At 45.0% G+C, this 1,153,433-nt stretch overlaps 11 protein-coding genes, 1 non-coding gene and 1 pseudogene across 27 annotated transcripts; 7 read left to right on the top strand and 6 right to left on the bottom strand.

The window, feature by feature from the left end:
• Positions 1-30,909: 30,909 nt before the first annotated feature.
• Positions 30,910-53,212, top strand: LOC148516984 (ciliary microtubule-associated protein 2-like). 4 transcript variants are annotated; one of them, XM_088479369.1, is made up of 10 exons: positions 30,910-31,046; positions 34,021-34,108; positions 34,604-34,762; positions 34,840-34,962; positions 35,532-35,667; positions 35,734-35,877; positions 48,153-48,321; positions 49,933-50,061; positions 50,321-50,442; positions 51,699-53,212. In XM_088479369.1, the coding sequence occupies exons 7-10, from the start codon at positions 48,184-48,186 to the stop codon at positions 51,787-51,789; spliced, it is 480 nt and encodes a 159-aa protein (XP_088335495.1). In that variant the 5' UTR covers positions 30,910-31,046; positions 34,021-34,108; positions 34,604-34,762; positions 34,840-34,962; positions 35,532-35,667; positions 35,734-35,877; positions 48,153-48,183; the 3' UTR covers positions 51,790-53,212. The 4 variants fall into 4 exon arrangements, with proteins under 4 accessions (XP_088335495.1, XP_088335496.1, XP_088335498.1 ...); XM_088479370.1 differs by lacking the exon at positions 34,840-34,962; XM_088479372.1 differs by having other exon boundaries at positions 34,604-34,962; positions 48,153-48,234.
• A 3,384-nt stretch (positions 53,213-56,596) lies between these two features.
• On the bottom strand, positions 56,597-83,452 carry DHCR24 (24-dehydrocholesterol reductase). 2 transcript variants are annotated; one of them, XM_088479367.1, is made up of 10 exons: positions 83,326-83,452; positions 81,483-81,734; positions 73,389-73,544; positions 73,097-73,202; positions 71,397-71,515; positions 71,016-71,291; positions 68,877-69,020; positions 68,448-68,645; positions 58,432-58,610; positions 56,597-57,204 (listed from the first exon to the last, which is right to left on the bottom strand). In XM_088479367.1, the coding sequence occupies exons 2-10, from the start codon at positions 81,711-81,713 to the stop codon at positions 57,051-57,053; spliced, it is 1,563 nt and encodes a 520-aa protein (XP_088335493.1). In that variant the 5' UTR covers positions 81,714-81,734; positions 83,326-83,452; the 3' UTR covers positions 56,597-57,050. The 2 variants fall into 2 exon arrangements, with proteins under 2 accessions (XP_088335493.1, XP_088335494.1); XM_088479368.1 differs by having other exon boundaries at positions 71,016-71,279; positions 83,326-83,451.
• Positions 83,453-128,229: 44,777 nt separating this feature from the next.
• Positions 128,230-169,292, top strand: BSND (barttin CLCNK type accessory subunit beta). Its single transcript, XM_088479366.1, has 4 exons — positions 128,230-128,406; positions 131,572-131,654; positions 163,462-163,698; positions 168,610-169,292. Exons 1-4 carry the CDS (start codon positions 128,230-128,232, stop codon positions 169,010-169,012), a joined length of 900 nt encoding a protein of 299 aa, XP_088335492.1. The 3' UTR covers positions 169,013-169,292.
• A 14,593-nt stretch (positions 169,293-183,885) lies between these two features.
• PCSK9 (proprotein convertase subtilisin/kexin type 9) lies at positions 183,886-243,218 on the top strand. Of its 2 annotated transcripts, none has more exons than XM_088479365.1 (13): positions 183,886-183,961; positions 184,066-184,254; positions 203,816-204,007; positions 209,722-209,845; positions 210,717-210,850; positions 214,163-214,304; positions 216,917-217,113; positions 229,841-230,024; positions 232,345-232,515; positions 235,521-235,669; positions 237,761-237,938; positions 238,032-238,213; positions 241,511-243,218. In XM_088479365.1, the coding sequence occupies exons 2-13, from the start codon at positions 184,075-184,077 to the stop codon at positions 241,706-241,708; spliced, it is 2,031 nt and encodes a 676-aa protein (XP_088335491.1). In that variant the 5' UTR covers positions 183,886-183,961; positions 184,066-184,074; the 3' UTR covers positions 241,709-243,218. The 2 variants fall into 2 exon arrangements, with proteins under 2 accessions (XP_088335491.1, XP_088335490.1); XM_088479364.1 differs by lacking the exon at positions 241,511-243,218 and adding an exon at positions 239,725-240,075.
• An 11,953-nt stretch (positions 243,219-255,171) lies between these two features.
• On the bottom strand, positions 255,172-278,264 carry CENPL (centromere protein L). Its single transcript, XM_088479341.1, has 5 exons — positions 278,077-278,264; positions 276,769-276,939; positions 275,214-275,465; positions 273,917-274,459; positions 255,172-255,572 (listed from the first exon to the last, which is right to left on the bottom strand). The coding sequence occupies exons 2-5, from the start codon at positions 276,934-276,936 to the stop codon at positions 255,498-255,500; spliced, it is 1,038 nt and encodes a 345-aa protein (XP_088335467.1). The 5' UTR covers positions 276,937-276,939; positions 278,077-278,264; the 3' UTR covers positions 255,172-255,497.
• On the top strand, positions 278,262-351,439 carry DARS2 (aspartyl-tRNA synthetase 2, mitochondrial). Of its 3 annotated transcripts, none has more exons than XM_088479338.1 (18): positions 278,262-278,349; positions 282,012-282,229; positions 283,145-283,244; positions 285,551-285,617; positions 291,312-291,413; positions 291,891-291,986; positions 304,881-305,004; positions 316,625-316,671; positions 319,844-319,950; positions 320,327-320,396; positions 321,476-321,655; positions 322,994-323,101; positions 328,759-328,821; positions 329,994-330,146; positions 339,233-339,451; positions 340,176-340,286; positions 349,311-349,386; positions 349,894-351,439. In XM_088479338.1, exons 2-18 carry the CDS (start codon positions 282,091-282,093, stop codon positions 350,055-350,057), a joined length of 1,926 nt encoding a protein of 641 aa, XP_088335464.1. In that variant the 5' UTR covers positions 278,262-278,349; positions 282,012-282,090; the 3' UTR covers positions 350,058-351,439. The 3 variants fall into 3 exon arrangements, with proteins under 3 accessions (XP_088335464.1, XP_088335465.1, XP_088335466.1); XM_088479339.1 differs by lacking the exon at positions 278,262-278,349 and adding an exon at positions 278,364-278,485; XM_088479340.1 differs by lacking the exon at positions 278,262-278,349 and adding an exon at positions 278,725-278,810.
• LOC148516979 (small Cajal body-specific RNA 3) lies at positions 316,848-316,986 on the top strand. Its single transcript, XR_015879351.1, has one exon.
• On the bottom strand, positions 351,350-778,359 carry RABGAP1L (RAB GTPase activating protein 1 like). 2 transcript variants are annotated; one of them, XM_088479336.1, is made up of 26 exons: positions 778,188-778,359; positions 733,724-733,877; positions 731,186-731,366; positions 730,635-730,845; positions 727,672-727,846; positions 717,761-717,918; positions 710,893-711,003; positions 682,716-682,782; positions 680,042-680,144; positions 673,518-673,684; positions 660,258-660,396; positions 644,450-644,543; positions 629,255-629,408; positions 497,334-497,447; positions 493,307-493,381; positions 486,290-486,415; positions 476,547-476,690; positions 462,958-462,999; positions 426,015-426,143; positions 376,565-376,657; positions 357,976-358,086; positions 357,214-357,318; positions 355,184-355,267; positions 354,426-354,497; positions 354,134-354,325; positions 351,350-352,103 (listed from the first exon to the last, which is right to left on the bottom strand). In XM_088479336.1, exons 2-26 carry the CDS (start codon positions 733,832-733,834, stop codon positions 351,927-351,929), a joined length of 3,135 nt encoding a protein of 1,044 aa, XP_088335462.1. In that variant the 5' UTR covers positions 733,835-733,877; positions 778,188-778,359; the 3' UTR covers positions 351,350-351,926. The 2 variants fall into 2 exon arrangements, with proteins under 2 accessions (XP_088335462.1, XP_088335463.1); XM_088479337.1 differs by lacking the exon at positions 778,188-778,359 and adding an exon at positions 762,179-762,198.
• On the bottom strand, positions 572,490-576,820 carry GPR52 (G protein-coupled receptor 52). Its single transcript, XM_088479363.1, has 2 exons — positions 576,728-576,820; positions 572,490-575,223 (listed from the first exon to the last, which is right to left on the bottom strand). Exon 2 carries the CDS (start codon positions 574,822-574,824, stop codon positions 573,736-573,738), a length of 1,089 nt encoding a protein of 362 aa, XP_088335489.1. The 5' UTR covers positions 574,825-575,223; positions 576,728-576,820; the 3' UTR covers positions 572,490-573,735.
• LOC148516976 (uncharacterized) lies at positions 614,984-622,614 on the bottom strand (annotated as a pseudogene).
• A 61,675-nt stretch (positions 778,360-840,034) lies between the features above and the next one.
• RC3H1 (ring finger and CCCH-type domains 1) lies at positions 840,035-941,500 on the top strand. 4 transcript variants are annotated; one of them, XM_088479333.1, is made up of 20 exons: positions 840,035-840,152; positions 896,222-896,606; positions 904,572-904,692; positions 908,720-908,959; positions 909,152-909,327; positions 910,127-910,327; positions 910,560-910,686; positions 912,426-912,577; positions 915,149-915,261; positions 915,542-915,820; positions 916,003-916,220; positions 921,280-921,659; positions 922,093-922,263; positions 922,399-922,551; positions 925,623-925,836; positions 926,766-926,856; positions 934,082-934,190; positions 935,164-935,337; positions 935,550-935,659; positions 935,899-941,500. In XM_088479333.1, the coding sequence occupies exons 2-20, from the start codon at positions 896,376-896,378 to the stop codon at positions 936,047-936,049; spliced, it is 3,411 nt and encodes a 1,136-aa protein (XP_088335459.1). In that variant the 5' UTR covers positions 840,035-840,152; positions 896,222-896,375; the 3' UTR covers positions 936,050-941,500. The 4 variants fall into 4 exon arrangements, with proteins under 4 accessions (XP_088335459.1, XP_088335461.1, XP_088335460.1 ...); XM_088479335.1 differs by having other exon boundaries at positions 910,554-910,686; positions 912,426-912,544; XM_088479334.1 differs by having other exon boundaries at positions 910,554-910,686; positions 925,623-925,809.
• A 59,732-nt stretch (positions 941,501-1,001,232) lies between these two features.
• Positions 1,001,233-1,051,609, top strand: FAM151A (family with sequence similarity 151 member A). Its single transcript, XM_088479361.1, has 8 exons — positions 1,001,233-1,001,569; positions 1,004,443-1,004,583; positions 1,016,756-1,016,905; positions 1,018,982-1,019,141; positions 1,019,315-1,019,542; positions 1,040,537-1,040,676; positions 1,041,600-1,041,737; positions 1,048,942-1,051,609. Exons 1-8 carry the CDS (start codon positions 1,001,455-1,001,457, stop codon positions 1,049,610-1,049,612), a joined length of 1,743 nt encoding a protein of 580 aa, XP_088335487.1. The 5' UTR covers positions 1,001,233-1,001,454; the 3' UTR covers positions 1,049,613-1,051,609.
• A 6,293-nt stretch (positions 1,051,610-1,057,902) lies between these two features.
• Positions 1,057,903-1,119,829, bottom strand: ACOT11 (acyl-CoA thioesterase 11). 5 transcript variants are annotated; one of them, XM_088479328.1, is made up of 17 exons: positions 1,119,688-1,119,828; positions 1,119,365-1,119,466; positions 1,114,519-1,114,685; positions 1,112,336-1,112,405; positions 1,109,647-1,109,707; positions 1,106,737-1,106,838; positions 1,104,975-1,105,110; positions 1,099,498-1,099,657; positions 1,091,180-1,091,299; positions 1,076,823-1,076,967; positions 1,075,338-1,075,393; positions 1,073,343-1,073,409; positions 1,071,283-1,071,366; positions 1,066,847-1,066,980; positions 1,066,638-1,066,769; positions 1,060,430-1,060,553; positions 1,057,903-1,058,483 (listed from the first exon to the last, which is right to left on the bottom strand). In XM_088479328.1, exons 3-17 carry the CDS (start codon positions 1,114,658-1,114,660, stop codon positions 1,058,322-1,058,324), a joined length of 1,695 nt encoding a protein of 564 aa, XP_088335454.1. In that variant the 5' UTR covers positions 1,114,661-1,114,685; positions 1,119,365-1,119,466; positions 1,119,688-1,119,828; the 3' UTR covers positions 1,057,903-1,058,321. The 5 variants fall into 5 exon arrangements, with proteins under 5 accessions (XP_088335454.1, XP_088335455.1, XP_088335457.1 ...); XM_088479329.1 differs by having other exon boundaries at positions 1,119,717-1,119,828; XM_088479331.1 differs by lacking the exon at positions 1,119,365-1,119,466 and having other exon boundaries at positions 1,119,717-1,119,829.
• Between the last annotated feature and the right edge of the window lie 33,604 nt (positions 1,119,830-1,153,433).

Raw genomic sequence — 1,153,433 nt, 5'->3', positions numbered from 1 at the left:
AGAATAAAACAGCAGCCGTTGGTATATCAACGTTTCAATGTTTAAACCAACATTTTCATCAGAAATAAAGAATAAGTGTGTATTCACCATTTATATGTGCTCCCCTTCACCATGCTCAGCCTCCTGCCGGGGGTCCTGTCAATAGGATAGAGCAGCCATAAAGAAAAATATAATATCAAAAAATATAGTATGTAGTATACACCATATGAGGAAAGCAACACATATTCATGTCACTATCATTGATGTCAATGAGGGAATAGTCCCAGAAGAAACATATTGGCCAGAAGTATGTATGGGGACCGAACCAGGAGACTGCATCCATAGGCACCTCTCTCTGGTCTGCAACCCAGCCGTCCAAGCCAGTCTAACTGTCACAGAAAACATGAGTACGAAATACTTACATTTAGGCCCCAAGGAGCGACAACATCGAGTTTAAAATTCACTGTGCCTCCCGTCTAAGCAGCATCTTGCCCAGATCACCCCTATGTTTAAGTGGAGGGATGTGGTCTATCATTCTGTATTTTAGCGATGTAAGGGGATGATTATATTCTAGAAAGTGGCTTGCCACCGGTTGTTCACTAACACCAGTGCTGCCCGGATGGCTGATCTGTGGACCGCCATCCTTTCCTTTAATTTTCCTGTCCGTTCATAAAATAATAATAATAATAATAATAAAATACATAAAATAGAAATAATATGAGATATGGTAAGAACTTACCCTTGTTATCTCTATTTCTACGAAGTCCATAGGGTTCCACAGGATACATTGGGTATAGGTGTGACGTCAGTCGCAGGGCACCAAAGAGTTAAGCTTTCAGCCTCCCAGGATGCACTAGGTCCCCCTCCTATACCCCGCCCCCGGGCCAAGGCACCTCAGTTAGTTACCAAGCCATAGGCCGGAGGAGGAGAAGGAAGAGAGAGAACAAAGATCTGGACACATACAAGAATCACATTCTCACCAGAGGGAGACGGAAAACCGGTGACCAGAGCAAAGCCCATCTGCAGCACAGGTGCGACAGGGCGGGAGTCCTGTGGAACCCTATGGACTTCGTAGAAATAGAGATAACAAGGGTAAGTTCTTACCATATCTCATATTTTCTACTTCAGGGTCCATAGGGTATCCACAGGATACCTTGGGGATGTCCCAAAGCAGTATCCTTTAAGGGTGGGGACGCTCCTGTGCAGAAAGGAGAATCCACCGCCCGAAGGAAGCATCCTGAGAGGCGAAGGTGTCAAACCTGTAATACCTCACGAAGGTATGGACAGAAGACCACGTAGCAGCCTTGCAGATCTGAACTGCCGAGGCACCACGTCGAGCTGCCCACGAAGGACCCACAGACCTAGTGGAATGAGCCTTCAGAGAAGGAGGGACCGGTAGGCCTTCATGAAGATAAGCTTCAGAAATAGCCATACGGATCCAGGCTGCCAAAGTTTGCTTTGAAACAGGCCAACCCTTTTTACAGAAGCCATAGAGGACAACAAAGCGTCCGACTTCCTAAACGAAGAAGTGCGGTCAACATAAGTCCTTAAGGCCCGCACAACATCCAAAGAGGCCTCACCCACGGAAAGACCCGGTGAGTTAAAGGCCGGAACAACTATTTCCTCGTTAACATGAAACTGGGAAACAACTTTGGGAAGAAACTCGGGCCGAGTGCGGAGCACTGCCCTGTTCCCATGAAAAACCAAGAAAGAGCCCCTAACTCAGAAACACGTCTGGCCGAAGCAACGGCCAGAAGGAAAACAGTCTTAGCTGTTAGCCATTTAATATCCACTGAGCCCAGTGGTTCAAACGGCGGTCCTTGGAGAGCCCTCAGGACCACAGCCAAATCCCAAGGCGCCACAGGTGGAACAAAGGGCGGCTGAATACGGAGAACACCTTGCATAAAGGTGTGCACATCCGGGATTGTAGCAATCCTACGGTGAAACCAGACAGATAGGGCCGAAACCTGTACCTTCAAAGAAGCAAGGCGAAGCCCATGATCTAGTCCCACTTGCAGGAAGGCGAGAATCCGAGACAGACGAAACTCCCGCGGTGCATAACCTCTCGGTCGACACCACTGGAAGAACGTATGCCACACGCGATGGTATATCCTCGCGGAAGACGGTTTCCGAGCTCGTAACATGGTACGCACCACAGAGCTGGAAAACCCCCGGGACCTCAGCATGGCCGTCTCAACAGCCACGCCGCCAAAGACAGCCGAGTCAGGTCCGGGTGAAGACAAGGACCCTGAGACAGAAGGTCCGGTCGTAGCGGCAACCGCAGAGGACTGTCCACGGACAGACCCTGAAGGTCTGAGAACCAGTGCCGTCTGGGCCACGCGGGAGCTATCAACAGGAGCGTCCCTCCTTCCTGTTTGAATTTCCGGATTACCCGTGGAAGAAGGGAGACCGGAGGGAACAGGTATGCGAACCTGAACGTCCACCGGACGGACAGAGCATCCACCAGAGACGCCCCTTCGTCTCTTGTGCGAGACCCGTACACCGGCAACTTGTTATTGTGCCGGGACGCCATGAGGTCGATTTCTGGAAGACCCCACCTGTCCACCAGTAGTTGAAAAACGTCCGGGTGCAGGGACCATTCCCCTGGATGAACGTCCTGGCGACTTAGAAAGTCTGCCTCCCAATTTAGCACTCCCGGGATGAAGACCGCTGATATGGCCGGAAGATTGCGCTCCGCCCAAACCAGGATCCGAGAGACCTCTACGAGAGCCGCCCGACTGCGAGTTCCTCCTTGCCTGTTTATGTAGGCCACGGTGGTAGCATTGTCCGACTGGACCTGCACCGGGTGACCCTGGAGAAACCGCTGTGCCTGCAGGAGAGCATTGAAGACCGCACGGAGTTCCAAGATATTTATTGGAAGCTCCACTTCTGTCGGCGTCCACCTGCCCTGGAACAAGTGTGGACCCGAAACTGCTCCCCAGCCCCGAAGACTGGCGTCCGTTGTCAACAGGACCCAATTTGGAACCCAGAACGGACGTCCCTTGTTGAGGTGGGTCGTCTTTAACCACCACGCAAGGGACAGGCGAACCTCCGGGGTGAGCACAATCGTCTGGAACTTCAGAGACTGAGGCAGCCCGTTCCACTTGGACAGGATCAGGTGCTGCAGAGGTCTGGAGTGAAACTGGGCGTATTCCACCATGTCGAACACCGACACCATGGAGCCCAGTAACCTCATCGCCGAGTGTAAGGACACCCGGCGGCTGTGCAGACAACTGCGCACCCTTGACTGTAAAGCAGAGATCTTGTCCTCCGTCACGAAGATCCTTTGCTGTCCCGAGTCCAATAAGGCTCCAAGATGCAGCATCCTCCGAGACGGGATTAGAGTGGACTTCTGCCAGTTGATTAGCCAGCCGTGCCATTGCAGCAGTGCAATGGTCAGGTCCAAGTGGTGTAACAGGAGCTCTGGAGATCCTGCCACCAATAATAGGTCGTCCAAGTACGGCAACATGCGGACTCCTTGCAGCCGCAGAGAAGCCGCCATGACCGCCATCACCTTGGTGAAAACACGTGGTGCTGTCGCCAAGCCAAAAGGTAACGCCCGAAACTGGAAGTGGTCGCTGCGGATTGCAAACCGAAGGAACTCTTGATGGCGCAAAAGAATAGGGACATGCAGGTAAGCGTCCTGTATGTCCAATGACACCATGTAGTCCCCAGGTTCCAGCGCCAGAATGATGGACCGTAGGGTCTCCATCCGAAACTTCGGGACCCGCAAAGACTTGTTGAGTGCTTTGAGGTTGAGAATCGGACGATATGACCCATTGGGTTTCTGTACCAAAAATAGATTGGTAGACCCGTGGTGAAGAATCGAGCCGGGGGTCTGTGCCGGAAGGAGAGGGCGTACCCGTGGGAGACCACCTCCAGAACCCAAGTGTCTGTCGTAGTGAACGACCAACACCGGGAGAACTGCAGCAGGCGGCCTCCCACCCTGGGATCCCCCAAGGGGAGACCCGGACCGTCAGGCCGCAGGCTTGTCATCTGGCTTGGGGGCCGGACGTCTGGTACTCCATGCCTGTTTCCGGGGCTTGACTGATTTCTTAGGGCCAGCCTGTCGAGGAAACGACTGTGGTTTGGGCCTGCCCTGGGCCCTAGATGACCGAAAGGACGATGGTCCAGAACCAGAAAGAGCAGCGGCAGACGGGAGACAAGCAGATTTGGCTGCCGCCAGCGTGGCCACAATCTTATCCAGATCCGGACCGAAGAGAACTTCTCCGGTAAACGGCAACACTTCCAGACCTTTCTTGGAATCTGCGTCCGCCTTCCAGGATCGCAGCCACAAGGTGCGACGAGCAGCTACCACTGCTGAAGAAATTCTAGACACCAGAGTACTAATGTCTAGAGCCGCCTCGTTGATGTAGGTGGCCGAATCACGGAGATTGCCAATCAACTCCGCCTGTTTGGCCGGACAGTCGGATTCAAAAGAAGCCTCTAATGAATCCGCCCAGCGCTCCATCGCTCTGGCAACCCAGCAAATGGCCATAGCCGGCCGTGCTGCCCCCCCTGCAAGGGAATAAGCGGACTTCAGGCAGATTTCTACCTTGCGGTCCGTAGCATCCTTAAGGGAGGACATGGATGGCATCGGCAATGTGGCACTACGGACAAGACGGGTCACGCGAGAATCCACCTGTGGAGGGGATTCCCACTTAGCAAAATAATTATCCGTGAACGGATAAGCCACCGCCAGGCGTCTCTGCAGCTGGTATCTTTTGCCAGGTTGTTTCCACGCCTCCTCTAAATGGTCCACCAACTGACCCGAAAGAGGAAAGACTGTGGCATCGCCCTTCACATCTTTGAAAAAGGCATACTTAGATTTAGCAGCTGGGGGAACTTCGTCCTCAATCACCAAGGCTGTGCGGACCGCCCGGATAAGTCCAGGAATATATACTTTGGACTTAGCATCAGCGTCCTTAGTATGGAGAGGTTCCTGATCGTAAGGATCCAGAATCTCCCCATCATCAGACGTCCCTTCGTCATCCTCATAAGGAGCGGACAGAGACGCCACCGGCCTTTTATGAGGCCGCATCACAGACTCCCCTTGCAACACATCCGACAAGTGCTGTACAGAACTCGTCAGGGAGTTAACCCACGCTGGCTCCTGAGAACCCGGGAGCGGGGAAATAGGGAGACTGTGGGGTACCACCAATTGTCATGGGAACCCCTGCATGGGTGACGACACCACAGACTGCTGGGACAAACCCATCGGAGTAAACGCGGGCTGCGGAGCTAACTGGCCCACTAAAGCTGTTAACGCCTGAGCGAAACAAGCCCAGGGCGGCTCCTGTACCGGTGCTGTAACCGTAATAGGCCGCGCCATGGACAAACACTGCCGGCAAAGGCCCTCCGCGCTACCCTCCCCCTCCGCTAACGGTACTTTACACGTGGTACACTGTAGCCGGAGGGGAAAATCACTTTCAGACATGATGGCACCACGTATGTGACCTCTCTCACCAATTAAGTATTAAATAGGCGAGAGACCACCCTGCAGCACCGCACCGCAAGGGCTTTAGCAGAAGAACAGGGACAGTAATAAAGCTGACAGTTTAGAGAAGAAAAGTTACAGGCAGCGCTAGCACAGTCACATACAATGCAGAGAAATAACAATTCCTGCACTAACAGCGCTGATCACTCAACTACACAGAAACAGGGCCTGGTAGGACACAGCGCTGCATACACAGACCTGAGCCACAGCGGAGGAGAGGTATGCGGGGGGACCCAGACCACGATGCTTCCTTCCAGACTTCCAGCAGCGTTCACCATGCGTTGCAGAGAAGATGGCCGCCGAGGAGCAGAGAGAAGCTGGCCTGGAGGAGGAGCGCTGACACAGGACCAGTCAGCACAGTGCAGAGAGGGCTGTGTGCAGCGGGGGAGGCGCCGGCTGTGAGACAGGGAAGGCACGCTCCCCTGGCATGCATTTAACCCCTGGGACGCCGCAGCGCTACCGCTCTGCTGCGGTCTGCTGTCCCAGGGGGTAGTGGAAGCGCAGGTTGGTCGCCTGGCTCCACGCTGCAGCCAGTCCCCAGGGAGCCCCCTGCCTGGGGACTTAGGACCATGTGATCAGCGGGGACCCACCGCGGGACCCCGCTGCTTACCTCTGTCCCCCTTGAATCCGGCCATGGTCCGGAGCATCTGGGGTCACCGCTAGCTGTGACCCCAGACGCCCACCAGCATCCCCGGATCAGTACCGGCGTTCTGGTACCGGCGGGGTGTAGGGAAGACAGCATGGACGTCAGGACTGACTGTCCATGCTGTTCATCCAGATGTGCAGCCACAGCTGCATGAAGAAAAAGCTTCAGGGGCTCTTCTAGACCCCACTCCAACAGGTGCACCCGACTCCGGCCGGGCACCAAACTAAACTGAGGTGCCTTGGCCCGGGGGCGGGGTATAGGAGGGGGACCTAGTGCATCCTGGGAGGCTGAAAGCTTAACTCTTTGGTGCCCTGCGACTGACGTCACACCTATACCCAAGGTATCCTGTGGATACCCTATGGACCCTGAAGTAGAAATAAAATTATTATTAACATAACATTGTGCTTAGCTGCCATCCTTTAGATGAATGAAGTGGTGCTGTACACACCTGTATTTCTATGGTCTGCACCACTTCTGATGGCAGACACCAGCCATGGGGAGGTGGAATATGCACACATGATGAGGTAGCAGAGGTACTAGATGGGGAAAGAAGCATAGGGACAAATGGAGATGGTTGCAGAGGTACAGATGACAAAGGGGGCAGAGACATAGCAGGGGGAAGTATCAGAGGCACAGATAGAGGAGGACAGAAGGAAAATGTGGCAAAGGATGGGAAACAGGAATGAGGCATACCTGTAAGGGGAGGGGCAGAGGCACAGCATATAACGGTGGCAGAGGCACACATTGGTGGCGGTATAGGGGAACACGTGGGGTGGGTAGGTGGAGGCACAGGTGAGGAACGTCTGAGTGCCTCTATTTAGCCCAGCGAGGGGAAGCAGGGGGCGGAGGAGAAAGGAGGAGCTGTGGGGGACCTTGGGGTGGGGCATCATGCAGAGTAGTCGGGAGAGGAAAGTGAAACTCAGCCGGACAGTGAGACTAAGGTCCCCTGCAAGAGTGGGAGAGGAGAGCACACACCACCAATGCCCCATCTAAAATCTGGCTGGGTCTAATGATCAAAACTGAGGGGCCACTGGTGCTAACGATCCCAGCCCAAGCGGCTTCTGACTCACAGACAGAGACATGTGGCTGTGAGCGAGAGGCAGGCTGCAGCTGCGATCATCAGCACCAGCAGCCCATCTGTCAGATCTGTGCCCTGGCGCTTCCTTTACTTTCCTTTATGGGAGTGTTTAGATCCCCTTCAATATATGTACTTGGAAGTAGCGTTCCCGCTAGGCTGTTTTAGCGGGGCGCGGCGCCCTGCCCTCCTTCTGGAAGGCAAAAAGCGCCCTGCCCTCCAGAAGGAGGGCAAAAAGCGCCCTGCCCTCCAGAAGGAGGGCAAAAAGCGCCCTGCCCTAACAGCCTGCGGGAGCCGTCTTCACCCGCGGGTCGCAGTGTCCCGCGGGTGAAGAAATTTGCGGTGACCCGGTCACCGCCGGAGAATAGACGCCGGGCGCATGCGCCCGGCATCTATTCTCCCTGTCTGCAGGGCTTGGGGGCTGCCCGGCGTGTCCGTAAGTGCCGGGCACGCCCCCAAGAGTGACGAAAAGGGGACGCGTCTTATAGACACGCCCCCTTTTTGATGACCACGCCCCCTTCTCGCTCCGGCCCTGCCTCACGCCGGAGCTAGAGTGAACACTATGGAAGTGACGTGGATTGAGGGCAGTAAGGAATGACATTGGACAGTAACTAATGTCAGGGTACAAATAATGAAAGGGATCTATCCACTACCCTTCCTTTATGCCCCTCAGCTCCATCTGCCGCCCAGCTCATCTGTCAGCGTGGCCTCCCAGCACAACCGGCTGACTGACGTATGCTGCGTATACGCGCAGCAATTTAAATGAACGATTTGAACAATGACGATATCGTTATCGATCATTTTTTGCCTACCAACGATCAGCGATGTGCGGGCACGTATGGACGATAGCGATACCGTCCATCGGCCATGCATGCTGGCCAACCTGCTCGATATCGAGCAGGTTACTATAGGGACCTCGCTATAGTCATTGGTGTGCTGGATGATCGATATCGATCATCCAGTACACCAGGACGATCAGCCAGCGATATCGTTATCGCTGGCTGATCGGTCCGTGTGTACGGAGCTTTATAGAGCACTTTCCGGCCCACTTAGCTCCGCCCACCTCATTTGTCAGCCCGCCCCTCAGGATGACTGCAGACTGTAATATATGCCTGGCCTCACACTTTAGCCTGCCGTGTGTAATTTAATGTGGTCCGGCCCCACTGCAGGCTGCCTCGGCTCACCGGGAATCTTCCTGCTGACTCCAACAGCCAATCCACCCCTGGCAGAAGACACGCAAATGCAGAAGGTCAATGCAGCGATCTTTAGCATCTGTGAGATATGGAAGCAAAAGACCCACCAGAGTGCCCATTAACACTACGACACCAGACACAGCGCCTCACCTGGGCTCTTGACGTACAGTCAGGTGCATAAATATTGGGACATTGACAGAATTTTCATATTTTGGCCTCTATTCACCAACACAATGGCTTTGAAATGAAACAAACAAGATGTGCTTTAACTGCAGACTTTCAGATTTAATTTGAGGGTAATTACATCCAAATCAGGTGAATGGTGTAGGAATTACAACGGTTCTATATGTGCCTCCCACTTTTTAAGGGGACAAAAGTAATGGGACAAACTAAACAATCCTAAATCTAATTTTCACTTTTAATACTTTGTTGCAAATCCTTTGCAGGCAATTACTGCCTGAAGTCTGGAACGCATAGACATCACCAGACGATGGGTTTCATCCCTGGTGATGGTCTGTCAGGCCTCTACTGCAAATGTCTTCAGTTCCTGCTTGTTCTTGGGGCATTTTACCTTCAGTTTTGTCTTCATCAAGTGAAATGCATGCTCAATCGGATTCAGGTCAGGGGATTGACTTGGCCATTGCATAACATTCCACTTTTTAGCCTTAAAAAACTCTTTGGTTGCTTTTGCAGTATGCTTCGGGTCATTGTCCATCTGCACTGTGAAGAGACGTCCAATGAGTTCTGAAGCATTTGACTGAATATGAGCATATAATATTGCCCGAAACACTTCAGAATTCATTCTGCTGCTTTTGGCAGCAGTCACATCATCAATAAATACAAGGGAACCAGTTCCATTGGCAGCCATACATGCCCACGCCATGACACTACCACCACCATGCTTCACTGATGAGGTGGTATGTTTTGGATCATGAGCAGTTCCTTTCCTTCTCCATACTCTTCTCTTCCCATCACTCTGGTACAAGTTGATCTTTGTCTCATCTGTCCATAGGATGTTGTTCCAGAACTGTAATGGCTTTTTTAGATGTTGTTTGGCAAACTCTAATCTGGTCTTCCTGTTTTTGTGGCTCACCAATGGTTTACATCTTGTGGTGAACCCTCTATATTCACACTTGTGAAGTCTTCTCTTGATTGTTGACTTTGACACATATACACCTACCTCCTGGAGAGTGTTCTTGATTTGGCTAACTGTTGTGAAGGGGTTTTTCTTCACCAGGGAAATAATTATTTTGTCATCCACCACAGTTGTTTTCCGTGGTCTTCCGGGTCTTTTGGTGTTGCTGAGCTCTCCGGTGCGTTCTTTCTTTTTAAGAATGTTCTAAACAGTTGATTTGGCCACACTTAATGTTTTTGCTATCTCTCTGATGGGTTTGTTTTGATTTTTCAGCCTAATGATGGCTTGCTTCACTGATAGTGACAGCTCTTTGGATCTCATATTGAGAGTCCACAGCAACTGATTCCAAATGCAAGTGTCACATCTAGAATCAACTCCAGACCTTTTACCTGCTTAATTGATAATGAAATAATGAGGGAATAGCCCACACCTGTCCATGAAATAGCTTTTGAGTTGATAGTCCCATTACTTTTGGCCCCTTAAAAAGTGGGAGGCACATATAGAAACCGTTGTAATGCCTACACCGTTCACATGATTAGGATGTAATTACCCTCAAATTAAATCTGAAAGTCTGCAGTTAAAGCACATCTTGTTTGTTTCATTTCAAAGCCATTGTGGTGGTGAATAGAGGCCAAAATATGAAAATTCTGTCAATGTCCCAATATTTATCCACCTGACTGTAGCTAATTTGACACTGGAGTACTGGCAACATGTGGCGTGGTCCGGTGAGTCACGGTTCCAGTTGTTTCAGGCTGATAGTAGGGTTCAGATATGGCGCAAACAACATGAGGCCATGGACCCCAGTTGTCAACAAGGTACCGTCTAGGTTGGTGGTGGTTTCATAATGATGTGGGGTGTGTTCATCTAGCATGGGTTGGGGCCACCTGAAAATGTCACTGACCGTTAACCTCTACGTTGCATAGCTTTATGACCATCTGCAGCCCTTCATGGATTTCATGCACCCCTAACAATGATGGAATATTCCAGCAGGATAATGCACCGTGTCATCGGTCCCAAGTCGTCTAGTATTGGTTCGAGGAGCATTCTGGAGAGATTTGACAAATGGTGTGGCCACCATGTTCTCCCAACATGAAATCAAATCTAGCATTTATGGGACGTGGTGGCGAGGTTCATTCCTGCATCTACAAATATTAGGGAGTTGTGGGAAGCTATCCAGACAGCATGGGTCACATCTCTCCAGAAGTCTTCCGTCCACTTGTGAAATCGATGTCATGTCGAGTTGCTGCACTTCACCAGTCTAGAGGGCTTTCTACACGATACTAGGCATCTATCCCATGAGTTTTAGCACCTTTTGTCAGCAGGGATTTATTACAGACATTGCTGCTGCAAGGGAGATCTGTCTCAGGAGATGTCAGATGCTGTTAGCTCTGTCACATGTAATCTAGCAATTCTAATAGTAGGAAAGACCAGACAGAGGCTCCCAGACTAAGCATATGTACATAAGGTAAACTTTCTAAGGCTGCACAATAGAGCTGGCCCTAGCCAATTTGGTGCCCTAGGCAAAATTTTGACTGGTCTCCCTATCAAATAATCCCACCACCAATCTAAGGCCCCTATTTATCAATGAAGTATAACCCCTTTAGCGCTTGCTAAAGGGGTTATGCCATCTTTTCTAGGGAAAACAGTTATAATCAAAGATTACCGCTGTTTGTCATTATAGCTCTCGCTATCTTTTATATATACACACATTTACATATATACATATACAATATACATATATATATATATATATATTAGTAACAAAAGTCAGGTGGCACTCAGAGTCTCAGTAAATCCATGGTTGCCTGGTTGTACAGTGGGGTAAGTGTATATTGTTTTATGTGTTTATATGCCTTGTTGTATGTGTTTCACTTTGTTATGTTGTCCTGAGGAAGGGGTGGATCACCTCGAAACGTCGACCATTGACCATTAAATCCCTCTGGTGAGGGTATTGGATTTACTGAGACTCTGAGTGCCGCCTGACTTTTGTTACTATTACATTTTGGGGGTGCTGTCCTCCTTGGAGGGCACCAGAGCAAGTATTGGGCTTCTTGCCCTATGACACTGACAGTGGGAGTGCCGGTGCGCAGTATTGTATGTATGTATATATATATATATATATATATATATATATATATATATATATATATATATATACTATACGGACAGAGGCCGGCGCCACAAAATATAAACGGCAAGGGTGCACATCCAGAGACCAAAGCTGACCCCAAACGCAGAGAAGCGCAGCACTCCATGAACTTCAAGGAAGTGACTACAGTACAATGCATAATTTTACGAACATTAAGCGCCGTATTCAATCAGAGGCGAAATCGGCCGTTTTCGCCTTCGTTTGCGAATCGGCCGATTTGTGAAAAACTGCGAAAAACTGACATTTTTCACCTAAAAACTGGAGAAACCTTTTCTCCAGCCTAGGGCAGGCGAAAAAATTTACAAAATCCCTATTTTTGGGTAAAAATGTGGGGATTTCTTACAGAACCCTTTGGACAGCCCCCCTAATGATAATTTAGCGAAAACATATTTCGTAAATTGCGTACTTTGTCAAAAATCAGGCGCTGAAATTTCAGTCTAAATTTTTTTTCCCCGTAAAAAATGTGTTTAACGTATCGGGTCTGGTATTTCGGAGGGCCATAAGGCTGCGCCAAGTGTTTTAAACATCGCACGTGGCTGGCGCAGGTGGTTCTTTAAAACCACTAAAAAAACACCTGTGCCGGCAATGTACGATGTTTAAAACACTTGGCGCATCTTTATGTCCCTTCAAAATACCAGTCCCAATACATTAAATGCATTTTTCACAAAAAAAAAAAAATTTCAGCTGTCATTTTTCGCCAAAGCACGCAATTTATGTAAAAATGTTTTGCCAAAGTATCATTAGGGGGGCTGTCCAAAGGGCTCTGTAAGAAATCCCCACATTTTTACACAAAAATAGGGATTTTGCCCATTTTCCACCTTTTTAAAAATGAAGGAAAGTTTTCTCCATTTTTACATGATGGCGATAATATCGCCGAAAAATCGGGTGATTGAATACGGCCCTATGCCTTGTGCCGTGGTTATTTCCTTGAAGTCCACAGAGTGCTGCAATTACTTCATTTGAGATAGATGAGAGAGATCTCTATCTATATATATATATATATATATATATATCTATTTGAGATACATTATATATATATATAGATATATATATAATATGCAAATGGCCCGGCACTCTGCAAACCCTAGTCAGGGTATATACCTTGCTCCAGGTGCCCTCAGAGGGTAGAGATCACTCCCCTCAATGAAGTCGACAATGGATCAGCGGCACTCAGGAGTCTTTAAAAGTTAGTGAAGAAAAGGTGTCTTTATTTCGACGTTTCGGGGTCAAGTGACCCCGTCTTCAGGAACACACACAGGTTCCTAAAGACGGGGTCACTTAACCCCCGAAACGTCGAAATAAAGACACCTTTTCTTCACTAACTTTTAAAGACTCCTGAGTGCCGCTGATCCATTGTCAACATATATATATATTATAAATATCTATAGATATATATCTATATATATCCCCAAAAAAACAAAGATATCATAGATATGTTTGTGTGTGTGTATGTATATCTATCTATATATAGATAGATATAAATACACACACACATATCTATGACATTGTTGTTTTTTTGGGGGGATATATATATATATATATGACAGCTCAGCCCCCCTCTCTGCCAACATTGCCTGCCTACGCAGGTTACACTTACTTTTTGATGCAGGTAATGCCGCTGGGCAAGGGCTGGGCGCTGGGCAATGCGGGTGGAGCGCCGGCGGTTAGTCTGGGAGCAGAGCCGTGAGGTCACACATGGCTCTGCTCCGCAAAGGCACATGGGAAGAGTGGCCGTGACTGGGCATGCGCAGCATACCCTCCGCGGCCATCTTCTCTCCTACTGCAGCCAATAGCCAGAATGAGCTTCTATGCAGACGCTCATTCTTCTGACCTGGCTCACAGTCAGTCACCTGACTGGCTGACTACCGTACTGTAGTGCCCGATCGGAGCTGCAACGGGAGGGGAGGGGGTGAGGCAGCGTCGCGAAGGGTGTGGGGGCAGCATCAGAGCCCTGGAATGCCTCCCCGCCCCAAGGCGTTTCAGTCGCCCTAGGCATTTGCTTAGTATGCCTAGGGCCGGCTCAGTATTTGTGGGAAGGTACATAAAGCAGTTCATATTCTCTGTAGAGCAATCACAGTAAAATGCACTGACAGGTAGCCACTAGCCAGGGCAGGAGGAGACATCATCTGCAGGTTATGAGGAGACAGGCGCTAACACACACAGGACGCTGCATGGCATCTGACGTCACACCACTGTGCCAGTGCTCTGATTGGCTAGTGAGTGTCATCACGTGATGCGGTAGTAGCAGGGAAGGAGACAGGCGTCTCCGTTGTTATGGTGACCAGGCGCAGGTATGGCGGAGAAGAAGAAGTTTAGTGGAGCTCCCTTCGGCAGCCAGGAGGCCAGGTACAAATGTCCAGCCCAGGACGCACAGGCTGCGGGAATATAATGCTTTTGGGACAGTGGGAAACTAAAGCAAACAGAGACATAACAGCACACCTTGGTGTATGAGAAGGTCTATAATGTTACAGCCTAACTTTCTTTAATGTATCGTTAAGTCAGGGGCGTATCTACATCCAGCGCTATCACACACACACAGCAGCTGGCTGGTTAGTTCTTCTATCATGTATGTGAAACAATGTAGCTGCAGCATGACAGGACACGCTGTCCTGGAGCTGAGCAGCCTAAGCCCGTCCTCCCTCCTCCCTGACTGCTCTGTGTATCGTGTGTGTACTGCTGCTGCGGGGATCACTGATTTAGAGCAGACAGGCAAGAGGCAACGTCTGCTCTTAGTCACAGGCAGCAGCTTCTATAGCACAAATCCTCCTCCCCAACGCATAAAATTGGCTGGCAGCAAAGTGTTAAACACATAAATTACATACAGTACTTGAAGTTGTCTCTGTCTCTGTCCTCTCTGTCACCCGTCCACTACACCCCACGCTGATTGGATAAGGTCCAATGGTGGGGGTGGGACAAACTTTAAATGACAGGCTACTGGACAAATGATTGCCTGTATAGTGGTGAGTGGACTTGTGCTGTGTGTACACAGGAAGGGAAGTAGAAAGGAATTATGCGTTCCACCTGCACATGGATTCTACTTCCCTATGCTGAGTCTGCATGCTGCATCTGGTTAGACAAGCAACCTGCCAGCCAGGGAGCCCAGCAGCCAGCACCAGCCAGGGAGCCCAGCAGCCCGCTTACCAGTGACAGGGCCCAGCAGTCTTCCAGCCCACCAGAGACCTGCCAGCAATCTGCAACCCAAGTAAGTGGAGTGGGTAGCCCCTGATAGCTTTGTCCTTATAGGGCGGTATTCAATTGTTACGCCCCTCGCAGCCCCAGCGGGTTGCGAGCTGAAATGTGCGAAAAGTGACCTGTTTGGGCACCCAAACATCACTTTTCACGGTCGCGCCCAGCACTTTGGTCGGGGGAAGCTGCTTTACACGGCTAAACCTGAACACTTTGGGCGCGATCAGCGCGAAAAACTGCAACAATTGAAAAGCGCCCCGCGATCTCCTGTCACTTTAGACGGGAGATTGGGAGCACTATAACAATTGAATACCACCCATAGTGTAGTAAGGGGGATGAGCAGGAGGGTAACTGGGTAAGAAGTTTGTGCAGTAGTTAATTTCCTGTGTGCCTGTTATTCATAGCAGCCCCAGATAGCTTCATAAAGAGCTTTTAGTTCTTTTAAAACTGATTAATTTTGTTTTTATTTGCAAATATTTAAGTTATAATTAGAAAGTATAATTATTCCTATAAAAAGGAGGGGAGCGGGAGGGGGGCGCAGGTCCTTTACTTTGCCAGGGGTGCTCGGACCCCTAGATACACCCCTGCGTTAAGTAGATGGCTGAAATGAGCCCAAGGTATTTTAAAGGGGAGATAGACAATCATTTATAAAGAATAATAATGCCTACAATAGATAATATGGACAAATAATGTTTAGTAATTGAGTCCAAAATGTGGCAAAATATATGCAATAATGAGAATGTGACAACAGTGGGAATCACATAGATTATAATTGAAATGGCACCAGAATAATAGCAGCATCAATTATAGTAATAGAAGTTGCTTTCAAGTAGAGAACTGTTCTATAATGCCCAGATGTCTCCTGATAAAAAAAAGGTTTACACGGTACAATATTGGTGTAAGTCATTCATGTATAAGCAGCGCAAGAAATAAAGGATAATACTCTGTATTAAGTAAACACACCCCTATTTGCACTTTGGGCCTGATTCGTTACTGATCGCAACTGTGATTATGCACGAAGACGGCCGATTGTTGCGTTTGCATCGCAGTGCGCAAATGTCACTGCGATCGCAGTGACTACACAGGCCTATAACAGAGTGAGTGTTTGGGAGTGGTGATTGGGGGGGTGGTCGGCAAAACTCAGACATGCCAGTGCATTTGAACGCCATTACAGTGGCGTGCATAAATGCCACTTCGATGGCATATGCAGCTTGGGATCTCACTGCGTGCGATGAGGTTAGCAAATTCTGACCTTGTGCAAGTGTGCGTGAGGGTCTGATGGTACTCGATGCTACCGATGATTTTGCAGATTTGCAAAGTATTATGGATGTGAGTAAGGAGAAGTGGTCATCCTTATTTTAGACTGCGATGGCACTGAGATTGCAAACAATAGCATATTTTCGCTGTGCAATCCGTAATGAATCAGGCTCTTTGACCCTCCACACTGTTCCAATAGTTTGGCATTTTGACATTACACAATGACAAAGTCCATTTATACTGCACTCTACCAATAATGATGTAAATTTGCCTTGATGACCTTGAAAAGACACTTTGAAAATTTTTAGGTGAAATGCCAGTTTCATGTTTGGTAAACAGCGAATCGAATTTTAAATTGAAATATAATTTTTTATGTTCTTGATAAATGTGCACTATTTCCCTAGAGTCTATGTTTCTAAAGCATCATATACGGTTCTTTTACAAAAATAAAATGGGCAGACTAGATGGGCCAAGTGGTTCCTATCTGCCGTCAAATCCTATAGTGTATTTTAGCTAGTGGCAGGATTAGCAGTATGAAAGCTCCCACCCATGTTAATACATTTAAACGTGCAGTTGCAGATATGTTATGCAACTTAAAATTAGAACTAAATGTTTATAGAAAAATAAAGTGAAGTTAAACCTACTTAGAAAAATATTTTTTTACCATGAAATGCTCTAGTGCTGTCCTTCTGTTGAGATCTTCCTGTCAGGTGTCATACAACAGGGCACAAAAAGCATTTTAAAAAATATATTTTTTTGGAATAACCGAAAAACTGTGAAATATGGTCTGGTAATTGATGTATATAATACTGCACCAACACTCATGAAGGGATACACCATATTCTCCAGCTGAACTCTAACTTCGCACTATAGGGGCTTTATTTACGTAGTGGCAGGTTTTATAAGCTGACACTTCCAGGGCCGGCGCTTCCATTAGGCAGCTTTAGGCAGATGCCTAAGGGCGTCGGGACCTGATGGGCGGCCCGCTGAGGCTGTCTTGGAGAGAGGGCATTGTCTTCCCTCTCTTAGAAGCCACTATTGCAGGCTGAGACCCGGTGAATCCCAGTGGCGGCGCCCATTACACCTGCTCCCTCCCACCCAACTGCGGAGAAGACAAACTAAACAGACACACATAGAGGGGAATTCAATTAGAGGCGAAAAGCCATATTCACCTGTTTTTTTGTGAAAAATTTGCCTAAAAAAAAATTCGCCAAATTCAATTCCAGGACAATTTCGCCTAAGTGGAAACAATTCTCCAAAAATGATTCTCCAATCAATAGCTGGTGAAAAGAAATGCAAAATCTTTATTTTGGGGTGCAAACGTGGTGAAAAAACTCAGACCCCTTGGGACAGCCCACCAAAGGACATATCTGCAAAAAAAACAGAAACAAAAACCTAAGAACACCCCAAAAAAGACACGTCATTTTTGGGGTGAGAATTTAAAAAGTGGGGGGATAAACATTAAAAGTATCGAAATAGACTTCTTGGGGGTCCCCAAGTATGGGTCAGGGGTTTTTGGGATTGCAGGTGCATGCAGCAGGTGGATTTTTCACGTTTTTTAAAAGTTCACTTTAGAGACATAAAAACATGCTAGCACCCTTTTCAAGCACCCCAAATTTGACTGGTTTACTTAATTTCACCAAAAAATACAGCTTTATGCCATTCTTCACCACTTTTACAAAGACGCTAATAGCAAGCAATTTACACAACTTAAGTACCCAAAATAGTCTTATTAGGGCTATTAGTACACATCTATATTGATTCCATAGGTTAATATATCTTTTTCTGGGGTACAGACTCATTTCCCCAATTCTTTCAGTATTTTTCGCCTGTTCCGCAGTCGCCTATTTCCGTTTTCGCCTGTTTTGCAATTGAATTAGGCGAAAAGCGGGGACGAGCATGGAATAAATTCGCCTCTGAAACAGGCGAATGAAGCGAACAGTCGGACAGGTGAAAACTACACCTCTACTTGAATATGGCTCACAATGCTAGAGGCTGCGGCAGCTGCCTGGGTCCTGTGCCGGCGATGTCATTGGCCGGCCCAGTCTGCTGCTCCGCCTCCAGTCTTCAATGTTCCCTGAGTCCTGGTGCTATGTATGCGCCCCTCCTGTACTGATTCCGGGGGTGGATGGGGGTGGATTGGGCTGCCGGGACGCCAGGTCAGTTCACACTCAGCCCGCCCTTCAATATCTGACCCCCCTCCATGCGATCAGGCAGCTGGATGCTTGATGGAGTTAAAAAAAAAAAATCAGCCTCAGACTTCAGACCAGGCAGCAGATGTAATGCAGCACTGAGCCAGGCTGCCAGCGCCCAGCAGCAAACTGCCCAATATTATTGTACAGTACTGCAGCACCAGGTAGGCACCAGCAGAAATATATATAATTCTATAGTGTCCTGTGTGGGTGTATATATGTATGTATGTATGTGTGTGTATATATATATATATATATATATATAATATTGCAATAGTGTCCTAGTGTTCACTCTAGCTCCGGCGGCAGGCAGGGCGCCGGAGCTAGAGAGGGCAACGTTGTGCGCGCGCCCAAAAAGGGGGTGTGTATAAGACGTGTCCCCTTTTCGTCACACTTGGGGGTGTGCCCGGCACTTACGGACACGCCGGGCAGCCCCCAAGCGCTGCAGAGAGGGAGAATAGATGCTACCCGGCGTCTATTCTCCGGCGGTGACTGGGTCACCGCACATTTCTCCCCCTGCGGGACACTGCGTCCCGCGGGTGAAGACGGCACCCGCAGGCTGTGAGGGCAGGGCGCTTTTTGCCCTCCTGGAGGGCAGGGTGCTATTTGCCCTCGTATTATACATATATATATATGTGTGTGTGTATATATAAGCAACAACTCCGGCACTCCTTCACGCAGTGTAACTTGGACAAACAGCCCACACCTTGCTCCGGTGCCTTCCTTATTAGGAGGACAGCACCCCCAATACACACTGTACAAAAAAATAGGCAGCACTCGGAGACTGGATAAGACTTGTGAAACCCTCAGCTGAGGGACTTTTAATCAATCATAGGTCGACGTTTCGGGGTCTTGCACCCCTTCCTCAGGACAGCAGAATAACACAATACAAACAAACAGACATATTTATATCATAACTACTCACCACTAAACAGGCGCCATGCACACCTGAGCTCCGTCCAGCAGCCGCACTTCCGGTCGCGGCAAGTCCGCAAAAACCGGAAGTGACGTCACCCGGGCGGGACACGGCGCCATGGCAACCTGCAATAACATACACAGTGCGATCGTGAACAAACTTAGTCATTATCATAATGCAATAGATCCATAAAGTGTATATATCTCAGCACATGTACACTGTGTAAAAAACATAAGATCTGCGTACAAATATCATGCACAGAAAGGATTATACAAACTTTGTTGTGTATAAAAAGTGATCCATACAAAAAGTGTAAAGTGAATACACATACATACTCAAATAAAATACACATATTCTAACGTGGACATATAACTAAAGATAAAAAATTTATTAGTAACACTATAAAAAACATTTTGCCACGAATGACATTGCCTCTTATTGTCATCAATATGACAAGTAAAAAATCAATACTACATAATGGAGAAATGGAGCCATCTAGTGGGCAAAAAACACCACTAATACCAAATTTAAATGCATATACTATCCTTAATGAACATATTCATGTCATAGAAGATCCACAACATTGGCATATAAAGCCATCCAAAATTACACAAATTTATAAGAAATTAATAAGACCCAAAGAGTCATTTAACCCTCGAGGAAAAAGAGTATCCAATGTACAGATCCACTGTGTCTCCAATTGCAGGAGTTTCCTTCCTCTATCACCACCCCTGAGTGACAAGGGTACATGGTCAATAATCTTATATCTGAGGGTCGCTATACTGTGTTTGTTATGCGCAAAGTGGCGTGCTACCGGTTGTTCACTACCATTAATGGAGATAGCTGTTCTAATTGCCGATCTATGTTGAGCCATTCTGATTTTAAATTGGCATTCAGTTTTGCCTATGTAATATAGGCCACATGGGCATATAATAACATAGATGACGAATCTAGAGGTACATGTCAAAGGCCACTTAATTTTATATCTTTTCCCCGAGTATGGATGGAGTATGGTATCCCCGGTCTCAAGATATGAACACGTCGTGCACCCTAGGCACTTAAAACATCCATCTTTACGTGTCAAGAAATTGGGCTTAGGCATAGGTTTTAAAAAATTTGTCACATCAGTTTTAACCACCAGATCTTTGATATTTCTCCCTCTGGTATAGCTAGGTAATAGTTTAGTACTGTGCAAACACTTTAGCTCTGGATCAGATGTAATAATGGGCCATAACATCTTAGCTCTTTTGTTGGTATATTTGCTCTTAACATCGTATTCATGGACCCATGGTAGCTGATTTAGCTTTTTGTCCTTAGGATTAATTCTCAATAACTCTTCCCTACTCACAGACAATGCTTTTTGTCTAGCCTTAATCAATTCTTCCACCGGATACCCTCTCCTCTCAAATTTTTTAGACATGATATCTAATTGTCACTTTCCGGTTTTTGCGGACTTGCCGCGACCGGAAGTGCGGCTGCTGGACGGAGCTCAGGTGTGCATGGCGCCTGTTTAGTGGTGAGTAGTTATGATATAAATATGTCTGTTTGTTTGTATTGTGTTATTCTGCTGTCCTGAGGAAGGGGTGCAAGACCCCGAAACGTCGACCTATGATTGATTAAAAGTCCCTCGGCTGAGGGTTTCACGAGTCTTATCCAGTCTCCGAGTGCTGCCTATTTTTTTTGTACAGTGTGTGTGTGTATGTGTGTATATATATATATATGTAAAAATGCGATGTCTGTCAGAAAACAGCAACAGGCGGCACTCCACGGTCTTTATAAATGAAGAAAAGTGACTTTATTCTCCAACGTTTCAAGACCTGGGCGGTCTTGTCATCAGGGTGTAAAAGTGTGACAAATAAGGAAGCTTACCTTAAATAGCTGTGTATTAACAATGGTGTCCATGAACATCCTCAATCCTGAATATTCAAAATATTCTCCAGTACAAACAGGAATTAGATAATCAACTTTTGGACACTGCAGTATATGAAAAATTAACATATGTCCCTACTTTAATATAGAAGTCGGAACTGGATTCCACTTTACACACGGCGGTACTTAATCAGCATCTAAGTTCTAATCTGCTCAAACAACTGGTGCAACCATTTCCAAGGGTCCCGTTTATACAGTCCCGAAAATCCACAAAAATTCAGAACTACCCCCTGGTAGGCCAATAATATCGGCCAATGATTCTTTATATCAACCTATTGCACAATTCCTGGATACACTTATCCAACCTTATATTGTGACGCAGCCCACATATCTGAAGGACACCACTACTTTGTTGAATCTTATCAAAGCTTTGGACAATGGCCCTCATTCAGACCCACTCGCAAGCGGGCGCACGTACGTTAGGCGTACGTACAAAAATATTTAAATTCAATGGCTCGCTCGTATTTTCGTTCGCATCTAAAATTCCTCCCTAAACTCTGACGACCCCTCCTCTAACTAACGAGCGTACGAAATAGCGAGCGTACATCCCCGAAATGGCTTGAAAGGAACGCACGCACACGTATAAACAGGAAGTGGCCTTGTCAGATGTCGATTACCTGCTCCTTTATTCTGCCTACCTCCATCAATCGTATCATGCCAATCAATGTATCAATTAGCTTAATTGTTTGTTTTTTTTCAACACAATGCAAGAAACTTTACTCTTGTCCGTGTTTGTGTTTACCCGCAGAATACGTACGGATGAAACATTCGCTTTTATTGTTCAAAAAACATGTGAACCACAATTAAACAATTGTACTATTGCTGTGGATCCCCGCATATTTCCCTGGGTTCATTTCTTTATTTAAATTTGCTTACGCATGTCACTGCATCAAGCCTATCCTAACTCTCCAGAGATTTCTGGCCCTGTCGAACACATGACTCATACACTAACCAATAAAATTGCTCATGTTAATTTCCAAAATACATTAGCCAATCAGAAAATTTTTACACACTTTATCAAAAATGATTTTTAAGAAAAACACCATTGCCATCATGAGAGCCTCCGCATTCACCAGGCGTGAGCTGCTGGTGCTTACGGAGGTCATGGATCGCCGGATCACCAGCCAGCCTCAACCCATGACCAACCGGCAGAAGCGCTCCGCGTATGCGGAGGTACGGTCCCGCCTGCGGTCCTTCGGCTCACGCCGCAACATCGGGCAGCTGGAGCGCAGGTGGTCCGACCTGCAACGGCGAACGCCCCGCTTGCTGGCATGCTTTCGCATGCAGATCCTGGCAAGTAAGTGTTATGTATTGTGGTTTTAATGTTTGTGTTTGTGGGGCAAACTGCGTGTGCATGTTTTCCTGTCTGTTCTATTTATTATTTGTACTCATATCTGCGTCTGCATGTTTTCCTGTCTGTTCTATTTATTATTTGTACTCATATCTGCGTCTGCATGTTTTCCTGTCTGTTCTATTTATTATTTGTACTCATATCTGCGTCTGCATGTTTTCCTGTCTGTTCTATTTATTATTTGTACTCATATCTGCGTCTGCATGTTTTCCTGTCTGTTCTATTTATTATTGGTACTCATATCTGCGTCTGCATGTTTCCCCTCTATTTCTGATTTTTTAATTCTACTGCTATTTTTTTTTGTTTTATTTTTTATTATTTTATTTTTTTTTGTTTGGTTGCCCGGATTTGTCCATAAACTAAACGCAATTTCTTTGACATATTTTAGGGGGACAGCCAAGACTCCGCCGTCAACGTCCGTCCAGACGGCGTTCCCGCCCACTCTCCCCAACCCCCAGCCAACACTCCACCCCAAATCTTTCCCCTATTCCCCACTCCTCCCCATCCTTCCCAGACCCTCTCCCGGAAATGTCGGGCCTCCTTCCCCTCCGTCCCACTTCCCCCTCTCCTCCACCCACCCCTCTTCCAATTACCCCCTCCCCGGAGTCCAGCATAACTCCGCCCCATTCTTTGGGGAATGACGGATCCTCCGAGGAGGATCATGGAGGTTTGGCCGGAGCTCCCGATTTGTCTCCCGGTATGTTTTTTTAATTTTTTTTTTAAAGCACAAACTGTTTGTATGTAATCATGTGTCGTGCCTTTCTTCGTGTTTTTGTGGCTTGACTTTTGTTGATTGTGAAGGTTTGCCTTTACCTCTTCCTGGTGATTTAAGCATACACATATCATACCTGTGGGAATTTGTACCTAGGCCTTGTATTTTTGCCAGCCCACCCTTTTTATTTCTGTTTTTGGGTTTAGGAGTGATTTGGTTTTTTTTTTAAGTTTTTCTGTGGATTCCCTATTGTTGTATTAACCCACACACTTTTCTCACCCACAGAGGAACAGAGGCGTCGGCAAGAGGTGGCGGATGTTGTGGGGCAGATGCGCCAACATGTAATCGGCCTTCTGGTGGCCCTCGACCGGCTGTCTGGCCTCCTTCGGCATTAGATTTTTTTTTTTGGTTCTATTTTCCAAATAAATTTATTAAGACAAATATACGTTGTGGCTCATTTTTAAAAACCAAAACCAAGATAGTTTAGCCTGACATAAGTTCCTGCAAGGATTTCCCTTTTTTAAAAGTTAGATTGTGTTTTGTCTTTGTATGTCAAACAGACACCAGAAACACATAACAGTAACAATGTCATTTCCCTTTTTGGGTGTAGTGTCAATTACAGATTTCTACATTTTCCAGGTTCCTACTTGGTGCGCAAGCTGCTTAGGCCAATCTTACAAATCCCAAGGTTGGGCCAGGCTTCCTTTTGGTGTGGATTGGGAAGCTGAAAACATATTTCAGTTTTGCTCAACTGGCGTCAGTACTGGTTTACCCCTTAGTCAAATGTAACTTGTGTTAACCTGGTTACACTTGCTGTTAACGTCCCAAAAAAGGAAGACCATTTCACTCTTCAAACATTTATTCACAACATAACAGAGAAAACAAAGTGGTCACTCCCAAAAAAAATACACAGTGATAAATTCAAATACAACACATACCAAGAAATAATTAAATAAAAACACAAAATCAAGAACTGGTTGACGAAGGACCATGCCAACATGATTCCACAAACATGGCGTTGCGATATGGGTTCCAGAATATATGCCCAAAATGACCAGATCCAGGTTTGGTAAGGGTAGCAGGAAGTAGTGAGCGTTGGAGTGCCAAAGATTATGTGAACAAACAGAAGATGGTGAGAAAAATAAAAATAAATTAGATGTTCGCCAAAAAACACAAACACATTAGGTATAAACACTGGAGTTTTGTTCAAACTTACCTAAAAAATCTGGCCACCACATCATCGCGTATGGCCCCCCCACATACTGACCTTCGACCAACCTCGGGGGGGCCATCCTCAGGTAAGGCATCCTCTGGCTGCATTGGGACACCACTCCTTATGGCAATGTTGTGAAATATCCCACACAGGACCACAATTTTCGACACCATATCCGGCACATACATGAGCTCGCCACCAGAGCGGTGGAGGCATCTGAATCGGCCTTTTAAAAGGCCGATACAGCGCTCCACCACTTGCCTGGTGGCTGTAAGTGCGGAATTATACGCACTTTGTGGCCCTGGTGTGGGAGCCAAATAAGGAGTGAGCAGCCAGGACATGCAAGGGTATCCACTGTCTCCTGTGAACAAAAATAGACCACATCAGGAACACTGTGTATCAAGCTTAACATTGTTATGTACTAAAGGTCTCCACTTACCCAGAAGCCACGCATCACCAGCTTGTAGGTTGGTTAATTTCTGCCATATCCCTGATTGCCGGATGACGAAGGAGTCATGAGCACTTCCGGGTAATTTAGCATTCAGGGACAGGATCTGGAGGGAGGCATCACATACCACCATTACATTCAGGGAGTGATAGTGTTTCCTGTTTCTAAATATTGCCTCCAGCCGTGCTGGAGGCTGAAGTGGTATGTGAGTACAATCCACAACCCCTATGATGTGTGGGAAGCCAGCTATTTGGTAAAAATTGGCCTTGGCCACACTAAGGGCACCCATATCCAAAGGCATTTTAATAAAATGATGGAGGTGCTTGAAAAGTGCCTCCATCACTGCCCTCAGGATCCTGGAAAAGGAGGATTGGGAGATGCCCGCCACTATTCCCACCGTTGTTTGAAATGATCCTGAGGCACAGAAATGTAACACCGCCATAAATTGCGTCAGTGGTGGTATTGCTGTTGGACTGTCAATTTGCCGCTCAAGATCACTTTCTATTAATGAGAGAGTGTCTATGATGATTTTGGGAGGTAGACGGTAGCGTCTTAAAACCTCATCATCGGGCATTCCAAAAAGGGTGACACGTGTTCGAAATATCTGGGGCCTTGCATGCCTACGATGCCTACGCCTGGGACGAGTTTGAGGTTGGTCGTCTTCCGGGAGCAGGGCCAGAACAATTCGCCCCAGATCTACCTGAAATTCAAAGTTTACAATGTAAGGCTTTTGACCCACCCCAAAAGTAAGAAAAAACAACTTAGCTTTCTGATACCATCCATAGCTGCTTACATGCCGGGGTATTGTCATGATACGTATAAACTGTAAAAAAGCCAACAATGAGACTTCAAAAATTTAGAGGGTGTTTTTTTTGTTTAAAAATTGTTGCAAGCCAACACAGAAAATAGCGGAAAAACACATTTGGCCATCGATGAAAACGACATTGCACACCGTACGTCAAATAGGGTTCAAATGGACCCAAAAAATGGAAAAGGGAAAAGCAAAACTGGATTATATGATGAATAAGCCGTCAAAAATGCGGTAATTAAATCGCAAATGCAAGTCGCTACACCAACAGTCAAAAATGCGGTAATTAATTCGCAAATGCAAGTCGCTACACCAACAGTCAAAAATGCGGTAATTAATTCGCAAATGCAAGTCACTACACCAACAGTCAAAAATGCGGTAATTAATTCGCAAATGCAAGTCACTACACCAACAGTCAAAAATGCGGTAATTAATTCGCAAATGCAAGACAAAAAATGGACTTACCCAACTCGAATATATAAGATTTCCACAAAAAACTTCTTTGGGTCCGAAAACCAAAAAAAACTAAAAAAGATGAAATGAGTGTTAAACAAATTAACGAACCACAAAACAGAAGAATACACCAATTGGCCACAAATTTGAATGCACAAAACTTACCAAATCAGGAAAGGATGTGGAAAAAATGAAAAAAATGCGAACGGAAAAACCAAAGAAATGTAGCAAAAACAAACAAAAAACCAACTCTGCCAAATCCTCCAAACGCAAACAACCAAATCCAAACCACTTAACCGACAACACTCCAACAACCCCACCTCGACTCCACACACACCAAGCCATAAATAGTGTTTATTTTCCCGCACAAATTAAGGATGAATCATAGGGACGCACAATCAATGATGCGGCCGCAAACTAAGGACGCATGTATAAATCACATAGAATTTCTGGATGATTTCATGCTGGAAGCAGAGACATGGCTTCAAACCAGGGAAACAATGGTCAAAATTGCGGCGGTAAGGCCTTCATGCATTTTGTGTCAATGATTCTTTTAAAACATAATATTGTGCAAGTTGTGAAGTGGCTAAATCTGCATATTTACCCAAATAGGTGAGGAGGATGACATGGAAGAGACTGCTGGCCCCAGTCAACCCGCCAAAGCTGGCAAAAAAAAAGGCAGCCACATTTCACAAGCAAGGAGATGGAGGTTTTGATCCAGAAGTGCGTTGACATCCTGCCCCAGGCAGCCAGGAATATGAGCCAAAGCCAGAAGTGGAGAATGTGGGAGGAGGTCGCCGTTGCTGTCAATAGGGTGGGTGATTATGTCCGTCTAGCCCGTGATGTCAAACGGCGGTAAGTAAACACTTTCCCATCCTATAAACAAACCCCATTGTAAAAAAAAGGATAATGGTTCCAAATTCATTCCACAGATGGGCAGACTTCAAATATCGTCTCAAACAAAAACTTGCCGACAGGGCTAGGCATGCAAGGGGGACAGGTGGGGGTCCCACCCCTGTGTCATTGGAGTTGACAGACTTAGAAGAGATGGCACAGGGGTGTGTGCAGGCTGTGGAGGTGTTTGGCGTGTCCAACATGGATACGGACATGCCAGACTTTGCGGCTCCTCATGTTGGCCAAGGTAAGTCTTGTGATGTCACCAACTCAGAAATGCTATTGTGCCAATATGTAGATTCTAATGTGAGTCTTTTCTCCAATTTCCTAACAGAGACAGAGGCGGATGAGTCTGCTCCAGAGGGGAGCCTTGGGCGCAGAATTTCTGCTGGCTCTGCAGGGGAGGAACCAGTACATCCGGCTGAGGACCCTGCAGAAGCCAGTCCAGGGCGTGCCCCCTCGCAGGCAGTGGGCCTCCTCACAGAACTCAATTTTAAATCGGATTGCCATACGGAGATTCTGCAGAGGATGGACGCCAGTCTGATACGGGTGGCTGAGGCCCTGGAGCAAAATGCTGCGGCCAACGTGACCATTGGTCAGGCCCTGGCGGAAAATACCAGGGCCAACATCCGCATCGCCGATGCCCTGGAGCAGCTCGTTCGCCAGCACATGGTGGAGCCGACCTCCCTTCCTGCCGGAACATCCGGATCCTCCACCTCTGGCACAACATCAGCCAATCCTCCAAATGTGCCTAGCCCTGTGCCTAGTCCAGAGGCCACAACATCTGCCTCTGGACAGGCCAGCCCGATGGCATCCCGGACCCGGTCTGGCGCCCACCCTCACCCAGCCAAACGGGCGAGAAAACGGTGACAGCAATGGCGACTTTTCCCACACTCCTTCTGTGCTTGGCTCATATTCCTTTCTGGTCAAAACTTCCCTCTCCTTTCTTGTGAAATGTTTTTAAATTTTGTATTTACGCTTATGTTAGTAGTTATGTTATATTTTTTTTTGGATCAAATATCTTGGCCACAAAAAAAGGCAATACAATATTAGGCCAATTTGTTTGTGTGTAAACAATAAATTAAAAACAAAACACTGACATTGTATTGTGACATTATTGTACAAATGGGTTACATTTAATCCTGGCCTTAAACGCAAAAACTGACCCTCTTTAAAAAAAAAAAAAGGCCTCTTTAAGGAACGTTTAAAAAATCACATAGCGATGCAAATTCCACAGTAAACCAAAAAAAAGGGGAGCTAATTAAAAGATGATGACATTATTGTTACAATAGGCCATAACCACCAAATTGTGGCCAAAATAAAACCCCAAAAATGTACGCTAATTGATTGTGTAATCATGACATTAGCAGCTCTGATTTCCACCTGCGTACGCTTTTGTGCTATCCCAATAAACTGCTTTCCAAACACATACCAAGCCGGATTTCAATCCAACACTAATTACTTTACTGACCAGCCGCGATTAATCGCTGCACCATCGTGGAGTCCCGGGACGGAGGAGAAGGCCATCGCCAATGTGGTCGAGTAATCCTGACCCTAAGCTGTGCGAGCATTTTGAAGGGAAAGCGGATGTTTCAGTGACGTATGAGACGGTCCGAACACATTTGACGTTCGCATCTGCTAATGTATGTACGCCCCAAAAACGCCTCGCCACGCCTGCGTTTTTTCATCTCCACCCCCGTCAACACCCAAAAACGCCCTGTTCTGTCAATCACATTTGACATGTCACTTCCTGTACGCTATTTTAGGAACGAGAGAAAAAAAGCTCGCAATCTGCCGTACGCACATGCGCAGTGTAACACCGACGCATGCGCGGTTAGTCAACATCGGAACGCAACGAGCGTACTGTTGTTAACGTGCGGCTCTGAATGAGGGCCAATATTCCGGATAACGCTATTTTGTGCACATTGGATGTACATAGCTTGTACACTGTGATACCTCACCAGGAGGGATTGAACGCTGTGGATTCTTTTCTGCATAATTGAAGGTTTGATAAATTGGATATCAACTTGTTTTTGAATTTACTGGAATTAACACTCAAGAGGAATTATTTTTTGCATAATGGAACATTTTATTTACAAATTAGTGGATGTTCTATGGGATCTAATGTATCGCCCTCATTTGCTAATATTTTTATGTTTGCGCAGGAACATATTTTTTTTCTTCACTGATCCTGATATTTTCCAACACATTTTATTTTATAAACGGTACATTGACGACCTACTATTGATCTGGACAGGCGACAGGGACAAATTGATATATACCATTGACAACATCAATGCATCATCCAACGCTATAAAATTCACTTATCAGTGCAGTGACACCAATGTTCACTTTTTGGATGTTAATCTAACTTTGAATAATAATCGCATTGAAACCTCAGTATATACCAAAGATACTGACAGAAATACTCTGTTGGTTTCTAGTAGTTTCCACCCCCCGGCCCTCAAAAGGGGCCTGGCCAAGTCTCAAATGGTGCGAGTAGCCTGCATAACAAGTGGTAGAAGCAAGGTTAATTCTGAGCTAGACAAAATCATCCATAGGTTCATACAAAGAGGCTATGAAGCGGCCTTTTTAGCACAACAAAAGGCAGAAGTATTGAATATACCTAGAGAACAGTTATTGAACTCTAACCAGAAGCGTACTTCAAAAACACATAATCCATTTGTCTCTGAATATACCTTGGCCAGTCCAGTCATTTCAAAAGCCACCAAAGCACTCTGGCCCATCATATCCACAGACCCTGAGTTGCCTAAATTAGCTAATTGTAAACCCCTTATTAGTTATAAACGAGGTCGTAATCTCAAAGATATCTTAGTAAAAACAGACATCACTCCTTTTTTCTCACAGAATAGTGAGGTGATGTATAAAAAACCCGGGTGTTATCGCTGTGCCTCGTGCGTCACCTGTGGTTATTTAGAAGTGGGGCATACATTTAACCATCCGCACACAGGAAAGAGGTATCATATGAAGCATGTACTTACATGCTCTACGCGATTTGTTATATACCTCATCACCTGCCCCTGTGGACTTTCCTATGTCGGCCAGACGACACGCATGTTTAAAGAGCGCATGGCCATGCATCGCTCCTCCATTAGAGCAGCCTTGGCAGGAAAAGACTCCGATCAATCGGTAGCCCGTCACTTTAAGGATGCTCGGCACACACTGGCATCGTTGCGTTATAAGGTCATTGACCACGTTCCAGCACAAATCAGGGGAGGTGATCGCACTAAGCGATTGTTGCAAGTAGAGGCTAAGTGGATTCATTTACTTGACACAATTTATCCACGAGGGTTAAATGATAAAATTTCCTGGAATGCATTTACATAGTACATACACCGTTATCCACTTGTTCCATGTTTTATTCCTCTTTAGCGATGCATATATTTAGCGGGTTGCCATGTATTTGCTATTATACCTTCATAGTCTCTATGGTAACCATGGGTAACATATTCAATAATATATTGTGTATCCACATGCTGCTTTTGCCAACTAGCAGCTAATTATGAGGTTAACCCATATATCTTGGTATACTTAGTGTATTTTGTATATTTAAGCTAGTATATATTGGTCCTCATATGCTTTTATATTCTCTCCCTGTATCACCCCATTAGCACTATTGTGCTTTAATGTGATTTTTCTTTGATGCATGTATCGATGTTTCATTTATGTTCTGGATTCATTTATGTTTTGGATTCTTATATTTATATTCATATTTATTGTACTGCATAATTTGTGCGCATACACCTATGCACTTTTTGTTTATGTGTCACTTTTTTGACTCCTCCCCGCTTCATGCAGACAGCCGCGCAGTGTTTCTTTATGTCTCATTTCTTTTTCCGTACCCTTCTTAGCGTCCAGCGTTACCTTGGTGTTTTACTCCTGGACTGCAATTACACGCGTCACGAGCCGTGACGTCATACACTGTGCGCCTTCCTCCCTGACGGCGCGTGAGGATGTTCATGGACACCATTGTTTGTACACAGCTATTTAAGGTAAGCTTCCTTATTTGTCACACTTTTACACCCTGATGACAAGACCGCTCAGGTCTTGAAACGTTGGCGAATAAAGTCACTTTTCTTCATTTATAAAGACCGTGGAGTGCCGCCTGTTGCTGTTTTCTGACAGACATCGCATTTTTATATCATTTTAAGGAAGGCATCCCGGCATTAGCATATTGGAATATTGAGTGCCCCTCTACATGTTCTATATATGTATGTATATATTTCTATAGTGTCCTGTAGAGTGTGTGTGTGTGTGTGTGTGTGTGTGTGTGTGTGTGTGTGTGTGTGTGTGTGTGTGTGTGTAATAAATATATATAATACACACACACCTACCTATCTGGCACTTCACCTGCCCAAAGGATGGGGAGTGGTGGTGGGCGTGGGCAAAAGTTTTGCCTGGGGTGCCTAGAAGCCTTGCACCGGCCCTGGACACTTCCCATCGGGTTGGACATGAAAAATATAAAATGCCACTCGCAGTCACTGTAAAGCACGCCAAACTTTACACTGATTGTAAGTGTCATTTTATATTTTCACTTCCAACCCACAGGCAAGTGGTAGCTTACAAAAGCCGCCACTTCGTAGGAAAAAAAAAGCCCTAAGTGAAAATTCCTGGCAAAAATCTTTAAAATCTGAATTTTGGTATAGATGCCCGGTTACCCTGTACAAGATGCATGTTGGGGCACACAATCTTCATTGGAGATGTTCTGCAGACCCTGGCTCTCCACTACACATTTGGTGGGAATGTTTTAAGCTCCATCCCTTGTGGAATGATGTAATACAAGTTTCCACTGAGATCCTTGGGGAGGCCCAACTGATTTCACTTTCCCATCATCTCCTAATACAAGAAGTATCTGTTGAAACCTTTGAACAATGCCGCAAAGGCAGTAATCCACATTCGATGAAGATCCTTCCCCCATCTGAACGGGTTCCACTGGTTTTCTGAAATTGACATCTCTGCAGGGGATAATTGTGAAGTTTTTAGAGAGATCACTTTAAGTCCTACGTTGATACACCACTATAATAGCTAATGGGCTCCCTGGTAGCCCCGACCTCCTTACCCAATCTCTTTATTCCATCTCCTTATCTGTGATGGGTTTACATTTGATTCACATGACTGACCTCAAACCCACCTTCTTTGAGGTGAATATTTCCCTGATGCCAGGGGGGTAGGGGGAATGCATCACCGGAGAGGTAGGTTTACACAGGACATCTCCGGCAAGTGCAATTTGTTAAATAACGGCGCTAACACATTCTGTATCACTGCAGTAAATGGCGATACTCAATGTGTTTCAGCGCATATAAAAAAGATGGACTGATAAATATACGCCTTAAGTTGTAGATTTCAGATGAAGGATTTAAATCTTACATATTTCTCACTAGCAAAATCATTATATGGCAGAGGTTCCCAAACGCTGCCATTACAGTCCAGGTTTTAAGGATAAATCCATGCTTGAGCCCATATAGTTAAATCAAATTGAGTGAGGTACTAATTACCGTATATACTCGAGTATAAGCCGACCCGAATATAAGCCGAGGTGCCTACTTTTACCACAAAAAACTGGGAAAACTTATTGACTCGAGTATAAGCCTAGTGTGGGAAATGGCAGCAGCTGGTAGTGCCCCCAGTAGTAATTCCCCCTGGTTGTGCCCCCAGTAGTAATCCCTCCTGGTAGTACCCCCAGTGGCAATCCCCCCTTTTAGTGCCCCCTGTAGTAATCCCCCACTGGTAGTGCCCCCTGTAGTAATCCCCCCCCCCTGGTAGTTCCCCCAATGTTAATCCCCCCCCCTGGTAGTGCCCCCAGTGGTAATCCCCCCTTTTAATGCCCCCTGTAGTCCCCCCCCGCACTAGAGAGAGACTTAACAAGAATAAAAAAAAAAAATCACTTACCTGAAACTCCCGCTCCTGGTCCAGCCGCTATCTGCTCCTCCGGCCGCTTTGCATGGGAGAGACGTCGTTATGACGACTTGTCTCCCATCACCCACTGCGGGAGCCAGAAGATGGCTCCCGCAGTGGGAGCAGCAGCAGCCGCTGAGAGTCTGACAGACTCTCAGGGGCTGCTGATTACACCAAACACGCAGCAGCCGGCTCCGGCGGCTGTGTGTTTGGCAGTGTGTAGCGCTGACCGAACTCCGTCCGGTCAGCGCTACACTTGACTCGAGTATAAGCCGAGGGGGTACTTTTTAAGCACATTTTTTGTGCTGAAAAACTCGGCTTATACTCGAGTATATACGGTAGATCACCTGTGCTCAAGCATGGATATCCTTAAAACATGGACTGTATGGCGGAGTTTGGGAACCTCTATCATATGGTCAGGAAGCAATTACTTACTTATGTAGAATCAGTCATGGTTTGCGGTCACTGGGCCTGATTCATTACGGATCGCAAATTGGCCGATGGTACGTACTTCGCATGCATTGCAGTGCGCGTACGTGAGTTAGCATTGCGATCGATACAAAGCCATCACAGACTGAAGGACAGGAGGGTGTTTGGGGGTGGTGACGGGGGAGTGGCTGGAGAAACGTTGGCGTGCCTGTCCGTTTGAACGCCGTTGCATGGACGTGCATAAATTGTCCACTGCGACGGCATACACAGCTTGAGTACTCACTGCGTGCAACGAGCAATTTCTGAGTAAGGTCATACCTGCTGTAATTGTGCGTGAGGGGCCGATGTTACTGGATGTTCCCGATGTATACACAGCACTGCAAGGTATTACGGATGTGACATAGCGGTAGTGGGCGTCTTTATGTTGGCTGTGCGACGGCATTGCGATAGCATTCATTAGCATATTGTTTCAGCACACCTGCGTGCGTAATCGCAGCCGCGATTGCAATAGTTATCCGTAGTGAATCAGGCCCCACTGTTCTTTAATGTTTACACACTTCTTAGCCACGAACCAATGAGTGAACAACAAATAAATTTTTTTACATAAATGGTTACATTTAGATTTTCTATCTTATCCCATAGATTTGATGTATCTGCGGTTTATCCTGAATTTAAGAAACCTGGTTCCTACACACAAGTACCTTACTGCAAGAGGGCAACTTCAGAGACAGTGAGTACATATATGATACACCACTGGCTAAGAAACTCTAAAGAACATATTTCATAAAATATTAGGAGGGGAACATGCAGTAGCCAATGGCAACTACATAAATTAATTTGTGTCTCTAGAGTCCTGTAAAGTGATATCTGGTTGGTTGCTGTGGATTGAAACAGTTCATGCTCATTGCACCATGTTATTAAATAAGATCTAGTTGATCCAGTTGATTTTAGATTCAAGAAAGTTTATGAAAGATGTGCAGTTCAAGACTACATCCGAATAACAATAATGTCCTTTTAGAGGTCACAGGACACCACTTACCCCCTCTGTCCCTCATCTACCTAAGCCTCTGTTGATTGCAGGGCTGTATTTTATAGGGTAAGACTGGATTTCTCTATATGTTTTTCTAGAGAAAGAAAACATTTTTCACGTTTTTTCTTATTTTTAAGTAAGAATGTGAATGTTGGACATAAATTGTATCTGTAAAAAGACTGTGATTTAATCCAGGCAAGACGTTTAGGGCCTGGAACCTATAATCCCTATAATCCTTTCGTTCTGGAGCGAGTTGCATCTACGCCTGGATGGAAAAGAGCAGAAGAAACAGAACGGCTGACTGTGATGCCACATGTCCTGTACAAGGAAACATGGGAGAGGAACCGTTTGCTGGTGAGGTGAAGCTGTAATTTACACTCTGGGAAACATGAATCAATTTTCTGAAATGTTTGTATGCTTGATTACTTTAGAAGCAAAACATGGGGCCGGGTCGATACAACATAAAGTCATTTCTGGAGCTAATGGAAAAGAAACCTGCCAGCGTGCGAGGACTGTGTAACACTAAAGATGTGCGATTCAAGGACGAATTATAGGTAGAGCATGTTAAACAGTGATAGAGGAGTTCTAGGAATATGCACAATGATCCCCTACACATTGTGGGTCAGCCAAACTGTAGGCTAGTTCTAGGTACACACTGTGCATTTATGGGACCGATTAACCAATTCCCAGCCTAGTGCTGCCGGCGAACGGTCACCGTAATATAAGCATGCCCTGGCAGCACCCCCTCTGTTTTACACGGTAGCTTGACCCGACGCTGGCGAAGCAAAATATTTCCATTTTTTTGCATGTCCCCGTTGTCGGGTACAGTGTAACGCAATCTGAATAAATTACAGTAAGCTGCCATCTCCATAGAGATTTATAGGGGTGGGGGTAAGCCTCACAAACTGATTTCACTGGTGCTAATCTGTTAATAATGTAATAAAAGCACAGAAAAGCCCTTTGGTGAAAACACCAGAGAAAGGACTTTTCTCATCTTAATAAATAGACACCTGAATCAGTTCTGTACCCCCTTCCTGGCAGTGTGTGAATGATGTCACATGCAGATGAATGTTTGCTATGTGATATATTTTGTTCATGATTCCTGTTTCTGTCCTCCACACAGAATTGTACCCCAGGACCTGGAACTTACGGCAAAGCAGGGAATCCACACACTCATAGAAGAGAGGGCTTCAGAGTCTGCCAGCTCCAAGGGTATAATGGACAGCAAAACGACTAAATGTGGCTCAGCAAGCAGCAATGTAAGTGATTATGGGATGAGAGGGGCCGTGTGTCATTGCTTTCCTAATGCACTGCTCATATTTCAGGAATGTGTGCCGGGACCAGGAACCTACAACCTAAAATGCTTCATAGATGAAACCTTGAAGCACGTTGTGGGTAAAAGAGGACCTTATGACCTATTCACCGGGCCAAGATCACAGCACATCCTGTACGGACACTTTGCTACACCTGTAAGTATGCTACAAAGTGGAACGCTTCCGTTAGAGGTCATTGAATGGAAGATGCTGACCACATATAGTATGTACATGTATAAAACTGAATATAAGAAATTAGGGAACCAGCATATGACGAACTGTACAGGAGGTATACAATAGTATATGCCTGTACTTTTTTATTTTCAATTATTATATATAATCATAAATATAAATGGTATACTTCTCTTTAAGTATTGTTTGTGATTTATGGCTACCATGTAATGATCACAATGTTCCCTTGTTTAAAAAAATAAGAAAAAGCAATCTTCTCTGTTCAGTGGCCAACTTGGAAATCCAGAAGACTCGGGGCCTGATCAGAGATGGGTGATAATGCACAGACTGCGACTCTGCATGCAGCGGCTGTGCAATAATATGCTTATGCCACAGGTGGCGTCTAGTTTAAAATGACGCCTACTGTATGCATTGCAGATCCGAGGGGTGCAGCATCGGCTCACTCTGTGGGAACATCTGCCATCTGAGTAACCCTGTGTTGGAAGACGCAGACACTGGCCACGGCGTGCCTCAAAAACGGGGCCGACACATCTGTTTTCAAGACCACCCAGTCCCCAAACTGCCGCAGCTTGTCATTCATGTTGTGGCTTAGGGGGCACTGCTAGCGATCTCTCAGAACGAGATCTGCACATGCACAGATCTCACACCATTGGGTTTGCGTACATCTCTGAATAAGGCAGATCTGACCATCAGGAGGTGAGGTTGAATAACTGCACCCTATAAAATACAATACAATACAGCCACCCACAAGATTTTATGACCTCTTGATCAAAGACACTGCAGGGGTGGTAAATGAATAAATTGGATGTGGAAATTGCCAGATTTGGCCAACTTTATCTGGAGAAACTTGTAACATTGTAGGTCAAATTGGTGTTATTATTGTCCCACTTGGTGCAGTTATGGGTGGAATGTCTATAATTGTTTACGATTAGGGAACTAATACAGAAAACATTTGAATTTGTTTATTTAAAATATATTTATGCAGCAGGCTCCATAGGGTATCCACAGGGTTACCTTGGGTTATAGTCCTGGCTTGGCCATCGGGCACCACACAGTTAACTTTGTGCTCCCAGGATGCACTGGGCCCCCTCCTATAACCCCGCCCCTAGGCCAAGGCACCTCAGTTTCAGTTGGTACCCGGCCATAGTCTGGTCACTGCATGGGGGCTGCTGGCAAAAACAGCCCCGAAGTTAAGAAGACTGCAAGTGCGGCTAGTGGGGACAGTCCAGCGGAAGCCCCCACTACCGCACCTACACCCCTGCTGGCGCTGAGCCACCGGTACTGAACCAGGGAACTCGGCGGGCTTTTCTGGGGGTCCCAGATAGCGGGGCCCAGGGAGCTCAGGACTGTGGTCAGGTGCACAGGGAGCAACAAGGTAAGCACAGGGGGCGTCTGCGGATGGAGCCCACTGTGGCACAGTCCAGTGTCCTCAGGGCTGGGGGCTACCTGAGGGGTGCAGTTAGTGGAGCCAGGTACTCATCCTGCGCTACCACTAGACCACCAGGGATATGGGGCTGGAGCATTAAGGAAGCGCTCCAGCATCCTGAGGGTTAATGGCCTGCCAGAGAGGGTGCTTTTCCGGTTTTAGACTATGGGAAAGACCCCTCTCTCACTGCACCAGCTGCCTTTCTACTGAGGCTTGGCGCGCTGGTGCTTGGGATCCTCCCCCACGGCTCCGCCTACAGAACGCTCGGTGGCCATCTTGGATGCGCAGCAACGCTGAGTAGGAATGTGGAGCCTGGGTCCCCCACCATCCTACCTCTCCTACAGCTTAATGTTTGGTCAGGTAGCGCTATTCCCACTTCAGACTTAGCATCTGAGTGGTTGATGATAGTGCTGTTAGTGCAGGCATTTATTTCTGCATAGTATGTGACTTTATGCTAGCAAAGCTGTATATTTTCTTCTGTCATCCATTTTTACTGTCCCTGTTTTCTGCTCTGTTCTACCCTAATCGGTGCACACTACTGTCAGGGTGGATATTAAACCTCACAATGGGTAGTGTTTTACTTACTGTAAGGGGTCATATACTAACATATCTGGTAGTGAGGATTCCGCACATAGTGCTACCCCCGGTTCACTGTTCCAGGTGTAACGTGTGTGGGGGAGGGAGAGTTTCCGCAGGATGGGATATGCAGCACTTGTTTGTCCCTGCCTGTCACCCCTGTATTGGCCAGCACGTCCCAGGAGCCTCCTTGGGCGGTGCTTAAACTAGCTGTTAAAGCCTTGGTAGGGCGATTGTCCGCTCCTCCTGCGTTCCATCAATTGGGGTTCACGCATCAGGTGGCAGTCCCTTCCCCTGTACTTGGGGCACCGGGGCAGTTGATGGTGGCACAGGGTCCTCCTCCTCAGAGGCTGTCCCAAGAGGAACCTGCCTGGGTGAGCACTCTGGACCTGATTCAGACCCGCTCGCAAGCGCCGGCTCTGACGTGCGCACGCGCGAGACCCGGCTAGCGACGGGTGCTCCGTTGCTCTGGGTCTTGCACCAAAACGGGGCGGCTATCAATTTTGATCGACAGCTCGCACCATTTTGGAGGCGTGGCGGGGGGGTGGCTTCACAAACTGAGGCGTTCCCAAGCGAACTCCTGCCGTTTGTGGGTGGCCCCACTGACATCACCAGTGATGTCAGTGGGAGAGCTTCCGGCTCTATTAGAGCCAGAAGCTCTCTGAGGCTTGCGTCCACAAGACCCTACCACAAGCCCCGATGGACGCGATGGCCTGGCCGGTCGCAATAGCTGTGGGTGGTCACCCACAGCTATGCGAGTGGCCTGGAGGCCGCACAAAAAAAAACAAACACCCTGAATCAGAGCGAGCGCTCTTTCAGAGCATCCGTCTCTGAATCAGGCCCTCGGTCCGCCACAGTACAGAACTTAACGGACGTTTTGCAGGTGCCCGCTCTACGGCCTGCTGAGAGACCATTAGTAGCGCCACTGTTACCACATTATGACGATGATGATGTCAGATGAAGGGGAGCTCCTGGAATCTGACTCGGAACGACCCACTTAAGAGGTTGAGTATAAGTGCAGGATTTATGTATCCGGGCTAATTAAAGCTTTCCGCAGGGTTATGGAGGATGACTGTCTCCCTGAGACTGCATCGTCTTACGCATACTTTAAAAGGTAAGGCGTCAGTTTTTCCTCTCTGGTCAGCTGGTGGACCATATGGAGGAAGCGTGGAAATTCCCAGGGAGAAGGTTTCAGCCCCAAAAGAGACTCATATTCTTATCCCTTTGCAGAGGATTACTTCACTAAGTGGGACACCCCTCCTCAGGTGGATTCCCATGTGACACGCCTGATGAAGAGTGCAATCTTACCCATGCCGTCTATGTCCTCATTTAAGGATGTTTCGGACCGCAAGGTAGAGATTTACTTAAAATCCATTTACTCTTTGGCCGGGGGATCCGCCAGACTGCTCATGGCGGTCTGTTGGGTGGCTTGGGCCATGGAAAAATGGGCTGATGCTCTTTAATCGTCATTCTCCTCTGATGCTTCTGAGGAGCAGACGGTGCTGGTAGTATCCGTGATTCTGCTACTTATATTAGCGAAGCAACGTTGGATGTTAGCCTGCTTACTTCCAGGATTTCAGCAGCAGCAGTTTCGAATGCAGACGTGGAATCTAAGAAGGGCCTGGAAGGCTTGCCGTTTAATGGTCTGGTCCTCTTCGGCCCAGACCTGGATAAAATTGTAAGTACATTGGCAGCTGCAAAGTCTGCATGTCTGCCATCGCCTCAGGCTCCGTCTAGGACTGCTACTTCGTCTTTTCAGCCTATCGTCCTCAAGGTAAGCAGAAGGTGCAATCTTTTCCCAGGCCATCAGGAGCCACCAGGAAGACACCCTAGTCCAAGAAGCGACCTTGGAGTGCTAGACGCCTTGTCACCAAGCCTGAGGACAAACTCTCAGCATGAGTCGGGCCTCCCCTTGGGGAACCCCAGGGTGGGAGGCCGGCTTCTTTGGTTTGCCCAGCACTGGTGGATGATTATCACAGACACCTGGGTCAGAGAAGTGGTTTCTCACGGGTACGCCCTCTCCTTCAGCAGAAGGCCTCCCCATCAGTTTTGTTTCCTACACTCCGGAGGTAGGCCTTCATTCCACAAAGGCTCTGGAAATCCAGAAAGTGGTAAGTTCTATGCTCCAAGACGGGGTCATAGTTCCAGTCCCCCCGTCCCTCAGGGGGACGGGTTCTTATTCCAATCTCTTTTTGGTACCAAAACCGAACGGTTCTGTCCGTCCTATTCTCAACTTCAAGGCTCTCAACAAGTTTCTGAGGGTCCCTCGGTTCAGTATGGAGACTCGACGTTCCATTATATTAGCTATGGAACCTGGGGATTTCATGGTGTCCCTGAATATTCAGGATGCCTACCTGCATATCCCCATTGCTACGGCTCCTCAGAGGTTTCTCAGATTTGCTGTATTGGATCACCATTACCAGTTTCAACCGCTGCCGTTTGTTCTTTCCGTGGCTCCGCAGGTGTTCACCAAGGTAATTGCGGTCATGGCGGCTCGCCTGCGGTTACAGGGGGTTCGCCTGTTACCTTTCATGGACAACCTGCTTTTCCTAGCAGGGTCTCCGGAGGTACTTTGCAATCATCTGCAACTGACAATATCGGTGTTGCATACTCACGGCTGATCGATTGGAAAAAGTCCTCACTGATGCCATCTCAGAGGATGATGCATCTGGGAGCACTGTTGGACTCTCAGCAGCAGAGAATCTTCTTTACAGAGGAGAAGATCTCAGCCCTACATACCAGGTTACGTTCCTGTCTCCAGGGTCGCCAGGTGTTCATTCACTTGGCATTGAGATTACTGATTTCCATGGTGTCGACATTCGACATGGTGGAATATGCCCAGTTTCGTTCAAGACCTCCACAGAGGCTGATCCTCTTCAGATGGGATGGATCACATGGTCGGATTAAGGATTCTGCCTTTGAACCTCTATACACCCCTGCCTATACCTTCTGATATCCTGCCTATAAACCTCTAAGGACGACGCTATTTTGCGTACGCAGTTATACAGCAAATAAAGACTCCAGACCTAGAACCTGTGGTTCCAAAGCACAAAATATTATTCAAGCAAAAGTACAGTCAGTTACACGCTAGTTATAAGTACAATTTAGCGCAAAGGAATTATACAGACCCAAGTACAGTTATACATACGCAGCGCTCTGGACCAGATGTAGGCATCAGCAAGAAACCCCTCGTCAATCAGCATTCAGCACGAAGACTCGAAACCCAGGGTCAGAGCACACATATTTATACCCTCCAGAAATAGACAACACAATAGAGAAGTTTGTTGCTAATACCATTGGTCCTAAAGGAGAGGGCATATGTTACAAGGCATTTAACAGGTTGGTTCAAATATACACAGTCCAGCCTCTAACAACTGGTGGTCTCTGGTTTCCCACCTCAAGCAAATCCTAATGGTTGGTCATATAATGTTCATTTTGTTGCTTGAAGTCTCTGCGGTCCATAAGTTGAGAATGCCTGTTGCGATCTCTACATCGATGTTACCGGAATACTGTTGAGAGAGTATGCATCAGTACAATACCAAACATGGCTTACTTATCACATATAAAACCTTAGGCCCTGATTCAGACCCACTCGCGAGCGGCTGTCCGCTCGCAAGTGGGTCGATGTTCTGCACTGAGCATGCGCACGACGGAGGGAGCTCCGTCGTGCGCATGCGCCAGACGTGACGAGCGAAGGAAAGTCCTTCGCTCGTTGTGTCTGATCAAAGGGGGCGTGCTGTCGATGTTGATTGACAGCACGCCCCCTTTGGTGGGCGTGCCTCCCTGACAGGGGCGTTCCCACGGGAACGCCTCCCGTCAGAAGCCGGCCCACTGACATCACTAGTGATGTCAGTGGGAGTGATTTTGGCTCTGATAGAGCCAAAATCACTTCGGGGCTTGCGGTTGAAAACCTCAACCGCAGGCTCCGGCTCGCGGTTTCGATGGTCGCGATGGTCAAGACCATCGCGGCCATCAAACTGCACGCTCGTATAGGCTGTGGGTGGTGACCCACAGCTATACGAGCGTCCAGGAGGACGCTCCATAATTATGGAGGGTGGCCCTCATTCAGAGCGTGCGCTCTGCTCAGAGCGTACGGCTCTGAATGAGGGCCTTAGTTACAAAATAATCTTTATTTCATAGCAATTATAGTAAATGTGCATACTTGAATCTTATACCTTAAAGCTTATGGAACCTTGTATGTGAATATGTAATGTGTGAGTATGTGGGGTTTGATGTAAAGACGCTAGTTAGGTTTATCTGATTTGGGGCAGATGTGCACGCATGCAGCTAATAAACAGCGTTCGCATGCAGGATATTGTGCATTCGCTACTGAGCGTCATGTTAGCAGCTTAACTGTGCTTAATGTGCGGTGTTCATGCATGAGATTCCATACACATATATATATATATATATATATATACACGTGTGTGTGTGTGTGTGTGTGTATATGTATATATATATATATATATATATTTATCCATACACACACACACACACACACACACACACACACACACACACACATCTCATTCCTTATTTACAGTTCCAAACTGTAATGCAAATGTGTTACCCCCAGCTGTGAAGGTGGGGGCTATTCTGTCTGGGTGTGGGACTAAAACCTGTTTAGGATTCAGACAAATTCAATTGTGTAGATCAATGCCTGGGTTATATTACAATTGCCACAACTATACTTGCCTACATACAGAGATTCCCAATTTGTATGTAAAACACTCACAGTATCCTGGTGCTTTGTCTATTCTGTTTACTTTTCTCAGGGGCTGCATTTCTAGTTGTTTTTGGTAGATTATCAAAAACATTGCTATCTGTACTTAGCTCGTGAGTTGTAACTTAAAATGGCGCTAGTCGCAAAATGGCGTCTTGCAGATTCTTGTTTCTAAAATGGAGTCTAGCTTCCATTCGCAAGATGGTGTCACGCACGCCAATTTCTACACTGTTCCGTCTCAGCCACTAATCCAGCTTCGACAGGATAAAGACACAGACAAGGGTGCTTTCTCCGGAGGTGTGCTTATCTCTGACTTGGCAGTGATCGCGGTGAGTGACAAAATATGTGGGTCCCAGGGACCCTCCACTTTAAAAAAATGGGGTCCTTCCTGACCGTTTCTGGGCCCCATCATAATTTATGCTTTAGAGCTCCCTATATAACTCTCAGACCTCCCCTAACCTCTTACAAATGATGCCACACAGCCATGCCCGGCCTTTACACATTATGCCGCACATTACTGCCCTTTACACATTATGCCATGCAATAATGCCCAGTCTTTACACATTTTGCCATACAGCCATGCCCAATCTTTAAACATTAGGCCGCACATTAATGCCACACAGTAATGCCCCTTACAACTGATGCCACACAGCCATCCCCAGCCTTTACACATTATGCTGCACATTAATGCCCTTTAGTCCCCCTATGCATTGCCCCCAGCAGATGACCCCCTATGCATTGCCATTAGCAGTAGTCCGCCTATGCATTTCCCCCAGTAGTAATCCCCCTATGCATTACCCCTAGTAGTCATCACCCCCTGTGAATTGTCTCCAGTAGTCATCCCCCCTCTGCAGGGCCCCCAGTAGTCATCCCCCCTCTGCAGGGCCCCCAGTAGTTGACCCCCTATGCATTGCCCCTCAGTGACCTGGGTCTAATGCCCAGGTCACTCACCTATTTGTGGGGCAAATACCTTCATTTGGGCCTAATGCCCCCTATGTAGCCTGGGCCTTGTGCCGACCTATATACCAACAGGCCTATTGCCTGAATTTATGCCACGGGCCTAGTGCCGACAACCCTGGTGGTCTAGGGAGGGGTAAATAATGGTGGCCCAAGGCCGTCTACCCGCATGGTGGAAGAGGCTGCGGGGGGGTTCTTTGATAGCTCTTTTTCTTCCCACCCCCGCAGTCCTCTTCGGTCCTCCGCTTCATACTTCTGCCACTGGCCCGTTCTGGCCAGCGGCGCCGCCTCTTCCTTTCTTCCCTCTTGATCACGCCATCTTCTGGCCTCTTGCGTTGCCGCCGGAACTGTTGCTGCGCTGCTCTTTGGGAGGTCTTCTCTCCTCCAGTCCGCCATCGGTATAGAATTTTCCCGCTCAGCCGCGTCTAAATCAAGATGCCGCGAGTGGGCGGGGCTATGACGCGGCGAGCCGCAATTGGCTCGTCGCGTCTGCCTCCTATTGGCTGCTGGACCGCGAGCTGTGTTTGGCTCGCGGCCAGTGCCAAACAACCGCCGCCGACCGCCGCTACTTGGCTTCCGGGCAGCGAGCTCCGCTTAGCTTGCGCCCGGAGCCAAGCTACTCCCGCCAAGCGGTCCCTTCACTAGGTACCCGCCGCAGTAGCTTACCCGGCGCTGGGAACAAACACTGTCCCAGCGCCGGGCACGGACGCTGTGCCGATGCTGGGATCAGACACTTGATCCCAGCACGGCTTTACACAGCAGCAGCCAATGAGAGTCTATCTGACTCTCATTGGCTGCTCTAACAGATAGCGTTGTCTGTTACTGCAGGGGGACGCGCTATGCTGTAGCCGGCTGTCAGGGATTGGCCACAGCATAGCGCGTCCCCGGGGACCCGGATACTTTAGAAAAGTGGGTCCCCGGTGCCCGATAGCTGGTAAAATACGCACTATAGCACGTATTTGCGAACACTGCTTGGTGGTTAGACATCTCACCTAAACAAGAGGCGCCCATTTTGGATCCCGGATTGGGTCCTTCTCACGACGGATGCCTGTCTCCGGGGTGGGGGCGCAGTGACAGGTCCATACGTTTTTAAGGACGGTTGACTTCAACGGAATCTGCCCTGCCGATCAATATATTGAAACTTCGGCCCGTGTTCAGAGCGCTGCTCCATGCAAGACTGGTTCTGCAAGGGAAACCCGTACAAGTTCAGTCAGACAACGCCACCATGGTGGCTTACATAAGCCGTCCGGGCGGAACTCTAAGTCAGGCAGCTCTAAAAGAGTATACCACATACTGACTTGGGCGGAAGACAATATTCCCAGCCATCTCGGCAGTGTTCATTCCAGGAGTACTCAACTGGGAAGCGGACTTCCTCAGTCGACACAATGTACATCCAGGGAAGTGGTCACTTCACCAGGAGGTCTTCCAACTCCTGGTGGACAAATGGGGTTTTCCAGAGATAGACCTCATGGCCTCCAGACACAAATGCAAGCTAAGAGTGTACGGGACCAGAACAAGAGACGCAGAGGCTCTCCTGGTAGACGCTCTGTCGGTTCGGTGGACCTTCCAGTTTGCGTACCTGTTTCCTCCTTTCTCCCTTCTTCCTTGGGTATTGAAGAAGTTCAAGCAAGAGGGAGGCATGATCCTGCTGGTGGCTCCAGCGTGGTCGGACGTCACTGGTACTCAGATCTTCAGAGTCTCGCCATAGACGCTCCGTTGCTGTTTCCTCAACGTCCGGACCTGTTGTCTCAGGGTCCTTGTGTTTACACGGATTTGAGTCGTCTGTCTTTGACGGCGTGGGTCTTGAGACATCCATGCTTCGGAAACCTCCTTCTGCCAGGATTTACCACAGGGTATGGCATACCTTCTTTGAATGGTGTCGCCCCAGGGGGTACGATTCCCAGGTATTTCGGATATCCAGGGTTCTGGCTTTTCTCCAGGCAGGATTAGATAAGGGTCTTCGTCTAGCCTCATTGAAAGTACATGTTTCCGCACTGTCTGTGTGGTTTCAGTGGAGGATTGCTCCACTCGCGGATGTTCGCACCTTTTATGCAGGGTGCTCTTCGCATACAGCCTCCCTTTGTGCCTCCTGTGGCTCCTTGGGAGTTGACCTCCATTTGAACTACTGGGCTCAGTGGATCTCAAATGGCTCACAGCTAAGACTGTGTTTCTCCTGGCTATTGCTTCCGCCAGGAGGGTGTCAGATTTGGGGGCTCTTTCTGGTTTTTCACAGCAGCAGGGCAGTGCTTCGGACTTGCCCTGGGTTCCTGCCTAAGGTGGTCTATAGTTTCCACCTTAATGGGAAAATTGTAGTGCCGGCCTTTAACTCACAAGACCTTGTGGTATGAGCTCTACGGTTTTACCGTACCAGTTCCCTTAGGAAGTCGGACACTTTGTTCGTCCTCTATGGTTTCCATAAGAAGGGTTGGCCGGCCAACAAGCAAGCGTTGGCCAGGTGGATTCGCATGGCGATTTCTGAGGCTTACAGTCATGAGGGCATTCCTGTTCCGCCCTCTGTTACTGCTCATTCTACGAGGTCTGTGGGTCCATCATGGGCAGCTCGCCGTGGCACCTCGGCTGTTGAGCTTTGTAAGGCGGCCACGTGGTCCTCTGTCCATACCTTTTGTAAGGTATTATGCATTTGATACCTTTGCCTCTCAGGATGCTTCCTTCGGGCGGCGGGTTCTCCTTTCTGCACAGGAGCGCCCCCACCGTTGAGGATACTGCTTTGGGAACTCCCAAGGTATCCCTGTGGATACCCTATGGAGCCTGCTGCAGAAAATAAGAGAGATGGTAAGAACTTACCTTTGTTATCACTATTTCTGCAAGGTCCATAGGGTTCCACAAGGAGCCCACCCTGTCGCCCTGTGCTTCATATGGGTCTGGTTCTGGTCACCGATTTTCCGTCTCCCTGTTGTGAGAATGTGATTCTTGTGTATTCCAGACTTCCTTCTCTCTTTTTCTCTCCTCCTATGGCCTTGGCTTATTACTGAATTGAGGTGCCTTGGCCTGGGGGAGGAGGACCCAGTGCATACTGGGAGCACAAAGTTAACTGTGTGGTGCCCGATGGCCAAGCCATGACTATAACCCAAGGTATCCCTGTGGAACCCTATGGACCTCGCAGAAATAGAGATCACAAAGGTAAGTTCTTACCATATCTCTTATATATATATATATATATATATATATATATATATATATATATATAAATAATATAAAATATCTCACAAGTTTCACACTATGGGGCCGATGAGGGGTTGAATGTAAGTTGGATGCAGTTATACGCTACTGTGCACACAGGAAACTAATGTGGTTGATCACCTGTTTGCAGAGCTGTACGCATTTATTTATTTACATTTAGAATATATAATGCTACGCTTTACAAAGAACAATTCAGTCCTTCACTGCCCCAATGGTTCTTACATTCTATGGTCCGTATCCCATGAACATACATGCACACTAGGGTCCTTTTTTATCAGAAGTCAGTAAATCTACGCTATGTTTTTTGGAGTCTGGGAGGAAACTGGGAGAGCCGAAGGCCTTGGTCAGGAACTGAACTCCTGATCTTGGAACTGTGAGGCTGCAATGCTAACCACTATACCAATTCTGCTGTCCCATCTGTTCAGCCCACTGTCCCTATGCATTTGCTCGCTTTCATAGACACCATTGTTATGAATGCACCAGTCTGATAACAGCCATATCGCTGTGTACACACTACTCTGCATAGCACGCAATTCTGTTGATAGGCCTGCGAAGTGGTCATGCGACTGAGTTGCATAGGACAGCTATGGAGCATACACAGCACAAAAACACTCAGAAGCCAATTGCAACACAAACTTGCGTTCAAATCTGCATTGGCCCTTACATTGGGTTTCCTGTTCTTTGGAGAACTGGACACAAACTGCCTCATCTTTTTTGCATTTACTTTATAAGCATAGATACGGTTTTACATACCATGCCTACCTATAAGATCAGTGCTTTGAGTGGACATCAGGGACATGAATATCCACAGGATTTTTTTTTAATGCAAAACTCGGCCTTTCTGCTATCAGTGCTGCTACGCCAATCATGTGCACAAAATTCTACTAGGGTCGACCAACAACGGCTCTGTTATCCATGGCTAATGGTTTCAAACCATCAGTAAGAAATAATCAATGATTGAGCCATCAATGGTTTAACTCTGCGCATGCGCAGAACACAGCTGGCATTAGCCATTTGGATTTTGCCATTGATGTTCACCATTGGTGGCCTCCGATTGACGGTAAAACTAGTTATGATCGACATCAGACCATCGATGGTTGCCAATCATCAATGGTCGATGGCCATCCCTAAATTCTGCTTCTAGTATTCCTGATTCAATACAGATGGAGGTTAAAAATATGACTGAATGTGCTAATAGAAGTGTATGAAATATATTCACAGTGCACATGATATAGCTTCAGAACGTCACGTGCTAGACTCAACCCAGCTACATTCTCCCAAAAAGGCAAAAACAAGTGGCCAGAATATGGTGGTTATTCTGTGTGTGTATTTATGTCTGTTTCATTATATCCCTAGGAATGTTATCAGACAGAGCTAGGATACTTTGATGCAAAGTCATTCATTGAAGATCTTGAAAATGATCAAAAAAAGAAACATGGCAAGTTTGGAACAATTCATCGCTTTCCAAAAACTCCCAACGGACAGGATATTCTACAGCTCGCTTGCCCACTGTCCCCGGCCACTTGTCAGTATTCAGGATTTGATTATCCAGTACAAACCATTTGCAGGATGTCGGCTTCAAAATCTAGCATGTATTACCATGGAAACTTGGATGGGTGTGAATGTGTACAAATGCACCCTTTATGCAAATGTACACAACTATGGATGGGCCATATAATATGTTTCCATTACTTATTTGCATATTAAGACTTAGCATGATAAAATAGTATTTTGACTCCTGGCTGTAACAAGTGTTTTGTGCACTAACATTCCTGTAAGCTCAGAATTTGGGTTTAGTTGGCTGCATCCCATGGATCTAAATGAATCCCAAATGTTTGAGTTGCTGTTAAGGTCCATCCAAGTCTCCAACAGAATCCTGAATTTATACATTCCTTAATACAAAATGTATGTACTGTACATATAGAACACAGCTTTCCAGAGCTGGTTATTTAAAAGGACTGCACATACAGTATGTTAGATGGAAGGAACTGGGGGGCTAAATAAGGCATTGGAACTGCTGTGCTGGTGTCTATTGGGCATCAGATGGGCAGCATGAATCATGTGCAGAAATGATATATTGGGGAAGCTTATACTTGGCCATCCCACTCTTGCGTCTCATATTTAATTATAGTAGCCCACTGATGCTGGCTGGTGATCACGTACTTCCATGCAAGTGCTACACCACATATGCTACATAAAGGTAAATGAAGACACTAGGGGGATATATTTAATAAAGTGAGAATTTTTAGAAGTGGATATGTTGCCCATAGCAACCAATCAGATTCTACTTAACATTTAACTAGAATCTAATAGAACCTTCTAGAATATAATAGCTAGAATCCGATTGGTTGCTATGGGCAACATCTCCACTTCTAAAAGCTCACTTGAGTAAATGTACCCCTATGAGCCTATTCTGAGTTAGTTCCAATGCCGATATTCTCACATTGGTCAATGTTTTTTCAACTTTGCATGCGTTTAAATTTCAGCTTGAGCGTCCCACAGTATGTGGGTACAAAGTCGCAGGACCCAATGATACCTTTGCATGGAATCAGAAATGTATTGGGCATTCCTGAACGGTAACTGGGAGGTGGCTATTCTGACACAGGAAGATGCATCTTATGGGTGTGTTATGGGAGTTTTGCGGGCGTGTCGCAGGAGGGGTTTTGGAATCAGATGCTTAATTGCGTGCATTGGAGGCCACACTCTGACGGAGAATCTGCACCTAGCAATGACGCACCAAGCAGTAATGTAGCACCTACAGATGCACAAAGTCGCTGTCTCAGTCCTTGCACATTCCTGCGCACGGCTGTACACCAAGTGCTTATTGTAGAATTAGCATAAAGTCACAGGTGAGACTGTGACAGAAGAGCGCAAACACGTACGCCACTTTGTCTGGCTCAGAATCAGTCCCTAGAGGGGGCAATAAAGTGCACATGGTTAGTGGGGGGATCTGTGACAGTCCTCCTAGTGACTAGCTTCCAGCATCAATACTAATGACACCTAGACAATAACATCTGCAATGTTTATGTACGTGCAGCAAGAGTTCTTACAGGAAGTGTCTGTGCGGCCTGTTATGCCTGTGTTATACTAATATACTGTGTGTCACTGCATCTTGATCTATTGTTTTTCATGATAGAATTCCCCAGGTCCTGGTTCCTATGATGTAAAATCAGTGTTCGCTTCTGTGAGGCAGTCCTCGGCTCCCTTCCTGACCTCTGCTAAGCGATTTGACAGAAACTCATGCAGAGTCCTCTTTGGAAGTAATGTAAGTTTATTGTGCATAGAATATAGATGTTCTTTTTATTTCTGCATTACTGGTGCTGACTCGGCCTAAGTTAGCTCTTCCTAAGATTTTGGGTTGCTCTGCACAAACTTACACAGTAACTCCCTGAGATCTATGGGTATTTCGCACTCACATTTACAGCAAGCTTATGTCTTAGACAGACAGAGGATTAGAACCTCCGGATTATTCAGTCCCCTTGTTTCTCACATTCAGTTAATCTACTGTACTTGTCTCATTGCAGAACCCAGTCAGCGTTGGTCGATACGATATCAACAAACCCACAAGTGGCAAAACTTACCGATCCACATTTCTCTCAAAAACCGCACGCTCTTTCTCTAATCGGGAAAAAGAAAAAGCTTTCAAGTGAGTTACAATTTGGTTCTTTGGTCATTTGCATTCAATGGTTAACATACCCTAGTACAGTGGTTCCCAAACTTTGTTTGGTACATGGTCCCCTTAGGTCCTCACCATTTTTTTCACAGCATCCCTAGGCCATGGGGGAGCTATTTACTAAGATAAAGTGCATTCCAATCAGCTCCTAACTGCTGTGTTTGAAAAATGACAGTTAGGAGCTGGTTGATTGGTACTTTAGCTTTGTCCACTTTATCTCCATCTAAAGCTTAGTAAATAGACCCCTCAGCTTTGAGGTTCTGTTGGAACCTTGTGCACTAATACAATGTGGGTCCTATGACGGGAATTCCTAACACGTTTTTTCTTGCACCCCATAGAGGTGCAAGCAAAAGCAAGCTAGACTTTTCATCAGTAATAACCTGCAGTGTGCGCAGTTGAACCTTCATACTTAAATTAATCTTCCCCAAAAAAACATAGGGGGAATAGCTGGGATGAGGGACAATGGGAGATATACCCACAAAGGATTGACAGAGAAGCAGGTACATATTACATTTTGGAGATAGAGAGGGACAGATAGGGACACAGAGAGGGAGCAGAGATGCACACAGAGGATGTGACAAACTTGGGTGGGTGGACCAAAGTCAGGGCTGGACTGGTGAAGAAGAGACAACAATGAATTCTCCCATCAGGACAGGAATCTGTGCAGAGCGCTCATTCACCCTTGTTGTATTGGCAGCAAATATTTGGTGCTCATTAACCTCTTCTCACTTTGCTGCACAGAGAAGGAGGGAGGAGAAATGAGAAGACAGATGGGGCTGTACAGCACAGCCACACACAAGTAGTGCAGCCTGTGTAATTGGCTGCACTCTGACGTTCTAAGGCTAACAGGTAGCACATGGCCCAGCCTACAAATATGGTGGCCCAAGTAATTTATTTGCACCCCAGGTACCACAGAACCCAGTTTGGGAACCACATCCTTAGTATAATATATACTAACATGTGATTAGCAACCAGTGGGCTCACTGAGGCTAAAGAGCTCTAGATGCTGCCTTTAATTTATTCAAACTGTACTAGAAAAACTGATTGGTTGCTGAGTTACAGCAACTTTTGTGTTCTGTTATCTGTGCATCAGTCTCAGAAATGTCCCCCTCAGTAGTGTATTGTTTATACATCCTCTTAACATGTAAGTTGTGCCCTACAAGAAGATGGACTTGAATTCTCATTCTGACGGCCATTATATTTTCTAATTCCACTGTTTGTTGTTCTAGGGAACGGATCCAGAGATCACACAGTACTTTGCCTGTTCAGCCATTAGTAGCACCGGCTAATGGTCCTCTACTACAATCTACTACTACATGAGAGAGAGGATGAGGCTTACCGGACATCATTTTGGCTGAGAACTTGAAATGATGGATAATCTAATGTTTTATGTGTTAAGAGGAACTGTGGGAATTAATCATTAACATCTTAATGCCAAAATCTGTCTATTGCTATTAATTGCACACGTTACTCATTTTCATCAGTATAATTGTTATATATAGTGGTCTGTTTCTTATTTGTTCCAGGAGATATTCAATAGTTATTACCTCTTGTTATTTTATGAAGCACTCCCAGGTTTTCCAACAGCTCAATTCATAACACTGTCCTTCAGTGTAATTGAGGGATTCAGCATGGATGGGTAAATGAATTAGAGTCCTATGAGGGAGTAGTCACTGCTGTTATCTCCCAATAATAATTGTTGGCAATGATATCCCCCTCCGATTAAATAACTGCATCATTGACACTATAACAGATTTATATTCAGCTCACAGGGTGCTACCGCTAATAACTACAACATGATCAAGTTCAATGAAATGAGAAAGGAAGTTATACTATGGTGGTGCACAAAAGTAACCCACTAATGACATACTGCAATACAATTTTTTATAATATATTATAATACAGGTTGAGTCTCCCATATCCAAAATGCTTGGGACCAGGAGTAATTTGGATATCGGAATATTCCGTATTTTGGAATAATTGCATAACCATATTGAAATGTCTTAGGCATGGGGCCCAAATCTAAACACAGAATGCATTTATGAATCATATACACCTTATACACACAGCCTGAATGTAATTTTATACATTATTTTCAATAATTTTGTGGCTCAAACAAAGTTTGTGTACATACATGAAATTAATGTGCTTTATATACACAGCCTATAGGTCATTTTATACTTTATTTTTAATAATTGTGTGGCTTAATAAAGTTTGTTTACATTGAACCATCAAAAATCAAAAAAGTTTCACTATCTCAGTCATGCTAAAAATATTCCGTATTTCGGAATATTTGGATATGGGAGACTCAACCTGTATATTAAATAATATTAATAATATAATAAATAAATATTAATAAAGCCCAACAAAAAAAGAGGTAAAGCATATAAACCAAGGAAAGCCATAATAAGTGTTTCAGCTAATAGAACTCACACTATTATGGTATTTTAACACACTAGAAGGATCCAACTTTAAAACCACACTTTATATACATGAGTGCCTCCAACTTGAAGTATAAATGAATGACAGCACAGTAGAAGCAGATCTCACTACTTGTACTTATGTGGATGACAAAGGAAACGAATCTCAGGAATTGCCTAGTGGTGCAGGACATAACCCTGCTCTCTGGTAGGAAGATGTGCACTACTATGGTTGGAGAGAACAAAGATTTTATGCAGGGCTATATTTTATTGTTGTAAATGTGAGTGTTTTTTATGTGAAAAATATATCTGTAAAAGGTAGAATACCAGATCTATTGTTTCCCTTCATTTTCCACCACAATCGCAACAAAGAACCAGAACCAAACCCACTACTTATTAAATGTACCCCATGGTCTATAGAGGAGATAGTTCTCCTACACAAACTACAGGGTCAATGCAGAGTTGAACGCAACTCTACCGCAGATGCTCCCTCTTTACGTGCATGGAAAAGGATGTGTATGTTCGCCTAGAAGCAGAGCTGTATGCATCTGTGCTCTGCCCTGCCCACTATCCATATGCGTAGCTTATTACTTATCAACATCAGCTCACACGTGCACCAGCCTATACTTGGGGTAAAAGAATTAGCTGTATTTACGCTTCCATCCAACTTTGTATAGCCTGCAATTATGCACTGTAAGGAAATGCAAATATTCATACCACATAAATTGATATACAATTAATTAAAAAGGAGGACTTATGACTGTTAGAGGGAAATGAATCAGACCCTCTAAAGTAGGGGTGGGCAATAAGCGGCCCCCCAGCTGTTGTAGAACTACAAATCCCAGCATGCCCTACTAAAACTGTTACAATGCATGCTGGGATTTGTAGTTTAACAACAGCTGGAGGGCCGCTTGTTTGCCAACCCCTGCTCTAAAAAGAGTGGACAAGTGAAGTTGCCCATAGCAACCAATCAGCTCCGAGGTAGCATTTATCTAGTATATTCTATAAAATGATAGGTAGAAGCTGAGTGGTTGCTAAGCCCAACTTATCCACTCTTTAGAATGTTTGATACATCACCCCCCCAGAGTCATCTACTATAGCATACACTACACACATCACATCTCACACACACACACAGTTAGGGCCTTGCTTAACTGGCTACAACTTACCGAGTTGTGGAGGCTTACGCTACTTCCCACAAGGTTGCCTTATAATTACATCTTTCTCACTTTCCTGTACCTCTGTTCAATTCTTTTGTATTTTTTTCCCTAGTATTTAAAGCTCTAATATAGGTGGCGTGATCCTGCAAGTCATATTGTAGGACATCAGAGCACCCATGAAAGTGTTACAGGAGCACAGAAGAGAGATATATGTGGAATCTTTAATACCTAAATGTGCGAAAGTTCTAATATTCTATTAAAAGGACTTACAGTTTGATGTGGTCTTTGATGGAACCAAGTAAACACCTGCTGTCACGGCACCAGCAATATACCCACTTTCTACTAGTAGTTTGTGCTGGCTCACATGGGGGATGGCTCTAGTGAATACCCCAGTATGGAACAGAGCCACCCCAAGGCCATAATGTGCTTTGTTGTGAGCTATGCACATTCTGTGGCCCCCTGGCTCCTCCAGGCAGCAACTGAGAAGTTCGGGCTGAGATGACAATAGAATCATGAGACATGTTGTTAGGGATAGGCCGGGGGTCAGGAGCTGGCAGCACAGCACTGGGAATCAGTACACAAACCAAAGGTCAGTCATTAGCAAGCGTAGGGTTCAAAGTTGTACGCTAATCTGATGTTCACGCAATTGAGCGATTATCGGTGGTCTGCGCATGCGTCACAGCCACAATGAGCACACGTGGCGATTGAATTGCGATTACGGTGCAGTGAGGATTCATTTGCAAGTGATGGACAGGAAGCGAACATTTTGTGGGAGGTAACTGGGAGTGTCAACTAAAATGGAGGTATGTTCCGGGCGTTTCTCCAGCTGTGTCTGTGATCCAGTACGCAGATAACACGGCTCTGGTGGACATTCTGATTGGCCAAAGACTCACTCAGGGAGTCGATGTTTGCATTATCTGTGTCCGATGCAGCAAATGTGCACACAATTGCGGCAGGTGTGATGGCTCAGGTGGGCATCTCAGTACAAGTCCCGGCCGCTGTGCCATTAGCATATTTTCGCAAATCCTCAACTGTGAAAATCTCATCTGTGGCAGCAATAGCGCACAGCTCTGAGTCAGCATTCATTCATAGATCTCCGGGGAGCCAATACATGGAGTAATGACCGGTAATCAGCAGAGACGAGATGGAATACAGCGAGACCTGCAGGAATCCCAGGCTTGGTACTGTCAGTAAGAGAGAGGTTACTTCATTTAATAAATAAAATTATCCACCATCCATGCGTTTTGTCGTCGCAAAACGGCATATAGCATCCGCCTGCATCGTAAATCTCTTCTTCCACCAGATAGAGATGAGAGGATACTTGTGATGTGGGCACTCCTGTAACTGCCTGATATCACATTGCAAAGAACTGAGGGCCTGATTCAGACCTGGTCGCAAGCGCTGAGCGCTCGCAACCGGGTCAATGGTTCTGTCGTGCGCATGCGCGAGACCCGGCTAGCGACGGGCACTCCGTCGCTCCGGGTCTCGCAACAAAGGGGGCGAGCTGTCGATGTTGAGTGACAGCTCGTCCCCTTTGGTGGGCGGGCCGGGGGGGTGGCTGCCCAAACGGAGGCGTTCCCATGAGAACGCATGTCGTTTGGGGGCAGCCCCACTGACATCACAAGTGATGTAAGTGGAGAGATTCCGTCTCTGTTAGAGCCGAAATCTCTCTGGGGCTTGCGGCCACGAGACCCTACCACAAGGGTCTTGTCGCAAGCCCGATGGTCTTGACTATCGCGACCCTCATCATGGCCGCTCGTTGTAGCTGTGGGTGGTCACCCACAGCAATGTGAGCGTCCAGGAGGCCGTTCTAAAAAAAAAAACCCGGCCCTGATTCAGAGCGAGCGCTCTGTCAGAGCGACCGGGTCTGAATCAGGCCCTGAATTCCCCCCAAATTACTTCCCAGAAGTTAAACACCACAGCTCTAGAGCAAAGCAAAGATAATTAGCAGTTTAATCTCACTTTAGGATGATGAGCAACTGCATGGAAAGTCATATGGAAAGACTGAGCTGTACGCAGATAACAGGTAGATATAGATGTAGATGCGAGAAGATCACCCAATGAAATGTTTCTCTCACTGCACAATGAGAGATTCTATAATTATGGCAGTTACTAAACATAACAAACAGAGGTACCAGGCCTTACTCCGAGGTGGAGGCAGAAAGGTAGCGGCTGTAGGGTAATGCTGCAGCGGATGCGTGTTTTATAGAGAAGCTCACCGGCTGCAACGCGAATCCATGGCCGCACCATTGGACCTGCTGATAGTCCATGGCCGCCAGTGTCACGGGCAAGACCGCTCCCGTTAGCCCCCACCCCACAGTCATCGCCCAAGAGCCCCACTGCAATTGCATGGATCTTTATGCAATATTGATCTGCGATCCCTACTGGTAACCATCAGGACACATGCGTAGTGCTTCTCGGACGCATGCGCAGTTGGGCCCAATGCTTTTCTCTGAATCGGGCCCACAGAATGATTTGTACAGGCAGATGCTGTAAGTATATTGGTGTACAAGCATTGCTCATATGCATTTCATAAATAGTCACAGGTGGCTACACACAACCCAATATTTATTATGACATAATAAAATATAGACAAACAAACAAAGCACTTGATTAAACCATTATGCTTGTTGGCACTTCCCAATACACAAACATTACCATTATTTGGTTTCACATTTCTGAAAAAAAAAAAACTCACATTCAGCCTCGGATAGAAATTCGGACTTCATTTCCCAAACTTGGGTTCCGTTTTGGACCTCTTATCACAATTATTATGTCTGAATTACATGGGACCTAAAAATCAGTGGCGTTGGACAACAATAGGTTACACTGGGACTGCCAAGGTGTAATTGCACAAGGTTGTACAAGGTGCAGCTTCTAAAGAGTCTTTGCTTCAGTGATGGCACAATATTAGGCTCAGAGCCCCTACAAGCGGCTGGGAAAAGGCTTGTAGTATGGGTTTTTGTATACAGTCCATTTCTGTAGCTTATGTCTTTTGCCATCAATGACGTGCGGCTTTACAGATTTTATTATACACCTCTGGAAAAGCGTTTTTGCAGTTCAGTTTCTCTCGCAGCTTCTGATACAAAGAAGAGTCAAACATCTCCCAGAATTCATCACGGGTCATGTAACAGTCTGCATACAGCATTTGGAAGCTGAACAGAGAAAGAAATAATTATCATTTGGAGGCAAATGAACAACTACAGGATGTAAATATGCATTTGGTCTGCTTGTATATGCGCACCAATGGCCTGTGTCAGAAACGGATGCAAATCATACAGTTGCCGCGTCTTTGTACTCAGCAGCTGTGTGATAATAGACTAATGCCACAGGAGGCGTCTTCTGTAAATAGACGCCACCTGTAGGCTTCTCTGATTCGCTGATGCATCCGAGGACGTTACCTGTTGCCACCCCCAAATGCCAGCAGCAAGTCAATCATGCTGCAGCATTTGGGGCACTGCGAGCAACATCACAGCCCCAGATCTGCGCATGCGTAGTGCGGTCTCTGCGCAGATCTAAAAACATCAGAGATGTATGTAAACGGGTTCCCAAATATCTCATGAATCAGGCCCCAAGTAAATTAATGTTACAACATCAGTTAAAGCAACAGTTAAAGCAACCACAGGAGGGGTATAATAAACAAATCACACTCTATGCTTCCGGCAGCTGTACAACAGATGCTACAGCAATTAGGGGCCTATTCATCATCGCAGGCCGCATGGCCCCCGATGATTAAGTATTGATCTCGCTGCAAGGGATACTTAAGTATCCAACTCGCAGCGGGGAACACTTAATTCATCATTTCTTCGGTGCGGGGACAACTGCTCTGAAAGGCAACTGTCCCCTCGGTTAGTATCGCAGCTACAGAAGTAGCTGCATTACTTACCTCCTCCACGTTGGCGCGGCTACGCATGCGCAAAGGTAGTGAGAAGGGGGCAGAGGGATCCGCTTGGATCCCTCTTCGCATCCCCGGAACTCCTTCCCATAGGAACCCATATGAAGGAGCGGGGGATCAGAAAACTAGCGCCATCTGAACATGGCGCTTGTTCTTGCAAGCAAGCTCCAAAAAGTTTTCGGAGTTTGCTGAATATCAGGTGGCCCATTTGGGACCCCTAATGATGAATGGCCCGGTAACTAAAATATGCGGAAACTAGCATTTCCACATGATTACCGGGCCATTTATCGATGATGAATAGGCCCCAAAATTCTATCCATTTCCTCGATAGGCAGATCAGTGATTAAGGGTAAAATAGTGTAGTATTGCACATTTGTACTGGAATAATATAGTTTTTTGTGCTACTGACCAAATAAGTCCATGCAAATAATACAGGTAAAGTAACTGCCCAATGAGGCTACAACTGGAATTTATATCGGTAACTTACCCATGAGCATCTCTGACAAACTTTTCTAACTGGCGCATTGAAGCCTTGGCATCAAAGTGTTTCATCTTGGGTTCCCCATATGCTCCAATATCTACATAGAGCTCAGCCTCATTGCCCTTGGGATGTACCATGCCTGGCTGACTTGGTAATATGAATGGACAAAGCCAAAGTGGGTAAACCTGTAATAAAGAAAAGAACATATGCCTCAAAATGTAATATACAGTTACAGAGCAGAAAGATAAATGTGCTGCAACCTGGGACTCAGGAGTCCTGACAAAAGCCCAAGAACTACGGTTTCTTACCCAAGATTTACATAATTACCCAACAAAGGGGCTGATACAGGGTTAGGAACAGGGGTGGATTGGGCCACCGGGACCCCGGGCCAGTTCCCGCTGGGCCGGCCCCGTTGTCCCCTGAGTGGCCTTCTTCTATCACTCCTCCGCCGGGCCAGCTGCCGCGATCGGAGCTGAGCTGAGCTCCGATCGAGTATTATTAGCTGACAGCACAGCGTTACCAGGAAGGCAAGACGGGGTAGCTGCAGAAGCAGCTCCTCCCATAAGCCTTTGCGGAGCTGGTCAGGCACCACTGACGGCTCCGCCTTGAGGTCCTCCTCCAGCTCCGTCAGACAAGCAGCAGCTGCTGCCAGCATCATCCCCATCCAGGAACAGGAGCTAGTGGGCGCGGCCAGACTTCTGTGACAGAGTAAGTAAAGAGCAAACCATCGTGCTGCTTCTGCCTGTATAATATATCTGCCTGCCATGCAGTGGCAAGAAAAAATTTATATATACAGTGTATATATATATATATAGCTAGCTATGTATACATAACTATAGCTATACCCATATAGATATGGCTATAGAGAGAGAGCTATATATATATATATATATATATATATATATACATATATACATACACACACACACACATTTATATATAAATATATATATATAAGTATATTTATATGGGTTAGGTACGGGATGCCGGTGCTCAGGAACCTGGCAATGAAAATGCCAACGCCGGCCTCCCGATGGGGTTAGGATACCAACACCTGTTGGTAGGTATTCTAACCCTCCTCCTACCCCTGTCCCTCCCTTCCACTGCCTAAATCTAACCCTCCTCTGTAGTGCCTAAACCTAATCCTCCCCCCCCCCCGCTCCCTAAACCTAACCTTCCCGCCTAGAATCTAACCCTCCCTCTAACCCCACTACTATCTTCGGGTTGCCAGCGCCGAGATTCTAAGGGCCAGCGTCCCACTTGCCGAGACTATGTCCGGATCATATATATATATATATATATATATATATATATATATATATGCACACACATACTGTATATATACATATTATATATGTATATTTATACAGCAGGTGGATGGGCAGCACTCAGAACTTCACAGGAGACGAACATAATGTGTCATGACAGATTAAAATTAATCCAAGACACTGGAAAAGCAGCACTGCATGTGTTCATCTTTTATGAAGCCCGATGAGTGCCTTTTCTGTAGATAACTGTTTAATAACTGATATATATGTATATATGCACATACACCATGGTCATCTGGCGGCACTCGGAGACTTGTGTATAAGTTAAGTTGCTTCTATTGATCCAACTTTTCGGGTATTATCCCGTCATCAGGGAAGCAGAGCAAGTGGTTACCTGATGTCACTTACGCTTTAGGTTCATGCCTTTAGAGGAGGTCTACTCTCGGGAGTGCGTTTCCACTCTGCTATACGCATGCCTTGGTGCGTTCAACCACCCTAGGCGTGTGTTTATCAGATCGCAACCGCACACCCAACAGTGGCATATCTATCTTATAAAATGGTCCCTGTTATGACAAAATAGGTGGCACAGTTATAAAACAAGAGAAAAAGATAGTTCAGAATAGGCTGTTTAATTTGAATTCTTTTTAACAAGCATGTAACTAGCAAACAGTGTAAGTGAATAAAATACATGAAATGTTTCTAAAATGTGTATGTCTGTCAGTGAGGTGGTGATGTGCCAACGTCAGTGAGGTGATGTGCCACCGTCAGTGAGGCGGTGATGTGCCAATTTCAGTGAGGCGGTGATGTGCTGCCGTCAGTAAGGCGGTGATGTGCTGCCGTCAGTGAGGCGGTGATGTGCTGCCGTCAGTGAGGCGGTGACGTGCCAATTTCAGTGAGGTGGTGATGTGCCAATTTCAGTGAGGCGGTGATGTGCCAATTTCAGTGAGGCGGTGATGTGCTGCCGTCAGTGAGACGGTGATGTGCTGCCGTCAGTGAGGAGGTGATGTGCTGCCGTCAGTGAGACGGTGATGTGCTGCCGTCAGTGAGACGGTGATGTGCTGCCGTCAGTGAGGAGGTGATGTGCTGCCGTCAGTGAGGCGGTGATGTGTTGCTGTCAGTGAGGCGGTGATGTGCTGCTTTTCTGTGAGGCGGCGATGTGTTGCTGTCAGTGAGGCGGTGATGTGCCAATTTCAGTGAGGTGGTGATGTGCCAATTTCAGTGAGGCGGTGATGTGCTGCCGTCAGTGAGGAGGTGATGTGCTGCCGTCAGTGAGGAGGTGATGTGCTGCCGTCAGTGAGGAGGTGATGTGCTGCCGTCAGTGAGGAGGTGATGTGCTGCCGTCAGTGAGGAGGTGATGTGCTGCCGTCAGTGAGGAGGTGATGTGCTGCCGTCAGTGAGGAGGTGATGTGCTGCCGTCAGTGAGGAGGTGATGTGCTGCCGTCAGTGAGGAGGTGATGTGCCAATTTCAGTGAGGTGGTGATGTGCTGCCGTCAGTGAGGCGGTGATGTGCTGCCGTCAGTGAGGAGGTGATGTGCTGCCGTCAGTGAGGCGGTGATGTGCTGCCGTCAGTGAGACGGTGATGTGCTGCCGTCAGTGAGGAGGTGATGTGCTGCCGTCAGTGAGGCGGTGATGTGTTGCTGTCAGTGAGGCGGTGATGTGCTGCTTTTCTGTGAGGCGGCGATGTGTTGCTGTCAGTGAGGCGGTGATGTGCCAATTTCAGTGAGGTGGTGATGTGCCAATTTCAGTGAGGCGGTGATGTGCTGCCGTCAGTGAGGAGGTGATGTGCTGCCGTCAGTGAGGAGGTGATGTGCTGCCGTCAGTGAGGAGGTGATGTGCTGCCGTCAGTGAGGAGGTGATGTGCTGCCGTCAGTGAGGAGGTGATGTGCTGCCGTCAGTGAGGAGGTGATGTGCTGCCGTCAGTGAGGCGGCGATGTGTTGCTGTCAGTGAGGCGGTGATGTGCTGCCGTCAGTGAGGAGGTGATGTGCTGCCGTCAGTGAGGCGGTGATGTGCTGCCGTCAGTGAGGCGGTGATGTGCTACCGTCAGTGAGGAGGTGATGTGCTGCCGTCAGTGAGGAGGTGATGTGCTGCCGTCAGTGAGGAGGTGATGTGCTGCCGTCAGTGAGGAGGTGATGTGCTGCCGTCAGTGAGGAGGTGATGTGCTGCCGTCAGTGAGGCGGTGATGTGCTGCTTTTCTGTGAGGCGGCGATGTGTTGCCGTCAGTGAGGCGGTGATGTGCTGCCGTCAGTGAGGCGGTGATGTGCTGCCGTCAGTGAGGAGGTGATGTGCTGCCGTCAGTGAGGCGGTGATGTGCTGCCGTCAGTGAGACGGTGATGTGCTGCCGTCAGTGAGGAGGTGATGTGCTGCCGTCAGTGAGGCGGTGATGTGTTGCTGTCAGTGAGGCGGTGATGTGCTGCTTTTCTGTGAGGCGGCGATGTGTTGCTGTCAGTGAGGCGGTGATGTGCCAATTTCAGTGAGGTGGTGATGTGCCAATTTCAGTGAGGCGGTGATGTGCTGCCGTCAGTGAGGAGGTGATGTGCTGCCGTCAGTGAGGAGGTGATGTGCTGCCGTCAGTGAGGAGGTGATGTGCTGCCGTCAGTGAGGAGGTGATGTGCTGCCGTCAGTGAGGAGGTGATGTGCTGCCGTCAGTGAGGCGGTGATGTGCTGCCGTCAGTGAGGCGGTGATGTGCTGCCGTCAGTGAGGCGGCGATGTGTTGCTGTCAGTGAGGCGGTGATGTGCTGCCGTCAGTGAGGAGGTGATGTGCTGCCGTCAGTGAGGCGGTGATGTGCTGCCGTCAGTGAGGCGGTGATGTGCTACCATCAGTGAGGAGGTGATGTGCTGCCGTCAGTGAGGAGGTGATGTGCTGCCGTCAGTGAGGAGGTGATGTGCTGCCGTCAGTGAGGAGGTGATGTGCTGCCGTCAGTGAGGAGGTGATGTGCTGCCGTCAGTGAGGCGGTGATGTGCTGCTTTTCTGTGAGGCGGCGATGTGTTGCCGTCAGTGAGGCGGCGATGTGCTGCCGTCAGTGAGGCGGCGATGTGCTGCCGTCAGTGAGGCGGTGATGTGCTGCCGTCAGTGAGGAGGTGATGTGCTGCCGTCAGTGAGGAGGTGATGTGCTGCCGTCAGTGAGGAGGTGATGTGCTGCCGTCAGTGAGGAGGTGATGTGCTGCCGTCAGTGAGGAGGTGATGTGCTGCCGTCAGTGAGGAGGTGATGTGGTGCCGTCAGTGAGGAGGTGATATGCTGCCGTCAGTGAGGAGGTGATGTGCTGCCGTCAGTGAGGAGGTGATGTGCTGCTTTTCTGTGAGGCGGCGATGTGTTGCTGTCAGTGAGGCGGTGATGTGCTGCCGTCAGTGAGGCGGTGATGTGCTGCCATCAGTGAGGCGGTGATGTGCTGCCATCAGTGAGGCGGTTGGCTAATCAAACGCAAATGTAGTGGAGTATGGGCGTGTTATTGGGGTTAACATGGGCGAGTTGCTAAAAGTGCTTTTGTCAAGAGATGCTGAATCGCTCATATTGTGATTGGTGGGACTGATGATAGCGTCTAAAGACGCACCAAGATGTATAACAGCATCTGTAGACGCTAACATTGGGTATTCTCAATCCTTGCACATTCAGACACATGGCTGTGCACCATGCAAGGAGTTTAGCGACATTAGCATAAGGTTCCAGATGCAACTGTGGCAAAGGACGCACAGACGAGTGCTGCAGCATCCCACGCAGAATCAGGCCTATGAGAAAATACTAAATAAAATGATTCCCTGAGTCTAATGTAGATCATTAAGGCGCTGTTTAATTCTTGATTTCTGCAAAGCAATATCAATATTATAAATGTGTTGGGCATTCCTGGGCGGTTACAAGTAGTTGCTCATCAGACGCAGATGTAGCATAGTATGGGCAGGTTAATAGAATGTTGGGATCGTATTGCAGAAAGTGGCTGCGTACAGTGATTCTGAATTGCTCGCATTGGAGGACATACTCAGATGGATGAAATGCAACTTGCATAGGGTTGGTGCAAATTTTAATGGTGCAACCGATGATGGCATCTAAAGGCGCACCAAGTGGTATTGCAGTGTCTGTAGATGGTAAAATTGAGCGTGTTAAGGCCCCCATACATCAGAGATTGATTGTAGCAATTGTGCAATTTGCAATCGATTGTGTATAAAAATCTTTCCCTTTTTCAATCGATTGCAGAATTGCCACAATCGATTGAAAGAGGGAAAGATTTTTATACACAATCGATTGCAAATTGCACGATTGCTGCAATCAATCTCTGATGTATGGGGGCCTTTAGTCCTTGCACATTCAGACGCACAGCTGTACACCATGCAAGGGGTTAGTATTAGCCGCAACTGCATCCAACTCAGAATCAGGCACGATAAGGAGAGATAATTCCACCCCTTCAACAGACCCCGCCCTCTCAACAAACCCCACCCCCTGGGCTGCTTCCAAAAATTTCCCGGGCTGGTTTTCCATCCCAATCCGCCCCTGGTTAGGAACAAAGCAAAAAAAGGAATTTGAGCCTTGGAAAACCACATTGCACTGCAGACAGGGCAGATTTAATCTGCAGAGAGATTTAGAGGTAAAATGTACTAAAGGTCGATTCAGGGGCTGAATCACACATCTACTAACACTGAAAAATGTATATAAAAAATTGTCTGTTAGTAAATATGTGATTTAGTCTCTGAAACACAACATCGATATTGACAGATTTTTTTAATAGATTAAAATCGACCATAAGTAACTTTGGGCCTGATTCAGAGCCGCTCGTAAGCGGACGCTCGTTCGCTCCGAGCGATGTTTGCCCAACTGCGCATGCGTACGGATCGTTATACGCATGCGCGAACCAGTCACTGCGGCCGAAATTCATGTGCTTGCAAAATAGCGAATGCCTGATAATTTGAGTGACGGAGGTCAGTGTTTGGGGGTGGTGACGGGGGAGTGGTCAGAGAAACGCAGGCGTGCTAGTCCTTTTGAACGCCGTTGCATGGACGTGCATAAATTTGACACTGTGAAAGCATACGCAACTTGAGCAATCACTGCGTGTGATGCGGATAAGAATTTCCGAGTAAGGTCAGACCTGCTGTAATTGTACGTGAGGGGCCAATATTACTCGATGTTCCCAATGTAGACACAGGACTGCAAGGTATTACAGATGTGAGATAGCGGTAGTGGGCATCTCTATGCTGGCTGTACGACGGCTTTGCGATTGCATTCATTAGCATATTTTCACAGCAGACATGCGTGTGTAATCGCAATAGCGATCCGTAGGGAATCAGGCCCTTAGTCTAGAATTCTTGACACTAAAGCCAGGTACACATTACCCGACCCGCCAATGCGACACCTGATGGTACGATTGGAACGATATACGGGCAGTTCGTACACACTGCACTATCCGGTGTCCCACCGACCGATACATCGTTCACCTCTTGGCTTCGGCAGATGGCTCGCTCCATCTGCCATACATGCACGGTCAACAGAATGACCCCCATGTCGCTGTGCAGGGGTGCGCCTAGTGCATATACACTACACGATCCAGATGATATGTCCGTCCAATTCGCCATATCCTCCGAGAAATCGTCTGGTGTGTACCCAGCATTAGGGGTATATTTGCTAAAAGTTGATTTTAATTGATTTTAAAAATCACTCAAAATAGATTACCATCGATGTTGTGTTTGTGGGGCTAAATCACACATTTACTAATACTTAAAAACACAATAAAAATGTTGATGGATTTTGAATGATTTTCAATCGATTAAATATGATCTTCAGTAAATATACCACTAACACTGACTACAACTGAAATTAAATACAAACAGGCTATACTGTATGTAGATATATTGCACCAAAGATCCATCAACATGATAAGCTCTCACTAATATCTAAGTATATCACATTTAAAAGAGTTAGGGCTCTATTTATTAACATTATTTTTACTAAAATAAAGTGAAAAAGGGTGTTTTCACACACTTTTCACATTATTTTAGTTTCACCTGTAGTTACTATAGGGCAATTGGAGTAGAATTTGTAAAATTCTACTCCAACCCCTAGTATCACTTATTTTTAGTAAAGCAGATCGCACTTCCCATAATTGTAATGGGAAATGTGATCCGACCATAGTTACTAAAAATAAATTGTAAAAAAATACCGGGGGAAGCCCTGTGATAATAACGCCACCTGGGAGGTGGCGTTATCCAGGGTCTCCCCCGGTTACCGGGCTCCCACTCTGCTCTAACGGGGAGAGCAGAGGCGGGAGCCGGTACCAGTAATCAGCTATGTGGTCTAAATAGACCGCAAGCTGATTGCTGTAAAAAAAAGAAGAAAAAAAATGAAACATTTTTTTTTTACTTACCTGAATCCAGGGACCGGTGATCGGGCCTCCGGTGATGGCTCCTCTCCGGTCAGCTGGTCTCCCACAGTGCACTGCTGCCCGGTCATCAGGTGATCGGGCCCCAGTGCAGTATGGGAGATCACCTGATCGGGAAGCCCGGGGGAGATCACCGGAGGCTAGGAGGATGCAGGTAAGTGTAATGAAGGGAGGGGGAGTCGCGGGGGGGGGGGGGGTCACGGGGGTCAGGGCTTAGCACCGGGGGGCTGGGCTTAGCGCCGGTGGGGGTGTAGCAGCGACGGTGGGTCGGCGCATGCGCGGGCTCTTAGTCGCGGTATTTTTTCCAAAAATACCGCGACTAGAGTGCGGATGGGATCCGCAGGGACAGAGCTTTATCACAAGCTCTGTCCCTGCAAGGGATTTATAGTAAATCCCTGTGATATTGCCTGAATTCGCAATGCGAATTCACTCGGTAATATCACACTACAATCCGCATTCAATATGCGGATTGTAGTAAATAGAGCCCTTAGCAACAAATCAGGCTACAAATAAACACAGCAGCATTTGAGTCTTGCACACATGACGTGTCCAATAGTAGGAGTTATAGAAGCAGTTTCGGACTGGTCGGGGACCTTGCACTTTACAGATGCATGTGCCTACTATCTATAACCTGTCTCCCAGTGCTTCTTCCTCCCAATTGTCCTGCCACATCAGCCTGCATATGGCCCGGACCAATGGTAACTACCCAATGAGGATGGTCTCCTGTTTGTTTCTTACCTACTCAGGGAAGGGTTTTGTCCTTTTACTCTGACAACTAGAAAGCCTAAATCATATTAGTGATCTACAGGATTGTCTTGAGCCTTAATCCTTGCATGATGCAGATAATGGCTGTGACAACTATCAGAGTAAACTACCTGCAGATTAATCAGGACTTTGTTCTGCCTGTATCCTCCTGCAGTCCTGGATAGCAACCCAGGGCAACCTGCCTTCCTACTATAGATAAGGGAATGATTTAGCAGAGAGTCTTCTCCAACAGCTAACAGGCTACAGAGTGTGGCTCTATTGGGGCCTAGTAGACAGGGCAAACAGAACTCCAAGGGAAAATTGGACATGTGTTTAAACGGTGGAGGTAATTCCATCTCTGGGTGGTGGGGTGCAAGTTCCACCACTGTCCACATTAGGGGTGTCACACACAATTTTTTTTTCTCTCTGGAAAGGGTTCAGACTCTGGGATCCGATATATTTCAGGTTTTCAGTGCATGAGGGTTGTCAAAACCCAGGTTTCAGCTGACCTCCAATGTCCATTCCTTACTAGCCTCACTTTCTTACAAAATATTAAGTATTCCTTCCTGTGGTAACAGGAGGCGCGCCATCTGTCTACAGGTGAGCCATTACCAACAGTGGCGTAACAAGGCCAGGGTGAGCGGGGCACGTGCCCTGGGTGCTATGACAGGCCCGGAAGAGAGGAGCGCCGTCGGCCAGGGCAATGTAGAGTGTGGAGATGTGCTATACACTGGGATCGAGTGTGTGATTCCAGCACCAGCAGTCCTGCAGTCCAGTGAGAGGTGTCCCCAGTGGGACATATCAGTGGCCGGCGCTGGGACAGTGGACCTGATTCAGCGGGCGATCACAGCTACGAATGCTAATTGGCAAGCATTTGGCTAATGCTTGCCAAAGCACCGCCGACATAAAGACTCCCACTGCTGCTATCTCACATCCGTCCACTGTCGGTCTTCTGCATAAACATCGGTACCATCGATGCACATCAACCACTCACGCAGCATTTACAGCTGGTCTGACCTGATGCAGACACTGCAAGTATCTTAGCACACAGTGGGCTATCAAGCTGCATATGCAATCGCCGTGGCTGATTTAGCAGAAGAATGCAGCAGAGGACTGGAGAGTGGGAAAGTAAAAGAGCTAACGAAGCTCTCCACTGCAGCCTCTCCCGCCAGACAGGTAAGCCTTTTATGAGGCCTTCCCGTCATTAACCCCTCCCTAGACCACCAGGTTGTCGGGCACTAGACCCGTGGTTGCAATCAGGCCTTAGGCCTGTGGCACTGATTAGTGGGCATCAGGCCCATGCTCCTGTAAGTGACCCTGGGCAATAGGACCACAAATTTATTTTGGAGGGGGCGCCATTTTTCGATTCACACTGGGCAACTAAACTCCTCGAACACCCCTGATTACCAATTCCTAACTGGTAGGGAATCATCATGGAAGACTGTTTCAAGGATTGTGGGACATAACGTTTTGGGGCAAGAAAGGCATCCAAATCAGATCCAGTAGTCTGAACATTTAAAAAAAAAATTTTTGCAAAACAATCAAAAAAAAGGACACAGAGAAAATAATTTATCAATAACAAAAATGTATTTTTTTTGAAGCTTGCCATATTCTCTGTACATTGCAGTAACAATTGTTTAGAACTCACATTAATCTCCTTGTGGAAAGCAGTGATGGATTTTTGTAGGCATTTCATGGGAACAAGCATATCCTGCACCACGTGGTGCTGCTCATACAGTCTTCGGATGGTCTCGCCCTGGGTGAGCTTTAATAAGGAGATTTTTGGAGGAACCATCCAACCAAACAGGTACCGGAACACTGGGTGGTTACCAAAAGGAATTATGTCCTAAAACAAAGGGAGAACAAAAAGAAAAAAGTTTATTACAAATTTTTTGGTTTTTTTTGACACACTGTTAATAAATCATTTATTAATAAACGATAAACTCTTAATACTTCGCTAACGTCTTGGAACAGGCGATGTTTATCGACATTATATTATGAACCTAGTCCTACTAGCAGCACTGGTACAATCCTATCTTTCTAGAGCACTTGTGCACTGGCGGAGCTGGACACCTACCTGCAACTCCCAGAAGATACTCCGTGTGTGTCTGTGATAGTAATGCCGTAGGGGGATGTACTCTGTTCCACTTCGGTTACTCTTCAAATAAGACTTAACATGTTGGAAAAACCAAGGTTTCCAATAATTTCCAATATTATTGATCTTTAAAATGAAATAAAAAAAGTTTTTAAGGATCAGGTTTGGGTCAAAAAATAAAACAATTTATAAAAGAATATTAGATATGGGAAATCCCTAAGCAAAACATTACAATATGCTGGTATTACACCTCTCCAATGTTGAAGTACATAGGACCCGATTCAGAGTTAAATGTGAGTCAGTTTCATAGACAGATCTTACAATTTTTAGCAACAGGAGCTGAAATGTATCTATAGGTGATTCTGGGCCATGCAAATCTCAGTCACGTTTTACTAGAGGTTGAATTGGTGTAACTGGGTAGCAATTGGGCATTCGCATGTAGACGAGGTTTACAGAGGGGCGTGTCGTTGGCGTATATGCAGAATTGTGATCTAAGCAGTGTTGAGCATTTGCAGAGGTCCATCTGATAGCAGACGGATCTTTTACACCATTTATAGGACTGACGCTGATAGTGATGACGGCTACGTTCACGGTAGGATGGATAGGTGCAGTCGTATAGATGCGCCCAGCTCTGAATACTGGACAAGATCCGTATTTATCTCCGGGCACACAATGCAGCTGCACTTGCAACCAACTAACGTTAACTCTAAAACAAGTCCACAGTGAATACATTTAACAAGTACATAATGGTAACCCATTCATAGTCATTGGATCTAACAAATAGTCATTGTAAAGCAATTCTATAAGCGGCTTTAAATTGTCAGAATACCCTTTAATAATTGTAATGCTCTCTCTGCATTGACATGTAGGATTTACTAAGAAAGCAGAGGTAGAAACTTGGGGGTAGATTTACTAAAACTTCTAAAAAGTGCAGGTGTTGCCTATAGCAACCAATTAAGAGTGTAGCTATCATTTAACTAGTACATTATAGAAAATTATATCTAAAATCTGATTGGTTGCCATGGGAACAACATCCCTTTTCCTTTTTAGAAATGTTATTAAATCTACTTATACTGTAGGTCTTTTCTTTAGGATAATCCGCCTAATAACAAAAGACTGATTCAATCTATGGTGCTTTCCCTAATGACTACCTTGGTATATTGGATATACCACACAGCTCTGCGCTTCATCAATGGTCTCCCCCTCTCCATCATTGATCTTTATAGGAAGCCGTAGGTTAAGACCTCCCTACACCACAGACAAAATAACAATGCAGCTCTCTGCACATACAGAACGGTCACTGGCAAACTCCCGTAGTATATTGTTGTGATCTGTCTCACAATATGCCTGGAAACTATGCCCTCACGCATTTCTTTGTAAGTACCCAAAGTTTTAACGTGTTTTGGGAAAGTTGCTATAGAATTTGTGCTACCATCACTCTAGAATGGGCTACAACAACCATTGAAACTGAGGACTCCTGGTAGTGTTCCTGTGTTTAAAAGCATATACTGTATGTAATTATGTTCCATTCTCTTCTTCAACCTCCACATTTTCCCATCCTTCTTGCATCAGAGCATAACCTGTCTCCCAGTCAGCTATTTACCAACGGCACTAAATATAATACTATTCCTTCTATACTTACAACACTTACATAATATTGATACAGTAATAAATAAAAATGCTAATTTTTTGTTTGTTCTTGTTATCTACCTGCTATGGGGTTGGGTATGGGATCCCAGCAGTCGGGATGCCGGCGGTCAGAATACTGACAGCGCTATCCCGACAGTCAGAATCCTGACATATTTAGGTAAGTGTCCTAACCCTGACCCTCCCCCTAACTCTAACCCACCTTTCCTGCAGCCTAACCCTAACTCTCCCCGCAACCTAACCCTAAGCCTCCCCTCCGCAGCCTAACCCTAAACACTCTCTGCCCCCGCAGCCTAACCCTAACCCTCCCCCTAGTGCCTAACCCTAAACCCAACCAATGGTCAGGATTCAGGCATTGGTATTCTGAGCGCCGGGATGGTAACTACATCGCCAACTATGACATACATCCTTAAATACCTTTAGTAAATAGTTACTTTCACCTCATTCACCCTCCTTGCGTATAGTGCTACTTACCTGGTCGGGCTGAGGCTCGTCAGTCAGGACCCCAGTCATTATCACTGCCTCATCAGATGAGTAAGCCAAACCTTCCACAAAATAATTATCTTTTTTTTTGGACTCCATGGCAAACTTCTCACAGATCTTCTCCAAACCCCTCACAGGAGTGTACTGTAGCTTCACATACTTCTTAGCTGGGACTATCTTTATTTCTGCAGCAACCAAGAACCCCAGAGTACCACAGGACCAGGGGACGGCATAGAAGAGGTCAGAGTTTTCCGTCTGAAAATGAGGCTTTATTACAGAATTGTTCCATTACACAGAGCATACACATTTTAAATCTGCATACAATATAGAAGTACCTTAATATATCAATAGTAAATAGGAATTGTGTCTTACTGGTGTACACCGCACAAGGCTTCCATCCGCAAGGACAAGTTCATAGGCCAAGCAGATGTGTTGGAAGAGTCCAAAATTATGGGATGAAGATTCAATTCCTGTTCCCATAATCAGACCACCTGCAGAAAAAGAAATACATCATCATTGGCCATTCCCACTGTATCCAAACGCTGAGTGCCCAAATTACTACGACAGGCGATTTTATGCAAAGTAGCTATTCCACAGATAATGCCGACGTAGGGTGCCTGAATCTGTGTAAGAGGTATCTGGATGGTAGATAGACAGTAGCAAGATAGACAGTCAATAGGTAGACAGTGAATAGGTTCACAGGGTTAAAATGTCGACAGGTAAATGGTTGACAGTGCATTAGGTCAACATTGTCAAAAGGTTGATACTTTTTTTTGTTATTTATAGGGTAGGGTTACGTTTAAGGTTATGCTGAGGGTTAGGGTTGGGTTTGGCCTAAAAAAAAAAAAACAACATGTCCACCTTTTCTGTGTTGACCTTTTGACCATGTCAACATAATACGCTGTCGACCATTTTGCCTGTCACCTATGCACTGTCTTCTTTCTGGTGTCTGTCTAACTTAGTACTGTCTAGTTATCAATGCACATCCACATGAAATGGGAAAGGCAAAGATATGCAGAGATAATGAAGCATATCACTCATGAAGCAATAGGTAACAACGTGATGTGACAGACTTTGAACGTGGAATGATTGTTGGTGCTCGCAGCAGCAGCAGTGCATGAATTAGCAAAACGGCTGCTCTGGTTCTATGTTTGAGGGTGGCAGCTTTTAAGGCTACACAGAGTGAACCAGCAGACTAAAAAAAAAACTGGGTCCGAGAGCAAGGCCTGTGGTCGTAAAGGCTACTAGATGCTCAAGAGGAACGGCGAGTGGGCAGACTGGTTCAGTCTGACCATCCACTAGCAGCCCTCAAACCGACTGCACGATTACGACATTGTAATCGTGCAGTCGTTTGTCAGTCTGTGATGAGCCTACACTGAACGAGCAGTCATTCAGAGTATGCACATCAATCATCTGCAAACATGCTGAACCTGACGTTATTGTCAGGTTGTCCAGCATGTTTTCCCGATGATAGATGTCTAAACGACCCGCTAAACGATTTGCAAACAATTAATGAACGATTTCGTTATCGTTCAATTTAATCGTCTAGTGGATGGGCATCTTAACAGATGGCAGCAGTGCATCAAATTACGGGTAACCTGAATCAGGGAACAATTCAGATGGCCTCTCAACGAATAGTACGCAGTATATTGCATCTTATGGGCTACTCAAGCAGAAGGCTTGTCCATAGGCCATTTCTATTTGCTGCAAACAGGGTGAAACACCTGTACACCATGCAGATGGTAGGGGGAATATATGGAGACAACAGTACGAAAGCATACATCCTTCTTGTATGGTCACAACTCTTCTGGCTGGCAGAGGCAACATTGTGGAGATACAGTTCATCACATTTAGGCTAATAGTCCCCACAAAACATACCGACAGTAAGTAGAATCAATATCTAGAGGAATTCAAGCCATATTAAGGGCAAAAAGCAGTCCAACAAAGTACTGATCATAATGATTTGGCCAATCGCTATATGGCCTTCCAAGAGCAACCATTATACGTCAACCTGTTTCTTATGTACAAGCTGACAGATGACAGAAACAGAAAAGTACAAACTTTCTTCTTACCTACTGTCAAATCATCAAGCTCAGGAACCACCGGCAGAGTCCAGCCAATAGAATTAAGCAGGGCAGTCACCTGACCCATATTCACCAATGGTTCCAGACGGACAACCTAAACAAAAACAATTTCAAATGAGAAAGGGAAGAGGGAAATGGAGATTCAGAGCAAAGATTGCTGTGCATTCATTTCCTGGGAAGATATTCTTATTATTTAACCCAAAAAAATATCTAAAAACATATATCTATAGCTACACAAAATCCTCAAGAAAACAGCTGCAAACTCCTGTCTGTGACCCACCTGCTTCTTGGTGTCAACCTCTAAGATGTCCATAAGATTGATCATTATGTTCTTATGCGTGTCCTTGTATTTCCCAACACGAAGTGACACTGTTAGCCAGCCTGGTCTACCGGTACACATGAAGTTTTTACTTCCATCGGTCTTCCACCGGCGCACCTGGGAAATCATGCACAGCATTCAGCAGACAATCATGTGATTGTCTGCTGAACGTCATGTGATAATCGTGTACCAACACTGTACAATGGATTAACTGTTGTAATAATAATAATATGATATATAAAACTAAACATACTAATAAGGGAATCACAAAACAAAAATATTGTTTTTCAAATAGAAAACATTGCAAAATTCATCTACACTTAAATAAAACACACTTTTTTTATACTACATCAATGAACGTTCATACATACAAGTCTCCTACCCATAGAACCCCTGCATTAAACTTATTATTTATTATTATATGTTCGTCCAATCCTAAACACAATAAGGTCGCCTATTTGACATGTGTAATCTCACGTACTACCACTGAACTGTTAAAGTAACAATATAAAAATATAAGAACCAAGTGTATTCTTAAGGTGCGTATCTACTACACGAGAGTGGAACGACTGTACGATTACAACATTGTAATCGTACAATCGTTCATCATCCTGTGCAGTGGATAATGTACCCACACTGAACAATATGTCGTTCAGTGCAGGCACCCTCCCTCATCCCCGAACATGCACAACCTGTCGATATTGGCATGTTGGCCTGCATGTTCAGGCGATGATAGATGTCGAAAATGACCAGCGGGAGCACGCATCACTGGTCGTTTTGGAAATTTTACTCCACGATTAATGATTGATTGAATGATAACGATGTCGCCTTTAGAGTGCGGTGTACCACACAGAAGGAAACATACAAGAATTCATGAGTGTAAACCGGCCAATAGGAGGAAGGAACTAGTAAAGGGATTTGGAGTTGGGAAGGGTAGACCTCTTAGCTCAGTGCTGAATTACACTGTAAATATAAAGCTGCCTAGTAGTTGTGTGCTACATGCAAAAGCAAGACAATTGCATGTGCACCATTTGCATCCCAACATGACTTGTCCGTGTACAAATCTTCACCCTTTAGTTGGATTTGCCCCAAATTCTAAATCAGGTTTTATTTGTGACCAAAGAAAAACAAGAGATATGGTAAGAACTTACCTTTGTTATCTCTGTTTCTACGAAGTCCATAGGGTCCACAGGGTTGACCTTGGGGTATAGGTTGGGAACCAAATCCGGGCACCACGCAGTTAAAGCTTTTAGCTCCCAGGATGCACTGGGTCCACTCTCCCTATAACCCCACCCCCAAGCCAGAGGCACCTCAGTTTGTAAGTAGCCAAAGGCCGGAGGAGGAGAGAAAAAGAGAGAGAAAACTGGAACACTCAATAACCATACTCACCGAAATGGGAGACGGAAAACCGGTGACCAGCCACACAGCCCATATGAAGCCAGGTGCGTCAGGGCGGGCGCCCTGTGGACCCTATGGACTTCGTAGAAACAGAGATAACAAAGGTAAGTTCTTACCATATCTCTTGTTTTCTACTTCAGGGTCCATAGGGGGTCCACAGGGTTGACCTTGGGGATGTCCCAAAGCAGTTCAACCAAGGGTGGGGACGCTCCTGTGCTGAGAGGAGAATCCGTCGCCAAAAAGGAAGCATCCTGAGAGGCAAAGGAAACCAATGCCTAGAACCTTAAAAAGGTGTGGACAGAAGACCACGTGGCCACCTAGTAAGGTAAAACAGCCGAGGCGCCACAGCGAGCCGCACACGAGGGTCACATGGCCCGAGAAAAAACAAGCATCAACAACAGGAAGGCCTACCCATGGGTAGGCCCCTGAGGAAGACCTACGAGGCCATCCAGCCAACATTTGGTTATAGGCCGGCCATCCTTTCCTGTGAAAACCAGAAATCTCAGACCACCAATAAGGAGTCCGATTTCCGTAAGGAACCTGAACGGATCACAAAAATCCAAAGAGGCCAGACCACAGTCAATGAGGCCACACCAGCCGAGAGGACTGGGGACAGAATGGCCGTACCATAAGTTCCAGAATAATATGGAACCTGAAAACCACTAAGAAGCAACACAGGGCGAGAGCAACTCCCACCCTGACATGATGCCCTCCAGAAGAGGGAGCCACATGAGAACGCTCCCAATTCAGACACTCTCCTGGTTGATATAAACACCCTGAGAGAAAGAGAGAGCCTAAGCAATAGACCATGTAATGGCTATCACAACCAGCGGTTCCATTGACTGTCCCCGGAGGTAACGAAGAACCACTACTTACTCCCCAGGAGTCCCTAGGGAGGACAAATGGAGGCATAATCAAGAAAACACTCCAAAGGATGAACTGGATACCAGAGTGGAGCAATTCCATATCTTAACCATACTGACAGTGTAGAGATCCGCACTGTCAGGAAGACCAGGCCAAGTGTGAAACCCAAGCCAGCCGGAAGGAATGCCAGAATATCTGGAAATCTTGGACACCGGAGGATTGTATCGACAGGTACAATACCATAAGATTTATGGCTGCCACAGTTTGTGGTAGGTCCCAGCAAAAGCTGATCCATGTGCTCTAATCATTCCAACGATGACAAAGCCAGGGAAGCCGTAAGACCACTGTAAGGACACAGTCAAAGACAAACGACCCAGGTCCAAGGCAAAACCAAGGACCCTGAGACAACAGGTCCGGGCAGTGAAGCATCAGGGATGGAGTATCGATGTAGAGACTCCGAAGATCCAAGTACCCCTGACATCTGGAGCAATCAGGAGCCACCAGCAGGAAAGCATCTCCGTCTCGATTGAAAACACTTCCAAAGACCTCGAGGAAGAAGGGAGACCGGAGAACACAGGTACACAAAGTGGAAGGACCACTTCACCGACAAAGAGTCGCTGAAGGTTGCTTCAGAATCCCCAGAGCTGAACTGTAACACCATAGTGTGATAAAGTCAGAAGGCCATGAGGGTCACCTCAGGGGGGCCCCCCCTGCTCACCAGGAGATGAAACCTCTCTTGGGGAAGAGACTAGTCCCCGGGATGCACGTCGTGACGGCTGAGGACTCCCGCTTCCCAATGGAGAGCTCCTGAAATGAACGCTGCCGAGATGGTCGGGAGGAGACCCTCGGACTATGTCCGAATATGTGACATACCTGTCATTGCCACCCAACGAACAGTGTTGCTAAAAAGGAAGCCACTGTCCTGACCCTGTCGGACTGAACCTTTTCAGGTTCACCGGGAAACAAGAGTTATGCCAGAGTAAGTTAATTGACAGGGTGGAATCGACAGACGTCCAACTGCACTGAAAAGGATTCGATCCAGACACTGTCCATAGCAAAGAAAACCCTGGACGAGATGGCCATAGCCACCCGGACAGGGACCGACTTGCCTCCGGAGAGAGCATCATCGTTTGAACAGTTATCCGACAGAAAAAACTCATTCCATCTGGAGATGAGCCAATTATGGAAAGGCCTGGAATGGAACTGAGCCCATTCCACCATGCATCCCAGAGTGTAAAGACATCTGTCGACTGCGCAGACAACCATGTACTCCTAATGGAAGAGAGGAGATTCCGTCTTACGCCAGAAGAATTCTCAGATTCTGAGAATCCAGCAGGGATCCTAGATGAAGAATACCCAGAGAGGGATGCAGGGAGGACTTTTTCCCCGTTGATTAAACGTCTGCACCCTGAAGAAGCCACAGTCATCCTGACCTGGCCGTAAAGTACCCCGGTGATCCCGCTAAGAGCAGGAGGCCGTCCAGGTACAGGAGCATTGGTATATACTGAACAGAAGAACTGTCAGAAAATCCAAAACGCTGGTAAACCCCTGTGGGGCTGAGGACAGTCCCAACAGGCAGAGCCCGAAAAATTGTAAGTGTTGCTGTGATACAGCAAACCTCAGCCCATGCTGAGGAAAGGTCTCTGTAAGTACCCGTAGGCACGCGTCCTGTATATCCAGTGATACCATAAAGTCCCCAGGTTCCAAACATCGTATGATGGAGCATAGGGATTTCCTCCTGAGCCCAGGTAGCTTTAGGAACTGGTTCAGGGAATTGAGACAGAGAATAGGCCAAAGAGGACCATTCAGCCACCGCACCAGAAAGAAAACAGAACAACCAGTCCCTCACTGAGATAGTGGGGATGGCCTAATTAGCTCCGCTTACCGCAACAACTGCATAGCTTTCTGGATCTGTAAGGCCCTTGTAAAGAGGGCGTACCCTCCTACCCACGTAGCCGCGGCAACTTGACACTAATACCGGGCGAACTGAGAAAATCGGTATCTCCCAGTTGTAGGCCTGTCCCGTCAGGCTGAAGAGATATCCGTAGGTTCAGAAGCAGGATCGACTGGCAGTCCAGGCCTGCTCGGTACTGGATATGTCGGCCCTTGTAGATGCCGACAGTCTACGAAGAAACAGACCTTTAGGCTGACCCAGAGGTCAAAAAAGACTTAACAGACTTAGTCTGAGGCCTTGTAGTGGGCATAGCTGAAAGCGGTAAACTTGTCGTTAGTAATACTGCCAATGTTACTACAATCTTGTCAAGGTCAGGACCAAACAATATCAACCCTAAAGATGGTATCTGCACCTCTGCATTCCCAGAGCGCAGCCATAGGGTATTACGGAGGATACAGTCGCAGCCGGAACTCTGAAAGTTAGGAGACTGGTATCCAATATAGGCATTTCCACCTATGACAACAGCATATATTACGTGAGCGACCAAATACATTTGAACCCCCGACGTGTTGGAGGGGAAAAAACGTTACAAATGCATCAACCCAATATGCAATAGTATTAACCAACCATGCTATAGCCATGGTAGGATGGGTAACAACTCCTGAAAGCAAGTATACTGATTTCAGGCGGAGTTACCACCTACGGATCCGAAGAATCCGACCACGCAGGAATGGGAGGCGTAGTAACGTCTGTAATCAGACGAGTAACACGCCCATCCCCCCCAGGAGGGGCTCGTGATGACCCTCAGGGAATTTGGGACAGGAGGCCAAACACTGTTGTAACACCTCCTATCTGGCAACAGCCAGAGTCCCGCTATGCGATCCACCCGCTAGTCAGCAACAGGGAACCCGAAGGCACGCAATACTGAGGGTGTATGATACAGGTGCAGGTCAACATTCACTCTAACCAGAATGGAACTGCTACCAGCCCTAAAGCAGGGATAATAATACCTGAAATAGGCTTCCCCCCGTGTAAGAGGGAAAGAGCCCCGAACAGTACCCAGTTCACGGCAGAGCCAACTGGGAAGTAACCACAGGGCGTCAACCACGCCAATTAGCGTTTCGTAGAAAACGACATCCACCCAGGGTGGCTGTTGTGGTAATCCCTGCAAGGGGAATGACAGACTATTGTGGCACCAGGGGGAATTCATATACTGCGAAAAACCCCTGCAGGGAGCGGTAGTCTGTGTCACAGGGGAAGAGTGCAAGAAGCTGCGAGATACCCTGAGATGAAAAGGGCAGTATGGTGAAGTAACCCCAAGTGAGGTACAACAATGGGGCCCGCCCGGCGATCCGCAATTGAGAGGATCCCGAGAAAACAAACCGCCCAAGGGGGTCGTGAAAGAGGCCAGCACCAGATGACGCCACATACAGAACCCTTTATGAGTCAAATCCTCCGCACTAACACCTGCAGCACATGACTTGCAGGATAGTAAAAATAGGTGCAGTATAACGCTCTATCTCCTGGTCAGACATATCTGACCAATCTTGGCGGAAATATTAAGCAGCGCTATACTGGTCCTGACTGATGCCAAAAATTAGCTGCAGGGACCCATTTTCAGCGTATGCAACACACAGTTCCATCTAAAATATGGCAACGTGCAGCACGCAACAGTATGTGACAAACCACACAAATATTAACAAGTATATAAATGTGAGGTCTCAGAACCACCCTTAGTACAGCTGTATTAGGGCAGATAAAGAAAAGGGATAGATATACACTGACAGGTGAGAGAATAAAGTACAGACAGTCAGCACTAGCATAAGTCACATACAATGCAGATATATACATATATACATAAACATGTCATATAATATACTGCACTATTACACTGCATTCAACTGCCCAGATTCAGTGTCTGGGAAGGCTACAGCGCTGTGTACACTGACCTGATGGTGAGGTACGCAGGGGGACTGGACTCACTGCCATCTCCGGAGATCTCTGCTGCACCACAGAGATAAAATGGCCGCTGGAGACCTCAGAAGAAGCGTGGCCCGCGGAGGAAGCAGCTCAGCGACGCCAGACTATGGATACTGAAAGGCGCGCTGAGCTGAGGGGAGGAGCCGCTGTAACAGGGAAGGCTGCCTCCCCTGGCCGGCTATTAACCCCCGGGACGCCGGCTCCCTGCACCGATCGTTAAGTCCCTGGTGGTCTAGTGGACACACGGGGTATGGGGGGCCCGCCGCCACTGCCGACGCCTCCGGTCTGTCCCCTGAGACCGGAGGCACAGGACTGCATTTGAAATGCGCGGATCACCGCAAGCGGTGATCCGCGACCTTACCTGCTCCCCGTGGATCCGGCAGCAGTCCTGGGCGCCCACAGAGTCCGGCTAGTACAGACTCTGGGGTCCCGCTGAGATCCCCAGATCTGTACTGGCGTCTCAGCGCCAGCGGGGTGACGGAGCGGCAGCTTAGACGTCCTATGGACAGTCCGACGCTGCCGCTCTGAAGAGTCCAAAGTCCATGGAAAAAACTTTGTCCCTAAAAAAATAAAATAAGCTTAGGGGCTGCTAATCAGCTCCCCCTGCGCTAACGGTGACCCGACTCCGGCCGGGCACCAACTTAAACTGAGGTGCCTCTGGCTTGGGGGTGGGGTTATAGGGAGAGTGGACCCAGTGCATCCTGGGAGCTAAAAGCTTTAACTGCGTGGTGCCCGGATTTGGTTCCCAACCTATACCCCAAGGTCAACCCTGTGGACCCCCTATGGACCCTGAAGTAGAAAGAGCTATAGAGCTCATTCAGACTCGCTCGCTAAGAGGCAAACGCTTGCTGCTACCCGATGCTATGCAGTGTGTATGCATTGTGTGCATGAATCGCAGTGCGCGTGCGTATACCTTATCGAAGTTCACAATGGGCACGATTCTATTCAGCGCGAAGTGAATAGCGCCGAGAATTAGCTCCCGGAGCTATTCAATTCATATGCGCTGCCCGACTAGGATTTCTTCTCTCATTCCTCCGGGGATGCAAGCAGAAATGCGACAGAAGTCCAAGCGAGATGCTATTTTCAGCCCATAGCGCCGGGAAAACAGCATCGCGCCAGGAAGTTTAGCCGGAGAATGCCCATTCTCGCGCCTAAACACCCTGTTTAAGGCTTGAGAACGAACCTTTCCCGACCTAACTTCTCGCAGAATAAATAGCTCCGGGAGCTAATTCCCGGCGCTATTCACTTTGCGCTGAATAGAATCGTTCCCAATGCGTTCACTTGCTGCGCATAGACAGCCCAGCAGAGTGAGTGACAGGGGAAGCCATTTGTAGGTGGTAACAGGGGCTGGCCATTAAAAACGGGGGAGTGGAGGTGTATATGCAGGCGTGCCTGAGCATCTCAACTGAGTTTTAGAGATGAGCATAATTAAAAGACAGCATCATAGTACACGTCACCTGGCTTTTTTTTACACTGAAGTGCTCGCAGTGCTTGCGGCAGGGTATGATCAAACTCAAGCGCTGCGATCGCATCCGATGTTACCTGATGTACTGATGGTTGTATACACTTCCTGGACATGCCGTGCTCAAGTGGGCATCTTAAAACAGGCTGGTGGGTGTCTGCATACACTATGTGATCGCTCTCTAAGAAATAGTGGGTGTGCTAAAGCAATGCTGTGTGGTTGCACTGCCTACGCAATTTGCATACACATCGTGCGAGCGAACACATCTAGCGAGCAGCTCTGAATCAGCTCCTATGTTCCATATTATAGCCTTTCCCCCCACTATAAACAAATGCAGAATCTCAGCTGCTGAGAGGTATGTAGGCAGCTTCCTTCTGCATCACAGATCCTCTCTAATAATTATACTCCCTCACTATGCAAAAATATTCACGAACACCATAGGGTAACCATATCTCACCTGGTCCTGAATCTCCTTTACTCGGCGGTCATGGAGTTTGGGAGCACTGCACATCTTAAACACTAGCCATGCTCTCAGGTAATAATATACATCAAAGACTACCGAGAGAGGAAGCAAAAATAAGCAAACGAAGACCCATCTATGGTGGACGATGATGTACTCAAAGCCCTTTACTCTGATCCACAACAGCAGCAGCACCAGGACACTGGCCAGGTATATTAAAACATCCATTGTTTCAGAGAGGAGGAAACCCTAGAAAGTAAAATGAACATTAATGTATGGACTTTCTTTTTTTTAACCTTTAACATTGTATCTATTTTTGTCAAAAAGTTTTTACATTTAAACAAATAGATATTTAAACAAAAAGAACACACACAGGGCCTGATTCAGTGCCGCTCGTAAGCGGCCGCTCGTTCGCTCTGAACGATGTTCGCACAACTGCGCATGCGTATGGGTCGTAATGCGCATGCGCAAACCAGTCATTGCGGTCGGAAATTGTGCGCTCGCAAAACAGCGAGGGGCTGCTAATGTGATTGACAGAATGTACCGTTTGTGGGTGGTAACAGGGGAAGGTGCTTGAAAACGGGGGGAGTGGAGATCCGAACGCAGGCATGCCAAATGGTCAAAAGGGCGTTTAATGGGAGTGCATAATTAGTAAAGGAGCGTCATCGACCACGTCACTTGGTTGTCTTTTAGCCTGAACTGCTCGCAGTGATAGCGGTAAGAAAAACCTACCACAAGCACTGCGAGCAGTTCAGATGCCTTTCGATGTACCCGATTAATCTAATAAATACCGGAGATGACGTGTGTTGCGAACAGCAAAGGGGCGTCTTTACAAAATAGCGAGCGCATTTTTAGTTCGCTCGCTCAGACATAGAGGCGTCAACAAACCGCAAAGAGCGAGTGCTCAATTTAAATTGCTGGCCCCTTTTTTGGAACGACGTCTGCAAATAGCGTCCGGCTCAGAATCAGGCCCACAGAACACATGGAAACTGGACAAAACAAAAAAATGTCAACATAAATAAAATCACAGTAAAATATGTGTGATATATGAATAAATAAAACAGCAACGCCATACAAAGAAGGTAATGATGTCAAAAACTGATAGTAAAAGCACGAAATTTACTTTTTTGTTTATATTATGGAGTAGGAGCCCAGCGACGACCCAGTATTTATAGGCCTGTATGGAGGGATTTTCTAGTGGCTCATTGATTAATAATGAGGCAACCATGTAATCTATGACAGTGGATGGCGAATGCACATTAATACCAAATAATAATAAAACTCAAAATCAGTTCACGCAAAGTCAGGTGCTAAAAAACGACAGGTGACAGACATGTAGTGCAAAGTACAAAGGTAAGTTACACGACTAGGACGGAATGTAACAACACTTATTGCACTGTGCAAATCAGGCGACACAACTACAAATCTAATCATGAATTCCCAGCTATATAAATGGCATTGGGAAAATCAGGCTTAGCCTTTGCCACTCTCCAACCGATGTAGAACTATAAGTCGCAGCAAGACCTGCCAAACATCAATGACTGCACTCTGTCACTTATACTAGGGATCTCCAGCTGTTGCAGGGTCACAGGTCTCTGCAGAGCATGCTGGGAACTGTAGTATTGCCACAGCTGGGGAGACACAGGTCTCCCTCCCACCTATATGGAGGTTACTGTGCCCACCACAATGCCTGGGCAGCATGAGGTGTATAATGCTGCATGCACTGGGGCTGTGCATTGCTGCATCAGGTAACAGATTAGCACATAATAAGTAGCACATTCTATTCCTATTACTGTCCTCCTTACACTGAGTATAGCATAATAAAGTGACAATATAATACCTGTGGCTGCACACAATAACGCCGGCTTCCCCTTCCCCGCACCTGACCTCCGCTCACTCGTGTTTTGTTACCACACACTTTGCTGTCAACCTAAGCCCCGCCCCGGTCTCATAGCTCCGCCCATCGACCGGCAGCGTTGGCTCATCCACCGAGCGATCAAACTGAGTCCAGGTGGCGTGTACTAAGCAATATCCATTCAGAGACTGAGCTCAGCATCGGAACAGAGTGGAAAGCCGTACTAGCCAATCCCGTGAGCGAGGGGCGGGACAGAGCGGTTGTCATGCTGACGGTGGGGTGTGAGACTGCTACTAGTGTTCTAGGATATGAAATGCTGCTCATTTGTTTCATTTATATAATTCTAAAACTAAAATTAGATAGTAAATGACATTTACTGTATAATTACAGTTCAGAATGATAAACCACCTTATTACACCTTACTATACACTGATGTATCTGCTGGCTGCCTTCTCAGTGTGATCATAGCAACGCGTTTCTTTCCACCCCACCTAACATTGCTGAGCTGAATGGTGGAGCCTGAGGCACATGTAAAGGTGCCTACACACTTGGCAATGTGCTCTCGATCCGACATTGTGGGGCCCATTTATCAAAGATCATTTGAGGTAAATTCCCCGAAAACACCTGTTTTCGGGGGTTTACCTCAAATACTTAGTATCCCCCGAATGTATGAAGGAGGGACGGCAGCAGGTATCTCCGATACCTGCTGTGATCCCTCCATTGCCGCCGGCAGCTGCCTCCCCCATAGGTTTCTATGGGGGATGCGATGCTGCCAAATGTATCAATATCGGGAATGCTTCGCATTCCCGATATTGACCCCAGCAGCTAACGCCATCTGCAGATAGCGTTAGCCGCTGTGTCCTATGGGCACTTACCCGCATTTCAGCCGGCGGAGGGATCTTCCAGATCCCTCCGCCGGCAATGGGCGCCGCTCATGTGCAGTCCGTGGGACTGCGCATGCGCAGCAGCCCGGAATGCGCTCCGGCCACATCGCAGGGACGGGCTCTTTTCGGAGCCCGTCTCCGTGCATGTGCCGGGTCATACATTCGGCCAGTATGATCGCATTTTGCAATGCGATCATGGGCGATACTCCATGCCCTGATCGCATTGCAAAATGCGATCCTTAATAAATGGGCCCCTGTGTCTGATTTCCCCTTGAACTCTCCCCAGCAGCTCCCCGGCAGTCGTGGGCACCATTTGGTGTTAAACGCTGTTCAATGTGACAAACAATCTATCGTGCCTCCTAACTATTCCAGTGCATCGTGACTGAGTTTGTCAGATCTGCCCTACAGCACGGCAAGATCTGAAGATGCGATGTACACTCACGATACGGGCATATTTTACACAATTTGTCGTCACGATGCTTCAGAATCGGGCAAATCGTGTAAAATATCGCTAAGTGTGTAGGCACCTTGTGCGAAAGTGTGAAAAAAAAAACAGAAACACGCTTATTACATGGGGAAAAGGAGGCATGGAGATGGAATGTTATAACACGGTGGGTGGGGGTCATTTATAAATGTGGAAAGATTGTAAGGGGCAATGGAAAAAGCTGTTCTTCCTGGTTAGCGATGTTATGTCTATATTTGCACCTCCTTTAATGTACTGGTGCAGTAATGTGTAATCGATTGCAGAAGAGCATGTTTATTATGGGCTAGGTGTTCCTAGTAGAAAGTGGGACTCTTCCTTATGCTGGCCATACAGGCTACAATTATTGGGGAGACCTGCCCGATATCCGCGGATTGCTCCGATAATTGTAGTGTGTGTGCGGGTGACCAAGGGTTAAATATCGCTTGGTCTGTCATGCCAGATTGTCCAGCATGTCCGACTGATGCTATATTTTTAAGTTAAAATGTCGGCCACATCAGTGTCGGGCAGTGTATGTCCAGCCGACAGACAGACATTTCCTGTGTTCCTTCCCATGGAAGGAACAGGGAAATGTCTCCTCCCCCGGGGGCGGAGTGCAGATGTCGTGGCGCTAATACACTGTGAGATATCTCACAGCAGGGCCGTAACTAGGGTAGGCAAGCCTGATGCATTTCTGAAAAGTATCAGTTTGATTTCATCAACAAGTAGATCTTACTAACTGCTTTGGGGCTCGTTTATATTTGGATGTAAATGAAGTTTATGACACGCCTCTCGGATGTAGCAGTACACGCCCAATTTACCACCGCGGTCATAGGTGTTGCTTTCACAATCTCCCTGAAATGCTTTTTCAAAAGTAGGCACTAATGAGCTCCATCTTCCGGCTACCGCAGTGGGCGATGGGAGTGAGGTCACGACGTCTCTCCCATAGTACATAGGGGGCAGGGCTGAGAAGGACAGAGGAGTAGACTGCGGCAGGAGCAGGGATTCAGGTAAGTGGTTTTTTTTTGTGTGTCTGGCACTGCTGGGGGGGCGCACTGCATAGGGGGGACTACTACTGGGGGCACTGCATGGGGAGACTACTACAGGAGGCACTGCATAAATGCAGGGCCGTAGCTAGGGTAGTGCGGCCGGTGCCATCGCACAGGGCACCACAGGTCAGGGGGCGCTGTTTGGGCCTGTCAAATTTCTGTTTATTATCACTCTCACTTGTAGCTCCCTCTTATTTCATCCCCAGCATCTCCTGGTCTCTCCCCTTGCCCTTCCCCATGAGGCCACTCCCCTTTTTTGGGTGTATTATGTCCCTTTGAAAAATGAGGGGGCGCCAATGCTCTTTCTGGCACAGGGCACCAAAAAGTCTAGCTACGGCTCTGCATAAAGGGGACTACTACTGGGGGCATTATTTAAGAGGCACTGCATAGGGGGCACCACTACTGGGGGTACTGCAAAGGGGTGTACTACTGGGGGCACTATATAAGGGGCACTACTGGAGAACTGAATAGGGGGGACCACTACTGGTGGCACCGCATAGAGGGAACTACTACTGGAGGCACTATATGAGTGGCACTACTGGGGGCACTGCCTAGGGGGGACCACTACTGGGGGCACTGCATAGGGAGGACTTACTGGGAGCACTATATAAGGGGCACTACTTGGGGCACTGCATAGGGGGGACTACTACTGGGGGCACAACATAAGGGGCACTGCATAGGGGGCACCGCTGCTTCGGGCACTGCATAAGGGGCACTACTACTGGGGGCAGGGCCGGCACTAGGCTGTGCTGCACCCAGCGGCGTCCTCTGTTGCCGCCCCTTCCCTCCTCCGCTCCCTCCCCCTGAGCTTACTTATTGTGCAATAGCGCGGGGAGGGAGGGTGGGTGTTTCCTGCGCCCTCCGGGCGACGGACCGGCTTGCCGTGCCTGGAGCCGCTACTGACTGGGGGCATTATATAAGGGGCTCTGCATAGGGGGGACTGAGGGCACTATATAAGTCGCACTACTGGGGGCACTGCATAGGGGGGACCAATACTGGGGCAGTGCACAGGGGGGGACTAGTACTGGGGGGCACTATATAAGAGGCACTACTGGAGGCACAATATAAGGGGCACTACTGGGGGCACTGCATAGGGAGGACCACTACTTGGGGCACTTCATAGGGAGGACTACTACTGGGGGCTCTATATAAGGGGCACTGCATAGGGGGGACTACTACTGGGGGCACTGTATAAGGGGCACTACTGGGAGTACTGCATAAGGGGGACCACTACTGGGGGCACTGCATAGGGGGGACCAATACTGGGGCAGTGCACAGGGGGGACTACTACTGGGGGCACTATATAAGAGGCACTACTGGAGGCACAATATAAGGGGCACTACTGGGGGCACTGCATAGGGAGGACCACTACTTGGGGCACTGCATAGGGAGGACTACTACTGGGGGCTCTATATAAGGGGCACTGCATAGGGGGGACTACTACTGGGGCATTGTATAAAAGGCACTGCATAGAGGGGACCATTACTGGGGGTACGGTATAAGGGGCAATATGGGGACCACTACTGGGGGCACTGACTTAGGGGCACTACTGGGAGCACTGCATAGGGGGGACCACTATTGGGGGCATTGTATAAGGGGCACTGCATAGGGGGGACCACTACTGGATGCACTGTATAAGGGACACTGCATATGAGGGACCACTACTGGGGGCACTGTATAAGGGGCACTACTGGGAGTACTGCATAAGGGGGACCACTACTGGGGGCACTGTATAAGGAGCACTACTGGGAGCACTGCATAGGGGTGACCACTACTGGGGGCACTGTATAAGGGGCACTGCATAGGGGGACACTACTAGCGACACTGTATAAAGGGCATTACTGTGGGCACTGTATAAAGGGCACTATATAAGGGTGCATTACTGGGGGCACTGTATAAGGGTGCACTACTGTGGGCACTGTATAAAGGGCACTAATAGGGGCACTGCTACAGGGTGCACTGCATAAGAGGCACTGCTACTGGGGACATCGCATAAGTCGCACTACTACAGTAGGCATTGCAAGAGGGGCACTACTACTTAGGGCATTAAAGTGCATATGGAAAGGGATGTTCCCAGAGTGTCATGTTGCCACGCCCCCATTTTCCAGCGACCACACCCCTGAACACGCCCACCTTTTGCACCTACTTGGGGTTTTTTACTTGCCCTAGGCTCCAAATACCCTAGTTACGCCACTGAAAACCAGGTACATACCTCCCCGTTTTTCTGGGACTGTCCCGCTGTCCCACCAGTGGGCCGCAGTGTCCCGCGGTGGGGGGGAAGTTGGGGGTATGCAGAGCGAGAATAGATGTTGTGCGCATGCACACATCATCTATTCACAGTACAGGGGGAAGCCCGGGGACAGCCCAGCATCTTGGAGATGCTGGACACGCCCCTTAGTAATTTAAACGGGGGGCCTACCATTAGACCATGCCCCTTTATGATCAGGTCATGCCCCCTTTTCGGAGGGTGCGCTCGAATCTTGCGGGACAATTTTTGGGAGGTATGCAGGTACATTCGTATTGCCCAATATGTTGATGATATAATTTGTGCTGGTGGTGGTTAGACCACACGTGAAATGCTTAACCATTTCTTAGATTTATTGTAATCTGGCAGAACTGAAAAAAAAACACATAAGACACAGGGATATCACAGGTGTAATGCTGGGTACACACTGGTAGATATACTGGCCAATCAATTGATAAGCCAATAAATCTTGTATGCGTCGGCCAGTGTGTACCAGCGAATATTTAGCTGGGTACACACCTAACATACATCTGCAGACATCTGCAGATTGCGTGATCTTCAGATATATTTGCAGACACACTGAACAACCATCATCTGGTCGCAGGACCCTGCATGTCGCACCCCCCTCCCTGAGCCTCTGCTGCAAGTGTATGGGCGGTCAGCTAACCACCTGTACACACAGCGCAATGCCCCAATATATCTGCAGATATATCTGCCATCGGCTGTGCAGCACAGCTAACGCGATATATCTGTGAACTACGTCACTCAGACATAAACAGTGGTAGGCGATCTCTGTGAAATATAGCAGCCTGGAGCTTAGAGTAATGCTGGGCATTGTAGTGCACCAGGCATGAGCTGGGTGAATGCACTAGTGGATGATAGCTGTATGTAAATGTGGTAGTATAGGGTACTTGGGGATATTATTAGTGGCTGTACTGGCATGTATACTGGTGGGAGCCTATGGAGTCTGTTCTGGATCCTGGAGAATAAAGACGCATGAAGACATTGCTCATGCGCAGTAGCGCATGTCATAGGTCGGACTCTTCCCGGGCTGCACTGGGTCCTAGTGACCGCCTACTCAGCTCCACCTACAGGATGCTGGAGGGATCTAGCACTGGATCGCACTCTTTCCAAAAGTTTTCAACAGCGATGGCGATTTCTTCAGTCTACCTCTGGCATTAAACAAGCAGCTATGTCACTAGGAGGTGCTTGCGGACCGCACCGGATAACACAATCCGATGGCATTTCACCAAAATGCCAGCTACTCCTCAGTTACAGGAAGTAGGGAGCTGCACACTAACATCACTACTGGGGGCACTGCATAGTAGGTACCACTACTGGGGCACTGCATAGGGGAGGACTACTACTGGGAGCACTGCATAGGGGGGACTACTATTGGGGGCACTGCATAGGGGGGGCTACTACCGGGGGCACTGCATAATGGGGACCACTACTGGGGCCACTTCAAAGAAAGGACCACTACTGGGGGCACTGTTTAAGGGGCACTACTGGGGTCACTGCAGAGGGGGGGGCAGTTATGGGACATAATTGTTTGAGAATGGGGCAATTATTTTACATAATTAATGGAGCAGGAGGGACAGGTATGGAGTATAATTATTGTATTATTGTTGGAGTAGGGGGGCCATTCTGGGACCTAATTAAAATTGTAGGAGGGGGCAGTTATGGGACATAAATGTGTGAGGAGGGGAGAGTCTAAATACCGCAGTATAGTTTAGTGTTCCTAAGGCTTCGTTTAATTTTTGAATGTAGCCCACACTGTCTTAAAGGTTGAAGACCCTTGTAATAGTCTCAAAGTTCCAACAGCATTTGTGCAATGTGACTAGGTCATTCATTTGCTGCTGTGTGCGTGCAAAAGAAAATTGAATGCCATGTTTATTTATTAATAAAATTACTGTGAAAGAATGTCCTTTAAGTAATAAATTGTTTTAGCATGCTGATACAAATTTTTAAGGAGTTGTTCCCACTTTTCAACATTACAATGCATCTTTATGTGAGGTGGTACATGTGTTTTTTGCATTGCTAATGGCAAATAATTGCATACTTATCTACTTTTGAAAATGCATTTCAGGGATATTGTGAAAGCAGCACCTATGAGAGTGGCGGTAAAGTGGGCGTGTACTGCTACATCTGAGAGGCGTGTCATATCACTGACTTACATCCAAATGTAAATGAGCCCCAAAGCTGTTAGTAAGATCTATTTGTTGATGAAAACTTTTCAGGGCTTCCTCATGCGTTGTGTTTTACAAGAGGTTCCATAAAATACCGGATTTACACCGAAATTCCGGGTCTGACCCGGAGTTGGAACAGAGTTCCAATCTGGATCAAACCCGGAATTTCTCCGGCGTTGACCCAGGATATTCCCGTGTCTGCGCCATTTACACCGGAGCCTGGTCTGCAGTGACGCGGCTTTTCCGGCGTTGAAGTGGACGCTTGGAGATGACGTCATCTCCAAGCGCCACTGAAGCCGGGCCAATCAGCCGGCATGCGGCATGCTCCAGGTCATCGTGACCCGGAGCGCGCCGGTCACACTGCAGGGTGTCACGGGTTACTCCCGTGTTAACCCCTGCAAGTTACCTGGGTTGGATTGCCAGGTCACTCGACCCGGCAATCCAACCCTCTCCCCTTTTACACCAAGGCGCTACCCGGGTTGACCCTGCAATAACCCGGGTTTTAGCTCCGGTGTAAAAGGGGTATAAGTGGCCAAGAGAAACCTTATATGAAAATGCATGTAGCCATGGGGATCATTGGGGGAGATGTACTAAGCCTTGGAGTGAAATAAAATGGAGAGAGATAAAGTACTAACCAATCAGCTCCTACCTGCCATTTTACAGGCTGTGTTTGAAAAATGACAGGATCTGGTTGGTTGGTACATTATCTATCTCCACTTTCTGCTTCATCCACTAGGGGACACTGGAGAGCATAGACCAGTGATTCCCAACCTCGTTCCTCAAGGCACACTAACAGTCCTGGTTTTAGTGATATGAATGCAGATGGTTAAATCAAAATAACTAAGGTACTAATAAAGTCACCTGTGCTCAACTATGGCTATCCTTAAAACCTGGACTGTTAGTGTGCCTTGAGGACAATGGTTGGGAACCCCTGGCATAGACAGTGGGATATAGACGGTGCTAAGTGGAGCTATGGCACTTTAAATTTTTAATAAGTGTGACTAGCACCTCCCCCTCTATACCCCCCTCCAAGCCCCAGTTTTAGCTTGTGCCCGAGTGGAGCTGGTCGTGTATACCAGATGCTCTGGGCTGTTAGGCTTTTTATCAATAGCGCTGCTGCGCTGAAGCTGGGGACAGACAGGAAGAGACTGTTCCAATCGGAGGAGGAGGATATGCAGAATATGCTTCAGATTCACCTAAAGAGCTCCAGGAGGAGTCTGAGCCGGTATCCGAGGGGATAGAGGCATTAATTTCTGCAATTTCGCCAGGTATTGCAGATTCAGGAGGCGGAATCGACTCCTGCACGGCAGTCTTTCTTTCTAAGTAAACAAAGACAGGCTGTTGCTTTTCCGGTATCGGAAGAGCTAGAAATTCAGATGTCCCGGCGGTCATTATCCTTTTCCGACAGATAGCAGGAAATCTTGTGAAACTTGCCCTAATGTAGATCTATCAGTATCGCGGCTGCCTAAGAAGACACTACCAGTTCCTGGGGCCACGTCTTTGAAAGACACATCCAACAGGATATTGGATACTCTCTTGTCCATTTACACAGCTGCAGAGGTGACAAAAAACTGCATCCCACAATTTTAAGCTGCTGGACTAACAAATCAATTGGCTGACGGAATGAGAGAAGAGCTGCCGGGGGAGGAGCTTATTCTGTTAGCAGAGCATATAAATGAAGCCGCGACTTACCTGGGTGAGAGGCGTCCAAGGATGTTGGCAATATCGCATCCAGGACTTCAGCTCTGGCGTTTGTTTTTTTTCTGGTGCTGTGACTTAGACTATGCCAGGCGGATGCTTCTAAGTAGAAGCACTTCCATTCACTGGAAGTGTATTGTTTGGAAGAATAAATGGATTTCTCAAGTTACTGGAGTTAAATAAACTTGTCTTACTTTTGCGACTCCCCCCCACCTGGAAGACCTTACTCGGGACCTTCTTTTGGTACTTTCATCCTCCGGGACGTTCACGTAGTCGCTTCAGAGGAGGACCATCAACTTTCCATTGTTCCAGAAGTTGAGGCAGAGCCGCAACTATGTTTCATCAACTAGTGCATGACTGGTCTCTCTCTCACCTGGGGGACCCCAGAGTGGGAGCACGTCTTAGGGACGAAATCTTGTACAAATGCTTGGGTACGTGATCTCACCACTCAGGGATACAAGCTCGACTTTCAGTTTCAACCTCCACCTCGTTTTTTTACCACAGGTTGCCAGATTCCAACGACAGGCGTGTCGTTTTACAGCAAGTTTTAGACAAGCTTCTAGCCGCCAGAGTGGTGGTCCACATTCCCGGACATCACCAGCCTCTTCGTGGTTCCGTAGCCAGATGGTTCGGTTAGACCTATTCTGAACTTGAAGGATCTCAATCCTTACCTTTTTCAAGTTCAAGACGGAGTCCCTTCAGTCAATGATTGTGGGCCTAGAGGAAGGCAAATTCAGGGTATCTCTTGATATCAAGGATGACTTCCTTCACTTTCCTATCTGGCCGCCTATCCAGGTGTTTGAAATTCGCTGTTCGGTACTCGCATTTCCAGTTTTAGGCCTTACCCTTCAGCTTATCAGCCCCCCAGGGAATTCACAAAGGTCAGGAGCTCCCTACGGAAACTATGATGATCTGTATCCTTCGGAAACAAGGGATCACTATTATTCCTTACCTGGACGATCTGCTGCTGAAGGCCATTTCCAGGTACCAATTACTACAGAAGATCACAGAACTTTCTCATTCGTCATGAGTGGATCCTGAATTTTCCCAAGTCTCTCCTACAACTGACGCAGAGGCTACCGTTTCTAGGAATGATCTTAGACATCTTATGTCAGTGAATGTTCCTCCCTACAGAAAACGTAAACTCCATGCAGGATAGGGTGAGGACGGTCTTTTGACATCGTCAAGTCTCGGTGCATATCTGCATTCGACTCCTGGGGAAAACTGTTGTGGCATTCGAGGCCGTTCCTTACGGATGTTTTCACTCCAGGACGTTTTCAGCAAGACCTCCTCTCTCAGTGGACAGGATCTCATCTTTTCCTTCACCAACGGGTAAGGTTAAGTCCCAGAACTTGGATTTCCCTCCTCTGGTGGTTGAACTCAGTACAGCTACTGGAGGGAAAGAGATTCGGAGTGTGGAATTGGTCTCTCACCACAGACGCGAGTTTGAGAGGATGGGGGACTGTGATTCAGGAACATCACTTCCAAGGCTGCTGGACATCACAGAATGCGACTCTGCCGAGAATCATATCGGAATTGCGGGCAGTGGGCCTGATTCAGACCCACTCGTGAGTGCTATGCGCTCGCAAGCGGGTTGTGGGTGGCCCAGTGCGCATGCGCATGACAGAGCCGGCTCCGTCGTGCGAATGCGCGAGACCCGGATAGCAACGGGCAAACCGTCGGTCCGGGTCTCGTACCAAAGGGGGCGTGCTGTCGATGTTGAGTGACAGCATGCCCCCTTTTGTGGGCGGGCCGGGGGCATGGCTGCCCAGACGGAGGCATTCCCATGGGAACGCCTATCGTCGGGGGCCGGCCCCACTGACATCACAAGTGATGTCAGTGGGAGTGCTTTCGGCTCTGTTAGAGCCGAAAGCACTCTGGGGCTTGCGGCAACGAGTCCCTACCACAAGGGTCTCATCACAAACCCAATGGTCGCGATGATCTTGGCTATCGCGACCATCTTCCTGGCCACTTGCTATAGCTGTGGGTGGTCACCCACAGCTATGTGAGCGGCCAGGAGGCCGCTCTAAAAAAACAGAAAGATGGCCCTGATTCAGAGCGAGCGCTCTGACAGAGCATCCGGCTCTGAATCAGGGCCAGTGTTCTACGCTGTTCAGAGCAGGTCACCTGTTGCGGGAGCAAGCAGTCAGGGTCCAGTCCGACAATACCACGACAGTGGCGTACATAAACAGACAAGGCGGCACCAGAAGTCGAGAGGCTATGAAAGGTAAGCCGAATTCTAATCTGGAAAACTCTCGAAGGCACTCTCAGCAATCTTTATTCCAGGTGAAGAGAAGCGGGAGGACGTGCATCCAGGGGAATGGGCACTACATCCGCAAGTTTTTGAACAGCTGGTCCAACGGTGGGGTCTTCCACAAGTCGACCGCATGGCATCCAGATAAAATCATCAACTGCCTCTCGACTGCACTCGGACGAGAGACCCAGTGGCAGTGGACGCACTGTTAACGCCGTGGCAGTTCCATTTTGTCTATCTGTTCCCTCAGTTTCATTTTCCTCCTTGGATTCTACAACGCACAAAAGGGAGAAGGCCAAGGTTCAATTGGTAGCTCTGGATTGCCCTTGCAGAGCCTGGTATTCCAACCTTCAACTTCTGCGGATCGACGATCCGTGGCCTCTGCCTCTAAGAGAAGGTCTCTTATTACAGTGTCCTTTAGTCTATCCAGACATAAAGCGGCTTCTTTTGACGACTGTAGACGTAAAGGGATCCCATCCAGGGTAATCCCTACTATGCTTAGAACTTGGAAGGAAGTTACTTCTAAACATTACTAACGGTTTTCTTCCAGAAGAAGCTGGCCTTGCTACTGGAGGTACAGTTTTTTCTACAAGGTGTTGTTCGGTTACAGCCACCTTTTGTTCCTCCTACGGATCCATGGGATTTGGATCTCATACTTTCCTACTTACAGTCTCCTCTCTTTGATCCTTTGGAGTCGGTGGAGTTAAGATACCTTACATGGAAGGTAACACTTCTCCTCGCACTGGCCTCTGCCAGGAGGGAGTCGAAATTAGAAGCTCTATCCTGTCGTCGTCCGTACTTGGTATTTCACGAGGATAGAGCGGAACTTCGGACTAGAATGGACTTTCTTCCAAAGGTGTTTTCGGCTTTCCACATCACTTGACCTTTTGTGGTACCGGCTTTTCCACAAGATTCACCTTCGTCTAAATACTTGGATGTTGTTAAGATTCTGTGTATTTATGTGGACAGGACTGCAGCCATATGTACAACGCACACTCTATTTGTTGTATGATGCTGCTCGTCCTGGTTGGCCAGCTTCCAAACCAACGCTGGCGCGCTGTATTCATCTGACAATCAGACAGGCGTATATGGCATCATCTGGGGAGCCTCCGCCTTCTATTACAGCGCATTCCACTCGCTCCATGGGTTCTTCGTGGGCGGTTGCTCGCGGGGTTTTCCATGGATTCTCTTTGCCGAGCGGCCACTTGGTCTGGCTGGCATACTTTTGTTCATTTTATAGTTTTGACATGTTTGCGGCCTCTGCAGCGCAGTATGGCCGGCCTGTTTTGCAGGGTTCTCAGTGCTCTCCCGCCCGTAATGGGAGCTCTGGGATGTCCCCACTGTCTATGCTCTCCAGTGTCCCCTAGTGGATGAAGGAGAAAACAGGATTTTGGTACTTACCGATAAATCCCTTTCTCCGATTCCATAGGGGACACTGGACGTCCACCCTGCGCTGCTCCTTCCTGCCAGGGTTGGGGTCATATTATGTTATGACTGTTAGAGAATGGTTTGATGTCTCTGGTTGTGTTACTGTTTTCAACCTTTTCATATGTTCTGTGTACTTGCTTCGCCTCCTCCTCTTCTGTTTGTTTTCTCTCAGCTCCCCTCGGGCACAGTTTGCTAAGACTGGGGCTTGGAGAGGGGTATAGAGGGGGAGGAGCTAGTCACACTTATTAAAAATGTAAAGTGCCATAGTTCCACTTAGCACCGTCTATACCCCACTGTCTATGCTCTCCAGTGGGATTTATTAAAATCCTGTTTTACCTCTTTCCAAGGCTTAGTACATCTCCCCCATTGTGCATGGTAACCAATGCAGGGAAATGGCACTGATGATCTCATTTTTTTCCCAACTATATAACAGCTCTATAAAGGGGGTAAGGTGCAATCAGGGAGATTGCTAGACTCTTAAAGGAAACAGGGAGATTGCTACTATTTCATGGAGTCTCCCTGACAATCAGGGAGGGTTGGCAAGTATAAATAATCGGCATGGGCAGAATACCAGAACCGATTTTTAGTACCAAACCAACCCTGCATGTAGGCATCAGTGTGCTGGAGAGCTGCAACCATTTTCTTGTAGCACATATCCTTCTTATTCTTCTCCCCAGTATTTTCTCCATGGTGGGTGTAGAGTGATGACATTATCACTATTTTGAGTACACCCTAGGTATGACCATCGGTATGTTAACCATTGATGTTCACCATCAATGGTGCTATCAGTGATTACCATTGATGGCGTGAAATTATCAAAATAAAGACCATTGATGGTTTGCAGCCATTTGTGTACATCCCTGCTGTGAGGAATGGCATACAGCGGGCCTATCACTGAAGGGTGATGTGGCAAAGCAGTGCGGCTGGGCAGTGGAGCTTAGCTTCGTTCCCCTGCGCTGAGGGGAAAAGAAAAACAAAACGATGCTGTCTCTCAGCCATCAATGGCGGAGACCCATTCAGATCTCTGCCATTGATGGCAATACCATTGACCATCGGTGGCAAATGATTGATGTTTGTCGATGGCAATCCCTCCTACACCCAGCCTAGCCTCATTGCTAGATTCTTCATGGAAATCATTACTTTAGAGAGTCTCACATTCAGTTACAAATGTCAAGTATGTTCTAGAGTAAGCGAGTGAATGATAGAATAACTGGGAGTTGTTAAGTACTAGAGTTACTTATTAGTCATTAAGGAAGGGATTAACATAGGAGAGGGAAGTGACTACCTGTTGGGGACACTTTCACATAGAGGGTATTTTAGAGGATAAAGACATTGGGCCTGATTCAGAGTTGGGAATAGAGTAAGATAGAGCAAGTAATTATGTACCTGGACAAACCATGTTGCATTGCAAGGGATGCAAATAAATAAACATTTTTTTACATGCAGGGTAAATACTGGCTGCTTTTGTATGTAGCCCTCAAATAGGGAGGCCAATCCCAGGACTAGGCAGGATTCTGGCCTAAAATTGGTCGGGATTGAAAGCTTCCGATCCCGGGATTGGCCATAAATGTTTACTTTTACATTACGGCAGCGCTGAGCACCTCCAGCAGAGTGCTCAGACACTGCCCTGCTCCGCCTTTCCCCGGCTGTGCGCTCTGCACAGGGCACACTGTGCACCCTGACACGGACTGAACCACCCACCCACCTCTCTACAGGACACCGACATTGCCGAAAGCCCAGCCGCCCACCGGTAAATCACTGTGGGGGCTAGGAGGGGGGGCTTTTTTTTTTTTAAACCAACCCAATCCCAGGAATTTTGGGAATTAGTTTTTTTCAATCCTGAATCCTGGGATTGAAAAAAAGCCCCGGGATTGGCCTTCCTGCCCACAAATGATGGACAGCTTTATTTTTACACTGCAATATAGATTTCAGTTTAGACACACCCCATCCAAATCTAAATCTCTCTATATATTTCACATCTACCCCACCTGCAGTGCAGCATGGTTTTACCAAGATGCACAGTTACTTGCTCTTTCTTACTCTATTCCCAAATCTGAATCCAGACCATGGTTTGTAGGTAGGGAAAAGGGGGTTTAAATACCAGGGAGCTTCAATGTGGGTTAATATAGTTATTGCCGAGATATAAAATAACAATATTGTAAAAATGTTATTCATTTTATTTTTTTAAATAGATAGCTCTGGTTAATGATGTTGCTAACCATGAACGACGCTATCTATCGAAAAGACGTAACTCTATGTCTAAATCACATAAAAAATGGGATACATGGTGCCTATCCAGATTGGGCAGAGGAACCAAGGCACTATTGGTCCCATAGGGCAGATGGCTAATATTGATTACTCTAATAATGTTAGGTAGTTTCAATATATTTCAATGTAGATGCTGTGGGCCTGATTCAGACCCGCTCACGAGCGCTAAGCGATGGTGCCCTCGCAAGCGGGTTGTGGGTGGCCCAGTGCGCATGCGCATGACAGAGCCGGCTCCGTCGTGCGAATGCGCGAGACCCGGATAGCGACGGGCAAACCGTCGGTCCGGGTCTCGCACCAAAGGGGGGCGTGCTGTCGATGGTGAGTGACAGCACGCCCCCTTTAGTGGGCATGCCGGGGGCGTGGCTGCCCAGACGGAGGCGTTCCCTACCATCTGGGGCCGGCCCCACTGACATCACTAGTGATGTCAGTGGGAGTGCTTTTGGCTGTGATAGAGCCAAAAGCACTCCTGGGCTTGCGGCAGCGAGACCCTACCGCAGGGTCTCGTCGCAAGCCTGATGGTCGCGATGGTCTTGACCATCGCGACCATCTTTTTGGCCGCTCGCATAAGCTGTGGGTGGTGACCCACAGCTATGCGAGCGGCCGGGAGGCCGCTCCAATTTTAGGTAGGAGGGCCCTGATTCAGAGCGAGCGCTCTTGTCAGAGCGTCCGGCTCTGAATCAGGCCCTGTGTTTTCGCATACAAGTCATTACCATTGTTTTTTTCAAATATTTGCTTACATATATTCAAGCGGATTACACTAATACTGTGACATTCCAATATTTATTATTAGTGTATATGTTAATAATAATAATAATAATTTTATTTATATAGTGCGTTCCTACCGTAGGACTCAAAGTCGCTTTACAGACATCAGACAACATGGTACATTGTACAAGAATTTGGTCTTGCAAAAAAATAGAAAACCACACAGATAATTAAAAACAACCGAAACCTAGAGAGCACAATAAGCATATTGCAGGATTGGTGCAGACATTTTGGGAAATAACTTCCACTGGTTATATATTCCACCCACGAAAGGTACCAGATGAGGCAGTCATCTTGGGCTCACTCTGTAGGATTACCCTGGATGGGTTACGCTTAGAATATTTGACACAAAATGGGTGGTTGCAGTGTCCTAACGCTAGGAGTAGGGTCCCACCAAAATCATCAGATCCATGTATTTTTCATCCCATCCACGAGTGTACCAGGTGAGGTAGCCATGTTGGGTGCACCATGAAGATTATACTGTGGGAGATAAGCTGTACAAGGACCCAAGGCATGTTATACTATTATTTGTCATGATTTATATGTGATTTTGCTGGGATGACTTATCTGTTTAGTTTTGTATATAAAATTTAAAATCAATAAAAATCACTTGATTTAAAAATGTTATTATTAACTTTCTTGGTTAAGTAAATTGTATTAGTTTATGTAAACAAGTCCTGATTAAGAAAAAAAAATGTTATTTAAAATTACATTTTGGTATAATTATATTATTATGACTAGTTGTTACCTGTAGCTTTGCCAATGATGAAATTGCTACTGCCAGCATGTTTTATTTTATTTGAAGTATTCTAGTTGGATTTCTTTTCATAGGGGCCCTGTCATGAGTGGCCCACGTCACCAGCTGCACTATAAAGATTGGTGACAGCAACGCCTTCGCCTACCACTCACACCAATGTCACTGTGTGCCCTGTGCACAGACTACTATGTAGCCTATCCCATTCAAGTGAATGTGGGCCCAAAGCAGCTCTCCGCCCACCCCTTACTAGTCGTGTGCATGGTACCACACCTATCTCTTGCATTGATGATGTCAATAAATTTTGTTTTTATTATTGCTCAGATATAACTTGACGTATCAAGATAAAACATAGTGTAGGTTATTTTTTAAGAGTTTCCACTACAAAATTATACAGTTTTCATGAAAAGCAGTTCAGTAGTTTTTGCACAAACTTGGAACAAATAGACAGACATAGCATTCTTATTCTATTACTATAGCTAATTATCTATCCTACCTTTTCCTATTCCTGTTAATAAACTTACCATCCACAGATTTAGGGTTATTCCTTTCTTCCTTGTGTATAGGTGTGTTAACTGTTTGGGAAAGGGAGGGAACATTGTTCATTGCACCATAGGCCTTATGGGTTACCCTGAGCTTACTACAAAAAAAAAAAATATTGGAAGAATACAAAGGGGTATATCTGATTTTTGTATAATTACGTGTGAATAAAACTAAAACAAAAGCAAGAGAAAAACCTAGAAAAAAAAGTGATTTGGGGGTAATCTTATCTAAAAAAAAAATATATATATATATATACACAAAGAAACTTTTTCATTTAGTTTAGTTTCAAATGAAGACAAAACAAACAAACTTAGAGAAAATATTGATTTTTTTAAGTAATTTTAAGCCAATTAAAGAAAACAATTTTTAAAACAAATAAAGCAATTTTTTCCCATTTAAATATTCTCTTTAAATAAATTAACAAAAACATTGATTTTATGATAATTTTAAGTCATTATTGGTTTTAACAACCATTAATGACATATAATTATTGGACTAATAAGCTAATCAGAAACTTTCAATTACTTAATTAGTCATTAGGAGGGGTGTCTTAGGGGTTCTGAATCAAGTCCCAACTTTTTCCCTAAAAAAAACAATGTTAGGAAAATTGTACTTGCTATGAAGATGTTTTAAAAAAAATTGCATGCCCAAAAAAATATATATATATTGCACCAAATTGTATACTGATAACCTTGCACCTGTGGTGCAACTTTTAACGAAATTTATTTAGAATTTTACATAAATAAGGTACAACAGTATGTGCATGGATAAGAGAAATATTTAGCATATTACAGAGACAGAAATATAGGATAATAAAGTATCCAAAATACACATATAGCAATAAACCAATCTGAAAACAGATGAAACATAGAAGATAAAAGATTGCTATATATCATAGCACATATTCAATATAGTTTGTAAATAATAGTACGAAATACACAAGAGAACAAGTAGGAAACAGAAAAACATGTGTGGTGCAACATATTTGGAAAATTTGCTCCCAATTGGATATGCCCCAAAGACTTGGGTGGAGGCACTGTTAATAAGGAAGAGCTGCTACTGAAGACTACTGTATCAGCACTTTGTGACCCTGCGGCCCAGCTCCTTATAATTATCAGATGAGCCGGTAATACTCTACAAAAAAATAAAAAAACACAATAGAATTTTTACCTATGAGCACCTGTGGCTAATGCTAGTGCCATTAATAAATAGACCCTTCATTTTTCTAATGCTATCGCTCTTTTTTTTTTTTTTTAAATAAAGCATTTTGTAATGTCTAAAAGGTTTATTTATAAAACGTATATGTATATATATATATATATTAATATTTATTTTTATTTTTTTTACAAAGCAATTTTTATACAATATTTTTCAATATAAGTTTTGCAAATTTGTCTTAAATATATCTTTATTTTATTTTTTTTCTATTAGTGACATCTGCAAAGACTGGCTCGGCAAAGTAGTTGCTGTAGTAGTAGTAGCAAACCCTTGCTGCTTCAGGCAAGTATTGCCGGGAACAACTGAGTATACATCAAAATCATTCTGTAAATAAGGTGTTATTTACATTGGACCTCTTTCATTCTCTTTAGTATTATGTTTATCAATTAGCCTTTTTTGTAAGTCTTATGCTCTGTACATCTTTCCCCATATGGGTTATGCAATAAATTGAGGTTTTAGCATAATCATGGCCAAGGTTATGGGCCTATCCATCACATCAAGGTAACCTCTTAGGGTAGGTCCCTAACATACTAGGGTTAAAGTTCAGGGGGCGGGATGCCCCCAAACCTGCCCAGCTGAGCCACCCCAGGGCATCACACTAGGGAGAAAGATGAAGGGTAAATGAGTGTTAGAGCAGCTATTGTATATGTTAGAAGTGAGGTGAAAAAAAGATATATGAAGATGTTACATATATAAGTCTAGGGCCTTTCTCCATATACTCTATTAGTGTGCTCATATGCACACCTAAAGGCATGAGACTCCTTCAACCTAAACTAGCACCCCTCCCAACCTGTCCCCCATTAGTATTAAGTACTGATCCTGGCATGTTTGACTGCACTCTCGAACATGGCACAATTTAGGTAGTCCTATAAATTTATATAGTGCAGCAATGGGGTGATTTTTGGGGCGTGGGTCCTCTGGATTGGTTTGGTTGGGCTATTTCAGGGCATCACAATATAACACATTTTTCCTTTTTTGCACTTGTAACACCTTTATTGTTTGTTTATTATATGTAACATTTTCATACTTCTATATTTCACCGCCCAGAGAGGAGATGTAGAAGGGTGGCGATAAGAGCAAGGCCAGACTATCTGCATCATTACGCCCCACCCTCTTGCAACAAAATGCTGAGAATACCAAATATTAAAATAGGGAGCATAGCAAAATGACACAATTTTTATAGAAGTGCATCATTAGGCTCCTCCCCTATTTGTGGACCGCCCATTCTGCCCACTTCACTAGGGAGAGGGCGGGATGCAGGAGAAGTTCCTACTCTTCTGGGGTTTGCGAGGGGTTACCCAAAAAATTGTGAGCCTCTAGCAGGTTTCGGGAGAGTAGGCAAGTATGGCGTATACCAGCAGTTACATGCACGCATTGCAAATCTACGGCCGACTTGCATACAACTCTGAATGGCCCCATTATCTTTGGTCACGTGATGTCAGAGGTTAACAAACATCTATAACTGGATCCACTGTGCAATCTACCGATGGTCAACTCCATGTAAATAAGCAAAACTTATGTGGAGGGCTACGTGTTTTGGTGGGTGAAATGCTATATATTTTGTCAGCAGGTGGCAGTATTGGGTAGAGCAAACTTGTTTCTAGGGGAATAACTTATCCCTAGTTCTATAGGACACCTTATAGGTATCTAAAAGTAATGTTGTAAGATACAAATACTAATATACTGTACTTAATATACTAAGATCAAATAAATGTACTACTTGATTTTTTTTTTACTAATGCATTCAGTTAACAATCATGGAAACTTCATCTAATAGAACCAAGTGCCTATCAGTCATTGGAGTCTAGTGTGCCACCGTACCTAGGCAGGAGTTCCCACAAGGGAGTTCACTACTAAGTGATATTCTGGTATGGCATATGATTTCTGCAGCCACCTCCCAGCCTGTGTTTAACTGGAAGTTCCTCATAGGGGTGGTCATCAACCATCAATGGTTAACAATAATTGATGGCTTGCCACTGATGGTCAATGGTTTTGCCATCAACGGCGTGGCAGAGAGTTGATATTTCACTGCCAGCGATGGCAGCACAGGCAGCAATGTTCAGTGATTGGCCCACCGCCTGCTAATCCCCACAGCAGGGTTGTCCATCGATGAGTGCAAACCATCGATAGTTCCCCATCAATGTTTTCATGCCATTGATCTTAATTACCGATGGCACAATCAATGGCCACCCCTAAGTCACAGGCAGCATTCAAACAGTGATAAGTAGATTCTGATATGTTTACTGGTAACCATTAGTCCAAATCTATCGGTAAAACCTGAGCGCCCTGTGCCACCAATTACAAGTATGCCCACCTATGTCTGATTAAGGGTCCTCCTCCCATCAAATATAGAGCCCGATTCAGACTCGTTCGCTAGGCTGCAATCGCTCACAGCCAAACGATTGTCGCAAACTGCGAATGCGTATAAGTTGCAGTGCAAGTGCGTGAACCAGTCAATCAGGAATCGTGCGCTCATAGGGCCTGATTCAGAGCCGCTCGTAAGCGGCCGCTCGTTCGCTCCGAGCGATGTTTGCCCAACTGCACATGCGTACGGATCATAATACGCATGTGCGAACCAGTCAGTGCGGCCGAAAATCGTGTGCTCGCAAAATAGCGAATGCCTGCTATTTTGAGTGACAGAATGAGGCGTATGTGGGTGGTAACAGGGGAAGGTGCTTGAAAACGGGGAGTGGAGATCCGAACGCAGGCGTGCTTAAAGGTCAAAACGGGCGTTTTAAGGGTGTGCATAATTAATACAGCAGCATCATTGACCACGTCACTGGGTTATTTTATAGCCAGAGTGTCTTTCACTCTGTCAACCGCTACCCCCACCAGGATGCGAGCGGCCAGGGGGTGTATTTTTCAAAAAACGACCGCAAGTTTTGTTCGCTCGTTCAGACATAGAGGCGTGAACAGACCGCAAAGAGCGAACGGTTCATTTGAATAGCCACCCCTATTTTCTGAACGAGCGAGCGCAAATAGCGTCCGGGTCTGAATCAGGCCCATAGTACACAGACTGAATGCTATTTTGAGTCACAGATAGTGCCGTTTGAGGGTGGTAACAAGGGAAGGTACTTGTGAACAGGGGAGTGGTGCTGCGAATGCAGGTGTGTCTGGGCGTCAAAACGGAATTTAATGGGCGTCCATAATTAAAGTGGAGCATCATTGTACACGTCAGCTGGTGCTTTTTTCGACTGAAGCACTCGCAGTGCTTGCGGTAGGGTAGGGTCTACCTCAAGCACTGCGAGCGCTTCCGATGGTTCTCGATGTTACCGATGTCTTACACACTTCCTGGAGATGACGTCTGCTGCGAAAGTAAAGGGGCGGCATTACACTAGCTTGCGATCACTTAGTCGCCACACGCTAAGCCATAGAGGGCGTCCTTAAGTCAGACAGTGCGATCGTGCAATATGCATACCCGGCCCCTTTTGGATGCAAGCGATCGCAGCCTACCGAACGGCTCTGAATCACCCCCATAATCTTTTAATATTTTATCAGATCTCCCCCTTGGACCTTACAACACCCCACACTCCCATTCTTATCCCTCCCCCACCAACATTCATAAACATCTATCATCAAAGGTCACCTCAGGGTGCGTTTAACTTGGACATAACGCTGTGATTGTATTACCCCTTTTCCACCTAAATTCCGGGCCTGACCTGGAGTTGGAACAAAGTTCCCATCCGGATCAGACCCGGAATTTTGCCGGCGCCGACTCGGGATATTCCCGAGTCAGCGCCGCTCACACCGCAGTCGGGTCTGCATAGACCCGGCTTTTGCGGAGTGAAACTGGTCGCTTTTAGATGACGTCATCTCCAAGCGCCACTGAAGCCGGACCAATCGGCCGGCTAGCAGCGCACTCCAGGTCATCATGACCCGGAGTGCGCTGTTCTCACAGCAGGGTTTCACGGGCTACGCCCGTGTTAAACCCTGCTAGTTACCTGGGTTGGATTGCCAGGTCACTCGACCCAGTGATCCAACTCTCTCCCCTTTTACACCAGGGAGCTGCCCGGGTTAACCCTTCAAAAACCCGGGTTTTAGCTCCGGTGTAAAAGGGGTATATGTGTCATTATGAGTCCATTGCTACACTTAATGATTTTTGTAACACATGTAACTTGCCAACCTTGAAATAAAATAAAAAAGCATTAATCCGCTTAATTTTGTTTTATCACGGCTTTTATATCATACTTACCTACTCTTCCAAAATGTCAGGGAGAATGGCTAATCTCGGGGGGCTCTCCCGAACTCCTCAGAGAGTGGGACAGAGAGCTTGATGACTCGATTTGTATCATTGTGGCTCTGTTCCCCGCTGTACAATCTGCTAATATCAACATTGTGCAGCAGGAGGGGATCCACAATGACGTGATTGTGGCTCCATGACCCCCGAAACTCCCACCTGGATACCTGCTCCCCTGCTTGTCCCTGGGTACAATGTTCCAAAGTTAGCAAGTATACTTCACATGTTGATAATGCAGTAGATGAATTATGCAAAAATTTAAATACGTGTTATATTATTCTTTAACAGATTTTAATAGCCGTTTTCTGTAGGGTAGTACTTAAATGTTAATAATTAAGTAGCAAGATCTGTATATGAGACAAGTGTGTGACAATTATAGAACACAGACACAATGCTGGCTTTGAATGGGTTATACTGGCCAACCAGCTAATCTAATTATAAAAACTCATTGCCAATGGGGTACCAACACTTACAAAATAAATAAAACAAAAATAAAAATGACTTTTAAGTGTATTGCAGTGTACTGATGGTATTGATCTATTTGCTGACACATTATTGTGCTATTTTATAATGTGTCTAGGGGCTTGATTTAAAGATGGACGCAATGGCGATTTTGATGCAGATCCAGCGCTTGTTCGCCATTGCGCATGCGATTGGTTTGCGATTACACCCACACAGAGGATCTATTCGCAAAGTGAGTGACAGGTAGTCATCGTGTGAGGGAAGTAACAGGGGGGGGGGGGAGTAGAAAAAAATGCAGGACGTGCATAAATTAGCCATTGCAATCTCCTATGCAGCATGAGAGTTCTCTGAGTGACAGGAGAGCCGCTGTATTTGAGACAGGTCTGATCTGCTGCAAGGCCTGCATTGCTGGTCGATGTGCCTCGATGTTACCGATATTTCCGCAGGTACGTGACATTGTACGCAGATGAGAAGGCAGCGGTGGGCGTCCCTATGCTCTGGTAAGCTTTGGAACTATTAGCATATTTTTTGCAGCTGCATCCCGTGCAAAATCGCAGCTGCGATCCCATTAGCGGTTATCTCTGAATCAGGCCCTAGTTTCGAAAGTAGGAGCAGCATCTACACCAGAAGGGGATCAGATATTGTAAGGAGATGTATAACCCTACACAATAGCAGCATAATTGGCAAAATACTTCTGTGCATATCACTGTAGTCTCAAGAGGGAACAACTTTTCACTAACCTCAAATTCTTATTGATTTATTGATTTATTTTTAATCCAATACATTTTTATTAAAAAAAAATTATATATACATATAGAAGAAACAACAAAAATAAAACAATACTAATAATTAAAACACTTGTACAGTATTGCATACATTGGTATATAGTAAAGAGAAATACAGGAAGAATAATACATTTGTGGTCACAATTCTTACCAATTATCAACTAGACAGCGCAGCAAAAATTAAAAAATATCTAATTGATTTATTTTTAATCACAGATTCAGTAGTATTTAGACAGTTTGTTTGCAGCCATGACTACTCGCAAAGTTTAAATATAATGCAAACCTGGAGGATTTTGTTCAAGGGGGGAATAGAAAGTCTTGTATTTTCTTCTGTCAGACATACAAGTGGTAATCACCTGGATACATGGGGCCTGATTTAGAGATGTCCGTTCATCCGATGATGAACGTACATCTCTGATGTTTCCGGGTCTGCGCCTGTGCAGGACCCATTCTTTGCATGCGCAGAACGGTCCTGCGATTTCACTTGCAGACCCCCCAAGCTGCAGCATGATTGAAGCGTGTTGCCCGTTTTCCGGAAGGGAGTGGGACGAGCCCAGGGTCTGCATCGGCAGATGCAGATTCCTGGCCTCTGAAGTGACCAGCACTCGATCAGGCTGCGGAAAGCTTTAGCTACTGCAGCCTGACCAAAGGAGCCACCATAGGTCGCCATGGTTGCTATGGTGTTCGCATATGCAGCAAGGAGGTGTCTGACACCTCCTTCTGCATTTGAATTAAGATTAACGGAATTGCAAAGCTGCAATACCGACCATCTCTCAATCAGGCCCAATGGACTGCTATAGGTTAAAAGGGGGAAGAGCCGATAAACAGCACCTGTCTTGGGCTGCCGAGAAGCACAGCAATGCGCCCATAATATGATGGCCACGCCCCCTCCAGCAGGTGGCACATTATGTAAAGAGGAACCTAGTATTCCGAATAGGTCATGTCTCCCCCCCTCCCCCCACAAGCTTGGCTTTACCTAGTACAGTGCCTGGTAGATCTCCCAGTAGCCCTGGCAATGGACAATGCCAGATTCCTTATGTTACAAAGGCAACTACACAGTTGTTCCATATTTTGAAACATTTTCAAAAAAAATAATCGTGAGTTCACAGTTATCACTGAAAATAGTATTTGTAGTGCATATTGTAAAACGATCTTCACCTAGAGGTGTGTCAGCGTTAATCATCTGTATTTATATTCAATAAATACAACAAGCTGTCTATTTAGGACAAAGGGCCATCTTGTATTTGTAGTGACAACAGTGTAGTTGTCAGGAGACACAGGAGTGCACTCATGTTAATTACACTATACACAGTGTAAATGCCATAAGATTGGTTTTAGTTGAACATGAAACACCTGTCAGACTTAATAAAATACAAAACAATTGAATAACTATTTGATAATTGAGAATTGTTTGAGTGAGTTAATCCTAGGCCGTGATGATAGCCAGGTCTGGTCTGGAGACAGAGCGAAAGAGCAAAAAAGCATGCGAATGCTAGAATAAGCATGAGAGGACATAAGCACCCTGGTTTTTATTGTGCTAATACTGGTTAAAACTGGTTTGGGGGGTTGCAGTCTCGTTATAGGTTAGGTTAGTGGATCAATCAGTAGTGACAGCCTATCAGAGACCTGTTTGGGCGGGCTCTGTTTATGAATATTAGGGCGCTGGGAGGAGTCAGCTTTCTCTTTTCCAGTTGTGATCTCCTCTGGATAAGTACCCAGTGTCATAAGGCTTGTTAATTTCTCTTGCCACTGTCTGTTATCACATTATTCTGCATCATATTTTCCTCCTAACCATACTGTCTCTCTTCTTTTGATTCCTGCCTACCTGTGTACCTTCCCTCTGTCAAGCTCCTCACTCCCTTCCGTTTGTTCCTCAGTCTGTCTGTGTAAACCTCCCCCTGCTGTGCCTCATCTGAGATGCCGCGCCCGCGCCGCAATGCCCCCCCCCAGCGGCTGGCCGATGCAGCCAGGCCGCTTGCATTAGCCGCCGCTTCCCCTTACACGAGCGGCGCGTGCACTGCGCCCGCGCGTGTGTCATCGTGGGCGCCTGCGGTGCCCGCTTCCAGCGCGGGCACCGGCGTCCTCGCGCCCTCACCGTCGGGCCTGCAAGCATGGCTGGCCCGCGGTGGGGGGCCTTCCCCGAGCCCATCCCAATCATCAGGGGTTGGCGGCGGGAGCGTTGCTGCGGCAACCGCGGCTCCCGTCGCTGGCCCCGCTGGGTTGGCGGCGGAGGCCATTTTAGGTGCGCAGGGCTTGCAGAGCCCTGCGTTAATGGCCGCCGGCCGCCAGGACCCGGCTGGCAGCGCCGGGGTAGGGGGCTTTGTGCCCTCACCGCCGGGCCCACAGGCATGGCTGGACTGCCAGGGGGGCCCTTCCCCCCATACTTTTAACGCAGCAGGGGCTGGCGGCGGGAGCGTCGTCGCGGTAGCCGCGGCTCCCGTCATTGGCCCCGCCCATATTACAGCGGTGGCATTTTAGATATGCAGGGCCTGCAGAGCCCAGAGTTAATGGCCGCCGGCTGTCGGGATTTGGGGAGGGTGGGATCGCTGACCCCAGTACCCGGCCCCGCATGCTTTGATCCACAGGCGCCTGCAGAGCCACAGTATCTGCGCAGCCCTTTTTCTGCGACCTCCACTGCTTTAGGGACAGGGAGGACAGGGCGCAACACCCCTAGCAGAGCGCAAACCCCCTCGGGTATTGTGCTTTCTCCAGCCCGGCTGGGCTGCAGGCTTTAATCAGCAGTAGGTGCTACCTCTCGCTGCGCCATTGCCGCAGGCTCCCAGCGTCGCATTTTATGGCCCTGCGCGGCATAATTTGCCTTTGCACAGCCCGGCATTGGGGGCGCAGTGGTCCCCTTATTTTGCTCAGGGCCTAGCGCAGCGGGTGCTCCCAACCGTCCCGCCAGCGTTTACGCAGCAAGGCTTCGACCCGCGACTGTCTCAGACCGCAGGTCAGTTCATGCATCAGGTGATGCCGCCCTATGCGGGACAGCAATTTTATTCTGCCCCTTCATGGTTCCGCTTGCAACATCCGGTTTCACACCAGGCGCCAGATTATTTTGTAAGGCAGGAGCCAATCCAGCAGCCCCCTCTGCCGGTGGTCCCTCCTCCGGTTAGGCCACCCACCCCCCATGCTCAAACCACGCGCAGGCGAGGGCTTCCCCGTCAGCAGTGGTCCCAACCCAAGCCCCTGCACCGACCTCTGTTGCGCACAAGATCGTGTCTAACACTGTCGTTCCAAGTCCACAGGGTTCATCTACCTTGGCCGTCATTGCTGGTGATGCTGCGTCTACAGAGGATGCCCAGCCGTCGTCAACCCCGAATGTGATGGGCGTGCCACGCGACGCAAGTCAGGAGGCGGTTTCCGCCGTGGTGTCAGCTACCCCGTCGACTTCTGGAGCAGGTGAGATACCATTGCACCACAGCCACATTGATTTGTCACACTCGGAGGATTCCTCCGACTCTTCCAGTTCAGCTGATAAACCGCATAAGCTAATGCGCTATTTCGTTCAGCAGTTGAAAGGGAAGCGTAAGAGCCCGAATAGAGAGCGTAGTTCTGCAAGCAGCTCGGTTCTGGATGCGACGGGTGATGCCGTACACTGCTCTAACACTGCCATTTTAAGAGGCGTTAGGTCGAAAGTGAGGGAGCGTATTAGAAAGGGCAAATATGTAGACATGTTTGCCATTACGCATGATGCCAAAAAAGCGTTGGATACAGCTAAATCTGGGGGGGCAGCAGCGGAGGAGGCGCGGCGCAGCTACGCCAATTGGCTTTGCGGGATGTATATTTTTGCGGCTTACTATACTGAGACTAGGCCTGCCGAGTTTCTGAACATCCTGAAGTATTTACACCTCGTGCACAGTATTCAGTTGTCCGCTAGGCACAATGTGTGGCGGCAGTATGATGAGGCTTTCCGTAAAAAGCAGGATGGCCAGAAAATTCTTAGCTTCGGCTTTAAGGACGTGGAGGTCTGGCTTGAGGTCACTCAGCAGAACAAACCCACCACGGAAGCACCAGTGGGCCGTAAGCAGCCCTTTGCTGCCCGTCCAGGTTTTAACACGGCAGGAAAAGGAAAGTGCTTTGCCTTTAATAACGGGCAATGTAACAGAGGAGCCAGCTGCCGTTTTAAGCACATCTGTCTGTCGTGTGGAAGCAATCACGCAGTTAAAGAGTGCAAGCGCACAGGCGGGCAGGCAGCGGGGCAGGGCGAGCAGCCAAATGCTAAATAGAGCCGTTTCACCAATACAGTTAGATGTGTTGGAACGGTGGTTGGGCCGCTATCCGTTTAGGGCGGAAGCAGCCTTTTTGTTGCAAGGTTTTCGGGAAGGTTTTCGTTTGCCAATAGTTAGGTCAGTTGCGGCGTTAGCAAAAAAGAACCTTAAATCGGCTAGGGATTATCCTGGTATTGTGAGGGCCAAAGTAATGGCGGAGGTGGAATTGGGCCGCATGGCTGGCCCTTTCTCATCTCCTCCTTTAGTGGATTTGTGCATTGCTCCCTTGGGAGTTGTTCCCAAGAAGGAGGTAGGTAAATTTCGGTTGATCCAGCACCTGTCCTACCCGGAGGGAGGATCAGTTAACGACGCTTTGAACCCAAAAGACTGCAGCGTCACTTACCAATCTTTTGAGGACGCCCTCCGGATAGTGCAGGGGTTTGGTAGGGGAGCGCTATTGGCAAAAATAGACATAGAGTCGGCTTTCAGGTTACTTCCATTGCACCCCGACTCTTTTAGGTTCATGGGTTTTAAGTTCGAGGGTTCATATTTCGTGGACAAATGTTTGCCGATGGGTTTTTCCATTTCTTGTGCCTTTTTCGAATGCTTTAGCTCATTCTTGCAATGGTGCATTCGAGCGGGTTCGGGAAAAACTGGGATAGCCCATTACTTAGATGATTTTTTATTAGTTGGTCCAGCTGATAGAGTTGTCTGCAGCGAGCTGCTTTTATCAGTGCAGGCTCTTTTTCGCTTTATGGGCGTGCCCATTGCGGCGAAAAAGACAGAGGGGCCTACCACAGTTTTGTCCTATTTGGGTATCGAGATTGATACCGTGATGGGTTTATGTCGGTTGCCCCAGGATAAAGTCACTAAGATGCGCGAATACTTAGGGCTCTGCCTCTCTGCAAAGAAAATTTCATTGAGGCAGTTGCAGTCGTTACTCGGCCTACTTAATTTGTCTTGCCGAGTGATCCCTATGGGTAGGATCTTCTGGCGTCGGTTGGAGAGGGCCGCGGCGGGCGTTTAAAAAGGCGCACCATTTAATTCGTTTGACTAGGGAGCTTAAGGAGGACGTACGTTTGTGGTGTGCCTTTTTACGGGATTTCAATGGTGTGAAGATTTGGCTACCCAAATTGGTGGCCAACTCTGAACTCCAGCTTTATACTGATGCGTCCGGAGCTTGCGGTTTTGGGGCCTTTTTCGAGGGGCAGTGGTGCGCGGAGCCATGGCCAAAAAGCTGGCAGGATGCCGGTTGGACATCTAATATGCTCCTTTTGGAGCTTTTCCCGATTGTGGTGGCAGTAGAGATTTGGGCTGCGCAGCTTAGCAATCGGAGCATAAGTTTCTGGTGCGATAACTTGGGGGTAGTCCAGGCCATTAACAAACAGAGGTCAGTCTGCCCTCAGGCTCTCAGTTTACTGAGGCATCTGATACTTTTGTGTCTACAGGGGAACATTGATTTCAGGGCTCGGCACGTCCCTGGCGTTGATAACGAGATAGCGGATGCTTTATTTCGCTTTCAATGGACTAGGTTTAGGTCATTGGCGCCTGCAGCCAGCGTTAATGGCTTATCTTGTCCCGCTCATGTCTGGCAGATCATCGGGCCGGCATCGACGGACTCGCATTGAGAGCTTTGGCACCGAGCACCTTAAAGTCATATACGGCAGCGTGGGATTCGTAGCTGGCTTTCTTAGCCGAAGTAGATCGGGGTAAGAATATTGAGGATAGCATGTTGCAATTTGTTTGGATGTGGCATGAGCGGGGCCGGTCTAAGGCCGCAATGTCCGGCGCCTTAGCCGGCATCTCGTTTTTTCGCGCTTGCGTGGCTTGGTAGATCCAACCAAGTCGTTCCTTCTGGCCAAGGCTTTAAAAGGATGGGCTAGAGAACAGGCAGGGCCAGGCGATTCTCGGAGGCCGGTTGACACCGGTTTGTTGAGAAATCTCCTGGTGGCAGTAGCAGGAGTTACCTTGGGGCAGTACGAGGCCTTTTTGTTTCAATTAGCTTTTGTTTTGGCTTTTTTCGGAGCACTGCGGGTAGGCGAGTCAGCGGCCGCTAGCAAGAGGGCAACAAGCTCGGGGATTCTGTTGAATAACGTGATGGTTAAGTCGGATTTGATCTTGCTCAAAATTCAAAGATCAAAGACCGACCAATTAGGTAGGGGGCACTGGCTGTCGATCCCTGCGCATCCGGACCCGAGCATATGTCCAGTAAGCATAGCTAGGCGTTACAATTTGCAGCGTCCGCAAGGCGATTTGCAATGGCTTATTCATGAGGACCTTTCGCCATGGACACGTTTTCAGTTTTCTGCAATTTTTAAGCGATGTTTGGTAGCGCTTGATTTGCCGGTTGAACTTTACGGCACACACTTGTTTAGGATTGGCGCGGCTACTTGTGCGGCAGCAGCGGGCTCTTCCAGCGACGCAATCAAACGGTTGGGTCGTTGGAGGTCTTCCGCTTATAAAGGTTATGTGAGAGGCGACATGCTGCCAAATTAGACAGCGCTTCTGGCGAGTTTGTTTTTTGGAAAACCCAGTGCCTTAAGCTACCCGCCGCTAGGGGGGGTTGGAGTTCTTTTCACCTTTTGCCCTCCATTGAAGTTTTGGTGTTGTTCACCTCCATCTGGGTCACTCAAATAACTCAGTTTCCCCGACCTGTTGTTGGTTATTTGAGATTCGACTTAAACACTAATGTTCTTTTAAATAATTTCCCCTTACAGGTGGTGGTAGGGTGTTTGATAGGGTGTGGATTGTAGGCCATTCATATGTGTTTTGGGCTTGCAGGCACCCCCTTGCTCGTGATAGCCCTGGTAATGTATGCTGGATTGGGGTGCGAGGATTTCGTTGGAGTGGTCTTTTGTCTCTTCTTTGGGACTCAGAGAAGAAATGGGGTGCCCCGGATTGCTTGATCATACATCTAGGCGGCAATGATTTGGGTACTTGTAAAGGCGTTGAGGTTATCCTGGCCATTAAAAGGGATTTCCAAGTAATAGCCGAACGTTGGCCGCAGGTGCATTTGGTGTGGTCGGAGGTTATTCCTCGTAGGTTTTGGCGAGGGGAGCAGGGTGGCGCGGCTTTGGATAGGGTGAGGAGGAAATTGAATGCCGCAGTGTCTCGTCATGTAGAGGGTTTGGGAGGGCGTGTCATTAAACACCCCCGTATACGTTTCGAGGAGATTGATTTCTACAGAGAGGATGGAGTGCATTTGGCAGGGGAAGGTTTGGCATTGTTTGTTTCGGCTCTTTTGTCGGGCATTGCTAGAAATTAGTGGTCCTGTTAGCTGGTGGCGGTTCGTTGTCTAGGGACCCCATTTGGCGGAAAGCAGTGCTCCTCGGCGGCTCAATTTAGTGCAGCTGAACTTGGCTAGCATCCCCCCTTTGAGAGAGGCGAGTCGGTTGCTGCCTTAGGAGAGGACCAGGTCTCCATCTTATGGAGGGATCAGCACTGTGCTAGATTAAGGGGGGATGGTACTACTCAAGGCAGCTCACATCGGGTGGTGGATTCTCCACATCCTTCTTAGTAATACTCTTAAATGGGCTGTAGCCGAGTTAGCACTGCTTTTTCGCCACCATGCTCGATCATTGCAATTTTTAATTCATAATCTGATTTCAATAAATTTGGCTGCGACCTCTTTTTTGCAAATCTATATCGTTGTCAGTGTCTTTATTTTAGTTGGATAAGTTTAAGTTAAGTATGGTAAAATAATAAAACTATGGGTGACTTAAAGCACGCGAATGCTAGAATAAGCATGAGAGGACATAAGCACCCTGTTTTTTATTGTGCTAATACTGGTTAAAACTGGTTTGGGGGGTTGCAGTCTCGTTATAGGTTAGGTTAGTGGATCAATCAGTAGTGACAGCCTATCAGAGACCTGTTTGGGCAGGCTCTGTTTATGAATATTAGGGCGCTGGGAGGAGTCAGCTTTCTCTTTTCCAGTTGTGATCCCACCCACCCACCCTAGGTTTATTGAATCGGCTTGGGCCGATGTGGTTCGTTGGAATGTTGTTATATATGTTTTTCTTCCAACAGGGGAGGCGCAGCTGGCGGAAAGCAGTGCTCCTCGGCGGCTCAATTTAGTGCAGCTGAACTTGGCTAGCATCCCCCCTTTGAGAGAGGCGAGTCGGTTGCTGCCTTAGGGGAGGACCAGGTCTCCATCTTATGGAGGGATCAGCACTGTGCTAGATTAAGGGGGGATGGTACTACTCAAGGCAGCTCACATCGGGTGGTGGATTCTCCACCTCCTTCTTAGTAATACTCTTAGATGGGCTGTAGCCGAGGTAGCACTGCTTTTTCGCCACCATGCTCGATCATTGCAATTTTTAATTCATAATCTGATTTCAATAAATTTGGCTGCGACCTCTTTTTTGCAAATCTATATCGTTGTCAGTGTCTTTATTTTAGTTGGATAAGTTTAAGTTAAGTATGGTAAAATAATAAAACTATGGGTGACTTATATAAGTATATTATTATTATATAATAATAAGTACAGATACAAGTTTAAGAAATCATGTTTGTTAATTGCAACATTAAATGTGGCAAACACATTGCACCTATCCATCCACTTGTGACAGTAGCCGGCATCACTAGCAGGGGTTGATTTTCAATCGCACGCTGCTGCGGCCGCTTTAGCTAATGCTAAAAAGAGCCCTCCATTTACGTACAAGCCTGCATCTGAATAAACAAGGACTGAGATGCCAACTTTGTGCGGCTTTAGACGCAGCATCAACCCCATGCTATGTGCAGGCTCTCTGTCAGAGTATGTCCTACAATTCAAGGGAAGAAACAACTAGTCATGTGACACGCAGGGACTGACAAAATAGGCATCCCCCCCACAAGTGTTTCTGCAACTCCAGCCCTGCAATGTCTTTCCAGTTCCTCCCTCTGTCTCCCCAGCTAGCCCTCCGTCTGTGTCTCCTGCCAGCCCTCCGTCTGTGTCTCCTGCCAGATCGCCTTCTGTGTGTCCAGCCAGCCCTCCTTCTGTATGTCCAGCCAGCCTTTCTTCTGTGTGTCCAGCCAGCCCTCCTTCTGTGTCTCCAACCAGCCCTCCTTCGGTGTCTCCTGCCAGCGCTCCTTCTGTGTTTCTTGCTAGCCCCCCTTCTGTATCTCCTGCCAGTGCTCCTTCTGTATCTCCTGCCAGTGCTCCTTCTGTGTCTCCTGCCAGCGCTCCTTCTGTGTCTCCTGCCAGCCCTCCTTCTGTGTCTCCTGCCAAATCGCCTTTTGTGTGTCCAGCCAGCCCTCCTTCTGTGTCTCCAGCTAGCCCTCCTTCTGTGTCTCCTGCCAGTGCTCCTTCTGTGTCTCCTGCCAGCCCTCCTTCTGTGTCTCCTGACAGACACCCTTCTATCTCCTCAGCCAGCCCCCTTTCTGTGTCCCCTGCCAGCTCCCCTTCTGTGTCCCCAGCCAGCTCCCCTTCTGTGTCCCCAGCCAGCCCCCCTTCTGTGTCTCCAGCCCCAGTCAGCCCCCACTTACCTTCTACTTGTTGCTCTGAGTCCTACTCCTCATGCAATGCAGCTCCTCTCTTTCAGCAGCGAGGTGTGACGTCATGACATCACGTACCGAATCTCAAAAAAAAATAAAAATAAATATATATATATATACACACACACACATATATATATATATATATATATATATATATATTGCAAGGAGGTGGGTGGGCAGGCCTTTCTGTCCGGGCCCGGGGCTCCAGTCTCAGCAGTCCCCCTCTGATGGTGGCCCTGGTGACATGCCCACGGCATTCCAATAACACTCCCATTCCATACTTGCCGACAATCAGCTCCCTCCTTCCGGGAGGGAGCTGATTGTCGGCTACCAGCGTGGGGCGTGTCCGGACAGCTGTAACACGTTGGGGTGGATCCGGGGGTGGGGCCGCGCGATCGCATCATCGTGGCCCCGCCCCCTCTTCACAATGCCGTTATTTTCCGCACTATGAAGCAGGGGGCAAGGCGACGATGACGCGAATCAGCGCAAATCACGTTACCGCCCCCCCCGCTGCTGGGATTTCTAGTGTATTTTGGGGGAGGTCGGGATGGTTGGGGAATATCGAGAGGCTTTCCGGGGGGCTGAGAGCGGCACCCGATATTTGGGAGGCTCCCGGCCAAATCGGGAGGGTAGGCAAGCCTGTCCCATTCACCACTCTAGAACACCCAATACATTTCTGAGATTCTGCGTCTCAATCACTACTGCTATTCTGTGTGTATACACTTTGGGATGCATGCGCTCAGCGACTTTTTAGTAATTTTGATGCATTTGCAGTTGAAAAACATCAGCCATTTGCGCAAATATTGATTTTCCGTGCGCCCCAGAATCAGCTCCACAGTGCAGTCTTCCACCAGTCATATGCTTGCTCCAAGGGATTCATCTGAATGCACAACTCTCAATAACCCGCAATTTTGTCTACACTCCCACAGCCCTTTTATCTTTAGAAATTGTTAAATTGTTTAAAATATATACACTAAACCAGGTCCGGTGCTAGACTTCCACCCCCCGTACTCATTTAGCCCCTCAGGTGAAAATGACTTGCACAGGTGAAGTACCGGATAAGTTTTGTGTTAAAAAAATATTTATATATATATATATATATATATATATATAAATAAAACACAAAACTTATCGCCACTCAACCTGTGCAAAGTCATTTTCACCTGAGGGGCTAAATGAGTAAGAAGAGTGGGGCGCAGGCAGAAGTATTTATATATACGCAGTATATATATATATATATATCAAAAGGTAGGGAAAAAAAGTGAAGCGCCGTATGGAATTCAATAGAAATAATTTATTATACACTTAGGACCTGATTCAGAGCCGGACGCTATTTGCGGACGCTCGTTCAGGAAAAGGGGCTGGCTATTTAAATGAAGCGCTCGCTCTTTGTGGTCTGTTGACGCCTCTATGTCTGAACGAGCGAACGAAACATGCACTCACTATTTTGGAAAAAACGCCCCCTGGCCGCTCGCATCATACGTCATCTCCGCTATTTATTTGATTAATCGAGTACATCGAAAGGCGTCTGAATTGCTCGCAGTACTTGTGGTTGCATTTTCCTACCGCAATCATGCGAGCAGTTCAGGCTAAAAGACAACCAAGTGACGTGGTCGATGACGCTGCTTTGTTAATTATGCACACACTTAAAACGCCCGTTTTGACTGTTTGGCACACCTGCGTTCGGATCTCCACTCCCCGTTTTCAAGCACCTTCCCCTGTTACCACCCACAAACGCCTCATCCTGTCACTCAAATTAGCAGGCATTCACTATTTTGCGAGCACATGATTTCCGACCGCACTGACTGGTTCGCGCATGCGTACTACAACCCATACGCATGCACAGATTTGCGAACATCGCTCGGAGCGAACTAGCGGCCACTTACGAGCGGCTCTGAATCAGGCCCTTAATGCATGGTATTCCTAAAATAACATAATAATATTGATAGCTGAAGACTGTAAAGGAACAGTTAAACAGCCTAAAAAATCCTAACAAGACGTAGCAATATATTATATTCCAGTCTCTAAAAGTCTACATGGACATGTAAAATACATTAAGAGTATTATATATCAAAACAGTTAAATCCTTTGAGGATATGTAGAATAAGAGTCGGTGATTAGCCACACTATTAAATATGTAACAGTCCGCAGTTTCACTGTGGCAATGTTACTAAGTGTGTTATCCTAAAACATTTTTCCAATTCAGTGTTCCCAAAGTGATACTGTCTGATTAGTCAGAGGTAAGTCTGTATCAAAAGGTATTTATACGTTGCAAATTTTAATTGTTGGTTGATAATACTTGCGGGGATAGTATGTAGATGGAGGAATTAGTTCACCTGGTGGGAGGTCCGATATATACCTTTCCAGAGGTTGTTGGATTTACTCACCAGTAAATGTCAGCCAGCGCTTTGTCGGTGAGCTGTCTCTCCGCTGTTTGGAGAGAATCCGTCTGATGGCTTGGACACCTCCACTCCGGTGTGTGCTCCACTGTATTCGAGCACTCGCTATCCCGTAGTATTTCAATACTAAGCTGTATGCCGTTTCAGTGACAGAGAGCGTCTCACAGGTGCCTTGAAGATTGGCTGTCTGTGGCCGGTGTATGCTCCGTAATAGGCAGTCTCAGTGCAGCATAAGGGTAGATCCTTGACACGTTTCTCCGGGTACAAACACACTCCCAGTTTCCTTCTGACTCCCACAGTACACTGTGGGACCCGGAAGACGGAGCTGAAGAGTGGCGCCTTTAGTAAGGAGCCGGGCGCGGCCTGGGGGGGTGGGGTAGAGACCGTGGTCGTGTACAGAAAGGGCACAACCTCATGGAGGGGGTCAGAGATAGGTGTGCTCTGATCCTCATGTTAGTGAAAAGTTCAAAGTGATGTCTGTGTGTGTTCGCATATGCTAAAAACACCGCCATTTATGCAATTAGACTTAAGACTCAATAGCGAATGGGTAAGCCTGCACCAGTGGCGTAACTACAGCCCCCGCAGACCCCGCAGTGGCTTGGGGGCGCGGAGGTTTGTGGGGCGAGGTGGCTGCAGATTCCATGCGGACTAGCCATCCGCATGGAATCTGCAGAAAACGGCCCTCCAAAAATGGCCGCCGCCTAGGAGGAGACAGATGCTAGAGGTCCTACTGCTGGGGGGGTTGTTTACTACTACTACTGGGGGTGTTGCTGGAAGAGGGGACTACTACTGGGGGCATTGCTGGGAGGGGGGACTACTACTGGGGGCATTGCTGGGAGGGGTTGTTTACTACTACTGGGGGCATTGCTGGGAGGGAGGACTACTACTGGGGGCATTGCTGGGGGGACTACTACTGGGGGCATTGCTGGGGGGGATTACTACTGGGGGCATTGCTGGGGGGGACTACTACTGGGGGCATTGCTGGGGTGGAACTACTACTGGGGACATTGCTGGTGGGGGGCTACTACTGGGGGCATTGTTGGGGGGACTACTACTAGAGGCACTGGTGGGACCACTACTGGGGGCACTGCACTGGTGGGACCATTACTGGGTGGGACCACTACTACTGGGGGCATTGCTGGGGGAGGACTACTACTACTGGGGGCACTGCTGGGGGGTTAGTACTGGGGTCACTAAGGGGGTCTACTACTGAGCGCATTATATAAGGGGCACTGCATAGGGGGATGACTACCTGGAGCACTGCATAGGGGGACCACTTCTGGGGGCACTGTATAAGGGGCACTACTGTATACTGTAAACTGTCTAGGGGGGGTGGGAGCACATTTTTTACTTTTGAACTGGGGGCCAAATTGTGTATAAATGGCCCTGTAATTATTTTACCAAAATGCCGAGGGGAGGGGGGGGGGACAGAAACATTTTTGGCAGGGAGGATCAAAATTTATAGTTACGCCACTGGCCTGCACATATATTCTAAAGCAGTGTTTCCCAACTTCAGTCCTCAAGACACAGTAAGGAGTAAATTTACTAAAGTGAAAGTTTTTAGGAGTGGGTTTTAGAAGAGGTGTTGCCCATAGCAACCAATCAGATTCTACTTAACATCTAACTAGTACCTTCTAGAAGATAATAGCTAAAATCTGATTGGTTGCTATGGGCAACATCACTTCTACAACTCACTTCTAAAAACTCTCAATTTACCCCTAACAGTCCAGGTTTTAAGGATAGCCATACTTGAACACAAGTGACTTAATTAGTACCTGAGTTACTTTCCTTTAGCCATCTGTGGTCAAGCATGGATATCCTTAAACCCTGGGCCGATAGTGAACCTTGAGGACTGAGGTTGGGAAACACTGTTCTAAAGTGTTATCATTTAAAAAATAATAAAAAATAAATAAATTATATCTGCGTCTGTTTAGCTAAGCATTGCAGATGCATTGATCCACTTGGATACTTAGAGGTATACATACCTCTCAACATTTGACTTTGACAGCCCGGGACCCCGGCGTGTGCTTCCGAAAAGGGGGAGTGACCTGTCCACAAAGGGAGCTTGGCCTAGCGGCACCCCACCGTTTACATCACTAATGGGCGCATCCAGCATCCCTAAGATGATGGGCTGCCCTACGGGCTTTCTCCCTGCACTGGGAATAGATGCCGTTGGCATGCGCACAGCATTTATTTCTCTCTGATTACCCGCTACTCTGCTATGCATGCGTGCTCCCCCCAACTTTCCTCCCACCGTGGGACACTGCAGCCTGCAGGTGGGATAGTCCCAAGAAAAAGGGACTCTCCTGCATGTTGGGAGGTATGGGTATATTTACTAATGTGCGGGTTTTTAAAAGTGGAAATGTTGCCTATAGCAACCAATCAGATTCTACTTAAAATTTATCTAGCACCATCTAGCAGATAATAGTTAGAATCTGATTGGTTGCCATAGGCAACATTTCCACTTTTAAAAACCCGCACTTTAGTAAATATACCCCTTATTATCTGCTCTTTGCAGCCACTAACTAATGTGATTCCTTTGTGTCATACCTGACTACCCTCCTGGAATGGCAGGAGGCTCCCGAAAATCGGGTGGCACTCCCGACCACCTGGAAAGGTGGACAAGTCTCCCGTAGCTTGGGCCACCCACTTCCCCAGTGAAGTGGACGGCACAGGCGTCCGATGAGGCGATTCGCGTTCATTGTGGCACTGCCCCCTGCTCAACAATGCAGGTAATCTTGCCATTGCTTAGCGGGGGGCGTGGTTACAATGACGCAATTGCATAATCACACCCGCCCACCTCCAACAAGTCCTGCCTATTGCCACCACCCCCAGACACACCCACACCAGCCGAGCCCCACCTCCTGCAGTACTGATCAAGACTTGCATATGCAACTCATTCTAAATAGGTCCCAAGGATGCGAATGAATCTGCAATTGCATTTTGCCATTGCTGATACGTCTTACGCTGAATAAGATCCTATATGAGGGTTTTTGTAGTGGTAGTTGGATGCTAAAGCCAAGGTGACTGTGAGGCCAATCCTCTAATTTATGGGTAGAGAGATCAATTGAATAGTTTTAGGCATATTTGACAACTGTTCTTATTCATTTTCATTGACAGCCCTGTGGAATTGTTGACTATCTGCAGAGCACAACTTTCTTCTTCTATATTTTCCGGGTGCAATTCTCAGTATCTGTTATTGTTTTGCATCATTAAGCAGGCCCGTATTTATCTCATGTTGCCCCCATCGTATCCCACCATCATTATAGGGTTCCAACTTCCAAAGCATACGTCTGTACAAATAAATGATTGAACAACAATCCATGTATTATTCATCCTGTCATTAAAGATAATTGATTGCTTATGCTGCCAGCTATGTCACATGAAATGGTTAATGCCCCACACCTTTCCATGTAACACATGTCCCTGGAGATTGTTCTCAAATCTTGGCAGCTTTGCCCATATATGCTGTTTAATTTATGTTGCTTAAATACAATAAATGCTGTATTACATTCTATGAAATCCTCTTTTGAATATAATCTTTGCAGGCAGTGCCGCGCCTTTGTTCTGTTTTACTGAATGATATAGATGTGGATCTCTGGATATTTCCACTAACACGACAAGGGTCATATTTGAGTTCAGCCAGCCTGATCTAATTGCCAGCATATTGACAAGGGGAGTTGAAGGTCAGTAGAAGGAAATTCATAAAGTGCTTAGAAATTCTATGGGTCTATTTACTAAGCAGTGTTAGGAGACAGAGTGATAAGAAAGTGATAAGGTGCCAGCCAATCAGCTCCCAACTGTCATTTTGCAAACACAGCCTGTGAGATGACAGTTGGGAGCTGATTGGCTGGCACCTTATCACTTTCTTATCACTTTTCACTCTGTCTCCTAACACTGCTTTGTAAATAGACCCCTCAGTTTGCTACTCTCCTGGGCACATTAGGCTTGATGCTATGCTGATAATTTTTGCAGATAAGTGATTATCAGTAAACTGCGCTTGTGTCTAATTCACATTGCGCATGCGCAGGGCCGTTGAGAGCGCTGCCGGGCCCCGGTAAAGAGGGGGAGGCGATAGGCGGGAGGCGTGGCCACGCCCCCTTGAATAAAAAAGTACAAAAAAGTATACATTTGCACCGCCGCGCACGCCCGGGGAGGGGGGGCGCTGCGAGCCCCTCAGCCCGTCGCAAAGCCAGGGGGGGCGCGATCAGTGTGATCGCTCCCCCCCTCAGGCATAGGAGATTGCTGTGGCTGCTAAGCAGCAGCCACAGCAATCTCCCACTGCATCTCACACGCTGTGTGCTGGTAGAGAGTGAGGAGGGAGGGGGGGCGGCGCCGGACCCGGGCCCCCGCGGGCCCCTCTGGAAGCCCGGGCCCGGGTAAATTGTACCCGCCTCCCCCCCCTCTCGGCGCCCCTGCGCCATGCATCGAGGTACATTACCATAGTCGCTCGCGTCTATTTACTCACAGTGTGATGGACAGTCAGGGAGCGTTTGGGGGAAGTAATGGGGAGAGTCGGAAAGAACGCAGGCATGTCATAACCGTTAAGATTTAATAAGGCATGTCACATCCTGCGTCTGCGATTCCATGTGCAAGAAAAATGGCTTCGGCGTCTCAGTTAACACAACCATCGGGTTACTGAGAAGACCGATAATTGGAGTATCTGCGGCTGATGCTGCGTCTTTGTACACAGGTGGATTGGATTTGCAAAGTCAGTCTCAATACTGACTGCAATATTAGCATATATTTGCACAGCAGATGCGTACGGGATCGCAGTTGCGGTGGCATTAGCGTACATCCCTCAATCAGGCCCTATGCTCCCACTTTATGGAAAAATTGGAAATCTAACACAGGCCTGTGGTTTAGGTTGATACCTGTATGGGTATGGATTGCCGAATCCCGACACCCATAAGAAAATAAGGTAAGTCTAACACTAACCCCTACCCTAACCCTCCCTCTCCGGTGCCTAAATCTAATCTACCCCCCCTAGTGCCTAAACATAACCTCCCCCTCCCTGCACCCTAATCCTAACCCTCCCTCCCCGGTGCCTAACTCTAACCCTCCCCCTAGTGCTTAACCCTAACCCCTACCCTAACCCTCCCTCCCCGGTGCCTAAATCTAATCTACCCTCCCTAGTGCCTAAACCTAACCTCCCCCTCCCCGCACCCTAATCCAACCCTCCCTCCCTGGTACCTAACTCTAACCCTCCCCCTAGTGCTTAACCCTGCACCCTAAACCTCCCCTAACCCCCAATACTTACCTTCGGGATGCCGGCGGTCGGGATACTGGTGCCGGGATCCTGACCTGCCAGGATTTTGGCGCCGGTATTTTGTCCGTCTGCATCCCGCATGCCGGGATGCCGACTACATCCCGTATAAATGGGCTCGTCCAATAATTTACTGGTGGTAAAAAATAATAATAATGCTAATAGGGTACTAGGCAAAACTAATGTATAATATTTCTTTCTCATACTCCATACCACTAATGCTGTGCTGCGATACCATATATATGTTGTTCTGTGTATTTATTGATTGAGTATTCAAATAAAGTACTCCCCCCTGTTTGTTTGTTTTTACATCATGAAATCCAAATGGATTCATTTGGGAATTACTACTAATTATCACAAAATACCTTGTAATATAAAAGAAAAAAAACCCAAAACATTTACTCCTCCTCGAGTTATTAGAAACTAGCTGGGAATCCAGGCGTTGCCCGGGTTGAAGAAAAGAAAGGTTGAAGGAAAGAAAATATGCAAATGATGCGATCGCACGCTAAGGCATGAGGACACCTCCTATGTCTTAACGTGCGATCGCCGGGTGAAGTCAGATGCCCACCAGCCTAGAGTAAAGTCGCCCATTTACAGACGTAATTTCCAGGAAATGTATGAAAACATTGGTACCATCAGGCAATGTCGAACCAGCAACAGTGCTTGAGGTAGACCCTAGGCTATCGCAAACATGGTGAACACCACTGTGTGTGAAACAGCACAGTGACGTGATGTGTATGCTGACGCTGTGAGGTAATTATGGACGCCTTTACATTGGTGTAAAACTGCCCAGCCACGCCTGCGCTAGTGCAAGCACACCCCGTTTACACAGACCAGCCCCAGCCTCCACCCACAGACGCCCCGTTCTGTCACTCAAACTAGCGCTCTGGAAGTATGCAGAGAGCAATCGTCTCCCAAACGCAGTGAGTGGTTCGCGCATGCGCACTGCGGCTTATCCAAATGCACAGTTTGCGACAATCGGACGGTTGCGAGCGAAAGCAGCTTAGCGAGCGGGTCTGAATCGGGCACAGAGTTCAAACCTAGGCAAAACCTAATCCTGATCAAATTACACCACCTTGCCAAATTTGGTGGAGCTAGGTACAATACTCTGCCCATACATAAAGAACAGACAGACAGACAGACACACTTTCTCACTTATTATATAGATAAAAACGGACAATTAACTGATTGACGGTAAATAACTGAAAACTATTCACCATTTTGTACCTAGATAAACCCTGTTTTAAGCAGTTGTCTTCAGAGGTCACATAATTAAATCACTGAATCCCCCAAAATAAATAAATACACCCATCAGATAGCTGAATTAACTGTATAAGGTTTCTGCGTGACACGCCCGATATTAGCGCCCATGATCACATTGCAGGATGCGATTACACTTCCCAGATTTATTAAATAGCACACACATGCCTCAGCACTCCTGCACATGTGTGGTATACTGACCGTGCATACGTGGCGGCTATTGCTGGTGGAGGGTTTCGGCCCCAGTAAATTTTACAAAGTGTATATAGGCTACAGCATCACAACACCATCTGCAGATATTTGCTGCGCTACCTCCTTCATAAATTGGGGTTATACTAAATATTTATGGGTATCCCCCGAAAATAGGTGGTTTCAGGCAATATGGAGCAAATATTTAATGATAACTAGGCCCTGTAGAGTGATAACCCCCAGGAGAAAACAGCGATTATCGCCTTCTCAGTCCAGTGGGGGTGTCCTGTCTCTTGCCATGTGTTCTCACGTGTTTGTTCCCCTTCTACTGTTCGCCATACGAATCCATCTCCAGCATCCTTCTCTTTGTCCTGCCACCATTCCCTGTCCAGGGCGCCCTCTAGGTACTGGCAAGTGGTATTGGCCGTAGCCGCTATAACTTAAAGGATCGATTAGCTGACATCATGCGTGTGCGAAGCTTGAATGAGAGCTGCCTATTTAAGTGTCACTCTGGCTGCAAAAGGCCATCAGAGTATTAAGTCCTTTTGCCTTGCTTCAGCGTCTATTGTGTGGAATTACTGTGCACTAGATCCTGCTCTTCCTTGACCATTAATACCTTGAGATTCATCTTGCCTGAGCATCCTTTAGGATCCTCATTCTGTACTGTGTCTCTCAGTCTCTTCAATTAATCCCAGCTAGATACGTTAGAGGGCCTGGCCTGTGGGCTCCCAGTAGCGATGTTCATACTGCCTTTCGGCAGTCCTGGGAGAAAAACTGGACAAGCTCCATTAGAGTAGACTAAGCTTCTCAACATTGACAGTACAAATCCCTCACTAGCTAAAATGAATCCTTCTGAGTGAACAAATGTGACAACCCTGGATAAGAAAGTGCTAACTCAGGCGTCTCCCTGTTAGCAGAGGCAATTGAGGGCTGTGCAACTTAAGTGCTGTTCAGGAGGTAAATATATAATTAAAGTAATGCTTATTTTAATCAGATGGTGACCATTCCTTTCTGCCAACTGTATTGTACCGTGCTAACTAATCAGTACAATATCTATTGCTTATCCATGTAGCGTGCACCTAGATATAACCAATACTGACTCCAGCGCCAAATCAGCACCACCAAGCTTATATGGCAACTAGTACCTGGTAAAGTAGCTACAATTGGATTATTCAAGGCATTGATCTAGCCCACATTTCACCCTGCTTTTTGGCCATGCACACAGGAGCAAAAATAAGCGGAGACTGTAATCCTCAGGTTGTTCTGCCAATCCAAAACTGTTGATAGCTCCAGGGCACTGACTTTGTATGCTTCTTCTGGTTCCTAAATATTGGGTGTTGGGTATAGTTGGGGAGCCTCCCTGGCTGCCACTATTGGTGTCACTTAACTTCTGGGGGTGGTTTAGAGTCAGGACTCTGTCTCTCTTCCACCAAGCCTCTGCTGTAGATGGCTCCCTGAAGTCTGGAAATAAGAAACACACACAACTGGCACCAAGCATGTAGAACAAAGAGGCATAACCATGGCAGATTGTCATGAGTGGTGGCAACCTGCTAGAGAGTATTTGGAGGTCTCCATGCCAACTGATACTTCCGGTTTGTAGTAATCAGCTGCTAAAGCCTAAAATCTTGGTATCTATAGTAGATGCAGTCAGACTCTGACCTAGTTAGGGCAAAGGGAGCTCTGTGAAAGTTATTGGACATATTCATGAGAATCAACCTATAAATTCTCTATGGACGAGTGCCATTCCTGAGACGTCTGTCACATTGTGACATTTATCATTGATAGTCTGGATTCTTATTCGTATTGGCTATGCCTACAATAATGGTTACCTACAGTGGGGCTAATGCAGATTGGAACGTAAGTTCGGTATAATTGCTGCCGAATTGCGACCATGGAGAAAAATGCAGATATAGAGTTAGACGTATCTATATGACCGCACAACCCCTTCCTTATTCTTTCTTAGCCATCATCATTATCAGTGCACCCACCATATCCCTGGTGCAAGAGATCCATCAATATTTACATGTATGCAAAACTCTGTATTGACCGTAATTCCGTCAACACTTCCTCAATGTGCCGCAGCATGTGTAGTGCGAAAACAATTAAGATCCCCCCCCCAAAAAAAAACCCACTTGCCTGCAAATCTGCATCAGCCCCAATAAGTAGACTTTAATCAGCGTGTTAGATGTGCATTTTATTATTACATTTTATTTATAGGGCACCTACAGGCCAGTACAGGGTGCACAGAACATTAGATTACAATACAGTAAATACAGTAACCAGAACATAAACTGAGCACAAGTAACAACTATACACAAACACTTATAAAAGCTATAATGATGTATACATGTATACACTTCCAAACTACTCATAAAAACTGTACTTAGAAATTAAATTGGGGGCAAAAACTAGAACGTATGAGCTCCAGGAGTAATGTGTAGAGTGTGACGGCAATAAACATATATGGTGCGTGGAATATGTTATGTGACAATACCACCCTCACCAGAGCCATACACAGTGATTCATTTATAAGCACAACAGGTACAGGTGTAGACGTTTCCCAAGTATTTATACCTCCAGGGAAGGTGACCACAGAGGTGTGCAGTCCAGCATCACTGGAGTGGAAATCTAGGGAATCTATTTGCATTCATTGCATAGCCTTTAGAACTGGCTTGATCAACTCTGGGCAGGAATGGGCTACGTGTGAATGGAGAAAACTACTAGTCATATGCTGGAGATCAGTGTCTGACAAGTACAGGAGGAAAGTGCTGCCTACATTCCTCCTTGCCACTTGGACGCCTTCACTTTTACTACTAATCCCAAAATAATCTTCTTTTTTATTGGAAGGACATGGCAGAGGATAAAACCTTTCGCTACGGACTCATTGTTCTGGGCTTTTTCTTGATTATGATTGGCATGTTCATTATGAGTGTGGATAAGCCCCAAGTATACATTACGTTTTGTTCTATGGGTGTGTTCATGGTGTGTGTCGGCATCACCTGGAGCATCTGCCAATGTTACCCCAAGGTAGGAGAATGCTCACTGATTTTACTATCTTTTCGGGGGAACAAGCAGGCACAGCGTAGAGGCAAAAATTATTTGCAGGAACAGCGTTCTTTTGAATCTGCAGATGTTCAGGAAGAAAGGGTAACATTCAAAATCACTAACTGTAAATACAAGATATCATATATATTGTTAATAATAATAATAATAATAATAATAATAATAATAATAATATTCTCATGTTTAAGTTAGAAGTTCACAAAAGAAATAGAGAAGTTTAACATTCTATTTACATTTCTTGTGTTGATGGGTGCAAGCTATTATTCCGTTATCCAAAGTTTGCTTTCACTAAGGCAATCTGACTTTGTATTCACAGGTTTATCTCAAACATCTCCAGTTCTGACAAGCTCTTGAAATGCTTATATATATATATATATATATATATATATCCATATATATATCTATATATATATATATATTTGTGAATGTTGTTTCTAGTGCTTTTATGTAAGCTAGCTTGTTATTTGGATCCAGTGGTCCTTTAAATACAGTTATGAGACTCTTCATAAGATATTTAGCAAAATATACTATATATGAAATTCATATTATGAATCTGTGAAAGAAGGGAAATTGCTGTGCTTGTGCTAGTTATGAATGATAAAGTCGCAGTACCCTACTTGCACACAATATAATAATGTAACACGAGAGAGAAAAAAATGCCTTGATGGTTATAAATAAATGCAAAGTCACATGTGCACTATAAAATATACTGCAAAACAAATACGTCCACATCCGTTGTTTTCCCTTTAAAAATCAAAGGGGAATCTTTCCTGCAGTAGTCCGAATGGAAATGCCAATATAGTAATATGGAATGATGGGCACTACTTTATATAGTATAGTATAGCTGTATTGTGAATTATTTAATTTCTATCAGCTGGGAGTGGTCAACATGCAAGCAGCCAATCAGAAGTGGTCAGGTAGCGCACCTACCCTCAACTCTCTGCTAGAGACGTGCCTCCTCCTAAAAGGCATTCCTGGAAATGCTTCTCTGACCAGTTATGTGACATTACATAAACATACTCTTACTGTACACTCAGCCTACAGTATGCATGTCCGCTCTTGCCTGCGCTCATTGCGCTGGTCCTGGTATAAGGGGACACGATAGAAAACAATATGGATACGCACATACATACCGAATATATATTTTGTATGCATGTAGTATGGAAATTTGTATCTTACACAAAAAAAATATTGATGGTCGTCCAACTCTAGAAGCCCCTAAAAAGGTGCAAGTTTTTACTATAAAATAAATGGTCCATTGTCTGCCTGTGAGGTACAATTACATATGTTCATAATTACTAGTCTGTATATCAGCTGCAGCATCTGGTTTCTGCACAGTACTGTACTTTTACATATCCCGTTATATATAACTGAAATTGTTGTTGTTAAAAAGTGTTTGTTTTGCATTTCTGGCATCATGATGTCACTGTACCACTTGGACCTCCCCTGCTGTGGGAGGGTGGTGTTAAAGTCAGGGTTATCGAGAGCTGCGACGTGCCCGAGTACTGGGAGCAGGGACGGATTAAGGGGGGGCGACAGGGGAGGCATGTTCAAATATGGGAGGAGTGACCAATGACCATGCCCCATCCCCACAAAAGTTTAGAAACTAGTATGCGCCACCGCGTGCTCTCTCAGCACAGGGGGCGGCTCCATGGAAGATGGGGCGATCAGTGCGATCACTCCCACAACTTCTATCTGCTGACTGCCGCTGGCCAAGCCTGTATAGCCGAGAGGCACATCTAGGGGCGCCAAGAAGCCCAGGCCAGATGGCAGGGCCCGGGTCAGCCACCGGCCTCACTTGACAACTTGTCTTCTGCCCACTACTGCTGTGGCCACGTCTGTGTAGCAGTGCAGCAGCACATTCAGCAGTGAGAGAGAGGAGACTGCTGCCACTGAGCAGAAGCAGTCTCCTCTCTTTCACTGCCCGATGAGCAGCTGCAACTGCGGTGCTATAGACATACTTTGAACCACCTCTCCCTCCCTGGAGCTGCCCCTGATGCCACCGCGCATAATATTTGGTTACAGGTCTCCTGGGAAGGGGGGTGGGGGAGCATGACCACACCTCCCGGATTTGCCGTGGCTACCATATTTACGACTGATGTGCGTACTGAATCGCTGACATCGCACTTAATTGAATCAACCCTCTAGAATCGCTGTCTCACACTTAAAGACAGTGGCGTATTTATAATAGGTGCAGAGTCTACACAGTGCACACGGGCCCATGGGTCCACCAGGGCTTCGCACCACACATCTTGCCCCCATGAGAGATCTGCCTGTGTCCGTGTGCTCCCGCACCATTTCTGCAGCACCGATGCTGTGATGTATTCAGAATGATGGCGCCAGCACAGCACATAGCAAAGATTCTGGCACTGTCCCGGACTCCTTAGTCTCTTCTGCACATGCATCATCTTTACCAATACATAGCTGGAAAGATGGCCAGACTGCCTGGAGCAAGAATAGGGGTGGGCAGCCACACAGACACAGACCCAACTGGTCCCCGCCAGCACAGGTATGGTGGGGCCCTGCTGCACATGACTGACTGCACAGTACCATATATGCTGGATGTTTCTCTCTCTATTCTAGGGATGGCCATCGGTATGGTATCCATCGATGGTTAACATTGATGGTGACACAAACCATCAATGGCTGGTAACTATACAGTCTGGTGCCATCAATAGTTTTACCTTTGTTGTTTTTTTGCGGCTGTCTCTGCTTCTTACTGGGAGCCATGGCGGGGCTGAGCTGTGAATGACAGCTCAGCCTGTAAAAGAGGCTGGACATCCAACAACCATCGGGCATACAGCTACCATCGATGGCGGGAAATCATCTGGTTCTCCGCCATCGGTGGTAAAAGCATTCAACATTGGCCATAAATCATCGATGATTTTGAAACATCAATGGACGATGGCCATCCCTACTCTGTTATTATTCTGTATATATTAGTGTTCTGTCTTTTGATATTTGCATTCAGTGCAATTCTCCTGCAAATCATTTGTCTGTATGTATAACAAATGCACAGCAGCACTTGTCTTAGTGGGTGGAATTCTCAGCACCTGTTGTTCTTATACTATTACTATGTGCTTTATAGGATAAGAGACTTATTGTAGATGACTTATATTATTTTAACAGATCACATTTACTCCTGTGCATATGGAAGCTGTTCCCTTATCAGAGAAGTCCCATATGTTTACTACAAGCCCAGAGAAGTCTTGGTAAGTCTGTTATAAAATAACTCATCTGCTATAATTGTATACTGTATGTCCTTAAACATTGTATTTGTACATATCATCACTCATCTCGTTGTAATCCAAGGTCAAACATTATTAATATGTGTAAAATGGAAAATATGCAGAGTCTATCTACTAGGTACATCATATTAAACCTGAGCACAAATAATGACGTTTATGATCAGGGGATAAGGAAGGTGAAAGGTCTTGTGTATAGAAATATAAATGTTGGCAATCGGCCCCCTAGTCTGCCCTTTAGTAATGAATGGTGTATTAGGGAGGAGCAGAATTACTGTATAATTTTATGCAAATTGAGTTTTACACTGGGATTTTCTGAAGCAGCAGGCAATAGCTAATATAATATATTAAACCATCCAATATATTCAACTCACAGAATTTCCATCATAATAGTCAGTCGTCGTTTCAAACCTCACAGGATCTTGGTGTGTTGTGATCCTGGTGTCTAGTTTAATGATATTTTAACAAAGATCCCAAGAGGATTAAGACGATGACTGACTATTATGATGGAAATTCTGTGAGTTGATATATCGGACCACCAATTAGGTGGACCTCTGCTAGTAGAGAACCTGTAAATAGAAATGGAAAAAATGGGTACCTTTGGTGCACAACAACTTTTAATATTAATTGAATTGGAAAAATTTCCACCTCTTAAGGCGCGTATCCACTTAGCGATTAAACAATTAAACAGGCCGATTGAATGATAACGACATCGTTATTGTTCAATCGCTTGTTAATCGTTTGCAAATCAGCCAAATCAGTGTAGGCACATCACAGACTGTGAAACGACTGCATGTTTACAATGTCGTAATCGTGCAGCCGTTTCTATGTTTGCTAGTGGATGTGCACCCTTAGGGGGATTTATTGCAAAAAGTTGTGGAAATTTCTCCAATTCAATCAATATTAAAAGCTGTAGCGCACGCATATATATATATATATATATATATATATAATCTTGTAGTTGTTGGCACTCTGGATAAATAAATTCACTATTAAGGGTGCCTTCCCAGGTTAGGTTAAAACAGTGTTGATCCCCTTGTGAGACCAACGATACCCCACTGCGAGGAAAAAGAGGCGGGACTCCACCTGTGTCAAAAGTTTGTATTAAGAAGATGACATATCACACTTAGAGGTCAACATTTCAAGGCCACACAGGACCTTTTCATCAGGACAAATTAGCACACATCCTGATGCAGTGGGGTATCGCAGGCCTCATGAGGGAATCAGCAGTTTTATATATACTGTATATATATATATATATATATATATAAATATTATCGATACCCTTTAATCTATACACCCTAAATGTCGCTGTTTAGCGCTACAAGTCGCATAAGAAATAATTGCTTTCCAATCCATTTGTGGTTCCAATGCACAAAAAGTTATATTGCAATAAAAAGAAAGTTACACGCTTAAGGCCTGATTCAGACCCACTCGCTAGCCCCGTTTTGTAGGCGTGGCCGGGGGGTGGCTTAACAAACGGAGGCGTTTGCCATTTGTGGGCGGCCCCACTGACATCACCAGTGATGTCAGTGAGAGAGCTTCCGGCTCTATTAGAGCCAGAAGCTCTCTGGGGCTTGCGGCCACGAGACCCTACCACAAGGGTCTCGTCGCAAGCCCGATGGCCGTGATGGTCTTGACCATCACGACCATCTTCCTGGCCGCTCGCAATAGCTGTGGGTGGCCGCAACTAAAAAAAACAGCGCCCGTCCTGATTCAGAGCGAGCGCTCACTTTTTGTGAGCGTCCTCTGAATCAGGCCCTTAGATCTAACACAATTAGCGCAAAAAGCAAGTAAATACAAAGGTACAAACTGATACATACGCGAGCGCACTGGCCCAGTATGCAGTATTTCAATCCTAAATTTGCGGTCACCTTCACCTAAAGATATATAGAGAAATGACTGACTACTGCCCCAGCTCACAAGCATATATTCGGTAAAGGTTTCAGAGACAACATAGGCACGGAATAACAGATGCTCATTGGTTCTTGCTTCAGGTCACTCTGTTCATTGGTTAGTTCATATGGTGTCATCAGAACTATGGATCAGCTTTCCAACTGCTTCTTTGTGTAGGTTTCCCTCCGAAGAACTAATAAAAAATACTACATGCAGAGATACATTCTAACCTATAATTCATATCTTGCGAACGCATGCTGCGATCTCCTTACCGATAGAACCAATGATCTACAAATAAACAGGGATTTAGAATGGTACCAAACATGACATGTCTACTAGCTTCTATACCTTAAATATCATATACATACATTTCACAACATAATTATTCGCTAATAAAACCTCTAATATCACGTTTAATGTGAAGAAACCTTTTATGAGTGCGTGTATATTTATGATTATATGTAAGTATGTGTTGTGCTTCTACACGTAGTGTAAAAGGTGCGCTGTGTGCAGGGGTTGTGTACAGCGCAAACATGCGCTGTGTGTTTATATTTACAATAGCAACTGTGTATATGTGTGCACGCATTGTGGATACACGTGAGATCGTTTAAGTGTATGTGTATATATATATATATTTATATTTGTGCAAATGTGCATAAGTGTCATGGATTTATATATATATATATATATATATATATACACATATATTAATATATATATATAGCTATATCCAGTAACTGGTATTATTGATATTACTTCTGTCTGAACTAAGTTCAAAAATGACAGACAATGGAGTTGTTCTGATCAGAGACGGCCAGCAGATACTTGATGGAATCACAATGTAATCAAAGGCCTTTCTAGTTATTTGGAATGTAAATGCTAGTTCCTTTAGGCATACAATGATGGTCAGACTTAATAACAATGGTTAATTCAAAACACTCGTCTGCACCTCACAGTACGTGTGTGTTTTTCAATTACTAGTCACAGACATGTCCATAGGACTTGTCTCCCAGCACTGACCAAACCTTGCATTTAGACTGTGTTACATTTTTAATTATTTGTTACAGGCATATTGTATCAGTATGTGGAGTCTCTCAAAACATATGCAAACACCCACAGACATACAAATTAAACCTGTTTTCCACACTAAACCTTGTAGTAATATAAATATATATTTTTGCGTATCGGAATTACGCTGACGCAGAGTAGCGTCCAAGCAATTTTTCATCAGACCATAAACGACTAAATCGTCAGATAATAATTGAAAGCGATCATATCCAATTATCTGACTTCGACAGCCCACCCTTTGATAGTAAACATAAAACTATCATATTCTGATCTTAACCTTTCCAGTCATGCATAATAATTTCTTATTCAATGTTCTAAATGGTATGACACGAGTCAGTCATTGAACCGTTAATAATGCGTTTCAAGAGGGTAGAGCAGCCCTTATACGCACTCAGCGGATCTATACGGGACCATGGGTAGGATGTGGGATCTCATCGAACCTATAAAGGAAGTCTGGGGAAATGAGACTACATTATCTAGGATGTTTAAAGGAACATTTACAATAATTATTATTATACATGACTTTGCCTGTTCACATATTATTATCTATAGGCACATTCAATGTCGGGGTTGTAATGCAATCCTTCACTATATTAGCGTATGTGTTAATGTGGGTTGATCATACAGATGGTAAAAGAGAGAGAATTAAATTTGGAAAGAATCATAACAATATAATTTTCATAGTTCTAAAAAATAAAATAAAAACTTATGATTGTTCTTATTATGTTGTCTTCGCCCAATGGGGTGAGGGCACGCTTCTGGATGATCTGGATCCTGATTATTTCAATCTGTGTCTCGTCCGGTTATCTTCATCATCTACCAGGAATATCATCTGTCCGCAGGTGGGCCTTGTCAGCATCTAGAATAGGAAATTTGAGATATCAGTCCTCTAGAATGTATCCATCTTCCCTACCCAATCTGACGTCTTCCACCCGATCCGTCTGCAGTCTTCAGATATCCTGCTGTTGACTTGATTTGCCTACATGGATGAAAAACAGATTTTTCGAGTGGAAGTAGTTCCCCCCCCCCTACTGTGACAATTTAGAATTTTGTCGGATCCATATTGGAGTTTCAAAAAAACACAACTTATTGAAATTACGAGTGTTTACAGACTCAACTTTACCTCGTTTTCTCCACTAGGTGGCAGTCAAAATCCTACAATGCCTTTTCCTTTCTCACTTTTAATGAAAATCTCCAAACAATTATCCCTAATCTAGGAAATTCTAAATACACTTTGACCTGTATTCCGATGTTCCAGGGAACTAGAAAGAAATGTTAGTATACATCATACATGTATGTCAATATGTAACTAATTCTTATCCATTCTAGACATACAAACTGTTAATAGATATACCCAGTTCATTTAGCAATAACAGAAAATTATCCTGTGAAACCTGTTTAAATATAAGACCAATTTTGGAACAATCTTAAATGTATTTTTCTCATTGAAAACCCCTAGTAATTGCAGGCCTTACCACCTCTGCTGGGAAGTGGATGTATATTTTCCCTTCCACTACTACTCCTCCTAGGACATGTGAGTGTCACTACTGGTCAAAAGAGGTAAAACATCACAATTACAACAGGTGTTTTTGAGAAAAACTTACATTCCGGTGAGTTATTGTCACTACAACACTTTCAAAACAGTACGATCATATGCATATTTTTATGATCTATGACAATCCTCCTGTTCTGGTGGATGAAACCTCCACCATTGGGTTATCCATAATACTTACATCACAATTTAACTAGGTTTTACAGGGATATACATACACAAATATATCACGTTTGTATCTGCTACCAACAATCACTGGAGATCTTTAAAACCGTTCCATATGAACTGTTACCACTTATAACAGCTTCGGTGTCATTTAACACATACATTACTTCATGAGATATACACCTTATGTTTAGTTATTAATCTTTCCAATATCCTACAAACCAAACCTTGTACATCCATCTTCCAATTCCTATGAATTTGGTCAGGGGTTGCAATACTTACTTATCACCACTATGCAATTTTAGAATCCCCTTCTCTCCGATATACATTATTATACTTTTACCTGTACACAGTCTTGAGAACAATGGCATATACCGTAAACATTGTTATAAGCATAAAAGTTAAATCCATTATCACCTGTAATCAGATAACATAAAGACGTCTCCTTATGTACTGGAGAAATGAAAAACCTAGATTTCCTTATCTCTGCTTTTCATATGATATCTCTACTTCTAAGGAATATCTCATGTCCAACATTATGCACAACACATTGTTTCCCACTATCTTATAATATTATGTATATTGCTATTTCCAAATCATATTTCCTGCAGTCATATACAGTATGTATACTTACCACGTGACCTGTTTACCTATAGAAAAACAATTATTCGGTGGTATCTTAAATTAAATTATCCATTTTTACCTTGTTTCCAGACTTTGCTGACCTGCGGTTCAGTCTTTTTCAACCATACTGCTTATCAGTATATATAGAACGATTAATACAGGGCTCATTGCAAACCTGCCATATGATCCAATTAATCACACCCTGCTTAGCAATACATCACCTGATTCCAAGCTTCACGTCGGTGTTACCTATATAACTGTTACAGGAATGAATACATGGGTTACCTACAAGGATATTTTCAGAAGTACATATAAACTGCAGACAGATGAGCAAATATAAACTTATACACAGAAAAAAACTTTCATATGCTGCATGTACAAACCCCCTCACGGAAAACCAAGATCCTGTGAGCACAAATAAACCTCAATACTTCTGTGTTGCATGTGTGTTTTCAGTAAATAATCCTTCAATATATTGCATTCTAGTATGTAAAATAATTTTATCATCACTAAAAATATGAATTTCCAGCTACATTCATTTGCTTCAAATATATAAAAATGAGTCATATCTGCATTGGCTGCCATTACTTATGAATTCCCCTAGTACTTTAAAACAAACATTGTACATGTGTGACTTTAATGCCCAATTTTTACTGCAGATATGCTGCCGAGTGGGCTATATGATATAGGCAGCATAGACAGGGTTAATACAAGATACCTTTGATTACTATTTCTTCAAAAATAGAGAAAAATGGACATAAGTAAGTTTATAATTATTGAGACGGCCACCTTATACCTTAGGTTAACATTCTATCTATTGTAATTTAGAATCCCAATTTTTTGTTAATACTAGATCAAAGTAAATCTCTTATAAACACAATAAAAGAATCTACTGTCTAGACTTCTAAGAAGTTTCAAGGGAAAAAAACCTGTTCTTATTAGCATATAGTAACTGTCTGAATTGAATTCCCAATCCCAATATTTACTGTAAACAAAGACATCTTACTTTCCTGAAATGCACACTGATTAATACAGTACATTACAAAATCATGAAACCACCTACGTATCTAATATGATAATAATTGCTCTTTTATAGCAACGATAAATTATTTTGCTTAAACCATTACTGTTTTTTACATTAATCTCACCAATTTCAGTCATGGCTGATTTTACAGTGGGTTAATTTTTCTTCTTCAATAACCTTACCTTAAAGTGCCTTAACACAGGGGAAAAAAAAATATTACTTGTAACATTTTTATTATTATTTTAATTATCGGCTTGTACCATCAACTTCCATCGCAAAGGGCGATAGAAGTACGCCTGCGCTATCTTGCGTCACACGCTACCTTAAACACATGTTCCCCTAGTGCTGCCACAACTTTAAACAATTGTTATTATTTACTCTTTTCTTCAGAGATTTCACCACACAGATGCTATCTCTAACATTGTTCAATATTTCCACATCAAAACTGCTAATCTTCGGAAAAGGTTTCACACACTTCCTTGTCATCTTAACCCATACATTACAGTGCGTAGTTGCATACGCTCCGTACTTTGTATGCATTATATGCTGTGCCAAACCTGTCGGCCCTTCCAAAAGCAGCGCATCATCTAACATTTCCACTGTTTGTTTAGCACCCATCTGGGCCAAAAATTCGGAACTTTTCAATAGAGATATAGACCGGTGGATGAATTCACAGGCTGCGTCCACTCACCTTCACCTGCTGTGTACAACCAACTCGCTAATCGTTCCAGTCAACCTACACAACAAGCAGCAGAATGCCACCTATACAATATCCTGCCTTCTGGATAGGGAACACACAGTACCCCTAACCAATGGGAACACACAGTACCCCTAACCAAATCCCTTTTTGAGTACTTTCCACTGCTAGAGTTTAAGAGTTCCAACAACCCTTACCCTTTTCAGTGATTTCCTCCACCACAACTCAATTCACAATCACGGTCTGCCCCAACCGTGCTGTTCATTCGCAATGCCCAAAGAACCTAACTGATCAATGGATTTTACGATCACACTGAGAGCCGATTTTAACTCTAGGGAACACACAGTACCCCTAGTAATAGAGAACACACAGTACCCCTATTCTGCAATATACCTGCTATGTGTACCCTAGGAAACGCAGAGTACTCCTAGCTCTAGGGAACACACAGTACCCTTAGTAATAGGGAACACACAGTACCCCTATTCTCATCACAAATATACATCTATCATGCACCTTTTCTGCGCAGAAAAGAAAAATAAACTTTTTCTCAGATATGGCAGTATGATTAAGAGACTCAAAACAATGTGATCGCTATCAATATGACAATGCAATCTTAAACAATTTGTTTGAACACGCGGCAGCAATACTGGAAACACGTATACGCTATTGTGCGCCTAGTCGCATACACAATAATGCGACTAATACACAAAAGCGCGGAAATAAAAAATTACGCTATCGTGCGACTAGTCGCATACACAATAATGCGACTAACACACAAAGCACGGACAGACAATAAAAGAAACAAACCTTTCTCTCTTGTCCCCAGGTTCCTTATCTGCGCCCCTTAAGATCACACAATAAAGGACATCGATTCCACAACACTGAATGGTAGTAGGGTTTCGAACACAGGGCCTGATTCAGACCCGCTCGTGAGTGCTATGCACTCGCAAGCGGGTCGATGGTGGCCCAGTGCGCATGCGCACGATGGAGCCGGCTCCGTCGTGCGCATGCGCGAGACACGGATCGCGACGGGCAAGCCGTCGCTCCGGGTCTCGTACCAAAGGGGGCGTGCTGTTGATGTTGAGTGACAGCACGCCCCCTTTGGTGGGCAGGCCGGGGGAGTGGCTGCCCAAACGGAGGGCCTACTGTCTGGGGCCGGCCCCACTGACATTACAAGTAATGTCAGTGGGAGTGCTTTCGGCTGTGTTTGAGCCAAAAGCACTCTGGGGCTTGCGGCAATGAGATCCTACCACAAGGGTCTCGTCGCAAGCCCGATGGTCACGATGGTCTTGACCATCGCGACCATCATCATGGCTGCTCGCTATAGCTGTGGGTGGTCACCCACAGCTATGCGAGTGGCCAGGAGGCCGCTCTAAAAAACAAGGACAGCCCTGATTCAGAGCAAGCGCTCTGTCAGAGGGTCCAGCTCTGAATCAGACCCACAGTGCGTTCTTGCCTGCTTATGGCGCCTTCCACCCTTTGGTGCGGAATCGAGGTCCGTTCGCTATCGTGCAAATCACTGTGGCGTGATATCAACTGCGAGCCCCCATCTATCGATACCCCTTAATCTATACAACCTAAATGTTGCTGTTTAGCGCTACAAGTCGCTTAAGAAATAATTGCTTTCCAATCCAATGGTGGTTCCAACGCACAAAAAGTTATATTGCAATAAAAAGAAAGTTACATGCTTAGATCTAACACAATTAGTGCAAAAAAAAAGTAAATACAAAGGTACAAACTGATACATATGCGTGCGCACTGGCCCAGTATGCAGTATTTCAGTTCTGAATCTGCGGTCACCTTCACCCAAGGATATAGAGAAATGACTGACTACTGCCCCAGCTCACAAGCATATATTCGGTACAGGTTTCAGAGACAACAAAGGCATGGAATAACAGATGCTCATTGGTTCTTGCATCAGGTCACTCCGCTCATTGGTTAGTTCATATGGTGTCATCAGAGCTATGGATCAGCTTTCCAACTGCTTCTTTGTGTAGGTTTCCCTCCGAAGAACTAATAAAAAATGCTACATACAGATACCTTCTAACCTATAATTCATATCCTACGATCTCCTTGCAGATAGAACCAATGATCTACAAATAAACAGGGATTTAGAATGCTAAAAAAACCTCTAATATCACATTTAATGTGAAGGAACCATTTATGAGTGTGTGTATATTTATGATTATATGTAAGTATGCGTCTACACGTAGCGTAAAAGGTGCGCTTAAAAATAAAAAAAATATATTCTTCTCCTCTTCAGCGGGAGGACGGGGTCTGTGGCACACAGCACTGTGTGCACGGGTTGTGTAATGCGCAACATGCGCTGTGTGTGTTTATATTTACAATAGCAACTGTGTATATGTGTGCACGCATTGTGGATACACATGCGATTGTTTAAGTGTATGTATATATATATATATATATATATATATATGTGTGTGCAAATGTGCATCAGTGTCATGGATTTATATATATACATATATTAATATATATATATATCTAGCTTTATCCAGTAACTGGTATTATTGACATTACTTCTGTCTGAACTAAATTCAAAAATGACAGACAATGGAGTTGTTCTGATCAGAGACGGCCAGCAGATACTTGATGGAATCACAATGTAATCAAAGGTCTTTCTAGCCTATTTGGAATGTAAATGCTAGTTCCTTTAGGCATACAATGATGGTCAGACTTAATAACAATGATTAATTCAAAACTATCGTCTGCACCTCACAGTACGTGTGTGTTTTTCAATTACTAGTCACAGACATGTCCACAGGACTTGTCTCCCAGCACTGACCAAACCTTGCATTTAGACTGTGTTACATTTTTAATTATTTGTTACAGGCATATTGTATCAGTATGCGGAGTCTCTCAAAACATATGCAAACACCCACAGACATACAAATTAAACCTGTTTTCCACACTAAACCTTGTAGTAATATAAATATATATTTGTGCATATCAGAATTACGCTGATGCAGAGTAGCATCCAAGCAATTCGTCATCAGACCATAGACGACTAAATCGTCAGATAATAATTGCAAGCGATCATATCCAATTATCTGACTTCGACAATATATATATATATATATATATATATATAAATATATATAATGCCCTTTAAATTTGCTGGCTCAGTTGTGATGTCAGTGTCGGCGGTCCCTGCAGCCAGTGTACAGGCGGTCAACCTGTATGGTATAACGCCATTGGATGTGCTGCAGGGCCGTTCAGAGATGTCTGAGTCATTTCTCTGTTTTCGCAATCCTTTTGGTCGTTCTGAATCGGTTCAGTCGTTAGCGTCATTGGGCAAAATCGTATAGTGTGTATCCAGCTTTAAAAGCTGATTGGTTGCTATGGACAACTTTGCCACTTTATCTCTCTCTAAGGTTTGATACATCTCCCCCTCAGTTTTCTTTTTTTACCCACTAGTTATATCCTGGACCTGAACTACCATTAGGTGCACCTAGGTGATCACTTAGTGTGCCAAGGTTTAAGAGGCTCCTAAAACACTATGGGGGAAATGTATCAAACCACGGCGAGAGATACACTGGAGAAGTTGCGCAAAGCAACAATTAGTTTCTAACCATCATTTATCTAGTACAGGGGCCTAGTCATCATAACTAAAAAATCGATGGAGGTAATTAGGTTTAGAACTTGCACTGAGTTCTACCTAATTACCGGAGGAATTCATCATTCCTCCTCTCCATAGGTATCTATTCCTAAAAGCTGTCATTTTTGCGATGACAGCTTTTCTGGAAATAGATACTTTTCCCTGTCTAGTCCTACCTTACCGCAGCTGTAATCAGAGCTGCGCATGTGCCGTTACATTTACAAAAGCGGCGCATGCGCATCACTACCTACGGCTGCTGTAATTCTGTGTCCCCCCCTAAACCCACCCCCTCCGCTCCCCTCCGCTCCCCTCCCCCACCTACCTGGCCACCTGTTACAGGCTGCAGCCACAGACCCCGTCTTCCCGCTGAAGAGGAGAATAATAATTTTTTTTTTTTTTAAACTTTACTGTGTTCTGCCGGGAAAACACAGTCTTGTCAGAGCAGCAGCCGGAACAGGAGGAGGGACCAGGGAGCAACAGAGCGAGCCAAGGAGGACCTGCTCACGCTGAAAGTAGGTAAGTGTAACCCGCTATACGCCACCTGAGAATGGCGGATAGTAACACCATCAAATTCCGAAATTACATAGTTTTCGGAATTTGATGAATAGCATAATTTCCATATCCCCATACTAATGTACTAATGTATGGGAGTGTGGAAATTAACGCAGACGGACTTAACCAGGAGATATCAGTGATAAGTGTGTTAATGAATACTAAAAAAAGGTAATTAAGGAAAATGTCTTTGAATTGATAGTTAGACACTGATTGAATGCTATGGACAACTTTTCCACTGTATCTCTCTCCCTCTCCAAGGCTTGATATACATCTCCCATCTCCCCCTATATGAATGACATTAGGGGGCCCATTCCCCATCACTAAGTGTAAGTGAAAAATGTTATTCTCACTTACATTTGTAAAAGGTATCTGAGCTATTAAAGCGGTAATACAGGACATATCACTGATATCTTCTGCTTACCTTTCAGCTCTGATCATGGCCGCCATCCCCATACTTCTGTAGTATGGAGACCTTCATTTATCAAACTTGGAAAACCAAAATTTTTCATAATTTGACAGTGGGAACCTATCTGGACCCCTACTTCTTCTGATGGGAAGGAGTCCCACCACTGTTTGGATCCTTCCTCAGCCCATAGGGTATCTCCATACACACTGGGCAGATCCACCAGTAAGTTTCACTGCTACCAAAGTTGCAATGTTAGGGATGGAGGGAACAGCTGATTTTTGGATCAGCTGTCCCCATATTGAAGCACTGCTGAATACTGGAGCAATGCTGAATACTGGAGCAATGCTGAATTGGTCCAGTAGTTAAGTTTCCACCACCACGGCTCACAGAGCCGGATTTAGACCTCATATGGCACTAGGCAAGATACTGGTTCCTGTGCATATACTACAGTAGGTGTTGCTGAAGCACGATACACACATCATATTATATACCAGCGGGTGCCTAGGTTGCCTTATGGTAAATCCAACTCATGTTAATGAATAGGCCCCAATATTTTGTTCCCCCATAGAGAACCCACACTGAGTGTTGGCCACTGGCATAAAGGAGAAGTGATAGACTAATCATTTTACTCTCACTGCTACTTGTCAGAGTTCAGCCGGGGATCAGCCGTCCCTTACCGTCCCGCCGGCTTCCTCTGACTTCCCAGGCAGTCGGGCGGCTGGTGCGGCGAGGTGGGAGGAGCTGAGCATTCACCCTGTTGCTGCTGTGTCGGGCGGTCCGGTGAGCGGGGATCGCAGTTTCCGTAATGGGCGCCGCCATGACACTTTCCCTATGACAGTACTTCCACTCCTGTGTGGTCTGGCTGGTCAGCTGACGCTGTGGACCTATTAGCAGGCTTCCAGGGGTATATATCCGGCTCCTGTGCTCCAGGTAGTTGCCTGAACAACCATTGTCGCTGCTAGTGTAACTAGAGGAGTCTCGTTCCAGGTTCCCGTGCTTCCAGTGTGTTATTTCCAGAGTATTCTTCTGAGCAACAGAGCATCCTCTCCGCAGTGCTTTACCATCACAGCCTGTGTGCAGTTATGTCATCCATCTCACCGCAGTGCTTTACCATCCCAGCCTGTGTGCAGTTATATCATCCACCTCACCACAGTGCTTTACCATCACAGCCTGTGTGCAGTTATATCATCCGTCTCACTGCAGTGCTTTACCATCCCAGCCTGTGTGCAGTTATATCATCTGTCTCACTGCAGTACTTTACCAATCCAGCCTGTGTGCAGTTATACCATCCATCTCACTGCAGTGCTTCATCATCCTAGCCTGTGTGCAGTCTCACTGCAGTGCTTTACCATCCCAGCCTGTGTGCAGTTATACCATCCATCTCACCGCAGTGCTTTACCATCCCAGCCTGTGTGCAGTTATATTATCCGTCTCACTGCAGTGCTTTACCATCACAGCCTGCGTGCAGTTATACCATCCACCTCACCGCAGTGCTTTACCATCCCAGCCTGTGTGCAGTTATACCATCCACCTCACCACAGTGCTTTACCATCCCAGCCTGTGTGCAGTTATACCATCCATCTCACCGCAGTGCTTTACCATCACAGCCTGTGTGCAGTTATACCATCTGCCTCACCACAGTGCTTTACCATCCCAGCCTGTGTGCAGTTATACCATCTGCCTCACCGCAGTGCTTTACCATCCCAGCCTGTGTGCAGTTATACCATCCAACTCACCGCAGTGCTTTACCATCCCAGCCTGTGTGCAGTTATACCATCCATCTCACCGCAGTGCTTTACCATCACAGCCTGTGTGCAGTTATATCATCCATCTCACCGCAGTGCTTTACCATCGCAGCCTGTGTGCAGTTATACCATCTGCCTCACCGCAGTGCTTCATCATCCCAGCTTGAATGCAGTTGTGCCCTCTACTTCACCGCAGTGCTTGGCCGTCACAACCGGTGCGCAGTACCACTACCCACCTCGTGACAGGATCTCTGTCATTTTCCTGTTTCACCTCACAGTGCACCGTAGTGCATCCTCTCCTACCGGCAACCCGGTAAGGTGTACGTGCAGTCATATTCCGCGGTGTGTCCTGCTACAACTGCCAGTCTTCCAGTGTATCCAAGTGCTCTCTCTCCTAGCACCTCAAGTGCTGAATCCCAAACATGGGGTTCTACCCAGTTCTACACGTACCTCCCTCAGGCATTTCTCCCTCGGGCCCAAGTGTTTGATTCTCTTTTTCCCTGCGGGGTTTGGTCACCTAGTCAAAGGACCGCAACCTGCTTACAGGGTGCAGCTCAAGCCCATATCCCGCTTGGAGGGGTCACTGGCGAATACCTCCTTGTGAGTTAGACTCCGCACCATTGACTAGGTCTAGCCAACGACGAAGACCCGTGGATGCGGAGATCATACATCCAGGCCCCTCGCCTTTGTTTCTTCCCGCAGCCTCAGGCCTCGGCTTCCAAAAACCCGCCTCCCAGCGTGACACTACTTCATCCTGTAAAAAGGTATATGGACTTGGTAAAGATGTTTTATTGTGTTCTGCATTGGCTACCAGCATGGCTGATCATTACCACTTGTACAGGTGACAAAAGGAATCAGCAGCCCTCAATAGTGGTGTAGTCGGGTCTTTTGAGTCTTGTGCCTTCCTGAGAATGAGGTTGCCATCAGTTAAATCTGCTGCACCCATAGTGGCCCCAGTGCAGGAGCAATGCTTCCACTGTGGTTAGCTCCACCCCTGATAAGTCACTAGTCTGACCTTACCCCAACCCTAAAAAATATATGGAATAAATTCATCGAAACGTTGGTACTTTACCTGCCAGTGTGCTGAGTTTATTTTTCCGAGTGCCGTCGTTCTGCTGTTGTTTATGTTGGGGCTCCGTGCTGGGGCTACCTACGGAGGGCACCGGTAATTGTGTTTCCATTACAATGAGTGTGCCGCCCATGAGGAGAAATTATATATATATATATATATATATATATAGTCAAGGGCTGGTTTGAACATCTGGTCCGGACTGAAGGACGTGCCAACAATTTCTGACAAGTCTACTGTCACTGCATATGATACTGTCCTCAAAGCAGCAGCGACAAGCGTGCGTCTGTCTGTTAAAGGGTGGTGACACCCTCAAAGTGTGCTACACAAACAATAAAAATATTCTTCTTCTTTTTTCTGTCTTTGTGAAATGTGTGGGCTGTAGCCGCACCTGCATCCTTAAAGCAGCAGCGACAAGCGTGCGTCTGTCCGTTAAAGGGTGGTGACACCCTCAAAGTGTGCTACACAAACAATAAAAATATTCTTCTTTTTTCTGTCTTTGTGAATTGTGTGGGCTGTAGCCGCACTTGCATCCTCAAAGCAGCAGCGACAAGCGTGCGTCTGTCTGTTAAAGGGTGGTGTAACTCTCAAAGTGCTCCAAAAAATAAAAAACTATTTTTTTAATGTGTTTGTGACTTGTGTGCGATGTAGCCGCACTTGCATCCTCAAAGCAGCAGCGACAAGCGTGCGTCTGTCTGTTAAAGGGTGGTGACACCCTCAAAGTGTGCTACACAAACAATAAAAATATTCTTCTTTTTTCTGTCTTTGTGAATTGTGTGGGCTGTAGCCGCACTTGCATCCTCAAAGCAGCAGCGACAAGCGTGCGTCTGTCTGTTAAAGGGTGGTGACACCCTCAAAGTGTGCTACACAAACAATAAAAATATTCTTCTTTTTTTTTCTGTCTTTGTGAATTGTGTGGGCTGTAGCTGCACTTGCATCCTCAAAGCAGAAGCGACAAGCGTGCGTCTGTCTGTTAAAGGGTGGTGACACCCTCAAAGTGTGCTACACAAACAATAAAAATATTCTTCTTCTTTTTTCTGTCTTTGTGAATTGTGTGGGCTGTAGCTGCACTTGCATCCTCAAAGCAGCAGCGACAAGCGTGCGTCTGTCTGTTAAAGGGTGGTGACACCCTCAAAGTGTGCTACACAAACAATAAAAATATTCTTCTTTTTTCTGTCTTTGTGAATTGTGTGGGCTGTAGCCGCACTTGCATCCTCAAAGCAGCAGCGACAAGCGTGCGTCTGTCTGTTAAAGGGTGGTGACACCCTCAAAGTGTGCTACACAAACAATAAAAATATTCTTCTTTTTTTTTCTGTCTTTGTGAATTGTGTGGGCTGTAGCTGCACTTGCATCCTCAAAGCAGAAGCGACAAGCGTGCGTCTGTCTGTTAAAGGGTGGTGACACCCTCAAAGTGTGCTACACAAACAATAAAAATATTCTTCTTCTTTTTTCTGTCTTTGTGAATTGTGTGGGCTGTAGCTGCACTTGCATCCTCAAAGCAGCAGCGACAAGCGTGCGTCTGTCTGTTAAAGGGTGGTGTAACCCTCAAAGTGCGCTCCACAAACAATAAAAATATTCTTCTTTTTTTTTCTGTCTTTGTGAATTGTGTGGGCTGCAGCCGCACTTGCATCCTCAAAGCAGCAGCGACAAGCGTGCATCTGTCTGTTAAAGGATTACATCGGTGACAGCATCCAAGTAGGCATGTCAGACAGTCCGTACCTGTACTGGCAGGAAAAAGAAGCAATTTGGAGGTCCCTGTACAAACTGGCTCTATTTTACCTGAGTTGCCCCCCCTCCAGTGTGTACTCCGAAAGAGTGTTTAGTGCAGCCGGGAACCTTGTCAGCGAAAGGCGTAGGAGTTTGCTTCCACAAAATGTGGAGAAGATGATGTTCATAAAATGAATTATCAACTCTTCCAGGGAGACCAGCCTCCAGAACATACAGAGGGACCTGTGGTTGTGGATTCCAGCGGGGACGAATTAATACTCTGTGAGGATGAGGATGTACACAACACTGAAGAGGGTGAGGAATCGGTGGATGAGGAGGATGAGGACGACATCTTGCCTCCGTAGAGCCAGTTTGTGCAGGGACAGATTAATTGCCAGCTTCTTTTGTGGGGGCCCAAACGAACCAATCATTTCAGCCACAGTCGTGTGGCAGACCCTGGCGTTGAAATGTTTGGTTTGTTAAAGTGTGCATGTCCTGTTTATACAACATAAGGGTGGGTGGGAGGGCCCAAGGACAATTCCATCTTGCACCTCTTTTTTTCTTTGCATTATGTATAGTTTGGGGCCTAGTTTTTCAAACTGCCATCCTGTCTGCCACTGCAGTGCCACTCCTAGATGGACCACGTGTTTGTGCCGCCCACTCGTATCTCTTAGCATAGTCATCCAGCTACCTCGGTGCAACCTTTTGGACATAAAAACACTATTGTGAGGTGTGAGGTGTTCAGAATAGACTGCAAATGAGTGGAAATTAAGGTTATTGAGGTTAATAATAGCATAGGAGCAGAAAAACCCACAAATTCTGTGATTTTAGCTGTTTTTATGCTTTTTTTCAAAAAAATACAGATCCAAAACACAAAACCCAGAACCCAAAACACGGAAGGGTGGTTTTGGCAAAACCAATCCAGATCCAAAACACGAAGAAAGATCCAGATCCAAAACCAAAACACAAAACACGAAAAGTGACCGGTGCACACCCCTAATATATATACATACTAGTGGTTGCCCTCAACTTTCCCCACTATGAAATGGCTTCTGACAACTTTTTTGGGGATAGTTGAAGATACGCCGGCGTGCCAGTGCGTTCGCACGCCGTTGCAGGGGGGTGCATAAATTATCCACTGCAATGCCAAGGTCTCATAGCGTTCATAGAAGTTAGCAATTTCTGAGTAAGGTCAGAGCTTGTGCAAGTGTGTGTGAGGCTACGATGGTACTCGATTGTACTGATGGTTTTGCTATTCTGCTAAACATTACGGATGTGTGTAAGGTAAAGTGGGCGTCCTTATGTTGTGCTGAGTTTGCATTGCAGTCACAATGGATTAGCTTGCTATCGCAATTGAACTGCGTGCATACGCAATATTGCGATCCGTAGTGGATCAGGCCCCTAGTTTTTAACTTTCTGAGGCTGATATAAATTTGAACTACTGAAAAGAATCTAACTACTGAGTATTAATCTAGTTTTGAATACAAAAGATTATTATTATTTTTAGTTTAAAAGTGCTTACCCATGAAGTTGTTGAGGGCTATATTAATTAAAAAAACTTTTTTCAAGTAATTACATTATTAAAGTATAAGAGAAATGTAATATAATGATGGAGCTTAATATATTCACACACAACAATACAGGAATGAACAAAAATATAAGTCAACAAAGTGCAAATACACAGAGCAAAAATAAATGGCACAATAAAATCAGTACACTAAACTTGTGCAAGGACAGTACGTAGACTCCTCCACATGTCACAATTATGCCACCAGACTCCTCTGCATGCCACTATTATGCCATCAAAATTCTCTGCCTGCCACTATTATGCCACCAGACTTATCCGCCTGCCACTATTATGCCATCAGACTCCTCTGCCTGCCACTATTATGCCATCAAACTTCTCCGCCTGCCACTATTATGCCATCAGACTCCTCTGCCTGTTACTATTATGCCATCAGACTCCTCTGCCTGCTGCTATTATGCCATCAGAATTCTCCGCCTGCCACTATTATGCCATCAGACTCCTCTGCATGCCATTATTATGCTATCAGACTTCTCAGACTGCCACTATTTTGCCATCAGACTCCACCACATGAAACTATTATGCCATAAGACACCTCCTCATTCAGTTACACAGATTAGAATAAACATGATTATTAATTTCACACAATCCTCAACTGTTACAGTATGCCCTAGTAGGGAAACATCTATTCTGTCCAGCCTGCCCAAGACGGGGGCAGCCGTGTTTATGTCTGTGTCGTATGCCACAGTTGTGTCTGGTACTCTATGCAAATGGCACTATAAAGACCCTCCCTGGTGTACATCCATGTGAATGTGCAAGGACTGAGAATTCCACTTTAGCGTCCATAAACGCTGAAATACCACTTGTAGTGTCTAAAGATGCACCATCATTGCGCCATTGAAACTTGCACCAGAACTATAGCACATGCTGATTAGCCTTCTGAATGTAGCCTACTATGAGAATGGTTCTGTGATTATGAATACAACCACTATCAGTGACCCGCCTTCGACACTCCCATACAACACAAACTCTACATGCTTCTATTTAGCCACCCCCCTGCTCTTTACTTTGCAACCACCTGGCCCAGACCTCATCACCCAGCTGCCCATGCAACCGACCCCCATCCAAAAAAGATATTTAAGAAAATGCACTCACATATGTAGATAAATAGATGATAGATAGATAGATAGATAGATAGATAGATAGATAGATAGATAGATAGATAGATAGATAGGTAGATTTATGTGGATAGCAGCATTGAGGTACAGCAGCATGCATTCTTAATTGAAATCTCACCTCCTTCCAGGGCAGTATTTCTAGCCTCCATTAAGCTCAGCAGCTCCTTGTTGCCTGGCAGGGGCAGAGCTTGGTCTCTGCATGAGGAAGTGGACTGTTGGAGGGAAGGGGAAAGTGCCGCCTGCACCCACCACCATTTACAACCCAGCCAGACTGCATACCTCCCAACTGTCCCACATTCAGCGGGACAGTCCCGTTTTTCTGGGACCGTCCCACCCGTGGGCCGTAGTGTCCCGCGGTGGGGGGGAAATTGGGGGAAGCATGCACCGCTGCTCTTCATAGCAGAGCAGCGGGTAAGCAGAGCGAGAATTCACAGTCTATTCATAGTACGGGTGGAAGCCTGGGGGCAGCCCAGCATCTCGAGGATGCCAGGCACGCCCCATTAGTTATGTAAATGGGGGGGGTCATCAGACCAAGCCCCATTTACGATCATGTCACGCCCCCTTTTTCGGTCACGCTCGCATTCGGCGTGCGGAGGTCCCGACTCTGGGACTCCGAATGTTGGGAGGTATGTGACTGGGCGGACTGTCATGTTGTGACAGTGACTCAGAACATGAATGGCAGCACACCCCCATCCATTCGCTGCCCGCTAAGCCCCGCCCCCATGGTGTGTCACACTAAGCCCAACCCCCTCACATAAAGGGGCGTGGTCCCCATACAGCGGGGCCCACCGGGGAATTATACGATTCCTTGGCAACCCAGTCCAAGATTGAGCAGGGCCATTTTGATATATATAACATTATTTGCGGGCCTACTGCAGGCCACACTCCCTCCATGTGATATCACACGGGGCGGGGCCACAATTGCCAGTGAATACAGCAATGCCCGAAGCATCCGGAGGATGCTCTGGGGAGCTGTAAGGGCAGCGGTGTGACCGTCTGAAGCGTCCTAAAGATGCTCCAGATGGCACTGCTGCATAGATTCTGGCTGCAGGGTGCCATTCTAGGTACCCTGCTAGCCAGATGAGGCTAACCGAAAAAGTTCAGAGGGCCACACCAAATGATTCCGGGGGCCTTATACAGCCGGGGGCCAGAGGTTCCCCAACCCTGCTATAAAGACTGGAGACAGTAATGCCTTCACCCACCAGTCACACCAATGTCACTGTGTGCCCTGTGCACAGACTACCATGTAGCCTATCCTATTCACCCACCACTCACACCAATGTCACTGTGTGCCCTGTGCACAGACTGTTATGTAACCTATCCTATTCACCCACCTCTCACACCAATGTCACTGTGTATCCTGTGCACAGACTGCTATGTAGCCTATCCTATTCAGCCACCACTCACACCAATGTCACTGTGTGCCCTGTGCACAGACTGCTATGTAGCCTATCCTATTCAGCCACCACTCACACCAATGTCACTGTGTGCCCTGTGCACAGACTGCTATGTAGCCTATCCTATTCAGCCACCACTCACACCAATGTCACTGTGTACCCTGTGCACAGACTGCTATGTAGCCTATCCTATTCACCCACCACTCATACCAATGTCACTGTGTGCCCTGTGCACAGACTGCCATGTAGCCTATCCTATCCACCCACCACTCACACCCATGTCACTGTGTGCCCTGTGCACAGACTGCCATGTAGCCTATCCTATTCAAGTGAACGCGAGCCCAAAGCACCTCTCCCCCCACCCCTTATCGGCCACGCGCATAGTACCACAGCTATCTCTTGGATTTATTATAACAATACATTTTGTTCTTGTTATTGCTCAGTTTTAACTTGACGGATGGAGATGAAACAAAGTGCAGGTTATTTCTAGGAGTCTCCACTACAAAATGAAGCAGTTTTCATGAAAATTGGTTCAGTAGTTTTTCTGCCAACTTAGAACAAACAGACAGCACAATGTTCTTATATTAGTGTATATATATATATATATATATATATATATATATATATAAAATATACACACATATATTTATTTATATATATACATTTACACACACACACATATACACATATATATTTATATTTATATATACCCCTCAGACATCTCTATGTCCCCCGGATCTCTCAGCATTCCTACAGACCCCAACTTGCCCTCTGGCCCCCTGCAGGACATATCTGTGTTTGTTTTGCGTATCTATATATCTGTAGATATAGAAATCCAAGTTGACGGGCACTAAACAAACCAAAATACTTTATCTCATTGTGGTCCTGAGGAAGGGCCGTGTAGACTTCCTGAAACGGTAATGTACCCAGTGAATATAATGTACTCCATTTTTTACCTCTGAATACAAGCACATTGTTTAAAATTCCAGCCAGTTCCCCATTTATGTTTCTTGCTTGAAATTTGGACTATCCATCCATCCATCCATTTAAATTGGTGAAGGTAACACAGTGACATTACCCAATTTATCAAGCGTCACTTATACAGCCTGCCTGAAGTTGGCCTTTACTCTGACTGCCCGAAGAAGCGGACCGGTGCCATGAAACACGTAGCAAATTTTAGTGAGACTTTTTGCTGTGATTAGGGGCCTGATTCACTACGGATCGCTATTGCAGTTACGCACACAGGCGGTCGATCATTGCACACTGCGTGTGCATCGCAGCGCGCGTGCGTTAAGGCATCACTGTGGTCGCAGAGACCACGCAGACACTTTGCAGAGTAATTGACAGGAAGTGAGGGTTTGGGGGTGGTGAGGAGGGTGGTGGTCGGCAAAACGCAGACGTACCTGTCTGTTTGAACAGGGGCGTGCACAAATTAGCCCATGCGATATCATACACAGCTTGAGTACTCACTGCGTGCAACGAGCTTAGCAATTTCTGAGTAAAGTCAGACCTGTTGTAATTGTGCGTGCGGGGCCGATGTTACTCGATGGTACCGATGTATATGCAGGATTGCAAGGTATTACAGATGTGTGAGTGGTAGTGGGCGTCTCTATGCTGACTTTGGTAGTCTCTGTACTAGCTTTGCGATTGCAGTCATTAGCATACTTTCACAGCAGGTCTGCGTGCGGAAACGATGATAAATAGTCCTCTATATGTGAGTAAGGTATTTGTCCTTTTGAATATCATAGGGGGCAATTAAATTCAGCGTGATGCTGAATAGCCCCGGGAAGGAGCTCCCAGAGTTATTTAATTCAGTGCACTGCAACTACAGGATTTCTGCTCACACCCTCCTGAAGTGTAATGATACTGTCTTTGAACCTCTATATACCCCTGCCTATGACTTCTAATATCCTGCCTAGAAACCTCTAAGGATGACGCTAATTTGCGTACGCAGTCATACAGTAAATAAAGACTCCAGACCTAGAACCTGTGGTTCCAAAGCACAAAGTATTATTCAAGTAAAAAGTACAGCAGTTACACGCTATAATCCTCATATAATCTTAGCGCAAAGAGATTATACAGATTCAAGTACAATTATACATACGCAGCGCTCTCTGGTCCAGTTGTAGGCATCAGCAAGAAACCCCTCGTCAATCAGCATTCAGCACGAAGACTAGGAACCCAGGGTCAGAGCACACATATTTATAACCCCCACAAATAAACAACATAATAGAGAAGTTTATTGCTAATACCATTGGTCCTAAAGGAGAGGGCATATGTTACAAGGCATTTAACAGGTTGGTTCAAATAGACACAGCCCAGCCTCTAACAACTGGTGGTCTCTGGTTTCCCGCCTCATGCAACATCCTAACAGTTGTTCATATAATGTACATTTTGTTGCTTGAAGTCTCTGCGGTCCATAAGTTGAGAATGCATGTTGCGATCTCTCCATCGTTATTACCGGAATACTGTTGAGAGAGTACGTATCTGTACAATACCAAACATGGCTTACTTATCACGTATAAAACTTTAGTTACGAAATAACCTTTATTTCCTAGCAATGATAATAAATGTGCATACTCGAATCTTATACCTTATAGCTTATGGAACCTTGTATGTGGATATGTAATGTGTGAGTATGTGGGGTTTTATGTAAAGATGCTAGATAACTTGGGGCAGATGCATGTGCATGGAGCTAATATTCAGCGTTTTCATACAGGGTCTTATGCATTCGCTAATATGCGACTAGTTAACAGCGCAATTGTGCGTATTAATGTGTGTATGAGAAATGGTGAAAGATGCAATCGCATGATGCTAATAGTAATATCGCCACATGTACTAAAGTGTGAGTTTATCTAAAATGGCGCTTAGGCGGCCATTCGCAAAATGGCGTCTTGCGATCTCAATTCCAAGATGGCGTCTTGCGGCCAGTCACAAGATGGCGTCGCTGCGATCCAATTTTAAACTGATCTTGTCTCAGCCAATTATCCAGCTTCGAAGTTCACCCTTTGATAGCGAACAACATGCTATCACAATCTGATTTTAACATATAAATTAGGCTTACATTTATATACTATTTAGTGTTATTATGGGATGGCACAAGGTGGTTCTTAATCCATCAATAATGTGTCTCTGAGTGGGGACATAAAACTACTATTATACGCACACCGCGGATCTTGGAAGATCATGTGAAAGGTGTGGGGATACACCAGTCCTATAAAGGCAGTCTTGAAGGGGAAATTTGAGACTGAGGTATTTTAAAATAACATTTCAATAATACATTCTATGCATGTCTAAATATAATACATTAAATGATGGTATTTCCTAGTTCAGGGTTGTAATGCAGTTCTGTATTTACCTCGGTATTCATACTGACCACCATCATAATTTCGTTCTTTCGTTTTACTCTATTTTTACATTTTCCACACTTCAACACAATAGGAACACACCGGACACATATGCCAATTATTAAGATGACAATCAGTATAAGGATTAAGAATTTGCCGATGCTGGCGATCACTTCCTGGACCCATTCCCCTAGACCTGAGAACCATTTCACTGGGTTCAGCCATGAAACCCATCCTTCTATCTTCTCCCCTACTTCAGCCACTGAAGCATTATGGTTCTTACGAAATTCCCATTTTAGCTGCAGAATTTCATCCATCTTCCGGTCTATCACTTCCTTAGGGTCACTGGTATCATTGGTGATGTAGGTGCAACATTTTACTCCAAATTGGGTGGCCAATGTTACGCAATACCCTCCAGTAACAGCAGTTAAATAATTTAACACTAGCCTGTGTTGCACCAGTTCTTTCTTGTACGCTTGCAATTCTCTTCCTGTATACCTGAATGTGTCATCATACATCTCGGTGATATTATCTATCAATTTAGCAAGTTCCTGAATATATCTAAAGTTTAATGTACCTCGAGCGATCCTGGTGGGATCCAATGCGACTAGAACTTGAAAGCCAGTTGTCTCACTAATTAACTGAGTGGCTTTGTGCACGTCACCAGGTATCATATTTCGTTTGCCTCTGTGTTCATATTGTGTGTGAAGATATGGTGACGGTGTGTTTTTATGTATACCAAGCATTTCAACATGTGTGAGGGTCATAACTTCTGGGACTACTCTTCCCAGGTAACACAAACCTTCAGAACTCGGGGAGAGCCACTTATACGCTTTTCTTCCACATATAAAATATACATTACCAGGGAGAACATAAGGAATGGTATGCATCATTATCATTAAGCACATTTCCCTTGCAAACAATCCTATTTCTGGGTCTTCCATCTGGTACATGCAAGTTTCTGGCTGTATTATTTTAGCACAATAACCATCTGGCACCTTACCAATAATTTCTCTGGTGGAACTCAATGCATACCGGTACCTAAAATGTCTCCCACTAGATTTAATTGAGCATAACAGATCATGGTTTATGGACTCATTATCAGCTCTTTGTGAGAAGATCATCGTCTGATTATTCCCTGTCACTTCCCAACTCCCGGGTTTATTGGAGTTGGTTATGTTTAAACACAAAAGTGATCTATCTACTTGGAATTGATAGAGTTTGAAATGAGGTGGTTTGGATGAGAGGAATTTTCCATCCAAGGTTTTCCCTTTCTGTAATTCTAAAATTTCCATGATATTCAGCGGAAATGGCACCAACCCTACATTATGCTGTCCTTGTGGCACATGTGAACACACCCAGCAATCAGTTTGATTTAACAGTTTGCCTACCATGCTATGATAATCCTCTAAAGGATACCCACCCCAGTACGGGTTATATTTAGGCTGGCATCGCTGGATACAATTCTCATCATCTAAGGACCCACAAAGCTCACAAATACAGGAATCTTCAGATGATAAACCTCCACACCGTCCCCGAGTATCCGGAATAACAGCTCTCTTAACAATAACAGTACTAAGATTGGTCAAACACTCCCCTGATTGGCATTGCACTCCTTCTGACTCCACTCCATCAGCACTGCCATCAACTCCCCTCTCCACAATTGGTCCCCCTTCACAGAAACCGGACATTCCCGAACCGACCAGGATGATGAACACTCTAAAAGAGAACATGAAAATTAACACAGCAGGCCCGTCCATTGCCACAACAAGACCTGCAGATTTCTTTTAGTTCAGGTATCTTACTACAACCTTTTCAATCCTCCCGGAATAAGTTCACGAGCGACAGGTCCATGCTATCAGCCTTGTCTCCGACTTGTTTCTCCACCGGTTGATTGACCTTTTTGCAGTGAGTGGAATGGACCCAGGTATCTCTCTCAGCCACCTTCAATGATGTAGTACTTGTCAGCAGCACCTGGTACGGACCTTCCCACCGATCAGTCAAACAACCTGAACGCAAGAAATTTCTGATCATAACATATTCTCCTGGTTCAACATCATGACAGTTAGTTTCAGGCATATCATTGGACAACAATTTCAGTTTCTGCTGCTGTTGTTTTAACTGCTTACTCATTGATATAAGATACTTTACAGTTACCTCGTTGTTACCTTTCAAGTCTTCCTGTGGACTTATAATCAAATGAGGTTGTCTACTGAACAGTATTTCAAAGGGAGACAGATTTAGAGGGGGTCTGGGAGTGGTCCTTATACTATGCAGGACCAACGGTAATGCTTCTGGCCAACATAGTCCAGTCTCTGCCATGATTTTACTTAACTTATTTTTAATAGTCCCGTTCATCCTCTCTACCTTGGCACTGGCTTGCGGTCGGTAGGGGGTGTGAAGTCAGCTATTAATACCCATCAGCTTACACATATTTTGAAAAACATCACCTGTGAAATTAGTACCCCTGTCACTCTCGATGATTTTAGGGATACTGTATCTGCATACAAATTTCTGAACTATTTTCTTGGCAGCAAACGCAGCAGTATTAGTGGCCGCTGGGTAGGCCTCAACCCAATTAGAAAATACATCAGTGTTGCTTAAGAGAGGGTACAAATTGCTTGTTACATTTTTATGGGTATTTTTGATAACTGTACTTGCACCTCGATCCACATAAGGTGGGGGTGGTGCGCGTGAACTGCTGGTAATTACCTTCCACAACGTTACCTTGCTGCACGTGCGCGCCATTTTGCGGCTCGCCCGCATTGCAAATCAGCGTCGCGGATGTATTCTCTGGCAATGCGCTCGCAACGCTAGTTTGCATCCCTTGCGCATTTTTAAGCCACGCATCCTCTTCATGCTGCCACAACTTTAAACATTCATAATATTTGACCTTTTTCTCTCGGGAGCGCATCAGACTGATGTGATCCCGGACATTATCTAATACATCTTTATCAAAACTACCAATTCTGGGAAACGGTCTAACACTCTTCATCGTCATTTTAAACCATACATCACAATACCTTATTGCATAAGTACCGTACTTAGTATGCATAATACAACGGGCCGATCCAAACGGCACTTCCATTAGCAGCACATCATTGTCTAACATCTCTATTGTTTGCATGGCTCCCATTCTGAGACAACTCCTATGTTTTTCAATAAAGATTTAAACTGGTGAAAGACAATCAAGATACTTTCACTTACCTGTGGACGATTTAAACGGCAGCGCCCACACACCTGTGAAGATTTGAAGAAGGCTACTCCACACACCCGGATAAGATTTAAGAAGGCAACTTCCACACCTATGGAAGTTTAAGTCGGCTACTTCCATGCACCACTCTACAACAAAGACAACATGTACACCTGCTACTGTGTATAGAACGGTAAGCTGCTTACCGAGCGACTAGTACTTAGCCCTTAAAGGTCATACGGTACCTCTAACTTTAGGGCACAACTTACCCCTACCAACAAATACTCACTGTTAAACACTTTTTTCCTGCCCAGAAAAATACACGTTAACCCAGATATTGACAACAATTGAAAAGAATGTAAACCTCAACGGCTTTGTTTAAACACGTGGCAGCACGACCGGAAGTACGTATACGCTACTGTGCGACCAGTCGGATGCACAATAATGCGACTACCACACAACCGTATGACTACCTTTAGCTGCGTACACAAAAGTGCATCTGTACTGTGCGCAAAACTGCGACTCAGCTGCGTGTTCAATACTGCGGCACCCCTTTAAATGTTAGGTTCTATCAACAAAGGAAAACAAACTTTTTCCTCTCTTGTCCCTGGATTCTAGTTAGCGTCACTGGCTCACACGAAAACGGGTAGCGATCTCTCAGCACCAAGCGGTTGCAGGTAAACCCTGCATGTGGCTACTCCACCCTTTGGTGAGAAATCGATAACCGTAAGTGCCGTGTGAGCGAGTAAGTGACTTCACTACGAGCCCCCAACTAACGATACTGTCTTTGAACCTCTATATACCCCTGCCTATACCTTCTAATATCCTGCCTATAAACCTCTAAGGATGATGCTAAGTTGCGTATGCAGTCATTCAGTAAATAAAGACTCCAGATCTAGAACCTGTGGTTCCAAAGCACAAAGTATTATTCAAGTAAAAAGTACAGCAGTTACATGCTATGATCCTCATATAATCTTAGCGCAAAGAGATTATACAGACCCAAGTACAATTATACATACGCAGCGCTCTCTGGTCCAGTTGTAGGCATCAGCAAGAAACCCCTCGTCAATCAGCATTCAGCACGAAGACTAGGAACCCAGGGTCAGAGCACACATATTTATACCCCCCAGAAATAAACAACACAATAGAGAAGTTTGTTGCTAATACCATTGGTCCTAAAGGAGAGGGCATATGTTACAAGGCATTTAACAGGTTGGTTCAAATAGACACAGCCCAGCCTCTAACAACTGGTGGTCTCTGGTTTCCCACCTCATGCAAATCCTAACAGTTGTTCATATAATGTACATTTTGTTGCTTGAAGTCTCTGCGGTCCATAAGTTGAGAATGCATGTTGCGATCTCTCCATCGATATTACCGGAATACTGTGAGAGAGTACGCATCAGTACAATACCAAACATATCTTACTTATCACATATAAAACCTTAGTTACGAAATAACCTTTATTTCCTAGCAATGATAATAAATGTGCATACTCGAATCTTATACCTTATGGAACCTTGTATGTGGATATGTAAAGTGTGAAAATGTGGGGTTTGATGTAAAGACGCTAGATAACTTGGGGCAGATGCGTGTGCATGGAGGTAATATTCAGCGTTTTCATACAGGGTCTTATGCATTCGCTAATATGCGACTAGTTAACAGCGCAATTGTGCGTATTAATGTGTGTATGAGAAATGGTGAAAGATGCAATCGCATGATGCTAATAGTAATATCACCACATGTACTAAAGTGTGAGTTTATCTAAAAACTGATGCTTAGGCGGCCATTCGCAAAATGGCGTCTTGCAATCTCATTTCCAAGATGACGTCTTGCGGCCAGTCGCAAGATGGCGTCGCTGTGATCCAATTTTAAACTGATCTTGCCTCAGCCAATTATCCAGCTTCGACAGGTGTGAGCAGAAATACAACTTAAGTGCTGGCTGCGATGCTCTTTTCTGGCTTAGCAGGGCGTTAATATCCTCACGGCCGAAACTTTAGTTGTAGAAAGCTGACTAAACACAGCTTAAGGCGCAGTTACTGGCATTCTCCGACTTAAGTGGTTGTAGTCGGATGTAACAGCGCGGTGAATAATTAGTTCCAGGAACTCCTTCCCGGGGCTATTTAGCATTGCGCTGAATTGAATCGCCATCATAATGTCACAGACACAATTCTTATTGATGACTCACATTCATGGGAACCAGGTGTATTATCCCAAATAGAATTACAGTGTCATATACATTTTTTAAGTGTTGCTATCAGCACTGGAGAGTACTTTTCCTATTAAGTAAAGCTCTGCAAGGCTATGGAAAAAGCTCTCTGGGCCTGATTCACTACTGATCGCAGCTGCGATTGCAATAGCGATTACGCACGCAGTCTCACTGCGTTAGTATGCTAATCCATTGCGATCAATATGCCGTCAACATAAGGACGCCCACCTTACCTTACACACACACATAATCTTTAGCAAGACTGCGAAACCATCGGTAACATCGAGTACCATCGCAGCCTCACACACACTTGCACAAGCCCTCATTCTGCGACATTGCAGGGGATAATCTATGCACATAGGATAAAAAAAATAAAAAATTCTGTCGCCTGTATCTGTATATGTAGCCTTTGAAAAAGTAACATGATACATGACGAAACGCGTTTGGCAGGACGCTTTTTCAAACTTACCTTGCTGCACTGTTGCCTTGCTGCACTGGATTGATGTTCCACTGACGTCCATGCTCCGGATCCCGTCGAACGGCTAATATACCAGCAGCACCCGGCCTGGCCTTATAAATATCCCCGCTGAATACACGTGTGATGTTCTGGGTTGTTTGTGGACCCGGGGTGGTAGCAGGAGCGAACACAGAAGCAGATTTGAAAATAAAACTAGGATTTTTAATAAGTGCTTGAGTAGACATATAATGGCAGTAAATAAAAGTCCAGGAATATATAAATGTGCACAAGAGTTCTGTGGTGGGAGTAGAAGGGTTAATGTCCAAGTAGAAATAATTAGAGCTGTCCAGGTGTGTAGGTAGGGAAACTGAAAATAATCAAGCCAGGTTTGCAGGTAGTGAACTGAAAATAATCAAGCCAGGTTTGCAGGTAGTGAACTGAAAATAATCAAGCCAGGTTTGCAGGTAGTGAACAGAAGCGCAGGATGTCAGCAGGCTCAGGCACTCAGGTATGGGCAAGGGTGATGGAGGAAGCGGGGTAGTCCAGTGGGAGCTAGGAGCTGACAGGCAGACTGGCAGACAGCGAATTCACAGGAACAGGTAAGCACAGAGAACTCCCTCTCAGCTAGGCTGAGATACACGTTGCACTGGCAAAGAAGGAAGGCACTGACCCTTCCTAAATACCCCATGCCGTGCTGTTACTGGCCGGAGGGAACATGTGACTCACCAGGATTGGCCAGCCGCATCACATGGCCAGAAGGCAAGATGGCGGCGCCCATGCCAAACGGAATGGAGACGCCGCCAGGCCTTACCAGCGCAGAGTGACAACAGGCCCGCAGCCTAAGCCCCCCGCCAGACACCAGCTCCGCCACCAGACAGCCCGCGCCACAATGACCTCACAGGTAACACTCGCCTAGCGCCATGCTGAAATACCCTGGCCGTGACAACACGGGACTCCGGACCACAGAGAGGGGGCCCCCACATTGTTTTATCAACAGTCCATGAGTACATGCAGTTCACATTGTGAGAACACGGTCTGGCTATTAGGTGATAAGATCTGCTTGTGGCTGTGATAGTTATTTGCCTGGCCGAGTGGTCGCTGTCTAGATATTTCTGCCCAGAGACTGTGCTCAATCTCTCACAGCGGTTTGAGCTAAAACATGGAAGAAACACTCTGATGGACCAATATGTGTGTATATACCATATATTACAGCGCAAGGCTAATTAAAACATCTTTGGGAACAAACAAACAAGTGCTTGTGATCACAAATACGGATACTGCTATCAATGCTTGTCAAAAGGCTGAAGTTAATGATTTAACATTTAATTGAATATATGACTTTTCCATTATTCTATAGATGATCAGTATCATCCTATTTTTCACCTGCTAATAAATTAGCTTCAATATTCTGTATAAATGCGGAAGTGTGAACAGCTCCGCTTACAAGAAAGCCTTTCAGTTCTGGACTGCACTATTTACCTATCATCATATGTATCCATCTGTGACAGATCACAGTGATTAGCATCATCAATATATTCATATATAACAGTGTAACAGTGTGATTTAATATTCTATTCTATTGTCAGAGTTTTTTATTGTTATTTCAACTCATGTCATAGTATTTACAATTACATGGGTTATTTATAGTGGTTAATAAACTGTTTTATTGTGAATATATATACATTCCATCCGTTCTTATATTTATATAGATTGTTTTTTTTTATTCAATTGAGATTAATATAGAGAGAGTGCGGATTTACGTTTTAACCTTGATAATTTATGCACGCCCTGCAACGAGGTTCAAACACCCTGGTGCGCCTGCCTTTCGCCGACCACCCCCCTCGTCACCTCCCACAAACGGTACTTCCTGTCAATCACTCTACGATGGGTCTACGTAGTCACTGCAATCACAATCCTGATCAAAGTGGCCAGATCCGGCTCCGTCATACGCATGCGCAAGACCCGGATAGCGACGGGCAATCCGTCGCTCCGGGTCTCGCACCAAAGGGGGCGTGCTGTCGATGTTGAGTGACAGCACGCCCCCTTTAGTGGGCGGGCCGGGGGTTTGCTGCCCAGACGGAGGCGTTCCCATGAGAACGCCTACCGTCTGAGGGCGGCCCCACTGACATCCCAAGTGATGTCAGTGGGAGAGCTTTCCGCTCTGTTTGAGACGAAAGATCTCTGGGCAACCCACAGCAATGCGAACAGCCAGGAGGCCGCTCCATATAAAAAAAAAAAGACGCCCTGATTCAGAGCGAGCGCTCTGTCAGAGCGTCCGGCTCTGAATCAGGGCCTAAGTCCATTAATAGACTATCCAACTAATGTTGCAGCATTTTTTCCTTACCAGGTCTACCACACCTTATACAAGCAGCAAGGAAGCCGAGCGTTATGAAGCTACTCCACCATCTTATGAACAGATTCACATCAAGGTGGAGGAACTCGGAGACCCCATATTAGACCAGTCACTACCTCCGTTCCCACGAGCCATGCTGGCAGGGCATTCACAGCCCAAGGTGCAAGCCAAGGTAGAAATACACAGGAATTCTGTGGGCAAGGAGGAGAATGGAATAGCAGACGCTATCTGGTAAGTAACAAGAGCTTGTATAGGATGTAGTATGAATAATGAGAACACAGATTTCCAGAAGGAAAGGAGAACCAGATAGCGGGCAGTGAGCCATACTGTCCATGGGTGCCTCTGCCGATGTTTATAACCTATTCTGCTCCCCTCCTCTTGTTTTTCTTTTAACTGGTTGGCCAAGTGGTTTTCTCCTACATTGCATTAAAAGTGAAATTACATTGTTTTATTTATATTACTTCTCTTCTGGACCCAATGGGTATAAAGATGATGTGCGCAGTCAAGAACTGATGACAGTGTTTGGGATTTGGTGACAACCCTTAAATACTTTACATATAAGATATTATTTAACTTAAAATTATCTCTCTCACAAGTGATAATTATGTTTTAAACTTGCTGCAAGTTAAAAAAAATATTTGGTAGGCACTCATCATGCCTCACTAACAAAGGAATTACTTCTAAAAGCTGTTCTGTTTGCGGAGTCAGCTTTTTGGAAAAGTAGTACTTTTCCCCCTACAGGTGAGGTATCCATAAGGATCAGGGCCGGATTAAGGTCTGTGGGGGCCCCTGGGCAACAAACAACAAACTTATATACCACCGTTTCTTGTCACCCTAGGAACATTTTTTTTCCTTTTTATTCACCTTAATGTCCCCAGTAGTAAGGCCCCTCTTGCAATGCCCACTGTAGTAGTGCCCCTTATGCAATGTCCCCAGTAGCAGTGCCCCTTATGCAGTGCCCCCAGTAATGGTCCCCTCTTTGCAGTGCCCTCTGTAGCAATGCCCCGTATGCAGTGCCCCCAGTAGTATTCCCCCTATGCAGTGCCCCTTATATAGTGCCCCCAGTAGTACCCCCCTATGCATTGCCCCCCCCCGGCGGCGGCTGTGTATTTGTAACTGTGTAGTGTGGCTGCGCTCACTGCGGTCTACACTACACTAGCGGCGAGTGCAGACAGCGGACCCCAGTGCAAGCCACCGGCTGCACCACTGCTAGTGGGGGTCCTCCATGTGTGGGGGCCCAGGGACGACCGCCCCAGTCACCACCCCCCCCCCTTAATCCGGCCCTGATAAGGATTTCCTACCGCCCGGGGCCTCCGGTGTCCAATATAGCCCCCCCTGCCCCTTCGAGGCCACCGGGGGTGTCCATTCCATCCCCCCCTCCCCGCAGCATCGCGCATGATATCTCCTATGTTACAAGAATGATGAAAGGGGCTGACTCTTAGGGCGGGATGTACTAAAGGAAAAATGCGGTAAAAACCCAGTTTTTTGGGGGGTTTACCCAGTGTCATAACTAGGGTATTCGGAGCCCAGGGCAAATTGAAAAATGGATCCCACCCCTATGTGTGTGCAACGAAAAATGGGCGTGGTCACAAGGGCATGTCAACATGACACACTCCCCTTTCTCGTCACTCTGAGAACATTCCTTTCCATTCAGTGACCCTTATACAGTCCCACGTAAGCAGTACCCCCAGTAGTGGTCCCCCTTATGGAGACCCACAGCATTGCCTCTTATACAGTACTCACAGTTGTGTTCTCCCTTATGCAGCCCCTCATTAGTTCTCCTTATTCAGTGCCCCCAGTAATGGTCCCCCTTATGCAGGCCCCCAGTAGTGCCCCTTATACAGTGCCCCCAGTAGTGGTCCCCCTTATGCAGGCCCCCAGTAGTGATCCCCCCTATGCAGTGCTCCTTATACAGTGCCCCCAGGAGTGGTCACCTTATGCAGGCCCCGAGTAGTGCCCCTTATACAGTGCCCCCAATAGTGGTCCCCCTTATGCAGGCCCCCAATAGTGATCCCCGCTATGCAGTGCCCTTTATACAGTGCCCCCAGGAGTGGTCCCCCTTATGCAGGCCCCCGTAGTGATCCCCCCTATACAATGCCCCCTGTAGTGGTCCTCCCTATTCAGTGCCCCCAATAGTGGTCCTCCCTATTCAGTGCCCCCAGTAGTGGTCCCCCTTATGCAGTGCCCATTATTTAGTGCCCTCAGTAGTAGCCCCCCTTATGCAGTGCTCCCAGAAGTGTCCTTTATATAGTCCTCCCAGTAGTAGTCCCCCCTATGTAGTGCCCCCAGTAGTAGTCCCCCCCAGTAGTGCCCCCAGTAGTTGTCCCCCCCTCCAGTAGTGGTCTGCCCCGATACAGGGCTCACAGTAGTAGTTCACCCCATAGGCAAACGCAGGGGGGGTTTCCATCTGCCTGGAAACCCCCCTCCCCAGCACATACCATGACCACAGTTGAAATAGTAATATAATAGAATTTTACTAGTGCTACATGTTCATCTCAGTATCACAAATGAAATAATTTGTACCACCTGTGGATCTTTTAACATGTATCAGCCACTAATAAATAACCTGTGCACCAACTAGGAGATCTGGAAAACATGCACCGCTAGGGATGCACTGCTATAGAGCCCAATATGTACATATATGTCCAGGGAAGTGCTAGGTTCTTCTGCTGCTCCTCCAGGCTCCCGGGCTTACTCCCATTCTCTGGAATGGTGCTCACATCTAACATAAAAACATTCAGCTCAGGCAGGATGGCTTACTGCCGCATCAACTGACTTACTGTGATCCTGTATATGCTGGATTTATGACACACAATACACTTTGTATGATGCATATTAAAGCTGGATAAGTACTAATTCTGCCCTCTTCATGGACTGGCCACACTCGCTCTAAAATCAAGCATTTGGAAACCCCCCTCTAGAAATCCTGCGTTTGTCACTGGTCCCCCCAGCCCGGAATCAGTGCACCCAGCAGTGGTCCCCCCCGATACAGTGCACCCAATAGCGGTCTACACCCCAGCAGTGCAGACAAAGACACACACATAAAAAAAAGAGAAAAGAAAAAAACTTACCTGAATTCCCGCACCGGCTCCTGCTCCCGCCGCCATCTGCTCCTCCGTCCTCCTGGGCCGGCCCGGTCTGCATTAAGGGAGAGACGTCATGACGTCTTTCTGATCACCCACTGCGGGACCCGGAAGATGGAGCTCATGAGAGACTCTCATTGGCTGCTAATTAAAACAAACACACAGCTGCCGGCACCGGCAGCTGTGTGTTTGTTACTGTGTAGTACTGATCGAACTCTGTCCGGTCAGCACTACACTGACCACGGTGTCCTGGACTGCAGCCGGCGGCGCCCCCCTGCTCAACCACCCCCCTAGATAAGCCACTGCTTTTACCACATTTTCATATGTACTAAGCCCCGGCCACCCTATTTCCGGTGCGGAGGGTAACGCCAGAAAATCCTGGCGTTACCCTATAGAAGCCTATAGGCTTCTTACCGCATCATGCTCCCGACGCTTCGCCGCCTCCCTGCAGTCGTTCAGCATTGGCCCTCACTCACCTCAGTCTCCTGGTTGCTGCCCTTGCTCCTCCTGGGTCCTCCGCCTCCTTCTCCTCTTAATCTTCTTCCGGGTGCAGGGAGGAGGAGGAGGAGCCCGAGATTTCCTGCACAGGTCACCAGCAGGAAGTTCCCGTGTCTTGGAGGGGACGGAGACCCCTTCACCCAGCGTCGGCTGCTTCGCAAAGGGCAGCTCTTATCGCAAGAGCTGTCTTTTGCGATACTAATCGTATATGTTAGTACTTATGCGATTAGTCATTTTGTGGTGACTGGCGGGATGTACACAGCAAGGTTAGCACATCCCACCCTTAATATTCCTGCTTTTGTATAATTAACCACTTGCCTGGCATGGTCGTATCAGATACGACCATACCAGACTGGGCTTTCCCTGACATGGTCGTATCTGATACGACCAGTCAGAAAAGCACTGTGGGCGGCTGCTGGAAAATCATTTTCTAGCAGTCGCCAATCACAGAGGGACCTCCTGGTCTCTCTGCGCACTTTGTCCCTCCCCGTGGGTCTATCACTGCAGTGATCGGCCAGCCCAGCGCCGGCGCACCCACCCCCTCTCCCGGCAGCTGCTGAGAGGACAGGGCAGAGAAGGCAGCACTGACAGCGCTGTCCTTCTCTCCCTATTCTGCCTAGCAGCAGCGGCTGCTGACAGGGCAGAGAAGGCTGCGCTAACAGCGCTGTCCTTCTCTCCCTCCAACTCCGGCTAGCAGCAGATGCCGGGCAGGGAAGATAGCGCTATCAGCGCTGTCCTTCCCTCACTCCACCCCCGCTATCAGCAGCCTCTCCCCCATTGTGGAAAGCCCCACCCCCATGAGTAAATCAGAGCCCTGGCCATAATATATATATATATATATATATATACACACATATATATATATATATATATACATACACGTATATAGATGGCAGCCCCCAACCGATGTTAATGAAACATCGGCAGCTGTGGTCACAATCGATTTTTCTATCGATGGCCATCAGTACTAGTATATACCATAAAAATTGCCATTTTTATGGTATACAGCATTTTTATTTTTACAAAATTGTGTTGGATAAGTTTTAATAAGCTGTTCCTGACCTAACTCAATCATAAAATAAACCGACAATTTCGGAGCGGTTTTTGGAGAAAGAATTAGTCAGTTAAGTGGTTAAGAGAGGATGAATAGACCCCTTTATCTGATAGTTTGATAAATCTGACAGATTAGTGAATCTGGAGCTTGGTAAATCTGTCAGTTTAGCAGCCCCCTCTGAAAGCTATGGGGGCTGCTTTTGTGGGCGTAAATGGAGAGACTGCAGCAGATATTGGAGATACCACTACGGTCCTTGCTTATTACTTCTTGGGGATTTTTACCTTCCACAAAGGATCCCCTGAAAATGTCTGTTTTTTGGGGGGAGTTTTCCGGCAAAATAAATATACCTGTAAGGCTGCGGAAACACAGTAGCTGATGCCAGACACTGACTGTACCCGTGATTATTTCCATACTGTGATTCATTAACCTATTCTGTACAAATGTGATCACTTTGTGTTAAGATTTTTTTTCTCCAGCTGACTAGATGGTTGTTTTATTTTCATGTAGTCAGTCTGCACCTCTGGCCTCTCTGAAAGAAGACACCAATGTGACAACATCCGACGATGGAGGAAGCAGTAATTCATCTCTGACCAGTTCTGAGGAGTGGCAACACAAACATGGCGCCGCCGTGCTATTAGGACGTCTTTCCGGAGATGTCATAGAACCCCTTCAGGGTGATGGAATTGAAATGGTAGATGCACAGTCGTGCGAAGCCATCTATCCAGGTGTGCAACAAGTAAGCTGCAAGCCTCCCCATCATGGACACCATTACAGCAGTAGAGAACAGCCAGGGAATGCATCATTCATCCTGGGTACCACTCCGAACTCTGAAGAAGATGATCTGTATTATGGAATGAAGGACGAAACAGATAATTTAATGCCGGATGGTGAATCAGACTGTGAACAATAATCAGCCAGCAGACAAAGTAGATAATCTCATAGATAGTTTTATTATCTGAAGCTGAGGACAGAACTCCATCACAGTATAGGCAAGGATTTATGAAGGTTTTGAGTAATTATTGTATTCATTATAGGGCCCTGAGTACACATGGGCTTTGAAAGCACCTGTCAAAGTAAAGATATAACCTTGCACTTTTTTATTGCTTTAAACCAAAGGTTCACAAACTCCACAATTACAGTACAGGTTTTCAGGATATCCATGCTTGAGTCCAGATGGTTAAATCATATTGACTGAGATACTAATTAAGGGCCTGATTCAGACCCACTCGCGAGTGGCTGTCCGCTCGCAAGTGGGTCGATGGTGTGCACTGAGCATGCGCACGACGGAGGGAGCTCCGTCGTGCGCATGCGCGAGACTCGACGAGTGAAGGACTTTCCTTCGCTCATTGTGTCTGATCAAAGGGGGCGTGCTGTCGATGTTGATTGACAGCACGCCCCCTTTTGTGGGCATGCCGGGGGCGTGCCTTCTAGACGGGGGCGTTCCCAAGGGAACGCCTACCATCAGAAGCCGGCCCACTGACATCACTAGTGATGTCAGTGGGAGTGATTTTGGCTCTGATAGAGCCAAAATCACTCCGGGCCTTGCGGTTGAGAAACTCAACCGCAGGCTCCGGCTCGCAGTGGCGATGGTCGCGATGGTCAAGACCATCGCGACCATCAACCTGCACGCTCGTATAGGCTGTGGGTGGTGACCCACAGCTATACGAGCGTCCAGGAGGACGCTCCATAATTCTGGAGGTGGGCCCTGATTCAGAGCGAGCGCTCTGGTCAGAGCGTCCGGCTCTGAATCAGGGCCTAAGTCACCTGTGCTCAAACATGGATATACTTAAGATGTGGACGGCAATGGCGGAGTTTGGGAACCTCTGCTTTAAACAGAAAGGCCCAGTCAGATGCATCTCTTTGCAAGGATGCAAAAATAGCCAGTTTTAGCATACAACGCATGCTCAGAAGATAATTTATACTGATTCTGTATCGGATGGAAATGTGGGTTTTGGAGCGGTAACTGAGCGGTAATCATGCGATCTTATATAATTGTTCAGTATTGAGCGAGTGTCATGGGCATGTAGCTAGAGATCCGTGCTAGATGAGTAACATGCACAGGGAAGGGAAGTTTGTCTCTTGCAAATCGCATGGGGCTGGTGCACGTGCCGCTGCTAATGATGATGATTGCTGCTGCAGATGGAAATACAGCTGGCAGTGCAGCTTCCCGCTAGTAGCCACACGGATGCCCGCATTAGCCCTACGGAAACTGGCATTAGCATAAGGTAGTAAATATGGCTTCCTCTGCATCACACAAACACAGCCACATTGCATCTGACCTGGAATCAGCCCCAAGCTGTCTAAAGTCTGTTCTCTTCTTCTTTGTCTAATGGTGCGTACAAACGTAATGATTTAAAAAGACGATTTGAACGACAACGATAACGTTATCGCTATCGCTACCGTTATCTTTCAAATCGTTCTTTTAAATGGTCCCTACCAACTTACCTTCGACCAGCGGTGCGCGGCCACGTATGGATGATAGCGATATCGTCCATCGGCTGTGCATGCCGGTCAACTTGCTCGATTTTGTATGGTTTACTTTAAAGTAGGGGTGAGCGGGTTCGGTTTTACTCGGATCTTTTTATTGGCTATCGCCGAACACGTGTTTTGGATAGCGAATAAAATCGAGCCGAATTTGCGGTAAAGTGGCGATAAGAACCGAGTAAAACCGAACCCGCTCACCCCTACTTTAAAGTAATGGAGATGTTGCCCATAGCATCAGATTCTAGCAAATATCTTCTAAAAGGTGCTAGATAAATGATAAGTAGAACCTGATTGGTTGCTATGGGCAACATCTCCACTTCTATAAATCCACACTATAGTAAATATACCCCTTACAGTCTACAAAGCAACAACAATTGCTGGAGTCATGATGAATAGAAAATGCACAATTTCAGGCCGAGGGAACTAATTATGTTTTGTTGTTTTTTTTTTATTGTAAATATTGTGTAAAATATGATTATGGGTTTCCTTATTTTAGTGTCTTATAATAGTTCTTTATTTTCCCAGTCCGGCCTAACAATGTTAATGCATGATGACATGTAATTTTCCTTTGTAGCCACAAATTCTGTTAAGTAGAATAGCTCAGTTTAAAATGGCAATTATAGCCTATGTATAAGTGTTTGTATAAGAACATTAGTGGGGACATGTAACAAACTTTTTTTAAAGAGTGGAGAAATGGTCAATTGGAGAAGTTACCCATAGCAACCAATTTTTTATTCAAAAATAAAATCTCTTGGAGCAATCACTGTATTTTTGCAAGCCCTAAAAAATAAAAAAATACATAAATAAATATTAATAAAATAAATAAAATACATAAGTGAGGTTTTAGGCTTCTCTTTCTTTGCTATAGATTTCACTACTGTTCCCCACTGTATGGGAACATTTCCATATTTTTGTTGTCATAATTTTTGTATATTTTTTTTTTTGTTGCTAAAAGTTCATTTCTGATACCTCTCAGGCTGGCAAATGAGGGGTTAAAATTATAAAGGGTAAGTAATCCAGACTGACTATAACGATAGTTTATGTGTGCCATTGTGATAGAACTATATATAAAAAGAAAATGCAGTTTTGAAAGTAGGTCATGTGAATGCTGCTAATGAAACAAGAACCGTGATGTGATGTGTGATAAATCCGAGTCACTAATTGGTGCTGACATGCTCTCATGGACTGGGATTTATCTGATAATATTATGGATAAAGTTAACCCAATTGAAACTGCCTTGTGGGGGCCTCTATGCTTGAATGAACTCCTTTGTCCGGCAAACAGGCAGAGGTGCCCTCATGGGGAGTGTTTTGATTTGAGATAACCTATAAACAGTACTTCATTAAACATGTGTTCACAATAAACACTGTCCTGACGGAGACTTGCCCTTCATGCTAGGCTGATTGTGACATTGAAGGTGGAATGACTGGGGTAGGGTTGAGAATATAAAAGAAATGGCACATCATAAGCAGGGGTGTATTTATAACGGGTGCAAGGTGTGCAGTGCACACAAGCCCCTGGGTACAGGAGGGCCCACACCATACTTGCCGACTATCTGACTGCTCCTTCCGGGAGGGAGCAGCCAGATCGTCAGAACAGGGGGCGTGGCCGGGCGGGCTGAAGGTAGTTTCCGGGTGTGACAGGGGGCGGGGCCACGCGATCGCGTCATTTTGGCCCCGCCCCCGCTACACAATGCCGAAATACAGGCATTGTGAAGCAGGGGACGGGGCCAAAATGACGCGTTGAAGGGGGTTTATCAGGTACTGACGGGGGGGAGACAGGGGATCGGCGGCATGCGGGAGGCTTGCCTGCCTTTCCGGGAGGGCGGGAGCTGCACCCGTCTATCGGGAGACTCCCGCCCGAATCGGGAGGGTAGGCAACCCTGGCCCACACACCGCACACCTTGCACCCAATTACATATACCAACCTCTCCATCGGCCCGCTGACAGCGCTGCAGAAATCACGGGAAAAATGGCCACCTCGGGACATTTCCCCGATGACTCATGCATGCGCAGTAGAGATGTCCCGGTAACGCGGCACGGGCGGCATGTTCCCGGAGACCTGCGCATGCGCAGTAGACTCTGGCACAATGCCAGGGTCTACTGCGCCCCCGAGGAGGAGGGGCCAGATCGGAGCCTGCACACGGGCCCCCTTTTCTCTTAAAGCGCCTCCGATCATAAGGTAATCTATAATACATTGCGATTGTATTATCAGTGGATATTTATAATCAGTCCAGGATGTACTAATAGGCAGGATAGCCCCCAAAGTAAATAGTGCCTGACAAGAAACTAGGGGTGCGCGAGCAGGGCTCTGTGGGTGGCACCGTCACTGCCCTACGGCACCTATTACTACTTTTAATAACCATCATGGACAAGTAGAAGATATTATAAGAAAACATTGGTATGTACTGAAACAGGAGCCAATTGTGAAGACGATTGTACTGTACCTGAACATCTGAAATTAATTTATAAGTAGGCCACCAACATAAAGACGACGTTGGCTAAAAGCGCTATTCCCACCAAAAGAACGGCTAGAATAAAAACCAAAGGGTTCTGTAGATGTGGATTGTGTTTAATGTGCAAAAAACCCCACTTAAACAGGAAGGTAAAATAGAAGCTTAAAAAAAGGTTTTGAAAAACACTCAGGCTCTAATCATTATAAAGAATGCCATCAGAGCTCTGTGTCAGGATAAGAAGAGTGTTAGGTATAAAGCAAAAAAAGAGCCACTGGAGACAAAGAGGCGTTGATCATATTTTAGCTAAAAATAAATTAAATCCATTTATGAATTAAAAACCCTGATGCCGACCGGTCTTAACAGTGATTTTTAAATGAAATGGTTTATATGATGGGGTAGTTTTTATGAGGGATTCTTTTTTTTTATTATCATTGCCTATTCCTTTTTATTGTTTTATTGTTATTTATCGTTTTTAGATAATGAAAAATATAGTTTTATGTAAATGATGGGCATAAGATAGGAGGAGCCCGGAGAAGTCTGGTCCGACACGCGTCACTATGCAGAAAGGCGTTACGATGCTCAAGGGCTGCCCGCCCAGCCCATAACTCAGGTGACCGGGTAAGGAGGAATGGTATGGAGTATGAAGAATACCCATAATCCTTAGCGTGCGATCCACATTGGACACTGTAACCAAAAGTGGAGAAAACGTTTTGGATTCCCCGGCCACGCAGACCTACCTTGGAATATCTTGTTTGGAGAGACTACTATACCAGTGGATGTGACTTTAGGTGCTATACACGGGATAATTACTTGTCGTCATTTATGTTTGCTGGTGTACGTATATACACCTCCATATTTGCTACGCTGCTTGTATCCCTGGATTGGTGGATATATTTTTTAATGAATTTAAATAAAAAGCTGAACTTCACTATATTTGATCTTTCTCTCCCTATGTGCCTTTGGTCCATATTTATTGGATGTCTTTGTTGGGAATAAGAGAAGATGTACACAGCTTTCTTAACATATGAGATTATCAAATAACAAGAAGATGGAAGTGATCAAGAAGGAAGCGCTGGAATTTTGTTTGTGTGATTTACAGTATACCGACTTCTGGGCTAGCAGGGTGCCGCAGCCAGTATTGCAGCTGCAATGCCACATGGAGCTTCCTTAGGACTCTACAGGCATGCACCCTGCAGTGCTGTACTTCCCGGCGCTAGTGACTCGCGCCATCGGCATGACGTAATGACATTATGCGATCAGGGGGCGGCACCGGGTGTATTGCCATCATAGGCAAACGCATGGGGGGTTTCCGTCTGCCTAGAAACCCCCCTCCCCAGCACACACCTTGACCACAATAGAAATAGTAAAATAATAGAAGGTTTCTAGTGCTGCATGTTCTTCTCAGTATCACAAATGAAATGATTAGCACCACCTGTGGATCTTTTAAAATGTGTCAGCCAGTAATAAATACACCTCTGCACCAACTAGGAGATGTGGAAAACATGCACTGTTCGGGGTGCACTGCTATAGACCATCAATAGGGTTAATTATAAAATACTGTATAATAATACACTATCCAGTACATAAGGAGACCAATATGTACATATATGTCCAGGGCAGTGCTAGGTTCTTCTGCTGCTCCCCCAGACTCCCGGACTTGTTCCAATGCTCTGGAATGATGCCCACATCTGACATAAAAACATTTATCTCAGACAGGATGGCCCTACTGCTGCATCTAATGGCTTATTGTGATCACTGGTCCTGTATATGCTGGAATTATGCAACACAATATGTTAAAGCTGGATAAGTGCTAATTAGGCCCTCTTCATTTACTGGCCACACTCGCTCTAAAATCAAGCATTTGGAAACCCCCCTCTAGAAATCCTGCGTTTGCCACTGGCCATACTGTTACGGCATTGGTGCCTGAGGCTTAATTTGTAATTCTGCACCTTCAACCCCACTGGTGGGATGTATATGAATCTTGCAAGACAGATAAAGTGGAGTAGTGGCCCCTAGCAACCAATCAGCTCCGAGCTATCATTTATCTAGCACAGTCTGTGACAGCTCCGGAAAATGAATATGAATGCTCCGAAAGAGCAGGTAAGTATGGCTTGAACAGTGAAGCTCCCTGAGGACCAGATGTGAGATATATTGCCACAGAGAATTGTATACAGCACCCAGGCCAGGAGGAAAAAAGAAAAAAAAAAAACCTGTAAAAGATTGTCCACAAGTGTGCTGTAACCCATAGCAACTAATTAGTTAATAATTTTCCTACCAGCTATCAAAATGAGGGTGAAATCGACCATGGGTTACAGCAGATTTATTCACATTTGCCCACGGGGTTTGTGTAATAGGTTGCGAGATGCAGACTCTGTTGAGATTTTACGGTGAGCCTTCCCGCATGTGTAAAGCAAAATTTGTTTAAACAGCAAAACCAACCTGGATTTATTAGCTACAGTATATAAGATTTAAGGTGTTTGTTTTTTTCCTGTCTCTTTTTAACGTTAATGTAATCACAGCACTAATTACTCGCTTAATCATTTTACGTAACTGATGTTTCTATTTACACCAGAAATAAAAACATAATGCAGATCGCCCTCTTAAGGCCCAAACTGGTGTTACAATGATGGTGTTGTTATAAAAGAGGATGACTTATAATGAAACTAATATACTAATATACAGTAGTTTAATCTTATGAGGGCTGCATACAGTAGGCGTGCACAGAGGGATTTCTGGGTGTGTCTAGGCCCATCCAAATGCACCCTTCTCCTTTTTTTTTTAACTGCAGAGCATAGAGCTCTGTAATTATTTTTTATTGTTATTATTATTATTATTATTATTATTATTATTATTATCATCATCATCATTATTATGTCCCGTATATAGCTATAGAACATACAGAATTACATAGGTACAAGGGCCCTCATTCAGAGCCGTACGCTCTGAGCAGAGCGCACGCTCTGCATGAGGGCCGGGCTCCTTTTTCATGGAGCGTCCTCCTGGACGCTCGTATAGCTGTGGGTCACCACCCACAGGCTATACGAGCGTGCATTTTGATGGCCGCGATGGTCGTGACCATCGCGACCATCGAAATTGCGAGCCGGAGCCTGCGGTTGAGGTTTTCAACCGCAAGCTCCGGAGTGATTTTGGCTCTATCAGAGCCAAAATCACTCCCACTGACATCACTAGTGATGTCAGTGGGCCGGCTTCTGACGGGAGGCGTTCCCGTGGGAACGCCCCCGTCAGGGAGGCACGCCCCCGGCACGCCCACCAAAGGGGGCGTGCTGTCAATCAACATTGACAGCACGCCCCCTTTGATCGGACACAACGAGCGAAGGAAAGTCCTTCGCTCGTCGTGTCTGGCGCATGCGCACGACGGAGCTCCCTCCGTCGTGCGCATGCTCAGTGCAGACCATCGACCCACTTGCGAGCGTACAGCCGCTCGCGAGTGGGTCTGAATCAGGCCCAAGGTCACTCCTGCTCTGCTCTAAAAGGCAGAGCAGAGCCAGGCCCCTGTGATCAGTTGTGTGGTCTAAACACCTTACCTGCATCCAGGGTGATCGGTGCTCCGGGCATATCCTCTGGGGCTCCAGTCAGCTTGTCTTCCAGCTCCTGCACTGTGACTCTGATCTGCTGCTACATAGAACAGCTGACCGTGGTCACAGTGCAGTATGGGAGACCAGCTGACCGGAGCCCCAGAAGACATCACCGGAGCACCGATCACTAGAGATAAGTGTAATTTGAGCAGGGGGGGGGGTCACGGGGGGGTGGTTGTGGTTAAGGGAGGTTGCGGTATCCGATGGAGGACCGAAAAATACAGGGAGAAGTTTGCGGACGGGTTTCGCAGGGACAGAGCTTTATCACATGTGCTCCAGCATGTTGTTCCCAACGTAATTCTGGAGCACAAATTTACAGTGATGTCAGCAGTCACAGACCTCTAATCACAGCCAGAGGACTGGAGGAGATCACATGTGCAGAACGGATTTCCTTTGAACCCAGCAGGGGATGGAGGAGTGGCACAGGATATGACAGTGTCAGGGAAAACCCATCTGAGTGAGGTCGCATCCCATGCCACTGTGCCAGCTAGACATTTAAAGAAAGGGGTGTTCTAAAATATTAGAAGGTTGAACTTCAGATTTTCTGTCCCTCCACACGGGATACAGTCAATATCCCGGGACACAATGGATGCCGGTGCTTAGAATACCGGCACCGGTAACTCAACACCTGTCAGGATCCCGGCGCCGGCATCCTGAAGGTGAGTAGTGGGCTTAAGGGGAGGGTTAGGCACTAGGAGGGAAGGGTTAGGGTTAGGCACTAGGCAGGGAGGGTTAGAGTTAGGCACTAGGAGGGAAGGTTAGGTTCAGGGTGGGAGGAAGGAGGGGTAGGGGTAGGAGAAGGGTTAGGATACCTACCGACAGGTGTTGGTATCCTAACCCTTTTGGGATGCCAGTGTCGGGATTTTGACCTCCGGGATCCTGGGCGCCAGCCCCAACCCCTCCACAACCTAGGGGAGCTTCAGGTTTGCTGAAGCGCTAGGTTCTCCCTCAAGAAAGATGATGTACACTTTCCTGTGTGCTGGGCCGTCCAGACGCACCGGTGTAAAACAAGGTGTTCTGCAGTGTGTATTGAATGTGCTTTGTAAATGAGATACACTAAAAGCTTAGAACACTGTGACAACATTAAAATATGGCAACAAGAGGTCCACAGTTAGGTACACAAACACCTACTCACAGGGCTGGAATGTTAAGAGGTAGTCTGCATTCCCAAAATTCTAATGCCTAGGCCAGTGTTGGCTAACCTTGACACTCCAGCTGTTATGGAACTACATAACCCAGCATGCACTGCTACAGTTTTGCTATTAGGGCATGCTAAAACTGTGGCAGGGCATGCTGGGATATATAGTTCCACAACAGCTGGAGTGTCAAGGTTAGCCAACACTGGCCTAGGCAGATTTGTTGACCTTGAAAACTAAAGCTGGGTACACACTACACAATGCGTGACCCAGCCGTGTCATGTGATGTAATGATACATTGTGTATGCCGTACACACTGCACGATCCGGTGTACGATGCATGTAACAGCACCTGGTCGTTCACTACATCATCCCATCTGCTGAGCGTGTGTTTGCGCTAGCTATGGTATAGTATAGCGCTTAGTATGGAAGATGTGGATGTAACTCCAACGCGTTTCTGCCCAGCGCGGTCCTTCCTCAGGGAGTATGAGACCACATATATATACCACAGCTAGTGCAAACACCCATACCCACAGCGGGCCGTGCTACCCACCGGTCTGAGCCGATATCAACACAGAGCACCACCTATACCAACATCCAGCAGGAATCCACCCGCAAAACCCTAGGATTGGGTAATCGTGCCTCATCACACCGTGCCAGCAACGTACCTGGATGTAACAGACAAGAAGGATCGATACACCACTGTCAGGCTACATTTGAACTGCCGGAAGAAGCATATCCTGAAGGTCCCCATTGTGCGAGATCGACGTCACCTGGTTAACCACACCAGGCTGCCCGTGCCCACGTCTCTCTGCTACACATCCACAAGTATCCAGGCACCAACCACGCATAAACAGGATGACCAGACAGGTAAGCGGGACGCCGCCCCTAACTCTGAAAGGTCCACAAAAGTAGGTGGAAATTAGACTCTGCTTAACCATGTATTATACTCTCTGAATACCAGAATAGACTATCTCAGGTACTGATAATACCCACTACCACCTTTGACTTTACGGCAAACACTTGCTGCACTAATATTGTTACTGGACATTGCCATGTTGACTTATTTTGTTTTGATTTATTTTGCTGCATGTTAAAGATTGCCCCACTTGTGTCATTTTGCACATTACAATATTTGTTCGTAATAAATGATTGCTACATTTCTCTGTAAAAGCACCAATATATTTGTCACTGAATTGATGCTGGTGAACTACAGGCCCCAGCATCTCACTTTGCCACTCTGCCATCAGCATCTCTCTCAGTGGCAGTAAGCTCCAGATTAAACACTAGGAACTCTGGACTGGACCGCTGTGGCGTCTCTCTCAAACTCATAGCTCTCTCATGAACACACTGCTGTGGGGTGTCTCTGTCGTACAAGGTCACTGACTCTCTCAGCATCTGACAAACATTCACGTGCACACTCTGATCTGTGTCACTTCTAAAATAGCATCCCCACGTCCAATGAAGTATCATGAACCCACACTTGTGGCTTCTCTCAGCAGTCTCACACACGACTGCACATGCGTTTTCCGTGCTTTAACTGCCCTCAGCCACTGCCTGAGGCTGGTTAGTCACTCCGCTGTTGGTTGTGGTAGATGTATCTCAGCGGCCACACTTAGGGGTCTATTTACTAACAGGAGTTAGGGGGGAAAAGAGCTCAGAGGCATTGAAAATCCAAGTACATAACACTTCTCGATATGTACTAATGGATTTTCTGTTCTGCTCTGCTGTTAGCGCTATTTCTGAGAGTTCTTATCGCGCTGCCATAAGCTCCTATGGCAGCGATAAGTGCCTCAGATGTTATCAATATATAATGTCTGTTATTGCAATAAAGTTGGGTTTGATTAAAAAAAAAAAATTAGTGCTGCTTTTTTTTTTGCTTACCTCTCAGACGCCAGAGATCATGCATGCAAATAACTATGCAGCTGATGATAAGGAGGGGGGCAGAAACCGCTGAAGGGTTCACCCTTACTGCAAGCAGGTTTTTTAGTACATACTGCGAAGCAGGAGCGGCAATAACTCCACGTTAAGTGGATTGTTAGTAAATAGACCCCTTGGTCTCTACACTGGTGTTCACCCAATTGCCTTTACGCGTTTATCTTTCAGGGAAAGTTTCTTCAGAAGGATGAAGAAACTTTCCCTGAAAGAGAAGCGCGTTAAGGCAATTGGGTGAACACCAGTGTAGAGACTCAGGGGCTTATTCATCACCGAAGGCCGTATGGCCTCCGATGATGAAGTTTTAAACTCGTTACGAGGGATAGTTAAATATCCAACTCGCAGTGGGGTAAGAGTGACACCGGAGTCATTCATCATTGCTCTGGTGAGGGGACAACAGCTCCGAAAAGCAGTTGTCCCTGTGGAAAGTATCGCAGCTACTTCTGTAGCTGCGTTACTTACCTGCTCCCCGTCGTCCCGGCAACGCATGTGCAAAGCCGCCGGGGAAGGAGTGAGGAGGCAGCAGAGGGATCCGCTCAGATCCCTCTTTGCATCCCTGGAACTCCTTCCCATAGGAAGGAGCGGGAATTCGAGAAGAAGCGCCGTCTGAAGTTTCTCGGAAGCAAACTCCAAAAACTTTCAGTTTTAGGAGTTTGCTGTGATTTATTGAACAAGCATTAAATATTACTATTAGAAACCGTGAGTTGCATTATTTTTATTGAATTCTGGCAATACAGGCGTCCCATACTATATTCAATGGGCTTTGCATGTAGTGTTTTGACAGTGAAATGACTATAGTGGGACAGAAGAACCATGCTCCTTATTGCTCTAATGCTATGGCTCTAGCTCATACTCATGTAAGAAAGCTGCAGTTTGCTGGTCAGAGCGTTGTATTGATGTTTGACACTCCCCATAAAGGCATTTCTAGCATCACTAACTTAGTTCAAGTCAGGATTTTGCAATACATAATAAGTGAAGACAGGAGCGTATTAGCACAGTGGCAAAGGGAGTCAGGCAGGCATGATCTTGCCTTGATCCAACATACAAGTACGGTTGTAAGAACCCTAACCAAGAGCTAAATCTGGGCCTGATTCAGAAACAGACAGTATTGAAATCGCAACTGAACTCGCTCACGGATCGCAGTTGCTAAATATGCTAATGCCTTCCAAAGCACAGCCCAGCATAAGGACGCCCACTGCTGCCTTCTCATATCTGTCCGACGACGCTCAGCAGCGTAAACATCGGTACCATCAACGCACATCGGGCAGGCATGCGGCATGTAAGTCAAATCTGACCAGCCGCAAACACTGCAGCTCTCCTGACATGCTGTGTGCTCTCATGCTGCAAAGGAGATCACAATGGCTAATTTATGCACCCCCATGAAACAGCGTTCAGACGGTCTCAACACGTCTGCGTTTTTCTAACCACCCCCCCCGTTATCTCCGACCAAACACTTTGCAAGTGGTTCATCTGTATGAATAAATCGCATTGCAATCATTGCACGTGCGCAGTGCTATGTCCGCACATGCACAATAGCAAACAATCGCTTGTTCTGTGAAAATATCGGCATTGCGTCCATCTCTGCTACAGGCCCTCTGGGTCCGTCGTGCGCATGCACAAGACCCGAATAACGACGGCCAAGCTGTCGTTATGTGTCTTGCACCAAAGGGGGCGTGCTGTCGATGGTGTCGTGCTGTCGATGGTGCCCTTTGGTGGGCGTGCCGGGGGCGTGGCTGCCCAGACGGAGGCGTTCCCATGGGAACGCCTACCGTCTGGGGCCGGCCCCACTGATAGAGCCAAAAGCAATCCAGGGCTTGCGGCAGCGAGACCCTACCGCAAGGGTCTCGTCGCAAGCCCGATGGTCGCGATGGTCTTAACCATCACAACCATAATTTTGACCGCTCGCTATAGCTGTGGGTGGTCACCCACAGCTATGCGAGCGGCCAGGAGGATGCTCCAAAAAGGAGCAGGGACGGCCCTGATTCAGAGCGAGCGCTCTGTCAGAGCGTCCGGCTCTGAATCAGGGCCTCTGTTCCTACATTTGGGAGCCTGCAGCTCTCTCCTCACACAGGGCCTCATTCCGAGGTGCATGCTACTGCATCTGCGACTGTGTCAGTGCGAATGCATCTTTATTCTAATGCCACAGAGGACGGTATTCGTATAGAGACACCCACCAGCTGTGGTGCTAATCTGCTGCTGTACGTATTAAGACGTACCATCGGACACATCGGTCGCACCATCGAAGATTGCACCAGCTCCATGGAGGGGCAGATTGTCCGTCAGAACATGGCCGCCTGTGTCAGTGCAATTGTGTCTCATAAGTAGAAGCAGTCGCTGACCGCAATACGCCAGCGACATGTCCGCATCTGACTAGGCGTTTTGTTGCATAGAAAACTGGAATTGATGCTGAGTTAGACGCAATGTGGACATGCGGATGGATGTTGCAGATATCTCCATACTGCCCTTGCTCTATAGTAAGAACTCACCGACTGCTCATGCACCAGACCAGGCATGCTCACACGGATGAAGACAGCATTGACACGGGCACTTATCGGAAGTAGCTAGGCTGCGACCATGTGGACGCACGGATGTGATCCATCTTGTTGGAGTGTCGTGGGAGTGTTGTGAGTGTGTAGGCCGACTTCCTTGCTCAATCATGGCGTGCGGATGGAGATGCAACGCTTGTTTCAGACTGATAGTTTGCAGACAGCATAAGGTAGGTGCATGTCCAGATCCTAATGATGACGGTTGCAAACATAAAAATAGTAGGCGTGATGGCTTTCCACATGCAGTCACACGGATCTTTGGCATACATGTGTGGAGTCTTGTATTAGCATAAGGAAGGAAGCAGACTAACATGACCATACGATAAAGCAGCAATGCAGCACGGCTCCCCAGTGACATCACACGAGGGGGAGAGGCCACCGGCAAGAGAAAGTGTAGAGCTGGCCAGCGACTCTACACACTGCAGGGTGTACTCCTGGAATAATGCTACTGGCCGCAGGGCGGGGTCGCCAAGAGGGGAGGGGGGGGGGCAGAGGTGGGTACACACTACCCAGGCATCAGTTTTTTGGAGGAGCCTGGTGAGGGCCGGGGTCAGCCGCTGAGCGTAATATTGCCCCCCTGTGCTTTTATTGCTATGCATTTTGCTTTATTTGATGTAATATAAAGCCTTTGTTTTCTGTGTTATCATTAGAATGGTGGCACATTGTGGCAAAACATATGAGAAAAAAAAAATATTATGCTTGTTTGGAATTCTCCAGCAATTTTCTTTTTAGAAAGTGCCAATATGTTTTATGTAGGAATCATGACTATTATTATTATTATTATTATTATTATTATTATTATTATTATTATTACGGGTTGAGTCTCCCATATCCAAATATTCCGAAATACAGAATTTTTTTTAGCATGACTGTGATAGTGAAACTTTTGCTTTTTGATGGTTCAATGAACACAAACTTTGTTTAAGGCACAAAATGATTAAAAATATTGTAAAGAATTACCTGCAGGCTATGTGTATAAGGTGTATATAAAACATAAATCCTTTCGGTGTTTAGATTTGGGTCCCATTCCCAGAATATGTCATTATGGTATGTAAATATTTTTAAATATGTACTTTTTCGATGCAGTGACACTTTACGGTGTAAACATCAAATAAAGATAAACATCAGGACAGAAAAAGGCAGAGGTAGAACTCAGAAACGCCAAAACATGGTTAATAAATAAATCATCTCGCGCTGAACACTGAACATTAATAGAGAGTTGGAGATCAAACACGAACATTTAAAAATTAGCTTCGGAGGATATGTAAAATGATTCCTAAAATAGCACAAATGAAGAGCAATGGGCAAAGCAGATAATTAGAAATTGAATTAAAAAAGGGGGCAGGGATGAGAGACGGGGATGAGAGACGTGTTGCTTGCAGTGCCCAGTACTGGGGAGAGAAGCAGATTGGTATGAGAGGGTGGAGGTCCTATGGGTGTGAGAGGCAGCTGTTACATGCATCTGGGCTGTGTTTGTACATGATTTAGGTGGGAGTGGAGGGGCACTACATGCAAAGTCCTGTGTCTGTTTGTCTGAGGGGGTGGCATTACATCCTACACATAAATGCTTTCTCTTTGTAATTTGACTCTAGGAATGAGTTTCAGCAAACCCAGGTAATCAGTAACCAGACTGGATCATCCGATGAGACAAGAAGTGGTGTGATTCTGCTCCTCCCCATCCAAATCTGGGCTGCGGACTGAAAACTTTGTAAGTTCTGCTGCCTTTTTGTAAATTTTCAGGGCTGTCTGTGCACTGGTGTAATGCTCGGTGGCTTGTATTAATATCCTGTGCTCATCTCCAAATTTGTCCAGGGTAACACAATGATCCTAGCTGCTCCCTTATTCATTTGGACTTGTTGCCTGTTGCTTGGACCGCTCCAGGTTGTGGCAGAAGAGGGTGACTATGGGGAAGAAATAGTCCTCACTTTTGCAAAAGAAGAAGATGCCCAAACTGAGACTGAGAAGCAAATATCGCCAGGTGTTTTCCACTGGAGCAATAAGGTAAGGTATAGTATACATTTAATAATCACATCAGCAGAAGTACCCTGTTTAAGCGACATTATAGACAGATATAAGGATACTTTTAAATTATTGAACAGTAATGGGAAGACTTTCCATCTTTATCTATTGCATGTTTACATTTTATATTATACTGGAAGCAGTGACACAAGCGAACGGGAAACAGCAGGAAGAGAGTTCCTTTGAGGCCTGCAGATAAAATCTGTCAAAGGTTGTGTTTAAGTAAAGGATGATCTATTAAACGTCAATTATGTATCTGTCAATTGATAATTTAAAAAAAGGCATGTTCTGTGGATCCTTAAACAGTCTACATGCAACAAGTGAGATTGTGGCTGATCTATTTTTATTTCAACTTTCCAAACTGAGCGATAACTGCGCAGTGTGTGGTTCTGTCCCGGACTACCAAAATACAATGAGAATCTTGAAGGATGGAAAACCAGATTGCCCTATACCATCATCAAGGTCATTGACAGACCTGAAAGAAGGCTACATGAAAGTTGTTTCTGGTCCCTTGAGCTGAGTGAACAGCCACAGACGGTCCAACTGGGTCACAATGTCCACTTTGATAAAGCTGGAAGAGATAGAGGTGAAGATGTATCAAGCCCTTGAAAATATTGAAGTGGAGAATTTAAAAATTGCAACCAATCAGCTTCTAACTTTCATTTTATAGACTGTGTCAGATAAATGATAGCTGGAAGCTAATTGATTGCTATCGAAAACTTCTACACTTTGGGTTCTTTGTACTAAGCCTTGGAGAGAGATAAAGTGGATGGAGATAAAGTACTAACCAATCAGCTCCTAATTGTCACTTTACTGACTGTTTAAAAAATGACAGTTAAGAGCTGATTGGTTGGTACTTTATCTCCATCCACTTTATCTCCATCCAAGGTTCAGTAAATAGAAAAGGCATGGGCATCCAAAACAATTAAATACTGTCCCCCAATCTCCCCGATCATTCCAGACAGGATATTGGGCACGAAAAAACAACAACTATTGAATCCCCTCCCCCCCTACCTTAAGAAAGATTCTCTATCACTGCAATAAAATCTTTTATCAATAACATATTGCTGGACAAGTGAATGTAGCTAGCTGCCCAACGATACTGGTTGTCAGTGGTAAGATAACTGTTATCACTTTACCAGCCAGTACTGCTCCACCCAGTACATGTGTTACTTAATTTTGCCGTAGCACACAGATGTAGTATCCGTAATTGAGCTTTCCGTTGCACTTTCATAGAAAAAAAATTAAAAAAATAATAATAATAAATATATATATATATTTATACTGATTTAATAGGTAATCTATTGGGACCAGTCATCTGACATAGAAATAGCAGTGCTGTGTGATTATACTGATTTCATAGGTAATCTATTGGGACCAGTCATCTGACATAGAAATAGCAGTGCTGTGTGATTATACTGATTTCATAGGTAATCTATTGGGACCAGTCATCTGACATAGAAATAGCAGTTCTGTATGATTATTCTGATTTCATAGGTAATCTATTGGGACCAGTCATCTGACATAGAAATAGCAGTGCTGTATGATTATACTGATTTCATAGGTAATCTATTGGGACCAGTCATCTGACATAGAAATAGCAGTGCTGTGTGATTATACTGATTTCATAGGTAATCTATTGGGACCAGTCATCTGACATAGAAATAGCAGTGCTGTATGATTATACTGATTTCATAGGTAATCTATTGGGACCAGTCATCTGATATAGAAATAGCAGTGCTGTGTAATTATACTGATTTCATAGGTAATCTATTGGGACCAGTCATCTGACATAGAAATAGCAGTGCTGTGTAATTATACTGATTTCATAGGTAATCTATTGGGACCAGTCATCTGACATAGAAATAGCAGTGCTGTGTGATTATACTGATTTCATAGGTAATCTATTGGGACCAGTCATCTGACATAGAAATAGCAGTGCTGTATGATTATACTGATTTCATAGGTAATCTATTGGGACCAGTCATCTGACATAGAGATAGCAGTGCTGTATGATTATACTGATTTCATAGGTAATCTATTGGGACCAGTCATCTGACATAGAAATAGCAGTGCTGTATGATTATACTGATTTCATAGGTAATCTATTGGGACCAGTCATCTGACATAGAAATAGCAGTGCTGTGTAATTATACTGATTTCATAGGTAATCTATTGGGACCAGTCATCTGACATAGAAATAGCAGTGCTGTATGATTATACTGATTTCATAGGTAATCTAGGACCAGTCATCTGACATAGAAATAGCAGTGCTGTATGATTATACTGATTTCATAGGTAATCTATTGGGACCAGTCATCTGACATAGAAATAGCAGCGCTGTGTGATTATACTGATTTCATAGGTATTCTATTGGGACCAGTCATCTGACATAGAAATAGCAGTGCTGTATGATTATACTGATTTCATAGGTAATCTATTGGGACCTGTCATCTGACATAGAAATAGCAGTGCTGTATGATTATACTGATTTCATAGGTAATCTATTGGGACCTGTCATCTGACATAGAAATAGCAGTGCTGTATGATTATATTGATTTCATAGGTAATCTATTGGGACCAGTCATCTGACATAGAAATAGCAGTGCTGTATGATTATTCTGATTTCATAGGTAATCTATTGGGACCAGTCATCTGACATAGAAATAGCAGTGCTGTGTGATTATACTGATTTCATAGGTAATCTATTGGGACCTATCATCTGACATAGAAATAGCAGTGCTGTGTGATTATACTGATTTCATAGGTAATCTATTGGGACCAGTCATCTGACATAGAAATAGCAGTGCTGTGTGATTATACTGATTTCATAGGTAATCTATTGGGACCAGTCATCTGACATAGAAATAGCAGTGCTGTATGATTATACTGATTTCATAGGTAATCTATTGGGACCAATCATCTGACATAGAAATAGCAGTGCTGTATGATTATACTGATTTCATAGGTAATCTATTGGGACCAGTCATCTGACATAGAAATAGCAGTGCTGTGTGATTATACTGATTTCATAGGTATTCTATTGGGACCAGTCATCTGACATAGAAATAGCAGTGCTGTATGATTATACTGATTTCATAGGTAATCTATTGGGACCTGTCATCTGACATAGAAATAGCAGTGCTGTATGATTATACTGATTTCATAGGTAATCTATTGGGACCTGTCATCTGACATAGAAATAGCAGTGCTGTATGATTATACTGATTTCATAGGTAATCTATTGGGACCTGTCATCTGACATAGAAATAGCAGTGCTGTATGATTATATTTATTTCATAGGTAATCTATTGGGACCAGTCATCTGACATAGAAATAGCAGTGCTGTATGATTATACTGATTTCATAGGTAATCTATTGGGACCTGTCATCTGACATAGAAATAGCAGTGCTGTATGATTATACTGATTTCATAGGTAATCTATTGGGACCTGTCATCTGACATAGAAATAGCAGTGCTGTATGATTATACTGATTTCATAGGTAATCTATTGGGACCAGTCATCTGACATAGAAATAGCAGTGCTGTGTGATTATACTGATTTCATAGGTAATCTATTGGGACCAGTCATCTGACATAGAAATAGCAGTGCTGTATGATTATACTGATTTCATAGGTAATCTATTGGGACCAGTCATCTGACATAGAGATAGCAGTGCTGTATGATTATACTGATTTCATAGGTAATCTATTGGGACCAGTCATCTGACATAGAAATAGCAGTGCTGTATGATTATACTGATTTCATAGGTAATCTATTGGGACCAGTCATCTGACATAGAAATAGCAGTGCTGTGTAATTATACTGATTTCATAGGTAATCTATTGGGACCAGTCATCTGACATAGAAATAGCAGTGCTGTATGATTATACTGATTTCATAGGTAATCTAGGACCAGTCATCTGACATAGAAATAGCAGTGCTGTATGATTATACTGATTTCATAGGTAATCTATTGGGACCAGTCATCTGACATAGAAATAGCAGCGCTGTGTGATTATACTGATTTCATAGGTATTCTATTGGGACCAGTCATCTGACATAGAAATAGCAGTGCTGTATGATTATACTGATTTCATAGGTAATCTATTGGGACCTGTCATCTGACATAGAAATAGCAGTGCTGTATGATTATACTGATTTCATAGGTAATCTATTGGGACCTGTCATCTGACATAGAAATAGCAGTGCTGTATGATTATATTGATTTCATAGGTAATCTATTGGGACCAGTCATCTGACATAGAAATAGCAGTGCTGTATGATTATTCTGATTTCATAGGTAATCTATTGGGACCAGTCATCTGACATAGAAATAGCAGTGCTGTGTGATTATACTGATTTCATAGGTAATCTATTGGGACCTATCATCTGACATAGAAATAGCAGTGCTGTGTGATTATACTGATTTCATAGGTAATCTATTGGGACCAGTCATCTGACATAGAAATAGCAGTGCTGTGTGATTATACTGATTTCATAGGTAATCTATTGGGACCAGTCATCTGACATAGAAATAGCAGTGCTGTATGATTATACTGATTTCATAGGTAATCTATTGGGACCAATCATCTGACATAGAAATAGCAGTGCTGTATGATTATACTGATTTCATAGGTAATCTATTGGGACCAGTCATCTGACATAGAAATAGCAGTGCTGTGTGATTATACTGATTTCATAGGTATTCTATTGGGACCAGTCATCTGACATAGAAATAGCAGTGCTGTATGATTATACTGATTTCATAGGTAATCTATTGGGACCTGTCATCTGACATAGAAATAGCAGTGCTGTATGATTATACTGATTTCATAGGTAATCTATTGGGACCTGTCATCTGACATAGAAATAGCAGTGCTGTATGATTATACTGATTTCATAGGTAATCTATTGGGACCTGTCATCTGACATAGAAATAGCAGTGCTGTATGATTATATTTATTTCATAGGTAATCTATTGGGACCAGTCATCTGACATAGAAATAGCAGTGCTGTATGATTATACTGATTTCATAGGTAATCTATTGGGACCTGTCATCTGACATAGAAATAGCAGTGCTGTATGATTATACTGATTTCATAGGTAATCTATTGGGACCTGTCATCTGACATAGAAATAGCAGTGCTGTATGATTATACTGATTTCATAGGTAATCTATTGGGACCTGTCATCTGACATAGAAATAGCAGTGCTGTATGATTATACTGATTTCATAGGTAATCTATTGGGACCTGTCATCTGACATAGAAATAGCAGTGCTGTATGATTATTCTGATTTCATAGGTAATCTATTGGGACCAGTCATCTGACATAGAAATAGCAGTGGTGTATGATTATACTGATTTCATAGGTAATCTATTGGGACCTGTCATCTGACATAGAAATAGCAGTGCTGTATGATTATACTGATTTCATAGGTAATCTATTGGGACCTGTCATCTGACATAGAAATAGCAGTGCTGTATGATTATTCTGATTTCATAGGTAATCTATTGGGACCAGTCATCTGACATAGAAATAGCAGTGGTGTATGATTATACTGATTTCATAGGTAATCTATTGGGACCTGTCATCTGACATAGAAATAGCAGTGCTGTGTGATTATACTGATTTCATAGGTAATCTATTGGGACCAGTCATCTGACATAGAAATCGCAGTGCTGTGTGATTATACTGATTTCATAGGTAATCTATTGGGACCAGTCATCTGACATAGAAATAGCAGTGCTGTGTGATTATACTGATTTCATAGGTAATCTATTGGGACCAATCATCTGACATAGAAATAGCAGTGCTGTGTGATTATACTGATTTCATAGGTAATCTATTGGGACCAGTCATCTGACATAGAAATAGCAGTGCTGTGTGATTATACTGATTTCATAGGTATTCTATTGGGACCAGTCATCTGACATAGAAATAGCAGTGCTGTATGATTATACTGATTTCATAGGTAATCTATTGGGACCAGTCATCTGACATAGAAATAGCAGTGCTGTATGATTATACTGATTTCATAGGTAATCTATTGGGACCTGTCATCTGACATAGAAATAGCAGTGCTGTATGATTATATTGATTTCATAGGTAATCTATTGGGACCAGTCATCTGACATAGAAATAGCAGTGCTGTATGATTATACTGATTTCATAGGTAATCTATTGGGACCTGTCATCTGACATAGAAATAGCAGTGCTGTATGATTATACTGATTTCATAGGTAATCTATTGGGACCTGTCATCTGACATAGAAATAGCAGTGCTGTATGATTATACTAATTTCATAGGTATTTTGTTATTAATTATTATCTGCGAAAACCAGAGTGACTTAAGGTCTTGCAATTTAACTATTTTTTAACTCCTAGATACATGGGATGCTATTTAGTGTCTGTCTGTTTGTATTACAATTTTATGACTTGTATCTGGTGTGGGTGAGGTTATTGGAGGTTGAGGTGTAATCAGTGACTACACATATATGCTTCACTATATACTCAGTAGGTTTCAGGCTGTAGGCCTGTTATTAGGCTGCACAGGTTTTTATTTCAAAGTGGTATTATATGCACAGCATAATTTAAAGAGTTAGACAAAAGTTAAGCAGGAGGAAGACAGAAGGACAACATTTAAGAAATAACTCTTTACAACATGAAGAGGATCTTCTAAGCTTCTGGATACCCTGCAACACAGCCACCAGCTCTCATTATAACCTGAACACACCTTTTGCCAACAGCCTGCTTCAGCATTGCAAGCAACTACCAGGTGGATTGCTGCATTTTAATTTTTGAATGTATGTTTTTTGACCCTACACTGTTTATTATTCCTATACCACTGTCAATTTATCTCTACACCATTGTAGTATCTACAATTTTTAAACACCTTCTCATCTATAAGAATGCTTTATCCTTAATTTAAAGTCCTGCAACTTTAACAGCTTTAAACTCATTTTGTTTATTATATACTCTTGTAGTTGTGCCCTTACATCTACTAACACTGTTCTTCCTATTATCTGATTTTTAGACATTTTAACTGTACTATTCCTGTATCTCACTCTCATCACTACTACTGCTGTTTTCTCCCCCACCCCAATCCCTCATCTACGCAATGTCTCTCTTTTCTTCTGCTCCCCCCATCACTCAGAAGCTACATAATACTTTCCTCTACCACCAGTTCCCATTTCTTTTCTCCCTCCATAGTCTCCTCCACCTTCTCTCCTTCCCTCCTCTCCTCTATCTCCCTTCATCCCATCTAGTACTCTCCACCGCATCTCCCATGACTCATAAGCCCTGCACCCTCCCTTTTCTTCTCAACCCACACTAAACCTCCACCTTGCCCACCACCTGCTGTCACCCTTCCTCACTCAGAAGCCCACCACATACCCACACTCTCCTTATGCCCCTGCTCTAAATCAATCTCAACCCCACACTACAGCAACCCTAACAATCTCCTTCTCTCTCCTCCCAACTCTGTCCCTCTCTCCTGTCTCCTCTGGAATGCCAGTCATGTCTATAATCTACTGGTGCCTGTCCATTACGGCTTCATAATCAACTCTTTCAATCTCCTAGCCATCACCAAATCCTGGACTTACCCATCTGACACCATTTCTCCTGCAGCTATCTCCTTTGGGAGCCTCACATTCTTTCACACTCCCTGGCCTGGAGGTTGCCACAGAGTTGGTGTTGGGGTACTTCTATCATCTGGTCACTCCCACCAACTCTTACCTTCTAAACTCTCCACTTCATTATTTGCATTCAATGCTCATATCAGTTCCCTTTTCCAACTTCCTCGAGTAGCTGACTTTCCTCGTCCCCCTGGCCTTAACTCAAAATTCCATGTTAACGTTGCTTCTTGAAATGGGCTCTCAAGACCCCTTTCTTCCTCAAAGCTTCCCAGCTCTCATCCTAACCCACTACGCCATGCTCCTTCCTCACAATTCAGCCCATCTGTGTCACCCCTGTTTGTCTGCCCCCTCCCCTTTAGAATGTAAGCTCTCATGAGCAGGGCCCTCTTCCCTCATGTGCTTCTCCCTCACTTACTGCTACTTTAATTTACAACAGTACCTAACCCTAGGTTGATGATGCCATGCTGCTTATTTAAGTGATATGCAGCAAAGTATAAATCGTGTATTTGTCCTGCATTGTTTGTACTGTTAATAACTGTTTTCTTGTGTGCTCATTTGTATATGTACTTGTCTTTTGTGTGCTCATTTGTTTATGTACTTTGTAAGGCGCTGCGGTACCCTTGTGGCACAATATAAATAAAGGATAATAATATATATATATATATATATATATATATATATATATATACTGTATATATATATATATATATATATATATATATATATATATATTGTGGCAGTATCACCAGAGGTGGCACTGGTGAGCAGCAGATTCTGTGTGAGGCAGAGGAGATCTGTCCACACAGACTAGAAAGGCATTGTGGGAAGATGCCTAATTGCTGCCGAGGGAACTCAGTCCAGTCAGACAGAACTCACTGTGCTAGCAAGCCAGTGAGGGCCAGGAGGCCTGAGCCTAGACCTGTGAGACACAGGGAAGGCTATCCAACTCTGGGACTGAGCTATGGTACCTGCAAGGAAGCAGGCCAGACTGTGAGAGGCGGCAGCCAACAAGCTCAGGAAGCTATACCAGGCCAGGAGGCCAGTGTCCAGTCCTGCATGTGGCAGGAAGGACCACCAATCTCAGAGACTGTGAGAGACTTTCATGCAGAGTAGCTGCTTCTGTAGAGAGGGTTCAAGAAGTGAGCTAGTGCCCTAAGAAAGGGCTAGGCATTTATTATTTTCTGTTTGTTCCTGATTATGCTGGAAGTAAAGCATCACGTTCATTTGCATTACTGGAATGCCATGTGTGGAGTCTGATTCTGCATCACTGAGTGTCAGTCTACCAAGCTAATTACCATAAGTATCACAATATATATATATATATATATATATATATATATATATATATATAATTATATATATATATATATATATATATATATATATATATATATTGCATAGATCTTACTTCACTCCGAAGTTGATATGTTTGATAGGGGCCTCATCAGACTCCAACTGCTTTAAATGCTCACAGCCTGATGTGCATTTACTGCATAGCATGTGGTCATGCTCAAGGTGCAGGAGTTTTGGACAGCTGTACAGTTACATTGCTAGAGAGTTGGGCATTCCTTTTACGGTTACTATGGCCTGAGAACTGTGAGACCTCTGTTCATCAGCTTCAGTCGCTCAGTAGGTAACACCTCTCTATTATCACGCATTGCTGCAGCTTCTAAAAAGACAATCTCAATGGATCACTAAGGAACCTGTTCCCATTTCCTTATTGTTCCTGGGACTAGCGCATTTATATAAATGTATAAACTAGGGGTGTGCACCGGCCACTTTTCGTGTTTTGTGTTTTGGTTTTGGATCTGGATCTTTCTTCGTGTTTTGGATCTGGATTGGTTTTGCCAAAACCACCCTTCCGTGTTTTGGGTTCTGGGTTTTGTGTTTTGGATCTGTATTTTTTTTTTAAAAAGCATAAAAACAGCTAAAATCACAGAATTTGTTGGTTTCTCTGCTCCTATGCTATTATTAACCTCAATAACCTTAATTTCCACTCATTTCCAGTCTATTCTGAACACCTCACACCTCACAATAGTGTTTTCATGTCCAAAAGGTTGCACCGAGGTAGCTGGATGACTATGCTAAGCGACACGAGTGGGCGGCACAAACACGTGACCCATCTAGGAGTGACACTGCAGTGGCAGACAGGATGGCAGTTAGAAAAACTAGGCCCCAAACTGTACATAATGCAAAGAAAAAAAAGAAGTGCAAGATGGAATTGTCCTTGGGCCCTCCCACCCACCCTTATGTTGTATAAACAGGACATGCACACTTTAACAAATCAATCATTTCAGCGCCAGGGTCTGCCACACAACTGTGGCTGAAATGATTGGTTCGTTTGGGCCCCCACAAAACAAGCTGGCAATTAATGTGTCCCTGCACAAACTGGCTCTACGGAGGCAAGATGTCATCCTCATCCTCCTCATCCACCGATTCCTCACCCTCTTCAGTGTGTACATCCTCATCCTCACAAAGTATTAACTCGTCCCCACTTGAATCCACCACCACAGGTCCCTCTGTACCTTCTGGAGGCTGGTCTCCCTGGAAGAGCTGATAATTCATTTTGATGAACATCATCTTCTCCACATTCTGTGGAAGCAACCTCCTACGCCTTTCGCTGACAAGGTTCCCGGCTGCACTAAACACTCTTTCGGAGTACACACTGGAGGGGGGGCAACTCAGGTAAAATAGAGCCAGCTTGTACAGGGGCCTCCAAATTGCCTCTTTTTCCTGCCAGTACAGGTATGGACTGTCTGACATGCCTACTTGGATGCTGTCACCGATGTAATCCTCCACCATTCTGTCAATGGTGACAGTATCATATGCAGTGACAGTAGACATGTCAGAAATTGTTGCCAGGTCCTTCAGTCCGGACCAGATGTCCAAACTTGGTCCTGCCTGCCCTGCATCACCGCCAGCGGGTTGCTTAGGATACCTAAGTTTTTTCCTGGCAGCCCCAGTTGCGGGAGAAAATGAAGAAGGAGCCGTTGACGTGTCACGTTCCGCTTCAGCTGACAGTGTGTTCACCAGCAGGTCTTTGCACCTCTGCAGGCTTGTGTCGGCCGGAAAGAGAGACACCACATAGGCTTTAAACCTAGGATCAAGCACGGTGGCCAAAATGTAGTGGTCTGATTTCAACAGATTGACCACCCTGGAATCCTGGCAAAGCGAATGAAGGGCTTCATCCACAAGTCCCACATGCCGAGCGGAATCGCTCCGTCTTAGCTCCTCCTTCACTTTCTCCAGCTGCTTCTGCAAAAGCCTGATGAGGGGAATGACCTGACTCAAGCTGGCTGTGTCTGAACTGACTTCACGTGTGGCAAGTTCGAAGGGCTGGAGAACCTTGCACAACACGGAAATCATTCTCCACTGCGCTTGAGTCAGGTGCATACCCCCTCCTTTGCCTATGTCATAGGTGGATGTATAGGCTTGTATGGCCTTTTGCTGCTCCTCCATCCTCTGAAGCATATAGAGGGTTGAGTTCCACCGCGTCACAACCTCTTGCTTCAGGTGATGGCGGGGCAGGTTCAAGAGTGTTTGCTGGCGCTCCAGTCTTCGGCACGCAGTCGCTGAATGGCGAAAGTGGCCAGAAATTTTTCGGGCCACCCAAAGCGTCTCCTGCACGCCCCTGTCGCTTTTCAGAAAATTCTGCACCACCAAGTTTATTGTGTGAGCAAAACATGGGACGTGCTGGAATTTGCCCAGATGTAATGCCCGCACAATATTGGTGGCGTTGTCAGATATCACAAATCCCCAGGAGAGTCTAAGTGGGGTAAGCCACTGGGTGATGATTTCCCTCAGTTTCTCTAAGAGGTTGTCGGCGGTGTGCCTCTTACTGAAACCGGTGATACACAGCGTAGCCTGCCTTGTAACGAGCTGGCGTTTCTGAGATGCTGCTACTGGTGACGCTGCTGCTGTTGCTGCGTAAGGTGATACATCTACCCAGTGGGCTGTCACAGTCATATAGTCCTTAGTCTGCCCTGTTCCACTTGTCCACATGTCCGTGGTTAAGTGGACATTGTGTACAACGGCATTTTTCAGGACACTGAGGACACTTTTTCTGACGTTTCTGTACAGTCTCGGTATCGCCTGCCTAGTGAAGTGGAATCTAGACGGGATTTGGAACCGGGGACACACTACCTCCATCAATTGTCTAAATCCCACTGCACTAATGGCGGATACCGGACGCACGTCTAACACCAACATAGCAGTCAAGGCCTCAGTTATACGTTTTGCTTCAGGATGACTGCTGTCGTACTTCATCCTCCTCGCTAAGGACTGTTGGAGGGTCAATTGTTTAGTAAAAGTAGTGGTGTTCCTACTTCCTCTCTGGGATGATGAACGACTCCCAGCAGCAGCAACAGCAGCAGCGGCAGCAGTAGGCGTAGCAATGCAGGATCCTCCAGAGGAATCCCGGATAGGAGAGTCAGTCATGCCAGTGACATGGCCTGCAGGACTACTTCCGATCCTGACTAAGGAGGAAATTGACGAGGAGGGAGTTGACGGTGTGGTTTGCAGGCGCTTGGATACAACAGGACAACGGGATTTAGGTGTCCCTGGACTGCTTACGGTCTTAGCCAAAGTTTCTGAACTTGACAGTAACTTTTTATGAACGCGCTGCAGGTGCCGTATAAGGGAGGATGTTCCTAGGTGGTTGACGTCCCTACCCCTACTTATTTCACCTTTACATATGGTACATATGGCAAGACAGTTGTTGTCCGGATTTGGATAGAAATATTGCCAGACCAAAGAGGTGGAATGTTTGGTCTTCTGCCCAGGCATGACCGTGATGGGCTTTTTCATCCCACGGACAACAACTGTCTCCCCCGGAGCCTGATTTAAACAAACCACATCACCATCAGAATCCTCCTCGCCAACTTCCTCCTCAGCGCCAGCTACACCAGTATCCTCATCCTGTTGTACTTCAACAGTGACATCTTCAATTTGCATATCAGCAAGTGGACTGTGGGTGCTCCTTTCAGCACTTGCAGGGGGCGTGCAAATGGTGGAAAGAGCCACCTCTTCCCGTCCAGTGCTGGGAAGGTCAGGCATCGCAACCACCACCACACTTGGACTCTCCTTGGGGATTTGTGATATCTTCTTAGAAAGCACAGTTCTTCGCTGTGCTTTTGCCAGCTTAACTCTTTTGATTTTTTTAGTGGGAGGAGGGCTTCCATCGTCATGTGAAGCTGAACCACTAGTCATGAACATACTAGGGATCGACCTTAGCCGTTCCTTGCCACTCCGTGTCGTAAATGGCATATTGGCAAGTTTACGTTTCTCTTCAGCTGATTTAAATGTCTTTTTCAAGGTCATTTTCCTGAACTTTGCCATTTGGGATTGTATGTGCCCTCTACTATGACATTGGGCATCGGCCTTGGCAGACGACGTTGATGGCATGTTATCGTCTATGTCATGACTAGTGGCAGCAGCTTCAGCACTAGGAGGAAGTGGTTCTTGATCTTTCTCTATTTTATTTTTATCGGAGAAAGTTTGGTCCTCCATTTATGTTATATCGATTTGATATATACGTGCGGCTAAACACAGAAAATAATTTTTTTTTTGGTTTGGACTGGAGTGTACTTTCGGGGGTTACAGCACCCTTAATGGTCAAGCCAGCCGGCCCTTTACTTATGACACAGGCGCACGCTTGGCACTACTTTGTTGATGCACGTGCGGCTACTGCGCACACAATTCACAAACACAGAAAATAATTTTTTTTTTGGTTTGGACTGGAGTGTACTTTCGGGGGTTACAGCACCCTTAACGGTCAAGCCAGCCAGCCCTTTACTTATGACACAGGCGCACGCTTGGCACTACTTTGTTGATGCACGTGCGGCTACTGCGCACACAATTCACAAACACAGAAAATAATTTTTTTTTGGTTTGGACTGGAGTGTACTTTCGGGGGTTACAGCACCCTTTAACGGTCAAGCCAGCCGGCCCTTTACTTATGACACAGGCGCACGCTTGGCACTACTTTGTTGATGCACGTGCGGCTACTGTGCACACAATTCACAAACACAGAAAATAATTTTTTTTTTGGTTTGGACTGGAGTGTACTTTCGGGGGTTACAGCACCCTTTAACGGTCAAGCCAGCCGGCCCTTTACTTATGACACAGGCGCACGCTTGGCACTACTTTGTTGATACACGTGCGGCTACTGCGCACACAATTCACAAACACAGAAAATAATTTTTTTTTTGGTTTGGACTGGAGTGTACTCTCGGGGGTTACAGCACCCTTAACGGTCAAGCCAGCCGGCCCTTTACTTATGACACAGGCGCACGCTTGGCACTACTTTGTTGATGCACGTGCGGCTACTGCGCACACAATTCACAAACACAGAAAATAATTTTTTTTTGGTTTGGACTGGAGTGTACTTTCGGGGGTTACAGCACCCTTTAACGGTCAAGCCAGCCGGCCCTTTACTTATGACACAGGCGCACGCTTGGCACTACTTTGTTGATGCACGTGCGGCTACTGCGCACACAATTCACAAACACAGAAAATAATTTTTTTTTTGGTTTGGACTGGAGTGTACTCTCGGGGGTTACAGCACCCTTAACGGTCAAGCCAGCCGGCCCTTTACTTATGACACAGGCGCACGCTTGGCACTACTTTGTTGATGCACGTGCGGCTACTGCGCACACAATTCACAAACACAGAAAATAATTTTTTTTTGGTTTGGACTGGAGTGTACTTTCGGGGGTTACAGCACCCTTTAACGGTCAAGCCAGCCGGCCCTTTACTTATGACACAGGCGCACGCTTGGCACTACTTTGTTGATGCACGTGCGGCTACTGCGCACACAATTCACAAACACAGAAAATAATTTTTTTTTTGGTTTGGACTGGAGTGTACTCTCGGGGGTTACAGCACCCTTAACGGTCAAGCCAGCCGGCCCTTTACTTATGACACAGGCGCACGCTTGGCACTACTTTGTTGATGCACGTGCGGCTACTGCGCACACAATTCACAAACACAGAAAATAATTTTTTTTTGGTTTGGACTGGAGTGTACTTTCGGGGGTTACAGCACCCTTTAACGGTCAAGCCAGCCGGCCCTTTACTTATGACACAGGCGCACGCTTGGCACTACTTTGTTGAAGCACGTGCGGCTACTGCGCACACAATTCACAAACACAGAAAATAATTTTTTTTTTGGTTTGGACTGGAGTGTACTTTCGGGGGTTACAGCACCCTTTAACGGTCAAGCCAGCCGGCCCTTTACTTATGACACAGGCGCACGCTTGGCACTACTTTGTTGATGCACGTGCGGCTACTGCGCACACAATTCACAAACACAGAAAATATTTTTTTTTTTGGTTTGGACTGGAGTGTACTCTCGGGGGTTACAGCACCCTTAACGGTCAAGCCAGCCGGCCCTTTACTTATGACACAGGCGCACGCTTGGCACTACTTTGTTGATGCACGTGCGGCTACTGCGCACACAATTCACAAACACAGAAAATAATTTTTTTTTGGTTTGGACTGGAGTGTACTTTCGGGGGTTACAGCACCCTTTAACGGTCAAGCCAGCCGGCCCTTTACTTATGACACAGGCGCACACTTGGCACTACTTTGTTGATGCACGTGCGGCTACTGCGCACACAATTCACAAACACAGAAAATAATTTTTTTTTTGGTTTGGACTGGAGTGTACTCTCGGGGGTTACAGCACCCTTAACGGTCAAGCCAGCCGGCCCTTTACTTATGACACAGGCGCACGCTTGGCACTACTTTGTTGATGCACGTGCGGCTACTGCGCACACAATTCACAAACACAGAAAATAATTTTTTTTTGGTTTGGACTGGAGTGTACTTTCGGGGGTTACAGCACCCTTTAACGGTCAAGCCAGCCGGCCCTTTACTTATGACACAGGCGCACGCTTGGCACTACTTTGTTGATGCACGTGCGGCTACTGCGCACACAATTCACAAACACAGAAAATAATTTTTTTCTTGGTTTGGACTGGAGTGTACTTTCGGGGGTTACAGCACCCTTAATGGTCAAGCCAGCCGGCCCTTTACTTATGACACAGGCGCACGCTTGGCACTACTTTGTTGATGCACGTGCGGCTACTGCGCACACAATTCACAAACACAGAAAATAAATTTTTTTGGGTTTGGACTGGAGTGTACTTTCGGGGGTTACAGCACCCTTTAACGGTCAAGCCAGCCGGCCCTTTACTTATGACACAGGCGCACGCTTGGCACTACTTTGTTGATGCACGTGCGGCTACTGCGCACACAATTCACAAACACAGAAAATAATTTTTTTTTTGGTTTGGACTGGAGTGTACTCTCGGGGGTTACAGCACCCTTAACGGTCAAGCCAGCCGGCCCTTTACTTATGACACAGGCGCACGCTTGGCACTACTTTGTTGATGCACGTGCGGCTACTGCGCACACAATTCACAAACACAGAAAATAATTTTTTTTTGGTTTGGACTGGAGTGTACTTTCGGGGGTTACAGCACCCTTTAACGGTCAAGCCAGCCGGCCCTTTACTTATGACACAGGCGCACGCTTGGCACTACTTTGTTGATGCACGTGCGGCTACTGCGCACACAATTCACAAACACAGAAAATAATTTTTTTTTTGGTTTGGACTGGAGTGTACTTTCGGGGGTTACAGTACCCTTAACAGTCAAGCCAGCCGGCCCTTTACTTATGACACAGGCGCACGCTTGGCACTACTTTGTTGATGCACGTGCGGCTACTGCGCACACAATTCACAAACACAGAAAATATTTTTTTTTTTGGTTTGGACTGGAGTGTACTTTCGGGGGTTACAGCACCCTTTAACGGACAAGCCAGCCGGCCTTTTACTTATGGGACACAGGCGCACGCTTGGCACTACTTTGTTGATGCACGTGCGGCTACTGCGCACACAATTCACAAACACAGAAAATTATTTTTTTTTTGGTTTGGACTGGAGTGTACTTTCGGGGGTTACAGCACCCTTAACGGTCAAGCCAGCCGGCCCTTTACTTATGACACAGGCGCACGCTTGGCACTACTTTGTTGATGCACGTGCGGCTACTGCGCACACAATTCACAAACACAGAAAATATATTATTTTTTTAGCACTTGGGGGGAGCACCCCTGATGGACAGAGCACCCCCTGGACAACACTACAGCACTCCTTTAGGACTGGGACACTGCACAGGACTTTGGAGTGGACACAGCCCCTATGGAGAACTGACTGCACAACACAGTCCAGCCAGCCCCTATGGACTTTGAAGTAGTGGACACAGCCCCTATTAACAACAGCAGCACAGCACAACACAGCCAGCCCCTATGGACTTTGAAGTAGTGGACAACAGCAGCACTACACTACACTACACTACACAGCACTAACTCCCACCCTCCCTCTTCACTGTCCACAGCCGAGTGAGAAAATGGCGCCGACGCGGGTACCTTATATAGGATCCAAAACCCACGAGACTCGGAAGGCGGGATGATGACGTTTTGCCTCGATGTCAGATCCGAGTCAGGCGGGAAAAGTCGAGCCTGACTCGGATCGGACTCGGATCGGGGGGGCTCGGGGGGGTTCGGATTTCAGAAATCCGAACCCGCTCACCCCTAGTATAAACCAGGGTTGAAAAGTTCTTCAGTATCTGGCAACCGTATTTTGTCACTTTACTACCCCATATTAAAGAGTTTACCAAGCAAGCGGTTAAACTAACATCTTGATATAATCTAGAAACTTTAGTTAAAGGGTCCCCTCCTTGTTAGTATTATTTTATCAGTCGTAGAGATGGAACCACTTTCCCTCTCGTTTTGCACTTACGCTATTGTGAGGAGGATATTATTTGTATTTACCTATTTGGTTTCTCTGTTGCTTCAAGCTTAGGGGTATATTTACTAAAGTCACTGGCATCACTAGGGGGGTGCGGGCAACACCGGGTGACACCATCCGAGAGGATGACACCATTATTACAGAGCTGCTCTGCTATTTTGGTGTCACCCCATCGAATGGTGTCACCGAGCAGCCACACTACAGAGAGAGGCAGGGGAGAAGCTCCCCAAGATCGGCACAAATAAGGGGGTGTGGCTTTATAGAGCGAGACTGCGCCCCCTTGTGCGCGTGAGGATTCTTGCCACAGCCACACCGGGTATCACCAAGGCAAGTGATGCTGCTGACTAAAGTGCGGGTATTTATCTAGCACCTTCTAGAACAGCGGTTTTCTACCACTGTGCCGCGGCACACTACTGGTTGTGAAGTGTGCCGCGGCACACTACTGGTTGTGAAGTGTGCCACGGCGGTCAGAGCCGCCAGGTACATTTTACAGTTCAGCAGCCCGGGCTTCCACTGAGCTCCTCTGGGAGACTCATGCACACCTGGGCCGTGACAATACAGATACGGCGGCATGACATCACAGGTCGCGCACGCTGTGTTGGCCACCGTCCTCCCACCAGCCATCCAGCCCGCTCTCTCGCTCTATTGGCCACCTGCCTTTTTGCCCACTGCTGACAGCTCTGCAGTATGTGAGTTTTAGATTGACCAATGGGGAGCTATGTGTTTTCTGTGGGGAGCAATGTGGCATAGGTGTTTTCTGTGGGGAGCAATGTGGCATAGGTGTTTTCTGTGGGGAGCAATGTGGCATAGGGGTTTTCTGTTGGGGACAATATGGCATAGGTGTTTTCTGTGGGGAGCAATGTAGCATAGCGGTTTTCTGTGGGGAGCAATGTGGCATAGCGGTTTTCTGTGGGGAACAATGTGGCATAGTAAATATAGGTTGATATTTGTTATTAAATATTATATTTGGTAAAAACAAAACCTTAGGGTCTGGTCGTAAGCCCCGATGGTCGCGATGGTGATCACAATCGCGACCATCAACCTGGTCGGTCGTTAAGCTGTGGGTGGTAACCAACAGCTTAACGATCGACAAGGAGGCGGCCGTTCAGGATGCAAGCGGCCGCCCTGATTCAGGGCGACCACTTGCAACTAGCGACCGTCTCTGAATGAGGTCCACTGTCTCCGCTTCTAAAAACCCATACTTTAGTAAATATACCACTTAGAGTTATATGTGACCATGTTTTTACTGTGTGTCTCCCTTACTACCCAATATTTTACAAAAACAAGGGTTGGAATTTTCTTGCAACCTATGATTGTTAAGCATTTAGAACTTATTGTAATATTATTTTGTATTAAGCTTTCATTAAACTCCTTTACAAAAAAAATGTAAAAATAAAATAAAAACCAGAATAAAAATATAAAAATGACTAAAGAAGAAGAAAAAAGATTCAAATGCTTTATTTTTTTATAAAAAAAAAAATTCTGACAGTGCTCGTTAGATATCGGCATAATGAGATCGCGATAGTGATAAGAGGATTGCGGCATGTGCCACCATGTTTCTTCGTAGTCTTCCCCAATTTTCTATCTTTGACTAGCAAGTTAAGTACTGTATAAGCATGCATCTGATTACTTTTATTAACTGTCCAATTACAAATCATTTTCTGCTTTACAAAAGCCCTTCAGGGGGTAGACAGGTATGGCTACCAGCCACACACACAGACTCTCAGCATGACATATGAAGGCAGAAGGAAGGGGGGAGAAGGAGGGGTAGACTATCACAATGCACAGAGCAGACAGAGCTCAAAGGGGCATTCCAAAGTTTCTCTGCTCATTGCATAATGTACCGTGTTTCTGCGATTGCCATGGTAGGACAAGACAGTGGCTAATTTTAAATCATTTACAGCAGCCTCAAGAAACAAACCAAGGAAAAATGGTAATTACTAATCTTCTTTTTGTAGCTTTTGTTTTATGTTGAAAAACACGTTTTCATGGGAGTGCTGCTTTAAATAATAAATATAAATTTTCTTGTCTTGCCTCTGAGTTTGTATTCATGTGTTCCATGAATTTTAAATATAGATTATATATTCTAGGATGCCTGGAGAATGTCCGGCCAGTATGTGGTAGTGCTAAAAGAAGATGTTCACAAGTCCCAGACAGAAAGAGTGATGCGTCGTCTGCAGACCAGGGCAGCAAAGCACGGCTACCTTGTCAAGACTGGCCATGTTTTCCATGAGCTATTTCAAGGGTTTCTGGTCAAGATGAGCAGTGATCTGCTAGAAATGGTAAGTGGTACATGCTGTGGTTAGGAATCCTGTCTGCTGTGCAGATTCAGCACACAGATCTCAGACTAGGATGTACAATGAATGATAAACCCATGGAGCCAGAATACTAAACTAAAGCTGCATACACACGGTACGATCTGCACAACCAACGATATCGCTGAACGATTTCCCTTGAACTTTTCTGTAGTGCAGGACAAACGATATTGGGTGTACACATTGATAGATATCTATGATAGATCTCTTTCAGTGAAGTCATCCTGACACATCTCTGAACATACAAATCGTGACGAAATCGTCCAAGTTGGCCTGCATGTATGGACGACCATAGATATCATTATCGTCCATGCGGGAGCGCTCATCGTTGGTCGTTCACTGCATAAAAATTAACGATTTATCATTGGTCAATATCGTTTTATCATTCATATCGCTCATAGATATCGTACTATGTGTACGCATCTTTACAGAGATTTGAACTGGTATTTGAATTGCAGGCAGCACTCTACAGAAAAAAAAAATATTTGTTTATTTGTTTATTTTCGTGTGATGCTCAATGAACCCCCAGAGTTAATGTAGAAGAAAAAAGAAAATTTAAATATATCTACATTAAAAATATAATACATGCACCCCTCAGTTGTCAGAAAGTGATGTGCAAGGTGCTTTGACCTACATACTGTAATGTTTAATATGAATCTGATGTTAGACACTCTTCTTCCTGGTGAGCCTGGCCCCACCCACAAGAGTGATGCCATGACGTCAAATGTTCGCAGGGACGGTACAGAGCAGAAAATCACCCTGTTCTGGCTCTGATTAGATATCATCACTAGAATATTCTTTGTATTGTATATTATTAAGATACTGGTGCCTTTTCATCATCGGGGGCTGTATACTTAAGTATCCAACTCGCAGCAGAGGATACTTTACACCGGAGCAAATCATCATTACCCCGGTGAGGGACAGCTGCTCTGAAAAGCAGCTGTCCCCACGATTAGTAGTGAAGCTACAGAAGAAGCTGCGTTACTTACCTCTCCCCCGTCAGCACGTATACGCATGCTTGCCCGAGGTCACGCATGCGCAAAGCCGCATGTGAGGTAGTGAGGAGGCGGTAGAGGGATCCACACAGGGTCCCTCCTCGCATCCCCGAAACTCCATAGGAAAATGCCGCTTGTTCTCGCAAGCAAACTCTGAAAACATTCATTTTTTGGAGTTTGCTGAAAATCAGGTGGTCCTATTCAGACCCCTGATGATGAATGGCAAGGTAACCTAAATATGCGGAAACTGACATTTCTGCACGGTTACCGGACATTTATCATTTGATGAATAGGCCCCAATGGCTGTACTGATTATAATGATAATTATATTATAATTAAGAGGCTCTCTGTATTGAATATAATACAGAGAGGTAACTAGAATGCTATCTGTATTCTATAGAGGTCACTAGAATGTTCAATATATTGTATTTAGATCACTAGAATAGTGTCTGCATTGAAAAGTAGTCAGGTAACACTGGTAGTATTGAGTACAGCTCTTTGACATAACAAATTTTCATAAATTGAATTGGTTACGTAAAACCACAATATTGGTCACTAGAATTGTATATTAGATCACTATAATGTTCTCTGAATTGTATCACTGTCACTATAATGCTCAGTTTTGAATAGGTTACTAGATAGCTCTTAGCATTGTATTTCAGTCATTAGAATGCTATGTGCATTGTTTTAAAATCATTAGAATGATTTCTTTATTATATAGAAACTAACGGAATGCACTCTGTATTGACTAGATTGTTCTGTGTATTGTATAGCATTTACTAGAATGCTTTGTGTACTGTATCCATGGGAGAGGTTTATCAAATCTTGAAGAGAGATAATGTGGAGAGAGATACAGGGTCTCATTCAGACCCGCTCGCGAGCGCTGTACGCTCGCAAGCGGGTCGATGTTACCCAAATGCGCATGCACACGACGGAGGCTGCTCCGTCGTGCGCATGTGCGAGACCCGGCGAGCGACGGGGAAGCCGTCGCTCGGGGTCTCGCTCCAAAGGGGGCATGCTGTCGATGGTGATTGACAGCACGCCCCCTTTGGTGGGCGTGCCGGGGGCGTGGCTGCCCAGACGGAGGCGTTCCCATGGGTCAGAGCGTCCGGTCAGAGCGTCCGGCTCTGAATCAGGCCCACAGTACCAACTAATCAGCTCTTAACTCAGTGGTTTCCAAACTTTTTTGAATCACGGCGCCCTAGAGTATAAGCATTGTTTTCTCGGCACCCCTAAGCAAAACGTTTAAGAAATTCAGAAAAAATTTAGTAAAGTGAAGTCAATTGTGCTTACCAGTCATTCTTAGGTTCAGTTATGTGGTGGTGGACAGGTTTGCGGTTCTGTTTGTCCACATATTGACCATAAATAATTTGATTTAGTGCTGGACCACCAACCTGAGGCACCCCTGCAAGTGTCCAGAGGCACCCCAGGGTGCCACAGCGCACACTTTGGGAACCACTGTCTTAAATTTCAGTTTTTCAAACACAGCCTGTCAAATAAGTTAGAACCTGATTAGTTGGTACTTTATCTCTTATCACTTTATCTCTCGCCAAGCTTTGATGAATCTCCCCCTATGTCATTAGACATGCTCTCTATATTTCTGTTTTGTACAGAGGTATTTAGAATGATCGCTGTATTGCATAGAAGTTAATATAATGATCTCTGTATTATATACATGTTATCAGCATGCTCACTAAATTGTATGAAGGTCACTCGAATGCTCGCAGTATTGTATCACGGCTAGTAGAACAATAACTGTATTGTATAGAGGTCACTAAAATACTCTCTGGGCCTGATTCAGAGTTATACACTAAGTAGAACTCTGAATCAGGCCAGAGGTCATTATATTAACTTCTATACAATACAGAGATCATTCTGGAGGGATGGGTATGGGATGCTGGCACTCTGGATCCAGCGGTCAAAATCCCGACACCGGCATCCCTACCAGGTTACAATCCTGGCGGCTCTAGGTAAGTAACTCTAACCTAAACCTACCTCCCGGTGCCTAAACCTAACCTCCCCCAGCTAGTGCCTAAACCTAACCTCCTCGCCCCTAAAGTGCCTAATGCTAACTCTCCCCTTAGTGCCTAACCCTAACCCTCCAACTAACCCCGCTGCTTACCTTCAATATCCCGGCGGCCGGGATGCCGGCAGCGGTATTCTGATAAGTGTCGGGTTTCCGGCGTCGGCATTCTGAATGCCGGAATCCCCGCTGTCGGATTCTGAACATATCCCATTCTAGATACCTCTATACATACAAGACAGAGGGCTTTCTATTCTATTTCTCTAGAGAGCTGCTACATGGGCATAGTGTACAACTCATGAATCAGTTCCTATGTACTATAGCAAGGTCACTATAAAGCACTCTATTGCAGAGAGGTCACTAGAATGCTTAATATATTGTATAGAGGGCTCGATTCAGACCCGCTCACTAGATGTGTACGCTCGCTCGATGCGTATGCAAATTCGGCTAAGTGACGGCACGGCATGCATTAGCACGCCCACTACGTCTTGGCATGTGATTGTTTTGGGTATGCAGACGCCCACCAGCTTTTCTTAAGATGCCCACTTGCGCACGTCATCTCCAGGAAGTGTATGCAACCATCGGATGCATTCGCAGCACTGGAGGTTGACTATACACTATCCAAGCACTGCGAGCCCTTCAGTGTAAAATTCAACTAGGTGACGTGTACTATGATGCTGCCTGTTCATTATGCACGTCTCTGAAACGGTGTTAAGATGCTCAGGCACGCCTGCGTTCGCACCTCCACTCCCCCGTTTCTAGTGGCCTGCCCCTGTCACCACCCACAAACGGGGGGGGTGACGTCGGATCCGGACCCTGCCGGGCCCCTCTAGCAAACCTGGGCCTGGGTAAACTGTACCCGCTCCCCCCCCACTTGGAGCATGCCTGGAGGAATGTCTGTGCAATACTCATCACACACTCTAAGGTGGCGCAATGGCACGGGGCTGCGCATGCACAGTAACATGTCCCAGCGGCCACCTTGGTAAAGGTGCTGGCTGACTTCAATGCGTCATTGTACACGTCACTTGGTTGAATTTTACACTGAAGTGCTCGCAGTGCTTGCGGCAGGGTATAGTCAACCTCAAGCACTGCGTTCGCTTCCAATGGTACCCAATGTACCGATGGTTGCATACACTTCCTGGGATAACGTGCGCAAGTGGGCATCTTAAGACAGGCTGGTGGGCGTCTACATACACAAAGCGATCGCAAGCCAAGACATAGTGGGCGTGCTTATACCTTGCGATCGCCTGCCTTGCTGGGTGTGTGCTGAATTTGCATATGCTGGGAACGAGCATATACATCTAGCAAGCGGGTCTGAATTGAACCCTGTGTCCACCTCTGAGTCAGGCCCAAGGTCACATTTGAAGTAAGGTCCAAACCCTTACTTGAATCCCTCTCATGCATTCTTCCAAGACCCTATTATCATCATTGCCACCCAGGTACCCATTGCTTGATGACACTGATTGCAACACTATGCAGCTGGGGGCGGGACATTGATGTCACAAATCGCACCTCTGCATTTTGCACTTTGCCCCCTTGACCTCCCTTCCATCATCTCCCGGGTAGAAGATGAAACATGTCCGCAAATCATTTCAAAGAAAAGAATCAGCCAATAATCCTTGCAGGAGAATTGCTTGTTCTCTCTGGATTTCTAGAGATTTACAGCTAGGGATGGCCATCGACCTTCGATGATTACCAACCATTGATGGTTAACTTACCGATGGCCATCCCTATTTTTCTTAATTTTAGAGCGTACCAGACATTTTAGGGGTAGTAGGTGACTATGGAAGGCTATATACAGTACATTCCTCTATGCAAGACACAAGTAAGCACAAAAGATTTGTGTTGATTAATTTCCTTTAAAGTTTATCTGAAACGGAACTGAATTATTTCCATTTATTTAATTTGCACAGGTGGGATGTTTTGGAAATCCTAGAACAAGCAATGGTGGACGGAGGGTATACGTTCAAGAAGCCGGCGGACGGAATGCCGATCGCCGGCTTCCAGACATTGTTATCCCGACTAGGGACGAATGACAGGCGTCTAAATCTAGACGCCTGTGATTTGACTGACATCGGGAGACCGGCGCCTGGCATCCCGATCGAGCGGATGCCGGGCACTGCAGCGGACAGCCATGCGGGGGGGGGGGGGGTTAGGTTTAGGTCTCCCAGGGGGGACTTAGGGTTAGGCACCATCCCGGGAGGTTAGGGTTAGGCTATGGGGAGGGAGGGTTAGGGTTAGGTGCAGCCGGGGGGAGGTTAGGGTTAGGCACTCCCCGGGGGACTTAGGTTTAGGTGGCGGGGAAGGGGGGGTTAGGTTTAGGCACTTAGAGGGGGGATTAGGGTAAGGCACAGGGGGGGAAGGTTAGGGTTAGGCATCCTAAAGGAGGGTTAGGGGGTAGATTAGGTTAGTGAATACCTACCTAGGGACGATCGGGATTTCCTCCTCTGTCGGGCAGGCGCTGTCGGGATTTTAAGTAATTCATACCGATTCCGGATGGAGAGGTGCAGGGAGAGGTGCAGGGGCTGGGGTGTTACAGACAGATTGGCCTAAGGGACAGAAAATGTAAATCTGGGTCTGGTCTTATGTCAGCGATTTTGGTGATAAATAAATGTTAGATTATTTCCAGCGGTATCTGTTAACCTGTTCCTTTCCATTATCAGGCCCTGAAGTTGCCACATGTAGACTTCATTGAGGAGGATTCTTATGTATTTGCGCAGAGTGTCCCGTGGAATCTGAACAGGATTGTTCCCGCTCCGCATGTTGCCAATAACTTTAACCCCCCAAGTAGGAATCTTATTATTCTTTTTTTTCCCATTGATTGCATATTTCAGAGGTTCACAAATGCAGTCCTCAAGGCTCCTCAAATGTTCAGGTTTTAGAGATATCCATGGTTGAGCACAGGTGACTTAACAAGTACCTCAGTCAATTTGATTTAACCACCTGTGCTCAGCCATGGATATCTCTAAAACCTGAACTGTTAGGGAGCCTTAAGGACCATAGGCAGAGGAGAGGAGACTTCTGCTGTCAGTCAGCAGCAGCAGTCTCCCTGGTCTCCCACTGCAGCCTAGCACAAAGCAGTGTGTGCTGGGCTACTGACAGGGAAGAGGAGGGGCGTCGTCAGGCCCCTCCAACAAGCAGGGCCTGGGTAATTAGTACCCACCCCCACCCCCTCTCTCCACCCCTACACACAATCAAAACTTGCAACAGTCCTATGGCAGGTGGTGTTTCTCTATCAGAGTATGGCCTCCTACGTATGTGAGCGGTTCTGCGTCTTTGTACACACCTGTATACAGTGACACGACTGCAACATTCTCATAACATCTCCGTGCCTCTTTTTATCCACCCTCCTGCTAACTCCTAGTCACCGTCCGGGAACGCCCCTTACATTTCTGATACAAGGTGTCTAAATTTGTTCTTCAACTCTCTACGAAGAAATTGTGACGCATGGACAGACGGAAAACATCGCTCCACAACGTCCCAACATCGCAGCTGCCTCTGACTTAGAATTAGGCCCTAATTTTAATCTTTGAAAAAATATATTAATAAGACCAATGTTGATCATGTCCGTGTACATTTATGCACTTTACTCTAGTGACAGTCACTAACTACTCAGCCATGTTGCGCCAGCCTTTAATAGCAATCATTTTCTGTTCAGACACAGGGGATTCCGTAGAGGTGTATCTCTTAGACACCAGCATACAAAGCAACCACCGAGAAATTGAAGGGAAAGTTCTTGTGACAGAGTTTGAGAATGTCCCAGAAGAAGATGGGACCAGATTCTACCGACAGGTGAGTTATTCCCTTACCTTGCAGCAGGCTGATGGGGGCTGGACCAATCCCAGAGCTCGGGTAGATGCTAAATATTATTGCTGGGTTATTGGCTATAGATTCTATGAATGTTTCTTAGAATCCTCCTTGTTTTTCCGTCCACAGTCTGTGGGCCCTATGGAACTAGGGCCCACTGTTCTCTAGGACCTGTCATTGTATCGATGTCAGTATAAATGTTTGCATGGCACCACTGGGTATACATCACTTTATACTATGCAATACTGGGAGACTCATAGAAGTTCACTGACAGGCATGGGAGATGCATAAGGAATAGGTATCTGACCTGAGGAGCTTACAGTCTAATTACGGTTATGAGAAATCAGGCAAACCGTAGATGACAGTTTAGTGCATTTGCCAACCCGGAACACACAGGTCAAAGTGCAGTACAGGTGACACGGTCAGTGCTCAAAAAAATTAAAACAGTTATAGAACAGTATTTGCCCTTATCCTTTAAAATTTGGAATACAAAAGTTGTAAATGTTGGTTGGAGGCAATGATACTGTTATGGGAGCCCTATTTCCTGGGCTATACAGGTACAGCACACTTGTTTCATGCCACAAAATTGTAAGTCACTTTGGTTTCTCTAAAAGGCTAAAACAGGGGTCAAAATTGTACATGGTGTAGTCGACACACCCCAGACTGGCACCACCTCTTTGGAGGTGGAATACCCATAGGTCTAAGGGCCTGATTCAGACCCGCTCGCAAGCGGGTCGATGGTGCCCTAGTGCGCATGACGGAGGTAGCTCCATCGTGCGCATGCGCGAGACCCACATAGCGACAGCCAAGCTGTCGCTATGGGTCTCGCACCAAAGGGGGCGTGCTGTCGATGGTGAGTGACAGCACGCCCCCTTTGGTGGGCGTGCCGGGGGCATTGCTGCCCAGACGGAGGCGTTCCCATGGGAACGCCTAACGTCTGGGGCCGGCCCCACTGACACTAGTGATGTCAGTGGGAGTGCTTTTGGCTCTGATAGAGCCAAAAGCACTCCAGGGCTTGCGGCAGCGAGACCCTACCGCAGGGTCTCCGTCGCAAGCCCGATGGTCGCGATGGTCTTGACCATAGCGACCATCATTTTGGCCGCTCGCATAAGCTGTGGGTGGTCACCCACAGCTATACGAGCTGCCAGGAGGCCGCTCCATTTTTAGGTAGGAGGGCCCTGATTCAGAGCGAGCGCTCTGGTCAGAGCGTCCGGCTCTGAATCAGGCCCTAAGTTCAGTTAGCTTTTCCTCCGAGCTCTGTTCAGCGCACCCTCCCCCTCCCCCTCTGTCTAGCCAGGCCTTTCTCTCTGATTGCCAACTCTCAGACCATAAGCTACATATAGGGTTCAGTTTACTTTCCAAACAAGTTTAAGTCCATCCACGTTAACTTGTTTTTCACCTATTGTTTCACCTTGGACTTTCGCTTGGTGCTTCCTGCCACGTACAGTTGTGGCTTTTCATTTGTCTTTGTAAATAACAGTTCTGAAAAGCAAACAACTAAGTTTAAGCTGTGTATTATCTCTTTATCATGCTTCAAAGGGAACTCTACAAAAACACGTTTACATTCCCACATTGATAATAAGACAAAATGCTAATTATTGCTATTAAATTACTGATTTAATGAGGGGGGGGCACATGAATTTGAATTTAAGTTGTTCCTAACCTAGGTACTTGTGAATAGGAGGTTTCAGTGCTATGTTAGGTTGAATAGATAGTGTGAGCTCTCACATTACCTCTGCTGTCACCATTACTGTTTTTTTTAACAATATTGCAGCTCCCTGTAAAATATTTAACAAGTAGGGCGACATCTCGCCCCTTATTGCATGCATAGCGGCGTTTATTGATGCCATACTATGCATGAATAATTACGCTTGGTGCAGCTCTTCAGATAAGGGGCGGGATGCATGAAAGTGAGAAATCCCAAAAATGCGAGTTTGACCACATTCCTCATATGCAAAAGCCCTGGAATGCGATGCTCTCTGGACCTTGGTTGCGGTGGGTAACGCCATCTTCCTGATGGCGTTACTCTATAGAAGCCTATGGGCTTCTGTCGGGAGAGTGCTGTGAGAAGGATCCAATCGGAACCCTTCCAGCACCCCCTGCGGCTCATGCACAGAAGGACGCCAGAGGGGCTTCTGGGTCATAGACCTGGAATTCCCTCCATCACAAGGGGCCTTACCGAGTGGACCTGTGGTGTTCGTCATGCATACCGGTGTTGCTAACGCCGGCATGCATGTGAAGAATGGTGGCATGCATCACATCCCGAATGCTATGCGGCATGCATCCCACTCAAGAGCTGTCCCTCACGATGTGAAGACTTCCTGGTTTATTATTATTATTATCCTTTATTTATATGGCGCCACAAAGGTTCCGCAGCGCCGGTTTATGACCCAGGGGTCCTATTGTGCATGCGTGGCCATCAAGGAGAACAGAGAGAGATCTTTCGGACCCCTCTCCGGTTTATTGGCGAAAATAAACCCATATGCTTCTGGCGTTGCTTGTCAGGCACAAGCTCTGGAAAATTTTGCTTATGGGGATTGTGACAAACCAAAGAAAACTGTAGTTTTCAGAGGTTTGGCCACATTTTAATGCTGTAGAGATAGAGAAAGTGTTAAGTAGGTTCAACTAAACGAGCGGTCTCATAGGTGCCTCGGCCGATGTGCTGCAGCGCTCTATTCCGCCTACTACCATACAGAAAACTTTGCTTATTTTTGCGGTGCAATCAAAATTGAGCAATGCTTTGTATCTGTAATAACCTTACAGAGACGCATAGCACAAAGCTGCTACAGGGCTATGTGCTTAATAGAATCTTCCTCCAAGGAGTAAATCCAACTAGGTACGAGATCCTTGAGTAAGTGCGCACTTACGGTGCCACCAGACTCGCACATTTCTGTTTGCATACTGTTCCGACAGCAATCCGCCCCCTTCGCACCTAATTGTATTGACCAGTAATTTTTTTATTTTTTTACATAAGGTAACAAAAATGTATTAAAATGTTTGAAGAACATTATATTTTTAACTTATGAACTTTAATTTATTAGTAAAAATGAGTTGACCTTTCTATTTATCACCATGTCTTAGCCCCAGAACATTTACAGTATATATGTCTTTAAACGTTAAATCATTTGTTATTTAGATTCTGCTTTGGTAACTGTCTCCGAGCACAATACTGAGAGCTACCCAAAGCTTTGAATATTGTATGAAGATCATTAATGAAAAGTTTTGAGAGCAGATTTTCCACTTCATACTATAAACATTTGCGTCTTTGCTAATCCTATAAATTAATCTTTCCTATAGGCTAGTAAGTGTGAGAGCCATGGGACTCACACGGCCGGTGTGCTGAATGGGAGGGACGCTGGTGTTGCCAAAGGTGTTAATCTCCGCAGCCTGCGGGTACTGAATTGTCAGGGTAAAGGGACTGTGAGTGGAAGTCTAATGGGTAAGTACTTCTTAAGATAATGTCCAATAATGTAAACATGGAATACCGTTTACTTATCCTGTGCCGCGCACAGGTCAAGGATTATTATTATTATTATTATTATCATCATGTTTGATGAAGATGGCACCACAAGCTGCTCATAACACCGTACATGGATTAACAACACAGTTGTACATGAATGCAGGGACGTTACTAGGGAAGGGGGGGGGCTAAGGGGGCACGTGACCCAGGTGCCGGACTTGAGGGGGTACCGGGAAGAAGCTGCCGGGAGGCTAGGTTGCTGCTCTTGTGGGTTTGGAGCCGCATCCCGGCCTTGAGAACCACAGAGACACAGTCAGTCTAATGTGGTGCCGGGCGCAAGCCAATCAGTGCTCAGGCACCCTCAGCCAATCAGCAGAGGCTGACGGTCCGTGAGCTCTAATTGGTTCACGAGCGGCGCCACATTACAATGATGGCAGTACTGACAGTTCCCCAGCGTGTGGCAGCCCCTTCCAGCGCCACCCCGAGCTCACCCACCGCACGGCCCTGGCAGGTAAGAGAAGGGAGATGGGGCCTTACTGTGGCTTAATGTAAAAATGGCCTTACTGTGGCATAATGTGTAAAGAGCCTTACTGTGGCCTAATGTGTAAGGGGCCTTACTGTGGCATAATGTAAAAGGGGCATTACTGTGGCATAATGTAAAAGGGGCATTACTGTGGCATAATGTAAAAGGGGCATTACTGTGGCATAATGTGTAAGGATCCTTACTGTGGCATAATGTGTAAGGGGCCTTACTGTGGCATAATGTAAAAGGGCCATTACTGTGGTATAATGTATATGGGGCATTACTGTGGCATAAATGTATAAGTGGCATTACTGTGGCTTAATGAATAAGGGGCATTACTGTGGCATAATGTGTTGTAAGGTACATTACTGTGGCATAATGTGTTATAAGGGACATAACTGGGTGGCATAATGTGTTATAAGGGTCATTAATGTGTGGCATAATGTGTTATAAGGGGCATTACTGTGTCACAAAACCACATGCCCTTTTCGTCATCTATGTTGAATTTTTTTGGGGGGGCGCCAAATTATGGCCTTGCTCCGGGTGACAAAAATCCTAGTTTTGGCCCTGATGAATGCAATATACAAAGGGAATCCGGTCACATGGTCAACAGTTACCGTGTTGTCCCTACAATGTCAACATTAGAATGTCAACGTGGTTCAACATGTTGACAGGCACCATGTCGAGTGACATCCTCACATCAGAAATGTCACCATATGAAAAGTTGTCATTTTTCATAATGCTGACAATTAGGGTTAGGCGCAGCCGGGATGGTAAGGGTGAGGGGAGAGGTTAGGGTTAGGCACTACGGGGAGGATTAGGGATTAGTGGAACAACAGTCACTGCAACGCTGCTCCCCAGATATGAATGCGGTAGTGAGAGGAGGTTATCAGAGTAGAGGTGAGACTGTGGTCAGAAGGATAAGCAGAGAGGGCACAAAATTAAGGTACTAGATGCATTGCCATCGCAAGCTCTGATGGGCCTGGCCAAATCTAGAAGGTGTGTCAACATCCCCTCTCCCCAAAAAATGAAGAAACTACTATGCACAGGGGTACAGCTCCAGGGGGGGGGGGGAGATCAGTGCAATCGCCCCCACCTGTAACACTCCTCTCTGCCCACTACTGCTGGCAGCGCCTGTATAGCAGTGCAACGGCACATCGGGCAGTAAGAGATTGATGCAACAATAGTCTCTGCTCTCTCACTGCCCGCTGTGCCTGTGCTAGGCCTGGCCAGCTGTAGTAGGCAAAGCAGTGGGGGCGGTCTCTGACCTGGGCCCTCTAACCGGCCCGTGTCTGGGTAAGTACTACTCGTTTCCCCCTCCAACGAGATGTAGGGGGGAGTGTCATATTAAGAACATTATATATGAGGGTGAGAAGTTTGTGATGTGGTCGGCAAAGGGGTGAGGCCATCACAGAGCAGCGGGAGAGGGGTCAATAGCTGTTACATTCTACCTGGAGTTATTCCCTTAGGCCCTGATTCAGAGCCGGACGCTCTGAAAAAGCGCTCGCTCTGAATCAGGGTGTTTTTTTTTTTTGTGCGGCCTCCTGGCCGCTCGCATAGCTGTGGGTGACCACCCACAGCTATAGCAAGCGGCCACGTTGATGGTCGCGATGGTCAAGACCATCGCGACCAACGGGCTTGCGACGAGACCCATCACAGAGAGATTTCAGCTCTAACAGAGACGGAATCTCTCCACTGACATAACTAGTGATGTCAGTGGGGCCGCCCCCAAACGGCAGGCGTTCACATGTGAACGCCTCTGATTGGGCAGCCACCCCCCCGGCCCGCCCACCAAAGGGGGCAAGCTGTCACTCAACATCAACAGCTCGCCCCCTTTGGTGCAAGACCCGGAGCGACGGATTGCCCATCGCTAGCCGGGTCTCGCGCATGCGCACGATGGAGCCGGCTCCGTCGTGCGCATGCGCTGTGGGCCACCATCGACCCGGTTGCGAGCGCTCAGCGCTTGCGACCCGGTCTGAATCAGGCCCTCAGTTACATGTTCTGAAATTCCAATAAACATATTTTAGAAAAACAATAATCTCACTTACTGTATCCAACTTTATTTCAGGTCTGGAGTATATCAGGAAAACGCTGATCGAGCAGCCATACAGCCCCCTGATTATCCTCATCCCCTTTGTCGGAGGATATAGCCGGGCACTCAATATGGCCAGTCGTGCCCTCATTAAATCTGGGGTTGTGATCATTGCAGCTGCTGGGAATTACAAGGATGATGCCTGTTTATATTCCCCAGCTTCTGAACCAGAGGTACATGTCATTCTGAGACAGATTAAGGGACAGATGTATTAAACCTCCCAAATAGGACAAATTGAGAAGTTTCCAATAGTAACCAACCAACTTCTAGCTATCAATTTATAGCATGTACTTATCCCCTGTCATTTGTCTCCTCCTAATACTGTAATTCACTATTAGTGATGACCATCATTAGCTCTGCCATTGATGGTTTACCACCATCGGTAATTATCCATTGATGGCCAGCCATCGCTGATTAAGCTATGCACATGCGCATAGCGGAGCCCGCAGTCACCATAGGGGGACAGCCACCGATTTTTTACCATTGGTGGCTCCCTATCAATGGTGAAACCACTCAGCATCACCAACAGACCATCAATGGTTGCTAACCATCGATTGTTGGTGACCACCCCTACTCACTATGGGGTCTATTAATTATAACTTCATTTCTAGAAAAGCAGGTAAATGTTAAATTTTCACATGCTTTTATAGAAATTAAGTTTTGGGGCCATTCATCCAAAAGGTAAAGCAGGGGATATCACAGATACAGTATCTTCTGCTTACCTTTCTCTCCCGAAGTGGCCCGTTGTTCCCATACACTAGGATGGGGACAGAATTCATCAAGCTCCGAAAATACAATATTTTCGAAGCTTGACTGTGGTAAAATTCGCCATCTTCAGATGGCATTTCCTCCTGCACACGGCACACACTCCGCTCCTTCCTTATAGAAAAGAGTCCCGGCTGTGAAGAGGTAGCATTTTGGGATTCCTCCACCCCTGTCCGGCTCCTTCTGCTAGACACGGGGGCTTTGTGTGCCTGCGTGAACTCTAGAGTCAGACTCGGCAATGTTGAGTTTCACTGCTCCGAACCCGATAATGAACATAATGAATAGACCCCTATAGGAGCACTAGCTGCTGACTTTCACTTTTTCTTCTATTTTTACCATAAAACACATTTGTCCAACTATGTGATAACAGTGTGTCTATCAGCTACATAGTACATCTAGGCTGGGTGGAAGCCCCTGTACATTCCACCATCGGAAGCCCCTCAAACATTGCTTCCCTATTCCCCCTCTGCCCTCTTATGTTCTGATGTTACCTTTTCTTATAGCAATGATACATCAAGTATGTTAGTATGTGCATTTTATTTCTTGTTGGTAATACTTGCATTATTACAGGTTAGACACAGACATCATCATCTCCTCACTGGTGTTTCCCTTCTCTCCCTGCTTTAGGGATGGCCATCGACTATCAATGTTTATAAAACATTATGTCGAAGCTGGATAATTGGCTGAGACAGAATCAGTTTAAAATTAGATTGGAACGACGCCATCTTGTGAATGGCCACAAGACACCATCTTAAAAATGAGATCTGCACAACGCCATTTTGCGAATGGCCGCCCAGCGCCATTTTAGAGAAACTCACACTTAAGTACATACGGCGATGCTATTATTAGCATCATGCGATCGCATATTTCACCATACCCCATACACACATTAAATACACAACGTTGCGCTGTTAACACGACGCACATTAGTGAATGCATAAAATCTTGCATGCGAACGCTGTTTAATAGCTTCATGCGTACGCATCTTCCCTAAGTTAAAAGTCCTCACTATATAAATCTTACTAGCGTCTTTTCCCAAACCCCTCATACTTACACACTGCACACTCACATAAAAGGTTCCGTAGCTTCAAAGTGTAATATCCAAGGGTTATTCATTTATTACTAATAAAGATTATTTGATATCTAAGGTTTGGTACATGATAAGCAAACCGTGTTTAGTGTTGTACTGATCTACTCTGTCTCAACAGCTTTCCGGTATCATCGGTGAGAATATCGCAACATGCATTCTCAACTTATGGACTGTAGCGAGTTAAAACACTAAAATGTACTTTGTAATGTTAGCAGCTTAGATTTGCATGTGGCGGGAAAAAGGAGACAAAAGGCTGTCGGAGGCTGAACTGTGTCCATTTGAATCAACCTGTTAAATGTCCTGTAACAGATGCACGCGCACTGGGAACCAATGGAACCATGCCAAACTTTTCTACTGTGTTGCTTATCCCTGTAAGGGTATAAATGTGCGTACCGACTCCAATCTGGAATCTTCTTGCTGATGCTGTTGACGGAGGTCTCTTGTTGATGCCGGTAAATGGTTCCAGTGCGCGTGCGTATGTATAACTATACCTTGGGTCTGTATGATTTCTTTGCGCTAAATTGTCTTTAGATCACAGCGTGTAACTATCTGTACTTTTCTTGAATAATAACCTTTGTGCGTTGGAAACACATTTCAAAGTCTGAATTAATTTATTTAATGTATGACTGCTTACGAAATCAACTGGAAAACAAAGGGTATTTATTGCCCCCTAGCAGTTGAAACGTAGTCAAAAAGGGATTTCTACGTGGGAGCAGCTTTTCTTCCATAGGTGAGTGGAGGCGTCTAGAGGTCTTCCATAGGGTTCGTGGATACACCCTTTTTCCAAGGCGTCCGCAGGTAAGTGAAAGTATCTTGACTATCTTTCGCCAGTTTAAATCTTTATTGAAAAACCTAGGATTTGTCCCAGGTTGGGAGCCACGCAAACAGTAGAGATGTTAGACAATGATGTGCTGCTAATGGAAGCACCGCAATGCGTGCGAGCCGCGAAATAGCGTGCACGTGCAGCAAGGTAGCATTGTGTAAGGTATTGCCAGTGGTTCACGCGCACCACCGCCGCCCTGTGTGGACGTACAGTTGTTGAAAAAACCCATAAAAATGTAACAAGTAATTTGTACCCTCTCTTAAGTAACCATAAGTAAAATGTTTATGATGTGGATGATGAGCCTATTGTTATGTCTGCCATTTCCCATGCTGTACACATGTTAGATGCTCCACCACGACAATCACAAGTGGTGCAGCCATCTCCATCAGTGATAGTACAGGAAGTGTTAACATCCACTGTAGAGGAAGTTGTTAACCCTATACGTTGCAGTAACAGACTAAACCCCCAGCCAGGTAATAAGGTGAAAAGTAGCAGTGCAGACGGTCTGCATCCCATCCGGACAATAACTGTTCCAAATGGGAATGCGGATGCGAACGGAGTAGTGCCCACAAGGGAAGTAGTAATGCATTGTCCTTGGACAAGAGCGGAGCTAAATTCCATAATGAATGATTTCCCCGATCCCAAAAAGGAATTGGCTAAATGTCAAAGATTTTTGAGAAATTTGGGTAGTTCTCATAAGCCAACCAACAAAGATTGGCGAGTGGTGTTAAGGGCCTGTCTACCACGCAATATCGACGTGACAAAATTTATCACGGATTGTGTATTGGATGGATTCACTCTCCCTTAAGTGACTGTTCCCTGTTCCCTTAACAGACAAAATTAATCAAGGTAACATTTCCCGCATTGTAACTCAATTGGGTGTATATTTTCCAGTAGTAGTTAACTGGAACAAAATCTTCACCATAAAACAAAAAGAGAGTGAATCTGCAGAAGATTATTGCGACCGGGCTCTGCAGGCTATCACCCAGTACACTGGGTTAGAAGATATTAAAGATAGCACTCACCACAGGGGAATGATTGTCACTGTACTCATGGATGGTCTTAAAGAGAACCTAAAGACCCGGGTTCAGACCTCACAACCTGGCTGGAGGGGAGTCACTGTAGATACCCTCATAGAATCCGCAATTGAACATGACAAGAACATCTCTAAAAAGAGAGACCCAGAGCGAGAAACTAATGGCTGTCAGTATTCAAGCTCTGGAAGGAATGACGGTAACATCACAGCCAGCAGACACACCTGCACCCACACCTGCACCTGCACAGTTACACGTCCTCATTAATCCTACACCACAGCAAACGCAACCTTACCCCACTTATCACACACAGCTACAAGTCCCATACTATCCGCAAACCCCATATCTCCCACAATATCCTTTCCCTCAATATCCTTACCCATACCCACCACCTTTCCCTCCTGCTCAACCCACACAACAATCCTTTCATCCACCTCACCCACGAAAGTGTTTTAATTGCGACCAGCTAGGACATCTAAGTAAGAACTGTACGGTAAAAAGGGTAGGACCCCCTAACCAGGGAGTACCTAGATATCCCCATAAGGGATATGCACAGAGACCAGAAAATGTCCAACAGACACCAGCTCCAATTGTGGCCGTTAATGCTCTATTGGAGAGTGGGAGCCAACGCTAGGGGTCAGGTCATACCTGTAGTCTACAGATAGTCAGGTTAATGGGAGGTACTAGGGAAGAGCCAGTCATGATGGTTGATGTAGCTGGTACTAAATATCCTTTTCTTGTAGACACAGAGGCGACCAGGTCAGTGATAAAATCTCCGGTTAATTTACAGGTAACCAACGAGACAGTACCAGCAATGGGCATAACGGGTAAAGTGCAACATTATCCTTTAACAAAATCCACAGAGGCTACTCTCGGGCCATTGCATACCAGGCATTCTTTCCTTCTGGCAGCAGCAGACCCTACTAACCTACTGGGAAGGGATTTGTTATGTAAAATGGGATGTGTCATATATTGTACCCCTGATGGTGTATTTTTAGATATCCCAGAGAGAGTTGCGCACGCGGTGAGAGATATGTTGGACACTCCCCCAAGGATAATGTATCACTCTACCAGTTTAAGGGAAAATCCATCTCAGGTAGATCAAATGTTATATCAAATTCCAGATTCACTTTGGACCAAGGATGGACTGGACACTGGATTAATGGCAAACGTAAGCCCCGTAATGGTAAATTTAAAAGGCGGTAGGCAAGCTCCAAAAATTCCCCAGTACCCACTAAAATAGGAGGTAGAATTAGGGGTAAATCCCATAATTGCGTGATTGTTACAACAGGGAATTTTAGTCCGTACAGCTAGTGTAGCCAACAGTCCCATCTTTCCGGTAAAGAAGAGTGGTGGGAGGGGTTATAGGCTGGTACAAGACCTTAGAGGCGTTAATAAGGTGGTAGAGAGCCAATTTCCCGTAGTGCCAAATCCAGCTGTCATTCTCATGCAGATCCCACCAAATGTATTTCACTGTCATTGACCTCTGTTCTGCTTTCTTCTCTGTGCCTCTCCATCCTGACTGTCATTACCTATTCGCTTTCACATACAGGGGTGTACAATACACATGGACACGATTGCCCCAAGGTTTCATAGACAGCCCCAGTATCTTTTCCCAGGCCTTGCACGACTGTTTACAATCTTTTCAACCTGCCAATGGGTCTGTTCTAATACAATATGTAGACAATTTATTGCTATGTTCTGATTCGTTTAAGTCATGTTTAAATGATACTAAACTTTTGTTGCTTCATCTCTCGCAAACAGGACACAAGGGGCCTGATTCAGACCCACTCGCGAGCGGCTGTCCGCTCGCAAGTGGGTCGATGTTATGCACTGAGCATGCGCACGACGGAGGGAGCTCCGTCGTGCGCATGCGCCAGACGCGACGAGCGAAGGAAAGTCCTTCGCTCGTTGTGTCCGATCAAAGGGGGCCTGCTGTCAATGTTGATTGACAGCACGCCCCCTTTGGTGGGCGTGCCGGGGGCGTGCCTCCCTGACGGGGGCGTTCCCACGGGAACGCCTCCCGTCAGAAGCCGGCCCACTGACATCACTAGTGATGTCAGTGGGAGTGATTTTGGCTCTGATAGAGCCAAAATCACTCCGGAGCTTGCGGTTGAAAACCTCAACCGCAGGCTCCGGCTCGCAATTTCGATGGTCGCGATGGTCTCGACCATCGCGGCCTTCAAAAAGCACGCTCGTATAGCCTGTGGGTGGTGACCCATAGCTATACGAGCGTCCAGGAGGACGCTCCATGAAAATGGAGCCCGGCCCTCATTCAGAGCGTGCGCTCTGCTCAGAGCGTACGGCTCTGAATGAGGGCCTTAGTCTCTTCCTCAAAGCCCGACCGTGTCATACACACAGAGGAATCAGAGCAGGCTTTCCTTAATCTTAAGGATAGTCTGACAAAAGCACCTGCTTTGGGAACACCTGATTATGAAAAATTATTTGTATTGTATGGAAGCTGATGGTTGCGCTGCAAGTGTCCTCACACAAAAACATGGTGATGCCAGTAGGCCCATAGCATACTACAGTGCCCAATTGGACACTGTGGCAAGATCACTCCCAACGTGTTTAAGAAGTGTAGCAGAAAGGGCTCTATTGGTGAGTAAAAGTGAGGACGTAGTATTGGGCCATGATATGATTGTCTATACTCCCCACGCTGTATCTGCTCTGCTGAACTCTGCCCAAACCAGACACGTCTCTTTGGCTAGGTTTACCAAATGGGAACTAGCTCTAATAGCACCTGCAAACATCATTGTTAAACAATGCAATACGCTGAACCTTGCAACGTATTTACCATATGTACAACATGATGTACAAAGGGTGGAAGGAGACGAGTTGCTGGTGGGAAGTGAGTTCAACGGACATAGTGATGCACATGATTGTATGGAATATCTGAACCAGACCTTTACTGCACGACCTGACATACGTGACACACCTTTAGAGAATGTGGATGTGACATTTTACATGGATGGGAGTTGTCCTAGACAAACAGACACAGGTGAATTATGTACAGGTTATGCTGTTGTAAATGACACAGACATCATAGAAGCTGAACCCCTTGGTCCTCCTCACTCAGCCCAGGTGGCGGAGTTAGTAGCACTAAAAAGAGCAGGTGAATTGGCAGCAGGCAAATCTGCTAACATTTACACTGACTCTAGGTATGCGTTCGGAGTGATACACGATTTTGGAGCTCTATGGCGTCGGAGAAATTTTATGACAGCAGCAGGCACACCAGTTGCACATTCCAGACATATTAAACAATTACTGAAAGCAATTCAACTGCCCAAAACGGTGGCAGTAATTAAGTGTAAAGCCCATACATGTGAGGATGATCCGGTGTCACTGGGCAACAACAGAGCAGATGAAAGCTGAAAAATGGGCAGCAGGGTTAAAAATGTTTTTACCAACGGAACAAATTATGTCTTTTCAAACAAATGATATGCTGAAATTAATTGAGATGCAAAATTTGTGTTCTGTCCAGGAAAAATCAGTCTGGAAGTCCAAGGGATGTGGGCAAGAGGCCTCTGGACTCTGGAGGGATGGACAACGTAAGCCAGTAGCTCCCAAGGCATATTACCCCAGCCTGGCTGAGTCAGCGCATGGTCTGACTCATTTGGGAAAGCAAGGTATGTGCAAATTGGTGAGAGCATACTGGTGCGCACCGGGATTTTCTTCTCAAGCGGAAAAGAGAGCAATGTCCTGTCTGATCTGCTTGAGGAAAAACATTGGGAAAACTATCCCTACCGAACCATCCCACATTCCACCGACTGACGGACCTTTCCAGGTAATACAAATTGATTTAATCCAATTACCAACCTGCCGAAATCTTAAGTATGTATTAGTGTGCAATGACGTGTTTTCCAACTGGGTTGAGGCATACCCAGCTGCCACTAATACTGCTGTGTTTACTGCCAAGAAAATTGTACAGAAGTTTGTATGCAGATACGGTATCCCTAAAATTATCGAGAGTGACAGGGGTACTCATTTCACAGGTGATGTTTTTCAAAATAAGTGTAAACTGATGGGTATTAATAGTCGACTTCACACCCCCTACCGACCGCAAGCCAGTGCCAAAGTAGAGAGGATGAACGGGACTATTAAAAATAAACTAAGTAAAATCATGGTAGAGACTGGACTAGGATGGCCAGAAGCATTACCGTTGGTCCTACATAGCATAAGGACCACTCCTAGACCCCCTCTAAATCTGTCCCACTTTGAAATACTGTTTGGTAGACAACCTAATTTGATTATAAGTCCACAGGAAGACTTGAAGGGTAACAACGAGGTAACTGTAAGGTATCTTATATCAATGAGTAAGCAGTTAAAACAGCAACAGCAGAAATTTAAATTGTTGTCCCATGATATGCCTGAAACTAACTGTCATGATGTTGAACCTGGAGCATATGTTATGATCAGAAATTTCTTACGTTCAGGTTGTTTGACTGATCATTGGGAGGGTCCATATCAGGTGTTGCTGACGAGTACCACATCTTTGAAGGTGGCCGAGAGAGATACCTGGGTCCATTCCACTCACTGCAAAAAGTTCAACCAACAAGTGAAGAAACAAGGCGGGGACAAGGCTGATAACGTGGACCTGTCGATCACGAGCTTGTTTCAGGAGGATTAAAAGGTTGTAGTGAGATACCTGAGCTAAAGAAATTTGCAGGTCCTTGCTGCTGTGAATGACTGGTCTGCTGTGTTCATTTTCATATTCTCTTCCAGAGTTTCCATCATCCTGGTTTGTTCGGGGATATCTGGTTTCTGTGATGGGAGACCGATAGAGGAGATGGGAGCTGATGGCAGTGCTGATGGAGTGGAGTCAAGAGGAGGAGTGCTATGCCCATTAGGGGAGTGTCTGACCAATCTTAGTACTGTAATTGTTAAGAGATCTGCTATTCCGGATACTCGGGGATGGTGTGGAGGTTTATCGTCTGAAGATTCCTGTACTTGTGAACTTTGTGGGTCCCTAGTTGATGAGAAGTGTATCCAACGGTGCCAGCCTAAATATAACCCGTACTGGGCTGGGTATCCTTTAGAGGATTATCATAGCTTGGTAGACAAAGTTTTAAATCAGATTGATTGTTGGGTGTGCTCACACGTGCCACAGGGACAGCATAATGTAGGGTTGGTACCATTTCCGCTGAATATTATGGAAATTTTAGAATTGCAAAAAGGGAAAACGTTGGATGGAAAATTCCTCTCATCCAAACCGCCTCATTTCAAACCATCAATTCCAAGTAGATAGATCACTATTGTGTTTAAACATAACCAACCCCGATAAACCAGGGAGTTGGGAAGTGACGGGGAATAATCAGACGATGACCTTCTCACAGAGAGCTGATAATGAGCCTATGAATTATGACCTGTTATGCTCAATTAGATCTAATGGGAGATACTTTAGGTATCGGTATACACTAAGGGCCTGATTCAGAGCCAGACGCAATTAGCGCTCGCTCGTCCAGAAAATAGGGGTGGCTATTCAAATGAACCGTTCGCTCTTTGCGGTCTGTTCACGCCTCTAGGTCTGAACGAGCGAACAAAACTTGCAGTCGTTTTTTGGATAAATACGCCCCCTGGCCGCTCGCATCCTACGTCATGTCCGCTATTTATTAGATTAATCGAGTACATCGAAAGGCGTCTGAACTGCTCGCTATTCTTGTGGTTGGTTTTTCCTACCTCAATCTTGCGAGCAGTTCTGACTATAAAATAACCCAGTGACATGGTCAATGATGCTGCTGTATTAATTATGCACACCCATAAAACACCCGTTTTGACCTTTAAGCACGCCTACGTTCGGATCTCCACTCCCCGTTTTCAAGCACCTTCCCCTGTTACCACCCACATACGCCGCATTCTGTCACTCAAAATAGCAGGCATTCGCTATTTAGCGAACAAACGATTTTCGGCCGCACTGACTGGTTCGCGTATGCGTATTACTATCCGTATGCATGCGCAGTTGGGCAAACATCACTCGGAGCGAACGAGCGTCCGCTTACGAGCGGCTCTGAATCAGGCCCTAAGTTCCACCAAAGAAATGATTGGTAAGGTACCAGACGGATATTGTGCTAAGATAATACAACCAGAAACTTGCATGTACCAGATGGAAGAACCTGAGATAGGATTATTTGCTAGGGAAATGTGTTTAATGATAATGATACATACTATTCCTTATGTTCTCCCCGATGATGTATATTTCATATCTGGAAGGAAAGCGTATAAGTGGCTCTCCCTGAGTTCCAAAGGTTTGTGTTACCTGGGAAGAGTAGTCCCAGAAGTTATGACCCTCACACTTGTTGAAATGCTTAGTATTCATAAAAACACACAATCACCATATCTTCACACGCAGTGTGAACACAGAGGCAAAAGAAATATGATACCTGGTGATGTGCATAAAGCCACTCAGTTAATTAGTGAGACAACTGACTTTCAAGTTTTAGTAGCATTGGATCCCACCAGGATCGCTCGGAGTACACTAAATTTTAGCTATATCCCAGATCTTGCTAAATTAATAGATAATATCACCGAGATGTATGATGACACATTCAGGTATACAGGTAGGGAATTGCAAGCGTACAAGAAAGAGCTGGTGCAACACAGACTAGTGTTAAATTATTTAACAGCTATCACTGGAGGGTACTGCGTAACTTTGGCCACCTAATTTGGAGTGAAGTGTTGCACTTATGTCACGAATGATACCAGCGACCCCAAGGAGGTGATAGACCGAAAGATGGATGAAATTCTGCAGCTAAAATGGGAATTTCGAAAAAAACATAATGCTTCAGTGGCTGAAGTAGAGGAGAAGGTAGAGGAATGGGTTTCATGGTTGAACCCAGCAAAATGGTTCTCAGGTCTAGGAGAGTGGGTCCAGGAAATGATCGCAAGCATAGGTAAACTCCTGATCCTCATACTGGTTGTCATCATAGTAATTGGCATATGTGTCAGGTGTGTTCCTACTGTGTTGAAGTGTGGAAAATGTAAAGATAAGGTAAACCTGAAGAACAAAATTATGATGGTGGTTAGCAATGACAATATGAATACTGAGGTAAATGTAGAACCGCATTACAACCCTGAACTAGGAAATACCATCATATAATGTATTATGTTTAGACATGCATAAAATGTATTATTAAAATGTTATTCTAAAACACCTCAAATAATGTAAGTCCCTATCTCCCCCACAAGACTTCCTTTATAGGATAGGTGCATCCCCAAAGCTTTCCCATGATCCTCCAGGATCCGTGGTGTGCGTATAAATAAAGGTATTTTATGTCCCCTCTTAGAGACCCATTATTGATGGCTTAAGAGCCACCTTGAGCCATCCCATAAAATAACATTAAAATGATATGTCCTAATGTAAGCCTAAAATTAAATGTAAGATCAGTGTATGATAGTATGTTGATTGCTATCAAAGGGTGGACTGTCGAAGCTGGATAATTGGCTGAGACAGAATCAGTTTAAAATTAGATTGGAACGACGCCATCTTGCGAATGGCCACAAGACACCATCTTAAAAATGAGATCTGCACAACGCCATTTTGCGAATGGCCACCCAGCGCCATTTTAGAGAAACTCACACTTAAGTACATACGGTGATGCTATTATTAGCATCATGCGATCACATATTTCACCATACCCCATACATACATTAAATACACAACGTTGTGCTGTTAACACGACGCACATTAGCGAATGCATAAAATCTTGCATGTGAACGTTGTTTAATAGCTTCATGTGTACGCATCTTCCCTAAGTTAAAAGTCCTCACTATATAAATCTTACTAGCGTCTTTTCCCAAACCCCTCATACTTACACACTGCACACTCACATAAAAGGTTCCATAGCTTCAAAGTGTAATATCCAAGGGTTATTCATTTATTACTAATGCTGTGAAATAAAGATTATTTGATATCTAAGGTTTGGTACATGATAAGCAAACCGTGTTTAGTGTTATACTGATCTACTCTGTCTCAACAGCTTTCCGGTATCATCGGTGAGAGGATCGCAACATGCATTCTCAACTTATGGACTGTAGAGAGTTAAAACACTAAAATGTACTTTGTAATGTTAGCAGCTTAGATTTGCTTAGATTTGCATGTGGCAGGAAAAAGGAGACAAAAGGCTGTTGGAGGCTGACCTGTATCCATTTGAATCAACCTGTTAAATGTCCTGTAACAGATGAACGCGCACTGGGAACCAATGGAACCTTGCCAAACTTTTCTATTGTGTTGCTCATCCCTGTAAGGGTATAAATGTGCGTACCGACTCCAATCTGGAGTCTTCTTGCTGATGCTGTTGACGGAGGTCTCTTGTTGATGCCGGTAAATGGTTCCAGTGCGCGTACGTATGTATAACTGTACCTTGGGTCTGTATAATTTCTTTACGCTTAATTGTCTTTAGATCACAGCGTGTAACTATCTGTACTTTTCTTGAATAATAACCTTTGTGCGTTGGAAACACATTTCAAAGTCTGAAGGCATTTATTTAATGTATGACTGCTTACGCAAATATCGACAATTCTAGAAGGTATAGGCAGGAGCCAGATGTATTCCCCCCCCCCCTTTTACACAGTGCTGCACTGTGTGTAAGAGGCGGTGGTGGGGTCAGTGCAAGGCCGCTGACTGACAGCAGAGCCTGTCAAGTCAGTGAGTAGCCTTGCACCTCCTCCAGCTCTGCCTCTTTACACACAGTGCACTCAGGATGCAGATTGAGACTCCTCCCCTGGCCCCGCCCCCATGTAGTTAAACAAAGATGCCCGGCCACCTTACCGCTGGCCATCGCTACTCTGCTTCCTAGTTTCTCATACAGTGTTTTAGGTGCAGGAATAGTAGTGAGACAGAGAACCTGATTCTGAGTGGTATTTTCTGCTGCTTCCAGCAATCGGAAGTCCTATGCAAATGTTTGCCTGAGTTAGTCGTACCTTTGCCACTGCACCATCCCACAAGAGCCACAAGAGCAGCTGTGATTGCTAGTAACAGCACATGCACCTATCCCATGCTAGATGCAGAAGATGTCACTGAGAATGGCGTGCCCTCTGCATACGCTCAACTCAGAATAGGTCACGACTGCCAACACGCCCACACAGGTTGCTTCTCCTGTGTTAGAATGCCCCATTGCCTCCCAGTAATGCCTATACATCTTTTTGCAGACAGAACATAATGTGGCTTGTTGGATTCTTGTCATGTGCAGGTTATTACGGTTGGAGCCACCAACTATGAGGACCAGCCAGTTACAATGGGAGCACTTGGCACTAATTTTGGCAATTGTGTTGATATGTTTGCACCGGGAGATGATATCATTGGGGCATCCAGTGATTGCAGTACGTGTTTCACATCTAAGAGTGGAACATCTCAAGCAGCAGCGCACGTGGCAGGTATGGACGAGCACTCCGTCATTTTATCATATGACAGATAGGTGGAGAGTTATAGAGTGATCATTTACATGTTCCTTCTCAAAGTGCATCATACATACATCTGATGGAGCTCTTATTGTCATAATCCATATTTTAAACTGATTAGTGGGTTGGTCCACACTGGTATTTCCAGATATATATTCATGAGGAGCGGTCCTACACTGCCTCCACCCATAGTGCCTAACGGAATGAGATTGTAATGCCGGTTGAAATCCCGACAGCGGCTCCCGACAGGATGAAAATCCCGACAGAGGCAGGTAAGTAGGCTAACCTCCCCTGTCCCCCCCCCAACCCTCCCTTAGTGGTGTCTAACCCTAACCCCCCTTACTGCTCCCTAAACCTAACCCTCCCAGGGGGGTGCCTAATCTTAACCCTCCCACCTAGGGGTGACTAACCCTAGCCAACCCCCAAAACATAACGCTAACCCCGCTGACTGTCCTAAACCTGCCCCCCCCCCCGCGGCTAACAGAACAGGTGCCCCGGATTGACCTCATTCGGGCACGCATCGTCCTGGATTCCGGCATCGGGATTTTGATAGGCGTCGGTATTTCGATGCTTATCATGAATCCCTAGCCGGCATTCTGCTGTCGGGATTGCAGCCGCCAGTTACATAACTATATCCCGTGCCTAACTGAGCCGGGTGGTCTCTTGGACCTTCCAGAGCTCAGCAGGAGGTCTCACCCTCTGACATGCGATACTGTGCATGCACGCCTAGTTTTTGCATCTTTACTCCCTGGCATTCTCTGTTAACGTACACACTTCTAAAGCTGCGTACACACCTGAAAGATCAGTAGATCTGCAGTTATATCTGCAGATGATGGTTGTTCATACACACTGAACAACCATCACCTGTCATTTAAAGATGGCGAGATGCAGTCCCCATTGCCAGCAATGGAGACCCGGCGGTGCCTTTCCGGCTTTGGGTCCCTGTGACAAACACATGTGCAGACGGACCGGCGCGCATGCACATAACACTGGAGCACTGTTGCTGGCAGAGTTAGGCTGCCAGCAGCCCAACGGAGGACCTTCCCGAGGACGAGGACTTGGCTGGACTCCGCGGACCTCGCTGGAGGGGGTAAGTATTAATAAATACTAGTGGCATTTTCGTTCGTATCACAGTGATACTGAACGAAAATTGCCGTTTTTTTTCATTCATTTATAAATGGGGCCCAATGTTTTATTCATTTTTTTTTTAAGTGTGATTTAGCCCCAGAAACATAACATCGTGGTTGATACATTTAGGTCAATTTGAAATTGGTTAAAATTAAATTTTAGTAAGTATACCCCTTTGCCATACTTACCTCTCTCCCAAAAGTTGCCCGGTAGAGTGTCCGGATCTCCCGCATCCTGCCCACTCCCTAGTGAAGTGGGCAGGATGGGTAGATAATTGTCGGGAATCGCGGCTCAGTATGGACTAGAGGGGGTGGGGTAACATTTGTGAAAACTCCTAAAGCAGAGGTTCCCAAACTGTGCGCCGTGGCACCCTGGAGTGCCTTGGGACCAGGGGCGCTTTAAGAGAGAAGGGGGCCCGTGTGCAGCCTCCGTGGGCCCCCTCCTCTCTGACAGTGGCACAACAGCACAGGGCGCTGTAGATTCTAGCTTCATAATGGCGCCCACGCCTACTTTCCCATTGACATCTTTTCTGCGCATGCGCAGATCACTGGGAAAATGGCTGCTGCCAGTGAGTGTTTGCTGCTCTACAGCGCCAGTCCGGCGCTGCGGAGCAGCACTTCGGGAATCGTCGGAGAGGTAAGTATAATTACCTATGGGTGCAGGGTGTGTGGTGTGGGCTCCCCTGGACCCGGGGGCCCGTATGCCCGCACACCCTGCACCCATTATAGATATGCCCCTGCTAGGGACACTTGCAGGGGTGCCTGGTAGTCCAACACCAAATCAAATTATTTGTGGTCAATGTAATGTAAATATGTGGACAAACAGAAGCGCAAAGCTGTCCACCACCACATAACTGGACCTAAGGATGACAGGTCAGCACATTTTACTTCACTTTACTACATTTGTTTTTGAATTTCTCAATATCAAACTTTTGGCTTAGAGATGCCGTGAAAGCAATGTTGATACACTAGGGCGCTGTGATTCCAAAAAGTTTGGGAACCACTATACTAAAGACTTAGGAACCAAGCTCCACCTACGTCTCCTGTCCGGGCTTCTCCCAGAGAGGAGATTTAAAAAGTCGGCAAATATGCCCTTTGTGTGTGACTGGCTGCCAGGCTTGTCTGTCCTCCAGAGAAAGTTTAAAAAGGAGATAATTTATCTGTTCTAGGTATTGCAGCAATGATACTGAACGGAAGGCCGGACCTGACTGTGACTGAATTAAGACAGAGACTTATCCATTTCTCCACCAAGAATGTCATCAATGAAGCCTGGTTCCCTGATAACCAGAGACTCATCACTCCTAACAGGGTCGCCGGATTACCTGTGAAATTAGTTAATGGCAAGTTACTAAATGTAAAAATACATCACAAAACACATTCTCTATTATCTTATTACACTTATTATAGTGTTCCTATTGCTATAACATGTATAGAGGTGCATCTAATGGCAGATATATAACCAGGAACACAGCCTTGTAATTATGACCCACCTTTTTTTTTTAATATGTTGTGCCTCAAAAAAAGGTCTGACAACTAGAACATAAAAAATAAATGAAGGCACTATGCCAGCTGCCCTATATACATTTTTTATTTTGCACCCATCACCACCTGACCTTTACCCAATGTGAATGATACTCCGCCCACTCTCCAACTTGTCTTATTTCCCCCATATGTTTCCGTTCATTCCTAGTTCCATCTGACTACTGGGCACCATCCAAACTTCACTGCTACATTCATGCTTTCCCGAAGCTGTTACCAAACGCTGCACAGCATTAATTATTGTATGTTCACTTATCTTATCTTCAGTAGCTTCCATAATGGACAATTATCTGATTGTATCAATATTCAGAATGAGTGCACGTGATGGGCAAGTGCCCAAGAGGAATCACCTATATTTACATAACCTTGCCTACCAGGGCTAATGCCAGAGATTGGCGCTATCTCTTTACATAGCTCTGATTGTGCTATCTGTTATTACCTCCAGTAACAGAAGAAAAAACTACACTATGCCACAGTGCGCTCTTCAACACAACAGACTCTGATCCACCTGCGTATACATAGATATGTACACACATCATCACACTGATGGGCCATACGTATTATACAGCACAGCACACTCTGCTCCACCTGCATATACATAGATATGTACACACATCATCACACTGCTGGGCCATACGTATTATATAGCACAACAGACTCTGCTCCATCTGCACTAACGATACTGGATCAGAACCTCTATACACACCTTCCTATACCTTCTAATGTCCTGCCTATACCTTCTAATATCCTGCCTATACCTTCCAAGGATGACGCTAATTTGCGTACGCAGTCATACCGTAAATAAAGACTTAGACGTGGATTCTGTGGTTCCAAAGCACAAGTGTTATTCAGGTAAGTTACACGCAATTGATCCATACACAATTTAAGCCAAAAGGAAATTATACAGACCCAAGTACAGGACACATACGCAGCGCTTCCGGACCCGGAGATAGGCATCAGCAAGAGACCCCTAGTCATACAGCATTCAGCACGAAGACTGAGAACCAGCGTTTGAGCACACATATTTATACCCCCCCAGAATAAACAGGACAATAGGGAAGTTTGTTGCTGATGTCATTGGTTCCCAGGTGAGAAGCATCTGTTACAGCACATTTAACAGGCTGGTTCAAATAGACTCTCCCTGCCTCTAACAGCTGGGGATCTTTCTCTTCACTCCCCCTGCAACATCCTAACAGTTGTTCCTGAAATATACATTTTGTTGCTTGTAGGCTCTGCGATCCATAACTTGAGTTTGCATGATGCGACCTTCCCACCGATAACACCGGAATACTGTAAAAAGAATACGCATCAGTACAAAACCAAACACGACTTGTTTAGCATGTATAATACCTCAGTTATCAAATATCTTTATTTCTCAGCATTTAAACTAACTGAACCAACTTAAATCAAACACTTTAAAGCTTATTGAACCTTATGTGTGAATATGTAATGTGTGGGTATTCAGGGTTTGATATAAGGACGCTAGTTAACTTGGGGCAGATGCGTGCGCATAAAGCTAATAAAACAGCGGTTTCCTACAAAGTCCTATGCATTCGCTAATATGCGACTAGTTAACAGCGCAATTGTGCGTATTAATGTGTGTATGAGAAATGGTGAAAAATGCAATCGCATGGTGCTAATAGTATCATCGCCACATGTACTAAAATGTGAGTTTATCTAAAATGGCACTTAGGTGGCCATTCGCAAAATGACGTCTTGCGATCTCATTTTCAAGATGGCGTCTTGCGGCCAGTCGCAAGATGGCATCGCCGCGATTAAATTCTAAACTGAACTTGTCTCAGCCAATTATTCAGCTTCGACAGCATATACATAGATATGTACACACATCACACTGATGGGCCATACGTATTATATAGCACAGTACACTCTGCTCCACCTGCATATACATAGATATGTACACACATCATCACACTGATGGGCCATAAGTGTTATATAGCACAATGCACTCTGCTCCACCTGCATATACAGATATGTACACACATCATCACACTGATGGGCCATAAGTATTATATAGCACAACACACTCTGCTCCACCTGCATATACATAGATATGTACACACATCACACTGATGGGCCATAAGTATTATATAGCACAACACACTCTGCTCCACCTGCATATACATAGATATGTACACACTTCATCACGCTGCTGGGCCATACGTATTATATAGAACAACACACTCTGCTCCACCTGCATATACATAGATATGTACACACATCATCACACTGATGGGCCATAAGTATTATATAGCACAACACACTCTGCTCCAACTGCATATACATAGATATGTACACACATCACACTGATGGGGCATAAGTATTATATAGCACAACGCACTCTGCTCCACCTGCATATACAGATATGTACACACATCATCACACTGATGGGCCATAAGTATTATATAGCACAACACACTCTGCTCCATCTGCATATACTTAGATATGTACACACATCATCACACAGATGGGCCATAAGTATTATATAGCACAACACACTCTGCTCCACCTGCATATACATAGATATGTACACACATAATCACCCTGATGGGCCATAAGTATTATATAGCACAACACAATTCTCAGTGCTAATCTGTATCAGTATGATTACGTTACATATGGAAGCTATTACAGGAGTACAATAATGATGGGAAACAATATTGGGAGAACAGAATGTGATGGGATTTGGGCTCAAATGACATGTACATGATGTATTATTCCCATTATCACCTATTGATGCATACTCTCCTCACATTTGCAGATTCTAACATGTAATTGTGTATTTTAGATGAGCAGCTTTTATGTCGCACAGTTTGGTCACAACGATCAGGATTTGCCCGTACAGCAACCACCTCAGTCCAGTGCACCGGGAAGGAGGAAATGTTCAGCTGCTCCAGTTTTTCTAGGAATGGCAAAAGGAACGGGGAACAGATAGAGGTAAGTATGTACATTGTACATACAAATCAGACTGCAGAGGGGAATATCCAGAAGGACTGGGGTGATTTACAACGGGTTGGGATGCTGCTAGTCAGACTCCCGACCTCCAGAATCCCGACACCTATAGGATCGCACGGCGAGTGATTTCCTAACACCTACTCTAACCCTCCCTGCTTGGTCCCTAACCCCCCCCACCCCTAGTGCCTAAGCCTAACCTCCCCCTCCCCTAAACCTAACACCCGCTCCCCGATTGCCTAAACCTAACCTCCCCCTAGTGCCTAGACCTAACTTCCCCCTCCCCGCACCCTAAACCGAACACTCCCTACCCGGTGCCTAACCCTAAACCTTCCCCTAATGCCTAACCTTAACCTCCCCCTAACAACCCGATACTTACCTTCGGGATACTAGTGCCGGGATCCCGACCTGTCTTCAGCCCGTCGGCATCCCGCGCGCTGGGATGCTGATTACATCCCTTACAACATAGTTTCTCAACTCCTGTAAAAAAATACTCTCATCAGCTTATGCTTAATTTATCTGTAGATGACTAAAGTACTGTATGGTTTAACCCCAAAATCACAATGTGTAATATTAAGTCATTTCTGCAATCACTTACCTTTTGCCATATCAATATTGGTCTATTGTTGAGAATTTTCTATGCCCACAATTTGCCCAGTGGCGTAACTATAAATTTTGCTCCCCCTGCCAAAAAAGTTTCTGGTGACCCCCCACCCCTTCTCTGTTAGAAGTCTACTGCGATTGGTGGAGAGGAGTGTGAGAAGTCATGCCATTATATATTTCCTCATAGTACTGCCCACCAACTAGGGATGGGCAGAGGGATTCATATTACTGAGTTGAGCCACATGGCTCACTCAGTGGAGTGTCATGAGACAGTGTCTTGGGAGTGAGTCACTGACAACTCCGCTCCTCGCAGCCCAGCACTGCAGATCATACTTCTGCACTGACTCGCACACACTCCAAGCCAGGGGTGTTTCTAGAGAGAAGGGGGCCCGTGTGCAGTCTCAGACACAGGCCCCCTCCTCTCCGCCCGGCAGCGCACTGAACTGTGCACGCCCAGCGCCAGAGTTATAGACTCTGGGCACTAGACTGTGCCCAGAGTCTATAGTGTATGCACAGGTAACCGGGAAAATGGCCACGACGGCCATTTTCCCTGCACTGCGCATGCGCAAACGACGGGAAAATGGCCGCCACGGCCATTTCCCAGTTGTTTTACAGCGCCGGACGCCAGCTCCGATGTGGGACTTCGGAGAGGTAAGTATTATTATGGGTGCAGGGTGTGCGGTGCGGGCCCCCCCTGGACCCAGGTGCCCATGTTCCCCGCACACTCTGCACCCATTATAGATATGCCCCTGCTCCGAGCCCCGACAGGCGCAGTGCAACTCCAAGTGAGTCACTGATAGCTCCGCCCCCTGCACTGACGGCTCCCACTGACAGAGAGGCTAGAGAGGTGAGTGTATCGACACACCAAACGTTGAGTGACTCGAATCATTCGAACATCTGAATGATTCGAGTCATAGTGTTGAGACACTCACTCAGTAGCCATCTCTACCACCAACCTGTCTCCACTGTCCTAAAAGACCCCTGAATCGCGCACCAGTATCGGCTCATGAACGACACCTCCTCACTTCTATGAGCGGGGCAGGAGTAGGCACTTGGAGTCGGTTATATCTGCTCCCTGTACTGCTGAGCCGAGACCAATCACAGCCGGGGAGGGACGGGGCTGGTGAGATAGCGCTGAGGTTTACAGTTTACCCAGTCTCCCTGGCAACCATGAGGATTAAAACGCAGAGGAGGGGATCTTCCTCCCTCAGAATTCCAATCCTTATGGTTACCCCCGCGCACCCCCCCTTCCCCTTGTACAGTAAGGTGGAACCAGTCAGCTGCTTGCTGTGCACAGTGTAAGCACCACATGACTTAGGGCCAAGTGATTGCTTTGGGAAATAACAGCAGTAAAATTCTACATTTTATTTATGGTCAATTCAATATAAAATTTGTGCCTCCTCGTAAAGAACAGTTAATTCAGTATGATGTGAGATGTAAACAATCGTTATATTGTCTTTCTGTAATGTACAGGATAAGGAGGGTAAGAAAACCTGCACCGCACACAACGCATTTGGAGGTGACGGAGTCTATGCAATCTCTAGATGCTGCGTTTGGCCAAAAGCAAACTGCCAGGTTAACGCGAGTACATCGGACGATGAAAACCCAGTGTCCACTGCCAGCTGCTCAGAGGAGGACCACGTTCTAACTGGTACTGACCTTTCTCATTGTTCTGCAAGTTCCTACAAATAACTGACTGGTATTACATATACTAATAGTACTTATCACGCTCTTATCTTCCCAGGCTGCAGCTCTCACTCTCTGACCGGCCATTTCAGTGACCATGTGAAGCCAGTACACAGCATGGGGAACAGAGACCCTGTGTGCATTGGGAAAAGTGTGATCACCTCTCATGCTTTTTGCTGTCACGCTCCAAGTATCTCCTGCAAAGTGAAAGAGCATTCACCCGTGGGCTTTACAGACAAGGTAGCAGTACTGCCAAACAATCTCTCATCTCCGCTCAGGATCCGTTTACAAATGTCTCTTATCACACTCCCACAAAGCCCCTTCCACTACCAGCACTCCCCAATATCTCACTTCCTACTTCTAACAAGCTTGGGGGTATTTATCAAAGCTGGGAGAGAGATAAAGTACTAACCAATCAGCTTCCAATTTACATTTTGCAGGCTGTTTAAAAAATTATAGTTAAAAGCTGAGACCCCATTGGCTGCTGTGCTAATTCGCTGCTGTGCGTAGTAAGACACCATCAATCGCACCATCAGACATTGCACCGGTCCTATGGAAGCGCAGATTATCCGTCTGAACACGGCCGTCACTGATCGCGAAATGCCCGTGACACATCTGGCTGGCCACCCCCTATTTTACCACCAAGGAACACCCAGAGAAATCCCCAGCTCTTGCGTCTAAATTCATTCTGTGGCTTAGAGCTGTAACCCCCTGGACATGTGCATAGTGTGACTCGGACGCATGCGCAGACTGTACAGAGTTGCAGACCAAATTGTTAGTAGTTCCTGCAACATGACTGAGAGGTAACGGAAGTGGCTAAAAATATGCACAGAGATGTTGTGTCTTACGGGCTGGGGGGTGGTATGGTGGCTTATTGCTGAAAACAGTTGTGTACAAAGACGCTGAAATATAGGCCAAACTCAGATGGAGACACTGCACATGCCGTAGGTGCAAGTGTCGATAGCGCGGCCAGTTGTGTGTCTAAAGACACAGCAGGTAATGCAGCAACTATAGATAGTGCGAGTGGGCGTCTCATCCCTTGCACATTGGGAGGCACCGGATGTACACCAGGGAAGGGCCTTGTAGCAGCATTAACATAAGGTGCAGAGGCCACTGCATCCGATGCCGAAGCAGGCGCACTATGTTAGGATCATAAAACTCACTCAGCAGGAGGCTCATTTCAAACTGGCTTGACCAATAACACCTGTGCTACTTAGCCTCATGCATCGAACCCTTATTTTTTTTATGCATTACTGTGTATGAGGAGCGTCCTCTTTGTCTGTTGTTAATATGGTGTTAAATACCACTTGCATGGTATGATGGAGCTATATAAATGTTAAAACTCATTTGAAAAAATTCCCCAATAGATGCTTTTGTGGCTTCTATTCACATGGCCTACACATTGCAAGTAGACATTTCTGTGGCCTTAGTGACCCTCAGTGATGCCACTAATTTCTTGAGGCATTGAAGGCCAATGAAGCAATTTGGATTAAATCACATAATGGTGGCTCCGCCACTCTTGGCATTACATAGCAGGAAGAGAGGGGGCTACAATAATGCAATCTTGTCGCCAAGCCCCCAGTCCCGCCCACCTCTGCCAAGCCCTGCCCCCCACAGAGACGAACTCTCCTGGAGGAGGCAGCCAAAAGGTCAGCAGGGATGATACTAGCCCAGTGGTTCCCAAACTCAGTCTTCAGGACCCCACACAGATCACGTTTCCAGGTCACCCAGCAGGTGCATTAATGTTGCAGGTGACCGTGTCATGTGACGATGGTTGGACCCTGACTGGTTGCAACGCCTATTCCCGTAATTCTAACATGCTGGGGGCTTATCCCATTGATAACACTTGTGTGGTCTTAAATCCAAAAGGTGGTAAAGGAGCAGCAGCAATTGCCATTTGCTGCCAGAACAAAAACACAGAGAACCATCAAAATTCTAATTATAGGTGAAACTTTGATCTGTAAATGCACCTGCAGTGTCTGGGAGCCATGTTGTGGCCTGAACCAATATTCATGCAAGAGTTCATTACTCGTTGACACATTTTAATAGCTCTACAGGAAGAGCTAATTATTTCACTTGTGTTTCTGTGAGGAGACCTGGAAAACATGCGCTGTTTGGGATCCTGAGGACAGAGGACCTCATTCAGAGTCGGTCGCAAGTGCTGAGCGCTCGCAACCAACTCAATGTTTTGGTCCTACGGAGCTCACTACAAAAGGGGCGGCTGTCGATGTTGATCAACTGCTCGCCCCGTTTTGTAGGGGGGGCATGGGGGTGGTTACACAAACAGAGGTGGAACGCCTGCCGTTTTGTGGCGGCCACACTGACATCAGCAGTGATGTCAGTGGGGAGCTTCCTGCTCGATCAGATCAGGAAGTTCCCTGGGGTTTGCGGTTGCCGAGACCCAACCTTAGGGTCTCGTCGCAAGCCCCGATGGTCGCAATGGTCTTGACCATCGTGACCATCACCCTGGTCGGTCGCTAAGCTGTGGGTGGTAACCCACAGCTTAGCTAGCGAGCAGGAGGCCGCACAAAAGAGTTGAGCAATCGCTTCTTGCGACCACCTCTGAATGAGGGCCAGAATTTGAGAACCTGTGTACTAGCCTATAAGAATGGCTGTATCTAAGTGACCAGGGTTCTTCTACTCAAGTGAATCAGACTCTTTGGGGTTGTCCCCGCGACTAATTACCGTCCCAGATCCCCGCTGCACGGGGAAAAGCTATTCTACTTAAATAGCCTTTTCCCCGCACTGTAAAATCAGGACTCGCGCGCATAAACACATTGATTCTGCGTAAACTGCAGAATCAATGTGTTTTTTCCCCGCACGCAAGGCTGATTTGGTTGTTTAAACGTGGATTTTACCTCGCAGCTCCTGGTAAAGTCCGACTGCGGGGACTCGCGTGAGAGGAATCCCCGGCAATTGAAATTGAATTGGTCCGGCCTGGCAATTTAGCCCCTTTGAATGCTATTTGTGGTTTTCTGCACATAATAAAGATATGATTTGCAGTAGCTGGAACCTTTTACAGTGGCTGGTCAGAGTCTGCAATGTAAAGAGTGGACCAGTGGAGATGTTGCCCATATGCAACCAATCAGCTTTGAGAAAGAATTTATCAAGTGCATTCCATAAAATGATAGGTAGCTGTTTGATCGCTATAGGCCAGAGGTTACCAAACTCCTCCATTACAGTACAGGTTTTAAGGATATCCATGCTTAAGCACAGGTGACTTAATGAGTACCTCAGTCAATGTGATTTAACCATCTGGACTCAAGAATGGATATCCTTAAAACATGGACTGTAATGGCAGAGTTTGTGAAACTGTAATAGGCATCTTCACCACTCTTTAAACTGCCTGATGCATCTCCACCAAAGATTATTACCATAACCCAGTAAACAAATTTGTGTGGCATATATTGAATTACTGAATACAAATCACAATAAGCCCACCTCAATTTATTTGAAAGCCTAATTTATTTTGTCACAAACAACCCTATACTTTTGTTTATGCTGTGTCAATAAAGTTTTCAATTCTTAATGTTGCAGGTGACCGTGTCATGTGACGATGGTTGGACCCTGACTGGTTGCAACGCCTATTCCCGTAATTCTAACACGCTGGGGGCTTATCCCATTGATAACACTTGTGTGGTCTTAAATCCAAAAGGTGGTAAAGGAGCAGCAGCAATTGCCATTTGCTGCCAGAACAAAAACACAGAGAACCATCAAAATTCTAATTATAGGTGAAACTTTGATCTGTAAATGCACCTGCAGTGTCTGGGAGCCATGTTGTGGCCTGAACCAATATTCATGCAAGAGTTCCTTAAGTGATGTCACTAATTACTATTGAATTTATAAGGTTGTATTTGAATGTTAGCTCAGTAAACACCTGACACCCATCACTCATGAAGGTGATGAGTTTACTTTAAATACAGATATATGGTCAGTAACTACAGATGGTTGGTCCTTTTTTTTTTTTATTTGGTTAAGCTGAACCACTGTTTGTATTGTTTCATCATTAAGGCATTAGTGATTTTTGTTATTTTTTGAATTTTTGTTATTGTGCTATGAAGACTAAATATGGATTGTTATGCTGTACAGTTTACGTTACATAACCATTTAATAAAAAAATAAGTAGAAAGAGTTTATCTTATATTTTAAACACTTTCATTTTGCAAACATACCAAGTGAAAGGGCAATCTGTGGTACCCAGCCCTAAACGTAACACGATAAACCTTTGCTAATTAATGAATGCTTTGTTAACCAAGTTTAATGTAGTCTGTGCACTACTCTCTATATTCTAAAAAAATCGGGTATGTGAAGATCAGGGGCTGGATCATCTAAATGGCAACTTCTGCATGCCACAGATTGACAAAAGTCTGACCCCAAAATTTAATGTGACAATAATATTAAACGCACAATACACATGGCTTTGCCTTTAATAGTATTGCCATTTTAAATGTCAGGGGTAAATCTGCCAAGAAGCTGCCAATTAGTAATCTAGCCCCTAGTGGCTCTCCAGCTATTGTGAAACTGTAAAGCTGGGTACACAATAAATGTGTGTAACCAGCGATATCAGGAGCGGCGGGGGTGCCGGCATCGGTAAGTGCATACACACTTGCTAATGCCGGCAATGAGGAACGACGGCGGGGGGGCATGCTGCATTCGGAAACAAAATGGCCGTAACGATGTGTCGTTATCGGCAACATAGTTTAAAAAATAGTATAGTGTGCATGCACCTTAAGTCTCAGCATGCCTTACCAGCTGATCGGTGAGAGAATATGCTGGGACTTGTAGTTTCACAAGATTTGGAGAGACAGGGTGTGGCATAAAAGATCAACAGTATCTAGATAAACACTCAGTAGATCGACAACAGATGATAGACAGACAAGAAGTTGACAGGGACAAAAGGTTGACAGGTACAAATGGCCGACACACATATGGTCAACACAAAACGTCAATACGTTTTTATTTTTAATCCTAATCTTCACCCTAGCCCTCCCACTAGTGTCTAACCCTAACTGTCCCCTTCCACAGCCTAAGCCCAACCCTCCCGCTAGTGTCTAACCCTGACTATCCCCTTCCACAGCCTAATCCTAACCCTCCCACTAGTGTTTAACCCTAACTGTTCCCTTCCACAGACTACCCCTCCCTAGTGTCTAACCCTAACTGTCCCCTTCCACAGCCTAAGCCTAACCCTCCCGCTAGTGCCTAAACCTAACCCTCCTTAAGGGGGGCATCCACTACACGATTTTAGCAGGCGATTGAACGATAACGACGTCGTTATCGTTCAATCGTTTAAAAATAGTTTATAAATCATGCAGTGTTTGGTCATTAACGATCAACGATGCGCGCTCTCGCTGGTCATTTGATAGTCTCGTCAGTCGACTGAACATGCAGGTCAATTTCACTTGATCTATTAAAGATCGTTTGCAAATCGTTCAGACTGAAAGATAAAATTTCAAGGGAAAATCGTTTAGAGATTGGACAGGGAGTAGATCGTCTAATGGATGTGCCCCATTAGTGTCTAACCCTAACTGTCCCCTTCCACAGCCTAACCCTCCCTAGTGTCTAACCCTAACTGTCCCCTTCTACAGCCTAAACCTAACCATCCCTGGTGTCTAACCCTAACTGTCCCCTCCCACTAGTGTCTAACCCTGTCTCCTTCTACAGCCTACCCATCCCTCGTGTCTAACCCTAACTGTCCCCTTCCACAGCCTAACCTTAACCCTCCCGCTAGTGTCTAAACCTAACCCTCCCTAGTGTCTATGTCTAACCCTAACTGTCCCCTTCCACAGCCTAACCCTAACCCTCCTGCTAGTGCCTAAACCTAACCTCACCTTAACTTTTTCAGAACGGTTTTGTACAGACGGAAAAAAAGCGTATTTTTTTTATTCCGTAGTGTTTGTAGTCAAACTAAGAAATACATGCATGCTTTCAGATGACACTAATATGGCACGGTCGCTGTGTTACAGCTGTGAATAACCACTGACAAGGATGGCTGCCGTCCACAATCTTCAGTTCAAAGATTGAAAAAAAACAATATTAACATTACACACGGCACAAAACCGTTTTCATTCGGACAAAACCGCTGTGTCTGAAATAGCCCTCAAAGTGCGTACACATGGTACAATATATCTATGAACGTTAATGACAGATCGTTCATTTTTATGCAGTGAACGACCAATGATGCGTGTTCCCGCACAAACGATTACGATATCTATGATCGTCCATACATACAGGCCAACTTGCACGATATTGTCAACTTTGCCTGTTCAGAGATGTGGCAGGATGACTTCCCTGAAAGATATCTTTCAAGTCGTTGGTGGTACAGATCGTGCCGTGGGTGTACAGCTTAACACTTAAAATGTAGGGAAAAAAAAAAGTCAACCATTTTTTTATTTTACCATTTGTCCCTGTCAAACTATTGAGTGTCTATCTAGACACTGTTGATCTTTACTCCGGATATCGGAGTGCCAGTTTGGCCAGCCCTGTTCTAGTTCTACAAATTAATAGGGAAACACTATCCTCTGACATCCCCTCCTCCTCGCCAAAATAAGTGTCCCTTTCCTAGCTCCCTCCATCTGGTATACTACATTTACTTTCGATGAATGAAATATACCTATTAAACTAGGTATGCATTGCATTGCAGTAGCCCAGTGATACGTTTTAAACATACATTTTACACATTGCCGTTGTACAGCGAGGTAAGGCTTATCACAGCATAGTACACTCAAAGGCCAGTAGATAAAGCATGTGCTTGTGGCTATATGCAGAATATTTCTCTGGAAGAAATGATTTTAAGCAGTATTTTAAAGCACTAAACACAGTGCAAATTTGTAACCCAGCTAAATAAGTGAGTGGAGTCACAATTACCTGCTGGATGTAGATGTCCTGTATAACAAAGCTCCATCAGATCCGTCACAGAGTGCATTTATCTCAGCAATTAGGTTTTGTACTAATATATATATATATATATATATATATATATATATATATATATATGTCTGTATATTTGTACATTTTCAATAAATAAAAAACAACTAACCTTAAGCGTGGATGCAGTGCTCTTTATGTTCAGGCACGTACTATATAAATATAGACAGCAGCGTATAGGGGCTCAGCCTATTACCAGCGAGGTCTCCCATACAGTTTCTGTGTGTATGTATTATGGGTATACAATCGGGAAGCCGGCTGCCCGACTGTCATATCCCGGCGAGGGATGAAATGCCGGGCGCCTAGATGTAGACGCCTGACATTTTCCCGACGCCGGAAGACTGGCGCCCGATCAAAGGGATGCCGGGCGCCGCGAGCTTTCAGCCGCGGGGGGAGGGGAGGGTTAGGCACCCCCGGGGGGGACTTAGGGTTAGGCACCACCCCGGGGGACTTATGTTTAGGCAGCGGAGAAGGGGGGGTTAGGCACTTAGAGGGGGGATTAGGGTTAGGCACTTGGGGGGGGAGGTTAGGGTTAGGCACCCATAAGGAGGGTTAGGTTAGTTAGTACTTACCTATCCACGATCGGGATTTCCAGCGCTGTCGGGCTTCCGCTGCCGGGAACTGTGCTGTTGTCGGCCAAGCACTGCCGGGAATCGGTATTTCATACCGATTCCATATTATGTACACAGAGAAGCTGGATACGTCTTACAATAACTTTATTCAGAAGAAATGTTAGACAATAAGAGGTATACAGTAATCTTGCAGAATATAATGCAAGTTTCACTTACGCGCATGCTGGCATGTCCAACTGTAATAGGAATCCTCTTCATCATCGGACAACAGCACGTATTAGTCACAGCTACTTGATTTTAGTTCCTCTGTGTATGTAAATAGTTGGTGATAAAAACAAGAGATATGGTAAGAACTTACCTTTGTTATCTCTGTTTCTACGAAGTCCATAGGGTCCACAGGGTTGACCTTGGGGTTATAGCTGGAACAGGATCCATGGGCACCACACAGTTAAGCTTTTAGCTCCCAGGATGCACTTGGGTCCTCCTCTATACCCCGCCCCCGAGCCACAGGCACCCCAGTTGGTAAGCAGCCTAGGCCGGAGGAGAATATGGAACAGAGAGAAGGAAGACTGGAACACACAAGAAACCATACTCACAGCAATAGGAGACGGAAAACCGGTGACCAGCCACACAGCCCATTTGAAGCCAGGTGCGTCAGGGCGGGCGCCCTGTGGACCCTATGGACTTCGTAGAAACAGAGATAACAAAGGTAAGTTCTTACCATATCTCTTGTTTTCTACTTCAGGGTCCATAGGGGGTCCACAGGGTTGACCTTGGGGATGTCCCAAAGCAGTACAACTAAGGGCGGGGACGCTCCTGTGCTGAAAGGAGTACCCGGCGCCCAAAGGATGCATCCTGAGAGGCAAAGGTGTCAAACGCATAGAACCTCAAAAACGTTTGAATTGAAGACCAAGTGGCCGCCCTACACAGCTGAACAGCAGAAGCGCCACGTCTAGCAGCCCAAGAGGGACCCACAGAACGAGTGGAATGAGCCTTAACAGAGGCTGGCACAGGTAAGCCCTCCTGTGCATAAGCCTCACAAATAACGGAACGAAGCCAACGGGCTAACGTTTGTTTGTTGGCAGGCCAACCCCTCTTGTGAAAACCAAAGAGGATAAACAAGGAATCAGACTTCCTAACCGAAGCCGTCCGGTCTACATAAATTCTAAGCGCCCGGACCACATCTAAGGAAGTCTCACCAGCTGAAAGATCAGGGGACTGAAAAGCTGGCACAACAAGTTCCTGATTAATATGGAACTTCGAGACCACTTTGGGCAAAAACTCAGGACGAGTGCGGAGCACCGCTCTGTCCTGGTGAAAAATCAGGAAAGGAGGGCGACAGGAAAGTGCCCCCAATTCTGACACCCTCCTGGCAGAAGCAATTGCCAGGAGAAAAACCGTCTTAAATGTCAGCCACTTGAGCTCCACCGCCTCAAGAGGCTCAAACGGAGGACCCTGCAGGACCCGTAGCACCACCGCCAAGTCCCAAGGAGCCACCGGAGGCACAAAGGGAGGCTGGATCCTGATAACACCTTGGAAAAAGGTGTGAACGTCTGGTAGTATTGCAATCCGCCGTTGAAACCACACGGACAAGGCGGACACATGAACCTTCAGAGATGCAAGGCGTAAGCCGAGATCCAATCCTGACTGAAGAAATTCCAAGATCCTAGAAACTCGGAACACCTGAGGATCATAAAGTCTGGACTCACACCACTGAAAGTAAGTGTGCCACACTCTGTGATAAATCCGTGCTGAAGCAGGCTTGCGTGCCCTGAGCATCGTACCAATAACCGAACTGGAGAAGCCCCGAGACCTCAAGACGGCTGTCTCAAGAGCCACGCCGTCAAAGACAGCCGACCCAGATCCGGGTAAAGGCAGGGCCCCTGAGACAACAGGTCCCGACGTTGAGGAAGAAGGTACGGAACGTCGATGGAGAGGCTCCTCAGATCGGAGTACCAAGGACGTCTGGGCCAGGCCGGAGCTACCAGCACGAGCATGCCGCCGTCCTGCTTGAATTTCCGCAGAACCCGAGGAAGCAGGGATATCGGAGGAAACAGATACGCCAGGTGAAACGTCCATGTCAGCGACAGCGCGTCCACCAGACTTGCACCTGCGTCTCTTGTCCTTGACCCGTAAACGGGCAACTTGTGATTGTGACGGGAGGCCATCAAGTCCAGCTCCGGCAGTCCCCACCTGTCCACGAGTAGCTGAAACACCTCTGGGTGAAGCGACCATTCCCCGGGATGCACGTCGTGACGGCTGAGGAAGTCCGCCTCCCAATTGAGGACTCCGGGGATGAAGACCGCCGAGATCACTGGAATGTGACCCTCCGCCCAAGACAGGATACGAGACACCTCCGACATCGCTGCCTGACTGCGAGTTCCGCCTTGGTGATTGATATACGCCACCGTGGTGGCGTTGTCGGACTGCACCTGTACCGCCCTTCCGTGAAGAGCGGGGCCGGACGACTGCAGGGCCTTGTATACTGCCCGCAGTTCCAGGATGTTGATGGGGAGAAGTGCTTCTTCCGCTGACCAACGACCCTGAAGCGACAAAGAGCCGGTCACTGCCCCCCAACCCCGGAGACTGGCATCCGTCGTGAGCAGGACCCAGTCCGGGACCCAAAATGGGCGCCCCTCGACCAGATGAGCTGTCTGAAGCCACCAAGCCAAAGATAGCCGAACGTCCGGAGACAACACCAGCACCTGAGAGCGGATCCGGTGAGGTAACCTGTTCCATTCTGATAGAATCAGCCCCTGCAGGGGCCGGGAATGGAACTGGGCAAATTCCACCATGTCGAATGTCGACACCATGGACCCCAGAACTCTCATAGCCGAATGGACCGACAGGCGGCAACGGCTCAGGCAACTGCGTATCCGCAGCTGTAGTGAGGCGACCTTCTCCGGAGTCAGGAAGATCCTTTGCTGACGCGAATCCAGCAGGGCTCCCAAATGAACCATCCGCTGTGATGGAATCAGGGAGGACTTTTTCCAATTTATCAACCACCCGTGTGCTTGCAGGCAAGCGATCGTCAGGTGGAGATGTTGAAGCAGTACCTCCGGGGAGCTCGCCAGCAACAGGAGGTCGTCCAGGTACGGCAGCAGCCGTACATTCTGGTTCCGAAGATGTGCGGCCATGACCGCCATAATCTTCGTGAACACCCTCGGTGCCGTGGAGAGACCAAAGGGTAGCGCCCGGAACTGATAGTGGTGTTGAAGGATAGCGAACCTCAGATACCGCTGGTGTGAAGATGCTATCGGAACATGGAGGTAGGCGTCCTGGATGTCCAGGGACACCATGTAATCCCCCGGTTCCATCGCCAGAATGATGGAACGTAACGTTTCCATCCTGAACTTGGGAACTCTGAGGAATTTGTTCAGAGACTTCAAGTTGAGGATAGGGCGATGAGAACCATTGGGTTTCTGCACCAGAAACAGAGACGAATAATACCCCGTCCCTCGTTGTGATAGAGGAACGGGAACAATGACCCCTGCTTTCAGCAAGGACTCTATAGCCTCCTGAACCTGTAACGCCTTGGTCTTGTCCTGAGAAGGACTTGTGCAGAAAAACTGGTGGGGTGGTCTGTGCCGAAAAGACAGGGCGTACCCCTGGGAGACCACTTCTCGAACCCAGGCATCCGTGGTGGTATTGTGCCAGCACTGGGCAAATAGAAGAAGTCGGCCTCCCACTCTGAGGTCCCCCAGAGGGAGGCCCGTCCCATCAGGCCGCAGGTTTATCTTCCTGCTTGGAAGAAGGGCGCCGAGCACTCCAGGCTTGCTTCTTGGGTTTAGAGGCCGTCTTACTCGCAGACTGTCTCGGGAAGGACTGACCTTTCGCCTTACCCTGAACCCGAAAGGAACGAAAAGCCGAACTCCGAACCTTAGCAGGCAGTGCCGCCGAAGGGAGGAAGGCCGACTTGGATTTAGCCAGGGTGTCCACTATTTTGTCCAAGTCCGGACCAAATAGTAATTCCCCATTGAAAGGTAAGGCCTCCAGACCTTTCTTTGAATCAGAGTCCGCTCTCCAGGACCGCAACCATAAGGATCGGCGGGCAGACACCGCTGCAGCCGATACCCGCGAGGTCAGCAGACTAGCATCTAAAGAAGCTTCTCCAATGTAAGAAGCGGCGTCCCTCATTTGTCCCAACAACGCCCGCTGGACATCCGGAGCGTCGTCCGGGAAGGTATCTTCCAATGCATTGGCCCACCCCTCAATGGCCTTGGCCACCCAGGAAATGGCCATGGACGGTCGGGCCACCGCCCCGGAGAGGGAGTAAATAGACTTTAAGCAAGTCTCAACTTTCCTGTCCGTGGGATCCTTCAGCGAGGATATCGACGGTAATGGTAAGGTGGCGCCCCGAGTTAAACGGGTGACATGGGAATCCACCGCCGGTGGAGTTTCCCATTTTTTACAATGTGCCTCAGGGAAGGGGTAATTAGAAGCCAACCGCTTCTGAGGAAGGAATCTCTTACTGGGCGCCTGCCAAGCTACCGCCATATGATCCGTCAACTGATCAGACAGGGGAAACACCGCAGAAGCCACCTTAGTTTTTTTGAAACTAGGAAACTTCGACCTAGGAACCGGTGCCTCATCCTCTATAAGAAGAATAGCTCGCACCGCCCTAACTAGTGCTCGCACATTAATGGACGACTTGGTATCCATTTCCTGGACCGAGGCGTCCGAGTCAGTGTCATCAGGGACCTCCCCATCATCTGAGGAACCCTCTGAGTCCGATACCTGAGCAGCCCGTGCCATGAGTGGGCGTTTAGAAATCCTAGAAGGCATGTCAGTCTGCAACATTGACTGAAAAGCCGAGGAAGCGGCCGCCAAATTTTGCACGGAGTTGGAGAGCACATCCACCCATGGTGGAGGCGTCGCCATAGGGGCCTGAAAAGGTACCACAGGCTGCTGCGGCACAGGGGAAGCCTGTATATACATAGGCAACCCCCCAAAGGGACCAACTGATTGAGACCCAGGAGGACTCCGCAATAACTGCGGGACACCCGGGGAATGGGGGATGGTCGGCTGGGGCACCGCCCTAGTAGGGAGAGCAGTCGGGACCGACAGACGGTCCGCAATAGACACCAGCACTTGAGAAAACATCGCCCACGGTGGTTCCTGCGCCAGAGAAGGTCTGGATGGGCCAGGAGCCACCTGGCATCGACTACACAGGCCATCCTGTGACAAATCCTCCCTATCTACTCCTGCAGAACAGCGTCCGCAGGAGGCCAACACCGGAGCCACTGAGCGCTCAACCTCCTCGTCTGACATGACAGAATATATTATATATCTGGCACCAGGGTAGAAGTAAAACGCACTCACCGGTGTGCTGAACAACAGCCCACAATATGGCACTGAGTAGCACACAACTGTATGTGACGGACCTCACAAATACGTGATCTATATAAGTGAGGTCAGTAGAAACGCCCCTCCCCCACACACCTGCAGGGCTTGTAGGAGAAGTAAAGGGATAGGTATAAGCTGACAGTAAGCGGAAAATAAGCACAGACAGGCAGCACTAGCAAAAAGTCACATACCATGCAGGAAGATATACTCACTGCACCTTTACACTACAATCAACCTGCCCAGATTCAGTGTCTGGGAGGGCTATAGTGCTGTGTACGCTGTCCTTAATCAGGGGAGAGGTACACAGGGGGACCGGTCCGCGTGCTCCCTGAGATCTGCGCTGCCACTGGGAAAATGGCCGCTGGAGACCTCAGAGGAGGAGTGGCCGAGGAATCTGCAGCTCAGCGACGCCAGACTGCGTGCTGAAAGGCGCGCTGAGCTGAGGGGAGGAGCCGCTGACAGGGAAGGCTTCCTCCCCTGGCTGGCCATTAACCCCAGGGATGCTGGCTTCCCGCTTGCCGGTTATCCCTGGTGGTCTAGTGGTCCCACGGGTTATGGGGGGGGCCCGCCGCCACTGCCAGCAGCCTCCGGTCTGTCCCCAGGACCGGAGGCTAAAGGACTGCATTTAAGGCATTCCGCGCGCCGCCGCTAGCCAGCGACGCGCGGCTTACCTGAATCCCCGGCGACTCCGGCAGCAGTCCTGGGAGGTAGACAGAGTCCGGCTAGTACGGACTCTGCCCTCCCGCCGCGATCCCCAGATCAGTACTGGCGTCGCGGCGCCAGTCGGGGATCAGAGCGGCAGCGTGGGCGTCTGTACAGACAGCCCTTCGCTGCCGTCTGTAGTAAAAATAGATTAAAAATAAATAAAATTTAACTTAAAATAAAAGCTTTTGGGGGCTGCTCCTGCAGCCCCCCTGCGCGGTGACCGACTCCGGCCGGGCACCAGCTTACACTGGGGTGCCTGTGGCTCGGGGGCGGGGTATAGAGGAGGACCCAAGTGCATCCTGGGAGCTAAAAGCTTAACTGTGTGGTGCCCATGGATCCTGTTCCAGCTATAACCCCAAGGTCAACCCTGTGGACCCCCTATGGACCCTGAAGTAGAAAGTATAAAATATTCAGGCTATTAGACTTTGCTTAGTTCCCTTTAATGGAGTTAGTAAATCTACTTTCACACCAACCTATGTAGTACAGTTCCATTACCCTTCTTTTCCTCAAGATCAATTTATCTCCTCCCAGAACACTGCTGTCAATTTTATTGTGGCGCAATAGTCCTCTGAACACAATAGCTTGGGGTCCAGGCCTAGTGGTATGGGATATACAGTCAGGTGCATAAATATTGGGACATTGACATAATTTTCAGATTTTGGCCTCTATTCACCACCACAATGGTTTTGAATGAAACAAACAAGATGTGCTTTAACTGCAGACTTTCAGATTTAATTTGAGGGTAATTACATCCAAATCGGGTGAACGGTGCAGCTTCTTGAACATGAAGAACATGTTATGATAGACTTACCTAGATAACTCCTTTTCTTCGAGGTCCATAGGGTTCACGGGGAATATTATGGTTGGGGACCAGGCACCAAACAGTTAAAGCTTAAGCCCCTAGCCTTAGGACTTCAGTTTAGTTAACAATCCTCAAAGCAGAAGGATAGAGTAGAAGGAAGAGCAATCGTACACCAGAAACACTCTTACACAAAATGAGGGAATCTGTGCCCGAAAGAAAAAAAATTACCCATGCAGCCAGGTGCGTCAGGGTGAGTGCCCTGACCTCGAAGAAAAGCAGTTATCTAGGCAAGTCTACCATAACTCTAATTTTCTTCTTCAGGGTCCCTAGGGATCCACAGGGATACCATTGGGATGTCCTAAAGCAGTTCCCCTAGGGTGGGGGAAGCTACTGTGCAGAAAGGAGAACTCGTCGCCCAAAGGAAGCACCCTGAGAGGCAAAAGTATGAAAGGCACAGAAAGTGTGAACAGAAGACTACGTGGCTGCCTTGCACAAGTTTTCAGCAGAGGCACCACAACTAAATGCCCACTATGGCCCTACAGACCGAGTAGAATGTGCTGTCACCGTGCTTGGGACAGGGAGATCAGCCTGTGTGTACACCTGAGAGAGAGTCATCCGTAGCCATCTCGCCAAAGTCTGCTTATTAGCTGGCCATCCTCGTTTGTGAAAAGCATATAATACAAAAAGAGCATCTGATTCCCTAAGAGTTTGTGCGCTCCACATAGATACGGAGAGCACAAACTACATCTAGGGAGGCTTCAAAGTGTAAACATTGTCATTAAGAGTAGAACTGCAGGTCCCAGCAAGCCTCCCCCACATGTTGGTACTTGGAGAACCACAAGTATCAGCATGCAGGGCATTAAGTGCCCACTGGTACCTGTAGTTCACCTGAAAATAAATGTTTAAATAAACAATACACGCACACCGTGACAGTATCGTTTTAATACATACACACACACACACACACATTACCTGGACTGGTCTACTTCTCCCTGTAGGCATCCTAGGTCTTCGTAAAATAAAATAAAAAAGTAAACCCGAGCCACACAACAGGTAACAACCACGATGGTTGTTACCTCCCGAATGAAGAGCTCAGACATGGTTCTTCCCTTTGTAGGGCCGTGTTTGAGCGTTCATTGGCTAAGAGAGGTCAGCCCCCGCCTCTCTCAGCTAATGAACGGCTCCCACCATTGACCTGTCACCGCTCCGCATCCTCGCAGACTTGCATCCGTGGTGAGGAGTACCCATTCTGGGACCCATAATGGACGCCCCTTGTCTAAATGAGTAGTCTCCAGCCACCGAGGGAGAGCCGAACGTCTGGCGAGATGCAGATCAGACTATCTGATGATACTGACCATCCCAATGAGACAGAATCCATTGCTGCAGGGACCTGGAGTGGAACTGGGCATACTCCACCATGCTGCCGACCCCTGGTGCCAGACAATAAGGCCCCAATGGTATAGTGAGGATACGGACAATCCCGGGCCCTGACTGCAGCCGCATCTGGTGCATCTCTGAAACTAGCAGCAAGGATTGCCACGCATGATTCCAGGAAGCAAGGAGCCGCCTTACCAAACATCTCCGTGCGGTTGCAGTCCGGGTCGTAGCATTGCTGCTAGCAAGCTCAGCAGCGACCCGCCGAAATCACCAGCCCAGTTGCTGGTGTTGCGTCCCGGCGGAGGTAGATGCAGTCGCATTATCTGCGTCTCAGTACTGCTGACTCAAACTTAAGAAATAAGATAAAAGCTTAGGACTGCTAGAGCAGTCCCATTACAAAAGGTGTGTCTTTATCCTACTACACCAAACGAACAACTGAAGTCCTATGGCTAGGGGCGGGGTATATATGGAGGACCCGAGGCATCCTGGGAGCTGAAGCTTTAATTGTTTGGTGCCTGGTCTCCAACCATAATATTCCACATGGTATCAATGTGGATCCCTATGGACCCTGAACAAGAAAATTAGTGTAGACAAAGGGTGTGATCTCGCAGCAAAAAATATCTGTGTGTCTCACTACTACAGAGAATTTAAATTTTTATATTCTAGCACCCTGAAACTTCATAAATGTTATTGAGAATATAATATAATTTACATGAAGGTGCCACTTGACGATCTTAGATGGAAATTGAGAAAAACAAGAGAAAAGAAAAGATTTTATGTCTGGTGCACATATAGGGTTGCAGCAAATTCAAAATATAATTAACTTCTCTGTTTTCATAATAAAATATAACTTTTATTAATTAAAAGGTAGGTCTAGGTCCAAAGGAAATGAAAAGGCGAAATATGTTAAAATAATAGGGGACAGTATGTGTAAATTTACAAAAAAAAAATAATAAAAAAAAAATATATATATATTTATTAGAAAGTGATTTGCAACAAAGTATTAAAAAATGAAAGTTAGATTTAGGATTGTTTAGTTTGTCCCATTACTTTTGGCCCCTTAAAAAGTGGGAGGCACATATAGAACCGTTGTAATTCCTACACCATTCACCTGATTTGGATGTAATTACCCTCAAATTAAATCTGAAAGTCTGCAGTTAAAGCACATCTTGTTTGTTTCATTTCAAAGCCATTGTGGTGGTGAATAGAGGCCAAAATATGAAAATTCTGTCAATGTCCCAATATTTATGCACCTGACTGAGATATATAGACACACACATTTTTTAAATTGAAAGGATTTTAAATGGACCCCTAAAATCCCAAAATATAGACTCATAAGGGTCGATTCAATAAGATGCGAGCCCCACATGGGGACACGGGGGAAAAAAAAAAAAAAAAAGTCCAGCAATACTGCAAGTGCTGCATATAACCACACTTACGGCTGCGAGTAAGTTGCTTCTAATTAAATCTGCGCAGGTGTGCTAGTTGCATTGGGAAAAAGCTTTATTTCACAAATAGGACATTTTAGTAAACACTGTACTATAAAAACACACAACGAAAGTGCTAATTCAGCCTGTTGACAAAACAATGGAACATGAGGAAACAACTTGACAGCACTTCGATGCTGTGGAGCAGAAGACTGGTATCACAGGTGATTGTAAATAACACAGGACAAGCGACGTATAAATGGCGCCTTTACAAGTGTAACATCTGTATATTTCAAGTTAGATGAGGTTTCTGAATATGCAGAAAGACAGACGATCCCACAAAGTCTCTAATGGCAGGATATGTGCGGTGTTTAATACTGGATACTGTTTATTGCCAGTTCTGTGAGAAATCCAAGGACCCGTACAAGAAAGTCTTTACTGAAGAACTAAGAGAGAAGAAAAAAATAAAAGTTTAAAAACCAGAGTGTTAAATATTATGATTGAGAGAGCACATTATTTTTTTTTGGTACTTGTGTACTTTACGGACTCATTGCAGAGAGAACCCAAGTGTCCTACATTCATTATTATCCTCAATCATGGTAATGTCTAAATCCCCTTCACGGAGAGGACTCTGATGCATCAGCCAGTGTCTAGCGTCATTCCCAGTATCCAGCGTCATTCCCGCCCTTCCACGTGGGCATAGAGGGGGAATATAATCTTGTGGCCAGCCCGCGAGGGGACAACTTTCTTCTTTAGGTGGGGACAACTTTTGGTACTTGTGTACGTAAAGTACACAAGTACCATTTAATACAGTCATTGGGTTCCCTCTGCAATAGTCCATAAAGTACACAAGTACCTTTTTTTTAAAATGTTAATCATACAGGTATTTAAATCTCCACATGGGTGTACATATTCCCAGGCCATCTATCATGTAAAACTGACCTGTTTTGTGCTACAAACCTAATGAAGCCAGAATGTATCAGTAGTAATCAATTGTTAACTAGAACAACAATTACAATATTCTGTTAAAAAAACACAAAAACCCCCCCCCATAAATGCGGCCGCTTGTTTGCTCCATGCAGCATTTCTTACAAACTCCTTGGAGGATTGTAAGAGCGCTCGTCATAATGGAATAACCACAAGAGTGCTGGTTATTACCAATAAATCCGTTTTGATAGAACCAGCGAATGAAGGATCAAGGTAGATTCCATGGGCAGATGTTACACTACCTGTAAGTACATACCCCCAAAAGCAGAAAATGTTGGTAGGGAGCAGTATATACCCAGTCCACAACCTGTGAGCACAAATGTGTAATGATGGACAGGACACCATTCTAGCACAGACTGCTTAAATGCCTACATACACAAGCTGGATAGCAGAGCTAAACTGTCATTTAAACATCTAAAGATAACACAATGGAGCAATGTCTGGCTGATTTGCCGTTACGCAAAGACAAGTCGCCTACATCGCTCAGTGTGTACACTCAATATGTGGGTGCCCGGGGACCCTAGCAACGTTGCCAGGTTTGACGTGCTGCACACCAAACCTGACGATATCGCATGCAACCTAATGTATGTTAACGAAGGACAGAACGAGTGATCGTTCAGTAATCGCTGTAGTGTGTACCGGCAATCATGCGATGTCCAGTGCGTCCCTGGACATTGGCACGATTGCACAGCGTCTCAGTGTGTATGCAAGGTAGCCACAAAAGTGTTTAAAAAAAAAAAAAAAAAAACTCCTCCTTTTTGGGGCATAATCCACCAAACAAAAATAGTTACATTTAAAAACACAACTTACTATGCAGATAAAATATATATTATGACATGTAAGACAAAAGACAATATCCAGTCAGTGTGGCATCTAAATGTTAGGATTAAAAATTGATCCTGTGGATACCCTAAGGACCCTGAAGTAGAAAATATGAGATATGGTAAGAACTTACCCTTGTTATCTCTATTTCTACGAAGTCCATAGGGTTCCACAGGATACCTTGGGGTATAGGTGTGACGTCAGTCATCGGGCACCATAGAGTTAAGCTTTCAGCCTCCCAGGATGCACTAGGGTCCCCCTCCTATACCCCGCCCCCGAGCCAAGGCACCTCAGTTAGTTACCAAGCCATAGGCCGGAGGAGGAGAAGGAAGAGAGAGAAAAAAAGATCTGGACACACACAAGAATCACATTCTCACCAGAGGGAGACGTAAAAACCGCTGACCAGAGCAAAGCCCATCTGCAGCACAGGTGCGACAGGGCGGGAGTCCTGTGGAACCCTATGGACTTCGTAGAAATAGAGATAACAAGGGTAAGTTCTTACCATATCTCATATTTTCTACTTCAGGGTCCATAGGGTATCCACAGGATACCTTGGGGACGCCCCCAAAGCAGTGTCCTTTAAGGGTGGGGATGCTCCTGTGCAGAAAGGAGAATCCGCCGCCCGAAGGAAGCATCCTGAGAGGCGAAGGTGTCAAACCTGTAATACCTCACGAAGGTATGGACAGAGGACCACGTAGCAGCCTTGCAGATCTGGACTGCAGAGGCACCACGTCGAGCTGCCCACGAAGGACCCACAGACCTAGTGGAATGAGCCTTCACAGAAGAAGGAACCGGCAGGCCTTCATGAAGATAAGCTTCAGAAATAGCCATACGGATCCAGGCCGCCAAAGTTTGCTTTGAAGCAGGCCAACCCTTTTTACGGAAGCCATAGAGGACAAACAAGGCGTCCGACTTCCGAAACGAAGAAGTGCGGTCAACATAAGTCCTTAAGGCCCGCACGACATCCAAAGAGGCCTCACCCACTGAAAGACCAGGTGAGTTAAAGGCCGGAACAACGATTTCCTCGTTAACATGAAACTGGGAAACAACTTTGGGAAGAAACTCGGGCCGAGTGCGGAGCACTGCCCTGTTCCCATGAAAAACCAAGAAAGGGGGTTTGCAAGAAAGAGCCCCTAAATCAGAAACACGTCTGGCCGAAGCAATGGCCAGAAGGAAAACAGTCTTAGCTGTTAGACATTTAAGATCCACTGAGCCCAGTGGTTCAAACAGCGGTCCCTGGAGAGCCCTCAGGACCACAGCCAAATCCCAAGGCGCCACAGGTGGAACAAAGGGCGGCTGAATGCGGACAACACCTTGCATAAAGGTGCGCACATCTGGGATTGTAGCAATCCTACGGTGAAACCAGACAGACAGGGCCGAAACCTGTACCTTCAAAGAAGCAAGGCGAAGCCCATGATCTAGTCCCGCTTGTAGGAAGGCGAGTATCTGAGACAGACGAAATTCCCGCCGCGCAGAACCTCTCGGTCGACACCACTGGAAGAACGTATGCCACACGCGATGGTATATCCTCGCGGAAGACGGCTTCCGAGCTCGTAACATGGTACGCACCACAGAGCTGGAAAACCCCCTGGACCTCAGCATGGCTGTCTCAACAGCCACGCCGTCAAAGACAGCCGAGTCAGGTCCGGGTGAAGACAAGGACCCTGTGACAGATGGTCCGGTCGTAGCGGCAACCGCAGAGGACTGTCCACGGACAGACCCTGAAGGTCTGAGAACCAGTGCCGTCTGGGCCACGCAGGAGCTATCAACAGGAGCGTCCCTCCTTCCTGTTTGAATTTCCGGATTACCCGTGGAAGAAGGGAGACCGGAGGGAACAGGTATGCGAACCGGAACGTCCACAGCATCCACCAGAGACGCCCCTTCGTCTCTTGTGCGAGACCCGTACACCGGCAACTTGTTGTTGTGCCGGGACGCCATGAGGTCGATCTCCGGAAGACCCCATTTGTCCACCAGCAGTTGAAAAACGTCCGGGTGCAGGGACCATTCCCCCGGATGAACGTCCTGGCGACTGAGAAAGTCCGCCTCCCAATTTAGCACTCCTGGGATGAAGACCGCTGATATGGCCGGAATATTGCGCTCCGCCCATACCAGGATCCGAGACACCTCCACGAGAGCCGCCCGACTTCGGGTTCCTCCTTGCCTGTTTATGTAGGCCACGGTGGTAGCGTTGTCCGACTGGACCTGTACCGGACGATCCTGGAGAACCCGATGTGCCTGCTGGAGAGCACTGAAGACCGCACGGGAATCCAAGATATGATTGGAAGCTCCGCTTCTGTCGGCGTCCACCTGCCCTGGAACAAGTATGGACCCGAAACTGCTCCCCAGCCCCGAAGACTGGCGTCCGTTGTCAACAGGACCCAATTTAGAACCCAGAACGGACGTCCCTTGCTGAGATGGGTCGTCTGTAACCACCAGGCAAGGGACAGGCGAACCTCCGGGGTGAGCACAATCGTCTGGGACTTCAGAGACTGAGGCAGCCCGTTCCACTTGGACAGGATCAGGTGCTGCAGAGGTCTGGAGTGAAACTGGGCATATTCCACCATGTTGAACACCGACACCATGGAGCCCAGTAACCTCATCGCCGAGTGTAGAGACACCCGGCGGCTGTGCAGACAACTGCGCACCCTCGACTGTAAAGCAGAGATCTTTTCCCCCGTCACGAAGATCCTTTGCTGTTCCGAGTCCAATAAGGCTCCGAGGTGCAGAATCCACCGAGACGGGATTAGAGTGGACTTCTGCCAGTTGATTAGCCAGCCGTGCCGTTGCAGTAGCGCAATGGTCAGGTCCAAGTGGCGTAGAAGGAGCTCTGGAGATCCTGCCACCAATAAAAGGTCGTCCAAGTACGGCAACATGCGGACTCCCTGCAGCCGCAGAGAAGCCGCCATGACCGCCATCACCTTGGTGAACACACGTGGTGCTGTCGCCAGGCCAAAAGGTAACGCCCGAAACTGGAAGTGGTCGCTGCGGATTGCAAACCTGAGGAACTGTTGATGGCGCAAAACAATAGGGACATGCAGGTAAGCGTCCTGTATGTCCAATGACACCATGTAGTCCCCAGGTTCCAGCGCCAGAATGATGGACCGTAGGGTCTCCAACCGAAACTTCGGTACCCGCAAAGACTTGTTGAGAGCCTTGAGGTTGAGAATCGGACGTTACGACCCATTGGGTTTCTGTACCAAAAAAAGATTTGAATAGAAACCCTGGCCCCTCTGGGAGAATGGAACAGGCACTATAACTCCAGCCTGGAGCATAGTGTGCAATACCTTCCGCAGCTCTGTAGCCTTGTTCCGGTCTGATGGTAGACCCGTGGTGAAGAATCGAGCCGGGGGTCTGTGCCGGAAAGACAGGGCGTACCCGTGGGAGACCACCTCAAGAACCCTGTCGTAGTGACCGACCAACACTAGGCGAACTGCAGCAGACGGCTTCCCACTTTGGGATCCCCCAAATGGAGGCCCGGACCGTCAGGCCGCAGGCTTGTCATCTGGCTTAGGGGCCGGACGTCTGGTACTCCATGCCTGCTTCCGGGGCTTGGCCGATTTCTTAGGACCAGCCTGTCGAGGAAAAGACTGGTTTGGGCCTGCCCTGGGCCCTATAAGGCCGATGGTCCAGAACCAGAAGGAGCAGCGGCCGACGGGAGACAAGCCGATTTGGCTGCCGCCAGCGTGGCCACAATCTTGTCCAGATCCGGACCGAAGAGAACTTCTCCGGTAAATGGCAACGCCTCCAAACCCTTTTTGGAATCTGCGTCCGCCTTCCAGGATCGCAGCCACAAGGTGCGACGAGCAGCCACCGTTGCTGAAGAAATTCTAGACACCAGAGTACTAATGTCTAAGACCGCCTCGTTGATTTAAGTGGCCGAATCACGGAGATTACCGATCAACTCCTCCTGTTCGGCCGGACAGTCGGAATCAAAAGACACCTCTAATGAATCCGCCCAGCGCTCCATCGCTCTGGCAACCCAGCAAATGGCCATAGCCGGCCGTGCTGCCCCCCCGCAAGGGAATAAGCGGACTTCAGGCAGATCTCCACCTTGCGGTCCGTAGCATCCTTAAGGGAGGACATGGATGGCATCGGCAATGTGGCACTACGGACAAGACGGGTCACATGAGAATCCACCTGTGGAGGGGATTCCCACTTTGCAAAATAATTATCCGCGAACGGATAAGCCACTGCCAGGCGCCTCTACGGCTGATATCTTTTGCCAGGCTGTTTCCACGCCTTCTCTAAATGGTCCACTAACTGACCCGAAAGAGGGAAGACTGTGGCATCGCCCTTCACATCTTTAAAAAAGGCATACTTGGATTTAGCCGCTGGGGGAACTTCGTCCTCAATCACCAAGGCTGTGCGGACTGCCCGAATAAGTCCAGGAATATATACCTTGGACTTAGCGTCAGCGTCCTTAGTATGGAGAGGTTCCTGATCTTAAGGATCCAGAATCTCCCCATCATCAGACGTCCCCTCGTCATCCTCATAAGGAGCCGACAGAGACGCCACTGGCCGTTTATGTGGCCGCATCACAGACTCCCCCCCTTGCAACACATCCGACATGTGCTGTACAGAACTCGTCAGGGAGTTAACCCACGCCGGCTCCTGAGAAACCGGGAGCGGGGAAATAGGGAGACTGTGGGGTACCACCAATTGTCGTGGGAAACCCTGCATGGGTGACGACACCACTGACCGCTGGGACAAACCCATCGGCGGAAACCTGGGCTGCGGAGCTAACTGGCCCACTAAGGTTGTAAGCGCCTGAGTGAAACAAGCCCTGGGCGGCTCCTGTACCGGTGCTGTAACTGTAATAGGCCGCGCCATAGACAAACACTGCCGGCAGAGGCCCTCCGCGCTACCCTCCCCCTCCGCTAACGGTACTTTACACGTAGCACACTGTAGTCGGAGAGGAAAATCACTTTCAGACATGATGGCACCAAGTATGTGACCCCTCTCACCAATTATATATTAAATAGGCGAGAGACCACACTGCAGCACTGCACCGCAAGGGCTTAGCAGAAAGGACAAGGACAGTAATAAAGCTGACAGTTAGAAGAAAAGTTACAGGCAGCAGCGCTAGCACAGTCACATACAATGCAAAGAAAAATCAATTCCTGCTCTAACAGCGCTGATCACTCAACTACGCAGACACAGGGCCTGGTAGGACACAGCGCAGCATACAGAGACCTGACCCAAATCGGAGGAGAGGTATGCGGGGGGACCCAGACCACGATGCTTCCGTCCAGCGCTTCCAGCAGCGTTCACCATGCGTTGGAAAGATGGCCGCCGAGGAGCAGAGAGGAGGCTTGCCTGGGGGAGGAGCGCTGCTACAGGACCAGTCGGCAAGTGTGCAGAGAGGGCTGTGTGCAGCGGGGGAGGCACCGGCTGTGAGACAGGGAAGGCGCGCTCCCCTGGCATGCATTTAACCCCCGGGCCGCCGCAGCGCTACCGCTCTGCTGCGGTCCGCTGTCCCAGGGGGTAGTGGAAGCGCAGGTTCAATACCTGGCTCCATGCTGCAGCCAGTCCCCAGGGAGCCCCCTGCCTGGGGACTCTGGACCATGTGACAGCGGGGACCCACCGCGGGACCCCGCTGCTTACCTGCTGTCCCCCTTGAATCCGGCCATGGTCCGGAACATCTGGGGTCACCGCTAGCTGTAACCCCAGATGCTCACCAGCATCCCTGGATCGGTACCGGCGTTCTGGTACCGGCGGGGGTGTAGGGAAGACAGCATGGACGTCAGGACTGACTGTCCATGCCGTTCATCCAGATGTGCAGCCACAGCTGCATGAAGAAAAAGCTTCAGGGGCTCTTCTAGCCCCCACTCCAACAGGTGCACCCGACTCCGGCCGGGCACCAAACTAAACTGAGGTGCCTTGGCTCGGGGGCGGGGTATAGGAGGGGGACCCTAGTGCATCCTGGAAGGCTGAAAGCTTAACTCTATGGTGCCCGATGACTGACGTCACACCTATACCCCAAGGTATCCTGTGGATACCCTATGGACCCTGAAGTAGAAATAACACTTTACAATCAAACCCTGGGCGTATCTACCACAATATGGGATTAAGGAATTTAGGAGACATTGGTAAGAATTCCTATGTCCCACATTGCTATCACACCCATTTTCACAATGTTACGAAACACCAGGCAAACATACAAAACATATGCAATGTAGGGAATACAATTATTATAACTATCCCCTGGCGAAAATTAACTATCTGTGGCAACCACTGTCTTAGTACTAATGGTGCAGAGATAGTAAATCCAACATATGCACTTGGACAATGTGGAGTAAAAGATAATACATCCAACAATATACTAGTCAATCTTAAATAGATGTGTTGCTCATGAAAATGTGCATATTAGAATAGAAACCAGTATGACCAGAATAAGAATGCAGAGATACACTTAGTGGTCTAAGACCACATGTGGCTGCTGCATGGCATTCGCAAATGCAGAGAATGATACGTGAGCGGAGCAGCTATACTTGTGTCCGGGTTTTGAAGACAGTAAATGACATCCGTTTTTGGTCTGACACCTCCGCAGCATGTCTGGTACAAAGTATCACAGAGAAGGCTGTGTGGTGGTGTAAATGTCCAATGAATACAAGGGTATATCGATTGAGGTGCTGCTGCCCGATATTTAAAGGGTAAAATGCGTCATGCCCCTTTTAGCAGTGCCCGGCTGTCGGGCCGCTGCCGTTCTTCCGCCGCGTAAATAGATGCCATGCGCATGGCATCTATTCACATTAAGGAAGAGCTTTGGGGAAGTCCAGCACCTCCAAAAGTGCCTCCAAGTGTGACGTCGACGGGGCCGCACCCCTTTTCGGCACCGCATACTAGTGCCCACTTACCAGTGCACCCTGCATGCCCCTAATCCTATCGGGAACACATACAAAAAAAATTAAAAAAAATCAGACAAAACAATAGCAAAAAATTCTTGAAGCATTGAGCGCCTGGTCCGTCTCCCCCTGACCTCACGTTATTACCCACATCTAGCAGACCCACCTGTTTCACTGCCTCTTGGTAACTGCTCTGTATTTTAAATTTAGCTTAAAGGGATCCTGCAATACTATGGTGGGAGACAATTTTCTTCCCATCACTACAGAGTGTATGTATCCTATATAGGGACAGTGCTTGCTCCTTCCTCTCCATTGACCCTGTACTGGTCTTATATCATGTATACATGCTTTTTATATTTTTCCAATAATCTTATAAGCCCTTGATTAACAATTTGGGTTTCAATATTTGCACCACAACCACCAGCTATTTTGAGTCTTTGTACCTATTGTTCTCCATTGCCTTTAGCACAGCGATACCCCTTTTCCACTAGCCAAATAACCCATGTTATTGCCGTGCTTACCTGGGTTGAAGCTCAGTGTAAACGGGTTTCCTGGAGAATAACCTTGGTCTAGTGACCCGGCAATCCAAGCCTGGTAGTGAGCAGGGTTGGACCTAGGTCACAGTGCAGTGTAAACAGATGACCCGAGTCCCGTTTACAGCATAGGAACAGCCGGTTCACAGGCAATGGGAGAGATCATTTCCAAGTGGCAGCAGAAAACACACTGCACCGGGGGTCAGACCTGGGATTTTAGTGTAAAAGGTGACTATATATTATATTATAGTTACTTATGAGACGTTAAATCAACAGGGAGGAGGGAGGCGGAGTATGGAAGATGGGGGAGACAGGGCAAGTCGTAAAGATACAGAGGGGTCAGGTCTGTTTTATCTCCTGATGAACTCCAGGGAAAAAAAATAAAATCACTGACTCTCCCTATTTAACAAGAAAATTGAAGAGAAAACATGTCTTCTGTCCCTCTTTTTGTTTTGTAGTGCTGTACTCAAGATTGCTATAGGGACTGTGAAGAGGGACAATCTTAGAAAAAGTCATGACTCATTCATTCAGGATAGCGTTATGCATACTTATCATTCCCGCTCGATGTGCGGAGTCCCCTTAGGATATACTGTGAATGTGCAAATTTTATTTATCGCACATTTGCAGTTGTTAATGGGCATGCTGAGCCTCACTGTGGTAAGCAGCAATACTAAAGCTGGGTATACACTGAAGACTATGTCGGCACGATGTGTAGTTTCAGGCCGGATCGGAGCGACATATCGGCCGCATTGTGTGTAGGGCCATTATGTGCGCTCCCGCTTGTGACGTCGTCTGGTCGGCCGTGCTGCATGTTGACAGGATTCAAAATGGTCAGCAGGTTTTTTTTTTTTTTTTTAAACATTTTTAGGGTTCCGATTAGTTACTTGGGGGGAGGGTTAGGATTAAATAAAAAAAAAAAAAAAAGTGTGTCGACTATGTGAAAAAGTCAAACTTTTATCTCTGTCGACCTTTACATCACACCCAGCTGCTTATGCCACAGGCTGAATTTGCAGTCGCCTCCAAATTAATGAATGGATCTCACAAACCAGGAGAATGCGCCACCATTGCCCCTTACCGATGAGGTTGTTAAATGCCGACACCACATTTAATCATTGTTTGTAAAGATTAGGCGTCTTGCGGTAGCCATAATTATGGGCAACAGGACAGTCCATCATTATTACACATGCCCATGATGAGCCACACAGAACCCCATGCTTTCAACAGTCTTCCTCTTTACATTTAAGTTTACTGCCTGCACCTTGTAGAGTAAAGCTGCATACAGACAACGATTTTGTTACCAACGATTTTCTGTCAGAATTTTTAAAGTGTAATGAATAATTTTTATGAACTACAAATGATTTTTCATATTCTCTTAATGAAAATCGTTGAGTTGACAAGTCTGACTGAACTACAAACGTGAACGCGCATGAACGATAATCGTACATCATTTGACTCAGAAAGTGAACGATTTTTTCCAAACGATTATCGTTAAATGATATAGTTTAACGATAATTGTTCAAAAAAATCGTGTGTGTACGCAGCTTTACTGATAGGTGTCGAATTTTACAAAAGTTTGTTAAGAACTTTATTTAGTAGGGCCCATCTAGCCAGCGCCCTCGTCCGATTCAATGGGTTGGAGGGGTATACTGCAACATGGGAGAGAGACTAGAGCACTGTGCAATGCCACATAACAAGGGCATTAGTGACCAATCAGAACACTCCCATTTATTCCTATGGCAGTCGGCTAAAGACTAATTGTGATGGGTTTTCATAGAAGAAAAAAAAAAAAAAGTTATGCAACTATGAGGATTTTAATTGTTTTTTGCCAGGTACTAGGATGCCTACACGGAATGGAGAGGACCTTTCCCAAGGAATCAGAAGGTAATAAAGTGGTGAACGAGTAGGGGGTTGATGTGTTTTTTTTTTAATAATACATGAACTTCCATATTCTGTGTGTGCACTGTATTTTGGGGTCAGCATGCCCTGGCAGTCCTTACAGTTATGCATGACTGGAATAGCTGGTACCTCTAGTGCACAGGTTCTCAAACTCGGTCCTCAGGACCCCAGACAATATATGTTTTCCAGGTTTCCTCACAGAATCACAAGTGAAGTAATTAGCTCCACATGTGGATCTTTTGAAAGGTGTCAGTGAGTAAGGAATACACCTGTGCACCTACCAGGAGACCTAGAAAACGAGTTTGAGAACCACTGCTCTAATGCATCAAAGGACAAAAGTAAACTTATTAAATTATTATTCGTAGTTCTATTGGCACAAGGTCTGGGTTTACTTAAGGGGGGAGGGCACATGATTTCTTTGAGGGCCCGACACCCTTAGCCCTGTTGCCTACTGGGCTAGGGCTTGTGTAATGATGATGGTGGGACTCCTATGCTGCAGGTTTTCCCTCAATTGTTCCACCAGCCAGTCTAGTGTTTTTCCACTGCCAGCCAAGGGCTTGTAATCAATTTGTGGGGGGACCGGTTTTTTTTTTTTTTAAATTTGTGAATTTAGCTTTTTTTAAAAAAAATATAGAAGCATGCACAGATCCCAGAGATTTACAGGGGATAAGGGCTTAGAAACTGATGAGCGTCGACAGCGGCTTTAAAAACACGATGGAAACAGACACTTTTTTTCCTGTGCAGCTGAGGCTGTTATGGAGTATCCAATGCAATTTTCTTTACATTTTGCATCTTATACAGATTGCAGTCGCAGTGAAAATCCACTCATAGTATACTAGAGACACTAAGCCAGGGATTCTCCAACCATGGTCCTCAAAGCACACTAACAGTCCAGGTATTAAGGATAACCATACTTGAGCACAGGTGACCTAATTAGTACCTCACTTATTCTGATATAACCATCTGTGCTTAAGCATGGATATCACCAAAACCAGGACTGTTAGTGTGCCTCGAGGACAGAGGTTGGAAATCATTGCACTAGGCTGAGATAATAATCACATAATATGAGATATGGTAAGAACTTACCCTTGTTATCTCTATTTCTACGAAGTCCATAGGGTTCCACAGGATACCTTGGGGTATAGGTGTGACGTCAGTCGCAGGGCACCAAAGAGTTAAGCTTTCAGCCTCCCAGGATGCACTAGGTCCCCCTCCTATACCCCGCCCCCGGGCCAAGGCACCTCAGTTAGTTACCAAGCCATAGGCCGGAGGAGGAGAAGGAAGAGAGAGAACAAAGATCTGGACACATACAAGAATCACATTCTCACCAGAGGGAGACGGAAAACCGGTGACCAGAGCAAAGCCCATCTGCAGCACAGGTGCGACAGGGCGGGAGTCCTGTGGAACCCTATGGACTTCGTAGAAATAGAGATAACAAGGGTAAGTTCTTACCATATCTCATATTTTCTACTTCAGGGTCCATAGGGTATCCACAGGATACCTTGGGGATGTCCCAAAGCAGTATCCTTTAAGGGTGGGGCCGCTCCTGTGCAGAAAGGAGAATCCGCCGCCCGAAGGAAGCATCCTGAGAGGCGAAGGTGTCAAACCTGTAATACCTCACGAAGGTATGGACAGAAGACCACGTAGCAGCCTTGCAGATCTGAACTGCCGAGGCACCACGTCGAGCTGCCCACGAAGGACCCACAGACCTAGTGGAATGAGCCTTCAGAGAAGGAGGGACCGGTAGGCCTTAATGAAGATAAGCTTCAGAAATAGCCATACGGATCCAGGCTGCCAAAGTTTGCTTTGAAGCAGGCCAACCCTTTTTACAGAAGCCATAGAGGACAACAAAGCGTCCGACTTCCTAAACAAAGAAGTGCGGTCAACATAAGTCCTTAAGGCCCGTACAACATCCAAAGAGGCCTCACCCACGGAAAGACCCGGTGAGTTAAAGGCCGGAACAACTATTTCCTCGTTAACATGAAACTGGGAAACAACTTTGGGAAGAAACTCGGGCCGAGTGCGGAGCACTGCCCTGTTCCCATAAAAAACCAAGAAAGGGGGTCTACAAGAAAGAGCCCCTAACTCAGAAACACGTCTGGCCGAAGCAATGGCCAGAAGGAAAACAGTCTTAGCTGTTAGCCATTTAAGAGCCACTGAGCCCAGTGGTTCAAACGACGGTCCTTGGAGAGCCCTCAGGACCACAGCCAAATCCCAAGGCGCCACAGGTGGAACAAAGGGCGGCTGAATGCGGAGAACACCCTGCATAAAGGTGCGCACATCCGGGATTGTAGCAATCCTACGGTGAAACCAGACAGACAGGGCCGAAACCTGTACCTTCAAAGAAGCAAGGCGAAGCCCATGATCTAGTCCCGCTTGCAGGAAGGCGAGAATCCGAGACAGACGAAACTCCCGCGGTGCATAACCTCTCGGTCGACACCACTGGAAGAACGTATGCCACACGCGATGGTATATCCTCGCGGAAGACGGTTTCCGAGCTCGTAACATGGTACGCACCACAGAGCTGGAAAACCCCCGGGACCTCAGCATGGCCGTCTCAACAGCCACGCCGTCAAAGACAGCCGAGTCAGGTCCGGGTGAAGGCAAGGACCCTGAGACAGAAGGTCCGGTCGTAGCGGCAACCGCAGAGGACTGTCCACGGACAGACCCTGAAGGTCTGAGAACCAGTGCCGTCTGGGCCACGCGGGAGCTATCAACAGGAGCGTCCCTCCTTCCTGTTTGAATTTCCGGATTACCCGTGGAAGAAGGGAGACCGGAGGGAACAAGTATGCGAACCGGAACGTCCACCGGACGGACAGAGCATCCACCAGAGACGCCCCTTCGTCTCTTGTGCGAGACCCGTACACCGGCAACTTGTTGTTGTGCCGGGACGCCATGAGGTCGATTTCTGGAAGACCCCACCTGTCCACCAGTAGTTGAAAAACGTCCGGGTGCAGGGACCATTCCCCCGGATGAACGTCCTGGCGACTTAGAAAGTCCGCCTCCCAATTTAGCACTCCCGGGATGAAGACCGCTGATATGGCCGGAAGATTGCGCTCCGCCCAAACCAGGATCCGAGAGACCTCTACGAGAGCCGCCCGACTGAGAGTTCCTCCTTGCCTGTTTATGTAGGCCACGGTGGTAGCGTTGTCCGACTGGACCTGCACCAGGCGACCCTGGAGAAACCGCTGTGCCTGCTGGAGAGCATTGAAGACCGCACGGAGTTCCAAGATATTTATTGGAAGCTCCGCTTCTGTCGGCGTCCACCTGCCCTGGAACAAGTGTGGACCCGAAACTGCTCCCCAGCCCCGAAGACTGGCGTCCGTTGTCAACAGGACCCAATTTGGAACCCAGAACGGACGTCCCTTGTTGAGGTGGGTCGTCTGTAACCACCACGCAAGGGACAGGCGAACCTCCGGGGTGAGCACAATCGTCTGGGACTTCAAAGACTGAGTCAGCCCGTTCCACTTGGACAGGATCAGGTGCTGCAGAGGTCTGGAGTGAAACTGGGCGTATTCCACCATGTCGAACACCGACACCATGGAGCCCAGTAACCTCATCGCCGAGTGTAAGGACACCCGGCGGCTGTGCAGGCAACTGCGCACCCTTGACTGTAAAGCAGAGATCTTGTCCTCCGTCACGAAGATCCTTTGCTGTCCCGAGTCCAATAAGGCTCCAAGATGCAGAATCCTCCGAGACGGGATTAGAGTGGACTTCTGCCAGTTGATTAGCCAGCCGTGCCGTTGCAGCAGTGCAATGGTCAGGTCCAAGTGGCGTAACAGGAGCTCTGGAGATCCTGCCACCAATAACAGGTCGTCCAAATACGGCAACATGCGGACTCCCTGCAGCCGCAGAGAAGCCGCCATGACCGCCATCACCTTGGTGAAAACACGTGGTGCTGTTGCCAGGCCAAAAGGCAATGCCCGAAACTGGAAGTGGTCGCTGCGGATTGCAAACCTGAGGAACTGTTGATGGCGCCAAAGAATAGGGACATGCAGGTAAGCGTCCTGTATGTCCAATGACACCAAGTAGTCCCCAGGTTCCAGCGCCAGAATGATGGACCATAGGGTCTCCATCCGAAACTTCGGGACCCGCAAAGACTTGTTGAGTGCTTTGAGGTTGAGAATCGGACGATATGACCCATTGGGTTTCTGTACCAAAAATAGATTTGAATAGAAACCCTGGCCCCTCTGGGAGAATGGAACAGCCACTATAACTCCAGCCTGGAGCATAGTGTGCAATACCTTCCGCAGCTCCGTAGCCTTGTTCTGGTCTGATGGGAGACCCGTGGTGAAGAAGCGAGCCGGGGGTCTGTGCCGGAAGGAGAGGGCGTATCCGTGGGAAACCACCTCCAGAACCCAAGTGTCTGTCGTAGTGGTCGACCAACACTGGGCGAACTGTAGCAGGCGGCCTCCCACCCTGGGATCCCCCAAAGGGAGGCCCGGACCGTCAGGCCGCAGGCTTGTCATCTGGCTTGGGGGCCGGACGTCTGGTACTCCATGCCTGCTTCCGGGGCTTGACCGATTTCTTAGGGCCAGCCTGTCGAGGAAACGACTGTGGTTTGGGCCTGCCCTGGGCCCTAGATGACCGAAAGGACGATGGTCCCGAACCAGAAGGAGCAGCGGCCGACGGGAGACAAGCAGATTTGGCTGCCGCCAGCGTGGCCACAATCTTATCCAGATCCGGACCGAAGAGAACTTCTCCGGTAAACGGCAACGCTTCCAGACCTTTCTTGGAATCTGCGTCCGCCTTCCAGGATCGCAGCCACAAGGTGCGACGAGCAGCTACCGCTGCTGAAGAAATTCTAGACACCAGAGTACTAATGTCTAGAGCCGCCTCGTTGATGTAGGTGGCCGAATCACGGAGATTGCCAATCAACTCCGCCTGTTCAGCCGGACAGTCGGATTCAAAAGAAGCCTCTAATGAATCCGCCCAGCGCTCCATCGCTCTGGCAACCCAGCAAATGGCCATAGCCGGCCGTGCTGCCCCCCCTGCAAGGGAATAAGCGGACTTCAGGCAGATTTCTACCTTGCGGTCCGTAGCATCCTTAAGGGAGGACATGGATGGCATCGGCAATGTGGCACTACGGACAAGACGGGTCACGTGAGAATCCACCTGTGGAGGGGATTCCCACTTAGCAAAATAATTATCCGCGAACGGATAAGCCACCGCCAGGCGTCTCTGCGGCTGGTATCTTTTGCCAGGTTGTTTCCACGCCTCCTCTAAATGGTCCACCAACTGACCCGAAAGAGGAAAGACTGTGCATCGCCCTTCACATCTTTGAAAAAGGCATACTTAGATTTAGCCGCTGGGGGAACTTCGTCCTCAATCACCAAGGCTGTGCGGACCGCCCGAATAAGTCCAGGAATATATACTTTGGACTTAGCATCAGCGTCCTTAGTATGGAGAGGTTCCTGATCGTAAGGATCCAGAATCTCCCCATCATCAGACGTCCCTTCGTCATCCTCATAAGGAGCGGACAGAGACGCCACCGGCCTTTTATGAGGCCGCATCACAGACTCCCCTTGCAACACATCCAACAAGTGCTGTACAGAACTCGTCAGGGAGTTAACCCACGCTGGCTCCTGAGAACCCGGGAGCGGGGAAATAGGGAGACTGTGGGGTACCACCAATTGTCGTGGGAACCCCTGCATGGGTGACGACACCACAGACTGCTGGGACAAACCCCTCGGAGTAAACGCGGGCTGCGGAGCTAACTGGCCCACTAAAGCTGTTAACGCCTGAGCGAAACAAGCCCAGGGCGGCTCCTGTACCGGTGCTGTAACCGCAAAAGGCCGCGCCATGGACAAACACTGCCGGCAAAGGCCCTCCGCGCTACCCTCCCCCTCCACTAACGGTACTTTGCACGTGGTACACTGTAGCCGGAGGGGAAAATCACTTTCAGACATGATGGCACCACGTATGTGACCTCTCTCACCAATTAAGTATTAAATAGGCGAGAGACCACCCTGCAGCACCGCACCGCAAGGGCTTTAGCAGAAGAACAGGGACAGTAATAAAGCTGACAGTTTAGAGAAGAAAAGTTACAGGCAGCAGCGCTAGCACAGTCACATACAATGCAGAGAAATAACAATTCCTGCACTAACAGCGCTGATTACTCAACTACACAGACACAGGGCCTGGTAGGACACAGCGCTGCATACACAGACCTGAGCCACAGCGGAGGAGAGGTATGCGGGGGGACCCAGACCACGATGCTTCCGTCCAGCGCTTCCAGCAGCGTTCACCATGCGTTCTGGAGAAGATGGCCGCCGAGGAGCAGAGAGGAGGCTGGCCTGGGGGAGGAGCGCTGCCACAGGACCAGTCGGCAGCATGCAGAGAGGGCTGTGTGCAGCGGGGGAGGCGCCGGCTGTGAGACAGGGAAGGCGCGCTCCCCTGGCATGCATTTAACCCCTGGGACGCCGCAGCGCTACCGCTCTGCTGCGGTCCGCTGTCCCAGGGGGTAGTGGAAGCGCAGGTTGGTCGCCTGGCTCCACGCTGCAGCCAGTCCCCAGGGAGCCCCCTGCCTGGGGACTTAGGACCATGTGATCAGCGGGGACCCACCGCGGGACCCCGCTGCTTACCTCTGTCCCCCTTGAATCCGGCCATGGTCCCACCAGCATCCCCGGATCAGTACCGGCGTTCTGGTACCGGCGGGGTGTAGGGAAGACAGCATGGACGTCAGGACTGACTGTCCATGCTGTTCATCCAGATGTGCAGCCACAGCTGCATGAAGAAAAAGCTTCAGGGGCTCTTCTAGACCCCACTCCAACAGGTGCACCCGACTCCGGCCGGGCACCAAACTAAACTGAGGTGCCTTGGCCCGGGGGCGGGGTATAGGAGGGGGACCTAGTGCATCCTGGGAGGCTGAAAGCTTAACTCTTTGGTGCCCTGCGACTGACGTCACACCTATACCCCAAGGTATCCTGTGGATACCCTATGGACCCTGAAGTAGAAAGGGATTGTTTTACACACGTACAAAGACTGCAAATTTAACGGATCCTGGCGTCAAGAAAAAAATTTAAAATAAACTACTACATTTGGTGCCCATCAGAATCAAAATGAAACCTGCTGCTATAACCCAGGTTGTTAAATGGGAGATACAGCAGGATTAATATAGATTTAAAATGTTCTGTCTTTTGCAATCAGAAGATCATTAATCACATCAGGGCTGTTATAGTACTATGTTGTCGTCTGAGTTATGACTGGAATGGATCACAAATATTGGGGGTTGAAAGACTGGTTTTCCAGTTGGGTTGAAAACATTTCCTCAATAAGCATTCCTGGAAATGAAAATTAATTGATAGAGGTTGATAGGTAATCGCACAGTCTGGGTCTAGACAAGAATATATAATTTAAAATAATTAAAAAAATAGGAGGGCTTCCTTTAGCTGTTCAGTATTTGCCCGCGGACAAGCACTTTCCTGGACTACTTACATAAATACACGATGTAAGAAAGTCACACCATACAAAACTTCACACAAAAGTGCCCTGGCAGGAATCAAATCCATTCTGTAGCACTGCGAGGCAGAAAAATGCATTTCATATCATAAATCCAAAAAGTAAGGGTCTGTTGTGATTTTCGTTGGTCTAGCACCCTAACGTACACAGTATGAGTGTGCGGGCTGCTGCATTGGGAGGATAGGTGGGTAAATAACCAGGCTTAATGACTACACAGGGATGTAGAACACTAGTAGCATTGCTCACCTTTACTTTGCCATCACAGTGTGCTGCAGCCACAGATGCCGTCACCTTTACAAGCTGCGCTGCCGATAAATAGATTTTAAAGTGTCTGAAGAAATGTGAATATAGACATTGGAATAAATCGTCTATTTCCTCCACTGTCACCTCATCCACAGATTTATGAATATTGTTCCACAAAGTCTTTAGATCCTCTGGGTGGATGGTGTAAGAAATGTCCATGTGTGGCTCAACTGGCACCGAAAAAACTAGCTCTGTAGAGGGCACATGCCCATGTACTTCATAACCAGTCCATATGGCCGTCAGCCACATGAGGTCCCGAGAACTTATAGTCAGTTTACCGAAACAACAGTCAAAGCTCCTTTGGAACCAGGTGCCTACTATAGCGGTCAGCGACTCTGCCCCGTTAATAAGAAAGAGTGGTAGACAAGTGAAAGTCTCTGGCAACACCTCCAATATATCGTCATCTGTGTACGTGCCGCAGAACCACCCTGACCACACAATCCGGTCTTCTGCGCCTGCCTTGGCGAATTGCGGTTTGGATGAAATCTGAGTGGTGGGAAGAAAAAAATTAAAATAAAAAATTGCCTATTATAATCCTGTTTGTAAGTGAATCACATTTGAACCATAAGACAGGCGTGACTATGTATGTACAGCCACTGGCATTTATCAGACTTCCACAACTGTTTACAAGATTGACTAGTGCAGTGTTTCTTAAACTCCGTCCTCAGGACCCAACACAGGTCATGTTTTCCAGGTCACCCAGCAGGTGCACAGGTGTATTCATTACTCACTGACACATTTTAAAAGATCCACAGGTGAGCTCTTTATCTCACATGCACTGTGGTGTCTTGCGGACAGAGTTTGAGAACCTGTGGACTAGTGAATTAAAAGCAGCTGTGTTATAAAACTTCTAATCGACAAATGAATGGACATGAATTTAACAGAATGTGTAAAAAACAAACAAAACTAATATTTCTTTAAATCCACAAGAGATCCAACTCATTTGTGGGACTAGTTAGGTGATAAAAATTGCCAAGTCTTAAAGTTATGCTGCTGGCTACTCCTACAATTATAATTATTATACATAAAGCCACTATTGTGCACTAACAAGTTGGACAGGTTATGTCCGAGTGCCCAGCTAGAGCGATCATTGACCAGTTAGATCTCCAGGCAATCCTAATGCAGATCGGGTTTGCTGGTCATTTCAGACACAAATGCCCAAACTGGGGACATTATGATCTACAACTAGCACATAAGCCAACCAAGTGCTGCATAATTGGACCTCTGCCGATTTGCTCACCTGAACAAGTATTGCTAGAGGATCGCTGTCCTTCCCCTTGAGTCCAGGTAAAGAAGAAAACATGGCTTTTAGGTTCATCTCTGAGCCCACCTCAACGGCGAAACCCTTCTGCTTCTCAGCGACTATGTGGGCAGAGAGATGTCTGGAATAGTCTCTCAGTTTGGTGTAGGAGAATTGATTCATCGGTGTCACGCTGTACAGGTTCCACTGTTTGTGGAGCAGTAAAGAGGCTTTTGATGGGTCAAGCGTCTCCTGGAATTACAATAAATGTACAGATCACATTGCGTCAGGTGCCAACGTCCTGCGAGATTTGAAGTGTGTTCAGCCATTTACCACGGGACAAGAGAGCATTTTCAAGTTGCAGGAGACAGGACAATAATATGTGAATATTTTATCCATCATGTAGACAACAGGTTATGTGATGCATTACATTCAGATACAGCGGTTACGGTTTTTAAACAGGACTGTAAATACATTGAGTTAAGATAATATCTAGCTACCAAAACAGCTAATGTAAGATACTTTTTCATATTGTGGCTTTATCATGTAATAGAACATTTATGATTTTGCCTTGGAAAAAAAAAAATATATATGCCGATGGCAACAGCTTAGGGTGGGTACACATTAGAACAGACGGAAAAACATTGCGCGATACATCATTCAACGGCCGCGTCCAGGAGCATGGAGTCGTGCACAATATCCTGTGATCTGCCGTGCAGATCGGAGGATCAGAAGAGGTCATTTACGACCCACGGTAGCGGGCAATCGGGCGTACACCCTCTGTGACTCGCATGATGGGTCAATCCAATTTGCCTGGAAATTACATATTGTGCCTATATCGCTCTAGTGCACAGGTTCTCAAACTCGGTCCTCAGGACCCCAAACAGTGCATGTTTTCCAGGTCTCCTCACAGAATCACAAAATAAATAATTAGCACCACTGGGGGATCTTTTAAAATGTGTCAGTGAGTAATGACTACACCTGTGCACCTTCTGGGTGACCTGTGTGGGATCCTGAGGACAGAGTTTGAGGACCACTGCTCTAGTGTGTACCCAGACAAACTGAAATGTAATATCCAGGTAAAAAAGTAAAGCCGTACCCATGTGATAAATTTACCTTCCTTTGCATTTTCTCCAATTAGCAGTATTTAGGCACATTTCACATGTACCAAACCATGCATCTGGTACTATGGTAGTTTAAAAAAATAAAATAAAATATAATATATATATATATATATATATATATATAACAAACATGTACACACAGTAATTGAATTTTGTATTCCTGCTGTATTTATAGCTCAATTGTCCACGCCAAAGTCATTTCTGACAAAAGGACCATCTCTAGACTCATTTTGAAAGGTTACATCCAGCTTATAGATCAGCTTCAAACTTTGGCAAACTGCTCAGTGTCAGCAAGATGAACAAAACCATATGAAACATAAGAAGATACCAAAACCATTGTTTACAGGTTCGGGCAGAGACACAAACATCTATAGCATCAGCTGGCTGTCTAGTAGATTTGCAAAGTATAATGCAAACTGTGAAGGACCTACCACCAAAGGAGTGCTCTGTGGGATCTTCCGCGTGGACGGGAGACGGAATGAAGAACGTCTACGAGCAGACGTTAAGCTTCCATGAGGATATCTAGAGCTCTGATGTTGAGTGCTGCCTCTTGATGACCTACGGATGGGGGTTGAGCCCCCATCACTAGGTGTTTGCATAGCCTGCGTAAAAAGAGAAAAGGCAAAAGATAAGACTTCCTTGCATTTATTTATAAACAGTTATTTATATAGTGTACACATTACGCAGCGCTTTACAGGAAGTATTTCAGTCATTCATATCAATCTCTGCCGAGGTGGAATTTACAATCAATATTCCCTATCACATGGACACAATCATTCTGGTTTATTTAAGCTGGGTACACACTGACAGATACATTGGCCGGTCATTTGATCGGCCAATGTATCTGCTGCCCATCGGGCAATGTGTACCCGCAATATGTCAGCGTTCATCGACATATCGCATTGGCTGTGCTGCACAACCGATGGACAGATATGCCCGCTGTACGGGTACACACAGCGGCAGCCGCGAGAAGGGGGCCGGGACCCGTGGCAAGACACAGATGATGGCCATTCAATGTGTATGAACACCTTTACTTGTGAGGTGCTTTGCCTAATTGGGGGGTAAAGGCATGCTGTGGAATAAAATAAAATAAATTTTTCAAAAGTTTATTTTTTGTACACATTTAAACAAAAAAAACAAAACAAAAACACAACACTTATTTCCATACATGATCAGTAAGGACATAGATCAGGTAATGCGAACCACAAGCAGCCCCAAACCAAAACACAAAATAAACATTTGGTCCAGATGATGAAAATTTGGAAATGAAGCCACAATGCACAAATACACGATAGAAGCACCAAGCCATTTGAAATACAAACATATATATATATATATATATATATATATATATGACAGCCAGAGCCGTAACTAGACTTTTTGGTGCCCTGTGCCAGAAAGAGCATTGGTGCCCCCCCCCCCCCCCCCATTTTTCAAATATGGACATATCGCACCCAAAAAGGGGAATGGCCTCATGGGGAAGGGCCAGGGAAGAGATGGGGCAAGCCAGGAGATGCTGGGAATGAAATAAGAGGAAGCTACAGGTGAGAATGATGATAAAAAGAAAATTGAGAGGCCTGAATAGCGCCACTTGCCCTGTGGTGCCCTGTACCATGGCACCGGCCACACTACCCTAGTTACGGCCCTGTAGACAGCCCCCCTCCCCAGTGAAAACTACATGAACCCAGTGAATACTACTGTGTATTATTATAGGGTTAATATCTGGGGAGTGCACTCACAGCAGAGAAGCCGAGCGCGGCCCGGCACCGGATGCCCCAAGCACGACTGAGGCATCGATGCCCGGACAGGTCCCCTCCGCTCCCTACTCCTCAGCCGCCACCGCTGTAGCCTCCTCCATTTTGGCGGTTATCCTTTTCAAATTCCATCCAACTTCCCGGAAGTGAACACATCCCAGACTGAATCGAGGTGTGCAGCGCAAGGGACACGCCCATTTTACGTCAAGGGAATGCGCCGCCCTTTGCCCTTAGCAGAGATGGCCGCCGCGTAGAGTGGTAAGCCGGGTGACAGCGGTATCGGAATTGCAAGTGGTGTTATTATTTGGGGATGTGATGGGTGACGGTAGCGTGAAACTGTGTAATAATACTGGTACTGATAGGCGGCAATGTGAGGATGCCGGCGGTGTCAGTGGTGGGTTCCCTCGCTATTGGTGATGGTGACTATATTATTCTGTATTACAAGGGCGCCCTCTGGTGATAGGTGTAAGTGACAACACGCTGTTACTGCACACACATTACACTGCTTCCCCTTTATGCATTGCTACTTTATGTAGATTATTTCTGCTAGTGTCACAGCTGTTATTGGGGAAGTTCCTGGGCATTTCTGTATGGTTGCTGCTATTTCCAAGTTGGAGAGATGCCCTGTGTGACGTCACAACCACGTGACCGCTGCGGAAGGGCCGGACTGCTCCAGTGCTCCCATCCACGTGGGCATAGAGGGGGAATATATTTTTGTGGTGAGCAAAGCCTTTTCTGAGCCTTGCCCCTACCCCTTTGGTCGCAGGTCATGTTGGCGTGACGTCAGAGGTCCTTTATAGCACCCACTTCTAGACTTCTTGGTAGTGTCTAGATTCCCTTCGCGGACAGGACCCTGACGTCATTCCCTACCCTCCATGTGGGCATAGAGGGGGAATATAATCTTGTGGAGAGCGTAGCGAGCCCCCAAACCGTTGGCGAGCGGACAAGTTTCTCCTTTAGGTGGCCTTATGGGCATAGAACCGCCCTCACTCGCGTCACTTCCAGGTTCCTAGCGTGAAGGGGAAATAAGCTCTGCCGCTTCTTTTTTAGGTGGCCTTTATGGGCATGGAACTGCACTTCTGAATTTCAGGGAGCTCTTCTGGTCTCCCGAGGGTGTAGGCCAATCTCCCGCATCTCTGGGGAAATGGGTGTTCTGGGGGCTTAATGACATGATTCATAGAATACTGCATTATTGCAGCTACTCCTTCTGCACCTCTGCTTCTGTCATTTCCCGGGGGGCTTGGTAATTTTCTTTTTATATGATCATATATTTTAATTACACTTCCAAGCTGATTTCATGATACACAAATATGCTTTGGCGCTGGTTGGCATTCACTGTCTTGGAACTGCAACTGCATGCTATTATATTTATTAACCTTTATTGATATAGTGCCAGTAGACTGTGTAGTGCTTTACCTAAATGTCACCCCTTAAAGTTGCTATCGCTTGGTTCTAGAAGGGAGCATTGCTTGGTGACATAATTGTGCAGGGAATGTGGTGATGTCATTAGGCCATACCCCTTATACAAAATTCATGCATTTTTACAATCCAGGAAATATGTAATGTTAGAGCTTTGTGCTCTATCTTCCCCATCCTGTCTGCCACAGACCTTCGTTTTAAAGAAGGGAGTCCCCTCTTTCAAATGATTTGAGAAGATAGGGCCTGATTCAGAGCCGGATGCTCTGACCAGAGCGCTTGCTCTGAATCAGGGCCCTCCTCCATGAAAATGGGGCGTCCTCCTGGACGCTCGTATAGCTGTGGGTGACCACCCACAGCTATAGCGAGCGTCCATGATGATGGTCGCGATGGTCAAGACCATCGCGACCATCGGGCTTGCGATGGAGACCCTGCGGTAGGGTCTCGCTGCCGCAAGCCCTGGAGTGATTTTGGCTCTATCAGAGCCAAAATCACTCCCACTGACAGCACGCCCCCTTTGGTGCGAGACCCGGAGCGACAGCTTGGCTGTCGCAGTCCGCATCTCGCGTATGCGCACGACGGAGCTCCCGCCGTCGTGCGCATGCGCAGTGGGGCAAGATCGACCCGTTTGCGAGCGTCCTTTGCTCGCGAACGGGTCTGAATGACCCCCATAGTCTTTGGTGGTCATGGTTTGGAGGTATGGACGTCAGAAGTCCGGCATCGAATGATTATACTGTGCGCAGAAGCAGTTGGAGCCTTGCACATATAAGCTGAGCATCAAACACCACTTCCGGGTGTCCGCAGCTAAATTCAAACAGTGAGCCATCGGCTGGGCATCGGAAAGCAGCATCCGTTGGCTGGCAACCATTTCAAACCTGGTATTCGATGGAGACATTGATGGTTGCTAACTATCAGTTTTCGATGTCCATCCCTAGTCGTGTGTAATTATTGGAAAACACACCCGCACTGTTGAAATTATTATGAAGTCCAAGGATGGTAAATGCGCTGTTGCGTACGGCATTGCTGGTATCAGAAATAGAGAGGGAAAACTGTGGGCATTCCTGGGTGGTGACTGGGAGGTGGCTTGAAGTGAGTGCAAAATAATACGTCTCATGGGCGTGTTATGGGAGTGTCAGTGACAGCGGCTGCGTTCTCAGACGCAGAGCTGCAGCCACAGAGGCCATGGTCACACGGAGAGTGTTGAGTGACAGCTCGTCCTCTTTGGTGGGCGGGCCAGGGGGGGGGCTGCCCAAACGGAGGCGTTCCATGTGAACGCTTCCGTTTGGGGGCGGCCCCACTGACATCACGAGTGATGTCAGTGGAGAGATTCCGGCTCTGTTAGAGCCGAAATCTCTCTGGGGCTTGCGGGCACGAGACCCTACCCCAAGGGTCTCGTCGCAAGCCCGATGGTCGCGATGGTCTTGACCATCGCGACCATCAACCTGGCCGCTCGCTATAGCTGTGGGTGGTCACCCACAGCTATGCGAGTGGCCAGAAGGCCGCACAAAAAAAAAACAAAACGCCCTGATTCAGAGCGAGCGCTCTTTCAGAGCGTCCGGCTCTGAATCAGGGCCTCTGTACTCAGGACCCCAAACAGTGAGTGTTTTCCAGGTCTCCTCACAAAATTACAAGTGAAATAATTAGTTTCACCTGTGGATCTTTCAAAATGTATCAGTGAGTAATGAATACACCTGTGCACCTGCTTGGGGGACCTGGAAAATGTGACCTGTGTGGGGTCCAGAGGACCGAGTTTGAGAACCCCTGGTCTAGTGTGTACGCACCTTAAGATTCTGTCCAATCTGGTCATATAAGGGGGAGCAAAAGACTATAGACTTTTGTTCCCAAATGCTGGAAAACAGACAAAAATGGTTAAGACAAATTGTTTAAATCTGTTTTTGTTTTAAACAATTTGACCAACGACCATTTATTTCCTATATGACAGGCGCATGACATTTTTAAACAGCAAATATTAGAACTTGTTTGGTGGGACAAGATATGACCATGGTGTGTTAGAGGTGAAGTGTGTAATCAGGTAGCTCTACAAATGGGACTGAAAGTTAGTCCGATTCTGAGGTGCTTGTTAAGATTAGTCTCCACCTAGATGCCTACTATAACTGCATCTGGAAAAAAAATCACGCACAGTAGTCAGTATTGTTCATTAAAGCAAGGGCTAGCCAATGCACTGAAACAAAAAATGATTATCGGCAGTGCAGATCATTCTTATTGATGCCAATAGATATACATCTTCCCTGACGTAGATTTGATGGCTTGGCTACTGAAGACTTAGGGGGAAATGTATACACCTTAGAGAGCAACCAATCGTCTCCTTACTATTATTTTATAGCCTGTGCTAGAGGAATGATAGCTAGAAGTGGATTGGTTGCCATGGGCAATTTCTCCACTTTTTCTTTCTCTCAAAGGTTTGATACATCTCCCATTTCTTAAACTGCTCATTGTGGTGTTTGGCTAGTAAGAGCCGTATCAGACCATTCTCCTCACTGCAGGACATGCTGTAAGATCTGGAAGGGCAGAAGACAGCACTACATACGTCTCATAGACCGACAAAGCCATTTGGATTAGAGTATGGCTCTTCGTGCTGCTCTGAGATGTTTTATGGGCTCTGGGCTCACACGCAGACGTCCAGGATTCAGAACATTGTGTGTGACGCACAGGAGAGACGCTACAAGTGCCCCCACAAGTCACCAGGAGCACAAGACCCAAGGTAACTCATTTGTTTCTGTTCCTGCCCAAACCTTAATACTGGATCATTTATCATTTGTGTAAAAGGGAGTTTCCCATTGTTGCAAATATTTAAATGGCAGAATTTGTTATAACTGAAGAGGGAACTTCCACGCATATTAAAATCTTGCACTGCCTATTGGGCCTGATAGAGAGATTTACGCTAATGCCGGCGCAGCTGCCAATTTGTGCGGAGCGGGCCTGTGAAAATATGCAAATGTCGCCGGGATTTGTATTGAGACGCTCACCGGCGGCTTCACAAATCCAAGCGACTGCGTACAAACACAGTATCGGTAGCTGATCAGTCGCTAATCGGTCTCCTGACCAACCCTATGGTCTTGCATAATGGCTGCTGGAACTGAGACGCTGGAACCATGTTCACTGCGTACTGGATCAGAGTCGCAGGGAGAGGCATGCTCTGAAAACAGTTGCGACGTCTGCATTTGACTCGCCATCTCCCCGCTGCCTCCCACAATTGGTCCCTGCCTGTCAATCACTTTGTGAATAGATCCTCTCTGCAAGCAAAATTGGTATTGGAACTTGACGCATGTGCGGATTACCGATAATCGCTCAAATGCGTACACATAGTCATTGCTTCCATTTCTGAATCTGGCACATTATACTAATTTTTTATTTAAATAAATGTGTTTATCAGCCTTAAATAACATCTGTAACACTATTACCCTGGTCCTGGAGTAATTGTAGACTGTGCTTCCTTTAGCTAGCCCATGTTTACTAAATCTATTGTTCACAAAAGGACCCTCTGCGTCTTCTCACTGTGCTGATGTGTCAGGAAGAACCCTGCACAGCTGTCTGTCATTTCATCTATCATACTGGCATTGACTGGCAATGACTGGCAATGTACTAATGTTACAGAAATGTTTCTGTTCTCTTGTAGATTTGAGTAGCTTTGCTTTGCGGTCACACACATGTGGGGAATTGTGTTTAGCTCACGTGGGGCAGGAGGTGACGTTGTGCGGTTGGCTCCAGTATCGGAGGTGAGTGCTGAACCTTTCATTGTATGCAGATTATATGACATGGGGTGTTTTGGTTTGTTTAGAAACTCAGCTAGCATTAGACCGACCAACCTACAATGCCGCGGTGCAGATCAGTACGTCTGCATAATACAAGCCGTGCTTATAAGACATTGACAAATTGCACAGGGCTACACATAGGTAAAACTTACATGACTTCACCTCTGTAGACAGATCTTGTTTGTTCTATAAATAAAACGTCCAGGTTTAGTCTTTCCCATTTTTTATAAAGACTTTCTGGTGCTTGTAGTGATCTATTTCTGGTTAAATCTACATTGAAACGTTGCCACAGTATCTTGGGTAAATCATTTGTAACTAAGGCCCGTATTCAATTAGACGCAAAAAATACTTTCCGCCGCATTCGCCTGTTTAAGATGCGAACTCGCGGCACGCGCGTCCCCGCGATTCGCCCTATTCAATTGCAGAACAGGTGAAAACGCAAATAGGCGAATGCAGAACAGGCGGAAAGTACTGAATAGATTGGGGGAATCAGTCTGTACCCCAAAATAAGACGCTCTGACACTGGAGATCATTACAGATGTGTACTATTAGCCTTAATAAACGTACTTTGTGTCCTTAATTAGTGTTAAAAGCTTTCTAGAAGCATATTTGTAAAAGTGGTGAAGAATGATAGAAAACAGTATTTTTTGGTGACAATAAATAGTCCTGTCAAATTTGGGGTACTTGAAAATGGGGCATATTTTTGTGTCGCTAAAGCGCACGTTAAAAAAAAAATTTGAAAAATCCATCTGCTGTATGCCCCTGCAATCCTAAATACACCAGCCCCACAAGAAACCTATTCCGCTACTTTTTATCCTTGTCCCCCAACTTTTGTCATTTTTGCTTCAAAAATTACGTCTTTTTTGGGGTGTTCTGAAGTAATTTTTTTATTTTTTGGGGCTGATTTGTCCTTTTGGGGGGGAAGGGGTGGTATCCAAAGGGCTCTGAATCAATTCCCCACATTTGCACCCCATAATAGAGATTTTGCACTTTTTCCGCCTGCCATTCATTGGAGAAACTTTTCCGCCTGTTTTCAGTGCATTGAGCTCCGCTTGGCGAAAACGTCCTGGAATTGAATTTGGAGATAAGACGCAAAGAGCGGCAATGGGCAAAACTTTTTCGTCTTTTCGCGTCTAATTGAATCCGGCCCTAATATGGCAAAGGATTCATTCTGATCGCTGACCATCAGCTGATATGTTGGCTGCCTTGATGAGACACGTTATTGAAGGTGACTCGTCTTGCAGATGATGCTTGCTGTTTGTCATCCGTGTTTTGAATTTTCTTCCCTTCAAAACAGCTGAATCCCCAGTTTTGCATTACATTTCCCATTCTTTGCCTATATCTGGCCACACGCACAGGGTTGCTGGGCAGTTGGCCCAGCATTGTGTCCACAAAGTGTTCAATTGGGTTATAATTTGGCATCTTAGTAAGTATGACGTTAGTGAGTGCTTCTGACTGATTTAGCCCCTATGTGACCATCATGACTTTGCCTTTGGTTAGGAGACTTTTGCACCTCTGAAATGGTAACTGATTGTAATAAGTACACTTACTATAGAATTCCAGTATGCAGCAATTTGGCCATTTTGAGTGAGTTAATCAGGACATGGGGTCATTCCATGTCAAGTGGACCAATTGTGAATATCGTCCCCACCTGCTGATTGTACACTGAGGAATTGGTGACTGGTGCACACACCCTCACTTAGAGGGCCATAGTTTTGCTAATATTGCATATTTTGAATTAAAATGTTTCCAAAGTCAGTCTGACATGTATGCATACTTACCGACATTTGAAATGTGCTCTTTGGGAGAAGCCGGGAGAGTAGATGCAGGTGGGCATTGATGGGGGCTGGGCCTGACTATCGCATCATTATCCCCCTCGAGACAAAATGCAGCAAATCGCTCACATTTGAATAGGGGGCGGTGCCAAATGACGCAATTATCATAGAATTGCGCCATTAAGCCCCGCCTCTCCCAACAGACTGCGGATTCCCGGTAAGATTTTCCCCGCTCTGCCCACTTCCTGGGGGCTACCCAAAAATTTGTGAGCTTACCACAGGTTCCAGGAGAGTAGGCATGTGTACATATATGCCAACCTACATGAAAAATGTGATCAAAATTGGAAATAGTCAGATGAGGACTCCTGGTCCACTTGGCATGAAATGACCCCACGTCTATCTGTGTGCCTCAGCTTGAATATATTGTTATACTGTTTTGTTTTTTTAGGGGAAAATTGTGTCCTACTTAATTAGAGTTTCCAATCTTTTATACAGACATGATAAGTTTCTAGTACTGCGAGATTTTGATGGGCTTACCCAGATTATTCTTCCTCCAGATGAGGTATGTTGTGACTTTATCTTCTGTTAGACAGGTCTGGGGGAATTTATCCATAGATTAAATAGCCTAAGATGAAACATTTGTGTCCTTATTAGACTGTATGTATGAATTTTTAATTCATTTAGCGATTAGTTTGACTAGGTGCATTAGTTTGGTTATATACTTTCTGAGATGTGGGCACACAGGAAAAGTCTGAGCTAAACACTCATTGCTGTAAACAGTCTGATGCTCTGGATACAGGCTATAGTCCTGACCACTTAATATTTATTACCAGTTATTTATATTGCGCACACATATTCCGCAGCGCTTTACAGAGCATATCTTACCATTCACATCTGTCCCTGCCCCAGTGGAGCTTATAATCTATGGGCCTGATTCAGACCCACTCGCGAGCGGCTGTCCGCTCGCAAGTGGGTCGATGGTCTGCACTGCGCATGCGCACGACGGAGGGAGCTCCGTCGTGCGCATGCGCGAGACGCGTCGAGCGAAGGACTTTCCTTCGCTCGTTGTGTCTGATCAAAGGGGGCGTGCTGTCGATGTTGATTGACAGCACTCCCCCTTTGGTGGGCGTGCCGGGGGCGTGCCTCCCAGACGGGGGCGTTCCCAAGGGAACGCCTACCGTCAGAAGCCGGCCCCACTGACATCACTAGTGATGTCAGTGGGAGTGATTTTGGCTCTGATAGAGACAAAATCACTCTGGGCCTTGCGGTTGAGAAACTCAACCGCAGGCTTCGGCTCGCAGTTGCGATGGTCGCGATGGTCAAGACCATCGCGACCATCATCCTGCACGCTCTTATATGCTGTGGGTGGTGACCCACAGCTATACGATCGTCCAGGAGGACGCTCCATAATTATGGAGGTGGGCCCTGATTCAGAGCGAGCGCTCTGAATCAGGGCCTATATTCCCTACCACATGCTCACAAACATACACACTATGGTCAGTTTTGAGGGAAGCCAATTAACCTACCAGTATATTTTTGGAGTGTGGGAGGAAACCGGAGTACCCGGAGGAAACCCACGCAAGCACAGGGAGAATATACAAACTCCACACAGTTAGGTCTGTAGTGGGAATATGCACATGTCTGTGTTTCCAGTGTAGATTAATGTATATAAAATTTGCACAGGATGACTATTTGTATATTGTATATGACTGTCCTCTGTTATGTGCATTATGGAGGTATATATGAATGGCTATCCTCTGTTATGTGCACTATGGAGGTATATATGAATGGCTGCCCTCTGTTATGTGCACTATGGAGTTATATATGAATGGCTATCCTCTGTTATGTGCATTATGGAGGTATATATGAATGGCTGTCCTCTGTTATGTGCATTATGGAGGTATACATGAGGTATATATGAATGGCTATCCTCTGTTATGTGCACTATGGATGTATATATGAATGGCTATCCTCTGTTATGTGCACTATGGAGGTATATATGAATTTCTGTCCTCTGTTATGTGCATTATGGAGGTATACATGAGGTATATATGAATGGCTATCCTCTGTTATGTGCACTATGGAGGTATATATGAATGGCTATCCTCTGTTATGTGCATTATGGAGGTATACATGAGGTATATATGAATGGCTATCCTCTGTTATGTGCACTATGTATGTATATATGAATTTCTGTCCTCTGTTATGTGCATTATGGAGGTATACAGGAGGTATATATGAATGGCTATCCTCTGTTATGTACACTATGGAGGTATATATGAATGGCTGTCCTCTGTTATGTGCACTATGGAGTTATATATGAATGGCTGTCCTCTGTTATGTGCACTATGGAGGTATATATGAATGGCTATCCTCTGTTATGTGCACTATGGAGGTATATATGAATGGCTATCCTCTGTTACGTCCATTATGGAGGTATACATGAGGTATATATGAATGGCTATCCTCTGTTATGTGCACTATGTATGTATATATGAATTTCTGTCCTCTGTTATGTGCATTATGGAGGTATACAGGAGGTATATATGAATGGCTATCCTCTGTTATGTGCACTATGGAGGTATATATGAATGGCTATCCTCTGTTATGTGCACTATGAATGTATATATGAATGGCTATCCTCTGTTATGTACACTATGGAGGTATATATGAATGGCTATCCTCTGTTATGTGCGTTATGGAGGTATATATGAATGGCTATCCTCTGTTATGTGCATAATGGAGGTATATATGAATGGCTATCCTCTGTTATGTGCATAATGGAGGTATATATGAATGGCTATCCTCTGTTATGTGCATTATGGAGGTATATATGAATGGCTATCCTCTGTTATGTGCGCTATGGATGTATATATGAATGGCTATCCTCTGTAATGTGCACTATGGAGGTATATATGAATGGCTATCCTCTGTTATGTGCACTATGAATGTATATATGAATGGCTATCCTCTGTTATGTACACTATGGAGGTATATATGAATGGCTATCCTCTGTTATGTGCGTTATGGAGGTATATATGAATGGCTATCCTCTTATGTGCATAATGGAGGTATATATGAATGGCTATCCTCTGTTATGTGCATAATGGAGGTATATATGAATGGCTATCCTCTGTTATGTGCATTATGGAGGTATATATGAATGGCTATCCTCTGTTATGTGCGCTATGGATGTATATATGAATGGCTATCCTCTGTAATGTGCACTATGGAGGTATATATGAATGGCTATCCTCTGTTATGTGCACTATGGAGGTATATATGAATGGCTATCCTCTGTTATGTGCATTATGGAGGTATACATGAGGTATATATGAATGGCTATCCTCTGTTATGTGCACTATGTATGTATATATGAATTTCTGTCCTCTGTTATGTGCATTATGGAGGTATACAGGAGGTATATATGAATGGCTATCCTCTGTTATGTGCACTATGGAGGTATATATGAATGGCTATCCTCTGTTATGTGCACTATGAATGTATATATGAATGGCTATCCTCTGTTATGTACACTATGGAGGTATATATGAATGGCTATCCTCTGTTATGTGCGTTATGGAGGTATATATGAATGGCTATCCTCTTATGTGCATAATGGAGGTATATATGAATGGCTATCCTCTTATGTGCATAATGGAGGTATATATGAATGGCTATCCTCTGTTATGTGCATTATGGAGGTATATATGAATGGCTATCCTCTGTTATGTGCGCTATGGATGTATATATGAATGGCTATCCTCTGTTATGTGCGCTATGGATGTATATATGAATGACTATCCTCTGTTATGTGCGCTATGGATGTATATATGAATGACTATCCTCTGTTATGTGCGCTATGGATGTATATATGAATGGCTATCCTCTGTAATGTGCGCTATGGAGGTATATATGAATGGCTATCCTCTGTTATGTGCACTATGGAGGTATATATGAATGGCTATCCTCTGTTATGTGCATTATGGAGGTATACATGAGGTATATATGAATGGCTATCCTCTGTAATGTGCGCTATGGAGGTATATATGAATGGCTATCCTCTGTTATGTGCATTATGGAGGTATACATGAGGTATATATGAATGGCTATCCTCTGTAATGTGCGCTATGGAGGTATATATGAATGGCTATCCTCTGTTATGTGCACTATGGAGGTATATATGAATGGCTATCCTCTGTTATGTGCATTATGGAGGTATACATGAGGTATATATGAATGGCTATCCTCTGTTATGTGCACTATGGAGGTATATATGAATGGCTATCCTCTGTTATATGCACTATGGATGTATATATGAATGGCTATCCACTGTTATGTGCGCTATGGAGGTATATATGAATGGCTATCCTCTGTTATGTGCACTATGGAGGTATATATGAATGGCTATCCTCTGTTATGTGCATTATGGAGGTATATATGAGGTATATATGAATGGCTATCCTCTGTTATGTGCACTATGGAGGTATATATGAATGGCTAGCCTCTGTTATGTGCACTATGGAGGTATATATGAATGGCTAGCCTCTGTTATGTGCACTATGGAGGTATATATGAATGGCTAGCCTCTGTTATGTGCACTATGAATGTATATATGAATGGCTATCCTCCTGTTATGTGCATTATGGAGGTATACATGAGGTATATATGAATGGCTATCCTCTGTTATGTGCATTATGGAGGTATACATGAGGTATATATGAATGGCTGTCCTCTGTTACGTCCATTATGGAGGTATACATGAGGTATATATGAATGGCTATCCTCTGTTATGTGCACTATGTATGTATATATGAATTTCTGTCCTCTGTTATGTGCATTATGGAGGTATACAGGAGGTATATATGAATGGCTATCCTCTGTTATGTGCACTATGGAGGTATATATGAATGGCTATCCTCTGTTATGTGCACTATGAATGTATATATGAATGGCTATCCTCTGTTATGTACACTATGGAGGTATATATGAATGGCTATCCTCTGTTATGTGCGTTATGGAGGTATATATGAATGGCTATCCTCTTATGTGCATAATGGAGGTATATATGAATGGCTATCCTCTTATGTGCATAATGGAGGTATATATGAATGGCTATCCTCTGTTATGTGCATTATGGAGGTATATATGAATGGCTATCCTCTGTTATGTGCGCTATGGATGTATATATGAATGGCTATCCTCTGTTATGTGCGCTATGGATGTATATATGAATGACTATCCTCTGTTATGTGCGCTATGGATGTATATATGAATGGCTATCCTCTGTAATGTGCGCTATGGAGGTATATATGAATGGCTATCCTCTGTTATGTGCACTATGGAGGTATATATGAATGGCTATCCTCTGTTATGTGCATTATGGAGGTATACATGAGGTATATATGAATGGCTATCCTCTGTAATGTGCGCTATGGAGGTATATATGAATGGCTATCCTCTGTTATGTGCATTATGGAGGTATACATGAGGTATATATGAATGGCTATCCTCTGTAATGTGCGCTATGGAGGTATATATGAATGGCTATCCTCTGTTATGTGCACTATGGAGGTATATATGAATGGCTATCCTCTGTTATGTGCATTATGGAGGTATACATGAGGTATATATGAATGGCTATCCTCTGTTATGTGCACTATGGAGGTATATATGAATGGCTATCCTCTGTTATATGCACTATGGAGGTATATATGAATGGCTATCCTCTGTTATGTGCGCTATGGATGTATATATGAATGGCTATCCTCTGTTATGTGCACTATGGATGTATATATGAATGGCTATCCACTGTTATGTGCGCTATGGAGGTATATATGAATGGCTATCCTCTGTTATGTGCACTATGGAGGTATATATGAATGGCTATCCTCTGTTATGTGCATTATGGAGGTATACATGAGGTATATATGAATGGCTATCCTCTGTTATGTGCACTATGGAGGTATATATGAATGGCTAGCCTCTGTTATGTGCACTATGGAGGTATATATGAATGGCTAGCCTCTGTTATGTGCACTATGGAGGTATATATGAATGGCTAGCCTCTGTTATGTGCACTATGAATGTATATATGAATGGCTATCCTCCTGTTATGTGCATTATGGAGGTATACATGAATGGCTATCCTCTGTTATGTGCATTATGGAGGTATACATGAGGTATATATGAATGGCTGTCCTCTGTTACGTCCATTATGGAGGTATTTGAGTGCTTCTTGACTTTGTTTTGGCAGTATGTATCGCAGCTGCAGGACCTGGTGAGTGAGGTCCCGTTAGAGTCAGTACTGTTGGTGAAGGGGGCTGTCATTCCTCGGCCATCCGGTCAAGAGAACCCTGTGAGTGTCTCCACTTCTCATTATTCGCTCAACTGTATAACAATCAGTGCTACTGTTCACTCTTATCTCCTATATTCTCTTAAGCTGCATACACACGGTACGATCTGTACCAACAACGACTTGAAAGATATCGTTCAGTGAAGTCATCCGGCCACATCTCTAATAGGCAAAGTTGACGATATCGTGTATGTATGGACGATCATAGATATTGTTATCATTCACGCGGGAACGCGCATCGTTGGTCGTTCACTACATAAAAATAAACAGTATATCGTTATCGTTTATAGATAACGTACCGTGTGTACGCACCGTTACAGACATAGGAAGGCATTGCCAACGGGTTACACAGTCACATCACATAAATATAGCATTAATAATATTGCATTGGAAGTCACACTTTGCCGTATCTTACATTAGTTTGTTTGGGTATATTATATCCTGCTTTTATCAACATTATTTTTTTACTATTTGTTTTAGAATATGCCTACAGGAGGAATTGAAGTTCAGGCAAAGCAAATTCAGATACTTAATCCCTGCAAGAAGCTGCCATTTGAGATTAAAGACTCTGTAAAGGTAACTTTTTTTAAAAACTTTTATCTAAAGTTGTCGGTTTCTCTTGGTCTCCTTCTCCTACACTGTGCCACAGATTGGGTTAAGGTGCCTAAACACTAGGCGATATTTTACACGATCCCCCCGATTCCGACGCATCGGAACGAGAGATCGTGTAAAATATGTCCTAATCGTGAGTGTCCACTCACGATCACTCTATCGATGCGCGTACCCGCTGGTCGAACATCGCATCTTCAGATCTTGCCTGCTACAGGCAAGATCCGACAATCTCAGACACGATGCACTGGAAATAGTTAGGATTTAGCATTTTTATTACACCCTTCACCTGTGTATCACCCCCTAGCTATTGATTTATTAAAAATATTATTAACACTTACTAACACCTTTTTAGTTTACCGTAAATATACTCGAGTATAAGCCGAGTTTTTCAGCACAAAAAATGTGCTGAAAAAGTACCCCCTCGGCTTATACTCGAGTGAAGTGTAGCGCTGACCGGAAGGAGTTCGGTCAGCGCTACACACTGCCAAACACACAGCCACCGGGGCCGGCAGCTGTGTGTTTGGTGTAATCAGCAGCCGCTGAGAGTCTGTCAGACTCTCAGCGGCTGCTGCTGCTCCCACTGCGGGAGCCATCTCCCGGCTCCCGCAGTGGGTGATGGGAGACACGTCGTCATGACGACGTCTCTCTCTGCAAAGCGGCCGGAGGAGCGGACAGCGGCGGGACCAGGAGCGGGAGTTTCAGGTAAGTGTTTATTTTTTTTTAATTCTTATCACGTCTCTCTCTACTAGGGGGGGGGGGGGGGACTACAGGGGGCGATTACTACAGGGGGCACTACCTGGGGGCGATTACTACAGGGGGCATTATCAGGGGGCGATTACTACAGGGGGCACTAAAAGGGGGGATTACCACTGGGGGAACTACCAGGGGGGGATTACTACAGGGGGCACTACCAGGGGGGGATTACTACAGGGGGGGATTACTACAGGGGGCACTAAAAGGGGGGATTACCACTGGGGGAACTACCAGGGGGGGATTACTACAGGGGGCACTACCAGGGGGGGATTACTACAGGGGGGGATTACTACAGGGGGCACTAAAAGGGGGTATTACCACTGGGGGTACTACCAGGGGGGGATTACTACTGGAGGCACTGAAAGGGGGGATTACCACTGGGGGCACTACCAGGAGGGATTACTACTGGGGGCACAACCAGGAGGAATTACTACTGGGGGCACTACCAGCTGCTGCCATTTCCCACACTAGGCTTATACTCGAGTCAATAAGTTTTCCCAGTTTTTTGGGGTAAAAGTAGGTACCTCGGCTTATATTCGGGTCGGCTTATACTCGAGTATATACGCTAGTTTTTCTCTGGTGTGCTGCTCTGGGGTGGCTGGCCTTTACTGGCTTTTTGGGGTTCCGTGCCCCAGGCTTTCACCTAGAAGTAGAAACCTCCAGTATCAGAGACGCCGTGACGCGGCCTGGAGGCTTACACATATCTTTGCAAATATATGCAACTAAGCTCTCTGATTTATCTACCATCATGTAGTTTTTCGAGTCTTATTGCTGATATTGTTCTGATTGCTGGGGGATACCTTTTTTGTTTCTTGTATAGACTAATCCCTCCCTTTCATGCACCTAAGGTGATTTGGCAGCTACCAATATGCATTGCTAGATCTTAAGGTGTTCAGGATTTCCAGGGTACTGGCTTTTCTTTAGGCGGGTTTAGACAGTGGTCTCCGCCTGGCCCCTTAGAGTGTAGGTTTCTGCACTGTCAGTCTGGTTCCAGAGGAAGATTGCTTCATTACCAGATGTTACAATTTTTCCAAGGAGTTCTGCGAGTTCAGCCTCCTTTTGCTCCACCGGTAGCACCGTGGGATTTGTCTTTGGTTCTTAAAGGGCTACAAGCTCCCCCATTTGAACCTCTGGACTCCGTAGATTTGTAATAATTGACAGCGAAGACGCTTTTTCTCCTCGCTATCTCTTCTGCTCGCAGAGTCTCTGATTTGGCAGCACTTTCTTGTCGCTCCCCATTTTTGATTTTTCACCAGGATAAAGCTGTTCTTCGTACAAGGGGAGCGTTACCTTCCTAAGGTAGTGTCCAGTTTTCATGTGAATGAAGAAATTGTAGTTCCAGCTTTTCAGGCTCCAGATCTGTAGGTGAAGCCTCCCTTGTTGTAGATCGTGCTCTCCATATTTATGTGGAGCGTACAAACTCTGTTAGAAAATCAGATGCTCTTTTTGTATTATATGTTTTTCACAAACGAGGATGACCAGCTAATAAGCAGACTCTATTGAGATGGCTACGGTTGACTGATCTCCCTGTCCCAAGCACGGTGACAGCACATTCTACTCTGTCTGTAGGGCCATTGTGGGCATGTAGTCGTGGTGCCTCCGCTGAACAGTTGTGTAAGGCAGTCACGTGGTCTTCTGTCCACACTTTTCTTATTTTCTATGCCTTTTGCCTCTCAGGATGCGTCCTTTGGGCGATGAGTTCTCCTTTCTGATCAGGAGGGTCCCCCACCCTAGGGGAACTGCCTTAGGACATCCCCATGATATCCCTATGGACCCTGAAGAAGAAAATTAGAGTTATGGTAGACATACCTAGATAACTTTTTCTTCAAGGTCCACAGGTCACCCACCCTGACGCACCTGGTTACATGGGTAAATTTTTTCTTTCGGTCACAGATTCCCTCATCTTGTGTAAAGGCGCACATACACGGTGCGATTTCGCTGCTATATCGTACCTTGTGTGGGCATGTTATCGGCCAGTGTGCGCACCCGTGGGGTTGCACATCGCACCTCCAGATCTTACTGCAGGTTCAGTTGATCTGGGGATGCGATGTGCGATCCCATGCAGCGCTATTCTTTGGGGGGGAGAAGGTTGACGGCATATCGGGGCGGTCAGCCACCTGATCACACCGCGTGTGGGGACCGCCCGATATGTCGGCCGTTGGAACCCCCGTTGCGTCGTAAAGTGCATATCGCACAGTGTATGGACAGCTTAAGTGAGTTTCTGGTGTACGATTGCTCTTCCTTCTCCTCTTTCCTTCTCCTGCCTTGAGGCTTGTTAACTAAACTGAAGGCCTGTGGCTAGGGGCGGGGTATATATGGATGAGGACTCGAGGCATCCTGGGAGCTGAAGTTTTAACTGGTGCCTGGATCTCTCTAACCATAATAACCCCATGGTATCCCTATGGACCTCGAAGAAAAGGAGTTTTCTACTTCAGGGTCCATAGGGTGTCCACAGGATACCTTGGGGTATAGGTGATGACGTCAGGCATCGGGCACCATAGAGTTAAGTTTTCAGTCCTCCCAGGATGCACTAGGGTCCCCCTCCTATACCCCGCCCCCGAGCCAAGACATCTCAGTTTAGTTTGGTGCCCGGCCGGAGTCGGGTGCACCTGTTGGAGTGGGGGCTAAGAAGAGCCCCTGAAGTTTTCTTCAAGCAGCTGTGGCTTCACATCTGGAAGTACAGCATGGACAGTCAGTCCTGACGTCCATGCTGTCTTCCCTACACCCCCGTCGGTACCAGAACGCCGGTACTGATCCGGTGATGCTGGTAGACATCTGGGGTCACAGCTAGCGGTGACCCCAGATGTTCAGGACCATGGCCGGAATCAAGGGGGACAGCAAGGTAAGCAGCGGGGTCCCGCGGTGGGTCCCCGCTGTTACATGGTCCAGAGTCCCCAGGCAGGGGGCTCCCTGGGGACTGGCTGCAGCGTGGAGCCAGGTATATAACCTGCGCTTCCACTACCCCCCTGGGACAGCGGACCGCAGCAGAGCGGTAGCGCTGCGGCGTCCCGGGGGTTAAATGCATGTCAGGGGAGCGCGCCTTCCCTGTCTCACAGCCGGCGGCTCCCCCGCTGCACACAGCCCTCTCTGCACACTGCCGACTGGCCCTGTGGCAGCGCTCCTCCCCCAGGCCAGCCTCCTCTAAGCTCCTCGGCGGCCATCTTCACAACCGCATGGTGAACGCTGCTGGAAGCCTGGAATCAGAGGCATCGTGGTCTGGGTCCCCCCGCATACCTCTCCTCTGATTTGGGTCAGGTCTGTGTATGCAGTGCTGTGTCTGGGTAGTTGAGAATCAGCGCTGATAGTGCAGGAATTGATTTTTCTTTGCATTGCTGCCTGTACTTTACTTCTATTACTGTCAGCCTTATTACTGTCCCTGCCTTTCTACTAAAGCCCTTGTGGTGCGGTGCTGCAGGGTGGTCTCTCACTATACGAACAAGTATTGTTGAGAGGGGTCACATATTTACCATTCCGTCTGAGAGTGATTTCCCTGTACAGCTTCGGTGTGCTACGTGCAAGGCACCTATAGCGGAGGGGGAGGGTAGCGCGGAAGGGCTATGCCGTCCGTGTTATTTATTGGCGTGACCTATTACGGTCACAGCACCAGTACAGGAGCCGCCCTGGGCTTGTTTCGCCAAGGCGCTTACAACCCTCGTGGGCCAGTTCGCTCCGCAGCCTCCATTCACTCAGATGGGATTGTCCCAGCAGTCAGTGGTGTCGTCACCCATGCAGGGTTCCCCGAGACAATTAATTGTACCCCACGGTCTCCCTATTTCCCCTCCTCAGGTCTCTCATGAGCCTGTGTGGATTAATTCGTTAACAAGCTCTGTACAGCAGTTGTCAGACGTGTTGCAGGGGGAGTCTGTGATGCGGCCCCACAAGCGGCCGGTGGCGTCTCAGTCCGCTCCTTATGAGGATGACGACGGGACGTCCGATGATGGGGAGATTCTGGATCTTTCTGACCAGGAACCTCCCCGTCCTAAAGAGTCGGACGCTAAGTCTAAGGTGTATATACCTGGCCTTATTCGTGCAGTCCAGACTGCTTTAGTTATTGAGGATGAGGAACCTCCGGTATCTAAGTCCAAATACGCCTTTTTCAAAGAGGTTAAAGGAGATGCCACAGTGTTTCCTCTTTCGGGAAAATTAGTTGACCACCTAGAGGAAGCGTGGAAACAGCCAGGCAAACGATATCAGCCTCAAAGGCGTTTAGCAGTGGCGTATCCGTTTGCGGACAATTATTTTGCTAAGTGGGAATTACCTCCACAGGTGGATTCTCATGTGACACGCCTTGTCCGTAGTGCCACGTTACCCATGCCATCCATGTCCTCCCTTAAGGATGCTACGGACCGCAAGGTAGAGATCTGCCTGAAGTCCGTCTATTCCCTTGCAGGGGGGGCAGCACGGCCAGCTATGGCCATTTGCTGGGTCGCCAGAGCTATGGAGCGCTGGGCTGATACGTTGGAGGCGTCCCGACTGTTCATCTGAGCAGGCGGAGTTGATAGGCAATCTCCGGGATTCGGCCACTTATATCAACGAAGCGGCCTTAGATATTAGTACCCTGGCGTCTCTAATTTCTTCGGCAGCGGTGGCTGCTCGTCGCACTTTGTGGTTGTGATCCTGGAAGGCGGATGCTGATTCCAAAAAGGGTTTGGAGGCATTGCCTTTTAACGGAGAGGTTCTCTTCGGTCCGGACCTGGACAAGATTATAGCCACGCTGGTGGCAGCTAAATCAGCATGTCTCCCGTCGGCTGCTGTTCCTTCTGGTTCAGGTACATCGTCCTTTTGGGCTTACAGGGCCCAGGGTAGGCCTAAAGCACAGTCTTTTCCCCGTCAGGCTGGCCCCAAAAAATCGGCCAAGCCCCGGAAGCAGGCCTGGAGTACCAGACGTCCGGTCCCTAAGCCAGATGACAAGCCTGTGGCCTGACGGTCCGGGCCTCCCTTTGGGGGATCCCAAAGTGGGAGGCCGCCTGCTGCAGTTCGCCCGGTGTTGGTCGGTCACCACGACAGACACTTGGGTTCTCGAGATGGTCTCACACGGGTATGCCCTCTCCTTCCGGCACAGACCCCCAGCTCGATTCTTCACCACGGGTCTACCATCAGACCGGCACAAAGCCACGGAGCTGCGGAAGGTTTTGCACACTATGCTCCAGGCTGGAGTTATAGTGCCTGTTCCATTCTCCCAGAGGGGCCAGGGTTTCTATTCCAATCTCTTTTTGGTGCAGAAACCCAATGGGTCCTTTCGTCCGATTCTCAACCTCAAAGCTCTCAACAAATCTTTGTGGGTACCAAAGTTTCGGATGGAGACCCTACGTTCCATCATTCTGGCGCTGGAACCTGGGGACTACATGGTGTCATTGGACATACAGGACGCTTACCTGCATGTCCCTATTCTTTCGCGCCATCAGCAGTTCCTCAGGTTTGCAATCCGCAGCGACCACTTTCAGTTCCGGGCGTTACCTTTTGGCCTGGCGACAGCACCACGTGTTTTCACCAAAGTGATGGCGGTCATGGCGGCTTCCCTGCGGCTGCAGGGGGTCCGCATATTGCTGTACTTGGACGACCTTCTCTTAGTGGCAGGATCTCCGGAGCTCCTTCTCCGACCCTTGGACCTGACCATTGCGCTACTGCAACGGCACGGCTGGTTGATAAACTGGCAGAAGTCCAACCTGATCCCATCTCAGCGGATTTTGCACCTCAGACCCTTATTGGACTCGGGACAGCAAAGGATCTTTGTGACGGGGGAAAAGATCGCTGCCTTACAGTCGAGGGTACGCAGTTGTCTGCAGAGCCGCCGGGTGTCTCTGCACTCGGTGATGAGGTTACTGGGCTCCATGGTGTCGGTATTCGACATGGTGGAATATGCCCAGTTTCACTCAAGACCTCTGCAGCACCTGATCCTGTCCAAATGGAATGGTCTGCCTCAGTCTCTGAAATCCCAGTCAATAGTGCTCACTTCGGAGGTTCGCCTGTCCCTTGCCTGGTGGTTGCAGACGACCCATCTCAACAGGGGTCATCCGTTCTGGGTGGTGAATTGGGTCCTGTTGACAACGGACGCCAGTCTTCGGGGCTGGGGAGCAGTTTCGGGTCCACACTTGTTCCAGGGCAGGTGGACTCCGGCGGAAGCGGAACTTCCAATAAACATCTTGGAACTCTGAGCGGTTTTCAATGCTCTCCAGCAGGCACATCCGGTTCTCCAGGGTCGCCCAGTGCAGGTCCAGTCGGACAACGCTACCACCGTGGCCTACATAAACTGGCAAGGAGGAACCCGAAGTCGGGCGGCTCTCGTAGAGGTGTCTCGGATCCTGGTATGGGCGGAGCGCAATCTTCCGGCCATATCAGCGGTCTTCATCCCGGGAGTGCTAAACTGGGAGGCCGACTTTCTCAGTCGCCAGGACGTTCATCCGGGGGAGTGGTCCCTGCACCAGGAGCTGCTGGTGGACAGGTGGGGTCTTCCAGAGATCGACCTCATGGCGTCCCGGCACAACAACAAGTTGCCGGTGTACGGGTCTCGCACAAGAGACGAAGAGGCGTCTGGTGGATGCTCTGTCCGTCCGGTGGACGGTCCGGTTTGCCTATCTCTTTCCTCCGGTTTCCCTTCTTCCATGGGTAATCCGGAAATACAAACAGGAAGGAGGGACGCTTCTGTTGATAGCTCCCGCATGGCCCAGACGGCACTGGTTCTCAGATCTTCAGGGTCTGTCCGTGGACAGTCCTCTGCGGTTGCTGCTACGTCCGGACCTTCTGTCACAGGGTCCTTGTCTTCACCCGGACCTGACTCGGCTGTCTTTGACGGCGTGGCTGTTGAGACGGCCATGTTAAGGTCCAGGGGGTTTTCCAGCTCTGTAGTGCAGACCATGCTAAGAGCTCGGAAACCGTCTTCCGCGAGAATATACCATCGCGTGTGGCATACGTTCTTCCAGTGGTGTCGACCGAGAGGTTATGTACCGCGGGAGTTTCGTCTGTCTCGGGTACTCGCCTTCCTACAAGCGGGACTAGACCATGGGCTTCGCCTTGCTTCTTTGAAGGTACAGGTTTCGGCCCTGTCTGTCTGGTTTCACCGTAGGATTGCTACAATCCCAGATGTACGCACCTTTATGCAGGGCGTTCTGCGTATTCAGCCGCCTTTTGTTCCACCTGTGGCGCCTTGGGACTTGACTGTGGTTCTGAGGGCTCTCCAAGGACCGCCGTTTGAACCACTGGGCTCAGTGGCTCTTAAATGGCTAACAGCTGAGACTGTTTTCCTTCTGGCCATAGCTTCGGCCAGACGTGTTTCTGATTTAGGGGCTCTCTCTTGTAGACCCCCTTTCTTGATTTTTCATGGGAACAGGGCAGTGCTGCGCACTCGTTCTGAATTTCTTCCCAAAGTTGTTTCCCAGTTTCATGTTAACGAGGAAATAGTTGTTCCGGCCTTTAACTCACCTGGCCTTTCAGTGGGTGAGGCCACTTTGGATGTTGTGCGGGCCTTAAGGACTTATGTTGACCGCACTTCTTCGTTTAGGAAGTTTGACGCCTTGTTTGTCCTCTATGGCTTCCGTAAAAAGGGTTGGCCTGCTTCAAAGCAAACTTTGGCTGCCTGGATCCGTATGGCTATTTCTGAAGCTTATCTTCATGAAGGTCTGCCGGTTCCTCCTTCTGTGAAGGCTCATTCCACTAGGTCTGTGGGTCCTTCGTGGGCAGCTCGACGTGGTGCCTCTGCAGTCCAGATCTGCAAGGCTGCTACGTGGTCCTCTGTCCATACCTTTGTGAGGTATTACAGGTTTGACACCTTCGCCTCTCAGGATGCTTCCTTCGGGCAGCGGATTCTCCTTTCAGCACAGGAGCGTCCCCACCCTTAAAGGATACTTATCTGGGACATCCCCAAGGTATCCTATGGATACCCTATGGACCCTGAAGTAGAAAATATGAGATATGGTAAGAACTTACCTTTGTTATCTCTATTTCTACGAAGTCCATAGGTTTCCACAGGACTCCCGCCCTGTCGCACCTGTGCTGCAGATGGGCTTTACTCTGGTCACCGGTTTTTCTGTCTCCCTCTGGTGAGAATGTGATTCTTGTGTGTGTCCAGATCTTTTTTCTCTCTCTTCCTTCTCCTCCTCCGGCCTATGGCTTGGTAACTAACTGAGATGCCTTGGCTCGGGGGCGGGGTATAGGAGGGGGACCCTAGTGCATCCTGGGAGGACTGAAAACTTAACTCTATGGTGCCCGATGCCTGACGTCATCACCTATACCCCAAGGTATCCTGTGGAACCCTATGGACTTCGTAGAAATAGAGATAACAAAGGTAAGTTCTTACCGTATCTCATATTTTTTAGGTAAGTCTACCATAACTATAATTTTTTTTAGCTATTCAATTAGCTGCGCAAGTTAACCCGTGTTCATTCTCCATAGAATTTAACACTGCTTTTTTTTCATGGCTCCTGAGCAGGTGAAGAGTTTGGGAAAATCCCTATTTTAAGGTAAAAATGTTGACCATTTTTGGGATGAAAATTCTGCAAAATGCTGAATAATTGATTAAAAGATGTGGGACAGGTATATGGTGGTGCTTCATGGATGGGAAAGGTGTGTTTAAACTTGCAGATGGGACTTATACCACTTTCAGACATACGACCCAGGAATTTCCCTGCTCAGACCCAGGTTTTTCACCTTAGCAAAAGCCCGGGTTTTTGCTTGAGACCCCCTTTCACGTAGTACCTGAGACCCGGAAAATTCCAGGGTCAGATACGTTCACACTAAACCTGGGTCTGCCCTGGAAGGTGTGGTTTTAAAATGGATACATATTTTTTTTTTTGTTTCACAGTAATGACATAATATAAAAATTTGCATTTAGTGTAAATACCACAAAGTTTGTTTATTTCCAATGTTTTTTTTTTTTTTTAATTGAAAACAAATAAATGTTTACATTACAATATAAGAAAATTATGAATATAGCCTCTATAAAGTTGCGGTCTATACAAAGACAAAATTTTCACATAAAAAAGTTAAACAAAAAATAATACACACTTAAATTCGTTTGCTCCCCAGTCATGTGGTCTGGGTGACTGCAGTTGATGTCAGCAGGTGCATGGAACAGCCAATGAGAAGGTTTTCTAAAAACCTGGGTTGGATGCATTCACACTAGAGGCTACCCGGGTTGCATCTGGGGAAAACCCTGTATAAAGCAGGGTCATGGACCCGGGACTTCGACCCGGGTCGTTTCAGTTCACACATAGCAAAAACCCCGGTTGATGCACGTTCACGACTAAAAACCCAGGTTTTTGCTGAATGTCTGAAAGGGGTTTTACAGGTGTTTTTTAACAAATTTTTATTAATGTCTTAAAATGACACAAAAATCTACTGACAGACATTTTTATGCACCACAAACTAATCTAGAGCATTTAATTTGCAGAAAGACACCTGCTCTCTATTGTTTTTTCACTGTTATTGTAAGATACAAAAAACAGCCATTTGATACATTTTAAGAGCCCCAAATACTTTGCTTTTGGCTTCTAACAGACATCTATACAGTACTGTTATCCAATATTAGTTTGCACTTTTTTGGGGTACAGGCTTTATTTCCATTTTTCTCCAGTCTTTATGTGGGTATTGCCACCAGAATAAGCCCTTTCCAATTGAATTGTGCGTTAAGCAGTAGCGCGCATACAGCCATGGCCAAAAGTTTGGAGAGTGACACAAGTATTGGTTTTCACAAAGTTTGCTGCTTCAGTGTTTTTAGACCATTTTGTCAGATGTTACTATGGTATACTGATGTAACATTACAAGCATTTCATAAGTGTCAAAGGCTTTTATTGACAATTACATTAAGTTTATGCAGAGAGTCAATATATGCAGTGTTCAAGATCTCTGCAATTCGCCCTGGCATGCAGTCAATCAACTTCTAGGCCACATACTGACTGATGGCCGCCCATTCTTGCCTAATCAATGCTTGGAGTTCGTCAGAATTTGTGGGTTTTGTTTGTCCACCCGCCTCTTGAGGATTGACCACAAGTTCTCAATGGGATTAAGGTCTGGGGAATTTCCTGGCCATGGACCCAAAATTTTGATGTTTTGTTCCCCGAATCACTTAATTATCACTTTTGCCTTATAACAAGGTGCGCCATCATGCTGGAAAATGCATTGTTCATCACCAAACTGTTCTTAGATGGTTGGGAGAAGTTGCTCTTGGAGGATGTTTTGGTACCAATCTTTATTCATGGCTGTGTTCTCAAAATTGTGAGTGAGCCCACTCCCTTGGCTGAGAAGCAACCCCACACATGAATGGTCTCAGGATGCTTTACTGTTGACATGACACAGGACTGATGGTAGCACTCACCTTTCCTTCTCCAGACAAGCGTTTTTCCAGATGCCCCAAACAATCTGAAAGGGAAAAGAACTTTACCCCAGTTCTAAGCAGTCCAATTCCTGTACCTTTTGCAGAATATCAGTCTGTCCCTGATGTTTTTCCTGGAGAGAAGTGGCTTCTTTGCTGCCTTCCTTGACACCAGGCCATCCTCCAAAAGTCTTCGCCTCAGTGTGCGAGAAGATGGACTCACACCTGCCTGCTGCCATTCCTGAGCAAGCTCTGCACTGGTGGTGCCCAGATCCTGCAGCTGAATCAACTTTAGGAGACAGACCTGGTGCTTGCTGGACGTTCTTGGGCATCCTGAAGCCTTCTTCACAACTATTGAACCTCTCTCCTTGAAGTTCTTGATAATCCGATAAATGGTTGATTTAGGTGCGATATTACTAGCAGCAATATCCTTGCCTGTGAAGCCCTTTTTGTGCAAAGCAATGATGACTGCACATGTTTCCTTGCAGGCAACCATGGTTAACAGAGGAAGAACAATGATTTCAAGCTTCACACTCCTTTTAAAGCTTCCAGTCTGTTATTCTAACTCACTCTGCATGACAGAGTGATCTCCAGCCTCGTCCTTGTCAACACTGTCACCTGTGTTAACGAGAGAATCATTGACATGATCTCAGCTGGTCCTTTTGTAGCAGAGCTGAAATGCAGTGGAAATATTGTTTTTGCGATAAAGGGGGTCATTCAGACCCACTCGTGAGCTGCAGTCCGCTCGCAAGTGGGTCGATGTTCCCCACTGTGCATGCGCACGACGGAGGGAGCTCCGTCGTGCGCATGCGCGAGACCCGGCGTGCGAAGGACTTTCCATCGCTCCGGGTCTCGCACCAAATGGGGCGTGCTGTCGATGTTGATTGACAGCACGCCCCCTTTGGTGGGCGTTGCGGGGGCGTGCCTGCCAGACGGAGGCGTTCTTCCTATGGGAACGCCTACCGTCTGAAGCCGGGCCCACTGACATCACTTGTGACACTAGTGATGTCAGTGGGAGTGATTTTGGCTCTGATAGAGCCAAAATCACTCCTGGCCTTGCGGTTGAGAAACCCGACCACAGGGTTTCTCTCGCAAGTCCGATGGTCAAGACCATCGCGACCATCTTGTTGGACGCTCGTATATGCTGTGGGTGGTGACCCACAGCTATACGAGCGTCCAGGAGGACGCTCCATTTTAATGGAGGTGGGCCCTGATTCAGAGCGAGCGCTCTGGTCAGAGCGTCCGGCTCTGAATCAGGGCCAAAGTTCATTGTCATGGCAAAGAGGGACTTTGCAGTTAATTGCAATTCATCTGATCACCCTTCATGACATTCTGGAGTATATACAAATTGCCATCATAAAAACTGAAGCAGCAGACTATGTGAAAACCAATACTTGTGTCATTTTCAAAACTTTTGGCCATGGCTGTACAGTGGTAAGCGAAATTACTGCGAGATATGCGTGTTTAGTTATGCCATGGCAAACTGATTTTACCCCGGCTAATAGTTTGGCCCTATAACATGTATTCGAATTAGGTAGTGCTCTTTAATTGGTTTTTAAATTGGTCCGCGTTGTAGGGAAATCAGATGGTGAGATACTTTAGGATGGCGACTATGGGAGAGCAAACGCTCTCCATATGCTGCATTATTTGTTGATTATGTATAAATATGGAACATTTTGCAATGGCTCCCACCTCTGGCACTGAAATATATTGTGTTTTTCTTTCTCCACCATCCACATTACATTTGAAACTCCAGCTCATACTTAGTAAATGTTTAATCCGTTGTTCGCTCCTTTCAGAAAACGGAATCCCTGAGAATGCAGTATCGCTACCTAGATATGCGCAGTGCCCAGCTCCAGTACAACCTCAGGCTGAGGTCCAAAATGGTAATGAAGATGAGGGAATATCTGTGTAACCAGCATGGTAAGGAGGCATTTTATTAGGTTCAGTAATTTCTTTTTGGGTTTAGTTCCCCATTTCAGTATCCAGTAAGGAATGAGGCTAATTCACTGCATGAATCTGACGCATCGAATGAAGTGAAAGGATTGTAGGATTATGCTTTGAATTATTGGGCACAAGTCTTCACTGTAGGAAGGTTACACAGCATCATTCTCAAAGCCTATGATAATGACAGGTTCTTTTTACAGATGTGATATGAAGTGACTTGTTTAGTAAGTGTCTGTATAGTGCCCGTTGTCTTTCCTAGTAGTAATAAGTAGCTTTTGGAAGTTGTGCTAAAAATGAATGAAAATCCAATGAGGCTGCTGGCTTTTATTCTGCTGGTCCCAAAAACTGCCATGATAGAATGTACAATGTAGAGCTTGTCTGCAGCTTAGTGATGGACAATATAATGGTCTTATAGTAATACACAGTGATAGAAAGTGATGGTAAGACGGGATATCTAACTTTTCATCAATGCTTATTACCATGTATCACACACCCTTCCTGCCATCAAAAGTAAATGATAAAACTCACCGTGTGTCTACCCTGTGATTATTTTGGAAGCTCTCCGCTAGTGGATCACAGAAAATCTCCCTCTGCTGCATTACATCTCAGTGGGGAATAGATTAAAGTTGAGGTTTGTCTTCTTTGTTGGTGCCATTTTACGTTGTCTTTCCCAGCAAAATTGGTTTATGGCAGAGGTTCCCAAACACGGCCCTCTAGGCTCCCCAACAGTTCAGGTTTTACAGATATCCATGGTTGATATCCACAGGTGGTTAAATCAAATTGACTGAGGTACTAATTAAGTCACCTGTGGTCAAGCATGGATATCCTTAAAACCTGGACTGCTAGGGCGATACACAGAAGCAAGTTTGTGCATGTAAGAACATTAACTCTAGTGCACAGGTTCTCAAACTCGGTCCTCAGGACCCCAAACAGTGCATGTTTTCCAGGTCTCCTCAAAGAATAACAAGTGAAATAACTAGCTCCACCTATGGATCTTTTATGTGTCAGTGAGTAATGAATGCACCTGTGCTCCTGCTAGATGACCTGGAAAACGTGACCCGTGTGCGGTCCTGAGTACAGAGTTTGAGAATCACTGCGTCTAGTGTAAAGGTGGGTACACACTATAGCGATATATCTGCAGATGATGGTCGTTCATACACACTGAATGACCATCATCTGCATGCAGCAGCGGGTAGGGGCGTGGCCTAATCGCGGAAGGTGTGGCCACGCCCCCTTCAAAGAAAAAACCCATTTGAGGCGCTGTGTGCCCCTCAGTCCGGCGCACTGCCAATGGGGGCGCGATTAGCGTGATTGCTCTCCCCCCTTTGGCATAGGAGACTGCTCCGGCTGCTGCTTTAGCAGCCTCGGACAGTCTCCCAGTGCAGCCCAGCAGACAGCAGCGTGTGCTGGGCTACTGTGACCTAAGCAGGAGGGGGAGCGGTGCCAGACCCGGGTAATTAGTACCCGCTCCCCCCCCCTCTCGGTGCCCCTGTGTACGGGCTGTTCATTGGCTGTGCAGCACAGCCAAAGCGATATGTCTGTGAACTACGTCTTTCACAGGCATATCGTATGTACACATTGGCCAACGGGGGCATGATATATTGGCCGATCAATATATCGGCCAATATATCGGCCAGCGTGTACCCAGCATTACAGTGAGAGGTCAGATCAAAGAAGACAACTTTGTTTACTATCCTATATCCTATAGCAACCAACCAGATATTTTCTTTTCATTTACTATATGAGCTACATGACAGCTAAAATCTAATAAGTTGCTTGGTTTAATACCTCCACGTTTCCAAATCATTGAATAGTCAGTGTGTGCAAGGCCTAGTCCCTATCCACTCCAGAGCCCTGGAACTTCCTGCTTCCAAATTTATCATAAAATTCTATCTGATTATTTATAATCTTACCTTAATAATTTATCAGGTTCTTATTTTTTTAAATTTCACTTAAAGTATAATCTTAGCCCAAAATGGATCTGGTTGTTGCTATTTTCAATTTCACTTATAGTATAATGCAGCCTTAAATATTTCTCTCTCCACAGTATAAAACAGGTAATAAAACCAGTTTTCAAAAAATAAAAATGCCAAAATAGAGTGTAACAAGCTCCCCCCAACCATATTTGACTGCAATATAGTGCCAAATCATAAGTGGCTAACTTAAAACCATACACAAAAAATACTAAAAATTAAGATGCCGTAGAGATTTCAACTTTTTGTATGGACGGACTCAAAACATCAAGGATTAAGTAAAGAATTTTAGAAAAGAGTCTGTGACCTTGAAATAAAAACATTTTGTGGAGAACATAAACTTTAAATTTGTATACATGACTCGTTTTAGTATACATGACTAGTTTTAAAGAAAGTACATTTTTTTTAAATATCTTTAAAATTGGGTTTCAGGAACCCTTAAAGCACAAAAAGTACAAAAGATGAAAACGTACAATTCAAGATTTGTAGTCAGACTTGATGTCCCATTTTAATGTGCAGATTGCAATAAAATAGGGAAACCTCAGATAATGTGGAATGACCCGCATATGATACTGTGCGATCAGTGTGGATCAGGTGTGCTATATTGGCGTAATTTACTGGCCGCCAGAATCCCGATGCTTAAAGTCCGACTTGAGATTAAAGATAGGCGTCTAAATCCCGACGCATGTTTTTAGCCCAGTGCCGAGAACCCGACAAGCGCCATGCCAAACGAAGGTAAGCTAGGTATGTTAGGTGTTAGTCGCGGGTGGGGGTGGGGGGTCTAGGTGTAGGGACCCCCAGGGGAGATTAGGGTTGGGCACCTCCTGGGAGGGTTAAGTTTAGGGGGTTAGGGACCACCGGGGGAAGGTTAGGGTTAGGCACAACTGGGGGGGGAGGTTAAAGTTAGGTACCACTAAGGGAGGGTTGGGGGGGGGACAAGGGAGGGTTAGGGTACTTACTAGACCTAGTCGGGTTGTAGAGTGTTCGGGCTTCCAGCGTCTGTATTTCATTTGGCAGCTAATAAGCCTGCCAGCATTACATACCGATTCCGGAGCAACATGTCTGTTGTGATCAAGTATGTAATATCAGTGTGACCTGTTAGTGATTAGATATGATATTGATGTGACCTATGTATAGTAATTGGGTGTATTAGAACAGTGGGACCTGTGTATAATGTTCAGGGGTGTGATAGCAGTGTATAGTGACCAGTGTGGATCAAGTATGTAATATCAGAATGACCTGTATAGTGATTAAATATGTGATATTGACCCCAGAGGTGAGGGACTTTCTAGACTCTCCCTTGACGCTAGAGGAAATTGAGGTGGCTTTAAACTCGTTTCCCAATGGTAAAGCCCCAGGATTAGATGGGATCCCCCTCGAGCTATACAAAAAACATAATAAAATACTTGTACCCCAATTATTTCAGCTCTTTAATCAACTGTATATAAATAATACATTACCTAAATCAATGTCCGAGGCATTAATAATTGTCTTGCCTAAACCAGACAAAGACACTACCCAACACGATTCATATAGACCTATATCACTCCTCCCAACAGATGTAAAAATCCTAGCAAAAGTATTGGCCTCCAGGATTAATCAAGTCATAACTCAGTTTGACTCATCCTGATCAGACAGGCTTTATGCCTGGTAAGTCCACGGCAGTCAATCTACGCCGATTATTCACACACTTACAGATAAAACGGGCGGATGCACAAACCACTGTTATTGTCTCATTGGATGCCGCTAAGGCGTTCGATTCGGTCGAGTGGTTGTTTCTTTGGGAAACTATGGAACGCTTTGGTATTGGCCCGGGTTATATTAAGTGGGTAAAACTTTTATATATGAATGCTGTAGCGAGAGTGTCGATAAACTGTTTCGTTTCTACGGCATTTTCACTTTTTAGGAGAACAAGGCAGGGATGCCACCTGTCACCCATTTTATTTGCTATGGCTATTGAGCCTTTGGCTTGTATGATTAGAGGTCAATCAAACATTTATGGGTTTCAGCTAGGTCCAAGGGTAGATAAAATTGCACTTTACACGGACGACATACTACTATTTATCGTTATGAGATCTCTATGCCTAAGGTCCTTGAAATTATTGATTTATTTGGGAAATACTCAGGATTATTAATTAACTGGGACAAATCCTGTATCCTTCCTTTCAGGGGAACTTGCCCCAATGACCCTATCATAAATCTCCCCCTGAAATGGGTGGACTCATTTAAATACTTGGGAATCTGGATCTCTAATACACCGCAAAAGTATTTATCTTTAAACGTACAACCACAGATTGAATACCTCAAGTCCCATGTCCCGATATGGGGTAAATTGCCATTAACTTTAACGGGCAGAGTAAATTTTGTCAAAATGGTCCTCCAACCTAAAATCCTATACATTTTGAATAACTCTCCAGTATATATTCCTCAGAAATTTTTCAAACAGATTGATGGTCTATTGTCCTCACTACACTGGGTCAATAAAAGAGTTAGGATAAAATTAGACACTCTGACCAGACCTCGTGATTGTGGTGGTCTGGCGTTACCCCTTTTTAAATTATATTATTATGCTGCACAATTAACACCTATATGGGAATGGATAAATGATAAAACTACTGAATCCCTACCTGCCCTTATACTGGCTCAGTCCAAGACTAAGATTTAACGCCATTACGTCTACTCTTGAGTGATAATATACACATAGTTAATATTCCCTTAATTAAGCAGGCCAACACTATTTGGAGACTTGTTTTGCGTATAATGCAGGCAGAAGGCATAGATCCAGATACTTCGCTAGCTCATGCCAAGTGCCTTGAGGAACTCTCTGCCCTCCAGGTTGGAGAGGTTTGGGGTCAATGGGAAGTAGTGTCTCTGGGACAGATATTTCAGGCGGGTGTCTTAAAGTCCTTTCATCAATTGCAGGTAGAGTTTGATGTTCCCAATAATTTTTTATCTCGTTATCTACCGGTCAGACATGCTATTATTGCCCAATTCTCTGAGGTTAATCTGTCTATACAGGAATCTCCTATTAAAACTCTATCACAATCTGCCAGTTCTAGTTGCTTGATATCTGTGATTTATTACTAACTTACTGAACAAGCATCACAAGTCTGATTTGGTATCCATAAAACAACAATGGGAAAACGACATTGGGGTACTGTCGGGAGGATGATTGGAGTGTAGCCCTTGCCAGTCCTCGCCTTGCCACTATGTCTGTAAGGTATCAGCAAATACAATCTTTTATATTACACAGAGTATATATGACACCCGTCTGGTTATTGAGAATAGGGGGTAGGGCGGACTCAAAATGTCCCAAATGCAATTCCTCAGATGGTAATTTCTGGCATTTTTTATGGTTATGTCCTATAGTGAATTCATTTTGGCAGAGCGTGATCAGGATTATTGTCTCTACAGGTGTGTCTCAGGATATTCTTACCCCTGCGGCATGTGTTCTGGCTGTAATAGATGCAGACATAATAGACAAGCCTGTTGTGTGCTATACTAATAACCTTTGCACGCTTGCTAAAGTATGCATAGCAAGAGATTGGATAGCATCTTCTGGGCCAAACCTGGATACCTGGATATCTCTGTTTGGAGCTGTTGCCGCACATGAAAAATATGTTTATACCACTAGGGATATAATACAGAAATACTATAGAGTATGGGATAGATGGTTGGATTCTCCATATAATCGGTCGGGGGTGGTAACTCCTTGCCCATATATTGGATAGTTCCAAAGTATAAGAATAGGTGTACAGTAATATATATGTAGTGCTGTATTTGTTGTCATTACTATGAGTATTTGTGACCGTATAATTTATTTACTAAAAGATCCATATGCGGTGGAGATGAGATGCACAGTGATATTTGAACAGAAAGAAGAGAAACCACACATGTATCTAATTGTAATTATTTTTTTTGTATTGATGATTTATTGTTTAAAAAGCAGTAATGTAGTGTTTACAATTGTTTTATTTTTGTAAATTTATCTGTGTACCAAAAACTAAAATACAATAAAAAATATTGGTGACCACCCACAGCTTTTGCGAGCAGCCAGGTGATGGTCACGACCATCGGGCTTGCAACGAGATGCTTGTGGTAGGATCTCGTCCATCGCAAGCCCCAGTGAGCTTCCGGCTCTAATAGAGCCGGAAGCTCACTACTGAGGCCGCCCCCAAACGGCAGGCGTTCATTCGGGAACGCCTCCGTTTCGCCAGCCACCCCCCCCTGCCCGCCTCCAAAACGGGGTGAGCTGTCAATCACAATCGACAGCCGCCCCGTTTTGGTGCGAGACCCGTAGCAACGGAGTGCCCGTCGCTGGCCGGGTCTCGCGCACGTGCAGTGGGGGACCATCGACCCGCTTGCGAGTGGTGTGCGCTCGCGAGCGGGTCTGAATCAGGCCCCAAGTGTGCAATATTGGTGTGACCTGTGTATTTTCATTAGGAGTGTGGTAATGTGCTGTATATAGTGATCAGGTATATAATATTATATTACAGATGGGCCCAGGTAGTTTGTTGCTCATAGTGTGCCATTCAGGCCTCTGTGTCATGCCATGGAACGCTACGTGATGGCTGTACTGTGGCGTACCGTGGTATTCTACAACGAAAGATAAGCCATGACATGTAATACACCGCTTAACCTCTGGGTGGCGAGTGCTCCACTGATAACATTTGTGCTGCTGAATACCATACTGTTAAAGTGGATGAATATCACTGACAAGCGGGCCAATCACATTCACGCAGTGTAGTTGCATATTGCATGTTCGCACAACCAATCTTTTTAATAATATTACATAAGCTCTTAGAACGCGATGCAAATCTGTACACATACATAACTGTACAGTAGTGTAATTGCTGTGTTCTTATGATGGTATAACCGATAGTGAGACGCACGCACAGCTCTCAATGAGACGGGATGAATTCTCTAATGGTAGGGTACTGTGTTTACATGTACTAGTATCATATTTTGAAAGGAAGACACATTTTTTTATTATTAAAAACAGCTGCGGGTGGGTGGAGTGCACACACGGATGAGCCTGCTATTGACATGGTACAAATACATGTACAGATGGCTCCTCATACATCTAGCCTGCTTGCACGTTAAACAGGCCTTCTAGTCGCACCATGACGTTACTCGGTAGTGCGAGCGTCTTTTATGTGACTTTTTACCTTCAAATGTGTCTGAATCTCACAGCAATGCGAATTGATAGCACAAGCAGCTTCTGATTAAAATGATATGCAGCATGCCTATGTTCTGTGAGCGAGTGCGGGGGTGTATCTGCACGCGAAACGCTACATTACAGTATCAGCGACTGTAACACTGTAACGTAGTGATTTGCATGCAGATAACACCCGCACTCGCTCACAGAACATAGGCATGCTGCATAACATTTAAATCAGCAGAAGCTGCTTGTGCTATCAATTCGCATTGATGTGTGATTCAGACACATTTGAAAGTAAAAAGTCACATAAAAGACGCTCGCACTACCGAGTCACGCCATGGTATGGCGCAACTAGAACTCCTGTTTATTATGACTTTTTTCCAGTGCTACGCTACGTTCCGTTACGAAACATTGAGTGGCGCGACTCAAGGCGTACTGTGTGGCGTGAGATGCATGACGCGCTACATGGTGTATGGAGCAACAAACTAGCTGGGCCCATCTGTATATCACACCTGATTACTATACAGAGGTTACATTGATATTTTTGTGACTTGTGTATAGTGATCAGGTATATTTCTATGTGACCTGTGTATAGTGATCAGTTATGATGTAGTGTGGCCTGTCTATGGTGTTCAAGTATGTGATATCTCTGTGACCTGTGTATAGTGATATTGGTGTGACCTGTATATTTTCAATAGGAGTGTGCTAATGTGCTGTATACAGTGATCAGGTATATAATATTATATTACAGATCTTATCAACACTGATCACTATACACAGGTCACACTGATATTTTACCTAATCACTATACGCAGATCATGCATATACTACACTCCCTATCACTATACGCTGGTCACAACGATATTACACACCTGATTCACAATGACCTTTGTATAGTGATCAGTCATGATGTAGTGTGATCACTGCATCATAAAGACAGAGGGCCTGATTCAGAACCGGTCGCTATCTGCGTGCACTCGCTGGATGCGTATGCAAATTTGTCAATGTGACGCCACGGGAAGCGATCGCTCGCCAAGGCATAAGCACGCCCACCATGTCTTATCAAGTGCCCACTTTGTGTATGCGTACGCCCAATCGCACAGGCAGAGCCGCCCACCAGCAACACGTCATCTCCAGGAAGTGTATTAAAACATTGGTACATCGAGCACCATCGGATGCGAACGCAGTGCTTGCGGTAGCTTTACCCTACCGCAAGCATTGCGAGGAAATCAGTGTAAAAAAATGGCAAGTGACGTGTACGATGACACTGCCTGTGAATTATGCACGCCTCTAAAACGGCGTTGAAACACCCAGGCACGCCTGCGTTCGCATCTCCAACACCCCGTTATTAGTGTCCTGCCCCTGTTACCACCCACAATCGGCCTCTCCTGTCACTCATTACCCTGGGCTGCCTTTGCTGGGCGAGCGAGAGGGTTGCGATCGCAGTGTGTAGTTCACGCACGCGCAGAACTAAGCGTGCGCATGCCGAACATTGGGCCGCTTACGAACGCACAGCGTGAGCGAGCGGCTCTGAATCAGGCCCAGTGACCACTATACACAGGTAACGCCAATATCACACACCTCATAATTATAAACAGTGCACAACTGACCATAATACAGGTCACATCAATAGGGGGAGATGTACTAAGCTCTGGAAAGGGATAAACTGCCAACCAATGAGCTCCTAACTGTCATTTTTCCAACACAGCCTGTAACATGACAGTTAGGAGCTGAGTGGCTGGCAAATTATCACTTGCCAATTTATCACTTTCCAGAGATTAGTACATCTCCCCCCTGATCACTATAGACAGGTCACACCAATGTCACACACCTGATCTACACTGAGCACTATACACAGGTCACACTATTACTTGATCACTATGCACAAGTCACACAGATCTGTGTATAGCGATCAGATAAGATATAGTGTGACCTGTTTATAGTTACCAGTGTAGATTAGGTGTGTAATATAATCGGTGTGACCTCTGTTTAATGATAAAGTGTGTGATAACTGTGTCACACCAATATAATATACCCGATTACTATACACAGAACACATCATTTGCATACAGATGTCACACTGATATTACACACCTGAACCATACTGATCACTATACACAGGCCACACAATATCCCATACCTGATCATTATAAACCGTGCACACCTGACCATAATACAGGTCACATCAATATTTCACACCTGATCTACACTGAGCACTATACACAGGTCACACTGATATCATATACAGTACCTGATCATTACACACAGGACACACCGTTGGCGCACACCTGATAACTATATAGAGGTCACACTGCTATTACACACCTGATAACCGCGAAGGACAATCCATTAGCACCCAACTGATAACTATACACAGGTCACACCGATATTACACACTTGATCACTATACACAGGTCGCACTGTAGCTGCGTGACCTGTCTATAGTGATCAGGTATACGATACCAGTGTGACTTGTGTATAGTGATCAAATATGATATGGAGTGGCCTATGTATAGCGATCAGTATGGTTCAGGTGTGTAATATCAGTGTGACGTGTATGCAAATGATGTGTTCTACAGTATGTGTGACACACATATATCACACACCTTATCTTTAAACACAGGTTGCACCAATATTACACACCTAATCCACACTGATAACTATAAACAGGTCACACTATATCATATTTCATCACACAGATATCGGTGTGACTTGTGCATAGTGATCAAGTAATAACAGTGTGACCTGTGTATAGTGATCAGAAATATCATATTTGTATGACCTGTGTATAGTGATCTGAGGGCCTGATTCACTACGGAACGCTATTGCGGCTGCGATTACACACGCAGACCCGCTGAGAAAATATGCTAATGAGTGCAATCACAAAGCCGTCGCACAGCCAGCATAGAGATGCCCATTACCACTATCTCGCATCCATAATATCTGGCAGTCCTGTGTACACATCGGGAACATGGAGTAACATCGGCCCCCCACGCACATTTACATCAGCCCTGACCTTACTCAGAAATTGCTAACCTCGTCGCACGCAGTGACTACACAAGTTGTGTATGCGTCACAGTGACTAATTTATGCACGCCCATGCAATGGCGTTCACACGGACAGACACGCCTGCGCTTCTCCAACCACTCCTCTGTCACCACCCCCAAACGCTGAGGTCCCGTCCCTCGGTCTGTGATGGCTTGTATCTGCCTAGGTGATTGCAGTGCGATCGCAATGGTAACTCATGCACGTGCGCAGTATGCACCATCGGCCGATCTGTGTACAGTGTTACATTATGGATCGCAACTGCATCAGGCCCTTATAGTGTAGATCAGGTGTGTAATATTGATGTGACCTGTACGTTAGTCAGGTGTGTGATAGAGGTATGTGCTGTGTTTATAGTAATCAGGTGTGTGATATTGTATCACCTTTGTATAGTGTAAATAGGATATATGATAAAATACCTTTATAGCTGTATACAGGTCACATCGATATTCCTCCCATATATCTGATATCAGCATGACCTGTGAATGATAATCAGGTTTGTGATATGAGTGTGATCTGTGTGTAGTGATCATTGTGCGTCAGGTGTGTAATATCGATGTGACTGGTGTATTGTATTCAGGTATATGCTATTGGTGTGTCCTGTGTATAGTGATCAGATGTGTAATATCAGTGTGACCTGTGTATAGTGATCAGGTGTATAATTGCTGCGTGTCCTGTGTATAGTGATCAGGTGTATAATTGCTGCGTGTCCTGTGTATAGTGAACAGGTGTGTGTGATATCAGTGTTACCTGTGTATAGTGATCAGATGTGTAATATCAGTGTGACCTGTGTATAGTGATCAGGTGTATAATTGCTGCGTGTCCTGTGTATAGTGAACAGGTGTGTGTGATATCAGTGTTACCTGTGTATAGGAATCGGTGTGCATCTGTGTGACCTGTCTATAGTTTTCAGGTGTAGGCCAGTAGTGTGACTCTTGTGTAATCTGTATATAGTGATGTAGTGCGTTATAGCGGTGTGACTTGTGTTTAATGACAAGTGTGGGTCAGGCATGTGATATCAGCATAGTGTTGAGAAATATGTTTTATATAGTTGTGTATTTTGTGTGTGTCATGGTATGTATGGTAGTTATCACCATATATTTCTTAGGATCGTTCTCGGGGGGGGGGGGGGGTGTAATTTTTGTTGTGTCTCAGCCCTATCTGGATGTAACACTGCCCAGTCTGTAGGAGAGCGCTGTGCAGGTTGGGGTGCGCTGAGCAGACACCTCATTCCCTGCTTACACCCGGATCTCTTACTGTAATTGCCCTAGGTCACCGGTGATCAGTCCCATCTCTGCATGTCTCCAGTCTCCACTGTGTGAATTGTGTGTAAATGGAATGTGCAGATTTATTATGTAAAGACCTGATAATGAGGTTATGTGAGGGCAGTCACCCAGCATATTCTTCTTTGTTTCAGGCTTTGTGGATGTAGAAACTCCTACTCTATTCAAAAGAACCCCAGGGGTATGTATACGTATGTAATCTCTGTGCATTCTGCCTGTGAATGTGGTGGCGCAGGGGTTAAGAGCTCTGTGTCTGTAATAAATAGAGGTTTGCTGGAGTCCTAGGTTCGAATCCCATCTGCTTCTTGTGTTACTGATTTCACACAGTGGGATGTAATAATGAGCAATATCTGAGTTTGTGGAAGCTGAATTACTATACGCGTGCAGTTGTTGTTGTGTCTGCTCGCAGTGTCAGTCTTCCTATAGTAATGTACTGGAGATCTCTGTCCGGCTCTGTACAGTGTAAACTGAGCCTGATCGTTCCTCTCCACACATTAACAGAGAACTTGTTCACATTGAGGTTTTTCTTTGTCTTTTTCTATGTAATGTATGTCATTTATATTGCTATAGAGGGTATCGGGATAGAAGATCGACAATAAAAAGGTCGACAGGGACAAGAGGTTAGGGTTAAAAGGTTAATTTTTTTTTTTATTTTGATTTTTTTTTTCTAAATTTTTAAGGTTAGTGGCTAGGCAATTGGGGAAGGGTTAGGCTGCTGAAGGTGACGGTTAGGATTAGGCACTAGGGGGAGGGTTAGGGTTCGGCCAGGGTTAGGTTTAGGCACTAGGGTTAGGATTAGAAACCATGGGAAGGATTAGGCACTAGGGGGAAGGTTAGGAACCAGGGGTACGATTAGGCACTAGGGGGAGGGTTAGGGTTAGGAATCAGGGGGAGGATTAGGCACCAGGGGGGGGGTTAGGAACCAGGGGGAGGATTAGGCACTAGGGGAAAGGTTAGGGTTCGGAGCCAGGGGGAGGGTTAGGACAGGGTTAGGTTTAGGCACTAGGGTTAGGATTAGAAACCATGGGAAGGATTAGGCACTAGGGGGAAGGTTAGGAACCAGGGGTACGATTAGGCACTAGGGGGAGGGTTAGGGTTAGGAACCAGGGGGAGGATTAGGCACCAGGGGGAGGATTAGGCACTAGGGGAAAGGTTAGGGTTCGGAGCCAGGGGGAGGGTTAGGACAGGGTTAGGTTTAGGCACTAGGTGGAGGGTTAGCTATAGGAACCAGGGGGAGTGTTAGAGTTAGGACAGGGTTAGGTTTAGGCACTAGAGGGAGGGTTAGGGTTAGGAACCAGGGGGAGGATTAGGCACTAGGGGGAGGGTTAGGGTTAGGAACCAGGGGGAGGATTAGGAACCAGGGGGAAGGTTAGGGTTAGGTACCAGGCTGGAGATTTGGCATTAGGGGGGAGGGTTAGGATTAGTGTTAAATAAAATAAAAAAATGCGTTGACCATTTGAACCTGTTGACCTTTTAATCGTGTCTCCCCTTTGCACTGTTGACTTGTCAGTCGACCTTATGTTCCTGTTCACCTATTGCATGTTGATCATTTGGTGTCGACCTTTTTAATGTCGATCTTTTATACCACACCCGCTATAGAGCGTTAAAGCAGCTAAAGAAGGGGTATTCAACATGCGGCCTCCCTGCCACAGTTTTTCTATTAGGGCATGGTAAAACTGTGGCAGGGAATGCTGGGGTGTATATTTCCACAGCAGCTACATATAAAGAACATCAATATGAACATTGGTATTATGCTTATAATGCATTAAGCCATGAAAAAGAGTACATATATATACAAACAACATCAAACTGTAAGAGAGTCATTTTTTTTTTTATCATTCTTTGTAAATTTTGCTGACCTATCGTGTGTGTATGTTATGTGAGTATATGTATATTTATGTTTACAATTATTTTTTACATATTTGCATAGTCTATTTGGCAGATTTTGTTCTCTACTCATGCCTGTTAGTTCTTTATTTTGTAGGCCCAAGTAACACGTTCTGCGGGTTGGACAGCCAGTTAGACAGCCTTAGGCTAGGTACACACTGTGCAATAATCCAATCGGCACCCAGGGCTGCCTGTCATTCACAAACCCGTCAGATCGGCTCCTGACATCAGGAGTGCTGCTGGACATTACGCAGTCCTGACGAGCCGAAATTGTGCAACGAACGCACTGTGTATGTGATCGGGCCCACAAAGTGCGTATGAAAACATCACATCAATGACCGTTATTGTTCAGATAGGAACGATAATAGTGTAATGTGTATACAGGAAATCTGAAGTCCACAGGATTATTTCATCTGCCAGAAGAAAAAGATGAAATGTGTATCTTATTTGTCTGGCGTGTTTCGTAGCTTAAGACGTAATTGTACACAAAATGTAAAAAACAGCAGGGTCCTGAGCTACATGTGATCAGGCACTATCAGATGTGGTACATTCAGCCAGTCATGCATGTGATTACTGTCCAGTTGCCTGACTTGACTGATCCATCTGTTCTGCTTGAGTGCTCAACAACCACTTTGCATGTCTATGGTTACGTATGAACAAATATGGCAGGTTGGTTGGGCCGGATGGAAGCATTGGGCAGCTTTAGAGAAGCACTAATCATGAAAAGGAAATAATACACACTACACTATAGTGCAATTTTTGAGCAATTTCACAATTTTTCCTCAACTGTGAATGATAGATTGCCATAGACTCCTAACAGTTTCCCCCAAAACTACACATATGCAGTTACCTACAAGCATTCTCATCAGCATGACAATCACTTCCCTATGTCAGTGCAATACTTTCTGTATTCTCAGAACAATATTTTCTTACTAAATATGGAATTTCCTCCATTTATTTGCATCTCTTGTACTTATTTCTTCTTCCTCACAGTCTTGGTGCTCTCCTATATTGGCATGCTTGGCAGTGCTACCCTTGCCATTAACATTCAGGGGGTCTCTTTTCTGTGTGATGTGCTGCCGAATAATACCAGCTGAACACATTACTGTCTATTACGGTAGCCAAATGGTCCTCATAGCTAAAAGAGGGGATGTAACATGCTCCCTGTGTATCCTATGTCACATAATCTTTCCAAATCAGGAATGGATAGATGGCAAAAGACAATTGCTTATTAAGGTGCTCAGGTTAGTATTGATGACTGGCTCGGTATCTTAGGTACTTATTGTACTAAATGTCATGGCAGAATTGTTTAGCAATGTTTTAACTAGAAGGTCACGATCAGAATACAGTATATGTCTGTTAGAAATTCCTATATATGATTTCTCTTGCTACCTATAGCTGTATCTATATCATTTACAGATATTTTCTAAAAACATTAAAAACTCCTCCATTTTTTCTGTCGTTAGGGTGCCAAGGAGTTTGTGGTGCCAACCCAGGAACATGGCAAGTTTTACTCTTTACCTCAAAGCCCACAGCAATTTAAACAGCTGCTTATGGTTGGTGGTTTGGACAGGTGAGATCAGGCGCCATGGAAACAAATGCCACATTCTGCTGTATTTAAGCTCCTTAGGGCAAGGTGTTCGTATGAAAAAATAAATAAATAAAAAATATTTGATTTTTGTAGAGGAAGGGGAACTGTATTATTCTATATGCAGAGAAAGTTACTAAATAAGTTTATAAGAAGACATCCCTTGGTAGAGATGGTAGGCTAATGTTATGGATGCCAAATGCCTTATAAATCCATTCATTGAGGGTATAATAGCTGGCTATTCCCAAACATATTGTAGTAAGGTAAGTTTAAATGATAGAACCGCTTGACCCAACTGAGCTACAGTCGCAAACCTCAAGTACCTAAAGAAATGATTATTGCAGTGTTTGCTTATTTACAGATACTTCCAGGTAGCCCGTTGCTATCGGGATGAAGGATCTAGACCAGACCGGCAGCCTGAATTTACACAGGTAAAATTGTACTAGACTTCACCTAGGTAACCGCACTCAGGTGCGTGCTGGATAGCAAAGATGGTGCTGTGCACATGACATAAATGGGAGGGTGGTGTATGTGTCCCATACTGATCTGAAATAATCTCCAGCAGGACTGGAAAGAAGAACATAATCCTGTTTACAACACATTTCGCTGTTTGTGGCAAATAGGTTATAGTTTTATCAATAATCTGGTGCTTGTGACAGAAATTAGAATGTAAGCTCCGGTGGGGCATGGATTGATTAGTCGTTCTCTGTAACGTTCCGCTTATTGCGTGGGCACTTTATAAATAAACAACGATGATCCGACTACTCTGTAGAAATTCACTACAAATCGGATATTTCATTCCCGTGATCTATTGGACCATGTTCTTCAATAATACTCTATTTAAAAGAAAATTCCATAAAACTTGTCCCTCAACTATGGGATCATCCTCAGGACCTCTGTGTCTCAGGACCATCACTCCTCTGCTGTCTCTTGCAGCTGTTGATTCTCCTAAAGTTTGAACACAAATGGCGGTATGAATTGTTATAGCGCGCACGATCTCCCATCTAATGTGTTTCTGTTTTTCTTGCTAATCGCACCCAAAGTGGTCGGGTCTAGCCGCGTAAAATGGCTACCCCTGATCAAAGTGTTGGGCGCGATCGCGAAAAGTGCTGTTTGGGTGCCCAAAAAGGTCACTTTTCGCCCATTTCAGTTGCACCCCCCTGGGGCTGCAAGCTGAAATGGTGCGCTGGCAGCTGATCGCGCCCGACAGGAGCAACAATTGAATGTCTCCTGTCGGGCGCGTAAAGGGGCAAAACAAATGAATACCGCCCAAAATGCTGCACGTTGAAGCTGATGACACGGCTGATAGGACAAATTCTATATGCAGCTGTTTACCTCCAAACACCAGGCTGTGAGTTGGACTCCAGAAGCTGGACACGGTTACCTTTTTATGGAGTTCTCCTTTTTTTATTTTTCATCCATTGATGATATAACTGTTCTCTCATTGTTCTATATAACAAGTCTCCCTTTATAGTGCTCATGTAACAATGAAAACGTGTTTTGTCTTTAGGTTGATATTGAAATGTCCTTTGTAGACCAGCCAGGGATCCAGCGGCTGGTGGAGGGTTTGCTGCGTTACTCCTGGCCTGAAGAGAAAGGATGTCTGCCTGATCCATTCCCGGTTATGACCTACGCGGAGGCCATGAACAGTTATGGCGTTGACAAACCTGACACTCGCTTCGAGATGAAGGTGCGACGCTTGTCCTACTGGTTCCTAGTTACCTAACTGCATGAGTGCCCTCTGGTGCATTGTTTTCATTATCACTGGGAGCAGAATGGACTGTCCCATAACACTGTTTGTTGTGAATGGACCATATAGATACTATAGGGCTTGGGGTAAGCAGAGGAATTGAAATTAACTTGTTCACAATTCAACTTTATTTCTTCTGGTTTAAAAATTTCCTGGCATGAGTGAGCCGCCAAGTCCTGTGCTACTTTGCTAGCGATGCGGCTAGGACGCTCCAGCAGACTGTGCTGAGTAATGTGATATGCGACACTTGTATATCTGTGTGCACCTGAGTCTGTATATGAAGCACCACGGAACATGGAATGACAAAAGCTGTGGCCGCTACATTGTAGCACTTTGTATACAGATTCAGAGACTTAACGCAGATTTCTAAATGAATAGCAAAAAGTTGTGGCCGTGGGTCTCTAACCTACATTAGGCAATTTTCGGCCAACTCGTGGCTAATTGAATCAGCCCCATAATATTATCTTGAGCCAGACACATGGGTCATCCAGTCACTTGTCCTAAGCAGCAGGATCACTTTCCACATTAGACTGCTCGGCTCTCTGAGGATGCTCACAGGGGTCTGTTCATGCTACTCTCATAGATCAACGACCTCTAGTAATATCTAGGGGTTGGACATAGGACCTTAATGGTCTATTGATCTCCTCACCCTGCATTTTATTTGTTGTTAAATCTTCTGCTGCCTGCCTGCCTGTCAGATGTGGATGACTTGTCTATTCTCCCCCTCACCCACTATAAAATGATTCTAGGTTCTTCCCTGATTGTGTTTCGGGACATTCAATGCTGCAGAGAGCTCAGGTTCTGATACTCTGGGCAGGAGCATGGCAGTGTCCCATCAGGTGCCCATTGAAAAAGCCATGTGCTGTCAGGTAGCAGAGATACAAGCTAATGGCATGGCTACAGCTCCCCGGTAAACCCATGCTTGGGAAAGGCCCAGATACTTTGCACCCCCCTCTCGGTGCTTCTGAGGACCGTCAGGGGAAACATACCCTGGAGCTGGGTCAGTACTTTTCCCTGAATGCAGGATTGCAGCAGCCGGGATTCCTGCCAGTGTATATCAGAGAGAGCAGCGCGATACATTGTAGCTCCTATCATCCCTAAACAGCTGGGCTCTCCTACTAGGAGCTGATCAGAGGCAGTAATGCTGCTCTAACAGATTCAGTGATGCATTACAGAGTAACTGTGTAGGTCCCGTGTGACTACATACATACAGGCTCGGTAGTATCGATGAGCAGCTCTAATGTTCAGTCCATTCACACTTTTTTTGTTATTCTTCAGATCACTGACATGACGTCACAAATGAGGACGGTCCAGCTGCAGTTTGTTCAGGATGCCCTCGGTAAAGCCCAGGGGTGTGTGAAAGCTATCAGAGTGCCAGAAGGAGCGGTGAGTGTGACCTAGAACCCTGCACTTGTAGTATTGGATACACTTTTAGTATATTATACATAATACTAATACTTTGTACCAGTCAGTCACTACCTGTCTCTGTCGCTCTCTTTCTCCACTGTTTCCTCATCTCTATCTTCTCTTCCCCCCTCCCCATCTCTCTTCCACCCATCCCCCCCCTCACGCACTCCCTTTCTCTCTGGTCCCCATATTTCTCCTTCATCCACTAGGGGACACTGGAGGCTTCAAGACAGTGGGGGGTATAGACTGTGCTAACTGGAGCTGGCAATCTTTTGAAGTGTGACTAGCTCCTCCCCCTCTATACCCCCCCAATCTAATGGAGCATACACACGGTCAGATTTGTCAGATCTGTCAGATGAACTATTTTACCAAAGATTTGAACAATTGAACGATTTTTGACTGCATTAAAATGAATGGAATCGTCCAAGTCTGACTGCAAACACATCAGATGTCAGATATCGTTATCTGACCATCGGGAACGCGGATCGTTCAAATCGTTCATCTGACAGATATGTCAGATTTTCCTTCAGATATGAATGATTGAACGATTTTTTAAAACGTTATCTTTCAGATCTGAAGAAAAATCTGACCGTGTGTATGCACCTTAAGTTTGTACCAGAGGGGAGCTAGACGTGTTTTACACTCCTCTTTAAGGGTTTAGGAACGTCAAAGAGAATACTGATCTCAGAAGCATTGAGGACAGACAGGCAGTAGCTGCACTGCCTGTCTGCACCGCGGGAGCTGCCGGGGGGACCCGCTCGCAAATGTACGCACTTCGGCTGGGGTCCCCGACTTCAGAGACCACAGTCTCCATAAAGGGGCTGCCGCATGCCGCTGCTTGCAGCGCACATAGCGGACCCCCAACAGTCACTACCGCCGTCGGCAGCGGGCAACTCTGTAAGTACTACCTGGCTCCCCGACTAGCGGGGTAGCCAGGTTAACCCTAGAAAAGGCGGTATTTAAGGCAGCAGGCTGCCCTCGTTTAGCAGGGTAGCCAGGAGAAACAGTTCATATATTTAAAATAGGCGCCATAGTGGGGGGCGGAGCTTAGCTCCGAAGCCCTGCTTTTTCCTCCCAGCGGCCCCAGCGCTTCTCTGGAAGCGTGCTGGCAGCCATTACAGGGAGAATCAGCGTCTGCTGTGCATTCAGAAGCTACTGCACGAAACTGGCAGCCTAATACTGGTCTGTAAGTAAACAGTGGGGTTTAGGCTGGTCAGGAGAGCATTTGAGGCAGGTTAGTAACTACTTATTTACAGTGGTTATTCCTTCTATGCCTAGCATTTTTTACCACTGCTAGGAGCGCTATTAGGGCAGGTGTTGCTCTCTCCTGACTCTATCTCAGTTGTTTCTTCTTCTGACCTATTTCACTACACTTATTTTGTTTGTGTGGGGTCTGTATGTAGCATGACCGATCAAAAGCATCTCAAAAGTTATTTACCTGCAAAAAGTCTGCAGTTAAGTTTTCACAGGTGCAGTCATCTAATTCCCGATTGTGTGACAATTGTAATCCTGAACAACAATCTGCAGGGATGTCAGAACCAACGTCTTGGATGCAGATAACATCCGTTATGTCCTCTCTCTCTGCTGAGCTGGAAGCTTCTCGCAAAGAAAGAGAGGCTTACAGGTCAGCGGCTCTAGAGGAATCGGCATGGGTGAGGTCCTTAGCTGTATCCATGGAGGGGATTTCAAAAGCCATGACTCTTTCCTGTGCCACAACTGGATCCTCTCCTCAGGTCTCAAAAAAGAGACTGTTACCCACAGTCCTCCAATCAGACGTTTCGGAGGAAGAGGATATGCCAAATTTAGAAGAAGATGAGTATTCGCCAATTTCGCCTAAAGTACTCCAAGAGGAGTCTGAGCTGGTATTTAAGCGAATAGAGGCTTTAATTTCTGCAATCCGACAAGTATTGCAGATACAAGAGGAGGACATAGTTCCTGCTCAACAGTCTGTCTTTCTAAAGAAACAAAGACAGGCTATTGCTTTTCCGGTCTCGGAAGAGCTAGATTCTCTTCTAACGTCAGCTTGGGAACATCCAGATAAAAACTTTCAGATGTCCTGGTGGTTGCTTTTATCCTTTTCCTGCAGATAACAGAAAATCTTCTGAGACTACCCCTACAGTAGATCCATCAGTATCACGGCTGTCTAAGAAGACTACGCTACCAGTTCCATGGGCCACGTCTTTAAAAGACACATCTGAGAGGAGATTGGAAAACACTCTCAAGTCCATTTACACAGCTGCAGGGGTGACTCTACATCCTGCGATTGTAAGCTGCTGGACAATCAAAGCTATTGAGCTTTGGGAAAAACAATTGGCTGACAGAATGAGAGACCAGCTACCGGTGAAATACCTTATTCCGTTGGCAGAACATATATGTGAAGCTGCGGCTTACCTTGGAGAAGCGTCCAAAGACGTTTGCAATATCGCCTCCAGAACTTCAGCTCTGGCGATTTCAGCACGTAGGGCGCTGTGGTTTAAACATTGGCAAGCGGACGCAGAATCAAAGAGAGCTGCGGAAGCACTTCCATTCACGGGAAGTATATTATTCCCGTGGTGGTTGAACTCAGTTCACCTAATAGTGGGAAAGAGATTTGGAGTGTGGGATTGGACTCGTCTCACCACAGACGCGAGTCTGAGAGGCTGGGGGGCTGTGATTCAAGAACATCACTTCCAGGGCCGATGGACATCACAGGAAGCAAGTCTGCCGATAAACATATTGGAGCTAAGGACAGTCTTCTACGCTATCCAGACAGCAGATCACCTGTTGCGGGGCCGAGCAGTCAGGGTCCAGTCGGACAACGCCATGACAGTGGCATACATAAACTGACAAGGTGGCACCAGTAGTCGAGAGGCTATGAAGGAAGTAAGCCGGATTCTAATCTGGGTGGAAAAGTTTGCAAGGGTATTTTCAGCAATCTTCATTCCGGGCGTCGAAAATTGGGAGGCAAACTACCTCAGCCAGCAGGACATGCATCCAGGGGAATGGACACTACATCCTCAAGTTTTTCACCAGCTGGTCCAACGGTGCGATCTTCGCAGGTCGACCTCATGGCATCCAGACAAAATCCTCAACTGCCTCTCTACTGCTCTCGGACGAGAGACCCGCAGGCGGTGGCAGTGGACGCACTGTCACCACCGTGGCAGTTCCAATTTGTCTATCTGTTCCCTCTTATCCCTCGAATCCTACAACGCATCAAAAGGGAGAAGGCCAAGGTTCTATTGGTAGCTCCGGATTGACCTCGCAGAGCTTGGTATTCTAGCATTCAACTTCTGCTGATCGACGATCCATGGCCCCTACCACTGAGAGAAGATCTATTACTTCAGGGTCCTCTAGTCTATCCAGACTTAAAGCGGCTATGTTTGACGGCGTGGCTGTTGAAAGGACCATCTTAAGATGTAAAGGGATCCCATCCAGGGTAATCCCTACTAAGCTCAGAGCCCGAAAAGAAGTTACTTCAAAGCATTACCACCGTATTTGGAAGGCTTATGTTTTATGGTGTGAATGTTGACGTCTACAAAATTCAACCTAGCCAGATTTCTGCTTTTTCTGCAAGCAGGTCTCTCAACAGGTCTGCGTTTGGGTTCTATGAAAGTCCAAATTTCATCTCTCACGGTTTTCTTCCAAAAGTAATAGGCCTTTATACCGAATGTGCAGACTTTTCTGCAAGGTGTGATTAGATTGCAGCCTGCTTTGTTCCTCCTACAGCTCCATGGGACTTGGATCTAGTCCTTTCTTTCTTACAGTCGTCCCTGTTCGAACCTTTGGAGTCTGTGGAGTTAGTAACACTTCTTCTCGTACTGGCATCAGCCAGGAGGGTGTCTGAACTGGGAACTCTATCCTGTCGTCCTCCAAACTTGGTATTTCATGAGGATAGAGCGGAACTCTGTACTAGAATGGATTTTCTTCCTAAGGTGGTTTTCTGCTTTCCCCATAACCCAACCTATTGTGGTACCGATTCTTCCACAGGATTCATCTTAGTCAAAATCCTTAGATGTTGTTAGGGCTCTTCGGATATATGTGGATAGGATTACAGCCATACGTTAAACAGACACTCCTATTTATTTTGTATGATGCTGTTCGTCCTGGTTGGCCAGCTTCAAAACAGTCGCTGGCTCGCTGGATTCGTCTGATCATCAGACAGGCATATGTGGACTCATCTAGGGAGCCTCCACCTTCTATTACAGCGCATTCCACTTGCTCAGTGGGTGCCTCGTGGGCGACTGCTCGCGGGGTTTCCATGGAATCTTTGCTGGGCGGCAACTTGGTCTAGCCGGCATACTATTTTTAGTTTCTACAGATTTGACACGTTTCGACCACTGCACCGCAGTATGGGCGGTCTGTTTTACAGGGTTCTCAACGCTCTCCCACCCGTGATGGAAGCTCTGGGACATCCCCACTGTCTTGAAGCCTCTAGTGTCCCCTAGTGGATGAAGGAGAAAACAGGATTTTGGTACTTACGGATAAATCCCTTTCTCCGATTCCACAGGGGACACTGGACACCTACCCTGCGCTGTTCCTTGCTGCCACACTTATGGTAATTTTATGTTATGACTGTTAGAGACCTGTTTGTCGTATTTCTGTTTTTTCAACCTTTCCAAATGTTTTGTGTACTTTCGTCTCCTCCTCCTTCTGTTTGTCTTTTTCTCAGCTTCCCTCGGGCACAATTTCCTTATACTGGGCTTGTTGGGGGGTGTAGAGGAGGAGTAGCTAGTCACACTTCAAAAGATTTAAAGTGCCAGCTCCCCTTAGCACCGTCTATACCCCACTGTCTTGAAGCCTCCAGTGTCCCCTGTGGATTCGGAGAAAGGGATTTATTGATAAGTACCAAAATCCTGTTTTTTCCCCTTTCCTTCCTCTCACCCATTTTCTCTGTGTCGCCCCTTCTTGGTGGTTTCTGTAGAAGTATTTAGGTAATTAGTGACTGCATTAGTATTTCACATAAGGGGATGGGCTACGTGTTACACGTAATGTAATTTATATGGGGATTATGAATGGAAAATAAAGATCCTAAATATTTGCCACAAATCCACTTTATGTGCTGTGTATAAGGCATTTAACATAATGTGAGAGGATAATATCCAGCTGTATAATGGAAACTACACTGCCCTCGCTATATGTGAGATGCATGACACATCGCAATTTCCATGTGATGTGTCCCTCGACTCATCACATGCCGGTGTTTATTACGCTGGTATGCGTGAACAAAAACGCAAAGGACAACTCTCTCGGTAAAAACTGTCCTTTGCGAGTGAGGGACTTCCGGGTTTATGACCCAAATGGATGGCGCGCACAGCAGGTGGTGTTGGGAGAGATGCGATTTGTTTCCTCTCTCATCACTTTGTGAATAGAAGACCATAGGCGTTGACTACCGCATCCATACATTCCGGGCTTGGTGCGGTCAAACCCCCGAAAACAGCAGTTTGACTGCATTTCTGGCTTTGGTGCATCCCGTCCTATATGTGCTGTGTGTGAGGGATGGGAAGTAATATGAGAGGATAATACACGTCAGGATGTACAGGAACCAGTGACATCAGAGATATGGACAAGGAGCCAGTGACATCAGAGATATGGACATGTCAGGATGTACAGGAGCCAGTGACCTAAATTATTCTTCTCTTCCAATCTTTCTCCTATAGAAATATCTTACTGGTAAATCACTGGATGTAATGCTGGATATGATCCGGGACCAGTATAAGCAGGTACAGTAAGCAGTCTGGTATAGACACAGGAGGGAAGGGGTTTCTGTTATGAAAAATTGTAACAGTGGAGCTTCCAGTAAAACCATTTTGCAGATAATGTCATGGTGCAATTAACTTACCATTGTTATGGGCAAATAGAAGTAGTTTCTCTGAACAGACGCAGAGAGAAAAAGAAGTAAAAACTCTTTTTGGGGGCACAAGAGTATTACAGGGTGTCGCCTAGGAGAGGTATTACAGCGTATCGCCTAGGAGAGGTATCACAGCGTATCGCCTAGGAGAGCTATTACAGTGTGATGTTTGTAGGAGAGGTATTACAGTGTGTCGCCTAAAAGAGGTATTACAATGTGATGATTCTAGGAGAGGTATTACAATGTGTCACGTAGGAGAGGTATCGCAGCGCATCGCCTGGGAGAGGTATCGCAGCGTGTCGCTTAGGAGAGGTATTACAGTGTGATGATTGTAGGAGAGGTATTACAATGTGATGATTGTAGGAGAGGTATTACAGTGTGTCGCCTAAAAGAGGTATTACAATGTGATGATTGTAGGAGAGGTATTACAGTGTGTCGCCTAAGAGAGGTATTACAGCGAGTTACCTAGGAGAGGTATTACAGTGTGACGTGTGTCGCCTAGGAGAGGTATTACGGTGTAATGATTGTGGGAGAGGTATTAGTGTGTCATCTAGGAGAGGTATTACAGTGTGTCACATAGGAGAGGTATTACAGTGTGATGATTTGATTATAGAAGGTAGGAATACCGTTCATATAAATTTTAAGCTTCTAAAATATTTTGTTTGTTGTTATTATTACTGAATGTCCGCTTTCAGTGCATGATATTTGAAGGGAATCTGACTGAAAGTATGTACAGTAATATGGACATGAAGGTGTTGCCATGACCACTGGAAACCTATATGATTCATGGGATAATATACTGTAAATTATATATTTTTATTTTTTTTACTTTTTAGAGCTCCCCAGACTGTTGCTATAGGTTGAGCGCATTTTATACATGTCACTAATATCACTGGTGACAAGATATTGGTAATCATTCAGGGAGTGTATAATTATTTATAATACACATTTTCCTAATGTACACCAAAGGGGTGACATCATACCATTATTATACACAACTGATGATAGTAGATGAACAATGTCATTTTATTCTTTTTTACACAGGATGTAATTGTGGTTTATGTGAGACCAGACGGATCCTGGAATTCTCTTCTCAGGAAATATCTTAGTGAGGACCAGCACAAGGACCTTACAGGAGCTACTGGGGCAGAGGCTGAAGATCTCCTCCTAGTGGCAGTGGGACAACATGACACCGCTGTGAGTACACTCTCCAGTCATACAGTACAGTGGGATGAATTTGCATGTCCTGTGTTCTGCAGCCTTGGGCCATGTACACTGATGGTGGTAATTGGAATATGAGGTGTGGCTGTTAAACAACAAGACTGTGCTTGTAAAAAAAAATAAAAAAAAACATACAGCATCAGTTAAAAGGGAGTGGGGGAAAATTGACCTTGGACTATCCTAAATCGGTTTTGCAAGTGTCAACCCTGTCGCACAGATAGTTTGCTGTCACACAGTGTTCGAAGAAGTTGTGTGTTTCCCGTGCGTCGTAAAAACGCTTTGTTTTATAAGTAGAGCAACATGTTCAGTTAAACCTTTTAGGTAAATTGTACTAAACGCCCACCGAATCTATCCGTGTACTAACCGAAGCTTACGGGGCAGATTGTATGTCACGTACACGTGTGTTTAAGTGGCACCAAAGATTTAGGACTGTTGTAAGGATGTCAAAGATGATGTATGTTCCCGGAAGGATTTGCACATCGAAAACAAATGAAAATGTGGAAACACTGAGAAAATAGTTTGAAGTGACCGTCGCCTCAGCATCCGAATGACAGCAGAAATGGTCAGCATCAACATAGAAACTATTAGGCAAGTTTTGCATCAAGATATTATCATGACAAATGTTTGTGCTCAGATGGTCCCAAGGCTTCTCGCTGCCGAACAGAAAGAAAAGCGAAAGCAAATTTGTACAGACATTTTGAGACATATTCAAGTGAATTCGCATTTATAGATCATAACATAATCTGTGATGAAACATGGATCTAAATACAGGTCTACAGAATGATGGTTGACCTACTGACCATGTAAACCTTTTTTACTGTCGACATTCAGAACAAGTCGACCTGAATGTCAAACTTACTTACCACACCCACTTTACAGTGTCTTCATTTATATGGTAACGGGGATAAAACAAGCCTCTAGAATGGGAATGTCCTAAACTTGAAAGTGAATGTCATTTTGTACAGACCTATATTCTCCGTAGATATAGATTTAGCCATTACCCCCTCTCCGAATAAAAAACCTCAGGCCTAGATGGAATCCAATTGCATTACACTAAAATCGAAAATCTAACTTTGTACCCATATTGTGGGGAACCATGGAGCCAGCGTGGGAAAATGTTTCTTTGGCACTAATTATTGTAATACCAAACCAGGGAAGGATCCACTACTTCTATAATGCTACCTGTGCTGTCGCCGCTAACAACTGATATTTAGGGGTCTATTTACTAAGCATTGTTAGGAGACAGAGTGAAAAGTGATAAGGTGCCAGCCAATCAGCTCCCAACTGTCATTTTTCAAACACAGCCTGTGAGATGGCAGTTAGGAGCTGATTGGCTGGTACCTTATCACTTTTCACTCTGTCTCCTAACACTGCTTAGTAAATAGACCCCTCAGGCACAGGCTTACACCTTGGCTACGCACCTCTAAAACGTAATTGCTAAAATCACCACCAGATAAGACAGGAGGAAGCCTATAGGCTATATCTGCTAGTAGTAACTGGAGTAAGTTACTCACCACTTTCCAGGTACAACATAAGGATGAGCAGGGAACCAGAGCCGTCTCACTAGCTGCTGCTGCTAATGCATTTGGCTCCAATGAATGGAAGCTTCTATGGGAAATGATGTGCACATTCAACTTTGGGGAAGACTTCTTTTATGTATGCTGTCCATATGATGAGCATGGGGGTCCATAGGAGGGCATAGGACCAATGCACAGTACAGCGGCACGCATCAAGGGTTTCCACTCTCCCCAGCAGTATACGTGCTAGTTACTAAGCTGCTGCCCTGTAGTGACTAGAGATGATGTGTGTATTAGAGGTATTAGATTATATGTATGTAGGCAACTTTCTCTTATTGTTTGAACCTTACAGCAATGGTTCCCAAACTTTTTCGAATCACGGCACCCTTAAGTATCAGCATTTTTCCAGGGCACCCCTGGGCCAAAAGTTTCCTATTGAGAAATTCAGCAAAAATTAAATAAAGTAAATTGTGCTTATGTCACCCTTAGGCTCAGTTATGTGGTGGTGACAGGGCTGCGCTTCTTGTAGTCCACATATTTTTTGATAGGCAAAACCAGAGCTAATGGCTGCCAATCACAATGATTACAATTTTTTTTATTTGGTACTAGACCACCAACCTGAGGCACCCCTGCAAGTGCCCTGAGGAGAATTTAGCAAATACTCAGGGGTTATAATGAACAGGTGTATATACAATGTTACTCTATGTCCCACAAACTCCCTGCAGCAATAGGTTAATTTTACATGTATTTCCCATGCTGGAAGCACTAAAGTGCATACATGGAAACACTTACCTCTCTGTAGCTGGCACAGTCAGTGGAAAATGATTGTCCTAACTGAACTGCTTTAGGTGTTCCAACCCCCTCCCCCTGTGGAACAATTTCAGTAAGATAGACTAATACTTCTCCACGGTCTAGGGCCAAAATTGGATTTTGTCATCTGCTGTGCACCTACAACTATAGCCATAAATTCAGATGGCACTACCACTCGGCACAGCTATAATATATATGTAATAACCATCCACGCCCACTCCAGTCCATCCTACCTGGTGTCAGCCCCAGAGGCACAGCTATAATATATATGTAATAACCATCCACGCTCACTCCAGTCCATCCTACCTGGTGTCAGCCCCAGAGGCACAGCTCCACTTCTTATATCCAATAAACCGCACAGAAAGGAAAGGATGGGTCCGAAAACCACCTTATGGATAATACTATACTCCCCAATTTACCTAAATTACAGGTGGTTTTCAGTATAGGGATTGTTGTAGTTAGCAGCTATAAAGTAAGATCTAGTGTACATTTTTACGGGGACTTATAATGTGTACGGTGCCTCAAATTCCCATGTTTTTTCCACACCTATAACTCGGACATAGCTAGAACCTTTAGCCCCAGTATTCAGGGACTTTATTACAAAACGTTTCCTCCAAAGATCTGGGTGCCACAAACTAACATCCCCCACATGCCCCTCTCTGGGAGTGATGTTAGAGCAGAGCAGGCTATACATACTGTGGAAGTGGGTACTCTGAGCCATAAGGAGTAGTGAGGAGCTCTTGCTCCACCTTGTGATGCTACAACCTCTGTTAGATATCAACAGATCTAGTTATACAGGTCCTGTCCAGCCCCTGCCTGAGTGGTGACGTTCCCCGGGGCAGCAGGTATTACTTGTCGTACACGTGAGGTGGGTGGGGGGTAGTGAGATCTTTCTGGCATCTGTTGTGGAAATATCCATAAATCCAGAATTTCGGGGTGTCTGTAACAGACTGTATTGGAGATACTGGGGCTGGTGTATGACTTCTACCTCCTAAGATATATTTGTATGGTCTGTGGCTAAATTAAGTGCTAAAATAAGTGGTACTTGCTGGGTCCTGGGGTCCCTCACAACTGTGCAGAAATGGGTTTGAAATTGTGGAGCATGAATGTTTCTTGTACAGTACTAATATAGTGGTGCTGTGTATTACTGCTGCTACTATCTCATGCTCACGGTGTACAGTACTAATATAGTGGTGCTGTGTATTACCGCTGCTACTATCTCATGCTCACGGTGTACAGTACTAATATAGTGGTGCTGTGTATTACCGCTGCTACTATCTCATGCTCACGGTGTACAGTACTAATATAGTGGTGCTGTGTATTACTGCTGCTACGATCTGATGCTCAGGGTGTACAGTACTAATATAGTGGTGCTGTGTATTACCGCTGCTACTATCTCATGCTCACGGTGTCTGCTGCTACGATCTGATGCTCAGGGTGTACAGTACTAATATAGTGGTGCTGTGTATTACCGCTGCTACTATCTCATGCTCACGGTGTACAGTACTAATATAGTGGTGCTGCGTATTACCGCTGCCCCTATCTCATGCTCACGGTGTACAGTACTAATATAGTGGTGCTGTGTATTACTGCTGCTACTATCTCATGCTCACGGTGTACAGTACTAATATAGTGGTGCTGTGTATTACCGCTGCTACTATCTCATGCTCACGGTGTACAGTACTAATATAGTGGTGCTGCGTATTACCGCTGCTACTATCTCATGCTCACTGTGTACAGTACTAATATAGTGGTGCTGCGTATTACCGCTGCTACGATCTGATGCTCAGGGTGTACAGTACTAATATAGAGGTGCTGTGTATTACCGCTGCTACGATCTGATGCTCAGGGTGTACAGTACTAATATAGTGGTGCTGTGTATTACCGCTGCTACTATCTCATGCTCACTGTGTACAGTACTAATATAGAGGTGCTGTGTATTACCGCTGCTACTATCTCATGCTCACGGTGTACAGTACTAATATAGTGGTGCTGTGTATTACCGCTGCTACGATCTCATGCTCACGGTGTACAGTACTAATATAGTGGTGCTGTGTATTACCGCTGCTACTATCTCATGCTCGGGGTGTACAGTACTAATATAGTGGTGCTGTGTATTACCGCTGCTACGATCTCATGCTCACGGTGTACAGTACTAATATAGTGGTGCTGTGTATTACCGCTGCTACTATCTCATGCTCGGGGTGTACAGTACTAATATAGTGGTGCTGTGTATTACCGCTGCTACTATCTCATGCTCGGGGTGTACAGTACTAATATAGTGGTGCTGTGTATTACCGCTGCTACTATCTCATGCTCGGGGTGTACAGTACTAATATAGTGGTGCTGTGTATTACCGCTGCTACTATCTCATGCTCACTGTGTACAGTACTAATATAGTGGTGCTGCGTATTACCGCTGCTACTATCTCATGCTCGGGGTGTACAGTACTAATATAGTGGTGCTGTGTATTACCGCTGCTACTATCTCATGCTCACTGTGTACAGTACTAATATAGTGGTGCTGCGTATTACCGCTGCTACTATCTCATGCTCAGGGTGTACAGTACTAATATAGTGGTGCTGTGTATTACCGCTGCTATTATCTCATGCTCAGGGTGTACAGTACTAATATAGTGGTGCTGTGTATTACCGCTGCTACGATCTGATGCTCAGGGTGTACAGTACTAATATAGTGGTGCTGTGTATTACTGCTGCTATTATCTCATGCTCAGGGTGTACAGTACTAATATAGTGGTGCTGTGTATTACCGCTGCTACTATCTCATGCTCACGGTGTACAGTACTAATATAGTGGTGCTGTGTATTACCGCTGCTACTATCTCATGCTCACGGTGTACAGTACTAATATAGTGGTGCTGTGTATTACCGCTGCTACGATCTGATGCTCACGGTGTACAGTACTAATATAGTGGTGCTGTGTATTACCGCTGCTATTATCTCATGCTCAGGGTGTACAGTACTAATATAGTGGTGCTGTGTATTACCGCTGCTACGATCTGATGCTCAGGGTGTACAGTACTAATATAGTGGTGCTGTGTATTACTGCTGCTATTATCTCATGCTCAGGGTGTACAGTACTAATATAGTGGTGCTGTGTATTACCGCTGCTACTATCTCATGCTCACGGTGTACAGTACTAATATAGTGGTGCTGTGTATTACCGCTGCTACTATCTCATGCTCGGGGTGTACAGTACTAATATAGTGGTGCTGCGTATTACCGCTGCTACTATCTCATGCTCAGGGTGTACAGTACTAATATAGTGGTGCTGTGTATTACCGCTGCTATTATCTCATGCTCAGGATGTACAGTACTAATATAGTGGTGCTGTGTATTACCGCTGCTACGATCTGATGCTCAGGGTGTACAGTACTAATATAGTGGTGCTGTGTATTACTGCTGCTATTATCTCATGCTCAGGGTGTACAGTACTAATATAGTGGTGCTGTGTATTACCGCTGCTACTATCTCATGCTCACGGTGTACAGTACTAATATAGTGGTGCTGTGTATTACCGCTGCTACTATCTCATGCTCACGGTGTACAGTACTAATATAGTGGTGCTGTGTATTACCGCTGCTACGATCTGATGCTCACGGTGTACAGTACTAATATAGTGGTGCTGTGTATTACCGCTGCTATTATCTCATGCTCAGGGTGTACAGTACTAATATAGTGGTGCTGTGTATTACCGCTGCTACGATCTGATGCTCAGGGTGTACAGTACTAATATAGTGGTGCTGTGTATTACTGCTGCTACTATCTCATGCTCACTGTGTACAGTACTAATATAGAGGTGCTGTGTATTACCGCTGCTACTATCTCATGCTCACGGTGTACAGTACTAATATAGTGGTGCTGTGTATTACCGCTGCTACGATCTCATGCTCACGGTGTACAGTACTAATATAGTGGTGCTGTGTATTACCGCTGCTACTATCTCATGCTCGGGGTGTACAGTACTAATATAGTGGTGCTGTGTATTACCGCTGCTACGATCTCATGCTCGGGGTGTACAGTACTAATATAGTGGTGCTGTGTATTACCGCTGCTACGATCTCATGCTCACGGTGTACAGTACTAATATAGTGGTGCTGTGTATTACCGCTGCTACTATCTCATGCTCGGGGTGTACAGTACTAATATAGTGGTGCTGTGTATTACCGCTGCTACTATCTCATGCTCGGGGTGTACAGTACTAATATAGTGGTGCTGCGTATTACCGCTGCTACTATCTCATGCTCGGGGTGTACAGTACTAATATAGTGGTGCTGTGTATTACCGCTGCTACTATCTCATGCTCACTGTGTACAGTACTAATATAGTGGTGCTGCGTATTACCGCTGCTACTATCTCATGCTCAGGGTGTACAGTACTAATATAGTGGTGCTGTGTATTACCGCTGCTACGATCTGATGCTCACGGTGTACAGTACTAATATAGTGGTGCTGTGTATTACCGCTGCTACGATCTGATGCTCAGGGTGTACAGTACTAATATAGTGGTGCTGTGTATTACCGCTGCTACTATCTCATGCTCAGGGTGTACAGTACTAATATAGTGGTGCTGTGTATTACCGCTGCTACGATCTGATGCTCAGGGTGTACAGTACTAATATAGTGGTGCTGTGTATTACTGCTGCTATTATCTCATGCTCACGGTGTACAGTACTAATATAGTGGTGCTGTGTATTACCGCTGCTACTGTCTCATGCTCTGGGTGTACAGTACTAATATAGTGGTGCTGTGTATTACCGCTGCTACGATCTGATGCTCAGGGTGTACAGTACTAATATAGAGGTGCTGTGTATTACTGCTGCTACGATCTGATGCTCGGGGTGTACAGTACTAATATAGTGGTGCTGTGTATTACCGCTGCTACTATCTCATGCTCGGGGTGTACAGTACTAATATAGTGATGCTGTGTATTACCGCTGCTACTATCTCATGCTCACGGTGTACAGTTCTAATATAGTGGTGCTGTGTATTACCGCTGCTACTATCTCATGCTCACGGTGTACAGTACTAATATAGTGGTGCTGTGTATTACCGCTGCTATTATCTCATGCTCAGGGTGTACAGTACTAATATAGTGGTGCTGTGTATTACCGCTGCTACGATCTGATGCTCAGGGTGTACAGTACTAATATAGTGGTGCTGTGTATTACTGCTGCTATTATCTCATGCTCAGGGTGTACAGTACTAATATAGTGGTGCTGTGTATTACCGCTGCTACGATCTCATGCTCACGGTGTACAGTACTAATATAGTGGTGCTGTGTATTACCGCTGCTACTATCTCATGCTCACGGTGTACAGTACTAATATAGTGGTGCTGTGTATTACCGCTGCTACGATCTGATGCTCACGGTGTACAGTACTAATATAGTGGTGCTGTGTATTACCGCTGCTATTATCTCATGCTCAGGGTGTACAGTACTAATATAGTGGTGCTGTGTTTTACCGCTGCTACTATCTGATGCTCAGGGTGTACAGTACTAATATAGTGGTGCTGTGTATTACTGCTGCTATTATCTCATGCTCAGGGTGTACAGTACTAATATAGTGGTGCTGTGTATTACCGCTGCTACTATCTCATGCTCACGGTGTACAGTACTAATATAGTGGTGCTGTGTATTACCGCTGCTACGATCTGATGCTCACGGTGTACAGTACTAATATAGTGGTGCTGTGTATTACCGCTGCTACGATCTGATGCTCAGGGTGTACAGTACTAATATAGTGGTGCTGTGTATTACCGCTGCTACTATCTCATGCTCAGGGTGTACAGTACTAATATAGTGGTGCTGTGTATTACCGCTGCTACGATCTGATGCTCAGGGTGTACAGTACTAATATAGTGGTGCTGTGTATTACTGCTGCTATTATCTCATGCTCACGGTGTACAGTACTAATATAGTGGTGCTGTGTATTACCGCTGCTACTGTCTCATGCTCTGGGTGTACAGTACTAATATAGTGGTGCTGTGTATTACCGCTGCTACGATCTGATGCTCAGGGTGTACAGTACTAATATAGTGGTGCTGCGTATTACCGCTGCTACTATCTCATGCTCGGGGTGTACAGTACTAATATAGTGGTGCTGCGTATTACCGCTGCTACTATCTCATGCTCGGGGTGTACAGTACTAATATAGTGGTGCTGTGTATTACCGCTGCTACGATCTCATGCTCAGGGTGTACAGTCTGATGTTCTGCTGCAGCTTGCTACTATATACTTTGCATCAGTCATGTCCTCACTCCGTTCTGTGTGGGCAGCACAATAAGAAGAGCAGGATTGGGGAAGGGAAGTTTTTTCTTTTTCTATCAACAATCGCTGGTTACAGATATTAGCATTTGTTCCGTAGTGAGAATCTGCCGCCGGCCTCAGAGATCACTGCGCCATGCTGGAGCATAGCACAATCGCCTGTTCATGTATAAGATCATGGGGAACATAGGGATACTCTCGTGGTCTGTGTGGAGTGGGGGGAATGATGTAACCAGCAGATTGTTATTTTCCCACCACAGTTTGCAAACTAACGTAATCGCCCAGTTGGTTGCTGTGACATCCGTTATCATTCACCTGTACGTCAGGCTTTACAAACAACCCCCCCCCCCCCCCCCCCCCCCCTGTGCTGGCAGTAACTGATATATCCTAAACCATCCAATAAAATAAACAATGATCTTTCCATCTGCTCTGTTTCCTTTCTCCCATAGTGCACTGCTCTAGGGAAGCTGCGGCTGGAAGTTGCCTCTCACCTGGAAGATTGTGGGGTGTCTCTGCGTGACCCCAATACTTTCCATTTCTTGTGGGTAGTTGACTTTCCGCTCTTTCTGCCTAAGGAGGACCAAGCAGAGGAGCTGGAGTCTGCGCATCACCCATTCACCGCTCCTCACCCGGCAGACATGGAGCTTCTGCTCACAGACCCAGCTAAGGTATGCCCACCTGTACCAGCCTGCCTACCTGCTCTAGCACAGCCATGTGTCGCCATCCAAGTACCATACAGTTACATATAGGAAATGTATTTTGAGGTAATGAATATTTTATGTAGTATATCCATATAATGTTTCCTCATACATGATCAGCATAATAAACACGCTCCTCACATGCAGCACACGGATTATAGATTTGCCTGTATTTGCCTCATGTTCCCGCTGTAGGATTTTGCCCAGTTTGAATAACGGTACTAGTTATCCATCTTGCTGAGCTGGCCGTTCAGGAGAGGTGCCATTGTTTGTCTTCTCTTTCGAAGAATCCATTGATCGTCTCTTATTGACGTGTGATTATCCTCTCTATACAGTACTTCTGGGGTGTGACCTAGTAGTAAATGATGTGCGTGTGACCCGCTCTGGCATACAGGCTGCACAAAAGGATAGCATATAAAGACGTGTAATATAGTCATTCTACAATGCTCCTAACTATTTAGCAAATATATATTTTGAACCTTATTAAGGTTCCCTTATAGAGAGCCCCGTTCATCTACAAACAGAAGAAGCAGCCTTTCCATGGCCATTTTGCACCCCCTTCATAAACAGCACCCAGGAGGCACTGGCTCCTACAGAATGGATAGGTGTCACTCCCCCAACCCAAAGAGGCTGCATTTGCGGTGTGTAGGTGACCCATGCTGTCTATGAGTGACCCTAAACTTGTCTCCTTCAGGTCCGTAGCCAGCACTATGACTTGGTATTAAATGGCAGTGAAGTAGGAGGTGGCTCAATTCGTATCCACAATTCACAGCTTCAGCGCTGGATACTGGGAGACATCCTAAAGGTGAGAGATCATTGTATCCACTATGGATGCGACTGCAGGGAGGGCAGAATGTTATGTATACATGATAGTGCCACACTCTGCCACAATGGGCTAGAGAGCCTTTGTGCATGTTATGTCGCTGAAGCTGGGCGCATACCTATACACTATCCGATACCAGGTGATGGGGCTGATGAATGTATAGGTGTGTATGCAGGAGCGTTAGCTGATAATACCAGGTGATGGGGCTGATGAATGTATAGGTGTGTATGCAGGAGCGTTAGCCGATAATATCAGGTGATGGGGCTGATGAATGTATAGGTGTGTATGCAGGAGCGTTAGCTGATAATATCAGGTGATGGGGCTGATGAATGTATAGGTGTGTATGCAGGAGCGTTAGCCGATAATACCAGGTGATGGGGCTGATGAATGTATAGGTGTGTATGCAGGAGCGTTAGCTGATAATATCAGGTGATGGGGCTGATGAATGTATAGGTGTGTATGCAGGAGCGTTAGCTGATAATACCAGGTGATGGGGCTGATGAATGTATAGGTGTGTATGCAGGAGCGTTAGCCGATAATACCAGGTGATGGGGCTGATGAATGTATAGGTGTGTATGCAGGAGCGTTAGCTGATAATATCAGGTGATGGGGCTGATGAATGTATAGGTGTGTATGCAGGAGCGTTAGCCGATAATACCAGGTGATGGGGCTGATGAATGTATAGGTGTGTATGCAGGAGCGTTAGCTGATAATATCAGGTGATGGGGCTGATGAATGTATAGGTGTGTATGCAGGAGCGTTAGCTGATAATACCAGGTGATGGGGCTGATGAATGTATAGGTGTGTATGCAGGAGCGTTAGCCGATAATATCAGGTGATGGGGCTGATGAATGTATAGGTGTGTATGCAGGAGCGTTAGCCGATAATACCAGGTGATGGGGCTGATGAATGTATAGGTGTGTATGCAGGAGCGTTAGCTGATAATACCAGGTGATGGGGCTGATGAATGTATAGGTGTGTATGCAGGAGCGTTAGCCGATAATATCAGGTGATGGGGCTGATGAATGTATAGGTGTGTATGCAGGAGCGTTAGCCGATAATACCAGGTGATGGGGCTGATGAATGTATAGGTGTGTATGCAGGAGCGTTAGCTGATAATACCAGGTGATGGGGCTGATGAATGTATAGGTGTGTATGCAGGAGCGTTAGCCGATAATACCAGGTGATGGGGCTGATGAATGTATAGGTGTGTATGCAGGAGCGTTAGCCGATAATATCAGGTGATGGGGCTGATGAATGTATAGGTGTGTATGCAGGAGCGTTAGCCGATAAAAGTCTGATAAGGTTCTGTGTTTTATTGTGTCTCTTAATGCAGTTCTGTTCAGGTAACAAGGAATGCTCCATTATAAATGCATTGTTAATAGGAAGAGAAGTAAATGCGCCATTCTTTACATGGGACCTTAGTTATTGTGTAGTTGTGAATAGTCCTTATTACCTCAGGAAAATTATGTGATTATAGGAAAGTCATTTCCCTGTGTCAGCTGCTATTACCCAACTAGTGTTTGTCATAGTTATTTGTATGTAACAAAAAGTTTAATACGTGATCTAGTTTCTTGGGGTTTTGCTTCTATTATGGAAAACAAAAATAAAATGACTTTAGAGGAGATTGATATTTACTTCCAGCTACAATATAACGTTTTCTCTACAGCCTATACTATGGGCCGTATTCAATTAGCGGCGATATTATCACGTAAAAATGGAGAGAACTTTTCTCCATTTAAAAAAAAAGGGTGAAAATGTGCAAAATCCCTATTTTTGTGTAAAAATTTGGGGATATCTTACAAAACCCTATGGATAGCCCCCCTAATGCTCTTAGGGTTAGGGTCAGGATAGGGGAAGGGGGTAGGTTAGGCACCCATAAGGGACGGTTAGGGGGGGAGGGCAGAGGGGAGGGTTAGGGGGTCTTACTTACCTCTGTCAGGATCTTCATGTACCGACCTTCCAGCATCTGTATTTCATCCGCTGGGCTTAGGTCCACCGGTAATTCATACCGATTCAATCTGTGTGCTGTGTGCATGGCAGCGTGCTCTGTGTGATGTGTGCATGGCAGCGTGCTCTGTGTGCATGGCAGCGCGCGCGTATGTGTGTGATGTGTGCATGGCAGCGTGCTCTGTGTGATGTGTGCATGGCAGCGCGCTCTGTGTGATGTGTGCATGGCAGCGCGCTCTGTGTGATGTGTGCATGGCAGCGTGCTCTGTGTGCTGTGTGCATGGCAGCGTGCTCTGTGTGCATGGCAGCGCGCGCGTATGTGTGTGATGTGTGCATGGCAGCGTGCTCTGTGTGATGTGTGCATGGCAGCGCGCTCTGTGTGATGTGTGCATGGCAGCGCGCTCTGTGTGATGTGTGCATGGCAGCGTGTCTGTGTGATGTGTGCATGGCAGCGCGCGCGTGTGTGTGAGAGATGTGCATGGCAGCGCGCTCTGTGTGATGTGTGCATGGCAGCGTGTCTGTGTGATGTGTGCCTGGCAGCGTGCTCTGTGTGTGTGTGTGTGAGATGTGCATGGCAGCGCGCTCTGTGTGATGTGTGCATGGCAGCACGCTCTGTGTGATGTGTGCATGGCAGCGCGCTCTGTGATGTGTGCATGGCAGTGCGCTCTGTGTGATGTGTGCATGGCAGCGCGCGTGTGTGTGTGTGTGTGAGATGTGCATGGCAGCGCGCGCGTATGTGTGTGTGATGTGTGCATGGCAGCGCGCTCTGTGTGATGTGTGCATGGCAGCGCGCTCTGTGTGATGTGTGCATGGCAGCGCGGTGTGTGTGAGATGTGCATGGCAGCGCGCTCTGTGTGATGTGTGCATGGCAGCGTGCTCTGTGTGTGATGTGTGCATGGCAGCGTGCTCTGTGTGATGTGTGCATGGCAGCGCGCGTGCTCTGTGTGATGTGTGCCTGGCAGCGTGCTCTGTGTGTGTGTGTGTGCATGGCAGCGTGCTCTGTGTGATGTGTGCATGGCAGCGTGCTCTGTGTGTGTGTGTGTGAGATGTGCATGGCAGCGCGCTCTGTGTGATGTGTGCATGGCAGCGCGCTCTGTGTGATGTGTGCATGGCAGCACGCTCTGTGTGATGTGTGCATGGCAGCGCGCTCTGTGATGTGTGCATGGCAGTGCGCTCTGTGTGATGTGTGCATGGCAGCGCGCGTGCTCTGTGTGATGTGTGCATGGCAGCACGCTCTGTGTGATGTGTGCATGGCAGCGCGCTCTGTGATGTGTGCATGGCAGTGCGCTCTGTGTGATGTGTGCATGGCAGCGCGCGTGTGTGTGTGTGTGTGTGAGATGTGCATGGCAGCGTGCTCTGTGTGATGTGTGCATGGCAGCGTGCTCTGTGTGTGATGTGTGCATGGCAGCGTGCTCTGTGTGATGTGTGCATGGCAGCGCGCGTGCTCTGTGTGATGTGTGCCTGGCAGCGTGCTCTGTGTGTGTGTGTGTGTGTGTGTGCATGGCAGCGTGCTCTGTGTGATGTGTGCATGGCAGCGTGCTCTGTGTGTGTGTGTGTGAGATGTGCATGGCAGCGCGCTCTGTGTGATGTGTGCATGGCAGCGCGCTCTGTGTGATGTGTGCATGGCAGCACGCTCTGTGTGATGTGTGCATGGCAGCGCGCTCTGTGATGTGTGCATGGCAGTGCGCTCTGTGTGATGTGTGCATGGCAGCGCGCGTGTGTGTGTGTGTGTGTGAGATGTGCATGGCAGCGTGCTCTGTGTGTGATGTGTGCATGGCAGCGTGCTCTGTGTGATGTGTGCATGGCAGCGCGCGTGCTCTGTGTGATGTGTGCCTGGCAGCGTGCTCTGTGTGTGTGTGTGTGTATGGCAGCGTGCTCTGTGTGAGATGTGTGCATGGCAGCGTGCTCTGTGTGATGTGTGCATGGCAGCGTGCTCTGTGTGATGTGTGCATGGCAGCGTGCTCTGTGTGATGTGTGCATGGCAGCGTGCTCTGTGTGATGTGTGCATGGCAGCGTGCTCTGTGTGATGTGTGCATGGCAGCGTGCTCTGTGTGATGTGTGCATGGCAGCGTGTCTGTGATGTGTGCATGGCAGCGCGCGCGTATGTGTGTGTGATGTGTGCATGGCAGCGCGCTCTGTGTGATGTGTGCATGGCAGCGCGCTCTGTGTGATGTGTGCATGGCAGCGTGCTCTGTGTGTGTGTGATGTGTGCATGGCAGCGTGTCTGTGTGCTGTGTGCATGGCAGCGTGCTCTGTGTGATGTGTGCATGGCAGCGCGCGCGTATGTGTGTGTGATGTGTGCATGGCAGCGCGCTCTGTGTGATGTGTGCATGGCAGCGCGCTCTGTGTGATGTGTGCATGGCAGCGCGTGTGTGTGTGTGAGTGAGTGTGATGTGTGCATGGCAGCGTGTCTGTGATGTGTGCATGGCAGCGTGTCTGATGTGTGCATGGCAGCGTGCTCTGTGTGATGTGTGCATGGCAGCGTGCTCTGTGTGATGTGTGCATGGCAGCGTGCTCTGTGTGATGTGTGCATGGCAGCGTGCTCTGTGTGATGTGTGCATGGCAGCGTGCTCTGTGTGCATGGCAGCGCGCGCGTATGTGTGTGTGAGATGTGCATGGCAGCGCGCGCGTATGTGTGTGTGAGATGTGCATGGCAGCGCGCTCTGTGTGATGTGTGCATGGCAGCGCGCTCTGTGTGATGTGTGCATGGCAGCGCGCTCTGTGATGTGTGCATGGCAGCGCGCTCTGTGATGTGTGCATGGCAGCGCGCTCTGTGTGATGTGTGCATGGCAGCGCGCTCTGTGTGATGTGTGCATGGCAGCGCGCGTGTGTGTGTGTGAGTGCATGGCAGCGTGCTCTGTGTGTGATGTGTGCATGGCAGCGTGCTCTGTGTGTGATGTGTGCATGGCAGCGTGCTCTGTGTGTGATGTGTGCATGGCAGCGTGTCTGTGTGATGTGTGCATGGCAGTGTGCTCTGTGTGTGTGTGATGTGTGCATGGCAGCGTGTCTGTGATGTGTGCATGGCAGCGTGCTCTGTGTGATGTGTGCATGGCAGCGTGCTCTGTGTGATGTGTGCATGGCAGCGCGCGCGTATGTGTGTGTGAGATGTGCATGGCAGCGCGCGCGTATGTGTGTGTGATGTGTGCATGGCAGCGCGCTCTGTGTGATGTGTGCATGGCAGCGCGCTCTGTGTGATGTGTGCATGGCAGCGCGGTGTGTGTGAGATGTGCATGGCAGCGCGCTCTGTGTGATGTGTGCATGGCAGCGTGCTCTGTGTGATGTGTGCATGGCAGCGCGCGTGCTCTGTGTGATGTGTGCATGGCAGCGTGCTCTGTGTGTGTGTGATGTGTGCATGGCAGCGTGCTCTGTGTGATGTGTGCATGGCAGCGTGCTCTGTGTGATGTGTGCATGGCAGCGTGCTCTGTGTGTGTGTGATGTGTGCATGGCAGCGTGTCTGTGATGTGTGCATGGCAGCGTGTCTGATGTGTGCATGGCAGCGTGCTCTGTGTGATGTGTGCATGGCAGCGCGCGTGCTCTGTGTGATGTGTGCATGGCAGCGCGCGTGCTCTGTGTGATGTGTGCATGGCAGCGCGCTCTGTGTGATGTGTGCATGGCAGCGTGCTCTGTGTGTGTGTGATGTGTGCATGGCAGCGTGTCTGTGATGTGTGCATGGCAGCGTGCTCTGTGTGATGTGTGCATGGCAGCGTGCTCTGTGTGATGTGTGCATGGCAGCGTGCTCTGTGTGTGTGTGATGTGTGCATGGCAGCGTGTCTGTGATGTGTGCATGGCAGCGTGTCTGATGTGTGCATGGCAGCGTGCTCTGTGTGATGTGTGCATGGCAGCGCGCGTGCTCTGTGTGATGTGTGCATGGCAGCGCGCGTGCTCTGTGTGTGATGTGTGCATGGCAGCGTGTCTGTGTGATGTGTGCATGGCAGCGTGCTCTGTGTGTGTGTGATGTGTGCATGGCAGCGTGTCTGTGATGTGTGCATGGCAGCGTGCTCTGTGTGATGTGTGCATGGCAGCGTGCTCTGTGTGATGTGTGCATGGCAGCGCGCGCGTATGTGTGTGTGAGATGTGCATGGCAGCGCGCGCGTATGTGTGTGTGATGTGTGCATGGCAGCGCGCTCTGTGTGATGTGTGCATGGCAGCGCGCTCTGTGTGATGTGTGCATGGCAGCGCGGTGTGTGTGAGATGTGCATGGCAGCGCGCTCTGTGTGATGTGTGCATGGCAGCGTGCTCTGTGTGATGTGTGCATGGCAGCGCGCGTGCTCTGTGTGATGTGTGCATGGCAGCGTGCTCTGTGTGTGTGTGATGTGTGCATGGCAGCGTGCTCTGTGTGATGTGTGCATGGCAGCGTGCTCTGTGTGATGTGTGCATGGCAGCGTGCTCTGTGTGTGTGTGATGTGTGCATGGCAGCGTGTCTGATGTGTGCATGGCAGCGTGTCTGATGTGTGCATGGCAGCGTGCTCTGTGTGATGTGTGCATGGCAGCGCGCGTGCTCTGTGTGATGTGTGCATGGCAGCGTGCTCTGTGTGTGTGTGATGTGTGCATGGCAGCGTGCTCTGTGTGTGTGTGATGTGTGCATGGCAGCGTGCTCTGTGTGATGTGTGCATGGCAGCGTGCTCTGTGTGATGTGTGCATGGCAGCGTGCTCTGTGTGTGTGTGATGTGTGCATGGCAGCGTGTCTGTGATGTGTGCATGGCAGCGTGTCTGATGTGTGCATGGCAGCGTGCTCTGTGTGATGTGTGCATGGCAGCGCGCGTGCTCTGTGTGATGTGTGCATGGCAGCGTGCTCTGTGTGATGTGTGCATGGCAGCGTGCTCTGTGTGATGTGTGCATGGCAGCGTGCTCTGTGTGTGTGTGATGTGTGCATGGCAGCGTGTCTGTGATGTGTGCATGGCAGCGTGTCTGATGTGTGCATGGCAGCGTGCTCTGTGTGATGTGTGCATGGCAGCGCGCGTGCTCTGTGTGATGTGTGCATGGCAGCGCGCGTGCTCTGTGTGATGTGTGCATGGCAGCGCGCTCTGTGTGATGTGTGCATGGCAGCGTGCTCTGTGTGTGTGTGATGTGTGCATGGCAGCGTGTCTGTGATGTGTGCATGGCAGCGTGTCTGATGTGTGCATGGCAGCGTGCTCTGTGTGATGTGTGCATGGCAGCGCGCGTGCTCTGTGTGATGTGTGCATGGCAGCGCGCGTGCTCTGTGTGATGTGTGCATGGCAGCGCGCGTGCTCTGTGTGATGTGTGCATGGCAGCGCGCGTGCTCTGTGTGATGTGTGCATGGCAGCGCGCGTGCTCTGTGTGATGTGTGCATGGCAGCGCGCGTGCTCTGTGTGATGTGTGCATGGCAGCGCGCGTGCTCTGTGTGATGTGTGCATGGCAGCGCGCGTGCTCTGTGTGATGTGTGCATGGCAGCGCGCGTGCTCTGTGTGATGTGTGCATGGCAGCGTGCTCTGTGTGATGTGTGCATGGCAGCGCGCTCTGTGTGATGTGTGCATGGCAGCGCGCTCTGTGTGATGTGTGCATGGCAGCGCGCTCTGTGTGATGTGTGCATGGCAGCGCGCTCTGTGTGATGTGTGCATGGCAGCGTGCTCTGTGTGATGTGTGCATGGCAGCGTGCTCTGTGTGATGTGTGCATGGCAGCGCGCGTGCTCTGTGTGATGTGTGCATGGCAGCGTGCTCTGTGTGATGTGTGCATGGCAGCGTGCTCTGTGTGTGTGTGATGTGTGCATGGCAGCGTGTGTGTGTGATGTGTGCATGGCAGCGTGCTCTGTGTGATGTGTGCATGGCAGCGTGCTCTGTGTGATGTGTGCATGGCAGCGTGTCTGTGATGTGTGCATGGCAGCGCGCGTGTGTGTGATGTGTGCATGGCAGCGTGCTTTGTGTGATGTGTGCATGGCAGCGCGTGTGCTCTGTGTGATGTGTGCATGGCAGCGTGCTCTGTGTGTGTGTGATGTGTGCATGGCAGCGTGTCTGATGTGTGCATGGCAGCGTGCTCTGTGTGATGTGTGCATGGCAGCGTGCTCTGTGTGATGTGTGCATGGCAGCGCGCGCGTATGTGTGTGTGAGATGTGCATGGCAGCGCGCGCGTATGTGTGTGTGATGTGTGCATGGCAGCGCGCTCTGTGTGATGTGTGCATGGCAGCGCGCTCTGTGTGATGTGTGCATGGCAGCGCGGTGTGTGTGATGTGTGCATGGCAGCGCGGTGTGTGTGAGATGTGCATGGCAGCGCGCTCTGTGTGATGTGTGCATGGCAGCGTGCTCTGTGTGATGTGTGCATGGCAGCGCGCGTGCTCTGTGTGATGTGTGCATGGCAGCGTGTGTGTGATGTGTGCATGGCAGCGTGCTTTGTGTGATGTGTGCATGGCAGCGCGTGTGCTCTGTGTGATGTGTGCATGGCAGCGTGCTCTGTGTGTGTGTGATGTGTGCATGGCAGCGTGTCTGATGTGTGCATGGCAGCGTGCTCTGTGTGATGTGTGCATGGCAGCGTGCTCTGTGTGATGTGTGCATGGCAGCGCGCGCGTATGTGTGTGTGAGATGTGCATGGCAGCGCGCGCGTATGTGTGTGTGATGTGTGCATGGCAGCGCGCTCTGTGTGATGTGTGCATGGCAGCGCGCTCTGTGTGATGTGTGCATGGCAGCGCGGTGTGTGTGAGATGTGCATGGCAGCGCGCTCTGTGTGATGTGTGCATGGCAGCGTGCTCTGTGTGATGTGTGCATGGCAGCGCGCGTGCTCTGTGTGATGTGTGCATGGCAGCGTGCTCTGTGTGTGTGTGATGTGTGCATGGCAGCGTGCTCTGTGTGATGTGTGCATGGCAGCGTGCTCTGTGTGATGTGTGCATGGCAGCGTGCTCTGTGTGTGTGTGTGATGTGTGCATGGCAGCTTTACCTTGACAAAAAACATGGTTGCCCTCTGAAACTTTGGTGTATTAAGTGACATGGGGATAAATACTCATAACAGGAAAACTATTGGTTACCTATTTTCACAATTTACTTTTTAAAAAGGATCTGATCTGTGATATTTACTAATGCCATAATACTCTGTGTGTTGGTCTGCAGGAAGATGTGGGTCTGCTGTCACACCTGCTGGAGGCTCTGGATTCTGGAGCGCCCCCACATGGTGGAATTGCTTTAGGTAGGTGCTTGTATCTCACTCTACTCCTTGTATTTGGATGGTGGATTTATGTTAGGGCAAAAATGTGAAAATTGGATAATTCCACAAAATGATGTTGTGCTCACAATCTGCTTCTTCACGTAGCCCCAATCTTTATTTTGTGAGGACAGATTCTGCGTGTAAAGGTGCACAGTAACACATGCAGATTGTGTGCACGTTTTCTGTATACGCAGCACATAGTACATGTACAGTACACAAAGTTACATAAATGCACGTTTTTATTCCATTAAATATTCCCTCTGACGCTTGGTTGTGAATGGAGCCCAATCTAAATATCTATATGTAGGTCAGTATACATTGGTCAGATTAAAAAAAATAAAAATAAAGAGTCATCTTTTGAGCCAGTAAAACAGGTTTATACAATTTATATTTGACAGATTCTCCCAGACTGGTCACTTTGTCCCTCTTACACACATTGATTTGTACATATCACATTCCGTACTAAGGACCTTTTATATTGTATTTTAGGATTGGATCGCCTCATTGCCATTATAGTTGGAGCCTCAAGTATACGTGATGTCATTGCTTTCCCTAAATCATTCCGGGGTCATGACCTTATGAGTAACGCGCCTGACTTTGTGACAGCGGCGGAGCTGCAGCCATATCACATACAGGTCACACCTAACACATGAGACTGCTTCTAGCCGTGTTATAGGACATCGCTGATGGGCGGGTGATTCACTCCCTGTTACACCCATGACTTGGCTGGTTTACAAAGGTGATCAGATTTATCTCTGTATTGCTGACAATGATATCCACATAATAGGGGGAAAGTGAAGCCCATTCTCTGTGTTCTTTAATAGGGTTTAGCTATGTATCACCCTGAACCCTTGTTGTTAAAGCAGCCTTATAGGAGGAGTATCACTTCCTGCCAGGAAAACCCTATTGGTAAAACTCCAAAGCAGTGGACTCTTCATGGTCCTCATTGGGTGTGAGCCTTTTCTCACTGCTTCAGAGTCCATGTATTTAACTCGGTTAGCCAGGAGATGATACAATCTGTTTTGTTGGTCAGTGGCTGGTCCCCACCATTTACCCCACTGTCACATGGATCAGAAATCTGCTAATTTTATTCAGCCACATCATGAGAGTAATGGAGCATACACACGGTCAGATTTGTCATATGAACGATTTTACCAAAGATTTGAACGATTTTTGACTGCATTAAAATGAATGGAATCGTCCAAGTCTAACTGCAAACACATCAGATATCGTTATCTGACCATCGGGGACGCGCATCGTTCAAATCGGTCATCTGACAGATGTCAGATTTTCCTTCAGATATGAACGATTTTTTAAATCGTTATCATTCACATCTGAAGAAAAATCTGACCGTGTGTATGCACCATAACCTGACAGTCATGCATTTCACCTGTTAGATACACAGCTATGAGAAGCTATGCACTTATCTGTTGATCCTAGATTACCATAAATAATTTGTGCTCCTTGTTGCTGATTCATTAATTTAAATTCTTTTCTTATAGGATAACTAAATCAATTTGTACTTGTTTTGTATTTATATTTTTTATATAAATAAATGTTTTTAGAAGAAATATGTTGTAAAATATCATTGGTAGCAGCAACCCGCTGGTTTGGAATCTATGAATTACTACGCTAACCACTAATAGGCAGATCTGGGTTTGAACTGGTCACTTAGAAACAGATGTGGCCACTGTGTGGGCTGATTGAACATTTCACCATATAGAAGAGTAATTCACTAGGAACCAGTATGTCTATTGGGCATAAGTATCTCAGTGATGTTACTAATTATCACAGTACTGACCATTGCTACATTCTTACAGATAGTGGTTTAATGCCCACAATGCCTCACACAGTTGTGTGTATATAACAAATAGATGTATATGGTTTTGGCCCCATAGCGGAACAATATCCAGCCCTTGTATTGTAAGTAAAGTCCAATGCTGGCTTTAGCAATGATTTTTTTTTTATTATTACTGATAGTATTGTGATGGATTAATAAAATGTCAGGTTGCATACAATACAACACTGATGGTCCATGGGCGAGGACATCCCATAGACCAAATTATGAATAAAAAAAAATATTTAGCACTTTTTCGGCAGCAATATGTCAACTTTTTGATCAGATATGTAAATATGCATTTTTATAAACATTTTGTATTTTCACACCAACATATTTTATACATACAAAACACGTACATGAATCAGGCAGCCGAGGCTTAAGCCTTTTAACGTTTCCAAGAGTGGGTCATCCCCTGGCTGGCACCCCAGGGCCCTCGTTATACTAAAATAATACAAGTTCTTTAAAAGAAATAAAGTGTAAAAGTGGCAGCAGCCTAAAGTAAAGTTCTGTCACAGGACGCAGAATGAAACCGTGGCAAGGAGAGTAAAAAGCTGGCCGGGCACATCGGTGATGGAAGATAATCGTGAGCTCCATCCCCAGGAGGTGTGGGAAGTCCTCTTCTTGCGGTTGTCTGCTTCCTGTTTGATCGTCTTGTGCTCTTGTTGTGTTCTCTTTCCTGCCGTTATGTGCTCTCCTTGGGTGCCGGTAGGACTGGGCTGGAAGCCTGTGCCCCTTGTGGGGACTGGGCAGAGGGCTGGGTCCCTGTGGCAGTTTTAATAGAGTTCAGGGTTTTGCTAAACCAGGAGTTTTTGGCAGCTTGGATTTCGTTGAGCAGTGCCCCTCGCTGGTGCTCCAGCTCCTACAAATAGAGGAAAAAGGTCAGATACATGTAACCTTGCCAGCAATACATAGTCCTCTTCCAGCCCACAAAAGAGGATTTGCCTACCTTGGTGTAGTTGTATCTTACAAACTCTTACTTTTATAGGCCTCTTTATCTAGCAGGTGGTGACTTTCCTTCTATACTTTCTGCATCATTCAGATTGTATGACATTACGGCTGTGGTATATAAGTTCCACATTCATACTGTCCACCTGAGTATGCCAACGTGGGCTGAATGTCGAAATACACATGGTCGACGCTGTCTCCATGTTGACATTAAGTATGTCGACAGTACTACCACCATTCAACTTTCTCTTACATTTTTGCGTATACTTAGTACATTAGGACACCAAATTCAGGAAAAAGGACTTGTGTATAAATCCCCAATGTTCATACTGTAGACCTTCACAACGATTAGACATTATGCATGCGGACAATGTGACTGTATACCAACAGCAGAATTAGCAGAGACGAATAAGTACATCCCTTTTTCTATAAATATTCGGGCAACATTCCAGTGTACCAAATATTGTCTGCTACCTAGTTAGAGGAAGAAACTCTGTTGTCCCTAAGCTGCACATTAATGTGATATCTATGTACTTTAGTTGCCCAGGCAAATGCTTCTCTTCACCTCAGATGTACTGATCAAACAAACGTACTCATTGTAGAAAGAAAGTGGAATATCAACGTTCTATTTTGATCTAGACGCTGATGAGCACATGAAATAAAACGGGGAATACAGCTGCCGATCACAATCTCTTGTCCACATTGTAAACAAGCTCAACGTCGCCATGCAAATAATTTCTATTCAGCCTGCATTAGAACGGGAGCCAGCAGGAGACATTGCCATAGAGAACAATCCTGGCTGTTTTATTTTTCTGCTGGTTGAAAATAGATCTGAATGTGAACACTTCATTCATTTTAATCTTGATAAATATATAGAACTGATGAATAGTTACTTTATGTAACACTGTTCGCCCAGGAGACCCCTTTCAATGCAGCAAGCTCTTGACCTGCCGTGCGGTCTCCTAGGCTAGTGCACAAAGGAAGTGAGGGATAAATGAAGCTAGCTTGGGAGCGAGCACTGACCCTGAAGGAAGCTGGTTCTGCAGAGTGCAAAGCATGTACACAGAGGGGCTAATGTAATTCTCTCATGAGTGAACAGTGTCAAATGGGAGCCTTCCTGCCCCAACATAAGTGCACTGGGGCACACAGCACTATTTAGGAAAGGCACAGAATGACAACACAGAATGGTGTAACGGTGGCAGGTGCAAGGTCTCAATTATAAAGCGAATGATCTACATACAGTATTAACAGGGCTATTAACTCTCAAAATAAGCAACTAATGACTTTTTTGTTTTGTGAACCTAAACTGTTCTGACACTGAAGGAACATTAAGATAATAGAGCTGTAAATATGTTGTACAGGAAGGTAATGATTCTTCCTTTCATCCAAGGGGAATGCTGTGTATAGAGAGCGATGACGGGAGCTTTAATGGTAGCTACCTCTTTTCCTCCTATGCCCCACTGTCTGTCTGGGACTTCAGTATTTATTTATTTTATAACAAGTGCCCAACAGAGCCATTGGAAACCACTACTGGTCTTATATGAGACAACCCATTTCAAGATCCTGATGGTCTTATCATTCCAAGGTAGGATCCTGGGAAGTCCTTCAATCCGGGGAATCTGATCTACCTGTTGCCCTTGGCAGCTATGCTTCCACAGCTGTTAGCTGTTCCAGTGTTACCAGAATTATCTAAGCAGGGCATGGAGCACAGATGTGTAAAGCCAGGACACTATCTTCAGCAGAGTTTTCCTTGGCTGGCTTTCATTGCCCGAGTGCTGTATCCTTTACAGAAGGGGACTTATTAGCTGGTCCTTTAATGGCTCAGGTCTCAGTCCTCTGTGAGAACTGACTTGTCAGTAAATAAAATGTCTATATATTGCTGCACTACCAATACAAGAAGACCACGGCCTAAAAATTCCTCCTTCATTAAGTAAATGTACTAACCTGTATTTTGCACTTAGCCTCTACCAGCTGCAGTTTTGTCTGTGCCAGCTCCAGCTCCATCTCCCGCAGGTGTTTCATGAGAGAGTCCTTCTCATCGTCCTCTCCCCTGTCGCCCGCCTTGCTGCTAGAGCTCTGTGCTGACCCTTCTTTGCTGAAGATCTCGCTGCAGTGACTGCAGGACATCACTTTGGCCTGGAACAACAGGCAGAGTAAATCAGTATAACCGGGTTATTATAATACAGCTTTATTAGAGGACAGACAGATGCTCTGAAATATAATAATCCTTTCTTACCTTGACAATCTCCAATTCCTCACGACTTGCCGTCTGTTGTTTCTCCAGCCGTGTGCTCAGCTGGGAACATATCTGTCAGACATAGGATGAGAGGGAAGGTAGAGGGACCCCTGAGAAATGTTCTGTACAAGGTGCGTTCAAACACAACAGTCATAACCAAAGAGTTTGCAGCCATTTTCTGTTGCTATAAATGTGCCCGAACAGTTCACATATTTCATAGTTGCTTCTCTTCATCTTACTTTTTGCTATGTAATAAATAGGTATTTACAGGGGGTCTACATGCTGTATGAAGGAAAAAGTGGAGTAATTATTGCCATTTACCACACCCATCTCCATATTTGCCTCATCTTGGGTGGGCACAACCAGAGGAGGTGCGGCAAAGCGAGGGTGCTTGCTTAGCAATGGATGAATTATTAACATGCGGCCTATTCCACTACTCGCTCCAATCCTCTGTTTGGCAATATCCCCCATCACCTCTGAGGTGGCAGAGAGCTCACAGCCCTATGTAATATAGACATGTAAAGCTGGTGAGCACTATATGTATGCTGGCACACAGAGTCCTCATCACTCTGACTAGTAATCTCTGAGTGCTGGCCAGAGCCTGGATACACAGCAGTTAGGTGACACTTTCCTGCACATAGGAGACCTGTACATATACCACTCTCCAAATCCTAGACCCAGAGAGAAACATATAACGTATTATATTTGGCACGCACGTCCCTTATATAACTGTTTGGGACACAGAGTAGCTGGCATACCTGTTTGTACTCCGCTATAATAGCCGTTGTCTTCTTAATTTCTTGTTCTGCCTTTTCTAATTGTTTCCGGAAAACCTCCTTTAGCTGTGGTGGAACAGAGTCATTTAATCAGACAATGCGTTTACAAGTTTCCTATGCAGACGTGAACATTACTAGACAATAAACTATAGTATTTCTAGTTGAGTTAGGGCATAAGATTAATACGGTCACAACATTTGAGTTATAATGAATAAGAGAACCTACACAGTAGGCAGTAATTACATCACCTCCCAATTCTGTGCTCTGTATAAAACACTTAGCCCTCGGCCTTCCTCCATTACATCACCCTGCTTCCCGTGAGCGACTTTATTAGCTTCATAATTCATAGGGCTTTATTACAGCATTCATGTTACTGGTGTGTTATAGATATATAGTCTGCTAGAAATACATAGGTAATAATGTTATGTACAGACGTGTCTTTGTTGCTGCAGTCATTGTTAAACAGCCCCTCTATTCGCGCCTAGTCCCGTGTCAGTTTTCAGGCCGAGCATCTGTTTCGTTGCAATGCGTTTTATGGCAGATTTACAGTGAATAAGCGGCACAAGCAGACTTTGCTGATTAATAGGACATGCGGCATGTGTGACTGCAGCTGTATCTGTATAGGAAATGCTACGTTACAGTGTCAGCAGCTGGTACCCTCACCACGCTCTGTAGTGATGACGTTACAGACTCGGTCACACGCAGAACATACATATTCCTCATATCATGTTACTCAGCGTAGTATGCTTGTGTGTCTTGTTTGCCTTGCATTGCGCTGATAAAGAGGCACGGTGCAGCAGAGTCACACAGGATCCAGTGGCTCCCATGCGCCCAGTGTAATGCGACTCTCAATGCAGGGAGGATGGACAAGAAAGGACGTATCTGTATTTCATCATTCCTGCCTGCTACAGTAATTCATCCTATGTCTAGTGGTTTGTGAAACACTATTGCCCAACTGCTTGTAGTTATGGAACATGGCAGTCTGACCGTTGTGTTATGTAACCAGTGCTACAGGATGGAGGCTTCTCTAGACCTGAGGTGAGCAAACTCTGAGCTACTACTAATCACACAACAGCTACAGTTATTCTAAACTTGATTTAGACAGCAGCTTAAATTATATATATATTTATTAGGGATGTGCAGGCTCGGATAGGTTCGAATTTGCATGCTGAGTTCGGATTTTTCCCTCCAAATATCGGGTCCCAGAAAGAGGCAAAACGTCATCTTTCACGGACAAACATAATCATTCCTTGACAAAAGTCCATGGACGATGATGTTTGTCCATGAAAGATGACGTTTTGCCTCTTTCTGAGACACGATTTTTGGAGGGAAAAATCCGAACTCAGCGTGCAAAAACGAACCTATCCCTAATAAAGAAATTCATAGTTGTATATATTTATTTTCAAAGCTGCTTTGTGTCTCTTGCTGGTGAGTATATTGTGCTTAGTAATACATTGCAGGTGCTAGTACCCTGATGTGTATAGAGGCTATAAACATTTCACACTGAAACAGCCAATAATAATTATTCTTGTACACCAAACTTGTAGAATGAAAATGAGAAGATCAGCACGTTATTATTGTGACACTGAAAAGCAGCTTACTGTGCTTTCTCCTGTGTGTGAGACTGTCTTGTACAAAATGGCAATTTTATACACGACAATTACTGAGCAATGTGCTTTGGCCATGTTGCGGTCTGTGTACACGGGGCGTTGGCGTGCTTGCATTTTGTTGCCTCTACACTTGAGGCAGCAACTTTACGGACTGAACGATACTATTCATGAGACTGTAGCCCAGGCCTGGCCAACCTGTGGCTCTCCAGCTGATCGGCGAGAAGATATGCTGGGACTTGTAGTTAAACAACAGCTGGTAAGCCACAGGTTGGCCGGGCCTGATCTAGCCCATCCATACACTAGGAAACCGGTACTCATGAATCAGTGATCTATGTGGATCCTATGTACTGTTAGTACGTGTAACCTACCTGCAGTACCTTCCCTCACACATCAGCCCCTCACCTGTGCAGTCTCCTCTTCCTGTTTGCGCTTTTCCTCCTCGGCCTCAATCAGTCTTTGCTTGGTGAGCAGAAGCTCCTTGTTTAACACCTCGGCCTTGTCTTCTGCCTGTGGATGAAAAACATGGAGATCGTTAGCAGATGTTCGTTGTCTCAGAAAACTGATTGTTCTCTGACTAATGCTGTGTTTCCGAGTCAGCCATTTTGTGGGCTCATCCAATGCTTCAAAGAATGTGGTGACATCACTCAGACACGAGGCCAATTATTGTGTGTGTGGATTAACAGATAGACAGTAAAAAGGTCGCCAGTAGATAGACACCAGATGTTAGACAGTCAATAGGGCGACATTTTTTTTTTTTCCAGTCCTAATATTCACTCTAACCCTCCCCTTGGTGCTTTACCCTAACCGTCCCTTCTAGTGCCTAACCCTCCGGTAAGTGCTTAACAATAACCCTCCCCCTTCCTGGTGCCTAACCCTAAACATTTTTTAAAAATAAAATGATGTGTCGACATTTTGACCATTTGCATCTGTCGGCCTATTGACTGTCTAACATCTGGTGTCTATCTAGACATTGTCATTTACTGTCTATCTATAGTCCGGAACCCGATTAGTGTAGCCTCCTGTATTGTGTAAGCGAGTTTTACAGTCATAAACACCAGAAATATGATCCACGAGAGGTCACCCTATGGAGGATGTGTCTGATAGAGTGTGAGCTCTGTGTGCTCCTACGTGGGGTTATTATTCACACAGCACACAGTGTCTTACCTGGTCCAAATCATTGCGGAGAGCAATCTTACTGGTGACCAGTTCATGGGCCAGGTCATCGTTTTCCTGCTCCAGTCTCATGCTGGTCTCCTGCAGCCTCCGGTTCTCTCTCTGTGGGAGAACAATAATACATACTTATTACTTACAACGAAACATAAGCATAGAAATAAATGCATCTGTCAAAAGAATTACACAACAAAGCAGAATTCTAAAAGCCACTCAGCCAGTACTTTTTAGACCAGTCCTGTCAGGTTCATGTCTATCTAGTAATGTAATCTGAAATACAGTACATGCTACTCCATAGCTGTGTGGTTACATCTCCCATATCCTCCTTATCAGACCACATACTGAGGACAATGAGAGCTGGGATGTAATAGGAGCTGATCTGTGTAGTGTGGAGACTGGACAGTCAGTGGTCCTGGAGAACTGGGCACGGAGTGAACATTATGTGGGAATGAAAGCTGGCAAAGCTGCATACATACACACGGCTGGAGCTGGTCCTGCGCCATCGTGTTTAATACACTGCAAGACCGGACAGGAGGAAGCACCAATGAGTCGGGGAGGATTTCACAAGCAGCAACCTGTCTGGGGTACTTTGTGTTGAGAGCAGACACAGACATGAAATCACAGGACCCAGCACAGCAGCTTTTCCAAACTCACATATATCCTTGTTACAGCCAATAAGACTCCTCTCCCTACTTATTTCCTGCACTCAGCTTGTAGATTCTGCCCTAGATCAAGGCAATGAGCTACAAATCAGACTTTGTGATTTCCCTGCCATCTTTACATCTGATAGGGACATACTCACACAGTCTTTATGTGACCAGGGCAGGATCCTACACGTCACTTCTGCTACCTGGATATTTGTGGCTGATGTGCTTCCTTGTACTGGAGATGCTGGCACTGACTGACTGACTGTGTGATACCAGGGCTGAGCTACTTCCTCACTTGTTACTGTGCAGGAAACAGTTGTTGCAGCATTTGCAATACACAGTAATGCTCAGGATTTACAAGAAGTAAACACAACAGTAACTTCCTGGTGAAACCTCTGCTGCTGCTGCTGCAAATGATCATAACTCAGTAGGGCCAGTAATAGGAATTGGTGCTGCCAAATAGAGATCTTATGGAGACTGTTTCCCTATTTTGTACTGTTCGCTTACAATCTACATTTTGTTATCTACTTTTTCCAGACATTGCTCCATGGTCCACTGACATTAAATAATTATGACAAGTTGGGGCTGCGGAATTAATGTCAAAGTTGGTGACACCCGTAGGCCAGGATCCCGATGTCTGGACCTTCAGACTGTACCAACTCTGGCATAATGGGGGCTCCTTAGGGCAGTCAGAAGATGGTCTCATACGTGGGCTGAGAAAGGCCCCTATGCTCATCATCTGGGTCATGTTCTTGTCACAGACACTGAGCTATCTGCCATTGTCAGTAATACTGTACATAATACAACTATTTTGGATTAAATGAGCAAACTGAAGTACCAGTAACTGTACCAATGTACCAGATGGGCTGTGGCTACTGGACATGATATATACATAACTGGCACTGCAGCTCACTAACCTGCACTGGTCTAATCTTAGCTTTGTTATGGTCCCACAAGTCAGAAGTAACTACAGCAGCGTCCGGGTAGACCCGTATAAGTGTGTGATAAGTGATATTATTGATATATTATAGCAATATTGCTACCTGTGAATGGCTGCATGTCACACACCAGCTATAATGGAGAGGTGCCCTGCAGGCAGCAGGTTGTGTATTTGTACAATTCATTATGAAAAGAAATAGATTACAACGTTACACAGCCTCACCTTACACCACTCCTATGTGTGGCTGCGTCTCTCATATACTGGTCTGACTGGTAGATGCTTCCTGAATCTTACATTATTCTTTTTTTTTTTTTTTTATACCTTAATGATAAATTGACCCCAATAATCTCACCCTAATATGAGGATATAATGTACAGCCTGATGCCTTTATTATCTAATACAATGTGAAATGTAAGTATCGCTGCTAGTGATTAATGAACACATTCAGTACAGAGGAAGTAGAGCGAGGCTTTAAAAGTACTGACGTTACTTGTAGCATATATAGAGCAACACAAAGCACAAACACATTCCATACTTCTCCCAGCAGTCACAGTCTGCTCTCACAGCTACACATACAGCATACCATCGGCTCTCAGTGCATCTATGGACATACACATACAGCATACCATCAGCTCTCAGTGCATCTATCTACATACACATACAGCATACCATCAGCTCTCAGTGCATCTATCTACATACACATACAGCATACCATCAGCTCTCAGTGCATCTATCTACATACACATACAGCATACCATCAGCTCTCAGTGCATCTATCTACATACACATACAGCATACCATCAGCTCTCAGTGCATCTATCTACATACACATACAGCATACCATCAGCTCTCAGTGCATCTATCTACATACACATACAGCATACCATCAGCTCTCAGTGCATCTATCTACATACACATACAGCATACCATCAGCTCTCAGTGCATCTATGGACGTACACATACAGCATACCATCAGCTCTCAGTGCATCTATCTACATACACATACAGCATACCATCAGCTCTCAGTGCATCTATCTACATACACACACATTTACACATACAGCATACCATCAGCTCTCAGTGCATCTATCTACATACACATACAGCATACCATCAGCTCTAGTGCATCTATGTACATACACATACAGCATACCTTGATGACTGAGTTTATGTACCACTGGCCTATGCCACTGTCCGGCATATGTATCGTCTTGGTGTGGATACTTGAAAACACACCTTTATTAATCTGTACTACTGACAATTTGTGACCTGGAGTAAAGCATTTGCGGCATTTCCATAAGCGGCTGACATATGTCTGTATACTGCACCAACAGTAATCTCTCCTCCTTACCTTGCAAAAAAATAGTTATTTATATATAGACATAGTAAGGCGTAAAAAGTTACACTCAAAGCCTAAAGCAACAAATTGTATCCCCCCAAATCTCCATATGCCAATTGCTGGTTGTGCCCCGAAGCGTATTGCATAATTAGCCAACAGTGACGTGCGCACACACACAAGCCTGGCTCACATTACTATCACATTACACTTCTCCAGGATTGTAAGCTGCTGATTGCTACAGATAATCCACACAAGCAGTGGTGGGGACTTACCTTCTGGGCTGATTCACAAGACATGCGCTGCCTAATGAGACACCAAAACCAGAATGAAGAGAGACATGTGTGGAGAAGTGACAGAGGGAGATGTCTCTGGGGCTGGACACAGGGAGGTGGCTGCCTCTGTGACTTCCTCCTGGAGCTACTGATACAGTAACTCAGAGCAGGCACAACTGTCCCAGGAGATAACACAGGGGGTGCGAGGCTACACTACTCAAAACACCGCAACTCTCCAGCTGCAGTGGAACTGTGAGCTATATGCTGGGACTTGCAGTTCCACAACCGCAAGAAAGCCTCATGTTTCTGCTTGAAATTGTAGCCAGGGAGGCTAAGGAAAATGGCATCTTATTAGTGAATACATTGCCAGGTCACAGGAATAAATCATTCACCTATTAAAATATGATATATATAAATAAAAAGCAATACAGCAAGGCATTACCGTTACCAAAGGATTTTGTTTGGTCTCCATGTGTATAGCATAGTACCTATTACACTGAGACACAATAAGGCAGCCCCAAGTCAGGAACATATAGAATACCCACTTGTCACTTTTAAGGTGCCCACACACATAGCGATATTTTACACGATCTGGCCGATTCCGACACATTGGAACGACAGATCGTGTAAAATATGGCCAAATCGTGAGGAAATCATGAGTCCCCACTCACGATGCGCGTCCCCGCTGGTCGCACATCGCATCTTCAGATCTGCCGTGCAGTAGGGCAGATCTGACAATCTAGGACCCGATGCACTGTAAAAAGTCTGACTGCAGGAGAGATCGTTTGAAGATTGGACACCAAATCGTGTGCAGAGCTGCCAGGGAGAGTTTCAAGGGAAATCGTACACAAATCGTACACATCGGCTGATCGTGGGCAGATCGGTATGTGTGTGGGCACCTTTACAGGTGTCGAAGGCCGATATATGGAGCTATAAAATATGTGCTTTCATTTTGTGTGTTTAGTTCTACGATTCATTCTCTTGGCCCCAGTATCAATGACTGCACACACGCTTAGGTGCCATCAACTTGTGATGATCTATGGGTAAGAACATGGATGTACAGGCCACGATGGTGGAATGTTCTGGGTTGCACAACTTCGTGTGTACTTAAAGGAGAAACTGGGTAGATCCGGGACGTTCTTTGCCAAGGGCAAAATACATATCATTTTGCAGGACGGAATTATTTAAGTGAGCTGTCTGGGGCGTAGATGGCAAAATTACATTTACATTTCTGTGCTACCAACGTGGGCATTTTCCTGAATAACCACAAAAAACACAGGTGTAGGCATAGATGGTTTTCACTGGGGTGTTATCAAATACAGAGTAGTAGGTACAGTACGCATCAATGCGCTCCCGGATAAAACATGGCAGATGCTCTGCTGACCCCAAATGACATTTGTGCCCACGGCCTGTGGGTTGCTGCGTGCATGTGCAGCTTCACTTACTGTATACATGTTCCATCTTTTCTAGAAGATCACAACGTATAATCCTGTCTTTGTTGGTTCTGAGTAAACCTTAAAATAATTGACCCTGTGACAATCTCTGTTTGGCCACAATAAGTAAAACACCTGCAATTCTATTTACTTTTAAACAAAGACTTAAAAGCACAATAAACCTTTTTACACTGTGCTGTGGTAAATTTATGTGAGGCGTCGTGCTAAACCATCTAATCTCCTTCTGCCAGCAGCCATTGTGCAATACTCTGCGGTAAATCTGGACACCGGCTGCCAACCACTTCTGGCTCCATGACAGATGCTGTGTGCGCTCACAATTATAGGGCATATCACTATGTTAGTCAGAAAGAGTCAGATTTTGGCAGAAAGTATATATTTTGTTAACATTTACATTACAAATTAAGGTATAGTACTTATACGGCCTAGCGCCAAAAAACACATGCCATCATTGTGTCGGAGAGAGGAAACCATTTCACCCTATTGTGCTAGTGGCTGACCCATCTTTACTGATACACAACTTTAATGGTTTTTGTGCCGTTACTGACCAGAAAAACATTCTCTCATATTGATGCCATAAATGCCCGTATATGCTATTCTTTCACCATCCTTTAGTACAGGGGTTCCCAACCACGGTCCTCAAGGCACACTAACAGTCCAGGTTTTAGGGATAGCCAACTTGAGCACAAATGACTTAATTAGTACCTCAGTTATATTGATTTAACCATCTGTGCACAATCATGGATATCACTAAAACCAGGACTGTTAGTGTGCCTTGAGGACCGAGGTTGGGAATCACTGCTGTAGTAGGAATCTATATTAAGCGTTAGTACTGATTGGACAATAAGACAAAGCACATTACTGCCCAGTTTTGTATGGGTCCCAAGAATGTGCGGCTTTGTTTGCGGGTGGAGGGGACAGAAATAGGTGGTCTGCATCTGCCTTAGGGTAAGTATTGATATGATAATGCTATTCACATAGTCGTGACCAGACCACTGCAGGACAATATGACCACGTTCTCATGCAGTGGATGCTGGGCCTAATAATAGAAATTGCGCTATTGAGCCTCTCCGTGTTCACTTCACAAACAAAGAGAAGCAGGATCCAGGAGTGTGGCCTACTCCCTTCCTATGAGTCCAGGAGGACCTCACACAATTTGTGAGCCTCCTGGACATTATGGGAGGGTAGACAAGCATGAACCCGAGACTGGTGCAAATTCCCAACTCGGTCGCCCATTGGAGTGGGTTTGTGTGAACAGATAATGATGGGCGGACTCGTGTCATTCACCTGGGATGTGTTTAGGAAAAACCTGGACTTCTCTGTAAGTGAAATCTGCACTCAAGGGTCAGTTACAAGTCCCAAGAACAATACAATGTTACTTTACTGAGATAAATACTTCTCAAGCAAAGGAATCCCCCATCACCTGTAGCTACAACTATGCACGTCATCCTCCAACCAAACTGGTCTTCCCAACCTGGCGAGGTGGAGGCTGCAGACTGAACACATGCTCTGAGCTCATAGACCTCTCCTACCTGTCCTCTGTCCGGCTCCTAGAATGTGTATCTCAGGAGAGATGATTATTATTATGATGATGATGGTTTTTTTTTTCTTTAACATAACATGATGCTCTATTTCTATAAATGATATATAAGACAGGAAAGGTGTATATGGTCATTTTCCTTTTACTGTAAATTATAAGGCTATTACAAGTCACATAGGAGCTCCATTCCTATAAAAAGGAACAAGGCCATAGCTTAATACACAGGTCTGAGGAAATTATGCACGAGACTGTATACAGAGTATATAGGCCTATACTGGTAATATAATCTACGCTTATGTTCAGTAGAAAGTGTTCGAGGATATGCTGGTACTATGTACATAAATCCTATGCACAGCAACATTGATAAAATAAAAAAAAAGGAAAATGCCTCCATCTCAAAAACAAACTTTATTTATATGTACATAAGTATAATATGACTAGAACCCTTGGAGGCATCAGTGTAGGATGGTTCTGCCAGGGCCTGCTGTGTTTTCCTTATAACCACCATGATCATTCAGGTGCCCAGTCACACAGCGAAGAGAGAGAAGGTCTGGTTTACAAGAACAAACTGAAAAAAAAGGGATAGTAGCTTTTTTAAGTCCACTTGCCACCCTCATACAGTGGGAGCAGCCATTTTCTGTGCTAGATCAATATTCTGACAATGTGCCTTAGTGATGTCACTACTTTATAACTAACTGTGGCTATTGCTATGACGCACAAAATGGCTGCTGCTGTGTGTCACTGCTATATCTTAACCCTCTATATCTGGCACATACACAGGTAGAGATCTGTTCTTAGAGAGAGTCTGTTAAAACAAAAAGACTTTATACTCATGGGCTGTATATTTAATCTTCATCATTATTCTTAATTACGCTCAAACCATGTTAATTAAAGGCCTGAGCACAACATCCATTTAATTTATCTGAGCAAATGAAATAAAATAATCAGACTTGTGTTAGACATGGACGGTTGGACAGCTAATGGCCGTCATGCTGGATTCCATAAACAGCCGGCCTCGGAGAAAGACCACATTGTCTCCTACTGAGTAAATGAAGCCATGGCACAGTGCTAGGAGGTTTAATACAGTGGCTGCCTAAGTGTACAGTACCACCCCCTTGTGGGCGCAAATGGAATCATGTTAGATGAATCGTTCTTGGTTTGTGTTATTATCTTCCTCAAAGGATCAGGGACACTGGGGACGAGTTTATGGAATCAAGGAGGCAGTAGCCAAAAAACAAGACTAAACACAGAATTCCCCCAGCATACTGCAATGGGCCAGCTAAAGAGACATACATGCTACATGATCACAACATGCAGAGGACTTGGTCATACACATTGGCTTGCGGTGCATCCAGGTGAGTTGGCTCTCTGAGTTTGTGACCCAAAGTGTAGTGTAGGACCACCTGAGCAGAGGTGCCATGGCACGAAGGGTGGCTTATTACATAATTGCAAATGTGTGTGACTGAATCCCCTGCATTGTATTATGATGAAGGATGCATGTCTCTTTTGCTGGCCCATTGCTGGGATAATTCTGTGTTTGTTTTTTTCTGGTCGAGATTAACCCCTTGCTTACACGCACATGTGATGGCCCAATAAATAGATAAAGAGCAAATACATTTTGTGAACCACTGATTTAATAGAACATTTCCTGAGTAGGTGAGGTTACTGCTATATTATGAGGAATTACAATGTTCTAGATAATTATTTAAATAACTTTGTACTAATGCAAATGTCACTAAGGGGCCTATGCAGAGCTCAGCCTGTATGCGCACAGCATCTCGCGTGTCTCTGCAGGCGCCACAAGTACAGGTGATGCAGAGCCATGCTTTTCTGTTGCGTCATCACTTGCCACTGAAGTGGCCGGAACTGGGCTACGATGGGACATTCTCACGTAGGTGATGGTCAGTGAGGGTGTGTCGGTGGAAGCACGGGCTACGCAGAGGCACCCAGAAGTATATGTACACGTTTGCACCTAGAATAGTGCTGATGCAGGTGTACTAGATGAGGATGATGGGTATGACACCAAGCGTATGGATAGGAGCGGCCTGCTCACAAACATCCATGTACAGCTCTGCAGGTCACTAGTCCTTCTTGAAGATGGCGATACATGCTGGAACATATATTTCTACTTCAGGGTCCATAGGGTATCCACAGGATACCTTGGGGGTATAGGTGTGACGTCAGTCGCAGGGCACCAAAGAGTTAAGCTTTCAGCCTCCCAGGATGCACCAGGTCCCCCTCCTATACCCCGCCCCCGGGCCAAGGCACCTCAGTTTAGTTTGGTGCCCAGCCGGAGTCGGGTGCACCTGTTGGAGTGGGGGCTAGAAGAGCCCCTGAAGCTTTTTCTTCATGCAGCTGTGGCTGCACATCTGGATGAACAGCATGGACAGTCAGTCCTGACGTCCATGCTGTCTTCCCTACACCCCGCCGGTACCAGAACGCCGGTACTGATCCGGGGATGCTGGTGGGCGTCTGGGGTCACAGCTAGCGGTGACCCCAGATGCTCCGGACCATGGCCGGATTCAAGGGGGACAGAGGTAAGCAGCGGGGTCCCGCGGTGGGTCCCCGCTGATCACATGGTCCTAAGTCCCCAGGCAGGGGGCTCCCTGGGGACTGGCTGCAGCGTGGAGCCAGGCGACCAACCTGCGCTTCCACTACCCCCTGGGACAGCGGACCGCAGCAGAGCGGTAGCGCTGCGGCGTCCCAGGGGTTAAATGCATGCCAGGGGAGCGCGCCTTCCCTGTCTCACAGCCGGCGCCTCCCCCGCTGCACACAGCCCTCTCTGCATGCTGCCGACTGGTCCTGTGGCAGCGCTCCTCCCCCAGGCCAGCCTCCTCTCTGCTCCTCGGCGGCCATCTTCTCCAGAACGCATGGTGAACGCTGCTGGAAGCGCTGGACGGAAGCATCGTGGTCTGGGTCCCCCCGCATACCTCTCCTCCGCTGTGGCTCAGGTCTGTGTATGCAGCGCTGTGTCCTACCAGGCCCTGTGTCTGTGTAGTTGAGTGATCAGCGCTGTTAGTGCAGGAATTGTTATTTCTCTGCATTGTATGTGACTGTGCTAGCGCTGCCTGTAACTTTTCTTCTCTAAACTGTCAGCTTTATTACTGTCCCTGTTCTTCTGCTAAAGCCCTTGCGGTGCGGTGCTGCAGGGTGGTCTCTCGCCTATTTAATACTTAATTGGTGAGAGAGGTCACATACGTGGTGCCATCATGTCTGAAAGTGATTTTCCCCTCTGGCTACAGTGTACCACGTGCAAAGTACCGTTAGCGGAGGGGGAGGGTAGCGCGGAGGGTAGCGCGGAGGGCCTTTGCCGGCAGTGTTTGTCCATGGCGCGGCCTATTACGGTTACAGCACCGGTACAGGAGCCGCCCTGGGCTTGTTTCGCTCAGGCGTTAACAGCTTTAGTGGGCCAGTTAGCTCCGCAGCCCGCGTTTACTCCGATGGGTTTGTCCCAGCAGTCTGTGGTGTCGTCACCCATGCAGGGGTTCCCACGACAATTGGTGGTACCCCACAGTCTCCCTATTTCCCCGCTCCCGGGTTCTCAGGAGCCAGCGTGGGTTAACTCCCTGACGAGTTCTGTACAGCACTTGTCGGATGTGTTGCAAGGGGAGTCTGTGATGCGGCCTCATAAAAGGCCGGTGGCGTCTCTGTCCGCTCCTTATGAGGATGACGAAGGGACGTCTGATGATGGGGAGATTCTGGATCCTTACGATCAGGAACCTCTCCATACTAAGGACGCTGATGCTAAGTCCAAAGTATATATTCCTGGACTTATTCGGGCGGTCCGCACAGCCTTGGTGATTGAGGACGAAGTTCCCCCAGCGGCTAAATCTAAGTATGCCTTTTTCAAAGATGTGAAGGGCGATGCACAGTCTTTCCTCTTTCGGGTCAGTTGGTGGACCATTTAGAGGAGGCGTGGAAACAACCTGGCAAAAGATACCAGCCGCAGAGACGCCTGGCGGTGGCTTATCCGTTCGCGGATAATTATTTTGCTAAGTGGGAATCCCCTCCACAGGTGGATTCTCACGTGACCCGTCTTGTTCGTAGTGCCACATTGCCGATGCCATCCATGTTCTCCCTTAAGGATGCTACGGACCGCAAGGTAGAAATCTGCCTGAAGTCCGCTTATTCCCTTGCAGGGGGGGCAGCACGGCCGGCTATGGCCATTTGCTGGGTTGCCAGAGCGATGGAGCGCTGGGCGGATTCATTAGAGGCTTCTTTTGAATCTGACTGTCCGGCCGAACAGGCGGAGTTGATTGGCAATCTCCGTGATTCGGCCACCTACATCAACGAGGCGGCTCTAGACATTAGTACTCTAGTGTCTAGAATTTCTTCAGCAGCGGTAGCTGCTCGTCGCACCTTGTGGCTGCGATCCTGGAAGGCGGACGCAGATTCCAAGAAAGGTCTGGAAGCGTTGCCGTTTACCGGAGAAGTTCTCTTCGGTCCGGATCTGGATAAGATTGTGGCCACGCTGGCGGCAGCCAAATCTGCTTGTCTCCCGTCGGCCGCTGCTCCTTCTGGTTCGGGACCATAGTCCTTTCGGTCATCTAGGGCCCAGGGCAGGCCCAAACCACAGTCGTTTCCTCGACAGGCTGGCCCTAAGAAATCGGTCAAGCCCCGGAAGCAGGCATGGAGTACCAGACGTCCGGCCCCCAAGCCAGATGACAAGCCTGCGGCCTGACGGCCCGGGCCTCCCTTTGGGGGATCCCAGGGTGGGAGGCCGCCTGCTACAGTTCGCCCAGTGTTGGTCGACCACTACGACAGACACTTGGGTTCTGGAGGTGGTTTCCCACGGATACGCCCTCTCCTTCCGGCACAGACCCCCGGCTCGCTTCTTCACCACGGGTCTTTCATCAGACCGGAACAAGGCTACGGAGCTGCGGAAGGTATTGCACACTATGCTCCAGGCTGGAGTTATAGTGGCTGTTCCATTCTCCCAGAGGGGCCAGGGTTTCTATTCAAATCTATTTTTGGTACAGAAACCCAATGGGTCATATCGTCCGATTCTCAACCTCAAAGCACTCAACAAGTCTTTGCGGGTCCCGAAGTTTTGGATGGAGACCCTACGGTCCATCATTCTGGCGCTGGAACCTGGGGACTACTTGGTGTCATTGGACATACAGGACGCTTACCTGCATGTCCCTATTCTTTTGCGCCATCAACAGTTCCTCATGTTTGCAATCCGCAGCGACCACTTCCAGTTTCGGGCGTTACCTTTTGGCCTGGCAACAGCACCACGTGTTTTCACCAAGGTGATGGCGGTCATGGCGGCTTCTCTGCGGCTGCAGGGAGTCCGCATGTTGCCGTATTTGGACGACCTGTTATTGGTGGCAGGATCTCCAGAGCTCCTGTTACGCCACTTGGACCTGACCATTGCACTGCTGCAACGGCACGGCTGGCTAATCAACTGGCAGAAGTCCACTCTAATCCCGTCTCGGAGGATTCTGCATCTTGGAGCCTTATTGGACTCGGGACAGCAAAGGATCTTCGTGACGGAGGACAAGATCTCTGCTTTACAGTCAAGGGTGCGCAGTTGCCTGCACAGCCGCCGGGTGTCCTTACACTCGGCGATGAGGTTACTGGGCTCCATGGTGTCGGTGTTCGACATGGTGGAATATGCCCAGTTTCACTCCAGACCTCTGCAGCACCTGATCCTGTCCAAGTGGAACGGGCTGCCTCAGTCTCTGAAGTCCCAGACGATTGTGCTCACCCAGGAGGTTCGCCTGTCCCTTGCGTGGTGGTTACAGACGACCCACCTCAACAAGGGACGTCCGTTCTGGGTTCCAAATTGGGTCCTGTTGACAACGGACGCCAGTCTTCGGGGCTGGGGAGCAGTTTCGGGTCCACACTTGTTCCAGGGCAGGTGGACGCCGACAGAAGCGGAGCTTCCAATAAATATCTTGGAACTCCGTGCGGTCTTCAATGCTCTCCAGCAGGCACAGCGGTTTCTCCAGGGTCGCCCGGTGCAGGTCCAGTCGGACAACGCTACCACCGTGGCCTACATAAACAGGCAAGGAGGAACTCGCAGTCGGGCGGCTCTCGTAGAGGTCTCTCGGATCCTGGTTTGGGCGGAGCGCAATCTTCCGGCCATATCAGCGGTCTTCATCCCGGGAGTGCTAAATTGGGAGGCGGACTTTCTCAGTCGCCAGGACGTTCATCCGGGGGAATGGTCCCTGCACCCGGACGTTTTTCGACTACTGGTGGACAGGTGGGGTCTTCCAGAAATCGACCTCATGGCGTCCCGGCACAACAACAAGTTGCCGGTGTACGGGTCTCGCACAAGAGACGAAGGGGCGTCTCTGGTGGATGCTCTGTCCGTCCGGTGGACGTTCCGGTTCGCATACCTGTTCCCTCCGGTCTCCCTTCTTCCACGGGTAATCCGGAAATTCAAACAGGAAGGAGGGACGCTCCTGTTGATAGCTCCCGCGTGGCCCAGACGGCACTGGTTCTCAGACCTTCAGGGTCTGTCCGTGGACAGTCCTCTGCGGTTGCCGCTACGACCGGACCTTCTGTCTCAGGGTCCTTGCCTTCACCCGGACCTGACTCGGCTGTCTTTGACGGCGTGGCTGTTGAGACGGCCATGCTGAGGTCCCGGGGGTTTTCCAGCTCTGTGGTGCGTACCATGTTACGAGCTCGGAAACCGTCTTCCGCGAGGATATACCATCGCGTGTGGCATACGTTCTTCCAGTGGTGTCGACCGAGAGGTTATGCACCGCGGGAGTTTCGTCTGTCTCGGATTCTCGCCTTCCTGCAAGCGGGACTAGATCATGGGCTTCGCCTTGCTTCTTTGAAGGTACAGGTTTCGGCCCTATCTGTCTGGTTTCACCGTAGGATTGCTACAATCCCGGATGTGCGCACCTTTATGCAGGGTGTTCTCCGCATTCAGCCGCTCTTTGTTCCACCTGTGGCGCCTTGGGATTTGGCTGTGGTCCTGAGGGCTCTCCAAGGACCGCCGTTTGAACCACTGGGCTCAGTGGATCTTAAATGGCTAACAGCTAAGACTGTTTTCCTTCTGGCCATTGCTTCGGCCAGACGTGTTTCTGAGTTAGGGGCTCTTTCTTGTAGACCCCCTTTCTTGGTTTTTTATGGGAACAGGGCAGTGCTCCGCACTCGGCCCGAGTTTCTTCCCAAAGTTGTTTCCCAGTTTCATGTTAACGAGGAAATAGTTGTTCCGGCCTTTAACTCACCGGGTCTTTCCGTGGGTGAGGCCTCTTTGGATGTTGTGCGGGCCTTAAGGACTTATGTTGACAACACTTCTTCGTTTAGGAAGTCGGACGCTTTGTTTGTCCTCTATGGCTTCCGTAAAAAGGGTTGGCCTGCTTCAAAGCAAACTTTGGCAGCCTGGATCCGTATGGCTATTTCTGAAGCTTATCTTCATGAAGGCCTACCGGTCCCTCCTTCTCTGAAGGCTCATTCCACTAGGTCTGTGGGTCCTTCGTGGGCAGCTCGACGTGGTGCCTCGGCAGTTCAGATCTGCAAGGCTGCTACGTGGTCTTCTGTCCATACCTTCGTGAGGTATTACAGGTTTGACACCTTCGCCTCTCAGGATGCTTCCTTCGGGCGGCGGATTCTCCTTTCAGCACAGGAGCGTCCCCACCCTTAAAGGATACTGCTTTGGGACATCCCCAAGGTATCCTGTGGATACCCTATGGACCCTGAAGTAGAAAATATGAGATATGGTAAGAACTTACCCTTGTTATCTCTATTTCTACGAAGTCCATAGGGTTCCACAGGACTCCCGCCCTGTCGCACCTGTGCTGCAGATGGGCTTTGCTCTGGTCACCGGTTTTCCGTCTTCCTCTGGTGAGAATGTGATTCTTGTATGTGTCCAGATCTTTGTTCTCTCTCTTCCTTCTCCTCCTCCGGCCTATGGCTTGGTAACTAACTGAGGTGCCTTGGCCCGGGGGCGGGGTATAGGAGGGGGACCTAGTGCATCCTGGGAGGCTGAAAGCTTAACTCTTTGGTGCCCTGCGACTGACGTCACACCTATACCCCCAAGGTATCCTGTGGAACCCTATGGACTTCGTAGAAATAGAGATAACAAGGGTAAGTTCTTACCATATCTCATATTATTGACAGGCGAGTTATAGGTTGTTGTATCATTTCGGAAAACTTGCTAAAGCTGAGACCTCCATTATCATTGTATTCCGTTTAGCTGGAGCGGCATACTCTGGAAAATAGCCGGGTACACACTGAGCGACGTGTGTCGACACGATATATCAGGCCGACATATCGTACCTCGGGCACACAGAACGAGGTAATGAACGACAGAACCATCTCTTGCTCCGTCCTTAATTACCTGCAACGGGGCCGCATTCGATATCGTCGGGTTGGACATGCAGCACGGCCAACCGGACGATACCGCGGGAGCGCGCATATTGGCTGTACACACTGAGCGATGCGGCCGATATGTCGTTCCGATTCGGCCGGAAACTAGATATCGTGCCGACGCCATCTCAGTGTGTACCCAGCTTTACTGTTGATGACTTGCTAGACAAGTTCAGTTTTTGTGATCTCTCCAGTCTGTTACACGGAGATAGATGCCTTAGATCAGTGATTTTCAACTTGAGGCACACTACACAAGATTTTAAAATTGCCAAGGTGCACTATCCGGCTATGTGGTGTGCATGACCAATAGAAAAAACATAAACATTGGCTCCCACTTAAAAATATACACATATATTGGCCTCCACAGAAATTTAACACACTACATTGACCTCCACAGGAATAAAACACACTACATTGACCTCCACAGGAAAAAAACACACTACATTGACCTCCACAGGAATAAAACACACTACATTGACCTCCACAGGAATAAAACACACTACATTGACCTCCACAGGAATAAAACACACTACATTGACCTCCACAGGAATAAAACACACTACATTGACCTCCACAGGAATAAAACACACTACATTGGCCTCCACAGGAATAAAACACACTACATTGGCCTCCTCAGGAATAAAACACACTACATTGACCTCCACAGGAATAAAACACACTACATTGGCCTCCTCAGGAATAAAACACACTACATTGACCTCCACAGGAATAAAACACACTACATTGGCCTCCTCAGGAATAAAACACACTACATTGACCTCCACAGGAATAAAACACACTACATTGACCTCCACAGGAATAAAACACACTACATTGACCTCCACAGGAATAAAATACACTACATTGGCCTCCTCAGGAATAAAACACACTACATTGGCCTCCTCAGGAATAAAACATACTACATTGGCCTCCTCAGGAATAAAATACACTACAGTACTAGTGCACTGAGCTGACCGCCGCGGCACACTTGACAACTGCTCGCGGCACACTAGTGTGCCACGGCACAGTGGTTGAAAAACACTGCCTTAGATGTACATTGCCTTCCATATTTTTTCCTACATTTAAATACAGAATCTAAGTATGTAAACTGGGTTTATATCAATAAAATACAAAACCTGGACATAACTTCATCCATATACTGATCTTCACATATAGCTGTGTGCAGGAATTAGGACACCTGTTCACTTGATTAATTAGCAAAACAAAACAAAAAAAACCCTCAAACATTAATTGACACATTAAGCGTTAAACTAGGGCAGATATAATTCCAACCACCACAAGTTCCTCTAACCTGCTGACCAAGGACTTCAAAATAAAGACAGCGGAGTGTGACATAGCAGGGTAGGGCTGTAATGAGATGCCGCCAGCTTCCTCTGAAGAATTGGCAGAAGGAAACCTCTCCTCACCAAAGACAACATCTGACATAGCTGGAACAAGAGTGCTACAGTACCTACCGATGAAACATCAAACAGAACTTTGGCCATGACCAGAAAAGGGACAAAAGGTAAAGATCTGACAGGGCACCAAGCGATAATTAGGAGGTGGATCTATTATGCCTTACGGTTGTGTGGGCTAGCAGCACAGGAGATGCAACTAAATGCCAAGATGCAGGGAAACGTGTTATGATAAGGGGTGCCTAGTAGTGGCGACTCCAGAGGTGGTGGTGCTGCAGCGCAATCCAAAATTAGAATAGTCACACCAACTGTCACCACAAATGCTGCCAAACATCGCTGGCAGTTGGTGTGGCTCCCCTATTTGAATTTTGGACCATGCTGCAGCCCCACCTCTGGAGCGGTCACTGGTGCCTACACTTCTGCATACAATGATGTGACTGCATTAATACCTATCTAAACCTAAGATACACACACACACAGAGCTGTCTGACATCCCCTGACAAATGTGCTCTATAGCACTGAAACAGCTGGCGGGCTCGCCATCTAATACATAGGGGTCTATTTACTAAGCAGTGTTAGGAGACAGAGTGAAAAGTGATAAGAAAGTGATAAGGTGCCAGCCAATCAGCTCCCAACTGTCATCTCACAGGCTGTGCTTGAAAAATGACAGTCGAGAGCTGATTGGCTGGCAACTTATCACTTTCTTACCACTTTTCACTCTGTCTCCTAACACTGCTTAGTAACTAGACCTGATAGTGTTGAGATGAGTATTATGTTGCTTTGACATTCATCATAAATGTTGGAATAAACTTTTTCTACTCTATTTTTCAATATACTTTTGGTGTACTGGCCACTGAAAGTTTTACTCATACTGATATTAGACATTTTCTCTTGAGGCTACGAGTTATACACAGCAGACACAAAGGTCCTTAAGGTGGGTACACACTTATCCAATCCTCAGGCGATCAGACTGTTTATCCAATCCTGCTGCAGAACTGCTCACACATTCTACATCCACACACTTGTCCAATCCTCAGGCGATCAAACGGTTTATACAATCCTGCTGCAGACCTTCTCGCACATTCTACATCCAGTCTATACATACACACTTGTCCAATCCTCAGGAGATCAGACGGTTTATACAATCCTGCTGCAGACCTGCTCGCACATTCTACATCCAGTCTATGCATACACACTTGTCCAATCCTCAGGAGATCAGACGGTTTATACAATCCTGCTGCAGACCTGCTCGCACATTCTACATCCAGTCTATGCACACACACTTGTCCAATTATTCAGCAGACCTCCAATCTGCATCTGCTGAAAAGATTGTATCACCATCCACACTCTTCCAATCTTTCACAGGCCGGCTGCTACTCACTGGGATGAATTTGGAGAATAATTGGACAAACCAATCTCAGGAGCATACACACTTCTAAATTGGTCTGGTGATTGGCGATCTGGTCTCCTGAATTTTCAGCAGGTTTAAAAATCTCTTCACAAGACCAAGATTGTATGAAACCAGAGCGTACACACTCTACCACTGTCTGACAAACCAGTTGGTCTGAAGCTGGATTGGATAAGTATTGGACAAGTGTGTCCCCCAGCTTTAGAGATGACATAATCCATACTACCCTCCAATATCATTCACATTAAATAAACATGGTTACCAAGACAATACACAATTACTATGTTAGTTTCTGCCATGTGTTCCACATCAGCAACCTATAGCCTTCCAACCAGCATTCTCTCCTCAATATGTGCAGTCTGATAACTCTAACATCGTCACAAGGCATGGCAAGCAACGGGTCTAACCCCTGGCTTTGTGTCTTACCCCAGTGACTTTATAGGCTGCATTCTCATGAATGCTGGTTCAACTCACATTATCTGACTGCTACCAGTGCAAAGTTTGTCTAGGATTGCAAAAGGATCCAGCATGTGATGGACATTCACATCATTCCCCCCCAAATCACCAAAAGCCAGTGGTGGATCCAGGGGTGAACAATGGCCTCCACCCAGCCAGCCTGTGACTGCACAACACATAATCGTGTATGGTGGGCAAGAGTCAGACACAGAATCTGCCCAGCAGTATCTTCTGCCTGCTCTCCAGGCACTGACAAGCAGAGTGTGGCAGCAGCAGCACACAGATTGGTGGATAGCAGTGGTCATCCTCCAATATGAGTACAGTAGGGGGCAAAGTTGTCTAAAACATACACAACAGGTATTTGGCACTGCAGATCTGTACAGTATATATACTATCGTGTCATATATAAACACAGGTTAAAATAACCGACCACCCTCAAAATCTCTGGACACAACTCACTTCCAAAGAAAAGGTATGCTGTCCCTCTCTATGAAGTATGACATTGCTTACTATAAATGATCTCTGTGTTACAATGACTTCATAGCAAATTAAATATATGAAATCTGCAAAATAGGTAATGTAACCAATCAAACATTTGCTTTTGTTTTATAAACTGTACTAGAAAACAGTCAGTAGGAATCTGATTGGATAACAAAACCTCTTTGCATAGCTACTGAACTAGGTTTTGTAGCAGCCTCAGTGAGGCCTGATAGTGATGTACATAGAAATATCCATGACCAAAATACACATTGACAAAGCAGAACCCATATAACGATTTTTCATTTACCTTGTATCGCTCTATCGGGTCTTCCTTCTGCAATTGACTCTCTTTCATTGCCAGATATTCTCTCTCATATTTCTTCAGCTTCTTTGTAGGCACCTGAAGAGTACAGGAAACACTAGTAAACATGCTTGGATATGCGCAATGTTACAAATTGGCCACTAGATGGACTATACATGCTCAACACTTGATTCAAGCAAAAAAAAAAAAAACAGCACAAGCCAAACACATATTCATAGGTGAAGTTTATCATTTCACCACCAGATGGCACAAAATACCACCTGTTCATACAGTACAGTACACCTGCTCTGTAAGCCATAGCAACTGCACAAACCAGCAAATGCTGCAGGCATGTTGCAGTCATAGCTCTTTTCCCACTGTTGTCATTGCAAAAAGCATGTGCCTCCTATAAGGAAATACATTCTATATATGTCATCTGAGGAATACCAAGTGTACAGTAGTCACCAGCCTATAAGTCACTGCATTAAATACACCAGAGGATAAGATGATGATACCAGTATAAAGCAGTCTGCACCCCGGTGACCTCTCCCATCAATCACAACATGGCAGAGACATTGTAGTACTGGTTTCCTTTGACTCACACCTTCTACACGACCCTCCAGGTTCCCACCACAAGTCACGTCATTTCCTCCACCTATAGTCCCCACGTGTTAAACTGATGAGGAACTGTGGTGAGAAGGGAGCGAGTGTTGTTCCTATCACAGTTTCCACTAATTGCAGAAATGCTCATTGTAAAAGTATGTGTGTATCTGTTGTAAGGTCATGGCCCCCACATTTACACCTCTTATACCATACATAGCACCCCAGCCCCTGTACATGACTCATATATATATATATATATATGTATACATACACACAGCCCAGTGTACTTATTATTTCCCTGTTAGCCTTTCTGTCCATTTATAGAGCTCTTGTAAAGTACATAGATGTAATGTGATTATTTATACTTCTTGAAAAGTAATCCAATGGGTAATGTCAGAACAGTGTAGTTGCTGTAAATACACAGAGCTGTGTAATCACCAATCCTATGCCAAACTGTAACGTACATAGTGCATAGACCCTGTGTGCACCTCCTGTAATGTGCCGGCTCTACATTGTGTAAAGTATACTGTAGGCAGATATGGTTTAACAGAGAAGGGGGCCTACGGGATCCTATATATCTTTATTTATCATCCCTATGTCACTATGCATACCTCCTGCTAACACACAGATCCTAGGTCCCCAGGCTACATTGGTGGTAAAACACAGAGACCCCATGTACTGCTCACCTAGGGTCTGATTCAGAGTTAGGAGCTATTTGCTTCTGGAACAAACATCTTGCACTGCAAAGGGAGCAAATACATTTATATATTTGCATGTAGGAAAAACTGGCTGCTTTTGCATATAGCAAACAAATACTGGGCAGCTTTGTTTTTACACTGAAATGCATAATTATGCTATGACAAGCCCCTCCAAACTGTATATACCTCTCTGTGCATTGTAATTCTGCCCCATCTGCATTGCAGCATGGTTTTGCCAAGGTGCACATTGCTCCTATGCAGTAGCTATGTACAGGTGTAAACTTTGTGTCTGCGTATTCTCGGATGCGGTTAAATTGCTGCCGCCAGAATCCTGATGGCGGAAGGCCAACCTGGTACTGAAATGCCGACGCCTACCTTTAGCCCCATGACGGCATCCTGAAAAAAGTAAGCCGGGGATAGCTAGGTTGGAGCCGCGGAGGGGGGAGAGTTAGGTTTAGACACCCCTGGGTGGGGGACTTAGGGTTAGGCATCCCCCCGGGGTGGGTTAGGCTAGGGGAAGGGGGGGATAGGGACAGGCACACCCCGGGAGGGTTAGGTTTAGGATGCTGGAAGGGGGGGGGTCTTAGGTTTAGGCACCACTGGGGGGGAGGCTAGGGTTAGGCACCCCTAAGGGAGGGTTAGCGTACTTACCAGCAGCTGTCGGGATGTCATCCCTTCAGCCTTCCGGCGTCGGTATGAGAACCAGCGCCTATTCAGCCGCCGGTGTTTCATAACGATTCCGGATTCTCCCATTGACAGAAATACACAATGGTAGATCTTGTTCTTACCCAGAAATAAGCAGCTTGTAGGACATGGACTGACCACTTAACAGACCAGACCTTATTGTCAGCATTGTAACTCTGCCACTATTAAAAGGGCTTTGTTCTTTCCCTACCAATCCTGAAATCTTGTCACACACTGGCACATTATAGACATCTGAAGCAGAGTTTTATTTAGGCAAACTCAAGCTGGGTCCTCTATCTAACAGGCAGAGTCAGTCTTGTGACAGCCTGCAAATTCCTCCCTAATGAAAGGATAAAATATACTGACAGAAAAGCTTCGCTGAGCCTACAATATCCGAGAGGTCAGGGAGTCAGATTAATAACCTGCCCTCACATTACATAAATAAATGTGTCAGCAGAAAAAGTCAATAAATGCTATATCCATGGCAATCTGTTGCTTCTGTTTTCATGTGACCCATGGACAGTAATTTATGCCAGATAAAAGCTCAGCCGTGTTTTGACCCTTCATCTACTACTGCTGTCCTTCCATGATGATAAATGAGTCTGGAGCAGAAAATATGAGCACTTAATGCCCCGACACCCCTGCACAGGAGCATGGCATAGCACCCAGCAGCTGGTACTAAAGTAGTCACTATTAGGATGGCGGGACAGTCCCATAACAGCTGCATGTTTAGCTGGATGTATTTAGATGCTATAATGTAACAGACAAAAATGAAAGTGCAAAACGTTATATAGTACATTTCTCATGTAAATAACACACAAACAATCTATTTTTTGTCATAGAGACAGATGAACGAATAACTTAATTCTTATAACACACACATTCCGCAGTACATATCCTAACCCACTGCTCCATGCTCCTCCCTCACTATCTACCCCATCTGTGTCGTCCCTGTCTGTCTGCCCCTCCCCTTTAGAATGTAAGCTCTCATGAGCAGGGCCCTCTTCCCTCACATACAATCAGCAGGTACCCAGGTACCGCATGCAGCTGCTGTACATGACATGGATGCTAATTTGGGTAAAAAGACTGAAGACCTGTAGGAGTAAGCCGTGCCAGCACTGCAGCATGCATCACGCCACGCAGCCTTGTGCTTAATCTACAACTATATACCAACTCCATTGTGACAGATATACTAATCCTAAGTGTCTAGGACACTATAAGCAACGTTGGATGTAGCCTTGATGAAAGTCCGGCAATGGCTACTTGTGGAGAAGCACATCTGTAACAATTACATTTCCAGCTGCAGCTTCCACAAGCATAGATTAAGGGGCTGAGGCTGAGATGAAAGCAAGTGGAGCATAATTGCTCCTGCAGTGTGTGCGCAGAACTAGATGCATATTTTCGCCCTTATAAAGGAGTTGTACATCACCCCTATCCGTATGCTCTATCACTACCATCAGTGTACACTGGCTCCAGCCCTATGCCTGCTGCAGAAGATACATCTGAAAAGAGGCGTGTTTATGTTTCTGGCCTAATCTGCATAACCCTCAATACGCGCACTCATTGGTCAATCACATTCTTATGGATAAGCCCAATCAGACACATCATAGTCAAAGCAATAATGCTAGAACAAAGTTTTGCATCTTATTTATACAATATAACTAATAGTATGTTGGGGAACCAGGTTATCCCGGTAGCTACCCAGTATCTCACGTCTGCAATGGATGCCCTACATATTTCCTCCCATCTCCACCACAAATAGCAAAAGTACATTACACAGTCAGTGGCCAAAGAATAAAAGTTTGTGTGAAAAAAAGGTAATGTGTAATTTCCTATTATCCCAGTTATAGATGTGCCGACATCATTGGACGCGTTCTGTAATCATTCTGTATATGTATAGTGCTTCTGTTACCTAGATGGTGAGTGAGACCACAGAGAGCTACTTCCTCCACTACACTACCAGATGCTACAAGCTAGGGAAGCTCCACTACAAAGATTTCATGTCAATAAATAGCTATATATAAAGTAAGGATATTTGCTGTTTAAGAATATAATGAATTACTATAAACACGATCGCAACAGGAAATAGAAAGCCACTGCCAGAAAAGGATGATATTGGGCAAACACTCCAAGTAGCTTACATCTAACAGGATAATTAATGACCAAATAACCTTATTCTTTTGCTTACTACATAACTAAGTCTTCCTATTATGAAGTCCATTAGGTATGTGTGTAATAAAGAAATCACTAAGTCACTGTTCTTAATGCAGCCACTGGGGTATATTTTCTAAAGTGCGGGTTTAAGAGGAGGAGTTTTTGCCCATAGCCAGGAGCGCAGTAGGGAGTCGGAACTAAATACCGAGGCCTGGGCTGCTGGAGGGGCCCGGAGCCGCCACCCCCTCCCTCTTAAATCACAGCAGCCCAGCACACGACGCTGTGTGCTGGACTGTAGTGGGAGACTGCTCTCAGCTGGATCAGGGCCCCCCCCCCCCCCCCTGCAGCTTTGTGCCGGGCAGAGGGGCTCACAGTGTCCCTGCAAAAATCTTTTTTTTTTAAAACTTGAGGGGACGTAGTCGCGCCACCCGCAATTAGGCCATGTCCCCTTCACCTGGGCCCGGCCAGCCTCTACGCCCCAGCCCATACCAGATTCTAACCGTTATCTTCTAGAAGGTGGTAGATGAATGATAAGTAGAATCTGATTGGTTGCTATGGGAAACATCTCCACTTCTGAAAACCCGCACTTTATTAAATTTACCCCACAAGGTCTAAGAGGACATGTTCCAAGCTTTGCACTGTTGGCAAGATTCTCTAAGTAGCTTTAGACCTAGATGGAGCTTTTTACGGTTAGATGATGCTGCAGTGACCTAAATTCCAGTGAAGTACAAAGGGATCCTTGTTCAGATGACTGCCACCTCTGATGGGGGCTGGTACAGCTCACTCAGCCTGCTAACAGACAAGTGCTCTACCAGATCAGGGTGGGTATTACAACAGCATGGTCTGTGCTTAACCCGCCTATTATTAACAGTCTACATTGTTGGAGAAAACTCATTATCCAGACTCACAATAACGCAGAATGTTTCACAACACAAGGAGAATAAACTGCGCTCAGTGTTCTCCTTGATCACAGGCTGCCAGAGACCCCATCACACACATATTATGGGGCTCATTCAGTTTCCTGGCATTGCAGCCCGAAATCGCAGGTGCCTTAAAAATGACACAGTTGCGACCATATGTAAAGCAGCAACTATCTGAAGAGGCGCGCCGATAGCAACAGTATGTGTGACTGGCATACAAGTAGGACGTTAACTGTATTTTAAATATTTTATGTGTAACAAATGAGTTCATCATTACCCATCAATAAAATTGTTAAAACCTCATCAGAAACAAAGTCTTGGGCACAAATAAGAAAATCTTAACTTAAAAATGCACACAAAGGGCCTGATTTAGAGGTGGACACTAAGCAATCGCAGCATCGATCCCGTACGTACCTGCTATGCGACTAACGCATACAGCCGCCTGGAAAGTTAATCGAGACGCTCACCGGTGGCTACAGAGATCCAAGTAACAGCGCACAAGTACGCAGCGCCAGTCACAGATCCAAGTAACAGCGTACAAGTACGCAGCGCCAGTCACGGATCCAAGTAACAGCGTACAAGTACGCAGCGCCAGTCACGGATCCAAGTAACAGCGTACAAGTACGCAGCGCCAGTCATGGATCCAAATAACAGCGTACAAGTACGCAGCGCCAGTCACGGATCCAAGTAACAGCGTACAAGTACGCAGTGCCAGTCACGGATCCAAGTAACAGCGTACAAGTACGCAGCGCCAGTCACGGATCCAAGTAACAGATCCAAGTAACAGCGTACAAGTACGCAGCGCCAGTCACGGATCCAAGTAACAGCGTACAAGTACACAGCGCCAGTCACGGACCCAAGTAACAGCGTACAAGTACGCAGCGCCAGTCACGAATCCAAGTAACAGCGTACAAGTACGCAGTGCCAGTCACGGATCCAAGTAACAGATCCAAGTAACAGTACGCAGCACCAGTCACGGATCCAAGTAACAGCGTACAAGTACGCAGCGCCAGTCACAGATCCAAGTAACAGCGTACAAGTACACAGTGCCAGTCACAGATCCAAGTAACAGCGTACAAGTACACAGTGCCAGTCACAGATCCAAGTAACAGAGTACAAGTACGCCAAATGCAGAGTGAATGATTACATGTAAGATACAAGAAGCCAAGTGGCGTAGTGCTCACTGACCATCAGCTTCGGATTATGAGGCTGACTGTGCTGGATGCAATACGCAACTATGTGAGAGCATTGAACCAGATAATTGGCTTACAATACCTTATATATTTAGCATATGGAACGGTAACACCTGCAAGTAACAAGGGACTGTCAAATATATGCAGGCCTAACTGAGAGAACCAGGACACCACACCACTGTGACCAGTTTTCATTATTTAGGTTTCAAATATACTGAAGCCTTTATAACCATTAGTGTCACTGTCTAGTAAGTTAAACAATAAAACAAGCTCCGGAGTAGCATCATGTAGAATGATGTAGAGGGGGGTCCTGTGTCTGGGGACCCCCAGGTCCTGTTGCAGTTGATATAATCGCTAACACAGAGTCATCCGCTCGTCGGATCACCATTCTGAGGGCTCTTTTTGCGCTTCGCCTAAAATAAAATTTCAGTGTTTCTAATAATACTGTACTTCCCTTTACCTAAGAATTACAGCTCCATTTCAGCACTGTCATTCTAGAAAGGGCTTTAGGGAGGATTTGTGTTTCTGCAGCTCCCTAGCAACAGAACCGCGCAGATCTCTGCTAAACCGCCTGCTTGCTGGATGAAATCAAAGGTATGAGAGAGAATTATGTGAAAATAGAAGTCAACTTCTCATTTAATCACCAAGAAAATCTCGGCTGAACATAATCTCTAGGAAAACCCTGATCCAAATCTGTGGGCTGATCTTTCTTTGTGCCTGTAAAACCCTGTAACATGGGCTTGATCGTCAACAGAGGGATTTCTGCAAATGTCCTCTTAGGAAGGTCACACATAGCATTTAGTAATATTAAAATTACAGGGACACAGATGTTGTCTCTTTAGTGTCTGACGTATAGATCACTCAGGCAAACTGGCTATGAACTACAACTGGCAGCATGCCCCATGTCTGGGGATTGTAGTTGCTCAGCACCTGGAGTGAGACAAGTCGCCTGCCTCTGAGATACAGTATATTTTGGCAGATTATCCCTCAGGTGATAACATTGGAAGCACAAATGATCTCTGCTTCACCTCTATGAGCCGACCAGATCGCATTGCAAATATCCTTATACTGACCCATCTACATATACTGAGACTGCGTGTAATAGGAGAAAATGATAAATCTGGTACAGGAACACTTAATTCTGGGATCATCATAATGTAAGGCAGAGGTTCCCAAACTCCGCCATTACAATCCATGTTTTAAGGATATCCATTCTTGAGCACAGGTAACTTAATTAGTACCTTGGTCCATTTGATTAAACCATCTGGACTCACGCTTGGATATCCTTAAAATCTGGACTTTAACGGCGATGCTTTAGGAAGCTCTGATGTAAGCGTGTGAGCAGGTTATTTTGCCAGACACAGCATTAAGCGAGATCTGTGCACAGATACAATCCTCCTCATTGCACAGACTGCTACATACATATAAAGAGGCGGGCACTGCGGTGCTCCAGAACATGCACATTCCATGGTGGCAGATGTGGCCCAAATGACTGAAGTTGGAGGTGGTGGTGTTACAGTGTCGCTTATAGCCATTTTGTGTCCATAAATGTCCATAACAAAGTCTTTTGTAGCTCACAATCTAGTTTTGTGACATTCCTTATCTCTCACTGTTTGGATAACAGCACCAGCAGCCTAATTATTACGTATCAGTAACTGGGACCCTCCTATACCAAACATACCACTGGCAGCGGCCATGCAGAGGTGTTTCCCGGTATCCTGTAGCCCAACACAATATAATGCACACAGATACCATGCACAGGCTCATACAAAGTACAGATATTTCATGGGCACTGAGATGTTATAACGAGATTTTAACTGAGAGCTGGCATTCTGCAGCATAAACAGCTAAAACTCAACTATTTCCCTCATCATTGTGGGGTTTATTTAATGCGGTGCGTGACTGTAACCCCTGGTAAGCTATAGTGGTCATTTTTTTACCGCCGTTTAGGAAATAAGCAAATGTCTGATTGGTTGCTGGGAGTTACAGCACAATTACGCCCAGAACACCAACCACCATGAACATAAAGTACCCTATTAGTGTGTTTATGTCACCAAACACATTCTACAGTAAGACGGACTACATTAGTCCAGCCAGATATTAATACACAGCATAAGGCAGACTGCTCTCTCATTTATTCTGATTAATGATGCAAGTTATTATCAACTATGTTATCAAAATTTTATACTTTCACAATACTCCGCAGGGCCTGACAGTGGGGAAAACAAAGTATATATAAAGTACAGAACAGGGACATACAAAGTTAACAGAGAGATGAGGACATCTGAACGAAGGAGGAACCAATATTTATGAGAATGCAGACTACCCAATTACTAGGTATATGTCAGTGCCTCACGCCTCAGTAATGTCACTAGTGCACTGGGTACTCATGAAGCTGCATACACACACAACGATTTTGTTACCAACGATTTTATGAACGATTATCTTTCAGATTTTTAAAAGTGTAATGAACGATTTTTTTGAACTACAAACGATTTTTGCATATTCCCTTAATGAAAATCGTTGAGTTGACAAGTCTGACTGAACTACAAACGTGAACGCGCATGAACGATAATCGTTCGACTCAGAAAGTGAACGATTTTGTTAAACGATATCGTTTAACAATAATCGTTCAAAAAATCGTTGTGTGTGTATGCAGCTTAACTAATTACCTACAATACTATTGCCTGCACTGTGTGTAGTTTACAGCATTGGTTTTCCACTCCATTCCTCTAGTACTCCCATCAGATCAATTATAAACAGGTGAGCTATTATCATCCCACAGACTGAAATACTGAGAACATGGCATGTTAGGGGTACTTGAGGATTGAGAACCACAGAAAATAAATAAGTTATGACTTTCAAGCAAGGGTGTGCGGGCAGAGGCCATACAAAGGTTACATGAATACCCATGTAGTAAACAATGATGCTTTTGACGCAATAGCTACAATATAACTTGAAATCTCCTTTCAGCAGAAGAGAAGAAGGGAGAGAGAGAGAGAGAGAGAGAGAGAGAGAGAGAGTGTGTGTTGTGTTCTCCCCTGTACTCTCACTATATTAGTTTTCGGCAGCATTCACTAATTAGTTTATAAGCAAAAAAGATAATTATACCAGCAAGTTTAAAAGTGAATTCACTGATTGTTCTTGTGTTATAGGAAGTCCCTGCACACATGTAATTACAGAGTAACCAATACTTCTTATTAGGCTGCATTCTGGAGTCAGGCATTACATATATATAGAATTTCTTGAACAATGTTGCAGAGGACGTATATGAAATGTAATGCTTATACACAGTGTGTCTGCAGCTAAGGGATATCAGCAGGATTGCTGCAGAGTGGAGCAAAGCCATATGTGTGCAAGTCACATGCTAGAACTTGTAGTTCCATAGTGTTATGTACCATATGTTTTGTGTCGTTTACAGATTAATATGTAATGGGTTTTATAAATAAAGATTATTGGGAGTCCTGTATTATTCAATGGTCTCCATCTAATGAGAACAAGATATGCTGACAGGTATAACCAGAGCTCCCAGTTCCCACCACCCAAATATTTAATAACCAGCTTTGTTTGACAACTGGGTAATTACACCACAACAGGTTCTCCCAGTAATTACACAACTGCTTCTACCAGTTTCACGATCTCTACACTAACTCTGGTGTCTGCATGAAGAAACCCAGCTTATGTGAATTGGCTAACAGGAGCCTCTACCCACACAACCTGTCCGGTGAAGATGGTGCAGATAATACGCGCTTTACAGGCTGCTTTCACCCTTGTGCTACACTCAGAATACATGCGCTGTTTTTTCTCTCATATAGGAAAGACCGGTTAATCCTTCCTGGCTCAACAATTCACAGACTATTACACCAGTATTTTGCGCCAGGGGCTAAAGAGAGAAAACACACATCACATTTTTAGACCAGCGTGAGCATCCAGTCACGTGTAGGAGAGTCAGATGCTACACATTTAGTTGTCATAGCTTTTTTCATAATGGGTTATATGTCTGACATAATGTAGATTTCCTGCTATTACTGAGACAACACAATGTACGAAGAGGTTCCAAATCACAGTATTCACTTATCTCTTAACATAGGTTTGGCAATAAGAATAAAATATATTATAAAATAGAACCTGTGTAAATGTGGCTGGGAAGGTAACGTAGATCAGTATGTGTACAGAAGGGAGGGGATGTAGTTATGAGACCGGCAGCCGCGATGCCGCTGGTCTAAATCCCAACGGGGAAAGCCCGACAAGGGGCTTAAGATAGGCGTTGAAATACCGAACGTTTTCAGGAGGTGCAGACAATATAATAAGAATGGGAACTGCCATGTTGTTATGCTGCATACACACGTAAAGATTTTCTGTCCAACCATCCAACTAGGTGATTGGTTGCAATGAAAATCTGGTAAGGGATGAAAGCAAATGACAATCAGCAATTTGCTCCCAAACGCCGGAAAATGGACAAAAACTGTTGTTTGAACAAATTGTTTAGATCAAACATTTAACAATCTTGTCTGACGACCATTTTCATCTGTTTTCTGGCATTAAGGAGCAAATTGCTGATCATCAGTTACTCCCATACGTTACCAGATTTTCATGCTCGGGATTGAGCTTCTTGACAAAATGATGACATTTCTGCAGGTAAGGGGAAGAGTTGGCCTTGCTACATAAAGCTTTGGGCGTACTACTGTCAAACATGCCAAATCATTTTTTTGAGATAAGGGGTTCTTCTGTGATTCGGAGCACCATGCTTAAAGTCTACTAATACATTTAAAAATGACCCCAGTCTTTCTCCAGCCTGCACCTGGTACACCCCTCCTCACTCACAGTGACTGTAGAACGAGACGCTTGGTGATCATGTGTGTGACACTATTACAGGTAGCAGCAATATTTTACATGTTATCCAATTCTAGTTTTCAGAGTGTTCTGCATAGAAGAATTTCCAGATAACATAGACACTTAAAGGACGATTCAAATAGCACCGCGGGGGTGTAGCTAGCAGGTTAAGTGCCGGAGCTATTCAGTTTACTGCATCGCGCCCAGGACTTAACCCGGGAAGTGAACCATACCACGACTAATGCCCGGGGCTTAGTCGTGGTAAGCTGCATCTCCCGGGTAAAGTGCCGGACACGATGCGGTTAAGACCAGAATGTCTAGTGTCTATCAACCTCGTAAACGACGGGACCTGGTGGGGTGCCGGCTTTGGTAAGTGTGTACACACTTGCAGATACCGGCAGCAACGGTGGGGGACATGCTGCATTCAAAGCGCGCATCGTCAGCGACATTGAGGATACACACTAGACGATGTGCCCGACATATCGTCTAGTGTGTACCCGGTATTAACCTGTGACTCGCCCCGAGGCACTAGTTAACCCAGATTTCTGCTGGCATCCTCAGGAGTAACCGAATAGCTCCGGACACTTAACCCAAGAGCTACATCCCTGCGGTGCTAATTGAAGCGGTGTGGGCAGTGTGCTGCTGAACCTCGCTACAATGTTCGACTGCGCATATATTTCCACATTACGGTGCCTACAACATCACTGCTTGTCCTGCCAGCCTCTGTGGGGTGTGAGGATAAAGCAGCGATGTTGCTGGCCGTGAAGGGCTGTTCTAGAGCGTCACATCACATCCATCGCAGTTAATTGAACCACAGTCACTTTAGTCTGGTATCTAGCATAAGCTGGCATTTTCCTTATTGCAGGATGGCCCATTTACCGTCATATAACAGAAAAAAAAAAAAAGTGGTAAAATGTATTAATATTAATAGGTATGTTTTGCAACGGATCAAATACCGACAGCGGCAGCCCGACTGGTTGGAATCCCGACTGCATAAGGTAAGTAGTCTAACCCACTCCTCTCCCCCCCACCTAACCCTTCCTTAGGAGTGCCTCTCCCCATTAGTGCCTAAACCTATCCCCCCTCCCCGCACCCTAAACCTAACCCCCCACGGGGGGTGCCTAACACTAACCCCCCCTTTCCCTACCCTAACCCTCCCGGGGGGTGCCTAACCCTAAGTCCCTCCGGGGGTCCTTAACGCAAACCCCCCGCAGCTACACTCTAAGACAACCGGCTTACCTCCGTTCGGTAAGCCTGGTGAAGGGATTTAGTAGTGGGGATAATGATAGGCGTCAGGATTTCGACACCTATATTTAGTCCCACACCGGGATGTGGCTGTCGGGATATCGGCAGGCTGGATAGCGCCTGCCGGTATCCTGACTACATCACTTTTGCAACACGCCACCTTAAATATGAGAATTTGTACTTTTACTGTTTATGCTCTTGCATGTGCTGTTATACTCTCTGCACTCAGGGTCTGATTCAGCAAGGATCGCAACAGCTAAGACGCACGTAATCAGCCGATTGTTGGTTCTGCGCATGCCAGCCACTGCAATCGGTACTGCGATTGCAGAGGCTATGCAGACCCATCGCAGAGTGATTGACAGGAAGTGCCGTTTGTTGGAGGTGATGGGGGGGGGGGGGGAGTGGGGTTTGGGGGGGTATGGGTGGTCGGGCGAACGCAGGCGTGCATAAATTATCCACTGCGTAGCCATACGAAGTCTGAGGTCTCATAGCGTGCGTGGCTGCAAGCAATTTCTGAGTAAGATCAGGACTTGTGCAAGTGTGCGTATGGGTCCGATGGTACTCCATTGTGCGTATGGTAAAAGTGGGCATCCTTATGTAGTGCTGAGTTTGCATTGCGACCGCAGCATTGCGTTCCGTAGTGGATCAGGCCCTCAGTCATTTGACGTGATATATATGATATGTCATTACGAACATCGTTAATTATGACACCTTTGATGTGGTTTTATATCAGGAAACCCTTGGGGGTTGGGGGCCAGATCAGGTACGCAATATCCCCGACGGACCAATTTCCTGTGATTCCTAGTAACATAGCAAGTCACAGTAGGTGTTGATTTATTTGCACCTAATTGCAGACTACCCAGTAATTATAATAGTTTGCTTCCTGAACAAAGATATTAATGTACATATGCTTTGTTACAAGTACCATTTTTGTTCTATATTACTTTCACAAAGACACTAGATGAATAGAAGCAGACATTCCCTTACATAATGCTTAGTGATGTGATATTAATTTGAAGGTTATGTCCTTATAATCCAAACACGAGTAGCATCCGTATAGTTATTATCTCTTGTAGTTTATATTGTTATAAGCAGAGAGCAATGATCTCCTGACCTGAGTATTGGTTAGTGGAAATACCTTGCTGTTGGGAGCTAGATGAGCAGTATTGGTGGGGATGAGTCTTAGGGCCTGACACAGAGATGTATATAATGCCGTTATTTACGCAGATTCAGCGACTGTTACCCATTTTGCATGCATGTAATCTGTACTGCGTACGCGCAGCAATTAATTTGCGGTTACACTCACACAGAGGAATCACTCGCAAAGTGAGTGACTGGTAGTCAGCGTTTGGGGGAGGTAATGGGCGGTGGATACATAAACGCAGGCGTTCTTGCTCACAGCAGGAGAGCCCTCTGTGTATCTGAGACCCGCTATGGCTGTGACAGCTTAGAGCTTAGGCTAGAACTCAGAGGGCTGATGGGCGCCTGATCCGTGTTCAATGTTTCCAGCTTTGCGCCTGAGTGACAGATGTGAGATGCGTTCAGTGGGCGTCGAGTAAGTCATTAGCATATTTTTGCAGCTGCGTTCCGTGCAAGGCCGCAGTTGCGATTGCATTTGTGTATGAATCAGGCCCTTAGAACGGTAAACTGAAGTTCCACTGCTTTTACTCTTACCTCCGGCTATTTTAGCCCTGGGACCCCTGTTGCTTACACACTTTTGCTGCCTCTACCCAGGCATTGCAAGCAATGAGTTACTGCAATGAGCGGGCCAATAGTACATGTACACCCAAGATGGTATTTTAAATTGGACTTCTTGCATCAGTGGAAATTCTACCAGAGTTTTTCAGGGTATTGTTAAGTTATCCAAGAGCTACTGCTATCGTAAAAGCCAGTTATAGATGTTCACTGCCCTGTGACGTGTTAAATTAGTGTGGTCATACCACATTTTCCAGCCAATAAGGTCTAAAACTTACCAAATTAGCCATCCAAATCAGACTTGTGTACAGGCAAAGCATCTTGTGACATTCACTAATACATAGGGGGCTATTTACTAAGCAGTGTTAGGAGACAGAGTGAAAAGTGATAAGAAAGTGATAAGGTGCCAGCCAATCAGCTCCCAACTGTCATCTCACAGGCTGTGTTTGAAAAATGACAGTTGGGAGCTGATTGTCTGGCACCTTATCACTTTCTTATCACTTTTCACTCTGTCTCCTAACACTGCTTAGTAAATAGCCCCCATAATGGTATAATGTTATATGTAACCTCTGTATCCACTTCCCTGCAAGACAATGATCTTTACAGTCATCCATTTTAGACTTGGCCAACTGCTGCTGATTCTATCAATACTGATTATGGACAGGAAATCTAGAGTGATATGGAGACTGTGCTTTCCCACAGTCTAATCTAAAAAATATAAATACTCAGCAATATATATAGCTAGTATAACACTTACACTGTGTGTAAATAGTTGTGTGTGTGTGTGTGTGTATATATATATATATATATATATATATATATATACACACACACAAATATTTACACACAGTATAAGTGTTAGCCTATTAACAAAGCCACACCTATTTTACATTTAGTGGTCATTTCAGCTCACCAGCGTACCCATGTTCAGTTAGACCTGTCTGCTATGTGACACTGCATTAGGAATACCTGTACATCCTGCTTTTAACACCGGCTGAGCGACTTTCCTCATCACTACAGGCTATAGAACATCAGCTAAGAAATGAAGACAATTTGCTGAACTCATTGTATAATAAAGGAAAATAAGAACACACCTAACATACTCCTGTCACATTCCCTTAGTCTGCCCCACTAGGGGCTTATTTACATACAGTTTCAGAGGCAACAAAAGTGAGTTTCAGGTCCAGCAGAGAGAGGTTTATCTGTAGTAAACAATAATAACTGAATGTAAGAGGTGGTCATACTGGTAGGACTGGAAGCAATAAAGACCACTCTGAGTCTTTATTGCTTCCAAGGATCTTGCTCGGGAAACTTTCCAGGCTACATGGATGCAGTGAGCACATCATTGTGGCAGCATTACAGCACAGATAGTCAGCTGTGGCTTCCCTGATGCCATCCAAAGAGCAAGCTGTGTGACACTTATTGCTTAAACTGGCTTAAGCTGGATACACACCTAACAAATCGAGTGATCTGCAGATGTTGGTTGTTCATACACACTGACCAACCATTATCTATCATCTGGCCACGGGTCCCGTCCCCCTCCCACGCGGCCTCTGTTGCTAGTGTACGGCCGGTTGGCTGTCCACCCGTACACACAGCACGATGGACAATATAGCTGCAGATATATCTGCCGTCAACTGTGCGATATGTTGGTACACACTGGCCGACGGGCACATGATATACAGTATTGGCAAATATACCTCCCAGTGTGTACCCAGCTTTACAGATTTTCTTTAAGCAAGTGTCAGATCTTTTTACTATTAACCATTTAATGCTGAAAAAGTACTTATAGAAAATGTTGGAGAACATTAGGACTGGATATGAAGCCAAGCATCGGATTGGTTGCTCTGGATTACAGAGCCTGTTTTAAACTGTGTGTGACTTGCTTTGCTGAGTACCAGAAGAACAGTGTAATAGATAAAGTTATTACATGTCAAATCAACTGAGCATACTAACATATTCCCCATTATACTGTCAACTGAGAGCACCCGTCCCTCTCCATGGTGGATACACAAAAGGAACAGAAATCCTCATTATCAGTGATTTGAAGTTACACACTAAGGATGTGTTAGCAGTCAATCATTATTTATTTATTAACAGTTATTTATTTAGCGCGCACATATTCTGCATTGCTTTACATTAAATATATGGTCATTAACATCAGTCCCTGTCTTACTATCTATAGTCCCTAGCACATGTAAACATGCATATAAACCAGGATTAATGCTGTCAGGAGCCAATTAACCTACCAGTATGTTTTTGGATTGTGGGAGGGGAAACCGGAGTACCCCGAGGAACCAATACGAGCACGGGGGGGGGACATGCCATTGGTACCCTCACCCCTTGGTGCCCCTGCACACAGTTAAGGACCCTACACACTACACGATATCTTCAACGATTTGGTCGATTCCGACACATCGGAACGACAAATCATTAAAAATGTGCAGTGTGTATGCACTACATCGTGTAGTACGCTCATCAGCTGCAGCGCCTGATCTGATGTGCAGCATGTAAGATCAGGCGGTGCAGCTGACGATCCCATGCAGTGCTATGTGGTCGGGCATATCGGGTGGTCGGGCACCAGATCTCCCAGTGTGTACGGACTGCCCGATATGTTGGCCCTGGGACCGGCGGCGGCATCGCTGGGTACACACCTCGTTTATTGTGTACCCAGCTTTAGGGCCTTGGTGGGAGTGGAACCCAAGGCCTCAGTAAAGCTAACCATTACACCATCCATGCTGCCCAATCATCTGACTTGTAGTCCTGTCACACAACAGCTGGAAGTTGTCTAGAGAGATAAACCTCTTATTGCATAAATATAGGTTTTGCTGCGCAATTGTAAAATTAATCTCAACTCTACACAGTAAATTTACTAAAGTGAGAGTTTTTAGAAGTGGAGATGTTGGCCATAGCAACCAATCAGGTTCTAGCGATTATCTTCTAGAAGGTGCTAGTTAAATGTTAAGTAGAATCTGATTGGTTGCAACGGGCAACATCTCCACTTCTAAAAACTCTCACTTTAGCAAATATACCCCTAAAAGTTAACTATATTTCCCCGCTGATAAGTGCAATGAGATCAATCAAACTGAATTACAGGACATATTGATGAAACCATGCGGGTAACATAAGCAATAAAACGTAAAATTACAGGAGTCTATTTACTTATCAACATTGTGCAAAGTATGTGGTGTTCTAGGTAGGTAGATGAAATCCAACTGTTTCTTTTTCCAAATACATCACATTATATACAATAACATGGAAAGAAACTTTGAGGAAAAAAAAAAATAACACAATTATTTGTGTAGAAAGCAGCCCCACTTGCTGAGTAATCTGATAAGCAACACTTGTATATCTGTGTGTGACTGATAGGCCCTACACATTACACAATACACATTACACAATACACATTACACATTACACAATACACATTACACATTACCTTTAACGATTTGGCCGATTACGACACATCTGAACAACAAATCTTCAAAAAGATGTATTGTGTATGCAGTGCATCGTATAGTGCGCGCTCCCATGGCGTCATCGGCCTCATCGCGTGATTTTATGTGCAGCTTGGAAAATCAGATGATGTGGCTGACTATCCCATTCAGCGCTATGTGGGGGGGCGGCATATCAGGGAATCGGCCACTAGATCCCCCAGTGTGTACAGACCGCCTGATATGTCGGCGCTGGGATCGGCGGCGACATCGTTGGGTACACACATTGTTTAGTGTGTACCCAGCTTGAGTCTCTGAATCTGTATACGAAAGGCTACAATGTAGCGGCAGCAGCTTTTTTTCATTTCAAGTTCCGTTGTGGTTCATATACAGACTCAGTCGCACACAGATATAGAAGTGTCGCAGATCACATTAATCAGCAGTCAGCTGGTGCGTCCTAGTCACATCGCGACGTAGACGCATTATCGATGCTAGCAGAGTAACACGGGATCTGGCAGCTCACTCACGCCAGGCAAGTCGCGCTGCGTGGTGTACTGAGGCTAGATGTATGAGGAGACATCTGTAGGTGCCTTTCCAGTCTATGGTACAGATGCAGAAGGAAAACACCTAAACGAGTCTATACAATGAACACCAAATATGCAAAGTTAGGTTATTGTCATAACTGGAATGTGAAGCGGGTTTCAAAAAATAAAAAAATACCTAACTTTTCAATGTTAAAGGAAAAATAGAAGTTTACATAAAAAAATCTTTGTACTGAAACTTTGACAAAGTACAGTAGGTTTTTTTGGACATTAAACTCAATATGTCAGTGTATCCATATTGTAATACATACAGTATAATCGTTTCTGGTAAGATAATATATTATTGTATAGATTAGTGTGTTTATGCTTCCCTGAGTAGAATAGTCCTCCATATGCCATCCAGCTGTAACATGAACGATCCCAAATAAAACATATAGAACAAGTCACTTATCTTATCTCCTATGAATTACCAGGCCTAATAAGCCATTGGATACAAGTCTGTTCTGACCCTTTGCCTAAAGCAGTGAAACTGTATGGTAGAATGTGTTACTATGGTAACTTTAGTTAATTATGTCCCCGATTTTATGCAGTTACTAAGGATATGTATAGACAAGATAACTGGCATGGTTCAAACACATAGCACCCAATACACACACACTGCACTTCATACACATTGCACTTCACACAATATATGTCCGGCACTCTGCATAGCGAATTCATATTTTAAACTGTGTTACTGTATCCCCAATCTCCCATATACTGTATCCAGTTAAAGTCACAGAACTCTGCACTTTGGTAATGGAATATAAAACGTGCCTGTGAGATTGAAATCCTGTGGAACATACATCTGTCATTAACAGTCGTTTCTCAAAAGATATTTATAACAAATACAATAAAAGTACTACACTATTAACACAGCGTAAGCCTGTACCGTGTAATTATGCTGTAGCCCAAATACATTTCATTTACATAGAAAACAGAGCATGCATTCATGCAATATCTATACTCAGTATCTACTCTGTCTCCATAAACACTATACTTCTGCTAGTGCTGTGCAGGTACAGTACAGTCCTTAGACTGCCATGGAATGGGACAGTCCCACTTACCACAGGTTTAGGCTTGCTGATCTCTACTAGTTTGGCCACAATGTCCTCATCGGTGAGCTGGCTGAAGATGTGGGCATCATAGGCCATGGAGATTGAGATTTCTTCCATCATCTTGGCAGGTGCAGCTGGTGGTGGGTCGTATGTCACTTGTGAGTAGATCCAACTTATTCCAACCTGAGGGTCACATGTGAACACCCCTGACTTTATAGGTCCTGAATGTAGGGGGAGGAGCCCACCAAGATACAACTTTTAGCAAGTTTGGTGTCACTGTTGTAGGATATTCAGATGAGTTCCTGGGAGGAACTTATGGTTACCTGGATCCTATTCACTGAATAGGTATTACCCTCAGATCACCGAATTCTCTGACTGTTTTAATGTCAGAAACATGTCAGAAGTCTACAAGTCTCAGGATCAGACACAGTGTATGTAAAAGGTCAGAGTTCGGTCTCTAGATGGAAGTCTGTCCACAGCGGGTTTCTGCTGAAAGTGTCTGACAGTTCACAGGTTGACTTAGCAGGATTGTTACTGTTCGCAAACACACATCAATAAGAAAGCATGAGTACCCGGCAGTATATCTGAAGGAGGGAGCTTCGAGCTGCGAAAATATTCTAAATATGCCTGGACAGCCTAGGTCTGTAACATCAGCTTGTTCCTTGTACAGTATGAAAACATTGTAAGGAAGAAACAAAAACCACAGACTGGATCACCTCTGTAAAACTTGATCAAGTTACTAAAAATATCTCAATAAATATAAATAAAATAGCAGAAACTCAGTGTGTCATTGTCATATGACATCTGAGATGATCATAGTCTGCAGGACGCTTTCCGGGGACTTTTCAGCTAGTGCACCAGGGGGTGTGCACATTATAGAGATAAAATGTGCCAAAAATGCAATTATATATATATATATATATATATATAAAAAAGAAGAACTATCGCAGCAGGTGTAGAAGAAAAGTAATTGCTTAGCGCCGGAGAAGTTCAGTTATCTAGATCTTGACATTTTTTCTCAAACCAGAAGCAGAGGTGGATTTCAGAAATATTTAAGAGGCGGTTTCCATTGGCCGTGAAGCTTGTGATCCGAAAAAACTCTTTGCTCGTTAGTTTGCAGCACAAACAGGATGACGCTTTCACTCCTCCCCCCCACGTTCACCTTCCCCTGTTTCCTCACAGTCTCCTTCCTGAAGCCCAGGTCCAATATTGGCTGTTTCATGGTGGTGACCGTTTACATTTCAACAGGCTGCTAAACTAGCAGCTAGGGCTAATGTACACAGCAACAGCATCAGAGGCAATCTGCATACTCTGTGCAGGCGGAGGACAAGGAGATATGCTGCTGCCATCCTGATAACACAGAGGCATTTAATAGGCTGAAAATTAAATATCTGATGCCATCCTTGAGATTAGAACCATTAACTCATTGTGCACTGGGGTCTTCAGCCAGAACTGCCGTCTCGCCCTGCAGGATGTAACGCGAATGCCCCTTCAGATTATTGATTTATATACATGCAGAGAGAAAGAGGCTGAGGTCTGGTGGTATAACCAGGATATAACGAAAGCTGTAAGCACCTGTCTGCTGTCCTTATCTCATTGGGAGAGGCTGCTCCCTCCCACAAGACGTTTGGTGCTGTCACTTTGCCAGCAGAGCCTGTTAAATATCCCTTTTTCCACTGCGCTCTCACAAAGATCTTCCCAGCACAAGCCTCTCGCAGCGCCTGGGTATGCAGATGGGAAGGGGACACCTGTTGCAGGGGATGATGCCTCCCCACAATTCCCCCCGGCCTCTCAGTCCAACGGCCAGCAACAATAGGCTGGGGACAGGGTCTTCGCACACAAGCAGGACACGCCGCATATTATAAGCATTCTGCTGGGTTAATGATAGAAATATGGCATTCTGTGACCAGGGCTGGGGGAGGGTGCAGGCACAGCAGCACGTACAGATACTGATCACCATTTCCTTAAAGCCACAGCTCACAGAAGACAATATTGTGGCTTTGTAAGCAACTACAGGGACACGTCTGAAATGAATAACGCTTCTGTGGTTAATTCTAACCTTGAAACTCCAGGAAAGTATTAAATATTAACAAAGATAAGGAGATGACTTCCATATTATTTGGTGAATTGTGCCAGTTAATAGCAACATGTTGCATTTTTTTTGTTATTGCTGTATATTTCTATTGGCATGGGACATAATTTGCAAATCTGCAACACAAAATGTGAGAACATTTCTTTGGCCATTTGTACATAAAAGTGTGTAGATTAGCTCTTGAAGATGGTGCTAGCTGCTGGGGTGCGAAATTTCCCCCCCTTGTGAAAGGAGTAGCTAAGGAAATTGGGATTTAATCAATGAAAATTAACTATACGCTGCAATCCGCCTTGTAGAGTGTGCTCGAATGCATACAGTAGACTAGATTTTGTGATGCAAAAAGATCTTCTACGCACAGATGTGTCCTCATACACCTGGCCTCAAAACGTCACAAGGCGCAAGACACCCGTCGTGAGTGAGCCACCAGGTCTCGCGCTACTTCGCTTGCGCTGAGCGTCATTATTGCCCGACAATGTCTTAGTCACAAACAGATGCATCAAACCACTTCACAAGACTGCACTGATTCATTTGATATGTGACACTTGTATATCTGCACGTGACTGGGTCTGTATGTGAGACACAACAGAGCTTGGCGTATAGAAAAACCGGATATGCTGCATTGTATACAGTTTCAGACTAAGGACCGTATTCAATTAGAAGCGAAAAGCCGTTTTCCGCGAAAACGTATCGCCGATTGCGGCTTTTTGCCTGGTTGGAACATATCTCCGTATTCAATTCCAGACGGTTTTCGCCTAGGCGGAAAGTCAATACAATGTAATAAGCGAAATAGATTCGCCTCTGAATAGTTCGAGAAAAGAAGTACAACATTTTTATTTTGGGGTGCAAAGGTGGGGAACCACTCAGAACCCTTGGAACAGCCCCCAAAGGACAACTGCGTCAAAAAATCCCAGGGAAAAACTTAACACCCAAAAAAAAGTACTTTTATTGGGGGGACAAGCATAGAAACTAGTGAAATAGACTTCTTGGGGGCCTACAAGGATGGGGCAGGTGTTTTTATGATTACAACAGGTGCATTTTTCATATTTTTTTAAAACGTCACTTTAGAGACATAAAATAAGCTAGGACCTATATTCAAGTACCCCAAATTTGACAGGACTACTTATTTTCCTCCCAAAATACTGCTTAATGCCATTCTTCACCACTTGTGCAAAGACTCTAATAAGAAGCTATTGACACAACTTAAGTGCCCCAAAATGTTTTATTAGGGCTATTCGGACACATCTACATTGACCCCCAATGTTACTGCATCTTTCTTTGGGGGTTCAGGCTCATTTTCCCAATTCTGAAAGCACTTTTCGCCTGTTCTGAATTTGCCGCTTGCCATTTTCGCGTGGTTTGGAATTGAATACGGCGAATAGCGGGGACGCACACGATAAGTTTCCGCGTCCAAAACATGCGATGTCGGCGAAAAGTCAGCGGGCTATTCTTTTCAGCGGGTGCAAAACTAATTGAATACGTCCCTGTGTCGCACACAGATATACAAGTGTCACACATCAAACTAATCTATGCAGTCTTGTGAAGCAGTTTGTGTCATCCGTTTGCGACTAAAAGACGCATTTTCGGCCAAAAAGGACGGCGAAAGTAGAGTCAACGTGACCTGGTGCGCTGAGTAGGGCTGTTTGGCGCAACTGCAGCATTAGAGTAAGAGGACAACTCTGTATTTCAGCTTCAGCTAAAAGAGATTCCATAGTTAGGATGAATTTCAGAAAAGCTAGAGGACGCAGAGGCTTTTTCACTTGATTTGGAGAGAGAGCAAAGAAAAGGCATCAAGCCAGTATTTTCAGACAAGACTTTTACTCCACCCAGTCACAGTCTACAAAGGAAAGTAAATAACAATGCAAAATGAACAAATGCGACAATGTACCGACTTATTACATTCATCGAATCTGTGATGAGCGTTAAGTTACAACAAACATAAAAAGTTGAAATTAAGGAGAGGTCACAGTAATGCTGCCCATCCACTTAACGATGCAGGGGACGACGGCACGATTACGATGCCGTCGTCTCCTGCGGGGTGAACTGCACACACTGAACGGTTAGACGTTCAGTGTATGCAGATCAATCATCCCCGAACATGGCAACCTGACGGCGGTCGTCAGGTTAACCGTCATGTTCGGGCGATGATTGATGTTAAAAGCGACCAGTGGGTGCGCGCATCGCTGGTCGTTTTTAACCTTTTACTGCCCGATTTGCGGGCAATTACCAAGCGATGGAGCGATAACGACCGTTGTTATCGTTCCATCGCTAGTTTAATCGCCTAGTGGATGGGCACCTGTAGAAAGATCTTTTCAGTTTTCACCAGCAACACACATCCCTAAACCCTACAAATGGACAAAGTGTCTATACAAATTGTGCACTTTGTGTCTCTACACTATTTACAGATTATAAATGACTGTTCTTGCCATCGCTCCCTATTTTCTATTACCAACCACGATATGAACAGTTCCAGTGCAGCCAGCTGCAAATCATTCTACTGGAAAGCCTGTTCAAGAGTAAAAAGGATGCGTATAAAATAAAATCTATATTCACAGCCGATACTGAGCAATTGGCCAATTACTGCAACATGTGTGGCCTGAAAACAACCCGGATGCCCAACAGTGATTCCACCAAAAAATTGTCAAGATTATAATTGGGCACATTTGTAAATGTGGATGGATGATAAATGCAGACAGTCCCCATCAGCCAGCTGCGGTGCCACCTCCGGACCCCATGTACAGGCTACTTGGACACCTGAACTAATCCAACTGCTAAACCCGAGCAATCAAAATTTAGCCACCTATGTGGTGACCAAATTGGACTACAATTCTGTTGCCCAATGCCCATGCCGAGCACGAGAATCCACCATGAAGGCTGCGTCTTAAAAGACGTCTCTTGCATATAGTAGAACTCACTTAAAAAGGATACGTAACATATCTACTTTTCTGTCCACAATGGTGAGATTGTGGTGGATCTACATGCTGTAAAACAGTGTTTCCCATCACCCGTCCCTGGGTACATCTGGCAGTGCACGTTCCTCAGTATCCCAATTGAAATAAATTTGCATCCCCAGTGTTTTATTTTTTTTATGGTGTCAGCCAGATAATGAACACACCTCTGTGAGCCAACTAGGACATCTGGAAAACATGCACTGTTAGAGGTTCCTAGATGTCTAAACTGGAGTTGGGAAACACTACTGTTAAAGATATGATCCTACAGGATTGGAACCGATTTAGTATGGCTGCAATAAGGGACAATGATTACCATTATTACATACATTTTGTCAGGCCTGGAAACTGAACAACCAGACGTACTAAGGGCCTGATTCAGAGCCGGACGCAATTAGCGCTCGCTCGTCCAGAAAATAGGAGTGGCTATTCAAATGAACCGTTCGCTCTTTGCGGTCCGTTCACGCCTCTAGGTCTGAACGAGCGAACAAAACTTGCGGTCGTTATTTGGAAACTACGCCCCCTGGCCGCTCGCATCCTACGTCATGTCCGCTATTTATTAGATTAATCGAGTACATCGACCAGCGTATGAACTGCTCGCTATTCTTGTGGTTGGTTTTTGCTACCACAATCTTGCGAGCAGTTCTGGCTATAAAACAACCCAGTGACGTGGTCAATGACGCTGCTGTTTTAATTATGCACACCCATAAAACGCCCGTTTTGACCTTTAAGCACGCCTGCGTTCTGATCTCCATTCCCCGTTTTCAAGCACCTTCCCCTGTTACCACCCACATACGCTTCTTTCTGTCACTCAAATTATCAGACATTCGCTCTTTTGCGAGCACATGAATTTCGACCGCACTGACTGGTTCGCACATGCGTATAATGATCCGTACGCATGCGCAGTTGGGCAAACATCGCTCAGAGCGAACGAGCGGCCGCTTACGAGCGGCTCTGAATCAGGCCCTAAGTCCTCTCTCCCATTATACTGTTACATTATACTAGTGTCTCAGGACATAACAGGCCTCACAATCACTGATAGTAATAACAGAGTATATACAGGATGTTAATGATAAGTGTGTGGTGGTCTATAAAAGACTGTGCACCCAGCGCTTGCATTATCAACTTGGAGCTGGCCAAGTCTACTGTTGGGGGATTGGAGAATTCATTACCCAGGTAAATAGGAAATACAGAATAGCAGATATAAGGGTATGCAGTCATTACGTTAACATTCAGAATGTTGACATGGTCTAAATGGTGTCATTCAGAGTGTTGACCTGGTTGTTATGTGAATAGTGAACATGTCAACATTACAGATTTAGGGTTAGGCTTCAGTTAGGATTAAAGTGAGGCTGCAGTTAGGGCTAATGTTAGGGTGAGTCTGCAGTTAGTACTAATGTTAGGGTGAGGCTGCAGTTAGGGCTAATGTTAGGGTTAGGCTGCAGTTAGGATTAAAGTGAGGCTGCAGTTAGGGCTAATGTTAGGGTGAGGCTGCAGTTAGGGCTAATGTTAGGGTTAGGCTGCAGTTAGGATTAAAGTGAGGCTGCAGTTAGGGCTAATGTTAGGGTGAGTCTGCAGTTAGTACTAATGTTAGGGTGAGGCTGCAGTTAGGGCTAATGTTAGGGTGAGGCTGCAGTTAGTGCTAATGTTAGGGTGAGGCTGCAGTTAGTGCTAATGTTAGGGTGAGGCTGCAGTGAGGGCTAATGTTAGGGTGATGCTGCAGTGAGGGCTAATGTTAGGGTGAGGCTGCAGTTAGTGCTAATGTTAGGGTGAGGCTGCAGTTAGTGCTAATGTTAGGGTGAGGCTGCAGTGAGGGCTAATGTTAGGGTGAGGCTGCAGTGAGGGCTAATGTTAGGGTGATGCTGCAGTGAGGGCTAATGTTAGGGTGAGGCTGCAGTTAGGCTTAATGTTAGGGTTAGGCTGCAGTTAGGCTTAGGTTGCAGTTAGGCTTAATGTTAGGGTTAGGCTGCAGTTAGGCTTAATGTTAGGGTTAGGCTGCAGTTAGTGCTAATATTAGGGTTAGGCTGCAGTTAGGCTTAATGTTAGGGTGAGGCTGCAGTTAGGCTTAATGTTAGGGTGAGTCTGCAGTTAGTGCTAATGTTAGGGTTAGGCTGCAGTTAGTGCTAATGTTAGGGTTAGGCTTAATGTTAGGGTGAGGCTGCAGTTAGGCTTAATGTTAGGGTTAGGCTGCAGTTAGGCTTAATGTTAGGGTGAGGCTGCAGTTAGTGCTAATGTTAGGGTGAGTCTGCAGTTAGTGCTAATGTTAGGGTTAGGCTGCAGTTAGTTCTAATGTTAGGGTTAGGCTTAATGTTAGGGTTAGGCTGCAGTTAGGCTTAATGTTAGGGTTAGGCTGCAGTTAGGGCTAATGTTAGGGTGAGGCTGCAGTTAGTGCTAATGTTAGGGTGAGGCTGCAGTTAGTGCTAATGTTAGGGTGAGGCTGCAGTTAGTGCTAATGTTAGGCTGCAGTTAGTGCTAATGTTAGGGTGAGTCTGCAGTTAGTGCTAATGTTAGGCTGCAGTTAGTGATAATGTTAGGGTAAGTCTGCAGTTAGGGCTAATGTTAGGGTGAGGCTGCAGTTAGTGCTAATGTTAGGGTGAGTCTGCAGTTAGTGCTAATGTTAGGGTTAGGCTGCAGTTAGTGCTAATGTTAGGGTTAGGCTGCAGTTAGTGCTAATGTTAGGGTTAGGCTGCAATTTAGGTTAGGAATAAAGGTAGAAAAATATGTCGACATACTGTCAACACACACAACGGCATGTCGGTATAACGTCTAAGTCAACATTTTATACTGCACCTGATGTAAAAACTTTACAAATGTGGAGGGATTTCTGCTTGTGCAGCCGCAATATATAGAAATAAATAACAATATAACTGTAGACACCACAGTAGGTTTAAGACACCCATACCTCTGCAGAATTTACTGAACTACAACTCCCAGCATGTTCTATTCCAACAGTATTCTGGCAAAGCACAATTCATGATCTAATGCAGAAACAATTGCCGGATAACTGGTTTCCAATCCTTCAACTACAATCGGGAAAAAATAAAAGCCTGAAAACACCTTTTTTATGCACAATTTACCTTTTTTAAAAACTTCCTTGAAATCTTAAAAATGAGCTTCTCCCTAGCAACACACAAATTAGCTGCTGGCAGGAATAATGATCCTAAAAATGGAGTGTTTCAGGTGTGCCTGCCGTTCTCACTAACACACAAAGGAGAGCACAGCAGTATGAAACCAGCACACAGTACAGAGGAGCACTATGTATGTCATACACAAGCATACAATACTCATTGACTGATAATAGATCAGAAACCAGCTTTCAGTAAGTACAACAAAACACTACAAAGGAAATACTGCACAAATGTTAATAAGAGGAGCAGAAACAGCACTGATCTGCATATATGGCAACATGAAAGGATTTTTTTGTAACTTAATATTTCTTTATGGAAATCTGTTTGATATCTTATGCAATAGTCAGAGATATGACGACAATCAATATAATGCATGTAGCATACCAAATTAAAATATCTGCCCAACAATAATAATAATAATTTTATTTATATAGCGCTTTTCTCCTAAAGGCCTCAAAGTGCTTTACATTTACAGTACAAAATAAGCTTCAACAAGGGACATTAGTGAAATGCCTTGGGTGAATAGGTGCTCCTGAACATCTCCATAAAACAGCTTAAAACAATGCTATGTACCACCTTTTTCAGTAACCTCAGCCTCATTGTGTCTAGTTTTAAAATAAATGAGCTAGTCTGCGCAAGGCTGCCCTCTAGGGGCTGTCTAGTAAATGGCTTCTGTCTGCTGGGCATACCTTGGTCTCGCAGGTCATTTATATTGCAGAGCCTGTTAAATGGACCCTGTTTATCCTGCTCACTTACATCTTGAACATGCGTGGACTCTGACAATCTGCTGGTAACAATGCTTCTTTGTGAACAGGAGATTTCAGGGTGCGGTATGTGAAACTGGTAAGTATTAAGTTGGGAGGTTTTGTAATGCTGACCCACACAATACGGGATCTCCAGATGTCATTTACATCACTATGGACACCCGCCAATTAAACCCACTCACACATGATAGACTAAACTGTAATTTTCAGGGACAACCCCGGAAGATTGTTAGTCCCTGGAAAGGTTATGTCTTTGTAAATGTTCCTATTCCCCAGCCTTGTGAATTTGCCAATCTAATTTCTTTTTTGCACCTATTATTGACGGGTACTGTATTTAAAATGCAAAAAGCTGTACTATAATTAAATTAATTCAATTCAGAATAGACTACATGAATGTGATTATAGAGTTCCAAGCTCTGCGAGGCATCAGATGCCCTAAGCTCAGCAGCAATGGGTCCCTGGACATTACATGCAGTTGGTGTATAAATATTTTATTATTAAATGGCTATTGTGCTTGTGAAAGAAGCATAAACTTGCATTAGATAATTAGGGCCACATGCAGAATGCCTCCTCCTAACCAGATTTCTCCCACTGCAGACGCACGCCATGCCAATGTTCACGTAGTTGAGCGATTTTCTCGCTACTGCACGTGCGCAAAATTCCCTAAAAACGGGATGAGAAATGTCTTGGTAAAGTGCTGGGCGTTCCTGGGCGGTGACTAATCAGATGCACGGAGATGGACCGTCTTATGGGCGAGTTGCTGAAGTGTTTACTTATACAGACGCTCAAGTCATTCACAATAATCAGACTGAAATTCTAAACCTGCCCCAGGGCTGGTGCAAGTTTCAATTGTGTGAGCGATAAATGTGTCTAAAGACGCACCGAGTGGTGTTACAGCATCTGCAGATGATGAGAGTGGGCGTCTCAGTCCTTGCATATTTATACGCACGGATCTACACTCCATGTCATCAGTGCTCTGCTCTCTGGTCTCCTTTTCCCCTTCAGTGTCCATGATTCTGTCTGCTGGCCCTGACATTAGGAACAGGATTCACTGACTACTGAATTGATTACCACCTACGACTCCTGCTAGCTTCAGTGAGTTGCCCAACTCGCTCCCCAGTGACACTATTTGGTAGTTATGCTATGTCATGCTGTTTAGTACTTAAGCTTTAATACCGTGTTACTCTGAAATGGTTTAATGATGAATTAGAACATTTCTTAGTTCAATTTTTTTTTAACTGGATTTGGTATTCAGAAAAATCCTAAAATATGGATATAGAATCCAATCAAGAGTCCAGTGTATGGAAACACGCAAATTCGCCTCCGCCAAAAAATTCAGTGCGATTCCTTCGATGTGTAAAGTCATGCTTCTTCTGTTCTTTTATTCGCACGGTATGATCCTACAGGAATGGGTTCCCCGTGGACAGACAATTAATGGTGACTACTATGCAAACATCCTGAAAACCCATTTGCATGGAGCCATGAGGAAGAAAAGATCACATTTGCTGAAGAAACAGTGGTTTTTGCTCCAAGACAATGCCCGACCACTAGTTGCTGCTGTTGCAATGGCAGGACTGACTGAAATTAATGGGACAGCAATGGAACACCCTCCATATAGCCCGGACTTAGCGCCCTGTGATTTCTGGGCATTCAAAACCCTGAAAAAACGATTGCGCAGTAAGAAGTAATCAACAGACAATGAAGTAAAAAATGCCACAGCTGCAACACTAAAGTGATGTCACAAAACAATCTACTGCACGGCTTTGAATCATTGCTGAAACGCTGCAAAAAATTTATTGAATGTGAAGGACACTACTTTGAAAAGTAATGAGACTGATTTTTTTTTTATTCAGAATCAGATGACTCCACAGGATCTGAACATTTTTATTTTTCAATCAGCCCTCGTGTGTGTGTATGTGTATATATATATATATATATATATATATACATACATATACACACACATAAACACACACACTCCCCAAAAAGAATGCCCTAATACTGCGCTAATCTCAACATCATTGAGTTTGTCTGGACAGACAGAAGGATTTGAGCAAGCCTGCATCCACAGAAAATCTGTGGTTAGTTCTCCAAGATGTTTGGAACGGGTTGGGTATTATATGCCGGCGGCTGTAAAGCCGCTGGTTAGAATCCCGACGGTGGAAGCCAGCAGTTCAGAATCCCGACTATGGCTGGTAAGTACCCCAATGCTCCCTTGGGGTGCCTAACTCTAACCTACCCGGGGGGGGGCCTAACCCTCCCCTTCCTGCACCCTAACCTCCCCCGGATGGTGCCTAACCCTAATCCCCCTGTCTGTACCCTAATCTACCCCCTCCTGCAGTCTGAGTCCTCCAAGGGCACATAAACCTAACCCCCCCCCCCCCCCGCGGCTAATAGCTACCCGTCCCGCCGTACTTACTTTTGGGATGCTGGCTGTCGGTATTCCGACATTGGTATCTCCAGCTAATCGGGATTCCGGGCGTCAGCATCTCCAGCTGATCAGGATCCCGGCCATTGGTTAATTAACTGCATCACGTTTGGAACATCCTTCCTGCTGAGTTCCTTCAAAAACTGTGTGCAAGTGTACCTAGAAGAATTGATGCTGTTTTGAAGGCAAAGACTGGTCACACCAAATATTGAGTTGATTTAGATTTCTCTTCCGTTCATTCACTTTGCATTTTGTTAATTGATAAAAATAAACTATTAACACTTCTATTTTTGAAAGCATTCTTACTTTGCAGCATTTTTTCCACACCTGCCTAAAACATTTGCACAGTACTGTATATATACCCTATAATGGGTAATGCCATATACACCAAAAAAACAACTTAAAATGACTGTGCTACCCTTAAAAGACAAATATAAAACAAGTAGAGTATAAATGGGGATTTTCATTTATGTTTGACAGCAAGAATACACTACACCACTAGCTGGGAAGATCCACAAGGAGAAACCAAATAAATTCACCGGCACAGGTGTAACCACTGTAGAGACACAAGCTGGGAGCACTGGATGAAAGAAGGAAACAGCAATAGTCTTCTAAGGGCTTGCTGCTGCCACATTGTAGCGATGTAGTAGTTGTCTTCCTGATCAATTGCATCTGGTGTCTGCTGTGAGGGAGAGCAGCTTCAAGCACTGTATTGTATATGTTGTAATTACTTCATGCAATATGTGAGCGTGATTTTAACTGTTAAATACAAAGAATTTGCTTTAACAACACTTACAGGGGTATTCAATATGGGAGCGAAAACATCGTTTTTGCGTTAATATTGGAGGTATGACGTCATTATCGCAGGTTTTACTTGTACAACATATTCAATTTCAAAGACTTATCACAGTTTTGAAAAGTCTTTGATAAAAAACGGGGATAACTTTTCATCATTGAATAGGTGTCGAAAAAAAGTGCAGAATTGGGGTTTTGGGGTGCAGGCTTAAAAAAAATAGCCTGCACCCCTGGGAATGACATTTAAAAAAGAACTGTGTCAAAAAAAGCTTACAAAAAATAGGGACACTCCAAAAAATGTGTTTAAAAATTGGGGTGAAAACAAAAAAAAATGGGAAAAAATGATTAACAATAGGGAAATAGGTTCAGGGCTATTCTGCAAGTATGCAGCAGATGTTTTCTAGAATAGAATTATAGCGGCAGGTATACAAATGCAGAATTTTTAAAAACTTACTTTAGGGACTTAAAAATATGTTAGTACCCATTTTCATGTACACCAAATTTGATGGCACCACTTAAAAAAATGAAAAAAATAACCTAAGTGCTCTTCTGCAACACTTCTTCAATGTCGGGAAAAAACACCTGCTGCAGCTATTTAAATCCCTGACTTAACTTTAACGCAGGTAAAAACTCCGATATGAAAGGTTAACTTCGACAGTGAAGTTAACGTTTCATATTGAATACCCCTCATAGTCTTCTGTCATACTTCATCTTAATATTCTATGAAATGCAATCAAAAGACTTAGTGAACCCTCACTTCCCAAATTTTGTAGACATGTCCTGAGGACTAGTCTTCTTGCACGAAAAAATTAAGATGATAAATTGTTCCACTACAAAGTATGTACAAGACCATTCCATACAACTGGGCTACCTAAAGGCCCCCATACACGGTGCAATTCAAAGTTGGTAAGATGTGTTATACGATTGCCCTTGAAATTCTTCCCTTGAAATTTTTCATAAGATGTGGTCACATGGTGTACGATTGAGCATTCCGATCATAGGATAAGATGCATAGAAGTGTATCGCATTGTACTCAAAAGATCGTAGATCTCTCTGCAAAACCATCTGATCTGCGATCCAACTAGAAAACGGCGGGGACGCGCATCGGGGTTGCAGAACGCACACGAAACACCTATTTTCATAAGATTGGTCTCTAAAACCTGTTGAAACTGTCCATATCGGGTAAAAAAAATCTTACCGTGTATGGGCACCTTAATAGTTATTCTCTATGTTGCTTATTGATTACAGTGTACAGTCCTAAAATACTGTCTGCTAATGCCACAGGTTCCTAGTGATTCGAAATCTGCTGTCCCCACAAAATGACTGTCTGTAGTCATGAATAGTAAAACATTATTAACAGTAGTAAATTAGAAGAAAATGTGAGGTGAAGACTGTTCCAGTCATGGTGAGAGGGCTGTTAGGAAACCCCTTCATGTTATATTCCATTAGCTTCATGTATATGATTACCTAAGTAACATTCTGTACTAAGGGTATGATACACTACCGATCGCAACGGCGATTGCAATAGCGATTACGCACGCAGTCTCACTGCGATAGTATGCTAATCCACTGTGATCGCTATGCCGTCACAGCACAACATAAGGACGCCCACTTTACCTTACACACATTCGTAATGTTTAGCAAGACTACAAAACCATCGGTACAATCGAGTATCATCGTAGCCTCCCGCACACTAGCACAAGCTCTGACCTTACTCAGAAATTGCTAACTGTATCGCACGCTATGAGTCCTCAGGCTGCGTAGGGCATCACAGTGGATAATTTATGCACGCCCCTGCAACGCCCTGGCACGCCTGCATTTTGCCGACCACCCCCCCATCACCTCCCAAAAAAGGGTACTTCCTGTCAATCACTCTGCAATGGGTCTGCGCAGTCACTGCGATTGCAGTCCCGATCGCAGTGGCAGGTTCTGATGCATATGCATGCGCAGAAAGCAACAATAGGTCGATTGTGTGCGTAATCGCAGTTGCGATCGGTAGTGAATCAGGCCCTATATTATATAACATTTTAAACTTTTTAAGGTAAATCACATATTTCATGTGAATGCCATATAACTACCGTAGCGCATATATATATATATATATATATATATATATATACACAGAGCTTGAAAAACTCTATAGTATTGGACAAAACTAGTTTCTGCCTTGCTTACCTTCACTTTGTCCAGACTGAGCTCAAGAGCCTTTCCTTTCCATCAAGCACCCTGATTTGAGGTTTACAATTCACTAAGACGTGGCGTATCTGCTGATCCTGGCACACTGCATGCCCTAGTGCTGACCACTACAGCACATGGTCCCAATACTATAGCCAGCGGGACCCAGCAGTGATAGTGAGCCGCAGGACATTTGAGGTCCGGGACAGATCCTTACCATTAGCCGTGGGGGAGGGTTAGGTTTAGGGAGCATAGTGGGGTTAGGGTTAGGTTTTTTGACGGGCAGTTAGGGCTAGGCACTGGGGGGGGAGGTTAGGGTTAGGCACCACTAAGGGAGGGTTAGGGTAAGGGGGTGAGAGGAGTAGGGATAGGGTTACTTACCTGCCCTGTCGGGATGTTCTCCCTTCGGGCTTCCAGCATCGGGATATTCCGCAGGGACTTCATACCCATTCCGTATGATTTGTGTGTCATTATTTTTATATGCTAGTTCATTGTATGATCAGCAGCGCTGATCTATGTATATTCTAGACTGAACACAGATACATTTTTGCAGTGACTAGTCAGTTATTTTTACTGTGTAGCAAAATATCTTTATTGTCACAATAAATTATTATACTGGTTCAATTGGTGGCTGTTTCTATCCAGGCAGTTTTTTTTTTTTTTTTATGTATAAATATACAGATATTCTGACATCACAAATAGTTTATTCTATATTTGCAAAGAATTAAATGATTTCATATAATACAAACATTTGAAAGAACCTAAAAATATGTTCTTGCTCCGACAACATTACAACTATATACACAATTTTAGGCATTCAATAGGGTGTGGCATGTTGCAATACAGGTGGATGTGGTTTGTAAGACAGGGTGTGGCCTGTGATGGTTTAGGTGGCTATGATGCATGATTTGGAGGGCAGTGTGTGTCCTGCTATGATTTAGGGTGATATGAGGTGTAGTTTGGGTATCTAGGGTGTGGTATGTTGTGGCTAAGGTGGTCATGAGTATGGAAGCCAATTACGGGTCGGGATTTTCGGGATACCTAGGATTGAGTTGGTCAATGAGGCGGGCGCGGCTGAAGGGGCAAGCTGACGCTCTGATGTCACGTTACGCTGCACACAGCCAGGGGCAGCGTCTGAGCGAATGCTGCATGTTCTTAGCACTGCCTGGCATTAAAGAAAACTAAACAGCGCATGCGATCACTAGTCCCGAAATCACGGGATTGGAAGCTCCAATCCTGGGATTCAAATTCCACCAATTTTAGTCCAAAATCCCAGGATTGTTCTCCCTAGTCATGAGACGTGGTTTGGGATGATATATTGTGGCCTGTTGTGATTTAGGTAAATATGAGACGTGGTTTGAGTGGTTAGGATGAAGCCTGTTGTGGTTTAGGTGGTCATGAGGCATGGCTTGGACACATAGTTTAGGTGATCATGAGGTGTGGTTTGAGCAGATACAGTGTGACCTGTTGTGGTTAAGTAAATAAGAGGCGTGGTTTGGATAGATGTTGTGTGGGCATTCAACATTCTTCGATCTACGGTGTCACGAGTGTACCGGGACAGCGCAGTGGACAACAACAAGTGCTTAATGATCATGACCAGCGACATCTGGCTAGAATTGTCAGTGGTAGCAACACATCCACATACAACGCAGGAGGTACTTTTGGCACTTGTGTGTGTGTACTGTATATATATATATATATATATATAAAACGATGAATAAGGGGAGCTCTCAACAGTCTTAATTCAGGTAATATTTGTTCCAGCATCTTAATGTGCAGAGTTACAGCCGTACGGCAACAGCATGGATGTTTCGGTCCCACATATGGACCTTTGTCAAGATATCTGCACAAGTGATCATATCCCACATATATGCCATAGCATAAGTAAAGACACACCCCAAACAAATTAAACAATCACTGAACAATTAAAACACAGTGGAGCAATGGTTGTGCTTGATACTACTCACTATGACAGAGGCCAAACGACAATTAGCCGACAGTGCCACTAATTGTTCACTGAATGGTGACCCTATGGTGAGTTTTAAGAACAACATTGATTTGATTCTTGATTTGGTATTTTCGAATGGTTGGATTGACTCAGATACCTTTGGATTTCTGAAAACAGATTTTCCAATCTGTTCAATTTTATACTTATTGCCCAATATACATAAGATCCTTGAGAGACCACCTGGGGGGCCCATAATTACGGGTCGTAACTCACTTTTTTCCCCAGTGGCTCAATATGTGGATAGTTTCCTCCAAGTTTGTGTTACAAATATAGGGAGTTACCTTAAAGATATGAATGACTCCTTAAGAAGTATCAGTACTTTACCTGTAACAGAAAATGGTAAGTATGGAAATATCGACCGTGTATTCAGTTATTCCACACGAGAGGGCATTGCTGTTGTCAGACGGGCTTTGTCACTCTGTCACCGTGGGTCTCCACTATCAGAGTTTTTGGTTAATTTGCTGGTGTTGATCCTCACTTGCAACTATTTCCGTTATGGGGGACAGTACTATTTTGAGACAGCGGGTACTGCGATGGGAAGAAATATAGCCCGTCAGGATTCAGCCTGGGATGGGCCGTTACTCAAGGCGGCGCCGGCTTCCCTTGACTAGCCGCACAGTCAGACTCTAGGTGTGGTGGCGGATGACATGCTGAATATTGTCCCCGTGGCCCTGCTGACTTCCACGCAATCCTCCATATTGGAATTCCTGTGGTTGCTGTCATGGGCGCAATCATATTGTCTCTCTCCACTGACCGGACCCTCCACCAATAGCAGCCTGGTCACCTCTCAGCTGACTCTCTCCTCCAATCGACGGCTACCTAAGGGTATAAAGCAGGACTCCTGGAAACAGGAAGTCGTCTGAACAACATTTCTTCTCCCGTAGCTTCTTGCTTCGGATCGCTGTTCCTGGCTCCATGCTGTTGTATCCTCAGTACCCTTCATCAGTCTCTGTAATATTTAACTTCAGTCACTACTGTTATTCTTCAGTGATATTCAGCACCGGTCACTACCAATATTCTTCACTGATATTCAACATCAGTCACTTCAGTTATATCAAACATAAGTCCAGTGTTCTCCTCAGAATTTTTTTCCAGCCGGGTGGCATCCAAAAGTAGCCAGGTGGGGGACTTCGCAATTATGTGCACGCCGGGAAAAGGGGCATCTCCCTTACCAATCCAGCCCAACAAGTCTCAGGCTGCTCCCCCACTGGCTCTCAGTCAAAAGTGCCCATTATACAGTGCCCCCTGTAGTTTTCCCCTTTATGCATTGCCCCCTGTAGTTTAACTTTGCCCTTATGCATTGCCCCTGGCTGAAGTAGTGCCCCCAGACTGGTCCCTTATGTAGTGCCCCCTGGCTTAAATAGTGTCCCTTATGCAGTGCCCCCAGGCTGGCCCCTTATGCAGTGCCCCCAGGTTTAATAGTGTCCCTTATGCAGTGCCCCCAGGTTTAATAGTGTCCCTTATGCAGTGCCCCAAGGCTGGCCCCTTATGCAATGCCCCCAGGTTTAATAGTGTCCCTTATGCAGTGCCCCCAGATTTACTAGTGTCCCTTATACAGTGCCCCCAGGCTGGCCCCTTATGCAGTGCCCCCAGGTTTAATAGTGTCCCTTATGCAGTCCTGGCCCCAGCCCAGAACTTACCTTTACATGCTGGCTGCTCCCGCTACCTCGCGCTGACTGGATCAGCAGGCGCGCGTGTCAGGCTCCTCACGTCGAGGGTGACGTCATGACGTCACCCGCGCAGTGCATCCCTGGGAACGCTTGCCTCTGAAGCAATCAGAGGCTTCTTTAGCCTTCGGTCACTTCAGAGGCCAGCGTTTCACAGCAGGGATCAGCGGGGAAAAGTGCCGGGCGGCAAGCTGTTTCTGCTGGGCTATGCGCCTGCAGAAAGCAGCCTGGGGAGAACACTGAAGTCACTACCAGTGATATTCCGCATCGGTCACTACTGATATTTCTCCAGTGATATTCTACATGGTCTCTACCAATATACTTCAGTATTACTAACATCAGTGATCATCGATATTCACCACTGATAATCTTCAGCCACTCAGTTGTCTACTTATCTCCCTGTCGGTTGCTAATTTCTGGGTCTCTGACCAGGGGGCCAAGACCTGCTCATTGCGCGCAGCTAAAACCCATATACCAATTGGAGTGGTCACTCCAATGAGTTAGACTCTGTGCCTCTGGTCAGGTCTTGTCAACACCCGGAATTGAAGTCATATGTATTTTCCTCTTTGGGTGACTACGTGGGGATGCAGCAGTAAACAGACACTCAGTCCTCTGACTGGAAACCTCAAGGGCCAGGTCGTGACAGCCCCATCGTATGCAAGTCTATACATTGATGCATACGAGACCATCCACATCCGCCCGCTGCTTGGAGATAGTATAGTCTTTTATCGTCGTTACATTCGACGACATATTCCTCATCTGGAGGGGTACTGAGGAGGCTCTACTGGAAATGCTTGCATACCTAAATCAGATGGATTCAACTATTAAGTTCACTTCATTATTTGATTATGAACAAGTTAATTTTCTTGATGTCACTGTCTATACCACTGGTAACACCTATGGTCACAGACTGTAAAGGAACCCTACAGACCGTAACACCCATTTTTCATATGATCGTCATCATCCAGACTCTTTGAAATGTAATTTTCCGATCTCTCAATTTTTAAGAGTGCCTCAAAATAATTCGGACCTAGATATGACAGAGATTCAACTAAAGGAGATGGGTTCTAGGTTTATCCACAGAGGATACAGTGTTGGGGTTGTCAACAAATGCCTGGAGAGGCCAAAATATATCTTTGCCAATGGTAGTATGAGGAAATAGAATGGGGACCTAGAGAATCCTCATCACTAGTACGACATTTGATACAGCTGGTTCTATTATTAGCAGTGCGGTGAAGGTGCACTGGCATGTAGTGGTTACAGACCCTAATCTAAAACAGCATCTACCAAGAAGACCCTTGATCAGCTTAAGAAGTGGTCGTAATTTAAGGGTTGGTAATAGAGCGAACATGCTGTGGCGTAGAGAAGCGATGTGGATACACAAACGTGATATCATCAGGCCTCGTGGACTAAACAAATTGATCCAATTTGAAATATTTCTGGATTAATGACCTTACATAAGGGGTGCATCACCTAGAATAATTTTTTTGAGTTTTCATATATATATTTTTCCACTTTTCTCATTCTTTTGCTGGTCTAGTGCGATATAGTCTGTGACCAATTTATATTATATTACTTATTATTAATGTGACCTCATGATAATTTTTCTATAATATTGGCTTCACATCTGAGATGCTCTATATACCTGAATGTATTTATATAGAGTTGTTTTGTTTTGCTTATAGTTGCCATCATGGCTGTGGGTTGGAATGAATGAAGCAGCTGATAGGCTGAGCGGGCCATTGCATTCCAACTGCAGGAAGTTATAGGAGCTCTTGGTCCCATGAATCGCAGTGATACTTTCCCTGTGGAGTGCACTATACCGCTGCTGGGATGGGCGGACTTATGAGTTCCAGATGGAGGAAGTGGTAATACATTGGGGCTTTGAATGGGGACACGTCAGCTCTCCACGGTTGGGAGGGGGGGGGGGGACGGTTTCATAACCCATGATGGAGCGCTCGCCGGTGATCGGGGGATGTAAGTACTAGATGTGACCTACAAATCATCATATGTACTGTTTATGACATAAAGGTGGATATTGCTTATCATCATATGAACAGTGTGTTATGTCAGCACTTGATGGATCTAGATCAGTGGTTCTCAAACTCTGTCCTCAGGGCCCCAAACAGTTTCCAGGTCACCTAGCATGTGCACAGGTATATTCACTACTCACTGACATATTTTAAAAGATCCACAGGTGGGGATTATTTGACTTGTGATTCAGTGAGGAGACCTGGAAAACATGCACTGTTTTGGGTCCTGAGGACCGAGTTTGAGAACCTGTGATCTAGATGAATTGTTTAATAGTGGGACATTTAGAGCCTTCATGTGTTTTTAATTTTTCAGTGATTGTTTAATTTGTTTGGGGTGTGTCTTTACCTATGCTTGGGTATATACTGTATGTGGAATATGATCACTTGTGCAGATATCTTGACAAAAGGTCCATGTTGTGTGGGACCGAAACGTCGATGCTATTGCAACAACATGCACTACATCAATGAACACAGCGCCATACACAGGGCCATATTCAGACCCGCTCGCGTCGATGGTCCCTCACTGCACATGCGCAAGCCGGAGCTGGTTCCGGCGTGCGCATGTGCGATATCCAGCCAGCGGCGGGCGCTCCATCGCTACGGGTCTCGCACCAAAACGGGGCGGCTGTTGATTTTGATTGACAGCTCGCCCCGTTTTGGAGGCGGGCAGGGGGTGTGTGGCCAAACGGAGGTGTTCCCAAAGGAACGCCTGCAGTTTGGGGGCGGCCTCAGTAGTGAGCTTCCGGCTCTATTAGATTAGACGGCCCTATTAGATGGATGAGACCCTACCACAAGGGTCTCATCGCGACCATCACCTGGCCGCTCACAAAAGCTGTGGGTGGTCACCCACAGCTTAGCGAGCGGCCAGCTCACAAAAAAAAAGCCACCCTGATTCAGAGTGAGCGCTCTGAAAGAGCGTCCGGCTCTGAATCGGCCCACAGTGCGTAATATGATGCAGGTGCCTTACCTGCACCTGTCCGGACAGAGGAGGAGTGCAGCAACTGAGTCACTGAGAACTCAAAGCCCCATGGGAACTGTCTGGGAGGAGCTGCGTGTTGCCGCAGCATCTCCTCTAGATTCAGCCATCTCTGTGGCTAAGACTCAGAAACTTCCATCACTGGCACAACCAGTTCGGAGCTCCGATGACAGAGACAAAGCTCTAAGTCTCACAATAAAAAAAATGGTCAACTGTGGCAATGGCTTGGAGGGTTTCTAGGTACTCAGAATCCCCCCTGCATACTCCATTGTGTTTTGGGGTTTTGATACGGATGGACAGTGACGGAAAGTTGAGTTAATAAGGTCAAAATTAACTTTAGTAAGTTCAGTATTTTTTACCATTAACCCGCCCATCGTCAATCCACGGCGATAACCATTGGTTTTAAAACATGGCGCAACCCGTCACTTAGTAAATTTTGCCCCTAGAATCTGATAGGTTGATAAGGGCAATGGCTCTTTTCTTGATCAGTTACGTATCTTTACTCTCCTGGTATCTCTCTGAGATTTTACAAGGTAAAGCCAGGCAGGCACAGTAACTAAATGGTGGCCACTGAGGGTTCATCAGTGTAGAGAAATTTCACTTTCTCTCACTCGTGGCATCTCGCAGCCACATAACAACAGTAAATACAAATTTCCTTGTATGTGAAACTGAAAACCAGTTTCGCTAAGCACAACTCCCTGTGGTTTGCCAGTTCCCAAGTAAAACTTCCTTTTTAGTTATTTATTTTTTCTATCTGGCAACCCAACGCACAATTGTGATATAAAGCTTGTTCAAAATAAAATCCTCCAGGATTTCCTGAAGAAGACTCGTGCAGTAAATGGGTATAGGAACATATTCATCCTAGGACATTAAGAAACATGAAAACTGATTAAAAATAAGGTTAAGTAAATGGTGCCTTCTAAAATGTTAACGCCACATTTAAAATGTTAGAACGTAGCATGAGCAATTTCCCATGCGTAATCGGTAAACGTGTACTGCCAATAGAAAATACTGGTGAAAATGCAACAAATGAAAATGCATCACTACAAAGGGTCTACAGCTTAGGTCAAATTCCCTGGGTCTCCACTCACCTCCACACTGCGACTGCGTGAACAAACCCACTAATACCAGGGGCCACCATCAGGCGCACACACGCGCCCACACACAGAGGCATCGTGAAGCCGAAATTTTGCTTCTATTTGGGCTACAATGCTATAAGCCTTAATAACACACTTCGGTGTTTCTCTTTACAATTCGATGCAGATGCTGCTACAAAGTCCTTCCCTAGTGTACAGTCGTGCGTCCAAGTGTGCAAGGACTGGGAAGCCCACTTCCAGCGTCCGTATACCACTTGGAGTTGATCGCACCAAGGAAACTTTACCCTGCAGTATGACAGGTGCAGATTATCCGTCTGAATATGGCCTCCTATGTGACCGATTCTGTGTCTCTTTACCCATCCACTATCTGTGACATTCCCATAACATGCCAATAAGGACCATACCAGTGTGTCCACTAAGCCACCGCCCAGGAACGTCCGTTAAAATTTCAAAACATTTCTGAGAACGCCCATCTCCTGTGTGCCTCAATCGCATCTCAGACTTTGTGTACACAGAATCTGGGCACATGCGCAGTGAAACATAAATGCAAACGCAGAAGCAAAAATAAAATCACTACTGCGTCCGACATAACCGCTGTGTGCGACTGCCCATTGTGCAGTAGATTATTATTATTATTATTATTATTATTATTATTAATAATCAGAGAGTTATGGTATAACTTACCTTCGTTAACTCTCTTTCTTCGAAGTCCATAGGGCCCACAGGGAGACCTTGAGGTGTAGGTGGTGGTTGAGGACCAGGCACCAAACAGTTAAAGCTTTGCTCCGAGGATGCAACAGTCCTTCCCCCTATACCCTGCCCCCGAGGCACTTCAGCTCATTACAAGCCTAAGGGCGGAGGAGGAGAGGAGAAGAGGAAGACTGGTACACATAAGAATCACACTCTCGCACAGAAGGAGACAGGAAACTGGTGACCAGGAAACATAGCCCCAAATGCGTCAGAGGGGGCGCTGTGGATACTATGGACTTCGAAGAAAGAGTTTTACCATAACTCTAATTTTCTTCTTCAGGGTCCATATGGCTCCACAGGGATACCTTGGGGATGTCCCAAAACAGTTATTCAAGGGTGGGGACGCTCCTGAGCTGAGAGGAGAATCCAGCATGCCTGAGAGGCAAATGTATCGGAGGCATAGAACCTAAAAAAGGTGGGAACAGAAGACCACGTGGCCACCTTAAAAGCTGTTCATCTGAGGCGCCATGACGTGCTGCCCACGAGAGACCCACAGAGCGAGTGAAATGAGCAGTGACAGTAGCCGGTACAGGAGCCAACTAGCCAATGTCTGTTTATTGGTTGGCCAACCCTTCTTGTGAAATCCATAGAGCACAAAGAGAAAGTCTGTTTTCCTCAGTAAACTGGTACGGTCCACATAAATCCTGAGAGCACGGACCACATCCAAGGAGGCCTCACCTACCGAGAGGTCTGGAAGGAAGGCTGGGACTACAATTTGGAAACGACTATGATTACTCGTTTACAAAGTGGAAACGAGTAACCACTTTGGGAAAGAAACCAGGGCGATTCGGAAGAACAGCCCTGTCCTGATGGAAGATTATAAAATAGGGAGCGACATGAGAGATCCCCTAAATCCGATACCCTTCGGGCAGATGCCAAAGCGAGAAGAAAAAGAGTCTTTGCTGTGAGCCACTTGAGAGCCACAGATTCCAAAAGTTCAAGTTGAGTTCCCTGTAAGACCTGAAGAGCCACTGACAAATCCCACGGAGCCACAGGAGGGACAAAAGGAGGTTGTATGCGGAGTACACCTTGCAGGAAGGTGTGGACATCCGGCAGTGAAGCAATTCTACGCTGGAACCAAATAGACAGAGGAGAGACGTGTACCTTCAGCGAAGTAAAGCAGAGTCCAAGTTCCAATCCAGCTTAGAGAAAGGCCAGGACCCTAGAGACCCAAAACATATGAGGGTCATAGCTTCTGGCATCACACCAGTGGAAATAGGTATGCCACACTCTATGGTAAATCCTGGCAGAGGCTGGCTTACGCGCTCTGAGCATAGTCTGAACCACAGAGCGAGAAAACCCTTTAGACCTCAGGAGAGATGTCTCATGAGCCACGCTGTCAAAGACAGACGACCCGGGTCTGGGTGAAGACAGGGACCCTGAGACAACAGGTCCGGCCGCTGAGGTAGCAGGGACGGTGCATCTATGGAGAGGCTCCGTAGATCTGAGTACTAATGCCGTCTGGGCCATACTGGGGCCACCAACAGGGCAGTGCCTCTGTCTTGTTTAAACTTTCGAAGATATCGAGGAAGAAGGGAGACTGGAGGGAATAGGTACGCCAGATGGAAGGTCCACTTCACTGATAAGGCATCTACGAAGACTACCACGGTGTACATTGCTCTAGACCCATACACTGGCAGTTTGTGATTGTGCCGGGAAGCCATGAGGTCCACCTCTGGTAGGCCCTATTTGTCCACTAGGAGTTGAAACCTATTACTAAGCATCTGCCAAGACTCTGCCATGTGCTCAACTAGTTGATCCGAGAGGGGAAACTCTGCTGAAGCCACTTTTTGTCGTTTAAATAGTGGGTGCTTTAATTTGGGGGAAGGCTCATCATCTTCTATTTGTAAGATAGATCTAACCGCTCACACCAAAGCAGGTATATTAATTTTAGACTGAATCTCTGCTTCTTCCCCCCGAAGGGGACTCAGTATTAGAGAAATCAGCATCTTCTGCCTCCTCAGATGACACCTGAGAATCTGAGAGCTGCGTAGACTGCGAAGATAACACAGGACGCTTAGTAGTCTTACTGGGTAGGGGCTTCTCACCTTGCAACATATTTTGAAAGGCTGTAGAGGTAACTGCTAGACTATGTACTGATTTAGAGAGTAAGTCTACCCATGGAGGGGGCATAGGAGGTACCTGTATTACTTGTACCTGTTGTGGCAACCCCACAGGGGGAATTACAGCCAGGACTGCTAGGCGGTCCACAATAGTGGTCAGCACGTGAGAAAAGGAAGCAGGGCCGGATTAAGGTCTGCGGGGGCCCCAGGGCAACAAACATGTGGGGGCACCTATTATATGTGACAAACTGGGGGTATGCGCAATGTGGACCTTATGCAGAGCCCCCAGTAGTGTCAGTGCCCACAGTGGTAGTGCTCCGTATGCAGTGCACCCAGTAGTAGTGCCCCTTATGCAGTGCTCCATTAGTAGTGCCCCCTGTAGTAAAGCCCTCTGTATAAATGCCCTCAGTAGTAATATCCTTGTAGTTGTGCCCCAAATAGTAATGCCCCCTGCATGTGCCTAATAGTAATGCCTCCTTTATAAATCCCCCAGTAGTAATACCCCTGTAGTTGTGCCCCCAGTAGTAATGCCCCAATACTAATGCTCCCTCTGTAGTAGAGCCCCCAATAGTAATGCCCCCTGATTAATGCCCCCCAGTAGTAATGCCTACCCCTCCGAGTAATGCCCCTCCCCAGCAATAATGCACCTAGTAATGCCTCCCCCCTCAAAGAGTAATGCCCCCCCTCCGAGTAGTGCCCCCTGTAGTAATGCCTCCCCCCCCACGAATAATACCCCAGTAGTAATGTGCCCCCCCGAGTGGTGCCCCCAGTAAGCCGCTTGCACTAAAAAAAAAAAATATATAAAGCTCCTACTTACCTTAAGCTAAGCCCCGCGTCCGCTGCTATCCGCTCGGCTCCTCCTCTGCACTATGGGAGAGACATCATGACGTCTCTCCCATAGTGCACTGCGTGAGCCGGAAGTTGGAGCTCAGGAGTGAGCTCCGTCCTCCGGCTGCCGCTGCGGGGAGGGAGCCGGGCATCCGCTGGTTACAAGTAACCAGCGGGTGTCTGGTAAAAGAAGCCTCCCTGCGGCCCTGGGGTTAGGTTGGCCGTAGGAGGCGGAACTGGTTCAGTCTCCTCCGGTCCACTTTAACCCCAATAGGTGTGGGGGCCCAGGGTCGATCGCCCATCGCCCCCGTTACTCCGGCCCTGAAAGGAAGCCATGAGGGGCTCATCAGCCGGGGCTGGGGGGGCCTGATGGGCCTGGTGGGGTAAAACACTTAGCACATAGCCCATCATGTATTAAATCCTCTTCATTTAAGCCTGCATCACATAATTTGCATGAGAGCAGTATGGGTGCAGCTGCTTGCTACACTTGCTTTTGCTAGACATAGCTGCAGAGTAGTATAGCCCACAATATGGTACTGAGTAATATGCAACCACTAGGTATGTGATATACAAGTGGGAATGCAGTATACTGATCCTGTCTTATGCTTGGGCAAGCTGCAGGAGCGCACAGCACAAATATAGCACAGTGCTGTAACTAACTGTATGTGAAAACCTTCACAAATACAAGAAATATGAGGTACAGAAAACCCTGAATACACCTGTATGTTAGGGCAAAGATGAGAAAAAAGGGAAAGATATATGCTGACAGTATAGAGAGAATATACAGACTTGGCAATGCTAGCATAAGTCACATACAATGCAGATATACATATACCTGCAAAATGGCACTACAATCAACTACTCCTTAAAGGCTGGTAGGCTATAGTACTACATAACCTGTCTCCAGAGAGAGGTATGTAGGGGGACCGGACCCTGCATTTCCCTGAGAGAGCTGTGGCTGAGCCTGTAGAAGATGGCCACCAGAGAACTCTGAGGGGGCGTGGTAGGAGGAGAGCAGCTCAGAGAAGCTAGACCTCAGAGGAATGGCACCCTGAGCTGAGGGGCCGCTATAATAGGGAAAGCTGACCTCCCCATGCTGATTGTTAACCACCGGGACGCTGGATTCCCGGTCCATATGTAACCTGGTGGTCTAGTGGACCATGTGGTCAGAGCCAGTGTTCAACCTCAGCACCTCCGGTCTGTCCCCTGAAACCGGAGATAAGACTGCCCCCATCTGCGTGCCACCGCAAAAGGTGACCCGCCTTACCTGTCCCCATAGAAAACGGGCTGCAGTCTGGGTCGGTCCATGGGGCCGGCTAGCAAGGTCCCCGGGATGCTTGCCGAGAGCACCAGGCGGAGCTGGCTTGCAGGGCCCGTAGGGGTGATGGAGCGGCAGCGCAGACGTCCTTTGGAAAGTCTGTTGCTGTACGCCCAGAAGATTAAATGTAAAATAAAGAAAATCATGAAAATAAAAGCTTTTGGGCTGCTGAAGCCCACTGTTAGAATGATGACCCGACTCCGGCCGGGCACTGACGAAACTGAAGTGCCTCTGGCTAGGGGGAAGGACAGCTGCATTCTGGGAGCAAAACTTTAACTGTTCGGTGCCCGGTCCTCAACCACCACCTACACCCCAAGGTCTCCCTGTGGAACCCTATGGACCCTGAATAAGAAAATAATAACAACAACAATAGATAAAAAATCCTGACAATAAAAAAAACTGTCAATTAACATATCACTGAACCTTTATCCTCAGAGACCACAGTCTTCCAACCTCACCCAAATTTGAGTGTGATCTCCTCATAGGTGCTTGAAAATCTCAACAAAATGTCCCTTGAATCAGCCCCCACACCAGGGACATCATGTTGGGTGGGGAGCTCTCTCTTTCTGTGGAGATTTCCTATTACCTATAGGCAACATTTTTAACAATGTATTTCTTTCGGGGATGTTTCTGAAATTTTGTAAATAAAGCTTAGTAAATGGCAGGTTGCCCACTATACTTAACTATACTTTATACTCTAAACCTGAGTGTGGGGATGAGAGATGACAGGGAGTGTGCTATGTCCTCTATGCAGAGATACTGTCCTGCTATCTGATGGACATAATAAAACACTGAGAACAGAACATAGCAGGAACACATGGCTTCAAGGCAGCATGAGAATCGGTACACAGTGCGTCCTTGTACTCTGTCAAGGAAACCCTACCCAGCGTGCTGTGTGTGTACTAAAAGGACATTGTGTGCATTATCATCAGTGCTTGGAGAGTATCTTTATATCGCATCCTGCATTAGTACATTCAGGGCTTGCTCACACCTATATAAACACTTGGAAAGCACATTAAGTAAAGAAAATATATGATGTACAAAAACAAAGTACTAAAAGAAAAATATTTGTAAAGCTCCCAAATCACTGCATTACACAAAGGATTTATTATTAAGAATAATCCGTATCTAAAAACTGGTACAACACTGTTTCTAGAAGTGAAACACTGGCACAGAAAACCCTATTGGAACAAGTGCAATAAAATGCAAATAAACTCATTTTCCCAGCACATAAGTTTAAACGAGCCCCTAACAATGAATATTGTGTTTCCCATAAGTATATATACTGTACATTTTAATAAATGCACATCACTGACTGTAATGCAAACTAATGTGTCTCCAGGGGAGCTGGCATTTCGGTCTAAATGCTGAACGGTTGGATCTGACTACACATGTATCCAGATTGGACATGGAACCTAACAATCAGGACAAATGTTCAGTATTAGCAGCTCTAGGTTAGCAATGCTGCAGTAGTGTCCTGCGCTTTGTTCAAGGAGCAGTATATGGCAGCTGCACGTTTCAGCCTGGACCTATAGTATGGTAGATGTGGGAAAAGGGCTTTTCAGCATGGCCCTGCACAACTGTAGGTTGGCAAGTTATGTCTAAGAGGAGGTTAAAGGTGCACTATAATTTATTTATTGTACTTTAGTTATATTACATTTTGTAGCTATTATAAATTCCCAATGTGTTTTTGTTCCTGGGTACAAGTCTATACTGGCTGCCCACTCCTTACACTCCAGGACCGATACAGCTTCACATCCAGGGATCATTCTGCAAACTGTAATCACACTATTAGCAGATTGTGTTGTTTAATGTGCAGGCGTCAGTTATCATGGAGGAGGATGCGATAACCACTTCTGTGCCTGACCAGTGGGAGCAGAGGGGAAGGAGGCATGAAAGTAGATAAGTGTAGCCACAGGCTGCCTAACAATGACACACGTACATAGAAATACAAAGTGACTGGCCAAAAATACTTGTGCAAAACGCACATTTCAGTTTTTATTCCCTTAAGACTTTATATAATAGAATTATATTGTTAATAAAAGAGAGATGGTCAAATTGTAGCTCCACTGCAGCGAATCCATCTAAAGTGACATGTTGTCCATTTAGTCTATATGATGCTGCCTATTCTACAGGTGTGGTGGTACTGCAAGTCCAAGCATGCTGATTCCCTTCCTAGCATGTCCACAATAGCAAGAGGTTCCCAAAATGTCCCAATGTACGCCAGCTGGCCTCCCTCCCCCCATTTTCAGTGAAGAAGTCAATGCTAGATTAAGTCTGGTCAAGAGCAGATTTTATATAATTTTATTTCTACAATAAAGGGGCTAATTACCTACACCGTGCAGGGAAATACTATTCAATTAAATAGAATGTTTCCTGCATGGTAAAACAGGGTTTAAGGTGCGCAAACCCATTGGTTCTGCATAAATCGCAGAATGAATGAGCTTTTCCTGCACCTTCTCCCCCTGCAGGTACCTTTTCTAATGGACTTTTCCCCGCAGCGCCTGAAGCTGCGCGGAAAAGTCCATCTCTGGCAAATGACGCACGGGGTTAACCCCGCTAATTGAATGGCTGTCAGCGGGTAATCTTTGGATTCCTTCCAAAGATTATTTTGAACAAGGGGGTGAGGAGTGTGTACTTTGTTACATTTCTGTAAGAGATATTACAGGGATTATTCCTAAATTACTTTGGGGGATATCCAATTAGCCCCGATATAATTTCAGGGCGAAAAACTTGGATTTTTCGCCGATAATCCCAGTTTTTCTCTTGTTTTTTCTCTCCCGGTATCCTATTTGTGGGTGAGCGAATAGAATAATTTGCCCGAAAACATATAGGATCTGTGATAGGTTCGTGAAAAAACAGTTTTCAGAGATAAAAAAAAAAGCCCCGTTAAGTGCTGGCGTTGGGCGGACATCAGGGCTAATTGGATAGCCCCGGGGGATCCATTAGCGCCTGAACAATGTTCGGGGCTAATTGGATACCGTCCTTTTTCAGCTATAATAGATAGGGGTCTTGCAGACGTGTGGTTCATTACGCAGGGACCAAATGCGTGGCAAAGTTGCTGCTTCGTGGGGTCTTATTACCCAGAATGCCAAACCCCAGAGTTGTCTTAAAGAGCTCCAGCAATTTATTTTTTTTAGCTGAGTGTAACTCCTTTCCTTCTAGCACACACACAGATCTGAAGGACTAAAGCTGTTTATATTCCACTATTTCAATCACTTTCAGACCATATATCAATGGGGAAACCATGGCTGCTGGATACAAAATAAGAGGTAGATCTAAGTGTTTTACCTTGATATTGCAGGCCTGTTCCATCAGCCTCCGAGCATTCTCCTCGGCCCGGTAACGTTTTGGCAGCTGGACCCGGAAAAACTTTAACGCTCCTTCAAAGTCGGCTTGCAGGAGGTCTTCCTTGGAAGTCTTTTAGAGAAAACAAAGATACAAAAGTTAAAAGCGTCTCTTAACTAGCATGTACCAGCACAAACAGTCCAGGAAATAAGAACTAATTGTGTATCAATGGTGGACGACAATGTACTATCACAGTGGTTCCCAACCTTTCTAACGTTGTGCTGATATGCCTCAGTCTAACAGTTTCCTGACACGCCAAAGTTACAATATTGTGTTTGTAATAGACAAAACTATAATCATTATATGTGAGCATGTTTAGAAAACTACCTCTTAGGAGTTTTATTTTTCATTGTCACAATATGAGAAATGAGATGGTTAGATTGTGGTCACACTCATGGACACAGCAAAAACAATTAGAGGGAAAAAAAGTATTAGTAAAGGGCCTGCCCACTTTTGGTCAACTGGATGTAGGACTTCCGGCCTCTCCTACACAGCTACATAAAGCTCTACTGAGGAGAGCTGGACGGACTGTAACATACAGGTGCAGTAAACACATACCAGCTGTGGCGTCAGGTAAGGTGGGGATGGGGGGGGAATACACAGTATACGGAGAAGAGGGTAAGTTAGGCAGGCTGCTTTCCAAATAAGGGCAACGCCTTGAATTGCCATGGGAAATGAATGGGTTGCGTATATGCAGACAGTGTTACAGCACACGGAGCTTGGTAATTTTCACACGATCAAGCTCTAACACATTCTATATTTAGTATTTACATTACATAACTGTTAACAAGTACACAGTGCACTGAGGGAGGCATGTATCAACCCTTCTGAAGAGTGGAGAAGTGGAGGTTACCCATAGCAACCAATCAGGTTCCACCTATCATTTTATAGAATGTACTTGATAAATGCTAGCTATAAGGGGATTGGATGTTATGGGCAACTCCTTCACTTGTCCCCTCTTTAGGAGGCTTGACATTTACCTGGAATATGTCTTTAATATACACCTATGTAAATGTCTTATAGTTGGAGGTAGCAGGTGTTTTACATGTATTTGCCTGAAGCACCACTACTGCCTTCATTAGTTAGTTGACCTGAATTTGCAGGATTATATTACTTTATAGGCAGGATAATAAGACTTGGGCAGTAGGTCACTGACAGAAATCACTTCGGCCTCATTGCAACGGGTTTCACTCCCAATGATCGAGGCCAGACCCACAACACAGAGCTTTGCGAGTTTGGACAGCTGAAGTGGGCTAAGTATAAAGCTGGGCACACACTTATTTTGAATTATTTGCCTGATCCTGACGGATCGAAAAAACAAATCATTCAATTTGTGCAGTGCCGGGGCGGTGCACGCTCCCGTCGTCAGCCACATTGTTATGTCGGCCCTACATGCAGCTCAACCTGACGATGTGGCTGACGACCCCATGCATCAGGATGCGCCAGGGGCTGACATATCGGTCGGTCGGTCACCGGATTGTCTAATGTTTACCGGCCGCCCAATATGTCGAGCCGTCGGGGGAGGGGTGATTTGCCCGTCGGATCGCTGGGTACACACATCATTTAGTGTGTACCCAGCTTTAGATTCAAAGCAAAAGGGTTTTTTTTCTGTATTTTTTCTTTCTCTGAAGGATATATGACAACTTAATGTAACTTTATTTTTTCTAAATAACGAATGGATAGGCGGTTGGTTTAGACTACAAAATGGCTGCCACCATGGTCTTAGAAGACCAACTTAAAGTGCTCTGTTGGGATGAGGTAACGGGGGCGATTCCCTTAGTTGGGAGAGTCTGTAGTAGGCTCGTGCATTGTGTTTATGTGTACAAAGCGGCAGTTATTGTGGGAAGCCGTACTGGGATCAAGTGTCTGATCCCAGCAATGGCACAGCGGCAAGGGCAAACAGAGATGTGTTCCCTGCGGGACACATCGGTGGCTGGCGCTGGGATGCTGTCTCTGCTCCCAGCGCCAGGTAAGCAGAGGTGGCAGAAAGCCGGCACTGGGATGGAGTATCTGTTCCCATCGCCGGTCAAAGCGTCGGGCGTGGCAGGTGTTTGGCTCTGGCCGCGAGCCAATCACGGTTCGCGGACCAGCAGCCAAAAGCACCGCCCACTCGCTGCATCTTATATTAGATGCCGCAGAGCGGGAAGAGTCAGTCTGGCGGCGGAGAGGGAGGAGAGAAGACCTCCCGAAGACTAGAAGAAGAGAGGAGCCACAACAAAAGTTCCAGCAGTAGCGGAAGAGGCTAGAAGGAGCACTGTAAAGAGAGAAGATGAACAGCAGCCGCTGAACGCAGAGAAGAGGAGGCGGCGTTGCTGGCCAGGACGGGGGAGTGGCAGAAGAAATAAGTTGAGGACCGGAGAAGTGCTGCAGTGGTGGAATGCAAAAGACCTAACGAAGATCCCCACTGCAGCCTCTCCCAAACTACCGGTAGACGGCCTTGGGCCACCGGTATTAACCCCTCCCTAGACCACCAGGTGTCGGGCACTAGGCCTGTGGGTATAAGTTCTGCGGCACTCACCCTCTGGTTGTGTATCTTGTGTGTAGGCGTGGCCCAGCTCACTGATACCCCGTGGAGAGCTGTCAGGCTCCCAGTAAATTAACGAGTGTTTCCCAGTCACCTAGAAGAGGAGCAGGCCAGCTCTAGCTAGGCAGGATTAAAAGGGCAGCACTGAGGTTATTGGTCTGTGGTCATCTTGGAATTGTATAAATCAGTCCTTACTATGTATATGGATTGTTGTGTCGTGCAGAGTAGACTGACGTAGCCCTGTTACCATTTGTTGCATTTGCAGATTGTGCTACACCACACACATAGTTTGGTAGGCCGCTGAGTTCGGGTCATTATTAATGTAGATATGAGTATTAGTATAGGATAGGGCCCTGCATGGCGTTATTGTTGTCTCCCTACAGGGACTTGTGAGGGATCGAGCGGGACTAAGTTACAAGAGTGCCACTGGTGAGAACGTCTGTTAGTCTGTTTTCCTTTCTGTATTTCCTTATGGGCGGACAGTGGGCCTTGCAAGGTCGAGTCTTCACCTGGCGCGTGAGTACCTATATGTATAGGAGGGTGCGATGCAAGGTAAGATACGGAAGTACACCTGCACGGCAGCAGGCACCGCACCCCTCTTACATTATGAGAATGAGAACATTGCTCATGCAGATCATTAACAATATCACCTGCCACAGGGAAGAGACACTTATTGCAGTGCTCCTGTAATAAACAATACGTAGGATGAACATTCCAGGAATGTAAGGAAAGGATGTCATAACACATGCGTAACATTAAAAAAGGTTTTTCGCCACATAGTGTAGAGAAACCCATAATTGCAATCCTTCTCATGTTACCACATTTTGCGGGACTCAGATGGTGCAAGATAATTGAAGGAAAAATAAAATGCGGAAGAAAGATTAGCAGAAATGGAAATGTGCACTTTTTAAATTTAGGAAACCTTAATTCTGTAAAGTTTTAAATACATGTTTTCTTTTTAAATAAATGTAGTTGATTTCTTTTTAATCTTTTTCATTGGCATATACAATACTATGGGAATCGGTATGTAATGCCGCAACGTTCTAAATCCCGACGGGGGGTGGTAAGTACCCTGACCCTCCCCTCTCCCTACCCTAACCCTCCCTTATTAGTGCCTAACCCTAACCTCCCCCCTTAGTGCCTAACCCTAATATCGCCCCGTTGGTGCCTAAACCTAATCACCCCTTCCCGCACCCTAAACCTAACCCTCTCGGGGGAGGGGGGGTGCCTAACCCTAATCTCCCCCTGGGGGTGCCTAACGCTAACCCCCCTTTCTCTAGCCTAAACCTAAGTCCCCCCGGGGGTTCCTGAAGCTAACCCTCCCTCTTCCTGCGGCTAAAAACCTAAGACACCCGGGCTTACCTTCATTCGGTATGCCGGGTGTAGGGATTTAGTCGTGGGGCTAATGATGAGTGTCGAAATCCTGACGCCTATCTTTAATCCCATGTTGTGCTATTAGTGTCGGGATTTTGGCGGCCAGGAAAGAGGCAGCCAGCATCCTGACTACATCCCGTACTATGTGTTTGTAGTAGATTTGCATTATGGAAGCCAAAGCCGGGTAGTTTTTTCAATCCCGGGATTGAAAAACGCTCAACCCCAGGATTCCCAGGGTATTGGTCAATGGGGCAGGCACGGTTGAAGAGGTGGGTCGGCACAGCATAACCTCTGATGTCACGTTGCGTACAGCCAGGCAGCATGTCTGAGTGCTGAAGGTGCTCAGCATTAAAAAAATAAAAAATAGCGCATGCGATCACTAGTCCCGAAATCGCCAATCCCGGGATTCAAATCCTACCAATTTTAGACAAAAATCCCGGGATCCCGCCCTATTTAAACCAGGAATTGCTAACTGCTTATTACCAGGACAACTTCTATCCCGGGAAATCAGTACCCTGGTTCCATTTGCATCCTGCATCTGTTGCAGATATTCTCCCTGAAATTTGGGAGTCTCCTGGACATTCCTGGGGAGTAGGTAAATGAGCTCTAGGTTCTAGTATGAGTGGAAGTACCATCATATTTCCTTAAGATAGTTTTTATGCAAATATATTATAACCATTATTCTGAAGTAGGATATTCACCCTTATCAACCCAAATACAAAGTGGCCTTTCTACTTTCATCACTTTTTCAGACTTTGACACAGGTCTTCATTAGCCACCTCAAATATCTGTGTTTTAAATCAATAAAGATGGACTGTGCATGACTTCGTACCAGGGACTACAGCACATGAGCAGGTCTCTGGTAACATAACACCCACGCTTTGTCATTGGAAACACCTCTACAGTGTATTTGCAAATCACCGGGAAAATGTCCGCCACACCATTTTCCCGGTGAGCTCAGTCTGCAGCACCGGCCGACGCAGGACTCCAGAGAGGCAAGTATAATAATTATATGGGTGCAGGGTGTGGGCCCCACTGGACCCAGGAACCCGTGTGCACCCACACCCTGCACTTATTATAGATATGCCAATGTTTATTGGTAACTATTTAGGAAGTACCCAATTCCATGTCATATCTGATTTTTACCTCTGGTACATTTGATGTTATACCAACAGTAGTTGTACATTGAGAGGATACAATACATTATTGCAGTTATCATGGAGCATATCTACTAGCGGATAAACAGACTCAATTTTCTGAATCAATTGTGTAGTCTTCATTATTTTCTTGTGGACCGGATACTGTTTTCTGAGCATGTTTTCTTTTTATGATTTGTACTATATTTTATTATAGCATTTACAAAAGAAGTACACAATCTGTATGTAAGCTGGTGACTTCGTCTAACTTGTGGGGCCACACTTTATAGTTGTTTCTTACTGAAATAAATAGCATCTTTCAAATGTAAACAATATCTTAATGCTCTTCTTCCAAATCTTTAGACTATAAGCTGTCACGAGCAGGGCCTTTATCCCTCATGTGCTTTTCTTTCCCTCATTTATACCACAATCTCCTTTCCACTGCCAACAACAGGACCAAACCTTTGGGTTTGGCCACCGCTGCTCATTCGGTTAGGAATCGGTATGAAATACCGATGGCTGAATAGCCGGCGGTTCTCATACCGACGCCGTAAGCCTGACGGTTTAAAATCTCGGCTGGGGCTGGTAAGCAGGCGGGCTAACCCTCCCCTACCCTCCCTTGGTGGTGCCTAACCTTAAAACTCCCGGGGTGCTGCCTAACTAAGTCCACCCAGGGATACCTAAACCTAACCTCACCTCCCCACACCCTAAATCTAACCCCCCCTCCCCGTAGCCTAACCCCAACACTCCCGGGGGGGGGGGGCCTATCCCTAAGACCCACCGGGGGTGCCTAACACTTAACACCCCGGCGGCTAACCCCTAGAAAGCCCCTTCTTACCTTCGTTCGGGATGCCGTCCCATCGAGATTTCGGCGTGGGGCTAAGAATAGGCGTCAGGATTTCAACGCCTATCTTTAGTCTCGGGTCAGGATTCCACTGTCGGGATTCCGACGGCCGGCATTCCGGCTGTCGGTAATCTCTCCGCAGCCCTTTGGTTATTATGACAGCTGCAAAGTTTATAAACCTTGTCCATGTTCTGCCCTGTTTTCTTCATATGGTTTCTGTACTCTGTAATGCGCTGCGGAACCCTTGTAAATAAAGGATAATAATAGACAAAAAATATATTTTCAATTGAAATGTTCTATCTTCCATCCTTTAGGCAATGTGAATAACATACTGTATGCAGCTATCACAATGTACCAACACACAGAAGATACTGTACCGTCACATATAGGCCGTTGCAAGACTATATGAAGTTAAGTAATGTTGGAGTTGCAGTAGCTTAATTTATACAATGTGTACTGTGCATAAATGGCTGCTACAAACACCACTAAATGAGAGGCTCCTCTGAACCAGCTGCACCTAAAATGAGTATCATCCAGGACAACTCATGTCCTCAAAAGCCCATAACAGACTGAAAATACAGGGATCTCTGTATTAGCAAGTTACGTCAGTCAACATCAAAGCCACTGAGCATCCGCTCTTCATAAAAAGAACTGGGTTTGTATTCGTTTTGGAAACTGGGACTATGTTTAAAGGGAAGGACAGATTTTCAGGGCAGAAGATAAAGACTTCTTGCATGTAGATACACATGCAATTCATTGAATACCAATTAGCCAGAGACATCTTTAACCTGAGATTAGTAACCCCTAGGCATCATTTGTCCCAGTAACTGTCTGATCACAGCCTCATGAGTAAATTCATTATTTATGAGTCAATGACCACATGACCCTGGAGTGCAACAGGTGGGATAGGACACACAGGTGACACGGCTTGGCCCCAGGCCTCTGCACGCACAAAAGTGTACAGATGACATTAGTTACAAATGACGAAGTCATGCAGGATGAAAACATACAGCCACTGCATCCCCCCTGGGCAAGAATGACGATGCAACAAGTCTCTCACCGCCAGAAGTCGGGGCACAAACAAACGATGCCCCATGCCCAGGAGCTCCAGGACGCGACAGGCGTACTCGTTGACAAAGTTGCTCTTCTCATCCTGAATGTCCTGTGACTTTTTCACAGGAGGTGAAAGCTTGGGGGTTGGTGAAGCAAATGGAATTCTCTCCTCCATGGGGGTCTTAAGGAAAACAATCCCAGTTTGCCAAGGCGAGGAAGCAAAGGTAACAAATGGAAACGGTCTGGTGGTACATGGAGTGTCAGTGATTGGCATCTAGTGCATGGTAATGCCAGTCTGCCTTGCTGCACATGGAAGTCATCCTTAGGAGGAATGCAGGTAGACATCCATTACGAATATGAATTATAATGAGTATATATATTATATTATATACATGCACACAACAAAGGCACAACTAATCAAACTAATCTATAAATAAAAGAGCCCAGCAGCATGTGCGAGAGGGGAGACTGATGGGAAGGAGCAGCAGAGAATGCAGGGGAAACAGCCGGCCCAGCTGCTGTATGTGTGTGCCTGGCTGGGGCTGCAGGAACCAGCGATGAGATCACTGCATCCACAGAAGCTGCTGCTACAGCCTCTCATCATGAATCAGTAATGAAGGAGGGAGGGGAAGGGAGGTGAATGAGCAAGAAAGGAAGGAGGATGCTTCTAAAGGATGCTGTAATCATAAACCAATAGCAATGGGCCAAATCCTTATTCCCCAACACCCTGTTCCTTTTATATTTATACGTATATATATATATATATATATATATATATATATATTGTATATATTAATGTATACTATATACATGTTTTTTTAAACATGTTTTATTCAACAGATAGCTAATTAATTGAACTATATCAGTGAGCACAAACCATCTCATACTGCACTCCACCCTCATTGCAGTCTTGCTTTGTGGTTTAAGGTCACCGTTATTCATGGTTTTGTGGCCATGAGCAATAAAGAGTAACTGCAGACACATGTTGATATTTATATCTACAGTGCTGGGATTGCCGTTTCTTCAGATGATTTCAGGTTGGAGTGGAAAGTACCAGGTATATCCCTGCCACACAGATAGCATAATGGATATGTTAAACAATAGCAGCCTCTAGTGGCAGACACTGGACTTGCAATCTTGCAAAACAATTACTTTCCGGTCTTGTGACCATGGGGCCTTTTGATGATCAAGGGTTGGTAATTCCCGAATAATTAAGTATCCAACCCGCTGCGAGTTGCGGCAGTGGATACTAAAATATCGAAGTAATTCAATGTGCTCGATGTGTGGACGGCTGCTCCGAAAAGCAGCTGCCTCTGTGAAACCTACCCTTGCTGATTCCGATGCTAATTAGTGCAGCCGGATTGTTACACTGCCGGGTCTGATATAGTAGCGTTAGTGCGCAAGTCTGAACTAAGCTAGTGTGCCATTTGCTCTGCCAAACGGGACGCTGGGCCGGAGAAATCTATTTGGATCGCTCTTTGCTATCGGGACCTCCTTCCCACAGGAAGGAGCAGGGGTTCTAGGAACCAGCGCCACATCAGGTCCCTGATAATGACACTAGCATTTCCGCATGTGTAATGGGCCCTAAGTGATCATGAATAGGCCCCATAACTCATTCCTTATAGTAGAGATGAGAACATTTTTTTCAAACCGGTTAAGATTTATATCTACCTCGTTGTGTATCTAGCTGCAAAATGTACTACACTTCATAGAAGGAATTTGTCATTCGGTGTTTACAGACTTAGCCAAACTCACCAAAAAGCAGAATGAATTGTAATTGTAGTGTCCTCATCTTAACTCTGCGGAATGACTTGTTCCACCACAAAACTCAATTCACCCAAAATGCCACAGCCACGTCACTCAACTCTACCACCCTGCACCCTATTGTCAGTCACTCTACACCTGTGCTGCACTTTACTATAAAACCTTAGCATTCCTGTTTTAACTATGTATTTGTGTGCTGAACAGGAACAGGAAGTTAAAATAGGGGGGACAGATGGACACAACATACAGTTGGTAAAGCCAGTGCTCGAGGGCTATAAAGTGAATTAAGACAGTGTTTCCCAAATTCATTCCTCAGGGAGGACTAACAGTGCATGATTTCCAGGGTTCCAGTCAATAGATTTACATTAAAAAGGTTGACAATGTTTAAATTGACACCACATGGGTTCTATCTAGACCAGGGGTCTTCAAACTTGGCCCTCCAGCTGCTGTGGAACTACACATCCCAGCATGCACTGCCACCTTTTTGATATAACAGCATGCTAAAACTATGTGCAGTGTATGCTGGGATGTCTAGTTCCACAGCATCTGGAGGGCCAAGTTTGAAGACCCCTGATCTAGACACTGGTATAAAAGAGCTACATGAAAAAGATAGCCTGCGACTAATTGCCAGCCAAAATCCCTGTGACGCGGGGAAAAGCTATTCAATAAAATAGGCTTTTTCCAGCGCCGAAAAATCATGAGCCCGATTTGGTGGTTTTTACGTGGATTTTACCACGCACCTCCATGAGCTGCAAGGCAAAGTCCGACTGCGGGGGCTCGCAAGCGAGGAATCCCGCTAATTGAATAGGACCAGCGCGGCAATTAGCCGCGGGGTACACTCCGCGGCTAATTGAATATGCCCCAATGTCTGGGTAGACCCCCACATGGTAGACAGTTAATAGGTTGACAGGGACAAAGGATGACACACAAAAGGTCGACATGGGCGAAGATAGACGAGTACAAAAGGTCGGCACGTGTGATTTTTCCAAACCCTAACCCTCCCCTAGGTGCTTAATTCTCCCTCCTGGTGCCAAACTCAGCAGTGCCTAACTCTAACCGTCCCTCCTAGTGTCTGACACTAACCATTGGGGTAAGTGCCTAACACTAACCGTCCCTCCTAGTGTCTGACCCTAACCGTCCCTCCTAGTGTCTGACCCTAACCGTCCCTTCTAGTGTCTGACCCTAACCGTCCCTCCTAGTGTCTGACCCTAACCATTGGGGTAAGTGCCTAACACTAACCGTCCCTCCTAGTGTCTGACCCTAACCGTCCCTCGTAGTGTCTGACCCTAACCGTCCCTCCTAGTGTCTGACCCTAACCGTCCCTCCTAGTGTCTGACCCTAACCGTCCCTCCTAGTGTCTGACCCTAACCGTCCCTCCTAGTGTCTGACCCTAAATATTGGGGTAAGTGCCTAACCCTAACCGTTCCTCCTAGAGCCCCTCTGGTAAGCCCCTCTGGTAAGTGTCAATGTCGACCTTTTGTACCTGTGTATCTTTATCAATGTCAACCTTTTGTCCATGTCGACCTATTAACTATCTACCATGTGGGGTTTATCTAGACATTGTCTATGTTTTTCATGTAGATCTTTTTTACCAAACACATTTTCCAGATCTCCTCACAGAATCACAAGTGAAATAATTATCTCCACCTATCGATCTTTTAAAAAGTGTCAGCTAGTAATGAATACACCTGTGCACCAATTAGGAAAAACAACAACTATGCACTGTTAGTGCTTCCTGAGGAAGGAGTTTGGGAAACACAGAATTAAGAGATGAATTCAGAAACCGTTTTGACGTGATGTAAAAAAAAACCCAGAAATAAAAGCAGATAGCTTCTTGGCCTTGCTTTGGGAAACACACAATAAAAGTAGATCCTGGCAGTACTAATACACGAGGAAAGACGGATGTCCCTAGAAACAGCTGTTCCTTATAGCCTAGCGGTGATTAAAGGAAACATTCTCCTTAGCAATAAGCTGGTTAATGGACTGTACAAGTTCCTGCGTTTGACAAATGAATGAATGTATCAGGCAATGTTGATTTTCATTGAATGGAATCCACTGTAACACTTCATATACCTATAACAAAAATAGTTACCCAGCGCCTCTTCAACTACATGTCCCAGCATGTCCTGACAGCTTACCCGCCACAGACTGTATTGTACATCTAGTAAATATAACACATACAGCCTGTGTCCAACAATGAGCTCTGCACACTGCTCTGGATGGGGGGGGGGGGGATTATAGTATATGGTATTAACCTGAACTAACTAATGGGCCCCATACATCAGCGATGGATTGCCACGATTCCGCGATGCTGCAACCCAGCATCGCGGGATCAGAGGAATCCAACATGTTGGATTTTCCCGATTTGACGATCACGATCAAAACATGATCACGATCGTCAAGTCGGGGACATTTAACATGTAATATTTCCGCGATCCTGCGACAGATCGCTGAACATCGATGTTGCCCGGCGTTTCCGCCCAGCAGATCGGCATTTTCGATTGCGTCGCAGGATCGCGGAAAAACCTGTCAGATGTATGGGCACCTTAATACCGCTTTTGCACCAGAGCTAAAACCTAGGTTATTGCAGGGTTAACCCGGGTAGCTCCTTGGTGTAAAAGGAGACAGGGTTGGATTCCCGGTTCCAGTGACCCGGCAATCCAACCCAGGTAACTTTCAGGGTTTAACGCGGGAATGACCCGTGAAACCCTGCAGTGTAAACGGCGTGAATCCGGGTCATGATGACCTGGAGCACGCCGCATGCCAGCCGATTGGCCGGCTAGGGTGGCGCTTGTAGATGACGTCATCTCCCAGCGTCCACTTCCACGCCAGAAAAGCCGGGTCACTGCAGACCCGGCTCCAGTGTGAACGGCACCGACTCTGGAATATCCTGGGTCAGCGACGGCTAAATTCCGGGTCTGATCCGGTTTGGAACCCTGTTCCAACCTCCAAGTCAGACCTGGAATTTAGGTATAAAAGCGGTATAACTCAGACAAACCTGTTACAGAGATAGAAAGAGCAGAACAAGACTATAATCACTCTGAGAGTCATGTTTGCAGGTATGTTCTGAAAATGGAGCCAATTTACATGTAACACACTTACCTCCATCATTCCAAATCCCCCAGGCAAATGTAACCACTAGGTACACACACTACTGTATCTGCTTTGCAAATTAATATAATAGCATCTATGTTGTGGTTATGTGTTTGGAAACAGAGCATTAGAATATGCTGGAGATCTATAGATAAATAATAATCAGGATAAATCTGACACATTATACCAACATATAACAGTCACCATGTCTGAGCTCTGTATTTCTCACCCTGTATAATCAGAGATAGAAACGCCATGGGTCATATTCAATTAGGTGCGAGAACAGCAAAAATCCAGCACCTACTGGGTTTTTCCTGCAGATGCGGGATTTTTGCTATTCAATGAGCTGCAGGGTTTCTGCTATTTTGAGCGCTGGGAGTTTTTATTTGAGCACCTCCAGAGCAAGTCTGATTTTTCCTAAAATCGTACAATTTAGGAAAAATCAGCGGGACTGGCTCTGGGATTCCTGTGGCACCTCACCGAGGACTAATGAAGCATTTGGAAGTTTCCAGTTAGCTTAATTAGTCTTTAATTACTCAAACTTTCCAAAGTGGTGTCTTCTTCCTCCAGCATCAGGTCCCGGTTTCCTGCAACAAAGATGAGTATGTCAAGTGTGTGTGTGAGACCCCCCCATGTGTCCCCCCCTCCCTGTAATGTAGGTCTCCCAGCACACATCTCCTAGCAACCCTTGCTCCTCCCACCAGCACCCGCAGCCACCCACCAGCCCCCTCCCCAGTGACAAGATCGAAAGGAGGACACCTGGAGCTGCGGAGACCCCCGGACACATACGTTGGTTTCTTTCACGCGACGCTGGGTTTTCAGCTCTGAAAACCCTGCAACCATTTTTTTTATAGGATACTGCAGGTATCTGGAGCGCACCTACCCGCGGTGATCCAAACTTGGGTGCAAGGTTTTTTACCTCGTGCCCAATTGAATATACCCTTATGTATTCACTACATGCCCCCTTGCTGATGATTTCTGTGTTCTGCATAAGAGAACACCAAACTCTAGTTTAAGGTGTTTTGTGCACTATATGTTTGCTGTAAATGTGTTCTGCCCCAATACATATGCAGTGCACGCCATAGGAGGAAGTAAAACCTCTTGTCCACTCTGTCTATTTGAACTTCTGCCTCTCAGTTGATAAGATGGTGGTTATTATTTTCTCCTGCTTCTATTTGAAAACTAACATGTCGGGCATATATTATGCAATTATTAGCTCAATCGCAGATTATGAGTGGATTGGGCCAGTAATCTCATAGTGTATGACTGTGACCGATCGATGATTGGACAGTTAAGCATGAGAAATCTACCAACATGACTGACTGATCTATCATTGGTCAGCCGCATCTGACAGTGTATATGTACTGCCGCGGCCGACCGCCTAAGAATTCCCCTGTTCCTTCACAGAACCCAGATATCATGTGGCCATACACTAGGACATATCTCACAGTGTATGGCAACGATGGGATGTAGTCACTATCACGTCTGTCAGGATGCTGGTCGCTCAGAATGCCGGAATTCCGACACCAGTCAGAATACCAGTGCCGGTAAGTCGGGTTAGAGGGAGAATTAGGCACTAGGAGGTGAGGGTTAGGTTTAGGCTGTGGGAGGGGGTAGGTTAGGTTTAGGCACTATTGGGGAAATTTAGGATAGTCAACAGGGAGGTAGGGTTAAGGTTAGGTAAGGTAGATTGTCGGTATCCTACTCCTGTCGGGATGCTGGCATCGGGATTCTGACAGCTGAGATTCAGATCACCGCATTAGGGGCGGTGCTGGGGAGGAGCGTCTATAATGCAGGCATGTCGCCGGCGTTTTAGGGGCGTGCGGAAGCCAGAGACTGTATAGATAGACACCGCTTTACTGGCCTCGGCAGCTGGATATTCTGAGCAACCTTGGGGCTGCGCAGTTGTCCGATGGTCATAATGGTGATCCAATACTGCCTCTTCAGATGCAGGCAGCGGAGCTGAGAAGCTGACAGTGGGCGTCTTAACAAGATACATCCTGCTGCATTAACATAATTTCCCAGAAGCGCTGCGGCCAAAGACGCAGCACAGATCACTCCTGCATCCAGCTCTGATTCAGGCCTAATGTACTGATTTTCCGAAAGCCCTCAACAGTGTTTCAATAATATAAAAACTCAGCCACCCGTTACGTTCTACTGTAGCAAATAACGAAGATCAAATGAGGGAGTCCTGAGTACTTTGTTTCACACATTTTATACAGGCTGAAATGTTCACCACCCAAGTACCGTAGATAGGTTAGAAAAAAAATTATAAAAATGTGGGGAGTTTCCCTTTACGGAGAGAAGCACAATGGAATGAGGTACTGAAGAAATAATCCTATCTGTATCAGTGCTGAGTGGGAGGTTTATCGAACCTTCTATAGAGTACAAGTGGAGGTGTTGCCCAGAGTAACCAATCAAATACTAGCTATCATTTTAAAGAATGTACTAGGTAAATGCTAGCTAGAATAGGATTGGTTGATGGGCAACACCTCCACTCCACACCTCCAAGGTTTGGTAAATCTCTCCCCAGGAGAGTACATAGTGATCATATGAACATCACAAGTAATCAGCAAAGACTGTACTAAACAAAACAAACTTAAATGTAAATAATTATATGAAAATGTAGTGGTCTGAGGACTGAACAAAGCCAACGGGTCTGCTATTAAAGTGTTGACTCTGCACCTATATTTCATAAACCCGTCTTCATCTATCGCCTTTATCCTAGAGCCATTATTAGACAGTCAGAGATGGTGATTTGTCAGACCAGTTCAGCTTAGTCCTCTGAGACGACCTAGTTTTGAGCCATAGTAAGAGACTACTGTTCCGGTTCATTGTCCTATCTGTGCCCTGGAGCTTCTCTAATCAAATCATGAGGCTGGGAGTACTCAGAGACAAAAGTGCATGTAATCCAAAATTGCAGGAATCACTCTTAATAGCAGGAAAATTGGCTTAGTCTTATACGGCAGCAGGAAATGAAAAGATAATACTGTAAGTCTTTGAATGGACTTGGTCCTGTACTCATTTTATTTGCTCCACTGAGAGTTAAATGTGAATCTGCTCCTTTAGCGTCGAAATGTATTAATGCAAGAGGAAGCAGGAAATTCTGTATACTACACACCAGCGCTGCAGTTTTTCATCAGAGATAATCAGAGGTCGGGTTGCCAGGAGACTGGATCAGAGCCAAAATGGCTGCCCAGAGCTATGCTATTAATATGGAAAGCTAATATATTCACTTCTAGAACTAAACTTACCCACATAATATGTGGATACAGTCCTTCGCATATCACAAAAGTAAACCGTATGATTGTGTGTAGAGTCAGTCAATTTGACATATTATTATATACATGGAGATCACCTGATTAGTGGAACTCATACACCTTTGCTATAGGCACGCCAAATGGCCCCGCTTGGCGCTCCACGATCCTTACGATTTCGCAGCGCAAAATGTTTTTTTCTTTTCTTTTTAAACTTGCATTATTCGCACTGCTCAAAAGACAAAAAGTTACAAAACTACATTGCTAACGTGATCACTGGGGCTTGTGGTATTTGCACATCTGTGTGCGACTGTCACAAATCTGTATTAAAAAGGTTCCGATATAAGCGCCCGCGACAATTCCTCCCACTACGTCCTGTTACACTTTGTCTACGACTTTGTACATAGGTTAAACCATACCTCCCAACATTTGTTGGGAGGGAGTCGGGACCTGCGCACGCCGAAGACGTGAGCTTCCGAAAAGGGGGTGTGGTCTAATCGTAAAGGGGGCATGGTCTGACGACACGCCACCCCCGTTTACATCACTAATGGGGCGTGCCATGGATCTCCAAGATGCTGGGCAGCCCCCAGGCTCCCCCCCCGTACTCTGAATAGATGCTGTGCGCATGTGCACAGCGTCTATTCTAGCTCTGCATGCACGCTGCTCTGCACAGCAAAGCAGCGTGTATGCTTCCCCCAACTTCCCCACCGCGGGACAATGCGGCCCGCGGGTTGGACAGCCCCAGAAAAACGTGACAGTTGGGAGGTATGGTGAAACCAATTCCTTTGGAACAAAAGTCGCAGCCTATTGTCCCTTCTACATTGTGAGCGGCTTTGTGTGTGGCTACGATCCTACTAGCTGGCAATATTTAGGAAAAGTACTCTGAGCTACCAGTGGGGAAAAGACACTCTGTGAATGAGGACACATCGGTATGTCGCAGTAACATTTCATAAAAGTGTAGCTAAGGGGGTGATTCAGCCTCAGACGGTTTTGCGATTGCAGTTTCTAACATGGTAGCAGCTGCGATAGCACTATTATGGTAATGCAGCAGGAGGCGTCACATCTCCTGCATGCATTACTGATCATGGACGCAGCATCGGATCATCTGAGGCCAGGAAATCTCAGTCAGCCAACGGAGATCCTGGCCACTCCCCCCCCCCCCCCCCAACGGCGAGGATACCCTCCCCGCCCAGAAATGGCAGCAGACTGTCAATCACCAATCACTGACAGTCTGCTCCCAGACTGCATGTGGGATCACAGACCCATAGTGCACATGCACAGTATGGGTCATGCATCTGCGAACAGCTCTGGCCATCAGAGATATGCGCTAACCATCGGGTTAGCGTGCGTCCCTGATTAAACCCTAAGAATTATATCTTAAATGTAATCAGCAGTTGCCTATGTCATGATTATAGATTTTACCCTGGCAAATGAACAGGAATACATAACAATAGAATACACAGTGCATATGAGGTCATGCAAATTAATGAAAAGTGTGGGTGTGAGATCAAAAGGGTGGTTCCCAGATAGAGGGTGTAATAATGAACTGTGCTTAACTGCCCTGCCCTGCTGTGCTCCCTATGACACGTAATATGTTCCATAAACACTGTGCTCTGTCCTCTCTATTGTCTTATATCAGCTCAACCCTTTTTGGACTTTATCATCTGTCACTGATGTTTTTGCCATCTGAGATTCCTACTTACAACTACCTGTTAGTCTGGGACCCCAAATCCCCTATGGCAACCTGTTAACTTAAAAAGATTTGATAAAACCATGCAAGGGCCTCCATCATAGCCCACTCCCATTGGATATCACCTGAAAAGCCTACCAGTAACCGGGGTACTCTCTGCACACCAGATTTACAGCTTCAAGATGGACTCATGGTGAGCAAGTTCTATACAGGGGAAGGGGTAAAAGTCATCTATTTAACTCTAGCCCCAATTCCTACATCATAATATGATATCTTCAGAATTTGTGGTCTTCAATCACTCTTGTGCGCTATCCTCAGCAAATGCAGGCATACCCCGCAATATTAGGGGGTTGCAGAAGTTACAGCAGAATTTCATCTTCCACAGCAATCCCAGTGAGGCTGCATTACCATAAGTGAACCCGCGATGTGACCCTTATGGAGGTGGCTAGTGTAATCTCCAGATGTTGGTCTGAGGTGCTAACTGCTATACTCAATGCTATGTAATCCTACTGCTGATAACGCAAGAGCTTCCTGCAATACAAATGATAAAGTAGAGTTGGGTAAAAACCTTTATCATCTCAAATCACTTCCTACTAGACAAGACATCCAGGCTCAGAGCACAGACGGTAGGAACCAGTGAAAACAGAAGTCTCTAAACTTCCGGTTTAGATGTATTATTTAACAGCCAGACTCATTAGAGGAGGCGATTCTCTTTGACAAAGAAGTATCTAGAGCTCAACGTGAGCCAGCATGATATGGAGTTGAAAGCAACATAAATAGGAGGATTTAGATTTTGCTGCAATAACAAATTAGAGCGATTCCAAAGGCTAACACCCCCCCCCCGCTTTGCAAGTGTTAATGATGTATTAAAAAATATATTCAACAAAGTTCTAAAACAGGATCCCAACTGTGAAATGATATTCAATAGGATAATCCACCCAAAGGGATCTCTAGCTGGTAGACTTCAAGACACCACCGTTTCCAGATTACATTATCACACTTGGGGCAGTATCCAATTAGCAGCGCTAAAGTAGCGCTGCTAATTGATTGTGGTGGGGCTATCCTATTAGCCCCGAAATGCCGCCCGACGTCGGCACTTATCGTGGATATTTTTCGGGACTTGATGTGTCCCGAAAAAGAATCCATATGTGCGTTTTTTTCACCCCAAAAAAGGCTTTTCACGGACCCTATGTGTTTTCGTGAGATATATCCTATGATTTTGTTTGAAATAATAGGATATGGTGAAAAAAAACATTGTCGAAAGACAGGGATAAGTGGCAAGAAAATCCTTGATTTTCGCCGATCGTGAGAATTAAGTAGCGCCTGAACAATGTTCGGGGCTAATTGGATACCGCCCTTGGGGTTAATGTATCAAGCAGTGAGAAGTGTGGGGAAGCATGCAAGAGCAGAAGTTGTCCATATCAACCAATTAGATTTCAGGTAGCATTGATCAAGCACACAGCTTCTCAAACTCGGTCCTCAGGACCCCAAACAGTGCATGTTTTCCAGGTCTCCTCACAGAATCACAGATTAAATAATTAGCTTCATCTGTGGATATTATAAAATGTGTCAGTAAGTAATGAATACACCTGTGCACCTGGAAAACGAGAGCTGTGTGGGGTCCCGAGGACAGAGTTTCAGAAGCACTGATCAAGCACATTGTATAAAATGATAGGTAAAAGCTGATTGGTTGCTATGGGCAACTTCTCCACTGTTTTCACTGCTTGATATATCAACCCCTTAGAAGGAACATATTTTTAGAAAAAGCAGTCAGCCTGTTGTAACAGGACGTCAGGATAAGCAGGAACGTTTCTAGGGGCGGGAGACCCGTGCAATCGCACAGGGCGCTCCGCCTCCGACCCTCTGCTACCTGTCAATAACTCCCCGATCCCTTTCTGTCCCGGCCCACCACCGCCCGTCGCTGCTACATCGTGATGTCACAACGTCACGTTGAGCAGCCGCACAGAGGATCCCGGGTGTCATTCCTCAGCTGAGAGTGGGACTCGAAGTGACGCCACCGCAGGCCCGGAATGTTGCTCACCTGACTTCTCTCCCCGGCGGAGATCCTCCTCAGCGGCGTCTTCTCTCCTATTCTGGGGCTGCCCCATCTGTTGCCTGCGGCTGACCGGCGATTCCCTCCGGGCCCTCACGGGGTCTTCCTCCAACAGGGGTCCCTCTAAGCAGCAGTGGCCCCCTGACTCTGGTCCCAGTGGTGAGTTCCTCGGCAGGGGTCCTCCGGCTTGCGGGCACTCCTCCAGGCAGCTTGTGGCTGAAGGGGTCTTCTTCTCGGGTCTTTCAGGTCTCCCAGGAGTCCTCGGCGGCAGTGAGGACTACAGCCAGCTTCAGAGTCTTCTCACCTCCACAGGGCAGTTGCTAACAGCAGCTTCCTCAGGGGTCTTGCAGCGCAGCAGCCACTTCTTCACCTCCGCAGCGGTCTCCTCTAAAGCGGGCAGTATCTGTGGGGTCCGTAGTGCCTCGGTCTCCGGCTCCACGTAACAGGTCCTCACAGCAGCCTCTCCCTGAGTGCTCCAGGGAGCAGTTATTCAAAACCAGCGTGGCCACTTAAGCCCACCTCCCCAATGTGTTATATTCTGTGAGGGAGCAATGTGGTATATTCTGAGAGAGAGCAATGTGGTATATTCGGTGGTGGAGCAATGTGGTATATTCTGAGAGAAAGCAATGTGGTATATTCTGTGGGGGAGCAATGTGGTATATTCTGTGGGAGAGCAATATGGTATATTCTGTGGGAGAGCAATATGGTATATTCTGTGGGAGAGCAATATGGTATATTCTATGTGGGAGAGCAATGTGTTTTTTCTCCTGTGGGGGTACACGGGATTGATGGTGTGCCTTAGAACAGGAATCGGGAAAACCGCAGTTGGTTTTGCTGTCCCTATTCCTATGGGTATGGTAATGTCATAAGGTAGTCTTTTCATTTGAGGCCACACCCCTTAATACAAGACAATGGGCCTGATTCAGACCTGCTCGCGATCGGGTCGATGTTAGGCCACTGCGCATGCCGTAGCCAGCTCCGACGTGCGTATGCGCGAGACCCGGCTAGCGACGGGCGCTCCGTCGCTCCGGGTCTCGCACCAAAAGGTTTGGAGGCATGGCGTGGAGGTGGCTTCACAAACGGAGGCGTTCCCATGCGAACGCCTGCCGTTTGCGGGCGGCCCCACTGACATCACCAGTGATGTCAGTGGGAGAGCTTCTGGCTCTATTAGAGCCAGAAGCTCTCTGGGACTTGCGGCCATGGGACTCTGCCACAAGGGTCAAGTCGCAAGCCCGATGGTCACGATGGTCTTGACCATCGCGACCATCATCCTGGCCGCTCGCAATAGCTGTGGGTGGTCACCCACAGCTTTGCGGCGGCCAGGAGGCTGCTCCAAAAAAAAAACATAAAAAGAAAAAACGCCCTGATTCAGAGCGAGCACTCTTTCAGAGCGTCCGGCTCTGAATCAGGGCCAATGCCCCTTAGTGGTGCCACGCCCCCTTTCCTCTATATACTTGTGGTTGGTGAGTACTGCATGTGCGCTAGGGGACAGGGTGTCCTTGGGGTATAGGTGATGCAGAGTCATCCAGTAAATTCTTCTCCCAGGATGCAACGGGTCTCCCTCTATACCCCGCCCCCGAGCCGGAGGCTCCTCAGTTACATAGCAAGCCAAAGGCCGGAGGACAAAAGAGAGAGTAAGAAGTCTGGAATACACTAGAATCACATTCTCACACAGAAGGAGACGGAAAACCGGTGACCAGAGCGAAACCCAACTGAAGCACAGATGCGTCTGGGCGGGTGCCCTGTGGACCCTATGGACCTCGTAGAAAAAAAGATAACAAGGGTAAGTTCTTATCATATCTCTACTTTTCTACTTCAGGATCCATAGACCAGGGTGACCTTGGGGATACCCAAAGCAGTATCCTCAGGGGCGGGGACGCTCCTGTGTAGAAAGGAGAATCCGCCGCCCGAAGGAAGCATCCCGAGTGGCAAAGGTATCGAAAGAATAATACCTCATCAAAGTCTGAATAGAAGGCCACATGGCTATCTTACAAAGCTCTACAGCTGAGGCACCACGATGAGCTGCCCACGAAGGGCCCACAGACCGAGTAGAATGAGCAGTAACAGAGGACGGGACTGGAAGGCCCTCATGAATGTAAGCCTCAGAGATAGTCATTCGAAGCTATCAAGCAAAAGTTTGTTTATTGGCTGGCCGTCCTCTCTTGTGGAAACCATAAAGAACAAACAAGGAGTCCGATTTCCCGAGAGAACTGGTACGATCCACATAAATCCTGAGGGCACGTACCACATCCAATGAGGCCTCCCCTGCAGAGAGGTCTGGGGAATTAAAGGCCGGCACAATCATTTCTTCATTAATGTGGAAACTAGAGACCACCTTAGAAAGGAACCCTTGGCGAGTTTGAAGCATTGGCCTGTCCCTGTGAAAAACTAGAAATGGGGAACGACAAGAGAGAGCCCCTAAATCGGAAACTCTTCTGGCGGAAGCAATGGCCAGAAGAAAAACAGTCTTGGCAGTAAGCCATTTGAGATCCACTGAGCTCAGTAATTCAAAGGGAGGGCTCTGGAGAGCCTTAAGGACAACAGCCAAATCCCAAGGCGCTACAGGAGGGACAAAGGGAGGCTACGAAGGACCCCCCTGCAGATAAGTGTGGATGTCAGGAAGAGGAGCAATTCTTCGCTAGAACCACACTGAAAGGGCTGAAGTATGGACCTTCAGTGTAGCAAGGCGGAGACCAAGGTCCAAACCCACTTGCAGGAAAGCCAACACTCTGGCTATCCTAAACACCTGGGGGTCAAAACTTCTAGGATTACATCATTCAAAGTAGGTATGCCACACCCTGTGGTAAATTCTGGCAGAGGCAGGTTTTCTTGCTCTGAGCATGGTATTAACCACAGAGCTGGAAAACCCCTTGGACCTTAGGAGGGATGTCTCAAGATCCATGCTATCAAAGACAGATGACCTAGATCCGGGTGGAGGCAAGGACCTTGCGACAACAGGTCCAGACGTTGAGGCAACAGCAACGGAGTGTCGATGGAGTGACTCCAAAAATAGTACCAGGGGCGCCGGGGGCCATGCTGGAGCCACCAACAGGAGCATGCCTCCCTCTTGTTTGACCGTTCGAAGAACGCGAGAAAACAGGTACACAAACTGGAAGGACCACTTGACTGACAGAGCATCCACCAGGAAAGCCTTGGCGTCCCTTGTTTGGGACTTATACAGTGGCAGTTTGTGATTTTGACGAGAGGCCATGAGGTCCACGTCTAGAAGGCCCCACTTGTCAACTAGGAGCTGAAACACTTCTTGGTTAAGAGACCATTCCCCGGGATGCACGTTGTGATGGTGAGGAAGTCTGCTTCCCAATTTAGCACTCCTGGAATGAATACCGCCGATAAGTCTGCTTCCCAATTTAGCACTCCTGGAATGAATACCGGCAATATGGCTGGTAGATGGCCTTCCGCCCATGTCAAGATGCGTGCCACCTCTGTCATAGCCGCCTGACTTCGAGTTCCCCCTTGATGGTTTAGGTAACCCACCGTCGTGGCATTGTCTGACTGCACCTGCACGGGTTTTCCGTGAAGCAGCAGCCTGGCTTGCTGCAGGGCCCTGAAAACTGTCCGCAGTTTGAATATATTGATTGGTAGCGCAGATTCATTGCAGGCCACTTTCCATGAAAGGAGTGTGGACCTATCACTGCCCCCAACCCAGAAGACTAGCACCAGTCGTCAGAAGTACCCAGTCCGAGATCCAAAAGGCACGCCCCTGTTGAGGTGGATCCTCTGTAGCCACCAGGTTAGAGACAGGCGCACCTCAAGAGAGAGAGCACCATCATTTGAGTCCATATATGATGGTGAAATCATTCCCACTTGGAGAGGATCGATTTCTGCAGAGGCCGGGAATGAAACTGGGCATACTCCACCATGTCGAACACCGACATCATAGATCTCAGTAACTGCATCGCTGAGTGGACTGATACTCGGCGCTGTGAAGGCATCTGCGTAGCCACGTTTGCAAAGTGGAGATCTTTTCTGCTGTCAGAAAAATCCTTTGCTGTTGAGAATCCGAAAGAGCTCCTAGATGAAGCATCCTTTGAGACGGAATCAGTGAGGATTTCTTCCAATTGACCAACCACCCGTGTACCTGGAGCACAAATATCGTTAGCTGCAGCCGCAGAAGGGTTGCCATTACCGCCTGACCTTTGTAAACACCAGAGGTGCAGTTGCAAGGCCAAACGGTACAGCCTGGAACTTGAAATGTTGTTGTGACACAGCAAATCTGTGAAAACGTTGGTGAGTTAAAGTAATCGGAATATGCAGGTACACATCCTGGATATCCAGAGATACCATAAAATCCCCAGGTTCCATAGCTAGTATAACTGAGCATAGGGTTTCCATCCTGAACTTGGGTACCCTGAGAACTTTGTTCAGGGACCTGAGATTGAGAATAATATGGTAAGAACCTGTTTGGTTTCTGGACTAGAAAAAGGCTGGAATAATACCCCGTTCCCCTTTGGGACATCGGGACCGGTACAATGATTTCTGCCTGAAGCATGGATTGTACCACCTGTTGAATAGCTAAAGCCTTGTCCGCATTTTTCGGAAGTCCTGTGCAAAAGAATTGATAGGGAGGCCTTCTGCCGAAGGAGAGGGCATACCCCAGAGAGACCACTTCCCTCACCCAGAAATCCATGGTAGTCTGACACCAGCACTGAGTGAACTGAAGAAGTCGGCCTCCCACCCTGGGGTACCCCAGGAGGAGGCCCGTCCCGTCAAACGGAGGGCTTGTCATCAGGATTGGCAGCAGGACGTCTGGTACTCCAGGGCTGCTTCTTAGGCCTGGCAGATTTTTTGGTGGTGGATGGGCTGGGAAAGGACTGAGTTCTAGCCTTACCTGGGGTCCGATAGGTCCGAAAGGACGGAGTCTGAGCCCCCAAAGAGGCTGGAGCAGAAGGCAGACAAGCCAACTTAGCTGCTGCTAAGGTAGTCACAATCTTGTCCAAATCAGGGCCAAACAAGACTTTACCGTAATAAGGCAAACACTCCAACCCCTTCTTGGATCCCGCATCATAGAGCGGGGAGCCACAATGGCTGCCGAAGAAATCCTGGCATTTAATAAGCCCATATCCAATGCTGCCTCATTTATACTGTATAGGTAGCAGAATCTCAGAGGTTCACCACAAGATTCAGCTGCTCTCTGGTAGCATTCGGGGCTAAAGACGTTTCCAGGCTATTAGCCCAGCATTCCATGGCCCGGGCCACCCAACAAATGGCCATAGCAGGTCTGCATGCAGTCCCTGAAAGGGAATCAACAGATTTAAGGCAAACCTCTACCATCCTATCTGTAGAATCCTTCAGGGATGACATTGAAGGCATAGGAAGCGTTGCGCTTCTTACCAAGCACGTGACATGGGAATCCACCGCTTGTGGGGTCTCCCACTTGGAAAAAGAATTCTCAGCAAAAGGATAAACAGAGACTAGACTCTTCTGCGGTCGATCACGCTTTCCAGGCGTTTTCCAAGCTTCCTCCAAGTGATTCACCAGTTGGTCAGACAATGGGTATGTGGCCTCAGTCACCTTTTCTTCCATTAAATATGCATGCCTAGACTTAGGCGCAGGAGGCTCATCCTCCTCAATGATCAGGGCTGCCTTTACAGCCTGTTTCAGATCTGGAATATATATTTTTTGACTTGACCCCTGTCTATTGAAGAGGGGGCTCAGAGTCAGACTCATCCAGAAGCAATCCATCATCAGATGACACATCATCTTCATCCCATACAGTAGATTGTGATGACAGCAAGACCCTTTTAGCTGGTCTGCTGATGGGTGCGTCAATCTGCCGTACCTCAGTCGCACCCTGCAAGGGATGCAGTCAGGAAGCTGACGGTCAAAATGCCGACCACCGGCTTCCCAACTGTCTAATCCCGGCAGGGGTCTAATGACAGGCGTTGAGATTTCAACGCCTGTAATTTTACCCAAGCCGGGAGCCTGATGCCCGGCATACCGATCAAAGGGAGGCTGTGGGGGGGGGGGGGGGGAAGGTTTTAGGGGCTCCGGGGGGACTTAGGGTTAGACACCCCTCTGGGAGCGTTAGGTTTAGGCAGCGGGGAAGGGGGGGTTAGGTTTAGGCACCAGGGAGGGTGGTTAGGCACCCCTAAGGGAGGGTTAGGGTTTAGGGGGGTCGGTTAGATGGTACTTACTTTTAGAGCAATCGGGATCTTCACTGGTGCCGGGCTTGTGGCTTCGGGAGGGTTAGGTTACGGGCTCCCGGGGTGGACTTAGGGCTAAGCACCCCCCGGGAGGGTTAGGCACCTCTGGGGAGGAGGTTAGGGCTAGGGCTGGCGGTATTTCATACCGATTCCCCCTGCAATATAGCAGGAACTGTATTAACCCACTGGGGGGGCAACAGGTGCTGTTGTTGAAAACCGAACTATGGCAACACAGGAGGGCCTGCTAAACACCCCGCAATGGTTGTCAGTTCTTTTGCAAAGCACTCCCATGGACGGCTACTGTTGAGCGGTAGAAGCCGCAGTGGGACCCGGGGGAGTGTAACACCACAAACATAACTCATCGGAGGCTATGTCCCCTGCCCCTAACACTGCTGTACATTTTTTACAGAGCAGCTTAGTAGGGGCTAAATTAGGCATATCCCTCTCACTGCCAGACATAGTAAGGAGTATACTTTATATATGTGATTACGTCACAGACTGCGACTTTAGATGCACCCGCACAACACCAGTGCTATGGCTCAGAATAGCAGACTAGAAACAGGGATAGCAAAAAAATTAATGAGAGTTTTACAAAAGAAACCAGACAGACAGCGCTAGCATACAGTCGTAGACAAATGCAGAAACATTTCAATACCTGCACTTAATGGCACTTTCTTAGGTCAACTACAGAGACTTGACTTGGCGTCTAGTAGGACAAAAGTGCTACATACACTGACCACCATCCAGAGGAAAGGTATGTAGGGGGACCCGTACTCGACGCCCCGCCAGACGAGATCTGCGACACACAGACAGGAGAATGACCGTCGAAGAACTCATGGGGGGTGGAGCCGGAAGAAGGAAGTGGAAAGGCGCGCTGAGCAGTGGGGAGGAAGCGGCTGTTAGACAGGGAAGGCTGCCTCCCCTGGCCAGCGTTTAATCCCTGGGACGCTGGAGTGTTCCAGAAGTCCAGTCCCAAGTCCCAGGCGGCTTAGTGTGGACGCTGGACTCAGTGCCTGGCCATACTTGCTGTCATCCCCAGGGTGTCCCCCAGCCCTGGAGGAAAAAGACTGCGACTCGGGACGCACCACTGCGTCGCTTACCTGCATCACCGTAGCGTACGGCTGCAGTCTAGGGATCTTCCAGGGTCTCTGCTAGCCAAGATCCCAGAACCCGCTGAGATCCCCGGATCAGCACCGGCGTCTCAGCACCAGCGGGGTGATGAAGCAGCAGTGCGAACTTCCACTGGATTGTTCGAGCTGACCGCACTTAGAAGAATCAAATTTTCAGGGGCTGTTAGCAACAGCCCCACTGCATGTTCAGTGACCCGACTCCGGCCGGGCACCCAACGAAACTGAGGAGGTATAGAGGGAGACCCGTTGCATCCTGGGAGTAGAATTTACTGTGTAAGGTGCCCAGATAACTCTGCATCACATATACCCCAAGGTCACCCTGTGGACCTTCTATGGATCCTGAAGTAGAAAGTGCTATATGTACGTATGATATAGAGGTGTATTACAGATGTGTGAGGGTTGGGCAGGACTAAAAGCATTACAGCTGTGTGAGGTTTGGGGTGGGGGTAAGTGCATTACAGCTGTGTGAGGCTTGGGGTGGGGGCTAAGGGCCTGATTCAGGTGTGGGAGAAATGCAGGGCTGCCTGTTCATTTGAACGCCGTTGCATGGGCGTACGTAAATTAGCCTCTGCGACTGCATACACAGCTTAGCAATATATAGGTAAGGTTAGGGCTGCTGTAATTCTGCTTGAGGGGGTCGATGGTACTCAATGTTTCCAATGTTTGAGGAGGTTTGCAAGGTATTACAGAGATGCGAGAGGGACAATGGGCGTCTGCAAGTTGTCCTGTTGTCCGTGCGAGTACAAGCATTAGCATACTTTTACTGCAGATCTGCGTGCGCTATTGCAGCCGCGATCGCATCAGCAATCCATGCTGAATCAGGTCCTAAGTGCATTACAGCTGTGTGAGACTTGGGATGGGGGCTAAGTGCATTACAGATGTATGAGGTGTGAGGTGGGGGCTAAGTGCATTACAGCTGTGTGAGCCTTGGGATGAGGGCTAAGTGCATTACAGCTGTGTGATGTTTGAGGTAGGGGCTAAGTCAATTACAGTTGTGTGAGGTTTGTGGTGGGGGCTAAGTGCATTACAGCTGTAGGAGGCTTGTGATGGGGGCAAAGTGCATTACAGCTGTGTGAGGTTTTGGGTGGGGGCTAAGCACATTACAACTGTGTGAGGGTTGGGGTGGAGTCTAACTGAATGACAGCTTTGTGAGGCTTGGAGTGGGGGCTAATTGCATTACAGCTGTGTGAGGCCTAAGTGTATTACAGCTGTGTGAGGCTTGGGGTGGGGGCTAAGTGCATTACAGCTGTGCGAGGTTTTGGCTCTGGGCTAAGTACATTACAGCTATGTAAAGCTTGGGATTGAGGCTAATTGCATTACAGCTGTGTGAGGCTTGGGGTGGGGCTAAGTGCATTACAGCTGTGTGAGACTTGGGGTGGGGCTAAGTGCTTTACAGCTGTGTGAGGCCTACGTGTATTACAGCTGTGTGAGGCTTGGGGTGGGGGCTAAGTGCATTACAGCTGTGCGAGGTTTTGGCTCTGGGCTAAGTACATTACAGCTATGTAAAGCTTGGGATTGAGGCTAATTGCATTACAGCTGTGTGAGGCTTGGGGTGGGGCTAAGTGCATTACAGCTGTGTGAGACTTGGGGTGGGGCTAAGTGCTTTACAGCTGTGTGAGGCCTACGTGTATTACAGCTGTGTGAGGCTTGGGGTGGGGGCTAAGTGCATTACAGCTGTGCGAGGTTTTGGCTCCGGGCTAAGTACATTACAGCTGTGCAAAGCTTGGGATTGAGGCTAATTGCATTACAGCTGTGTGAGGCTTGGGGTGGGGCTAAGTGCATTACAGCTGTGTGAGACTTGAAGGTACAATTAGCATTTATAAAATGTATAGATGTGATGCTTGCATAAGTAAATGTTAAGACTGGGTGGTGAGGGAGCCTAGCTCAAATTTTTTAATAACTGGCAATGGGCCTCTTTAATGACACACTATTATTGTTCCTATTTCGTTTGCAAAACATGTATATTCTACCTGACCGGCCCTGAAAAAAATACAAACAACACATGAAGAAAAAAAAAATTCATATTAAATGAATCTAGTCTTTCAGTGTACCAAATGACACTACTCATCAGTCACATTTTCAAATAAAACAAGAAAAGGTATAAGCAGCAAAACAGAAAGCAATTACTTTCGACTTTCTGATTTTAAAATATAGACAACTTTAACCCACAGCACAAAATAGGTTTATGTCACCCACTCTGCACTGCTAATATGATGGCAGAATAGGACGTGCAAGAAACTGCTTGGTCGATATCTTTTTAATAATCAATTACTGCAGAGTGCAGGAAGCGGAGGTAATGTTGGGAGAGAAAGCAGATATTGAACAAGAGGCCAGAGGAGAACCTGGTCACTGTCATTCCGAGGATTGGGTCACCTGCTAATAAGCGCTAACCCCTCCTAGTGTGAGAAGCTGCTATGGTGGGCACTCTTCTACAGATACCCACTTACTTAAAAAAGAAAAATACTTTCAATTACAGTAAAACAAAATATTAGAATTAATTTTTAGTCAGCCTTCGGCTGGACACACAATAGATGATAAATTGGACGATTTGTCGTTATGAGACCCGAATAGTAACGACAAATCATCCACGTCGTCTAATGTGTACGTGCTTCGTTCCTTGCATCTACTGATCTGCTGTACATGCACGGCAGATGAGAAGACATATGTAGCGATTTTGTCCAAATCGAGTAGTGTGTACGCCCAACCCCACGACCAGGCGATATGTTAACGTTATATCTTAACGATCTAACGACCAAACCGATGCAAGATATTTTGTTCAGTTGTCTAAAGGATTGCAGTGTATACGCACTAAGGGCCTGATTCAGCAAGGATCGCAGATGCGATTGCGTATGCAGTCGGACGATTGTTACGCACTGCGCATGCGTTAGAGCCGCAGTGGCTACGCAGATCCATCGCAGAGTGATTGACAGGAAGTACAGTTTGTGGGTGGTGACGGGGGGGTGGTCGGAGAAAAGCGGGCATGCCAGTGCGTTTGAATGCCGCTACAGGGGTGTGCATAATTAAGCCCCTGTGACGGCATACGCAGCCTGAGCTCTAGATACCGACAGGAAGTTTTGTAGTTTGTGAGTCAGGGTCAGCTCAACCACAACTGTGCGTAAGGGTCCGATGTTACCACAGATTTGCAAAGGTATTGTGCATGTAAGTAATGGGAAGTGGGCGGTTTTATACAGTGGTGGGCATCTTGGTATAGTGCTGCGATTGCAATCATTTGCATAATTTCGCAGCGGCCGGGTGCGTGCATGTGCTATATTGAGATCCGTGCTGAATCAGGCCCAATATTGTTTGTTCTGGGGATAAGAGGGAAATTGGGACGATCATTACTTCGTTTGCACATCGTCTAATGTGCGCCCAGCCTAATAGTTGATAACCTGGGCAATGAATTAGTACAGTAATTGTTATCACTAACATTCCATAGCCGGGAGTAAGCCAGGAATTAGCCCTGTACCGGTCATCATTTTGCCTAGGACCCTAATCTGCCTCTGGCACTAGCACTCAAAGTTTACAGATCACAGATTCTAATCCATTTTGCTTGTCCACACCTGCATTTCAATGCACTGCGCACCAAACAAAAACAACAATTAACCCGCCTCTGTCATGGCGCAGACTGGCGATCATCTGATTATTTCATCGCTGTTTGTCTGAAAAATACATATGATGCCAAATGGAGTGTGAGAACATGATCCCTGTATACTGATTCTGAGGTGACAATCGTACTGCCTGTTCTATGACAGAACATTCTCCTGTTTGGCTGCACATTTCACCAGCACATGGAGCACGACAAGCAGGCATGCCCTATTTCCCCACATGCTTACAGATGTGTCCACATACATCTTACCTCTGTACGCTATAAGTCACGTTAAACTTAACGTGTGAGCGTCGTGCAACTCGGTAGCGCCAAGCGTCTGTTTGTGTTACTTTTTACTGTCAAAACGCATCTTAATTGCAAAGGGACGCGAACAGGACGCACAAGCAGCTTCTGCTGAGTAAAATGATGTGCAGCATGCCTATATACTGTGTGTGACTGCGGGTGTATCTGCATGCAAAATGCTACATTACAGGGTCAGCGGCTGTAACACAGTAATGTAGCACTTCACATGCAGATACACCCGCAGTCACACACAGATTACAAGCATGCTGCATATCATTTCAATCAGCAGAAGCTTTGCGAATAATACGCATTTGACGGTAAAAAGTCATATGAAAAGACATTCGGCGCTACAGAGTCACGCCACAGCATGACGCGACTAGAAGGGCTGTTTAACGCGCAAGAAAGTAAGATTTATGTGGACACATCTGTACATACGTGATGTACTTTTTGTTTTGAACTTGCTGTGATTAATGTCTTGTCTGAGCAAACCCTAAATCATACCAATAGATCATACGAATATTCCAGGCACAGCAACATTTGGGTGATGTGACCCTAGAAATTGTAGCCTTAAGGTGCTGGGGCTAAACTTCTGCCACTGAGTGTAGTAACCTACAGTATGTCTGGATATAATGTAGTACAATTACAGTGGTCACCATGTTGGGTAGCTGTTGTGTCAGATCTTTAAAGGCCGTATTATGGTCCTACTGTATTATCATCCAGTGACAAGGTCATGGTGAGTAGGTAATTACCCTATGTATGTAACATGTACAAGCTGCATATTGTACAGCAGCATTGGGACAGCAATAAACTGGCCCTCCTATTCTTAAATATGGCTGCACATTACCACAACTCTGACAATAAAGCAGGACGGATCTGAAGGCTCGGAAGGCTGCACGTGGCCCTAGGGACGCCTGTTGCCCAACACTAATGTACAGGTTGCAGTTCGCTTTTTCATTACCAATGCAACCCTGGCCGGTGTTTTCACGTTAGCAGAATAAAAGGCGAAAGAGTTAAAATTCAATAAAGAATATTGTTCACACAAGAAAAGACCTGGGTATTATTTATTATTATTGTATTATTTATATAGAGCCACCATATTGCTTACTGCTGTACAGAAAAACTTAACTGTCCCTGACCCACTGTAGCTAACAGTCTCAATGAACTGTCCCTGACTCACTGTAGCTAACAGTCTCAATGAACTGTCCCTGACTCACTGTAGCTAACAGTCTCAATGAACTGTCCCTGACTCACTGTAGCTAACAGTCTCAATGAACTGTCCCTGACTCACTGTAGCTAACAGTCTCAATGAACTGTCCCTGACTCACTGTAGCTAACAGTCTCAATGAACTGTCCCTGACCCACTGTAGCTTACAGTCTAAATGAACTGTCCCTGACTCACTGTATCTTAGTCTAAATGAACTGTCCCTGACTCACTGTAGCTTACAGTCTCAATGAACTGTCCCTGACTCACTGTATCTTAGTCTAAATGAACTGTCCCTGACTCATTGTAGCTAACAGTCTCAATGAACTGTCCCTGACTCACTGTAGCTAACAGTCTCAATGAACTGTCCCTGACTCACTGTATCTTACAGTCTCAATGAACTGTCCCTGACTCACTGTAGCTAACAGTCTCAATGAACTGTCCCTGACTCACTGTAGCTAACAGTCTCAATGAACTGTCCCTGACTCACTGTAGCTAACAGTCTCAATGAACTGTCCCTGACCCACTGTAGCTAACAGTCTCAATGAACTGTCCCTGACTCACTGTAGCTAACAGTCTCAATGAACTGTCCCTGACTCACTGTAGCTAACAGTCTCAATGAACTGTCCCTGACTCACTGTATCTTACAGTCTAAATGAACTGTCCCTGACTCACTGTAGCTAACAGTCTCAATGAACTGTCCCTGACTCACTGTAGCTAACAGTCTCAATGAACTGTCCCTGACTCACTGTATCTTACAGTCTCAATGAACTGTCCCTGACTCACTGTAGCTAACAGTCTCAATGAACTGTCCCTGACTCACTGTAGCTAACAGTCTCAATGAACTGTCCCTGACTCACTGTAGCTAACAGTCTCAATGAACTGTCCCTGACTCACTGTAGCTAACAGTCTCAATGAACTGTCCCTGACTCACTGTAGCTAACAGTCTCAATGAACTGTCCCTGACTCACTGTAGCTAACAGTCTCAATGAACTGTCCCTGACTCACTGTAGCTAACAGTCTCAATGAACTGTCCCTGACTCACTGTAGCTAACAGTCTCAATGAACTGTCCCTGACCCACTGTAGCTTACAGTCTAAATGAACTGTCCCTGACTCACTGTATCTTAGTCTAAATGAACTGTCCCTGACTCACTGTAGCTTACAGTCTCAATGAACTGTCCCTGACTCACTGTATCTTAGTCTAAATGAACTGTCCCTGACTCATTGTAGCTAACAGTCTCAATGAACTGTCCCTGACTCACTGTAGCTAACAGTCTCAATGAACTGTCCCTGACTCACTGTATCTTACAGTCTCAATGAACTGTCCCTGACTCACTGTAGCTAACAGTCTCAATGAACTGTCCCTGACTCACTGTAGCTAACAGTCTCAATGAACTGTCCCTGACTCACTGTAGCTAACAGTCTCAATGAACTGTCCCTGACCCACTGTAGCTAACAGTCTCAATGAACTGTCCCTGACTCACTGTAGCTAACAGTCTCAATGAACTGTCCCTGACTCACTGTAGCTAACAGTCTCAATGAACTGTCCCTGACTCACTGTATCTTACAGTCTAAATGAACTGTCCCTGACTCACTGTAGCTAACAGTCTCAATGAACTGTCCCTGACTCACTGTAGCTAACAGTCTCAATGAACTGTCCCTGACTCACTGTATCTTACAGTCTCAATGAACTGTCCCTGACTCACTGTAGCTAACAGTCTCAATGAACTGTCCCTGACTCACTGTAGCTAACAGTCTCAATGAACTGTCCCTGACTCACTGTAGCTAACAGTCTCAATGAACTGTCCCTGACTCACTGTAGCTTACAGTCTAAATGAACTGTCCCTGACTCACTGTATCTTACAGTCTCAATGAACTGTCCCTGACTCACTGTAGCTTACAGTCTAAATCAGTGAGTCCTTGAGTTTTTTCAGCCATCACCATCCCTTCTCTCCCCTTTGGTCCCATACATTTTTTCAGCACTCCACACACCCAAAGTTTTCAAAATTGCAATAGAGGGGCCACTTCACAATTTTTATTTAAACAATCGAGGGGCGTACAATTTCTGCCTCTAAGTTTTGGTAGGGAGCTGGTCCCAATTGCCAGGCAGGAGGATTGTTTTATATCAGTACGCTTATAAGTACAGCACCCTCTTGCAACGTAGCACCCATCTAGGGCAATCCAGTGCACCCAACAAAAGGGTCCATATATCTCTCAGCAGCCAATTAAACGTTTGGACTGTGAGAAAAAAACAAGACTACCCGAAGTAAGCCCTAGTACACACGGGGAGAACGTACAAACACCACACACACAAAGGGCCTGATTCAGACCCACTCGCGAGCGGCTGTCCGCTCGCAAGTGGGTCGATGGTCTGCACTGAGCATGCGCACGACGGAGGGAGCTCCTTCGTGCGCATGCGCCAGACGCGACGAGCGAAGGACTTTCCTTCGCTCGTTGTGTCTGATCAAAGGGGGCGTGCTGTCGATGTTGATTGACAGCACGCCCCCTTTGGTGGGCGTGCCGGGGGCGTGCCTCCCTGACGGGGGCGTTCCCAAGGGAACGCCTACCGTCAGAAGCCGGCCCACTGACATCACTAGCCAAAATCACTCCGGGCCTTGCGGTTGAAAACCTCAACCGCAGGCTCCGGCTCGCAGTGGCGATGGTCACGACCATTGCGGCCATCAAACTGCACGCTCGTATAGGCTGTGGGTGGTGACCCACAGCTATACGAGCGTCCAGGAGGACGCTCCATAATTATGGAGGGCGGCCCTCATTCAGAGCGTGCGCTCTGCTCAGAGCGTACGGCTCTGAATGAGGGCCAAAGTTCCCTGGTCAGAAACAAACACTACAGCCTGAATATAGGTGATAAGCACAAAGTAAGCACCCATAGCTAAAAACTAGGGATGTGCAGGCTCGGATAGGTTCGAGTTTGCACGTGGAGTTCGGATTTTTCCCTCCAAAAAAACGGAACTCACAACGAGGCAAAACGTCATCTTACATGGACGAACATCATCATTCCTGGTCTTTTGTCCAGGAATGATGATGTTCGTCCATGTAAGATGACGTTTTGCCTCGTTGTGAGTTCCGTTTTTTTGGAGGGAAAAATCCGAACTCCACGTGCAAACTCGAACCTATCCGAGCCTGCACATCCCTACTAAAAACAGCTGTTACAGCCCATTATATACCTCCACTTCTCCTACTAGTAATGTTATGTAGGTTACACTAATGACACATAACAGAACACAGCCAATGAGAAGCATCTATGAATTAGCAGAACACAGAATATGAATTACACAGAACAAGGTGATCTCAGGTGCAGGAGTGCTGTCACTGTGATCAGAGAGAGAATAAGTCATCCTGAGATAGTGCCTCTACAACACAGCTTAGGGGATATTTTGAATGCCAGACTATGTTGCATGCCGCACTGTTAAGACAACCAGAGCATGCTGGGAGTTGTAGTACTCATAACTGAGAGCAAACCTCTCTCTTGCCTTCTATTGTTTTATTTAATTGTATGTTTAAATGTGTTTCTTATTGAATAACCCTGTAAATTTTAAGTTATTAGATTTACTCCTGTAACCATGTTCTGGGCATTAAAATGAGAGGTCTATCCAAATTAAATATTTAATACTGAACAGGTAGACTCCCAAATCCAGAACTCCATAGGGACCTATGAAAAGGATAATTCTCCTTCTATCAATGCAGGATCTAGTATCAAGCCAGTTTCTTGAGCCACGGTGCCCTAGAGCAGGGCTGGACAAATTTTTGTATAATCTAGGAGCCATCTTAAAAGTTTAGGAGCCAGACTATCGTTTGCGTCCAAAATATATGAAAACTTGTATAGTCCACCACACATGCCCCTTCAATGCCCCTCAACCTCCCCACATGCCATCAGACCACCACACATGCCCCCTCAATGATCATCAGATTCTGCTACATGTCCATTTCTGCCCCCATATCAAAATATGACACATAAGTAGGGCTATGGCAACAGGCACGAGGCAGAAGTGACAGAAACTCTGCAACAAACTTTCCCAGGGAAATGCAACATGCTAGCTCTTATTACTTAGTGGGAGCTGCTGCAAATGGGAGGCTAGCACACGCTGTACAACGCTTTGTGCGTCTAACACACACTGTACAACGCTTTGTGCGCCTAACACACACACACACACACACACACACACACACACACATTACTTCCATCTATTCAGCACTTTTGTGTATGGACTTTGGAGCATTAGCAGCGCACCATACGCCCCATGTATAACAGTTAGTAGCAGTTACTGCTCCCATATCCCCACATAGAATGAGTGATCACTAATACAAGTAAGAAGATCCTCACAGCGTTACCCATACCAGGGGGGGCAGATTCCCGGGCATTGCATGCATAACGGGATCTTACTGACGGCCCCTTTTCCCTTAGCCCAGTCATATACCTGCAGTTTATTCCTGACTTCTGACTGTTTATACTCCCCCATAATTTCAGCAGCTCCAGCCCTCCCTTCTGGTGAGATAGAATTAAACGATTGGAGTTGGAGAAAGGCGGGATCTCGGTTACAGCGCTTCCTTGTGGTCCGCCGGAGCTATCGCAGCTACAGCAAAATATATCCCCAAACGGTACACTGATGATGAATGTGCTTCTGTGCTTTGTGGTTTTATTAATCGAAAATTAGTCGCCAGGACTAAAATCTTGGTCGCCATGGCGACCTGGCCCCCGGGATTTGTCGAGCCCTGCCCTAGAGTATCCACAATTTATTTCACTGCACCCCTAGGCCAAACGTTTATTATGGAGAAATTCATCCTAAATTATGACATGAAGTAAATGGTGCTCAACTGCCATCCATGGGTTCAGTTATGTGCGTTTGTCCACATATTTTATGATTGGCAGCCACTAGTACTGGTTTTCTTATCACATTAACCATAAATAATTTGATTTGGTCCTGGACCACCAATCCGTGGCACCAGGGACGTAACTTGGTATTTGAAGGCCCCATATCAAGACTTTGTAAGGGCTCCTATGTACCACCCAATGGCAAAAAATGTATAGAACACATGTAACTTTGACAAGAAAGATGGGCCCCCTTAAGCTCTGGGCCCCATAGCAGCTGCACCTTTTGCACCTATGGTAGTTATGCCCATGCATGGCACCGCTGCAAATTCCCTGTGGCACCCAGTTTAGGAACCACTGATCGAGTGCATTTTATAGACACACGAAAAAAAATCACTCCTTTTCCAAAGTGCTCAAGTTCAATATATTCCAGTCAGCCACAACACGTAAGATATAGCAAGTACCTGTGCTTGGTAAGACTGTGTTGCACTGCAGGTGGAGTAGATGTAAAATGTGCAGAGAGATTTAGATCTGGGAGGGGCGAGTTCAAACTTAAATCTATATTGCAGTGTAAAAATAAAGCTGTCCAGCATTTGTGGGCTACATGCAAAAGCAGCCAGTATTTACCCTGCATGCAAAAAAAACCAATGTATTTACAACCCCTTGCATTGCAACATGGTTTGTTCAGGTACACAGTTTCTTGCTCTATCTTACTCTATTCACAAATCTGAATCAGGCCCATAGACATAAATCTCAGGCCTGTCCACTGGGGACTTCAACAGTAGCCATTTCATTTAGGTAGTCAATGACTAAGTTATGAACACCAAAGTGACAATCAACCCAAGAAAATCATAACAAATAACTATAATACAAAAAAAAAAATACCTTTAAAAGAGCCAGTGCCATCTGGAAGATGATAGTCAGACCCTAAGGGGAGCGAGAGAGAGAGAGAATTTATTAGCAGAGTAATATCTTGCTTTTACATCTCTTGTTATTGTTACATTGTAAATAAAAAGCTTTGACAGTAGATATAACGCTCACTGTAAAAGAAGTCTTATCTGTCTACTGAAAATACAGTTTTGGCATTTTCTACCAATTTTTAATTTCCCACTTTCAATTCAATTAATCTCATGTATGATTAGAGCAGAGAGTGCCCAGCACACAAGTCAATGCCATCTCAGGTAATGTGGGCAAGCACTTGTGATCGGCTGAGTAGCAAAACGGTTTCCCAATCAATTCAGTTTACAGTCATTCTGTGGCAGATATCGGTTTTTACTTAGTTTTTGTCTTTTTACGCAGACTTCAATACTACAAGAAGAACACTTCCAGCGGATTACTAGGAGATTTCTAGTGAATTACAAAAGCAACAGCAGAAGACTGCCAGTGGATTACAAGGGGAAGACTGCCAGTGGATTACAAGGGGAGGACTGCCAGTGGATTACAAGGGGAGAACTGCCAGTGGATTACAAGGGGAAGACTGCCAGTGGATTACAAGGGGAGGACTGCCAGTGGATTACAAGGGGAAGACTGCCAGTGGATTACAAGGGGAAGACTGCCAGTGGATTACAAGTGGAAGACTGCCAGTGGATTACAAGTGGAAGACTGCCAGTGGATTACAAGTGGAAGACTGCCAGTGGATTACAAGGGGAGGACTGCCAGTGGATTACAAGGGGAGAACTGCCAGTGGATTACAAGGGGAGGACTGCCAGTGGATTACAAGGGGAGGACTGCCAGTGGATTACAAGGGGAAGACTGCCAGTGGATTACAAGGGGAAGACTGCCAGTGGACTACAAGAAGACTTCCATGGATTACAAAGCAAGAATTTATATGCATTATACTGGGAATAGTGAGGGGAAAACCTGCCAATCCCGGACCCAAGTATTCCATGGGAATGATTCTGTAGTTTGAGTCTGGTATTTTCAACAATGGGATTTCTACATACAGTGCACCTGCTGAAAACTCCATTCAAATGAATAGGCTATTGCAATAAATGGGGAAAAGCTCTATGCCACTTGCGGTCTGGACACACTTGCAAATGCTTGAGAATTGGTCCAGTGAAAAACAACCACCAAATATCAAATGTGTGTGTAAAAACAAACCAGTTACATGAGCTCCCATGTGTTTTGCCGCTGTGTTTTTAAATGCAACACACAAAACCAGTGGGTAAGGGCCATTAAAGTGTCTATCAGCTGATAAACTTAATCTCAAATGATGTATAACTTTGTCCCTATACTAACATTTTATGATATCACCACAAGGTGGCAGCAATGCAACACATTTAGCATTAAGCTCCCTCTGGATGCTGGACAAGGTGTGAGTGTCACACATTGACAGTTTGGTCTGCTGAGAAATTCCTCTACACAGCTGAGAAAATTTTGCCATTTCAGTAAATTGAGGTCAACAAGGGGAACTATCCCATAATGGTGACTCTTACCAAATTAACCTATCATTCTAAGTATGGCAAGGATCCAATTACTGTAAAGGTGCAAACAGGAATAGGTAAACTGGGTGTGCCAGAACAAGCCATTCCAATCACTGAGGAGTCCTAGGGATGGCCATCGGAAGATTAATCGATGGTACCACTGGTGGTTGACCTCGATGGTATGAAAACATCGGCTGGGAGCCATCGATGGTTTGATCCATCGATTGACATTCCTGCATTAGTACTTGCCGAGCAGAGAGCCAATCAGGGAGTGGGGGCGTGGCTTGGTGAGTTGGGGCGGAACTAGGCTTCATGTCCCAACACATGGAGAAAAAAAAATCAAACATAGCTTGGTTACGTGCCATCAATGGTGGAGAATCATTGGATCTCTGCCATCGATGGCAAAACCATCAGCCATTAGTGGTTAACCATAAATGGTAGATGGCCATCCCTACTAAGGGCTGTCAGTGTACTAGGGATGGACATCGGAAGTACATCAAAGAATGATGATTACGGCATGCGCAAAAAACCCCTGTTTGTGCATGCGCACACTCATATCTTATAAATCGCATAAATCGCAGTATGTATGGTACCATAAAATGCCTGCCAAAAACTATTTCATAATCGATCAGGTAACTATTGGTCATGTTGGTAAATGACGTCAAGCCAGTCGCTATTAGCATTTCAGTGTGATGAGAAAGAGAAGAAACATGGGCTGTACCCCAAAACTCTTGGATCTTACACAATTCATGGTGCTCGTTTTGTTTTGTGTATGACACAGGTAATTAATAAGAAGAACAGGGGAAACAAATAGACTTTTGATTCTTCCCATAGTTACTTTGACCAAATTAGTTAAACATCAAACATTACCAAGATGTAATTGTCTTCTCCCCCAGTTTAGTAATACCAATACTTCTGTACAAGGTCTTCTCTACAGGGATCAGCAACAAAGGGTGGATAGGTTCATTTTAAATGTATTCCTGCTAGAACTCATGTTCCCAGTTTGCAAAAAGGAGTGTGTGTGTGTGTGTGTGTGTGTGTGTGTGGTGTGTGTGTGTGTGTGTGTGTGTGTGTGTGTGTGTGTGTGTGTGTGTGTGTGTGTGTGTGTGTGTGTGTGTGTGTGTGTTGCTTTATGTATGTATGTATGTGTGTGTAATATGTGTGTGTATATGTATTATACACATGTACAGATGTGTCTACATACTTCTTACTTCCTTGCGCGTTAAACAGCTCTTCCAGTCGCGCCATGCCGTGGCATAACTTAGTAGCGTCTTTTCGTGCAACCTTTTACCTACAAATTTATCTTATTTGCAAAGCGATACGAATAGGACGCACATGCATATGATATGCAGCATGCCTGTATTCTGTATGCATCTGCGGGTGTATCTGTATGTGACATGCTATGTAACCGTGTCAGCGGCTGTAACACTGTAACGTAGCGTTTCGCATGCTGATACACCTGCAGCTGCACACAGAATGTAGTCATGCTGCAGATCATTTTACTGTGCATCCTATTCGCAAAGCAATGTGAATAAGATGCATTTGGAGATAAAACATAGCACAGAAAGACACTCGGTGCTACCGAGTCATATGGCGCTCACACGTTATGTGTAACTCAACTTTTAGCACACGAAGGTACATGCAGGGGTTAAAGTTGGCCAGAACGGGGCGAAACTGCGTTCCATCAGTTCTATTTGGAGACTGAACAGGTTCCGCCTCCTCCAACCCACCTTACCTGGCTAGTTAGCCCGGCGCCGCAGGGAGCTGCCGGGTGCCCGCTGAGATTTTATCATCAGCGGGCGCCCAGCTCCTTCCCTACAGCGGCAGCCGGAGGCTGGAGTTCACTCCTGAGCTCCATCTTCCGGCTCCCGCAGTGGGCACTATGGGAGAGATGTCATGACGCGTCCCCCATAGATCCAGGGAGCAGCCAGTCGGACAGCAGCGGACACAGGAGCGAAGCTTAGGGTAAGCGATACTGGGTTTTTTTGTGTGTAAGGGGCACTACTACAGCAGGCATTACTACTGGGGGAGCTACCACTGGGGGCATTATTAATGGGTGCACTACCACTGGGGGCACTACTCATGGGGGCATTGCATAAGGCACCACTACTGGGGACACTGCATAATGAATTCCACAACGTATCTAGTACCACTTTAAGCACTGGGTAGATGTATATGAACACATATGTATTTAACTTATATTTATAGAGCATTAGTCACAAAAAAAAACACGTCATACAATGGTACCAAGTGTGGTAATGCAGAGTTGTAAATAAGTCAGTTTGTGCACAATAGCACCTACAAAATTGGTTCCCGCATGCAGAGAAGAGAGGATGCATGTATATGGTGGTATGCAATCGGGAAGTCGACTGCCTAAATACCGGCAGCCGGCTTCCCGACCGTCATATCCCGGCAAGGGTGAAATGCTGGGCGTCTAGATGTAGACGCCCGGCATTTCCCCGACGCCGGGAGACCGGCGCCCGGCATCCCGATCGTAGTGATGCTGGGCGCCGCGAGCGGACAGCCGCGGGGGGGAGGGTTAGGTTTAGGGCTCCCGGGGGGACTTAGGGTTAGGCACCCCCCCGGGAGGGTTAGGCACCCCGGGGGGGACATAGGGTTAGGCACCCCCCCCGGGGGACTTATGTTTAGGCAGCGGGGAAGGGGGTGGTTAGGGTTAGGCACCCCTAAGGAGGGTTTAGGGTTAGGGGGGTTAGGTTAGTAGATACTCACCTATCCACGATCGGGATTTCCAGCGCTGTCGGGCTTCCGCTGCTCGGAACTCTGCTGATGTCGGGCTGCCGCTGCCGGGAATCGAACCGCCGGCGGTATTTCATACCGATTCCGTATATGGTATATGACGGGAGACTAAAAGGATGGACTAGCGAAGACCGAACACAGTCATTATGATTATCCTTTATTTAAATATTTATATGGAGCCACAAAGGGTCCGTAGCACCTTACAAAGTACATAAACAAAAGCAGTATGAATAAATGAAGAAAAAAAAAAAGTTATGCTGGGGACACACTGGACGGTCTGTCGCTCGTACAGCAGATGAACGATATATATCGTTTTGATCGTCGGCCGGTGTGTACACATGATATGTCCGTGAACCACATTGTTCACAGATATATATTGTATTGGCCGTGCAGCAAGGCAGATGTGATATATCCGAAAGATATACTGTACACATCTGCCTGTGTGTATGGGCGACCGACTGACCCATATGCTGGCCGCAGGAACCAGAAACAATGATTTCATGCCGTGACATATCGGTCATCTGATTGGTTAGTGTGTATGCTCAGCCGCATACTTATCAAATCGGATGATCAGCTGATCCGTCGGCCAAGTGTGTAACCCACATTACAGTACAGAACATTGCAGGACATGGGAGGTTTAGAAACATTGTTGCAGCAGCAATTATAATACTCAAATAAGCAGCAGGGCGGCAGAACCTAAGAGTTTGGTGCTGCTGTGGGCAGTAGATGATGGATGATGGTATAATTGAGGGAAAGAAAAACATAAGAGGAAAGAGGGCCCTGCTCATAAGAGCATACATTATAAAGAGTAGACAGACAGGTGACAGAAAGGGAAGAGACAGAGAGCAAGGAGCATGGGGCTGTGGGTTAGGATAAGAGCTGGAAGGCTTTGATAAAGAAGTGAGTCTTGACAGCCCTTTTGAAGTTTTGTAGAGAGCTTGATAGGGAGCGGAAGAAAATTCCAGTGGTAGGGAGCAGCACGGGCAAAATCTGGTGGGATTGGAAGGAAGTAAGCGGGCGGAAGTGTGAAGGGAGAGAAGGTCAGAGATGTAAATAGGAGAGGATTGTAAGTGAGTGTGAGAAGTTTGAATTGGGTTCTACAGGGAAGGGGAGCCAGCGCAGGGTTTGTAGAAGAGGGGGGGGGGGGCAGAGTTAGTGTGTTTGGAGAGGAAGCATTGAGGACAGATTGAAGTGGAAAGTGGTGGGAGACCAGATAATGACGTGATTGTGTAACTGCAACCAGATGCTAACCGACACAGACACACATATGCCTGTCCAACTCTAGCACTTGCGGGTGGCTGGTGGCAGGTAAAAATAAACATTGAGAATCGCCACAAACACTTCCAGTTGGCTAATCATAATTTATTCTCTGAAGTGGATAGGTGTTTTCTAAAGCAGATAGGCGATAAGATTTGTAGATTTCAGACTTTTCTTTTGTTTTAACCTACACCAGTGGGAGAGTTGTACCTTCTGTATATTAGAGAATCTTTATTGAAATCTAGTAACCAGTGCTCATATCGGGATCGGTAAGAATGACCACCGGACCTGTGGCTGGCGGTTCAAATCCCGACGCCGGAAGACCGACACTAGAAGTGTCACGACTCTAGGAAAGTTGGATTCCTGTGATGAATCAGACTCTGCGGGCTGAGACTGTGGTAGCAAGAACTGAGGAAGTTTCAGATAGCTTTTCCTCATAGGACAAACAAGATTAGAATCCAAGCAGATTTTGAGAATACGAGGTTACTGAACAAACAGAGGACTGTTGGGAATGATGGGTAGAATCAGAACTAAAAGTCCAGAATGAAAGGAAATGATAAGAACGTGAGTCTTGAGAATCTGTGACAAGAAGGTAGCAGCGTAGTAGTAGGATGACTGGTATTAGTGTATGAACTCCACGACAAGCAGGGCACTAGTCAGATGACGCTGAATTATCCTCAATAGACAGATGCAGGAATCCTGAGTCCGAGTCACTGGGGTTCGCCTGGTAAGACGAGATGGGGGTCCTAGGTCAATGGTATAGAGGTATGTCCAGCTACACTGTGATGACTTAGGCTTGCGATGAGTGTGGGTCTTGACAAAGGCGCATCGAACTCCAAGAGTAGTACACTGGGATGCGTCACAGAGATGTGGACGGCATGCCCAGGTGTGCGTCTATAGGTGCTTCGGGTTTGTACCCAAAGTAGCGTTTTTGACAATAGAGCAGGACACGGAGGTACAGTATGCAGGAAGACAAAGACTTGATGATATCAGGAGCCAAATACTAGGACTTTAGAAGACGTTGTGCAGGCACTGAATGAACGTCCAAGAAGGGTTTATATATGCAGTGCCTGTTGCTGATTGGTGACTGACTCCCAGCTGACCAGAGAACCCGGAATGACTGGTGGACCCTGGCTACAGCAAGACGGCCATGCCCATGAACTGAAGACACTGGCGGCAACCCTGGAGTATGACGTCACACTGCACGAGGGACTCCAGTCAGCGTGGATTGGAAGACACGTGCCCTGTGGCAGGACCGTTGCCACGAAGATGACAGGCAGCTGCCTAGGCCCACGAACCAGAGGCCAGAGGCAAGTAGCGCAGCTGACTGGTCTCTGCGTCGGGACCCAGTAACGCCTTTCCTGACAGTACCCTTCCTTTTAAGGGTGGCCTCCGGACGCCCCTTAGACTTCAGTGGAAATCTCAAATGGAAGTTGTGCACCAGTCTAGAGGCATGTACATCTGCCGCTTTGATCCAGGACCTCTCTTCAGGATCATACCCCTTCCAATCCACTAGATATTGTAATGGACCTTGGTACCAACAGGAATCTAAAATCTTCACAATCTCAAACTCCACTCCTCGGAAAGTTTGCACAGGTGGAGTCGTGAGAATTGTGGCATGAAAATGATTAAGTATTAATGGCTTGAGCAGAGAGACATGGAAAGCGTTTGGAATTCGGAGATTAGGAGGAAGATGTAATTTACATGCCACAGGGTTAATGACCCGTTTGATCCGGAATGGCCCAATGAACCGTGGAGTGAATTTCATGGTAGGCACCCTGAGTCTCAAATTCTTTGTAGAGAGCCACACATGGTCACCAGGGGAGAACTTGGGCACAGCAGAGTGCTCTCTGTCTGCAAAGACTTTGTAGTTATGTGATGCCTTCTTAAGGGACAGCTGAACTTCTCTCCAAATCTGGCAAAATGTTGTGAAGCAGAACTGGCAGTGGGAACTTCCATGGTAGGAGAAGAGTGGAACTCAGGGATGTGTGGATGTAACCCATAGTTAGCGAAGAAAGGACTCAAAGACTTGACAATATCAGGAGCCAAATACTAGGACTTGAGAAGACGTTGGACAGGCACTGAATGAACATACAAAAAGGGTTTATATATATATATATGCAGTGCCTGTTGCTGATTGGTGACTGACTCCCAGCTGACCAGAGAACCTGGAATGACTGGTGGACCTTGGCTACAGCAAGATGAGCGCGCCCATGAACTGAAGACTCCACTGGCAACTCTGGAGGATGACGTCACACTGCACGAGGGACGCCAGTCAGCGTGGAAGGGAAGACCCGCGCCCTGCGGCTGGAGCGCTGCCGGGAAGATGACCGGCGGCTGCCCAGACCCACGAACCAGAGGCCGGAAGTAAGTAGTGCAGCTGACTGGACTCTGCGTCAGGACCCGGTAACAGCGTTCCTGACAAGGACATCCTGACAGGGTAAGTATTTGTACAATACCTAACCCTCTACCCCCCCCTACCCTCACTTAGGGGTACATAACCCTAATCTCCCCCCCGGTGCCTAACCATAACCCCACACAGTAAGTGCCTAAACCTAACCCCCCTGTCCCCGCAGCCTAAACCTAACCCTCCCGGGGGGGGGTGCCTAACCCTAACCTCACCCCAGGGGGTGCCTAACCCAAACCCCCCCTTCCCGTAGCCTAACCCTAACCCTCCCGGGTGGTGCCTAACCCTAAGCCCTCCGGGAGCCTCTAACCTAACCCTCCTCACCGCGGCTGTCCGCGCCCGCCACCCGGCTTACCTTCGGTCGGTAAGCCGGGCGTCGGGCTCCCGGCGAAAGGATAATGATAGGAGTCGGGATTTTCGACGCCTATCATTAGTCCCCTGTCGGTATTGCACAGTCGGGAAGCCGGCAGTCGGCATTTCAACCATCGGCTTCCTGCCTGCATACCCTCATATCATAAGCAAAACAAATGCTTACAAACATGGGTGTACGTGTATGCCACAGTATACCTGATGAGAGCCAGACACGTGTCACTGGCGCTGACATTCGCACCACTGCATGTACATCAGCTATTGTTATGTGCAGCTTTTCTGAGTGTGAATTAAATTCATTGTGCATCCAGCTGAACATCAGCATCAGAATATTGTATTAAAACTGTAATAAATAAAAGTGCAGGAAGTGTAGCCAGCTGCTCATATAAATAGCAATCTCTCAGTAGAACTTAAATAGTCCCATCCACATGAAGCAGCTTCCACTACATGAAATGGGTGTACCATAGACCGACTTACATGGGTTATGTAATTACAGCTGACAGTTCCCATAATAATCCGCGTGAAAGTGGATGATACTGTAATGTGTGTACTGAGAGAGGGAATCATAATGGATATTGCTCTGCTGTTTAAAGAATTAATTTATATCCATATTTGAGTGTGCTTGTGTGGCTATGCCAGTTATGTAGCTTACATATATAACTGCAGATAAAGTGTATGTGAAGTGTAAATAAAATATGCCGTACACCCCTTTACCTGGCTATTATTTTTTTTCAAAAATAATCTGCTTCGGTAAAATGCTATTACATATGCATGCATTTGTGTAAATAAAATTATACTGAACCAGGTGTAAATAGCGATCGGTTACATAATTTAATAAAAGAAAAAATGTGTACAATCTTCAAAAAAATATTAGCTTAGATTTACAGACAGTAAAAAAAAACAAAAAAAAAAACGTTACTATATTAAATATATGTATACTAGCAGTGCCTGCCCGTTGTTGCCAAGTGATTATTAATTTTATTCAATGACAAGGAGACAGTAGCCCGGGCGCACACGATTGCTCCCAAGGTGTCCGCTACTCTGTGCACCGTCTGATGTTCCCGGCAAAGATTCCTGGGTAAGTTTTGGATACAGAAGTCGCCCTGGAAATGCTGGGCAGGTAGAACCCAGAGGTGGCTGTGTACCCGGTGCTCAGAGGGGCTCACCAGCCAGCACATGGGGAATCCGCACCAGCGGTGGCGGCCCCAGGGACTTATGCTCGGATATTGACAGTGTATAGGTAGACACCAACTGGTAGACAGGCAATAGGTTGACATGGTCAAAATGTTGACGCATTTAAAAAAAAAAAAAAAATGTTACACACTGTTTCACACTCTTCCAGCTAACCAGTGCCCGGCCCCGCCAGGCCATGCAAGGCACGTTACAGCCAAAAACCACTGTCCCAGTGTGTGTGTGTATAGCCTGTGTTACTCTGAGGATCTCTAGGGATATTTCAGTGAAAACCCGATCAAAATCGGATCGGTAGTTTGAGTTTATCAGGAACATACGTATAAACTAACGATTTTAAATATATATGTATAGATATATATATACAACCATAAAATAAAAGCTCTGCACTCGGCTCCGCTTGGGTGGAAGTCGGTGATCACGTAAGTCGGGAGAGCTTTTTCCCAGCAGCACTATCACGGCCAAGTGAAGATTTCCTCCTAGGCTTTGTGAAATCTCCACTAAAACTTATGTATATGTGTGTGGTGTGTGTGTTTGGTGTGCGTCTGTGTGTGCAGCCAATTAACATGATAGAGAGACTATTCATAGCCTATGTTACTCGGAGGAACTCAAGGAACATTTCAGTGAAAACCCCAAATCGGTTCAGTAGTTCTCGAGTTTATCTGGAACATACATAGTCTGTGCCGTAGTGATAGATCCCCGGCCCAACTAACAATCGTCACCTATGCCGGAAAACGACAGGGACATAGGGAGGACGGCAAGGCTGCAGTCCCTGCGCACCCTGTTCAGCCGGGTATCTGCTATCCCCATCTCCCATTATCCTGTCCCTGGCTCCACATCCTACACACTCATCTGCCAAAGAGAGAGGAGCCATCTAAAGGAAATGAGCAGAGTTACACAGTGGAGGAGGGAGGATACCAGTGCTCCCCCCTCCATGCCACGCGGGGTCCTGACAGGCCCGGGGTATAATTATATCCAGATGCACATCTCTCTCTTCCGCAGTCCACCAGGCATGTGAAGAAAGATTATAGCCCACTGAACCTAGAGAGAGGCTGCAACCAAGACAAGAAAGCTAGGAAGCACCCTCAGAGGAGAGTCCTGTGAACCAAGGACCATCGGCAACATTGCAGACCAGGTCTCGCTGACATTTACGAAGCCACAACATTAAAGTAAGAAGGGTGATGGAGGAGCAGGAGTGTGAGGGAAGGAGCAGGGTGATGGAGAATATAAGGCTGGGGAGTGAGGAAAGGAACAGGGTGATGGAGGAGAGTATGAGACTGGGGTGTGAGAAAAGGAGCAGGGTGATGGAGAAGAGAATGGAGCCCTGTGTGTGGGAAGGATTATTATGGCATATGGCAGCGTTTCCCAAACTCATTCCTCAGGAAGCACTAACAGTGCATGTTTTTCAGATCTCCTCACAGGTTTACAAGTTAAATAATTAGCTCCATCCGTAGAGCATTAAAAATGTGTCAGCCAGTAATAAATACACCTGTGCACCAGCTATGACAAATAGAAACTGTGACCTGTTAGTGCTCCCTAAGGAATGAATTAGGAAAACACTGGCGTAGAGGCTATGGCAGGAGTGTGAGGGAAGGAGGAGGGTGATGGAGGAGAGAATGGAGCCGGGTGCGAGGGAAGGAGGATGATGGAGGAGAGGGTGTAGCCAGGGTGTGAGGGAAGAGAGTTCAGACTGCAGCCCAGGGTGCCAGGGCTTGGGTGGGCGACAACCCTCCCTATTGAGGCATAGTTTGAGCAGTCATGGACAACTTTGAGATGCACCCAGCTCCTCCCAGTACTTTCAGTGTCGTGACGCTGCATAACATTGGAGTAGGCATAGGCCTTACGCCATCTCTGCCACTATTCGTGATGAATAGTAATTTAGTATGCTCCTAACACACCATTTTTGCTCCAGCAATTTCGGCGCACCATTCCGTGTCACCTCTACTTGACAACCCTATAGATTGTACGCTCTCACAAGCTGGGTATTCTTCCCTTATGTAGTCTTTCTTTGCTTACCTGCACCATCATCTTCTCATCCTTAGTATTCTTTTGCAATCAGTGGCTCCTCTTCTGTCACCCAGCGGAAAAGCTTCCAGCCTGGCGGCCCCTCCCTTGTCTCCTTTTATGACACATTCGTATATGCCATCAGACCATCTAGAAGACCCTTATATTCCTTCAGACTCCTTAATATGCTATCACACTCTTTCACATGCCCCTTATATACCATCAGACCCACCTAGATATGCCATGAGAACCTGCCCCCTCCACAGACTCTCCTCCCCCCCCCCCCCTTCCCCAACCCCAACCATCTAGGGTTGCTTCAGAAATTTCCCAGGCTGGTTTTTCATCCCAATCTGCCCCTGCTTCCCGTAGTAGTGGGAGAGCCTTAGGATTGTCCTTCACTGTGGCCAAGTGAGAATAGGTTTCTGGGGTTGATATAATACAGTAATATCTATAATATCTGGATCAGTAATTTGTTATAAAATATTGTTAATAATGTCACACTTTCTCTGCGTGTAAAGGACACCACCATATTTTGCAGTGGGGATATGTAGTTATAGCCTGACCCATCTGAACTTACAGTGTAAATATTCTACCACAGCAGCCAGTTAATCTACCAGTATGTTTTTTATATTTACATATATAAATACACAGTGTACACACATAAATATATACATACGCACATATATACAAATACACCGATCAGCTAGAACATTAAAACCACTGATCGGTGAAGTGAACAACATTGATTATCTTGTTACAATGGCACCTGTAATGGGGTGTGATATATTAGGCAGCCGGTCAGTTCTTGAAGTTGATGTGCTAGAAGCAGGAAAAATGGGCAGGTGTAAGGATCTGAGCTACTTTGACAAGGGCAAATTGTGATGACTAGACGACTGGGTCAGAGCCTCTCCAAAATGGCAAGATTTCTGGTGTGTTCCCGGTGTGCAGTGGTTAGTACCTACCAAAAGTGGTCTAAGGAAGGACAAACCAGGTGAACCGGCAACAGGATTATGGGCACCCAAGGGTCACTGATGTGCATGGGGCGTGAAGGCTAGCCAGTCTGGTCTGCTCCCACAGAAGGGCTACTGTAGCAAAAATTGCTGAGAAAAAAGTGAATGCTGGCTATGATAGAAAGAACACACAGCTTTTTGAGTATGGGGCTACGTAGCCAGAGACAAGTCAGAGTGCCCATGCTGACCCCTATGCACCACCGAAAACTACTACAATAGGCACGTGAGCGTTAGAACTGGACCATGAAGAAAAGGAAGGCGGTGGCCTGGTCTGATGAATTACGTTTTCGTTGACATCATGTAGACGGCCGGACACGTGTGCGTTGTTTACCTGAGAAAGTGATGGCACCAGAATGCACTATGGGAAGAAGACAAGCTGATGGAAGTAGTGTGATGCTCTGGGCAATGTTCTGCTGGGAAACCTTGGGTCCTGGCATTCATGTGGATGTTACATTGACACGTACAACCTACCTAAACATTGTTGCAGATCAAGTACACACAGGAAAGACAACAGTATACCCTGATGGCAGAGGCCTATTTCAGCACGATGATGAGCCCTGCCACACTGCAACATTTGAGGAACACGACAGAGAGATAAAGGGGTTAGGTCATTTTATAAGCAACTGTTTGCTCCCTCTAAAGGCACACATCCACTTAGCGATAATACTCAGCGATTGCACGATTACGACATAGTAATCGTGCAATCGCTCAGTAATCATGCACAAATCGTGCACTTTTATGTCGGAAACGACCAGCGATGCGCACATACGCTGATAGTTTCCGACATCAATCATTGCACGAAAATGCTGTACAATCTGACGATAACGTCAGGTTCAGCATGGTAGTGGATGATTGACGTGCCTACACTGAGCGACTGATCGTTCCGTGTAGGCACAGCACAGACTGACAATGTCGTAACTGTGCAGTCGTTTTGATGTCTGCAAGTGGATGTGTGCCTTAAGTCCACAAGTGAAGAATAGAGGCAAGAACGATGACTATGAGTAAGTCATTCATGCCATACCCATACAGTAAAGCTGCCATGAATGTTACAAGGTTTACCTCACAGAGCAGAAGGTCCATGATGTGGAAGACCATGCAGAGTGGGAATTTAGCTGTAAACAGACTCAGGAACCACTGAGAGGCGTACATGTGGGCTTCCAGGTTTAGTGTCATGAAATGGGAGTAAAGAGTCGGCAGCTGATCCTGGCAAATGGAAAAAACAAGACATTATTGCACAGAAACAGCACAGCTTATTCAGGTATCACAGACGATGTATACGGTCATTGATAAAGGAAACAAAATCATGCCATCAAAATCACATAAACCAAAGCAACATTATCATTGCATTATTATGTAAATAGCAGCGAGCTACAGAAAATAGCAATCCATTGCATTGATCGTGGACTTGTCACCAGGGATCACAGAGTTTATATTTATTGTAAAGTATAGGCTCCCACTGCCGGCCATACAGGAGGGGTTCTGCACTATAGAGCAATACTGCTAATCCTAGGAAACTCCCCCCCACCACCAATCTCTTTACTAGGACAAATGATCTGGGAGGTCTCGTACCCAGCGGCGTTTCATCTACATTAAAACCACACAAATATTTGGGTGAAAATTCTGTATTACCAATGTTTTTACATCTTTTTGAGGGTGTGGTAATCTTCCCTAATACGGTAAACATGAGTAAATGGAACAAGATGTGTTCAGAAAAACTCAATGCATATGAACACTAGTAAAAATGGAAGTGGGTATGATGTCATAAAAAGCCACTTATTCGATTTTTTAGACCCGCTTACATGCATCTTGCTGGGAGTAAAAACGGATGTAATTGAAACCAGTAGGTATGAGGCCCAAATACTGCTAAGACTGCTAACATAGAAGTGGGAGTCTGGTGCTGGAGACGCAGCTCCTCCCCCTCATTTCAATATTCTAATAATCTGAGCAGGGTATGACTTTCCAGGAGGAGCTGCTCTACTCTGTAACATGTCAGGTCCCCAGACCTTGTTATTGGTAAAGAATGCTTATAGCAAAGGAAAGGGGTGGTAATGATAAGACGGGCACTGGCCTGTGCTGTGAATGTGTGATGTGTGTGTGTGTGTGTGTGTGTGTGTGGGGGGGGGGGATTTGGACAATCCTTAATATATCTGTACAATGGAAACATTGTATCTGGTGGCAAGTTCACTTTAAACCAGGAGCTCTGCATTCTAGGATAGGCTGCCTATTCCCATCTATTTACTCTAGTAATAAAACCATGCAATCTTGTAACATAATTGCCCGGAACCCTATTAAATATTTCATGCTTAAATTATCCTAATACAATAGATCGTTTCCAAATGTCAAGCTGCGAAATAATTGATAAAACTCAGTTTATGTTATGTTATAGCACTGAAATTTGTTTTCTAGACAAGCAGCATATGCAGTGTAGGCAAGCCTCATTTACAGCCCTTATGTGCGGCCTCAGGCTCACCAGAAAACACACAGCGGACATGTACTCCTGCCTGCACAATGCCATACACCAGACAAAGGGGTAACGTAGAGGTGCACCAAGCATTCTCTGCACTAACGCTTTTGAATGTGTCCAAGGATGCTAAGGACACCGAGTAATAATATCCCCTAGCTGTAAATACATTGTACAAACAAAAAAAGAAGAGACATAATACAAATTACATGCTATATACCAGAGTTTCCCAAACTGTGCCATCACAATCCAGGTTTTAAGGATATCCATGCTTGAGTCCAGACGCCCTCCCTCTGCATCCATTTATCCACGTCACTGACTTGTTCAGGACCATTCCCCCAGCTACACACCCCATTACTCCTCCCCCCCCCCTTCTGTTACCTGCTCTTACACCCATCTAGTTTATATTGCACATGCAATATTTGTACCCTCTAGGTCCACCCATTTAGTAATCATTAACAGTACATTTTCCAATTAAATTAGAGTTTATTTTACTTACACCGGTCTTTGGAGTCATTAATTGTTCATATTTCAAGGGAGTGTCTTGAACATCACATGGTACTTGCCCTATTCTTTGCAGTTAGCACGGTTTCAAACATAATTTGGGTCCTTTATACATTACTGGGGTTCTCTCACATATAGTCCTCAGCAGAGCGTGATCCCCACTTACATAAAGGTGGCTCACTTTTATGTACCCTTGTTCTGATTGAGGTACTAATTTAGTCACCTGTGCTCAAGCATGGATATCCTTAAAACATGGACCTTAAAGGTGGAGTTTGGAAACCTCTGTTATATGCCATAAGTACAATTAATGGACAGATAGAATTGCTGACTGCAAAGAAAAAAAGAAAGCAAAACAGACAGGAGGGGGGGGGGGGTCTGGTTACGCTGGTCTGATCCTGGTGACGTTAGGTAACTTAAGATGTGTACACACTGAGACGATGTCGGCACGATATGTCATTTCCGGCCAAATCGGAACGACCTACTGGCCGCAGCACTCAGTGTGTATAGCCAATATGTGCACTCCCGCGGTCGCATTCGGTATCGTCCGGCCGATATCACATGCGGCCTCTTTGCAAATAATGAAGGACGGAGGGATCGCTCCGTGGTTCATTACCTCATTCTGCTGTGTATCCAGGATCCGATATGTCGGCCTGGTGGGGTACACATCGCTCAGTATGTACCCAGCTTAAGAGGGAAACATATCAAACCTTTTAAACCAGACAATTAGAGAAGTTGCCGATAGCAACCAATTGGCATCTCGCTATCATTTACCAAGAACATTCTATGAAATGATAGCGAGAAGCTGATTGCTTGCTATGGGCACCTATCCTTTTTAAAAGGATTGGTATATCTCCCCCTGTATCTGGCACCATTCTAGTGTTTATTATCAAACAAGTTGATGTGGCTCATTCATAACAGAGAACATACACAGTGTCACGCACACACTCTCAGCTCACACATTGTGTGTGTGACCATAAACCAGGTTAATCACTCTCACCACGGAATAAGATAATCCCCTTTCAGGCTACAAAAAGGGGTGTATTAAGAGCGAAGGAAAAAGCAACGCTGTGTAAGGAAAGTGGGCTAAATTAATTTAGTAAATTAAGCCTAATGGCACATAAGCATGAAAATACACATACTGGATTAGCTACAAGTATAAGCAGAGTGAAATCACACTGTAAATTGGCCACACATTGTACTCTTCTTTAGGCACCGCTTTGGGTTGTTTTAAAATGCCCTCATTTATCGCACAAAAACACTTAGCCCACATGTACTCTGGCACATTGCGATTCACCAGACAAAAGGTCACAGGTAACGTAGAGGTGCACCAAGCATTCTCACCACTAAGCCTTGTGAATCTCTCCCTAAGCCCACAGAGTAATAATGTTCCTAGCTATAATTGTACATTGTTTCTACATAAACATTAAAAACCAGAAACTCTATATATAAATGACATGCTATACCATAAGTACAATAATGGACAGGCAGAATCGCTGACAGCTAAGCAAAAAAATAAAAATAAAAAGCAGACAGGGGGGTGGAGTGGCTGATTACGCCTGACTGATCCTGATGATGTTAGCTAGCCGAGAGGGAAAGGTATCAAACCTTTAAGAGAGGACAAGTAGTGTTTATCTGCTCTAACACACTGTGATTCACGATACTTTTCATACATTGCTTCCTGGAGAAGGTATGACAGTGGCTGTGGGTGGGGCTTGATGATGTCATTTGCATGGAGTGTGTGGGATAAAGTGCATGATTCCTCAACTTGCGTCACCACACTCCTGGCAGCTGCTCTTGATAACGGGATTTGCCCAATTTGCAGCCATTATAAAGCCTTCAGGGAGTCTGGGAATGCTGTGAATAATCCAGGAGTCTCCCGGGGTGCGATATATAAGGTCGACATTAATCATATCCCTCATTCATAATGTTGAAATGAGAATGTGGACATGGTTGAAATGTCAACACTCATCATGTGGACACTGGTGAAATGTCGACAAACTATCCCTAGTGGTATAGAGGTGACTTAGCTGCTCCTGACGGCAGCGCCGACTTCCGTGTCCCGGCGGTCACATAAGGAGCAGTTCCGAAGCAGACCTCTGATGGAGCGGCGGGTCCTGTAAGTGTTCTTCCAATAAACCCAATCCAAATCCCTAAATTTGCCTCTAGTGAAAACCCCTCCCCCTCCCCCCACAGACTAACATTAACCTCCCCTTAATGCGTAACCATAAACTACCCCAGGTGCCTGAGCCTAACCTCACCCTCCAAGTGCCTAAGCTCAACCTCGACTCAGTGCCTTACCATAATGCTCCCATCCCACCTCCTAACCCTAACCCCCTCAGTACCTAACCCCCTCAGTACCTAACCCCCTCCAATGCCTAACCCTGACCTCCCCCCAGTGCCTAACCTAACCTACCCTTCCAGTGCCTAAGCCTAACCTCCCCTCAGTGCCTAACCATAATGTTCCCATCCCACCTCTTAACCCTAACTTCCCCCCCAGTATCTAACCCCCTCCAATGCCTAACCCTGACCTCCCCCCAGTGCCTAACCTAACCCTCACATCCTGAAGCCTAACCTCCCCCCAGTGCCTAACCCTAAATATCTCATCCCGCAGCCTAAGCCTAACTCTCCCCCAGTGCCTAACCCTAACTCTTCCTTCTCACAGCCTAACTACCCCCAGTGCCTAACCCTAGCCCTGCCATCCTGCAGCCTAACCCTAACCTCCCCCAGTGCCTAATCCTAACCTCCCTATCCTGCAGCCTAACCTCCCCCCAGGACCTAAACCTAACCTTCACCCAGGGCCTAATCCTAACCCTCCTTTCCTGTAGCCTAATGGTGCATACACACGGTCAGATCAGACAACGATAAAGATATCATTGTCTGATCGTCCTCCATGTGCTGGATGATCGTTATCAAACATCCAGCACAGCACCAACCCCCAAACGACGAAATGATCGCGGGTCCCTATAGTAACCTGGTCGATATCGACCATGTTGGACTGCATTCACGGGTGATGTTCCTTATCGTTATCGACCATCCGTGCCCGCGCATTGTCCGTCGTTTGGGGGTTGGAAGGGGCTAAAAAATGGACGATATAAACGATCTAACTATATCGTTAATATTGTCCTGCTAAATCTGACCATGTGAATGCACCACAACTCTAATGTTTACATTCTAAGAATGTCAGGATTTCACATTGTGGTGTCAACATGGTTGTCTATGATGGGAGTGTCAACCTTAGGTCTCCAAGACATTTAGGGAGTGTAAAATGTTTATATCTAGTTACCCTGCAGTTGTAAGGTCCACAAAGCTGTACGCCAACTATTCTCTAAATGTAAGCTTACAGTATAGATCTGTTTTGGTGCATCAAGTATGCAAATAAGTCACATTGCTTACACCAAAAAGATTCTACAAATTCAATCCAAAGCACATGTACTGCAAGTGTAAAATAACAGAAGGAATCAATGTCCACAAAGCAAATTAGAAACGAGAAAGATTAATAGATAAATATAAATGGCTGCCCTTGAATCTTTCCTGTCACTGGTAATGATAGCCAATATCTTAAGATTGCATAAAATGCACAGTAATGAGAAATATTCAAACAACAGAGATAACAATTTACTGCTATGGAGGTCTACAGTCTAACAAACGGCTGCTTTTACCCTCTGATACAAACAGCTATTACCAAGGTTTCAAACCATCAATGGTACCATTGATGATTAACTTTCCAATGCAACATCCAACCCTAAGTCAGAGACACTGAAATGGGTCATTTAGTGCTAAAAAAAGAAAATAAAAAACATACTTAGGTTGCAACAATAAAATATACACATCTTATTTTATTATTGCAAGTTAATTGCAGATTTTTAACACAAGAGTATATGCAGCTTTATGGTGCATACACACGGTCAGATTTTTCCTTCAGATCTGAACGATAACGATTTAAAAATCGTTCAGTCGTTCATATCTGAAGGAAAATCTGACATATCTGACATGCCTGAACGATGGACGATGAACGATGCGCGTTCCCGTTTGTCAGATAACGATATCTGACATCTGATGTGTTTGCAGTCAGACTTGGACGATTCCATTCATTTTAATGCAGTCAAAAATCGTTCAATTGTTCAAAACTTTGGTAAAATCGTTCAAATCGTTCATCTGACAAATCTAAAAAATCTGATCGTGTGTATGCTCCATAAGAGTGAATTGGAGTGCTAGAGATTTTCATTTGGCTCCTGCATTACCAAGAAATCCGGTAGTAAACACTGTCACATTTAAAACAATTCATGTTGGAAAATATCAACAGTGACATACAGGCTGTTTGTTATGCAGAGAGAGGGAATGCAGAAACAGATGGCCATTATTTTAAGGAAAGGTTTGGAGTAATATTGACAGTAGCATTACTGGGAATGTGTGCCTGCATATGTATACACAAATATTTAGTATACAAACTGAGAAGAAAAAGCAAACAGTTGCAGCCGGGGTAATAATATCTCCTGTATATAAGGACAGTACAGTGTGTCTCCAGGAGAATGTCACCTTCAGCAAGTCATACTGTAATGCAATGGGCACTTGGCAAAAACCATATCAAAATGATGAACCTGAATGGAAAATTTAGCACGCAAAAAAAAACAGTTCTAATTTACATGTAAAAATGCATGCAGAAAAATCTCAGCGAGGATATAAGATGCATGCATAAACATATCAGCGAGGATATGAGATGCATGCAGAAAAATATCAGCGAGGATATAAGATGCATGCATAAATATAGCGAGGATATAAGATGCATGCAGAAACATATCAGCGAGGATATAAGATGCATGCATAAAAATATCAGCAAGGATATACGATGCATGCAGAAAAATATCAGCGAGGATATACGATGCATGCAGAAAAATATCAGCGAGGATATAAGATGCATGCATAAAATTTTCAGCGAGGATATAAGATCCATGCAGAAAAATATCAGCAAGGATATAAGATGCATGCAGAAAAATATCAGCGAGGATATAAGATGCATGCAGAAAATATCAGCGAGGATATAAGATGCATGCAGAAAAATATCAGCGAGGATGAGATGCATGCATAAATATAGCGAGGATATAAGATGCATGCAGAAAAATATCAGCGAGGATATAAGATGCATGCAGAAAATATCAGCGAGGATGAGATGCATGCAGAAAAATATCAGCGAGGATATAAGATGCATGCATAAATATAGCGAGGATATAAGATGCATGCAGAAAAATATCAGCGAGGATATAAGATGCATGCATAAATATAGCGAGGATATAAGAAGCATGCAGAAAAATATCAGCGAGGATATAAGATGCATGCATAAATATAGCGAGGATATAAGATGCATGCAGAAAAATATCAGCGAGGATATAAGATGCATGCAGAAAAATATCAGCGAGGATATAAGATGCATGCAGAAAATTATCAGCGAGGATATAACATGCATGCATAAAATTATCAGCAAGGATATAAGATGCATGCAGAAACATATCAGCGAGGATATAAGATGCATGCAGAAACATATCAGCAAGGATATAAGATGCATGCATAAAATTATCAGCAAGGATATAAGATGCATGCAGAAACATATCAGCAAGGATATAAGATGCATGCATAAAATTATCAGCAAGGATATAAGATGCATGCATAAAATTATCAGCGAGGATATAAGATGCATGCAGAAACATATGTTTGTTCTTTCAAAAGTCATTTTGTGAAGTGTCCACAAAGGGACAGACAGGACTCAAACAGCTAGACTGGTACATTTGTGGGACAATTCTGTTGTTTCCTATGAATATACCCCATAAGTTCTGACATTAGTTGGGACTGAAATAAAACTGGGAGCAAACATGTTAGTTCTCTGTAGTATTGTTTTAGATATTTAGAAATTCTGCATACATTGTACAATAATTGCAATCACAAATCCAAATTATATTTTTGTTTTTATATCATTTATTGCAAATATATTGTGATCATCTCCCTCTGTATTCAGCTGCATACCGGCATTTTAGATTACCGGTTACGCAGAAACATCATCTTCTCTTCCGGTATAGAGCTGTCCTGGCGATGCATAGTCTTCCAGGTTTATAGCCCAGGGGTTAAAACACACCTGCGCAAGCTGCAAGTGGACTTTTTTTTTTTTTTTAAAAGAAGCCAATAAGCTAAAGGGGCCTATCCACTAGCAGACATGAAAACTACTGTACGATTACGACATTGTAATCGTGCAGTCGTTTGTCAGTCTGTGATGTGCCTACACTGAACGAGCAGTCGTTCAGTACAGGCTCATCCATCATCTGAAAACATGCTCAGCCTGATGTTATCGTCAGGTTGACCAGTATGTTTGCACGATGATAGATGTCTAAACGACCAGCGGAAGCGCGCATTGCTGGTCATTTTAGACATTTTTGCAAATGATTTGCAAACGATTTATGAACGATTTCGTTATCATTCAATCACTCATTTAAATCGTCTAGTGGATAGGACCCTTAAGACTTATCTAGCCAATGCCCTCTAATGATGGCACAACAGATATCTGCTGCGGGCCCTTTTCATACATATGGGATCCATATATGTTATGCAATGGATTTACTCTTTAATGCATCCTGCCCTCTATAAGATAACTACACACAAAGCAGAAAATGCTGCTGTCTGTGGGAGCGCTGCAGGAGCCATGACATGTCATGGTACTTACTGAACAACCTCAAATCCCAGGTATAGTAAGTAAGCCTATAGTGTGTGATCAATCATAAAAAGTAATCACATTACACAAATATTTCTAATTTATTCTTAACTAATGTTACCTAGTTACCTCCCTATTACACAGTTCACACAAAACTTACTGTACTTATGTTGTCTTTCTACACTCACAAAACCCACTGATATCATGCCAACATTGCGGGGTGACTAGATCGCAGAGACGGACTGGAGCTGTATATCAGCCCTGGCAGTCCGCCCTGCACTTCCGTGTAGAGGGGGGCATGCCGCGAGTCACGGGGGCTGCCCTCGCGGCACGCCCCTGTCCCTTTTCGGCCCAGCACAGCCGCCACCGGCCCATACATGCCGCCACACATTCTGGCTCCGTAAAATCTTAATGATCTCGGAGCCGTTGGGTGGAAGGCGGGGGTCTTTTGCTTTATCCCTCCCCGAGCCAGTCCTTATGCCAGAAGTGCCCGATGGCAAGTCCGGCCCTGCTGGATTGTACTACCCACCAAGAACCTCTGTAATCTGGCTGGACCACTTGGCAATATGCAGCAGTTATCCCCCATGTATCAAATCTCTATTTTCCTATTGATTGTAAGCTCGTCAGCAGGGCCCTCTTACCTCTTTGTTATTACTTAGTCTTATTTTATTAGGCTGCTCCCAATCGTAAAATGTAATAAAAATATTCTGGAACTACATAAATGTCAAGAAAAAAAAAAATCTTGCCCACACCTTGCATTATAAAGTTGAATCAGATTTTATTTCAACATTTAACTCAATTGGCTCACTGCTTTTTTACTTAATTCAATTCCAGTTGTAAATAGAGTCAGTACGGACAGTTAGGTCGCTGGAACCCTAACAGATCTTGTGGAAACCAACTGTGATTTACACCTGTAATGTACCTGCCTACAGATTAGATGGAAGCCTTAATATATTTTATCTTTTACATTGATGCTTTTAATCATAAAACATGAACAGAACAGCCCTGCGGGATTTTGAGTCATATTAAATAGCCTGCATTTACTTATCACAGTAGTTGTCATAAGCATACAACAGTCAGCAGGCTCTTGCTCATCCCACGTAGTCCTGTGTCCCCGCAGCAATATGCAGATGTGCAACTCACCTGCAATAGGCGTTCCAGCTGGTAAAACTTGCAATGCAGATCCTCAAAGTTATTCTTGTAGAGATTTCTAAATTGGTAGTCGTACATGATCCTGACCAGTACACAGAACGCCTGCTCCTCTGGCATCTGCAAAAAGAAAAAAAAAAGTGTCATCATTCCTGGCAAGAAACCTTTCCTGTCTATAGAACTATGAGTGACCATGCGTTTCATCTACCTCTACTATATTGGGAACTTAAACATTATCATACAATTGTAAGCTGCACTCAACACTGACACAACAACTAGCTGATCCTGTTCTTGGAACATGCTTTCTATGTTGTGACTTGTACCCTGACAGTCATTTTATTTATACAGAGATAATCGTTTATTTAACAGTGAAGAAATTCTTCAGAATAATAGAACAATAATAGGAAAGGCCTCCTCTGACCCTGTCTGTGTATTCACTGTTGGCTCAGTGGATAATGCTGTACACACTAGCTGCATCGATAAAGAACCTTAATAAAGATATAGAATCATTTAAAATGTGCTAATCACAAGGCCAGACAGATAGCTTTCTCAGTCTGTCACCAGTCCTGACACAAAGCGTTACTCTACTGTAATGCTGTAGAATTAAATAATAATATAGAAAAGAAAAATAGACGCTCTCAATCTCAATGTGGGCGGGAAACCTCTCAGCATTGCCATACACGGTAAAGGACATCTGCACTTACATTGTGTACCGAAGCTGTGCTTATTTGTGATAAACTCTCTATGGATTCTATAATTCTGTATGTACCCTAATAGTGAAAGTTTCACTTCATGCAAAATACTGCACAGATTATGGCACATTTATAGAAAAACAGAGGCAGATCTAGAGTGACCAGATGTCCTCAGAAAACATGGCTTGTCTTCCTACGCAAGATGCTGCAATGCTTCTAGAAACTTGCTTCTCTCCCATCTTTGCCTCTGTTCTGCGCCTAATTCTGGCTCTGCCACTGTCCAGAGCCTAAAGCATCTTCTTCCACTGTCCTGCGACTACACCATTCTCTGCCACTGTCCTGCGCCTAAACCATTCTCTGCCACTGTCCTGCGGTGCAGCATTCTCTACCACTGTCCAGTGCCTAAAGCATCCTCTGCTCCAGTCCTGTGCCTAAACCATTCTCTGCCACTGTCCTGCGCCTAAACCATTTCCTACCACTGTCCGGAGCATAAACCATTCTCTGCCACTGTCCTGCGCCTAATCCCATCTCTGCCACTGTCCGGAGCTGCAGCATTCTCTACCACTGTCCTGTGCCTAAAGCATCCTCTGCCCCAGTCCTGCGCCTACACCATTCTCTGCCACTGTCCTGCGCCTAAACCATTCTCTGCCACTGTCCTGCGCCTACACCATTCTCTGCCACTGTCCTGCGCCTAAACCATTCTCTGCCACTGTCCTCCGCCTAAACCATTCTCTGCCACTGTCCTGCGCCTACACCATTCTCTACCACTGTCCTGCGCCTACACCATTCTCTGCCACTGTCCTGCGCCTACACCATTCTCTGCCACTGTCCTGTGCCTAAAGCATCCTCTGCCCCAGTCCTGCGCCTACACCATTCTCTGCCACTGTCCTGCGCCTAAACCATGCTCTGCCACTGTCCTGCGCCTAAACCATTCTCTGCCACTGTCCTGCGCCTAAACCATTCTCTGCCACTGTCCTGCGACTAAACCATTCCCTGCCACTGTCCTGCGCCTAAACCATTCTCTGCCACTGTCCTGCTCCTAATTCCATCTCTGCCGCTGTCCGGAGCTGCAGCATCCTCTACCACTGTCCAGAGCCTAAAGCATCCTCTGCCACAGTCCTGTGACTACACCATTCTCTGCCACTGTCCTGCGCCTAACCTCGTCTCTGCCACTGTCCTGCGCCTAATCCAGTCTCTGCCACTGTCCTGCGCCTAATCCCGTCTCTGCCACTGTCCTGCGCCTAATCCCGTCTCTGCCACTGTCCGGAGCTGCAGCATTCTCTACCACTGTCCTGTGCTTAAAGCATCCTCTGCCCCAGTCCTGCGCCTAAACCATTCTTTGCCACTGTCATGCGCCTAAACCATTCTCTGCCACTGTCCTGTGCCTAAACCATTCTCTGCCACTGTCCTGCGCCTAAACCATTCTCTGCCATTGTCCTGCGCCTAAACCATTCTCTGCCACTGTCCTGCGCCTAAACCATTCTCTGCCACTGTCCTGCGCCTAAACCATTCTCTGCCACTGTCCTGCGCCTAAACCATTCTCTGCCACTGTCCTGCGCATAAACCATTCTCTGCCACTGTCCTGCGCCTAAACCATTCCCTGCCATTGCCCTGCGCCTAAACCATTCTCTGCCTCTGTCTCACAACTAAACAAGTCTCTATCTCTGTCCTGCATCCAAACAATTCTCTGCCACTGTCCTGCGCCTAAACCATTCTCTACCACTGTCCTGTGTCTAAACCATTCCCTGCCATTGTCCTGCGCCTAAACCATTCTCTGCCTGTCTCACAACTAAACAAGTCTCTATCTCTGTCCTGCATCCAAACAATTCTCTGCCACTGTCCTGCGCCTAAACCGTTCTTTGCCACTGTCCTGCAACTAAACCATTCTCTGCCAATGTCCTCCGCCTAAACCATTCTCTGCCACTGTCCTGCACCATATCCGGTCTCTGCAACTGTCTGGGGCCTAAAGCATTCTCTACCACTGTCCAGAGCCTAAAGCATCCTCTGCCACAGTCCTGCGACTACACCATTCTCTGCCACTGTCCTGCGCCTAAACCATTCTCTGCGCCTAATCCCATCTCTGCAACTGTCCGGAGCTGCAGCATTCTTTTCCACTGTCCTGTGCCTAAAGCATCATCTGCCCCAGTCCTGCGCCTACATCATTCTCTGCCACTGTCCATCGCCTAAAGCATCCTCTGCCACAGTCCTGCGCCCACACCATTCTCTGCCACCGTCCGTCCCCTAAATCATTCTCTCCCTTTGTCCTGTGTCTAAACCATTCTCTGCCTCTGTCCTCCTAAACCGTTCTCTGCCACTGTCCTGCAACTAAACCATTCTCTGCCACTGTCCTGCACCATATCCCGTCTCTGCCACTGTCCAGAGCCTAAAGCATCCTCTACCACTGACCTGCGCCTACACCATTCTCTGCCACTGTCCTGCGCCTAAACCATTCTCTGCCACTGTCCTGCGCCATATCCCGTCTCAGCCACTGTCCCGAGCCTAAAGCATTATCTACCACTGTCCTGCGCCTACACCATTCTCTGCCACTGTCCATCGACTTAAGCATCCTCTGCCACTGTCCATTGCCTAAAGTATCCTCTGCCACAGTCCTGTGCCTACACCATTCTCTGCCACTGTCCTGCGCCTAAACTATTCTCTTTCATTATCCTGCGCCTAAACCATCACCTGCCCCTGTCCTGCGACTAAACCAGTCTCTGCCTCTGTCCTGCAACTAAACTATTCTCTACCACTGTCCTGTGTCTAAACCATTCTCTACCTCTGTCCTGCATCCACACAATTCTCTGCCACTGTCCTGCGCCTAAACAATTCTCTGCCACTGTCCTGCGCCTAAACCGTTCTTTGCCACTGTCCTGCGCCAAAACCATTCTCTGCCACTGTCCTGCGACTAAACCAGTCTCTGCCACTGTCCTGCGAATAAACCAGTCTCTGCCACTGTCCTGCGAATAAACCAGTCTCTGCCGCTGTCCTACGACAAAACCATTCTCTGCCACTGTCATGCAACAAAACCAGTCTCTGCCACTGTCCTGCATCTAAAACATTCGCTTAGGCACTGTCCTGCGACTAAACCATTCACTGCCTCTGTCCTGCGACTAAACCATTCTCTGCCACTGTCCTGTGACTAAACCATTCTCTGCCTCTGTCTGAGACTAAACCATTCTCTGCCTCTGTCTGAGACTAAACCATTCTCTGCCTCTGTCCTGCGACTAAACCATTCTCTGCCTCTGTCTGAGACTAAACCATTCTCTGCCACTGTCCTGCATCTAAACCATTCTCTTAGGCACTGTCCTGTGCCTAAATTCGTCCCTGCCACCACTTTTTTTTCTATGTTGCTTTGTTGTTGTTTTTTTCTCCCAATAAATGTGATGCACATTGCTCTATTCTACAAAATATGTTTTTGTTTACGAGTATTTAAAATTTGCTTTATGACCTATCTGGGATTCACTGTGTTTAACTACTAATAATAAGAACACACTGTAAATATATTTTCCAAAAATGAAGTAATATTTCTTAATTTAGTTTAATCAAATTCGGTTACTGCTAATGAAGCATCACCGCCCACAGAGGGTAGGAGTCGATTTGGCTGAACCAACTATCATGAGAAGACTAACCACTCACTACTGACACTTCTTAAGCCACAGTGATGTCACAAGAAGACTACCCATTTACTACCGACACCTCTTAGACCTCAGTGATGTCACGAGAAGCTACCCATTTACTACTGACAACTCTTAGACCTCAGTGATGTCAAGAGAAGCTACCCATTTACTACCGACACCTCTTAGACCTCAGTGATGTCACGAGAAGCTACCCATTTACTACTAACACCACTTAGACTTCAATATGGTCATGAGAAGGATACCCATTCACTAGTAGCGTCATTTAGGCCTCAGCGATGTAACGAGAAGAATACCCATTCACTAGTAGCGCCACTTAGGCCTCAGCGATGTAACGAGAATAACCATTCACTAGTACCACCATTTAGGCCTCAGCGATGTAACGAGAAGACTACCCATTCACTAGTAGTGCCATTTAGGCCTCAGTGATGCAACAAGAAGAATACCCATTCACTAGTAGCGCCATTTAGGCCTCCGCGATGTAACGAGAATACTCATTCACTAGTTGTGCCAGTTAGGCCTCAGCGATGTAACGAGAAGACTACCCATTCACTAATAGCACCATTTAGGCCTCAGCGATGTAACAAGAATACCCATTCACTAGTAGCACCATTTAGGCCTCCGCGATGTAACGAGAAGAACACCCATTCACTAGTAGCGCCATTTAGCGATGTAATGAGAAGAATACCCATTCATTAGTAGCGACATTTAGGTCTCCGCGATGTAACGAGAAGAATACTCATTCACTAGCAGCGCCATTTAGCGATGTAATGAGAAGAATACCCATTCATTAGTAGCGACATTTAGGTCTCCGCGATGTAACGAGAAGAATACTCATTCACTAGCAGCGCCATTTAGCGATGTAACGAGAAGAATACCCATCACTAGTAGAGCCATTTAGGCCTCCGCGATGTAACGAGAAGACTACCCATTCACTAGTAGCGCCATTTAGCGATGTAATGAGTAGACTACCCATTCACTATTAACACAACTTAGGCATCAATGAGGTCTCTAGTACCTGATGCATTGTCAGGCTGCATTCTTAAGAACATTGTTAGGCTCATAAATTGGCTGCTTACTCTGTAGTATAGTAGAGAAGAGGTGCATTTGATCATACTTTGCAACATTATTATTTGTCACATATTACCCTAATGTAACCTGCAAGTGTCATCAATTTGTATTAGACAGTACAACCTACAGCAATAACAGAGCACTGCAGTGGGAAAACACATATTTAAAAGCATTTATGCTGGACTTTAAACAAAGATTAAGAGTGGGAGCACAGGGTGGACTTTTGCAGCAACTATAAATTGAACAGTACATGGCTCATGCAGAGTTGAACGTTCGCCCATTTGTGGAGCATATCTTGCGTGAAATTGCACTATGCAGACTCAGAAGGTGCACGCCAGTACAAGCAATGCACAGTAGTACGTATATGGATTACATCAGGGCTGTGAGAAGGCATTCTTACACAGGCAAGGCTCAGTGAGGGCGTGCTTATGCAAAGGTCGGCTATGCGTTTCTGCACCAAAGCATAAAATTGAAGCCAGGAGCATATGCTACAGATGAGGCACCACCTCAATATGTGTACAACTCTGCATGTGGTCGCACATTCACATTTCCTTTGCACACGCTTCATTTGAGCAGTGAATGCCTGATTCACTTCTAGCTCTGCATCAGGCTCTACGTGTGTTACAGGACTGCAGCACATGGTCCTGTTTAGTACAACCTTTCCTATTAAGTGGTCTTGCTTTTGAGGCTTTAAAAGATTCTTTAAGCTTACCTGTATATTTAATGCTTTAACAGGTCGATGGATTTTTTTTACATGGTTTGATGTCCAGGAGGGAACGTTAAGTTAATTGGTTGCTTTTCCAGCCATAACAACTAGCAGAAGTTTGGATCACAGAGGGCACAACTGGATAGCGGACTTGCCAAATCAACAACTGTTCAAGCCAGCATGTGGACATTCACATATGTGTCAGTGTTGGGGCGATTGCAGCTACTGGGCTGCATGAGTCCTGTGTGTTGTATCACTATATCCAATATCACTAGTAGGGCAGAGAGGGGCTTACTCTTGACTCAAGCTTTTATTTTTCTGGAGCTCTCCATTGGCACTAGAGGGTGGCATATTAAACTCATTTCGAATGAGTTAAACATGGTTAACAGATCATCTTTGGGAAACTGACATTTATCTAAGCGGTTTCCTATTTATTGTTAAAAAAAAAAAAAAGTTCAACCGTTAAAGAACTTGAAAACAAGTTTTTGTAATACTAAAAGGTAAGATAAGGCTTTCCAATGGATATGATATAATAAACTACAAAGTGTCAATGAACAGGCCGTAAGGTTAATAGTTTGCTACTGTGCACAGTCTGTTATTCTAACCTACTGTAGAATGAATAGATTAGAATAGATAGGTATTAATAAATAGTTACCACATCAGTACTAACCATTTATAGACACAACAGTTATAGACGTTTCTAAATATATTCTGGTTTCTTGTATTTTATAACAACCTTGATGCTGAAAACTATAAAGGAAGACATGAAGACATCTTCATTGATTAAAAGGTAAAGAGCAAGGAAATGGTTAAAGATCCAGCAATGTCTCAGTGTTTCCAGCCTTCCATCACTTGTAGCTGCTGGAAAGCCTCCCCCGCTGGATGAATCACATTGCCTGTTACTCACATGTAGCAGCAGAACTGCAGCTAGGAAGCTCTGGCCCTGACAATAGCCGATGTCCTCATCATATAAAGAATATGCCTGCAAAATAAACAGAAGTCAAGTAGCACACACATGGTTAAAGCTCATATACACGGCTGACAAATCATATCTAACAGACAAGCAGGAATCTATCCTAGGGGTAAATTTACTAAGATGGGAGTTCTAATTAAGAAGTGATGTTGCCCATAGCAACCAATCAGATTCTACTTCTCATTTATCTAGCACCTTCTAGAAGATCATACCTGGAATCTGATTGGTTGCTATGGGCAACATCACTTCTTAATAGAACTCCCATCTTAGTAAATTTACCCCCTAGTGTTCAAATGAAAAAATTCCCATGTCTTGAGAATTTCTACTTTCATTGTTACTTTTAAGTGCCCCATCGCCTACAAACAGCACAGACAGGCACTTTGTGTGCTGAACCAATCCACAGGAGAATGTGGATTATCAATTCACAAAGTACCAGTGATACTGAGGAGAGAGGAGGCATTTCACTAGGTCCTGACAGCTGAATAACATACCATAGTGCTATGTTATTCAGTGCTATGTTCTCAAACTCAGTCCTCAGGACCCCAAAAAGCGCATGTTTTCCTGGTCTCCTCACAGAATCACAAGTTAAATAATTAGTTCCACCTGTGGATCTTTTAGAAAATATCAGTGAGTATTTGTAGTTTTATACGCTCACTTAGTAAACCCCACAACTGCGACAACCTACTGCATTGGAGCGTAGATGTATTAACAACCCTAGCAGTAAGGGATCCATATCAATCTTATACTCATTGTTATCCCCCTCATCCCCTGAATTCAGGGAACCTTTCGAGCAGACTTGGGAACAAGACCTGGGGATTAGTTTGGAGGACGATGATTGGGCAGATATAAGGCAATGGGTCGCTAAGTCCTCCATTAATACCAACATAAAAGAAAATTCCTTCAAAGTGTATTGTCGATGGTACATGGTTCCTGAAAAACTGCTTCAGATTTTTCCGGGGTCTTCGGACCTTTGTTGGAGGCAGTGCAGCCAAATTGGTTCCTATTTGCATGTGTGGTGGGGCCAGGGCCGGTTCTATGTTTACGCATGGTACGTGGCCGCATAAGGCGCCACATAGTGAAGGGAGCCGTGACCATGCAGTTTTATTAATTTACTGAGCCAGCAGTGGAGTGGCTTACCGCGGTGCAGACTGTGTCTCTGTGACACAGGCTGCACCGCGTGTGTAGCGCTGACCGGACGGAATTCGGTCAGCGCTACACAGTACCAAGCACACAGCCGCCGGTGCCGGCAGCTGTGTGTTTGTTTCAGCAGCTGATGAGAGTCTGCCAGACTCTCATCGGCTGCTGCGCCCACTGCAGCAGCAATCTTCCGGCTCCCGCAGTGAGTAATGGGAGAGACATCATGACGTCTCTCCCATGATGCAAAGCGGCCCGGGAGGACGGACAGAGGAGCTGATAGCGGCGGCGGGAGCAGGAGCGGGGATTCAGGTAAGTGTTTTTTTATTTTTTTATTGTGTGTGTCTCCACTGGGGGGGTGGGACTACAAGGGGGGGCTACTACTGGGGACACTAGAAGGGGGGGATTACTACTGGGGGCACTACAAGGGGGGGCTTACTACTGGGGGCACTACAAGAGGGGGCTACTACTGGGGACACTAGAAGGGGGGATTACTACTGGGGACACTAGAAGGGGGAATTACTACTGGGGGCACTACAAGGGGGGGCTTACTACTGGGGGCACTACAAGAGGGGGCTACTACTGGGGGCACTACAAGGGGCACTACAAGGGGAGACTACTACTGGGGGCACTTCAAGGGGAGACTACTACTGGGGGCACTACAAGAGGGGATTACTACTGGGGGCATTACAAGGGGGGATTACTACTGGGGCCACTACAAGGGGGATTACTACTGGGGCCACTACAAGGGGGGACTACTACTGGTGGAACTACAAGGGGGGACTACTACTGGTGGAACTACAAGGGGGGGAATACTATTGGGGGCACTACATGGGGGGGAACAACAATGGGAGGACTACTACAAGGGGGGACTACAAGAGGGGGTACTACAAGGGGGGGACCATTACTGGGGGCACTATATAAAGGGCAATACTGGGAGTACTGCATAGGGGGGGGGGAACTACAACTGGGGCCACTGTTTAAAGGGTACTGCATAAGGGGTACCACTATTGGGGGTACTGCATAGGGGGACTACTACTGGGGGCACTATATAAGGGGCTTACTACTGGGGGCACAAGGGGCACTGCACAGGGGGGAACACTACCGGGGGCACTGCATAGGGGGGCACCAAAAAATATACTCGCTTACAAAAAAATTTGGGCTAGGGCCGGCCCTGGGTGGGGCTGCCCCGGATGTCAAAATATTGGGATGAAATCACATCTTTGGTGTCTAGGGTGCTCGGGGTCTCCCCCCCCACCCCCTTTCTTAAAGACCCTCTACATATGTTTCTATGTAAACCCACTAGATTCCTCTGTAAACCTCAAAACAAACTATATGGCCACATTTATAATGCGGCCAAACTGTTGATTGCTACAACCTGTAAGCAAATCGAGGCTCCGGAAATGACAGTGCTATTGAACAAAATATGGTGTTTAGCCTCTATGGAATATATCACTGCGCTCCTCCATGATACTGTGATAAAGTTCCATACTACCTGGGACCCTAGGTATTCTGCATTCCATAGACAACTTCCCGGAATGGAATGAAGCTGGTCTTCTCTGGGTGGAGTAGCGTACCGCAGGTTGCCTCCCCTACCCCCTTTTTTCTTTCCTCTCCGTACCAATTTTTCTTGTTAATTAAAAAATTAATAAATGTATATTAACAATGATGTACACACTATATTTATGATAATATTTCGTTTGTAATTATTTGTACACAATATGTGTTAGATAATTATTATGTCCTATCTTGTACCAACTATTATTAGAAATAAAGAGAAAAAGAAAACATGTATCCAGGAGTAATGAATACACCTGTGCACCTACTAGGTGACCTGGAAAACGTGACCTGTTTGGGGTCCTGAGGACCGAGTTTGAGAACAACTGGCATAGAGTATATTTGGCGAGTACACTTTAAGAGACCCATACCAATTATCTAAGTCTCATTACAGATTTATAAAAACCAAAGTCTCCCGCAGTGATATACAGAGCTGTATACACCGGACACTAATGACTACACTACACAAGTCACAATGAGAACCCTGCTCACAGGCATTTACAATACAACTACAAAGTATCTGATCATGAAATACTCCATATTTTTTAAATAATAATCGCCTGGTATGCAGATAAAGCACAATCCATGAACTATAGTGGGTGTGTTTGAATGTGGAGCGAGTGTGCCATACAAGCTTCAAAAATATAAATCCATGGAAGCTACAGCAATGGGCTTTCCCATTTTAGTATTGCAGGCAATTTTAAAGTTGACGCAGTGTCCTAGAAAATGTATGACATCCTCCTCTATGTAATATGCTCCTTATCGCCGATGTCCTTTTTTCTAGGTTCCCTTGCCCTCAGTCTCTTGCTCATTATGCAGACATGTGCACATCACTTATCTCGATGAGAGCTCAGAGCTGCTGATCAGAGTGTCTCACAGGAGACATTCCCATGAGCATTGTATGAGAAAACTGGTGTATGACAAGGTCAATGAAGACTTAATGCAGACAGATCGTAACGGAAGTGTCGGCCAAACCAAAGTGTTGTTGACTTTTCCAAGTACTCTCATCCATAAGCTAGTGAAGCAAGACCAGAGAGAGCATCACTTAGGATAGGACAGGGGTCTTCAACCTTGGCCCTCCAGCTGCTGTGGAACTACACATCCCAGCATGCACTGCCATAGTTTTAGCATGCTGTTATATCAAAAAGGTGGCAGTGCATGCTGATATGTGTAGTTCCACAACAGCTGGAGGGCCAAGGTTGAAGACCCCTGACCTAGAACCTTTGACACTTAAGTCACTAGACACAAGTTTCACATTACAATATCTCACCTTACAGATCTTATATAGAGAATCTTGTCCGTCGCCCTCCGTGTCCTTAAAGTAATCGTGTGCAGGAAATGTGCGGTGGACATCTCTTTTGATTACACTCTCTTGGGCAGAATCCTAGTAACAGAATATAAGGCACAGCTGTTATAGCCTTTTATTAGTAAAAGCCAAAAAGACTGTTTGCATGGTAAGCCCTGCAATACCCAGTGGCACTGGATGAATTAACTCACATTCAAAGCAGCAAGAGAAACAAAAAAAGGACTGACAGGCCTGATTCATGGAGGTACACGAACACGATGGTTTACGTACATCTCTGGAGCTGCGAGATCAGCAATATCGCACATAGTGCCCCCAAGCTGCAGCAGGAACTCGGAAGCCATTATAGGACTGAAACAATGCAATCATTTAAATGCACCAATTGATGTTGTTTTTAGGTTTTATTTTATCATGTAAAAATGTAAGAAAAATATCACAGAACGACTGAAAGCCAAACAGGGAGCCGCCATTTTGTTTCACATTTCTATTCAGGGTGTTTGATTATGAACAAATAATTGAGATATCGCTGAGTACTGTTAATGAAACAACACTATTCATTAAGCTACTTCATCACTTTAAACACTATCAATATTACACAGCTATTTGTTTAATTAGTTCAAATAAAATCTGCATTTAAAAAAAAAATTGGTGCTCACTGCAAATTGGTTTGGCGGCTTTGCTGACAGATAAAAAAAAAAAGGATTATTAGAAGAACCGTTTAAACCTCAGGTGCCCAACATGAGAACCCAAGCAAGATGTCCAAGTCTTCCCTGATTGCCTGGTGGGCATTTGGTGTTTCCAACAACAATGTTATACAGACACTTAGGGACCCAGCTGAAACATGGCTGAGTGCCTCTGGTTTAAAGGACAACTACACACTAACAACTGACTTTTCATATAAGAAGGCAAAATTGCACGGTTGCCTTGCAGCTTTTTTATGTATATATAAAATGTTAAATAGAGAATGTCATCAGAAACTACACAAGACGCATCCCAAATCTTATAGAAAATGACTAAAAGGTTACTAATATGGTTCAAAAAGCTCAAGCAGCAAAACACGGTTTTTAACCTTCAAACTTAGCAATGTCACTGGTAATGATGCCATGGTTAAATCAAATATTTATACCACCAATTAAACCACATGTCAATCAGTCAGACCCGTAAAAGGTCAGGCTTCCATGCACTATCCCCCTGCCTTTCCCTATTCTCTTAGACTTCTTACTACACATATAAAGAATATAGTACACTAAACAGACACATTTTATTTAAAGTGCTGACAGTGGGAGCATTAAAACATGCCTTAAAATAGTTTACAAGATGCATGTATCTAAGGGATAATTGATCCACATTGCCACTGCTCTTAATATATATATATTGGACATTAACTTAAGGTAAATGGTATATGTGCAAAGATTGGAAATTATTGGAATCAATTAACCCAAGACAACTGCAGTTTCCAAGTGACACTGCAATGAAAGCTAAATTTGAACAGTATAAGTTTTTCCATTTTTTAATTCGTTACGGGATACACATAACTTGCTACACATGAATTTGGAACATTGAGTTACTCTTATTTCATTTAAATTAATTCAACCTTTACTATGACTTAGTAGAGATCCTACTAGCGCGGTTTCAAAACCTCAAGAATCAAATAAAACTAACATTGCCACGTCAGCATTAAAGGGTTAAGGCAGGGGTGGCCAACCCGCGGCTGTCGAGCCACACAAGGTTCTTTTGAGCTTCTAATGCGGCTCTCAGGCTCACGGCTTGGCAGACCCCCATTATTACTGGTTTCTGAAGCCATCAGAGACTAAAGAAGCCTCTGATCGCTTCAGAGGCCAACGTTCCCAGTAATGCAGTGCGCGGGTGACGTCATGACGTCACCTGCGATGTGAGGAGCCCGCGTGTCTGCTGGATCCAGTTAGATCCAGCAGGCCGTGGAAGCAGAAGCAGCAGCAACGGCGGTACTCCGGAGCCCTGACAGCATGGAGTGGTGCCAGCATGAAGGTAAGTTTCTTCATAGGGGTGTGGGCAGGGGGAGCTCGTGCTGGGGGCACTTACTTAAGGGGCACAGTTACAAGGGACAATGCAGAAGGGGCAGGACTGCTGGAGGCATTGCTTAATGGGCACAGCTACAGGGGGCATTGCAGAAGGAGCACAACTACTGGGGGGCATTACATAATGGGCACAGCTTCAAGGGGGCATTGCATAAGGGCCACAACTAATGGGGGCATTGCTTAATGGGCACAGCTACAGGGGCATTAAAGGGGCACAACTACAGAGGTATTGCTTAAGGGCCACAACTACTGGGGAAATTGCTTATTTGGCACAGCTACAGGGGGCATTGCATAAGGGCCACAAGTAATGGGGGCACTGCTTAATGGTCACAGTTACAGGGGCATTGGATAATGGCCACAACTACTGGGGGCATTGCTTAATGGGCACAACTACAGGAGGGCACTGCATATGGAGCACAACATAATGGGCACTGGCATTCTCAATGTATTTTATGTGGTTCTGGATTACAATAAGTATTTATGTGGATCTGGCTTGTTTCTGTGTATTTTATGTGAACATGGCTATTTCAATGTTTTTCTTTCACTTCAACAGTGAAAAATGTATATTGGGAAGATTACGTAAAATGTGTATGTTCAATGTCCTGGGCTCTCCCCCCAGCGTGACTAAAAACGGGGGTGTGACACAAGATGATGCTCCTGCAGATGTCATACCAAAGGCGTGCACAAAACAAATGGGGCGTGGCCTTGTGACAGCTAGGCCATGTCCCATGTTTTGCCCGCTCGCCCACGGCGCGTGCATGCTATCAGCTCTTTGGCTTGACTACATATATTTTTTGGCTCTTTGCCTCTGATTGGTTGGCCACCCCTGGGTTAAGGACTCTAGCAGTACTCCAGTTAGCATGCAAAAATGGACATGTTGGTAATGAGAACTGCTTTACAAACACATTTTAAAAATGGAATAAACACATTTACATTCACCAAAAACCACAAATCCAGAAAATTGTTGATGGTTTCTGGGAAGACCATTTTGTTCTTTTAAGTATGAATACAGCATTTTCTATGTCCCTAAAACTATACGGGGACTATACACAAAATATAAACGAGTTCTAGATAATTTAAGCTATTTCTGATTTATTTATTTTTTTGCAGAGTGAAATAAAAAATGTTAAATACTGACGTGAATGTATAAATAAAAAAGCAATTTGGAAATATTGTTTGTATGGCGTTGGATGCACAGACCTGAATTACAGTCATTTTCAGGCTGGGTTTCACGTTGATCCACTGAGATATTGTTTCCTCTTAGAAGTTTCAACTGCTGGCTTTAAGCATAGTTCCCTGTGCAAAGTGTCAATTACTTGTTCTCAGAGCATGTTGTTCCAGCACAGCTTTCTGCTTTAGTACTTGTTACACCAAACATGCAAACGGGAAAATATAATAACCCATCTAAGTTATCCACATCAGTGACACCACATGTCAGATATGAGTGCAAATGACAACCAGTGTGTATCCAACATTTACACCTGTGGTTGTGGGAAGAGTGGGTAACCCCAGTGCCCCCTCGCGTTCATTTCAGTGTTAACAGAGAAAATGAAACATGCAGTAGCTAAAAATCCCTGCATCCCGACGTGGTTCCTGACTGCAAAAGGAAGTGGAAATGGGGTTATCTAAACTAATAAGTCTAAATTCCAGACCTGATTGCATGCTTTTACTGGCATTTAAAAATGTTAGACAGCCTTCATATGGAAGGGCACTAAAATGCAGAGAACTTCCATACGAAGCCTGCAAAACTTCCTATAATGCCGATAGACTGACAAATAGGGTTGGGTACTTACCGACAGATGTCAGTATCCTAACCCTGTGGGGGTGCCGGCACACAGATTCTGACTGCCGGGATACAGAGTGCTGGCAACCCGGCAGCAGGGCCAACCCGTCCATTAGCTATAGTATGTAGGTGAGTAGGGCGCCAGACAGAAGAAGGTGCCAGGTTCCCTGCAATGAGCCAATTGGCCAGCAACAACCGCTGTGCTCCCTGCACGGAGCAGCAGAGAGATCACCACCCACCCTCCCACCTTGCTTTCGTGACACTTTTTAGTGAGTTGGGAGGGAGGGGAGGGGAAGGGGCGCTTGATGTCACCTTTCGGAAAGTATCCTACCCCTAACCTCACTACTTACCGTCGGCATGCCTGCACCGGGATTCTGACTGGTGTCGGGATTCTGGCTCTGGCATCCCAACAGCCGAGATTTAAACTACATCCTGACAAATAATGTAAAAAAAATTACCCTGTACACACACACACACACGCACTTTCTAGCCAGTGCTGCTTTACTTTTAGCACCTCACACTATGTTTAAAATGTGTGCAATCCAAGCACCACTCCTTTCCTCTGTATTTAAAGTAGGGATGTGCAGGCTCGGATAGGTTCGAGTTTGCACGTGGAGTTCGGATTTTTCCCTCCAAAAAAACGGAACTCAGAACGAGGCAAAACGTCATCTTACATGGACGAACATCATCATTCCTGGACAAAAGACCAGGAATGATGATGTTCGTCCATGTAAGATGACGTTTTGCCTCGTTCTGAGTTCCGTTTTTTTGGAGGGAAAAATCCGAACTCCACGTGCAAACTCGAACCTATCCGAGCCTGCACATCCCTAATTTAAAGTACACCTAAAGGTACAGACTTCCTTCTGCCTGGTACTAGCACTCCTCCCATTATTTGATTTTAATTAGCACAGGTCCTGCATTGCAATCTAAAGACTAGGGGTCACGATTATATTAAGTGATTGATAAACTGATACAATGTTAGTGACCTATCTCATGGGGTTCACATTGACGTGGTGAATGGGCTATCATACCTGGCCAAATATGCGCTAAGAATCTCATTTCTACTCCATGTTATTTGTAGAATGTATCATAATTGTTTATGCCATCAATGTTCTTCGTGCTTAGAGTGTGCACCTGTATTTTCTTTATTCTTCATTGTAACATAGCCTGCAATGCTAATGGGAAATAATGGAAATTCCATAGAAGTACTCATTAGATATACAGTGCATTATATGCTACAGGGAGGCTTTGAGAACATGCTTTGAACACTTAATAGTTATAAAAAAAAAAGTACAGTTTTTCTTTGCGTTTCCCCTCAATGGTCAAGTGTAAAAGCCCCTACAGTGCCCGACATGTCCCTCATGTATCTTTCTGTTGCTTGTTTAACTTTAAAGCACAGTGGCCTATAATTTTCATCTACCCCCTGGGAGATCCTATAAGAGTGACCCACATAGCAAGTGCGTGGGGGAGAAGTGACACATTTCACATCATCACTGAATCGTACTATTGCACAGAGGGGATATAACAATTCAATTTACCGTAAATCATGTCAATGCTAAAATGTGAGACAGCCATTGTCAGTATATACTTAAAAAGAAAATGATTATGGATTTGTCGTTTACTGTTCTTTACAGATATTATCACATTGGAGTACTATGTCATTTTAAAAACACATTTATAAGGGAATGTAGTTATTAGGTCGACATGGGGGGTTAGGGTTAGACACTAGGGATAGGGGAACTATACTTTTCAGAATGCTGGTGCATTAGATTATTCCATTGGAACTGATGGTCACATGACCACAAGGACCCAGAAGTCACCTCTGCCTATGGAAGCAGATAAGTGACCGATGGGTTACCAGGGACGATATGTCCACATTCTATCCTACTTCTCTACTCTCCCAGAAAAAGCGGCAAGCTCCAGAATTTTTGGGTAGCCCCCTGCACCTCCTGGAAGTGTGTCCAAATCTCCCTCATCCCATCCATTTCCTAGTGAAGTGGGCTGGATGGGGAGATGCTTGCTGGGAATCGCAGCACTGCATGATGGGGGAGTGGCTAAATAACTAAATTATCACAGCCCCGTCCTCGCGGTCCTGCAATTTGCCGTGACAGGGGCGGGGCATAATGGCATATGAGACCCGCCTCCCAAAGTGGCCAGCTGCATCTCCTTTCCGGGCTTCTCCCGGAGAGGAGGTTTAATAAGTCGACACGTATGATTCTATTTATTACGACATTTAATTTGGTCTACATGATTAATGTATACATTATGACGATGTTGACATTCTAGTGTAATCATTATGAATGTCGACACATCATGCCTAACCCTTTATAAGAACTGTTCATTCATATTACACCTTCAATGTGGGACTAGGAATTAGGAAGTAGTACTGATTAAAGTGATGCTTGCTGGTTCCCCTTTGCATACAAAGCCACCAAGTGCCAGAAGCCATATGATTATTCACATTGTAAATTTAATTTTGTTCTGCATCAAAAGATAAATATACCCAAGATGGGAAATGTAATTTATGAGGCATAAAGTTAAAATTCAACGTTTAACTGTATCCTAACTTGTGTGCTACTGCTCTGTTTCGTTATTTCCTTCACCCCTTAAGACAGAACAAAATGGGGAACAATTAGGAATCTGTGCAAAGAAAAAGGGGGCTGTTGCCCAAAGGTCACCAAATCCTAACATTTTTCTAGAGCAAATTAGAAAATTAAAGCAAAGATATATTTAATTGCTATGGGAAACCTAACCTTGGTTCACAAATGTGCCCAACTGTATCTGGCAGCTCAAAATCAATGACTAAAAGGACAGCGAGATCAATTAAAATGCTCAGACAAAATCTAAAACATACTGGTTAGTTGCTTGGAGATTCGTGGTCAGATCTGGTCTGAAACAAGAAATCTGTACAGAAGAGTCACAGTACCTCAGAGACTAGAAACCGAACACTGACAATTCAATTCTATATTATAATATATATATATATATATATATATATATATATATATATGTTACTCTTGACAATACTCTAGGCCTGATTCTGATGGGGACGGTATTGCACAACCACAGGGAAGCCGCTGTGCAATACCATCCAACTAAAATGCAAATGCAGCAGGATTCGTCTGTAGGAAATAGACACCTCCCACTGGCCTCTGCGATCCCAATGCAGCGTCTGAAGACACTGTTTTGTATCGCCTTCACTGTCCTTGGCCAGTCTGTGTAAGCTGAAGCTTAGTCAACCTGGCTGTGAGAATCCCTCTCACAGGTCCAGGAAGCCTGCGTCCACCGACACAGACACTGGGCTTGGCACAACCCCCGTTTTGTAGAATGGTTCTGGATGCCGCCCCTGCTCCCCCCCCCCCTCCAAATGCCGCAGCTTGTCAATTATGCTGCAGCTAAGGGGGGTCCGTGAGCAATCACGCAGGACCCATTTTGCATGTGTACAAATACGAATCAGGCCCAATATTTGTATTGTGAAGCCAGACTGATGTCAACATTGGTCGTTTGCTCTCCACGGGCAAAGCTGGTGCACACGGCTTCTGCGGATGAGTTTATGCTGCAACTGGAGTTACGCAGAGACCGGGCATCTGAGAGCAGATGTGCTGAGTCTTCCAGCAGGAGGAAGGCAATAGTCTTACATTCCGATGCTCAGACCAGGTGAAAAGTTCTCCCTATTCAAACCATTTAAGGAGGCTTCAGCTAAAAACATATGTTAGGTCAGTGGTTCACAAACTTTTTTGATTGGCGGCACCCTAGTGCATCAGAACTGCTTTCACGGCACCCCTAAGCCAAAAGTTTGTTATTGAGAAATTCTGATAAAAATGTAGTGAAGTAGTAAAGTGAAGTAAATTGTTCTTATCTGTCATCCTTAGGTTCATTTATGTAGTGGGTGACAGGTTTGTGCTTCTATTTGTCCACATATTTACATTACATTGACCATAAATAATTTGATTTGGTGCTGGTCCACCAACTTGAGGCACTCATGCAAGTGTCCCAAGGCACCCCAGAGTGCCGCGGAACACAGTTTGGGATCACTGTGTTAGGTAATTGGTCTCCTGGCAGATGCCTTGGTCCTTAGCTCTTGCACCTTGCCCATAGCCACTATTTATTTTGAATACCTGTTGTCAGACCCAGATTGTTACAAGAGCTGTGATATGTGTTGACACTGTTTGCTGGACACTTCATGAGCTCTTTGACTGTATCTAACCTTGTGAGCTCTCTGGATTATATCTACCCTTCTGCTATTGTGGAGTTACTAAAGTATGTCTGCATGTCCACTGTCTGCTATACAAATCCAGGGGTGGTAACCCTGAAACCATCTAAACAAGTGAGAAGTTTACTTGTAATTGGTTGCTGTCTACTTTTTCCCATATCTCTGTGGCTATTAGAATTCAATTAGTTAAATATGGAGGAAAACTCTAGTATTCACGTGACAGTGAGTACTTCAATTTCGCTGTCCCTCCACAGCTGCATATAAAACCATACGGTAATCAGCACATGTGAGGGGCATGAGAATAGTGGACATGAAGCTTCAGGGTACCATAACTGTAATGAAGGGCATGGAACAATAGTGGGCATAGGAGTGTATGTACAGTAGTGGGCATTGTATCCTGTGTGCATAGGGATGTGGTAACCATTGAAGTTGTTTCCCTGGTCACGGCAATGTCAGGCTGTTAATATGGGCACTTGCAGGCAGGTGTGGTATAAGAGATAGACAGTAATTAGTTAGACTATGCCTAGATGGACACCAGATGTTAGACAGTGAATAATTCGATAGAGAAAAGTTCAACAGGGACATCAGACACGCTAAAGTTAGACATGTAAAAAGGTCAACAGGTAAAAAAGGTCAACAATTTTTTTTTTTTCAGCCCTAATCTTCACCCTAACCCTCCCCTTGCTGCCTAACTCTAATTTTAAAAAATAAAATAAATGTGTCGACCATTTTTGTGATGACCATTTTCATGTCAAACTTTTCTCCCCGACGACCTTTTGTACCTGTCTATCTATTCACTGTCTAACATCTGGTGTCTATCTAGACATTGTCTAACTAATTACTGTTTATCTATAGTCGGGAACCCCTTGCAGGCATATTTATCAAAATCTGCATTTTTAATGAGGATGAGATCAGTATATTTTTGTGTAAATTCACAACATGAAAATAATATTATTTTCACACAAATTTACTATGTTTCTTGGCAGGAGATGTGCCCCGATAAGAGCCCATTCCTGGCGAAGAGCTGGATGCAGTGTGACAGTGTAATGCTATGTGCCCCGATAAGAGCCCAATCCATGGCGAAGAGCTGGATGCATTGTGACAGTGTAATGCTATGTGCCCCGATAAGAGCCCGTTCCTGGCGAAGAGCTGGATGCATTGTGACAGTGTAATGCTATGTGCCCCGATAAGAGCCCGTTCCTGGCGAAGAGCTGGATGCAGTGTGATAGTGTAATGCTATCACACTGCTTCCAGGTGCCCTGTAGTTATTACAGATGTGCAGACATCGGACGGCGCATGCGTTACTGGGAGCTGATGGAGACTTTTCTGGAGGATCCCTCTCTGGAAGAATTTGCAAAGCAGTAGCCTGTGGGCTACTATAGACTAAAGAGCTTGGTAAATCAGATGGCATAGAAACCTATGGGTGCTGCATTTGCGGTCAGAAACGGAGGGACCGTGGCAGATATCGGAGAAATCTGCTGCCATCCCTCCATAGCACATCTGGAGGATCCCTAATAGTTCTGTTTTCGGGGAATATCCAGCAAATATTGAATAATAGGCCCCTTGACATTAAGTGATGGCATTGGAATGTACGTGGTGGCAACTATGTATTGCCATGGTTGGGGCCTCTCCTGACAACAGTTCATTGAACTTGTGTGGCCCCCACGCAAGCTAGAAGAAAGCAAGAGCCTGGGGCGGCAGTGTTCCAGCTCTGGTAGTGCAATTTAGAACACATTAGGCCTGCTATACGGAGCATTGAGCTGTACAGTACAATAAGCTATTCTACTGAGCACAGTGTATACGGTGGGCATGGTCTGTTATGCTATTCCGTTACTTATCTATGTACCACACTCTATTTACTCTTTACGTAGTTCTATGCAAGGCACCACAAGCGTATTCTCTCTCACCATACATGGCATGCCATTTATATTATCACAATCCTACCCGACTCTTCCTACATTAACCATTTCTTCACCACATAGATCCCAGAATTGTGACCCTTTGCACTATAGATATTGGACATCACTGACACAGAAAATTACTTACATGTCATTTGTGCTTTAAAACTTTCATAAGAGGCTTAAAAACCATGAGCACTGCAAATATCATCAATATGCAAAGGGCTTCATTGCGAGACAGTGATCAATATTTCAGATACCCTAAATCCCTACACTGCTCCCATTCCATTATGCATTTCCTTTTTACAAACAACTATGTTCAAACATGCAAAGCAGCTTCAAGAGCTGCTACCCTGGGGGTGGCCCAGCTTGTCTTTCACCAACTAATTTGCCAACGTTCAGAGGACAAAGCAGCCTCGTAATTAGAAGGCCGGAGGGACAGTTCTCCTGGGGGGGCAACCTGCTGACTTCTCATTTACACGTTAAGCACCACACTGAGGCTCAAAAGTCTAATCCTTCCATCATAGAACATTCATATTTCATGAGCAAAGCCTTCCGGTGGCTACGCTCTCACCATCATCTTCTTCACTAATAGAGGTAATGTTTTCTTTTACAAAAATGGTCTCTAAATACATACACATAAATATGCAATTTGTTGTCATTTTAACCATGTCGACATTCTGGTGTCAACACTTGACTTAGATTGTCAGCATATTGACTGCATACCTCATTGATGTATGATGAACACAGATTAAACTACCGTGGTAACAGGTAGATAGATAGCTCTCACTGCTAGAGCAACGGGACAGACTGTAACCAGAGAGGACCCGCAGGCAACAGGTAAGTAACTGCAGAAGAGGGAACAGCTAGGGAGTGGTTTGGCAGAGAGGGACACAGTGGGAAGGGGGGGGTTCACGCTGAGGTGTTCCCTTCATTAGTGTGTGTGTATAAATTAGATATATCCCTATTTTTGCAGTAAGCAGCATTAATATGTTGTGGCAAGTTGGGTACAGGATGCCAGTGCTCGGGATTCCAGCAGTCACAATACCGACGCTGTCATCCAACAGCGTTAGGATACAGACACCTGTTAGCAAGTATCCTAACCTTACCCCTACTCCAAACACGCTCTCTCTATACCCTAAACCTAACCTCCTCCCCTAGTGCCTAACCCCAACTCTCCCCCTAACCTCACTACTTACAGTCAGGATGCCGGCGACAGGATTCTGACTAGGGATGGCCATCGACCACTGATATTTAGCAAACATTGATGATTAAATGTTTTGACATCGATGGTGGAGATCCAGTGTATATCCGCCATCCATGGTACAGAGCAACGCAATGTTTTTTGTTTTTTTTACTCTCGAGTCGGGCGACATGGAGCACAGCTCCGCCCCTGACAAGACCCACAAAGCCCTGCCCCCACTCCGATTCGCCCAATGTACGGCAATTATGAAAGCAGGGACTACCATCGGTGGATGAAACCATAGAGATGGTTGCCAGCCGATGCTGTCATAGCACCGATGTCAACCACTGATGGTACCATCGATGGTTAACCCTCCGATGCCCATTTGTAATTCTGACTGGTTTCGGGATTCTGGCGCCGGCATCCCGACAGCTGGGATTTCATCATCTACTTCCCGTTGTTGCAGCTTAGAACCTACTTCCCTCACCCAAACAACAGCAAAAAAAAATCCCATTATTTAACCACTTGCCAACTTTTTATGATTAGCCTATGTGCGTACGTGGTGCTAATACAACGTAGATGAGTAGCAAGCGGTGATGGCAGTATCACGCGCCTCCTTAGCTGGATATAGACTGACAATAAGTGATTTGGTTCTTGGCTCCCAAAAACCTGGAACACAGTAATGGAATTTACACATCACATGATTCAGCTGAGGGTGACTTCATTGAGCTCTTTTAACCTTATAGGGAGACAGAGTTGATAATCAAATTGTATATACAGCAATATATTTTCACTAGAAAGTGGAGAGAAAAAAAAGCTTTATAAACTTAAACATTAATCAGAGATGAAAGGGTTCCAATCTGGAGCTGTCCAGAGACTATAAATAAAGAAGTTGTCAAAACTATAAAAAGAGACTATAAATAAAGAAATTATCAAAACTATAAAGAGACTATAAATATAGAAGTTATCACATATATTAATCGCGTTGAAATGTTCTGAGATGGAGAACACTACATTATTCCCCATAACAATCTGAAGGTAAGAATATGACAAGCAGATGAAGTACGCAGAAAGCCACAACTAAAATATAAGTAGAATATAAAAAAAGAGCTACTGATAACATTCACACACACAAACAAAAACACACATATAGTAGGTCTTTTAGGGCTTGTTTCACAAGACTAGGTGTTCACTTTGTGAGAAGTAGTCGCATAGAATACTATGTTTGGGCGCGACAGTACGGACTATTGGTTCTATGAGGAACGTTTGCAAAGTGAACATGAATATTTGAAGTGAACATTGAACAAACCATGAACGCAGCATAACCTATTATGTAATCCATTGTTTACTTAACGTTCAATCATTTATCCTGAGGAAAAGATCCTCAGGAAAAGAACCAATAAACATGGTTACCAATGTAGTTTAATACCTGTGTTAATCATACGTCAATAAGGTATACAATACAGTCGTTGACAATCATTATGTGGGGCGATTCAAATGTTTGCACCTGTAACTGTCAGTGCTGGGCGCCCGATGGAGCAATTTAATTCAGGCGCAATAGCTGCCAATGCCGACATTTCTGCTCACACCCTCCCAAGGAAGTGAGCAGAAATGTGTGCTAAATCCTGGTTTTGGGCACCCAAACTTCTGTTTGGGGCGCCCTAACCAGGACTTTAGACAGGTTTAGACATTAAGAATTGCAACATTGGGTGCCCATTAATTACAGCGACTTAAAAAAAAAAACAATTGACTCGCCCCCTAAATGTCGACAACTGAATGTCGACATATTTAAAATGACGACATGAACAAAATGCAAACATGTGACACGTCAACATAGTAAAAATGTCAGCATTAGCGATAACTTGGAAATAGATTGTCGACATTTCATCAGTATCGACATGCAGAATGTCTACAAGATGAACATGTCAACATGTTGTAGTCGACATCATCACCATGTCCACATGGCCTCTGTCGACATAATATGCTGAAACTGTCAATGAGACCAGTCAGTGCTTGTAAGAAGGTGACTGCCAACAATGACCAAAAGTGGTCACCTTCTGGAAGAATTAACCAATACAAATGCCCATGATCAGTTTTCCCCAGACTAGTCCCGGATTCGTTTTTCCCCAGGGCTCGTTTTGTGAACACATGCTGCAATAATGGGACAATTGGCTGGTATTATAATCAGGATTGTTATTACTGTCCCTTATACATAATCCAACATGTATTCAAAGTTTGGTGGTCTTTAATGGTACCAGTTGAATTAAAAACATGCAACTTGCATCCCTGTGTTTGATACAGCAAATGTGCCTGTCTAATTTAACTGGGTATTTAAAATCATACACTGGCCATAATAACTGTATAAGTGGATGTTTAAAATAAAGCTCATGGCTCCCCAGTTTAAATTTAAAAGAGTAACCTTTTCCCATACATCTCACGTGCATCACTTCATTTTGTTAATGAGGTTTAATTCATCACCGTGGTTTATTATAAAGAAATGAGTGAGTCGATGCAAGATGATAACAGGGTAAATTAAAAGCAAATATTATATGTCAATTTCTACAGAGACCTGCATGAGGGTTTCAATAATATCATTGATCCAACAGAAAATAGAGAATCAATATTAAGAGTGTAAATGCAATGTACATGATGCGGTATATCCATTGCTATTTGGAGGGGGGGTGATTAAAGTTCCACAGCTCCTCAGCCGACGAAATGCTCAGTTTGATGCAATGTGTTGGAGCGTTACAATACGATCGGAAATAATGGGGATTTCAACATACGCTTTAGAAGTAGCTTGTGCACAGCGTATTGCCTGGAAGCCCTTTTACACCCAATGAAAAGGTGAAAGACGTGCAGACAGCTAAGAGATAACATTCACTTCTGGTGGCAGACCTCAGTGGGCCGCGCTAATTAAAATTCAGTGTGCCCAAGTTGCCATGGTAGCGAGGCGTCTCTGAACAATACCTCGGTATCAGCAGAGGGAATGCACCCAGCTGATGTGTGTATTTCCACTAAAATAAAATGGGATTTAACCCTTTAGTCAATTTTGTTCAAACACAGAAACAATGGCGGGTTAAGGTCTTTATTCTCAGATTCACAAGAGCACGCATTAGTAAAAGTACAGCATTAAGATCCTGTAGGCATCCATAACCGATAAGGCGCTTCATGTCAGGGCAGGGATGGGTTAACCTTAGCTGTGTGGGCATCATGGGGCTTGTAGTGCAGCAGCAGATGGAGTGACAAAGGCTTCATTTTACGGTGATGTCTGTTCTCCAATCTGAAGCACTTTTAATACATACAAAAATCTGCTGAGTAATCAGTCTGCAGTCTCCTGGCTTCTAGCTGGGGCAGGGCGGGCAGTGAGATAGTTAATGGCAGCAGTCTCTTGATAAAGGAGCTGCCAAGCTTGGCGGCAGCTAAAAATAGGCGCGAGTTTGCCATCTGCTTTTCTATTCCTGAGCTGGCAGCAGCTTCACGCTCCGCCGGTGCCAGCCCCCCTGTTGCTAGCTATCCGTCAGCAACAGCAAATAATAGAGTGAGCCGGGGATAATCAGGTGTTTGTCCAAAGTGCTGCAGATCCGATTAATCGACCTTTTAACGCTTGAGTTGCCAAAGGATAGGCATATAAAAAACAAATTAATAAGCCCAGGAAGAGAAAAATAAATAAAAACAGCACCGAACAGCTGCCACAACATGACAATAAAAAAAAAAGGTGTAACACTAAAATTAAGAACATATTTCATCTGTGATAATGTATGTAAATCCTTTAAGTTTTTGATGTACATTGCAGGTTTATAGAAAACATTTTATCTAAATGATCAGGTATTAAATATTTAAGAGTGTGTACATTTAAAAATAAGGTGTTATCGAATTAAATATTTTTAATACACAGAGGTAAAAGGCTTTATAAAAAGAGCACTGAATATATAGAATATTTTACTTACTACTTTTAATCTAATTTGTTTACCAGGAACTGGATTGTGATTTCTGAATCCTAAAACGCTTTAATAGCTATGTACAGAACTGGAAAAGGTTGCATAGGGCACTCTCTATAGATAACAGAAGGTTAATTCTATAATTAAATCTGACAGTAGTAGTGAAACTATAGCTACACTGCCGGTAAATATTAGAAACACGTAATCCCTAATAGTTTAAACGTCACTAATTTACAAAGTTTTTCCCTCCCACTGTTATATTAAGAAGTTTTTATACGGGACTGCCACTCGGTAACTCAGATAAGAGAACAATTACTTAACTCACATTAGAAGAGAACTATGAGTAATCATCACCTGCACAAAATGGACACTGAACTGCTATTTATGAAATGTAGCCTCATTGAAATTATTAGTTCTTAGTGAATGGATTCGGCCTATATAATGACTGCTTCCACTGTAAAAAAAAAACAAACAAAAAAAACTTGCAAGAATAATTTTAAAATTGTGGTAATTGTCGGATTAAATACATGGATGAGCTTATCTCTGCCTGGAAGGGTCTTTTACCACGGTTATCTCTGCAATTTGTACCTGCTGAGCTGTGGGCATACCCAATTGTCCTGTCGGGCTCAGGTTACTAAAAGTGATTTCTAGCAGGAGAGAAATATCATAGCTCTGCCTAGTATATTCTTGTTTCTCCCTAGTATCCAGGGAGGGATGTAGTCGGCATCCTGCCAGTCAGGATGCCGACGGTCCCAACACAGACAGCGGCATCCCGACTGTCAGAATACCGACATATTGCGGAGGTAAGTATTAGAGTTAGGCTGTGGGAGGGTTAGGCTGCGGGACAGGAGGGTTAGGCTGCGGGACAGGAGGGTTAGGGTTAGGCTGCGGGACAGGAGGGTTAGGGTTAGGCTGCGGGACAGGAGGGTTAGGGTTAGGCTGCGGGACAGGAGGGTTAGGGTTAGGCTGCGGGACAGGAGGGTAAAAGCTGCGGGACTGGAGGGTTAGGCTACGGGATTGAAGGATTAGGCTGCGGGACAGGACGGTTAGGCTGCGGGACAGGAGGGTTAGGGTTAGGCTGCGGGACATGAGGGTAAAAGCTGCGGGACTGGAGGGTTAGGCTACGGGATTGAAGGATTAGGCTGCGGGACAGGACGGTTAGGCTGCGGGACAGGAGGGTTAGGGTTAGGCTACGGGACAGGAGGGTTAGGCTGCGGGACAGGAGGGTAAGGCTGTGGGACTGGAGGGTAAGGGTTAGGCTATGGGATGGAAGGATTAGGCTGCGGGACAGGAGGGTAAAGTTGCGGGACTGGAGGGTTAGGCTACGGGATGGAAGGATTAGGCTACGGGATGGAAGGATTAGGCTGCGGGACAGGAGGGTAAGGCTGCGGGACTGGAGGGTTAGGCTACGGGATGGAAGGATTAGGCTGCGGGACAGGAGGGTAAGGCTGCGGGACTGGAGGGTTAGGCTATGGGATGGAAGGATTAGGCTGCGCGACAGGAGGGTTAGGGTTAGGCTGCGGGACAGGAGGGTAAAGTTGTGGGACTGGAGGGTTAGGGTTAGGCTACGGGATGGAAGGATTAGGCTGCACGACAGGAGGGTAAGGCTGCGGGGCTGGAGGGTTAGGCTATGGGATGGAAGGATTAGGCTGTGGGACAGGAGGGTTAGGGTTAGGCTGCGGGACAGGAGGGTTAGGCTGCGGGACAAGAGGGTTCGGGTTAGGCTGCAGGAGGGGAGGGTTACAGGGAGAAGGTTAGAGTTATAATACTTACAGAAATGTACTGGGATTCTGAATGTTGGGATGCCATGGTCAGTATTCTGACATCCTGCATCCTGGCCGCCGGGACCCTGTACCCAACCCTCCAGGGACAGTGCCAGGTTTTGGGATGTTGTCCAACAACTCCATATTATTTTCAGCAACTCTTATCTGATGGGCAGTGCATCCGAGTACTTAACACGCATGAGGTGAAGTTTAGGTACTCCTATCAGTAATACAACCTTCACACAAAGTTACAATTTACATTTTTTATGCTTCTACTGATTAAATATTATTCTATACAGCAAAGAACGGCTATTTCCAATCAGTGTGACAGGATACACGTTTGATAGCTCAATACCAGGTAGGATGTGCTACAAGAATTTATGATTAAGCAGGAGAAAAAAACAAAAACATATACAAAGGACACATGTATTTTGTATTTTAATTGTCAAAATAAATAGTCAATTTGCTTTAATATATGTTGTGTTTTTGAATGTAATTTTATTTAATAAAAAGATCTGGTTTAATTTTTGTTAATATTTTAACATTGGTGTGTCACAATCAAATGACTTGTGTTTTACCTGTTGGTTAATGTGTCAGCACCCAAAAGTCTAGGTACCGCTGCCATAGAATATCAGTCTGCATCCCACACCTCCGGCAGACTCGATCTCTAATACATCCCGCCCCACGGGTCAAATGTAATAGGGTGAGAGTTTAGAAAATGTGAGAGAAAACTGTCACATTTTTTAACTCAACCAATGTAATAAAGTCACAGAACAGGCAAACTCGCATGTTTTTCAGACTCAAAAAACTCTCAAGATTTAGGGGCCTATGTATCAAAGCTTGATGAGAGATAAATTGTGAGAGAAAAAGTATTAACCAATCAGCTCCAGTCATTTTTCAAACACAGCCTATAAAATGTAAGTTAGAAGCTGATTGGTTGGTGATTCATCTCTCATCAAGCTTTGATACATAGGCCCATTTAAATCTCATCCAGGTGTTTCCTGTATTGAAAATACAACTCGATCAATGTATTAGTGTGAGGGTTTTACTGCTAAACTCTCACCCTATTACATTTGGCCCTAAGATTAGCTTTCAGCATATAGCTCTAACAAAGCTGCACTGTGCAATCCCTCAGTTTTGAAAAAAAAAAAATAAATGGGAAAGTCAGGAACAAAAACTAAAAACCTGGATATGTTCCTGTTAGAGAGAGTTGGTTGCTACACAACAGACCAAATGCACTTTCCCTTACATTCCCTTTCCTGTAATATTGTTAGTAGTCCATATTCCCTTTACAATGTCAGTAAGAGAGATGTGTAAGTGATAATTCATTAGGTAGTACTTATGTGTGTTTTACACAGTATGTATTAGGGATAATATTACTTGTATTAGGGATAGTATTACTTGGGGAGTGTTTATATCTGTTAATAGTCTAATTGAAATACTTTTTCAGTTTTATAACAGTGCTTGTATAAGTTATAGGAACAGTGCTAAAATGGTCCCTTAATTCGCGGTGTAGTCCGCATCCTGGTGGTTGTGATGCCAGCGGTCAGAATCCCGGAGCCGGAATCCCGACAGCAGTTGGGATCCTGGCTCCAAAATCGGACCACTGACATCCTGACGGAAAGTATTACATTTAGGGGTTAGTGTTAGGCACTAGCGGAAGGGTTAGGCTGCGTAGGGGGTGCGGGGGGGTGTTAGACTGCAGGAGAGGAGGGCTAGGGTTAGACTGTGGGAAAGGTGAGTTAGGGGTTAAGATACTAACGAAACTCTGTTGGGAAGCCTGTGTCTGTATTCTGACTGCCGGCATCCTGTACCCAACCCCTTAATTCCATATTAGTAGTTCTAAATGTAAAACAAAAATTCAAGCCCCACATACTATTTTATTTCTAAGTTTCTGTTTTTCTTAAATGTTGTGTACAAAGTAAGATCAATGTATTAAGTATCAACAAAGTCTTAATGCTACATAGTGCATATTTTATTCCCATACTTTACATGCAGCATGTTAAAGCAACAATTACAAGGGGAAAAAAATGATATCACAGTGGTAGGCTATGAAGAATCTCGTTAAACATTTTTACTTAGTTTCTTTCAGGCTGCTATTAATGATTTATAGAACAGTTTCCACAGTGTTATGTTAATTTCATTTTCTCATACATTACCGTGACTACATGGGATGCTTCTGTTATTTGAGATTTAAAAGTGGCCTTATTTGTAGTGTAGTGCAATGAAGATGGTTAATTTAAAGAGATATACTTACTGATCAGACAGCTGTCTAAAACACTTTTTCATCTCTGGATTGCAACAAGATACAAACAGGAAAAGATGACTAACAACGTGCCATGTGTACTAAAACTTTAAAAGATTTCAATACTATTTGACTGTAGTTGCGTGTTGCTTTAAATACACGATAAGAACATTATAATAAACACTGCTATGAACCCTCACACTGTAACATAACAGCAGGATCTGATGCAGTTGCTTGGCAGCTGTAAAGCATTGCAGAACCATTTTATGACTGTCTGTGGTATCCACATTGGCACGCTTGGTTCATGATGTTATGTGGTCATACTATTCAAAATCCTATAGTGCCTGAGCAAATCCACATTCCGTGTAAAGTGGTTAGTAAGAAGCCTGGTGACATCACTATGACATCACTAGGATTCTCTCACATGTGTATAAATGGAGAGATGGAAGTGCAGCTTCCATGTAGGGGCAGTCCTAAAGTGGGCAAAAAGTGCCCAAACAGCACAAATGTGCTATAATACGCAAACATTTAGCTTATAGTGATCAAAATTTATATCAGACCAGCTGCTTTGGTTACAGGATATTTGTGTTATTTCTAACATGTTATTAATACAACCATAGTTGCAGACATTGTACAAATGGCCTCGCGGTCACCAGCGGCTTGGGGGGGGGGGGGGGGAACTATGATCCGATTCACTATGAGCTAGGTTATCATGTCCCGGGATAGCCATCCTACTATGGGGATAAGATTCGGGAAGCTAGCCTATTCTCGGGAGCTTGGAAGAGTTCCCCAAAACACAGGTAGCTGCCTGGCTTAATTTAAGGACAGGAAATAAAATCTTATCAACACACAACCATGTTACACATATTCAGCCTTCAATGCACCATGATGTAATTGCTAACTGGCCATCTCTGAAAAAATAACATTACTCTCACATCAAGCATTTAGCACATTTTGGGCAAGATACTAGACAAATTATTCAGGATGTTCACAATAACACAAAAAGAAGGTCGCACCAAAGAGAAAATATCATTTTTTTCATCTAAATGATTGAGGATACTAACATGCCTGTATATCAGCAATCTGGCAGAGTATGCCTGTAGTCACAACATAACAGTTGGTGAATCACAGATTTCTTCAACCTACTATTAAGTGTATCAGGTCCTATTCACACGTTTGACTAATGATGGTTTCTAGCAATCCTATAAAGTTTAATTTTATTCCTTTAAATAGCCAAGTTCTGTACCTTTTAAAAATACATCTGGTAGTTATTTAACTTGCCAATCCTAAAGATCATAAGGGGGGGGCTAGAGTTAGGCACCCCGGGGGGGAGGTTAGGGATAGGCACCCCCCCGGGAGGGATAGGTTTAGGCTGCAGGGGGGGGGTTAGGTTTAGGCACTTACGGGGGGGGGGAGGTTAGGGTTAGGTACCCCTAAGGGAGGGTTAGGGGGGGGAAAGGGTTAGCGATAGTGTATTTACTTACCTGTCTGGATTTTCACCGCTGACGGTCTTCCGGCGTCGTGATATGAACCTCCGGCAGTCATTCATACCGATCTCGGGAAATACATTGGGGGATATTAACCACAATAAAGCAATAACTTGTCGTGCGTCAAGTTATCACACGATAATTTCATATACGCGATAATTCTTGCTGGTTTTACCCTCGATAAGTATAGGTGAAAATAGGGAAATCTGCCTGTAACCCAAAAAAGGCAAACTGATAAAGGATAACAGTATAAAAGAGTATTAGTGGCCATAATAAAGTATTTGGGGTTCTTAAATTGTCTCAAATGGCTGTTATATTCAGTTTTCTAAAAGTCAAATAATGGTAGAAAGAAAGTGTTTTTACAAAATATGTTCTTTTTAAACTAGGGGTAAATAAAAATGGCAATAAATATATATTTGTGCCATTTAAAGCCTCTTTAAAAAACCGTCAACATATGCCTCTAACACCTGCAATCTTAAAAACACCTGTTCCATTCATACAGCACTGCCCTCTCCCGCAGCAGGGTTAGGCTGCGGGAAGGGGTAGGTTAGGGTTAGGCTCCAGAAGGGGGGCGGGGGAGGTTAGAGATAGGCACTAAGGGGGGAGGGTTAGGGTTAGACACTTACCGGGAGGGTAGGGTGCAGGGTAGGGAGGGTAAGTAGAGGGTACATAAAAAGGAGGATGAGGGGGTAAATAGGACAGGGGAACAGTACTCACTGTTACCCTGTCGGGATTACAACCATCGGGATGCCGCTGTCAGTGTACTGACAGCTGGCATTTCATACCGATTCCAGTCACATAACTATATGTAAAAGCTGTAATCAAATTTATCACTATTATGTATATGTATGTATATATATATAGATATCTGTTATTGCTCAGTGGAACTAATATTACTAAGACAGTAGTGCCATCTAATATTGAGATGTATATTTGATATTGTAGACATTGATCCCACAATGTCTTTGTAAACAATGGGGCAGATGTATGAAGCTCTGGAAAGTGATAAAGTGGATAGTGATAAACGACCAGCCAATGAGCTCCTGACTGTCATGTTACAGGCTGTGTTTCAAAAATGACAGTTGGGAGCTGATTGGCTGGTCGTTTATCACTCTGCACTTTATCACTTTCCAGAGCTTCATACATCTGCCCCATTATTTGCAGTTTGTCCTTCAGGGATGAACACAAACCACATAAAGCTGCCCATTGGTGCGCCATCTACTGGTTTGACATAAATGTTGCAACTTCATGAATCAAGATAAGCTTAATATATAGTTGTTTTTTTCTGGTAAATAGATCTTGAGCTATATATATGTATTTCTATATGCATACATATATAACTGTTTGCGTTCAAGGTGTGCAATATATGTATATATTATATATATATTTATATACATATAGTCATTTTGGTCTTGAAGAGCCTGGGCAAATTCAGAATGTTTTTTTTTTTGTCTCCATAGTCCATAAACAGTCCCTAAAATTATATTTTTCCCTAAAAAAAATATATTTATATACATCTAGTCAGTTTTGGCTTAAGAAGTGTCAAGCGTCTGGTTTTTCCTTTATTGCTCCTCTCCCTGATGTCACATTGAGATAATACATACCTCAGTTTCTATTTAGGTGACTAAACAATATATTATTAAAAACGCAATCCAAATTCATCCTGTAGTGTTTGCGTGAAGCCAGAACGGACAAATAAAAATTCAGAATTATTTATTTTCGTCACCATAATTCATACAGTCCCAAGGAGTACATTTCTCAAAACATTTCTATGCACAGACACAACCATTACAACTTTATTATAATATATATATATATATATATATACACACACACACACACACACATATATATACATATACATACACACTATATAGACAAAAGTAATTGGACACTGACAGCAAACAGATCAACACGATTTTATTGACGTCAGTACTTTGTAGGTCCACCATGTGCAGTGATTACTGCAGACGCCCTTCTTGGCAAACTGTCCACTAGTTCCTGGACAACAGCAGGCGGTATGTTTCGCCATTCCGCCTTAAGTACAGTGACTAACTGTGACACTGAAGAAGGTCGAGTTGGCCTAGAACGCACCCGTCACTCCAATTCGTCCCAGAGGTTCTCAATGGGGTAAAGATCTGGACTCTGAGCTGGCCAGTCCCTTCGGGTTACCGAATTTTCTGTATACCAGGCCAGTGTCTCCCTGGAAATATGACAGGTGGCTTTGTCATCCTGATAAAAACATTTGTGGTTTCCATAGAACTGCAAGTGCATGGGCCTCCCTACCAAGTGTTCTGGTCAAAACCAGCACAGTAGTGGCCATTAGGAACCTGTGTGAAATGGTATGCATGGGACCATTTCACTTGAGCAGGGGAGTCCAATCACTTTTATCTACATTGTGTATACACACACACACACACACACTGTATATACACACACATATACACAGAACTATATATACCTCAAATTTTGTAATGGGGTGTTTGATTTAGCTTATTATGTAGTATTTTATGTTTAGACAAAGAGTCAAATATACAGATCAAAAAATACATTTGGTAGCCTATTCATTCTTTTTGTATGTGATCTTTAGTCATGTTCTAAAGACAGTTATTCAGCAATAACCAGTGACATGTAGCAGGCGATACATTAAAGTGTAGAAAAAGCACATGGGAAATAATAACAGTGCGTGTAGGATGCAATGGGAGGAGATTATACTCCAGCAATCTACAGTATCATGGGACTGAGCAAGGCATGTAATCCTGCGCCTGCTTTACTCTATATATTCAGTAACACGCTCACACTTGTTTTTTCTTTCGGTTGTTAATTGAATTAACTCCTTCACCAGGGACATCCTTTCAGCAGAAGCGACATGACAAACTGCCTTGTATCCAGCTTTGTTAAGAGAGAAAGACAAAATCTGCAAGAGTTCCACTTAAACATCCTCAAAACAACATCAACGGAATGAACACAATAGCGAAAAAGGTAATCGTACAAAACATCACTAGTTCCCATACCTGTCTCTGCTAGGGAAGTAACAGGTCTCAGTTATGCACTAGCTAATATCCCACTGCAAAGTACAGAGGTGGCAATTGCTGCAGGTACAATATTCATGGGACATGCCAATGATCAATACAAAAATGAGTGACACCTCTGAGGCATGAGGCACGTTGGGGGATAATCCACTGTGCCTCATTGCCTTAGTGACGTCACTCATTTTTCATCTACCATGTTTTCTGATGAATATTTATTTTCCCACAAATGGCTGCCTTCACAATGTGCGAGTTACTAATGGGTGTCACCAGGGGTGGATCATCTATCAGGCAACTTAAACTGCACCATTGTTTTTATGTACAAACAGGCAAGTGGGCCACAATCCCGGAAGATATTTAGGGGGCCCCTGGGGTCTAAAACATGCTCTGGATGTCACTAGTCCCTGTGGTAATTAGTGGCTCAGCTCACATAATAGCTGCATCCACTGTGTTTAGCTGGCTGTACACTGGAGGTGACCCTTCACCAGCATAGATATTCATATTAAAATAAATCAATCTCTGGCATCTGGAAATATAAGGCACAACTTTGCTGTGTCCCAGTCAGTGAAATAAATGTGCACACAGCCTCGTTATTTCTCTCTCACTGATTCAATTACCTGATTCCAATTCCAGTCCTCTGGGCGATTTCTCTCCCACAGGCTCTCCTGCCAAGCCTTCCCACTCTCACTATATCTGGCTCTTGTCCTTATCTCATAGTATCAGCACATTAACTGTTGCTAACCTGAGCCTGTGACATGGGACATTGACCCAGTGTTTGTGCTTTGCCATCTGTCTGTTTGCCCATATATTTAGCACACTGGATGGTCTGCACCACAGACATGATACAAGCCCTTTTCGCTTTGCCATGCTAGTGGTGAATGCCTTCAAGCATCTGCAGCGACAGAAGATAAACATTAACCTGTGAGCTTTCAACTGCACTGAGAAAGGCAAACCTCACCTTTTCTCCCAGTATCTGCACAATAATAAGACACAGCTCACAATGCATAGCTAAAGGGCAGCTGCACAACCACGACTATGATTTAATAACACTGTTATTTGCAGAAACATAGTGTGGGTTAAATGAAATGACAGACCCTGATTTGGGACAATATGAAGGATGTATGAAAGGATTTGTGTTTAAAGACTTACAAAAGAGCAATGAAAAGATAGTACCAGCTCTTATATGGAGCCAAATGCAAAAACTGTTTGTCAATGTTTAATAACGAGCCATAATACCTTATTAATCGTTTTTGATGCTAAAAGGGGTTATACAGTTTCCCACATTCCGCTATTACAGTCCGGGTTTTCAGGGTATCCATGTTTGAGTCCAGATGGTTACATCAGATTGAGGGCCCCATTTAATAACAAAGCATTAACCCCTTCAACGCTCGCTAAAGGGGTTATGTCATCCTTTCCTTATTCAAGAAATAGCGGTAATCTAAGATTACCACTGTTTGCCACGGCATCGTTCTCGATATCTTTAGATGGCGAGAGTGATGCGGTCCCCATGGATGGCAATCTGGACTCGGCACTGCCCTTCCAGCTTCAGCAACGCTTTCCAGGCACTGCCGGGTCCCAGTGTCATGCACACGCGCAGACGGACCTTCGCGCATGCGCATTACGCAGGAGCCAGTCATTGGCAGTGTTAGGATGCCAGCAGCTGAGCGGAGGACCTCGCCGGAGGACTAAGTATTGATAAATACCAGCATTTTCATTTATTACAGTGATATGCCGCTGGTATTTATGTTAGTTTTTAAATGGGGTCTGACTGAGGTACTAATTAAGTCACCTGTGCTCCAACATGTATATCCTTAAAACCTGGATTGTAATGGCGGAGTTTGGGAAACTCCGGATTATGAGATCAATTCACTAATTAACAATCAGCGGTAAGCTTAACGGTCTGCTGTTTATGAAGCTATCACAATGCCATCTATAGAAGACATTGGCGGTACAGTATCCATTGTCGGCCATGGAGATCCAGCAAAACCAATCCTCCACCAGGCTGAAGCACTATGCACAGATGGCTGTCACTCATGCATGTTTGTCAGTAACCAATCGCTGGACGCCGTGGGGGAGGGTGTCAGCGGTGGATCTTGCCGGACAGGTAAATGATGGTCAATACCAGTAGTATAAAAGTAAGTAACACAGCAAAATGCAGCGATATTAGATAATTAAACCGCTAGCAGCTAGTTCTGTTCTTAAATGGAGCCATTTATCCCTGCTTTAACAGTGTTCAATAGGGTTTTATTATTATGTCTCAAAGCTTCCTTGTAGTATACTGTACTGTACTAATGCTTCTAATTTGACGTAAATTGCTTACATTATTTTTGGACTATAAGCATCAAAGCATGTTATGTAGGCTTTAAGAAAAAAACTAAAATTAATTGCCATATGCATGAGATCCAAAAGATAAAATGTTCTTCTTTGAAGGTATATGTAGGAGGTGTGCCGATATGAAATGCAAACTAAATGAATAAGAATCTCAAGTGTGATAAAACCACGTGTCTCCATCTATATTATCTAGTTGCACATATTTATTAATAACTAGAAAAAGCTTTAACGGGGAATTGAATTGCTTTTGGGAGCCCTTAAGTAACTGGCAACTGACAGGCGCCCATTACTTATCAGCCAACGCGTAAAGCAGCTTAACCCGTGCAAACTACTGGGTGCACTGAGTTTGGGCACCTAAAAGGCCAACTTTAGGTGGATTTCTGTCTGGCACCTCAAGAGGGTCCAAGCAGTAATTGGCACAAATAATTGATTTGCTCCCGATAACTTCAGATGGTACCTGCAGATGCACTAAACAAATGAATTATCTCCTAAGGGTATAAAAACATATGATTTAATGTAAGCAAGAATTAAGAAGGCCTTGGGAGATCACCCTAACTTTCAACTCTACAAACTTATCTCGGGAGCTTGCAATTTATTTTGTGTCATTAACTGGATCATTGCATTTCATAAACATAAACCCTCTAAATACAGCCTACATGAAATTGCCAGCAGAGCTTCATATTGTAGCGCACATGCTGATCACTGAATCTTGGGTGGTGTGCTAGCAGGCTATATGTGATATGCATTGTGCAGTGGCTTTAAAAAGGTAGCACAGTGCTCAACATTAACGCCAAATAAAAAAACGGTGTCAAAAGTTGGTTAAATCTGGAAACCTTTTCCAGGCCATAAGCAGTGTTAGGCCACAAGAAGGCTAATTAAAAAGGTTTCAAAACCCATGATTATGGAAAGTCAGTGATAAGCCATCGTAAGTTTTTCAAGCAGGTCCTCATAGGAAGAAGTACGTTCGATCCTCCTATGTTCTTTTCCTAATGAACTATGTATAGTATCACATATGCCCAACACCCAAATAATGGACACTCGCCCTGACACCTCCCTTCCCCGTGGCTAAGTTTGGAGACACACATAATGAGAGTTTTTATTTTCTCGGTGCACCAGCGTAACATAGATGCTCCTTGTTTTTTATCTCTTAATTACCTTTCTCCTGCACCATCTGAAGCAGCCTATTTTTACCCAGAGCAGCTCTCAGCAGCAAGACATCAATTACCTCAACCTGAAATAGATTTTGCACGCGCCTATATATACTGCTCTCTGCGAGCTGCACATTACAACTTTACCAGTAGACACCGACAGACCCAGAAACAAACATAGTGCTAGCTCTCCAATATTTATCTACTAGTTTGCTATCGAAGGTGATTCCACGTGTCTGTGCAAACACTAAATTTAATTCAAACTTCGTTAGCCACTTTATAGGTTTTTAATAAGTAGGTATTAACTATAGGTATAAGATAAAGTTTGCATAGGGTATATGTGCCCAGATTCTTCTGTTTTTATATATATTATGGCAGAGGTATGTTAGTACATACCTATATTATAATAAATTATAATGACCAGTACATATTTATAAACATTGATATACTAGCATTCTAGGGCATCCCATATAAAAGAGGATCACAGGCTTTTATAGGGATTATTGGATTTCTGTAAATCAGGTTACCTGTAATGCTGGCCATACACCTGCACGTTTTCCGGCCGATTGGTCGATATTCGATGTGTCGTACGATGGATCGTGTGGAAATTGTGTAGTTTTTGAGTAGGATACGATCCGATGAGTGCTCCCGCAGCTCCTAAAACGGATCGTATGATCAGATGTGCAGCCCATATGATCCATTGTATCGTGTGCAGATCGTACCGTGTATTGTGTGCATGTGATGCATCGTGCGTCCATTCATGTAATTTCAATTGCTTTTTCCTGATGAGCACGTGATGCACACGATCGTAAGTACGACAGATCGTTTGCAAAATAAAACAACAAATATGCCGCCGGGACTGCCAGGGAGCTCCGGGGAGTCGTAAGCTAGATCTTATCTGATGCTGGTCGCGCTGGTGTATGGCCAGCATAAGTGGAGTTTGCCAACATAAGTAATCTGTATCAGCTGGACAAGAGTTCTAAGACCTATATAACATGCATTCAATTTGCAGCCTTCTGTTTCTATACTGTGAAATAACTAGTCAGTGGCTACTTATATGTTGATTTTTCACAATATAGGTTACATTTTCTTAATAATAAATCCTTTGTGAGGTTTGCCAAACCAGAAAGTTGTCTGCCATTTAACCACTTAGCTAGCTAATATTTTTTTCAAAACATGTCCACAAAATTGTCCTTTTTTTTTTTTTTTTTTTAATTATCAAATTATGTAAATAAGAGCTATTTTAAACCTGATTCATTAAGATTTTTGTTAACAAAAATGTAAAAAAGTTTAAAAAGCTACAATTTTATTTTTTTTTTAAATTAAATTTTGGGGACAATTTTGAAACAAAAAAATAAATTTGGTAGTGATCGGGACAGAGCAATTGAGAAGTGGTGGCTGCACTTCTCTGCTGCCACCGGGACTAGGGGAAGCTGGATTGACCGGGGGTTGCTGCTTTTCTCTGCAGCCACCATGTCTGTATTATGGGGGCAGGCTTTAGTGACCGGCGGCTGCTCCTCTCTGCAGCCACCGGGACTAGGGGCAGCTGGATTGTACGATGGCTGCTTTTCGCTGCAGCTGCCGGATCTGTACACACTGGAACAGGCTAGGCAGGGGGTGCCGAAGGGCTGCACACACTAGGGGAAGGATCTGTAGATGCAGATGGGCCTGCAGGTCCCTCTGAGACTGGTGCCTGCGAGAATATTATCTTCCAGCAGCCGCCCAGTGGGCACTCCTGACTGGTCACATCACACGCGACCATGTCAGGGAAAGTCCAGCCTGGTGTGGTCGCATCAAATGGTTCAAAGCTAACAGTTATCCATAGACAGAAAATGATATTAGGTGTAAACAACATGAATCCATTTATCCATTTTGTGTCACTGCTCAGGCTGGTGGTGGTAGCGTAATGGTGGACAGTCTTTTCTTGGCACACATTAAGCCCCTTAATACTAATTTATATGTCACAGATGACCCATGTGCATCCCTTGTGGCCACATTCTACCCATCCTGCAACGGCTACTTCCTGTAAAGTATTGCGCCCTGTCACAGAGCAGATATCATCTAAAGCTTATATCACAAGCATGATACTAAAACGGCCTCCACAGTCACCAGATCTGAGTCCAATAGAGCACCTTCGGCATACCTCCCAACATGACCCATTCCAGGAGGGACAAAATGCTCTGTGTTACTGGACTCCGAGGGCAAAATTCAATTCAGCGCAATGCTGAATAGCCCTGGGAGGGAGCTCCCAAAGCTATTTATAATCGCTTTGAATTGAATTCCCCCCAATATTTATGTTTGCAGTCACCTGTGTTGAGACACCTTTCTGATCAATTAATTAGTTCAACATAGGTGACGGCAATCATAAATTAAGAAGGAAATCCAGGAAGAGAGCACTTTGTCCCTCCTGGAATGCGTCATGTTGATTGGGAGGTGTGCATTTGGGCAGACTTTCCTACTGTCCCGGAACGGCAATGAGGCTCACGAATCTCATGTGGTGGTATTGCAACCTGCCAACTGTCTGTATGTACACTTGATGTAGGAATCGCCAACACTGACATTTTAACTGGGTGGGCAAATTTAAATGCCTGCCCAGACACATGTCGAGCAGCTGATTGTTAAGTGTGTATAGCTTACAAATCGGCCGCCCTGATAACGGATCGGACTGTTGACCGATCCATCCCCAAAGTGTGTACTCAGCTTAGATCTCTCTTCACATTTAACATCTGCCCCACCTACACTGCAACATTTGTTTGCCAAGGAGTAAAGTTATTTGATTTGATCCCAACTCAGAATCAACCCTAGTGTGAGCATGTATTGACAACTTTTTAAACACGCATGTTGAAGAACCCCAGCTGAAGTAATGTTATTGTTAGCTTGTCTGAACTGATTTTTTTTCTTCTGAATGAGGATTTGCCATTTGTACGGATTGGGTATGGGGTTCCGACGGTCAGAATACACAGTGGCATCCCGACAGATTACTGAATTATAACCCTTACCTTGCAGCCTAACCCTAACCAAACCGTCCCGCAGCCTAACTCTCGCAATGCCACTGTCAGTATTGTGACATCGGCATCCTGACTGTCGGGATGCTGACTACATCCCATTTGTAAATAGAGGAGGCAGCCACTATATGGGTAGAATGGACAATAATATTCAAACAAATAAATTCCCTAATATTGTTATCAGTGAGGCTTTAAGCCCTTCGATGCACTTACTAAATGAATGTCCTGAATATTGGTCCGGCCCAAAGACTGTCTTTCTCCACTGTGCATCCCTCTAACTGTCCAGATTGAGGTAACATAGCACAGATTAGGGGATACCGTCATGTACAACCGCTACTGATGAGCGGGCAATCCAAGGTGTTTTTAGGTGCATGGGTTTAGTGAAAGCTCCATAGGGACGTTTTGGCTAAGTACACTATTGGGAGATGTGACTGTGCAAATGTGACAGTCCCACTTAAAATTAAGATGTTTCTGCAGCTGTATCCATCTTGTAGTTTCATATTTAGGGCACTTGACAGCTCAGCGAGTCTTTTACAGGCACTGGTCTTGCAATAAATACGGCATTATCATGCAGATGTATAGCGGTGATTGCTGCACTCAGAGGAGTCCTGCAGAGGCTCACATCGGATCTGTGCTATTTTAAGACATCTCTTTAGTGCCTTGAGGCGCCAAGCAATTCTGAAATTCAAGTAACGTGGTTTACAAGTGTTTAGAGGCAAATGATAAGAATATTCTGCTCTATCTTCCATACCTAGGTCTTAAAAAATTCAATGATATATTTAGTAATTCATTGACTTGATAAAATAAGAGAGAAAATGAGACAGATTAGCAACAAGGCACCTGTGCCTGAGAGCACTGCTCACTGCATCAATGTGATGCTATGACTCAGGGAAATGTGCCGAATAACATTTTGTAGAATTTCAATAGTGGCATAAAATAGAATTCATTCTCAGTGGAGCAGAAAAAAAAATAAATTGCTATATATTTTCATATAAAACAAATGAAAATGCACTTTACAGTAAATTTGTGCATTTTTTTTTTTTGCTGCATTTGGAGACGTTGAGACTGTTCAGGTATAAATTACAACAACACAGTATAATATGCACTTATACAAATAGGACACAAGACTAATAATCACATATTAATAGTGTGGGAGCTACAATAATAAATTAAGGAAATAAGGCATTTTCAAGATGCATGATTTTATATTTAATTAATATAAATATAGACTTGCGATACAGTGATATAAGACAAATCTGGAGCACAGAAAGAATATACAAGTACACAACACGCACTAGTGAGATGTATGCAGCATTCTTTCCGGTGGGCGTGGCCTTGTCTAATAATGCCATCAATCAACAGAGCGCTATAGGATGCAGAGCTGCTCGGCCAGGCCTTCAGCTGACTAGACTGACCATTATGGCTTTTGCTGGTGGGGGTGGGGTAGTTGTCTGATTTCTAACAAGGGCCTATTTGTGTGGAGTTTGCATGTTCTCCAAGTGTTTACGTGGGTTCCCCCCACCTACAATCCAAAAACATACAGGAAGAATAATCTGATTGTGAGAAAAATTAACCCTAGTGGTTGTGTGTGCGCACATGGTAGGGAATATAGATCGTAAGCTCCACTGGGGCAAGGATTGATGTAAATGGCAAGTATTATCTGTAAAATGCCTCAGAAAATGTGTGGGCCATATAATTAAAATTATATATATATTAGGGGTGAGCGGGTTCGGATTTCTGAAATCCGAACCCCCCCGAACCCCCCCGATCCGAGTCTGATCCGAGTCAGGCTCGACTTTTCCCGCCTGACTCGGTTCTGAAATCGAGGCAAAACGTCATCATCCCGCCTTCCGAGTCTCGCGGGTTTTGGATCCTATATAAGGTACCCGCGTCGGCGCCATTTTCTCACTCGGCTGTGGACAGTGAAGAGGGAGGGTGGGAGTTAGGGCTGTGTAGTGTAGTGTAGTGTAGTGCTGCTGTTGTCCACTACTTCAAAGTCCATAGGGGCTGGCTGTGTTGTGCTGTGCTGCTGTTGTTAATAGGGGCTGTGTCCACTACTTCAAAGTCCATAGGGGCTGGCTGGACTGTGTTGTGCAGTCAGTTCTCCATAGGGGCTGTGTCCACTCCAAAGTCCTGTGCAGTGTCCCAGTCCTAAAGGAGTGCTGTAGTGTTGTCCAGGGGGTGCTCTGTCCATCAGGGGTGCTCCCCCCAAGTGCTAAAAAAATAATATATTTTCTGTGTTTGTGAATTGTGTGCGCAGTAGCCGCACGTGCATCAACAAAGTAGTGCCAAGCGTGCGCCTGTGTCATAAGTAAAGGGCCGGCTGGCTTGACCGTTAAAGGGTGCTGTAACCCCCGAAAGTACACTCCAGTCCAAACCCCAAAAAAAATTATTTTCTGTGTTTGTGAATTGTGTGCGCAGTAGCCGCACGTGCATCAACAAAGTAGTGCCAAGCGTGCGCCTGTGTCATAAGTAAAGGGCCGGCTGGCTTGACCGTTAAAGGGTGCTGTAACCCCCAAAGTACACTCCAGTCCAAACCAAAAAAAAAATTATTTTCTGTGTTTGTGAATTGTGTGCGCAGTAGCCGCACGTGCATCAACAAAGTAGTGCCAAGCGTGCGCCTGTGTCATAAGTAAAGGGCCGGCTGGCTTGACCGTTAAGGGTGCTGTAACCCCCGAAAGTACACTCCAGTCCAAACCAAAAAAAAAATTATTTTCTGTGTTTGTGAATTGTGTGCGCAGTAGCCGCACGTGCATCAACAAAGTAGTGCCAAGCGTGCGCCTGTGTCATAAGTAAAGGGCCGGCTGGCTTGACCATTAAAGGGTGCTGTAACCCCCGAAAGTACACTCCAGTCCAAACCAAAAAAAAAATTATTTTCTGTGTTTGTGAATTGTGTGCGCAGTAGCCGCACGTGCATCAACAAAGTAGTGCCAAGCGTGCGCCTGTGTCATAAGTAAAGGGCCGGCTGGCTTGACCGTTAAGGGTGCTGTAACCCCCGAAAGTACACTCCAGTCCAAACCAAAAAAAAAATTATTTTCTGTGTTTGTGAATTGTGTGCGCAGTAGCCGCACGTGCATCAACAAAGTAGTGCCAAGCGTGCGCCTGTGTCATAAGTAAAGGGCCGGCTGGCTTGACCGTTAAAGGGTGCTGTAACCCCCAAAGTACACTCCAGTCCAAACCAAAAAAAAAATTATTTTCTGTGTTTGTGAATTGTGTGCGCAGTAGCCGCACGTGCATCAACAAAGTAGTGCCAAGCGTGCGCCTGTGTCATAAGTAAAGGGCCGGCTGGCTTGACCGTTAAAGGGTGCTGTAACCCCCGAAAGTACACTCCAGTCCAAACCAAAAAAAAAATTATTTTCTGTGTTTGTGAATTGTGTGCGCAGTAGCCGCAAGTGCATCAACAAAGTAGTGCCAAGAGTGCGCCTGTGTCATAAGTAAAGGGCCGGCTGGCTTGACCGTTAAAGGGTGCTGTAACCCCCAAAGTACACTCCAGTCCAAACCAAAAAAAAAATTATTTTCTGTGTTTGTGAATTGTGTGCGCAGTAGCCGCACGTGCATCAACAAAGTAGTGCCAAGCGTGCGCCTGTGTCATAAGTAAAGGGCCGGCTGGCTTGACCGTTAAAGGGTGCTGTAACCCCCGAAAGTACACTCCAGTCCAAACCAAAAAAAAAATTATTTTCTGTGTTTGTGAATTGTGTGCGCAGTAGCCGCACGTGCATCAACAAAGTAGTGCCAAGAGTGCGCCTGTGTCATAAGTAAAGGGCCGGCTGGCTTGACCGTTAAAGGGTGCTGTAACCCCCAAAGTACACTCCAGTCCAAACCAAAAAAAAAATTATTTTCTGTGTTTGTGAATTGTGTGCGCAGTAGCCGCACGTGCATCAACAAAGTAGTGCCAAGCGTGCGCCTGTGTCATAAGTAAAGGGCCGGCTGGCTTGACCGTTAAAGGGTGCTGTAACCCCCAAAGTACACTCCAGTCCAAACCAAAAAAAAAATTATTTTCTGTGTTTGTGAATTGTGTGCGCAGTAGCCGCACGTGCATCAACAAAGTAGTGCCAAGCGTGCGCCTGTGTCATAAGTAAAGGGCCGGCTGGCTTGACCGTTAAAGGGTGCTGTAACCCCCGAAAGTACACTCCAGTCCAAATCAAAAAAAAAAATATTTTCTGTGTTTGTGAATTGTGTGCGCAGTAGCCGCACGTGCATCAACAAAGTAGTGCCAAGCGTGCGCCTGTGTCATAAGTAAAGGGCCGGCTGGCTTGACCGTTAAAGGGTGCTGTAACCCCTGAAAGTACACTCCAGTCCAAACCAAAAAAAAAATTATTTTCTGTGTTTAGCCGCACGTATATATCAAATCGATATAACATAAATGGAGGACCAAACTTTCTCCGATAAAAATAAAATAGAGAAAGATCAAGAACCACTTCCTCCTAGTGCTGAAGCTGCTGCCACTAGTCATGACATAGACGATAACATGCCATCAACGTCGTCTGCCAAGGCCGATGCCCAATGTCATAGTAGAGGGCACATACAATCCCAAATGGCAAAGTTCAGGAAAATGACCTTGAAAAAGACATTTAAATCAGCTGAAGAGAATCGTAAACTTGCCAATATGCCATTTACGACACGGAGTGGCAAGGAACGGTTAAGGTCGATCCCTAGTATGTTCATGACTAGTGGTTCAGCTTCACATGACGATGGAAGCCCTCCTCCCACTAAAAAAATCAAAAGAGTTAAGCTGGCAAAAGCACAGCGAAGAACTGTGCTTTCTAAGAAGATATCACAAATCCCCAAGGAGAGTCCAAGTGTGGTGGTGGTTGCGATGCCTGACCTTCCCAGCACTGGACGGGAAGAGGTGGCTCTTTCCACCATTTGCACGCCCCCTGCAAGTGCTGAAAGGAGCACCCACAGTCCACTTGCTGATATGCAAATTGAAGATGTCACTGTTGAAGTACAACAGGATGAGGATACTGGTGTAGCTGGCGCTGAGGAGGAAGTTGGCGAGGAGGATTCTGATGGTGATGTGGTTTGTTTAAATCAGGCTCCGGGGGAGACAGTAGTTGTTGTCCGTGGGATGAAAAAGCCCATCACGGTCATGCCTGGGCAGAAGACCAAACATTCCACCTCTTTGGTCTGGCAATATTTCTATCCAAATCCGGACAACAACTGTCTTGCCATATGTACCATATGTAAAGGTGAAATAAGTAGGGGTAGGGACGTCAACCACCTAGGAACATCCTCCCTTATACGGCACCTGCAGCGCGTTCATAAAAAGTTACTGTCAAGTTCAGAAACTTTGGCTAAGACCGTAAGCAGTCCAGGGACACCTAAATCCCGTTGTCCTGTTGTATCCAAGCGCCTGCAAACCACACCGTCAACTCCCTCCTCGTCAATTTCCTCCTTAGTCAGGATCGGAAGTAGTCCTGCAGGCCATGTCACTGGCATGACTGACTCTCCTATCCGGGATTCCTCTGGAGGATCCTGCATTGCTACGCCTACTGCTGCCGCTGCTGCTGTTGCTGCTGCTGGGAGTCGTTCATCATCCCAGAGAGGAAGTAGGAACACCACTACTTTTACTAAACAATTGACCCTCCAACAGTCCTTAGCGAGGAGGATGAAGTACGACAGCAGTCATCCTGAAGCAAAACGTATAACTGAGGCCTTGACTGCTATGTTGGTGTTAGACGTGCGTCCGGTATCCGCCATTAGTGCAGTGGGATTTAGACAATTGATGGAGGTAGTGTGTCCCCGGTTCCAAATCCCGTCTAGATTCCACTTCACTAGGCAGGCGATACCGAGACTGTACAGAAACGTCAGAAAAAGTGTCCTCAGTGTCCTGAAAAATGCCGTTGTACACAATGTCCACTTAACCACGGACATGTGGACAAGTGGAACAGGGCAGACTAAGGACTATATGACTGTGACAGCCCACTGGGTAGATGTATCACCTTACGCAGCAACAGCAGCAGCGTCACCAGTAGCAGCATCTCAGAAACGCCAGCTCGTTACAAGGCAGGCTACGCTGTGTATCACCGGTTTCAGTAAGAGGCACACCGCCGACAACCTCTTAGAGAAACTGAGGGAAATCATCGCCCAGTGGCTTACCCCACTTAGACTCTCCTGGGGATTTGTGATATCTGACAACGCCACCAATATTGTGCGGGCATTACATCTGGGCAAATTTCAGCACGTCCCATGTTTTGCTCACACAATAAACTTGGTGGTGCAGAATTTTCTGAAAAGCGACAGGGGCGTGCAGGAGACGCTTTGGGTGGCCCGAAAAATTTCTGGCCACTTTCGCCATTCAGCGACTGCGTGCCGAAGACTGGAGCGCCAGCAAACACTCTTGAACCTACCCCGCCATCACCTGAAGCAAGAGGTTGTGACGCGGTGGAACTCAACCCTCTATATGCTTCAGAGGATGGAGGAGCAGCAAAAGGCCATACAAGCCTATACATCCACCTATGACATAGGCAAAGGAGGGGGTATGCACCTGACTCAAGCACAGTGGAGAATGATTTCCGTGTTGTGCAAGGTTCTCCAGCCCTTCGAACTTGCCACACGTGAAGTCAGTTCAGACACAGCCAGCTTGAGTCAGGTCATTCCCCTCATCAGGCTTTTGCAGAAGCAGCTGGAGAAAGTGAAGGAGGAGCTAAGACGGAGCGATTCCGCTCGGCATGTGGGACTTGTGGATGAAGCCCTTCATTCGCTTTGCCAGGATTCCAGGGTGGTCAATCTGTTGAAATCAGACCACTACATTTTGGCCACCGTGCTTGATCCTAGGTTTAAAGCCTATGTGGTGTCTCTCTTTCTGGCCGACACAAGCCTGCAGAGGTGCAAAGACCTGCTGGTGAACACACTGTCAGCTGAAGCGGAACGTGACACGTCAACGGCTCCTTCTTCATTTTCTCCCGCAACTGGGGCTGCCAGGAAAAAACTTAGGTATCCTAAGCAACCCGCTGGCGGTGATGCAGGGCAGGCAGGACCAAGTTTGGACATCTGGTCCGGACTGAAGGACCTGGCAACAATTTCTGACATGTCTACTGTCACTGCATATGATACTGTCACCATTGACAGAATGGTGGAGGATTACATCGGTGACAGCATCCAAGTAGGCATGTCAGACAGTCCATACCTGTACTGGCAGGAAAAAGAGGCAATTTGGAGGCCCCTGTACAAGCTGGCTCTATTTTACCTGAGTTGCCCCCCCTCCAGCGTGTATTCCGAAAGAGTGTTTAGTGCAGCCGGGAACCTTGTCAGCGAAAGGCGTAGGAGGTTGCTTCCACAGAATGTGGAGAAGATGATGTTCATCAAAATGAATTATCAGCTCTTCCAGGGAGACCAGCCTCCAGAAGGTACAGAGGGACCTGTGGTGGTGGATTCAAGTGGGGACGAGTTAATACTTTGTGAGGATGAGGATGTACACACTGAAGAGGGTGAGGAATCGGTGGATGAGGAGGATGAGGATGACATCTTGCCTCCGTAGAGCCAGTTTGTGCAGGGACACATTAATTGCCAGCTTGTTTTGTGGGGGCCCAAACGAACCAATCATTTCAGCCACAGTTGTGTGGCAGACCCTGGCGCTGAAATGATTGATTTGTTAAAGTGTGCATGTCCTGTTTATACAACATAAGGGTGGGTGGGAGGGCCCAAGGACAATTCCATCTTGCACTTCTTTTTTTTCTTTGCATTATGTACAGTTTGGGGCCTAGTTTTTCTAACTGCCATCCTGTCTGCCACTGCAGTGTCACTCCTAGATGGGTCACGTGTTTGTGCCGCCCACTCGTGTCGCTTAGCATAGTCATCCAGCTACCTCGGTGCAACCTTTTGGACATGAAAACACTATTGTGAGGTGTGAGGTGTTCAGAATAGACTGGAAATGAGTGGAAATTAAGGTTATTGAGGTTAATAATAGCATAGGAGCAGAGAAACCAACAAATTCTGTGATTTTAGCTGTTTTTATGCTTTTTTTAAAAAAAATACAGATCCAAAACACAAAACCCAGAACCCAAAACACGGAAGGGTGGTTTTGGCAAAACCAATCCAGATCCAAAACACGAAGAAAGATCCAGATCCAAAACCAAAACACGAAAAGTGGCCGGTGCACACCCCTAATATATATATATATATATATATACACACACACACACAGTCAGGTCCATAAATATTAGGACTGACAGAATTTTCAGATTTTGGCCTCTATTCACCACCACAATGGCTTTGAAATGAAACAAACAAGATGTGCTTTAGCTGCAGACTTTCAGATTTAATTTGAGGGTAATTACATCCAAATCGGGTGAACGGTGTAGGAATTACAACAGTTTCAATATGTGCCTCCCACTTTTTAAGGGGTGAAAAGTAATAGGACTATCAACTCAAAAGCTATTTCATGGACCGGTGTGGGCTATTCCCTCGTTATTTCATTATCAATTAAGCAGGTAAAAGGTCTGGAGTTGATTCTAGGTGTGACATTTGCATTTGGAATCAGTTGCTATCAATTCTCAATATGAGATCCAAAGAGCTGTCACTATCAGTGAAGAAAGCCATCATTAGGCTGAAAAATCAAGACAAACCCATCAGAGAGATAGCAAAAACATTAGGTGTGGCCAAATCAACTGTTTGGAACATTCTTAAAAAGAAAGAACGCACTGGAGAGCTCAGCAACACCAAAAAGACCTGGAAGACCACGGAAAACAACTATGGTGGATGACAAAAGAATTATTTCCCTGGTGAAGAAAAACCCCTTCACAACAGTTGGCCAAATCAAGAACACTCTCCAGGAGGTAGATGTATATGTGTCAAAGTCAACAATCAAGAGAAGACTTCACAAGAGTGAATATAGAGGGTTCACCACAAGATGCAAACCATTGGTGAGCCACAAAAACAGGAAGACCAGATTAGAGTTTGCCAAACAACATCTAAAACAGCCATTACAGTTCTGGAACAACATCCTATTGACAGATGAGACAAAGATCAACTTGTACCAGAGTGATGGGAAGAGAAGAGAAGGAAAGAAACTGCTTATGATCCAAAACATACCACCTCATCAGTGAAGCATGGTGGTGGTAGTGTCATGGCGTGGGCATGTACGGCTGCCAATGGAACTGGTTCCCTTGTATTTATTGATGATGTGACTGCTGACAAAAGCAGCAGAATGAATTCTGAAGTGTTTCGGGCAATGTTATATGCTCATATTCAGTCAAATGCTTCAGAACTCATTGGACGGCGCTTCACAGTGCAGATGGACAATGACCCGAAGCATACTGCAAAAGCAACCAAAGAGTTTTTTAAGGCTAAAAAGTGGAATGTTATGCAATGGCCAAGTCAATCCCCTGACCTGAATCCGAATGAGCATGCATTTCACTTGATGAAGACAAAACTGAAGGGAAAAAGCCCCAAGAACAAGCAGGAACTGAAGACATTTGCAGTAGAGGCCTGGCAGAGCATCACCAGGGATGAAACCCAGCGTCTGGTGATGTTTATTCGTTCCAGACTTCAGGCTGTAATTGCCTGCAAAGGATTTGCAACAAAGTATTAAAAAGTGAAAGTTAGATTTAGGATTGTTTAGTTTGTCCCATTACTTTTGGCCCCTTAAAAAGTGGGAGGCACATATAGAAACCGTTGTAATTCCTACACCGTTCACCTGATTTGGATGTAATTACCCTCAAATTAAATCTGAAAGCCTGCAGTTAAATCACATCTTGTTTGTTTCATTTCAAAGCCATTGTGGTGGTGAATAGAGGCCAAAATATGAAAATTCTGTCAATGTCCCAATATTTATGGACCTGACTGTATATACACATTTATATACATTTCATACAATCATATATTCTGATGTAAATTTGTCAGTGTTCATTAGGAAAACATGTATTAAAATGAATAACCTTCCCCCTATAGTGAAAGTAATAGCCCTCCCCCTATAGTGAAAGTGTGTGTTAAGATGCAAAGGTGGATTTCTGCAATCTATCTAAAAAGAACTCGATCTTGGGGTACATTATGCGGACATGCAATGGGTACATTAACCTGGGTACATGCAATGGGTACATGTATAGATGTGACATGTTCTCACCTGAACATTAAGCCTAACATCACTTTAATCTCTCCATTTAGGGATGTCACAATCCAATAGTGAATTGATAGGCTGCATACAGAATGGCTGCAAATAAAGTCTGAAGGTAATAGGTTTACTTTAACTGGACTCCACCCTATCAAAGCAGTTCTCCACTTTTATAGCCTCCTATAATGTGCCGCTCTCCCGACACAACCCACTGTTTCCTGAGCTAAGGACCCAGCAGCTCACATACACAGTGTTCTATTGTGCAATATCACATTGGACAGGACACCCCCATACTATTCACTACATGGGAAAGGAAGCAATAGTGTTGCATTTTTATTTTTAACCTACCTTTTGCTGCATTAGAGTCATAATGGGAATTAGAATATTAAGAACAATTATACTGTAATAGATTGACTATTACAAAACTGTGAAATTATAATTACTGCATTATGAATATTGTCTATAATCCAGGCAACATAAGGAGCAGTGAATACAGGACAAGGGAAATGGAATTTGCAAGCAATCAGCGTCAGCTATGATAATGATGTAACATAGATCTTTTCGACATTAATAGAGGAGATCATGCTGCAAATTAAGTGTCTGTCGGTCCCCCAGGCTATTTGTAATTTGCACATGGTGCGAGATCAAAGCTACTGGGAAGCCAACACGGGCTGCTTCAGTAAACTGGTGGGACGAAGAGGTTGGGCAAGCAGTACAGTGGATATGGGAAAAGTAATGCGCACCAAAATAAAACACAAAAAATATTTAGAATTGCGGCAACTATAGTCAATATGCATGTCTGTATATAAAATTAATGCAAATGGTATTTTCCATTTGTGGACAAATTTACATTTATGGCTTTACATATCTGACTCAATTCTGTGCTTTTTAAATCATGTATTTAAGTAATCTCTTTCGCTTTAGGGAGCATACACACCAGGACGATATCGGCCCGATTTAGCCAATTGGAATGACAAATTGGGCATATCGTGCAGTGTGTATGCTCAATTTGCGCGCTCCCGCGGTCGCATGCGATATCGTGTGATTGGCCGTGCTGCACAGTCAATCACACGATATCGCATGTGAGACTGTACATATTAATGAAGGACGGAACAGTGATTGTTCCGTCGTTCATTAAATCTTTTAAGTGTGTACCGGCAATCATGTGATGTCCAGAGTGAAGGCAAATCACCCTGAACATCGGCACGATTGCTGGTCGTTTAGGTGTATACTCAGCCTTAATCTCTGACTGACCTGCCAATTAAGATCGGAAGTCAATTAGGTGCAAGTTTGGTCCCGCAAGGCGAATTCACTGCAAATTTGCTTTGTGAATTACATTTGCAATTCAATTCCCAACTCGCATTTGTTTTTTAAAGTGAAATCCCCCATTTTTTTTCGCACCCCCCCTTGAACAGGTGATACAGATGGGAAAATCTTTATTTTAAAGGTAAAAATGTTGGGACTTGCTTCAGAACCCCTCGGTAACCCCCCCCCTAACTCCCCCCAATGACAGGCATTTGGAATTTTCAATTAACTTAATTGGACCAATAATTGTCATTTTTGGGGTGAAAAAAAAATGGACTCAAATTACACTAAAATAAGCTGTAGAGCTAAATAATGCACACCAAATTTAATTATTTACTCAATGAAAAATTGCTTTTTTTTAAAAAAAAATTTAAAATTCGCCTCAAATTACCCCAACAGTCTATTTTTTAAAAAATTTTCCATGTAATTGCTTTGTAAGTAAATTCTACAGCTCTTTACATCTTTACATTGTTTTACTTTTTTGTTTTAGAAAACGCACAAATCAGCCTTTTGACCCCTTTTAAAAAGCATAAATTCCCCCCAATATTTATGACCACTGACAGTCTTCTATATGATTCTGCTAACAAAGTTTTAAGGTGTTTGGGGTCCAGGAAGGTCTCCCCACTTTTTCATGCTATTTTCGCTGTTTACTTTTTGGACAAAATCCGCACTCTCTCACTGCGAGTAGCGCAAAATGGCATTTCTAATTGAGTATGGTGTATCTCTGGTGCAACGCATGAAGACGAACTGTGCGGGTTTATTGCCTTTTACAAGCTTGCACCTAATTAAATTGCCCCCTAAGTGATATGATGCATGGTCTTTCAAGCACATAATCACAAGGAAATCAATATGATGTACAGCACTATGCAGGAGGAAATGGGCAGTTGCATATTTGATACAGGTATCTGTTTAGCATTTTAACATTAATTGGTCAACCCCCACAATCTTAATAACTCAGCCCAAGTCAGACTTTGCTGCAGCCTAGGGCTTTATAAACTAATTTCTAAAGCTGGGAGCTTTATTTTTTGTACACAGCTCATCTGCGCTTGTATGGAACTAAACGCATAGCTCTTTTTTTTGCTTTTAAAAACATTTAAGTAGTATTTAATGTAATGCAATGCTTCTGAGCTTGACAAAAGCTTCTAAATTGCTCATGATCACCTGGCACTAGTGATTTGCTGCATCTGAAATTCCCTGGTCTTATGGCACATAAATTAACATGTTATGTTCAAAGAAAAGAAAGTCTCCCCAGGTGCTAAGGAACATGCTGTACTGCATAATGATAGCATAGATGATGATAATCACCATATGCAGGTTCTTCCATTCTACAAACGAGATAAAACTTCCCATGCCCATACTGTGGAATTCATTATCACCTCAGTGTAAGAGTATATACTGAAGCTAAACTACAGCTCCCAAGGTGTTCAGCAGCATATCACCTGTCCTATTGGTGGAAAGACTACAACCATACAACTAGGGAGGCCAGTCATGGGATCGGGATCCGAGGGATCCCAGGTTCTGGCCTATAGATGCCGGGATTTAGCTATAAACAAGCAATGTCAAAATTGTGACCCGTGCTGTGCATACGGTTCTAGACACAATTTTTGTAGCCAAAGTGGGGTGGTCCAGATACGGTTGCAACTCATTCGGGCTTCCTCTGGACAGTCCTTAAAATCACAAGATTTGTTCAGAAGCCTGGTGATCCTGGATGGATGACATAACCTACCCTCCCTCAATCCACCAGACCCCCCCAGAGCACCCCCACGGGTAGCGTGTCAGAGCAAGGAGACGAGAGCAGAGGAAAACCTGGCCAAGTGGCTCTGTGAACCCCCTGTGCTCTCAGAGACCCCCATTTTTGCAAGCTGCATTGGATTTCAAGTAAATTTCAATGGCTGCAGGCCACCAAGTATTTAGGAAGGGTTCTCCAGCGACAACTGCACCCTGCATGATGCCACCGTCCCACTTTCAAAACACATGGGCAACTCACCCTTTGTAAATATGCTAAGGGGCAGCTGCTTATTTTTTAACCCCCCCCCTACCACTTAATAGATGATAGCAGCTGTTAAGGTACTACAAGTTCCAGCATGCTAATTTCCTGACCCTACAATTTATATCAAATTGCAACTGTGTCTGAGTGTCGGCACCTAGATTTTCTTACAAAAAAAAAGAAAGAAAAGCACTTCCTGTTAGGCCCATCGTGGAAGCAGCAACTATGCAAACATTATACTGATTAAAATCTCCAAATAATTACTGGCCAAGTGTGTTGATGGTAACAGTTCTGACCAGTTTTAATGTATTAGAATTGCATTTAAACATTTATGGAATGGACCCTAAAGTTTTCATGGCCCCAGGATTAGACATGACTGCTATAAACGAAACAGGATTTAAAAAAATAAATAAATAAATAAACCACACTCGTTTAGTAGATTCCTATGTTAAATAAATGTCTATTCAAAACATGTTCCTTTATAAACTACTGTGATGCTAATATCAAACACTAAGGAGTTTTACATAACATTTGAAGGTGGATTAACAAAGAAAAAGGAGAGTACATCTGGCACAAAGAAAAAGGAGAGTACATCTGGCACAAAGAAAAAGGAAAGTACATCTGACAGGATCTGCTAGAGCAGCCTTGACAACATTTAGATTATAAGCCCTCACATATACCATCATCTCCTCCCCATTGCCAATAGTGTTACCGAAGCTTTGGGTTAAGCTGCCACTGCATTTGTGGGTATTATGAATGCATGTGCAGCAGTGGTTATATCGCATGTATCCCATGTTCTGCAATGTTTCATACTGTAAATCGTTTGCATTTTTTTTCCTGTTCTGTTTGCATTGCTTCTGTTTATGTACAGCGCTGCAGACCTTTGTGGTGCCATATGAATAAAGGAAAATAACCTAACAGATGTACAGGTACAGGGCTTGTGCAGGAGAGCTCTATCAGTTATATAGGCATAGTGCTGGTAGAGGACAGCTCTGTCCATGGTGCTGAAGGATTTAGCTGCAGCCTAGTGCAAAGGAAAATAAGCAGGCTATTTTATTTGACAGCTCACTGAGGAATAATAGAATTGACTGCCTGCCAAAGGTTGCACTCTATGAGGATAACCATTACATCCTCTGTAAAGAAAGATCTCCAGTACGGTCAACAGGTCAAACAGCCCCATCTGTAACAATACCTAACTAGCATCATTAAACCATTCTCCAGGCAGATGGTTTGCTTTGCCCATGAGTCCAGCAGCAATGATGTTAAACATTGTTTCTTTTTTTTTTTCTTTTTTATACTGAATGTGGTTATTTGCAAACTAACCATAAGGCTGTAAAAACCTATTTGAAAGCCACAAATCTAAATAAAGCCAGCGTGATATTTACTTATGCACGCATCGCTAGACACAGACTGATTGGGTTTCTAGTTACAGCTACAAACACAATTTGCAATGTCAGCAAGGAGAATACAGGAAGGGGGGACGCTGAAAAGCCCCCACACTGAGAAAACATGTTTTCTTTCTCAATCCACAGACTAAAGATAGGCCGGGTGCCTTTGTTTTCTATTATGCGAGCCATTTCTCTGGCAAATTACTGCACAGCACACACTGGAATTATCCTATAAAAAAGGAGAAACGTGGAGAAATTATATCATTCTGTATAAAGCGCCAACAACATCCACCACACCGTGTGTGTATTTGTAACGTTTCGCTATTGTTGAACTTCAAGTGTTGAAATCTCTGCCAGCTACTGACAAAAACAATGCTTTTCTCTGCGCAGGTTCTACCCATATAAAACACGTCTGAGTAACCTTTGGTTCCCCGGCAGTTGTAGAACAAATGAAGTTTATCCATCAGTAGTCCTGAGGCCTGATGGTACAGATCAGCACATGGATCACAAAGTTCTTCATTTGTTAACCCCTTCAACACTGCAATTGATTCAGGCATCTATTGGATTACTCCCCTATGACCAGACCGATTTTCAGGTTTTGTCCCTTTGTGCTAATTTGGTCTCACTGGGTATTACCCAGTAATAGCCACTTCTACCCAAATAAAATTAGAATTTCACATTTTTCCAGAAAATGCATCCAATAGATAAAGGAAAATTAATCCATCTGCTGACCTGAAGGACTGTGTACATCGCATAATAGTGGTGATAACAGTTTGTACAGATCATGGGGCCAAAAACCCTCATCTCTATTATGGAGGCAAAGCTGCATTGTGGGAAGCATTGCTGACTAACAGCTCTAGGGCTATGGGTTCCACTCTCACCTGGGCTCTATCTGTGTGGAATTTTCTAAGTGGGTTTCCTCAGGTTTCTAATGTTTCCGCCCACAGTACAAAACCATACAGGTTAAGTTACTGGCTGCTAACCCAGTGTGTACTCCTTTTATTGGGGTTGTAGATGGCATAATCCAATGGGCCAGGGATGATGTTAATGATTCAATATTCACTTTACAGCACTTGCGTATCTTAATGGCACTAAAATATACAAGTAATAAATAATATGACACTTAAGTGACAATTCAATTCTGAACTATATGCTGCTGTAATGTTCAGTTGTGAACATTACCACTTAATAAGCTTTCCCCTGACCGTCCTGGAGGCATTACACGGTCATCATGCGGAACTGAATTTCCCGCTTAAATCTGCTGTAAGGCACTGATAGATGTGACACCTATTTCCATTCATTTTGAGTTAACAAGTTAGGGGGAGATTTATCGAAATTTGGTGAGCGATAAAGTGGAGAGAGATAAAATACCCACCAATCAGCTTCTAAAGGTAATTTTACAGGCTGTGCTTGAAAAATGTCAATTATGAGCTAATTGGTTGGTACTTTACCTCTCTCCAAGCTTTGCTAAATCTCTCCCATAGTCTTTAGCAGAGGATATGGGGCTATCTAATGGAGTCACATTTATACTCAGTGCTTCATTACAACATTAATGCAGCGATGTTTAAGAACACCTGAAGGCTTACCAAATACTCCCTTTCAATATACTACATCAGTCTGCTAACAGCTAATCGTATGTCTTGCTGTGGGATACAACACATCTTTGCACCAATGAAACCCTATAAGTGTCAAATGTAATAAGCTATCATATTTTAATCCCCAAAATACCATAATCTCAGCTGCACTACAATGCTTCTATAGTAGTAAAATGTATATTCAAAGTACATCAATTTGTAAACCTATGTAACGTGGCAATGCTTTTGCCATCAACAGGCAGGCTTTGTTGAATCACCAACAACTAGAGTGACAAATTGGTTGATGAGCTAGAGCAGTGGTTCTCAAACTCGGTCCTTGGGACCCCACACAGGTCACCCAGCAGGAGCACAGGTGTATTCATTACTCACTGACACATTTTAAAAGAACAACAGGTTCTTTTAAACAGGTGTTTCTGTAAGGAGACCTGGAAAACATGCACTGTTTGGGGTCCTGAGAACAGAGTATGAGAATCTGTGAGCTAGAGAAAGGTCTTAATTTACTAACGTATAATCAGTTTAAACTACAATAAAAAATGTTTATGTACAAAATTTGTAAAATATGTAAATTAATATAAAAAAAAATGTTTATGTAGAAAATTTGCTGCATTGATCCATAATTGAAACCGTCCATGGCTTGTTGCACTCTACTAAAATAAAAGTACTGTGCAATGTAAAAATTAGCCACTAAAAGTACCCATACATGGTGCGATTTGTATACGATCTGATCTCGTATACGATTTCCCTTGAAACTCTTTACGATTTGCTCCAACAAATGGAACGATTGTACAAACGAGCATACGATTAGATGCTCGAACTACATGATCGGTCGAAATCTTACTGCAGGTTCAGTTGATCTACGATGCTGATACACAACGCCTGGGACGCGCATCAGCATCGTCCTGGAAATCGCCACTTTTTACACGATTGGTCATTACGATCGATTAAAAATGGCAAAATCCTGTAAAAAATAGCACCATGTATGGGCACCTTAAGTTGTTCTTTAGTTCTTGGAAAGAAAGATTTGACATGAGGACACAAAATGCATGCACCACTCACTACTATTCATTGGGAGTTATTCAGTTCTGAATGATGGCTGCAAATGCACTTTTTCCTCGCATCCCATAGAGGTGTGGGAGAAAATTAGGGAAGGCTGATGATTTATAAGAGATTATGGGTGCAGCCGTACATCATGGAGGCAGATCTCACAGAATTGAACTCTCCTTATTATGTCAAGTCACCTGTCACACAACACCTGCCTTTAGGAAAAGACTGCACACAACAGGAAATTTTATAGCCTGTAAAGACCTAAAAAGGTGTAGACAGCATATCATATGACAGCTGCAATGCAAACACTACAATTTCCATAGCAGAATAATGTCCTTGGTAATTATACCTATCAAGTCTCCAGAAAGAAAAAGTGATGCTGGAATATTCTTGCCGGCATTTTCACCCTCTCTGCAATGTACTGTCGTCTTCTAACAAGAGCTCAATGTCACTTTAGAACAAGTGTAATTCATTTCTTCCAGTAACCAAGCCTTGCGCTTTAATGAAAAGTGACAGGTTTCTCATATGAACATGCAAGCACCAAAAAACATGTACACACAAGCTGCAAGTGGGTGAAAGTCTGCAATCTATTAGCTGGTTGTGGCATAGCCAAGTTCCTTTTAGCATTATGTATAATGCAAAAACCTCAGGATTTGTAATATAAAGCATTATATTTCTAGGATGACATATCAAATTCAGATGTCTTCCGGCTGACTGGGACACATCTGAATTTCTCTTGGAAGTCTGACTGTTCCTCAATCCCAGGAGCCTAAAATACTGAGTAGAGGACAATACTGCTGTGTCATAAGACATATGTGTAACCAGCCATCAGTACCTTCACTTTGCAATTGTACTGACAGATCACTTCCAGTAGTGGTTTATAAAGCCGTTTCCATTAGGCTTCCCCAGCTCTAACTTACCAAATATTTTGATCTAATTTTCTACAGTGCATTGCAACGCAAGAAACCCCATTACGTCCTTCCATAATTAACCATTTACACTCACCGTTTCCATGAGGTTATTCATTACTACCTATTCTGGCCCCCCAACTAATCTATATAAAGCCTTCATCAAAATAGCAGCTCCAGGATCTGCAACCTGCTAAAAGAAATAACAAACCAAACAAGGGGAGCACTTATTTGGAAAGTACAATAAATAATTATTATAAAATATATATTTAATATCATCAAATTAAAACATGAATAAATTTCGGTGCAATAATCCGCTCAGAATTAGTAAACAAAATATATATATAAAAAAAAGGTTCACAATCATCATTAGAAACACAGGCCCTATTCAAGGCGTTTTTGTTTTTTTTTGTACGGCCTCCTGGCCGCTCGCATAGCTGTGGGTGACCACCCACAGCTATAGCGAGCGGCCAGGTTGATGGTCGCGATGGTCAAGACCATCGCGACCATCGGGCTTGCGACGAGACCCTTGTGGTAGGGTCTCGTGGCCGCAAGCCCCAGAGAGATTTCGGCTATAACAGAGCCGGAATCTCTCCACTGACATCACTCGTGATGTCAGTGGGGCCGTCCCCAAACGGCAGGTGTTCACATGGGTACGCCTCCGTTTGGGCAGCCACCCCCCTGGCCCGCCCGCCAAAGGGGACGAGCTGTCACTCAACATCGACAGCTCACCCCCTTTGGTGCGAGACCCGGAGCGACGGATTGCCCGTCGCTAGCCGGGTCTCGCACATGCGCACGATGGAGCCGGCTCCGTCGTGCGCATACGCTGTGGGCCACCATCAACCCGGTTGCGAGCGCTCAGCGCTCGCGACCGGGTCTGAATCAGGCTTACAGTGCCATACAAGTTATAGCAGAACACACTAAAGTACAGTCAAATGCATAAATATTGGGACATTGACTTTGAAATGAAACAAACAAGATGTGCTTTAACTGCAGACTTTCAGATTTAATTTGAGGGTAATTACATCCAAATCAGGTGAACGGTGTAGGAATTACAACGGTTTCTATATGTGCCTCCCACTTTTTAAGGGGCCAAAAGTAATGGGACTAACTGAACAATCCTAAATCTAACTTTCACTTTTTAATACTTTGTTGTAAATCCTTTGCAGACAATTACAGCCTGAAGTCTGGAACGCATAGACATCACCAGACGCTGGGTTTCATCCCTGGTGATGCTCTGCCATGCCTCTACTGCAAATGTCTTCAGTTCCTACTTGTTCTTGGGGCATTTGCCCTTCAGTTTTGTCTTCATCAAGTGAAATGCATGCTCAATCAGATTCAGGTCAGGGGATTGACTTGGCCATTGCATAACATTCCACTTTTTAGCCTTAAAAAACTCTTTGGTTGCTTTTGCAGTATGCCTCGGGTCATTGTCCATCTGCACTGTGAAGCGCCGTCCAATGAGTTCTGAAGCATTTGTGCATTTGACTGAATATGAGCATATAATATAGCCTGAAACACTTCAGAATTCATTCTGCTGCTTTTGTCAGCAGTCACATCATCAATAAATACAAGGGAACCAGTTCCATTGGCAGCCCATACATGCCCACGCCATGACACTACTACCACCATGCTTCACTGATGAGGTGGTATGTTTTGGATCATGAGCAGTTCCTTTCCTTCTCCATACTCTTCTCTTCCCATCACTCTGGTACAAGTTGATCTTTGTCTCATCTGTCCATAGGATGTTGTTCCAGAACTGTAATGGCTTTTTTAGATGTTGTTTGGCAAACTCTAATCTGGTCTTCCCGTTTTTGTGGCTCACCAATGGTTTACATCTTGTGGTGAACCCTCTATATTCACTCTTGTGAAGTCTTCTCTTGATTGTTGACTTTGACACATATACTGGAGAGTGTTCTTGATTTGGCCAACTGTTATGAAGGGGTTTTTCTTCACCAGGGAAATAATTGTTCTGTCATCCACCACAGTTGTTTTCCGTGGTCTTCCGGGTCTTTTGGTGTTGCTGAGCTCTCCGATGCGTTCTTTCTTTTTAAGAATGTTCCAAACAGTTGATTTGGCCACACCTAATGTTTTTGCAATCTCTCTGATGGGTTTGTTTTGATTTTTCAGCCTAATGATGGCTTGCTTCACTGATAGTGACAGCTCTTTGGATCTCATATTGAGAGTTGACAGCAACTGATTCCAAATGCAAATGTCACACCTAGAATCAACTCCAGACCTTTTACCTGCTTAATTGATAATGAAATAACGAGGGAATAGCCCACACCTGTCCATGAAATAGCTTTTGAGTTGATAGTCCCATTACTTTTGGCCCCTTAAAAAGTGGGAGGCACATATAGAAACTGTTGTAATTCCTAAACCGTTCACCTGATTTGGATGCAATTACCCTCAAATTAAATCTGAAAGTCTGCAGTTAAAGCACATCTTGTTTGTTTCATTTCAAAGCCATTGTGGTGGTGAATAGAGGCCAAAATATGAAAATTCTGTCAATGTCCCAATATTTATGCACCTGACTGTATAATGCAGGACTGCTAATAATCCATTGGTCCATTTGATATGCGGAGGATGCCCTTAACACACTGATAACATTCGCTTATACAGAGACCAAGGGGTAAATTTACTAAAGTGAGTTTTTAGTAGTGAGTTTTAAAAGTGATGTTTCCCATAGCAACCAACCAGATTCTAGCTATTATCTAATCTAGAAGGTGCTAGTTAAATGTTAAGTAGAATCTGATTGGTTGCTATGGGCAACATCACTTTTAAAACTCACTACTAAAAACTCTCACTTTAGTAAATTTACCCCCAACAGTGGGACAGTGAGTAACCTACTTTACACAGTGTTTATCCATAATTGTCAAGGAGCCTCCCTGAAATAGTAGCAATCTCCCTGACTCCCCGAATGTTGCACCAATATTTATTCAGGTTTTAATTTAATGATATTAAATATATATTTTATACTAATTATTTGGTATACTTTTTCAAATAGGCACTTCACTTGTTTGGTTCTTCTCCTTTTCCTTCCCTCCTTAATGCCACGCGGTCTGTCACTCTTCTCCAATATAACAAAATCCGGTCATGGGAAGGAATTATCTACATGTATTATATTTACCCTTTAGTGTAAGTCTTTTCACTGCACAGATGGATCCTTGTACAATGTGGCTTCAGTGTCGCCAAACATCCCCTCGCAGCGCACCAAGTCCCGGGAGACTCAGCCGGCCGAGTGCCTTTTTTGCTCAAAATGTGCATCTTATTGGCATAAATAAAACAACGGGAAGCGACAAAACTACTTTGCTAGATTACACTGATAACTTTGATGTGCGACATTTGTACATCTGTGTGCGAATGAGTCTGACTCTGTGTAAGAAGAGCTACGATACAGCGGCCGCAGCTTTTTCTCATGCCAAGTTCTGATGCGCTTCATCTGCAACTTTGTACGTGTTCAAAACTAATTTCTGTGTGGTTAAAGTTGAAGCCCAGTGTCTCTAATACACTCTGAACAGTGTTTTGCTGCACCTGCAATGTGAATAAGATGCAAAATGTAAAGGAAAAGACTATGCTACACATCTCAGAGTGGCTCAGTTGCTCCAGCTGTCTCGCGGCGTACAGACGCTAGGTGTATTAATAACCTAACTCGATACCTCGAAAAATATGTTCAGTGCAGGAATCACAATTTATGTTCGCAAAACAGAGTTGAGTTCAACTTTGCATGGGCCCCTAAATGTGTAAATAATACACTACAAAACGGTGGTGGTAAGATGTTGTGGTAACTTAAGTGTGGTAGTCAATAATCAAACATCTAACGCTCTATAAAGTGGGTGTGTGCTTCTTGCTTAATTATAGTCTAGGACACAACGTGGTCTTCAATTGTCGCTAGTGTTACAGGAATTAGCAAAATTTTAATTTTGCTGCAGTTAATAAATCAATAATGAAACATCAGCCTTTGTGTCATCATTATACCTAGAGGGCACATTTACCTGCAACGTGCTTACATATCACACAATTGACTTGTTGCTTTCTGCTGCACTTCAAAAATTATTATTTCCATGGAAAAGTGTATACACCACAATCCATCCCAGCTGCCTATCACACACACGAGACTCCAAACATTTCTAGTACAGTATATGGAAGGAAGTGGTTACATAAAGGATTCAATTAAGCTCTGCATACAGTATTGGTGCCTGAATTAAATATACATAATGCCGGTTAATGATGCAGTGTCTTACTGGCATATTGTGCAGTAAATAGGTCAATGGAGCAGTATTATCAGCTGTAGTTTTAAGTGGGTTAATGTAGCAATATCTTGCAGGTCGGCAAATACAAGATTAATAGGACAATCTTTTTTTTCCCCAGCTGACGGTTTAACAGCTGATCTCTTTAGTGCGCTTATCTAAGATCTTCTGGATATTATCTGGCTAATTGTTGGTATTTTAATTTGTCACTGCTTCATAAACACGCCTGTACTATTTTCCTTTGCACTTGCTTACAGGTCAAAATCATGCACAGTATCATATATTAATCAATACAAGAGCAAACCCTTTGGGCTAGATCAGCTAGATATGCAACATTCATCCGTAGTAGAACAAGTCTTTAGAGAGGAGTAATAAGAATATGTCAGCGGCATGTTACCCAAAGAGCAGAAGCTTTAAAAGATGGTTTGAAAAAGGCTCTTTGGCTTGAAGCTGAATACATCTATCTTACTGTGGTCGGCTCTCTCCTGCTTCACATATCCAATAGACCAAAGCCCATCACAATGGGGAGACCACAGATACACAACTGACAAAGAAACTCTTCATCTTGCGGCATGTGAAAGTATTTGACACTGGAAAATGTGATATGTTCTGCTATCTAACTGGAACTTTAGGGACTGTAGAAATATGTGCCAAACAGAGGTGAAACACTCCCAATGGAGGACAGGTTTGCTGTTCTGTAATAGCTGAAGCAAGGTAACGCATCCACTATAGTGAGATACTTAATCATAGACATTAAAGGCAGGGCGAGAGATTTTTTTTGTTTTTTTATCATTCATAACGGAGAGCTGTGAACGTAATAGGAAATCTGGAAAAACCTGTACTGCTTAGAACCATTGCCACAAGGTGCACTAATAATATTATAATATTCTGCTATGTACTGTGTATACTTTGCCTAACCCTAGATGCTTGGCAGGAAATTAACCAAGGACGGTAAAAGAATGGACTAATATTTTTCATTCTTAAGCTTTGCCGCAAACATGGATGGTCTAATTATATAGATGCGGCAATCTGCACCACGTATACTCTCTATACCGTTTCCAAGTATATATTGGTATACCAAGGTTACTCTAAGTATATGAGTTCATCGCTTACATTATTCATCACCATTAGGGAAGTCAATCCTGGATGTTTTTGAGTCCATAAATACCTGGGATTATAATACTTAAATCACTAATATTACATGATTTAAAACACACTGTAGATTGGGCTGGAGCAGTGGGATAAATACTTACCTTCTCAATTCCGGAAGCATTATCCAGTCCTCTCCGGCTCTTCCAGCTGTCTGTAGAATAGATGGAGTTCCATGACGCAGTTGCTCTCAGTCACTGATAGGCTGGGAGTGCACTGCGCAATGACATCATTACGGTGCAGGTGCACTCCCAGCCAGTGACTGAGAGCTATATCATAGGACTCTAACAAGGGAATTCAATTTGGAGCGAAAAGTCCGTTTTTGCGATAATTTCGCACCGATGACGTCATTTTCGCTGGTTTTGGTTTTACACCGTATTCAATTTCAAAGACTTTTCGCAGGTTCGAAAAGTCTTTGAAAAAAAACGGGGATAACTTTTCACCACTGAATAGGTGGCGAAAAAAAGTGCAGAATTGGGGTTTAGGGGTGCAGGCTTAAAAAAAAATAGCCTGCATCCCTGGGAATGTCATTTTAAAATAAACTGTGTCAAAAAAAAGTTTTAAAAAAATAGGGACACTCCAAAAAAATTATTTTAAATTTGGGGTGAAAAAAAAAAAAAAGGGAAAAAAAGAGTTTAAAAATAGGGAAATAGGTTCAAGGCTATTCTGCAAATATGCGGCAGGTGTATTCTAGAATAGGCTATTAGCAGCAGGTGCATAAATGCAGAATTTTAACAACTGACTTTAGGGACTTAAAAATCTGCTAGTACCCATTTTCATGTACCTCAAATTTGATGGGAACACTTAAAAAAACAAAAAAAATAACCTAAGTGCTCTTCTGCAACACTTCAATGTGGGGAAAAAACACCTGCTGTGGCTATTTAAATCCCCGACTTTCATTTGCAGGCTAAAACGGGGGTACCCATAGTGATCCCCCATGTTTTTACAGTTTTAGGGGGGTCCTACAATTTATTCCAGATAAATTTTGTTTTTTTCGCAGATCCCAGTTCGCAGGTTTTATATTGAATACGGGGATAAAGCGGGCGCGCGCAAGATACTTTATCCCAGGAAAATCTCCGATGTGGAGCGAAAAGTCCAGCACGGACTTTTCGCTCCCATATTGAATACCCCTGTAACTCTTCTATTGCAGCTGAGCCTGGGAGAGGAGCAGATGAGGACAAGGGTGGGATGTGCCAAAAGGAAGAGGAGGAAGAATATCTTTGTACAATTCAATCCTGGGATTATTTTCAATTTCAAATCCTGGGAATTACAAAACGGAGCGGGATTGGCTTCACTGATCACCATCTCTCTCAGGGCCTGATTCAGAGCCGCTCATAAGCGGCCGTTCGTTCGCTCCGAGCGATATTCGCACATCTGCGCATTGCGTATGGGTCGTAATGCGCATGCGCCAACCAGTCAGTGCGGTCAGATATCGAGCGCTCGCAAAATAGCGACTGCCTGCTAATTTGAGTGACAGAATGAGGAATGTGTGGGTGGTAACAGGGGAAGGTGCTTGAAAACGGGGAGTGGAGATCCGAACGCAGGCGTGCCAAACGGTCAAAACGGGAGTTTTAAGGGTGTGCATAATTAACAAAGCAGCGTCATCGACCACGTCACTTGGTTGTCTCTTAGCCTGAACTGTTCGCATGATTGCGGTAGGAAAATCCAACCACAAGCACTGTGAGCAGTTCAGACGCCTTTCGATGTACCCGATTAATCTAATAAATACCGGAGATGACGTAGGATGCGAGCGGCGTCTTTACAAAATAGCGAACGCATATTTCGTTCGCTCGCTCAGACAGAGGCGTCAACAGACCGCAAAGAGCGAGCGCTCAATTTAAATAGTCGGCCCCTTTTTCTGAACGCGCGAGCGCAAATAGCGTCCGGCTCTGAATCAGGCCCTCAGTTCCTTCTTACCAATATTGTTCTGAAGTCATGACAATGCTATTTTGCTGTTATTTCATGAAGTATGATAGCTGCCTAGGAAGATGTTGGGAGATTCCGCAGCCTGACAAATTATTATTTACTTCTACTTCCTCAATACAGAGCATCTATCAGCACTAGGAGCCCTTGTTTAATACATGAGAGAATTCTGCTCTTATTAGTTACACCATAGCAGTACCGATCATTTATTTGTCACTGTTCTTACATCATATTTTCGAGGAAGACAAATGTTTTAATACTATCTCTAACTCCGCACTGCTAGTGAACTGCCTACTAAATGATGATTAATATACATTATATACAAATTAGAATTCATGATAAAAAAGTAGGATTTTAGAGGATTTTAATTAGGGACCGCATTACATCTAGTAATCGTTACTGCCGAAGGTTCTAAGAATGAGATGCCAATTTTTATCCATTTCCTAGAAGGGACGTTCATTGAAAGCTGAAGAGGAAGATTAAACCGACAGAGCAAAAGTGATTTCTGCATAGACAAATCCATCCTCATTTACTCTAAAGGAAAAAAACAAAGTTAAAAAGAAAAAACACGTCAACCCCCATCCAGGCAATCACTGCATCTATGGTAAACAGCTATAGCGCTTATTCTGTGGGGCACACCAATGTGCCGGGCGAGCAGATTGGCCCTTTCCTCAATTGAACTTCAGCAACTAAGACATGGGGTGAAGAAAGATAAATATGGGGTAAAGCAGGAGATAAACTAACTTGTTTGTGGTTAGGCAAAGTGATCCTGAAAAAGTGTGTGCTAATGATAATTAGGAATAATTTAGGAGGTGATTCAGCAGAGGTAGAAAGCGCTATTGCAGCTGCTAACATAGCAGTAGCTGTGATTGCACTATTATGGTAATGCAGCAGGAGACGTCATGCCTCCTGCATGCGTCACTGATCCGAGCTGCGTCCAAGGACGCAGCAGTTAACCATTTGCCTTTCCTTCGGCCGGCTGAGTGACAACGGGGTCATGCAAGCTGGCCCGCCGCAGGTAAGTGAAAGAAGTCGGGAAACCTCCATCTGCCAACGGAGAACCTGGCCTCTTCCTAAGCTCCAGACCCCCCACCAACTGCAAAGCGCTTCAGTTTGGGGATAAAGGCAGCGGAATGTCAATCACTGACAGTCTGCTGCCGCTCTCCATGCGCTCTCACAGAACCTATTCTGTACAGAACGGATCCTGTGTATGCGCAGATTCCTGACTATCGGGAATGTGCGTGCAGGCACACATCTGTGTCCTCTGCTGAATCACCCCCTTAGTTTAAAAAGAGTGAAGATGGAAACAGAAGTGTTGGATAAGTGAGAACACTGAAAGGCAACAAAATGGGAGAATTCTACAAAAAGTTAAATGTACCCATCAACTACACACAATGAAGAAATCCACTGTGGGCAAAAAGTATATTCAAAAGCATGCAGGCTATCTAAGAACCAAAGCGATGGCCTCTGTGATGTAACGAAGATCTATGCTCAGTCCATAAAACGTCTCGCTCCTCTTTAAGGGGGAAGTGCAGTGAACTCCATGCTGGGCAAAGCTCAGTTTGGAAATTCTGTCACCTTATATATTGATTTAACAAGACCTACATCACATTTACTAAAGGTCGGTATTGTGTTTTTGGGCAATTTTCCGTGGGTTTTGTAAACCGATCCATTCACTAAAGGCAAAACCGTCGGAAAAAGACCAAAAACCCACTTTAGAATATTGGCCCAACAATACATAGACGGCTATAAAAACCGGAGATTTACTATGGTCGGTATTAAAACCAACCCGCCCAAACAATAGACCTGCCTGCGGCAGGTCTTCGTTAGGGCAAAAAGTAAATAAAGGGTTAAAAAAAAAAAAAAAGTAAAAAATATTGAGGGGTCTCTCAGTCTGGACTGGTGCTGGAAAATAGGGGCAAGGATGGTTTGGGGTTCCCCCCATTTTCCAAATCCTAGCACTTGATTAGCAGGGGGATAATGCTATAGCAAGGAGACACACTGCGTGGTGTCCCTTATGCCATAACATTAATCAGCCCCAAACTTGCCAGGCAAACCTTATGAAGTCAGGACCTTAAGAAAATAAAATAAAAAAACCCTTCCCGAGGATCAACGAGCGCTGGGCTGAAAGCTCAAGGCTATTCCCCACACCTCTGGTGGCAGTGGGTGTGGGGTTATTATGTACAAGAAAATATAGATTGATTGAATTGGGGGGGGGATGCATGTAATTTTTCTCTTTTACTTTTATCTGTAAATAAGATTTTTAACCTTAATAAGCCTGCACAGATCATACTGATCTGAATTTATTAAATGTAACTTTGCTCTATACAAAAGTTGTAAAGCTTCAGAATCCCACCCACCACATTTCCTTACTGTACTAATGTTCATCGGCAACTATCTTTGGAATCTACTGTGAGAAGAGACTGTGCGCCTCATTCACAGCCGCACGTGATGCCAATGTTCATGTAATTGAGATTCCTTGCTACAGTATGTGCGCAAAAATCCCTAAGAACTCGCACAGCACGTGCGTTACAGTGTGTACGCACAAAGGCGCTGTTGCGATCAAGATGCACGGTATCAAGAACGTCTTGGTAAAGTGATGGGCGTTTCTGGGCGGTGACAGGGAGGTGGCTTAGCGCATGCACGGAGAAGGCCATAGGGCCGAAGCGAGTTTTGATGGTGCGACCGATGTTGGTGTCTAAAGAGGCACCAAGTGGTATTTCAGAGTCTACGGATGCTGACAGTGGGTGTCTCAGTCCTTGCAGAGTCAGAGGGGCGGACACCAGGTGAGGACTTTGTACCGGCATCTGCATAAAGTCACAGACGGCCAATCGCCAATAGACGCAGCTGCGTCTCCGTACACCTCCGAGTCAGGCCCTGTGAGTGCAGCTGAATTCATCAAGTCAGCAAAAACCTTAATTAACACAGATTTGCATATATATTCCACAATATTCACCAACTGTGTGTCCTGACAAGCAGTATCTTACAGCCCCAAGTGGTGTCCATTCCAGATGATAAGCACATGATACTACAAGATATTGGGCCTTATTCAGTGGGCTTAATGAAATCATATAATGCTTTTATCTTTACATACCCGTGTAGAGTACACGGGAGCTTTTTATTTGGTTTCCAAAAATGTTTTGGTTTTCCTACAGAGTTCCTAAAGGGCATTAAAGTTTCATATTGCCAGCTAGAATGAATTTGATTAGTTGTTTGCCCATTACTTATATTTATGTTGCACCCACTGCAGTTTGCCATTTGCCCTCTCCTTCATGTATTAACTCACACCAATTCTTCCCGACAATGTACGGATTCTAGTGAGACAAACTTATTACTTGCAGGCTCTATTTGCAGATGACATTCTACTGATCCTGACAGACCCGCTAATCATAATCCCCTTTCTATTTGAACACACAGATGGGATATATTTGGTCCTTATCATAGTCTGAAATTAATACACATTGATCAGAGGCTTTAACTTTTAACCTGCTCCCGAGTGTTCATTATCTTTGAAACATAATTTTCTTTCAAATGGCAGAAAAACACCACTTAAACAGTTTATTTTCCTTAAATGTGTGTGTGTTCCTCCTGGTGCTCTAGTTTACTCCCACAGTCCAAAGCTTGCCTCTGTCTATAGTGTAGGTTATCCAATCACCTTCACAACTCTGTCAAACCCTGGCATGTAGCCATGGAAAAAAAGAAAATCAACAGATAAGCAAACAGAATGATGGTATCACTTCTATTGTATAGATTGCTTGTCTCGCTTATTTTACTCGCTGAAGGGTAAGGGTTACGGCAGTGGTGCATTATATATCTACAGATTAGCTTCCACGAAGATGCTACACACAGTAGCTAGTCCATTCACATATAACAAAGCAGATAGAAGTGACCAATCCAAAAGGCTGGTGTAATCAGTTTCACTTTTTCATTTATCTTTAAATTAGAGGATGTTTCCTTGGCAACCAAGTATTTTAAAGACATTTTAAACCTTCTTCATATTATCAGATGTTGTGTGATCCTCAGGGGTGACTTGCTGGGTAGACTAGGTGGGCAAATAGGGCATGAAGATTATACTACCAATTGTATGCTTGACTCAGTATTAATTACGCACATTTATTATTATTTTAGCAGAGTAAGGATTGATTAAAGTAATCAATTTACAAGCCATGGTAATGGACAAGCTGTGGGGTTTAGGAATATTGGCAGTTGTCTAAAACGTATGCCTCATAGTTCTGCATCTATTTTGTTTCTGAGAGTTTTGCAGTTTTTACACATTATACTTTTTTTAATAAGGTTAGTTAAAAATAGGACAATTAACTGTCAGGACTATGGAGTTTGAATTAAAAGAAATTGACCACTACGTAGAGTTTCCCAACTTTAGAGGCTCCTGATTGGCTACCTGTCTAGAATGTAGGTGAGCTTGCCAAATCTAGAATCATTTGCATAGGGAAACTCTATATAGTGTTTTTTTTTTATTTTTAACACATTGGACTACACTTGATCAAGAATGCAAATAGTTCCACTACAATATGGAAAATCGGGGAGAGGGGTATTAAATAATAATGTAAAAATGCCAAAAATAGTTGTTAAACATTGAGAGGTCACATATAAAAATTATAAATAACAATGTGACTATACAAGAGCTTCCCCAACTCTGTCCTCAAGGCACCCTAACAGTCCAGGTTTTAATTATATCCATGCTTGACCACAGGTGACTTAATTAGTACCTCAGTCAATATAATTTAAGCATCTGTGCTAAATCATGGATATTTCTAAAACCTGAACTGTTGGGGTGATTTGAGTACAGTGTTTGGGAACCTCTGGAGTATACTATTTTTTTGTTTATAAAGGGGGCAAAAATATAATTATAAAGAATTATGGGAGATTAGATATTATTGCAAGGGAATGGGCATGAAGTCCCGACGCCGGCAGCCCAAAGGGAGAAGATCCCGTCAGGGCAGGTAAGTCCCCTAACCCTCCCTTAGTGGTGCCTAACCCTAGCCTCCCCCCCAGTGCCTAACCCGAACCCCCCCTTTCCGCACCCTAAACCTAACCCTCCCACCTAGGGGTGCCTAACCCTCCCACCTAGGGGTGCCTAACCCTTAACCCCCCCCCCCCGCAAAAAAAAAACCTTACCCCACTATGCTCCCTAAACCTAACCCTCCCCCCGTGGTTAACGATAAGGGCGCCCAGACTTACCTAATTGGGGCTGGCGTCCTTCGGCGTTCTGGGTGGAGACTAAGATAGGCATTGGTATTTTGACGCCTATCTTAAGTCCCTTGTCGGGATTCGGATGTCGGTATTGAGATCGGTGGCTGCAATATAACTACATCCCATTGCAAGGCGTTAAGGTGGCACAGATTTTTGGGGGGCACAAATTAGCATGGGCATCCCTAAATGCAGGTGCCCAAATTTTGGGTTGCCCCCTAGTTTCTGAAACAAATGCTAAATAGCACTGGTCATTCAGGAAGGGAGGTACTATGTGTTCTCTTTAAAGAATGCAGAGAGACAAGGTAACGCTCATCTAAGCTATCTCACCAGGCAAAACCACCTCTTTCTCAGAGCCTTTTTTTCCCCCGATGGGTTAAACTACGATTTGTGTAACCTCAGGTTACTGTATCTGGAGCTTTGTATTATTGTTGATGGAAATTTACAGCATTTGCAAATGGCAGTTATGCGACAGTTTCGTGTTCAGAAATGTAGTGCCTGTAAAATCATCCAAAATCATTCCCAAAAATTTTGATTTGTACAAATCCAATCTTGATGAATCTCCCCCGCCCACACACATACAGACCTCTTCAGCATTGGAACATCACAGGACTCCAGCCACCAGCAGGGATGAGTTTCTAAGTTTCTACCAAACTGCAGGGGTCTCAGGATCTGTTGCAGCCTAAGGGTTGGCATCCGTTACAATAGAAAAAAATGCAACAAGTTCAAACTCACTGCTCATCCATGTCCTGCAAATCGATACTTGTGAGGAAGGGGGGGTGTCATTCATTTTGCCCCAACACTTCTGAACTTCATAATGAAAGCTTAAAGCACTTTGTGATTACTGTCTTTTTTGCTTACAGAAGTTAAATTATAATACAACTTCTTATGCTAATTTCTCCAACCAACCAAGTGCTGGTGACTCATTTGATATATGTCTCTGACCCTTGAAGCAAGCCTTCAGTACACATTCTCTAAACACTGATTGCCAAGGATAATGAGGCATGGCAACAAGGCCACAGAGAAGTAGCAAATCAAAGTACATTCCAATGCAATTCTAAAATAGATGTATAAAACACAAAGTTCGGAAATAGCAATATTCTTAGGGCTTGGAACAGTTGCTACCTCAATCAGTGCTCATCTACACATGAGCTAGGAAAATGGTTAAAAGTAGATGAAAACATGTACAGAACTCTAGATGTGCTATAGTCAGGAGTTCTAAACGGATTTTTTTTGTTTGCTTGTAATAAGTTGCTTTTAGCAATACAATATAAAATACTGTGAGAGTGTGTATTAACATAGTAGAAAAAAAACAGTGTTCTGCTTTGGTATATACATTTTTTTGAAGCTGAACTACCATATACACAATCTATCTTACAATAGCTGGAATCAGAGGTCGCTTATGTAGAACTCAAATGGACAATTAATTCTGCTTCTAATTCATAAATGGGGCACTGGGCTGTGAGTGTCAATCGCACCAGACAATATTACACCGATCTTTCTCAATCAGAGTGACAGAACATCTGCCCAGTCAGAGCTTTAACACAAAAGGTTTCAGAATGTTCAAATTCAAAATGTTCTTACTCATGTATCAACACAACTGACTGTTTGGTGGGAAAGGTATATGATAATTTTCATAGCAAAAAAAATAATATTTCGGTACAATAAAAAAAAAAAAACCTATTGCAGGACAGCTCTGATAGGGTCCTGTCCAGGTGAAGACACTGGCAGTACAGTGACAGCCATCATTATCATTTTGCAACCACCAGGAGGGTAAGAGGCACAGAGGCTAAAACACTGCAGTCTCCACTGAGACTAATGGGACTGCATGCTGCAAAGTTAGTTGGCTGAATGAAGGAGATCTCTCAGATACAGATGTGTCCACGTACATCTAGCCTCCTTGCGCGTTAAACAGCCCTTCTAGTAGCGCCATTGTAGCTACTCTGTAGCACAGAGAGTCTTTTTGTGATACTTTTTTGTGCAATAGGACGCACAAGCAGCTTCTGCTGATTAAAATTATATGCGGCATGCCTATATTGTGTGCAACTGAGGCTATATCTGCATGTGAAATGCTACATTACAGTGTCACAGCCGCCGATACTGTAAAATAGCATTTTGCATGCGGATACACCCGCTGACGCACACAGAACATAGGCATGCTGCATATCATTTTAATCAGCAGAAGCTGCTTGTGCGTCCTGGTCGCATTGATTTGCTAATATTTGATTTGCAAATAAGACCCGTTAAGGGAAAAAGTTATTTAAAAAAATGTCGCACAGCGCTCACGCATTATATGTAACGCACCGTGTGGAGCACAAAGGATAGATGTATGTGAACACATCTGTATATCCTATGGTAGGCATTTGTTAAAATTGCAGAGATACTCAATGCAAACTACCATTTCTACATGATTTTCAGGGAGAAAAGATGATTAGACCCCTTTATAATGGACCAAACAGAAAAATTGGGTAGAGGGCCTGGCAATGGTTGTCCACTCCTACAGAGGCTGCTAGATTGTCCTCAGCATGAGCTGTCTGCATTTACCTGTCCTGCCCACACTCAGAAGAAGTGAGCCGTACTTGCCATACCCCCCTTCAGAAGTTCCACCACTACTACATGCCTACTTTTGTAAAAAATTACCTCTTTATGGAGGAGTGAATGCATTTGGCAGTCACTGTGTGGTTGTAAAAGTTTCTACCATTTGACTGGAGGATCTGAGTGGATCAGGGGTGTGCTCTGCATTCCTAGTCGATGGTGGATTAGGCACAAATTAATTTACAGGGGTTGGATTATGGAGATCAAGCCTTGTACTATATTTTCTATGGTAAACATTTTACACCTTCCATTAGAACTTATGCAGGAGAGCACCTATATTAAAGTTGCACATCGAACAGTGCAAGAAACATTTCAAATACGCAAAAGTGACACTTAATAAAACCATGTCCCATTTCTCTTGTGATCTTTTAAAGTCATAGCAGAGAATCCTGTGTGTGAAGTTTGTGACATTACTGTAGCTTGTAGTTTTCAGTGACCCTTTCTTATTCTCTCTCTACTACGCACATTTCCAGGCTGATTCCGTACCCCCGCAAAACGACCGTCAGATTGCATATCCCGTAGCAGTTCTAAGGACCAGGGTTCCACCTTGAAATGTAGACAAGTAGTCAAAAACATGTGCATACCTATAACCCAGTGAGGGTCCAGTTTGTGACAACATGCTGAATTAGCCACGTAAATGCAATATATAATCAATGCAACACCATATATACCCAAGATAGAAGATAAACTGCAAGCAATATAACGTGAATGCACTTTTTTTTAAGTCAATGTAACAAGATAGAGTTGTATTGCCTTTCAACATTAAATATTTTCCCATGGGATTTTAACTTAAAATCACACAATTATTTGCAGCTATTAAACTAATAACCTGTTACTAAGCCACAGCTATGTAATATAACACTACAGGTTTGGGTTATCGCCACCTATTATTAAGCGACCGTCAATCAGCAAGAACAACAGCTTTTGTTGAAAGATTGCACAGCAATGTCCATTACAAAATAAAATGTCTGTAAGCTTGTTTTGTAGCCCATAGCAATTAAATTGCAGCTATAATTTTCTAGTTCAGATTGAAAAAAAAATATGAAAGATAACTCTCCCCGTTGCTATTGGTTACAACATATTTGTAGCACCATAATATTAACAGAGTTCATCTGTTTGTTTTAAGGACTAAATATTTAATTCCCAAGATTTTATGGTGATTGGCAATAGCACAATTTTAGGTTGTTTAAACAAAAAAGTAGAGTCAAAACATAGAAAGTGTTTGCATATATGCTGGCAATGTAAAATTAGTGAAGTTAAACAGGACCACTTACTCACACAAAATGGGAGGTATCCATTTTATTGGCAGGCCTAAAATCCAGAATATCTATTACCTAGGCACTAGTGACATCACTGAGGTGGTCTAATACCCCTTTTTTTTTGGTACCCGATTTCTCCTGTGCAAATTCCCGGGTATTTGGTCGAGACCCCCCTTTCACACTACAGCGTCTACCCGGAAAATTCCCAGGTAGACCCCTTTCAGACAAGAGCAGGGTTTTTCTACTTACCTGCCGTCTGCTCCTCCTAGCCTATCCCCTCTCTGGCTGATGATGATGTCATTATTCAGCTGCCCGAAAGCTGGTCAATCATAAAGCAGATTGTTTTTTTTGTTTTTTTAAATTTTAAAATTTCTTTTAATTCTCTGGTGGTCCAGCGGTAGTGCGGGCGGCCCGCTGTGGCACAGCAGGCCAGCGCTGGGGGTGGTAAGCAGCAGCGCTGATTGTCCTATAGGACGCTCTGCGCTGTCAACTACATGTAAAAGCTGCTTGGTGCTGCCCGGGAGTAGTAAATTCCCGGGTAGCACCATTCAGACAGAAGCAGGGTAATTTCCCGGGACTTAAGTCCTGGGAAAAACCCTGGTCAATTGCAGGCCGGCTACCCTGCTTCTGTCTGAATGGTGCTACCCGGGAATTTACTACTCCCGGGCAGCACCAAGCAGCTTTTGCATGTAGCTGACAGCGCAGACGCTCTGCGCTAGTGCTTTGAGCTGACAGCGCAGAGCGTCCTATAGGACGCTTAGCGCTGCTGCCTTGAGCTGACAGCGCAGAGCGTCCCATAGGACGCTCAGCGCTGCTGCTCACCACCCCCAGCACCGGCCGGCTGTGCCACAACGGGCCGCCCACACTCCCGCTGGTCCACCAGGGAATTAAAATATATGTTTAAAAAAATGATATTAAAAAAAAAAAAAAACTTTATTATGATTGGCCGGCTTTTGGCTGCTGAATGATGACATCATCATCATCAGCCAGAGAGGGGATAGGCTAGGAGGAGCAGACGGCAGAGAAGAGGCAGGTAAGCAGAAAAACCCTGCTCTTGTCTGAAAGGGGTCCACCTGGGAATTTCCCGGGTAGACACTGTAGTGTGAAAGGGGGGTCTCGACCAAATACCCGGGAATTTGCACAGGAGAAATTCCCAGGTTGTATGTCTGAAAGGGGTATGAAAGGGGTATGAAAGGGGTATTAGTGACTTTTGCAATTACTTAGGTCAAAAAACCCAGGTAAGAGTTGTTTCCACTGCAGTGTTACCGGGTTTTGCCCGCTAAAAACCTGCTCGATACTCGGGAAGAAATCCTGGATCAGTAGACCCGGTATTTTTTCCTTGGAGCCATTTCCACTGAGCAGAGTTCTGGGTAGACACGCCAAAGACCCGGGTTGTTTAGGCAGTGGAAAATGGGTATAAGTGTGTCTTGAAATGTTATTATTAAAATGCTGCACGCCTCAGTGATGTCCGAAAAAGAGTGCAACTCTGAAATTATGACAAAAAAAACTTGCTGGTGAATGTGCGTATTGCAATGCTACTGGAGGCACACTGTTAAGCTGTTCACACATGCAGATGTGATAAACCACATTTTAAAATGTGTGGTTCCCAAAACAATTGCTCTGTGTGACCAAAAACCAAAGGCCAGAATACACTGGCTGCAAAACTGTTGATTGGCAAGTTATGGCAGTAATACTGGCACACTGTTAAAGGAACACAAACAGGAGGGAGATGTGCTACACTGGAGTTACTATGCTGGAAGCTACCAGTGTAATATCCGTCGCTGGAGTCCCTGTAAAGCTGGCCATACACTGTGCGATATGAACCGTACGACGCGATGGGGGATCAGACGTCTGACATATTGGGCGGTCCCCACACATGGTGCGATCAGGTGGCCAATCACCCGATATGCCGGCTCCCCCATCCGCATAGCGCTGCATGGGATCGCACATCGCATCCCCAAATCGACTCAACCTGCAGTAAGATCTGGGCGGTGCGATGTACGACCCCACAGGTGCGCGCACTGGCCGACAGGGGTGCAGAGAGGGGGGGGAGCGGGCACTATTTACCCGGGGCCGGGCTTCCTGAGGTGCCCAGGTCCGGGCCGCCCCCTCCTCCCTTTTTCCCTCCCTCACAGCAGCCACAGCAATCTCCTATGCCTGTAGGGGGGAGCAATCACACTGATCGTGCCCCACCCTGGCATTGCGCCGGGCTGAGGGGCTCACAGCGCCCCCTCCCCAGCCCCCCCTTCGTGGCGCTGCAGAAGTGTTTATTTTTGCTCAAGGGGGCATGGCCATGCCCCCTCTTCACTCGGGCCCGGCAGGGCTCTCTACGCCCCTGCTGGCCGATATCATGCCCATACATGGTACGATATAGCAGCCAAATCGCACCAATCCGTCAGATCGGCTGATTTATTGCACCGTGTATGGGCACCTTAACTTCTAATAAAAGTAGCACAGAGAAGCCAAAATGGGTACAGGACCAGTGGGTTCTCAACTCCAGTCCTCAAGTAACACAAGCAGGTCATGTTTTGTGGATATCTTTAATTATGCACCGGTGAGTTAAAATATATATATATATATATATATATATATATATATATATATATATATATTTCCACATAAAGAAATCCTCAAAACATGAACTGTTGGGAATCACTGCTGTAAGGCATAATATGTAGGAAAGTATTATAAAGTAACACAAAAATATAAAGTATGATCGTAGCTGCACATTTTAACCCTTTGTTGTGTTTGGCTTAGAAGTGGCTCCCATTCATCCATCGATGGCGGAGAGCCTTTGGTTCTCTGTCATGGATGAACACTATAAGGATGTTGATTTAATAGGTCATATACTGATAGCAAGAAGCTTAGAAATTATTCACCAGTTTCATTTATTTCCAAAAAACTATAAAGCAGGTGGGCCCTATCCAAAGAAAGACACTAATATTTTGATATTAATTACAAATATGAAAATTGTTTCCAGATTCTAGTACATTTAGAAAAGGCATAAAATAAAAATGTAAGAAATAATAATGGTATCATATGCTCTTTCCCACTTTGTGAAAGTCAGGATAAACTACTGATTATGTTGTGAAATGAGTCTAACCTTTCTCTAATACAGAGGTTCCCAAACACGGTCCTTAAGGCTCCCAAACAGTTCAGGTTTTTAGAGATATCCATGCTTGACCACAAGGGACTTAGGGCCTGATTCAGACCCACTCGCAAGCGGCTGTCCGCTCGCAAGTGGGTCGATGTTGTGCACTGCGCATGCGCACGACGGCGGGAGCTCCGTCGTGCGCATGCGCCAGACGCGACGAGCGAAGGACTTTCCTTCGCTCGTTGTGTCTGATCAAAGGGGGCGTGCTGTCGATGTTGATTGACAGCACGCCCCCTTTGGTGGGCGTGCCGGGGGCGTGCTTCCCTGACGGGGGCGTTCCCAAGGGAACGCCTACCGTCAGAAGCCGGCCCACTGACATCACTAGTGATGTCAGTGGGAGTGATTTTGGCTCTGATAGAGCCAAAATCACTCCGGTCCTTGCGGTTGAAAACCTCAACCGCAGGCTCTGGCTCGCAGTGGCGATGGTCAAGACCATCGCGGCCATCAAACTGCACGCTCGTATAGGCTGTGGGTGGTGACCCACAGGTATACGAGTGTCCAGGAGGACGCTCCATAGTTATGGAGGGCGGCCCTCATTCAGAGCATGCGCTCTGCTCAGAGCGTACGGCTCTGAATGAGGGCCTTAATTAGTACCTCAGGCAATTTGATTTAACCACCTTTGCTCAACCATGAATATCTCTAAAGGCTCATACACACTGGATGATATCCATAAACGATATGAATAATAACAATATCGTTGAACGATTTATTTTATTCATATTGTCCAGTGTGTGTGCACTCACCGACGAGTGATGTGCGCTCCCGCGAGTCATTAACAATTTCCCCAGTCTGCTGTACATGCAGCTCAATCTAGGGATATCGTTAACGACGCCATGTTGCCGAATGCTGCATGGACTCGCGCCGCTGTGGCCGGCATCGGCAAGTGTGGATGCACTTACCGATGCCAGCACCACCGCTGGCCCGCCACTGACAACATCGCCCCTTATACACATCGTCCAGTGTGTATGGGGCTTAAAACCTGAACTGTTGGGGAGCCTTTAGGACCGTGTTTGGGAACCTCTCCACTATGGTATAATGTCACTAGTTTCCAGTGAACCAGATTGTTACATTTGCATAAATGTAGGTTCTACTCACAAAATGGCTGCCACCACGGTAAACAGGTGGTGTCTCTATTAAACCTAAATACGATTTATATGCCTTAAGGCTGCATTGCAGTAAGTTCAGATATATGCCTCCAACAATCAGATGGCCCAACACCAATGCAGCCATGCTTGTTACATACATGTAATGTTTTAAGCAGCCAAGATGCAAAACCTCTAATGGACATGTATGTCAGAACGCAGTCATTAAATCACTAGGAGTTTGTGACAATGAACTTCATGCATCAGATATGTCACATAATTCCCAGTGGATCTTTAGGCTGTGTATCGGATCTCACTGAATCTTGCATACATAAATAACTTCCTATAAAAAGTTTATTTTCCTTGATATAACAAGTTAGGAATAATCTAGGTATGCTTTGGTTCATCATTTTCCTTAGCTATCCACCCACAAATCCTTATCTCCTTTTAAAATCTCCCTGGATGGAAAACAAATATGACTGCCAAAAACAGACATAGCACTCAGCATGTAATGTGATGGCGGGATGGCCAATCAAAAATGGGGTGTGGGGCTTAGTGATCGCCAGGGCAGAGCTAAGCTCCGTCCAGTTAAGGGGAAAAAAAACATAGGCTCCCATTCAACCATTGATGGTGGAGAACCAATGGTTATTGGTCATCGATAGCAAAACTAGTTAACATCAGCCGACCACCATTGATGTTTTGAAAACACTGAGGTCAATGGCCATCCCTAAGAGGGGGCTTTCAAAATCCTCCATGTGCCTATGGTTACCACAGTAGTTTATGGCACTGTGTGTCATCAATAACAACTAAATAATGTCAGAAAAATAATAATTGAGAAACTGTAAACTTCATGTTTACAACCTGAAAATCACTTAATATATTTATACACACACAATATATATATATATATATATATATATATATATATATATTATATATATATATTGGGATTGCTGCTTTAAAGGACCACTTAGTCTCAAAAATGATATCACTGGCCCTCTCCCTGTGAACCCACCAATCCACACCCAGTGTACTTCTGCACACCAAGTGACTGATTACACATTAGGCACAAATTTGGTCTGGGTAATGACAGTTTGCAGCTGAGCAAATAATCTTACGTTGCAAAAGGTGCAAATGCAAAACTTATTTATTTTCAGTTTGTATGCAAGGAAAACACTGCATTAGCCACACACATTAGCTAGCTCTATTTTTGCACAGCATGTTAAAATTGTTCTAGGTCATCTCACCGCCACCAACCAAATGAATCTAAATGAGGTTGTGCATTTTACTTTCCACCCGCAGCCAAAAAATATATATACAGTATAATAATTCTTTTTTCCAGGAGCAATTTACCAACTCTAAACATCCCAGTTTGCAAAGCTGTCACACAAGCCTGCTATCTGAATGGAGTACTTCCCTGACATATGGCACTAAGGCAGAGGGGTGAAGCAGAGTATGGCAGACTTACAGAAGTATAAACACTCCGGTAAAGTCATGCATATTGTTCAGGTCTGTAATACGCGTCCTTAGATAACATGTTCATTAAAACCGGGTCTCTCCTTGCTTTTTATTAAAACAGAGTAAGTGATTATGGTGAAGGAAAAGATTTTAAGGGAAGATAAAGAAATGAATTTAGAGAGGAAAAAAGTATTTAGATCCCAAGTGAGAAAAGCAGCAATGCCAATAATAGAGAACTGTAGACAATTCTAAGCTTTCACGGCGGCACTGTCTGGAACCTACAGTAGGTTAGTATAGTAAGAAATTATTGTTACCCTTAGTGTTTCTCTGTCATCTCGCTTATAAGATAATAGTGCAACACATGTATCCAAATGTATATCTAATTTACATCCCTTCAACCCTACTTCTGTGATGGCAGGTTATACATGTGTGCAACTACCAAGATGGATTATTGAGTGCTGCCATTATGGTTATACACTGCACAGACAGTCACCATTTACTCGGGTGAGCAAGAACAAAGTAGCTTAGTAAAAACTTTTCTCAAGTCAGTGACAAATTGTGCTAAACATTATAGATTTTATTCATTAGAACACGCGTTTCACCACAGGTGAAGCTGTAGTCTTTTTCATTACATAATCTGCTTCTTAAGCTTAAGTGGCATTTCTATTTCTGCTATCAAGCAGAAAACAGTAATATCTCACAGGGAGTTTCACATTTAAACAAATCACCAAACTAAATGTGCCCATCATTCTGGTAACACTACACAGGAGGACACTTTCTTCTGGTCACCTGGCTACACATATGCTTAATTTAAGTACACACCAGACATATAAGACAGATGTCCAGGTTTTTTTTTTCTAACAGATGAAACGATACTATGGACATCGATTTCCTGTATACACACTACTAAATGATGAAATCCTAGCCGAGCGATAACGGTCATTGAGGTGATGTTTTTCAATGCACTTTATCAGTTTATCAGGGCAGACAAATGTCTTGCAGCACTCCTGATGTCAGAAGCAAATCGGATGGGTTTGTGAATGGAAGTCGGAACTGGGTGCTGTGTACACACTGTGTAATGATTGGTCCAAACAGCCGAAAACTGGCAGATTGGCCAGATTAATGCACAGTGTGTACCTAGCTTTAGTCTCTTTATCAGTATTAATGAAAATGTGTATTATGTGGGGTACACACACCTGACCGAACCAGCGGCCGGCTGACCGTCCAGTCGACTGACCGATTTGGTAGTACTTACCAATTGGCTGCTCGTTATGTCTGGCCGGACATCACAACTGGACGGCCATTTAAATTAAACACTTCCAGTTGTGATGTCATTGTTGGCAGTCCCTGCGGCCAGCATAACGGGGCGGTTGGTCATCCAGACACACCAGCAGATTAAGTGCATCTGCCTTGCTGCCCGGCTGACGCGATATATCTGTGAATTATTTAATTTACAGATTTATTGTGTGCACACACCTGCAGAATTCAATGTAGGATATATAAATCTTTGGCTGTACGAACGATATATTGTACAGTGTGTTTCAGCATTAGTACCACCTGGCAATTCATATAGGGTGATGTTTAGTTACATAATAGTAGTAGTGATATTTACCTTATAATTAGCTTGTGTTTAATAATGCTGCATTTCCTGGGAGTTACCACTAATGCAGCACTTCCTGAGAGCCACCACTAATGCAGCACTTCCTGGGAGCCACCACTAATGCAGCACTTCCTGAGGGCAACCACTAATGCAGCATTTCCTGAGGGCCACCACTAATGCAGCACTTCCTGGGAGCCCCCACTAAAGCAGCACTTCCTGAGGGCAACCACTAATGCAGCACTTCCTGGGAGCCCCCACTAATGCAGCACTTCCTGAGGGCAACCACTAATGCAGCATTTCCTGAGCATTACCACTAAATGCAGCAATTTGCGGGAGTCACCACTAATGCAGCATTTCCTGGGAGTCACCAGTAATGAAGCACTTCCTGGGAGCCACCAGCAGGTGTGCATAGATGGAAACTTGCACACATTAACAGTACACATGCGGAACCAATGGTTAATTAACTACAAATTTAATGGCACATGGTGTGGTGCCGAGAGTATTGTGACAGGCATTAAATTATTCATTGCTTGCCAAAAAACAAACAAAAGGCCAGCCACCACACACACAAAAAAAGAAAAAAAATAATAAAAAAAAATAATAAAATATAAAAATATATATATACACACACTATATATATATATATATATATATATATATATATATGTATATATTACATTTACTACTGTTCAGCAAGTGTAGTAGGAATGTAAACTAGCTTGAGAGGGGACTATCACCTCTAGTTTCTCTACGGAATTCTGAAAGCATGTAAATTCGTCTGTAACAGTTATTTGATCACTTTTCTATTGTATAACTTGTTGTATGTTTTTTCCACTACATATGGCACAATTGAAGTGTGCAAGCGCGGTGCCTACTACTGAAGAGTGCAAGCGCGGTACCTGCTACTGAAGTGTGCAAGCGCGGTACCTGCTACTGAAGTGTGCAAGAGCGGTACCTACTACTGAAGAGTGCAAGCGCGGTGCCTACTACTGAAGTGTGCAAGCGCGGTGCCTACTACTGAAGTGTGCAAGCGCGGTGCCTACTACTGAAGAGTGCAAGCGCAGTACCTGCTACTGAAGTGTGCAAGCGCGGTACCTGCTACTGAAGTGTGCAAGAGCGGTACCTACTACTGAAGAGTGCAAGCGCGGTGCCTACTACTGAAGTGTGCAAGCGCTGTACCTGCTACTGAAGTGTGCAAGCGCGGTGCCTACTACTGAAGAGTGCAAGCGCGGTGCCTACTACTGAAGTGTGCAAGCGCTGTGCCTACTACTGAAGTGTGCAAGAGCGGTACCTGCTACTGAAGTGTGCAAGCGTGGTGCCTACTACTGAAGTGTGCAAGCGCTGTACCTGCTACTGAAGTGTGCAAGCGCGGTACCTGCTACTGAAGTGTGCAAGAGCGGTACCTGCTACTGAAGTGTGCAAGCGCGGTACCTGCTACTGAAGTGTGCAAGCACTCTAGCTACTACTGAAGTGTGCAAGCGCGGTACCTGCTACTGAAGTGTGCAAGAGCGGTACCTGCTACTGAAGTGTGCAAGCGCGGTACCTGCTACTGAAGTGTGCAAGCGCGGTACCTGCTACTGAAGTGTGCAAGAGCGGTACCTGCTACTGAAGTGTGCAAGAGCGGTACCTGCTACTGAAGTGTGCAAGCGCGGTACCTGCTACTGAAGTGTGCAAGCGCGGTACCTGCTACTGAAGTGTGCAAGCGCGGTACCTGCTACTGAAGTGTGCAAGCGCGGTACCTGATACTGAAGTGTGCAAGAGTGGTACCTGCTACTGAAGTGTGCAAGCGCGGTACCTGCTACTGAAGTGTGCAAGCGCGGTACCTGCTACTGAAGTGTGCAAGCGCGGAACCTACTACTGAAGTGTGCAAGCACGGTACCTGCTACTGAAGTGTGCAAGCGCGGTACCTGCTACTGAAGTGTGCAAGCGCGGTACCTGCTACTGAAGTGTGCAAGCGCGGTACCTGCTACTGAAGTGTGCAAGCGCGGAACCTACTACTGAAGTGTGCAAGCGCGGTACCTGCTACTGAAGTGTGCAAGCGCGGTACCTGCTACTGAAGTGTGCAAGCACTCTAGCTACTACTGAAGTGTGCAAGCGCAGTACCTGATACTGAAGTGTGCAAGAGTGGTACCTGCTACTGAAGTGTGCAAGAGCGGTACCTGCTACTGAAGTGTGCAAGTGCGGTACCTGCTACTGAAGTGTGCAAGCGCGGTACCTGCTACTGAAGTGTGCAAGCGCGGTACCTGCTACTGAAGTGTGCAAGCGCGGTACCTGCTACTGAAGTGTGCAAGCGCGGAACCTACTACTGAAGTGTGCAAGCGCGGAACCTACTACTGAAGTGTGCAAGCACTCTACCTACTACTGAAGTGTGCAAGCACTCTACCTACTACTGAAGTGTGCAAGCACTCTAGCTACTACTGAAGTGTGCGATCGCTGTAAAGTGGGAGCACTGAACCTACTGATGGAGTGTGCGAGCACTAACTACTACTAAAGTGTGCAAGCACAGTAAAGTGGAAGCACTGAATTTACTACTGTAGTGTGAGTACTGTACTTACTACTGGAGTGAGTGAGCACTGAACTTAGTATTAAAGTGGTAAAGCACTGGAACTACTACTGGAGAGTGGGCGCACTAAACGTTGGAAGCACAGCAATCAACTTTCACTGTTGTTCATGATCTGCATTATTCTAATGATCAACTTGTGTAAATGTAAAAAAAACAAATGATACATGTTGAACTCACTATATTAGCATTGGTTTTTTGAAAGGCACAAAATACACACGCATTTTGCTATCATCTAACTAAACAAGCAGACTCCACACAATAACCCTATAGCATAACTGACAGGAGTCATTGTTACCTGTTTGTACTCACATTTTTGCTGCATAAAGCATAGGTCTAACATCCTACAATGATTGCATAGATTAATTTGAGCATCTTCAATGTGTAATATTTAGTTCAATGGACACATCCACAAATGCCGGCATATATTCATGTATATATTGGTAATTATGGAAAAAACACAAGATTCTTATATTACTTTTTAATTTTTATTATTAAATATATAATGTGCACAGTGAAACTGCACATGGAACGGTCAAAAACAGCAGCAAACTATATGTACTATAGAATGATTAAGGAGCGAATGTAGAGCAGGAATAAAGTCGATTTTGCAGATTATATTTTTTGCATGGGTGGTGCAAACACCAATTGTTCTGGGAAAGAAAGAAAAAAAGAAGGGGAAAAAAAAAAAAAGGTCACTGTTTCTAATTCTGGAAGGAGCCATTGCCTGCTGCCTCGTCTGACAAAAGGCTCAATAACATCTGTGTGGCTGGGACTGAAAAGCCTCTATCTGGAAACCAGAGCAGCGTCTCTTATAGGACTGATCAATAAACACACAAAAGCATATATGGTTACTTACATATATGACATGGATTAAAACGTCTGGTTGTCGCAATTGTTTTTAGGCATGTATCGGGAGACATTGTTGGTTCACACACAAAGGCTATGAAATCTAATTATAGTGAGATTACCAATGTTAAATTAAAAAAAACCCCATCTATAGCAGCACTACAGCAGCACTTTCCTTATGAGTGGATAAGTTATGTCAAACAAAGCATAATAATGGAGAAGAGGGGCTGGTAGATTGGGAGATCTGGGCACACGCATACCATCACAGAACACTGTCACCTGTAAATTGCACAGGCTTTTGTAAACTCTGTACATAGCAATCAGACGGGGACGGTGGCAGCGTGTCCATTTGTCTTCTCACTCTGAACTGGCATCTAATAACACACATTGATAAAATGAGACCTTTAAAAAAAACAAAAAGGACTAATACGGCATTTTATAAAACAGCAATTTGGTCACCTTCAGGTTATGCAATAGATTGTTATGACTGTGATTACATAGCAGTACAGCAACGAGAGCCTTGAAACGCACAGTTATCTGTTTATTCCCCCGGAATAGCAATGAAGACATATTTTGCAAGGGAAAAAGAGGAAGTGACCTTTTGTGCGATATCTGATATTTCTGCAGAATATTCGCATTAATTAGCTAATATAAACCTAACTGACACCTTTTCTTTGATATTTTGCTAACACACCCCTCCCCCTTTTACACAGCGTCAGCATGACTTATTTTCGACATACAGTGCTCTTTGTATGTCTATGTGGATCAGAGTTTACTGGATTACATCTCGTTGCAAATGAAAATCTCAAACAAGGTAGCTAAAATGAGGTTCTAACAGAATTTTTTGTTTTGTAGAAGTTGGAAAAGCAGCATCCTGGGGCCTGGGTCGGTGTGCTCTTAGCTCACGATTGTCACTATAATGAGCTAAATAGAACATGAGTTAGCTCGCTTTCGGGGTTTAGGGTCCCGTTCGTTCTTGTCTTTCGAACACATACATGGCGAACATATTGTTTCTGACAGCCTCCGGAGACCGAGGCGGAAAACACTGTTGGATAAGCTGTAGATGACACAGTTACAGAAACTATTGCTTATGGCCAACCAGGTGGTAATAAAAGAAAGGGCAGGATTCTCCAATGCCCGCCAACTTTCCAACAAAAAGTATATGATGTATGGGAGCCATAGCATGTAGAAAACGCTGGTTATGCGGAACAGGACCATGGCGTAACGTCGATCGGGGCTGTGACCAGGCCCGGCTTCTCCAGCTGACTCAGCTTCGTGGCTGGGAAAGCGAGCGCGGCGGTCGCTGATTTCTTTGGTGTGCTGACGACAGATGCGGAATATGTGAAAGTATGTAAAACAAATGACCAGCGCTGCCGGAGCATAGAGCAGGCACACAATAAATGCAGTGAAGTAGGCACTGGTATGCCAAGCAACGGCACACCACTCAAATATGTCCCCATGGTAGCCAGGTTTACCCCAGCCAAAAAAGGATGGCAGGAAAATCAAACATGAGTAAATCCAAATGAGGATGATGCAGAGACGTAGTCTGCATGGCGTTACCAACTGGTTGTAGGAAAGAGGTTTAGTGATGGCCAGGTATCGATCCACACTGATAAAAGCTAAACAAGCCATAGAGACACTTTTTAGCACAGAAATGATGTAACCAAACACTTGACATGTCAGAGACTCATGGACCCCTGTAGAGTAGTGGAGTAGGGATAAAGTGGGAACCAAGCAACTGACTCCCACCAGCAAGTCTGCATACGCCATAGTCTGGATGAAATAACTGGTTGTATAGTGGTGTAATAATGGAGCACAATGAAACACAAAGATGACAGTCAGGTTACCAGTAATTATCAAGAAGGTTAGCAGCACAATAATAGTGGTTTCCAGTATGCATATGTCCACTGAATTGTAGTGTCCAAAACCCAATGGGCATGGGTGATGTTCGGAGGTGTTTAAGTATTCACTTGTATTCAATGTCCTCCAATCAAGCAATTGTGACTGGTTCATGGTTTGGAATGTTGTCCAACAGGAATGGAATTCTGAAGCAAAGCGGCAAAGAAAAGACAGGAGAAGCCAGGCTTAAAACTGGGTAAGAGACCCTCCACTTTTGAGCCACAGGACTTCTTTTGGCAATCTCTTCCATCAGTAAGACTTGTTTCCACAGTCACTCATGCTCGATCCATAGAACTAGTGGCTGCTCCCAGTGCTCGCTCACCTTTGCTTCTCCAGGGAAGGAGGCAGGGTAGAGGAAATGAACACGGCACCCAGGAGAGAGAGTGTAAAACTTAGTAAGTGAAAGGTTGCTGCCGGTGTCTCACTCAGGTTCCTGGAATCCATTCTTAGCAAGCACAAAGAACGGCTGCTAAAGTGGACAGAGTCTGTATCTTGTATCATTGGTGAAGGAAACTAAAAATAACAACAAAATAAAAAATAGAGAAAGGAAGAAACAGAGAGAAATCCTAATGAAAAGCATTTCTGTGAATCATGTTCCTTTTTAAAGAGGGGGATGGGACATTGTGAGGTGGGGTAAAGGGCTGCCAGTTTATTCTCCTGAGATAGTTTATCTTTAGACTTAAACGTTTGAATAAGAGGGAGGGGAAGTCAAGGGGCATCTTAAAATATCTCAGCATCTCAAGCCAGAGTATCTAATTTAACTATTTAACATATAGTTCTAAACCGATGCAATATAATATCCACAGACCAAACATGACATTAGGTCTATTCTTACTCTATATCAACTGCTTCATTTTCTCCATTAATTAGCAATGTATTACATGCTGCATTCACCTTATGTTACGTGTCCTTTCACCTATTAATGATAAAAAAAACAACTTATAGCTACAGGCGGGGAGAAATATGTACTATGCATATACAGTACAACCTAATTTGCATCACACAGGGAACAATACCACTGTAATAATGTTTAAATAAACCCTCTTTCAATCCAGCTCACCTTTTGAAGGTCCCTAGCTCAATGTGTGTGCTGTGTAACAGCTGAGGAGCACACCCTTTTCTGTACATTGCATCTTAGCAGATATCTGTGCTAACAAGGAGGATTGAGGACCTTTCCATATAATAATGCGCACAAATTAAATAATAATAAACTTTTACTATTTGCTTGAAAACATAGTATAATAGTTCTCACATTGACATGTACGGTGATTTGTTTTTTTCCCATGTTTGGTTTCAAACACAAATGTGAGCGTGTGTTATATATATATATATATACACACACACACACACATTAATTTGCCACTTTATAGAGAAGACCACCCATCCATTTCACATGTATGTTTCAACAGGAGAATAGGATAACCTGGCATTTAAATAGTTAAAATGGGCAGCTACAACATTGCCTTGTAAAAAATATATGTGTGTGTGTGTGTGTGTGTGTGTGTGTGTGTGTGTGTGTGTGTGTGCGCGCACGTTTGTGTAAAAAAAATTAAGAGGATAGCATTGACAATCAAGCAGCCATACCAAATAAGAGGGTAACCAAGGTCATTTAGTCGTCCTCAGTTTTGGAGTTGAAGTTAATCTGATAATGGATAAACCCACCTCTAGTGTCCATGCTTTTCTAAATTAATGCACACCGTCAGTGCCTGAGATGTGCCAGGGAGGTGGGTGGCAGCAGCAGCAGTAGCTGAGATACCATCTAAAGGAATGCTTGCTACAGCTACACGGCATAAGCAGTTTCCAAAAAGCTTTTCCCTCATCATTTTTCAAGTTGAGCTATCATAGAGGAGTTCTCTCCATCCCTTCTGCTGGGAACAAATGAGAGAAAAAAAAAAGACCTGCTTGTATCATCTCCCACCCTACTGCCCTCCTCACTACGAACTAAAAACAGTTCTCCCTACCACAATCTCCACCACTCCCAACCTGTATTATAGTTAGTAAAGAGCATGCTTCTCACCTAGGCTCAATGCTAGCAGCTGAGCAGTCAGAGGGGTACTGGAGTCCTGTGGTTTGCGCGGAGGCTGTCGCTATTTCTCACATTCTCGCTCTCTCTTTTCGGTCTCACTCTTGGTGTTATGACTGCTTGCACCTGAGCCCTCTGCTCCTCCCCCTCCTTCCCATTCCTCCTCCCCCTCCTTTCCCTCCCATCCTCCCTGCATACCCCTCCTAGCAAAGGCTGATGCAGGAGAGCAGTACATAGGAAAGGTGACTAGCTTTCTGCCAATGGCTAGTGCCGGATAGACTTGTCACTAGGTAACAGTTGCCAGGACACAAACACACAGTCTCTCTGTCATCAAATATTACAAACTGATCAAAATCGTGACTTTTTTTCCCCAAATTCTCTAAAAGCTGTACCCAAACATAATTTTTGTTTTTAACAACAATCCAGGTACTCCAGGAGATAGGTTCTCATGGAAAAAAGCCGTGATCCCTTCTTGCTCCAGCTTCCCAAAAATAAAACAAAAATGCACCCTTAATGTCTCAATAAAAACAACCACCACTTAGCTTCCAGCCTCTGGGTACCGTGCACGTCGCTCAAAACACAGAATACAACTATACTACAAACACTAGCTGGAGCCTGTTAGCAGTAATGTGAACCCTGCTGCCATGGAAGGATGTATTAATTATTAATTAAAATAAAATAGCTGTGCTATAAATGTGGCATAAAAAAAACAGAAAAAAAAACAATCAAAATGATGTGTCTAAAAAGAATGGATGAATCAATGAGGGCAGGGAATCGGGAAAAAAAACAATGAAACAGTAGGAGGCAAATTCCTCCAAGCATGCTAATAACTCTACTTTTAAATAAATATCTAAATTTTAATCAAAGAGATTAATTGCCCTAACATTAGGAGTTAAATTCTCTTATTTTTCGTTGTGTTCAATGAACTCCCCCCCCCCCCCGCCCCACCACACCCTGCAAAAATGAAAAGCACAAATAGAGAAGAAAAAAAAAATACAAGTTGGTTTTAGCTGTACTAAGATAATCCCACAGGGCAGCTGAGGCGTCAGGGGGGTGATTTCTATCCGTCTGAATTGGTGCACGTCTTGCTTTGCACCACATTACAATCAGGAGCCTACATTATACATCTGTCCGCCTTACAATGATTCCGCCTAAAAACACACACTTCTCTCCCCATTCAAGCACCTTTGTTACAAATGAAATAATTAACTAAAGTATACACGGATCCTTTGATCACATGAAATGAACTCTTATGATGATGTTCTGAGGTTTCGGTCACTACTCCTTATTTGATTGATACATTATTTTATTTTTTTTGTTGGCTCAATCTTATTTTTATTGAGTCCAAAGCATATGTTAACCCTACAAAAAAGGAATACATGGTACAACATTCACAAAAGCAAACACTGCGTCATAACGTAAAAACAAATGTAGGCTGTATAGTAGAATAAGTTCTAGGCATGGCAGATCTGAACTTGATTGATAGATTTAAACAAAACGGTGGTGGTGGAGGGGTTAAAATATAATCGTATAGCAGGCTGGTTCCCCATTACAAATACAAACTCAGATTTTACAAATAACAACAAAAATAAACTCTTTTCTTTGTGTGCAGATAGTAAGATGAAGCAGACAAAAAGGGGAAATATTTACACTTAGAAAAGATTCCAACAAAATAATTTTAAGAGCTCCACTACTCCTTTCAGTTTGTAGAATTTTGCTTGGGGCTAAAATTTATGGATATGCATTTATTCATGATATTCGCTCAGTGCAAGAAGATGAAAAGGAAGGGGTAGGTGGGGGTGGGGGGGATAAGTGGCAATATCTGTTGTGCTGAGCACAACAAAGAGCACACACAGGTGGGGATGCAGAATGCCATTCATCAACATAAAAGACACAGAATTAACAAGTGCGACACCCACAGCTGACTACCACTGCCTGGATACAAATGCATCAAACTAAGTCTGGATACACTGACAACCAGCCCTGGAAACGTAACCGTGTTACCTATTACTGCAATCTGAGAACATTTTTTTTTTTTTACCAGTACCCAGCTTATGTCTCTGAATCAGCTTCATGTCCTCGTTCGATCAGTTATTTTAACAGAAACACTCAAGCTAGTTTTATTTATTTAACATTCAAATCGACAGAACCATAAAGTTCCCATGTCCGGGTCACAGCAGGTCCTGCTTCCCTGAGGGCCAGTCCCTTCTTTGAATGAGCAGACTGCTCGGTGCTGATTGGGCAGTATGGCAGCTGTTATATAAGTGTTATTGATGCATGTGCTCTGAGCAGTAGATTTATACTACATTCTCTGGGGTGTTGATCCCTGTAAAAGTCACCAGGCAAGTTCTTTGGAAATGGCATGGGTCCTGAACGTGGGAACCACATGGTTCTGACAGCTAGACAATGATTGATCGTGAGAATTTGGCAGGGAATTCCTCTTCAGTTTAATTACTTTACTCTTGTCCATTTAAGCTTGTTATTATTTTATAAAAAAAACAAGTAGTGTAAATATTATACAAATATTAATTCTAGGTAGTGCACAATTGGTTTGGAAAAAGAAAAAGAAATGGGTCTCAACATGGTCAACAACCCCTGCAATCAGGGCCGATGTAAGCCTTACGGGCACCCTAGGCAAATCTACCACTATCTACCGCTGCCCCCTAATACCCAACTTCCGGCATCTGATACACTTTAAGCTTGGTACACATTAAACGATGTGTACCCAGCGCGGTCTCATTCATTCACTGCTTCACACTATGGGGTAAAACATTAGACAGGTGTAGTATGTAAGAGAATAAAATATAGGGGTAAATATAATAGTCTGCACGATGCAGGTAATTAGAGTTCCCATCGAGTCTGCCTGATGGTTTAAAGAGGATGTAGTTACCACACCGGCTGACGGAATGCCGCTGGTCTGAATCCCGATGGTAGAAGCCCGACAAAGGATTTAACATAGGCGTTGAAATACCAACGCCTATCTTAATCCCGACGCCGGAACACAGTCAAGACATCAGCCAGAACAAGGTAAACCGGGGGCATGTTAGCGGTGGAGTTTTAGGTTTAGGTAGCATAGTGGGGTTAGCATTAGGTTTTGGGGGAGAAGGTTAAGGCTAGGCACCACTGGGGGGAGGTTAGGGTTAGGCACTAAGGGGGGAGGCTTAGGTTTAGCACGAAGGGGGGAGGGTTAGGTTTAGGGTTATGGTGTGGGGTGGGGAGGGTTAGGCTACAAGAAGGGAGTGTTAGAGGGAGGGCAAGTATACTTACCCTGTCGGGATACCAACCATCGGAATGGCACTGTCTGTATTTTGACAGGAGGCATCCCGAGTGCCTGCATTACATACCGATTCCCAATCATTTCAAAGGCAAAAGCAACTCATTTTGCATGTTAAATGATTGCCCCTTGAAAACATTGGGCAGACTGGATGGGAAGTCCACTATGACTGCATTGCACAGGCTATTACATTTATCCCTATGTCTCATTCTCTTACATCTACACCTGTCTCACACTTTCTTCAATCTGTCTCCCCAGTTCACTTCATGTAATGGAAGCACCAGCCATGTCTGCAATAGAATACTTCTATAGACTTGCGTAACACACCACCCAACAGCAGCCAAAGCAGCACAAGTGCATGCTGCTACATGACGGGTAGGCGTGGTTGCACAACAAAGGGGCGGAGTCAGTGCTTCTAGCGCACAAGTTGGCCACGTTTCTTTCCACTTCAATGCTGCACACACCATGGTAGCTGAAGCGACTTGGGGCCTGATTCAGAGCCGGACGCTATTTGCGCTCGCTCGGTCAGAAAAAGGGGCCAGCTATTTAAATTGAGCGCTCGCTCTTTGCGGTCTGTTGACGCCTCTATGTCTGAGCGAACGAAACATGCGCTCGCTATTTTGTAAAGACGCCCCCTGGCCGCTCGCATCATACGTCATCTCCGCTATTTATTTGATTAATCGAGTACATCGTAAGGCATCTGAACTGCTCACAGTGCTTGTGGTAGGTTTATCCTACCGCAATCATGCGAATAGTTCAGGCTAAGAGACAACCAAGTGACGTGGTCGATGACGCTGCTTTGTTAATTATGCACACCCTTAAAACGCCCGTTTTGACCGTTAGGCACGCCTGCGTTCGGATCTCCACTCCCCGTTTTCAAGCACCTTCCCCTGTTACCACCCACAAACGGCTCATCCTGTCACTCAAATTAGCAGGCACTCGCTATTTGGCGAGCGATCGATTTCCGATCGCACTGACTGGTTGGAACATGCGCATTACGACCCATACGCAGTTGTGCGAAAATTGGTCGGCGCGAACGAGCGGCTCTGAATCAGGCCCTTAATTACCCACTGAAATGGGACGATACAGTCCCGATGGAGAAGGGACTGCCCTGCTGAAATAGGGACAGTTGATAGGTATGTCACAGTTTTTTCTATTTTTTCACATTATAACAAGAAATAATTTGGAGATGTTTAGAACCTGTAGAACATTTAATTAAGCAAGCATAGATCAGATTGGTCAGATCTAGTTGGCAATGCACTGTTTAGTGTGTGTTCCACAAACATCAACCTAAAGGTGCGTACACATAGTACGATACCCATGAATGATAACGTTCAACGATAAATCGGCTATTTTTACGAAGCGAACGACCAATGATGCACGCTCCTGCATAGACGATAACGATATCTATGGTTGTCCATACATGCAGGCCAACTTGTACGATTTCATCAAGATTTGCCTGTTCAGAGATGTGGCAGGATGACTTCACTGAAAGATCTCTATCAGTGTGTACAACCAATATCGTGTGTCCTGCACTACAGAAAGTTCAAGGGAAATCGTTCAGTGATATATCATTCACAGAATAGACTGTACCGTGTGTACTCAGCTTAACACATTATAGGTAGTGACTCATACAAAACCCCTCTAAACGTATGTTGGTCAGTCTCAACAAATACATTGCTCCCTACATCTCCAACCTCATCTCCCTCCTGACCTACTCCCTCTCCCCCACTCCGATTGGCCAAAGACCACTGCATTTCCTCCCCTTTGGTTACCACAGCTCACTCTAGGATCCAAGATTTTTCCCATGCTGCCCCCCACCATTGGAACGATCTCCCTCATTCCATCAGACAATCCTGCAGCCTGCACTGCTTTAAGCTGGGGCTGAAAACCCACCTGTTCATAAAAGCATATTCGTCCACCACTTAACCATGTCACCTACCTCATCCTCTTGCACCCTCCAATTCTCTCACACATGCTCCCCTCCCTTAGCTCTCTTTAAACTGGCTCGCTCCTTATGTCTTCCATTTGTTTCCCCCCTCCCTTTAGACTGTAAGCTCCATGAGCAGGGCCCTCCTTCTCCCTGTTCTCATTACCTACTTCTCTTGCACACCAGCTATACTGCACCTCCTCCTTGGACTCTATGACCCCAGATTCCACTACTTTGTTATGTTTGTTTCATCAGACGACCTAGTCCCCTTATATGTACCCACGTTAATAGGTACAGGTTTCCATTTACGCTATTTCCATCGCACCCCTTGCATCAGTGGCGGTGTTGACATTTTTTGTTACTTGTCCACTGTACTGTTTTTACCCTTTACTGTCTTATTGCTTTGCCCTCTGTATGACGCTGTGGACCACTTGTGGCGCCCTATAAATAAAGTTTAGTAATAATAATAATTATATGCATTAAAATAACATTAAGCTGTGCATTATAACATGCAAGTTTTCTTAAAGAATACTTGAGTGATGACATTGAAACTTACTGTTTACAATGATATTACTTACAAGGGTTTACCCATATATCATCACTTGTACATTGCATTTCATCTTCAAATTTCCTTCATTATATTTTTATTAAAGGAAAATATATGTGGCATTAATAAAAAAAAAAAAATGCGAACCTTTCCTGATAAAATGCTTACTGTATAATGGCAGGCACTTGACACAAGTGCATATTGGTTCAGCAAGGTCTATAAAACTCACTAGCAAACAGTCACAGTGACCTGGTTAGAAATAATGCAGTAAAAGTATGGCAAAGAAAGTATGAAAGAAGGGAGAGAAGTCTTATACTGAGATTAGCTCCTTATTAACTATGGCTTATGGGAAAAGATTACAGTACTTTCTCTCTCTATATTATATCTTAAGGGATTTTCATATACCATCAAAAAAGACAAATACTATGAACTAGAAACATATAATTTAATTTTGAAGGAAATACCCATATCTAAGGTGTGAAATAAGATAGATCAAAGTTAATTATCTACTGAATGGTCCAAGTTTAATGGAAAAACCACTGTAGTTGGATCATACAACAATAATAGTCCATATACGCTTATCAAACATATATTTTAAAAAATATATCAAAAAACAAGAAGAGCATGGCTTCTCTTTAAAAAAAAGGGATACCACCATTTGAAATAAACCATAAAATTAAGTTTACCAGACTCCTATATAAAAAAAAAAAAAAAAGAAAAGAAAAGGTGCTATGTTTGTGTCATACTTGCCTACCCTCCTGATTCGGCCGGTCGCCTCCCGAGAATCGGGTGCAGCTCCAGCCCCCACCCGGAAAAACAGGCAAGCCTCCTGACCCCCGGTGACCCGTCCTGCAACCCCCGCGGTTACACTATAAACCCCGGCATCGGGAGGCCGGTGGAGCGATTCACGTTGAATCGAGTCATCGCGACCCCGCTTTATTTTGCTGTTATTATTGGCATTTATTGGTAGAGGGGATGGGGCCACAATGACGCGATCGCCCCACCTCCACATGCCGCGACACATCCCCCGCAATGTAAGCCCGGCAGCTCCCTCCCGGAAGGAGCGACCTAAAAGTCGGTAAGTATGGTTTGTGTGCATTATAGATAGGTAGCCAACACCAGAGATCAATGACTGCCAGTCGCACAGATATACAGACAGCTCCACCTTAGTAATATGCAAATGGTAATTTTATGCTACACTCCAGAACTTGCAATGAAATGATGTTGACACACTGCAGTATTATTTTCTTGAAAAGACAAGCTAGCACAGCCAGTAGCGACAAAGGTAGCAGGAGAGCAAAATGCTGCCCCCAAGAGAAATCATTGTTACAGAGGGAATTCATTGTTCAGAATTAATTAATTAGTGTATGTAGAAAAAAAAAAGAAAAAAAAAAAAAAGAATAATAATTATCAATTGTTGGGAGAGACGTTAAAGCGCCGGTTGATGGGGAATATATTTCATACATTGTGTGAAAATATCGGAAAAAAACAGTGAGACAGAATCGTGCACTATACTGGCCAATTGCTTATCACAAAACGTCAACTGTGGACCAGACAACACAGGATTTCTATTCTGAAGAGTATAAATGGAAACCGCAGAAACTTGCTACATAGATGTGTCCTGCATTACCTCTCCAGTCACCCTAAAGTTGCTTCCTTAAGAGTGCAAAGGTCTATGTTTGGGTCGCAGTTAGGCATTTAAACATAACACATTAAAGGTCAAGGTTACGACCGACAAGAGCCAGGGAAAAGTTTTAACTTTTCTGCCAAGTTGAAAATTGCCATTTGTATAAAGTCAGCATTCATAGGAAATGCTTCTAATTGCCTGGCCATTTGGCTGTTAATGGAATGTGTTTAGCAGCTCCAGCATTTATTTGGCAGCTTGAAAAAACGAATTAGTGTGTTGCACAGATAAATCAGCTAAACGCTATATATTCTATGTATTTCCATTGGCTTTGATTAACCCTTTCTTAACATAATAAATATATGAAAAACACAATGAGATTATGCAATCAAAGTAGGAACAAAAAAAGTCCCCAGGATGCCAGCTCTGTGATAGGTTTCCAACAGGTTAATGGCGTTACAAGTCCCAGAACCACAGAACTAGATTATACCCTGCAGTGAGTAAATGTATGAGAAAATTATGCAATCTGATTACGGTGCCAGTGAATAAGATTTTAAAAATGCATCAACACTTCAAGTTTGGCAGGCAGCTATCTGCTAACTGGAGAACACATGTAGACACGTAAATATAAATATATATATATATATATATATATATACATATATACACACACACACACATATATATATATATATATATATATATATATATATAACCACTGGAAAAAAACGCACTCCAAGCCTCAAACTTCAGCAACTGCTGGGGTGCCAAATCTCAGGAAGTCCAATTCATTTGGGCTCCCAAATATATTGTAGATAAGTGGGAGAGCGCACTCACCAGACTTCACATCCAAAAAAATTCCAATTTTCATCCATAGACATAGTCCCGTCGACGTTTCGGCTCCCACAGAGCCTTTGTCAAGACTGACCAGACAAAAAATCCCCCATCACACAATCAGTATAGTGATTGTGTGATGGGGGATTTTTTATTTTTTTTTGGAATTTTTTTGGATATGCTTCTGGTGGAAATTTGTGAAGTTTGATGAGCGCTCTCCCATATATCTACTATATATATATATATATATATATATATATATATATACACATACACACATATACACATATACAAACACACACTCCAGGCACTCAACAACTGAAAAGCATGCTTGAGTGTTGTAATATAATGTCTTGAAGTCTCCTCCAATTGAGCAGGGTACCCTTGTTTGATGATCTTGTACCATCCCCACCTTTGATGCTACTGTACGGTCTCATTTGGTACAATATTTTGTTTTTCACATCCGTACACATGGAATTAACTTGAGTACAAATGAAAGTTGAACTCATAGGGCTGTATTCAATTAGCAGCGAAAACAGACGTTATAATTCGCCATTGGTGAAAATGGCCGTTTTCGACAAAAACAGGAGAAATTTTCACCAAAAAACAGGTGAAAACAGCAACAGGCGAAAAAAAACTTGAGAAAAGTTCTCTCCATCCCAGACAAGGGGGGAAAAAAAATGCAAAATCCCTATTTTAGCTAAAAATGAGGGGATTTCTTTCAGAACCCTTTAGACACCCCCTCCTAATGATAAAATACCGGGGAAAAAAATCGTAAGTTGCGTACTTTGGCAAAAAAACTACCTCACAAATTTTGGGCGGGAAAAAAAAAAATTGTTGAAAAAAAAAAGATAGAAAGCTATTTACTTTCCAGGAAATTACTGTTCCACATAATTGGGGGTACATTAAAATGGGTGCAAGTGTATTTTCGGCTCGTAAAAATTTAATTTTAAAAATAGTTAAAAAACCTCCTGCTGCGACCACGTGCGATGTTTTAAACACTTGACGCATCCATACCTTCCCTGAAAAATCGTTTTCTTTTTCCCCTTTAGATTTGAACTAGTAGGAACCACCTAACAAAATAATTACTAAGAAAAAAAGTGACGCCCCACAGACTAGCTGCTGGGATGTTACGGCGTTTGAAGAACATGACAAAGTCAGTACTTACAGGAGCAGGAATTTAAAGTGCCAAGTTATATCTAATAAATAAAAAAAAAAATAACTAAGTCATGTAAAAAAAATAGGCTAACTCACTACAGGTTTTACTATAATCTGCTAAAAAGAATACTGTTATTTTGAATATACAAAAAGTATTATGCTTTTACAAAATAATAAAACGCTCTGGAAAAGACATGATTTACCAGTGTGTGCTGTATATAACAGCTGCCAAATAATATTTTATCATGAAAGGCAATAATTGACTGATACTTTCCATACACAGGCTCCCAGTAGCATAGCTGTAATAGGTATATCAGTGCACACTGCCATTAAACACAATAGGGATTGCTCAATAGAGATGTCCTTCGCCACATAAACAACAACTTTTAAGGATACCGTAGCATTCCAGTTGTTATACTTATCAAGTGACTGCTATGAGAGGTGTAAATATTTATTTAATATATCATCCCTGTTGTGTCAGTGTCATAAGACAATCTGTTCCATTGTCCAAGGCGATATGACATTATACAACAGTTGGTGAACTTAACTGCCATAGGCTGAAACATGGTATAATTGTGATCTACTGAAATCTTGATAAAAACGGCTTTCATATAAAGATTACAGGTGTGTGGATTGATAGGTCTAAATGAAGAAGATAGATAGTCAATAGGTCGACACCAGAAGGTTCACAGTCAAGAGGTCGACAGGGTTAAAAGGTTGACAGGTGTAAACTAAAAATCATGAAAAACCACGTGTTGACCATTTGAATGTCGAATTTTTGTCATTGTTGACAAACGACCTGTCAACCTTTTAACCCTATTGACCTTCTGGTGTCGACCTATTGACTGTCTACCTTTAGTGTAGACCTACCCTCCGGATACCACATAAAAATAACTTTACTAAATGTATATTAAGTTCTGCTATACAGCGCTCACTCATGTCAAAGTAATATAGATTTACGGTATAATTTAGCATTATTTGTTCAATATTACCTGTATGTTGACATTATGTCGATATGAGAATGTTACATGTTGACCATGTCAACATGAGAATGCCGACATGTTCGGCATGACGACACTGATGAAATGTTAACATGGCCAGAATGCTGACAATGGTTTTAAGTCCATCCCTAACCCAAATGTTGACATTTCACATATCAACATTCTGTCCATGTCGACAATTTCCAGGTGTCGAAATTTATGTTCACACTTGAACCACGTTGACATCATACATGTCGACTGATTGTCACCGTTGACAATCTGACTGCATGTCTCTTTCATGTTACCAGATCAAAGTGAATTGGTAGCATGAATTCTAGGTCAGACAACAAAATGGGCAAAATTTAGCTCCAATGGGCATAGGCACACAGGCTTAGAGAACATTTATAGTTATTGCTAATATTTACTTATAAAGTGACAGCACTTTACACAACAATGTACATATTACATGCAATTACATATTGGAAAGAAAAGTATTAAGGGACCTGTTCAACTCCAATGAGATTAGTCTAGAAAGCAATCGTCAGTGACAGTTTTTGGCTATTTCTGTCCGACATATACAGCAGCTCTGGTGGAAAGCAGATATGGAAGTGATAGTACTATTCTATTTTGGGTACACATATAGTTAAGAGTAAATAGACAGCTCACTGCATTCTCCAGCATAAGTATAAATATCCCAAAGCTTCCCATTAGTCTTTGACTGCAGACATTTACATTCCATATGAAAATTTAAAGTAAAGACCCCAAAGGTGTCCGGCAAAGGCGGCTCGTTACCGCCTCATCCTGTGCAAATCAATAAGGTGCAGCCGTTTTGGCTGAACTCATGGATCTGTGTAATTTTGTCCAAACAGAACAGTAAGAATGACCTGTCTGGTGGCTCACTGTAAAGGGGAGAACAAAAGGGAAAGTAAATGGCCAATGTTTTCGTCCCGATAAACTGGTATGGATTTCGATTGTTCAAAATTGACCAATAAAATCAAGTGTGCAGTTATTCTAAGGGGCAAATTTACTAAAAGTCAATATTGTATTTCAAGGGCTAAACCACACATTTACTAACAGATGATATATATATATATATATATATCTATATATAGAGAGAGAGAGAGAGATTTTTAAGTGTAAGTAAATGTATGATTTAGCCCTCAGAAACACAACATCAACGTTCATCGATTTTTGTTATCAAATAGAATCTATTAAAATCAACCTTTAGTAAATGTACCCATAAAACTAGATACTATACTAAAACAATATTTAAAAATACTTTGAGTATACCTTAAACTAGCGTGGCTAATCGTAATCCCATAAATGACAATGCAATTAAAAATATATAAACCTGTTATCAGCAGGCATATTATACTGCATTTTAAATGGTAAATTGACCCAGAGTTCCCTTTCTGACCCCTCTCTGTTCTGCATCCTCTCTCACATGCAAAAATATTAAAACAAAAGATTCATCCGCTAAACTGCAATCATCTGGCAAAAAGAAAACAAAATGAATGCATAAATAAAAAAAAGAAACAAAAAAACATACAATAATCACATTATTCACCTCTTAACAATTCTTGTTAGTCAGTGACTGAGGAATAAATCTATGCTGTCATTTCTCCTAAGAACACTGTGATGTATTATATCGTTTAGAATATAGCGAATTAAATTACTATGGAAAAAAAAGGAAACGATTATATTACAGCTAAATTATTTGGGTGTGTGCAAGTCATAGATCAAGTGAAAAGTCTAAAGAAAATATTTTAAATTAAATGGCCCATTATCTTAAACGGCAAGCCTGTTTACAGACATACGTTTCAGGAATTGGGTAGGCAGCACTCTTCACTACTATGTGCAGTGATAGAGATATTACCTTGACATTTTAATCAGAATAATAGATGTACAGAAAAATGTGCCGCTCCTGCATTTCAGGATAATATGATAATATGTGTGTGTATATATATATATATATATATATATATATACACACACACACACACACACACACACACACACACACACACATGTATATATACGTATGTGAAAGCATAGTAGATCATAATAGAATACACTTAAACTTTGTCATCTATTTACATGCAATGAATGCTGTGCGTGGTGGAATTTTGACTCACTGCACACTGGCACACAGAGGGTTACTTTCCTGCACAAACGCTGCACCACCCACCATCCCCAGTTGCCAAGCAACTCTATGTCTCATTCGATTAATCTATAGTATCAAAGACTGGCAACCAACTCTCTTTAGGTCCTGTTCACTTCTGTTTCATTATTTAATTAGAGAGGTGGGATAGTTAATAGTGTTTTTAGTGAACAGGCGTTCATCCATGGGCCCCACTGTTTGACTACAACTCACATTATCCATGCCAAGCTTTGCAGGCAAATGATGAACACAGGCGCTAACCACTGTGCTGTGGTCAGGGCCGGCGCTAGGCTGTGCTGTATGCAGTTGCCACCACCTCAGCTTAAATATTTCCTCTACCTCCGGGAGGGTGGTGGGCGTTTCCTGCGCCCTCTGGATGCAGTAGCGCTCTGGGCGACGGACCGGCTTGCCCGTGCCTGGAGCCGCTACTGGCTGTGGTGTTGCACCTTATTCAGCCTCCCTATAATACACCGAGTTAGTGCCTAATACAAATGGGAAGGAATTAGGAAAAAGTGCTAAAACCTGACCAGAATTATTTGATATATATATAATACATATTCAAATACCATTCACACCTACCCAGTAGAGCCAGCAATGCTTTAAAGGGTGCCTATCGCCTACACACAGCCGGCTAAATCATATCCACTCACTTGAAGTAATGGCAGCACTAGTTACCAGTGTAGTAGAAAGGCTGAAAATTGGTTCAGAGCCATAGACCACAAAATAGCGGTATCCACAGGGTGTAAATGACCTGCACACTTTATTTCTCTAAAATACCACTCTCATAAGCAATATTTTTATTTATTGTTACCAGATTTATATAGGGAAACTAGATCATTGGAGCAGGGCTGTGAAATAAAAATGGAAGACCTTTAGCGATAGCGCATGGATGAAGGGCATGTAGTGCTGGTGTACACAAACTAGTGCCATTCATGTGTGTGCAAACACAGGAACAGTTAAACAATTACAATAAACACCTTAAAAATGTTAGGTCTCACTGATTGGCTGGTGAAGCATGTGCATGATTAGTAAGGTCTGAAACCAGGAACTTTCAGAACGCAGACTGATAATTACGTAGATGACAGAACATAAAGCAGTGTGTCTAAATAGCACTATAAGAAATATTCTGGTCAGATAGGCACATTGTTGCTTAATAGTGTTGCTGTCTGTGTGGGTCCCCTCTGGGTGTTCTCTGTTTCATACTAATAATTTAATAGGCTTATTCATAAATGAACCATTGGTGTGTGTGTGCTTTCGGGTCTGTGATCAAATGTGGTTGAGTCATTTTCTAATTGTACAGCACTGTATAATATGTTGTCACTATATAAAAGATGATACACAATAAAACATCAAATGTTACTTTCTTCTCGCTGGTCTATTCCATTTGCATCTGCAGTTGGCTTTGTACAAATGGTGCTCTCTGGTTTTCACTAAAACCCTCCACAGACATCTACATTTTCCTAGTTGAATTCACTAATTCATGACATGACTTGCTGGCATGGTGCTGCTAGTCACTCGGGCAATTCATTATTTTAACCTCTGTTCTTGTAAACTGGCTCAGTCAGTCTGTGTTACAGTAATTGACTGAGGCATAGAGGTGCCAGCAACTTCAGTGGTTAGCAACCACTAGTGAATAAAATATGATAGCTGTTCTCCAAACTTCCACCTGTCCTTAAATCTGGCTGTGCTGAGGAGATTTCATGGAAATTATTTTTTAGTCCGAGTGCTGCTCAATTTAACCCTTTGTCTACAGTCTTTGGGATATGTATATTACATCTTTGTGGCCCTGACTGTATCTAAAATAAAATAATTTAGTCACCAGACTGCTGCTCATACCAGCAGAACGAGAAAATTAGCTCTTTCTAACCAAATCTAACCATAAATATATAATACATGTAGACAAAGAGAAGAAAGGCACATGACATGAGGAAACCCGTGGCTTGGTGGGAGCATGTTGGCTGAAACATGTCTTTTGTGAAGTTAACTCTGAGCAAAGGAGGAGTATAACAATTAAAGGGTAAAACAAAAATAACCATTTTATATATATATATATATATATATATATACATATATATATTGGTAAAAGATCTGTTATAGGGTGCCATCTCCCGGGGTAAATGGTAGCACGTCTGATGCAATATAAGCGGTATATAATCGGGAAACCGGCTGCCTTAATACCGACAGCCGGCTTCCCGACTGTCATATCCCGGCAATGGAGAAATGCCGGGCGTCTATATCTAGACGCCTGTCATTACCCCTACGCCGGGAGACAGGCGCCCGGCATCCCGATCAAAGGGATGACGGGCGCCGCGAGCAGACAGCCGCGGGGGGGGGGAGGGTTAGGTTTAGGGCACCCGGGGGGGACTCAGAGTTAGGCACCCCCCCGGGAGGGTTAGGCTAGGGGGAGGGAGGGTTAGGCACCCCCCCGGGAGGGTTAGGCTAGGGGGAGGGAGGGTTAGGGTTAGGCACCCCCCCGGGAGGGTTAGGCTAGGGGGAGGGAGGGTTAGGGTTAGGCACCCCCCCGGGGGACTTAGGGATAGGCAGCGGGAAGGGGGGGGGGGTTAGGGTTAGGCACCTAGAGGGGGGAGGTTAGGGTTAGGCACCCCTAAGGAGGGTTATGGGGGTTAGGTTAGTTTATACTTACCTTAGCAACGATCGGGATTTCCAGCACTGTCAGGCTTCTGCTGTCGGGAACTCTGCTTTTGTCGGCCAGGCGCATACCAATTCCATATAAGCGGCTAGTTTATTAGCAGCATAAAAAAATAAAACACAAAAATAAATAAAAAGTAAATTGACCTAGGGTAAATTTACTAAAGTGAGAGTTTTTAGAAGTGGAGTTGTTGCCCATAGCAACCAGATTCTAGCTACTATCTTCTTGAAGGTGCTAGTTAAATGTTAAGCAGAATAACTCACTTCTAAAAACTCTCACTTTAGTAAATTTACCTCCTAGTGTCCAACTCACCAAAACAGCAATTTTTAGCACAACACTTACAATCACAAGCAATGGACTCTCACGCTGCAGGCCGCAACCTGCTCCCCAGACAGTGAGAGTCAGACTAGAGAAACTGACCCACTTTTTATCAGCCTCTAAAAGGTGGTCTGGCAATCAAGGTTGCTAATAGAAACTAGGACACTGGGGCATATAAATCTCCCCATGACTACTTCCCCAGTGATAGATTTTTTTTTTATAAATATATATATATATATATATATATATATATATATATATACACACACACACACACACACACACACACACACACACATATACATACACTACCGATGAAAAGTTTGGGGTCACCCAGACAACTTTGTGTTTTACATGAAAACTGACTTTATTTATCAAATGAGTTGCAAAATGAATAGAACATATAGTCAAGACATTAGCAAGGTTAGAAATGATGATTTTTATTTGAAATAACAATTATGTCCTTCAATCTTTGCTTTCGACAAAGAATGCTCCTTTTGCAGCAATTACAGCATTGCAGACCTTCGGCATTGTAGCTGTTTATTTGTTGAGGTAATCTGATGAAATTTCACCCCACGCTTCCTGAAGCACCTCCCACAAGTTGGATGGCTTGGTGGGTACTTCTTGCGTACCATACAGTCAAGCTGCTCCCACAACAGCTCAATGGGGTTGATATCTGGTGACTGCGCTGGCCACTCAATTAGAGACAGGATACCAGCTGCCTGCTTCTTCCCTAAATAGTAATTTGGAGGTGTGCTTTGGGTCATTGTCCTGTTGGTATGGCATGGCATTGCAAAATCCCTTTTACCTTGTACAAATCTCCCACTTTACCAGCACCAAAGCAGCCCCAGACCATGACATTACCTCCACCATGCTTGATAGATGGTCGTCAGACACTCTTCCAGCATCTTTTCACTTGTTCTGCATCTCGCAAATGTACTTCTGTGTGATCCAAACACCTCAAACTGCGATTTGTCTGTCCAGAACACTTTTACCAATCTTCCTCTGTCCAATGTCTGTGTTCTTTTGCCCATATTAATCTTTTCCTTTTATTGGCCAGTCTCAGATATGGCTATTTCTTTGCCACTCTGCCTAGAAGGCAAGCATCCCAGAGTCGCCTCTTCACTGTAGACGTTGACACTGGCGTTTTGCGGGTACCATTTAATTGAGCTGCCAGTTGAGGACTTGTGAGGCATCTATTTCTCAAACTAGAGACTCTAATATACTTGTCTTCTTGCACAGTTGTGCACCGGGGCCTCCCACTTCTCTTCCTACTCCAGTTAGAGCCTGTTTGTGCTGTTCTCTGAAGGGAGTAGTACACACCGTCGTAGGAAATTTTCAGTTTCTTGGCAATTTCTCGCATGGAACAGCCTTCATTTCTAAGAACAAGAATAGACTGTCGAGTTTCCCATGAAAGTTCTCTTTTTCTGGCCATTTGGAGAGAATAATCGAACCCACAAATGTGATGCTCCAGATACTCAACTAGATCAAAGGAAGGCCAGTTTTATAGCTTCTCTAACGAGCAAACCCGTTTTCAGCTGTGCTAACATAATTGCACAAGGGTTTTCAAGGGTTTTCTAATCATCCATGAGTCTTCTAATGCGCTTAGCAAACACAATGTACCATTAGAACACTGGAGTGATGGTTGCTGGAAATGGGCCTCTATACACCTATGTAGATATTCCTTTAAAAACCAGACGTTTGCAGCTAGTATAGTCATTTACCACATTAACAATGTACAGAGTGTATTCCTGATGAATTTAATGCTATCTTCATTGAAAAAAAACAGTATATATACATATACACATACATACATACACACACTACAGCTCATTATTTCAATACATCCCCAAATTTGTCGATTTCTCGGTAAACGATGAACTTGATAAGTGTGTAATGCACAGAAATTAGGTCACCTGCTGCTACTCGCAGGTGCGCATTCCCTGCAAAGCCATGTCCCCTAACCGCGATGCCACAACCCCCAGTTTCATGGTCGCAGCTGCGACGTGCGCCAAGGTCCCTCTTCCTGAGGTAAAGAAGATGGGAGGCATGTTAACAGCACAATAATGTCTCACCCCTTAATATAAACAAATTATGCCGAAAAGGTCATGAGGTGCTCGTAGTGATGTCAGATACATGCCCAAAGCGGTTTTGAAAATGATTCATCTACACAGTGGAAAAATTCTGGTGTTCACCTTGTGATACTGTGATCACTTGTGAAATCGTGCAAAGTGGTCTCAAAAATGATTCCCAGGAAGAAGTTATCAATCGAAAAGCGATCTGCTATTGTCGCTTTGAGAAATGCAGAGCATAGTTTTCGTAAAATTGCTCGCCCGAAGAAGGTTTCTCTTGGTGGCCAACAGGACAATGACACAAAGCACACCTCCAAATTATGCAAGAACTATTTAGGGAAGAAGCAGGCAGCTGGTATTCTGTCTGTAATGGAGTGGCCAGCGCAGTCACCAGATCTCAACCCTATTGAGCAGTTGTGGGAGCAACTTGACCGTATGGTAAGCAAGAAGTGCCCATCAAGCCAATCCAACTTGTGGGAGGTGCTTCAGGAAGCGTGGGGTGAAATTTGTTGAGGTAATCTGAAGAAATTAACAGCTAGAATGCCAAAGGTCTGCAATGCTGTAATTGCTGCAAAAGGAGCATTCTTTGACGAAAGCAAAGTTTGGACAAAATTATTATTTCAAATAAAAATAATCATTTCTAACCTTGTCAATGTCTTAACAGTCTGAAATGGACGATGAACGATAACTACAAACGGGAGCATGCTTGAACGATTATCGTTCATCGTTATAACTCAGAAAGTGAACGATTTTTTGAACGATTACGACAAATCGTTAAAAAAATCGTTACGTGTGTATACACCTTAACTCCTAGATACATGGGATGCTAAGTAGGGTCTGTTTGTATTCAATTTTATGACTTGTATCTGGTGTGGGTGAGGTTATTGGGGGGTGGGGTGCAACCAGTGACTACACATGTATGCTACACTATATACTCAGTAGGTTACAGGCTGCAGGCCTGTTACAAGGCAGCTTAGTTTTTTTATTTCAAAGTGGGTTTTTTCTAAGTGGTATTAGATATATAGCAGAATTTAAAGAGTTAGACATGAGTTAAATAGAAGGAACACAGGATAACATTTAAAAATTATTCTTTACAACTTGGAAACAATTGAAAGGGATCTTCTGAGCTTCTGGATACCCTGCAACTCAGCCACCAGATTTCATTCTAGCCTAGACACACCTTTTGCCAACACCCTGCTTCAGCATTGCAACTACTACCAGTTAGTTTGCTCCATTTTAATTTTTGTATGTATTTTTTTTAACTGTACACTGTTATATTATTCCTGTACCACTGTCAATTTATGTCAACACCACTGTAGTATCTACCGTTGTTTAACACCTGTATATCTTGAAGAAAACTTTATCCTTAATTTAAAGTCCTTCAACTTTAATAGCTTCAAACTCATTTTGTTTAATATATACTATTGTAGTTGTGCCTTTACATCTACCAGCACTGTTCTTCCTTTTATCTGATTTTTTAAAATCTTAACTGTACTCTGAATGAGGGACTATGTCTTTTTCTTCTGCTCCCCCCATCACTCAGAAGCTACATAATACTTTCCTCTACCACCATTTCCCATCTCTTTCCTCCCTCCATAGTCTCCTTCACCTTCTCCTCTTCTCTGTCTCCCTTCATCCCATCTAGTACTCTCCACCTCATCTCCCATAACTCCTAAGCACTGCACCCTCCCTTTTCTTCAAGTTACACCTCTTCTTAACCCACGCCACACTTGACCTCCATCTTGCCCACCACCTGCTGTCACCCTTCCTCATTCAGAAGCCCACCACATACCCACACTCTCCTTATGCCCCTTGCACTAAATCAGTCTCAACACCACACTACAGCAAGCCTTAGAGTTCATACACACCTAAAGAATTTCTGTCCAACTAGTTGATTGGTTGGAACGAAAATCTGGTAACGTATGGGAGTAAATGATGATCAGCAATTTGCTCCAAAATGGCAGAAAACAGATGAAAATGGTCGTCAGATAAGTTTGTTAAATGTTTGATCTAAATAATTTGTTCAAACAACAGTTTTTTTGGTCCATTTTCTGACGTTTGGGAGCAAATTGCTGATTTTCATTTGCTTTCATACCTTACCAGACTTTCATTCCAACCAATCAACTAGTTGGATGGTTGGACAGGGACATCATTAGGTGTGTACCCAGCCTAACAGTCTCCTTATCTCTCCTCCCAACCCTGTCCCTCTCTCCCGTCTCCTCTGGAAAGTCAGTTCTGTCTATAATCAACTGGTCCCCATCCATGACTGTCTCATCTCAACTCCTTGAATCTCCAAATCCTGGATTTACCCATCTGACACCACCTCTCCTGCAGCTATCTCCTTTGGGGGCCTCACATTTTTTCACGCTCCCGGGACTGGAGATTGCCACAGTGTTTGGGTACTTCTATCGTCTGGTCACTCCCACCAACTCTTACCTTCTAAACTCTCCATTTCATTATTTCCATTCAATGCTCATATCAGTCGCCTCTTCCAACTTCCTCGAGTAGCTGCCTTTATTCGTCAACCCCTGGACTTGGCTCAAAATTCTCTGATAACTTTGCTTCTTGGCTCCTAACCTTCAAATGGAGTCTCAAGGCCCCTTTCTTCATCAAAGCTTTCTAGCGCTCATCCTAACCCACTACTCCATGTTCCTTCCTTACAATCCAGCCCATCTGTGTCACCCTGTTTGTCTGCCCCCTCCCTTTTAGACTGTAAGCTCTAACGAGCAAGGCCCTCTACCCTCTTGTGCTTCTCCCTACTTTAGTTTCATCTACTTCTTACTCACCACTAGGGCACTTAACACTTGGTTGCTTATGCTCTGTGCACTCGTTGAACGAAGAGAGCAGAGAGGAGAGTGAAGGGAGATGAGATCAGAGATGTATATGGGAGAAGATTGGGTGAGGGCTTTGTAAGCGAGCGTGAGAACCTTAAATTGAGTTCTAAAAGGGAAGGTGAGCCAGTGGAGGGCTTGTAGGAGAGGGGAGGCAGATGTAGAGCCTATGGAGAGGAAGATTAGCTGTGCAGCAGCATTAAGGATAGACTGGAGAGGAGAGAGATGGGATTGGGGAGGCCAGATAGGAGGAGGTTACAGTAGTCCAATCTGAAGATGACCAGTGAGTGTATGAGGGTTTTAGTAGCATCCTGGGTGAGATAGGGTCTGATCTTAGAAATATTTTTGAGATGGAAACGACAGGACTGTTTGGATATGGTGTCCTGACGTATGGAATCAATTTTAGATGTAAAGTAGGTAGCAAAGTCAAGGACAGAGAGCAAGGAGAGGAGGGGAGGGGAGGAGGGGTGGGCAAAGGAGGGAGTTGAAAGTGGTGAAGAGATGCTGGGGATTAGAGGACTGAGAGGAGATGAGGATCTTGAAATATGACTGTTTAAAGAGGGAGAGAGCAGCACTATAGGATGAGAGTATAAATTTGAAATGGAGAAAATCTGCCTCAGAGCGTGATCTACTCCACTGTCACTCAGTGGTTCGAGAACACTTTGGCAGGTATCTGGTGCATTTGGAATGCCAAGATTGAGGAGTAGATCTGCTAGTGTGAGTAGTGATCGCCGGAGCAACAGAGTGCAGAGCAGAAGTAAGGGAGGCGTTGTATAGGGAAGTGGCTTGTTCAGGGCAGGAGAGAGAGAGGATAGGGGAGAGAAGTGAGTCAAGCAGGGAAGAAAAGGAAACTGTGTTGATAGCGTTAATGTTATGCTTAGTAATGGTGGCTTTTGGAGGTAGAGGAGGGGAAGGAGAGAGGGACAGGTTAAAAGAGAGAAGGTGATGGTCAGAAAGTGGTAATGGGGAATTGGAGTGATCAGAAATATCACATCGGTGAGTGAAGACCAGATCAAGCAAATGGCCGCTCACATGGGAAGGTGAGGAGGTCCATTGGGAGAGACCAAGTGAAGATGTGAGGGTGAGGAGTTTGGAGGCAAAGGATTCTTCTGTGGGGATATCAATTGGAATATTGAAGTCACCAAGAATAATGGAGGGAAGGTCAGAGGAGAGAAAGTGAGGGAGCCAGGAAGCAAACTTGTCAAGGAACTTGGAGGAGGGCCAGGGGGACCGTAAATGACAGCTACTCGGAGGTATACTGGGTGGAAGGGGCGTATAGTATGGACTTCAAATGTAGAGAATGTAAGGGATGGTTCAGAGGGAATGGGTTGGCATGAGTAACTAGGGGATAGAAGGACCCAAACACCACCACCATGGCGACCTCCAGGTCCTGGGGTGTGGGAAAAGGTGAGGCCCCCAGAGGAGAGAGCTGCAGGAGAACTGGTGTCAGAGGGTAAAATCCAGGTTTCGGTAATGGCTAGGAGATTCAGGGAGTTGGAGATGAATAGGTCATGGGTTGGGACCAGTTTATTACAGACTGACCTGGCATTCCAGAGGGCACAGGATATAGTGTTCCCTCTAGCTCCGGCGGGAGGCAGGGCGCCGGAGCTAGAGAGGGCATGCATGTGCGCGCGCCAAAGGAAGGGGGCGTGGCCATCAGAAAAGGCGTGTCTATAAGACGCGTCCCCTTTTCGTCACTCTTGGGGGCGTGCCCGGCACTTACGGACACGCCGGGCAGCCCCCAAGCCCTGCAGACAGGGAGAATAGATGCCGGGCGCATGCGCCCGGCGTCTATTCTCCGGCGGTGACAGGGTCACCGCATGTTTCTCCACCCGCGGGGCACTGCGTCCCGCGGGTGAGAACGGCTCCCGCAGGCTGTGGGGGCAGGGCGCTTTTTGCCCTCCTCCTGGAGGGCAGGGTGCTTTTTGCCCTCCAGAAGAAGGGCAGGGCGCCGCGCCCTGCTAAAACAGCCTAGCGGGAACGCTAGGATAGAAAGACAAAGTTTGTTGGAGAGATTTGAATGAGATGATCAGGGTTCCTGTAGCGTGGAGGCATTACCTTAGCCAAGGCACTGATCCACAAAACCTAAAGGGACCTGTGCATAGGAGCATAATTAGAATAAGTATTCCTTCCATTCCATAGGTGACAGGTGAACGGCAAGACGTAAGTTAACAGTGACAATGGACCTCTATACAAATACCCAATGTAGTATACAAGGCCATCAGAAAAGACTGACAATAGGACAGAGAGAAAGTTTAACAGATTCTCCTGTCCAAAAATCCTTGATCATCACTCATTGTGGTAATATCAGTGTGTGCACTGCAGCACCATCTCTCCACAGAGATGAATGATCTGTGTCCCCCGGGCCCCACAGTATCTAAGTGTAGTGCGGACCGCAGGGAGAGCAGTCCGCACTAGACAGTAACAAACACTGCCACCAGCGGCGGCGGCGGTGTTTGTTATAGCAGTCAATGAGAGTCAGACAGACTCTCATTGGCTGGTGCGTCCATGGAGGGAGACGGGCTGGAGCTTCCTCGTCTTCCAGCTCCTGCAGTGGGTGATGGGAGAGACATCATGACGTCTCTCCCATAGTGCAGAGTGGGAGGACAGAGGAGCTGACGGCGGCGGGAGCAGGAACTGGAATTCAGGTAAGTGTGGGGTTTTTTTGTGTGTGTCTTTGTCTTATATATGTAGGGGGGGCAGTACTGGGGGCACTGTATGAAGGGCACTACTTGGAGCACTGCATAGGGTGGACCACTAATGGGGGCACTACATAGTGGGGACCAGTTCTGGGGGCACTACATAGTGGGGACCAGTTCTGGGGGCACTACAAAGTGGGGACCACTTCTGGAGTCACTGTATAATAGGCACTACTGGGAGCACTACATAGGGGGAACCACTACTGGGGGCCAGCATAGGGGGGACTAATACTGGGGGCACTGTATAAGGGGCGCTGCATAGGGGGGACCACTACAGGGGGCACTGCATAGGGGGGGGACCACTACAGGGAGCACTGCATAGGGGGGGACCACTACTGGGAGCCAGCATAGGGGGGACCACTACTGGGAGCACTGCATAGGGGGGACCACTACTGGGAGCACTGCATAGGGGGGGACCACTACTGGGGGCACTGCATAGGGGGGGACCACTACTGGGAGCACTGCATAGGGGGGGGACCACTACTGGGAGCACTGCATAGGGGGGGGACCACTACTGGGAGCACTGCATAGGGGGGGGACCACTACTGGGAGCACTGCATAGGGGGGGACCACTACTGGGAGCACTGCATAGGGGGGGACCACTACTCGGAGCACTGCATAGGGGGGGGGACTACTACTGGGGGCACTGTATAAGAGGCACTACTGGGAGCACTACATAGAGGGGACCACTACTGGGGGCATTGCATAAGGGGGACCACTACTGGGGGCACTGCACAGGGGGGACCACTACTGGGGGCACTGCACAGGGGGGACCACTACTGGGGGCACTGCACAGGGGGGACCACTACTGGGGGCACTGCACAGGGGGGACCACTACTGGGGGCACTGCACAGGGGGGACCACTACTGGGGGCACTGCACAGGGGGGACCACTACTGGGGGCACTGCACAGGGGGGACCACTACTGGGGGCACTGCACAGGAGGGACCACTACTGGGGGCACTGCACAGGAGGGACCACTACTGGGGGCACTGCAAAGGGGGGGGACCACTATTGGGGGCACTGCAAAGGGGGGGGACCACTATTGGGGGCACTGCATAGGGGGACTACTACTGGGGGCATGGTATATGGGGCACTACTGAGGGCACTGTATAAGGGGTACTGCATAGGGGGACCACATTACTGGGGGCACTGCATAGGGGGGACCACTACTGGGAGCACTGCATAGGGGGGGACCACTACTGGGGGCACTGCATAGGGGGGGACCACTACTGGGGGCACTGCATAGGGGGGGACCACTACTGGGGGCACTGCATAGGGGGGGACCACTACTGGGGGCACTGCATAGGGGGGGGGGACTACTACTGGGGGCACTGTATAAGAGGTACTACTGGGAGCACTACATAGAGGGGACCACTACTGGGGGCACTGCATAGGGGGGACTATTACTGGAGGCACTGCATAAGGGGGACCACTACTGGGGGCACTGCATAAGGGGGACCACTACTGGGGGCACTGCATAAGGGGGACCACTACTGGGGGCACTGCACAGGGGGGACCACTACTGGGGGCACTGCACAGGGGGGACCACTACTGGGGGCACTGCACAGGGGGGACCACTACTGGGGGCACTGCACAGGGGGGACCACTACTGGGGGCACTGCACAGGGGGGACCACTACTGGGGGCACTGCACAGGGGGGACCACTACTGGGGGCACTGCACAGGGGGGACCACTACTGGGGGCACTGCACAGGGGGGACCACTACTGGGGGCACTGCACAGGGGGGACCGCTACTGGGGGCACTGCACAGGGGGGACCGCTACTGGGGGCACTGCACAGGGGGGACCGCTACTGGGAGCACTGCACAGGGGGGACCGCTACTGGGAGCTCTGCACAGGGGGGACCACTACTGGGGGCACTGCACAGGAGGGACAACTACTGGGGGCACTGCACAGGAGGGACAACTACTGGGGGCACTGCACAGGAGGGACAACTACTGGGGGCACTGCATAGGGGGGGACCACTATTGAGGGCACTGCATAGGGGGACTACTACTGGGGGCATGGTATATGGAGCACTACTGAGGGCAATGTATAAGGGGCACTGCATAGGGGGACCACATTACTGGGGGCACTGCATAGGGGGGCCCAAAGCATATTCTTGCACCTGGGCCCACCACTCTCTAGTTCCGCCACTGGTGTGAGCTTATGTCTTACTCCTGTTCATCTCTCAAAAATTGAACAGAAGGAGAAAGACTTAAACACTTGTGTGCGCATAATATATTTTATATATATATATATATATATATATATAAAATATATTATATATAATATATATATTATATTATAAATATATTATAATATATTATATATTTATATTAGGGATGTGCAGGCTCGGATAGGTTCGAGTTTGCACGCCGAGTTCGGATTTTTCCCTCCAAAAATATGGAACTCAGAAAGAGGCAAAACGTCATCTTGCATGGACAAACATCATCATTCTTGGACTTTGTCCAGGAATGATGACGTTTTGCCTCTGAGTTCCGATGGGGTCTCCATTGTATTTTGACTAGTGTTTGATGTAAGCTCATCAGATTCACTGATTTTATTGAATAAATATTGTTCTTTTTTATTGAGATTGAAGTGTTTTATTCAAATAATAATAGTGGCCTTTTGGCCTGTTTGGGTGTATTTTTGGTGGAAGGGTATTTTTCAGCAACATTACAAGAAATCATTGCTAAACCCTGAAAACAGGATTTATGACTTCTACAAAATCATTTAAAGACCAACAAAGGACTCAATAAATTTCATCAGGACTGATGAAATTTTTGATTAAATGAAACGTTGACCGCGCGGAGGTATTTACTGTGAGCTAGGTGTTTTTACACCACAACTTTATTTGCTGTATCAAGTCCTGTGAGTGCCACTATTTTAGATTATATATATATATATATATATATATATATATATACATACACACACACACACACACACACACATATATATATATATATATATACATATATATATATATATATATATATATATATATATATACACATATATATATACACACACACACATATATATATATATACATACACACACACACACACACACACACACACACACATATATATATATAACAAGTATAGCGGCCGGCACTCACTGAATGTTGAGAAGTAATGCACCGGTGCCTTCCTCAATCAATTCACATCAAAGTGGAGAGACATCATATATGCGTATGAAGGTGGCACTCACGGTGACTGGCATGAAAGCAGACAAAGGTCCCCAATGGCTGTAATCAACGTATCAGAACTTTAATAGCGTTCTTTCGTCAGGATATAAATGACACAATGGACAAACATACCTTTATAGCTACACCACGTGAAGACGCCGGCTCACCGCCCGGAAGCGGAAGATGACGTCACTGTATCTTAGTGAAACAACCATCACCATAGTGATAAATCAACATAAACAATGAACATCCAGCAATAGCCATTAGTAATAATACAATAAAAGATGAATAGGCACTACACGCAGGTAGCATTTAAATGGAAACATTTAAGTAGACCAGCCATTGATAATGACAAAAAAAGAGGCATTAACACAGCACTGCAAGTTTGATCATCGCCGTGTATCAATAAACGGAACTTAATAACTAGGTAATAGTGTGAATTTAAGTCAAAAGTACCGTAAGTAGCACAATAAGATAAACCTAATAACAACAATAAGCATTGAAAGAGTCATGATAAGATCATGGTAAGTCCGCAAAGATCATGATAAGATCTATAGTCATCAATAGTCCTGAATCATAAACAAAATAAAATGAAATAAAAAATATAAACATAATTTATAAAAAATGTGAAAAAAAATATAAATAAATAGAAAGAAGGACTATAAAAAACACTGAAGTCCCAAATTTTCATTCAGTCCCAACGGGGATAAGGTATTCAGTTTAAAGATCCATTGCGACTCTAATTGAAGGAGCCGTTTGGATCTATCTCCTCCCCTCCATAATGGAGGGACATGGTCAATAATTTTATAGTGGAGGGTCGCTAAACTATGTTTTGCCTGAGCAAAGTGCCGAGCTACCGGCTGTTCGCTCGTACCTTTGATCAAGGCTGCCCGAATGGCACTCCTGTGTAGTGCCATTCTTTCCTTAAACATGCGTTCAGTTTTGCCCACGTAATTCTTGCTGCAAGGGCAACTAATTACGTAGACAACGAACTTGGTAGTACAAGTCAAATAATGTTTTATATCGAACCGTTTACCTGTAGAAGGGTGTCTGAATGTGTCGCCTGTAGATAAATATCTACACGTAAGACAATCCAAACATCTGAAACAACCAGTCTTCACAATCTTATTGGTGGCACTATAAGAACTGCTTACTGATGAGGTGACATCTGTCTTGACAAGTAAGTCCCGCAAATTTCTACCTCTCTTAAAACTCTGCATGATAGAGGTTTTAGAGAATGCTTTAAGTTCTGGATCCGAAGTAACAATGGGCCAGTACCTTTTGATTTCACGATTAACAGTGGAACTAGAGGGATTATATCGATTAACCCATGGAATTCTCTGTAATTTAGGGGTAGTTTGAGATTTTGGCATTAATAAAGTCTCACCGGTGCCTTCCTCAATCAATTCACATCAAAGTGGAGAGACATCATATATGCGTATGAAGGTGGCACTCACGGTGACTGGCATGAAAGCAGACAAAGGTCCCCAATGGCTGTAATCAACGTTTCAGAACTTTAATAGCGTTCTTTCGTCACGATGTAAATGACACAATGGACAAACATACCTTTATAGCTACACCACGTGAAGACGCCGGCTCACCGCCCGTATTTTGTTTATGATTCAGAACTATTGATGACTATAGATCTTATCATGATCTTTGCGGACTTACCATGATCTTATCATGACTCTTTCAATGCTTATTGTTGTTATTAGGTTTATCTTATTGTGCTACTTACGGTACTTTTGACTTAAATTCACACTATTACCTAGTTATTAAGTTCCGTTTATTGATACACGGCGATGATCAAACTTGCAGTGCTGTGTTAATGCCTCTTTTTTTGTCATTATCAATGGCTGGTCTACTTAAATGTTTCCATTTAAATGCTACCTGCGTGTAGTGCCTATTCATCTTTTATTGTATTATTACTAATGGCTATTGCTGGATGTTCATTGTTTATGTTGATTTATCACTATGGTGATGGTTGTTTCACTAAGATACAGTGACGTCATCTTCCGCTTCCGGGCGGTGAGCCGGCGTCTTCACGTGGTGTAGCTATAAAGGTATGTTTGTCCATTGTGTCATTTATATCCTGATGAAAGAACGCTATTAAAGTTCTGATACGTTGATTACAGCCATTGGGGACCTTTGTCTGCTTTCATGCCAGTCACCGTGAATGCCACCTTCATACGCATATATATATATATATATATATATATATATAATATATATACATACATATATTTGTTTTTATTATTATTTATTTCCAAGCATAACCACGGATAATTGTGCTATGTTATACAGCTTACTACCCCATTTCAGCAGGTAGCTAATTGAAAAAATACAAATAAAAAAATCCGGCAATGACGAATCAGTTAGGAGCTTCTGATGCAAACGTTGATACAGAAACTGACGATCCGATGTGTTAAACATGAAACCAAATTCTTCATGGAAGAGTCAGATGGAAAAACATATTAGGGAATGTGCAAGACAAAGAAAAAAAAACAAAAAACAAACCCAAGAACCTATTTGAAAAGCAAGGCAGGGGGAGCACTGGTGGTTTTAGATAAAGTCTCTTTTTATATTATTTTTAGCTCATCAGTTGCTATAACAATAATGAAATATCAAAGTTGTTATGGCAACTGCAGTTTTGAAAGCAGTCAAATAAGTAGTGAAGGAGCCTTCTGATGGTTTGAAATGTAACATCTGTGAAACACGAAAGCTAAATGCACCGTTTATAAGCAGCTGACGGGGAGATGAGTGTGAGCTAGTGATATATGGGGGACACCAGGAGACGGAGACAGTTACACCAACCAACACACTAAGGGGGGTGGATGGAGATTTCAGGACTATGCATGATGCCCCTAAGTCTTTAAATTATAAACATGCATTATTCTTAGTCTCTGCAAATCAGATCATATGTCCTGACAAGCTGTAACATCATTCTTCCTCTTAAATTCATTTATATTTCATTTTATACAACATCATATCATAATGCAAGTTTTTAACATAATTATGCATCAGGAAATAAGTGGGCATAATAATGCCCGTACACGTAGGTGAGCCTGTACTGGATAAAGGTTACCATTCAAAGTGATAACCCCTTGTTGTACATGCACTAAAAGCCTACTTCTGTTTGTATTGTTTAATTCGTAAGCTAAAATAAAGTTAACCAAAAAAAAAAGAATCACACTGATAGCAGGTCGTTCTGTAGCTACAAGATTATTATACCAAATAAATTACTACGGTACAATGCAGTATTCATAGATAATAATGTGCTAATGTGCAAAATAGTTTTGCTTCAGGTATACAAACTAGATCAACATCCTGTCCCTGACATCTTAGAGGAAATTAAAATGCCACTTTGTTACATTATCCGTAAAAAGAGCAGGAGGGAACTGCCAGATCACTCCTAACATTAAATTATTAAATGTACAAAGTAAATGTTCTAGAAAACAGATCACAGAACATCAGATAGTTGACATTGCATTTACATTTGCCATGAAATTGAGCGCAAGCAATTGTATTATTATTAAAATGAGTCTTCAGGGCCCATTTATAGATTTAAAGGTTGAGCAGAGTCTGTTTTGGGAGGGGTAGAGAGTTCAACGAAAGGGGAACCGCACAGCAGAAATCTTGCAGTGTATATAGGATATTGTTATCATAGGAACACATTAAAATAGTGAAGAAGGTCGACTGGGACTGAACCGTTGTCAGGGCTGAGTTATAGGTGGGACAGGAGTTCTGGAGTGATTGTAGACAAAACTCAACACTTTGAATTTTATTGTAACATTAATGGGAAGCTAATGAAGGGATTGACAGAATGGGCAGCAGATGGGGAATTATAGACGAGTCTTGCAGCAGCAATCATGATTAATGACAGCCTTGTCACTGGCAGGCCACACAGAAAGAGCCTGCGAAAGTCACAGCAGAAAATGATTAGGGCATGGCGCAGGAACTTGGCAGGTTCCTGTATGATGGAAGGACGTGGCTTGGAGATGTTGTGATGACTTGGAGAACATCGGAAAATGAGGAATAAGGTAGAGTGCAGAGTATAGGATGACACCAAGACAGCGAATAGGAGAAGTATATGGCAAAGCTGTTGCATAGAAATTAAGCAGAGGTTTGGAAGATGCTGGAGATAATATAGTCCATAGGGTGATCCAAAAAATAAAACATTCACATTTTCTCTTTCTCCACAAGGTTATTTTTATTCCTTAGTACAACAATATTTAGGAGTCGCCCTATATTGAACTTTTCTAGACTTAGATCTGCGTTCTCAGATAGTTGAATACGTCGTGGAAAATTCGGGTAGCCGTGGACGTTTCAGATTTTTTTTACCATTTTTTTCTTTGGTTTTCGTTCACTTGATTTTCAAAAAATGCTAAAGCTACCAAGGGTTCCTGAAAGAAACCCGAGGTGTCTGGTAAAAGCAAAGGAAGCTTTCTTACCAATTGTTACATCAGGGTACATTTTTAGGAGACAAGAGCTCAATGTCATTATATGGTGCTCTAATTCCCAAAGGAGCTTCATTCCAATACATAACCAGACTTACAAACAAAGCCAAAATCACTATGTTGTTTGCCTCTCTAGGTGTTAACTGGAACTGATTTCAAAAGAGACATACTGTACTTTCAGCGCATAAATACCTTTATCCATCCATCGAGCCTGGTGAGTAGGACCAGGAGCACGAAATGCTTCCCTGCTATTTCCACCATAAAGAAACAAGAGAGAGAAATGCTAAAGTTCTCGGTAATCGTCTCTTGGCTGCTGTTTTTCCAGTGCATTTGGTAAATATTCTAACATTTCCTGTCGTAATCTGTTTAATACAGGATCTTGGAATAGGGCAATATCCGCTGCACTAAAAAGCTTTTTTATCAATACTTCTCCATTCTTTCTGAAAGCGGTTGAAAATTCCAATTACTGGGCCCACCAGTAGAGCTGAATATACATGAGAAGACATTTGAAAGCATAGTCTCCATTTGTGTCAGCTTCCAGAAAGTAAACCACTAAACTACAACATACATAGCTAAAATTAAGTACACAAGTTACTACATTATAATGGGCATGATTCAAGCATCGTTGTTTTTGACAATGTTAAAGTGGACCACCCTAATAGTCAACTTAGCATTTTTCTACGTTTATGCTTAAAACAGTATGCCCAATTAATCAACAGATTTTCAATGATCTGCTTATTTCCCTTAATGGAGTCCTGGTAATGACAATTACATTGTTTCTCCCAGTGCTCTTGCAGTACAGCACCCGCAAATATTTACAGTGACACATTTTCCTGAAGCAGTAGCAGTACCAGGAATAAACTTTAAGTGCCTTTTTGTGATATCCTTGGTAAAATGGCTAAAAGACAGACATTGTAGAGAAGTAAAGCCAAGTGTCATCTGCATACAAGTAATACTGGATCCTAAATTGCTGAAATAAAGAACAGTGGACCAATCCTTCAATCCTTAGAGAGTGGAGATGTATGAATGAAGGAAACTGATTCATCAGTTGGTCAAGTTTGATGAAAACCAGGAGAGGGCGGTATCACGTATACAAAGGGAAAGGGACATTTTCTGGAGTAAAGACTCCTACACACGGAATGATATTGCGCACACGATATCGTTCTGATATTGTGCATTGCATGCTCCCGTGGGGGTCGCCCGCCGCTTCACCTGATCTGACTGCATGTAGAACAGATCAGGTGAAGCGACTGAGTATTCCATGCAGTGCAAGGCGAGGGGGGGGCGGGATATCGGCTGGTTGGATACCGGATCGCCCCATCTGTAGGGAACAATCAAGATTTAGCTGTGAGGAGGTTAGTGGCAAAATTTGCGAGCAAGTATTCTGTGGCATGTATTGGGCAAAAGTCAGACTGAAGAGATCAGAGGTGAAAGAAATTATCAATCTGTCTATTACACCAAATATGGAAAACCTACTTACATGGCTGGTCAGCAGTCTGAACTTGCTCATTTATAGACCAACCATGAGTCAGTGCGGTTGCAGTGCCATTTCCTGACTTCCCCAGCATACGTGACATCATGACATCACAGGATCGGAACCAGGAGCAGGAAAATAGGCTCCAGAAGAACAGAAATGGGAGCTAGGAGCGTCCTAAGGAAGTGCTTTTCTGTATAATATGGTGCCTCTCCAGCAACCCTGTAAGCTAGATAGTACGCCATTGGGATAAAAACCATGCCGCCCCCTTGGACTCGTACCCTGGGCACCGGTACCGATCGCACACCCCTAGATACAGCCCTGCAACATGTGGACAAGGACTAGGTATGGATACTGTCGTTTTGCGCCCAGAGTAAGCAGCAGAACTTGCTAGAGTGTGGTTGGCATAGCAGTCTGGCTGCAGTATAAGTGCATAGGAAACTATATCCCCCACAAACACAAATGTATTTCCAATACCTTCAGTTCCGATAATCTCATTTTTAAATGCGTATTTGTGAATGTTGTAGAGAACTCTTGTCCATAAACTAAGCTATATTTTAGGCTTAGCAATCCGTTAAGCATTAAGAAGCACGAGAATGAAAAAATCAAGATGCTAATCCATTTCATGCAGCTCTGGACCAAAATATATCCGAACCACACAACGGCCTTGCAACATAGCGAGGATGCCAGAATTCTATAAGAGTAGATAAAAATACAACAAACAATAAAATGAGATGCTGCTGACTGTGCAAGTTAAAGCCTACAACTCAGATCAGCATCTGAGATCAACAACAATGCCATATGCATTTGTTCCAAATAGCTGATACGCTGCATATTCAGATACATTTCCCAGAGAGACTGCGCCAGCGATCTACCTACAAGACCATGTTATCTGTCTGTTCAGGCGCTTTAAACATGAGGCAGTGCGTGCATAAAAGTGCCTAATAACTTTATCTTTCCATTCCACATCTCCCTCTCCACATAGAAGGCGCAGCTATCAGGCAATACTTAGTAAGATCATCTGCTTATTACTGATGCACCAGTCTTAACATTATTACCCAACTAATGGTAACACAGCTACCTATAAATGCCGTTTTGCAAGTGAATGCCATACAGACACATACGGTTAAGGTAATAATGGGATGGGTATGGGATGCCGGCGCTCGGGACCCCGGCGGTGAGAATTACAATGCCGGCATCCAGACAAGGTTAGAATACAGACAGTTGTTGATCAGTATTCTAAGGCTAGTTTCACACTTATCTGTTTTTCACACCTGGCAAAAAAAACGGCAACAGGGAAGAGGTGGGATCCTTTCAGAAGGGGCCGGGCACGGCACGGTTGCCGTGTAACAGCCGGCAGTATCCACTGTGCAGGACGGCTGCCGTGCCCGTGCCGTCCCTCCATGCCAGTGGTGTAAAACAAACAAATGTTTCCTTTCACACACGGGCTTGTGCCGGCCGGGCTTGTGCAGCAGTAGCTGCTGCGTATGCCCAATAAAAAAAATAAAAAAATATTAAAAGTGGCTCAAAGCTGCTGCTTGTGAAAGGCACTGAGTGTCTGAAAAAATCCGTCCAGCTACCGCCAGGTTCTTGCCCGGCAAGCCAAAACCGGCAGGTGTGTAACTGGTCGAAGCATCCCCCTCTTTGGTGCCTGAACCTAACCTCCCCCTCCCCCCTAGTGCCTAACCCTAACCCTCCACCCAACCGCGCTACTTACCTTTGGGATTCCAGGGGTCGGGATGCCGGGAATCTGACAAGTATCGATATTCCGGCGCAGGCATTCTGAGTGCCGGAATCCCCACAGTCCGGATATTAACCGCATCCCAATAATAATAGCTAAAAAAAATCTAAGGTAACACCAGGTTGAAATAAGCATTAAATAAGTTATATCATTCCTTGAAAAAAAAATATGTAATAAATATTTTATTTTAAAATTGGTATATGCCCAATGGGTCACACTGTGTCTACCTACAGTGAGATGTTTGCACTTGCCCTGCAGCCATTGTCCTTAATATTATATACAATGCTATAGAAGCTATGTAATTATCTGCACTTTGTCAATATAAAACTTCAAAATAAAACCTGTCATCTAAACACTTTTGGTGCAATAAAGGATATTTTAACAATGTTACCCCACGTGGATCTCTTATTTCTAGGAAAGTGCCTAGTAACAAGGGGAGAGGGATGTACTAAGCCTTGGAGATAAAGTGGAGAGCGATAAAGTGCCAACCAATCAGCATCTGTCATGTTAAAGACTGTTTGACAAATGAGTTAGGTGCTGATTGGATGGTACTTCATCTCTCTCCAAAGCTTAGCACATCTACGCCCAAGTGTCCTGCAGTGTTGCCTCAGAAGCAGGCTCGAATATTAATTTTAATTAATCCATGTAGCATGGTACTTTATGTGTGTCCGCAAGTATTGCTAGCCTCTAGCTCAGTACATACAGTATGTGCTACCCCCTTCTCTAATGTCCATAGCACAGCAAGTCTCACACAGTTAAGGCGCACATCCACATGCCGACATTGTAATCGTACCGTCGTTCCCCATCCCCTTCAGTGCCTACACTGAACGATCAGTGGTTCAGTGTAGGCATCCTCCATCATCCCCGAAGATGGCCAATCTGTCGTTATCGGCATGTTTGGACGATGACTGATGTTGGAAATGACTAGCGGGAGCGCGCATCGCTTGTCGTTTCCGACATTGCATGCCTGATTGACGAACGATTGAACGATAACGATGTCGTTATCGTTCAATCGCTCTGTTTCATCAGGTAGTGGATACCCGCCTTTACTAATCATGCCTCTTTTGGACACCATTTCCCTTTCCCCTCTACTGGATCTAACAGTACTGGCACTCTCCTCCACTGGCTCCAAGAATCATGGCTGTCCCGCTAATTAAGAAGTTACCTCCGTAGTTGTTGAATGCAGAAGAACTGTACTAATGGATTTGATGAAGGCCCAGGTTTCAATCCCATTGTTAGGCCCACCCCCTTGTGACACTGGCCACTCAGTGTCACAAGTAAGCAGCAGAACAAATGTATGAGCTATGAAAATAAAATGCCTAGTAGAAATAATTGCAAACCCCTCTCTGTAAGTGCATGTGCAGCTTACTACACTGTATAATGCTATAACCCAAAACTTCCCATGCTGGATATATATCAACACAAGAAAAGCAGCGGACAGAGGGCATGGGGTGAAAGTGAGAGAGTAAGGTCACAACGAATTGCTCTTGGACTAAACCGTATTGCAATGTAAAATGTGCGAATGCATGTATTTTATATTTTTGCGCATGAAGAACAATACTGAGATGACTGCTTTTGCATGTGGTGAACAAAATATTGGGCGGCTTTGTTTTTATACTGAAAATTAGAACTAAGCTACGAAACATACCCCTTACCGATTAGAAAGCACTTGGCACACTTTAAATCTACTCCCCTGTAGTGCAACATTTATTTTCCAAGGTGCAAATTAGTTTTTTTGTTTTTGCTCTCACTGATCATTCCCAATAAGGTCCACAATGAATGAAAGTTACACTCCAGGTGTGGTATTGCAATATAAGGCTGGCATGCACTTCTGGCTAGAGAATTTAAGGACAGCAGCTAAAGGATAATTTACTTAATTCCTATCTGTAATTAACATTCTAATTGCCTGCATCAGTTATAATGTACCTACACACACACACGGAGCTTATAAAACAGCTCAGCTGACTTCTTTGACTTAAGTAAAAGGTGAAAATGTAGTGTTTCGTTTAGAATGGAAAAATACCAGAACTTACAGTAACTAGACGTCTTTTTCTGCCTCCAGGACATTAATTTGGCTTTAATTGCTTTGCAAACAGCCAGTATATACATTCCTTACTGACACATATTTACCTCCCTACACAGCAAGTGATCTAAATGCGTGCACGTCTATTAAACCATTGTGAAAATTCTTTACACAGGCATGTAAAGAAATAAACTGAAAAATCAACATAAATGTTTAATTCACTAGGATTAGGGCTATTATGAGCTAACAAATGTTTCCATACATTTAATAAACGTCTACAATCAAGCAGACATATAACATTCTAATGATGTATCGTGTTCATTCTAGCACTCTGTACCTGTCACAATCCATGCAGTTCCTCTTTCCTGCCTGGGGTGTCGCTCTCTGCTCTGGTGCTTCTAGCACACTCAGCTGATGCTACAAACTGCTGAGATACAGACCAAAGAGTGCAAGAAGCACCAGAGCAGAGAGCGACACCCCAGGCAGGAAAGAGATACTGCACGGGTTGTGACAGGTACAGAGTGCTAGAATGAACACGATACATCAGGGTGCTAAAATGAACACTATGGGGCCTATGTATCAAACTGATTTTTACAGAAACTGCAGTTTCTGCATAATTTTATGTATTGTTCGTATGTTCTAATAGCACAATGCAGGAGTTTCACAGAAATCTCCGGCAAAATGCTAATTAGCACTTCAGTTTGCAGTCCCCATTATTGTCAATGGGAACTATGATCTGTCTCCTATGTACTAAATGCCAAAAAGCAAAGCTTTTCAGAGTTTAGCCACGGTAGTTTACACACTCTTCATCTCTCTCTTGCAGTCACCAGCCAGTCCCGGAAGCTGACACTATGCGCAGTGTCAGCTTCCTCCGGGGAAGTTTTTCACTTCTCCTAAATGGCGGGCATATAACTTGCAGGGACAACGGTCCCTGCAAGTTCCCCTTGATTCATAGCCGGGATGTTTTGGTCATGGTCATGTTTTCTGGATTTTATTTAATCATGCACAAGTGAGTTGGTTTATTTTGCTTGGTCAGTAATTATCCCACCTGTTCCCACAGACAGATATCTTGAAAACATGACCTGTTGGGGGTACTTGAGGACAGGAGTTGAGAACCACTTCTGTTGATGTATATATTTCTAGAATATTGCAAAAGCAAGTAAATGTAAAATACTGCTAGTTATTATCATTATCATTGATTCATAAGGCCCCAAAGATCCGGACAATGAGGAAAACAGGACATACAGAGACCATTAATAGGTATTCACCCCCCATGGAGTTTTCACATTTTGCTGTGGTACAAAACGGAATCTTCATGTATTTAATTTAAATTTATTCCCACTAATCAATACAGAATACTCGAAAAATGTGCCAAGAAAATGAATGCAACCAATTGTTAAAATGAGTTAGGAACAATAAACTGACACTTGCATTAGTATTCAATCCCTTCCTATAGCCATACTAGATTTCCTCTAAAGTAACCAACTTTATTCATATGTAACATAGTTTAATGGAAGCCACCTGTGTGTAGGTAAGGTGTGTCACATGATTGCAGCATAAATATGTGAGCTCCCCCAGGTAGTGCATTTCAAAGCATAGACCAGAAGTTGCCAAATGCAGTCCCTCAAGGTACCCCCAACAGTTCAGGTTTAAAGGTTCCCCATACATCAGCAAATGTTAGTCGCGATCCAATGGATAATGCCCGCGTCTTCCGGGTGGAAACATCAACATCCCAACATCGATGTTCTGCGATCCGTATATGGATCGCAGACATTTGCTATGTTAAATGTCGGCGATGTGACGATTGCAATAATTTTTTGATCACGATCGTCAAATCAGCAAACTCCAACATGTTGGATTTCTGCGAAGACGGGTTGCGGGATCGCGGCAATCCATTGCAGAAGGATGGGGTCCATTAGAGATATACATGCTTGACCACAGGTGACTTAATTAGTACCTGCGTTTAATTTAATCACCTGTGTTCAACCATGGATATCTCTAAAACCTGAACTGTTGTGGTGCCTTGAGGACCGCATTTGGGAACCTCTGGCAGTCATTACATATCAATGCATACATTACAATAACTTAAAACAGTTTTTTTAAAATTGAAGCAATAAAGTCTGCTTTTATTGGTTGTCATGGAAACAGCTGACTAGCAACAGCAATCTGGAAATGTTCTTCTGATGAAATCACCAGTGTCTGAAGCCATTTGTGTGTCCAAGGTTCTGGCTTTTTTTTCTTCAGAATCTTCCTTTTTGCAGAGGACGCCACTCGCCTCACTCATGTGAGTGCAGTTGTCAGCACAGATTTATTATTTTGCCGCTTTACTGGCCTAATGCCCACATTACACAGGTCTTGTAGCACCTGTATTAAGTAATTGGGGTCAGTGTTTATCTGCATAATTTTGGCACTGGTGCAGTCTACGATGGTCAGGCAGCGCTTCCAGAAGCCCCCTCTGACGGTCTCTACGAGGAAGGGCCTCAGTGGGTAGGATGTCTCAGTGCCCATGTATGAGTAGGCCAAGTAGAGGCAGGTGAGGAAGGTGGCTTGTAGCTAATCCTCACTCTCCTGGTGGTCACCAATGGCCTCTCTGCAAACCATAAACACCACATTGGCTGGGCTGATAAAGCTGTGGTCTTGGAAGTGTGGCAGAAGCCAGGAGTCAACAATATGGAACCACTGAGTGACTTTCTCTGGGTTCAGGGAGCCCAGGCTGGGACACCACCTGCAGACATACTCTCCCAGGAACTACAGGAGCTCTCTGGTGGATACTTGCACTATAATCGGTCTTGATGTGATATGCAAAGGGAACGGATGCTGGACTGTCTCTGTACTGCCCCCTGCTGGTGCTCGTCTGGTCCACTGCTGGCTCCAGGGTTTGGGGAAACTTCCTTGGCATTCTTCTTCTCATCCAAGGTACCAGAAGCTGGGGACACAGAAAGCATATGTTGGTACTTTCCTGGCCAAATGCCATCATTACACAGTTCTTGTAGCACCTGTGCAAAGTAATGGCTGTTGATCCATCATTTTGGCACTGGTGCAGTCTACGATGGTCAGGCAGCGCTGCCAGAAGGCCCCTCTGTCAGGCTATGAGGAAGGGTCTCAGTGGGCAGGATGTCTCACTGCCAATGTATGAATATGCCAAGTAGAGGCAGATGAGAAAGGTGGCTTGTAGTTGATCTTCACTGTCCAGGTGGTCACTAATGGCCTCTCTGCAGATCATATACACAAACACCACATTGGATGGAGTAATAAAGCAGTGTTCTTGGGCGTGTTGCAGAAGCCAGAAGTCAGCATCACGGAACCACTGAGTCACTTTCCCTTGGTTCAGATCTCTCAGGTTGGGGCACCGTCTGCAGACATACTCTCCCTGGAACTGCAGGAGCTCACCGGTGGATGCCTGCACTATAATCAGGTCTGGATGTGGTGCGCAGACTGAGCGGATGCTGTACTGTCTCTGTACTGCCCCCTGCTGGTGTTGCTCTGCTCCATTACTGGCTCCAGGGTTTGGGGAAACTTTCTTGGCATTTTTCTCAACCAAGGTTCCAGAATCTGGGCACACAGATAGCACCTTCCCAGCCTGTGATGTGTGGGCAGAGGTCAGTGCAGGGCCCAGTTGCTGCCAGCCGTGTACATGGGCTCGGACGAGCACTTCTCCATACTCAGGGTGAGATCAGGAGCAGACTCCTACCAATCAGAAGCGAGCATCAGATAAAGTAACTGGCAGCTCGGCCATAAATGTACCATTCCAGTACAGTGGTCGCTGGCGCGCTTACTATTATGCAGGGCCGGATTAATAATGGGGCTGAAGGAGCTGCAGCTCCAGGCCCACAGACAGAAGCCTTTACTGTGTGCTGCATTAGACAGGCTACGACAGCCTGCCAGGGGCCGTCCGAGGCCCAGCCTTGCCCCCCATCCTGATCAAAAGCCGAATGCATAAACACTAAAGCAGCACACGGAGGGCTTCACTAGCCCTCTCAGCGACGCTTACGCCCAGCAAGTGACTTTGCAGCAGCGCTGTGTACGAGCCATGTCACACGGGTGCTGCCCGCCACCACCGTGCCCTGAAGCAGCACGGCCCCGGCTATGTCCAGTCCACCAGCAAAGGCAGGCCCTCCAGCACAGCAGCTCCGTGAAGGCGGCCCGGTAGCAGCAGTCCATATTATATATACACACACACATATATAGATATAGTGTGTGTGTGTGTGTGTGTGTGTGTGTGCGTGCGTGTGCGTGCGTGTGTGTGCGTGTGTGTGCGTGTGTGTGCGTGCGTGCAGCCATGGCCAAAAGTTTTGAGAATGACACAAGTATTGGTTATCACAAAGTTTGTTGCTTCAGTGTTTTTAGACCTTTTTGTCAGATGTTACTATGGTATACTGAAGTAATATTACAAACATTTCATAAGTGTCAAAGGCTTTGATTGACAATTTATGCAGAGTCAATATTTGCAGTGTTGACCCTTCTTTTTCAAGACCTCTGCAATTCGCACTGGCATGCTGTCAATCAACTTCTGGGCCACATACTGACTGATGGCCGCCCATTCTTGCCTAATCAATGCTTGGAGTTTGTCAGAATTTGTGGGTTTTTGTTTGTCCACCCACCTCTTGAGGATTGACCACAAGTTCAAAATGGGATTAAGGTCTGGGGAGTTTCCTGGCCATGGACCCAAAATTTCGATGTTTTGTTCCCCGAGCCACTTGGAGCACCTTGCCATAAGGTTAAAGTGATAACTATCATGCTGGAAAAGGCATTGTTCGTCACCAAACTGTTCTTGGATGGTTGGGAGAAGTTGCTCTTGGAGGATGTTTTGGTACCATTCTTTATTCATGGCTGAGTTCTTAGGCAAAATTGTGAGTGAGCCCACTCTTTTGGCTGAGAAGCAACCCCACACATTAATGGTCTCAAGATGCTTTACTGAGCACGTTTGATTGCAATGGCATGTCTGAAACAATGACAAGTAAAAGTGTAATATTTGAATGAGATGAGAATGGGCAGGGGTAAGATTTACATTTTTGTCAGGGTACTTACAAACATAATTACCAAGCTAACCCACACTAGATCCAGATCACATTCTTTGTTTACACCCCCCACATCACTGGTCAAACCCCCATATAAGTAGTCACACACCCCTGTAACAGCACACAATAGGCCCTTTATAAATTTCAGCTCAAGGCCCATGAGGACCTTAATCTGGTATGGCTATTATGTAGTAATATGACCTAGGTCACTTGCTTATAACAAAGGTGACATTCACAGCATCTATCCCTAGATGTTACGTTCCACCTCACAGTCTGTATAATAGGAGGAAGAGGTCACAAGGCACTCCATCCCGTGTATTTACTAAAGTGTGGCTTTTTAGAAGTGGAGTTGCCCATAGCAACCAATCAGATTCTACTTATCATTTATCTAGCACCTTCTAGAAGATAATAGCTACAGATGTGCCCACATACATTTACGCTCCGTGCGCTACAAGACGCGCCACACAACGCGGGAGCTCAGTGTGACTCTGCAGCGCTGAGCGTATTTTCGTGAATCTTTTTACCTTCAAATGCATCTTATTCACACAACAATGCAATTAAAACGATATGCAGCATGCCTGTGTTCTGAGCGAGTGTGGGTGCATCTGCATGCGAAATGCTACGTTACAGTGTCAGCGGCTATAAGGCTGCAATGTAGTGTTTAGCATGTAGATACACCTGCAGACACACAGAGAACATAGGCATGCTGCATATAATTTTAATCATCGGAAACTGCTTGTGCTATCTGTTTGCATCATTGTGCAAATAAAACACATTTGAAGGTAAAATGACGTACGGAAAGATGCTCGGCGCTACAGAGTCACGTCACGGTGTGGCGCGACTAGAAGGGCTGTTTAACGTGCCAGGAGGCTAGATGTATGTGGACCCATCTGTCGAATCTGATTGGATGCGATGGGCAACAACTCCACTTTTAAAAACCCGCACTTTAGTAAATATACCCCTAGGTGTGGCATGTCATATCAGGTCACTAAAGATTTCGGAAAGTCACTATTTAGTTAGTATTATTTCAGATTTGTTATGGCCTCAATAAACCATCTGTTCATCTGCTGATCACTAGTGGGGTTTGTTATTCTGTGCGGGATCCCAGCCTCAGGTGTCTCTGATATGCTCTAGCTTTTCTCTTCTGTACAGTTCTGTACCCTAAACCTTTGTATACAGCCAAAATGTCTTCTCCACCCTCTCTGAGTCCTCCTTAGGAATCCTCTCTCCCTCTTACAACAACTTTCAGGCTGTTGCTATTGTCATCCTCTCGCTCCTCCTTTTCTCATAGCTACATGGGGCTCGTGGTAGTTTCCTGTCACCACTTGGTGATTATTGGTGTTTTTCTTCAGCCCTCTGATTAATGTATACAGTCTAAACAGCGAGAAAGCCTGTCTGTCCGCCTGTTTGTCCATTATGCACAGTCAGAGTTTTGGTCCTAGCTCCACCAAACTTGGCAGGGTGGTGTAGTTTGACCAGGATTAGGTTTTTGCCTAGGTTTATATGACCATATATATTAGTCTGCCCTCTGTGTTTGCATGCAAGGGCGTAACTAGAACTTTGGGGGCCACAGCAAGTTTTAAAAGAGTCCCCCCAGAGGTAAAAAAAAAAACACATACATTTGACCCCACACAGAGCCCATTCATGTTATGCCATACAATATTACCCCCTTGTACACAATATGCCACGCAGCAGTAGTGCTCCTTATACATTATGCCACACAGTAAGGCCCCTAACACATTACACTACACAGTAATGTCCTTCACAGATTATGTCACATAGTAATAATGCCTCATATAACAGATTATGTCACATAGTAATAATGCCTCATATAACAGATTATGTCACATAGTAATAATGCCTCATATAACAGATTATGTCACATAGTAATAATGCCTCATATAACAGATTATGTCACATAGTAATAATGCCTCATATAACAGATTATGTCACATAGTAATAATGCCTCATATAACAGATTATGTCACATAGTAATAATGCCTCATATAACAGATTATGTCACATAGTAATAATGCCTCATATAACAGATTATGCCCCTTAAACATTATGCTCCCCAGCAATTCACCTCCCCGCTTCTCTCCAGCAGCCTCTCACCTCCCCCTGTGTGTCATCAGCAGCCAGCAGGTGTGGATTTGGGGCCGGGCCACCATCTAATTACAGCTGGCGCACCGGCAGACATTGACAGAGAGTGCCGGCGCAGTTTTAATCTTGCACCGGTAAAAAGCCAATCTGCAGATTAGCTGCTGATCCGCGAGCTCTGCCTCGCGACCGCTGGCGCTGTCTCTCCATGTCTGTCTGCCGATGCGCCAGCTGGAATCAGCTGGTGGGCCGGCATCAAATAAACACTGCTACCACCCGGGCCCCCTCGGCGTCCCTGACTAGACCCGCCCACCTTGTGTGCGTGACTGGGTGCAGGGGGAGCAGCGGGCCACAGAGGCAACTCGGGCACCATAGTAGCCGAAACCCTTGCACCCACACAGTAGTTACGCCACTGTTTGCATGGGTGTTAGGTGAGGACAATGTAAATAAAATAAAGGCTGCAGGTGTACTTCAGGGTCTTCAAAGGGCTACGTTAAAAGGAAGAAATGGGATCCAAATGAGAGACAGTGGGACATGGATTGGTAGGCTGCTTCATAATGTTACTATACTAGAGCTGAGTCACATGTCCTGGTAGCCCCAGCAATAAATGTTAAAACATTTCAGGTTAACAACCACCCTCTTTCTTGTTAGCACAAAAAAAGCCAAAGTTTATGTATTCAAAAATGACAGTAGGCTAGATGTAATTCTTCTCTTTGATTTCAATTATGTTATATTATAAAAGCAATTATAATTTTTCATTTTGCATGGAAAATAATACAACTAGATTATGCTAAAGGAGACTGGAAATTTCCTCTTAATACAGTAAAATGCTAAAGGGAGTGAAGAGAGATTCCCCAAAATGTGAAAGACTTACATCATTACTTGGGGCAGACTTTGATAGATTTGTTTCTATAGAATTCGTCAGAGGTTCCCAAACTCCGCCATTACAGTCCAGGTTTTAAGGATATCCATGCTCGAGTCCAGATGGTTAAATCAAATTGACTGAGGTACTAATTAAGTAATCTGTGCTCAAGCATGGATATCCTTAAAATGTGGACTGTATGGCAGTTTGGGAACCTTTGGTATACATTATAGGCAATTCAATTAGCAGCTTTGCCATGTTGTGTTGTTGTGGAACGGCACATAGCGGCCAGCAACTTTACTAGCTTTTTTCCATGCACTTCATAGAGGTGCCCAGGAAAACGTGCTATGTTCAGTCTTCTGTAAGGGCAAATACGTACGCAGTCAAAGATAGCGGAATGTTAGTCTCCCAGCCCCTAATGAGTGTGAGTAATGCGGGCCCATATACAGCATATGCACTATGATTCACCTATGCCGATCCACCAATAAAAATGCCGATTCACAGACATTGATAATAATCCCTGATATGCTGATTCCAACCATTTTCGGGTCGAAATTGAGATTGTCAAACATGTTAAATTACACCGATTTCCCGACCCAGGCAGAATGGGGAAGCTGGGGCAATCCATCGCTGAAACAGGGAGTGGCAGCGTTAATAAAAGCGTGAGGGGGGGGGGGAATTTATAAATTAGCGCACACTTATTATTTATTAACAGTTATTTATGCAGTGCACGCATTCCACAACATTTTACACCATTCCCTGCCCCAGTGGAGAATTTAGTTAACCTATCAGTATGTTTTTGGATGGTGAGGAAAAGCACACAGAGAACACTCACTGAAACACGGGGAGCACAAACAAACTTCACATAGTTGCAGCCTTGGTAGAAATCGAACCCAAGCCCTCAGTGCTGTGAGGCAGCAATGCTTACCACTGCACCAACTGTGCAATAATGACCACAATATGACTCTGTTAAAGTTAAAAATCAGGTTGATCTAATTTACAAATACAATCCAGCTATAAAGTGTATCTGTTGATTGCACACAATACAGACAACCATTTTGAGGGATGAGCCAATTTAAAGCCTTACCTTGTCTGGAACTAGTGAAGTCACTATGGCATAGGTTCCCAAATGGGGTCCTCAAGGCTCCCAACAGTTCAGGTTTTAGAGATATCCATGGTTAAGCACACGTGCTAAATCAAATTGACTGAAGTACTAATTAACTTACCTATGCTCAACCATGGATATCTTTAAAACCTGAACTGTTGGTGAGCCTCGAGGAACCTCTGCACTATGGTATATAACATCACTAGTTTACAGTAAACCAGATTGCGACATTTGCATAAATGTAGAATCTACTCACAAAATGGCTGCCACCATGGTATACAGGTGGTGTCTCTATTAAATCCAAATACGATTCATATGCATTAAGGCTGCATTGCAGTAAGTTCACATATATATGCCTCCAACAATCAGATGGCCAACACCAATGCAGCCATGCTTGTTACATACATGTAATGTTTTAAACAGCCGAGATGCCAAACCTATGATGGACATGTATGTCAGGACGCAGTCCATTAAATCACTAGGAGATTGTGACAATGAGCTTCATGCATCAAATAGGTCACAATTTCCAGTGGATATTTAGGCTGTGTATCGGATCTCACTGAATCTCGCATACAGCTGAGGCTGTTCGGAAACTCTGGTAGCCAAAGAAATAGCTTCTTAGGGCGAAACAGACCAAGGGAAGCATATGAAAGGAAGTACATTTGACTGCAATCTTTGCTAGTAGGAAATATTTTAATTGACTTCAAGTCCATCAGCCTTGCAATGACATGATGCACAGTGGACAGTCTGTGCGTACTTTGCCAGGTTACATACCTAGAGGTAAACCTGTGACTTCGGCAGCTAGTCCCATCTGGAATAACCCCATTCTATCAAAGAGCTCATTTCTATCAGAAAGACAAGGTGCTGCTGCACATGGAGGAATGCAGTAATTAATCAGGGTCTGGCTTCTCAGGAAACCCAACGACCTTCCCTGTCAATCTCTTACATGTGTCTTCATGGACAGATTCAATTATTAGAAAATAACACCAGCAAAGGAAGGGGGGAGGGCTGAATGGGAGACTGGAAATGATTCCTTGTATATGCATTACTGGCATTTTACCCCAGACTACCAATATCACTAAATTCCAATTTAAAGGCCCCCATAAATCAGAGATTGATTGCAGCAATCGTGCAATTTGCAATCGATAGTGTGTAAAAATCTTTCCCTTTTTCAATCGAATGTGGCAATTCTGCAATCGATTGAAAAGGGAAAGATTTTTATACACAATCGATTGCAAATTGCACGATTGCTGCAATCAATCTCTGATGTATGGGGGCCTTAAGTTACAGGTCAAAGGCTGTCATGAAACAATACTGCTTAGGCCAAAACTAATGATAAAGTAGAGATGATTCTAATAAAGTTATGGGATGATTCAATTGTGGGCTATGCTGGCGATACCCGCAAGTAGGTGTGCCTTTCACCTCTAACTATGTATTTAGTGATATTGCCACACATAAGGTAGCACCGACATATCGGATTTTGAATGCAGCTCACAACAAAAAATCTGGGATTTTGTGGTGATATCGGGGCAATGACGTATGCTTTTACTAACGTTTCCACGCCGTTACAACGGAATTTTGCAGGGAATGCTTTCAAGTGAATCAATCTCTTAGATTGTTATATTAAGATGGAATATAGTCCTATCTTACAGCATTGGGCTCCCAAAAGCAAATACTGCAGGTTAGTAATGACTTAAACATGTTTCAGATGGGAATAGAGATCCCTGTTTTCAGTCTCAAATTATGGGAGCCATAAACAAGCGTAAAATGTACACACGTGTTACTGCCACGTAGACTGACAGGCTGTCTTTCATCTGAGCTCGGTGATACTGCTCTGTATGTCTGGAAACACCAGTCCTACTCCCAAGTCACATAATCCTGTTCTATTCTGGGCTACGTTATTCAGCACCACAGTCAGCTCCCATTAGTTTTGTTAGGTGCTGCTGAGAATGCAGCTATCAAGTGTGGCCCTGAACCAGCACTACATGAGAGAGATATAATAAGATGGTCATATCGGATTGCCATGTACTAACCCTAAGGTCTTTACATTACAACAACAACAACAAATACTGCTTTATTATTATTTTTTTTATGACATTTGTAGGCGTTTGAAAATGTATCTTCCGGCTTCTTAGAATCGGAAATATTGCCGCACACCTTTAGGGGGACAGTCACAAAGTTTTGATGGAACCTCTCACACTAATAAAATGCTTGCACACTTTTGCTAGCACACTGTGGGTCTGATTCAGCAGCGTACGCTATTGTAATTACTTACGCACATTAGTTGATTGTTCACTACTGAGCATGCGTTTAAGCAGTACTGCGCGTGCGCGGTGATCGCACTGCGATTTTGCAAGCACAGGAGGAATCCACTGTAGAGTGAGTGACAGGCTGTGAGCATTTGGGGGGGGGTGACTGTGGAGTGGTCGGAACAATGCAGGAGTGTGTCTGTCGGTTAGAACGGCGTTGTATGGGCGCGCGTAAATTAGCCACTGCGATTGCATACACAGCTTGAGTACTCACTGCGAGCCACGAGACTTGCAGTTTCTGAGGCTGGTCAGACCTGGTGTAAATTGTGCGTGATGGGCTGATGTCTGCCGATGGTACCGATGTGTATGCAGGAGTGCGATATAGTACGGATGTGAGAAAGCAGCAGTGGGTGTCTCTATACCGGCTTGGATGTGGCAGGCATTAGCGTATATTCGCAGCTGCGTTGTGAACATTAGCAGCTGTGAACGCAATAGCGATTCTTACCGAATCAGGCCCTGTATACGAGCAAAACTGAGCAAAGTTCTCCTACAGTAACAGCCTGCTACGTGCACAGCTACACAGCATATGACGCTCCTTCAGAACCTCATGCTTATGGCGCTTATAGGCACTCTGTGGCAATGTATCTTCACTCATTTGTCCTTTTAGATAAATGGGTGAGGACCCCTTACCATAATAAGAGGTAACATCACAGAGAATTTATCTTCCACCTGAGTTTCTAATACAAATCTCCTAAGTCCTCAATACATTGGGAATGCCAATAATTACATATTAGAACACTGTGCCCAATACTTTTATGTTGCCTATAAAATAATGTTCATAATTCGACAATGTAATCAACTTGGCAGAAAATGTTTAAACACATTAATCGATGAGAAAAGGACACACTTTGGGACCACATTTTCAAGCAAGCATGCTTTTGTGCAAGTATTGATCCCTTTCAACATCAAAATTAAGAACCCAATCTAGAGAGAAAAGATTTACCGCTGACAATTGGAGAAGTGGTTCTACTTTTGACAAGATAACTGAAGAGGTGAAAGCCATTGTAATTGTAAGTATTTCATAACATTCAGAAGGTTGCCAAAATAGAGGTGAAGATTCTGACAAGTGTGGATGTTTCATGCTTGGAGGCTTGGGAGCCAAAACTGCACATGGAATCTTAAAGTTTTACTTGTATGATCATATGGCAGCATGCAGAGGCCAACTAGAGAGTTGCACATTAAATTAGCTCTGTGCCCTATCTACGACAGTCATCTACTCTCAAATATAAAACCAATAAACATTTATGAAATTACATGTTGGTACCTAATTATACCATCAAGGACAGGGTTACTTTCAAGATCTCCCTGTACTACCATCTAATTTCAGCTGCTGGACCCAAAGAGTTCAACTCTTATTGCTGTTCTCATCTCTGTTCCTGCGGCCTCCAGTGTGACAGCAGCTGTAAGCACTACCGCTACAACCATGGTGAACCAGTGTGTTACGGCTCGGTGTCCAGCAGTAGCCAATATCAAGAACACATCTACTACAAGTTGGCTGATGGCTGCGGGACTGTCTAGGCAGCACAAGAGCAAGTGACTTTTTCATATCCAGAAGACAAACTAGGTCCAGCTGAGATAAATGGTAAAGGACAGTCATGGCTGGCAGCCTGTGTGTGTTACAGTGCTCGAGAAATATTTTAGGATTTGCTAAACAGAAAATGGAGATGCATGCAGGGAGATTAATGTCTATGGCAGATCTAGGTTACTCTTAAAAAGGAACCAAGTATAAAGCAAAACAGAGGAAATCATTGATAGTTTATTAGAATAGGAGGGAGCTGTAGAATTCAATAATCTCTGATTTGATTTAATGATCTAGATTTCGAAATACAAGATGAATCGAAATAAACAAGATAGATGACAGTCACAGGTTTTATATTTTTAAATAATGAATTTCACGGAGATATACAAGGCATGGCTAATAAGTAATAAGTAATGAGACTGATGCTATAAATTATGTTTCATTATAATAAACACATTGTAACTCGGCTCCCCTTCTATGTACTCCCCTTCTGCAGCCACACACCGCTGCATTCTTATTTACCATTGGGCAGGCCGTGCTGTAGCGCATTGTCTGTCAGCTGTCTCAGCAGCGCACTCTATGAAATATTCTCTGTAAAGCGCTGTGGAATATGTGTACGCTATATAAATAACTGGTAATAGATAAATACATAAATAAATAGCTACATATGTATAGGACACACATTTGCAGGAAACAAAAAATCAGGTTAAACACAGAAGTCCAAAAACAGAACTCAAAGAGCATTATATAAAACTATTTGAATTTATTGGTCAACATTTAATTTTGTGCAAAACATACAGAACATAAGATTAAACTCCATACACTGGAGGAATAGGTGCTACCTTAGTGCAGTTTATAAAAAAAAAAATTATTATCAGCAAATTTGCACTACGCATGCCCACATGGAGAACACACGCATATGTGTGAATGCAGATTTGCTCACATATGACACTAGAACATAATTACGACTGGAAAGGTAGGCTGAGGGATCAAAGGGGCGTGCAGAAGCAGAACAAAGGGTGAAAGGGGCGTGCAGAAGCAGAACAAAGGGTGAAAGGGGCGTGCAGAAGCAGAACAAAGGGTGAAAGGGGCGTGCAGAAGCAGAACAAAGGGTGAAAGGGGCGTGCAGAAGCAGAACAAAGGGTGAAAGGGGCGTGCAGAAGCAGAACAAAGGGTGAAAGGGGCGTGCAGAAGCAGAACAAAGGGTGAAAGGGGCGTGCAGAAGCAGAACAAAGGGTGAAAGGGGCGTGCAGAAGCAGAACAAAGGGTGAAAGGGGCGTGCAGAAGCAGAACAAAGGGTGAAAGGGGCGTGCAGAAGCAGAACAAAGGGTGAAAGGGGCGTGCAGAAGCAGAACAAAGGGTGAAAGGGGCGTGCAGAAGCAGAACAAAGGGTGAAAGGGGCGTGCAGAAGCAGAACAAAGGGTGAAAGGGGCGTGCAGAAGCAGAACAAAGGGTGAAAGGGGCGTGCAGAAGCAGAACAAAGGGTGAAAGGGGCGTGCAGAAGCAGAACAAAGGGTGAAAGGGGCGTGCAGAAGCAGCACAAAGGGTGAAAGGGGCATGCAGAAGCAGAAAAAAGCAAAGAAGGAGTGTGCCTGAGGCAGAATTAGCGAGGGAAGGAGGCTGCAGAGGCAGACGGAGTGGGTGAAGGAGCCTGCAGAGGCAGACGGAGTGGGTGAAGGAGCCTGCAGAGGCAGACGTGGGGTAGGAGCATCCACAGGCAGAACAATGGAGGAAAGGAGCGCGCAGAGGCAGAACGAGTAAGGGAAGGAGCGTGCAGCGGCAGAACGAGTAGAGGAAGTACCGAGAAGAGGCAGAACGAGTCAGGGAAGGGGCATTGAGAAGCAGTATTTATACACAAAAGCATGTTTGCATTATAGCAAACAGATGAAAAAAATTAAAATAAATAAATTAGAAAATAGCATACTGGAAAACAGACAAAAATGGTTGTTCAGAAATATTGGTTAAATCCGTTTGATTTAGCCAATTTGTCTGAATAAATGGTTTTGTCAGTTTTACGGCATTTGAGAGCAAACGGTCGACTGTCATTTGCTCCCATACACTATCATATTGTCATTCCAGCCAGCCAGATTGGACAGAATCTTTAGGGTTCCATGAGAAAACACTATCCTAGAAGAATGTGGTGCGCAAAAAAAAGGCTCCATCTAACCTCACTAGAAATCAGTCCTGTGTTAAAAGAACTAAGACTTTTTCCAAACACCTCTGGGCGGTGGTTGTGGGGTAATAAAGCTTAAATTTATAAATAAATATTCTTACTTATTTTTATTTTAAATTTTTTTGTGATGAACGACAGTTCCCAGCAAGTCATGGCAATTCCTACAATGCTCGATAACAATTCTCGATTAATTATGAACTCAGTTGTTTGCATAAAATTCATTGTGGTTACTGGAGAGTCCGCTCACCACTAATGACCAATACACAGTGGCTTTCCCACACTGTGACCAATCAGAACGAAGCCTGTCAGTTGTGCTGCGGCTCCTCTCAGCATATACAAGAAAATACACTATTTTTATGTGTGCCTTTTTTTTTTTAATAAACAATTTGTGACCAGACTTAAATCCTATGTTCAGTTAGAGATAGTGTCACAGAATACTGAATAAAAACCATTTCTTTCCTGCTAATAAGGGGAAACAAAACAAAAGCAAAATGTATTCTATTGTGAACATCCAACATTGTGCTAGTATGCTACGGTCAGAAAAACAGGGATCACAGAGTGCGTGAATCACTCCCAGTTAGATCATCTTCATTAACCACTAGGTCTGACTTAAACTAATGAAATGACAGGACCACCAAAACATAACAACGTCCAATCATTTCCTCCACTTACATTTTGCCGATGTATGGTACAGACAACTACAGTGTGATTAGATGTACAGATAACAGTGGTGCAGACAACCTGCATAGGTCTGACTGTTCAACAAATGCAAATGGTACTGTCTATACTACACTGTAACATAAACAGTATTGTCCTTTTACTATACATGCAAATCATGGTCTGACGGTCTAAAATCAGCGGATTCTACAAAACTGTTATAACACACACAGCTTGCTATAGTCCCTTTAGAGCGCCATCAAGGCTGCGCTACGTTTCCATACATTAGAATGGTTGATTGCTCCCTATTTATACCACCTGCTGGAAACGCAAGTCAAAAGCGGAGTTATACAGAATATTGTAATACTATAGCAGCAATAAGAAGGGTGGTGAAAAAAGACTGTAGTAACACTGAAGTTTGCTTTCTTTACGCATTACAGTATGATAAACTACACATCATTTCTTTGCGATATATAATGGAATATACAGAAACTGAAATAACGGTGTTTTAAACCATGGTTATACAAATAGTGTGACATAAGGAGACAGAAATTGATATAAATAAGCAGACACGTTGTGTCATAAATTATTCATTTTTTAATTTGCAGCAAGCGAGATCAGGCACAAAGAAGTTGCAGGAGACAAAGCGCGTTACATAACGCAACATTATTTATTTTATTTTTTGCAACAAGAAGTGTTCGCAAAACAGTTTTAAATGGAGAGAATTATGTGCGAAGATTCTTGTAAGAAAGAAAAACACCCAGCAATGAAATCACCGCAATAAGCACAAATAAAGATGTACTCTTACTTTAATGATGAGGTTCTTGTACTTGTCCATCATTTCATGGTCCTCGTGACAACCAGCGAGAAGTTGCCAAACCTCAGCTCTCAGTGCCTCAGGCACCCCTGCTCTCTTCACCAGAGAGGACAGTCCTTTTGGCCTCACACTCAGATTGCTGTGCCTGGATGACAGGAAAGTGCAATAGCTGGAATCAGACTTCTAGCAAACAGGCAGAACAAAAACAGGACTCGAGGTTTTTTATACTAAAACAAAATTTACTACAAATAAACCAAATGCACATAATTGTTTGGAGTGCAATAATAATGTTTGCTTCCATATTACATCTTGGCAAATTTTAAATGGTAAACACAATAGTATGTAACATTTCTTATGACTAATGGTGCATACACACGGTCAGATTTTTCTTCAGATTTGAACGATAATGATTAAAAAAATCGTTCAATCGTTCAGATCTGAAGGAAAATCTGACATGTCTGAACGATGAACGATGCGCGTTCCTGATGGTCAGATAACGATATCTGACATCTGATGTGTTTGCCGTCAGATTTGGACGATTCCATTCATTTTAATGCAGTCAAAAATCGTTCATAGCTCAAATCGTTCAAATCCAGTGGCAAACGCAGGATTTCTAGAGGGGGGTTTCCAAATGCTAGATTTTAGAGTAAGTGTGGCCAGTCCATGAAGAGGGCATAATTACCACTTATCCAGCTTTAATATGCGTCATACATAGTGTATTGTGTGTCATTATTCCAGCATATACAGGACCACAGATCACAGTAAGCCATTAGATGCGGCAGTAGGGCCATCCTGCCTGAGCTGAATGTTTTTTTTTAGATGTGAGCACAATTCAGGGCATGGGAGAAAGTCTGGGGAAGCAGCAGAATAACCTAGCACTGCCCTGGACATATATGTAAATATTGGTCTCTAAAGCAGTGCATCCCTAACAGTGCATGTTTACCAAATACCTTAGTTGGTGCACAGGTGTATTTATTACTGGCTGATACATGTTAAAAGATCCACAGGTGGTGCTAATTATTTCATTTCTGATACTGAGAAGAACATGCAGGGCTAGTAAAATTCAATTATATTACTATTTCTATTGTGGTCATGGTGTGGGCTGGGGAGGGGGGTTTCCAGGCAGACGGAAACCCCCCCTGCGTTTGCCCATGAAATAGTTGGTCAAATCGTTCATCTGACAAATCTGACCGTGTGTATTGGAGCATACACGGTCAGATTTGTCAGATGAACGATTGAACGATTTGACCAACGATTTGAACAATATGAACTATGAACGATTTCTGACTGCATTAAAATGAATGGAATCATCCAAATCTGACTGCAAACACATCAGATGTCAGATATCGTTATCTGGCCAACAGGAAAGCGCATCGTTCAGACATGTCAGATATTGCTTCAGATATGAACGATTTTTTAAATAGTTATCGTTCAGATCTGAAGAAAAATCTGACCGTGTGTATGTACCATATGCTCCATAACACTGCACAACAATGTAACACAGAACGCTGTTACAAACCCGGATACTTCTTAGGTGGACACCACTGTTGTTACTCCCAGCCATGGATGTATCCTAACTATGCCCTGAGCACCATGTAGATGAACAGATTCGATGGGCCTGGTAAGGTAACAGCCCCTGCGCACGCATGTCTAGTATCCTGATTACATGCGGACCTATAAAAGGGGGTTAACCAATGATTGCACAAATACTGGCAGATAGCGGTTTTCAGTCAAACAGTTTTCCAGCGGTCCTTACTGATGTATCAAAAGAATTTATGAGACATTAACTGGAACAGATGTGTCCACATACATCTATTCTCCGTGCGCTACAAGTCGCATTACACAATGCGTGAGCGCCATGTGAGTCTGTTGCGCCGAGCAACTTTTCGTGCAACTTTTTCCCTTCAAATGTGTCTTATTAGCACAGCGATGTGAATAGGACGCACAAGCAGCTTCTGCTACTTCCAAAGATATGCGGCATGCCTAGATTCTGTGTGCGACTGCGGATGTATCTGCATGCGAAATGTTACGTTACAGTGCAGAATATAGGCTGTACATAATTTTTATCAGCAGTAGCTGCCTGTGCATCCTATATGCAACGCTGTGCGAATAACAAGTATTTGAAGAGAATAAGTTGCACAAAAAGACGCCTGGCGCTACTGAGTCACGGCACGGCATGGCACGGCTAGAAGGGCTGTTTAACACACAAGGAGGCTAGATGTATGAGGACACATCTGTAATACCAAATTCATTTAGATTCACATTATTTTTTGGCACATATTCACCTGCAGCTTTTCATAAATACATTGCTTTAACTTTCATGCGCCCTTCTGTGCTCATCATCAGGCTTAGCTGTTTATCTGGGACAGAGTGACTGAGCCGTACACTGAGGCATCAAACACAAACAGCCGCCTGATTACATTACTACATGACTGAAAAGCATAGAAGACACTAGAAAGAAAAAGTTAATAAAAATGATGTACAAAAGAATATTTTTATCATGTGAAAGTGGTATTGTAAAGGGAATGGGTATGATATCCCGACAGTTGGGATGCCGGCTGTCAATAGACTGACAGCGGCATCCCGATGTTACATTATGGGCTAGGCATAAATATTACAACAACAAAAAAAATGTTATGTCAACATTCTGACTGTCAACATATAAAATGTTGACATAATGAAATGTTGACACTGACCATGTCAACATGATAATGTTGACATTCAAAACACATTTTGACAATTTGGTGTCAGCATGGAGAATGCTGACATATCATACCACACCCATCTTCACAAATGGGCGATATGTAATGAATAATAGAAACATGATAAGATTTATGGTTCTGCTGTGTATATATTGGGGCTGGGTGTGACACTACGCAGAGAAATGCTGAGCAGCAAGCCATGAAGTTGTAACGGACATTTTTAAAATAACTTTTTTAGAAAATGACAGAATGCGTGCCGATGGGTGACAGTGACTTTTTGCAGTTGCCTGTGCACCATTTTTTTTTAAAACATCTCTCATTTATTTGTCTTTTAAGAGTATCCAGCTGTTATTTATAGATCAATAAGGTGACAGTTATAGTTTTCTCAGGCCATGTGCTGAGGACGCAGCATCGGATCACTCTGTGACCATCGGTCATCTGAGTAACTCTCAAGTCACTCAGGATGGCCAGGGATTTCACATTACAGAGGCCAGGAATTCTGCGTCGAAAGACTAAAGGGGCATACACACCAGACGATATCTTTGAACGTTAACGATACTGTTCAACGATATATCGTTCATATAGTTCAGTGTCTATGCAGTGAATGACCAACGATGTGCTCTCCCGCTGGACGATAACGATATCTTTGGTTGTCCGTACATGCAGGCCAACTTGGACGATTTCAGCAAGATTTTCCTGTTCAGAGATGTGGCAGGATGACTTTACTGAAAGAGATCTATCATAGAGATCTTTCATTGTGTACAGCCAATATCGTTTGCCATGCACTACAGAAAGTTCAAGGGAATTCTTTCACCAACATCGTTCATACAGCTCATCGTCCCGTGTGTATGCATCTTTAGACACCGGCCTCCCACAAAAAGGAGAGAACACGTCTCCGTTTGCGGAAAGCCTTCCCGTTACCACCCCTTCCCCCCAAAAGGCTGCAGCCGTCAATCAAGCTGCGGCATAGGGGGCACTGTGCCCGACGACGTAGGACATGTTCTGCACATACGCAAAACAGAAAACATTGGAGATGTACCTATACCATCAGTTTGCGGACATCACTGAATCAGGCCGTTCATCAAACATGGCCTCCAACTGTATTCCATCAATACACTCAGGACCTCATTCAGAGTCGGTCGTTGCAGCAGCACGGTCGTACCCCACCGATGTTCGCTAAACTGCGCATGCGTAAAGTTCGCAATGCGCGTGCGCAAACTAGCTCTTATGATCAGAAATTTCTCTCTCCTTGAACACAGCCAGGTCATTAGTTTGAGTGACAGAATGAGGCGTTTGTGGGTGGTAACAGGGGAAGGTGCTTGAAAACGGGGGAGTGGAGATCCGAACGCAGGCGTACGGTTTATGGGAGTGCATAATTAACAAAGTAGCGTCATAGCACACGTGACATGGGAGGTTTTTACACTGACATGATCGTAGTGCTTAAGAGAGGGTATGGTCAACTTTAAGCTCTACGACCAGTTTCGATGGTTCCCGATGGTCTCGATTAATCCTTATATGCCTGGAGATGACGTGTAATGCGTACGAGAAGGGGGCGTGTTTTTTTTTCTTCCGGCCGCATCCTCCCCTTGGTCGTCCAGCTACCGATCCGATCTTAAGGACGCAATTTGCGAGTGCATCATTTGCATATCCGGCCCCTTTTCCCTTACGACCAGGCGGCCGCAACGACCGACTCTGAATGAGGTCCTCAATGTCATAATTTTAAGTTTCTATTAAATGTGAAAAATGTCCAAAAGGATTACATATGATTTGTAGCCACTGTATCCTAGGCATAGTAATCTCAGTGCTAGCTCTGAAAACGAAGGGCTGGCATGTTAGGTACAGAAAGTGTAAAAAGGGGGCTGGGAGTAGCAAGCACGTCGGGGATAGACAAGAAATAGATCCCAGAGAGCTACTAAAACAACAGAGTAGGAGTAAAGTTCATGGGTGCAATAAGCGTGATGTGTGCGGCGTTTGTGTGCGTTATTAGTGGCGTGGGAATGTTTTATCTGCGCCACTTTTTACTTTCAGCTCAGCATGTAGAAAATTACAATAATCCATAACTAGAACACATTGTCTCATTAAATCTAGCTCTGGCTATTACGATGGTTTAGAAAATATTAGCCCATCTACTTGCAAATATGTATTTATCAATTTTTAATACTTACTTTGCAAATACAGTCCACTATCCCAGCAACAGGAGAAACCGAGAGAAATATACCCTCACATTATACCCGAGCAGAGATCTTTAAATAAAGCCCGCAGCTATTGCAGCATTTACACACCTGGGCAACACCGGAGTGTCTTCTAATAGTTTTATAAATCATATTGACATTTCATTTTCTAGCAGGCAGAATAGACTGCAAGCTGCTTCTGAAAAGGAGAATTTGAAAAGGTCTCCACCTTACACCAAAGGAAGACGCTTCCTGTACAGGAATTAAGGATTCAGGCTGCCATTTGGGGGATTCAGGCATGATGGAAAAAGAAAACTCTTATTAATTATATTACAGAAATCCAATGTGAACTGTAACATAATAAAATACAGATTTATCAGCCTTTGTTATAGACTTTAACTCTCCATTCTCAGTATTACTCCATAGATGGCACCTACTGAAGAGACTTACCACACGTTTAAAGTACCTTTATCATGGCGCCAGCAGAACCTGAACTAAGGGCTACACAACTGAAACAACCGATTAATCTACATTTTAACCCTTACAAAAGGAAAAAGCATCATGGAGAAAAAAAAATTGGTTCATAAACTACAATAGAGGCTGAAAACATCCAATGAATATAGACAGTGCAGTGACACTGGAGAACAAAGGTCATCCAAGACAGAGATCAGTCCCAATCTGAGCACCAAGGCATTGACCCTATAAGTAAGAACATTTCCACTGTGTATTAAAATCCTGTGCTGCTCTGCTGTATTTTACAAATAAAGGTATAAATAGAATCATCAAGAGCAAGAGTTAAGACACAATATTATATACCAATAAGTCACAGCTGAATCAGGATGGGCATGCAGAATATCTACAGTATACAGTAGCCTGTAAGTGTACAGGCCTTCCTAAGGATGCGGAACTTAGAGTAGACCTCATTTCAAAATAATTTCTATTAGGATGACCATATCACATGTATATATAATGTATTATAAAGTAAATATATATAAAAATAAAAAAATTATTCTCACCGATTCAAAGATATTAAGGGCCGTATTCAATAAGAAGCGAAAAGCCGATATCTGCGAAAAAGTATCGCCGATTGCGACTTTTCGCCAGGCGGAAACTTATTTCCGTATTCAATTCCATCCCCTTTTCGCGAACGCAGAAAGTCAATGCAATGTAATAGGCGAAAAATATTTGCCTCTGAATAGCAGGAGAAAAGAAGTGCAACATTTATACTTTGGGGTGCTAAGGTGGGGAAACCTCTCAGCACCCTTGGGACAGCCCCCAAAGGACAATTTCGTAAAAAAAAAAAAAAAAGTGAGGAAAGTCCCCAAAAAGTACTTTGAATTTGGGGGTAAAAAAGCACAAAGTGGGGGGACAAGTTCACAAACTAGCGAAGGTTCTGGGGGTGCTCTAAGAAGGGGTCAAGAGTTTTTGGGATTGCAGGTGCTTTTATGATGGTGGAAATACGCAAATATTAAAACTGCACTTAAGAGACATTAAAATATGCTAGCCCCCATTTTCATGTACCTCAAATTTGACAGGACTACTTATTTTCTCCAAAAAATACTGCTTAATGCCATTCTTCACCACTTATGCAAAGACGCTAATTAGTCGCAATTGTGCGAACTTAAGTACCCCAAACAGTTGTATTACGGCTAATGGGGCACTACTACATTGATCCCCAATGTTTCTGCATCTTTTTGGGGGGTTCAGGCTGATTTCCCAGATTCTGACACCACTTTTCGCCTGTTCTGACTTTGCGCGTCTTTTGGAACTGAATAGGGCGAGTCGCGGGTACGCACACAATAAATTTCCGCGGCTAAAATACGCAATGTAAGCAAAAGTTCGGCATGCGTAACTTTATCGTGTATCCGAAACTAACTGAATACGGGCCTAAGTGAGATATTTTAAAATAATCTACAAAATAGGATGCTGGAGACAATGATGTATGATGAGGACAATGGCTGGGGAGGCACACATGGAGATGGGTCTGAGTGCTGGGAGCCTGCCTCGCCCCCTACTCACTGTAACTGCCCTCACTACACTAAGCTTCAGTGTCCATTGATTTTCCTACATGCATCACTGTGTCTTCTCTTGCTTCTGCTGACTGAGCTCCGATCACTAAACACTGCTGTGCACTTCATGGTCACAACACATCCAAGGTGTCCATCAGTGCTCAAGGCACGCCCCCCATACTCAAAGGAATGCCTCCATTAGCTATTTCTGTGCCACTTATTGCCCATGTTGTAGCCTCGAACCCAGCTCTGCAAGCAGTGTCTGACTATACAGAAGCGAGGCTGAGCTGTTGCTGCCTCATCTCTCCTCTCCCTGCAGTCCCAGGGAGTTCCACAAAGATGGTGAGTGCTAACTATAAAAATTATTACAATAAACAAAGCAGATGTTTACTTCTTTGGGTACTTGTGTACTTTACGGACTCATTGCAGAGAGAACCCAATGAATGTTTTAAATGGTGCTTGTGTATTTTACGTTGTCCCCAATAAAGGAGAAAGCTATCCCCTTGCAGGTTGTCCCCACCTAAAGAAGAAAGTTGTCCGCTCGCCACGCTTCGGACTCAGTGGCTCGCCACAAGGTTGTATTCCCGCTCTATACCCACTTGGATGGAAAGGAATGACGCTGGACACTGGGAATGACGCTGGACACTGGCTGCTGACGTCAGGGGGATTTAGACATTACCATAATTGATGAGTGTAGGACACTTGGGTTCTCTCTGCAATGAGTCCGTAAAGTATCAAATTTCAGAAGTATGACAGGGGAGCCTCTGCCTCCCCTGACTGCACGTCCCTGGCTGGAGACAATTATAATGACAGGCAATCCTTCTTGATTAAGTCCCTTGTAAAGAACAAGACTTTGGTATAAAGACCCTTATTACAAATGACAAACTGAGAATGCCTGTCACTGTGATTTTGTGTGTGCAAATAAGTGGCCATAATTAAAGTATCTTTATTCAGAGCTCTCTGCAGCTCTAACTAATAGGTGAAATGCCTCCAAATTTAGCAAGTATACTATTCAAGGTATGGGGAAAAGGATTCCGCATAAATTAATAAGGACACATCTGTAGTTTGGGACTTTAAACATGAATTTGGAAGAGGAGTTTCACCTTTTCTCTTGACGTCCTATGACCACAAGGGTCTGAAAATGTACATGTGATTCTATCCAAGCTCCACTACTAAGCACTAGTAATGCCCCTTGTATAGAGGGTTTGTCCAGTGAATCCTGTATTTGTCCTCTTTTGGAATGATAAAATTCTAGGTCCAGGTGAATTCTGCAATATGTTCAGAATCAGCTGTCACTCACCGACAATCTCCGAGCGATCATCACTCAGCTGTAAGATACGTCCTCCTGCAGCCAACATTTACTAAGGTTCTTACAGTACATTGTCACTGTTACTTTCCACTGGCCCAGAGCTGTCTGCACTCACCAAGTCCCCCATGCCCTACCAGCTGCCTGTCATTATTCATATGTGGAGTGAGGTGTATATAAATCAGAGGAAATAGATGACATTAACAAGTGCATCTTATTTGCAGACAGTCTAGATACAGAAGAGCGTGGGGGTCACTCAGTGGTTTAAGTATAGCAGCTGATGGTGGCATATAGTATACTCAGTGGTCGAAGCGGAGGTATGGAGACACAGAGTGCACGCGCCGAAGGCATGCAAAAAAATGGGTGTGGCTATGCATCCATTTCTAAACCTGGTGCTTCAAAAGTAATGGGAGCCCGAATAAATAGAATTGACTTTAACCACCACTCAGAGGAATTCCCCCAAAAGGTTTTGCAAGAAAAAAATGCACATATTTGAGACAATTGAATTAAATGAGATGTGAATAGCGCCAGTCAATTCAATTGTTTTCCCCATGTCTGGCACTTAGTCGGGAGATGCGCGTTAGCAAGCTTTATGCGAGGTGTTCAGGCGTCCTAACCGGCATTTTCCAAATAAAGTGCTGGCTGCAATGCTGTCAGCGCCATGCTAAACTTAAGAGCATTGCGGCCGGGACTTTAGTCAGATTTCTGCTTGCACTCTCAGGAGGGTGTGAGCATAAATCCTTTAGTTGGACTAAAGGTGCGTACACAGTAGACTTTTTTTAAACCGCTATTGCCGATAACGACGCATAGTTACGAAAATTTTGTTTAATTGTCCAGTGTGTATGCACTAGATCGTTAACAATGTGTGCTCCCACGGGTTGTTAACGATATGCCCAGTCGTTTGTACTTGCAGTACAATCTGGGGATAACGTTTGCGATGCCATGCCAAAAGCAGCATGGCTGCCCCCCCTCCCCTGTCGTTCCAGGTATCGGCTAGTGTGTACGCACTTAACGATGCCGCCACCCCTGCCGGGTCCCGTCGCTGCCGATACCTACACACATCGTCTATTGTGTACACACCTTAACTGTGTGGCCAATTGAATAACTCCAGGAACCTGTTCCCAGCGCTATTCAACATTGCCCTAAATTGAATTGACCCCATTGACACCGATGGGAAAATAAAAAATACATAGGTCACAGGAAAAAACAAAAAAACTTAGGGCAGTATCCAAGTAGCCTGGATATATTTTCAGTGGCGAAAAACGGGGATTTTTCGACAATAATACCTGTTTTTCGCTGACGTTTGATGTTTTCACCCTATGCCAGTGGTTCTCAAACTTGGTCCTCAGGACCCAACACAGGTCATGTTTTCCAAGTCACCCATCAGGTGCACAGGTGTAGTCATTACTCACTGATACATTTTAAAAGATCGACAGATGGAGCTAATTAATTCACTTGTGATTCTGTAAGGAGACCTAGAAAACATGCACTGTTTGGGGTCCTGAGGACATGAGTTTGAGAACCTGTGCCATATCCCATTTGTTTCGGGTGAACAAATAGGATAATTTGCCCGAAAAAAACACATACGATCTGTGATAAGTTTACGGACCTATGTGTTTTCACCAAAAAGTGTCTGCATCGAGCAGGACTACAGTACTACGTGGATAGCTCCGGGGGATCCATTAGCGCCCAAATCACGTTCGGTGGTAAATGGATACCCGCCCATAGGCGTTGCATGAAAAATAAACATATTGGCACAGATAGGGAAATGTAGTGGGGTACAAAGGGGTGGTAAGGAACACACAGGTAATGAGGGACATATAGAAGGTGGGGTAGACAGAGAAGGTGGGGTACACAAAGAAAGTGAGGTACACAGAGGAGGTGGGGTACACAGAGGGTGGAGTGGAGGGGTACACAGAGGGTGGAGTGGAGGGGTACACATAGAAAAATATTAAATTAAATCTGGTATTACGTACCAGTTTCTTGCTGTCTCCAACTGAGAATTGAAAAGGTGGAGCAAATGCTTTACTAGGGAGGGTGGAAGCAACAGCAGTAAAAATAAGCTCCAGGGCTCAAGCGGACACACAGACTCAGTCACCCGAGCAGTATGAGGAACTGCCCTGTTACTCCCGTCACTGAATCCGGCAGGGGCCAGCCGAACACACACTGGCTGGCGGGCAGAAGGACAGGAGGAAGGGGATGAGGTAGAATGCCGGACTCTGTGCGGGGATGTGGCAGAGACCTTCCGGCAGTGGGTAAGGGGCGGGCACTGGCGGAGCAAATAGGCACCGGAGCCAGCTGCGCAATCTTATCACACACTGAGGCTGGCTATGGCTTTAGGGGGACGGAGCTGTCCTCCTGTGACTGACAGACTGAAAGCAGCGTCAGTCACTGACAGCCCTACGTCCTTGCAAATTATATTAAAAAAATGTTTAATGCTTGAAGTGCCGGTATGCCATATTGTTGCATACCGGAACACTTCGAGCACGGAGTATACTTGCAATAAGGGTATGTTAGCACTGGAGATAAACTATTGGGTTGTTCAATTACCCGTGAAGTCCACAAATATTCAGTGCAACAACGTTTACACTCGCCCTCTCGCAGCCTTAATTCGCAAATTTTTGCAAGTCTGAAAGCAAAAACTGCATATAGAACTTGCTCATGGCCCAGGTAATTGAATTGACCCCTAGATACAGGTACGATGGAATACTATATTAATAGGAATAAGAGGAATAATACAACTAGAAGGGGGTGGTATAGTAAAAGGGGAGCTTCAGTAAGGCACAACTAAACACCACCATTGCATATCCTATTTATTTTGACAAATTATGATAACCCTATTGTCACTTAATAAGAACAGACAAGTGAAAACCTTAAGGCATAAAGTAGTTTGGGTGTACACAACCGATACACTTTCAGTCAGCACAAAGAAAAGTACTAAATTTAGAAGTTTTTAACGGATGTATCCCAATTTAAATGTCTGCTTTCAAGCTTAATTGAAACAGCCACCTTAGTTCTAAAAAGGTAATAAAAGTGAAATGTGCAGAACATTTTAATTGGCGTTCATCAGTCTGCACTTTCCTTTGTCCTGACTATAAGATCAGACACAGTTATTTCCCTGTTCCAGAAAAAAAAAATCCCAAAACACAGCTGTAACACGCTCATTAATTTTAATAAATAACATCTGAAACTCAGGGTAGTCTGTACTAATTGCTTTCAGCACATTTTTAATGCACTGAACAAAGCGGAATGATCGTCAAAGGGAGAATTACTTTTATACACCGAAAAGATACTTTGGTCCATAGGAAAAAAAAAAAAAGAACCTTAAACTTCTGTAACTATTAAAATGGGGGCTTACTTTGAAATGGACGGTGTGTAATGGGGACATTTTGCCCACTGTTATTGTAGTATATAAAGGGACAAAAGTATCTCTTGGGCCAAAAAAAGTTGTCTGAGCGATTTGTATGAACAACCTGTAACTACTATAGTAGAAAAGTAGACATAGTCCAAAGTACAATAATTCTAGAATCAACAGTGAAATGACACTGACCAAGAAATCCTGAGCCCTTTGAATATTGTCCTTATGTCACATGGTTTGGCCTAAAGCCACGTCATTTACAGCAAAGTCTAATGGTCTATACTCCATACCCTTCCACCTGGACTACGCAGCTGCTTCAGTACTACAGACTGTCCTACTCTACAGATCAGGGGCATAGCTAGACCAATGGGAGTTTTCAGAATGATTTGCGCATGTGCAGTAGTAAATAATCGCTCAACTCTGCTAATATCATTGCAGTCAGTTTGTGCTCGCCTCTGAATCAGGATGATATCAGTGGCAAATGCAGGATTCGTAGAGGGGGTGTTTCCAAATGCTTGATTTTAGAGTGAGTGTGGCCAGCCCATGAAGAGGGCAGAATTAGCACTTAACCAGCTTTAATATGCTTCACACAAAGGGTATTGTGTATCATAATTCCAGCATATAGAGGACCAGCAATCACAGTAAGCCATTAGATGTGGCAGTAGAGCCATCCTGCATGAGCTGTATGTATTTATTTTAGATGTGGGCACCATTCCAGAGTATTAGAGCAAGTTCGGGAGTCTGGGGAAGCAGCAGAAGAACCTAACACTGCCCTGGACATACTGTATATGTACATATTGTGCTCTATAGCAGCACATCCCTAACAGTGCATGTTTTCCAGATCTCCTAGTTGGTGCGCAGGTTATTTATTACTGACTAATACATGTTAATAGATCCACATGTGGTACTAATTATTTAATTTGTGATACTGTGAAGAAAATGCAGTACTAGTAAACTTCTATTACATTACTATTTCTATTATGGTCATGGTGTGGGCTGGGGAGGGGGGTTTCCAGGCAGACAGAAACCCCCTTTGCGTTTGCCTATGGATATGCGCAAATGTGTGTGACTGAGTTGTGCATTGTATTATCATGTAGTATGTGTAGCTCTTTTGCTGACAAATTGCAGTGTGCAGGGGGAATTCCGTGTTTTATTTTGTCAAAGATTATTATTGGCCATCAGGATATACTTGCGTATTAGGCAGATCGCCAGTGGGAAAAATGATAAGACACGGTTTCTTCTTTTTTCATTTAGTTATATCAGGAGTTCTTTTCACAGACCATACATGATATTAATAAATGTTTACTGCTCAACCAATGACAATCCCAGCTGAACGGCGGTAAATAAAAGGAAAATCTAACTGCGCATGTATGATCAGTGTATTAATCAGAGTATGCTGCAGAGGTGATGAGGACTCAGTTGACACCTAATCAAAAGACAAAGAGAACCAAAGCCAATGAAGGCTGATATATTATTTAAATTTCACACCCCGCCAGCACGGTCTCTCAGCGATTAACAAGAGAGATTTCTAGTCACAGTGTTAATTCGCTTTCCAAAATCAAAAGCCTATTTTGAATGTAAACAGAATAAGGGCTAACCCTTAGGAATACAAGTTTTTTTTTTTTCTTTTTAAAAAAAAAAAGAAAAAAAAGATTTTTGTGGTAAAATCAAACAGATTTTAATTCTAATTTCATACATAAGGAAAATATATTTTACCAATATGGCAAGTAATTGTTGGCAATCTAGGCTGAAAATATTTTATTCTTTTGCCAAATTAGGATGAAAAAATTGAACACAGGAATAAAAAAAAAAAATCTTTTTTTTTGCAAAGAATGATGGTAAATCTGGCAAGCAATTTAGTGAATGATCTAAAAAACAAAAACAAAAAAAAAAACTTAATTTACTAAGTTATGGTATCAACATGGAGAATGACTCCCTATAGAGCAGTTACAATTTATAGGTTATTTATAATAATGTGTAGGAGCACTGATTTAACACTTGTATATTATGTTGTTCCATAGACATCATTTCTTAACAATGTCATCTTGAACTAAAAAAATTTTTTATTCCTTTGTTAGTAACAGGAACACTAAAGATGCCCATCACTTACGCGACCAGAGGCTTTCCTGGTTCTAAGGGTTTGAGAAGTTGCGTTATTTTTTCAGCATACGAGATGTCTATTATGTGCCAATGACACGTACAATTGAGATTAGCAGCATCGGACATTTCCATTTCGCAGCTATGCAAATAGATTATCAATAATGATGCAGAACAACAAAGCCAGAGTTAAAAATACAGCGGAGCCCTCATACACCTAGCCTCAATACGCCATGCAGAGCGAGACGTCTGGTGTGACTCTGCTCGCGACGAGCGTCTTTTTCGGTCAGTACATGCACCTAAGTCACAATGCGATATGACCAAGATGCACCAGGATACTGCACGGATTAATTTGATATGCGACACTGTAAATGATGATTGGAACTTGTCATTGAAAAGAGCATCGGCCGCTGCATCCTGGCGCTTCGTATATAGATCAGTCTTAGTCGCACAGATATGCAAATGTTACATATCAAATTAATCAGTGCAGTCTCCTGGAGTGTCTTAGTCGCATTGCATTACGACTGAGACATATTTTCGAGAAAGAAAGGCGCGCGGCGCAAGCAGAGTCACGTGGGACCTGGTGCGAGAGGGCTGTTTGGCGTGGCTGCAGCAATAAAGTATGGGACACATCTGGAGGCGTGAACAACCTGAGGTTATTTGAGTAGGGCAGACGAGAAACAGCTCTGGAAAGAATAAAACATGGCTGTTCTAATTTCAAGAGGAAACTTGAAAAAGCAACACATCCCTGCAATTGGAAAGTGTGGCCCCATTTGAAGACTAAGGACCACAGGTTAGCTCCTTGAAAAATATTACGATGCCCCGCCACAGGCTTATTATTTGATAAATATGTAGACCAACAAATGAAATATATAAAATATAAATGGATGTTGAAATACATTTAACTGGCAGAAACCTACCTGGTGATTATACGCAGCGGCATTAAAAAGTTACCAAAGTGGCAGACTTTCACATGAGACAGTACATTCCTAAAGCTAAAGGCAGACCATTGTAGCCAAATGGGCCACCTTAAGACTATAACAACTTACCGAGACAGGACCCGTGTTTCAATTAGCAGAACAGAGCTTTAAATACATTTAAAACAACACTTCTGTATTAGTTAATATTCATTCTAGCATCCTGCACCTGTGACAAGCCGTGCAGTTCCTTTTTCCTGCCTGGGGTGTTGCTCTCTACTCTGGTGCTTCTAGAATCTAGCACTCTGGTCTTTATCTCAAAAGTTTGTTGCATCAGATGAGTGTGCTAGAAGCACCAGAGCAAAGAGCGACACCCCAGACAGGAAAGAAGAAATGGTGCAGGGTGCTAGAATACTACTCAGTATATTTACTAAAGTGAGAGTTTTTAGAAGTGGAGATGTTGCCCATAGCAACCAATCAGATTCTAGCCGTTACCTTCTAGAAGGTGCTAGTTAAATGATAAGGACAATCTGATTGGTTGCTATGGGCAACATCTCTACTTCTTAAAACTCTCATTTTAGTAAATATACCCCTATGTATCATCTGAGAGAAGTATGGTATCTTACCATTTCTGAAGAAGTTGACCCCAGCTTTCCAAAATGTTCTCTGGGCATTCTTTGGAAACATCCCCGGTGCCACTCCAGAGTTCACTGTCACTTTCTGCATAAAGATTGGATTATTACATGGTGAGAGTGTTATTTCAAACACAAAGTTTGTACTTTAGCATTATTTAGTATTAATCATATGAATGCTGGAATTTTATAATCAAAAGGCAAATTCAAACATCACACTTTCCACAACAGTCAAAATGAACTGAAACCTTTACTTACTAATATTGCAAAAAATATTGTGTAGATCAGTGCCATGCAACCTAACACACTACAGAGGCAACACTGTGCGGCCTTCTAATCTTTAAAAAGGGACGCACATTACTCAATCTCAATAATAATTTGAAATCATACTTTTTATCAGTGAAAGAGACACCTATCTGTAATAATATATCAGCAGATATTTTAAACAAGCATAAGCAAACATGACCAAAAAGGAAGGCAGGAGCTGGGGGCTGCACGCTATGGTTCGTGGGCCTTATGCAGTCCTAGGGCATCCTGGTGCTCATCACTGGTGTAGATATATTTTGGACCAAGCCATTATTAGGGGATATTCGATTCAAAGCAATTTTTGCCCAACACTATAAATTTTCCTGAGCACCTCCATGGAGTGCGATGGCTGTAGTCGCTAGTTGCCGGTAAAATTATTGGATCAACAGTAAATAGCAGCCATCGTTATGTTCTGAACTGTCCCCTTAATGTTATGTTCCTAGAGTTCAAAGACTGCAATCTCATCAACACTGGTTCTGTCCAAATAACAGAGAGTTCCACTGTGTGCAAGATACAGATAAATGCTACAAAATAATAAACTCATTATAACCAATTATGTACAATTCTTAATCTGTAGAGAAAATAAATTAGCAAACAATTAAATGGGAATTTGAGACTATATAATGAACAGGTGTTTAGTTTACTCTAACTAACGTTTAATCAACATAATTAAATATAAACATAGTTTGAGCCATGAGACAAAATTTTACAACACTGAACATAGGGCCGTAAATATCTGTTAGGTCAAAACTGCCAGCCTACAGCAAAACTGTGATGTAAAATTATTGTGCTGGGCTGTGCCTGCTACGCGATGTAGTTAAGTTGCCGACGGACGGGATGCCGGCTGTTGAAATCCCATTGCCGGAAATTCCAACCAGGGACTAATCATAGGCGTCTAAATCCCGACGCCAGTTTAGATACTGAGGCTAAAATCCCAACAACCGGCATCCCAAACATAGGTATAGCGGGGCTGGGGTAGGTGTTGGCCGTTTTAGGCACCACAAGAGGGGGTTAGAGTTGGGCACCAGGGGGATGGGAGGAGGTTAGGTTTAAACACCAGTGTGTTTGGGGGGGAGGATTAGGCACTAAGGGGGTAGGTTTAGGTTTAGGCACTAACGGAGAGGGTTACAGTGCGGAGTGGGGAGGGTTAGGGTGCAAGAAAGAAAGGTTGGGGTTAGAGGCAGAAGGGGGAGGGTTGGCATAGTTACGTACCCCTGTTGCGATACTGAGCATCGGGATGCCACTGTCAGTATTTTGACTGCTGGCATCTCGACTGCCGGTATTTCATACCCAACCCGTCTGCTACATAACAATATCATTCTAAAAGTACGATAATAATATTTAATCCATTAAATGTACACTGTAGTCCTACAGAGAACGTAAGCTTTTTCCCTTGTAGAAGCTGCTTGCTGCAACTATGGGAGAGCTGTAGATATATTCAACACAGAACACTCAAACCCACATCAAACCTGCATTCAATATTTGGCCCCTTACACATCCAGCGTTGGCAGCACAGGAACATATAACCATCAGCCATAACATTAAAATCAACTGTCTAATAACGTGTAGGTCCTTGTGCCGCCAAAACAGCTCTGACTGGTCGAGGCATGGACTCCACAAGACCTCTGAAGGTGTCCTGTGTATCTGGCACCAGGACGTTAGTAGTACATCCTTTAAGTTGCCAGGTGAGGCTCCATCCCACAGAAGAAGTTCGATCGGATTGAGATCTGGGGAATTTGGAGGCCAAGCAAAACCTTTGAACTCTTTGCCATGTTCTCCAAACCATTCCTGAACAATTTTTGCAGTGTGGAAGGACACAATATCCTGCTGAAAGGGGCTACTGCCATCAGGGATTACAGTTGCCATGAAGGGGTATTCCTGGTCTGTGATGCAATGTGTGTTCTGACACCTATCATAGCCAGAATTAACTGTATCAGCAATTTGTGCTACAGCAGCTCTTCTGTGGGATCGGACCAGATGGGCTAGTCTTCGCTCCAAACACACATCAATGAGCCTTGGATGGCCATGTTCCTGTCGCCGATTGTCCTTCTTTGAACCGCTATTGGTACGTACTAATAACTGCATAGCAGGAACACCCCACAGGATCAGCCATTTTGGAGATGCTCTGACCCAGTGGTCTAGTCATTACAAATGCCCTATACAATTCACTGCATCGACTGCTGCCTACCACATGGCCCACTTTCTTCTTGCAGATGTGCGTTGGGACCGGCGACCAAATAACTCCTCAAAGTTAGACAACAATGAGTTTACCAAGGCACAATTCTCTTCAAAGTTAAACCTGACATCGCAGCCAGATTACTCAAGCTCCTCCCTTGAATCAGAGTCCTGGCCCTCTGCCTCCTCCATCACACAATCCTCACCAACTGGATCCCTCTCTTCTACTCCCTATCCTCTCTTACCTTACTCCTGACAACCTCCATAACAAATAAATACACAAAGTACACTTGAAAGCTAACTCAAAACATAAATACACACACTCCCCAGAGACACACACAAACACTGACATAGGGCTCAATTCAATGCAACGCGAATTGATTAGTGCCTGGAAGGAGCTCCCGGAGCTGTTCAATTCTGCGCGCTGTTAGGTCGGGGAATGACCATTCTCGCGCCTTAAACAGGGTGTTCAGGCGCAAGAACGGGCATTCTAAAACTTAACTTCCCTGCGCAATGCTATTGCCGCAGCGCTAAGGGCAGAAAACAACTCCCCTGTACTTTTGCTGGATTTCTGCTCACATCCCAGGAGAGATTAAAATTAACTTATACTTTAGACAAACACTAAACAATTATTACTATTATATCTAAATGTAAAAAGCCCCCAAAAACTAGATTTTCTAATTCAAATGCAAAAGATTACACAACGTAGTACGAAGGCAAATTAGGTAATTTCAGAGAGTTTTCAATTCAGAAATGTCGATTTCATTTTAACCCAAAGTATTCCCTGGGCACATGCATCGCTCTTAGATCTGGCTCAGACAGACAAGTCCCAACCAGCCCAGGTTGCTGCAGAAAAATAACTGTAGGTCCTATGGGAAGCTTATATGAATTATCATTATGTATTGTTGTGTGGCTAATTTTAGACATGAAGTGCAATATATCACTATGTATTTTATTTCTGTATGGTTACTTGTGTAACCCATAGCTCCCCTGAAAGGGGAGGTCAATGATAAGACAGGAGGAGATACCAGCAGCAGGGGGCTGTCCAGTGCAGCATCAGGTAACGAAAACATGTCTGAGATGCCGCTACACAGGTTGTGATGTTGTAGAATAGTGGCTTTTCATACACTGGGCCTGATTCCTGCCGGATCGCAGCTGCGATTACGCATGCAGTTCTGCTGCGGAAATATGCTAATGTTTGCAACTGCTCAGCCAACATAGAGATGCCCACTATCGCTTTCTGTGACAGAAATTGCAACTTTTGTCGCACGCAGTAAGAACGCCGTCGCTGTGGCTAATTTATGCGCGCCCGTTCAAATGGACAGGCACGCCTGCATTTCTGCAAGCACTCCCCCGTCACCCCCAAACGCTGACGTCCCATCACTCACTCTGCAATGGCTTTGTATCTGCGTACGTGATCGCAGTGCAACCGCGTTACTGACCTGTGCAAGGCGGTGCATACGTATGCACCGTACACACCATCGGCCGATCTGCATACGCTGTTGCAATTGCGATCAGAGATGAATCAGACCCACAGTGAGGAGCAGGAGAAATGCAGGGGAAAGGCAAAGGAGGAGGTACTGTAAAGCTGGGTATACATTAGACAATATGTTGGATGATTTGGCAATTTCCAACTGATTGGAACAACAAATGGTCCACATTGTCCAGTGTGTACACACTATTGCGCGCTCCTGTGAGTCGTTCGTCACATCTGCAGATCTGTCAATATGAAGATATCGTTAACTATCTTGAGCAAATCGTGCAGCGCGTACGCACTACTGGACGACCAGGCAATATGTTAACGTTATATAGTTAACGATCTAACAACCAAACGATGCAAGATATATTGTTTGGTCGTTTGATGGACTGCACAGTGTGTACGCACTATATATTGTTTGCTCAAGAGTTAAAGGGAAATTGGGAAGGCCATCGCATCGTTTGCACATCGTCTGATGTGTACCTGGTTTAAGAGTTGCTATTGTCTGGTCGGCAATCGCCCTCAGTAGCCAGAGATACGGAAACAATTTGTACTTACTGCTGCTCAGTCTTGGGGAGAAGAACATACACACAGCAAGTGCGAGTACTGTGTGCATCAGAGCCCTTACAACAGACAGCAGGACCAAGAGATTAAGAGACGATGAAACAGAGGTACATCCCCGACGAACAATGAGGGCCTGGCTCCGGCCCTGATGGACAGAGGTCATTAAAAGGTACACTTGCCATATATGTTAGCTTCTCCATCCTCATCCATGCCTCCCGTATGCATTTTCTTGATTATGTGATTGTGCCCGTAAGAATGTCACCCATCTTTACTAACACACTAGCCCCTGATCCAAGCAAAAATCAATTGATATTGATTTTGATATGATAATATTGATATACAGGTTGAGTCTCCCATATCCAAAATGCTTGGTACCAGAGGTATTTTGGAAAAAGGAACATTCCGTATTTTGAAATATTTGCATATCATAATGAAATATCTTGGGAATGAGCCCCCATTATACACACAAAATGCATTTATGTGTTATATACACCTTATACACACAGCCTGCGGGTAATTTTATACAATATATTCGATAATTTTGTGGCTCAAGCAAAGTTTGTGTATAGAAAATAAATTAATTTATGTTTCATATACACCTTATACTCACAGCCTGAAGGTAATTTTACACAATTTTTTTAATAATTTGTGCCTTAGACAAAGTTAGTGTACATGAAAAATCAAAGGTTTCACCATCTCAGTCATGACAAAATTATTCCGTGGTTCAGAATATTACATATTTCGGAATATTTGGATATGGGAGACTCAACCTGTACCGCTTTATTCTTCTTCCACTGAGCAAAGTCTATTACCCTGCTTAATAGTCATATAAGGGGTCTTAATGACACTGCATTTGAAGTGTCATTATAACATTGTGTTATTCATCTTCTACAGCACTGAAATTGCTTTGGTCATCTATTTATTATATTGAAGTTACATTACTCTGCACCTTTTATAACATGACAGAAATTAAACTACTTGCTGTACACCACTCACTAATGTATTAGGTATCAGACCATTAGGTTACAAGGACTTCAAATAAATATGCCATGTGACCTACTGCCCTTGCCTGTGAGTGTGCACCGGAGTTTCCACATGTTTCTTTAGGCAGTCAGGAGTGAGTTTCCTCAGTTGACTCCTGGTGAACTTGTTAGGATCTACAGAAGGGGTAGTCAACTTGTGGCCCTCCAACTGTTGTGTAACTACACATCCCAGCATGCCCTGCCACAGTTTTTATATGCCTTAATAGCAAAACTGTGGCAGGGCATGCCGGGATGTTGAATACTCCTCATCTACAGTGTTTGGATGACTCAGGTGAAGGCAATGTACTGAGATATCAGGAAAATATAAGGGAACCTAACTTTGACGTTTAGCACTCACTCTCTTTCAGGTGCATTGAGACACCCCACAAGGAAGGGTTACAAATGTATTTGAAGCTACACAAATAGATGGTCCAATTTAAATCAGGGAAGACAGGCTAGTAAAGTTTTCCTATAATTGTAGGGATCTATTATTCAGATCTTCCTTAAGCGGAGCATTTGGACTTTCCCCTATTCCTTAGATATTACAACGCCACACACATTAGAAAATTGATGGCATGGCACTCTAAACCATTTACTAAATGATAGTCTGACCTCGAGACTGACTTAGTTGCTGTGGGTCCGTTCTTACATATTTCCAGACTTATAGCTAAATACACAACAGCCCACACTCAAAAGTTTTCCCAGCTTTGACAACCCATAAATGACCCACCTCCATGGAAGGCTTTTGCATGCATCACCCCAATGACAGAGGCTCTATAGGTCATCTATACCACACTATCTTGACTCCTGAATCACCCCCCTTATTTGCACAAGATAGCTTGGGAAACTGACCTTGGGCCCACATATAAATTGCTATTCTACCATTAAATCTTCCGTAAGTGTGTTAATTGCAGAAAATTATATTGAGGTTGTCACTCAATGGTACTTCGTGCCTCATCGGAAATAAGATCCCCCACAGAAAGCTTTATTGGCAATAACACTGCCCTAACTCCAGCTTAGCTACGCGCCCCATCACAGCAACTCTCCAAACAGGCTAGTTTTCCATACTGCCTGTGCAGCAAGATATTAACTCAACTGTAATTGGCTCATCTCTCGCATGGAATACATCACTGCCCTCCACAACTACTTGATTAACAAAGTTTGGGAACCTTGGTAACCCCCCCCCCCCCCCCTCTATGTCCTCTCCAAAATTTGCTCGACCCGTTCTCCCCCCCTCCCCCCCATTCTTTTTCTACTCCTCTGGCCATAAAACCTCCCTCTCCTCCTCATACTAACATAAGGTACTAGAACTAGGATTACTTACACTCACTCATATAGCTCTTTAATATCTCCATACAATACTCATTCCTCATCCCCATATACCATTCTATTACTCCTGAACCATTACCTATATTGTTTCTTCTTTTTATATTCATTTGTTTATTCATGCAAGCCATAGGTTTTGATCTGTGATATTCTGATGTCTGTGGTATCACTAAAAAGTCTACACAGGGCATCTAATAAATATATTCTTGCCCCTTAACTTCCTAATTACATTACCTCTTATAAGCCAATTGTGTACCAGAATTTTTTATAGCATGAAATTAATATTTTATGTTGTGTTGTCTGTTGACATTGTTACCTTTGTTTAATGAATGTTTCCTAGAACTGTTATATGCTCCTCCCCCTACTTTCTCTCTTTCCTACTTCCTATAACATACGAACAAGAAATTCCTATCACCAACTTCAAATCTGTCAAAACCGGATAATTGGCGAAGACAGAATCTGTTTGCAATTGGAATCTGCGCAATGCTATCTTGTAAAGGGCGTCAAGACTCCATCTTAGAAATAAAATCTCACAGCACTATTTTGTAAAAAAAAGGTACATAGTCAGCCTTCCTCGAACACAGGCAGACAGTGTTTAACACAAACACTAACTTATTAGCATTTGGAACCCTATACAAAGCCCATCTTCAACCCAAAACAGGCAGAATAAACAGGGAGGCTCCGACAGCACAGCTGGAAGCCTCCTTCCTGTATGAGGATTAAATTCACTGTATAAACACATTTTGCAATTGCAGTTTAAAAACATCAGAAAAATACATGTGTGCTTGTGTGTGTGTATATGTGTGTATATATATATATATATATATATATATATATATATATGTGTGTGTGTACATGTGGCCCATCATGCATGGACTTATGTGTATAATATCACACACAGACTTATATTTGAAAAGTAGCAAAATTCCCTGCAACTCATACACACAATGTTAAACAGAACACAGTCAGTTTTTTAGTGATCCTTCCCAAAATCATACTGGCATGGCCACACACACACATAGATGCCCTTCCAGCTTAGTGCTGCTCGCTGAGTGCCCCACCGACCCTCAGACGCACAACGCAATTCAGTGCTGTTTTCCCCGCATACATACATTTAAAAGCAATGGTCCCGTAACGCAAAAAGGATAATTATTACTTGGTTTAAACGCAATGTCAGTATATAAAGAAATGAATGTTTTCTGTAACTATGGCATAGTAAATGACAATTGGACTGTGTTTGGAAAAGTACTGATCTACTCTGTTTCCACAGCGTTCCGGTGACATCAATATGAAGATCAGAACATGCGGCTATGAAATATGAATGTTAGAGAGAATAACTATTTGAAATGTTGTTTGCCATAGCAGCTTAAGTTTTGCATGTGGGGGATGCAAAGGGAGGTTGGAGACCTTTTGTATCCATTTGGAATTGTCCAATAAATGCCCTGTAACAGATTTATAACTGGGACTAGGATTTAATTAGCAGTAGTTCAGGTAACCAAAAGGATACTCCCTTTCTGATGACCTCACAGGTAAAAGGGGGCGGGAACATAGCATGCACATCCTGAGAATACACAGCCAGCAGACACACTTGCAGATTCTGGGAAGAGAGAGGTTCACTCTCTCACAAGACAACGGAAAAATGGGTCTCAGGTCCTCTGGGTTATAGCTAAGTATAAATTGTGCAATATTTAGCCTATTTGGGTGTCTGTAGCTATGTTTGGTGTTAATCTGTTATTAGCTTAGCATGGTGTGTGGTTTGTAGTTTTCTAAGGATATTCATTAGTCTGTGTTAGCATACAGTGGATGATATGTTATCTAATCTGTACTCTTCATCTACACTGTAGGGTACAATAGTCTGTTATCAGCATGCAGGAAAGGGATTGATTATGGAGTTTTTGTAATATTTGTAAATGATTGATGCTGGTTGATTGAGATCCCATGTGTTCTGTGTTAGGGCCTTCCCATGTGTTCTGTGTTAGGGCCTTCCCATGTGTTCTGTGTTAGGGCCTTCCCATGTGCTTGAACAAGATCTCTGCTTGGGAGAGATAGGCTTGGTATGTGTTGTGTACTCATGAATGTAATCATAGGGTGGTATCAGTTATATATTATGGAAGTTGAATTAATAACAGCTTTGAATGGTCATAAGTAATTGCCGTGTGGGTCAGATAGGTATATTGTCTGCAGTTTATTAGAGATGGCTACTTCCATGTGGGGTGAACAAAGGGAATTATAATTCTACCCAGTTATGGTGTTGTATGGGTCAGATAGGTATATTGTCTTTATTATAACTGTGATCATTTATGGATGTATGATTTACAGAGTTACAACTTAATGTGAGTTTTCAAATTGGAGTTTGCCTAGGGATCATGAGGCTTGCAAACAAAGGAAGAGCATGTGCTTCAGCCCTTCCCCCTCCCCACGGTCTAGTGGGTACTGGATGAGGTCTGTTGTAGGATGGTATTGTTGTATATTGGAATCAGCTTGTGTTGTACATGTTGGAATATTAAATGGTGCAGTGTTTGCCTGATGTGTTGGCATATGATACCCAGCTTGCATATTTAATTAACTATGGCATTATGGGAGATTTCAATGAGGTAGCTTCATAATGGAGTTTGTTTGTAGACCATGCGGTTTGGACAATAGGGCAGGAAGCATTCCTAAACCCCCCCCCCTCACACACAAACACACACACACACCATCACCAGCCATCTTGAACATGTGCTCCCAGCAGACATTGATATCGCTCTCATTGTATTTTAATGTGTCTCTTTTTCTCTCTCTCTGTCTCATATTGCTCATTGTATTTTGATCTTTAATAACCGTTTCATGTATTTTAACTGTACCTTATGACCTAATGCTTGTACAATTTATTTGCGCTCATTATTAGATCATAGCGTTGTAACATCTGTACTTTTACCTGAATAATAATCTTTAGCGCTTTGGACCGCTATTCAACTGTCTCAGTATTCCATTAATGGTATAATCAAACACAGCGCTAATTAGCGACATCTTGTGGTTTCAGAAGGTATAGGCAGGTTTTGTCTTAGAGGTTCTAGGCAGGTGAATCTTAGAGGTTTATAGGCAGGAATGTATTAAAAGGTTTATTGACAAATTCAACAAATCGCTACCATTCTCAGAGAACAGCACTATCTACAAAGTACAAGGTTTTACATTTATTATGCCCACCTTACATTTCACACTTCAATAAACAAATTCCAGAAAGATGACTCAAACTAATGTATGGTTCATGAACCTGCAGCAATAAATTGAAGAACGAAGCCATGCAATGTTGTTTCGTCAAACATAATTTCCATGGAATAAATAATGAGAGTTACGGTAAAGTTTACCTTTGTTAAATCTCTTTCTTCGAAGTCCATAGGGTCCACAGGGATACCTTGGGAGTGTAGGTGGTAGTTAGGACCGGACACCATACAGTTAAAGCTTACAGCTCCCAGGATGCTCGGGTCCTCTCCCCTAGACCCTGCCCCCGAGCCTGAGGCAAATCAGTTTGTTAACAAGCCCAAGGCTGGAGGAGGATAGGAGAGAAGGAAGACTGGCACACAGAAGAATCACACTCTCACAGATAGGAGACGGGAAACCGGTGACCAGAAGCACAACCCATAGCAGCCAGGTGCATCAGGGTGGATGCCCTGTGGACCCTATGGACTTCGAAGAAAGAGTTAACAAAGGTAAGTTAATTACAATGCTCATTTTCTTCTTCAGGGTTTATAGGGATCCACAGGGATACCTTGATGGTGTCCTAAAGCAGTATTCAAGGGCAGGGACGCTTCTGAGCTGAGAGGAGAATCCTGCTCCCAAAGGAAGCATCCTGAGAGGCAAAGGATTCAAAGGCATAGAACCTGGGAAAGGTGTGGACAGAAGACCACATGGCCGCCTTAAAAGCTGTTCAGCCGAGACGCCACGATGTGCTGCCCACGAGGCACCCACAGAGCGAGAGTTATGAGCAGTGACAGAGGCCGGCTCAAGATGGTCTGTCTGGGTATAGGTCTGTGAGATAGTCATGCAAATCCACCTGGCCAGAGTGTTTGTTGGCAGGCCAGCCCTTCTTGTGAAAACCATAAAGGACGAAGAGAGAGTCCGATTTCCTGACAGAAGCAGTACGGGCTATGTAGATCTTCAGAGCACGAACCGCATCCAAGGAGGCCTCACCTGCTGAAAGGTAAGGAAACTAGAAGGCCGGAACCACAATTTCCTCAGTAAGATGGATACTGGATACCACCTTGGGAAGAAATCCAGGGCGAGTCCGAAGAACAGCCCTGTCCTGATGTAAAATCAGAAATGGGGAGCGACAGGAAAATGCCCCTAAATCTGACACCCTTCTGGCCAATGCTATATCCAGAAGAAACAGTCTTAGCCGTGAGCCACATGAAGTCCGCAGAATCTAAAGGCTCAAACGGAGAACCCTGAAGGGCCTGGAGAACCACTGACAAATCCCATGGAGCCACTGAAGGAACAAGGGTGGTTGTATGCGGAGGACACCCTGAGGTGTAAATATCCATCATGGCAGAAATTTTATGCTGAAACCATATGGACAAGGCAGAGACTTGCACTTTAAATGAACTAATACAGAGTCCTTGGTCCAATCTGGCTTGAAGGAAGCCCAGGACTCTAGAGACCCTAAACGCCTGAGGGTCATAACTCTTAGTGGCGCACCACTGAAAATAGGTATGACACACTCTGTGATAAGTACGCGCAGAGGCCGGCTTACAGGCCCTGAGCATAGTCTGAACCACAGAGCGAGAGAAATCCGTGGACCTTATAAGGGATGTCTCAAGAGCCACGCCGTCAAAGACAGCCGATCCAGGTCTGGGTGGAGGCAGGGACCCTGAGATAAAAGGTACGGCCGTTGAGGAAGCAAATACGGCATGTCTATGGAGAGGCTCAGAAGATCTGGGTACCAATGCAGTCTGGGCCAAGCTGGTGCCACCAGTAGGAGCATGCCTCAGTCTTGTTTGACCTTCCCAAGAACTCGAGGAAGCAGGGAGACCAGAGGAAAGAGATAAGCCAGATGGAAGGTCCACTGTACTGACAATGCGTCAACGAAGGTTGCTTCGGCATCCCTTGTTCTGGACCCGTACACCAGTAGCTTGCGATTGTGTTGGGAGGCCATGAGGTCCACCTCTGGTAGGCCCCATTTGTCCACGAGTTGAAAGATTTCTGGGTGGAGAGACCATTCCCCTGTATGCAAGTCAGGATGGCTGAGCAGGTCCGCTTCCCAAGTAAGTACTCCCAAAATGAACATAGCGGAGATGGCCGGGATGTGTCGCTCGGCCCATGCGAGAATGCGTGCCACTTCTGCCATAGCCGCCCGACTGCGAGTGCTTCCCTGGTGAATTATGTAAGCCACCGCCGTGGCATTGTCGGACTGTACCTGTACAGGTTCGCCCTGTAGAATTATCCTGAGCCTGAATGAGGGCTCTGTAGATGGCTCAAATACATTGACTGGCAGAGATGACTCCACTCACGTCCAGCAACCCTGAAAGGAGCGTTGACCGGTCAACTGCACCCCATCCTTGGAGACTGGCGTCTGTTGTGAGGAGAATCCAATCCAGAATCCAAAAGGGTCGCCCTTCGGTCAGGTGGGACGTCTGTAACCACCAAGAAAGTGACAGCCGAATCTCTGGAGAGAAAATCATTGTCTGGAATCTGATCCTTTGAGGCAATCCGTTCCATCTGGAAAGAATCAGGCGTTGTAGTGGCCTGGAGTGGAACTGGGCTTATTCCACCATGTCAAAGGTGGATACCATGGATCCCAGAATCTGCATAGCCGCATGAATAGACACTCGGCGGTTGCATAGGAACCTGCCAAGGCATGTTTGAAGTGTAGCAGTCTTGTCCTCCGTCAGGAATATTGCGTAGACTGTGAGGATAACACAGGACGCTTGGCAGATCTACAAGGTATGGGGATATCCCCTTGTAGCATAGTCTGAAAGGCCGTAGCAATAGCTGCCAGACTCCGCACAGAGAAGGATAGGGTATCAACCCACGGAGGTGGAATAGGAGGTACCTGAAATGTCTGTACCTGCTGTGGCAATCCCATAGGAGGAATTACAGCAGGGAAAGCCAGGTGGTCTGCAAGGGATGCCAGCGCCTGTGAAAAGGAAGCCCAGGGAGGCTCCTGGGCAGGGGTTAATGGAGCTGATTGACCTGGTGCCGAATAACAGTTAGCACAAAGGCCATCCTGAGTTAAGCCAGCAGCATAAGATTTGCATATGAGCGCAACAGGTGCAGCTGATTGTTTTGTACTCTTGCCCTTGTTAGACATAACTGTAGAGCACAGAAACATACAATATGGTACTGAGCAAATTACTGTTCATGTATGCAACAGTATACACCAATTATATGTAACACACACTATGGCACTGGGCAATAGGCAACTGAATGTATGCACAGTGAACCAAATATATGAGTGTGTGAGCAGTATAGAGATCCTGCCAGCGTTTATAGAAAAACTGCAGGATATGACAGCCCAGGTTAATGGCACAGCTAAGTGCACCTAAGCAGTATGTGACTGTCTTCACCGCTGATTACCTCAGAGTGAAGTACATAAACCCCCAATACATTGATATGCCAGGGTTTCAGAAAGAGAAAATGAATGGGACAAACATAAGCTGACAGATTGAGTATAAGTACATACAACAGCGCTAGCAGTAAGTCACATACAATGCATAAACCTCTATACTGTAATGTGTGCACGACTTTCAACTACACAAAATCTATGGGCAGGGACCCGACTTCTGGTAGGCTGTAGAGCTACTTAACCTGACTCCAGGGAAAGGTATGTAGAGGGACCGGACCCAGCATTTCCCCAAGAACAGCTGTGGCTTTCACTATACAGAAAATGGCCATCGGAGCTCTCAGAGGGGGCGTAGCCCGCTGACAAATGCAATTCAGGATGACCAGACCTTGTAGGAATGTCGCCCTGAGCTAAGGGGAGGGGCCACTTTAAAGGGGAAAGCAGACCTCTCCATGTTGATTTTTGACCACCGGGACCCGGTCTTCCCACACCTCTGTACCCTGGTGGTCTAGTGGATCACGCGGACGGGGCCGGTGTGCACACTCAGCGCCTCTGGTCTGTGACCGGAGGCAAGAATGCCACTCCACGGGTCACCGTGAGCGATGACCCGCCTTACCTGTCCCCTGACGTCCGGGCTGCAGCTAGCCAGGTCCCCACAAAATCACCATGACTTGCACGCAGGTGGCAATGGTGTCGAGGTATCCGGAGGGGTGATGGAGCAGCAGCACAGACGTCCAAAGGACAGTCTGATGCTGCATGCTCAGTTGTAAAAAAGAAATAAAGAATAAATCATATATCATGTATAAAAAGGTGAACCGACTCCAGTCGGACACCACAAAAAACTGATTTGCCTCAGGCTCGGGGGAGGGGTATAGGGGAGAGGACCAGAGCATCCTGGGAGCTGAAAGCTTTAACTGTATGGTGTCCGGTCCTAACTACACCCCAAGGTATTACTGTAGATTCCTATGGACCCTGAAGAAGAAAATAGCATGTACATATAATGAATGCAACACTATTCTCTTTAGCTACACTGAGACCTCCTTCAATGCTTAGTGTGGAAGCTGTCTTTAAAGCACTTTATCACGAGTATGCCCATATGGCATTCTTACTACCATCTACATCTTCCTGATCAGTAACGTCTCATCTTTATCACATGGAATAACAGCGAAAGGTGGCAACCATTTTCTCACAGCTCATATACAGCAACCGCACGTAATGATTTCACTCTGCATAGACCACAGTCTGCATGCCAAGTTCTCATAACCATGACCGCACTACACTCACCATGTTCCAGAACAGCCCATGCACTGTACCTTGGGAGACATGTTCTCATACCCCTTCATACCATGTTCTCACAGCTCACGCACTGCTATACCCTGGCACACCATGTTCTCACACCCCATGCACTGTACCCTGGCACACCATGTTCTCACAGCTCATACACTGTACCTTGGCATACCATGTTCTCACAGCCCATGCACTGTACCTTGGCACACCATGTTCTCACAGCCGATACACTGTACCCTGGCACACCATGTTCTCATAGCTCATGCACTGTACCCTGGCAAACCATGTTCTCACAGCTCATGCACTGTACCTTGGCATACCAAGTTATCATAGCCCATGCACTGTACCTTGGCACACCATGTTCTCACAGCCGATACACTGTACCCTGGCACACCATGTTCTCATAGCTCATGCACTGTACCCTGGCAAACCATGTTCTCACAGCTCATGCACTGTATCTTGGCATACCATGTTCTCACAGCCGATACACTGTACCCTGGCAAACCATGTTCTCACAGCCGATGCACTGTACCTTGGAACACCATGTCCTCACAGCTCACGCACTATACTCTAGCATACCATGTTCACACCCCTTGCACTGTACCCTGGCAAACTATGTTCTCACAGCCAACGCACTGTACCTTGGCACACCATGTTCTCACAGCCGATACACTGTACCCTGGCACACCATGTTCTCATAGCTCATGCACTGTACCCTGGCAAACCATGTTCTCACAGCTCAGGCACTGTACCTTGGCATACCATGTTCTCACAGCCCATGCACTGTACCTTGGCACACCATGTTCTCACACCCAATGCACTGTAACCTGCACTCCATGTCGTGTACACTGGCAAACCAGGTCTCTCACACTATGCACTGTACCCTGTCATACCATGTTTTTACACCCCTTGCAGTATACTCTGGCAAACCATGTTCTCACAGCCCATGCACTATACCCTGACACACCATGTTCTCACAGCCCATGCACTATACCCTGGCACATCATGTTCTCATGGTCCATGCACTTTTTTTGTAGTTTAAATTATGCAGAGCTTTTGAATTGAACAAATATTATGCAAGAAAAATAAGTCAGTTGCAACACTCACCTTCCTCTGGCTCATCTTCCTCCTGTGGGGACATTAGTCCACTTGTACTTGTTGGGCTTGTAGGCACCTCCACCATTTCAGACTGCCGCTGCAAGCTCAGAACTTCATAGATTGAATCTCCTGAACCTTTACCTCCAGACTAAAATGTGAAAGTATGGATAAGTGAATGGCTGCAACAGTATTAAAATCAAAAGGTACATTTTAGCTGAGAGGGGTATCAAATATCCTAATTTACCACCAATAGTGTCCGGAAACAAATATAAATATATATAGACCTCCTGAATCTATCAGTGTTTGTTACAACTCTAAGGTATGGAAACATGTCTGCCCTTAATTACACTGACTCTATAGTGAACAATTAATCCAATGGGCGTTTCATTTTTCATTCTCAAAGTTTTTGCGTAACAGAGAAGAAAAAATACAATGAGTAATCATCAGAAGATCCAACTTTATGATCCAAATGCAGCTTCAGGAGTGACTTCTCATCCATAACAAGACAGCATGGTGGCAGAGTGGTTTGTATTGCTGCATAACACTGGAGTAATGAATTTTAATTCTATCGAACCCCCCCCCAAAAAAAAAAAAAATAAAGTGATTGAAATCTGCACCCATAGAGGGATGTTGCATGTGGTATGTAATACAGTGTAAGCTGCATGGGGACTTCTCTGGATGATTATAAATTCCATGTAAGCGCTGACTAATAGGGTTGGCATGATATGAATGAATGATAATATGAATGATCTGTCAGTGGAAAAAGCAAACTGCAGTAAAGAAAAATAAAAAAGGAAGGTGGGGGTATAACAACTGCACAATGCTGTAAAGACATAAAGGTACTGGCTGGCGTGATAAGTGTTCAACAGTGTTCTGCACCTTCAGATGACCTGCTAATTTATTTACATGCACATCTACAACCTTTGCTAACTAGATTGCATCTTCTAGCTAGCAACCAGGTACGTGTCTACTTCCATTACCATGGACGACGACAACGACTTTGGCCTTCTGTTCAGATTGAATACAACTGCACCCACAGAGCAAGTTTGTGTTGCATATTATACAAATGGACTAAAAGGACTCCGTATAAGAAAAAATATAAGATAGTACAAGACACAACGTCTCATACAAGCCACTAAATACAAGTAACTAATGATGTACAAAGTACAATGATACAAAAAAGGAGTGAGTGACAACCGGATTGTTTTAATTCTAATTATATTGCTCTTTACACGTTCATCACATGACGAGAGAGCCTGGTTGCTGCAGAGTACTTATTACTCTTCAATTACTGACCACAGCAGCTGCAAGCCTTATATACCACATAACGCTATGTCTACAAATTAAATGAATGCAGGAAAAATACAATCAAAAGGTTATATGGGCCCCTATGAGAATCTTTTTATTTTTTATGCTGGATATTAGTAAAATGTACAGTTCTAAAAGAAATACGAGGGTACTGTAACTAAACCGTATTATTTGTACAGAACATTCTTTCCAGCATCTTGTCCACAGAATCACCACTTAACATTGCTGACATTCTGACACCTCATTATTGATAGGAAAGATAAGGGGGAATATGTAAAATTCCAGAGTAAGTGTGGGAAAATAGAATTTTTATGTAAGTTTTCCTATAATTCACTGTAAAAATTAGCCCAAAGTTCCAAACGATATATTGCACATACACAAACAAATCCCATATAGGCTGCGAGGCCTCTATTGTTTAAATAAATAACAAATCATGGATTTTACTTTGATTAAAAGAGTTTTAACCTTTTAGAACTGAAAAAGTGATATAGCATCACTAAGTGTGGCCTTTACGCTGGAAGATATATCCATTCAGTCTGAACAGAATAAATGGTTTACCGAGAGTATACCAAGGTTTACAATATAAACACGCATCACAAAAATGATATGCAGAGACAGTTAGCTGTATTGATCTTTCTGACAGACCGACAGATAGATTTACTAAATAAATTTTTTCAAAGTGGACGATGATCGGTAACTTTGATCGATGGTTTTAAAAGAGTAATAGTCATATGTACTAAACCAGCCTGGTTTATTATTTATTACAGATGCCACTTTAAATCCATCTGTCAAAGTTGAGCATTATCAGCGTCTTTGACAAACCAAAGTTTAGAGGGGAGAGGGAGAGAAGGAATTGTCAGGTCTGCACATAAGAGATGCTTGGTTTCTTTTACAAATGTGATTGCTCTGCATATGGAGAAATCAGTGACAGAACCATTCGTTAGATCATCAGATTATTTGGTCACAATAGACAAACGTGACCAACTTCTGCAAAGCTCTATAACTCTGAGGAGGGATTTTACTTCATAGTAATGTGCAGCTGAACATCACAGCAATATCCAGTTGCATATATTACAGTCTACTGCAATAGAAGATTTTCGATAATTTTCTCTCAAAATTAGCAAAAATACTGGTCAAAAATTAGAGTAATGGCAGACCTACCTTTGTTAACTCTATTTCTACGGTCCATAGGATCCACAGGGATACCATGGGGTGTGTGGTTGGAGAGATCCGGGCACCAAACAGTCAAAGCTTTAGCTCCCAGGACGCAACGGTCCTCCACCACATTTACCCCACCCCCAGCCACAGGCAGACAGTTTTGTAAACAAGCCCAAGGCAGGAGCAGGAAAGAGGAGAAGGAAGAACAGTACACTCAAGAAACTCTCCAAAAAGATAAAGAAATCAGTGATAAAGAGAAAAAATACCCAATGAGGCCAGGTGCTCCAGGGTGGGTGCCCTGTGGATCCTATGGACCGTCCCTGAAAAGTATGATGACCGGTTACCACGCCCCCTCCGCAAAGGCTGGCATCTGTAATGAGAAGTTCCCATTTTGGAATGCAGATGGGACGACTGTAGCCACCATGAAAGGGAAAGCCGAACCTCCGGAGAGAGGAGGATCGTCTGGGACCAGATCAGAAGATACTGCCCGTTCTAGCGGGAGAGAATCAGTTGTTGAAGGGGCCTGGATTAGAACAGGGCATATTCCACCATATCGAAAGTGGATACCATGGACACCAGGACCTGCATTGCTGAGTGAATGGATAACCTCCGATTGTGGAGCTAGTTGCGAACACGCAAGTACAGTGCCAAAATTTTGTCCGCTGGCAGAAAGATCTTTTGTATTCGAGAATCCAGGAGTGCCCCAGATGTACCATCCGCTGTGTTGGAGAGAGGGAGGACTTTTTCCAATTGATGAGCCAGCCGTGTGTCTGCAGGCAGTCCACGGTCACCTGGAAACAGCGTTGTAACACAACCGGTGAATGTGGCAAGTTTAAGAGGTCGTCTAGATATAGCAGGTATCTGACTCCCTGGCGCCTGAAGTGGGCCGCCATAACTGCCATTATTTTGGTAAAGACCCGAGGGGCTGTTTACAGACCAAAAGGCAGCACCCGAAACTGGTAATGTTGCTGCAAGACAGCAAACCGTAGACACTGTTGTTGGGTTGGAGTAATAGGCACATGCAGGTATGCAACCCGAATGTTCAGAGAAACCATGAAATCCTCAGGCTCCAATGATAAGACAATTGACCGCAAAGTTGCCAATGCGGAACATCGGCACTCTTATAAATTTGTTGAGGGATTTGAGATTCAGAATAGGCCGATAAGGACCCAATCGGCTTCTGAATCAAAAAGAGTAGAATAAAAACCAGTTCCTAAGGAACCGGTATTATCACTCCTGAACGCAGCAGGCAGTGAATGGCCTCCTGGAGGGCCAGGGCCTTGACATGGTCTGATGGGGGACCTGTACAAAAAAATTGCTGGGGAGGACGCCTCAGGAAGGTGAGGGCATACCCCTGAGAGACCACTTCTTCAATTTTCGGAGAAGTCGGCCTCCCACCCTGGGATCCCCCCAGGAGGAGGCTCACCTCATCAGGCGGAGGGTTTGTCGTTAGATTTGGAAGATGGACGTCTGGCCGCCCAAGACTGCTGGCAGGCTCTCTTCCAGTGCCTCTGCCCATCCTCCGATAGCCTTAGTCACCCAGGCCGTGGCCATAGCTGGCCTAGTGATAGTGACAGAAAGTAAGTAGAGTAAGTTAAGTTTCCTATCCATGGCATCCTTAAGGGAGGATGTAGATGGTAATGTAGAGCTTCTGACTAAGCCTGCCACATGCGAAAAAATAGTAGGAAGTACACTCACTAGTAGGGAGAGGGGAATAAAAAACTAGTCTTTTTAGGACCTGGAACCATCTGTCAGGAGTACCCTAAGCTTCCCCCATGAGCTCAGTGAGTTGGTCTGATTGAGGGAATTCAGCCTTATCCACCTTTTGACATTTAAACATTGGGGTTTTAGGCTTAGAGGCCAGCTCATCATCCTCTCTATTCAGGATCGATTTAACCGCCCTCACTAAAGGAGGGACATCCACTGCTGAATGACGGTTCTCCTCGCCCGAGTGCGACCCGGAGAGAGAACCTTGTGCATCATCTGCCTCCTCAGATGATGCGTCAGAATCTGAAAGCTGGGTGAACTGGGAAGATGATACAATCCGCCTTTGTGCTTTGGTGGCTAACGGTTTGTCCGCCTCTAACATTTGCTGATAGACGGTAGGCGATTGAGCCATACTCTGAAATAAGTGGGCATAAACGTCCCCCCAAGGAGGATGCATAGGGGGCCGATATAGTAGGCTGTAATAGCTGTGAGGCAGTGTGGGGGCTGATAAGCAGGCCACTAGCTGTGTCATAACCTGGGATAAGGAGGACAACCAAGGTGGATCCTGGACAGTAGCTGGTAATATGGACTGGACAGGTGGTACATAAATAGCGCACAGGCCGTCCTGCACGGAATCCTGAGGGGACGAGCACGCTGCAAGTAACCAGCACAGGGGCCGCAGACTCCTGTTTACCCTTAGAAGACATAGCAATAACCAGCCAGCAGTATACAATCAGAGTATGGCTAGTAATGCAGTGTGACACCATTCACAAATACAGGTAAATGTGAAGTAATAATGAACACCTACACACATGGTAGTTGAGGGTTAAACAAGAGCAGCAGGTGTAGATATAACTGACAGCCAGAAAGTTTTAAGACAGTATATCACAAGAGTGGAGATAGCACAAGTCACATACAATGCATATAAATAACAAGAGATATGGTAAGAACTTACCTTTGTTAAATCCATAGGGTCCACAGGGTTGACCTTGGGGCATAGCTGGATTGGATCCACGGGCATCACACAGTTAAAGCTTTAGCTCCCAGGATGCACTGGGTCCAGCCTCCTATATACCCCGCCCCCGAGCCACAGGCACCTCAGTTGGTAAGTAGCCAAGGCCGGAGGAGGAAAAACAGAGAAAAGGAAGACTGGAACACACAAGAACCTTACTCGCAGAAAGGGAGACGGAAAACCGGTGACCAGCCACATAGTCCATATGAAGCCAGGTGTGTCAGGGCGGGCGTCCTGTGGACGCTATGGACTTCGTAGAAACAGAGATAACAAAGGTAAGTTCTTACCATATCTCTTGTTTTCTACTTCAGGATCCATAGGGGGTCCACAAGGTTGACCTTGGGGATGTCCCAAAGCAGTAAAATTAAGGGCGGGGACGCTCCTGCGCTGAAAGGAGAATCCGGCACCCGAAGGATGCATCCTGAGTGGCGAAGGTGTCAAACGCATAGAACCTTAGAAAAGTCTGTATGGAAGACCAGTAGGCCGCCTTATACAGCTGAACAGCCGAGGCGCCACGGCCAGCAGCCCACGAGGAACCCACAGACCAAGTGGAAAGAGGCTTAACAGAGTAAACCCTCCTGTGAATAAGCCTCATAAATAACCAAACAAAGCCAACGGGCCAAAGTTTGTTTATTGGCAGGCCAACCCCTCTTGTGAAAACAAAAGAGGACGAACAAAGAATCAGACTTCCGAATGGAACTAGTCCGGTCCACATAAACTTTGAGAGCACGGACAACATCTAAGGAAGCAAAAGATAGATGAATACAGCGCTAAGAGGACTAATAGTTAATTATAACCAGATGAAGTGCAATATATATAGTAAAAATTAGATTATTTATTGCTAATTAAATAAAAATATAAAACAGTATCAAACTTGAATATGAATCAATTGTAGATGCTACCCCTGTTGAAATGAGGTATACAAATGGAAAAATGTCAAAGATGTACTTTCTAAGACTCCTTAGGGTAACAGTGGTCAAATATTAAATGTTCCAATTGGATAAGTCTCTAACCAACTCACGATAGTAGGGATCCGGAATGTTCTAGAGCAGCATGTTGCTCTGATAGTGTCCCTTGGAGTTGTGAAACATTACAGTCAAAATGGTGACTTGAAAATTGATGTATCAATCCATCTGTCCCTTGGTGATTGCCCAAATAAAGTTGTATGGTCCGCGGAGTCTATTCCAAGTAAGAGTGACAACAGTACAAGAAGTCTGATCCAGATGTATCCTTCCAATGTAGAAGGGTGCTGTAAACACCTGACGCGTTTCGCTGGGTAACCCCCAGCTTTATCAAAGGTGGATGTCTGTTTGGTTATTGGGGATATTTATACAGAGTCAAAATGGCCCCTAATAGCCCACATAAGGAAATAATTGCACCATCGTTATAAATTTATTAGAAAACAGGAAAAATCCTAATAACATTGTTGAAACCTACTAATGAGGCAAACCTTCCATTATGAAAAAGTATAAAATAAAGTAAATAATCTAAGAGATACAGTTGTTCAACTTCAGGCTTACCCATCCTTGTGTATTACCACGCCGATCACGTGGCGTCAACAGGGGACCATGTGATACTGGCAGATCACATGACCTCCTGTCCACACGGTTATGGATAGTGCAAAGAACCGGATGTCATTGTATGCTGTGAGAGACGGAGGCAGGAGACCCAGTTTCTAGTTTCCCGCTCACACATACTTATTAGACATCGTTATTAATCAACAGGCAGACTGCAGTTAATGACATCATATTTCGATGTCCTCAGCCCAAAAATCAAATATCACGATCTACGAGGACAACTCTAAGGAAGCCTCACCAGCCGAGAGATCAGGTGACTGAAATGCCGGCACAACTATTTCCTGATTAATGTGGAACTTAGAGATCACCTTAGGAAGAAAACCCGGACGGGTGCGAAGCACTGCCCTGGGGAAAAATCAGAAAAGGAGAACGGCAAGAAAGCGCGCCTAATTCTGACACTCTTCTGGCCGAAGCAATCGCCAGGAGAAAAGGTCTTAACTGTCAACCACTTGAGTTCCACTGACTCAAGAGCTTCAAATGGAGGACCCTGTAGGGCCCGAAGCACCACTGCCAAATCCCAAGGAGCCACTGGGGGAACAAAGGGAGGCTGAATCCTGAGAACACCCTGGAAAAAGGTGTGGACATCAGGCAGAGTAGCGATCCTACACTGGAATCACACAGATAGTGCAGACACATGAAGTTTCAAAGAAGCTAAGCGAAAGCCTAGGTCCAACCCAGACTGAAGGAATGCCAAAATCCTAGAAACACGAAACACTTGAGGATCGTAGTTTCTGGACTCACACCTTTGATAATAAGAATGCCACACTCTGTGGTAAATCCTGGCGGAAGCAGGCCTGTGCGCTTGTAGCATCGTGCTTATGACTGAGCTGGAAAAACCCCGGGACATTAGGACGGATGTCTCAAGAGCCAAGCCGTCAAAGACAGACGACCCAGATCTGGATAAAGGCAGGGCCCCTGAGACAACAGGTCCCGATGTTGAGGCAGAAGGAAAGGAGCGTCGATGGAGAGGCTCTGAAGATCGGAGTACCAAGGACGTCTGGGCCAAGCCAGAGCCACCAGCAGAAGTGTGCCGCCATCCTGTTTGAATTTCCGAAGGACCCGAGGCAGCAGGGATATAGGAGGAAATAGATACGCCAGTTAAAATGTCCATTTCACTGACACTGCATCCACCAGGCTTGCGCCGGCGTCTCTTGTCCTGGACCCGTATAGAGGTAGGTTGTGATACGGGAGGCCATAAGGTCCACCTCCGGCAGTCCCCACTTGTCCACGAGTAGTTGAAACACCTCTGGGTGAAGCGACCATTCCCCAGGATGCACGTCATGACGGCTGAGGAAGTCCACCTCCCAATCGAAGACTCTGGGAATGAAGACTGCCGAGATGGCCGGAAGATGGCACTCCGCCCAAGCCAGGATGCGTGACACCTCCGACATCGCTGCTCGACTGCGAGTTTCCCCCTGATGGTTGATGTACGCCACCGTGGTGGCATTGTCGGACTGAATCTGTGCGGCTTTTCCTAGAAGAGCGTGACAGGACAACTGGAAGGCCCTGTACACAGTCCGAAGTTCCAGAATGTTGATGGGAAGAACCGCTTCCTCCGCCATCCAACGGCCCTGCAGTGAGAGTGGACCAATCACTGCACCCCAACCCCGGAGACTGGCATTTGTCGTGAGAAGAACCCAGTGCGGGATCCAAAAGGGGCGACCCTTGTTGAGATGTGACTTCGGAAGCCACCAAGCAAGCAACAGGCGCACCTCCGGAGACAACACCAGCATCTGAGTCCTGATTCGGTGTGGCAACCCGTTCCATTTGGATAGAATCAGCCCCTGCAGGGGCCTGGAATGAAACTGGGCATACTCCACCATGTCGAAGGCCGACACCATGGACACCAGAACCCTCATTGCCGAGTGAACTGACATCTGAGAACTGTTCAGACAATTGCTGACTCGTAGTTGTAGGTTAGAAATCTTTTCTGGAGTCAGAAAGATCCGTTGCTGAACCATCCTTTGTGACGGAATCAGGGAGGACTTTTTGTAGTTTATCAACCACCTGTGTGCTTCCAGACAAGTGATTGTCTGCAGATGTTGTAGAAGTACCTCCTGAGAGCCTGAAAGCAATAGGAGGTCGTCCAGATACGGCAGAAGCAGTATACCCTGGCTGTGCAGATGGGCAGCCATGACAGCCATAACTTTGGTGAACACCCTTGGAGCCATGGAAAGACCAAAGGGCAGAGCCTGAAACTGGAAGTGAAGCTGGCGTATAGTAAACCTCAGATACCGCTGGTGTGAAGGGGCTATAGGAACATGGAGGTAGGCGTCCTGGATGTCCAGGGAGACCACATAATCCCCCGGTTCCATAGCCAGAATGATGGAACGCAGAGTTTCCATCCTGAATTTGGGCAATCTGAAGAACTTTTTCAGCGACTTCAGGTTGAGGACAGGCCGATGAGATCCATTGGGTTTCGGAACCAGAAACAGAGAAGAGTAGTAACCCGTCCCGTGTTGAGAAAGCGGAACGGGAACAGTGACCCCTGCATTCAGCAAGGACTGTACGGCTTCCTGAACCTGCAACGCCTTGGTCTTGTCCTGAGACTCATGCAGAAGAACTGTTGGGGGGGTCTGCGACGAAAAGAAAGGGCGTACCCCTGAGAGACCACTTCTCGTACCCAAGCATCCGTGGTGGTATTGCACCAGCACTGGGCGAATTGAAGAAGTCGGCCTCCCACTCTGGGATCCGTCAGAGAGGCCAGTCCCATCAGGCTGAAGGCTTATCTTCTGGCTAGGAAGCAGGGCGTCTAGCGCTCCAGGCCTGCTTCTTTCGTTTAGGGGCAGTCTTGGTTGACGACTGCCATGGGAAAGGCTGACCCTTGGACTTACCCTGAGTACGAATGGACCGAAAGGCCAAGGTCCTAGCTTTAGAAGGCGCAGCTGCTGATGGCAGAAATGCAGACTTAGACTTCGCTAGGGTATCAACAATTTTGTCCAGGTCAGGGCCGAACAAAATCTCCCCATTAAAGGGTAAGGCCTCCAGGCCCTTCTTGGAATCTGCATCCGCTCTCCAAGAACGGAGCCAAAAAGATTGGCGAACAGAGACCGCTGCCGCCGAAACTCTGGAAGTCAGAAGACTGGGATCCAAAGACGCTTCTCCAATATAGGAAGCGGCATCCCTCATCTGTCCCACTAAAGCTCTCCTAACCTCCGGAACTTCCTCAGGAAAAGTATCTTCCAGGACTCAATAGCTTTATCCACCCAAGAGATGGCCATGGACGGACGTGCCACTGCCCCTGAGAGCGAATAAATTGACTTTAAACAAGTCTCCACCTTCCGGTCTGTGGGATCTTTCAGGGATGAAATGGAAGGCATAGGCAAGGTAGCACTCTTGATTAAGCGAGTAACATGAGAATCCACCGCAGGCTGAGTTTCCCACTTTTTACAATGACCTGCAGAAAACGGATAACTAGATGCTAAACGTTTCTGCGGCTACCATATGATCAGTCAGCTTTTCAGAAAGAGGAAAAACAGCCGAAGTCACTTTTGCCTGCTTAAAATTCGGATACTTGGACTAAGGGCCGGTGAGTCATCCTCTATATCAAGAATGGACTGCACCGCCCTTACCAAAGCCGGCACATTAAAGGAAGATTTAGTTACCACTTCCCGTATATGAGAATCTGAGTCAAAATCCTCAGGCAATTCCCACTCATCCGAGGACACATCTGAGTCTGATAGTTGCGCAGACTGGGATGACATAACAGGGCGTTTAGACGCCTTTTGAGGCTTGTCATTCCCTAACAGAGTTTGAAAGCAGAAGATGTGGTCGCCAAACTCTGGACTGAACTAGACAATTCATCCACCCATGGTGGTTGACCTGCCTGCGGGAGTCCCTGGAAGGGAATGACGGACTGCTGCGTCAACGGAGAAGACTGAAAATACAAAGGTAACCCCGTATATGGATTAACAGTCTGAGGCCCAGGGGGGGACTGCAATAATTGCGGTATACCCGGAGAAGGGGGGATGGACGACTTGGGTAACCCCCTATGGGTGAGAGCAGTCGGGACCGCTAGACGGTCCGCGATGGAAGCCAGCACCTGAGAAAACACCGCCCAAGGAGGATCCTGTCCCGAATTTGGGGGGTTAGAGGGACCAGGTAACAGACAGCACCTCCCACACAGCCCATCCTGTGACAAATCCTCCATACTTACCCCTGCAGCGCAGCGACTGCAGGAGAGCAGAGTGGGAGCAGTAGAGCGCTCAACTTCCTCATCCGACATGATAAAACATATATACAGATATATACCAACACGACAGGAAAGCTAAGTGTTACTCTTGGCGTACCCACAAGCATGCAGCACACAAGCCCACAGATATGGCACCGTGTAGCACACAACTATATGTGACAGACCTCACAAATACATGAATTTATATAAGTGAGATCTTCCCACACACCTGTAAGGGCTGTAGGAGAAGAAAAGGGATAGGTATAGAGTGACAGTCAGTAGAAATAAAGCACAGACAGTCAGCACTAGCAAAAGTCACATATAATGCAAAAAGTTAATACTAACTGCACCTTTACCACTATATTCAACCTGCCCAGATTCAGTGTCTGGGAGGGCTATAGTGCTGTGTACGCTGTCCTAGCAGGGGATAAGTACACAGGCGGACCAGTCCATGCGCTATCCGAGTGATGTGCCTTAGGAAAGATGGCCACCGGAGAACTCACTGGAGGTGTGGCCGTAGGAGGAATGCAGCTCAGCGTCGCCAGACCCAAGCGGAAAGGCGCGCTGAGCTGAGGAGCCGCTAAACAGGGAAGGCTGCCTCCGCTGGCTGGTCATTAACCCCTGGGATGCCGGCTTCCGCTTACCGCCATAGTTCCCTGGTGATCTAGTGGATGTGCGGGCCATGTCTCAGAAGAGGGAGAGCCCGCCGCCAGCGCCTCCGGTCTGTCCCCAGAGACTGGAGGTTAAGGACTGCAGAATACACACGCAGGTCACCGGCAGCAGCGACCCGCGCGGCTTACCTGATCTCCGTCGATCCGTCCAGGTATCCCCCAGAGCCCGGCTAGTACAGACTCTGGTGTCCCGCCATGATCCCCAGATCTGTACTGACGTCACGGCGCCAGCTGGGTGTAGGATCGGCAGCGTGGACGTCCGCTGGACAGTCTGACGCTGCCGCTCTGATGATTTGAAAGTAAAAAACAAACTATTAACTCAAAAAATAAATATAAGCTTAGGGGCTTCTAAGCAGCCCCCCTGTGCAAGCGGTGACCAGACGCCGGCAGGGCACCAACTCAAACTGAGGTGCCTGTGGCTCGGGGGCAGGGTATTTAGGAGGATGGACCCAGTGCACCCTGGGAGCTAAAGCTTTAACTGTGTGGTGCTCGTGGATCCAATCCAGCTATACCCCAAGGTCGACCCTGTGGACCCCCTATGGACCCTGAAGTAGAAATACTTGTAATGGGCACTGAATCAACAACTCAAGCCTCAAGGGGTTGGTAGGATTTGTGCGCTGTATAACCTGGCTCCAGGGAGACGTATACAAGGAGACTGGCAGACTCAAGTGACTGGCCTGCACTTGCCAGGGACCCGAGGATGGGTGTACCAGGCCCCATGATTAGTGTTGCTAACCGTGTGTGTACTGTATATGTGTGCATGTATAAATATGTCATGAGCGTGTGCATGAGGGATCGGTATGATTTACCGCCGGCCATGAAATACCGTCAGCAGAAGCCTAGCAGAGGTAAAGATCCCGACAGCAGCTAAGGTGAGTACAAACTAACCTAACCCCCCCTAACCCTAACCTCCCCCCCAAGTGCCTAAACCTAACCTCTCTTCCCCGCTGCCTAAACCTAAGTCTCTCGAGGGGGTGCCTAACCCTAACCTCCCCTCTGCCTGGGGTGCCTAACCCTAACCCTCCCGGGGGACTGCCTAACCCCAAATGCATCCCCTGGAGCCCCTAACCTAACCTAATCCCAGGTTATCGGGATTTCGACGCCTTTCATTAGACCCTCACCGGAATTAGACAGTCGGGATGCCGACGGTCAGGATTTAGACCGTCTGCATCCCGACTGCATACCGTCCATGATTATATATCTCACTATATGCGTGTGTTTTGTCTTACCTAAAAGGATTCCAAGACCACACAGCTATTGTACAGTGTTGGATAGATTTTATACAAACATACAGCTGACATTAATACTACAAACAGCGTATTTGAAAGATTCTGTTTTCTATTCATCTCAGAAAGTATAGAATTATGGAGGTAAAATAGGACACTGGTTATTCTAAAAACTTTTGTACAACAACATATAATAAATAATGCATCCCCATTCTATGTGTAATGAGATATACCCCTACAGAAGATTTCATTAGGTAACACAAATTCCTTTCAGATTAGGACCCATAAGGGGCTGCAAACTGTGTCTATTTGAGAGTGTTTTATAAAAGGAAGAAAATGACATCAAGCCATGCGGAGAATAAAAGACAATATCTCACGCAGTGCGTTCCCGTACAGTGAGGTGAACAAGGCGCTTCCAGCCCTTTCATAATGCACATACCTGTTTTAGCTTCAAGTAGAAAGTCTCTGTGAAGGTTTTCCTGCTGAAATACCAGAAACGTTCATTTGCGGGATACACGCGGACTACAGTCTCCAGTAGGAAGCGCACCGGCTCTACCACCTCTGTGACCACCATGTCTACAGCTATTGTCACGTGTACTCGTTTATCTGGGTGAAAGGGACACATTGGTAAGATCAAATGTTATAGTTAACGTTCGGCAGGGAAGGGGAGATAATGTATGAACACGAATAAACAGAAAATGATTGTGAGCGCTAGTCCTCACCTCCGCAAACATGTACACACACCGTACCATCAGAATCTTAGACAGTAATAGCCTACCAGTATATGCCGGGTTAGCTTTTTCTTATCTTTTGTTTTTACTAATACATACCGTGTTTCCCCGATAATAAGACCTACCCCAAAAATAAGCCCTACCCTTACTTATGAAACCCGGTCCAAAATAAGCCCTACCCCGAAAATAGGACCTAACAAAATCCCCATTTTGAGCTGGGAACGCTTCAGAGGCCAGCGTTCCCAGCCAGGCAGTGCGCGGGTGATGTCACGATGTCACCCACGCGCTGAGGATCCTGCGCGGCCACGCATGCTGGATCATGTTAGAACCAGTCAGCGCGCAAGTGAGAGGGACATCCCGGACGGCGGCGAGTCAGGTAAGTACCGTACTGTACGGGTGGGTGGGGGATCAATTACAGGGGGGCTTGCACTGCAATAAGCCTGCATAAGGGACACTGCTACAGGGGGGCTACATACGGGGCACTTCTACAAGGGGGCCTGCAAAAAAAGACCTACCCCGAAAATAAGTCCTATGGTGTTTTTTTGCCCCCAAAAAAATATAAGACAGTGTCTTATTATCGGGGAAACACGGTACTACCTAAATAACTGGCAACATTAAGCTTCATTCTCATACGCGCACTGGGAAAATGGCTATAAAGACATGAATAAGCAGGCTTCATAAATATATTAATGTATTTTCCATGTGTTCAGCTTGACAATACTCTATCTATATTATACTTGTAGTGCAGGTTATTGCATGAAAACTACAGTATCTTGTGTGTTGGGAACAAGCACATAAGAAACCAATAAACCTGTTTTGAATACATTTTGTTTAGGTGGTAGTGAGCAGCTGAATAGCAAATAAACAGGACACAGGGGTGAACGAACACTAATATGGCACATGAGGCTTGGCACAGGTGTAACATGGTACCACAACATCCCCCATTAGCCCAAAAACAATTAGCTACCCCGAAAACAGGCAGCCCCTGTGTCAGCGCTCCACTTATATAGGTCAGTGACACAGATACACGACTACATATCCACCATTCTGACCCATACAGAGACTCTGCAAAGTGCAGCTGAAAAAAAGAGATGTGCAGTCCTAACTATAAATGTGGGTACACAGACGATATTTCACCCTTAATCAGCGGATCGGGCTAACATATTGTCAAAATTGGCTAATGTGTACCCACTATGTCGGGCCATGCGCACTCCCATTTGGTTGTCAGTTGCATCGTCGGGTCAGCCCTACATGCAGCTCAATATGACAATGCAAAGGACGACCCCATTCAGCGGAATGCAGCTGGTTCTGACAGATCGGGCACCGGAAAGTCTAATGTGTACTGGCCGCCCAATATATCGGCCCGTCACCCATGTGGTCGTCCATCGCATTGCTGGGTACACACATCGTTTAGTGTGCACCGAGCTTTAGGTCACCAAACTTATACAAATAAACAATATGTACAAAAAAAATGAGGAAGTCCAAATAGCACTGTACTTAGCTTAAAACGTAGAGACAATAAAATCGTGGAGAGGGGACATTGTTACTCCATAACATGCAGTAAAAAACAATATTTATCTGACTTCTGACAAAGAGGCCCAATTCTTTCAGAAAGTTCTCAGGAATCCTCCTCTGATAGATTAAAACACTTGCTCACTCATTCCAATATCAGGTGTATCAGAAAAGGCTATTGAGGACAAAAAGACCATACCCTTTTCTCATGCCCGGGAAGATGAGGAAGGCCAGGAAAACACCCCAGATGGAAGCCTGATCCAGGTAGGCAGAGGAGGTCACCGCACACCATGCCAACGCGTTTCAGATACAATCCTTTGTCTAGGTGTCGTGGTCCACAACTCGACAAAGGATCGTATCCAAAAACACATTGGTGCATTTGATCAGTGTGGTTATTATCTGTATAATTACTTTCATTTTACATTATTACACTCGTTTATTTTTATACTGTATATATTTTTATATAGCATTTCCTGATATCATTATTGTATCTATCGTATCAGAGACGCTGTTTTGATTTTATAAGCGCAGTTCCTCATCAGATGGTAGTTAATTATATAGTACACACATATTCTGCAGCACTTTGCAGAGAAAATTTTGATTATTCACATCAATCCCTGCTCCAGTGGAGCTTACAATTTATATTCCCTACAACATGGTTATACACCGGGGTTATTTCTTGGTCAGAAGCAAATTGGCCTACCAGCATGTTTTTGGAGTGTGGGAGAAATGTTGGAGGATACCAAAACAAACAAGGAGAGAACATACAATCTGCACACAGATAGAGCTTTGTTTAGGATTTTTACACAGTGAAGAAGTATTTTATTATTACTAGTATGCAGGTAAATAAAGAGTTCTCGGCACAGTAGAGATTTCTTCACTGAAAACGCAGAGGAGCAGTACAAGTTTTATTACGCTGTGCAATTTTTGTTAGCCTGAGCCTTCTATATGAATGTGCAGCCGGGTAAGTACTGCAAAATTGAGTAGGTGGGCGTGTAAGCACGCTTTGCTCTTTATGATGTGATTAGTCATCATCGGATGGGGGAGTTAATTGGCGAATAAGGGCAGGCAGCAACCATGTCTGCAGAGCCTTTCAGCTGTGTCCAGATTGCAGCAAGCGGACCTCAGCCACTACCTCCATAGGGATGCCTATTGTGATGTATAATTACGCTTCATACCAGAGGCTAAGTAAAAAAAAAAAAAAAAAATACATGACGTGTAATGGTAAAACATTAAATTAAAAAAAAGCCATAATGTCCCCTTACTTAAATCCATTAACGAAGCTCCAATGATCAGTATTTTTGGTGTAAATAATGAAATTGTAGTTGAAAAGGAGGTGACAGACATGTGCCACATTTCCATCAAGAGCAACACAGCAGAAAATGACACACAAAGAAGCTGTAACGTACACAACTGGCAGTCAAGCAAATACAGTCAGGTGCATAAATATTGGGACATTGACAGAATTTCATATTTTGTCCTCTATTCACCACCACAATGGCTTCGAAATGAAACAAACAAGATGTGCTTTAACTGCAGACTTTCAGATTTAATTTGAGGGTAATTACATCCAAATCAGGTGAACGGTGTAGGAATTACAACGGTTTCTATATGTGCCTCCCACTTTTTAAGGGGCCAAAAGTAATGGGACTATCAACTCAAAAGCTATTTCATGGACAGGTGTGGGCTATTCCCTCGTTATTTCATTATCAATTAAGCAGGTAAAAGGTCTGGAGTTGATTCTAGGTGTGACATTTGCATTTGGAATCAGTTGCTGTCGACTCTCAATATGAGATCCAAAGAGCTGTCACTATCAGTGAAGCAAGCCATCATTAGGCTGAAAAATCAAAACAAACCCATCAGAGAGATTGCAAAAACATTAGGTGTGGCCAAATCAACTGTTTGGAACATTCTTAAAAAGAAAGAATGCACCGGAGAGCTCAGCAACACCAAAAGACCCAGAAGACCACGGAAAACAACTGTGGTGGATGACAGAAGAATTATTTCCCTGGTGAAGAAAAACCCCTTCACAACAGTTGGCCAAATCAAGAACACTCTCCAGGAGGTAAGTGTATATGTGTCAAAGTCAACAATCAAGAGAAGACTTCACAAGAGTGAATATAGAGGGTTCACCACAAGATGTAAACCATTGGTGAGCCACAAAAACAGGAAGACCAGATTAGTGTTTGCCAAACAACATCTAAAACAGCCATTACAGTTCTGGAACAACATCCTATGGACAGATGAGACAAAGATCAACTTGTACCAGAGTGATGGGAAGAGAAGAGAAGGAAAGGAACTGCTCATGATCCAAAACATACCACCTCATCAGTGAAGCATGGTGGTGGTAGTGTCATGGCGTGGGCATGTATGGCTGCCAATGGAACTGGTTCCCTTGTATTTATTGATGATGTGACTGCTGACAAAAGCAGCAGAATGAATTCTGAAGTGTTTCGGGCAATATTATATGCTCATATTCAGTCAAATGTTTCAGAACCCATTGGACGGCGCTTCACAGTGCAGATGGACAATGACCCGAAGCATACTGCAAAAGCAACCAAAGAGTTTTTTAAGGCTAAAAAGTGGAATGTTATGCAATGGCCAAGTCAATCCCCTGACCTGAATCCGATTGAGCATGCATTTCACTTGATGAAGACAAAACTGAAGGGAAAATGCCCCAAGAACAAGCAGGAACTGAAGACATTTGCAGTAGAGGCCTGACAGACCATCACCAGGGATGAAACCCATCGTCTGGTGATGTCTATGCGTTCCAGACTTCAGGCTGTAGTTGCCTGCAAAGGATTTGCAACAAAGTATTAAAAGTGAAAGTTAGATTTAGGATTGTTCAGTTTGTCCCATTACTTTTGGCCCCTTAAAAAGTGGGAGGCACATATAGAAACCGTTGTAATTCCTACACCGTTCACCTGATTTGGATGTAATTACCCTCAAATTAAATCTGAAAGTCTGCAGTTAAAGCACATCTTGTTTGTTTAATTTCAAAGCTATTGTGGTGGTGAATAGAGGACAAAATATGAAAATTCTGTCAATGTCCCAATATTTATGGACCTGACTGTATAGTTGGCCATAACAATGTACCTGCCATACTTGCCTACACACCCGGAACGCTCACTAATCTCAGGTGCTGTTCCTGGCTGCAGAGAAATGCATTCAAATATCACAGAGGCTGATCCGCGTCCGCCCTAAGTCGCCAGCTTCCCAAGTAAAGTGGGCTGTCCAGGCGGCTGTTGGTGCGATTGTGCTGAATCACGTCATTGTAGCCATGCCCCGCTTTACAATGTGGGTAATCTCGTAATTGTACAGTGGGGGGCAGAGCCATGATAAAGTACTCATGAAGCAGCACCCCCCCTGCCCCTACTCACTGCCCCCTATGCTATGCCACGCCTCCCGCTGTGCTGACCTGGCTTCCCCTTTTTTGGAGGGGGCAGCCAGAATGTCAGCAAGAATGGTTTCCAATGACTATGGATGAATCGGTCAAAACAATAAGTTTAGTGGTAAAATTAAAGAAACAATGGATCAACCTGTTGATGTTCACGCATCAAACACACATGGATGATTGGCAGATAGTGTGACCAGTACAGCGAAAATTGGTAACATGGAGGACTACCAACAATATTCTGGAAGATAGTATAAAAAAAAAGAAACTACAAACAGTGATAACTTAAGTCACAGCACCACCTGCTGTCCCTCCGCTATAGCTTCTTTAGTATACTTAGCTTATAGCTTTTGCTATACTCCCAACACAACCATGTTCTATGAGTTATTGCACTAAGGGCCTGATTCAGAGAGATTTCCGCTAACCCAATGGTTAGCGCACATCTCAGATGGTGGGAGGGATGCGCATGGGCACCCCTTCGACTGCAAGTTTGCTCGCAGAGCCTCACAGCTGCAGCCTGATTGACCAGCTGCAGCCTTTAGGAGGCGGAGCGGGCATTTGCTGCAGAGACCATAGGTGGGGGGCGCAATGAGACCCCCGGCCAGCGGGACCTGTGGCCAGATGATGGTTGTTCAGTGTGTATGAACAACCATCATCTAGATATATCTGCAGATCAGTCGATCTGCAGATATATCTGTTAGGTGTGTACCCAGCTTAAATCCCGCTTATCAGTTGTCTCATTGGTCAAAATAACATAGTGAGCACTGTTGCACCTACTATAGCCGTGTCTCCATATTTGACTGGCCAGCGCATTTATTCTTGTCCAATAACTCTTGCCTTAAAAGGAGGTATTCTTGGACCGCATGCTGATTCCCTATTGCAAAACATTATCCTCAGTCACATAAGCTTTTACTGCTGGTTTTGTCACAACTATAAACTTAAATCTATGGTATTACAGATCTAGCAGGGCTGCTCATAGCAAATGACATAGGTCAGTGCCTCTGGCATAAACCATAGAGATCACTCAGTCTTCTGATGCCCCTTTCTGACAATATAATAAGTAAGAGCAATGCAACAAATGTGTGTTCTACAGTAAATAGAACACGACCAACAATATATTTGCTCATCTGCCAAACATGGAACTTTGCAGTTATCAGTTGTGGAGCACTGTACAAAACTATACCAGTAGCAGAAGTGTAAGCATAAACAATGACAAGCCTGAAGAAAACCTCAGCAAACATGAAATACTTACCAGTAGTTTAATCCTGCAGAACACTGCACACAAGCTTCAGTTAGGCTTATCTTTAATGTCACATGAAGTCGTACCTTTAGGAGTTTCCTCGTTGAGTGCCTGAAATGCTGGTATATTTGGATTCCACGTTCCTGTGATCACATAAGCTTTCTCATCACTGCTTTTCCCCATGGATTCCTAGGAAGATACAGAGCAGGAACATGGCACATTTAATGAGTCCCACTAAAAAAAAATAAAAACACATTTTGTTATCCTAACACAACATGCTGAAAGCCAGCAAATATGCAGATTGCTCTCGCTGCATTCAACCAATCGGGGGGAAAAAAAACAATATACAGATGCATCTTAATTTCTGTGCCATATGCCTGGTGTTTATTAGATGCTCCGCCACTGGCAGCGATCCCCATACTTTTGTACTTTTTCATGAATTTTGCTTATTATGCGCATTGTAGCCGCTTATGGTGTCCTAGGTACTTCGTGGTTTAAAATCAGCTGTCTCTGTGAGCGGCTTCACTGCTCCTTTCAGAGCAGTGAGATAAGTGCACATGAGTGACCTACAGATCACACATGCGCACAAGAGCCCCGGACAACCGACGGAAGGAGAGGACAGGGGCGGAGGGATCTGGGAGGATCCCTTTTTGCGCCCCGGGACTCCTACCCATAGGAAAGGAGCGGGTTGCAGGAGCACGCCATCTGAAGATGGCGAATGCTCCCGCCAATAAGGCTCCAAAAATATTGTATTTTCGGAGCTTGATGAATTCTGTCCCCATACTAGTGTTGGGGGACAGCGGACCATTCCGCCAGAGAAATGTAAGCAGGAGATATCTGTGATTCTTGATGAATGGCCCTATAACTTTAATTTCTACAATTGCAGATGAAAATGATGATGAATAGACCCCTTAGGGTTAGTATGTTCTGTCGCAAAGGCAGGGCCGAAACTAGGATATCTGTCACCCGGGTGCAAGGCAGCTATTTCGCGCCCCTCCCTTCCTGTACCTGAAGTTTGTCCTTGCTCCTCCATAAGGCAGTGCACTACTCAGACGTCCCTGGTATAGTGACTTACATTATTCCACACACACCATAATGCCAATTACACATTATGCCACACACTGTAATGCCTATTACCAAAGTGCCACTTACATATTTGCCTGACACCATTTTATACCCCACAGTAAGGCTTCTAATTACTTTAAAATTACCTGCTCATTGTCAGGGGTTTCATGCTTGTTGCCATGGGGTTTATGCCCGTAGCCAGGGCTTACATGCTCGTTGCCAGGAGTTACAAGCTCATTGCCATGGGGTTACATGCTCGTTGCCATGAGGTTTATGCTTCTTGCCATGGGGTTTCATGCTCGTTGCCAGGGGATTTCACGAGAGAAGATGCAGCTTTCAGCATCTTCTCCTGGCAGCGCCAGCATTCCCAGTGCCGGGAACGCTGTGTGCATTGCGCTGGCCTAACAGACACTAGAGGTCCAGTAGGAGCCTCTGTCTCCTCCTAGGCGGCGGCCATTTTTGGATGGCCATTTTCAGTGGAATTTGCTGAAAACGGCCATCCAAAAATGGCCGCTGCCAAGGAGACAGACAGACACTAGAGGGCCAGTAAGGACCTCTAGCATTTGTCTCCTCTTTGGCGGCGGCCATTTTTGGATGGCCGTTTTCTGAGTCTGCAGCCCCAAGCCACCTCGAGTCAGCTTCTTTTCACTCCCTGCAATCCGGCACCCGGTGCACGTGCACCCCCAGCCCCCCCCCCAGTTGCGGCCCTGGCAAAGGAACTGTTATAAAGTCACAGATTAAGCATGGCGCAGATCACTTGTATCAGACCTCTACCTTTTGCTTTTTTTTTACCCAGATTATCGACTGAGTCGAACACAGAAGCTACATGAAATGCCAGCGGCAGTATTCAGGGTACCAGTGCACTGAACTTTTGTTGCATAAGTGATACAAATAAGACACATTTTGCGAAAAATTATCTGGTGCGCCAAATAGCATTGGCAAAATTATTTGCATCACATATGTAACAAAAGTACAATGCACTGGTAACCCTGAATTTAATTTGACAAAAGGTGTACGTGGGCACATCTGTATTCAATGAAACCGCGAATGATCATCATGTACCGTGATACTATGCCAGGTTCCAGTTACCAACGTTGGATTAAGCATCATGGAAGTAGTTGAACAGCAGTGGGAGTGGCAAAAATTGACCTCTTATGATGCTTTCTGCTGCCATTTACACTTTGCAGATTTAATATAAATCATTGTTGAAACTATTTAACAATCCTGTTTAAAAAGAAACTAAAACAAGTGATTAAAATATTTTTGCCAATCCATACAACACTAGGGAGGCAAGGGTATTGTTTCCACAATTCCTTACAGATGCTGCTGCTCTTAAAGGGCCCTCTACATTTGCCCACCGATTCGTCGATTCTACAAGATCGGCATCCATCGCCAATCGCCAATCCGTGGGGGAATCATTGAAATTCTTCATGTTAATAATCTCAGATTTGCTGATCATGATCACATTTTGATCATGATCGGCAAAAGCAGTGAAATCCAGCATGTTGGGGGTTCAACATGTTGGATTTTACTGGTGCCCTGACCTCGACATCTGGGGATCAGTTCCAGACAGTAACAGGAAGTTATTTAATAACTGCACAGGTGGAACATTTCCAATGTAAGGAGTTTGCAAACCAGAACATTAATGGAACTTTAAGCAACCCTACTGTAAATGTGGTGCAATGTAATAATTACCATATCCAGAAGATGCATGTCACTATTTTTGACATTTTTGCCAGGACTGAGCAGCATCCCAAAACATCTGAGAAAAAAAAATAGACTGCATTTTATTTCTATTTATTTCATGCATTTAAACATTCGGCATCAAGCAAATTACATAGAAATGAGAGTTATCAATACCAAGGAGAGCTTATTGCAAAGGAAAAAAGTGTGAGACCAGCAAATACATATCACTCCAGGAAAAGAAAATGAAAGGGGTAATCTGCAATTAATGTGCACTGCTACAATGTACACAGTCTGAAAAAGGAAATAAATAAACGACAACATTCCTTTGCAAAGACTAGACCCGCGCCCAGTTATGGCCTAGACTTCACAAGTACATTTAGGCAAGTGCAGTATAGAACACAGAAAACTGCTCTTTTATGTACACATTACCCAAATCAGGATACGTAAGGTGCTCTATTTAACATGATCATAATAGAGCACATGGAACAACATATGAAACTCAGACAGAGCAAAGAGGGTGTGATACAAAAGGTTGATAAAAAGGTCGACACTAATTTGGTCGACATGGGAAAAAATCGGAATGAAAAACTTTTTCATGCCGATCTTCTTGTACTTGTTGACCTGCACTGTCAACAAGTACAAAAGGTTGACAAAACAAAAGGTCGACTGGTTCGAAAGGTCGACATAGAAATGGTCGACTCAAAAGCCAGTAGTGTACTGTACAAGATAACAACAACAAAACCTGTTTGTCTGAGCTTCTTTGTAAGGCCTAGACAAAGCCCAGGAAATATTTTATATAAATCTCATCTAATGGTGCCTACACACTGGGCAATTAAAGTGGACTACTGAAAATAAACGATATCGATATAGTTCAGTCATCCACTTTATCGTCCATTTTTATCACAAAAACGTTGAACGATAACGACGACGCGCGTTCCCGCGGGTCGTTCGTCATCATCGTTCATCGGGTTAACATGCAGGCCAACCTGACGATGTCGTCAGGTTGCTGCATGTTGGGGAATGGGGGAAGAGAGCCCGGCGCTGAATGATATCGTTAATGATACTGTTCAGCGGGTGTGCTCAATGTCATGAACGACATTGAGCACACCCTGCCGGGGACACACTAGACGATATCGCTCAGGGAGCATATCATGTAGTGTGTACGCACCATTAGTAGTTTGTGAGGGAAAGTGATAAGTTTGGGGGAAAAATAGAACAGATGAGGTCAGCCGGCTGTTCGTCACAGTGCAACAACAGCCTTGTCTCTTGGAGATGTAATGACACCTTTAATACCGTCTTAAAAATACTGTACCATAAGATCATCTGTCGGAGATCTTCGTCTGCTAGAACACATGCATTACATGAAGAAGAAAAAAAGACTATGCCGCTATCTGAGCTTCTGTGAGGCATTAATATTAATATGGTAAAAACCAGGGTTAAAAGGTAGATGGATAAAGTAAGAACTAAGCTAGCACAACTGAAAACGCTGCCACTTTCAAGTGAGCACTTAGAGAATCGCCAAAATAATGAGAAAATTTACAGATTCGCAGCAACACAGGCACATATTAAACGGAAAGACGATAACAAGTGTTTTAAAGCATTTTATACTTTTTTTTTTCTCTCTCTCATTTGCACAATGTGGAACAGGAAATGCACATAATATAATTGGGGTGAGGAGGAGATCAAGGACAAGCGAGCTGACAAGATGATTGCTCTAGCTCCCCTGGTTGAAACTTTAACCAGATGAGATAGTTGGGAACAGAGGCCTCATTAGAAAGGAGCAAAGAAAAGTGTCACAGGCCTGGAGCTGTTGTGTGTTTGAGGGATGAGCACATGAACTACATTCACAGGCCAAGGATCAGACATCAGGAGAAGAGACATTCTAAAAACTGAACAGGTCCAACAGCATTAGGAACGACAGGTTACATTGCATACATATATTAATTCACATTATTTAACCATGTTTCCTTGACTGGAATGAAATCTATTACCTTACAACTGCTTTCAACCTTCTCTTACCAAGTACCAGTTTATATCAGGCTTAAGCAACCTGCGTCTCTCTAACCAAAGTGGAACTTCATGTCCTACTATGTACGTTCAGCCTAGCATGATGGGATTTGTAGTTCTGCAACAGTTGGGAAGACAAAAGATGGTCTCTCTCGGCTTTCTGTACATAAATGTCTACCAACTAATAGTTTAGGTCTGTTCATTTATAAATGAAACACTTTAAAATGTCTCTGTATTACTCTCTCAGAGACCTGTACCTTTATGCATTAACTACTCCTGTAAGCACACCTCCCAACATTTAAAAATCAATTATTGGGGCACCTTTGCCTTGGATTCGTGCGCACAAAGCCACGCCCACCGATGTATGACTTTTTGGGGTGTGAATGCGTGCCTCCAGCCTATCACAGCACAGTGCGTACGACATACGTATGAGCGCTGCTACACTAGGCAGTGCAGTGGTGTCAGTGTCCCCCCCTCCCCCAACCTCCTACCTGCGGGACACTGCAACCTGCAGGTGGGACAGCGGGCCACTGCCCGAAAACCGGGACAGTTGGGAGGTATTCTGTATGTTTTATGTGCTCCTGGTGGAACATGTGTCGCAATCTATGATTTACCAATAGTGAGAGAAGCTATCATTTTCTAGGATGCAACATAGAAATGATAGCTAGGATCTGATTGGGTACTATGTGCCATTTTTGATTTTAAAAGCTTTAGTAAATATATTCCTAAGTTCTTTTTAATATGCCTCCACAAGTCCACATAGGGGAGTCTGGCAGACTCTGCCAAGGTTTACTTCCACAACTATTGCTAGCTACTCACTATGCGATGTGTATACCCAGCGATGGAACAAAGCGATTTAATACATTGCACGTGCCATACACACTACATGATCCTGTGTACAATACAGGTTGAGTCTCCCATATCCAAAATGCTTGGGACCGGGGGTATTTTGGATATCGGAATATTCCGTATTTTGGAATATTTGTATACCATAATGAAAAATCTAGCGAATGGGACCCAAATCTAAACACAGAATGTATTTATGTGTTATATACACCATATACACACAGCCTGCAGGTCATTTTATACTATATTTTCAATAATTTTGTGGCTCAAAGAAAGTTTGTGTACATACATGAAATTAATTTATGTTTCATATACACCTCATACAGAAAGCCTTAAGGCAATTTTATACTTTATTTTTAACATTTTGTGCCTTAAACAAAGTTTTTATTATCTCAGTCATGCTAAAAATATTCCGTATTTTGGATATTTGGTTATGGGAGACTCAGCCTGTATATATTGTTACATGCTGCATGTAGCAGCACTGCGTCGTTCATTGCATCGTCCAATCTGCTGTGCAGAACCGCATACGATAAACCATACGTTATATCATTCTGATCCGCGACGGAACGTTATATCGTGCAACGAATCGTATAGTGTATATACCCAGCCTAACTCTGCAACTCTGGCAGTTAAAGTCTCCTCAAGATCAACTAATACATTAACTTGATGGACTTGTGTGTTTAAAAACCGTCAATTTTAGCATCAATTAAAAAAAAAGAAAAAAAAATAGAAAATAAGTGGCTAAGTTTGACATAAACCATCGTGGGCGAAGGGAATTCTGCATACTCTAAGAGCTGGGTTTCTCCCCTACATTTGCACGTAGTCAACAGGTTGACAACCAACATGTCGACACACATATAAGTCAACAGCATTAAAATGTCAGCATGTTCACAATGACTGGGGCAAAAATACAAAACTGGCCATATCCAGGATGAAGCAGGCAGCCGGCTCCTCCCATAAACTACTTTCCCGCATTTCCGTAAAATTACTAGAAATATATACAGAAATGCTGAAATTGAATAGGCTAAAAAACAAACAGATTACGTATATCTAAGGTGCTTTAACAGAGAAACTACCTTTACCAGGAAAGCAGGGTGATCCCATAATATAGACAGAAGCTTAAAAATAGCCACAGCAAAATATATATAAAACCGTATCTAGATAAAGCAGGAGTCTCATATAACAAACATATAACCAAATAAAATATAATAATCACAAATTAAATTACATACAAATATGTCATAAAAAGGATATACATAAGAATACTATAAAGTACTAGGCAATTACAGAAGAATCTTCAAATATATTATGGCAGGTCATATCTTACTAACAACTTGCATATAACAACTGGTAAGGCAAAATAATAGATTCATGCAGATCAGTGCGGCCAAGCTTCGGCCCCCCGTGAAAATGTAACATAATGAGCAGTCAGTCCCGTTCCAGCATGCCCGAAAACCGACAGGAAACTACAAAATTTAACAGCAGGAAGTCCTGGAACCATGACAGACCCCACAGAGCTAAAGAGCTAAACATCTGAACTTGGCCAATGCAGAGAGAACAATAGTCATATGGAACAGATTTTCCTCAAATGGAGTGTGAACTGCAGGATCAAAAAATGGAGATTCAGACATCTCAGTCTCCTCCCGAAGAGTTGCCAAGGGATACAGCAGGAAGCAAGAATATTCATTTGTAAATTCCCAACTTTGCTGATAAGTCTCTGAGCAGAGATCTGTTGTATAGCTTGCAGGATATGTTGTAGAGAAGCCTCCATGTTTGTTTTGTACAGGTGTGATGATAGCAAAAATCAGCAAGGACTGGGTATAGGAGCTGTGTAATGGAGGCTGGGGTGGGGCCCAAACAAGAATTATACGACCAAGGATTACAGTGTGGGCAATATTGCAGAGAAACTGCCCCTCCACATGTAACCAGGATCCAGCAACCTTAGTGAAGCAGGTCAGGGACTGTAAACAGCCTCCTCACCAAAAATGGGCGCAGGACAGACTGACAGCTTGGTATGTCAGTAAGGAGCCAGAGCATCCACCCGCAGCCACGACCTTCGGACCATACACAAACACCAGACAGTGAGGACCGCCACGGACCAGACAGCACAGGAGTGCCAGGCAGAGCCGTAACTAGACTTTTTGGTGCTCTGTGCCAGAAAGAGCATTGGCGCCCCCCTCATTTTTCGAAGGGACATAATGCACCCAAAAAAGGGGAATGGTCTCATGGGGAAGGGCCAGGGAAGAGATAGGGGAAGCCAGGAGATGCTGGGGATGAAATAAGAGGAAGCTACAAGTGAGAATGATAATAAACAGAAATTTGACAGGCCCAAACAGCGCCCCCTGACCTGTGGTGCCCTGCGCGATGGCACCGGCCGTACTACCCTAGCTGCGGCCCTGGTGCCAGGAACAGCGCAAAGAGAGACACTGCCAGGACCTCAGCTAGGCCAGGATATTGTCTTCAGCGTCGGAGCCGGTAGGTATAATTAGCAGGCACGCAGGGGGGGCAAAACTACCACCGAATGTGCAGTGATATGTAATGCACCATGGTTCAAGTTTCATCCCAATACCACCAGGGGAACAGGATAAAACACGGATATTTAGCAGGAGCTCATGCAACCAGCTGCCTGCTCCAACCAGAGCCAAGCCACGCCCCCGGCACTCCATCCTCTTGGTCCTCATCTCCAGTGCCATCCCCATTGACAATTAGCGATCCTTTCTGTCCGCCTCCTTCCCAGGCCACTGGGTCATTGAGTACCATAGTTAATAGATGTCACTCTCTACATTATCTTTATAGCTCACCATTTCATATTTTCCCCTTATCTGGTTTGTTTTAACCTTGTAAAATTGCAAGGACTGTGTATATTTTTTTTGACATTTTCCCTGTACAGCGTTACACTTGCTGACACCGTATAAAACATAATAAAATATGGATTAGGAAACTCATAGCACGGTTTCCTTAGTTATAACATAATACCCCCCATAAGCAGAATTAACTACAATTGTTAAACAGTTATAATGCATCTACCTGAACGTTCACAGGCAACCTTACGTCAACAAAGCCTCGATTACGGTGTACAAAGAAAACCCACTGAATACAGTGTTCTGTGTTCTGCTAGACAACACTAACAAAAGCTGCAGTGAAGCAAAACTTCAATAGTTAACATTTAATTAGCAATATTAAAATAATAACAGGGTTATCACATGAAAGGATTAGAAGCAGTGAGCGCAGGTTGTCGTGAATGGTGACATAGGCTGTGTGAGACTGGTGCCAAGTACACACATAGGACCATTATAATAAGTATTATTATATAGATAGGACATAAGGAACCGCCTAGAAATGTAGTCAAGCAAATATAACAAAATAATGTACAGTACAATACCAACACTGTGGGCCACCTTTCCTCACACTGACACAAGCGTTATGTAGTCGGCACCCTGGCGCACAGGATGTCAGAGCTGGAATACAGACAGCAGTCAGAATCCCGGCTGCAAAATCCCGATGGCTGGGATCCAGACTGTATTAGGTTTAGGGTTAGGTACTAGGGGGAGGGTTAGTGCAAGGCTGCGGAAAGGGCGGGTTAGGGTTATTCTGCATATACACGGGACGATTTTCCTGAACGATATGAATGATAACGATATCGTCCAACGATAAATCGTTCATTTTTATGCAGTGAACGATCGACCAACGATGTGCGTTCCCACATGAACGATAACGATATCTATGGTGGACCGTACATGCAGGCCAACTTGGACGATTTTGTCACTGACATATCAGACATTTATCAGTGTGAAAACCCAAAATCGTTTGCCCTGCACTACAGAAAGTTGGAGGGAAATCCATCAGTGATATCTTTGGTTGTGCAGGTTGTACCGTGTGTATGTAGCATAAGACTACAGCAAAGGTGGGTAAGGGTTACAATACTTACCTCTTATGCGTCGAGATTTCCAACCTTCCGAATTATGCTGCCGGGATTCTGACCGCCGGCATTATCAGTGCCCAACCTGACATCAGCATAATGGCTGACAATCCAGTGGGCAGGAGGGTGAGGTGACTTTTATTGATGACATTCTCATAAGAGTTACATTGACATAAGTAATGCTTTATTCCAATTCATGTTAATTTACAGTACCTTGACATCTGTATGCATAAACTCATGTTGAACTGTACATCGCAGCTGCAGTTTCCATGACAAAGATGAAGAAATAATTGCAGATAAAACAGCTATTTAAGCCTTCTTAAATACACCTAATGCAGATACACAATGGAAGCAGCTATTTTGTGAGCAAAATTAACAACTATGAGAATGCAGTTCTTTAATTCACTAGGAACCCGTGCCACTACTGAAGCATCATAGTGAATTGAGAGGCTCCGTTCTCACGAATATGGTTCAACCTATAAAATGGCTGCCACCGCTGTGTAGATGACGAGCACAGCCTAATTCAGCATGTACAACCAAAGGGTTAAATAACAAAACAAATATTTTTTCTAATTTACGGTCTGTTAAATCTAAGAGGATCTTCTTCATTGTTTTTTCATTCAGAGGTCTTTATTCCTAAAATACTTGGCTGCCTTGGAACACCAAGCCTGATCCAGAGCAAATTTATCACAATTTAAATACATTAGAATTTACAAAATAGGGTCCACTTCAAGGCATTACAGAAATGCTCATTACAGACTGAAGGAAAATGCAGGAAATGCTAAGGTTAATTGTGAAGTTTAATCTAGTATATGCTATTCCCATGCAATTGTGCTTGCATTTCGAGCAATTGGGTGAGGGTTTAAGGGGGGCTTTTAAATTAACACAGTTGAAATCTAAATGGCAATTGGATGTCTTCTGTGGCTGGAGTTAGCAGAAGGAGAATGAAAACACCTGTCGATTTACAATGCATTTTATACGGATTATATGGATCTCTTTAATGCTAATTCTTCTTTCCAACAATGAAGAAAAGACGAGAACCTTCAGTTTATGATGAGAAAGGGAACATAAAAAAAAAAAAAATTAACAGTCTTGTTGTTCATCAGTTAAAACAGAAGCATCATCTACACACAGTGGTGGCAGCCATTTTGCAGACTGAAACATCGTTCATCAGAGGGGTTGGATATGGGATCCAGACGGTCAGGACTCTGACAGTCAGAATTTCAACAGCTTTCTGTAAATATTATAACCCTTACCCTAACCCTCCCCCTATGACAGCCTACCCGCAGTGTAACCCTAACCCTCCCCGTCCACCGCCTAACACTAACCATCCTGTCACACAGCCTAACCCTAACCCCTCTGTCACGCAGCCCAATTCTAACCCTTGCCTCCCGCAGCCAAACCCTAACACTCCCTTCCCGGAGCCTAAACCTCCCACAGCCTAACCCTAAGTCTCCCCCTGACCCTAATACTTACCTCCATAATCTGCCGCTACTGTGACAGTCGGCATCCTGACTGTCAGGACGCTGACATCATCCCCATGAGGGTGTAGCCTCTCCATAGACCAGGAGCGGAGATTAGCCAGGTTCTTGGTAGCCCAAAATCACTATTCTGTGCTAGGGGTGGAACTTGCTCCTTCCTCTATCTAGCACGCAGTCTAGGCCTCTATCACTCTGCTCACATTACAATCACTGCCCCATTAATATGCACCCGATCTCACACACTTACATTAGTACAGAGGTCACCGCATCCCACAAGCGAACTCAACATTCCCAATCTGATTGGCTACTAGATGTTCTATTCTTGCCCACTTCAAATGGACAACACCCCATGAATAGTAATTGACCACTGAATGTCCTAAAAAATCCCCTTAATAAATACTACAGTATATGAAATAGCAGTTAGATTATTAGACTTTCTGTTTTGCAAATCTAAAATTAATGGACCACTAAATGACAGCCCTGGAGCATTATAACAACATCCTGATTCCCGAGAGCATGAAGCTTTAAATTAGAGATGAGCGGGTTCGGATTTACTCGGTTCTCAAAACGGCATTTTATTGGCTATTAGCTATCACGTGTTTTGGATAGCCAATGAAATAAATCCGAACTATTCCGAACTCGTGGTAATGTGGCTTTAAGAACAGAGTAAATCCAAACCCGCTTATCCCTACTTTAAATAGACATGCAGCATCAACCTCTCAGTACAGGAACTAGAAAATGGGTGGCCATGCCAAGCTTACTCATGAAGCTGAAGATGCCCCTGTGCTTGAAGGGACGTAAATCCAGCAGGGCTTCATGTCAAAGCCCTGCACAGGCTTTAGTGCTCTATCATAATACATTCTCTTTTCATCAATAGACAACAATAAAACTAGCAGACAAACGATTATTGAAAATGTTAGAATATATCAGAATAAATTAAATAAAGATAACTTTTGAAACAAAAGATTCAAAAACATGGGGGTTTTGTGCAAAAATAACTTGGCTAATTTAGGGTTCCTATCTCTATCCAGAAATGGGTCAGGTCAGAGTGTCATTTAGAGTGAGTCTCTAATACCACCGCTGTGTATCAACTGATATTTAAGTAAATAGGTTACCCTGTTCGCAACTGTTCTGAAATGGAATCAATATTAATCTGGGCTCCTGACCAAAAATGCTTTGTAAAACCTTGATTCAATTAGTCAAGATGCTGTATAAATACTGTGTCACATTGGAGATCATTTACATAAATGCAAACACTGCATTTGACAGTGACAATTAAGACCTCAGCTTACCCTACCCTTACATCTCCCACAAAATACAAACTCAAACTGAATAAAGCAAATATTGTTCTTGTAGTTTATAGTAGTATTTTTATTATCATAATTCAGTGTTTAAAACTTGTTGTAGATGTACTGAGTGAAATAGAGAAGGGGAGTTCAACGGTTGCAGCGAATACAGTTAAGCTAGAATAGCATGGAAAAAGCAGAATGTTATATATATATATATTTTTTTTATATTTATATATATTTAGGGTGTGCACCGGCCACTTTTCGTGTTTTGGTTTTGGTTCTGGATCTTTCTTCGTGTTTTGGATCTGGATTGGTTTTGGGCTCTGGGTTTTGTGTTTTGGATCTGTAGTTTTTTTTAAAAAGCATAAAAACAGCTAAAATCACATAATTTGTGGGTTTTTCTGCTCCTATGCTATTATTAACCTCAATAACCTTAATTTCCACTAATTTCCAGTCTATTCTGAACACCTCACAATAGTGTTTTTATGTCCAAAAGGTTGCACCGAGGTAGCTGGATGACTATGCTAAGCGACACGAGTGGGCGGCACAAACACGTGGCCCATCTAGGAGTGGCACTGCAGTGGCAGACAGGATGGCAGTTTGAAAAACTAGGCCCCAAACAGTAGATAATGCAAAGAAAAAAAAGAGGTGCAAGATGGAATTGTCCTTGGGCCCTCCCACCCTCCCTTATGTTGTATAAACAGGACATTCACACTTTAACAAACCAATCATTTCAGCGCCAGGGTCTGCCACACGACTGTGGCTGAAATGATTGGTTCGTTTGGGCCCCCACAAAACAAGCTGGCAATTAATCTGTCCCTGCACAAACTGGCTCTATGGAGGCAAGATGTCGTCCTCATCCACCGATTCCTCACCCTCTTCAGTGTTGTGTACATCCTCATCCTCACAGAGTATTAACTCGTCCCCTCTGGAATCCACCACCACAGGTCCCTCTGTACATTCTGGAGGCACGTCTCCCTGGAAGAGTTGATAATTCATTTTTATGAACATCATCTTCTCCACATTTTGTGGAAGCAACCTCCTACGCCTTTCGCTGACAAGGTTCCTGGCTACACTAAACACTCTTTCGCAGTACACACTGGAGGGGGACAACTCAGGTAAAATAGAGCCACTTTGTACAGGGGCCTCCAAATTGCCTCTTTTTCCTGCCAGTACATGTACGGACTGTCTGACATGCCTACTTGGATGCTGTCACCGATGTAATCCTTTAACAGACAGACGCACGCTTGTCGCTGCTGCTTTGAGGATGCAGGTGCGGCTACAGCCCACACATTTCACAAAGACAGCAAAAAAAGGAAGAATTTCTTTATTGTTTGTGGAGCGCACTTTGAGGGTTACACCACCCTTTAACAGATAGACGCACACTTGTCGCTGCTGCTTTGAGGATGCAGGTGCGGCTACAGCCCACACATTTCACAAAGACAGCAAAAAAAGGAAGAATTTCTTTATTGTTTGTGGAGCGCACTTTGAGGGTTACACCACCCTTTAACAGATAGACGCACACTTGTCGCTGCTGCTTTGAGGATGCAGGTGGAATCTAGACGGGATTTGGAACCGGGGTCACACTACCTCCATCAATTGTCTAAATTCCACTGCACTAATGGCGGATACCGGACGCACGTCTAACACCAACATAGCAGTCAAGGCCTCAGTTATACGTTTTGCTTCAGGATGACTGCTGTCGTACTTCATCCTCCTCGCTAGGGACTGTTGGAGGGTCAATTGTTTAGTAAAAGTAGTGGTGTTCCTACTTCCTCTCTGGGATGATGAACAACTCCCAGCAGCAGCAACAGCACTAGGAGGAAGTGGTTCTTGATCTTTCCCTATTTTATTTTTATCGGAGAAAGTTTGGTCCTCCATTTATGTTATATTGATATATACGTGCGGCTAAGGTGCACACAAGCACAGAAAATAATTTTTTTATTTTTGCTGGAGAGTAGTGCACTTTGTGGGTTACACCACCCTTTAAGAAATGAGCCAGCTGGCCCTTTACTTAAGGGACACAGGCGCACGCTTGGCGCTGCTCCTTTGTTGATGCACGTGCAGCTACAGCCCACACAATTCACAAACACAGAAAATATTTTTTTATTTTGTTTGGAGTGCCCTTTGGGGGTTACAGCACCCTTTAGCGGTCAATCCAGCCGGCCCTTTATTTATGGGACACAGGCGCACGCTTGGCACTACTTTGTTGATGCATGTGCGGCTACTGCGCACACAATTCACAAACACAAAAAAATATATATTTTTATTTTGTTTAGAGTGCCCTTTGGGGGTTACAGCACCCTTTAATGGACAAGCTAGCCGGCCTTTTACTTATGGGACACACAGGCGCACGCTTGGCTCCTTTGTTGATGCACGTGCAGCCACAGTGCACACAATTCACAAACACAGAAAAAATATATATTTTTTTTGCACTTGAGGGGAGCACCCCTGATGGACAGAGCACCCCCTGGACAACACTACAGCACCCCTTTAGGACTGGGACACTGCACAGGACTTTGGAGTGGACACAGCCCCTATGGACAACTGACTGCACAACACAGTCCAGCCAGCCCCTATGGACTTTGAAGTAGTGGACACAGCCCCTATGGACAACAGCAGCACAGCGCAGCACAGCACAGCACAACACTACACTGCACTGCACTACACTACACAGCCCAGAAAGCCCTAACTCCCACCCTCCCTCTTCACTGTCCACAACAGAGTGAGAAAATGGCGCCGACGCGGGTACCTTATATAGGATCCAAAACCCGCGAGACCCGGAAAGCGGGAAGATGACGTTTTGCCTCGATTTCAGATCCGAGTCAGGCGGGAAAAGTCGAGCCTGAGTCAGGCGGGAAAAGTCGAGCCTGACTCGGATCGGCGTCGGATCGGGGGGGTTCGGATTTCAGAAATCCGAACCATACACACACACACACACTCCCAATGATCAGCGTTATAAGGCAGGTGCCCTCCAGAAGAGACAATGACAATTGCCTCCAAATATAAATCCAATTTGGTGGCTAACCAGAATATAAAACACTACACAGGTCTGAGAATAAATTTCCGACATTTCGGAGCCATTTAATGCCCCATCATCAAGGTCCATAATAAATAAATATATATATATATATATATATATATATACACACACATACACTATATATTAGAGATATATATATTTATACACACATATAAATATATATATTATACATACACACACATATATATATTGTACGTATATATATATATTTTGTAAACTGGCTTTTGCAATAAACATGAGGTCCGTAGTGCATATTACGGCAAGAAAACCTTTTCAGATAGTAACCTACACTAATATTTTCTCATTTTAACATTGGACTCTTGATCTATGTGGTTCTCAAATGCAAGTTATATTGGTAGGAACCATGTTGGTCTGATCAAAAACACCTACTGATAGATGGTGCTAGTTCATAAAGACAACTTAAAAAAAGAAAAAAATGACAAGAGTGGCTGGTACACACTCCTTAATTGCCAAATATATTTATATAAAACATGTGGTGCTCCCATTACTAGATGCTGATTACCACATTTGTATGATTTACTAGACAAGACCACCACCTGCTGGAATGCCAACAAATATGCCTGTGCCTTGCAGCAGTAACTAAACAGTAACGTAATCTATGACAATACCTAGAACATATGAGCAAATTGTGACACTGATATGGTCCAAAGCTAAAATAGAAACAGTCTGTTTACAATTTTAGATGTAAAACATACATTTACACATGCACACAGTACTTGAGATAACGAGTGCAAACTATAATTCTCCTATCAGTCATATAGGGGTATTCAATATGGGTGCGATAACATCTTTTTTGCGTTAATATCACACTTTTTAGCGTTTTTGCATTAATATCACTTGTTTTAGTTTTACACCGTATTCAATTTCAAAGACTTATCGCAGTTTTGAAAAGTCTTTGATAAAAAACGGTGATAACTTTTCACCATTGAATAGGTGTTGAAAAAAAGTGCAGAATTGGGGTTTAGGGGTGCAGGCTTAAAAAAAATAGCCTGCACCCCTGAGATTGACATTTAAAAAAGAACTGTGTCAAAAAAAGTTTAAAAAAAAAATAGTGACACCCCAAAAAATTAATTTAAAAATTGGGATGCAGAAAAAAATAATGGGAAAAAATTGTTAAACAATAGGGAAATAGGTTCAGGGCTATTTTGCAAGTATGCGGAAGATGTTTTCTAGAATAGAATTATAGCGGCAGGTGCACAAATGCAGAATTTTTAAAGAATTACTTTAGGGACTTAAAAATATGCTAGTACCCATTTTCATGTACCCCAAATTTGATGGGATCACTTAAAAAAACGAAAAAAATAACCTAAGTGCTCTTCTGCATCACTTCTTCAATGTCGGAAAAAAAAACACCTGCTGCGGCTATTTAAATCCCCGACTTTCAATTTCAATTAAAGGCTCAAACGGGGGTACCCATGTTTTTACAACTTTAGGGGGGTCTTACAATTATTTTAAGGAAAAATTCGTAACTTTACGCAAATCCAACTTCGGAGTTTCCCGTTTTCGTTAATTTTATTTTGAATACGGGGATAAGCGGGAGCGCGCACCATACCTTTACGCAGAAAAAAACTCAGATATGAAACGTTAACTTTGCCAGGGAAGTTAACCTTTCATATTGAATACCCCTCTAAATAGACAAAACTTTGATTTTTAATCACCGTAAAATCTCTTCTTTGGAGTCCATCTGGGGGATGCCATTACTTCTGGGTTATGCATAGTGAGGTGTGGAGTCGGGCACCAGAACCTCAGTCTATGTTTAACAAAGCCAGAGAAAGACCCACGGAAGAACTGAGAAACCAACAGGTAACTAGTATGCCACCAAACAAGGGAGGGGTGGTGGTATCCCCCAGACAGACACCAAGGTAGAGAGTTTACCATGAGTGAAAATCGAATTTACTTTTTCATCAATCTGGGGATGCCACTACTTCTGGGATATACCAAAGCAAGCCAATAAGGGGGGGGGGGGTCACAACCGCCTGCTCAAAGAAGTAACCGCCCAACACTGGTGTAAAAATGTGTACAGATGACCATGTAACTGCTTTGCACAACTGCTCAACCGAGGCACAATGCCGCACAGCCCAAGAGGCTCCGACAGCATGAGTCGCGTGGGCCCAAGCTGAGGCCAGAACAGTCACATTTGAGGACAAATATGCCTGCCGAATGGCAGAAGTGACCCATCTAGCGATGGTGCATCAGTCAACACCAACAGAGAATCCGAACGCCTTAAAGACGCAGTACGCTCCAAGTAAATGCGTAACGCAAGTACCACATCCAACAGTGCTCAAGAAGAAGCTTCACTAGTCACGGAATCCTGGCAAAAAGCTGGAAGGACAATATGGTGGTTAATGTGGAAAACCGATAACACTTTTGGAAGAAAGGAAGGTTTAGTGATACCACTTTTGGAAGAAAGGAAGGTTTAGTGCATAATACTACCCTATCCCCATGAAAAATGAGAAGCGGAGATTTAATAGAAAGAGCCGGTAACTCAGATACCCTTCTGGCTGAGGCAATGGCCAAAAGGAAAACAACCTTCAAAATGAGATATTGCAATTCTACAGATTTTAAAGGTTCAAACGGTGCCTTTTGATGTACCTCCAAAACTAAATTCAAGTCCCAAGGAGGAACCAGCAGGACATAAGGAGGCAGTATGCGAAGAACCCCCTGCAAGAAAGTCTGAACTTAAGGAATGGAGGCCAATTCCCCCTGAAACAGGATCGATAGGGCCGAAATTTGTCCCTTAAGAGAGGACAATCTAAGACCCATAACTAAAACCTATTGCAGAAAACACGAGACGAGATACTCTGAACCTTTCAAGTTTGAACTTGTTACATTCACATCAAAAAATACATATCTTCCATATCTGATGATAAATCTGGGAAGTGACTGGTTTGCGAGCCTGTATCATGGTTTTCACAACAGAATCTAAAAACCCTCTGGCCCTCAAGATACTGAATTAAAGAACCATGTCGACAAAGCCAAGCGAGGAAAATCGGGGTGGCGACATGGTGGTGGTGTAATTCCTATTGCCCTGGATGCACACTGTGGCGACTTAAAAAGTCTGCCTCCCTGTTGTCCACCCCTGAAATGTAAATTGCAGAAAGAGCTGGAACCCAATTTTCTGCCCAATGAAGGATGTGAAAAACCTCCCTCATTGCTTGCCAGCTGTGTGTTTGCCACCCTGCTTGTTTATATAAGCAACTGCCGTGGCATTGTCTGATTGGATTTGCACTGGTAGGCTCCTTAGATGGAACTGAGCCTGAACCAATGCATACCGAAACGCCCTTAACTCCAGTATATTTATGGAAAGAAAAGCATCCTGTATGGATTAAAGACCCTGTAGGTACCTGTCTCGAACCACCGCCCTGCAGCCTGTTAGGCTGGCATCTGTGGTGACATTGATCCAATTTATTACAGACAATTGGCAACCCCTGTTCAGATTTGCATCCTGTAGCCACCATAGAAGTGACTGTCAGGTCTAAAGAGATAATCTGAACATCTGCCTGTTTAATCGAGGGTCTGGCTTCACCCATTGATGAAGCACCCTGTTTTGCAGTGGACGGGCATGAAATCTGGCGAGAGTAACGGCTTTGAATGAAGCCACCATTCTTCCCAGTAGCTGCATAGCCCTGAGGATTGAGATAGGAGACGTCTGTAAAATGGTCTTTATCTTGGATTGAAGATCATGAATCTTTGCCTGTGGAAGAAACATTGTGACACTGGGTATCGAAGAGAAGACCCAAAAATACCATCCTCTTAAATGGAATTAATTTTGACTTGGGAAAATTGATGATCCATCCGAATCTCTGGAGCATACCTAAGGTATTTGAAAAGGTTGTTGCAATAGGGCTATTGAGGGTGCTTCTAGCAACAAATCGTACAGATAAGCGAACACATTTATCCCCCCACTCCTGAGTAGAGAGATCATGTGCCATAGCCTTTGTAAAGATTCTGGGAGTGGTGCCCAATCCGAATGACAGAGCCTGGAACTGAAAATGCAGATACCCTACTGCAAACCGCAGAAGATGTTGATGACCCCTCCATATAGGAATATGGAGGTAGGCATCCTTGATATCTATGGAGGCCAGAAATTCCTCTTCCCCCATGGAACAATTGACTGACTGACTGACTCCATCTTGAATTTTTCCAATAGGAGGTAAGCATTTAACCCCCTGAGGTTGAGAATGGGACGAAACGACCGGTCTGGTTTGTCTATCAAGAAAAGACTGGAGTAGAATCCCTGGCCTTGCTGTAGTACCGGAACCAGAAAAATTACTCCGGAATCGGAAAGCTCAGAATTCTCCTTTATGAGAGTCGTCTTTCTGCAACCATCCACAGGGAGAGGAGTGGAAAGAAACTTTCTGAAACAGGACCCTCCAAATCTAAAATGTAACCCCTGGTTACTAGTTGACTTACTCAAAAATTCAGATTGGATTGAATCCAAGTTTTCCCACAATTTGAGAAAGTGGCCTCCAGCCAGAGAACGGGTCCCAGTCCTGTGACAGTCATGTGGATTGACCTGCTGGCTTAGCAGCAGGGCGACTGGTGCCAGGGACAGCACGTTCTCTGAAGGTTCTTTTCAGGGGACCCCTAGGTACACTCCTTAAGGTCTGAATGCTTCCCCTGCCTTGATTCTGAGAGGAATGAAACCTAGGGTATTTTTGGTTTTAAGGTTATAACAGGAAGGTAAGAGCTTATTTCACCTGAGAAACATTTTTTGTTAATTCTGAACCAAACAAATACCCTCCTTCAAAAGGCAATGCTTGGACTCTATGTCTGCCTTCCATGTTTTAAGCCATAATGAACGCCTGGCTGAAATGGCCATGGCTGAAATATGAGACTGTACCTGAATAGAATCTATTAAAGCATCACCTATATAGGTTAAAGCTATCAAAACCTGATCAGTTAAAGAACTAGCTTCAGACAAATACCGTGATTGAAATCCAGTAATCATCTGGTTCATCCAGGGATTGATAGCCTTCAGGCTCTGGCCAGAATTGGGCGCAGCGAACGTCCTGACAAAGTGAATATAGATTTAAGTACAGCCTATCCATAGGATCTTTAGGAGTTACAGACTGTTGTGGGAATAACAGTATTCCTGACCAACCTAGCAATTGGAGCATCCACCAAGGGTGGAATTTTCCAAAGCTTGGTATCCTCTCCCGAAAAGGGTAAAGATACTTAACTATTTTCGGAATATAAATTTGGAATCAGGTTTTAATGAGGCTTCTTTTAATATTTCCTCAAAATGTGAAAACATATACATGTTTCTTCTTACGTTTAAAAAAAAGAAACTAGTTACTGGAATGGCTGTTTCCTGTAGATGCAAGGTCTCCCTGACCGGATCTATCAACATAGAAACTCCTGAATAAGAATGGGAGTCACTTTCCCAGTTTGAGGTGTCTTCCCAGTCATAATCCAAACTCCCTTCTTCCTGGGAAGAGGTAGCTGAAGCCTCTTCTCCAGGAAAATCCATTGAGGACTGGCCTGAACGTCTCTTTGCGGCTGTGGCCCTTGCTGATGTTACCATTTTATTTAGGAACATTGCCATATGAGCGAGACATCGTCCCATATCCTGGGCCCATCTGGGCTCTACAGAGAGCAGACAAAGTAGAAGCTTGAGCACAGGGAAACACATCAGTGATCGCGGTGAGTGACAAAATATGTGGGTTCCAGAAAGCCTCCACGTTAAAAAATGGGGTACTTTCTGACCATTTCTGGGTCCCATCATTATTTATGCTTTAGAGCTCCCCATATAACTCTCAGACTTCCCCTAACCCCTTACAAATGATGCCACACAGCCATGCCCGGTCTTTACACATTATGCCACACATTAATGCCCTTTAGTCTCCCTATGCATTGCCCCCAGTAGTAGTCCCCCTATACATTGCCCCCAGTAGTTGACCCCCTATGCATTGCCACTAGTAGTAATCCCCCTATGCATTACCTTTAGTAGTAATCCCCCTATACATTGCCCCCAGTAGTAATCCCCTCTATGCAGTGCCCCCAGTATTGGCCCAGCTGTTTGCCTTTTAGTGACCTGGGCCTAATGCCCAGGTCACTCACACCTATTTGTGGGGCAGATACCTTCAATTGGGCCTAATGCCCCCTATGTAGCCCGGGCCTTGTGCCCACCTATATACCCACAGGCCTATTGCCTGAATTTATCAGGTGGTCTAGGGAGGGGTTAAATAACGGTGGCCCGAAGCTGCCTACCAATACGGTGGAAGAGGCTGTGGGGGGGGGGCTTCGTTTGCTCTTTTTCTTTCCAGCCCCGCAGTCAACTCCGGTCCTCAACTTCATTCTTCTGCCGCTGGCCCATCTTGGGTAGCAGCGCCGCCTCTTCCTGTCTTCCTCCTTGATCACGCCGTCTTCTGGCCTCTTGCGCGGCCGCCGAAACTGTTGCCATGATGCTCTACTCTTTGGGAGGTCTTCACTCCTCTCCTCCGCCGCCGGTACTGAAGTTTTCCACTCAGTGACGTCTAATTCAAGATGCTATGAGTGGGCGGAGCTATGACGCAGCGAGCTGCGATTGGTTCATCGGATCTGCCTCCTATTGGCTGCTGGACGGCGAGCCGTGTTTGGCTCGTGGCCAGTGCCAAACAACCGCTGCTACTTGGCTTCCAGGCAGCGAGCTCCGCTCAGCTTGCGCCCGAAGCCAAGCTTCTCCCGCCCCCACTTTACCTTCACCAGGTACCCACCGCAGTGGCTTACCCGGAACTGGGAACAAACACACTGTCCCAGCGCCGGCCACGGATGCTGTGCCGATGCTGGGATCAGACACTTAAACCCAGCACGGCTTTCCACAGCAGCAGCCAATGAGTGTCTATCTGACTCTCATTGGCTGCTATAACAGACAGCATTGTGTCTTTCTCAGGGGGACGCGCTGTGCTGCAGCCAGCTGTCAAGGATTGGCCACAGCACAGTGCGTCCCCGGGGACCCGGCTACTTTATAAAAGTGAGTCCCCAGTGCCCAATATCTGGTAAAATACACGCTATAGCGCGTATTTGCAAACATTACACATAATTTGCCTTAGAGTTACTAATTCAACTATGGCCTCATAAACCTGGCCCAATCAGGCATCACCGATTGTTCAGCCAAACCTACCGGTAATGAATCCCCCTGCAAAACAACCAGCACAGGGCAACCCTGGGTCCGTACCTTTTGGCAATTTTTTCTCACATTTTGTACAAATATAAAAAGTGACTCATCCCTGTTTTCTGGAACCCTTGTCTGGCTTATCCATACTGAGAGAGAAAGACAAGTCTAGGTAATAGAGATAGCTACCTAAATTCCACTGGAAAAAGTGTTGCTCTATTGGAATATGAAAAAAAACAAAAGGCTAAATAAGACAAAATACCTTTCTGTTGAATGCAAAAAATCCCGGACTCCTTGAAGTCCATATTCACTTGCAAAAAACCAAAGACAAACAATGATCTTTAGTATACCCCTGTATGTTACTGCCTAGATTCCTGAGAAACAGTGCAGTAAAAAGTGCTTCTATATATACATCACAATAGTATAAGCCCTACATAGATCTCCAAGTTAATACCCAAAAGTAATAATCCCAGTTAAACTGCTTATCTGTTAATATACAGCCATCCCCCTGTAATCTGCAGTGAGTCTCCTCCAAGCAGAACTCCAGCAGCTCACAACCTCTGTTTGAGCGTGGCTCTGAAGCCGCGTAAGCTGCTGATATTCAAATACCTAGGGCAGGTGTGGCCAAGCCTACAGTCAGCATCCTGCTTTTATTCAGGACGCCTGACATCAGCCTAGCCTCCGGTGTTTCCATCCCGAGATCTCCAATGATGCCACAGCACATACTGATGACATCACAGATGGCACACCTGCATGTGCAGCTTTGCTGCGTCCTGGGGGCGTTCAACAAGTCTCTCCCCCCCATAAAACAGGCAGCATGTTGCTGCTCTGTAATCCCAGCCGGCAGTACTCCAGGAGGAGCCATCGGAGTTTGAAAGCTACGGGTGGTGTGGAAGCCCGGGGAGGTGCGAGACACGCCGTCCCTACTGCTGCAGCCACGTGAGTAACAACATTTCCGCCAGCTCTGCTTAAAAGCGGCGTGCCGGGAGGCAGTAAACAAGACAACAAGGTATTTTACATACAATGTATAAAGTTTACCTTTTCTTTAGCCAGCGGCCCCCTCAGATGTGTGTCTGGTATGGAGAGAGACCCAGGGACTATATAGTTTGGTGGCTCTCCCAGGGGCCGTCTTTAGAGTGAGATACAGGGTTCACACAAACCTTTATTCTATCTAACTTTCACTCTGCTAGTGCTTGTCGCCTGTAGCCAAGAACTAAGCAGAACCCAAACCAAACATCAAAATAAAAAATTAAACCCAACTAAAAGCTAGGACCTAGCTAGTGCCTTACTCCAAGGCACTAAAAACAAGACTTAGGTTCTGGTGGAAGGGGAGGGGTTATATAGGGGGTGGGAGACCATTTTAATTAGTTAGTGCCCGACTCCACACCTCAGATGGATGAAAAAGGAATACAGCTTTCTGCAGTATCTCCAACAGGATTGCTAAGAGGATTTCTGCTGTGCTTAAATCAACTAAAATTGCAAAAATATTTGTTATAGCCTGTTTTCTGATTCTTTTGGATGTCAAATTTGTAAAATTAACTTTTAATAGAGTCACACTTATCCATACAATTCACATATTTAGGAACTTATTGAACTATCTTAAAGGGCCACTGGAATTAATCTCAAATTGATTCTACATAGGAAGTTATCTTAAAATATTCATAAATTGACCTGAGGAATTTCCTTTACCATGACCGTAAAATTTATGTTTCACTGCTATAAGCGGTGTGTTTGCTCTAGTTTAGCGACTGCCTAATTAGAGATTAATTGGCAGTGGTCGATGGCTCCTTCTGTACGTTGCAGATGAAGATCTGCTGTGGGTGTTTTTTATATATTTTTTTGCTATAGCAACTTTGCTGCAAACCACTGACCTGTCTTAGCGCCCATCTAAGGCTCTGAAAGTCGGCTGTGCACTGGGAGAATGACTTTGATCATTGGAGAAGGCTTTTTCCTACATACCCACTGATCTATTTGTATATAACCTTGGTAGTTCGTTTACATAGAGCAACCTGTTGTTTTTTTATAACCCACTTGCTGCCAGGAATCTGGGCTGTAATTGTTCCTCAGGTGGGCTACACGATTGCTTAAACATTTTTGTGCTTCATCTTATGCTGGCCATACACGCTACAATAATCGGGACGATCCGCCCGATATCGGCGGATCGCCGTGATAATTGTAGCGTGGGGGGGGGGGCGACCGAGGGTTAAATATTGCTCGGTCGGGCATGCTGGATTGTCCAGCATGCCCGTCCGATGCGATATTACCCGTTAAACTGTCGGCCGCATCGGGCAGTGTATGCCCAGCGCAGCCGACAGACAGACATTTCCTGTGTTCCTTCCTACGGAAGGAACAGGGAAATGTCTCCTCCCCCGGGGGCGGAGCGCAGATGTCGGACTATACACTGAGATTTCTCTCACAGTGTATGCAACGGACATCTGCGGCTGGCAGCCGGCCAGATAAAATGTCTGTCGGTCTGACAGACATTTTATAGTCATCAGGAGTTTGTTTCTTGTGTTTTGATCTTCCCAAGCAAATTTTATTTTTAGGTATTTTTCTTTCTTTTTTTATTCTTTCCAAGGACGAGTCTTTATTTTGAGATCATGTTCAATTAAATATATTTTAATTTAAAGGCATTACAAAAGGGAAAATGAACATGATTTATGTATTTTTAAATAAAATATACTTTCACATTGTTTTCCTTCTGACTACTTAAATCCAATTACTGAAGTCCTTGAAATGTATCCCAAATTTTTTATACCGCACCTTCTCACGTTATTACTAGTACTATATATATGTGTTACTTTTTTGGTCTACTCATGTGGCTCAAAGCAATGTTTCTAACAAGACCCGGAGTCTCTTCAGGGGCATAGCATGTATATACAGTACATTTTGCTGCACCAGAGTGGGTACTAGAGCAGTTGGAGTAGCGTATTTTGCGCGATTTCTCTCTGTACACAGAGTAAGAACAGTAGGTGCGCACACAATTGCACCCATGTAGATTTGTCATGCTGCCAGTTATGTCTGCTTGCGTTTGGATGGGCAGAACAGGGCTAGACATGGACACTTTGATGTAGGCCAAGTACAGGAAGTGCATGATTGTGCAATTGCAAACATATGCAGAAAGGAAAAAAACATCTTTTATTCCAGAAAAAGTCGTAGATGGTCAAGGGCATGCGCAAATAGCTGATAATAATGGTGACCGTCGTCATTAGCGAACTGAATGGCGCTTTCTTTATCTCTCGGGCATATATTATGTTTTTTGTGTGTGTATGTGAGACGGGAGTAGTTTTTACTGAATTAGGAAAGTTGATGCTTAAATAGCAAATGTATTTGTCCATAAAATAAACAATTTAAAACACGAGCACAAGTGGGACGTAAGTGTCTGAGGCATGTGCGTAATGTAAGCCAGACACATATGCTGCCGTTGCCATCTGGAACGCATCTTCTGCTCTGCAGATATGCAGAAATATGCCGTTTCAGTTGTAAGCTACATCCATTTTGCAGGCTACTCTGCAATACCTCATTATGGTCAAGAAAGGATTGGTTGTCGGTCATACAGAGGGAAGGTTATAAAAGATGTTAAAAAAAAATCAGTATTATCCTAGCAACACAACACCCACAGCTGTCAATAACTGGCTTTGATTATATATATATATAAAAAAAAGGGAAAATAATCAGGTCACATCTAGGGAAGCCTGATCCATGGATTTAGGGCCAAAAAACTGTGGGATTTTCAGAATTAAAATGCGTGGCTTGTCTTCTGCCCGGGGTCAGCGCTGAGCACTAGTTCCGTCGGCTCAGATGCTACAACTAGGCCTCCTACGGCTGTGCGGCTAAGTGGGACATCATAAAAATCACGCTGCACACAAACCCGCCCCCTTGTACGACGATGCCCGCCTGCACTGGAGTCTGTGGGGGCGAATCAATTGTTGCATGGGTGGTGATAATTATGGAGCTCCCAGTTTTGCAATTTGCTCTGGGCGCTGATTAATTAACGCCCTCTTCACGCCCTATTAGACTGGGTTTAGCAGCGTAAAACGGCTAAACTCATCTAATGTCCTGGTTAGGGCGCCCTAACAATGGGGTTCTCGCACATTTTTGCTTGCACCCTCCTGAGCGCTCAGACAGAGCAACAATTGAATTGCTCTATCGGGCAACTTAAAAAAATAGCCGCCTGCTTAACAACTGAATCGCCCCCTTAGCGCTGTGGGCGGCCGGCATTGATTAACTCAATCTCAGATATCCCAGGATTGAGATTTTATCAATCCCGAAATCCAGGACTGAAAAATGAGCTGGGATTGGCCCCCCTAGTCACATGTTTATTGTGTTTCTACCCTAATTAAATGAACATGAAAAAAAATTCCAGTCTGTTGGAGTGATCAGGCAAATATCACATGATCCTGCAATATGTTGCTTGTTTCCAGCAGCATTCATTGTATTTAGGTAACTGCCACTTGATTGCCTAAATTCACAGAAGAAAAAGCAACCAATGATAGAACAGGTTCCATGTAATTAGTTGCTGTGAAAGGTTAACCAATATATTGTTACAGTTTAAGAGATTCAGTTGTGTGGGGTTAATACGGAGAGCAGAAAGATAATAACCGTGTGTGTGATTTGGAAGCTAATACCATTTTTAGACCAAATTTTTATCAGGTTCTTGAACACAGGTTGGACCCGAGTTACAGCTCCTATACCTCTTTCACACTGTACTTTGGTCCGGATTTGACCCTTTCACAAAGAAACCTGTGTCAGCCCTGCCAATCAGTGTATGTCATAAGAAATTGACTTTTCTTGGGCACACAAAGTTGAGGTAATGAAAAGTGGGAAGCGACTGCTCCACAGCCACGATCCGGGTCAAATGACCAGGGTCGCACCTTTCACATCGCAGGCTACCCGGGTCGGTCCTGGGAATAACCCTGGCAGCGACAAGGGTCAAGGCCCCGTAAAATTGAAAATCTGTGTGTGAAGGGGGTATAATAAACCTGTCTAAATAGCAGGATATTAACAAACTTCCACATGCAGTTGTATTAACCATGTACAGGTTGAGTCTCCCATATCCAAATATTCCGAAATACGGAATATTCCAAAATACGGAATAATTTTTGCATGACTGAGATAATAAAACCTTTGATTTTTGATGGTTCAATGTACACAAACTTTGTCTAAGGCACAAATTATTAAAAATATGGTATAAAATTACCTTCAGGCTGTGTGTATAGGGTGTAAATGAAACATAAATTTATTTCATGTATGTACACAAACTTTGCTTGAGCCACAAAATTGTTGAAAATTTTGTATAAAATGAGCTGCAGGCTATGTGTATAAGGTGTATATAACACATAAATGCATTCTATGTGTATATTGGGGTCCCATTCCTAAGATATTTCATTATGATATGCAATTATTCCAAAATACGGAATATTCCGTTATCCAAAATACCCCTAGTCCCAAGCATTTTGGATATGGGAGACTCAACCTGTATTTACTGGCTCTCATGGCACTGTTAATACTGTTTACATAGGCTTTACTAATACACCAGCCATGACATATCCTTATCATTGTACTGTACCGATACACTGGTCATGCTATATACATAGTACTGGGAATCATTTCTGAAATAATTCCCTGTATTGTTCCACATTTGAGAAGATGGTTCAGATATCACCTCATAAGAGACAATGTAGAGGGTTGATATTACAATAAAAAAAAATAACAATGTAGAAAAAAAGAGGAAAGGGGAACCGCACTGAAATAACTCACTGCTGATTATATGTGATTCTGTTTATATGTGTATTTCTCAGAAAAACCTACTCACAGACAGCATAATGAATACACACGTCATTAATGTCCCAAAGAATTTTTATAATACGTTAGTCTGGAAAAATTATTATCTTTGGTGAGTCCGCGGTGCTCCCCAGAGTCAATATGTAGTTAATAAGCCAACAAAGAAAGAAAAAGAACTCAGGGTGGGGGCACACGGTAGGTGTAGAGATAATTAAGTCAATAATTGCTAAATAAAATTTAACTTTTATTATTAGTCTAAAAAAGAGGTGCCAGCAATAGTATCAACATACAGATGAACAAACAATTAAACACAAATATAAAATTAAATCAGTAGGGAGATACTCTCCAGAAAGAGATGTATCCTCTACTGACATGAAAGTAAAAGCTAGGCGAATTAATGAAAGTATTATTAGTATAATATTAGAGCCATAAATGTATCATATCACCAAAAGCATCACAAATGGGCATGTTAATAAAGCAAATTGTCTATTTGATATAATGGTGTTTGTTCATGTAACTCCCCTCAGGGATATGTGTCACCAATTAACAAATGAAGCTATACCAATAATGGAAATAGTGTGCTGTTATATCTACATGTATCAAGGAATACACCCTAATCATAAGTGTTATATAGGGCTGCATGTGACCATCAGTATTCTATAGGTAATATGTCTGCAACAATAAATAATCACAAAGCACAAGGGTATAGATATCACTGAAATGACAATACCATACTGAGACTGAAAAATAGAAAGGACCAATAACCAGAGATTATTATTGAAACAATTAGAATAGATAACACAGGGCTTGTGCTGCCAAAGCAGAGGAAATCTGGTGTAATAATTCCTCACAGTAAATAACAATCGTCAATGCAATGTAATGAGGCAGACGTTCAGTAGTATGTAAAAAAATGTACAAAAAACAAACTGACAGGATCAGTGGCCGTCTGCCCTGATGCACAGGGCAGTGCAGGGGTTATACGCCACTTACCTGATCAGCGTGAGGTCCAAAGAGTCAGTCTGCAGTGGTGTCTATCAAGCTGGTACATGCCGCTTGTGTGTGGTCAGAAAGCCGGTGTCACGTGTGCGCACCAAGTGACCCGGAAATGTCTGACGCGCGTTTCGCCTTAAAGGAGCTTGTTCACAGTCCCAACCCTGGTTATTGGTCCTTTCTATTTTTCAGTCTCAGTATGGTATTGTCATTTCAGTGATATCTATACCCTTGTGCTTTGGACTCTGTGATTATTTATTGTTGCAGACATATTACCTATAGAATACTGATGGTCACATGCAGCCCTATATAACACTTATGATTAGGGTGTATTCCTTGATACATGTAGATATAACAGCACACTATTTCTATTATTGGTATAGCTTCATTTGTTAATTGGTGACACATATCCCTGAGGGGAGTTACATGAACAAACACCATTATATCAAATAGATAATTTGCTTTATTAACATGCCCATTTGTGATGCTTTTGGTGATATGATACATTTATGGCTCTAATATTATACTAATAATACTTTCATTAATTCGCCTAGCTTTTACTTTCATGTCAGTAGAGGATACATCTCTTTCTGGAGAGTATCTCCCTACTGATTTAATTTTATATTTGTGTTTAATTGTTTGTTCATCTGTATGTTGATACTATTGCTGGCACCTCTTTTTTAGACTAATAATAAAAGTTAAATTTTATTTAGCAATTATTGACTTAATTATCTCTACACCTACCGTGTGCCCCCACCCGGAGTTCTTTTTCTTTCTTTGTTGGCTTATTAATTAAAAAAAATAACAAAGAGGAGATTTTATAGTAGATTAAATAAGTTTTCCGTGCATAAGGTCAGCATGCTCCAAAGTGGAACTCCTCTAAGTTCAAGTGACTAAAATACATAATGAATCATTTCTAAACTTTCTGTTTTGGAAGCTACTTGCAGCTTAAAAGACAGTAAATAAATAAATAACCCTATTATCTTTTCCCACGGTGGGGGGGGTGTTTACGTAATAGGTGCCCAATTCATAGCGGTCCTTTTTTCTGCTGATTATGGCTAAATTTAAAGTAGTAATCATTTAGAAGTCTGGTTCAGCTTTACAACCTATTGTTTCTTTAAATTTAGCCGCAATCTCGCAGACGTCTCAGTGAAATTGGCACCTATTATAGAATGCCCCCAGGAACATGAAATCTGCCAGCGTTGGAGATGTAACATTGAGAAGTAAGCTGAGCTGTACCAAACAAATAGACAATTATTTAGGACTGCCTAACACATAGCCAGGAGCTTTGCCGTGAGCAAAAATGACCCTTGGAGTCTCCTTAAGTTAAATACAAAACTTCACCAATTGTGTCGTATTAGAAGACGCAGCATATCAGTGAAAAATATGAAAATAAATAAAATTACGGAAAGAAACACAAGGCTTGAGTTGGGAGCAAAACGAATAAGAGAAAGTAACCACGTTGCACAGCAGGTGGTGCACATTTATAATGTGCAAAGAGATTTGGGAGGGGAGTGTCCAAACTCAAATCTAAATTGCAGTGTAAAAATAAAGTTGTCCAGGATTTATGGGCTAAATGCAAAAGCAGACAGTATTTGCCCTGCATGCAACATAAATAAATGTATTTGCACCTCTTGCATTGCAACATGGTTTGTTCCAGATCCAAAGTTACTCAGAATCAGGACCATAATGTGTACTTTATGTACTCACCTTTCCACCACTAGCTCCTTGTTTGACACCTGCTGGATAGTGATCACTACTTTCTTCTCCAGTCCCTGCTTCAGCTTGAAGAACAGTTTATCGCGATCCTTGGGTACTGGGCTGTTTAAAAGAAAAAAATATATATTCAAATTGAAGTTTCATGGTAAAATAAATACAACTATTTGGATTTATGTCCCTTTGTATTTGCTTAATTTACAAATAATAATTTGTAAAATATTCATGTCCTAGGATTTTGTCTAGTCCTTTGGGTTAGAGAGCTTTTGTTTTTGTCTATATTTCATAATCCCTTTAGACCTACTGCGAACTGATTGTCATTTATATGGGAGGAATGTGTCATAGTACAATAATTTGGGACATGGCCGAATGACAGGTCTATCATCCTTGTTGCTGTTCCCTGGTGGCAAAAGGTATTTACAGTACATGTCAGAGAGCAGTTAAAAGGTGATATATACAACAATTCCCTGCTTAGCACTGTTAATTCATTCTTGAAAACAGAAGTACTAACCAAAATAGCACTAAACGAAAAGGGATTCCCAATTATAATAAACTGAACTTAACTTAATTTGCTCCCAAAGTCCCAGAAACGGCATCAAGTGCACTAAAAAGTGTAGTCTTTACATGCTCTCTCTCTCTACTTCTCCATAATAACAGCATTCACTGCCACTGATCTCATGCCACAAGCGGTCTCTCTGGCAGCTTCATATAAGATCCATCACGTCTCCAACCATGCTTCCAGCTGTCATCGCAACTGCAATCCTGCTCCACTAATGCCATAGTATGGATGTCCAGCTCAAACTTAATATTGTATATTTTAAGTGCAAAACAGATATCATAAAACAAAAATATCAATAAATAATGAGCATACCTTGACAAAAGGGCGTTATGGCCCCGAAACGTTGGATTTACTGGAATACATTTTACTAATTACTATAAACACCGAAGTGCCACTGTTTTCTTTACTCTCTATATATATATAAATAAATAAATAAAAGAGTGGTCACCGAACATCTTTACTGATGGCAAAAATATGCACTGTAGCGTGTATTTACGTTGGAGGGCTGCATGTTTGATACCCTGTTCTATTATATTAATGTATTGCAATAGCTAATACGTATGAGCATATTATAGCGGTGGCCACACTTCTTATTACAATTCTATGTATCATATTAATGCATTATAACAGAGTATTTCATACAATATATATATATATATATATATATATACATACACATAGACACACACACACTATATATATATATATATATATATATATATATATATATATATATATATATATATATATACACACACACATACACACACACACACACACACACACACAAATAAAGGAATACGCTCAGAAATGTTATAAAAACATGAAACTAATTAGATAATCACCCACATAATAAATAAAGTCAAAATCATAAGAATGGTACTATATCACATATTTTATTTAATCCATTAGAAACTATTTATCCCGGTAATCCTACTAAGGTATACTACAACCTCTCTGCAGCTGAATATGGGTGATGAAAGAGAGCAATAGCTCGTACTCAGCCACATGGCAAAGGTATATACCACTAGAAATATTTGAAACTTTGTCTAGGTATTGGGAATTCATGCCTATTTATCTGAATGCCATTAGTAGGCTCCGTATTTTAAATGCAACATGTTTTAGATTTTGACGTCCTCCAAAAGACAGCGCATGTGTTTGCAATGAGGACAAAAGGCCAGAGGTGCGAGCTGGTACGCTGGTGTCTATTAATTTCTAATTATAGCAACAGTACACTGCTCCTCTAAAGCTCTTTGTTTAGATCCCAGTCTGCGATTCCTTTAGTGAAAAGCAATTTGACAGCAAATTACGGAAAGAAGAAAACATGTTGCAGCGAGACCGCAGCAGCTTATTCCTCAAAATGACAAGGAAATAAAATCCATTTTCTAAATAATCTGTTTTTTAAAGCTAATCAAGACATTTTTGTTATTTTAATGCAGAATGGCCAATTTTCCTCCCTGGCTTGTGAACATGAAGATGACAGCCATTGTAATCTGTTATTCCGACATTAGCTTGTCAGGCAAGGCTCTTGGAAGCAATAGATATAAAAAGATCATTTATTTTCTTTCAGGACAGTGTTTCAAACTCAGTTATAAAAAAAAAAAAATAGATTATTAACTAGCAATGACATATGTGTGGCAGTAGATAAAAATCCACTGAAATACATACATCATACACAGAAATGAAATGAATTCTTAAAAGCGACTATATGCACCGTCAAATATCATATAACGACTAGAGATGAGCGGGTTCGGTTCTCAGAGAACCGAGCCCACCCAAATTTTGCAGATCCGAGTCGGATCCAAGCAGGCTCGGAGTTTCCCGCCTGACTCGGATCTCAAAACCGAGGCAAAACCATAGAGTCGGAAATCTCGCGGGTCGTGAGCTTAAGTCTCTATGATCAATGTAGTATATAGGGACCACACGGTGGACGCCACTTCACTCCAGCTGTGGAGACTGAACAGGGAGGGTGGGTAGTGTAGGGCTGGGAGAGTGGTGCTGTGCTGTCTGCTGTGTCCTGGGCTGGTGCACTGCTGATGCATTCCGGACTGGTGCTGCTGAGTGCTGATCCATTCTGGGCTGGTGCTCTGCTGTCTGCTGTGTCCTGGGGTGCTGCAGTGCTGATCCATTCCGGGCTGGTGCTCTGCTGTCTGATGCGTCCATCTGGGCCCAAGTTCTGGACTCCCCCCTAAAAAAAAGTGTCTTATATAGTGTGTGTGTGTGTGTGTTGGCCTTAACCGCACAAGATCCAGCCAGCAACGCAAGTCTGTGCCCTGGGCCCAAGTTCTGGAGCTGAATAAAATAGAAATCAATTATCTTTTTTTCTAATAATTGTCTGAGTCTGTGCGTGTCAGGCTTAGCCGCACAAGATCTAGCAAGTCGGAAACACAACCTAGTGCTGCCCGACTCCAGTCGTGATCAATCTGTGTTCTGGGCCCAAGTTCTGGAGCTGAAAAAAAAAATCAATTATCTTTTTTTTTGTCTAATATTTTTGTGTGTGTGCACGACTGTACGTGTGTGAATTTTGTGACCGCACCTTGGCTACACTATTGGTGCTTGTGAAACTGCTTCAAGACCACAGAAAATATGGAGGGCTGTCACATGATAGGAGAGCAAGGCCAAGAACAACATGTTGTAGCTGCCGCCAGCAGTGCAAGGCCGTCAATTTCCTCGTCCTCTATGAAGGCCCATGCCCCAGGGCTTAAGTCACGCCATCAATATGGTAAAGCTACTTGTACTGAAGTTAAGAAAAAAAATTCAAAGGAAATTTGCCTTTAGATAAACAAAAAATTGGCAATATGCCTTTCACTACACAAAGTGGCAAGGAAAGGATAAGACCTTGGCCTTTCTTTAGGAAGACTGCTGGTTCTGATAGCCCTTCGGAAAAAACAACTGTGTGCCATGAAAAATTGAAATAACAAAACCCAGAGAGAGTGCAAGTGTGTCCGCGGTTGCCATGTGTGAGCCAGACCTAAATACTAGTGTACTGGAGGATCCTCCAAGTTCCAACATTTGTGTGCCCTCTGTAAATGTGGGGAAGGGCAGTCAACATCTTGCAGACGTAGTCATTGATGATGCTTCTGTGGAATTGCACATGGAGGAGGAGGATATTTTGGTGGATGAAGGTGCTAAGGATGATGAGGATGTTGATGATGAAGATGTTGGTGATGAGGATGTTGATGCCGAGGATGTCCTTTGTGTAAGTAAGGCAATAGCTGTTGCCCATGGATTGAACAAGCCAAAGCCCATTGTTGTCATGCCAGGGCAAAAGACAAAAAAATCTACTTCTCACGTGTGGAATTATTTCCACCCCAATCTGGGCAACAGTTGTCAAGCCATATGTGACCGTTGCCATGCAAGAGTGAGTAGAGGGAGGGACCTAAACCACCTAGGAACCTCCTCCTTGTTACGTCACTTGGAGCGCATTCAAATATCAAAGTGTATGTCGCCAAGTTTCAAAACTCAAAACGTAACAAGTCCAGTGTCACCTACCTGCTCCCTTCTCTGTGGGATCGAAGCGCCTTCTATCTCCAACACCAACATCAACATCCTCATTCGTGATCGGAAGTAATTTAAAAAAAAACAATTGACTATTAAACAGTCCTTTGATAGAGGAAGTAAGTATTACAGCTGTCACCCAGTTTCACAGCGGATCACTGACGCCATGACGGCTGTGCTAGTATTAGATGGTGAAATAATAAAAAATGGGGATGATAGTGTGGAGGAAGTGCAAAAGGAGGATGAGGGGGAAATTTGTGTCCTATCTGACGCTCATGTGGATGTTGATAAGGATGTGGTTTGCGTAAATCAGCCATCAGTGGCAGCAGTTCTTGCTAATGATAATAAGAAAGCCAGAAAAGCAACGTCTTGGGTGTGGAATTATTTTAATCTAAATTCTGACAACAGTTGTGAAGGCATCTGTTCCATTTGTAAAGCCAAAGTTAGCAGAGGAAGGGACGTTAACCATCAAGGCACCTCCTCCCTGTTACGTCATTTGCAGCGAGTTCATGCAATTTGTTTAACAAAATTATAATTTGTAAATTAATAACAAGCAGTCCAGTATCAGCTACCAGCAGTTTGGACCAGCACATGCAATCTCCACCACCAACACCCTCATCATCAACCTCCTCCTTAATAATTGAAGGTAGTCCTTCCAAAAAATGTTTTGTGGGGGCCCAAATAAACCAAGGATTTCAGCCACAAAAGTGTCAGTCCTAGTGGCTAAAGTGCTTGGTTTGTTAAACTGTGCATGTCCTTTTTAATATCCCACATAAGAGTGGGTGGGAGGGACAATTCCATCTTGATCTTGCACCTCTTTCCTTTACATTTGGCACAATTTGGGGCATTGCCGACTGACATTATTATAGTTTATTAAACTGCCATCCTGTCTGCCACTGCTGTGTGGCAATGGTCCATAGATGTCCTATATTTTTTTAAACTGCCGTGCGTTTGTGCCGCTGCTCTGTTGCTTACTTTAGCCAGCCAGTTCGCTGCAGCCTTTGGCCTGTATTGGTGAAAAATAGTGAAATCAATATTGTGAGCTGTGAGGTGGTTAAAAATGCCTAGAAATGCCTGAAAATGATTGTTATTAAGGTTAATAATACTGTAGGAACAAAACCAGGCCCAAATTATGTGGTTTTAGCTGTTTATATCATTTTTTGGAAAAAACACAGATCTCTAACCAAAACCTAAAAATAAAACACCAAGGAAAGAAATCAAAAATCCAGATTCAGATCCAAAACCAGGGGAGATCCAGATCCAAAACCAAAACACGGGGGTCGGCGCACATGTCTAATAACGACTGGATAGGAACAAATGTTCTGTCATAAACCTTAACCAGGAGCAGATCTGTAAACAGTTTGTACAGTGTTCTGTGACCATACTGGAAGATCTCCAGCACATTGGATCGATAGGCCGTACCTATCAATATCTGATCAATACAATACCAATCAGATATTATTTAGCATTCCTGGTCATTGTGACCACTAAATTGGCAACCATATAGCTGCAGATTTACTCTCCTCAGAATAACAACTTGTATTTGTTCCTAATGTTATCTTTAAATGAAATAAAAGGTTTTTGTCGTTTGTGTTTTTTATTATATATTTTATTTCTCAGATAATTTATGCACAGAGTACATCTGGCTCTCTTCACTCGGCCAGAGCAATGATTTTCACCTAACGCAAATGATTTCTTATAGCATGCACTACTTCACACTCACAAAGGGCAAGCACACACTACAAAAAAAAAAAAAAAAGGTAAATAAATTACTCAGGAGATATTTAAAAAAAAAAAAAAAAAAAGTATATACAGTACTGTGCACAAGTTTTAGTCGGGTGTGGAAAAAATGCTGCAAAGTAGCAATGCTTTCAAAAATCGAAGTGTTAATAGTTTATTTTTATCAAATTAACAGTACAGTATTAGTATTTTCCTGAATATTTGTAAAATTATCATGCAGAATCGATATGTTCAATTCAAGGGTGTCGGCACCAGTTATGCATTTAACTGCATGAACTCCTGGGGCAACTCACTGGCACTCCTGGACAGACGATATCTTGCCAAATGTGACCAACGACCTATCGTGCGTCCTTAATGATTTACAGTGCATCGTCAAGGAGATTGCCAGATCTTACCTGCAGTAGGTAAAATCTGGAGTTATGACAAACAATCCGCGAGACCGGGCATCGGATAGTTATCCTTCCTGGAAGCTGCACATTTGTAAAGCATCCTGAGACCATTCATGTGTGGGGTTGCTTCTCAGCCAAGCCATGAATAAAGAATGGTACCAAAACATCCTCCAAGAACAACTTCTCCCAACCATCCAAGAACAGTTTGGTGACGAACAATGCCTTAGTGATAACTAAGTGGCTCAGGGGGAACAAAACATGAAATTTTGGGTCCATTGCCAGGAAACTCCCCAGATCTTAATCCCATTGAGAACTTGTGGACAAACAAAAACCCACAAATTCTGACAAACCCCAAGCATTGATTAGACAAGAATGGGCGGCCATTAGTCAGTATGTGGCCCAGAATGTGATTGACAGCATGCCAGGGTGAATTGCAGAGGTCTTGAAAAAGAGGAATCAACACTGCAAATATTAACCTGTTTGCATAAACTTTTAATGTAATTGTCAATAAAACCTTTTGACACTTATGAAATGCTTGTAATTTTACATCAGTATACCATAGTAACATCTGACAAAAAGGTCTAAAAACACTGAAGCAGCCAACTTTGTGAAAACCAATACATATATTAGTTGTCATGACATCCTGTTTACTTAACGTGACTGGAGAGAGAAGTACCTGAAATTCCCTTTGCCATCATCTTCTTTCACTTCTAGGGACACTATGAACGTGAACACATCACTATCTGGTGTGGGCAGGCTAGAGTCCTTTACATCTGTAGGTTGCTTAGATGAGCGTTTGAACGCAGTGAAGAAGCTGTAAAGTATCCTACTTACCTAAGAAACCAGAATTAAAATGTACATGTTAATATAAATGATGAATCAAACAACATAATTTTTGCTGTATACAGGTAATAAATGATCAACACTACAATAGTACAGACACATATGAGATACCATTGCCTGTACTTGGTTCACCTGACATGCACACTCGTGCTCCCACACTCCACTGATTTTCTGTGTGTGTGAATTACATCGACATCATACAGTATAACCACCACCCCTACAGTCCAAACTGAGAATTTTTGAAGTGGTTTACGCACCAATTGATGTCCCACCACCAATGTAGCTCTATCCGCATCCACAGCCGCGCCCACCTCTGCCCCATCCCCCTGCCTATTTTGTCAGTATCGGACCCCACAAATTGTGATGGCAGCCCTGGCTATACGGCACGAGGTGCCTAGCACAACTGAGCTGGTCCGAGAGGTGTAGTGTAGTCTTTTCTTTAAATTTTGTGTCTTTTTTGCGTCGTGCAAGATGCATCAAAACACCACTCTAAGGCCCGTATTCAATTTGAGCCAAGCCGCGATTATTTAATGCGGCCCAGACTTAACGCTGCCTTCACCTATTTTGTAGACGCTAAAGTATCGCGCGCGTGCCCGCGTATCCCCGTATTCAATTTGAAAATATGCAAAAACGGGACCCGGCGATACTTGGATCGGCGTTAAAAAAACGGGAATTTTCGGGAAATAATCCTAGGACACCCCTAAAGATGTCCAGACATGGGTGATCACTATGGCTACCACCATTTTTGACTGCAAAAGAAAGTCTGGTTTTGAAATAGCCGCGACAGGTGTTTTTTTTTTCCGACTTTGAAGAAGTGATTCAGAAGAGCACTTAGCTTATTGTTTTTTGTTTTCAAAAAAGGTCCCATCAAATTTGGGGAACATGAAAATGGGTACTAGCATATTTTTAAGTACCAAAACGCATTTTTTAAAAATTCTGCAAAAAATCACCTGCCACTATTTGAAACCCCGACTTCATTCAGGAGTTAAAAATGGGGGTACCCATAGTGATCCCCCATGTCTACACATGTTTAGGGGGTTCCCTGGAATATTTGCCGAAAATTCCCATTGTGTTGTACCTGTAAAAAAAAGAAGTAAAAAATAAAATAAAAAATGACATAGGGCCCACCCCCCAAAAGCCAAACAAGTCCCAGGCTTGCCAGCCAGTGGTGGTTTCTAAAAATATGGGGAACAAAATGTGTAGGGTTCCACCGTATTACAGAAACCAACCCAAGGCTGCAGGGACCAGTTCTGGTTTCAAATATAGGGGTTCCACAAGTGCAAAATGGCAGGCACGCTGGCACTTGTAGTTCCACTGTAAAACACAATAGTTTTACATTATTTGGCCCTCCCATTACCTCCATACCCACCAAACCAGGGGTATGGGGAAGAGCCCTGGGCTTCAGCGTAAGCCTGTGGTGCTCGGGAGGGGGGAGGGCCTTCTTTGGGGGGTCCCCAATTCCCCCGAGATCACCGGCTTGCGCTGACCGATTTGGGGTGCTAATGCTTTGGACCTGGAGCCCCGGTGATTGGGTCCCCGGGCTATGGCATTACACCCCAGTCGGTTGGGTCTGGTCTTAAATATAGGGAGATCCCCATGGTTTTTTTTCCACCTATATTTAAAACCAGAACTGGTCCCTGCAGCCTTGGGTTGGTTTCTAAAATACAGTGGAACCCTACACATTTTTTTCCCCATACTTTTAGAAACCACCACTGGCTGGCAAGCTTGGGGCTGGTTTGGCTTTTGGGGGGGGGGACCTTATGTAATTTTTTTTGTAAATTTTTACCCCCTTTTTTTTTTTTACAGGTTAAACGAAACGGGAATTTTTGGGAAATATTCTAGGGAGCCCCCTAAAGATGTATAGACATAGGGGATGACAAAGGGTACCCCCATTTTTAACTCCTGAAGGAAGTCGGGGTTTCTAAAAGCCGCGGCAGGTACATAAATGCGGCTTTGAATAAGGTGATGCAGAAGAGCATTTAGAAGTTATTTTAGGGCAAAACAACTATGCCCATCAAATTTGGGGTACTTAGAAATGGGGTTCACTATATTTTAAACGTGCTAAAGTGACTTTAAAAAATTGTGAAAAATCCACCTGCCGCAAGCACCTGCAATCAAAAAAACACTTGGGGCATACTTGGGGACCCCCCCAGAGACAAGTTCGCTAGTTTCTAAGTTTGTACCCCAGCTTTTTTTTTTCGCCCCCTTTTTCAAAGTCAATTTTTGGGGTGTCCTTAAGTTTTGTTTTTTTTTACACAGTTTACCTTTGGGGGACTGTCTGAAGGCTGCACGGGGGTTCCCGAAATGTTGCACCCCAAAACCCCAATTCTGCACTTTGAAATTGAATACGGGGTAAAACCAAAACAGGTTATGACGTCATCGGCGGTAAATTACCGCGGATCCGGACTTAACGCCTCAAATTGAATACGGCCCTATGTGTACTAGAGACACTGGGCTGCAAGTTTAACAGCATAGGAATTTGTTTTAAACATGTACAAAGTCACAGGTGTAACAACAGAACTTGATGAGAGAAAAAGCTATGGCCACTGCGTCATAGCACTTCCTATACAGATTCAGAATCATTCGCACACAGATTTACAAATCTCACACATCATACTGATCAGTTTTTTTTTTTATGCGAATAAGGCAAATTTTTAGAGAAAAAAAAAGTGTTCGGGACCTGGCGCACCTGAAGCCACAAGAGGACACGTCTGTCTGTTGTAACTTGTAGGTGAATGATATGCACTTGTAGTTTTTAGTGTCATGATTAAAGTTCAGTTTGTATTATGTGATTTGTACAGTTACTGCCTGGCGCAGCAGAAATAGTTCTATTATCATGTCTGAGGTTGCAATTAAAATGGCGCGCTTATTTGTAAAACAATCTAGCAAGTATTTATGCTGGTGTCGCAGGCACAAATAGCATCACTTTAATTCAAGCTTGGATATCTCAGAATCATTTGGACAGTTATACTAAGAAAGAAAAAAAAAGAAAAAACACAGGTGGTAACTAATATTTTGATTGTCATTTACATTTTTCAGCATCAGGAGCAGCACCCTAAAAAATCCTGCTGGCTCCTAGAGTTCTACATATATTTTATCCATACCTGTTTTAATCTGTCTTGTCTACTAACAGGTTATACTGTAGTTTCGAACAAGGACGATCACTTGGGTATAATTTATTAGTTTGGAGTACTGGCAGATACAAGGTGCTAAACAGGCCACTTGAGTAAAGTATAATTACATTGAAAAAATGTCAAGTCTAAAACCCCTTCCACACTGCCGAAATAATCTGGGTTATTGCTGGGTCAATGTGAAAGAGTCCCTGAAAAATAACCTGGGTTGAGTGACCTGGGAATCCAACCCGGGTAGCGAGCAGGGTTGGGCATGGTAACGACCTGGGTCACGGTGCAGTGTGAACAGTCTGACATGGATTATCCAGCCCGGGTTATGCCTGTTATGAGCTGTTTGGCGGCTGTGGAGCAGTCTCCACCCACTTTTTATGACCTCACAAGTTTAGCAGGGCAGAGCCAGGTTCAGTGTGAATGGGGCCTACCCACGAATGACCTGGGTCGAAGGTGCAGTGTAAACAGGGTCTTATCCGGGACTGACCAAGGATTTTGGTGTGAAAGGGGTATAATGCTCTTCATCGTCTTCCACACTGAAAGCTAACTGATCGAAAGCTAGATCGTTACTCCATGTTATTGATGGTTTCCCCGAATACATAAAACTCCCCTATATATTAAGAACACACTGCAACTCATCTTTAAATACTTTAGAATCTTTCAATCCTTATTTTAAATATGCCCACTGTGTTTTATACCCTACCTAGATCCCTCCCCAACATGGATCCTTTATTTGGTCTTAAAGTGTCCGCAGCAATTGCAATACTGCTTTCTGTATCGGGCTATAGGCTATAAATTGCAGCATGCTTAGCCCCAAGGATAGTCCTAATAATCAGATCGAAATCGAAACACACAATCATTGGGCAAATTAAAAATGCCCTGGAATGAAGACTACTACTGGCCTATTGGTATAGGAAGCATCAATGTAGCTGGGCACTAGAATTACCCAGATACCACCCAGAACTTAAATCAAGTATTTATTTGCTTTTTTCATTGTTATACTAGTAATTTCACTTTGTACATTCCGTATTCTCATATAAAAACCATCATATAAAACACCATTAAAAATGAATAAAACAGAAAAGTACTAACAAAGAGTTGATGTGATTTAAAATGCCAGCAAAGTAAAGAGTAAAGCATGCAATTACTATACAGTATAAGATATATTTAGCGCTTTAAAAAAAAAAAAGAAGTTATTTATGCTTTAAAGAGAAGTAATTGTTCGGAGCTGGATACTTTTCGGTGTGAGAAACAGAACGGCTCTGTCATAGATTTAGAAAAGAGGATTTGAAGCACAATAATCCATTCTTGCCTGTAACAAGAACTGGACATACACTAAGTGGAGTTATTGTGCTGCTGGAGAAATGATATATCAGCAGACACTAGTTCTAAAGTGTGATGCAAGCAGCTGCAAAGCAATGACTATTTTACATATATAGCCGTTATACATCTGAGTGAATGGGTCTTAGCTCATTTTCAGGTTTACTGAAGGGTTATATTATTACACACATTTTACAAAGTATTATTGTGCCTGGATGCTACCAATAGTATGCTACCAGACACTACCAAACCCCTCTTCATCACTGTTTAGCTTTTTGAATCATGCCTCAGCTATTTACTAAACACTGTCCCTACCGGCTTCCTTTCTGTATCCTCTACCTAAAATAGCAAAAAAAAGAAAAAAGGTGACTGGGTAGAAGACATACACATCCCCCAAACTACAGCTCTTTTCCCAGCATAACAGATGAGCCTGACATAGTAACTTATGCCCATTATATAACGCCTTGTGTTCCAACATAGTGCCCACAATATACCGCTCAGCAGCCGGCCTATAAGTCCACTTCATACAGCCATGTCCGGCTCTAGTCTTCATTGCTTAAACCCCCACCCCATGTATTTCTCCCAGTTACCATGCTCACACTTCTTTCTGTGACTGTGAAATGCTCTCCACATTAGTAAGGCAAAGAGCTCCACATTAGCGTGCAGGGCCTATTTAGAGAAAGCCTTGAGGATTCCTCTAGGTAAAACGCTGAACTTCCACTCAATGAAATCACAGGTGGTATTAGCCAATAAAACCCCTTCTGATATTAAGTAGGGAGTCAGTAAATATTAAGTCAGTAACCACAGTAACCACAAGAGCTCCCCAGAGCCATACATAGAAAAGTGCTGAAATAAAAAGGATGTAAAGACTTGTGGCAGGAGATATTGGAGCTTTATCTTTTACTACAAGTTATTATTACATGCAGAACCCCAAAGTAAAATAGGGAAAAAATATTGCAGCCTGTCTACTAGATATAAGAAAGCTTGGGTTAAATTCACTGGGATGTAGCTATCAGACCAGCGGCATCCCTGAATCCCGACGCTGGAAGTCTGACACAGGACTTAAGGTAGGCGTCAAATTACTGATTCCTATCTTAATCTCGATGCCGGAACACAGACAGACGCCAGCTCGAACCAGGTAAGTCTGGGGTGTTTTATCCGTTAGCCATGGGGTGGGGAGGGATAGGTAGCATAGCTGGGTTAGTGTTGGGTTTTGGGGAGGGGGGGGGGAGAGTTAGGGACCACTGGGGGGGGGGGGGATTAGGCACGAAGGTGGGAGACTTAGGTTTAGGCACCAGGGTGCGGGGTGGGGAGGGTTAGGGTTAGGCTTCAAGATGGGAGGGTTAGGGTTAGAGGGAGGGTAAGTATACTAACCGACCCCTGTCAGGATACCAACCATCAGGTTGCCGCTGTCGGTATTTTGACAGGAGGCATCCCGACAGCCGGCATTACATAAAGATTCCATATTCACTATATAGTCAGGAAACAAACAAGGAATTACAATGCTTTAGTTCCACCCTAATACACAGTCAATGGTAATGTCCACTGACAAAATAAAGTTTGTAGATGTACTATGAACTCCTGGGCGGTTTATGACAATACATTAGTGGTGTGTAGCTTTCGTTTCACATCACATATTTATGTGTGTACAAGAACAATAAGGAAGTCACAGTTATATTACTCAAATCTCCTGAAAGTAGCAGGTGACAGGTCTGTATTAGAGAAGGAATTACTGGGAGTGTCACATGTGTAACAGGGAAATTAACCTTTTGTCAGGTGAGTGGACACAATAAATGTCAACCACAGAAACCAAACATGTTAACTTATCAGCTGCCAGGTAGGTGTACAGCCATGGCCAAAAGTTTTAAGAATGACACAAGTATAAGTTTTCACAAAGTTTGCTGCTTCAGTGTTTTTAGACCTTTTTGTCAGATGTTACTGTGGTATACTTAAGTAACATTACAAACATTTCAAAGTGTCAAAGGCTTTTTATTGACAATTACATTAAGTTTATGCAAGCAGGTCAATATTTGCAGTGTTGACCCTCTTTTTCAAGACCTCTGCAATTAGCCCTGTCATGCTGTCAATCAACTTCTGGGCCACATACTGACTGATGGCCGCCCATTCTTGCCTAATCAATGCTTGGAATTTGTCAGAATTTGTGGGTTTTTGTTTGTCCACCCGCCTCTTGAGGAATGACCACAATTTCTCAATGGGATTAAGATCTGGGGAGTTTCCTGGCCATGGACCCAAAATTTCGATGTGTTGTTCCCCGAGCCACTTCATTATCGCTTTTGCTTTATGGCAAGGTGCTCCAACATGTTGGAAAAGGCATTGCTCATCACCAAACTGTTCTTGGATGGTTGGGAGAAGTTGCTCTTGGAGGATGTTGTGGTACCATTCTTTATTCATGGCTGAGTTCTTAGGCAAAATTGGGAGTGAGCCCACTCCCTTGGCTGAGAAGCAACCCCAAACATGAATGGTCTCAGGATTTTTACTGTTGGAGCACCTTGCCATAAGGCAAAAGTGATAACAAAGTGGCTCTGGGAACAAAACATCAAAATTTTGAGTCCATGGCCAGGAAACTCCCCAGACCTTAATCCCATTGAGAACTTGTGGTCAATCCTCAAGAGACAAGTGGACAAACAAAACCCACAAATTCTGACAAACCCCAAGCATTGATTAGGCAAGAATGGGCAGTCGTCAGTCAGTATGTGGCCCAGAAGTTGATTGACAGCATGACAGGGCGAATTGCAGATAGGGATGTGGAAAGTCCAGGAATGATGATGTTTGTCCATGAAAGATGACGTTTTGCCTCTTTCTGAGTCCTGTTTTTTTGGAAGGAAAATTCGAACCTGGTGTGCAAAACCGAACTAATCCAAGCCTGCACATCCCTAATTTCAGAGGTGTTGAAAAAGAAGGGTCATCACTGCAAATATTGACCTGTTTGCTTAAACTTAATCTAATTGTCAATAAAAGCCTTTGACACGTATGAAATCACTGTAATGTTACTTCAGTATACCATAGTAACATCTGACAAAAAGGTCTAAAAATACTGAAGCAGCAAACTTTGTGAAAACTTATACTTGTGTCATTCTCAAAACTTTTGGCCACGGCTGTAGTCATTTCATTTTCAAGAATGTTAAAAGATATGCAGCAATATTTTTCTCTGCTAAGTAAGAACAGCGGATTAGAATATAACAAATTATTCTTATTACTGCCTATTGGTATATCACCAGCATATACTGTGCCACGCTTTCTGGAGAATACGTAATCATTCACATCTATCCCTGCCCCAATGATGATTACAGTCTAAAATACCTAACACACACACCCACAAATATTAGGGTCCATTTTTGTGTCCAGCCAATTAACCTACCAGTATGTTTCTGTTTTTTGGAAACCCACATAAAAACGAGGAGATCATACAAACTCCACATACATAGGGACTTGGCAGCAATTGATCCCAAGACCTCAGCACTGTCAGGCAGCAATGCTAACTCCATATCTGTGTTTATTAACATGAATCAAGAATTGGACCCCAATAGCAAAACGATCATGAGAATAGTGGAATGCAGACACTGGAGTATAAAGCGATACTCCAACAGTTTTATGCAGCTAAGAGACACATTGGTTAGGTCATTTCCCAGTAGAATGTCCCCTTATTTAAATAGCAATGTGTAACAAAAGTAATATGACTTATTTAATACAGAAGCATATCATATACATGTTGCAGCTGTATCTAATGTTGCTGAAATAATTTTCATACTCTTATGCAGGGCTGTCCAGGAGGCAAATTAACCTCCACTGTAGGGTATGCAGTCGGGATGCCGACGGTTTAAGTGCCGACCGTCGGCATCCTGACTGTGTCATCCCAGCAAGGGTCTAATGACAGGCTTCGAAATCCCAACGCCTGTCATTTTACGCCGGGAGCCCGATCGAAGGTAAGCCATGCGCAGACAGCCGCGAGAGGGGGGGTTAGGTTAGGGGAAGGGGGGGTTATGGTTAGGCACCCCCCGGAAGACTTAGGTTTAGGCTGCGGGTAAGGGAGGTGTTAGGTTTTAGGCACTTACAGGGGGGTTAGGGTTAGGCACTTGGGTGGGAGGTTAAGGTTAGGCACCCTAAGGTAGAGTTAGGTTAGCGAATAGGAAAATACTTACCTGTCGGCATTAGAACCGCCGGGCATGCCTCCGGCGGTAAATCATACCGATCCCCTCTGTAGCACCCCTCAAAAATCTGTAGACTCTGTTGGATGTCATATTATTTTCCCGGGAAACATGGTAAAAGAAGAAACGCACAGGAATTACAAGGACAAACACTCCTGTAATGCAATACAAGTCAGGGGTGGGCAATAAGCGGCCCACCAGATGCTGTTGAACTAGACATCCCAGCATGCCCAGCCACAGTTTTGGCATATCCTGAAAGCAAAAGTGTGGCATGGTGGGATTTGTAGCCCCAAAGCAGTTAGAATGCTGCTTATTTCCCATCCCTGCACTAATTACTGTTCTCATGCGCCCACAAGTAGGTCTAGATATGTGGACAGTCTAAAGATCGGACTGCATACAACTTTATCTTGCTCTAGAGACATTGTGTAATGCAAGCTTTGGAGAGAGATTTTCTCCAAAAGTAACTTATATGAAGAACTGATGAAAAAGAATAAATAGGCAATCCAATCCCACCCTAATGCAATACAATGTATAATATGACTAATGTGCTGGGTTCTGCAGAGGAAAAAAACAGACTTCAAAATCTGTGCATACATCAACTTGTTATTTATGTTATTTTACTGGCAGGCAATAAACAAAAGTTGTGGGAACATGGAATAAGTTCCAAATTAAAGAGACAGAGGTAATTTCTCGGCTGTTCGATCTAAACATTGCACAGTGTGTACACAGTACCCGGAACTAATGGTCCTTGACAAAACCACCATCTCCCACCAGGCCCTCAACAACAGAAGTGCTGCGCGACTTTCATCAGCCCTGATGAGCAGATATAACAAATGCATTGTGTATGTGACTGGCCAACAAAGTGCATTTAAAAATGGCACCTCAATGACATTTATCATTCACATGGGAACGATAATTGTATAGTGTGTATACAGGAAATCGGTTGTTCATAAGATTGCTTCATCTGTGAGAAAAAAAATATAGATTGTGTATTGTTTCTTGTATCTGTCTGGTGTGTACCTAGCTCAACACAGATAAAAATCAATTTGGGCTAAGAAGGAAGTTTGTCAGGAGGATCCAATCTGCAGGCAATGGTAAGGTTTTCTGTAGCCCTGCATGAATATCAGAACACTTACCGCCTCTTTGATCTCACAACTGAACACGTGGATCTGAAACTCATCAGTATCAAGATCCCTGGAGGTGAAGGCAAAGCAGTCACAATCGGGCGTCCCGTCTCGCCCTCTCACGCAGAACAACACTTTATAGATTGGGAAAGAGGCTATTTCTGCATTGGTAGATTGATCCATTATTCTAAAAGAAGAAGCATATAGAAGAGTACATAAACAATTAATCCACACTGAATGGCATAATATAAGCTAAAATCAGAGCCATGACGGGTATATTAGTGAAGCAGCTATTAGAATCACTACTACACCAATTTAGGTCAACGATCCATGAGCAGCTCAATTACAAGGCCTGGGAATCGTGCCTTTTTGACTTTTCCATATTCTCCCCAATGAAGCAAAGGAGAAGGGATAAAAATCAACAGCAGTTAAGAGGGAAAAACCATACTTCTATTAATAGCTTAAAAGCAATCCCTATGCTCTCACAAGGTGATGGCTATGTTAGTATTATGTGCACAAGTGTTTTAATGTGCCTGTGGTCTAGAGCAGTCTGATGCGGTCTACTTGGGGTTGGAAACACCTCCATATAAGAATCCCCAGTGTCTATTAGGCACAGAAATAGTACACAACACAGCATGCTGGTCACCTTGCCACACAGTATACAGTGCCTTGCAAAAGTATTCACCCACTTGGCTTTTTACCTTTTTTGTTACATTACAACCTGTAATTTATTTATTTTATTCATCTGAATTTTATGTGATGGATCTGCACAAAATAGTCTAATTTGGTGAAGTGAAATGAGAAAAATATACATAAAAAAGAATCTTTATAAATAAAATTCTGAAAATTGGCATGTGCATATGTAATCACCCCCTTTGCTATGAAGCCCCTCAAAAGTTCTGCTGCAACCAATTACCTTCAGAAGTCACATAATTAGTGAAATGAAGTCCACCTGTGTGAAATCTAAGTGTCACATGATCTGTCAGTATAAACACACCTTTTCTGAAAGGCCCCAGAGGCTGCAACACCACTAAGCAAGAGGCATCACACCATGAAGACCAAGGAGCTCTCCAAACAAGTCAGGGACAAAGTTGTTGAGAAGTACAATTCTGGGATGGGTTATAAAAAAAAAAAATATCCAAATCTTTGATGATCCCCCTGGGCACCATCAAATCCGTCATCATCAAATGGAAAGAACATGGTACCACAACAAGAGATGGCCGTCCACCAAAACTCACAGACCGGGCAAGGAGGGCATTAATCAGAGGTAGCACAGAGCCCAAAGGTAACCCTGAAGGAGCTGCAGAGTTCCACAGCAGAGACTGGTGTATCTGTGCATGTGACCACAATAAGCCGTACACTCCATAGAGCTGGGCTTTATGGAAGAGTGGCCAGAAAAAAGCCATTACTTAGTGATAAAAATAAGAAGACACGATTTGAGTTTGCCAAAAGGCATGTGGGCAACTCCACAAATGTAAGGAGGAAGGTGCTCTGGTCAGATGAGACTAAAATTTTACTTTTCGGCCACCAAGGAAAACGCTATGTCTGGTGCATACCCAACAAATCCCATCACCCCAAGAACACCATCCCCTCAGGGAAACATGCTGGTGGCAGCATCATGCTGTGGGGATGTTTTTCAGCAGCAGGGACTGGGAAACTGTTTTGAGTTGAGGGAAAGATGGATGGTGCGAAATACAGCGATATTCTTGAGCAAAACCTGTTTCAGTATGCCTGTGATTTGAGACTGGGACAGAGGTTCACCTTCCAGCAGGACAATGACCCGAAGCATACTGCTAAAGCAACACTCGAGTGGTTTAAGGGGAAACATTTAAATGTGTTGGAATGGCCTAATCAAAGCCCAGATCTCAATCCAATTGAGAATCTGTGGTCAGACTTGAAGATTGCTGTTCTCAAGCAGAAACTATCCAACAAGCAGGCGCTGGAGCAGTTTAGCCTTGAGGAATGGGCAAAAATCCCAGGGGCAAGATGTGGCAAGCTCATAGAGACTTATCCAAAGCGACTTGCAGCTGTAATTGCCGCAAAAGGTGGCTCAACAAAGTACTGACTTTAGGGGGGTGAATAATTATGCACGTTGAAGTTTTCTGTTATGTTGTCCTAAATGTTATTTGAATCCCAATATAAAAGAAAAAACACAACTTCACAGTTGTAGGCATGTTCTGTGAATGAAATAAAGCACACCTTCACACAATCCATTTTAATTACAGGTTGTGAGGCAACAAAACATGAAAAATGCAAAGGGGGGTGAATACTTTAGCAAGGCACTGTATATCAATGCGCCACACCCATCCACAGGCTTATGAAAAACAATCATGTATGGGAGCAGTCCTTCCAATTTACCCTACTGACTAGTTAAATAGTGCAAGTACATTAAAGTAAATAAAATAAATGTAAAAAAAAAAAGTCAATTAAAATACAGAGACTGTAAATACCTTAATGTATAAAAAGGAAACATTTAGTGTAATATATTAAAATGATTAAATACATAAAACAAATACACAAACATATCTAGATATTAAGGAGTACCTCTACTTTTTTCCAAATTTAAAACAAGCAAAGTCCGCGGTATACCACCCCTTTGTAATCAATCCTGGTTCCCCGTTATAGCAATGTAAACCATAAAAGGGGAGAGCATCTATACTGCAAATGTGGACATCCCCTTAAAGCTGGAATTTTGACACAATAAAAAGTTTCAAGTTAAAATAAAGATTCAGAGAAGATGGAAATATAACCTCCAGTTTGTTTTTTTTGTTTTTTTAAAGGGCAGTGGGTGGTAAAGACTGAGCAATGTTCTGCAACAGCTCATAAGATTTACTGTAACCAGTCACACGACAGATTACGTTATAAGTCACAGAGAAGCTAAAGGGGAAAAAAGATGATATGAAACTCAAAAGACAAAAATTCGATTTCCCCTTATCAAAGTAAATAACTCATTAAAGTTGATAGACTGAGCTCACCTGACAGAGCCCTCAGGAACATTGGGTACGTAGAGTGTGACAGTGATTGGAGCTGAACAATGTGCTCTCATCGAGGACATAGCCCGCAGTGCTTCTGTCTCACTTCGTGGAGCCGAAACCTTCATGCAGCCTAAATATGATAGTTTGTGAAATGAAACACTTTCCTCCTCTGGTGGATTGGTAGGAAGGCTGGTGTTCTGCGCCAAGACCTCTGAAATAACACAATAAAGAGAAGAAGAAGAGGAAAGTGATCTTATTACACAATGTGTACTGTATATTCACATCTGATGAAACGGGTGATGGAACTATACCGGCATAAGCCATCAGGATCTTTTAAATGCTTTTTAAACATGTTTTTAAGGAAGCACCGACAGGAGAAAAAAAAACATATAAAAATAATGTTGGGACAAGTCATCCCTATGCGGAATCACATTTGATCCCATGGGTAGCAATGTCAAACGTAGCATCATCAAACAAAAGATTATGAATGCACTATTTTTTATACATTAGAATACATATATACTTCCTACGAAATATCCATGCTGACTAACCTGTACTGTCAGGGTCCAGAATTAATGTCAGTGGAGGGTTTCTGGCACTGAACTGTGATTTAGAAGAGCACAATTCCGCACCACTATCACATCCCGATGGATTGCTGTTCTGTTTCTTCTCAGAATCCCCAAGTATCTCTTCCATCGCCTTTTCCAGTTGTTCATCTCCATTTGACATTATCTGTAAAGGTACGTTGTCACATTTAATTGATATCCATAGCTTGCTTGCATGAACGAGCTTCCTGGTAGTGGCTAGAACTTGTACAGCTGCAGCCCCCCTGTTTGCGGTATTTGGGGATGTATTTGCATCAGAGGGGCTGAGCATTGGTCTTTACACCGGAGACAAATTGAGTTCTGAATTCAATTGCCTCTTAGCGTATAATATAAACTCATTAGAGCAGGACCATTTTTTCCTTCCGTTTCATGTCTTTATATGTCACACTGACTGATTTTATTTCAGATTTGCTATTTTTGTTTCTTTCTGATTTGTTTCTATACTTAGCCCCCAGGTACAATAATGTAATACAGTGCAATTTGGTCATTTGTCTTCCTGCCTGAACAACTGAATCTGTGCAATTTGGAAACACTGATCATACGTACAGCCGTTTGGCATTCAGGATGAACCAGCAGACTGCATATGGCGAGCTGCTATACCACTCAAACACAAATTCAGCCCTACACAGGAACCAATCCTCAAAAAACTAAATTTACTACATTGTGAGGGGAACTTTTCTTCCTTAAAATACCAGGACAGCCATTTACTCAGAAAACCACAATTTAGTTTCTCACTGTACACGGCTATATTTCTTTCTGTTACAGTCCACTCCACAATCATTATCGGACTGGCACTAAAATTAATCTCACAAAATCCCAGTTTGGGACACTCTCCTTTTACTAAATGCCCCCAACTTCTGGATAGCAATTTAGTTGGCCTATACCCCCTGGAAACCTGGCTAATTATCACCGTTGGTCTCCTAGGTTTGACAGAAGGCTGGCTGGAGAGATTTGTACGTTGAAGCATTGGAGGTGGAGAGAATTGAAATGTCCCTCGTCGGGTAGTGGTTACTACACGCTACCATTCAGTTTGTACAAGCCTCATGTCAATAGAGTGAATCCAGCAATTGAACAAGGGACACAAGTGTTCCAAGAGATAGAGACACATACAGAGCTGCTACATGGGAAAAAAGTGTGTGTGAAGGTGGGGTAGGGGCTTGTATAGTAGGATATAGTATTCAGCTACATTGCTTTGTATTCCAATCACTACATTCAATGTGGCCAAATACAGATGTGCCATCAGACCTAGCCTCAATATGCCATGCAGTGGCAAACGTAGAGAGGGGTTTCCAAATGCATTATTTTAATGGTAGTATGGCCAGTCCATAAAGAGGGCATAAATAGCACTTAACCATCTATAATATACGTCATACGAAGTATAGTGTATGTAATAATTCCTACATATACAGGACCAGCGATCACAATAAGCCATTATATCCGGAAGTAGGGCCATCCTGTCTGAGCTGAAAGATTTTATTTCAGATGTGGGCTCCATTCCAGATCATTTGAGCAAGTTCGGGAATCTGGGCGGGTAGAAATAAAACCTTGCACTGCCTTGGACACAGACGTACGATAGGTCTCCTTATGTACTAGATAGTGTATTAATATACCGTATTAATAATTGACCCTATAGATGGTCTATATCAGTGCACCCCTAACAGTGCATGTTTTCCAGATCTCCTAGTTAGTGCATAAGTATATTCATCACTGGCTGACACATTTTAAAAGACCAACAGGTGGTGCTAATTAATTCATTTGTGACACTCAGGGAATCTTAAAAACATGCAACATTAGTATTAAATGCTATTACTATTATGGTCATCATGGTGTGGGCTAGGGGTTTCCAGGCAACTGGAAACCCATCCCCCCCCTCCCTCCCGCATTTGCCTATGCCATGCAGTGGAAGTGAGCCGTGCAAAGCGGTGCATCTTCTTTTTTGCATATTTTCACCTAAAAATGCACCTTAGTCGCAATTGAATGCTACAAACCGCTTCACGTAACTGCAACGTATCTTGGTGTGACAAAAAGCTGCGGCCGCTGCATCGTAGCACTTGGTATACAGATCAGACTCCGTAGCACACAGATATACAATTGTTGCATTAAATTAATGAGTGCAGTCTTGTGAAGCGGTTTTGTCGCATTGTTGGGCAAAAAGACGCCAAGAAGACGCTCTGCGCAAGCAGAGTTGCACAAGACTCCAAGACACCGAGAAAGGCTGTTTGTCGCGATTACAGCAATAGTGTATGAGGACAATCTGTACTTCACTAATCAGATATCAGTGATCCAGTGCCATCAGATTGTAAAATGTATGGTCGGCGTTGTGCTAGGGCTACTTTAGCAATATTTAATGTAACAGCATTTGAGGGGACAATAATCAAACCAAGTTAAACAGATTGAATCAGTGACTTCAGAGTCTCTCAATGAGAATAAGCAATTTAAAAACAAATTTAAAATAAAGCTCAAACCCCCTTCCCCCACACAAACCTTCAGCTGAGGGTCATCATCCAGGTTTGAAGAACCATCGGCTTTCAAAGGCACCAATACAAAGTCTTCACTGTTTGTGCCGCAATGTTGGTGTGAAGACTTGTCATCCATTGTTGCTGCACTTCTCGAGAATGATGGACCAATACGTGATCATCTGAGAAGGTAAAAACGAAAAAAAAATTAAAAATGCTCTTTTTGCTCAGTTTTTAAATAATTTGTTAAAAAAAAAATATTTGCGAGTCATTATGCATGCACATTCCCGTTCAATGACGAAAAATAATTTTTAAGTCCAATTTACAAGTTGAATTTTCCCAACCATATTGTGGCTACGTGCAGAAGTGCCACAGTAATCCTGACACAGCAGAGAGATGTCAGATGTCACAAAGCATCTCAGCAAGATATTGCAGCAAAGACTCGTTCCTGTGCATGGAAACCGACAGGAGACCAAACACAGAAAGCAGCATGTGTTAAAGCACCTTTGGGTTATGAAATATAAATTACGACATCATTGAGATCTACACACTTTGGGGCTTTGCACTTAGACAAACCATGTTGCAATTCTAGAGGTGCAAATACGCTTTTAAAAAAAAATTATGTATAGACTACAATTTCTACATAATTAGATGAAATGTTGCTATGTACTAATGGCGCAATGCAGGAGATTTCACAGAAATCTCCTGCAGACGGAAAATTAGAGCTGCAGACCACAGTCCTCATTACTATCTATGAGGACTACGGTCTGACCCAGGGCCGAATTATAGGCAGGGCAGCCAGGGACCCCACACAGCAGCAAACATTGCCCCGAACTGGGCCACTCTGGACCCTCCCTGGCCGGTTCCCGGCAGCATCACAGTAACTACACTGATGGACCTGTTTTGACTTGAGTCGGAGAAAGCTTCGTCTCCGCCTCTACATTGGGTGGCCCAGCCATGACTAATTACCGAAGCGCCGCCCCCTCACTGATGATGCTGCCATTTGCGGGTGTATTGTAGGGGTTGGGGTCTAATGCTGTGACATGCCCACCCCAGTCAGAAACCTCTCTTTCCCTCCATCTCTCTGTCTCTCTTTTTGTCCCACCCCCTCTCCCTACCTCTCACTTGCCCTCCCTCTCTCTCGCGCCTCCACCTCCCTCTCTCTCGCACCCTCCACCTCCCTCTCTCTCGCGCCAACCCACCCTCTCTCCCTTTCACGCGCATCCAGACCCAAGGTTAGGGGCTTAGTAGTGGCAGCAGGGGCTGTGGCAATTTTATTAAAGGGGTCCCCACAAGCTTTAGGCCAGCCCTGGTCTGACCCCTATGTACTAAAACTCTGAAAAGCCAAGTTTTTTTTAGGTTTACGCTATCCTTAGATGGCGTAGAGCGGTTTAAGCTTATAGTGGCATATTTGCAGGAGGCTGAGGGATCTTAGGATGCTTCTCCCACAGCCTCCGGCCAGCTCCCGAATCTGACACCGTGTGCACATGCGCAGTGTCCGATTCCCCCAGAAGAGTCTTTCACAAATAGGAAAGACTCCTCCAATATGCTGGAAATGTAACTCGCAGAGACAGCGCTTAGTGCTAACGCTATTGCTGCAGGTTACAGTTAGTACAGAGAAGGGATTTTTTTCAATCAAAACTTAAGTATTTCTTGCAATACAATAATAATAATGTATGTTATGTAATAATTGTTAATAATTGCTGCAGTGCCACGATTATTAATACATAGGCCCCATAGTCCCTTGATATTGAGACGCTCTACCACTAATACAGACAGTTGCTCCATTTCCAGACACAGGAACTGCACTCTGTCATACATACTGCAACTGTCATTTACTCAACTTGTTCCTGCCTACATGACTGAGCACCAAATCACACAGTCTCAGTCATCTCTGGATTCAGGTTTCCCCTTTTAGCATCCGAGTGCAGGCAGCGCACGGCTCACCATCTGGTCACATTTCATCACATTACCTGACTCTGAAAGCAATGACAGATTGCACACTCATAAGTCAGCGCATTTTGTATTTTCACAAGTCCATGGGCACGATTCTATTCTACGCGATGTGAGTAGCGCCAGGAATCAGCTCCCGGAGCTATTCAATACACCGCGCAGCTAACCCCGACTAAGGATTTCTTCTCGCATCCCTCCGGGGATGCGAGCAGAAATCCAACAAAAGTCCCGGCCGAGGCTGTTTTCTGCCCTTCGCGCATGGAAAACAGCATCGCGCCGGGAAGTTAGGTCAGGGAATGCCCGTTCTCGCGCCTAAAAACCCTGTTTAAGGCGCGAGAACGAGCCTTCCCCGACCTAACATCGCGATGGATTGAATAGCTGCGGGAGCTATCGCCCGGCGCTATTTACATCACGCTCAATTGTATCAAGCCCCATGAATAGGATTTCACTATACATTTCCGTGAATATGGTCCCAAATAGGAATTAACATGCCAAGCATAGTAGAAGCACTTCTTGAACATTGTTCCCACTGTCACGATAGGACCACCCTCCTAACTAATTACAATCTCTACATTAGTTTGTAATAAAATGCTGCCAGCTGGATTTGTGACCTGCAACTCACCAATGCAGTTACTGATTTTGGCCAAGTAAGACTCCAAAAAGTTTATGACCCTCCTCTGATTTGAAGCAATGAATTACAGTGGCACTAGTAAAGATAATGGGGTTGATTCTGAGATGTGAGCAAAGAAAAAACAAAACAATTTTTCACCTTTTCTGTTGCAATTCAAGGGCTGCAAGTACATCTCGTTTTTTTTGCAGCCACTTTTGTATGTAGCCCACAAATACAGGACAGCTTTATTTTTACACTGCAATTGAGATTTGAGTTCGGACACGTCCCTCTTAAATCTCTCTACGTAGTTTAGATCTGCCCCACCTGCAGTGCAGCATGGTTGCTCTCAACTCATCAGTAACACTCTGCTGCTGCCCTGATAATTTAGTCACTGTCTTGAGCTAGGCAGCTGGATTTTATTGATGACTAGCGTTTGCCACCAGCTTCAGTTGTGTGGATGTCTGTTATTGCTCAGCAGTACTAATTTTACAAAGACAGTAGCATCTAATATAGTGATTGTATATTTTATATTGTAGACATTGATCACAAAAGTTCTTTGTAAACAATAAGAATCCAGTTTTCTATTTTTTTATGTAAACAAAATCCAATTCAAGGGGCAATCAATCTCACAGTCCAATATCACGACTTTAGTCAAATAAATCTCATCTTCTAGATCCCAAATCCATTGCTATTTAACCTACATTAATACTGAAAGTTTGCAAGTAACATGAGCAGCTACGTAGTATTTGTCTTAGCGCACCATCTACTGGATTGACAAGTATACTGCAACTTCATGAGTCAAGATAAGCTGCCTGATTAGTGCCTAATATTCAATGACTTGCAAAAGTATTCACCCCCCTTTGCATTTTTCATTTTTTGTTGCCTCACAACCTGGAATTAAAATGGATTGTTTGAAGGTGTGCATCATTTCATTCACAGAACATGCCTACAACTGTGAAGTTGTGTTTTTTTTATTTTGGGAATCAAACAACATTTAGGATAACATAACAGAAAACTATAGCGTACAGAACTATTCACCCCCCTAAAGTCAGTACTTTATCGAGCCACCTTTTGCGGCAATTACAGCTGCAAGTCGCTTTGGATAAGTCTCTATGAGCTTGCCACATCTTTCCCCTGGGATTTTTGCCCATTCCTCAAGGCAAAACTGCTCCAGCTCCTTCATGTTGGATGGTTTCCACTTGTGAACAGCAATCTTCAAGTCTGACCACAGATTCTCAATTAGATTGAGATCTGGGCTTTGACTAGGCCATTCCAACACATTTAAATGTTTCCCCTTAAACCACTCGAGTGTTGCATTAGCAGGATGCTTCGGGTCATTGTCCTGCTGGAAAGTGAACCTCTGTCCCAGTCTCAAATCACAGGCATACTGAAACAGGTTTTGCTCAAGAATATCCCTGTATTTAACACCATCCATGTTTCCCTTGACTCGAAACAGTTTCCCAGTCCCTGCTGCTGAAAAACATCACCACAGCATGATGCTGCCACCAGCATGTTTCCCTGTGGGGATGGTGTTCTTGGGGTGATGGGATGTGTTGGGTTTGCGCCAGACATAGTGTTTTCCTTGGTGGCCAAAATGTAAAATTTTAGTCTCATCTGACCAGAGCACCTTCCTCCATACATTTGGGGAGTCGCCCATATGCCTTTTGGCAAACTCAAATCGTGTCTTCTTATTTTTATCACTAAGTAATGGCTTTTATCTGGCCACTCTTCCATAAAGCCCAGCTCTATGGAGTGTACGGCTTATTGTGGTCACATGCACAGATACACCAGTCTCTGCTGTGGAACTCTGCAGCTCCTTCAGGGTTACCTTTGGTCTCTGTGCTGCCTCTCTGATTAATGCCCTCCCTGCCCGATCTGTGAGTTTTGGTGGGCAGCCCTCTTGGCAGGTTTGTTGTGGTACCATGTTCTTTCCATTTGATGATGGATTTGATGGTGCTCTGGGGGATCATCAAAGATTTGGATATTTTTTTATAACCCAACCCAGAATTGTACTTCTAAAAAACTTTGTCCCTGACTTGTTTGGAGAGCTCCTTGGTCTTCATGGTGTGATGCCTCTTGCTTAGTGGTGTTGCAGCCTCTGGGGCCTTTCAGTAAACGTGTGTTTATGCTGACAGATCATGTGACACTTAGATTTCACACAGGTGGACTTCATTTCACTAATTATGTGACTTCTGAAGGTAATTGGTTGCACCAGAACTTTTGAGGGGCTTCATAGCAAAGGGGGTGATTACATATGCACATGCCAATTTTCAGAATTTTATTTATAAAGATTTTTTTACACAGATTTTTCTCATTTCACTTCACCAAATTAGACTATTTTGTGCAGATCCATCACATAAAATTCAGATTGAAAAAAAAAAAACATAAACAAATTACAGGTTGTAACGTAACAAAAAAGATAAAAAGCCAAGGGGGTTCAATACTATTGCAAGGCACTGTATAGTAGGATTTTCCTGCAAAATAGATCTTGAGATATACATATCTATGCATTTCTATATGCATACATGTATAACTGTTTGCGTTCTGTGTGTGCAACATATGTACATATTGTACATAAATATGTATAGTAATTTTGCATAGCAACCAATCAGATTCTACTTAACACTTAACTAGCGCCTTCTAGAAGATAATAGCTAGAATCTGATTGGTTGCTATGCTAGAATCTGATTGGTTGCTATGGGCAACAGCTCTTCTAAAATCACTTCTAAAAACTTTCACTTTAGTAAACTGACCCCTAAGTTTAGATGTTCCAAGTACAAAAAGTGGCTCTGGTCATGATTTACAGTAGTATCTGTATAAATTCACAAGTCCCCTATTTTTCATCTCTTTATTACACTGGTAGATGTCTCTACTTTGTCTGGATGATAATAATAAAAAAAAAAGAACGTATTGAAAGTGTGGACAAAGGTCCACGCTGTAAAATGAGAAAGGATGTGTACCAGTCATTTCCCTTTGTGGGAGAAAGTGGCAATGGGGTCAACAGCGAAACAAGCAATACCTCCTAAACTTAAAATCTTCATAATTTAAGGCTCAATTAAATATCTTGTCCTGCAACACAAAACTGCATTTCTACATAGGAGCATAAAAGAAAGTGTATTTCTGATACTAGTGCTCTTCATAAAACCTCTCCAGACCCTTAGAACCAGACCTTTCTTCATCAGGAATAAATGTTGCTGGGCAGGAAACAGGATGTTAACAAATGTTTTTAAATGCCCACTAGAGGAAGTACAGAAATAGCATAGAATGGATATGCCTCCACTTACTAATAGAAGCAATAACCTGAATACACTAAAGCAAACTCTATTATTGTAATTTATGAAATAGACTGGACAGTCTGAATTATGATTTTCTAGTAGTACTTTAAAACCAATTTGTATATCTCTGTATTGTGTTATTTACTCCTCCACTCCATTACTGCCAGCCTACACTAATACCAGAGTAACCAGTACCTCTCCCCACAATGCACCTCTAAGCTTTATACACACACATCAGAATTCATTGCACAGTAATAGCCTGGCTTACAGAATATAAACAATCTACTTTTACCAGCAAGTTCTTTATTAGCCACAACATACTATCCCTTTAACACGCTTAGCTTTCTTAAATTGGCCCAATCATTTTTTATTTATTTTTTTAAGTTTTCCTATATATTTTGTTTAATATAAATATTAAGAAATTAATGACATAAGACTTACCTAGTTTCCTGATTATTTGCCTTCTCTTCCCTAGAATACCTAGATCTTGTATGTCTCTCTGAAATGTAATCAGAAATTCCCTTGATGCATGTATAGGTATCTCTAATGCCTTCAATTACCTAGCACTCTCCCAAGTCAGTCTCATGCATCTCTGTATTTGTGATACTGATCACATGGCGGGGAAAAAAAAAATAAAAATAAGGAAGTACTGTACTATAGAGCCTGTTGCTTTAAAACAGTTGGGCAACATGAGGGCCCCATGCATTTACCAAGAGACCCAAAACTATGCCCCCATAATGGCTTATTCTCTGCTTCATATCATATCAGCACCCCACCCCCTCCTTTTCCCAGACCTCTCCTCACCATCCATCTTACTGACATTTTCTGCCCTGTATTTGGAGATTAAGTCATGGCCCTCATCTGGTCCTATCCCCTCCCACCTCCTCCGCTACCTCTCTCCTGTTGCCTGTTCCCATCTTGCCCACCTCCTCAATCTTTCACTCACATCAGGCACGGTCTCCTCTGCATTCAAGCATGCCCTTGACTTCCCCATTCTTAAGAAACCAACCCCTGATCCTAACATTCCCTCCAACTACTGTCCCATCTCTCTCATCCCTTTTGCCACTAAACTCCTTGAGCGTATTAACAAATAATTTGGATATCAATTAGAAAAAATATAAATCACCACAGTGAATATTTACACATGCAAGTCTCCTCAGATGAGACAAAGATTACAGTAGTAGGATACAATTCTGGATTCATCAAGTAGTGGAAGTATACATATTGATACAATTTATCAAAGAAAAAAATGGGATTTTAGTACCTACCGGTAAATCCTTTTCTCTGATTGCACAGGGGACACTGGAGGTTGCTTACGCTAGGCTATAGAGGCGTGGATAACTGGAGCTGGCACTTTAAATAATTTAGAATTGTGAAGCTCCTCCCCCTCTATGCCCCATCAGCCCTCCAGTTTAGAAAATGAAGACCGAGAGGAGATGGAGAACAAGCGGTGTAAAAAGGAGAGAAGAACACACAATAACCAAATCATATGGAACAATCTGAACAGGCAGGCCAAGAGCGCAGAGGTGAGCGTCCAGTGTCCCCTGTGGAACCAGAGAAAAGGATTTACCGGTAGGTACCAAAATCCCATTTTCTCTTTCATCCACTAGGGAACACTGGAGGTTGCTTACGCTGGGGACGTCCCAAAGTTTTCCTCCACAAACGTGTTAACCGAAGACCGAGAGGCCGCACGGCAAAAATATGACGTAGAGGCGCCCTTACCGGCCGCCCATGACGCACCCACAGAACATGTGGAATGAGCCGAAAAGGACGAAAGAGGCCTACGGTCAGCACTTACATAAGTTTGATGAATAGGCAACCTAAATCAAACGTGCCAGAGTCTGCTTAGACACTGGCCAACCCCTCCGGCCAACATCATAGAGGACAAAAAACGACACCGACTTCCAGAGGGACTCTGTCCTGGCAACATAGATGTGGAGAGCCATAACCACTGCCAAGGTGGAAGAATCACCAGAGTCCGCCACCAATGACGGTACCGCAATAGGCTGATTGATATGGAAAACAGACACGACCTTGGGAAGGAAGACTGCTACCGCCCTGAGTTCCGCTCAAACAGCATGAAAACCCAAAGCAAGATGGCTTCTAGGACAAAGCACCTAGTACAGAAACTCTACGAGCCGAGGCTAGAGCCAGGAGGATGACCGTCTTCCAAGACAAGCACTTAATATCAAGCTCTTCCAAAGGTTCAAACATGGGCGACTGAAAAAACAGAAGCACTAAGTTTTTAAGTCCCAGGGAGCGATCGGAGGTACAAAAAAAGAAGGCTGTACATTGAAGACAGAAACCTGCCCCCTTATGTTCTAAGGCGAAGGCCAGAATCCAGTCCCGTCTGAAGAAAAAACAAAAACCGGGACAACATAAAAGTCCTAGACGGAAGACCCAGACTGGAACACCTAGCGATATAAGAAAACCATATGCTATGATAATGCGCAGCCGAAACAGGCTTCCTGGCGCGCTGCATGGTGGGAATAACCAAGTCTGGGATGCCCCTGCGTCTTAACATATCTATTTCAAGAACCACCTTGTTAACGTTAACGCAGTTGCACTAAGATGGGGTGGACGAAAGGACCCTGCTGAAGATCCAGGTGCAGAGGAAGGGGTCACGGGTCATCTACCAATAGGGACCAAAGGTCCTAGAACCAACTTCTCTAAGGCCAGTTAGGAGCCACGAGAATGACAGAGGCAGACTTGTGTTTTATCCTTTTTAGAAGACGAGGAAGAAGTGGAATCGGAGGAAAAAGGTAAACGAAGTCCTAGATCCACGGAAATGTCAGTGTGTCTACTGCCTTTGTCTGCAGATTCCGAGTGCTTGACACGTGTACTGGGAACTGATGATTCAATCGTGACGCCATACAGTCCACCTGAGGACACCCCCATCGACGTATCAGTGCGTTTAACACTTCTGGATGAAGCTGCTATTCCCCAGGATGGATATCCTGGCGATTTAGGTAATCTGCTACCGAGTTGTCCACACCCGGGATGAATACTGCCGACAGGATTACCGACTGGTTCTCGGCCCACCAGAGAATGGGAGTTACTTCTCGCACGGCCATGCAACTTCGAGTCCCGCCTTGGCGGTTGACTTAAGTGACGGGCCGTCGCGTTGTCGGACTGAACTCTTACCGGACAAGACTTTAGAAACTCTGTTGCTTCTATCAGAGCATTGTAAATCGCTCTGAGTTCCAACACATTTATGGGCCACTTCTGTTCTAGAGGGGACCATCGACTCTGAAAGTCATAATCGAGGACTACTGCTCCCCATCCTCGAAGGCTGGCATGGGTTGTTACAATGATCCAGTCCCACACTCCGAATCTTCGGTCCGCTAACCGACTGTTGGATTGTGTCCACCAGAGGAGGGCCACTTTGGAAACTGGGTTCAGACAGATCTGACAATGTAGAAACAGATTAGACCCTGACCCCTGCGATTGCAGGTTGCTGATCCGAACTGTAGTGCCTTGCAAGCAGCTACCATCTTCCCCAAGAGACGCAGACAAAGAAGTAGGAAAACCTCCTTTGATCTGAGGACCAGCTGAACTAACAACCAGATAACCCGGACTTTTTCCATCAAAAGAAAAAAAAAAAAAACCTTCTGTGATGCAGTGTCAAGGAGCACGCTCCGAAACAGGATGTTTCTTGAGGTTAATTCTCCAACCGTGTTGGATTAGAGTTTGATATGACAGTAAGGCATGACTTGAGAGAAGGGATACCGATGGAGCCTTGAGTAACAGGTCGTCTAAATAAGGGATTATGTTCACTTCCAGATGACCGAAGGCGAGCAATCATGACTAACACGAGTTTGGTGAAAAAACGGGGAGTCGCCCGAACGGCAGTGCCCGAAACTGATAGTGGTCTTGCAATATGGCAACACACAGGAAGGCTAGATGCGGTTTCCAAATGGGAACATGGAGATAGTCATCTTTGATATCCAGGGATAAGAACTCCCCTGGTTCCAAGCTCGTATTGACAGACTGCAGAGGTTCCATTTTGAAACGATACATCTTCAAGTACAGGTTTAAGGACTTGAGGCTTAAGATGGGCTTGACCAAACTATCTGGTTTGGGTACTACAAACAGGTTTGAGTAAAATCCCATACCTTGTTGATGTTCTGGAACCAGAACTATCACAAATGATACTATTATAGACTGGATAGCCTCTTGTAGAACCCCGGCCTTGTCTGCAGGTATTGGCAGACTTGTAGTGAAGAACCGAACTGGAGGGGGGACTTCGAAGATTATTCGGTACCCCAGGGAAATGAGACTGCGAAACCACGGTTCTGAAGAGGTCTGGTTCCAAACCTTTTTTTTTGCAATTGGGCTCCCACCGCAGGAGACCCGGGGGTGGGACGGAAGACCGTCATGCCACCTGTTTCTCAGCTGGCTTAGGCTCCTGTCGACGTGCTACAGTGAGATGTGTTCTGCTAGAAGATGTAATGCTGCTCTGGAAATACCAGAGTCCAGCTGTAATCAACTAGTCAGCCCAGCAAAGCACAGCCTTGTTAACCCAGGCAGTAACAAGGGTAGGTTTAGTACAGTAGTTCCCGGTACTGGAAGTGCCTTTTTCTTAAGAGAAACGGGAGACAGGCGCATCTCCAAACCACAGAGCTGCTGCTGATTTGGAGAATGGAGAAACAGCCGAGCTCTTTGAATGTTCACGAAATATTTCACACTCCTGGGATGCAGGAATAATATCCGCAGGTAATTAGGGATATTTCTGACCGCCAAAATTAGAGACTCCACCCAGGGAGAGGCAGACTCTAACTCTTGAGGGGTACAGTTCAACTCTACGGTATCCTCCGTTTTGAGAAATACTTAGTCTGACTGTTCCGATGGAGAACAGTTGTTAGAGTACGCTTTAGTAAGAAGTGGAGGGTGCAGATACCGCTGCACCCATAACATGTACCAGGGTGTCTAGAGACTTTGTTAACCCAGCCATGGAGGTTGGCTAACTCTGACGTCAAGTCTGTCAAAATTCCTATCATGTCAGCGGCCCATGGGGGGTGCAGGTGAGTCAGTAATAGCCATAGATGGAATCATTGCTATACCAGCATTACATAGCGTGGAGCCAGTGTCATGCGGCTTGGTTTGTTTGGTATTACACTTCAAATAGACAAACATCTTTAAAGACTTTGTTCTGTTTGACATTGATATACATAGTCACTCGAAAGGGACACAGTATACTGTAAATATATAAGAATCAGAACTGAGACAGAACTGAAACCAGAAGGCTGGTTTGGGACACAGAGGAGGAGGTACACCCCACTCCCTTCCCACAGATTTGATTCCCTGCACTTACACCCCAGTGATTTCTGTACCAGGGATGTAGTCAGGAGAATCGTTATAAGATATTTCACTGGGATCTGAACCCAGGACATCTACACTGTGTTATGGAGCATTAGCCCATTGAGCTATTGGGCTATGCTTCTTGTATGTGCTGCACACTACGGCACTTTGCAAAGGTTTTGTAGCCTAGCAGCTGCACTCTGCCTCAGGAGAGAATAGCGGCAGTTAGCACAACAAATGGCAGTCTCTCTCCATTAGCCGCGAGCAGGGACTGAGGAACAGATGAAACAGCGCAGCAGCAGCGCTATGTACACGCCAGGAAGCCGGGCGTCGCGGGGGGGGGTGGAGCGGGGAATGGCTGCCCCCATCTAATGGAGGAGCCTACTGACAGCCCGCTATGCCTCTGTCCCACTCCATTAGCCGCGAGCAGGGACTGAGGAACAGATGAAGCAGCGCAGCAGCAGCGCAGCAGCAGCGCTATGTACACGCCAGGAGGCCGGGCGTCGCGGGGGGGTGGAGCGGGGAATGGCTGCCCCCATCTAACGGAGGAGCCTACTGACAGCCCGCTATGCCTCTGTCCCACTCCATTAGCCGCGAGCAGGGACTGAGGAACAGAATGAAGAAGCACTATGTACACGCTGGGTGTCGCGGGGAGGAGCGGGGAATGCGCAGCATACTCACTGCGCTCCCCGGAGGCTCTCACAGCTGCAGCACATTCTTCTTCTTGTTGGAGTTGTGCTGTGGTGATAAGGAGCTGTCAGTGCTTTTAGCATAAGCGCTGTGCACTCCTTCCTGTTTTTCTAATAAACAGGGCGCCAGGTACCCGGACCCCACCTTTAGAGAGGTGGCGAAGGGTACCTAATATAGTGTAAAAGATGTAGAAAAAAATAAACCTAAATAAAAATAAAATTCAATGTATTGCTGGAGCACAGCAAACTGTAACCAGCTCCATGAGGCACATTTTCTAAACTGGAGGGCTGATGGGGCATAGAGGGAGGGGAGCTTCACAATTCTAAATTATTTAAAGTGCCAGCTCCAGGTATCCATGCCTCTATACCCCAGCGTAAGCAACCTCCAGTGTCCCCTAGTGGATGAAAGAGAAAAATATTTTACAATATGGTTGAGCGTCTACAGCCGCCTTACCGACTGTCTTTCCTCTCACTCCCTGCTTTACCCATTTCAGTCTGGCTTCCATCCTCTCCACTCCACTGAAACTTCCCTCACGAAAGTCTGCAATTACCCCCTTGCTGCCGAATCCAAAGGCCAACACTCTGTTCATTCTTCTTGACCTCTCTGCTACTTTTAGCACTGTGGACCACCCTTTCCTCCTGCAAATCCTTCACTCCCACGGTCTGCATCATACTGCCCCTTTACTTCCTTAACTGCTCTTTCTCCGTCTCCTCTCATGACTCCACACCCCCACCCCCAATAACAGTAGGTGTCCCCCAAGGTTCTGTTCTGGGACCACTCCTTTTAGCGCTCTCCTAAGTGAGGTCTTCAGCTCCTTTGGCCTCCTATATCATCTCAATGCTGATGAGACTCAGATCTACCTCTGCTCCCCTGACCTTACCCCCTCTCTCCTTACTCATATTTCCAAATTCTTCTCTTCTATTTCTTCCTCAATGTCCCAGAGCTGATCATTTTACCACCCTCCCACATAACCTCTCTTCCCACAATTGAATTATCTATTGGCATCACAACCATCTCCTCTAGCCCCCAAGTGTGCTATCTTGGAGTAATCCTTCAAACCACACATTCAGTACCTTTCGCAGTCCTGCTATTTCCATCATTTAGAAATATTTCTAGAATAAGACCTCTTCTCATCCTGGAGGCAACTAAGACCCTCATCCATTCACAGGTCATCACAAGATTGGACTACTGCAACCGCCTCCTGTCTGGCCTCCCTGACTCCCACCTTTCTCTACTCCAATCAGTACTTAATGCTGCTGCCTGGCTCATCTTCCTCTACAAATGTACTAGATCTGCCTCCCCTCTCATGCAAGCCCTAGACTGGATTACCTTCCCCTTCAGAAGTAAATTCAAGATGATCACACTCACTTACAAAGCATTCACACAATCCTCTAAGATTACTTTCTCTCCCATCACACTCCCGCCCACCCACTATGCTCCACAAATGCATGCCGCCTTTCCTGACAACTTATTACTTCCTCCCACTTCCAAGATTCTGCCCGTGCTGCTTTCTACTACTGGAATTCTTTCCTTCTCAGATTCTCCACCTCAGTATGCAAGGGCGTAGCTATAGTGGGTGCTATTGCTATAGGCCCAGAAGCTTAGGGGGGGCCAGACCCAGGTTATATATAACTGCATACCACTTTCACTATTTGCCTGCTAAGCAACTGGGTCCCACACCCTGGCCAGTCTGAATGGGGTGACATTCTATTTTCAGTTAGAGGTGTTTGTAGTGGATGTTATAATGGTAATGGGGCACTGTAATGTGGCATAATCTGAACTGAAGTGCATTGTAATTTGGCATAATCTGACCTGCTCATTGTAGTGTGTTATAATATGAACTGGAGGGCACTATAATGTTACATAATATGAAGTGGGACACTGTAATGCGACACAATATGACGTGAAGGTACATAATATGTGACATAATATGAACAGGGCACACTGGAATGAGGCATAATATGAACTGAGGGCACTATGTCAATGTGAATTGGGAGTACTGTGTGGCATAATATGTACTGCCAGCCACACAAAATGAATTCATGTGAACTACAGCACTACTAGGGTTCATAAAATAAACTAGGGCACTACTTTAGTTCAGAAAATAAACTACAGCACTATCATGGGGCATAAATGTAAGAATTGCTGCAGAGAGGTGTCTCTCTACAAGCATTGGGACAGAACAGCCTCCAAAATGTTGCTATTGGGCCCACAAAGTTCCGGCTACACCCCTGGAAGTATGCCATAACGCCACTTTGCCCCCTGCTTTAATTGTAATACTGATAGGAAAAGAAAGTAATGTAGACCGCGCTTCTGAAACGTATAGCTGCTCAGTACAAAGTGAACAGTAGGTCTAATTTAAAACGAGCACTCAATGTTTTTGTAGGAAAAAGACAGGCATAAAAACACACTTAAGAATATGTATGAGATGTAGCATAGTAAAAACTATGCAAAAATAGCATAAACAGTTTTTATATATGTGATTTATGCATTGTTTTTACTATATAAACTATCACATACATATTCTTTTTAAGTATGTTTTTATGCCTAGCTCAATTGTAATACGTACTTTCAAACTTCATTCACTAGCATTTACCATGCTGCCACTTCCATCAGTTGCATTATGGATGTGAAATCAGTAAAAACAGTTGTTGAGTATCAGTCCAAGCCATGAAGACAACTTTATCTACAATCACTAAAACCAATGATAACTGGATTTAAAAAGTAATTATTATTAGGAATGAGGTCTGTGCGGCAGTGTCCTGCTTATAGTGATCACCGTGTACCATATGTGTCATATCAATGTGACCTGAATATAGTGATCAGTATGTGACACCAGTTAGACCTGCTTATAGTGATCACCGTGTACCAGATGTGTCATATCAATGTGACCTGAATATAGTGATCAGTATGTGACACCAGTTAGACCTGCTTATAGTGATCACTGTGTACCAGATGTGTCATATCAATGTGACCTGAATATAGTGATCAGTATGTGACACCAGTTAGACCTGCTTATAGTGATCACTGTGTACCAGTTGTATATCAATGTGACCTGAATATAGTGATCAGTATGTGACACCAGTTAGACCTGCTTATAGTGATCACTGTGTACCAGATGTATATCAATGTGACCTGAATATAATGATCAGTATGTGACACCAGTTAGACCTGCTTATAGTGATCACTGTGTACCAGATGTGTCATATCAATGTGACCTGAATATAGTGATCAGTATGTGACACCAGTAAGACCTGCTTATAGTGATCACTGTGTACCAGTTGTATATCAATGTGACCTGAATATAGTGATCAGTATGTGTGACACCAGTTAGACCTGCTTATAGTGATCACCGTGTACCAGATGTGTCATATCAATGTGCCCTGAATATAGTGATCAGTATGTGACACCAGTTAGACCTGCTTATAGTGATCACTGTGTACCAGATGTGTCATATCAATGTGCCCTGAATATAGTGATCAGTATGTGACACCAGTTAGACCTGCTTATAGTGATCACCGTGTACCAGATGTGTCATATCAATGTGACCTGAATATAGTGATCAGTATGTGACACCAGTAAGACCTGCTTATAGTGATCACCGTGTACCAGATGTGTCATATCAATGTGACCTGAATATAGTGATCAGTATGTGACACCAGTAAGACCTGCTTATAGTGATCACTGTGTACCAGATGTGTCATATCAATGTGACCTGAATATAGTGATCAGTATGTGACACCAGTAAGACCTGCTTATAGTGATCACTGTGTACCAGTTGTATATCAATGTGACCTGAATATAGTGATCAGTATGTGACACCAGTTAGACCTGCTTATAGTGATCACTGTGTACCAGATGTATATCAATGTGACCTGAATATAGTGATCAGTATGTGACACCAGTAAGACCTGCTTATAGTGATCACTGTGTACCAGTTGTATATCAATGTGACCTGAATATAGTGATCAGTATGTGACACCAGTTAGACCTGCTTATAGTGATCACTGTGTACCAGTTGTATATCAATGTGACCTGAATATAGTGATCAGTATGTGTGACACCAGTTAGACCTGCTTATAGTGATCACCGTGTACCAGATGTGTCATATCAATGGGACCTGAATATAGTGATCAGTACGTGACACCAGTTAGACCTGCTTATAGTGATCACTGTGTACCAGATGTGTCATATCAATGTGCCCTGAATATAGTGATCAGTATGTGACACCAGTTAGACCTGCTTATAGTGATCACCGTGTACCAGATGTGTCATATCAATGGGACCTGAATATAGTGATCAGTACGTGACACCAGTTAGACCTGCTTATAGTGATCACTGTGTACCAGATGTGTCATATCAATGTGCCCTGAATATAGTGATCAGTATGTGACACCAGTTAGACCTGCTTATAGTGATCACCGTGTACCAGATGTGTCATATCAATGTGACCTGAATATAGTGATCAGTATGTGACACCAGTAAGACCTGCTTATAGTGATCACCGTGTACCAGATGTGTCATATCAATGTGACCTGAATATAGTGATCAGTATGTGACACCAGTAAGACCTGCTTATAGTGATCACCGTGTACCAGATGTGTCACATCAATGTGACCTGAATATAGTGATCAGTATGTGACACCAGTTAGACCTGCTTATAGTGATCGCTGTGTACCAGATTAGTGATCATACCTGTTTGTAATGATCACATTGTCATCACACCGGAAATAAATGGATCTATGAACAGTGATCAGTGTCTGTCAGGTGTGTGTCTGAGGCGCACGCAACCGCATCCGATACCTACGAGGAACGCCCACTGACATCCTTAGCTCTTGTGTCCAAAACCGCACTTCGCCTCCCGATGCAGAATGAAAAACATCGCCACTGTGCCCACCGCTGAATCAAGTCCTGTGCGTTTTCTACCAATCCGATTTAATTTTGGTAGAATTTTTAGTTATTGCCCAGCCACAAGTGGGTATCTAAGGTGCATGTGGAGGCATTTTATGGCAAGTGGGGGTTTGAGTGGGGTCATTTTGGGTCTGCCTTGTAAAACTGTTGCATACCTCCAGACTAGCGCTTCAAGTTATCATCGCTGACAGCGTCGTATGCATGAAACTGATAAACACTACGGGGGTGATTCAATTACTATAGACGCCCCCTGCTGGACGTCTATACAAATAGGCATCAGACGGAGCAATTCAATTGTTGCTCCATTCGGACGCCTGAAGCTGCGGGTGGACACATTCCTTCTCGCAGCCTCCTGAGGTACGAGAAGAAATGTGTCCAAAGACCGTTTTTTGGGGGGACGCCCTGATAGTGGTTTGGGCGCCCAAACAGCTGTTTCGCACCGTAGCCACTTCTTTAGATGGGTTAAGCCACTGTGCTCGGCTAAACCCATTGCTTGTGGCCACGACAACAACTAATGAGTGCCCGTACAGAGAAACAATTGAATTGCTCTGTCGGGCACCTATTAGTATAGACGCCCAGCAGGGGACGTCTTAACATTTGAATCGCAGCATATAGATGATAAAATTAGTAAGTAGCTTCAGTTATAGGAGGAAGTATTAAGCTGACTGCTATGGGCAGGAAGCGATACTATGTATACAAGCGGCCGTCCTGAGCCATAAAAAAAAAGAGAGCCTTATAGTAGCATTACGGAATCATCCTTCATGACAAGTAAATAGTACAGGACTCCTTAGATCATCTGTGCAGACTTCACCTGCCTAAAGTTTAAATATGCAAGTTTCCTGCTCCGTCAGCTGAGTCTGCCCAGGAGAGCAAGTCACCTGCAGATACAGTGATAGCACAGAAAAGCCAGGTAAGTAATGGATTTCTCCGTGTGTAGCTGAAATCTGAATTTAGAGTTAGGAGCATAACCATCTAAAAAGGAGAACATTTGGATATTGCAATACAAGGCTAAAATGAGATCACAATACTATGGACCTGCATTAATGTATCTTTTTTTGCTGCCTGGTGCTACATATTTTCCGATGCAAACCTTTAAAGTCTTGGTTAATTAACACAAATGTTTTATGGTGTTGCAAAGCAAGATTACCGCTCAGGGCCTAACACTTCTGTACGTTTATGTAGGTCCCTTTATATGCATAAAATATGTATCTGTTATGATAAATGTTGCCTTGCTTGTATATGGAGTTCTGAACATAATAAGCCAATTTTGCCATTATTTTATATGATACATTTAATGCATCACTCCTCTTTGGATAGATATATCCCTCAAAATAAGTTAATAGGAGTAGAAGAATATTGACCACTGTGTGATAATCCTCTCGCAATACAATACCTGGAGGCTCATAGCCTAGTGGCAAAAGATATAGGTGTCATTATCATTATAGGTGTGGTTAGGTACAGAAAGCAGATAAACAGGCAGCAGGCAAGACCGACTCAAAGTTTGTATCAAGAGAGAATACAGAAACTTGTGCACAACTAAAACTAAAAAAATGTACATGGAACGCATGGCAAATTTATCAGATAATGTGGCCAAATTGACCTTTTTCAGCTTCCATGAGAGATGAGAACGAAAGAAATCTCAAGCGAGACAGGCGCACTCTAGATAAATTGTGTAAACACATTACTGCATTTTCTTATAGGAAAGTCACTGTGCTTTATTTTTCAGGAACACAATTACAGCCTGTGAAGAAATAATATGGCTCATTTAAAAGCAGGGCTTAAGTAGCTGAGAACCAATACAGACGTTACAGTTCACCCCGCAATTGTGGCATATTTGCAAGCAGAGATGAACCCACGGATAAACAGTACAAGGCTCTGAAAGACCACAATTACGTCCTTATTTTCAGAACTACATCACAATGCCCGTGTAACCTCTCCCTGGAGGAAAGCTGATCAGTTTGAGATTCCTCTTTCAAGCCTCGCACGATCATCACTTCTAGGGGAGAGATTCAGATTTTACAACACTACAAATTTTTATGTTTAAAAGGCGATAAAGCAAAACAATGTGATGAGAAAATGAGGGGGGGGGGGTGGGGGGGAAGATCTATCTTCCTAGACACAAGTCGCAGCAGGATGTCAGAAAATTAATGTTCAGGAAAGAGCTGTGCACTCCTTCTCTGGCAAACCCTGCAGATATTCATAGGCTGACCTCACCAACAACAACATAATCACCTTCTACCCATGTCTCCGTGGCGCAGGGCACATCAGAATAGTCTGTGTAGCACCCAAATAATCACAGTAATAACCAGTGTAGCTGGTCTCATTAGAAGTCAGCTGTTACAGATATGAAAAGGAGAAAGGACAAGTGTGGCCCTGTAATCACATCCTGGACCCTGAAGTAGACATGCAGCCCTTATTTGTTTACCAAATCCTCGCCTATAACACCATTCCATTGATCCCGAAAAGGACCTCACTGTTTGATAACATGCTTGCAAACAGTGTCGTAACTACCGTGGGTGCAAGGGGTGCGGCTTCAATGGTGCCCGAGCTGCCTATGTGGCCAGTTGCTCCCCCTACACCCAGGTACGCACACAAGGTGGGCCGGTCCAGTCCAGAGGGGAACCCGGGTGTGAGCAATGTTGATTTGGTGCCGGCCCGCCATCGGATTACAGCTGGCGCACTGGCAAGCAGTCATGGAAAGAGAGCGCATCCGGTCGCGAGGCAATCAGAGCTCGCGTACTGGCAGCCAATCAGAAGTGGCGGCTCCTGATTGGCTGCCGGACCACAAGCTCGGATTACTCATGCCCGGCGCCAGATTCAGATTCAAATCCAGGGAGCAGGAGATCTCCAAACCAGCTCAGCTGAGCCACCCAAGGGCATCGCTCTAATGAGAAAGGTGAAGTGAAAAGATAAGAGCAGCTACAGCTGCATGTATAGAGTAGAAAAGTGTCGCTCGAACATGACTGTCAACCTGACGACCGCAGTCAGGTTGCCATGTTCGGGGATGATTGATCTGCATACACTGAACGTTCAGTGTATGCACTTCACCCCGCCGGAGACGATGGCATCGTAATTGTGCCGTCTTCCCCGCATCATGTAATGGATGGGCAGCATAAGGGATGATGTGCAGCTCAGAGGCAGGAGCAGACATCGTGGGGGAGAGACCTGACTCAGGAGGATCAATAGCTGTGATCCTACAGAGGACGTTAGTAAGTTTTGGTTTTGCATTTGGTCCATCTACAGTCTCTCTCTACATCTATCTTCAGCCTCCCACTCTCTGGGGGTTTTCTACATCTATCTACAGTGTGTCACACTCTGGTGGGTTTCTATATCTATCTCATATCTATAGTCTCTCTCTCTCTCTCTATGGGGTTTCTACATCTATATATCTACAGTGTCTCACTATCTGGGGGGTTTCTATATCTAACTTTATTTTTCATATCTACAGTGTCTCACTCTCTGGTGGGTTTCCAATTATACAAGGGCAGCGCAGACGGCGTAATGGTTAGCATTACTGCCTTACAGCACTGGGGTCGTGGGTTTGATTCTCACTACCTAACTGAGTGGAGTTTGTATATTCTCCCTGTGCTTGCTTGAGTTTCCTCCGGGTGCTCCGGTTTCCTCCCACACACCAAAAATATACTGATAGGTTAATTTTGTTGGGACCCAATTAACCTTAGTGTGTATGTGTGAGCATGTGGTAGTGAATTTAGATTGTAAGCTCCACTGGGACAGGGACTGATGTGAATGGACAAATATTCTCTGTAAAGCGCTACGGAATGTGTGCGCTATATAAATAACTGGTAATAAATAATAATAATATATCTATTTCCAGTCTCTCTTTATTTCTACATCTATCTATCTACAGTGTCTTACGCACTGGGGTTTCTATATCTCCGCCAATTTAAGCTTCAGGGGCCCAAAAATGTAGATCCGCCACTGAATTGGGCACGTCAAGCAGGATAATTAAAGGGCGCCCAAAACAATTGAATTACTAAACTGGGCACCCATTAATTAATCGCCCCCAAAGTGCACCATGTTGCTGCAAAATGGATTCCATCAAAGGAATTGCACGAGACCTGACCTCCACCAGCTCTGTGATGGAACAACATATAAGTCCGTATGGCAGGACACACTCCTGAAATGTGCACTACTGTAAAACTCAGTTTAGTAATCTGACTTCATAAAATTATATAGAACTTCTGCACTGGTCTGCAAACAGAGGGAAACTGGTGGGCTTACACAATTTCTCTTGGGCAACGCCTACAGTTAGATCAACTCTTCCCGTCTGTCTGTGCAAACTGATGGTTTTACACAAATGTGCAGTTTATTCCTCACAAACGCATACACACCCTGGCCGAAAACTAAGTATACTTGCAAAGCAGCCATTTTGAGCTTAGTAAATAACCCAACACTGTATATAATTCATATGCACCATTGTATACAAACTATCTGCATGCACATTACTGCGTCCTAACTAAACTCGCACACTAAAACTCTGCCCATATTAACCATTCTAAACATTGCATCTCTAAAATATCCTCATATGCACAATGATTGCAAGAATCCGTAAAAGAATGGTACTGTGCTAGACACTAAATGCCAGACCATTTCCATGCTGTTGTTTTGCTCAGACAAAGCATTGTAATACACATTTATTTGAGAGTGAGTGAGCAGAATCGTCTGTATTGTTTAGACTTTGCAGCAAAGAAAAGAACAAGTAGTTTTCTTCTAAACATATCAACTGAGCATACATTTTAAAACAGTTTGTATAATAAGGAAGGCAGCCATTTTGTGAATGTAGCCTATTAAAGCAGACTTTACTATTTATCAGTTCTCCTCAACTCCAGCCCTCAAGTACTCCCAAAAGATCAAATTTTCTGGATTTTTTCATGATGCACAGATGAGTTAATCTATTTTTTTTGGCCAGTAATCATCCAACCTGTTTCCACAGAAAGAAATCCTGCAAAATATAAGCTGTAGGGGGTACTTAAGGACTGGAGATGAAAACTACTGACATACAGTGTCTTGTTCCTGCAGAAGAGTGCATTTTACCCAGCATGCTTTGCTCTCTCCCATGTAAACTTCCCCCAGCCCTCACTATACTAGAGCTGTGAAAAGTAGATTAAGCCAGTCTGGGACTGGACAGTGAAGCCCAATCTGTACGTATCCCATACAGGTATGTCCACAGCGATCCTCAATTGCGTCAAATAGCCCCATTTGGTGTGCCACGTACTTAGCAACTTTTACTTAAAATATGTTTTAAATATGCTACTTTATACCAATTCTTTACAAAACAAAAATACTAACCCTAAGTACTTAGGCGCTCGCTCTAAATCAGGGTGGCCGCTTTTTTTTTTTTTTTTTTTTTTTTTTTTAGTAAACTGGCCTCCTGGCCGTTCTCTAAGATGTGGGTGACCACCCACAGCTTTTGAGATCGGCCAGGTGATGGTCGCGACCATCGGGCTTGCGACGAGTCCCTTGTGGTAGGGTCTCGTCTGCCGCAAGCCCCAGTGAGCCTCCTGCTCAAATAGAGCAAGAAGCTCACTACTGACATCACGAGTGATGTCAGTAGGGCTGCCCACAAACAGCAGGTGTTCCTTCAGGAACGCCTCCGTTTGACCAGCCACCCCCCCTCCACGCCTACAAAATGGGGCGAGCTGTCGACAGCCGCCCCGCTTGTAGCGAGCCCCGGAGCGAGTAAATTTTTCACTCGCTCCGGGGCTCGCGCTAGCGCAGTGCCCCACCATCGACCTGCTTGCGAGCGGGTCTGAATGAGGGCCTTAGTACACAATTAGCGAATTAAGACACAAAATTCAGGAAGTAGTACGTAAATCTTGGTAAAAAGGCAAGAAGCAGAGAACCTATATGAGTGACTTGCACCACGCATCATTAAGTAAAGTAGTTAGTACACTATTAGCAAACTAAGACACAAAACTCTGGAAATTGTACTCAGGCATGGGAATCGCTGCCCATGGCGGAGGGTCTAATTGTGCCAGACGTCTCATACAAAAAGATTAGGACACATCTAGAGGTAGCACTTTAAATACACCTAAAGTAACTTGTGGATAAAATTAAACCAGCACAAGCAGTGAAGAGAGTGAACAAGTGGACCAGTGGAGAAGATGCCCATAGCAACCAATTATCAAGTACATTCTACAAAAATGATAGGTAAATGCTGATTGGTTGCTATATGCAACTTCTCCATCTTTTCACTGCTTGATACATTAACTCCAAAGATTCTAAGGGGACAATTCAAATAGATGTGAGGGGCGTGAGTTGCTGTAGTAATGGTGTGGAAACACTGTCAACAGCCTCACAGCTCACCCCCCCAATCTCATGGAGTTTTGTACATAGCCCTATGCCGTAAACAAGGCATATAGCTGCATTTACTCTTGGAGGTGACTATGTAACGTGCCATTGAATCGACCCCCATGAGGGAGAATTCAATTCAGTGGAAAACTCGCAAAGTTCCTTCAGAGCATTAAGGAAAGGCACTTTGCGGCCAGTAACAGCTAGTTTTCCCTCGCACCGCCATGGAGGTGTGCAGGTAAATTATGTTTGGCTATTGTATCTGGTCACATGGTCCATAGCTACCATGTCGACATTCATAGAATGTTGACAAGGTTCATCACGTTGACAGGCACCCTGTTGACATCCTCAGAATGTCCTCAGGTTAGGGAGAAAATACCCACCGAAGAGCCGCTCAGTCACACGTCTGCGCCAAGTCACATAACCGCCGGGACCAGGCAGACTAAGCTGGGGACAACGCTGCCACCAGGACCAGGTAAGTGACTGCTGGGTCACCAGGTCGACATTCTATCATGTTGGCATCCGTGTAGACAAGATTAATGTCGACATGGTTGGTGTCAATATGTTAAGCATATCAACATGACGCATGTCGATATGAGAACTGAGCACCTAACATACCATGCTCTTTGGCTACAGAATAAAGCTGTGATGTGCAGTTCCAACACTGCTCTGAATGATATCCCCCCTAAGTATTTCAATGCAAAAAAAACACACATCAAATAATGAATTTCAACTAACACTCAGGGCCTGATTCAGAGCCGCTCGTAAGCGTCTGCTCGTTCGCTCCGAGCGATGTTCGCACATCTGCGCATGCGTATGGGTTGTAATACGCATGCGCGAAAGAGTCAGAGCGGTCGGAAATCGTGTGCTCGCAAAATAGCGAATGCCTGCTAATTTGAGTGACAGGATGAGGTGTTTGTGGGTGGTAACAGGGGAAGGTGCTTGAAAACGGGTAGTGGAGATCCGAACGCAGGCGTGCCAAACGGTCAAAACGGGCGTTTTAAGGGTGTGCATAATTAACAAAGCAGCGTCATTGACCACGTCACTTGGCTGTCTTTTAGCCTGAACTGCTCGCATGATTGCGGTAAGAAAATGCTACCACAAGAATAGCGAGCAGTTCATACGCTGTTCGATGTACTCGATTAATCTAATAAATAGCGGAGATGACGTATGATGCGAGCGGCCAGGGGGCGTTTTTTTCAAAATAGTGAGCGCATGTTTCGTTGGCTCGCTTAGACATAGAGGCGTCAACAGACCGCAAAGAGCGAGGGCTTAATTTAAATATCCGGCCCCTTTTTCAGAACGACCGTCCGCAAATAGCGTCCGGCTCTGAATCAGGCCCTAAGTCTCTATACTACAAAATTTAAGTTTTATACTTAAGCAAAAATTCACCACGATGACACAGCCAGTATTTTTTTTGTTAAGTAGACAAACAATATTAAAAATACATAGGCCCCCATTTAACAACGAAGGCAAATACTGGCGGAATTTATTGTTTATTATCAGAGATGCAAACAAAAAATTCACTGGTATTTACCAATACTTACCCTTCCGGCGAAGTCCCGCAAAGTCTTTGTCCTCGGCGAGGTACTCCGCTGGGCTGCTGGCAGCTTAAAGCTGCCAGCGACAGGGCTCTGTGTAATGCGCATGCACAACGATCCGTCTGCTCATGTGCATGACATGGGGACCCGGCAGTGATTGGAAGGCTTCACCTAAGCCGGAAAGGCACCACCGGGTCTCCATTGCCGGCAATGGGGAGCGCATTGCTCTCGCCATCTAAAAGATGGGAAGAGCGATGCTTGACAAGCAGCGGTAATCTTAGATTCCCACAGTTTATTAAATCCAGAAAGGGTGGCATAACCCCTTTAGCGAGCGCTAAAAGGGTTCTCCTTCGTTGTTAAATAGGGGCCATAGTTGGTTAAAGTAGTAAGATTAAGGTTTTTTACGTAAGAGGGTAAATGTCAGTAGCAAAATGGGTGTACTGAGAACAAAATGAGGGTTTCATAACGGTAGATCACTAGACTATATAATTTACGGGAATTCCCCACAAATTATAATTAGAAACGAAAACCACAGTATCAATCTAAAACAAAAAAAATGCACACATTTCCTGCAAGTCCAAGGCTGCAAATCATGAGAGAGAATACGCTCATACAATGACTAAACATATCCAATTGTCTCAACTTTTTCCTCCAAATAGAAGCCTGGAACAAAATGCTACAAGTGACTTAACTTGCCGCCCTTCACTTTTTCCAACCAAACAAATGAACAGTAAAACCTGCAGCTGTTATCTTTGGCTTAGTGGATAACCACATTTTACGGACATCTTGACCCAGCAAATTCAGCAATAAATGAAGCTGGTTAGGTGGGGGCAAGGCTAATACTAAACACTGCACCATAAACAATGCACAATGTATTAAGCCCATCAACGTACCATTATTTCATGGAATTGGTATGAAATACCGCCGGCCGGTTCGATTCCCGGCAGCGGCAGCCCGACATCAGCAGAGATCCCGGCAGCGGAAGCCGGACAGCGCTGGAAATCCCGATCGTGGATAGGTAAGTATTGTCTAACCTAACCTAACCCCCCTAACCCTAACCCTCCTTAGGGGTGCATAACCCTAACCACCCCCCCAAGTGCCTAACCCTAATCCCCCCTCTAAGTGCCTAACCCTAACCACCCCCTTCCCCGCTGCCTAAACCCAAGTCCCCCGGGGGGGTGCCTAACCCTAAGTCCCCCCCGGGGTGTCTAACCCTAACCCCCCCTCCCCCTAGCCTAACCCTAACCCTCCCGGGGGAAGTGCCTAACCCTGTCCCCCCCGGGAGCCCTAAACCTAACCCTCCCCCCACCGCGGCTGTCCGCTTGCGGTGCCCGGCATCACTACGATCTGGATGCCGGGCGTCGGGGAAATGCCGGGCGTCTACGGCATTTCACCCTTGCCGGGATATGACAGTCGGGAAGCCGGCTGCCGGTATTTAGGCAGTCGGCTTCCCGATTGCATACCTTATTTTCATGCCGACATTTTACTCTTGGAGTTCAATCAATTCGAAAATCAAAGACTAGCTGACAAAATAATGTGTAATAAGACAGGGTGTAGACCCGCTGGTGGCTGCAGAAAGCTAGTTGAGGTTTAGGTGCTGTGGATTTCTCACTCAGGATATCAGTCTATTCCTGGCCATAGAGACAAGAAACATGAACCGTGTTGTTCTAATCAACACCTGTGAAATGCTACATTAACAATCACAGTTTAATAGTATACAAGATACAATATGGACAGCACAGACGGTGTAATGGTTACTGCCTCACAACACTAAGGTTGTGGGTTTGATTCCCACTATGGCCCTAACTGTGTGGAGTTTGTATATTCTCCCTGTGCTTGCGTAAGTTTCCTCCGACATCCCAAAAATATACTGCTAGGTTAATTGGCTCCCAACAAAAATCAACCCTAGTGCAGTGGTTCCCAAACTTTTTTGAAAAGAGTATCAGCATTGTTTTCACAGCACCCCTAAGTTTGTTTGTTATTGAAAAAATCTTTAAAAAATGTAGTAAAGTCAAGTAAATTGTGCCACCCTTAGGTCCAGTTATGTGGTGGTGGACAGGTTTGTGCTTCTGTTTGTCCACATATTTACATTACATTGACCATAAATAATTTGATTTGGTGCTGGACCACCAACCTGAGGCACCCCTGCAAGTGTCCCGAGGCACCCCAGGGTGCCACGGCGCACAGTTTGGGAACCACTGCCCAGTGTGTATGTGTGTGAGCATTCGATAGGGAATATGGATTGTAAGCTTCCCTGGGACAAGGACTGATGTTAATGTCCAAATGATATGCGCAAAGCACTGTGCGCGCTATATAAATTACTAATAATAATATAGGTGTTGGACAAAGCAGTAAGAAGTGTCATGATTCCATGTCCCAGTCGAAAACAGAAGCAGAAAAACTGTTAATCTAAAGCAGCGGTGCCCAAATGGTCTACCACTCCTATAAACACAACCACAAAGTCAGGTGATGCTGTACAATTGCAGCATCATGTTGGGCACACTACAATAGAGCAGCCATAGAAGACCTCACATTGCGACTTATAGGAGAAGGCAAAAGAGTTGTTTCCTGAACTAAATATACACTATATGCTATATACTGAAAATAATGGTAGGCACAATATATCGGCCGATCTTGCGATACACAATGGATTGCAACATCCATAATAATCCATTGCAACCACGATGGATCTTGCGATCCACGGTGTAGTTACATTAGGCATTTAACAATATATCGCGTTGGCAGATCATGCAGTGTGTAAGCGATGTGATATTATTATTATCATTATCCTTTATTTATATGGCGCCACAAGTGTTCAGCAGCGCCTTACATAGTACATAGAACTAAAAAGTGAACAAGAAACAAGTAACTTACAGTACATTACAGTGCAAGACAAGGACAGGATTTATATACATTGCTGCAATAGCGATTAAAGCACACACAATAAGCATCCGGGAGTTGGCAGTCATGTGTTAGGTGCCCTTATGGGGAGTAAGGAGTAGAAGAAAATGTAAAGAGAAGCACATGGGGGCAGAGGTCCCTGCTCGTGAGAGCTTACATTCTAAAGATATCCTTTAGGTGTGTGCCCAGTTTTAGACTGACAAGCCAAGCAGCAAAGCAATGGGTGCAAATACATTTATTTTTTTGCATGCAGGGTAAATACTGGCAGCTTTTACGTGTAGCCTACAAATGCTGGGCAGCTTTAGGTTTACACAGCAATTTAGATTGAGTTTGGACACCACCCTCTTCAATCTAAATATCTCTGCACATTTTATATCTGCCCAACCTGCAGTGCAACATAGTCTTGCCCAGGTGCGAAGTTGCTTGCACTTTAAAATAAAAAAAAAAAGAATCAAAATTTTATAATATATATATATATATATATATATATATATATATATATACACACACACACACATATACACACAGGTGTGAATATATATATTTTTTTCTCTTTTTTTTATTGCTTTGCTCCCAGCTCTAAATCATCTCCAATACCTTTAGTCAGCATAAAATACTAATCTTTTATTTAGACATGTATCTATGGAATTTTAAGATATGTGTTTACATTTTTGGGTAATCATTTTGCTTGAAAAGAAAGGAATGCCGGTTTGTAAGAGTAAAGCTCTGTCTGGTTATACAAAATGCCCAAACACACACATTTTTGCAGAGATAATAGCAGGAATTTCAGAGCATTGATAAGGATTTAACTTATTTAACTACTTTCAGAAAATTAAATGATAATTATCAGACAAATAGTATGGAATTGACTTAAACCCTTGCTTCATTGTTACACTACACTCACCTAATAATCCCTCTTTCTTTATGTTTGCTTCCTTCTAGCTTTAATACATTTCAAAGCAAGCTGTAATCTAACTAATCAGGTTTACCGCCGATTGAATGTCTTAGATCTCCGTCATGCCAGCTCTGTGTCTGCTCGTCCGTGACTCACCATGCTACACGTACAGTTTGTCATTAGATCATATAACCTAGACTAGGCGGACTCTCTTCTACGATCACGAGCGACGGCTTCTGTCATCTCTGGTTATAATCCACTGGGTTTTATGTAACACAATTCTCTGTAGTAGTTATTAACAACAATGAGGCAAGTTATCTTATTAGCTTTAAATAGCAGCCTTATAAAATAAAGCACCTATTAAAGAGAGCAGATCTCTCAGATCTTATGGTACAGATTTTATGGTAGTATACTTAAGATAGCAACCTAGATAGACGTTGCACACTACACAATGAAAAATAAATCACTTATTTGGAACACATTACACAACCAAGTTCTCAGCAATATAACGCAAATTAAGTGTAAAACAGTCTTTAGTCTTGATAATGATCAGCAACAATTAAACCAGTTTCTCTATTACTCAGATGGTGCTGTTCCGGGCCTACCAGAGTTAAACCAGTCTGGCATGCCCTTGCGCCCAGTGCTGCATATAACGTTGAGATAATTAACATTAACTGCACTGGCTCTGCTGAATTTAAATTGTGGTCTTTATGCTGCTAGCTGTATTCTGTAGGTACCGTACATTGTCAATCACATTCTCTAAAAGACCTATGGTCACCTGGGCTCATGAAGGCACCCAAAGAAGTTGCACTGGCTCCTAGTCAAAGACGGTCTGCCATTGTGGAACAGAAGTACTGGTCAGCTAAAGAGACACTTTTGGCCTAAAAGACAGTCATGGGTTGAATATGGGATGGAAAATTAAATGGATTATACTTTATGTCTGTGAATAGTACTATCTGCGCTTGTTATCAATTCTGAGGGAGGTAAGTAGGTATAATAATACAAGTTGCAGCCTGTAAAAAACTAACCAGCTTCCTCTACTGGTGATGATTAAGCAAAAATGGAATGTATTACTGGTACAATCATTATAGAAAAATAAGCAAGTTAGAGGGAAATAACAATGGGGAAAAAATGTAATAAGGAAAAGTAATAAGGAGAAATAGAAAGAAAGTAATCCACTTGGTGTAGTACAATATATTTAATATGTGTATAGATAATAAAAAAAAGGCGAGATATGCCTTTACATAAGATCTGGTATTAAAATATACACTTAATAAATCACATCTAATAGTCTGGATATGGAGGACTATATCCAACAATTTAAAACATACAACAAAGGTATAGCCTGCAGAGAGGCAACATATAATTGAGAAAACCATAAATAACATTAGAAGATATGGGGCTCATTCAATTCAATGCGAATTGAATAGCACTGGGAAAGAGCTCCTGAAGCTATTCAATTCAGCGCACTGTTAAGCCCGACTGAAGGATCTCTTCTCGCACACCTCCTGGGATGCGAGCAGAAATCCAATAAAACTCCAGGCGCAATGCTGTCTTCTGCCCTTAGCGCGGAGGAAACAGCATCGCGGCAGGCACTTAAGTCGGAGAATGCCAGATCTCTCAACTAAACACCATGTTTAAGGCGCGAGAAAATGGGCATTCTCCGACATAACAGCACGCTGAATTTAATAGCTCAAAGAGCTCCTTCCCGGCGCTATTCAATTCACATTGAATTGTATTGAGTCCTCAGGATCCAATTCATTATGGATCGCTATTGCGATCGCAGCTGCGATTACGCACACATACGCTAATGTTTGCAACTGCTCAAAGACGCCCACTACTGCTTTCTCACATCCGTAAGTCCTTGCAGTCCTGCGTATATATCGGTAACATTGAGTGTAAAATCGGCCCCTCACGCAGAATTAAAGCAGGTCTGACCTGTCTCAGAAATTGGAAGTCTACTCGCACGCAGAGAGTACTCAAGCTGCATATGCCGTCGCAGTGGCTAATTTATGCACGCCAATCTAACGGCATTCAATCTGTCAAGCACGCCAGCGTTTCTCCGATCACTCCCCCATCACCACTCCCAAACACTGACGTCCCGTTACTCACTCTGCATGCGTGATCGCTGTGCAATTGCAAAGCTACCTAGGTACGTCGAACTTACCCTGCAAGGAACATAGAGAGGTGTATCTACCCGAATCAAGGAGATCAGATACCACCCTAACACCTCCCTCTATCCATGGAGAAAAGCGAGAAAAGCTGGATTGTACAAGATTTGCAGACATCCCAAACAGAGCACATAAAGGCAATAACTGGGTGTGATCGTGGAGATACAGGTCTATACGGGGCAGACGTTCCTACAATGGAAGACACAAAGGGGATACCACACAAGTTAGCTTCCACTGCAACCCATCTAGGTAACTTGGAAGAACGGAACTAGCTAATGTCAGACTTAAATGGGTAGCACAGTAATAGAGATTACTACCAATGGTTGCCACCATTGGTAGTAATTCAGCCAGACTTTCTTGAGCCTTCCTCCGCAGGGTGCCTCCTGATATTTGGAAACTTGGACAAACTTTAGTAGCTGCCCTCCAGAGGGTGTCATCTAGGTACAGCTCTACGGATGTCATGGTGGGAACTAGACAAGGACTTAAAAGAGGAAGCTCAACCACCAGATCCCTGTTCTATCTTGTAAATTTAGAAAGACTTACTAGGAGTCTCTACTCTGGCTTGAATGGTCCAGGAAAGATAATGCCTTTGCTTAACATTAAACATTTCCTGTGTGTGCTGTAACTAAGAAAATATCTATTAATGAAATAAAAGAAAAGTACACTTGTACCTTCCCAGTTGTTTGCCTATGTGATCTTTAACTCATAGGCGGTGCCGGACACCCTCAGACAGCCCATAAGGCATCTTCAGGCAGCTGACAAGCACTGAGTGGCCGAAAGAAGCTAAACATTACAGTGTCTTCAAGAAATGAACAGAACTGCTTTGTAACCACCTCCTGGGACTTTTCTTTCAAAACTACTAGAATATGAGGTAAATCAATCTGCTCCTTCACGTAGAACGCCACTAGCGTTAAGGAGGGATGGTCAGCAAAGGAAATGAAAGAAACAAAAAAAAAAAAAGTGGAAAGGATAAAACATTTCTGCAGTTAAAGCCTAAGCAAACACAAAATGGTGCAAAGGCTACTTGTATGCAACTCTTCAGTAAAAATAACCACGAGCAGGCTTTCACCTAGTTTATAAGAGAAGATGTGGACACAGATTTCTGTGCCGTTTCTCATTAATCTTAAAACAAACTGTAGCTAAAGAGCAGACAGTTCTGTAGGCAGGTCCGATTATAAACTAAGAATAATTACATGATTCTGTCATTAAAAGATTATGGGCGTTCTTAAGAGGGCATCAATTATTTAAGAAGAAAATGTGTCAAACACAGAGGGCATTGACAATACGTAGGGCCAAATGTAATAGCCTGCGATTTGCGTGAGCCGGCCCAATTCCAGTGAAATAGTCACCAGATTTAAAGCACCAATTAGTTTAAAGGCAAAACCAGTTAGGTTTTGCCATTAAACTAATTGGCGCTTTAAATCAAGTGGTTATAGAAAATAAACCTAGTTTTCAGCAGGCAGGGCGCCGGACCTAGAGATAGGGCACTTCTGCGCGTGGCCGAAAAGGGGGCGTGGCCAAAGAAAAGGGGGCATCTTTATGACGCGTCCTCTTTTCATTACTCCTGGGGGCGTGCCCGGCACTTACGGACATGCCGGGCAGCCTCCAAGCGCTGCGGTCACTGTGAATGGATGCCGGGTGCATGCGCCTGGCATCCATTCACCGGCGGTCACCGCTGCACCACGTTTTGACCACCCGCGGGACACTGCGACCCGCCGATGCAGTCCCTACAGGTTTAAAATGAGCAGGACCAGTCAACACAGGAGTAAACGATTGCACAGTCAATACAAGCAGTGAACAACAGATGTATCCAAATACATCTTACCTCCGTGCACTACAAGTTAAACATAACGCGAGAACACCTTGTGACTCAGTAGCGCTGAGCCTCTCTTCGTGCGACTTTTCACCATCAAATGTGTTGTATTCGCCAAACGGTGTGAACAGGGCGTACAAGCAGCTTCTGCCATATAAAAAATGCTATGTGGGCATGCCTATATTCTGTGTGCGACTGCGGGCATGCCTATATTCTGTGAGCGACTGCGGGCATGCCTATATTCTGTGTGGGACTGCAGGTGTATCTACATGTGAAATGCTACTTTACAGTGAAGAGTTGGATTTATCTCTCTGTGTGAGACAACATACTAGAGATTGTAAATAAATAACAAAATCTGCCTCAAAAGTATGTTCGTAGCCATATTTTAAATTGTATTTGCAATAGAAAACAAGTAAAAAATAGCTCCTTTAAATTTGCACCCACAGAAGGGGGTTGAAGGAGGTCAGGGCAATTTAGGGCTGCAGGTAGACCAAACAGCCTGTTTATAAGGGACGTGATAATGTTCATTGTTGCTGTTTAGCACTGGGTAGAGAAAGAGGAGGGGGGATACCGATAGGGAAGTAATGGGAGGGGTTAGGAATGGCCAAAGAGCGGGAGAAAAGACGTTGTACTGGGTTGGTTAAAAGGTATTTCATAAAGTTCAAAGAAGGTTGGAGACAGCATGAAGCAGGGCCTGCAAACGTCCCACCCATTCAAACTCAAGTATCATTTATTATTTATTTATTAACAGTTTCTTATATAGCGCAGCATATTCCGTTGCGCTTTACAATTGTAAACATTAATAGAACAAAACTGGGTAATAACAGACAGATATATAGGTAGCCATTATGCGGAAGTATTCCAATTCCAGATGGAACACTGCCATAGAATGTTTAGGGGTTTACGCGGCTATGCTGAAATCTAAAAGGAATCAGGAGGGACAATCATTGAAAATGAGGAGTGAGTTTTTCCATAGGGCAGAGGTTCCCAAACGCGGTCCTCATGGCTCCCCAACAGTTCAGGTTTTAGAGATATACATGGTTGTACGGTAATTTTCTATGATGTTAGCAGCATTAATTGTGGGGAACAATGGGAAAAATCAGTCTGTACACCTAAAAAGTGAAAACTAACCGTATAGAAGTATATGAGTGGCCAAAAACAAAGTTTTCAATTGAATTGGTCAGTAAGCGGAAGTGCACATAGCCGCGCTAAGTGAAGTTACTGCATGACAGGTGCGTTAACTCAAGCCGATATAAACTATTTTAATGCAGACAACTAAATATACCCCTTGTTGCTTTGCTATTTATAGTGCTCATTTTAGCACCGTGCACCTGTCACACACAACCTGTGCAGTTCCTCTTTCCTGCCTGGTGTCATACAGGTCCTCATCAGCTCCAGAGGTTTGCTTGTTATAGCTAGTCACGTCACATGAAGATAGAAAACAATATTATACGCCAACAATGGTCCACAAATAACTACTGATGAGTATGTATATCTGCTGCTTCCTCATAGGGCACCTGAGCCCTACTCCATAGCAAGGTGGGAAATTACTGCAATCAGGCGCAAGGTATCCCCTTTAAAGTTACAGCAGCACTCAACACTACATGGTGCGAAGTGAGGGACATGGCTGGGATCCCTAGGGCATGGGATGTTGGGGGCATCCCATGCCCTAGGTCAGAGGTTGCCAAACATTTTTGAATCACGGTGCCCTAGAGTATCAGCATTGTTTTCACGGTACCCCTAAGCCAATAGTTTGTTATTGAGAAGTTCAGAAAAAAAATGTAGTAAAGTGAAGTAAATTGCTTACCTGTCGTCCTTAGGTTCAGTTATGTGGTAGTGACAGGTCTGCGCTTCTTTATGTCAACATATTTACATTACATTGGCCATAAATATATTGCTTTGGTGCTGGCCAACCAAACTGAGGCATCCCTGCAAGTGTCCCGAGGCACCCTAGGGTGCCACGGCGCACAGTTTGGGAACCACTGCCCTAGGGTTATGATGCAGAATAGTAATAAATAAAGCGGCAACTTTTTTTTTGAGACACATATGGGGTCATGGGTTGGTGTAACTTCTGGATGCAATAAGAGGGGAGGACATTAGACATTAGTCAACAGGATGCAGTCAATATCCCGACCGCTGGGATTCCGGCGAACAGAATCCCGCCACTGGCATCCCGACCGCCGGAATCCCAAAAGGTAAGTAGCAGGATTAGGGGGAGGGTTAGCGACACTAAGGGGGAGGGTTAGGGTAGGGAGAGGGGAAGAGTTAGAATACTGACCGACAAGTGTTGGTATTATAACCATGTCGAAAATGCCGGCGTCAGGATTCTGTCAAACAGGAGAATTACCCAGTGCTCGTTCGAGAAATCCTTAAATCTGCATTAAGCCAAGGAAATTATATTTGATAATGTAGAGGAATGGGCTAACATTCCTTTCTAGAACAGCTGAGAAAATACTTAAATCAGCTGGATTTCGCTTGTCTTTCCTTCCTAATGGACAATAGATAAAAACAAGATATATATTTAAGTATGCCACCAAAAGAAATGGTGCATACACACAGTCAGTTAGCAGGACGATATAAACAATATAATTTATTGTTAGATCGATTATATCGTCCAATTTTTAGCCCCTTCCAACCCCCAAACGACGGACGATGCGCAGGCATGGATGGTCGATAACGATAACTACCATCGTCCGTGCATGCAGTCCAACCTGGTCGATATCGAACAGGTTACTATAGAGACCCGCGATCAACGTTTAGTCGTTTAGGGGTTGGTGCTGTGCTGGATGTTCGCTAACGATCATCCAGCAGATGCAGGACAATCAGACAACGATATCTTTATCGTTGTCTGATCTCACAGTGTGTATCCACCATAAGTCCTATGTTCTAAATAAGATTCATAATAATAGTAAGTCATATTATATAACAGGTTACTGTTTCTGCAGGCTGCATAAGTCGAAACTGATATGAAGTGAATGCATGTCACAAAGTGTGTACAGGTACAATGTATAGGCCCAGCCTCCTACATTCTTTTGGGGACGGTCAGTATCAAAGCGCTTTTAAAAAGATGTAAGAGTGTGCACAAAAGGCTACAAATGTATTGTGTACAAGGCTTAAGAATTGTCTCTGAAGCTTCAGCTGAATGACACAATCCTTGCCAATACTGAGCCAGCCTGGAAACTTCTGCACAGTCTCGGCTGCTTGCCAATATTCAGGGTGCATCATCAGGAAACGGACAAAACATATGACGCTATTGGTATTAAATTACAGCAAGACCCAGGAAAGCTGTGCCAATTACATGATCACCACTTCCACTTAAAATATTCCTTGATATTCTATATAAAGAAAAGAGGACCACACCTACTACTGCTGCAAAAATGGACCAAACAATGCAACGGTTTCACTTAACAGAGCGGACCTGACACATTATCCCTTCTTATCCCTTACCAACAACAGAAGGCCTTGTAGGCGCCCTTACATTTGCTCTGCCATTATGGGGTATATTTACTGAAGTGAGGGTTTTTAGAAGTAGAGTTATTGCCCATAGCAACCAATTTGATCCGACTTATTTATCTAGCACCTTCTAGGAGAGAATAGCTAGAATCTGATTGGTTGCTATGGGCAATAACTCCACTTCTAAAAACCCGCACCACTTTAGTAAATATACACCTAATGGTGCATACACATGGTCAGATTTTTCTTCAGATCTGAACGATAACGATTTAAAAAATCGTTCAATCAAAATATACGTAAAGTGGTAATTTTGACCACATGGTATAATACAGAGATACTGGAAAATGGCCATCCACCATTCTGAAGGTAAACTATAGTGTTTCTAGCTTGTTATGAGATGCGGGAGTGTTTTTTGCATAACACAATCAATATATGGTTCATGCTTTGTTATATATACTATTATTCTAAGATGCTGACTATTAGGTGGAAATTCTGTTTATATTGTATGACATTTAAATTCTTTCTATATTATTATGTCATAGAAATGTTATAATTACAAGTTATATTGAGAAATGTAATCTCTGTCTAAACTGTATAATAACAATAAAAATATTATTAAAAAAAAAAAAAAATCTGAAATATCTGACATGCCTGAACGATGGACGATGAATGATGCGCGTTCCCGATGGTCAGATAGCGATATCTGACATCTGATGTTTGCGCAGTCAGACTTGGACGATTCCATTCATTTTAATGCAGTCAAAAATCGTTCAAATCTTTGGTAAAATCGTTCAAATCGTTCATCTGACAAATCTGACCGTGTGTATGCACCATAAGGGTTTAATGCAGTTAGTTGCGAGCCGCACAATTTTCTATTGTATCGGCATGGAAACACCAGTAACGTCCCCATCAACTCTCTTAACTTACGGACTTTTGTACGCAGCCCTATAGGACAACAAACAAAGAGCTAAACGTTTGGGGCTACCGTAAGTGTAGCATATGCACGTACTTACTGGCGAGGCTATACAACTCACGACTAAATCGACTTCTATGAAGCAGATTCGGCTAGACGTGAGATTCATTCTGATGCTTGCCTGACGTGTGGCTGCATTTACAGTTGTTACAAGTGTTGCTTTCTCATTTATGGTGCATGAGCAAGGTTGTCATGCCCTAATATCACATACATTGGGGGCAATTCAATTCAGCATGATTTCTGAATAGCCCGGGAAGGAGTTCCTGCAGCTATTCAATTAACCGCACTGTTAAGTCTGACTACAGGATTTCTTCTCACCCTCTTCTGAGGTGCGGGCAGAATTCCGACTTAAGTGCTGGCCGTGATGCTGTTTTCCAGCTTAGCGCGGCGCTAACAGCCTCACTGCCGGCACTAGTAGGAGAATGTCCGTTAGCGCGAATAAACACCCAGCTTTAGGCGCAGTAATTAAATCACCCCCATAGTGTCATCATGTGAGGTTTCAACAGAGGCTGGCAGCTAAATGAATCTGCACTGAAAAGTAAAAAAAATGTATATAAACAAATAGACCTGTACACATCCTTCCTGCGTTTGTTTTGTATCAATTCCAATAGTGTCTGCTGCTTTCAGAAGCATTAAAGCTACATAAAATGACAGCAACACTCATTAAGCACATAGTACAATATACTGCAGGGAAGCTGTGGACACATTAATGAAGGTGCTTCAAACGCTCAATTAAAATGAGGAAACAGTACAAGGTTTATCTATGCTTTCAACCACTTTCACTGTCCCAGTCTATGAGCCATTGTAAACTCCAATCAGAACTAATAGAAATATTTGCAGAAAGAGTGAAATGCCATATGATATGAAAAGAATATTAAAATATATTTATATCAACTTATAGTTAAAGAGAACATTCCAAAAATCCTGATTGCTCCATTTTATTTCTGTTATTGTTTTAGCAATATCTAGGCAAAAAGACTTGTAGTTGGTTCAGGGCAGGATTCAATTAAATGCGTTAATTAACCGCGGGCTAATTGGACTGCCGGGCTATTCAATTATAGCCCACTGCAGCCTGCACTTAAAGCGGATTTCTGTTAGTGTCTGATTTCTGTTAGAGTCTGAGGGAGGCACGGACAGAAATCCACTGTACGTGCCCTTATCGTCGGGTACTTATCCCAAAGCCTATGGGTTAACACACGTTAGCCGCAATTTTACCACACAAGGAAAAGAGGTTGTAATTGAATAGTGGCTACCATCCTAATCCTCATGGCTAACTGAATCCACCCCCGAGTACTACATTATGGTGAAAGCTGTATTCAACTTTATTTTTCCATGTTCTGCACGGTTTCTTTTGGAAGCTAAATAATGCAGCTGCGATACTGAAAGTTAACATTATTTTTAAACAGAGGTCTTATAAGGTAGGATATAAAAAATGTTTAGATACAAAAGTAGCGTACTATTTACAGAAGAGTCTAAAAAAAGCACTCTAACTTCTGTGTAGCTGCCCACTGTAATAGGCGCTTATAGGAGGCATGAGAAAGCCATGCAATACAAGCTTTATGACTAATACACACACGCATACATAATATGTAAATGATGAAAGTACAGTAAAGATGTACTGAATCGTGGACCCAAACTCTGCTGTGTGTCCATCTACATTTTTTTGCCACCATCTCATGACGAAGATGGTCTCCCATATTTCTGCTCGCATTCTCCTGTGGTGCGAGCAGAAATCCAACTAAACTAGTGCCACAAGGCTAGTTTAGCGCGTGGGTTAATAGCATTGCGGCTGGCACTTTAGATGGAGAACGCTATTTACATCCACTAAATACCGGCATTAAGCGCTGCAACCTGCAGCTCCCAACTTATGGTGCATACACGGTCAGATCTTTCAGGTGAACAATTTTACCAACGATTTGAACGATTGAACGATTTCAGACAGTATTAAAATGAATGAAATCATCAAAATCTGACTGCAAACACAGACGGTGTCAGCTATCCTTATCCGACATGCAGGAACGCGCATGGTTCATCATTGCAGGCCCACATGTCAGATTTCCTTTCAGATATGAATGAGTTTTAAAATCGTTATCCTTCATATCTGACAACAAATCTGACCGTGTGTATGCATAGCGCAATGGGGACAATAGAATAGCTCCAATACCTTATTCCGTGCGCTATTAAATGTTGCAATTTATTGAATTGCCCCCTATCACTCTTTGGGGGCAATTCAATTGAACGTGATGTGAATAGCGCCGGGAAGGAGTTCCTGGAACTATTAAATTGTCCTCCTTGCGCCCTAAGCTGAGTGTTTAGGCACGCTGACCGGCATTTTCCAACTTACATGCCGAGCGTGATGCTGAAAAACAGCCTTGTGGCCGGCACTTTAGTCAGATTTTTAAGCAGAGATCCTTTAGTCGGACTTAACAGTGCGGTTAACTGAATAGCTTCGGGTACCCTTTCCCGGCGCTATTCACACCGCGCTCAATTGAGTTGCCCCATATAAGATATATTAATGTCGGTTCTGTGATTCTGTTGGGCTGTGTCACAAATATTTAATAGAAAAGACCTCGCATTTTATCATTATAAACAAAAAATCAGTGACTTAAATGAGGTATTGTCATTACAACATATTACGACAAGTAATTTAAACTTAATATGAGAGCAGACATATGAACACTTCTCGGATGTCAGTACACCACGCCAGCAGGAGAATAATGACAGACCCCTCAAGGGGTCACTACAAGCTAACACAGCTATCTTAATGGTTCATTTTCGTCTATTACACATGCATTACAGCATCAAACACACGTCTGCAATACAAACAAACTAGACTAATAGTGTAATTAAAATACAACTTGTAAAAAGGAACACAGAAAAACAATTACCTCTAGGCAAAAGAATTTATATAGCACACATTTATTCCTTAATGCAAAAGGGAAGATAACAACTATAGGGTTAGATTCCTTTTGTGGAACTCCACTTTTGGACAATGCAATTTAGACCAACCCACCCCAGAAAGCTATGTAAGTAGGCCTTGAGTAGAAATCCCTAAACTATCACCTATACAGCTCCTAGACAAGCATATTTTACTACATGTAGTATAGAGAACAGCCAGGTATATGTAAGGCCGTAAATTTTACAGGTGTTAGCGCAAATTAAATTAATTGCATAACAAAAGTTAAATGCAGGTAATGGTAATCCAGGGGATGTAGTCATGATGTCGACAGTGAAAGTGAAGTTATTCAATTGTTTTTGCACGCCCGATCGCACCTTATCCCCATCTAAATTGACTGGGGTGATATTCAATTTGGGGTTGGGGGGTTGTGCATGTCACCGCCAAAATAGATCAGGTTTTAGCCACTTAAAGTGGTTCAATCCATCTAAAGTCCTAGTTAATGTGCCCAAACAGCAGTTTGGGTAGCCAAAACCAAGACTTTTTGCCGATTTCTGACGGCCATCTCAGGAGGATGCGAGCACAAATTGAGCTATTGTACACGTCAACAGGAACAATTGAATAGCTGCCATCTGGCGCGCAATACTACTGCGGGCAGTGACAGGAACTTTATTCCCCCCGTGATGTCTATATTTATAATATCGACACCAGAAGGTCGACATCATAAATTTTGACACAGTATATGGTCCACAACATTTGTTTTCTTCCCCTGGGGAGGAAACATTACCCCATCTCTCCCCTGTGAAGGAGCTGGGGAAATGTCGGACAGTCGACCATGGAACTGCATACACTGTCATATGCGGCTGACCAATGATCGGACCAGTCGGGGATATTTTGTAAAATTTCTCATGCCCAACTGTCCAATGATCGCCAGTCATGGTCTCGGCCATACACCATGCACTTATTGGCCCCATCTGCCGATAATTGCATCATGTATGCACGGCTTAAGAGTGGGAGGTCGATTACATATCAGGGATTGCTTTTCATTACCATAATTTATTTTTAAATCAACTGAAGGGCTCAAACAATTTCTGATGTGGCCACATCATCTTTTACATAGCAGAACTTTCCTGTCCGCTATCTCATAATAGACCCCAAAAAAGTTCCAGTTGTACTTCGTGCCAGCACCACAAGCCTTGGTTGACGTAAACAGCTATGTAAGTGACCATTCATGGGTTGCAAAATAACATTCTCATCAGTGGGGTCTTTTTTTATATAGACTTTGGGGGCTGTTCCACTTAAAAACATTAGCATCTGAGACATGTCTATGCGTTCTTATTGCCAGCCAACATCTTAATCATGGTAATAAAATATCTGCAAAGCATTACTTTTAGAATAGAAACCAACTTCATGTGACAATTTTATAAGGGGGGGGGGGAAGTTCACTCTGTATTGACACTGAAGGCTGGTGTGCTCAGAGGGACTTGTATCCCCATATTAATGTACGTTCTAGCTGCACAGTGATGCCAACGAAAACACCTCAGATCACAGATCAAAGCACGTTTATAAAGGTGTTCTCCATCCAAAACAATGTTGTTTTTTATACAGTGTGCAGCATTTAAAAACCGACATCAACAAACATACACTTAGCCAAAGGGCATTCAAAATTACTAAAGTGTCTTTCTTTCCACCATGTAAATAGCTGGAAAGCTACTGAATACACATAGATATACAGCTATATAACCTTATTTCTTATTATAAGAAAAGAAAATACAGGTCACTTAAAGGGGGATATTTTTATGGTATGAAGAACAAAGATGTGCTTTAACTAAATGGCCACTAACCAGGTAGCAGTCTAATGTAGTCAGACTAATGAAAGCTGACATCTGATCGACGTAATGTAGTTTTGAGACCGGCAGCTGTAATGCCGCCGGTCTAAATCCCGACAAGGGACTTAACATAGGCGACGAAATACCGACGCCTATCTTAATCCCGCCGCTGGAATCCAGAAGGACGCCAGCCCGAATGAGGTAAATCTGGGGCGCCCTTAACTGTTAGCCGTGGTAAGGGGGCTTAGGTTTAGGTAGCATAGCAGGGTTAGCGTTAGGAGTGCCTAACCATAACCTAGGGAAGTGGGATAGGCACCACTGGGGGGGGGGGGGGTATGGACTAAGGGGGAAGGTTAGGTTTAGGCACGAAGGGGCGAGGGTTAGGGTGCAGGGTGGGTTAGGGTTATGGGGAGAAGGGGGAGGGTAAGTACACTTACCCGACCCCTGTCAGGATACCAACCATTTCTGCATTTTGACAGGAGGCATCCCGACAGTCGGTATTACATACCGATTCCAGATAGACTGCCATAGATCACAGCACACATGATGATGCCAGCTGTTGTGGAACTACACATCCCAGAATGCACTCCCACAGAAATGTGCATGCCACAGCTGCTGGAGTGCAATACATCGTCTGCTGGATAGAACTTATTTCCCCTTCATCCTAAGGACCTGGAAGTGACATGGAGTGATGGCGAACTGCGCTTTCATGCCCATAAAGGCCACCAAAAGAAGAAATGTCTTCGCTCACCACGCTTCGAGCACGGTGGCTCGCTTTGCTCACTACAGGTTTATATTCCCCCCTCTATGTCCACTTGGATAGTAAGGAATGATGTTGGCAGTAACCGATGACGTCAGGGTCTGCTCGGTGAAGGAAATCTAGACACTGCCTTGTCTGCTGTTGACTTATCACTCCTACATTTTGTTGGACACACCAGTTCAGAATTATTGATTATCTGAAACTCATGAAATATGCTAAATGCACACAGCATTAAACTTTGTAAACACAACATAAACCCATCCTCTTACAGTTGAAGATTTCTATTGAAAATAGACAATGAAAACAGCAGGCCATACATGTATGATCTATTAACCAATACACAAAGGTTTTCATCCGATAGCACTATTAACAGTAACATTTGATCCAAATCCTATTAGTGACAGGAAGCGCAGTACTGCACCATTACTCATCATGGATGGTGACCACAGACCAGCGACTTAGATTTGCCCTACTTTAAACTTTTTGCAATAACTGGTAAAGCCACAACGGAGAAGACAAATGAGAGTATTGCTGCACAGTTTTAGCTTGCCAATACTGAAATTGGTTGGTAAACATTTTCCAACATAGATACAGTTTACAGACAGGGTTTCATTTTAACACTGGACATCCAGAAGTATACATACTAAAGTTTGAGTTTTTAGTGGAGATGTTGCCCAAAACAACCAATCAGATTCTAGCTATTATGTTCTAGAAGGGGTATACAATCGGGTAGCCGGCTGCCTTAATACCGGCAGCCGGCTTTCCGGCTGTCATATCCCGGCGAGGGTGAAATGCCGGGCGTCTAGACATTTCCCCGACGCCGGGCGCCGTGAGCGGACAGCCTCGGGGGGGGGGGGGGGTTAGGTTTAGGGCACCCGGGGGGACTTAGGGTTAGGCATCCCGGGGGGGACTTAGGTTTAGGCAGCAGGGAAGGGGGGGTTAGGCACTTAGAGGGGGGATTAGTGTTAGGCACCCCTAAGGAGGGTTAGTCAATACTTACCTATCGACAACATCTCCATCTATAAAAGTCCGCACTTTAGTAAATATACCCCCCCCAGTATTTTAAAAGGAAAAGTCCAATGCAGTGCCGACAGATCAGCTTGTCAACAGGCTCTGCAAAGTCATTTGCATCCCACTCAAGGCTGAGGCCTGGTAGTATTTTCAACCATTACCATATCTGCAATAATTTTACCATACCTTTGAGAGTTTTAAATTGTATTGAATTTTGAGTATGACAGTTCACTAGTACAGTACCTACAGAAATTACTGAGGCACTTCATACTTACTGAACCAAAAGAGCATCCAGCTTTGAGAAGGCAACTTGTTATGTAATTAAAGAAACACTCACAGTTGCCACTGTCTAATCCACATAAGTAAATATACTGTTTTCTGCATTACAAATATAATTTAAATACCAGTGTCCACAACAAATGAGGCAAAAGGTTGCTATGTGCATTAGGTGACTGAGCACGTTGATAAGTTATGATGAAGCTGGGCAAAAGTCAAGCAAGTTTTTGGCAGATCATATTGGAGCTACTGTACAAACAAAATGACCTTTCAAAAATGTCAAAATGGGTAAACAAATCATATATGGGTAAAAAAAAAAGTATTTAATTTGTTAGGGTACAAATGAATCACAACCACAGGTGATGCGCAATACATATTTGAAAGTGCACTATAACCCTTGTAAATTAGGTGGTATATGCCATAATAATATAATAATCAAGCTCAATTGGAAAACGAGCAAAGAATGAAAATTTAATAAAAAGACACCCCTCTGAACAAACCGGGGGGGGGGGGGGGGGGGGGAGTTGGCTTCTACAAGGGAGATGCATTGCTACACTTATGGTATCTGTAATATGTCCAACCCAGAACACTGCACATGTGTAACAATGTTACTGCCAGGGGGAAATGTGGCATACTTAAAGAAAAAAAACCTTTGTTATGAGAGCATAAGTAATATGTGCAGAGTGTCCCTCAGTACCAGCTCCCAATACCAGCCCAGCTCTCGCTGCCAGGCTGGCACTGATGAACTCACCAGACTGGCACATATGGGACAATGACAGGAGAAATGTGGAGGGGGAGGGGGGACGCACTCACCACAGGTCACCTGGTGCCACCAGCGGACCAGAGAGTGAACGGGGCACACATGTAACACAAACACCCCAGGGTGATGGGATTGGACCTGCACCCCTGCCATTTCCTTACCGAGCACAGCAGAGGGCTTCCCTTTCACGTCCGCTGCCGTCCTCCTCTACAGAGGCTCATGGGCCCACCTCTCCGTCCCGCTTCCTCTCTCTCGGTACCGTCCCGGTGCACGTTACCAGTTACTATGTCTGTGCAGCCCCCCCCTCCTCTCTGTATGTACTCCTTCTCTCCTCTTCCCGTTTGCGCGGGCACGACGCGCGCCCCCGACACAGAGACGTCAGCGAAGGCAGCAGCAGCGCGCGCGGCGGGGTGGTGGCGTCGGGGGCGCGCATGGCCGGCCCAAGTCCCATGACTGTGCCACTGCCATGTCGTCCACAGTCCAGGGTGACTGACCAGTCCTCTCTCTCTCTGACTGACCGACCGCAGACCTGTGCCCATTTCCCAACCACTGAGACACTGCTCATGCTGCTAGCATAGGAGTTGTCATAATTTTTTTACTTAATAAAAGCAGACATCCCTGATACATGAAGTTTGAGTTCTAAAATGTGCACCATACTATGTGGGGCATACACACGGTCAGATTTTTCTTTTCAACGATATCGTTTGAACGATTTTGCTAACGATTTAAGGTGCATACACACTAGACGATATGCTCCCTGAGCGATATCGTCTAGTGTGTCCCCGGCAGGCTGTGCTCAATGTCGTTCATGACATTGAGCACAGCCGCTGAACGATATCATTAGCGATATCGTTCAGCGCCGGGCTCTCTCACCCATTCCCTGACATGCAGCAACCTGACGAGGTCGTCAGGTTGGCCTGCATGTCAGCCCGATGAACGAGGATGACGAACGACCCGCGGGAACGCGCGTCGTCGTCATCGTTCATCTTTTTTGTGTTAAACATGGACGATAAAGTGGACGACTGAACGATATCGTTATCGTTCAGTCGTCCACTTTAATCGCCCAGTGTGTACGCACCATTATGGAGCATACACATGGTCAGATTTGTCAGATGAACGATTTGAACGATTTTACCAAAGTTTTGAACGATTGAACGATTTTTGACTGCATTAAAATGAATGGAATTGTCCAAGTCTGACTGCAAACACATCAGATGTCAGATATCGTTATCTGACCATCGGGAACGCGCATCGTTCTTCGTCCAGATATGTCAGATTTTCCTTCAGATATGAACGACTGAACGATTTTTAAATCGTTATCGTTCATATCTGAAGGAAAAATCTGACCGTGTGTATGCACCATAACTCAATGATTTAAACAATATCTGAAGAAAAAGAACGACATCTGACAAATCTGACTGCAAACATGTCAGATATCATTCTCTAACAAACGTGAACGCGCATCGTTCATCGTCCATGCTTGTACACAAACAATTTTTTCATCAGATTTGAACAATTTTTAAAATCGTTATCGTTCAAATCTGATGAAAAATCTGACCATGTGTATGCACCATAATGGAGTATACACACGGTCAGACGAACGATTGAACGTTTTGACCAACGATTTGAACTACGAACGATTTTTGACTGCATTACGCTGCCCATCCAGTAGGCGATTATACCTAGCGATGGAGTGATAACGACAGTCGTTATCGCTCCATCGCTTGGTAATAGCCCGCAAATCGGGCAGTATAAGGTTAAAAACGATCAGCGATGCGCGCGCCCGCTTGTCGTTTTTAACATCAATCATCGGCCGAACATGACGGTCAATCTGACGACCGCCGTCAGGTTGCCCTTTTCGGGGATGATTGATCTGCATACACTGAACGTTCAGTGCATGCAGTTCACCCCGCGGGAGACGACGGCTTCGTAATTGTGCCATCATCCCCCGCATCGCCTAGTGGATGGGCAGCTTTAAAATGACTGAAACTGTCCAAAACTGAATGCAAACACATCAGATGTCAGATATTGTTATCTGACCATCGGAAACGCGCATCATTCATCTTTCAGATATGTCAGATTTTCCTTCAGATTTGAACAATTTTTTAAATCGTTATCGTTCAGATCTGAAGAAAAATCTGACTGTGTATGCACCATATCTAAAGGTGCATACACACACAACGATTTTTTGAACGATTATCGATGATATCCTTTATCATTCAATCTTTGAAAAAATCGTTCACTTTCTGAGTTAACATGATTAACGATTATCATTCATGCATGTTCACGTTTGTAGTCCAGTCAGACTGACCAACTGAATGATTTTCATTAAGGGAATATGCAAAAATCGTTTGTAGTTCAAAAAAATTGTTCATTACACTTTAAAAAATCTGACAGAAAATCGTTCATAAAATCGTTGGTAACAAAATTGTTGTGTGTGTATACAGCTTTTTATAGGCCACAAATAAACGTACAGTACATCCCAACTCTCTCAACTTATTTAGGACGTTGTGCGCCTTTGTCCTGGGATGAGCGGGTTCCGACTGCACCTGACACTGATGTGTGCATCCAAACAAAATCTCTGCATTTGGGGCAGCCCACGCTTTCTCATGTGACTTTCGGCTCTTTATTAATCTTTTTTTACTAAAATAATGTAAAAAAGGGTGTTTTCACACCCTTTTCACATTATTTTAGTTTCACTGAAATGAATTAAAGGGCAATTGTAGTTTTTATGAAAAACAACTCCAAGACCTTTAATTCTCATTTCTTTAGCAAGCAGATTGCATTCCCATACTTATAGGCCCGTATTCAATTTGGGAGCGAAATGCCAGTGCTGGACTATTTCGCTCTACATCGCAGCTTTTCCGGGGATAAAGTATCGAGCGCGTGCCCGCTTTATCCCCGTATTCAATTAGGAAGCAGCGAAAACGGGAGAAGGTGGAAAGGTAAGTGTCGCAAAAAATTCAGGAATATTCAGGAAATGTCCCTGGGTCCCCCCTAAAGTTGTCCAGACATGGGGGTTCACTATGGGTACCTCCATTTCAGCCTGCTGAAGGAAGTCGGGGATTGTAATAGCCGCAGCAGGTGCATAAATGCGGCTATTGAAGAAGTGGTGAAGAATAGCACTTAGGTGTTTGTTTGTTTTTTAAATAACCTGTTCCATCAAATTTGGGGTACATGAAAATGGGTGCAAGCATATTTTATAGTCCCTAAAATTAGTTTTAAAAAAATCTTCAAAAATGTACCTGCCGCTACGCCGGCAATGAAGAAAACACCTGCCGCATATAAGGGAACCCCTCTGGATTTAATTTGGCTTTTTTATAAGTGTGTTCTGTATTTTATTTTATTTTTTCACTCCAAATTTAAAGGTAATTTTTTTGGGGTGTCCTGATTTTTTTTTTTTTCTTGACATATCTTTTTTAGGGGACATTCCCAGGGGTGCAGGCTATTTTTTTTAAGCCTGCCCCCCTAAACCCCAATTCTGCACTTTTTATCGCCAGCAAAAGGCTGGTGAAAACTTATCCCAATTTTTTTACATTGACTTTTTGCATCGGCGAAAAGTCAAAGTGATTGAATACGGAGATAATTGAAATAGGCGAAAATGACGTCATCGGCGATAAATTATCGCCGAGTCCGACATTTCGCTTCAAATTGAATATGGCCCATAATGGGAAACGCGATCTGCCTGAAATTTACTGAGGGGGAATTGTGAAAAAATACCGGGTGGGAGCCCTGCTGTAACCTCCCCATCTGGAGATGGCGTTAAGCAGGGTTCCGTCCGGCTGCTGCTCCGCTCTGATAGGCCCTCTGTGATCAGCTTTGTGGTTTAAAAAGACCACAAGTTGAGTGCTGCAAAAAGAAAAAATATAATCTAACACCTGCAGCTGGGGATCGGTGACAGGTGAGCTCTCTTCTCTGGTCAGCTGGTCGCCGGGGCTCCTGCACTGTGACCCCAGTCAGCTGTGCTGTATACCGCATACTTGCCTACTTCTGAAAAAGCATTTCAGAGAGATTGTGAAAGTAACACCTATGAGCGCTTCGGTAAAGTGGGCGTGTACTGCTACATCTGAGAGGTGTACCATAAAACTGACTTACAGCCAAATTCAAGCGAGCCCAAAAGCAGTTAATAAGATCTATTTGTTGATGGCAACACATTAATACTCTTCTGAAAATGCATGTAGCAATAGGGATCATTGTGCCTTATAACCAATGCAGGGAAATGATACTAATGATCCCATTTGAATGTGTATATATATATATATATATATATATATATATATATCTTTTTTTTTATATAACAGCTTCATAATGGAAGTAAGGTGCAATCAGGGAGATTACTACACTCTTCAGGGAGTCAGGGAGATTGCTACTATTTCAATGGGGTCTCCCTGACAATGAGGGAGAGTTGGCAAGTATGGTATACCGGCATCTCAGTTTACAGCACAACTGACCGGGGTCACAGACCAGGAGCCACGGTGACCAGCTGACCCAAGGAGAAAACTCACCAATCACCATGTAAGTGTCAGCTGGGGAAAGGGGGGTTGATTCTGGTGGTAGAAAAAAAAAATACAGTGAACAGTGGGCCTGATTCAGCAATAATCACAACTGCTAAAGTGCACGCAGACGGGTAACTGTGTTCGCAGTGAGTAAGGAGACCCATCGCAGGGTGATTGATAGGAAGTACCGTTTGGGGGTGGTGACATGGAGAGGGTGGTTGCGAAATGCAGGCATGCCAGTGCGTTTGAACGCCGTTGCAGAGGCATGCATAAATTAGCCACTGCGATGGCTGACGCTGGAGTGCGGCCTGTGCCGCCAAGTTGACACAAGCAGCGTACACAGGACTGCGCACTCTTGGACACAGAGTTCTGACCACACCGCCTAGATGACACAGACGACAGGTAGATGGAATGCGAACTGTGCTGCCTGGATGACACAGACGGCAGTATAATAATCTTAGATAGGAGAACTGAAGCTCGACTAGATAACAGGAGACAATGCCAGAAACAGGAAAACTCACCGGCATCAGAGCAACATTTGCACCAGGAGGAAATAGATGCTGGAGCCAATCCTAGAAGGATCCCGAAATGACAGACAGGTGGCAGGAGGAGCTTCAGCAAATGCTTGCCCGGCATTCGCCTCACCCTGCATTCGCAGTGCGGCTCCTTGTGACAGTATTACCCCCTTGGCAAGGGGTTAAAGAACCCCTAGACTCTGGTTTGTCAGGAAAGTCCTCAAAAGACCTTCCAGGAATCCAAGAGCGCTCCTCTGGTCCATACCCTTTCCAGTGCACAAGAAACTGAAGACATCTTTGAGAAATTCTGGAGACCAGGATCTTCTCCACGACAAACTCCTGGTGCCCCTGGACAAGCACTGGTGGAGGCCTGACTGAACGCCTAAACTGGAGGAGAAGAAAACCGGCTTCAGGAGAGAACAATGGAAGATGTTATTGATCCTGAGAGACTATGGTAACTTCAGTCGGAAAACCACAGGATTCACTTGAGAAATAATCCTAAAACAGCCAATGAGCCAATGAACTTGGGACCCAATTTTTGTGATCTCTGACATAGATTAATGTTTCTGGAGAAAAGCCAAACCAAGTCCCCCACCTTGAGACTACAGGGCCTACGACGTCTGTCAGCCCAAACCTTGGAACGACCTGACGCTTGACGAAGAGACTGGTGTACCTTCTTCCAGAATGACCGTAACCTGGAAACAGATGAAGGAGACAAAGTAGTGGTAGAGGAAGTATCAAAGGAATTACTCCTAGGGTCAATCCCGAAATTGCAGAAGAAAGGAGACACTGATGAAGTAGAGTGGCAGGAGTTGTATGCAAACTCAGCGAAAGGCAAAAGTGGAGCCCATTTATCTTTGACATTTGGAAATGAAGCAACTGAGGTACTGCTCCAGAGACTGATTGGCCCGCTCTGACTGCCCATTGGACTGTGGGTGATACCCTGATGACAGGCTGACATTGATGCCAAGATTAGCACAAAAGCACCTCCAAAACCGAGCAACAAATTGTGTACCACGTCTGAGAAAATGTCTGAGGGAAGTCCATGAATTCTAAAAATATGCTGAACAAAGAGTACTACAAAATCTTTAGCTGATGGTAATTTACTGAGGGGAACAAAATGTACCATCTTGGAGAACCGGTCTACAATAGTCCAGATGTTACAAGTCGCGGTCACGACTTGTCTCCTTCAAGCAGATTACCCAGTCAGGACAGGGTTACTCCAGTTTTTTCTGTTGCTAGGTGATCGGCACGCCTCAGGAAGTGATGTATCATCCTCAGTGCAGCATGATTGGTCCGTCCTCCTATTTGTACACACTGGACTTTTGCCACCTCGCCGACTATAGCATTCCTGTGGGTTCACTTGGCTCAGCAGCGCGAGCAGTATCCTGTCAACTTTGCTGGAAGGATCTCCATCTCCTCGGTGTTGTCTCCCAGCTGCCTCCGACTCTTGTGGCCTCTCCGACGGCTCCCTAGCTGCACCATCAACTCCCGCACTGTGCTCCGGCTTCCTTATTCCACCTGCGGCTTCCTAGCTGCATCGGCAGTGATGGCCCTCCAAGCCTAATCAGCATTCTCGGCAGGTCAGTGGATGCTAATTTGTACACAAATTTGTACTCAAACTTGTCCATCAGGACTTTGGATGCTAGTTTGTACCAACCTCTACGCAAACTAGAACTCAAACCTATGTATTTTCTGTCAGGACTGTGGATGCTAATTTGTACACAAACTTGTACACTAACTTGTACTCAAACTTATGTACTGCCCGTCAGGAATATGGACGCTAATTTGTACACAAACCAGTACACCAATTTGTACTCAAGCTTACGTACTGTCTGTCAGGACTTTGGACGCTAATTTGTACACTAACTCGTACTCTAATCTATGTACTGTTTATCAGGATATTGTATCTAGTTCAGTGCTCAAGCCACTATATCAGCTCTCCAAGCCAAATCAATTGTCAAACTCTTTAGCATCGGCTTCAAGCCGCACCATCGGCTCTCAAAGCCAAATCAATTGTCAAACTCTTCAGCATCGGCTCCAAGCCGCACCACCGGCGCTCAAAGCCAACTCAAATATCTTCCCCATCAGTACGGGCCTCAGGCTGCCTTTTCTACTTTTACAACCATACCACATTTACTACCAACAGCATCTTGAACCAACTTCTTGCCGCATCGATAGTGTACCACCTCCTGTTCTGAATCTATAATCATATCTACTATCCACGATTTAGTCACCATTCCTACTGTTGCTCTCACCATTGAATAATTTTGCTCCTCCATGTGAATTACTACTACCTCGAGCTATAAGTCCAGGCGGCCGCCTAAGTAATGGTGAACGTATCCCAGTTCTAAAGGAACAACGGGCAGTTGTTATTGTCAGAAGATCTCACTAGCCTGGTTCTAGACTTTTCACATGGAGTAGGCATTGGATATCATAACACCAGATGACCGAGCAGCGAGAAGATGATGGAAGATCCACCTCAAAGTTCATCGCGATATGAGTCCATGGTTTAAGAGGAGTTGGTAATGGACACAACAGGCCAGAAGGAGTAGTTCGGAGAGTCTTGTTTCTGGATCAGACATCACAAGCTGCCACAAATTCATGAACTTCACGAGACATGGACTGCCACCAGACAGAGTGGGAAAGAAGTTCAAGAGTCTTAGTAATGCCTGGATGACCAACAGCCTTAGACGATTGGAAATCATTCAGAACTGCCTTACAAGATCTCTCCGGGACAAATACCAATCCTGGGGGTATTTCAGGAGGAGCTTCAGATTGGCACTACTTAAGAGAGTCCGCCAAGGTTCTTGTCAAGGCCAAATGAATCCGAGAAGCCGGAATGATGGTTTCTTCCTTAATAGTAGGACAATGATCACTAGGAAAGCTACGAGAAAGGGCATCCGCCTTCACATTCTTGGAGCCAGGTCGAAAGGAGATGATGAAGTTAAAGCAGGTGAAGAACAGGGCCCATTGTGCTTGCCTAGCATTCTGGACCTCATTCATAGTTGATCGCTTGCTGCAAGCGATCGCTCTGAATGAGGGCGGCCACTTACTTTTTTAAGTGCCGCCTTCTGGTCGATCGCTAGGCTGTGGGTTACCACCCACAGCTCTAGTGACCGACCAGGGTGATGGTCGCGATGGTCATCACCATCGTGATCATCGGGGCTTACGACCAGACCCAAAGTTGGGTCTGGGCTCTCGTAAGCCCCAGGGAACTTCCTGCTCTGTTTGAGCAGGAAGTTCCCCACTGACATCATCAATGATGTCAGTGGGGTGGCCCCCAAATGGCAAGCTTTCCGATTGGAACGCCTCCGTTTGGCCGGGCATGCCCCCGGCCCGTCCAGCAAACGGAGCGAGCTGTCACTCAACATCGACAGCTCGCCCCATCTGCTACGAGACCCCTAGCGACGGAGCGCCTGTCGCTAGCCGGGTCTCACGCATGTGCATGATGGAGCCGGCTCCGTTGTGCGCATGCTCTGTGGGGACCATCGACCTGGTTGCGAGCGCATCGGTGCTTGCGACCAGGTCTGAATGAGACCTTCAGTCTCTTGGCAGTCTCAATATAGGCCAGATTTTTATGATCCATCAAAACTGAGACAACATGGTTAGCCCCTTCTAACCAGTGTCACCAATCCTTAAACGCCCACTTTATGGCCAGAAGCTCACGGTTGCCTACATCATAGTTTCTCTCCGCTGGATGAAATTTTCGAGAGTAGAAGGCACATGGATGTAACGTGTCATCCTCCAAATCCCTCTGAGACAAGATGGCCCCAACACCGATTTCCGAAGCATCCACTTCAACCACAAAAGGAAGGTCTAGATTGGGATGTTAGAGGACAGGAGCAGACACAAAAGCCATCTTGAGAGAGTTGAAAGCATGAACGGCTCCTGAGGACCAATTTCCAACATCAGTCCCTTTCTTAGTCCACGTAGGGGAAACAATTGAGGAGAAGGACTTGATAAACTTGAGATAGTAATTCATAAAACCTAAGAATCGCTGAATTTCCTTTAATGATATGGGTTGTTCCCAATCCAAGACAGCCTTCACCTTATTGGGATCCATGAAGAATCCACAAGAGGAGATATTGTAGCCCAAGAAGGAGACCTTTTCCACCTCTAACTCACAATTCTCCAACTTGGCATGCAAACTATTATCCAGTAGTCTCTGCAGTACCAGCCTCACGTGTTGTCGATGTTGTTTCACGGATTTGGAGTAGATGAGAATGTCATCTAAATAGACAACCGCAAAATCCCCCAGGAAATTTCTTAAAACCTCATGAATAAAGTGCTGGAAGACGCCTGGGGCGTTGGAGAGACCGAATGGCATAACAAGATCCTCTAAATGGCCAGAGTGGGTGCTAAACGCCATCTTCCATTCGTCTCCTTTCCGGATGTGGATGAGGTTGTATGCTCCTTGCAAGTCAATTTTAGAAAAAATAGAAGCCTCCCATGATAAAATAGTACTGAGATGAGCGGCAAGGGATACGTGTTTTTGACTGTGATTTTATTCAGTCCTCTAAAATCTATGCAGGGTCGTGAGTGCTCCATATTTTTTCTGAACAAAAAAGAAACCGGCTCCTACCGGAGACTTGGATGGCCGAATAAACCCTTTTTCTAATGCTTCCTGGATATACTCCTGCATCGCCTTACTCTCGGGAACACACAAGGCATATAGCCTGCCCTTGGGAAGTCTCACATTAGGCAGCAGATCGATGGCACAATCGAAGGACCTATGAGGTGGTAGAACGTCGCCTTCTTCTTAGAGAATACTTCCGCCAGGCCATGATAGGGAGCGGGGATAAGCTGAGTCTCTGATGGAATGACCGCTGCCAGACAAACAGGACGAGACAGACAAGACAAGAGGACCCCCATTGCAGTAATTCCCCAGTTTGACACTGGATAACTGGGTTATGCTTCTTCAGCCATGGCAATTCTAGTACAATGGGAGCCAGTGGACACTGAAGCAGGAGAAACGAAAGTTCTTCCAAATGCAGAGCTCCGACGGTCAACTGTATCAGTGGACACAGAAACAGACAAATCACAGGTGCACAACTCCAAATTACTGATTATATATAAATACATTATGCAATAACATTTTGGAATCAGTAGAGGTTTTTAGCATAATCATGGCCAAGGTTATAGGCCTACCCACCATATCCAGGTAACCTCTGTAGGGTAGGTCCCTACATACCAGGGTTCAAATCCAGAGCGCAGGACACCCTTAAATCGACGCAGCCGAGCCACCCCAGGGCATCGCTATAATGAGAAAAGTGAAATGTGAAGAAAGATAAGAGCTGCTATGGCTGCATAGAAAGGTGAAAATACAAATATAATAAAAACAAACAGTAAAGTGTTAAAATTGGGCAAAAAAGAAAGAATGTGTTATAATGCGATGCCCTAAAGCAGACCAACCAAAGCAATCCAGGGGACCCACGTCCCAAAAATCAACCCAAAGTTGCACTACAGTATATAACTTGTAGGACTTATCTAAAATTGTGCCTATTACTAGTGTGCATATACAATACCATACTCCATACTTTTAAATCAATAAGGGAGGGGTGCTAGTCCAGGCTGAAGGCGACTCCTTTCCCTCAGATGTGCAATAAGGCACATTAAATGGTGTGTATAGGAAAGATTCCTGGGCTGCACACCTTGAATATATATAATGGGAGGTGCTACCTGTTGAGACTTATTGCAGGCACAGAAACAGAGAAATCACAGGTGCACAACTCCAAATTACGGATTATATATAAATACATTATGAAATAAAATTTTGCAATCAATAGAGGTTTTTAGCATAATCATGGCCAAGGATATGGGCCTACCCACCATATCCAGGTAACCTCTGTAGGGTATGTCCCTAACATACCAGGGTTCAAATCCAGAGTGCAGGACACCCCTAAATCGGCGCAGCTGAGCCACCCCAGGGCATAGCTACAATGAGAAAAGTGAAATGTGAAGTAAGAAAGATAAGCAGCTATAGAGTCTGGAAGGAAATTGGAACTGAGGAGAGATTCCTACCATCCAGACTGATGACTAACCAGACTATATAAAGGTTTAGGAATAAGTCCCAATGTCTCAAAAAATGCCAGGTCCATGAAGTTATCCGTGGCTCCATTGTCAACAAAGGCAGAAAAACATACTTGACCGTATGGTGACTTGAGTATTATGGGAATAAGGACTGAATTTTTCGGAGAGATGGATGCAACTCTCCACTACCATCTAGACCTTGCCTTTTCCCGATTTGACGGGACACAGTTGGGTCATATGTCCTTTCACTCCTCAATACATACAAAGACCCAGTGTGTGTCTCCTCCATTTCTCTTCTGCAGAGAGACGAAAAGCCCCCAATTGCATAGGCTCTTCCTGTTCAGCCGAAGGCATCCAAAGAGGTGATCGGGGAGCCTGTGATGGCAGATTCCTTTCCAATCTACGTTCCTGGAGACGTTGGTCAATGCGGATGGTCAGACTCATCAGGTCATCCAGGGTTTCTGCAGAGGGATGTTGGACCAAGATGTCCTTTATCTGGTCTGAAAATCCCTATCGGAACTGACTCCGAAGAGCTGAATCATTCCACCCAGGGTCTACGGACCACTTACGGAATTCCGTACAATAATCCTTTGCTGCCCTGTTCTCCTGTTTTAAAGACCGGAGGTTAGCTCAGCCATGGCTGCCTTGTCCGGGTCATCGTAAAGCAATCCTAGGGCAGTGAAAAAGCAATCCACAGTCTGAAGTGCATTGAGGTGGAGGGAAGACCAATGGCTCAAGTCTGAGGGTCTCCCTGTAGGAAAGAAATCACGATCCCGACTCCCTGGATCTCGGAACCCAAAGACAAAGGTCTGAGTTTGAAGTAAAGTTTACAACTTTTTCTAAAATTCACAAGGTCTTTGCGATTCCCCATACACCAGTCTGGCATGTTTAATTTGGGTTCAAAGACCGTAGGACGGGCAGATGCTGCCCGAGACTCCTCCAGTTGGGAAAGTTCCTGCACTTTCTGGGTCAGAACTTGAATCTGGCCTACCAGAATTTGTGCAGGATTCTGACCAGGGTCCAAGACTAGAGAGGAAGACAGATGAATACCTCAAAGAAACAAAAAAGTTCTCAGAACAACTCTCTTTTTTTTTTGCGCCGGTGATGTTAGGATCTGAGGTATTGTTAAAGGCGGTTTTCACCAACAGAGTCCCGCACAGCCTTGAGGGCTGGAATCCTCAACAAGTTGTGCCCTTTGGGCCAAAGATCAAGATGCAGCTTTTGAGCTGTGAAGCAGCCTTTGGGCTGTGTAGCAGCCTTGAGGGCTGGTAAGCTTGGCTGGATGCCGTCTTTGGGCCGTGTTGCAGCCTTTGGGCTAAGTAGCAGCCTCTGGGCAGTGTAGCAGCCTTGAGGACTGGTAAACTTGGCTGGATGCGGCCTTTGGGCCATGTAGCAGCCTTTGGGCTGAGTAGCAGTCTCTGGCCAGTGTAGCAGCCTTGAGGGATGGTAAGCTTGGCTGGATGCGGCCTTTGGTACGTGTTGCAGCCTTTGGGCTAAGTAGCAGCCTCTGGGCAGTGTAGCAGCCTTGAGGGCTGGTTAATTTGGCTGGATGAGGCCTTTGGGCCATGTAGCAGCCTTTGGGCTGAGTAACAGTCTCTGGGCTGAGTAGCAGCCTTGAGGGCTGGTAAACTTGGCTTGAGGTGGCAGATGAAGGACTAGTGCCACTTGGAGAAAACAGGCATAGGTACTTGGAGAAAACAGGCATAGGTACACAGGATGCGTACACAGGAGGCAGTAGTGTGACCAGTGCCACCAAATTTACAAGCAGCATACGCATGACTGCGCACTCATGAACACTGTAGTGCGGCCTGTGCCGCCAGGTTGACACAAGCAGCTGACGCTGGAGTGCGGCCTGTGTTGCCGGGTTGACACAAGCAGCGTACGCAGGACTCTTGGACACAGAGTGCTGACCGCACTGCCTAGATTACACAGACGGCAGGTAGATGGAAAGCGAACTGTGCCGCCTGGATGACACAAACGACATTATAATAATCTTAGACAGGAGAACTGGAGCTCGACTTGATAACAGGAGACAATGCCAGAACCGGAAACAGGAAAACTCTATCACCGGCATCAGAGCAGCGTTCGCACCAGGAGGAAATAGATGCCTGAGCCAATCCTAGAAGGATCCCGAAATGATGGACAGGTGGCAGGAGGAGCTTCAGCGAACGCTTGCCCGGCGTTCGCCTTGCCCTGCATTCGCAGTGCGGCGGCTTGTGACAGTATTAGTGTGAGAGTTTTACTGCCAAACTCTCACATTTTCTAAACTCTCACCCTATTAAATTTGGCCCCCAATGTTTGTTCACAGACAAGTTGCAGTGATATTGATAGTATCTTCTCTCCCTTACTCACTGCGGGGGGGGGGGTCAGTTTCTCCTTCAGGGATAAGTCTCCGTATAATTTGTGTTCTTGACAACTATCATACGTTCTCCTGGGAAACTGCTGTGCAGCCGTCAATGAGAAAAAGATATACTGCGCTCAGCTAGCATATATTAATATCGTACGGTGTCTGTGAACCAAGTATGAAGTTAATCTATGTTTAACATAGATGATATGATAAATCAATAGGTAACAATTTCTTAATAGACACTGCAAATAGTATGTAATAAAAATTGATTTATTCTCAAAGTGGCTAAACCATATAGAGCAGAAAACCTGCACATGCACACGTACAATATCCTACCAGATTAGTTAGGAATGAAATCAAAATTAACTGTTAAAGAGACATAGGATATATGCATGTCAGGATTGAGTGAATCGGTAGTGAATATCAGGCCAAGGGGTGATATTCAAGGATATTGTATGTGTGCATGTGCAGGTTTTCTGCTCTATATGGTTTAGCCACTTTGAGAATAAATCAATTTTTATTACATACTATTTGCAGTGTCTATTAAGAAATTGTTACCTATTGATTTATCATATCATCTGTGTTAAACATAGATTAACTTCATACTTGGTTCACAGACACCGTACGATATTAATATATGCTAGCTGAGCGCAGTATATCTTTTTCTCTGTTAATACTTAAGGACTCAGTCAGATATCCTATATAGCAGCTAGCTTGCATTCCATGCCCTCTAAAAGTCTTGGTGCGCTAGTATCCATTTGTTTTCTTCATAAGCCGTCAATGAGGGTCACATTATGCTGCACAGTGCCCCCAGTTCACATTATGCCACAATACCCCCTTGTCACATTATGCCACACTGTAGTGCATCCAGATCACATTATGCTGCACAGTGCCTCCAGTTCAATTTATGTCACAGTGCACCCAGCTCACATTATTCCCCAAGTTCAAATTATGCCACACTGTAGTGCTCCCAATTCACATATTGATGCACAGTGCCCCCAGTTCATATTATGCCTCACCATTGCTATTCATGTTCCTGTATGTGATGGCTCCATCTGACTTGGCTGCTTAGCATTCCTCAGTCTCAAATCTTGTAAAGCAGGATCTTTGAAGAATCGTCTGCTACACCACATCACTTAATTGTGCCAACCTGGAACTTCTTTTGTTCCTCCTCCTTGCTCCTCCCTCTTGGCTACGACGCCCATGGGTCAGTTAGGCACTCCACAATTTACTTGGTGGGCACCATGTGGACCTCCATGGCTCTGACAAACTTCAAACAGCTGAAAACCTAATCCTGTTCAACACACCACCATGCCAAACTCAATGGAGCTAGGTACAAAACTCTGGCCATGCATAAAGGGCTAAAAGACACACACACATACACACACACACACACACACTCACACACTTTCTCGCTTATTATATAGATTTAGCGCCTATTTATTTCTTGCTATTGCATATAAATTATACAATTGGAATGGTATGTGTGTGTTTGGTTACAAACAGGAACTCTTATGGGCATGGAAGAAAGTTATCCTATACTCACAGCCTTATTTCCAATATTAGTGTCAGACGCCACCATGCCTGGCATTTGGGATAACTTAGTGGGTTTGCCATGGCTGGTGTTTCCCTCCTTTTATGCTTTGATGCTGATAATCTTCCTCCTGGTCATGGCCGACTCCAGGGTCGGAGCACCCTGTGCCGCCACTTCTGACTGCACACACACCGGAAGCGTGGCCTAATTACCATAGGCCATGCCCCCTATGTGACGTTGTTTGGAGGCGAGCCCGCCTGGCACGCCTCCATATAACCTCAGGCTGGGGGGAGCCTCACTAGCTGGGCTTCCCACAGCCCTCTCCTGACACTGAATGGATGCCACGCGCATGTGCGCAGCATCCATCCAGACTCCGGGGTCCAGCACCGCTGCACAGCTGCGGCAGTGGGGGTCCCCAACCTCCCGATTTGACCACCCGCGGGGCACTTCGCTGAAATCAGGATGTTGGGGTGGCGCCTCTGTTCGACCGCACTGGTCGAACACCTCTAGAGCCGGCCCTGCTCCTGGTGCTGGCCGCATGCCATAGAGGTGCAGAGCCGGCCCTAGGCATAGGCATTCCAGGCAAACGCCTAGGGCATCTGGAATGTCTAAGGGGCATCCAGCGGCTCAGAACTGTTAGCGGTGCGGCAGGTGCAATGCACTGGGTCCCGCGTCAGTGAAGGGGCCTGCAGCCGGCAGTACTGATAATGAGTCACACTCACTGACTCATTATTACAGTACTCTGCACTGCGGCTGGACTTGGGCAGACTGACTGTGGCTGTAGGAGGAGGAGGGGGCTCTGACCAGGCTTTCACTATGCCTGAGACCATCCCCACCCCCCGAGTCCCCATCCCCTCCTGTCTATACTACATGCCCACTTGTTTCCCTGCCTGAGACCATGCCCTCTAACCTTGGATCTCCGCCCCCTGTCTATTCTACATGCACACTGCTTTCCCTGCCCGAGACCCTAACCCCGGGTCCCCGCCCCTTCCTCTCCAGTCTCTTCTCTATCATCATCTCACAGGCTCTTCCTCTCCTATTCTGTGCCATGGAGCCCAGCCTCAGCAGGGACCACACATCTTCCAGGACAGGTAAGTGCCAGTGTCATCTAGGGGGGTGGTATCAGGTATGCAATGGGGATGGGTGTATTTGGGTTTTTTTTCTGGGAAGGGGGGGTTGGAGTGTGTTTTACTCTCTGTGGTGGGGTGGTCGTGGTGTATTAATGTAGTGTGTGTGGGGGGGGAGTGTATTCATTTTATGTGTATGTGTGTAAAGGGTGTGTTTATATTATCTGTGTTATAAGTTATATGTGGGTCACTGATCACTGTTCTCTGGTGTTTTATGGCCCTCACTGCTGCACTCTCTGCACTATATGGCCCTCACTGCTGCACTCTCTGCACTATATGGCCCTCACTGCTGCACTCTCTGCACTATGTCTCTCACTGCAACACATTCTGCATGATATGGCCCTCACTGTGACGCACACTGCATTATATGGCTCTCACTGCTGCGCTCTCTGCATTACATGGCCTTCACTGCGACGCTCTCTGCATTATATGGCTCTCACTGCTGCGCTTTCTGCATTATATGGCCTTCACTGTGACGCTCTCTGCATTACATGGCTCTCACTGCTGCGCTCTCTGCATTATATGGCTCTCACTGCTGCGCTCTCTGCATTATATGTCCTTCATTGTGATGCTCACTGCATTATATTACCCTCACTGTGACGCTGTCTCCATTATATGGCTCTCACTGCTGCGCTCTCTGCATTATATGTCCTTCACTGTGATGCTCTCTGCATTATATGACCCTCACTGTGACGCTGTCTGCATTATATGGCTCTCACTGCTGCGCTCTCTGCATTATATGGCCTTCACTGTGATGCTCTCTGCATTATATGGCCCTCACTGTGACGCACTCTGCATTATATGGCTCTCACTGCTGCGCTCTCTGCATTATATTGCTCTCACTGCTGCGCTCTCTGCATTATATGGCCTTCACTGTGACGTTCTCTGCATTATATGGCTCTCACTGCTGCGCTCTCTGCATTATATGTCCCTCACTGCTGCGCTCTCTGCATTATATGTCCTTCATTGTGATGCTCACTGCATTATATTACCCTCACTGTGATGCTGTCTGCATTATATGGCTCTCACTGCTGCGCTCTCTGCATTATATGTCCTTCACTGTGACGCTTTCTGCATTATATGGCCCTCACTGTGACGCTGCCTGCATTATATGGCTCTCACTGCTGCGCTCTCTGCATTATATGTCCTTCACTGTGATGCTCTCTGCATTATATGACCCTCACTGTGACGCTGTCTGCATTATATGGCTCTCACTGCTGCGCTCTCTGCATTATATGGCCTTCACTGTGACGCACTCTGCATTATATGGCCCTCACTGTGACGCACTCTGCATTATATGGCGCTCACTGCTGCGCTCTCTGCATTATATGGCCCTCACTGTGATGCACTCTGCTTTATATTGTCCTCACTGCTGCGCTCTCTGCATTATATGGCTCTCACTGCTGCGCTCTCTGCATTACATGGCCTTCACTGTGACGCTCTCTGCATTATATGGCTCTCACTGCTGTGCTCTCTGCATTATATGTCCCTCACTGTGATGCTCTCTGGATTATATGGCTCTCACTGCTGCGCTCTCTGCATTACATGGCCTTCACTGTGACGCTCTCTGCATGATATTGCCCTCACTGTGATGCACTCTGCATTATATGGCGCTCACTGCTGCGCTCTCTGCATTACATGGCCTTCACTGTGATACTCTCTGCATTACATGGCTCTCACTGCTGCGCTCTCTGCATTATATGGCCTTCACTGTGACGCTCTCTGCATTATATGGCCTTCACTGTGACGCTCTCTGCATTATATGGCTCTCACTGCTGCACTCTCTGCAATATATGTCCCTCACTGCTGCGCTCTCTGCATTATATGTCCTTCATTGTGATGCTCTCTGCATTATATTACCCTCACTGTGACGCTGTCTGCATTATATGGCTCTCACTGCTGCACTCTCCGCATTATATGTCCTTCACTGTGATGCTCTCTGCATTATATGGCTCTCACTGCTGCGCTCTCTGCATTATATGGCTCTCACTGCTGCACTCTCTGCATTATATGGCCTTCACTGTGACGCTCTCTGCATTATATGGCCCTCACTGTGACGCTGTCTGCATTATATGGCTCTCACTGCTGCACTCTCTGCATTATATGTCCTTCACTGTGATGCTCTCTGCATTATATGACCCTCACTGCGACGCTGTCTGCATTATATGGCTCTCACTGCTGCGCTCTCTGCATTATATGGCCTTCACTGTGATGCTCTCTGCATTATATGACCCTCACTGCGACGCTGTCTGCATGATATGGCTCTCACTGCTGCGCTCTCTGCATTATATGGCCTTCACTGTGACGCTCTCTGCATTATATGGCCCTCACTGTGACGCACTCTGCATTATATGGCTCTCACTGCTGCGCTCTGTGCATTATATGGACCTCACTGTGACGCACTCTGCTTTATATTGCCCTCACTGCTGTGCTCTCTGCATTATATGGATCTCACTGCTGCGCTCTCTGCATTACATGGCCTTCACTGTGACACTCTCTGCATTATATGGCTCTCACTGCTGTGCTCTCTGCATTATATGTCCCTCACTGTGATGCTCTCTGCACTATATGGCCCTCACTGCTGCGCTCTCTGCATGATATTGCCCTCACTGTGATGCACTCTGCATTATATGGCGCTCACTGCTGCGCTCTCTGCATTACATGGCCTTCACTGTGACACTCTCTGCATTATATGGCTCTCACTGCTGCGCTCTCTGCATTATATGGCCTTCACTGTGACGCTCTCTGCATTATATGGCTCTCACTGCTGCGCTCTCTGCATTATATGGCCTTCACTGTGACGCTGTCTGCATTATATGGCTCTCACTGCTGTGCTCTCTGCATTATATGTCCCTCACTGTGATGCACTCTGCATTATATGACCCTCACTGTGACGCTGTCTGCATTATATGGTTCTCACTGCTGCTCTCTCTGCATTATATGTCCTTCACTGTGATGCTCTCTGCATTATATGGCCCTCACTGTGATGCTGTCTGCATTATATGGCTCTCACTGCTGTGCTCTCTGCATTATATGTCCTTCACTGTGGTGCTATCTGCATTATATGACCCTCACTGTGACGCTGTCTGCATTATCTGGCTCTCACTGCTGCACTCTCTGCATTATATGGCCTTCACTGTGATGCTCTCTGCATTATATGGCCCTCACTGTGACGCACTCTGCATTATATGGCTCTCACTGCTGCGCTCTCTGCATTATATGGCCCTCACTGTGACGCACTCTGCATTATATTGCCCACACTGCTGCGCTCTCTGCATTATATGGCTCTCACTGCTGCGCTCTCTGCATTACATGGCCTTCACTGTGACGATCTCTCTGCATTATATGGCGCTCACTGTTGCACTCTCTGCATTATATGGCCTTCACTGTGACACACTGCATTATATGGCCCTCACTGTGAAGCTCTCTGCATTATATGTCCCTCACTGTGACACACTCTGCATTATATGGCTCTCACTGTGACACACTCTGCATTATATGTCCCTCACTGTGACGCACTCTGCATTATATGTCCCTTATATGGCTCTCACTGCTGCGCTCTCTGCATTATATGGCTCTCACTGCTGCGCTCTCTGCATTATATGGCCTTCACTGTGACACACTGCATTACATGGCCCTCACTGTGAAGCTCTCTGCATTATATGTTCCTCACTGTGACGCACTCTGCATGATATGTCCTCAGTGTGACGCACTCTGCATTATATGTCCCTCACTGTGACGCACTCTGCATTATATGGCCCTCACTGTGACGCACTCTGCATTATATGGCCCTCACTGTGACGCACTCTGCATTATATGGCCCTCACTGTGATGCACTCTGCATTATAGGGCCCTCACTGTGACGCTCTCTGCATTATAGGGCTCTCACTGTGACGCACTCTGCATTATATGTTTCTCACTGTGACGCACTCTGCATTATATGTCCCTCACTGTGACGCACTCTGCATTATATGTCCCTCACTGTGACGCACTCTGCATTATATGTCAGTCACTGTGACACACTCTGCATTATATGGCTCTCACTATGACACACTCTGCATTATATGTCAGTCAATGTGACACACTCTGCATTATATGTCAGTCACTGTGACGCACTCTGCATTATATGACTCTCACTGTGACGCACTCTGCATTTTATGGCTCTCACTGCTGCGCTCTCTGCATTATATGGTTCTCACTGCTGCGCTCTCTGCATTATATTGCCTTCACTGTGACATACTGCATTACATGGCCCTCACTGTGAAGCTCTCTGCATTATATGTTCCTCACTGTGACGCACTCTGCATGATATGTCCTGTGACGCACTCTGCATGATATGTCCCTCACTGTGACGCACTCTGCATGATATGTCCCTCACTGTGATGCACTCTGCATTATATGGCCCTCACTGTGACGCACTCTGCATTATATGGCCCTCACTGTGACGCACTCTGCATTATATGGCCCTCACTGTGATGCACTCTGCATTATAGGGCCCTCACTGTAATGCTCTCTGCATTATATGGCTCTCACTGTGACGCACTCTGCATTATATGTCCCTCACTGTGACGCACTCTGCATTATATGTCCCTCACTGTGACGCACTCTGCATTATATGTCAGTCACTGTTACACACTCTGCATTATATGTCCCTCACTGTGACACACTCTGCATTATATGTCTGTCACTGTGACACACTCTGCATTATATGGCTCTCACTGTGACGCACTCTGCTTTATATGTCAGTCACTGTGACGCACTCTGCATTATATGTCAGTCACGGTGACGCAGTCTGCATTATATGTCAGTCACTGTGACGCACTCTGCATTATATGTCAGTCACTGTGACGCACTCTGCATTATATGGCCCTCACTGTGACACACTCTGCATTATATGTCAGTCACTGTGACACACTCTGCATTATATGGCTCTCACTGTGATGCACTCTGCATTATATGTCAGTCACTGTGACACACTGTGCATTATATGGCTCTCACTGTGACGCACTCTGCATTATATGGCTCTCACTGTGACACACTCTGCATTATATGGCCCTCACTGTGACGCACTCTGCATTATATGTCCCTCACTGTGATGCACTCTGCATTATATATCAGTCACTGTGACACACTCTGCATTTTATGGCCCTCACTGTGACGCACTATGCATTATATAGATGAGGGGTGTTGTGCTGGGAAAGGGGTGCATAATGAAAGAGGGGTGCCAACAGCTGGATAAGGGGTGCATAATGAGGCCAGGGGAGCTATTCTGGGAAAGTGGTACTAGATGAGGCCAGGGGTGCTGTGAGATGGGCAGCAACTGGATCAGTGTGTGTGCTGTGTGTGTGTACATGTAGCTATATATGTATCTATAGAGAGAGAGAGATATAATAGATACATAAAATGGGGGCAAATTAATCACAATTTTATGTCCTCCGCCAGACTCCTATAGGAAGGAAGAGTATGCATGAAGAGGTGGGGGAGAGTGTCTGCAGAGTGTAGTGTGGTGGGATTATCTTCTAGGGGGCACCATCCAAAATCTTGCCTAGGGCATCAAATTGGTTAGGGCCGGCTCTGTAGAGGTGGATATGCGGCCCTTTTGAAGGGGAGGTCACATAACCACCGACATCATCAAGCATGCCTACTTTGAATCTAGATAGGGTATGTAAAGCTACTCTGTGCACAGAACTGTGCTATAGTATTAGGCTCAGTACCTGTGCTCCAGAATCCCTGCAGTATCCAGTCTGCCTGTATCCTATATTTTCCATCCATATTGTCTCCAGTGTATTGAATCTGTTCCTCGTGTCTGTAGATTTGTTTCTATTCCTGCTCTGTTTGGTTGTTTCCCTGCTTGTCTTACTGTTCCTTTTGGAGATCCACTTGGCTTATCTGCAGACCATTTTTGTATCAGTCTTGAGTTGTCGACCATCCTTCTGTTTTACTGCACTGTCACAGAGGGCCACGATCTGCAGGGGTTCCATGTGACATGTCCTAAGGGCTCATTTAAAAAACAAAACAAAAACTTTTTATTTGAGAAATCGCAATTGATAACAGAGACCATAGCAAATCACAATCGTCCTAAGAGCTCATTATACTCTGCGCTTGAGCTACTGCCTGTTCAAAACCAGATTTGTGTAATTGAATCCACAAAAAAATCAGTCCAAATCAGTGAAGTGCAGTGAGATCAATAGCTGGGGAGGCACTCATGGAGATGGTCTGAGAGCTGGGAGCCTGTCTCACCCCCTACTCACTGTTATGGTGAATACACACAGTCAGATTTTTCTTCAGATCTGAACGATAACGATTTTTAAAATCGTTCAATCTGACATATCTGTCAGATCTGTCAGATGAACGATGCGCGTTACCGATGGTCAGATAACGATATCCGACATCTGATGTGTTTGCAGTCAGACTTGGATGATTCCATTCATTTTAATGCAGTCAAAAATCGTTCAATCTTTCAAATCTTTGGTAAAATCGTTCAATCGTTCGTCTGACAGATCTAACAGATCTGACAAATCTGACCATGTGTATGCTCCATAACTCTCCCCTCACTAAACTAAGCTTCAGTGTCCATTGATTTTCCTACCTGCATCACTGTGTCTTCTCTTGCTGCTGAGTGAGCTCCGTGAGCTCCTATCTCTAAACACTGAAGTGCACTTCATGGTCATAAGACACATCCAAGGTGTCCATCAGTGCTCAAAGCATGCCACACATACTCAGAGGCATGCCTCTATTGGCTCTATTTTTGTGCAGCTTACTGCCCGTGGTGTGGCCCCACCCCCAGCTCTGCAAGCAGTGTCTGACTATACAGAAGCGAGGCTGAGCTGTTGCTGCCTCATCTATCGTCTCCCTGCAGTCCCAGGGAGCTCCACAAAGCTGGTGAGTGTTAACTATAAAAATTATTACAATAAACACAGAATATGTTTATAAGTTATAAATATCTTCTTTGTATTATTCTCATCATTTTTATATCCCCAACCCTATTCTTGGTTAGAGGCTGTGATGGAGTGATGTCACTACATTGTGTGAATTGTATAAACACTTACAGCACTTTACAACAGACTGTCAGTGTTTCTCAATCAAGGCTGTACCATGAAGTCTTGCACAGTGGGAAATAGAAGCTGATATAAATTATTTAGCACATTTAAATTAAAACATTAAGGCCTGATTTAGAGTTGGCATATATTGAAAGTCTGCACATGCGTATGAGTGGCACTGCGCATGCATCCCAATGGTTACTGTAGGGAGGTGCAGAACGATATTGGAAGCAAGAGCTGGGCATTTCAGTGGGCATTCCTGAGAGATAATAGACTCGGGCGTGTTGTGGGCGTGTCACCGACAGATGCTGTAGCGCTGACAGGACATCATGTTGAGACTGAGAAATTGCACCTGTCATAAGGCTGGTAGAAGATTCGATGACGCACTGAGACGCATTAGAGCCGCTGCAAGTGGGCGTCTCAGTATGTTCAGAATTGGCTGCGGCTTTAGCATAAAGATGCAGGCGCAGCTGCAGCACAAGATGCAGCCGTGGCCACTCTGCGTCCACCGTAGAATCAGACCCTAAGGGGTATATTTACTAAAGGTTGAAGTCAAATCGATCAACATCGATGTTGTGTTTCTGGGGCTAAATCGCACATTTACTAACAGATAACCTTTGCTTGGTTATTGAGTGTTACAAAATGTGTGATTAAGCCCCAGAAACACAACGTCGATGTTGCTCGAGTTACATTTATTTTAAATCGATTAAAATCGACCCTTAGTAAATATACCCCTTAGAATGGTACTTTTTTACATTTTTTTAACCTTATGCAGTGTTGGACAGAAAGTTTTAAAACAAAATGTGCATATTCAGCCGTATGCACTAGATGAGTCTGAAAAGAGGCATAGAGATGTGTCCTCCTGTATCTTCACACCCGCGACCTGGTACACGCGCTGCGTTCGTACCCGTGATCCATAGGATTGCATGGTGTGAATGCAGCCACGGCATGGCATACCGTGGTGTGATACATGCGCACGTTTTCTGCATAAACAGCAACGATACAAGTACACACATCTGTAGTTATGTTTTTGTCCAGCATAACTCTAAAGGGGCACATCCACTAGAAAATCTACTCCCTGTCCAATCTCTAAATGATTATCCCTTGATTTTTTCCCTTGAAATTTTATCTTTCAGTCTGAACGATTTGCAAACTATCTTTAATAGATCAAGTGAAATTGACCTGCATGTTCAGATGATCAAACGACCAGCGGGAGCGCGCATCGTTGATCGTTAACGACCAAACACTGCACGATTTATAAATGATTTTTAAACGATTGAATGATAACGACATCGTTATTGTTCAATCGCCTGCTAAAATCGTGTAGTGGATGCCCCCCTTAAGTTCCATTGAGACACCCTCACTGAATTTTGCTTAGGTGAGAACACCCAGTTATGCCCCTTCAATTATAAAGCTGCGTACACACACAACGATGTTAGTAAAAAAAACGATTTTAGCAAACGATTTTCATTTATTTTCTCCCTTGAAAAAGTGAACGAAGATCGTTCACTAAAATTCATTGGTTACTAAAATAATGAACAATTTTCACTAACGATGGATTTTTTTTTAATCATGCATACAGTGAATGGAAATCGTTCATCGTTTATCGTTCATTCTGCACAACATGAACGATTTTCTCAACGAAAATCATTTGTTGGACAGTCAGAATGGACGATGAACTACAAACTACAAACGTGAACACGCATGAACGATTATCGTTCATCGTTCACCTTAAAAAGATGAATGATTTTATAAAGATTTAACGATAACGATGTTGTTATATTTAAATCGTTCAGAAAATCGTTATGTGTGTACGCACCTTAAGCGTAGATGCGATTAAAATGCATAGGACTTGGCAAGTCCAGAGCAAAAACAGGCTGTGACAACAGGTGTACAGTCATCTCTGCACCAGCCCCTTCATCTTTAAACAAAGACTTTGGGCAAAATTAACTAAGCGGCAAATTCTAAACCCCGGCGGTTTGATGACAAGTCCTAAACCCTGGTGGTTTGATGGCAGTTTCTAAATGACACCAAAACCGCTGACTAGTTATTTTAACCCTAGCCCTGTTCTATTCTATTCTAAAATGTGTGTTGATGGCGGTATTCAAGCGGTTTTGGCCTTAGCAGAGGCGGATTAAGGCCTCATGGGGCCCTAGGCAAGATAGTCGTTTGGGCCCTCCCTCTATCTCTCTCCCTCTCTATATATAATGTATATATCTATATATATCTAATCGTATATTGTGTTTATATATCTGGTCGAATGTTCTAGTAATGCAGTCAGTTCAGTCTGCACTGTCTCGCCCTGTCTGACTGTCCTGTCTCAGGGCCTAATTCAGACCCGATCGCGAGTGCGTCCTGCTCGCAAGCGGGTCGATGGTGCCCTAATGCGCATGCGCACGACGGAGGGAGCTCCGTCATGCGCATGCGCGAGACCCGGCGAGCGACGGGTTAGCCGTCGTTCGGGGTCTCGCACCAAAGGGGGCGTGCTGTCGATGGTGACTGACAGCACGCCCCCTTTGGTGGGCGTGCCGGGGGCGTGGCTTCCAGACGGAGGCGTTCCCATGGGAACGCCTACCGTCTGGGTCCGGCCCCACTGACATCAGTAGTGATGTCAGTGGGAGTGATTTTGGCTCTGATAGAGCTAAAATCACTCCAGGGCTTGCGGCAGCGAGACCCTACTGCAGGGTCTCGTCGCAAGCCCGATGGTCGCGATGGTCTTGACCATCGCGACCATCATCATGGACGCTCGCATAAGCTGTGGGTGGTAACCCACAGCTATGCGAGCGTCCAAGAGGCCGCTCCAAGTTGAGGTAGGAGGGCCCTGATTAGGAGCGAGTGCTCTGGTCAGAGCGTCCGGCTCTGAATCAGGCCCTCAGTCGCAGGTAGTGGAAGCCATTGTGGGGGGTCTTTGTTTTATGTTCTTTACCTGCCTGATTTCCTATATACGCCTCCTTCACTTACCTCAATATGTTTAACTCCCTAAACCCACACCTCATAGTTGTTACCGTCTGTCTCTATAACTGTCTCATTTCTTTCACCACTCCTTTTCTGCCTATAGTGCTTTCTCCTCCCTTTACACCAGCCTCTATAAATTACCTCCTCCCTCATTACCTATAATCCCTATCCATCCCCTCTTTACCTGGCAACTTCCCCACTCATTACCTTCACCTGCCTAATTCTTTTCTCACCCTTTTTACCAGGATCAGTCGTTTTAGCTTCCCCCATGTACTTGGCTTATTCCCTTCAATCCTCCCACATTCATATCACCTCCATCATTCATTTACCCCGGTGGCATAACTATAAATTTTGCACCACCCTGCCAACAAAAGTTTCTGCGCCCCCCCTCCCCCCCATGGCATTTTAATAAAACAAAGAAGTAACTATTTAATACGGTCTGCAAAATAAAAATTTTGTGTATATTTTAGATGGCGTTGGTCTATATATCTACTGTGTGTGGGACTATTATGGAATAAGGAAAAGTAAAATGAGACTCACATTACTTCCTCACACAGTGCCAGTCCCATTACTGCACCACACAGTACCAGGTCCATTATTGCACCACACAGTGCCAGTCCCATTACTGCACCACACAGTGCCAGTGCCATCATTGCACCACACAGTGCCAGTCTCATTACTGCACCACACAGTGCCAGTCCCATTACTGCACCACACAGTGCCAGTGCCATCATTGCACCACACAGTGCCAGTGCCATTACTGCACCACACAGTGCCAGTCCCATTACTGCACCACACAGTGCCAGTGCCATTATTGCAACAAACAGTGCCAGTCCCATTACTGCACCACACAGTGCCAGTGCCATCATTGCACCACACAGTGCAAGTCCCATTACTGCACGACACAGTGCCAGTCCCATTACTGCACCACACAGTGCCAGTATTGCACCACACAGTGCCAGTCCCATTACTGCACCACACAGTGCCAGTGCCATCATTGCACCACACAGTGCCAGTCCCATTACTGCACCACACAGTGCCAGTCCCATTACTGCACCACACAGTCCCAGTCCCATTACTGTACCACACAGTGCCAGTCCCATTACTGCACCACAGTGCCAGTCCCATTACTGCACCACACAGTGCCAGTCCCATTACTGCACCACACAGTACCAGTCCCATTACTGCACCACACAGTGCCAGTGCCATTACTGCACCATAGTACCAGTCCCATTACTGCACCACACAGTGCCAGTCCCATTACTGCACCACAATGCAAGTCCCATTACTGCACCACACAGTGCCAGTGCCATTACTGCACCACACAGTGCCAGTCCCATTAACGTACCACAGTGCCAGTCCCATCACAGCACTACACAGTGCCAGTCCCATTACTGCACCACAGTGCCAGTCCCAACACAGCACCACACAGAGCCAGTCCCATCACAGCACCAGTCCCATCACAGCACCACACAGTGCCAGTCCCATTACTGCACCACAGTGCCAGTCCCAACACAGCACCACACAGAGCCAGTCCCAGTCCCATCACAGCACCACACAGTGCCAGTCCCATCACAGCACCACACAATGCAGGTCCCTCATTACAGCACCACACAGTGCCAGTCCCATCACAGCACCACACAATGCAGGTCCCCCATTACAGCACCACACAGTGCCAGTCCCATCACAGCACCAGTCCCTGCACTGTGTGGTGTTGTAATGGGGGACCTGCTCTGTGTGGTGCTGTGATGGGACTTACTGTGTGGTGCAATGTGTGGTGCTGTGATGGGACTGGCACAATGCAGGTCCCCCATTACAGCACCACACAATGCAGGTCCCCCATTACAGCACCACACAATGCAGGTCCACCATTATCGCACCACACAATGCAGGTCCCCCATTACAGCACCACACAATGCAGGTCCCCCATTACAGCACCACACAATGCAGGTCCCCATGACAGCACCACACAGTGCCAGTCCCATCACAGCACCACACAGTGCCAGTCTTCTCCAGATGAGAAAATTGCTTGGGACAGGTGCACACCCTGTGGCCACAGCTAAGGATTTAGAATTTAGGAGCTGTGAGTCAGCTAGTTCACATGGAAGTAATTGTGTGATTGCACCAATTGGACTGAAAGGCCACTGATCCCCATGTGTTACAAAAGGCCTCCAGTCACTCTGGGGAAAACTGAAGGGGACAAAACTTCTGGTTCTATCAAGATAATCTCTCATGCCACTGACATTGATGCTTCAAATTCATCCTGTAGCATCAATGTCAGTAGTATTCACGTTAAGACTTGCCTATACGTAACGTGAGTTACTTACTGTAATAGTTGCAGAGGTGACACTGATGAGGCCACGCCCCCAACAGCCCAGCACCCACCCACCTGTCCCCGCAGCGTCTGACTGCAGCCCTCACCTCTCCCTGATTCGGTGCACTGGTGAGGTGACGGATCCAGGCTTTGCAGCTCAGCTCCCGCACCGCCTGCATCTCCCCGCAGCAGTTTGCCCTCGACCCTCTTCTCTCGCTGATTCAGCGCCGCCCCAAGCCACAGCGGGGTCAGCACTGAGCGGGGACTAATGTTAAGCCCCTGAGAGTTGAGACTCAGCAATGGACTTGTACGGGCAGCAGCAGGTTGGGTGGGAGAAGTGACTGGCTTGTCCGGGCAGCTAGTGTGTGAGAGAAGCGAGGGGGCGGGGCTTCCAACCAGCTTGGATCGGGGAAAGTCCTCTTAAGGTGCCCACACACATACCGACTTGCTCCCAATCAGCCAATGTACACGATTTCCCCTGAACTCTCCCTGAACTCTCTCCAGGCAGTCGTGGTCATGATTTGGAGTTAAAAATGTCCAATCTGACTTAAGATCTATTGTGCAGCCAGTGCATTGTATCCCAGATTGGCTAATCTGCCCTACAGCACGGCAGATCTGAAGATGCGATGTACGACGAGCGGGGACGCGCATCCGCATCGTGATCAAGTGTAGAAACTCACGATTTGGCCATTTTTTACATGATCTGTCGTCACGATTCGTCGAAATCGTCCAAATTGGATGAAAAGTCGGTATGTGTGTGGGCACCTATATTCCTGCATTCGGCTTGTCACTCACACGCTGGGTGCTGGCAGATACCACATATGACATGACTCCCTGGCTCAGCTCACCACTGTTCATTTGCGCCGCTGCCGCCGATCATGCTCTCCTTCCTCCCGCGGGACCTTTAATGTAAAAAAAACTATTTTACTGTAATGGTGGTGGCAGTTTCATACGGGCCTCCTGAGACCTCCCGAGCTCTAGGCGGCCGCTTGTACTGCTTTGTGGATAATCCGCCACTGGGCCTTAGTAAATCTGCAGATAGCAAAACTGCCGCCAAACCGCTGGGGTTTAGAACCCGCCACTTAGTAAATTATGCCCCTTACCTTTTCAGAATTCACGCTCTTAAAAAGGCTGACACAAAATACTTATTAATGATTAAAAACAAAAGTGCAGAGGCATATGTGAAAATAGTTTGTGGTCTCTTTGAGATGCATTTACATTAACACGACATTCCCTGAACTATGCCAACACGAGAACGCCCCTTCCCACCAGGTTCCATTCGCAGGGCGAAATCACAGAAAACGAGCTGCGAAAACCGCTGTAATACTAATTCTGCATCAGCTCCTATGACATACTTGCCAACTCTCCCTGAAATAGCAGCAATCTCCCTGACTCCCTGAAGAGTCTAGCACATACATGCCTACCCTCCCGGATTTCACGGGAGGCTCACGATTTTTCGGGTAACCCCCCGCACCCCCGGAAGGGTAGGCATTTCTCCCGCATTCTGCCCACTTCCTAGTGAAGTGGGTAGAATGAGGAGAATACCCGCGGCGGTCGCGGGTCTCCGTGAAGGGGGCGGGGCTTAAGAGGTGATTCTGCATGAATCAGCACTTGGCCCCGCCCCCTATGTAAATTTTACCCAATCGCTGCAGTTTTGCCATGAGGGGGCGGTGCTTAATGACTTAACTCGTTAGGCCCCGCCCCCATCGGCCCCCTGCTGCTTCTCTTACCCAGGCTTCTCCCGGGAAGAGATTATAAAAGGTATGTAAGTATGGTCTAGCAATCTCCCTGATTGCACCTTACCCTCACTATGAAGGTGTTATATATATAAAAAAAGCAGAGATATATACATTAAAATGGAATAATTAGTATAATTTCCCTGCATTGGTATAAGGCACAAGGGGCCTGATTCAGAGCCGGACGCAATTAGCGCTCGCTCGTCCTGAAAATAGGGGTGGCTATTCAAATGAACCGTTCGCTGTTTGCGGTCTGTTCACGCCTCTAGGTCTGAACGAGCGAACAAAACTTGCGGTCGTTTTTTGGGAAACTACGCCCCCTGGCCACTCGTATCCTACATCATGTCCGCTATTTATTAGATTAATCGAGTACATCGAACAGGGTATGAGCTGCTCGCTATTCTTGTGGTTGGTTTTTGCTACCACAATTTTGCGAGCAGTTCTGGCTAAAAAAACCCCCAGTGACGTGGTCAATGCCGCTGCTGTTTTAAATATGCACACCCATAAAACGCCCGTTTTGACCTTTAAGCACGCCTGCGATCGGATCTCCACTCCCCGTTTTCAAGCACCTTCCCCTGTTACCACCCACATACGCCTCATCCTGTCACTCAAATTAGCAGGCATTCGCTATTTTGCGAGCACATGAATTTCGGCCGCACTGACTGGTTCGCGCATGCGTATAACGATCCGTATGCATACGCAGTTGGGCAAACATCGCTCAGAGCGAACGAGCTGCTGCTTACGAGTGGCTCTGAATCAGGCCCAATGATCCCTATGGCTACATCCATTTTCTGATAAGTATGTTATCATAAACAAGTAGGTCTCACTAACTGCTTTGGGGCTCATTTACATGTGTATGTAAGGCAATTTATGACACGCCTCTCAGATGTAGCAGTACATGCCCACTGTAAGGCGCGCTCATAGGTGTTGCTTTCACAATCTCCCTGAATACATTTTCAAAAGTAGGTAAGAATGTCCTATGAATGTATTTACAGACTGATTAAGAATATATTTATAAAAATACTGAAGTTGTCACCAAAATAAAAGAATGTAGTGGGTATTATAGACAGCAAAGACCTCTTGTCGCATGGGTGGCAGGCCTATTCAGTCCGCTCTTCTGACTAATGAATGGAAAAGAATAAAAATAGTTGACTGTTTATTGTGATGTAACTTTCCAAGTCTCCAGCATTTCTTGGCAGGCGACATACCTTGGCTGATTCTGGCAGCAACTCCCTTATATCTCATCCACTTGCAGGATCAGAATGGCAATTGACTACCAATTTCTTTCTGCCAAGTGTAGGACAACAAAGCTATTCCAAGATAGCAAAACTAATCCATTCTTTAGAAATTTAGGGGCTGGTACTCAATGAGCAGTACGCTTGTTTATGTTGTGTATCTTGCAGGGGCGTTTCTAGAGAGGAGAGGGCCCATATGCAGTCTCCGACACGGGCCCCCTACTCTCTGTCCGACGGCCGGCAGCGCACTGAGCTGTGCGCGTCCAGTGCTGGAGTTATAGACTCTGGGCACTAGAGTGCATCCAGAGTCTATAGATTATGCGCAGGTCACCGGGAAAATGGCCATGGTGCCCATTTTCCCTGTGCTGCGCATTCGTAAATGATGGGAAAATGGCGGCTGCGGCCATTTTCCAGTTTTTACAGCGCCAGACCCCCGCACCGATGTGGGACTCTGGAGAGGTAAGAAATACTATGGGTGCAGGGTGTGCAGTACGGGGCCTCTGTGCCCCGCTCACCCTGCACCCATTATAGATACGCCCCTGGTATCTTGCATGAGTATACCCTGTGGGGGAGATGTATCAAACGTTCTAAAGAGGGCAGGTGGAGAAGTTTCCCTCTGCAGCCAATCAGATTCTGGTTATTTTATAGAATGCACTAGTTAAATGATAGCTAGTAGCTGATTGGTTGCTACGGGCAACTTCTCTACTTCCTCTTTAGAAGGTTTGATTCTGTGCATGTTCAAAGAGTGAATGCATGCTGCAGATTTGCACTCAATTGTAGCAAACCTTATGATCAGACTGTTAGAATGGGGTTGGGATCTCACATGGGTACAGTTCAGTAAGGATGTGAGCATACAAATGCAGTTCATGCAGACTGCAATTATGCAGATTCATGGGATGTAGTCGGCATCCTGGCGTGCGGGATGCTGGCGGTCTTAATACCAGCGCCGAAATCCCGACAGGTCGGGATCCCGGCACCAGTATCCCGACCGTCGGCATCCCGAAGGTAAGTATCGGGTTGCAGGGGGAGGGTAGCGTTAGCTAGCGTAGTTAGGTTTAGGCACTAGGGGGTGGGTTAGGGTTAGGCACTGGGGAGGGACGGTTAGGATTAGGGTGCGGTTAGGTTTAGGCACTATGGGAAGGTTAGGTTTAGGCACTGGGGAGGGGTGTTAGGTTCAGGGGGAGGGGAGGTTAGGTCTAGGCACTAGGAAGGGGGGATTAGGTTTAGGCACAGAGGAGGGTGGGTTAGGGTAGAGGATAGAAAAGTATTCACCATTAGGTTCTATGGGTGTCGGAATCTTGGCTGTCAGGATGCTGCTGTCATACCCAACCCAGATATATGCCTTCTAGAAGGATTATCTGTTATACCTGTTACAGAGCAGTTGCAAGTGCACACTGATGATTACTTGTTGTAAACTAGGCACATATGCCGATGCGGGGGAAAATGCATCTCGACATTTGCACGGGTGTGGTACAAAATGATGACATTCATTGACATAATGTCAACAGTCGCCGTGTCGACATATAACTTTTAGGTGGTTTTAGTCCTAACCCTAACCACAGTCTAAATAACATTAACTGCCGCCTAACCCTGATTTTAACCTTAACTGCAGTCTAACCCTAACTGCAGCTTTATCCTAATCCTAACCGCAGCCTAACCTTAACTCTAACCGCAGCTTAACCCGAATCATAATAACATTAACTGCAGACTAACCCTAATCCTAACCTTAACTGCAGCCTTATCCTAACCCTAACTGCAGCCTAATCCAAACCTTAACTGCAGCCTAACCCTAACCGTACCCAATACCTAATCCTAACCCTAACCACAGCCTAACCCTAGTCCTAATTTTAACTGCATCTTAACCTGGCTGCGGTATGCTGGTGCATGACCCTCCCCCCTGACTTCCGGGATGTTACTGCTGATTGCCAGCTGGAGAAAGTGCCTGGACCATGGCTGTTATGGGCTGCTACTGTATGAGTGGAGAGGTGCCTGCCCCTGCCAGTTACCGGTCAGAAGATCTGACCGCATTGATCACTTCACTGCCGGAGGACAGAAGTTGAGAGGACCCCAGGGATTATCTATTTATGCTGCCAGAAAGACACCACTGTATACCTGCAGGGCCGGCCGGCCCATTACGCCGACTACGCATGTGCGTAGGGCGCCAGCCAGCAGAGGGCGCACCATCCCACCGCAACCCCCGACGCCACACTCTTTTCTCCCCCTACTCCTGAGCTCCACCTTCCGGCTCCCCCCACGGGCACTATGGGAGAGATGTCATGATGTCTCTCCCATAGTTCTGAGGTGCGGCGGATGGCAGCGGACGCAGGATCGGGGCTTAAGGTAAGTATTCTGTTTTTTGGTTTTTTTATGTGGCACTCTTACAGGGGGCTTAGTACTGGGGGCACTATTACAGGAGGCTTAGTACTGGGAGCACTTTTACAGGGGGCTTAGCACTGGGGGCACTCTTACAGGGGGCTTAGCACTGGGGGCACTCTTACAGGGGGCTTAGTACTGTGGGGACTCTTACAGGGGGGCTAACTAATGGGGGGAATTTTACAAGGGCACTACTGCTGGGGGCTAACTACTTGGGGCATTTTTACAGGGGCATTACTGTTAGGGGAACTCTTACAGGGGGCTTAGTACTGGGGGCACTCTTACAGGGGGCTTAGTACTGGGGGCATTACTACTGGGGGCAATTTTACAGGGGCACTACTACTGGGGGCTAACTACTTGGGGCATTACTACAGGGACCACTCTTACAAGGGGCACTATTACAGGGGGCATTACTACAGGGGGCACAAATTCCGACAATGGGCGCCAAAATGTATCTTTGCTTACCAAAATATTAGGCTTGGGCCGGCCCTGCATACCTGTCCCAGGGAAAGCTGCTGTGCTGCCTGGCTGTAGAAAGAGACAGCCACAGGAATCCTTGGGAGTGTTGAAGGACCCGGAGGAAGACCCCATCAACAGCCGGCTGCCTGTGGAAGGGCCTGTGCACCAGCAGACCTGCATCGAGGCGCCTGCTGCAGGACCGGGGGAGGAGGCCCGTACTTGTGAGTCCCTGTACACAGCCAGTGAGTATCACTATCAGCAGAGCAGTGCGCAGCCTGCTGAGCGTGGCAGTGAAATGGCGCAGAGTCCCAGTCTCTGCACCTTATGTAGAGGCAAACTCTCTCGAGTATCCGATGTCAGGAGGATGACGTTCAGCCTTGCAGTGGGATCCGAGTCAGGCGGGAACACCCAAGCCGCGGCTCGGGTGGACTCGGATCCCCGCTGTTCGGAGAAGTTCGGATTCCACAGAATCCAAACCGCTCATCCCTAATATCAAGTGTATGATATTCTTCTAGAGTGGCTAAAGTGTGGAACTGCTCTACCAGGTATAGAGCAAAGACCCTATTTCACACACAGTTCCTGCCCAGGTGTGATGTCAGGCCAGACACATTGAGCGGCTGATTGGTAAGTGTCTATATCGTACCAATCAGCCGCTCTGATGGCATATCAGTCTACTGACCGATCCGTCGTCCTAGTGTGTGTGTACCCAGCCTAAGCATGTGCAACTGATACAATTATTTCATTATTCAGCTGGACACAAACTGGGATATCGCTTGCAAGTGGCCAAAGGGAGATGTATTAAACCTTTGAGAGAGATAAATTTAAGTCCAAGGTAGGTCCGCACTCACAACTAATTTAAAACATCTTGCTGGGGTGACCAACCCATATAGGACACAGTCCCATTAATCCAGATATATGAGAGAAAAAACTCTGGGGTGCACTTACCAGACTTCATAAAAGTATTCTTTAATGAATCCATAGAAAAGTTTTATAGGAACAGCTTAGTATCCGACGTTTCGGTCCTATAGCGTGGACCTTTGTCAAGAATCAAATACAAGTGATACATGGAACATACATATTAAATGCATCATATTGCGTTCCATAGCAAAGTAAGTAGATGCTGGTGGAACACACGCCAGCGCTGATTAGCCAGCATCGAGATTTTTGGTCTAACAGGAAATGCTAGTTGGTCACTATGGCAACGCGTCCAACTGCGCTCCAGGGCAAACATATATATATATATATATATATATATATATATTTATATATATATTTATTAAAAGTAAAACAGACAGGGGGCGCCACATAGTGTTTTAAAAGTATAACAGTTTGCAATCTTCCCAATAACCAATTAAGCATACCAGAAAGGGCGGTCTTAAGCCACCGCAAGTGTGTACAGCATATAACGAAGGAACAAGGCAATCACCGGCCGTTGACCTGGACGTCTCCAAGCGGCTCTCCGGGAGCTTGCTTCCGACCACAATCTCAAATGCCAAACCATGCCCCTACCGGTTTTGTCACTCGGACTTCGTCAGGCCTCCGGTAGGGGCATGGTTTGGCATTTGAGATTGTGTTCAGCTGCAGGTGATTGCCTTGTTCCTTCGTTATATGCTGTACACACTTGCGGTGGTGTAAGACCACCCTTTCTGGTACGCTTAATTGGTTATTGGGAAGATTGCAAACTGTTATACTTTTAAAGCACTATGTGACACCCCCTGTCTCTGTTTTACTTTTAGTGTTTACTCCAGGCTGGATTTGGGTTTTTTGAGGAATATGCCGATCCATATCATCTTTGGGATCTTTGCTTTATTCCACTATATAGGAGGAATTCTAAGTGACTATTACGTAATAATTTGTTTGAAACAGAACCTTTCTCTTGCCTCAAGGACATTTGGTATTCATTTTTTCATTTTATTGAAGCACACTGATTGTCTTGTTTATATATATATATATATATATATATATATATATATAGAGAGAGAGAGAGAGAGAGAGAGAGAGAGAGTAGGATGTAGCCAACGGCACTCAGTGAGACTTCACAGCTCAAAGAACGGTCAACGTTTCAGTGTGGATACACTTTTATCAAGACATACAGACAAAGACATAATACATACCTTAAATACAGCTCACCCTGTGCACCTCCACCTGCTGGTCCGTCCCGACTGGGATGATGACGTCACGGGTCGCGCAATAGCGCCGGCGTCACCGTCATCCCAAGGGGGCGTGTCCACCAACGTGTCATACCATCACCATAGTAACAACTAAAACAAATGCAGGTCTGTGCCACTAGCAGTAGAACAGCGTAATAATAGTAACCAATAACCAACAGCCACAATATAGCACAATACAGCGGGAGTCTCAAAAACTCAAGATGTACACACAAAAATACGAAAAATAAGGTCTGAAAAAAATGATAATGCAGCTACGAATACAAGCACCTAAAGGAAACAGGAAAAATAATTAATTTCATTAAGGCCAAATGGTTTGAGCGTCTGGAGATTGTGTATCCATCTGGATTCATGCTGCAATAAAATCCGACCCCGATCACCCCTCAAATTCGGTGGAATCCAGTCAATGATTTTACAGCGAAGGGTAGCAAGTCCATGTTTTAAATCCCGAAAGTGTTTGGCAACGGGTTGATCAGAGTTTTTGCCTTCAATGGCTGCTCGAATACTAGAGCGATGGAGAGCCATACGCTCTTTAAGCTGTCGTGTAGTCTTACCTACATATAGGAGCCCACAGGGGCACCTAATGTAGTATACAACAAACCTGGTAGTACAGGTCACAGGATGTTTAATCAGGAATTTCTTTCCCGAACGAGGGTGTACAAAAACATTGCCCGTTTCCAGATGGCTACATGTGATGTACCCCATACACTTGTAATTTCCAGGCTTTCTGGTAAGAAAATGTGTGGACGGTTGTTCAACATGATGTGAGACGTCATTGTGTATAACAAGATCCTTGATGCTACGGCCCCTCCTATAAACTGGCATAATCCTTGTGTCTTTCAACATCTGGAGCGAGGGATCATTTGAGACAATAGGCCACATCTTTTTGGCTTTGTGCATAATATCACCAGAAGCATGTGAAAATTCTTGTATCCACAGCATTTTGTGCATATCTGTAACTTTGCTGGGTTTACTTTGGAGAGCCGCCTGTCTTGAAACCGACAAGGCTTTCACTTTGGCATTATTCAGGACTTTCGGATTGTAACCTCTAGCTAGAAATTTTAAAGACATTCTCTATCTGTTGTTTAGCATCCTCTGGATTGCTGCATATACGAATAATTCTTAAAAACTGAGAATAAGGCAAGCCTTTCTTCAATTTCTTCAACAGCTTTCGGCCCGCAGAAAAGTATTTCTATCTGTCGCTTTAAAAAATATTGACGTGCTGATTTGCAACTCCTCGCTGATATTAATCGCTACATCCAGAAAGTGCAGGGATACAAAACTGCTCTCAAGGGTAAATTTCACTGCCGTATCTGCAGCATTGATTTTCATCATAGTAGCATTAAAAGATTCCTGAGAGTCCGACCACAGTATGAATATATCGTCAATGTAGCGATAATATGCCAAGATGGAACCCTGTGTGGCCCAGTCGGTGAAGAACGAATCCTTCTCCACCTCGCACATAAATAAATTGGCGAAGCTCGGAGCCACACAGGATCCCATCGCGCATCCTGTTTTTTGTATAAAAAATTTACTGTCAAACAAAAAATAATTCCGTGATAAAGGGCTCTATTTACTACAATCCGCATATTGAATGCGGATTGTAGTGTGATATTACCGAGTGAATTCGCATTGCGAATTCAGGCAATATCACAGGGATTTACTATAAAATAAATTCCTTGCAGGGACAGAGCTTGCGATAAAGCTCTGTCCCTGCGGATCCCATCCGCACTCTAGTCTTTTCGGAAAAATACCGCGACTAAGAGCCCGCGCATGCGCCGACCGACCACCGCTACTACCCCCCCACCGACGCTAAGCCCCGCACCCCCGCACCCCCGAGACCCCCCCCCCCGCGAACCCCCCCTCCCTTCATTACACTTACCTGCATCCTCCTGGCCTCCGGTGATCTTCTCCGGGCTTCCCGATCAGGTGATCTCCCATACTGCACTGGGGCCCGATCACCTGATGACCGGGTCCCAGTTTACTATGGGAGACCACCTGACTGGAGAGGAGCCATCACCGGAGGCCCGATCACCGGTCCCTGGATTCAGGTAAGTAAAAATAAAATGTTTAATTTTTTTTACAGTAATCAGCTTGCGGTCTGCTTAGACCACACAGCTGATTACTGGTACCGGCTCCCGCCTCTGCTCTCCCCGTTAGAGCAGAGTGGGAGCCCGGTAACCGGGGGAGACCCTGGATAACGCCACCTCCAGGTGGCGTTATTATCACAGGGCTTCCCCTGGTATTTTTTTACAATTTATTTTTAGTAACTATGGGCCTGATTCAGAGCCGTTCGCTATTTGCGGTCGTTCGTTCAAAAACAAGGGGTGGCTATTCAAATGATCAGTTCGCAAATTGCAGTCTGTTCACACCTCTAAGTCTGAATGAGCGAGCAAAACATACGCTCGTTTATTTGTTAAAAACGCCCCCTGGCCGCACGCACCATACGTCATGTCCGCTATTTATTAGATTAATCGAGTACATCGACCAGCGTATGAACTGCTCGCTATTCTTGTGGTTGGTTTTTGCTACCACAATCTTGCGAGCAGTTCTGGCTATAAAATAACCCAGTGACGTGGTCAATGACGCTGCTGTATTAATTATGCACACCCATAAAACGCCCGTTTTGACCTTTAAGCACGCCTGCGTTCGGATCTCCACTCCCCATTTTCAAGCACCTTCCCGTTACCACCCACATACGCCTCATTCTGTCACTCAAAATAGCAGGCATTCGCTATATTGCGAGCACATGAATTTCGGCCGCACTGACTGGTTCGCGCATGCGTATAACGATCCATACGCATGCGCAGATGTGCGAACATCGCTCGGAACGAGCGTACTGCCTCTAGCGAGTGGCTCTGAATGAGGGCCTATGGTCGGATCACATTTCCCATTACAATTATGGGAAATGCGATCTGCTTTACTAAAAATAAGTGATACTTAGGGGTTGGAGTAGAATTTTACTAATTCTACTCCAATTGCCCTGTAATAACTACAGGTGAAACTAAAATAATGTGAAAAGGGTGTGAAAACACCCTTTTTCACTTTATTTTAGTAAAAATAATGTTAATAAATAGAGCCCAAAGTGAGTTCAAGCAATGTCAAGAAGAAAGAAATATCTGGGCCTGTATAGGCTGAATTGTTAGTGAGTATGCGCTTGATAGCCTGTAGACCTCTCTGGTGGGGTATACATGTGTACAGGCTAACGACATCGACAGCACACATCAGATGTTTACTAGGCAAGGGAGAAAACCGTTGTAGTTGAAGAATAAATGAGATTGTATCTCGTAGAATAGTTGATTGTGCCTGTACCACCGGTTGTAATATATAGTCCAAGTATTGGGACACAATGTAGTAGATGGAATCCCTAGCGGCTATAATGGGCCTGCCAGGCGAGTTAACAATGTCCTTATGCAATTTGGGGATGGTATACAGGAGTGGTACTTTCGGACAGTCGTGTACAAGACAGTCATGTATTTTTTTAGAGATCACGCCGTTATTCACAGCTTCCAATAATATGTTGTCTAATTCTTTTTTAAAGGTCTGGGTGGGATCACCACTGAGTTGTTCATAAACCAGTGTATCAGAAAGCTGGTGGTAAATTTCTCTTTTATAATACTGGGTGTTAAGGACGACAACTGCACCACCCTTGTCCGCTGGGCGGATTACAATATCCTTGTAATTACTGAAGTTCAGTAATTACAGGTTTGCCAGAAAGATTAGATGTACCGGACCCGTAGGTGTTGTAGTTGTTTAAGCCTTGTTGCTGTTCAATATGTATTTGTATGCCAGCAGAAAAATGCTTGATAGCTGCATTATTGGATTGAGGCTCAAACTTGGATTTTTTAGCAAAAGGCAGGGCAGCTGTCTCAGGGCAATTAATGTCACCAAAATGTTCTCTCAATTGTACCTTACGGTTATATCAATGCTTTTTTTCAACAGCGATTGCTGTTTACACATGTTGCTATGGTGATGGGAGTGATGGAAGCACGTAAACAGTGTGATGACGGAGGCACGCAAATAGCGTGATAACGTCATCAACACTGGCCGGCTGCCGGGAGGGCAGTCCTGAGCTCCAGGGGATGGGTCACTCGTGGTGAGATGTATATAAGGTATGTTATATTTGTATTATCTGTATCCTGATGACAGACTAACGGAGCCTGTACTTGGAGTTTTTATCTACAAATGCCTTGAGTGCCGCACCTTCTCCTGCATTCTGCCCACTTCCGGTCCCTGTGTAGGGGGCAGGGCGTAATGACGCAATTCTTCACTCATCGCATCATTTCGCCCTGCCCCTACTTAAACTTGCAGCAATAGTGATAATTTACCATGAAGGGGGCGGGGCTTAATGACGCGATCCGTCAGGCCCCGCGCCCATTGCAACCCACCTGTTTCTCCGCCCCAGGCTTCTCCCGAGGAGGAGAAATAAAAAGTAGGCAAGTATGGTACACGCCCACTTTAACGTGCGCTTATAGGTGTTGCTTTCACAATCTCCCTGAAAGGCTTTTTAAAAGTAGGCGAGTATGATTAAAGTACAGCCCTAAAGGGGATATGTCCTCCATTCTGTATTTTGCGAACAGCTGTAAACTGAGCTTACTGCTGTTTGGTACTGTACCTCTTACGCCATATATAGATGGCGTTAGCAGTATGGTTGCCTTTGCCGGCAATGGGGACCTAGCATAAACCAGTCCGGGTCCAGCGAACTCGTCAGGTCCCTGCCAGGTGGAAGCTCAATGGGCTTTGCACATGCACACTCCATTGATAGGTTGCCAGTAACACAGCGGTGGACTCGATGACGATGTGGATCCAGCGGGAACTCGCAGGAGGGGTAAGTGATGTTAAAGACCGGCTGCATATTCGTTAATATCACTAGCAAAGTATGCCACTAGCAAAAAGTATTTGTAATACAGCGTACAGGGCCGTAACTAGGGTAGTGACCTGTGCCAGAGCACAGGGCACCGCAGGGCAGGAGGTGCTGTTTGGGACTGTCAATTTTCCTGTTTATTATCATTCTCACTTGTAGCTTCCTCTTCTTTTATCCCCAACATCTCCTGGCCTCTGAATCTCTTAGGAGCCACTAGCATCTACATACCTACTGTTATTTATATGAAGATATAGGGCCTGATTCAGAGTCGGTCGCTATTAGCGCTCGCTCGTTCAGAAAAAGGGGTGGCTATTCAAATGAGCCGTTCGCTCTTTGCGGTCTGTTGCCGCCTCTATGTCTGAACGAGCGAACAAAACATGCGGTTGTTTTTTTGATAAAAACGCCCCCTGGCCGCTCGCATCATACGTCATGTCCGCTATTTATTATATTGATCGAGTACATCGACCAGCGTATGAACTGCTCGCTATTCTTGTGGTTGGTTTTTCCTACCAAAAATTTGCGAGCAGTTCTGACTATAAAATAACCCAGTGACGTGGTCAGTGACGCTGCTGTATTAATTATGCACACCCATAAAACGCCCGTTTTGACCTTTAAGCATGCCTGCGTTCTGATCTCCACTCCCCGTTTTCAAGCACCTTCCCCTGTTACCACCCACATACGCCTCCTCCTGTCACTCATATTAGCAGGCATTCGCTATTTAGCGAACAAACGATTTTCGCCCGCACTGACTGGTTCGCGCATGCGTATTACGATCCGTACGCATGCACAGTTGGGCAAACATCGCTCGGAGGGAACGAGCGGCCGCTTAGGAGCGGCACTGAATCAGGCCCATAGATTGTAATACGACTATAATTACTCCTCAATATATTAGAATATACTATTTAAAAAAAACTATTTATATAAGGAATATTCATTGCTTACAAGCATTTTAACACATTATTGCACGCACAGTTCCTTATATTATTTAAAATTTTGAGTTACTGTACACCTGGTGTTCCTAAATAAATTGTATTTTAAATATACTTTGGAATCGTTGAATTTATTCACTATACAATATAAGGTATCCATTTGTTTGGTATTATCTTGTATATTTAATAAGGCTGATGTGCAAGCAGGTGTGCAAATTGTTTACATCAAACATTTAACAAACTTGTCTGACGACCATTTTCATCTGTTTTCTGGCATTTAGGAGCAAATTGCTGATCATCAGTTACTCCCATACGTTACCAGATTTTCATTCCAACCAATCAACTAGTTGGTTAGTTTGATAGATAATCTTTACGTGTGTATAAAGCAGCTTAAGCTGTTTTCAGTAATAGGAACAAGTGACAGATTGCAATATTGCTGTTGCTCACTAGAGGGCAACATCAACCTTGAGAAACGACTATGGCTTCTATTTAGTAACATTATTTTTATGAAAATAAAGTGAAAAAGGGTGTGTTTTCACATTATTTTAGTTTAACATAAATTTACTAAAGGGCAATTAGAGTCAAATTCATAAAATTCTACTCCAAACCCTAATTATCACATATTTTTAGTAAACAGATCGCATTTCCCATTATTGTAATGGGAAATACACCATACTTGCCGACATTCAGATCCCTCCTTCCGGGAGGGAGCTGGATGTCTGCGCAAAGCGGGGGGCATTGTGAAGCAGGGGGCATGTCCACGATGACGCAATTCAGCGTGAATCTCGTCACTGCCACCCTTCCCTGCTATGGGGGTTTCTATTAGTAGTCAGGGGGTAAGCGGCATCCGGGAGGCTTGCCTGCCTTCCCGGGAGGTCGGGAGCGGCACCCGATATTCGGGAGGCTCCCGACCAAATCGGGAGGGAAGGCAAGCCTGTGTGATCTGGCCAAAGTAATTAAATTATAAAATGTGAAAATACCCTGGGGGAAGCCGAGTGATAATAACCTGGATATGGCATTATCCAGGGTTTCCCCCGGTTCCCCGACTCCTGCTTTGCTCTAACAGGCAGAGCAGAGCCAGGAGCCGGTCCCAGTGATCAGCTGTGAAGGCCCCAAGCAGATCACTGCAAAAAAAAAAAAAAAATCACTTACCTGATGCAGGGACCAGTGCTCCGGGTAATGTCCACTGGGGCTCAGGTCTGCTGGTCTCCCTGGTCCTAGACTATGACCCTGGTGAGCTGCTGCATATAACAGCTGACTGCGGTCACAGTGCAGGAGAAGATAGGAGACCAGAGCCCAGAGCACATCACTGGAGCACCAGAGGTAGGTTAAAGTAAGGGATGGGGGTTGTCGCGGTCGGGAGGGGTTGTCGCGGTCAAGAGGGGAGGGGGTTAGGCAAGCCAGTCGGCGCATGCGCGGGCACCCTCTCACTGTGTTTTTAAAAAAAAATACAGTGAAAAGATTGCTCTGTCCCTGTAAGGATCGTTAATAAATCCCTGTGATATTTCCTGAATTCTCAATTTAGGCGAAAATATTACACTACAATCTGCATTTTAAATGCGGACTGTAGTAAATTACGCCCTATGATACAAGACACATGACAAAGGCCACTAAACTCTCATGTGCAGCTATTTACATAAATGTCAAAGCAATTATCTCTTTCAACCCCTTACACAACATTTTAGGGTTGTTTCAATGGAATCCCATCATTCTGAAATGTAAAACTGGGATACTCTGAGTACTCATATATCCTGAGGTCTTTCAGACCATAAAACCCAGCCATACTACCCAGAGCCGTAACTAGAATTTTTTCTGCCAGAAAGAGCTTTGGCGCTCCCCCCCATATTTTTAAATAGGGAGATAACACACCTGAAAAAGGGCCATGGCCTCATGGGGAAGGGCCAGAGAAGAGACCGGGGAGGCCAGGAGATGCTGGGGATAAAAGAAGAGGAAGCTACAAGTGAGAATGATAATAAACAGGAAAATTGACAGGCCCAAACAGCGCCCCCTACCCTGCGGTGCCCTGTGCCATGGCACAGGTCGCACTACCCTAGTTAGGGTCCTTATACTACCTTTTAAATCCCAAATAAGGTAAATCAGTTATAGGAATTTATTCTTCTTGCACTGTTAATCTAGGTTAATCTGGAATATATATATTTTGGCAAATAAATAGTTATAGATTTTGGAAGGAAAACACGAGAACACAGGGACTCTACTAATTACTTGCTTATGATGAAAAAGCATGGCATCCGCAATGGGGTAGATACCGCTGTTGATTACAGTGGTATGTACCTAGAAATGCAATGAAAATCACAAAGGACAGCTCTCCCTATAAGAGCTGTCCTTTGCGATGCCCTAGCATAGAGGGAATTCCGGGTTTAACACCCAGAAGTTTCCCTGGCGTCCTTCCGTGCATGCACAGAAAGGCCGCCGGCCGCGGGGGGAGATGGGAAGGATGCGATTGGATCCCTCTCAGGGGAGGCATCCTGAAAAGAAGCCTCCATGAAGATGGCATTATCCACCGGGACAATGCATTCCGGTGCTTTGTACATATGGAAAATGCGGTAAAACCCACAATACCGGGTTTACCGCACTGTTCCCTTTAGTACATCCCACTCATGGAAAGTCTCCAGAACAAAACAGGTATACATATTCAAAAACGCTAATTACGTAAAGGCTACATACAATAGCCATCTATATTTGTTAATAATCTGAGTGCATGATTTGGAAATCATTTTGTAGTACTCATTTTCAGCTATTTTTCTATAAGCTTTGCGTACATTTTAATGCATAGTGGGCCTAATTCAGAGTCATACACATATCACACAGCCGATGTTTCTTTGTATGCAGCGACTGTGCGATAATACAAGTGCTAATGCCACAGGGGATGCAAGCTGAAACGTGCGAAAAGTGACCCGTTTGAGCGCCCAAACTGCTCTTTTCACGATCGCGCTCAGCACTTTGGTTGGGTGTAGCCGTTTTACGCAGCTCAACCCGGCCTCATTGGCCGCAATCGGCACGATATTATAATGAATTGAATCTTGCCCCGCGATCTCCGTGTCAATTTAGACAGGAGATCGGGCGCGACACAACAATTGAATTCCGCCCATAGGGGCTGATGTAAAGTTTGATACATTTTATGCCAAAAAAGCAGGCATAAAATGAACCTGAAAAAAACAAAAACAGTAATATATGTAGTGCCCCTTATACAGGTTTACGCCATGAGATGTCATGGCTTGTCAGTGGTAGTACAGTAGTAAAGTCTAACGCTTAATGGCCTGATTCAGAGGAAGACGCTATTTGCATTGCTGCTGCGTTTTTGGAAATATGCTAATGCTGCAGGAGGCGTCTAGCATCGCAGATTAGAGTGCCCCCAGTGTGACGAGAACATCACACATCAGGGGATGTGGCCTCATGGATACAAGCAGTGGTGTAACTAGGGTATTTGGAGCCCAAGGCTAGATGAAAAAATGGAGCCCCCCCCATGTGCATGCGCCGAAAAAAAGTGGCTGTGGCCACATGCCAGAAGGGCCATGGCCACTGAAAAATGGGGGCGTCAACAAGACACACCACTGCTTCTCATCACTCTGGGAGCATTCCTTTCCATTTCATATGCACCTAAATACCCCCTGTTGTAGTGCCCATTATGCAATGCCCCTAATAGTAGCACCCCTCATGCAATGCCCACTGTAGTAGTGCACCTTATTCAATGTCCCCAGTAGTTGTGCCCCTTATGCAATGCCCTCTGTTGTAGTGCCCATTATGCAATGCCCCCAGTAGTGCCCAATATATAATGCCCCTAGTAGTGCCCCCCAGTAGTGCCCTTTATATAGTGTCCCCCAATAGTGCACCTTATATAGTGCCCCAGTAGTGCTCCTTATGCAGTGCCCAATATACAGTGCCCCCACAGTAGTGCCCATTATACAGTGCCCCCAGTAGTGCCCCTTATGCAGTGCCCCTGTAGTGCCCAATATATAGTGCCCCCAGTAGTGCTCCTTATATAGTGCCCCCTATGCAGTGCCCAATATACAATGCCCCAGTAGTGCCCCTTATATAGTGCCCAATATACAGTGTAGTAGTGCCTTTTACACATAAAACACGCAGACGCACACACACAGACAGACAAAGTTTTACTTACCGGAATCCCCGCTCCTGCGCCCGCCGCTATCCCTCCTCCGTCCTCCCGCTCGACCATCGCGACCATCACCTGGCCGCTCGCAAAAGCTGTGGGTGGTCACCCACAGCTTAGCGAGCGGCCAGGAGGCCGCAACAAAAAACCCCCAAAAACGCCCTGATTCAGAGCGAGTGCTCTTCAAGAGCATCCGGCTCTGAATCAGGCCCTCAGTGCGGTCCGCACTACACACTAATCACTGACCTGGACGTCGGCCGACGGCGCCCAGGGCACGTACCCCGCCACACACCCCTTAGTTACACCACTGGATACAAGATCACGCCCCCTTTCACGTGCGCACAAGGAAACCTTAGGAGCCACTCTTGATGTCACCACCCATATGCACTGTCTGTGTCTGGACAGTTATAGAAAAATACTAAGCTACATTTACCATGTAAAATACAGTAAAATACAAATGCAATGAAATATAAACAACTGATTGCTTGCCGTGGACAGATGGCAAATATCACATAAATAATGTCAATAGATTGCAGTAGCCACGGTAATAATGGTAATAGGACCTGGTTCAGAGATGTACGCTATTACGCTGTTTATAGTTTAGTGACTATTGGCAATCTGCACATACGTCAAGGTACATTATCATAGTTGCTCTCGGTGACTATTTACTCGCAGTGTGATTGACAGTCAGTGAGCGTTTGGAGGAGGTAACAGCGTGACTGTGCAGTGCCGCTAGGACTTGGGGGAACAGTATCAGGCAGGGTCACTCGAATGCTACCTACACTGCGCCCAGGGCTGCCATCAGAAATTGTGGGGCCCGGGACTGTCAAAATACGCAAGGCTCCTAGGTCCCCCCTCCCCCCACTACCACTCATGAGTTATGACTTACCTAATTGCCTTGAAGAATGCTCCTTCCTTCTGGCTACTTCTCCTCCAGGTCTGGCTGGCGCCGCTTCTCACACATCGCGGCTACTCTGACCTCTTCCTTCCAGCGGTGCGGATTGACGTCATGAAGTAACCTGCGCCGACTCCAAAGGGCAGGGGCAATCACAGGATTTTAAAAATTTTTTTGGAGGGTCTAATCCGTCCAGTCAAGCAGTTGAACAGTAACAGGGACACGCCAGGCCACGCCCCAACATGTTTCGTCATTAGACTTCGTCGACTTTCGGGTGAAACACCGGCCTCATTGTTATTTACATAATTATTTATGCTTGCGGTGGTTCTAGACCGCCTACTTTGGTACACACGTTCACCTGGAGCTTCTGTCTTTTATGTAATAAAATCTTTGTTTATATTTCATGTACGATGGCGCCCCCTTTTTGTGCTCTTATATTTCAGATTTTCTACCCATTTGGATCTGGGTTTGTGTGAGGGGAAGACGCCGGCTGATTTGCTGTGGCTGCTGGCCTGTGCACTGTTAAAGCTTCAATTGAGACCAAAAAGACACAGTTGAATATGCCTTTGTGAAATCATTTCAGGACTGTGGTATCCTGTTTTATTTAATTAACTATTTGGTACTAGCGCACTGACTTTATTTGTTTTGTTTATATATTGTGATATATTTGGGGTAGGGGGTCCCTCTCCTGGGGTAGATGGACACCTCCTTACACAAAGCAGCTAGGAAACAGCACACCAGTACAGGGTTTTCGTGCAAGCTGGTCAGAACCAGTTTTATTGTGAATCAACAAAATAAACAAAACATAAAAATAAATCCTAGCCCGTCTGGGCACTAACTATACAGGTTATTCCCTCTCTACAAGAGGCAGGGCCTATTGCCTTACCACAAACACAGCACTTTCAAATATCACAGTGTCTCTGAACAAACCTCAGTGTCTGTTCTCCCCAGGGTATGTGAGACACTGAACCAAAACCTTAACACAGCTATATGAACCAATTGCAGGTGAAACTACTAATCAGCCTGCTCTCAGACTGAAAGGCCCAACACCTGAAATGGCCTGTGGATGGAGCACTCCCTTCTCTTCTAACATCCACACCCCTAGGACCCATTATCCGGCTTTTACCAAAAGCCGACATTTCTGATCTGTTTGACATAACAGACTTTTCCTGAGGTTTTTAAAACACATATGATAGGAATCTGGGACACACATATATGCCATCCCAGACTTCTCCAGTGCTTCTATCACATATCCCCCCTTTATTTCGACCTGTGGGGCGGAACAACTGCAACCCCCAAACAATAAACACATGACAAAGCATCTGCATTGGCCAGCTGGCTTCCTGGCCTATGTTCGACTGAAAACTTAAAGTTTTGCAATGCCAAGAACCACTTTGTTATTCTCCCATTTCTCTCTTTGTTCTCTGACATCCATTTCAAAGGGGCATGGTCAGTGATCAGCCTGAACTTCCTTCCCATCAAGTAGTACCTGAGAGTTTCTAATGCCCACTTTATGGCCAATGCTTCTTTCTCGACAGCAGCATAGTTTCTCTCATGTACATTCAATTTCCTGCTTAAGTAACAAATAGGGTGTTCTTCACCTTCTTTGCTCTGGGACAGGATCACTCCTATGCCTACATCTGATGCATCAGTTTGCACAACAAACTCCCTGTCAAAATCAGGGGTCAGCAGAACTGGTTGGGTACACAGTGCAATTTTTAACTCCTGAAAAGCCTTCTCTGCTTCAGGACTCCATTTAACCATGACATTCTATTTGCCTTTGGTAAGGTCAGTCAGTGGGACTGCAATGGTGGCAAAATTGGGTATAAATCTCGTATAATACCCAGTAATCCCTAAGAAGGCTCTCACCTGCTTCTTATTCAGGGGTTGTGGACAGTTTTGTATTGCCTCAATTTTATTAAGCTGTGGCTTTATCAAACCTCTGCCAATGGTGTATCCAAGATACTTGACTTCTTCCCTCCCTAGGCCACATTTTTTGGGGTTGGCTGTCAATCCTGCCTTATAGATGGAGTCCAACACTGCTTGTACTCTGGGCAAGTGAGACTGCCAATAAGGACTATGAATGACCACATCATCTAGATAACCAGCAGCATACTATCTATGGGGCCTTAGAATTCTGTCCATCATCCTTTGAAAGGTAGCCGGTGCCCCATGTAACCCAAAGGGCAACATCTTGTATTGGAACAATCCTTCTGGTGAAGAAAAAGCTGTCTTTTCTTTGGCATTCTCAGTTAATGGCACTTGCCAATACCCTTTGGTTAAGTCTAGAGTGGTTAAATACCTGGCTGTTCCTAGTCTTTCAATTAGTTCATCCACCCTAGGCATTGTGTAGGCATCGAATTTTGACACACTGTTCAATTTTCAGAAATCGTTGCAGAAATGGAGACTCCCGTCAGGCTTTGGAATAAGCACAATGGGACTTGACCACTCGCTATGCGATTCTTCAATTACACCCAATTCCAACATTTTTTAAATTTCTTTAGATACTGATTCTCTTTGGGCTTCTGGTACCCTATAGGGCTTTAGGTTAATCTTAGCCCCTGGGTCAGTGATTATGTCATGTTTAATGACTGTGGTTTTCCCCGGTATAGCTGAAAACAAAACACTATTTCTGATAAGAAATTCCTTAACTTTCTGCTGTTGAACTGCCAACAGGGTTTTAGCTGTCACTGTGGGAACCAAGGGCCCTGGGTTTACTGGAGGGGCTGGGACGGCTGACTGAGCTGCTCTATTCTTCCAAGATTTTATAAGATTTACATGGTATATCTGTTCTGGCTTTCTTTTCCCAGGCTGGTAAACTTTATAATTAACCTCCACCACTTTTTCTAGAATTTCAAAGGGTCCTTGCCACTTAGCCAGAAGTTTATTTTCTACTGTGGGAACCAACACCAACACTCTGTCCCCAGGAGCAAATACGCGCAACTGAGCATTGCGGTTGTACACCCTCTGCTGTGCATGTTGGGCCTGTTCCAAGTGCTCTCTCACTATCGGCACAACAGCAGCAATTCTTTCCTGCATTTGGGGAACCTCTCTTATGGCCAACAACAAATAAGGCAATAAGTAATCCCAATCTCTACCATCTTTGTCCACTACTTTTCTAAGCGTGTGTTTTAAAGTTTTTTTAAACCTCTCCACTAACCCATCAGTTTGGGGGTGATACAGAGAAGTTCTTAATTGATCAGTTTTAAACAGGTGGCATAACTCTTTCATGATTTTTTACATAAATGGGGTACCTTGGTCAGTCAGGATTTCCTTAGGTATTCCCAACCTGCTAAAGACATGGACTAATTCTCTAGCAATAGTCTTTGTTGACATATTGCGCAATGGTATCGCTTCCGGGTACCTGGTAGCGTAATCCATTATCACCAGAATATATTGATGGCCGTAGTCAGACATTAACAGTCTGTTATGTTCTGGGTTGTTTGTGGACCCGGGATGGTAGCAGGAGCGATCACAGAAGCAGATTTGAAAATAAAACTAGGATTTTTAATAAGTGCTTGAGTAGACATATAATGTGGCAGTAAATAAAAGTCCAGGAATATATAAATGTGCACAAGAGTTCTGTGGTGGGAGCAAAAGGGTTAATGTCCAAGTAGAAACGATTAGAGCTGTCCAGGTGTGCAGGTAGTGAAACTGAAAATAATCAAGCCAGGTTTGCAGGTAGTGAAACTGAAAATAATCAAGCCAGGTTTGCAGGTAGTGAACTGAAGCGCAGGATGTCAGCAAGCTCAGGCACTCAGGTATGGGCAAGGGTGATGGAGGAAGCGGGGTAGTCCAGTGGGAGCTAGGAGCTGACAGGCAGACTGGCAGACAGCGAATTCACAGGAACAGGAAAGCACAGAGAACTCCCTCTCAGCTAGGCTGAGATACACGTTGCACTGGCAAAGAAGGAAGGCACTGACCCTTCCTAAATACCCCATGCCGTGCTGTTACTGGCCGGAGGGAACATGTGACTCACTAGGATTGGCCAGCCGCATCACATGGCCAGAAGGCAAGATGGCGGCGCCCATGCCAAATGGAACGGAGACGCCGCCAGGCCTCACCAGCGCAGAGTGACAACAGGGCCGCACAACAACGTGCGCAGCCAAAGCCCCCCGCCAGACACCAGCTCCGCCACCAGACAGCCCACGCCACAACGACCTCACAGGTAACACCCGCCTAGCGCCATGCTGAAATACCCTGGCCGTGACAGTACCCCCCCTTTTGGGGTGGCCTCAGGACACTCACCAGGCTTCTCCGGATGGGCAGAATGGAATCTCCTGATGAGCGTGGGAGCGTGGACATCACGAGCATCGGTCCAGCAACGTTCCTCTGGACCGTAGCCTTTCCAGTCCAACAAATACTGAAGATGACCTCTGTGCAGACGAGAGTCCAAGATCTGGGTGACTTCAAACTCAACTCCTCTCTCCGTCTGGACTCAAGGAGAAGCAGGTAGAGCATTATGGAACTTATTCAGGACTAGGGGCTTTAATAAGGAAACATGGAAGGAATTGGGAATTTTTAGGTATGGGGGTAACTGTAAACGGTAGGCCACTGGATTAATGACTTCTGTTATGGTGAAGGGACAGATGAAGCGGGGTGCGAATTTCATAGACGGAACTCGTAGCCGAAGGTTCCGAGTAGACAACCAGACCTGGTTTCCTACTTGCATGCGTGGAACTATTCTACACTTTCTATCGGCCTGGGTCTTATGGCGAGAGGATGCCTTCAACAAATCAGACCGTACTTGAGTCCAGATGGCAGCAAAATTCCGCACCATGTCCTCCACGGCCGGAACATCGAAAACAGGCAGGCTTCGAAATTCGGGAACACGAGGATGAAGGCCATATACAACCTGAAATGGCGTTTGGTTAGTTGACGAGTGGTAGGAAGCATTATGTGCAAACTCAGCCCACGGCAGCAAGGCAGCCCAATTGTCCTGGGAAGATAACATAAAAATTCTTAAGAAAGTTTCTAGATCTTGATTAACTCTCTCGGTGGAGCCGTTGCTTTGCGGATGGTAGGCCGTGGAAAAGTTTAACTTCACTTGAAGAACAGAACACAAAGCCCTCCAGAATTTAGCAGTAAATTGCACACCACGGTCAGAGACAATTTCAGCAGGAAGGCCATGTAGACGAAATATGTGTTGGACAAACAACTGTGCCAGGTCAGGGGCAGAAGGTAACTTCTTCAACGGTATATAGTGGACCATCTTAGAAAATCGGTCTATTACAACCCAGATAGTGTTGAAACCTTGAGAGACTGGCAGGTCTGTGACGAAATCCATGGAGAGATGCGTCCATGGACGTGAAGGAGTAGGTAATGGAAGCAATTCCCCAGCTGGAGCTTGTCGTGATGATTTATGCTGGGCACAGGAGGAGCAGGAAGAGATGAACTCCATTATATCTGCCTTCATAGAAGGCCACCAGTAGTGTCTTTTCAGGAACTCCAAGGTCTTCCGAGTGCCTGAGTGCCCTGCGAAGCGAGAGGAATGTGCCCAAGTGAGAAGCTGCTTCCTTAATTCCGGGGCCACAAATTATTTTCCCGTAGGAGGCTGAACTTGTAATGCGGCGAAAACTCTTGATTCCAAGACAGGGGTATTGCTTTGATTTTCAGATTGATCATCACAGAGGAGAGATCTCGATAGGGCATCAGCCTTCTGATTAAGTGCTCCAGACCGGAAGGTCAGGGTGAACTGAAATCTGGCAAAGAATATTGCCCAGCGGGCCAAACGAGGACTCACACATTGGAGGTTTTTGAGAAATAGGAGATTTCTATGGTCCGTAAATACAGTAAATGGAAACTTGGCGCCTTCTAGCAAATATCTCCATTCCTTCAACGCCAACTTTACAGCTAGTAGTTCTTGCTCACCTATGGCGTAGTTCCTTTCGGCAGGTGAGAATTTTTTAGAAAAGAACCAACACGGATGGACTCGGTTGTCCTCATAACGTTGAGACAAGACTGCTCCCACAGCTTCAGATGATGCGTCCACTTCCAACAAAAAAGGCCTGTCCAGATCTGGTTGTCTGGTTGCTGAGATAAAGGCCTGTTTTAGAAGATGAAAGGCAGACTCTGCCTCAGGTGACCATTGGGCAGGATTAGCACCTTTGCGGGTCAAGGCTGTAATGGGAGCCAGCAGTGTAGAAAATCCCTTAATGAAGCGTCTATAATAATTGGCGAAGCCCAACAATCTCTGGATGTCCTTCAGTGTCTGAGGTCGGGTCCAATCCAGAATTGCTTGTACCTTCTTGGGGTCCATTTCTAAACTGGAGCCAGATATTACATAGCCGAGAAAAGGTACACTGGGCACTCCAAAGACGCACTTCTCCACTTTGCAGTAAAGGTGGTTTTCTCTCAAACGGGTCAGAACTTCTTTAACATGTTCTTGATGTTTAGCCACAGAGGGTGAAAAAATCAGTATGTCATCCAGATAGACAACAACCGAAACATATAACAGATCCCGGAAAATCTCATTAACGAAACTTTGAAAGACAGCAGGGGCGTTACACAATCCAAAAGGCATTACTAAATACTCGAAATGTCCATCTCTGGTATTAAAAGCGGTCTTCCATTCATCGCCAGCTCGGATACGAATGAGGTTGTAAGCCCCTCTCAGATCTAATTTAGAAAAAATGACAGAGCCCTTGACCCTATCAAACAACTCAGTAATCAGGGGAAGAGGGTATCGATTCTTTACAGTAATGTCATTAAGGCCTCGATAATCGATACATGGTCTTAGACCACCGTCCTTCTTGCCAACGAAGAAAAAACCCAGCTCCGGCAGGTGAAGTAGAGGGGCGAATGAACCCCTTTGCCAGGTTGTCCCGGATGTACTCGGTCATGGCTTGAGTCTCAGGCAAGGACAGCGGATAGGTACGACCACGAGGTGGTATCTTATCAGGTATCAATTCAAGTGGACCGCCCCATTCCCTATGAGGGGGTAAGATATTTGCTTGTTGCTCAGAGAACACGTCGGCGAACATCTGATATTCCTTGGGAATGGCAGAAGAAACTAATGGAACTGTCTTTCTCACAGGTCGAATTTTTGGAAGACAGGATTTCTGACAGTCCATACCCCATGACAGAATCTGCATAGAACTCCAATCAATCCTGGGATTATGTTGACGTAACCAGGGTAGACCAAGAACCACTTCTTGAGAGGCCTCTGATATCACCAGGAATTTTAAGGACTCAGAATGAAGTGCTCCAATTCGGACCAATACTGGTTGAGTCTCTTTGGTGACTATCCCGTTAGTTAGAGGGCGTCCATCTATAGAGGTCAGAGAGATGGCATGGTTGAGAGACAAACAAGGAATCTGAAATTTATCTATGAAACTAGACGTTATGAAATTTCCGGCTGCTCCCGAGTCAAGTAGAGCAGTAGCAAAGACAGGTTCGGGTTTAAGATCAAAGGCTAGGGTAATCGTGAAATCTTTAATTTTTGGAGACGGGTTCATAACTCCTAACTTGATGTCTCCAGGGTCAGTTAGGATTTGGCATTTCCCGGTTTATGGGGGCAGGAGATCAGCAGGTGACCGGACTCTCCGCAGTACAGACAGAGGTTCTTTTGCATTCTTCTCTGACGTTCTTCTTTGGAGAGGTGTGTATGATTCACCTGCATAGGCTCCTCTTCAGTAGGAGAAGGAATGGGTCGGGTATAAATGGAGGTGGTAAATGACCTTTGCCGGTCAGTTCTGTTTTTTTCAGCCTGACGTTCCCTGAAGCGTAGGTCAACTTTGATACACAACGAAATCATTTCGCTCAGATTAGCAGGAAGCTCTCGAGTGACTAGATCATCCTTTAGTCGGTCTGACAACCCATGCCAGAAGGCCGAGGTGAGGGCTTCCTCATTCCATTTGAGCTCTGATGCTAAAATTTTAAATTGCACGGCATATTGACTGACAGGACGGACCCCTTGCCTCAGTGTCATGATGTTTGATGATGCTGATACAGTATGCCCAGGTTCATCGAAAATCCTCCTGAAGGATGACACAAAGCCTGTGTAATTATCCAGCAGCAGATCTGAGCGCTCCCAGAGTGGGGAAGCCCATTCCAAGGCCTGGCCGGATAACAGAGAGACTATATAAGCCACTTTAGTTCTTGCAGTTAGAAAGTTGTCAGGCTGCAGGGTAAAATGTATGTCACACTGATTTAGGAATCCTCGGCAGAGTTTAGGATTGCCATCACATTTACTTGGTAAAGGAAGATGTAAGCGGGGAGATGATCTGCCTCCTGTATTTCCGGACGCTGATGCGGATGTAGATGCTGGTACTTCAGGGGTAGAAAAGGAAGTTTGCAAACTATCCTGTCGCTTGGACATCTCTTGCAGAAATTGAGCCATCTGATGCTGCATGTTTTCCAGATTTTCTAAACGACCAGAAATGCACCGGAACAAATCCACTCCTGACTCCTGATCTGTGGCCGGCTCCATGGGGCCAGTCCAAACTGTTATGTTCTGGGTTGTTTGTGGACCCGGGGTGGTAGCAGGAGCGATCACAGAAGCAGATTTGAAAATAAAACTAGGATTTTTAATAAGTGCTTGAGTAGACATATAATGTGGCAGTAAATAAAAGTCCAGGAATATATAAATGTGCACAAGAGTTCTGTGGTGGGAGCAAAAGGGTTAATGTCCAAGTAGAAACGATTAGAGCTGTCCAGGTGTGCAGGTAGTGAAACTGAAAATAATCAAGCCAGGTTTGCAGGTAGTGAAACTGAAAATAATCAAGCCAGGTTTGCAGGTAGTGAAACTGAAAATAATCAAGCCAGGTTTGCAGGTAGTGAACTGAAGCGCAGGATGTCAGCAGGCTCAGGCACTCAGGTATGGGCAAGGGTGATGGAGGAAGCGGGGTAGTCCAGTGGGAGCTAGGAGCTCCCTCTTAGCTAGGCTGAGATACACGTTGCACTGGCAAAGAAGGAAGGCACTGACCCTTCCTAAATACCCCATGCCGTGCTGTTACTGGCCGGAGGGAACATGTGACTCACCAGGATTGGCCAGCCGCATCACATGGCCAGAAGGCAAGATGGCAGTGCCCATGCCAAATGGAACGGAGACGCCGCCAGGCCTCACCAGCGCAGAGTGACAACAGGGCCGCACAACAACGCGCACAGCCAAAGCCCCCCACCAGACACCAGCTCCGCCACCAGACAGCCCGCGCCACAACGACCTCACAGGTAACACCCGCCTAGCGCCATGCTGAAATACCCTGGCCGTGACACAGTCCAACCAAATCCATAGCTATTCTTTCAAATGGAACCTCAATAATGGGTAATGGGACAAGTGGACTTTTAAAATGTGGCCTTGGAGCATGATATTGACACTCAGGGCAGGATGCACAATAGTCAGAAATCTCTTTATGGACCCCAGGCCAGAAAAACCTCTGTAAAATTTGCTCAGTGTTTTTTTTCTACCCCTAGGTGACCTGCAGTTATGTTAGTTTCCTGCTAAACTCTGGTAGCTTCTTGCTGAGCTCTGTTAGTTTCCTGCTGAGCTCTGGTAGCTTCTTGCAGAGCTTTGTTAGTTTGGAGCAAGGCCTTAACAATGTCCTCCATGTTGTCTTTAGGTTTAAGCTGGAAGCGGAATCTGGCTTCTCTAAGCATCTACCGACGCCACTTTCACGGATTTCATAAAACACAGGTTGACATCCAAACAACAAAGTGGTGTCTGTCTCTTTAAATTTTCAATGCAAAACTTTTCCACTTGCTGCAGTTTTCCGTGTGTCTGCCCGCATTTTCCACCACTTGTGATATAGTCGGGGTAGTGGGTCCCTCTCCTGGGGTAGACGGAAACCTCCTTACACACAACAGCCAGGAAACAGCACACCAGTCCAGGGTTTTCGTGCAAGCTGGTCGGAACCAGTTTTATTGTGCAACAACAAAATAAACAAAACATTAAAATAAATCCTAGCCCCTCTGGACACTAACTAGACAGGTTATTCCCTCTCTACAAATGGCAGGGCCTACTGCCTTACCACAAACACGAACACATCACTTTCAAATATCACAGTGTCTCTGAACAAACCTCAGTGTCTGTTCTCCCCAGGGTATGTGAGACACCGAACCAAAACCTTAACACAGCTATATGAACCACTTGCAGGTGCAACTACTTATCAGCCTGCTCGCAGACTGAAAGGCCCAACACCTGGAATGGCCTGTGGATGGAGCCCTCCCTTCTCTTCTCACATCTACATCCCTAGGACCCATTATCTGGTTTTTACCAAATGCCGACACTTCTGATCTATTTGGCATAACAGACTTTTCCTGAGGTTTTTAAAACACATAGGACAGGAATCTGGGACACACATATATGCCATCCCAGACTTCTCCAGTGCTTCTATTACAATATATATATATATATATATATATATATATATATATTTTTTTTTTATACACACATATACTCACATATATGTGTTTGTGTTTATTAAACACACACACACATATACACATAATATAAACAGTATATAGCAAACATGTATATATTATGTATAACACACATATACAGTATACACACACTAACACATTTACAGTATACATACACTAACACATATATACACACTAATATACATACACATATATCCACACCATTGGCGGATCTTACCTAGGGGTTGCAAGGCAGCAGCCCCCCCCAGTAAAATCCACCACTTCAGTGAGCCAGTGCAGTCTGCTGCTGATCCACACTAACACATACATACACATGACATATATACACTCTAATATACATACACATATATACACTAACACATACATACACACTAACACATACATACACACTAACACATACATACACACTAACACATACATACACATGACATATATACACTCTAATATACATACACATATATACACTAACACATACATACACACTAACACATACAGATACATACACATGATAAAACACATACATACTTACACTTCTGATGCAACAGCAGGTTGCTAATGGGGACGGGCACCTCGTGTCATTAGGTCCCGCCCCCTCTGTAATGACGTGGTTCACGGGTGTATGGGAGTGGGGCTTGCCACATTGGCTCCACCCCCATTGTGATCAAGAAGGGGAATCGGTCCATCAGCGGGGTTCCCAGGTTGGAGCAGGCTTTCCTCCTATAACTCAATCAAGTAGCGCGGGCCCCCTCCCATTCTGCCAGTGTCTGGGCCCGGGACTCCAGGCCCGGAAGTCCCCCCCTGATTGCGGCCCTGACTGTGCCACAAAAAACCCTGTACACAGTGAAATTGTGCAGCGAGGCTCAAAGAATAATTTTTGTGTCATCATTTCAATTTCGACCTTTTGACCATGTTGACCTTTTGTACCGGTTTATCTTCATCCATTTCGACATATTGTGTTTTGACCTTTTGCACCTGTCGACCTTTTGTCCCTGTCTACCATTTTGTGTCTATCTAGACATTGTCGACCTTATTACTGTATATCTATTGAGTGGAACCCCTGCATGAGACACATTTGCATGAACATGTATATATTCAGACAATGCTCTCTCTAAACGTAAGTAGCCTTTAAAGCCATATTTGCCAACTTTATTTAACTTCTGTTCGGGAGAAGCCCAGAGCATACTTGCCGACTTTTTAAATCTCCTCCCTGGGCAAAGCCCAGAGAGCAGACGCATTTCGTCACTTTCGGGGGCGGGGCTGGGCTCCTATGTCATTAGGCCCCACCCCTGTTATGTAAAACAAGCAGCGAATCGTGGGTCCACGAGGAGGAGGAGGTGGAAATGATGTGCTTTTGGATAATTTAGCCCCTTCCCCTCCATAAGGAACCACAATTTCTGGAAATGATCTCCCCATCCTGCCCTTTTCACTAGTGAGTGTGATGCGTGAGATCTGGACACTTTTCCAGGGGTGCGGGATGTTAAGTGTGATGCGTGAGATCTGGACACTTTTCCAGGGGTGCGGGATGTTAACCAAAAATTCAGAAGCCTTACGCAACTTCCAGTTGGGAAGGTAAGTATGGCACAGAGAGGAAATCCAGTTGGTAGCTGATTGGGGTGGGGCCAGACTATTATTGTCATTAGGCCCTGCCGCCTCAAAGCAAAGTGGGCAAGATGTGGGAGGGCAATCCACTCTATCGGGACACAGGGGAACTTCCCGAAAATTTGCGAGTCTCCTGGAGAGTCCGGGAGACTAGGTAAGTGTGGGCAAAATCAAATTTAAAATTTCAAGGCTACATCACATTTGAAGTGAGGTTTAGATTTATTTTTTTATTGTGTATTTTGATTTTTTTTCTAACATGTTTATATCTGCCACAGTTATTCTACTGATACTGTGAAATTAGATATGTTTTGTTTGGAAGGGTGCAGTCTACTCTGCCCGATTCTTCCCATCTATAACAGAATTTAGTAGGGTATGCTTCTCCCTATAATATCCCATGCATCAATTATCTGGGAGTTGAATTACTGGCATATCTATCTATACTAATATAATAAGAACGTAATGTCTGCATGTCTGTCTGTTTGCTCCAAGTTGGCACAAATACTACTGGACCAATTTTAATGAAATTATTTGGTAGTGGAAACTCCTAGAAATAACCTGCACTTTGTTCAATCTCGATCCGTCAAGTTAAAGCTGAGCAATAACAAAAACAAAATGTATTGACATCATCAATGAAAGAGATAGGTGTGGCATCATGCACATGGCTGGTAAGGGGTGGGGGGGTGAGGTGCTTTGGACCCGCGTTCATTTGAATAGGATAGGCTACATAGCAGTCTGTGCATAGGGCACACAGGGGGAGATGTATGATGGGACGGCTAACGGGCGGTAAATGCTTGGACCTGCTTTGATAATTTATCGCGGTAAAGCAGGTCCAGACAACGCCCGCATGTATTATTAACCAGTTTGCAGAAGAGGGAGAGTGCTAATTTACCTGCCGGGCGCATCACGCTCTACCGCTATCGGTGTCTGACCAGTGAATCTGCGCATGCGTCGGTCAGAAATTCCCAGCGGCACGAGTCGTTATTGAAAAAAAATAATTTATATATTTTTTTCTTGTATGCACAGTCCCTGGCAGGGAATCGGTATGAAATACCGATGGATTGGGTGCCGACTGTCAGTACACTGACCGCAGCATCCCGATAGTTCAAATCCTGAAAGGGGGTCGGTAAGTAATGTTCCCTTGTGTTAATTACCCCCTAACCCTCCTTTCCTGTACCCTAATACTAATCCTCCCGGTAAGTTCCTAACCCTCCCCCCTTAGTGCCTAACCCTAAAACCCCCTAGTGGTGCCTGAACCTAATACCCCCTGCCCGAAGCCTAACCCTAACCTCCCCCCTGCCCGGAGCCTAACGCTAACTCTAAGCCCCCCCTCCCTCGGCTGATAGTCACCTTTCTGCGGTGTCCTTACGATCGGGATGCCGTCTGTCGGGATCCCGACGTCGACATCCTGAGTCATGTCGGGATTTCGGTGCTGGTGTTGTCTCACCGTTTAGGATTCCGATGCCGGGGTTCCGTCAAACGGCATCCTGCTTCTCGGGATCCTCACCGCATCCCGCTGGCTGCATATTCTGGCAGCCAGGGACAGCGTTGTGCTGAGATAAAAACAGCTGCGGCTGTTGAAATCAATAGCTGCAGTTGTCAGAACGGTAAGTGCCACTAACCGTTCATACATTGCCTCACCACTTCGATACCCTATCTAGGGATAGCGGCACCGATAATGACAGGGTTGCATAGGGCCCATCATTCTGATCACTTCTCTGCAAGCGGTAACTGCAGCACACAGTGACATAGGTGTGAATGCTGGGTGAAGGCGCTGCTGGTCACGTGGACCACTCCTGTGACAGGGTCCCTATGTAAAGCAATACCACTAGAACACCTCAAATAAATAAAAATGTTGGCAGAAGTTATTTCATTGGGGGCGATTTTATTCAGCGGGAGTTGAATAGTGCTGGGAAGTTGGTCCCGGAGCTATTCAATTCAGCGCACTGTTAGGGCAACTAAATTATTTTGCCTCGCACCCTCAGGTGCCGGCCGTGACGCTGTTTTCCAGCTTAGCGCGGCGCTTTAGTTGGAGGATGCTGGTTCTCGCAAATAAACACCCAGGTTAAGTCACGAGAACTGGCATTCTCCAACTTAACTTGTAACAGTCGGAGTAAACAGCGTGCTGAATTGCGTAGCTTCGGGACTAACTTCCCAGCGCTATTTACCTCCCACTCAATTGAATCACCCCCATTGTGGGCGAAGCCGCGGGCAACAGCTAGTCTAACATACAATTATAGTATCAGTTGGTGCAAAAGGACCTATAAGATGTCCTCAGCCTTCCTAGAAGTGCAGCTTGCCAGTTTCCATGGGGTATACAGTCCCATAGTCGATAATCACCATTTCGACAGTTATGATTTTTACCTGATTAAAAAGGTCTACATCATAAATGTTCACATCTGGAAAATGTCAACATGACAACGTGGCGACATAGGACATGTCAAAATAGTGAAAATGTTGACGTTAAAGTTAACATTTGCGTTTTGGGATATATGACAAATGAATTGTTAACATTGCGACCATGTCGACGTTTAATCAGTGTCGACATGCTAAAAGTTATATTGATAAATGTCTATCTATATATCTATCTGTCATATCTATCTATGTCATATCTACTCTATCTCATATCTATCTATGCCATCTATCTATCTATCTATCTATCTATCTATCTATCTATCTATCTATCTATCTATCATATCTATCTATCTTCAGACAGACAGATAGATAGATAGATAGATCGATCATCCATTTGTAGAAGAAAACAAGATGAAGGGATGGTACAGGGCAGCCTGGGGGTGTTAGCCGTTTGGGAGGGAGGAGGTGTGTAATTGGGGGAAGGGGATGAGGTCTGCTTGGGGGGGGAGGGGACAGCGGAGGATTCTGGGAGCAGGAAGAAGAGCTGAGCAGCCGGAAGGACACGATGCTCCCCGCTCTCCGCCAGGCGAGCCCCCCGCCGGCAGCTCGAAATGCCCGGGACACGGACAGCTGAGACCTATCGCCGGTGAGTTACAATTCCTCCGTGGCTCCCTCCAGGGCCTGTGCAGTGTGTCACTGGGCGCCGCGGCTTGGCGGCCTGCTCTCCAAGGCAGCTGTGTGTGCTATTCTGGGTCCGGCGAGGGATGGGGGCTGCAGGGGATAGCCGCTTATGGCTGATAGGCCGCAGCCCTCCTCCGTGTTCCGAGGCTGCCCAAAAGCCGCTGCTGGCAGGTAGGGGAGGCCCGGAGCTGTGACTCGGCACCTGCCCCGCCCAACCAGAGCTGCCTTATTCATGCCAAGCCGGGCTTTTCTTTTCCATGTACTTGTTATGTAACGTGTAAATAGACTAAATGGGTGTCAGCAGCTGGGGTCACCCTACCTCTAAGGTGTCAGCAGCTGGGGTCACCCTACCTCTAAGGTGTCAGCAGCTGGGGCCACCCTACCTCTAAGGTGTCAGCATCTTTGTGTGTACATGCAGGGTCACCCTACCTCTGAGGTGTCAGCATCTTTGTGTGTACATATGCAGGGTCATTGTACCTCTGGGTTGTAAGGATCTCTGTGTCTGCATCTGGCGATCACCCTATCTTAGAAGTGTCAGATGATAGGAATCTGCATCTTGGGAAAAGTGACCTCTTTGGGCACCCAAACTGCACTTTTTTCATTCGCGCCTCAACATTTTGGTCGGGTGTAGTCGTTTTATCCTGCTAAACCTGACCTCATTGGGCGTGATATTACTAATAAATTGAATCTTGCCCAGCAATCTCCTGTCACTTTAGACGGGAGATCGGACGCAAGGAAACAATTGAATTCCACCCTAGGTGTTTGCATCTGGGGGTTCTGCTGAATTGTCTAAATAAGGTGTCATCCTGCCACTGTAGTGTGCATATAAACAGATTGTCCAGCTGTATGTACAGATGTGTCCACATACATTTTACTCCCTTGCGCGTTAAACACCCTTCTAGTCGCACCATTCTGTGGCATGACTCTGTAGCTCCAAGTGTCTTTTCATGCAACTTTACTTTCATATGCTTTTTATTTGATATGCCTTTATTATGTTTGCAACTGCGGGTATATCTGCATGTGAAATGCTACATAAAGGTGGGTACACACTGTACAGATATATCTGCAGATCTAGTGATCTGAAGATATATCTGCAGATGATGGTTGTTCGTACACACTGAACCACCATCATCTGTGCCTACCCGCAGGTCCAGGGAGTGTCCCGCCCCCTCCTCGCGGCTGCCGCTGTGTGTGTACGGGCGGTTTGCTCGTACACACCTGCCGATGGACAGGTATGTCTGCAGACATATCTGTCCATCGGCTGTGCAGCACAGCCAATGCGATATGTCGGTGAATGCCGACGTTCACCTACATATCGCGGGTACACACTGCCCGACGGGCAGCAGATACAGCTTTGTGCTTTAGTGTCACAGCAGCTTTGCGAATAAGACGCATTTGAAGGTAAAAAGTCGCACAAAAAGATACTCGTGCTACCAAGTTGCACGGTGCTATGTTTAACGCAACTTGTATCGCACAGAAGTAAGATGTGTGTGGACACATCTTTAACATCCAATTCTTTCTATCAGGCAGGGTATATATCTGTTATTTTTTGTTTATCAAGTCGATATATTTATTTTATTATTACTATAAACGTAGGCTGATCCTTCTAAAGGTGCGTACACACTGGGCGATCAGGAAAGATAGTACGATTACGACATCGTAATCGTACCGTCATTCCAGATCACCTGTAGTGTCTGCACTGAACGATCAGTCATTAAGTGCAGGCACAGTCCATCATGTCGTTCTCGACAGATTAGGCTGCATGTTCAGGCGATGGACAATGTCGGAAATGACCAGCGGGAGCGCGCATCGCCGGTCGTTTCTGACATAAAAGTGCACGATTACAATGTCGTGATTGTGTAATCGCTCAGTAATATCGCCCAGTGTGTACGCACCTTAACTTTTAATTATCTTTGATTTGTTTTGAAATAAATGTGAGCATAGCATGTTATTTATATTTACTCACTTGCCAACAATTCAACGCTCGTGGGTCCCTATAGTAACCTGGTCGATATCGACCACGTTGGCCTGCATGCACGGGCAAAGGACGATAATGTTATCGTCCATACGTGCCCGCGCATTGCAGGTCGTTGGCCAACGAAAAATGCACAATATGAACGATAATGTTTAGATCGATATCGTTATCGTTCATATCGTCCATTTTAATCATACCTTGTGTAAGACTTCTGTGAGTCATTTGTAGGTGCAGATGTTACTTGTGTTTGTTACTATCATTTCTTGAATTTAAATTTTACCATCATGAGAATTGGCAGCAATGACCTAGAGATTGATCACCATGTACTGTATGGAATGTTTTTAAAAAGCTAGAGTGCCAGTCTGCTCGCTGCATGTGCTTTCAAGTGAGGGTCCAACTCGCAGACTGCACAAGAGCCTCTTCCTCTCTTAAACCAGCACGCTACTTCAAAGCTGGGAAATGGTAATAACAGCAGTAGTCAATATGTTAAATTCAGTTGTGCCAACGAACATCACCGAAATGTTAAGATGCGCACATATCTGCCATATACAGTACCCTTAGCTTCACTACTACTTAAGCGCACCTGTATGGGGTGCAAAGAAAAAGCTATGTTGCTTATCTCAATGGGGCTAATTCAATGTTTTAACGTGTCCGCAGCTCCCATCTAAAGAGACTGGAGCTATTCAATTGTTTGTGCTGCTGTTTGTGCAATTGTTTGAGTGTCCAAAAGCCAAAGTTTGGCTTTTGGACACTCAAACTAATCGCACCCAATAGTTTGCATGGGTTTACCTGCTTTACGCGGCTTATCCCGTTGCATTTTTGCTTGACATGCACGATAAATAATGGGTGCCTGCAGCACTTGCACCCATCGACAAAACAATTGAATATCGCCCACCAGGTGCTCATAATTTGTGGTCGCCTGAGTGGGCGATTCATTTGTTTTGGGCGCCTGTAGTTTCCGTCTAAAGTGACAGGACTTACTCAGTTGTTTGCGCCACCAGCCCTGTGCTGTTGTGGCGGCCACATTCTTGCTCCCAAATGCACAGGAATAGCCACGTAAATTGGCTTCTCCCATGCTAAGTGCTGGGCACTCGCTCCCAGACCCAAAGCCCTACTTTAGGCAGATTTCTGCTCGCACCTCAGGATGATGCGAGCAGAATTCCGCGATAAGTGCAGCCTCTCGGCGTCCAAAACAATTTCCGTCAGTTTAGACGGGGGCTACTGGTAACCAGAACAATTGAATCGTCTCCTATATGCTTTTTTGATACTCCTGTTTGGTTCAATTAATTTGGGTACAGGAAACACAGAATTTTGCATGGATTGTTTAAACGCATTCACACAAGAGTCTTAATGTGGATCATGATCTTGAACTGGAGAATGCCAAGTTATATGTTTTTTTTTGTATATGTTCAAGGTCCATTTCCTAAAAATGTGCATGTATATTAGTTTCTTTGTCCAAAGACAGAACAAGAACAAGCGATGCCAACTACCAGATAGTGTACTGTATGTAGCAATCCTCCTCTGAATACAATACCTTGAGGACATGGTCTAGTAGCAATGGATATGTGACATTCTGTGGAATGGGCCAAAAATATAACAGTGCTGTCAAAACATAAATCACCATGGATTTGCATGACGTCTATACTAGACTTGTTCCTCCCTCTCTGTGCAGAAGGAAATAAATTTAAAATATTGGAGGTTAGCCCCTTTAGGGTGACTGAATGTTACATCACACAATTAGTGCTGCTTATTTGAAAATATTTATTTTATATATTTAGACAATGGATACGTTATCCATGTCTGTATCAATTACTGAAAGTATAGGGTACTTCCAAGAGATTGACCATTGAGTTATAAAGATTTCATCCCAGCGTACAGTTCTCATTAACAGTCACTGTCTCCTTGCAACCAGTGCTTCATTTGTTTACCACTAGCAATCGGATTGGTTGTCAGGGAAGTGTCTTTGCTATGTAAATAACGCATGAAGACCTTATTGTTCTCCCACCATTTTCCTTTAAACAAATGGTTCATTACCGAAGAGCTTTTTATCTCACAATTAGTTATAATTTATTTGTATTGTCCTGAAATTAACCGTTCATGTACAGTATGTATTGGATGCACGAAATTCAATTGTTTTTCCGTTTGAGTGCGAATGTGTGAGTGCGGGTGGACATATTTCTGCTCACATCTTCCTGAGGTGGCAACCAGAAATGTGCAGAAATTCCTTGTTTTGAGTTCCCCCAAACAACTTTTTGGACGTGCTAGCCAGGACTTTTAGATGGGTTTAGATTAGGGGTGTGCACCGGCCACTTTTCGTGTTTTGGTTTTGAATCTGGATCTTTCTTCGTGTTTTGGATCTGGATTGGTTTTGCCAAAACCACCCTTCCGTGTTTTGGGTTCTGGGTTTTGTGTTTTGGATCTGTATTTTTTTGAAAAAAAGCATAAAAACAGCTAAAATCACAGAATTTGTAGGTTTTTCTGCTCCTATGCTATTATTAACCTCAATAACCTTAATTTCCACTCATTTCCAGTCTATTCTGAATACCTCACACCTCACAATAGTGTTTTTATGTCCAAAAGGTTGCACCGAGGTAGCTGGATGACTATGCTAAGCGACACGAGTGGGCGGCACAAACACGTGACCCATCTAGGCGTGAAACTGCAGTGGCAGACAGGATGGCATTGAAAAACTAGGCCCCAAACTGTACATAATGCAAAGAAAAAAAAGAGGTGCAAGATGGAATTGTCCTTGGGCCCTCCCACCCACCCTTATGTTGTATAAACAGGACATGCACACTTTAACAAAGCAATCATTTCAGCGCCAGGGTCTGCCACACAACTGTGGCTGAAATGATTGGTTCGTTTGGGCCCCCACAAAACAAGCTGGCAATTAATCTGTCCCTGCACAAACTGGCTCTACGGAGGCAAGAAGTCGTCCTCATCCTCCTCATCCACAGATTCCTCACCCTCTTCAGTGTTATGTACATCCTCATCCTCACAGAGTATTAATTCGTCCCTGCTGGAACCACAGGTCCCTCTGTACGTTCTGGAGGCTGGTCTCCCTGGAAGAGTTGATCATTCATTTTATGAACATCATCTTCTCCACATTTTGTGGAAGCAACCTCCTACGCCTTTCGCTAACAAGGTTCCCGGCTGCACTAAACACTCTTTCGGAGTACACACTGGAGGGGGGGCAACTCAGGTAAAATAGAGCCAGTTTGTACAGGGACCTCCAAATTGCTTCTTTTTCCTGCCAGTACAGGTACGGACTGTCTGACATGCCTACTTGGATGCTGTCACCGATGTAATCCTTTAACAGACAGACGCACGCTTGTCGCTGCTGCTTTAAGGATGTAGGTGCGGCTACAGCCCACACAATTCACAAAGACAGAAAAAAGAAGAAGAATATTTTAATTGTTTGTGTAGCACACTTTGAGGGTGTCACCACCCTTTAACAGACAGACGCACGCTTGTCGCTGCTGCTTTGAGGATGCAAGTGTGGCTACATCGCACACAAGTCACAAACACATTAAAAAAATAGTTTTTTATTTTTTGGAGCACTTCGTGAGTTACACCACCCTTTAACAGACAGATGCACGCTTGTCGCTGCTGCTTTAAGGATGCAGGTGCGGCTACAGCCCACACAATTCACAAAGACAGAAAAAAGAAGAAGAATATTTTTATTGTTTGTGTAGCACACTTTGAGGGTGTCACCACCCTTTAACAGACAGACGCACGCTTGTCGCTGCTGCTTTGAGGATGCAAGTGTGGCTACATCGCACACAAGTCACAAACACATAAAAAATTTTTTTTTGATTTTTTGGAGCACTTTGAGAGTTACAACACCCTTTAACAGACAGACGCACGCTTGTCGCTGCTGCTTTGAGGATGCAAGTGCGGCTACAGCCCACACAATTCACAAAGACAGAAAAAAAAGAACAATATTTTAATTGTTTGTATAGCACACTTTGAGGGTGTCACCACCCTTTAACAGACAGACGCACGCTTGTCGCTGCTGCTTTAAGGATGCAGGTGCGGCTACAGCCCACACATTTCACAAAGACAGAAAAAAAAAGAACAATATTTTAATTGTTTGTGTAGCACACTTTGAGGGTGTCACCACCCTTAGACAGACGCACGCTTGTCGCTGCTGCTTTGAGGATGCAGGTGGAATCTAGACGGGATTTGGAACCGAGGACACACTACCTCCATCAATTGTCTAAATCCCACTGCACTAATGTCGGATACCGGACGCACGTCTAACACCAACATAGCAGTCAAGGCCTCAGTTATACGTTTTGCTTCAGGATGACTGCTGTCGTACTTCATCCTCATCGCTAGGGACTGTTGGAGGGTCAATTGTTTAGTAAAAGTAGTGATGTTCCTACTTCCTCTCTGGGATGATGAACAACTCCCAGCAGCAGCAACAGCACTAGTAGGAAGTGGTTCTTGATCTTTCCCTATTTTATTTTTATCAGAGAAAGTTTGGTCCTCCATTTATGTTATATTGATATATATACGTGCGGCTAAAGCGCACACAAACACAGAAAATATTTTTTTATTTTTGCTGGAGAGTAGTGCACTTTGTGGGTTACACCACCCTTTAAGAAATGAGCCAGCCGGCTCTTTACTTATGGGACACAGGCGCACGCTTGGCGCTGCTCCTTTGTTGATGCACGTGCAGCCACAGTGCACACAAGTCACAAACACAGAAAATATATATTTTTTTGGTTTGGAGTGTACTTTGGGGGTTACAGAACCCTTTAACGGTCAAGCCAGCCGGCCCTTTACTTATGACACAGGCGCACGCTTGGCACTACTTTGTTGATGCACGTGCGGCTACTGCGCACACAATTCACAAACACAGAAAATAATTTTTTTTCGGTTTGGACTGGAGTGTACTTTGGGGGTTACAGCACCCTTTAACGGTCAAGCCAGCCGGCCCTTTACTTATGACACAGGCGCACGCTTGGCACTACTTTGTTGATGCACGTGCGGCTACTGCGCACACAATTCACAAACACAGAAAATAATTTTTTTTTTTTGTTTGGACTGGAGTGTACTTTCGGGGGTTACAGCACCCTTTAACGGTCAAGCCAGCCGGCCCTTTACTTATGACACAGGCGCACGCTTGGCACTACTTTGTTGATGCACGTGCGGCTACTGCGCACACAATTCACAAACACAGAAAATATATTATATTTTTAGCACTTGGGGGGAGCACCCCTGATGGACAGAGCACCCCCTGGACAACACTACAGCACCTCTTTAGGACTGGGACACTGCACAGGACTTTGGAGTGGACACAGCCCCTATGGAGAACTGACTGCACAACACAGTCCAGCCAGCCCCTATGGACTTTGAAGTAGTGGACACAGCCCCTATTAACAACAGCAGCACAGCACAACACAGCCAGCCCCTATGGACTTTGAAGTAGTGGACAACAGCAGCACTACACTACACTACACTACACTACACTACACAGCCCTAACTCCCACCCTCCCTCTTCACTGTCCACAGCCGAGTGAGAAAATGGCGCCGACGCGGGTACCTTATATAGGATCCAAAACCCGCGAGACTCGGAAGGCGGGATGATGACGTTTTGCCTCGATTTCAGATCCGAGTCAGGCGGGAAAAGTCGAGCCTGACTCGGATCGGACTCGGATCGGGGGGGCTCGGATTTCAGAAATCCGAACCCGCTCACCCTTAGTTTAGATGTTTTACGTTTGGGCACAACATGCGTGAAAACCATGAGCGTCCAAAAACAATTGAATATCGCCCCCGATCTACCATCACTTTAGATGGGAGATCGGGAACAATAAAACAATTGAATTGCCACCTACAGATATGTCCTGCTACACCTTTGCCGATTGCGCTACAAACGTGAGCACGCATTGCACCATGCGATTAGCCGCAGCAGCGTACGCTTTGGCATGCACTGCAATCGCACCATTCATTCCTATGGCAGTGCAGGTGCGAACGCATTGTGCCGATCCGCTCGCGGGCACAGGCCTTGCGTGGTGCGATTTGCTGCATACGCAGCAAAAGATGTAGCAGGACACATCTGTATGTTTCCTGGGTATTTTGAAGTTAAGGATCCCGGTATGTAGTCAGTGTCCAGATTCAAAATGTAGACATCTTAATGTCAACATGGTCAGAATGTGGTGTTCCTGCAAGGCTTTATTTGCAGGGTGCTGCACCCTACCCTGTTTAATACTGTTAAAATGCACTCTGCCCTTAGTGGAAGCGCCCCAATGACCTCCCGCTGAACTTCTCCTGCTCCATTTCAGCTACAAAGGCCAATCCCGGCTCATTTTTCTCAATCCCGGGGTTTGGCATTGAAATAAATCTCAAACCCGGGATACGCGGGATCGAGTTATTCACACAGACACAGACTCCAGTGCGGGTGGGCACAGCCATTCAAGGGGGCGGGCTAGTGTTCGGCTGCGCAGCGTGACCTTTATGCGGTCACACGCAGCTGCACAGCCATAGGAGGCCTGGGGGCAGTGCTTGAGCCGACAACTAGTGCTCAGCGCTGCCCCCGAGGTAAAGACAAGCCGCTTTGAGCCATGCAATTTAATCCCGAAAATTTAATTCCTAACGTTTTTTTTTTTTTCCCTGAATCCCGGGATTGGCTTCTCTACTCTCGGCTCTGCTCATTTCAGGTTGCTGCTTTACACCCTCCACGTTGAACTCCAGCTGAACTCTGCACAAGAAGGAGGTGACCTTTGGAATTTGGAGATAGCTGCTATTGGATGCTGCAGATCTGGTGCCACCTCTGGTGAAAGACTGGGTTTGCCTTTTCCTGCTGAGGCAAATCCAGCCGGTTACAACACCAGAGTGGTACCTGGGGCAATGCTGATTAAGTACATGAAACTGTCCTCACTGTGGCAGCAGCTGCTTGTTCCCAGGACAGCGCGAGTGGGAGTGCTGTAGTCTGTGGCAAGTGAAGTGCTGAATGGGGTCCTGCTCTTCATTGTCGGGGCAGGGTGATAGCTGCTGCCCGGGACAAGGACACGCTAGGTGGGCATGTGGTAGTGGGTAAGGCTTAATAACTTGTTTGCTGGCAGGTTTAGAATTGTTGGAGCGTTCTTTAGGGGCGATTCAATTCAGTTTGCTATTAATAGCGCCGGGAAAAAGTTCCCGGAACTATTCAATCATCGTGCTGTTAACTCAGACTAAAGCCACTAAAGTCTAAATGTTTAGTTGCACTAACCGGCTATTGGGTACTCCTGTGGTGCCATGTAAATAACAGAGAATAATAATAATAATCTTGGTGTGATTCTTGAATTAAGTTTACGTTTGTTCTCCCTGAATGTTTATGGCAGACCGCAATGTTTGATAAGTTTGCACATAGTATTTGTTAAAATAATCCAAAAGCATCATGACTAGGGTTTTTCCAGGATGGAGCTCTATTTGAGTGTAAATAGCTTTCTGTATTTTGAATTGTTGAACTAATTGAATATAGTATTTTAATTAGCTATTGAAGTGCGATCAGAGGTTTTTGTAATCCAGCTCTGTAAATGTTTTACATTGGGCTCGATTTCAATTGAACCCAAATTAAATAGCACCAGGAGGGAGCGCCCGGAGCTATTCAATTCAGTGCGCTGTTAATTCTGACACAAGTACTGACGCTGTTTTCTGCCCTTAGCGTGTCGGAAACAGCATCGCACCAGGCAGTTTAGTCGGAGAATTCCCGTTCTCGCGACTAAACACCCTGTTTAAGGCGCGAGGGGAGGGAGAATGGGCATTCTCCAACCTACAGCGCGCTGAATTGAATAGCTCCGGGAGCTCCCTCCTGGGACTATTTAATTTGCGTTCAGTTGAATCGAGCCCATTGAGTCATGCGTGTTTACCATTTTGCCTCAAAAGTCTTGTAACCAGATTATATAGAGGTACTTGGCTGCGGAGCATGACATTAGAGCAGTGGTCGCCAACATGTAGCTGGCGGTCTTAATTTTGGTAGCTCACCTAGCTGCAGTACTGCCGAGTAAACTAGGAGGAAGTGACCTCTGATTTGTGCTCCCCCGTGGTGTCGATGCCATGGGTGGAGCCACAGGGAAGCACGTCGGGGGATTTCCGCAGCCTCTACAGCAATCATCTGACGTACTTCCCTGTGGTTCCAACCACGGCTTCTACGGCGGAGCGAGTGTCTCCCGCCCAGCCCTGACGGAAAATGACACAGCAGCTTCCTATACAATATCTTGTGCTCCTCTCCTGCATATCTTTTGCTCCTCTACTTGGAGTCAGTAATTAACAGTGAAATGTGCCTGTGCTTAAATTTTATTTATGAACTACATCAATATCTCTATAATAATTAAATGCATTTTTATTTTCTAGGAAACATTTTTTTTTTCATTAAATAACCAATTTTTCTGTTAGCCAGATTTTTCTACAATTTTAGTAGCTCTTCAGGAGGTTTCATTTTACTAAAGTAGCTCACACCTCAATTAAGGTTGGCGACCACTGCATTAGAGTGACCATGATGAGATACTCCTGAATTGTGTTGAATTGCACCCAGACTGATGCAATTGACATTGGTGCATTCCCAATCCCCCGACACATTAGAATCACTTTGGACCTGATGCATTGTTGCGCAGAAGACAATGTTTGCTGACAGTTCTGCACTTCTGTACCAAGAGCATGCTTTTTGCACTAGCTGAGAGATAGTACAACTTCTGTATCAGTGGCGGTTTTGTGATATAAATTGGTTTTCTTTTATACAGGAATTGGAGGAACACATTTCCATGTTGATAAATAGAAATTGCATTCTCATCTGGATAATATGCTGTACCGTCTTGTGAGAAGGTGCAATAATTTCTTGCATATGTTACATATACTTGTGTTCTGCAATATATTATTCATATATGTAATAGTGTTTTTTATAAATTGTTACGGTTTTTACACTCTCAGATGTAACTTTGATTTTTTTATCAGACCTTAGTAGTGTTCACTCTAGCTCCGGCGGCAGGCAGGGCGCCTGAGCTAGAGAGTTCACCTTTGTGCGCGCGCTCGAAAAGGGATGTGGCCATTGAAAAGGGGGCGTGTCTATAAGACGTGTCCCCTTTTCGTCACTCTTGGAGGCGTGCCCGGCATTTACGGATACGCCGGGCAGCCCCCAAGCGCTGCAGACAGGGAGAATAGATGCAGGGCGCATGTGCCCGGCGTCTATTCTCCGGCAATGACCAGGTCACCGCACATTTCTCCACACGCGGGACACTGCGACCCGCGGGTGAAGACTGCACCCGTGGACTGTGAGGGCATGGCGCTTTTTTCCCTCCTTCTGGAGGGCAGGGTGCTTTTTGCCCTTTAGAAGGAGGGCAGGGCGCCGCGCCCCGCTAAAACAGCCTAGCGGGAACGCTACCTTAGCATGATGTAATATATTTGGTTGGTTGGCTACCTTGAATGCTCTCCGCTCCAGCGCTTGAGTAGTATACGCAGAGATCTGATTTTTTTTTATGGACCTGGAATAGGGCTGGTGCCAGTGTGCACGGATAATGTTGGGTTTTTTGATCAAGTGAATGGGAAGGAGCAGCGCGGTGACGTAAATAACTAGACTGATGCTATAATTTGTTTGATTATATTAACTTCTATTTTAACTCTGTTCCCCTATTATGTACTCTACTTCTGCATCCACACACGGCTGCATTCTTATTTACCATTGGTCAAAGCCGCGCTGTATGTCATTATCTGTTAGCTGTTTCAACAGCTCCAACGTTTTCTTTACCACAGTAACTGATACAATATGGGTTCCCTTGTGTACAGACTTGACTTTAAGGGAAAGAAAGAAGTCACATGGTGCTAGGCCTGGCGAGTATGGAGTGTGTTCTAGCACTGCAATCTGTTTCTCGACCAAAAAAGTGCATCACAGAGAGGGCTGTGTGGGCTGGTGCGTTGTCCTTATGGAGGATGAAACCATTTTTCAAATCTCTGGCCTCTTTCTTCTGATTCTTTCCCACAAAGTTTCTAGAACATGTTTGTAGTAATGTTGATCACTGTTGCTGCTTCTGGTACCCTGTCTTCCAAAAATACACCCTTGATATCAAAGTTAACAATTAACATGGCTTTGGATTTGCTTTGACATGCAAAATCCGTCATTTTATCTTTTGTGCCACTCAAGCGCACGTGACCTACAATCTGCCCCGTAAGTCTCGGTTCATATACGGAAAGATTTGGTGGGCGTTTCGTTCAATGTAACTAAAAATTTTAGGGTAACACACTGCTCTACTTTTGAAATACGCATTTTTACGACGCACAGGAAAAAAACAACTTCTTGAGTAACTGCAAACTATCTGTGCGAGAGGGGTGGAACTTGCAAAAGTGTTTTGGGTTAGTCTAAGGTCAATGTTCCCCCACTCCCTTTTAATGCACGACTCATGGTTTATTTTTTTACAAGTATAGTCCCTTGTTATTTAGCAGCCACACTTCGAATAGGTGCATATCAGCATTTAATACCATGCAGGTAATGCAAGTGTGATTACGTCTGACTCTGGGCCTTTTTACATCAATGTTGCATGAAGCCTTAACCAGCATGTTTGGTACAATGTAATAGCATTCTATGGGGACCATGCTGCACTGAAGCTTTGGGAACGTGTTTTGGACACTTAAAAGTGAGGGCAATAGTTTGCTTTTATGTCTGTGCGTACTAAACTTAAGAAGGTTTGGTTTTATGTTTTTCTTTATCTTTCACAGAGCAACATGAATGTAAAGTACCTTTTTTTTTCCTCTCGTATGCTTTCTTTTGCTTAACAGGACTTGGCAGACGGCCACAGCTACTGTTACATGTTTATATGGTTGCAACAAAACATATGTCCTCATACACATTTGCTTTAGGCATGGTAGGGGTACTTAAAACTAATGATGAGTACACACTAGACGATATGTCGTATGATCCCTCTGATCAGGTGGCATATTGGGCACAACATCTAGTGTGTATGCACTATGTGTGCCACCGCTGGCCAACTTCGAAGTCGTTCCATCGACTCAGCTGCCTGCGCCAGAAACGTCGATGATGCCGGTGAACCTGGATCGTGCCATGTGTACCAACCGCCAGATATATCGTTCATTGGCACCATATTGCGGTTGGCAAGTGTGTACCAACCTTTAGCGCAACAAACGTCCTTTTTTGACAAGTAGCAGCTTACTCGCAACACTAAGGTACTAGCAGAAATCTAAGCTAACTAGTGCCTTGGGGCTAGTTGCGGTGTTACCGCATGTAGTAACAGCATTGTGCCTGACACTTAAGCCTAAGCGCTGGGCATGAGTTGCGGTGAGTTGCAACTCCCAGCTTCAGTGCTAGGTGCGATGCAGTCAATTGAATAACTCCGAGACTTGACCTGGGAGCTACATCCTCGCAACGATAATTGAATATCCTCCCACTGAGGCTTGTGCTACTTGAAAATCTGTGTGCAACTAAATCTGTCTTAGCGGTCGCTGCTTTTCCGTTATGCTGCATCTGTGTCTCTGTACATAAGGTTGTACTAGTTCCTTTGTGACAAAAGTCTAGCGTGTCTGATACATTGTATGCAGCCACATTTTGACTAAGATGCTCTGTTCAGTGAAAAAGTACATTACTCTGGTCTGAGCGTCTGTTATGCCAAGTGCCGAGCACTGTATAGCATGAAAACTCTAAGGGGGGGGGGTGTTATATTAAAAAAATTGGGGGGGCTTGGGGGTGTGGTTAGCTAATGGGCGCCGGATGGAACAATTCAATTGTTTTGGACGCAAATTAATTAATGCGCTTGTCGTGACCAAAAGTGCTGGGTTTAGCCACGTAAAGACCTGGTTAGGGCACCCAAACCAGACTTTTCGCACATTTCTACTCGCCAACTCAAAAGGCGGCGATCAGAAATGTCAACACCGTCGGCTCGCACCAAAATGGTAGTAGAATTGCTCCTTCGGGTGCCCATTAGCTTAATAAGGTGCCTGAAAAAACACAATTGAATACCTCTCTTGGTATATAAGGACACATCTGTATCTAGCTGGTGTAACACATTTGAAAAGGCATAGCAATGGAACACCTTGTTTCCAAAGGCTTCATCCCTGCTCGCATATTTACTTGCATTCAGGTGTGCTGTTACCCGAATGCTTTTGATCCCATTCATGGTGCTTGACGCAAGATAAGTGCATTGAGGGTCAGTGGAGTGACCTGAAAAGCCTCCTATATGCAAGTAACTTTGCTAATTAGCAGCATGTCTTACCCATTTTACATTCAATTTCCATTATGTTTGAGCTTTTAACAACAGGATACAGTTGGATTATTGGCCGTCGGAAGCCGACAATGGAAGCCCGACCCGGGACTAAAGATAGGCATCCAAATCCCGACGCCTATCATTAGTCCCACGCCGAAATCCCGATGACTGGCATCCCGAGCAAAGGTGAGCAGGGCTATGTAGCTGTTAGCTGCAGGGGAATGGGAGGGGGGGGGGTTATGGTTAAGGCAGCCATGGGAGGACATAGGGTTAGGCACCACCCGGGGAGGGTTAGGCTAGGGAAAGGGGGGGGGGGGGTGTTAGGCACCCCCCCCCCCTGGAGAATTGGGTTTAGGGTACGGGGAAGTTAGGGTTAGGCATCTCTGTGGTGAGGTTCCGGTTAGGCACCCCTAAGGGAGGGTTAGGGGAGAGGGACATGGGAGGTTTAGGGTACCAGCAGCTGCCGGAATGTAGACCATTCGGGCTTCCAGCATCTGTATTTCATCCGGCGGCTAATGTGCCATCGGCATTATATACCGATTTCTTTAACATCAATGGTTGTTGCCTGAAGGAGCAAAAAAACGCATGAAATATTTGATAAAAAGAATGTTAAGGAAATATAGGGTAACCTTGTTTTTAGACTTGATATAAAATGTGAGGGAGTAATGTCAATTACAGATTATATATGTATTCATGGTCTAATAATTACATGCGATAGGCTGTGTATAATACAAATTACAGCACTGCACCCACAAATGTAGGTTGGAAACAATCTACTGTACATGTATTGTGACTTAAGAAATCAAAGAGTAGAAAATTAGGAAAATACCAAGTTGCATTTTTTTATTTTACAGTAATTACATTGTGGTTGCTTGTGGAAAAAACTGGTTCATGCATAGGTTTTACATGATCATGTATGTCAGTTCGTACCTGTAAGTGGGGAATTTATATTTTTTTGTAAATGTCTGAGTGTTAACGGATAGCCTTCTAGTAAGCTGAATGATGTAAAGATGGTGATTAGGGGCACGTGCTTAGGATGCCATCAGGGGCTTGTTAATTACCACCAAAAAGTGGTGGAAGGAGAATAAAGTGTTGGTCTTGTGGGTTCAACAGTACTGTGGAGGTTTTCTAGTACCTGAAAGGATGCATGTAAGATTATGGACAATGGGGGGAATTCAAATGTTTATGCAGACTGCTCTGCCTAATGGGCGCCCTGCGGAGCAATTTAATTGTTGCTCCATTCAGGCGCAAGAGACGCCGGCGTTTCTGCTCACTCCCTCTTGAGATGAGCAGAAATATGCGTAAAGTACGTGGTTTGGGCGTCTAGGACTTTAGACGGGTTTAGCCTCTTTACAAGGCTAAACCCTGTTTATTTGGGCGCGATAAAGCATGGGCGCCCAAATTCAATTGAATATCTCCCCCCGGCCTCACATCACTTTAGATGGGAGATAGGAAATGATAAAACAATTGAATCGACCCCTATATAGTTTTTATGTATAATGTATACTTAATTTTTTGCAGCAGAACATACACATAATAATGATTCAAAGGTGCAGGGCTGCGTGCTGCAAATAGCTGGATTTACGCTGTCTATGGATATGGAATCTGCAGCATCGTTTACTAAAAATGGGCACAGTTATAAATGTCTTGAATTTATAACTGATCCACAAATATACCTGCTTAACTGCACCGTTATCTAACCATTTCATGGCTTCTTAACATTAACACAGACACACACACTGCTTAATAAATAATTTGCCCCATGTAGAAGTTTTGCAGTCTTGTTAGAAATAATTTCTAGCAAGAGCCCAAGGCACTGCAACTAACCTCCTGGGCATCTGTGCAAGAGAAAACTTAATTGACGATGAAAATGGTGGATAAAGCACCTTGATCAACTCCCAAACGAATGCATGCTGGTATTCAGACACGAGGTGTGACCATTTCAATTTGCACCATCCATTGCCAGCTCAATGCAAGGGGGTTATATGGTAGGAGGCCCAGGTATGCCCTACTGTTGTGTGAGAAACAAGAAAACTCAACTGGAGTTTGCCAAAGCACACCTGAAGAAGCCAAAATCCTTCTGGGAAAATGTCCTGTGGATGGCTGAGACCACATTGTAGCTTTTTAGTACATGATCTCTATGGTTACAGAAAATTAAGCTTTCAAAGAAAGGCTCATCTTCCCTACAGGCATACATGAAGGAGGTTCAGTGACCGGTGCCTTGAACATGTGCATGAAATCTGTAAATTACTAGTCTATAATGGAGCACAATGTTGAACGCCATGGGGTCTTCGAGCAGGACATTGACCTCTAACACCTTTTTAAAAAAGCACCCAGCAATGGTTCAAAACAAGACGCTGGAACGTTCAGAAGGGGCCAGCTCAGATGTAAATGCCATACTAAACCTGTGGAGAGTCCTGAAAGCAGCAGTTGGGAGTAGTTGTCCTTTATTTCTGGCAGAATTGAAGTGGTTTGCCTAAGCAGAATTGGCAATGCCGCCAGTAGGGAGGAGGAGGAAGCTCATTTGTGGCTATAGTATGGCAGATGTATGATCAAAGGCTGTGATACCAAATGTCAAGCCTAGATCATTGGGCTCGATTCTATTCTGCGCGATGTGAATAGCGCCGGCAGTGAGCTCCCGGAGCTAATCAATACACTGCGCTGCTAAGCTCGACTAAGGATTTCTTCTCGTACCCCTTCGGGGATGCGAGCAGAAATCCGACAAAAGTCCAGGCGCAATGCTGTATTCTGCCCTTAGCGCCGGGAAAACAGTATCGCGCCGGGAAGTTTAGTTGGAGAATGCCCGTTCTCGTGCCTAAATACCCTGTTTTAAGCGCGAGTACGAGCCTTCCCCGACCTAACTTTGCGCAGATTTGAATAGCTCCTGGAGCTGATTCCCGGTGCTATTCACATCGTATAGAATAGAGCCCAATGTGTCAATGGCATTTCTTTTCTTTTTTTTTTTTTATTTAAAAGGATATACCGTGATCAATTCTGTAATAGTAACAATAGAAATTTTGAGGACAAATATTATTGTTAAATTTAATTTGTTTAGAGGAAATTTTAATTATTGGAAGAAAGTACTGTTGTGCCATTGCTTGTGACCATTATCCATGACTTTGTACCCTTTAAAAACAGTAACAAGACAGCAAACCTAATCATGCATCCAAGTATGTTACAGGCAAAGTGGGAAATCCAGGCGTTGGGCACAAGACCTGAAGCTATTAGACAAAGAGGAAAATGAAATAACTGTTACCCACTTTGCCTTGCATTGTGCAATGTTCCCAAACAATGCAGAGGTTCCCAAACTCTGCCGTTACAGTCCACATTTTAATGATATCCATGCTTGAGCCCAGATAATTTTATTTAACACTCTGGACTCAAACATGGATATCCTTAAAACCAGGACTGTAATAGTGGAGTTTGGGAACCTTTGCCTTAATGCTTTTAGGCAAAGTGATAAATACTATTTGCAAACTCTCTTCCATTCTTTGACTGGAGGATGAATGGAGCTCTGACAAGAGCAAGAATGTCAATCAGATTATCAGCTCTCTTGGAGGGGAATTCATGTGAATGCGATTTTGAATAGTGGCAGCAATGAGTGCCTGGAGCTATTCACTTGGCTACGATGTAAATACGCGACTATAGGATTTCTGCTGGCACCCTCCTGAGGGTCATGCGCTAACTCCCCTTAGCCGGCACTCAAGTCGAAAAATGCCGTTTACGCGACTAAAACCCTGGCATTAGGCACAGTAAACTGCATCTTCTGACCAAAATAGCTGGCATGATGCTGATGATTGAATTGCTCCAGGCACTTATTCCCAGTGCTATTTAAGATTGCATTCAATTGAATTCCCCCTTGGCTGTAAGTGGTTTCAGCATAACTAACTTTGTAAGGGGGTTGCCAGATAATGTAGGGGTGTAATTTTCCACAGCAGCTGGAGTGCCACATGTTGCCTACCCCTGCATTTGGGATTAACAATTCCAAGGCAAATTAAGTAGTACAAATTATTTCCTACTTCACTTAACGTATTCCGGGCATTCTCGACAATGCCAGATTTCTCGCTTTGCTTGTAAAGGCCCCTACACACTAGACAATATCTTGAGCGATTTGGCCAATTACATCTCATTGGAACGTCAAATCGTGTATGTACTTGCCTATGCTGCGTCCCGTCGTGCACGAGATCGTGCTGGGTACACATAGTCTAATGTGTACCCATCTTAACCAACACACTGATTTACATGAGTTCCTAATCAAATTACTTTAAAAAGCACTCTAAGGGCGATTTAATATTTTTTGAAAGCCCGATCTCTCCTTATTCCCCCGACTAAACAGCTGTGGGGTTTTCTGCACGTCGTGACCAAATAGACTGGGTTTAGCCATGTAAAAACCCCTCAAGTCCTCGTTGGCATGCCCAACACCAGGACTTTTTGCACATTTCTGCTTGTCACCTCAGGAGGGTACAAGCAGAAATTTGTCCACCTGCGGTATTTGCATCTGAACAGAGCAACAATTAAATTACTGCGTGGGGCGCCCATTACCCACAGCCGTGGGTGATAACAATTGAATCGTTCTCTATATTCCGTATTTAATCCTATTGGATCTAATATAGCCAGTGTTTGTACCTAGAATGCTTCCTTTCTTAAAAAAACTCCCAAAACCTCAAAATTCACCTTTATTTTGTTAGTATATAGGAGGTTATATCTGTATCGAATATATTCATATTTATTTTGTCACTAATAACCTTGTGAATTCTTCAGATGTTTCAATAAAATGTTTAAAAAAAAAATAAAATGCGTCCCTTCTAGGTACGTTTCTGAAAGTTGTCACCAAGAGGCGGTACCCATATCTTTTCTAATAATTGCCACCGTTGCTGCCCCTCTCTTCCCCCCCCCCCCCTCCCCCATTGCCCCTTTCACTGTAGAACTGCTGGACATTGTAATAGTATTATAAAAGGCACACTGATGTTACATACATCACAGTGCACATCAGTTCTTTAGAAAAATGACCTTTGTTGGCCTAAAACGCCCTTATGGACTTGGATATGCTGGCCAGACCTCGGAGACAATTAAGATGAGATTAAATTAACATGAATCTTGTATAAAAACATTCTGGCCAAAGGAGAGTAACAAATCGAGCCAGCAGAGGGTTTTTTTTTTTTATTATTAATAGTTACATGCATGATGTATCACAGTTGCACTGACCATTTATTCATTTATTAAACTGTAACATTTTAAGGAATTAAAAATGTATATTTATTTTTTGTTAATTTTTGCTATATATAATGTTACTATAATCAAATATGGTGTTTGATTTTTTTTTTTCTTATCTGTTGATAGTGGGTTTTTTTTTTTGGTGTGTTTCTGTAACACTTCTTTAAGTAAGAACTGACCTAGTGAGAGCAAGGGGTCTATTCATTAAGTTAATTATCAGGGTCCGAACAATCCCGATAATATACTAACTCTCCACGAGTGCCAGAGCTTTTCATAATGTCTCCGGCTCAGAGACAGCTGATCCGAAAATCGTCTGCCCGTGCGAGTGCCAAGTGATTCTTTTCTCTGCTCCAGTGCTACTGCTACAGATCACGCAAGTGCACAAGATCCCTGACATGCGGCGGAAGGAGCCGGACAGGGGTGGAAGGCTCTGAAAGCATTCCTCTCCTTTCCTATGGGTTGCGGTCAGGAGCAAACGCTGTGTGAAGATGGCGAATTCTCCCGCAGTCGAGCTCCGAAAATATTGTATTTTGGGAGCTTGATGAATTCTGTTCCCATACTAGTGTATGGGGACCGGGGGGCCATTCCGCGAAAGGAAGGTAAGTAAGGAGAGTTCTGTGATCTCTCCTGCTTTATCTTCTTGATGAATGACGATAACTTAATGTCTACAATTGCAGGTGAAAATGTTCATTTTTACCTGCTTTTGTAGTTTTTATGTGATAATGAATAGACCCCCAAGTATCTTAGCAACTGGAGTGTCTGATCCTTACTACTGTATGTCCTGTGTCATGTCTGGCTGCTATATCCAGACAAGAGGTATTGTAGAGAGTACCCATTTTCTGTCCTGAAAATGACTAATGTGGTCAGTGATAAAAAAAATAATTTGTATACAATGTCATCATGAATACATTTTGGCTGAAATTGTCTTTGCTACCAGAATCTTTGATGGTATTACAACATGAATATGTCCTGTGTTCTTATGAATGGAATTGATTGAAGAAAATAAATAAATAGTAAAATACTGCATGCGGATGTAAACAATTTATTAATTCACATAAAATATGAATCTCAACTAAAATCTCTAAAGAGAAATACTAGGACTGAAAAAACTGTGGGGATACTACGGTGAAACATCAAGCATCTTCTACATCTATTGGAACTTTGACCAGAACATCCTTTTATCCACTAAAAGACCAGCGTTTTTCTTTATGCCAGCATTTGGACCCTCTGGATTACACCTTCTCTGCAAAGTACGTTGCTAAAGATCTAACGGAGGACTCTACTTACCTGGTAATTTTTAATACATTTTGCTGTGCATTATTCCGGATGACGTTATTGCTGACCCTCACATTGTGCTCCATTTCAATTCAACGCAAATTTAATAGCGCTGGGAAGGTGTTCCTGGAACTATTCAATTCAGCGCGCTGTTAAGCCCGACTAAGGATTTAGTCTCGCACCCCTCCTGGGGTGTGAGCAGAAATCAGACAAAACTCCTGGCGCAATGCTGTTTTCTGCTCTTAGCGCCGTAGAAACAGCCTTGCGCCAGGCAGTTTAGACGAAGAATGTCGGTTCTCGAGACTAAACACCATGTTTATGGTGCGAGAACGGCCCTTCTCCGACATAACAGCTTGCTGAATTGAATAGCTCCGAGAGCTCCTTTCACAACGCTATTCCATTCCCATTAACCAATATTATAAGTATTGGTCAATACCTCAGCTGCATGTCTGCTTTGACTTATTCCTAGGGGAGAATTCAGTTCTACAGGATGTGCATAGCAGCAATTCCTGGTTGGGCACATATTAGCCAGTTAAGGTAGTGTCGACTTAACAAGTTTTCCCTCACACCATTCTGGGGTGCGAGGGAAAACTTGTGATACCGGTGGGCAAGAAGTATTGTTCCGGAATGGCACATTGATTCTATTGCATGCGATTGTATTCCTCCCTCTGTATATTCAGTAGAGGGAATATTTTTCTTTTTTGAGATATTATTTGGTATTCGTATTTTATGTATATTAATAAATTGTTCACATCGGCATGCTGTATTTTACTAACTTTTCACTAATTTATTAGCACTGTTCTATTTATATTTTTGTTTTTATGGGGGGCGATTCAGTTGTTTTCTTTAGCGGCTGTTACTTCAATTGTTGATCCGTTTGAGCGCGAATGCTGTGGGCGCACAAATTTCTACTCGTAGCCTTCTGAGTTGATGAGAAGAAATGTGCATTTTACTGTGGTTAGTGTACCCTAACCAGGTTTTCTATGGGTTTAGCCACTTTACGCGGCTAAACCCGGACTATTTGTTTTGCAACATTCGTGACAATTTGACATCCAAAAGCAATTGATTTTCTCTGTCGGGTGCCCATTAATTAGTGCAGTGAACAAAACAATGAAATTCCCCAAGTGATCATGCTGAGTGAAAAAATGTCTCAGGGACCCTTCACTTTAAAGAAGTCCTATCCACTGTTTCTGGACCCCATAACATATTATGGGGGATGAGAGTAGGCAGCAGTTGGTACAGTGCTGGTGGCAGCTGGGGCAGTGCTGAACAGCAGTGGGGGTAGAGGGGAGTAAGGTCAGGCAATGCTAGGGGTAGATAGGGGGTAGTGCAGACAGTTGCGACACAGCAAGTGGTGTAACGAGGGGGTTAGGAGCAGGCATTACTGGGGGTAGGGAGGTGGCAAGGGTAGACGGCAGCTGGGACAGTACTAGGGGCAAGAAGGGTTATAGGTGCAGGCAGTACATGGGAGTAGGGAAGTGGAATGGGTAGATAGCAGCTGGGCAACGGGGTTAAGGACAGGCAGTGCCACTGGTGGTGGCTAAGGGTACATAGCAGGGTGCCTGGCGGTCTGTGGGTGCAGACACGCCAGAGTTGGGCTGCTACATTCCCACTTTTAAACCTCTGGTCCCAGTGGTATCCACTGCTGCCTGCAGCTTCCCTGGGTCCCCTAATCTCCCGACTACACCTGGCACTTCCCTGATTGCCTAAGATCCCCGATGGTGGTATTTGGGCATTCAGGGACTGCAACGCAGCTGGAAGCCAGGGACTTGCCTAGACCTGCAGCAGCTGGCTCTGCGCCATGGGATCCTCTGCTCTTGGGAAGAAGGGGGAGCAGGGGGCTGCTGTCTCCTACCTCTACTGATATTGGGCAGCAAGGACATTTTTCTAGTGGCTCCATACACTGCTGCAGTGGGATCAAGGCTCTCTGTTGAGCAGTCTCACGGGACGTAGGCCATCTTGGGCAATCCACTGAACAAATAAGAGCACAGTGGTGCTCTGGCGGGCAGGGAGGGAGGGAGATGCTGTAGGCTACGACTGGCTGGAGAGACTACAGGCAGTGATTGGCTAGGCCGGATCATAGCGTGTCCTATGGGACCCGCTCATCTTCTAAATGTGGGTCTAATGCAGCCGTTTGGGGCAAAAGACGCGCTATAGCGTGTATTTGCGAACACTTTTCCCCCCTATGAGACAGGAGGCTGCCCCCTTAATTGAATAAGCAGCTTTTTAACACTCCCAAGTGGCAGCGCCTAAAGAAGTGTTTTTGTTGTTTTTATCTACACGTGGGTGAACATCCTGCAGTGCTAGTCTGACTGAGCTTCATTTCTTCAACGTGCATTGAATAGAACATAATTCTGGCTTTAAACATTTCCCAGGGGTGTCATCCAGAGAGCAACTGCATCATTAGCGCTATTTACCAGTAACGCCACTTATATAGAAATACACCATGACTCTAGCGAGTAATAATCTTACTGGTAGCTGCTCTCGCCACCTGCTTACAATTCATGATGTCAAATCGATAGGAATAGCATAATGATACAGCGTGTCCTGTAGGATCAAATGTTTTCCCTCGGACCCCCAGTACCATAACCGGAAGATATGTACGCAGCCGGGCGCATATCGTGCCAAATCAAATTCCCCTTTTCTCCATAGTCTAGTTGGTGGCAAATAAACACTTCTAAACAGCCACCCCATGCTCATGCTGGCAGAGGTTCTAACTAAAAGGATGCCCAATGAATACTTTAAAACAAACTTGCGTAATAAAGTATTGCTCATTTTTTTATTTTGTCTGTTTTCATACAAGGATAACCTGTCTGTTAGCTGTGAATTTTACCTTGCATTTTGGTGAATGTATGAATGATACATGGGTCATCTCTAGTTACAAGGGGTGTCAAAAATCTGGATTGTTATTAGGAAGCACATTTATAGGAAATAGTGCACATAAAATGCATTAATGGTTAATTTGGCAGGCGTAATTCTCCTTTTAAAATGGGTGAATATACACTAATCTTCATAGACTGATGTAGACAAGTGTGCGTCATGCAAGCTTGTGATTTTCTTATACCGACAGGTAGTTAGCGATGGGCTGTGTCACAGGAATTATCACGTCTCCTGACTACTCTACTTTATTTTTTTTTGTTGCTCTTTTTAGTTTGCTATCAGGAATTGACCACTGTGCTGCAGGTTAATTGCGCCAATAAGAGCATGGCGGTTTTCTCAATCTGCTTTGAACTAGGATTTGCTATGTTAAGTATATTTCTCCTTCATCTACTAGGGGACACTTGAAGCTTCAAGACAGTGCGGTATAGACGGTGCTAAGTGGAGCTGGCACTTTAAATCTTTTGATGTGACTAGCTCCTCCCCTCTATACAAGCTCAGTCTAAGTTTGTGCCCGAGGGGAGCTGGACATGTTTCACACTCCTCCTCAGGGTTTAGGAATATTAAAGAAAAAAGCATTGAGGACAGACAGGCAGTAGCTGCACTGCCTGTCTGCACTGCGGGAGCTGCCGGGGGGACCCGCTCACAAGTGCATGAACTTTGCCTGGGGTCCCCAACTCAGAGGGCTCTATTCTATTAAACACGAATTGAATAGCGCCGGGAATCTGCTCCCGGAGCTATTCAATTAATCGCACTGCTAAGCCCGACTAAGGATTTCTTTTCTCATCCCTCCTGGGATGCAAGCAGAAATCCGACATAAGTCCAGGCGCGATGCTGTGTTCTGCCCTTAGCGGTGGGAGAATAGCATCGCGCCAGGCAGTTTAATCGGAGAATGCCCGTTCTCGCGACTTAACACCCGGTTTAAGGCGCTTGAATGGGCATTTCCCCGACCTATCAGCGCACTGAATTGAATAGCGCTGGGAGCTCATTCCCGGCGATATTCACTTCGTGTTTAATTGAATCAAGTCCCATGACCTCAGTCTCCATATATGGGATGCCGCATGCTGCTGCTTGCAGCGTGCATAGTGGACCCCAAACAGTCATCGCCGCCAGCAGCATAGCGGCTCCGTAAGTATACCTTGCTCCCTGACTAGCTGGGTAGCCTGGGTATCCAACAGATGGTACTTGGCAGCTGCAGGCTGCCCCGATTAGCAGGGCAGCCAGGCAGAAAAGGCTGACATGTCAGCCATACTGCAGACGCTAGTCCAGTACAAGTAAGGCTGAGGCTGTGCCTAATAACACCGGCTTTTCTGCAGAACAGAGCATATATATTAAAATAAGGTGCCTAGCAGGGGGTGGAGCTTAGCTCCGGAGCCCTGCTCCTTCCTCCCAGCGGCCCCAGCGCTTCTCTGTAAGCGTGCTGGCGGCCATTAAAGAAGAATCAGCGTCTGCTGTACATTCATAAGTCTGCTGTATGAAACTGGTAGCCTAATCCTGGTCTGTAAGTAACAGTGGGGTTTAGGCTGGTCAGGAGAGCATCTAAGGCAGGTTACTAACTAATTTATCAGTGGTTATTCCTTCTATGCCTAGCATTTTCTGGTACTGCTAGGAGCGCTGTTAGGACTGGTGTGGCTCTCTCCTGCCTTTCTGTATCCCAGTTTATTCTAACCTATTTCACTACACTTTGTTTGTGTGGGGTCTGTCTGTAGCATGACTGGCCGATCAAAAGCATCTCAAAAGTTATTTACCTGCAAAAAGTGTACAGTTAAGTTTACACATGGGCAGTCATCTACCTCCTGATTGTATGACAAAATACAATACTGAACAACAATCTGCAGGGATGTCAGAACCAAAGTCTTAGACGCAGGTTACATCGGTCATGTCCTCTATCTCTGCTGAGCTGAAGGCTTACAGGTCAGCGGCTCTAGAGGAACCAGCATGTGCGAGGTCCTTAGCTGTATCCATGGAGGGGATGTCAAAAGCCATGACTTTCCCGTACCACTACGGGATCCTCTCAAGTCTCAAAATAGACTGTTACCCTCAGTCCTCCAATCGGACGAAGAGGATATGCCAGATTTAGAAGACTGTGAAAATGCTCTAAATTCGCCTAAAGACCTCCAAGAGGTTTCTGAGCCGGTATCTGAGGGGATAGAGGCTTTAATTTCTACAATCCGACAGGTTGCAGATACAAGAGGAGGACGCAGGTCCTGCTCAACAGTCTGTCTTTCTAAAGAAACAAAGACAGTCTGTTGCTTTTCTGGTCTCGCTAGATTCTCTTCTAACGTCAGCTTGTGAACATCTGGATAAAAAAATTTCAGATGTCCCGGCGGATATTCTCTTTTTATCCCCCTAGAAGATCTTACTCGGGATCCTCATTTTGGTCCTTTCGTGCCCCAGATTGTTCACGTGGTCGCTTCAGAGGAGGACCATCAACTTCCCGTGATTCCAGAGGTCATGGCAGAGCCGCAGCAACACAAACAACCTGCTCAACAGGAGGTTAAGTCCACTACCAAGCCCAGTGCATGACGGGCTTCCCTCTCACCTGGGGACCCCAGAGTTGGGAGCGCCTCTTCGGGACTTCAGAGAAGTATGGACAGAAACTTGTACGGATGCTTGGGTCCGGGATCTCATCACTCTGGTATACAAGCTTGACTTTCAGTTTCAACCTCCACCTTTTTTTTTTTTTTTTAACCACAGGTTTACCTGTTTCCAACGACAGGAGTGTCATTCTATAAGAAGCAATAGACAAGCTTCTATCCACAAGAGTGGTGGTCCAAGCTCCCAGACATCAGACCGGCAAGGGTTTTTACTCCAGTCTCTTCGTGGTTCCGAAACCGGACAGCTTGGTCAGACCTATTCTGAACTTGAAAAATCTCAATCCATACCTATGGATTTTCAAGTTCAAGATGGAGTCCCTTCAGTCGGTGATTGCGGGATTGGAGGAAGGTGAATTCATGGTATCTCTAGATATCAAGGACGCCTACCTTCATATCCATATCTGGCCTACTCACAGGTCATGGCTGTGATGATGAGTCTCCTTCGGAAACAAGGGATCACTATTATCCCTTACCTGGATGATCTTCTGTTGAAAGCACATTCCAGGGGCCAATTATTGCAGAACATCAGTGACACACAAACTTCTCATTCGTCATGGATGGATCCTGAATTCCCTAAAGTCTCATCTGCAACCGACAGAGAGGTAACAATTTCTGGGAATGATCATGGACACATTGGCTCAGCGTGTGTTCCTCCCTCAGGAAAAGTTAATTTCCATTCAAGAGATGGTGAGGACGTCCCTTTGACGTAGTCAGGTTTCGGCTTCGGAAAGGGATTCGGAGTGTGAGATTGGGCTCTTCTCACCACCTCTGAGTGGCTGGGGGGGCTGTGATTCAAGAACATCACTTCCAGGGCCGCTGTACATCACAGGAAGCAAGTCTGCCAATAAACATATTGGAACTAAGGGCAATCTTTTACGCTATCCAGACAGCAGATCACCTGCTGCGGGGCAGAGCAGTCAGGGTCCAGTCTGACAACGCCACGACAGTGGCATACATAAACAGACAAGGCGGCACTAGAAGTCGAGCGGCTATGAAGGAAGTAAGCCGGATTCTAATCTGGGCATAAAAGTTTGCAAGGGCTGTCTCAACAATCATCATTTCAGGCGTCGAAAATTGGGAGGCAGACTACCTTAGCCGGCAGGACTTGCTTTCAGGGGAATGGGCACTACATCCTCAAGTTTTTCACCAGCTGGTCCAACAGTGGGGTCTTCTGCAGGTCGACCTCATGGCATCAAGACAAAATAATCAACTGCCTCTCTACTGCTCTCGGACGAGAGACCCGCAGGCGGTGGCAGTGGACGCACTGTCAGCATCGTGGCAGTTCCAATTTGTCTATCTGTTCCCTCTTCTCCCTCGAATCCTACAACGCATCAAAAGGGAGAAGGCCAAGGTTCTATTGGTAGCTCCAGACGGGCCTCGCAGAGCTTGGTATTACACCATTCTACTTCTGCTGATCGACTATCCGTGGCCCCTACCACTGAGAGAATATCTATTACTTCAGGGTCCTTTTAGGCTAACCAGACCCAAGTTTGTACGTTTGACGGTGTGGCTGTTGAAAGGGCCATCTTAAGACGTAAAGGGATCCAATCCTGGTTAATCCCTACTATGCTCAGAGCACGAAAAGAAGTTACTTCAAAGCATTTCCACCGTATGTGGAAGGCTTATGTTTCATGGTGTGAACGTAGAGGATCTCCGCCTACAGAATTAAACCAAGCCAGATTTCTGCTTTTTCTGCAAGCAGGTCTGTATTTGGGTTCTCTGAAAGTCCAAATTTCAGCGCTCAGGGCTTTCTTTCAAAATAAATTGGCCTTGATACCGGATGTGCAGACTTTTCTGCAAGGTGTGATTACATTACAGCCACCCTTTGTTCCTCCTACAGCTCCATGGGACTTGGATCTAGTCCTTTCCTTCTTACAGTCTTCCCTGTTCGAACCTTTGGAGTCTGTGGAGTTAAAATACCTTTCGTGGAAGGTTACACTTCTTGCACTGGCATTAGCCAGGAGGGTGTCGGAACTGGGAGCTCTATCCTGTCGTCCTCCATACTTTATATTTCATCAGGATAGAGCGGAACTCCGTACTAGAATGGATTTTCTTCCTAAGGTGGGTTCGGCTTTCTACATCAAGCAATCTATTGTGGTACCGGTTCTTCCACAGGATTCACCTTCATCAAAATCCTTAGATGTTGTTAGGGCTCTTCGGATATATGTGGAGAGGACTGCAGCCATACGTTAGACAGACACTCCTATTTATTTTGTATGATGCTATTCGTCCTGGTTGGCCAGGTTCCAAACAGTCGCTGGATTCGTCTGACCATCAGACAGGCGTATGTGGCCTCATCTAGGGAGCCTCCACCTTCTATCACAGCGCATTCCACTCGCTCAGTGGGTGCCTCGTGGGTGGCTGCTCGCAGGGTTTCCATGGAATCTCTTTGACGGGGCGGCTACTTGGTCGGGCCGGCATACCTTTGTTCGTTTCTACAGATTCGTCGCGTTTGCGGCCGCTGCAGCGCAGTATGGCTGGTCTGTTTTGCAGGGTTCTCAGCGCTTTCCCGTCCGTGATGGGAGCCACTGGACATCCCCACTGTCTTGAAGCCTCCAGTGTCCCCTGTGGAATCGGAAAGGGATTTATAAGGGGGAACTGCGCTCACTGGTGAAATTGTGGGGCCAGCTGCGGTTACCACAGGAGATGATCCTTTCTAAATACATAGATTGTAACACAAAGGTACTGCGCTCTGCTTGGTGAATCATGCAGAATAAAGACAATTTGACATGTAGTACTTGTTAAACTACTTTACTTATCTAATTGGCACTACAAATAACAGCATAACATGAGTGTTAAGAGACTAATGCACTTGCCCGGTGTATAAATAAAATCTTAGATCCAGTCCGCAGAAAGGCAGGTTAAATGTGTAAATGAATATTGTTCACAGTATGGTAAATGATTTAGGCTGTGTGAATGCAGAGATCAAAAGTCAGATGTGTAGTAGTCCCACCAGGCTGGGGGCAGGGCATGCTGAGATGCGTGCAGGGCTTCTCTGTGTGCGCCGAAGGCACGCGCGCTCCCAAAGAGGGGGCGTGGCTGACCAGACAGGGATGTGACCTTGAGACACTTCCCTAATTCGTCACTCTTGGGGGTGTGCCCAGCACTTACGAGAGTGCTGGTCTTCCCACCAAGCTGTCTTCCCTCACAGTGAATAGATGCCACATGGCACCTATTCACCCGGCAGCGATCAGAAATGCAACTTTTCCCACCCGCGGGACACTGCGGCCCACAGGTGGGGATGGCACAGGGTGTGGTGCCGCTATAAGGGCAGGGCACATTTTGCCACTTTGACGTTGGGCAGCCCACTAGAACATCCTAGCTGGAAAACTAGATGTATGTGCTCTGCAATTATTGGTAAGCTCACTGGTTGCTGCAGTTAATGAGTCTTCTCCCCCGCTCTCCACCTTTTGTTGGGAGTGCTGGTGGGTGATGTCTTGTTTCTGCACCCCCGTTCATGACTAATTCCCCGTCAAAATAGACAGGTCGGTATTTTAATTGTGGTTTTTATATCATGCTTATTACGCACAATTAGACAGGTTTTTAGCTGTTTTACACAGCTAAACCCCATCTAAAAGCCTTGTTAGCCTGATCAAACAATTGATTCACCCCTAGTGTCACCATGCTAGACTGGCACCAGTGTCCAGCACATCATAAAATCTATTGGGCCACACATTGCCCCAGGAAACGAGCAACAGAATTGTTTACATTGGCGCAATTTGAATGTCATTCGTGTGTTGGCCATCTCTGGCGTATCTTCTAGTCCACACCTGTCTCTGTTGTACCCTGTGTGCAGGCCATACACAAGTCTGCAGTGGTCATAGTCCAATCATGTTCTACAATATCCATGGTAATGGTTCTCTTCATTCTGAGAATGTCATTATTTGTAATCGTGGAGGTCTTAAGCCACCACTCGCTGTGTCACTGGATTATCTGATGATTACTGCTGTAGTTATGTAGTATATGGACGCCGACTTACACCAAACTGCGCATGTTGTGTGCCCGCAAGCAGGAAATGTGGTGACTGAGCTCTCCTACAGTGGACACCCAGTGTTCTGAACTCCAATCCACCGACATGGATGTCTTTAATCATGCGCAGGCGAGCTTATCTATTTTGCTGGGTCAGTAATTGTCCCACCTGCTTCCACAGACAGAAATCCTCAAAACATGACCTGTTGGGGGGGGGGAGGTACTTGAGGGTTGAGAACCACTATTGTACAGTCTTTGGTTAACGGAATTAACAGGGTCTGGTGTTTCAAATGATTTTTTTTTTTTTTTTTCCAATGGCCAGGTCTGATCTGCTCGTGTATGGAGTGAAAAGTCTGATGTGATTGGAAAACAATTCACATTGCTGATGGCCTTTATTACTTTTGCACTAATATGTGTGAAACATTCTAGTCTTTTCATATAGCACAATCTTCTTGTCACATTTCTTGTCTTGTAATCGATCATTTCACTGTACATTAGGGAAAAACATGCCTGTCCAAATTCCAAAGTTAAACCAGTTATAAAGGCACTTCTAAAGGTGAAGAAGTTATAATAATTTGATATTGGCAGGTAGCTGAATGTCTGTGTGTGTGCGTTCAGTGTTGTGGATCAGGCTTGGCTGAAACCCCCGCCTCTGAGGTGTTAGTCAGGTGCTAGGTTTCCTGTTTGTGGTAACCTAGGAGTTTTTCTGTCTTACAGGCAGCTATAATTATACTTCACTGGGAAATCACATCAAGCTCAAACTGAGTGAAGTAATAGTTACGAAGTTAACCAAAAAATAATGCTTTTTCCTCTCCATGTTTCCTTATTAGGTTTAGCTTGTTTATTTGCCAGTTTCTCTGCATCTAATGGTGCGTACACACGTAGCGATTTGCCAGCGATCCGATATCGCTGGTAGATCGCTATATATACCCTCCCTGGTGTGCTGGGTGATTGATATCGATCACCCAGCACACCACATACCGTCAACTATAGTTGATCGCGGGTCCCTATAGTAGCTTGCTCGATATCGAGCAAGTTGACCGGCATGCGCATCGCTGGTCAAAGGTAAGTTGGTAGGGTCATTTTTAAAGCGCGATTTGAACGATAACGATATCTATATCTTTCTAATCGCTCTTTAAAATCGGTATGTGTGTACGCACCATTAAGCTGCTCACAGATCGGTTGTAACTAGCGATAGGAACATTGTTGCTGTTTTTCTGATGGGATATTCCTATGTTGCTGTTACTCTCTGTGTGATGCTGTATTGAGCGTCCATAATTAAGGGCTATCATAGCTTTACTGCATCTCTAAAGGAGCACATTTATAACGTGCATAAGAAGTTTTTAAAGCGCAAGTATTGATTGACCTAAAACATGCACTGTTTTTGCACTTTACCTACTATAGTTAAAACCAGAGAGAGAATTCAACTGAATGTGAGTTTAAGCTCCTGGGATGAGTGACCAGAGCTGTTCAATCACCTTCGCTGTGTAAACCCAATTAAGTTGGGGGATGCAGTTTAGTTGCTGTAAACTGTATTGTCCGATTTAAGTGCCGGGCACGATGCGGTTACCACACAACTTAAGTGTGTTTTACACAGTGCAGCTAGCCCTGAGGCACTAGTTAGCGCAGATTTATGCTCTCACCTCGGGAGGGCGCAAACTGAAATCCTCTAATCAAGAGTGTTACAGCGCGGGCAATTGAATAGCTCTTGGAGTTTAACAAACTCTCATCCAATTGAATTGCCTCCAAAGACCAAGTGCAGGGTACAATGCCAAGGGAGCAATTCAGTTAGCGAGTTTGTATCAGGAAAATCTCGTGTATTCTCACCCGAGCAATGCTAGGTCGCAGGACTTGCAGCCAGGTTGCGTAAATTTTCTGCAAAAAGCATCTTGGAAGAAACGCATGAAAAAGTAGAGAATCCATACTGCAGCCCAAAATAGTGGCAACTGAGACAGCAGGACCATCATAGAGGGCTGTTAGTAGCCATACGGAAAGTACTAAAGGTCCTTTAAAAAGTGTCAAATGGCTGATATTTTTTCACCATTAATAAAAAGTGCAAAAATCAAGCCTCTTTAATCAAATTAAAGAATTTCCAGAGTGTGTTCTACACCATTTTGTCAAAAGTTGGAATAAATATACCTCTCATCTCCAAGTTCTGAATACCCCTCTCGCATCATTTACACCTCTACATCATTTACATCTGAATGCACCTGTCCCATGTCATTTGCATGTCCACACACCTGTCCCACATCATTTGCACCTCCACGCACCTGTCCCACAAAATTTCACCCATTATTGAGCTTTTTAGCGAAATTGACCTAAAAAAGTGACGTCTTTATTCCCCAAATTAAGCCAATTTCTGTGCCCTGTCCCAACATTTTTACCTTATTGAAATTCCAAACCTCGCGGTCACACACACGCTCATACACACACACGCTCATACACACACACACGCTCATACACACACACACGCTCATACACACACACACGCTCATACACACACACACGCTCATACACACACACACGCTCATACACACACACTCGCTCATACACACACACTCGCTCATACACACACACTCGCTCATACACACACACTCGCTCATACACACACACTCGCTCATACACACACACTCGCTCATACACACACGCTCATACACACACACACGCGCTCATACACACACACACGCGCTCATACACACACACACGCGCTCATACACACACACGCTCATACACACTTAAATATTCGCCCTGCTGCAGAAGAGACAGCCCCCAACGCTGGAGGAAGAAGACACTGCTTCGGAAGGTGAATAAGGACTAATTAAGTCTAACTGGAAACATCCAATTGCTTGATTAACCCTCAGGAGGACGCCGCCGGGGTCCCAGAGTAAACATGCTGAGTTTTCCTACAAATAACGATTTAGGAAAAATCAGTCTTGCTTTGGAGGTGCGAAAAAAAAAACGACGCAGTGATTTCTATAGAAGCCCCATTTTTAGTCATGTCATTGAATAGCAAAACCCTGAGGATGCAGGAAAAGACCTGCACCATAGGGTTTTTTAAATTTCACATCTGCAGTTGGATTCCTCCTAAATGTTTTTACAGTGAATTGTGTAAGGATTTTATAATTGTAATTTTTTTTTTTTTTTATGTTGCTTTGTTTTCACCTGTCTTCCAAGAGATAAAACAAGACTGTCTAGGTGTGGCTGGAAATGCTGCCTGCTTAGACTACTGTGTCCGTATTTCAGCCCAATCTATATTTTGGACAAAGTTGCATAAAAATCTGATTTAAAAAAAAAAAATCTGATTTTTTTATTTAAATAGGATTTTTTTATTAACTTTTTTAGTAAACTGTTTAATTTTAGATGTTTGTACCTAGTTTTAGTAATACATGAACAATTTTTGAAGTGAGAAGAGTAACAAAATGAACTCAGTAATAGAATAAATACACACTTAACAGTTGCATCAAGAAGTACAATTAGGCTCAGAATTTCACTCAAATCAGTTGTTTGAGTCTGAGTGAAACATGTACATGTCTTTGTCCACGTCCTCACGTTTGTCCTCAAAGGGCTCTGTAGCATGCAAACAGCTTAGTTGCTTTTTCATTTCCTAATCTGTTGCGTGTTTTGGATTGTACAAAACCGTAGGTTGAAAAAGTTCTTTCAATACCTGCACTTGATGAAACTGTGGTGAACATCTACTTTAGAAGATTTACTACAGAAGTGTCTAACTGAAGATGAGCTGCGTAGGACATCCACCAGGCTAGAGGAGATACTTGGCGTAGTGTGTCCACTTCAAACATGTATGATGCAAATGGTTTCATGGATGCACAAAAGTTGATGATGACCAGCATAATTTGACTATTATTGGCATGAGCAAACTCTATAGTAGTCTCAATTTCAGCAGGATTAAGCTTTTTTTCCTCTGTACCTAGGATCAAGTAGATTAGCCAGCAAGTGGGCATCTGTGGTGCAATTTTAGCTCTTGCCTTTGCTTTACTACATTCCTGTGGTGTCCAATCTCTTCATGATCATCTAACAGTTTCTTCCACACTTGTACGACATCACTGATTGTGCAGTTGCATCTTTGTACACCATCCAGGGCTACAATTACATCATTTGGTTTAAATTGTGCAACCCATATTATTTAAACCATGATTTAATCATTTGATTTAAATCGTGCAACCTGATTTTGGAGGCTTTGATGCTGTAACTATTCACTTAAAAACAAGAGAAATGTATATAAAGAGTTGAACAGATTATTATTATTTCTGAGATGGGCGAATGTAAAATTGCCGATTAGATGAGGAAGATGTGCCTAGGTGCTGAGGCTGATTCTTGCTGACTTCTTGAGGATGTGACTTCACACATGGTGCCACACCGCTGTAAAGAGGGTCTAGTTCAGCCTTGTTTATAAATTGAAATTGGACAAGATCCATTATTTTGTCACTTGGGGGCAAAATGATGGATCTTGTCCTCCAGAGGGTACGAGCAGAATTCCTACTAAAGTGGTGGTTGCAATGCTGTTTTTCAGCTGAGTGAACAACATCGCGGCTGGCACTTTAGTTGGAAAAATGCGGGTAGCATGTCTAAACACCCAGTATAGGGCTGTATTCAATTAGTGGCGATAATACCGGTGATGAAATCAGTCGTTTTCGCCCACAATAAATTGGGTAATTATGGCATGCGTGCTCCCGTTTTTGCCCCCCGAAAAACAGGGGAGAACAAGAATGTGCGATAAGAAAATAGGCGAAAAAGTCAGGACATGCAGGACATTGCGTCTGTACTCCAAAAAAATGGCTGCCATACATCGAAAATTAATTTAGAAGTGTATTATTGGCCGTAATAAAAGTTTTTAGGGTACTTATATTGCGTTGGTTGGCAGTAATTTGAGTATTTGAAAAAATATTAAATGAGAGCTATTTTTTTCAAAGAAATTATTGTACCACATAAGTACGTTAAAATGGGTGCAAGTATATTTTCATGTTGTAAAAATGCACTTTTAAAAACCGTTAAACGCCTGCTGCGACCACATGCAATGTTTAAAACACTTGACGCATCCATATAGCCCCCAGAAATACCAGACCCAATACTTTAAACCCATGTTCATGAATAATTTGATGTTTTTTTCACCCAAAATTTAACCGGTCGTTTTTCGACAAATTACGCAACTTATGAAAAGCTTTTGCGGTAATTTAACGTCAGGGGGGTTGGGTCCAAAGGGTTCTGAAAGAGATCCCCACATTTTTAGGCAAAAATAGTGATTTTGCTGTTTTTTTTTCCTCTCGTCTGAGATTGTGAAAACTTTTTTGCCTGTTTCTCACTATTCTATTATCGCAGGTGCGATAATTTACCGCTAAATCGCGGGTACCAAAATGTTATTGTGGGTGCAATAATCTACTGCGAAAACGGCACATATCATGCCTAATTGAATCCTGCCCTTAAGGCGCACTAACCGGCATCTCCCGACTAAGTGACTGGCATGGGGGAAACAATTGCATAGCTCCGGGAACTCCTTCCCAGGACTATTCACATTGCGTTCAATTGAATTGCCCCCAATGTATGTGCCCAGCACTACGCTGGCAAGGCATGCTTGCATTAATTGTGCCACATAAGTTATCAAGCCATAGGTTAGTTTGATTTTAAAAGTTGTGAAATAATTACTTACGCACATACTTGATACAGAGACCTCTTACTGAAACATCACTGACATTAATAAAGGATGTTTTGTAGATCTCTGCAAATGAAACAAGTCTGCCCAAATGTCTGTTCTGTAGTAATTGCTTCCTGCAGCAAAGCGAGTATTCCTCAATGTTCCATATTGATATGGCCATTATAGTCAATAGCAGATACTGTGCATGTTCTGAGAGTAGCTGTATTGCCAGTGCACAGGATTAAATATGTAAAGAAAACGTATCCCCTGATTGTAGTTCTCATGTCTGCACTTTGTACAACACTTCTTAGCAAGTTGGTTCTAGCTACTTTTACCCTTTTTTTCCCCAACGGTTTTAATGTAATTTGTCAAATAGTTCTGTGTAGCTGACTAGGGCACAATGCTTAAAATACTCATGTACAGAACTATAATGTGCTTGAGAGAGTCCCATGTACCAGGGGTAGACAACGTGTGGCACTCCAGCTGCTGTGGAACAAGTCATCCCAGCATGCCCTGACAGTTTTGCAGTTACAACATGCTAAACCTGTTGTGCATTTGCCTTTAAGTCCATAGATGATACATGAAATTAAACCAGCCCATGTGTCCTAATAGGAGTGAGGCTTCTTCCAGATTTGTCACCATATACTATGCATCCGGAAAGTATTCACAGCACTTCACTTTTTCCACATTTTATGTTATGTTACAACCTTATTCCAAAATGGAATAAATTCATTTTTATCCTCAAAATTCTACACACAATACCCCATAATGACACCGTGTAAAGTTTTTTTTTTTTTTTTTTTTTAGATTTTTGCAAATTTAATTAAAAAAATTACAACGTAAAATCACATGTACATAAGTATTCACAGCCTTTGCTCAATACTTTGTTGATGCACCTTTGGCAGCAATTACAGCCTCAACTCTTTTTGAATATGGCGCCACAAGCTTGGCACACCTATCTTTGAGCAGTTTCGCCCATTCCTCTTTGCAACATCCCTCATGCTCCATCAGGTTGGATGGGAAGTGTCAGTACACAGCCCTTTTCAGATCTCTCCAGAGATGTTCAATCGGATCCAAGTCTGGGCTCTGGATGGGGCACTCCAGGACATTCACAGAGTTGTCCTGAAGCCACTTCTTTGATATCTTGGCTGTGTGCTTAGGGTCGTTGTTCTCCTGAAAGATGAACCGTCGCCCCAGTCTGTGGTCAAGAGCACTCTGTATCAGGTTTTCATCTTGGATGTCTCTGTACATTGATGCATTCATCTTTCCCTCAGCATGATGCTGCCACCACCATGCTTCACTGTAGGGATGGTATTGGCCTGGTGATGAACAGTGCCTGGTTTCCTCCAAACATAACACCTGGCATCGTAGCCAAAGAGTTCAATCTTTGTCTCATCAGACCAGATAAGTTTGTTTCTCATGGTCTGAGAGTCCTTCAGGTGCATTTCGGCAATCTCCAGGCAGGCTGCCATGTGTTTGGCTTCCGTCTGGCCACTCTACCATCCTGTCTCTGATGTCTACAGACAATTCCTTGGACTTCATGCTTGGTTTGTGCTCTGACATGCACTGTCAAGTGTGGGACCTTTATATAGACAGGTGTATGCCTTTCAAAATCCTTTCCAATCAACTTAATTTACCACAGATGGACTCCAATTAAGCTGTATGAACATCTCAAGGATTATCAGTGGAAACGGGATGCACCTAAGCTCAATTTTGAGCTTAATGGAAAAGGCTGTAAATACTTATGTACATGTGATTTCTATTTTTTTACATTTTTTTTTTTTATTTTTTTTATATTAAATTTGCAAAAATCTCAAAAAACCTTATTACACATTGTCATTATGGGGTATTGTGAGTAGAATTTTGAGGGCAACAATGAATTTATTCCATTCTGGAATAAGGCTGTAACATAACAAAATGTGGAAAAAGTGAAGCGCAGTGAATACTTTCCGGATGCACTGTATGATCGCAGCTTGGTACCTTGGAGAAAAAAATTCCCCTCCCCTTGTAAACAATTGTTTGTCATTCTTCTGGCTTTGAATGTGATTTTTGCTGCTGACTTCCTCCTTTCTTGTGAGCTGTCCCTTTAAAGAGGGCGTTGTGAGTATTTTGCCAGAGAGGTAAGCAACAAGAATGAGGAAGCTAGGCTGAGAAAGGCATAAGTTCATCACACACAAGGCTGCCTTCTGGCCAGGCAAGGGAAACTCTTTCCCCCCTTCAGCTTGATGGAGGGTCACAAGATCGGTAAGTGGCTTCTGCTTCCTTACTTGACCTATATTTCAGGAGTTCTTGTGCACAATAATATGGGCTGCTGGTTGCCAATTTTGCATTGCTAAGTGTGGAATATTGTGTAACCTCTGATAGGAAGTGCTCGGGTTTGTCCATGCTTGTCTGTCGGTGATGCAGTTTTCATTGCATTTCCCAAGGGGCCCTTCATGCCACTGTAATCAGTTGAACTTGTGTTTTCCTTGGAGCATGGTGTCATTGCAAATATCACTATTGTACATCTGTATGTCTGCTTGGGCTGCCTAGAGGATCCTTGCAGTAGATAGTCCTGTGTATCTGTAATGCTTAGCAGCCACCCACGTTTACAGCCTCTGATTTGTATAGATGCCAGATATCTATGTGATCCTAAAGATTTTAATGGGACATTGCAATTCATGTATTGTGTGCTTGTGTAAGTACTTAGTCACAGAGCTGTTTCTGAACTGTAAATACTGCTTATCCATGCAGTGCTATTGTCTTTGATTGGTACTTGTCGCTTGTTGAAAATGAGAGAATTGGGCTATTGTGATTGAGATGTGTACCACAGACACATCTTGTAATGTCCTCCACTTGGCAGTGTTAGAAGATCAGTATATAAGGTGGTGGCACACTGGCGCTTCTTCAGAAGGGATTGTGCTACAATCGCAGCTTGTAGTGAGCATCTAAAGCTCTGTGTGACTACTGAAACAGAATGAAGTTCCGTCGTTGTGCACTTGACCTAGCACCTTGGCAGCTTGTGCAATTAAAAAAAAGTGTTGTGAGATTACTGCAGTCTGCATGATTGTAGTAATATCACAACACTTTTTTTAATTCTGCATAGTAAAATCAACTGGGGGGTGTTTCTATTCAAAGAGGCCTTTGCCATAAAATTTTCAATGCAACGTAACAGTATATTTACCTATATCCAAAATATGCAAGCAGGACCCTACAGACGAATCTTCAAACACCCACGTTGGAGATATCCCATAGGGATCATACTGTTCATTTTTTGATGCATTCCTCTTCTGCCTAGAACATGTGTAGAACACGTTTCTTTCTTTTTTTTTTTTTTTTTCCTTTAATACTCCCATATGTTCATAAGAAGACATTAGACATTGCTTACATGTGTATGCGTGGGCTCACATGGGGAGTTAATAGTAGTTGGGTTTTCTTTTAATTAGATTTTTTTTTTTTTTTTTTTTTACTGGTTCATTCATTAATTATATATTAGTGTAATTGGATCCTATAAAATGAAGCACACTTGCACCTACAAATTGAGCAATGCCAGTATACCTTTCTTGTAGGAATATTTATTCTCTTTCCCCAATTTATAAAGCACCAATCTACTTTATAATCTTCTGTGCAGTGCAGCTCATATTAATACTGTGAGTATCGTCAGACTTCAGCCTCACAGCAGCTCACCTCTCTGGCATCAGTTTATAGGTAATGCCGGTGGCTCTGCACAGGATAGCTGCAGACCCCATAGGAAAAGCCTATATTTTGCCATAGCCGTCTGAACATTATTCACTGTTCGCATAACAGATTTTCATTTTAAGGGGCATCATCGCCACCCTTTAAAACACAGCTGCTCCTAACATAGATATTTTTGGTGGGTGAACAGTGCCTTGTGTACAGTATTGCATGAGATTGAACTGGAGGAGTCCTGGAGTTTTGTAAGGCGTTGGGGACCCCTGTACACGTTGGTGCAATCATTAACTGTGATCGTCATTTCAAGAACAGCCCATCTGGAAACAGCCCGTGTGTCGTCCTGTATATTCTAAGGCAGTGATTTTCAACCTTTTCAACTGGAGGCACACCACACAAGATTTTAAAATTTGCCAAGGCACACTATCCAGCTATGCGGTGTGCGTGACCAATGAAAAAACATGAACATTGGCTCCCACATAAAAATATACACACATATTGGCCTCCACAGGAATAAAACACACTACATTGGCCTCCACAGGAATAAAACACACTACATTGGCCTCCACAGGAATAAAACACACTACATTGGCCTCCTCAGGAATAAAACACACTACATTGGCCTCCTCAGGAATAAAACACACTACATTGGCCTCCTCAGGAATAAAACACACTACAGTACAAATGAGCTGAGCTGACCACCGCGGCACACTTGACAACCGCTCACGGCACACTGGTGTGCCACGGCACAGTGGTTGAAAAACACTGTTCTAAGGGTTATCTTATGTTTTAAGGGGGGTATTGAATTGTTTTTGCTCACCAGGTTGCCAGTCTAAACTGATGAGGCAATAATCATTTGTTTTGTTTTTCATGCATGACGCACCTAAATAGGCCTGGTTCATATATGGAAGCGGCTAATCCCATCCAATGTCCTGCTTACCGTGCCCAAACAAGGGACTTTTTGCCGATTTTCTGCTCGCCACCTGAGGAGGGTGCGACTAGAAATAATGTTTGTGCCCGTCAGCAGAAACAATTGAGTAACTCCGGGCGTGCAAAAATCCTGGTGCGTGGAAAAACTATTTAATTCCATCCTAAATTCAACTTCCTTCAATGTTTCCACAGCTACAAACTTACTAGGGTTTAATAATTTTGCTATTTTCAGATTTCTTCTGTGTGATTATATTTTTATTTATTTTTTCTTCCCTGTTTGTCTGCAACCAGAGTACATATGAATACATATAGGCCCCTATTTAATTCCCGGGCATTAGGGTTTATGATATTCAGTTACACTCATCCCTGAGAACTATGGTAGTGCGGCATTGTAGATTTTGAGGCGGATGTTTGTGTGGTATGTGGGAAAATCTGTGGTGATCGTGTCGCAGAGAAACTTAGTGCCACTACCTCCCAGCCATCACCACTAAGTGAATTTCCCCCTTATAATATACTTAAGAAAGGTTGAAAAAAATGTTTACGTTAAATTTAAGGAGATAGAAAAAAAAAAGTTATTAGTACCTAAATGTGTAAGAAAGGGACGCAGGGGATTCTGCGAGATACGTCTTTAAAGAGCATATGCATTATATTTAACTCCTCAGAACGGCTTCCCGATGATGATGCTATTTGGTTCCTGATTTTTAGGTGCATATTTACTAAAGTGCATGTTTTCAGAAGTGGAGATGTCCATAGTAACCAATCAGATTTTACTTAACATTTATCTAGCACCCTCTAGAAGATGATAGCTACAATCTGATTGGTTGATTGATTTCCACTTCTAATAACCCACACCTTGGTGGTGCTGCCAGCAGACAAAAGGTAATAATTACCTATGTTTACAAATATACAAAGAATATTTTGTCTTCGATGCGGCGCACAATATTCGATTGTTGTTGATATAAAATTGAAATTCTTTGGGCGGAATTCAATTGATTCCTGCCCCCATCGCGCCCGACGGAGCTAATCAATTCTTGCTCCTGTCGGGCACGGTCAGCTGCCAGCGCTACATTTCCGCTCGCAGCCCCAGGGGGGTGAGAGCTGAAATTTGTGAAAAGTAACATGTTTGGGCACCCAAACATCACTTTTTGCGATCGCGCCCTGGACTTTGGTCGGGTTTAGCTGCTTTACGCGGCTAAACCCGACCACTTTGGGCGCGATCAGCACGAAAATCTGGAACAATTGCATAGCGGCCCGCGATCTCCTGTCACTTTAGACGGGAGATGCGGGCTGCGAAAACAATTGAATTCCGCTCTTTTTTGGGTACGCATTAAAAATGTCCCGTAAGGGAGCAGTGTTCAGCGAAATAAGGTTTAAAAATTACAGAAAAGTAATGCGTATAAAGTCAGAAATGTGTAATGAACTTAAAAGTAGTCTTCGCTGTGTGTCCTTTCTTAATATCTAATATTAGTGTTTTGAACTCAAGGGGTTATATACTACATAAGTAAAAATAATGAGACAATTCAACTGGATCCTCAGTTGTGTGTGGCATATACTTGCCTAGCCAATTGGTATGGTGTTAGTAGATATCAATTATTCCTGGTTAATTAATATTCTGGAGATTAGAATAGATATATGTTGTATTTTGAGATTAATGTTACACTTTTTGGATCACTATCAGACTATACATAATAGGTATGCCATATTCCATTTGGCAATCCCCTTATGTATAATAAACCTTTGATTATTCACTTTGGACATCTCATCTACCTTTGCATGTTCGCTGTGTGCTCCTCCTAAAACTATGATGTTGTAAATTGTACTTAATATGTATTGTATACTGCAATAGCTGGGTGGAAAAGTGTGAGCCACCACCGCACAATAGGTGTAATTAAACCATAGTCTTATAGCTACATAAGTTACCACTCAATTGTAAATAGCAACATTGTTGCTCACATATCCCTGCTGTAGAGACTACTACTGAATGTATTAGGGCTATATGATATGAAAAGTCCCTAATAGCAGCATAGGTAGATGAGATGTCCAAAGTGAATAATCAAAATGAGAGAGACAAATTAAATACAAATAGAGGATGATTATTGGATACAATGTGTATTAATGTTTAGTAAAAATCAAGCCAGTTTCCCTCAAGGCACTGATTTTGGTCTGAATGTGCATTAAATTACAAGTGATCCGATAAGGATAATTACACCATACTTCTTGTGAGATTTGGAACTGAGGTGTAACGTGATAACATGATATCAGAACGATTCCCGCTTACAATATAGATATGATGTATGCACATTTACTAATATAAGAGGTTATTATACATAAGGGGATTGCCAAATGGAATATGGCATACCTATTATGTATAGTGTGATAGTGATCCAAAAAGTGTAACAATCTCAAAATACAACATATATCTATTCTAATCTCCAGAATATTAATTAACCAGGTATAATTGATATCTACTGACACCATACCAATTGGTTAGGCAACACACAACTGAGAGGATCCAGTTGAATTGTCTCATTATTTTTACTTATGTAGTATATAACCCTGTGAGTTTAAAACACTAATATTATATATTAATAAAGAATGAGGACACACAGCGAAGACCACTTTTGATTTTATTACACATTTCTGACTTTATACGCCTTACTTTTCTGTCATTTTAAAACCTTATTTCGCTGAACAATGCTCCCTTTTGGGACATTTTTAATGCATACCCAATAAATAACTTCATTTTATTTAAATAACAATCTGATATTGTGTGACGCATCTAAGACAAAATCTTCTTTTCTTCTTCGTATATTTGTCTCCTGTTTCTCACAAGCTTTTGATGCACCCTCCCCATCCCATCCATTGTTAGATGTGTCGTCAGTACATTAGGAAGTATTACTTCATTGATGTCAATGTTAATTGGTGAAAATGAAACTCGTATAATGTCTGTGCTCAGTTCTCCAAAATTGTTAACTGTGACATCACCTTCCAGAGTTGGAAGATGTTGCTAGGGCCAGATCCAGGTAACTGGCAGTTTTTAACTTATTTCATTGTGTTATTTTACTACAGCAAAAAAATAATTTGTGTGCATTACCAGTATCAATCAATTCTATTTTGTCTTATTCAGCAGATTCGTACTCAAATTTTTTTACATTAAATTAGGCACAGCTTTGACCTCAGGGGGATGTGGTGTTTACACATTATATATTCCATAGGATATTCCTACACATTATGTTTTGTAGAGTATTCCCATTCTCCCACCCAAATGCACGGGATTAGCCACCTGAAGTAGCTTCTCCCTTGAGAAGTGCTGTGTGCGTAGCAATTAAGGTGCACCTAGCACTCGCGATCAGCCCCGAAGCCTTACTTCAGGGGAATGTCTGCTCATACCTCCAGTAGGTGCGAGCAGAAATCCGTGATAAATGCAGCCTTTGGACTGGGCGAACAAAACAATTGAATTGTTCCCGGTCACTTTAGATGGAAGCTAAAGGAACCCGAAACAATTGGAATCGTCCCCTATTGTATTCCTACACATTATGGGGCAATTGAATTGTTTCACTCCCGTCTAAAGTGAATGGAAGCTATGAAATTGTTTGCACAACCAGATCCACTAGCAATTTTGTGTCATAATGCACTGAATTGGCCGCATTAAGCAGCTTCTCCCGTGCTAAGTGAGCTTCAGTTAAGATGCGCCCGGCACTTGAGACCAGCTCCGTAGCCCTACTTCAGGCGCATTTTCTGCTCACACCTTTATGAGGGTGCAAGCTATATTCTGCAAAAGGTGCAGGCTCGCAGCTGGTCGCCCAAAACAACTCAATAGCTCCCAGTAACTTTAGACGGAATCTGTGGGATCGATAAACAATTGAATCGCCCCCTATGACCCCATAGGGTATTCCTACATACTCTCTCGTAGGTTATGCCTACAAATTATATGTCCCTTAGGGTATTCCTACGTATTATATGTCCGGTAGGGCAGAGATTCCCAAACGCCGCTATTGCAGTCCAGGTTTTAAGGATACCCATGCATAAGCACAGTTGACTCAATTAGTACATCAGTTAATTGAAGTCAACCATCTGGACTCAAGCATGGATATCCTTAAAACCGGGACTGTAATGGTGGAGTTTGGGAAACTCTATCAGATAATCCTATGCACTATATATTCTGATGGGTATACTTAAGCATTATTATACCATAGGGCAGAGGTTCCCAAACTCTGTCTTCAAAGCACCCTAAAGCTAGGTATATACTGGATGACATATCGTACCGTGGGTACACATTAGAGCGATGTTATGAACGACGGAACGACCACTCGTCCCGTCCTTCATTAACATGAATGGGGCCGCTTGCGACTGCGGGAGCGCGCATATTGTGCATACACAGTGAATCATCATCGCTCCAGTCTGTTCCTAGGTTAACGATCCAGGTTTCAAGGATAACCCTGTTTGGGCAGAGATGACTTTAATTAGTGCCTCAGTCTTTTGATTTAACTACCTGTGCTCAACCATGGATTTCCTTAAAACCTGGACCGTTAAGAGTGCCTTGAGGCTCTGCCATAGGGTAGTCCTATACATTATAGGTTCTGTGGGGTATTGCTAAGATTGCAGTGTTTTAAAATGGGAGCAGTTCACGGGCACGCGCTGAAAATCCCACACTGATAACTATATTGTGTCATGCCAGGTGCATGTGACTTCCAACCTCTTGCCCACCTCAGGCAAATTTTCACTTGGCATGATCTTAAGTGGTCATCCTCACTCACTAACATCAGCCAGTGCAAGCTGCCTATATTTCACGTTGTATAATTTATGTACAGGTTGGGACGTAAGTCAGGATCATTTGAGTGAGATGTCTGTACCCTTTGGGGTTTATAGTGACTACCATTTCAGTTTAAGCAACACCTTTAAATAAAGCACTGTGGCGTCATCCCTCCTTGGGGCTCAATATCTTCAAACGTAAAAGGCTTGCCATTACATATTTTTAAATACATACAGGGCTGATGCAAGGTTCCTAGGCTTCCTAGGCAAACATTTTTGCCTATCGCCCCACCTCCCCTAAATACCCATTTCCTAGCTCCTCAGGTGTGATTTTTGCAATCTGAAAATAACCTGCTGCTGGTTGGCATAGTTGAAGTCCAGATACTCTGATGTCTGATGCAAAATGCTGTCCAGACTCAACTTCTGCTGCAGGTTTTCTTGATGGGGGTGGGGGCACTAAGGGGGTGATAGAATTGTTAGTGCAGGAGGCTGTCTGTGCTGGGCACCCGATGGAGCAATTCAGTTGTTGCTTTGTTCAGATGTGAAAAGCCCCCAGCACAGACTTATCTGCTCCTCCCCTACTGAGGAGGCAAGCAGAGATGTGCTATGGTTTGGGTGCCCTAACCAGAAATTTAGGCGGGTTTAGCCATTTAATTAGGCGCCTCTACGCAATAATGGCCGCCCAATAACAATTGAATTGCAATACTGGCGCCAATGATTTAAAGTGCCTTAACAAATAATTCAATTACCCCCTAAATGTTTGGACACAATGGCAGGCAGCAGTAAGAAGAGACATCCCGCATGACTGGACAGTTGTAGCCATTCTGCACATTACTGCACTGGAAACCATGGTTTGGGTCTTCCAGATGCAGTTTCATTGAAAGTGAGATGTCCCAAGTGCATCTCCTTATTGAGATCCCACAAAACACTACTACAGCTGTCCTTACACCACACACAGATAACTTCAATATACAACATTAATACACAACCCCGTAATGGTACTACACCCCCACCCCACATATTACTACAATACCCACATCCCCAGATTTTAATACTTCCCCAAATAATATTAATACGCACCACAACTCCCTGATAACACTAAAAAACACCCACAGGTACCTACCTCTGCTTGAAGGAGATCTTGTTGTTTCGCCAGGTTAGGCACAGTCTGGACCGGAGTCCAGAAAAGTATGAATATGGGGGTGGGACCTCCAGGAGGGGTGTGAGAAGTGACAAAAAGACATGATTACATTGGTGGCTGGTCCTGCTTAACAGAGCACCCACCTTGGGGAGAGAAGGGGACTGGGTGCTCGGCACTGATGTTGGCTGCACTGCACCAGCCAGACAGCTTCTGATAAGTGTGTGTCTGGGGGGAGGAGGGCTGCGGCTTATGCAAACCATGGCCACCACCAGTATTAAGTAGAATAACTATGGGCTCTATTCACTTCAACGCCAATTGAATAGCGCCGGGAAGGAGCTCCCAGAGCTATTCTATTCTGCGCGCCGTTAGGTCGGGGAATGCCTGTTCTCCCGCCCCTTGCACTGTTTATCTCTGAAACCTGAACTATTGGGGAACCTTGAGGACCACGTTTAGGAACCTCTGCACTAGCCTACTCGCAAAAGATGCAATGTTGTCAACTATTTCCTTTGAACTCCCTCGGCAACTCCCCTGCACTCCCAGACAAACGATATGTTGCATAAACTGTCCAATCTGACCAACAAACTGAATCTTGTTAACGACCTTGGCAGATCTTGCCTGCTGTAGGCAAGATCTGAAAATATGATGTACGATTTGTGGGGACGCACATAGTCAACTTGAGTGGGCGTTAACGATTCGGATATATTTTACGCGATTTGTCGTTCTGATGCATCAAAATCGTGCTAATATTGTCTTGTGTGTACACACCTTAACTCTTCCTTGCTGAGATGGCGTGCATCATGGCCTTGCCAGCAATAATGGGTTCCGCGTACCCCAGAGTTATTACGGACAGCTCTGGGGTGCATGACATTCTCATACTAGGAGGCCGGTGAATAGAGCACCGAACTTACAAGCTCCCAGTGCTGCTGTCTCATGATTTGCAGACTATGGACTGCTGGAGTATGCAGGATGATGCACAACTAGATGTGTGGTCACTTAAAAGTAATTGTGACCACTACTAGAGCTCAGTGAATTGCTTGCAAGTTTTTTAACTATGTTGCTCTCTCTCAAATGGCAGTAGCACACACTTATGTAAGTTCCTGATTCAGAGTATAAACAGTTATATAGTTCATCAACTTCTGTCAGGCACAAGTGGCCATCACATGGTGATGTAATAGACTTTATACTGAAATGTGGACATTGTGCCTCTTGTGATCCAGTAACCACACACGTGTTCCATTGCAGTTGTTAGTAGCTGTATTTTGTACCAGGCCTGAACCTGCTGGCCCCTGAATATTCTATTGCAATCCTTCCCTTGATCTGTTTTCTAAATGACTGGCTGACATTCATGTATGTTGCAAGTGTGTGTGTGGGTTATTTTTCTCTCCCCTCCTAAAGTTATGCTGATGCTCTTATACAGATGTGTCCTCATATCCCTATTTTTGTGATCCATATAGCGCAATGCCTGGTGTAACTTTGACGCTTTGCCATAGGTTGGGATTCTTGTGCTTGCATACTTTTTCCTGAATTTTGTGTCTTAGGGGGAATTCAGTTTTTGCACCCAAACTCCGGTCTAAAGTGACAGGTCAATATTCAATTGAAAGTGAGACCACTTATTCTAAAACTAAGGAATGCTGCATTAATGAATGTTAGCGTTTACGGCCATGCCGGCTGGTGCCTCCAGCGTTGTGGATGACTCTGTAAAGACGCATTTGTCCTCCCTGTACAGACATCTGTGCAAAGTGTTATTTGGGAAAACGACTGGTTTATGTTTTCCTGCTTTTGGCCTATGCAAATTTAGTTCAGAAAATTGCTTTGTCAGAATGCTGCTTTGTAACACCTGTGCTGCTTGTTTGCACATTGAATTGTTAAGCAAATATCTGCAATTTGACAGCATGAATCTTTCTCCTATGGGCAGAGTAGAAGTCCTGTTCCAAACGTAAGACATGTTGCTCGGCCCATGTGCTGCTTGGCTGGTGCTTTCTATATTTGGAGCCCCCACGTGTTACCCAGTGTCACCAGCCACGCTATTCTTAACACTTCGTAAGGAGACCTTTACCGCCCACGGGGTCACAAGATAGTTGGGTAGGAGTAAGTGTGATTTTGTCTGCAAATATGTTTACTATTGCCACTTCCTTGTATGTGTCAGAGAAAACGTGATGTTTTATTTTCTTTCTTCTCCCTGGTGTGCTTATCTTCCTACATTGCTGACTCACTGTGAATTAAATGTTCTGAAAGAAGAGGTTAATGAGGTAGGGAGAAGGGGTGTCTCCTCACTAAGTAGCATAGAAACCAGTGCAATCAGACTTGTACACTATTTATATAGCAATGAATCAGGACTTGACTCACTAGGCTGTTCATTATCTAAATAGTAGTTAGACTATGTAGAGTTGATGTGAATTGACATACACTCATAGTTGGCAAATAACCTCAGAATCTCATTTTATTTAGATCATTTGTGTACAGATGTGTCATCATACATCTAGTCTCCTTGCGAGCTAAACTGCTTTTCTAGATGCGCCATGTCGTGGTGTGACTCTGTAGCGCCGATCTTCTCTTCGTGCATATTTTTACCTTCAAATGCGTCTTATTCTCACAGTGATGCATGTATCTGCATGCGAAACACTACGTTACAGTGCCACCGGCTGTAACACTGTAACGTAGTGTTTCATATGCGGATACACCCGCAGTCGCACATAGAACATAGGTATGCTGCATATCATTTAAATTAGCAGAAGCCGCTTGTGCTAAGTATTCACATCGCTGTGCGAATAATACACATTTGAAGGTAAAAATTTGCACGAAAAGACTATCGGCGCTACCGAGTCACACGGAGCACCCACATTATGTGTAGCGCAACTTGTAGCCAATGGAAAATGGATGTATGTGGACACATCTGTATGTTGATTATGCTGTACTACGTCAGCCTCTCAATGTATCCTACTTAAGTCAATGTGCTCGATTCAATTGATAAAAGGGATTGTGGACTGAAACACCGAAAAAACAGACAAAGGTGTCGTATTGGTTCTTTTCTTAAAAGATCATAGAGTGCCGCCTTTCTAACTTACTGTATTGCATGTATGGTTGTTCTAAGGAACACCTAGGAGGGCATCGGGGCAGGCATTTGATGCACATTTGTGGAATGCCGGACGATTTTCTAATAAAATATATATAATGTATATAATTTATGGCTTGAGCACATCGAAAAAGTGGTCAAATCATAATGATTTTTGGTACACATTTTCCAATGAAAAGGATCTACATGAGTGGGTGAGAGACTTATAATCCGAAAGTCTTACAATAAGTAGCGTTCCCGCTAGGCTGTTTTAGCGGAGCGGCGCGCCCTGCTGTATTTCTGAAGCACCCTGCCCTCCAGCGCGGCGCCCCTCCGCGACAACCTGCGGGTTCTGTCTCCACCCACGGGTCACAGTGTCCCACAGGTGGTGAGAACGGCGATGCAGCAGTCGCCGCTGGTGAATGGATGCCAGGCGCAAATCGGCATCCATTCACTGTGATCGCAGCACTTGGGGGCTGTCCGGCATGTCTAAGTGTCGGGCACGCCCCCAGGAGTGACGAAAAGCGGACGTGTCGTAAAGACACATTCCCCTTTTCTTTGGCCACGCCCCCTATTCGGACACGCGCAGAACTTCCCTAACTCTAGGTCCGACACAGTACCAGTCAAAAGTCTGGACACACCTTCTCATTCAATGGTTTTTGTTTTATTTTCAACATAGATTAATAATGAAGACATCAAAACTATGAAAGAACACACATGGAATTATGTTGTAAACAATGAAGTGTTAAACAAATCAAAATATATTTTGTATTTTAGATTATTCAAAGTAGCCCCCATTTGCTTTGACAGCTTTGCACACTCTTGGCATTCTCTCAATGAGCTTCATGAGGTAGTCTCCTGGAATGGTTTTCCAACAGTCTTGAAGGAGTTCCCAGAGCTGCTAAGCACTTGTTGGCTGCTTTTCCTTCACTCGCGGTCCAACTCATCCCATACCAGCTCAATTGGGTTTAGGTCGGGTGATTGTGGAGGCCAGGTCATCTGACACAGCACTCCATCAATTTCCTTCTTGGTCAAGTAACCCTTTCATAGCCTGGAGGTGTGTTTGGGGTCATTGTCTTGTAAAAACAAATGATGGTCCCAGTAAGAGCAAACCAGATGGGATGGCATGGCGCTGCAGAATGCTGTGGTAGCCATGCTGGTTAAGTGTGCCTTGAATTTTGAATAAATCACCAACAGTGTCACCAGCAAAGCACCATCACACCACCTCCTCCATGCTTCACAGTGGGAACCACACATGCAGAAACTATCTGCTCACCTTCTCTGCGTGTTACAAAGACACGGCGGTTGGAACCAAAAATCTAAAATTTGGACTCATCAGACCAAAGTACAGATTTCTACTGGTCTAATGTCCATTCCTTGTGTTTCTTGGCCCAAACAATTCTCCTCTTGTTCATCCTCAGTAGTGGCTTCTCTCGCAGCAATATCACCATGAAGGCCTGATTCACACAGTCTCCTCTGAACAGTTGATGTTGAGATTTGTCTGCTACTTGAACTCTGTGAAGACTTTATGTGGTCTCTAATCTGAGGTGCTGTTAAGTAGCAGTTTCTGAGGCTGGTAACTCTAATGAGCTTATCCTCTGCAGCAGAGGTAACTCTTGGGCTTCCTTTCCTGGGGCAGTCCTCATGAGAGCCAGTTTCATCGTAGCGCTTCATGGTTTTTGCTACTGCACTTGAGGATACATGCTAAGTTCTTGACATTTTCCATATCGACTGACCTTCATGTCTTAAAATAATGATGGACTGTCGTTTCTCTTTACTGAGTTGAGTGGTTGGTGCCATAATATGGATTACAACAGTAGTCAAATAGTGGTGTCCACTGTGTACTAACCCTACGTCTGCACAACACAACTGATGGTCTCAAACACATTGAGAAGGCAAGTAATTCCACAGATTGACTCTTGACAAGGCACACCTGTTAATTCAAAACTATTCCAGGAGACTAGCTCATGAATCTGATTGAGAGAATGCCAAGAGTGTGCAAAGCTGTCATCCAAGCATAAGGGGGCTACTTTGAGGAATCTACAATATAAAACATATTTTGATTTGTTTAACACTTTTTTGTTAACAACATTATTCCATATGTGTTCTTTCATAGTTTTGATGTCTTCAGTATTAATCTACTATGTTGAAAATAATTGAAATAAACAAAAACCATTGAATGAGAAGGTGTGTCCAAACTTTTGACTGGTACTGTGTGTGTGTATGTGTATATATCTATATAGATATATATATATCTCTTGCGCATGTTTTTAACCTTGATGTAAGTAACTGCCATTTTGAATGAAAAATTAGTTATTCTGTAGTCTGGCTCTGACGGCTGTTACAGGGTACAAAGTGAGTTAAAATAAAGGTAAAGTCTTTAATAAACATTTAATAGAATGTGAAAGCTAAAGTACAGAACATATTTCACAAAGTAACATTGTTAATAATTGTTGCCCCTTTCTCCAATGGGTGAATGTGGTTCAGCAGAGCTAGTGGTGCACAATTCCAGCATGACATCTTTTTCATATAGGCTCTTCTCAGTTTTTGATTTTTCTATCTGTGCATTTGTTGCTTTTCTCTTTCTTTCTGTAGCCTCTTCTTTTTTGGCAAGTACTTTATCTACTCCTATCATTGCACCTTGTCTTCCTTTGGCCCATCAAAAACTCCTTGTCCTCTGTAATCGTCATCACCTCGCATTTGCTTCTTCGTTGAAGGTGATGCACTAGTTGCCATTATGACAGGTAGACTTCTACTAATAATGATAACATGCTGTAGTAATCTTAGACTGTCGTACTTCAAACCTGTGAAAAGAGAGAAACAAGAAGCACGTGAGCATACCTTAAACATAAAGCAATCAAAGAAAAATGTTACACAAATAGCTTTCTAACTAAATACCCCTTTCACACTGAAAATGAAAAATCTCGGGTAATTCACGGTAATTTGATAAATAACCCAGGATTTTTCCCTGTGTAAAAGGGTTATCCCGGGACTAAATACCCAGGTCTCCGACCCTGGGTTTTTGCACAATGCAGTCAATTGAATAACTCCAGGCACTTAACCCGAGAGCTACATCCCCGCAAAGAGTATGGAATTCCCCCAGTGTCTCAAATGTTGTAAACTTCTAATATGTGTACTTTAATCAAGAAGAAATTAGATTATCTAAATTAATATCTATCTAATATTACAAACTTTATAGTGGTCATCCTCCAAACTGCCACCGGCGGCGATGCAATTGTTAGCGCCGGCGGCTGTCAGTGATGGGCTTCTGACTGAGCAATTAAATTGTTGCTCAGTTCGGGCGCAATAGCTGCCGGCATGTTTGCTCGCGCTCTCCTGAGGAGGCGAGCAGAAATGTGCGTAAATCTAGGTTGTGGACGCCCAAACTACTGCTGTTGGGCTCCCTAACCAGTACTTTTAGATGGGTTTAGCCGTTTTACAAAGCTAAATCCTATCTAGTTAGGCGTGACAAGAGGGATAATTAATGGGAGGCCAAAAACAATTGTATTACTACTTTGGTCACCCATTAATTAGAGCACCGTTAAAAAAAAAAAAAAAAAAAAAAAAAAAAAAACAGTTGAATTGCCCTCTTTGACTTGAAGGGGATTTCTATTACCCTCCATTGATGACTTTACTGAAGTTATACTCTGCATCAAAAAAATAAAAATGTGTAGGGCCTATTGTGTATTAAATTACAAGTATATTGATTAAAATATAGAGATTACATCTCAGTAAAAACAGTGTTAAATGCTTATGTTGTGGACACTGTAGTCAGAGCATGTTTCGTTGTCCAGCAACTTCATCAGGGAGCTGTTTTGTTTGTAGCAAAGTATTACTGGTCCTGGTTTATTTTTAAGTTCCAACATAAGTAGCTAAGTATCTCTATTATATATAGACATCTGTCCTTCATCATTGTGTAATCGTTTGAGCACCAAACTGGTAGTGTAGCTGTAGAAAGCTTAATTTCTCATGTTGTTTAGACAACCTATACTGTATGATTTGGCTTGTTTAATAACTTAGGCTGTATAGTTATGTAAGATCAATTGCTGGGCATTTCATAAATGAGCTCGTCATAAAAGTACAGCTCAGTGATTAAGAATCATAGTAAACTATAAAGGACAATTTTACACCATCTATTTGACATGTCCATCTTCTTTATAGCGTAATGTCAATACTTCAGTTACTAACTACTCTATCATGAATAACGTCACCTCTTATTGTGTACATTTAGGTATGTTTTATGTTGTAGTGATGTTATTGCTTAATATATGTAGGGTTGAATGTAATGTTTTGTCCTAGGTAACAGAATTTTTTTTTGGGGGGGGGGTGTTTCATCAAGTTTGCAGAGCAGTGTAACAAATAGAACTCTCGCATAATTCTGTACTTTATCCAACTGTACTCGAATGGGTTTGTGTACGGGATCCAGGCGGTCAGAATACAGACAGCGGTATTATACTATCTCTTACCCTGTCTCACCTTTCTTACAGCCTTACCCTCCCCTAGTGCCTAACCCTATTACTTACCGCCAGGATGTCAGCGGTCGTGATTCTGGAGCCAGAATTCAGACTGCTGACTAAATTCTGGCACCGGGATCTGACTGCTGGGGATGCCAGCTACTTCCCATTGTAATAATCATGTTGTCTTTTTGTTTTCTTAAACAATTTTCCTTAACATTTATTGCTATGTGTAAGGGATGATGGCACAATTTCTATACTTTCCCCCGTCAGAAGCATGACTGTGCATAATGCGTAGTATTAAACTCTTGCTGATTTTTATGGGTTAATGGCAGATGCACCACTGAGGCCGTCCTTTATGTTTACAGAGATGTTTGTGGTACAGTGTGTTGTAAATAGGCCAGATTTGTCGTTGGAATGTAGAATAGTGGCTGTTGGAAAAAGGTCACTGCTAATATAAAATGGCTCAAAGGTTCATATAAACATAATATCATTGCATAACATGGAGAAAATGTGGAGACTTTAGGATGATGTATATAGTCAGCTGCTAAATCATCCACCATGGAAGTCTGGAGCTATGAAAAAGAATCCTAAGCTCCGTACACACGCAGCGATCAGACAACAATCGGATATCGTTGTCTGATCGTCCTGCAGGTGCTGGATGTTCGATATGGAACAATTCAGCACATGCACCATCCCCCAAACAACTAACGAAACCGGGTCCCTATAGTAACCAGGCTAACCTGGTCGATATTGACCAGGTTGGCCTGCATGCACGGGCGATGGTCGATATCGACCATCCGTGCCCGCGCATCGACTATCGTTTGGTGGTTGGAAGGGCCCAAAAACAAAACGATGCGAACGATAACGATATGATCGTTATCGTTCTTATCGTCCTGTAATGTAATGTCTGACCGTGTGTACGCACCTTAAGAGCCGCTATATCAGTTCAGTGGGAGAGGTGGCAACTGTCACATTGTTCTGACTAGAAATTAAGTAACTGGTATTTACTTACTGCAGTCTGATTTCTTTGCTAAATTCAGGAGCCATATAAATACTAATATATACAATTAAAATAAGTAATTAAACATAATTTTATACAAATTTAATGTACTTTCAGGCTAGGGAGGAAATTTTAATAAAGCTTGTAGAGAGATGAGATTGTGAGAGAGAGTACCAACCAATCAGCTCCTGACACTTTACAGGCTGTTAGTGTTCCCTCTAGCTCCGGCGGCAGGCAGGGCGCCGGAGCTAGAGAGGGCAATCTTGTGCGCGCCGAAGGCGAAAAGGGGGCATGTCTATAAGACGCGTCCCCTTTTCGTCATACTTGGGGGCGTGCCCGGTGCTTACGGACATGCCGGGCAGCCCCCAAGCGCTGCAGAAAGGGAGAATAGATGCCGGGGGCATGCGCCCGGCGTCTATTCTCCGGCGGTGACCGGATCACCGCATGTTTGTCCACCTGCGGGACACTGCGTCCCGCGGGTGAGAACGGCTCCCGCAGGCTGTTAGGGCAGGGCGCTTTTTGCCCTCCTCCTGGAGGGCAGGGTGCTTTTTGCCCTCCAGAAGGAGGGCAGGGCGCCGCGCCCCGCTAAAACAGCCTAGCGGGAACGCTAGGCTGTGTTTGGATAATGACCGTTAGGAGCTGGTTGGTTGGTGCTTATCTCACAATTTTAGCTCTCTCCAAGCTTTATTAAATCTCCCCTTAGATCTTTATATATGCCACACACATGCGGAGAAATGATGATAATGAATTGCCTGTAATTAACTCTCCCCCAATGTGCCAGTAATGTGTCTGGCTGTGCAAATATCAGCCAGTACCCGAAATTGGAAGTCTTCCTCCTTTCCATCTGCTGCAAGGCAAAACTAGTGATGTGGGGTGACTTAGTCCTTTTTCATAACGTATTGTTGCGGCCATTGTGTTGGATTAAATCTAATCTAATCCAACACAACACAATAATCCCTGTTGAATTACACGCTTAATTAAAAACCTTTTTAAGTGTGGACACCTTTTAAAGTGATGGCTGTCTTATTGCACGGTGGATGCTTTGCAAGCTGGATTCCTCATATTTGTTAGTGAATTTAGGGATATGTTTATAATACAAATAAAATATATGGCTTGTCTCTTTAAAACTAGCTAGCTGGGGAAAAAAGTAGACAAAACTGAAGTTTATTATTATATATTATTTTGTTTAACAATTTCCTTGCATAACTGATGATGAGCCCATAATATATATGTAACGTTACTGTTGGTTGACTCTTATTTTCATCTTGTATCTCCCCTTCTACTTTAGGTCGCATTTTCCACTATGTGCTGACTGTCTGTATTTACAGAAGATACATAAGAAAGACAAACTTTATTTTGGAAAGGTTTTTTGATTCCAGTGGAATCTGTGCTTAAGCGCCCTACCCTTTGCTTTGCAAGCTCCTATTTTCAAGCCGGACAACATGCCTGTACAAGCTCCACAATGGACCGACTTCTTGTCCTGCCCTATTTGCACACAGACCTTCGACGAAACCATCCGGAAGCCCATCAGCCTGGGCTGTGGGCACACTGTTTGCAAGATGTGCCTGAACAAGCTTCACCGCAAGGCTTGCCCGTTCGACCAGACCACCATAAACACCGACATTGAGTTGCTGCCTGTCAACTCTGCCTTGTTACAGCTGGTGGGAGCTCAGGTGAGTGAGTGTCTGCCTTGTTCACTGTCATATTTTCTGTTCCTTGTGTTGATCTGCTCTCACAAATCGTATTTGCTGCCCCTGTAATCCTTTTATTGCCTGCTTGGGTTTCAGGCTTACTACTAGCCATGGATGAAAGCTTCTGATGGAGAATATTGTGTGTATTAATTGGGACTTCTAATGCCTTTTAGCAGTCGCTTAAGCTGGGTACACACTGACCGATAACTTGGCCAATGTATCTGCTGCCCGTCGGGCAGTGTGTACCCGCGATATGTCAGTGAACGTCAGCGTTCACCTACTTATCGCATTGGCTGTGCTACACAGCCGATGGACAGATATGTCTGCAGATATATCTGTCCATCGGCAGGTGTGTACGGGCAGTCTGCAGACCGCCCGTACACACACAGCCGCGAGGAGGGGGGAGGGATACGCCCCCGACCCGCCCACTGGACGCCGGGTCCCGCCCACCGGCCGCCGGGACTAGAAGGTACAAGCAGATGATGGCCGTTCAGTGTGTATGAACGCCCATCATCTGCAGATAGATATATCTGCAGATCGAGTGATCTGCAGATATAGCTGTCAGGTGTGTACCCACCTTTAGGCTGTTTTAATCTTTTGGGTAATGGCTATAGTCCTTATTCCAGGGTTCAACACTGAAGCATTGCAAAGATGCAGACACAACAGAAGTGGGGTTGTACGAAGTGTGACAACTCTATTAATGGCTGACAGAAGGTATACTACAGTGAACAGGCATTTGTTCTTTTTATTATAAAAACAGGAATTTTGTTCTCTCTCTTACATAAAAAAATACAAAAAGCAATACCTCTTAAGGTGCCCATACATGGTACAATAAAGCAGCCAATACGACGGATTGGCTGCTCTATCGTACCGTGTATGGGCATGATATCGAACAGAGCGCGCACCCGTGGGGTCATACATCGCATTCCCAGATCTTACTGCAGGTTCAGTTGACCTGGGGATGAGATTTGCGATCCCATGCATCACTGTGCGGGTGGGGGAGGGGTAGCCGACATATAGGGCGGTCAGCCACCCGATCGCACCGTGTTGGGACTGCCCGATATGTCGGATCCCCCGCCACGGTGCATATCGCACCGCATATGGCCAGCTTAAGGCTTTTATGACTTACCTTTCCTCTGCCATCAAATGTTGCATATACAAGGGGCAAGTACATTTTTTTTTTTTTGGACTCTTCATTAAAGGCCATTGCTAGACTTTTTTCTACCTTTTTATAAAGCGGCTCCCTTGAAGGAGCTTGCACAGTTTGGCAGCACAGTGATGTGAATTAGAGCGGACACTTTTTAAAGTTGTTTCTTGCTTAACCATCCTTGAAACTGCCTGATGAAAGTGAAATTTGTCCTCTGTGTCCGTACCTTGGCACACTGCATCATTTCACTGGAGGGCAGACCTGGTTAGTAGGCAGCAGTTTATCCCGACTTGTGACAGTGCAGGATGAAGATTAACATGGATTTCCTTTTTTATTGCTTCCACCCTGAATATCATCACTAACTGGTCACTTGTTTCATTCATGACTTTCTAATGACTATATTCCGCCAGCTCACATATGCACTAGCACTGCAGTTATATAAAATTATGCAAAGACTACAATTTCACCAAACTAGTTAATAGCATATCAATAAACCAAAGCCTTTTGTAATCTGGTTACACAGAAGCTTATTCTGCTACTTGGGAAAAGCATAGAGCATCAGGTTCACTCTCCAGTTTGGCTACATATTAGTGGGTGGATTGGGTGTCACCGGACTCCACAAGTCAAGTAACTATGTAATTTCTGAAATCTTTAGGGCCTCTTAAGGAGGTCATGAGACATGCTGAAAGAAGTAATGATTGATCAAATTGAGATCTGGGGAATTTGGAGGCCAAGTCAACACCTTGAACCTCAAGCAGGTTTTGCACTGTGGCATGGCACAGTATCCTGCTGCCATTAGGGAATACTGTTCTGTGAATGGGTGTTCTTGGTCTGCAGCAATGTTTAGGTAGATGGTACGTGTCAAAGTAACATGCACATGAATGCCAGGACCCAAGGTTTCCCAGCAGAACAGTGCCCAGAGCATCACACTGCCTTCGCCGGCTTGCATGATGCAAAAGAAAACTTGATTCACCAGACTACCTTCCTCCATTGTCAAGTTCTGACGCTTATGTGCCCATTGTAGGTGCTATGGCTATGCAGCTCCATACACCGCAAGCTGTGATGCACTTTGTCTTCTGATACCTTTCTATTGGGATGTAGTGAGTTTACCGAAAGCCAGACTCTGGTTAAAGATAGGCATTGAAATACTGACGCCTATCTTTAACCCGACGCCAAAATCCCGACAGCCGGCATCCCAAACGAAGGTAAGTGTGGACAGGTTAGCGTTAGCCCATTCTTGTGGGATCACCAATCACAGCCAACATGGCAGTACCTGTATCCTGGAAAGAGAAGAACACCCAGATTCCCTGAGCCCAGGCTACAGGAGGACTGGTTTCCTGCGGCCTCGGGTAGGCAATACTTTTGGGATCGACCCCCTTCTTTGCAGCCTGGCGGGCAGGAGGAGGTTTGAGGGGTTAGGTAGCTGAGGCAATCGATGGGCTTTCTGGGTGGTCTCAGCCCAGTTAGCTTTCAGAAGCTGCTGGTAGGCTCCTCTGACAACAGTTGCATCGGGTACGACTGTGTCGTGGAAAACCCGGTTGAAGTGGTCGCATCTCAGATTCTTTCTTCCGCATGGAAACACCCAGACAAATCTCTAAGAAATATCTGTCTTATTACCCCTTTCCTCCTGACAGTAGGAGATTATGTGAAACTCCTCCAGCAGTGGACCGATCAGTAGCCCATCTTTCCAAGGGAACGGTGCTTTCGGTGCCTGGCGCGGTTTCCCTAAAGGAAACCTCGGATAGGAAGATAGAACACACATTAAAATCCTTGTATACAGTTGCAGGGGTTTTGATGCGTCCAGCACTAGTTAGTTGTTGGGTAAATAAAGCCATTTAAGCCTGGGCGCTGCAGCTGGCAGAGGGGATTAAGACAGGTACGCAACCCGACAACTTAATTCAGTTAGCCGAACAGATTGCAGAGTCGGCTGCTTTCCTCGGAGAAGCGTCTAAGGACATTTGTAATCTATCCGCCAGATTTTCAGCATTAGCTATATCTGCTAGAAGGGCTCTGTGGCTGCGTCAATGACAGGCAGATGCGGAGTCCAAGAGAGCGGTAGAGGCCCTTCCTTTTACTTGGGAGGTACTTTTCGCATCGTAGTTAGACAAGTGGATCTCACAAGCTACAGGTGGGAAATCCACTTACCTACCATCTGCAGCTCCTCCTCCTACTAGAAGACCTTCAGCAGGTCCCTCCTTTCGATCGTTTCGTGCCTCTGGAAGATTTAGAGGACGTTCCAGAGGAGGCCCGGCCTTCTCCAGAGGTTCCAGAGGCCGAGGTAGAGCTTCAGCATCAGCCGCCTCCAACTCTCAGCAGGACAAGGCAGCTGCCAAGCCTGCCGCATGACGTCCTTCCTTCTCATTTGGGGGATCCCAGGGTTGGGGCGCGCCTTTTGCGTTTCAAGGAGATTTGGATCCAGTCTTGCCAGGAAGCCTGGGTCAGGGACATCATTATTCACGGCCTGAAATTGGACTTTCAGGGTCCAACCTCCTTCTCGCTTTTTCAAAACCGGTTTACCTCTGGTTGCAGAAAAATGAGGAGAAATTCAGGAGGCAATACAAAAGCTGTTACTGTCTCAGGTAATAGTGAATGTTCCGACCCACCAGAGAGGTCAAGGGTTTTATTCCAGCCTGTTTGTAGTGCCCAAACCGGACGGCTCCATGAGACCCATACTCAATCTCAAGGATCTAAACCCTCATCTTTGAGTTTTCAAATTCAAGATGGAATCTCTCCAATCCGTTATAGCGGGTCTCGACAGGAACGAGTTTCTGGTGTCCTTAGACATAAAGGACGCTTATCTCCACATCATCATCTGGCCCCCCCATCAGGCCTTCCTTCGTTTTGCGGTCCTAGACTCGCATTTTCAATTCCAGGCCCTACCTTTCGGACTTTCGTCAGCTCCAAAAGTATTCACAGAAGTTATGGCGGCAATGATGGCCCTACTGCATGGTCAGGGGGTCGTCATTGTTCCATACTTAGACGATCTATTGATAAAAGCCTCTTCGGAAGCTCTGCTGTTAAAGGACATTCGCTTAACTCAGAGCATCCTCCTCCAACACGGATAATAAATTTCAAAAAGTCTTCCCTGATCCCTACACAGAGCTTACTATTCCTGGGAATGATACTGGACACAGTGCAGCAAAGAGTTTTCGTGCCTCAAGACAAGGCTGCCTCCATTCAGCATATGGTGCGCCTGGTCTTACAACATCGCCGAGTGTCTGTACATCTCTGTATCCGCCTTCTTGGGAAGATGGTAGCGGCCTTCGAGGCGATTCAGTATGCAAGATTTCACGCCCGTCCTTTTCAACTGGATCTCCTCTCCCAGTGGTTGTGATCCCACCTCTTTCTCCATCAGAGAGTTCTCCTGGCGCCTCAGACTCGAACATCTCTCATTTGGTGGCTGAACCCTTCCCACCTTCTTGCGGGGTAAAGGTTTTCGGTGTGGGATTGGACCCTCCTCACCACGGACGCAAGTCTGAGGGGCTGGGGAGCAGTGACTCTGGGAAAGCATTTTCAGGGGCACTGGACGCAGCAGGAAGCCAGATTGCCCATAAATATCCTAGAGTTGAGAGCGGTATTTTATGCTCTCCAGCTGGTGCATCCGCTGCTGGAGGGTCAGGCAATCAGAGTCCAGTCGGACAACGCCACTGCAGTGGCGTATATAAACAGGCAGGGCGGCACAAAAAGCAGAGCCGCCATGTGGGAGGTATCCAGGATTCTGCTTTGGGCAGAGGAATTCGCAGTAGCGATTTCTGCGATCTTCATCCCAGGAGTAGAAAACTGGGAGGCCGACTACCTCAGTCGGCAGGACGTTCATACAGGAGAATGGTCACTCAATCCTCAGGTGTTCCAGCAACTAACTCTGAGGTGGGGCTGTCCTCAAGCCGACCTTATGGCGTCAAGGTTAAACCATCAACTACCAGTTTACTACTCCAGAATGAGGGACCCACGGGCAACTGCAGTGGACGCACTGACGGCTCCGTGGAAGTTTCATTACATCTACCTATTCCCTCCGTTTCCGCTCATTCCGCGCCTGCGTCAAAGAATAAAGCGAGAAGGGATCAAGGTGCTCTTGATAGCACCAAATTGGCCCAGACGAGCGTGGTACTCCCAGATACAGAATCTGTTAATAGATGAGCCGTGGCCACTGCCTCTTCAGAACGACCTCCTTTTTCAGGGCCCGTTTGTTTATCGCGACTTAAGGCGGCTTCGTTTGACGGCCTGGCTACTGAAAGGGCCGTCCTCAGGAAAAAGGGTATTCCGTCTAGTGTAATTCCCACAATGATTCGGGCTAGGAAAGATGTCACTTCTCAACATTACTACCACATATGGAAGACATATGTTGCTTGGTGTGAGAGACGTAATTCTCCTCCGTCAGTCTTTAAGGTATCACGTCTCCTTTTTCTTCAGGCTGGTCTCACTGCAGGTCTTCGTCTTGGTTCATTAAAGGTACAGGTATCCGCGTTGTCCATTTTCTTTCAGGGAAAATTGGCTTTGCTTCCGGATATACAGACTTTTTTCTCCAAGGAGTTGTGAGGATTCAACCCCCTTTTGTGCCTCCCACGGCACCATGGGATTTAGATTTGGTGTTGGCCTTCCTCCAGTCTGATACTTTTGAACCTTTACAGAGAGTGGAGATAAAGTACTTAACCTGGAAGGTGGTTCTGCTGTTGGCACTCGCTTCGGCAAGGCGTGTGTCAGAACTTAGTGCTTTATCCTGTCGCCCTCCTTACCTTATTTTCCATGAAGATAGGGCGGAGCTGCATACTCAAAGGGCTTTTCTCCCCAAAGTGGTGACAGCTTTTCAGCCTATAGTGGTTCCGGTGTTTAAGGATGACTCTTCCAATTCAAAATCCTTGGATGTAGTCAGAGCACTCCGGATTTACGTTGACAGGACTGCCTCCCTCCGTAAATCCGATGCCTTGTTTATTCGGTTTGATGTGACCCGTCCAGGTTGGCCGGCCTCCAAACAGACCATTTCTAGATGGATTTGCTTCACTATCAGGCAAGCATATGTGGCGGCTTCCAAACAACCACCGGGTCCTATTACGGCGCATTCTATGCGCTCGGTAGGTCCTTCATGGGCGGCTGCTCGCGGGATTTCCTTAAACCAGCTTTGTAGAGCAGCCACTTGGTCAGGCACGCATACCTTCCTGCGATTCTATAGTTTTGATACTTTTGCAGCCTCCGCTTCAGAGTTTGGCCGTGCGGTGTTGCAGGGCTCTCAGCGCTCTCCCACCCGGGATGTAAGCTCTGGGACATCCCCATTGTACTGAGGCTCCAGTGTCCCCTGGTGGATGAAGGAGAAAATAGGATTTTGGTACTTACCGATAAATCCCTTTCTCCGATTTCACAGGGGACACTGGACACCCACCCTACACTGTTCTACCTGCATTGTTACTGTTTTACAGGTTCAGACGCTGGTTTGCGTTTAATATTGTCTGACTGAACTGTTCTTGTTTTCATGTATATGTTGTTTTCTTATGTATATGTGATTAATGTAGCTTTTCTGTCTCCTTCTCCTTACTTTCCAGCTCCCCTCCGGCACAGTTGTTTTTAGACTGACCTGGGGGGAGGGGGAGGAGCTAGCAACAAGTAGTTTTTTTATTTAAAGGTGCCAGCTCCCGGTTAACACACTCCTATACCCCATTGTACTGAGGCTCCTGTGTCCCCTGGAGGATGAAGTACCAAAATCCTATTTTTGGGTTTTTTCTTGTATTTGCGGCTTTAGTTACGTTTTGGTAAATTGTTCATTGAGGTTGGGATGGATGTTTTTCTTAAATTGGATTTTAGGATGGTACGTGTAACCTTCCACAAGGCTTATATCGTAAGGACCCATTTACTACATTTTCTGCCATAAAATTATCCCACATATAGACAGAGGGTGCGAGAGAGAAATTATGATAACTGAAGGGGTGCTAGCAGTCAAAAAGGTTGAGAACCACTGGTATACACCAATCACCCTCTGCTTTCCTGTCTGCTATGTACAATTACTCGAAGGTGTTTACATTGTGTCCCTCATTTTCACTTTAGTGCTGTAGAGATGCGTGATTACTTATGTTCTGATAGAGATTAAATATATGCTCTTCGTATCCGCTGTCCCTTTGTTTTTTAACATTGTATAAATTCTTTATTTATTTTTATTTTTTAAAGGGGTCTAGGATTTGCAACCTGCCACCCTTAAAAGTACATCACCCCTAAATATCCTCCCCACCCTGTCCTTGGTTGAGCATCCTAGCCTTTGAGTAGCAATAGGTTTTTTGGCTTATATGATACTGATTGGCTTCCTAATAATAATTGTTTGGGGGCAAGAGTGGCGAATCACAGGAAAATATCAGCAGCAATGTAAGGATGAACGTGGGTGTAACGGAGCATTCTTACATCAGGGAAAATAATTTGGGGTCGGAGAATAGTCTTTTAAGAGTGTTGTTGTATGGGCTCCTTAACACTTGGAAATCTGACTCTCACCATTTGCATAAGTAAAAATACACTGTATACAAATGACAATGTTTGTGTAATGTGGGGTAAACTTGGGCGACAGGCCGAACGATTTTGGCCGCATGATATGTCTGGCCAAAAGAACCAGTTGTAATGTAATTTTCACTCATTTCTTTGGCCAGCATACAGGTCTTTCGTTTGGTCGTGTGCACAGACAAGCAGATGCACTAGATTATATATTGTTTGTCGGCTGTACGCACAATATATATCGGTTAGTGTGTGCCCGGCATAAGAGTGATCTACAAGCTTTAGTAGTTCAATATGGACTTTGTCTTCCCATAATTGTGTGTGTGTCCCGACAGGTACCTGAACAGCAGCCGATTACTCTGTGCAGTGGAGTGGAGGATACCAAGCACTATGAGGAGGCCAGAAAATGTGTGGAAGAGTTGGCATTATACCTAAAGCCTCTCAGTACAGCCAGAGGTAAGACAAGTCCCTGTATTAGACACCTGATCTGTTCACTCATTGTACTTCACCTCTACTATCACAGATAGGCTATTACTGCATGGAAACCTCGTCTCAGCTTTTTGAATCGTGGTGGGTTAATGAGACAAAATGTTGTCTTCTCTCCTTCATATTTTGAGTACATTTATCCTGCATTTATCTAAGCAAAATGCCACTCATTTACCCTTTTACTGCTGTATTCCAGGAATAAATAAATATTGGCCGTTTATTGCTATCAGAGTATAGGAGGGTTCTCAGCCTCCTGCTCCAGTGTTGCCATCTGGCCATGTTTTCAGGATGGGAAATTACCTCAGTAAATAGTTTAGTTTGAGAAGGATAAAGGTTTCCCCGATACTTTCCTTGATCATACCATTGTGATCTCAACATCTGTAAAGGTCAAATAAGTATGAAGTGTAGTTTCCATTTAAAGAATATATAAGACTCTTGAAAGAATAAAACAGTTACACTAGTCATCTTAACTTCAAGAGCCCTTCCTGCAGTGCACAGTAAGGTACATTTATAATGGTGTCAGATCAGCTCTTACAGTGTAGGTGTCCCCTTTCACCGCATTTTTCACGATTGTTAAACATTTACTTTACCGTGATCTGCTATTAGTTCTGTTGATGATTGTATGTAGGAACAAAAATATTACACAGCGATGTCCAGAGAATAGAGGTTTTATTCCTCACTGTTGAAAAATCTTTATTTTCTCCTTCAGCCACAAGGGGACACTGGAGCCTATAGACGGGTGTGCGAATCAAGCCTGGCACCTTACATTTTCAAGAAGTGTAGCTGGCTCCTCCCCCTCTATACCCATCTCAAGCCCAGTTTAGAATCGTGCCTCGAGTGAGCCAGAGGCACTTGGGCTGTCTCCAAACCATTTTTTTTTTTTAAATTTGCCCTGAGCTGTTAACTTACTCCGGTGGTTGTTACCATAACGACTGGTGTTTTTGTTCTCTCCATTGGGAATTGGTGCTTTTCCTTTTGTTTCCCCAATTTCCTTATGGGTGGTTAGAACGCCATTACATCCCTGAAGCTGGTTTTATTTTCCGTTTTAGACTTCAGCTTACATGTTGGGTGGCGACTGTGCACACTTGTGCCTTACCACTACTTTATTCGCTTGGGTGAGTACCTTCATTTTGTCATCTTCATCTTCCGGATATTCTTTTCACCGTTTGCCCTTGGGAAATTTTGTTGCTCTTGCCTGGGTTTGCTCAGGCTTAAGGTAGCTTCTCTATCCAATTTCTTAGATTGATTCTATCACCGGTTCTCCCATCTCCATTATCCTGATTCTGTGAAGGACAGAGTTGTTCTTTTAGAGTAGAGATTGGTCCCCGACCTGGACCCTCTTCTTTTCTCTTAGGTTCTCGTAGGTGGTTGACTTCCAGGTCAATGCCCTGGATGCTTACGTTGCCAGCCGGGTAGGCCTCGACCCGTTCGGGTCGTTTCTTTCCCTACAGCATCTTTTTACGGTACTACTACTGTTTGCATATGTCTTTTTGTCTGTATTCGGCCGCATCTCCAGTTAAAGCTGCACTGGTGCTCCTTCTTTTTTTTTTTTTTTTTTTTTTTTTTAAATTTGATTATTTTATATTTTTTGGCTACAGGGTCACCAGATCCTGGGGACCCGCGACAGCTGCCTGCGGCTAGTGTCCACGGCCCTACCGCACACCGGCCGCCACATGCAGCGATGAATATTACCCATCTTTCTCTACTAGCAAGGTAGTGGGTATACTGAAGTCGCAGTGACCCACAGCTTATAGTAACAGCTGCGGTGTTAGTAGCGCGGCACTTCGGCGCACAAATCTAGGGACCTCACCACCACCATGGGGGACGAGCAGGTCAGTTAATACAGCGCCTCTCAGACTATTGCGCTGTAGCCATGTAATTAGACTGCACAGCGCTAAACAGTGGCCGCCATTAGTGTCCACATTGAAGCAGACATAGAGCTGGGGGTGGAGCTAACGGCAGCTTGGTAATCTTCGCTCTCCATCTTAGACGGTTATGCCCGAGGGTTTACACTGCTGTGGGGCCCTCTTCATGGCTGGCGAGGCTAAATCTGCTCCACGCGGGGACCAATTCCCCCCCCCCCGCTCCACAAGGCCGCCATTTTACTCTATCATGAGGGGGTGCTTCTGCTAGTATAGCGCATATATGCGTCTACAAGTGCCAGTGAGGCTAGTGTAATGGTTATAAAATACTGCCCCACAGCATTAGACCATTAATCAGTGTGGAGTTTGTATGTTGTCACCTTCATAGTGATGAGATTAACTCTGCTTATGCTGGCTTAATTGACTAATTGGGCTAGATGTACTGCCATCACTTAGCGTGCCAAGGTACCCAGGCATGAAGGTAATTGTTTTTAAAGCAATATTAATGTAACTGCACCTGTGGTAAGAGGTGGTGTCCGCAAGTACTTGATATCAGAAACCAAACAGAATGATGCTGGGTTAGTTCTCGAGTAGACTCCTCCTGGGAATACCAGGGAGATGAGCTTACACGTTGTGCTGTGATACACGCTGATACTACCACTGCTTCCTTTTTAAGTCTATTCTCTCTGTACAAAGATTTAACAGTTAGAACATTTCGGTGTAGAAGATTCTCCATTTCCATAGTAGGTGTCTGACGACAATGTCCGTTGATGTTGAAAGGGGCGTAACTAGGTATTCGAAGGCCCATAGCAGACTTTATAAGGGCTCCTATGTACCCATCCAGAGGTGAGAAATGTATATAACACAGGTACATTGGACAAGGATGATGGGGCTCTGGGCCCCATAGCAGCTGCACCCCTTGCATTTATGGTAGTTACGCCCATGCCTACAGGCAATTTTTATCTTGAGTCCTTGCATGGGATTATAACTCACGACTATGCTCTGCATTCGGTGGTTCTTGTTCTTCCTTGAGTTCCACCTCCTTGTTGTTGTTTGTGTTCTCGTGTCATTACCACTATCGCAACTTCTGGTGGTTGACTTCTGCAGGTCCACAGCACCTTCCCACCCGAGAGGGCTCCGCTTTGGGACGTCCCCTGTGTATAAGCTCCAGTGTCCCCTGGTAGATCAAGGAGAAAACAGGATTTTGGTACTTACCGATAAATCAGTTTCTCAGATTCCACAGGGGACACTGGACGCCCATCCAGCGCTGCTCTACCTGCTTTGGGCTTTTGGTTCCTGGCTGCAGGTTCGTCTCTGCAGTGTGTCGGTATACTTTTTCCTGTTCCTTTTTTCTGGCCCTCTGATTGTCTTTTCAGTTGGTTCCTCCTTCTCTGGGGTTCATCTATATCTCTGTATCCTCTCGGCTCTGTTATCTAAACTGTGCTTGGGAGGGGTATAGAGGGGGAGGTGCCAGCTTGAAAATGTAAAGTGCTAGGCTCGACTCGCACACCCGTCTATACCCCAGTGTATAAGCTCCAGGATCCCCTTGTGGATGAAGGAGAAATGGACTTATGGGTAAGTACCAAAATCCGTTTTTTAAATATTTTACTTTTTATTTATTTAATGCCTTTCATGTGCATAGAAAGCTGATTTAGGAGAATATCTGAAGAATCAAAGCACTCTGTTTTACACAAAAAAAAGCCTTACCCAAACACATTGCATCATGTCCCTATTATACTTATAGGGACATGACATCCAGTTTAAACATTGTGGGCCTTTCCCTTATTAACTTCTCCTTCTATGTTTTCTTTTAAGACCATTTAAAACGTGTGCATGTGTTTTGTTTTTTTTTTGTTTGTTTGTTGTTTTTTTACTCCTATGTGCTGTAGTTGAATCTTCTAGATATAACCCACCTAGGTGCACTATCATTTAAATGGTACACAGTAGCAAATGTTGCCCATTGTTGCTGCTCTTTTTCTTTTAGTATTTGATTATATATTTTTTTTATTTATATACTTGAGCTTTGGTTTTTTTGTTTATAGGATGATGCATTCTACTACTTTTGTACCAATAAATGATAGGAGGCCATGTAACTGCAAATGTTTTTAATTTCTTATTCCATTATGTTCTGCCAGGTGTTGGTCTCAACAGCACCACACAGAGTGTGCTGAGCCGCCCCATGCAGAGGAAACTGGTGACGCTTGTTCATTGCCAACTGGTGGAAGAAGAGGGACGTATTCGAGCAATGAGAGCGGCCCGTTCCCTGGGAGAGAGAACAGTCACTGAGCTTATACTACAACACCAGAACCCCCAACAACTCTCCTCTAACTTGTGGGCGGCTGTTCGTGCCCGTGGTTGCCAGTTCCTGGGACCAGGTACCCCAACATAAATCTTTAGTATATGTTCACTTGAAATTATGTACATTCATTTCTAGACATAAAGCTAGATCTCTGCATTGTGTGAGTGGAAATTGCTTATGAAGTACGTGATCTAAAAGAACAAATGCCCCCTTCAAGCTGGCCTAACAAGCGGACACTTTTATATAACTGAAACAATCTGCATTTTAGCCATGCAGGAAGAAGCCTTAAAACTTGTCCTCCTGGCACTGGAAGACGGATCTGCACTCTCGCGGAAAGTCCTCGTTTTGTTTGTGGTGCAAAGACTGGAACCGCGTTTTCCACAAGCCTCGAAAACTAGCATTGGGCATGTTGTCCAACTGTTGTACAGAGCCTCTTGCTTTAAGGTGAGGAGTATGTTCAGTTTGCTTACAACATTATTCTGTTTGTGGTCCTCCCATAATGTATATGGGACATAAGGGTGCTGCCGATCCAGTGTGGCACCAGGTGAGGACACATGACTGGGAAAGTCATGATGCAGGAAACGACAGACTGTAAAGCTGGTTACACATGCGTCAGCGAGTGTGTACACCCGATATGTCTGTGAACAACGTCGTTCACAGGCATGTCAGGTCCGCCCTGCAGCACAACCGATCCCAATATATCTGCAAGATATTTCTGTACGTCTGTGTGTACAGGCGACTTGCCGATCGCCTGTACTTTGGCTGCAGGGGCCGATGTCACTGACATCCCGATTGGGCAGGCATTTAAATTGTGATGTCAGGCCAGACCTATTGAGCCACCGATTACTAAGTGTGTTTAGCTCACAATGGGTTGGTCTGCTGATCGATCCGTCATTTAAGTGTGTACCCAGCATTTGATTGTAGACGCATTGTTCTTCTGTTGTACTGAATATTGATGTGAGGCCTGTAAATCTGATGTAGGAGGAATTAGGGGTAATTTGCCACTCTGTATAAAACTATTACATACATGGGGTGGGCGTGGCGATTGGGAGTTTTAAGCCAGTAAAAAAATGGGATGTTGGGTCCTCAAATAATGATAAACTCCATTCTAAATGACACATGATTGCCTATTGTAATACATTTTGGGGGTTAAACCTAAATGCCTACAGTTTTGCCAAGGAACGTGTGTGTCTTAAGTATGTACATAATATATTCCCCTTGTAACAATTTTTAACAATTCCAGGTGACAAAGCGTGATGAGGACTCCTCTCTGATGCAGTTAAAGGAGGAGTTTCGCACTTATGAAGCTTTGCGCAGAGAGCATGATTCTCAGATTGTGCAGATCGCCATGGAGGCCGGGCTGCGCATCGCCCCAGATCAGTGGTCCTCGCTCCTGTATGGGGATCAGTCTCACAAGTCTCACATGCAGTCCATAATTGACAAGGTAACCGCCTCATTCCTGCTCTAGCTTTTTTTTAAATTTAACTTTTTTTTTTTTGTAATTTTATTTTTAAACAGCCATAATCTGCTTTCTCCATTTTAGTTAATAAACCTCATTTTTGGCTCTGAATATTTGGGTTCAGTGACACAACCTATGATTTCTATTATCTTGTAATTAGATAGACAAAGCTATTTAGTAGTTAATTTATTACAAGGAAGGTTTTGTTAAGTTGCAGACCCCAGCCTCGTTTGCTCAGAGTGTCCAGGAACTGACCATTGCTCTGCAAAGGACTGGAGACCCTGCCAATCTCAACAGATTACGACCTCACTTGGAGCTGCTGGCAAATATAGATCCAAGCCCTGGTAAGTCCAGTAAAGCAGGACAAATTCTGGTTGCTGTGGTACTAGGCAATATACCCACCTGTACTGTAGTTTTCATAGCTATTTGCTTATAATGTTTTTCAAAAAGAAAAACTCTTTCCAATATGATGCCGGTTTAAAATCATTATTGGGTGATTCAACTTTTGGTTATCTATTTTTATTTTATTGCTCCTGTAGTTGAAGTAAGACTTCTGCCAAAAATTGCCTTCTGAAAACTCTGAAACATGTAGTTCCTGCCATTTAACAGCCAGCCTAAGGACTGACTGGTATGCAGTCGGGAAGCCGACTGCCTAAATACCGGCAGCTGGCTTCCCGACTGTCATATCCCGGCAAGGGTGAAATGCCGGTTGTCTAGATGTAGACGCCCGGCATTTCCCCGACGCCGGGAGACCGTCGCCCGGCATCCCGATCGTAGTGATGCCGGGCGCCGCAAGTGGACAGCCGCGGGGGGGGAGGGTTAGGTTTAGGGCTCCCGGGGAGGACTTAGGGTTATACACCCCCCGGGAGGGTTAGGGTAAGGCTAGTGGGAGGGAGGGTTAGGGTTAGGCACCCCCCGGGGGACTTAGGTTTAGGCAGCGGGGAAGGGGGTGGTTAGGGTTAGGCACTTAGAGGGGGGATTAGGGTTAGGCACTTGGGGGGGAGGTTAGGGTTAGGCACCCCTAAGGAAGGTTAGGGGGGTTAGGTTAGACAATACTTACCTATCCACGATCAGGATTTCCAGCGCTGTCGGGCTTCCGCTGCCGGGATCTCTGCTGATGTCGGGCTGCCGCTGCCGGGATCTCTGCTGATGTCGGGCTGCCGCTGCCGGGATCTCTGCTGATGTCGGGCTGCCGCTGCCGGGATCTCTGCTGATGTCGGGCTGCCGCTGCCGGGATCTCTGCTGATGTCGGGCTGCCGCTGCCGGGATCTCTGCTGATGTCGGGCTGCCGCTGCCGGGATCTCTGCTGATGTCGGGCTGCCGCTGCCGGGATCTCTGCTGATGTCGGGCTGCCGCTGCCGGGAATGCGGCCAGCGGTATTTCATACCAATTCCGACTGACCGCCATAGCAACTTTTGCAACCATGGGAACAGATTGTGTCCCATCGTTTTTTAATAACCTTTTTTGTAAAATAAAAGTAATGGTGGGTTTCTGAGATTTCAACAGGATATTTTGGTCAGTTTTATTACAAACCCTTCATATTATTCCATTGTGTGATCGTAACTAGCATAATTGTAATATAGCGCAATCATTTTGTTACTCTTTTTGTGGTTCACCTTTCCCCATCCTCTTATTTCCAGTCCATACTTAGGAGCAAATTAAATTACCCGTGGGTAAAGCTCTGGTTTAACCCCCGGAGCTATTCAATTATTCTGTGTTAAGAGTGAATTTGTGGGTTTCCCCGTGCATTCAGTCCTAGAGGGCGCATTTAACACTGCTTTATTTTTTCCTCACAGCTCCTGAGGCTGCAAAGGAAAATCTGCATTAAGTGCACACTCTGGGGCTCAAAACGCAGGGATGCGGCAGGGGTGTAACATGCTGGGATGCAGCTTGTAGTTTACTAGGTACAGGCTCACAATTAGCTGAAGGTTAAACCCCACGTGTAATTGAATCTGCACCTCAGTGTTGCCTGTTATGTGTTCCTCATTGCTTCATTAGATCACTAACATTAAGAAGGCCGCTTTAATTTTCCATCAGGGAAGTCATTATTCTTCCACCTCTAAAGCACTTTTTTACTTTGCAGATGCTCCACCTCCAACATGGGAGCAGCTAGAGAACGGTCTAGTGGCCGTTAAGACTGTTGTGCATGGGCTGGTTGACTACATCCAGAACCACAGCAAGAAGGGGACTGATCAGCAGCAGGTGAGCGAGGCACGGAGCTACCACATAATTCAGGTACCACAGCAAGAGCTACAAAATTTCTCTCAGAAGTTGATTACATGGAAAGGCTACTAGTGAACATGTCCCCTACTGCTGCAGGATCAAACTTGCAGCCTGTTTACCTTTTCTCTCAGGAAACTACAGGTCATCAGTGCAGTGTTGTGAAGTGGCAATGAATAGATTTGACAGCACCTAATAATGCCTACAGCATGGATTAGGGGACTGTTCATTGGTATTAAATGGACACCAGGAGTAGGGAGGACAATCCCGGGTTGTCTTTTCAATCCAGGCATTCGGGATTGAAAAACTCTCAAAGCCAGGATTGAGTTGGTGGTGGCACTGGCAGGCAGCAGCAGGATTCAGTGGCTGCACTCAGTCCTCCTCCTGTCCCTCAGTCCTGATCTCTCAGCCCCCTTCAGTCCTTGTCTCTCAGCCCCCTCCCGTCCCTCAGTCCTTATATCTCTCGCCTCCCGTGTACCGGCCTCCGCTTGTGTGTTCCTGTCTGCACGGCTGCCTGGGCTGGCTACCGCTATGATGATGCCCTGCCAAGCAGCAGACAGTCCTCTGCTTAGGCTGCTTAAGTGTGGTGCGGGCGGGTGCGGCTGGCGTTCGGCTTGCGCACCATGACCTCTGCATCACGTCACGCTGCGCACAGCCGAGGGCAGCTAATGAGCTGTCTGCTGCAGGTGCTCGGCGCTGCTCGGCATAAAAAAAAAATAAAGGAGCGCATGTGATGACTAATCTCGACATCCTACCAGAAGTGTAAGTGATATTTTGGGGGGTATGCATAGACAATATAGAAGTGATTGCAGGTAATTAAATGATAAAATTATATTTAGCAAATACTCTTAACCTTAATGCTATTTGATAAGGCCATTAAGACAGTCTACAGAGTGAAGTTACTAAATGGATCTAATGCTATTCCCAGTCGCGATGACCCCACCCCCCTCCTTCACAGTTCTTGCGTTCTGACCATGTGTATATAAACTAGTTGAATATTGAGAACAGTGTTATAAAAAGGCTCCGAGATCCCAAAAAGAGGCAAAGAAAATTTGAGGTATTAGTACTGCATCTGGGTAACTCCTACCTCACTATCTGTGTTTCCTAAGGAGGGTGGTAGAAATAAGTTTATATAATTGTGCTATGTTGACATACATGACTTGTGTGCTTTTGTTTACTATTGTTATGTCATGTGTTGTTAATGTGAAAGATTTTTCATAGACCTTTAAAGACTCCTTTTAATCTGGTTTTGATGCCTGCAGCATATGCAATAGTTGGCTAATATAGTTTATGTGTGTCTGTATATTTGTCTGTATATGCATGTATATGGGGGACTGCTATCCTAAAACGATTTGTCTTCTATAATTTTAATATGAAATCTAAGAAGAGAAACATCACTACTCCCCAAAGATCAGGGTGCAGAAATGTAGGTGCCCCTGGTATAGAATTGCACGTTTCACTGAATATTTTAGTGAAAAATAATAAATGCAAGTGCTGCAGAGTACATACATAATACATCATAAACATGTTGTTGGGCACATTGTCAGTAAGTACCTAGTAACCCCTCCTTTTGGTGGAAGGTAATGGCTTCCAAGTGTTTTGTGTCGCCATTTAAGGGTCTTTGTGATAATGCTTTAAAGGAGAAATTGCATTTTGGTTGTTTGAGAGAGAAATTTTATGTGAAATTTGTGATGGCTATGCCAGAACTTTACCTATCGTGACATGTTTACCAGCAGTTCTATTGCCCTTACCTTCCATTACTAAACGTTCGGGTTAACTTTTTGCAGCCTTCCCTTTCTAGGTTAGTCAGCTGTTTTGAGGCGTCCATGGTTGTAGCACTTTCTGAGGAGTTAGTGTTGGTGCTTATTCAGTTACCTGGTGTGTTCTTGCACATTTTACATGTTAAAACACATGGAAGAACCTTAAAAATGGGTCCAATACGAGTCATTTGTGCCATTCCCACCACTGCATTTTAACATTTTAATACAGCATTTAAAAACGAATGTGTCACTACTTTATCTTTAATACACACATTATATGTTATTTGTGAAAGTGCATTGAATATTGCATTAGAACTGCATGGCTACAGTGCACTTGCATATGTGAACATTTTTCAATTGCTTATTTGCGAATGAACCTTTATGAAGCAGTGCAATTGTCTTAACCCAGATTCATTTGAGGTCTGACGAGTCGATGATGAATCCACTGGAATGGTGCCCAGATCTTTACATAAGCCAAATTTCCATGTCTTTGTTACATTTTTACTATATATTTGTTAAAATTATATGTACAGAAATGCCATGTGTACCATGCAGATGCTCTTAATTGGTTTCTATATTTAGTGGAACATGCAATTTAACAGTGGGATGGAAAGTATGTGTGTGCACTTTATTATATGCTTCTACGTGTGCAAAAGGTGCTCATGGCTCTGAGAACTTGCTCTGTGTAGTCATTTTTGTGAATTATTTAAGGACATTGATTTGATTCTAATCCCATGGATTCCAGTGCTTATTCTGTTTGCTGGAAAATTGCAAGGCACCTGTTTGTGGCATGCTCTAATAATGTTCTCCATATCTCTCGCTACAGCCACCGCAGCACAGCAAATACAAGACCTACATGTGCAGGGATATGAAACAGAGGGGAGGCTGCCCCCGTGGGGCCAGCTGTACCTTTGCCCACTCTCAGGAGGAGCTGGAGAAGTAAGTGGCTGCTATTTACTTGCAGTATCCAAAAGCTTGAAGCCTTTTTATTGCATTTTGACCGCATCGATGTATCAATGTATCGCTCAGATATAAGGGCTGTAGATAGTAGCTTGGTTTTTACAGTTAAAGCACTGGACCCCCGTTACTGGCTGTTTAGTTCTGCGCAGCTCTTCTGTATAGAACAACTTGTTTAGTTTTGCACCAGATACTACAGAGACCTTTTGCAACCAACGATTGTCAAGGTCGTATGAAAGCAAATGGGCTTTTTGTTTATCAGGTTTAGAAAAATGAACAAGCGTTTGGTTCCTCGGCGGCCACTGAGCGCTTCACTTGGACAGTTGAACGAAGTTGGATTGCCCACCGGGGCAATACATTCAGATGATGGACCTATGGATTTACCTAGCCGGAAGCAAGGTGGCCTTCCCAATGGCATCGTGTCAGGGAGTTCCGTGACACAGCTACTCTCCCGGGGTACAGATTCTGGTTACGATTCTGGTCTGAAGCCTCTTAAACTGGATCATTTAAGCAACAGCAGCCCAGGCTCCCCCCCAGAATTGTACGTATACCCTTTATTTCCCTTGCAGAAGCTGATTTTTATTTGGTAGCTAATAATAATATGCAAGTCGTAGCATGCACCCATGTTTCTGCAAACTCACTTGCTCTATACTTCGGTAGGAAGTTCAGGGTTTTCAACATTTTTATGCTTTAAATAATGTTTCGTTTATTTTGTCATCTTAGGCTTGACTCCGTCTCCAAGACGTCCATGCCTGCCTTACCAGTCGGCTCGCACCAATCTTCTCAACGCATTTCTGGTGATCTTCCCCCGTTGCCTGTGTCTAAGCAGATCCATATGGTAGCACGGGGTTCCCAAATTTATGCTCCTCCCCAGACTGATATGTTTTACGCAGACCCTAGGGGAGGAGGTCCACCGTTTGAACCTGTAACCTACCCACCAAGTAAGTCACTTTAATTTAATTTTATAATTTATTTTGTCCCTCTTTTTTTGGTACTGCTAGTTATCTGTCCTGTACAAACAGGTTGTGTAAGCAGATGTCATTCGTGACACTTGGGAAGTGATGCCATGACTGCTTCTCTTAGCTCTGAAATGTGAATGATAGGTGTTTTATCGTGGGCATGTTTCTATATAAATGACTCACATTGTACTTGTGCACTCATAGATTTGTTTCTTCTTAAGGGTCCATAGGGCTCCACAGGGAAACCTTGGGACAATAAACAGTTAAAGTTTTTGCCATCCCAAGATGCAACGGTCCTTCCTCTGTACCCTGAGGCAAATCAGTTTTGTTGGTGTCCGGCAGGAGTCTGTTAATTTTTATAACAGTGGGCTGCCTTAGGCAGCCCAAAGCTTTGTATTAAGTTATTTTATTTTTTACTTAGTGAGCGCGCAACATCAGACTGTCCGCAGGACGCCTGTGCTGCCGCTCCATCACCCCTCCGGGGCGCCGCAACTCTAGCTCCGACTGGTACTTTTGGCGGGCACCATGGGGACCTTGCTAGCCAGCCCCGCGGGAGGACCCCAGACTGCAGCCTGGACTCTAGGGGAAGGTAAGATGGATTACTGCTCGCGGTAGCCCACGGCTGGGCAGTCTTACCTCCGGTCTCAGGGGACAGACGGGAGTTGCTGAGTGTGAACACCAGCTCCGTCTGCGTGATCCACCAGGGTACATATGGAGCTGGAAATCAGCAGCTAAAAATCAGTCTGGGGTGGTCTGCTTTCCCTGTAACAGCGGCCCCTCTCCCAGCTCAGGGCGCCATTCCTCTGAGGTCTAGCCGCTCTGAGCCGCCCCCTCAGAGGTCTCCGGCGGCCATCTGCTACAGGCTCAGCCACAGCTCTCTGGGAACCGATGGGTTCGGTCCCCCTACATACTGCTCCTTGGGGCCAGGTTATGTAGCGCTATAGCCTACCAGACTTGAGGGTCTATTTACTAAGCAGTGTTAGGAGACAGAGTGAAAAGTGATAAGAAAGTGATAAGGTGCCAGCCAATCAGCTCCCAATTGTCATTTTTCAAACACAGCCTGTGAGATGACAGTTGGGAGCTGATTGGCTGGTACCTTATCACTTTCTTATCACTTTTCACTCTGTCTCCTAACACTGCTTAGTAAATAGACCCCTTGAGGTCTGAGTAGTTGATTGTAGTGACCTTTTGCAGTTACACTATTTTCTGCATTGTATGTGACTTATGCTAGCACTGTCTGTCTGTATATTTTCTCTATACTGTCAGCTTATGCCTTTCCCTTTTCTCTCACTAGTAACCTAACATACAGGTGTATTCAGAGTTCTCTGTACCTCACATTTCTTGTATTTGTGAATGCTGTTGCATACAGTTGGTCACTGCACTGTCCCATACTCTGTGCTTTCATGCAGCTTATCCAAGCATAGGCAGGATCACTATGCTGCATACCCACTTGTATTTGGAGAATACTGTCACATACCTAGTGGTTGCATATTACTCAATGCCATATTGTGTTCTATACTACTCTGCAGCTATGTTTAGCAAGGCGAGCAGCTAGCAGGCAGCTGCACCCATACTGCTCTCATGTAAAGTATGTGCTGCAGGCTTAAATGAGGAGGATTTAATACAGGATGGTCTGTGTTTGGCCTGGTGGGGTATAACACCTATCAGACCCCCCAACCACTGCCCAGGAGCAACCTGGGCTTCTTTTTCTCAGGTGCTGGATACTATTGTGGACCGCCTAGCAGTCCCGGCAGTAATTCCCCCTAGGGGGTTGCCTCAACACGTACAAGCAATACAGGTACCTCCTATGCCCCCTCCATGGGTAGACTTACTCTCTAACTCAGTACGGAGTCTGGCGTCTACCCCTCTACAGCCTTTCAAAATATGTTGCAAGGTGAGAAGCCCCTACTCAGTAAGACTACTAAGCGTTCTGTGTCCCCTTCGGGCGGGGAAGATGCAGAGATTCAGTCTAAAATTAATATACCTGCTTTGGTGTGTGCTGTCAGATCTATCCTACAAATAGAAGATGATGAGCCCGTCCCCAAATCAAAGCACCCACTATTTAAACGACAAAAAGTGGCTTCAGCAGAATTCCCTCTCTGATCAACTAGCTGAGCACATGGCAGCGGCTTGGCAGATGCCCGGTAAGAGGATTAAGCGCCAAAAGAGCCTAACCTCTTGTTATCCTTTTCCTACAGCTCATTGCGCAAGATTGGAAAGTCCCCCCAGCAGTGGATTCCCATGTTACGTGATTGATTAAAAGCGCTACATTACCTTTCCCTACAGCCTCCTCACTGAAGGACCCTATGGATAGATAGATTGTCTGGCCTTAAATCAGGTGTACTCTGTCAGGAGCTATTGCTCGCACGACCATGGCTGTTGCCTGGGTGGCTAAAGCAATTAAGAGCTGGGCAGATGCCCTAGAAGAGTCTCTCCCCTCAGTGGCCTTCTCGGGATCAAGTGGCCTATATAACTCAGATAAGAGATGCAGCTTCATATATTTGAGAAGCGACTTTGGATGCTAGTCTCCTGGCCTCTAGAGCATCAGCCACGTCAGTGTCCTCCCGCTGCGGTCATGGAAGGCGGATGCAGACTCTAAGAAGGCCTTAGAGCAGGGGTCTTCAATCTTTGGCCCTCCAACTACTGTGGACCTACACATCCCAGAATGCCCATCCACTATTTTGATATAACAGCATGCTAAATCTGGCAGGGCATCCTGGGATCTGTAGTTTCACAGCAGCTGGAGGGCCAAAGGTTGAAGACTCATGCCTTTAGAGACATTACCTTACAATGGAGGAATCCTGAATCCTGTTTGGCCCAGACTTAGACCAGATTGTAGCCACATTGGCGGCATCTAAAACAGCTTTTCTGCCATCAGCAACTACTGCAAAACCTCGGACAACGTCCTTCAGGTCCTTTCGTTCGCAGGGAAAGCCTATGGGTCAGTCATTTCCTAGGTAATCGGCTTCCACTAGGGCCGCAAAGCCCAGGACCAAGCAGACCTGGGCCACCAGAAGTCCTGCTTCAAAATCTGAGGACAAGCCTTCAGCCTGACTGGGTGGGTCTCCCCCTGGGTGACCCCAGAGTAGGATGCCGGCTTCTTCATTTTGCCCAGTGTTGGTGTCTAACCACCACAGACGCTTGGGTAAGAGAAGTGCTCTCTCACAGGTACGCCCTCTCATTTCTAAGACAGCAACCCCACCAATTTTTCTACACGGGCCCTTCATCAGACCCGAACAAGGCCCTGCTTATCCAGAAAGCCATTTAGTCCTTGCTGCAAGCAGGGGTAATAGTTCCAGTCCCGCTATCACATTATTCATCCCTGTGTCTGGTTCAGAAGCCTAATGGGTCTCATCGGCCTGTATTCAACCTCAAATCCCTGAACAAGTTCATTAGGGTGCCCAGGTTCCAAATGGAAACACTACGATCTATTGTCCTAGCTAGGAAGCACTCTAAGTCAGTCAGCAATGGCAGAAGTGTCACGCATTCTCACATGGGCCGAAGGTCACCTCCCGGCCATCTCCGCAGTGTTCATTCCGGGAGTTTTCAATTGGGAAGCGGACTTCCTCAGTCGTCATGACGTGCATGCCGGGGAATGGTGTCTACACCCAGAAGTCTTTTCAACTCCTAGTGAGCAGATGGGGCCTACCAGAGGTGGACCTCAGTGCCTCCTGACACAATCACAAACTGCCGATGTACGGGTCCAGAACAAGGTATGTCAAAACAACCTTCGTGGACTTTTCATCTGGTTTACATATTTCCTCCAGTCTCCCTTCTTCCTTTGAGTCAAGTTCAAGCAAGACAGAGGCACTGTCCTGCTGGAGGACCCAGCCTGGCCAAAACGACATTGGTACTCAGATTTTCAGAGCATCTCCATAGAGAGCCACTTTGTTCTCAAGTGGCTCACAGCCAAGACTTTGAAGGGTGTCAGATTTATGGGCGCTCTCCTGTCATTCTCCATTTTTAATCTTCCATCAGGACAGGACTGTTCTTCAGACTCACCCTGGTTTCCTTCCCAAAGTGGTGACTCATTTCCATATTAAAGAGAAAATTATAGTCCCGGTTTTCCAATCACCAGACCTTGGCAAGTGAGGCCTCCTTGGATGTGGTCCGTGCTCTTAGGATCTACATGGATCGTACCAGTTCTCTTCTGAAAACAGACTCCCTATTTGTGCTCTATAGATTTCATAAGAAGGGATAGCTAGCCAATAAACAAACATTGGCCAGTTGGCTTCGCATTACTATCTCACAGGCCTACACACAGGCAAGCCTTCTTGTACCGGCTACTATCACTGCTCATTCCACTCGCTTTGTGGGTCCCTCGTGGGCAGCTTGCCGTGGTGCCTCAGCTGGACAGCTTTGTAAGGCGGCCACGTGGTCTTCTGTCCACACCTTTCTATGCCTTCAGTACATTTGCTTCTCAGGTTGCTTAATTTGGACGCCGGATTCTCCTCTCAGCTTAGGAGTGTCCCTACCCTTGAATAACTGCTTTGGGACATCCCCAAGGTCTCCCTGTGGAGCCCTATGGGCCCTAAAGTTATGGTAAATCTTACCTTTGTTAACTTTTTTCGAAGTCCATAGGGTCCACAGGGCACCTGCCCTGACGCATCTGGTTTCCTGGTCACCGGTTTCTCATCTCCTTATATGTGAGTGTGATTCTTGAGTGTACCAGTCTTCCTTCTCTCCTTTCCTCTTCCTGCCTTGGGCTTGTTAACTGATTTGCATCAGGGGCGGGGTATAGGGGGGAGGGGCCGGTGCATTCTGGGATGGCAATAGCTTTTAACTGTGTGGTGTCAGGTCCTCCAAATCCCACCTACACCTCAAGGTCTCCCTTTGGACCCTATGGACTTCGAAGAAAGAGCGTTAACAAAGGTAAGTTTTACAATAACTTTTTTTTTTTTTTCTTGTTGTATGACACTTAGTGGAAAGATTCTCAATCCTGCACTAAAATCTAATTTTAGAATTATTTATCCTTGTGCTATTTTTAGCAATGTATATGTACCGCTCTTTCTGATTTTTATTTATTTTTCTCCTTTCACAGATGTTTATTACCCACCTCAGACCGTGTCACGCTTTGTTAGACCTCAGCCATCTGCTCCCGAATCCACCCCTCCCTACCTCGACCACTATGCACCCTACTTACAAGACAGGGTTGTTAGCACACAGTATGGGACGCCCGCTCAACAGTACTCTCCCATGAGCCAGCCTATGTACACACACTACGATGGCCGCCGTGTATACCCCTCTGCTCAGCAATCCTACCCAAGAGAAGAAATGGTCCGTGCCAGTCCTGTACCACTGGACATGCCACCCAATAGTGGTTCTCCTTATGTACCCGAAGCCAGAGAGCGTTACCAGCAAGTAGAAGGCTATTATCCAGTGTCTCCACACCCGGGACACATAAGACCACCCTATAATAGGGTATGCCGACCTTATTTTATATTTTGTATCAGCATTACATGAATGTTAAAATAAAACTCAAGCAATTTATGCTTTGATATTGGCTAAGTGAATAACCATTTACTAAGTCTGGTTACAAATATTCTCAGGACCAGAGACTTGTGAAAGAGTCCATTTAAGAGGGTATTCAATTGCAAGTTATGTGGGAGAAGTGGCACTTGGCGACCACCAATATTTTTGTTTGTGTTGTTTGGGGGTTCAGCGGTCTATACATTTGCAAGTATAAATGTCTGTCATATTCTATGCACAGTTACTAAAGCACCACAACACTAGTTTCCTCTGTATTCCAGTATAGGATAATTGTCCTTGATGTGTTTGTTTTGTGTTACCCCAGGGTTTGATATGTAAAACTTTTTACATATAACCATTTCTTTGTTCACAATCTCTGTTCCAGGAGACCTACGGCCGTTTGCCTCCTCAACATCAGTCACAGCCCCACCCCAGCCTGGATGACCTTCACCGACGTCGCAAGGAGATCATGGCTCAACTAGAGGAGAGGAAAGTCATCTCTCCACCACCGTTTGCCCCTTCACCCACACTGACTCACCCTTTCCATACGGATGAGGTGAGAATCATTAATACTTGGCAACTGGAGTGCAACCGTTTACTTCAGGTTTGGTATACTTTGAAAAGACTTAATTGTTGTAGGTTTCTTTAGAAGCAATATAGTAACATTTATTTTCTTATTTCCTGTTCTTAGTATCTTGATGAGGAGCTGAAGATTTCTGGGAAGTACAAAGGCAATGACTACAGCCAGTACTCTCCCTGGTCCTGTGACACAATCGGTTCCTATATCGGAACCAAAGACGCCAAGCCCAAAGACGTTTCTGGTGGAGGCAGTGGTGAAGTACCTGTAAGTAGGATCTTCTTACTTTAGCCCACCCTTGTCAAGTTGTCTGTTTCTTAATTTTAATGGTTGTCATTTTGTTTCAAATGGTCATGAGTTACTAGCCCGAATTATCCTATGCCATTCTCACCCAGACTCTCGTCAAGTTTGGGCATTGTGTCACTTGTGATGGCTGCTCCGTAATCTTACCAACATTCAAGAGCTCAGCCACCTTAATAAGTACATACATTGCTGGTGGTTTTCTTGACCCTCTTCCTTGTTTTTGGAGATCAGTATTGCACCACTTCTCTGGTATTAACTACATTACTGGCTACTATTTTTTCCAACACGATTTTACATATAAAAAAAAAAGATATTTGAAACATATCCATATTGATTTTTATATTTAATTTTTGTAATATCGATGTGCGATATAGTGAAATATCGATCATCCCGAGTTTGCATAGAGGAGCAGTCATTGGGTATACACTGGGGGGCTGAGGACTGGTTCATTTCCCCGGTGGCTGCTTCCCACTACAGCCAACTGGTAGGTGTTGCTGCCCGATGAACAGTGATCGGGTGCAGGGATGCAAAGGGGCTGGGGAGTTCCCTCTGCCACTGGTAGCTGCTGGAAGATTATCTCTGTCAGCCCCCCCAGTGTGCATTTTGGACTGGTCAAATTGTTTGCGACTATGTCAAGTGTAACGCACAGCCTGTCGTGGTCGCAAACGATGGCACCACACCATCCAAGTGGTTATGGGGGTTTCATTTTTTTTGAGCAGCATAGTTGGGGGTTACGAACGGTATCGTGGGCCGTACATATCATGTTGAAAGCTGCCAGACCTCCTAATAATACAAATGAAAACCCATTTTGGTAGCAAATCTTATGATACACTACTTAAATATTCACAACCATTTTATCCTGGGCCGTCGCGTACAGTTGTCTTGTATTTTAAATTCTCAAGTCTTAATGGTCATGAATACAGATATTGTGACATTGGTCTTTCGATCTGGCTTATAAAGCAATACAACGGGACATCATAACAGAACCTGATTAAAAGATAGTTGTGTTGTGCGTGTTTTTTTTTTTTTTCTTTCAACCCCTGAATCAAATCATTAACTCCCTGTTTATGTTCCTTTTATTGGTGTTCTGTAGATATTTACCTCCTAAAATATATATATATTCTCTCTCTCTCTCTCTCTGTCTCTGTCTGTCAAATGAAGAGTTGCAGTATAAAAAAAATAAAATAAAAAAATGTTGCCTTCACTATACAAGTATAAACAGTGAATTAATTAATCAAGCATTAGTCTCAATCTGCAGAAAAGTGTTGTTACAGTGTATAGGCCATAGTTACACAATTCTTAAAATTTGCCTCAGCTGGGAAATTGCTGGGGTATAATCTCCAGGCCTAAACTAAACCCCAGTACTGAGGGCGGAAACAAACACACACAAATAAAAGGGGGGAAAGGTTCATCCATATGACCGTCTCGCTGGATGCTCATGCCTCCACACTCATACAGCAATGGCAAACCCCCAAACCATAAAGTGACATATTCCAAGGCTTCCCAGACTGTCGTATTTCAGTAAGTATTCACGTTTAGCAAATAGAAGCCTCTCCTGGCCAGTCACCTCATGTATCAACCCATGCCACGTTATGAAAAGTAGAGGCTCTCAGAGCCATCCAGGTACGAGCTATGTAGACCCTAGCCAGAACAATGAGGAAATACTGAGCTGTAACTTTGACACTATTCCAAGACCCAATAGACAAGTCAAGGGAAAATAATGGGATTTTACCGCCAGTTCAGGCTATGCATCTTGTAATTTCAGCCCAAACAGAACCAAGCTTTGGGCAGAGCCTATGAAGGTGCCAAGGGGTCAGAACATTTGGGGCACACACTTGAGGCACCCATCCCAAATCTGTTCAGTAATTAAGGGGAGAACTAAATCCTATGGAGGATAAAAAAAAACTGCATTTGCTGGTATTGGGCTGAAGTGGCCGCTACAGGACTTCTGAGCATTAGATCCCAGTTCTCATCTGTAAGCGGACCCAGGTCTGCTTAACATTTTGTTCGAAGTACAGCCAAAGGGGCGTCAGAATGAGTTAGGAATAGAACATTGAGATCAAACTTTTCTCCCCAGAGGCCCTCATTACAGATTTAATAAGATCACCAAAAATGACATGTATCCGAGAGGCAAAGTGGTCTGGCAAAGCATGGTGTAAGTGGAGGTATCAGAAGAACATGCAACGCAGGATGTCCGATTCATCCCTTGTATGCTGAAAATACTAACACGCCCTCACGGTAAATAGGCCTAGGGAGCATGTACCATATCCAATCTGGAGGGGTCACCCTCAGATTGGACCTCTGTTAGGCGACCTCTGAGTGGAAGAGCACCAAAGGGGCCACCAACTAGACAGATGCCTGCCTCCAAATAGAGGGAGATCCTGTAGGGCTGGGATGGTGAACCTTTTTTCTGCCGAGGGCCATTTTGATATATATAACATTATTCGCGGGCCCGGTGCAGGTCACGCTCCCTCTCTGTGACATCACATGGGGCTGGGCAAAAATCGCCAGTGGTTACAGCAATGCCTGGAGCATCCTGAGGATGCTCCGGGGAGCTGTAAGGGCAGCGGTGTAACTGTCTGAAGCGTCCTAAGGGGGGGGTTGGTATGGACCGCAGAGCGAAGCTGCCTTGGTTTCTTAACTAAATTGTGTAGTTAAAAGTTTGTAATACTGTAGCAGCCCGCACATTTGGTTACCATTGCCAATCCATTTCATAAATAGTCAGTGGGACATGGTTGGTTTAACTGATTACATCAGCTACACATTTTTGGGGGGTTAAAAGCAGATTGTCCAGATTTAGCTAGTGCATGTCCAATATTTTTAATCAGCTGGAAGTTTTGTTTAGTTAATAGCTTAAATGCAATTTATTGATATAATCTGCATGGCTTTTATGGTTTAATATAGAATTTACGCCAGATTAAATGCCTGTATTTTGTATAACTGTGTTGAAATCCAGCGCTTCGTTTCCAGTCTTGAATGAGAAGTCTGTTGTATCTACCTTCATACGTCATCCATTTTTGTCTTTTGTCTCTCAGAATGTTGACAGCAAATCCCTAAGAGATCAGCGCCTTGAGATCCAGCGGAGAGCTACTGATGCAGGGGAGGATGATCTCATTCCGTTTGGCGACCGACCCACAGTATCCCGTTTTGGTGCCATCTCCCGCACCTCCAAGGCGTTGTACCAGCAACCAGGCCCTATGTTGCAGGCTCTGGCTGCCCAAGGTGCGGCTACCAAATCCAGCATTACTGGTGCGTTTTTTGGGGGGATTTTTACTTACGGAACGAGACAACGCCCACAGAGCCAAAAAAAAGTATTTACCACCTATGTGATTTTCTGCAGTATTATATTTATGAAGCTTTGGTTAGATCTTTTACTATTCAGTATAGGAGAATATGACACTGAAATTTGGTGTGTTGGTGTGGTTTTTATTTAATTTTTTTTATTATTATTGATTCAAAAACACAGGTGACTAATTAGCAAGACATATGCGTATAGGTCAAACATAACAACCATTGGGAAATGTTATACAATAAACTATTATTTAACTGTTTAAGGTCGGATAAATAAAAATGGCGGCTGGTCCGAGATTATTAGTTCTTAGACCCCTTAGGCCAATCTTTCCCAATATATAACTTTTGGACCTTTACCATAAACGAGGTTGCCACATGTTACAATTGAAGACCAGGTATGATTTACTTAATCATCTTGAGTTCCTGTTAAGGTTTTCACTTTTTAAAAGCTTTTATCCATGGTGATTATATATTCAAAAAAGTGCCCCTTTAAAGTAATTTCGTGCACAAACACCAAATGAGACCTAGATTTTATGACCATATATTCTTATTGGAAACCTGATTACTGCTCTCAAACGAGAAAGTTGCTCAAAGGAAAAAAATTGGCAATCGTACTGTAGTAATATAGGCAAGAACATTTTATCACAAATGATAGGTATCACACGTACAATATATTGGTTTAGAAACCACTTACCTGCATCCCAGCAGCAATGGAAACATACATCCTAGTACACTTTACACATAAAACATGAGGTCTTTTGGTACCCAGTTCCAACACTTGATTTCAGGAATTAAAATGACCACAATACCCAAATGCGTTTCGTCTTCAGTTAAGTCACTTAACTTCCTCAGGGGTATACAATTTATTTTTTATTTTTTTTCTTCAGATTACAGCCTATACAGTAGTCACAGCAGCCTTGGAGGTCCTCCATACTCTCCCCATCAAAACCTTCCTTCTCAGGGACCTATGAGTGAGAGGTATATGCCGCTGTCTAATCTTATATTCTTCTCTTCTCCACTTTGTATCATGTTTTGTGCTAAAATGTAACTCTTATTTTGTTAATATAGAAGGGACAGTCGAGTGCGATTATGTAGCCATCTTTGCTTTGAAGTACTTTTATAGAAGTTGGGTGCTAGGAATCGGCCGACAATATGTAAAGTGTTTATGGGTGACACCAGTCACTGTACTGGAGACACTTCTTGGTATTCTGCAGTGGCATTGTCAACACGAAGGCACCATGACTATTGGAATATATTATCCCTCGGTAACTATGGGCTAGCCAGGCCTGGCCAACCTGTGGCTCTCCAGCTTGTGTGAAACTAAACATCCCAGCATGCCCTACCACAGTTTTAGCATTCCCTAAGAGCAAAACTGTAGCAGGGCATGAAGGGACTTGTAGTTTGACAACAGCTGGAGAGCCACAAGTTGGCCAGGCCTGGACTAGGTGAATAATAGTCTTGCTGTCAATGTGTACTGCGTGCACCGATCCAAAATCCACAATATGACTAATCCAGGAGTCAGGGAACTTTTTTTTACCTTTTACCCCAAAATATATTTAGATACACCGACGTTACCCCCTTGATTTGAAAGGAAGGAAATCATTTAGTAGTGCCCCCATATAATGCCCGTGTAGTAGTGCCCCAATATAATGCCCCTGTAGTAGCGCCCCCATATAATGCCCCTGTAGTAGTGTCCCCATAGTTATGCCCCTGTAGTAGTGCCCCCATAGAGTGCCCCTGTAGTGCCGCTTGTACAAAAAAAAAAAAAAAATCAATCGCCTTAATCCCCGCTCCTGCATCCGCCGACGTCCTGTTCGCCCGGCTGCTCCTCGGAACTATGGGAGAGACGTCAAGACGTCTCTCTCATAGTGCGCATGGAGAGAGCCGGAAGATGGAGTTCAGAAGAGAACCCCAGCCTCCGGCTAACGCGGCGCTGCAGGAAAGGAGCCAAGTGCCCGCTGGTAATAACATCTCACTGGGCGTCCGGCTTGGAGCCTCCCTGCGGCACAGCCGGGCATGCATATGAGTCATTCTATATTATAGTCCGTCCATTACCACCAGGCATTTCATTTTTAATCCATGTGGGGTAATTTACCCCTGTTCCCTGACCACTGCCTTAGTGAAACTTTTTCATTTAATAAAGCCCAATCTCTCTTGTGCTAGCAGATTGTAATATTTCAACACTGATTCTTATTTTTCTCCTTCATCCACTAGGGGACACTGGAGTTCAAGACAGTGGGGTATAGACGGTGGTAGAGTAGAGCCTGGCACTTTAAAAAAAAAAAATCTAGAAGTGTGACTGGCTCCTCCCCCTCTATGCCCCATCAGCCCCAGTTTTTAGAATGTGCCCGAGAGAGCCGGAAGCACATCAGGCTGTCTCCAGCCTTTTTTAAGTATAATTTATTTTATTTTATTTTTTTAGAGCTTTTTATTTAAAGCATTGAGGACAGGCAGACTGTTTACTGTGGCAGTCTGCCTGCTACGTGGGAGCCGCCGGGAGGGCACCACACGGCTACTGCAGCCTGTGTCCGGTGACCCTGAGGGGGGACTTTAAACAGAGTCATCAGACTCCATGAGGACCCGACACAACTGAAACCGGTTCGTGTCCGGGTTTCCTCATTTGCCCCCCAGCCCAGCAACCCGGCCGCAGCAGTTTGTAAGTATATCCCACCACTCCTGACTAGCTGGAGCGGTGGGCCAAAACGCTGGGTTTAGGGACAGCGCGTGCTGCGCGCTTGTCATACACAGCTCCTTCCAACCTGCCACGTGGTGGTGTCGGAGCTGCTGACGAGACCCGCCGCTGCACTCAACAGTCAGCGTCAGGGTCTCTGGCTTATTCCTAGCCATCACCCTCTTAATTGAAGGAGGGGATGGAGCGCGGCCCCTGCAACATCAAAAGCGCGGTGATGCCGCGGCGGTCACTGAGGACACCTGCTCCTCCCTCCTCTATATAGGAGTTGTAATGCTGGGTGAGTAGATCACACAGTAATGATAGACGCCGCACTGCTGCTCATTAAACAGTACAGCGCTGACAGGCGAGGTCCCGCCATCTGCACAAGCAGTGTAAGGTGCCGGCTTCGGAAGCCAGACGAGTCCCTCTACAGGAGGCAGTGCAGCGCTGACAAGCAGCGCGGTCCTTGGCGCGCATATATATAAAAGCCGGTATTATGGAAAGGGCGCGTCATGCATGTTAGCGGCGCCATCTATAGTCTGGCCCGTGCTCTCCCTCATCTGAGAGCAGCGCGGTTCTACCAGTGCTCGCTTCAGCAGATAGATTAGCTCTATAGCAAAAGGGCTTTAATGTTATAACTAACCAGCAGCTCTCCTCTAATATACAAAGGAGGAGACGCCGCGACCCTATGCTTTTTAGTGGCTGGGCTGACAGACGGAGCGGTGTCATCCCACAGCCCCCGGACGGGCACTTAGTACTTCAGCGGCGGCATGGCTTCCTCCACTAACGTGTAGCAGCCTGCTTTTGGGGGTGTTTTCCTGTTAGCGCAGCAGCGCAGACATTCTCTGCATTAGTTCCCCCGCGAAGAGGCACCCAGACGGAGTGCTGTGCAGACAGCCGCCTGCATGAGGGAAAGCACATTAAGTGTAATGGTTAGCGACTGAGGTTATGGGTTCAGTTCCCGCTACGGCCCTAACTGTGTGGAGTTTGTATATTCTCCCTGTACTTGCGTGGGTTTCCTACGGGTACTCCGGTTTCCTCCCACACTCCAGCAGCCGCCTCCCGTTTTCCCTCTTTCGGGCTGCCCTAACAGCAGGGATTATTAGCGTGGGTCTCCTACGCGCCACCCTCCCCCTCCTACGCTGGGAATGCTGAAGCGCAAAAGGTAGGGGATGCCTGTCACTGTTTGACAGGAGTAGTGCTAGCTATAGTAGATAGCTGGTTGCTAGCAGTATGGGAACTAGCCCAATACCCTTTTTGCTTAACACCGCATTATGCGGTTATGAAAGTTAATGACTGGTATTACCCCCTGTCAGGCTTCCCCTTGGTTCTATACAAAGGTTGCATAGCTTAATCTAATTGCTTGTGAAGGCTACCTCAGGGTGCACTAGCTACCCTGCCTAAATGAACATTGTTTTACATTGGCTCACCTTAGTCACTGTTCTGGTGCTGCTGCCAGAATTTATGGTTATAGCATACCCTTAACCCAGGGTTAGCAGATTATTGCGTCCCATACCCAGGTTATGGCTCACCTTATAGAGGGGCAGTACTCTTCCCATACATATATGTGGCAGCACATATACTAACTTATAGGCTGGTTTTTAAAAACTTCTAGTTCTCACCAGCCTTCTGTGTTTACCTTAGAAGGTATGCATATGTGTATCTATATAGATTATATTTTAGGTGCTCCATTCAGCAGCACATACAAGAGGAAGTTAGTTACTGCCGGTGTGGGGGTTGGCATTGCTGCCTCACAGCATGGAGGTTGTCTTTTTGATTCCCGCTTTTAAAGTAAGTAACCAGTAACAGAAGGGTCCCAGGATAGTCTGGGATAGCACGCTGCTAAAATATCCTGCTTCCTATGCCGTAGCAGAATGACGACCACAGGCGGCACATGAGCAGTTCCCCTGCGTGGAGGTAAGCCACATGTATGTATTTGTATTTTATCCTAAGCCCTGCTTTAAAATATATACATGTCTGGAGTGAATTTTGTCTTGTGGCTCAATTCCTTCCATAGCTCTACTATTGCTCATGTTCTATTTTCAAATTATTATCGTCACCTACTAATCTTGTATGTAGGTATGCATGTTTGGAGATAAATATCTATCGCTTCTTATCCTTACCATAAAGGTAGAGGTAGGATCTGTTATCAGTTTTATGTCTGGTACATAGCATATTTTATAAGAGAGGTTTGCGATTGGAGGCTGGTCTCTCCTGATGCGGTAGTTAATACAATAACTCCGCTTTACACCATCTGTCCCTAGGGTTTTGTATGTGGGTATATACCTATATTCCACGGATGGGAAGCCGCCTGGGATTACCAATAGCTGTCAGCTTTATCCATATATATATATTAATGGTGGCTCTATAGACTAGAGTCAAGTTCTGCAGCTTACATAATGATAGTCGCAATTCCCTAAGGCATTGCTTCTGTTATGAACCCTATACATAACTGGGGCCTTCTTGTATGTACATGTGTATATATATATATATATATATATATATATATATATAGTAGCTCAGATGGGGTGGTGGTTGGCGTTCCCGCCTCCCAGCGCGGAGCTTGTGGGTTCGGTTCCCACCTTTCCCACATCAGTGCGGAGTTTGTATACTCTCCCTGTGGCACTCTGGTTTACTCCAAATGTGAGTGGCCAACTTGTCACCATATAAATAACTGGTGATTATTTAATCATATGTACTTTAATCCTCCTGGGGTTATAGTTCTGTTCTTGTCAGTCCCTATCTATGACGCCCCCCTTTAGGGTGATCTATGATTATTTTCAACTTTGCACTTGGTAGCAAACTTATAAGACACTAAGAAGGCGGGATATTTGTGTTATGTATGTATATGTGTGTATAATATATGTATGTGTGTGCGTATATATGTATATATATGTATATATATATATGTGTGTATATATATATATATATGTAGCATGCTGATCTCCTGAGGCAGGACATGTATAGATATGGCATGCTGATCTCCCCGTGCAGGAGTCTGACAAGTAAACTTGCTGTGTAGGCACTACTCTTCCTTTCAAAGAGATTGCCTTCTCATGCAACTATGTTGTCTGTGTGTATGTATGAATATTTTCTAATAATTGGAAAAACCTGGTTTTTAACCCTATGGGGGTTATCACTACAGATATATCCCTTCTTTTCTGGGGATAACGAACGCACTCTGTCTATGTACAGGTACCCTTCTCCGTATAGATTCCGGTACTCCATATTATTGTCTTGTCACATATTTTAATACATGAGTGTCTAAAGGGCCCCTAGGTACACTCTATCTGTACATAGAGCATCCAGGTTCTATTCCATCCTCAGGGCTTCATTTGTTAAATTAAATGAAGGCCTAGGGCCACCCGCTGATATAGGCAGGGTCAGGCCTGGATTGTATTAGATTTGTGGGCGTAATACACACTTCACCTTTATAAGTGTTAATGTACTGATACTTACACGAGCAGACCGTTTTCTGTTTTATGAAAAGTTTCTATATGGATACACATCCCTAATATAACCAGCTCAGGTGCAGAGTACTGTTGTACAACCTCCTTGTCTCCACTAACATTTTGCTAGTTTATACAGTGTTTTCTACCTCAACATCTCCAGGCTGAAGTCCGTGCTGTAGAGCATAGGGTCTTAGCCCACTGAAGCTACTCCCTATACCTGATGGGGCAGGTTGCTGTGAGATGGAAAAGGTCAGTGACATTCTACATAGCGTCCAGAGGGCTTTTGGACGCTCATAGGTAAGCGGGCTTACCCCACTAATGCCCAACCTGACATGGCATAGCCGTTATTCTCCCTTATGCACCCTAGTGGTGGTCCTAGCAGCCATCCGCTCTGTTAATCAGTTGGCTCAACATTTTAGAGCTTCCCTGGTGCATAGTTTTAACATTGAGATTAGTGACACTATTCTACTAGAATCTGTTGACTGGTACCTGACTGGTACTTTAAGGGTTGTCCTAGTGCTCTAGCCTTGATGTATGGAATGCTTCCCTATATTGGTAGCTCTCCCTGGGTGGCTGTTGCATACGTGCTCTTTAACTGCTAGGGTATCCTGTGTGTTTCAGAATATGTTCAGGCCAGCAGTTGGTACTGTCTACGCACTTCTATCATGTTGGGAATTGTCTGTTGTTTTGGAGTTTATGGCTGTGATTTTCTTTTCAGCTGCAGGTGTTCAGTCGCTGTTTTCTACTCTGTTTTCGGAGTGGGGTTCTGCTGTCTGACCCTCTGAAGGTATTGTAATCTCAATCCTCTAGATGCTGCCTCTGCTTCGTCCCCAGTGTGATCTCCACTCATGGTCTTTTCCTTCTACTGGTTTACAACTTTGTAGTAGTTGGACCTCCAGAATGGTTGATGGTGACTGTTCGGCCTTGACTTTTACCTCCCTGCAAATCTCTTTGTTAGGAGTCTGTGGACAGGATCAGCACTGTTTCTGTAGATTGGTATCGTTATACTTGTATCTATATGATTATGTCCAACAGTGCTTGTATTCTGCTATCTGCGACAGCTGCAGTTTCCTGTTTCCGAATCTGGTACGGTTTTCTCGAATTTTGTTCTCGGGTTACTGCCCTTCTCATATGGATTCTGGTTGGAGCTCTCTGCTCCCAATAGTCTGGTTTGGTCTGTTTTCAGCTGAGTTTACAGGGTTCTGATGCTTCTCACCTGAGGGTGTTTTCTCGCTAGCCACTTATTCCATTCTATTTACGCTGTAAGTTGTGGAAGTTCTGTGTCTGTTCCGCTTGGAGTTCTGATTGTCTCCTGGCTCACTACACTTGATCCTCCGCTCTTGCCTTCCATTGAACCTCTGGTTCTTGGCGGTCCCTGTTTCTGTTGGCCAAAGGGTCGACATGTTCTCCGCGCTTCCCACCCAGGAGGTTGGCTTTGGGACATCCCCACTGTCTTGAACTCCAGTGTCCCCTAGTGGATGAAGGAGAAAACAGGATTTTGGTACTTACCGATAAATCCCTTTCTCCGATTCCACAGGGGACACTGGACGCCCGCCCAGCGCTGCGTACCTGCCAGTTGTTTGGTTCCTTCTATGGTTGTGTGACTGCATAATTCCCTGCAGTGGTTTCCTCTGTTCTCCTTCAGTCGGTCTTGTTTCGTTCTGTGGGCTTCTCTTTCTCCTTGTTTTCCTGTTGTCCTCCGTCTCCTCTCGGGCTCAGTTCTTAAACTGGGGCTGATGGGGCATAGAGGGGGAGGAGCCAGTCACACTTCTAGATTTTTTTTTTTTAAAGTGCCAGGCTCTACTCTACCACCGTCTATACCCCACTGTCTTGAACTCCAGTGTCCCCTGTGGAATCGGAGAAAGGGATTTATCGGTAAGTACCAAAATCCTGTTTTTCTAATAAGATATTTAGCATTGCACACCTATGATTATATGCCAAATATTATGTGAGAAATCTATTCCTAGTGGCTTGTGGTCATGAACATACTAAGTCACATTGGAGAATTGTGCTTCGGTAGGAGAGAGGCATTCTATATTTCTTTTCATCACTTCTTACCAATACCTTTTATCTCCTGCAGAGATCGTATATCCAAACCTTTACCTACATCTGAGAGAGAACAGCTCAGGATGGAATTGCAACAGCTGAACCAACAAATCAGTCAGCAGACTCAGATGCGAGGCATAGAGGTAAGTAGTAGTCTGAGATTAAACTAAAGTCGTTATTGCAGTGAATAGTGAACATTTTCTGACTTGTGCGTATGCACTTGGTATTTAAATTGTTAGCTGTTTGGTTAAATGGTTTCTACACTCTAGACCAGGGGTAGACTACGTTTGCCAATTCAGCTGCTACACATCTCCCAGCCCTGCCAGTTATACTGCTAGGGCATGCTAAAATTGAGGCCGCGCATTTTGGGCGGGGGGTGTAGTTCCACAGCAGCTGGGGTGCTTTACGTTGCCTACCCCTGCTCTAGACCTTAATTTCCAATATAGGTTTCTCACCGAACCGAAGTGTCTGACTTGCTACACTGGTCATATAAACTTTGTGTGCCGGAATTCCTTTTCTTTACACCACAAGTGTTCCTGTTTTGTCTATTTTACTGGGAACATTTTACCTTAAACGTTGTTTTCCACTGGGAGTGTGTTAACCTGGCAACGTGCTTATGTAAAACGCAGCCTCTGGACATTTTCTAGCATCTACAGAATGTTTCATAAATGTTCGTTACACAGTGAATTAATAATTTATACAATATCTGACTTTACTTGAGTTAGGTGAGTGCAGTTATTACAAAATGCAAATGCCCTTTAATTGCACCATTTTTATACATGTTCAGAAAGAGAACAATGAGTGTCTTAGGAGTATATGTTTAATGACCTACAACTAGCACAAATGTAAGGTTGGTTGGACTGATGAAAATGTTGAAATGTTGGATTGGAGTATGGAGTACTGTTTTAGTTGGACAGACCATACAGTCATTTGGATGGTTGGATTAAAGTTGGTCTAGTGCATGGCCAGCTTAATTTAAAGCAAACAGGACCGAAGCCTAGATATTATCTTCCCACTGACTGACCAGTGCCAAATTGCTATGGATTTCAACACAATGATGCTATTTGTCCAATATTATAGTTTCATATAATCACACACAATGTAATATTTTTGTAGGTTGCAAGTAACCGCCTGTTGGTGCAGAGAGAGTCGTCCTCTCTAGGGAGTCAGCAGCAGCCACCTCCACCGCCACCAGCCAAGTGGTCCAGCATGTTGTCCAATGAACAACTGAGCCTTGAGCTGCATCAAGTGGAGCGTGAGATCGGGAAGAGAACACGAGAACTTAGTATGGTGAGTACCAAGGCCCTGGAGCAAGTATTTAAAAAATAAATAAAAAAAAGCTAAACTCTAAATTTGATATGCAATGTGTAGTTCTCCCTACTTCTAGATGCAAAGGTCAAGATGTGCTAGGTCAGACATCTGTTGCTCTAGAAGCCATACCTAATTTATTATCCTAACACAACAGTGTATGTTCTGCTCAAATCACAATTGCCTCCCTTTAGGAGGGTCATTCCATGGCCGTGAAGAGCAAACCAGATGTTATCAAAGTGGAGAATGGGCAATTGGAGCCACAGTCCAAGGTTCTAACACACGACCTCCCACTGACATTCAGGTATAGTAATGTTCATGTCACCTATACAATGGTGTTTGTGACTGGTACTCAATTGGGAAAAATAGCCAAATGCTTGCTCCTCATACATTGTGCTACTGCACATTGTAACATATATAGTTATAGTGTATGTGTGTGTGATCACACGCTATGTCCCATCTTTTCAGGAGGAGTCTGCAATAAACAGTTTCATTTTTATTTTATTTATTTTTCATATTTATTTATTTTTTTGTTCCCTACAGCAATGAGGTGCCAAATGGATCTAGCTTGGCCCAGGACATCACCATGCTATCTGGCAAGGCTGCTTCTTTAACCCTTTCAGAGGATCCCCAGGCCGGTGGGGATAAAAATGAGCCCATGAGAGCAGGGGTCAACTCCACTACTGCTCCGTAACAAACGAGGGCGGTCTTACCCCACCCACAGGCTAAATCCTTTCAATTTTATCTGAAGGCATTTTGGTTTTGTGGGCAGTGTGGGGGGGGGAGAGAGAAAAAAAAAAAGAAACCGCATATTTTCAAGGGTTATTTGTTTGTTGCTTTTTTGTTTTTTTGTTTGTTTGTTCTTTTTTTATTTAGAGGGAGAGTTCAGAGCATTTGGGTGTTGGTTATCAGAAAAAAAAGTTAATATTAAAAAGTTGCTTACATAGCCCCGTTTTTGGGGGTCAGAGATGGGAAAGACCTGTTACCCTGCTCTCCCAAAGCATGAGACTACATGTAAAATGTGCATTGAAAACACCACTAGTAAGAACGACCACTGCACATATTTTCACATTAACACATTTTTTAATAAAAAAAAAAATATACAGAATACAAAATATATATTAAAAAAAAAAAGACACAGATGAAAATTAGCAGTATCTGCAAGCAATTCAAGATTAGTTGTTTTTGTTCTGTGAATGAACTTAATTTTAATACCTTTGGATGCCTTGGATGCAAGGCTTTAAAGACAAAAAAAGGAAAATATTATATATATATATACTCTGTTTGATTAATTGTACGATCTTATTGCTGTAGATTTACATTTATTTTTTCTTGTTTTATTTGGATGGTATTACATAGCCAGGACATCTGTGAGTCCTCTTAGCCCAGGGTTTATCATGCCTCCATGACGGGAGATTATTTCTTTCTATGGCTGCTTTTCCACTTTTTTTTTATTTTATTATTTAGTTTTTTTTTCGTGTGACCTGCCCATGGATATGAGTTTTCCAGAACCTTTTCTTTAAGATCATGGCTCTAAGCAACTGGGGAAAGAATCTATGTTGTAAATGATTTAAATACATTTTGCTACATTTTCTTTCATCCTGAAGTATTCACATAAGGGTGGTGTCACACAGGCACTTAAAACGCCACAGTTAGCGCGCAGCATGTAATTGTCCCAAGTACTTACTGCTATGTATGAGTAATATGGAAAAGATGTCGCATGATGGCTTTAATCATTGGAGCAGTTTTTAAAATGCAGGCCGCAATATTTTGGACTAGTGTGCAAAGTAAACGCTTTACGATTGGAGTCCACTGTATTTCAGCAGACCCTGTGGTCACAGTGTTGTTTAAGCTGTGAAATGTAAGCTCGCTACTTTTTTCCAACTATAATTAAGCTGAACAAGTGTCTGTATGGCGATACCCTTGTTAAACATTACCAATTATTACTGTTGCATTTGCAGCCAACTTTTCAGGAAACCACTCTTCCTAAAGCAGGTCTACACTGCCATCTAGTTATGCTTTCTTCTGTGTTTTACACCAAAGCTTTTTTTTTTTCCTATTTATATATATTCCAGGCAGAGGCTTTGTGAATCGTATTTCCCGCACAGCTATAACACGTCTCTGCTCCCTGTTAGTACCATTGTACCTACAGTAGAGCAGTACTGTGTTGTGTAGAGTGGTAACCTATTCCTGTCTGCTTTGGTGAAAAGCACCGAATGCCACCAAAAGTATAAGGCAGTGTATTTTGTGAGCTTTCAAGAAGAAATTTGTGAAACGTTTCAAGCCAATAAATGATTGAAACTGCAGGTAGAAGTCACCTGTAGAAGTGGTTTAATTTTAAGGATCCATATAGCTCCTTCATGCAATTAGTACCCTTAAGTAGGCAGCAAGTAGCCAGGATAAATATTTTCTCTTGTGGTGGGCAAGGGAGAGATGGGAGAACATGTTATTCCTTCTTCTGAACACTGAAGTGGGTTTCTTCCATTCTCTTCCCAATGGGCAGACGTCTGGCTATGTAATAACTTCCCGCATCGTTCTGGTGGGGTAAAAGCGAGAATTAATTACTTTATGTTCTTTGTATTTTCTTAGTGTTTTTCCTCTCCCCCTTTCCTTCTCCCTTCTCCAGTTTCTCCTAAATCTTTAACTCCTGCTGGGTCAATGTCCGGCTCAGCGTTACGTTCCGTGAATCCTATTTAGAAAGAAGCGTAAAAGGAATTTGTACAATATATGTACTTTTATGATCCAAATAACGGATGGGTTACAGGTTCCTCTCTTGCCTACCAGTTGAGGTTTCCATACTGAAGGTGCTTGGAATAGAGCGCCTGTTTGATTTTTCCTTATTGCCAGGAGGAGGCACCGCGTTTAATATACTGTTTCACATTGAATTAAATTTAACATTTGGGACCTGCTGGTCACACATTTGATATTTACATATATTGGCTTGGAGTTCAAGCTAACTTTTTTTTTTTTTATTATTATTATTATTCTTAATTTAAAATAAAATACCATAGCATTATGTGTGTTTGTGTATGTCCGCAATTATATGCGAACACATATAATATGTTTTAAGGATTTCTTTTTCTTTTTGGATGAGTGCAACTTTTAGGCGCTTGGAGATCTGCGCACTTTACAATTAAGAACATGTCACTGCGCGGTTGTAGAAGATATTGGAAATTCAGATCCATTGATTTCAAGCAAAACGAACCTAGGTTAAGTTTAAAACGATTGACTTTGTGGTATGTCCTATTTCTCTTTAAGGTAGCTGGGATCATCTCTTTGCTTTTGCAGGTATTGCCGTTAAATGTTCTTACAACAGGTTTTAAGGTATTAATTTACAAACGAATATATAGAGCAGCTCCTCCTGTATCCTAAAAGATAATAAGCTGGGTACATTTTTCCTACCATTCTTGGAGAATCCCTCCCAATGGCTGGTACAAACAGCCCTTTATGGACATGTAATTGACTTCAATGATTGAGCAAGAAAATGTAATTGCCATCTTTCAAATGTTGAAACTATGCTGCATTTCCTATTAATTGTACGCCTTTTACTGCTAGTTTTACACACCGATTGGTCATAGAGCAATTACAGTTCTGTCTTGACTTGGCATCATTTAAAATCCTTTTAATGTTCTATGTCACTCGTTTATTTAAAATTCACTTTGCTATCTTTGATTAGGTTCTCCTTGAACCTCATCCACAAATTGCGACTCTCCCTCGGGCAGTTTCTGTTGCTGTCGGAGGCTGCACTGCTGCAGTTTTCTCCGCAGAATAATAAGCTAGCTGGTTCCTGGAGTCTTACACTCCTTACCAATATGCACCCCCAGCATTTAAGTTCATATTTCCTTAACCTGCAAAATCAGACTCTTACTCCTACAAGCTGCCTCATCAAAACTACTAAGAGAAAAAACAAAAAGATAATGAAAAAAGCATTCAGACGAATTTGTTTAGCACATAACTTCTGTGAAGTTGCTGTTTTCTAATGGTGTTATAACTCAATAATGTAGAAACGTGGGGAAGCTTTCAACTGGTAGGCATCGTGCACAGTAGCTGGGATCTCTGTGTAATAAAGACTAGCACATTGCTGTATTAAGACCTGAAGAAGTCTTGAGTCTTGTGATCAGCCATTACTCTCTCTCACTGCTGGAGAGATCTGTAGAGCAATGCGATGGTCCCTCAAAGGCAAATCTTCTGCTCGGAAGGGGTTAATGAGGCAGTGTTTTAAAGCTCTCTCTTCTAGACATGCTTCAGCTGTCACTTTAGCAATTATTCCAGTGTCTAATAGATAAGACGCTGATATAGTGAAAGTGTCTGGTTTCCTGGCTTACTGTATCCTGACAATTTTATGCTACAGAAAATTCATCCCCATATTATCGGTGCTGATGATTGTGTGGTGCCATTTGGAAATTGGTTGTGCATGCCATTTGTTTAAAAGGGAGCTCCACCTTCTCATAAGGATCTATTTGTCTCCACATATCACATGCTCTTTTCCTGTGGACTCTCCTGTACTAATGTACTGTATAAAAAATGACCACGTTCTTGCTGCCTTCTCGGTGTAAAGCATTACCTCCGAGGTTGATCGGTGCAGCTTAAAAAAAAAAAAAAGTGACGTACAGACAATGGATCTTCGTATCCGTTTAGTTACTTGACATAATAAAATTTAAAAACAATTTCACTTGATTGAGATTTACAAACCAATAAAGTCGCAGCACTGTAGTGTTAAAGACAATAAATACCCCTCTACTCCTTTTTGTTATACGTTGAACGTACTGTAAGCTGTTGCTAACAGCAGATATGCAGCCATCTTGTTTAAAGGTTTTTAAATGAATGTCTTCTGCTATACACTCAAAGCAGGGTTTATTTCAGAGAAGGTACATCACGATGATTATTATGTTTCACTACAGTGAGAGAACGTTGCTACGGTGCGTTTCAACATCAAGCATGTTCTTAGCAGAAAATGATTGGACTGTACACATATTTTCCCAAGGCTTATTTTAAATTGGAGCTGTCACCTACACACAGCGAAGGCATCCGTTTTGTGGAGCCAATAGTGACATCACTGAGGCGGTGTGTGACTGCTGTCCATGAGGCATTACTGCGTTGGTAGTTAATATTTAAAGTCCACAGATCACCTGCCTTACACTGCAATTGAATAGAATTTAAGCCTTTAAAGTGTGTTCAATAGCCTAGCTATCGTTTTTTTTTCCTGCTTACAGTTACACGCGACTCTCATTGTACTAAATTGTCAACTGTTAAGTCTATGCGGAAACCAGTATGATACTTTGTAACAAAGTTTATTTAACCCTCACAAGACTGACCTCTGTCTTCGGTCTAACCAGCAAGTGTATAAAACCCATCATGTGCCTGTGTAATGTAGAGTGCTTGGAGCTGTCGGAAGAAGGAAATATTTTGTCTATAGATACAAATGCAGAGAACTTTTAATTCCCTTTGGCACAGAATTAAAATTTAAGTAAAGTGAAATTCTTAACGGGCGTTCTAAAATAAAATGGCCAGACAGTCGTCTTTATGATGCAATTGTTTTACAACTTTTGCGTTTCCAGTCCTCATATTCATTCCTTGAAATTATATGACAGGTTGCCAATATGAATTATTCAAAATCTAGAAAGCAAAAGCTCCATTCCTGTGAATAGAAGCACAACTACAGGGTATTGTAAGGGAGTTTTCATGTCCTCTGCCCAAAATCTTTAAATTTGACCTAGTCATTCTGTGCCAATAGGACTTCTTACAGTGAATTAATTGACTGGGTTTGTCTGCTTTCTAATAGTTATCCGTTTGATGTTATATATCCTTGGAAGCCGGAAGCACCCCACATTTCACAGATTGCACTACGTACCTTTTAATTAACCTGCATTCTATTCTTTCAGGCTGGATTCAGTTTATGATTATTATTATTAATAATTTCTTTGTTCTTTTGGCTCATACCAGTCTCTCAGAGACATTCTGCAGCTATTAATCACCTTTTTGGGTGGAGTTAAAATTTGTTTTTGTTTTGTTTTTTGTTTTGATTTTTTTTTTTAACTTTTTAACTTTTTGATGCATTTTTGCTTGAAAAAGAGCTTGTGATATTCACCAATCTTATTGATTGTTCTGTGACTGTGCCCTGCAGAGGTTTAATAAAACATATAAAAATAAAGTTTGTATTGTTTAATTCGGGGAGGGCCAGCGGTTGGTGTCTTACAAAGATTCAAAAAGTATTTATAAAATTGTGCCAAAGTGTTTGCAGCTTGTGTGTTAAAAATGTCAATCATGATGTGATCACAACACAAGGACTTTGTTATATAGTCAATAGCATTATTGCTACATATATTTCCATATATGTAGCAAGATTTATCGCAGATTTATCTTGCAGGCAAGCATCGATATCGGTAAGTTACCATCTTAAAGAAATACTCAGAAAATCAAAAGGCATTCTTTCACACAGTTCATTAAAAGAAAATAAATAATTTCTACTTAAGTATGAAATTATCTTAACTTGATGAGCCACACAGAAAGCTCCAGAGAACAACCCTTGTATGGTGGACCTTGTTTAAATGCAGTATTTATGTACGTCTCATTTGATTGAACACCATATTTAAAAAAAAAAAAAATTAAAAAAATTTATGTTGGAGAGCAGAGCACAGCACTGTTAGGGGTATATTTTACTAAAGTGAGTGTTTTTTTTAGAAGTGGAGTTGTTGCCCATAGCAACCAGTCAGATTCTACTTACCATTTTGCTTGCACCTTCTAGAAGATAATAGCTACAATCTGGTTGCTATGGGCAACATCTCCACTTCTAAAAACTCCTCACTTTAGCCACTACTTCATCTCGGTGATATATACCCCTTTTACACCTAAATCCCGGGTCCAGCCGGGACACTGAACCCGGGTTTCAAGCAGTGTCACAGTGGCTTGAACCCTAATAACACCGCAGCCTGTACCCAGGATTTTGCCGGAGCTTCCCTCTGCCGGCGCTTGGAGATGACAATCTCCGAGCAGCGGGAATGTGGCTCTCCCTATGCAGTTTACGGAATTTAAGTTGGTTGACTCGGGTTACCTGTTCACACTGCCCTGTAACATGGGTCCTTCTCGCACCAACCCGGGTAGCTAGCCGGGTTGCATTCCGTGGTCACTGGACCTTGGTTAACCCGGCAATAAGCATCGTTTTTGCCATGGTGTAAAAAGGCTATTATTGATGGTCTGCTGATCAACATGGTCAACCTGCAATAAACAGACCGCCATCCTTGTTGGGATTTACCCTGAGATTTCATGAGCCACAAGTTTTTTTGTTTTTTTCTCTTTCTATAGTTCTCATTGCCTATTATGTGACTTTTTGCCCTTTCTCATAGCAGCCAAAGTGCTGGAGAAAACTATGCTTTAACTCTATCCTTAAATAATTTGGTTACCCTTTCTCCCATGGCTCACACCTGTTACCTATCTGTTATCTAAACGATGACATGGTATTTCGCCTAAAACTAATCGGCAATAAAAATGAGAGGGGGGCTCATCGAAGTACAGACCTTTGCTCCACTGGTAGTTTCTCTTTCCTCTGAATGCTTTTTATTTAAGATGTCACAAGGCAGTACTTTATCTACTTATCCACATTTGAGTCCAATTCCAAGCATTCTACTTTATCAGTCTTTGCTGTGAGCCAGTGTCAAATAATTCTAGATTTTAGTATGTTTTTTAACATTTACATATTCAACACCTAAAATTATATTGGTCCTGGGAAGGGTACCTTTTATCTCTCCATTGTATAGATGTACATGCATCAAGACCTTATTGGAGCTTTCTTTGTAGTTCTGCCTGCTCCCTTATATCGGGCCTTTTTAAATTATTCCACATCTCATTGTCCACCAACATATTACTTTGTTTCAAAGCTGGTGAGACTTGGTGCTGAAATGTTTTAAAAGGGCAAATCGTTACACAACAAACTTCTATCACAATAGCCAGAATCAATTCTATTGATAGTTGGTCGAGTTCTAATACGTCATTTCAACCATTGGCACATGGTACAACAGATACATGTTACAAAATGTTTCCTTCAGTCTGTTATCTATTGCACAATGTGGTTTTATCTTTTGTAGTTTTGCTGTCAATTGGTTCAGGACCAGGGGCGTATGCTTGTAGAGACTCATTTTTCATCTCGTGTGAAGAAATCGGATTGGTTGTGGTAGTGTGACCTCCATTGTAGCATTCCAAGTTATTGGTTATGCCATGTATAGCTGCATGCACACGTAAAGATTTTCTGTCCAACCATCCAACTAGTTGATTGGTTGGAATGAAAATCTGGTAAGGTATGGGAATAACTGAGGATCAGCAATTTGCTCCTAAATGCCAGAAAACAGATGAAAATGGGCGTCAGACAAGTTTGTTAAATGTTTGATCTAAACAATTTGTTCAAACAGCTTTTGTTAATTTTCTGGCATTTGGGAGCAAATTGCTGATCCTCAGTTATTCCCATACCTTACCAGATTTTCATTCCAACCAATCAACTAGTTGGATGGTTGGACAGAAAATCTTTACGTGTGCATGCAGTTTTAGGTCAATATTCAATTTGAGGCGAAAAGCCATTTTCGCGTGTTTTTGGCTGTAAAGTTTCGCTGATTACGTCATTTTCGCCTGTTTTGATTGTACTCCGCATTCAATTTGGAAGACTTTTCGCCTAGGCGGAAAGTCAATGCAATGTAATAGGCAGAAAAGTTTCGCCTATGAATAGCGGGCGTAAAAAAGTGCAGAATTGGGGTTTTGGGGTGTTGCGGGAACCCCCGTGCAGCTTTCAGACAGACCTCCAAAGGTAAACTGTCAACATTTAAAAAAAAAAAAAGAAAAAACTTAACACCCCAAAAAATCACTTTGAATTTGGGGGCGAAAAAAATAATGTTGGGGGGTTAAAACCTAGCAAACGTGACTCTGGGGGGGTCCCCATGTATGCCCCAGGTGTTTTCTTTTCATTGCAGATGCTTGCGGCAGGTGGATTTTTCACAATTTTTTCAACTTAACTTTAGCAACTTGAAAATATGCTGATCCCCATTTTCAAGTGCCCCACATTTGCTGGGATAAGTAATTTTCAGCAAAAAAAAACCTCACCTGAATACTATTCTGCACCATTTATACAAAAACCCTATTTAGTAGCTATTGAGCCAGTTTAAAAACACCAAATACCTTCAGCAAGCCAAATCGGGGGATGATATAGGGAACCCCATGTCAGCATCTTTTGGGGGGTGTCAGGCTGATTTCCCCAAATCTGACAGTACTTTCCGCTTTAAGTTTTGCCGGGTCCCGTTTTCGCCTACTTTCAAATTGAATACTGCGATACGTGGGCACGCGCGCGATACTTTAACGCCTGCAAAACACGCGCGATGTAGGCGAAAAGTCTGGGAGGCAAAAAAGTTTCTCGGCTCAAATTGAATACGGGCCACAGTCTCTTCAGTTATTAGCCAGGATCGTTACTTCTGATAGCTTTTTCTCCTAAAAAAAAAACTGAGTTTGAGATTTTCTCAATAGGTATGTACCACTCCATCAAGATTTTGTCACTGTCAAATTGCTGTTGAGTTGGGGAACCCCATCCAAGAGGAAGCATTGCGATACTTGAAAGATTGCCTCTGTCTATTTCTCATGATTCCATGTTTCCACTATAGCTAGCACAGTCTTACAACAAAGCATCCTGCTCACAGTGCCAAAATACCCTATAAATGGTATATGCTGTGAATGGCCTCCCTGGTTACCTGAATACACATTATTAAACACATACTTTGTTACTAATAGTGGTAACTAGAGCTGATTTGTAATGTTTGTGTATGTTACTTGCAAAACAAAAAACGAACAACCACCAAATATAGCAACTGTCATGTACTTAAAATTTTACAACACAGTGACTAGCATTCTCTTTAGTTGGTTTTACTTAAAAGTTTTACCTAAAGTAACACTTATGGACTGACATTTACTTGAAATTTGCAATATGTGACTAGTGTTTATGGGTAAACTATCACTGACTTAAGGTGCGTACACACTGGGCGAGAAAGTGGACGACTGAACGATAACGATATCGTACAGTCGTCCACTTTATCGTCCATTTTTAACCCCAAAAAGATTAACGATAATGACGACGCGCGTTCCCTCGGGTCGTTCGTCATTATCGTTCATCGGGCTGACATGCAGGCCAACCTGATGATCTCGTCAGGTTGCTGCATGTCAGGGAATGGGGGAGAGAGCCTTGCGCTGAACGATATCGTTAATGATATCGTTCAGTGGCTGTGCTCAATGTCATGAACGACATTGAGCACAGCCTGCCGGGGACAACACTACACGATATTGCTCAGGGAGCATATCGTGTAGTGTGTACCCACCATTAACAGGTGGGGGAGGATCTGGCTACTCAAAGGATCTGCTAAAATGTACACAGTCTGAAAATGGAAATAAATAAACTGCAACATTCCTTTGCAAGACTAGAACCGCTCCCAGTTATGGCCTGGACTTCAAAAGTACACTTTCTAAGGCAAGTGCAGTATAGAAGATAGAAAACTGCTCTTTTATGTATGTATTATCCTAAGCAGAATGCGTAAGGTGCTCTATTTAACAAGATCATATAGAGTACATAGAACAACATATGAAACTCAGACAGCAGAAGGTGGGGAGTTTGACTAGGGCGGTACACCTGTCAAACCGTAACGCAGGTGTCCTAAGGCGAGCTCAGGGAGGACAGAAACCTCCCGTGGAGCAGAAGGGCAAAAAAGGTTGACACTAATTTGGTCGACATAGAGCAAAGTTTGACAATACAGGTCAACAGGTACAAAGCTCCATGCTACAGGAGACTGCCTGCTGTGTGGGTGCCTTCGGAAAGCCTCGGTGGCTGCCGGTAGCTGTGAATAGGATCAGTCTTCCAGCGTAGGAGGATGGATTGACATAGTGAGCTACTTTACCCCAACCCCGTAATAAATGGCTGCCGAATCAGGTTGACAGCCATGGATCTGGTCAGAGTGGGGGCAAAGCCTACCAATGGCTGCTCTGGAGCACCCCTTGCTAATGGATGCCTTTGGAAGTCCCATTGGGTTGGCAGTTCTCAGACCAGCCCAGGGGCTGTAGTGGCCCTGGACCTCTTCACAGTACACATGTCTCCGGGCAAACCCCTGAAAGCATCCTGACAGCAGTTTTCTCTTATGAGAGTACAGCAGCCATGCCTGGGATGTTGCACGGCCTTGAACCAGGCTCGTGTTATCACCTATATTTGCAGTAGGGGCTGTAGGATCATTGTATGTGGTCTCTGTGTGTGCTGGCATTTTAACCTACATGAGTTTATTGCTGTGTAGTGTACTTCCTACTCCTGTGTCTGGGAAGGGCAATTCTGTTGGGTTTCCCCAAATAATAGTGGAGCAGTACAGTAACTGCTTATGCAAAATGTAAAGCAAAATTTTCCCAAGCACGATCTGACTTGGGGTCCATTTGCGCCATGTGTGATGCAGATGCCCAGGGCAGCGTGAGTCTGAGAGCGCTTCTCCACTGGTGAACATGCTGACCTGTGTAATGATTCTTGTTGGTCAATGTATGAAATGTTGCAGCAGCTTTCTACTAGTAAACAGCCTTTTTCTCTCTCATCCTCAGGGGCTCATTCTCATGACAGCCCCTGTATTGTGATACTCCTGCTTCCAGTCCATGCAACCTCCTTGGAGCCAGAGGTTAGCCCACTTTGTTCCAGACTTGGGTCAATTTTCGGCATCCTTAGAAAACCTTCTGGACCCTGCTTCCAGGGGACCAAGTGTTGTGCCTCAGTTGCAAAAGTGTAGCCATCTGGGCATCCCCTAGTCCTGGAAAGGTTCTGACTCTGAGGCTTCCTCTCTGTAGGGGGATGAACTTCTGGTGTGAATTCAAAGGACATCAGGGATTCATACCTCCACATCCCGATCTCAATGATCACAGTCCGTTCAGGGCCCACAGCCCTGCGGATCTACACGAAGATGATGGTGGTCATGGCGGCTCACCTTCACTTGTTAGGTGTGGTGATTGTCCCATATCTCAACAACCTTCTGATCAAGGCCCCATCTCCGAAGGTCCTTCAATCCCATGTTTGACTCGATGTAATCAGCTATCACAATGTTGGATTATGAACTTCAACACTCCAACTTTATATTGTCAAATAGGATGCTATTCCTGTGCATGTTTTTCAATAACTCCCTAAAGAAGGTTTTCTACTTCAGGGTCAATAGAAGGTCCACAGGAAACCTTGGGGTATAGGTGATGACGAAGATATCTGGATACCATGCAGTTAAATTTTTTCTCCCAGGATGCAACGGGGCCTCCCTCTACACCCATCGCTCGGGCCGGAGGCTCCTCTTTTTTGTTTGGTGCCCGGCTGGAGTCGGGTCACTGTATTGCAGTGGGGCTGTTACTAACAGCCCTGAAAATTGCAAGTTTTTTTCTAAGTACGGTCAGCGTGAACAGTCCAGTAGAAGTTCGCACGGCCGCATTATCACCCCGCTGGTGCTGAGACGCCGGTACTTATCTGTCCCTCTCGGCAGGCGTCAGGGGTCTTGGCTAGCAGGGATCCCGGAGGATTCCTAGACACTGGCTGGATGCTACAGGGTGCAGGTAAGTGACACGCACCGTGGTGGTGCGTGCTGAGACGCAGTCTTTTGCCTCCAGTGTTGGGGACAGCCTGGGGATGACAGCAAGTGTTACCAGGCACTGAGTCCTGCGTCCACACTAAGCCACTTGGGACTGGAGTTCTGCGGAACACACCAACTTCCCAGGGTTTAAACGCTGGCCAGGGGAGGCAGCTTTCCCTATCTAACAGCCGGCTCCTCCCCGCTGCTGAACACGCCTTTCCACTGTGGTGTGGCTTGATCTGAGACAGCTTCCTGTTTCCGCCTCCCCATGAGTTCTTCGGTCATTCTCCTGGCTGTGTCTCGCTGATCTCCACAGGCAGTGCGGAGTACGGGTCCCCTTACATACCTCTTGTCTGGTTGGTGGTCAGTGTATGCAGCACTTTTGTCCTACTAGACGCTAAGTCTCTGTAGTTGACTTAAGGAAGTGTGAATTAGTGCTGGTATTATTATTTTATTTGTTTGCGTCTGTACGCTAGCACGGTCTGTTTTCTTTGCTAAAACCTATCGTTCTTTTGTTGCTATCCCTGTACCTATTCTGCAATTCTGGGCCATAAGCGTGGGTGTGGCACAAGTTGCAGCTGAGACTCAGTCTATGATTAAGTGATCCTCTTTACTATGTCTGGCAGTGAGAGTAATATGACTAAGTTAACCCCTATTAAACTGCTCTGTACAGCAGTGTTCGGGGCAGGGGACATAGCCTCTGAGGAGTTATGTTTCCGGTGTTGTACTGCCCTGGGTCCTTCTGAGGCTTCTGCCTTTCAGCAGGGGCCGCCATGGCAGTGCTTTGCAAAAGCACTAACAACCATTGCAGGGTGGTTAGCAGGCCCACCTATGTGTCCACAGTTCAGTTTTCAACAACAGCACCTTTTGGCGATGCAAAACCTGCCCCCTCAGTGGGTTAATAGTTACTGCTATATTGCAAGGTGCAACTGAGATACGTCAGCAGGACGCACCTATCAGCAGACCAGCTAAAAGGGTCATGCTATTGTTGCAATCTACTGTATGGGATGATGTGTCATCTGATGATGGACTGCTTCTGGATGAGTCTGACTCTGAGCTACCTACTCTGGAGGCGGGGGTCAAGTCTAAAATATATATATATATTCCAGGGCTAATATACGCTGTAAAAGCAGCCCTGATCATTGAGGATGAGCCTACTGCGCCTAAATCTAGGCATGCCTATTGCATGGAAGAAAAGGTGACTGAGGCTACATTTCCATTGTCTGACCAATTGGTGAATCACTTGGAGGTAGCTTGGAAAACGCCTGGAAAGCGGTATCATCCGCAGAAGCGTCTAGTCTATGCTTACCCTTTTGCTGAGAATTATTTTCACAAATGGGAGACTCCACCGGTGGTGGATTCCCATGTCACACGCTTGGTAAGAAGCGCAACGCTTCCTATGCCTTCCATGTCCCTGAAGGAAGGTAGAGATATGCCTTAAATCTGTTTATTCCCTTTCGTGGGCTGCGTGCAGACCAGCTATAACCATTTGCTGGGTGGCATGGGCCATGGAATGTTGGAGTAATAGCCTTGAAACATTTTTGACCTCTAATGCTACCAGGGAACAGCTGAATCTGGTGGGACATCTCCGAGATTCGGCTACCTATATAAATGAGGCAGCTTTGGATATTGGCCTACTAAATGCCAGGGTTTCTTTGGCGGCCATTGCGGCTCGCCGTTCTCTGTGGTTCCGGAGAGCTGATGCGGAATCCAAGAAGGGGTTGGAATGTTTGCCTTATGACGGTAAAGTCTTTTGTCCCTGATTTGGACAAAATTCTGAATACCTTAGCAGCAGCTAATTTGGCTTGTCTGCCTTCTGCTCCGGCCTCTTTGGGGGGGTTCGGACTCCGTCCTTTCGGGCCCCAGTTAAGGCTAGAACTCAGTCCTTTCCCAGGCCATCCACCACCAATAAATCTGCCAGGCATAAGAAGCAGCCATGGAGTACCAGACACCTGGCTGCCAAGCCTGAAGACAAGCCCTCCACTTGACGGGATGGGCCTCCTCCTGGGGGACCCCAGGGTGGGAGGCCGATTTCTTCAGTTCGCCCAGTACTGGGGTCAAACTACCACGGATTCCTGGGTGAAGAAAGTGGTCTCTGGGGTACACCCTCCTTTTCCACAGAAGTCCTCCCCATCAATTCTTTTGCACAGGGCTTCCGAAAAACTTGGACAAGGCTGTGGCTATTCAACAAATGGTACAATCCATGCTGCAGGCAGGGGTCATTGTCCCAAAGGGAAACGGGTTATTATTCCAGCCTGTTTCTAGTCCAGAAACCATACAGTTCTTACCGTCCTATTCTCAGTCTCAAGTCCCTGAACAAATTCCTCAGGGTACCCAGGTTCAGCCGTTATACTGGCTATGGAACCTCAGGATTTTATGGTATCCTGGATTTTCAGGATGCATACCTGCATATTTCGATTGTTTCAGCTCACCGATGTCGTCTTCACTGTGTCACAACATCATTTCCAGTTTCAGGCTCTGCCGTTTGGCCTTGCAACTGCACCTAGGCTGTTTACAAAGGTCATGGCAGTAATGGCAGCCCATCTGCGGTTGCATGGGATCCGCCTTTTACCATACCTGGATGACCTCTTGCTACGAGCACTGTCCTCAGAGGTACTTTATTTTGGGATTTTCTGTGGTTAACACCATGCTCAGAGCACGTAAACCTGCTTCTGCTAGAATTTACTACAGGGTATGGCATACCTATTTTGGATGGTGTTGTCCAAAAAGTTATGACCCCCAGGTGTTTAGAATACCCAGAGTGTTGGCTTTCAAGCGGGTTTAGACCTTGGTCTCTGCCTTGCTACACTGAAGGTCCATATCTCTGCCCTTTCAGTGTGGTTCCAGCGAAGGATTGCTTCTCTTCCTGACATCTGCACTTTTCTGCAGGGGGTACTTCGTATCCAGCCTCCCTTTGTCCCTATTGTAGCATCTTTGGATATTTGGCTGTTGTCTTTAAGGCTCTCCAGAGCCCTCCATTTGAACCACTGTGCTCAGTGGATCTCAAATAGCTTACTGCCAAGACTGTTTGTTTGTTTTTCTTCTCTTTTGGCCATTGCTTCCGCCAGAAGTTTCTGATTTAGGGTCTCTCTAGTCGTTCCACATTTCTAGTTTTTCATAGGGACAGCTCAGTGCTTCAAAATCACCCTGGGTTCCTTCCTAAGGTGGTCTCTAGTTTCCACATTAATGAAGAAATTATTGTGCTGGCCTTTAATTCCTCAGACCTCTCTGCAGGGGAGGCCTCATTGGATGTGGTACATGTCCTCAGGATTTATGTGGATCGTACCAGTTCTCTTCGTACATCAGATTCATTGTTTGTTCTTTATGGTTTCCACAAGAGAGGATGGCCAGCCAATAAACAAACTTTGGCTAGATGGCTTCGCATGACTATCTCTTAGGCTTACATTCATGAAGGCCTTCCAGTCCCACCCTCTGTTACTGCTCATTCTACTCTGTAGGCCCTTCGTGGGCAGCTATTCATGGTGCCTCGGCTGTACAACTTTGTAAGGTGGCCACATGGTCTTTTATCCATACCTTTTTGAGGTATTATGCCTTTGATACCTTTGCCACTCAGGATGCTTCCTTCGGGCAGCGGATTCTCCTTTCTGCACAGGAACGTCCCTTCCCTTGAGGGTACTGCTTTGGGAATCCCCAAGGTTTTCTGTGGACCTTCTATGGACCCTGAAGTAGAAAAGTAGAGAGATGGTAAGAACTTACCTTTTATCTCTTTTTCTACGAGGTCCATAGGGTCCACAGGTCGCCCACCCTGACACACCTGTGCTTCAGATGGGCTTCGCTCTGGTCACCAGTTTTCCGTCTCCTGTGTGACAATGGGATTCTAGTGTGTTCCAGACTTCTCTCTCCTTTATACTCCGGTCTGTTTGGTGGGGTATAGAGGGAGGCCCTGTTGCATTCTGGGAGAAAAAAATTAACTGTATGGTGCCCGGATGTCTTCGTCATCACCTATACCCCAAGGTTTCCTGTGAACCCTATGGACCTCGTAGAAAAAGATAACAAAGGTAAGTTCTTATTATATCTCTACTTTTCTGCCTAAAGACAAGATTCTTGCCATCCATTCTTTAATTTGCTTGGCTCTATGAAATATGGTGATTTTGGTCACCTTGTGCAAGTCTGTTGGGACAGGGCCCATTCCAGGGATCTTCAGTAGGATTTGCACCTGTCTCAGGTAATTCATTTCTCCCCGCAGACTTGACTGGCTCTCCTTTTGGCAGGATTCCAAGCAATGGTCGTCCCTTCAGAATATAGTGACCACGGATACCAGTATCGTTCTTGGGAGCTGTGGTTCTCCAGTTCCAGAGTTTGTGATCTACTCAGACGAGGTCTCTTCCCATCAGTGTCCTGGAACTCTGGGCAATCTGCAGGGCCTGGACTGCGGCTCAGCTCCATCTGCAAATGTCTCCAGTGAGGTCGAATCGGACAGTGCCATGGTCTCGATGTATCTGAATCACCAGAAGAGCACCAAGAGCCTTCTGGCAATGATGGAGATGGCCAACATGATGCGTTGAGCGGAGTTTCACATGCCCGCAATTTTAGTTCCCTGGGTCGAGAATTGGAAGGCCACTTACTTCAGTTGGCAGGATCTTCACCCCCAGTGAGTTGTCCCTTCACCTACACTTATACCAGGACACGGTGAAAAGGTTAGTGTAGCCGGACGTTTATTTGATGGTATCTGCTAAGTTGCCAACTTATTGCTCTAGGTCAAGAGATCCAGCGGCACTCTCCATTCATGCCGTGGCAGTCCAGTGTGATTTTTAACCTGATCTACATCTTTCCACCACTCGCACTGCTGCCACATTTTCTCAAATGCGTCAAGCATGAACAGACTAACATCATTTTGATGGCTTCGGACTGGCCTCTGAGGTCATGATGCTCGAACCTCTGAGGTCTTCCTGGTCATCCAGACCTCCTTCAAGACTTTTTCATCCACCCTGCCTTACATCAGCTGCATTTAACTGTGGCTGAGATTGCCATCTTGAGGTCTAAGCTGATCCCAGAGGTGGTTATCATGATGGCTAAGAAAGAATGGGATGGGATAAGGGTAATTTTGGATGTGAAGTCCTGATGTAAGGATTACATTTATTTGTGAAATGGGTGGGGAAGTTAAGGGCAGAGAGCAAGGAGGGAAGATGGAGAACTGGAATATATTGGAGGATCGGGAGGAGTTGGGGATCTTTAAAATAAAACTATTTAGACAGGGAAAGGGCAGCACTGTGGTGGGGCAGGCATCTGGTGCATTTGAAATGCCAAGGTTGAGGTGTGGATCTGTGAAGGTGAGTAGTGACCACTGGGGCAACAGTCTACAGCAGAAATAAGGGAGGCCTTTTATAGGAAAACAGCTTGGTCAGGGCAGAAGAGCGAGGCGACAAGAGAGAGAATTGAATCGAGCAGGGAGGATAAGGTGTCAATAGCCTTAAGGTTATGTTTAGTGATGGTAGGCTTGGGAAGCAGGTAGAGAAGGAGTGAAGGACCATTTGGAAAGATCTCCAGAAAGAGAGAGAAGGAATTGGTGAAATCAGAAATAAAATAAAAAATGGGTGAGTGAAGACCGCGTTAAGTGAGTCTCCACACAGGAGGGTGAAGAGGTCTATCGAATGAGACCAAATTATGTGAGGATAAAGAGTTGAGGCAGAGAGGGGTCAGTGAGGACAATGATAGGGATATTGAAGTCAACTAAGTTGAGGGCGATCTGAAGAGAGGAAATGGGGAAGCCAGGAAGCAAAGTTGTCAACAAATTTTGAGATATTGGGCCAGGGTGGGTGATAGATGACGGCTACACGAAGGTGAACAAGTTGTAAGAGGCAAATGGCATGAACCTCAAATGTAGAGAATGAAACTGATGTTTCTAAGGGTATGCGCTGGCAGCAGCAACCAGAGGATAGATGGACCCCTACACCAACACCATGGTGACCCCCAGGATGTTTTGGGGAGGGGTTGAGAGAACACAAGGCCCCCAGAGCAGAGTACAGTGGGAGAAGCATCTGATGGGGAAATCCAGTGTTCATGGAGTTGGAGATCATGGGCCATATTCAATTACAGGCGAAAACTTGTTATTGGCGATAATTTATCGCCGATGATGTCATTTTCGCCTATTTTAGTTATCCCCCGTAGTCAATTACAAAGACTTTTTGCCGGTGCGAAAAATCTTTTAAAAAAAAAAAAACGGAGATAACTTTTCATGACAGATTAGGTGGCGAAAAAAAGCACAGAATTGGGGTTTAGGGGTGCAGGCTTAACAAAGAAAAATAGCTTGCACCCCTGAAATTAATGTGTTAAAAAAAAGGTTTTAAAAAAAATCAGGACACCCCAAAAAAAATTATATTTTGGGGTTTAAAAAAAAATAAAATGGGGGACACACTTCTAAAATAGCTAAATTTAATCCAGAGGGGTTCCAAAGTATGCGGCAGGTATTTTCTTCAATGCGGGTGATAGCGGAAGGTGCATTTTTGCAGAATTTAAAAAAAATAATTTTAGGGACTGTTAAATATGCTTGCACCCATTTTCAAGTACCCCAAATTTGATGGGCATAGTTATTTTTCCCCAAAATAAATTGCTAAATGCTCTTCTGCATCCCCTTCTTCAAAGCCACATTTATGCACCTGCGGCGGCTATTTAAAAACCCAACTTCCCTTCAGCATTCATAAACTGGGTTACCCATAGTGATCCCCCATGTCTGGACATCTTTAGGGGGGTCCAAGGATGATTTCACGAAAATTGGCACTTTTTCGCCGATTCCAGTTTCGCCAACCTTGGCTTTTCGTGGCTAATTAAATTCTGCTCCATGGAAATTGAATACGGGGATAAGCGGGCATGCGTGCAATACTTTTCCGCCTGGAAAAAGCGCAAGGAGACAAAGTCCAGCAAGCGAAAAGTCTGGACTCTAAGCCTCAAATTGAATATGGGGGTAAATGGTAAACCAAATCTATACATTAGGTTGTTCTTATGCAAGTCATTTGTCAAGTACCGTATCTACAGTAGCACCTTCTAGAAGATAATACCTGGAATCTGATTGGTTGCTATGGGCAACATCACTTCTTCATAGAACTCCCATCTTAGTAAATTTACCCCCTAATATATAAAATGTACTGAGTTTAGTAAGGGTTGGATAACAATACTGAACAAAAGTAGCGAAAAAAATTAAAATTTTTTATTAAGGTCTAGAACAGGCAGGTAGAGAGATGGAACATGTAACCGCTCGTCCACAAGCCTGTTATAGCAAGACATCCCACTTTACCGTAGCTGCATTTGACTCGCGACCCACTGGGCATGCGCAGTTCTGTGATCTTCCACACGCCATGGCATAGTGCTACATGGGTATGGATCTGGGCATGCGCCTAAGATACCGTACGATGACGTACAGTATTGTAGGACACACAAGCGAGGTGGAACCGTGATATTGCAGGCGACTGTAGTGTAATGGTAAATAATCAAGCCAATACATTACCGTCGCTTGCACAACCCTTTTGCGGGTTCGAAACTTGGAAGGTTACACTTTAAATTTTTTATTATTATTATTACACAGTCAAGGTTACACTTTTTTGTCATGAAGTACTGTGGCATAGAAATTTCTGGATAATGTATTAGTGAAGATTTAAAACAAAATAAAATTGCAGTATATATTTTAAAGGTCTCGAACCAGCGGGACAAGAAAATGGTAGATGCAGTAGGGCTAGGCATTAACCTCCTAGACTACTGCATCTACTGTACTAGAGTCATGGAATCACTACAATGTCTACAGTAAGTCCGGGACAGTGCTGACAGTATTGTACTTACAATATTAGACAACTGGGCATGCGCAGTGCTATGAGACGCAATACGCCACAGTGTAGCGCGCGACTAGCAATGCACTACTGTATATGGCGTATGGAGCAACAAACTACAGTACTGTAGCTGGGCACATCTACGGTACATGTATGGTACAGTACGGTATAATGTATTGAGTTTTGTAAGGGTTGGATAACAATACTGAACTACAGTACTATAGTGAACATTTAAAAATCAATAAATAAATGATCCAGGTCTCGAACAGAAGGAGAGAAGTGTAAGCAAGGCGGATCACATAACCCCTTGCCCACAAGTCTCTCCTAGTAAGAATTGCATCTGTCCTCTACAGTACTTTGTGACATCTACAGTACCGTACGATGAAGTAAGTACTTAGGCGGCTGTAGTGTAGAGGTAAGAAATCGAACTTCTACATTGCAGACGTCTGTACAACCCGGTTCCGGGTTCGAAACCTGGAAGGTTAAACTTTTTTTTTATTATTATTATTAGACAGTCAAGGTTACACTATTTATTTTTTAATATTATTACACAGTCAGTGTGTAATACGGAGATCCCCTCTTTCACTGTGTGTGAATCATGACCCGCTACTGTATGATCTTCTATACTGTACGCCATGGCATAGCGCTACAAGGGTATGGCTATGGCGCAGCGCCACTGGCAATGCATTGCAACCCCTCCACTGGGCACGCGCCAGAGATCCCATTTATACCGTAACCCCTCGGAGCTGGCTTATAGTCACCACAGCGCCAACTGTGCAGACATTGACGCAATTTTGCGGTTTAAATGCATAGTCAGTTTGTAATGCAGAGACCTCTCTGAGTCAACTATCAGTTACTGAACTCATAAAATCACTAAAGTTTCCAAGTCTGGGACAGCATTGACATTGACGCAAGTTTCCGCTGTAATGCACAGTCAGTTTGTAATACAGAGACTTCCCTCCCAAACAAAGACCACTACTGTAGCACTTTCTGAAGTCATGAAATGACTATTGTGTATACTGTAAGTACTGTAAGTCTGGGACAGTGCAGAGTGGCACAAGTGTGAAAATTCAACAGTATTGTACTATAGGAATGCAGACAACTGGGCATGTGCCATGGCATAGCGCTACTTGGTTTATGGCTTGGCTCCACTGGGCATGCGGCGCACATTCCATTGTCATTGTAACCCCTCCACTGGGTATGCGCCAACAGCGCTAGCATTGACGCAATTTTGCGGTTTAAACGCACAGACAGTTTGTAATGCAGAGCCCTCTCTCTTAAACAGAGCCCACTACCAGTTGCTGGTCATAAAAAATCACTATAGTGTCCAAGTCTGGGACAGCGCTGGCATTGACGCAAGTTTGCGTTCTAAGGTACAGTACAGTAATAAAAAAAATCCAACTTCGCTGTTTGACTCCCGAAGCACTGGGCATGCGCTCCACATGTACTGTATTGAATGCTGAATATTTAAAGTGAAGATTTTAAAAATAATAATAATAAAAAAAATATATACGGTATTTTCAAGGTCTCGAACCCACGGAACAAGAAGAAGGGAGCAGTGGTGAGACTAGGCATTAGACCGCTAGGCTACACGCTTCACCCATTACTAGAGTTCTGTAGTTTGTAAAGTAATGAAACCACTACAATGTCTAAGTCTGGGACAGTGCTGACAGTATTTCCATTTGCGCAAGAGTGATTTCAACCGCACAGTCAGTGTGTAATACAGAGCTTAATGATTTCAAACTTTATTCTACCGCTTTATTATACATTCCTGATTCCATGTGGAAAACGCTGTAATACTGTAAAGTGTACTGAATCACCGCTTCTGTCAACCAATCATCGGGCGGTGATACAGAACATACGGTACATTGGAAATCAGACGCATGCGCTATGTAGTTTAGGAAAAGTGACACCTGGTGAGCAAAGAGTTGTATTACACGTAATGGCTTTTTTCCAGCGTTGCGCTACGCCACATTACTAAACTTTCTTTGTGGTGCGACTCATGGCGTGGTGTGTGGCGCGCCATGCGTGGTGTTCGAGATAACGCAGTGATGCACCATAATACCTGGTCACATCGGTACTTCAAAATTTTACGCAAGTGTAGTGTATGGCAAGATAAAGCATCATTTTTGGAAGTTGTTCCCATCAAATTTGATGGCATCTAGATGTGATTCTTTAGGGTATTTTCTCTTTCAGGGTGTGTAATGTGAACTGCAGCTCACACCTCTTGGTCTTTGTCTGCGATCCTCTTGGGCAGACTTTGTTGATTGACAACTCATCAAAGCCTGTCGGGGGTGTTCATCCAAATAATCCTTACTTTCTTCCAAGTGTGTACCACTTCCTGAGCTTTACTTACAATAATTCAAAGTCTTGCTTAGGGATGTAGTCAATTAGAGGCGAAAAGTTTTCTGCTTTTCGCCCTATTCAATTCCAAGAGATTTTAAACTCCTTAGACAAAAAAACAGGCGAATAGGTTTCTCCACCCAAAGGCAAGCGAAATGAGGTGCAAAATCTCTATTTTGGGGTACAAATGTGGGGATTTGATTCAGAACCCTTTGAACACACCTCCCAATGACTAATAAAGCTATAAAAAAAAAAAACTACTTTTGGGGTGAAAATTTAAAAAGTGTTGGAAAATGGGTAAAAAGTAGTGGCCCTGGTATTTTGGGGGACTGTAAGGTTGAGCCAGGTGTTTTTAGGATTGCAGGACGCTGCAGCAGGTGCATTTTTTTTTTTTTAAATCTTGGCTTTAGAGACACTAAAATATACTAGTACCCATTTACATGTACCCCAAATTTAACTGTGGTTCTTTATTTTTTTCAAAAACATTGCATTATATAATTTTTCCACACTTATGCAAATATGCTTAAAACAGCCCTTTCACTCAATGTAAGATCACTAAACACTCTCATTAGTCCTATTAATACTCTTCTATGATGATTCCCAGGGTAGTTGGGCTTTTTATGGGATATAGACTGATTGCCCCAAAATATGCTGTCCTTTTTGCTAGTTTCGTTATTCACTACATGCACCTATCTGCGTTTTCGCCTGTTTTGGAATTGAATTGGGTGAATAGCGGGGACGCGAATGGCAAAAATATTGCGTCCAAACAGGTGATTGAGGCAAAAACATCACGCTTTTCGCCAACCTCAGCCTTTAGCGGCTAATTAAATTCTGCTCTTAGTTGGTTAAGTTTCGAGGAGTTATAGTATTTCACTGATGTTGTGGTTTGCCAGTATGATGCTGTGATAGGCCTTGTCTTCCGCTTGATGAGTGAGTTGGGAAAGAACAGGGATTTTTTAACATCTTAATGTTCTGGATAACTTTTAAGTACTGTTATTGTAGGTCTGGGTTCTGAGGATTATCTGCTGTCTTCCTCAAGTCCTTTCTATAGACGCCATTCTTATCCTTTCCCATCTAACTATTGGACTTTTAGACGCTCTGAAGATCTTACTTTAACTATGTATACTATACGCAAATAGTTATTTCATTTCCAAGCACATGTGGTTTAACCAGACATTTTATATGTGGGGCATATCTCTACATTATTGCATCAGAGGCCGTTATCACCGTCCTTCCAGTGTAGTATGGTATTTGCAATGTTGGAGAGTGAGTGTGTGTTAGGAGCATTAAGATATGTTCTCAGGATATCTTGCTGTAGTTCTAAGTAAGGAGACTATGGGCCAACTTTTAATTGCATGCTTTTGTTTTGATAGTTTATAAAGGACAGCAGGTAAGCTTCTGGAAAACTTCGGATGGGCTATATGTGGTTTCTCTGTCAGCCACAGGAGGGCAGCAGTTCTATGTTAATGAATGAACTGTACAGCCATGGCCAATAGTTTTGAGAATTACGCAAGTATGGTTTTCACAAAGTTTGCTGCTTGTGTTTTAGAACTTTTTGTCAGATGTTACTATGGTATACCGAAGTAAAATTACAAGCATTTCATAAGTGTCAAAGGCTATTTATTGACAATTACATTAAGTTATGCAAAGAGTCAATATTTGCAGTGTTGACCCTTCTTTTTCAAGACCTTTGCAATTCGCCCTGGCATGCTGTCAATCAACTTCTGGGCCACATACTGGCTGATGGCCGCCCATTCTTGCCTAATCAATGCTTGGAGGTTGTCAGAATTTGTGGGTTTTTGTTCACCCGCCTTTTGAGGATTGACCACAACTCCTCAGTGGGTTAATACAGTTCCTGCTATATTGCTGGCTGTGACTGAGATACGTCAGCAGGACGCACCTATCAGCAGACCATCTAAAAGGGTCTTGCTATCATCGCAATCTACTGTATGGGATGATGATGTGTTATCTGATGATGGACTGCTTCTGGATGAGTCTGACTCTGAGCTACCTCCTCTGGAGGCGGTGGTTATGTCTAATATATATACTGTATATTCCTGGGCTAATACAAGCTGTAAAAGCAGCCCTGATCATTGAGGAGGATGAGCCTCCTGCGCCTAAATCTAGGCATGCATATTTTCATGGAAGAAAAGGTGACTGAGGCTACATTCCCATTGTCTGACCAATTAGTGAATCACTTGGAGGTAGCTTGGAAAACGTCTGGAAAGCTGTATCAACCACAGAAGCAGCGTCTAGTCTCTGCTTTCCCTTTTGCTGAGAATTATTTTTACAAATGGGAGACTCCACCGGTGGTGGATTCCCATGTCATGCGCTTGGTAAGAAGCGCAACGCTTCCTATGCCTTCCATGTCATCCCTGAAGGATGTTACAGGTAGGAAGGTAGAGGTATGCCTTAAATCTGTTTACTCCCTTTTGGGGGCTGAGTGCAGACTACCTATTGCCGTTAGATGGGTGGGTCGGGCCATGGAATGTTGGACTGTTAGCCTTGAAACATCCTTAGCCTCTAATGCTACCAGGAACCGTTGAATCTGGTGGGAAATACCCGAGATTCGGCTACCTATATAAATGAGGCAGCTTTGGATATTGGCCTACTAAATGCCAGGGTTTCTTAGGCGGCCATTGTGGCTCGCTGCTCTCTGTGGCTCCGTTCTTGGAGAGCTGATGTGGAATCCAAGAAGGGGTTGGAATGTTTGCCTTATGACGGTAAAGTCTAGTTTGGCCCTGATTTGGACAAGATTGTGAATACCTTAGCAGCAGCTAAGTCAACTTGTCTGTCTTCTGCTCCAGCTTCTTTGGGGGCTCGGACTCCGTCCTCTCGGACCTATCAGGCCCCAGGTAAGGCTAGAACTCAGTCCTTTCCCAGGCCATCCACCACCAACAAACCTGCCCTGAAGTACCAGACATCTGGCTGCCAAGCCTGATGACTAGCCCTCCACTTGACAGGACTAATCCTGGGGGACCCCAGGGTGGGAGGCCAACTTCTTCAGTTTGCCCAGTACTGGTGTCAAACTACCACGGATTCCTGGGTGAAGGAAGTGGTTTCTCTGGGGTACGCCCTCTCCATCCTCAGAAGGCCTCCCCATCAATTCTTTTGCACAGAGCTTCCGAAAAACACAGACAAGGCTTTAGCTATTCAACAGGTGCTACAGGCAGGAGTGATTGTACCGCTCCCAATGCCCAAAGAGGAACAGGGTAGTATTCTAGCATTTTTCTAGTCCAGAAGCCAAACGGTTCTTACCGTCCTATTCTCAGTCTTAGGTCCCTGAACAAATTCCTCAGGGTACCCAAGTTCAGAATGCTCAGTTATACTGGCTATGGAACCTGGGGATTTTATGGGTATCCCTAGATATTCAGGATACATGCCTGCATACTCCGATTGTTTCAGCTCACCAATGTTTTCTCAGGTTCGCTGTGTCACAACATTTTCCAGTTTCAGGCTCTGCCATTTGGTCTTGCAACTGCACCTCGGGTGTTTACAAAGGTCATGTGTAGGGATATTTTTTCTATTCATGAAGGCCTTCCAGTCCCACCCTCTGTTACTGCTTATTCTACTCTGTAGGCCCTTCGTGGGCAGCTAGTCATGGTGCCTCGGCTGTACAACTTTGTAAGCCTTTGGCTTGCTACATAACTGAGGAGCCTCCAGCCCAGGGGCTGGGTATAGAGGGAGGCCCCGTTGCATCCTGGCAGAAAAAGTTTAACTGCATGGTGCCTGGATGTCTGTCATCACCTATACCCCAAGGCTTCCTGTGGACTCTATGGACCTCTTAGAAAAAGAGATATGGTAAGAACTCACCCTTGTTATCTCTACTTTTTTAGCCACCATTGCCAATACCACAAGACAGGGATGCAAATGTTTAACATCTCATTTCCAGTGTACAAAATTTACACACAGAAATTCTAATGGGAAAACCTCACACAAAATGTCACATTTATAATGTAAGTAATTTGTACTAAAAACATTTGATATGTCCGCACTCCCAGAAGTTATGAATAAGTGTGGTGGACTATCATTAGGGGTCTCTGACCAGGTAAGAAATTGGTAAGTAATTTTCCCGATTTATTGCCAAAACTGTAATCTTTACGAAATGAGTAATTGGCTTATGTATTAAAATGGAATCTATCAAAATGAGATTTGGCGTCAGGATATTTTGCCTTAGCTACAGCAGGTTGGGATGCAACTGATATGCTTGAAAAGTGTCAGTTAGCAATTGTTGAGCGTTAAGATAGTCTGCAGTTACACCTTTCTTTAAGGAAGATGTGTAGAAGATTATAGTGCACTACAGCTTTTGAGGCCTGCCAAAATAGTATTGGTTCATCTGTAGCAGTGGTGGACAGATTATTAACCCTTTACTCTCCCCAAGCCACTTCCACTTTATAGCGGAATTTGAGGGATTGTGTTAAGGTAGAAGGGAAACGCCAGGATCTGTAGGGGCCTTTCTCTATATTAGTACCCAAATCTCGGACATGCAAATCGGTTACTTTTTGACACGAGATATTTTAGAAAGTAGTGTGGTAGATAAAAGCATATAATCTATTCTGGACATGGTCCTATGAGCAGCTGACAGGAATGAAAAATCTCGTTCAATGGGGTGAAATACTTGCCACATATCTAACAGCTGCAATCTTTTCCCTAACATAGGCACACTTAATTTAGGAGGTTTACCTCCCCCTGCTGACGGAAAATGTTTATCAAGTTGAGATGAAGAAATTAAATAAAAATCTCTGCACACAATCATGAATTACAATGCCTCTCACTTTAGAGGAGAAGGGGAGCTGAGGGAAGCACCTTCCATTTTAACATGTTTAACTTAATCATCTCTGCGGGTACCAAATGTATCTCTTGTAGAATGCTGTATCCAGATGTAATTTGTTACGGTACAATAAACTTTTTTTTACTTTATTGTGGGGAGTTAATACCCTCTACATTCCAAGAACCAATCTTTAAGCTAGACATGGGATGTCTACATGTAATGCTAATATCTATGCAAATATTTCAAACCTTACAAACTGAAATGATGTCTGTGAATTAGATCGGTGTATGATTCCAAAAGGAAAATAAAAAACTGACCAGGGAAAGGGATATCATCCCTGGGAAATCAAAAGTAGAAAATAAAACATACAGAAATAAAAATGTTGTTTGCCTTTTTTTTTTTTTTTTTTTTATCAGATAATAACAGAATCTTGCAATACTTGTACTTTATCATTACGGACTTTGAGATGAAAAATTGTAAAAGAACAGTCACCTATGTGAGAGTAAGTGATTCCTAACCATCATCACTCACTAAATGCAAGAAGAAACTTTAGATAACAAGAGCCAAAAAGAATAACAGCCCTGCCTAAATGTTACAAGGACAACACTTGTATAAAGTATCAAACCCAGCCTTATTTAATGGGAATTAGTGAGAAAACGAATGTGGTCTCCAAGAAGAATATTAAAGTCCCAGTTGAATTATCGGATCATCACAGCTTTATTCCACCTCCTTCAGGTAGGCCTCTGCTACTGTGAGGAAATCCATGAAGTTGAAGCCGCCATAAATCCTAAGGCGTGATCTAGAAGTGCAAGTTTTTTGCAGTTGTGAATCAAGTGAGCACATAGAGGAGAAAACTCCTTCCGAGCTTTAGTAAATTTGCCTGAATAGTCTTGGAAGATGAAAAGTTTATTTCCTTCCCAGACCAGATTGTGGTGTTTAGGAGAAGCTACCCATATAGCTTTGTTGTGTAAGTAATTTAGGCATTTAAATATAACTCTAGGTCAGGCACCATCAGGAGTATGCTGTGGTCCTATACCGTGTGCACGTTCAATTACCAAGTCCACACAGACCTCTTCATAGTCATGAGCGTGTTATGAATAAAATCAGACAGACTTGCACCATTTAGGGATTCAGGCAGACGTATAATCATAAGATTATTTCGGTGTGACCTGTTCTCAAGGTCATCTAGCTTGTTCCAAAGCTCGTTGTGGGATTTTGAGGTATTAGTTACAACTTTTTTCATGTCAGCTACATCTTGGAATAATTCCCTCACATTGTGTTCTGTCTCTAAAACTCTCTGGAAGAGTTGGGAGAGCCGGATTTTAATATCGGCAGTCTGAGCTTGAAGCTTCTCTGATTGCTTGTATCATAGCCCCATATGTCACTGGGGTGTCTGATGGAGGGAGTACGTCGTCACCGGAGCCTATGGAAGTCTCAGTGCAGACATCACCCGCTTCCCCCTGCTGCAGATGTCAGCGGCATCCGTCGCCATCTTGGATTCATTGTGTTGTCTCTCCCAGTCTTGCCACTGGCAATTATGTTTGCCCAACATAAGAGGTGTAAAATTCCTCTCCTTGTAGTGTCAAGCAGACCTGGTGTAATGGGGGTAGTGTATGACCCTTGATTGAGGCTACGAGAAGCCTTGTAAAGGTTCATTTGGGCGAGTGGGAGCAAAGATGCTCTAACAAGCTGCAGCCAGAGCCTTAAGTGGATAATTCTTTTAAGCCTGACCAGATGTCATAATGGTGTTTCACTCTGGTGCACTGAGTTGACTCCTCCCCCTCACTAGTGGGTCTCTTGGGAAAGGTCAGTTTTTCCCCGACACCTGCATTTGCATGAGAAACTGAAGCAGGAGACGTTTTTTTGTGTCATGTGACACTTAAGTTTACAACTTGCTCATAAGGAGCTTTGCATCTCTTAAGATTTGTGTCAGTTGGAAAGAAAGACATTTCATAGGATTTAAACCTTGGCTTAAGTAAGGTTGCCAAAATGTAGTGATCCAATTACAACATGTTGCAAACCCTTTGGTCCAGGTGAAGGGAATAAAGGCCCTCATTCAGAGCCGTACGCTCTGAGCAGAGCGCACGCTCTGCATGAGGGCCGGGCTCCATTTTCATGGAGCGTCCTCCTGGACGCTCGTATAGCTGTGGGTCACCACCCACAGGCTATACGAGCGTGCATTTTGATGGCCGGAGCCTGCGGTTGAGGTTTTCAACCGCAAGCTCCGGAGTGATTTTGGCTCTATCAGAGCCAAAATCACTCCCACTGACATCACTAGTGATGTCAGTGGGCCGGCTTCTGACGGGAGGCGTTCCCGTGGGAACGCCCCCATCAGGGAGGCACGCCCACCAAAGGGGGCGTGCTGTCAATCAACATTGACAGCACGCCCCCTTTGATCGGACACAACGAGCGAAGGAAAGTCCTTCGCTCGTCGTGTCTGGCGCATGCGCACGACGGAGCTCCCTCCGTCGTGCGCATGCTCAGTGCAGACCATCGACCCACTTGCGAGCGTACAGCCGCTCGCGAGTGGGTCTGAATCAGGCCCAAAGAACTTGGGGCCTGACTCAGAGATGGATGGAATTGCAGAGCTGCACACAAGTGGCTGTGCAATTCAATCCATCTAGAATGCTAATGCAGCAGGTGGAAACAGACACCACCTTGCTGCATCTCCAATCTCAGCGCTGTGACCAAGGTTGCAGACTGGGATAACCATCTGAATATGGTGAACCGTAATGCAGCCAGACCAGGTCCTGGCCACTTGCGAGGCCATTTAATCTGCATCCACCAATGCAGACCCTGGCCTCGCCCCTCCTGGAAAACTGGTGTGACGCCCCTGTTTCCGGGAGCATGAGCCAGCCACAACCCCCCCCCACCCCCAAACAAAGCAGCATGTCATTCATGCCCTTGTCTCCTCCATTCTTAAAAAAAAAACCTACCCTTGATCCTAACACTCTCTCCAATTACTGACCCATCTCTCTCCTCCCTATTGTCTCCTAACTCTGGCATCTGTTCTCTCCACTCCACTGAAGCTGCCCTCACGAAAGTCATCAATGACCACCTTGCTGCCAAATCCAAGGGCCACTTCTCTCTGCTCATTCGCCTTGACCTCTCTGCTGCTTTCAGTATTGTTGACCACTGTCTCCTGCTGCAAATCTTTCACTCCCTTGGTCTACGTGACACTGCCCTCTTTTGGCTGTTTTATCTCTCCTTCTCTGTCTCCTCTCCCCCCCCCCCCCCCCTCCTCCCCCAGCCTCTTCCAGTAGGATTCCCCAAAGTTCTCTTCTTGGACCTCTCCTATTCTCCCTCTATACGTCCTGTCTAGGTAAACTCATCTGCTCTTTTTACCTCCATTATCATATCTCTACTGATGGTACTCAGATCTACCTTTCCTCCCCTGACCTCTCCCCCTCTCTCCTCACTTGTATCTCCAACTATCTCTCTGCTATCTCTTCCTGGATATCCCAGCATTTTCTTAAACTTAATATGTCTAAGACTGAGCTGATCATCTTCCCACCCTCCAACATAACCTCACTTCCCACTATTTCTTTATCAATTGATGGCACAACTATCTCCTCTAGCCCCAAATTGCGCCGTCTTGGAGTTATCCTTGACTCCTCCCTTTCCTTCAAACCACATATCCTGAACCTCTCCCAGTACTGTTGCTTCCATCTCAAAAATATTTCCAAGATCGGACCTTTCTCACCCAGGAAGCTATTAAAACCCTCACTCACTGGTCATCTCCAGATTGGACTACTGTAACCGCCTCCTATCTGACCTTTCCAACTCCCATCTCTCTCCTCTCCAGCTTGTCCTGCTGCTCAGCTCATCTTCCTCTCCAAACACTCTTCATCTAACTCCCCTCTCCTACAAGCCCTCCACTGGCTTCTCTTCCATTTCAGAACCCAATTCAAGGTTCTCACAATCGCTTACAATGCCCTCACCCATTCCTCTTCCATTTACATCTCTGACCTAATCTCCCTTCACTCTCCTGTCCGCCGCCTCTCATGCCAACTGATTACTTCCACCCACTCTCGGAACCAAGGTTTTTCCCGTGCTTCTCCCCATCAGACTCTCCACCTCTCTACAATCCTTCAAATGGGCTCTCAAGACCCGCTACTTCATCAAAGCCTTCCAGCTCTCATCCTAACTTGCTGCTACATGCTCCTTCCTCCCTGTCTACCTTATCTGTGTTATACCAGTTTGTCTGCTCCTCCCCTTTAGAATGTAAGCTCTTATGAGTAGGGCCCTCTATCCTCCTGTGCTTCTCCTTACTTTACTTTCATCTACTTCTTACTCCCAACTAGGGAAACTAACACTTGGTTGCTTATTTGGGTGTTATGGTCGCTAATGTAGCAATGTATATTATCCATGTCCTTGTCCTGCATTGTATTGTATTGTTAGTAGCTGGTCCCCTATTTGTTTATGAACTTCGTAAGGCACTGCAAAACACTAGTAGCACACTATAAATAAATTATAATAATTGTTCATGCTGCGACTTGGGGGAGTCTGCGAGCAAGATCCCAGGATCCATTCTGCACATGTGCAGAATGGGTCCTGCGCTTGCGCAGACCCCAAAACATTTTAGATGTGTGCTAACCATAGGGTCAGTGAACATCTCTGAATCAGACCCCTGATCTACAAGTCCAACACACTTAGTGGAATCGCTTTTTAATTTCTTACTTCAGTTTCTCTAGCTGCTTTTCCGGTACAATCAAAGCCGTAGGAAAGTAATCAATCATCATCATTGCTGATTTCTACCAGGTTGTTCAGATAACGCTTGTGGCCTGCAATTTTCAAATACTGCCACAGGTCCTCAAATGCATTGAGATCTAGACTTTGACTTTGACCATCATAGAACAGTCACTTTTTTTTGGGTCAACCGTGCCAGTGTTGCTTTGGTTTTGTGCTTGAGATCATTGTCTTGCTGAAATATGACCTTTCTCACAAGCTTTAGTTTTCTAAGAAGACTGAGGCAGGTTGCTTTGTAGTATCTCCCTGTATTTTTGCACCATCCATCGGCCTATCTGTTTTAACAAGATGCTGAGGAAAAGCATTCTCACAATATGATGCTGCCACCCTATACTTCACTAATGGGATGGTATTTGCTGAGGAATGGGCACTGTTATTTTTGCAATACATATAATGCATAATTTGTCTCACCTGACCATAAAACCCTATCCCACATTTTAGCTGGGTCACTGCTGTTTTCTAGCAAAGCTTTGATGTGGTTTTTAATCAGCAATGGCTTCTTACTAGCCACCTTTTCATACAGGTCAGCTTTATGCAGAGGGGTCTTCATATGGTTAACTGGTGCGCCTGCACTTCAGTCTCTCTGAACTCTGCAACTTCTTCAAAGTGATAGTTGGCCCCTCACATGTCTCCTCTTTGCTCTGATGCTGAGTATTGAGGGATGTCCTTGTTTAGCAGTGCCTGGGTCATAGTATAGATTTGGCCATAACCCTTCCTGTGGTGTAAATGATCACTAATTGTACAATATTAGAAGGGTTGAGATTCGGGTTAGGATCCATTTGGCTAGCCGGGCGTACTTGGAAAAAAAGCTTGATGACCGATAATGCTGTTCCTCATGCGAATCAGCAGAGGATGAGGAGACAGACTACTGCTGTACATAGAACACCATGGCTGGATTGTAGATAGGATGAACAGTATTAGTGGCTCAGAGGGAATTAGCCAAGCTGTAGGCACTGGAGCAGAATGCAGGTTTATGATATTACACATCTGCAGGCACTCAAAGACAGGTGTTGGTTTTCAGGATGTGAAGTGTAGGAACACTGGTGTAGGGTTTGAGGATATTCAGTGTTAGGTACACTGGTGCAGGTTTTCAGAATATTCAGTGTAGGAACACTGTCAGTCTACTGCGTATATGAAGAGCTTCGGAAACATGGTGCTGGTGCCATGGTCCCGGTAATGTCCCTACTGCCTATGTGCAAATATTTGGGGAAATGGTGGCCACTTCATTTTCTCAGTGATTTCTGCAGAACAAGCGCCAGACTCTGGAGCGGTAACAAGTATAGGTGCATGGGTGCAAAGTGTGTGGCATGTGCCGCCATGGACACCGATGCACATCCTGCACCCATTATAGAGGGTTGGGTTCGGGATGCTGGCGCTTGGGATCCGGTGGTCAGAATCCTGATGTCTGCATCCCAACAGGGTTAGAATACTGTCACCTGTTGATCGGTATCCAAACCATCCCACTCTCCCCTACCCTAACCCCTCCCAATGCCTAAACCTATAGATATGCCCATGCACCACCATACATAGATAACAAGTGTGGCACCAGCAGCACAAATATTGAACACTCAAGCACCCAGAGCACCAATCTAAACTACTTTTTTTTGTAACATTAATTTATTGTTTTCAGCTAAAGTACAGAACAAAAATAATCAAGTTACTGTTTACAACACTTTTTGCGTCAGCTCTTGGAACAATAAATCTCAGGTAAAGGAGAAACAAAGTTCAGGAAGAGAAGACAATATGATGAGAAGTGTCCCATGAAGCATGTCTTTGGAAAATGTCCATCACAATCCACGAGATACTAAAGCCTGACTGTATTGGAAATCACGTTATACATACAATAAAATAAATTCACAGAAAAAAAAGTGTTGCAATCTTCATTTAAACTAAACCTGAAAAGGGGGAGGGGAATTAGGTAATTGAGGAAGAGTGACCTAAATCTTGTCATGAGATTGAATCAGCAGTATCAATATTTGACGAACACCACTATATATTAAGTACAATAAAATGCTGGAGATTTTTGAGATTCAAGATTTCCCATTTCAACAGGGAGAGGCGTGTGTTGTATGTTACATAATTATCAAACTATTTGCAAAGGAGGGAGTTTTGAAAAAGTAAATATTATGGTGAGTCCATCAATTTTCGGTGTATGAACCAATCTTTAGATTTAAACATTTTAAATATTCAGGACTGCAGATTTTCATCTAGAGTGTCTATATAGTGACCACACTTTCAAGAACTACTTCTTTTTCCATATCAGGTAAAGTAGACTGCCTATCATAATATAACACACTTGCCGATATCCTGGCTGCCCCTTCGGGGAGGGAGCAGCCAGGTTGGCTTAGCAAGGGGTGGGGCAGTAAAAAAGGGGCGTGGTTGGGACAATACACCCCGTTTAGGGGTGGGGGTAGGGGCAGAGCCACGTACTCATGTCCTTTTGGCCCCGCTACACAATGCCGATATTTCCGGAATTGTGGAGCAGGAGGCGGGGTCATGATGACACGATTCAGCGTTAATCGCGCCATCAGCCCCACCGCTGCCGGTGTTTGGGGATGCATTGTGGGGAGAGGGGTCAGGAGGTTTGCCTACTTTTCTGGGGGGCCGGGAGCAGCACCCAATTTTCAGGAGGCTCCCAGCCAAATCGGGAGATTAGGCATGTATGTAATATAATAGTTGAGGAAGCATGCCAGTAACTTCTGTTAACATTGGAGTAGAACGGGAAGACCAATGCTCCTCCCATAAACCTTTGCGGAGCCCATCAGTCACCACTGAGGGCTCCGCCTACATGCCGTCTGCGTCCCGCCCCCTCTTCGGAGTCTGTCATCTCCGCAGCAATCTGCCTTACGTTGCGCACATACAGCAGACAGCACAGGAGCCCACACTGACCTGCTGCCAAGCATTCTTGTACCGGAGCTGCGGCTAAGCCCCGCCCCTCCCAACATTTGGCATGCCCCTTTTTTTAAAAAAATACTCAAATCAGGCCAGTGGCCCGGAACTCCCCCTGAGTCCCCTCCTTTCTCGTCTCCTCCCCACCTGACCTGGCTCTCTTCCCCTCCCCACCTGACCTGGCTGTCTCTCCTCCCCATCTGACCTGGCTCCCCTCCCTACCTGACCTGGCTCTCCTCCCCTCCCTACCTATCCTTGCTCTCCTCCCCTCCCCACTTGACCTGGCTTCCCCCCCGACCTGACCTGGCTCTCCTCCCCACCTGACCTGGCTCTCCTCTCCCACCTGACCTGGCTCTCTTCCCCACCTGACCTGGCTTTCCTCACCTGACCTGGCTCTCCCCTCCACCTGACCTGGCTTCCCCCCCCCACCTGACGTGGCTCTACTACCCACCTGAACTGGCTTCTCTCCACCCCCCCTCCCGGACACCTGACCTGGCTTCTCTCCCCCCCCTCCCCCGACACCTGACCTGGCTTCTCCCCCCCACCTGACCTGGCTCTCTTCCCCTCCCCACCTGACCTGGCTCTCCTCTCTTCCCCACCTTTATTATAGAAAAGGGAAAATGGGGTAAATGGGAAAGAGACAATTGCACAGGAGAATCCACTAGATTAACGTGGTGTTATAGTTTCTTGTAAAGAGGTGCACCCTCAGAGTATCGGTAACATGGAAAAGGGACACCTATAGCGGGGCACACTCAAGTTCTATTATTGGGATCACATAAATAAAATATACCTTTTATTACTTAATTTTTAAAAGTGATACTGCCAGGCAAGAAAAACACATACATAGTTAAAAAAAAAGTGCAGAACAGTAGAAATATATAAAAAAATGAAATATGTTATTCCAAGTGGATGTCACCTGTATTTAAACCCACAATGATATCAATAATCTCTGAGAATGATCAGTATACAATATATATTGGTAATATTGGTCAAAACAACAATAACCTGAAAAAAGAAAAGTACTTAGTATCGGTAGATAGTATATTCCTTTCAGGTGGAATACATCCCTCCTAATGATATGGGGTTTACCAATTTAAATCATGGTAATTACCTACCTACTATGCAAATGTAACATATCAAGAGATACAAAAGTCTCCACGTGTTTAAGTGAGGCGAAATATGAGAAACATTAAAATAAACAGTGAACATGTAAAAAAGCTGATCACCACGTTTATTGTATATAATATAAAGCACAATTGGTCAATAATTGGAGGTGTCCCTCCCTTCTGCCTGGGAGAAAAATATAGAAAAATCCTGACCTAAATAGTCATGAACAATAAGAGATAGGTGCACTTATAAGTCAGATGCTGCTTTTCCACGTCATACAAGTAACAGACGAGGAATGAGTGTCACTGACATATGGCATCTAAGAAACAGTGCAGATTGCCTCTGCTATTAGTGTCCTCATAACCCAGAGTCCCTGTTGCCTGTGGTAGCGCAAGGAGTCTGGTTAGTGACAGCTAATGAGAGAGCAATGAAGGTAGATAAAGGCAAGATACCTGTCTCTTTAACTCCCAAGGCAGGAACGTGGTGTGGGGATCCTACAGTGCGCACTGGGTCCCCTCCAGCTGTGTGGCCGACGCGCGTTTCGCCGGAGGCTTTGTCAAGGAAGCTGTCGGCACAGTATTTGTGAGCCCGTGTTTAAATAACACCGGCTAGTCAATGTTTGGTTATAATCATCAGAATTGGCTTCAGGCTTCAAGGATGATGTCATGTATATAGGCGGAGTTCCATGAGTCAATAGCCAGATGATCGGGAACTACCCGATCAGACTAGTGGGTGGAGTTATACGAGTCTGTAGTCACGTGATCGGAAAATACCCGATTAGACTGTAGTATCCTTGCCGCATAGCAAAGACTATGATAGATACTGACATAAGGTTAGTATCTAAGCCTACTTTCCATATTAAGATCATGTGAGGATCTGCATCTCTTCACAATAATGTCGTTCTGATGCACAAAACTAAATTCCCTAAATCAACTGGTCAGGAGAATCCATTATAACAGGTGGAATTATGTTACCAATGTCAGCTGATTGGGAAAATTCCGGTCTTAGTATTGAAAAAAAATATATGAGGAATTTATAAATTCAAAAGGAATATTTAATAAGATTACAGTTATCCTCTATCAGAATCAAAAAGGAGGAAAACAGGGTAAGTAGAGGAGAGAGAACAAAAACACAATAACAAATTAAATTAAATGACATCCATATGAAGTGGATTAGTCTAAAGTAATGGTGGGGGGATATGGTAAAAATAAAGATTAATATATTGAATAGGTCAAAACCAGTAGTAAAATATCTGACTAATAATTCCATAAGTACTATTATTATAGTAGTATATTTATTAGAAGTATACAAATCGCATATAATAATATCAAAATATGTATAAAAAAAAGTATCAAAAATAATAGAATGGAGATAGATTAGAATATTAAATAAATTATAGGGTAGCTAGTTTATATACCCCGCAGGGTATATTGATATTCAAAGTTAATAGAAGCAGAATATAGTTAGAAAATAGAGGAATGTGGTGTGAGAAAAAATAATGTGCATCTAAAAACCAAATACAAAAAGGTGCACATTTGAATTAATGTCCATGGTGTATGTGCATATGTACACATACAAATGCTAATAAATCTGCACATATACATACATGCACACATCCATTATAGTGGAAATGAGAACTCAAAAATGGGTGTAAATCACCATAAGCCTAAAAAAAGTGCACATAAATGCATTAAAGTGCATATCTATACACCATAAATGTGAAGGAAGTGTCATCAAACTAGAGGTAAATATATATAAAAATGTCTCTAAGTAGTGTATAAACGTGTATACGTACATATATATGTATACATGTAGAAAATCAATAAATGGAATTAACAGAAAAAAAGGGGGGAGGGCGGGAGAAGAGAAAATATTTCAGTACATAGATAGGTTAATGTGTTAAGAATGATGTGAAATTAAAACTATATAATGTCAGTCCCTCAGTAAGAAAGTGAAATATACATACATAAATAAAGAGATGATAACTAAAAAGTCATTGATATTATGTATTAAATCAGGTATCAAGGAAAGGACTATAATTAATCATTTCATTCATACCATGTGGATTCACTGTACCCATTTTAAAGATCCATTCACATTCCTTCTTAAGGAGTTCTTTAGTCAAGTCTCCTTTTCTCAAACCCATGGATATCTTGTCGAGACCAAAGGCTCTAAGGTCTTTCCAAGATCCTTGGTGATGTGTGTGGAAGTGTCTCGCTACTGTCGTGATCTTCATCCGTTGGATATCCATAGCTGAATTCCTGATGTTTCCAATATGTTCCAGTAACCGTTGTTTCAAGGGTCTAGTTGTCATTCCAATATATCTCTGTATACAAGTACATTCAAGGCAGTAAATTACTGCCGAGGTGTTGCAGTTAATAAAGTGTTGGAGGATCAATTTTTTACCAAAATGGTCTGTGATTTCCTTCCTCTTGATCATATTGGGACACGCTTTGCACTGTCCACATGGCAAGGAACCCTTCACATCCGGATTTTTCTTGATTTCACTTACAAAATGGCTACGATTACACATATCTCTTAAGTTCTGTGCCCTTCGCCAACTTATCTGGACTTTAGGATCCAAATGTTGCTTAAGATCGGGATCCAGCATCAGGATTTCCCAATGTTTCTGTATAATCTCTCATATGAGTTGCCATTCATGGCAAAAATTCCCAATGAATCTAATTGTATTTTATTTTTCTCTTTCTGTTTATTATTAGAAAAGATAAGTGTTTCCCTATTGATTTTGGATACCATGTGGTATGCTCTTTTTATATATTTATTACTGTAACCTCTTCTCTTGAGTCTGTTGGACAAATCTCTGCTTTGTATTTGGAATGTGATGTTGTCTGAGCAGTTCCTTCTCAGCCTGAGATATTCCCCCTTGGAAATATTTAGAATTGTAGATGGAAAATGGCAACTATCATGATGCAGTAAACTGTTTGTTGCAGTAGGTTTCCTGTACAGATCTGTTTTCAAGTTCCCTTTTTCATTGACCAATATCCTTAGGTCCAGAAAAGCAATTGACCTATTACTGGTCTCATAGGTTAACTTCAGGTTAAGATTATTGTTGTTAAGCTTCATCATGAATTCATGGAATCTCTCAATTGTTCCATTCCAAATTACCAGGATGTCATCTATATATCGAATCCATAAGGAATCAGTGTGTTGAATGCCTCATTCTCATAATTAAAGACGTGTGCGCTCCCACCACCCCAAAAAGAGGTTAGCATAGGTGGGAGTGCACGCTGATCCCATGGCTGTCCCTCTTGTTTGAAGATAGAATTTATTATTAAACACAAAATAATTTTTATGCAATATCAATAAATCATGGAATTCAGATGTTTCATCCATGTTAAGAAATGTTTTAACTGCCTCCATGCCTTGATGGTGATGAATGCTGGTATATAGGGATTCGACATCAATACTTGCCAGTATCTGTCCTTCATCAAGTTTAATGTCATTAATCTTCCTCAATACGTCCCAAGTATCCTGTGCATAGGAGGGTAAAGAAGTTACATATTGTCTGAGATGTATATCTACAAACGTACTGGCTTGTTCAGACAAACCTCCTATGCCAGAGACAATAGGTCTACTTGGTGGTTCCTTCTGACACTTATGAACCTTTGGAAGAAAGTAGGAGTTTTTGGATGTAATACTTTCAAGAAATCATATTCCAACTTAGTGATAATACCATTTGTCTTCGCCTTGTCAATTATCCTGTTGTATAAGATATTGAAATTTTCAGTAGGATTAAACAACAATTTTTGGTAGCACCCCTTATCCTCTAAATGTCGATATGCCTCCTTTAGGTACATTTCAGTTGGCCAAATTACAACATTGCCTCCCCTTATCGGAGGGTTTAATGACAACATTGGGCCATTTCTTGATTTCTTTGAGTGCTTGTATCTCTTTTTTATGTAGATTGTGGGTCTTAAGTAATGGTCTCTCCAAATTCTTCTGAACTAGATCATTGAAATCTTTTAATACCATATCCTGAAAGATTTTAATTTCAGGACAGTTATTGTTAATTGGGTAAAAGGAAGACTTTTTCTTACATATAGGTCTACTTCCGCCCGTGGATATCGACAACTCTTAAGGAGTTTGAATATAAAACATCCTCTAGATTTTCAAGGGCTTCTAACTCTTCTGAAGTGTCAAAAGAGGAAATGGTATCATCCATCATAGGTAGTCATACCCGTGGGATAATCCAATGATCTAAATTGGATCCTGTTGTAGATGGAGTTAAGCTAGTAAGTGTCTCTTGGTCACTCTCCTTGGGCTTAATAGATTTCTCATCCATTTTATGGGCAAAAAATGTGGTCAGTAAGAGTTTCCTACAGAACAAATTCAAATCTCTTTCCCATTTGAAGTGATCGAAATTATCAGTGGGTGAGAATGAGAGGCCCTTTTGAAGGACAGATGCATGCTCCTCTTTCAAAATTATATCAGATAAATTGATAACTTCCAATTTATCCATATCCTTCAGCATCTTTTGTTGATCCATTGGGATTGACGTTGGGGTAATGGGGTATCCCATGTTCTGTCCTCTTTCTCTTCTTGCCCCTCCTTGTCTGTTTCCTCTTATTGTTCGGAACCTTGGTCTGGATCCAAGGGTATTCTCTAAAAAATTAGATGAAGTGGAGGAGGACCTTGGTGTATTGGGAGCAGACCCAAGATTATCTTCAGTGCCCGATGACTCTGCTTCCGAGGAAGTATATTGTGAATTATATGGTTTAATAAGATCCTTTCTGGTTTTATGGTTCCATTTAAATATAGCGCCACTTTGGGAATCATGTTTATCCCTTGCAAATGTAAGTTTCTTCCTTTCAATGATTTCTTGTTCATATTTATCAAGGTCTTGCTTTGCTTTTTCAAAGCATTTTTGAAAGTGGTTATCTTTCTCCCATATTTCAAGTTGGGTCTAAGGCCCCTTGGGGAAATTTTATGCTTTATATAGCTCTCAATTGTAGTTGCACCCCAATGCGTCCTTGCCCTTTTTTGTAGTAGTTATTTTAGTTTGAGAAAATCTTGTTCCCAATTAACATTAGGTGTAACCTCCTGTACTTTATCAGGGAATATGTTTTCTAACTCCTCTAATGAAAGACGTTTACTGACTAAGGTTGAAGCTAGCCATTGACAGTAATGTGGATCCCAAAAAATCAAGTTATAGGTCCAAATAAATGGACAATGACTATAAATAGTATGTATCCCCACCTTACCTGGCTATTTGAATAAAGGCTGTCTCCAGTGCTGATGGCGTCCAGCTGAAGAGGAGAAATTGATAAGGAATGGAGAAAACAGAAAAAGCAAACAGTTGAAGAAAAAAAAGTAAGTGTTTTATTGTTTAGAATATATTTTAAATGTTTATAATATATCTCTTTAATAAGGTAATATGTATATGTGTATTCATTTAATAAATAATATATTTAATATTTTAAATGAAATATATACAGTGTATATTTAATTAAAAATATTAAATATATTATTTAATATTATTTATTATTGATGTGGTCATATTCCCAACTGTGGGGATTCCGGCAGTCAGAATGCCGTCACTGGAATCACGACACTTATCAGGATACTGGAGGTAATTACTGGGGTTAGTGGGAAAGTTATGAGTATACACTAAGGGGAGGGTTAAATTTAGGCTTTGAGGGGGGGTGATAGTTTAGGTTTAGGCACTAAGGGGGTTAGGTGTAGGCTGCGGGTTGGGAAGGTTAGGGCCATGGCCGGCGCAACATAACCATCCGGCCCTGCACTGCAGGGAAGTGGCAGCCTGGAGAGGTGCCGTCGCTGCCTACTCCATTTTCCTGGATTTTGTTACCAGCGGGCGCCCAGCAGCTCCTTCCCTGAAGCTGCAGCCGGAAGCTGGAGCTCACTCCTGATCTCCGCCTTCCGCAGTGGGTGAAGGGAGAGATGTCATGACATCTCTCCCATATTGCCCAGCCCGAGGACGCAGTAGTTAGACAGTGGCGGACGTAGGAGCGGGGCTTCAGGTAAGTATAGTATTGTGTTGTGTTTGTTTGTGTGTTTCTGTGACTTTGTGTAAGGGGCACTACTGCTGGGGGTACTGCGTAAAGGGCACTACTACTGTGGGTACTATGTAAGGGGCACTAATACCGGGGGCACTGAGTAAGATGCACATATACTGGGGGTACTACGTAAGGGGCAGTGAGTAAGGGGCACTACTACTGGGGACACTGCATAAGGGGTACTACTACAGTGGGCATTGCATAGGGGGCACTATTACTATAGGGAGCATAGCAAAAGGGGCACCACTACTACTGTGGGCACTGCAAAAGGGGCACTAATAATGTGGACATTGCATAAGGGGCACTACTGTCATAACGGGAATAGGGGACACTAGTACGTGGTGTAATGTGAATCATGGGCACTATGGGCCTCATTCAGAGCCGCTCGCAAGCGGGTCGCGAGTGAGAACTTCACTCTCTCCGAGGCTCGCTACAAAACGGGGCAACTTTCAATGTTGATCGACAGCTGACCCCGTTTTGTAGGGGGGCGGGGTGGCTGGACAAATGGAGGCATTCCCGAAGGAACGCCTGCTGTTTGTGGGCAGCCCTACTGACATCATTTGTGATGTCAGTAGTGAACTTCCTGCTCTATTAGAGCAGGAAGTTCACTCAGGCTTGCGGGAACCGAGACCCTACCACAAGGGACTCGTCGCAAGCCCAATGGTCGCGATAATCGCGACCATCCCCAGACCGCTCGCAAAAGCTGTGGGTGGTCACCCACAGCTATGTGAGTGGCCTGGAGGCGGACTTTTAAAAAAAAAAATCTGCCCTGATTCAGAGCGAGTGCTCGCAAATAGCGAGCGCCTCTGAATCAGGCCCTATGTGCGGTGTATAGTGAATAAGGTTGTGCTACTGTGTGGTTTCATTTGAATTGGGGATACTATTGTGTGACCATGCCCCCTTTTGTGAGACCACTCCCCTTTGTGTACCGTGCGCCTACGGCACGCACTGTCCCTTTGTAGAAAACTGGAAGGAAGGGTGCAAATGTAATAGTTTGCACGAGGGCGCCAAACACCCAAGCACTGCCCCTGTATGGAATTATTCTTCTCCCTTCACAGACCCCACCCCCTCAACAGACCCGCCCCCATTAGGGCTGCTACCGCAGACTTCCCGGGCTGGTTTTCCATCCCAATCCGCCCCTGGTACTATTGCATGCAGCAGCATAGACTCAGAGCGGCTCCCGAGTCCCCTCATCATCGTCATGTGACACATGTCCGTGACGTTGAGGAGGGAACCCAGGAGCAGCTTTGCCGGCCGGGACACAAGGTAAAAGAGACTCCCTTGGGGCTGGAGGAGGGTGCGGGACCGGACGTAGGCACAGGTGGTGATGGTGGTGGGGAGGATTAGTAGGCACAGGCGCCATGTGGCTTGCGGTGGGGGGGCTTAGGCACAGGTGCTGTGTGGCTTGGAGGGGGCCACCACAAGCCTTAATCTGGCCCTGCTCATCAGGCAAGAAGTGTTTTCTCTGAGATAGCAATATGTAGGCTCTATGAACCACCTTTGCATATACTACTTGTAAGATTGTTGAGCGAAGTAGACCGAATGTTTTATCCTAAAATTGGAAAACTTTTTCGCCTTGAACTAAGGATGGTATATCCTGCTCCCAAGCTGAGGTGGTGTGTGTCCAAATTTTCTCTGTAGATAAATTTAACAGATCTAAATATTAGTAGAGAGTTCTGTAAGTAATAGGGCTCTATTTACAACAATCTGCATTTGTAATGCAGTTTGTAGTGTGATATTACCGACTGAATTCGCATTGCGAATTCAGGCAATATCACAGGGATTTACTACAAATCCCTTGCAGGGACAGAGCTTGTGATAAAGCTCTGTCCCTACGAATCCCCTCCGGAGCCTTATCACAGTATTTTCGCAAAAAATACCGTGATTAAGTGCCCGTGCAGGCGTCGACTGACCGCCGCTGCTACCCCCCACCGGCGCTAAGCCCCGCCCGCTACGATCGCGGACCCCCCCGCCCTTACTTACACTTACCTGCATGCTCCAGGCCTCCGGTGATGGTCTCCATTCCTTCGGTCAGGTGATCTCCCATACTGCACTGGGACCCGATCACCTGATGACCGGGCAGCAGGGCACTATGGGAGACCAGCTGACCGGAGGCCCGATCACCGGTCCCTGGAGTCGGGTAAGTAATTTTTTATTTTTTTTACAGTAATCAGCTTGCGTTCTGTTTAGACCACACAGCTGATTACTGGGACCGACTCCCGGCTCTGCTCTCCCCGTTAGAGGCCGGTAACCGGTGGAGACCCTGGATAACACCACCTCCAGGTGGCGTTATTATCACAGGGCTTTCCCCGATATATTTTTCACATTTATTTTTAGTAACTATGGTCGGATCACATTTCCCATTACAGTTATGGGAAATGCAATCTGCTTACTAAAAATAAGTGATACTTAGGGGTTGGAGTAGAATTTTACAAATTCTACTCCAATTGCCCTGTAATAGCTATAGGTGATATTAAAATAATGTGAAAAGGGTGTGAAAACACACTTTTTCACATTATTTTAGTAAAAATAATGTTGATAAATAGAGCCCTTAGTCTTAAAAAAAAAAATGCAGTAGTCTCGATTTTAAATCGGGTCCTTGTGACGTAGGCATAGCTAATGGGAGAAAGTTAATCAAGTGCCTAATCCGAAGATGAGCATAAAAGTGCTGGCGTGTTAAGCCTTAACGCTTCTGTATTGTCTGGAAAGAGCATAATGTACTCCCTGGGTCAAAAACATCTGCTGTAGCTCTGATACCTTTGGATTGTAATCTAGCAAATATCTAGTCTTCTAACCCTAGGGTGAAGAGCGGGTTGCCCCAAGGGGAAATGTTGTTAGAATAACTAGGATTTTTCTTAAATCTCTTGTTGATAGTGTGCCAAGTAAGGTAAGTATCCCGGAATAGGGGATTATTAAATATTGTTGAGAGGTATTTTTTTATCTCGGGGAGAGCAGCAATGCATTAGGAGAGCGCTGTCCAGGTAATTAATTGTAAATGTATCTCTGTCAAGCAACCAATTTGGAAAAATAGTGCATGAGAGAAATGTTAAATATCTGGTAAACCAAAACCACAGTTAGCTCGGGTAGCTTGAAGTTTTGAATTAGCAATTCTAGGTTTTCCTGCTTTGCAACTGAATTCTGACACAGAAGGGATAAGAGTTTAAGATCTGAATTTGTCAGGTACAGTGGGAGCATCTGTATTGTATAAGAGATTTGGGGGAAAATAATAAATTTTATCACTGCAATTTTCCTATCAATGATAGAGGTAGTAGCATGATCCAGCTATCAAGTAGTTTAGAAAGAGCAGCTAGCAATGGGGTAAAATTAACAGAGTAAAGTTTGGACAATTGAGAAGGTATATGTATGCCTAAATATTTAACCTGGGACTTAATCTTGATAGTGTTCAAAAGGATTTGAGGAAAGAAAAGTCAGATCTCCAGACAATAACATAATCTCGAATTCAGCAATATTGATTTTATATGCTGAAAACCGTCCAAAAGTAGAGATATCTAGGATAATGGGCAACGAGTGGGAGGGATTAGACAAAAATGACAGCATGTCATCCGCAATTAAAGCTATATGTACATCCATGTGTCCTATCATTATCCCATGATATAGTGGAGACTGTTGTAATGCAATTGCCAGGGCCTCTAGTCCTATTGCAAATAGCAATGGTGATAATGGGCACCCTTGCCTGCTGCCACGTATGAGAAAGGGGGTCAATAAATATCTATTACAGGAGACCTGTGTAGTGGGATTAGTGTATAATGTTTTTATAAAAGAAATGAACTGTAGTGGGAAATTAACCCTTGACATTGTATCATATAAATGATTCCAGAGGACCATGTCCAATGCTTTTTCAGCATCTAAAGACAAGATCGCTTGTCTAGGGTGAGAACTGGAATCTGGTAATTGATGGGTAGCATAGATCGCAGATAATACTCTACGACTATTCACTACAGAGTTTCTGCCATATATAAATCCTGTTTGATCAGGATGTATTATTGTTGACAGAACCTGTTTTAATCGCTCAACCAGGACTTTGGTGAGCAGTTTATGGTACATGTTGAGGAGTGATATGGGTCTGTAAGACCCCGGATTGCTCAGATTTCTCCCTAGTTTTGGGATAAGTTTTAGAATTGCAGAATTAAAGTATAATGGCATGAGGTTGTTATCTAGAATGTGATTAAAAATAATGATTAAGGTTGGGACAATTCTTGAAGAGGAGCTTGTAGAAATCATCGGTTAGGCCGTCAGGGCCAGGGGCTTTGCCAGACTGTAAAGTGGAAATTTCCTTTTTAACTTCTGAGTCAGTGATGGGGTTAATTAATAAATCTCTCAGTTAGGGCGTGACTCTTGGTATAGACAACCCTTCCCAAAAAGAAATACTACTAGGTGTATCTCCAGCAGGAGAAGAATAGAGAGTCGCATAGTAGTTTTTCATAACATCAGCTATTTGTGCACTAGAAGTGATTAGAAGTGCCATCTGGCAAGTTTAAAGGATGGACGACCATAGGGGGAGACTGTCCCTTAAGTAAATTAGTAAGGTCTACTTGTTTTGCTCCCAAACCTAAAAGCAATCTATGATCTTTCCTGGATGAGTATAACTTGACTATTTTAGAAAATAGTGAGTCATAATGTGTTTTAGCAGTGGTATAAGCCATTTTGTTAACCGGTGGGAAGTGACTGGTATTTTTTGTATGCGTCTGTCAGGAGTCGTTGGGCAACTAGATAATCAGCAGAAGGGATTTTTCTCCGGGCAGTAACATAAGAAATAATAGTACCTCTGATAACTATCTTAGATGCCTGCCAGAATATCAGTGGGTCATCTGTAGCAGAAGAGATATTGTTCAATCTATATTCCTACCATGCACACTCTCCCTTGTTTTGGAACTTAAGAGAATTCGAAAAATCAGAGGGGTAAAGCCAAATTTTATAAGGCCCTGTATGTACATGAGTACGGATATCCACCCAAACGAGGGCATGATCAGACATACATATAGGTTCAGGTTCAACTTTTGATAATCTGGGGAACAATACTGTCGATAAAAACATGTAATCTATTCTAGGCATCGATCCATGTACAGCAGACAAGCAGGTAAACTCTTTATCAACTGGATGATGTGTTCTCCAAATATCAAACATAGTTAATCTCTTCAAAAATATAGGGATACCAAATTTTGGCGCCTTTCCACCCCCTGTGTGTGGAAATTGTTTATCAAGGGTCTGATTCAGCAAGGATCGCAACAGCGATTACGCACGCAATCGGGTGATTGTTGTGTTCTGTGCATGCGTATATGCAGTGCGCATGTGCGAACACTCCAATGTGATCGGGATAGCGATCGCAGTGTCTACGCCGACCCATTGCAGAGAGCCAGTGTGTTTGAACGCTGTTGCAGGGGCGTGCATAAATTAGCCACAGCGATCACATATGTGCATCCGTGTATTAAAGTGGGAAATATGTGTCGGTATGTATGTGACTATATACAGATGAGCGTCCATGTGTAAGTATGTGCATACACATATGAGCATCCGTATATATATATACACTTGTATGTGTGTGCGTTATGTGCATCAGTATATGTGTGTTGTGAATACGCAGTTTAGCGCATCAGATTGCGCGACGCAAAATAGCGTCCTTATAGCAAGTCATCCGACCATAGACGACTATATCGTCAGATGATAATTGTACAACGATCATAACCAATTATTTGACTTTGACATAACCAATATCACTACATGTCTCTTTTTGGAGGTAAAAGGGGCAGAAACAGTTACTTGCCAATGTAATAAATTAAGTTTGAAAATCTCTTGCGCAACTAGATGCGTCTCTTGCAGGAAAGCCTTATCTAAATTTAATTTATTAAGATATAATAAGACCATTTTACGTTTCTGTAGGAAACTTATGGCCCCCACACTCCAGGAACCTAGTCTTATATTAGCCATAGTACAACATGAATAATATATTGGGGGAGATGTATTTAGCTCGAGAAAGTGATAAACGTTCAACCAATCGGCTCTTGACTGTTATTTTTCAAACACAGCCTGTAAGATGAGAAATTGTCACAAATATTAATAGAAACCAAAGGAAATGTAATCCAACCATTGCTTGAAGAACAGAACTTCTGAATGAATGCAAGAATGAAATCATCCTAAACAGTATAGAGCAAAGATGCACTCCGAATCCTTAGTTAACCATCCCAGTGATTGTGGGGCATAGATAGAGACCGGTCAAAATATAAACCACAGCGTCAAGGTCCAAAAGGACAAGAAGGGCCTATTCATCATTACTAAAAATTCTCTGGGGGTAATTAGGTTTAGAACTTGCATGGCGTTCTACCTAATTACTGGAGGAATTCATCATCCCTTCTCTCCATAACTATTCAGAAAAGCTGTCATTTTTGCCATGACAGCTTTTTGGGAAATAGGGAAAAGTATCTACTAACTTACCGCAGCTGTAATCAGTGCTGCGCATGCGCCGTTACATCGGTAAAAGCAGCACATACGCAGCACTGCTTACAGCTGCGGTAATTCTGTGCCGCCCCGTCCCCCACATACCTGGCCGCTGCCGCCGCCTCCGGCTCTGTCTGCTGCTCTGACACTGTGTTCTCCCGGCAGAACATAGTAAAGTTTAGAACAAAAAAATATATATTTTTTTTCTAAACTTTACTGCATTCTGCTGGGAGAACACAGTGACAGAACAGCAGACGGAGCCTGAGTAGCGACCAGAGTGACGGAGGGAGCCGGCGGAGGACCTGCCCAGCTGACAGCAGGTAAATGAAACCCGCTGTACACCACCTGAGAGTGGCGTAGAGCAAACACCATCAATAATTTTCAGAATTTGATGAATAACCTAAATTCCATATCCCCATACCTCAATGTATGGGGAGTGTGGAAATTAATACAGGCGGACTTAACACAGAAGATATCACTGATATCTCCTGGTTAAGTGTGTTCATGAATACTAAAAAAATCGGTAATTAAGGAAAATGTCCTTTAAAACCATTATTTCAGTGTTGATGAATAGGCCCCTATATGTGGTATAACATGGGGCTATCATTAATCAGAAATCTTGACATATAAATTTTACTCCACAATTATATAGTCACCTTTAGGCTAGTTTCACACCTGCCGGTTTTGACCAGGCGGCAAAAAAAGATAAACAGGGAAGCAGTTAGATCCTTTCACATGACCCGGGCATGGAACGGTTGCCGTGTAACAGCCGGGAGTATCCACTGAGCAGGACGGCTGCCGTGCCGTCCCTGCACGCCAATGGCGTATAGGAAACAATGTTTCCTTTCTGCATAAAGGTGGGTTTCGTTCTGATCTAAATGAATAGTTACACATGTGAATATTTGAGTGAGTACAAATGAATACACTTTATTTACAAGTAACAAACAATTAACATACAAAGTATACAGTATACTCAACTTTTGTCTATGTATTCAGATGACACCAGTAGTTCATCATCTTCAACATAAGATGTAGTTCATCTTCATCTGGGGAGCCCTCGTTTCAATAATGCCCAGGTAGTTCAATATACATTGCAGGCACCCTACTGCAGTCTCACATCCATGCACGAGCCAAAAAGCCATTTGTCTAGGTTCTTGACTTATATACCATAGTATGGGTGTTGGCTTTCCGGATATTAAGCCCATATTAGTTACATACTGGGTACCAAGCACTGATTGGTACAACATAGCATGGACCATTCGTTCCTCTTGCACATGCTCTGTAAGCATTAACATATACTATCAGACAAATAAATACATTAATGACGTGTCCTAATGTCTGGAGATAAACTCTTTCAAGGCCCCTTTGTGTAGAATCTCAGTAACCCATAATGCTTAGCGTCTCTACACACCTTACAATGGTCGCCCCACTGGAATGTGGCTCACTGTCTACTGATAACACCATATAAGCTATGAATGGCTCATTATACATCTCTAATAATGACAGGTACAAGTTAGGGCCCCTCAATTTATGTCTTGTTTGACACTAAAAGGTGAATCTGACCAGTCTATGCACAGACTACAACTGCATGAATACAATGTCCTCCTCAATGGGACCTAGCACAGGCTGTGTGTGTGTTACAACTTATATGCCTGTGTAGAAATTAATTAGTTAACCCACTGGTTAAATTTTCACACACACTGGCTTGTGCCAACCCGGCTTGTGCAGCAGCTGCATATGCCCAATAGTTAAAAAACAAAAACACACACATTAAAAGCGGCTCAAAGCCGCTGCTTGTGAAAGGCGCTGAGTGCCTGAAAAAACCCGTCCGGCTACCGCCTGTTTTTTGCCCGGCCGCCCAAAACCGGCAGGTGTGTAACTGGCCTCAGTGTAAAAAGACAGGTTGCAAAATTATAAACATCTGCTAAAGGACATACATTAAATTGAATGGAGCATGTATGCAATGAAACAAAAACCTAGATATCCGTGAACATTAGAAAAATAATTGTTTCTCGCTTGCAGCAACTTCTGCCAGGTATGCCTTGGCATCATCTACCGTAGTAAAGTCCACATGAGAGGACCCATTATACTAGTGTAAATGTGCTGGGTATAGTAAAGCAAATGTGTCCCCTTGCTGGATCAGGCGGGGGAGAATTCCTTCCTAGCCTTTGTTAGCTCAGCTGAGTAATCTTGTAAAATTGGATTTGCAGAAGGGAGGGGAATGTAGCTTGAATAAAATTTGAATAATGCAATTCCTTTAACAGATTCTGGAAGACCTACTATCCTAAGGTTTTCTTCTTGATCAATTCTCCAGATCATCAAGTTTATTCCAGAGAGATTTATCCTGTTTAGTCTGTGACTTTTTCATTTTAGCAACATCAGTAAACAATTCCCCCACTCTATGTTCTGTATCCTGTAGCTGTTTAGTGAGATATGTAATCTGCCCTGTATTGCTAGCAGTTTGTGCAGCCAGAAGAGGACCTATAGCCTATCTAATAGCAGAGATCATGTCCCCTTAGGTAACACAGGGGTGTCTGGTGCTGGTAATACCTGGTTTGTAGTGTAAAGAACGGTGCTGTGTTCGCCCAGCTCCTCCTCAACTTGCCTCTGATCTTCAGAATCCCTTTCTGGGGAAGAGGAGGCAGTGTCACCCAGATCCCTGGCATTCGGCGCCATCTTGGAATCTCTCTTGCTACTCTGTTGATTCTTCCTGCACAGCAAAGAAGCTAACAAGTACTTCTCCATACAGCGGGGAGGTGTCCCGGAGGTATACGGTGGGTTCCGGTAGTGGATGGAGGCCGGTGGGGCGGCCGTGTGATAAAGTATTGGGGGCTGGTGACAGCGGAGCTGCTCCTGTTCGCGGTTCACATGCAGTGGTCGAAATGGGAAGTCATATAAACAATTTTTAGAAATGAAGATTTGTAATATCCATTAATATAATTTATATCAATTCTATTCTATATTATCATGTGTTTTATAGGGGTGGGTTACGGCATTGCTGGGTCCTCTAGCAAACATGAGAGAAAGCCAAGCAATGCTGTTCCACCCTACCAGTCCTGATGCCGTGCTGAGGTTACGCTGCATATGTGCCAGGCACGAGCATGCTCAGAAGATGCCCCCAATCTGCTCATTTTGAGAGCAGAACAAGGGCTTTAGAAGGGAGATCTGGCATTGCTGAGCCCCCCACTTCCGGGCCCCATAATTCCTGCAACCCCCTGCAGTGGTGGGAGAAATGTGACATAGGATTCATGCTGACAGTCAGGGGCACCAATGTAACCCATACTCTCTGCAAATGTCTATGTGCAGGCAGAGCCATAACTAGACTTTTTGGTGCCCTGTGCCAGAAAGAGAATTGGCGCCCCCCACCCCACCCCCATTTTTCAAATAGGGACATAAGATAGTGCACCTGAAAAAGGGCCATGGCCTCATGGGGAAGGGCCAGGGAAGAGATAGGGGAGGCCAGGAGATGCTGGGGATAAAAGCAGAGGAAGCTACAAGTGAGAATGATAATAAACAGGAAAATTTACAGACCCAAACAGCGCCCCCTGCCCTGCGGTGCCCTGTGCCATGGCTGTGGTCGCACCACCCTAGTTATGGCCCTGTGTGCAGGTTCCCCAACATAGGTGAGTGGGATTATTTCTATGTTACTGAGTTATGGCCTGGGACAAGTGATACAAAACCCACAAATCCCATAAATAATAATTAAGGACTGTCAACAAACATTTTTCATTGTAATATAGTTTAGTAAATCAGTGCTATATAATACCCTCAGATGTTATATTTATATTCATACATCGTATGATGGATTTCTGCTTCTGTAGGAGCTGTCAGATGGAATAGCTGCTCTCCGGCTTATGGCTGTATACAGAGCCTGTAGTTGTTCAAGAGGAATTGTATCTCCATATTTATCATATAACCACTGCATAAACCTCAGACACAGACTTATACACCCCAGCAGGACAGCTGCACTGATCACCAGCACTGGATACAGCCTCCTTCATAGCCCTTTCCTTATGTTCATGAGAACCAGAGTGTTCCGCAGCTGCATTCTGCACGGTGCTGATGCAACATTCCTCCATACTCCAGGTATAGGTGCAGCATACAGGTCACATGCAGCGGTATGTACAGGAACACACAAGGAGGCCAGAAGACATTTTTGTTTGGGTGTTACCTGGAACAGAGGGCACTAATTTAATTCAATACGTTTTCAACCAATCTACATAAATGAAACATAATGTAAACAATTAGTGCATACGATGGGAGACGTTATCCTGATTGATCTAATTTTTAAATCACAGCTACAGGTTTTATTTGTCGGCCCCATATATATGTATTGTGTAGCTTTATCATATTACTGTAAAATAATTTTTTATTTTGCAAGTATACTATCACTATTTTTTATAAACTAATATTATTTGTAATGCTTATTGATGTAGCTAATATTGTATACTTCAACATTTATACAGTATATGTATTTACATTGTTAAATATTATATCTTGTCAATATTTGGGAGAAGGGGTGATGTCTCCTGGCGACAATTTTTAGATCAAACAATAGCTTTAATATTCCTTCATATTTATTCAGCCCTATATAACTACTAATGGTTTAGAGCAGGGGTGGGCAATAAGTTGCCCTCAACTGTTGTAGAACTACACATCCCAGAATGCTCTCCCACAGTTTTGCTATTTGGCCATACTAAAACTGTTTCAGGGCATGCTGGGATATATAGTTCATCAGCAACTGGAGGGCTATTACTCACCCCTAGTTTAGAGGGTACAACAAACACAGCATTGCTGACCCTGTAGGAAAATTCAAGCTGTTACAAACGATAATTTGGCAAATTATGTTCAAACTTTAATATTTTTTTAAATGAGGAAATATATTTACAGGCCATCCAAAGCTCTTTATTATAACTGTATAATTTCAGTCAATAGGGTAAGTTCATCCATCTTTAGTCTTGGCAAGGGCACTAGAAAAGACTTTCCTTTGTCCTTCTAATCCAGTGGTTCTCAAACTCGGTCCTCAGGACCCCAAACAGGTCACGTTTTCCAGGTCACCCAGCAGGTGCACAGGTGTAGTCATTACTCACTGGCACATTTTAAAAGATCCACAGGTGGAGCTAATTATTTCACTTGAGATTCTGTGAGGAGACCTGGAAAACATGCACTGTTTTGGGTCCTAAGGACCGAGTTTGAGAACCTGTGTTGTGTTCTAATCAGTGCCCGCTGTATAGAACTACTTGTTTGTCCCCAGGATTTAATCTCAAAGTAGTAATAGCTTTTCGAGTGCATTTTCACTAAGGTGTTAGACTAGACAGGGCCGTAACTAGGGTGGTGCAACTGGTGCCTTTGCACAGAGCACAATGCTCTGGGGGTGGCACGGCCGCTGCCCCCTCGGTCCCTGCATCTGGCAAGAAGGGAGCTTGGAATGCATAGTGGCCGACATACCTGCATGCAGCAAGGGGGGGGGGGGGGGGATGAGCTCGTAATGGGGGCTGGACCAGGGGCGTAACCGCACGATCGCATCATCGTGGCCCCGCTCCCTCTTCACAATGCCGGAAGTAAAGTCGCCGCCTTCTCATGGACTCCCCGGCGGCTGTGTGCATGCGTGACCTTAGGGCCTGATTCAGACCCACTCGCAAGCGCTATGCGCTCGCAAGCGGGTCGACAGTTAGGCAGTGCGCACGCGAGCCCCGGAGTGAGCGAGAAATTACTCGCTCCGGCGCTCGTGTCCAAAAGGGGCGGCTGTCGTTGATTAACAGCTCGCCCCGTTTGGTAGGCGGGTCGGGGGGGTGGCTTGCCAAACGGAGGCGTTCCCGAAGGAACGCCTGCCGTTTAGGGGAGGCCCCACTGACATCACGAGTGATGTCAGTGGTGAGCTTCCGGCTCTGTTAGAGCCAGAAGCTCACTGGGGCTTGCGGCAGACGAGACCCTACCACAAGGGTCTCGTCGCAAGCCTGATGGTCGCGATGGTCTTGACCATTGTGACCATCACCTGGCCGCTCGCATAAGCTGTGGGTGGTCACCCACAGCTATGCGAACGGCCAGGAGGCAGTCTTTCACAAAAAAAAAAAGGGACGCCCTGATTCAGAGCGAGCACTCTCAAAGAGCGTCCAGCTCTGAATCAGGCCCTTAGGACCTCATTCAGAGTCGGTCGAAGCGGCCGCACGGTCGTACGCCACCGATGTTCGCTATACTGCGCATGCGTAAAGTTCGCAATGCGCGTGCGCAAACTAGCCGCTACGATCAGAAATTTCTCTCTCCTTGAACACAGCCAGGTCGGTAGTTTGAGTGACAGATTGAGGCATTTGTGGGTGGTAACAGGGGAAGGTGCTTGAAAAAGGGGGAGTGGAGATACGGACGCAGGCGTGCCTAATTATGCGAACGGCGTTTTATGGGAGTGCATACGGTTTATGGGAGTGCATAATGAACAAAGTAGCGTCATGGCACATGTGACATGGGAGATTTTTACACTGACATGATCGTAGAGCTTAAGAGAGGGTATGGTCAACCTTAAGCTCTACGACCAGTTCCGATGGTTCTCGATGGTCTTGATTAATCCTTATATCCCGGAGATGACGTGTAATGCATACGAGAAGGGGGCGTATTTTTTGGTATTCCGTCCGCTTCCTCCCCTTGGTCGGCCAGCAGCCGATCCGAACTTAGGGACGCAACTTGCGAGGGAATCATTTACATATCCGGCCCCTTTTCCCGTGCGGCCGCTTCGACCGACTCTGAATAAGGTCCTTAGTGTGCATGTGATAGGGAATATAGATTGTAAGCTCCACTGGGGCAGGGACTGATGTGAATGGCCAAATATTCTATGTAAAAGCTTTGCAAAATATATGTTTGCTCTATTTAAATAACTGGTAATAAATAATAAGTAAATATATACCGTATATACAGTGCTCGAAGTGAGGGTATGGAAATTTTAATTGAACCCCCCTCCTCATGCTTTAGAGATTTTGATATTAAGATTCAGCCTCTGCTTCTATCTCAACCCCTATACCTCTTACTGCGTACTACCCTCTTGCACCCCCTGCACCTCACCAGGGCTGCCAAGAGCGTGGTCTAATAGTGGGAGGCATGGCCATGCCCCCTTAAGAAAAAAACATTGTTGCAGCGGCGCTGTGCACTGCAGAAGGCAGCAAGCAGTTTCCCTTTGCAGCCCAGCACACAGCAGCGTGTGACGGGGCTGCTCAGGTGACAGGGAGGAGGAGGGCGGCGTCGAACCACACACTACCTGCTTCCCTCTCCCACATCCTGCACCCCACACTACTCCCCATTCCCACATCCTGCACCCCACACTACTCCCCACTCCCACATCCTGTACCCCACACTACTGCCCACTCCCACATCCTGTACCCCACAATACCTACTCCCCACTCCCACATCCTGTACCCCACAATACCTAATCCCCACTCCCACATCCTGTACCCCACACTACCTACTCCCCTCTCCCACATCCTGCACCCCACACTACTCCCCACTCCCACATCCTGTAACCCACAATACCTACTCCCCACTCCCACATCCTGCACCCCACACTACCTACTCCCCACTCCCACATCCTGCACCCCACACTACTCCCCACTCCCACATCCTGCACCCCACACTACCTACTCCCCACTCACACATCCTGCACCCCACACTACCTGCTTCCCTCTCTCACATCCTGAACCCCACACTACCTACTCCCCACTCCCACATCCTGCACCTCACACTACCTACTCCCCACTCCCAAATCCTGCACCCCACACTACCTACTCCCCACTCCCACATCCTGCACCCCACACTATCTACTCCCCACTCCCACATCCTGCACCCCACACTACCTACTCCCCACATCCTGCACCCCACACTACCTACTCCCCACTCCCACATCCTGCACCCCACACTACCTACTCCCCACTCCCACATCCTGTACCCCACACTACCTACTCCCCACTCCCACATCCTGTACCCCACACTACCTACTCCCCACTCCCACATCCTGCACCCCACACTACCTACTCCCCACTCCCACATCCTGCACCCCACACTACTCCCCACTCCCACATCCTGCACCCCACACTACCTACTCCCCACTCCCACATCCTGCACCCCACACTACCTGCTTCCCTCTCTCACATCCTGCACCCCACACTACCTACTCCCCACTCCCACATCCTGCACCCCACACTACCTGCTTCCCTCTCTCACATCCTGCACCCCACACTACCTACTCCCCAGTCCCAAATCCTGCACCCCACACTACCTACTCCCCACTCCCACATCCTGTACCCCACAATACCTACTCCCCACTCCCACATCCTGCACCCCACACTACTCCCCACTCCCACATCCTGCACCCCACACTACCTACTCCTCACTCACACATCCTGCACCCCACACTACCTACTCCCCACATCCTGCACCCCACACTACCTACTCCCCACTCTCACATCCTGTACCCCACACTACCTACTCTCCACTCCCACATCCTGCACCCACACTATCTACTCCCCACTCCCACATCCTGTACCCCACACTATCTACTCCCCACTCCCACATCCTGTACCCCACACTACCTACTCCCCACTCCCACATCCTGTACCCCACACTACCTACTCCCCACTCCCACATCCTGTACCCCACACTATCTTCTCCCCACTCCCACATCCTGTACCCCACACTATCTTCTCCCCACTCCCACATCCTGTACCCCACACTACCTACTCCCCACTCCCACATCCTGCACCCCACACTACTCCCCACTCCCACATCCTGCACCCCACACTACCTACTCCCCACTCACACATCCTGCACCCCACACTACCTGCTTCCCTCTCTCACATCCTGCACCCCACACTACCTACTCCCCACTCCCACATCCTGCACCCCACACTACCTACTCCTCACTCACACATCCTGCACCCCACACTACCTGATTCCCTCTCTCACATCGTGCACCCCACACTACCTACTCCCCACTCCCAAATCCTGCACCCCACACTACCTACTCCCCACTCCCACATCCTGTACCCCACAATACCTACTCCCCACTCCCACATCCTGCACCCCACACTATCTACTCCCCACTACCACATCCTGCACCCCACACTACCTACTCCCCACATCCTGCACCCCACACTACCTACTCCCCACTCCCACATCCTGTACCCCACACTATCTACTCCCCACTCCCACATCCTGTACCCCACACTACCTACTCCCCACTCCCACATCCTGTACCCCACACTACCTACTCCCCACTCCCACATCCTGTACCCCACACTACCTACTCCCCACACTATCTACTCCCCACTCCCACATCCTGTACCCCACAATACCTACTCCCCACTCCCACATCCTGTACCCCACAATACCTAATCCCCACTCCCACATCCTGTACCCCACACTACCTACTCCCCTCTCCCACATCCTGCACCCCACACTACTCCCCACTCCCACATCCTGTAACCCACAATACCTACTCCCCACTCCCACATCCTGCACCCCACACTACCTACTCCCCACTCCCACATCCTGCACCCCACACTACTCCCCACTCCCACATCCTGCACCCCACACTACCTACTCCCCACTCACACATCCTGCACCCCACACTACCTGCTTCCCTCTCTCACATCCTGAACCCCACACTACCTACTCCCCACTCCCACATCCTGCACCTCACACTACCTACTCCCCACTCCCAAATCCTGCACCCCACACTACCTACTCCCCACTCCCACATCCTGCACCCCACACTATCTACTCCCCACTCCCACATCCTGCACCCCACACTACCTACTCCCCACATCCTGCACCCCACACTACCTACTCCCCACTCCCACATCCTGCACCCCACACTACCTACTCCCCACTCCCACATCCTGTACCCCACACTACCTACTCCCCACTCCCACATCCTGTACCCCACACTACCTACTCCCCACTCCCACATCCTGCACCCCACACTACCTACTCCCCACTCCCACATCCTGCACCCCACACTACTCCCCACTCCCACATCCTGCACCCCACACTACCTACTCCCCACTCCCACATCCTGCACCCCACACTACCTGCTTCCCTCTCTCACATCCTGCACCCCACACTACCTACTCCCCACTCCCACATCCTGCACCCCACACTACCTGCTTCCCTCTCTCACATCCTGCACCCCACACTACCTACTCCCCAGTCCCAAATCCTGCACCCCACACTACCTACTCCCCACTCCCACATCCTGCACCCCACACTACTCCCCACTCCCACATCCTGCACCCCACACTACCTACTCCCCACTCACACATCCTGCACCCCACACTACCTACTCCCCACATCCTGCACCCCACACTACCTACTCCCCACTCTCACATCCTGTACCCCACACTACCTACTCTCCACTCCCACATCCTGCACCCACACTATCTACTCCCCACTCCCACATCCTGTACCCCACACTATCTACTCCCCACTCCCACATCCTGTACCCCACACTACCTACTCCCCACTCCCACATCCTGTACCCCACACTACCTACTCCCCACTCCCACATCCTGTACCCCACACTATCTTCTCCCCACTCCCACATCCTGTACCCCACACTATCTACTCCCCACTCCCACATCCTGTACCCCACACTACCTACTCCCCACTCCCACATCCTGCACCCCACACTACTCCCCACTCCCACATCCTGCACCCCACACTACCTACTCCCCACTCCCACATCCTGTACCCCACAATACCTACTCCCCACTCCCACATCCTGCACCCCACACTACTCCCCACTCCCACATCCTGCACCCCACACTACCTACTCCCCACTCACACATCCTGCACCCCACACTACCTGCTTCCCTCTCTCACATCCTGCACCCCACACTACCTACTCCCCACTCCCACATCCTGTACCCCACACTATCTACTCCCCACTCCCACATCCTGTACCCCACACTACCTACTCCCCACTCCCACATCCTGTACCCCACACTACCTACTCCCCACTCCCACATCCTGTACCCCACACTACCTACTCCCCACTCCCACATCCTGTACCCCACACTATCTACTCCCCACTCCCACATCCTGTACCCCACACTATCTACTCCCCACTCCCACATCCTGTACGCCACAATACCTACTCCCCACTCCCACATCCTGTACCCCACAATCCCTAATCCCCACTCCCACATCCTGTACCCCACACTACTCCACACTCCCACATCCTGCACCCCACACTACTCCACACTCCCACATCCTGCACCCCACACTACCTACTCCCCACTCCCACATCCTGCACCCCACACTACCTACTCCCCACTCCCACATCCTGCACCCCACACTACTCCCCACTCCCACATCCTGCACCCCACACCTACTCCCCACTCACACATCCTGCACCCCACACTACCTACTCCCCACTCCCACATCCTGCACCCCACACTACCTACTCCCCACATCCTGCACCCCACACTACCTACTCCCCACTCCCACATCCTGTACCCCACACTACCTACTCCCCACTCCTACATCCTGCACCCCACACTACTCCCCACTCCCACATCCTGCACCCCACACTACCTACTCCCCACTCCCACATCCTGCACCCCACACTATCTACTCCCCACTCCCACATCCTGCACCCCACACTACCTACTCCCCACATCCTGCACCCCACACTACCTACTCCCCACTCCCACATCCTGTACCCCACACTATCTACTCCCCACTCCCACATCCTGTACCCCACACTATCTACTCCCCACTCCCACATCCTGCACCCCACACTACCTACTCCCCACATCCTGTACCCCACACTACCTACTCCCCACTCCCACATCCTGCACCCCACACTATCTACTCCCCACTCCCACATCCTGTACCCCACACTACCTACTCCCCACTTCCACATCCTGCACCCACACTTTCTACTCCCCACTCCCACATCCTGCACCCCACACTATCTACTCCCCACTCCCACATCCTGTACCCCACACTACCTACTCCCCACTTCCACATCCTGCACCCACACTTTCTACTCCCCACTCCCACATCCTGCACCCCACACTATCTACTCCCCACTCCCACATCCTGTACCCCACACTAGCTACTCCCCACTCCCACATCCTGCACACTACCTACTCCCCACATCCTGCACCTAGCATTGCCTACTCCCCACTCCCACATCCTGCACCCCACACAATCTACTCCTCACTCCCACATCTTGAACCCCTCTTTCACATCCTACACCTAACGTTGCCTATTTCCCTCTGCCACCCCCTGCACCTCAAACTGCTATATTTCTGCTCTCTATTTCCTTGTCCGGAGTCGGCACTGGCAAAGTCTGGCTTCTCCCTGTCCCGTGGCTGGCAGTGTGCTCTCGCGGGCGGCATCATCAGGCAGGGACACTGACTGCTTTGATTAGTGCTGGGATGGAGTGCCGGGGAAGTTGCGGTGGTGATTTGGACTTGGTGCCGACTGTGAACCAATCACGGCATGTACCGGCAGCAATCAGAAACAGCCACGTGGCTTATTCTAATTGCTACCGGTCTGCAAGCCGTGATTGGCTAGCAGTCGGCACAAAATTTAAAAGGCCACCGTAATGATTCTTTTTATTTGTTTGCCGGTCTGTGATTGGTTCATGACCGGGGTTGTGTACTGCCGCAGGGACACACTTCAAGACCTATATATATATATATATATATTATTACATACACACGTGTATATATATATATATATATATATATGTATGTTCATGCATTCGTTGCATATATTTACACACATATATATATATAAAATATACAGTATATACACTGTCGTAGTTGAATAATTGCATGCAACCACAATTCAACTGTTATCGGACAATTTTGTCGTCCGCTGTCCGATTTATGTTGGTTCAATCCATGACGCAACATAGCGTGCGCACGCACCCAGTGTGCGCACGTAGCCACACATTCGCACAACACTAAATAGCGAATAATATACAACACTCTCACACTGACTAACGCAATATTCATGCAGGGTTTAGTTAGTAATGAGAAACAGCTTCTGTATACATGTCTGGGAAATGTAGTTGAAAGATATATACACCAGGATACTGTGAGTGTTTTACATGTGGATTAGTAGTGGCCACTACTGGGGGCACCATTACAGGGGGGGAGCACTACTGGAGGCACCATTACAGGGGGGCACCATTACAGGGGGGAGCACTACTGGGGGCACCATTACAGGGGGGGAGGCACTACTGGGGGCACCATTACAGAGGGGAGGCACTACTGGGGGCACCATTACAGGGGGGGAGCACTACTGGGGGCACCATTACAGGGGGGGGCACTACTGGGGGCACCATTACAGAGGGGAGGCACTACTGGGGGCACCATTACAGGGGGGGAGGCACTACTGGGGGGGAACCATTACAGGGGGGGAGCACTACTGGGGGGGCACCATTATAGGGGGGAGCACTACTGGGTGGGGCACCATTACAGGGGGGGGAGCACTACTGGGTGGGGCACCATTACAGGGGGGTGAGCACTACTGGGGGCACCATTACAGGGAGGGGGAGCACTACTGAGGGCACCATTACAGGGAGGGGGAGCACTACTGGGGGCACCATTACAGGGGGGGGGAGGCACTACTGGGGGCACCATTACAGGGGGGGGGCACTACTGGGGGGGAACCATTACAGGGGGGGAGCACTACTGGGGGGGGCACCATTATAGGGGGGAGCACTACTGGGGGGGCACCATTACAGGGGGGGAGCACTACTGGGTGGGGCACCATTACAGGGGGGGGAGCACTACTGGGTGGGGCACCATTACAGGGGGGTGAGCACTACTGGGGGGGCACCATTACAGGGGGGTGAGCACTACTGGGGGGGCACCATTACAGGGGGGGAGCACTACTGGGGGCACCATTACATGGGGGGGAGCACTACTGGGGGCACCATTACATGGGGGGGAGCACTACTGGGGGCACCATTACAGCGGGGGAGCACTACTGGGGGCACCATTACTGGGGGTGGGGCACTACTGGGGACTAAAACTGGGGGGACTACTATTGGGGGCACTGCATCAGGAGGGGGGGACTACTACTGGGGGCACTATATAAGGGGCTTACTACTAGGGGACTACTTCTGGGGGCACTGTATAAGGGGCACTGCATAAGGGGGACCACTACTGGGGGCACTGCATAAGGGGGGGGGGACTACTGCTGGGGAAACTATATAACGGGCTTACTACTAGGGGCACTGCATTGGGGGACCACTAGGGGCACTAAATAGGAAGGAAAACTACAGGGGGCACTGGATAGGGGGGGCCACTACTGGGGACACTGCCTAAGGGGGGGGACTACTGCTGTTATATAAAGGAGTACTGCATAAGGGGGACCACTACTGGGGGCACTTCATAGGGGGGGGTGCATTGCATAAGTGAGACCACTACTGGAGTACTGAATAAGGGGAACTAATGAGGGGCTGCATAAGGGGGACCACTACTGGGGGCACTGCATAAGGGGGGGGACTACTGCTGTTATATAAAGGAGTACTGCATAAGGGGGACCACTACTGGGGGCACTTCATAGGGGGGGTGCACTGCATAAGTGAGACCACTACTGGAGTACTGTATAAGGGGAACTAATTGGGGGCTACATAAGGGGGACCACTACTGTATAAAAGGGGGTATCCACTTAGCGATTTAGCGACATCGTTATCGTGCAGTCGCTTGCAAATCGCGCATGTTTTGGTCGGAAGCGACCAGCGATGCGCGTGCCCGCTGGTCGCTTCTGACATCCGACATCGCCCGTACATGCTGGTCAACCTGACTATCTTGTCAGGTTCTGCATGTGCGGGGAAGAGGGATGTGCCGGGACTGAACGAGTGAACGTTCAGTCTAGGCACATCACTAGCTATACAAACGAGAACATGATTGCAATGTCGTAATTGTCCTCTCGTTTGTATATCAACAAGTGGATACCCGCCTTTCGGGGCACTACTATGGGCCTGCATAAGAGGGACCACAACTGGGGACATTGCATACCAGGGGTACTGTATAAGGGACACTACTGGGGTTAAGGTGCATATGGAAAGGAATGTTCAGAGTGACGATAAAGGAGTGTGTCATGTTGGCTGGCTCTGGGCTTAAGCTCCGCCTTTTGACTTAAGCCCCACCTCCCATTGATGCCGTACTTAAGCCCCACCTCCCGACAATGTCAATCTTTGGGAAGACAGGGAGAGGGCTCGATAGGTGAAGAGGCAGTGACGCGAGCTAGCCGCATCACTGCAAGGGGGCGTGGCTTTGTGGTGGACGTGATCGCATTCTGCAAGGGGGCGTGGCTTTGTGGTAGACGTGATCGCATTCTGATTGCATCTGTTGGAATCAGGCTTAAGTAAAGCCAGCACCCTCTCTTCTTTTCAGCGACCTGGAGTAAGCGCCCCATCAGAACTGCCCTCCCTATGCCCCTAATTGTGGGTATATCAGACCACTACACATGTACTTACATTATGCCACAATGTAGTGCATCTATATTATATCACACTATAGTGCTCCCCACATTATAACACACTGTAGTGCCCGACACAGTAAACCACAATATACAACCTGCCACAATATACAGTACTGTAGTGCCCCCCACATTATGCCACACTGTAGTGCTCCCACATTATACCACACTGTAGTGCACACACATTATATAACATTATATTGCTTCCACATTATGCCACCTGTAATGCCCACACATTATGCCACACTGTAGTACCCACACATTATACAACATTATAGTGCCCCCACATTATGCCAAATGTAATGCCCAAACATAATGCCACTTGTAGTGCCCACACTTTTTGCCACACTGTAGTGCCCACACATTATGCTACACTGTAGTACCCACACATTATACCACTATAGTGCCCCGCGTTTATGCTACACTGTAGTTCCCACACATTATACCACTGTAGTGCCAATACATTATGCAACACTGTAGTGCCCACACAATGTACTCACCAGCAGCATCCTCAGGCAGCCGGCAGAGCAGCAGTCACAGCCTCACAATGAGTCACACCCATGAGGCTGTCCTGCTGCTGATTTCTGAGTCAGAGGAGCATGTCATCAGCTTCTCCAATCAGAGCTCAGCCCATGCTCCTCTGACCCCACTGCAGAGACTATTGGAATTTACTACCCAGTAGTGCACTGCTGAATATGACTGCAGTGTACCCTGGTCCTCTCTGCATGTAGCTGCTGGCCGGGTCAGTCGTAGCTTTAATGACCGCCCGACAAGCAGCTGCATTGCAGCCTGCCACACGAACTGCACCGTAGGCCATGCGCTCCCTCAATAGAGGGCGTGGCTACAAATCAGTAGGGCCCACCGGGGATTTCAGTCTGAGCCTAGTGCTCAGAGTCTACTGCACTGCCGACTAGAGTGGAGGGGGCCCGGACAGATACTGCACACGGGCCTCCTTCTCCATCAATATGCCCCTGGAGATTACCACCTCTGGTCATAATTGTAGTCATTCTGTAGATTTTCTTAATCCAGGTTTTCAGTTTCTGAAGCCCATTTGTCCTATGTGTGTACAATTATTTTAATAGTGTTGTAGTGATTTCATTAGTAGTATAAAATATAGTACTGAGGGGCTTGGTATGTTTTGTTGACATGAGAACGTCGACATGATCCCATATTAACTGTTGGCAGTCTGCAGAATGTCAGCATTTTACATTTCTATGTACATCCAGGTGCAGACAACAAGGCTACCAGGGCGCTGGTCACTAATATTTGACTTGTATCCACAACTTTTTAAAATCTGCAAACCCAAATATTTTCCCCACATGTTTTACGTTAGCGAGATGTGTTATGCAATGTGCTGCAATGACCCATAGGCTTACTATTAATATAAACACCAGATTATATTCACCTATGATTTCCCATAAACAATGCTTTATCAGAGAGTTGTGTAAAACCTGTGTAACTGGAGATGGAGTAAAAAAACAACAATCCAGAAAGGACAGTCCTGAATGCTGGGTGTTCTAAAGTTCTCGGTGATAATACATACACATTATCTATTGTAACGTATAAGGACTGAATTTCTCCCCTGTCGTGTGAAAGAATGAATGTAGTGGCACAAGGTCCAAGTGCAGCGTTCTGCATGTGCTTTCTGTAATTTCAGCTGTGAGGCAGAGCCGCAGCTGAGATCGTCGCTGTAATGTGAGAAGACGTCTTTTTTCCTGAAAAATAATAAGGCAGGGCGTCTATTGTGGGGCTCAGTTATAGGATGTGGAGCTGACTAGGGTCCTTACACCCGAAGACAATTGGAAGTCTAATAATCGACAGAAGCACTCATAAGCCCTCTATCACATCCCAGTGGACAGAGGGGCTGTCTGTTCCCATAGAGTTTCGGGATGAAGTGCTGCACATTATCTAACCTAAGGACGGTAGCAGGGGCCTGCGTATTTCTGGCAGTATGTGTTACAATTGCTGCACTTTGTCTGACGTTGGGAATGCCACCGGTAAAAGGTAGGATTTGTGTGTGTGGTTACAACTTTGCTCATAAAGGCTTGAAAGGCATTGGGACATTAGTTTGTGCTTGGTGTAATTTAGCAGTGAACAGGTTCTCTTAGCTACTTCAGTTTCTCTAGAGTAATAAAGGCAGATAGTACAAGGTACAGCAGGGATTAGAAAGGATGCAGAAGAATGACAATGGCAAATGAACATTACTGTTAAGTAGTTTAGGTGAGAAGTAAGAGTAGGCGATGGCAGGAGAGGGGCGATGGCAGGAAAGGGGCGATGGCAGGAGAGGGATAAAATGTCAACAGAGTTTTTTTTAATGATTGGTTTGGTAATGGCATGGTTACCCAGAGATGGAAGGGGAGTCTAAGTAAAAACGGGTAGAGATAGATCCCCTTCCGTAGATGTACGATGACGTCATCTGCCAGTGTCCAATGTCATTCCCTACCATCCAAGTGGGCATAGAGGGGGAATATATTCTTGTGATGAGCGAAGTGAGCCACCGTGCTCGCAGCGTGGCGAGCGAAGCGACAGTACACGCAGATAAATTAAAGAGCTGTTATGGCTGAGATACATATTAAGGAGAGAAGAGATGTGAAGGAATGGGATAGAGAGAATATATGGCAAGGTTGATTTGATTTGGGGGGCTATTTATTATTTACTGGGCTTTTCCCCAATAAATAACAATTCATTTTGCTTTGTTTAGATTCTAGTTATGAGAGCTCTATAACAATGTTTGCACGGACAGCGGGAAAGAGCTTGTCCCGGAAAAGCACTTTTCCCTTGAAAAATCTCACACTATTCACTTAGCGCAGTTGCAAAAAACCGTACTGATTGCACATTTGCAAATGGTAATGCTCACTATCTTCAGAGCTTTGGCAATGGGAAATTGTACTAATGCCATCTGAAGATGGTGTCGGGAGCAAGCCCCCAAATGCCAAAGCTCCCAAATGCCAAGCTTTTCAGGGCTCGATAGATATGAGGACGGCAGTTTCCTGCAGTTAACTTTGTAAATGTTGGAGATATCAATACTCTTTCGGGCAGTAGAGGTTTAATAAATAGTGTGATCTTAAAATGACCCCTTCTCCTGTGAAAACTGCTCTTTTTTTTTTTTCTCCAGAGTAAATGGACACATCCTCTAGCAGACTGTGTAACGACTGCACGACACTGTAATCCAGCAGTCATTTCACAGTCTGTGCTGTGCCTACACTGAACGATCAGTCGTTCAATGTAGATACCCACCGTCGTCCGCGAACATGGCCAATCTGTTGTTATCGGCAGATTGACCAGCATGTTTGGGCGATGATAGATGTAAATAACGACCAGCGGTCCTTTTTGACATTAAGCTGCCCGATTAACAAGCGATTGAACGATAACGATGTCGTTATCGTTCAATCGCACTGTTTAATCGGATAGTGGATGTGCGCCTTTAGGGTTTGATAAATAGCCCCCTTGGGGAGAGAGATATTGGTTTGTTTTGTTTGAAATAAGTAATGAGGAAAGTGATGGCAGACAGTGTGAGCTGTACGTCAAAGCCATGTTTACTTTCCTTCATATAGATGTGGCACGAGGAGGAGAGAGACCATTCTCAGATTTGTTCGCCATTTGGTGTAATGTACATGAACTATAGGTAAATAGGGGTTTTGGTATCTAGAACAGAGGTGTCTAAGGAGAATGTAACAGCAAGATCAGTGTAAGAGAGATTGCGTCCCACTTATCAATAATAAATTGAGTGCGACATTCGCTCCCGTGATTGCATTGCTGTATGCGATAACACAGCACAAATGTACTAAATAGCACACGCAGGGACAGGGGCTCGGAAAGGGGACAGTCCCAGCGATGTGCTCAGTTTAGTGACCGCAAAGTGGTCTTTTCACTCCTCCATCGGGACTACGGTGCATGCATGGTCTACTGACCACGCACGTTAGTCGCTTGTGACCTCCGGAACCCTCTCCTGGTATATTTTGTGAGGTGTTTTCTAAATGCTACAGCAGGAGTGGGGAACCTTTTTTCTGCCGAGTGTGATTTTGTTATAACATTATTCGCGGGCCCGATGCAGGCCATGCCCCCTCCGTGTGATGTCACATGTGGATGGGGCCACAATCGCCAGTGCTTACAGCAATGCCTGGAGCATCCTGAGGATGCTCCAGGGAGCTGTAAGGACAGCTGTGTGATCGTTCCAAGCGGCACTGCTGCATATATTCTGGCTGCAGGATGCCATTATAGGCACCCTGCTATCCAGATGAGGCGAGCAGAAAAAAGCGGGCCAGACCAAATGATTCCTAGGGGCCTTATACGGCACCCGGGACTGAGGTTCCTCATCCCTGTGCTACAGTGGCACATCGCTATCTTCAGATGGGGTAAGCTGTGGGGTCCAAACTCTGCTTGATATGTCACCACAGAGGCTTGGCCAGCCATTATAGAGGACATAGCCTGCAGACAACATGGAAAAGACAAAGAACTTTGCACTGTTCTGGACATACAGTAGATGTACAGTTTGGTCTCCTTATGTATTGGATAGTGTATTTTTATACAGTATTAATAATTGACCCTATAGATGGTCTAAAGTATATCAGTGTACCCCTAAGAGTGCATGTTTTCCAGATCTCTTAGTTGGTGCACAAATATATTCATTTTAGGCTGACACAATTTAAAAGATCAACAGATAGTGCTGATTATTTCATTTGTGACATTGAGGGGATCTTCGCATATAATACTAAATTTATATATTTTTTATTTCTATTGTGGTCATCATGGTATTGGCTAGGGAGGGGGGTTTTCAGACAATTGTTCCCCCCCTCCCCTGCGTTTGCCTGTTTATAACAGATTGAACACCGCAGATTACTTGTCTCACAGCAATAATTGGTTGCATTTCTCTCCAGATTCAAAGACTACATTCAGCACCGGAGGAGACATGTTGGACTATCTGCAGTCACATGGGGACATTACAGCTAAGGACGGGCTGCTAGTCACCTGGTATCATGCAGCCAATAGCAAGGAGCAGATGCAAGAAGCGCTAAACAGTAAATATGCCTTCCATTACTGGTGTGTTTGTTGTGCAACCTGGTATTACAAGTAATGAAGGACATACAGAAATGGGTTCCTGTAAGAAATTATGTGCAAGAACACCGTTCCTTTGAAAACTGCAGATGCTCAGCAATGTCTAATAGCAATGTTTGGATTTTGTACTATTTAGCTAAGTGTGTGGTTTAATGAATAATTACTTTGTGTAATACTGGTGACTGGTGACCAGCTCAATCCTGCTGCTCGGCCTCATAGCTGAGGTACAGGATCAGGAACAAAAGTCATTGAGGCGTTTAGCCTAGGCCTGTGTTGTAAGATGAACTCTCCCACAAGCCTTACGTGATCATCACCATGTCTGATAATGATACGTCCAAATTTGTTTGGGACTGTTATGGGGCTTGGCTGTACTGAGGTCACACACCGCTGTATTACTGGTGCTTAACAGGTAAGAAATGAATGACTCCACTTCAGTTTTGTTCAGGCAGAAGTGTGGCTGAGTGTACTGCTGCTTGTTTTTATTTGCTGGATGGGTAAGTATATTGAAAAAGTGGTTCCTGTTATCAGCATGACCCACATTAAATTACATATATACAATACAAAAAATACATATAAAACTATAGGTGACACTAAAGCATCACACAAAACGATTACAATTACACTGAGATTGAAAAAAAAAAAACATCTGTAGTTCATCTGAAAACATTTTAGCAAAACATAATTGTCTAACAACATGGAATTTTTATTCAATATAACTGGAGAAATATAAGGGGGCGGCACCATTGCTACCCCCCGTGGCGCCCTTCACAGACCTCTGGGGTGCCGGGAACAGCAGCCTGAAGCCTTAAGATGCACCTGGCTGCTCCCAAACCGGCCGCCCACTTTCTTATGTCATAATGTCACACGTTCTTGGGGCAGTAGGCCGTGACTAACTTTATAACAAAGTATTTAAATTTTACTTCGATACTGTACCATTGTACCTTTATTCAAGATATTTTTTATTCCTTTATTCAAGGAATAGATGTTATAGACTTCTTCATAATGAGGTATATTGTGTTTTTCATAGATTGTGACATTGTGGAATCCTTGTCTTAGTCTGTGTTGCAAAATATGCTTTTCTGTTCAAGCATCAACACAGAAAACAGTCAGGGGCGTTTTAAGAGAGGAGGGGGCCCGTGTTCAGGCTCATGTGGGCCCCCTCCTCTCTCCAGCGGTGCAGCAGCTACTGCGCAGGTCTCCGGGTAAATGGTGCCCAGGGGCCCATAAGTACCCATTATAGATGGAAAGTATACTGTGGGGTAACCTTTACTGTGGGCCTGATTCAGAGATGTACGCTAATGCCGCCCCTGCTGCCTATTTGTACAAAGCAGATATGCGAAAATATGCAAATGTTGCAACCACCGGGATTTGTATTTAGCTGCCCACCGGCGGCTTCGCAAATCCAAGCCCTTGCATTCAAAGACGCAGCATCGGTCACAGATGAGGTGATTATTGAAGGTCTAAGTAACCCTATGGTTATTCAGATTGGGCGCCGTAAGTAAGATACCAGAGCCATATTATCTGTGTACGGGATCGCAATCTGTCTGCAACCCGTCGAAAAACGGTCGTCACTCCTCCATCCCCCCAAACAGTCCCTGACTGTCAATCACACTGCAGCCAAATCCTCACTGCGACATCCAACAGTAATGAAACTTGGCGCAGTGCGACTCAGACGTGAATGCGCAGACCACCGATAATTGCACAACTGCGGATACATAACCATTGCGTCCATCTCTGAATCAGCCCTTGTGAACAGCACATGTAACCTTCATAATATAACATGGAGGATTAAAAAAACAAAATGGTATAAGAAAATACCCTTCCAGAATAAAAAGGGGAAGCCGATGGACGGAATCCCAACTGTCGGCTTCCCGACTGTCTAATCCCGGCAAGGGTTAAATGACAGGCGTCGAAATCCCGACGCCTGTTATTTTCCCTACGCCGGGAGCCCGACACCCGGCTTACTGATCGAGCATAAGCCGGGCGCGGACAGCCGCGCGGGGGGGGGAAGGATTAGGTTTATTGTTCCCGGGGGGGACTTAGGGTTAGGGACCCCCCCCGGGTGGTTAGGTTTAGGCCAGGGGAGGGGAGGGTTAGGGTTAGGCACCCCCGATCAGAGGTTAGGGTTAGGCACACCCCGGGGGGACTTAGGTTTAGGCGGCGGGGAAGGGGGTGTTAGGTTTAGGCACTTAGAGGGGGGATTAGGGTTAGGCACTTGGGGGGAGGTTAGGGTTAGGCACCACTAAGGGAGGGTTAGGGGGTAGAATAGGTTAGTCAATACTTACCTTTCGACGATCGGGATTTTCACTGCTGCCGGGATGCCGCTGTCGGGATTTGAACCGCCGGCCATGCGGCCGTCGGTAAATCATGCTGAATCCATAAAAATAAACTACATAATGGTAGCTTAGGACACAGCACCACCTACTGTCCCTCCAGTATAGTTATATTTTATTTAAAGCTGCAATTCCAAGTATGATGGGAAAAAAATCATCCTACCTGGGAATTTCCTCAACGATGTCCCATGCATGCAGCCATTTTTTCCAGTTCTCTGCAGTTCACCTTTTGAGCCCTGTCCAAATGCTGAGAGGCTTCTGGGAAGATCCAGAGAAATTTGTGACCAATATTGAGCAATCACAGATTGTAGCCTCTTCTTACTTTTGCTTATAACCCCCTGCACAAATTTGGGGGTACTACAGTACCTCATGTGGGGGAGCCCAAGAAAGAAACTGCTTCCATAAGTATATGCTTATCTATCAGCGTGTTTATGTTGATTGGGTCATCAGATCATAGGAAAATTCATGGGGGGTTCTGGTTGCCTGGAAACCCCCCTCACCAGCCTAAACCGTGACCACAATAGCAATAGTATATAATACAATTTTACTAAAGCTGCATGTTTTAAAGATTTCCTCAGTATCACAAATACCTCTATTTCGCTGGCTTTTGTTCTAGAAAGGAACATTGTACTGTAAATCTGATTAAGGTTAGTTTTTATTAAAATGTAGACTATTACTGTGCGCCACCCGATAGACAAAGCTTTTTTCTTCCTCTTCTTGCAGTCCTAGGTAAAATGTGTCAGTAAGTAATGAATATACCTGTTCACCAACTAGGATATCTGGAAAACATACACTGTTAGTGGTGCACTGCCATAGACCATCTATAATGTATAACATATACTATCCAGTGCAAAAGGAGACCGATGTGTACATATATGTCCAGGGCTGGTTCTAGGGTTTTCTGCCACTTCCCAGACTCCCGGACTTGCTCCAATGCTCAGGAATCGTGGACCATAGTTGCCTACCTTTTAATCTCTCTTCCCGAGAGAAGCCCGGGTAAGAGAAGCAGGAGGGTGGCGACGGGGGCGGGGCCTGAGGATTTGTGTCATTAAGGCCCGGCCCTCGCGGTAAAATTTACGCTATTGACTAGAATTTACATAGGGGGCGGGGCCGAATGACGTGATTCACGTAGAATCACTTAAGCCCCGCCCCCTACACAGGAGACCCGCGATCGCCGCGGGAATTCTCCTCAGTCTGCCCTAATTCTAGAAAGTGGGCAGAATGTGGGAGAAGTGCCTACCCTTCTGGGGGTGCGGGGGGTTATCCGAAAAATTGTGAGCCTTCTGCGAAAACTGGGAGGATAGGCATGTATGTCGTGGACACATCTGAAATAAAAGCATTCAACTCAGACAGGTTGGCCCTACTGCCGCATCTAGTGGCTTACTGTCCTCGCTGAACACGCCAGACGCTGCGGCTGCGGGTGTCCCGGTAAATGAGGAGACAGTATACAGCGCTACTGCTGCACACTGTCTCAGCCACTGACAGAGAGGTGGCCGTGGTTGGCTTTACAAATGCTGCCGCTGCTGCCAGGGGCTCCGAGAGGGGGGGGGAGCGGGTAAAGATTGCCCGGGCTTCCTGAGGGTCCCGGTGGGGGCCCGGGTCCGGCACCGCTGCCCCCTGCCTTCTCTCTCTCTCTCTCAGCAGCCCAGCACACAGCGTGTGCTGAGCTGCAGTGGGAGACTGCTCGTGGCTGCCTGTGGGGGGGGGGTTAGCGATCACACTGATCGTGCCCCCCCTGGCTTTGCGCCGGGCTGAGGGGCTGACAACGCCTGGCGCTGCAAAACTTTTACTTTTTTTTGCTCGAGGGGGCGTGGCCACGCCGCCCGCGATTAGGCCATGCCCCCTCTGTACCTGGGCCCGCTGCGGCTCTCTACGGCCCTGGCCGCCGCTCGGACTGTACACGGGGCGTGTCACTGCTCAGACTAACAGTAGTGACAGGAGGTCTGTCACTACTGGCTTTACAAGTGCCGTGGCCGTAGCCTGTCTTTACAAGTGCCGCAGCAGGGGGTCTGTCACTACTCACTAACATAATAGGGCGGTGAACGGCACCCACCAGTGGCCGGTGCCCCTAGGCAGCTGCCTAATGGTGGCGCCAGCCCTGCCCATAACTGCCCCCACCAACAATTCTTATTATGTCCTATAATACTGCCCCTCCTCCATCAATTATGTCTGATAATTGCCCCCCTCCTCAAACAATTGTCCCATAATTGCTCTCCCTCCTCCTTATACATCTATAACTGTGATGCCCCATACCTCCCCCCTCCCTCCCCAGCTGCATAAAGGATCCATTTAAATTCAGACCTCAGATCTCTGGGGGCGGCCATCTCCTCCTGCTGTGCTGTCCCCTCTGGCCACTATTGCCAACTCTGGAATGAGAAACAAGCAACTCTTGAGTGAAAAACAAACCCAAAACAAGCCCAACCCAATCCGATAAAGCCCAAAACATAAGCCAAACGTAATATGGTGGTACGGGGGTGGGGACAATTTAATGAAAACCACAAACGTTATTGTTTATTGTTCATTTTATTAAAATACATATAAATATTTGCAAAACATGGCTTTTCCCTGCTCTACGAACAGACTCCACTGTGCGAAGTAAAGCGCAGGGCACTCTTGGCCTGATTCTGCATAGGACGGAATTGCAAAGCCGCACACAAGCAGCTTTGTAATTCTGTCCTTCCTAAAATGCAAATGCAGCAGAAGGTGCCTGAAATCTCCTTACTGCATCTGCGATCCTAGGCTGTGACTGAGGTTGCAGTATGGGATCACCATTGCACCCATCGATCACGATGGTTGCACCTTTGGTCAGGACGCGGTTGCTGAAGCTTGCCGTGTTCTGTCATCATGCAAGGCCAGGAAGTCTGCGTCCATGGATGCAGATCCTAGCCTTGCCACTCCCGGAAAACGGGGGCTACATGCCCTCACTTCCGGGAATGCAGAAAACAGAGGCAACATGCCCCCGTTTCCAGGAACGCAGGCCGTCTCCGCCCCGCAAACTCCTCTGCCTGTCTATACAGGTGCCTGTGTGATATAGCAGGACCCGTTCTGCACATGCGCAGAATAGGTCCTGTGCAGAATCCCAAGCAACTAGTGTGCACTGGTGAATCAGGCCCTCTGTGCATGGTAAAGTACAGGACAAAAGAGTAATTTAAACAAACACGGCAAAATAAAATAACTGACATATGGGAAAATGTAACTTCTATTGATCGTTTAAACGAGTCATTCTAGTTAACCAAATCTATATAACTACATATACAGAGAGATATACATACTGACAGACAGCTAAACATACATGGATTGGTGAAGGAGCTATATAACATTTGCTCACCTTAGTAGTGGGACCTGGCTATCAAGCCCAAAAACAAGCTACCTAAAAAAAAAAAAATAAGCCCAAAAACAAGCAACAAGCGATCATCAAAAAAAACAAGCAACTGGGGAAAAAAACAAGCCCATTTCCGCTTGTTATAAGCGGACTTGGCAACTATGCCTCCGGCTCCTCCTCTCCCAGTGCATTTGCAGTATCCTGCAATTGGTGGATAGCTCCAGCCATCCATCAATTAGTGCTTAGCTACTCCCACAACAGTGATTGGTGGATGGCCAGTGTCATCCACCAACCAGTAATCTATCATCCAAAACAGTGTACAGACACTGCACACACTGCCTGGCCGCTCTGATCTGATTGTGGCCGGGCAGTATCTTTGTGACTGACTACAAGCTGCGGCCCTGCTGCTCCCCGCTGGCCGAACCCCGGACCCGCAACCTGCATTGCTGGTGTAGTGATCAGCAGGGGCCCGTACATACCTGCACCCTGCTGATCACTGCAGCTTATAGCTGGTTAAGTGTTAATTATGCCCTCTTCATGGACTGGCCACACTCACTCTAAAATCCAGCATTTGGATACCCCTCTCCAGAAATCCTGTGTTTGCCCCTGCAGATAGCAAATATAATCAAATTCCCGTGTTTGTGATCAACAGCATTAACTTGCTTAATGCAAAGAATAACCTTCTGCTTCTAGATCAGTACTTCCACTTTATTCTGGGCCGGATTAAGGGCCACATGGGCCTGGGGCTGAAAATGTTCAAGGGCCTATACTGAGAAGGTGGGGTCATAGTTACCGACATTCTGGCAGCGCCCTCTGGGAGGGCGCTGCGGGGTTGATGCAGAAGAAGGCATTATAAAGCGGGGGGCAGGGCAACGATGATGCGATTCAACACAAATCGCTTCATCGCACCCCTGGGCCGCCATCTTTTGCGAGGAAGCATCGGGGGCCGGGATGCAGATATGGGTGGGGATCTGTGACCAGTGCTGTGTTGGTGTGGCCAGAGCCACGTGGGTGTGTACATGTGTTACTCTATCAGTGCTACACTATCATCCCCACTGTCTCCCTTAATACATAAAAATAGAAAAATTCTAATTTTGAGAGAACACCATAAATCTGATTTTAGGGGCTGATTCAGCACAGGACGAAATTACAAAGCCACAAATGCTGCAGGAGGAGTCTGACTCCCTCTTCTGCATTTGCGATCCCAGCACTGCGACCGACGTGGATGGCGCCAGTTAGCTGAGTAAGACTACGCAGGCTGGACGGCCAGGAAACTGCCCCCGCACCACCCTGAAAATGCCTCTGTCTGGCAATCAGGCAGAGGTATAGCAAGGGCTGCATGTGATCACACAGGGCCCATTCTGTACATACGCAGAACATGTCCTCCGTACGCGCAGATTCCCGATAATTTCTGCATTCAGTATTGCACTAGCATGTTCCTTTTCCATGTTGTCTCTGCCAAATTTATTTATTGTTCTCATAATCATATTTGTCCCTTTATGCTGCTCGTATAAAACTCAGTGACATTTTACTGGAAAATGACTTTGGGACCTATTCATTAACCGATAAATGGCCCGGTAACCATGCAGAAACGCTAGTTCCCACATATTTAGGTTACCGGGTTATTCATCATCAGGGGTCCCAAATGGACCCCCTGATATCCAGCAAACTTCAGACGACGCTTGTCCTCGGTTCCCTGCACCTTCCTATCGGAAGGAGTTCCGGGGATGCGAAGAGGGATCCGAGCGGATCCCTCCGTCGCCTCCTCACTACCTACCTTGTGGCTGTGCGCATGTGTGACCCGAGGTACTGTAGCCGGGATGACGGGGAGAGGTACTTCTGTAGCTGCGATACTAACCGAGGGGACAGCTGCTTTTCAGGGCAGTTGTCCCCGCTTCTGTGATGAATTGCTTCGGTGTCACGTTTCCCCCGCTGCGAGTTCAATACTTCATCATCGGAGGCTATACAGCCTCCGATGATGAATAGGCCCCTGAATCATGAAAACAATCTACATTAGTTAAAATTTCTGGGCATGCCTCACATGCTTCATTTGCAATGGATTGCTTGATAACGCCATTCTGCAATGTTCCTTTGACCACTGTATAATAACATTTTCTTGGCACAGCTGTAGTTTGGGTAAATTTAAAAATAACTGCAATGCCTTGTTTGTTAATGTGCTCCTACCCAACTTCTCACCCTGAATTCTGACTAGACAGATGGGTAACTTCTCACCCTGAATTCTGACTAGACAGATGGGTAACTTCTCACCCTGAATGCTGACTAGACAGATGGGTAACTTCTCACCCTGAATTCTGACTAGATAAATGGGTAACTTAATCGCCCTGAATGCTGACTAGACAGATGGGTAACTTAATCGCCCCAAAATGCTGACTAGACAGATGGGTAACTTCTCACCCTGAATGCTGACTAGATAGATGGGTAACTTCTCGCCCCAAAATGCTGACTAGATAGATGGGTAACTTCTCGTCCCAAAATGCTGATTAGATAGATGGGTAACTTCTCGCCCCAAAATGCTGACTAGATAGATGGGTAACTTCTCGTCCCAAAATGCTGACTAGATAGATGGGTAACTTCTCGTCCCAAAATGCTGACTAGATAGATGGGTAACTTCTCGTCCCAAAATGCTGATTAGATAGATGGGTAACTTCTCGCTCTGAATGCTGACTAGATAGATGGGTAACTTCTCGCCCTGAATGCTGACTAGATAGATGGGTAACTTCTCGCTCTGAATGCTGACTAGATAGATGGGTAACTTCTCACCCTGAATGCTGGCTAGATAGATGGCTAACTTCTCGCCCCAAAATGCTGGCTAGATAGATGGGTAACTTCTCGTCCCAAAATCCTGACTAGATAGATGGGTAACTTCTCGTCCCAAAATGCTGATTAGATAGATGGGTAACTTCTCGCTCTGAATGCTGGCTAGATAGATGGCTAACTTCTCTCCCCAAAATGCTGACTAGATAGATGGGTAACTTTTCGTCCCAAAATGCTGACTAGATAGATGGGTAACTTCTCGTACCAAAATGCTGATTAGATAGATGGGTAACTTCTCGCTCTGAATGCTGGATAGATAGATGGGTAACTTCTCGCCCTGAATGTTGACTAGATAGATGGGTAACTTCTCGCCCTGAATGCTGCCTAGATAGATGAGTAACTTCTCGCCCTGAATGCTGGCTAGGTAGATGGGTAACTTCACGCCCTGAATGCTGACTAGGTAGATGGGTAACTTCACGCCCTGAATGCTGACTAGATAGATGGGTAACTTCTCGCCCTGAATGCTGGCTAGATAGATGGGTAACTAACTGTCTAAATATAGAAAAATTAAATAATGTAATAATATGGTAAATTCAGCTTTGGTCTCTTTCCACTCATATTAATGTAAATGTATTTTCTCTGTAAAAAGATTAATTTTGTGCAGCTGGTCAGCTCTGAAAAATAGGGACAAAATAAATCTCCCAGGTTGGTAACCATCTGTTTGTTGCTAGAAGGCGGTGAGGGAGGTCATAATAATACGAGGCCATATAATAAATAGCTTTAATCCTGGTACAGCTGACGGTCAGGTCAGGTGACCTAGTGTTGCATATCCATGAATATTAATCCTTCAGTTCAATTGCTGTATTTAAAGTCTAAAATAGGGAACTTAGATTCTATTGTGAACCCAACTGTGCCGTATTACATGTTCAGCGAGCTTAATTACACGGATTCACAAAAGATTTTATTGTGTATGCACCATCCTTAGTAATCTGTAGTAAGATGATCCTGTGTACACACAGTTCTCTTACAGTTCAGCAGGAAACTTTCACTGCTACCCAGGAAAATGCTGACATGGGATGCCTATGCTAGCTGAAAAAAAAAAATCAAATCAAACAAAAGCTACCTCTCTCCTTAAGACAGTGTTAAGAAACCTTTAGTTCACCAGGTGTTGTAGAACAACAAGTACCAAAATGCACTGTCAAAAGAAAGGTTTCTGCAGGGGCGTAACTAGAACTTTGTGGTCCCCATAGCAACATTTTGAAGGGCAAGTAGCAATGGCACCCACTGTAGTTATGCCCCTGGGTTTCTGAGAGTTGTAGTCCCACAAAATCATTCTAAGCCAGAGGTCATTGAAGCCTGTACAAAATAATGGCACTGCAAACTGATGCAGTATTTCAATGCTCTCTGGACCCCATTACCCACATTATAATCATGCTGTGTTCATTATCCTATATTTTCAGTCACAAACAGCCAATATCTGTTCCTGACAGACTGTTTCTAGCCCCCAGCGCATGGCAATACATGTGTCCAATTTGCCCTCTCATATGAAGGAGCAGACTGTGTGGATCCGGGTGTTCAGTAACAACCTGTAACAATAAAATCCGTCGCCAGTAAATCTTCAGTGTTTACTTGTTGATCACTGTTCGGAGGCATCTAGCAAAATATTACGGTGAAATTCAGTTGTGGGCACATCCCATCAAATCCCCATTTTCCAAACATAAAACTTTGATAAGCTTACAAATGAAAATCATAGCTTCAGTTTAACTTCAATTTAACAAAAATGGTCTGATCACTAATACCCCTTTCAGACGTAGACCCCGGCTTTAACCCGATTCGGACACTGGACACTAAACACGGGCTGAAGCAGGGGTTTCAGTACTTACCCCCATTTCACATCTGGGTTATGGACCCGGCAACGGGTTATTCCTGGATCGTCACCCTTCACACCGGACCCGAGTCTTCCGTCTAACGGTAGATGCTTGAAGTTGATGTCATCTCCAAGTGTCTACTGTGTCCATCAATCAAGTCCTTTTAGGCATGACCCGGGTCATCAAGACCCGGGTCATGCCTTTCAGACATAAGTCAGGGCACAGACACGGGTTGCAAGTCCTGGCAATGACCCTGGTCTATTGCAGGGTCACAGACCCTAGACTGTCAGCCCAGGTCAGATCCTTTCAGAACTAAGCAGGACCTCGGTCGTCTCGCCACGCCACGTCCCGGCAAATTCCTGGGTTTTTGCTTATCTCTGAAAGGTATATTATGTTCCTCTATTCATAAAGGGATAAGACCCTTTAAATAAAAGAAGTTAAGTCTTTTCAAACCATTTTATGAAGACACTAAAGTGAATTCTATATTTTGAATCGATGAGAGCAAAAAGCCCAGGTACTGCAGGACTAGTCTGTTACCAGTCCAGATAAGTATCACAAATAACAATGGGGCAATCATCTTATTCCCCAATTAATACTTATTGTGGGTAAGGCAACTGACCTTGAGCCAGGCCCGCTTCACGGCACCATCAGCCAAACTGAGCAAACCACATTAACAATACTAAGGGGTCTATTTACTAAGCAGTGTTAGGAGACAGAGTGAAAAGTGATAAGATGCCAGCCAATCAGCTCCCAACTGTCAACTTACAGGCTGTGTTTGAAAAATGACAGTTGGGAGCTGATTGGCTGGCACCTTATCACTTTCTTATCAATTTTCACTCTGTCTTGTAGCACTGCTTAGTAAATAGACCCATAAATATTACTATGAAAGGCTAGATGTGAGGGCCTGTCAGGGCCGGCTTAACGGCAGGCGACAGGGGCTGCTGTCCCTGGGCCCCCACACGTAAAGGGCCGGAGGAGACTGAACCAGTTCCGCCTCCTCCGGCTCACCTCGGTCAAGTGCCATGAGGAGTCTTTATTTGCCGGGCGCCCGCTGAGATTTTGAAACCAGTGGGCGCCTAGCTCCCTCCCCGCAGCGGCAGTCGGAGCCGGAGTCTGGCTTCCAGCTCCCGCTACTTGGGGCAATACTTGGGGAGCATTTATACAGGGAGCACTACTACTGGGGCATTACTTCTGGGGGCATTTATACAGGGGGCAAAACTGGAGGGGACATTACTATTGGGGCATTACCACAGGGGGCATGACTACTCGGGGGGCATTACTATTGGGGGCACTACTGCTGGGGGGCATTACTCAGGGGACATTACTACTTGGGGCACTACTACTGGGAGGCATTACTTAGGAGACATTACTACTTGGGGCATTACTACTGGGGCACTACTACAGGGACCATTACTATTGGGGGCACTAGGGGCTTTACTACTGGGGCACTACAACAGGGGGCATTACTACTGAGGAGATGACTACTGGGGGCACTACTAATGGGGGTATTGCATAGGCACTGCATAAGAGGAACCACTCCTTGGGGCACTGCATACGGGGAACTACTGGGGGCACTGCATAAGGGGCACCACTATTGTGGGCTCTGCATGAGGTCCCCATTGCGCATACCCCAGTTTGTCCACATTTAATAGGGGCCCCACATGTTTGTTGCCCAGGGGCCCCCAGAGACCTTAATCCGGCCCTGGGGCCTGTTCTACGGCGCTAACAGTCTAAAGGATATTCAGGATATGACATACATCCCATACTTTTTTGCACCTCATACAGTAGATAATAGGGGTAAAACTTGCACATTCTCACTGTATGTATAACTCCACAGGTGACATCATGGTTCTGGAAGCAGACGTCAACGTGGAGGGACACGGCACTGCAAATCAGACAAATATTCCTATCATGGCTCACCCCCCTGATGTATATAGTGACAACACCCTACAGGAATGGTTGGATTCTGTGCTTCAGTCCACAAAAGGTGCTAATGACATTTACAATTTTCCCCATTGGATTGGATGATCATGTAATCTCTCATACTTATAATGGATGAATTAACATTGTTATACTGTAGTAAATAGAATATGTGCACCCTCAACCCTGCATGTACTGTAAATGGCTTCGCAAAATGGGTTATAGTTAGTAAACTGGATAGAAATATTTATGTTATTATGGGCTCTATTTACTACAATCCGCATATTGAATGCAGATTGTAGTGTGATATTAACGACAATGCGAATTCAGGCAATATCACAGGGATTTACTACAAATCCCTTACAGGGACAGAGCTTGCGATAAAGCTCTGTCCCTGAAAATCCCCTTCGGAGCCTTATCACAGTATTTTCACAAAAATACAGTGATTAAGTGCCCGCGCATGCGCCGTCCGGTCGCCGCTGCTACCCCCCCGGCGCTAAGTCCCGCCCCCGCAACCACGGACCCCCCGTGACCCCCCTCTCCCTTAATTACACTTTCCTGCATGCTCCGGGCCTCCGGTGATGTTCTCCATTCCTCCGGTCAGGTGATCTCCCATACTGCACTGGGGCCCGATCACCTGATGACCGGGCAGCAGTGCACTATGGGAGACCAGCTGACTGGAGGGGAGTCATCACCGGAGGCCCGATCACCGGTCCCTGGAGTCAGGTAAGTACATTTTTTTTTTTACTATTTTTTTTTTTTACTATTTTTTTTTTTTTCTCTTTTTTACAGTAATCAACTTGCGGTCTGTTTAGACCACACAGCTGATTACAGGGACCAACTCCCGGCTCTGCTCTCCCCGTTAGAGCAGGGCTCTATTTATTAACATTATTTTGACTAAAATAAAGTGCAAAAGGGTGTTTTCACACCCGTTTCACATTATTTTAGTATCACCTATAGTTATTATAGGGCAATTGGAGTAGAATTCGTAAAATTCTACTCCAACCCCTAAGTATCACTTATTTTTAGTAAGCAGATCGCATTTCCCATAATTGTAATGGGAAATGTGATCCGACCAGAGTTACTAAAAATAAAATGTGAAAAATATCGGGGAAAGCCCTGTGATAATAACGCCACCTGGAGGTGGCGTTATCCAGGGTCTCCCCCAGTTACCGGACTCCTGCCCTGCTCTAACGGGGAGCACAGAGCCGGGATTCGGTCCCTGTAATCAGCTGTGTGTTCTAAACAGACCGCAAGCTGATTACTGTAAAAAAGAAAAAAAAAATAGTATAAAAAAAATTTACTTACCTGACTCCAGGGACCAGTGATCGGGCCTCCGGTGATGACTCCTCTCCGGTCAGCTGGTCTCCCATAGTGCACTGCTGCCCGGTCATCAGGTGATCGGGCCCCAGTGCAGTATGGGAGATCACCTGACCGGAGGAATGGAGAACATCACCGGAGGCCCGGAGCATGCAGGTAAGTGTAATTAAGTGAGAGGGGGGTCGCGGGGGGGGGGCGTGATTGCGGGGGTGGGGCTTAGCACCGGGGCGGGGCTTAGCGCCAGGGGTAGCAGCGGTGACCGGTCGGCGCATGCGCGGGCCCTTAATCACGGTATTTTTCGCAAAAATACAGTGATAAAGCTCCGAAGGGGATTTGCAGGGACAGAGCTTTATCGCAAGCTCTGTCCCTGTAAGGGATTGTAGTAAATCCCTGTGATATTGCCTGAATTCGCAATGCAAATTCAGTCGTTAATATCACACTAAAATCTGCATTCAATATGCGGATTGTAGTAAATAGAGCCCTATGTATTTATTTGTAGCAGAGAAAGTAATGTCACCAGTGTGCCAACCAATTGTATTCAGCATATAATGGAATTGTATAATATAATATGAAATAGATGATATTAGCATTAGTGAGCTGTACTGGTGACAATCAGTTGTTCGGCTGATACATGATCTGATATTGCACATAGAAGAGGACGTTACCCTCTGCGAGAGTTTGGGTTTAAAGAAAATAAAATGCAAGAGATAAAATGAAATAGTTTATTTTAAGTGGCAATCTTACTTTAGGTGCTACATTGATCATATATCATATCATATCATATCATATGTGTGCAATCATGTTATCACTTTATCCTGTTCAGGCATCAAACTGGACTTTAAGAGTATCCAGGCTGTCAGCCCATCATTTGATATACTACTTGCAAAGTCTTCCCAGATACCCATTGACCGCCCCGTATGGGTAAACGCAGACATCTTGGCTGGGCCCAATGTCAACCATGAAATCGGGGTGAATGCAACACAGTTAGTATACAATATTTGCTGGATCTGGTTATGTTGTTTTGTGAAAGAATGAGATAAATAGCTAAAACTATCATCAAGTTTGTTGTGTTACTGGAAAACGATGAAATGCGTTGGTTTAATATGTCACCTAAGAAAGTGTAATAGCATAAACTAACCTAAATTCATAATTACAGGTTTCTAAAGTTAGTCCAAGAGAAGTTCCCAGAAGTTACCATTTCTCCGGGCTGGGTAACGTTGTACCTGCCGCCGATCATCACCAACAAAACTTACACAAAGGAAATGGTTGAGAAGATGTACAACCTGGTGAAGGACCTGCCCCAGAGGATAACGTTCCCGGCTCGTGCTGTCCTGACTCGCGCAGCTTGGACGCACTTCCACTGGCTCCTGAAGCATTCAGACCGGTAACCAGCATAAGATCTAACATAGATGGGACATGCAAGGACAAGTGCACCTTTACTAAATCCTGTACCCCAGGACAACATAGCTTACTGATATAGCATATATTATAATTCTTAATGTACATTATACTTAAACATTACTTTTTCTTTATAAAGTTTCTTTAGCTTAGCGACTGTTCCTTAATAAAAGGGCACCTGCTATGTCTAAAGCTACACACACATTGCAATCTTTACAAACCATTTAGAATTTTTCATTGTAGATTGCATCCATTGCCTTCGTTTCCCCATATAGAGTACACTGAATCTTTAATGATAACTAATCATATACTAATTATATTTCATCTAAACAAACACAAACAATAAGTTTATAGCAAACATGCAGACTCCCCTGTACACTGTAGCAGAGCATCCACACTACGTGAACACCTGTACAATTACAGCGCACACAACAATTTCATTGTGTTATCATATACAATTTCCAAATCAACCTACCTGAATTCTCTACAGTCTGATAGTACGGTTGTGAATGGTTCTGATTGTCTGGTTACCACCAACACTAAAAGAATTCTGTACAATTTTATGAGAATTAATTTGTATGAGTAAACTAATGTCTGCGATTTCCCTTTTAAAAGATAGTTTGTTTAATAAGTTGTTGCTAAGGCCAAGCAATGTTCTCGTTCTACATAATAAAGTGTTCCCTTAGAGCAGGGATGGGGAACTGTTTTTCTGCCGAGGGCCATTTTGATATATAGAACATTATTCGAGGGCCTGGTGCAGGCCCCGCCCCCTCCATGTGATGTCACACGGGGGCAGGGCCACAATCTCAGGTGATTACAGCAATGCCCGGAGCATTCTGGGCATGCTCCGGGGAGCTATAAGGGCAGCGGTGTGACTATCTGAAGCGTCCTAAGTGCACTCCAGATGGCACTGCTGCATAGATTCTGGCTGCAGGGTGTCATTCTAGGCACCTTGTTAGCCAGATGGTGCTAGCAGAAAAAAAGCTTAAAGGGCCAGACCAAATGATTCCGCGGGCCTTATACGGCCCCCGGGCCTGAGGTTCCCCATCCCTGCCTTAGAGTATGGCTGACATGTCATGTTACTTCTGCTGCAGAAACAGTATGGCAGCTACCACTTTTACAAACTTAAAACATTACAGAGTGATAAATATATCCATGTATAATAATATATGCCACATTTAAATGAAGTCTCACACAATCTCTACTTTTGAACAAAGTATCTTTTCCCGCTAAAATATATCAAGGGCAGATGCATTGTGCAACATGGATGACTTACTGTATATTCTCGTGCATTAAGATTAGCAGAAAATATATTAATATACCAGCTGTTGCCTGCGGCTTCTCCCATGAAGAAATCGCTTCTGCCAAAATTATTGTACCTGAGGTGCCCTAGCTGTATTGCTTTGCATGTTGGCCCTGTTGTGGGAGTGGCCCATGTGACCAGCAGCGCAATACAGACTGGTGGCAGCAGAGCCTTCACCCACCACTCGCACCAATGTCACTGTGTGCCCTGTGCACAGACTGCTATGTAGCTGATCATATTCATCCACCACTCACACCAATGTCACTGTGTGCCCTGTGCTCAGACTGCTATGTAGCCTATCCTATTCACCCATCACTCACACCAATGTCACTGTGTGCCCTGTGCTCAGACTGCTATGTAGCTGATCATATTCATCCACCACTCACACCAATGTCACTGTGTGCCCTGTGCTCAGACTGCTATGTAACCTATTCTATTCACCCACCACTCACACCAATGTCACTGTGTGCCCTGTGCACAGACTGCTATGTAGCCTATCCTATTCACCCACCACTCACACCAATGTCACTGTGTGCCCTGTGCACAGGCTGCTATGTAACCTATCCTATTCACCCACCTCTCACACCAATGTCACTGTGTGCCCTGTGCACAGACTGCTATGTAGCCTATTCTATTCACCCACCACTCACACCAATGTTACTGTGTGCCCTGTGCACAGACTGCTATGTAGCCTATCCTATTCACCCACCACTCACACCAATGTCACTGTGTGCCCTGTGCTCAGACTGCTATGTAGCTGATCATATTCACCCACCGCTCACATCGATGTCACGGTGTGCCCTGTGCACAGACTGCTATGTAGCCTATTCTATTCACCCACCACTCACACCAATGTCACTGTGTGCCCTGTGCACAGACTGCTATGTAGCTGATCATATTCACTCACCACTCACACCAATGTCACTGTGTGCCCTGTGCACAGACTGCTATGTAGCCTATTCTATTCACCCACCACTCACACCAATGTCACTGTGTGCCCTGTGCACAGACTGCTATGTAGCCTATTCTATTCACCCACCACTCACACCAATGTCACTGTGTACCCTGTGCACAGACTGCTATGTAGCCTATTCTATTCACCCACCACTCACACCAATGTCACTGTGTGCCCTGTGCACAGACTGCTATGTAGCCTATCCTATTCACCCACCACTCACACCAATGTCACTGTGTGCCCTGTGCACAGGCTGCTATGTAACCTATCCTATTCACCCACCTCTCACACCAATGTCACTGTGTGCCCTGTGCACAGACTGCTATGTAGCCTATTCTATTCACCCACCACTCACACCAATGTTACTGTGTGCCCTGTGCACAGACTGCTATGTAGCCTATCCTATTCACCCACCACTCACACCAATGTCACTGTGTTCCCTGTGCTCAGACTGCTATGTAGCTGATCATATTCACCCACCGCTCACATCGATGTCACGGTGTGCCCTGTGCACAGACTGCTATGTAGCCTATTCTATTCACCCACCACTCACACCAATGTCACTGTGTGCCCTGTGCACAGACTGCTATGTAGCTGATCATATTCACTCACCACTCACACCAATGTCACTGTGTGCCCTGTGCACAGACTGCTATGTAGCCTATTCTATTCACCCACCACTCACACCAATGTCACTGTGTGCCCTGTGCACAGACTGCTATGTAGCCTATTCTATTCACCCACCACTCACACCAATGTCACTGTGTGCCCTGTGTACAGACTGCTATGTAGCCTATTCTATTCACCCACCACTCACACCAATGTCACTGTGTGCCCTGTGCACAGACTGCTATGTAGCCTATTCTATTCACCCACCACTCACACCAATGTCACTGTGTGCCCTGTGCACAGACTGCTATGTAACCTATCCTATTCACCCACCTCTCACACCAATGTCACTGTGTGCCCTGTGCACAGACTGCTATGTAGCCTATTCTATTCACCCACCACTCACACCAATGTTACTGTGTGCCCTGTGCACAGACTGCTATGTAGCCTATCCTATTCACTCACCACTCACACCAATGTCACTGTGTGCCCTGTGCTCAGACTGCTATGTAGCTGATCATAGTCACCCACCACTCACATCAATGTCACGGTGTGCCCTGTGCACAGACTGAAATGTAGCCTATTCTATTCACCCACCACTCACACCAATGTCACTGTGTGCCCTGTGCACAGACTGCTATGTAGCTGATCATATTCACTCACCACTCACACCAATGTCACTGTGTGCCCTGTGCACAGACTGCTATGTAACCTATTCTATTCACCCACCACTCACACCAATGTTACTGTGTGCCCTGTGCACAGACTGCTATGTAGCCTATCCTATTCACTCACCACTCACACCAATGTCACTGTGTGCCCTGTGCTCAGACTGCTATGTAGCCTATTCTATTCACCCATCACTCACACCAATGTCACTGTGTGCCCTGTGCTCAGACTGCTATGTAGCTGATCATATTCATCCACCACTCACACCAATGTCACTGTGTGCCCTGTGCTCAGACTGCTATGTAACCTATCCTATTCACCCACCACTCACACCAATGTCACTGTGTGCCCTGTGCACAGACTGCTATGTAGCCTATCCTATTCACCCACCACTCACACCAATGTCACTGTGTGCCCTGTGCACAGGCTGCTATGTAACCTATCCTATTCACCCACCTCTCACACCAATGTCACTGTGTGCCCTGTGCACAGACTGCTATGTAGCCTATTCTATTCACCCACCACTCACACCAATGTTACTGTGTGCCCTGTGCACAGACTGCTATGTTGCCTATCCTATTCACCCACCACTCACACCAATGTCACTGTGTGCCCTGTGCTCAGACTGCTATGTAGCTGATCATATTCACCCATCGCTCACATCGATGTCACGGTGTGCCCTGTGCACAGACTGCTATGTAGCCTATTCTATTCACCCACCACTCACACCAATGTCACTGTGTGCCCTGTGCACAGACTGCTATGTAGCTGATCATATTCACTCACCACTCACACCAATGTCACTGTGTGCCCTGTGCACAGACTGCTATGTAGCCTATTCTATTCACCCACCACTCACACCAATGTCACTGTGTGCCCTGTGCACAGACTGCTATGTAGCCTATTCTATTCACCCACCACTCACACCAATGTCACTGTGTGCCCTGTGTACAGACTGCTATGTAGCCTATTCTATTCACCCACCACTCACACCAATGTCACTGTGTGCCCTGTGCACAGACTGCTATGTAGCCTATTCTATTCACCCACCACTCACACCAATGTCACTGTGTGCCCTGTGCACAGACTGCTATGTAGCCTATCCTATTCACCCACCACTCACACCAATGTCACTGTGTGCCCTGTGCACAGGCTGCTATGTAACCTATCCTATTCACCCACCTCTCACACCAATGTCACTGTGTGCCCTGTGCACAGACTGCTATATAGCCTATTCTATTCACCCACCACTCACACCAATGTTACTGTGTGCCCTGTGCACAGACTGCTATGTAGCCTATCCTATTCACCCACCACTCACACCAATGTCACTGTGTGCCCTGTGCTCAGACTGCTATGTAGCTGATCATATTCACCCACCGCTCACATCGATGTCACGGTGTGCCCTGTGCACAGACTGCTATGTAGCCTATTCTATTCACCCACCACTCACACCAATGTCACTGTGTGCCCTGTGCACAGACTGCTATGTAGCTGATCATATTCACTCACCACTCACACCAATGTCACTGTGTGCCCTGTGCACAGACTGCTATGTAGCCTATTCTATTCACCCACCACTCACACCAATGTCACTGTGTGCCCTGTGCACAGACTGCTATGTAGCCTATTCTATTCACCCACCACTCACACCAATGTCACTGTGTGCCCTGTGTACAGACTGCTATGTAGCCTATTCTATTCACCCACCACTCACACCAATGTCACTGTGTGCCCTGTGCACAGACTGCTATGTAGCCTATTCTATTCACCCACCACTCACACCAATGTCACTGTGTGCCCTGTGTACAGACTGCTATGTAGCCTATTCTATTCACCCACCACTCACACCAATGTCACTGTGTGCCCTGTGCACAGACTGCTATGTAACCTATCCTATTCACCCACCTCTCACACCAATGTCACTGTGTACCCTGTGCACAGACTGCTATGTAGCCTATTCTATTCACCCACCACTCACACCAATGTTACTGTGTGCCCTGTGCACAGACTGCTATGTAGCCTATCCTATTCACTCACCACTCACACCAATGTCACTGTGTGCCCTGTGCTCAGACTGCTATGTAGCTGATCATATTCACCCACCACTCACATCAATGTCACGGTGTGCCCTGTGCACAGACTGCTATGTAGCCTATTCTATTCACCCACCACTCACACCAATGTCACTGTGTGCCCTGTGCACAGACTGCTATGTAGCTGATCATATTCACTCACCACTCACACCAATGTCACTGTGTGCCCTGTGCACAGACTGCTATGTAGCCTATTCTATTCACCCACCACTCACACCAATGTTACTGTGTGCCCTGTGCACAGGCTGCTATGTAACCTATCCTATTCACCCACCTCTCACACCAATGTCAGTGTGCCCTGTGCACAGACTGCTATGTAGCGTATTCTATTCACCCATCACTCACACCAATGTCACTGTGTGCCCTGTGTACAGACTGCTATGTAGCCTATTCTATTCACCCACCACTCACACCAATGTCACTGTGTGCCCTGTGCACAGACTGCTATGTAACCTATCCTATTCACCCACCTCTCACACCAATGTCACTGTGTGCCCTGTGCACAGACTGCTATGTAGCCTATTCTATTCACCCACCACTCACACCAATGTCACTGTGTGCCCTGTGTACAGACTGCTATGTAGCCTATCCTATTCACTCACCACTCACACCAATGTCACTGTGTGCCCTGTGCACAGACTGCTATGTAGCCTATTCTATTCACCCACCACTCACACCAATGTTACTGTGTGCCCTGTGTACAGACTGCTATGTAGCCTATCCTATTCACTCACCACTCACACCAATGTCACTGTGTGCCCTGTGCACAGACTGCTATGTAGCCTATTCTATTCACCCACCACTCACACCAATGTTACTGTGTGCCCTGTGCACAGACTGCTATGTAGCCTATCCTATTCACTCACCACTCACACCAATGTCACTGTGTGCCCTGTGCTCAGACTGCTATGTAGCTGATCATATTCACCCACCACTCACATCAATGTCACTGTGTGCCCTGTGCTCAGACTGCTATGTAGCTGATCATATTCACTCACCACTCACACCAATGTCACTGTGTGCCCTGTGCACAGACTGCTATGTAGCCTATTCTATTCACCCACCACTCACACCAATGTCACTGTGTGCCCTGTGCACAGACTGCTATGTAGCCTATTCTATTCACTCACCACTCACACCAATGTCACTGTGTGCCCTGTGCTCAGACTGCTATGTAGCTGATCCTATTCACCCACCACTCACACCAATGTCACTGTGTGCCCTGTGCTCAGACTGCTATGTAGCTGATCATATTCACTCACCACTCACACCAATGTCACTGTGTGCCCTGTGCACAGACTGCTATGTAGCCTATTCTATTCACCCACCACTCACACCAATGTCACTGTGTGCCCTGTGCACAGACTGCTATGTAGCCTATTCTATTCACCCACCACTCACACCAATGTCACTGTGTGCCCTGTGCACAGACTGCTATGTAGCTGATCATATTCACTCACCACTCACACCAATGTCACTGTGTGCCCTGTGCACAGACTGCTATGTAGCTTATTCTATTCACCCACCACTCACACCAATGTCACTGTGTGCCCTGTGCACAGACTGCTATGTAGCCTATTCTATTCACCCACCACTCACACCAATGTCACTGTGTGCCCTGTGTACAGACTGCTATGTAGCCTATTCTATTCACCCACCACTCACACCAATGTCACTGTGTGCCCTGTGCACAGACTGCTATGTTGCCTATTCTATTCACCCACCACTCACACCAATGTCACTGTGTGCCCTGTGCACAGACTGCTATGTAGCCTATCCTATTCACCCACCACTCACACCAATGTCACTGTGTGCCCTGTGCACAGGCTGCTATGTAACCTATCCTATTCACCCACCTCTCACACCAATGTCACTGTGTGCCCTGTGCACAGACTGCTATGTAGCCTATTCTATTCACCCACCACTCACACCAATGTTACTGTGTGCCCTGTGCACAGACTGCTATGTAGCCTATCCTATTCACCCACCATTCACACCAATGTCACTGTGTGCCCTGTGCTCAGACTGCTATGTAGCTGATCATATTCACCCACCGCTCACATCGATGTCACGGTGTGCCCTGTGCACAGACTGCTATGTAGCCTATTCTATTCACCCACCACTCACACCAATGTCCCTGTGTGCCCTGTGCACAGACTGCTATGTAGCTGATCATATTCACTCACCACTCACACCAATGTCACTGTGTGCCCTGTGCACAGACTGCTATGTAGCCTATTCTATTCACCCACCACTCACACCAATGTCACTGTGTGCTCTGTGCACAGACTGCTATGTAGCCTATTCTATTCACCCACCACTCACACCAATGTCACTGTGTGCCCTGTGTACAGACTGCTATGTAGCCTATTCTATTCACCCACCACTCACACCAATGTCACTGTGTGCCCTGTGCACAGACTGCTATGTAGCCTATTCTATTCACCCACCACTCACACCAATGTCACTGTGTGCCCTGTGTACAGACTGCTATGTAGCCTATTCTATTCACCCACCACTCACACCAATGTCACTGTGTGCCCTGTGCACAGACTGCTATGTAACCTATCCTATTCACCCACCTCTCACACCAATGTCACTGTGTGCCCTGTGCACAGACTGCTATGTAGCCTATTCTATTCACCCACCACTCACACCAATGTTACTGTGTGCCCTGTGCACAGACTGCTATGTAGCCTATCCTATTCACTCACCACCCACACCAATGTCACTGTGTGCCCTGTGCTCAGACTGCTATGTAGCTGATCATATTCACCCACCACTCACATCAATGTCACGGTGTGCCCTGTGCACAGACTGCTATGTAGCCTATTCTATTCACCCACCACTCACACCAATGTCACTGTGTGCCCTGTGCACAGACTGCTATGTAGCTGATCATATTAATCCACCACTCACACCAATGTTACTGTTTGCCCTGTGCACAGGCTGCTATGTAACCTATCCTATTCACCCATCTCTCACACCAATGTCACTGTGTGCCCTGTGCACAGGCTGCTATGTAACCTATCCTATTCACCCACCTCTCACACCAATGTCACTGTGTGCCCTGTGCACAGACTGCTATGTAGCCTATTCTATTCACCCACCACTCACACCAATGTTACTGTGTGCCCTGTGCACAGACTGCTATGTAGCCTATCCTATTCACCCACCACTTACACCAATGTCACTGTGTGCCCTGTGCTCAGACTGCTATGTAGCTGATCATATTCACCCACCGCTCACATCGATGTCACGGTGTGCCCTGTGCACAGACTGCTATGTAGCCTATTCTATTCACCCACCACTCACACCAATGTCACTGTGTGCCCTGTGCACAGACTGCTATGTAACCTATCCTATTCACCCACCTCTCACACCAATGTCACTGTGTGCCCTGTGCACAGACTGCTATGTAGCCTATTCTATTCACCCACCACTCACACCAATGTTACTGTGTGCCCTGTGCACAGACTGCTATGTAGCCTATCCTATTCACTCACCACTCACACCAATGTCACTGTGTGCCCTGTGCTCAGACTGCTATGTAGCTGATCATATTCACCCACCACTCACATCAATGTCATGGTGTGCCCTGTGCACAGACTGCTATGTAGCCTATTCTATTCACCCACCACTCACACCAATGTCACTGTGTGCCCTGTGCACAGACTGCTATGTAGCTGATCATATTCACTCACCACTCACACCAATCTCACTGTGTGCCCTGTGCTCAGACTGCTATGTAGCTGATCATATTCATCCACCACTCACACCAATGTTACTGTGTGCCCTGTGCTCAGACTGCTATGTAGCTGATCATATTCATCCATCACTCACACCAATGTCACTGTGTGCCCTGTGCACAGACTGCTATGTAGCCTATTCTATTCACCCACCACTCACACCAATGTCACTGTGTGCCCTGTGCACAGACTGCTATGTAGCCTATTCTATTCACCCACCACTCACACCAATGTCACTGTGTGCCCTGTGCACAGACTGCTATGTAGCTGATCATATTCACTCACCACTCACACCAATGTCACTGTGTGCCCTGTGCACAGACTGCTATGTAGCCTATTCTATTCACCCACCACTCACACCAATGTCACTGTGTGCCCTGTGCACAGACTGCTATGTAGCCTATTCTATTCACCCACCACTCACACCAATGTCACTGTGTGCCCTGTGTACAGACTGCTATGTAGCCTATTCTATTCACCCACCACTCACACCAATGTCACTGTGTGCCCTGTGCACAGACTGCTATGTTGCCTATTCTATTCACCCACCACTCACACCAATGTCACTGTGTGCCCTGTGCACAGACTGCTATGTAGCCTATCCTATTCACCCACCACTCACACCAATGTCACTGTGTGCCCTGTGCACAGGCTGCTATGTAACCTATCCTATTCACCCACCTCTCACACCAATGTCACTGTGTGCCCTGTGCACAGACTGCTATGTAGCCTATTCTATTCACCCACCACTCACACCAATGTTACTGTGTGCCCTGTGCACAGACTGCTATGTAGCCTATCCTATTCACCCACCACTCACACCAATGTCACTGTGTGCCCTGTGCTCAGACTGCTATGTAGCTGATCATATTCACCCACCGCTCACATCGATGTCACGGTGTGCCCTGTGCACAGACTGCTATGTAGCCTATTCTATTCACCCACCACTCACACCAATGTCACTGTGTGCCCTGTGCACAGACTGCTATGTAGCTGATCATATTCACTCACCACTCACACCAATGTCACTGTGTGCCCTGTGCACAGACTGCTATGTAGCCTATTCTATTCACCCACCACTCACACCAATGTCACTGTGTGCTCTGTGCACAGACTGCTATGTAGCCTATTCTATTCACCCACCACTCACACCAATGTCACTGTGTGCCCTGTGTACAGACTGCTATGTAGCCTATTCTATTCACCCACCACTCACACCAATGTCACTGTGTGCCCTGTGCACAGACTGCTATGTAGCCTATTCTATTCACCCACCACTCACACCAATGTCACTGTGTGCCCTGTGTACAGACTGCTATGTAGCCTATTCTATTCACCCACCACTCACACCAATGTCACTGTGTGCCCTGTGCACAGACTGCTATGTAACCTATCCTATTCACCCACCTCTCACACCAATGTCACTGTGTGCCCTGTGCACAGACTGCTATGTAGCCTATTCTATTCACCCACCACTCACACCAATGTTACTGTGTGCCCTGTGCACAGACTGCTATGTAGCCTATCCTATTCACTCACCACCCACACCAATGTCACTGTGTGCCCTGTGCTCAGACTGCTATGTAGCTGATCATATTCACCCACCACTCACATCAATGTCACGGTGTGCCCTGTGCACAGACTGCTATGTAGCCTATTCTATTCACCCACCACTCACACCAATGTCACTGTGTGCCCTGTGCACAGACTGCTATGTAGCTGATCATATTAATCCACCACTCACACCAATGTTACTGTTTGCCCTGTGCACAGGCTGCTATGTAACCTATCCTATTCACCCATCTCTCACACCAATGTCACTGTGTGCCCTGTGCACAGGCTGCTATGTAACCTATCCTATTCACCCACCTCTCACACCAATGTCACTGTGTGCCCTGTGCACAGACTGCTATGTAGCCTATTCTATTCACCCACCACTCACACCAATGTTACTGTGTGCCCTGTGCACAGACTGCTATGTAGCCTATCCTATTCACCCACCACTTACACCAATGTCACTGTGTGCCCTGTGCTCAGACTGCTATGTAGCTGATCATATTCACCCACCGCTCACATCGATGTCACGGTGTGCCCTGTGCACAGACTGCTATGTAGCCTATTCTATTCACCCACCACTCACACCAATGTCACTGTGTGCCCTGTGCACAGACTGCTATGTAACCTATCCTATTCCCCCACCTCTCACACCAATGTCACTGTGTGCCCTGTGCACAGACTGCTATGTAGCCTATTCTATTCACCCACCACTCACACCAATGTTACTGTGTGCCCTGTGCACAGACTGCTATGTAGCCTATCCTATTCACTCACCACTCACACCAATGTCACTGTGTGCCCTGTGCTCAGACTGCTATGTAGCTGATCATATTCACCCACCACTCACATCAATGTCACGGTGTGCCCTGTGCACAGACTGCTATGTAGCCTATTCTATTCACCCACCACTCACACCAATGTCACTGTGTGCCCTGTGCACAGACTGCTATGTAGCTGATCATATTCACTCACCACTCACACCAATCTCACTGTGTGCCCTGTGCTCAGACTGCTATGTAGCTGATCATATTCATCCACCACTCACACCAATGTTACTGTGTGCCCTGTGCTCAGACTGCTATGTAGCTGATCATATTCATCCATCACTCACACCAATGTCACGGTGTGCCCTGTGCACAGACTGCTATGTAACCCATTCTATTCCCCCACCTCTCACACCAATGTCACTGTGTGCCCTGTGCAGACTGCTATGTAGCTGATCATATTCACTCACCACTCAAACCAATGTCACTGTGTGCCCTGTGCACAGACTGCTATGTAGCCTATTCTATTCACCCACCACTCACACCAATGTTACTGTGTGCCCTGTGCACAGACTGCTATGTAGCCTATCCTATTCCCTCACCACCCACACCAATGTCACTGTGTGCCCTGTGCTCAGACTGCTATGTAGCTGATCATATTCACCCACCACTCACATCAATGTCACGGTGTGCCCTGTGCACAGACTGCTATGTAGCCTATTCTATTCACCCACCACTCACACCAATGTCACTGTGTGCCCTGTGCACAGACTGCTATGTAGCTGATCATATTAATCCACCACTCACACCAATGTTACTGTGTGCCCTGTGCACAGGCTGCTATGTAACCTATCCTATTCACCCACCTCTCACACCAATGTCACTGTGTGCCCTGTGCACAGGCTGCTATGTAACCTATCCTATTCACCCACCTCTCACACCAATGTCACTGTGTGCCCTGTGCACAGACTGCTATGTAGCCTATTCTATTCACCCACCACTCACACCAATGTTACTGTGTGCCCTGTGCACAGACTGCTATGTAGCCTATCCTATTCACCCACCACTCACACCAATGTCACTGTGTGCCCTGTGCTCAGACTGCTATGTAGCTGATCATATTCACCCACCGCTCACATCGATGTCACGGTGTGCCCTGTGCACAGACTGCTATGTAGCCTATTCTATTCACCCACCACTCACACCAATGTCACTGTGTGCCCTGTGCACAGACTGCTATGTAACCTATCCTATTCACCCACCTCTCACACCAATGTCACTGTGTGCCCTATGCACAGACTGCTATGTAGCCTATTCTATTCACCCACCACTCACACCAATGTTACTGTGTGCCCTGTGCACAGACTGCTATGTAGCCTATCCTATTCACCCACCACTCACACCAATGTCACTGTGTGCCCTGTGCTCAGACTGCTATGTAGCTGATCATATTCACCCACCACTCACATCAATGTCACGGTGTGCCCTGTGCACAGACTGCTATGTAGCCTATTCTATTCACCCACCACTCACACCAATGTCACTGTGTGCCCTGTGCACAGACTGCTATGTAGCTGATCATATTCACTCACCACTCACACCAATCTCACTGTGTGCCCTGTGCTCAGACTGCTATGTAGCTGATCATATTCACCCACCACTCACATCAATGTCACGGTGTGCCCTGTGCACAGACTGCTATGTAGCCTATTCTATTCACCCACCACTCACACCAATGTCACTGTGTGCCCTGTGCACAGACTGCTATGTAGCTGATCATATTCACTCACCACTCACACCAATCTCACTGTGTGCCCTGTGCTCAGACTGCTATGTAGCTGATCATATTCATCCACCACTCACACCAATGTTACTGTGTGCCCTGTGCTCAGACTGCTATGTAGCTGATCATATTCATCCATCACTCACACCAATGTCACGGTGTGCCCTGTGCACAGACTGCTATGTAACCTATTCTATTCCCCCACCTCTCACACCAATGTTACTGTGTGCCCTGTGCACAGACTGCTATGTAACCTATTCTATTCCCCCACCACTCACACCAATGTCACTGTGTGCCCTGTGCACAGACTGCTATGTAGCCTATCCTATTCACCCACCACTCACACCAATGTCACTGTGTGCCCTGTGCACAGGCTGCTATGTAACTTATCCTATTCACCCACCTCTCACACCAATGTCACTGTGTGCCCTGTGCACAGACTGCTATGTAGCCTATTCTATTCACCCACCACTCACACCAATGTTACTGTGTGCCCTGTGCACAGACTGCTATGTAACCTATCCTATTCACCCACCACTCACACCAATGTCACTGTGTGCCCTGTGCACAGACTGCTATGTAGCCTATCCTATTCACCCACCACTCACACCAATGTCACTGTGTGCCCTGTGCACAGGCTGCTATGTAACCTATCCTATTCACCCACCTCTCACACCAATGTCACTGTGTGCCCTGTGCACAGACTGCTATGTAGCCTATTCTATTCACCCACCACTCACACCAATGTTACTGTGTGCCCTGTGCACAGACTGCTATGTAACCTATCCTATTCACCCACCTCACACCAATGTCACTGTGTGCCCTGTGCACAGCCTGCTATGTAGACTATCCTATTCACCCACCACTCACACCAATGTTACTGTGTGCCCTGTCCACAGACTGCTATGTAACCTATCCTATTCACCCACCTCACACCAATGTCACTGTGTGCCCTGTGCACAGCCTGCTATGTAGACTATCCTATTCACCCACCACCAGTGCCAGATTAAGGCCCACATGGGCCTGGAGCTGAAATTTATGAAAGGCCTATTGTGGTTGCTGCAGGGAGTGTGACTAGCACTGCGGCGGTGTGACGTTATGTGGGGGCGTGACCAGTCTTATGTGGGTGTGGCCTGTGCCACGAGTGTGGCTATCTCCATGAAGGGCATTGCTAGCTCCTACCTTCAACCACTCTATAATGGAGCTATAACAAAAAAAAAGTTTTTTTAGTTTTTTTTTGGGGGGGTGGGGGTTGTGAAAGGGTGAGAACTGTATTTTCTGCCTTTCCTTGACTGCTAAAATAGTTTAAAGTGCTAAAAAAAAAATAATTGTTCACTGATTATCGGCATATTTCTATAAATGTTCCCTAATCCCTAGCCACTGCAGTAAATCAGTAAATTAGCTGTTGCCTTTACTTGGCAATACTAGACCAGGGTGGTAAGGGTTAACTTATTGCTTTGCAGATGTGCATGTGTGAGCTGATTTGGGATTTAGTTTTACTTGTTAATAAAAAAAAATCTAATAAGGTTTAAAATAAAAAATATTTAAAATGATTAAAAAAATCTCAAGTCTTTTCATAAAAACAATTTTTGGGGTCTATTTACTAAGCAGTGTTAGGAGACAGAGTGAAATGAGATAAGGTACCAGCCAATCAGCTCCTAACTGCCATCCTACAGGCTGTGTTTGAAAAATAACAGTTGGGAGCTGATTGGCTGGCTCCTTATCACTTTTCACTACCCGGGCAGCTCCCTGGAGTAAAAGGAGAGAGGGTTGGATCGCCGGGTCGAGTGACCCGGCAATCCAACCCAGGTAAATAGCAGGGTTTAACACGGGCGTAGCCCGTGAAACCCTGCTATGAGAACAGCGCACTCCGGGTCACGATGACCTGGAGTGCGCTGCTAGCCGGCCGATTGGTCGGGCTTCAGTGGCGCTTGGAGATGATGTAATCTCCAAGCGACCACTTTCACTCCGGAAAAGCCAAGGTCTATGCAGACCCGACTCCGGTGTGAGCGGCGCCGACTCGGGACTATCCCGAGTCGGCGCCGGCAAAATTCCGGGTCTGATCCGTATAGGAACTTTGTTCCAACTCCGGGTCAGACCCAGAATTTAGGTGGAAAAGGGGTATTAGTAAATAGACCCCTTAATCTGTTAATTACCATCCAGAGATACAATAGTGCTAACAGAACATGTAATGCGGCGGGTACAAGTACCTCTACAATACTAGTTAAATAGGATTCTCCATGCAGATGCTTTGGGAAGCCTCCACCAGATCATCTAGTCAGAGCGCAATTAAATAAATATATAATATTATATATATATATATATATATATATATATATATAAAATGAATTAGGATGCAACAGGTAATACCTGTGCAAACACCTCAGGCGGCACTCATGGCTTCTGGAAAATGCTATATCCAGAGGCAAAGACTCAGCTTGGCACTGTCAGCATTGTAGAGTAATCGAAAGTTCCTAGCACATAACCGGAACTACTTCTGCTAATAATGTAGAATTTTATAGGACTATGCTCTAAAAATAAACTAATACAACACTAAATGGGTAAATTCTGAATAGTTTATTAAAGGATATAGGGTCAAATATAGGATATTTCCTGAAAACACCAGTTTTTGGAAGCTACCCACAAATATTAAGGATCCCTTGAATGTATGAAAGAGGAGCAGCAGCAAACATCACCGTCATCAGAGGTTTTGAGGTCGAAAAACTATCGCGCTCGTCCCTGCGTATCCCCATCCCCGTATTCAAATTCCAAATCATCGAAAACGGGACCCGGCAAAAACAAAATCTGTGAAAAGTGCTGTAATTTTTGGGGAAATCAGCCTGACACCCCCCAAAAATGCTCTGACATGGGGGATCACTATGGGTACCCCCGAACAGCCCTACTAAAGGTATTTGGGGGTCTTTAAATGGTCTCAATAGCTGTTTTTTTGTGGCTTTGAGAAAGTGGTGAAGAATAGCATTTAGCAACTTTTTGGGGGCAAAATAACTAGTCCCAGCAAATTTGCAAATTTGGGGTACATGAAAATGGGTGCTAGCATATTTTAAAGTTGCTAATGTGAAAATTCACCTGCCGTAACCACCTGCAAACTAAAAAACACCTGGGGCATACTTGGGGACTCCCCCTGAGTCTATTTCGATAGTTTTAAAGTTTATCCCCCAATTATTATTTTTTTTGCCCCCAAAACGAAAGCACTTTTTTGGGGTGTTCTGTGGTACTTTTTAAATGTTTTTTGACACAGTTAACCTTAGGGGGACTGTCCAAGGGGTGCTGGAGGGTTCCTGCAATGTTGCACCCCAAAACCCCAATTTTGCACTTGTTTTTGACACCTATTCATAGGTGAAAACTTTTCACAGGTTTTTGCCATTGACTTTTCGCACCTGCAAAAAGTCAATTAAATTTAATTCGGGGATAAGTGCAGAATGGCGAAATGACGTCATTGGCTTTTCGCCGCCTAATTGAATATGCCCCTTATACTGGGTGCCGGAACTCCTCTGCCGAAGCCAGGACATCTGCGTCCAAGGACGTAGAGCCTGGCATCGGCACACCTACAAAATGGGGCGACATGCCCACTGTTTTGTAGAACGGTTACGGGGCGCTGCCACAACATGTCAATCATGCTGAGAGGGTACTGGACTGCGAGTGATCTGATGTTATTAAATCACCATGGGGTAGATGTATTATAGCGGCACTTAACGTGCCGCTATAACGCTTCCCGCTTCGCCTCTTTACCGAGGCGAAGCAGGAAGCACTACCGATGAGATGTAAGAACATCTCATCGGCCGGAGAGGCGGAGCGTTAACTCCCCCCTCCTGGCGCTACCCACTAGAGACAGCAGCGCATCAGCCTAGTGCTGATGCACTGTGTCTCTGTCCCGGCCGGCTCCACTGAGCATGCGCGGGATCTCGCAAATATCGCGAGATCCCCGCGTGGAGCCCTGGAGCCTGCAGCCGCTGCAGCAGGGTAAGCACTGTCCCTGCTGTGGGGATAGGCTAGCGCCAGCCTGTAGCTGTCGTTAACGACAGCAACAGCCGGCCGAACGGTCATGCGTTATGACCGTTCGTACATAGCCCAGGCTATTGGCGCTGCTATCTTGTAGATAGCAGCACCGATAATGACAGGGGCGCATAGTGCCCCTGTCATTTACCGCCCAGACCCCCGATCATAGATCGGGGAGAAGCGGTATCAGCGCACATAACGTGCGCTGATACTGCTTCAGGGCTTCTTACATCTCCCCCCATATGCTGGAATACAACCAAGAAGGGAAAATTCGAATATACTACTCACCGCTCCTGGGTTGCAGGTTTACAATCAGGTATTTGGTCTAGATTCCAGGGTTGCCATGTGCTGAGATGTTTGCTGATGTCAGATAGCTGTTAGGAGGGTTTTGGTAGAAAAAAAAGGGCTGCCTGCGCACACAGTATGGCTGAGTCTCACCAAGGGGATGGAGCTTAACATGACCAGGAGGCTCCCACACTAGTGGCGCATTTCAGGTGACCATGGACAGAGCTTATCGAGACCAGGGGCTAACCCATAAGCACACTGGTGACACAGATTCATTTGCCGGGGGGGCGGAGCTTAGCTTGACCGAGGGGCGGAGCTTAGAGTTAGAAAGGGACATCCACTCTGGGAACACAGCTTTGTAAGGCTGTGGGCAGCCAGGAGGCAGGGTTTACTGAGACAAGGGGGCTTCCACACTGGTGACTCAAACAGGTTCGTATATACGGGGGCGGAGCTTAGCGTGAGTAGGGGGCGGAGCTTCGGGTGGCCTCGGTGATCAAGGGGTGGACCAGACGATGCCGTAGCCGGTCCCGATGATAATGTGCTGGGCTGTTGGTGGTGACGGGAATTTTTTTTTCCTGTCAACACAGTTACTGTGGGCCTATTTTCATGGGAGGCCTGGAGCTGTAGCTCCACCCGCCCCATTGCTAATCCGGCCCTGCCCACCACTCACACCAATGTCACTGTGTGCCCTGTGCACAGCCTGCTATGTAGACTATCCTATTCACCCACCACTCACACCAATGTCACTGTGTGCCCTGTGCTCAGACTGCTATGTAACCTATCCTATTCACCCACCACTCACACCAATGTCACTGTGTGCCCTGTGCTCAGACTGCTATGTAGCTGATCATATTCATCCACCTCTCACATCAATGTCACTGTGTGCCCTGTGCTCAGACTGCTATGTAGCTGATCATATTCACCCACCTCTCACATCAATGTCACTGTGTGCCCTGTGCTCAGACTGCTATGTAGCTGATCATATTCAAGTGAACTCAGGCTCAAAGCCCCTCTCCCCCGGCCGCACGCGTGGTACCACACATATATCTCTTTCATGGATGAGGTCAATAAATTAGTTTTTTTTGTTATTGCTCAGTTTTAACTTAACGGATGGAGATGAAACAAAGTGCAGGTTATTTCTATGAGTTTCCACTACAAAATGAACAGTTTTCAAGAAAATCGGTTCAGTGGCTTTAGCACCAACTTGGAACAAACAGACAGACACAGCGTTCTTATTATATTAGTAGTATAGATTATTAGTTGATTGGAAGTAAACTACTCTAATGGGGCAGATTCAATAAGCCGCAAGGTTCAGTCGAAACCTCTCTCACTATGATCATGTGAGTTATCTGTAAAGCGCTGCAGAATATGTGTGCGCTATATAAATAACTGGTAATAAATAAATAATAAGTTATATGGGCAGGATAACCTTGTTTTTGCTCATGCCCCATGCACAGCTGCACATCGCATGAGGTTCAGACAGATCTTGGGGCATATTCAATTGGGTGCGTGAATTGCAAAAATACCACACCAGCAAGCTTTTTCCTGTAGGTGCGGGATTTTAGCAATTCAATAAGGTGCAGGGTTTTTTCTTTTTTGACTGTCGGGAGGTTTTTTTTCACGCAACCCCAGAGCAAGTGTGATTTTGCCTAAAATCGTTATTTTTAGGAAAAATCAGTTTGACTTGCTCTGGGACCCCGGTGGCATCCCCCCTTAGGACTAATTAAGCAATAGGAAGTTTCTAATTAGCTTAGTTAGTCCTTAATTACTTACTTTCTGCAGCGCTGTCTTCTGCATCTTCTATATCCAGCGTCGGAAGACAGGTCCTCTGCTGCAGGGTGAGTATGTCAGTGTCTATGTGTGTGTGTGTCTGAGTGATGTGTGTGGCTCTCCCAGTGTCTGTGTGCTCCCCCCCGGAATGGGCAATGAGAGAACTACATCTCCCAGCAGCCCTTGCCCCTCCCACCAGCCCCTGGAGCCTCCCAGCAGCCCCCTCTCCAGTGTGAAGATAGAGGGGAGGCCACCGGAAGTCGCAGAGACCCCCGGCCAGTTACAGTAAGTAAAGAATTTTTCAGAGCTGAATACCCCGTGACCACTTTTTTGTAATTGGATACCACGGGTATCGGGAGCGCGCATACCTGCGGTATTCCAAAATTGGGCGCAAGGTTTTTTGCCTCGCTAAACCTCGCGCCCAATTGAATATGCCCCCTTGAGTTGAATCTGCCAGAAAGTGTTACATATAAAGTGCAAAATGTAGCATTTATTTATTTAGAGAACGTTAACATCACTTAATGAGCGTAAAGGGATATTTCTGTTTTGTACAGGTGGCAGAAGCCATGTGTGTGTTTATTTTTTTTATTTAATTGTACTCACACAGTTAATATACATATAAAATCTGATTAATATTTGTATGTATTACTGACCTTAGGGAAAGGGGATCCAGTCAACATGAATGTCAACAATCAAATATTCGTCTGCAGAATGTTGACATGTTATGAATATCGACATTCAGGGTGTCGACAATGTGAATGTTGACACATGCAATTAGAGTTAGGCTGTAATTAGGGCTAGTTTTAAGCTAAAATAGTGCTGCTGGCATTCTAAAAGTGTCAACATTGTGGATGTTGACATGTCATCTGTTGACATTCTGAATATCAACAACCTGGTGTTGACATATCATACCCAACCCAGGGAAAGATGTTGGCACATCCCTGCTATGTGTTCCAGATACTTACTAAAGCTGGGTACACACCTATACAATCATCAGGCCGTTCATCCAATATCGAGAGAACGGCCGTTGGATTGTATAGGTGTGTGCGCTGTGCCGATGCAGGAGCGTTAGCCGATAAACAGCTTTTAACGCTCCCGCAACAGTCGGGATCGGGAGGTCGCATCTTACGTACTGTTTAATATTTATCAGTTCGAACTCCCCATTCCACAGAAGCCCGTACACACTGCTATGTCTGCATAGTGTGTACGCGGGTCACAGGCAGCTGACGGGGTAACACTGGGGACAGACTGCACGGCTGATCGGGACAGTTTTACCCGATCAGCCTGCAATCGAAAAAGTGTGTATCCAGCTTAAGTAATACATGTGAAAGAATGAGAGAGATTGTACATCACAATGATAGTGATAATAACTGGGTGTGCTGCTTATACAGTATTATATCAGTGTGTTCTCTCACCTGCACAGGTACAGCCTGACTTTATGGCAGGGGCGTTCTGACCCACTTGTCCTGGACGACCTTTTGTTTATCCGAGATAACAGTGATACTCAGAAGATCTATTATGACATTTATGATCCCTTATTATCAGAATTCAAACAAATAGCCTGTAAGTATCAGTTCAGAGTCTATGATGTGACAAGAGTAAGAATGGAAGAGGTCAGGGGGTGACGGCTTCATTCATTTGCATCAAAGTCTTCACTGTTGGAGACTTATGGTGGGTGCACACTATACAGATATATCTGCCGATCGAGTGATCTGCAGATGATGGTCGTTCATACACGCTGAACGGCCATCATCTGTGTCTGCCGACAGGTCCCGGCGGCCAGGGGGCGTGTCGGGGGGGTGTCCTCTGCCCCCCTCCCCGCAGCTGCCGCTGTGTACACACTTGCCGATGGACAGAAATATCTGCAGACATATCTGTTCATCGGCTGTGCAGCACAGCCAATGCGATATGTCGTGAACGCCGACATTCACCGACATATCGCGGATACACACTGGCCGACGGTCAGCAGATACGTTGATCTATCAATTGATCGTCCAATGTATCGGTCAGTGTGTACCCAGCTCTGGGGCAAAGTTTACTAAGCGGCGGGTTCTAAACCCCGGCAGTTTGATGGCGGGTTCTATTCTGTTCTAAACCCCTGGTGTTTGGTGGCGGTTTTGCAGCAGTTTCTAAAGGACAGCCCTGTTCTATTCTATTCTAAAATGTGTTTTGACAGTGGTTTTCAGCGGTTGTGGACTTAGTAAATCTACAGATAGCAAAACCGCCGCCAAACCGCAGTCAAAACACATTTTAGAATAGAACAGTTCTGTCATTTAGAAACCACTGCAAAACCGCCACCAAACCCCCAGGGTTTAGAACCCGCCGCTTAGTAAATTTTGCCCTTATTCTCTTTTCAGGTTAATAATCTGACAGAGACCTTTACCCTCATTTGTGTGATTATGAGGCATCTGTCTTTTTACATGTAACTTTTCCAAAGATTATGATATGTGAACACCACCTTTTTTATTTTACATTTTGTTTGCTAGTGAATCCAAACAGGAGGAAGTTGTTTTATTCCGGAGGCAGCCTCCAGATGTACTTTCACCCAGACGACGATGATGGAATTCTGCTGAAATGGTTTGATGCAGAGGCCGACATCTCCGTGGTACAGAGTCTTCTGCAAAGTAAGAACAGTGGCCTGATTCAGAGCCGCTCGTAAGCGGCCGCTCGTTCGTTCTGACCGATGATCGCACATCTGCGCATGCGTACGGATTTTAATACGCATGCGCGAACCAGTCAGTGCGGCCGAAAATCGTTTGTTCGCTATATAGCGAATGCCTGCTATTTTGAGTGACAGAAGGAGGCGTATGTGGGTGGTAACAGGGGAAGGTGCTTGAAAACGGGGAGTGGAAATCAGAACGCAGGCGTGCTTAAAGGTCAAAACGGGCGTTTTAAGGGTGTGCATAATTAATACAGCAGCGTCATTGACCACGTCACTTGTTTTTTTTTTACTCAGAACTGCTCGCAAAATAGCGGTTGAAAAAACCAGCCACAAGAATAGCGAGCAGTTCATACGCTGTTCGATGTACTCGATTAATCTAATAAATAGCGGACATGACGTATGGTGCGAGCGGCAAGGGGGCGTATTTTTCAAAATTACAACCGCAAGTTTTGCTCGCTCGTTCAGACTTAGAGGCGTGAACAGACCGCAATTAGGGAATGGTTCATTTGAAGAGCCACCCCTTGTTTTAGAGCGAACGACCGCAAATAGCGAGCGGCTCTGAATGAGGGCCCGTATCCCTGATGGCAGGGCTCATGAGATTATGGGCCCCACTTACCAATGTACCCACATTTTTAGCCAAAAATAGGGATTTCTCTTTTTTTTTCTCCTGGTCTGGGACGGAGAAAACTTATTCTCCATTTTCACCTGTTTGCCGTTTTTTGGGCTAAAACTTAATTGAATATGGCCCTATGAATGAAATTGTGAACCATCTTTGTTGCTGCCATGTATTGCTGTCTCGTGGTGTTAATGGGTTGCTGGTCTACCACTGGGAGTCTGATGGCCATTGTGGTGGGACTCAAAGATGGAGAATGAGGCGCAAACAAGGTCAGAGTTCAGCCACAGATCAGGACAGGGAGCACTATTGCAAGGTCAAAAGGCAAAATACAATACAGTACAGTACCAGAGAGATATATGCACACAACAAGGCAGCAAAATAGGGAAAATCAAAAGTAAAATAAGATTAGTAAACTTGGAGTTATGAGCCCATTGTAAGAGTTTAGGGCATACAGTGCATCCGGAAAGTATTCACAGCGCTTCACTTTTTACAGCCTTATTCCAAAATTGAATAAATTCATTTTTGTCCTCAAAATTCTACACACAATACAAGCTCTGGTGGTTCCGAACTTCTTCCATTTATAGATGTTGGAGGCTACTGTGTTCATTGGAACCTGCAAAGCAGCATACATTTTTCTGTACCCGCCCCCAGATTTGTAGACCTCCGAGACAGGATTTTCTCGAGGCACAGACAATTCCTTGGACTTCATGCTTGGTTTGTGCTCTGACATGCACTGTCAAGTGTGGGACCTTATATAGACAGGTGTATGCCTTTCAAAATCATGTCCAAACAACTGAATTCACCACAGGTAGACTCCAATTAAGCTGTAGGAACATCTCAAGGATGATCAGTGGAAACAGGATGCACCTGAGCTCAATTTTGAGCTTCATGGCAAAGGCCATGAATACTTATGTACATGTGATTTCTTAGTGTTTTTTTTATTTTTTTTATTAAATTTGCAAAAATCTAAAAAAAAACTTTTTACACGTTGTCATTATGGGGTAATGGGGGAGATGTATGAAGCCCAGAAGCGGTATCAGTGCACGTCATGTCCGCTAATACCGCTTCTCCCCGATGTATGATCGGGAGTCTGGGCGGTAAATGGCAGGGGCGCTATGCTATGCTATTATTGGCGCTGCTATCTACAAGATAGCAGCGCCGAGCAGCAGGGCCATGTACGAACGGTCATACCGCATGACCGTTCGACCGGCTGTAGCTGTCGTTATCGACAGCTACAGCCTGGCACTAGCCTATCCCCACAGCAGGGACAGCGGTGTCCCTGCTGCCGGCTCCAGGGTTGCATACGGGGACCTCACGATACTTGCGAGATCCCGCGCGTGCTCAGTGGAGCCGGCCGGGACAGAGACACAGCGCATCAGCACTAGGCTGATGCGCTGCTGTCTCTAGCGGGTAGCGCCGGAGGGAGGAGTTATCGCTCCCCCTCTCCGGCCAATGAGATGTTCTTACATCTCATCGGTAGTACTTCCTGCTTCGCCTCGGTAAAGAGCGTGCCGCTTTCATACATCTGCCCCATTGTGTGTAGAATTTTGAGGACAAAAATGAATTTATTCCATTTTGGAATAAGGCTGTAACATAACAAAATGTGGAAAAAGTGAAGCGCTGTGAATACTTTCCAGATGCACTGTATGTTGATATCTAATTATCTACAAAAGCTTTTCTCAAAAGGAATTTTAGCAGCGTGGACAGACGGGGTTACAATGAGTCCTCACCGTCCAATGGAATAAATACACTATAGACAGCAGGAACTTTCACGTTTTATATCCATGACCAAAAAAAAGTGTCTTCTATTGGCTGTTTCACTGTTCTCATGCCATTATTATAATGACGGTGTATCAACCTCTAAAAGAAAGGAAGGCAGGGAAATATATGGAAGTCTAAAGACAGGTACACACTAGACGATATGTTGTCCGATCTGGCGGATTGGAGCGACATATCGGACACATCGTCTGCATGTAGGTTCGACGGGTGATATTGTTAGCGGGGGCCATACTGCTGTCACTCCCGGCATCAGCAAGTGTGGATGTACTTGCCAACGCCAGCTCCCCGGCGGGTCCCATTGCTACCGAGGTCAGTACACACTAGACTTCATCTAGTATGTACCAGCCTTATAGCTGCATACACACACAGATTTTCTGTCCAACCATCCAACTAGTTGGCTGGTTGGAATGAAAATCTGGTAACGTATGGGAGTAACTGATGATCAGCAATTTGCTCCTAATGCCAGAAAACAGATGAAAATGGTCATCAGATAAGTTTGTTAAATGTTTGATGTAAACAAATTGTTCAAACAACAGGTTTTGTCTAGTTTCCGGCGTTTGGGAGCAAATTGCTGATTATCAATTGCTTCCATACCCAGTGGCGTAACTAGGGCAGGGCGAGCGGGGTGTGTGCCCTGGGCTCCATGGGACCGGCGGCACGCGGGGGGGGGGGGGCGCGCCGCCGGCCACGGTACCGGACCGCCCTAGTTAGCCAGTGTAGTGCCGACCGCAGTGAGTGCGGTCAGCGCTACACATTTACACAGGACCGGCGCTAGGCTTCCAGCGCCGGTTCCTGTGCTGCACAGCTGAGCCCCTTCCCTCCCCCGGAGCGCTTGCCCAATAGCGCCAGGAGGAGGGTGGCAGGCAGGCTCAGACAGTGCATAACACACACATCGCCGCCAGCACTGGCGGTGATGTGTGTGTTAATCAGCAGCCAATGAGAGTCAGACAGACTCTCATTGGCTGCTGCTGCTGCACACACATCACTGCCGAGCGGCAGCGATGTGTGTGTGAATCAGCAGCCAATGAGAGTCAGACTCTCACTGACTGCTGCGCGCCCACTGCAAGAGCTGGGCTTCTGTCCGGCTCCTGCAGTGGTAATGGGAGAAACATCATGATGTCATGACATCTCTCCCATAATGCAGAGCGGCCCGGCCCGGGAGGATGGACGTGCGGACGGCGGCGGGAGCAGGAGCGTGGATACAGGTAAGTATTTTTCTTTTGTTTCATTTCAGTGTGTATTTCGGGGGGGGTGCGCTCTATTACAAAGAAGGGGACTACTACTGGGGGCACTGCTTCAGGTGGGGGGGACCATTACTAGGGACAACTACTGGGGGGGATACTACTGGGGCACTGCCTAGGGGGGGGACGACCACTACTGGGGGGATACTACTGAGGGCACTGCATCCTGGGGGACCACTACTGGGGACTACCACTGGGGGGGATACTACTGTGGGCACTGCATCATGGGGGACCACTACTGGGGACTACCACTGGGGGGGGATACTACTGTGGGCACTGCATTGTGGGGGACTACTACTGGGGGAACTATATAAAGGGCGCTGTATAGGAGGGACTACTACTGGGGGCACTATATAAGGGGCTCACTACTGGGGGCACTGCACAGGGGGGTCCACTACAGGGGGCACTGAAAAGGGAGAACCACTACAGGGGGCACTGCATAAGGGGGACAACTACTGGGGGCACTGTATAAGGGGCACTGTATATGGGGGATCACTACTGGGGGCACTGTATAAGGGGAACTAATGGGGGGCTGCATAAGGGGGACCACTACAGGGGGCACTGTCTAAGGTGCACTGCATATGGGGGACCACTACTGGGGGCCTGCATAAGGGGAACTAATCGGGGCCTGCATAAGGAGGACCACTACTAGGGGCACTGCATAGGGGGGGGACTGTATAAGGGGCACTGCATTAAGGTGCAAATGGAAAGAAATGTTCCCAGTGACAAGAAATGGGTGTGTCATGTTGACATGCCCCATTTTTCAGTGGTCACGCCCATTTTTCGCCACGCGAACATGGGGGGGGGGGGGGGGGGGCTCCATTTTCAAATTTGCCCTGGGCTCCAAATACCCTAGTTACACCACTGTTCATACCTTACCAGATTTTCATTCCAACCAATCAACTAGTTGGATGGTTGGACAGAAAATCTTTACATGTCTATGCAGCAATAGAACGGGAGATGTGAGAAAAGCTCGAGAAACTGAATGGGAACCACTCTAGGTGAATCTACTCCGGGTTCTGACCCTTTTTTTAGTGAGTGCGGTAATAGGAGCTATACATTTCTAACAAACTCTTGGTATTGGTTTACAAGCCCAAGAAGTGCTGTAATAATATAGGGGGAGGTTTAGCAAATCTTGGAAAGCGATTTAGAAGTTGCTCATAGCAACCAATCAGCTTCTGCCACTTTTCTAGCACAGTTTGTAAAATGACAGAAGCTGATTGGTTGGCACTTTGGGGCCTGATTTAGAGATGGAAGCAAATCCTGTCGCAACTGCGTCTCTGTGCAGAGTGACTGTGCGCAAAAATATGCAAATGTCAGAGCCGCCAGTATTTGCATTGAGACGCCCACCGCAGGCTTCACAAACCCAAGAGCTTGAGTACAAAGACGCAGCGTCGGCTGCAGATCAGTCGATTGCCAAAGTTCTGAGTTCTATGGTTACTAACAATGGCTGTCGGAACTCGCAGCCAAAGGCTGACATGCGCCTCGAAAACTGTCACGTTTGTTTGCGTAGCCACTCCCTTCTTACCACCTGCAAACAGTCCCTGCCTGTCAATCACTTTGCAAATAAATTCTGTCTACGACAGCCATGCGCAGTGCAAGTCCATCGCAATCTATTTGCGAAAAGATCGGCATTGAGTCCATCACGCGATCAGGCCCTTTATCTCTCTCCACTTTCTGTCTCGAAGATTTAATAAGTCTCCCCCATAGCACGTTTAGAAAGGAGAGGGTTTATTACAGTGAGTCCTTATGGTTGGATATACTTGGAGCAAGGCACCTGCTGTAGCATAAATAACTGTAATTCATCATAAATTGAGAGGGCAGCAACAACAAATGTCATCCTCATGGGTGATTTTAACTATTTTGATGATAATTAATAAGAAAAAATATATATATGAAATTAATATTAAACTGGTAAAGGAATCCAATTTGCATCCAGTTACAAAAACAAAACAAATACCATTCGCAAGTGGTAGAAGAACCGAGTGGTGGGCTTGATACTATCTGATAGAAAAGATATAGGGCTATATTTCCGAAGCTTCTCGGCAGGTTGAACCTGAAAAGTTAAAGCGTTACTAACATTCAGTGTACGGCACACTGGGCCGGGAAGCTTCGTAATTATAGCCCAATAAATATCTACAAGGAGGCATTTAGAGAATAGTGATCACAACATGGGAACATTTCACTTGAATTTCAGCTAAACATTTGTAAAATAACTACTAAACTAAGGGCCTGATTCAGAGCCGCTCATAAGCGGCAGTACGCTCGTTCCGAGCGATGTTCGCCCATCTGCGCATGTGTACGGTGTTTAATACGCATGCGCGAAAGTCAGTGCGGCCGAAAATCATTTGTTCGTTATATAGCGAATGCCTGCTATTTTGAGTGACAGAATGAGGCGTATGTGGGTGGTAACAGGGGATGGTGCTTGAAAACGGGCAGTGGAGATCAGAACGCAGCTGTGCCTAAAGGTCAAAGCGGGCGTTTTATGGGTGTGCATAATTAATACAGCAGCGTCATTGACCACGTCACTTGGTTGTTTTTTAGTCAGAACTGCTCGCAATATAGTGGTAGGAAAAACCAACCACAAGAATAGCGAGCAGTTCATACGCCTTTCGATGTACTCGATTAATCTAATAAATAGCGAACATGACGTATGATGCGAGCGGCCAGGGGGCGTATTTTTCAAAAAAACATCCGCATGTTTTGTTCGCTCGTTCAGACATGGAGGCGTCAACAGACCGCAAAGAGCGAACGGTTCATTTGAATAGCCACCCCCTTTTTCTGAACGAGCGAGCGCTAATTGCGTCTGGCTCTGAATCAGGCTCTAAGACTTCTCTTCTCTAAATAAAAAAAAACATATGTAACAAAAAAATGTTAAACATATTTTAAATTAATTATGTTGCAAGCACACACCCTATAGCAACAACATTGTTAGGAATAAAAGACAAGTATGTTAAATACATTGGAGGTGATAAGAAATTGTCACACACACCCCCTTCCCCCAAACACACTACCTATTAATTGCACCGGGTTGGTTATGGGTTGCCGGCAGTCGGGATCCCGTCGGTCAGGATCCCGACAGGGTTAACATACCGACACTGGTTCATCGGTATGCTCCCCTCTCCCTACCTTAGCCCTCCCTTCCTGGTCCCTCCCCTAGTGCCTGAACCTAACCCCCCTCTTCCCCGCACCCTAAACCCAACCTTCACCCCTTGTGCCTAACCCTAATCCTGCACCCTAACTCTCCCCCAACCCCCGATACTTGCCTTCGGGATGCCGGCAGTCAGTATTCTGGAGCCAGGATTGCAACTGCTGTCGGGATTCTGGCGCCGGTATTTAGACCGTTGGCATCCCGTCAGCCGGGGTGCAGACTACTTCCCATTTGCACCACCTAATTGGTTTTTTAGCAGATTTATAAATAAAAGGAACATTGAATGTGTTTTAATGAACATAAAAAGTAACTGATCCAGGACTGATGTTCTTTCGTGTCTGTTGTGGAATATTTACAGTGCTCTTGGTCTGTTTTGCAGGCAGTTTTGGAATGCTCGCCTTCCAAGTAGAGGCTCAATCCATCAACATTTCTCCTGTCCCAATGGTGATCTTAGCAAAGTCCTCAGCTAGGCTTCCACTGGAAGACTGCCTGAAGTTGGTTTCTAACAGTGGTAATCCTTGGGGCGTTTTCCTTAGACTAAAAGATCATGCTTCTCTCAATGAGACCCTTCATGTCCTGAAGAGTCTGAATGATCAGAGATTCTTGTATTTTCCAGTCTGGATCAGCATGGACATATCTTATGGGAGCTTCAGCACTCCTGGGTATATTCGAGGGGAAGATTTCATCAGTAGCATCAATGCCATCTTCCCTGCTGTTACAGTTGCCCCCAGATGGCCTGCAGAACAGCTGGTGAAAGGCTACACAGAGCAAATGGTGCAGGATATGCTTCAACTCATCCAGGGGGTCCAGCAGGAAGTCTCATTCCAGCTTCAGGCAGTTGCTTTGGGAAGGGCCTGGATCAGCACACGGAGTCTAATGAAGGTCTCCCCCATGTACACTCTGACTGTAGAGCACACTGCAGAGGATGGGCCATTCTTGAATGGATACCATGGGCTGATGACCATCAGAACACACACAGAAACTGGGGTCTATTACAAACTACCTCCGGATTATCGGTATACCCTGATGACGAGCATTTACACCTCTTAGAGACCACTGAAATACCTGCACCAAATGGAAATAATTGTGGGAGCAACTTCAATTATATAAACTTACTATCTTAATTACCTCATAACAGACTTCCAAAATCTTGTAGTTCAAGAAAGAAAGGATAACCAAGAGTCTGATTTTTACCATGGATTAAAGGGGGCATAGGCAAGATGAGTCTGAATACATTTTGGCCTACTATTCTGGGGCACGGTCATTGTGCCTAGGGAATGTGGATACGTGTGACTTGGTATTTTATTGGGGGAATATTGTCAGACATGTTTCCGATTGAAAAATATTCAGCACTCACAGTGATGGTATACAAACGTCTAAAATACTATCTAGATTGGTCTTAACATAATTGTCACCTTTAAGGTGGGTACACACCTGAAAGATATATCTGCAGATTGAGCGATCTGCAGATATATCTTTAGATGATGGTCGTTCATACACACTGAACGGCCATCATCTATCCGGCAGTCGCGGGTCCCACTGGCCGCCCCCCTCCCCGCAGCTGCCACTGTGTGTGTACGGGTGGTCTGCAGACTTGCCGATGGACAGATATATTCTGCAGACATATCTGTCCATCGGCTGTGCAGCACAGCCAATGCGATATGTCTGTGAACAACGCGATTCACAGACATATCGCCTGTACGCACTGCCAGCAGATATATTGGCCGATCAATTGATCGGCCATATATATCGGCCAATGTGTACCCAGCATTAGAAACTCTGTGCAATTGAAATAGAACAAAGAATTCTCTATAATCTATTATTATGTGACATGAAGTTTCCTTGCTCTATTGTGGAATTACATTGTTCCAGTCACCTCGCCCTGGCATGCTGGAACTTGTAGTTTTAAAGTACCTAAAAGGGCCACAGGTCACCTATCAATGGTTCTTATATCCAAAACAAACATAAACACTGGCGCTGCACAGTCACAATAAAACAGAAATAATGCCTACGCAGGGGGGGAGCGGAGAGAAGGAGCGCCGATCAGCGGCGCTTCTCCATGCAGCTCCTCCTCAGCAGTGCCCGAAATGGCCGGGTGACAATGGCGCCTGGCGGCAAATGACTCCATTGTCTCCGGGAGTTCCGCCACTGCGGCCAAGAGCTTCTGTTGCTCTGATACCAGGATGACTGTGTACTTCCTGGTTGCTGGATCGCACTATGAAATGCTCAGCAACTACTTCCAGTTCCTTGTGCAGCTGTTTCCGGCATTCAGGGTCTCCACGGTGAATAAGATTCATCCAATCGGTTTTACCCTTCAGGGGCTGACAAAGGAATGAACCGGAAGTAGCCTCTGTGCGTTCCAGCAACCAAGGAGGTAGACAAAAAAGTTTGGTTGACACCATCTAGCTATGTAAGCTGATGCATGAGCAAGTATAAATAAACATATTTGTGCTGCAGAGCTGCGTTTTTGCATCCCAGTATAGTCGCCATCTTTATGGGCCTGATTCTAAATTAGATGGATCTCTCCTCATGCATGCAGATAGCAATTTTTACCATATTCAGACTCATAATAAGCCTGGCTTAATATCAATAGTGGTTATAAATTCATACAGCATTTAAAAGGTACTGTAAACTCCACGCGAGAGCCATAGTAAATGATGTTCAGAGACTTAGATTATATGCTACAGAATAACATTCCATAATTCCTGAGTATGTAGCAAAATGCATGTTATAAAATCAAATAATGAAATTAAACAAAAATAAAATTTTAATTTTTATTATTGACCTTGCAGATGGCCCAAGAAGAATGGTGTCCTAATCTGAATATAACAAGGACATGCTTTTATTCTTCTTTGGTGTAGAACCATGAGAGATCTTGGCTTGTAAACTGTGGATTTGTATAGAAAGATAGAAGGAAAAATTTTCGCTTTTATATAGTAGATATAGAAAAGTAAAAATAGTAGATAAGTTAAATCCTTTTCTAATTTCGTACCTGACCTGTAGAGGGCAAATGCTATGCAAAAATTGTGTTTTTTAATTAATTAAAAATGAACAGTAATTTATTTCGATTTCACATTTTTTTTAGTTGCCTCCACCGTGTTTTAATACGCTCGTATGTAAAATTTCACGATCTTGGCTTGTAAACTGTGGATTTGTATAGAAAGAGGAACCAAACACAACACAAAACAGAAGGGCGCTGTGGTTATGAAAGTGGTATTCCAATGCAGCTCTCTAAGGGGTGGCTGTCCCCTTGGAAGGAAAAACAAGAGAAAATGTGGGAGAGTGCAATGGGGTGACCAATAAATAATGTTTGTTTATTCATTTATATTAATCTGTTGACAATAAATCTATACATAAAATAACAAATAAAACCATAAATTATGAAAAGTACCAAGATGTATTGAATCAGGACTGTGTCTGTGAATAATATGCAGATAGATGAAAATGTATATCAAAAGTACCACATGTACTGGATAAAAATCCTAAAGGAAAAAAAGGTCTAGATAGGCATATTTTAATAATCATTAAAATATGATTAGAAAAATAAAAATAATAGTCTCAAACGTACTCCAATAACTGTATAATACCGGTAATCATCCATGCACTGTTGTGTAATGTTGAAAGTATGATGAAGTCCCGAATATTTGATGCAGATAACGTATTAATTAATCCAACATAGTTGATGGTTCAACAGCATTTAAATAAGCCTCATTAGTAATCATATTTTAATTTGTGCACCACAGTGCCTATCTAGACCTTTTTTTCCTTTAGGATTTTTATCCAGTACATGTAGTACTTTATACATTACTACATGTCCAGTACATGTGGTACTTTATACATTTTCATCTATCTGCACATTGTTCACAGACACAGTCCTGATTCAATACATCTTGGTACTTTTCATGATTTATGGTTTTATTTGTTATTTTATGTATAGATTTATTGTCAACAGATTGTTTATATTAAACATTATTTATTGGTCACCCCATTGCGCTCTCCCACATTTTCTCTTGTATAGAAAGACAGAAGAACACATTTTTGCTTTTATATAGTAGAGATGTGTGTGTATATATATTATATATATATATATATACACACACACACACACACACACATATATATACACATACATACACACACATCAATATATGCCCACAGTAATAGTATCAATCAATTACATTTATTTAAACTTATAATTAAGCTCAGACAATTTAAACATATATATATATATATATATATATATATAATGCATCACATCTTTAATTGTGTATTCATCTACAGATAATGTTCTACAAAATTGGAAAAAATATATAAAATAGAATAAAAATGGATAAAATGTCCACAGCAGCAAATAAATAGTTGTTTTGAATCAGTGATTATATACACACCAATGGCTGGATGTTTAGCAGCCAATTTCTATTAGAAAAGTCTATCTCTCACATTGTTGTTTTGCACTTGATACTTTTTAGTATAAATGTTTCCACATGCCAGATAACAATAGTAATCCAATGTTCCACAGAAAGTGTTTGCAAAATTAGTAGTACGAGCAAGTTTGTTGCAAAACTGTAGCGGTATTCCAATGTTTATATAAATGAACTAGCCGTTAGTAGTACTTGCCAGTAATCCTACTGAGTAATAAAGTAAAATTAGCGGTGCCGGACTTTATAGTGAACAGTGCTTTGAGCTGGGTTAAAGTAAGGCTACTTTATCTTGTGTGCCCATCTTGATAATACAGTAGCCGGTACTCACTGTCTCCGTCTCACTACGGGGAGAACCGCCTAGATGTAGCGCTGTGTATGTCGCTCCCGAATGGTGAGTACACACTGGGCGATATTACTGAGCGACTGCACGATTACGACATCGTAATCGTGCAATCGCTCAGTAATCGTGCACAAATCGTGCACTTTTATGTCGGAAACGAGCAGCGATGCGCACTCCCGCTGGTCGTTTCCGACATTGTCCATCGCCTGAACATGCAGCACAATCTGACGATGTCGTCAGGTTGCTGCATGTTCGAGAATGGGGGAAGAGAGCCCGGCGCTGAACGATATCGTTAATGATCTCGTTCAGCGGCTGTGCTCAATGTCATGAACGACATTGAGCACAGCCTGCCGGGGACACACTACACGATATCGCTCAGGGAGCATATTGTGTAGTGTGTACGCACCTGAACACCATCGTATCCGGTGCTTGCTGCCTCCGTCTCGATGCAGGGAGAGGCACCTGAATATTCTGCTGTGTGTGTCTCTCCCAAATTCCGTCTTAGTCCTTTTACAGGGGGAGTATGCGGTAAATAGAGGCCAGCTGAGAGAGTCCGGTGTTGGCGGCAGGGTGCACGTGCCCAGGACAAATAAATGAACAATTCTGCTCTTTGTCTAAGAGCTGGTGAAAGTCAAGTAGCAGCGGCTTGTAAGTGACAGCACTACAGCAATGAAGTAAGGGCACATAGAAAGGCTGCATATAATCAACAGAATGCTGTGAGGATCCTCTCGGAAAGCCGTAGCACGTTTCTTCCCTAATGGGATTTCTTCAGAGGAGTCTAAGGGGGAGATGTATCAAACTTTGGAGAGTGCTAAAAAAAAAACCCAACCAATCAGCTTCCAACTGTCATGTTACAGGCTGTGCTAAAAAAATAATAAAATAAAAATGATAAAAAAAGAAAAGACAGGAGCTGATTGGTTAGTACTTTATCTATCTTCAAGCTTTGATAAATCTCCCCAATCATTTGATAACATGATAAAGCCAAGAAAATGTTTATTTTACTCACATTTTACAAATAAAGACAAAAATGGACTAGAGTAAGCACAGTCCATGCAAATAGGTTTAGAGGTCTAATGTACTTACGGGGCATTGCCACACTCCAAAAAAAAGTGTGCACAGGTTTAGTCTCCCATATCCAAATATTCCAAAATACAGGATAGATAGTGAAACCGTTGATTTTTTTGATGGTTCAGTGTACACAAACCTTGTTTTAGGCACATAATTATTAAAAGTATTGTATAAAATGACCTTCAGGTAGTGTTTATAAGGTGTATATAAAACATAAATTCATTCTGTGTTTAAAGTTGGGTCCCATTCCCAAGATATGTCATTATGGTATGCACATATTCCAAAATACGGAATATTCCCGTATGCAATATACCCCTGCTCCCAAGCATTTTGGATATGGGAGACTCAACCTGTATGTTAAATGTTATTCTAATTGGCAAATAAAACAGCTAAATTAGGATACTGGGTTGGTAATCAGAGACTGGGCACTAGTGAGTCTGCGAATTACAATTTAAGCACCAACTATGGATCACAAAGTTATGGTGCATACACACGGTCAGATTTTCTGTCAGATTTGAACGATAACGATTTTAAAAATCGTTCATATCTGACAGAAAATCTGATGTGAGCCTACAACTATGAACGATGCGCGTTCCTGATTGTCAGATAACAATAGCTGACATCTGATGTGTTTGCAGTCCGATTTGGTCGATTTCATTCATTTTAATACTGTCTGAAATAGTTTGTAAAATTGTTGGTAAAAATCGTTCATCGTACAGATCTGACCGTGTGTATGCACCATTAGACTTAGCACAAGATTGGGCTGTGTGGATCTGTTTTAGGACACTGGAAGCACTAACACACTCCTATGTCTACCCCCTTTTATGCTTTCTTAAGAACTGTACTGGAGAGTTGGGTGACTCTGGAACCATCAATACTATTGCTAGAGACTTGTACTCAGATTTGATCACATTACATCACAATGGTATTTTACAGACTGCACAAAGAAGAATATAGATATTAACTGACAGACTGTTAGATTCCCCTAGAATCGCTGTATTTGGTTACAGTCGCACCCTTATTAGATCCTGAATACGAAGGAGGGTGTGGTACCCACTGAAGGTATTAATAATTAACTTTTTTTCTCTATATATGTTTTTAGATATTTCACTACAAGTTAGTTACAAAATCTATATTTTGAGGTTAGCAAAAGTTACGTTTTAAAACGACCGGGCATCGAACTGCGCTCCTCTACAAACGTGCCTTTTTCCCTTTTTGTTAATTACTTCCACCACTTCCTAAGTTAATAAGTTAAAAAGTGTATTTGATTAAGTTAATGACTCAGTATATTCCTTTTATTTTTTAGAATACACATAATGAAGTTGTTTTTTCCACAACTTAATGAAAACATAAAAAAAAAAATAGAGCATGTTTATTACAATGCATTTCTCACGAAGCATGGCAAAACCAACTATTTTTAATGGACAAAAAAAAGAAAAAGACATTTTCACATCCTATAGAACACAAGTTCTCAAACTTGGTCCTCAGGACCCCAAACAGTGCATGTTTTCCAGGTATCCTCACAGAATCACAAGTGAAATAAATAGCGCCACCTGTGGATTTTTTAAAATATGTACAGTAAGTGAGTAATGACTACACCTGTGTTCCAGCTAGGTGACATGGAATATGTGAACTGTGTGGGGCTCTGAGGACTGAGGACCTCATTCAGAGTCGGTCGTAAGCGGCCGCTCGGTAACGATTGAGAATCAGAAGAAAAAACAGTCGCACGGCCGGGCGATCGCAACCAAAGTGACGCCCATACATGAACAAAGCACCTCCTCTAGCTAGCGAGTGATAGCAGTTAGCGATCGAGTCGATCGTTGTCAGTCGCTGTATGTTAATTTTCTTCTTATGGTTGCGGCCGCTTGTGTTGGGTGCAAATTACATAAAAAATTAACAAAAAAACGCATAAAATAAGCCATCCCCATTATTATTCGCTAATGCTAACGCAACTGAATCAATTACAAGCCAATTAGCAGTGTTATTAGCTTCAACAATCGATTATTAGCTGCTTGCATTGTGTGGCACAAAATAGAAGCATCAAACATAACATCAGTCACATTCGATAGTATCGATTGTACTCTGGGGCTTGAGAGAGCACATACCCAACCTCAAGCTGTACGATCAGCCAGGCCTCTAACCTGCTCACAGAGTGACGTTTTATTACTTCAGGCCTTCTATGTCGGTCGTAGCAGTAAATTTATGTACGCCCCTGAAATGCCCAGAAAACGGTGAGGAACACCTACGTTTTTAGACCACCACCCCCGTCAACACCCACAAACGGCCTTTCATGTCAATCAACTCTCGGCAGCCACTTCATCGACAGCATTTTGGATCGCAAGGTCTCGTACGCACATGCGCACAACTAACCGTATGCATGCGTGGGTTGGAAACATCGGATGCGTACGACCGACTCTGAATGAGGTCCTGAGTTTGAGAACCATTGCTATAGACTTTGCCTTGATGGATATCCCCTCCCAGCTAGACTTCAAATATCAAGATCTTGGGGGTGAAATGGGGTGGGTTCCCTGCAGTGGTGGAAGCAGAGGAGGGCTGTGATGAGGTCTCATGCTTGGCAGCCTCTGCTAGTCCTTGCAATGTCACAGAGAGATGGGTGTGAAACAATGCTTGGGTGAGAGTGGGTAGGTATAAACCAATAAATCCATGTCAATGGGCTTCTATGAGTACTTGCTGGAAGAAAAAATATATATTTAATTTTACTATTGGACGTTGATTTGTGCACCATTATTAAGACGGGGAAAAAAATTGACAGGAGATTGCCTGAAGGGGGACAGATGAACTCCAGTCACTGTAAAACCATTTGACAGTTATGTGTAAACTGACTTGAAGCATACAGGTAATAGAGGTGCCTGGTGGTACAATCCCGGACACATCGATTCACGGTGTTGGGTCTTGCGTTACAAAGGGCAGCAGTTACCTGAGAGGTCTGTGCAAAGTTCTGACAGATTTGTGCAAAAATGAGTCACACACAGAGTAAGCTCTCTGCCAGAAAATGGGGACATCCAATAATAAAAAATGAGGAGAGGAATTTTGTGGGACTGATTCAATCAATACTTGGGAGAATGCAATCTATGAAAGTCGGTGGGAACCAGTCACAACACTGAGGATCGTTATATCACTGACAAGTTGTGCCTTCTAAAAATATACACATTACCTGAATGAGAGCTGTTGTGATGTAGAGTACCATTTATGTACAGTCTAATAACTTTCTGGCTAGAGGCTGGTTGTATTGCTGACTAGGGCATATGTATCAAAGCTTGATGAGAGATAAAATTGTGAGATATAAATCACCAACCAATCAGCTTCTAATTTACCTTTTATAGTCTGTGTTTGAAAAATGACAGTTAGCAGCTGATTGGTTAATACTTTTTCTCTCACAATTTTATCTCTCATCAACCTTTGATACATAAGCTCCTTAGAGACAGACATGGCAGAAAAAAGAAAATTTTAGTAGATGCAGGAAAACTATAAAAGACAATAAAACTAGTGCTAATTTCAGATTAGATGACATTTAATGCCTTTCTACATGGAAAACTATGGCCTGTAGCCTCTAACAATAACAGGACTGATCATTCCATACCGTTAGTACATGATACAGCTCATTAAAAAGGTAACTTTATCAAAACCCCACTACTCCCATAGCGAAAACCACAAGTGTTGTTTGTGCAAAGTATTAGACAATCTAGATTGCAGAATGTCTCAGTTTGGTTCTGTGCTCTCCCATCAGTCACTGGATCACACTTCTCATAGCCCAGGAACACTGGTGGCACGATGGAGACTGCAATCTGACAGCAAGCGGGCACCTTGCAATCTAAGGCTGGGTCCATTTCTTTATCTATACTTTGTAGAATATACATAAATATTTATTTTATTATTGCTGTTGTCTTACAACGAGAAAGCCATAAGTTCCTAAGGTTCAGATGTTTTAACATCAACTACAGATTCCTTTATATTCTCCATAAGAAACTGTCCGCAGGCCTCGTATGTGCTGGAGAAATCAGATGACAGTCCTGCAATGTTGGTCGTGACACGTGAGACAAGTCCTGGAGTGAACTGGTTGTAATAGGCAATCTGCAGAGGAAGTTACAAATAAAATGATCTTACAATGCAAGTAATCTGTGCAGTCACGAAATGCTGGTAAGTGGACCAGGATTTCTTATCTTTCGCAATTATCTTAGAGATTCTGCCTTCGTGATGCATCGTCCAGGTTCTCAAATACCTATGAACAGCTCTCAGCCACTCACTAACATAATCACACCACTGGGCAGATCAATGCCCCCCCCGCCACTAGATCAGCTCACTAACGGGGAGATAAACTAAGCCTTGCAGAGTGATTAAGTGGAATAATTAAGTACCAACCAATCAGCTCCTAACTGCCATTTTTCGAACATAGCCTGTAGACTGACAGTTAGGAGCTGATTGGTTGGTACTGTATCACTCCCCAAGACTTAGTACATAGGCCCCTTTATCTCTTATTCATCATGCTAGTGAAAGAATCTTTAGGGGAGAGATAGAGTACCAACCAATCAGCTCCTGTCATTTTTCGAACACAGCCTGTAAAGTGACAGTTAGGAGCAGATTGTTTGTACTTTATCTCTGTCCACTTTACCTCTCTCCAAGGCTAAGTACGTAGACCCCCAAAGCTTAAAAACAATATCGTGATCACTCCCTGGCCAAATGTACCAACTTTTACTCTAAATTCAGGAACTCACGAGGGTAGAGTTACTAAAGCTTCTAAAAACAGACAAATGATGATGTTGCCCATAACAACCAATCAGATTCTGTCTATCATTTTCTAGAATGCAATAGAGAAATGATAGACAGAATCTGATTGGTTGCGATGGAAAACTCCACCACTTGTCTGTTTTAGAAGCTTTTAAAAAAAAATACTCTACCGAGTAGATTTAGTAAACTGCTACATTCAAAACAACAAATGTGGAAATTGGGAGTTGGCATTAGCTGCTTCTAGCCTTCTCTCCAAAATGCAGTACCTCTCCTTTCCCTATAAACTACTCTGTAGCTGTGGAATGGCTGACAGACTGGCACTAGTATACCGAGAGACTGACTAACCCCTTCCATGATGCCTCTACATACAGGAGTTATGGTGTGTACACACTGGGCGTTTAGGAAAGACCGTACGATTACGACATCGTACCGTCGTTCCTGATCACCTGTAGGGTCTGCACCGAACGATCAGTTGTTCAGTGCAGGCACAGTCTATCATTCCTGAACATGCCAATCCTTCGCTATCGGCAGATTGTGCTGCATGTTCAGGCGATGGTCAATGTCGGAAACGACCAGCGCGAGCGCGCATCGCTGTCTCGTTTCCAACATAAAAGTGCAGGATTACTAAGCGATTGCACGATTACGATGTTGTAATCGTGCAGCAATCGGTATGGAATACCGCCGGACACATGTCTGGCGGTTCTAATCCCAACGCCGGAAGACCGGCACCAGTGAAGATCCCGACAGCTATTTTGGTAAGTACTAACTAACCTAACCCCCCCTAACCCTCCTTTAGGGGTGCCTAACCCTAACCTCCCCCCCACCAAGTGCCTAACCCTGACCCCCCCTGCAAGTGCCTAAGCCTAACCCCCCCCCTTCCCCGCAGCCTAAACCTAAGTCTACGGGGGGTGCCTAACCTTAACCTCCCCTGCCCCTAGTCTAAACTTAACCCTCCGGTGGGGGTGCCTAACTCTAAGTTCTCCCCAAGAGCCCCTAACCTAACGATCCCCCCCCACCCTTAGCTGCCGGCGCCCGGTTTACCTTCGTTCGGTATGCCAGGCGTCGGGCTCCCGGCGTATGTTAAATGACAGACTTCGGGATTTCGACGCCTGTCGTTAGACCCCTGCCGGGATTAGACAGTCGGGAAGCTGGCGGTCAGCATTTCGACCGTCGGCTTCCTGACTGCATCCCATCATACAATCGCTCAGTAATATCACCAAGTGTGTACGCACCATTAGAACTCCGAAGACTTTGCGCTACTACCTAAGCATCAGCAGTACTGGGAATAATACCTTTGTCAGCGATCCTTCTGACCAGATACAGAATCCAGAGCAGAGGGTCTCTCCGCGGGTGTACTCCTCACAGGGTGGGTGTGTCGGAAGAGAAACAGATCGAAAAGCTACAACAAATGGGTCCCTGTAACAGAGAGTATCATCATTATACAACATGCTGCAAATCCCCGACAGGAAAACCTTGGACAGGCAAATGATCAACATACTTCTATAATATGGTTGTCAATAGGAAATTTGGAACACTCCTGAAAATAAAATATCCTATTGACAATAAGGATTACATCATTTATGAGGCAGAAGCTTTTGTTAGCAGCCTCTTCTTTGATGGTTTCACCACAAAATTTAAATCGGCACACACCGGGCTTTACACTTACTAAGTATATCAGGGCAAATGATGGAATTGTACCTTACCACAGGGATGTATGTTGCAAAAGGGTTTGCTATAAAAAATAGACAGGAATTAGATAGACAATGCCTAGATAGATAACAGATGTTAGCCAGGCAATAGATCGACAGAGGCAAAAGGTCGGCATGGTCGAAGGTCAACACAAAAAAAATGGTTAATGCAAAAAAAAAAGGTTGATGTGTTTTTTTTCTCCTAACCCTAACTCTCCCCTTGGTGCCTAACTATAACCCTCCCTCTTGGTTTCTAACCCTAACAGTCGAGGTAGGGGCCTAAACCTAACGTCCCTTCTAGTACCTAACCCTAACAACCCCCAAATAAATGTGTTGACCATTTTTGGGTCGACCTTTAGTGCAAACCTTCATTCATGTTGACCTTTTCTGTGTCGACATTTTGACCCTGTCGACCTATGTCCTGTCTAACATCTGTTGTCTATCTAGACATTGTCGACCTTTTTACTGTCTATCTATTGACTGGAACCTGATGCAAAATTACCACAATTTTCTTAATAATGTGAAAGTAGTCCCCACTAATAGGCTACATAGAGAGTAGTACAGCCCTTTCCACATACAGAACAATTATGGTCCCTTACAGGAGATGGCCCAAATTCAGGAAACCCAACCTACAGAGCAAATAGACGACAAGGAGGCTACTTTCAAGTTAAAAAAATTGAGTTTGCAAGAGGCTAGTGGCTCAAAGGCAGGACGTTCCCGCATAATGAGGACAAGGTTTATATCCCAAAGTGGAGTATGTTCCCTGAAGCGATTCCTGGAGGACTGACATGTGGACACTATTTGAGTGCCATGATCACCTCGCTCAAGCTGGTTTAACAACCTAAACAGCTTCCATCTTGAGCTTGCATATGACCAGCAGTAGAAATGTAACTGGTGGAAATAAATAAGCCAGCAGAAGCCATCACGGAATAACCAGGGTATTGGAAAATGCTGCATGTGAGCGCCTTACCGAGGCAAAGCTTAGCTAATAATATGTGGTTGTCCAGGGACACAAATCAGGGCACCCCAGTGAATAAATCCTTATTGACCTCTGAGTGCACTGGAATGAAGATTAAGGGCCTGATTCAGACCGGCTCACTAGGATGCGTTCGCACGCAGTCAGCTGATTGTTTGCATTCTGCGCATAAGTACGCATTGCAATGCGCGTGTGTGAACCAGTGCAAGTGATCGGGAAGCGTACGCTCGCCGTGCATAGACTGCCCGGCTGAATGAGTGACAGGAGAAGCAGATTGTGGGTGGTGACAGGGGCTGGCTGCTAGAAACTGGGGAGTGGAGGTGTGAACGCAGGCGTGCCTGAGCGTCTTAACGCCATTTCAGAGGAGTGCATAATTAAGAGGCAGCGTCATAGTACACGTCACTTGGCTGAAATTTACACTGAAGTGCTCGCAGTGCTTGCGGAAGGGTATGGTCAACCACAACTGCTGCGATTGTATCCGATGGTACTCAATGTTACCGATGGCTGCATACACTCCCTGGAGATGATGTGCGCAAGTGGGCGTCTCAAGACAGGCTGGTGGGCATCTGCATACACAATGCGATCGCACGCTAAGACATAGTGGGCATGCTAATGCAAATCGCTTGCCTTGCCGAATTTGCATACTCGTCTAGCGAGTGAACGCATCTAGCGAGCCCTAAGTCCCATGAAGTTCTGGACAGTGCATGACTTGAGAGATTCCCTTATGTGTTATCTGACTCTCCGTTGATCTCTTTGATGTTCACAGCTAGAGAATGTTTATGGGAAGTAAAAGATAAAAGCCAAAATCAGCAATCCTGGTAGGTTACAGGGTGCATTATTGCTCCTCAGTCTTGTGAGCTGGCACCTATGGTCCAAAAGTTATTATAGTGTTAATGTGTGGCGACCAACCAGGGTCATCTAATACAGGTGATCTACATGAGTCCACAACTCAAAAGAGGCATCAGTAATCTTTGTTCCAGATCCCTAAGAACTGTGATTGTAGAGGTATTTTGTGTAAATGTGAAGAGGGGATCACCTCTAGTGCTGTAAAGGCATGAAGAGGGGATGGGAGGCCGTACCTCTGCTTCCAGGAAGTCTCCACAGAAGACCGATTGAAGAGTTTCAATAAAGTGAAAGTCTCATTGGCAAATATTTCAGTAGGTCAAGTCATCAGCCTTGATCTTCTGAGTATCCCTGCAGATTGTCCTCCAGCTTTATCACCCTATAGTGACTGCAGGTTCCCCACAGGGAGATCAATCTTACACTACCTCCCCTGACAATTACATGTTGCACGGAGGAGGTGTCTGCCGGGAACAGATGGGCAAAAATCATCTCCTAACTGGGTAACTCCGCTAAGGGAATGGCACAAGACTATAACGAACCAAAATCAAGAATGATGGCGAAATTAACAATTCTCTTTCTTACTGGTCAGAGAAAGAAAACTGAAGACTACTTCCTGTATCAGGGTAGCTAGAGCTAGCAGGAAGATATAACGTTTCAGTACTGGAGTGCTCTGCCTCCTAGTGGCAAAGCAACAGTCAAACTATTCACCTTCTACAGCAGCGGTCTTCAACTTTTAAGGCAGTGTGGGCCACATTAAAAAATATTCAATGAAGCCGAGGGCCACTAAGCTATACTTAGTGGCCCTCGGCAGCACAGACAGTGTAATGGTTAGCGTTACTGCCTCACAGCACTGAGGTCATGGGTTCGATTCCCATTACGGCCCTAACTGTGTGGAGTTTGCATTTTCTTCCTGTGCTTTCGTGGGTTTCCTCCGGGTACTCCGGTTTCCTCCCACTCTCCAAAAATATACTGGTCAATTTTCTGGGGAGCCAATTAATCTGAGTGTGTATGTATGTGAGCATGTGGTAGGGAATATAGGGCCTGATTCAGAGCCGCTCGTAAGCGGCCGCTCGTTCGTTCCGAGCGATGTTAGCCTAACTGCGCATGCGTACGGATCGTTATACGCATGCGCTAACCAGTCAGTGCGGCCGAAATTCATGTGCTCGCAAAACAGCGAATGCCTGCTATTTTGAGTGACAGAAAGAGGCATATGTGGGTGGTAACAGGGGAAGGTGCTTGAAAATGGGGAGTGGAAATCAGAACGCAGGCGTGCTTAAAGGTCAAAACGGGCGTTTTATGGGTGTGCATATTTAAAACAGCAGCGTCATTGACCACGTCACTGGGTTATTTTATAGTCAGAACTGCTCGCAAAATTGTGGTAGCAAACACCAACCCCAAGAATAGCGAGCAGTTCATACCCTTGTCGATGTACTCGATTAATCTAATAAATAGCGGACATGACGTAGGATGCGAGCGGCCAGGGGGCGTATTTTTCCAAAAAACGAACGCAAGTTTTGTTCGCTCGTTCAGACATAGAGGCGTGAACAGACCGCAAACAGCGAACGGTTCATTTGAATAGCCACCCCTTGTTTTAGAACGAACGACCGCAAATAGCGAGTGGCTCTGAATGAGGGCCATAGATTGTAAGCTCCACTGGGGCAGGGACAGATGTGAATGGTAAGATATTCTCTGTAAAGCGCTGCGGAATATGTGTGTGCTTTATAAATAACTGGTAGTAAATAAATAATAATAAATATACTGCGGTCTTTAAACCCTGCCCCCTCCTCACACAATTATGACCCATAACTGCCCCCTCCTACAATTTTAATTATGCCCCATTACTGCCCCCCCTCTGCAGCGCCCCTTATACAGTGCCCCCAGTAGTGGTCCCCCTTATGCAGGGGCCCCAGTAGTGGTCCCCATTACGCAGTGCCCCCAGTAGTAGTCCCCCCCCCCTGCTGTGATGCCAGTAGTAGTCCCCCCTTATGCAGTGCCCCCAGTAGTAGTTCCCCCTAGGCAGTGCACCCAGTAGTGGTCCCCCTTATGCAGGCCCCCAGTAGTGGTCCCCTTTATTCAGGCCCCCAGTAGTGATGCCCCTTATACAGTGCCCCCTGTAGAGGTCCCCCTTATGCAGGCCCCCATTAGTGATGCCCCCTATGCAGTTCCTCTTATACCTTGCCCCCTGTAGTGGTCCTCCCTTTTCAGTGACCCCAGTAGTGGTCCCCCCCTATGCAGTGCCCCTTATACAGTGCCCCCTGTAGTGGCCCTCCCTATTCAGTGCCCTCAGTAGTGGTCCCCCTATGCAGTGCCGCTTATATAGTGCCCCCAGTAGTGCCCTTTATATAGTGCCCTCAGTAATAGTCTCCCCCTATACAGTGCCCCCAGTAGTGGAACCCCCCATTAGTGGTCACCCTGATGCAGTGCCCCCAGTAGTAGTCCCCCCTGATGCAGTACCAATAGTAGTGGTCCCCCCCGCCAGCGGTGACCCAATTAGTAGTGTGTCCCCCCCCAATGCAGTGCCCCCAGTAGTAGTCGTCCGTCCAACCCCAGCGGTGCAGACAAACACACACGTGAAAAAGAACAAACACCTGAATCCCTGCTCCCGCACCTGCTCTAGCTACCGCCCGCTCCTCCTCTTCCCGGGCCGGCCCACTCTCCCATGACGTCTCTCCCATTACCCACTGCGGGAGCCGGAAGATGGAGCTCATAAGTGAGCTCTAGCCCGGCTCCTACAGTGGGCGCAGCAGCCAATGAGTCTGCCTCTCATTGGCTGGCTGTCAAAACAAACACACTGCTGCCAGCGCTGGTGGCAGTGTGTTTGTTTCTGTCTGTAGAGCAGACTGCACTTACTGGGGTCTGCACTACAGTAACCATCGGCGGGCCACGAGTTGAAGACCCCTGTTCTACAGTAACCTAGCACTGTTGCAAGACAACTAAACACAGAATTGTAGATAGTGAACAAATGTAAGGGCAAAGTAAAACAGAAACATCACAATGGCAAATGTAAGATTTTTACGCACCTCAATCCACCATACATAGATTATTATTATTATTATTATTATTAATAATAAATTTTATATATATGGCACGACGTAGGCTCTAAAGTGTCATATAAGGGGGAAAACATTCAACAAAGAGATAAGGGGAGAGGGCCCTGCTCGAGATATATCTAAAGATACACTCTATAAGTACAGCCCAGGGGTGTATTAAGAGAGGAGGGGGCCAGTGTTCATAGCCCGTCCGGGGCCCCCTCATCTATCCCGGGTGGCCGGCAGTGCACTGATGAAGCAGTAGACTGAGTACTAGTCTGTGTCCAGAGTCTACTACGTATGTGCAAGTCACTGGGCGATTTTCCTACTGTGTATGCGCAAAATGCTGGAAAAATGGCCACCGGGCCCATTTTCCAGGGGGTTTGTGTAGCGCTGCTACAGCCTACGCGGGACTTCGGAGAGGTAAGTATAAAAAATATGGGTGTGCGGTGTGTGCTCCCCCTGGACCTATGGGCCCATGTATGCACCACAAACCCTGCACCCATTATAGATACGCCCCCTGGTACAGCGTATGGCATATATGGTCCCTTCTCTCTTATAGCGTACACACCACATTGTAATATAAATATATATTGAAAGCCACCTCACTGCCAAATGCCTGGTACATATTTAGTAATGTTTTAATATTGTCTACTTTCAAATCATTGTTTGGATAGCATTATTAGTAGGGATTCCCAATACCTGAAATCCACCCCTACATGTATTAAAACAAGACCCCCTCTAACTACTGTCATAAGTAAAGGGGGTATTACAGATAGCAGTGATGGGCACACACTGTCTGAGCAATGGTTGTGTCACACAACACAACATCTAAACCCACCAATAAGGAAATCATTTTACTACCATCTGTAGACATCTATGCCCTCTACATATCACAATATATCATCTCAGGCTTTATTGGGACAAGTGGTTTAGTCTATAGTTTATAGTTTGGTTTCCTTACCCCATGGCACAGGGTGGCCTCTGTGAGGCCAAGATGATGAAATCTTGTAGTTTGCCATCTGCACCACACACTGTGCTGACTACATGATAAATAGCGTCATCTTCGTTCACTTGTTGCAAGAGCCGACATTCCCTAAAGAGAAAACATGGTCTTATAAAGATACAGTAGAAGATCTCAAACCGTGATCTTATTCATGTTGCTGCACTCACTTAAAGTTATTGTCCCACTCATTGCGACGCCTCAAGTCAGAAAGCAGGTTGAAGCTTTGTCTTGCACCAATGGACACTCTCATTTCAACCCTGAAGGACAGAAATTTGTCATCCTCCAGTGTGTACAGCCGAACCTGAAGTAAGATGAGACAAAGGATCATTATGCATTACTTCCCCCACCCCATATTTTGCACAATGTTTAGATTAAGGCTAATTAACAGATACTGAGAGCGTTCAGCGCCTCAGCCTAAGCTCAAATTGCCAAAACAAGGCTTTTCATTGTAGAGGATATTAGAAACAGCTTCAAGGAATGGAGATTGCACATATAGTGATCCTGGTTTAGCAGTTTTTCTCTGTTAAAAATTACCTGGGTTTTTTTTTTTTTTTTTTTAAAGGTGGCAAAGCCTGTACTTCTAATTGGACGGTTTTTGCAATAACCAGATGGAATCGGTATGACATACCGCCGGACCTATGCCCGGCGGATGAAATACCGGCGTCAGAAGTCCGGCAGATACAGATCCCGATGGCGCCTGGTAGTATCCAAAACCTCCCACGAAAGTCCATTTATAGGAAAACTAAGACATAATAAAAGATATCCAATTTTTGTTCGGTGGGTGCAGTTACGCTATCCTTCACCGGTTTCTAGGATCACCATTAATGAAAATGTTTGTGAACCCCCTTCCCTTGGGTCAGGGGACCGTTAGGGATGCCCTCTGCCCCCGGCATTGTTTGCAATGACCGTTGAGCCCCTGATATGCGTCCAGATATTCATGGCATTTGCATAACCCATAGAGAGAATGAGGTGGTGTGAAATGCTGACGGTATGTTCCTTGGGCTCTCTTCGGGTGGCCACGGCGTATGCCCAATTCCAGCAAATTTGGGTATATAAACTTGGGAGGCTGGCCTCCACCTCCTGTCCTGAATATGGTGAATCCAACGCTGGCTTCTGGTCTTTGCTTTGGTCTTGCCCTATCTTCCTCCTTTTGGACCTGTGTATTATGTTGTATAACTGATTCTGGGATACGGCTGTCATTGTCCTCTCCGGGGCAATGTGTTTTTGGATTGGCTCTTGCAAATGCACTGAACAATTACCTACAAACTCATGTTACAGTTCTTCTTACCTTGGCTAGGGTGTGCATTTGCTAGTACCTGGATGGCCCCATAGGCCCACACTCTTTCCTCCTAGATAGGATTGGTTAATTCTACTGCATCCAACGAGAGGATCATGTACACTAAGCGTAAGTGCCCCTTGTAATTTCACAGAGTCTGGTCTCTTTGGTGTTCGATGATAGATGCCCTAGATCTGGAGTACTCCCGTTCCCAAACTTTGCTTTGTTCTCCTGTGTATGTAGCCACCGCCAAGCTGCTCTATACTAATCTATATGGTCATAAGGGAAGGTCATCTGTTATAGCCAATCCCCCTTGGAATTATGTCATATTCACTTGTTTTTTTTCTCCACATTTTGATGTCATGTTGTTCTTCATATAACTCTGTATTTTTATAATATTGTCTCCACAACCACATGCCAATGATATGCTTCACTTCCTCGCAGACACCCAGCTGCTGTGCTTTGTTTTGAGGTTTGTTCCGTTCTCAGGTCTCACAATTAGCTGAAATGAATCTTGTATTTTTCCTGTATCTTGGTCCATTCTGGATTTCCCCTACCCGCACCTTCCATTCCAAAGGACTCTGGCCAGGATTCAGAGCCGCTCGCTCTGAATCAGGGCGTTTTTATTTTTTTTTGGGAGCTGGCCTCCTGGCTGCTCGCATAGTTGTGGGTGACCACCCACAGCTTTTGCGAACGGCCAGGTGATGGTCGCGACCATCAGGCTTGCAACGAGACCCTTGTGGTAGGGTCTCGTTCCCGCAAGCCCCAGTGAGCTGCCAGCTCTAAATGGCAGGTGTTCCTTTGGGAATGCCTCCGTTTGGTCAGCCACTCCCCCTCCTCGCCTACAAAACGGGGCGTGCTGTCGATCAACATCGACAGCCGCCCCGTCTTGTAGTGAGTCCCGCAGCGAGTGATTTCTCGCTCGCGCATGCCACGCGTGCGCACTGCCCGGCCATCGACCCGCTTGCGAGCGGGTCTGAATCAGGCCCTATGTGTTTAAGGTACTTGAGAATGTGGGTTTCACCCCATTTTTCAGACAATGTGCAGCTAAATGTACTGCCATACTGTGCATGGAGAAACCTCCCAATGACAGTTACAGGTCGGGTTAACTGGCTACAATGGTTCTCCTACCTAAAATTTTATATGTGTTTCTCCAAATTGACCAGCTTCTGTCTTTTCTCATATTAGGCAAGCTAGAGTTAATATTCAGGTGCTGTGCAAGTCTAGAGATAGGGGGAAGGTGCCCAATTTCCGTCTGTATTACTTTTCAGCTCAGCTGAGCCATTTTAGGTAGGTGAATCACATTATAACAACCTCTATTGTGAATTGGTGAGGTGTCAGGACAGTCACATTTTCCTTTACAGGTGCTGTTGTTATGCGACTCCCTCATACTGCAGCACTCAGTGGCCCACACCTGTAAAAATTGGTCCCTGGCGCTTACCATAATTTTGAGGGGTGAGTTTTGATCCCTGCACCCTAAATGGGGTAAAGTAATGCTGATCGAGTTGTACTCCTTGGATGGAAAGGATTTGCGAGTGGCACGTGGTCTAGTCTGTTTGGAATACCTTTATCAAAATGGTAGTCTAGTAACGACATAATATGTTTGCATAATATGTTCTTTTGATATTTACAGTTATGGTACAGTTACCAGATAGCTTGCCAGTGATAGTCAGGACTCCGCTGCTGCCCTTTTTCTACTCACAGCTGTTGAATACTGTGTTAGGGCAAAAGCCAATGCAGGTGGGGGGCTTCCAGTTGCCCCCCCCCTCCCCGGGCCAGTGGATCAAATCATGACTACAATTGCTATATTGTTTAATACGATTTTACTAGAGCTGTTGCCACAACATGCAGTATAAGGAATTGTGTGGAACTGAGCACTTCATTAGTTCACCAAACCAGATTATATCTTGTTCAGTACTAATTATGCGCCCTCCATGGGCTGGCCACACTCTAAAATTAAACATATGGAGACCTCCTCTCGAAACCCTGTATTTGCCCCTGAAGGGAGACCTGCCGCAGGTATATACCTGTTGACCGCGGGACCTGTGCTCATTATCTGATGAGGACTGGGGTTCCATTATGGCTACTCCCCGCAGAGCTACTATGTCTGCAAAATTCCAACAAATCTGATTACTTATTGTACATAGGTCATTCCTAAACCCTGATTAAATTTGGTAAGACCTGTTATCTCCCTTGCCCCAAATGCCATGCCCCAGTCTGTAATTTCCGGCACCTTCACTGTGTCTGCCCTATGGTGTAAGTTGTATGTGATAAAGTGAGGTAAAGTATTACCAGGAAGGGTGTTTCAATCGCCTTCGCTTCACCGTCTGCTTCTGTCTTTGGGTTGCACCTTTCTTTAGTTATCAGTGTTGATGCTTTGCTGTACAGAAGTCTCCACAGAGCTTATTTTGGCTAAGGTTATGCTGGTACATACTTGTTGGATGCCTCCTGCAGCTCCTACTGTTCAGGAATGGATTGCGCTGGTGAATAATGCGGTGGGCCATGAGTGCTTTATTGACATAGGGTGGCATTATCACCAGGTGTGGCACAAGTGGTATTTTCAGTTTACTCTCTTTCTAGAGTGGAACATGGGGTACCATGATTTGGCGGTTGCATGCTGGCGTTTATACTTTGCTAGTAACAGCTTTTCTTTCTTGATATGCTTCACCGAGAATAGCTTTCTGTGTGTGTTATGGGGGCTGTTGCAGACTTTTTTTTTTTTTTATGTTCTCTTCTATAACAATTCTGCCCCCTGGTTTTAGTAAATGCCTGTGCTGTATTTTCTGTTGGGCTCGGATATTAACTGTTTCTATAGTTATATATCATTAAATATTACAGGATACCTTAGAGCCTCATCAGTGAGTTCAATAAGTACTAAAGTCTCACCTATAATTACTTCATGCTACAAAATGGCTTCCTCAGCTGTGTAAAGGCAGCCATTTTTCATTTTTTTCGTGAAAAACAAAATACAGCAGTGTTTCCCAAACTCATTCCTCAGGGAGCACTAACAGTGCATGGTTTCCATTTTTCCTAGTTCGTGCACAGGTATATTCATTACTGGCTGACATGTTGTAAAAGATCCACAGTTGAAGCTAATTATTTCACTTGTGATTCTTTGAGTAGACCTGGAAAACATGTACTGTTGGTGCTCCCAGAGAAAAAAAGAGTTTGGGAAACACTGATATACACCAAGATATAGTTAATGCTTTTCCCCTCCAGGTACATGCACTAAAAGCGACAGGTCAATTATTTCAAGTTTGCCCTAGAACTATTTTCATCTATTGGACTAGAGCAGAAAGTACAAGTGAACGGACAGTAACACTTCACCTTATTAATTTCTGAGGCCAGGACCCAGTCAGTTTTGGACACCAGCATCTTCAATGCAGAAACATTGTTGTAACTAAGATAAACCTGCAAAAACATGTTGATTGAAGGAGTTATCCATATTATACAAAATCACATGAAATTGCAAAGTAAAAAAATAAAATGGTGAAATGACAGCAGGCATTATGGTATATATTCATCAGAAATACTTTGTAGGTTGTCAGAACAAATCTACTTATTCCAGAGAATGGAATACTGCAATATTCCCAAGTCTCACTGAAGTCAGGGGCCCATTTATTAATGATCGCATTTTGCAATGCGATCAGGGCATGCAGTACCACCCCTGATCGCATTGCAAAATGCGATCCTATCTGCCGGATGTATTATCCAGGACATGCAGGGAGACGGGCTCCGAAAAGAGCCCGTCCCTGCGATGTCTCCAGAGGGCAGTCGGGGCTTCTGCGCATGCGCAGTCCCGCGGACTGCACATGAGCGGCGCCCATTGCCGGCGGAGGGATCTGGCAGATCCCTCCGCCGGCTGAAATGCGGTAAGTCCCCATAGACTACAGCGGCTAACGCTATCTTTAGATAGCGTTATCTGCTGGGGCCAATATCGGGAATGCGAAAACTATGGGGGAGGCGGCTGCCGGCGGCAATGCTACCTGCTGCGATCCCTCCTTCATACATCCAGGGGATGCTTAGTATTTCAGGTAAGCCCCCGAAAACAGGTGTTTTCGGGGAATTTACCTCAAATTCACTTTGATAAATGGGCCCCTAAGGGTCCTTTACGAACCCCTAAAATATCCAGTTGTGCAGTGAATTCTGTTGTGCACCTATTACTTGGCAATCTTATACATACTGTAGATGCACACATTCTGCTCTGAGGACTGTGCCCATTATATGGGAATATTCCTACTTTTGCAGGGCTGCTAACTAATACACATACAAACATGCAAAGTAGAAAGTACACAATAAGTGAAGTCCGGACTATTTTCACTTTAAATTAGTGAAGCAGGTTGTCCTACACTTTCTCTTACTATACAGCTGGTGTAAAATGAATCATGGGAGCCAGGAGACACCACATGACCATAACACCATCCCAGAAAATAAGATGTAATTGTACAATGGTCATGAAAACTAGAGGTCAGCCAGGTCACAATCCACCCATCTCCTCACATCGGCTGGTCCATGTCTGCTTGTGTGTTATTACAGTGAGTGCCTAGAAATGGACTTTGCCACCTTAAATGCACCTGAATTGTACAAAATCCATCCCATTGGTAGTATGAGGATTCCTGATTGTCGGCGTCTTAAGCATAATAAGAACATGACTGGATGTACAACGCTGCTAGTGATAAAGGGTACAGGATTTTAGATTAGATTTGAAAACCGATATTGGAGTTTAATCATGTCATGGGAATAGAACATACTTAAAAAAGAAATAAAGAAAAAAAAAACTCCAATCTGTAAATAACAGTAAAAAGCTGTCACGGTCACAGAAAACATGTTGGTTAGAGAGCTCATTAAGGCCACACCCAGTCAGCAACGTTTAGACATTTAGAACTAACCTCATTTTTATACACCTGAACAGCTTCTGCAGAAATATTAATGTGTGCTTATATTGATAGGTTTATTTACTATGTCCTATTGTTCTGTTTGTGCTAAAACAGCATATAGCTTTATTTTCTGCATATACCAAATTGTGATCAAAATGCATAAAACACTAACTCCATCCAAAACGAAAAGTGTAGATTTCGGTAAAATTAGGTGCATTTAGCTGATTGAATAGGAAAGCCGGCCTCTCTCTAATTCAGACAGGCCTTGTGCAGGTTGTCAAAGCCACTCCTGCAAGTCATGTGGGGAACTGGGTCACTGGGGAGGGGCCCTGACAACCCTGACCCAGATTCTGCTGAAGTAAAACTTTCTACTTTATTTTACCTTTTATCTTAGATCACCTAATTCCACCCCAAACCAAATTTTAGTTTTGGGTGGAAAAAAACCTCTAATGTTATTGTTTGGAATAAATACATCCATATACTGGAATTTACAAGTCATCCGTAAATTACCTGGTTGCTTGGATCCCAAGGGACTGACAAGGGCACTTCTGATTGTTTACAAGATATAACATATTTACTGTTGGTACGAAAGAAACTGGGTAAAAATCACAAAGTATCACATACTTATCAGTTCACAATAGTTGTAACCTACAAGTTATTTTATGTCCCTCCCCCAATGTGTAGAACCATTAGGTTTTGCGAGTAGTTCACTCCCCCTTCCGGAGCTTCCGGTAATGATGTACACTGTTAGCCCAGCTTCATCTGTGGTTGTCAGCTGAGCTGACTGACCAAACTGTGGTAGCGACCAAATTGCACTATCTACAACCATTAGATGCAATTTACATTCCAATTTCTTAGGTAATGAAAAGAGAGAGACATCAAGTGCAGGACTGGCCTAGGTATCCTATCAAATGTGGTGTGCCGGGTATGAGAACCCTCCATTATATTATTTTACGGGAAAAAATATATACTTTCAAGTGAAGTTCTCCTTTAAAACTATATAGCCATATGATATAGAATATGTCATTGTTATTTAATGTATAAATGTGAGGATATTAAGATACACATTTTTTAGACAGACTATAGTGCTACCAATTTCCTATTGAAATACTTATGGTCATATTCTTACCAGTGAGAACTACACCCTTTGTTAAGATGTCTTCAGTAACTTTTATGTAATATTGAGTAAAATTAGAATGTGTGTAAGATATGGAATAATGTTCCCTCTGTCTGAAATAATTAACATCAGTGAGGTATTCCGTGACCAGCCAATGGAAAGCCAAGGGGAATAAGGGTTCTTAATAAGAAGTGTGATGTGCCTAGTATCTTGTAGGACCCCTCTAGCTCGGCGAAGTGCAGCAACTTCAAGTGGCATCTATTCCCCAAATGGACGGAAGACCTCTGGACAGATATTGACCCATGAGGTCTGGATAGCTTCCCAGAGCTCCCTAATATATGGTGGTGCAGGATCTTGGGTGCAAATGGACCTCTCTACCACGTCCCATAAATACTCAGTTGGGTTCATGTCGGGCAAACGTGGTGGCCACACCATTCATCAGAACTCTCCAGAAAGCTCCTCAAATCAATTCTGGACAATAAAGGACCGACAACACGGTGCATTATCCTGCTGGAATATTTCATCATTGTGGGGGTAAACGAAGCTCAAGAAGGGCTGCAAATGGCCATCAAGCAATGGAATTACCGGTCAGGTGGACCAGAAGACTAAACCCATGCCACGTGAACACACCCCACTCCATTATGGAACCACCACCAGCCCGCATGGTGCCTTGTTCACAAATGCGGTCCATGACCTCATGGGGTCTGTGCCACACATGAACCCTACCGTCAGGCTGAAACAACTGAAACTGTGACTCATCGGACCACGCCACGTGTTGCCAGTCCTCCAATGTACAATTAGTGATGTCACGAGCCCAGGTGAGGCACTGTATCCGGTGCCATAGTGTTAACAGGGGCACTCTGGTGGGTCTTCTGCTCCCATATCCCATGGAAGTTAAATAATGCTGCACTGAGCTGCTGAATATCTGCGTCTGGCACCTCCTGCATTGAATGTGGATGTGATTTGAGCCAGTGTTGCTTGTCTGTAAATTTTGGCCAGACACCACTGGTCATGATCATTAAGCACCCGTGGTCAGCCCCTGTGCTGTCCACATTGAGTAGTAATGTCTTCCATGAGGTATTTCCGGTACACACGTGACACCGTAGATCGAGGAATGATGAATGTCTGCCCAACTTAGTCAGGCAGCCACTATCATGTCCCATTCGAAATCCAATAATTCATGTTGCCTTGCTATGAGCAGCCTAGCCGGTGTTCAAACTGACTCACGAGATGTCAGACTACAATGAATGCAGGTTTGGGCATTTCCAAGATGTCACACTACGGTGATGCCACCAACCATTACATACTGCTATCCCATTAATTTTGTCACTTCAATGTCTATGTGTTATATATATATATTATTTTTTTTTCCTGCTATGGCTATTTACCGGTCCAGTCTTATTTTCCTGCGTGCAATTGCTTCACGATATCGTCTTTCTCCATCCTGGTAACAAAATACAATATAATTAATAATAATAATACCAAAGTGTTATAAAAGAATAAAGGTAGCTTTATAGAAGTAAAAATAAGGATGTAAAGTTGATCTGTCAACAACACAGTGGACAGCAGCCATTTTGTGGGCTGAGCAATTACTTAGGAAAATGTGGCCTACCAATTCACTAGCAACCAGCAGCTCTAGAATATAAGTGAGGCTTCATGAATATTTGTCAATGATGTCACTGGTCTAAGTGAACTGATATTGTGGACTGTACCACTATGCAGTCTGTAGACGACAGGTCTTTCTGGAATTCTGTCAGCCCTCGGTGTGTAATACACTCACATACAGTAGTGTTTTAAGTAAATAATATGAAATAATTAACATTGTCTGCAAGACCAGCATTGCCATCTATCAATTTCTGACAGTGGCAGCCCGAACAGTCAGAATCCCGACAGCGGCTGTAAGTATTCTATCCCTACCCCTTTCCAGTGATGTGCGTTGAGGTGAGGCAGGTGAGGCGCAACATTTCCTGTCATACTTAGGTATACTCCAAGAAAATATTAAGAAAATATTATAAATATCTTCTTTGTATTTTCTAATCAATTTTATAGTAAAAAGTAAAAACTCTGGAGTAAAAAGTGTATGGTAGGTGAGGCACTGCCTCCCCCGGTCTACCTTTTTCCGCTCATCCCTGATCAAAACATACCAAATTTCCAGCACTATATACTGCTGTGCCTTTGTATAATGCCCACATGAGCCCTCGGATTCATCTATGTATCTGTAAATCTGGCTCCGATAGTAGCCAGTGCCTTCCCAGCCATTTACATCACCGCACGTCACTGCCCCTCTCCACCCCTAACCCTCACTTAGAGATGCCCAACCCTAACCTCCCTGGGGGGTGCCTAACCCTAACAGAACCCCCGGTGGTGCCTAACCCTAACCTCCCTGGGGGGTGCCTAACCCTAACAGAACCCCCCTGGTGGTGCCTAACCCTAATCCCCCCTTCCCGCACCCTAAACCTAACCCTCCAGGAAGGTGATGTCTAACCCTAACCTCCCCCCGATGGTGCCTAACCCTAACCCTCCCCGGGGGGTGCCTAACCCTAATTCCCCCCGGGGGTGGCTAAACCTATGCTCAGCTGTCTTACAATCAGGATGCCTGCTGTCGGGAGTCTGACGCCGTTATCCTGATCCCTATTGGGGTTGCCGCGTTAGCACTAGATCGCAAAGGGCCATCATGATTTTTATTTACATTGAACCACCAGATTTATCAATGGGTGGATGGGAAAACCATTGCAAAACATCCCATAAAATCAGAACATGAATGAGTTGCCCTTGACATGTATGTTTGTCTAAAGAGCTGCACGGACCCCTTGTGAAGAGAACAAGTCGCTCGGTGAAGTAACAGACAGACAAAATATATAAAAATGACCTACCCCCGGCTCCGGTTTGATGCAAGGTACGATGCACTGGTGATTGTTTTCATCTAGAACCACGAAAGTCATGAAAGCGCTGTTTATATGCCTTCGGGGAACATCCACATCATGACAAAATGCCTCCACGCAGACCCCCACTTCCAAACTGCAACAGACATGTTCACATATCATCTCATCTCTGTCTTTCCACTTTTTGAGGTCATGCACAAGTAGAGTACAGACAATGCTCCATATGATCTTAGAAACGGCATATTAGCCTATATACCATCTAACAGCTGTTGACCAGGTTACACATTGTGGATGTTTATATAGAAGTGCACAACCCTCTTTAATGCAATTACATACTCAAGTCTTTTTCCACAGAATCTACAATACTGACTGCCAGAAACTGGAATGATGAATGTAGGTCTGGCTCTGTCCCACAATACGCTTCCTGTCTAACAATATACAGCACACTTTAATAAACAAATCGATTGCTCCAACTATCCCAACGTTTTGTTGTGATAAGTGTGATGGCGGATACATATTACAAACTGATGACCTATGACCCTACTATCTAAGCTAGTGACACATGAATAAACAACATACGGTGTCCTAGCACACACAGATTTCTTATATGGTTTATCTGATGTGTCCGAGATTTCACGCCGGGCAATAAACCCATAAACATGTGCTATTGTGACTATTGTGTGCAAAGCCCAAGGTTTGAGAGAAAGCGGTCTAGAAGTTCCACAAGAGTCCGCTACAAAGCAAAGTTCATCAGCCACTGCTCACTGATTATGTCAAGGGCAAGATAATTATCGAATCCAGAACAAGGAAAGGACGAAGTTCAACTATTGCTGAGATATGTTTGAGGGGCTTTCTGCATAGATTACCTAAGCTTATTACGGTAACCGCCATCGCGTGTACATATGACAAACGTACACACCTAGAACAATGGATCACACCGGTGTAGGTGTACATTGTACATACATACATATAGGAAAATGCTGCTGCATTGAAACGTCTACTTTATTGATGGTTGTCTCATCTCTTTATTTAAAAACCCTGAGCACTACCTCTATCTGTATAATATATATATATATATATATATATATATATATATATATATATATATATATATATATAGAGTGCAACTATTGTTCCAACTAAGAGCTCTAGACAAATCAATTTCCTCGGGTCTCTGGGATCTGTGTGCAGCTCTTTGTTTCATTGAGCCATTGAGGCTCTAGGATTCGAATGAGAGATTTAGATGTAGTTGTTATCTCCTAGTAATCTATGAGCGATGCCTTTTCTAATGTTAAAGAAATCCATGGATTTATTTATTTTTTGTTTTCTAATGTCACATTCTTTGTCATAATTGTATTGAAGTTGTCCACAAAGTTTTAACTATTAATATGTGCACTTTAATGATACATTGGATACATATTTACAACTCTAATTGCTGGTTCAGGTGAACCAAAAGAATCATGTGAGATTAATTATTAAATTCACATTCAGGGGGGCGTGGCTTGACAGCCATCTAGACAAGTCGTGCATGCCAGGGGCTCCTGGAAAAGAGGCAGTAAAGCACCACCTTTGCCCGGCTGAAATTGGCCTCAGTGTCCCCTACGAGCTCCCTGTCACTGCCCAGCTCCAGTGGACATCGCGGGGGTAGAGCTACGGAGCCGGGGAAGGTCTCCTACCTTCCTGCAGGCTGTGGCCTATCTTTCCCCCTTGAAGCCGGGACCTAAATTTTCGTGGCGGACCGCGGATCGCGACTCTCCTCTGCTGAGATCCCCGGGTTGAGGCGGCTGCGGAGGCATCCAGAGGGACCCATCCGTTTGCCCTCCATCCGGACCTGTATGGGCGCCTGGCGCTGACCATCGCCTGTAGAAAGGGAGCGCCGCCGCCATCTTGAAATCCCCTGCTCAGCCTGGAAGCGGTGAGGGAACCGGAGATCGCTCTGGAGGCTAAGTACAAAGCTCTGCTCTGCCCAGATATATATCCCTGGCTGTACAGACGCATCTACAGTGCAGGTGGCTCCCTGGCCCTTTCTATATTTTTTTTCAGGTGCTCAAAGGCTGCCCTCCTGTGAGCTAAAGTTTTAACCCTTGCAGGATTAAGCCTGCAGATCAGCTCCTGCCATATAGCTGTTACTCTGCAGTGCTTTCTCTTCTTTGTACTATATCCAGTTTATTTTCACTAGCCTAACTGGTTTAACTCATTACACCAAGATCCAATTACAGCCACAATCGGTGTACCTCCATTTGCTATTATATTTTTCTGCCAGCCTCCCACACTCTTTTGTCTGAGGCAGAAGATTCTCCTGGATGGTGCATCTCTGGAGTTAAAGAGGTTAGCTTAATATTGTCACCCAACTTGCCTGGATTATTATTGTAGAGCCCTGTGTCTCACTTTTCATACTATATGTTTTTTTTTTAGTATTATTATTTCACTATGTCGCAGAGAGGTAAGAAACCTCCACCATCCTCTGCAAATTTCTTCGGATCTAAATCCAAGGGTTCTCAGAGTTCGTCATTACCCCCAGAATCCCCCTCCTCCCCATGTTCACCCGAAGCTGGTATTGATCCTCAAATTCAGGTGGTTATGACTGGTTTGTTGGAGGGTGTTCAATCTGCTTTCAAGCAAGAACTGTCAAAAGCTATAACAGAATTTAAATCAGAATTGACATCTCTTGGCAACAGAACGGATGCGCTGGAATCTAAATCGGACGACTTATGCCGTTCCCAAATCCATCTTGATAAAGAACTCTCTAGACTTCATGACGAGGTGGAGACTCTCAAAGAAAGACAAGAGGACCAAGAGAATCGTTCTCGTCGCAACAACTTACGTATCCGTAATTTAGCAGAATCAGTCCTTGGCACCTCCTTACCGTCATTTCTAAAAGACTTTTTCCAACACTTAGTTCCAGCTCTTACAAATGAAGATTGTTTGTGTGATAGAGCCCATACAGCACTCCGATCGAAGCCCTCTCCTACTCAACCTCCTAGAGACGTTATAGTTCGCCTGCACTATTTTCGTTCAAAGGAGCGGATCTTGTTAGCTACTCGAGACTCTCCAGTGATACCTTTCCAAGATATGCAGTTACAATATTCCAGGACCTGGCTCCCTCTACTATTCAGAAACGGCGGGATCTTCAGCCAGTCACTAAGATTCTACGGCAGCATCAAATCCGATATCGCTGGGGATTCCCCTTTATGCTTCAGGTTTCAGCAAACAACACTGTGCATAGTCTCAAGACCCTCACTCAAGGTCAAGATTTATTAGCCAAGCTTAATCTTCTTCCGACGCCGACTTCTGATCCGGTGACTGCTGCAGCCTCTCCCAAACCTCAACGCTCCCAACCTCCTTCACCGGACTGGACCAGGGTGTCCCGTCACCATACTAAGGACTGTGACCCCACTTGAACTGTTCGGTCACTCCCTGGTGTATATTCTCTTTATAATAGGGTTTAAGCTCCTTACAATGTTCTTTTTGAAGTTTGCTAGGAGGAAAAGTCCTCCCCTTTTGGTTCTCTGCGACATACGTAGTTATTATTTGTATGAATATTACGATGTTTAGATAATGTTTCTTTCTTCCCCTTGTCTTTCCCACTCTACTCCCTCCCCCTCCCCTTTTTTTTTTCTATATATATTGACACAGGTTTATGATCCCTGTATTACAGGGATTTTTGTTTGATTTGGTTATAGCCGATCTTATATTTAAGGGTCCAGGCAGTCCTGATTCTATTGGACGGTCCTTTCACTACCCCCCATGCTTCCTTTAATATTTTTGATTAATGTTATGCTGATTGATATTATTGCGGTCCTTGCTTTGGACCCAATTTACCAGGGTTGTTACCCAAATGGGTTCTCTGTTTCTTTCTTTTTTTTGTGTGCCGTTTTTTCTCTGTGGCTCTCTTCCCCTTTTTTTTTTCTTTCTGTCCTCAAGGGTGGCTCTACTTGGGCCAAATTTTTGACTTATTATATCTGTGTGTTATGTCTGTAGCACTTCTTTATATTTCTCTCCATGTCTCTTAAATTGTTATCCATTAATGTAAATGGTCTTAACTCTCCTAAGAAACGTACCGTTTTCTTGGGGGCTTGTAGGAGGGAGAAAGCCGATGTTGCATTTTTACAAGAGACGCATCTTATGGGCCCGCATTCTCAGCTCCAGGGAAGGTGGTTTGCCCAGACCTTCTTTGCTTCAGCGAATTGTAAAAAACGTGGGGTAGCCATTTTAATTAGGCGTAATATCCCTTTTGTCCACATTAAAACTGTGACAGACCCAGAGGGTCGATTTCTTATAGTGATCGGTACTCTCCTCTAGTATCCTCTGGGAAGCCCATAAGGCTACTATACGGGGTTTTCTCATTTCTAAATCCTCAGCGGTTAGGAAAGCGGCTGCACAAGAAATTCATTCCCTTGAGTCACAAATCTCAGTACTGTTGATTCAGCATAAAACATCCCCTAGCGCTTCCGTGCTAACCCAAATTGAGAAACTACGAGTTCAGCTTAATGCCCTTTTGTCTCGCCGCGCTGCGCTTATTTTGCAAAAACTTCGTCAACGCTTTTATGATAAATCTGACAAAATTGATTCTTTATTAGCCAATAAACTGCGTCGCAAACAAGCATTAGGTGCGATAGAAAAGTTACACTCTCCGTCTTCCGGTTCTTTTACCTATGATCCTGAGGTTATGGCTGAGGAATTTCGCACCTTTTATAGTTCTCTTTATAATTTATCAGAATCTTCCTATCCCACTTCTGCTGGAGCCGAGGGGGTGCGCTCATATTTGTCCTCTACTTCCCTACCCAGGCTCTCAGAATCCCAACTATCTATTCTCAACGACCGTATCTCAGATGAAGAAACGATAGCTGCTATTAGATCAATACGTTCCTCTGCCGCCCCAGGCCCTGATGGGTTTACAGCCCAATATTATAAACTGTTTACAAAGGAACTTGCCCCACATCTTACATCTCTATTTAATGATATTTTGGAGGGTGCTTCTTTTGCTCCTGATACAACTCGGGCCGATATTGTAATGATTCCTAAACCTGATCGTGATCCTACTCATTGTATTAATTATAGACCGATTTCATTATTAAACGTCGACCTGAAAATTTATGCTAAAATCTTAGCGACTCGGTTAGCTCCTTTGCTTTCTTATTTGATACATCCGGATCAGGTCGGGTTTATACCTGAACGTCAGGCATCGGACAACACCAGACGGGCCATTGATCTGATACATTCTATTCATAAAAGGAAACTTCCTTCTGATTTTAGCTCTAGACGTGGAGAAGGCCTTCGACCGCATTTCCTGGCCCTTCATATTCGCTGTCCTCGACAAAATGGGATTTTCAGGCAAATTTTTAGATGGCGTTGCGGCACTTTACCTTTCCCCCACAGCACAATTTTCGGTTAATGGTGTCTACTCCTCCAGTTTTGGGATCACTAACGGTACTCGGCAGGGTTGTCCCCTCTCTCCCTTAATATTTGCTCTTATTATGGAACCCCTGGCGGCAAGGATACGTTGTAATAGAGCTATCTCGGGAATATCCACTGGCCCCTCTGAATATAAAATCGCATTATATGCCGACGATATTTTAGTTTCTCTCACTGACCCAGCCCAATCCCTAAATTCACTTTTAGAGGAAATAAATTCATATTCCCAACACTCGGGTTATAAAATTAATGTCACCAAGACTGAAGTTCTTGATTTCTGTATCCCTGTTACTCTAAAGCAAACCCTAGAGACCATGCTCCCTTGTACCTGGCATAAAAAAAAGATCAAATATCTTGGTGTTTTCTTAACTCATCATCATCATCAGCTGTTTCAGGCAAATTTTCCCCGCCTTCTAGATTGTATTAAGTCCGATTTGTGTGACTGGTCCAATTATTTTATTTCTTGGATAGGTAGAATACATTCAGTTAAGATGAGCGTTCTCCCTCGGCTCTTGTATTTATTTCAGACCCTTCCGATCTACATCCCTCCATACGTGTTCAAATTCCTTCAGTACCAAACCTCATATTTCATATGGAACCGGAAACGCCCGCGGATTAGACTAAAGTTGCTTCAGCGGCCTTCCAGGGGTGGGGGTCTGGGTATTCCCGATTTTAAAAATATTATTACGCTGCGCAGCTCTCTCATTGTGCTCAGTGGTGTAACTTCTCTGCAGGGAAGGTCTGGGTGGCTATCAAGGCCGAGGAGCTGGGACTGGCCACTGTATCCTCCCTCTTGTGGCTACCTAAGATTAATCGCCCCCGGACAGTTTCTTCTCACCCAGTAATTTCTCGTTCTTTAGCAGTTTGGGATTTAGCCAATAGATGTTTTAAGTTAGCTCCAGCCCCGTCCCCTTTGATACCACTACTTCATAATCCATCTTTTCCTCCTGGATTATGCAAGTCATCTTTTACTGCCTGGTCATCGAGCAATATCTATTATGTAAATGATATCACTATAGATACTAATTTCCCACAATTTTCTGAAATCCGGGATAGAGTGGCAGTTCCATCCAAAGATTTTTTTCGGTTCTTACAAATTAGACATTTCCACTCCAAAATTAGCTCGATTCTGATTAGCAGATCTTTGACTTCTTTTGAGTCTTTATGTTGGAGATGACCCTCCACTAGGGGTCTTATTTCTACTATTTACTCCTTACTAGGGGAAGTTAGCTCCAATTGGGACCCTCATGAGTTAGCGTGGGAACGAGATTTGGGACACTCTATAGATGCTGAGGATTGGACGGAGATCTGGGACAACGCCGCCACCAGTTCTATTTGCGTCAAAATTAAGGAAAATATTTATAAATTGCTCTACCGATGGTATTATGTTCCATCGCGGCTACAAGTAATGTTTCCCGATGCTTCAGATAGATGCTGGAGGGGTTGCGGTGGAGAGGGCAGCTTTTTGCACATCTGGTGGTCTTGTCCCAAATTAGCTAGTATTTGGCAGGAGGTTATCGATCTCCTCTCGCACCTTTTGGAGATTGCGATTCCCTATGATCCTCTGCATTTTCTACTTCCCTTGGATCTGCCTTCTCTGTCCCGGTTTCAGAATAGGTTATTCCGACACATAGTATCTGCTATGCCAAATTGCAGCGGATTGGAAAAACCCCTATCCCTCTCCAATGCAGGCAATATTATCACGTATCTGGTATATATACAAGATGGAATACATGACAGCTTTATTACGTAATACATCCAAAACCTTTGATAAAATTTGGTCCCCTTGGCTGACATACTAAAATGTTACCTCTCCATTTAACAACTAAATTTTCCTTTTAAATTTTCCTTTTATATTTTTTCTCTATTATGTTTAGATTGTAAAAGAGTGATTCTATATGGAGTTCACCCACTCTCTTCTCTTCTTATTCTTCTTTGTCTTCCCTAAAGTCTTTTCCGTTTCTCTCCCTTTTTTTTTTTTTCTTCTCTTTTCTCTATTTTTAAACGGTCTGCCACACCGTTGCTGCAAGATATTTCTCTTGCTTCTATATTCCTTATTTTCTTATAACAAGAAAATCTTCTACTATATTATATTATTGTTCTGAAATAGTACAGTTTCCATTTTAAAATTATTTTTGAATACTGGATTATACTGTTTTTTTGTGATATGCTCAATAAAAAGAGTTTATAAAAAAAAAAAATTCACATTCAAATAAATGTCCTCTGCATCAGCCTATCAGCCCAAGTATCTGCTGGGCATTTTAAATACTGTGCCACCCTCTCAAATATCAGCAGATACGCCTCTGGGTCATCTGAGACAGACATTTTCTTCAGATGCTCAGCACCTGTTGTGCCCATTGACTGGCTCGCTAACTGTAACATTTGTTCCTCTGTCTTTTGGTGATAGGCCAACAAATTTACTATAAAAGTTCCTCCATTTTTACAGTGGAGGGGTATGTACAAGTGTTGGTTCTTGGAGCAAGGAGAGGTATTTAAGACACCTCTGTATGAGACTCTGGTATACTAACCCTTTGAAAAAACAGTCACATGACGGAGAAACTATTCAGGGAGTTTTTATTATTACCCATCTACTGCTTGACTACAAACACTGTTTCCATCTGGAGGGATTGTGTTCCTGATTTGAATATCACAGCACAGCGGACCTCACTACAAGGTGTGTGGCACTATCCTGTGTGGCTCCTGTGATTCACATCTGCAGCTGGACCAGGAGCCAGATTGCTGATTTTCTCCTGGTTAGGAGACGCTACACAGCGGGCGGCTGTTACCGGACCAGTCTTACCCCCCCAGGTTTCGTGTGGGAATTGTGAGCTGGGTAATTATACCGGGACTATGATCTCCATATAAAAACTGGCGTGCCTTATTAGCCTATCTTGCCACACCTTGATCCTACTGTTATAAGCTACTCACAAACAAGCTTTCTGCCATATCTGCTTTTGGATCACAGAGACATTGTATCAAATTCTAACCCTATTGCTGCTACAGGCTTTACGTACCATTTCTACAATTGTTCATAAGTACACGTTTAAAGTTTATTGCTGCTATAAGCCATATGTAAAATTGCTATAAATCTTCACAAAAGATAGAGACATTTCATCAAGTCTTATGCATGGCCTAATGCGGCTAAGGACACTAACTAACTGCAGCTCTTATCCTGTTTGAATTTAAAAGTGGACACAATAAAACCAGTGGAAGTATCATTTTTATTACCAGTGACTGGGTAGTTTTTCTGAAACATTTATGCTTCATTATATGTGGATTGCAATAATTTTTGTATCCGCTTTATGTCTAATGTTATGCTTCGTTTTTTCTTTTTAATAAAATGTATGATTTATGATTTTACTAAGCGCACCCTTAAGTGATTGCAATTGAGTTCACTTATTCTGTACGGTTTACATTAATAGTTGGTTAGAGCTATTTTGTGGGTGGCTGCTTTAGGTTTATCTGTATACATAGTGGACAACTTGACATTCTATTGCGCCAAGATTTTCTTGTTTCAACTTTTAATATAGCAGGAGCAGATACCTCCGTCAATAATAAGCAGCTGTCCCTTATTAACCTCCTCAGAGGGAAAATAATGAATCTAGACAAAGATAGAATAGGGAAGCGCTATGTAGTGAGGCATATTAAAACTATTTAATAATAGTTCGTAAAAACGTACATCAAGGAATGAAAACACCAGCATATCAAGATTGCCTGTTCGTGGTCCACGGCTGTCCAAAACTCCGTCTCCTAGCGAGCAGCTAGCGAGCAGCGTTCAGCTTCCCCGTCTCCCCGGGAAGCTGTTGTTCCTGCTTTATGGTCTCTCCGTGACGACGTCACTATACCACGTGCACAAATGCGTTTCGTCAGAGTGACTTAATCAGTGGGTGTGTGACACGCTCTGACTAAGTCGCTCTGACGAAGCACCTACACTTGTACATACCCCTTCACTATAAAAATGGAGGAACTTTTATAGTAAATTTGTTGGCCTATCATCAAAAGACAGAGGAACAAATGTTACAGTTAGCGACCCAGTCAATGGACACAACAGGTGCTGAGCATCTGAAGAAAATGTCTGACCCAGAGGCGTATCTGCTGATATTTGAGAGGGTGGCACAGTGTTTAAAATGCCCAGCAGATACTTGGGTTGATAGACTTGTCCTCTGCTGATGCAGAGGACATTTATTTGAATGTGAATTAAATAATCAATCTCACATGATTCTTATAGTTCACCTGAACCAGCAATTAAAGTTGTAAATATGTATCATAAAATGCACTGCCGCTCAGATTGTAGAGACGGTAGTTGTTGACCAGTGTATAGGAACCCTAGGGCGGAATATGCAGCGCTGGGTCATACACGCTGATTCTCAAAATCTACAGGAATTAAGTACAGTGTTGGAGCGGTAGGAGACCGCAGGAAATATATGACAAAAATGGCAATAAAGAAACCAGGGAATGAGCGACCAATTACGATGACACCCCATTGGTCTGTTTCCCCAAACTTGGAAACGCGAAAGGGGGGGGGGGGGGGGATGTGTGGTGAGAGGGGTTGTCTCTTACCTGAATTGCCCACATTCTGGTGGGATCAGCCCACTCTAAGGGAGGCTGGAGTGAAACCTGTGCGTTCTGCATTAGCAGTGGAGGTGTGGCATTCCAGGTTTTCACATTTACACAGACCCAGCTGGAATAATCACTGGAGCACAGGAAGGGTTTAAAACTCTCACACACCTGATGCTGATTAGCAGCCAGGATCTAGGGACACAGTGTTGTAGTGCCAGGGCCAACTGTAGCTGCAAGCCACTGATGACTGATTAGCACAAGGAGTGCTGGGACATTTACTTTATTTTTATTTGCTTACTTTTAGCTACGTGCCTGTATGTGTCCAGGCCTATGCTCACTTATAATAAGGTGCAGTGTTTGCGGTCATTAAAAAGACATTGATTTACAAAGTACCTGCCTGTCTGGAGTCCTCATTTCAAGTACCCTTTTTGCAATATATATATCACATACTTTCAACTGATTTTTCAGTCTAACCTTATGATAACAGCTACCAGGTTTCCATCAGTGTGACGGATAGTGTAGGACCTGCAGAAAAGTGGGGTCCCGTGATGTGGGCTGCGGGCTTAAATGCATTGATCAATCCATGAACCAAATCCCCATTATTTATTTATTTATACATCATTGTGAGTGTTTAAACATGGTGAGTGCTGGGTTTTCTGATATATATATATATATATATATATATAAATATATAATAAAATAATAATAATAAAAAAAAATAATATATATATAGTTGTGGAGATTGGCACTCTGGTTAGTTGCAGTCAATGTTGTGGGTGCCTTCCAGAATAAATGCAGCAATGGTACTACCCTCGTGAAGCCAGTATTAGCTATCTTTGACAAGTGTGAAATGTCATCTTAATACAAATTTATAACATTGAAGAAGAGTGCCGCCTCATTATTCCTGAAGAATAGCTAACACTGGCTTCACGAGGGTAGTACCAATGAGATATATATATATAAATATATATATATATTATATATATATATATATATATATATATATATATATATTTATATATATCAGAAGGGCAGCACACTATAGGCTTTTGATGAATAAAACGGTCCTTTATTGCGTCATAACAACGTTTCGGGGTTTCCCCCTTCGTCAGGGACAGCAGTATATAAAGTGATCACCTAAAATACAGACATACAGTATATAACCCACAATTGAGATTGCAACTGAACTCACCTGCAGGACGCCAGCAGACAGACATCCGGAGTCACAATATATGTTGCTTAGCAACTGTTTTTTCTTGTAATGCTCTCACGCGGGCACCGGTGGATGACGTCATGAGACCTGCGACGTTGAGCTATGGCACTCGGCTCCGGACATCTAATGCTGGCGTCCTGTAGGCGCAGGTGAATGACGTCATGAGGCTTGCGACATTGAGTTCTGGCGCGTGACTCCGGATGTCTGTTGCTGGCGTCCTGCAGGTGAGTTCAGTTGCAATCTCAATTGTGGGTATATATGTCTGCATTTTAGGTGATCACTTTATATACTGCTGTCCCTGACAAAGGAGGAAACCCCAAAACGTTGTTATGACACAATAAAGGACCGTTTTATAATATATATATATATATATATATATATATATGTACCTTGACAAAGGTCCAAAGAGGACCAAAACGTAGTGTTTTATATTGTGATGAAATAAAGATAGTTTTTAAATTAATTACATTGAAGACTGGTGAGGGCACCCCTACATTAGGTTTATAAATATAAAAAATATATTATTATTTTTCTTTTTTTAAACACCTACTTTCAACTGACAAGCAGCCAAAAGGAAACAGCGCACCATCATAGAATTAATATTCACATAGCAGAAAACATGTTTTTCCAATATCACAGCTTTATAGGAAAATAGAATACTTATGCCAGCCATTTAGAGAGCATGTCCACACTCTTTCTGCCCATCGCCCGACAGCTGTTTCGGTGGGAGAATCACCTTTCTCAAGGACACAAACAAACTGAACACTTGCTACCTCATAAAAGGGTGTTATCTTACTTACCACATGCCCGTAGTGGAGCACATCCCCATGATGAAACGCACTCCGGTACCCAGGGTACTAAGTGGCAATATGTCACTTGCGATCCGGCGGATCCACGCCAGTCAATGCCGCATAATGTAACCATGGTAACACAAAAAGCCATCCAAGATGTAATCCATTATAAATATATCACTGGGCCTGTCTAATCCCATACCATCACAATTGGAGCACAACTAACAGGGTAAGTATAGCACTCAACAACCAGCTCTGGCACCGATCCCCAATCACAACACAAAATAAACCAATAAGGAGAAAAAAAACCTGTAAATGTATTACAAAATAATAAATGCCCCTATTACTCCCTAAACAGCGAAAAATAAAAATAAACCATTAAATCATAATAACAGAACCACTACCAATATAAATCACATACAAAGAATAAATCACAAACAAAAATAAATCTCAAAAATAACCACATCAAAACAAATTATTACAATTACTTAGAATGATTATTGTTTAATCCAAAAGGATTTAAGCAGCCCTCATAGTTAGATGAAACTCCTATATAAATATCCTTACTATATAAAAACATTCAGGTTTAATTATTCATTAAGTCCCCTGGGGGTAATTGTATCAAATTTATATATCAATTCGCATTCATGTTGTAAGTCTCTTATGGCGATCTCCACCCTTTCTCATTGGTCTAATCTGATCCAAGGGCATGAATCAGAAATCTTTCAAAGTGTGTCCAGCTTCAGAAAAGTCCCTGGCTACTGGTGGTGTGCTTTGGTCAATTTAATCATAGCTTTTTTTTTTTCTATAGAGGAGCGGTGCATCGCAATCCGCTCCTTCAACATTCGAATAGTTTTACCAATCTATACCAAATGGCAACGGCAGATAATCAGGTAGACAATATATTTGCTCTCACACGTCATGCAATTCCTCAGACGATATTTCAATCCAATCTTAGGATGTGCAAAACTATCGCCAATAATCCTGTGTCAGCAATTCACACAACCACTGCAAAGAAACTATCCACTTTTCAGGGATAGCCAATTCCCTCTGTTCATCTGTGGACTGAAATCAGAAAAAGTAATCACGTCCCTCATATTCCAGCTACGTCTGTAGGCGAATAGAGGTGGATTCTTGCATGAATTCTACAAAATCGGGTCAGTTTCCAAAATATGCCAATGCCTCAAAACAAAGTCCCATAGTTTTTGGGAAGAAATGGAAAAAGTAATCGAAATGATCAGTCGATCGATTCCTTGCTTTTAGTAGCATTTTGTAATAGCATGTCCCTATCCAGGGTCAAACATTTTTGTAATGCCTCTGCCCTATTAGCGTAGGCTGGGGCCATATTAGACCCCATAGCCGTACCCTGTAGCTGTAAAAAAAGGAATTTTCAAACATAACATAATTTTATGGAGTATTGTGTCAATCAACTACCGGAAAAATTCATTAGGAGAGCCCACATAGTGGGGACTGTCACAATAGCTTTCCTAATTGCAAAAGTCCTTCCTCATGACTGATGTTAGTGCAGAGACTAATATCAAGTGTGACTAAAAGGCAATTGGGTGGTGGAGAACATTTTAATATTGATGAAGTCCTAGATGGATGAAACATGTTGGGAAGCTGGTCCTCTTGCTTTATGTACTCTTTAGATAAGCATTTGTTTTTACTCTTACTGTGCTATGAATTGGATGTTATTAACTATTGTTTTATGGAGTGTTTTTATTAACTTATTGTCTAATAATACTTGCACAGCACATTGCACCTTATTATCCACCTGGTTGATTAGAAGTTGTAATCATTGCTAGGCTGTGTTTTGGATTTTTGTTCATGTACAAATACATTGCAATATATTTATCTTTATCACACTCTGTTCATATCACTGGTATTTTTTGGTATTTATTAAGCACTTTACCATCCCCATTTTGATGGGGCCATTTTAAACGGTTAAATTATTGATCTATTTCAGCACTTTAGTAGCACATTTTTGCACACACTGCACTTTTTTCACAAAGCACTTTACGACTACACTTTGCAACAAGACTTATGCACATATACTGTGTATATATATGAACACTACTGCACTTCATTCTGGTTTATAAATCGCCATTATACATAAGACACGCTAGTCGCTTGAATCAGTTTCACTCATCAAACTCATTTCTGTGGCATAATCCCCTATGCTATTATTTCTACTGGTTCAGCTGACGCTCTCAGAATAGAGAGAAAAGTGGTATTTTCTAATAAATAGGTCTGCTCCTGAATTGGTGCCATTCCATTCACAGTTTACACACACACATTATATATATACAGTACATACCCATTTATTTATAAATTACAGTACCCAATCACATGTCCAATTAGTTACTGACCTGTCTTTGAAGGCGTTGTTCACAATTGCCTTTAGAATTAATCGATCTCCGACCTGAGAAGGCCCCCGAAAATGGAACATCTCAATGACCTTCAATGTTGGGTGAGCATGACAAAGCCGGCTGTGTGAATCAGACAGACATCTTGTTACTGGGAGGAGACTTACAGAACGTAGCCAGAAACACAATATACAACAAACATTTAACATATTTTATGAAGTCAGTCACAGGGAAATCATCCAAGTCTCATCTAGATCAGTACAATATATCAGAGTGTCTCTCCGTTCGTTTAGGAACGGACAGAATATACAGTGACTACAGCAAACCCAAGTGAGTACTGGCAATACTTGGTATAGCAAGGGGGGGCTAGGACTTATAATTGCCCAGTTACAGCCCTTTACATATATCAGGCAAGTGTCTGTACATATTTCCTTTACTAAAGTCTATGTTGACATAGTGTTGATACTGTGAATGTCAACAGTCCCACGAATGGCATCACTTTGTAAGATTCTCCTTACAAAGAAACACGCTTGATGAGATCGCAATTTCACTTGTCAGTTGGCTTTTACTGATGAAGAGGTTCTATCATCACATTTCCCAAAACTTTTATTGATTCCAATAAAATATTATGCCTCTTGAGTGAAACTTAAGAGGCTTAATATTTTATTAAAATCAATAAAAGTTATATTTTAATATTATTTTTTCTAGTGCGCCAACAAAGAGACATTCTTTTTTCTATTTCCATATTCTTTCGGATTTCTCCCTCCGGCTCCGGAATGTGTGCAACAGGATTATGTAGAGTTGGACATCCAGCCGGTAATTCAGTTGCCAGCATGTCCGGACCGATCTGATTGAACATAATCTACTGGAACAGGGGAAAGTCTCGCCACAGAATAAGGGGATACAGCAACCTTTGTGCTATTGCCGCTATCACTTGCACCATTTGTCCCCTTGCGGTCACGTGAAGACAGACACTGTCATATTCCTCAGTGTCCCCATGGACACACAGGACCTTTACTGGTGGCAGCCGGTCCATCAGTCCTTATTGTACCAGAGTGCTTTGCACCAGGGTGGCTTCATTGCCTGACACCATCAAGACCAACACTGTCTGTTGCTCTATCAAGACTGGCAATCAGAACAGCAGTGAGCTATCCAGGAATGAGGACATGGTCACACCGACAGGGAATGTGGAGTCCAGTCTCCCCACCGAACAATCCATCGGTTCCTGATGATATGCGCAATTCCTCTTAAAGTGCCGCGGCTCACCACACAAAGAACCCTTCTGGGGCCACCATCCGCTCTTGTGAGGATTATTTTCTGAATATCGGCTTGATAACCTTCTCTGCTGATTGGGCTATATTTCCCAGGGCGTAATATCAGTCAATGGCTACTGCAAGCTCCTTAAGTGACTGAGGGTTGCTCTGCAGAACCCATCTTTGCAGCTCCTGCTTTAGGTTCCACACACGATGGTCAATTGCCAGTATTTTCAGGATCATGTCTGGCGGGTATCGTTCAGGCTCTAACCAACTCTGGGTTAACTTTGCCAGATCGGCAAACCGAGCATGTGTTGCAGACCCCGGCCTATATCGCCAGTCATAGCAACGCTGTGCCTTCCCAGGCCCCGTCACCCCTACTTGCGCCAGAATTGCAGCTTTTAGCTACCGATAATTCGCCGCCTGGGCTTCAGGCATATTCACATAGCTGACTGAGCTCTGCACGCAACAGTTTGTTGCTCTCCACCTGGGCCTCAGTGACTGCTAGCATCTGAGCTTGCTGAGCCTGTGCCACAGCTACATTCATTAAAACGCTGAGGATATCCTCCATCTTGCTATCTGAGCTGACCGAGTAGCGAAATCAGGCCTCCCTAATCATGCACTGGCAAGCCAGTGTTTTGACGCCTAATAAAATTTAGCTGCCAGCGGCAACTGCGTATTACCATCAAAAGAGGCACAACCCACCAGTGGGTTTAAACAGTCTTGCAAATTAATTGTATGTTCACCATACACACATTGTGTTTTCAATACAGTCAAAAGAGTTCTTCATATGACACTACAAGAACCCGAAATAATCAAAGCACTGTCTCTTTAATTGGGCTTATACAGACTAACACAGATACTGTTATGTTCTGGGTTGTTTGTGGACCCGGGGTGGTAGCAGGAGCGATCACAGAAGTGGATTTGAATAAAAAACTAGGTTTTTTAATAAGTGCTTGAGTAGACATAAAATATGGCAGTAAATAAAAGTCCTGGAATATATAAATGTGTACAAGAGTTCTGTGGTGGGAGTAATGGGTTAATGTCCAAGTAGAAACAATTAGAGCTGTCCAGGTGTGCAGGTAGTGAGACTGAAAATAATCAACCAGGTATGCAGGTTGTGATGCAGGAAAATAATAGCCAGGTATGCAGGTAGTGAACTAAGGCAATGAGCAGGATGTCAGCAGGCTCACGCACTCAGGTATGGGCAAGGGTGATGGAGGAAGCGGGGTAGTCCAGCAGGAGCTAGGAGCTGACAGGCAGACTGGCAGACAGCGAATTCACAGGAACAGGAAAGCACAGAGAACTCCCTCTCAGCTAGGCTGAGATACACGTTGCACTGGCAAAGAAGGAAGGCACTGACCCTTCCTAAATATCCCATGCCGTGCTGTTACTTGCTGGAGGGAACATATGACTCACCAGGATTGGCCACATGGCCAAAAAGGCAAGATGGTGGCGCCCATGCCAAACGGAACGGAGACGCCGCCAGGCCTTACCAGCGCAGAGTAACAACAGGCCCACACAACAACGCGCGCAGCCAAAGCCCCCCGCCAAACACCAGCTCCGCCACCAGACAGCCCGCGCCACAACGACCTCACAGGTAACACCCGCCTAGCGCCATGCTGAAATACCCTGGCTGTGACATTACCCCCCCCCCCCTTTTGGGGATGCCTTCAACAAATCAGACCGCACTTGAGTCCAGATGGCAGCAAAATTCCGCACCGTGTCCTCCACGGCCGGAACATCAAACACAGGCAAGCTTTGGAATTTGGGAACACGAGGATGAAGGCCATAAACAACCTGAAATGACGTTTGGTTAGTTGACGAGTGGTAGAAAGCATTGTGGGCAAACTCGGCCCACGGCAGCAAGACAGCCCAATTTTCCTGGGAAGATGACATAAAAATTCTTAAGAAAGTCTCTAGATTTTGATTAACTCTCTCGGTGGAGCCGTTGCTTTGCGGATGGTAGGCCGTGGTAAAGTTTAACTTCACTTGAAGAACAGAACACAAAGCGCTTCAGAATTTTGCAGTAAACTGCACACCACGGTCAGAGACAATTTCAGCAGGAAGGCCATGTAGACAAAATATGTGTTGGACAAACAACTGTGCCAGGTCAGGGGCAGAAGGTAACTTCTTCAACGGTATATAGTGGACCATCTTAGAGAATCGGTCTATTACAACCCAGATAGTGTTGAAGCCTTGAGAGACTGGCAGGTCTGTGACGAAATCCATGGAGAAATGCGTCCATGGACGTGATGGAGTAGGTAGTGGAAGCAATCCCAGCTGGAGCTTGTCGTGATGATTTATGCTGGGCACAGGAGGAGCAGGAAGAGATGAACTCCATTATATCTGCCTTCATAGAAGGCCACCAATAGTGTCTTTTCAGGAACTCCAAGGTCTTCAGAGTGCCTGAGTCCCCTGCGAAGCGAGAGGAATGTGCCCAAGTGAGAAGCCGCTTCCTTAATTCCGGGGCCACAAATGATTTTCCCGTAGGAGGCTGAATCTGTAATGGTGCGAAGACTCTTGATTCCAAGACAGGGGTATTGCTTTGATGTTCAGATTGATCATCACAGAGGAGAGATCTCGATAGGGCATCAGCCTTCTGATTAAGTGCTCCAGACCGGAAGGTCAGGGTGAACTGAAACCTGGCAAAGAATATTGCCCAACGGGCTAAACGAGGACTCACACATTGAAGGTTTTTGAGAAATAGGAGATTTCTATGGTCCGTAAATACAGTAAATGGAAACTTAGCACCTTCTAGTAAATATCTCCATTCCTTCATAGCCAACTTAACAGCTAGTAGCTCTTGCTCACCTATGGCGTAGTTCCTTTCGGCAGGTGAGAATTTTTTAGAAAAGAACCCACAAGGGTGGACTCGGTTGTCCTCATAACGTTGAGACAAGACTGCTCCCACAGCTTCAGATGATGCGTCTACTTCCAACAAAAAAGGCCTGTCCAGATCTGGTTGTCGAAGAACTGGTGCGGAGATAAAGGCCTGTTTTAGAAGATGAAAGGCAGACTCTGCCTCAGGTGACCATTGGGAAGGATTAGCACCTTTGCAGGTCAAGGCTGTAATGGGAGCCAGCAATGTAGAAAATCCCTTGATGAAGAGTCTATAATAATTGGCGAAGCCCAACAATCTCTGGATGGCTTTCAGTGTCTGAGGTCGGGTCCAATCCAGAATTGCTTGTACCTTCTTGGGGTCCATTTCCAAACTGGAGCCAGAAATAACGTAGCCGAGAAAAGGTACACTGGGCACACCAAAGACGCACTTCTCCAGTTTGCAGTAAAGGTGGTTTTCTCTCAAACGGGTCAAAACTTCTTTAACATGTTCTTGATGTTTAGCCACGGAGGGTGAAAAAATCAGTATGTCATCCAGATAGACAACAACCGAAACATATAACAGATCCCGGAAAATCTCATTAACGAAACTCTGAAAGACAGCAGGGGCGTTGCACAATCCAAAAGGCATTACTAAATATTCAAAATGTCCATCTCTGGTATTAAAAGCGGTCTTCCATTCATCACCAGCTCGGATACGAATGAGGTTGTAAGCCCCTCTCAGATCTAATTTAGAAAAAATTACAGAGCCCTTGACCCTATCAAACAACTCAGTAATCAGGGGAAGAGGGTATCAATTCTTTACAGTAATGTCATTAAGGCCTCGAAAATCGATACATGGTCTTAGACCACCGTCCTTCTTGCCAACGAAGAAAAACCCAGCTCCGGCAGGTGAAGTAAAGGGGCGAATGAACCCCTTTGCCAGGTTGTCCCGGATGTACTCGATCATGGCTTGAGTCTCAGGCAAGGACAGTGGATAGGTACGACCACGAGGTGGTGTCTTATCAGGTATCAATTCAATTGGACAGTCCCATTCCCTATGAGGAGGTAAGGTATTTGCTTGCTGCTCAGAGAACACGTTGGCGAACATCTGATATTCCTTGGGAATGGCAGAAGAAACTAATGGAACTGTCTTTCTTACAGGTCGAATTTTTGGAAGACAGGATTTCTGACAGTCCATACCCCATGACAGAATCTGCATAGAACTCCAATCAATCCTGGGATTATGTTGACGCAACCAGGGTAGACCAAGAACAATTTCTTGAGAGGCCTCTGATATCACCAGAAATTTTAAGTACTCAGAATGAAGTGCCAGAATTCGGACCAATACTGGTTGAGTCTCCTTGGTGACTATCCCGTTAGTTAGAGGGCGTCCGTCTATAGAGATCAGAGAGATGGCATGGTTGAGAGACGAACAGGGAATGAAATTTATCTAGGAAACTAGGACGTTATGAAATTTCCGGCTGCTCCCAAGTCAAGTAGAGCAGTAGCAAAGACAGGTTTGGGTTTAAGATCCAACGCTAGGGTAATCGTGAAATCTTTAATTTTTGGAGACGGGCTCATAACTCCTAGCTTGATGTCTCCAGGGTCAGTTAGGATATGGCATTTCCCGCTTTACGGGAGCAGGAGATCAGCAGGTGACCGGACTCTCCGCAGTACAGACAGAGGTTCTTTTGCATTCTTCTCTGACGTTCTTCTTTGGAGAGGTGTGTATGATTCACCTGCATAGGCTCCTCTTCAATAGGAGAAGGAATGGGACAGATAGAAATGGAGGGGGCAAATGACCTTTGCCGGTCAGTTCTGTGTTTTTCAGCCTGACGTTCCCTGAAGCGTAGGTCAACTTTGATACACAACGAAATCATGTCGTTCAGATTAGTAGGAAGCTCTCGAGTGACTAGATCATCCTTTAGTCGGTCTGACAACCCATGCCAGAAGGTCGAGGTGAGGGCTTCCTCATTCCAATTGAGCTCTGATGCTAAAATTTTAAATTGCACGGCATATTGACTGACAGGACGGACCCCTTGTCTCAGTGTCATGATGTTTGATGAGGCTGATACAGTACGCCCAGGTTCATCGAAAATCCTCCTGAAAGATGACACAAAGCCTGCGTAATTATCCAGCAGCAGATCTGAGCGCTCCCAGAGTGGGGAAGCCCATTCTAAGGCCTGGCCGGATAACAGAGAGACTATATAAGCCACTTTAGTTCTTGCAGTTAGAAAGTTGTCAGGCTGCAGGGTAAAATGTATGTCACACTGATTTAGGAATCCTCGGCAGAGTTTAGGGTTGCCGTCAAATTTACTTGGTAAAAGAAGATGTAAGCGGAGAGATGATCTGCCTCCTGTATTCCCAGACGCTGATGCGGATGTAGATGCTGGTACTACAGGGGTAGAAAAGGAAGTTTGCAAACTATCCTGTCGCTTGGACATCTCTTGCAGAAATTGAGCCATCTGTTGCTGCATGTTTTCCAGATTTTCTAAACGACCAGAAATGCACCGGAACAAATCCACTCCTGACTCCTGATCCGTGGCCGGCTCCATGGGGCCAGTGCAAACTGTTATGTTCTGGGTTGTTTGTGGACCCGGGGTGGTAGCAGGAGTCATCACAGAAGTGGATTTGAATAAAAAACTAGGTTTTTAAATAAGTGCTTGAGTAGACATAAAATATGGCAGTAAATAAAAGTCCAGGAATATATAAATGTGTACAAGAGTTCTGTGGTGGGAGTAATGGGATAATGTTCAAGTAGAAACAATTAGAGCTGTCCAGGTGTGCAGGTAGTGAGACTGAAAATAATCAACCAGGTATGCAGGTTGTGATGCAGGAAAATAATAGCCAGGTATGCAGGTAGTGAACTAAGGCAATGAGCAGGATGTCAGGAGGCTCAGGCACTCAGGTATGGGCAAGGGTGATAGAGGAAGCGGGGTAGTCCAGCGGGAGCTAGGAGCTGACAGGCAGACTGGCAGACAGCGAATTCACAGGAACAGGAAAGCACAGAGAACTCCCTCTCAGCTAGGCTGAGATACACGTTGCACTGGCAAAGAAGGAAGGCACTGACCCTTCCTAAATACCCCATGCCGTGCTGTTACTTGCTGGAGGGAACATGTGACTCACCAGGATTGGCCAGCCGCATCACATGGCCAGAAGGCAAGACGACGGCGCCCATGCCAAATGGAATGGAGACGCCGCCAGGCCTTACCAGCGCAGAGTAACAACAGGCCCGCACAGACACCAGCAGCCAAAGCCCCCCGCCAGACACCAGCTCCGCCACCAGACAGCCCGCGCCACAACGACATCACAGGTAACACCCGCCTAGCGCCATGCTGAAATACCCTGGCCGTGACAGATACACCTTTCCTAAGCAGCCTGTGCTTAGATATTTGTACCACACCCAAACTTAGCAAGGTTAACACTGTTTTTTTTACAGTGTTAAAAGGGAAACGTAGGCACATAGTGCTATAAGGAAAGAGACACCCTAAAAGTGTCTGCTTATGTAACCTGCAACCAAGTTGGTACAGGGTATTGGCAACCTCTGGACATTTATGGTACATTATAATAAGACACCTGGCTATAGGGAGACGTAGGCATTTATCTCTGCCATACGGTAAAGAGGCACCCTAAAGGAGCTCTCTGACCTCACCTAATATGAGCCAACACAAAGGGACAGGAGAATACTGCTCTGGACATTATTTAACCAAACGGAGTATTACAACTCCAAACACAATATAACAGAATAAAAACGGATTTTAATTTTAAATATAGAACTTCTCATTTATTCTCATAAACACATCATCACATACAGACACACTCATAAGGTAAGCGCTGGACACAAAACCCAAAATGTATTATAGTGTTTTAAAAGTATCCAGCAGGGAACAACATCTTTACCCATCTACTCTATGTTCCAGGGAATGAGTCATGTTCTTTATAGCATAACATGGCAAATAACCCTCGTTGCCACAATACATATACTCGTATATTATATTAGTGAGTGTATATTGCGGATTGCACTGATTAAAGAATTGACCCCATCTGCATATACCACAGGGGCCTCTGTATAGTATGCCCACATGACCCAATTTCCAGTTCTCCCCTGAGTACTAGGCTGCTCCTGCTCGTCTACTGCTAATTTGTGCTAACTTCCCCTAAAGGTATTCCGCGGTCAGGTCTGGTGGTCTTAGAATCCTTGGAAGATAATATGTTTTCCCAGTTATGTGGAACTTGGCCTCTTACCTGGCAGCTATTGTGGCAATATTCTCCATCCAGGCCATTATCTGCCCACCAAACGTATTCCCTTGATGGTTGGCATGTGGAGGCAACACAAGTTCTACACTCTCCACTCGGGTCTTCTGGGCAAGCACCACACCTTTCAACTCTCCTTCAGGGCTGAGTTCTACAAGACACGCCGTGCATTAATAAGCAGCAGGCTGGGGATAAATGCACATGGTGCAAGCATAGTACTGCTGTCCTCATTAGTTAGACCACATTGTGAATATGGAGTATAGCTTTGGGCACCACACTGTAAGAAGGGCATAGGAGGAGCAGAGAGGGTTCAGAGGTGGGCAGACTCGTTAGGATCGGATTACATTATAAAGAGAGGTTTGGAGGGTTTTTTTTCACACCGTTGTACTTACAATGACAAGAACAAGGACCACAGATGGACAGAGAGATGATTTCCTTATAATTGAGTTCAGCACCTGTTTAAAGGAGGAGGTAAATGTTCCAGTGGGGAGAGAGAGAGGCTGAGAGATAAGCTAGTGGTGGGCATGTAGTGAGGGCAAGGACGGGTGGCAATGGGCTAAGGGACAGGTTGTAGGGCCAGCTGATGAGAGGGGTGCAGAGCTTTTGTACTGGGTTACTTTGTGAATTTGGGAGACTAGAAGAAGGTGAGAGGGGTGTGTGGGATTTGACATGAAAAATATCTTTCGTCCCTTTTTGTTTCTTAAAAAGACATTTTCTGCGGTTTGTCTTAAGAATCAATGTGAATCAAAGTATGCAACATTTCCGTTATAGTAACACAAACAGTGCCAGGAGAGAACAGTGGGAAAACTTCAGACAAACAATATTTATTACACAACAAGGTTGTCAAATAGTTAAGAATTGTAAGACAGCATTTAGATTAATTTAGTACACTTACAAGGGGTAACTTTCTGAGCTGACACACAAAAATAAACATGGAGACCAGGATGGATCATTCACCAAATAATTTAGAATCTAGAAATTCCAGTGTCACATAAAATGGTGGAGATTAAGCATTTGAATATTTATTCCTTAGAGTAGTGTTGATTTTGCCTTTGAGGTAGGTGGAAAATAATGGACTGTGAGGGAGGAAGCATTAAGCAGCATGGGAAAGACACTTTGGTCCTGCACCTGACGAGGAGGCTTGGGAGAACATGAAGGGGTTTATTTACAAAGTGTCGGGTTCTGTTTGTGTTTCTACCCGATATTTAAAAGGGCAATGCTTTTACTAGCAAAACATTGTTAGTAAAAGCATTGCCCTTTTAAATATCAGGCAGAAACGCAACCAGAAGTGTTGAGATTTAGAAACAGGATACTTCGTAATAAAACCCCGAAATTGGGGTAGCTAAAATATCCATTTCCATTCAACACAAGGAAATGACCTAGAAGCTGTATGATCTGTGGTAATATACTCTTGTGAGGCTTGGTAAATGTTCCTTCATTGCTTCGCCCACCTGCTGGATAAATTGCAGACTTCGGGGTACCCAGTCCATATCCGGTGCACTTGCTCGGAGAATGTCCCCTACTGGACAGCGATTCATAATCTCCTATATTGGGACCCAGTGCCAAAAGATCCATGGCTATTCCTTTCATGTTACCATCTAATCTATTTTGGTTGCACTGAGGATTGATACAAAACACTGAACAAATCCGCTTTCTCCATCTCTTTCTTACAGGACATACAGAAATCCGGCAGTCGGCAGTTGTGGAGAGACTCCCCTATACCTGCACAACAGGGGTCACACATATTTGCTTTGTTGTACAGCTTTTGTCATTTGATGTTTGCAACCAGCCAAAATAAAGAATAATATATATTTTTTTTAAATGCTTTATAAAATGAATAAAGCATTTTATAAATGTTGTTCTGTTATCGTCATTATTATTACTCTGTGATTTATGTTAAACAGGCTTCCCCATGCAATGACATTGGAATTAATTTGGCGGTGATTGGGTGATACAGCAATGACCCAGTTCTCTGTCAAATTTCTCAACATCAGTAGGTCTCATTATTAAATATGGGTCAAAATGTCCTTATTGAAGATCAGGTATAAAAATTATTGGGTTGGGTATATCAGTTAGACAGGCAAAATATAGGCACCATAATGTCGACAGGTACAAAATTTAGACAACCAAAATGTTGACATGGACTATATATCAACAATCAATATGTAGGCAGTCGAAATGTTGACAGGGACATAATGTAGACCTCTGATGGCGGTGGGTGAGGAGATAATGGTAAAGAAAGAGTTATTAATATTGTTCTTTACAGGCTTCCTACAAGTCCCAGCAAGTCTGCCCCGGCATGATGGCATTTATAGAACCACAAGTGCCAGCATGCCCGGACATTAAGGGCCCGCTGAAAGGAAATATAAAAAAAATAAAAATGACAACCAGAATGGGCACTAGAAGACTAATCTGATTGGCTCCACCCAGCTACATAACCCTTCCTGCTTCCCTGAACCCTCAGTTATTTTCTAACAAAGCCGCTTGGAGGAGCACCACAATAAAAGCATAAACCAAAAGGGATCGCAGTGTCCCCCAGATGGATGACAAGGAAAGGATTTTACGGTGAGTACATAAAAAAATCCAATTTCCTTATCATCAAATCTGGGTGACCCTGCTAGCTGATGCTGGAACTTCTCAAAGCAAGCCTAGCAAGGGGGGGGGGGGGGGGGGGGACCTCGACCGGCACGGCTGCACGCAATACACAGCAGTTAAAACCAGCCTCGGCATACCCAAAAGTATAAAAACTATAAAACATGGTGAATGTATGCACAGAAGACCAGGTTGCCACCTTGCACAACTGATGCATTACAGCGAACTGCCCCAGATGCTCCGACCGCCCGTGTCGAATGGGTCTTGAGGTAAGTAGGTACTCACACATCTAAGGACAGATATGTCTGACAAATAGCTGCCGTCACCCATCTAGCAATAGAACGCATGGAGGCTGGCCAGCCATACTTCAGAGAATCCACCAGCACTAAAAGAGAATCAGGATGACAGAAGACCAAAGTACGATAAACGTAAAACCCGCAATGCCCTCACTACATTTAAGCGATGGAGCACGGAATCAGAAGAGGAAGAAGAACCCGGAAAAGAAGGAAGAACAATGTCCTGATTGATATGAAACTTGGACACTACCTTAGGCAAGAAAGGCGGCTCAGTCCGTAATACCGCCCTTTCTGCATGAAAAATAATGAAGGGAGGTAAACAGGACAGTGCCACCAGTTCTGACACCCTTCTAGCCGAAGCGATGGCTAGAAGGAAAACAACCTTCAAGGTAAGGTAGAGCAACTCTACCATTTCCAAAGGTTCAAAAGGTGGTTTTTAAAGAGCGTCCAGGACCAAATTTAAATCTCAAGGAGAAATAGGATGAATGTAAGGTGGTTGAATGTGAAGCACACCCTGCAGAAATGTCTGAACCTCTGGAATTACTGCTAAAACGTTTCTGAAATAGCACAAAAAGGGCTGACACCAGCCCCTTTAAAGAAGACAGGCGGTGACCTTTTGACAAACCCTCTTGTAAAAAAGATGAGAGCAGGAAAACCATGTCCAAAAGATGACGCCATTCACACCAGAGAATGTTCAGGCGCCAGACACGGTGGTAAATTTTGGACGAAACAGGCTTCCTGGCCTGAAGCAAAATCAAGATTCTGGACTCAAAAGCCACGCCATCAAAGTTAATTGAGACAAATTCGGGTGAAGACATGGCTCTTGATTAAGTAGATCTTCTCTGAGGGTAAGACGCCATGGAGCGTCAGACAGAAAACCCTTCAGATACGAGTTCCATGCTCAAAGCAGCCAATCCGGGGCAATTAGATGAACCTGGAGACCCTCTCGCTGAATCTTCTGAAGCACCCTGGCCAACATGTACAGAGGAGGAAAAAGATACCCCAGAGTGAAGGACCATGGAATCGACAGAGTCCACCAAGGTTGCCTGAGGGTGCCTGGACCTGTTTTGTAAATTGGAAACTTTTTGTTGAGGTGAGAGGCCATCAGGTCTATGTCGAGCAAACCCCAATGGTTTGCTATGGCCTGAAAAATCTCCTGATGGAGTTCCCACTCCCCCGGGTGCACTGAGTAATGACTTAGAAAGTCTGCCTCCCAGTTCTCCACCCCGGGAATGGGGATGGCAGATATTGCAGGTACCCAGGCCTTTGCCCAAGAAAAGATCTGAGCTAACACCAACATAGCCTGGCGACTTCGAGTGCCTCCCTGGTGATTGATATATGCTGCCGTGGTGGCATTGTCCAATTGATTGCAAACTGGAATGTTGATTGGGAGCTGTGCTTTAGACCTGGTATGGCAGCCCTGAAACTGAAGGCCGAGAGTCACCGCACTCCAACTGATCAAACTGGCATCGGTGGTGACCAAGATCCAATCCCAAATCCAGAAGGGATTGCCCCTGGTCAAGTTCTGGGGCAGTAGCCACCACTGTAGAGATTTCCATGTCTTAGATGACAAGTTAAAAACTGCTTGTCCAAATGAAGATTCTTTTGGACCCAATGGGCCAGGATCTGGGCCTGCAGAGAACGGGAATGAGAACCTGACAAAAGGAACTGCCTCGAATGATGCCACCATCTTCCCCAGAAGCTTGTTAACCCTAAATGATAGAAACATGCGGAAGATGAATTACAGCCCTGACCAAAGGATCCTAAACCTTTTCTGAAGGAAGATAGAGTGGTCCCAGTTAACCAGGAGCGAGTCGGACTGCCTGAGCCCTGTAAACAGGAGCTGAGGCTGGTGACAAAAAGAAAAATAAAGCTAACCTTAAGGAGCAGAGAAACATAGTGCCTCACTCCACAGGCACTAGAAAACAACTGAGGCTTCGGGGAAGCAGGAGGGGTTATGTAGGGAAGTGGAGCCAATCAGATAAGTCTTCTAGTGCCTACTCCTTTGGTCCAACCCACTTAACCCAGCGTCAGCTAGCAGGGTGACCCAGATCAGATGATAAGGAAAAACTTCATTATACATATAAACCAAAGAACTGCCCCAAGCAGTGTTACACCTATACAAATTAATTTAATTAGCCGATCGCATTTTTGTTAGCGTCCCATTTATACCAATGTGCGACTAAGCCTACCAATCAGTGCCGTAGCATGTGGTATGTGCATGCCAGGAGGCCAATCATCAGTGCAGGCTGAATGCATAATACCTGCACTGGGATGTGAAGCCAATCAGCAGTCATTTGGATATTGCATCCCAAAAATCTAAACACTGTGTAATTTTTACCGGTGGAAACATATAAAAGAGAATACAGATATTTCTAGACTGCATAAAAAAACCAATAACAACTCCACATTTGAAAAGCTAAATCTCATGTTTTGCAGCGTAGTGTGTAGGCCCACTGACATGGTGATTTCAATGCAAGAGGCACAATAGGGGAAAGAGTATGCTCAGAAACCATAGGCTAATAATGGCATGGTTGCACTAAGCACTGATGGACACATTAACGGACAAGGGAATCGTACCATCGTGTAAGGTGCTCCTGGTCAGCAGATCCTTGATATTATCAGTATGGACCAGCCTCATGCGCCGCCGCTCAGCCGCTATACTGTGTTCCAGTTGTTCATCTTCAGTGACAGGTGTCAGGGGCTTTAACATCACCTGCAAGCAATTATCAATGAATAATTATTCAATATAGTACAGGACACCGTGTGCAATGGTGTCTGGAGAGTAGTCAGTAAGACTATGAAGAAATTTAGGGCCTGATTCAGAGCCGGACGCTCTGACCAGAGCGCTCGCTCTGAATCAGGGCCCTCCTACCTAAAAATGGAGCGGCCTCTTGGACGCTCGCATAGCTGTGGGTTACCACCCACAGCTTATGCGAGCGTCCATGATGATGGTCGCGATGGTCAAGACCATCGGGCTTGCGACGAGACCCTGCGGTAGGGTCATTTCTTATTCCTGGATGTATGGTCATACCAGAACCTCCAAGCTCACCAAAATCTGTTATTTAGTTTACGGACAGCTTACTGCCGCCCCCTTGTGGCTTTATGATTGTATTATTACATTACACACAAAAAACGTTCCTAACTGTCCAATTCGACTTGCCTAGTAATCACTCATCCTGAAATAGATGATGGGGGAAAAAAATGTATGTTTGGATGGAATATGATACAAACTTGTTTATATATATTAACTTTTCTTATTTTCCCTAGACCTATAAGTTTATAAATGTAAAGGCTAAACTGGGTACACACTATGGGGCAGATGTATTAAGCTCTGGAAAGTGATAAACTACCAACCAATCAGCTCCTAAATGTCATTTTTCAAACACAGCCCGTAACATGACAGGAGCAGAGTGGCTGAATATATCACTTTCCAATTTATCACTTTCCAGAGCTTAGTACATCTCGCCCAAGATGATGTAACGATACATTGCACTAACCGTACACATTGCACAATCCAGTGTACAACAGCGCGATATATATCTTTACATGCTGTATGCAGCAGCATGGCGTCGTTCATTGCATCATCCCATCTGCTGTGAACGGCCCTCGCAAACGACGGCTCGAGCGTACACACTGCATGATCCGTACGATATATCGCACCAATCCATGACGAAGCGATATATCGTACAGCGGATCATATAGTGTGTACCCAGCTGTACAGCTTTACCCGCTCAGATTAGTTCTAGGTGTCATTATCATGTAATATGCCTCATATAGGGTGGGGTATCATTGGCAAAAATGCAGCAGTTTTTCTCAAGGCTTTCCCATATGTAACTCTGTCAGCAACAGATACCGGAGACCCGTGGCACAAGCATAGAATTCTATGGGGCTGCGATGTGCCCCTATGCATCAGTCTCCACTTGTGCCCGATAGGCAATGACATCTATATGATGTTGCCTATAGAAGCCAATGAACTCCTTTACGTAACAAGTGCCCAGAGAGGAATCCACCATGGTTATAAACCGGGAAGTCAATATATTGCCGGGACAGCTGTATATCAGAAGAGCTATTCCGGCAGGTAAATAATCATACATGCCGCCGTTAAAAAAACATCCTATAGGGGGAGGTATTTGCGATACTTGATACATCCTGCCCTTAGTGAATTAAGGGCTAATTCAGATCCGCTCGCGAGCGCAGGACGCTCGCAAGCGGGTCGATGGTGCTCTAACGCGCACGACGGAGGGAGCTCCGTCGTGTGCATGCGCGAGACCCACAGGTCTTGTATGAAGATATTTAGTATAAATGATGCATTTTTGGTTTTAATAAACTGTAACCTCACTTTTTTATTGCCTTGTGCTTGGGCAACAAATGTAGCGAAAGCCTGGCACACCTTCCACTCTTTTCCACTGCACAGATCTTCTGAGGTGACATGGATGCCAACCTAGAGAGACAAAAATATGGGAACAAAGTGATCAATTAACAAAAATGCTCAATGTGGACCCATCAACTACACACAGTAGACCTCATTCATGGAGCGCAGGTGAAACACATCACAAATTGCTTTTCTATGAGGTTTGCACCACTCTGCCTGGGTGGACGGCCCGGATGCATTATAAGGTGCTGGCCTGCACTAACCCATGCACGTGGTCAGAAATCTAAGCGCACCAGCGCAATGGAAGCCAACTGGCATTACCAAATAAGGTTATGATCTGCACTTAATCACTTTTAGAAAGCTCAATATGACCAATCAGCTATTTTTGTCCTGAATCAATATGCGTGCAATTACAGCCTATCAATTCACTAGCCACTAGTGACGTTACTGATCTAGCAACGATGGGACTGTCTGCATTCCCATATAAATGGAGACCGCAGGGAAAACGCAGCATTTGTAGGGTGGGGTCCTGTACTGTACTGTATGTATATGGGTAGGGAGCTTTCCGTCATTATGAATCCCCAAATACTCTCGAATCACAACATTATGCAATGAGGGTTTGGGGCTAGATATTATGGAAAAAAATACATCCGACTGGGGGTGTTTCTGGATACTCATTAACCCTCACTGCATGTGCTTCTTGACCCACAGGGAAACACAGGATCTCAGAGCCTAAGTGCCACACAGGTGGCATGGCTAAGAAACTAAAACCCCTTGTGCACACCTGCTCCTAACACTAAGCCAGGCTAGAAGACTCTCAGGAGGTCAGATCTTGTACCAACTGCTTGACCCAGGGTACCACAAAAACTCTACATAGCTTGAAAGAGCTCGCTCCTGAGGCTCCCAGAGGCTGTCCCACAGCTAGCTCAGCACAGAGGGCCTGTTTCAGACCCGGTCGCTATCTGTGTTTGCTCGCTAGATGCATATGCAAATTTTTCAAAGTGACGCCATGGGAAGCAATCGCTCGCCAAGTCATAAGCACGCCCGCCATGTCTTAGCGAGTAGCCACTTTGTGTATGCGTACGCCCAATCCCTCAGGCAGAGCCGCCCACACGCAACACCTTCATCCCCAGGAAGTGTATTAAAACATTGGTACATCGAGCACCATCGGATGTGAACGCAGTGCTTGAGGTAGCTTTACCCTAACTCAAGCATTGCAAGGAAATCAGTGTTAAAAAAAGGCACGTGTACTATGACGCTGCCTGTTAATTATGCACGCCTCTGAAAAGGGCGTTGAAACACTCAGGCACGCCTGCGTTCGCATCTCCAACCCACCGTTATTAGTGTCCTGCCCCTGTTACCACCCACAAATGGCCTCTCCTGTCACTCATTACCCTGGGCCGCCTTTGCTGAGCAAGCGAGAGGGTTGCGAACGCAGTGTGTAGTTCGCACACGCGCAGAGCGAAGCATGCACGTACACAGAACATCGGACCGCTCACGAGCGGCTCTGAATCAGGCCCAGAGTCCCTTGGAAAGAAAATCCATGCAAGGAGGTGCAGGTCTTGTCTTGTTTTATTATATATATATATATATATATATATATATATATATATATAATCTATGTATAAAAACATACAGACACTGATGTGCCAAAAGTCATGGGATAGATGTCTAGAATAGTATAGGACCCCCTCTAGCCGGGGAAGTGCAGCAACTCGACGTGGCATTGATTACACAAGTGGACGGAAGACCTCTGGAGAGATGTTGACCTCATGCCATCTGTATAGCTTTCCACAGCTCCGATGTTTGTAGGTGCAGGATCTTGGATGTAAATGGGCCTCTCCACCACTTACATGCTGATTGGGTTCATGTCAGACGACAGTAGTCGCACCATGCATCGGAATTCTGCAGAAAGCTCCTCGAACCAATTCTGGACAACTTGGAATCGATGACACCGTGCATTATCCTGCTCGAATATTCCATCGTTGTGGGGGTACATGAAGTCCATGAAGGGCTGCAAATGGTCATCAACCGTTTAGACGGACCAGCAGATCCAACCCATGCCACGTGAACACATCCCACACCATAATGGAACCACCACCAGCCTGCATGGTGCCTTGATGACAACTGGGGTCCATGGCCTCATAGGGTCTGTGCCAATCCAACCCTACCATCACCCCGAAACAACAGGAACTGTGACTCATCGGACCATGCCTTGTGTTGCCAGTCATCCAGGGTCCACTTAGCAATGTCGCGATACCAGGTGAGGCGCTGTGACCGGTGTCATAGTGTTAACAGGTGCACCTGGTGGGTCTTCTGCTCCAATATCCCATGGATGCTAAATAATGCTGCACTGACCTGCTGGATAGGCGTCTGGTACCTCCTGCATTGAATGTGGATGTGATTTAAGCCAGTGTCGCTTGTCTGTTACCTTGGACAATTCTGCCCAGATGTCGCTGTTCACAATCATTAAACACACGTGGTCAGCCAGTGCGCTGTCCATGGTGGGTGGTAATGCCTTCCATGAGGTATTCCCAGTACACATTTGATACCATACATCGAGGAATGTTGTCTGCACAACTTTGGAAATGGAATGCCCCATAGTTGGGTACCCACTATCATGCCCTGTTCGAATGCCGATAATTTACGTCACCTTGCCATGAGTAGCCTAGCCAGTGTTCAAACTTACTCACAAGAGGTCAGTTTACAACTGATGCAAGTCTGGGCCTCTCACCTACTTTTACCTTTATATACTGCTATGCCGTGACTGTTGGCACTTCAGTATATATATATATATATATATATATATATATATATATAATACACACACACACACTATCTGCAAAGTACACACATAACAAAATAAACAATACAAACCTCCATACTGGAATTAAAAGCACGGTTCACTTTTGTCTTCAAGTTAACAACTTGCCCCACACTGAAACAAAACAACCAACAAAAAAATCTAAGCGAGAATCAGGGACAAATATATTAACAGGGTTATTTATATCTTTGAACATAATCACCAACTCAATGCTATTTTACATAACTTGAAAAGCCATATATCTGTTTCAGGCTTCCAAAACTGGCTGATTCCACATCTAATGGTAAACCCACTTATAGGCACTTTATGACGGCAAAATATATAGTGACTTATTGGGTCTCAGCCCATCACCCAAGAATAAACCTTAGATACAAAATGACCCAATTTTCTGTTGAGATAGCAAACAACGTTTGAAGAAAATAAATTACATACAAAAAACCCCACTGAGTAAAGGCTCATACACATTAGACGATGAGCTGTATGAACGATAATGGTGAAAGATTTCCCTTGAACTTTCTGTAGTGCAGGACAAACGATATTGGGTGTACACACTGAAAGGTATCTTTAAAGATATCTTTCAGTGAAATCATCCTGCCACATCTCTGAACAGGCAATTCTTGACGATATCGTCAATTTGGCCTGCATGTACGGATGTCAAAAGACATCATTAACACCGCAATAAAGCTCTGTCCCTGCGAATCCCCTCCGCACACTTACCATGGTATTTTCACAAAAAATACCGTGACAAGTGTCCACTCATGCGCCGACCAGCCGTCGCTAAGACCAGCCCCGCGCGATCGCGGACCCCCCTCCCTTAATTACACTTACCTGCAGTGATCGGTGCTCCGGTGATGTCCTCCGTGGCTCCGGTCAGCTGACATCCCATCCTGCACTGGGACCCGGTCAGGTGACGACCGGGCCCCATGCAAGATGGGAGACCAGCTGACTGGAGGCAGGACATCGCCGGAGCCCCAATCATCGGTCCCTGGACTCAGGTAAGTTTTTTTTTTACAAATTTTGGCCCTCATTCAGAGCCGCTCGTTAGCGGCAGTACGCTCGTTCCGAGCGATGTTTGCACATCTGCGCATGCGTACGCTTTTTAGTACGCATGCGCGAACCAGTCAGTGCGGCCGAAAATCCTTTGTACGCTATATAGCGAGTGCCTGCTATTTTGAGTGACAGAATGAGGCGTATGTGGGTGGTAACAGGGGAAGGTGCTTGAAAATGGGGAGTGGAGATCCGAACGCAGGCGTGCTTAAAGGTCAAAACGGGCGTTTTATGGGTGTGTATATTTAAAACAGCAGCGTCATTGACCACGTCACTGGGTTATTTTATAGCCAGAACTGCACGCAAATTTGTGGTAGCAAACACCAACCACAAGAATAGCGAGCAGTTCATACGCTGGTCGATGTACTCGATTAATCTAATAAATAGCGGACATGACGTAGGATGCGTGCGGCCAGGGGGCGTTTTTAACAAATAAACGAGCGTATGTTTTACTCGTTCGTTCAGACTTAGAGGTGTGAACACACTGCAATGTGCGTACAGATCATTTGAATAGCCACCCCTTGTTTTTAAACGAACGACCGCAAATAGCGTCCGGCTCTGAATGAGGGCCTTTGTTTTCTTTTTTTTTGGCAGTGATCAGCGTGTGGTCTGTTTAGACCACACAGCTGATCACTGAGGCCGGCTCCAGGCTCTGCTTAGCCCGTTCGAGCAGAGCAGGAGTCCGGTAACCGGGGGACACCCTGGATAACGCCACCTCCAGGTGGCGTCGTTATCACAGGGCTTTCCCCGGTATTTTTTCAATCTATTTTTAGTAACTTTGGCCAGATCACATTTCCCATTACAATTATGGGGAACGCGATTTGCTTACTAAAAATAAGTGATAATTAGGGCTTGGAGTAGAATTTTATGAATTCTACTTCAATTGCCCTTTAGTAACTTTAGGTGATACTAAAATAATGTGAAAAGGGTGTGCAAACACCCTTTTTCAATTTATTTTAGTAAAAATAATGTTAATAAATAGAGCCCAAAGAGTTTTGGTTTTACAAGCTCATAATTTGTCAATTGAAAAAAAATGTTTCTTGTATACAATATTTATTTATTTTTTTGAAAGTAAGAATAATTATAATTACTTTGTGACTTCACAGATACATTTATTACTAAGGAGCAGTCAATTTCACATTATGTATGTTGCAAAATTGCACATGATATCATTCTAACTAATAATTTTGTTCTTTTGTGTTGTATGAAATGTGTAGTACAGTAGGCTTAGTGTTTAGAATTGGGTTCAATTCCCACCGAGACCCAATATGTGTGGAGTTTGTATGTTCTCCCTGTGTTTGCGTGGGTTTCCTCCAGGCACTCTGATTTGCTCCCACAACCCAGCTCAGGAGTGCACCAGAAGGTTTGCATCTTGCCTGATCATAAAAGTGTTTATACCCAAACTCACAAGACTAGCTAGACACAATGGAAATGAAGCACTGTGGTGTAGTGGTTAGTACTACTGCCTCATAGCATCTGTGTTTGAGTGGGCTTCCTCTCACAGTCCAAAAACATACTGGTACTAGGTTAACTGGATACTGACAAAAAATTAAACCTAGTGTGTGCGTGTGTGTAAACATGTGATAGTGGATAAAGATTGTAAGCTTCGCTGGATCAGGGGCTGATGTAGATGACTAATTATCCTCTGTAAAGCACTGCGTAATCTGTGTGTGTGATAATAAATAATCTTAATACCTGATTGTATGCTCAAAATAGATGTCATCCATTGAGGCAGTGACGCACGGACAGCCTGCATGTCTCTCCGCTATAAAAACAAAAGATATATTGAGTTGCTTATCAGATGTGAGGTTTATATAATGGGGTTTTCGGTTCTTTATTAATTTCCTTGAACAATTCTACAAATGGGAACCAATAAAAGGTATAGCTTCCACAAAAGTACATCACAAACAACGATGTTAATGTTAACATTACTCACTAACAATAAAACCAGTATATTGGCGGCAACTCTGGGGTAGTAACAATTGTGCAGGGAGGAATAGACTCCCTATTTAATGACATAACTAAATTCTAGCAGGTTTTTTTTGTATTGAGGAAGGATTATTTGATTTCCATGCTTGGCGAACTGTGGTCTTCTTAGCTATTAGTATAGGACCAACCACATATTAAAAACCTAGTAGTATATAACCAACCATATATTAAGAATTCTCCTCTAGAGCTAATGTAGGAAATGGGGACCATATTGGCCAACAGATCAGGGATCAACTGAAAGATTCCAAAGCAGAGCTAGCTATGGGCAATTCCAGGAAGTGTGGTACAAGCTGCTCTGTGACCAGCTTTTATATCTACAAAGTGGTAAAAGCTGGTCACAGCTTTTACCATGGTTCCTCCAACATTGAAGAGTAGATGACAGAGAAATCTTATGGATGAAGGTGGTTTAAGTGGGCCACGACAGAACCGAATAGGCACCTTACATTGGGCTACTATCTGAATAGACTATTTGGCCAATGATAGGAATGTTAGCACAAAAGACAAAACCATTTGGTTCCATAGAAAAGCCAAACTCTCCCGCCCAATATCATCATGTACAAGTTTTACAAAGTCTGAAGGGTTGTTCAGCGATATATAATATATATATCTCTATATCACCTGAAGATAGCTCACCAGCGGAGGAGGCTGAGAGAGTAATGAGTTGGTGAGATAGGGGAGGGTGTGTGGCAGCTGGTTTCAGCGTAAGGCACAAGTTAAATATCTAATCCAGAGGTACCCAAACATGGTCCTCAAGGCTCCCCAACAGTTCAGGTTTTAGAGATATCCATGGTTGAGCACAGGTGACTTAATGAGTACCTCAGTCAATTTGATTTAACCACCTGAGCTTAATCATGGATACATCTAAAACCTGAGCTGTTGGGGAGCCTTGAGGACCGTGTTTGGGAACCTCTGAGTCCTAATCTGAGGAAATTTGCAGACACTCCAAGAAGAAAGGTGGAAGTATAACTCTAGCTCAGAGGAGTCCAACTAAAAGCAAAATTAGATATCACTCAAACTGCAAATACCATCCTCCAACCACTTGCCACAGCATCAAATTGGAGACAGGACTTCAAAAACACCCAATGGAGGTGCACAGGGTGCATGTGGATAAATGTGTAAAGGACAGAAGTGCCCCAAACCTTTGATGCATTGTCATTGGGAAAAGCTGTATGGAGGGCATGGTACAAATCTTTATGGAGAAACCATATTAGTCAGGGAAACAGTGGATTGCCTATGATGCCAGCAAGGTGGTGATGTCGTGGGCTAGGTATTGGAATACTGAGCAAAACTCTAAGGGGGCGATTCAATTGTCGCTCCATTCGGGAGCGATAGCCGGCAGTGCCAAGCATTTCTGTTTGCCCCCTCAGGAGGGTGCAAGCAAAAATGTTCAATGAACCTGTTATTAGGGCACCCAAACAGCAGTTTGGGTGCCCTAACCAGGACTTTAGACTGTTTCCCCGTTTTACGCAGCTAAACCCGGTCTAATTGGGCGTGAAGACCGCGATAAATAATGGGTGCCCAGAACAATTGAATTGCAACATTGGGCACCCATTAATAATCACCGCCAAAAAACTATTGAATAGCCCCCTAAGCCTAGTCAAAGAAGTGGTCTTAAATACCTGTGAGAGATATGTCTATGGTATTGATTAAATAGGTATACAGATTTAGCCAAATACGTGCGGCTGTCTAATGGCAATTTTTGTCATTAGGACACGGACACTACTTTTATCCAGCACAAAGCATTCCAATGTTCTTATTGTAATCTATAATATAAGGTTACTGCTAGTACTGTTATAATGTACTCTAGGAAAGGCATTATATAATGTATTACTCATCGCATAGGATGTAGTTTAGTAGATGGTGACAGATAAGGTTGCCTATCCACTCACCCGACAGACAGGCCGCGGTGTCTATCCATTTCAGCAACTGTCCGGTACTAAGTTGGCCACGGTGGTTGGCGTGACATGGCAGCACCATCTGACTCATATGCACCTCTGTGGGGTTCCGTACATCTCCATTTCTGCTTGCCATGGCCCAGTGAGCGAACCGTAATCACCTGGGAACACACAAGACCTGGCTTTAAACTCTCAACATATATTAAATAGTATTAGAGTGGAGCCCATTTATTAAGCGCACTGACTGTGTGAGACATCTCTGCAAAAGTGCGTCCAACATAACACTTTCATTAACTAAAACCTTCTATAAAACACTGCTGGAGTTGGCATCATGTAATGCTCAGATTATTCACTGGGACTGTTTATCATATTGGTAATTTTTCTGTGTTTAAAACTTTGTTTGCCCATAGCAACCAGTCTGATTCTAGCTATTATCTTCTAGAAGGTGCTAGTTAAATGTTCAATAGAATCTGATTGGTTGCTATGGGCAACATCTCCACTTCTAAAAACTCTCACTTTAGTAAATATACCCCTAATGCTGGTCACACACTATACAATTATCTGTCAGATATCTGTCCAATCTGGCTGGTTTCAATGAAAACCTGGTAATGTATGGGAGCAGATGACAATCGACCATTTGCTCACAAACACTGAAAAACAGACAAAAATTGTCATCCAGATAAATTGGTTAAATCGATTGACTTTAACCAATTTGACCAATCGTTTTTGCCCATTTTCCAGTGTTTATGACCATATGGTTGATTGTCATTGGCTTCCATACATTACTAGATTTTCATTCCAACCAGCCAGAGTTAACCTGACTGCTGAAAGCTGGTGCAAAGGCCCTCATTCAGAGCCGCTCGTTAGCGGCAGTACGCTCGTTCCGAGCGATGTTTGCACATCTGCGCATGCGTACGGTTTTTAGTACGCATGCGCGAACCAGTCAGTGCGGCCGAAAATCGTTGGTACGCAATATAGCGAGGGCCTGCTATTTTGAGTGACAGAATGAGGCGTATGTGGGTGGTAACAGGGGAAGGAGCTTGAAAATGGGGAGTGGAGATCCGAACGCAGGCGTGCTTAAAGGTCAAAACGGGCGTTTTATGGGTGTGTATATTTAAAACAGCAGCGTCATTGACCACGTCACTGGGTTATTTTATAGCCAGAACTGCACGCAAATTTGTGGTAGCAAACACCAACCACAAGAATAGCGAGCAGTTCATACGCTGGTCGATGTACTCGATTAATCTAATAAATAGCGGACATGACGTAGGATGCGAGCGGCCAGGGGGCGTTTTTAACAAATAAACGAGCGTATGTTTTGCTCGCTCGTTCAGACTTAGAGGTGTGAACAGACTGCAATGTGCGTACGGATCATTTGAATAGCCACCCCTTGTTTTTAAACGAACGACCACAAATAGCGAACGGCTCTGAATGAGGGCCAAAGTTAGTTTACTCGACTATTAATTCAAGAGCACTGCACCATGGACGACTTCTATATGAACATACTTCCATTATTAAAGATGCCTGGTGTCACTGTGACATTGTGCTGGTAATTGTTTTATAAAAGATATTGCTGTAATACCAATAATGCACTATTTTAAGTTTATTTTATTCTAGAAAGGTTAATTGTACAAAGCAATATTACAAATGGATGTTTTTATGAGTGTACTAAATAACTACAAAACAAAGCTACACGTCTGTGATACTTCTCTGTTACATGGGGAATTGTCTGTTGTGAACCGAACATTCACCAGCAACAGTTTAAAAATCCCCATTGGAAAAAAAAGTTTTGACCTAGGATTGCAAATCATAAGCTGGGTACACACTAACGATGGGTGTACCCAGCGATATCGTCACCAACGGGACCCGGCGGGGGTATCGGCTTCAGTAAGTGCATACACACTTGGCAATGACGGATGATGGGGGGGGGGGGGGGGAGGCGAGCGTCACCATGGCATCGCTAATGATAACCCTAGATTGTACTGCAAGTACAAGCGACTGAGGATATCATTAACGACCCGCGGGAGCGCGCATCATTAACGATACAGTGCTTACACATTAGATGATTAAACAAAGTTGTTAAAAGAAGGGGATGTTCAGCCATGTACATACAAAAATACATGTATAAGTGTATGCAGAGTCGCCTAGCAGTTCCCGTAGACCCAGGTTATTCGGGGGGAGCATATCAACAGATGAGGGTGCACTTGCACCCCTCATTCATTATATACTTATGACCCACACATGCCGTCCTCTTGGAGCCCTTGTAGCAAAAGTACCTTGACCCCTACCATACTGCAAAATAAATTATTCGCTAGTATAAAACAAGGACAAAACTTCAAAACATGGAATAATGGAAACTATAGTATGGACATAAATGCCACCGCAGCTGCGATCTCTCACGGATCACAGTTGTGAAAATATGCTAATGACTCACACACCATACACTGCTTAGAGCACAGGTTCTCAAACTCGGTCCTCAGGACCCCACACAGTGCATGTTTTCATGGTCTCTTCACAGAATCAAAAGTGAAATAATTATAACCACCTGTGGATCTTTTAAAATGTGTCAGTGAGTAATGAATACACCTGTGCACCTGCTGGGTGACCGAGTTTGAGAACCACTGGCTTAGAGACAGCCACTTGTTTTATATTATTTATGACTCAAATTAATCAGGAAAATTTGGGGAAATCAGGATCTTATTATATGTGTCATTTTTGAATGTTTTTGTCAAATTGGTCAAAATGTACCATATATAGGGGCCCATTTATCAACGAGTTTTATCATACGCAATGAGTTTTAACACTTGTTGCATATGATAAAACTCGATAAATGGAACCCAAAATGTGCCTGTGAGGTGCAAAAGACACCACACTGAAGGCGTAGGCCTCAAACGTGTTCCACTGATTATCAGCTAAGCAACACTTTCCATTTGGAAAGACTACTATCAGGACGGTGCAAGCAGAAATGCCAGCACTGGCGGCTATCGCGTCCTAACGGAGCAACAATTGAATTGCTCCGTCGGGCACCAATTAGTCAGAGCCGTCGGCAAAAACAATTGAATCGCCCCCTTGTCGTCCCCACTTAAAATAAGATTGAGGGACAGAAATGCATTTAGAACTCTGAGGGTGAGTGGGAAAAAAAAAATTATAATAATTTTGAGGTGAGGAAAATGCAGCTCAAACTAACCAGGAAACATCACCCTGTTCATACATTTTCAATCCCTTTAATCTCAAATGACCTTGTCCGACAACAAAATATATATTTTTTTTTCATGTGGGTGCATAATTAGGCCCTTAGTTTACCACATACCTCCAAGGCTAATTTAACACCACAATAGATGCCCCCATCTTTGTCCACATATCCAATTGCACAAAAATAGACACGTGACTTAAAAAAAAACCTGCACTTACGTTTAAAATATAACCACCATTTAGTAATACAGCAATGTACAGTAACGTACGTAACTACTAAAAAGTGGAAGCGCACTACAAACATTTCCAGGACCACCAGAGCGTCAGAATGTGATCACGTCACATATACGGATGTGAGTACAGTGCTCTGACAATTGCGCAGGCGGCATCGGATGACAGATCCTCTCCACGCTATACACTGCACAACTAAAGCAAAGCACCTGAAAATCATGCCAATTGTCCATTTCAGAATGTAAATTCTGACAAAGTGCTCATCTGGAGGGGCCCAATTAATGCCTTTATGTGCCATATATTTGTAATAAAATTATGTCATACCAAACAGTATACGCAATTTATCAAGGTAACTGGAGGCAGCATGAAAGTGTTAAAAAGGCACACTTGGACATCCATGTTACAGTATTAAAGGTCTGATTCTAAAGCTGGGTACATACTATACAATGTGTGTCTCAGCAACGGTGCTGTGTGATGTAATGATACATCGCTCGCATCACACATATTGTACGATCCAATGTACGACGGTGCAATGTGTTGTTTCATGCTGCATGTAACTGCACTGCAACGTTCATTGCATCGTCCCATCTGACATGCAGAATAGCAGATGGGAGGATGCGATGAACGACGGATCGGGATGTGTACAATATATCATTCTGTATTGAATATATTATATGAAATCTATGGTGGCTGCCCGATAACTAGTTTTGCCATCAATGGCAGAGAACCAATAGTTCTCCGCCATCGATGAATGAGTGCGATGAGTGGGAGTTAATTTTTTTTTTTCTTGACAGGATGGAGCTTAGCCCCACCCCCATTTTTGATTGGCCCGCGACCCGCCATGCCCCTTAGCAGCGGTGGCCATCAAGGAGGTGCAAACCATCGATGGGTTTTTTTTTTGCCACCGATGGTGATCATCAATGGACACCCCACCGATGGTCATCTCTAGCTTAAGTTGGGAGAATAACACAAAAAGATGTAACTTTGCTCCCTGGCAAAACCATATTGCACCGCAGGTGGGGCACATTACAAATGTGCAGAGAAATTTAGATTTGAGAGGGAGTGTGACATACTGTAGCTAAAAAATAGATGTAAAAATAAAGCTGTCCAGCATTTGTGGCCTACATGCAAAAGTAACCAGTATTTACCCTGCATGCAAATAATAATAATAATAATAAATGTATTTACACCCCTTGCATTGCAACATGGTTTGTCCAGGTGTAACGTTACTCTTTTTTTTTTTTTTTGCTTTACTCCCAACTCATAATCAGCTCCCAAATCTGCAGAAGACATAAAACAGTAAACAGTCACCAGGTCAGACATAAAATATAAAGAACAAACATAGAAAAGCCTCGCAACATTGCTCCACAGCATGCAGTACACGTGTCATGCAGATTTGCACACAACGATTACATACTTGTGAACTTCTTGCAGTACTCTCATTCAGCTTGCGTCATTTCATGTTTGTACGGTGTTAAATGGCAACTCAATGTTTCACAGTAATGTGTCCTGTACAACCCTACATGAGACATGTATAAGCCTAAGGTGTGACCTGACAGCACAGAGTGTAACTATGAGCAATGTGCGGGAGTAAACAGCAGAAGGCAGCAAGGAGGTCAGGGAAACACAGCAGTGAGGGGCTGCATGCACAGTGTACAGAGCTGGGATACAGGAAGGAGAGAGGTGGGAGAAGTTCTACAGCTGACAATTATGGAGTATAGAAAAGAAAGGAGAGTTTACTATCACATCAGCCAGTGTCGCCTCTCCACCTGCTGCCTGTCCTCAGAGAAGGGCTGCATAGTACACAACCCTCTGTGTCCCTCCCTCTCCTCCCCAGCCAAGACTGCCTTCATCCAGTACAGCAGGCGTGGAGCAAGCCTTAAACTGGCAGAGCCAGGGGTGTAACAGGATACATGTAGTATTTGCCTTTCCCTGTCACTTTCTTTCAGGAATAAAGAAATTTTTTTCAGATTCAGCGCATGTACTCAGCAGTGCAGAGGCTTTCAGCAAGGACAAGTCCATGCATCCTTCGTCTACTTAATGTTAATTAATTATTATTATTATTACCAGTTACAAATTTCTGCAGTGCCAGAGTAATCGTACAAAACAGGGTAAACAACAAAGTAACATTTTATTTTTCCAGCTAATGCTAAGTTTCTTCACTAATGCAAAAAAATGGGGCAATTTATTAGACTTTCAGTGATGCAGGGATTGCCCCTTTAAATTGCGTTTTGCATTAATGGGACAAATGCTGCTTTAACAGACTGTGGAAGTCTGGGTATTACAGTCTTGGCTGCTGTGATTTTAGTCAATGATTATATGTCAGCTGGAGAACTGCATGAGAGTGATTAGACCCCTCTGTCTGCAGCAAATATGTAGCAGAGCAGGATGAACTTATTTATCTATATGGTGCAGGGATGTTACTTGTCAGCGTGTCAGATCCGTGTTCCTTTTCCTAAAATGCCAAAGTACCTTGGAGGTTACTATAGGTCAGAACTTAATATTCACTACAGGCTTATGCCTGCTACACTCACAGACATCAACTAGTAACCACATGGTATGAATGAGACAATAATCTGGACAGTTCAGCTTTTCTTTCATTGTACTAAGAGGAAGTGCCAAGACATTAAAGCAGAACAGAGAAAGCTACATTGCAATATATATGTATAATCCAATAATATTGCACAGCACTGTCTGTTTGATCTTGGTGCTCTAAAACTGCAAGACTTGATTATAAGATTCATTTAATTAATTTCACTGTTTTGAACCTAGTGTTCCCGCTAGGTTTCTGCGGGGTGATGCGATCTGCCCGGTTTGAAATTGCTGAAATGCGCCCTGCGCTTGTGGCGGCGCCCCGCTGAAAAGCTGTCCACACCCGCTGATAGCAGTGTCCTGTGTGGTTGGAAGTTCTGGTGAAACAATGACCGATGAGTAAATAGATGCATCTATTCGCATTGCGGGGAGAGCTAGGGGGCAGCCCAGCATCTCCGTAAGTGCCCAGCATTTCCGGGAACGGCGACCAGGCACGCCCCCGATCCACCCCCCAAACGCTGCAGCATGTCAATCGTGCTGCGGTTTGGGGGGTCTGCGAGCGAGATCGCAGGACCCGTTTTGCACATGCGGCAGGTGTGTTCATCCTCTGATCAATGTACATCTCTGAATCAGGCCCATAGTGTTGTCCTGGTCTTATAGCTAAAAACACAGCAGGATTGTATAAATCCAATTGTTAGTGTGCTGCAAGCTGGAGACCAGGACAAGACTGGGAGAACCCGTATTTTGTAATGAGAGGTTTAAGTAAACAGCATACATTGCGGAGAGCGTCAGTAAGAGCCTTTTCTCAACAAACAGTGTGGAATGTATGGAAAGTCTGCATGCTAGACTCTGCGGAGCACAGTAGACTGCAGAACAAATACGTATCTACAAATAACATTCCTGGGCAAAGCGGGATGATTGGGATACAGATTCACAGCTAACTCCACTCAGACATTGCCCCTATGGCAATATAATTCATGGATTAATAAATGATAATAATGGATTACAATGAGTGGCCCGTCTTGATTTAACTTTAAGCACTGTCCGCTGTAATGTACATTAGTAGCGTTGCGCCTGGCAGAGAAGGAGCTGGACGCACTGCTACTATCATACATTGCACCGACCGCCTGCCTGTCATACAGTTTGACAGGTGCAGCGGTAGCCGGCAGCAACATTAGACACAGCAGCAGAATGCGGGGATAGCGCTTCTCCAGCCTGGTGCCTCCGCGCAATGCATGTCTTTGCTGAGTGTTTTGCGCCGGCCCTGCCCACTTTGTTTACAATCTGAAATAAAATGTATGTATGTAATGTATATATCTTCGTCCAACAGAATAGAGTGGGGCACCACCCAATTGGGTGGTGAGTGTCCCAGTTCATTCTGTTGGACGAAGATAGATATATGTGACCCTAAAAGATCTCGGAGGCACCCCCATTTTAAACATATTAAATCGGTGTGAGTGCATGATATCTCAGTGATATATATGTGTGTCTGTATAGGAAAGCGTAACAATATGTGGGCCTGGAGGTTTGGGAGATATGTCCAGGGCAGTGAGACTGAGTGGCTATACGATGCACCTTGTTCATTCATATCAACAGACATTTAACTTTTTACATTTTAAAGCATATCCTTACTTTCCCAAACCACGCCTGACCTCTGTCATGTGAGGATGTCCATGTGCATGGGCTGGGTAAATTTATATTTACTATTATTTTATATATGTGCAAATATATATATGATATAATATCAACTGTGGTTATCAAATGGAAAACAGGAAATGGAATGAGGCCCTAACCTGCCTGCTTTCCGAGAGTGACGCATCTGCAGCCGCTATCCCGTATGGCTGTGGCAGCCTGCTTGCTACATTGTGCTAATGTGAGTATCCGCCCGTCTATGGCGTGTCGGCTCGCGGAAAGCCAAGCCGTCCACTGTTTTTCCACCCGCAGCAGTCATCCTTAGTATAAGGGGCTTACACCCACCACATGCTGGGTGCAAGGGATCCGTCAGGAAAAGGCATGCCATCTCCATCTGCACGGCAAGCGCGGAGGTCAGGCCCTAAATCTGTGCATGTGCGTCAGACTACGTCGCTCGCCGTTTACATTCATACTTTCCCATTCTGGAGATGCATGTAATGTAGGTGCCGGCATGTGGGTGTTTCCTGTACCACAAGGGTCTCAGGTATGGATTCCTGTGCTGATACCAGATGCCGGCATGTGGGTGTTTCCTGTTCCACAAGGGTCCCAGGTATGGATTCCTGTGCTGATACCAGGTGCCGGCATTTGAGTGTTTCCTGTTCCACAAGGGTCCCAGGTATGGATTCCTGTGGTGATACCAGATGCTGGCATGTGGGTGTTTCCTGAACCACAAGGGTCCCAGGTATGGATTCCTGTGCTGATACCAGGTGCCGGCATGTGGGTGTTTCCTGTACCACAATGGTCCCAGGTATGGATACCTGTGCTGATACCAGGTGCTGGTATGTGGGTGTTTCCTGTTCCACAAGGGTCCCAGGCATGGATTCAAGTGCTGATACCAGGTGCCGGCATGTGAGTGTTTCCTGTACCACAAGGGTCCCAGGCATGGATTCCTGTGCTGACACCAGGTGCTGGCATGTGGGTGTTTTCTGTACCACAAGGGTCCCAGGCATGGATTCCTGTGGTGATACCAGGTGCTGGCATGTGGGTGTTTCCTGTACCACAAGGGTCCCAGGTATGGATTCCTGTGCTGATACCAGGTGCCGGCATGTGGGTTTTTCCTGCTCCACAAGGGTCCCAGGTATGGATTCCTGTGCTGATACCAGGTGCCGGCATGTGGGTGTTTCCTGTTCCACAAGGGTTCCAGGCATGGATTCCTGTGGTGATACCAGGTGCCGGCATGTGGGTGTTTCCTGTTTCACAAGGGTCCCAGGTATGGATTCCTGTGGTGATACCAGGTGCCGGCATGTGGGTGTTTTCTGTTTCACAAGGGTCCCAGGCATGGATTCCTGTGCTGATACCAGGTGCTGGCATGTGGGTGTTTCCTGTACCACAAGGGTTCCAGGCATGGATTCCTGTGCTGATACCAGGTGGCGGCATATGGGTGTTTCCTGTTCCACAAGGGTCCCAGGTATGGATTCCTGTAGTAATATCAGATGCTGGCATGTGGGTGTTTCCTGTACCACAAGGGTCCCAGGTATGGATTCCTGTGCTGATACCAGGTGGCGGCATGTGGGTGTTTCCTGTTTCACAAGGGTCCCAGTTATGGATTCCTGTGCTGATACCAGGTGCCGGCATGTGGGTGTTTCCTGTACCACAAGTGTCCCAGGCATGGACTCCTGTGCTGATACCAGGTGCCGGCATGTGGGTGTTTCCCAGGCATGGATTCCTGTGGTGATACCAGGTGCCGGCATGTGGGTGTTTCCTGTACCATAAGGGTCCCAGGTATGGATTCCTGTGCTGATACCAGGTGGCGGCATGTGGGTGTTTCCTGTTCCACAAGGGTCCCAGGTATGGATTCCTGTGCTGATACCAGGTGCTGGCATGTGGGTGTTTCCTGTTCCACAAGGGTCCCAGCATGGATTCCTGTGCTGATACCAGGTGCCGGCATGTGGGTGTTTCCTGTACCACAATGGTCCCAGGCATGGATTCCTGTGCTGATACCAGGTGCCGGCATGTGGGTGTTTCCTGTACCACAAAGGTCCCAGGTATGGATTCCTGTGCTGATACCAGGTGCTGGCATGTGGGTGTTTCCTGTTCCACAAGGGTCCCAGGCATGGATTCCTGTGCTGATACCAGGTGCCGGCATGTGGGTGTTTCCCAGGCATGGATTCCTGTGGTGATACCAGGTGCCGGCATGTGGGTGTTTCCTGTACCATAAGGGTCCCAGGTATGGATTCCTGTGCTGATACCAGGTGGCGGCATGTGGGTGTTTCCTGTTCCACAAGGGTCCCAGGTATGGATTCCTGTGCTGATACCAGGTGCTGGCATGTGGGTGTTTCCTGTTCCACAAGGGTCCCAGGCATGGATTCCTGTGCTGATACCAGGTGCCGGCATGTGGGTGTTTCCTGTACCACAATGGTCCCAGGCATGGATTCCTGTGCTGATACCAGGTGCCGGCATGTGGGTGTTTCCTGTACCACAAAGGTCCCAGGTATGGATTCCTGTGCTGATACCAGGTGCTGGCATGTGGGTGTTTCCTGTTCCACAAGGGTCCCAGGCATGGATTCCTGTGCTGATACCAGGTGCCGGCATGTGGGTGTTTCCTGTACCACAAGGGTCCCAGGCATGGATTCCTGTGCTGATACCAGGTGCCGGCATGTGGGTGTTTCCTGTACCACAAGGGTCCCAGGTATGGATTCCTGTGCTGATACCAGGTGCCGGCATGTGGGTGTTTCGTGTACCACAAGGGTCCCAGGCATGGATTCCTGTGCTGATACCAGGTGCCGGCATGTGGGTGTTTCCTGTACCACAAGGGTCCCAGGCATGGATTCCTGTGGTGATACCAGATGCTGGCATGTGGGTGTTTCCTGTACCACAAGGGTCCTAGGTATGGATTCCTGTGCTGATACCAGGTGCCGGCATGTGGGTGTTTCCTCTTCCACAAGGGTCCCAGGCATGGATTCCTGTGCTGATACCAGGTGCCGGCATGTGGGTGTTTCCTGTACCACAAGGGTCCCAGGCATGGATTCCTGTGCTGATACCAGGTGGCGGCATGTGGGTGTTTCCTGTTCCACAAGGGTCCCAGGCATGGATTTCTGTGCTGATACCAAGTGCCGGCATGTGGGTGTTTCCTGTACCACAAGGGTCCCAGGCATGGATTCCTGTGCTGATACCAGGTGCCGGCATGTGGGTGTTTCCTGTACCACAAGGGTCCCAGGTATGGATTCCTATGCTGATACCAGGTGCTGGCATGTGGGTGTTTCCTGTTCCACAAGGGTCCCAGCATGGATTCCTGTGCTGATACCAAGTGCCGGCATGTGGGTGTTTCCTGTACCACAAGGGTCCCAGGCATTTATTCCTGTGCTGATACCAGGTGCCGGCATGTGAGTGTTTCCTGTACTACAAGGGTCCCAGGCATGGATTCCTGTGCTGACACTAGGTGCCGGCATGTGGGTGTTTTCTGTACCACAAGGGTCCCAGGCATGGATTCCTGTGGTGATACCAGGTGCTGGCATGTGGGTGTTTCCTGTACCACAAGGGTCCCAGGTATGGATTCCTGTGCTGATACCAGGTGCCGGCATGTGGGTTTTTCCTGTTCCACAAGGGTCCCAGGTATGGATTCCTGTGCTGATACCAGGTGCCGGCATGTGGGTGTTTGCTGTTCCACAAGGGTTCCAGGCATGGATTCCTGTGGTGATACCAGGTGCCGGCATGTGGGTGTTTCCTGTTTCACAAGGGTCCCAGGTATGGATTCCTGTGGTGATACCAGGTGCCGGCATGTGGGTGTTTTCTGTTTCACAAGGGTCCCAGGCATGGATTCCTGTGCTGACACCAGGTGCCGGCATGTGGGTGTTTCCTGTACCACAAGGGTTCCAGGCATGGATTCCTGTGCTGATACCAGGTGGCGGCATATGGGTGTTTCCTGTTCCACAAGGGTCCCAGGTATGGATTCCTGTGGTAATACCAGATGCTGGCATGTGGGTGTTTCCTGTACCACAAAGGTCCCAGGTATGGATTCCTGTGCTGATACCAGGTGGCGGCATGTGGGTGTTTCCTGTTCCACAAGGGTCCCAGGTATGGATTCCTGTGCTGATACCAGGTGCCGGCATGTGGGTGTTTCCTGTACCACAAGTGTCCCAGGCATGGATTCCTGTGCTGATACCAGGTGCCGGCATGTGGGTGTTTCCCAGGCATGGATTCCTGTGGTGATACCAGGTGCCGGCATGTGGGTGTTTCCTGTACCACAAGGGTCCCAGGTATGGATTCCTGTGCTGATACCAGGTGGCGGCATGTGGGTGTTTCCTGTTCCACAAGGGTCCCAGGTATGGATTCCTGTGTTGATACCAGGTGCTGGCATGTGGGTGTTTCCTGTACCACAAGGGTCCCAGGTATGGATTCCTGTGCTGATACCAGGTGCTGGCATGTGGGTGTTTCGTGTACCACAAGGGTCCCAGGCATGGATTCCTGTGCTGATACCAGGTGCTGGCATGTGGGTGTTTCCTGTACCACAAGGGTCCCAGGCATGGATTCCTGTGGTGATACCAGATGCTGGCATGTGGGTGTTTCCTGTACCACAAGGGTCCCAGGTATGGATTCCTGTGCTGATACCAGGTGCCGGCATGTGGGTGTTTCCTCTTCCACAAGGGTCCCAGGCATGGATTCCTGTGCTGATACCAGGTGCCGGCATGTGGGTGTTTCCTGTACCACAAGGGTCCCAGGCATGGATTCCTGTGCTGATACCAGGTGGCGGCATGTGGGTGTTTCCTGTTCCACAAGGGTCCCAGGCATGGATTCCTGTGCTGATACCAAGTGCCGGCATGTGGGTGTTTCCTGTACCACAAGGGTCCCAGGCATGGATTCCTGTGCTGATACCAGGTGCCGGCATGTGGGTGTTTCCTGTACCACAAGGGTCCCAGGTATGGATTCCTGTGCTGATACCAGGTGCTGGCATGTGGGTGTTTCCTGTTCCACAAGGGTCCCAGCATGGATTCCTGTGCTGATACCAAGTGCCGGCATGTGGGTGTTTCCTGTACCACAAGGGTCCCAGGCATGGATTCCTGTGCTGATACCAGGTGCCGGCATGTGGGTGTTTCCTGTTCCACAAGTGTCCCAGCATGGATTCCTGTGCTGATACCAAGTGCCGGCATGTGGGTGTTTCCTGTACCACAAGGGTCCCAGGCATGGATTCCTGTGCTGATACCAGGTGCCGGCATGTGGGTGTTTCCTGTACCACAAGGGTCCCAGGTATGGATTCCTCTGCTGATACCAGGTGCCGGCATGTGGGCGTTTCCTTTACCACAAGGGTCCCAGGCATGGAGTTCCTGTGGTGATACCAGGTGCTGGCATGTGGGTGTTTCCTGTACCACAAGGGTCCCAGGCATGGATTCATGTGGTGATACCAGGTGCTGACATGTGGGTGTTTCCTGTACCACAAGGGTCCCAGGTATGGATTCCTGTGCTGATACCAGTTGCCGGCATGTGGGTGTTTCCTGTTCCACAAGGGTCCCAGGTATGGATTCCTGTGCTGATACCAGGTGCCGGCATGTGGGTGTTTCCTGTTGCACAAGGATCCCAGGCATGGATTCCTGTGGTGATACCAAGTGCCGACATGTGGGTGTTTCCTGTTTCACAAGGGTCCCAGGTATGGATTCCTGTGGTAATACCAGGTGCCGGCATGTGGGTGTTTCCTGTTTCACAAGGGTCCCAGGCATGGATTCCTGTGCTGATACCAGGTGCCGGCATGTGGGTGTTTTCTGTACCACAAGGGTTCCAGGCATGGATTCCTGTAGTGATACCAGGTGCTGGCATGTGGGTGTTTCCTGTACCACAAGGGTCCCAGCCATGGATTCCTGTGCTGATACCAGGTGGCGGCATATGGGTGTTTTCTGTACCACAAGGGTCCGAGGTATGGATTCCTGTGGTGATATCAGATGCTGGCATGTGGGTGTTTCCTCTACCACAAGCGTCCCAGGCATGGATTCCTGTGCTGATACCAGTTGGGGGACCTGGAGCTCTCCAACACTGTAACTGCAGTGAGGAGCTGTCAAGTTCATGCGTCACATAATATTTTCCATTAGTCAATGCTGCGTTCAATAAAAGGATTCTCTTCCCCAATGATTCAGTTAAATAATAGCCATAACAACAACTTTATATTGTATTTTTAAAGGTTATCTGTACACATTCATATATAAAACTGATGAAACAGATATCACTGCGCTTGGTTCTTAAAATAATAATAAATTAAATAGTAAATGATACAACAATGATTTGATTCCTATTTAGGACACACAAGAGGCTTGTAAATCAATGAATATTTATTAACAACTGAAGATATATAAATATATGTCTACAGTAAATATAAAATCTGTTGCACAATCATACAAATAGGCCTAGTCATTAGCAGTCCGTGTTTGTGATATAATATCAATTCATAGAAACATTGTTACACATATGTATCTCCTATTTACATAGAAATACTATGTTCTAGAGATACATAATATAAAAATTAAAATCAATTAAATCTCTAGAGCTGACAAATGAAAAAAGAGAGTGCTTTGATAACAATTGTATAATGTCCAATGTTTAGATTACTTTACACTGGCGTCCTAGTGAGGTAAATAGTGATACTAGATGCTGTAGTGCGGATAAATGAACAATATTTACCCTTTCAGGTCTAGTTGTATATTGTCCTGGGCAAATGGTAAAGCTTTATTTGATGAAGGGGGCCGACACTGCTTGGTCGCGGTCCTATGTGACCCGCCGCTATGTAAATACAGAACTCAGCGGCTCAATCCGTGTCCGTGTAGATTGCCGGGGACTCGCTGCAGGAAGCCATACTGTACAAACGCCGTGCCGGAGACACTGGAGTCAGCCGCGACGTAGGGTAAAGCAGTCCTCCTCATGGAATCAATTCAAATAAATTGATAGCGCTCACGATCTAATTCCTTTGGGTATAGCACGTACATTCGCCGTATAGTCACCCTGTTAGCATGAATTGGAGCTCAGGTAGATAGGTAATAAACGCGTTTCGTTCCTTACTGGCTGGGAACTTTTTCAAGTATACCAACTATTCTTAAATACCAGCGTCGGGATAACGTATATGTATCAAAGCTTGATGTGAGATAAAATTGTGAGATATATATGACCAACCAATCAGCTTCTAACTTACATTTTGCAGTTTATAAAATGATAGTTTGGAGCTGATTGGTTGGTGATATATATCTCACAATTTTATCTCACATCAAGCTTTGATACATATGCCCCATATTCCGTATATTGTGTGTCACATTCATATATAGAAAAAATACTAAAAATGGACAGATTGTGCATCAATGCATGCAATTTTATGTGTCTTAAAATATATACAGTATCTAAATCTAAAACTGGTTGGCCACTTTTAAAAACACAGTATCTTTGTATCCTGTCCCCTGATGTACCAACAGGGAATTCCTTCCCCGGAAACCACCAACAATACCTATGTTCCAGGAGCACTATGTTCTGCTTTATTCAAAGCACTGGACAGACTCTAGCGCTGTAATCTGCAGTAGCTGCCCTCGCATTCACCAGTCAGGACATGGTCTGCAGGCATAGGAAGAGGTCTTGTGAGAGGGTTTTCTTTCTTCAATTTATCTGTGGTGAAGTGGGGGTTGGACAGAAATAGGGAAGTTGTCCAAAACTCTTTAGGCATTTAAGTAATTATTATACATTTCCTGTTTGTGATGGGTAAAATGAGTGGATCTGTGCCATTTGCCAGTACTAGTCTGCAGCCTGAGTAATCAGAGATCTAATGGGGCCCATCATCAGTCACAATAAAAGATTCACAGATTTTATGTTCCGAATAATGATTCTCCAAAGCACCAATATGCGCCCATACAGTACCAGCTATTCGCAGATCATTTTCACCAAAGAACGGATCAGCTAGTCGTGAAAAGCTCTTTATTTTATCTGTAACGGTCGCCAAAAATCCAGCATGTTGGACAACCTGATTAACCAATCCAGATCACTTTTTGGTCAGCATCGGTAATCGGGGGAACCCCATACAATTTTTTTTTGGACAGTCATCATATATGGGCCCTATAATTCTTCAACGATTGCATTCAACAATCTCATCAGCACATATTTCAGCAGCTTATAAACCACTAGTTATAAAGTCCAGAGGTCACTTTTATTTATACAAGGTTAAGGCTATACTTACTTTTAGGTGCACCTCCCTCAGAATAACACCACCTCAAGTGAGGTAGGCAGAGTAGTGGGTGTCAGAGTCAGCGGGCAGTTGTAGGGGACATTCTGGGACATAGGGATGGCCATCGACGGTTTGGTACCGATGTTCCATGGCTTTACCATCAATGGTGGAGGTCCGATGGTGACGCAGATTTTTTTTTTCATTTGTTGCACATTGCTTAGCCCTGCCATCCCATCACACTTAGCCAAACCCTTTTTCTCTGAATGGCCCACTGCTATTATGTGTTTCCACTAGTAACGCCTATTGCTGGTTCAAAGGTAGCATCACAGCACAAGTAGGAGTGCGCAGGGTGTGCTCAAATCTGTTGAAACAATCAAACACACCCTCTCTTCTCCGCTGTTAGCACCATCATTTAAACCACTGGTTGGCTGGTAGTCAGAGAAAACTAAAAACACTACATTAGTCAAATGATGTCACTTATCACTTATTCAATTTGTAGGTCCCCCTAACTGTTGGTATTGTAAGCGACCACCTTAGATTTCCTAATGGTAGCACTGGCCACATCCAAGGTACATAATTTTGCTTAAGTCCATTGTTTGCCTGTCTGCCTTTCATTGTCTCACATGATGTAATGATCATAGTAGCCTGCAGATGGCAGCATGTATTTTCCCTTCAAATTTTAAATACAAATAGCTATTTTTACATTGTGTTCCAGAGCAATGCAAATGAAGATTGGGCAGTCTGACAAAAGAATCACTACTCTGGAACTATTTTCACTAGCTGTGTTCATTAGATTCCTTTGGTTCACCTCTTTAACTCATAATATACGTTTTAGAATGCTGACATAGATATTTATCTATGTTCTTTACAGAAGCACCAATCTACTGTAATGTTTGCTCTAGGAGAGAGAAAAATAATAATAATTTCATTACAATTTCTTAAAAAGATATGACTTTATGAGTGTGAATATACTGCAGACCTTTTGCAATTTAATACAATAATCAAACAATGTTTAATGCAGTAGTTGTAAAAAGACCCAAACTAAGGTTCTCAGATCATCTTTGTATAATCCATATACCAGCATGGCTGCACGCCTGTCCTGTATGTTTACTATGCACTGCAGATATGCAGCATGTGTGGTATATAGTAGTACACTTTATATTAGACCAGATTTACATGTCTGATCTGGTAACCCTACCAGGTAAGCTCTTATATTAGCATGTTAACCCAAAATCTGAACTTTCCAAATGTATTAATCATAGGCAGGTTTTCATTAATAAAAAACTGTATTTAAAAGTATTTAAATCTATTACGTTATGGTAACAACGCCTGAATGTTACATAAAAAATGATGGCCTAATGTTAAACACCCAGAGTTTGTCAATTTGCTATAGGTTAAACTCTATTGTCTCAATGCAGTGACTAAGGAGGTAATTAAATCAGCTGCGGGATATGCCCTGCAGCTAATTGATTCCGCTGCGCTGACAAAACTTATTCAATTAATTTGCCTTTTCCCGGTACGGTAAACCAGGGGTTAACACGCTCTAACCCATTGATTCTGCCTAAAGTGCAATGGGTTTTCCCCAGGCGTTAAACCCCAGAGGGTGCCTTTTCTCACAGACTTTTCCCTTCAGCTCCTGAAGCTGCAAAGAAAAGTCCACTTCTGGGGTAAACGCGCTAATTGAATTGGCCAGCGCAGGTAACTGGATTCCCCCCTAAGTCTGGCAAAAAATCACATGTGCTAGCGTACCCTTTGCACCTTACAATTGGGAACACAGTAATTAAACAAGACTATTGTATGTATTAAAAGACATAGAGGTAAGAGGGTCCTCCTCGCCAAGTTACAATCTATGGGGGCGATTCAATTCAGTGCGATGTTGAATAGCTCTGGGAAGGAGTTCCCTGAGCTATTCAATTCACTGCGCTGTAAACTCCCAACTAGAGGATTTCTGCTCACCCCCCCCCCTGAGGTGCGAGAAGAAATCCGACTAAACGAGGGTCCGGGTGTGGCAAGGCCAGGGGCTGCGTCCGTGGATGCAGTTGCCTGGCCTCGCAAGCCGGCTAGCCTAAGCTTACTCAGCTGGTTGGTGGCTTGGCACCATCCACCATCGTGTTATCCTAGCCTGCGACCGCGGTCGCAGTGCTGTGATCGTAAATGCGACAGGGGGTGTCATAGACCTCCAGCTGTATTTGCAGATTTAAAAGGAAGGAATTGCAAAGCTGCTTGCGTGCAGCTTTGCAATTCCCTCCCAAGCTGAATCACCCCCTATATCTTTACAAATATGGTAACAAACAACAATTAACTTCTAAACAGACACTTATCTATTTTTTTTAGTCAATCCAAATGGATAGAGTCCTTTAGTGTCAAAGCACTTCAGATATGTTCCAAAAATAATTTAAAAATTCCATCTGCACGTATACAAAAACTTGTTCACACTGATTCAGAGATGCATGCTATTGCAACTGTGTCTTTAATAATAATAATAATAATAATAATAATAATAATAATAACTATTGCCAAAAGCTCTGTTGCAACCAAAATAAAAGAGACTGCATACAAAATTTATTATCGTTGGTATTATACCCGAGAGACTTAATAAAATTTTCCCGTCTTCTTCACCCGATTGTTGGCGAGTGGAGAAGACAGTTGGCGAGGTTGTGGCTGCAGGGTGCTATGATCCATAATTGGTGGACTTGTCCAATTATTGTTCCCTTTTGGGATTCGGTTCATAGCCTTCTGAAATCTCTCCTGGAGGATCTGATTCCAAAAGATCCTTTGACATTTTTATTGTGCTACCCACCCCCGGACATTGGGGACATTGGCAAATTTTACAGGAAATTGGCTGCATACATCCTAGCGGCATCGAAATCCCTTATTGCTCTAAACTGGAAAAAGACCACCACCACTTCTCTCTGTACTGAAGAGTCAGATCAGGCATATTATTACCTTCATGACCAAGGACATGTTTTTACCCAAGTTTGGGCACCCTGGTTGATTGCTGAGCATAGTCCCCCTCCCCATTTCACTAATCTCATGCGTGGACCCATGAGTGGCGACGGATGTCTTCGCTCTAATTTTCTTTTCTTTTGTGTTTTACCTCCTCTGTTTTCTTATTTTTAGATGCATATTGTGTACCGATCCTTATGATGATATGTCGTGTCCCCCCTCCTTCCCCTCACCCTGTGCCCTGTTTACCCCTTTCCCTTCTATCAGAGACTTCATTTGTTTTTTTTCTCTGTTTATTATAGTTTTTTTTTTTTTTTTATATTTGGTCTGTACTGGGCTCTTGTTTCCCCTTTTTTTTTGTATTAACTTCTATTTTGGCTGACCATTTACAATAAAGAATGATTTCAAAAATAAATAAATCACTGACTTTTGAATGCAAAGTATCATATAATAAAAATACTTGGGTGGCCAATGGAGGAACATATGTATTCAAATCTATATACAAGATGCAGAACAGGGACACTATGGCAGGAAACAATTTGAAGAACTGGTGGATTGTGCTATAAGAGGGACATTTTGGATGTTAGATTAGATAGTTATGCACAGAATAACATTATGGACCTGATTCAGACCCGTTTGCTAAGGCATGCTCGCTCGCTCTGAGCGATTTTTGCCCATCTGTGCATGCGTATAATTCGCAGTGCGCGTGCGCAAGCCATTCGTTGCGATCTGATTTTGGTTGCTCGTAAGCCACTATCAGGTCGCTACTTTGAGTGACAGATAGTGCCGTTTGTGGGTGGTAACAGGGGAAGGTGCTTGCGAACGAGGGAGTGGATGTGCGAACGCAGGCGTGTCAGGCCGCCAAAACGCTGTTTAAAGGGCGTGCATAATTAGCAAAGTAGCGTCATTGTACATGAAACCTGCATGTATTTCAGCCAGCACTGATCGCTGTCGTAGCGGCAGGCTAAGGCAACCCCAAGGGCTGCGAGCAGCTCTCGATGGTCCCGATTAATCCTTCCTTTCCCGGAGATGACGTGTGCTGCGAGTGGCAAGGGGGCGTCTTTAGACACTTGCGAGCGCACTTTGCCGTAGCTCGCTAAAACATAGTGGGCGGCCTTACGCGATGCAGGGTGAGCACTTCATTTAAATATCCAGCCCCCTTTTGCCAGCGAGCGACCGCAACTTCCGAGTGGGTGAATGAGCTCCCATATCCTCAACGCTTCTTGTAGGAGCAATGATAATGTAGATTACTGCTGGCATCTACAGTAGACTAATTATTTACACACCGTCCCCACACTGGACTACCATAACCCATATGGGCAGCCATGGTTGGCGTAGTGGTTAGCATAACTGCCGCACAGCACTGAGGGAATGAGTTCAATTCTAGGTCATGGACGATATATGTATGGTATTTATATGTTCGCCCAGTGCTTTGCCTGATCTTCCTCCCACAATCCAAAAACATACTGGTCAGTTAATTGGCTTCTGACAAAAAAATCTATGTCTAGTTTGTATGTGACAGAGAATATAGATTTTAAGCAGGTACTGATGTGAATGACTAAATATTTATTATATAATTATATAGCGCACACATATTCGGCAGCACTTTACAGAGAATATTCGACCATTCACACCAGTCCCTGCCCCAGTGGAGCTTACAATCTATATTCCCTACCAGATGTGCACACAAGCACGGGGAGAATATATAAACTCTACACAGTTAGGGCCTTGATGGGGATCTACCCCAAGACCTCAATGCTAACCATTACACTATCTGTGCTGCCATAATCTCTGTCAGGGCCGGCTCTAGGGGTGTTCGACCAGTGCGGTCGCACAAGGGCGCCACCCCTAGAGGGCGGCACCCTTCCCCAGCATCCCGATTTCATCCGCTGGCCGAAGTGGTCTAATTGGGAGGTTGGGGACCCCCACCGCCGCAGCTGTGCGGCGGTGCCGGACCCCCGGAGTGTGAATGGATGCCACGCGCATGCGCGGCATCCATTCACTGATGGAAGAGGGCTGGGGGAAGCCCAGCCTGTGACGGATTGCTGGGCTTTACCCCCAGCCTGACGTTATTTGGAGGCGTGGCATGCGGGCACGCCTCTAAATAACTTCACATAGGGGGTGTGGCCTATGGTAATTAGGCCGTGCCCCCAAATTCGGTCGCGCGAGAGAGAGAGCGCCTTGTGATGGGCCGGCACAGGGTGCTCTGACCCTTGGAGCCGGCCCTGATCTCTGTATAGCGGTGTGGAATATGTGTGCACTATATATATATATAAAACATTATTAACTTTTATTTACATAGCACCACAAATTGCAGGCAGCACTGTACATAGGGTAACCATACAAAACATAACTCAGTAGCACGGTATACAGGGACTATTGTGTCTAATGATGGAAATACACGCACTTGGTATATCTGCCAGGAGACCACAGGACTACCCTAGCCTCATTTATTAACCTGCTAACAAGTCACCCATCTTCTCGCACCCTGTCACTATGCAGACTGAATTAGGTGTAACATCTGTATGTCCTGGGCAACCCTAAAGGAGGGAAAAGGGGGATTTCTGTTTTCACAGCCCATTTACACTCGCTGTCTGTGTGTGTTAGTACATGGGCAGAGAGCAGAGTGGGGCAGGGACTGTTAGTACAGCCACACGTGGAGCACACACAGGGGGGGGGGGGAGCAGTGTAATGTTACAGGCAGCAGCAGCAGGAGGAGGAGGGGGGATGTGTCCTCCTGGGATCCTGCTCTCACTCTCCTTCCTGGGGATGGGGGAGCTTGCAGCGTCACACACCTTCCTCCACCAATCACAGACAGGTTCTGGCAGTTTCAAGGTCCCCCAGCCTCCCCCCCTCACCCCCCTCCCTTCTGTAGCCAGCTCTAGAGTCAGTGATACAAGTGTGTGACAAAGTAACAGCTGGCGTCACAGTGACACACACACAGCGCTCTGCGCCCTCATGAAACCTTATTCTCGGGCTCATTCTGACTGCAAAGCCAGTAACTTTGTGCCTTGGTAAAACCAGGTTGCACTGTAGGTGGGGCAGATGTGTAATAAGTGCAGAGAGATTTAGATTTGGGAGGGGCGTGTCTAAACTCGCATCTAGATTGCAGTGTAATAATAAACTGCCCAGTATTGGTGGGTTACATGTAAAAGGCAGCCAGTATTTACCCTGCATGGAAAACAAAAATAGCTGAAATGTATTTGTACCTCTTGCAGTGCAACATGGTTTGTTCTAAATAAGAAAAAAGTTGCTCCTTTTTTTTGCTTTTCTCCCAACTGAGAATCAGCCCCTCTGTGTTATGAAGGGAGGGAGGCATCTCTGTAACGGGGATGGGTACGGGATGCCGGCAGTCATAATCCCGACGCTGGCATCCCAACCAGGTTACATACCACGATGCATCCAGGTAAGTAAGCCTAACCTAACCCTACCCCTCCCTCGCTGCAAGCTAAACCTACCCCCCCACTAGTGCCTAAACCAAACCCTCCGTCCCAACAGCCTAAACCTAACCCCCCCAGTGCCTAAACCAAACCCTCCGTGCCAACAGCCTAAACCTAACCCCCCCAGTGCCTAAACCTAACCCTCCGTCCCCACAGCCTAAACCTAACCTACCTAAATCTCCCTCCCTGCAGCCTAAACCTAACCCCCCCTAGTGCCTAAACCTAACCCTCTGTCCCCACAGCCTAAACCTAACCTCCCCCCTAGTACCTATACCTAACCCTCCGTCCCCACAGCCTAAACCTAACCTCCCCCCTAGTGCCTATACCTAACCCTCCGTCCCCACAGCCTAAACCTAACCTACCTAAATCTCCCTCCCTGCAGCCTAAACCTAACCTCCCCCCTAGTGCCTATACCTAACCCTCCGTCCCCACAGCCTAAACCTAACCTCCCCCCTAGTACCTATACCTAACCCTCCGTCCCCACAGCCTAAACCTAACCTCCCCCCTAGTGCCTATACCTAACCCTCCGTCCCCACAGCCTAAACCTAACCTACCTAAATCTCCCTCCCTGCAGCCTAAACCTAACCTGTCCCCTAGTGCCTAGCCCTATCCTCCCCCTCCGCAGCCTAAACCTAACCCTCCCCCTAGTGCCTAACCCTAACCCCCCCGCAGCCTAAACCTAACCCCCCCCCACCAACTGCAATCTAACCCTAAACTTTTGCATGAAAGCCAAGAATCTATATGGGCACGGCAGGCCGAAGCTTTCTACAAAATTGTATTTTAACTGAATTATATAGCTATAATTTGGCACCACTCAGGCAGCGGCCCCCCCCCAACTCTCAGGCAGCCCGCCACTCAGGCAAAGAAATATGAAACAGCACTGGTGGGTATTTCAGTAATTATTCAGTAGAAAATTTCCAAGTACACAGTTTGATTAGCATAAAAATGCACATTTATTAATAAAACAGTATAGCAATATGTAGTAAAAAAGCGTCACTTGTATAATAACTAAATGGATATAAATCAATACTTGTTCCAAGATGATAAAATGGAATCCTGAGAGAGATAAATGTCCCGGTGTATTGTCCAGTAGATAGAGAGAGTTGAGATTGCCCGATGCAAGGTTTCCAATTAGGCAGCTTTAGCAAGGTCTCCTCGCAATGTTTTTAAACAAGCAGCAATGGTAGGAATCCACAGGTGTCTCTATTTGAATATACTGGTCCGGATGTTCTGTAGGTAAATCCTAAATGTGGCTTTACAGGTGGGCTTCAGCAGGTAAGTCCAGTGAATGATGGGGCTCAACGTGCTTCTGTGTGGAAGTGTCCCACACCTTCATCAGGAGCAAAATGGCCACTCAGACAGAATCCCCCCAGCTCTCAGGCAGCCCCACTCCGCCACTCAGGCAGCATCCCCCAGCCCTCCCACCGGCTCTCAGGCAGCACACCCGCTGCCACAAAGCTCTTACCTTGTTAAGGCAGTGCCTCCCACCACGTGCTCCATGTGGCTGCCGCCAACTCTGCCTGTTAATTATGTGACGCCATAACGTGCGCCTCCCAGATACAAGTTGAGCCCCCTCTGATCAGCTGCGGGTCTGTCAGAGGAGACAGGCTGCAGGCTGCCAGTGTCGGGAGCAGTGCCGGGTGTGAGAGCCAGGAGCCGAGCCGCATCAGAACAAAGAGATCGCCGCATGCGGCTCGAAAGACGTCGGTTGGCCAATCTTGTATTAGAATATCTTATTTACTTCTTTTCAACCTTTTACTATATGTATAGAGGTAGGGAGCACCCGTGAAAAGTGGTAAATTAGATATTCAAAAATATACGGATATTATATCATGAACAGTTTGCAGTTGATATAGAATTTGAATTCACGTATTACTTTCTTTTGCACCTTCTTTATCTATAATCATTTCAACACTTATCAGGATCCTAATTTAAGGGAAATTAACTATGTGTTTTAAGGACTAATCAATAAAGTATGAAGAGTTAAATTAATATTAGTAGTCCATAGCACTCAATCTAGAACAAATTTCTTTAGTTGGGACAATAGGGTATGTAAGCAAAAAGCCATGGGGGGAAAAGATGGTGGGCAGGAGGGTATGTGAAACGTTGGTGCATAGATGTGGATGTGAGGGATGAGCTGGTGTGCAGAGTGGCATGTCAGGGACAAGCTGGGCATATTGGTATGTGAGTTAAAGTCATAGCTACTGACTTTACAAGGTTGGCACAGAGCGGGCATGGCGGGCGGGAAAGTTGAGGTAATAATATGTTTAAAAATGGGGCAGACTAGTTGGGCCAAGTGGTTCTTATCTGCCGTCAAATTCTATGTTTCTATGTTTCTAAAGTGGGCGGTGCAGTGAGCTTGGTGGCAGGAGATATTAATGCAATATACCAGTGGTTCCCAAACTGTAAGTCGTGGCACCCTGGGGTGCCGCAAGGGCACTTGCAGGAATGCCACAGGTTGGTGGTCCAGGACCAAATCAAATTATTTATGGTCAATGTGATAGGCAAAACCAGTACCGGTGGCTGCCAATCATAGTATATGTGGACAAAGAGAAGTGCAACCCTGCCCACCACCACACAAGTGACCCTAAGGGTGACAGGTAAGCACAATTTACTGCACTTCTCTAGTGTAAAAAGACGCCTACTGTTGGCATCGCAGATGATCCAAGGGCTGCATCCGCCATCGTATCTACATTGCGTGATTGCGACAATCAGTCACAGCATCGGCCATCTGAGTGAGCCTAAGGCTACTGTTTGTTCGATTCATACCTTGTGGGGATATGGGCATGGTTATAGCTGTCGAAGCCGGATGATTGGCTGAGACCAGATCTCAAGTTAATATCGGGCGACGCCATTTTATGTTGCCCCTTACGACGCCATCTTGCGTCGTCAGCATGAAACCATTGTGTGCGATGCTAATATGCTATTATTAGCATCGTGCGACTGCATTGCTACCGCATATTGTTAAAAGTCCTACCATATCCCATACAAACATTAAATCATACATATAATATACAAGACGCACAGCGCACAGTTGCGCTGTTTATTAAAACACTCTGCACGTAAAACGCACCACGCATATTAGCAACTACACGCAATATCCTTACACATACCAAACTTATAAAAAGGTTCCCTAAGCATTAAGGTTAATATTAGAGGTTTTATATGTTATCAAGTCTATTGTGAAATACATATATTTGGTATCTAAGGTTTAGTACATGATAAGCAAACCATGTTAGTGCCATTCTTAACCACTGTTTATTTGCAGACTTCCATCAGCAAGGAGATCGCAACATGCGTTTGCAAGTTATGGATCATAGAGAGATAGGCATTGAAATGTACTCTGTAATGTCATGTTTATTAGCCAGTTTAGACTTGTTCTTCGGTGGGAAAACGCACACAAAGAGCTGTTGGAGGCTGAACTATTACAATACAAACTGACCTATGAACTGTATCGTAACAGAAGAACCAGGAGGAAGAACCAATGGGATTATGCCAACTCGTTCTATTGTATTGCCTATCTCTGCAAGGGTACATATGGAAGCACTCTAGATCTGGTAGTTAGTCATCTTTCTTTCGGTTGGCGGAGGTTTCATAGTTGATGCCGGGAAATCTGGATCCAGAGCGCATGCGTATGTATCGACTGTACCTTGTATTTTGTATAACCTTTGCGCTAATTGTGTTATAGATCAAGGCGTGTAACTATATGCTTTTATGTGAATAATATCTTTTTGTGCTTTGGAACCACAATCAAAGTCTGGAAAGCAATTATTTCTTGTGCGTACGCAACGCTAAATAGCGACATTAGGGTATAAAGATTAATAGGAATTCATAGGAATTAATAGGAATTCATATAGCATTTTTCAGCCCTAGTTTGAGTGTAGAAATGTGTGTCAATAACCATGGAGGGTAGTCAGAATCATCCAACAACAAATAAAGATGTCATTATTATATATTTATAACAACTATAACAGAAAAAATTACTAGAGAAAAAAAACATTCACAAACCTACAAACCAACCTCCATATAATGTGGACTGCTCCAAAAGTTCAAAGATTGTAGGATTCTGCAGTATATAGCAACATGTATAGAACCAGGAAAAGAGGCATGGACATTTAGCATTGGCTACTACCCGAATGTTCATTGAATGGAAATGTTTACGATTTCTATGAGCTTCTTCCGTATCTTGGTTACGGGTGAATGCTATATGGGTGCAAACTACTGCACCCAAAACATTTAGAAGTTTTACTATGGCACAATAATTCTTTTTAACCTCCATCCACTGTCTTGAGACAGAAGTCAAACAAATAAAGTTGTGTACATGTTTCAAAAGAGCTTTGTAACTTTATTAAAAAAGCGTCTAAAAGCTGTCAGGGAAATTCACCGACTGCCGCTGAAAGGATCAACTTCTAAAAAATGTAGTGTTGCTATTAGTTTGGTCAATCCAGGTATCTCAAATGTTCTGTTTTTGGTGCTATATAATCTTTTATATATGTTTTATAAAACATATAACTCCATAATTTATGGTAAACAATACATTCATATTCCATCGCTTTCATGTATGCCTTTTTCTGTTTCCATTATCACTAACATTTTGACCTAAGGACAACACAGAAGATGCATGCAGTACTCGCAAATAGACACTCAACTATGAAAACAAAATATCAATCATCTGCAAATGAAACGAAAAATAAATTATACATAATCTATACACATTATTTTTATTATTTATTTATTACCAGTTATTTATATAGCGCACACATATTCCGCAGCACTTTACAGATAGTATTTGCCCATTCACATCAGTCCCTGCCCCAGTGGAGCTTACAATCTATGTTCCCTATCACATGCGCATACACATACACACAAGGGTTAATTTGTATTGGGAGCCAATTAATCTACCAGTATATTTTTATAGTGTGGGAGGAAACCGGAGTACCCGGAGGAAATCCACGCAAGCACAGGGAGAATATACAAACTCCTCACAGGTAGGGCCGTGGTGGGAATCGAACCCATGACCTCAGCGCTGTGAGGCAGTAATGCTAACAATTACACTGTCTATGCTGCCCCATACTGTACCACTATACACATACCACATAACATGCCAAAAAGATAACTATTCTAAGTATACTTAAGTTATATATGCAGTTTAGATCAACAAAAAATAAAACATTTCATAATTCAGCATTTAAATGATGTATGAATGATATACTGTATATGACTTACCTAAAGATGCTTGTGAGACAAACAGGTCACTGGAATCCCAACAGCTAGTTCAAAGAAAAGCAGGGATGAATAAGAAGACGCAAGCTGCAAAACAAGGGAGAGCTCTTCCCCTCCCCAATATTTTTTATAAAAAGGGACCTCTACGCCTCCTGGACATGACGATAATGTTAGTCAGGCATGTGTGATAAAAGTGTCATCATTCGATAATTACGCACAAAATTAAATGCATTAAAGAGTTTTGGTGATGTTAGACAAAAAAACATATTGCACAACAAAATTATGAAAAATAATGCAGTATAGCTTGGATACATTGGATTACTTCCTCCCACTCCCGCCTCCACCTTTGGAACTCTCTCCCGCTTCCCATTAGACTCTCCACCTCTGTTCAATCCTTCAAACGGGCTCTCAAGACCCAATATTTCATCAAAGCCTTCCAGCTCTCATCTTAACTTGCTGCTACATACTCCTTCCTCCCTGCCTACCCCATCTGTTTCACCCCTGTCTGTCTGGCCCTCCCCCTTAGAATGTAAGCTCTTACGAGCAGGGCCCTCTACCCTCTTGTGCTTCTCCTTACTCTACCTTCATCTACTTCTTACTCTCTACCAGGGCCCCTTAACACTTGGTTGCTTTGCATTGTTGCTTATCTGGGTGTTATGGTCACGAATGTAGCAATGTATATTATCCATGTCCTGTATTGTACTGTACTGTACTGTACTGTAAGTCACTGTAAATCAATCTATTTGTTTATGTACCTTGTAAGGCGCTGCGGAAAACTTGTGGTGCCATATAAATAAACGATAATAATAATAATACATTTAGCCAATTCTTAAATATTGCAATAAGCCTACAGAAAGTGATTTTGACATTTATAGTGCTAAAAATACATTGATAAATCGGTGCAGTGCTGTCCGAAGAAGGGTGCGGGGCCCAGAGAGAACCAGCGTGTGCGAGGCCCACTTTAAAAAATTATTTAAAAAAAAGTAGGTTAGATCATTTTATTTGTAAGGGACTTCCAGGGTTGCTGCAGGTTAGATATTCATAGTGTCTAGCGGTATAATTATAATGTAGTTATAGCATAATGCTTTTATTATGTTTAATCACAATGGAAAAAAAATCATCGTTCATGATTAGTGTTGCGCCATCTGTGTACTGAAGCAAAGAGGAAATAAGTTGTGAGGAAGGGAAAGTGGTTAATCATGTTTAGAACATTAAAAATGCCACAATGACTTGGCTGTAAAGTATTCAATATTAAGCGTCATGATAATTAATGCAAAAATAATGGAAAATAAATGAAATAAAATGAATGAAACTGAATTAAAATAAATAAATAACTGTACTTTTGGGGGAGTGTTTCACCTTTGCTAAGGTCCTCCAATTGGCAATCATTGTTTATTTTTGAGCCAGTCATTTATCCCAGCAAAAAGAGAGAAACTGGGAGAGCTGACAGATATGGCATAAATCTTTTAATGGATAATGGATGTACAAAATGCAAACAAGCTAAAATAGTATGGCTGACACAAAATAGAATAAAATAAATATATGCAGAAATAAAAATGCAGAACAATAAAAGTGAACAGGTGGGAACCCGCAGTGGATACAAATTTCTGTTGAAGTAGTAAATTGTTGATCTATGCAAAATTGAGTAATAATATTGTATAATGTAGCAATTAAATACTTGGAAATATTGTTGCTAAAAACACCAAAACCTTTGCAAAGTAGGGATATTGGTAATCAGCTAGTGGTAGCATCAATTCACCTTATTTGAAGTAAAAAAAAAAACTGGTAGTGAAGTATGGCACAGTTCACCGTCCTTGTTGTGAACACCTTCTTACTAAGCCAAATTAAATTCTGGAGCTTTGAGCATCACAAAAATGACCAAGTAGAAACAGTGTGATGAGGCTACATGAATAGTTAAATTCAGACAGTGAGCCAATCTCACTGGACCAGGGAACACCAAAAGTTTTCACCCCTTGAGAGTTAGTGTGGGGCAAGATGAGGTAAAATAATGATATAGCTAAATATCTAGATCAGGTGCAAAAATAAATAAATATATATACAGTATATATATATATATATATATATATATATATATATAAAATGATAATCACTTGTTACCCGTATTGCAGCTCCCAAAAAGGTTCTGGAGATGCTAAATACACAACAGATGAGGTAATCCTGAGTAAATGCACTGCTAAGTGGATGAAAGTCAGAGCTCTTACCAGATAGTGGCTGCTCTGCACAGAGGGAAAGGACTCGTTCAAAGTATAATACTGGCCGGGCTGTGTGAATCATAGTGCAGACTGCGCTTGTGCTCTATTGTAAGCTGTTGTTATAATATTAAACGTGCTGTTATGGTGCATACACACGGTCAGATTTTTCTTCAGATCTGAACGATAACGATTTCAAAAATCGTTCAATCGTTCATATCTGAAGGAAAATCTGACATATCTGACATGTCTGAACGATGAACAATGCGCGTTCCCGATGGTCAGATAACGATATCTGACATCTGATGTGTTTGCAGTCAGATTTGGACAATTTCATTCATTTTAATGCCGTCAAAAATCTTTCGTAGTTCAAATCGTTCAAATCGTTGGTCAAATCATTCATTAAATCGTTCAGATCGTTCATCTGACATATCTGACAAATATGACCGTGTGTATGCACCTTTAGTCTGCCAATGGACGTCGGAGCCACACTAACGCACTGTAGTGTAAGTGCTGTATGCCTGCTGTGAATGAAGTAATAGAAGGGCAATCCAAGGGCTCCACTTGTTTAGGTATTGAAGAGTGAGGACTCTTCCTTAATCCGGCTCTGCATACATTATCAGATAAAATGTAGCAAAAATAGAAGAAGTAATTTCTTTTTGGGGGGCACTCATTTAAAATGAGTGCCCCCCCCCCATGAAATCAATTTATTCTTCTTTTGCCGCTGCTAAATGTATTTACTATTGAGTACTTTGTATTCTATTCCTGGGAGCACCGCCAACTATTACACATATTTAGACAATTGCGTCATATATTTACATTATATGTTTGTTTTCAATTATAGTGATCTACTGTATATAGGGCAGTGGTTCCCAAACTGTGTGCCGTGGCACCCTGGGGTGCCTCAGGACACTTGCAGGGGTGCCTCAGTTTGGTGGTCCAGCACCAATTCAAATTATTTATGGTCAATGTAATGTAAATATGTGGACGAACAGAAGCTCAAACCTGTCCCCCACCACATAACTGACCCTGAGGATGACAGGTCAGCAAATTTACTTCACTTTACAAATTTTTTTCTGAATTCCTCAATAACAAACGTTCGGCTTAAGGGTGCTGTGAAAACAATGCTGTTACTCTAGGGCACCGTGATTCAAAACAGTTTGGGAACCTCTGATATAGGGCCTGATTCAGCCGTGGGACTAGAAAGAGCAAGTAACTGTGCATCTTGGTAAAACCGTGCTGCACTGCATGTGGGGCAGATGTATAATGAGCAGAGAGGTTTAGATTTGGGAGGGGCGTGTCCAAACTGACTTCTAAATTGCACAGTAAAAATACAGCTGTCCAGCATTTGTGGGCTACATGTGAAAGCAGCCAGTCAGGGGTAGAATTATGGGAGACAATGGAGGCGCCTGCCGCCGGGCTCCAGCTCTGAAGGGGGCACCTCCTCCATTGTCCACAACATATTCACCACACTTAGGGCTGTAAGTATATACCCGGAGTACACCATTACGCCGCCCAATACATGGCACTTCTTCCCGGGACATGAGAGGGCGCCATACAATAGTAGGAAGCTCCATGTCAGACCATCAGCTGCTGCCTTCTTCTATCTATAGCCTGTCTGCATATGAATTGCTACATTAGTGTCAGCGTCTGTGACTGGGGGGGGGGGGGGCAACAAATTATAACTTGCCTCCGGGCGTCTGGGATGAATTTACGCCACTGCAGCCAGTATTTACCCTGCCTGCAAAATAAATATACAGTATGTGTTTGCACTCCTTGCAGTGCAACATGATTTGTCCAGGTAGATAGTTACTTGCTCGGTCTTACTGTCTTACTCTGTTCCCTACTCTGAATGAGGCCCTTAGTCCAGCACGGGATCATCCCAACTTTTTGTCTGTCGGGCCAACAGATATTTATCTGATAGCCTGAAACAATCAGATATTGTGGCCATACACTGGGGTAGATGTACTAAGCCTTGGAGAGAGATAAAGTGGCGAAAGATAAAGTTCCAGTCAATCAGCTCCTAGCGCCCATTTTTCAAACACAGGGGCCGATGTATCAAGCTGGATTTCACATAAAAAATGTGATTTAATTAATTATCGCACGATAAATGTGATAATGAAGTATCAGTCATATGTATTAAGCAGTAAATGAAAGGTCTTTTGTGACAGATGATTGTGATCATTTTCTATTTCTTGAAGATCACATAACCTCTATCTTGCAACTGAAAAATAGTAGAAAAGCGATATTTTTTAATGTATCATTCAAATTTCGCAAATATTTATTGGATTTTCTTGCTCCTATTTATTGCATGCCTCAGATGGTGTAGACATAGCTTTTTCATAAGAAGAAGTTTTAGCAGGGTGGTTCTGAGAGCCCACCCATTAATGAGAAGACCTCCCATGTATGAGAGCCCACCCATGTATGAGAGCCAATCCATGCATGAGAGCCTATCCTTGTATGAGAAGACCTCCAATGTATGAGAGCCCGCCCCATGTATGAGAGCCCACCCATGGATGGGCTCTCATACATGGGAGATCTTCTCATACATGTATGAGAGCCCACCCATGTATGAGAGCCCATCCACATATGAGAGCCCATCCATGTATGAGAGCCCATCCATGTATGAGAAGACCTCCCATGTATGAGAGCTCTCCCATGTATGAGAGCTCTCCCATGTATGAGAGCCAATCCATGTATGAGAGCCCGCCCATGTATGAGAGCCCATCCATGTATGAGAAGACCTCCAATGTATGAGAACCCATCCATGTATGAGAGCCCGCCCATGTATGAGAGCCCACCCATGTATGAGAAGATCTCCCATGTATGAGAGCCCATCCATGTATGAGAGCCCATCCATGTATGAGAGCCCACCCATGTATGAGAGCCCATCCATGTATGAGAGCCCATACATGTATGAGAGCCCATCCATGTATGAGAAGACCTCCCATGTATGAGAGCCCATCCATGTATGAGAGCCCACCCATGTATGAGAGCCCACCCATGTATGAGAAGACCTCCAATGTTTTCCAGCTCCTCCTTTTCCTTGGTCTATTTGTTACTAGTGAGCTTTGCAGTTATAATTGCATAATGTATGCCCGTGATAAGTGTGAAATGATTTTATTAGCATTACTGAGATTCTCATTTACGACTTACTGTACTTATTATTGTACCTCTCTTTTTATGACATGAAAATTGCATTATTGTATTATATTACCTGTCACTCCCTCTCTTGATGTATTTTGTTTATATATATTAATTTGTCATTTCATCTTTACATGTAAAAATTAATGAAGGCTATATGATTTAAAAAAAAAAAAAAGGTTAGTAAATGGCTGTAGATGCAGTGCCACAACAACGGGTGTGCGACTGGCCAAAGGCACAAAGCCACGAAGGCCGCACAGTCACTGCTGCGATGGCATGATAAGGAAGCAGCCTGTCGCCCTTTTCCATTTTGTGGCGTGCCTGGAGAGAGGGGTGGTACATAGAAGGACGCAGGGCCCTGGGTTTATCTATTTAAAGTTGAAGGCTAGGAGACATCTATATTTGATAAGCATGTGACCTATGGAAATTTGGGTGTATTTTTGCACTTTGAGAATTGGACGTGGGTTTGGAATGGACTATATTAGGGATGTAGTGTAAATCCCAGCTGCCAGCGACCATAATGCTGGTGCCGGCATCCCGACACCAGTCAGAATCCCGGTGCTGGCATCCCAATGGTAAGTAGAAGGGTTAGAGGGGGGGTTTAGGGGTTAGCCACTAGGGGGAGGGTTAGGGTAAGGCACTAGGGGGAGGGTTAGTGTTAGGCACTGGGGGGAGGTTAGGTTTAGGCTGCGGGGGGAGGTTTAGGCACTAGGGGGGGAGGGTTTGATTAGGCTGCAGGGAGGGAGGGTTAGGGGTAGGTTTAGGATATTTACCGACAGGTGTCGGTGTCCTAACCCTGCCAGGGTGCAGGCATCTGGATTCTGACTGCTGGCAGCCCATACCCAACCTCTATATTATGTTGCTTACTCCCCACCAGAGCCCCTGTAATTTGGGGCAGCTGCACCAAATGGGGGACAACCACAATTTAACCAGCAAAGGTCTGATGAGGATGGAAGGTCTGTTGTGTAGCCAAGACAGGACCAGATCCCAGGAGTACAAACGTTTATTAAAGTTCTCCATAATACATGTCTTGGTCACCTCCTCTCTGATTCAAGATCATTGTTCCAGCTTGGGCATCTCCCCACTGTCCACCTACCATCGACACTCATGTAATTCATTACCAGGTTGTCCATTCCTTATTAGCAGGGAGTTGAAAGTGGAAATTAGACCCTTAGAAGAGGATCTACACAAACAAAGAGCCTCAAATATGGAGGGCCAGAGCAGAGGTCACAGCTACCAATGGCGGAACCTTAAGGCTCCTGTTAAACTCTGCAGAGTAAGCATTACGGCCAGAGAATGCGCATCCAGTTCATTCCCCTGAATTTTGCTAAGGGGCCAGGAGATACCGCGTTTACATCGATACAAACAGCCGGCAGGAGGCTACTGTGCTGTATTGTCAGTAATATACAGTAACTGCTTCTGTTCTCAGGAATGACTGACTCATGGCTTATTCTCTGTAAGTATAGCTCTTTCCCAACATTGGCTTACATTATTAGACAATAAAAACACACGGCTGCCCAGTTCCCCGAAACCGTGCAGTTCTATGGGACTTTTGTTAACAATCTCAGATCAATAGACTGTGACACACGACTAGGAAAATCATTGATAATATAGCTGTATTAGTGTGCCATTTTATGAATGGAGATGCACAAAGGCATATCACAGTGCCTGAAAAAAGAACCTGAACAAGTCACTTATATGACTGCTAATAATAATAATAATAATTTTATTTATATAGCGCTTTTCTCCCATATGACTCAAAGTCGCTTTACAGAAAAAAATATATAGAAAACCACACGGAGATAATTAAAATCAACCAAAACCTAGAGAGCACAATAAGCATATTGCAGGGCTGGTGCAGACATTTTGAGAAATAACTTCCATGGGTTATATATTCCACCCACAAAGGTACCACATGAGGCAGCCATCTTGGGCGCACTACGTAGGATTACCCTGGGAGGAATAGGTTACGCCTAGAAGAGATGACACAAAATGGGTGGTTGCAAAATCCTGATGCTAGGAGTAGGGTCCCAACATAATAGTTAGGTCCATCTATTTTTCATCCCATCCACGAGTGTACCAGGTGAGGCAGCCATGGTGGGCGCACTACGAAGGTTGCACTGTGAGTGATAAACCAAACAAGGACCCAAGGCATATATGGGAAAAGTGACACATGTGTGGCAGTATGATATACCCTTTGTGAATAGATCCTCATGAAGTACATCCTGCCCATGGAGGATGCACTTCAGTGGATGCATAGCACACCAGTATAGCATACAGTGGATGTATAGCACACCAGTATATCATACAGTGGAGGTATAGCACACCAGTATAGCATACAGTGGATGTATAGCACACCAGTATATCATACAGTGGATGTATAGCACACCAGTATAGCATACAGTGGATGTATAGCACACCAGTATATCATACAGTGGATGTATAGCACACCAGTATAGCATACAGTGGAGGTATAGCACACCAGTATATCATACAGTGGAGGTATAGCACACTAGTATAGCATACAGTGGAGGTATAGCACACCAGTATATCATACAGTGGAGGTATAGCACACCAGTATATCATACAGTGGAGGTATAGCACACCAGTATAGCATACAGTGGAGGTATAGCACACCAGTATAGCATACAGTGGAGGTATAGCACACCAGTATGGCATACAGTGGAGGTATAGCACACCAGTATATCATACAGTGGAGGTATAGCACACCAGTATATCATACAGTGGATGTATAACACACCAGTATAGCATACAGTGGAGGTATAGCACACCAGTATATCATACAGTGGAGGTATAGCACACCAGTATATCATACAGTGGATGTATAGCACACCAGTATATCAAACAGTGGAGGTATAGCACACCAGTATATCATACAGTGAATGTATAGCACACCAGTATAGCATACAGTGGAGGTATAGCACACCAGTATATCATACAGTAGGGTGGAAGTACATTTTACAAAACAGGGAATAGTAAATACAGCAAACAGTGCTGCAGTTCGGGCATGAGATTTACGGGTGACTGAAACATTTGAAATATGAAATGCACTGAATGAGTAGATCCACGTGTTTGTTCATCCTGCCAAGAACGAACCATCCGAGGCAGCCGTCTGGGGCGCACTGCGTAGGTTACATCTGGCAGGGTGTGCAAGTAGTGGAAGTATAACATCCAGGTGGAGAAAAAATAAAAAGAATAAATGGTGACCACATTTTAAGTTAAAACCATGCTAAACTTATTCAGAAATAAAAAAATTATAGAGTGATCTGCAGAAAGCCACAGCGTATACTTCGCTTGCGTGTGTGGGTTTGTCGCATCCAGCAGTTTGTGGAGCTCAATTTGGCTGCAGCATGAGACAGCAGCCGAACCCAGTCTCAGGGGAGTGTAAATGAAGGTGGAGTGGCAGCATTCCTGTGTGTTCGTGAGACTGTTTAAATTTTGGTTATGAGTGGCATAAATCATGGTTACTGCTATATCCAATAGCAATTAGGGAAATTCTGTTTATGCTGAAATAAGGGGATTTGACTATTCTGTATCCATGTTCCTGAACTGTGACGCTACATAATGTACAGTAGTCTCAGGAATATTAGACAGCAGCAGGTCCAGCGACAGGGGGTACAAAGGGTCCCAGTCTCCAAGGTTCAGAGGGGCACAAAACAGGGCTGAAGCACCTAATTGTGATTATAAACTGACTGAAGGCAGAAAAAAAAATTATCAATCCCACCACACACACACACACACACACACACACACACACACACCACCACCACCACCACCAGCACCAGTTATCCCTGTTACCTGGGGCAGGATGCATCAATGTCAAAAATGCGGCCAAACCAAAAAATTTATTTCTCATATGCACCAAGCTCCACAATGCGATACCATCTTTAGATGATATTACCCTATAGAAGCCTAGGGGCTTCTATACGCAAAGTGATGCGAGAGGGATCCCTCCCAGCACCCCCCTTAGCAGGTGCGTCCTAATGCACATGCGCAGAATTATGCCAGAGGTACTTCTGGGTCATAAACCAGGAAGTCTCTCCCTTCGCAAAGGACAGCTCTTATCGGGAGAGCTGTTCCTTGCATTTTACTACATGCATAATGGCACAATTAATGCTGGCATGCATGCGATGAGTGGCGGGATGCATCGCATGCAAATTGTGATGCGTCCGTGCTAAGCTGCACGTAGTCTAATGGAATCAGCCCCAAAGTGTAAGTGAATGACTGATGGCTCATGATTTTGCAATCTGAATGCCCTACCTTTGCCCCTGTTCAGGGCCGGCTCCAGGGGTCAGAGCATCCTGTGCCGGCTCTCTAAAGTGCACCTAAACATTGCGTGCAGCCAAAAATGGGGGCGAGGTCTAATTATCATAGGCGATGCCCCCTATGTGATGTTATTTGGAGGCGTGCCCGCATGGCATGCCTCCAAATAACATCAGGCTGGGGGGAGCCTCACTAGCTAGGCTTCCCCCAGCCCCTCTCCCAACACTGAATGGATGCCGCGCGCATGTGCGCAGCATCCATTCAGACTCCGAGGTCCGGCACCGCCGCATAGCTGCAGCTCCCGATTTGACAGTCTTCCATTGTGTATGGTATTTATGCTCTGATACCCTGCAGCCCCTAGGTAAAATCCGCCTCCTTGCTATAATTTTTCAACCATTAAAAACCACAAAAATCAGCCATTTGGCACCTTTTAAAAACCTCTAGTACTCTCCTTATAGCCACTAACAGCCTTCTTTCAGGTATTACTACTACCTCAGTTGTCACTTTTTTAGGGGTCCAGGATGGTTTCTACACTTTTTAATGCTCTTCTCCCAAGTTGCATTTTGTAGAAAAGGTGCTTTTTCTTCCAGACAGATATCAGCATAATTTTTTTAATGCATCCATGAACCATTTTGAGAAGAGGAGGGGGATATCTCAAAATATGTAAATCTTGTATCAGCCCCTCAGGGCCAGATTAACAATGGGACATATGGAACTCCAGCTCCAGGCCTTCACTTAAAAATAGGCCCATCACAGGGGTGTCTTTATAGTGGGTGCAAGGAGTGTGGTGCACACGGGCCCCTGGGTCTAGGGGGGCCCACACCGCACATCCTGCACCCATAGTTAATTATACTGACCTTTCCGACAATTCTGGTGTCCTGCTCTGCAGGGCCGGACCGGCAAAGAATCACAGGGAAAATGGCGGTGGCCATTTTCCCTGTGACTCGGGCATGCGCAGAAGACATGTCCCCGTCAACAAGGCACAGGCGCCATTTTCCCGGAGACCCGTGCATGCATAGCCAGAATCTACTGACAGAGAGGAGGGGGCCAAAACGGAGGCTGCACACGGGCCCCCTCCTCTTTTAAAACTCCCCTGGCCCATCATCATGGCAACTTGATGATGACCAGCTGCCTAGCAGGCCACACAGTAGTCATTAATCATAAGAATTAAGATTGTGCTTCTAGTATTCTCACAAACTGATGCATTACTTCTATTTTTTAATATATTTAGGAATATAGTGGGGTCTATAGTGTAGGGGATGTACACGCCCACATGACTTTGGTCATGGCTCCTCCCTTTCTCACTATGGGCCCCTGAACATTTTCAGCCCCAGGCCCATATGACCTTTAAGTGTAGATTGCACAAACTGAAAAATGTATGTATTTTATTTAATATTAGTATTTTTATTTATTGTATTTTGTAGGAATTTAATACATCTTTAAAAAAATAAAAAATCTAGACCTGCATAAGACATATCTGCTGACTAATAGCTCAGCTTTTTTTTTTATCTAGTTGTGCTTTTACTAGGCAAGACCCTTCCCCAATATTCCCAGGCTCTCCTAATAGACTAATATCTTATTCCCTTGCCCTCCTACCAGCCAGATAGACAAAGGTCATATGGCAGCATTGGCCTCCATAGGGAGACATCACAAGGGAGAGTTAGCAGGTGACAGATGGGACTTGGGTACATTGATAAACAGACATTCCCCACCACAAGCATTCCCCCTAGAGAGAAGAACATCTCAGACATACATTTAGGTATAATGCAATATTTGCAGTCTGTGGATACAAATAGCTTTATTTTCTAACTGTCGATGTCCAGGAACGTTTTTTTTTTTTTACTGTACAACATTGACATGTTTATAAGCCTGCAAATATTGTATTCAAATTAT

The sequence above is a fragment of the Taudactylus pleione genome, unplaced genomic scaffold (genome assembly GCF_031769625.1).
Source record: "Taudactylus pleione unplaced genomic scaffold, aTauple2 ptg000230l, whole genome shotgun sequence".
Lineage (NCBI taxonomy): Eukaryota > Metazoa > Chordata > Amphibia > Anura > Myobatrachidae > Taudactylus > Taudactylus pleione.
Note: the sequence above shows the minus strand (reverse complement) of the source record. Positions and strands in the feature narration are given on the sequence as shown.

What these genes read in the sequence shown, in the direction of transcription:
- RC3H1 (XM_088479332.1), top strand. Translation starts at nt 896,376, where the DNA reads ATGCCTGTACAAGCTCCACAATGGACCGACTTCTTGTCCTGCCCTATT. An exon ending in TACAGCTGGTGGGAGCTCAG is followed by an intron (nt 896,607 to 904,571) that starts GTGAGTGAGTGT and finishes GTGTCCCGACAG; the next exon opens with GTACCTGAACAGCAGCCGAT. An exon ending in CTCAGATGCGAGGCATAGAG is followed by an intron (nt 934,191 to 935,163) that starts GTAAGTAGTAGT and finishes ATATTTTTGTAG; the next exon opens with GTTGCAAGTAACCGCCTGTT.
- FAM151A (XM_088479361.1), top strand. Translation starts at nt 1,001,455, where the DNA reads ATGAAGTGCTGCACATTATCTAACCTAAGGACGGTAGCAGGGGCCTGC. An exon ending in GGGAATGCCACCGGTAAAAG is followed by an intron (nt 1,001,570 to 1,004,442) that starts GTAGGATTTGTG and finishes ATTTCTCTCCAG; the next exon opens with ATTCAAAGACTACATTCAGC. An exon ending in ATCGGGGTGAATGCAACACA is followed by an intron (nt 1,019,142 to 1,019,314) that starts GTTAGTATACAA and finishes TCATAATTACAG; the next exon opens with GTTTCTAAAGTTAGTCCAAG.
- BSND (XM_088479366.1), top strand. Translation starts at nt 128,230, where the DNA reads ATGGCAGAGGATAAAACCTTTCGCTACGGACTCATTGTTCTGGGCTTT. An exon ending in ACAAGCCCAGAGAAGTCTTG is followed by an intron (nt 131,655 to 163,461) that starts GTAAGTCTGTTA and finishes TTTCCTTACCAG; the next exon opens with GTCTACCACACCTTATACAA. An exon ending in GGAATAGCAGACGCTATCTG is followed by an intron (nt 163,699 to 168,609) that starts GTAAGTAACAAG and finishes ATTTTCATGTAG; the next exon opens with TCAGTCTGCACCTCTGGCCT.
- ACOT11 (XM_088479331.1), bottom strand. Translation starts at nt 1,114,660, where the DNA reads ATGGCAAGCAGAAATGGAGATGTACGGAACCCCACAGAGGTGCATATG. An exon ending in CACCGCGGCCTGTCTGTCGG is followed by an intron (nt 1,112,406 to 1,114,518) that starts GTGAGTGGATAG and finishes TTGTTTTTATAG; the next exon opens with CGGAGAGACATGCAGGCTGT. An exon ending in TGGCCTCAGAAATTAATAAG is followed by an intron (nt 1,066,981 to 1,071,282) that starts GTGAAGTGTTAC and finishes ATCTTACTTCAG; the next exon opens with GTTCGGCTGTACACACTGGA.
- DHCR24 (XM_088479367.1), bottom strand. Translation starts at nt 81,713, where the DNA reads ATGGATGTTTTAATATACCTGGCCAGTGTCCTGGTGCTGCTGCTGTTG. An exon ending in TAAAGGAGATTCAGGACCAG is followed by an intron (nt 73,545 to 81,482) that starts GTGAGATATGGT and finishes ATGATTTCCCAG; the next exon opens with GTGCGCCGGTGGAAGACCGA. An exon ending in AGGTTGACACCAAGAAGCAG is followed by an intron (nt 73,203 to 73,388) that starts GTGGGTCACAGA and finishes GTTTTTGTTTAG; the next exon opens with GTTGTCCGTCTGGAACCATT.
- DARS2 (XM_088479338.1), top strand. Translation starts at nt 282,091, where the DNA reads ATGGCTCTTCGTGCTGCTCTGAGATGTTTTATGGGCTCTGGGCTCACA. An exon ending in ATATCTGTGTAACCAGCATG is followed by an intron (nt 305,005 to 316,624) that starts GTAAGGAGGCAT and finishes TCTTTGTTTCAG; the next exon opens with GCTTTGTGGATGTAGAAACT. An exon ending in TACTGGGAGACATCCTAAAG is followed by an intron (nt 340,287 to 349,310) that starts GTGAGAGATCAT and finishes GTTGGTCTGCAG; the next exon opens with GAAGATGTGGGTCTGCTGTC.
- CENPL (XM_088479341.1), bottom strand. Translation starts at nt 276,936, where the DNA reads ATGCAAACACCTAGTGATGGGGGCTCAACCCCCATCCGTAGGTCATCA. An exon ending in CACAGAGCACTCCTTTGGTG is followed by an intron (nt 275,466 to 276,768) that starts GTAGGTCCTTCA and finishes TTGTAATTCCAG; the next exon opens with GAGACGCTTGACCCATCAAA. An exon ending in ACTGTGATGGCAAAGTAAAG is followed by an intron (nt 255,573 to 273,916) that starts GTGAGCAATGCT and finishes CTTCTCTCTTAG; the next exon opens with TTCTTCAGTAAAGACTTTCT.
- PCSK9 (XM_088479365.1), top strand. Translation starts at nt 184,075, where the DNA reads ATGATCCTAGCTGCTCCCTTATTCATTTGGACTTGTTGCCTGTTGCTT. An exon ending in TTTTCCACTGGAGCAATAAG is followed by an intron (nt 184,255 to 203,815) that starts GTAAGGTATAGT and finishes TATATATTCTAG; the next exon opens with GATGCCTGGAGAATGTCCGG. An exon ending in AGCAGCAGCGCACGTGGCAG is followed by an intron (nt 230,025 to 232,344) that starts GTATGGACGAGC and finishes TATCTGTTCTAG; the next exon opens with GTATTGCAGCAATGATACTG.
- GPR52 (XM_088479363.1), bottom strand. Translation starts at nt 574,824, where the DNA reads ATGAACCAGTCACAATTGCTTGATTGGAGGACATTGAATACAAGTGAA.
- LOC148516984 (XM_088479370.1), top strand. Translation starts at nt 48,184, where the DNA reads ATGCAAAGTCATTCATTGAAGATCTTGAAAATGATCAAAAAAAGAAAC. An exon ending in CCCACTGTCCCCGGCCACTT is followed by an intron (nt 48,322 to 49,932) that starts GTCAGTATTCAG and finishes TTTTCATGATAG; the next exon opens with AATTCCCCAGGTCCTGGTTC. An exon ending in GAGTCCTCTTTGGAAGTAAT is followed by an intron (nt 50,062 to 50,320) that starts GTAAGTTTATTG and finishes GTCTCATTGCAG; the next exon opens with AACCCAGTCAGCGTTGGTCG.
- RABGAP1L (XM_088479336.1), bottom strand. Translation starts at nt 733,834, where the DNA reads ATGGATGACAAGTCTTCACACCAACATTGCGGCACAAACAGTGAAGAC. An exon ending in TCTGGACCCTGACAGTACAG is followed by an intron (nt 730,846 to 731,185) that starts GTTAGTCAGCAT and finishes GTGTTATTTCAG; the next exon opens with AGGTCTTGGCGCAGAACACC. An exon ending in TCTACTTGAAGCTAAAACAG is followed by an intron (nt 660,397 to 673,517) that starts GTATGTGCATTA and finishes TTCACATTTTAG; the next exon opens with TCTGGAGGTAAAGGTTCAGG.